Source organism: Balaenoptera acutorostrata, chromosome 4 (genome assembly GCF_949987535.1).
Source record: "Balaenoptera acutorostrata chromosome 4, mBalAcu1.1, whole genome shotgun sequence".
In the NCBI taxonomy this organism is placed as follows: domain Eukaryota; kingdom Metazoa; phylum Chordata; class Mammalia; order Artiodactyla; family Balaenopteridae; genus Balaenoptera; species Balaenoptera acutorostrata.
Window position 1 is genome coordinate 103328892 of NC_080067.1, and position 973902 is coordinate 104302793.

The following is a 973902-nucleotide window of genomic DNA, read 5'->3' on the forward strand; positions in this document are numbered from 1 at the left end:
ATTTTAGGTATTTATAATTTTACAAACATTATAATTTCATCTATGCAGATTAGTCTTGTAAGTTCAATTTATAAGTGTGCAATTGACTAACAAATTTACGCTTGCGAGTTTCAGTTGAAATCTCACTAAGTTTATACAGTATTGGAATATTTAAGAAAACTTAAGTTTCACCACATTTATAAGTTTAATAAATTAGATTTGTAATAATAACAACTTGAGAAGATTTGTTGGTTAATTGAAGTACTTAAGAATATAAAAAATATTTAATTCATAAATACAATGAAGAAGTTTAAAGGGAAATCTAATTATCTAAGTTTAAAACTGTGCCCCAAACATTAAAGTCTCCTTAAAATTGAGTGTTAAAATTTGCTAGACTTAAAAATAGAATAATAATATTCATCAAATGAACTTAAAGGTATAAGAATGGCTTATATTTTTTTCATTTTTACCGGTTTGGTCCAGAAACCCAATCACTCTATTCACTGCACATCTCTTGAAGCACCTCTCCAAGCTTAAAGCAAAAATCTCCCTTCATTGCCATTTATTTAGGGGAAATTCTTTTCTATTATTTGATGCATGTCCTCTATTCTCTCAATCTTCCCATCTGGAATTCACATTAGAAAGAATATAGAATTCCTGGATCTATTCTCCATGTATACAGACTTTTCTTTCATGCTTTTTAATCTATTGGCTCCATGTATTGGGGAGAACTTGTCACTTCTCAGCTTTTATTTTCACTGTTCCTGTAGCCCCAGTGACTCCTAAACCACATTATTAATCCACATCCAAGATACAATCAATACAACCTTGATTAACGAGCCCTAAAGTGACAAGATGATGAGGAGGACACCAAGACGGTCATAACCTGATCTCCCACTTCAACAATGAGCTGGTAGTGCCATCAGAGGCTGCAGTTTCCCAAGCAAAGGCAGTTAGAGATCACAGAAATCACTGAAGAGGTATTATCACATCAAGGCCATGTTGATATTGCGTTGAGTCTCTTTAAAGAGTCTCTTTACCTTGGTTATGGCAAATCAAGCATGGGATACCCATGAAGGGGTTTGGCAAAAGCTCAGGAATTGAGACCCCAGGTTTTTGGAAGAGTTGAGATAAAATACAAGCAAAAGCAAGGGAGGGCACCCTTCCTCCATCCCTCCCTTGGTGAAGGCTTCCATAAAATTATAATAATGGTGCTCAATTTATTGCTCATTTCAGGGACTAGAGGCAGATAGCCCCAAACTATGGACTTAGACCTGAACCAGAAGTTCCTCCTCTGAGAACTCACTGGGTTGCATCTCACTTGTGTTCTCTCTGGGCAGAGACTGCAGGAATGGACATTTCTGCTCTCTCATAAAGACTGCTAGTATATTTACACTTACAGTTTTGAAAATTCCAGTCTTAATCTGGTTCATGCTAATTATTCCTAGAGTTCCTGCTCAGGCCTAGATATCAGCAATGCCATTTTCATGTAACCTGCAGTTGACAGCTCACTCTTCTGAAATACAAACTTGCCAAAATCATAGAAACTTGCTGGGCTAAGGAAAAAAACCCTAAAATACAGGACACACATGGGGCAGAATGCCATGATCACCTGGGGACCACGGCATGTGGGCATTTCATATGCCAGAAATGTATTAAGGTCTATTGCACTGTTCAAGATAAACATGTAGGCACCCACATCTGCTCTTTGCAACCCTTACATTAAAAAAAAGAAATGTATCCAGTTCATTGGCCTAAAGAATCCACTCACCTCCCTCTTCAGTGTCATGTGATAAGACCAGACTGGGGCAGCTTTCTGGATTTGTCACTGCTTCTGGAAAGCCAGGGAGCTTCAGGTTTTAATTGCCCATGTGACACCTCCAGCTACCCACTACACTGCCTCTTTTCCTTCATATTCAAGTCAACCATCACAGACTCCTGCAGTACTCCTTTTCTTTTCTGTCACAGCAGAGACTGGCCTTTCTGACTAATATGGTACTAAATTAACTTCGATTTTGTCTCAGAGACTCTAGATTCATAAAATGTGACAGCCGGAAATTGATTCATCCAATTCAATTCCCTAACGTCAGAGAGAAGGACATGGTAAATGTTAAAACCCTAAAGGCTGGTGAATAGTAAAGCCAGAATGAGAAAAGATTTCCCGACTCTCCATTGGAGGCTACTTAGTCCACTGATGAGGGAAGGGCTCTGACTTTTTACCTAGGTATTCCATTAAAGGATTTTCCTTGTTTTAACTCTTCAATTATTTCAGCAGAGCAGATGGCATGGTGGCCATACTATGCTGTGTGATGATTTTTTTACTCTTTGGATAACATCATGACTCTCCTTTCCCAAATTTTCATGGCTTTAACCAACCATGTGCCGTTCTGTAACCGTGGATCAGCCCTTTTATCTTCTCTGAGAGAGCGCATCGTAGGATGACTTCCGGCTTGCTTTTCCTAGGGGAGAACGCAGGTGCTACAGAAAGAGATTTCTCACACAAAGGAATTTCAGTGTCACACAGCTTCTTCTTCATGACATAAAGGTGGGGTGCAGTTGAATAACAAACACAAAGATCTGAGGTGTTTGAACGAAGGTCCATGCATTCATTTATTTCTCATTGCAGCAACAAGATAAACAAGTGACATTCCATCTATAATGAGTTACAAATGGTAGTAAGCCCAGGAACCCTGAGCATATATATCTATAAGGCAAATAAAACAATATTTTTCAGTGTGGGCATCACACTTTAGATGACCTGGGGAGAGCCACTCCAAGCCCCAAAACCATGACACCAAGAATCATTCTCAACCAGTTGTTCTCCAAACAAAAGGTGAAAAGGCAAAACTGTGATTAAAAATAATAAAAAAAAAAAAGAGAGAAATTTCAACTAGAAAGACTGGATGCCCAAAGTCACATCTCTTCTTCTGATTCTTGTTCTCGTTCAGCATTTTTCAGGAGTCCAACTTCTGAGGGGCAGAACCTCTTAAATCGAGATTTAACCAACCTGAGGAGAATGAAAGTCATCTCGTATTATGCTGTTTAAAATTAAAACCCAAAACTATATGTAACTATAATACAGCAAACTCCAAATTATCTGCGCAGATGGAAGAGGCACCCCCAGAAAGAAAATCACTTTTATTTGGCTTTGGAGCTACCTGCAAATATTTTGTAGATTAAAGCAGCATATAAGCAAACAGATACAATAAAGCTCTTAAATGTGTAATATGATTGTTTGCATCATATTCAAAATTCAAAAATTGTTTGCATTCATATTCAAACAAGAGAATCTCTGGGCTGTAGTAAGCCCAGATGAAACCGAGCTCAGCTGTGTGGTCCATAAAGCAGCCCTCTCCTATGAAGGAAGTGCATGAAGGCATCTCCTGCCCCATGTTGAGCCCCACGTCAAGTCTGGGCTGTACTGCAGCCTCTATTCATGTCTTCAGAGGGGTGCTTTTGTGCTGGCCACAGGCTGCTCAACTGCATGTGATGGTCCATGATGAATTAAGAAGTTGAAAGAAGTGACCTCCATTCTTGTAACTGTTTTCATAGATTAAGAGAATCTGTAGGTCAGAAGGAATTACAATTTTTGACATGGGAAGATGTGAAGCTTCTTAGTGGCAGGAACTCAGCAGGCTCTCCATTTTCTCTGATGTGATAAGAACTAGGCAAAGCTTTTCCTGTGCATGATATTTGTGAAGACATTGTGCTGTGACCATGTCAATAAAACATAGTTAACTTCCAGAAATACACAGGGATATGCAAACAAACTGATAAACCAAATGATCAAAATCATTCCCATTTTATGAAAAACATCACCAGCCTATCTGTATCTTTACACTTGTTTTCTGCCTTTCTTCTTCCAGTGAAGGTCTGGCCCGCCCCTCTCAATATACAGTGCTTTTACTTGTGCTCTGGATCCCACTAGAGTATGAACTTCATAAGAGCAGAGACTTCATCTTATTTACTGCCCTAACTCTGCCAGAGTCTAGAACAACGTCTGGTACACAATAGTGGCTCATGACACATTTGATGATTCAGTGGGCTGTGGAGCAATCTGCCAGGAGTTCATATCACTCACCTCCTCACAGGTAATTCTTCAGTCACTTCCAACTCAGCATTAATTCCTCCAACACACAACAACTGAGCAGTATCAGTAACAACTATTGACTCGTCAAGAGTCAAGAAAAAGTACTCAAAATCATTTGCCTCGATAATTAGTTGACCATTGACATTGCTCCCAATGTCCTCAACTCTTCAAGACACTGTTCTCACTAAAGGCTAATAGTTTTAAGTAAGTTGATGACTGGGACAGTGTGTCATTTTTAAAAAATATTTATTTATTTATTTGTTTATTTATTTATTTATTTATTTGGCTGCGCTGGGTCTTAGTTGCGGCACGTGAGGTCTTCATTGCAGCATGCAGGATCTTTAGTTGCAGCATGTGGGATCTTTAGTTGCAGCATGCGGGATCTTTAGTTGCAGCATGTGGGATCTTTAGTTGCAGCATGCGGGATCTAGTTCCCTGACCTGAGATCCAGCCCGGGCCCCCTGAATTGGGAGCATGGAGTCTTAGCCACTGGACCAACAGAGAAGTCCCGGTGTGTCATTTTTTAAAGCCACACAGTTATCTCCACATTGCACAACCTGAATACATGCTAACTGAAAGGGATTAATTAGTTGATTCATTCCTGATGACTCTTGTGGAAAATAAAGCAAAGAACTGGCTACTGATTACAAATTAACTGTTAACACAGACCCTAGTGACTCCTCCTGTTCCCCACTCCTCCTCTCTGGGTTTTATCTGCTGTTGTTACAAACCACCAAGCTCAGGCAAATTCAGGCTCTATCTGCACCCTGAAGCCCTTGGTATTGGCACATGCAGAAATGGCTACTGGGGACAGATTGAGGGATGGAGTAATAAAGAGGAAGTGCAAATAACTGCTAGTTCCTGGAATGATGCAAGTCCAGAGAACTAAAGTCAGAGTGGGTCTGGGCTTTTGCTCCCATATGTTCTCTTCAACTAATACAAGAGCAGAGCTGAGCCTCTGGGTATACTTCCAGAGTCAATCTGGAAATCAAACATCCAGAAGGCAAACTACCATATGCCTGGAATTTGGTCATTTCTATTTTGTTCTTCAAAATGGCTCACAAGAATCATTTGCTTGGAAAACCAACCTGAAAATGGGTAATATTTCTCTGTCCATTCAGAGGGGCTTTTGAAATAGTTCTGTACCACAGTGGTGTTTAAATATGAAATGCAGTAAAACACATAATAAGATTTCCCAACAGATAGGTCTCTCCTATGAGCTGTCATGATGAGAACTGCAGGCATGGGACCAGGTGAAGCAATCTTTAAACCATTATTCTGGAAAGCTGGGAAGTACAGCTTCATTTTTCAGAGATTTTGGGGGCAGTAGTTCCATAACCCAGTGTTGGTTCCTTGGTGATCTTTGTGCTTTGTCAAATAAATTCGGATAGAATGTCCTCAAAACCCATCACCTGTGACTGAATTACAATCCACTACAATCCACTTGAATTATCCTGCATATGACCTCACTGAAAGTCAGTATTCAATCTTTGTGATATTCTTTAAGCTACTGCTTAAGTTTATATCAAAATATATCAGAACACAAGTTCTTGTTTTTATATTTCAAAAGCAATATGAGAGCAAAACTTAAAAGCATATAAAACATGATTTCCAAACAATTGAACCCTATTTCTGGGTATTTCTGAAACAGATCTGTTAAAACAGCAAATAAGTGTCTTGAGTACCTACTATATGTTTGACAGTATGCCAAGAGCTGTGAGAAATATGAAAAAGGTCTTTTCCTCCAGGTGACACAATCAAGTTAGCAGGTAAGACTAACATGAGCTAATAGTAAATATCACAAGATAGATCACAATTGTTAAAATGTGTGGTAGAGGCTAAAGTACCATAAACACTCATGAAGGGAGATAAGCAAAGGCTAGAACAATCACAGAAGTTTTCATAGAAGAGATGAGCATTTAATTTGGATATGCCAGGTAGAGGCAACTACATGGTCAAAAAGTTAAAGGTGCTGGGGAAGGAGAGGCAGTTGAAAAAGTAAACATGGAGTTTCTGGTTTCTAGAAAACTATAGGTGGATAAGAGATTCATTAGTGGGTCTGAAGGTTTTTGAAACAGGAAGAGACAATAGTCTTCTTTTGGCTCTGGAAGGGAGCTGACATGGGGTAGAGAGTCTCCTTGAATGCCGGCATTATTCTTGGAAGCTGCCCAGCCCCTAAGGAGATGAGGCCCAGAAGTCAGCCTAAAACAGCGGAGGAAGAAGCCAAGTTCAACTCAATGGCAGAGTGAGCCTTAACTACCAGCCCATGCACATGCTTTGAGGGAAATGAATAGGACTAATAGAAATCAATCAATGAGAAAGTAGAATTTCCCAGTACTCATAGCACTTAGACCTCTAGAAGGAGGTAATTACAGATCAAAGTGGCCTGACCCAAAGCCTACCAGAGACATTTTGGAGCTAGACAAGGAAATGGTTTCCTTATGCAGAGACACAGCACCAAAGCTCCTATAGCAGTGAAGCTCAAAAAAGCACAGAGCAGGAGAGGTAACCTGGGGAAATGTCTACAGAGAGGACTAGAAAGCTAGCTGGGGCAGAAGCTGAGACCCCACTGGGCCTAGAACCAGCTACTGTAATTTAGGGATCTAGAGCACCTGCTAGATGTGTACTATCCAATATGGTAGTCACTATGCATATATGGAAATTTAAATTAATTAAAATTAGTGTGGCACTAGGCCCATGTCAAGCGCTCAATAACCACACATAGCTCATGGCTACATAATGAAGGCTGCAGATATACAACATTTCAATCAGTGCTAAAGTCTGAAGGATTGGAGTCTGCATGATTAGTAGTTGGGATCAGCCAGGCCAACTGTGGTTTGGCATTAGCTATCATGCTAATGGAAATAATAAGGAACCATGTTCACTCCTTTCTACTCCTACTCATCCTTCAAGCTGCAGCTGAATTCTCAATTGTGAGGAGGTCTCCTCTGGGCTCCAATAGTGCTTTGTTCTTACACTATTTCCATTTATTGTACTGTATTTAAATTGTCTCTCTCTCCCCATAGAGTCTACACCTTATACATTTTTTGATACAGAAGAAGGAGGAGAACAAGAACGAGAAGAATAATAAAAAGAACAAGGGTGGGTGGGGGAGGTGGTTCAAGAGAGCAGCCTAGGAAGGTCCTGAATTCACCTCCTCCCATGGACACAGCAAGTCTACAGGTACATAAGGAACAATTCCCTATAAAAAAAAAAAAGGCCTGAAAACTAGCCAAACAGCTCCTCCACAACAAAGGACAAGAGGTCCACACTGAGATGGGTAAAAGAGGCAGAGACACAGTCTCACCGAAAACCCCACCCCTGGTGTGGAGACCCACAATCGGAAGGGATCTCAAAGATACAGAGCTTTTCCCTGAGGAGCAAGAATTTGTGCCCTACATCAGGCACCCCAACCCTTGGGACTTGCACTGGTGAGATGAGCCCCCAAAACATCTGACTTTGAAAACCAACAGGGCTGACGTCCAGAAAAACCAAAGGGCTGTAAGGAATGGAGATTCCACTCTTAAAGGACTTGCATGCAGACTCACCCACCTGGCAATCCAGCACAAAAGCCACAGTTTGAAAAGTGTCTAGACCATATGTGAATGTGATACATTTGTTAATTTTAAAGCATCTGCCAGCAAGGGAGAAATCTGTTAGGACTCTCTTCAGGAATGGAATCACTGGCAGGTACCATTTTTGCTTTCTGCCCCATCTATTTTGTTAGCACCAGCACTAGCAGCCACCATTTTTGCACTCTCTTTCTAACCTGCTAGCACCAGTGTTAGAAATTAAAGGAGAAATTTAAAAATACCTGGAGAGAAGTGAAAATGGAAATACAACATACCAAAATCTATGCAATGCAGCAAAAGCAGTTCTAAGATGGAAGCTTATAGCAATATAGACCTACCTCAAGAAATAAGAAAAATCTCAAATAAACAACCTAACTTTTACACCTAAGGGAACTAAAAAAAGAAGAACAAACAAAGCCCAAAGTTACTATAAGGAAGGAAATAATAAAGAACAGAACAGAAATAAATGAAATGGAGACTAAAAGACAAATAGAAAAGATCGATGAAACAAGGAGCTGGTTCTTTGAAAAGATAAACAAAATTGACAAAACTTTAGCTAGACTCACTAAGAGAAACAGAGAGAAGGCTCAAATAAATAAAATCAGAAATAAAAGAGGAGAAATTACAGTTATACCAACAGAGACTACTATGAACTATTATACACCAACAAATTGAATAACCTGGAAGTAATGGATAAATTCCTAGAAATATACAATCTTCCAAGACTGAATCATCAAGAAATAGAAAATCTGAATAGACTAATTACTAGTGAGGAGATTAAAACAGTAATCAAAAAACTCCCAACAAAGAAAAGTCCAGGACCAGATGGCTTCACTGGTAAATTGTACCAAATATTCAAAAAAGATTTAATACCTATCCTTCTCAAACTCTTCCAAAAAACTGAAGAGGAGGGAATGCTCCCAAACTCACTTCACAAGGACAACATTACCCTGATACCAAAATCACACAAAGACATCACACACAAAAAAGAAAATTACAGGCCAATATCACTGATGAACATAGGTACAAAAATCTTCAACAAAATATTAGCAAACTGAACTCAAGAATACATTAAAAGGATCATACACCCAGATCAAGTGGGATTTATTCCAGGAATGAAAGGATGGTTCAACAACCACAAATCAATCAATGTGATATGTCACATTAACAAAAAGAAGGATTAAAATCATATGATTATCTCAATAGATGCATAAAAAGCATTTGACAAAATTCAACATCATTTATGATAAAAACTCTCAACAAGTGGATATAAAGAGAATATACCTTAACATAATAAAGGTCATATATTACATGCTTACAGGTAACATTATACTCAGTGATGAAATCATGAAAATTTTTTCCTTAAAATCAGGACCAAAACAATTATGTTCACTTTTGCCACTTTTAGTCAAAACAGTATTATAAGTCTTAGCCAGAGCATTTAGGCAAGAAAAAAAAAAAAAGGCATCCAAATTGAAAAGGAAGAAGTAAAACTGTCACTATTTGCAGATGACATGATACTATGTATAGAAAACCCTAAAGACTCCAACAAAAAACTGTTAGAACTAATAAATAAATTTAGTAAAGTTGCAGGGTACAAAATCAATATGCAAACATATTGCACTTTTATACACTAACAATGAACTATCAGAAAGAGAAAGTAAGAAAAAAAATCCCATTTACAATTGCATCAAAAAGAATAAAATACCTATGAACAAATTTAACCAAGGAGATGAAAGACCTATACACTGAAAACTGTAAGACATTGATGAAAGTAACTGAAGAAGACACAAATAAATGGAAAGATATTCCATGCTTATGAATTGGAAGAATTAATATTGTTAAAATGTCCATATTACCCAAAACAATCTGCAGATTCAATGAAATCCCTACCAAATTCCAAAAGCATTTCTCACAGAAATAGAACAAACAATCCTAAAATTTGTATGGAATCACAAAAGATCCTGAATAGCCAAAGCACTCGTGAAAAAGAAGAACAAAGCTGGAGGCATCATACGCTCTGATTTCAGACTATACTACAGAGCTGTAAAATCAAAACAGTATGATGTTGGCATAAAAACAGACCCATAGATCAATGGCACAGAATAAAGAGCCTAAAAATAACACACATATATGGTCAATTAATTTATGATAAAGGAAGCAAGAACACAAAATGGGGAAAGGCCAGTCTCTTCAAAAACGGTGCTGGGAAAACTGGACATCCACACACAAAAGAATGAAACTGGACCACTATCTTACACCATACACAAAAATTAACTCAAAATGGATTAAAGTCTTGACTGTAAGATTTAAAATAAAATAAAATAAGAATAAAAATAAAAATCTGAGAAGAAAACATGGGTGGTAAGCTCCTTGACATCACTCTTGGTGATATTTTGGGGATCTGACTCCAAAGGCAGTAGAAGCAAAACTAAACAAATAGGATTACACCAAACTAGAAAGCTTCTGCACAGTGAAGGAAAACATCAACAAAATAAAAAGGAAACTTACTGAATGGGAGAAGATATTCCTAAATCATATCTGATAAAAGGTTAATATCCAAAATATATAAAGAACTCAGACAACCCAATAACCACAACAACAAAAAAATTCCAATTTAAAAATAGGCAGAGAATTTGAATAGACATTTTTCCAAAGAAGACATACAGATAACTAAAAGGCACATGAAACGATGTTCAATATCACTAATCATTAGGGAAGTTCAAATCAAAACACCAGTGAGATATCACCTCACACCTGCAGAATGGCTATTATAAAAAGGACAAGAAATAACAAGTGTTGGCCAGGATATGAAGAAAAGAGAACCCTCATGCACTGTTGGTGGAAATGTAAATTGGTACAGCCACTGTGGAAAACAGCATGGAGCTTCCTCAAAAAATTAAAAATACAACTACCATATAAGCCAGCAATTACACTTCTGGGTATTTATCTGAAGAAAATGAAAATACTAATTCAAAAAGATAAAGGCACCCCTAGGTTCACTGCAGCATATTTATAATAACCAGGATATGGAAACAACTTAAAGGTCTACCAATGGATGAATGGATAAAGGAGATGTTTTATATATATGTTCATATATATATGTATACATATAATATAAATATTTTATATTTATATGTACATAATGGAATACTACTCAGCCATAAAAAAGAATGAAATGGACATTGAGGGTATTACATTAAGTGAAATAAGGCAGATAGAGAAATACAAATACCATATGATTTCACTTACCTGTGAGATCTAACAAACAAATGAACAAACAAAACAAAACACACAGATACAGGGAACAGATTGATGGTTGCCAGAGTTGGGGGAGGTGGGCAAAAATGGGTGAAGGGGATCAAGAGGTACAAACCTCCAGTTATAAAATAAATAAGTCTTATAGTTTTCAGAGTACAGGTCTTTTGTCTCTTTAGGTATGGTTATTCCTATGTATTTTATTCTTTTTGATGTGATGGTAAATGGGGTTGTTTCTTGAATTTCTCTTTCTGATGTTTCGTTGTTAGTGTATAGAAATGCAACAGATTTCTGTGTATTAATTTTGTAACCTGCAACTTTACCAAATTCGTTGATGAGCTCTAGTAGTTTTCTGGTAGCATCTTTAGGATTTTCTATGTATAGTATCATGTCATCTGCAAACAGTGACAGTTTAACTTCTTTTCCCATTTGGATTCCTTTTGTTTCTTTTTCTTCTCTGACTGCTGTAGCTAGGACTTCCAAAGCTATGTTGAATAAAAGTGACAAGAGTGAACATCCTTGTCTTGTTCCTGATCTTAGAGGAAATGTTTTTAGCTTTTCACCATTGAGTATGATGTTAGCTGTAGGTTTGTCATATATGGCCTTTATTATGTTGAGGTATGTTCCCTCTATGCCCACTTTCTGGAGAGTTTTTATCATAAATGGGTGTTGAATTTTGTCAAAGCTTTTTCTGCAAATACTGAGATGATCATATCACCTCACACCAGTCAGAATGGCTATCATCAAAAAACCCACAAACAATAAATGCTGGAGAGGGTGTGGAGAGAAGGGACCCTCCTACACTGCTGGTGGGAATGTAAATTGGTGCAGCCACTATGGAGAACAGTATGGAGGTTCCTTAAAAAACTAAAAATAGAGCTACCATATGATCCTGCAATCCCACTCCTGGGCATATACCCAGAGAAAAACATGGTTTGAAAGAATACATGCACCCCGATGTTCATTGCAGCACTGTTTACAATAGCCAATACATGGAAGCAACATAAATGTCCATTGACAAAAGAATGGATAAAGAAGATGTGGTACATATATACAATGGAATATTACTCAGCCATTAAAAGAATGAAATAATGCCATTTGCAGCAACATGGATGGACCTACAGATTGTCATACTGAGTGAAGTAAGTCAGACAGAGAAAGAGAAATATCATAAGACTGCTTCTATGCAGAATCTAAAAAATGATACAAACGAACTTATATACAAAGTAGAAGCAGACTCACAGACTTAGAGAATGAACTTATGGTTACCAGGGGGGAAGGGTAGGAGGGAGGGATATTTAGGGAGTTTGGGATTGACATGTACACACTGCTATATTTAAAATGGATAACCAACAAGGACCTACTCTATAGCACAGGGAACTCTGCTCAATATTCTGTAACAAACTAAATGCAAAAAGAATTTGAAAAAGAATAGATACAGGTATATGCATAACTGAATCACTTTGTTGTACACCTGAAACTAATACAACATTGTTAATCAACTGTACTCCAATATAAAATTAAAAGTTTTTTTTAAAAATGAAAAAAATAAATAAAATTTAAAAGTCATGGGGATATTATATACAGCATGGTGACTATAATCAATAATATTGTATTGCAGATTTGAAAGTTGCTAAGAAAGTAAATCTTGAAAGTTCTCATCACAGAAGAAAATTTTTGTAACTTTGTATGGTAACAGATGGTATAACTAGACTTATTGTGGTGGTCATTTTGCAATGTATACAAAAGTTGAATCATTATGTTGTACACCTAAAACTAGTATAATGTATGTCAATTGCACTTCAATTTAGAAAGAAATCTATCACAGGAAACTGAAAAAAAAAAACAAAAACACACAAGAAGAATCTTCCTTGAGCTCCTATTATGTTGTAGGCAGTTTAAATACATGATCTCATTTAGGTACTATTATTATCTCTATTTTGTAAATGACAAAACTGACATTTAATGTGGTTAAATAGTTTACCCAAAGTCATACAGCTGACAAGCAGCAGAGCTAGGAACATGGATTCTTAGCAATCTGTTATATTGCTCCTCACCCATCATGAAACATTGTATCAAAGTCCTTGTAAAAACATGTATAGTTCAACTGAATCTTACTGTTAGAAATATTACAGGAAATGTCAAATTAACCAGATACTCAAATTTAATGGGAGACATACATGTTGGTCAAAAATGACACCAAGCTTGGGAAGTGCTATAACTGAGGTAAACATGGGCAAATGGAGGACTCACTGCAGGTGTGGGGAGGTTCATTTGGATAAGAAAACAGCATATGCAAAGATATGGAGGCATAGAAGAGTGTGCTGAAGGGTAATGCATAGGTTAGGAGCACAGCAGAGACACTTTTTAGCTATTCCAACTTTAAACCAGCATTTATTCTTTTTTTTTTTTTTTTAGTTTTCTCATTCATTCCATTTTTTATTTTCTTTTTTTTTAACATCTTTATTCGAGTATAATTGCTTTACAATGTTGTGTTAGTTTCTGCTGTATAACAAAGTGAATCAGCTATACGTATACAGATATCCCCATATCCCCTCCCTCTTGCATCTTCCTCCCACCGTCCCTACCCCTAGGGGTGCCTCTAGGTGGTCACAAAGTACTGAGCTGATCTCCCTGTGCTATGCAGCTGCTTTCCACTAGCTATCTGTTAGTTTGTTAACACTATACATTTGGTAGTATATATATGTCAATGTTACTCTCTCACTTTGTCCCAGCTTACCCTTCCCCCTCTCCATGTCCTCAAGTCCATTCTCTATGTCTGCGTCTTTATTCCTGTCCTGCCTCTAAAACCAGCATTTATTCTTTTTATTGGAAATGTTTGTGTTTGCAGATAATTTTCTGCTATATTACCCTGTTTTGTGGAATGCTAAGGAATGAAATACCTCTTTGAACTTAAAGTTCAGTAATATCGAGTCTTGATGATCATATACCAAAAAATAGAACTTGCATGAACAAAAATCACTAACTTACCAGGTGACAAAGGCATAAATTGCTCCAATGATGATAATGGCTATTGCATAATGCCAACAAAAGCATATGGTGAGAAACATAACGTTGTCATGATCCACTAAATCCCATGCAGGACCTCCACTGGGGGGATAAAGGACAAACCCAATCTGTAATTTAAAACAAAGAACACACATTAAAAAATACCAGCCATATTCCCAAAGATGGTACATTTCAAAATGTTTCATTTCAAGATTCATGGTAACAGATAACTCCCATTACCTGAGATGCTATAGATAAGATATCTGCTGCCTGTTTTAGTAATATAGACAGTATCTACTAGATAATATTTTTGGAAAAAATGTTAAGGATATTTACAGATCAATTTTCAAAATATGAATAGTAATCATCTCTGGGGACTGGTGGACTTTCAGATGATGTGTTAGGTTTCTAAGCTGTGCAGTTTCACTCAGTTATTTCAAAATCAGAGTTAAAAAAAAAAGGTTTTAAAATAAAGCCCATGGGTAACATTATATTCAATGATAAATACTGAAAGCTTGTCTCCTAAGATCAGGAATGAGACAAGGGTGTCTTATTTTACAAATTCTATTCAACATTGTACTAGAAATTCTAGCCAGAGCAATTAGTCAAGAAAAACAGACAAAGAGCATCCAGATTGCAAAGGAAGAAGTAAAACTATATTCACAAATGACATAATCTTATACATACAGAAAATTCTGAAGAATCCACAAAAAAACTATCAGAGCTAATAAATTAATTTAGCACACTTGCAGGATACAAAAGCAACACACAAAACATACAATGAACAATCAAAAAAATTAAGTTAGGAAAACAATTCCACTTACAATAGCATTGAAAAGAATGAAATACTTAGGAGTAAATTTAGTCAAGGAGGTTCAAAACTTGTACCTTGCAAACTACAAAACATTGTTGAAAGTGATCAAAGAAGATCTAAATAAATGGAAGTATATCTCATGATCATGAACTGGAGCATTTAATATTGTTAAGACGGCAATAAAAAAACAGAACACGAATCTGATCCAACCTCTAGATCTAACAAGATCCAGCATGTTGAAAAGTGTTAAATGTGATAGTTAATTTCACATGTCAACTTGACTGGGTCATAGGACGTACAGATACTTGGTTAAACATGATTTTGGGGTGTGTTTGTGAGGGTATTTCCAGATGAGATTAGCACTTGAATCAGTAAAAATCTAAGTAAAGCAGATCCTCCTCCACAGTGCGAGTGGGCATCATACAATCCATTGAGGGCTGAAGAGAGCAAAAAGCAGAGGGAGGGAGAATTGGCTCTGCCCCACTGCTGAGCTGGAACTTTGGTCTTCTCCTGCCTCAAACTAGAACTTGTACCATCAGCTCTCCGCTTTCAGGACTGGACCTACAGCACCAGCTTTCCTGGGTCTGTAGCCTGCAGGTGGCAGATCATGGGACTTCTCAGCCTCCACAATTATGGGAACCAATTCCTTAAAATAAATCTCTCTCTCTCTTTCCTCTCTCTATAGATATAGATATATTATAGATATAGATACAATTATATATTATATATAAAATATATATATGTATATATTTGGTTCTGTTTCTCTGGAGAACCCTGACCAATATACTGGATGATAAATTGATAAATACCACTACTTTTGTATATATTTAAGATTTACCATAATAAAAGTTTTTTAAAATTCCTTTTTCATAGGCACATTAAAAAAAAAAAGAGAGAGAGAGATGGCAATAACACGCAAAGCAATCTACAGATTCAGTATGGTCCCTATCAAAATCCCAGCAATCTTTTTTGCAGAAATAGAAAGCTGATCCTAAAATTTATATGGAATTACAAGGGACCCAGAATAGCCAAAACAACCTTGAAAAAGAAAAGCAAAGTTGTAAGACTTACACTTACTGATTTCAAAACTTACTACAAAAACTACAGTAATCAAAACATTGTGGTACTAACATAATGGTAGACATACAGATCAATGAAGTAGAATTGAGAGTCCAGAAATAAGCCCATACACCTGTAGTAAATTGGTTTTTGAAAAGAGTGCCAAGGCCATTCAATGGGGAAACTAAAGTCTCTTCAACAAATGGTGCTGGGAAAACTGGATATCCACATGCAAAAAAAAAAAAAGAATTTGGACCCTTACATTACACGACATACAAAAATTAACACAAAATGGATCAAAAACCTAAATATGAGAACTAAAATCCTAACTCTTAGAAGAAAACTAAGGAAAAACCTTCATGACCTGGGATTTAGTGCTGATTTCTTATACATGACACCAAAAACACATCAAAATTAAAAGCTTTTGTGGGGGCTTCCCTGGTGGCACAGTGGTTAAGAATCCGCCTACCAATCGGGCTTCCCTGGTGGCGCAGTGGTTGAGAATCTGCCTGCCAATGCAGGGGACACGGGTTCGAGCCCTGGTCTGGGAAGATCCCACATGCCGCGGAGCAACTAGGCCCATGAGCCACAACTACTGAGCCTGCGCATCTGGAGCCTGTGCTCCGCAACAAGAGAGGCCGCGATAGTGAGAGGCCCGCGCATCGCGATGAAGAGTGGCCCCCGCTTGCCGCAACTAGAGAAAGCCCTTGCACAGAAAAGAAGACCCAACACAGCCAAAAATAAATAATAAATAAATAATAAAAATAAATTAAAAAAAAAAAAAAGAATCCGCCTGCCAATGCAGGGGACACGGGTTCAAGCCCTGGTCCCAGAAGATCCCACATGCCACGAAGCAACTAAGCCTGTGTGCCACAACTACTGAGCCCACGTGCCACAACTACTGAAGCCCTTGCGCCTAGAGCCCGTGCTCCACAACAAGAGAAGCCACTGCAATGAGAAGCCCACGCACCACAATGAAGAGTAGCCCCTGCTCACCGCAACTAGAGAAAGCCCATGCGCAGCAAAGAAGACCCGACACAGCCAAAAATAAATAAATAAATAAAAACAAAGCTCAGCTATTAAAAAAAAAAAAAAGTTTTTGTGCATCAACGGACACTATCAAGAAAATGAAAAGACAATCACAGCATAGGAGAAAATCCTTGCAAATCATATATCTGGTAAGGAATTGATATCAAGAATATATAAAGAACTCCTAAATCTCAACAAAAAGCCAAAAACATTTTAATGGGCAAAGGAATAGAAGACTCATGTCCCAAAAGAAGGTGTACAAATGGTCTATAAGCGCAAGAAAAAATTATGAACATCATTAGTTATTAGAGAAATGCAAATCAAAACCACTGTGAGATACCACTTCACACCTCCTAGGATGGTAATAATAAGTAACAAGTGTTGGTAAGGATATGGAGAAACTGGAATCATTATACATTGCTGGTGAGAATGTAAAATTGTACAGCTATGTGGAAAACAATTTGACAGTGTCTCAAAAAGTTAAATATAGAATTATCACATGACTTGGCAATTTCATTCTAGGTGCTATATATACCCAAAATAATTGAAAACAGGTATTCAAACAAAAACTTCTACACAAATGTTCATAGCAGCATTATTCACAAGAGCCAAAAGTTAAAAACAATCCAAATGTCCATCAGCTGTTGATGAATAAGCACAATGTGGTATTTCCATACAACCGAATATTATTCAGCCATAAAAAATGACATATTAATATATAATACAACATGGATGAACCTTGAAAACATTATGTTAGAGAAAGAAACTAGACACAAAAGGTAACATATTGCATGATTCTGTTTACATGAAATATCCAGAATAGGTAAATCCATAGCGACAGAAAGCAGAGTGGTAACCAGGGACTGGGAGGAGAGGAAAAGGAAATGACTGGTTAATGGATCCGTGGTTTCCTTTTGGGGTGATGAAAATGTTTTAGAACTAAATAGAGGCGATAGTTGCACAGCACTGTGAATGTACTAAACGGTGCCGAATACTTTAAAATGCATAAAATGTTGCCAGAGAGGAGAGAGGTGGGGGGGGATGAGAGAAATCAGTGAGGGAGATTAAGAGGTACAAACTTCCAGTCACAAAATAAATGAGTCACAGGTATGAAATGTACAGTGTTGGGAATAGTCAATAATTATGTAATATCTTTGTATGGTGACAGATGGCAACTAGAGGACTGTGGTGACCATTTTGAAATGTATAGAAATATCAAATCACTATGTTGTGCATGAGGAACTAACAATTAAAAATTTTATTTTTATTTTTCAATTATACTTCAAAACCAAACAAACAAACTCTTAGAAAAAGAGATCAGATTTGTGGTTATCAGAAGTGGAAGGTGGGAGGAAGAGGAATTGGATAAAGGCACTCAAAAGGTACAAACTTCCAGTTATACAATAAATAAGTAATATAATGTACAATATGATCAATAGAATTAATACTGCTGTATGTTGTATATGAAAGTTAGAGTAAATTCTAAGATTTCTTATCACAGGAAAAAGAATTTTTTTCTTTGTCTTTAATTTTGTTTCTACATGAGATGAAGGATGCTCACTAAACTTATTTTGGTCATCATTTCATTAGGTAAGTGAAATCATTACGCTGTACACTGTAAATGTATACAGGGCTGTACATCAATTATTCCTTAATAAAACTGGAAACGGGAGGGAGGGAGGGAGGGAGGAAGGAAGGTTGATTCTATGTTATATGAATTTTACTCCAATAAAAAATTAAGATACATAGATGATAGGTAGCTAGATAGAGGAACAGATGTCAGGTTTCAAGATCTAAATGAAATACAAAACCAAGATAATTACATGGATAATTGTACAAATGTCTATCATATATTAGCTAACTATGCGTGAGTTACAGTGCTTAGGAGGTTTCCTTACTATGGCCCTTCAATAATGTGGTCTTTTTTTTTTTTTTTAGGCTGCGTTGGGTCTTCATTGCTGCGTTCAGGCTTTCTCTAGTTGCGGTGAGCGGGGGCTACTCTTGGTTGTGGTGTGCCGGCTTCTCACTGCGGTGGCTTCTCTCCTTGTGGAGCACGAGCTCTAGGCGCGCGGGCTTCAGTAGTTGTGGCTCGCCGGCTCTAAAGCACAGACTCGGTAGGTGTGGCGCACGGGCTTAGTTGCTCTGCGGCATGTAGGATCTTCCCGGACCAGGGCTCCAACCCGTGTCCCCTGAATTGGCAGGCGGATTCTTAACCACTGTGCCACCAGGGAAGTCCCCAATAATGTGCTATTATCCCAAGTTAATGTATTGTTATCCCCTTTAACCAGACGAGAAAATTGGGTGGTTTAGTGATTTGCTCCTGATCATACATCTAATAAATGAAATCTTACAGGGGGAAAAAAAAAGCATTTACTTTATAATATTGAGTGAAACCATTTCTGTTTGAAATTTCAAGTAATGTGAATAAATCGGGGAAAGCTAAGATTTGTGCCTTAATCACTTGTTCCTGTTTCCCATTTTAAAGGATTCCCTTTAGTTGTAAGGAGAACTGCCATTTGTACCACTTGGTAGAGGTACTGCCATGTGTCAGGCACTTTAACCACACTCATGCACATAAACTTCACAGTAATTCTCATTCTCACAACAACCCCAGGAAGAAGGTATCATTATCCCCATATTACAGAGGGTAAAACTGGAACTCAGAGACTTCAGCAACTTCCCCAACATTGCAAAATGGCCAAATGACTAAGACAGGGTTCCAAACCAGGAGCTCCTGGCTCCCAAACTCTGTGTGTTCTTTCTTCTACCCCACACTCTCTTTCATCATTTAGCCTTTCTCAGTGGAGCAGTATGAAGGACAGTGGCCTGGACAACAGGGTCCACGTGAGTCATCTCAGCAGTTCTGATACGGTTTGAACAATCAGTACTGAGATGGTAGTTGGTCCCATGAAGACACAGTACTGTCTTACCCTTAAAACACAGATTATAGACTGGAAGACCCTGGGCCACATCTGCATCACAGACATGCTTTGCCTGGCCTGCACACATTTTAAAATAATTTGAATTAGTTTTCAACATTTAAAAAATTAGGGAACTTCACACAAAAGTCTGCAGTCTCAGCTTATTTCTAAAAATAGAAATATTTCTTTTTTTTTTCCAAAGCATGAGCCACAACATGTGCTCTCCATCGATTCATCATTCAGGTTGGTAGTTGCCTGACCAAGTGGAGCAATCCAGAGGTCTTTATTTTCACTCTGGTGCTATGCATTTTATTTATTAACCAATGTCACATTCATAAATTTTTCCAAAATATCACGAGTTGAAATTAGCAAGGTACTCTGTAATAACTCCTTCCTGCCCTTCTCTACATCCCAGGAGACAGAATCCCTTTGTTGTCTCTATTTTAGAGATAAGAAAACTAAGTAACGCACGAGCCTGCCCTTCCATCTCCAAACATTTACAAAAGTATTAGCGTCATTGCTGCTGTGCCTCACCCACCAAGGACTGGGGATTCTGAATTAGGACATGGTAAGTTCTAAAGGGATGAGGAGTTAACACCACTGGCAAAAGATAGATCAGTCATCAGATTAGAGATCTGAACCTACAGTATCCAGAAACTCCAGGAGGAAAATGCCACCCAGCTAGTTTGCCTGCTGTTTGGACATATCCGTGTTTTGCAATACCCCTTTATATACTGTTAGGAAAGCTCACTGTGGAGACCACAGTGACCAGAGCCCAGGTCTCTGAAGGCCCTGGAAGAAAGCGAGACTTGCTGGCTCCTCTGTGCTCACTGTTTGGAAATGACAAGAAGGAAACTCAAGTCATGTAGTCAATTCTCAGTTCAAGGGGCCCAGCCATTTTAGCTAGGGTGTCAGGACCATGAGAATCTGCCTCTCATGTCCTCTTCTCTCATCAAGTCAGGGAGGATGACAGAGAAACTCTGGGTCAAGAAAGGGCCTTTTAGGGAGGTTGAGTTAAATGCACAATGGACTAGCTCTCCAGTTCCCACCTTTCAGTGTCACCTATGTTCCTTCAATGCCGTCCACACCACCCATCTACCCCTGCTTGGGGAGTGATTTGCTCCAGCTCCCAGAGGGAAGACTTAGCAGTTGTTGTGGGTTAAATGTTGCCCTCTAAAAGGGCATGTTGAAACCCTAACCCCTGATACCTGTGACCTCATTTGGAAATAAGTTATTTGTAGATGTCATCCAGATGAGATGAGGTCATATTGGATCAGAACTGGCCCTGAATCTAATGATGGGTGTCCTTATAAGAAGTCCATATGAAGACACAGGTGCACAGAAACACACAGGTGTGACTATGGAGGCAGAGATTGGAGTCATGCTGCCAAGTCAAGGATTGCTGGCAACTGACTAGAAGGGCAGCATGGGACAAATTCTCCCTTTGGCCCCCCAAGAAAGAATCAACCTGCTGACACCTTGACTCTTAGTTCCATCTCCCAGAACAGTGAAGCATAAATTTCCATTGTTTTAAGTCTTCCTGCTTGTGGGAATTTGTGACTGCAGCCCTAGGACACTAATACAGGAAGGAGCTAAGGCTGAAATAAGCAGAAGAGTATCAACTGTCCTAAAGCTCAAGCCTGGACACACTGGTGACTCTCATCCATCTTTCAAACCCCAACTCAAGTTTACCTCCTTCTGGAAGCTTTCTCAACCCTCTTCCTATGGAATCAACAATATCTCCTCAAGGCATGAGGTATTTTCAGGTTGGAATATTTCATTCGAGCAACAGTCTCATGAGACATCATTTCTATTTTTTATTTGAGGAATCTTAAGCACACAGAATAGCTAGTCTATGGTCATGTGATTAATATGGTAGATCCAGAATTCAGACCCAGGTCTGCCTGACCTGGAGGTTCACAGACTTCTCCCTCCATGCCATAGTCACAACTCTTTTTTGGAGCTTCCAAAATGAAATCTCTCAGTCATCATCAATTTTACCGAAGCATTTACTGTTTTACACCAGGAAAAGAGAAACTTTGAGTACCCTTTACTGCTAATCTCACTGGGATCCTCAGAGCCTAATATATTGAAAGCTAAATATTTGACTGAAGGCCACTGTGAAGCTTGTGAACAGAGTTAACAGATGTGATTATACTGAAAGCCATGGAAACGTTTGGAAAGTCACTTCAGGCTAAACCCAAGTAAATTAGGAAAGCTGAAAATTAAGGCCAGATAATGCCACAACCCATTAAATCTTCCTTTAAATGTAAAAGTCAGTCACTATGCTTTCATCTGCTGTCCTAATTTCCTTCCTAATATAAAATTCCAAGAAAAAAAGGTCAAAAAAGAATTTTTTTCTTGCTAGATCTTGTATGTCACTCCCGAACATCTGTTTTTGACTAGTTTAAGCTTCATTAGTATCTCAGTTAAAATGTAAATAATTATCTTCTCTAATAGGCATCCAGCCAGGGCCCATTACCTATAGGTTAGTTGGACTTTCCTAGTGTTTTATTTCTTATTTTCCAGTCACTTATTTCAACACTATAAGCCTAAGCAAGTGTTTGATCTACCATATCAGACCTCAGACCACTGCTGCTTAGCTGGGTCTTTTTGTCATTTTCAAATAAACTTTTATCATTCTTAAAGGTAAGACAAGGCTGTGTTTTAGTTTGGGCTTAGAGATCTGGGGATCATGGGAGTTGCTGGTGCAATTAGTGGAGCTGGGAGGTACAGCTGAAGCAATTGTCCAAAGGCTTGAGAAGCAAAGGCAACAGGTGTGTCTTCCTCATTTCCTGATTCTCTCTGCGCCATGGCTCTGACAACGAAGGGTGGGAATTTGGGAATGACAAAGCGCAAAAGTGAGCTTTAGAAATACTGTCCCACGCACAGACTCAGAAAACACGATTCATGGAATAAATGGACCCAAGGGATTTTTTTTTTCTTTTTTAAATTGCATCATGGTTAGGTTTTTGAGAAAATATATTTGGCTGTAATGTGGTTTAGGAAAGAAACCATTTTTATAGGTTGGGAGGGTTGGGAGGGGAATTCCCTCCAGGTTTGTCTATTACCTAATTATTTATAGATGAGTTATTTTAAAAATGGCCACTGTGAGCATTTGCCTCATTCAGTTCACCTCTCCATACTTATGGTTCCAAGAATCTAGGTGTACCTTTTCTCTAAACTGTCTATATATTGTTAAAGCGCTAGTATTGTGCTTAATATTAACCATGTATGGAGAAGTAGTGAGAGAAAAAAATATGGTGAAAAGGAAATCACAATGTAATAGTATTAGCGTGAGATAGAGTTTTGGGCACAAACATTCATAGAAACAAAACATGGAAGCATAATAAATTCACCTAAGTCCCTGATACATTTTTGTTTCAGAGTAATCTAACAGGGAGGGTGTGGGGGAGGAGATGTACTACGGCTAAAGCTTCATTTCCTGCCAGTGTGTGTGTTTGCATTGGTATGAAATGTTCATTTTCCTTTAAGTCCCAAATGTTACTTAGTCTGGCTGCCAGGTAAAGAAAGATAGTAGTCTAGACATAATGATGGCTGGAAATTTTTTTAAATAATCTGATTTATGCCCCAAGACTTTAATCTCATATCTCTTCCTTAGAAAAGCTCCTGGGGAAATGTGAAAAGATTATTTCTCTGCCAAAAGGGACAAAATTAAGCCAACCTATTCTCAGTTGTGACAGCCCACAGCTTCCTCCCTCAGATATTTAATTAATAATTAATTATTAATGGAACTCAAATTAGTTTCATTAATTCTGCCCTTAACTTTATTGTTCCTTTCTTCAACTCTCTTTGGGTTTCCCCTTTTTTCTTTTTATAAATTTATTTATTAGTTATTCTTGGCTGCATTGGGTCTTTGTTGTTGCACATGGCTTTCTCTAGTTGCGGCACGCGGGCTTCTCATTGCAGTGGCTTCTCTTGTTGCGGAACTCGGGCTCTAGGTGCGTGGGCTTCAGTAGTTGTGGCTCGTGGGCTCTAGAGCGCAGGCTCAGTAGTTGTGGTGCGCAGGCTTAGTTGCTCCACGGCATGTGGGATCCTCCCAGATCAGGGCTCGAATCCGTGTCCCCTGCATTGGCAGGCAGTTTCTTAACCACTGCACCACCAGGGAAGCCCTCCCCTTTTTTTCTTACTTTCTAACTTCTTCATTTGAATATTTAGCTCTTTAAGAAACTTGATTTAGTAAATATATGTAGAATCTTTAACACAGCAGACAGAATATACTTTCTTTTCAAATACATGGAACATTTACTACCACTGACATCGGGCTATGTCCCAAAGGAAGTCCCAACACATTTCAAAGAGAACACATACAAAGCAATTGAACTGAAAATAAATAAGAAAAAGAAAAAGAATATTTTTGGAAACTGAAAAGTGCACTCCTAAATAACTCATAAATTAAAAAGGAAAGCACATAGAAAATGCAACATTCAAAATTGCCCAAGAGTGAAAGCTACCACACACCAAATCTCACGGGAGGTAGCTACAGTAGTGTATAGAAGAAAGTCTATAGCCTTAGGTGTATTTATTTAAAAACAAGAAAAACTGAAAATAAGTGAACATTCAACTCAAAAAACTAGAAGGGGAGAAGCAGAATACAGCCTCATGACATTAAAGAAAAAATTGAAAATAAGGAGAAATTGACAAATCCATAACTATAAGATAAAATTTTAACAGACCTCTATCAGAAAGTGAAAGATCAAATGGATGGAGAGCAATTAGGAGTAGAGAATATGTAAACATATAACTAAAAAGAGTTCCAAGAACCTGGTTTTATCCCCACATCAAGAGGAACCCTTCAATTTCCTTTTAGCTCCCCTGGAGCCAAAGAACCAACTGCCATGTCTACCCTAGACCTGGAGCCCGCAGGCCTGCAGCCCAGCTCTACTCTGGCTATGCATTTCTATTCTATGTCTGGCCCACAGGTGGCTTGCCCTATTTTTGTTTGTGTTGTTTAATTGCAACTATGTATTTTTTACTCTCTTACTTTCATTTACTTTTCTCTTCTTTTGATTTCTTTTTTATTTTATAGGTATTTTTGATAGTTTATGTGTCATTGTTATATGTTTGAAGCAGAGGAGAAACACTGAAGCATAAACTCACTGTGTCATCTTGACCGGAAGTTATCACTTTAAAATTTTTTTTAATTTATTTTTAGTTTTGAATCGACAATACATGTACACAGCAAAACATTCCAATCAAGAGATATAGAATGCATAATCATGTTTTACATGCCATTCTATCTCGCTTCCCAGCAGATGATAAATAATCTCACAGAACAACTTCTGTATACCAGCCGGTTAAATCCACCAATTATCAATTTTATCACATGATAAGGTATTTGTTATTTTTTCTATATCATTTTTCCTTCAAAATAAGCCCTGGGCTTCCCTGGTGGCGCAGTGCTTGAGAATCTGCCTGCCAATGCAGGGGACACGGGTTCGAGCCCTGATCTGGGAAGATCCCACATGCCGCGGAGCAACTAGGCCCGTGAGCCACAATTACTGAGCCTGCGCGTCTGGAGCCTGTGCTCCGCAACAAGAGAGGCCGCGACAGTGAGAGGCCCGCACACCACAATGAAGAGTGGCCCCCACTTGCCACAACTAGAGAAAGCCCTTGCACAGAAACGAAGACCCAACACAGCCATAAATAAATAAATAAAATTTTTTTAAAAATAAAAATAAAAATAATCCCTGAATCTAGTCCCCTCTTTACTAGCCTCTGCTCCAACAGCCTTTCTAGTCCCCCATAAGCTTAAATATCACATGTGTCCTAGCCATGATGTTTTGACCATGATGTTTCTCTTCCTCTTGCCCACCAGTGCTTTCTTACCACTCCTCGCTGAAATGCAAATCCTTGGAATAACCTCCTCATCCCAAATCCCTGCACTTTAGTGACTAAAAATCTCTAAGAAATCTTCCCTGATTAAACCACATTCACCTTTCATCCCAGACTTTCTTTACATCTATATATGTATGTTGGATTATGATTTATCAGTCTCTATAAAGTATATGTTCACTGATTGGAATACATGTTTTCAACACTCCGTTAGGGAGTCAACAGTAAAATGGAAAGTGCCTGGGATTTGGAGTCAGACAGACCCACATTTAGGTGCTAGCTCCATTACTGTGTGATCCTGGGAAAGTAACTTGGTCTCTCTGAGTCTTCTTTGTCAGTAAATTGCGGATGATAATACCTAACGTCCAAGTCATCATGAGGACAAAATGAAACAATGTGCGTGTAAAAGTCCCATACAGTGGCCAGCACATAGTTGTTTCTCAATACATAATAATTTCCTCCCTTTCCTGCCTTCCACATGTTTCTTGAGCTTATTACCCATTAGGCTTTAAGCTGCTTTAGCATCAGGAACTGCTTCCAGCTAAAAGCACTGGCTCAGAGTTCCTACAAAATGGATACTCAGGTGTGTGATGAAAATGTACACACCCAACCTCCTTCCCTGCTGCTCTATCACGGCTCCCACCAGGGCCGCCGGGCCACTCAAAGAAACATCACCTCTCAAAGGTCCACATTCTCGCTACCAGCAGCACATCAGAAGGAAGTCTCTGGGTTCTAGAGCAAAACACCCACCAATCAAAGAGAGAAGGTTATCAGTGGAGACACCAGGTACATTAATTGGAGGCCCAACTCACCTGCCAGAACCAGCTTCCCTGAAGTAGGAAAAAGCTTATCCGCAGAAGCTCCACAGTTATATTGGTCAGTATGAAGAGCTCCAAGAAGGCAATCAGGCCTGTCAAAAAGATGACCAAGACCAGAAGCTTGTGCACAAAGATGTCCAGCATTTCCCGACCATGAGTGTGATTGTAGAAGACAAAACCTGATACAGGGAGAAAAAATAGTTTGTCTTTTTCAATGAAACTACCTACTGTTTCTCTCTCCCTCTCTCCCTCCCTCTCTCTCTCTCTCCCTCTCTCTCTCTCTCTCTCTCTCAACACACAACTTTACAAACACACACATTTCTTTGTCCAAAATATCAGGTGCCCACTGCTTCCCACAATAATGGAAACCTCTACCATTTTTGGAGTCACCACTACCTCTTTAGGATGGAATCTTTGAAATCTCCTTTTCCCTTCCCCAACCTTTATTCTCTCCTCCAATATGTCATGACATTTTCAACCAACTATATTTCAAAGCACCTTTTATGCAAAAGAATGAATAATAAGCAGGATGAGGGCAGGGCAGCAGGAGTTAGGGTGAATAGGCAGAGGAATGAGACAAAGCTTCGCCTTAAGGAATTCAGTCCACTGGAGACAGCAGATATACACACAAATCATAAAAGCGCACTTTGATGGGTATGACAAGATTCTCTGGAAGCTCCCAAGAAGTAGTAGCTAGCTACATTTTTTAATCCCATGGACAGATTCCGGCTTCAGCTTCATTCTTTTCATTTAGATGAGGAGGAAAGAATGTTCATTCAAAATATGGTAACATCCTGAGATAATGAGAATCATGCTGTTAGTTGTTGGTGCCCAACTTTTATCTAGCTCTTGTTTTCAAAGAGCGTTTGGCAAAAGCTCTTACCTTTGGACGTGGGAGGCAAGGTGGACGTTAGGAAATGACTGCCTCCTGATAACTGGGGGCTTTTTTAGTTCTATGATCTAACATATGAAATATGTTACTATCCCTTACATATGAAATAAATGAAAACAAATCATTAAATACTTATTTTCAGTGTTTCCTTATACAGTAACAGGGAGGCCAACTGAACAAAAAAATGTTAGGACCTCATTTTTCTGTGACTGAATTTTTTGGACCCTGCTTATCATGTAATGATGGAGTTTTACTATATCAATATTAAAAAGGCTAGTTTGTAGGTATGGAAGCTACTCTGCTGTGAGTGGTCTCCTCGTTTGAAGATATATATGCTTCACCACTCTGAGCTCAGTGTCACATGTTAAAGATGGAAATAATGATAATCTCCAGGATGAACCAGAGATAAATAACCATGGTAGGTGGTTCTTTAAGACAGATGTGAAATGTGAATAAAACACATTGAATGACTGTGCTTGTCCAGCTGTACTAATTGAGTCAGTAGGGAAGGAAAAACGTGGGCATCCTGTCTAGGACATCTCAATAGCTCACCATGGCCCAAACAGATGGCCCTGTGGACCAAGGCTGCACCAGGACACTAAAGGAGTATTATTGTAAAGGGCTAGACAAATGTCCAATAATAGTGAAAGGTATATGAAAATACTCATACTTACCCTCCACAAATAAGGCATTTGCTAACATTAACTTGGTAAAGGAGGCAGGAAGTGACCTGATGGTGGAACATAAGATGTTTGTCACACCCAGCAGCCCAAAGAAGAAGTACATGGTAAAATGATGCCAGCCCAGGAGTTGGACCCACTGGCCCTCTTTGTAGTCATATAAGGTCAGGTGTGGTCCTCCAGGAATAAACTGTTCTCCAAGCATGCCTACAGAGGGACATATCACACTTTAAGCAATCTTTCCATAACTTTATTGAGAAAACAGGAAGATGCAAAAGGATCAGCCTACTGCTTAGTCCAATATAGTGTCCTTTTATGACATTGATTCATCTTTCTGGGCTGTTCCCTAACAGCTGAGCACTGGTTCTTTAGGCTGGTTTTAGAGCTTCAAATACTGGTTTGGATAATCACTTTTAGTCAAAGATAGCCAATTCAGTCAAACAGCTATTTCAGATCTTCAAAGCTTATGATCTTAGTTCCACTGAGTTCCCTGATCAGTTCCACTGATGGTCTTAGTTCCTGTTTTAATTTAATGACAAGATAAATCCTGAGTAATTTTGGATTTAGATTTGTGAGATTAGTTCTATGGCATCTGATTACTTTCTTCTTACACACTATGTCTTTGGGTAGGGAGTTGTGCTTGGTTCAGGATTAAAATGCTAGAGTTCAGCTTCTCCCCAATTAAGGATAACCGAGAAAGCACGGACAGATACAGCATATAGTCTAGTCAGTTACACAAACATTTAAGCTTTCTTGAAGATGCTGCTTTATTTATAAATCTATAGAATTTGGCAAGGAAATTCCTCTCTTTGTAAATGGTTGCTCTGTAATTGGATGGCCATGGCAAAGACCTATCACCATGAACAAAGCATGAAGAAATCCAAAGTAAAATTAGGAAGTTTTTCCTTTCATAACAGAAAGGCTGAAGTGGAACTTTAAAAACACAGAACATTTTTACAGAATCATAGAGCCAATGGAAAGGCCTTACAATCATCTGGCCCAACCTCCCTCTCTAATTTAGTAATCATACAAAAAGGATGAGCGCAGGAGATAAGGTTTTCTTCAGCCTGACCGTCTGGACAGCCTATCAGCAATGATTTATTATTGAAGCCTTCCCATAATCATTTGATTATTTTGGTGTCATTTTGAAAAGTGGTTTCCGATAGAGTTTACTCTTTCAGGCATCAGAATAATTGATGTAAAATTATTTTAAAGGCTCCAACTAATTCTACAAAGGAAATTCACCTTGAATGGGCAGGCAAGTTAATTGCTATGACTAACTCATTAAGGAATAGCCCTTTGTATAAACATGAAGTATCACCTTCTAGTAAATTATATCAGATAGAAATTACAATTAGAATATGTATTTGGGTATTTTTGAATAAAAATTTTATTTTAGCAATTTCTTGTTTTGATATTGAATCTTCTCTTTTCATGTGAAAATACCCCAAAAAGCAAACAGAACACAGAAAAGCGTCACTCACCAGTTAAAGCCATTCCAGCTATTATGATTCCCTCCAAAATTTCTACTCGATGGAATAATACTTTGGAATCGAGGTAGGAAGTCTGCTTGTGCTTTTTGAAGGCATATTTCAGAATGCACTTTGTTGTCCACCAAATCCCCAAGATAAAGAAGAAGGTTCCAGGGAGAGCATGGCCTTTGAAATTCCCCATGACTACCAAAATAAGAACATATAGAAGATGAAGACATTTCATTTCCAGAATTTGGCCAAAACATTGCTTATTCCTGTAAAGTACACTATCTTCTGATGATGATGGATATATCTCTGAGTCAGAGGATCCAGTATTACTATCGACAGTGGTAGATCCATTACAATACCAACAATACGAAAAAGAGGAAAAATCTACATTCGTTGAACACTTACCTTGTTCCAGGCACTATGTCAAGTGTTTTACATGTGATCTCTAATCTAATTTTCACAACATACCCATGAATAAGGGGTTAAGGCACATTTTCAACTGGGATACAGGTTTAGAGAAGTGAAATGACTTACCTAAATCTCACAACTATTTTTGAAAAGTTTCATTGTTTTCAACAGGGAGTTCAAAAGATCTATTAAAAATGATAGTGTGTACTCAACCAACACTTACACTTTAAGCATATTTGAAAGGAAGTAACAGGAAAGTTTTACTTTTATGTTTAAGACTTGAAATGATATGAGATTGCCTACAAAAAATTTTAAGTAGGTAATTTCAAAGTATCAAGCATCAAGTGTGTGGAAGAGACCATTAGTGCTCATCAAGTATCTGTGTACTCTTCCACGCACTTTTCCCAGCCTCTTCTCCATTTGAATCAGAACCACGTTTCTAGTTCTGACCAATGGACTGTGGCATTTGTCACTTCCAGGCTGAGTCAGTTAAGAGACTATATGACTCCTTTAACTCTCTTTTCCCATGCTTTGGCGACCTTGGCATGGCATATCTGCAACACAGAAGACAGTCAACCAGCCTGCATCAGATTTTTGCAAGAAGCAACCCTTTATTGTGTTAAGTCATTAAAATGTTGAGGTTTAACAGCTTAACCCAGCCTATCCAGAGGGATACCAAGCCAAATCAATTTGTAAATTCTGTTTACACTATTGCTGCATGATCGAGCAATAAAAAATAAATATCCTCCTTCTTTTTTGGTGAGTGCTATAGAAAACCAGTCTTGAATTATATGAGTTTTGAATTATGTGAGCAGCCCTTTCTTCAAACATATTGCACCATCTCCAGAATAATGAAAAGAGAGTTCAGAATCATCCCTGTGGATCTGACAGTAGGCCAGATGCAGGAGAACTCATGAAAGGGGATTTCAGGGTTCCCCCTGGCCCAGAAGAGTTCTTTATCTCCTTGGGTGGGTACTGGACCTCTCAGTTCGGGGCAGATCCCTCTGAGTTACTTCCACATCCCTCTGACACAACTGTGAAGTTTCAAGGGGGAACTATGAAGCTGACTCAAAGACTAAAAGTCTCTTAAATCTCCAGTTGAGACCCCAAATGGACATTTCAGCACACCCCTGAATCATCCATACCATCCAAGAGACTCTGACTCAATGTATCACACAGTGCTAAGAGCAGCTTCTTATCCTAACTCTGACTCTGTTAGAGGTATGGTTTGGACTATGTCCCTTAAGCTCTCTGAGCCTTGGTTCTTAACTAATAAAGAAGGAGGTGGCCTAGATGACACCTGGAGTTCCGTCCTACTCTAACAGATTCTGTGATTCATTATCCTAACCACCATCTTTATCATAGTGTTACTGAGTCCTCTTATTTGTCTTGGCTTAGACAACCATGTGAAATTGAAAAATGCTTCTACATGGGATTGAAAAGTACATCTCGACTGTAAATTTTTTGAACTTTTCTGGAAAAGAATTTGATATGTTCTAAGGAAACTTAAAAACTTTACATTCCTTGGTACAGGAAATCCACTTCCAGGACTTTATCCTAAAGATCTAACCAGAAATACAGGCACCAAATTAGAAACAATATATATGTCTAAAATTAGGAGATAGGGGATATATTTAGTAAAAAAATATATATATATAGGATTTTTTAAAAACTGAGGAGAGGGGACTTTGGATTCAGGTTGACTAGATCTGAATCCCAACTTTACCATTTACCAGCTACATGACTTTGGGAAAGTTATTTAACCTCTCATGCCTTAGTTTCCTCTTCTGTAAAATGAGACAAATTTAAAATTAAAATGAGTTATTCCAAAGCAAATAACCCACAGTATTATTAAACAAGCTCATGCTATCTGCAACCGATCTCATACTATGAAAGTAAAACAAGAGTAAAACCAGATGAGCAATTCTACTTGGATACCAATTGCAGAAAAGCAAGAAGCACCTATACAATTCACTTAGCAATCATTTGTGTACTGCCTATAACATTTCTCCTGCTGTTGTCTTAGAGTGTTACTAGAATCTTCAGGGGTTATTTAACTCCTTGACTGCAATTAAAGAATAAGCTCCTTGAAAGCAGGGACCATAAATCTATTCTTCTATTCCCCTGCACCTGTATAGTGCCTTATACACTGTGAAGTTCTAACTTAACAAGAGCAACTAAGCCCTTCTTATAATACAAGATCACATATTTATACAACACCTCCATTGAACTAATCATCTTATCTACCCATCCATTACCAGAAAATAATTTTTCCTCCAGTTACCACCATTCACCCACTTGCCCAAACCCAAAATGTGAAAGTCATCCTAAAGTCCACCTATGTCCCTGAAAACTAATTAGTTATTGAGGCTTACTGCCTCTGCTTCCTTATGTCAACCTTCTCCTGCCCCAAACTTGGCTGACTTCCCCTAGCCTCTTCAGTTTTATCTGCTTAGGGAAATCCTCCCTGATGGCCCAGACAGGAGAGGACCGCTCTTATACCTTCTCAAAGCACCCAGTTCTTACTTTAAGGAATTCTTTGTGTGATTAGTTACTGGAAGTCTGCCTTCTCCATTAGCCTGTAAAATTTCACTATATTGTGAAAGCCTGTGAAGCAGGTAATTGAGGTTTCTCAGAAGTTAGGAGCCTGGTCCTTTTTTTTAAGGCTTCTGGTATATGAAAAAAAGGAAGAAAATTCCAAAACAGAGTTACCAAAACTGTGGTTGCTTTTAAATGTTTACTTTTACCTAATAAATACTTTGAACACACACGTGAAACATATTACCTATCTTGGAGATAACATGAAAATTTCTGAATTGTGCAGCTTTAGGCCAAATCCACCTCTATGACCAGCTAACAGGTTCCTGCTGCCCCAAAGGCCGAATGGACCAATATATCTCAGCACAGCCCATCGGGATGTGATAGGGAGGCAATGGGGAATAGTTGAAAGATTTTGAGATGAGCAGAGTGGGATAAGAAACTACTCCTTGTTCTTATATCAGTTATAGAACTTCTGTATCTTTAGCCTTTGAATCTGAAACACTCTGATGCTTCCAATCTTTCTCTGTTTAAAAGACCCAAACAAAATGAAGTCAAAGCAGCTTGTTATATTTGCCTGGCGAAGGGACCAAGCAGACCCAGTTGCTTCTGGCAACAAAATGGCGATCACTTGATTTCACTTCCCCTGTGGAGAGAAAAAAATCACTCAAATCCTCAAACATCACTTCACTCAACTTCTAGAACACCACTATCTGTATATCTGTCTTTTGTTACCTGTTTTTCTATTGCCTACAGGTACAACTCACTGCTCATAAAAACATAGTAGTCCAGAGTTTAATTAGATCTCAAATTAGATCCAAAAAGCAGACACATTGCCCTTGGAAGGAGAACACAGGGCTTTCCTCTTCCACAAAGCAGAACATACCTGCCGGACAGCTAGCAGAAACCCCAGGGAAAATCACCAGGATAGCAAACCGAAAGGTCCTTCCTCAACCTCCTCCCTGCTTAATCGCACCATTTGTAATCTCGTGGGGAAAGAGGTTCAGGCAGGCCTAAAATGATCGGCTTCAAGATTCAATCACTGGCTTCCAGCTGCCATTCATCCTAAAAATGTTTACTCCTCCCCATCTAAAAACACCCTCTGCTCCTAATGATACCAACAATCACCCTCTGGGCTAAGACAAGAAGCAACTCCTAAAACCCTCATTGGCTCCTTTTTTCTGACCACCCCCGGACATACACACACACTCACTCACCACCCGAAAGGGAAATATTTTTAAACTCTAGCACTTGGGGATAATATTGGGCAAATCTCAAGATCTAAATCAGGTGTTAGGTGTTAATTCCCATTAACCAAAGCCACTTAAACCAAAAACCAGACCTATGTACAGAAAGAGGAGAGAACTCAGAATAGCCCACAGAAAGAAATCCTACAACTTACTTGTTGGAATCTCAACCAAATATCTAACTTCAATATAAAATAAATACCATGGAGAAAAACTTAAACTAAAAATTCATCTTGAGCCAGCACCAAAATAAAGTATTCCTAAATCTTAATTAGTGATTCATAGTTCGATATTTATATATTCCAATACACTAAACCAATTTGAGCTATTTCTTGAGCTCACTTTACCATTTGCCTTAATTCTCAAAGCAAAGTGTATACAAGCATATATAGCTTTAAATTTTTTTGATTCTCCATCATTCCATACCAGTTTTTTCTCTCCCAAATTTCAACTGTTTTGAAAGACTTTTCTTAGTTAAATTATCCTTACCTTCACACTTTCCTCAGTGTCAAGTCCAATGCAGTTCACTTCTCCCAGAAGGGAATCTACAATCGTTCCAGAAGGAAAAGCAGATACCAACTGGTCTAAATCTAAAACTGCCCACTCTTCCTCCTTGGAGACTTAACCTATGTGCTCATATCTTTCCAGTTTGAACTTGAGCAAATAAGTCTTCAGAATGTCACAATGCCTGCATAAATGTGAATCTAAGGACCACACCCTTTTGAACATCCTAACTTCCAGTCCAAACGTTGTGCCGTAGAGTATTTCCCGAGACTCACGTTGACACCTCACCCACATGACCACAGTCATGTCCCACCTGCTGTGAAAACCAAAGCCAATGGAGCATGTCTGATCTTTGCTATCTCTCTTCCAGGCCATCAAGATGGATAGACGACAAAGGGAATGGTTATGGCAGCAGTAACATAATAAAGCATCATTGATAAGACAAACCATTTTGTAACATACAGTGCCTCAAGCAAGGTGCTAAGGTTGGAGTCACTGCTAAGGTGCTAAGGTTGGAGTCATTGCCAAAATCAAAGTTATAGGAATAGGAAAAGATGATGGAAAAAAATTCTTTAGGTCAACAGTGAAGCTCACTTGCTCTCAAGGAATACACAATCTGATAGAGAGAAAAGTGAATAAATAAGTTAGAAAAAATTATTCTAAACCAACGTGAGGCTTGCACAAAGTGAAATGTGAGCAAGAAAGAAACAACAGTCTGACTCTAACCTGGAGAGCAAGCAGCTGTTACCCTATCTGCATTCAAGTCTTATTTCCTCCTTCAATGTAAACTCTTGGTGAACAAGGGCCATATCCCCTATAATACTTCACACCTAGTAAGCACTCAATAAATAGCTAATGAATGATGAGCTCCTGCCTGGGACCCCACCTCCCTGAAACCCTAGCCTGGGTGGCAACCAGGATCAGAAATAGCTGGAGAGGCTAATTAAATGCAGATTCCTGGGCTCACTTCATATCTACTGAATCAATCGGCAGGGGGAGGCTCAGTATTTATTTTTATTATTTACTATTTTATTTTTGGCTGTGTTGGGTCTTCGTTGCTGCGTGCGGGCTTTCTCTAGTTGCGGCGAGCGGGGGCTACTCCTCGTTGAGGTGCGCGGGCTTCTCATTGCAGTGGCTTCTCTTGTTGTGGAGCACGGGCTCCAGGCGCACGGGTTTCAGTAGTTGTGGCTTGTGGGCTCTAGAGCGCAGGCTCAGTAGTTGTGGCACATGGGCTTATTTGCTCCGCGGCATGTGGGATCTTCCCGGACCAGGGCTCGAACCCGTGTCCCCTGCATTGGCAGGCAGATTCGTAATCACTGCACCACCAGGGAAGCCCCAGAAGTCTGCATTTTTAACAAGCACTCACCAGTTGAATTTTATGTATTCTTGAGTTTTGAGAACCAAAGGCTTAGAGTATATGGAGACAAGCAAAGGGGCACTAAGACGCTCAGATTTAAATGTGGCCTCCTCATGGATAAGGGCAGAGACTAGAAAAGGTTTCTGAACAGTCCCATCAAATAGTGTTCATCAAGTACATTTGAGGAGGTCAAACACTACAGGGAAAGGGCTCCTCCTTCTGTGACTGTCTGTCATTGAGTTGTTAGCACATGTAAAGGAGATGAAGCTTTGCACGTAGCCAGAGTATTTACTTACTACTACCGTAGTCAAAGTCAGAATGCACAGGGCTGCCAATAAAGAAGAAAGCTGCCCTGAGTAGTCTGCAATGACTTCATCTGACAAAGGTCTAGTCATCTGTGAAAAATTAAAACTTTTATATGCAATGGGCAAAGAAGCACAGGAAAAGATGTTCAATATCAGTATTGATTTGGGAAATGCTAATTAAAATAACAAATACCAATACATATCCACTAGAACGGCCAAAGTTTAAAAGACAATACCACATGTTGGCAAGAATGTGGACAACTGGACGTCATACACTGCAGGTGGGAACACAAATGGTACACAAAATGGTTCCTTTTTTTTTTGTACCATTTTTTTTGTCACTTTTTAACTTTTTATAAAGTTAAACATACACTTACTATTCAGCTTAGCAATTCCACTTCTAGGTATTTACCCAAGAGAAATTAAAATTATGTCCACACAAAGATTTTTACACGGATGCTTATAGTAGCTTTATTTATAATAACCAAAACCTGGAAACAACCCAAATGCTCACCAACCAGTGAATGTGTGAACAAACTGATACATCTCTAAATAAAAAGGAACAAACTACTGAAACTACTGGATAAATCTCAGAAGCATTGTGCTAAGTGAAAGAAACCAGACACAAAAGAGTACAATTCCATTTATATGAAATTCTAGAAAAGACAAAACTGTCATGATAGAAAGCAGTTCAGTGGTTCCCTGGGGGGAAGGGCAAGGGGATTGACTGCAAGGAGCATGAGGGAACTTTTCAAGATGAAAAGAACATACAGAAATAGTCTTCATATTGAATGTGAAGATAATTACACAAGTGTATACATTTGTCAAAAAAATTATCAAATTACACACAAAATTTAGCGATAAACTGTATTGCATGTAAATTATACTTCAATGGAGCTAATTGAAAAGGGAGAATGAACACTTCTGCCCTTCCTTCTCTCCTGGCAACCTGGAACATGATTTTGATGGCTGGAGCCTTAGCAGCTAATAATTAATTAATTAATTACTATATTCTTCGTTTTATTTATTTATTTATGTTTTGGTCATGCCACAAGGCATGTGGGATCTTAGTTCCCCGACCAGAAACTGAACCCACGCCCCCTGCATTGGAAGCACAGAGTCTTAACCACAGGACCAGCAGGTTAGCAGCTATTTAAATTATAAGGCCCATATTGAAGAGAAGGAACAGTGAACCTGAAAGAAGCTTATTCCTGACAACTTTGTGGATCCACTCCATTCCTGAATACTCTATTTTCATGGGTATTTTATTTAGTATGGAAATGAAATTCTATCATGTGTTAAAGCAAAAAATATTTAAATCTATTTTGTTGTAGCAACAAAAAAAACTTAAAAATTATATGTGTCAAAATAATAGCTAACATTTATTGATTGCTTTCTGTTTACCAGTCTCCATTCAAGTAAGTGCTTTGCATTTTAACTCATTTAATACCCCTTAAACCCTTCCACAGTATAAGCATCTAATTTTTATTTAAAGATGTCCAGCAAAGGGGACTCCGCCAGCTCCTTCAATACCTCATTCTGGTGACATTCAAATCTCACTCTCCGTTAGCCCTGCCTCATAGCCAACCTGAATCTCTTGGATGTCCCAGGGAAGATCCAGAACATTCATCAGTCTTGACAAACTGCTTCCACAAAAACGTGACTTCCAAACTCGGTATTCTCCTACCCACTCCCTGCCTAGAAGAGAAAGCTATGTCACTCTGCTTCAGGGCAGAGGTGCAGGCACCCTGCAGCCTAGACTCACTTACTAAGCAATGTACAGCCAAAATGCAGTAACCACACCTGAATCAATAGTGTTGACACGTTCATTTGCATCACACCTTCTAAAGAAGGAGTTGCTGTTATCAAGAGCTCTATCCATAATGATATCTGGATGCCTATCTACAGAGAACACTCTGTAGCCCAGTTCTATCCTTTGGGGACATGAGGTCAAATCAGAATCATTTTAGCCAGATCCCCATGTAATTCATATGCACATTAAAAACTAGAAACACTAGTCTAGGGCAAAATTTCTCTACAGCGGCACTATTAACATTTCACGCCCATAATTCTTTGTTGTGGGAGGCTGGACTGTGCTCTCCAAAATGTTTAGCAACATCCCTGGTCTCTACATACTAGATTCTGGCAGCACTCTTCCGCCAGTTGTGACAGTCAAAGATATCTACATATATTGATAAATATCCCCTGAGGGGCTAAATCAGAGCCCCTTCCCAAATAAGAAGTACTGGTTTACAAGACCCTTGGTCAAAACCCCTTAACTTAAAAAGATTTTTTTTCTTTTCTCTTGGGAAAAAGAGAAATGTAACAAGTTTAGCTGTTAACTACTGTATCAAAACAAGTCCAAACAGATTATGTGCACCTACTCAAAATGGATTAAAGACCTAAATGCAAGGCCAGACACTATAAAACTCTTAGAGGAAAACAGAGGCAGAACACTCTATGACATAAATCACAGCAAGATCCTTTCTGACCCACCTCCTAGAGAAATGGAAATAAAAACAAAAATAAACAAATGGGACCTAATGAAACTTAAAAGCTTTTGCACAGCAAAGGAAACCATAAACAAGATGAAAAGACAACCCTCAGAATGGGAGAAAATATTTGCAAACAAAGCAACTGACAAAGGATTAATCTCCAAAATATACAAGCAGCTCATGCAGCTCAATATCAAAAAAACAAACAACCCAATCCAGAAATGGGCAGAAGACCTAAATAGACACTTCTCCAAAGAAGATATACAGATTGCCAACAAACACATGAAAGGATGCTCAACATCACTAATGATTAGAGAAATGCAAACCAAAACTACAATGAGGTATCACCTCACACAGGTCAGAATGGCCATCATCAAAAAATCTACAAACAACGAATGCTGGAGAGGGTGTGGAGAAAAGGGAACACTCTTGCACTGTTGGTGGGAATGTAAGTTGATACAGCCACTACGGAGAACAGTATGGAGGTTCCTTAAAAAACTAGAAGTAGAACTACCATATGACCCAACAGTCCCACTACTGGGCATATACCCTGAGAAAACCATAATTCAAAAAGAGTCATGTACCAAAATGTTCATTGCAGCTCTATTTACAATAGCCAGGACATGGAAGCAACCTAAGTGTCCATCGACAGATGAATGGATAAAGAAGATGTGGCACATATATACAATGGAATATTACTCAGCCAAAAAAAGAAACGAAACTGAGTTATTTGTAGTGAGGTGGATGGACCTAGAGTCTTTCATACAGAGTGAAGTAAGTCAGAAATAGAAAAACAAATACCGTATGCTAACACATATATACGGAATCTAAAAAAAAAAAAAAAAGTGGTCACGAAGAACCTAGGGGCAGGACGGGAATAAAGAGGCAGACCTACTAGAGAATGGACTTGAGGACACAGGGAGGGGGAAGGGTCAGCTGGGACAAAGTGAGAGAGTGGCATGGATATATATACACTACCAAACGTAAAATAGATAGCTAGTGGGAAGCAACTGCATAGCACAGGGAGATCAGCTCGGTGCTCTGTGATCACCTAGAGGAGTGGGATAGGGAGGGTGGGAGTGAGGGAGATGCAAGAGGGAAGAGATATGGGGATACATGTATATGTATAGTTGATTCATTTTGTTATAAAGCAGAAACAAACACACCATTGTAAAGCAATTATACTCCAATAAAGATGTTAAAAATATATATTTTCTGTGCTTCATGTTGTCTTTATCAGATGTTCGATTACTGAAGAAAAACTGAGTCTTAATATTAAGAGAGCTAAGGTTTTTTTACAACATGTAACTTTCTGTATTTGCCTTTGAAATCTTTTTATTGTCACTGTGGTTAAATGGGTAACTATTATTTCACAATGACCTCTGATCCTATTAAATCAAGTGTTCTAAACCTCTTGACATTTTTTACAAACTTCTCAAAACCAAACTCTAAATGAAGTCTTTTTGATTTGGACCTAACTTTGGGATTTTCCAGAGGCCCCCTGTAAAATCTGGAAGGATTTGTTCTCTCAAAAGAGAAGGGTTAAACTAATTAGGCTTATTTGATATGTTAAATTACATGGAAATAAGAAGTGATACTAAACCTTCTTTAGATTATATTGTATAAAATATTATACAATATATACCTATAATATATTGTATGGGTGTATGTTACTATTATAAGTAGTCCAGAAATCATATAAAATCTGACATTCCTAGTATGCTATCAGTCGTAATTACAGCTATCATCTTAAAATGTTGTATGTCTCATAAATAACCAAATTTCCTTGTCAATTAAATTATAATGAATTCTTATCAGAACTTTAACCATGGCCATGTTTAAGTCTCCTGGCATTCACAGAAAGTTAGTGTATTATTCTGATGCTTTCCTGAAAGCTTTAACAAGCAGCTATGATCCAAAATTGCTGTGTCTTTAAAGAGATTTATGGAAAAGACCTTGACAAGTACTCTAGAATACAGGTTTCTGATAACTCTAAGATCATACCATTGAACTAAGTAAGAATTTCTAGAATTGTTATGGAGAAACTGATTGATTCATAAAACTGCTAACCCAAAGTCAAGCAGAACAAGAATTAATTACATAGGACTGACTGAACTGATGAGGATGATTATAATTTTCTATTACTTTTTTCTTTGAAACATTGCCAGTTCATTAATGTTTTGTTTTTCCAGATTTAAGAAAAACTTTTTCTCTTTTCTATCAAGCTATTTATAACTTAACAGCAACTTGGTAAATTATATCTTTGTAAACAGAATTTTCTCCCTACCTGATCCCTCAAGAATTCAGAAGTTCTTATTGAGTATTCTTATTTTCACGGCAATATAGTTATTTGCATAGACTCAGTGAGAATCTGTTTTCCTTAGAACAGAACACAGTGGGAAATATTGGTTATATTACCAAGACTTTGACTGGAATGTTACATTTGAGAATGATGTTCATAGACTCGGACATAACCAGACGGTTTTAAGAAACTAAGGTTGACTTTATGGAGCCAATAAAACCTCCCTTCAGAAAACTACCTGGTAAATCTTGTTTATAGGGTTCCCAGCCTAACCAATGAGTATGGAAAGTCATTTCCCAGCAGATCCAGAACCTCATGACATTTTAGACCTCAGGAAGAGAGGAATTTACCTAAATCTATAGGCATTGCAAGTGAGTCCTTGGCTTGGCTTCCAGAATAATCTCATATTCTTTATCAAAAATTCTAGCAAAACAGACTGAAAAAAAGCTTACATGATCAGTCTCTATTCTTTTTTTTTTTTTTTTTCAAACATCTTTATTGAAGTATAACTGCCTCACAATAGTGTGTTAGCATCTGCTTTATAACAAAGTGAATCAGCCATACATATACAATATGTTCCCATTTCTCTTCCCTTTTGCATCTCCCTCCCCCCCACCCTCCCCATCCCACCCCTCTAGGTGGTCACAAAGCACCGAGCTGATCTCCCTGTGCTATGCGGCTGCTTCCCACTAGCTAGCTATTTTACATTTGGTAGTGTATATATGTCCATGACACTCTCTTACCCTGTCACATCTCACCTCACCCCCTCCCCATATCCTCAAGTCCATTCTCTAGTAGGTCTGTGTCTTTATTCCCATCTTGCCACTAGGTTCTTCATGGCCTTTTTTTTTTTCCCTTAGATTCCATATATATGTGTTAGCATACTGTATTTGTTTTTCTCTTTCTGACTTACTTCACTCTGTATGACAGATTCTAACTCCATCCACCTCATTACAAATACCTCCATTTCATTTCTCTTTATGGCTGAGTAATATTCCATTGTATATATGTGCCACATCTTCTTTATCCGTTCATCCGATGATGGACATTTAGGTTGCTTCCATGTCCTGGCTATTGTAAATAGAGCTGCAATGAACATTTTGGTACATGACTCTTTTTGACCTATGGTTTTCTCAGAGTATATGCCCAGTAGTGGGATTGCTGGGTCGTATGGTAGTTCTATTTGTAGTTTTTTAAGGAACCTCCATACTGTTCTCCATAGTGGCTGTATCAATTTACATTCCCACCAACAGTGCAAGAGTGTTCCCTTTCCTCCACACCCTCTCCAGCATTTATTGTTTCTAGATTTTTTGATGATGGCCATTCTGACCGGTGTGAGATGATATCTCATTGTAGTTTTGATTTGCATTTCTCTAATGATTAATGATGTTGAGCATTCTTTCATGTGTCTGTAGGCCATCTGTATATCTTCTTTGGAGAAATGTCTATTTAGATCTTCTGCCCATTTTTGGATTGGGTTGTTCGTTTTTTTGTTATTGAGCTGCATGAGCTGCTTGTAAATCTTGGAGATTAATCCTTTGTCAGTTGCTTCATTTGCAAATATTTTCTCCCATTCTGAGGGTTGTCTTTTGGTCTTGTTTATGGTTTCCTTTGCTGTGCAAAAGCTTTTAAGTTTCATTAGGTCCCATTTGTTTATTTGTGTTCTTATTTCCATTTCTCTGGGAGCTGGGTCAAAAAGAATCTTGCTGTGATGTATGTCATAGAGTGTTCTGCCTATGTTTTCCTCTAAGAGTTTGATAGTGTCTGCCCTTACACTTAGGTCTTTAATCCATTTTGAGTTTATTTTTGTGCATGGTGTCAGGGAGTGTTCTAATTTCATACTTTTACATGTTCCTGTCCAGTTTTCCCAGCACCACTTATTGAAGAGGCTGTCTTTTCTCCACTGTATATGCTTGCCTCCTTTATCAAAGATAAGTTGACCATATGTGTGTGGGTTTATCTCTGGGCTTTCTATCCTGTTCCATTGATCTATATTTCTGTTTTTGTGCCAATACCAAACTGTCTTGATTACTGAAGCTTTGTAATATAGTCTGAAGTCAGGGAGCCTGATTCCCCCAGCTCCATTTTTCGTTTTCAAGATTGCTTTGGCTATTCGGGGTCTTTTGTGTTTCCATACAAATTGTGAAATTTTTTGTTCTAGTTCTGTGAAAAATGCCAGTGGTAGTTTGATAGGGATTGCATTGAATCTGTAGATTGCTTTGGGTAGTAGAGACATTTTCACAATGTTGATTCTTCCAATCCAGGAACATGGTATATCTCTCCATCTATTTGTATCATCTTTAATTTCTTTCATCAGTGTCTTATAATTTTCTGCATACAGGTCTTTTGTCTCCTTAGGTAGGTTTATTCCTAGATATTTTATTCTTTTTGTTGCAATGGTAAATGGGAGTGTTTTCTTAATTTCACTTTCAGATTTTTCGTCATTAGTGTATAGAAATGCAAGAGATTTCTGTGCATTAATTTTGTATCCTGCTACTTTACCAAATTCATTGATTAGCTCTAGGAGTTTTCTGGTAGCATCTTTAGGATTCTCTATGTATAGTATCATGTCATCTGCAAATAGTGACAGCTTTACTTCTTCTTTTCCGATTTGGATTCCTTTTATTTCTTTGTCTTCTCTGATTGCTGTGGCTAACACTTCCAAAACTATGTTGAATAATAGTGGTGAGAGTGGGCAACCTTGTCTTGTTCCTGATCTTAGTGGAAATGGTTTCAGTTTTTCACCATTGAGGACAATGTTGGCTGTGGGTTTTTCATATATGGCCTTTATTATGTTGAGGAAAGTTCCCTCTATGCCTACTTTCTGCAGGGCTTTTATCATAAATGGGTGTTGAATTTTGTCAAAAGCTTTCTCTGCATCTATTGAGATGATCATATGGTTTTTCTCCTTCAATTTGTTAATATGGTGTATCACATTGATTGATTTGCGTATATTGAAGAATCCTTGCATTCCTGGGATAAACCCCACTTGATCATGGTGTATGATCCTTTTAATGTGCTGTTGGATTCTGTTTGCTAGTATTTTGTTGAGGATTTTTGCATCTATGTTCATCAGTGATATTGGCCTGTAGTTTTCTTTCTTTGTGACATCTTTGTCTGGTTTTGGTATCAGGGTGATGGTGGCCTCGTAGAATGAGTTTGGGAGTGTTCCTCCCTCTGCAATATTTTGGAAGAGTTTGAGAAGGATAGGTGTTAGCTCTTCTCTAAATGTTTGATAGAATTCGCCTGTGAAGCCATCTGGTCCTGGGCTTTTGTTTGTTGGAAGGTTTTTAATCACAGTTTCAATTTCAGTGCTTGTGATTGGTCTGTTCATATTTTCTATTTCTTCCTGGTTCAGTCTCGGCAGTTTGTGCATTTCTAAGAATCTGTCCATTTCTTCCAGGTTGTCCATTTTATTGGCATAGAGTTGCTTGTAGTAATCTCTCATGATCTTTTGTATTTCTGCAGTGTCAGTGGTTACTTCTCCTTTTTCATTTCTAATTCTATTGATCTGAGTCTTCTCCCTTTTTCTCTTGATGAGTCTGGCTAATGGTTTATCAATTTTGTTTATCTTCTCAAAGAACCAGCTTTTAGTTTCATTGATTTTTGCTATTGTTTCCTTCATTTCTTTTTCATTTATTTCTGACCTGATCTTTATAATTTCTTTCCTTCTGCTGGCTTTGGGGTTTTTTTGTTCTTCTTTCTCTAATTGCTTTAGGTGCAAGGTTAGGTTGTTTATTCGAGATGTTGCCTGTTTCTTGAGGTAGGCTTGTATTGCTATAAACTTCCCTCTTAGCACTGCTTTTGCTGTGTCCCATAGGTTTTGGGTCGTCGTGTCTCCATTGTCATTTGTTTCTAGGTATTTTTTGATTTCCCCTTTGATTTCTTCAGTAATCACTTCGTTATTAAGTAATGTATTGTGTAGCCTCCATGTGTTTGTATTTTTTACAGATCTTTTCCTGTAATTGATATCTAGTCTCATAGCGTTGTGGTCGGAAAAGATACTTGATACGATTTCAATTTTCTTAAATTTACCAAGGCTTGATTTGTGACCCAAGATATGATCTATCCTGGAGAATGTTCCATGAGCACTTGAGAAAAATGTGTATTCTGTTGTTTTTGGGTGGAATATCCTATAAATATCAATTAAGTCCATATTGTTTAATGTATCATTTAAAGCTTGTGTTTCCTTATTTATTTTCATTTTGGATGATCTGTCCATTGGTGAAAGTGGGGTGTTAAAGTCCCCTACTATGATTGTGTTGCTGTCAATTTCCCCTTTTATGGCTGTTAGTATTTGCCTTATGTATTGAGGTGCTCCTATGTTGGGTGCATAAATATTTACAATTATTATACCTTCCTCTTGGATCGATCCCTTGATCATTATATAGTGTCCTTCTTTGTCTCTTGTAATAGTCTTTATTTTAAAGTCTATTTTGTCTGATATGAGAATTGCTACTCCAGCTTTCTTTTGATTTCCATTTGCATGGAATATCTTTTTCCATCCCCTCACTTTCAGTCTGTATGTGTCCCTAGGTCTGAAGTGGGTCTCTTGTAGACAGCATATATATGGGTCTTGTTTTTGTATCCATTCAGCCAGCCTGTGTCTTTTGGTGGGAGCATTTAATCCATTTACATTCAAGGTAATTATTGATATGTATGTTCCTATTCCCATTTTCTTAAATATATTGGGTTTGTTATTGTAGGTGTTTTCCTTCTCTTGTGTTTCTTGCCTAGAGAATTTCCTTTAGCATTTGTTGTAAAGCTGGTTTGGTGGTGCTGAACTCTCTCAGCTTTTGCTTGTCTGTAAAGGTTTTAATTTCTCCATCAAATCTGAATGAGATCCTTGCCGGGTAGAGTAATCTTGGTTGTAGGTTTTTCTCCTTCATGACTTTAAGTATATCCTGCCACTCCCTTCTGGCTTGCAGAGTTTCTGCTGAGAGATCAGATGTTAACCTTATGGGGATTCCCTTGTGTGTTATTTGTTTTTTTTCCCTTGCTGCCTTTAATATGTTTTCCTTATATTTAATTTTTGACAGTTTGATTAATATGTGTCTTGGCGTGTTCCTCCTTGGGTTTATCCTGTATGGGACTCTCTGTGCTTCCAGGACTTGATTAACTATTTCCTTTCCCATATTAGGGAAGTTTTCAACTATAATCTCTTCAAAAATTTTCTCAGTCCCTTTCTTTTTCTCTTCTTCTTCTGGTACCCCTATAATTCGAATGTTGGCACGTTTAATGTTGTCCCAGAGGTCCCTGAGACTGTCCTCAGTTCTTTTCATTCTTTTTTCTTTATCCTGCTCTGTAGTAGTTATTTCCACCATTTTATCTTCCAGGTCACTTATCCTTTCTTCTGCCTCAGTTATTCTACTATTGATCCCATCTAGAGTATTTTTAATTTCATTTATTGTGTTTTTCATCATTGCTTGGTTCCTCTTTAGTTCTTCTACATCCTTGTTAAATGTTTCTTGCATTTTGTCTATTCTATTTCCAAGATTTTGGATCATCCTTACTATCATTATTCTGAATTCTTTTTCAGGTAGACTACCTATTTCCTCTTCATTTGTTAAGTCCAGTGTGTTTTGAGCCTGCTCCTTCATCTGCTGTGTGTTTTTCTGTCGTCTCATTTTGCCTATCTTACTGTGTTTGGAGTCTCCTTTTCACAGGCTGCAGGTTCGTAGTTCCCGTTGTTTTTGGTATCTGTCCCCAGTGGCTAAGGTTGGTTCAGTGGGTTGTGTAGGCTTCCTGGTGGAGGGAACTAGTGCCTGAGTTCTGGTGGATGAGGCTAGATCTTGTCTTTCTGGTGGGCACGTCCACGTCTGGTGGTGTATTTTGTGGTGTCTGTGGCCTTATTTTGATTTTAGGCAGCCTCTCTGCTAATGGATGGGGTTGTGTTCCTGTCTAGCTAGTTGTTTGGCATAGGGTGTCCAGCACTGTAGCTTGCTGGTCGTTGAGTGAAGCTGGGTCTTGATGTTGAGATGGAGATCTCTGGGAGATTTTTGCCGTTTGGTATTACGTGGAGCTGGGAGGTCTCTTGTGGACCAGTGTTCTGAAGTTGGCTCTCCCCCCTCAGAGGCACGGCCCTGATGCCTGGCTGGAGCACCAAGAGCCTTTCGTCCACACGGCTCAGAGTAAAAGGGAGAAAAAATAGAAAGAAAGAAAGAAAGAGGCTATAATATAGTGAAGTAAAATAAAGCTATTGTAAAGCAAAGTTATACAGACAAAATCTCACCCAGACGCATATACATATACACTCACAAAAAAAAGGAAAAGGGGAAAAATTAATATCTCCTGCTCCCAGAGTCCACCTCCTAAATTTGGGCTGATTCGTTGTCTATTCAGGTATTCAACAGATGCAAGCACATCAAGTTGTTTGTGGAGCTTTAATCCGCTGCTTCTGAGGCTGCTGGGAGAGATTTCCCCTTCTCTTCCCTGTTCGCACAGCTCCTGGGGTTCAGCTTTGGATTTGGACCCTCCTCTGCGTGTAGGTCGCCTGAGGGCGTCTGTTTCCCGCCCAGACAGGACGGGGTTAAAGGAGCAGCTGCTTCGGGGGCTCTGGCTCACTCAGGCCGCGGGGAGGGAGGGGTACGGAGGAGGCGGGGCGAGCCTGCGGCGGCCGAGGCCGGAGTGACGTTGCACCAGCTCGAGGCGCGCAGTGCGTTCTCCCGGGGATGTTGTCCCCGGATCCCGGGACCCTGGCAGTGGCGGGCTGCACAGGCTCCCGGGAGGGGAGGTGTGGAGAGTGACCTGTGCTCACACACAGGCTTTTTGGAGGCGGCGGCAGCAGCCCCAGCGTCTCACGCCCGTCTCTGGGATCCGCGCTGATCGCCGCGGCTCGCGCCCTTCTCTGGAGTTCGTTTAGGCGGCGCTCTGAATCCCCTCTCCTTGCGCGCAGCGAAACAAAGAGGGAAGAAAAAGTCTCTTGCCTCTTCGGCAGCTGCAGACCTTTTCCCGGTCTCCCTCCCGGCTAGCTGTGGTGCGCCAACCCCTTCAGGCTGTGTTCACGCCGCCAGCCCCAGTCCTCTCCCTGCGATCCGACCGCAGCCCGAGCCTCAGCTCCCAGCCCCGCCCGCCCCGGCGGGTGAGCAGACAAGCCTCTCGGGCTGGTGAGCACCGCTCGGCGCCGAGCCTCTGGGCGGGAGTCTCTCCGATTTTCCCTCTGCGCCCCTGTTGCTGTGGGGTCCGCGCTGATAGCCGCGGCTCGCGCCCTTCTCTGGAGTTCGTTTAGGCGGCGCTCTGAATCCCCTCTCCTTGCCCGCCGCGAAACAAAGAGGCAAGAAAAAGTCTCTTGCCTCTTCGGCAGCTGCAGACTTTTACCCCGGTCTCCCTCCCGGCTAGCTGTGGTGCGCTAACCCCTTCAGGCTGTGTTCACGCCGCCAACCCCAGTCCTCTCCCTGCGATCCGACTGAAGCCGAGCCTCAGCTCCCAGCCCCACCCGCCCCGGCGGCTAAGCAGACAAGCCTCTCGGGCTGGTGAGTGCTGCTCGGCGCCGAGCCTCTGTGCGGGAACCTCTCCGCTTTGCCCTCCGCACCTCTGTGGCTGCGCTCTCCTCCGTGGCTCCGAAGCTTCCCCCCTCCGCCCCCCGCAGTCTCCGCCCGCGAAGGGGCTCCTAGTGCGTGGAAACCTTTCCTCCTTCACGGCTCCCTCCCACTCCAGTCTCTATTCTTGCTGCATTTATGTAAATAATCAGACCAAGTTTAATGAAATTAGACTTATTTGGCAAACCAATTAGTCTTATTATGACTATCTTTGGTAAAAATGGGGGTGATTGTAGAGAGAAAAATGGTGTTTCAATGGAAAACTATAACACCCCTTTGTGGACATTAGATTCTAGCCCTGTTCACTGTCACTGAGGTTTTGTTATTTACCTGTGAACTGGAGTGGATCCCAAATTCTTTTAGTTTCCTCCAATATCTGGCCAGAACTCTCCAAACTAACACCTCCAAGTTTTCTCCCACCCTTCTGACTTGTAATCACTAAGAAATAAAACTGCCCTTTTCCCAAAACCGTATAAGCTGAAGCTGGACAACTTGATATAAACAGAAATATCACAACAGCTCATGTATGGACAACCTTCATGCCTGTTGCTGTGTGGGCCACTCAGAAAGTTTACTGGAACACACCTGATGACATCCCCAGAGACATTCAAACTGCAAAAGATGCTTTGAGCCCAATATCTAGAAAACTGCTCAGCTGACTGCCATCTGGACTCAACAAGCAGTTTTATAGTCTACTCCAACCATTAGACTTCATTTTTTCTTTTGTTTTTAGAGAAATGCCTCTTACTAAATCCCTGGTTGCTTGGACCACATAGTGGCTTAACTTAGGTGGAAGCTCACCCACAACAACACCTTCTGAAATGAGACACAATTGTTAAACTGAACTGACCTATTCCCAAATTAAGAAACTGATTCAATAAAATAGGAAACAATGTACTTAAATTCATCCTTTTCTGCTTGTTCCTATCTATGTTTTCCTCCCCCTTTGCTGATCTCTTATCTCACAACTTCTAACCAAACTCAGCTGCTAATATGTGACACTTTCTAAAAATAAAATTTCAAATTGGGAACTAAATGAAACCAGAATACGTCACCCCAAAATATGCCTCTTTGACATAAAAATAATTTTGACCTGAAGGCAATTAAGAAGCAGCAAATGGAGGAGAAGCTCTCTGCCCTCCTCATTACTTCCTAGAGGCAGGATATACATTCTTCTTTCACTGGAGACATATTCTTATCAGCCCAGAGGTGGCAAGAGGAATCTGTCAAACAAATCTTTGTCATTAGTTCTCAGATGTTTATCTTCCCACAGTTTGCCGCCCTTGGAAACCTAAACTGCTCTCCTTTGTCCTATCATTTCTCTACAAATTTATTGTTCTTTGTTGACGATGCTCTATAAGCCAGAATTCTAAACTGCTGCTTTGAGTTATTTTTCATTGAGGTTTCTCCCACATGATGGGTGTTGCATGTGCTTAAAAAAAAAAAAGGACTGTTAGTTTTTCCTCCTGTTAATCTGTCTTTTTGTTTAAAAATCCCAGCTGAAAACCTAAAATGGGTAGAAGTCTAGTTTTGCCTTCCCTACACATGTAGGGCAACACATTCTCAGTTTCCGGAGATTAGAACCTGGACATCTTTGGCGGGGTGGGGGGTGGGGGGCGTTATTCAGCCTGCCATACCGCCTTAGGAATGCCAGTCAGAAGGAGGGCCTCTAACAGTCATAAAAATAAAAACTTTAAAAATCAGCAACAGACGGTGGGGGGAGAAGGGAACGGGAGCGGATGGAGCCTCTTTAGACTCTCAGGTTCCGTCACTGAGGGAGACTCGGGCTTAGTGCTGTCTACTTCTCAATCCTGGCTGCACCAGAGAACCCCTAAGAGCTCATAAAAGAGCTCACTCCTTGGGGCTTCCCTGGTGGCGCAGTGGTTGCGGGTCTGCCTGCCAATGCAGGGGACACGGGTTCGAGCCCTGGTCTGGGAGGATCCCACATGCCGCGGATCAACTGGGCCCGTGAGCCACAATTACTGAGCCTGCGCGTCTGGAGCTTGTGCTCCGCAACAGGAGAGGCCGCGACGGTGAGAGGCCCACGCACCGCGATGGCGAGTGGCCCCCACTCGCCGCAACTGGAGGAGGCCCTTGCACAGAAGCGAAGACCCAACACAGACAAAAATAAATAAAATAAATTAAAAAAAAAAAAAAAGAGCTCACTCCTTAACAAGACAAATTACACTAGAGGTGGGATTAGCTAATAGCCCTAGGAAAGCCAGAATGGGATAAAGCACTGTTTCTCAAACTGTCTGTAAGGTACAGACATTTTAAAAGGAAAAAAATTCTTTTAGAGCCAGTATGTTGGCAAATTGCTTTTATTATGAACTTTCTTAAATAGTAAAAATATGTACTTGGACAACTACAAAAATAAAACCAATTTACAAGTTAAATAGAAGCAAAAACTACAAAACCAACACAAATCAAATAAATTAATGCAAATCAAATAGACAATTATTTCTTTTAAAATAAGTGGCCTTTCACACGTAACTCTGAAACTGACAGCTACTGCACATACGCTTTTTGGTCCAGAAGATGTATATTACCGTGTCCACCCCCCGCAAACTGACTCAGCTCTCTATTCAAACTAAAATCCACCGGAACGTTGTCTAGCATATTAAGCCCGTCTTCTTTACTCATCAACCCTTGATAATTAAATCAGTGCTACATGCCCCTATCATGAGCTTAAGTATTGTACAAAAATGTAAGCTTCAGCACTGAGATGTTTGGCTGAATTCTGATACAAGATGCTCACCCAGGTGATGTAGAATAGGCTTATAATATTTCTCAGTAATTGCTGAGATGAAAATGCAGTTAGATGATTATAATAGAAAGCTTGCAGACCTCCTTCCCCACCCCTCAAGAACATGTCAGCAGACGCCTAGAAATTTATTAACTCCACCTGGGGAAACACTGGGAAAAAGAATTAGGAAGAACTGTACCCAAATAATTCATGAGGGGAAATTCCTCTTTATATAAATATTTTAGCTAATAAATACAGAAGAAATGATAGAATTTAGAATTTTACAAGCCCTGATGAACTAATAAATGCAGGCAATGATGAACAAAGACGACTGATAACAAAGAAAGACAACGCAACAAGATGCACCTTAAGTATTCTTGCAAAAAAAAGTGAACCTAGGTATGATCCAACCTCTCTACGTAATTCTTAATTTACAACAAACGTAGGGGCAGAGGAGCATGTTAAATGACATCATAGGGACGCAACCAGTAAAACCAAATAATGCAAAATCCTACAGGACAAACTGGCTTCTTCAACAAATAAACTGTAAGAAAAACAAACAAATAAAGAGAGAATTTGTGTATTAACAAAGACTCTTGAATCCTATCTATAATTGCAATGTATGAGCTTTATTTAGATCCTAATTCATACAAAAATAGTTCAAGACTTTTAATTTTATAGGGGTGAATCATATTGTATTTAAGGTTTTTTTCTTAATCTTTATTTTTTAAAGATATATACTAAAATATTATGGACCAAATAATATGATGACTTGGATTAGTTTCCAAATTGTGATGGTCAATTTTGTGTGTCAAATTGGCTAAACTCATGCTACTCAGTTTTTGGTCAAACACCAGTATAGATGTTGCTGTGAAGGTATTTTTTAGATGTGATCAACATTTAAATTAGTCGACATGGAGAAAAGCAGATTACCCTCCACAGGGCAGTGGGGGGAGTATGGGGCAGGAAGGTGGTGTGCTCAGTTAGTTGAGGGCCTCAAGAGAAAAGACTGAGTTTCTCCAAGGAAGAAGTAATTCTGCTTCCAGATTTTCTTCCCAATAGAAACTGCAACACCATCTCTTCCCTCAGTCTTTAGCCTGCTGGCTTGCCCTACAGATTTCAGACTTGCCAGCCCCCATAATCTCAAGAATCAACTCCTTAAACTATATCAATCTCTCTCTCTTTCTCCATATATTCATACACACACACACACACACACACACACACACACACACACACACACATCCTTTCGGTTCTTTTTCTCTGGAGAATTCTAATACCATAATTATCTGGGAGAGAAGAGAAATGAGTAAGGAAACAGATAAAACAAAATTGGCCATGAGTTAGTAACTGTTGAAACTGGCTAATAGGTATATTATACTATTTTGTGTCTTGACATTTTCTACTTAAAAATTGGGAAAGATAAAAAGAAATGAAAGAGACCTGTTTTTGATTTTGTTTTTTTTTTTGTCACAGGTCTTGATGACAGCACAGCATATGGAAAATCAAGGCTATCCTGAGAAATCTGAGGCTGTGACCAATAAGGGAGAAGTTAAAGCTCAAAGGAGCTGGCCTTGGAGGTGACCCTTCCCTTGACCTTGAACTTCCAGTCTGATCTAGACTGAACCCTTTCTGGTCCCACTGCACCTGCACATCCCTTTACCACAGCACTTTTCTTATACTTTTACTCTCAATCTCTTCTCACTAGCCAGGAGCTCCATACTCATCCAAGCACCAAGACTGCACTCAGAAATGTTTGATTAATGAATTAAAGCAATGCCCAACTTTTAAGCCAACTCACGTGCTACTGCCTTCTAGTCCTTGGTTTCTTCTGTCAATTGTTAGAGCCTACCACTAACTTCTCTGTTTTTTTATTTCTTCCTACCCTCTGATTCCAAATATTTACCTCCTACCAACCAAACATTTGAGGTCTCACTTTATGGGTGGGGCAGACACTGGCATTCACCATCATAGAACTTTGTAAAATTAACCTTCAAAAGCCCATTTCTGGGCAGAAAACAAAATCCCATCCAACAAGTGGCCTGATTTGCAGAGCTTTCTTTCCAACCTCCTAGAAAGGAAAACCTCTCTGACCCTTAGGGTCTGTTGTGAAAGTCATTCTTTCCACAGGTCTGCCCTTAGATGACAGGATTTCAATGTGAATAACCATCAAATGAACTGTTTCTTTGGCTTTATCATAGTATTCTGCATGTTTTTGGAATAAATTCACTGATTTTACAATTGGAGTGAAGAAAAACCGTAGGATATCCCATTTTATAAATTAAATTAATGAAAAGAAAAATGGTCCAATGCCAGTTTTTCTTTTGCATCTACTTTATAGAGGGAAAGAAAAATGGTGTGAGGGAAAAATGAGACCGAAATAGGCATCTAAACTCCAGCCTCCTGTAAATTCAAGTTCAGACAAGAAAAAGCAGAGTTTTGTAGCTCGCTATGCTCCATGGGAAATGCTGTGACTCTTGTACAGGAAAATGGGGGGGTCTGAGTGGCTGAAGTCGCCTGCCCTCCTGCCTCTTCCCCTGTCCCCTGATCTTACACTTAAAGCCATTATTTCAGGGGAAAAAAAAATCTCCATCTTTCCTTCTGCCCGCCCCCCCTCCCAAAAGGTCAGGTATGCAAGTTCATGACAAAATCTCAAGGTAAATGAGAATGAACAAAGGGAATAAAGAGGAATGAGCAACTGCTGCCTGGGCTGCCAGGGTCTGAGTTGGGTTGCGTGTCTCTGTAGTGCAGTAAGCCTCCCTGAGAAAACCATACACGAGCCTTCCTTTGACAGAAATCTGAAAGGTCCCCAGAAAACATGTCAATAACCAGTGTTGACAGCTTTGCAAGACTGTCACCCAGGTTTTCATTTCCTGCCCTTCAGCACTTAGGTAGGTCTACTTGCCACAGTTATCAACGACAACAATAAAGTATAGGATACCAGTGAAATTTGAATTCCAGATGAACAATTTTTTTAGCCTAAGTATGTCCCATATATTGCATCCTTATTTGGAATTCAAATTTCAGTGGGTATCCTGTGTTTTATCTGGCAACACATGAAGGTATTTCCATGGGGTAAAGAATATTGCAACAGCTCAGTGTGGAGATTTCTCAAGGAATACCCATGAAGCTAATGAAGAAATGGTGAAGCACCACATGAAAATAAGAGGAAAAAACCCAAGAATGAAATTTCTGGGTTTTTGTCTCCCCAAGAATGAAATCCATTAGCATGTTTCTCTAAGTAAGAGATCCCAAGTTGACTCGGTTGTGACTTCTGAATATTTCCAAGTCTCTACTTAAACATCCTATGCTTTTCCGAATTACACCTTTTCTATTTCGTAATCAAAAATGCCCTGTGTCTCATTTATACAATGAGAAATTTGGTCTAAACTGTTGGTGGTCCCATCAAGTAAGCTGAGGATCCCTGGGCCAAGGTTCCATTATAAGAGGCCACCTGAATTGGTATGGCTATGTCTTTTTTTCTCAATCAACAGATTGTAAAAGTATAGCCACAATCAAATTGTGGGGTGCAGTTGGGAGGAATGCTAGAAATCCATGATGTTAAAAATGGGTCAGTCTCATATGATAAGTTTGGAACCATTGGTCGAGGAGGATTTCCAGTGTTTCTTCCAACCACTTCATGATTCCCAGCATTCTGACATCAGAGCCACTGAATCACTGTTTCTTCACTGGTTCTTCTGCAAATTGGTTCTGAGCAAGTAGAATAAGAGAGGAAAGTCTTGGAACCCAAAGTAAAAACTGTCGTAAAAGCGGTCATATGTGATGGGCACTATATTATTCTTGTTGTTCCTTTCAACAGATTTAGCAAATATAGATTAAGGACCTAATATACAAGATATTTTCTGAATTTCTGTTGGTGTTTTGTTTCTTTTCCTGTAGTCAAATACTACAGTAATTTAGATGGGGTAATTTATAGACATTTTGATCTCCATAAAGGCGTTGTTGAAAACTTACTTTTTTATTAGCTTTCATGTATTCTCACTTTACAAATATTTATGGTGCACTAATTCTGGAATAGATATTATATTCCTTTCTTGTTGACAACCTGCTACTCGCTACATATTACATCTTCCAAAGAGATAAATGAAAAGGAATGTTAAGTCTCTGTTCAGTGATTCCTTGTGTGGATAATACCCCCAAAGGCATATATATATATATATATATATATATATATGCTTTTTGACTAACTCCTCTGGACCTACTTGGACACACTGGGGGGCCTCAGGGGTCCCACCCTGGATGGTCTCTTGAGGTCCATCCATCTTCTTGACATCACTATTCACTGTCCCCATCCAGTGTTTCCAGCCCACATCACAGCTGCACAGGAGTCGGACCACAGCCCATCACCAGGTGAAAAGAGGCTGTTAACTGGCACTAGGGACACAGGATGAAAGGAGACATCACTGTTAATCAGCACATCCATGGCTTCAAATGGGGTACAAATTACTATTAGGTTCCTGGTATTAATAGGAGGAAAGTAAGGCTTAGAAAAGATTAATAGCTTATTGAAAGGGTTCTCACAGCAAGTTAAATGGCAGAGCTGGGATTTGAACCTGGTCTGGCTGACTCTGGAACCCATGCTCTTACTAATATGCTCCTGCCCTTCCACAGAGACAATGAAACTCAGCGTGTGAAGGACAAAGAGGACTCCAGCATGCCTGGCCCAGAGGGCGAGGTGGGGCAGGAGTGGAATTATGGAAGATGGCCAGAGGTGAGGCTTCAAAATTTACTCAAGACCATCTGAAGAGGCTGCCCTTCCTGCTGTGGGCCCTGCTTCTCTGGGAACTGTCATTACCCGGGGAAGGAAAGGTAAAGGGTGAAAAGTGAGAGAGAGGTGCCGCAGCTCTGGGCACGCTGCTCCTCTGCCAGTATCAGGAAGCTAGTAAAAGCTTTGAAGCAAGGAAGTTGCATAGTAAATAGTATTTCAGGAAGGTTAATTTGGCACCAATGCACAGAAGATATTAAAGATATTAAAGCAAGAGGTCGGAGGCAAGGAAACTGGTTAAGAGGTTATTGCAGACACTCATTTCTGAGATGAGTCTGAGTCAGGACAGGGCAGTGGGAACAAAGAAAAAGAGCCGAATGTGAGTGTTCCCCACCAAGAAGGAAGAACTGACCAGCCCTACGGACTTGCATAGCCAAGACTGTGGTCCACGATGGTCTGAGGCTGGCAGAGAGAGGAGGAAAGACACTACCAGAGCTGGTAGTTGTCCCAGCCCTGTACACTGAGGTACCTGCCTCTTCTGTCTCCTTTCCAGACCACAAGCTCAAAGGAGTCACGGAGTCCCCCTGTGTCTGGCAGCCCGGCAGTTTTTCCCCATTGCCGACCACATGCTGGGGGGTTGGTAGACTCAGTAAATACTGACTGGCAGTCTGTTTCCTCTGGCTGGAATGCCGTGTTCCCACCTTTGCCTGGAAATGCCATGTAGGAAGGCTTCCCTGGAGGCCCAGCACAAACATGTCTCCCTCAGAGAGGCCTCCGTGACCAATATAAATTAGGTCCTTCAGTTTTCCTTGCATAGAAACTTTTCTTCACCGTATTTATTACAATGTGAAATTTTTTATTTGTTGTTTTTCCATTTAGTTTTAATTTCCTTTTATTGTTTTTGTTGTCGGTGACAGTTTTCTACTTTCCCCCACTAGACTATAAGTACTGCAAAGTCAGTTTTTCTTTTCACCATTGAGTCCCCAAAAGCCCACACAGTGCTGCCCCATAGAAATAAAATGTAAGCCACATATGTAATTTTAAATTTCCTGTAGCTACATTTTTAAAAGTAAGAAGAAACTGGTGAAATTTATTTTAATAACATATTTATGTACCCACATATATCCAAAATGTTATCATTTAAACATATGATCTATAGAAAAAAATTATTAATGAGATAGCTTACATTCCCTTTTTTGTACTAAGTCTTCAACTTCTGTATTTCACACTCACAGCACATCTCAGTTGGGACCAGCCACATGCCAAGTGTTCTGTAACCCCGTGTGACTAGTGGCTGCTGTAATGGACAATATAGATCCTTGCAGGATGCTTGACATGTACTCTTTACTTAATAAAAAGTCAATTCATGAAAAAGGGAGGGTGGGAAGGGCAGAAAGATGGAGGAAAGGGAGAGAGGAAAAGAAAGGGAAGAGAAACGAACCTTTGTCCGGTATTTACTACGTTAAGTTCTTTCATGTATCAATAAATTACGTAATTTAATTCTCATATCAACCCTGGTGAGGTAGGTATTATGAGAACAGTCTTTATAAATGAGGACATTGGTTTGGCGATGTCTTATAACTGTCCCAACATCATCTTCTCTTTTGAGTGAAAGAAGCAAGATTCAGAACCAATCTCCCTTACCCAACTGTGCTGCCTCACTCACAGAAGCCATACCTAACAAGTCTAGTCAGGCCACACTGTTGTCTAACCTCTCTCTCCTCCAAGTGAGACATCCCAGGGTTCCTATAAGATATTATTTTGAATCTCACAGACACTCTCATTTCAAAAGTATAGTCTGACCATTGCAGGCTAACGTGGGAGTGTCCACTTCCTCCTCCAGATGTATTTTAGAGGGATTCTTATCCCATTGTTGCCTTCCATTAAATCCTATGACCAAGCAAAATGGTGGCATTTAAAGTTCCCCAGATATGCCAAGCTCTCTAACATGCCTCCTTAGCTCTGTACAGTTTTTCTGCTGCCTGGAACCCTTTTTTCCTTCAACCAATAACACACATCCTGCATGACTCAATTCAAGAAAAAAGGAGGAAGAAAGAGATAGAAAAAAACTCAACTCAGCCGTCATCTCACCTCGGCCAAGGAATCTCCCTGACCCACTTTCCAAGTGTGAGGGTCCCCTTTTCTGTGTTCCCAAGGCACTCCCACAGAGTTTTTCGTGTATACCATCATTACACATCTAGGGTCTCCCTCACTGGACTGTGAGCTTCTGGAAAGCAAGAACTATGTCTCTTATCTTTACATCCTCATTGCCCAGCATTTGTTGAATGGCTTGTTAAATAAGTAAATAAATGAATGGATGGCTTGATGAGCATGCTTATAGCCCTGTTTGAGCGTAAGAAGAAATACCTGGTACCACGTAGTCCAAAGAACTAAAAGAGAACTAGTGTGCTCTTGCAATATCCGCATCCCATCAGACCAGTTGTCAGGATATGGGTCACAGTGACAGGAGCAGACAGCATCAGCAGAGCACCCTGGGATGCCTTCAGCCACTTCATAAGAAGCAATGTTCTAAGCTGTGCAGAAGATGTAGCAAAGCTGGGACTAGCCTCCATGTTAGCTCCCAGGGGGGCAGGAATACGTGGAAATTGTGAAATACTTAAGAATGCAGTGTAGGAAGAAGCATGTTACGCATCAGAATGTGGCCACAGAGCCAAGGAGCCCAGGCTCGCTGACCTGGAAGGGACAGGGGACAGGCAGTGTTGGTATCCATCTACCTCCCAGAAGGGCAGATGGTGGCAAACTGCACTGAGCAAAGGGCAGGACCACAGGAACTTAGTTCTCCCTAACTCACAACACCCTGGGCAAGAATGTTCACCCTCTGAGGATACCTTGAAAGATGTTTAGAGATGTTGACTGCACTGAGACTGTGGTCTATACTAGGTCTTGGGCCAGAGCCTCTAACCTTTGATGCAACATGCTGGTGTGCCCCGGGTGGGTACAGCTGTGCCAGAGGAAAATATAAATGTACTCAGGCCCAGGAGCAGCCAGGTGAGTGTAAGAGGGGCCAAAGCCTATGGAAGCCAGACCTCCTCTGGCCTGTTGCCTAGGAATGAGCACTTTGACCTACATGGTGTCATGGTCTAGGTGTACTGCGGCATGATAAATGTTGGGAAGCGTTGAGTTAGACTATGTGAGATGAATGAGCAACACCGGAGACTTAAGATGTTTAAAAACGATTTCATTTTGACAGGACCAAGTGGGTAGAGGGTTGAAGACACGACAGCAGCTAGGACAAGAATTGCAAGCTCTCAAACGTACAGACCAAGATATGCTATTTGTGTGAGTGTTCCTGTGAGTTCAGATGGAAGACGGAACACTAGGGTGTAGTACCATCAAAAATAACTAAATAACAATAACCCGTAAGAGTAAGGCCCAGGTTCTCAGCAAAGGCACACTCCTGAAAAACAAACAAATCAAGGCAAGTGACACTTTATCCCCCAAATAGCCCATATTTCCTGATCCTGAGAGGCAGGTCAGGGGCGAGAGTCAGCCCTACAGCCACTGCCTGGCACCCACCCCCCTCCCCTCTTAGCACGGTATGGCCCAGGGAGAAATTAGTTCTTAGGAATCAAAAATCTCATGGAATTTCTCATGCATACCATCATTATAGCATCATGGGCAAGCTGGAAAGTGAGGGGGAAGAGGGCATGATTGTCAGGGAGCTGGGCACAATATCTCCATGCCCAACATGTACTCACCTGCCACTGTTTGCCTTTTTTTTTTTTTTTTTTTTGGCTGCACCGCGCAGCCTGCAGGATCTCAGTTCCCCCACCAGGGGTTGAATCCGGGCCACAGCACTGAAAGCCCGGAATCCTAACCACTAGGCCACCAGGGAACTCCTGGCCTTTGTCTTTTCAAGGGTAGATCTGAACATAAGGTTGAACATTGCTGGGCAGGTATATAACCAGAGAACCACAATGCTACCTGAGAGAGGACTAGAGGTGTTAGGAAAGCATGGCTTCTATTGAACTCCTACTCAACCAGAAACAATAAACAATCAACAACAAACACCTCTCCCCACATTACTAAGCTGGTCAGAAATACTCTCCATAGTCATGGTAAATGGGCTTAGGGGTATCCTGGAGCCAGGGTACAGGAGCAAGGCAGGAGCTAAATGTGGCAAGGAGGTTCTGGTCACTCTGAACAGGTGTCAGACCAGTCCCGCCTATCAGAGTGGTTCTGGCTGGCAGCACCTTGCTGTGGCCTGAGTGGGCAGGAGAAGGCCAGACCCAGCTGGCACAAAGTGATATGGAGTCAATAGCCCCAAGGGTCTGTGTGTACGTGCTGAAGTCAGCGTGGCATTCTAACAGCTCTAGCCAAGAAGCAGCTAACTCCGAAAACATAAATAAATAAATAAAATAGTGTGCCACTGAGAAGCAGCAGCAGCAGCAGCTAACATCTGAGATCCAAATAAATCATGCCAGCGTGGGGCTGACACCAAAAAGAGGAAACTAAAGCTAACCCCCCCACACCCAACCTCAGCCAGAGATGCAGATGTCACCTGTACTCCATCTGCCTAATATTGCCAGTAGAGAACTAAGCACATGCCAGAGAAATTTAAGCTCTTCCGAATCCCAAGTTAAAAGACATCCAAGCCCTTCACAGAGTTCCACTCTCTAAACTTTGCCCCCAGCTTCTAAAGGTGTTCTTCAACATTTGGAAATGACTAGAAAACAAATATGTTCCATCCTGAAAGCTAATAAAATGTTCACCCACTCATCATCCACCATGGGCCAAAGAAGAATCAGGAAATCTCCTTGATGTGAATCCCACCCTGATACTGCAAAAGTTGCTTCACATCCCAGCCTGGCAGTGCCACCATGAAGACCTTAATTTTTTTACTTCCACTTATCCCTCCACCTCTTAGAACAAGACAGGAAAAGTGAGAGGTTTTTCTTAGTGATGATGTACTCTGCTCCCACTCTCTTAGAGACAGGGAATGATGAAGGCAGAAGCTGCTGTTATCCAAAAGGATGAAGCCAGGTTGGCAGCCTGTGTCTGCTTGCTTCTCCAATGGATGCAGGGAAAAAACTAGAACCAGAGGTCCCGCAACAGCTCACATCAAGCTGCACAGAGTTGGAGGTTCCTTTGGAGTGTGTGTGCCACGGGGACGGAGTTGGGGGGAGGAATACAGGTGATTATGTAAAAAGGCATTACAGGTAAAACCACAAAAGGGAGAGAAAGACAAAAATAGGAACAGAGAACAAGGGCAATGAATGGAAAACAGTGACAAATACGGTGGATATTAATCCGACTATATCAATAATCACTTTAAATGTCAATTATCAAAATGCATCAATTAAAAGATAAAATTGTCAGAGTACATCAGAAATTTTAAATAGATCCAACTATATGTTGTCTACAAGAAACTCACTTTAAATATAAAGGTACATACAGAGTAAAAGTAAAAGGACGGAGAAAGTCATATTATGTTAACACTAGTCAAAAGAGACCAGGAGAGTTTGATCCCTGGTCAGGGAGCTGAGATCCCGCAAGCCACGTGGTGTGGCCAAAAAAAAGAAAAGAGAGAGAGAGAGAAGGAGTAGTTATATTAATTTCAAACATAGCAGACTTCAGAGCAAGGAAAATTATCAGGAATAAGAAGGGACACTGCATAATGATAAAGGGGTCAATTCTCCAAGAAGATATTAAAATATTTAATGAATATGCGCCTAACAACAGAGCATCAAAATACACAAGCAAAAACTGATAAAACTGCAAAAAGAAATAGATGAATCCATTTGGAGACTTTAACACCCTCTACCAGAAATGGACAGATTCAGCACGCAAAAAATCAGTAAGGACATAGTTGAACTCAACAGCACCATCAACCAACTGAATATAATTGACATCAATAAACTACTTCCTCCAACAACATTCTACTCAAACTCAAATGAAACAGTCACCAAGATAGATCACATTCTGGGCCATAAAACACACCTTAACAAATTTAAAAGAATAGAAATCATGCAATATATCCTCTCAGACTACAATGAAATTTAACTAGAAATCAGTAAGATAAAGATAACTGGAAAACCCCCAAATACATGAAGATTAAACAACATTCTTCTAAATAACACAAGGGACAAAGAAAAAAACTCAGAAGAATTTTTTAATATTAAATTAAAATGAGGGCTTCCCTGGTGGTGCAGTGGCTAAGAGTCCACCTGCCAATGCAGTGGACACAGGTTCAAGCCCTGGTCCGGGAAGATCCCACATGCCGCGGAGCAACTAATCCCGGGCGCCACGGGTACTGAGCCTGCGCTCTGGAGCCCGTGAGCCATAACTACTGAAGCCCGCACGCCTAGAGCCCGTGCTCCGCAAGAAGAGAGGCCAGCACAATGAGAAGCCCGTGCACCGCAACGCAGAGTAGCCCCCGCTCGCTGCAACTAGAGAAAGCCCACGTGCAGCAACGAAGACACAACTCAGCCAAAAATAAATAAACAAATAAATAAATTTAAAAAAAAAAAAGAAATGAAAGTGAAAATACAACTTATGAAAATTTGTGGGATGCAGCAAAAGTAGTGCTTAGTGGGAAATTTAAAACATTAAATGCTTATATTTAAAAAGAAGAAAGATCTAAAATGAATAACCCAAGCTTCCACCTTAGGAACCTAGAAAAAAAAAAGAGCAAATTAAATCCAAAATAAGCAGAAGAAAAGAAATAATAAGAACTAGGACAGAAATTAATAAAATTGAAACAAAACCAATAAAGAAAATCAACAAAACCAAAAACCTGTTCTTTGAAAAGATCAATAAAATTGATAAGCCTCTAGCCAAGCTAACTAAGGAGAAAAGAGAGAAGACACAAATTACTAATATCAGATATGAAAGAGGGGACATCATTACAGATCCCATGAACATTAAAAGGATAATAAAGGAACACTATGAACAACTCTATACCCACAAATTCTAGGATAACCTAGATGAAATGGACAAATTCCTTGAAAGACGCAATCTACCAAACTCACATAAGAAGATATAGACAATCTGAATAGCCCTAAATCTATTAAAGAAATTGAATAGAAAATTAGTCACCTTTCAAAACAGAAAGCACCAGGCCCACATGGGTTCACTGATGAATTCTATGAAATATATAAGGAAGAAATCATACCAATTCTCTATAATCTCTGCCAGGAGACAGAAGCAAAGGGAGTACTCCTAACTTATTTTATGAGGCCAGCAGTATCCTAACATCAAAATGTGACAAAGACATTGCAGGGAAACAAAAATTACAGACCAATATATCTTATAAACATAGATGCAAAACTCCTCAGCAAAATATTAGCAAATCAAATCCAACAATGTATAAAAAATAATTATACATCACAAGCAAGTGGGATTTATCCCAGGTGTGAAAAGCTGTTTCAATATTTGAAAATCAATTAATGTGATCCATCACAACAATAGGCTAAAGAAGAAAATTCACATGATCATATCAATAGATACAGAAATAGCATTTGACAAAATCCAACACCGATTCATGTTAAAAAACAAAAAAATCTCTCAGCAAACTAGGAATAGAGGGGACTTCCTCAACTAGACAAAGACTATTTACCAAAATCTATAGCTAACATCATACTTGATGATGAGAAACTAGAAGCTCTCTTGCTAAGATCAGGAAAAGGCAAAGGTACTCCCTCTACTTTTCAACACTGTACTGGAAATCTTAACTAATACAGTAAGATAAGAAAGGGAAATAAAAGAATATACATTGCAAAGGAAGAAAAAAAACTGTCTTTGTTCACAGGTGATATGATCATCTATGTAGAAAATCCAAAAGGAATCAACAAAAACTGGAAGTAATAAGCATTTATAGCAAGATTTTAAGATACAAGGTTAATATGCAAAAGTAACTGGAACTACATTAAAATAAAAAACTTCTGTACAGCAAATAAAAACATCAACAGAATAAAAAGGCAACCTATGGAATGGGAGAAAATATATGCAAATCATATATCTGAAAAGGAGTTAACATGAAAAACATATAAAGAACTTATACAATTCAATAACAAAAAAATAGCAATCCAATTTAAAAATGGGCAGAGGAACTGAAATAGGCATTTCTCCAAAGAAAACATACAAATGGCCAACAGGTACATGAAAAGGTACTCAACATCATTAGTCACTGGGAAAATGCAAATCAACTATAATGAGATAACACCTTACACCTGTTAGAATGGCTGTTATCAAAAAGACAAGAAATAAGAAGCGTTAGCAAGGATGTGAAGTACAGTAATTCTTGTGCACTGTTCTTGGGAATATAAATTGGTACAGCTACTATGGAAAACAGTATGGAGGTTCCTCAAAAACTTAGAAATAAAACTACCATATGATACAGCAATTCCACTTCTGGGTATTTATTCAAAGGAAACAAAATCACTATCTCAAAAGAATATATGCACTCCCACATTCACTGCAGTATTACTTACTGTAGCCAAGATGTGGAAACATCCTAAGTGTCAACAGACAGATGAATGGATAAAGAAAATGTGATACACACACACACACACACACACACACACACACACACACACACACACTGGAATATTATTCAACCATAAAAAAGAAGGAAATCCTGCCATTTGCGACAATATAGATGGACCTTGAGGGCATTATACTAAGTGACATAAGTCAGAGAGAGAAAGACAAATACTGTATGATTTCAATTACATGTGCAATCTAAAAAACCCCACATTCATAGATACAGAGAACAGATTGGTGGTTGCCACAGGCTGGTGGGAGAGGAAGGATAAAATAAGTAAAGGCAGTCAAAAGGTACAAATTTCCAGTTATAAGATAAATAAGACCTGGAGATGTAATATTCTGCATGGTGACTATAGTTAATAATACTATAGCATGCATTTGACAGTTGCTAAGAGAGTGGATCTTAAAAGTTCTCATTACACACACACACAAAAATTGTAACAGAGTGTGATGATTCATGTTAACGAACCTTATTGTGGTAATCATTTCTCAATATATACATATATCGAATCATTATCTTGTACAACTTAAACTAATACAATGTTGTATGTAAATTTTATCTCAATAAAAAAGAAAGGAAAACAAAACAAACACCAAATTTAAACGTGGGTGGGCGAAAGACCTGAACAGACACCTCACCAAAGAAGATATACAGATGGCAAATAAGCATATGAAACGAAGCTCAATATCATGTCGCTAGGGAATTGTAAATTAAAACAACAGTGAGGTACCACTACACACCTATTAGAATGGTTAATCTCTGGAACACTGACAATACCAAATGCTGGTGACGATGTGGAACAACAGGAACTCCTATTCATTGCTGATGGGAAAGCACTATGGTACAGATACTTTGGAAGACCATCTGGCAGCTTCTTTAAAAATGAATCATACCCTTGGGACTTCCCTGGTTGTCCAGTGGTTAAGACTTCGTGCTCCCAATGCAGGGGACACGAGTTTGATCCCTAGTCAGGGAACTAAGATCCCGCATGCCACACAGCATGGCCAAAAAAGAAAAAAATATCGACAAAAATTAATTATACTTTCACCATATGATCCAGCAATCATGCTCCTTGGTATTTACCCAAAGGAGTTGAAAACATGTTCACACAAAAACCTGCACATGAATGTTTAGAATAGCTTTACCCATAATTGTCAAAACTTGGAAACAACCAAGATGTCCTTCAGTAGATGAATGGATAATTAAGTGTAACACATCCATACAATGGAACATTATTCAGTGATAAAAAGAAATGAGCTATCAGGCCACAAAAAGACATGGAAGAAACTTAAATTACTAAGTGAAAGAAGTCAATCTGAAGAGGACACTTACTATATGATTCCAATTATGTGGTATTCTAGAAAAGACAAAACCATGGAGACAGTAAAAGGATCAGTGGTTGCCGGGGGTTAAAAAGGTGGAAAGGTTGAACAGGCAGAGCACCAAGGATTTTTAGGGCAGTGAAACTATTACATATGATACTATAATGGTAGATACACGTCATTACACATTTGCCAAAACCCATAGAATGTACACCACCAAGAGTGAACTGCAACATAAACTAGGAACCCTGAGCAATAATAATGTGTCAGTGTAGGTTTGTCAAACTGCACCTCTCTGCAGCAGAAAGGCTGTGCGTGTACGGAGGGCGGGGGTGTATGGGAACTCACTGGACTTTCTGCTCAATTTTGCTGTGAACCTAAAATTCCTCAAAAAAAAACAAATCTATCTTTAAAAAAGGCACTGCTGGTAGGTTCCCAATGTATAAGGTCACATAAACAGCAGAGCAGACAGTATCACTTCCCAGAACCCAGCAGGGGCAGCAAAGAGGGGGCCCCACCAATTTGTCCTGTGTCTGGCATCTACTAGCATCCTAACACAGTCCTAAAGGAAAACCCCAAAATCATATTCTGTGCTCCCAAAGCATTCTTGTTTTCATAAGCCAAAAATGGTGAAGCCTCAGCAAATCAACAGGGGGGAAGTGGAGGAGTCAACAGACACTCCTGTTTACTGGGAATTGTGTCCAGTACCCTGCAGGGGAGCTCTCCTCGTACCTCAACAAAAGCCAACTATGTCCAAGCCAGCTGAGTCATCCTCTGGCCCTGGGCCGGAAAAGGAGCCTCCCTGAAACACCTGCCAAATTCCACAGTCACTTCTGAAATGTAGGCCTACAGGAATCTTCATAGCCACAGCTGAGAAGCTTTCTCATGTATACCGATTTTCTTTCCTCCTTTCACCATCATGTTGCTCTCTCTGTTGCTCTCCTCTGAAATCCCTCTAGTTTATCCCAAATTCAAGAGTTCTATTTGCCTTTCTCTGAGCCTGTAACAAGACAGGTGCAAAAACACAGTTACTCCTGGGGCCTCACCAAGAGGCAGTGAGAACAAGCTCCAACGTACCCCCCACCATCATGCCCTGGATGCACCTCCTAGAAGGGCCTGTGTAAGACAGTGTGCACAGCTGTGCCTGGGGGCACCCCCTCTCTCAGGACCAGGCAGGTGGCCGCATTTCTACCATCAGACGTGAAGGGAAGTAATAACAAGCCCCGTACCCCAACAGAGGCGGGAGACAAACCTATTTGGGGGAAGCACACCATCTTGCTTGCTTTCCAGCCCATTCCAAAAGAATTTAAGGTCGCTTACGAAGATTAATAGAGGTGACAAAATAAATAAATAAAGATGAATGAGAAAAATGGGAAGTTGAGGGGTTTGGTTCTTCTGGATTGGGAGTGAGGAAGATTGTCAGCAATTTAATAGTCTCTAACTTCACCTTTCCCCACTTCAATCTGTCCCTTCTTTACTGGTCCTACCTGATTCTAGCTCTTTTGTCAAGGTCACAAAAGACCCCCAATAGCTTATTCTGTCCTCAACTTACTTGAGCCACTAGCAGAAATTCACAGAGCTATCAGTGCCTCCCTGCTGGAAAATATTCTTCCCTTGTTTTTCCTCTTCACTGGTCCCTCCTTCTTTTCTGCTTTCTCCTAATCTCACAGCTCCATAAAATTAGAATGGCCTAGGGCTCAGTTTTTAGAACTCTTTTTTTTTCTATATACCCTCAGTACTGGGGGATCACATTCTGCTTCATGGCATTAAATATTATGTCACGTGTCCACCACTCCAAGATTTTTATCTTTAGCCCAGCCTTCCCACCTTCACTCTAGACTCCTATATCCAGTTTCCCACTCAGCATCTTCACTCAGATGTCTAATATACACCTCAAATCCAAACCCTTCCAAAACAGATCTCTTAACATCCCTGAACAGATCTGCTCTAGTTTTCCCCACTCAATGACCACTTCATCTTTCTGGTTACTCACCCCCCAAAATGTAGAGTCTTCCTTGATTCCACTCTTTCTCTCACTTCTCACAACTAATCCCTTTGAAAATCCTGTTGGCTCTACCTCTAAAATATAACCAGGACCTGTCCACTCCTCACCCTCTCCTCTGTGACCACTCTGGTACAGGTCTGAGTTATTACAGTGGTCTAACTGGACTCTGCTTCCACCTTTGTCCTTTCAGATGGTTCTCAACATAGGAGCCAGTATTATTCTATTGAAATGTAGGTTGGGCCCAAGTCTTCACAAGAGCCTTCGTAGCCCTACATGATTTAGCCCCTGTCATTCCTCCGGCCTCCTCTCCTCATCTTCTCCTAATCCTCTCCTCCACCAGCCACACTGGCCTCCCTGCTTCTCCTTGCACACCAGGCTTACCTCCACCTTCCAGCCTTTGCACTTGCTGCTTCTCCTGTTTGAAATGCTCTTCCCCCTTATCTCCTCTAAGCCTTCGCTCAAAAACTTTCTCAATGAGGCCTTCCCTGATCACCCTATTGAAAACCCCGAAGTGCCTCAACACCCCATCCCCTTTTCTTGCTTTACTTTCGCATAATAATTCGCCATCTAAAATACTAAAGACTTTACTGACTTATTCTGTTGATTGCATCGCCCCTCACTAGAATAAAAGCTCCATGAATGCAGGATTTTTTTGTTTTTATTTACTGTTTAATCTCTGGCTCTTAGAACTGTGCTTGGCATATAGTGGTTTGGTACCTAAGTGTTGGATAGATAAATGAATGAATGGATGGAAGGATGAATGGCTAGATGGATGGATAGATGGATGGATGGATGGATGGAAAGAGTGGATACCAGGACCTATGCTTTAGCTGCCAGATTCCTATAGATCCCAAAAGGGGGAAATGTCACAAATCAAGTAAAGTAGAATTCAGCATTTAAGACACATTCCTTCACACATCTACTCTGCCTATCTAACTACAATGCTAGATCCTAACATAAAATGAAATGAAATGTCCATAGAATCATCAGAATTAGGCTAGTCTTAGCTTTGTCTCAATCAGCCACAACCTACAATAAGCAGGCTGTGGAAACACTATGACTATGGGAGTTGAGAACAGCAGGCCATGACTCCAATGCTAGGGAAGGAGGGTTAGAGGAAGAGTTGATAAACTAAAGGTAACTAACTATTACTGAGTTTCTACCGGGAGACAGATACTGCACTAGGCTCTTTGCTAACATTATTTCATTAAATCCTTACCACTCTGGGAAGCTGGTATTATTAACCCCATTTTACAAACAAGGAAACCAAAGTTCAGAAAGACTAAGTTATTTATTTGCACAGTATCACACATACACAGTAGAATCAAACTAGGTCAATATGAATGAAAAGTTCTTGCTCTTTCACACTAAAGGTTACTCTAGAAATGGTGAACTAACCTTTGACTGTTTCAAACCAATTCTCCTTTCCTAGTCACCCATCATCTTTGATCTGAGTAGATCGAGCACCTTAGATTTGAGGCAGAAGGTTTAAGAAATAAGAAGCTAAAATAAAGCCTTCATGTCTTAGTTAATGCTGAAAATTTGCCAACAGAATAAAAAAATCAATAGGCTGTAATCTGACACTTTTCAGTCAGTTTTACACACATACACACATCCATGTGCACACCAAAAGCAACTAGTAGGAAAACACAATATTAAAATTTACCACACTTTTACCTTTACCAGCATTCCCCATGGCTCATGAGTATCAGAGACGTGCTGCTCAGTAGCGGACAATACTGGCAGATGCTGCTTTAACGCTCAAGAAAGATAAGCATCTTTCACCAGCATCAGCCTTGCAACAGCCCCAGAGAAATTCCTTTTCTTCCTCCCACTCACGTTTCTCTCTGGGCATTGTGTACATTGCCAGTGGCCTCCACCTCCACCCAACTTACAGAAACTTGGCCCATAATACCCTGTAATTAATGTCATCAGACATGTAAGGCTGTCAGCCCACTAAGCATGCTCTCTGCTCAGCAGAAGACACTGTCTTTTGCAATCATGGAGGCACTCCCCAGGCACTGTCTGCAGGTGTTTCTCCAGTACCTGAGAAGGAGTCACATCCTTTTATTCCCATTTCACTGAGTCTGCCTCCTGACTAATCATTTCTATGAAACTGTTCAACCATCTAGCTTAGGTGGCCAGGGTGGAAGCACAGTAAAAGTCGAAGGCTTCCTTGGGGATTAGGTTCACCCATGACTCTGCTTCTCTCTCCTGGGTCAACCTACCAAGACAACCCACTCACACCCATTCCCACCCAAGGGGATTAGATAAATGCTGCAGTGTGTACCCCTTACCTGTGCTTAGCTGCACCTATGAAGATTAAGAAAACTCAGGAATGAATATTTACAACCATTCTGCTGCTGGGTTCAGTATTTGGGCCCACCAGCCAATAAGAATGTTTCTTAGTTCTTACTTAAAAAAATAAGACATACTGGACTGTATGTAAAAAGCACCCATGAGGAGGCTTCCCTGGTGGCACGGTGGTTGAGAATCTGCCTGCCAATGCAGGGGACACGGGTTTGAGCCCTGGTCTGGGAGGATCCCGCATGCCGCGGAGCAACTAGGCCCGTGAGCCACAACTACTGAGCCTGCACGTCTGGAGCCTGTGCTCCGCAACAAGAGAGGCCGCGATAGTGAGAGGCCCACGCACCACAATGAAGAGTTCCCCCGCTTGCCGCAACTAGAGAAAGCCCTCGCACAGAAACGGGGACCCAACACAGCCAAAAATAAATTAATTAATTAATTAATAGAATGTTTAAAAAAAAAAAAGTCAATAGATGTTTAAAAAAAAAAAGCACCCATGAAATTGAGGTTGTGCTATTTAAGTACTATAAAACAAAGTAAACCAAGGAGATATAGAAAATGCTTCTTTTCAAAGGACAAGAGTACCACATGTTGCAAAGACCTGAATCATTCTTTTAACTAGAGGTTCTAAATCAGTGTGGAAATGGTTCTAGAAAGTGAAAAGAGACCTCTGATAACCTCGTCTTAAAGGAGGTTAAATATGCAATCAATTAAGATCAAAGAATGGGCAGCAGTTTCATTAGGTGCTCGTCTGGATACATAAACTTGGAGGAAGGTGATGAAACAGGTCCTTGATTTTATTTTCTCACTCGTGTTACACTTGAGTGACCCTGGAGCATAGAGGCAGAGCCAGCTGCACGATTTGTACGGCCAAGAGCAAAATGAAAATGTGGTGTCCATTGTTTACAAATTGCTGGGACTTCCACAACAGTGACAGTAGAGCATTAACCCAAGAATGAGGCCTTCCCATCTAAAACTGGGCCCTGGAGATTGGTTCAAGATGGCAGAGTAGAAGGACGTGCGCTCACTCCCTCTTGTGAGGGCACCGGAATCACAACTAACTGCTGAACAATCATCAGTAGGAAGACACTGGAACTCACCAAAAAAGATACCCCACATCCAAAGACAAACGGGAAGCCACAATGAGATGGTAGGAGGGGCACAATCACAATAAAATCAAATCCCATAACTGCTGGGTGAGTGACTCACAAACTGGAGAACACTTATACCACAGAAGTCCACCTACGGGAGTGAAGGTTCTGAGCCCCACATCAGGCTTCCCAACCTGGGTGTCTGGCAACAGGAGGAGGAATTCCTAGAGAATCAGACTTTGAAGGCTAGCGGGATTTGATTGCAGGACTTCAACAGGACTGGGGGAAACAGAGACTCCACTCTTGGAGGGCACACACAAAGTACTGTGCACATCGGGACCCAGGGGGAGGATCACTGACCCCATAGGAGTCTGAACCAGACCTACCTGCCAGTGTTGGAGGGTCTCCTGCAGAGGTGGGGGGTGGCTGTGGCTCACTGTGGGGACAAGGACACTGGCAGCATAAGTTCTCCTTGGCATGGGCTCTCAGACATTCCGCCATTAGCCCCACCAAAGAGCCAGCTAGGCTCCAGTGTTGGGTGGCCTCAGGCCAAACAACAAACAGGGACGGAACCCAGCCCCACCTATAAGCAGACAGGCGGATTAAAGTTTTGCTGAGCTCTGCTCCCAGAGCAACATAGAGCTCTACCCACTACCAGTCACTCCCATCAGGAAACTTGCACAAACCTCTTAGATAGCATCATCTACCAGAGGGCAGACAGCAGAAGCAAGAAGAACTACAATCCTGCAGCCTGTGGAACAAAAACCAAATTCAGAGAAAGATAGACAAGAAGAAAAGGAAGAGGGCTATGTACCAGATGAAGGAACAAGACAAAACTCCAGAAAGACAACTAAATGAAGTGGTGATAGGCAACCGTCCAGAAAAAGAATTCAGAATAATGATAGTGAAGATGATCCAGGACCTCGGAAAAAGAATGGAGGCAAAGATCAAAAAGAGGCAAGAAATGTTTAACAAAGACCTACAAGAATTAAGTAACAAACACCTAGAAGAATTAAAGGGCAAACAAACAGAAATGAACAATACAAGAGCTGAAACGAAAAATACACTACAAGAAATCAGTAGCAGAATGACTGACACAGAAGAACGGATAAGTGACCTGGAAGACAGAAAGGTGGAATTCACTGACATGGAACAGAATAAAGAAATAAGAATGAAAAGAAATGAAGACAGCCTAAGAGACCTCTGGGGCAACATTAAACACAACAACAACATTTGCATTATAAGGGTCTCAGAAGGTGAAGAGAGAGAGAAAGGACCAGAGAAAATATTTGAAGAGATTATAGTCGAAAACTTCACTAACGTGGGAAAGGAAATAGCCACCCAAGTCCAGGAAGCACAGAGAGTCCCAGGCAGGATAAACCCAAGGAGAAACACACGGAGACACATAGTAATCAAATTGACACAAATTAAAGGCAAAGAAAAATTACTGAAAGCAACAAGGGAAAAATGACAAATAACATACAAGGGAACTCCCATAAGGTTAACAGCTGATTTCTCAGCAGAAACTCTACAAGACAGAAGGGAGTGACAGGACATATTTAAAGTGATGAAAGGGAAAAACCTACAACTAAGATTCCTCTCCCCAGCAAAGATCTCATTCAGATTCAACAGAGAAATCAAAAGCTTTACAGACAAGCAAAAGCTAAGAGAATACAGCAACACTAAACCAGCTCTACAACAAATGCCAAAGGAACTTCTCTAAGTGGGAAACACAAGAGAAGAAAAGGATCTACAAAAACAAACCGAAAACAATTAAGAAAATGGTCATAGGAACATACATATCGATAATTACCTTAAACGTGAATGGATTAAATGCTCCAACCAAAAGACACAGGCTCGCTGAATGGATACAAAAACAGGACCCATATATAAGCTGTCTACAAGAGACCCACTTCAGACCTAGGGACACTACAGACTGAGAGTGAGGGGACTGAAAAAGATATTCCATGCAAATGGAAATCAAAAGAAAGCTGGAGTAGCAATACTCATGTCAGATAAAATACACTTTAAATTAAAGAATGTTACAAGAGACAAAGAAGGACACTACATAATGATCAAGGGATCAATCCAAGAAGAAGATATAACAATTATAAATATATATGCACCCAAATAGGAGCACCTCAATACATAAGGCAACTGCTAACAGCTATAAAAGAGGAAATCAACACTAACACAAAAATAGTGGTGGACTTTAACACCACACTTACACCAATGGACAGATCATCCAAACAGAAAATTAATAAGGAAACACAAGTTTTAAATAACACAATAGACCAGATAGATTTAATTGATATTTATAGGACATTCCATCCAAAAACAGCACATTACACTTTCTTCTCAAGTGTACACAGAACATTCTACAGGGTACATCACATCTTGGGTCACAAATCAAGCCTCAGTAAGTTTAAGATAACTGAAATCATATCGAGCATCTTTTCTGACCACACGCTATGAGATTAGAAATCAATTACAGGGAAAAAACGTAAAATACACAAACACATGGAGGCTAAACAATACTTTACTAAATAACCAAGAGATCACTAAAGAAATCAAATAGGAAATGAAAAAATTCCTAGAGACAAATTACAACGAAAACATGACAATCCAAAACCTATGGGATGCAGCAAAAGCAGTTCTAAGAGGGAAGTTTATAGCAATACAAGCCTACCTCAAGAAACAAGAAAAATCTCTATTAAACAATCTAACCTTACACCTAAAGAAACTAGAGAAAGAAGAACAAACAAAACCAAAAGTTAATAGAAGGAAACAAATCATAAAGATCAGAGCAGAAATAAATGAAATAGAAACAAAGAAAACAATAGCAAAGATCAATAAAACTAAAAGCTGGTTCTTTGAGAAGATAACCAAAATTGATAAACCATTAGCCAGGCTCATCAAGAAAAAGAGGGAGACGGCTCAAATCAATAAAATTAGAATTGAAAAAGAAGTTACAACAGACACCACTGAAATACAAAGCATCCTAAGAGACTACTACAAGCAACTCTATGCCAATAAAATGGACAACCTGGAAGAAATGGACAAATTCTTAAAAAGGTATAACCTTCCAAGAGTGAACCAGGAAGAAATAGAAAATATGAACAGACCAAGTAATGAAATTGAAACTGTGATTAAAAATCTTCCAACAAACAAAAGTCCAGGACCAGATGGCTTCACAAGCGAATTCTATCAAACATTTAGAGAAGAGCTAATACCTACCCTTCTCAAACTCTTCCAAAAAATTACAGAGGGAGGAACACTCCCAAACTCATTCTATGAGGTCACTGTCACCCTGATACCAAAACCAGACAAAGATACTACAAAAAAAGAAAATTACAGACCAATATCACTGATGAATATAGATGCAAAAATCCTCAACAGTATACTAGCAAACAGAATCCAACAACACATTAAAAGGATCATACACCATGATCCAGTTGGGTTTGTCCCAGGGATGCACGGATTCTTCAATATACACAAATCAATCAATGTGATACACCATATTAACAAACTGAAGAAGAAAAACCATATGATCATCTCAATAGATGCAGAAAAACCTTTTGACAAAATTCAATACCTATTTATTATAAAAACTCTCCAGAAAGTGAGCATAGAGGGAACCAACCTCAACATAATAAAGGCCATATATGACAAACCCACAGCAAACATCATTCTCAATGGTGAGAAACTGAAAACATTTCCTCTAAGATCAGGAACAAGACAAGGATGTCCACTCTCACCACTATTATTCAACATAGTTTTGGAAGTCCTAGCCACGGCAATCAGAGAAGAAAAAGAAATAAAAGGAATACAAATGGGAAAAGAAGAAGTAAAGCTGTCACTGTTTGCAGATGACATGATACTATGCTTAGAGAATCCTAAAGATGCCACCAGAAAACTACAGGAGCTAATCAATGAATTTGGTAAAGTAGCAGGATACAAAATTAATGCACAGAACTCTCTTGCATTCCTATACACTAATGATGAAAAATCTGAAACAGAAATTAAGGAAACACTCCCATTTACCATTGCAACAAAATGAATAAAATACCTAGGGAGACAAAAGACATGTATGCAGAAAACTATAAGACACTGATGAAAGAAATTAAAGATGATACCAGCAGATGGAGAGATATACCATGTACTTGGATTGGAAGAATCAATATTGTGAAAATGACTATACTACCCAAAGCAATCTACAGATTCAATGCAATCCCTATCAAATTACCAATGGCATTTTTTACGGAACTAGAACAAATCATCTTAAAATTTGTATGGAGACACAAAAGACCCTGAATAGACAAAGCAGTCTTGAGGGGAAAAAAAAGGAGCTGGAGGAATCAGACTCCCTGACTTCAGACTATACTACAAAGCTACAGTAATCAAGACAATATGGTACTGGCACAAAAACAGAAACATAGATCAATGGAACAAGATAAAAAGCCCAGAGATAAACCCATGCACCTATGGTCAACTAATCTATGACAAAGGAGACAAAGATATACAATGGAGAAAAGACAGTCTCTTCAATAAGTGGTGCTGGGAAAACTGGACAGCTACATGTAAAAGAATGAAATTAGAATACTCCCTAACACCATACACAAAAATAAACTCAAAATGGATTAGAGACCTAAACGTAAGACCAGACACTATAAAACTCTTAGAGGAAAACATAGGAAGAACACTCTTTGACATAAATCACAGCAAGATCTTTTTTGATCCACCTCCTAGAGTAATGGAAATAAAAACAAAAATAAACAAGTGGGACCTAATGAAACTTCAAAGCTTTTGCACAGCAAAGGAAACCATAAACAAGACGAAAAGACAACCCTCAGAATGGGAGAAAATATTTGCAAACGAATCAACGGACAAAGGATTAATCTCCAAAATATATAAACAGCTCATTCAGCTCAATATTAAAGAAACAAACACCCCAATCCAAAAATGGGCAGAAGACCTAAATAGACATTTCTCCAAAGAAGACATACAGATGGCCAAGAAGCACATGAAAAGCTGCTCAACGTCACTAATTATTAGAGAAATGCAAATCAAAACTACAATGAGGTATCACCTCACACCAGTTAGAATGGGCATCATCAGAAAATCTACAAACAACAAATGCTGGAGAGGGTGTGGAGAAAAGGGAACCCTCTTGCACTGTTGGTGGGAATGTAAATGGATACAGCCACTGTGGAGAACAATATGGAGGTTCCTTAAAAAACTAAAAATAGAATTACCATATGATCCAGCAATCCCACTACTGGGCATATACCCAGAGAAAACCGTAATTCAAAACGACACATGCACCCCAATGTTCATTGCAGCACTATTTACAATAGCCAGGTCATGGAAGCAACCGAAATGTCCATTGACAGACGAATGGATAAAGAAGTTGTGGTACATATATACAATGGAATATTACTCAGCCATAAAAAGGAACGAAATTGAGTCATTTGTTGAGACGTGGATGGATCTAGAGACTGTCATACAGAGTGAAGTAAGTCAGAAAGAGAAAAATAAATATTGTATATTAACGCATGTATGTGGAACCTAGAAAAATGGCACAGATGAACCGGTTTGCAAGGCACAAGTTGAGACACAGATGTAGAGAACAAACGTATGAACACCAAGGGGGGAAGTAGGGGGCGGGGGGTGGGGGTGGTGGTCGGATGAATTGGGAGATTGGGATTGACATATATACACTAATATGTATAAAATGGATAACAAATTAGAACCTGCTGCATAAAAAAATAAATTAAATAAAATTCAAAAAATAAAACTGGGCCCTGTGCAATTATACAAGGCACAACCATGAAGCTGGCCCTGAGATAAAGAATTTCTCTTCTGGTTGTTGAGAGACCTGGAGGGAAGCTACAGTGGAATTAGATGCTCTTGGGCATCATTCATCCTGGGCAGAATGCCCTGGAAAGCTCTATGACTCTATGAAGGGTCACTTTATGCTAGTATCACTTGGAGAGAAGAGTAATTCCTGCCATCTGATAAAATCCTGAACTGGACTCCCACAAAAGTGTCTGTTCCCCTGGGAGATTCAAAAGATTTCTGCCTCTGAGACTAAACAGACATTTCTCCAAAGAAGACATTCAGATGGCCAATAGGCACACGAAAAGATGCTCAACATCACTAATTATTAGAGAAATGCAAATCAAAACTACAGTGAAGTACCACCTAATACTGGTCAGAATGGCTATCATTAAAAAGTCTACAAATAACTAATGCTGGAGAGGATATGAAGAAAAGGGAACCCTCCTACGTTGTTGATGGGAATGTAAGTTGGTGCAGCCACTAGGGAGAATGGTAGGAAGCTTCCATAAAAAGCTAAAAACAGAGTTACCACATGATCCTGCAATCCCATCCTGAGCGTATATCTGGAAAAACCTATAGTTCAACAGGATACATGTACCCCAATGTTCATAGCAGCACTATTTACAATAGCTAAGTCACGGAAGCAGCCTAAATGTCCATCAACAGATGAATGGATAAAGAAGATGTGGTATATATACACAATGGAATACTACTCAGCCATAAAAAAGAATGAAATAATGCCATTTGCAGCAACATGGGTGGACCTAGAAATTATCATACTAAAAGAAATGTCAGAAAAAGAAAGATAAGTACCATATGATATTACTTATATGTGGAATCTAAAATATGACACAAACGAACTTATTTACAAAACAGAAACAGACTCACAGACATAGAAAACAAACTTACGGTTACCAAAGGGGAAGGGGAGAGGAGGGATAAATTAGGAATTGGGGATTAGCAAATACAAAGTACAAGCTACTATATATAAAATAGATAAACAGCAAGGTCCTACTGTATAGGTATATAGATGATAGGGATAGAGATATACCTGTATAGGTGTGTGTATATATATATATATATATATATATCTGAATCACTTTGCTGTACACCAGAAACTAACACAACATTGTAAATCAACTTTACTTCAATTTAAAAAAAAAAAAGCTTTCTGCCCCTGTAATTGGTATTTCCTTATTTAAGATTGACTGGGCCCCAATTAACCTAACCAACTGGATTGATCTGGAAAAATTGATCTTGCAGGGGTGGACCCAGTAAGAAATCTGAGTGCTTGGTGGCAGAAGATTTTCTGTAATTTTGGTTAAAGAAGAGATCTCTCTACCCTAACAGGTTGGAAGAGAATTCTTTGGTCATCAGCTTGGAGATAGTTGGATTTTATAAGAACTAGTTACAAAAAATATGACTCAACCATATGACTGAGGGCAGTAAATTAGTCTTCAAGCAGATTTCCAACAAAGGTTTTTAGAAGATTGGCTCAGTTGCTTCTTTTTTCTCTTTCTGCTTCTTAACTGGCCTTCCCTCTTCATGTTGTTCAGGCCCTCAGTGGTATAATCATCAGGTCCTCCCCTTTCCATCTACCACCACCACCGCCCCCCCGATCAAAATCCACTCGTCCTGTGAACCAAATGGTCCCTCTAATAAATTAATTTTAGAAATGTGGTTAATGATGAGACGGACTAGAGGTGGAAGTGAGCCCAAAGGAAGGCCAGTGGAGGAGCTCATTTAAACCAGAGTCTTTCTGCCAAGGCTGCCACTGCTTTCTGCAATCACTAGTCTAATGGTCCTTTCTATAAGAGTAAGATGCTCAATGATGTAAGCTAACTTGCTTATCATTTCTCCAATGACTTAGAACACCAGGAAAAAATAATCATTCAGGGCTTCCCTGGTGGCGCAGTGGTTGAGAGTCTGCCTGCCAATGCAGGGGACACGGGTTCAAACCCTGGGCTGGGAAGATCCCACATGCCGTGGAGCAACTGGGCCCGTGAGCCACAACTACTGAGCCTGCGCGTCTGGAGCCTGTGCTCCGCAACAAGAGAGGCCGCGACAGTGAGAGGCCCGCGCACCGCGATGAAGAGGGGCCCCCGCTCTCCGCAACTAGAGAAAGCCCTCGCGCAGCAACGAAGACCCAACACAGCCATAAATAAATAAATAAATAAATAAATTTTAAAAAAAAAATAATAATCATTCACCTTTATTCTTGCTTTTTTATTCAACATAGACTCAGAATTGTCCCTGTTGGATTGCTTCTCAAATCATACCCACCGGAAAAAGACAAAAGGATGGACTTTGGTTGGGAGATGGTGAAGGAGAAGATACTTCTCAATATCACTTGTTAACTAAAACATGGAAAAGTAGAGTGATGATGTGCCAAACAGTGAAGGAGAGATGATACTCCTGCAGCTTTTCATGAAATTTTACTTTTTCAGGCCTAAGTTCCCTCATTAACAATACTCCACCCCCAAGTCTGGCCATGTGCTTCATGGTTCAGCACCATCAGTGACTGCTACTGCACCAAAGGGAAAATCCAGAGGCTTCACTGTGCTCAGTGTAAGAGTCAACACTGTTTTCCATAAAACGTAGGACCACCGTACTGTCTGAGTATAGGAGCGGGTGTGTTTTCATGCCAGCCCAAACCTTTTGTTTTCACAAGAACTGGTTTCATGACAGTGTCAGGATACTTCAAAACCCAAACATCCCCTCAGTTGACCTTTCTCCATTTCTAACTTTTTAAAAACTCCTTTCAAGGCAGGAAAAAAAATGGGTTGTCTTCATTTCAAAACATAATCTTGAAGAAGGACCTCTAGAGTGGCATGTAAATTAGATTTCCAATCCAAAAAATAAGATCCACAGAAAAGAGGAGGGAAATTATCCCACCATAACCTCTTCTGAATCCTGTGCAATTTCTGGGAAAATGAGGTTCAGGAGAAAGTTGCCGACAGAAGGGCCATCGTGGGTTTGGGGGGAAGAGGAATGAGAGTAGAGGGCAGAGACAAAAGTGGGGAGAGGGAAGCGGGACTGAGACTGAGGCAAAGTCAAAGGTTCCTGCCCCCTTCAAGGGTTTCCCATTATCAAGCTGATTCTCTTCTCATGGAAAAATAAACTTCCGTCTGAGAACCAATCAGAATGTAATTGTTTTTCAGGGCTCAGTTGTTTCATCCACTCATTCCACCCTCTCTTACTCATTAGCACACAAGCAGAAATAATTAAAAATAATGCCAAAACAAAACCAGCACCGCCTACCACAATTAACAATCATTAAATTATATCTAGCTTTTCTGTGTACTTCTCTCCAGAAACCATAATCTTTGTCCTTGATTGCATCTTCCTGGTAGGCTGAAGGCCCCAGATACGTGCAGGAATACAGAATGTGGTCCTAAGCTCATCAGGTAAAGGCAGAAAGCCTCAACCATACTCTCTTTTTTTTTTTTTTTTTTAAGATTTATTTACTTTATTTTTTTTTGGCTGCGTCAGGTCTTAGTTGCGGCACGTGGGATCTTCATTGAGGCATGCAGGATCTTTCGTTGTGGCGCGTGGGCTTCTCTCTAGTTGTGGTAGCAGGTTTTCTCTTCTCTAGCTGCGGTGCACAGGCTCCAGGGCGGGTGGGCTCTGTAGTTGTGGCACTCGGGTTCCAGAGCTCGTGGGCTCTGCAGTCTGCAGTACGCGGGCTCAGCAGTTGTGGGGCGCAGGCTTAGCTGCCCCGCAGAATGTGGGATCTTAGTTCCCTGACCAGGGATCGAACCCGCATCCCCTGCATTGTAAGGCGGATTCTTTACCACTGGACCACCAGGGAAGTCCCATCACCCATGCTCTCTTAATCTCTTTCATACCTATCTCTCTCACTGGCAAACACCAGAGAGGAACAGAAGCTCCTCCAATCAATGCTGATTTGAAGGAAATGAAAGTGACAAACTTATTCCATCTACCATCTAGCACTGCTGCTGCTGTTGTTATTATCATTATTGAATACTGCAAGTGAATCGTTTCTGCCACAAGAACCATCATAGTGACCATGAGAATACTGACCAGTATGAATCCCTGCACCCCAGCGGCAGTAACCCAATCCATAGTACAGTCGACATTAGGAATAAAAGTAAAGTTTTTGAAGACCTCTGATCAAAAGCCTCTTTTCTAGGTGAAAACGTGACTTTAAGACCCCCCTGCTTTAGGCTTCCTTGGTGGCGCAGTGGTTGAGAATCTGCCTGCCAATGCAGGGGACACGGGTTCGAGCCCTAGTCTGGGAAGATCCCACATGCCACGGAGCGGCTGGGCCCGTGAGCCACAATTACTGAGCCTGTGCGTCTGGAGCCTGTGCTCTGCAACAAGAGAGGCTGCGACAGTGAGAGGCCCGCGCACCGCGATGAAGAGTGGCCCCCGCTCACTGCAACTAGAGAAAGCCCTCGCACAGAAACGAAGACCCAACACAGCCAAAAATTAATTAATTAATTAATTAATTAATTAAAAAAAAGAAAAGACCCCTGCTTTAAAAGACAAACTGACTTGGGACTTCCCTGGCGGTCCAGTGGTTGGGACTTCTCCTTCCAATGCAGGGGGCGTGGGTTCAATCCTTGGTCGGGGAGCTAAGGTCCCACATGCCTTGCGGCCAAAAAACCAAAACAAAAAACAGAAGCAATACGGTGACAAATTCAATAAAGACTTTAAAAATGGTCCACGTCAAAAAAAATCTAAAAAAAAAAAAAAGACAAACTGACTTCCAATTTTTTCAAAGACTGACCCTTTAGTCCCAATCCTTCAAAGAAAGTAACATTTCCATCAAATGATAGTAATTGTATCTTGTTGTCATCTTCAAGTAGGAGCTTTCCTACAAATTGATCTGAGATACAACATTTTAAGAAACATATACTTTTCCAGCATCCAAGAGATTTATAAGTTGTATGAAGAAAAGCCATATATCAGCACCAGAAGAATGGGAGAGGATTGCAAGGTGCTTAGCACCAGCCAAACTGAAGAAAACTTGTTTTTTCAAGCAGCAAAGCATCTAAGAAGAGATATCCAGAAGATACAAGGTCAGACTGAACTTCAGGGCAGTGATGAATCAGGGAAACACACCTGGTGACTAAATTTAAAACTATCTAATTCTCAGAGGAGAATAGACAGCCCAGGCTCAAAGCTTGGAGCTCAGTTATGGGCCCCCAGAGCATTAAGCTCATGCATGACCCCAGAGTAACCTCTCTGACCCACCCTCAAACTGCTGGTGGTGAAGTAGAGGTCTGAATCTTCAGCCTTGGTCACAGTCCTAACATGACACTGGTGACTTTAATCCCTGTACACTCCTCTTGAATTTCAAAGGCTTCTGGTTCTAGACGCTGGCTTAACCCACCCCTGAGACTGGTCAGCAGATCTTGGCCTCCCTGGTTTGGCCCTTACTGCTCTCTAAGGCATTTGATTTCGAGTCATCCATTGGCCTCAGAGAATTAGCCCCACCTCACCCTCCATTCATTGCCCCCTACTCCCAGCTCCAACCCTTGGAATGGATACATGATGCACTTGGCTGAGTTTACCTTACCATAATCCAATGCGGAAGCTGGAGTTATCAAACACAGGAAAAGTATTTCAAAAAACAATAATAGACATCAAAGAGGAACTGCTATCTCAGAAGCCAAGGTAAATATCAACACAGACCATGGTTTGGCAGACTCCGGCTTGTTATGTACAAAATGTTACTCTGAAGGCTTCAACTATTTGACTTTTTAATGGTACAAAAATGTGCATGGAAATACACCTCTAGGACAGTCAAGGACAGTGTATTTCCATTTTAAACACAACTGCTTTACTATTTTATGGTGCCAAACATTGTGAATTTTGCCTTGTTGGGTGCTGGATATTTTTTAATATCTGTAAGTATTCTTGAGCTCTGTTCTGGGATGAGTAAGTGACAGTTTGATCCTTTTAGGTACTGCTTTTTTATGATTTGTTAGGCACGTCTGGAGCAGTGTTCAGTGTAGGGTTAATTATTCCCCATTACTGAGGCCAGACCTTCCTGAATGTTCTGCCCAATACTTTGTGAACTATGAGTTTTGCAGTCTGGTTGGAGGGAATAAGCAATATTCCCGGACTTCTGTGACTGCAGGGCACTGCTCTCCACCGCCTCCCTGTCCCCTGCCCCATCTTTGCACCCCTTCCCCTTTCCCTCCAGCCTCCTGTAGTTGCCTCACTTGCTCTGATGAATCCTTGAGGGGCCTTTCTGCAGATCTCCAGTGCCCTCTCTCTGTGCAGCTCTCTTGGTTCTAGAGCTCTGTCCTGAGAACTCGAGCCACCTTGGTTTCCCTGGGCTCTTAGCACCACCTCCTCAACTCAAGGAGTACAAGTTCCACCTGCGGCTCAGCCTGGAGCTTCTCTCTGGCAGCCAGCTGGAGCAATCCGAACACTCACCTCTTTTTTTTTTTTTTTTTTAACATCTTTATTGGAGTATAATTGCTTTACAATGATGTGTTAGTTTCTGCTTTATAACAAAGTGAATCAGCTCTACATATACATATATCCCCATATCTCTTCCCTCTTGCGGCTCCCTCCCTCCCACCCTCCCTTATCCCACCCCTCTAGGTGGTCACAAAGCACTGAGCTGATCTCCCTGTGCTATGCAGCTGCTTCCCACTAGCTATCGGTTCATTCTCGAGCACTCACCTCTTTTGTTTGTGATTTCCTGCGGATCATTGCTTTCCCACTGCCAGATGGCCAGCGTTTCAAAAACCGTTTATTGTTTCATGTATTTTATCTGATATTATTTCAGCTTATTTCAGGCAAAAGAATAAATCTGGCCCTATTACTCTATCTTGGGCAAAAACAGAACTTCTTTAAAATTCAGTCAACTTAGCACTCAATAACAGTATTACACAGAAGAGATACTATCAATACTTTAACGTGTGTTTTTCAAAATAAGGTCCTTGAGCCGCCTACCTGAGAATCTCCCGAGATGCTTGATAAAATGAACATGCCTACTTCACATCCCCAGATCTACTGAATATAAATTTCTTGCCACTAAAATTTGACAGTTGTTTTCATTACCATGACAATTCATTAACAAAAGACAATAAAATTCCTCTTCTGAAAGTTGGGAGATCATTAGAATTGGCAATGGGTTAAAAAGGCAAGGAGAATATTGGGAGTTCAGCTTGAAATGATGTTCACACCAGCTTTTATAGCTTTCAGCTACAAAAGCATGCTCTGTATAAACCATGACTCTCCACGGCTACATGAGCAATTTTGGAGCTGCTCCCTTCTCATTCATTGCAACCGTAGTGCTCCATTTGGAGACTGGAAAGCAATGGTGAGATGGGGAGAGAATCTTGACTGCCTCCACACAGAGGGCCTCTGGATGGCAAGTGTTCAGGGCCAAAGTCAAACCAACCAGGAAACTGTTTTGCCAGGATGCGTGCTTCCCCTCAGCTCACTGAATAAAGTCACGCTCCCCACCAATGAATTTTCATCAACAGTAACAACAATCACACTATCAGTCTTTTACTCTCCAATCTCAAGAGCAATTGGAATGACCCCTGTACCATCCTGACTCATATCAGTCCCATTTTCTGGGGAAGGAAACAAACAGCCTAACATGCTTGTATAAGGTGTGAACAGAATACGGATATCATGAGGCTGAGTCTATCAGAGGAGCAGTAGGTTACATTACTCAAGCAGAGTTCCTCACAAATCTTCTCTGGGACTTGGTATTGGCCATCTCACTCATTTTGAAGCTAGTGGCAAAGTTCTCGCTCCTGGAGGAAGTGAGGAAAGCACCAGTGCAAGCTTGAGCTTGTAGACGAAAGAACAAAACAAAGTGTATCTCACATCTCAAATCATTATGTGTTCTCTACCTGAACCTACTTTTTTATCCGAAGTCTGACTACATTTCATTAGCATTGGGGGAAGAGTGGGCAAGGCGGAGATAGAGACGGGAGAATGTAGGCAGAGCCGGATTACCTTTCAGCCCATGGTAAATATCTGGACTTTATGTTAAATGCAGTGGGAAGCCATTGGAGGGTTTAAGCAGGGGAATGATGGGACCTTATGTGTATTTTTAAAGGATCATCCTGGTTGCTTTACAGGGGGCAAGAGTGAAAGCAAGGAGACCCCTAGAACAATGCTAGTGACGCCATAGTCTGTGGACCAACGCTAGTAAGCAAACTGTTTACCATCTGCAACAAGATCAGCACGGAAACTGACAGTAAACGTTTAGAAACTTTAAAACATTTTAGAGTAATATGACATTGCTGCAACATCCAAATAGGAGTTTTTATATTTTTACAGAAATGTCAACTTCACTGGCCGAGGGAAAAAAAATAAAACCAAAACCAAACTGATCCTTTACCACAGATAGTTTAATACACTGTGGCAGTAATTCAGGCCAGGCGTGATGGATGCTAGAACTAGGGCGTATCAGGCACAGAGGATACAAAGTGTTCACCCCCCCAGGATTACAAAGGATGGTAAGAGGAATCTGGCAGATCAGGACAAGGAACTTGGTGCACACAGCAAGACCTCTACCTCTGCTGACCAGCACTAGACTCGACTACTCACCAACCCTCTGAAAAGTTGCCATCAACAGCAGTTGCTTCACTCCTGAGTGTATTACACATGGCATAAATGTTAAGCGTTCAGACACTGGAATGAGGTTATCCTATGTTTAAGTCCTGATTTCATCACTGTGTGATCTTGGAAGAGTTACTTAACCTCTCTGGGCCTCAGTTACCTCATCTATAAAATGGGAATAATAAGAGCCTCTACCCCATAAGGTGTCCATGAAGATAAAATGAGAAGAACCCCGAGAAGAGGTTGACACCTCATAAATCGTCACTCAGCCATTAGGTGTTTGTGTATTTTTCTGGGAAGAAAGAGCTTTAAAGCATGATGACGGTTACATAATCTCTATCCTCCGTGGAGCACATTAAAGTTCACAAAACCCTATCACATACAGTACTTCATGACTCCTCTCTTAGAAGTAGGGAGAGACAGGTCTGATTTTCTGATGAGGAAAATGAGGCTTAGTGTCCATATGGAGGTTCCCAACTTGCCCCAGGAGGATGAGGTATTGATTCATCCCTCTTCTCCCCACAGTGGAAACAACCTGTCCGAAAAGTCACACAAGCAGCAAGAATAAAAACAAGATCACCGTGCTCTTCCACAGTCTGTCTTCATGCCCTTAGTGCATACAAATCAAAGGCAGAGCAGGAGGAGGAAAAGCAACACCAGAGATGGAGAAGCTGGGGTTCAGTTCTCCTTCCTGCCAGCTTAAAGGTAAGGAGCATCTAGGTTTCTGACCGCAATTCCCCCATTCTTCCTCAACACAACCTTCTCTCTCCCCCTTAGTACTCTCTCTTCCTCGGACCTTTAGCCCCAAGGTTCAGCTGTGACGTGATTTTGGTGTGAGTATTTTTCATGATTTTTTCTTCTTCACTAACATTTTTAACATTATTAAATTTTCATTATTTATTAAACATATAGTGTCCCTAAAACTGTCCTAAATGTGCTCCTTACTACCATACCTCTCTCTATTTTGGCTTTTCCTCTCTTCCTTTAAGAGTTTTTGACAATCGTTAGTCTGAATTATTCCTGGCTTACAGAGAGAGGAAGCAAGAATCAAATAATTGGAGAAAAACTCTCTGAGCTAAAGAAAGACTTGGGTCTTCAAATGGAAAGGACACATCAAGAGAAAACAGGATGTTAAAAAAAATTTTTTTTTAAGATCCATACCTAGACATATCAAAGTGAAATCCAGAACTTTATACTTTTTTAAAGTGTAAGGATAGTAATTTAATATAGGGCTACTTGGATATGAAGGATGCCATTTGAATTTTATGAGAGTAGTTATTAATCCCAATATTTTGATATTTTAATCTATAGTTTTGTCTGTAGAAGAATATTTTAGGAACTAATATATCTTTTTCTGAAGAAATACTTACCCAAAGTTCAAAAATCCCTTATATTTCACTTCGGTTTCTTTTTCTTCTATTAAATTTATGACAAATGAAATATAATACTTTTTACTGAAAATGTATTTGGTGGTAGACTCTGGGCCAGAGATAAACACAGTGTCTCTACACAAGAAACTGGGTCTATTTGGCCACCTAGTTGTTGACTCAAGTCAGAAAACAGACTAAGTAGGATTTCAGGTCATTACGAGGGAATTCAAATGCCTCCTAAACACCTAAGTTCCTACCAGGAAATAACACAGCCATGAGGGAATTTTGGCTCTGAAAAAAGTGAAGTTAATGGGAGCTCTACATAATTTGGTGAGAAAGAGTTCACCTTTCAGCTTAAAGAAGTGAGTTTTCATGGGAATAAGGCCACAAGGAACAGTGCAAACAGTCTGATTTGACAAGCTTAGCCCAATGTCGCTCTTACTTTAAGTGGCTTGCTCTTCTATAGAAAAAGAACATTCTTCCATTCGAGCTTCACCTACTGTTCTCCATGACAAAATATGCCACAAAAATCTATACATTTCAACTGACAGGTTGAGATTTGTATATTATACATGTATATGCTTATGTATGTGTGGAGCTAAAAAAACAAACAAAGGCAGAACAATGAATATAATATGGTCTCATTTATATTTTAAAATTATATTTATGTTTAGATCTATACCTGTGAGTGGATTCTTGGAGAAGGTCTAGAAGGATACAGGCCAAACTACTAACAAAGGTACCTTGGGAACAGTAGCAGGATGGGAAGAAAGCAGGTAAGAAAAGGGGAAAACATTACTTTTGACTCTATACACTGTTTCAATTTTTTCAGCTCATATAGATTACTTTTTTAATTCTAAAGCCAAAAAAAATTAGAAGGGTTAGGAAAAAAGAAAGAAAGAAAGAAAGGAAGGAAGGAAGGAAGAAAGAAAAAGGAAGGAAGTAAGGAAGAAAGAAAGAGAGAGAGAAAGAGAGGGAGGGAGGAAGGAAGAAAGGGAGAAAGGTGGAAAGAGAGGAAGGAAAGCTATCAGCAATCAATGCCCTTTAACCATAGGAAAAATCTTTCTTTCTTGGAGAGAGTAAAAGTTATAAGGAGTAGAAAATTTGAGTAATTCTATGAGGAAAAAATTAGCACTTTAGACATAATTTTAAAAATAAGTCAAGAATGAATCAATATTTTAATACTATGTCTATATGTATTCTAATGGTGTTTATATAGAGAAGAACATTATAATGATTAATAAGTGAATTGCTTAGATATCCACATGCAAAAGAATAAAGTCAGACCCTTACCTCCATCATACACAAAAATTAATTCAAAATGTATCAAAGACCCAAACATCAGAACTAAAACTATAAATCTCTTAGAAGAAGACATAGAAGAAAATCTTCATGACATTTGATTTGTCAATGATTCTTGGATATGGCACCAAAAGCACAGGCAACAAAAGAAAAAATATATTAATTGGACTACATCAAAGGGCAATACCAACAGAGTGAAAAGGCATCCCAGGGAATGGGAGAAAATATCTGCAAATCATATACCCAATAAATAGATAACATCAAGAATATATAAAGAACACCTACAACTCAATAACAAAACAAAACCTGACTTAAAAATGAGCAAAGAACTTAAATAGACATTTCTCCAAAGAAGATATACAAATGGTCAATAAGCACATGAAAGGGTGTTCAACAGCACTAATCAGAAACACAAATCAAAAACACAATAAGATATCACTTCATATCCATGAGGATGGCTGTAATTAAAAAACAAAAACAAACAAACAAAAAAACCCAGAACAACAAGTGTTAGCAAGGATGTAGAGAAATCGGAATCCTTGTGCATTGCTAATAAGAATATAAAATGGTGCAGGCAGGGATTCCCTGGTGGCGCAGTGGTTAAGAATCCGCCTGCCAATGCAGGGGACACGGATTCGAGCACTGGTCCGGGAAGATCCCACGTGCCGTGGAGCAACTAAGCGGTGCGCCACAACTACTGAGCCTGCATTATAGAGCCCGCGAGCCACAACTACTGAAGCCTGTGCGCCTAGAGCCTGTGCTCCGCAACAAGAGAAGCCACGACAATGAGAAGCCCACACATCACAATGAAGAGTAGCCCCCACCAGCCGCAACTAGAGAAAGCCCACGCGCAGCAACAAAGACCCAACACAGCCAAAAATAAATAAATAAATAAATAAAATTTATTTTAAAAAATAAAATAAAATGGTGCAGCTGCTGTGGAAAATAGTATGGCAGGTCCTCAAAAAATAAAAAATTGAATTACTTTATGATCCAGAAGTAATTCCACTTCTGGGTTTATACCCAAAAGAATTGAAAGCAGGAACCCCAATAGATATTTCTACACCAATGTTCATAGCAGCATTATTCACAACAGGCAAAAGATGTCATATTAGGGTTCTCCAGAGAAATATAACCAATAGGATATAGATATATAGGTAAATATATATGAAGAAAGAGAGAGAGAGATTTGGCTCACATGACTGTGGAGGCTGGTAAATCCAAAATCGTCAGGATAAGCTAACAAACTGGTAACCCAGGGAAGAGTTGATGCTGCAGTTCAAGTCTTAAGGCAGTCTACTGGCAGAATTCCCTCTTCAAGGGAGATCAGTCTTGTTCTATGAAGGACTTCAAATGACTGGATGAGACCCACTTACATTATGGAAGCTAATCTGCTTTACTCAAGGTCTACTAATCTAAATGTTAATTTCAGCTAAAAAATACCTTTACAAAAATATCTAGAATAATGTTTGACCAAATATCTGGATACTGTGGCCTAGACAAATTGACACGAAACATTACCTTCACAGATGGAAATAACCCAAATGCCCATCAACATTTTGTTTGGGATAAACAAAATGTGGTATATACATACAATGGAAAGTTATTCAGCCTTAAAAAGCAATTAAATTATGACACTTACTACAATATGGATGAACCTTGGAGACATTATGCTGAGTGAAATAAGCCAGTCATAAAAGGACAAATACTGTATAATTCCACTTATAAGAGGTAACTAGAGTAATCAAATTCATAAACACAGAATACAGAATGGTTGTTGCCAGAGGCTGGGGGGAGGGGAGAGGAAGGTAACAGAGAGTTATTGTTTAATGAATACAGAGTTTCAGTTTGATGAAAAAGTTCTGGAGGGACTTCCCTGGTGGCACAGTGGTTAAGAATACGCCTGCCAATGCAGGGGACATGGGTTCGAGCTCTGGTCCGGGAAGATCCCACATGCCGTGGAGCAACTAAGCCCATGCGCCACAGGTAGTGAGCCTGCGCTCTAGAGCCCACGAGCCACAACTACTGAAGCCCGCGCTCCTAGAGCCCGAGCTCCGCAACAAGAGAAGCCACGGCAATGAGAAGCCCGCGCACCACAGCGAAGAGTAGCCCCCTTTCGCAGCAGCTAGAGAAAGCCCACGCGCAGCAACGAAGACCCAAGGCAGCCAAACTAATTAATAAATTAATTAATTTTTAAAAAGTTCTGGTTGCACCATAATGTGAATGTACTTGATGTCACTGAACTATACACTTAAAAATGGTTATAATGCCAAATTTTATGTTTATTTTACCACAGTAAAAAAAATGAATTGCTTACATGTATAGGCTTTACTATGACGCAGACACCATGCTAAATGCCTTATATTGATTTTCTCATTTAATGCCTTTGATATTCCCATTTTATAAATAATAAAGCCTCCTAGAGAAAGTGACTTGCCCAAGGTACACTAATAAGAAGCAGATTTAGGGTTGAAACCCTCCGTCTGACTCCAAAATCCAAGTGCTCAGTGTGCTATACTGAAAAGAGTGACTACATTAAGGTAGTGAGATAAAAAGCAAATTAAACCGTTTTTCAAGTAACATTTTAAAGTTGATTAAACATATTAAAATTTTTAAGAATGAATTCCCCCAAAAATATCGAATCCAGACTGGGTATGACTAATAATAAGACACCTAAAATAGTCCTACGTTGACCTTCACCATGAGACATTCTTATCCCAAAACCACAGCATCTCCAGAAATAAGACAAAAAACCAGGCTGCCCAAGAAATAGGAATAGAAAGTGTACCTGGCGTCTGCCCCATTCTTCCATAAGCCTTGGAACATTTCATAGTTTCTCTATTTTTTTTAAATAAAACTACTGTGTTTCCATTTATATTTTTAAATTATATTTATGTTTAGATCTACACCTGTGAGTAGACTCTTGGAGAAGGACTGGAAGGATACAGACCAAAGTATCAGCAAAGGTTACCTCTGGAGAAAGTAGTAAAATGGAAAGAAGGCAGGTAAATGAAGGCGAAACCATTACTTTTGACACTTAAACACTCTGTTCCAGTTTTTCAAAGGATACAGTCATTCAACTGACATTACTGAATGTCTACCATAAGTCCAGGGTCTATGGTGGTTCTGTTCAATCAAGATGAAAAGACAGAATGATTATCTGTAATGAGCTCCATCTAATAAACAAGAAACACATCTCCTGTCTGCATGTGCAACGCATCCCATAGACAAGACTCATGTTGGTATTCTGGTCCCTGCAGGGAATTTTTACCAACCCCACTCCTCCAAATGGTCCCTCGCCCTCCAGTGATCCTCCTTCCATGGACCTCTAGACTACCACTGCCACAAACAAGAAGAGCAGCCCTGCTGTATTACACCCAAGGCAGCATAGACTAGTGGTGAAGGCTTGGGCTCTGGAGTTACACCGTCTGGGTCTGCATCTGTCATTTGTACAGTGTGACCTTGGGCAAGTTTCTTAATCCGCCCGTGCCTCTGTCACCTCAACTAATAGGTACCAACCCTCACAGGATTACTGAGAGGCTTACATGAGTTAAGGCAGGTAAAGCACTCAGAACAATGTCTGTCATATATTAAGTGTTCAGACAATGTTAGTCATAGATGGATCAAATAGCCTTCTAGAAGCAACAGACTGTCCCAGGGAAAAGAATAAAAGATCATCCAACGGAAGAGGGATCGTAGAGATCATTTTACAGAGGATGGCACAGAGAGGGCCATAATGGCTCAACGTCTTGCCCAAGGACACGCAGGTGGTCCATGGCAACATCAGGGCCAGACTTGAGTTCTCTCTGACGCAGCACAGTGCCCTCGAGGAAGAGAAAGCAGAGCTCTCCAAACTGACTTGTCACTTAGGTGCATATTACAGGTCTCATCTACTTTAATACTTGTGCATCCTAAAGTTATAAGCATTAGCACGTGAATGCTCGATTCTTTGAGCAGAATGAAAAAGGGCTTTTTGGCACACATTGTGTGTGTGTAGGGGTTGGGGAGGGGTGCAGGTGCAACAATCACATCCATGTCAAAGACTTTAGGGCATGACCTGTTTCTGAAATGTAGCCTGGGTCCAGGATGCCAGACCACTTCAGCAGAGCCCCAAGACAGCCACCACAGAGTGAGTCCAAAAAGTGGAGCTGAGACTCACTGGTCAGTCCTGCAAGGCCCTGAGGTGGGGTCACTGAAGCAGTGGAGCAGATCAGGAGGGGTATGCTGGGCAAGGGGGAGAAACTGAGAGATGGATCATTCCAGAAACACCTCCAACTATGTAACTACTGCAAGTTCAGCTTGTGACCCCCTACCAATCTCACCTCCCAAGCCTCTCCTTCCCCACAGAGAGGCTCTCCATGATGCCCTCTCCTACCTCTCCCACTTTTCCAACCTTTCCACCTACTAAGCTCTCACAGATTACCGCACATCACAACCCAACGTCCCCCAGGAGAAATTCACACTTTCCAGCCTCAGTGCTTTTTTGCCCACGCTTTCCCTTCCTCCTGGAGTGCCTGCCACCTTCTCTTCTATGATCCCTTTCCCCTCAATCAAAGACATTTGGCAAAATCCTTTTCCAGAAATGCCAACCCTTCCCTGAAACCATCCTACAAGAAGAAGTCCTCTTTCCCAGAACCCTCTAGGTCTTTCTAAGGCACTTGATAAATTCTACCTCACTCCCCTCTCCAGACTCTCTCTCCTTTACAGCCGTATACAATGCCCCACTAACAAGGGGTCTGCACTCAGTAAACACTAGTTGCTAGTGTAGAAGTCAAAATGATGGCTGGGAAAACAGGTGCAGCAGGGGAAGCTGAAAAGGACAGCAATGAAGAGTGTGCACAACAGCAAAGATTAACTCTGTGCCAGAACCAAGGATTTAACACGTGTTAACTCACCTAGTTTTCAAGACAATCCCATGAGATAGGTGTTTGTATCGCCACGTACAAAGGAGGGAACTGAGGTATGATGGGCTGAGTAACTTGCCCAAGGTCAAACGGCAGGGTTTTGAATTGAACCAGGCCAGCTGGCTCTTTATATTGATTCTCTGCAACACTGTTCCTTCTAACCCTACATCCCTGAAAACCACTTCAACTCTTCCACTCACAGTGTGCAATGCCTTTCTGAATCAAAAACACACTTTGCAACTTGCAATTACGGCACCTACTGCTTTCTAAGTCAAAAATTAAAGATTGATTCTGGCCACAACTGCCACAACTGTAAATAACATACGATAAAGTCTCAAATCTAAAACATTGCTTAAACAGAGACAATTATAGATGTTTGGGATGGAATGGGCCTCTGGCCATTAACCTAACTCAATATTTGCCATCATTTCCATTTTAAAGTCCTGAAATATATACCAGAATTATGTGCAAGCACAAACATCTAACAGCACTCTGAATATTACTCTGATAGAATTATGGGAGTAATAATATAATTATAAGCTTATTGATGCACACAGTGATCTATCACGTTTAGTGTGTTTTTAACAATCATCAAGGAATTTGGGCCTACCACAATGGATAGAAGAATATAGAAAAGACATTGAGCTACATTCACATGTAAGTGAAACAGTAATTACCTATATAATTCAGGATTTAAATAATTTAATATTAAATATCCCATTAAAGGAAGCAAAAGTTTTGTTAATTCTGAATAAGCCAGATAACTTTTCAGTCTTCTGACGAAACAGCGAGGGACCTCCGTGGTGGTGCAGTGGTTAAGACCCCGCGCTCCCAATGCAGGGGGCCCGGGTTCAATCCCAGCTCAGGGAACTAGATCCCACATGCATGCCATAACTAAAAGTTCGCATGCTGCAACTAAGAGTTTGCATGCCGCAACTAAGGAGCCAGCCTCCCGAAACGAAGACCCAGCGCAACCAAATAAATAAATAAATACTTAAAAAAAAACAGGGCGGGGGGATGGATAAAAATTCCGGCTTTACAAATGTATACTCTGTTCTCACAGAAAGAAAACAGAAAAATAAATGTATCAATAGATTCAACTTTGAAGTTAGGAGAGGCTTTTTACAGGATAACAGTTAAATTTCTGTTCCCAGGAAATTTTTAAATAGCATACAGATGACCCCAAAATTAAATTAAATTAAATTAAATTAAATTAAATTAAAATGTTAGCAAAGCAGAAGAAAAGGAAACGAGGTTCTGTGCAGTTTGTGGCAGCAAGCGATATTTTTCTCTCCCTGATGAAGAGAAGGCTTAGTGAGAACAGCAAAAAGACGCAGGGTAGAGATCACAGCAGGAGAAATAAGATATCCAGCACGTATTCAAAACTTACCCAACTCGGTCTTACTCAACACTATTTTTCCCACTTTGCCAGTTTTAAATCAGACAGCGGCTGGGCTTTTGCTGTTGCTGTTTCTGTCCTTTTGATCCCAGAGCCCCATGAAAGTTAAACTGTGTGTTGGATGGGATCTGGCCCCGTCTCTCATTAGGGCGAAAAAAGTTTTAAACTTGGATTCCTGGTTGCTTCTTTGGGAAAGTGAATAAATAAGTGGTTGAAAGGAGAGGACGTGGGGGACGTGCTCAGCTGACGTCGGGCCCGCGAAGGGGCCGCACAGTTCCTCGGCGCAGCTGTCCAGATGTGCCTCATCTGGTTCCCCGGCGGGGCGCGAGCCTCGGCGGCCACGGCTAGCGAAGCTCCAGCTCATTGGTCTCCGGGGCTCCTCGCTTGCCGCCTATTGGCCGGCCGGCCCGCCAATCCCTCGGTCCTCAGGCCCGCCCCCCGCCCGCCGGGCCAGCTCGCTCCATCCTCAAGAGGAACCTGGAAGTGCAGCCCGGGCGCTGATGTGGCACTCGGCGGCCGCTGCGGGCGTGGGAGGGGCCCGGCCGGAGAGAGGTCCTCCGCACCCAGGGCTTGCCCCTGTCCTGGCCCCTGTTACACCGATCCTTTCCGGCAGTTAGGCTGGTTTGTTTAAACAGGATGATTTCAATCTGTTCATGGGATGAAATTAATGCGCGCCCCGCGCTGTCTTAAATCCCCAGCATTTCCGAGTTAAAGGGACTGGGGCTCAGGGATGCCCACGCCCCCAAAGGGCCTTCAAGCCATGTCTCAGAACTTCAGTCTCCCCTCTTTATCCAGGGAGCGAATAATGAAATTCAAGAGCCTATTTCATGGGGACAGTATTCTTTTGTTGGAAGAAAAAACTTAATGAACCCTTCACCGAAGTCCTCATTAACTAGAAAAGTCGTTCTTTCTGCAGAGAAGCCCAGGACTGATTACAGGAGTGACTTGGAAGACTTGGTTTGTCTGGAATTTTTGTTGGGTGGTGGCTGTAGGAAAACGAGAAATGTTGCTTTGTTCTGTGAGAATGTAGACCAAACGATGCTTTGATCCTGGGGAAACCTTTGAAAGATTGATTAAGTGGGAGAGTGTCTGCAAATCAATCACCATTATAATTTGAGGGTGTTGACAGAAATGTGAGCTCATTGAAACATTAAGACGGCAAGAGCTACCTTCATTGAGCCACACACCGTGAACTGGGCCAGCCCCTATACTTACAACCACCTTATGAAGTACATATTAAAATTATCTCCACTTTCAGATGAGGCTACCAAGACACAGAGCAGCCTATCCCAGCATGACACTGAGGTTTCCAATATTTGTTCACAACATGGGTACATAAACGTACCTGCCCTTTGCCAGGAATAGGTGAGTCAGAGTTTATTGTGAGTGCCTCTACCTTCTGATGTCCAAAGCTTTCACTTCATAGATAATGTCCCCTTGGTCGGTCTATTTGTTATCTATTGCTATGTAACAGATTACCACAAATGTAGTAGCTTGAAACACCACACATTTACTATTGCAGTTTCTAAGGGTCAGAAGTCCAGGCATGGCTTAACTGGATCCTCTGCTCAGGGTCTCACAAGGCTGCACTCACAGTGTCTGTCAGGATGCATCCTCATCTGGAGGCTGGAAGGGGGAAGAATCTACTTCCAAGCTCCCTCAGGTTGTTGGCAGGATTCATTTCTTTGCAGCTGTAGGTCTGTGTCCCCAGTTTCTTTCTAGATGTCAGCTAGCAGCTGCCCTTGCCTCCTAGATTCTAGTCTCAGTCTCCTGCAGTTCCTGAAAACCAGGATGTGGAGGTCATGGGGGTCCGCCTTAGAGTCTGTCTGCCACAATGGGCTAGTCAGACACCTCACTCTCTATAGCCCTGAATGCCATGTCATCTCACCTCCACAATCCCTCCAAAAATTCAGAGCCCCACTCACCAAGTAAAAAGATACGTGAGTGGATTCACAACACTCAATCCCTCTGGCAGTCAAGGAAACCCACGAAGGAAGTTTGGCCCTTGAAATTAATCATGAGTTTGGCTTTCTGGAACATCAGTCATCTGATAATGGTACACTTTTAACCCAAAAGTTACTCAACAATGGGCTGATAGTCAAGGTACATGACCAACCTTCTACACTCATTACCATTGACAAGTATCTGATATTGTTGACCATTGGAACTGCTTCCTCAAAAATCTACTAAAAAAAGATTTCTGGAGACTTCTGCTTTCAAGAATATGGAGTAGATATAATTTCCCCTGTTTCTCCTGCTAGTATAATGCCACCAAAAACCCTGACTTTACATATAAACAAACATAAGAAGACTCTGAAAGGTTGAAAGAAGAGGCAGATTGGCTAGGAATCTAGGGACCCAAGGAATGCCATGATGGTGAGTTCCCTGGATTTTCTCTTTGTCTCATTGATCCAGACTTGGAGCCCAGCAAAAGCCTGTTGTCTTTTGTTGTTAGCCAAAAAACCAGGAAGCAGGAGCCTAGAAAGACAAAATAAGTTTAGACAGTAATGGCTATGCTCCAGCCAAACACCCCAGAAGAAACTGTGGCTTCCCCCACATCCACATCAGCAAAGGCCAGATGGGGTCCTAGACTTCCACCCTTGCTATAATAAGGTGAAAACAAAGCGCTAGTTCTTTGAAAAGATCAATATAATAGACAAACTGCTAGCATGACTGGCAAAGAAAATAAAGAGAGAAGACACCAATTACCAGTGTCAGGAACAAAACAAGGGATCTCATTATAGACCTTGCAGGCATCAAAAAGAAAGTAAGGGAATACTCCAAACAACTCTACACACATAAATTTGACTTAAATGAAAGGGACAAGTTCCTTGAAAACCACAAATTACCACAACTCACCCAATAGGAAATAAATAATTTGAATAGCCCTGTAACTATTAAGGAAATTGAATTCAAATTCAAATACTCCCAAAAAAGAAATCTCCAGGCCCAGATGGTTTCACTGGAGAGCTCTACCAAACGTTTAAGGAAGAATTAACACCAATTCTACATAATCTCTTCCAGAAAATAGGACAGAACACTTTCCAATTGACTTTGTGAAGACAGTATTGCTGTGATGCAAAACCAGAGAAACACAGAATAAAAAAGAAAACTACAAACCAATATCCCTCATGAATATAGGTGCAAAAATATCAGCAAATAGAATTCAGCAATATATAAAAATCATTATACACCATGAGCAAGTGGGGTTTTTTCCCCAGAGATGCAGTCCTTGTTTAATATTTAAAAATCAATCAATATAATCCATGACATTAACAAACTAAAGAAAAAACACAAACATATCAATCAACATAGAATAAGCACACTCAACAATATTCAGCATCATAAAAATGCTCGGAAAAAGAAAAAAGAAAAGAGAACTTCCACAAGAGCAGGTACAAAAAACCCACAGCTAGCATTATACTTAATGTGAAAAACTAGATGCCTTTTGTACATACTTTGTGATTCTATTTATATAACATCCTTGAAATGACAAAATTATGGAAATGGAAAACAGATTAGTGATTGCCAGGGGTTAAGGAGACGGTGGGGTGGAAGGGAAATGAGTGTGACCATAAAAGGGCAAAACAGAGGATCCTTGTGGTGTTGGAAGAGTTCTGTAGTTTGACTGTATCCATGGGATAAAGTTGGGATATTGTACTATAATATATTTGCAAATAATAATGCAAAATGTTACCATTGGGGGAAACTGGTTAAAGAGTACAGGTCTCTCTGTATTATTTCTTACAGCTGTATATGCATCTATAACTATCTCAAAATAAAAATTTTAATTAAAAATGCAGACTCCCCTGAGCAGTCCCAACAGCTGTCAACAACCCTGATTTTTCCAAGGACACTATGTGCATCCCCAGGATTGTACTTCTTGAACAGGAAGCCAGGCATTAACTTGCCTCTGTCTCCAAAACACAGTGACTTGCATCTTAAGAATGCTCATAAGAGACGTACAAGTGTTTAACCAAACACCACCAAGCTGATCGTGTTACTTGTAGACCATGTACATCTCTCAAAAACAAGACTACCTATCCTACTTCGAGAAGCTTCCCCTAGGTATATATGACTCATCACTAACATTTTTCCCTAAAATAGGAGTTATCCAATTAGAAAAGATGGTGCAAAATTTACCCCTTACTTTAGAAGAAGTGATCAGTGACTCCACCTTGATCCTCAAAGGCATTCAAGTCAGCTTTAAATGAGTGGTCAGGAATAAAGATGGCCAATAGGCACATGAAAAGATGCTCATCATCGCTAATTATCAGAGAAATGCAAATCTAAACCACAATGAGGTACCACCTCACACCAGTAAGAATGGCCATCACTAAAAAGTCTACAGATAATAAATGCTGGAGAGGGTGTGGAAAAAGGGAACTCTCTCACACTGTTGGTGGGAATGTAAATTGGTGCATTCAGCCACTATGGAAAACAGGGAAATTCACTGGTAGTTAGTGGTTAGGACTTGGTGCTTTCACTGCTAGGGCCTGGGTTCAATCCCTGGTCAGGGAACCAGGATCCCACAAGCTGCACGGCATGGCCAAAAAAATTTAAAAAGTAAAAAAACCAAAAACAAACAAACAAAAAAGAAACCAGTATGGAGATTCCTCAAAAAACTAAAGATAGAGTTGCCATATGATCCAGCAACCCCACTCCTGGTTATAATTATAATTAAATTAAATATAATTATAATTGTAATTATAATTATATAATAATTAAATTATTATATTATATAAGTATATATTATATTATATAAGTATATATAAATATAATTATAATTATAATTATATACTTACATGATATGATAATTATATAATATAATTACAATTAAACTATAATCCGAAAAGATACATGCACTCCTATGTTCAGAGCAGCACTATTTACAATACCCAAGACATGGAACCAACCTAAATGTCCATTGACAGATGAATGGATAAAGAAGATGTGGTACATATATACAATGGAATATTACTCAGCCATTAAAAAGAATGAAATAATGCCATTTGCAGCTACATGAATGGACCAAGAGATTACATTACTAAGCGAAGTAAGTCCGGAAGAGAAAGACAAATACATATGATGTCACTTATATGTGGAATCTAAAATACAACACAAATAAACATAGCTACAAAACAGAAATAGACTCACAGACATAGAAAACAGACTTGTGGTTACTGGGGGTGGGGTTGGAGAGGGAAGGATTGGGAGTTTGGGATTAGCAGATGCAAGCTGTTATATACAAGATGGGTAAACAACAAGGTCCTACCGTACAACACAGGGAATTACATTTAATATCCTATGGAAATGGAATGGAAAAGAATATGAGGGCTTCCCTGGTGGCGCAGTGGTTGAGAATCTGCCTGCTAATGCAGGGGACACGGGTTCGGGCCCTGGTCTGGGAAGATCCCACATGCCACGGAGCAGCTGGGCCCGTGAGCCACAATTGCTGAGCCTGCGCGTCTGGAGCCTGTGCCCCGCGACGGGAGGGGCCGCGATAGAGAAAGGCCCGCGCACCGCGATGAAGAGCGGTCCCCGCACCGCGATGAAGAGTGGCCCCCGCTTGCCGCAACTGGAGAAAGCCCTCGCACGAACCGAAGACCCAACACAGCCAAAAATAAATAAATAAATAAATAAATAAATAAGAAAATCCTTTAAAAAAAAAAGAATATGAAAAAATATATATGTATAACTGAGTTACTTTGCTGTACAGCAAAAATTAACACAACATTGTAAATCAACTGTGCTTCAATAAAATTTTTAAAAACTGGAGAAATATGAATAAGAAAAAAAAAATCAGTGGTCAGGATTGTTAGGGATGAAAGACTATCTCCTTACAGGCCAAGGCAAAGCCTGTACTATCACACATACATCCTGCTGAATCTAGAGTGATGCCTTGGGCCAAGTGGAAAGGTCAACATAGAAACTTAAAGAGAAAGCCACTTGATTTTCTAAGGTAGACCCTGATGGTTTATGGGAGTTGTTCGGCTGATTGAATCCAGGATTCTGTGTGGGGAGGATGGGGAATTTGAGGTCAGTACTGCAGGTTGGCTCATCCTGCTGCATGGAGTCCTGTCGATATTAGCCTTAGTCAGATGCTGAGAAAAATTAAATGGATTTGGTCCCAGCCGCTATTGGTCAGATTAATTAGATTGGTTGATGGAGTGCACATTCAAGGGAAAATATGCTCCAAGTGAAGGTGGCATTGAAACAAGGAACAGATACTATTGGGAGGCAATTCTCCATGGATGTCTCAGGTTTCTGCAAGTTTTATGAGCAGAAGCGCTGACAGCCATTGTCCCAGACTACCTGAATGTTTATAGAGCAAACAACCTTGGAAAATATATACAATGTCACCTTCTAGAGCAGATGGCATTCTGTTCAACAATAAAGATAATGTCTTCTTCCAGGGCAGAGATGGGAAAAGTTTTCTTAAAACTCATGATAAAATATTGGGATTTTCTAAGCTCAGGAACCCACCGTATGTTCAGACATCAACTCGCTGTCATTCTGTAGAATTTGGGGTTCTGGGAACCAGCTCAAATGCTAATACCCTGGCTGCTGTTATTATTATGAGTAATAAACTCTCCTTTGTCTCTGACCCAGGAGTCCTATGTCCTTTGTCATCATCCATGACACTGCGGCAGACTAACTTGTTAGCTTACATGTGGGGTTACATCTCAGAACCTTCACAGTTCTTGACAGGAGCACCATGGTCTATGAGCCATCACCGCAGGTCCCTGTCAGTCAAGATTGCTACTCTGACCTTATTTCCCATTACAGTCATTAAATCCACCTTGCTTCTGAAGTTAGTGTCCCACCTGCACTCTCACATTCTGAAATCTTATCATTGCTTTTAGGGAGCCCAGCATTAAGGCAGTATCTCTTACCATCAACCCCAGCCTACAGTGTATGGTCACCACTTCGCAAAGACACCAAGCACCCCACTCCCTTACTAGTGCATTTCTTATTACCTCAATGAACAGAGTATCCTCTGAGCCCTCCTGGGTAACATGATCAAGGGATGTGTTCTCTGGTCTTATATAATAAATCCACTTTAATACTCTTAAGTTCCGGAGCCCTCTGATCCCTTCCGCAATGCTCTGCCAAGGCAGTTCTGGCATTTCCACCTCTTTTATTGTAAATCTTTATCATGCCCAGACTTTGAGGAGTCATCCCAGCAGGCTACTAAGATAGACTCCATGTATCCTTGCCAGGTCACTCAATTCTAGGTCACGGGAGAGTACTGTCATGTCAATAAACTTTCCCTATCTGGTCTTATACATCACCCCATGTACACCAAAGTTCACACATATTCTCCTGCTTCCTGCTGGTTAATATTAGCTGGGTCCTGCAATTCTTTGGGGAAGCAAGGTATTTCATCTTGGTGACAGAAATGTATTTCTCTCCTAGGCTATTGGTATACAGGCAGTGAGGTATAGTGGTGCAAATCTTGAGAAGATTGAACATCGCTCTGTGAAGCAGCCCCCACAGGGAGTCTTTCATGGCTATCAGGCAAAGAGAGATGACTTTACTCAACAAAGAAAAGGCAACCGTTTCTGCCAACTCCAAGGGTTTAGGGAAATCTGGGAACTCAAGATTCTCTGACATATCTACCCAAATACCTCCATTACAGGTCTCAGAGTCTCACTTCTTGGTCAGGGCTCTGACTTTAGCATAGGAGAAACGTCAAACCTACTTAGTTAGTCACCTCTGCAGCTCTGCTATTTTCAATCAAATGTTGGGCTTGATTCTCCTGATCCCTGCAACTGATGAAGGTCTCTATAAACACTGCCACTGAGGACCTCTAGTTTTCATAGCTTGGATTGAATTTATAGTTGGCTGAACTGAGCCTGTCATTCTCTTCGATGTTTTTGGGGAGATTAAAAAAGCTCATCAGCTCTATAGTTCCTATCATCTCTTCTCCTAATACTGTTCAAGTGCTGGTCCTATTGTACAATCCAGTGTTTCCTCTTCCACTTATACCTCATCCCAGTGCATGAAAGAGGAGAATCTACGTATCATGATGTGGGAGATTATCCCTGCCCCTTTTCCACAGCAATGGAATCCTTGTTGTCATCTCAGCAGTAAGTGATCTGATTCTAGAAGTTCATCCTAACTATTGGTTTTCCACTAATGGTTCCAGTAACATGTCTTAGTTTGTGTCCCTCTCCACCACACCAAAAAAAAAAAAATTAGAGCCTGGGTAAGAACTCAAATTCGGGTAGTTCACTCAGTGGACAGTGTGTGTGTGTGTGTGTGTGTGTAAAATATCACCATTATACATGGCAATGTTTTATATTATCATATATGGTAATATTTAATCAATGTTAATTTCCTAATGTTGATGGTTATACTATGGTTATGTAGAGAAATGTCCTAATTTTTATATACACACTCAATTACCCAGGGATAATAGGGCATCACGTCTGCAACTTACCCTCAAATGGATCAAAAAAAAGAAAATTACCAATATGTAAATTACCTGTAGATTGAAAGAAATTTATGCATGTATGCACTTATGCATATATATATACACATACATATCTATTTATATATATTTAAAACCTCCAGTTTCAACACAGCAGGGCTTATTCAATGCCCCCTCCTCCACCTTTCTATATTTATACCTCTTTTCTCATCAGTGAGAAATCTGACTCCCATTAACCTTAATATATTTACTGTTGAGTCAGTTCCCCTGAATGTAACCTATCTTCCAGCTGCACCCAGCTGAATTCTTAATTCAAAGACATGCTTACCAGTACACACACACACATCCCCACACATACCTATACATGCACACAAACCAACTACAATAGCCCCTAGAAACGGAAGAAGGGAGGAGTGGGAGGAAGAAGAATGAAAAGGAGGAAAGAGAAGGGAGAGAAAAGGAGGAATAAAGCCTAGCTAGTGGCTTTTTTTGCTAAATTATTTACCCATTATGGAAGGAGGGAAAGAAGGAAGGGAGAAAGTGGGGGGAGGAAGGAGAGAGGGAAGGAAGGAAGGAAGGAAGGAAGGAAGGAAGGAAGGAAAGAAGGAAGGAATATGACAGCGTATTATATACGTTCCTGAAGGATTTAAGGCATCTTCCAATAATAAATACACACACACACACACACACACACACACACACACACACACACAAAATGCCTAGAAAAGAAAGACTGAAAAAAAATTGCCAAAATATTAATCACACTTACCTCTAGGTAGTTGGGTTTGGGATGATCTTTATCTGCTTCTCGTCTGTCTTTCAATTTTTCAACAATCAATGTGTTGCATATTACACTTAAAAATAATTGTTTTAAGATAAAATAGGGGACTTCCCTGGTGGTGCACTGGTTAAGAATCCACCTGCCAATGCAGGGGACATGGGTTCAATCCCTGGTCCGGGAAGATCCCATATGCCGCGGAGCAACTAAGCCCGTGCACCACAACTACTGAAACCCACGCACCTAGAGCCCGTTCTCCACAACAAGTGAAGCCACCACAATGAGAAGCCTGCGCACCACAACGAAGAGTAGCCCCCACTCACCGCAACTAGAGAAAGCCTGCGCGCAGCCAAAACTAAATAAATAAATAAAATAAATAAATTTATAAAATAAAATAGTAGAATAGGTCAATGGAACAGAATAGAAATTAGAGAAAATGATTCACATGTATGTTTAATTGATGTTTGGCAAAGATGTAAGAAATTCAATGGAAAAAAGATAGAGTTTTCAACAAACTGTTGAAACAATTGAGGATTTATGTGCCAAAATTTTTTTTAATTCACCTCTTCATACTTCACAACATATACAAATGTTAATTCAAAGTTGACCATAAATCTAAATGTAAAACCTAACATTATGAAATGTCTAGAATACACAGGAGAAAATCTTTTGTGACCCTGGGTTAGGTAAAAATTTCTTAAATACTCCAAAATCACGATCTATAAAATAAAAATTAATTTTAAAGTTGGACTTTTTGAAATTAAGAACTTCTGCTCTTTGAAAAACACTATTAACAGAATGAAAAGACAATCTACTGGGAAAGAATACTTGCAAATCACATATATGATAAGGATTTTATCTGGAATATATAAGGAAATCTTACATATAAAAATTTTTTTAACTACCTAGCTTTTTTTTTTTTTTTTTTTTTTTCGGCTGCACCCCGTGGCATGCAGGATCTTAGTTCCCAGACCAGGCGTCGAACCCGCGCCCCCTGCAGTGGAAGCGTAGAGTCTTAACCACTAGACCGCCAGGAAAGTCCCCCTAGCTTTTTAAAATGGGCAAAATATTTGAACAGAATTTATCAAAAAATGATATACTGATGGCATAAGCACCTGAAAAAATGTTCAATATCATTAGTCATTTGGGAAATGGAAAATTTAAACCACAATGAGATACAACCACATACCTATTAGAATAGCTAAAATTAGAAAGATTGGCTGCACCACGTATTGTAAGGACGTGGAGCAACTAGAATTCTCATAAAATGCTGGTGGGTATGTAAAATAGTACAACCACTTTGGAAAAGAGTTTGACAGTTTCTTTAAAAGTTAAACATACACTTACCTGCGGGCCAGCCATTACATCCATGAAAGAAAGAAAGACAAATATCATATGATATCAGTTATATGTGGAATCTAAAAAATTGATACAAACTAACTTATTTACCAAACAGAAATAGACTTACAGACATAGAAAACTTATGGTTACCAAAAAGGAAAGGGTCAGGGAGATAAATTGGGAATTGGGGATTAACAGATACACACTACTATATATAAAATAGATAAACAAGAACCTACTGTATAGCACAGGGAACTATATTCAATGTCTTGTAATAACTTATAATGGAAAAGAATCTGAAAAAGGATATATACATATGTATAATTGAATCACTTTGTTATACACCTGAAACATTGTAACTCAACTATACTTCAATTAAAAAATTTTTTTCAAAGCTTGGAAAAGACCACCCCCCCAAAAAAAGCATATATCCACATAAAGATTAATAATGTACATAGAAACTTTATTTGTAATAGCCAAAACCTGGTAACAACGCAAATGTCCATCAAGATAAATGATTTAACAGATTGTGGTACCTCCATATAATGAAATACTGCTCAGCAATAATCAATACAGATGAATCCAAAATAATTGCACAGAGTGCAAGAAGTCAGACAAAAAAAATCATTCTGTATGATTCCATTAATATAAATGCTTAGAAAATGTGAATTAATCTATATAGTGACAGAAAGTAGAACAGGGGTTGTCTGGGACAGGGTGGGAAGGTTATAGGAAGGAGAAAGAAGGGGTTCTTACAAAGGGGCATGAGTGTATACGTGTGTCAAAACTTATCTAACTGGTAAATTTTATGTTATGAATATTTAACTATAATAAAAAAGAAAAACTTATCAAACTGTACACTTTAAATATGGGCAGTTTATTAAACACCAATTATACCTTAATAAAACTGTTTTACAATGGTGTTTTTAATAAAATAATGCTGTAAGAAAACCATCATGCAAAAATATTTTATCCCACAGTTATTATTTCTTAAGGATAGTTTCCTGTAAGGAAATTTACTGGGTCAAACAATAATAATAGTTTCATTTTTCTTGTGACACAAATGATTTCAAGAAAAACTGAACAATTTTTTACTTTTAATATGGTATCTCACCCTCCCCAAGCTCTGAGAATTAATTTTTTTAAACATTTGCAAGTTTGAGTTTTAAATGACCTCTTATTTTCATTTACATTTTTATTACTATGGATACCATAATTTAAACAGAAAATTTACAACCTAGAGAGGTTCAAGTGAAGGCATTTAGGGTGAGGCGGCTGTGGAGCTCAGGTTCTGTGAGGAATAATGGATGACACAGAAAGTTCTCCTGAGAAACCCCATGGAATGGACCATGGGGCAGAGAAAGTCATGAGTGTTCTCCTCTAGGAACTGTAGTGACATCCTTCAGGAGAGAGACTAGATCTATGCTACAGGGGACTAGAGTGAAAGAAAAAGACCAAGTTCCATGTGGAAGGTTGCAGCTCAGTATGAGAAAGGACCTTTTTTGCAGGGGAGGGGTGGCAGGCTAACAACATCAATCATGAGAGCTTTAACACAATGAAATCGGCTGCCTTCCCAGCCTTGGCAGTCATCTAGAAAAGACTGGCTTAAGAAGATGTGGTATGTACATATACAATGGAATATTAGTCATAAAAAAATGAAATATTGTCATTTGCAGCAATGTGGATGGACCTAGAGAATATTATGCTTAGTGAAATGTCAGACAGAGAAAGATAAATACTATATGATATCACTTATACGTGGAATCAAAAAATAATACAAATGAAAATATATACAAAACAGAAACAGACTCATAGACACAGAAAGCAAACTTATGGTTATCAAGGGGGTGTGTGTGGAGGGACAAATTAGGGGTATGGGATTAACAGATACAAACTACTATACATCAAATAGATAAGCAACAAGGATTTACTGTATAGCACAAGGACCTATATTCAATATCTTGTAATAACATGTAATGGAAAAGAATCTGAAAAAAATTCTGAACACTATGCTGTATAACTGAAATGAACACAATATTATATATCAACTATACATGAAAGAAAGAAAGAAAGAAAGGAGGGAGGGAGGGAGGGAGGGAGGGAGGGAGGAAGGGAGGAGGGAAGGAAGAAAAAGGAAAGGAAGGGGGGGGAAGAAGGAGGGAAGGAAGGAAGGAGGGAAGGGAGGGGCAGGAGGAGGGAGGGAAGGAAGCCTGGAAGGCACCTGGCAGACCCATTGCAGAGGGAGTTCTTACATCAATTAGGAATTTGGATGAGACCGTCTTAAATCAGATGACCTTTCCCCGCCCCCAGTTTTATTGAGATATAAATGACATACATCATTGTTTGAGTTTCAGGTGTACAGCATAAAGTTTGACTTACATATATTGTGAAATGATTACTACAATAAGTTTCATTAACATCCATCATCTCATATAGATACAATAAAAAGAAACGGAAAAAAAAAAAAGGAACAGAAGTTCTTGTAATGAGAGCTTAGGATTTACTCTCTTAACAGTTATCATGTATAGCATACAGCAGTGGTTCCTATAGTCATCATGTTGTACATTACATCCCTAGAACTTATTTATCAGACGATCTTTAAAAGTCCTCATATTTTGTTTTTCTCATTCCCCCTCCTTAACATTTTTTTCCTCTTGTTCCTACACTTCCTTGGAAATGGTGACACCATTATAATACTATGTTTGCAAATCGAGGGGTGAGGGAAAAAAGCCACTTGTTTATAAGAACATAATGAACAACCTTTAAACATGCATTAGCTAGTCACAGGTGATAGACGTATGTCAGAGATAAGAAAGGAGAGTCCTGGGAAAGTACTTGGTTGGCTCCTTGTTCAGGTTAAAATGGCTCCTGGCCAGTACATTATTATTACCCCTTAATGAACAGCTAACCAGTGCCCATCCCAAATGGAAAATCTAAACAAAGAGACACAGTAGTCACTATGAAGATTTCATTTGTTTGCATTTATCCCTCCACCAAAACACTTGAAGGCGATTTACGCAATAGCAATGAAAACATCTGCTGTGAAGAAAGATGTATAGGACACAGAATACTGAGGAGGGAGGAGAAGAGAGGGAAGGAGGTAAGAAGAGTTTGAAATAATACCTTTGTCATTAAAGTTTGAAAACCAGCTACATGGGGTGTTTGATGCCATGCTGAAAGGTTTTGATTTAATTCTATAAATAATGAGGAGCTTGCCAAGGTCTTCAAGCTAGAGAGTGACACAATATTTTTTTTTAATTAGTTATCTCTGAGGAAGTGATGAGTAGATTTTTGTTTACTATTTATCTTTCTCAGTGGAATGTGAGCTCCTGGAAAACAGAGGTTTTTATCTCTTTTGCTCACTTTTGTATCCCTAGCACAGGACAAGAAGTCAAAAAATCTTTGTTGAATGAACAAGCAGATCCTGGCAATTAGTGAACAAGGTAGAGACTCAGAGATCATGAGCCAAGGCAAGGGGGCTATGCTCTGGGGTGTAAGTCACTCAAGAGTTGCTAGGCACACATGCATGCACAAGTTGGGGAAAAGAAACCGGCTTAAATCGAGGAGTTTCACAGTTCATTATTGTTTTTTGTTTGCTTGCTTTTTTTTTTAAATGGAGGTATAATTGACCTATAACATTACATACATTTCAGGGGACTTCCCTGGTGGCCCAGTGGATAAGACTCCATACTCCCAATGCAGGGAGCCAGGGTTCCAGCCCAGGTCAGGGAACTAGATCCCACATGCATGCTGCAACTAAGAGTTCGCATGCCACAACTAAGGATCCAGCCTGCTGCAATGAAGACCCAGCACAACCAAATAAATAAATAAATAAATATTTTTTAAAAACACAATATATTCTTTTCAGGTGTACAATATAATGATTCCATATTTGTATATATTGTGAAATGATGACTACAGTGTCTACAATATCCACTACCACACATAGTTCCAAAATTCTTTTCTTGTAATGAGAACTTTTAAGATCTACTCTCTTAGCAACTTTCAAATATGCAATATAGTATTGTTAACTATAGCCACCATGCTGTACATTACATCCCCAGGACTTATTTATTTTAAAACTGGAAGTTTGTACCTTTTGACCCCCTTCACCCATTTTGCACACAGCCTATCTACACCCCCTCCCCACCTCAGGCAACCACCAATCTGTTCTCTGTTCTTTTGTTTTTGTTTTTTGTTTTCTCTTTTTTTTTTTTTTGAAGTATAATTGACATATAACATTATATTAGTTTTAGGTGTACAACATAATGATCTGATATTTGCATTTATTGTGAAATGATCACCACAACAAGTCTAGTTGACATCCGTCTCCACACATGGTTACAAAATTTGTTTTTCTTGTGATGAGAACTTTTAAGATCTACTGTCTTAGCAACTTTCAAACATGCAGTACAGTAGTGTTAACTATAGTCACCATACTGTACATTACATCCTCATGACTTACTTTTTTTTATAGCTGGGAGTTTGTACCTTTCGACTATCTTCACCCATTTCTCACCCCCCATCCTCACCATCCCTCCACCCCCCACCTCTGCCAATCACTAGTTTGTTCTCTGTTATCAATGAGCCTGTTTTTTTGTTTTGTTTTTTAAGATTCCACATATAAGTGACATCATACAGTGTTTGCCTTTCTCTGTTTGACTTATTTCACTTAGCATAATGCCCTCCAGGTCCATCCAAGTTGTCATGAATAGCAAGATTTCATTCTTTTTATGGCTGAATAATATTCCATTTGTATATATATACACATACATACATATATATGTACCACATCTTCTTTATCCATTCACTCATCAATGGAGACTTAGATTGTTTCCACGTCTTGGCTGTTGTAAATAATGCTGCAATGAACATGGGAGTGCAGATATGTTTTTGAGCTACTGTTTTGTTTCCTTCACATCAATACTCAGAAGTGGAATTGCTGGATTATATGGTAGTTCTATTTTTAATTTTTTGAGAAACCTCCATACCCTTGTCCATAGCAGCTGCACCAATTTACATTCCCATCAACAGTACACTAGGGTTCCCATTCACCGTTGTTTTTTTCCTCACATCTCCATACATGCAGATGGGGCAGAACTGTTCTCAGTCAACTACTATGATAACTGGCTCCAAAGTTGTAGCAGGAATTCAGCCAAAACAGAATTAGATAATCCAAGGTTACAGTAGGATGTTAAAAACTCCAAAGACTGAGATAATTAGAATTTATAATCCCTCCCTTTGCCAGTTTAAAATTTCCCATTGTGCGAATGTAAGTCATCTGCACAAGTATTTTATGCCTCTTTCTCTTTTCATGCCCCATGGAGATAACCAGTTTGTCATCCTCCCTCATGTGTACCTTTAAATACATTAATAAGTCATAAAACTTACTCAACATTTAATTAGTTTAAACCTACCTCCAAGAGTTTTGGTAGGAAATGCTGCAGTTCTCCTTTCTCTCTGAAAGTAATGGTAGTGATTTTGTCATTGACCCAACAGGGAGACTTCTCTGTGTCCAGCATTATCATCCAAACGTCGGCTCAAGTCTGCCCCCTAGAGTAATCAGTGTGCCTTGACAGTAGTGCTCAACTGTATTAATTTCATATTTCTGGCATTGGTCTTTTCCAGAGGACAGTCACTTTCTATTTTATATGCGTCTGCGTTATTTGAAAGTATGTCAGATACTGTTTTTGGGGGTTTTTTTAACATGTAGATTTTATTTATTTATTTATTTTTGGCTGCGTTGGGTCTTCGTTGCTGCACCCGGGCTTTCTCTAGTTGCGGCGAGCGGGGGCTACTCTTCATTGCAGTGCACGGGCTTCTCATTGCGGTGGCTTCTCTTGTCACAGAGCACGGGCTCTAGGCACGCGGGCTTCCATAGTTGTGGCTCGAGGGCTTCAGTAGTTGTGGCTCCCGGGCTCTAGAGTGCAGGCTTAGTAGTTGTGGTGCACCGGCTTAGTTGCTCCACGGCATGTGGCATCTTCCTGGACCAGGGCTCGAACCTGCATCCCCTGCATTGGCAGGCGGATTCTTAACCACTGTGCCACCAGGGAAGTCCGATACTGTTGTTTTTATAGGTAAAAAATGTTTCCATTGGGGGGAAATACTATCTACAACACAATTTTTTTTTCAAGAGAGTATCATATGACAGTGTCTTGCCTAAAATAGGCAGGATTAATTCAAGTTCTAGAGCCTTGGTTGTTCAGAGTCACATTCTCAGACTATATCTATTATGTCACTACTATGTGATAGGCAAGGGTTCTGGGAATGCAAAGATGATTAAGATATGGTTCCTACTACTAAGAGTTCACAGTCTAGATGGGAAGACAGACGTAAGTAAATCATTACCTGATAAAATCGACATGAGTCATACTATAGTACAGAAGAGAATATGAATGAACAGAGATATTTTTATTTGGAGAGAATAGGAAGGAAGGAAGGAAGGAAGGAAGGGGGGAAGGAAGGAAGGAAGGGAGGAAAGAAAGAATCAGGTTAATAAACTTTAAAATGTTGTAACTAGTATTAGGCCAGTTAACCCAAAATAATACCATGGATTAATTAAATTCCAATTCTTCTTAAGCTTCCTAGAATTAAAAAAATAAAATTCAAGTAATATAAAAAGAGGCTTGAGAGTTCAAGTATAGATCATTGCTGCCCAATAGAAATATGAGACATAGAGGTAATTTTAAATTTTCTAATAGTAGCGACATTAAAATAGGGAAAAAACAGGAGAAATTAATTTTAATAAAATATTTTATTTAACCAAACATATCCAAAATATTATCATTTTTGTTGGAATCAAGGCAAGATATAAAGGGCCTGATGTGGGATGCTGGCAATGAGAATGGAATTTGGTAGGTCCAAGTGATAGTTAGAGGCAAAATAAGCAGAAGTTGATAATTATTTGAATGGAGAACAAGAAGAGTACGTGATGGTTTCAAACCCAACCAGGTTCTTGGTTGACAACTGGTAAATGATGCTAACCATTCACTGAGGCAGGGAACACAGATCGGGGGCAGGCAGGGCAAGAAATAATTATTTACTTTAAAGAAATGGGTTTGCGGGAACTCCCTGGCAGTCCAGCGGTTAGGACTTAGCGCTTACACTGCCGAGGGCCCAGGTTCAAGCCCTGGTAGGGAAACTAAGAGCTCACAAGCCACGCGGTGTGGCCAAAAAAAAAAAAAAAAAGTGGTACCTGTCGGTATATTATGAGGGAAGTTTTTGTTTGTTTGTTTGTTTTTAATTTTTAAAATTCATTTATTTATTTATTTTTTGGTTGTGTTGGGTCTTCGTTGCTGTGCGCGGGCTTTCTCTCGTTGCGCCGGGCGGGGGCTACTCCTCGCCGCGGTGCGCAGGCTTCTCATCGCAGTTGCTTCTCCTGTTGCAGAGCACGGGCTCTAGGTGCGCGGGCCTCAGTAGTTGTGGCTCGCGGGCTCCAGAGCTCAAGCTCAGTAGTTGTGGCACACGGGCCTAGTTGCACCGCAGCATGTGGGATCTTCCCAGGCCAGGGCTCGAACCCGTGTCCCTTGCATTGGTAGGGAGATTCTCAACCACTGCCCCACCAGGGAAGCCCCTATGAGGGAAGTTTTTAAGATGGAAGAGACTTGAGAATGTTTTAAGCAAGGAACCATTAAAATTATGCACTTGACTATTTTAAAAGATGTAAATGATATACTGCTAACTGAAATGAACTCATGTTTGGAAAAAAGTTTGTGTGTGTGTGTGTGTTTGTGTATACACATAGATAATATTCTGGAAGGACAGACAACAAAGTATTAACCATGTTTATCTCTGAGTAGGTACAATAAGAGTTTTTAATTTTCATTCTTTTTCTTGATCTGTATTTTTATTATGACGACTATCATTTTGTGATATTTAAAAAAGGCAATAAGCTGTCAACTTCATCTTCAGAGAGTCCCCCCTCTTTCATTTACTATGGTCCTGAAAGTGTGCTGAAAACAGACTTTCCTCCAATTTGATAGAATATAGTATAAAAGTCTTAATCCTGATTTTCCCAGGTACTGCTATCCTTGAAGGGGAAGAAACTTCACAGATATCCTGGCTGGAGTGGAAGGTGGCTACTGTCTCAGCCAGCCAGCCAATGGGCCCTGGGAACTCCAGGCATCTCTCCTTTCCATGGGTGGGCCACCTCTCCCCAGACCTTTCTTTTGGGGCCACAGCAGGTGAGTAGACCATCCCCAAATCTGAAAGTTGGTTAGCAAGACTGAAAAGTACCCAAAGCAAGGGTGGGGAAACAACACATAGTATAACACAGATCTCAAAGGCAGGTCGGTCCCATCCTCTCCCTTGGCGGTGGCAAATAACCAGCAAACACACCATGTAATAGCTGAAGTCATCTTTTACCTGTGTGAAAAATCATCATTAAAAAGCTGCATGAAAGTGTCAATTCAAAATGGCGAAGGTACAAGTTGTATGAATTGAAAGAATGCACATTAGTGATCATCACTATTTTACTTTTCTTTCACTGTTTTCCTCTTCTCTTTTTCTCTCTCTTTTTCCTTCTTTTTAATGTCTATGCCAAAGTTAGTTTGTTCTTACATAAGCAGTAAGTTGCGGTATTAGTAATGAGTAGTAGTTTTGGGAGATCTTCTTCTTTACAAGATAGAGATTCTAGCTGCCCTTGGGCATTTGATGATCCAAGACAGAGACAAAGAATAAATAGGGAGAATTCTACTATCTTTTCTTCTAGGGAAAAAAACAGAATATGGCCTCAATATGTCAATTAACCTGATCGTGGTGATGATTTTACAAAGTATGTCAAATTCTCATACACATATCAATCATCATGCTGTGCAATGTAAATATATACAATTTTATTTGTCAATTATACTTCAATAGAGCTGGGGGAAAAAAAGAAGTGCCTGCTTCAGCAGCACATACACTAAAACTGGAACTTCTCTAGGTACAGAGAGGATTAGCACAGCTCCTGTGCAAAGATGACACACAAATTTGTGAGGTGGTCCATATGTTTTAAATAAATCATGCTAGGAGAGGGTATGGAGAAAAGGGAACCCTCCTGCACTTTTGGTGGGAATGCAAATTGATACAGCCACTATGGAGAACAGTATGGAGGTTCCTTAAAAAACTAAAAATAGAATTACCATATGATCCAGCAATCCCACTACTGGGCATATACCCTGAAAAAACCATAATTCAAAAAGAGTCATGTACCGAAATGTTCATTGCAGCTCTATTTACAATAGCCACGACATGGAAGCAACCTAAGTGTCCATCAACAGATGAATGGATAAAGAAGATGTGGCACATATATACAATGGAATATTACTCAGCCATAAAAAGAAACGAAATTGAGTTATTTGTAGTGAGGTGGATGGACCTAGAGACTGTCATACAGAATGAAGTAAGTCAGAAAGAGAAAAACAAATACCATATGCTAACACATATATATGGAATCTAAAAAAAAAAAAAATGGTCATGAAGAACCTAGGGTCAAGATGGGAATAAAGACACAGACCTACTAGAGAATGGACTTGAGGACACGGGGAGGGGGAAGGGTAAGTTGGGACAAAGTGAGAGAGTGGCATGGACATATATACACTACCAAACGTAAAACAGAGAGCTAGTGGGAAGCAGCCGCATAGCACAGGGAGATCAACTCGGTGCTTTGTGACCACCTAGAGGGGTGGGATAGGGAGGGTTGGAGGGAGGGAGACGCAAGAGGGAAGAGATATGGGAACATATGTATATGTAAAACTGATTCACTTTGTTATGAAGCAGAAACTAACACACCATTGTAAAGCAATTATACTCCAATAAAGATGTTAAAAAAATATAAATAAATAAAGTGATGTAATGTACAGCATGGTGACTATAGTTGACAATATTGTATTGTATATTTGAAAGGTGCTAAGAGAGTAGGTCTTAAAAGTTCTCATCACAAGAAAAAAATGTGTAACTATGTATGGTGATGGATGTTAACTAGATTTACTGTGGCAATCATTTCACAATACATACAAATACTGAATCATTACGTTGGACACCTGAAACTAATATAATGTTACATGTCAGTTATACCTCAATAAAAAATAAATAGTCTCATAAAGTTAAAACCCAGAGCATAAAGCTGATCTCAGAGAGATTCAGTCTCCACCCACGTAATCAAAATTGTAACCCACTCCCAAGTCCTGCTTTTCTCATTCACATCTGCCTGTTCACAAGCAAATCACACACCTACTAAGTCAGGACCCACTGCAAAAGGGAAATGAAGGTCCTGCCTCAAGTTAGGAACAAGAGTCAGCACGAACTGGGCTCCGGCCCTAACTCTGCCACCTCCCCAGTGAGTGACTGAACTTTCCTAAACTCCAGTTTCCTCAGCCAGCAAGTGAGAAGAAGACTAGGTCCCACCTCAGAGTGGTGAGGACTATTAGGTAACGCATTCAAACTCTCAGCACAGTACTTGGCACCTTCACTACCAGCTCTCATTAAATGATGGCCTTTAGACATACTTATATAATTACTCCTAATAAGGAAGTAAACATTGAGTCACACCAATGACTTTTATTTAAGATTATTTGCGAGGTTGATGTGGAAGAAGGGTTGGTGAAGATGTGTGGGTAGCTCTTCAAATATCTCTCTTCACATTTTCAAGAATTACTTTATTCTATTAAAATACCTTTTATCCTTTTTATTCCCATAAAAGGGCAACAGAGCAGCTCACACTCTGAAAAGCAGCTGGAGTATGATGCAAGCTGTCTCGGGGAGCAGCTGAATCAACCACCCACTTGAGTCACTCAGCATCTGCAGACTCTTTACAGCTACCACTCCTGGGCCTGGTGAACTGGGGCTCAAAAAACACAGTTGCATCAGTAGTCATGGTGTGGAAACAAAGTACTATTTGGGCCCCTTTTCAGACAGGGCGGGCAGGTACGCTTCTCCACGCTCTTCCTTCCTAGAGCTCCTTCTTTCCTCCACTTTCTTGCAAGACCTCATTTCCAGTGCCCGGCATTCTCTCTCATTTCTCTCCTTTCTGCTCTCAGGTCCCTGAAAAAGAAGGGTCAGAAAAGGGTAGATATGCCGACAGCTGACAACATTCCACATTTTTCCAAATTATCAGAAATGAAGAAAACCCTAATCATTTAGCAGACTTTCACATCTTAGTTTCTAGTAATAAATTAACATAATAAGCCTAAGGGTGTTGCTAAAGGTTTAGTCATAAATAAAGGAATAGGGGGCCTTGGGCATCAGCAGGTGGTCTATGGAGGAAACTCAACCTGCACACTACTCTGCCTCTAACGTACAGAGGGATGTGATTCCACGGCACAGTAAAATTAATAGTCTTCTGGTGCTTTTTGAAAAGGAATGTGGCAAGGGAATCATACACGGAATGATTCTAACCTCCTTATGTTCACTCCCTTAAATTACGTTAATAGTAGGGTTTGCACTAAGTTTTCAGGTGAGGACTGGGTAAAGAAGAAAGTGTCAAGGAATGACATTCAACCACACAACATTCCCCAACAGGTTGCGCAGGGGTCTACATTCAGTGACTGAATGAACACACACTGTTGTTCTAGGATGGGGAGATTCGGCACTAACTAGAGAGACCCTACTTCCTAGATTCTACACCTAGGCAGAGGGAGACAATCAATCAATAAGCCTAAAAGGAAACAAGAAAATGAAAGGTAGTGATAAGTGCAATGATACCTATAAATAGGGTGATATGATAGGGAACGGGGATGCGGGGTGCTTCTTTGGTTTCCATGGTGAAAGTGACTTTCAAAGGAATTACTGACAAAAGAATGGTGTTGATAAATGTGGTGGTATCTATTTACACTTCAATTTTTTAAATAAACAAATAAGACCATTACTCCTCCCCTCCTCCATTCCAGTGAACTGGAGACACTGGAGAACCCCTGAGTGTCTATGAGGTGAACATATGCAGTGGTGAGTAACAGTCAGATGGGCAAGGTCATGACTCGGCCCTCCAGGGTGAGTTATGGCGATGTCTGGTTACTGTGGTGGTGTTAGCTACTGTACATTGTTAAACTGTTTTCATACCTAGATTATTTCATTTCTGTCTATAATGGTCCGTTAGTCAAAATCAGAAAGCAAAACAAATGATGAAGCTGAGATGCAAGTTAAGAGGAGCTTAAAAATTGTACTAGCTCTGTAAATGTGCCCCCAGATTATTTTCATTAGCTCCAGTGCTTGTATTAAATCCATCAGTCTGATCATAATTCATATTTAGCAGCCATGAATGTCTCTAATCCTTATAAAAACAGTATGAAAAAGAAAATATAGTGATGATTATTTGCAGTTTGGCTTTTCCCTTATTGAGACCCAAGACTATCCAAAAATTGCTCACAAATAATGACCTGAAATATTTTTTCTTATCTCATCACTTAGAAACAAAATGTGAAAAATTATCAAAATAAGCCAGTTGAGTTTTTCAATGTCAAAATGAAAAAATTTAATGTTGTTTGTCATGAGCAGGTCACAAAAGCAGTTTCTGGCTCTTCTTGATGCTAAAGGATGTAAAATTTAAATCTATGTATTAGTATACATTTGGCCCCCAAATAAAAGGCAATATATATTATTTTTTAAATTGCTGAAAAATCACACTTTTTAATGTAGTTAGCTTTAGAAAAGTGTATCAATTGTTAAATAGAAAAAAGTTTTAAAGTATGCAATGTTCCAAATTTTTTATTTTGCATTAAGATAAACTTTATAATATACTCTTTAAAGACTGATATAAAATAAAATACTTAATTTAAAATTATTTATCATGTATATTTATCATATAATATGAAAAAATTTTTAATGATTTTGTAAATTCCTAGCAGGTTTCTACCTATTATACAGTTGTCCCTTGGTATCCGCAAAGGGATTGGTTCCAGGACCGCCAACAGGTACCAAAATCCATGGATGCTCAAGTTCATGGGTGCAGAACCCGAAGACACAAAGGGCCGACTGTACATAACTATGAAAAGAGTTCTTGGGTCAAAAAAGTTGAAAATGCTGCCTTGGTTATCTTGGTACTCAAAAGGAAGAACTTGAGAAATGAATGAAACAAACATTTTTATATTTTAAGGATAATGTAATGAACACCTCTTTAAATAAGAAAACTGATTTCACATTTACACCCTTATGTAAATATGTGATATGAATGTTTTTCTGAAGCCATCAGAATCAACAAAGAATTGTTCAGATTAAAATTTTTTTCAAAATATATTTATACCCTCCCTTGTTCCAGAAAGAATTTAAAGCAGGTCAGTCCCCTAATTAATATAATTAATGATTTCAACACGTAGTTTTGAAGCAGGAATTTTTTCACGCCTGTTTTATTCCTGCCAAAAGTTCATAATATGAATCTAATCATGAAGAAATATCAGATGAACTCAAACTGAGCTTCATTCTAAAAAATAACTGACCTGTACTCTTCAGATGCCAGTCCCATGAAAAAGACCGAGGCATTGCTCCAGAAATAAAATACCTTAAAGGGACATAAAAATCGGTTGCAATGCATGATCTGGAATCTAAAAAATATTATTGGAACAACTGACAAAATATGAATAAGGTCAATAGATTGGATATAAAAGTTTTGTATTGGTGTTAATTTCCTGAGTTTAATTATTGTACTGTATTTATGTCCTTGTGCCCTTGTTTGGGGGTGGGAAGGAGAGAGAGGGTATAGGAAAATGTGATAATATATTCACGCTTAGAGGAAGTCTAGATGAAGGGTGTAGTTTTGTACTATTCTTGCAACCTTGCTCTAAGTCTGAAACCATATCTTAAAAAAACAGTACAAAGAAGAGACAAAACAGAAACTCTTAATAAGGTTTAGATAGAGTAAGTGACAGCTGTTCACTACTCTTCCTTCCTTATTCCTTTTACGATCCAGTAGAGACAGCAGCTTACTGAAGGGGAACCGTAGATACACAAGGTCACTGTGACAAAAGTGAGGTGCCACCTGTGAGGCAAAGATGCACAGGGACAATCCCAACAGCCGTCACTGCTAGGCAGAAAGCACCGCACTCAGGTGGACAGTTAGGTAGGAAGCGCCTGAGTGTCTTCCCCTGGCCATTCACAGAGCACAGCTCAAGACCCAGGTGGCAATACGCCTAGGTTTACTTATTTGCTCTGCCTACTACATGGCAGAAACATATCATTATTCTTGTTTTGCGAAATAAAACCAAAACCAAAGACCCACAAAAAAAAAAAAAAAGTATTTTGCTCAAGGCCACTCAGTGAGCACGTTGCAGAGTTGAAAAACTACCCCCCAATTAATTGGGTCTCTAGTTTATTACTTTATGTATCAAGTTTGGCATCATCAGTGGCGTTTCAATTCTTTCCCCCGTTTTGTGCCTTTGTCTCCCTTGGGCTTCACTTAGACTCTGACGAGGCCACTGTGAACGCCTGGACTGCTGCTCTACTCCTGGATACTCACACCACTGTGTCCAGAGAGTTCCTTCTGTGTGCTTTTTAAAAGTACAGGGGAACACAACACCATCACAAACTATTTACTACCAGATTAAATATGAGAGAACAAGAGCAGTAGGGGCAGGTTTTTCTTCTTCAGGTAGTAAAAGGAGAACGAATCACAGTTATTTATAACAAGGGTGATGAAAACAGAGGACCTTGGTAACAAAAACATTCCACATGTGCTCCTTTAGGAATCCTTCCTACACCACATGTCTTCACTAATAATAATTTAAAAATTGTATGTACACCTGGGCTATCTAAAACTGAGTGCCATTTTTCAAAGATCTCAACACCAAGCTGTAAATGAAGAAGTTAGATTTGTTCTCCTCAAACTAGGGAGGGATGAATCCTTTGGGTTTCCTTTTCTAAAATGGTTTAAATATTCAATAACTCTGTTACGTACCGAAGAGACAGAGCGTTTGGTTCTAAAGCAGAGTTGCTGTTCAAAGGACTCTGAAAATGCCTGAATTTTGGAATGGGATCTTATTTTTGATTCCAGTGGCTCCTTGAATGACCCATCCCCTGAGCATTTTCTGTAATCCCGCATGTGAGTATGGCATTGAAATCCCTGGTCCTCATAAGAATGCCTTCTAGGATGGCTGTCAGACAACATCACGCTGGGAAGCACAGGCAACTGGGAACACAGAATTTTAAAATTTACAATATAAAGAGACTGCACAATATTAGCACAGAGACAGAATGTCCATAAATTACTAACCAAACAAATCTCACGTTGAACTGAAATTTTATCTTCTTGATCAGTAGGAGCTTTCTCCTGCAATGAGGCAGTGGGGTCAACTGGTCAAAACATTAAGTAGAACATCCCAAGATTAGCTATGTTGCTCCTCTATCATTAGGGTGGTATAATAAAGTGTTCCAGCCTTAAATGGACATGTAAAGATAAATTTCAAAATGATCAAAATAAATTTTTAATGCAGCCATAAACATTTAAGAAATAATACAAAGGCAAATATTTGTGTGATTTCTGTATGGAGAAGGAATATCTAAGCAAAAGAGCAACGGAAGAAGTCATAAGGAAAAACATTAATTTAACTATATAAAAATAAAGCTAATGTGTATAAAAAACAACATATAATATGATAGAAAAAAAAACTTAAAATATTTGCTGCATGTTTAATAAATATTCTGAAAATAAGGATATTTCACATAATACACACAAACATAGAGGTCATGTACTACAATGACATCAGTGTTAAAATCACAATTGGAAAATGATGAAAAAAAAGATAGTTCAGATAAACCAAACTTCTTGAAAGAATTGTGACACTTGCTCTGTTAATTTCTCTCACTCCCCAACCCACTCCACTCCAGCTTTTTCACTCACACTTTTTCTTTTTTTGTTTTTGTTTTTGTTTTTGTTTTTTAAAAGGTATATTTAGTTCCTATGCAAACTTTGCTGTAGCAGAGAAAGCTGCAATGATACACATTTTGGATGTGTATGAATGTATCTGTAAAAGTGAAACAGGTAGGTTAATAAAGAATAAGTGCATTTTAAATTATGATATGTATTGTCAAATTATTCTCCAAAGAGGTGATACAAATTAATATTCCAAACCATGAGTATGCCTGTTTCCCCAAACACTTTCCAACAAATAGGAAGAGTGAGATAGTATTATTGTTTTAATATGTATTTTTCTTATAATGAATGATGCTGTATAAACTTCATATGATAGAAATTGATGGAGACTTTAGGATTTCTTGGCATCTCATGTGTTACAGAGGATTAGACCCATTTCACAAGCGTGTGGGCAAAGGGGCCCATACTCTGGGCTCCAAGACAGCTGGGTTTGGAGTTTGAGATGAGGTCCCGTTGACAGAGCACCTACTATGTGCAGACACACTTGCCCCTCACAGCAAGCAGAAACTTGCTCTTCCACGGTGCTATTATTTATCTGAGAAAAGCTGATTAAATGGCTTTTCTAAAGCTACATGGCTGATAAAGGGAAGAGCTAGGATTGCAATCCAAGTCAGTTGTAACCACACTCTGTGCTCTTTCTGTGTCCTGGCATTACTAACTGCTAACTTGGAGCAACAAGGCCAGCAGATCTGAAATCAGAAAACCCAGGTATGTCAATCTGCTACTCACTAGCTGTGCAACCTTGGGTAAATGATAACCTCTTTAGGGGCGAGGGAGGTCCTCAGGTTTCTCAAAGAATTTGTCAAAAAGCTGGAGTTGTTACCTTCAAGTCCTTCCAGGCCTCAGTCTGTAGTACCTTGTAATATAGCAAAAAATAGCTGTTAGCAGTTGCCTTATGTATTGAGGTGCTCCTATGTTGGGTGCATATATATTTATAATTGTTATATCTTCTTCTTGGATTGATCCCTGGATCATTATGTAGTGTCCTTCCTTGTCTCTTGTAACATTCTTTATTTTAAAGTCTATTTTATCTGATATGAGTATAGCTACTCCAGCTTTCTTTTGATTTCCATTTGCATGGAATATCTTTTTCCATCCCCTCTCTTTCAGTCTGTATGTGTCCCTAGGTCTGAAGTGGGTCTCCTGTAGACAGCATATATATGGGTCTTGCTTTTGTATCCATTCAGCAAGCCTGTGTCTTTTGCTTGGAGCATTTAATCCATTCACGTTTAAGGTAATTATCGATATGTATGTTCCTATGACCATTTTCTTAATTGTTTTCGGTTTGTTTTAGTAGATCCTTTTCTTCTCTTGTGTTTCCCACTTAGAGAAGTTCCTTTAGCATTTGTTGTAGAGCTGGTTTGGTGGTGCTGAATTCTCTTAGCTTTTGATTGTCTGTAAAGCTTTTGATTTCTCCATCAAATCTGAATGAGATCCTTGCCGGTAGAGTAATCTTGGTTGTAAGTTCTTCCCTTTCATCACTTTAAGTATATCATGCCACTCCCTTCTGGCTTGTAGAGTTTCTGCCGAGAAATCAGCTGTTAACCTTATGGGAGTTCCCTTGTATGTTATTTGTCATTTTTCCCTTGCTGCTTTCAATAATTTTTCTTTGTCTTTAATTTTTGCCAATTTGATTACCATGGGTCTTGGTGTGTTTCTCCTTGGGTTTATCCTGTATGGGACTCTCTGCGCTTCCTGGACTCGGGTGGCTATTTCCTTTCTCATGTTAGGGAAGTTTTCGACTATAATCTCTTCAAATATTTTCTCTGGTCCTTTCTCTCTCTCTTCTCCTTCTGGGATCCCTATAATGCGAATGTTGTTGCATTTAATGTTGTCCCAGAGGTCTCTTAGGCTGTCTTCATTTCTTTTCATTCTTTTTTCTTTATTCTGTTCCACAGCAGTGAATTCCACCATTCTGCCTTCCAGGTCACTTATCCGTTCTTCTGTCTCAGTTATTCTGCTATTGATTCCTTCTAGTGTAGTTTTCATTTCAGTTATTGTATTGTTCATCTCTGTTTGTTTGTTCTTTAATTCTTCTAGGTCTTTGTTAAACATTTCTTGCATCTTCTCGATCTTTGCCTCCATTCTTTTTCTGAGGTCCTGGATCATCTTCACTATCATTATTCTGAATTCTTTTTCTGGAAGGTTGCCTATCTCCACTTCATTTAGTTGTTTTCCTGGGGTTTATCTTGTTCCTTCATCTGGTACATAGCTCTCTGCCTTTTCATGTTGTCTATCTTTCTGTGAATGTGGTTTTTGTTCCACAGGCTGCAGGATTGTAGTTCTTCTTGCTTGCGCTGTCTGCCCCCTGGTGGATGAGGCTATCTCACACTTTTTCATCTAACACTAATGTTAGTCAGGATATTGGTCTTCATGTTGCCAAATTCTGGGCACTTAATGGTCTTTAGTCGCTCTGTAGCATTCAACGCAGTTGCCTATTGAACCCTTCTGGAAACAGTCTTTCCCTTGCCTTCTACCACTGCACCCTCTTGGTTTCCCTTAGATCTTTCTGCCACTGTGTTTTAGACATTTTTGCTCACTTCTCCCTTCTAACTACTCATAACTGTTGGAGTCCCCTGACACTCTAAACTAGTCCTCCTTCCCTTCCTTTGCTTTCTTACTTTACACTGTCTCCCTCAATGTCTCACCCCCAGGCTTCAATTTCCATCTATAACCTAGTTTCTGATTTATTTGTTAGCCCAGACCTCTTTTCTGAGCTTCTGCCCACTCAACTTCTCCTCTTGGTATCCCATAGGCACCCCACCTGACTTGTCCAAATTTGAACTCATCATCTCTCCTTCCCAAGCCTGCTTCTCAAGTGTCCCAGAACTCAGAAACTGGCACCACCATTTGCCTGGTTACTCGGACCAATAACTCAGAAGCCCCCCTCCACATCCAATTGCCAAGTCAGCAGATTCAACCTCTTAAATGTCTCTCAAAACCATCTACTTTTTTCCAGCACCACTGTTACTACCCTAATCCAAGTCATCATCACCTTTCACCCAGATTCCAGCAGCAGCCTCATAGTAGTGGATATCCTGCATTCACCCTTACTCACTTTATTTCACTTTTCCCACAGCAGCCAGCATAGTTAAAACAACGTCAAACTCATACCTGATCACATTTCATTTTACGCCTCATCTTGCACCACCCTCACCTCTTCAGTGACATAGCCTCACTGGTCTTCTGTCAGTTCCTCCAGCTCACCTGCTCCCGCCCAGCACAGGCACTTTCACAAGTGGTCCTCTCTGGCTGTGACCCCGCCCACAACCCCATCGCTTCACCTCATCCCTGACTAATCACCCTTCAGTCACCGTGGAAACTGCATTTCCCCAGAAAGCCTTTCCTGCCACCCCAATTGGTTCAGGCCCCTGAACCACCATTAGACGCTCTCCTGAGATCTCACACTTCTTCATGACACTTATCACAACTGTCATCAATAATTTGGTTAATTTTGTTACACATCTCTCTTCTCCACTAGACTGTATGCTCCTTCATGTCAGGGGCTACATTTCATTCTCTGCTAGAATCTCAGTATGCAGCACTTTGCCTTCTTCATAGCATGAGTTCATTAAATATATATTGAATGAATAAATGTATAAAGAATGAAAGAAAAAGAAATACCAAACATAAAAATTGTTTATGCTTATTAGTAGTCAAAAATTATGTTAAATGATATCACATACAATTTTGCCTTTCAGGTTAGCAAAAAAATTTTTTTAATAATACTAACACTAGTAAGAGTGCTGGAGGATAGGCACTGTCATTCCTTGCTGGTAGGACTATAAATGGATACAGCTTTCCTAGAAAGCTGTTGGCAGTATGAGTGAGTCAAAAGGCTTAAAATAATTTCCCTCCTTGGGTCCATCTATCGCACGTTATTATGGGCTGATTTGTGTCGTACCTCCCCTCCACTCCCGCCTCGCCAAATTCATATGTTGAAGCCCTACGTGAGTAGCTCAGAATGTGACTGTATTTGGGATAGGGTCTTTAAAGATTAAGTAAAAATGAGGCCATTAGGGTGGCCCTAATCCAATCTGACTAATGTTCTTACAAGAAGAGGAAATTTAGAGACACTAGGGATATACTCATGCAGAGGAAAGACCATGTGAGGACACAGCGAGAAGGTGCCATCTATCAATACAAGCCAAGGAGAGAGGCCTCAGAAGAAGCCAAACCTGCTGACACCTTGAACTTGGACTTCCAGCCTCCAGAGCTATGAGGAAATAAATGGCTGTTGTTTAGGCCACCAAGCCTGTAGTATTTTGTTATGGCAGCCTGAGCAAACTAATACACATATATAGAAACTTACTCTTAAACAATAATCAGAAATATGGTTAAAGATTTATAAAGTTGGGGCTTCTCTGATGGCGCAGTGGTTAAGAATCCGCCTGCCAATGCAGGGGACACAGGTTCGAGCCTTGGTCTGGGAGGATTCCCACATGCCACAGAGCAACTAAGTCCGTACACCACAACTACTGAGCCTGTGCTCTAGAGCCCGCATGCCACAACTACTGAAGCCCGCGCGCCTAGAGCTCGTGCTCTGCAACAAGAGAAGCCACCGCAATGAGAAGCCCGCACACCGCAATGAAGAGTAGCCCCCGCTCGCTGCAACTAGAGAAAGCCCGCGCACAGCAACGAAGACCCAATGCAGCCAAAAATAAATAAATTAAATTAAATAAATTTTTAAAAAAAGATTTATAAAGTTGCTAAGATACATGAGGTAAGTCTGTGTAAATTAGTCCATTTACTGTAGGTCAGACATGGTACTTGGTGCTATGGATAAACTGGGGAGCAAAACAGAGTGTCCCCTTCTTAGAACTTATGTCTGCAATGGAGATAAATAAATGGGCATATGCCTACATCCTTGGCCAAATGCTATTAAGGGAATGTTCAAGGTGCAATAACAGGGTATAGCAGAGTAAAACCACATATATTTGGGTGGGTGTTGAGGTGACTGGGAGGATCAGGGGAGACTTCTGTGAAGGTGTGACAATTAAGCTACAATCTGAAGGATAAGCGGGGTTAATTAGGAAACAGAGAACGCTTGTCTGCCTGAGGATGAGACCATATGTGCAGAAGCCCTGCCACAGAAGGAGCTTGCCGGCGTAGAAGGAAGAGAAGTCTGGTAGGGCCAGGGAGCGCCTGAGAGGAGGGGGGAGGGCTGGGATGGGTAAGCTGTGGGGACATCATAAGATGGGCAATCTTAAAACATACCCAACTGTGATCAAAGCCTTTGTCTGCGATCTGGGGTTGTTTTCTTCCTACTCCATTTTAGTATTTTTCATGTTTTCTACAGTGATCATGTATTATATTATCAGGAAAAAAATAATACTTGAACATTTGAGACTGGGACACAGAAGGACAAATATTACATAAGGTATCTGAAATGGTCGAGCTGATAGAAGCAAGGAATAGAATGGTGGTTGCCAAGGGCTGGGAGGAGGGGGATATGGGGAGTTGCTAATCAATGGGTATAAAATTTCAGTTATGCAAAATAAGTTCTAGAGATCTGTTGCACAACATTGTGCCTAAAGATGACAATACTGCATTGTACACTTAAAGATCTGCCAAAGACGGTGGAGCTCATGTTACATGTTCTCACCACACTAAGATTTGAAAAATAAAACTTAAAAATGTGAGACTGGGAGTGAAATGCAGATGTTTGTACAAATGTCCTCTTCCATTGAGAGACCTGAAAAAAATGCAAGGGTTTCCATCACAATATAAATAAACACTTAATATCTCCTTATAGCAGATGAAATTTCCAGTTAGTCTCTTTTGGTGTGGGACCTTGTGAGAAACAAGCTTAAAAGAGCTCTCTAATTGGTTACAGGGAGAAAGCTCCCACTTTTAAAAATGTTTACTTACTAAGCAAGCTCTACTTTTGGAATTTTATATGCCCTTCTAATGTAATTTCCCTCACAAAGACTTGAATCAACGCCCTAAATAGCTGACTTTTTCAAGGTCTGGACTTGTCACCTCCATGGTCATGGCCCAACCTTATGGATCTATCGCCCATGCTGTGAAGCAGGCTCTAGCACGTGGAATGGGATCCCCACGCTCCGAGCTCAGCACCTGGACTCCCCAGCTCCCAGGCTACATAGCCTGCAGCAGGCATGGATTTTCTGAGCAATAACTACCCAGTGCCCTGACTCTCACTAGAAAAGTGTTCTGAAAAACAATGCTGTTTCCTACTGTGGTCCCAGAAAAGCATTTCTGTCAAAAAAAAATCCTATGCACTCTCTAACCCCAAGCCATAGGTCCTCACTTTAAAAAAAAAAAAAAAAAAATTATGTAACATCTTCACTTCAAGAGCTTAACTACTTGATGTTTTTTATTCTGGGTTTAATTGCAATCACCCTTCAATTGTACACCCCCTGCCCTCTGAGTAAATGCAAGCACCTGAGCCACCCATCAACAGCAAGATGAGAAACAAGAGGGAGAAAGATCCAGGTGTTGAGACAGTAAGACCCATGTTGAATCTTAGTGCACCGTGTGTGTCAGGGACTCTGGGGACCATGCCCTTATCTCTAACCTCAGAACAAATCCTACAAGGGAGTCATTCTTCCCCTTTTACAGATGAAGCAAATGAATCTTAGTTTGGCTAAGTGACTTGCCTATGACATGTGACTAGTGACTTTACGGGAGAGGTAAAGTGCCATGCCTAAGCATAAGACATATCTTCCTTGGCTGAATAATCCCAAACTTCTGTCTTCAACAGCAGCAACAACTTCATTCTATTTCTATGTGAAACTTCCTGTAAATGTGACTTCTAATAATGTACCAGTTGTAACAGAATTCGATTACGAAAGTAATAATAATTTGTAGGTCTTTAGGAATTAGTCTAAAAGAATTTTATGTGAGGAATATTTTATAATGTAGACTAATTGCCTATCAACAGAGCCAAGATGGTTATAAATTAGTCAACTAGCTATATATGGTAACAGCATCAGGAAAAAAAAAGATTCAAGTGTTCAACTGGTGAAACGGTAGGTCAGTACCATCCACTGGGCATCCTTTAGGGAAACTAAAAGACATTTTAAACTCTGACACATAAGAAGGAGGAGGAGGAGGACGGAGAGGGGTAGGTGCAGGGGAGGAGAGGAGGAGGAGGAGAAGAAGTACTTATTAGGTACCAGGCACTGTCCTAAGCACGCTGTATACATTACTCACTGGATCTTAACAACACCCATATGACGTATGTACTATTATCATGAATTCCATTTACATAGAGGGAATCTCAGACAGAGAGAGGTTAGGTAACTTGCTCAGAGTTATGCTGCCAGTAGTAGGCGCTGGGAGGCTACCTCCAGAGCCCTCACTCTTACCCACTCCACTCTGCTGCCTTCCCAGCAATTCCTCTATCTCAGCATCTAGTAGAAGAGAGGAAACAAGTCCATGGAACTTTATGATAAAAGCTCCTCTGTAGAAACATCCCTGATGCCTGAAATTCTATTCGTAGTTTCATTTCTTTGGAGTAAGGCATTGTGTCCTCTTAAAATTAAATACATATTTAACCTGAAAAACAAGGAACCACTGTTAGTCATGAAACTTTAGGGCATCCCCTCTCTCTTTGGGTTTGAGAAATCCTCTAAGGGGGCCATGCCCCACCCCATCCCTGTACTGAGCAACTACAGGAGAACCACCGCCGCAGTGAGATACTACAAGGACGAGAGTGTGTAGCTACCCTTGGGCCAATCAGGGATAAAAATTAAAATTAGATATATCTTCTACAGCTTTAAATTGAGAATATGACGACAGAATATGAAATTGGTTAAAGGTGATTATTTTTTTAACATCTTTATTGGAGTATAATTGCTTTACAGTGTTGTGTTAGTTTCTGCTCTATAACAAAATGAATCAGCTATATCCATACATATATCCCCATATCCCCTCCCTCTTGCATCTCTTTTATATTTTAAAAAAGAAAAAAAAAAGTCGTTGTGTGCAGATAGGTAGAGGTTTATTTTGTACCCCTCAAATGATATGCTGTAGACCAGCACATGTGTTTATGTGAGCATCAAAGAAGCACTGAGAAAGTCCATGTAGAGTTAGCAAAGCCCCAGGTCAGGGAACTAGTTCCTCCTTGAAGAGATCTTTCATTCAGCATAATCCTCCCTTCCACCAGGCCCTAACTGTATAGAACAGTGCTAAGAAAACCATGTTAAGCTGAAGGAGAAGATGACTAAAAAGTCGAATAGACTATTTAAAATTCACTTTCAATGAGTAGAATAAATAAGGGATATGGAGATTGTTCTACTTCAAGTTTGTATTCATGTGACGATGGAGGGAGAAGGTAGATTAGTTCTACCTTCATATGAGAGAGTAATAAGAGAGACTTCATATTACTTACCTTATTTTTTTTTCACCAAGCACCTCAGGAGAGTAAAGTTAGATTTTTTAATTTGCTTTAAATCAGCAGTCACAGATTATAATGAGTCTTGTCAAAAAGTAGTGTTCTCTGAGAAGGACCAAGTTTTACCCCTTGTCTACCTCATTCTTCCTGCCAAATTTGTGTCTTCCTCTAGATTAGAAGTGCCACAAGAACAAACACCATATGTCTTCTTTTTCCCTGTAATCCTATTGTGCCTTGCACAACACCCGGCACACAGTAGGTGTTCTATAAATATGTTTAATGATTTAATGCTCCATCACTATGGTTTTGCAAGAATCATGAGGCTGAAGAGCCATATTAGAAACCACATTCATATAGGAAAGAAGGGGAAAATTCTTCTCTTCCTTTGCATGCAATACTGATGGATGTAGGTTACTAATAGGTTGCAAGAGGGAAGAGCTTTAGAGTGGAGCAGTGGGGAGAGAAGGAAAAAGATAAGGCTAAGAGTAAGCTCTTTTTTTTTTTTAAGGTCTTTTATTGAGCTCAAAGCAAAACACAAAACTTCAAAACCTAATTTTTCTCATATCTCTAAAGTAAGAAAAATTTGAGCACATCTTAGAGTTAGGAAAAGTTAAGTATCCAACTACAGATTCACTTCACAAATATATGGCATTGTGTGAATAGAAATGAAGAATCAGACCCCCCATTTTCTACGACTCTGCCCACATCACCCAAGGTCCCCTGATCTGTGATCTGTGATCTGTGTTTTCTCAACTCAGTCAGGTTGTCATGTTTATCCCATGCTTTGTCTCCTTAGATAAACACATGCTTTCTGCATGTTAGTCTGATAATTATGGAATTCATTGTCAACTCAGAGAATCTAAACAAGTTAATTCAGGCAAATGTCCAAAGCCAGTACAAGCAGGAAAAGATATATGGACCCCATTGAGAAATGTTATACAAAACAAATTTTGCTATTCCCCAAGAGTTTAAGGCAAACAATACTGCAACCTATAAGTGGATTCTTGAAATAGGGTAGATTATCCCAGTTTTTAAAGTCTAACAGATACTAAAATTTATTCAAGAAACTATATTTTATAAGTTATGTTTCTTTCTTTGATTTCATAGTTTCTGTGGCTCCAAAGGGCTGTTGTGATAAACAGCGAATCTCATTTCTTCTCTTTGTATCTCCCTGGTTCTCACTGTCTGGCTGAACACTAGTCATACTCCTGGTTCACACATTATGAATACCTCACTCAGTGTGGGCATAAGAGATTAAAATGAGAGTGTGATAAGCAGGTGTTTATTTTACAACAGAATCATGGAAAGCGAGAGCTAGAAGGGTTCTTGGAGATCAACCAATGCAACCTCTCTCCTTTTTTACTTAAAGAACCTGAAGTTCAATGAGGTGTTGAAATGCGCCCTTTGTCCCTGATTACGCATTTGGTAAGAGATCTATTTTCAAATATTTGTGTCTCAAAGAGGTCTTATTCCTCAAACTTGCCGATCATTGGGAGTAAAAGATTGCCTTACAAGTTTTAATATACTTCACATGCATTATGCTTCTGGGAACTCCGGAGCTAAAAATAAAATAACATTACCCCAAAACTTATTTGGTTCTGGAGTTAGCAGTAGCAGGGGGTTGGGGAAATATTCTCTGGTAGCTGGAATTCTAAGTGACATGTGTACCCGCTGCTGAGTCTACACCTGGTCAGGCCCACCCACTCCCCTCTTGGGAGCTTTCCTGCTCCCCTGACACCGGGTGCTCTGCCTAGCCATGGAAAAATAGTGCTGAGGGTGGTAGAATGTTGGCTTTGTCTCCCATCAGGAAACCAAATGAGAACCAGCAGAAAGAGTGTATCAAATTTATCAGAGGTAGTGATTTATTATGTGGAATCCCCAATTCCTTAGACGTCACCAAATAGTGGAGCTATTTTCAATATTTCAAAAAGACTATTGGAAATCAAACAGTGATCCACAACAATGCTACACACACTATAACATCAGGTTTCTTTCCTTTGGCTTGAATTATATTACCACCCAATAGGATTATGCCAGGCTTATCAGGAGCTCTGAATAGCGGTTAAATATATCTTAGGTTGCTAAAAATGAAGGAATCATTACTTAACAGATGAAAATCAGGTCCCTTGGAGGACAAGACAAACTGATAAAAGGGATTTTTGTGAGTATAAAAAAAGGTTTGGAAGTACTCATTTTCAACCAAAGAAAACTTTATACCAAAGGACTCTCAAAAAGATCTAAGAGAAATCCCCTTCCCCTAGTCTAGCTCTCCCCCGGTTCCGTCATAATAACTCACTGGACAGGGCAGGGAGGTTTTCCTGTAACTGGAGTCTTGTGATCCACGGCGGTCCCGGAGTCCTCTCTCATCCTCCTCTATCCAGCTGTGACCCCAGAAGCTGCTCATCCATTTGGCAAAAGACACATCATCATCATCATCATCTTTGTGCTCCATGTAAAGGTGATTCAAAATATCGAAGGCCTGCTCCTAAATCTGGCAGAGAGAAATATTACCCAACAGGGCTGACTTGATGAAACCCAGGATCTCCCTCAAAAGACAAAACGAAACTGATGTTCTCAAATGGCCTCTGATAATGGAATCCTTAAAGGAGAAAGATTTACTAAACAACCACTTCACCATCAGGCAGCCTCTGGTAATGTCTATTTATAAATTGTGCAGCCCACATTCCCCTCCCCTCCCCCTGTCTTTTTAAATTGAGATGCTTTGTAATCCTTCCATTGCTGGGGCTTGTGCCTGGCAGCCTAAGGGTGGGAAGCAGAGTCCACTGCCTGGTTTTCCCTGTGTTTTGTTGCTGATGGCATGTGATGGCATCTCCAGCTGTTAATGGTGTTGGAGCATGACCTTCATAATATGCCTCTCAGCTCCAGGCCAGCTCTGAAACGGGGCCACTTACAAGGGACAGACTCAGCCTGCAAGATAGCCAGCTATGGTGTGTCATATCTAGAGCCAGATATTCTCCTAATGAATAAATTTGATATTGTTATAAAATCTAGCTCCTGGGGCAAAAGAAACAGGAGGGATATTTTGGGGGGGGGGATATATTATTTTTATATGTACAAAGGTAAATAATGTACATGTACAATGCACAAATCTTAAGTGTATAGTTTGATGAAGTTTTACATACGTATACCCTTCTAATGACCACAACTATGCAGGTGAAGACACAGACTCTTTCCAGTACCCCAGCAGTCTCCTTCTTTCCCCCTTCCAATCTAACCTCCCTCCAAAAGGTTAAGACTTCTGACCTCTGTCACTGTAGATTAATTTTGCCTGTTTTTGAACTTTCTTTCAATGGAATTATATAGTATGTATTATTTTGTGTCACTTAACATTATGTTAGTGAGATTTATCCATGCTTTTATAATAACAGTAGTTCATGCTGTATAGTATTGCATAGTATGATTATCTAACCTTTAAAAATTCAGTCTAATATTGATGGTCATTTCGGGCTATCATTTGGGTTGTTTACAGTTGGGACTATTATAAATAAAGATCCTATGAGCATTAGAGTCCCTGTCTTTTAGTGTTTTGTGTTTTTTTTCCAAGGTAAGGAGACTATTACATTTATTGAGCCCCTTACTTTGCACTAGGTATGGAGTCAAGTATTTTACGTATGCTACTTTCATTATTAACAACCCTGTGTCTGGGATATTTTCATCACATTTTATAGATGAGGAAGTTGAGATTCAAATAGATCATCACTTCCCCAAGGTGAAATTACTACTAAGCAGCACAGCCACATTTGAAGCAAGGAGTATAACAAAGTCCGGGTTCTCTCCACCATTCTGCCAGTATTCCAAGAAACTTTTGATAAATCTCGCTTTTTTTTTTTTTGAGTGGTTCAAACAAAATGAATTTTATTTATCTTCCATGAAACAATTCAGGTATAAACGGCTAGTCCACAAAACCATCCAGGACCCAGACTCCTTATATCTTTTCATTTGGCATCCCCTGAAGTGTTGTCTGGACAGATGGTCAAAACTGAGTCACCGGCAATTGAGCGTTCCAGCCAGCAAGAATAGGGAAAGATAGAAAGTAGAGGGCAAGCAACTTCCTTTTAAAGGAGCAACACTCAGTTTTGCTCACATCAATTTTGCTCACATTCTACTGGCAAAAAAAATCATTCACACAGCTGTAACCGGTTATAAAGAAGCTGGAAAATGTAGTGTTTACCTGGAAAGCTATGTGCCTAGCTACAATGCAGAGATTCTCTTACTAAAAGGAAAAAGAGAATGGATACAGGGGATAATTACAGCCTCTGCCAGAGGCAGTGTACCCTGAAGTGTGTTAAGGAAACACTAGTTCCATGAATTGTCAACGGACTTACCAAAAAACAAGTTCTTTATAGCTGGACTTATCAGAGCCTTTAATACACTAATGGTTAAACTCTGTGAGGGAGGAATAGCTTTGCTACATTACCTAGATTTATTTGACCATGGGATCCATTTTTCAAAGGTCAACTCTTAGAGCTAATATGTGGTGGAATACCTTTTGGGAAACACTACTCTGGAATACTGCTCTCTCTTTTTTTTAATAGATCTTTATTGGAGTATAATTGCTTCACAACACTGTGTTAGTTTCTGTTGTACAACAAAGTGAATCAGCCATATGCATACATATATCCCCATATCCCCTCCCTCTTGAGCCTCCCTCTCACCCTCCCTATCCCACCTCTAGGTCATCGTAAAGCACCGAGCTGATCTCCCTGTGCTATGCTGCTGCTTCCCACTAGCTAACTATTTAAAATTTGGTAGTGTATATATGTCGATGCTACTCTCACTTTGCCCCAGCTTCCCCCTGACCACCGTGTCCTCAAGTCCACTCTCTATGCCTGTGTCTTTATTCCTGTCCTGCAACTAGGTTCAGGGTTGAACCTAGTTCAACCTTTTTTTTTTTTTTAGATTCCATATATATGTGTAGCGTACGGCATTTGTTTTTCTCTTTCTGACTTACTTCACTCTGAATGATAGACTCTAGGTCCATCCACCTCATTACAGATAACTCAATTTCGTTTCTTTTTATGGCTGAGTACTTTCCATTGTATATATGTGCCACATCTTCTTTATCCATTCATCTGTCGATGGACATTTAGGTGCTTCCATGTCCTGGCTATTGTAAATAGTGCTGCAATGAACATTGTGGTGCATGTCTCTTTTTGAATTATGGTTTTCTCTCAGGGTGTATGCCAAGTAGTGGGATTGCTGGGTCATATGGTAGTTCTATTTTTAGTCTTTTAAGGAACCTCCATACTGTTCTCCATAGTGGCTGTATCAATTTACATTCCCACCAAAAGTGCAGGAGGGTTCCCTTTTCACCACACCCTTTCCAGCATTTATTGCTTCTAGATTTTTTGATAATGGCCATTCTGACCAGTGTGAGGTGATACCTCATTGTAGTTTTGATTTGCATTTCTCTAATAATTAGTGATGTTGAGCATCTTTTCATGTGCCTCTTGGCCATCTGTATGTCTTCTTAGTGAAATGTCTATTTAGGTCTTCTGCCCATTTTTTATTTTAATTGTTTGTTTTTTTGATATTGAGCTCCATTAGCTGTTTGTATATTTTGGAGATTAATCCTTTGTCCCTTGTTTCATTTGCAAATATTTTCTCCCATTCTGAGGGTTGTCTTTTTGTCTTGTTTATGTTTTCCTTTGCTGTGCAAAAGCTTTTAAGTTTAATTGGGTCCCATTTGTTTATTTTTGTTTTTATTTCCATTACTCTAGGAGGTGGGTCAAAAAAGATCTTGCTGTGGTTTATGTCAAAGAGTGTTCTTCCTATGTTTTCCTCTAAGGGTTTTATAGTGTCTGGTCTTATATTTAGGTCTTTAATCCATTTGGAGTTTATTTTTGTGTATGGTGTTAGGTAGTGTTCTAATTTCATTCTTTTACAGGTAGCTATCCAGTTAAATCTTGCATTTTTAAATAGAGGCATTCTTGGACATTTTCCATATAAAAATTCTCCCTTGAGCTGTAAAAATTGGCTTAACTGTAACCAATGTACCTAGAGCACTATTCTACAACTTATGTTACTAAGGGAAAGTAACCAAAGCACAAAATGGCTTGCAACATTTTTATTTCTTGCTTTAAATAACAGGGTGCATGCTTGTTACTTTGTAATATTTTATTAAAGAATGGAAGAAGCCTGGCTTCTCAATGACCCAGATGAGAAAAGAAAATACATAATTCTATGTCATCCTTGTTGGTTGTCTCTGTTATTAAAGAAAGAAATCAGATAATTTTTCTTGGGGAAACAGGACCAGGTCTGTCCACAAAAGTTGACTATGGATGGACCTCTTCTTTTCTATTCCTCCTAAGACAGAAGTGTGTTTTCTTCCAATTTCTGAAACAAAAATAAATCTGTGGGCAGGGGATGGAGAAACCAGAGCAGATAATATCTAATTATTACTTCAAAGTATTTCAGGGAAAAGGAAATAGGACTTTATCTTAAAACCTCTTTGAGTAATATCTGTTTCTTCTTGGACTTCTGTGCCCTCCCCTTAATGCCTTATACACAGAAACAATTTAGATAATGGAAAATGTGCAGAAAAAAAGGTATATATATATATATATATATATATATATATATATATATATATATATATATATATATATATATGGAGAATTTATTACGAGGGATTGGCTCATACAGTTATGGAGACTGGGAAGCCCCACAGTCTGCCATCTGCTAGCTGGAGACCCAAGATAGCAAGTGGTGTAATTCAGTCTGAGTCCTAAGGCCTCCAGGGAAAGCAGTGATGTACTGATAAGTCCCAGTCCAAGAGCAGAAAAAGATGAGATGAGATCGCCCAGCTCAAGCAGTGAGGGAAGAAAAAAGGGTGAATTTCTCCTTCTTTTGCCTTCTGTTCTATTCCAGCCCTCAACTGATTGTATCATGACCACCCACATTGGCCTATTTACTTTACTGAGCCCACTGATTCAAATGTTAATCTTATCTAGAAACATCCTCACAGATACACCCAGAAATGTTTAATCTGGGCACCACATAGCTAGTCAAATAGACATTTAAACTAACCACACAGGCACTAATCCCATTCCTGACAGCTCCAGCCTCATGACCTATTTACCTTCCAAAGGTCCCATCTCCAAATACCACTACACTGGGGATTAGGCTTTAACATATGAACTTTGGAGGCCCATAGACATTCAGTTCACAGTAGGGTACCTACATGACCAGTACCCAGCCAAAACCCTGAGCACTAAGTCTTTAATGAACATGTAGACAACATTTCACACGTGTTGCCACAACTCATTGCTGGTGGAATTAAGCACATCCTATGGGATTTACCTGGAAAAAGGAATTTTGGAAATTTATTCCTGGTATCCTTCAGACTTCACCCAATATGCCTTTCCCTTTTTGATTTTGCTTTGTATCCTTTCAGTGTAATAAACCTTATCCACAAATACAACTATATGATGAGTCCTGTGGATTCTTCTAGCAAATCTCCAAACTGGGGGTGGCAGTTGGTATCAGAAATGGGATTCACTAAAACAAGCCCAACTCACTGAAATATGGCTAAAGCAGTATTTAGAAAAAGGATGAAGGGGACATAATGATAAACTTTCAATGCCAAGTGGTTACCTAGTCATCTGTGGTATGAAATGGCAGCAGAGATGATGTCTGCTATGAAAGGTGAAGATTACCTATGAAATTTTAAAATGATACATCCAACTCCAGAAGGATTGGCTCCTTGAATGTGCTGGCTGCTTTTGGCAATGGTAGCTGAAGTGAGGAGATTAAAAATTGCAAATGCAGCCTGGATGATGCCTTAGGGTTTTGTTCTCTCCTCCAGGTGGGAGGGGAAAAGATTGTCAGTGCCAAGGCAAGCTTTAGATAAATCAGAAGTAAAGGAGAAGGGAAAAACAACATTTTATCCACTGGTACGGCAGCCCCTTGCATTCCAGCTGGGACCTCTAAGCAGCTGTAATGTCAATCCTGAAAGCATTGAGTTTACTGCTAGCGGATTGTGTAAACTTGCAATGAAAAAGAGAGAGAGAGAGAGAAAGAGAGAGAGACTTTCAAAAAATGGCTTTTTATTTTGTGGCTATTGCTTCTGGATGTATGATAAAAATAAATGTAAAATACTATATGCTTATAATTTCATACAGGTTAGAGGGATTATTGCAGTCAGGGAAAGCTGCCCAATAAAAGGTGTTAGTAGAACATAAATTCCTTGCTTTTTGCTGCTGGTGGATGGGTTAAAATTTAAACTCTTTGGGTATCGAAATCTCACAACTGATTATTTTTGCTAAGATTTTTGCCTGTTGGAGTCTATGGGAAAAGGTAGACAACATAAAAGGAGAGAAAATCTCCACAGGAAAATCAACTTTTGCATTTTAAAAGGCAGGTTTTAGTTTGCTAATAAGTTCTTATAAAATCAGATGTCTACTAGAGTCTGTCATACAGAGTGAAGTAAGTCAGAAAGAGAAAAATAAATACCATATGCTAACGCATATATATGGAATCTAAAAAAAGGTACTGATGAACCTAGTGGCAGGGCAGGAATAAAGATGCAGATGTAGAGAGTGGACTTGAGGACACAGTGGGGGAAGGGGAAGCTGGGACGAAGTGAGAGAGTAGCACTGACATATATACTCTACCAGATGTAGAATGGATGGCTAGTGGGAAGCTGCTGCATAGCACAGGGAGATCAGCTCGATGCTTTGTGATGACCTAGAGGGGTGGGATAAGGAGGGTAGGAGGGAGGCTCAAGAGGGAGGGGATGGGGATATATGTATACATATAGCTGATTCACTCTGTTGTACAGCAGAAACTAACACAACATTGTAAAGCAATCATACTCCAATAAAGATATTTTTAAAAAATCAAATGTCTAACCCTTAGAGGCTGATGACTTTCCAGCCTAATGTGCATGTTTTTGAGTGGGTCAATTTGGACTTTAAGTTTGACAAGATAAAAGGGGCTTAGAAGGACTTGAAACCTCACTGTCTGGCCCAGTAGTCTCTTGGCTTTGTTGCTGCTAAAGAAGAAAAGTCCTTTTTGGAATCCTGGATTCAGAAATCCTGTTTGCCTGGACCTAACAGTAGGATGAAACCTCATGATTGCGCTGGTCCATAAGGATTGTGATGGACCTCTAAAAGCAGACATAGGCTCAATGAACAGAACTCAGACTCTGGGACTATTGCAGATTTAAGGCCCTCCCCCCTTATGGGGCCATAAACTATAAAAAACATTATGGATGCTGACTGGACCACACAGGTCTCTTGCAGATGCCCATGGGAAAGTGCTTGTTCTCTGATGGGACCATATGAAACCAAGCTTCTAGTGGCTCTATCTGTATAATGCAGAAACTAATTGCATCTGAGATGATTAATCACAAGAAACCTAACTTGTGATTCTTGTTGAAAGCTCCAAGTTGGGAGAGAGCACGTTACGGGGAGTGGGACCTCTGTACCCACTCCTAACAGATAGGGTTCTCATCCCCTTCCCAGGCATGTCTCACTGCTGCTGACTTGTGTCTGGATTTTAAGATTACTTGAAATTTACAATGGACTGATAACCTGATTCTACTTCACTCACATTTCTTCTTAGTTAGGAATTTTGATTATTAAACATAGCTGTCCCCAGACAGAGACTGGTCTTTTCTGGGCTATTTACTGAATAAACGATCAGGATGACAGGCGTCAGAGTTATGTAAACACATTCTGAAAACTCTTGAAAATTCAGGATTTTGTCCTACCAGTTCCTGAACATGATGTGTCTTTCTGGCTAAGTTTATTAAAATTGTTTTTCTATGTAAATTTTTCTATGCCTCTGTTTGGGTTTGTTAAATTAATACTTATTAAGTGGAGTGCAGGGTATCAGATGGTGAGCTGCAGCTCAACAGTAGATCACAAGAGGAATTAAAATAGAGAAGTTTATTACTCACAGGTCCTGGAGGAAGTACCTGGCATGCCTTGAGGGACCACATGGGGAGGTCAGGGCAGAGTGCAGACAGAGAGAAGCAGGACCTGGGGAACATGTTTTTATTAGAGTCTATGGGTAGAGTGCTTTGTGGTTCCCGGGCTAAGGCCTGATTGGTCAATTCAAACCAAAAGAGCCAGGGTTCTGATAAATCCCACAAAGGTCTTACTGGTCTTATCTAAGGAGCATATAAGGGGAAGGCACTGGGAAGCAGGGGAGATTGTTGATCACAAGGGCTGTTGGGGAAGTCATATCAGGAACTTACATTTCCTTGTGACTCTGTGAGCTGCCATCTAGGGCATGGGTTTGCCTGAGGGGACTAGTGTCAGTTTAAGGTCACTGCTGGCTGCTTGGCCAAACAAAATAGATGCTGAGGCAGCAACAGCATGGAGGAGCTTAGCTAAATTCTCAACACTCTCTTTATACCAAACACTTCCTGCTGAAAGGTCTAGATGAGAATAAAAAATGATTGGGAAAAAAAAATGTAAAGTTAAGATTACTGTATGAGACACACTGACTTTGTAATAACACAGAAAAAACAAAAAGCCAGCACCTGGGAGATGCAGGGAAAGGTGGGCATTAATGATTTCTGTTTTTTATAACTGCTGTTTTTCAGAACTGATCCTGGGGGCATTCCCTGGCAGTCCAGTGGTTAGGACTTGGCGCTTCCATTTCCGGGGTCCCAGTTTCAATCCCTGGTCTGGAAGCTAAGATCCCGCAAGTTGCACAGTACGGCCAAAAAAAAAAAAAAAAAGAACCACTCCTGAATGCCAATGTTGCCTTCCCAAGATGCTGTAAGGTCCTGAATTCAAACTGACTGCTGAGCCTATGAGCACACCTGACAACACTGACTGTGACACAACAGGGATTGTCCCCAGCTCCTCAATTTCCATGAAGAACACCTGTAGATGTTGTCCCCACTCATGAGGCAAATGAACTGATGTCAAAGACAAGCAAAACTGATTGAAACTGACTGCCTTCTGGAAATCCTTTTAAAACTAGGGACTCAACTGAATTATTTGGACTGGACAGAGAGCCTTAAGGCAGAAGGATCCACAGTGGGAAGCCACACTGGAAGCCTCGTTAACCTGTATTGCCTGACTAATGTGTGTCCTCGTTGGGGTGACTTAACAGTTGCACACTTTTTGTTTCCAAGGGTACTCTCTGTGTGTACCTTGACTATCATGGACCGCCTCTGTCCTGGAAGGCACGCAGGTCAGCGTCAACTTACCAGTCAGAATTGTGTTGTGCTTGAATCGATGGCTCAGGCCAGGTTAAGAAAAGGTTAATACAAAAACTTAAGGAGAAAGCCACCTAGCTTTCTAAGAATGACCTTTATTTTTAATGGGATTTGTTTAAATTGGCTAAATCCAGGACCCCTAGAGGGCATAACAAAAGTCAATATTACAGGATACTTTAACCCTGCTGCATGGGGTCCTACTGAAAATAATTTTGCTCTAAAAATGCCTTGGCCAAGAAGGTGGACTCTGCAGAAAAGAGGTAACACAGAAGCCTGAGACTGCCTATCCTTAGAAAGGCCTCCTTGCAAGGTTGGCCCTTATCTGGGAACTTGGCTGGTAACCAGTCCCCTGTAGTGATACAAAACTTTTCCTAACTGGAACCCTCCTACACTGTTGGTGGGAATGTAAATTGGTACAGCCACTATGGAAAACAGTATGGAAGTTCCTCAAAAAACTAAAAATAGAGTTGCCATATGATCCAGCAATCCCACTTCTGGGCATATATCCAGACAAAATTATAATTCCAAAAGATACATGCACCCCTATGTTCACAGCAGCACTATTTACAATAGCCAAGACACGGAAACGACCTAAATGTCCATCGACAGTTGAATGGTTAAAGAAGATGTGGTTTATATCTACAATGGAATATTACTCAGCCATAAAAAAGAACAAAATTCTGCCATTTGCAGCTACACAGATGGATCTAGAGATTATCACACTAAGTGAAGTAAGTCAGAAAGAGAAAGACAAATACCATATGATATCACTTATGTGTGGAATCTAAAATATGACACAAATGAACCTATCTATAAAACAGAAACAGACTCACAGATATAGAGAACAGACTTGTGGTTGCCAAGGGGGAGAGGGGGCAGGGGAGAGTTGGACTGGGAGTTTGGGAGTAGCAGATGCAAACTATTACATATATATAGAACAGATAAACAACAAGGTCCTATTGTAAGCACAGGAAACTATAATCAATACCCTGTAATAAACCATAATGGAAAGAATTTATATATATATATATAAATATGTATATATAACTGAGTCACTTTGCTGTATGTACAGTAGTAAATAACCCAACATTGTAATTCAACTATACTTCAATAAATATATATATATATAAAAAACTGAATCACTTTGCTGTATACCAGAAACTAACACAACATTGAATGTTAACTGTACTTCAATAAAAAAAGAAAGAAAGATAAAAAAACTCCCTAACTGATAAGAGTGGCCTATGCTGCTTGTACAACCAAGGTGATTTATGCTGAACAACTGCTTTCCTTCTGAAAGTCCGGAGTTTTGGTACCTGCCAGGCAGAGCATGCCTACATGACCAGCATCAAATAAAAACTTAGGATTCTGAGGCTCCAGTGAGCTTCCCTGGTAAACACTTGGCACGTGTTGTCACAAAACAACAATTGCTGGAGGAATTAAGCACGTCATGTGTGACTCCACTAGGAAAGGACTCTTGGAAGCTTGAGACAGGTTCCCTCTGGACTTCACCTAAGGGCTTTTTCAGTTTGCTGATTTTGCTTTGTATCTTTTCACTGTTATAAATCTTAGCTATGAGTACATGTTGAGCCCTGTGAGTTCTTTTAGTGAGCCACCAAAACTGGGGGTGGTCTCTGGGACCCCAATGCAGGAAGGAAAGGGAACTCTTCAAACCTTGGGCCAAAAATTTTCCCAAAGTAACAAGATATAAACTTACCACCAAAAGAAAAAGAATTTGGTCTACATTATGTAAAATTAGTCCACCTCCATTTGTTTCCCTAGTTAAGCCCATCTCTTTTAAAGTGTGAGAGAAAGATGGCTCTCCACTTTGCCTGTCCTAAAGTTCTTATAACAAACCTAGCACAGCAAAGGAGCAGCAGCAGGTGTCAAGTCTTGGCAGCTGGGGAAGAACTGCTCTTCCATCCTGTCTGGGAAGCCAGGGCGTGAGAGGAGGCCATGCCACACCCTGGGAGCCCAGCCGCCAGCTTTCCCTGGCAGGGGCTTGGACACCTGCCTTGAGGAGATGCTGCCAGGGGCATGGGACCAAAGGGAGCTGCCCTTTTGACCCTGCTCTAATGCTCTGCCTTGCCAAGCCCAGTGTTTATGCAAAGTGTCAAGTGGCTGAGATAGCTGCAGCTTTCTAGAGTTTGTCCATTTTCTTATGGTACTTAATAGGAAAGGAATTACCTTCTCTTAGAGGGTAGGAAACTTGTGGTGTGTGTTCTCATAAGGTGATCAGACATCAAGGGTGCCCAGGTGATCAGTGACAATGATCCTTGGCCTGTGTAAAAATGAAGTGGCTTTGCAGGGCCCTCTTTCACATTTGCTGCTTCAGAAGACTGCAATAATGCACACACGATTTTGCCTTTATTTCACTCTCTTTCATTCATTTCCTTTTATTTCACTCCCTTTATTTATTTCATTCTCCACAGCCCCTATATGTTATAGTAATGTATTTTTTAGTTCATTTTTTTTCTTAACAGTTAAAGGGAAGAATTATTCCTCACACTGCTTTCAAGCTTGCCCAAGCCAGTCTCACTCTGGAAAAGAAATGCTATGCACAGAAGAACTACGCTGCTACATCTCTTTTTTTCCCTTTCTTTCTCTTTTTTTTTTGTAGTCAAAATACGTCAGTGGTTTTTAGACAGTTTTCACTTGCCAGAAAGCAGTGCTTGAAACCGTGTGCTATGTTCTACTTAATGTCTTGACTGTCAGAATGTTCTTTTGCAGGCAACATATCCTAATGTAATCATCCATCTCCATAATCGTTGTCCAGTTACATTGTGAAGTTTGCAAGCCTTCTGAGGTGATTATCAAGACACAGATTGCTTGTTGCTTAACCAAGTGTCCTAAAGCATGTACGTGAAGGTACATAATTATCATTTTTTATTCTAAAAAGCTATGTAGCTTACATTATGAAAACTATTTTTAAAATATACCACTGTTGATGTAAAAAATATGTGAGGGAAATAAGGTATGTTTTTCGAGGTTTGCCTACTGGAATATTTGTTGTATAAATATCCAGTTACTTTGGCATTAAGCATCACTGAGTTCTGCAGGATTCTGGCCAATGGTAGGCTTCACCAGAGTCAAAGTTTTTAGATACTGTAATAGGTTTTTATAAAACAATACCTCATCTCTTTCACAAGAGACCTTTAAACACAGCATTGATTCTCATCTGCCAGAGATGGACTCTGTGCAGCTCTGACTCCAGCAGTGTTATTAATTGTATGACCTCTCAAGGTCTTTTTGATCCCTGAGCACCTATTATTCTATAACAGATTGAACACACTGTTTGTTAAAATTTACCACTATGTAAAAAACTTTATCAGTTCAGCTCACCAGTGTGTTATACTTCAGAAAAAGCTTCCTCCCAGTTATTAATTTCACAGTGCAATTTCAGAGCCTAAGGGTAGTGCCTCAGTACTTTTTTTTTAATTTGTGAGTTGCAATTTTTTCCTGTATTCCCCCATTCAATCTGGGCTGCCACAATCAGACAGACGGAAAGTGTGAGGACACTTTTTTCTTGCATCTGTAGTGGAAACCTTAGCAAACAGGAACTGCTCCAGGCCCGTCAAATAGATGCATCTCAGCACTTTCTTTTAACTTGAGTCCATAAGCCTCCCCATGAGAAGTGCTCCAGAGAAGAACTGGGCTGGGGGAATTAGACTCTTGTGAGTCTCACTTCTAATAGGGGCAAAATTTTGCGACGTACAATAAAGGAGTGGATCACCAAACATTTAAAGGGAATTGTGGCAAAATACTTATGACATTTAGAAAAATAAATTGGAAAAATTAAATTTTGAGTCAATAAACAATGGGAAATCTTCAGAGTACTAAAAAGAAAAACTTTAATGAAGCATATATATATAAAACAGTGGGAGTTACACAAATGGGTAGCGACTAGATCAAAATGCTATTGAACTACAGGTATTCCGGGAAGATAATAATGAAGATAGCATAGCTTTTCAATCTCTCTGAATCCCCACATAAAAACCAATAGCGCAACTGTAAATGAAAACACCCTTGGGGCTTCCCTGGTGGCGCAGTGGTTGAGAATCTGCCTCCAATGCAGGGGACACAGGTTCGAGCCCTGGTCTGGGAAGATCCCACATGCCACGGAGCAACTAGGCCTGTAAGCCACAACTACTGAGCTTGCGCGTCTGGAGCCTGTGCTCCACCACAAGAGAGGCCGCGACAGTGAGAGGCCCGCGCACCGCGATGAAGAGTGGTCCCTGCTCGCCACAACTAGAGAAAGCCCTGGCGCAGAAACGAAGACCCAATACAGCCAAAAATAAATAAATAAATAAAAAACAAAACAAAACAAAACAAAAACCACCCATGGACAACTCTGCAACAAATATTGGCAACAAGATGTCCTCCACCCCCAAGTGGAAAGTGTGAGGTCACACAACCAACAGCTAAGACCTGATATAGTTGTCCATGCTGAAGGAAGAATGAAGCAAAAGGGCATCCGTCAGACCTAAGAACAAGAGGATCACAAAATAGCCAATAGTTTAGAAAGCCCAAGGGACCAATTTGAGAATCGTGTTATCCTTTTATCCACAATGTTGCTGAACTATTTTTTTAGACCTAGATTATAGATTTTCTTGGATTTTTCTATGGAGACATATTGTCAATAAATGTTAAAAAGTTACTTGTTTCCACTATCCTTTAATTTCCCTTTTTGTCTTATTCACACTTCAGTAACATGCAATAAACCTGAAAAGCTTGACTGGTTCTTGACTTCAAAAAGAAAACTACTAATATTTCACTTTTAGATATGATGTTTATTTTATCAAGGTTCTATAATGAAAATGTTTTTCTAATTGCATCACAAGTAAATATGGCAAAATACAACTTTGGTTAAATCTTGGTAGAAGATCATGGTAGATTAAAAATAATTGCAACTTTTGCTACTTCTTCCATTGAGAGTTGGAGTCTAATTCACTCCCCCATGAATCTGTCCTGTTCTTACTAACATGTTTGACCCACAGAACATGGTAGAAGTGAAGTTTTGGAAAGCTTTGCAGCTTCTGCCTGGGACTCTTAGGACACTCTAGCAGGGAACCCTGAGCTGTCACATAAGTCTGACTACCCTGACTGCTATGCTGGAAAGGCCACAAGAAGGTGCTCCACTTGATAGTCTCAAATGATTCCAGTCTCCAAGCTATCTTCACCAAGGTGTCAGACACTGAATGAAGCCATCTTGAACCCACCAGACCAGCCATCCACCAGGAGAGTAAACTCTGCTGACACCAGCAGAAGAAAAGAGTCAATCAAGCCTTGCCCAAATTCCTCAGCAACAAAATTGTGAGATGTAATAAAATAGTTATTTTAAACCACCACCACTTGGGACAGTTTGTCAAGCAGCAATAGATAACTGGAAGATAGGTATAGAAACCACTTCTTACGGTTTTATATTTTTTCAAAATTTAACAAAATTGAGTCTCCTCCTCATTACTGGAGTTGAGGCAATTTTCCACTGGTTAGGAAAAACAACAAAAGGTAATAGGGAAGCATAGCATAGAGGATCTCAGGTTCAGTGCTAGAACAATGCAAAGATCAGGTCTGCATGACCAGGGTCACTTAGTGATGGGCCAGCATCTTCATGCAAATCAGAAAAAGGAATACCTTTCTCCTGGCAGGCACTGCCTAACACTAGACTGTGATGAACAAAGTGCAGGCTGAATCTCAGCTCCCACTTCTCCCAGCATCCTTGTGCAGGGCACAATTAGTATAACCTATATGCAGTATCTTTATAAATTAAAGTGCAAAGCAATGTTTCTACATTTGCAAATGACATAGATTCTTGTGGGTGGCAATGAACTAAGTTGATGAGGATGGAAAGATCTTATGAATCTGTGTGAGTGGGCAGAAAGGTGGCAAGTGAGTGCACAAAGTATACATATGAGCTAACAGTCACAGCTAAGGAGAGGGATCTAGGGTTATTGTAGATTGTTCCCTGAAGATAATACAGAGGCTTCTTCTGACAGCAAAAAGAGCAACTACTTGATTGAATCATTAAAGTGCCATTCCCCCTGAGAAGCAAAGCAGTACCACCCACTCAACTGATGCTCTGATGGAAGCTGAATAAGGCAGAAACCATTATGAGAAAGACTGGAGAAAAATTAACAGCATGAGGGCTCAGAAGAAACAAGTACTTCTATATATGAGTGGAATATGAAGGACAAACCAAGCAGGTCCTGGTGAAAGCAGCTGCAGTGGTGGAGATGGTAGCAGTGACTACCGCATGCTTAGGACTGGGAACAAGTAGCTATGAGGATGGTGGTGATGCAAGCAGACTATTTCTGGTGATGGCAGCAGTAGCAGGAACTGAGTTGATTTCCCAGCTGATACCAGTGATATTGGACGGCAGTGGTGGCACCAGACCATTAATGCTGGCAACAGGAATGGAGGTAAAGCAGTAGTCGGGAAACTGTCAAATACTTCATCAACTCTTTATTCCGCATTGACCACATTTCTGGTATCATGTTGGGTAGATAAATAAATGTTAACAAATACCCATTATATGCCCAGCCCCGTAATAGATGTGAGAGTACAAAGATGACTAGAACATGGTCTCTACCCTTCAGACGCTCAAAACTGAGTATGGGGAGCACACATGAGAACAAATAATTATGGCAATGTGGTAACTGTGAAAAAGAAATATAAACTTCTGTATAGTCCAATGAAAAGAGAGAAAACATATTCCCTTGTTTTGACATACAGCATTAGAGCAGGCACTGTGTTAGGCACTGTGTTAGACACAAGATAAATCAGACATAGATCCTGACCTGGGATGCTTATAGTCCAGTCGATGAGGTAGAACAAATGTAATTCTATAAAACAAGAAGAAAAGTGATATGTTTTAGAAAGTTCCAGAAAAAGTATTTTAGGTTTTTAAAGGAAAGCCTGCATATAGTAGACACTCAATATTGTTTTAAGGTGCATTCTACCTATTCAATCTTGAATGCCACTTTTTCCTTCTTTGATACTCTTTAATATAGTTTACTTTAAAAAATTTTTATTGAGTGCCTACTATATTGAGTGCCTGCTATACACTGAATATTTTTGATGAGGTCATGAGGGTAGGACCCTGGTCCACTGGGATTAGTGCCCTTATAAGAGGAGACCCTAAAGAGCTTGCAGCTCTCTCTCCCCTCTGGTGAGGGAAAAAAAAGAAAGAAAATCACCTGAGGACACAGTGAGAAGGCAGCCATCTGCAAGCCAGGAATAGAGCCCTCACCAGAAAGCTAACTGTCCAGAACCTTGATCTTGGACTTCCCACCTTACAGAACTGTAAGAAATAAATTTCTGTTAGTTAAGCCAACCAGTCTATGGTATTTGATTATAGTAGTCCTAGTAGACTAACACAAGTTTTGGTACAGGGAATGAGGCCCCCAGCCCCCCCAAATTGATGTCCTTCTCACCACAAATTCATGTACAACACAATTCAGTCAAGTTTTTTGATGCTCTATTACGAGGATTTCTTTCCTCCAATTTCCAATAACCTCTCCCTCATTTCCATCTGAGTTGTCACTGGAATGGCCTTTATCATCCATATTTCTACCAACATTCTGTTCATGACTATTCATGTATTTCTGTAAGATGGAAGCTTTGTCTCCTGCTTGCCTCTTTTCTTTCTGAGCCCTCACCAGAATCATCTTTAATGTCCTTATACCTATCAACAGTTTCTTCACAGCAATCTCGGCTTTTTCTAGCATGGGCTTCAAAACTCTTCCAGCCTCTACCCATCACATAATTCCAAAGCCACTTTCACATTTTTTGGTATTTGTTACAGCAGTACTCTATTCCTAGTACCAAAATGTATTGGTATTACTTAGGGTTCTCCAGAAAAACAGAACCAGAAATTTATATAGAAATTTATAAAAGGAACAGACTCATGCAATTATAGAGGCTGAGAAGTCCCAAGATCTGCAGTCTACAACCAGAGACCCAAGAGACCTGATGGTGTAAATACCAGTGTGAAAGCTGGCAAGCTCAAGACCCAAAAAGAGCCAATGCTTCAGTTCAGGTCCAAAGGCAGGAAAAGATCAATGTCCCAGCTCAAAGTAGTCAGACAGTTGAAGTTCCCTCTTACACAAGGAAGGGTCAATCTTTTTGTTCTATTCAGGCCTTCAACTGATTATGGCCACTCACTTTAGGGAAGGCAATCTGCTTCACTCAGTAGAATTGATTCAAATGTTAATCTCATCAGAAAAACATACAAACAAAAAAACAAAACAAAAACAACAACCAACCCTCACAGACACACCCAGAATAATATTTGACCAAATACCTGGGTTCCTCGTGGCCAAGTTGACACATAAAATCAACCATCATACTGACTATCTTCTGGGCTCTGGGAGTACAAAGTGAACAAAGTTTCTATCCTCATGCAGCTTATGCCCTATTGCAGGGTCACATAAATAAATAATTTCAAACAATGCTAACTGCTAAGAATGTGGACCAAGGAAAAAGACAAAGTGTAAGAAAGGATGTGGGGGTGGGCAGGGACGTTTATAGGAAGTAGAGTAAGTCTAAAAGTCTTTGAGCTCAAAAATGAAATTGGAGGGACTCTGGTGGCACAGTGGATAAGACTCCGTGCTCCCAATGCCAGGGGCCTGGGTTTGATCCCTGGTCCGCAAACTAGATCCCACATGCATGCCTCAACTAAGAGTTCGCATGCTACAACTAAGGAGCTGGTGAGCCACAACTAAGGAGCCCGCCTGCCGCAACTAAGACCTGGCGCAACCAAAGAAAGAAAGAAAGAAAAAAGGAATGAAATTGGAGTTATGCTTTGGGAAGAATAATCTAGTATCAAGGTGCAAAGTGACACATAGAAGAGAGGCACTACAGGTGGGGAAGCTAATACAGCATTCAGGAAAGATGAAGGAAATGGAAAAAAGAGAGAAAAGAAGGGAAGAAACTATTTATTGAGCACCTACGATGTGTCAGACACGCTTTTAAGTGTTTTCACATATTTGAACTGGGAAGTGGCAGGGGGCATGAAAAGGAAGAAAAATATTAAAAAGATATTACAAAGAATCATCAAGACTTCACAGCTGATTTTGTGTTTATGTATGTGTATATTGGTACATTTACTTGTACTTGGGTAGATACAGTTGGAAAAAAGAAAGGTTCAAAAAGGTCTAAGGTTTCAAGTATGGGTAACCAGCAAGGTAATACTGGTATCATGAGAAAAAAGGATTATACAAAGGAAGAGAATGAGGAGGGAGGACAATGTGTTATATTTTTTTAAAATGAGGCATTCAGGCAAAACTGCTCAATAAACAGTAGGAAATCACAGGGCTACAGGTGAAAAGATAAGTCATACCAGGAGATGTGAAGATAGAGATTATCTTCAGAGATATGGTACCTGAAACAATGAGATGTACTTTGGTTACAAATGCAGAGAATGAAGAGAAAGAAGAGGATATATTTTTATGGATTCTCATACTTGAGGAAGATCTAGAGGTGCGCTGTCCAGTATGGTAGCCATTAGCCACATGAAGGGACTTAAATCAATCTAAATTAAAATGAAAAATTTAGTTAGTCGTACTAGCTATATTTCAAGTGGCTACCATATTGAATATCAGAGTTATAAAACATTTCCAACATCACAGAAAGTTCTATTGGACAGTATGTACCTAGAGATTCATCAGAGTAGCAGAAAGAGGAGAATTTAGTCTCCTGAAAGCCATTCAAGTACAGAATGACCCATGGTATTAAGTGCTCCAATAAAAGCATATGAAAGCTAAAAACAAACAATAACTTGTGACTCTTAAAGCAGTTTCAGACTAGTAAAAAAGTTAGAAACTAGATTATAAGAGATTTTGGATGAAATTGGTGATAAATAGGTAGAGGTAACAAGTATAAACAATTCTTTCAAGTAACTTTTCAGTGAAGAAAAACAGAAAGAATGTAAACCTAAGGAAGAACTGAAAGAGAATCAAGCTGTGTATGTATGTGCCTAAGATAAGCATGTTTGTGGGCTCATTGGAAGGCTTGGCTACCAATCAACCAACCAGCTATCCACTAACTCTATCAGTCAAAAAAGGCTTTGATGTAGCGATGACAATTGAGGGGATAGAATCATACAATTTTAAAGCTATGAGAAGCTTTAGGAATCATCTAATCTACTGGTCACATTATATAGAAAGCAGGTGCCCAGTCACACCCACAGCTTAGTAGTATTAAAAGCTAGAATAAGAACTCAGGTGTTCTGCATCCTAGGCCATTAGATGTTCAGCCTCATTCAAATGCCTCCTAAGACACAGACCAGAGAAGTGAAGAAAGCTTCTTCTATTGAGTTCCATTAATCTAGCAAGAAAATATCTATGTTCACATATATAAAACTTCAATTTAAAAAAAAAAGAGACAATTTTTTAACTTCTCTCCTTTAAAATTTAGAAAAACAGAACTAAGCATTGAGTGCCTACTATTTTGTAACAAACATTACACTAAAAAGACCTTAAATATCACCTAATTAAATCTTTAATATAACCTGTTTTCAGTAATTCACAGCTTAGAAATTTATGCATCAGGTCAGTGAGGTCACAGAGGTAGTGACACTTTTACTCAGTTCTATACTATAATCAATTAGGAAATGGTGGAGAAAATGGGAGAAAAAAGATGAATAGGCTAGGGAATGGAAATTAGATGTTTAACACAGTATAAAAGTAACAAGGACAAATTCATATACATGCCAATCTTAAAAATAAAACCAAAGAAAACCAACCCTTTAGATAAATAATTGCTAATTAAACAAAATGTTTCAAGGAACTCTAACATTGCCTTTGGAGGGAACTGGGTGGCTGGGAACAGGGTTTTAAGGAGACTTTTCACAGTAACTTTTGAATTTTAACAGTAACAATCTATTACCTATTCCAATAAATAAAGTTTCTTTTAAAAACTTTGTATGTTTCAGTTCCTACCGGTAGTTTGTAATTACTAGCATTCTACAATCCCCTGAGGCTGCAGAAAAATTGAAATTTCAAGAAAGAAAAATCCTAACTCTGTTCTGAAAAGGCAAGGGAAAAATTACATTAAGAACAGAAGACTTGCCTTTGGGGGTTGGGAATCAGGAAGGGAGAGGTCATTGCCTGCAACAATCACTATTTGATCAAACCAATTCTATTGCTATTATTTTTAGCTCATCTTTTGAGCCTGTTGCTAAGGAACCCTACAGCCCGAAAGCAATTTACTCACAGGAACCCACATGAAGCAAGAGAAAAGCAATGATGCTGAAGCTTTCTAATTAGGCCATTAAGTCTATTTTAGTGCCGTTTAATAAATTATCTCCTCTCGATTTTTATGCACCGCTATAGTGATGTTGAAAATCCTCTGCTGTACCCAAAAGCAAAATCATCATAAATTTTTAATATGAGGGTCTGCAAATCAGTATATCTGAAATGGGGAGCCATAGTTCTGGATTCTGATTTTCTATTAATACTTGTCTTTTATTCTTGATAATACTAAACAATTTCTTGTTTAGTATTTTCTATCAAGAATTCTAAACAATTTCTTGCAAGGGAAATTTTTGTATTTTAAGAGGTCTGGTGCAGAACATGAGGAAAGGATTTGACAAAGCTATTAGATACATAAAAGCTATGAATTAAAATTTCTACTTGGGATGTGGCAAGAGAGATGAGACATCTAGTGCAAAACGGCATGACAGTGGGCGGAACAGAGCACTGGCGAGGCCGCGGATATTCCAGGGAGCGAGGTGTCAAGCGAATCCGGTATGACACAAATACGTACAGGAAATGTGGGAACTCTAGGTCTTCGCATTTCTACCCACTCAGTTCGAGAACCTCATAACAACACACAGACGTCATCGCTTTCGTAATTGGTGCAGACGGTGAGTCGCAGGGACACCGTTCAAGCCGTTTCAACTGGAGCCAACCTGTATTTGCCCGTTTCCACCGAGCCTGATTTGTGCCACCTGCTGTTGCCCCCAATAACCTCAAATTCGTCCAAACTAAAGTCTGGACATGGTAGACCTAAGAAGATCGGTGATACAGCGCGCTATCTTCAGCTTTTGGCTCTTTCCTCCCATATTTTTAAAAGTCCTTCCAATCCGTTGGTTTCCGAGGACACAGGGACAGACAACGGAGCTAAACACCGCCGGGCTCTAAGTAGCGTCAACGTGGCAGTAACGAGAAAACGAGGGGTCCAAATTCCACCAATAAATTAGGCAGCTCGGCCTATGCCCCGCCCACCACTCCTGCCAGCCAATAATCTTCACAACTCTTCTGCTACTCCCGCCCATTCTTAGCGCAGTTTTAGAGCTTCTTTCCCTCTTGCTCTGCTCCCCCGAGCACCAAAAACCCGCTGTATGTGCGCCCCTCTTCCACTTCGCTATACCAGAGAGCCCTCTGCCCTTCTTTACTGAAGGCGTAGGGAACGGCATCGGCTACCACCCGAGGCCCAAGATCCCAGAAGCTAGTCTCACAAACAGCAGCGGAACGAAAGAAAACGAAAAGGGCTGAGACTTTCACCGCACGCCCAGTTTACCTTGACCCGGAAGTGATTCACCACTCTTCCTCCCTTCCCACTCCTCCCTCCCTGGTTGAGAAGGGAAGAGGACAGCCAGGTCTGGCCCGGCATGCCTTGGGCTTCCGGTGACCTCTGGCCTTTTTCTGTCGTCCGCTCTTGCTGCCTAGCGTGCTTGTTCGCTCACTGCTTTCCGTCCTTGCCTCCCTCCCGTTTTTCTTCGCACGCTGCCTGGTGACTGTGGCGCCCGTGAACAGCAAGGAGGAGGTGGCGGAGGACAGTCGTCATGGCCGCCTCTAAGCCTGTGGAGGCGGCGGTGGTCGCAGCCACTGTTCCCGGCTCCGGGAGTGGGGTGAGCGGCGGCAGTGCGACTGCGGGCCCGGGCACCGGGGGCCTGCCGCGATGGCAGCTGGCGCTGGCGGTCGGGGCGCCCCTGCTGCTGGGCGCGGGTGCCATGTACCTGTGGAGCCGGCAGCGGCGGCGCCGGGACACCGGGGGCCGAGGCGACGCCAGCGGCCTGAAGCGCAACAGTGAACGGAAGACCCCGGAGGGCAGGGCCAGTCCGGCCCCGGGCAGCGGACACCCCGAGGGCCCCGGTACTCACCTGGAAATGGTGAGAAGCAGCTCCGAGCCCTGGAGGTAGAACCCGGCGTGTGCACCCTTTCCTTGACGGGTTGTGCCCGTCAGGGGGCTTCCCATCAGACGGAAGCTGCCAACAGGCAGCGCATGGGTTTAGGAAAACTTAGTTCTGGCTGCCTTTATAGGGAATGGAGTAGCCCGAGGGCACAGGTTAGCAACATTCGTTGAGAGCTTTCTTTTGGTTTCAGAAAAATACTTGCTTTTCTTCTCAGTGACACAGCATTTACCCTTGGCGTTGTGGGTACGGGGACATTTGCAAATGTGATGATTGTATTTAACTAACTAATGAAGGAGGCCAAATTCCCTTAACTATTGGTACGTTGTGATATGAATTGCCTTGGTCATGTCTAAGGCCTAGGATTTAATTAGTAATAATCTTTTAATAACAAGCGAATCCCCTTTTTTGAAGTATTTTAGGGTTGGGGATAGGTAAATACAGTGACTGTTGGTTGACAAGAGTAAAATGGTGTTCAGTGGCATTTATTTCATCTGTGGGCATGAGTTCTTAAACTTATGGGGTAGAAGCATCTTAAATTCATTTTTAAATTTTACCTGGAAATTTACATGACCAAGCCTGACATACGGTTAAGCCAGGCGTCGGAGTGTCTGGTGAATTAACTGCTTTGTATGGCTTTATTGAACTATTAAATCCTTCTGGTATCTGACAGCTGTGGGGGGAATTGGCCTGGCTGCATTTAACAATACTGGGGTGAGATAATGTGAGGTGGAGGATTGTATCTGAGTCTGAGATTGTACAATGGCGGTTACGGAGTAAATCAGAGTTCACAGTAACCTATGGTCAAAAAACTCCCAATTATATACATTTGCAAGTTATTTCCACATTATACTATTCAGACTGAAGACATGTTTTTACTAAGTAGTCAAATTAATTTTAAAGGAAGTTCTGATGTGGAAGCAAACTACCTTAGTTTAGTGCATCCTATATATCTGGCGTTGTGCTAGGCCCGGAGAGAGCCAAATAGTCTTTCTAATAGGAGAGTAAGATACTGCTTTAAAAAAAAAATACAAAAAAGATGCAGTACAAGTATGCTGGAAGAACCCAAGGACTGTGAGAACCAGGAGAAGTGTGCTTTATATTGGGCTCTCCAGCATGGTTACCTTGAGAAAGTCATTTTATCTCTTCGACGTTAGTGTCATCCCTGTAGAATAAGAGGATTAAAATATTGGATCTCTTATATTTCATCCAGCCCTAAAAATTGGTGATTCTGAGTGCTGTTAATGAGAGTGGTAATCAAGGTGATTCTTTGAATTTGTCATCATTTGTCTTGTTTTCATATTTCTGAAATTCTCTGGTCATTTCCTATTTCATTAGCTTATTTTAATCACAGAAGAATAGTAGGTGAATGAAAGATACATAAAAGTTCTCTGTTTTATAATAATCACCAAAAATAAAGATAACTTCTATAAAAGAAACAAGGCTTTGATATTTCATTGCAGTTTCAAATACTACCCCACCTCACCTCTTTGGTATTTGATAGAATTCAGCAAACTTTCAGATTTTAGATTTCCTTAAATCCCATTTTCAGCTTTTCAGCATTGTCTAGGTCAACACTGTGATAATTTTTAAATTTCATGGTGTATTGTAGTTTTATCAGAACATTTTTTTTTTAATTTATTTATTTATGGTTGTCTTGGGTCTTCGTTTCTGTGCGAGGGCTTTCTCTAGTTGCGGCAAGCGGGGGCCACTCTTCATCGCGGTGCGCGGGCCTCTCACTATCGCGGCCTCTCTCGTTGCGGAGCACAGGCTCCAGACGCGCAGGCTCAGTAATTATGGCTCACGGGCCCAGCCGCTCCGCGGCATGTGGGATCCTCCCAGACCAGGGCTCGAACCCGTGTCCCCTGCATTGGCAGGCAGACTCTCAACCACTGCGCCACCAGGGAAAACCAGAACATTTTTTTTAATTCACCAGACTGGCGCTAAAAATTAGACTTTAACATTGACTTCTTTGTATAACTTGAACTGCTTTAAAATGATTCCTTTTGCCCCAAAATAAAACTGAGCAGAACACTTGCATATACTGTTCTTGTGGAATTTGTGGGGTGGTACCTGTAGTCTTGCTTTGAGTTACTAGATGATACTTGAGTAAAGCAACAGTAAGAATGTCTTTGCCGTTTTTTTAATGGAAATTTGTATTTTAGCTGATGGTGACCAAAAAATACTGAAAGACTGTTTTCTGTCTTTTTTATAGTCTAGCCCTCAGAGTTATTATTAGACTACCTAAATATAACTGACCACAAATTGTAATTTATTATTATCTGTGGTTGGAGAAATTGCTTTATATTTGAATAGCACCTTTAAATTGTCAACCTCAGTGGGTTTTGTAAACAAGAAAGCATTTGTTTGAACTGATGGAAAAACTGGCAGAATCCTGATGCTCTGACTGTTCTTTCTCCACCTGAGCAATAGCTGTAATTTTTAAGGCAATGAAGGAATGGACAAATATTGTCAGTTCAGGGTTCAATATCAGTGAATAAAGTGGAAAATCAGTGGTTATTGTCTGTTGGCTTATGTTTGCCTTAATGTAAAAATGAACTAATAAAATAACTGGGCTTCTGTCTCTTGGGTTTGAGATACTCACGTGCAAGCAGGCTATATCAAATTTTTTTTTTTTTTCTGGGATAGCATATACTTGTAAAGCAAAAGCAAAAATTCATATTTTTGTTTAATTAATGGGGATTTTAGGATTTCACCAGCGAAAGGCGTCTAATCACAGTTCATAGTGTGTGAGATAGAGGTAAAGTATTAAATCATAGTCCACTTTGGGCCATTATAAAATCTACCATGATGTGCCCTTTTGCTTCAGTAATTTATTTTGAAAACTTGAGAATTACAGATTTTACAAAGTTGGTAAGGTTCTTTGCCAATCATCTAATCCACAGGACTTCTCAGACTTTGGGCCAGAGTTACCACAGGGGAGCATCATGCCCACATATTCACCAAGCATGGTATCTGGTTGCACAAATGTCTTAGGTATTTCTTTTTTCAAGTAAACTGTGATTTTTTTATTCTAATACATTTATTTATTTTTGGCTGCATTGGGTCTTCGTTGCTGCGCGTGGGCTCTCTCCAGTTGCGGCGAGCGGGGGCTACTCTTCGTTGCGGTGCGCGGGCTTCTCACTGCGCTGGCTTCTCTTGTTACGGGGCACAGGTTCTAGGCACCTGGGCTTCAGTAGTTGTGGCACGCGGGCTCAGCTGTGGCTCATGGGCTCTAGAGTGCAAGCTCAGTAGTTGTGGCGCACGGGCTTAGTTGCTCCACGACATGTGGGATCTTCCCGGACCAGGGCTCGAACCCATGTCCCCTGCATTGACAGGCAGATTCTTAACCACTGCGCCACCAGGGAAGTCCCTGTGATTTTTTTTTCTAATGTGCATGTATTTATTATTGACTTTATAGTAGTGTTTTATCCAATTGTTTTTAATTTGATGATTTTAAAAAGCAGTTATTCTAGTGTTCAAGTTTTTTCAATGTTACGCAGGAGTTAACCCAACAGGAAATGTTTAGGAGCCACTAATCTAAGTCAGTCCTTTAGAATAGGAAGGGAGAGATGTACCTAAACATTTTAATAAAGGGGTCAAAAACTGAGTAACCTGCTGTTATCAGTCATGGTTGAAATGAAATAATTCTTCCCCCTCAATGATCTGTTTCTAATCTTTTTTTTTTTTTTTTAAATCAGGGTCACTAGTGACATTCTTATATAATTAAGTCTAGAGAACACCTTTCAGTCTTTATCTTACTTGATGCTTTGCAATATTTCACATTGTCTTCTCTTAATTTCATAATTTTTCCTTTGGCTTCTGAGACACTATGTTCTCCTGATTTTCTTTGCTTTTCTTAAAACTTCCTGATACCTCTCTTTGCTGATTCCTCTCAGTCTCCTTTCCAGGCTCTTTTCTCTGCCTCTTTTGGTGACCTTCATGGTTCTGTCATAGGCATTCTTATATTCCATACCTTCACTGGATGCTTGCTTGCCCTCCAGAAGCTTCACTTAACATTTATATACTGATGGCCCCCTAATTTCTTGTTTATAGCCCAGACCTCTCAAAAGGCCCAGATTTAAAGGAAGTCTTCACCTCATTACCTTACTAGTGTTTCACACCAGACTCCTGTTTCTCCTGAGACTATTCCTTATCATTTAATGTGTGTCATCTAACTAGTTTCCCAAGCCAGAAACTTGGATATCATCCCTAACTTTCTATTCTTTCCATGTTCTCCACATCCAATCTAGAAACATGTCCAGAAAATTCAACTTCTTAAATATCTGACTACTCCTCCATTCCCACTGCTATTTCTTGACTGAATAACTGATATTCTCATTAGTGTCTTCCTCCAATCCATTTTGTCAGTACTAGAGTAAATCTTAACAGTCCCATGCTTAGAACTGTTAAGTGGTCTGTTCATTGCTCACCAAGATAAAGTTCAAATTCATCATGATTTAAGACCCTCTGTGATCTTGATCCTGCTTACGTGTTGTCTTCATCTCTTGCCACTTCTTGTTTCTTGCCTTTGGATGTTCTGTAACAATGCCCAGTACCCCTACCTTCTCATCCTTCAAGTCACAACATGTAGGTCATTTCACCTTTTCTGAAACTCTTCTACCTAAGCATACCGTTATGTGATTACATAACACTGAATTTTTCTCTTCCACAGCACTTACCATATGGTACTAGAGTCATTTATTCATGTCTTTCCTACTAAACTCTTGACTCTGTGAAGGCTGGGACTGGCTCTATCTTTCTCACCATTTTTCAGAACTTGGCACAGAGCAGGTGTTGAGTGAATGAACTGATGAAGCTTCATTATTTGACATTTTTAAAAAATTCCCACAAACTGAATATTTTTTCAAAATTTCCAGCTTTTCATTTGAATTCTACCGGTTTATCCTAGAAATTGGTTTACCAGTCGTAAACCTCATTTAGGCATTCCTTTTATAAATCACGTGATTTTGTATGAACTACAACCATAATCCTGCAGAAGCAGCATTCTTTTTTTTTTTTTTTATAAATTTATTTATTGTATTTATTTTTGGCTGCGTTGGCTCTTTGTTGTGGTGTGGTGGCTTCTCGTTGCGGAGCACGGGCTCTAGGCACACAAGCTTCAGTAGTTGCGGCGCACGGGCTCAGTAGTTGTGGCTCTCGGGCTCTAGAGCGCAGGCTCAACAGTTGTGGTGCACGGGCTTGGTTGCTCCGCGGCATGTGGGATCTTCCCGGACCAGGGCTTGAACCCGTGTCCCCTGCATTGGCAGGCGGATTCTAAACCACTGCGCCACCTGGGAAGCCCTGGAAGCAGCATTCTTACAAGTAGGTTCTTCTTAGGTAAAGAGTTCTCTGTGTTACAATTTAGTAGGTGGGGTTGTTGTAGATTTTTAAATTTCAGGATGTAATAGGGAAAGGACTTTCTTATTATCTTAGGTATGTTTTATCCTAGATTTGATTCTTATAAAAGTAACAATTGGTTAATTAAGTACTGAAAGATTGTTTCTCATGAGGTAAGTGTTCCAGAGTTGATTGCTACTTCTATAAAGTTGGGATCCAAATTTTAAAATATGCCTTTGGAATTTGATACGTTTAAGGGAATAAAACCATTTAAGAGAAACATTATGGAACCACCACATGTATATTTTAACTGGATGTAAATGTGTAATTATGGTGATAAGTAATATAGTAGTTCCCTCTTACCCACAGTTTCAGCTTTCTGTAGTTTCAGTTACCCACAGTAAACTGTGGTCTGAAAATATTAAATGGAAAATTCCAGAAATAAACAACTCATAAATTTTAAATTGTGCGCCGTTCTGAGTAGCGTTATGAAAACTCACACAGTCCCACTCCATCCTACCCTGGATGTGAATCATCCCTTTGTCCAGCATATCCTGCCCGTTAGTCACTTTGTAGCTATCAGATTGACTCTTGCACTAGTAACCCTTATTTTGCTTAATAGCCCAAAGCACGAGAGTAGTGATGCTGGCAATTCAGATATGCTAGAGAGAAGCCATTAAACTGCTTCCTTTCAGTGAAAAGGTGAATGTGCTTGACTTAAAGGGAAAAGAAAAATAATCATATGGTGAGGTTGCTAAGATCTATGGTAAGAATAGATGTGTTTCTGAACTGTGAAGAAAGAAAGAGAAATCTGTGCTAGTTTTGCTGTCACATTCAAACTGTAAAAGTTACAGCCACAGTGTGTGTTTAGTTAAGATGGAAAAGGCATTAAATTTGTACAATAAGGTATTTTGAGAAAGAGACCACATTCACATAATTTTATTACAGTATATTGTTACAATTGTTCGATTTTATTGTTACTGTTACAGATCTCTTATAGTGCCTAATGTATAAATTAAACTTTATCCTTGATACTTATATATAGGAAAAAATGTATATATAGGTTTCAGTACTATTCACAATTTCAGGCATTCACTGGGGGTCTTCGAATGTATCCCCTATAGATAAAGGGGAGATTACTGTACCTATTTTATTTGCTTACACATGGATTAATGTACCTGATTCTAGCTCATTTCCTTTTAGTGACTATATGTGTGTGATCATCAGAATAATATTTTATAAATACTTGCTAAGAATTTACAGTGATTCCTTATTACCAAATTCATGTCATTGAAAGCCGTCTGTAACATAGTCATGTTACCATTGCAGGAATTGTTTTAGAGCTCCCTTTCTGGTCTCCTGAATTTCTTCTGTGTCTGTGTGCTGAATAACCCTTTTGGCGTTGTTTTTCCTCCTTGGAGTATTTTCCTGACTGTCCTTTGTTAGTCATTTTGGTTCCAGAGCAGATTGTTCTAAGTAACCTTCACTGAAGTAACCTTGACTGATGATTCAAACCCTGATTGTTTTCTTACTTTGTATTCTAATAAATTTCCGGGGATTGTATCAATACTTTGTTGCTTTGTGTTTAAATGTAACTTGTTTTCCATAGTAGATTTATTTACCTCTGCAGGAGGTGGGGTGCAGGTTCCTAGGTTTTGTCTCTTTGACAAGTTTCAGCAGTGTTTGTTGTAGAGAGAGAAGACATAGTATTTACTATGTTTCTCGTTGTTTCCTTTTAGATTTATTACTTGAGCTATTTGTTCCTAATCCTTATGGTTTACCCACGTAGTTTGTATGTAAGTGTGTGTATATATGCAGTTGCTACTCTTTGAACTAAAAATTTTCTAGTTATTAGCTACACAAGTTTCTAATCACCTAATGTACATTTTCTTAATGTGAATTGGGGTTTCAGTGTTTGATCAGCGGTAGTTCTTTTGAGAGGCTGCAGTTCACTTGTTTCTTGCACTGTCTCTGGAGTTCCTTCAGGATAAAGACTATCCTGTTGATCGTTGTACAGTGGAGTCACATCAAATGTGCTTTTAACTACGATGAAATCCATTACACTTGCTTGGCAAAAAGCAAAAGACCTAATTATGCTGATGATTCTCTTTGTCCTTTTGCTCTGGGGTCAGCAGTGAGCAAGATATACCTGGACTCTTTCCTTTGTTTCAGTTCCAGAGTGTGAGTCTGGATGTGATTCTGATGATACTCATTCTTCATAAAGTGTGGATGACAATCCGTGCAGTATAGAAGTTTAGGCAATGTGGAGCCAGATTGCTTGTTTGAATCTTGCCTTGGGCAAGCTTCTTCATCTCTCTGGGCTTCAGTTGCTTTATGTGTAAAATGGGGATAATAATAGCACCTACCTTGCATTTCCTGTGTGTTACTCTTCTGAAGAATTTTCAAAAGTAATTTTGACAATTGATTTTTGCTTCATGCATTAATGTCAGGATTCTGTACAAGTTTCAGCTCCACATATTTTTTGAATTCACTTAGCAGAATCACATGGAGTCATGGAGTTGACTCTGCTGGACAGTTATTCATTATGAAGAGATGAAACTTACTCAAATCCTGGATGGAAAAAAAGCTAAGTTATCTAATAGATTGTTTTAAATAATACTTTGATTGTGTGACATACTAGGCAGAAGTGAATGTCTTTCTTTTCTTTTTTATAATTTGTATTCTTACCAGTATTCACAAAGTTTAAATTTATGCCTGTGGAAATTGAATACAGAGTACCTAATCTTTTCAAACTGTTTTCTTTTAGGAAGAGATTAGTACTTTTTTTTTTTTTAAAGAATGTTTTGCTTATTTCTTTTAAATTTTATTTATTTATTTATTTATGGCTGTGTTGGGTCTTCGTTTCTGTGCGAGGGCTTTCTCCAGTTGTGGCAAGTGGGGGCCACTCTTTATCGCGGTGCACGGGCCTCTCACCATCGCGGCCTTTCTCGTTGCGGAGCACAGGCTCCAGACGCGCAGGCTCAGTAATTGTGGCTTACCGGCCTAGTTGCTCCGTGGCATGTGGGATCTTCCGGGACCAGGGCTCGAACCCGTGTCCCCTGCATTGGCAAGCGGATTCTTAACCACTGCGCCACCAGGGAAGCCCCGAGATTAGTACTTTTTGAATCCACCAAAGTTACATGTGGGAAGCGGGAGTGGCAGGAGTGGAGTAGCGAGAGTTTGGAGGCTTGTGAATAGGCATTAGCAGTGGGAAGTTACTGGAAGGTTTTAAGCAGGGAATATGGTCCAGCTTACTTAAGAAGAGCTTTCAGATCAATCAGAAACTAATTTGTTGTAAGAAAAGTAAGAGAAAACTGCATTTTCACAGAATTTTACTGTAAAATATTATGGAATGTTCGGAACCTTAAAAAGGTTACCAAAACCAAGAGTGATTTCGAGTAACATAATGTCTTGATAGTCTTTTAAATCTCCTTAGTAGCTTTTAGATATGAAAATAGACCACATGAAAAGATAATAGCATTTCAGGGTGTTCCCATTACATTCTAGAGCTGTATGTCTTCATTTCTCATTTATAAAATATGCTTTCAGAACTGTCTTTGGGCTTATTTTCCAACTTCAACCTTTAATTCCAAAAGTTCTTATTATAACTTGAGAAGGTAGACTGAGTGGGGGAGAAAGTGACTGAAAAGCAGTGCAAAGGATTCCTGAGTTGGAATTAAAATCCCTTATATTATAAAGAATTGGTAGTTGTATATTTTCTAATTTAAACTTTTTTCTCCAGTGCATTTATTTTGATTTCTACCTGGTATTGGCCTCAAAGCTTGTGAAAAAAATGTCTAATTCCTGACACAGCAGAATGCTGGTGTTGATTGATAAGCGGGCATTGTGCTAAGTAGCTTTTTGTCCTAAATTTTACCGGTGGGCCAAAATAATTAGATTTTCTGTACTGTCCCTGTTGTAATGCCATTCTTTCTCTGCATTTTTGTTAATGAAGGGAAGCAGTTGGACAGAAAGTAATGTGGTGGTGGGGGGGGGTGCAATGAGCAGAAGGTGATAGGGAGGTTAACTGAGATATTGTTCTCCCCAAACATGGTTTGGTAGCGCTCTGGAGTGACAGTGGGAGAAAATTTGCAGTTTGGTGATTTGCCTATGTAATTTGATCCTTTTTCACTCAATGTCATAGCGTCTTTTTTTTTTTTTCCCCAGTACAGTAAGGAAAGGAAATTAAGCAGGTTCTGATTTAGGCCTTAGGTGATAAGGAATTTATAATAATTTTTAAAAATTTATTTTATTTATTTATTTTTGGCTGTGTTGGGTCTTCGTTGCTGCACGCGGGCTTTCTCTAGTTGCGGCGAGCAGGGTCTATTCTTCGTTGCAGTGCATGGGCTTCTCATTGCAGTGGCTTCTCTTGTTACAGAGCATGGGCTCTAGGTGCGTGAGCTCAGTAGTTGTGGCTCATGGGCTCAGTAGTTGTGGCTCACGGGCTCTGGAGCACAGGCTCAGTAGTTGTGGCCCATGGGCTTAGTTGCTCCGTGGCATGTGGGATCTTCCGGGACCAGGGCTCAAACCCGTGTCTCCTGCATTGGCAGGTGGATTCTTAACCACTGTGCCCCCAGGGAAGCCCCTAGGAATTTATAATACTTTTTAAAGGGAATCTATTGTTAAACTTGACTGAATGGAGGGAAATGGGTAAATTGAAAGATTCTCTTGGTTGGTTTTAGGTTGATTTAGACCTTGCTGAATAAAAATTGGAAGTATCCATCTTTCTAAGGAGAGGAAGCCTTGTTTACCTATCCAGTTTTCTCTCTATTCTTTTAACTTGTCTGCCTTCACCATGACTGCTTCTCCTTGAATTCTGTGTGACATCCTGTAGCCTTAAACTTCCAGTAGACAGGAAAGAGTGCATTGCCTGTTTGTGTTAATGAAACAAGGTCATTACTCTGTCCGAAGAACGTTCTTTTTATTTAATCTGCAAATCTTTAGTAAAAATACTAAATAGAATTTCAATATGTTTGTAGCTGAACATACTTCTCACAGGCATTTGACATATTATTTTCTCTATCAACAGTCCCTAGTGTTGTTAGAATGTGTATTAGCTATGTTCTCAATGACTTAGAAACATTGTAAACTTTTTACAAGAAATTGAAATAATGTTTTTCTTGCTTTTGTATTTAACAAAAGTAATTGTTTCACTATTTTGAAGTTTTATTAGGCACACAAAGGTTTGTGGTAATGATGTTTTCTTGGCAGATTGTATCTTTTATCAATAAAACTGCCCACAGAAGTGCTCCATCTGAGGCATGTGATGGTATTTTGTCTCATACTGCCTTTTTGTCTGACACTGCCTTCTCTTTTGCAAGTATTTGCATTCTGTAACGTTTTTACATTGTTTTTTACATTCTGTAACTTTTACATTCTTTTTTTGACCTGTCATTTTGTTTTAGGTCATGCCTTATAGGTAGCATGTGGTTATTTTTTATTTTAAATAGTTTATTTGGGCTTCCCTGGTGGCTCAATGGTTGAGAATCCGCCTGTCAATGTAGGGCCCTGGTCCGGGAAGATCCCATATGCCGTGGAGCAACTAAGCCCGCAAGCCACAACTACTGAGCCCACGTGCCTAGAGCCCATGCTCTGCAACAAGAGAAGCCACTGCAGTGAGAGGCCCACTCACTGCAGCGAAGAGTAGCCCCCGCTCGCCGCAACCAGAGAAAAGCCTGTGCGCAGCAACAAAGACCCAATGCAGCCAAAAATAATAAATAGATAGATAGATAGTTTATTTATAATAGGGAGATTTAACCTATTCACATTTATTGTTATTATTGACATGTTTAATGATTCCTGCCATATGTACTCCACTTTTTTGTTTCTTCCTTTACCCTCTTCTTCCTGCTTTTTGTTTTATTGATCATCTCCCCTGCTTTGGGGTTTATTTTTAGTGGTAAGGAAGTTGTACACCCTCTTCTTCCTGCTTTTTGTTTTATTGATCATCTCCCCTGCTTTGGGGTTTATTTTTAGTGGTAAGGAAGTTGTACACCCTCTTCTTCCTGCTTTTTGTTTTATTGATCATCTCCCCTGCTTTGGGGTTTATTTTTAGTGGTAAGGAAGTTGTACACCTCTGTTTCTGTTCTTGTGTTCAACCTTAAATGCTAATTTAGCTAGGCATAAGATTTTAAGTTCAAGATAATCTTTCTTCAGGACTTTAAAGTTGTTGATTCATTGTTTTTAAATACCTAATGTTGGTGACAGTATGACCCCAGTTTGGTTCTTTTTTTCTTTGTAGGTAATCTGGTTTTTTTCTACCTAAAAACTTTAAGGATTTTTACTGTGAAATTTCACCATGATATGTCTAAAAATGTGTGTCATTTTTTTTCAACTCCAGGAATTTTTCTAATATTTTCTTAAAACACTCCTTTCTATGCCTTTCCTTCTAAAACTCAGATAGATAGATGTTGGAACTTTGGTATTTATACTCCATATCATCTAACTTTTCCTCCAGACTTCTCACCTCCCTGTCCTCTGTTCTTGTTGCATTCTGGCAGATTTCCTTGGCTCTGCCTTCTACTCGTTAATTTGCTCCTCTGTTATGTCCATTCTAATATACAATCCATCCATTGAGTTTATTGTAATAATCCTTTTTAATTTTCAAGATGTCTAATTGGTGCTCTTTAGAAGCAGCCTTTTTAAAAATGACTGTGGTAACCTCTTATTCCTCTGATGTTAAATTTTCTGTTTGCTTTGTTTATCCCGCTTTCTCAAATACTAGTTTTTTATTTGAATCAGGTGCCTCTCTTTTATGGTATTAATTTTCCTTTATGTTAGCAATTCTTGACAGTATGGTCTCTTGAAAGATAGGCAAGGTATGCTTGTCACTTGTCTCTTGGGTGGAGGGGATCCTCACTCCTTCTGAATGGTACAACCCTACTCCAGTCTGATTTCTCTCTCTTAGTGGAGTGGGAGGACTGATGAGGTTGCTTCAAGTGCAGTTTTCCAGCAACTAGAATCCACAACTACATAAGAGAGTCCTAGTTGTCTTCTAGTATGAATGTTTGGTGCTGAGGATTTTTACTGTCAAAGTTTTTGGAAGGTGATTAGGCTATTTACAAGTGGAAGATTTCATATTTATCTGTTACTCTGTTTGTATTCTAGTTGGCTCCTTTCATCCTCCCACATATTATTTTAAAATGAGCATGTTTCTTCTTGACACTAGCAAACTTAAACTAGCTGTTTTATATTCTGAACTTAAAGTTTCCTACACATCCTTCTTTGCACACTGTAAACAAAAAACAAAAAACAAGAAAAACAAAAAATTATAGCTACATTCAGACTAAAGGAGAAGGGAAACAAAAGGTAAATGGAGGGGGACAGGTAGCAAAGAAGAATGAAGCAAGAGGAAGGGAGAAAAGAGCAGATACAGAAGGTTGCTATCCCATTGTCTCTTTGTGACTGAGATGCCCTGGGCCCCAAGCAACATAGCCTTCCCTGTAAGTTAGTTGTGGGGGTAGCTGCTTCTGCTTTTGCTTTGTCAATGCTTACCTGTTGGAGATATATGGGTTCTTTCGTAATCACGTATTTGTTAAAGTTGAGTGATGTTGACAAACAAGTTTGGGGTGAAGATGTGCCGTGAAGCTCTTGGACCTAGTAGCTGGGACCTAGATAACTGGATTTGTCTACAAGGATGCTTCCCAAACGTTGACTGAAGCTTTTGCAACTGTCCTCAGTGGGTATTAACTACCCACTCATGAAGTATGTGAGATGGCTCCTCTAGGAAGCAGATTCTGAGACAAATATAGGAGTCCCCCAAATGTATTTGACTAGCAAACAATAGATTTGGGATAACAATTGTAATGAAGATGGCAAAGTGTTTCTAGTATCTCTTCTACACTGTTGACAAACAGCCTAATAGAAAAACAGCAATACGTGTGAATAAGTGGTTTGCAGAATGAAAAAGTCCAGTGGCCAATAAAGAAACATGAACAGATTTTCAAATTCACTGATAGTGAGGAAAATGTGAATTACAATAATATGTGAACTAGAATTATGTTACACTGGGGTTTTTCAGCCTAGGCACTGTTGACATTTTGGATCAAGGTGGTGGTGTGAGGGTGTTGTCCTGTGCATTGTAGAATGTTAGCAGCATTCCTGGTTTCTACCTACTAGATACCAGTCGCACCTCCTCCTGACCCTAGCTGTGATAATCAGAATGTCTCCAGACATTGTGAAAGGTACCCTAGAGGGAAAATCATCCCTGATTGAGAACCACTGTTTTATACTCATTAGACTGGCAAAAATTAAACACAGCTATCATATCTCTTGCTGGCAGGAATGGCAGAAAAGTGGTACTTTCAAGCACTACAGCCTTTTCTTGGGAGAAGTCAGTGTTTTTCGAGTTAAAAATATATAAACCTTTTGGCTAAGCAATCCTGTTACTAAGACGCTATCCCATAACGATATTTATATGAGTGACTTGCATTGTGAACAGCCATTCTGCCCTCCCATTTTTTCTTAAGTGTGTCATTTAATCACTGTGATCCGAATCTATTACTGAGTATTGATAAGTTTTTCATAATTGTTTCCTCATATTTCAGAACTCTCTTGATAGAGCCCAAGCAGCCAAGAACAAAGGCAACAAATATTTTAAAGCAGGAAAATATGAACAAGCTATTCAGTGCTATACCGAGGCTATCAGTTTGTGCCCTACAGAGAAGAATGTTGACCTTTCCACGTTTTATCAAAACAGAGCTGCTGCGTTTGAGCAGTTGGTATGTATCCTAGGTTGGTTTTTCTGTTTGTTTTGTCTCTCTTTATTTGCATAATGTTTCAGTTAATGCCACTCAAATAAATCTAATAAAACATTTTGAAGTTGTTTTGAAATTACAGGATTTTTGTTTGGTTTTTATATCCTTTAATTACATAGCTTTCTAAGAACAAATTTTAGTTTTGCTCATCACATACACAATCCAAAGTTGTATATATCAGATTTTATGAAATTAGATAATATAGAAAGTTAAAGTTTCTGGTGACCCCATCCTCCTCAACAGTTTGAGTTTATTTCTTCAACTTTTGTCCCCATATATGTAATAGTAGCATATGTGGGGGGGGGGGAGAGACCAAAAGATGAATTCCTATTACATTGTTTGCAACATATTTTTTCAGTTGCCCACTGTATCTTGTACAGCTTCTCATAGCACACACAGATCTATTTCATTCTTTTTAAAGGCTATAAGTAGCTGTTACATGTTTGTATAGTGGAAAACATCTCCCTGTTGATGAACATTTGAATCGCTTCCTATTTTCCCTATTGCATTCAGTGTTGCAGTAAATATTTTTGTAAGTATTTTTTTGCGTACTTTCAGGAGAATAAAATTCTAGAAATGGAAACATAAAGAGATAGTATCAATACCTATTCTAATAATAATATATGAACATGTTTGTTTTCCAGTATCTCACTGACTGTGTATTACCAGTCTTAATAATATTTGCCACTCTGGTAGGAGAAAATTTCTCATTGTTTTAATTTGCAATTTTTGAGATGTTGGTGAAGTGGACAATCTTTTTCTATGTTTATTGGGCATTTATATTCTCTGCATTTTTTGTTCAACCAAATTTTATTGACTGTTTCATATATGAAAGGTTACTATAGTAGGAGCTGGGTCTATAAAAGCAAACAATTATGCATAGAACTCAAGGATCGCAAAACAACTATTAAATGACATTTTGATAAATGCTTTGATTCTATAATAGACGAATGAGTGGGGTTGGTGTAACACTCCATGAGTGTTACAAATGGAGGAATAGTGTATGTAATTGCTCTGAGGCAGGCAAGAGTTTGCCATGATTAAAGAAGTATGTATAAAGGATCCTGGGGTATAGAGAGATGAAACTGGAAAGGTAGCAGAGGCCAGATCAGGCAAAGCCTTGCAATGGTAAGAAGGTTGGATTTGATTCTGAGTGTAATGGGAAATATTTAAGGGTTTTAAATAGGGCAGGAACATCATCTAAAATTGTTCTCACTGTTCTGTCAAGAATATATTGGAGGGAGGCAAGAGTGGAGGCAGGGAGACTAAGGAAGGATGTTGTTGTAGTTGCCTAGGTGAGACCTGAAGGAAAGCTGAAGACCAACAGAATTTGCTGTTGTATTGGATGTGAAGCGTGAAGAGAAGCAGAAGTTTTAATAATAGTGGAGTGAAGAAGGAGTGAGTCAGCTGACAGTCGAATTGAGAAATGTCTCTATTTTAGGAGCGTGGTTTGGGTTAAAGAGATAAAGTTTGGAGTCATCTAATTTTAGTTGTTATATACTACCAGGACAATAGATGTGATCACCTAAGAGAGAGAAGGGATGAGTCCTTGAGCATTCCAGCATGTAGAAATCAGATAGAGGGGAAGAAGTCAGCTACAGAAGTTGGGAAGGAGCAGCCGGTGAGGTAAATGGAAATCAAGTAGAGTGGCAACTCCTTGGAGGTTTGGCAATAAACAGGAGCTAAGAAATGGGATAATAACTGCAGGGAATTATGGAATCAAAGGAGTGTCTTTAAAAGATGGAAAATACTAAAGCAAGTGTTTTTATGCTAATAGGAATGATTCAGTAGAGAAGCAGATTGATGCAGAGGCAGGATAGCTAACAGTGACGTCCTTGAAGTGGGGAGAATGTGGATCCGTACCCCAAGTGGAAGGTTGGCCTTTGGTGAAGGGGGTGCTTCCTCAGTTTTAACAGGAGGGGAGGAGGAGATGATGTGATCACATAGATGCAGGTAGGTTGTAGATTTGGTGGTAGAAAGATGGCTTAAATATGTCTTTTACCTATTTTTAAAAATTAGGTTGCTGATCTTTATTACAGTTATTTATATGAGCTGTTATAATGTATTGTGGACATTAACTCTTTGTATGAATTGGGAATATTTTTTCTGTGTGGGATTCTTAACACTTGGCCTCCTGAGTTTAGAAAACTGATTTCTGTCAAACAGTGCTTCCTTTAGTGTGACTTTTTTTTAATACTTTCATTACAGCAAAAATGGAAGGAGGTGGCACAAGATTGTACAAAGGCTGTTGAACTTAATCCCAAATATGTGAAAGCTCTCTTTAGGCGTGCAAAAGCCCACGAGAAGCTAGACAATAAGAAGGAATGTTTAGAAGGTGAGGGTATTTTTGTGTTTATGTATGAAAATTACTAAAGTCTTCGTAGTCATTGGTAAATTTATATGAAACTCTGCCTATGAGTAGAGAAATCAATTGTGTTTAAAAGTTTTACTCTTCCCCAATTGAGACTTTGTTTTCTAGTTTAAATTGAGATTGCAGATACTTGAGTACTGTCTCGGTTCCCGACTATGGAATTAAATGATTTAGAGTTTATATACCACACATTTTAAACTTGGCAATTAAGAGCATCAGTGTAATTTCATGAATAAGAAATCAGAAGAGAGGTTTTAGTGAACGATAGTGTTTCTAAGATTCTACATATTTTTCAGTTAATATCCTATATAAATATGACATAATTTTGAGAGGAATCATTAAAGAAAACATTTGGTTTTTGCCCTTGCAATTTTCAAACATTATCTTATACTCAATTAGAAATTATGTAATTGATACAAAGCATCAAGTGAATTTGCCTATTCTCAGTAAATATTATAAATATTCTTTGGCCTGTAATTGGCCATATCTGCTGCCAAAACTTCAATTAGGGTATCCGCCACTGGCCTATAAAGTACATTCTTCTGGGTGATGTAGAGCTAAACCAAAATGCAATTTCTGCAGTCAAAAAGAACTTTCCACTACATACTTAAATCTGCTTTAAAAGCATCAATAATCGTAAATTTAGCCATATTTTTTTAAAAATAACATTATTATTTCAAAAGGAAAATCTGTTTTATTTATTTATTTATTTATTTAAAATCTGGATTACCAATTGAGAGTGGTTTAGAGAACATTTTAGAAAAACTTGAGGTTTTGTGGTATCATGTACTTTGGTGGTGGGTGGAAGGAGTGTTGCTTTGGAAAAGAGACTTCTGAGTTTTGAACCAGACTTTGAAGTTATTAAGCGATAATTGTAGAGAGGAGTTTAAATGGATTTTAGATGGAGAAATGGGATGGGGAAAAGACATTGACATTGGCACTAGCCAGATTATCAGGGGAACATACAGCAGATTGACTTGTTTGGAGGAGCAAGGATTTGGAATTGTGAGAAATTGAATTCAAAAAGAGAGAGACAGCCATTGTTCACTACTTCGAATGAAAAGTTGAGAGGTTAAGGAAACATTGATCTTTTAAACTTCAAACCACTGTGTGTTGAGCTGTAGCATAGCCAGGTTAAAATAGTATTTTGAAGCAGATTTAATTGAGAGCTGTGTGGCAAGATGGCTTTGGAGACGAGGAGTAACCCTGAGGCCTATAAAAAGACCAGACATGAGAGAGCCACATTATGTTGATTTGGCGTATACTTAACCGGCCAGAAAAGAATATTCCTGGATTACTTGTTTTATTTGCTATGTATAATGTTAGAGTGATGAGAAACATCACAAATGGTGTAGTATAGTCCCTTTCATTTCACAGGTGAGGAAAGTGAATTCTGGAGAAGTAGAGTGAGTTTCTGAGCTTTGAGTTTGGTCATGAAGTATGTAAAACTAAAGTGTTAATCAGTTTATTGGAAATGATAGGCACATAAAGCTATGCATTTAGTTTGGCTTTCTGTGGTAACATTGAGCCCATTTGATGCTGCTAATAATCTTCGCGATAATTTCATACTTACTCTTGTTTTTTGCATCATTTCTAGATGTCACTGCTGTGTGTATATTAGAAGGGTTCCAAAATCAGCAAAGCATGCTGTTAGCTGATAAAGTTCTTAAACTTCTTGGAAAAGAGAAAGCCAAAGAAAAATACAAGGTAAATTAATCTGAATTGGTTAATAGAGGAAGTATACATTGTGAAGGGTCATTTCTAATTTATACTGCTTAAACTTGGGCATGATGGTTACAATTGAAATTAGATCTGGATTATATTTATTTTTCCTGTAATCTTGGGCTTTTGTGGCTTACCTTTTTAAAATAAGAATGTAAACTATGTCCAATATTGCACCTGGAGGATATTGAAAGAATTCATGTATATTAGAACTTGTCAAACAATGGCCTACAGGCCAAATCCAGCCTGCCACCTGTTTTTATGAATAATGTGCCAATAATGTTTTATTGGAACTCAGCCACTCACACATTGTTTTAGATGCTTTTAAGCTACAACAGCAGAGTTGAGTGGTTGTGACAGAGACTGTATGGCACATAAAGCCTGAAATATTTACTGTCTGGCCTTTTACAGAAAAAAATTGCCAACTCCCATTCTTTAAAGTTTTTGAAGACATGCTGTATAAATTGGCATTGGTTTTACACAGTTAGTAGATGGTTTAATTCAAGAAACATTTATTGAACAGAGGTCCATAATGGGCATTTTAGAAGGGTAGGTACAAAGACCTGGTCCTTGCCCTTACAAAGTCCTTAATGAGAGAGACCATAATAAGTATAAAAGGCATGATATTGGTAAAGTGTCATGGAGGGATATAAGTAGAGGGCTGTGGGAGTACCACAGGTATCACTAAACATCGGTAGAGGTGTTCTGCTAAATTTCATAATATCGAGGTAGTTGTTTCTTTCTTCTTTAATAATAACTTGCTTTTCTGTTAAGTTGATTTTAATAATCTCTCTGTATTTTTAACTTTACATCTCTGAATATTAGCTGAGTTAAACAGAGTTAAAACAGGTTTCTTCACTGCAGGACTTTCATGTGCTAATATGTGTTGTGAATCTCCAAATACAGCTATACTGGTTCTCAGTCTCTTTAAACTCTGGAACTTATTTCCTTCCCTTCAGCATCTGGTAGAACATGCTGTTTTGAGGAACTAGAACTGGTGCTCCTCAAAATGTTTTGCAAAATACCATGTTAGAGTCTCACAAATTGAACTTTGAAGGAACCTCGTTTCCTTGAGTATAATGCTATTGTTGAGTAATTATACTGGTTGGACTGCAGAGTAGTAAGAAAATATGATAATCTACATTTATATAGGTTCCAAATTAGTTTCCACATATATTTTCTAACCTGTTCGTATTCCACTTTGTAAATTCCACTTTGCAAAATACTTTTCTTTTATTATTTTTATTTTTACAATAACCCTATAAGATAAATAAGGATAGTATTTTTATTGCTATTTTAGAGATGAGAAAACTGAGAATGACATGTGTAAGATCACATAGCTAATAAGTAGCAGAGCTAGAATTTATATCTTGTTCCTTTGATACTTAAGGCCATTACTTATAAAATATTGTTCTCATTTTAAATTTGTAACTCTGTGAAAGACAGGGAAGTGGTAGCTTCATTTCTAAGCTGAAATAGGAAACTACAAGACATTAATGATTTATTCAGCTTCAGTAAGGGCTATTTAAATTTCTATTTAAGCTTTTTCCCTGAAGTGGTAGATGATTGCCACTTATATATTCCAACACAGGGTCTTCGGTGAAATACTTAAGTTAGGTGTATTTATCACTTGGTGGGTGACCATTTGATTTAAAATGGTAATTAAGACACACTGAATCTCTCCCCAGAGAGAGCACCAAAAAAAGAGTGTTTTTCCTTAGATTTTTCTATTCAGTTTTCTTATTTACCCCACTCTCATCTATCCTAGATTAGATCATATACTTACAAAGCCAGATTCATTTTTTTCCCCCTCCTTCAAATACAAAGACATTAAATCTACCAAAATAATAGAAATGATATTTGTTATACATACAATTTAGAATACCATATTTTCACTCTAAAATCTTTGGGTTGAATTTTGCAAGGGTCCAAAATATGTTATGAGAGCCCTTTGGTGACATTAGTCCCTTTTCCTTCTTCCTTTAAAACTTTATCATCTTAAGTATAATAAGGAGAAACAAAATACTTCTATGATTATGAATCAGGTTGCCATGGGAAAAAGTAATAATTAAAAGAGGAAATGAGATTTCATTCTGACTTTCAGTGGCACTTACTACAATGGAGATCTTCAGATGCAGAATAAGTAGGGGGCAATGAAAGCCCATGGTAGATGGACTTAACATTTTAGCACCTGTGTAAGACATGGTCCTGAGTAGTAAATTGAGATGTTAATCTTCTAGGACAGGAAGATAATTTTAACTCAGAAGGAGATAATTTTAACTCAGCAGTTATTTACCACCTTTGTTCCAGATTTCACCTTCTTTTAGTGAGTGGTTCTAAGAGTTCTTGACTTTTTACATCTTTGGAGAAGGGAAAGGCTCTCATTTAAAACCTACTTTGAACAGCTGGGACTGGCAGCATTACCATTTCCACTGTCTATTGCGCTACGGTTTGGAGCCTGATATTCTTCAGTTATCTGAAAATGAGATGCCAGTTTTTTTTTTTTTTTTTTTTTAAAGGATTTTCTTATTTATTTATTTATTTATTTATTTATTTTTGGCTGTGTTGGGTCTTCGGTTCGTGCGAGGGCTTTCTCCAGTTGTGGCAAGCGGGGGCCACTCTTCATCGCGGTGCGGGGACCGCTCTTCATCGCGGTGCGCGGGCCTTTCTCTATCGCGGCCCCTCCCGTCGCGGGGCACAGGCTCCAGACGCGCAGGCTCAGCAATTGTGGCTCACGGGCCCAGCTGCTCCGTGGCATGTGGGATCTTCCCAGACCAGGGCTCGAACCCGTGTCCCCTGCATTAGCAGGCAGATTCTCAACCACTGCGCCACCAGGGAAGCCCGAGATGCCAGTTTTTATGACAGTGGTTCTCAGTGTTCTACAAACGCATCTGCTTCTTTGGTTAGTGTTTTCTATTTTGATGTGTATAAATATGATTAAATTTCAGAATCGTGAACCTCTGATGCCATCTCCACAGTTTATCAAATCTTACTTCAGTTCTTTCACGGATGATATAATTTCTCAGCCAATGCTTAAAGGGGAGAAGTCTGATGAAGATAAAGACAAGGAAGGGGAGGCTTTAGAAGTAAAAGAAAAGTAAGTGTCTTGAGTATAGTATCTGCTTAATGTTCTGTTTTGTTTTGTTTTTTTGGCGGGGGCATGGTTGTGGGGTTTTTTGCTGCCATAGAGCCAAAGTGGAACTCTGAGTCATCGCCAAAAAATCTGTTTATAAATAGATATAAATATAATAAAATTATAATATATAATAATAATAATATAATAAAAATACTTCTCTTCTCACACATCTCTATTACGCCCTAAGAGTTACCTCTCTGGTGACTCAAGGTTTTACTGCCAGGAGTCTGCCCTGCATTTAAGGTCCTACATGATATTCTCAAGAGATCTCCTAGTGGAGATCAAGTGGCTGATTATATTTGAACAGGGGCAGGGCACTAAATTAAAAAATGATTGTATAGCTCAATATCCAGATGTTTTATTGCAAGGAAGTTTATAATATATAATTTAATTTTTAGGAGTGCCCAAAAGAGTGACTTTCTTCAAGGTTTTTTCTGCATGCCTAGGAAAATGCCATTTTTTGGGTTTGTGTTTGCTCCTGTAGACAGCTGAAACCAAAGTACAAGATACTGTGTTTACAACTGGAGGTCAAGTGATATAATGTAGTATATAAGCTATCTAGCCTGCTTATCCATTTATATTTATCAATACTTTTATCTTGCTGTGAGGCTAGCTCTCCTCTCTAAGAGAAGGTACAACATTATTACCAACATGACATTTTCTAATGAGTTTGGAAGAAAAGGGAATACTGTTTCCAAAGCAAAGCATAATTTTTCATCTATAGCATATTGGAAGGTTTAAAGGAAAAGATTGCTTTTAATTTGTATCTCCCAATTTTTCTACCATTATTGGCCACCTTTTAAGGGAGGATACTATGCATAATTGTGCCAAGATGTTCAAGTTTGAGTTAGTTGGTGAGCAATCTCTTTGAGAAAATTGTAGATGGGAAGTAAATGTTTAAGGTGATGCCAATAATTGCCTCTTCTGATTAGGAAATAGTCCTTATCCCAGAAAAACTACAATGAAGTTAATACCATTATTCTGAAAACTATATTGAGAGGTGGCAGGACATAGCTATGTCTCACCAGAACAGTAATTGGAATTGGTCCTAAGTTTTTGAATTCTGTTTTACTCTGAGCCTTAGCTTCATCATTTTTTGAATGGGGAAGTAATAGTTACCTTTGAGGCTTATTATGAGGTTTAGAGGTCATGTTTGTAAGTATCTAGCACTTAGGTTCTCAATAAATAGGAACCGTTATTACTTCCAATCTGATTTAATAATTATTTTGTCTTACCCTGGTGACCTGAGGAATAAAACTAGAGTGCAGGGAATATTAGAATGTAATTATAGGAAAGGTTAGCACAGAGTTTGTAAGACTTTGACTGACATAACTTTTAAGTCACTTGCCAGTTTTCTCTATTAAGAATATGTAGCAAATGAAACAAGAAAATGTAATTTACAGTGCCCCTTAAAGGACATATAGTGTAAATTCCTTTTCAGTTCAAAAAATTCCTTCTACAAGCCTTTTCAATAAAAGCCACCATCTTAGAAGAATGATGATATTGTGGTCACTGCTTTTTAAAAAGTAGGGAAAGGGTGTTTTCTTTAAGTCCTATTTGATGGAAGAGTCTGCTTTGATATTTCCACCTATTCATTCTAGGTCTGTTCTTTTAGGTGAAACAGCACAACTTCTGGATGAGAGCCTTTTATCAATAGATATTTCCCTGCCTCCAGTTCTTGCTCCCTTACAGTCCATTTTCCACAACACAGCCAGAGTGATCTTTACAAAGTGCAACTCAGGTCACACCTCTTCCCTTGGGTTCTGTGACCCTAAACTCACTTGATAATTTCAATTTCTCTGTTCTTTCTGTTAGTCATAAAATAACTGTTGAGTGCCATCAATGTACCACAGATAAGAAGGTGAATAAGACAGGATCCTTTCCTGTGTTGCAGATCAGTCTGTCATTAGCTCATCTTTTCGTGTGTCTAAATGTTGAAGCCTGGGCAATAACCCTAGGTTTCTGCCATTTTCTCTGTTGTTTCCTTTTTTAAAACTCTCTCCAAGGCAGCAAGGAAATCCCAGTCTGCCTCAAAAATCCTAATCTGTTACACACACTGCCCCACATACCACCACCCACGCTCGAGTCTCACATTGACTGGCTAACTTGTTAAGGGGAAGAGGACAATTGTTTAACTCAGGTATACTAAATGTGGCAAGTTTTAGCATTTGATGTTTCTTTAGTAATTTTTTATGCTCATTTTATTAGTAATAGTAATTTCTTGTGCTCATTTTGTTTTCAGCTCTGGATACTTAAAGGCCAAACAGTATATGGAAGAAGAAAACTATGATAAAATCATAAGTGAATGCTCAAAAGAAATAGATGCCCAAGGCAAATACATGGCAGAAGCATTATTACTACGAGCTACTTTCTACTTGCTTATTGGCAATGCCAACGCGGCCAAACCAGATTTAGATAAGGTCATCAGCTTGAAAGAAGCTAATGTGAAGGTACATTTAAAACTCTGTGTGTGTGCATGTGAAAAAATTAATAATAAATAAAAATAAGACTTTTAGGTATGTTTTGCCGAAGTTTTGGCATTTCAATTGCCTTTCTCCAAAAGATTATTTTTTGCTTTGGAAGGGACTACGCCAAATGATGATTGAGTTGGTGCAGTGAAACTGAATCATAAATATCAGTGATAGATATCTTTAACTAGGAAAGGATTTTTTTTTTTCCCCCTATAATATCTGGTAGCTTCAGCTTCCCCGTATAGCTTCTGCCTACTGCATTGGACTATATTTGGGTAGGGGTAAAGGTGATGTAGCAGTGCTATAGGTAGTATTGTAAATAACGTGCAATATGTAGTACAAGGCTATAAAATGCATTTAATAAAAAATAAACACATTTAATATATTCTTTTTTTTTTTTTAACATCTTTACTGGAGTATAATTGCTTTACACTGGTGTGCTAGCTTCTGCTGTATAACAAAGTGAATCAGCTATACATATACATATATCCCCATATGTCCTCCCACTTGCCTCTCCCTCCAACCCTCCCTATCCCATCCGTCTAGGTGGTCACAGAGCACCAAGCTGATCTCCCTGTGCTATGTGGCTGCTTCCCACTAGCTATCTATTTTACATTTGGTAGTGTATACATGTCCATGCCACTCTCTCACTTCGTCCCAGCTTACCATTCCACCTCCCCACGTCCTCAACTCCATTCTCTACGTCTGGTCTTTATTCCTGTCCTGCCCTTAGGTTCTTTAGAACCTTTTTTTTTTTTGAGATTCCATATATATGTGTTAGCATATGGTATTTGTTTTTCTGCTTATGACTTACTTTACTCTGTATGACAGACTCTAGGTCCATCCACCTCACTACAAATAACTCAATTTTGTTTCTTTTTATGGCTGAGTAATATTTCAGTGTATATATGTGCCACATCTTCTTTATCCATTCATCTGTCAATGAACACTTAGGTTGCTTCCATGTCCTGGCTATTGTAAATAGAGTTGCAATGAACACTGTGGTACATGACTCTTTTTGAATTATGGGTTTCTCAGGGTATATGCCCAGTAGTGGGATGGCTGGGTCATATGGTACTTCTATTATTTTTAGTTTTTTAAGGAACCTCCATACTGTTCTCCATAGTGGCTGTATCAATTTACATTCCCACCAACAGTGCAAGAGGGTTCCCTTTTCTCCACACCCTCTCCAGCATTTACTGTTTGTAGATTTTTCAATGATGGCCATTCTGACTAGTGTGAGGTGATACCTCACTGTAGTTTTGATTTGCATTTCTCTAATGATTAGTGATGTTGACCATCCTTTCATGTGTTTGTTAGCAACCTGTATATCTTCTTTGGAGGAATGTCTATTTAGCTCTTCTGCCCATTTTTGGATTGGGTTGTTTGTTTTATTGATATTGAGCTGCAGGAGCTGCTTTTATATTTTGGAGATTAATCCTTTGTCAGTTGCTTCATTTGTAAATATTTTCTCCCATTCTGAGGGTTGTCTTTTCCTCTTGTTTATGTTTTCCTTGCTGTGCAAAAGCTTTTAAGTTTATTAGGTCCCATTTGTTTATTTTTGTTTTTATTTCCATTTCTCTAGGAGGTGGGTCAAAAAGGATCTTGCTGTGATTTATGTCATAGAGTGTTCTGCCTATGTTTTCCTCTAAGAGTGTTATAGCATCTGGCCTTACACTTAAGTCTTTAATATATTGAGATCATTTTTGTGTATGTTGTTAGGGTGTATTCTAATTTCATTCTTTTCACGTAGCTGTCCAGTTTTCCCAGCACCACTTATTGAAGAGGCTATCGTTTCTCCATGGTATATTCTTGCCTCCTTTATCAAACGTAAGGTGACCAAATGTATGTCGGTATATCTCTGGGCTTTCTATCCTATTCCATTGATCTATATTTCTCTTTTCGTGCCAGGACCATACTGTCTTGATTACTGTAGCTTTGTAGTATAGTCTGAAGTCAGGGAGCCTGTTTCTTCCAGCTCCGTTTTTCTTTCTCAAGATTGCTTTGGTTATTCGGGATCTTTTGTGTTTCCATAAATATTGTGAAACTTTTTCTTCTAGTTATATGAAAAATGCCATTGGTAGTTTGATATCGATTGCATTGAATCTGTAGATTGAGTTGGGTAGTATAGTCATTTTCACAATGCTGATTCTTCCAATCCAAGAACATGGTATATCTCTCCATATGTTTGTATCATCTTTAATTTCTTTCAGCAGTGTCTTATAGATTGCTGCATACAGGTCTTTTGTCTCCCTAGGTAGGTTTATTCCTAGGAACTATATTCTTTTTGTTGCAGTGGTAAATGGGAGTGTTTCCTTAATTTCTCTTTCAGATTTTTCATCGTTAGTGTATAGGAATGCAAGAGATTTCTGTGTGTTAATTTTGTATCCTGTTTACCAAATTTGTTGATTAGCTCTAGTATTTTTCTGGTAGCATCATTAGGATTCTCTATGTATAGTATTATGTCATCTGCAAACAGTGACAACAGTGACAGTTTTACTTCTTTTCCAATTTAGATTCCTTTTCTTTCTTTTTCTGTCCATTTCTTCCAGGTTGTCCATTTTATTGGCATATAGTTGCTTGTAGTAATCTCTCATGATCCTTCGTATTTCTGCAGTGTCAGTTGTTACTTCTTTTTCATTTCTAATTCTGTTGATTTGAGTCTTCTCCCTTTTTTTCTTGATGAGTCTGGCTAATGGTTTGCCTTTTTTTTTAAATTTTCTCAAAGAACCAGCTTTTAGTTTTATTGATCTGTGCTATTGTTTCCTTCATTTCTTTTTCATTTATTTCTGATCTGATCTTTATGATTTCTTTCCTTCTGCTAACTTTGGGTTTTTTTTCTTCTTCTTTCTCTAATTGCTTTAGGTGTAAGGTTAGGTTGTTTATTTGAGAGTTTTCTTGTTTCTTGAGGTAAGATTGTACTGCTATAAACTTCCCTCTTAGAACTGCTTTTGCTGCATCCCATAGGTTTTGAGTCGTCGTGTTTTCATTGTCATTTTTTTCTAGGTATTTTTTTATTTCCTTTTATTTTATTTCCTCTTTTATTTCCTCTTCCTTTTATTTCCTCTTAATAAAAAAATATAATTTTTTTATTTCTTCAGTGATCTCTTGGTTATTTAGTAGTGGATTGTTTAGATTCCATGTGTCTGTATTTTTTACAGATTTTTTCCTGTAACTGATATCTAGTCTCATAGCGTTGTGGTCGGAAAAGATATTTGATATGATTTCAGTTTTCTTATATTTACTAAGGCTTGATTTGTGATCCAAGGTATGATCTATCCTGGAGAATGTTCCATGAGCACTTCAGAAAGTGTACTCTCTTGTTTTTGGATGGAATGTCCTATAAATATCAATTAAGCCCATCTTGTTTAATGTGTCATTTAAAGCTTGTGTTTCCTTACTTTCATTTTGGATGATGTGTCCATTGGTGAAAGTGGGGTGTTAAAGTCCCCTGCTATTATTGTGTTACTGTCAATTTCCCCTTTTATGGCTGTTAGCATTTGCCTTATGTATTGAGGTGCTCCTATGTTGAGTGCATAAATATTTATAATTGTTATATCTTTTTCTTGGATTGATCCCTTGATCATTATGTAGTGTCCTTCTTTGTCTCTTGTAATAGTCTTTATTTTAAAGTCTATTTTGTCTGATATGAGAATTGCTACTCCAGCTTTCTTTTGATTTCCATATGCATGGAACATCTTTTTCCAACCCCTCACTTTCAGTCTGTATGTGTTCTTATTTGTTTCATTGAGGAAGACATTTGTATGTATTGTTGCCTTGAAAAAAATTTTAGAGAAGAATCCTATTTCTTATTTCATGATCATGATTTTTTTGTTTTAATGGCAAGTAATGATGCCTGTCATATGCCATGTACAAAAATGAGCTCAAAACGGATCAGAGACCTGAATGTTAAGAGCCAAAACTATAAAACTCTTAGAAGAAAACATAGGAGGAAATCTTCTAGATTAAGCTGTGGTTCCTTAGGCATGACACCAAAAGCACAAGTGACCAAAAAAGGGAAAACACACTCTATAGGATGGGAGAAAATATTCACAAGTCATATGTCTGATAAGGGGCTTGTATCCAGAATTATTAAAGAAGTTTTCTTACAACTCAACAATAAAAAGATAGCCTAATTTAAAAACAGGAAAGGATCTGAATAAACATTTTCCCAAAGAATATGTACAAAAGGCCAATAAGAACAAGAAAAGCTGCTTAGCATCATTAGCCCTTAGGGAAATGCAAATCAAAATCACAGCGAGGAATCACTTTATACCCACCAGGATGGCTATAATCAGAAATTTGGACAATTAAAAGTATTGGTATAGATATGGAGAAGTTGGAACTCTCATACATTGCTGGTAGGAATGTAAAATGGTAAAATCCCTTTGGAAATTAGTTGGGGTTGGGAAGTTCCTCAAAATGTTAAACATAGAGTTACCATGTGACCCAGTAGTTCCTCTCCTAGGTATATATACCCATGAGAATTGAATTCATATATCAACACAAAAACTTGTACATGAATGTTCATAGCAGCATTATTCATAAGAGCCAAAAAGTGGAAGCAACTCAAATGTCCATCAGCTGGGGAATAGATAAATAAAATGTGATATATCTATACAATGGAATATTATTCAACCATTAAAAAAGAATGAGCTGGGATGAAGTGAGAGAGTAGCACTGACATATATACACCACCAAATGTAAAATGGATGGCTAGTGGGAAGCTGCACAGGGAGATCAGCTCGGTGCTTTGTGATGACCTAGAGGGGTGGGGTGGGGAGGATGGGAGGGAGGCTCAAGAGGGAGGGGATATGGTGATATATGTATACATATAGCTGATTCACTTTGTTCTACAGCAGAAACTAACCATTGTAAAGCAATTATACTCCAATAAAGATATTAAAAAAAAAAAAGAATGAAGTGTTGATATATGTTACAACATAGACAAACCTTGAAAACATGCTACGTGAAAGAAGCCAGTCACAAAAAGACTGCATTATGTACGATTCCAGTTTGTATGAAATGTCCGGAATATACAAATCCATAGAAATAGAAAAAAAGACTGATGGTTTCCAGGGACTGAGAATTAGGGAGGAAATAGGGAGTGCCTGCTAATGTGTATGAGATTTCCTTTGGGAGTGGTGAAAACGTTCTAGAATTAGTGGTGACAGTTGCACAACTCAATATACTAAAAATGACTGGCTTATATACTTCTAAAGGGTGAGCTTTATGGTATGTGAATTACATCTCAATAAAGCTGTTATTTAAAAAAAACTAAATTAGAATAAAAAGTAGTAATGACTCTTTCCTCATTTGGGGTATACAGCTTCGAGCAAATGCTCTCATCAAAAGAGGCAGCATGTATATGCAACAGCAGCAGCCTTTGCTGTCTACTCAGGATTTTAACATGGCTGCCGACATCGATCCTCAGAATGCAGATGTTTATCACCACCGAGGACAGGTAAATTAATTTTCTTAAAGAGTTCTGATCTTTGCATTGAGGAATTTGATACCATTTTGAGAATGTCTTTAAAGTTTTCTTACATCACTTGTGATAGCTGTGAACAAAGTATCAGAGTGGTTTACAGTTTGGGTTGGCATTTATTTAGTCCCATCTTGAACATTTGTCCTGATATTTACTTGTAAAAAAAAAAAAAAGGAAGAGGAAAGCTATAAATGTTGGCTTTTGCCAGTTCAGGTTTGTTTTTCAGGTGTTTCTGCTTCATAGGTTTTCAATGAGTAAAACATTAAAAACATGTAGTGACAAATTAAAAAAAGAAAATGTAGTGAGCATTTTGAGTTAATACTAGAATCAACAGAATGATTTTTGTGGGCTTTTTGCTGTAAGGAAACATTAGCCTGAACTGTCCAGACAGTATCAAAAAAATCTCTTCTGAATGGAGTTTTATAACATGCATATTTGTTTTTTAGTAAAAATATATAGTGAAGAAAACAGTTCCCAATTTCAGCCTCATCTGGAGAAAACGCGGCTTTATAAATCTGCTTGTGTGATGTGGCTTCTTGGAATACATTAGAGTAGAAAGTATGGGCTAATCTATATAATAACAGAAAAGTCAGGTTCTTTCTAATGGAGAATTTTATCTAATATTTCTGTCTGAAGGGTCTTAAGTGTTGAGATAACCTTAAAATTCTTGGTATTTTGATCCTTACTGGCAGTGTCCTTTAAGATTAATTTGAAATGTAATTATCTAACGTCTGATCTACTTTGACGTTTGAAAGTACAGAGATACTTCATTTTCTAGAAGAAAAATCACTTAAGAGTGATCAAAAATGGTAGGTTTATAGGGCTTTTTAAAAAAATTGGACACTGGTTTTAAGTTTTAGAATCTTTCCTTTAAAATTATAAGATTCTCTAGTTCACTATTTCTAGAAAGTAATTCTATATTGAATAATTTCATGCGTAGCATTATGCTGAGCTGTACTAAGAGGCACGGTACGTATTTAACTGGTGTAGTTGTTACTTTGAACTGCGTTTATCTATGTACTTTTTTTCCTTAGCTGAAAATACTGCTTGATCAAGTTGAAGAAGCAGTAGCAGATTTTGATGAATGTATTAGATTAAGACCTGAGTCTGCTCTGGCACAAGCTCAGAAATGTTTTGCATTGGTAGGTTCGACTTTCTTTTGTATTTTCCTGAACATCAGTATTTCCCATTGATAACAAAAATGAGTATCTCATTGTCTACGAAATCATCTACCGACACGGAGAAAAACATGTCAGTTTAGGAAAATAGAAGTGTGTATTACTTGAGGTTCTGCTCCAGTATTTCCCTGGATGCTTTATTTGGTTCATCTTGATAGATGTTTGTCCCTGATTTTATGCCCCCTATACAGCACTTTTCTCTCTAATTCTCTACCATAAACCAGTATGAAGAACAAAAGCATTTAGAGGAAATACTCTGCAGTCGTGACACCATATAACTCATCTCTCATTTTGCCTTTGTAGAGCTATTCATATTCAGAAACAAAGTTGAAAATCAGGTAAAATAAGGCCATTTCTAATGAAATGAGATACTTCAGTTAACCCCATACCCTGAGTCCTAAAAGGATTTTCCTTTTAAAGAAAGAAATTGGGTCACAAACACATTTATGTTACAGATTAAAAATGTTATCAGATGAAGGAGCTTTATAATACTTTTATTATAAAGTAATAATAAATTTAAAATATTAAATAAATAATAAATAAAGTGATAATAAATTATATTGAATTTAAAATTCCCCTACTTATATGCAAAGTTAACCTGTTACAAGTTAGTTTGTCTTCTTCTAGAATACTGAACATCTTGAAATTGTTTAGTGGCAATGAAGTCCTAATTGTACATAGCCTTTGGATCCCTTCTCTGGAAATATTTATGTAATTTTGTGTGACTTTTATAATATGTTAACATTTCCTGAGTTTTTGAGTTCTTGATTTGACAGGCCTGTTTTGATTTTTTTACACAGTATCGCCAAGCATATACAGGAAACAATTCTTCACAAATCCAAGCAGCTATGAAAGGTTTTGAAGACGTCATAAAGAGATTTCCAAGGTGTGCTGAAGGCTATGCATTATATGCCCAGGTAAATGTCATTTTTCATTTATTCATTTATTTTTTCTCTTGCCAGTTCTTTTTTAAAGAACTACATTCACATCTTGAATGCTAGCATGGAAATCAGAAAATAATGCTTCTCTTGTTGCAGCTTTTGTGGAAGCAGATGGCTTTGTTCCTACTTTGTTTCTCCTGGTCCCCAGGATGGTCCTGGATCACCTTAAGAGGGCTTCCTATGTTATACAATTTGAAAAACGTGGCGCTAAACTTGTAACACATGGGGAAGCTTAAATAGAGCATTTCCCTCATGTTTTCATTTGGATTGGATTTGCAAAATTTAATTACCTTAGGAAAATCCACTATGCAATTGGTGAGAGAAATGTCCTTGGAAAGGGTTTTCTTTCTATTTGATCACTGTTCTTTTATTTTTATTTTTTTTATTTTTTTATTTTTTTCAAACATCTTTATTGAAGTATAATTGCCTTACAATAGTGTGTTAGCATCTGCTTTATAACAAAGTGAATCTGTTATACATATACAATATGTTCCCATTTCTCTTCCCTCCTGCATCTCCCTCCCTCCCACCCTCCCCATCCCACCCCTCTAGGTGGTCACAAAGCACCGAGCTGATCTCCCTGTGCTATGCGGCTGCTTCCCACTAGCTATCTATTTTACATTTGGTAGTGTATATATGTCCATGACACTCTCTTACCCTGTCACATCTCACCCCACCCCCTCCCCATATCCTCAAGTCCATTCTCTAGTAGGTCTGTGTCTTTATTCCCGTCTTGCCACTAGGTTCTTCATGGCCTTTTTTTTTTTTTTTTTTCCCTTAGATTCCATATATATGTGTTAGCATACTGTATTTGTTTTTCTCTTTCTGACTTACTTCACTCTGTATGACAGACTCTAACTCCATCCACCTCATTACAAATACCTCCATTTCATTTCTTTTTATGGCTGAGTAATATTCCATTGTATATATGTGCCACATCTTCTTTATCCATTCATCTGTCGATGGACATTTAGGTTGCTTCCATGTCCTGGCTATTGTAAATAGAGCTGCAATGAACATTTTGGTACATGACTCTTTTTGACCTATGGTTTTCTCAGGGTATATGCCCAGTAGTGGGATTGCTGGGTCGTATGGTAGTTCTATTTGTAGTTTTTTAAGGAACCTCCATACTGTTCTCCATAGTGGCTGTATCAATTTACATTCCCACCAACAGTGCAAGAATCACTGTTCTTTTAAATGGTTAGATAGTCTGTAACAGCTCATTGTAATCTCTGGTTTGTTTAAAATTCTTGAAGCTTTCCTTGGTTTAGGATTAAAGCTATGGAAAGTAGGATTTAAATTTGGATTATTTCCATTTTTTTTTTTTTGGCTGCGTTGGGTCTTCGTTGCTGCACGTGGGCTTTCTCTAGTTGCGGCGAGCAGGGGCTACTCTTCGTTGCGGTGCGCGGGCTTCTCATTGCAGTGGCTTCTCTTGTTGAGGAGCACGGGCTCTAAGCCTTCAGGAGTTGTGGTGTGTGGGCTCAGTAGTTGTGGCGCACGGGCTTAGTTGCTCTGTGGCATGTGGGATCTTGCCAGACTAGGGCTCGAACCTGTGTCTCCTGCATTGGCAGGCAGATTCTTAACCACTGCGCCACCAGGGAAGCCCCACTTTTTAAATTATAGTTTGAAGTCTTTGAAAACTTATTTATTAATTTTAAATCATCCATTTAAATGAAAATGATTAACTTCTTATAGCCACAGTTACGAGTTTTTCCTCTAACTAAATGATCTCTGAATGACTGTTTCTTTCTTAGTCTTAAAGTTGAAAGCTGCTTTTGGTATCTCAAAAACCAGCCATCTCAAAACTGTATATTTTCTCTTTTTCTTCTTATTCCAAAGAAATGTTGTTCCTCTCCCTCCTTATCCCCCCAAACATCACAGAAGTAGGAAGCATTTAAAAATGACCGTCTGTATTAGACTCCTAACTCCAGACATTCTTAGGGTTGATTGTTTTGTTTTTAATTTCCTTCATGTTATCTTTAGTCCAGTTATAAGAAAAGTTCCACAGGATAAAACTTTCATTTTGAGGGTTTATTGAGAGGGACTATAGAAGATTGATTGATTGTGTTGGATCTATTATGTAAAAGTCCTACCATCACTGCATTATTAGGGGTTGAAATTCTGCAGTATGAAGTACAACCCAGGAATTCTTTTTTTGTTTGTTTGTTTTTAATATATTCTTTTCCATTATAGTTTATCACAGGATATTGAGTATAGTTCCCTGTGCTATACAGTAGGACCTTGTTCTTTATCCATTCTAAATGTAATAGTTTGCATCTACCAACCCCAAACTCCCAGTCCGTCCCTCTCTCTCTCCCGCTCCTGCTTGGCAACCACAAGTCTGTTCTCTATGTCTCTGAGTCTGTTTCCTTTTTGTAGACAGGTTCATTTGTGCCATATTTTAGGTTCCACATACAAGTGATATCATGTGGTATTTGTCTTTCTCTTTCTGACTTACTTCACTTAGTATGATATTCTCTAGTTGCATCCATGTTGCTGCAAATGGCATTATTTTATTCTTTTTTATGGCTGAGTAGTATTCCATTGTATATATGTACCACATCTTCTTTATCCATTAATCTGTTGATGGACACTTAGGTTGTTTCCATGTTTCAGCAATTGTGAACAGTGCTGTTATGAACATAGGGGTACATGTATCTTTTTTTTTTTTTAACATCTTTACTTCAGTATAATTGCTTTACAATGTTGTGTTAGTTTCTCCTGTATAACAAAGTGAATCAGCTATATGCATATGTATATCTCCATATCCCCTCCCTCTTGTGTCTCCCTCCCACCCTCCTTATCCCACCCCTCTAGGTGCTCACAAAGCACCAAGCTGATCTCCCTGGGCTACGCAGCTCCTTCCCACTAGCTATCTGTTTTACATTTGGTAGTGTATATATGTCAGTGCTACTCTCTCACTTCATCCCAGCTTACCCTTCCCCCTCCCCGTGTCCTGAAGTCCGTTCTCTACGTCTGCGTCTTTATTCCTGTCCTGCCCCTAGGTTCATTAGAACCGTTTTTTTTTAGATTCCATATATATGTGTTAGCATATGGTATTTGTTTTCCTGACTTACTTCACTCTGTATGACAGACTCAAGGTCCATCCACCTCACTACAAATAACTCAGTTTCGTTTCTTTTTATGGCTGAGTAATATTCCATTGTATATATGTGCCACAACTTCTTATCCATTCATCTGTTGATGGACATTTAGGTTGGTTCCATGTCCTGGCTATTGTAAATAGTGCTGCAGTGAACACTGTGGTACATAACTCTTTTTGAATTATGGTTTTCTAAGGGTATATGCTCAGTAGTGAGATTGCTAAGTCATATGGTAGTGCTGTTTTTAGTTTTTTAAGGAACCTCCATACTGTTCTATAGTGGCTGTATCAATTTACATTCCCACCAACAGTGCAAGAGGGTTCCCTTTTCTCCACACCCTCTCCAGAATTTATTGTTTGTAGGTTTTTGGATGATGGCCATTCTGACCAGTGTGAGGTGATACCTCATTGTAGTTTTGATTTGCATTTCTCTAATGACTAGTGATGTTGAGCATCTTTTCATGTGTTTCTTGGCAATCTGTATATCTTCTTTGGAGAAATGTCTATTTACGTCCTCTGCCCATTTTTGGATTGGGTTGTTTGTTTTTTTGATATTGAGTTGCTTGTAAATTTTGGAGATTAATCCTTTGTCAGTTGCTTCGTTTGCAAATATTTTATCCCATTCTGAGGGTTGTCTTTTTGTCTTGTTTGTGGTTTCCTTTGCTGTGCAAAAGCTTTTAAGTTTCATTAGGTCCCATTTGCTTATTTTTGTTTTTACTTCCATTTCTCTAGGAGGTGGGTCAAAAAGGATCTTGCTGTGATTTATGTCATAGAGTCTTCTGCCTATATTTTCCTCTAAGAGTTTTATAGTGTCTGGCCTTACATTTAGGGCTTTAATCCATTTTGAGTTTATTTTTGTGCATGGTGTCAGGGAGTGTTCTAATTTCATACTTTTACATGTTCCTGTCCAGTTTTCCCAGCACCACTTATTGAGAGGCTGTCTTTTCTCCACTGTGTATTCTTGCCTCCTTTATCAAAGATAAGGTGACCATATGTGCGTGGGTTTATCTCTGGGCTTTCTATCCTGTTCCATTGATCTATATTTCTGTTTTTGTCCCAGTACCATACTGTCTTGATTACTGTAGCTTTGTAGTATAGTGTGAAGTCCAGGAGCCTGATTCCTTCAGCTCTGTTTTTCTTTCTCACTCTTGCTTTGGCTATTCGGGATCTTTTGTGTTTCCATACAAATTGTAAAATTTTTTGTTCTAGTTCTGTGAAAAATGCCATGGGTAGTTTGATATGGATTGCACTGAATCTTTAGATTGCTTTTGGGTAGTATAGTCATTTTGACAATGTTGATTCTTCCAATCCAAGAACATAGTATATCTCTCCATCTGTTTGTATTGTCTTTAATTTCTTTCATCAGTGTCTTATAGTTTTTTGCCTACAGGTCTTTTTGTCTCCTCAGGTAGGTTTATTCCTAGGTATTTTATTCTTTTTGTTGCAGTGGTAAATGGGAGTGTTTCCTTAATTTCCCTTTCAGATTTTTCATCCTTAGTGTATAGAAATGCAAGAGATTTTTGTGCACTAACTTTGTATCCTGCTACTCTACCATATTGATTGATTAGCTCTAGTAGTTTTCTGGTAGCATCTTTAGGATTCTCTGTATAGTATCATGTCACCTGCAAACAGTGACAGTTTTACTCCTTCTTTTCCGATTTGGATTCCTTTTATTTCTTTTTCTTCTCTGATTGCTGTGGCTAAAACTTCCAAAACTATGTTGAATAATAGTGGTGAGAGTGGGCAACCTTGTCTGGTTCCTGATCTTAGAGGAAATGGTTTCAGTTTTTCACCATTAAGATGATGTTGGCTGTGGGTTTGTCATATATGGCCTTTATTATGTTGAGGTTGGTTCCCTCTATGCCTACTTTCTGGAAGGTTTTTATCATAAATGGGTGTTGAATTTTCTCAAAAGCTTTTTCTGCATCTGTTGAGATGATCATATGGTTTTAATCCTTCAATTTGTTAATATGGTGTATCACATTGATTGATTTGCATATATTGAAGAATCCTTGCATTCCTGGGATAAATCCCACTCGAGCATGGTGTATGATCCTTTTAATGTGCTGTTGGATTCTGTTTGCTAGTATTTTGTTGAGAATTTTTGCACCTATGTTCATCAGAGATATTGATCTGTAGTTTTCTTTTTTTTGTGACATCTTTGTCTGGTTTTGGTATCAGGGTGATGGTGGCCTCGTAGAATGAGTTTGGGAGTGTTCCTCCCTCTGCTATATTTTGGAAGAGTTTGAGAAGGATAGGTGTTAGCTCTTCTCTAAATGTTCGATAGCATTCGCCTGTGAAGCCATCTGGTCCTGGGCTTTTGTTTGTTGGAAGATTTTTAATCACAGTTTCAATTTCAGTGCTTGTGATTGGTCTGTTTATATTTTCTGTTTCTTCCCGGTTCAGTCTTGGAAGGTTGTGCTTTTCTAAGAATTTGTCCATTTCTTCCAGGTTGTCCATTTTATTGGCATACAGTTGCTTGTAGTAATCTCTCATGATCCTTTGTATTTCTGCAGTGTCAGTTGTTACTTCTCCTTTTTCATTTCTAATTCTGTTGATTTGAGTCTTCTTCCTTTTTTTCTGGATGAGTCTGGCTAATGGTTTATCAATTATGTTTATCTTCTCAAAGAACCAGCTTTTAGATTTATTGCTCTTTGCTATCTTTTCCTTCATTTCTTTTTCATTTATTTCTGATCTGATCTTTATGATTTCTTTCCTTCTGCTAACTTCGGGGGTTTTTTGTTCTTCTTTCTCTAATTGCTTTAGGTGTAGGGTTAGGTTGTTTATTTGAGATGTTTCTTGTTTCTTGAGGTAGGATTGTATTCTATAAACTTCCCTCTTAGAACTGCTTTTGCTGCATCCTGTAGGTTTTGGGTCGTCGTGTTTTCATTGTCATTTGTTTCTAGTTATTTTTTGATTTCCTCTTTTATTTCATCAGTGATGTCTTGGTTATTTAGTAACGTATTGTTTAGCCTCCACGTGTTTGTATTTTTTACAGTTTTTTTCCTGTAATTGATATCTAGTCTTATAGCTTTGTGGTCAGAAAAGATACTTGGTACGAATTCAATTTTCTTAAATTTACCAAGGCTTCATTTGTGACCCAAGATATGATCTATCCTGGAGGATGTTCCATGAGCACTTCAGAAGAAAGTGTATTCTGTTGTTTTTGGATGGAATGTCCTATAAATATCAATTAGGTCCATCTTGTTGAATGTGTCATTTAAAGCTTGTGTTCCCTTATTTATTTGCATTTTGGATGATCTGTCCATCAGTGAAAGTGGGGTGTTAAAGTCCCCTACTGTGATTGTGTTACTGTCAATTTCCCCTTTTATGGCTGTTAGCATTTGCCTTATGTATTGAGGTGCTCCTATGTTGGGTGCATAAATCTTTAAATTGTTATATCTTCTTCTTGGATTGATCCCTTGATCATTATGTAGTCTCCTTCTTTGTCTCTTGTAATAGTCTTTATTTTAAAGTCTATTCTGTCTGATATAAGAATTGCTACTCAAGCTTTCTTTTGATTTCCATTTGCATGGAATATCTTTTTCCATCCCCTCACTTTCAGTCTGTATGTGTCCCTAGGTCTGAAGTGGGTCTCTTGTAGACAGCATATATATGGGACTTGTTTTTGTATCCATTCAACCAGCCTATGTCTTTTTGTTGGAGCATTTAATCCATTCACGTTTAAGGTAATTATTGATATGTATGTTCCTATTACCATTTTCTTAATTGTTTTGGGTTTGTTATTGTAGGTCTTTTCCTTCTGTTGTGTTTCCTGCCTAGAGAAGTTCCTTTAGCATTTGTTGTAGAGCTGGTTTGGTGGTGCTGAATTCTCTTAACTTTTGCTTATCTGTAAAGGTTTTAATTTCTCCATCGAATCTGAATGAGATCCTTGCTGGATAGAGTAATCTTGGTTGTAGGTTCTTCCCTTTCATCACTTTAAATATGTCCTGCCACTCCCTTCTGGCTTGCAGATTTTCTGCTGAAGCATCAGCTGTTAACCTGATGGGGATTCCCTTGTATGTTATTTGTTGCTTTTTCCTTGTTGCTTCTAATATTTTTTCTTTGTATTTAATTTTTGATAATTTGATTAATATGTGTCTTGGCATGTTTCTCTTTGGGTTTATCCTTTATGGTACTTACTGTCTGTGCTTTCTGGACTTGATTGTCTATTTCCTTTCCCATGTTAGGGAAGTTTTCGACTATAATCTCTTTAAATATTTTCTCAGACCCTTTCTTTTTCCCTTCTTCTTCTGGGACCCCTGTAATTCGAATGTTGGTGCATTTAATGTTGTCCCAGAGGTCTCTAAGACTGTCCTCAATTCTTTTCGTTCTTTTTTCTTTATTCTGCTCCTTGACAGTTATTTCCAGCATTTTATCTTCCAGGTCAGTTATCCGTTCTTCTGCCTCAGTTATTCTGTTATTGATTCCTTCTAGAGTATTTTTAATTTCAGTAATTGTGTTGTTCATCACTGTTTGCTCTTTAGTTCTTCTAGATCCTTGTTAAATGTTTCTTGTATTTTCTCCATTCTGTTTCCAAGACTTTGGATCATCTTTACTATCATTACTCTGAATTCTTTTTCAGGTAGGTTGCCTATTTCGTCTTCATTTATTTGGTCTTGTAGGTTTTTACCTTGCTCCTTTGTTTGTAATGTATTTTTTTGTCATTTCATTTTTTTTTGATGGGTGGTGCTGTATTTGTGTCTTACTGGTTGTTTGGCCTGAGACGTCCAGCACTGGTGTTTGCAGGCAGTTGGATAGAGCTGGGTCTTGGTGCTGAGATGAGGACCTCTGGGAGGCCTCACTCTGAATGATATTCCCTGGGGTCTGAGGTTCTCTGTTAGTCCAGCGGTTTGGACTCGGAGTTCCCACCACAGGAGCTCGTTGCCCGACCTCCGGCCTGGGAACCAAGATTCCGCAAGCTTTGTGGTGCAGTAAGAAAAAAAAAAGAGAAAGAAAGAAAAAAATGTGCAGTACAGTATCAAAGAAAATAAAATTAGAAAGATAAAAAATATATTAGGAAAAATAAAACTATAATTGAACCAACTGCAACGATGTAAAATAAAACCACACCAGAAAAAAGAAAACAAAAAGGGGAGGGGGGAACAAGCCAAAAGGAGGGATCACTAACAAAGTATAAAGAATAAAATAAAATTAGAAAAATAAAAGATTTATTAGGAAACATAATAATATAAAACAATCAACGACAGTGAATCAACAAAGTAAAACAGAACCCCAATCTAAAAGAAGAAAAAAGAAAAATTGAAAAAAAAAAGCCTTGGCTGTTGGGGCAGAGCTTAGGTGGGGTGGGACTTAGGCAGGGGTGGGGTTTAGGGTGGGGCAGGACCTAGGCAGGTTGGGGGGTTGTCATTTGAGCATGGGGCGGGGCCTCTGCTTTAGACCTGAGTGATCAAGGAAGGGGAGAGGCAGTATGTCCAAAGGAGGGCCTCTGGAGTGTGGAGTTCCAGAGTTTGGAGGTAGGGCCCTGAGTGAGGGTGTGTGGGTGGGGTTTAGGCCCAGCATATTGCAGGGGGTCTCGGAGTGTAGAGGTAGGGCCATGGGTGGGGTGTCGGGGCAGGGCTTGGGTTGTGCGGGGCAGGAGGGAGGCTCCGAGGGCAGAGTATTAGGCCTGGGAGCCCAACAGGCTCCCCGGTGCCTAAATGGACAGGAAAAGCACTGGCCGTGTTCCCTTCTGTTCCTTCGCACCCCTTTCCCACTGTCTCCCCCAGGGTCTCCCCCGTCGCTGCTGGACTCCTAACCTTGGGTAGGTCCTGCTGAGTGTAGGAACTCCTCCCCTCCCCCAGCTACCCCTCAGAGGTGCCAGTTCCATAGGTCTGGCCTTTACTTTTTTTTTTTTCTTTTTATAAATTTATTTATTTATTTTTGGGTGTGTTGGGTCTTCATTTCTGTGCTAGGGCTTTCTCTAGTTGTGGCGAGTGGGGGCCCCTCTTCATCGCGGTGTGTGGGCCTCTCACTGCTGCGGCCTCTCTTGTTGTGGAGCATGGGCTCCAGACGCGCAGGCTCAGAAGTTGTGGCTCACGGGCCCAGTTGCTCCGCAGCATGTGAGATCTTCCCAGACCAGGGCTCAAACCCATGTCCCCTGCATTGGCAGGCAGATTCTCAACCACTGCGCCACCAGGGAAGCCCCCGGCCTTTACTTTTGCTCCCCCTTCCCTGCCTCCCATTCCCTCAGGACCCGCTGGAGGGGGCCTAGGTGGGCAGAGGATCAGGCCCATATCTCAGCAGGTTCCTGGGGGCCCAAGGGGGCAGGGGAAACCTGGCCACGCTCCCTTTTGATCCTCTGCCCTCCCAGTGGTTCCCCAATTTCCCCTTCGGGTGTGGGATCCCTTCCCCTCCCCCAGCTGCACCTCAGGGGCACCAGTCCTGTCCCACCTCCACTTCTCCTCCCCCTTCACTCCCCCCACGCCCCACATCCTACCCGGTCACTGGGGGTTCCTCCCGTCCCCTTAGGTGTCCATGGTCCCCCACAGGTGCCTGGTAGGTACCCTAGTTGTGAGGAGATGCAAATTCTGCATCCTCCTAGTATGCCATCTTGACTCCACCCCCACATGTATCTTTTTGAATTATAGTTTTGTCCAGGTACATTTCCAGGAGTGGCATTGCTGGATTATATGGTAATTCTATTTTTAGTTTTCTGAGAACCTCCATACTGTTTTCTATAGTGGCTGTACCAATTTACATTCCCACCAGCAGTGTAGGAGGGTTCCCTTTTCTCCACACCCTCTGCAGCATTAGTTATTTGTAGACTTTTTAATGATGGCCATTCTGACTGGTGTGAGGTGGTACCTTGTTGTAGGTTTGATTTTTCATTTCTTTAATAATTAGTGATGTTGAGCATATTTTCGTGTGCCTGCTGGCCATCTGTATGTCTTCTTTGGAGAAATGTCTATTAAGGTCTTCTGCCCATTTTTCAGTTGGGTTGTTTGTTTTTTTTTTGTTGTTGAGTTGTATGAGCTGTTTGTATATTTTGGAGATTAAGCCCTTGTCTGTCTCATCATTTACAAATATTTTCTCCCATTCTATAGGTTGTCTTTTCTTTTTGGTTATGGTTTCCTTTGCTGTGCAAAAGCTTGTAAGTTTGATTCAGTCCCATTTGTTTAGTTTTGTTTTTATTTCTATTGCCTTGGGAGACTGATCTAAGAAAACATTGGTATAATTTATGTCGGAGAATGTTTTGCCTACGCTCTCCTCTAGGAGTTTTATGGTGTCATGTCTTATGTTTTAAGTCTTTAAGGCATTTTGACTATTTTTGTGCATGGTATGAGGGTGTGTTCTAACTTCATTGATTTACATGCAGCTCTCCAACTTTCCCAGCACGACTTGCTGAAGAGACTCTTTTTCCCATTTTATGTTCTTGCCTCCTTTGTCGAAGATTAATTGACCATAGGTGTGTGGGTTTACTTCTGCAACCCAGGAATTCATTAACCTCAGTTTGAAATCTTACCTGCTCAGTCTTTGTCCTTATAATTCCTAGATAGAAAAAAAAAATGATACATTGCTTGCTGACTACATGCTCTGTTAATTGTGAAAGCATGTACTATATAAAATTTTATAGAATATATAGAAGTTAAAATAGGACAAACACACATTATAATTGTATGATGTTTGTATTGAATAGGTACACTTGGATTTAGGGCTTATATTTAATTAGGAACAAGCCAGAAGGTGATAGGACCATCTTCATCACTGAAATGAAATTCAGAAGGGCTTTTTTGGTGCAGATTTCTATAAGCAGCTAAAAGAGCAAAGGCCACTGACTAGCTTTTAAAGAAACCAAATACTAGGAACAACTCTTTTGCAGAGGTTTCATGATTGTACATTTCTCTCTCATTATGTTACCTTCAAAACAGGTTTTGGCCTACTTGAGCATCATTTTTTTTTTTTTAATAAATTTATTTACTTATTTTATTTTTGGCTGTGTTGGGTCTGTTGCTGCGCGGGCTTTCTCTAGTTGCAGCGAGCGGGAGCTACTCTTCATTGTGGTGTGAGGGTTTCTCATTGCGGTGGCTTCTCTTGTTGCAGAGCACCAGCTCTAGGCACATGGGCTTCAGTAGTTGTGGCACACGGGCTTAGTTGCTCCACGGCATGTGGGATCTTCCTGGACCAGGGCTCGAACCTGTGTCCCCTGCATTGGCAGGCGATTCTCAACCCCTGTGCCACCAGGGAAGCCCTACTTGAGCGTCATCTTATCAGCACTAGCATTATTACAAGTCTGTTTGCACCAAAGTTTCTATCTTTTGGTCCCTCTTCTGATGTTTGCTTCACTATATATAGCAAATTTTATTTATACATAGAGAGTTATATATAGTTATATATAGTTACATAGTATGACTTTTTTCTTTGAACCCTGAAGCTTGAGCTTAGATGCCAGCTAACTCTCAGAGTTACAGTTTGATCAGCATGATCTGGTATCCACATAACCAAGCCTTCCATTTCTGCCATGGGATTTGCCTTCAAACAGTTGATTGTAGCTGCTTTCTTTCTTTGACCAATCATTTTTAAGGAATGACTCTGATAACAGTTAACATACCTATCTGAACTTACCCTTCCAAATGAGTATTGTTTTTAAAGTAATTCCCTTAGGATATATTATGATAAATTATGAATAAGTGACATGAATGTACCTGTGAGAATCTGATATTAGAACTTGCACCAAGAGTGGGATTTTCTGTATTCTAGAGTTTATTAGATCTTCTCCTTTGCAAATTACTAACAAACTTAATAAAGAGAGAGAACAGTTAAGATTTCATATTCATAATGCTGCTATGTAAAAACCCCAATAATTAAGATGTAACATTTTAAATAAGTTTAATCCCCAAAACAATAATTTGGTAATGAATGGTTACATGAAGTCAATTTTAATAATTAATAAGCAGTATACTTTTAATTGCTTAGGGTGACAGTTTAACTAAATTTAACCGAAGTATCTCTTCACATAGGCATTAACAGATCAACAACAGTTTGGTAAAGCTGATGAAATGTATGATAAATGTATTAATTTGGAACCAGATAATGCCACAACATACGTTCATAAAGGGTATGTATTTTTGTGGGTCTGTTTGTTCCAGTAAGAAACTAAATTTCTTGCATAGTAGTAAGATGGATTTCTTTTGGTTGCTGAGAAAGGGGACTGTGGTAGAGAGTGTCAGTGTTAACTGAAAAATTTCTTAATGCTGTGGATGCGTCACTGTTACTTTTTCTTTTACTTATGTTTCATTATTATACAATAATTAGTAAATATGCTATTTTCATCCTAGCTTAAGGATTTCATTTCTGAACATCCTGTCAGGTGTTACTTGTATCAAAATAGGAAACACGCAAAATAAGTTTTTCCTGTCCTAGTATACTTGAATTGTCATTTTAAAACTTCAGTTAAATTTATACAGAGTAAAACATTAAGCTGTGCAAAGTAAGTTAATAATAGAGCCTAGACCGTTGGACACTCTTTTCATACTAAGGAATTTAGACTACAAAACCACTGTAAATTGAGGGAAAAAAACCAATTTGATGCTGATTCTATACTGTTTTAGATTTTGTTTTTCCTTGTAAATAAAATTATAAATTCATTGAGAGCCGAATTGATACTGGGCCATGGTCACATCTGACTGCTGTTTTGCATTTGCAGTTTACTTCAACTTCAGTGGAAGCAAGATCTGGATAGAGGTTTGGAGCTTATCAGCAAGGCTATTGAAATTGACAATAAATGTGATTTTGCATATGAAACCATGGGAACTATTGAAGTACAAAGGTAACTTCTAGAGTCTGTCCTTAGGAAAGTTAGGGCATCTCCATATTTATCGTTTCATTCTTCTCATTATAGACAGGTTATTGTCAATAATCATTAAATTTTTAAGTCTTAATGTGTTGTGCCTTTTGAGGCAATATTCCCTTGAAACTATACAACTTTGATTTGCCTTGTTTAATTATTCTTCCAGTTTAAAAGTCACACTTAAAAGTTGTTTAAGTCAGGCATATACATTAGAAAGGGAAACTTGATCTTTCTCCAATACCTGTTGTGTGTTTTTTCCTCCTTTCTCCTGTATTATTTCTGTTGGAGGGAAAAAAACATCTGCGGTGTACTTAGGCAGTGCAGTGCAGCATAAGGATTGGCAGCCACGTTGCCCGAAGACTTAGATCCTGCTACAGCCAAGTGGCTAGGCAAGTTGCACCATCACCTCTGAGCCCCTGAGTTTTCTTTAAAATCAGGGAGTTGGATAAGAATTTTTGCAATTCTGACTTTCTTGTAACTTCTTGTTTTCTGTAAATGTTTATCCAGAGTTGCACTTGAGATCCACCATTAATAGGTGATAACTGTTTATGCCATAGAATTTAGTGTAGTATACCATCTGGATACTGGCATTGCCATCCATTTGAGTAGCTACTCTAGGCCAGGTACTGAACTTCAGGTGCTTTCCAAATATTATTTCAATTGATTTTTACCCCAGTCTTTATAAAGGTTGAGGTTATATGATCCTCCATTTAATTGAAGAGTGTAGAAACTGATGCCCAGACTGGTTAAATTAACAAGGTTACATGGTGAGCAGGTAGTAGAAAGAGGACATGAGCCCATATTTCACTGATGCCAAAAGTAACAGATCTTGCTACCATCGCTTGTCAGGAACTAGTAGGAGTTGTCTTAATAACCTGTCATGCAGTCACTTCTGGGGTCCTCTGTCTTTCTGCTCCAGAGTAGGCAGAATATATGTAGGCTGATGAAAATTTTTGTGATCCTTTTGATCCATCTGTACTGACAGTTGCATATAAATATTATTTCTTAATTGCCAGTTTGTTAATGTGTATAAAATATTCTCATACTAGAATATGATGGGGTAATAGTTCTTAATCTTTTGAGCAAAGCTGTGGATTTTTCCTAAAATAATGCACATACAAAAACTCTGCATATAAGTTGTTCATAGAGCCTGGGTTAAGGACCCCTGATTTATGGGGTTTGATGAATTGTGTGTGTTAATTGTACTTTAAGAAATCCATTCTGAATCCTGCTTTACAAATAGATAAGTGAATGTGAATGAATGAAATTGCTGATTATCCTAGGATTTAGCAAATCTGCTGTCTACCTAATATCTGAACATGAACTCTCAAAGTTATTTTCTTTTTAATTACGTCTATTATGTACCGTATCAATATATGTAGTAGGAGATTGAGTACAGTCACCCCAGAGGTACATTGTACTTCTTAGATTCTAACTGGCATATATATAGTGGGGACTTAATACAGTATTTATTGTAAGATTACATGCATGTATGCATATATACATAGCCAGTACTAGTTACTTTAAAATAGCTCTTGGTTCTTGGCAAGTATATAAAGCCTAATCACAATTAGACTGTAAGAGGTAAATTATATGTTTTTTGACCAAGCATATTCATCCATTTATTCAAAAAATGGATACTAGCTACCAAGTATTGTACTAGGTTCTGGGAATTGAAAGGTGTCCCGTAAGGATCTGGTAAGACTGTGGTAACAAATATCAATATATATTCATCTGACTGTGCATAGAGTGACAATAGAATCATGGGAACAGTGGGGAGGGAGCGCCAATTCCTCTAGCGAGGGAAGGGGAGAGTAGTTTTCATGAGGATATTGTATTTGAACTGGGCCTTAAAAAGGTGAGGATTTGGCTAGAATCAGGCAGAGAAGCAATAAATAATCTGAGCATTATGAGCATGAGTGAACTCAGGGAGACCTGTGTGTATGGAGTAGTGTTGGGTAGGGATATGCTGGTAGGGCTCACACAGATCTGTGAAGGTAAGGCCCCTGAATACCTGTAATGTTCTCTGAGGCTATGTCACTGCTTTCTAAAGGAGCCTCATGATGGAGTAGAAACAAGCAGAATTTAGGAACCAGATATGATTATGATTTTAAATAAGTCATTTAATCTCTCTAGTCTCACTGTTCTTATCTGTAAACAAAGACCACAAGTAGCATAATATAAGCATATAGTATTTGTAGTAGTAGCTAACATTCGGTGAGTATTTTCTATGTGCTAGGCATTATTTTGTTAATAAAGAAGCATTTTATTAGAGTCATAGTTGAAACTTAAAGGTCAGGCTCCATGTAGCTTCACTTATAAGCTTCATTGCATTCTGTGAAGTGCTTGTTAAATCTGAAACATTTAAAGTTTTTGTTGTTTTAGAGGAAACATGGAGAAAGCCACTGACATGTTCAACAAAGCTATTAACCTGGCCAAATCAGAAATGGAGATGGCTCATCTATACTCACTCTGTGATGCTGCCCATGCCCAGACAGAAGTTGCAAAGAAATACGGATTAAAACCACCGACATTATAAAATACGGGGGAAGGAAAATGACCCTCTTTTAGGAGTTTACCCCCTCTTCAACTGAACCCTAAAGACACTGTTGTGAACTACGTTGAATGGTGGAACTTAGTATTTCCGTTTGTGCTGTTGTCATTCGTTACATGTTTCATGTTTAGGTGTTGTGGGAGTGCCTGTTGAAGAAAGTTTGCAGTGTTGCAGCTTTTATTCCCTGTGCAACAAAGCTTAGAAACCTGTTAAAGGGATATTAAAATAAAGTTGCAAAGAGTACAAATGATAATTGGCCATGCAAATAAAAATTTTGATTTGTTGATTTGACTTTTTTTTTTGAGGGGGGTGGGAGGGTGTGTTCTGGATGATTTTGTCTTTGTGTGCGCGTGCGTGTGTGTGTGTATAATATATGAGTATTTTACAGTTTTACAGCATGTTGGTTTTTAAATTAACATAGTAAGTGCTGTAAAATAAGATTCTTTTAGATTTGATTAATCCCTTTTAGTTAATTTTTTTTTTGAAGGAAACAGCTTAAGTGGGGATTTCGTTTTTACGACAGCAAAATTGAGACCCTTTTAACCACTGTCAACATGCACAATGCCTCTGATTCTGCAGAACGTTAGATGCAGTGGCGACACTTAAACCTTTGACCCCCTTCAACTATAATGGATATGTACATCGTTCTTAAAGTCTACAGCAGCTGGTTTTCATACAGTAAGTTATGCAGAAGCAAGATATTCTAATTGATGTATGTGCTAGAAGACTGAGAATTAATGGGAGAGCAGACCAGGCAAGAGGTAAGATGAAATGAAAATGTATTTATAATTGCCCATGGCTATTTTCTACAATAGGTATTACTATTTAACAGTGTACTTTTTAAAGAAAATGCAGGTTGGTTGTGTATGTAAAGACAAAGTAAGTGTGATAAGTAGTTAATTAGCTTAAAATTTCTAGTGAAGAAAATGTGGCCTAACAGTTCAAAAAGGATGAAAGTCTCAGATCCAGAACATAGTATTTCCTGAAGTGACAAGGTTTAATGCTTCTTAACTATGGCTACATGTACTTAAGGGATTTTGAGCCAGTATTTTCAAAGATGCTGAGGACACGTGGAGTGCATTTTAGTTTTGAACTAACCTTGGTCTCTAAGGCCTGGCTGACTGACCGTGTCCACACTACACTAAGGTTACTGACAGCAGATTTTTGTTTTGTTTTGTTCATTTTACCTTTACCTCACCCTCTTACTTAGAAATCACTTTGTGTTTTTTCCAGTTGTTACTTTATAGATCATCCTTTTGCTTATATGCTGGATTTTTCTGGTGGGGTGGAGAGGTGTTCTTAAAGAGTCCCTTGTTTTGAGATATTCAGGGTGGGGAGAGGTTTACTTAAGTCTGAGTATAATAAAAAGAGCAAGCCTTCAGTTGTACTTTTCTGGAAATGGTATCTAATTAGAGTTTACATTGTTGGGAGTAAATGAGCATTTTACCCCTCTTTAAAAGGGTGCTTTATCCTATTGAAACCAAAAGGTTTTGTCAAAATGCTGTCTTTTTAGAAGCTACTAGAAATGACTCCCTTCCAAAGTCAGAGTCTGGAAAATATTGAAGGGGCAATAATTGGTGGGGGGCAGTTAACATAATTTAAGATGGTTTGGATAATGGAATGTTTGAGAGCTCTGCATTTTAGTTTTTAAATTATGCACCTACTATAATAAGCCCTGAATACAGAAATGTTCTGCATCTCTGAATAACCTCTGACTTTAAAAAGTTTTTATTTGCATGGCTGTATTTATATTAACACTGATATTTTCTTCTCTCTTCTCGCTTCCTACCCCTTGGGGTTCAGTAGAAAACACACAAAGGAAACTGAAGCATGTACCATTCAATACTAACATTCCAAATCCTCATGGACTATATTGCCTGTTCTGAAAAATATTTGAAACTGCACTGAAAGCTGCGTCTGTCTGTGTCTTTTCTATTGTAAATGACCTCACATGTAAATTCACCAAATAAATATTACATTCAAGCTTTTCAATCTATTCTTTAAATAGAAAGATAGGTAGCTTATTCATTTACCATAGTATTGGGTAAATTCATAATCATTCTTTGTGGGCTCAAACTAACTTTGAAAAAAGGGACATACTGGACACATTAGTATCTGAAGCACAATAAGTTTTGGATATTAAAGATGGAGTTTCCCCATCCTTCCTCCTGGTGAAGCGAAGCTCTAAGAACTGCTAGTAGAGCCACTTACTTTATTCCTACATATACCTTACCCATACTTGCACAACAGCCTGGAAGGTTACCAATCAGACCTGAGGCCTGTGACTAAGTTTATACTCAAACTGGTTTCACCAGTGAGTTTAGATCAGTTTTCAACCACTTGGAGCCTTTAAGAGAGGATACCTGAAAATATCTACCACCCTTGAGTATTTGTGGTATGAATAGGGAATAGATCTCAAAGCAATAGTAAGCAGCTTTGGCTTTAAAACACAATTCAGATAGAACTTTCTGCCCTGTGGAGACTCAAATGGTAGTTTAAATAGTCCTTTTTCCCAGGAGAGCTCAAATAATTGTCATCTTCTTAAGGCTGTTTATAAACAGGAAGACTATATAATTTACCCAAGAAATTTTTGAGCATAAAGTAATAACTACTCAAGACTGTCCTGGGTAAGTTGGGTTGTATGGTCTTTGTATTTATAAAGAAATAATATGGGAGTGGTGATGGGAGCAGTAATAATTAATGAAGCCTACCTTTAGTTCTCTGCAAAAGTGATTTGCAAACAAAGTGACAAGAATTTTAACTTGATCTATTTGTAAGCCTTAACACACTGTGATAGAATGAATAATGGTCCTCCAAAAGATATCCAGATCTTGATCCCTGGAACCTGTGGATGTTACCTATTTATGTGGCAAAAATGGACTTTGCAGGTGTTATTCAGTTAAGAATCTTGAGATGGGGAAAATATCCTGGGTTATCTAGGTGGAGCCCAAATATAATTACAAATGTCCTTGTAAAAGGGAGATTTCAGGAGAAGAGAAGACAGTGCAACAACAGGCAGAGATCAGGGTGATGTGGCCACAAGCCAAGGAATGCTGGCGGCCACCAGAAGCTGGAAAGGCAAGAAACGGATTCTGCCCTACAGCAGAGCTTGGCCCTGCTGACATCTCGATTTCGGCCCAGTGACACTGACTTCGGACTTCTGGCCTTCAGAACTATGAGAGAGTGAGTTCCTGTTGTTTTAGCCACTAGAAATACATGGCAGTTTGTTACGACAGCCACAGGAAACTAGTACTCCTTCGGTTATTGTGTACAACACGGCTTACAGTTTAAAGCAATTATTTTGAGTATCGCAAAGTTGAGCATGATTTCACACGCACTTAAATTTTGGCCAAAGGTGTTTTAGGCCCAGAGTGGAGGTTTAGTCAAGAGCTGGAGCATTTGTGATGTACAATACATATGATCATGGTATAATCACCAGGCCAAAAGCCTGCTCTTCGTGAGGGTAACAGTTGAGATGCCTCTGCCAATACCTAGAAGAAACATCAGAAGTAAGATGCTCTTTCCAGGTGTTTTGAAACTCTTAAAATTAGGCAGTATGAAAACTACAGTCTGGTTTATTTCAAGCAGACGGTGCACAAATTCTGTTGGGGGTTGAGAGCTAATATTTGACCCTTCTAGATGGCCTACATGCTAGAAGGGATTAAAGAGCCTGCTGATCACTGGGACAGGAATGGTGCTAACCAAAGGAGGGGAGGAAGTTCAACGTTGGAAGAGGCTGCAGGCCAACGTGACAGCTACCGTTCAGAGCCCAGGGAAACGTGGTTCGATTTCTCCAGCAATTTTTTCTAGTGCTGGAATATACCATGACTCTGCAAGTGCTGTCCTAGAGGCCATGAGAGGGTTTGGCGGATAGGGCTTCTAGAGCAAATAGAGGGGAGGAAGACCATGACTGAAACAGACTCCTAGACACCACTTTGGGGGCTGGAAAGTTTAAAGTAAGGGGGGACCAGATAGAGCAGGTGGGATTCTCTGCACAGATGACCCATGGTCTAAATTTCAGTGAACTGCTGTATTAAGCAAATTTTACTCAATTTTATTTCTCAGAATATCTACAAGAACTGTGAAGGGTCTAAGATTTTACCCTTCTTCCAAACAACAGTTTCATGAAGGCTAGCAGAAGACGTGAGATCCTGGGTCAGAGACGATGGATTTAATTACTTAGAGCACGGTAAGCAACATGAGCTTCATGTTTGCTTTGCACCCCACATCCCACAGAGGTGACCCAGAGTAATCTAGGTGGAGGCTGCACATGGAGTGGGTTTATATCACAGCTGAGGAACTCCAAGTTTAGGAAACCCAAATCTTAATGAGCTGGCCACACGCAAACCTGCCTAACTTTTGCATCAGAGGGAAACATTATTCTTATTGTACTGGTTAGTAAAGAGACCGTCTCTGTCTTCTAAAGCTGTTCACTTTATACAAATATCTTTGAAATAACAGTCTGGAATAAAAGCTATCAGTGCCTCTATTTGCGAGACATGCAGAAACTAAAGAGACCTATGGAGAATGGACTACCCATCTCTACGTGTTCTTAGCTCTTACTAATTCACCTCAAGCTTAATCTTTCATGAGTTTAGAAGATTACAGTGTCTATTTTGGACAACAGCATAGTGCAGGGAAAAGTCTTATTGGTCTGAGAATCAGTTGACCTTTGTTCTAACTAACACAGCTTTCCACTGGCTGTGTGATCTTAAGTAAATGAAGTTCCCATCCAGCTCTAAATTATATGAAGCTATACCATGTCCTAGATCTTCCCAGATTAGACTCCCTTAGGGTAAGGGAACCATTCCAGGATATACAGAAGTTATTTAACCAGAAAACTGGCACATGTACAAGTACAAACTGTAGGAATGAATTCACTCCAACTCAGCACTTACTGAGCACCCACTGGGTGGCTCAAGGAGCTCCAAAACTAGGATGAGTTTCGGTGCCATAAAGCTACATACACTGTGGTATGGAAATACAGGACGGTAATAAATTCTGCTAGGCCTTGAGTAATAATTAGGGTTTAGGTAAGGAGCTTTCCAGAAGATGGGGACATCACAAAACCACACACACACACACACACAAAAACTAAGTTAAGGGACATTATGAGTCTGAGCTGAAAACAAGCCATCCAAGTTAGATTCCAGCAAGATGAAGCTGTTTTCTTTAAACTGGTTAGGAGACACCAATAGTGGAACTACCTGTGTGAGGATTATCAGCATATACTTAAGACCATGCATGTAGATGAGATTACATCAGGACAAAAAGGACTAAAATAAAACTGGGAAACATCAACATCTAAGGGACAAAGTTGGCAATGAAAAAGTGGTCAGAGAGGTAGTAAGACCAAGGTCACGTTGATGGTCTTGCATTTCAAGAGGCCAAATGGACAGGTCTGCAAATAGATGATTAGTAGTCTTTGCCAGAGAAGTGTAACTACAATGGTGAGGGGGAGAATCTGTCTAAAAGGGTCTGTAAAGTAACTGAAAAACAAGAATTAACTGGTGAGTAAAAAAGACTCCTTTAAGAAACTGGGTGAAAAAAATTTTTTACAGGATGGCATGGTTTTTGTTTTGTTTTGAGAGAGAAACTTTCAGAATGATCCTACAGACACAATAGTAGAATAGTTGCACACAAAGGAATACATTTGTAGGGTTTAAAATATTTCAAGAAACGCTAGGATCACAAACTGCACCTTGCCCACCGTGCTCCATTCTTCCAGATTCTTATTCATTTGGTGAATTATGAACCAGCTACCAAGTAATCATTGAACAAGAGGTAATGTCCTTGTATGTATGTGTTTTTAGTAATTTGTAGATCAGGGGCTTAATTCTTTACTTCCTGATTTTAACAAGACCATTTTTTTTTCCTGAAGTGAAGTCTCTTCAACAGCTATTTTTTTTTACTTACCCTCCAATCTTCACTCACTCAAGAAGAAATAGACCTGAATGAAGGTAATAATTTGACAAGAAACTCTGACACAAAGGTATTCATAAGGCATAAAGGAGAAAAGCCCATATTAAGCCTGCCACCCTGGCAGTATGTTTGGTGAGTGCAAACATCACAGAACACGTCTTTTCCCTTTCTATCCCCTGGCTTTATCAAACCCATTCACCACCAAAACCTATACAGCAGTGCTTAAGGAGCAGCATAAAAGACTTAAAACTAGTGCCAGTGGAGCAGAACATTTGCCCAGAAACCTAAACTTTTAAGAAACAGTAGCTGATAATGTTCTAAATTTGATGAGAACGTAAACCCAAGGACACAAGAATCTCATAGAACCCCAAGCATAAGACACATGAAGAAAACTACACTAAAGCACATCCTGTAATCAAATTCTGTAAAATCAGTGATGAGAAAATCTTAAAGAGCAGAAAGAGAAACAAAAGACATTACAAGAGGAACAACAGGTACAAATGACAGTACACTTCACCTCTGAGAAAGTAAGCCAGAAGACAGTAGAGCAAAATATTTTAATTATTAAAAGGAAAAAAAAAGGTGAACCTAGAATTCTATAATCAATCATCAATGAAAATATATTTTTTAAAATGAAAGCAAAATACTTTTTTTCAGACATACAAAAGCTGAAAGAATTAAGCACCAGCAGATCTACACTACCAGAAATGTTAAAGGATGTCCCTCAAGCAGAAGGAAAATGAATCTACTCTAATGAAGAGTACTAGAGATGATAACGTGTTGGTAAACATAAAAGACACTTACCTACTTTTAAAATCTCTTTAGAAGATTACTGGCTGTTTAAAACAAAAACAGCAGTGTGTTGTGGGGTTTATATATATATGTTGAAGTACAAAATATGACAATAAAAAAGGAGTGAAATGAAGTATACTGCTGTAAGATCCTTACATATCAAGTGTTATACTACTTGAAGGTAGACTGACATGTTAAGGATGCATACTACAAACCCTAACAGAACAATTAAAATAACACCACAAAGAATTGTCATTTATAATCCAACAGAGGAGACAAAGTGAATCAAAGAATGATATTCAGTTAATCCAAGAAGGAGAAGACAAGGAAAAAGGGAACAAAGAACAAATAAGATAAATACAAAATTTTTAAATGGTAGATTTAAATGCAACCATATCAATCACATTAAATATAAATGGTCAAAAAAACCCAATTAAGAAGCAGAGATTATCAAACTGGATTTAAAAAAATGTATGATCCACCTGTATGGTGCCTAAAAGAAACCCACTTTAAATATGAAGACACAAGTAAGTTAAAAGAATTGATGGAAAAAGATGTATCGTGATTGATAATACTTACCAAAAGAAAGTTGGACTGGCATTATTACTATCAGACAAAGTCCCTTTAGAGCAAAAATAATAGAGAGATAAAGTGTTATTTCATAATGAAAAAAGGGCCAAGTCATCAAGATGACGTAACAACCCTAAATATGCACTAATAAGAGAGCTTCAACATACCTGAAGCAAAAAATGAGAGAACTGTAATGAGAAACAGACAAATCCACAATTATACTCAGATATCAACACCCCTCTGATAATAACTGATAGAAAAATTAGAAAATGACTACAGATATAGAAGACTTAAAACACTATCACCCAATATGACTTAATTGACATTTACAGAACACTCCATCCATAATAACAGCAGAATACACATTCTTTCTTTTCAACTGCACATAGAACATTTACTAAGAGCATATTCTGGGCCATAAAACAAATCTCATTAAACAAATTTAAAAGTATTCAAATTATACAAGGTATGTTATCTGGCCACAATGGAATCAAATTATAAATCAACAGATTTGGAAAATCCCCAAATATTTTGAAATTAACATAAATAATAACCCTTGGATAAAGACGATGTTAAAAGGAAAATAAGACAATATTTTAAACTAAATGAAAATACATCAAAGATTGGGGATGCAATTAAAGCAATACTTAGAGGGAAATTTATAGCATTAAACAACTTTATTAGAAAGGAGGAAAGGTCTTCAATGACCCTAAGCACCCAGTTTAAGAAACTAGAAAAATAAGAGCAAATGAAACCCAAAGTAAACAGAAGGAAGAAGATAACAGCAGAAATAAGCAAAATCAAATCCGAAAAACAGAAGTCAATGGGACCAAAAGCTGGTTCTACTGAAAGATCAACAAAATTGATAAATGGCCAGAATAATCAAAATTAAGAGACGAGATACAAATTACCACATAATTCTCAGTCCATTGAAGAGAAGGAAATACATCCTAAGTCATTCTGAGGCCAGCAGACCCTGATTCCTAAACTAGACACAGGTATTACAAGGAAAGAAAATTCTTAAAATGTAAGCAAATCAAACCCAGCAATTTATTTTTTTAAATAAAGCAGAGGGTTTTTTGGGGTTTTTTTTAAAATTTATTTATTTTTGGCTGCGTTGGGTCTTCATTGCTGCTCTAGTTGCAGTGAGTGGGGGCCACTCCTCGTTGCAGTGCACAGGCTTCTCATTCAGGTGGCTTCCCCTGTTGCGGAGCATGGGCTCTAGGCGCATGGGCTTCAGAGTGCAGGCTCAGTAGCTGTGGCACATGGGCCCAGTTGCTCCGTGGCATGTGGGATCTTCCCAGATCAGGGCTCGAACCTGTGTCCCCTGCGTCGGCAGGTGGATTCTTAACCACTGTGCTACCAGGGAAGCCCCAGCAATATATTTTAAAAGAAACAATATATTATGGTCAAGTAAAATTTATCCCAGGAATATAAGGTTGGTTTATCATTCCAAAGTCAATATAATTCACAATATATAAACATAGACTAAAGAAGAAAAAGGATAAGCTTGTCTCAATAAGGCAGAAAAGACATCTGAAAAAAAATCCAACATCCTTTGCAGATAAAAACTCTCAGCACACTAGGAATAGAAGGGAATTTCCTCAACCTCACAGAAGGCATCTTTGAAAGACTAAGTGCTTTCTTGTAAGATCAGGACCAACACAAATATGTTCACTCACTAGTCTATTCAGAACTGTACTAGAGGTTCTAGCCAATGCCATAGGCCAGAATAAATAAATAAATAAATAAAAGAACCAGATTGGAAGGAAGAAGCTCATTTATTTTGTAAACTGTATTTGCAGACATGATCATCTATGTGAAAAATCATATGGAATACACACATATAAAAAGCTGCTAGAGTGAGTTTAGCAAGGTTTCAGGATAAAAGACCATATACAGAAATAAATATTTTATACACTAGCAATGAAAAACTAGAAATGTTTCCAAAACAATACTGCAGCATCAAAACACTTGTAGTCTTCAGGGATAAAATGGACAAAAGATTTGCATTACTTTTATACTGGAACTAACAAATGCTGCTGAGAGAAATTAAGGAAGGCCTAAATAACTGAGGAGATATCTCATGTTCCTGAGTCAGTGATTCAGTATTGGTAAGACTTCAGCTTTACACCAAACTGTTCTATAGATTCAATGCAATCCCAGTGAAAACCCTGACAGGCTTTTTTTCTGGGGAAATTTACAACCTGATTATGAAGTTTGTATGGAAATACAAAGGACTTAGTTTAAACCATTTTGAAAAATAAGTTGGAGGACTAATACTATCTGACTTAAAGACTTACTATAAATTTACAGGGCTTCCCTGGTGGCACAGTGGTTGGGAGTCCCCCTGCCAGTGCAGGGGACACGGGTTTCGGCCCTGATCCAGGAAGATCCCACATACCGTGGAGCAACTGGGCCCGTGAGCCACAACTACTGGGGCCCGTGCACCTGGAGCTGGTGCTCTCCAGCGGGAGGGGCCGCCGCAGTGAGAAGCCCACGCACCGCAACTAGAGAAAGGCCCACGCGCAGCAGCGAAGACCCAGCACAGCCCAAAATAAATTAAAAAAATAAATTTAAAAAAAAAGAGGCAAACCATTTAAAGAAAAAGAAAAAAGTTACAGTAATCAACATAGTAAGTTACTGGTGTAAAGATAAGTAGATCAATGAAAAAGAAGAGACAAGTCCAGAAACAGATGAAGATATATATGGCCAATTCATTTTAATAAAGATGCCAAGGCAATTCAGTGGAACGACTGGATAGCTATAAGCAAAAAAAAAAAAAGCTTGACTCTTACCTCACACCATATACAAACAATTACCAATTCAAAATGGGTCATACCCTGAATAGCGAAAGCAATCTTGAGAAAGAAAAATGGAGCTGGAGGACTCAGGCTCCCTGACCTCAGGCTATCCTACAAAGCTACAGTAATCAAAACAGTATATTACTGGCACAGAAACAGAAATACACAGATCAATGGAACAGGAGAGAAAGCCCAGAAATAAACCCATGCACCTATGGTCAATTAATCCATGACAAAGGAGGCAAGAATATACAATGGAGAAAAGACAGTCTTCAATAAGTGGTGCTGGGAAAACTGGACAGCCACATGTAAAAGGATGAAATTAGAACATTCTCCAACACCATAAACAAAAATAAACTCAAAATGGATTAAAGACCTAAATGTAAGACCAGATACTATAAAACTCTTATTAGAGGAAAATGTAGGCAGAACACTCTTTGACATAAATCATAGCAATATTTTTTTTGACTCTACCTCCTAGAGTAATGAAAATAAAAATAAAAATAAACAAATGGGACTTAATTAAACTTAAAACCTTTTGCACAGCAAAGGAAACCATAAACAAAATGAAAAGACAACTCACAGAATGGCAGAAAATATTTGCAACCAACAAGGGATTAATCTCCAAAGTATATAAAGACCTCATATAACTCAATATCAAAAAACATACAAACAAAAACCAAACAACTCAATTAAAAAATGAGAAGACCTGAATAGACATTCTTCCAAAGAAGACATACAGATGGCCAAAAAGCACATGAAAAGATGCTCAACACTGCTAATTATTAGAGAAATGCAAATCAAACTACAATGAGTTGTCACCTCACATGGGTCAGAATGGCCACCATCAAAAAGTTTGTGAGAGAGTAGCACTGACATATATACACTACCAAATGTAAAACAGCTAGTGGGAAGCAGCTGTATAGCACAGGGAGATCAGCTCGGTGCTTTGTGACCACCTAGGAGGGTGGGATAGGGAGGGTGGGAGGGAGACACAAGAGGGAGGGGATATGGGGATATATGTATACATATAGCTGATTCACTTTGTTATACAGCAGAAACTAACACAACATTGTAAATCAATTATACTCCAATAAAGATGTTAAAAAAGATTAATAAAATAATATAGTTTAAAAAAAGTTTACAAATAGTAAATGCTGGAGAGGGTGTGGAGAAAAGGGAACCCTCTTGCACTGTTGGTGGGAATGTAAATTGGTACAGCCACTATGAGAACAGTATGGAGGTTCCTTAAAAAACTAAAAATAGAGCTACCATATGATCGAGCAATCGCAATCCTTAGGCATATATCTGGAAGAAACCATACTCTGAGAAGATACATGTACCCCAATGTTCACTGCAGCACCACTTACAACAGCCAAGACATGGAAGCAACCTAAACGTCTATGGACAGATGAATGGATAAAGATGTAGTAAATATATACAATGCAATATTAGCCATAAAAAAGAATGAAGTAATGGCATTTGCAGCAACGTGGATGGACCTACAGATTATCATACTAAGTGAAGTCAGCCAAAGACAAATATCATATGATATCACTTATATGTGGAATCTAAAAAATATGATACAAATGAACTTACTTACAAAACAGAAACAGACTCACAGACTTAGAAAACAAACTTATGGTTACCAAAGGGGAAAGGTGTGGGGGGAGGGATAAATTAGGAAGTTGGGATTAACATATACACACTGCCATATATAAAAGACAATCAACAAGGACCTACTATTTAGCACAAGGAACTCTACTCAATACTCTGTAATAATCTATGTGGGAAAAGAATCTGAAAAAGAATAGATATATGTATATGTATAACTGAATCACTTTGCTGTACACCTGAAACTAACACAACACTGTAAATCAACTATACTCCAATATAAAATAAAAACTAAGAAATAAATAAAATAAAATGGGTCATAGACCTAAATTCAGGACAAACTATAAAAAACAAAGCAATTAATTGGCCTTCATGAAAATTTAAAACTTTTACTTTTTAAATACTTTTAAGAAAATGAAGACTTTTTTTCCTCAAACTTAGAGAATATATTTGTAAAAATTAAAACCTAACAAAGAACTTTTATCTAGAGTATATAAAGACCACTTACTAATCAATAAGAGGATAAATAACCCCATAAAAATAGGGGAAGAAGATACGAACAGACACTTCACCAAAGAGGATATACAGACAGCAAAAGAGCACATGAAAAGATGCTTCAGCATCCTTAGTCATTAGGAAAATATAAATTAAAGCTATAATGAAATAACATTACATGCCTATTAAAATCGTTAAAATTTAAACAGCTCATCATACCAAGTGCTGATGAGGACGTGGAGCACCTAGGACTCTGACAGACTGCTAAGTAAAATGGCACTGGCAGTGAGATACACGTAAGACCCCACCATTCCACTCCTAGACATTACTCAAGAGAAATGAACAACTTGTACAAAATGTAGCTAGCAGTTTTATTTGTAATAGCCCAAAACTGGAAACAATTCTAATGTCTATCAACAGGTGAATGGATAAATTACAGTACATCCATACAATAAAAAAGGAATGAATTACTGAAGCACACACATGGATGAATCTCCAAGTAATTATGGTGAGTGAAAGAAGACACAAAAAACTATAGTATGATTCCACTTTTGGGTAATTTTGGAAAATTCAAACTAATCTATAGTGACAAAGCTGATCAGTGATTGACTGAGGATGTGAGCAGTAGCCAGAGAGATTATAAAAGAGCACAAAGAAGCTTTTAGGGGTGGTGGGTATATTCATTATCTTGATTGAAGTGGTTTCATGTATATACATGTCAAATTTTGCCAAATTGTACACTTATTTTTAAAAAGTCATTTGCCTTTTTCACTGTAGAACACTTTGGCGTATACAGTGCTGGTTAAACCGCACATGATAATGTCATCATTCTTATAGATAATGGGATGCATGTTTGTGTATTCTTTTGTTTTAAAATTTTATTTTCCAGTATGGCAAATATCTATATATATGTAAACAGTGGTGTGCTAGAGTAGAATTGCACCAACTCACAAGAGCCAATCGAGCACATCTATTCCCAGCTTTGTGTTTAGAGGTGTTACACTGATAGCTTGAATTTGGCAGTAAGTACACCATGGAAACTGGCAAACGCTACTGCAAAATCGACTTTTTCTCAGACTGCTGGTCATTAAACATTTACCAACCCACCAATAGCTATAACATACATAAAGCTCAATGGAATTCTTAATTTTTAATTACGTAAAAGGATTCTGAAAACCACTAGGCTAAAAACTTACCTTTATCAAGCTAAAAGTGTTACTAGGGAGAACAGCAAAAAGAAAAAGAGACACTCACCCCTATCAAGAAAATCTTTTGCAGAGACTCACACTTTAGTTGTCTTGACCAAATTATGCTACTGCCATTCTCCCAGGGGGCTCATTATTGAAACAATGTTTCCCCTAAAACTAAGGGGGTCTTAAATAGTTAGCTCCTTCCTGAATTTGAAGAGCCCAAAGGCTGCTAGAAAAGGTGCTGCCATCTCCTCTAGTAAACACCAAGGATCCATCACCTTGCTTTCCATAGCTACTCACAGACCAAAAATGTAACTTTAAGGTACTGCTCAAAGAACAAGTTTTCTACATAATGGATTCCAACTCCAACAATCAGATAAGAGGTTCATGACACAGATATATTCGTATCTGGTGAATCAACCATCAGAGATACCAAGATCTGATACTTTTACTAACTGCTTTGAGATAACTTGAACATGGAAGACTTACAGCCATCCCCTTGCCTTCTGCTCGTCTCCACCAGCCTGAGTCCTTTTTGACTATTTAATACGGTGTGGAGAATACCAGCATCAGTTGGTGCTCCACCATCTCAACAGAGAGCTTCCTATCCAGGAAGGGAAAAGGCTGAAGTTAAAAAAAAAAAAAAAAAAAAAAGAATCTCCATTAAAGAATTCAGAAGGGAGTTGATTATGTTGTAGAAACATATCTTCCTGTTTCATGACACGTTGGAAACATAAACATTAGGGCTTTTTCGCCTCCACTGCATAGAGGTCTGATCGCTTCTGGCTAAAAATGGGGATTTGCTGGCGTATTTCAGCCAACTTCTTCAGGTCTGCAAAAACAGAAAAGTGCAGTATTAGTAAGATGTAATTCCTTACCGACCGACGGGAATTTCTTCCCCAAACACTATAAAAACAACCAGAGCCTCAGCAAGTAATTTGCTCACAGGCCTTGTCTGGAGGCACAGACAGCCTGGCACTGTCCCTGTAGTCATTTCAAACCAAACCAAGAAAACTCAGGCTGAGATACAGCCCCGGGGCTTGGCCAGAGAACCAAGGATAAATGAGGAGGGTGGGGCATGAAGGAGCCCCTCCAGGTGACAGGGTTTCACAGCTATGGAATCTGGCCTCCGAGAATGGGGACACCAGAGACCTAAACTGTGTCAGAGCTAACCTTACCTATGTCTGAATACACGACCATTTCTTCAGTGCCAGCTTTGACGAGGACCTCCCCCCTGAAAAAGATTCAGGGGAAGAATGAGTGGATTCTCTGATGTTTGCTGATATTCAAGGTCTCTCTGTTTTTCCTCCCCATCTCACAGGCCAAAGGGGAAGGAATCTGAGATTTAAAACAAGAAGGTAGGGGCATAAATTCCTGTTCTACCATTGAAGTAGCTGTGTGGCCTTATGGCAAGTCGTCTGGAATCTCCATTTCCTAATCTATAAAGTGGAAATATGAGCTCTGTGAGGACTTGGTGAGAAAATTATGGAGTATATTTTGTAACCTGCAAACTGCTAGGGAATGGTAATTATTCTCAGATGTGATGGAAGAAATTTTCACATAATGAGGTATGGGGAAGTCATTCTGGCTTATACATCATTTAACTTAAACTTTATGCTAACTAGAACAGCCTGTCTTGTGGCCTATCACACATACATTGTACATCTGCTTTAACCATTAAAGAAAAGGGTCCAGAAGTAAAGAATGTTCGTTCTGAAGATGGAAATAAATGCCTCCCTTCCTGAGACATCGATGCTAATACTCTTTCTATATAAGGCTCCCTTCCCAAGCACCAAGGCCATACCACTTGCTGTATACATGCTGATCTTTTTTTTTTTTTTTTGAAATCTTGAAGGAATGTACACCTGTTGTGTTTGACATTCCTTGTTCTGACAAGATATAAAACTGTGCAGCAAACCATGCTTCTTCAGAACAGTTCCTCAGAGCTATCTTAGAGGCTGTCTCAAAGGCTACAGCCCTCAGTTTGGCTTGAATAAAACTCTTTTCTATTCCTATTATAGATTATTTATTATTTCTGTCGACAGATGTAAACATCTGGGAACAGAGACACCTATAACCAACAGGAAGCTCCATCTGTCCCCTCGTGAGTACATTCAAGACCCCTTTACCAGGGTAGTCTCGCTCTGTTTCTTCACACCTCCCAAGGCTGCTACCCAACCATGCGGATGGTGAGGCTAGCCCTGGGCAGGGCCCAGATCTGCCTGGATCTCTGGTCTCATGCCTGTGATCCCTGGATCCCTATGTTAATGGCTTTCAGGTTTCGAGGGAAAGGCTCCAACCTATGGGGCCTGGGTAGAGGTGGTGGGACCACGCCCTGGCAGGGACCCCACACTGGGAACAGCAACACTCCATAAATCTGAGGAAAAGCTGATTTGGAAAACTCTTTCCAGTGCTGAGGCTCTTGGCCCAAAACAGAGCTTCAAAAACATATCTGTGAAATGAAATTTCTCCAAAGCACAAAACAAAGTAATCTGATACAACAAACAGTCTGACATAATAATTGGTTCCATCTACCAGATGGCCACAAAGTTTTGGCACAAAGAGCTACAAACACCGTCATTAATGCCATTTAACTGAATCCTTTTCTAGTCTCTTCTGTTTCTTCCCCATCTGCCCTGGCATTCAAAGATGTCTATGTTAACCCCAGGCACCTATCCCAACGCTGATATAAGCCAGAGGGCTCCCAAACCGAATGGGGGCAATTCTGAAAAGGAAGAAATAAAGGTAAATCTTATACAACTACTTTGTGTCAGAGCAGCCAGCTTGATCAGTAACAGAGTTCATTAGGAGAACCAGCTGGGGAGCAGAGCTGCCCAAAAGGTCAGGAAGCTGATCACTAACATCTGCAGAGGAACTTGAGTCAAGTTTAAGAAAATTCTGAAGCCAACTCAATCCTTCCAATCTTTCAATGCCTCCCAAATCCTAGTGTGCAAGAGGCTCACTGGGACTCTCTCGCTGGTCACATCTTCCAAGGCCTTCCCCACCACACACTTTAATCTGTGGGTCCTGTAAAGTCAGCAGAGAGAAACTTTAGGAACCCCACAGTGACATTTAAGCCTTTGCAGCCTTGTTACTGGTATATTTATCCTGAAATTGTAGAAAAACATATCTGTGTGTGTGTGCTTGTGTGTCTGTAATCATACAGACATATGAGAAGTAGTATGGAATAAATCTCAGTTCTGAATTCAAAAGTCTTGGATCCAAACACCAGTTCTAGCCACTTTATCCTGTAAACTTCAAGTCTACCATCTATAAACTGGGCTAAATACAGATAAGTCCCTGAGAGTTCACGTTGAGATAATGTGTGTGAAACTACTATGTAAACTATACAAATGCCAGTAAGATATGTCTATTAACATAGGACTGTATATGTATCTGGGCAGACTTCCATGCTGGTTTCACTAAGTAATAAAATGCTTTTCCCTCTCACAGAGGACAAGTTCACAGCTCCCCTTAATTCATCCCATCCTCCACTCTCCTTTCATCATTATGCAGGGAGCAAAATCCTCTCAACCTGCAACTCATTCCTGCCCTAGGACCAGTAACCTAGTCTAAATTTTAACCAAAAGCCAAGAGTTTGGGAACCTCTTTTACTAAAACCACCCACCCGTGACTGCTGCCTTGTTTCCAAGTTTGGTTGACATTAAAAGTCACTTAGAAACTCAGAAGAGGGCTGAGGCCAAGCACTCAGTCAGGAGAGCAGGACCGTTTCTCTCTCACATGGTTTTCAAGTGGAAGCTTCTCTCACTGAGAGACCTGGAGACCTGGCAGGCATGTGGGGAGATGGGGGTGGAGGGAGGGGCAGGACCAGTCAGGAATCAGACAGCCCACTTGCCCAAGTGCCATCTCCCGAGCTCCTAGTGAGCCTGTCCCCGCAGAGCCAACTCACCAAGGACTCACAACGGTGCTGTGTCCCCAGGCAACATAGGAGGCTTTGTCATCCCGGGCGGGAGATGCCGTGGCCACGTACACCTGATTATCAACAGCGCTGCAGTTAATGGACAGAAAAGAGGTAAATTATACAGTGATTATATACATCTGTGACTTTTTATCCTAAGTGTACAGATCCTTCTTTCAAAAACTAGGACAGGACAGGCTGGCTCAGATGTGGAAGCCACAGAACCCTCTCTTCAAAAAAGATCTTACTGCATAAGCCAGTTCTCAACTAGAGCAATTCTGCCCACCAGGGGACATGTGCCAGTGTCTGGAGACATTTTTGACCGTCACGACTAAGGGACTGCTATTGGCATCTAGTGGGTCGAGGCCAGGGGTGCTGCTAAGCACCCTGCAATGCACGGGGCAGCCCCCACACCAAAGAGTCATCCAGCCCAGGATGTCAGTACTGCCGAAGCCGAGAAACCCCGGCCTGAGCCAACCTGTAACATGTAAAGAGCAGAGCTTCTCTGGTTAATGCAGTCAAGGTGGCCAGAGAGAGCGGACTGGCCTTGCTCTGGGACAACACACCTTGCAGGGCTGCAGGGCACTTCCATGCCAATGTGGCAGCCCCATCGTCTCAAATTAGGCAAGAATTTCGGGTGGCAGCCGGATGCACCAAAGCCACCTGACCCAGAGCCCTCTGGGCTCAATCAACAGATTCATGCCAGACCACCCCAGTCTCTCCCAAGCTTCTCTCGCTTTCAGCAAGGCAGCGCTTATTAATCCTCATGGGTATCACGTACCCCTACCCCGCCTTCCATCATGCAACCAGCCAAACACTCCTACATTCCCTTCCAATAAAAATTACCACCATCTCCAGACATGAGCATAGCGGCTACCCCTGGGCGGAGAGAAGGGAGTACTGACTGGCAAGGAGCAAAAGGGAGCATTGCAAGGCGCTAGAAATGTTCGAGACGTTGATCTTGGTCATAGGTGAATACATACGTAAAAACTCACTAACCTGTAAACTTAAAACTAGTACACTTTTCTGTAAGTATAGAACACCTCACTTTAAAAATCTTTTAATGAAAAAAACTGTCATCTCTGACCAGCATTTCTTGTTTTGCAGAGCACTTTACACAGTCACACTCCTGTTCCCTTCCATGTTACACGCACCTCTGCCATCTGCCCTTCACCACTCCTCAGCCTCAGGGGACTAGGGAAACAGCAACTGTGACATGCACAACATAGCTGTGCAATGCTCAGGACTTAGAGGTTAGAAGAACGAGAACTTATGACGAGCTTCTTGGCACAGTGCCAAGACTAGCAGCCACCATGGAGGATGGAGTAGGATAAACACCCAATCTGAGCAGCACAGGGTCCGCGGGGTGCAGACCACAAGTCTCTCCCTAGGGCTGTCAGGCTAAAATAACCCCTGCCTTTTCCTTGGCTTCGGACACATACATTCCGTGGGTCTCCAATTCTCTGTAAAAGTTGCTGGCAACTGTATCAGAGACACCAATCCATGCCTGAACACAGAAAAATGAAATTGCTGCCCACCTGATGCAGTGAATGCTCTTGGAAATTCAAAAATCACAGTCCCCAGAATCCATGAGACTGGTCCTGTGGCTTCTGAGGAGACGGTGCCCTACACTAGAAGCCCTCCTTTGGGACTGGAAGATGAAAAGAGTCACCTTTTTGAACTGCATCTGGATGCCGGGGCATTCTGAGTCAGAGGCAGCATTCCATACGGGGAAGGTTGGTGCTTCCACCAAACTGGAAATGTTTCCACAAAGAAACACTGAGATGCCTGAAGGTATGCTTAAGATGCTTTCTTACCGGCCTCGCTGAAGCAACTCCCAGTGGGCTGGTCCGGTGGTCAAATTAAAAGCTGCAGGATATACCAACAGCTGGCAGCCTTGGGGAGAGAAAGGCCAAAGAAGAGCAGATGCAGGTAGACACCCAACCACACTAGCCCCTCCCTCTATTCCTTACCCAGCAGGGACCAAACTCAAACTTCCCCAGGCATAAAAAGATTCAGCCAAGTCAGACAGGGTCAGCAGCATTAAGTATGGCTCTAAATTCCTCTAGACACACAGACACAAAACACATACACGCAAGAAAAGTGGTATCGACAACCAAAACCACAACATGTGACTTTGCTTTAAAAAAGTGGAGAACCTGTCATTTGAATTCCTCTCAGCATCATGTGGTCAGCTCCCATGGCCAAGGACCATGTTTTGTGATGCTTGTCAAATGGAAACGAGGGGCAGAGTAGGGGCTCTACTGCTTACTGCTAAGACTCAGCTGAGACTGCCAACCCAGAGCCCTTGTGCCTCCACCTTCTGCTGAGCAGGGAGTCAAACTGTTTGCACCCACTTCACTTTCACCGACAGATAAACTGGAATCAGAGTATCTCTGGCAGTCTACTAGGGATGCTAATATTTGCTGAGTACCATATGAGGAATTCTGTAAGTCCTCTCTCCTTAATCTTCACACTGTTCCTGTGGAGATGCACATTTCTCCAGAGATAAAGTAATTTACCCAAAGTATTGTGCCCATTAAGGGGAGGAGTTGGAACCAAAACCCAAATCTTCTGATCTGACTTGGTGCTTCTCCAGGATGGTAGGATGCTCCTCTGGACCAAAATGTCACTGACTACATTTCAGCTACCCAACATCTAGGACTAGTAAGTGGTGAAAGCCATGTGCACGTAGACCATTTCTACTGGGCCCCGAGGGACTCTTTCCAAACACAGTAGCAAGAAGGGCTCAAAGGGTAGAGCAGAGGTTTAGTTTAGGAGTATGGTTCCTCCCTCAGCTATGTGGCATGTTAAATTACAACCCCCAAAAAACCATACTGTCCATACGCAGGAGAAGTCTGAGAATTCATATGCAGGTAGAGAAATTAAGACCTCTCCTCCAGGTTTTCTGACCAAGGGTTCCCTCTACCCACAAAGACCAGCCCAAATTAAACCTCCAGGCATTTACACAACATAACTGTAGTGCTGCCTTACCTCTCTGTGCATAGATTTGTGCCAGCTCTGCAAAGCGGATGTCGTAGCAGATGCCCAGGCCCACTCTGCAGTAAGCTGTTTTCCAAACAGAAAATGTACAAACAAAAAGTTAAGCTCCTGCCTCATGGTGCAGCAGGGGAAAGCCTCCAAGATCTAATGATCACAAAACACTGACGGGAATACATTCACGCAGGGCCCATGGATGGAGAAAATATATAAGCTTATTCCTGCCTGGACTTCACCTCGTGAAAACATCACTTACAACAGCAAAGCACAGATGAGAAATTCGTTCTAACTGAATGCTTCTTATCTAAGTGGGAGGTGTTCAATTGTGGCCTAATGGGTACAGGCTGGAAGCTATCATACTAATAAAAGGCTGTGACCAAATGGAAGAGCAAAATCATGTCAAACCCTTCGTTCTCCATTCAGCCCCCCCTTTCTAGATCTCTGACCATTCTCTGCCCTTCTCACTTCTGGCCTTTCAGTTAGGTTTTGTAAAGAGGTTGGGAAGGGAGAGAAGTGAAAAACAGGACTACCTGATCCTCTTCTACAAGGACTGCTAAGAGGTGAACTTATCTGGTACGTACGAGTATCAAATGTGGAGAAACTATCACCAGGACTCAATGTTTTAGATTCTTGAAATGTGATTTTCCCAGGAACATCAATGTCAAACAGATGGAGCTGCATCACAAATAATGGATTCGGTTACCTCTTTTCTGCAGGGTTCATGGCAATAATAACAAACATCTTTCCATGGCCAGCAATGGGGGTGTTCTAAGATCAACTGTAAAAACAGCACCCCCAATCTGCCCACAACCCACCCCACAAGCTGACTGACATCATATCAAAATAATTTCTAACACAGGGAACTGGAAAAATGATGCTGTAGGTTTTATGACCCTTGTTTCCTTAGTGGTGTGCAAATCAACATCTAGATTTCTTATGGAAAGCAATTAATGTGCAGCTTTTTTAACTCAATGTAAATGCTAAGTGAAGACTTCTCAGAATCAGAATCAAACTGATACATTGGCAGAAGAGGTGGAGAGTGGGTGAGCAATCAAAAATAGGTAAAATTTTGCAAACCCAATGCAGCAATATATTAAAAAGAAACACATCACTTCCAAATTGGATTTATTCAAGGAAAGCAAATGCGATTTAACATTAAAAAATCAATCAAAGACCAAAAGACAACCATCAGAATGGGAGAAAATATTTGCAAATGAAGCAACTGACAAAGGATTAATCTCCAAGATTTACAAGCAGCTCATGCAGCTCAATAACAAAAAAACGAACAACCCAATCCAAAAATGGGCAGAAGATCTAAATAGACATTTCTCCAAAGAAGATATACAGATGGCCTACAGACACATGAAAGAATGCTCAACATCATTAATCATTAGAGAAATGCAAATCAAAACTACAATGAGATATCATCTCACACCGGTCAGAATGGCCATCGTCAAAAAATCTAGAAACAATAAATGCTGGAGAGGGTGTGGAAGAAAGGGAACACTCTTGCACTGTTGGTGGGAATGTAAATTGATACAGCCACTATGGAGAACAGTATGGAGCTTCCTTAAAAAACTAAAAATAGGACTACCATATGACCCATCAATCTCACTACTGGGTATATACCCTGAGAAAACCATAGGTCAAAAAGAGTCATGTACCAAAATGTTCATTGCAGCACTATTTACAATAGCCAGGACATGGAAGCAACCTAAATGTCCATCGACAGATGAATGGATAAAGAAGATGTGGCACATATATACAATGGAATATTACTCAGCCATAAAAAGAAATGAAATGGAGGTATTTGTAATGAGGTGGATGGAGTTAGAGTCTGTCATACAGAGTGAAGTAAGTCAGAAAGAGAAAAACAAATACAGTATGCTAACACATATATACGGAATCTAAGGGGAAAAAAAAAAAAAAAAGGCCATGAAGAACCTAGTGGCAAGACGGGAATAAAGACACAGACCTACTAGGGAATGGACTTGAGGATATGGGGAGGGGGTGGGGTGAGATGTGACAGGGTAAGAGAGTGTCATGGACATATATACACTACCAAATGTAAAATAGATAACTAGTGGGAAGCAGCCGCATAGCACAGGGAGATCAGCTCGGTGCTTTGTGACCACCTAGAGGGGTGGGATGGGGAGGGTGGGAGGGAGCGAGATGCAAGAGGGAAGAGAAATGGGAACATATTGTATATGTATAACTGATTCACTTTGTTATAAAGCAGAAGCTAACACACTATTGTAAGGCAATTATACTTCAATAAAGATGTTTAAAAAAAAAAAACATTATGCTTAGGACTCACAGATAGAGGGAACAAACGAGTGGATACCAGTGGGGAGAGGGAAGGGGGGAGGGGCATTACAGGTGTAGGGGATTGAGAGGTACAAACAATTATATATAACATAAGCTACAAGGATATATTGTACCACATGGGGAATGTAGTCAATATTTTATAATAACTATAAATGGAGTATAACCTTTAAAATTGTGAATCACTGTATTGTATACCTATAATTTATATAATATTGTACATCAACCATACTGCAATAAAAAAAATTTTAAAGAAAAAAAAAAAATCAATCAATGTGATTTACCACATGAACAAAATAAAGGGGAAAAGTCATGATCATCCTAAGAGGTGCATAATGAGCATTTGGTAAACTTCTCCATCCATTCTTATTTAAAAAACAGAACAGGTTCCCTTCTAGGAAGGGAACCTCCTTAATCTGATAAAGAGTATCTGCAAAAAAAAACTAAGGAAACATCATATTTAATGGTGAAACATTAAAACCCTTCTCCTATTGAGATCAGGAACAAGGTAAGTACACCTGCTATTCAACACTGTACCAGAGGTCCTAACCAAAGCAACAAGGCAAAGGAAAGGAATAAAAAGGATAAAGATTAGAAGGAAAAAATTAAAAGCCATTATTCTCAGATGATATAATTGTATACCTAAGAAATGTCAAAGGAAATATACAGATGCATTATTAGAATGAATGAGTTTAAGCAAGGGTACTACATACAAGGTCAATATTTTAAAAATTAGTTCTACTTCTGTACACTAGCAAGAAACAGAAAATGAAAGGGCATCAAGAAATACCAATTAGGAATAAATCTAGTAAATGATATACAAGATTATACCCAAAAAACTATTAAAAAAATTTGAGAGAAATTAAAGAAAGCCTAAGTAAATGGAGAGAGAGATATATATCATATTCATGGACTGGAAAACTCAATTCTGAAAACAAGCACTTTAAAGAGTTGGGTTAATAGCTCAATGCTGGGACTTCCCTGGTGGCTCAGTGGTTAAGAAGCCACCTGCCAATGCAGGGGACACGGGTTTGAGCCCTGGTCCAGGAAGATCCCAGGTGCCACAGAGCAACTAAGCCCATGCACCAAAACTACTGAGCCCGCATGCCACAACTAATGAAACCCACACACCTAGAGCCCGTGCTCCGCAACAAGAGGAGCCACTGCAATGAGAAGCCTGCGCACCGCAACAAAGAGTAGGCCCCGCGCTCCACAACTAGAGAAAGACTGCACAGCAATGAAGACCCAACAGAGCCAAAAAATTAATTAATTAATTAATTAAAAAGAAATACTTAACTTAAAAAAACAAAAACATAGCTCAATGCTGGGTCCTCTTCCACTAATGGCAGAGTGGCTCCTATCAGACCAGCTTTCTCACAGATAACTATGAACTCTGGACAAAATAAAAAACAACTACTTAAAAGCACTTGAGAATAATCAAAATCAGGCAGAAAGCGAAGAGAAGTCAACACTTGGAAGAAGGGACTAGTGTTGTGTGAGTTTCCCATTTGTTTACAGCTTTTAGTTGGAAGCAAGGCCCCAGCTGTTGCTAGGACTGGTGGTGACAACTACCCACAATCATACCAGCTGAGGAAGCAGAGAATAGAGTTTCATGGCAGGTGGAAAGTGAGGGGGAAATACTGAAAAGGAGAAAGCCAAAGAACAGCCCTAAATTTTACATATAAAATCTGTCCAAATCTCTGACTAGACTAACTAATGAACTAAAGATGTGTGGGGCAGACTCCAAGCAGCCCAGCTAAAGCTAAACAACTTTACAGTAGAACAGAGCAGCTGAAGTTGCTACCCACCTCACAAAGGAAAAAGAGTTTGGTGTTTGAGTATGCCCAAATTAACTACTTGCTAAAATAAAAAATTCAACACTTTTCAGGGGAATGTAATAGAAGTTAGAATCTCAACAACATACAATCCAATATACAATCCAAATTACTAGATACACAAAGATATGACCCAAAGTCTTAAAGAAAAAGCAGCAATGGAGCAGACCCCAGTAAGACCCAGATGTGATAATTATCAAAGACTTTAAAGCAGCCATTGAAACTAAGCTCAAGAGAGTAAAGAAAAACAAGCTCTTAATGCATAAACGAACAGGAAATACAGTAGGGAATAAAAGCTATGAAAAAGAATGAAATGAAAATTTTAGAACTGAAAAATTCAACATCTGAAATTTTAAAAAATTTCACTGGATTGATTTACAGGAGAGTGGAGATTAAAGAAGAAAGACTCAGTGAATCTGAAGATGGGTCAATGGAAAATGCCCAATCTGAAGAAGACAGAGATAAAGCGTTGAAAAACAAAAATAAAAAACAGAGCCTTGGTGACCTGGTTTGGTGAACAGTATCAAAACTGGAGTCCCATTAAGAGGAGAATGGGGGCTTCCCTGGTGGCGCAGTGGTTGAGAATCTGCCTGCTAATGCAGGGGAACACGGGTTCGAGCCCTGGTCTGGGAAGATCCCACATGCCACGGAGCAACGAAGCCCGTGCACCACAACTACTGAGCCTGTGCATCTGGAGCCTGTGCTCCACAGCAAAAGAAGCCGTGACAGTGAGAGGTCCGCGCACCGTGATGAAGAGTGGCCCCCGCTTGCCACAACTAGAGAAAGCCCTCGCACAGAAACGAAGACCCAACACAGCCAAAAATAAATAAATAAATTAATTTAAAAAAAAAAAAAAAAAGAAGACAATGGGACAGAAAAATATTTAACAAAATAATGCCCCCAAGTTTCCCAAATACAGTGAAAGACTTAAATTTTACAGATTCAAGAAACACAAAGCAGGACAAATACAAAGAAAACCATATCTAGGAATATAGGAGTCAAAATAGTGAGAACTAAAGATTATGAAAAGACCTTGAAGGCAGGTAGAGAAAAACATGAATTGCATGCAGAAGAACAATACAAATTACCACTAACTTCATATCGGGGGTAAAAAAAGAGGCTAGAAGATAACTGAATAATAACATCTCTCAAACTTCTGAAGAAAAAAAGAAAACTGTCAACCCAGAATTCTATTCCACCAAAAATCTTTTTTTAAGAATAAAGGCGGGGACTTCCCTGGTGGCGCAGTGGTTGGGAATCCACCTGCCAATGCAGGGGACATGGGTTCGAGCTCTGGTCCGGGAAGATCCCACGTGCCGCAGAGCAACTAAGCCCGTGCGCCACAACTACTGAGCCTGCACTCTGGAGCCCGTGAGCCACAACTACTGAGCCCATGTGCCACGACTACTGAGCCCACGTGCCACAACTACTGAAGCCCGCGTGCCTAGAGCCCATGCTCCACAAGGGAGGCCACTGCAATGAGAGGCCTGCACACCGCAGTGAGGAGCAGCCCCCGCTCACTGCAACTGGAGAAAGCCTGCGCGCAGCAACGAAGACCCAACACAGCCAAAAATAAATAAATAAAAGTTTAAAAAAACAAACAAACAAAAAAAGAACAAAGGCAGGACTTCCCTGGTGGTCCAGTTGTTAAGAATCCACCTTCCAATGCAGGGGACGCGGGGTTGACCCCTGGTCGGGGAAATAAAATCCCACATGCCATGGGGCAACTAAGCCCCGTGCACTCTAGAGCCTGCACGCCACAACTAGAGAGAAGCCCGCACGCCACAACAAAAGATGCCGCAATGAAGATCCCATGTGCCGCAACTACGACCCGACGCAGCCAAATAAATAAATATTTTAAAAAAAAAGAATAAAGGCAAAGTAAAGGTATATTCATAAATAAAACCTAAGATAATTCATAGCTAGCAGATCCTCACTACAAAAATGCTAAAGGAGGTCTTTTTGTTTGAAGATACACATACCAGACAGAACTAAGATCTTCAGGAAGAAAATAAAAATACCAGAAATGGTAAGTATTTGGGTAAACACCAAATATTTCTCTCTTAATTTCTTTAAAATACACATGACTACTTAAATTAAAAATTAGTGTTTTGTGGGATTCATAATGTATATAGATGCAATATGTATGAAAACCATACCATAAAGAAAGGACCTATATGACTGCAAGGTTCTTAAATTTCACATGAAGGAATATATTATTAACTAAGTAGACTGTGACAATATAAGTGTGTATATTGTCACAGGGCAACAACTTAGGGAAAAAAAGGAAACTACTACTCAACCCAAAAGAATGCAGGAAAGAGGAACAAAGGGAAAAAATAATTAAATGTCTATATGCTTAAAATCCAACCATATCAATAACTACATTAAATATAAATAGAGTAATCACTCCAGTTAAAAGGCAAAGATTGTCAGAATGAAAAAAAAGCAAGACCCAACTACATGCTGTCTGCAAGAGAAGCATTTTAAATATAAAGAGACATATAGACCAAAAATAAAAGATTAGAAAAAGATGTACCATACAAGCAGTAAGTATAAGAAGGCTGGAGTGGCTACAGTAATATCAGAGCTAAACTTCAAGACAAAGAGTACTACAAGGAAAAAAAAAGAGACATATAATGATAAAAGAATCAACTTACCAAGAAGACTTAACAATCCTAAATGTATATGCATGCACTTCTACTGCAAAGATGTCAACTCTCCCCAGAGTGATCACTATATGTTCAATACCATCCTAATCAAAATTCCTGTAGGTTTTTCCTTGGCTGAAATTGATAGGCTGAGTCTACAATTTATATCAAAATGCCAACAGCCAAGAATAGCCACCTGTGTCAACTAATCAAATGCCTGATGTGTGTACCATATGATGAGAGTTACTGGGAACTTCAAAGCGAATTCTCAAGAGGCAATGAGACTTGCCACATTCTCTACTTACCTTTCTGTGCTTTACCAGTAAAGTTCCATCAGGCCCAAACACGGCACAGGTATTATATAATTTCCCAGCATCCTCTTCAGGAATGGAACCTTTCATTGAGAGGAGAAACACACAGACACAGAAAACACTCTGAATAAAGCATTCTTTTGTGATAACAGGACAAAGGCTTGATAAAGTTTACTATCTTCTTGGGTCCAACAATAACATTTACTATCTTCTACGGGTTATTTAATCATGCTTTTTTCTTCTTGAATATGATTTTTCAGAGACCAACTTCAGAGTGTAGGTGAAATATAATTAGGTTAGATGCCAAAGAAAAGTTTCAAAATTAACCAAACTGTTTCTGAATTCGGCTTTGATCTTGAGCAACACTTAATCTGAAGCATTGGTGCAACACGGGGAATTCACTGTTGCTCAACTTAAATTCACCAGGTCTTGCAACATAACTGTATCCAAAAAGGTCTTGAGGTGGGACTGTAAGCCAGTCTTACCATCACTGAATATGCTTCCTGCAGTTCTATCTCTTCTTGCTTTGCCTTTTCTCCACCTCTTATTCATTTCTAATTCTTACTATATGATAATACAGAAATAATTTTGTTTGCTATATTAAACAGAGTTTTATTGTATTTTTATTTAAACAAATAGAACACTTTATTTAAACAAAACCACATAAATAAAGCTACTTTTTTAAAATTGAAGTATAGTTGATTTACAATATTATACTAGTTTCAGGTGTACAACATTGTGATTCAATGTATTTTTTTAGATTTTACTCCATTTAAAGTTATTACAAAATAATGGCTCTATTTATCTGTGCTGCACAATATATCCTTGTTGCTTATTTATTTTATACATAGTAGTTTGTATCTCATAATCCTCCACCTTATATTCCCGCTCCCCCCCTTCCCTCTCCCCACTGGTAACCACTAGTTTGTTCTCTCTGTGAGTCTATTTCCATTTTGTTATATACATTCGTTTGTTTTCTTTTTTTAGATTCCACATGTAAATGATAGCATTCAGTATTTGTCTTTCTCTGTCTGACTTACTTCACTAAGCCTAATACTCTAAGCTAGCTTTGATGTATGCAGCCTCTTTATGGGGAAAAAAAAAATTCTTAACACTGTATTAATGAAAGACATTCAGATATGGTTTCTCTTTCCACCTTTCCACCTGCCCCTGTACTTCCAACTCCTTCTCCAGAGAAAATCATCATCAGTTTGGTGTGTGTCCTTCTACAGTATTTACTATGTCTTACATACATAAATATATATAAAAACATACAACCTTCTTTTGTGTGGGGCATTAATCTGTATGGAAGTACCTGCTCATTTCATATTAAACTTGCTCTTTCTCCACTGAACAGTGTGTCTCAAAGATCCTTCCGCATTCCTAAATACAGATCTACCTCATTCTTTTTGATAGCTAATTTGTATTCCATGGTTTAAATGTAACAACAAAAGTTACTCAGATGTTTTTAATGTTTAGGCCATTATACCTTGAGCGTAGGAAGTTACCTCCAATGACATATATGCCGCACTCCTTTGCTACTTCAGAAAGCTTCTGTGTGGAGTCACCAGGAATTTTCTCTGCATATTCAGGAAAATATTTCGTGCCATATGGAGAATTAAAGCATTCCTAGAATAATGTTGGAAGAGAAAAAGGGGAAAAAAACACCAAAACACCCAACTCACTTTAAAGTTCTACTGTAAAAAGACATAGCTCTCAAAGGGGTAAAACACAGCCAAAAAGAAAAACATGGACACCTCAGGGCTAAAGAGCCTGTGGCCACAGACAGGACTCGGCCCCTGGCCCAGGTGGGGCTGGAGGAGACAAGTCAGCGTGCTCTCCCAGATCCTGGTCACCTTGGCAAAAGGCCGCACTTGCCTCTCCCTGAGTCCGCAGGAGAACTACGCCTTCCCAGCCTTGGGCACCCAGGCCCCACTACCACTGGGCTTACTCACAGGACTCTGGGTGTTAGGATGAATCCATAGTCTCAATACTATATTATTCACTATGTAAAGTAATAAAGCCTGTGTTTTTTAAAAATACAGAAGCTTTGAAAGCCACAGAGGTTAAGGTGTTTCCTCATGTATAAAATGATCTATTTCTAAGCTCCCTTCCAGCACTATCATTCCGATCCTGCAAAATCTCTCACTCCCCTGAATATGTCTCAACAGCTCTGTGATAAAAGAAAAGCAAAACCACTAGATTTCGACTCTAGTTCATTCATTTCGCATTTACTGAGATTGCCTGTGCACCAGGCACTGTGCTAGGAAACTCAAGGCCGAGGATCACCAACTTGTACAAAACACGTGTTAGGTAGAGGGGAATTCAAGTGCTTTCACTCCTGGCCTTTAGACTCTTAACCCTAGCAACTTAAACCAACAAGAGACCATTATCAGGTGCAAGTACAGGTGAGTCCCATGGTGCAAAATTAAGATCTCGAGCTCCCTTATTGAAGATTCCTACTCACTGGCCACACTTGTAATGGCCTGGGGCCTAAAATAAAAAACAAGTTAGCCCTGAAAATTCTCCAGGGTTTGCTAACGGCTGCCTCCTCCCCATAGTGGGGTAGGGGGTGTTCGGGAATAGTTCTCCCACTGACCCCAGCAGGCCTCTGCCAGTAGATGCATGTCCTGACACGTGCAGGACCTTCTCTGGGGCTGACCCTGTACTTGCTGACAAACAAATGTGGCGCAATCTTCAGCTGATTCTGTTCTAAAAGAGATGACGTAGGAGACAGATGCAGAGTCCTACTGGCTTACCACACTTCGGAAGATACCACAGACTTCCTAAATGTCTCTAACAATTTTCAGTTTTCAACAACTTTCAACAATTTTTTTAAATGTTGGAAGCTTAGCGCTAAAATCAATATGTCCTGGTCCTGTAAAGACTTAAGTACACAAGGAAAGAAGGTAAATATCCGAGGCACTGAGTCTCTTAGCGTTAGGTAAGCCCCTCAGCCTACTAGGCTTCTGAACCGAGTAAGTGACCTAAAGGTAAAAACCTGTGAGCAGGCTGGCACATCCTGTCACAGAGACTTGGCTAGGGTCACCTTCCAGACAAACACGGAACAATCCTGGGGCCCCAAAGGACCTTGCTGGACCCCAGGACACGGAAGGACAACCAGAGCTAGCGGACGTTATTCTGCTGGGACAACAGTTCCCAGAAAGGGGTGGTTGCCTCCATACTTACTGGCAGAGAAACTATCTTGGCTCCCTGCTTTGCCGCCTCCCAGATAAGGCCACAGGCTCGAGCGAGGTTATCTGATTTGACGGAAGAAACGTGAAGCTGGATGAGGGCCAAGCGGAAAGCTGAGGATGAAGATAAAAGAAAACAGCTGTCAGAAGATCTGACTGCTGAATCACATAGAGCAGCATTTCTCAGTGGAAGTTAATTTTGCCCCCCAAGGCATCTGGCAATGTCTGGAGACATTGTTGATGGTCACAACTAATGTGGTACTACTGGCATCTAGTGGGCAGAGGTCAGGGACACTGCCAAACATGCCATAATGCGTAGGACAGTCCCTGACAACAAAGAATTATCCAGTCCTAAATGTCAATAACGCTGAGGTTGAGCAACCTTGAGACACAGCCACATCCGTGGGCAAAGCCCATTCCAGGCACAAGAATCTGAAGTGAAGCAGGCAGGGCCAGCTTCTGCCTTACAAGTGAGAACGTGGCTTGAAGAAAGAAGACTGGGTCTGAGTACGCAACTATCCCTTATTATGTGACCTCGGGCCTCCAGTCTATCTCCAGTCCAGATGCTGAGCACCTCCCAGCATAGCAGGTGAAACCCCTTTGGAAGTCTCTGCTCCACTGTGAGTTGGGGCAGCAGGCCCGTGGGAAGCGGACATGCCCGTCTCGACGTCCCCGTCACCAGCTGGGACACACTGCACTGGTCCAGCTGCAGGTAGAGGGGGGGCCTGGCAACCAGTGGGCTGCACATGTGCCTAGTCACAGGGCAGGGCCCCTGGGCAGGTGTGCACTCACCCCATGAACATTCCCGCGCCCAAAGGAGCACAACATTAAGTAGCAAATGAAAAATACCATGAGAGGTTGAGAGAAACACTGTGGAAGGAAAACCGAACAGCGTTTTTTTCCCGCTATCTGAACAAGGGGCTCCACATTTTCATTGGAGACTGAGTCCCACAAATTATGTGGCCAGCTCTGCCAACCAGACCTGCTGTCAGCCTTGGGGCTAGCAGGTCAGCGGCTCCTCCAGGCTTACTCCTTCCTTGAGGTAGTAGCCGCACCCTCCATTTGCTTTTCCTATACAGTTCTCTTTTAGCTCTTACAGTAGTCACCTTTTACTGGTTAATAGTCCTCTATATGAATTATTTTCCTGTTCAAGTGACTGGTGTGGTTTCCGAGTCCTGCCTGGACCCTGATTGACAGTTTTTTTGCTTATGGTCTGACGAAAGGCTACATTAAAGGTTCCAAGCCATGTCGTAACCCACAAAGCTTTGCAAAACTTCAGGAATTATCAGTAATGGCATGGCCTCGCTTCCCTACCCCGCCTCTGCTGTCGAGTCTGAAATCCCACAATTAGTGACTTCTCTCTCTGGGTCTCTCCTGTAACTGTAAAAACATCCCCAGAGAGGCAACATCGACAAACCCTAGCCTTTGATGAAGGCCTGTTTGGCTCAGGGTTAACCCTAAAAGTAGGAAAACTCAGATGTTCCATTCCTTGGTTTCTCCTAAATATACTGAGAGGAACTAAATTTAACCCGGAATGCAGTCTGTCAAATAGTTTCAAAGACAGGATGAAAACCAAACAGGAAACAAAAGCTGGGATAACTACTTTGGGGCAAACAGCCTGAGCTGTCACTAAAACATCACAGACCAACTAAAGGTCTACACTGTAACTTAGAAGGTGGGTTTGTCTCTGCTTCTGAAGGAGGGTAAGATGAAGTCCACCATGGTTCTGCTGATGGCTTACTTTCTCGCCCATCACACCCAGAAAGGCAGCTGTCCTGCACCAGGCTTGGGACTGCCCAACATGCTGCAAAGCACCCGCTCCACAGGGGGGCTGAAGCAGGACAATTCCACCACTGGGGAGTTCCTTGAGGCTGAGGATGAGATACTAGTCACTTCATCTCCTCAGCAGTAAAATGAAAATACTTTTCATTTTCAGGTCCCTGGCTATACTAATATACATTGTAATCTAAAAATTAAGGACTTACCAAGGGGAACAAAGGATAAAATATCTTAAGTGAAGGGACCAGCATGGAAACAGCAGAAGGAACATGCAAGTCCTTTACACAAGGAAGCATCTGTGAGGTATCATTAATAGTATTTTGTAGATGAGGAAACAAGAGGCTTGCAGAGGGAAAGCTGCATGAAGGCAGTCAACAAAGTGAGTGGCACAGCCAGAAGCCAAAATCTGGACTGTAGACAGAATGAGTACCTTGTTTGTTTTTGGGTGGGTGGGGCTGAGGTCATGTAACTTGAAAACATTCCTCAAGGGAGTCAGATCAACACCACCCTCAACCCCACCAAGAACCACAGCTCTCAAGTCGATCAGCCTCTTCTGAAAGATACAGTCACACTCAGAGGGAGGTGTGTAAAAGGACTTTTTTTGTTTGTTGTTTGACTGCGTTGGGTCTTCTTTGCTGCACGCAGGTTTTCTCTAGTTGCAGCGAGCGGGGTCTTCTCTGATTGCGGAGCACAGGCTCTAAGCGAGGGGGCTTCAGTAGTCGTAGTGCACGGGCTTAGTTGCTCCGTGGCATGTGGGATCTTCCTGGACCAGGGATCGAATCTGTGTCCCCTGCATTGGCAGGCGGATTCTTAACCACTGCGCCACCTGGAAGGTCCCTAAAAGGACTTCTATACCCTGATCCTGAGGGTTCATTCAGCCACCAACTTGCACTGCGCTCCAGGAGGTTGAAATGCAAAACAGAGAGCACTTCCACAAACCTTACCATCTTGAGGGAGCCTCACTAGCCCTTGGTAGGAACAGTTTATGTCCATTTTAAAGGACAGGAAACTGAGGTCCAGAGAGATCAAATTACTTGTTGACATGGGCTGAGCCAAGGCTGTAATAATCCGTCTCCAGACTTTGAGCCTAGAGCACTCCACTGCCTCATGTAAAAGAATCAGGCAAAGACCTGGGAACAAACACAGCTAGAAACTCATCCCTGGGGCTGATCCAGAATGGGGATGTGTAAGGAACATGTAATACCTAACCTGAAAGCTCAAGGTCCAGGTGCAGAAAAAACTTGCCCTGGTTTTTTTTTTTTTTTTGTCAAGAGGGCATTCTGCAGTGGGTGTGAGGGGGGCGCACTGTGGAGCAAATTAATCAGTCCTCTTACCACAAAAGCGCGAATCAAAGAAAACAGGTGCTTCATTTTCACCTGACAGGGCTCAAACTACAAATAATCAGGGTTGGTGCCTTTGCAAAACTCACGTTCAAAACTCAATCTAAAACCTAGCAACAGTCTCCAAGAATCCCACGGGACAAACTCTCACATTTGAAGAAGTATAATAATTACTTAAAGTGCACAGTCTTCGGGTCGCGGAGCGGGGGCAGCGGTGAGAAACAGGAAAGACCACAGGGAGGGTGCGGAAGTGGCATTTTAAATGAGCACCTGCCCCCGCCCCTTCCCGCGCAGGTGAATCTGGAGTAGGTGGGCCCGGAACGCACCTGGAATCTCTGTCTTCCGTTTCACACAAGCCCAGTGGGACGCAAGGCGCGGGCCCTTCCGGCACGCAGGCCCGACGCTCCCGCGGCCCCGCCGGCCCTCCCGGAAGCCCGGAAGCCCCGACGTGCGCCGCGCTGTGCTCCGCGGCCTCCCCCTCCCCGCCCCGCCCGCTCCCGCCGGCCTCGACGCTTGGGCCCCGAGCCCCGCGGCCACCGGAGCAAGGAAGGCCATGGGCGCGGCGGGGACACGAGGCGGAGGCGAGGGGCTGAACCGGCGAGACCGTCCGCCGGCGCCGCACCCGAAGCCTCCCTCCGGCCCAAGCTCGGGCCGCGGCGCTGCTTACCTGCCATGGCTCTGCCGGGAAGCACCACCGGCACCGGAGCCTGAGCGGAGGTTTGTGGGCCACCGCGCCGGCGCCGCGAGGGGCGGGGCCGCAGCGTCCGAGGATCCGCCCCCGCCCCGCCCCGCCTCCGGGCCCGCTGGCTCCGCGGAGAGGGTGTTTTCTTTCCAGCGCGCCTCAAACACCTATTAATCGCCCGCTGTTTATGTAACATCCTTGTAGTCAGATCCTCGGAAGGCAAGGGACGACCAAAATCCGGGTGGTGCGCTAGTCAGTGTTTAACAACTGGCCTCTTCGATTCTCAGAGAAAGAACTGAGCCTCTTGCTAGTTGCATCACCTCTGTGGCCAGGGGAAATACCAGAGGCTGATTGCCTTGGGCTATTTGAACAAGTCGCCGTGACGAGGATAGAATTATCTAGGTTGATTTAGGCACTGAAGACGACAGTAGGATTGGACTACAAGGCTGCTACGTGATTGGGGAGGGGAAAAGAGAAACTGGGTTCAGACAGAATATCCTCAACCATTCAGTCCTCTAATATGCTGAAATCTGCCAGTAATGTTTCAGGATATTTGCATTTATTAGTCAGGATTGCTTTTTGATTTTTGTTTTGTGTGTTTGTGCTTTTGTCAGGCTTGGGGATCAAAGATCATAAAACGAATAAAGTTTGCTATTCTTTTTAATGCTCTGGAATAAACTATATTGACATGTACCTTAGTTTTTAAAAGGATACTATAGGGCTTCCCTGGTGGTGCAGTGGTTGAGAGTCTGCCTGCCGGTGCAGGGGACGCGGGTTCGAGCCCTGGTCTGGGAAGATCCCACATGCCGCGGAGCAACTAGGCCCGTGACCCACAACTACTGAGCCTGCGCGTCTGGAGCCTGTGCTCCGCAACAAGAGAGGCCGCGATAGTGAGAGGCCCGCGCACCGCGATGAGGAGTGGCCCCCACTTGCCACGACTGGAGAAAGCCCTCGCACAGAGACTAAGACCCAACACAGCTATAAATAAATAAATTAATTAATTAATTAAACAAACCCAAAGTTTAAAAAAAAAGTAAGCTGAAATATTTTTTTAAAAAAAGGATACTATAAAAACGTTCTGGGGACAATTAGGGACATTTAAATATGAACTGGATATTTGATGCTTTAATGAATTTTGTGTGATAACTGTGATTATGCCAGACATTGTCTTCACTCTGAGGAGATGCATGCTGAAGTATTTAGGGGTGAAGTGTCAGAATGTCTGACTTGAAAATATGTGCTTATATAAACCAAATATGGCAAAATGTTAATTATTAAATCTAGGAGGAGGATATATATCTGTTCATGGTACTATTTTAAGACTTTTTAAAAGTTTAAATTTTAACACTTTCATAATAAACTCAAGGGGAAATGCATAGCAATTATGGGGTTTTTGAAGCTTTAACAGACTATCTGGACCTGGCTTTGCAGCAGGAAGATCTTTAGTAACCTTTTAAATTCTGCTATACTTACAGCCTTTTGAGGTTCCTTAGCCTCTTACAATCTGTAAAAAAAAAAAGTCACCCTTCGTTTAGACTTGGAAGTTTATTGGCATAAAGTTGTATCCAACAATGGTTCCAAACACGGCTGGACGTGCTATTGGAACATCCGGGTAGAGATGCCCAGTAGGCAGTTGGACATAAGCCTCAAGCTCAGATGCCCAGCCTGGAGACTGATTTAGGAGTCATCAGAAGTTTAGACCAAGATGGAGCTCTGAATGTGAATGACAACACTCAAGTGGACTGTGAAAGGCACAGGCAGAAGAGGGGCCTGTGAAGCCTGGGAAAGAGCCATCCAAGAGGCAGGAGAACCAGGAAAAGACCATCAAGCGCAAGAGCCGGTGGGTGCTGTGTTCCTTACATCCCATGCAGGGAAACTGCCAACCTGGATTCTAGAGAAGAGGAAAGTAATAAAAATGAAACCTGTTTTTGAGCTTTCCCTTAGAACGTTCTGGGCATAATAGAAAAGCTAGATGCTGGGTTCCAGTTTTGGCTCTGCCACTTATTTTATGTTAATACCTAGGGCAAATCACCTCACTCTCAGGACCTTGTCATCATGTGTAATACAAAAGGATTTAGAGGCAGAAGGAGAGAGGCGGGTGAGCTGAGTTTGTGCAGCCCTTCCACCACTCCACTCCCTGCCCCTTCAACCGCAGCAGCTCTGCCTGCGTGTTTCCATATTCCCTTTCATCAGATATTTGAAAAGCAGCCAAAGAGTAAAATCACTACACTAGATGGATCTCTAAAACCTAGCTAAAATTCTGCTGTTGCCAACCACGTCTCACCGCTTTAATGACCATGTCCAGGCTGGTACTGATGAGATTTCCATTTTTACTCCAGAGGAGCTATTCCAGCATCTCCAGCCATCTCTATTTACACGTCTTGATACCAGTTCAAACGCAACTGTCTGAAACTGAATTTATCCCCTCTAAGAGCTTCTCCTCCCCGCTTTCCTCTTTCACTCACAGGCACTACCCTTTATACTGTTTTCCAGTTCTCTCTGCTCCCCATCCCCTCCTCCTAAAAATCTAAGTCCCTTCTGTGTCTTTCAAGTCTTTTACCCCCAACCTCTGGCTAGCGACAGGGCGCTTCTTACTCTCCTGAAGCACCCCTTGATTGCTGCCCCTTTTTCTGTCCCCACGACCACCATCCACAGCAAGGTCTTCCTCATTTTGGGGAGACTACTACAGGCAACTCATACTGGTCTCCTTTCCACCAGCATCTTACCCTCCAGTCAGTCCTTCGTAGTATTAGGGAAATTAGTCTGGGGGAGCATGAGTTCAATTTTGGGGGTGAGGTAGGTATACAAATGACTAAGAGAGATGAAGGACTGAAAATCAGGAGGAGGAATTGGAATCATCTGCACCAGAAAAAGAGCAGAAACTTTTAAGAGTGGATGAGATCCTAGAAGAATGTTTGATACTACAAAAAACAAAAGACTCAAACTTGGGAATTATCATATTGGGTTTAGAGCTTTGCAGAGGGTGAGAGTCGAAGGAGAGGGGTGGTGTGTGTGTGTAAACGTATGTATAACTGCTTCTAAATTTCTGATGCAACTGTCTACAAATCAGAAGACTAGAGTTCAAAACTTTGCTTCATCACCAAAAGGCCATGTAACTTTGGGCAAGTTATTAGCAGCACAGGGATAGCAACTTAAAATACCTACATGGGCTAGAAAGGTACCTATGGAGTGAAGCTGGTGACTTGAAGAGAGAAAAGTGAGCAGTGACCTGATAGACGCCCCTAGCTCTGGCCTACTGTTTCCAGACCCCAGCAAAGAAGTCAGGCATAGCCTATCAGTCATGAGCATGAACTCTGGAATTGGATGGTCTGGTTTTAAATCCTGGCTCTAACACTTATTTGCTATATATCTTAGAAATAATTATCCTCTTTGTGCCTTTATTTCTTCATCCATAATATGGGGATAATATCACACACAGCCTAAGACTGTTGTGAGGATCACACTATGACCAACTGGGATTTACCCCAGGAATAGGAGGTTGGTTTAACATATAAAAACCAATTAATGGAATAAACCTTTAATAAAGAAGAAAAGCCACATGACTATCTCCACAGATGCAAACGACTTCTGACAAAAATCCAACACTTCATGATAAAAAATACTGTCAGAGGCAATGTTTGTGTACCCCTACAATTCATATGATGAAACCCTAATCACTAGTGTGATTTGGAGACAGGGCCTTGGGGAGGTAATTAAGGTTAGATGAAATCATGAGGATGGGGCCCTCATCATGGGATTAGTGTTCTTGTAGGAAGAAGAAAGAGCAAGAGAGCTCTCTTTGAGAGCATAGAGGAAAAGACTGATACAAAGACACAGTGAGAAGGTGCCCATCTCCAAGTCAGGAAGACAGCTCTCTAGAACCTAACCATGCTGGTACCCTGATCTCGGACTTCAGCTTCCAGAACTGTGAGAAAATAAATTTGTTGTTCAGGCCACCCAGTCTATGGTATTTTGTTATGGCAGCCTGAGCTGACTAATACAAACACTCAACAGCCTGATAAAGGCCATCTATGGGAGATTCACACTTAATGGTGAAATTCTAGATGCTTTCCCTCTAAGATCAGGACAAGACAAGAATGTCTGCTTTTATCACTTCTATTCAACATTGCACTGGAAGCTTTAGCAAGGGCCATTATGTAAAAAAGGAAATAAAAGGCAGCCAGATTGGAAAGAAAAAAGTAAAACTATCTCTGTTCATAGATGATAGAAATGGAGAAAATCCTAATGAATCCACAAAATACTGTTAGAACTAATACAAAATTCAGCAAAATTGGAAAATACAAGATCCATTAACAAAAATCAATTATATTTCTCCACATTAGCAATGAACAATCTGAAAATGAAATTAAGAAAACAATTCCATTTACAATAGCATCAAAAGGAATAAAATGCTTAGGAATGTATTTAATAAAAGAAGTTTAAGACTTGTACACTGAAAAACTATAAAACATCATTGAAAGAAATTAAAGAAGACCTAAATAAATGTAAAGACATCCTATGTTCATAGATTAGGAGGCAGTATTGTTAAAATGCCAATAATCCCCAAATTGATTTACAGATTCAATACAATACCTATCAAAATCCCAGCTACTTTTTTTTTTCAGAAACTGATAAGCTAATCTAAAAATTCATATGGAAATGCAAAGGGCTAAGAATAATGAGAAACTAAGAAATAGTCTTGAAAAAGATCAAAGTTGGAGGACGCACACTTCCCAATTTCAAAAGTTACTACAAAGCTATAGTAATCAAGACAATGTGTTCCTGGCCTAAGAATATATTTACAGACCAATGGAATAGGAATGAGAGTACAGAAATAGAACCTCACAGTTATGGTCCACTGGTTTTCAATAAGGGTCCCAGACTGTTCAATGTGAAAAAAAAATAATTTTTTCAACAGATAATGCTGGGACAACAGGATATCCACATGCAAAAGAAAAAGTTGGACCCCTACCTCATATTCATATACAAAAATTACTCAGAATGGATCAGTGACCTAATTAAAAGAATTAAAACTATAAAGCTTATAGAAGAAAACATAGGAGTAAATCTTCATTACCTCTGATTAGACAACTGATTACTTAGATATGACACCCAAAGCACCAAGTGACAAAAAGAAAAACAAAGAAACTGGACGTCACCAAAACTAAAAACTTTTATGGTTCAAAGGACACCATCAAGAATATGAAAAGAGAACCCAGAGAACGGGAGAAAATGTATCTGACAAGAGATGTGTACCCAGAATATGTAAAGAACACTTACAACTCAACAATAAAAACAAATAACCCAATTTAAAAATAGGCAAGGAATCCAAATCAACAGTTCTCCCAAGAAGTTATACAAATAGCCAATAAGCACAGGAAACTCAACCACCATTAGTCATTAGGGAAATGTAAACGAAAACCACGAGATACCACTTCACGTCCTAGGATGGCTATAACAAAAAAGACAGGAAGGCAAAAAAAGCAAGGAAGGAGAGAAACTGGAGCACTCATACACTGCCAGATGGAATGTAAAATGGTCAAGCTCCTCTGGGAAATAGTTTGGAAGTTCCTCAAAAGTTAAATGTAGAATTTAACATATGACAGAGTAACTCATAGATACCTAAGATAATTGAAAACATGTCAACACAAAAACTTGTATGTGAATATTCAAAGCAGTATTATTCTTAATAGCCAAAAAGGAGAAGCAATTCAAATGTCCATCAATTAATAAATGAATATAAAAAGTGTGATATATCCATACAATGGAATATTATTCAGCCATAAAAAGAAATGAAATTCTGACAGATGCTACAACATGGATGAAGCTTGAAAACATCAGGCTAGGTGAAAGAAGCCAGACACAAAAGCCACTTATTGTATGATTTCTTTTATCATAAAATGTCCAGAATAGGCAAATCCATAGAGACAGAAAGTAAATTAGCGGTTACTAAAGGCAGGAGGGAGTGGGGAAGAGGGGAGTGACTGCTAATGTGTGTGGGGTTTCTTTTTGGGGTGATGAAATGTCCTGGAATTTAACAGTGGTGATGGTTGCGCAACTCTGAATATACTAAAAACCACTGAATTGTAGACTTTTTAAAAAGGTAAACTTTATAGTATGTGGATTATATTTCAATGAAGTTTTTTAAGTTCAAGATGTTAATGGTAAAGTTGAGATATTACTTTCATCACACATTCAACCTATGGAGTTGGGTCTCCCCCAAGTCAAACTGTCAAATTTTAAGTAGAATAGAACTGTCAACCTATGGCAGTTAGTTTAGTATGTTAGAGTATCATGCTAAGGAGTTTTAATGGTCCTGTATGAAACATACCAGTGGCAAAATGGTTGAGTATATATCAGTAAAAATTTATCATCTCTACTAGAAAACATGTTTTATTAATGGTGGACAAGTGACATCAAATATTACCTAGGGGATTAATTTTACACCTTAATAAGCAATAATAATTCCCAGAGATTGGGGAGAGATGAGGGGTACTTTTTCTTTTCACTCAATTTCTTCGAGCCTTGTTTTTCTCATCTTGAAAATACAGAAAATACCAACCTCATAATGCTGCAACCCCTGCAATCCTTAAGGGTCCACGAGAGGTGGATATCCCAGAGTGAATTCTAGTTCTCTGGTTATCGGGACAGTGAAGGGAGGATAAGCTACATAAGTATCTAATACAATCAACGAAATGTCTTTTCATTTGATATTCATGACTAATAATAACTGGGCTATTTCAGATGAGGAAACTGAAGTTCAGATGAGTAGTTCAAGGGAGGAATTTACTACATGTAGAAAGTAATGTAATTAGTTTTAAACTACCTCTTTCCTCCTCCCCATCTAGAAGAACAGAAATAGGAATCTAATACTTTAAAACCTAAAATCTGAACATTTAAATTCCACTGAAAGGATAGCCCTCAATTTCCTAATTTTGTTGTATCCATAGAGATTTACAAATGGGGGGAAAGGGAGAAAGAGAGAGGGAGAGACACATTGTCCTTAAGAACAAAGTTTTGAGCAAACTGTACTGATTTATTTACAATTGTAATTTATAAAGAGTAACACAAATATCTTTACACTAATATTATGAAAGAAGTCCCATGGCTGAAATGGGCAACAAATGAGACTTCAAGACATTTCTAAAAGGGGCACCAAAAGAAGGGAAAAAATGCAATACAACAGTTGTGGGGAGAGTTATAAATATCAAGTATTGCACCAGGTGCAATTTCATGCAAATGTCTTCAACCACTCAAACTTCATTATTTAGATATTAGAATAAAATATCTTGAACTATGTTGCCTTTTTTTCACTTGATTTCCATTAAGTAAATTAAAATAACTGGCTGTAAACAGAATACATCTAAATATTTCTCCTATCAACCCCTTAGAGACAATCCATTACATTTTAGGACACAGCAGGTTGTGAGGATTTGCTACTTCCCAAACAGATTTTATAAGCAGTCATTCCATGGCCCCAAACGTGTTCCTGGATTTCTTTCACCAAATGTGTCTAATATGAACCTCAATGAATTAAACTGAGAAAGCTGCAAAATAAACCAGACCACTTTCCAGTTTTGTCATATTAAGAGACTAAAAATCATTTCAAACCACTGGAACTTTAGTAAGAGAACAAAAACCAAAGAAGAGAAAGAAATTTCAGAAAGTGATGATAAAAACTAGTTTAGACAGCTCTCTGATTATCTGGCTTTTCTTTAGGTGGATAAAAGTGTGGTCACAGATATAATCTCACTGAGGATAAATCCATGTGTACTCAACACCTGTTTCGAAACATTCTAAACCAAATATTCCTCTTGTAATAAAGACCAATGACATTTTTAAAGATACAAGTCAGTCCCCCAAGTGTTAATTTTAATCTTAACATGCCTACCTACTTATTATAATGCTTTTAACTGCTCCTTAGAGACAATTAGGATGAAGTTTAGTATCTGAAGCACTAAGTGTTCAAACTATTAGCTAATGGTGCAAAGATGACTTAGAAACTGACGTTTCAACATTTCACTAGCTGGTCTGCATTTGAGTTGGCTGAAATCTTCATCCATTGCATTAAAAAAGATTTCACTCTTTTTAAGAACAGAAACAGCAAGCTAATTATTAATCTATGTAATACTTTTTAGTTTCTGATACTGCTCAGTGGATAAACCTAAATGTAGCAATTAAAGGGGTCTCTTCAACGAATTCTATCTCTAATTTTCAGTGAAGACACTGCAAATATATATGTGTATGGCTGTTTTTAAATCTAAACTGATGCATGTTCCCTTAAAGCAGCTCTTCAAAACAGAACTGCATTCTGCACCCTTAGTTCTAAGGGCACAGGGTCAGTTACTTCAAAGTCATTTAATAACTGACCTTTATAAGAAATCATTTTATAAAACCAAAAATGCAAAAGAAAATTTTAAAAAAATTTAACTTTCCAGAGATTGATTATAATAATTTACACCTTCTTAGACTTGCTATTCAAGCACCCCCATAAGCAAATGAAAGTCTCCGGTTAGTATTCAGTCAGGAAAATATGTCCATATTTCTCTTGGTTGCCTTAATTTCTTTTGAAATAATTTTCTTTTATATTAACTTTCCAAAGCATCCAAAACTTTCATGATCTGTTGTTTTATGGCTTTGGTAGCATCTCCTGCATTTGGAATCAAATACCTATGAGGGAAAAATATATATATTAATATAGAGCCTTCTGTTCAGGACTCAACTTAGATATCACTTCCAACTGGGAAGTAACCTACAAATCAAGCACAGATGCCCTCCTATGTACTCCCCATCACTTATTTCAACATATACTCAAAAGAGTTATTCTGAAAGAAAGAAAATCTAAATGCAAAAGCAAGGTGATTTTTCATATTGCATAGAGCAAGGTGGAATGAACTGGAGATCACGAGTCAGGAGGGCTATATTTGGCTCTAACACAAGTGTGAAGATCTGGAAGTCATTCAACCCCTCTGGGCTTCACATTTTTACCTGTAAGATTAAAGATGGTTTAGCTTCGATAGCAGTGTGGTCTATGGCCCTTGTGCTGGTCCATGAACTGTTTGTCACTGGTCCACAATGAGATAAGGAAGAACTTGTACCAGACTTGTACAGGACTTGTAAATTAACTACATCATCCAGCACACTGCTTACTTCGTAGATACGTTTTTAAAACAAGAATTTTTTGATGAAGGAAAATAAAAGCTCCTTATTTAATTGCAAACCAGCATTTAGTGTTAGCACTGGTGTAGATTATTCCTAAAGACCCTTCTGTCAAAAAGTTTGTGAAATTAGCTACTGCACTTAATGAAATCATGTGCTAATGGCTAAACCATATATTACTACAAATTTGTAAGAAAAAAGATAGCGAGAATACTAATAAAAATGGTTCAAGTATCCTGTTCCACCACCCATTCCCCAAAATAGAGAAACAAACCGTGTTTAATAATGAACTAATTCAGTAATTCAGATAACATCATCCTAAGAAAATCTTACCTTTCGATTGCCAAGATTTCTATTCCTGAAGTGCTGCTGTTTCCATACTTGAAGGTAATTAGCTCAGGATGTTTTTTTTTGGATGTTATTTTAACCACAGAATTTAGTGCTTGTCGAGACTGTATATAAGCCAATCCTTTCCGTGAAAGAATCTCCCTTAAACAGTACATATGTGTTGCAGTAACCAACAGATGACTTGAGAGGGACAAAAGCATTAAAAAAACAAAAAGAATTTAAAGAAATGTCATTTAAAACAGCTATTACTTCAACAGCTCCAATTATATAAAATGTTCAACTCCAGATGAAATTACTTTTGAGTTAAAAAGTGAAGGCAAAGGATCGTCTATAAACAAATAAGCTACCTAGTAACAGCTTTTAATTTTCCTTTAGTTGTATGCAAAATTAATGTTTTATTAACAGATAATCCTCTAACTGTTTAAGAGCAAAAATTATATTTAATATAATAAAAACTATAATACAATTAGAAATCATTAAAATAATAAATTTTTAGAATCTATTCTATATGGTATTTGGAATATACTACCTTTCAGATTTTTAACAGTAAACTATCCTCATTCAACATACCATAACATATACTTTATGTCAAAGACCACTAAGCAATACCTGGGCTGCCTTACATATTTAATAATATTCTGTAACTGGATCCTAAAGGCAAAATAGGGATAGAATTATTAATACACACACCCTGCTTTGTGTCTCAGCTCACTTTTAGTATAGTGATAATACTCGCACACTTTTATGAAATACAACAGGACAAACATCAGATATCCAGACTGTGGGACATTCTGCAGAACAGTTGGCCTAGACTCAAAAAGGATTCATTCGTCATGAAGAAAAGGGGGACGCGTGGTGAGGGAAGCAGTATTGTTCTACACTGGGTGAGACTAAAGAGAGATAACAGGCAAATGCAATGTGTGAAACAGGACTGGATCCTGGACCAGGAAGAAAAAAACAAAGACTATAAAAGATACTTTAGAGACACTGAAAAATTTGAGTGTGTTCTGTATGTTGAATGATGTTCATTAATTTTAAAGCTTTTAAAGATGTGATAGTGCTACTGGAGCTGTGGAGGAGACTGTTGATATTCTTTGGAGATTTACGCTGAAGCATTTGGGGTAAAGTGTCGTTTCTGTAAGCTTCTTCTGAATGGTCTGACAAAAAGAAAGTGTATGTGTGTATGTATATACAAACATAAAAAGAGAGGTGGGGTAGTGTGAAAAAAAGTTAAAAGCTGGTGAGTCTGAGAGAGGCTTATAAAGCTATTCAATGTACTATTTCTTCAACTTTTCTGTTTAAATTTTTCAAAATAAAAAAATTACATAAGAAATATTTTTAAAAAATCAAGACATATAATACAAGTTGACAGAGGGAAATTATATCTCATTGTGTGTTTTTTTTTTTTTTTGCTGCACTGCACGGCATGCGGAATCTTAGTTCCCTGACCAGGGATTGAACCCGTGCCCCCTGCAGTGGGAGCTCAGAGTCTTAACCACTGGACCGCCAGGGAAATCCCCAGGAAATTATATCTTATTGTCCTTGGATACATAAAATTTCTTCTGCAGCTACCTTTTATATCATTACTTCCCTAAATTCAATTTTACTTCTGAAGAAGTTATTTTAAAAAGTACCTAGGAAATATGTGTCCACTTTCTTTCACTTCTTTACAAGGAAAATGATGCTTGACATCTGGCTTGTTTATCCAAGTCTGAATGTTTACAACCTCTTTTCTGTCATCATCTGACATTGAAGAACTGTCAATTTCATCTATAAAGAATTATAAGATGTTAAAAGTGGGTATCACCAACTTAAAAAATGATACATTTTTTAATAGCCTGAAAAAATTTCAGTAGTATTTTAAACACACAGGTTGGAAAAAAAAAAATCAATTCTAACCCAGCTACTATATTTCCTTATGCCACTGGTACTACTATAAAAGCATTATTATGAAACATCACTCTATATGGTAAGAAAATCAAGTGAAAATATTGAGAATATACTTTTAAAATATTAAACTATGAGGAATTTCAACTTTTTTGATTTATATAATATAACTCTAATCTATGACTAGTCTGTAGAGAGATGGCAGAATTGTCCAATAATAATATTAGCATCTATCTTGAGGGCAAAGATGGCAGAGTTCTTTTTCTCTTGCTGGTTTTTTTTTTTTTTTTTTTAAGTATAGTAGATTTACAAAATTATATTAGTTTCAGGTGTACAACATAGTGATTCAATATTTTTATAGATCGCACTCCATCTGCAGAGTTGCTGGTTTCTGATTTTAAGGAAAATAACAACAACAACAAAATCCATGCTGGGATAGATAAGTAAAAATCTATTTAGTGGGATTTTTTGTGAGAGAAATAGAAGACATTCTAGTTATTTTGTTTTTCTAATTTAACAAAGGGGAATTACACTCCCTAGAGTTAATAACTGTAGATATTCTTCTCTTTGCTTTTTAAGAAATCAAAATATAAAAAGACATAATAAAAAAATGAAATCTCACATATCTATTCACTTCTAGCTTAAATAAAAAAGTGAAGCGCTCATGGATTTCTGCCCAGTCACATCCCCCTTTCTTCCCCACTAAGAAACAGTGACTATGTGAATTTGGTATCTCATCTTTACTTTTAACCCAACATGAATATTCTTAAATAATATACAGTAGTGTTTTGCATTTTAAGTAAAATTTATATAAACAGTACACTGTTCAATGGTATTCTTCTGCAACTGTTACCCTACTCCCAACATTGTAAAATTTATCCATGCTGACACACATAGCTCTAGTTTTCTTATTTTTCATTACTGTGCAATTTTCCAGAGTGTAAATATATATGTGTATATATACATGTATGATATGTGAAATATACCATCATTTATTCATCCATTTCCCTCTTCCCTTTGTTAATGGAATAACAAATATTTAGAGAGAGATAGAGACTGACAGGTAACAGGAAAATGGCAAAAGAGGGGAGGAAAAAGGAGAAAAGGAATAGCACTCAGAAGTGCATGAAACAGAAGATAAAGAATAGCTAGAGAAGGTGTTGGGGAAAAATCTATATAGAAATAAAATACAATATACTGATTATTTTACTACAATATAAAATAAAAGAAGAAGTGTATTTTTAGATTTTATATACAGGAATATAAAAATTTTGTGTAGGAGAAAATAAAAACTCTGTATTTGCTTCAAAAAAAAGAAATAACATATAGAAAATTACATTTACCTCAATGCAGTTTTCAGGAAGTTGACTCTGTAATATCCATTAAAATGTCAAATGTGAGTCCCTCTAATCTGGCAATCTTACTGTTAAGAATTTACCCTCTGGATATGCTCTTGCAAGAACTCTTGCAAAAGTTTACCTAGATATATGCATAAAGATAGCCATTGCTATTTGAAACAGAAATAAAACTGGAAAACTACCAGTGTCAATTGGGAGAAGAATGATTTAATTATGGTACGTTTGTATAATAGGAAGAGAATTGTGAAGGTATACAGGCTGAGGTGGAAAATGTGAAACATATATTACTAAGTGGAAAAAGCAAGATGAGATTTGGGAGTATTTTTTTCTTATTTATACTTTTACATACAACATATACTTTACATACCATATATATTTTTATATATTTTTTCTAACTCAATACACATTAATATTAATTATGATTACTTAAGCAGGGTAATCTGGGCAGTGGGATTATGAACCAAAGTAATAAATTATTTTTTGAAATATAAAGAAAGACAATCACAGAGGATGACAAACTTCCCTGGCATAATATCCCCATCTTGTGGCCCTTTAGGCTACTGCTTCCAGTTTCAAAAGGCTCTTTTCAGATGTCTCAATTTTGGAATTTCCCAAACTTCAGCCCCACAGCCCTCAATCTCCTACCTGGGTGGATCAGGGGGATTTAAATCCAATCCCATGGATTTAAATACTATTTATATATTGATAATTCCCAGATTATCACCAGCTTAGACTTCTCTCCTCAGCTAAAGACTCCTATGATCAACCGCCTACTCAGCATTTCTATGGCATAATTTAAGATGTCTAAAACCAAACTCTTAATAGAAAAACCACAGACTCTCCAATCTCCTCTACAGAATCTCATTGTGTCTTTTTTTTTTTTTTTTTTAAAGCAGTTGTTCAGCTACTCCCAGAATGATCTCTATAATCACTACTGGTGCCTGAAGAAAGCAGCCTATAAATAAGTGTATTGCTATACCTGTGTCGTATTCTTCTTCATCCCCAATGCTGAAAACAGGCTTTACACCACGGTAAGGCTTGCCCACTCTGTCACTGCTGCTCACATGCCTATATTCAGAGAAGTTTAGGAGGGAAATCATCACTTAAGTTACCAAAGATTTTCACCAAGTATCGTTTGAATATTAAAACAAAATACAAATGTTCTGTGTGCCCACCATGTACCACCCAGTTCCAGGAGAGCTATGTTAAGGAAATTGAAACAACATAAGGAAATTGTTAGCAAAAGTGGCATAAGGTCTTGGTATGCGGAATGTTTTCAAATCTGTAAAAATTAAATTTTAAACAATTTTAATGTTCATTTAAAACCAATGCATTGTGAAGTTCCTTAACCTCTCTGTGCTTCTGTGTCCTTATCTGTAAAATGGTGGTAACAATATCTACCCTTCCTGGGTACCGTGAAAATTAAATCAGTTAGGACTTCCCTGGTGCCGCAGTGGTTAAGAATCTGCCTGTCAATGCAGGGGACACGGGTTCGAGCCCTGGTCCGGGAAGATCCCACATGCCGCGGAGCAGCTAAGCCCGTGCGCCACAACTACTGAGCCTGCGCTCTAGAGCCCGCGAGCCACAACTACTGAAGCCCGCGAGCCTAGAGCCCGCACTCCGCAACAAGCGAAGCCACCGCAATGAGAAGCCCGCGCACCGCAATGAAGAGTAGCCCCCGCTCAACGCAACTAGAGAAAGCCCACGCGCAGCGACAAAAACCCAACACAGTCAAAAATAAATTAACAAAAAAATTAAATCAGTTAATATTTGGTAAAGCTCTTAGAACAATGCCTGGCATACAGCAAGTGCTACATACATGTTTGTTAGACAAAATAGTTTACGAAACCAAATATTCAAATTCCAGTAGGAGTGCCTAATTCTCATATGGGTACAAATGTCTTAAGGTTTTTCCTCCCATTTTTTTTTTCATTACTGTTACTTTTGTTTTAATAGAAACGAAGATGCTACTTCTTTTACATAAATATACCATGAAAATGAATTTGCCTTTCACTTTCAAGTGGCAGAAACATAAATGTAAACTCAAACTTAGTAAGTTCTGCAGGAAGTATGACCTCTTTTTTAATATAAAAATCAATACCTCATTACTTTTCAGGTAACCTCAAATAAACCAAGAAGTAAACTTAAAATATTTTGACAAAATACCACGTTTCTGGAGAAAGAGTATTGTATTATTTGTAGAATAAGGTTCAGCTAAGATAATCTATGATGAAGGAAAACTGTGGCTTTTTTTTTCCTTGTCATATATCGAGAGTTCAATGTGGAAAAAAATCAAGTCATGTGTCTTTACTTAGTCTTAGAATTCAATTTTTCCAGAAGACAGAGATCAAATCTGTATTTTAAATAATTTAATACATATCATCAATAAAAATCAAGACCTAATTTTGTTAAAATACGCTTAAATCTTTATTTCTCCCAAAACAACATTCCTCAACAGAAAACCAATGAGAGTTGAGTGTATAACAGAATTATAAGTTAGATTAATCAATACACTGCTTACATTTTAAGTTATAAAATCATTTGATTTTTATGTTAAAGCACATCTAATGTAAAATTATCCAATAAATTATCAAACTATGCTCATTAAAGAAAATGAAAGAAATAATTCAAATACCTATGAAACTCAGATTCAGCTTTCTTACAAAAGGCAAAGATAATACAGCTTTGTGTAACAATACTTTAGTGCCATCTAGATTATAAAATTGTATGAGATTAAGTTATTGGTTTTCTCCTGATGTTGAAGTATAAACTGCTATAACATAGAAAGTAACAAAGAAAATGTTTACAGTAAATGCTTGAACCAGAATATAAGTAACATCCAAAAAAAAAAGCTGGACTCTTTTTAAAAAGCAGTATATCTATACTTTTTTAGCAGAAACAAAATCTACAAGAGTTTGACTAGATTTTAACCTGATTTACTGACCTCAAAAACCAACCCAATTTATTCTAACTTTTCACTAAACTCTATTTTCAAAATGGATATATCTGCCTGTGGACTAGAGAAGATAATCTGAATGTTTAAAAAATTATTTGCAATAAAACTTGGGAGTTAAAATTAGGCTAATTCAATGGTCCTGTAACAAGAGAAAACAGAAAGATGATTCACAAATAGATTATAATTTTAAAAGAAGCAATCTCCTTTAAAATTATAAAATTATAACAGAAGCTCTGTAATTGGCATTGACATTCACAGTAAATAAAAACTCTTATCCATAAGTTGAAAGTAAACTATTGTTAAAAATGCTACTTCTAATTCACTGAAAATATTGAAATGACCTGCTAAAAAAGTCAACTCCATTATTCCAAAGCTTAACTTACAAAGTATGATTAGAATTTCTTTTTAAATGTTCATAGGGATTGCTATAATTGATATTCAAATTCAAATTGCAGAAAAATCATGAGTATAAAAACTGTAAAGCCATACAGTATAATGTTCTTTTGTTTATCCTAATTGAAGATCCAGTAGATTTCTAAACTTTAAACCTATGGAATCTAATGACAAGTACCCCATTTTATTGGGGTCAGAGAAGAGATGGATTACATTTTAACATGTCCACCATGGCCTAATTTCTTTCAAGGAAAAGCAAGGTAGAACCCTAGAACTATAGTTCGTTGAAACCAATTTATATAATGTTAACTCACCAACTTAAATACATACATCGTATTAAGAAAAACCTAGCAATATTATAAAACTACATAGTGTACATGAAATAACAAAAAATTTGAACAACAAACTGTGCCTTTTTTCAGATGTTATAATTTTCCCTACTGTTAGAGCACAAGACAGAAGTAAATGATCTCCAAAGCTAATACCCTCCTAACTCTGAGACTACATTATTTTCTTTGTTTCACCTTGCTCTGTCTCAGAATAAAAACTGCATATTTTATAAAGTTGTTGGGTTTGAATGTACTTGATTTTCATCTGAGGAATGGGAGATATAAAGAAGGCAAGGAAAAAAATTAAAATGATCGAGCAAAAAACCAAAAGGAAAACATATCAGCATCACACACTCCTAAAAGCAGAATGAGAAAAGTTTAGCACTTGAAACAGCTGCATGAAATTTTAGCCAAGACAACATGAGGCTTATAGACAGCATGAGGCATGCTAAAGGAAAAGGATGGTCCAGTAAAGCTGCTCTACTCATTGGCTTACCGCTCGGTACATGTTCTGTCTGGCCAAGGAAGATTGAAAGACATTCTATAGCAAATTGAGGCAGAGGACAGAACAATATGATTATTAAAAATGCAAAAGCTTTAAAACAAAAATATAGTATAATCAGTTTTTCTAACCCAGAGGGTATACTAAAAAACAATGTTTTGATCATCCCAAGTACAAAGAAAAATGAAGAAAAGCCAGTTTCAAGTGATTCTTTAACGAAGAGAATAAATAGTCTTTTCAACTCGGAATTAACACTAGTTCATTTTAAAATAAAATTTTAAGTGTTCATGCTACAAAATGTACCAATAATAGTACCCTAATTGAGAATGCACTAACTAAAAGTAATTTTAAAAATAAGGCTTTTGAAAGCAGACATAATTTTAATGAGCAAAAAAAACCTTTCAGCCTTGATAAAACACTTTAACATTATCAGGTGTCCATTGTAGACAAGGTACAATTTTTTGGATTAGTGAAAATAATCTACATCTTCTTTGCTATTTACTAAATGGGAAAAAAATATACCTCTGTATGCATATGTACTTTATTTATTAATAAAGTGAAAAATAGTAAATGCCTTATATTCAGTTCTTAAAATCAAATACTTCAACTTTCCTAGGATGCTGCAAGTAAGACATGAGAGTGAAATTAAATACTATAACACATTTCCAAGATCAGGCTTGCTTAGAAACAAATTTCACGCTGGGATTATTAGGTTAGCTTTGAACTGTAAGAACAAGAAAGATCAATGAGACCAACATGTGGAGGGAAAAAAAACACACTGTGCCCTCACAGTTCCAGTAAGAAACAATATAACAGACATTCTTAAACTTATCATTTGTTAGCTGGATACTTCATTTGTAATTGGGGAAATAGGGGTCACACATGCTGTGAACAAAATTCTATGAAGATCTGAATTCTTAAACTTTACAAAAACGGGTTTCTGCTTTATTTAGTATGACCAAATTTTCTAGGTTTTAAATTCCTGAAGCGGAGAAAGAGATTCCTGCTATGAGATTACTGCACTTAGCAGATGATTCCCAACCATGTGACATGTGGGAAGCAGCTGCTATATGAAGTGTCATATACATAATAGCATTGGAATATTTTTTTTCTAATGAATGGCATGAAGGGGCAGAATTATTACTTGCCTCCTATTCTGAGCAGTGGGAGAAGAGAGAGTAATCTCTATAGTAAAATTTTATAGCAATAAAGAACATCTCTGTGATGATGACGAAAACTGGAATCATCTAATAAAAAAATGTAATTTACGATCCTTTTCTAGAACACATTCTATTCAACTAACATTTACTGTTAAGATACTTTTCTATAGTTTTAATTACTCATCACAAATTCATACTGTATAAGCAACTCACCGGTCCACAGGAGTTGATGTATTCTCAATAAAACTGATAACTTTTTCCCTGACATTAACGGATTTTGTCTTCAAAGCAACAGTCATTTTATTTACTAGTGATTTCATTCCTCTATCATTTGAGCCATTAGAAGATTCACCCTGAAAAAAAACAAAAACAAAAACAAAACCAACTTACTGATGGATTAACTGCTCTCCAAATGATTAGCAAGATACACTACTGCTAAAGGTTATCTAGATGCTATGCCCTGAACTGGGTGCACCCCCCGACCATAAATTCGTGTGTTAAAGTTCTAATCCCCATGATACCTCACAAAGTGACTGAATGTGGAGATAGGGCCTTTAAAGAGTAAACTAAGGTTAAATGAGGTAGGCCCTAGCCAATATGACTGATATTCTTACAGGAAGAAGGGGATACATCAGGGATTCACATGCACAGCAAAAAGGCCATGTGCCAACATCACAGGAAGGTGGTACTCTGCAAGCCAAAGACAGAGGCCTTAGGAGAAATTAAACCTGCTAGCCCTTTGATCCCAGACCTCTAGCCTCCAGAACTATGAGAAAATACATTAAGCCACCTAGTTGGTTGTATTTTGTTATGGCAGCCCCAGCAGGCTGATATACTGGGTGAAACCATTTTAGGAATGGAAGGTAGAAATGAAAAATGAGGATATGTATTACACACATAAATGTGTGGAGGCTGAAATTACCTTATTTATTCAATAAGAAATAAAGTTATTGACCTTTTCTTAACTCAGCTTACTCTATAAAGATAAGCAAAATTATAATCAGAATATCATTCATATAGCTAAATTTTTAAACATTTATTCCTTGTAAATTTTTGCTGTTTAAAACATTATTACTTAGGCCTTTAATTTCTCAAGAAAAGTCACTCTTATGTACCTCGTGTAATAGATGTGAGTATAATTCTTGAGTTGTATATAATTGCTCCTTTATACCCTACAGGGGAAGCTGGTAGTAGATGTCAAAAGTTTTAGGGGCTTCCCTGGTGGCGCAGTGGTTGGGAATCTGCCTGCTAATGCAGGGGACACGGGTTCGCGCCCTGGTCTGGGAGGATCCCACATGCCGCGGAGCTACTGGGCCCGTGAGCCACAACTGCTGAGCCTGCGCGTCTGGAGCCTGTGCTCCACAACAAGAGAGGCCACGATGGTGAGAGGCCCGCGCACCGCAATGAAGAGTGGCCCCTGCTCGCCGCAACTGGAGAAAGCCCTCGCACAGAAATGAAGACCCAACATAGCAATCAATCAGTCAATAAATAAATTTAAAAAAAAAAAAAAAAAAAAAAAAGTTTTAAAATGTGCCTGTCTTCTGCTTATTAGTTCTTCTTCAGAATTTATGGGGAGGAAATAATCAGAAAATGCCCTAGGATTTAGGAACTATTTGATGGAAAACTATACTGATACTAAAAAAAAAAGCATTTAAAAATACTAGAAAATGCTCATAGGTTCAATGAGAAAGCAGAAAATAAAACTGTATGTACACTCTGATCACTACTTTTAAAATAAAATACTAAAAAAAATATGTATTATAAAAGATTCAAACTATGAATAGTTATTATCCATGGTTGGGTTATAAATAATTTTGATTTCTTTATATTTTTCATATTTATATATGACGCTACAATGAACATGTATTATTTTTATTTTTAAGAGAAGTCATTAACTAAATAACACAAAAATCATGTTCCCATTTCCATATCCACATTCAAAACCAAATTAAACTGACTGTGGAAATTCTTTGGTACTTCTGAATGTAACACATCTTTAAGACAGTTATCTTTAATAGCCTCAATCACTGTTTTTCAAATCTGAAGATAAAAAGTTCAATACAAAGACTATCCAAAGCTGTGGACAGGAATATAAATTAGAATAATGTTTTTTGAAGGGCAATTTGACAATAATGCAGAATTCTAAGGATTTTGACATGTAATCTTCTGATCATGTTATTTCACTTCTAGGACGAAATAATGTCATATGCAAATATATTACTACAAAACTTAATTTTAGTAGTGTATATAATAGAAAAAGACTAGAAACAATGTAAATATTCAACAATAAGGGGACTAACTGAACACATTATAATACATACATACTATTTAGATATTCAAAATGAAAACAGCAAATATTTATTAAATAAATGGTGAGCTCCTAGATACCTAGATCAAGCTGAAAACCTAATTCTCAGAGAAGACTTATCTGTTGATAATTTGACAATAATTTGCTTTGACTTACATGGCTGAAGATAAGCCTCAATTAATCATCTAATGAGTTACAATTTTATAATAACTACTATAAGATATATAAGTGACAGGTACTACACTTTACATTCACTTGCACATTTAATCTTCATGTCATTATTGTGAAGAAAGCTGTGTTATTATCATCATCCCTATTTGCACAGATGGAGAAACCAGAGTGGAAAAGATCTTGCTAGAGATCATGAAGAAAGTAAACTGTGAAGACAAAACCTGAATACCCAGGTGAGTCAGACTGGTAAGCCCAAGCATGTAACCATCACCCTGTACTGGAGTTTTCCCTCTATTTCTGATTTAAAGAATGACCTTTAGGTAGATGAGGACCATTACTTGTTAAGAAAATGATCTAATGACACCTCGTTCAAATGACATGAAATACTGAAAACACAAAAGACTTATTGCCCAAATATTTCCAAAGTAGAACAGAATGGATTTACCCACTATTGCAAAACGCTGCAGTAATGTACATCTCAATAACTAAAAATCAAATATAATGGGATTGGCAACTGGTTCCTGTCTTCCTCTGCCTGGCCCATTCTCAAAAATGGGTGGACTGAAGTTTTAATCATGTAGGTATGTGGTGGGGAGGAGAGCTACAGAGACAGTATGCTGGAGATGCAAACATGAGCCTCAGTATTCTCCTGGCCCAAACTAATTGGGAGATTCCTAGAACCAGCTCACTTTAGAGTCCTAGCTAGTCACGGGACTCAGAATTATCTCCACTGACATTTAAGCTGGAGTAGAAAATTTTCACTAGGTGATACCAAGCTGCAGCTGGAGAGGGAGAAATCTGAATTCAGCAGGTAGACCACCAGAACTCCTGGCTAGTTTTAGCTGTGCAGGCCTGCTCCCACCATTTCATTAACCTCACAATAATATGATTCCTCACTGCATGTGTCTGAAATATTTTTACTCCATTTGTTATGGTAGCTGTTTAGTTGTTAATCACCTGGGCATTTATCCAAATCTGGTGACATATTCTACATATACACTTACATCAACAGAAGAATTGATACTGCTCCTTGAGCCTGAGGTACTAGCAATCCAATGGCCATATCCATTTTCTGGTCCATCCACATTAATGTCTGCTAGGTGCTGCTGCAGTGCTTAAAGATAAACAGGAAGAAGAAAAAAAAAAATCCTGACATATCAAACCCTCTGGAAAGATTCAATACCAGAGAAGTACAATAAACATGTCATAGCTGAATGAAAAGGATCCAAGGGCATAATCACAGGTATTTCTTTCAGCGCCTCTGTAAAGGAATAAAAGACCCCAGGCTACAGAAAGCCTTCCTTTTCTTCTTCCTTCCAAAGCCCTCTCTCTATACATATATAACTTTTCTTAATTGACCCTAAGGGTAACAGTAACTATATATATAGGCTTGATGTTTTCCTCTTTGGAAGGTAATCCTTCAAGTATTAATAAATAATCTTAGCAATGGTTTTATGACATAAAAGATTAATAGAAAACCTATGGTGGCTTTTGTTTACCATAAGGAGACATCAGTTAATCCTTCCCATAATAAAGAAGCAGTCTTAGGCATTAACTGCCATGGAAAGAGAGATTATTCTTGGAAAAGAAATAATTCATAGTTTAGAAAAAAGTTCCTAAAACCTAGGATATCTGTGCTATAAAAGAATACTTTTCAGACTCTCAAAAGTGTCTTGTATCACGACAAGTTTTGTATCATGTTGTCAGAACTTCCAATAAATAACACTGGGCCTTAGGCCAATACTTGCTTAACACTAGTACTTATTTAAATAAGCCCTTTGGTAGATCACTTTGGGTATGAGCCTCAAGGGTAGTTAGTTATCAGGCCATGATATACAGGAGAAATAATTCTTGCTAATATCAACAAAGACCAAGAAGAAATAGACCCTAACCTATCAAAACGTCTAAGTCATAACATAAGAAAATCATATTAAGTCAGCACTTAATCCTTATAAGACTCTTATGATTCAACCTCAGGATTTCTATTGCCTCCAACAAATATTAATTTGATTTTATCATTAATTTTCCTAGTAGTTATAGTTCAATATTTTTATATCTCTTTTCCTAATGAAAGGCTCCTTATCTTTTAATTGAAATATATTTGACATATAACACTGTGTAAGTTTAAGGTATACAAAATGTTGATTTGATACATTTATATACTGTAATATGACTTCCACTGTAGCAACAGTTGCACCTCTATCATGTCACACAATTACCATTTCTTTTTTGTGGTGGGAATAATTAAGATCTAGTCTCTGCAAGTTTGGTGATTATAATACAATATTGTTGTCTATATTCACTATACTGTGCATTAGTATACTGTGCCTTAGTACTCCAGGACTTATTTATCTACTAGTTGTAAGTTTGTACCCTTAAATAACATAATTTGTACAAAATAAAAAAAAAAAGAAAAGAAAAAAAGATAGTCTTTTTTTAACCTTATTACCCTGACCTACTCCTTTATGTATTCTCAAATATTTGCTGGTAGGGATTCTGTCATTTTACTATCCTGAATTACCAGATATTATCTGCAGACTTGAAAATATCAACTTATTTGTTTTATTCTATTCAGTCAACATTTTTTCAGCAGCTAATACTCTCATGTAGTTCAAAAATAAAATGAAAACAGAGCAAACAAAAAAGCAAATAGCACAAAGAGTATACAGTGAAAATTATTCCTCCTACTCTTGTTTCCCAGTCCTATGTATCCTTCCTTCTCCATAGAAACAAATCATGTGGGGCAGTTTTTCACCCATCTTTACAAAAACATTTTCTACAAACACAAGCTAATTAATACACATCCACTTTAATAGTCTTCCACTATATATTCACTCATTGCAATTGTCTATTGTGTTTGTCTTTATCTATATGTCCTGCTGGCCTTGCCTTTTCTGAAAACAGTGAATGACTGAAGAGAAAGTGTACCCATTAACTAATTTGGTCATTCTAAATCAGCTCCAGTGATAGTATAATTTCCTCTGAAAAGTAGGGACAAAGGGATTAATAAATTAAAACCTTACCCATAAATCCTCCACTGGCAATGCTCACATATTCTTTGTTTTTCTGAAATGGAAAATAAAATTTAAAATTATTCCCAAATGCAATTTAATTAAAACTTCTGGGGGCTTCCCTGGTGGCTCAGTGGTTAAGAATCCGCCTGCCAATGCAGGGGGCATGGGTTCCAGCCCTGGTCCAGGAAGATCCCACATGCCACGGAGTAACGAAGTCCATGTGCCACAACTACTGAGTCTGCGCTCTAGAGCCCGTGCTCTGCAACAAGAGAAGCCACCGCAATGAGAAGCCCGCGAACCGCAACGAAGAGTAGCCCCCACTCGCCGCAACTAGAGAAAACCTGCGTGCAGCAATGAAGACCCAACGCAGTCAAAAATAAATTAATAAAATGAATAGATTTTTTAAAAATTCTATAAAACTTCTGTTAGTTCTATAAGCATTGACAAATGTAATATAAGGTTATATACTAAATTTCTGGATTTTTTCTTTGACATTTTGGACTTTGGCACAGAGAAGTACATACATTTATCTTGTGTACTGTAAGGTCTGGTGCTTGAGTGGGAAGAAGGGGACAACTTCATGGCTACTAACGAGACTGTGATTTTACTTGTATTATAGTCCCAACAGTGCAATACAGAGTCAAACCAAAATCAGTTACACTGTATTTTCGGATGTTACTAGAATGGTTTTTAAAAGCTTGCAAAAATATTTTGGGTCTTTTATAAAAAGGAAATACAAAAGCAAATACTACAGCTAATTATGAAGAAATGACAGAATGTTGACATTTTACAAACTACTAAAAATTAATGAATCTAAGCAATCATAAACAAACAAGGACACAAAAAAGAAAGATATCTGGGCAGTATTTACCTCCTGAGGAAGTACACACTACCCAAGACTTCCTATCCCTCCCACCCCCAAAAGTAATCTAACAAGTCCCTAGGTCTAATTACCAGTTTACAGGAAATACCAGGGATAGAACCTGATAAACAACACAGTGTGAATGCAATCAGCAAAATCCAGATTGTGGGAAAATATAAGACAAAGTAACCAGTTTTTCCAAACAAATATATACAAGGAAAAAAATTAGGAAAGGGAACCTATAAATTAAAAGAGACTTAAAAGATACCAACCAGAGTGCAATGTCTTGTTTTAGATCCTGAGAAAACCATGGAAACTTGAACACTCGTTACTTTTTTTTATAATAAAGTGTAATAGTGATAATGTGGTTATGTCTTTACAATTTATAGAGTTCAATTCTCCCTACTTGTGGATTTGTTTGAAATTTTCCACGATAAAAACTGGGGGGGGGGGGAATTTCTAAAACCACATTAAGAACTCGAATTATTAAAAGAAGTCCACAATATTCCAAATTCTTGCCATCTGACACCCTTCATAATATACACCCTATACCAGGCCATTTTTAGAATAGGTCAATTAAATTTATAAGTAAAATGAGTTTGAGAACCTATTTTTGTTATTCTGTATAAACTTCTAAAATCTTTCCCCCAGTAAAGCATAACTTTATCTTACAATCCCTCTCCCAAATACCCTGCTCCTTCTCTGATTTTGTCTTTCAAGGATTGTCCTTTAGACCAGCGGTCCCCAGTCTTTCTTGGGACCAGTTTTGTGGAAGACAATTTTTCCACGGATGGGGGGTGGGGTGGGGGATGATTTCAGAATGACTCAAGCACATTATATTCATTGTGCACTTTATTTCTATTATTATTACATTGTAATATATAATGAAATAATTATATAACTCACCATAATGCAGAATCAGTGGGAGCCCGGAGCTTGTTTTCCTGCAACTAGATGGACCCATCTGGGGATGGTGGGACCGCCTCAGCTGCACCTCAGATCACCAGGCATTAGATTCTCATAAGGAGCACGCAACCTAGATCCCTTGCATGCGCAGTTCACATAGGGTTTGTGCTCCTATGAGAATGTAATGCTGCCGCTGATCTGACAGGAGGCGGAGCTCAGGCGGTAATGGGAGCGATGGGGAGCGGCTGTAAATACAGATGAAGCTTCACTGGCTCGCCCGCTGCTCACCTCCTGCTCTGCGGCCCAGTTCCTAACAGGCCACCGACTGGTATCCGTCCATTGCCCGGGAGTTGGGGACCCCTGCTTTAGACTAATTTTCTCAAACCAGATTCCCAGTAAAGTGGATGTAAATTGAGTGGCTTGTGTAACAGCATGCCTATCATCTTCCTGATTCCATAGTTCAGGGCCACACAAAATGAGGACTTTAATGTATAAACTACCAAAGAATACCTAATAAACAACCATTTTTATAAAGAAAGAGCCATCACTGAGTGAGGCTTTGTAGAAAAGGTAGAGGGGACAGGTTGCATAAAATCGCTGATACAAATTAGTTGTGCTGAAGACAACATTTAAACACAAAAAGGAAAGGTGGCTAAGTGTCATGAATACATATACATGTACATTTATTCAATTTCAAAGTGAAGATATTAAAATGAATTATACAGCAACTGTAAAAAGTTCTGAGGCATGAATAGGCATACAGAACAATGCAAAAGAATAATCCAGAAATAGACCCTGATTCATTGAGGAATTCAGTATATTAAAAAGGTAGTATTTCAAATTGACAGCACAACTGGTTAGCTATTTGGGGAAAAAATTTTTTTTGATTCCTACCTCACTTCTTACACAAAAATAATTCCAGATGGGCCAAGATTTAAACATAAAAATATAACACATAAGCATGCAAGAAAAATCTGGGGGAGAGGACCTTTGTTGGCAAGACACAAAACCAATAATGTGTTAAAAAAAAAAAATACAGATAAATTTGACAAGGTAGACAACAGCACAAAATTACCTAGGAGAATTTCTTAAAGATGATAGCAGTAACCAAGGAAAACTGAAATAATCTGTTGGCATACCTGTAAAAAGTGTGCCAGGACCATGTTCATATACATGTCTTCTTCCTCTCTGCCACTGCCCATGAAACAGAGGTGCTCCCCACCAGCGATGGAGCCAGACTCAATGGACTGCTTCTGTGCTTCCAGCAGGGATTTTACTGACTGTGCAAACTCAGACGGATTCTGGAGCATCTAGACAATTAAAAATTTTTTTAATGTGGCAAGCCTGTGTTTCTTATACATTTGCAAACAAAATATTTTCCCAGGGCGGAAAAAAAAACCAATATTTAAATTGCCACCATGAAAATAAAGCCTTTTTTTGTTTGTTTTGGTCACGCCATGCAGTTTGTGGGATCTTACTCCCCCCGCCAGGGATCAAACCCAGGCCCTCAGCAATGGACGTGCAGAGTCTTAACCACTGGACTACCAGGGAATTCCCCAAACAAAGGTTCTTATAAATAAAATCCCTGAGATAAAAGAAATGTGTATAAATGTACCTATAATACATCAGAAAACAAAAGCTGAAAATTCACAGAAAGATTAAATTATGCAAAGAAAACACTTTACTAGACAAAAAAAATTGTTTTTGTTGTTTGTTTTCTAAGCTTCAGTGTCTTTAGGTATCATGACAAGAAAAGTTTAACAATGAGTGGAAGGGTCCATGACAAAAACAATATATCGAAACAAGCTACATTTTTGTTTCCACTTACATGGCAAACCATGAATTTCTTAGAGGACAGTCAGAAATAGTAGAAGCCATTTATTCATCAGCACTACTCTAGATACTAGAGATACGAGGATGAAAAAATTAATTTCCTACCCTCAAGAAAACAAGTATGCCAATAAATACAAAAATTTGTTCAAAAAACTGTTCATAAAAAGCACAGTGAAAATCCAATAGAAAAATGGACAAACCACAGAAAAGCAATTTGCATTGATAAAAAAAATACAAATTAACAGCACACTTGAAAAAATATGCACAACATCACTAGTAATGACCACAGGAATGACCATCATTCTTGTAAAATAAAAAATTGGTAATGTCCAATAATGCTGATGGTATGAAACAATCATTCTCACTTAGAGTTGTAAAGTATCAGTTGATTCAGCCTTTCTAAAGGGCAATACGGCAGATTCTAGTAATATTGTATATGCCCACAACTCTCAACCCAACAATTTTACTTTTAGGGGTCTATTTTACAGAAATATTTGCACAAGTCCACAAAATATATATAAGGATGTTAACTATAGCATTGTTTTATTACAAGAAAACTGAAAACATTGTAAATGTACATCAATCAGGCAATAAATTATGGTATATCTGTACCATGGACCACTATACAGCCATTAAAAACAATGTACTAAAATGAAAAGATCGCCAAAAAACTGTTAAGTGAAAATACGAGTGAACTGTTAAGTGAAAAATCAAGTGGAAAAAAAAAAGTGAATAAGAAATATGTAAATACATATTAAAGGTCTGGATGATTAAACAAACTGAGAGTAACTGTCAATTCTGGAGACATTCTTTGAGTTTTTTAAGAATAATCAAGTTATTAATGATGAATAAATTTTAAAAATAAGCATAAAAGAAGGACCATTTAGGTCTTCCTAGATGAATCAAGGAAGAGAAAGGCACAGAGTTCACTTTTAGGATGCAAACAAGCTAGGATTGCCTTCTTCACCTATAGCACCCCAAACTCTCTGGGTTGTTTTACCTCCATTTTCCATGAGTTTCCTCTTGACACCACCTAGACCTTTCAACATGCCCTTTCAGCTTCAGCGTCAACTTTTTCAGACAAGTTGGGAAGAAGGGCAGATAGAATGGTCAGCAAAAGAAGTTATTCCTCTTTCTGCCTTCTCCATCCCTGAGGCTCTAATAACCCCAGAAAGGCTTAAATGATGTCAGTCCCAGTCCTACCAAATGCTCTAAGCATCTCTGACAATACTTAATTATCTACTTCATCTAGTCCTTCAATTCAAGTGACCCTAGGACAGCAATGTGAACAACTGAGCCCCTATACACCAGACACCACCCTTATTAAATATTACTTTATTATATGCATAAGTACTCATGATGGAAAAAAAGGCTTATAGACTAATTACCCAATCATAAGAAGAGCTAATATTCAGAGTACTTACTAAGTGCAAGACACTATGCTGAGTGCTACATCAGGTAGCTCACAGTAAGAAGTATAGAATTTACTGACATAACAATGGTAAGCAACAGTAAGCCATAGTTAACAGTGCTTTCATCTACCCTTTATGATGCCAAAAGGGTGTCCTAGGTGAAAAGGAAACCTGAGGCAACACTTTTATAAGGGCAGAGACTCCCTCCTTAAGCAGAAAGAAAAACATCCCCAATCTGGTACATGTATATTTATTTATGGGCTAAAGAAAAGAAATCCATTTCTTCTCTTACTTCTTAAAAATTTTTAATCAGCATTTATACTAACCAGATCTGAATCTAAGTGGAAAGCAGTTGATAAATGCCCAGCATTATACTGTTCTGCAGGACGGCAATCCACCACAAAGAACCGGACTCCTTCCTAAAAGGGAAACATTTGACAAAATAAAATTTGCCATGAGGGTCACATTTTACACAATATAATATTAACAATTAACCAAAGAAGGGGAAACAGATAGATTAGAAATGGATCTCACATAGGAGGACCCATACAGACTCAAGAAAATAACCTCAAGATCTTAAATAGTTTTATTCATTTTAAATAGTTAAAATACTCTGTATATACCGTTCTTGACTAGAAAGTCTTAAAATACGTAGCAGAAGAATGTTAGTTTGAGCTATAAAACTAATTATACTGGAATTTAATAATTTAATGTATATCATGTTAAACACTTTTAAAAACACTATATAGTTATAAACACAGATGTAGATACAATTCCTGTTTCTGAAAATAAACACAGATGTAGATACAATTCCTGTTTCTGAAAATAAGCCCACACACTTATCAACAATGCAATTCACATAAGGATTAAATAAATGTCTTTTGCGGGTGAGAGGAGGTTCTCCAGTGCCAGTCTGAACTGAAGAAGTCACATGGGTCTCTTTAAACTAGATTACATATTTTGATTTGTTTTTAAGTAATAGTTCTAGTAAGAAAAATATGTGAAATGCTTGTTTTAAAAAGATCTACTGTAAAAGGCCTGCCTTTCTACGTCCGTTCCTCTTCTCTCCATCTTCGAAATACATCCCACCTTCCAAACACACACACACGGTTAACTGTTGCACTATTAGTAAAAAGATTTTCATGAAGACAGCAATAGACAGAAAATCATGGTATACTCAGTTCTCCTTTGTAACATGCCTTTTGGCATTAAACCATGTAATTCAATTAGCTGTATAAGTATCCAGAATTTAACTGTTAAATGCTAAATCCACCCTTTTAAGTACTTTATATAACATTTAGTTGCTTTGCTAAAATATGAAAAAAGATTTGGCAACTTACAAAAATTGGTGTCAAAAATAGTTAGTTGTTGACAAATACCACGCAAGCTGGCAGTTTAAAAATGAGCATATGGACAGAAGATCTAACACATTAATCATTCAAAAAAAGCAAAACAACTACATTGTTATAGTAAATTAATTTTGTGAGAATCAACAAACAGGGAGGAAATGTTGATTCCTTGCATTTAAAGGGGATAGTCTTCTGATAAACAGTGGGGTTTTTTTTACTTACCCCTTGAAGCTGATTTGCTTGAAGGATCTCTGACACGGAGATGGCCAGACAAAGTGCCTGACTCAAATCTGCATCGTCATCCTTAATTCCCAACAAAGTACTACCAAAGAGATGGTGATTATCCTGTGTGAAGAGGAATGTTTGAAACCTTATGCAGAAAAAATAAAATCAAACTTTCTTCCTAAAACTATTCTCAATAGACCAAGACAAAAGGTAAAATAATTACATAACATCTTTGAGTCATGTGATTTAACATATCCTCTCATATCTTACAGGCTAAAAGCTACAAAAAGTCTACATACAAAGTCCCCATTAGATTTCACACAAAATGAAAGACTAAGAAAAAATAACACATTCTACACAGCTATTTTCTACACTATCACCTATATTTAAATAGTAAATTTTTAAATGGTTACTCGCAACTTTTTATATTTTAATAAAATAAAAACAAAAACATGGCATAAATTGTGTAATATGCTGCTAAAACCTGCTCTAATTAGCAACTGCTAGTGCAGATTATTTATGTCTGAAGAATAAAAGCTATTCTCTTAAAAGACTGGAAAGAAAAGGATAAGACTTCTTTTTCATCCAGTATCATAACCACTACCCCACCATCTAACTTAGTCAACACTGTTGGGAAATGAGGTGATCTACATAAGGCAATTATTAAAATAGCTGAAACTAGTCCCTAGAAATAGATCTCTTTTGTAATTAATTAGTTTTGAGGGAAATGTTCTTACAAGGTTTCCCTTATCTGCCTCCTGAACACACTATATTGAACATAATTTAATCTCATCTTAATGTTTCAGTGACACGATAACTTCCAACTAGCAATTATGATGGTAGAATGCCTTAAAAAAAAAAAAAAGACAATAATGCTCTCATGAGCACCTGAGGTCACAAATTGTTTATAAGTGGTACTCCTGTGCCTCCCCGTTACTAGCTTTTGCTTCTTAGAGTTTTACTTTCTAGGAGCTCACAGCACTTGGGCTTCTAATCTGGTGTTCTTTCTCTTGAAAGCACTTGTCTGATCTGAGAAAGGTTCTAGGTCTCTATGGAGCTAAGTGACCCTTTTTTTTTTTTTTTAATTTTATAGCTACTTTATTTATTTATTTATTTATTTTTGGCTGTGTTGGGTCTTCGGTTCGTGCGAGGGCTTTCTCTGGTTACGGCAAGTGGGGGCCACTCTTCATCGCGGTGCGGGGACCGCTCTTCATCGCGGTGCGCGGGCCTTTCACTATCGCGGCCCCTCCCGTTGCGGGGCACAGGCTCCAGACGCGCAGGCTCAGTAGTTGTGGCTCACGGGCCCAGCTGCTCCGTGGCATGTGGGATCTTCCCAGACCAGGGCTCGAACCCGTGTCCCCTGCATTAGCAGGCAGATTCTCAACCACTGCGCCATCAGGGAAGCCCTAAGTGACCCTTTTTTGTTTAAAAGACAGCTCAGCAACATTAAAGTTGTGCAAAGCTAAACTCCAGATAAAGAAGGCATAATTATATATCCTCCATCAGATTTTTGTAATATTTACATTTTTTAAAGTCAAGGAAGCATTAATTTAAGAAATACCTTATAGTCAATAGTCTCATGATCAGAAATAATAATCAGAGTACAGGTGAAATGGTTCCTAGCATATTTCTATAGTATCTTTTTTAATGTCTGTTCCTCCATTAGGGAGAGTATTTACAGTGAAAAAAATCACACAAAACTGTAACACATAAAAAGAAAAGAAGGACAACCTAGAGTATTTTAACTGAAGTGAATACAACATAAACATAAAACAATGCACAAAATGTGAAATACTGAAGTAGGTGATTTCTTGTCTGATACCTTCCTAAATGAAGCTGGTGTTTTACTGCAATAATACTGAGCCAGAGAGAAAAGGTCTTCTATATCTTCTAGATTCAAACTGGATGGAGTATTTTCCAAGAACTCTGAAATACGATTACAAATATATTATAATATTAAAAAGTTTTTTTGTTTGTGAAAAATACAGTAATGAACATTATTTACATATCAAAGTTGGTTTATCTTTAACATTTTAACTACATAAATGGAATCTCAACAGTGATGCACTGAAAACTGCTTGAGAAGTGGATTTTCCCCAAAGGAACTGAAACTGTTAATACAGTTCTGCTCTTAGTGAATGATGGTGTCTGGCAATCAAATCAAATTCATTAGCCTCGATTGGAATAGTGTGATTTATTCAATGAACACATAATAAATGTCAGGGCCCCTGGAAATAAAAAATGACCAAGAAATGGTTCTTGACTTAAGGAACTTTGCCTGGTTTGAGAAATGTGACGATAAATCATTATAACATAGTGAGATAAACACTGTAACACAGACAGTACAAAGTGCCAGGCACTATAGAGAGGAAGTAACTAAATCTGTGTGGGAGCTAGAGTGGGGGAGAACCCAAACGAAGAACCAAGACTTCAACAATGGATATACTTGTAAGAGCTGAGTATTCAAAGGCAAACTAAGGAAGAAGGAAGGGAAGAGGAGAGTGGGAGGAGGGCAGTTTATCTGAACAATGAAACCAAAGAAAGAGTATATGGAAAAGAATTGAAAGAGGGAAAAACACATAGAAGGAATGAATGAGGGTGGCAAATCAGGGGCAAGGGTCTTTAAGGTCTGTACCTGGAGAGTGTGTAAGAGTTGAATGGAACCTCAGAGCTCTTCTAGAGTAATCTTCTAAATTTATAGATGAGGAAACTGAGTTTCAGAAAACTGACTTGAAATGCTTTCTCCACATTAAATAATACTTACGGATAACTTCTTCTTTGCTGTCAGACTCCTGTGCTAAAATGACTTCTCTGTAAAAAGAGAATCAAATGAATTTGAGTTAAATATTAACAGAGCACCCTGAGAACAGAGAGGAAAAAATCTAGCCAACTTGATACTTACTTTGCATTAACAAGGATTATTAACATTAAGAAATAAATAAAAAATGGATCTGCTTGTTGTAGATATCCATCCCATATTGCCTGAGTGACTTCAATGGAACAGTAACAGGAAAAAAGACTTCCAAGCTGTAATCAGGAAATGAAATGAGAGATATAAACCACTGGCAACGACTTGTTCTTTTAAAAGTATTCAGGCAAATGCGTAACATTATATGAAACTGTCTGTACTTGATATTTAACTTGTACCTTAACTTTACTGTATGTAATCCAAAGGCAGAACATGTGGATTCAAGGCACAATGAAGCCACTTACTAGCTGTATGACTTAGGGTATGTCACTTAACCTCTAGAGCTTCCATTTCTACTCCTGTTTTTAAAAAAAAAAAAAAAAAAAAGGAATACTACTACCCATCCTCTACCACTGTTGCGGTAAAGAGAAAGACAACTAACCTAGGATATATACAGTAACTAGCACATATCTGCCACAGCATAATAACTAGCATAATTACCCACGAGCTCTGTAAGGGTAACTATTATAGTACTTAACTTGCAAGGTAACTGTGAGGATCAAGCATGGTAATTTGAGTTACGAGCATCAAATGAAATTTTAAGGACAATTTAAAGGCAAATTGTTCCCCAATCTTAGTTGTACATCATTTGAAACAGATGAGACAACATTCATGTCCCTCAAAACGTTTCAGGAGCTCTATGGTTTTCTACTTCAAATAAAAGAATTGTTAATGTGTAAGTTCCTCTAGAGCCCAACTGTGTTTTAAATTGCATAACTTCAGTGATATTTTTAGATTATTCCATTTTTATTAGATACAGAAACAATTCCGTCTAGAAGTTAAATTTCAAACATTCTTAATGGCTAAGGGGAGCTAACGAGAACACATACATTGAGTGAATATTTTGTGCCAAGTACTAAATTACTGCCACGTATCTTTTATTAAGTATCTCTTATTCTAAATATTCTCACAACAGTCCTTCAAAATAGACATTTTCCTCCCCATATTATAGGTAAGAAAACAGATGTCTATTAAATAACCTTCCTAACATCACAGAGCTAGTAAATGGTGATGTTTGGGCTAGAAAAAGCCTGACACTCCAAAGCTGATGTAACTGCTATTACAGTTGACCACAAAGCTTTTAAAGTACATAATGCTTCTAATGTTTTCTGTAACTGTTTAAAAATTACTATTACAAATACAGAAGATGCAAATACAAACAGAATAGCAAGATATGGTCATCATTAAATTCAGTTAGCTAAACTAAAGCTACCACTGCATCATTCATAGTTATGAGTTCTCAAAGTTTAGGAATTCGTTTTGTTTCATCTCATGATTGAAAAAAAAAAAAAAGAATCCATTCCATAGACATGATACTAGTAGCAAGAATGAACTACTTGGGGCATTGACAAAGTGAAACTGGTAGTTTCAGTAATCAGTTAAAATCTGCTAGCAGCACTGAGTACTACTTCAGAGTTCTGGTCACAGAAATGGCATTTCCCAGGCATGATGTGACGAGAGAGATCTCTATTAACGTATCAGAATGCTTAAAGAAAGTTTCTTACTTCAACACAAATAAGTAGATTTAATAGCAACATATGAATCTCAGAGAAACTACAATTTTATTATTTTTACTCAAAGTGAGAAGACTGCAGCCGAGAGGGAATGAAAGAATAGGCTGCTGCAGTATGAGATTTAGTATGCCAGGGCTGAAACCAGTTGCGATTCTCTAGTCACAATTTCCTGATTACTCATCTCATCACCTTCTGAGATAGGTACTATTATTAGTTCCATTTTACAGATGAAGAAATCGAAGCTCAGAGGCTAAGTGTATTAAATCACACGGTTAATAAGTGGCAGAAATGGAATCCTTCCTGAAGAAAAGCTAGGTAAGACATGATCAAGGAATACATTACAGTTTTTGAATATACGTATATTCTTCTAGAACCCAATCACTGTTTTAGAAAGATCTTCAAGTAACCCTAGAAGAGCAGTTCTCGAAGTATGGTCTGAGGAGCCTTGGAAGTCCCCAAGAGTATTTACAGGGGATTTGTGATGTCAAAGCTATTTTCATAATAACACTTAGATTTTGCCTTTTTCACATTCATTCTCTCACAAATGAACAACAGAATTTTCCAAAGGCTACACGAAATATGGTATCATCACAGATTCAATAGAGAAATAGATATGAGAATGTACCTGCCTGTGCTCTAACCAAATATTGAGATTTGCAAAAATATTAAAAAATGTCACTATTCTAAATTTCTTTTTGGAAAATAGTTAATTTTCATTTAAAAATAGGTTATTTATGTTAACATGTATTGGATTTATCACTACTTCTAAATGAAATAATAAATGGTTAAAACTTAATTTCTAACCAACATAATCCACATAAATCGTGGCTCCTCAATAAATGTTGAGTGTAAGAGGTCCTGAGACCAAAAGGTTTGAGAACCACTAACCTAGAATAATAAAACTTCCCATTCAAAAATACAAATACAGGGCTTCCCTGGTGGTGCAGTGGTTAAGAATCCACCTGCCAATGCAGGGGACACGGGTTTGAGCCATGGTCCAGGAAGATCCCACATGCTGCAGAGCAACTAAGCCCGTGAGCCACAACTACTGAAGCCCGTGCGCCTAGAGCCAGTTCTCTACAATAAGAGAAGCCACCGAAATGAGAAGCCCGCACACCACAAGGAAGAGTAGCCCCTGCTCACCGCAACTAGAGAAAGCTCGCGCGCAGCAATTAAGACCCAATGCAGCCAAAAATAAATAAAATTTAAAAAAAAATAAAAATACAAATATAGAATGACAGAGTACTGAGATGTACTTTTTAAAAAATTTTTTTAATTTATTTTTTTTTTTGGCTGTGTTGGGTCTTTATTGCTGCGCACGGACTTTTCCTAGTTGCAGCGAGCGGGGGCTACTCTTTGTTGCGGTGTGCAGGTTTCTCATTGCGGTGGTTTCTTTTGTCGTGGAGCATGGGCTCTAGGGCACGCGGGCTTCAGTAGTTGTGGTGTGTGGGATCAGTAGTTGTGCCTCGCGGCCTGTAGGGCGCAGGCTCAGTAGTTGTGGCGCACGGGCTTAGTCACTCTGCGGCATGTGGGATCTTCCCAGCCCAGGGCTCGAACCCGTGTCCCCTGCACTGGCAGGTGGATTCTTAACCACTGCGCCACCAGGAAAGTCCCTGAGCTGTACTTTATATTCTTTTATATTAATCATTTGATAATCTTATTTTCCTTGTCATTGGATATCATTTCTTATACATACTATCAACAATTTAATCACACAGTTTTAAAGTGAACTGATACATATCATATATTTATATATATTACATATATGTATTATACATAAGTAAACATATCACATATATTTACATATATTTGTAAAACAACAAAAGGCTAAACTTCATATTAAATAATTTAAACTAATGTAAGTGAAGAGCAAAAAAATCATTTTTGAAGTGCCAATAATTTTACTCCTTTGGTTTAAATAGTAATAGTCTATAATTTAGTACTTTTCTTTCTCTTCCTTGGGGGAAAAAAAAAACCTAACTATAGTTTTATAGAAAGCTATTTTTCATTAAGTGTTCCTACTTTCACTTTATTACCCAGTTGAGTGCATAGGAGTCTGGAGTAATTTTCTTTGTATCAAGAACAGAACAAAGCTCTGGCTCATGGTACTGGATGAGTAATCGGAAAAGATGAAATGGTCTCCCCTTCAGGGAACAATCCCTAAAAAACAAAAGAAGCAAAGTTTCTTGCATTAATAGGTCAGAAATGATCATGTCAGTAACCGATCCTCCTGCAATACCCACCTCCCCTCCCTACTCCAGAACATCTGAACACCACAGCACGGACAACAGCAAGCCTGCCTGATACAACCGGGCAGACCTCTCTTGCTAACACCTAATATACCTGACCTGAAAGAAAGTCTGTAGAAACATCAGGTCTACAGCCAACTCTAGGCAGAGTCTTTCCAGGTGAACCCAGGCAGCACTCAGGAGAAAGGACTACAAGGACCAATGAAAACAGTGGGACCACTTAGGTTATTTTGATAAGTTTTGGATCCCAAAAGGATATCTGGAGAGTCCTGAGGAAGTCCAGCTCCCTTCTTCCCTGCCAAATAAGAAAATCCTAGAAAGGCTTCAGGTTAGCTCCACAGTTAATGTACTCAATTAGGAATCCTTCAGCAAAGGTACAAGTCTGAAATGGCCACAGATGAACATTCCAAAATAGTGGATCCAGAGCCTTAGAAGCTGTTGAAGTGGCCTGGGTATCAGGTGTTCAGAGTGAATCCTGGGAGGTGCCAAACACTGACCTTATTGAGTAACTGTACTACTTCTTACCTTGTTCCCCTATGTCTCATATATCATTAAAAATTTAAACAGCTCAAAGCACAGGCCATCATAATAAAAGTCAGTATTTACTGAGGAAATACCATGTGCCAGACACTATAATAGACACTTTACAAAGTTACCTCATTTTATCTTTACAGGCAACTCTATGAAAGATACTATTATCATCTTCACTTTACAGATGAGAAAAATGAGGCTTAGCTGCGGTCAAGCAGCCCATCCAAGGTCATGTAGCTAAGAAGTGATGGAGCTAAGACTTGTACACAGAAACTGGGCATTAAACCATTATGCATACTACCCTTCCACATATGTAATTTAATATTTCAACAAGTGGTATTCTGGTAGATGTACAGTCTAAAAAAAGCAAACTATAAAAAAACTGAAGGACTTCCCTGGCAGTCTAGTGGTTGAAACTCCACGCTTCCACTGCAGGGGGCGGGGGTTTGATCCCTGGCCGGGGAACTAGGATCCCGCATGCTGCAGGGCATGGCCAAAGGAAAAAAAAAAAAACACTGAAACAAGGTAAAAGGCTTCATGTAAAAAAGTTAATGAAATGAATGTCAGTTTTAACATAAAAGCATTGATAAAGAATGTTTCAAAATGCTATTCCAATGGGAATAATGAAAAATAATTTCTACAAAACTAAGCTCTAAGGTCAATGCCAGGATTTGGTATGACCCTCTATTTACCATTTTCTAATACTGCAGATAACAGGGAAGTTTTGTAGAAAAAGCCCTAAATTGGTAATTCAGATGCCCAAAGACAGAAGTAGATTCATATTGGCAAGATTACCTCCTCCTTAGTCTGAATACTTTCCCCACTCTACATATGCAAGGCAATAGACTGCTGAAACAAAACACATAAACACAGGCTGTAAGCAGAGTAGGGACACACACTGTAAGGACAATTGCCTAGTTTGCCTCAGAAAAAGTGGAACATCTCAGACAGTCAGCCATTGCAACAGCATCTATTCATTTAATAGCTGTGTATTACAAAGTTACTCTCCACTGCAAAGCACTGTGCTTGATAGAGTTCTACCTATGTTATATCTGAATCTGTAATAAGAAGATATATTATAGTGGAGCTGTTCTAGCAACATTTTGTGGGGCTGGGCCCTATGCAGGGGTATTAACACTGACCCTGGCTGGAGTATTGTGTTACATGTGGAACTCATGGAAACAGTAACCGGAGGAACCTGACCAGACGGTTATGTTACACAGCTCAATGTAAACCCCAATCCCTCTACTAGTAACTACCACCGCCAACATTCTGTAGAGATAAAGCTGGAACATCATGTCCCTTGCTATTACTAGCTCTGTTACACTGAGAGGTGGTAAAATATAAGCAGTTGAGAGACTTAGTATAACAGAATGACTCCCAAATATGAATTCCAGTCTCAGCTTTACCATGACCTTAGCCCTGTATTCTGGCATCTCTGGGTCTGTTTTCCTAACACGAAGCACTATCGCTTCCAGGTAGCACAGAGGTTCTCCACTCTAGAGTACACTAGAATCACCTGGGAGTTAAAACAAAAACAAAAACAAATACAAAAAAAACCCTACATGGCTCTACATGGTCTATTTATATTTGAAACTTCAAGGACCAGTATGTTTTAAAAGTTCTTTGGCTGAACAGACATTTCTCCAAAGAAGATATACAAACTGTCGCTTAGCACATGAAAAAATGCAGAAAATCATTAGCTGTCAGGGAAATGCAAATCAAAACCATAATGAGATACCACTTCACACTCAGTCTGGCTATAATTAAAAAAAAAAAATGTTGACAAGGATGCATAGAAACTGGGATCTTCATTCATTGCTGGTGGGAATATTAAATGTTGCAGTTATTGTAGAAAAGTCTGGCAATTCCTCAAAAGGTTAAACACAAGATTTACCATATGATTCAACATTTCCACTCCTAGGTATATACCCAAAAGAAATGAAATACATGTCCACATAAAAACTTGTACACAAACGTTCACAAATGCATTATTCATAATAGCTAAAAAGTGAAAACAATCCAAATGTCCAGCAACTGTTGCATGAGTAAATAAAATGTGGTATTTTATTTATATTGTGCATACAATGAGATATTACTTGGCAATAAAAAGAAATAAGTAATGATATATGCCATAATATGGATGAATCCTTAAAAGACTATACTAAGTAAAAGAAGGTAGTCACAAAAGACCACATATTATATGATTCCATTTATATAAAATCTCCAGAATAGGCAAATCCATAGAGAAAGATTAGTGGTTGCCTAGGGCTGAGAGTGTTGGGGGAAAATGGAAAGTTGACTGCTAATGAGTATTGTGGTTTCTTTTGGGGGTGACAGAAACATTCTAAAAATGATTGTGGCTATGGCTGCACAACTCTGTGAGCATACTAAAAACCACTGAATTGTACATACTAAAAGGATGAATTTTGTAATATGTGAATGATACTTTAAGCTATAAAAGAAAAAGAAAAAAAAGTTCTTCAGTTGATTCTAATAAGCAACGAGGGTGGAGAACCTTATTAGTTAAAGCACAGGTGTCCAATCAAACTTAGGTTCAAATCCTGACTCAGTCATACAGCAGAAGTGTAATCCTGAATAAATCATTTAATGTCTTTCTTTGCCTCAGTTCCTACAGCTGTAAATCAGAGATACATACCTTACAGTGGTCACTGTTTAAATGAGAAAATACACAAAGGACCTACACCTAACACAGTGTGTTATCGCACAGAAAAGCAGAAAACAATGGTAGCCATTTAACTATCAAGCTCCAGAATAGCTGCACACTGCAATCAACCGAGAAGCTCTAAACCTCAACGAACATCAGCGCACTGATGTCCTCCTCAGAGATGTGATTTAATTAGTCAGGTATGTAAACGGGCATCAGAATTTTTAAGAACTCCCCCCAATGATTCCAATGTGCATCAAAGGTTCACTGTGCAGCCAAACCACTGGTCTAGATTATGTCAAAAGTTCCTTTTGGCTCTAAAATCCTGACTACCTGATCCACAGCACTGAGAACTATAAGAACTCTTTCTGGCCTCGTAAGTGCCACATCTGCTACTACCCACCCCCCTCCCCCTGCCCCCCACAACGACCTACACATCTGTCTAGACTCAACTTAAGTGTCACGTTCCCAGAGGAGACCTCCCTGACCTCCAGGACAAGTCAGGTCACCCCCATTATACATTCCCATAGCACTCTATATTTCATCTTCCTGACACTCAGCACACTTCTAATTACTTGTTCAACGCCTGTATTTCTAGGACTATATTCCAAGCTGTAACCCCAGCACCTCATTTAAAGTAGCAGCACTCCAAAAATTTTACTTTTTACTTAGAAACTATAACGTTACTTTTTTATAAGTAAAGAAATCAAAAAAGTATGAAGAGTTATACAGCATATATAAACCCTAGAAGCATAAATTACTTTTTTAAAAATTGGAGTATAATGGCTTTACAATGTTGTGTTAGCGTCTGCTGTATGACGAAGTGAATCAGCTATATGTATACATATACCCCCTCCCTCTTGGACCTCTCTCCCTCCCACCCCCACTGCACCCACCTAGGTCATCACAGAGCACCAAGTTGAGCTCCCTGCGCTATACAGCAGGTTCCCACTAGCTATCTATTTTACACGTTAATGTGTATATGTCAATCTAAAAGCACTGAGCTGAGCTCCCTGTGCTATATAGCAGGTTCCCACTAGCTACCTATTTTACACGTGTTAGTGTATATATGTCAATCTAAATCTCCCAATTCATCCCACTCCCCCTTACCCCCCATTCTCTACATCTGTGTCTCTATTCCTGCCCTGCAAATAGGTTCATCTGTACCATTTTTCTAGATTCCACATATATGCGTTAATATATGATATTTGTTTTTCTCTTTCTGACTTACTTCACTCTGTATGACAGACTCTAGGTCCATCCACATCTCTACAAATGACCCAATTTCGTTCCTTTTTATGGCTGAGTAATATTCCATTGCATAAATTCTTTTTTTTTTTTTTTATAAATTTATTTATTTATTTATTTTTGGCTGTGTTGGGTCTTTGTTTCTGTGCGAGGGCTTTCTCCAGTTGCGGCGAGCGGGGGCCACTCTTCATCGCGGTGCGCGGGCCTATCACTGTCGCGGCCTCTCTTGTTGCGGAGCACAGGCTCCAGATGCGCAAGCTCAGTAGTTGTGGCTCACGGGCTCAGTTGCTCCGCGGCATGTGGGATCCTCCCAGACCAGGGCTCGAACCCGTGTCCCCTGCACTGGCAGGCGGATTCCCAACCACTGCGCCACCAGGGAAGCCCCCTGCATAAATTCTTAACTAAAGAATCCTTTAAAAAATGTTTATAACCACAAAAATAAAGTCAAATAACAATTATGATTCAAACAACCTTAAAAATTATTTGAACATTTTACTTTACCATAAAAATAAATCTAACAACTTTAGTTCAAAACAAACTAGACCTTTATTCATTTTTAAAAGTGTAATAACTAAATCATATTTTACCTGGGAATGTACTTATTCATGATAGCATAAAAGCAGTTGTATAAATCGCTGCGTGGCAGTTGAAGACGCACCAACGGTTTGAGTAGGTGTATCCAGCTAAGGGACGTGCTATATTTAATGTTACGTGATTTACAATAAAAGGTAATTACAGATTCAATATCCAAAAGTAATTCTGCTGCCTTCTCTTCGGGCACTGAAGAAAGCTGGTCTAGAAAATAAGTGTCAAAATAAAGTTACCAAGGGCCTGTTAGATGCTCAGTTATTGGACAAAATACTGGGTTACAAACATACAATACTATCTTACTGTATTTAGAGCATGTCAAGGGCAAAATAGAACTGCATAAAAGCACATTTTTCCTTATACTTATTTATATTCACTAGCTATTCAGTATTTACTAACTTAATAATACTTGACCTATATATATGTTTTTTATATATATATATATCTCATATATATGTCTATATAACATATAGATATATACAAGAATGGACAATCTGAAGCAGGAAAGGTAAGCATAACCCACATTCCTGGAAAGCAAAAAGTGTTTTCCAAATAACGGATTATCATCTACCCCATAATGGGCAGCTGCCACTATAGCTTTGTCAAGGGGAGGGAAAGTGATTCATTCTCCACCACCAAATTTCCTTTCCTTTGCCCACATCAGCAATAATGTTTCTGTTGAGGTTAGCACATAAAAGCCTATTTAGTCAATAATTTAACTAAAATATGACAGAGAGAGAAACAAAAAGACCAATGGACTACAGATGAATTAAAAAAGAAAAATATAAACCAAATTAATTTAATCTTCAAAAGACCTTGTGGGGTGATTGGCAACCTATTCACCCATGATTGACAATACTTTTTCTATAGCAGATCATGACTTACGACTTACAGATAAACTTTCGGAACACAGCCCCCTTAAATCAGGACCGTATACAATCATACCGATCTTCAATTATACAAAAAACAATTTTAAAACTGCCACAAAACTGTAAAGGTACTTGAAGAATTAAACATAATTATGTTAATGTTTAATCAAACATAATGCAAAAGAAACACTAAAAATCAGACTCTCTTAAAATATTAGACATTATTTCATAAGAATTTCAAAAGAGAAGTTCTAAAGCTATTTATTAGCCCTCTACAAATTCAACATATCCCAAATTATAACAAGTTAATTCTACTACAGAGCGACTCCTCCATCCAAAAATTATTATTTGAAAATTTTTTCACTGTTTGAAAACAATTATTAAACTTACCAATAAACTCCAGACAATCTTTGTGAATAGTGTTCTGTTCTGGCAGGTCTAAAATACCATCCCATGATGCCAAACTATCTCCTTTTCCGGCAACATTTAGAGCAATCTGGAAGAAAGATAAAAAAAGCAAATAGCTTCATATGGTATTTCTCATTCTTGGAAAATATGCTGTAATAATGGAGGCCTGAACTTAGGAATAATGCACACTTCAAAGATTACAAAGTAATGTATCTATATCAAATTTTACTACTTCATGTTAATCCAGTGAATAAATTGAATTACACAAAATATTTACATAATTATATATGTAAATTTATTTCAAGCAAACATCATTAATGCTATAGACTGAATGTTTGTGTCCCCTCACCCAAATTCATTTATGTTGAAACCTAACCCCGATGTTTTGGTATTTACAGGCAGGGCCTTTGAGAGGTGATTAGGACATGAGGGTGGAGCACTCATGAATGGGATTAGCCCCCTTATAAAAGAAACCCCAGTTAGCGCCCTTGTCCCTTCAGCCACGTGAGGACACATTAAGGAATTACTATTCTTTTCAATTTAGTAGTGTTATGGTTATTTTAAAAGTCTTTTTATCTTTTAGACTTTCATACTAAAATATTTTAGTGTGCTACCAAGGATCTGCTTTAAAATAATCCAGTGGGCGGGGTGGGGAGGAAAGGATAGAATACTAATCAAATAAGACTGGCCAAATGTTGCTAACAGTTAAAGTTAAGTGATGGGTAAATGGGGGTTCACTAACAAGTCTCTCTACTTTTGTACGTGTTTTAAATTTCTATGACAAAACATTCAGAATGCTATATACAGTTGTAATTCCATTTCTGTTACATATATATGTGTAGAATGGAAAAAATAAGATGTGTCACCAAGGCATTATTATGTGTTTTACCTATAAGTGGTAGATAACAGATGGTTTTTTATCTTATCCTTTGCTTACACGTTTTAACAAAGGGAACTACTTTTTTCATCATAAAAAAATCTTAATTTAAAATTTAAAAATGATAATACACATGTACTAGAGAACAGCTGAAGCGGAAAATAAAGCAAAGGAAAACCTCCTGTAATTCTAACACCCAGAGACCTGTTTCTTCTCCCTCCCTTTTTTTTAAAAACATAGCTGAGATCATTCCATATCTGCAATTATATATCCTATTTTACTCATTGGTTGCATTTTCCCATTTCACTGAACAGTCTTCATAAACATCATTTCTAATGGCTACAAAAGAAAGCACTGCCTTCAAAACCTGAATTATTAAATATACCAAACACTACAGAAACACACATTTTAGCAAGCTGCTCTGTTTGATAAATTTTCTAAGTGTAGCATGTGCTTCTGCAACTAAGACAACTGAAAATAAAAATTCTAAAATATTATTCTTAAGTCATTACATTTTATTTGTTTCAGTTTCTAGTTACCTTCCAAACTTTAGCCCTCAGATCAGCAGGCAGTGGTCTCCCTTGAATTATATTTCTCAAAGTTTCAAGATCACAACCTCCTGCTTCCAAAGCTTCTTCAAGATCTTTTTCCCTGAAAAACAAGTCCCATTTATTAAGATAAATTTTATTTCTTGTTTTTCCTTCCTCAGTACTCATTTATAAGTATGACCTATTGAAGGTTATGTCTAAGAAAGAAAGGTTCTTGGCAGCCAAAATGTAATGCCAAGGCATACACCACATTCTGTTTTCTTGAAAGGAAATCTCAGGTTTCATACAGTCAATTTACTCTTATTTTACACTTAGTTCTAGCAAGCTTAGTTATCTGTTTTCTAAGATTAAAGAAATTTAAAAACAGGAAACAGGGCAAACAGCATTGAGAAGTCATAGTAATAGTAATATTCATAGAAGTGATAATGACTAATAACTTTCTATAGCACTAACTTTGTGCCAAGCACGGTTCAAACATTTCACATGCCTTTAAATTCTTGCAATAACCCTATGAAATAGGTTATATCACTGGCCCTAGCTTACAGATGTAAAAACTGAGGCAAAGGGGGGTTGTATAGCTTATAGTCACACAACTAGTAAGCAGTAGAACTAGGATTCAAATTTTAACAGTCTGGTTTCAGAATTTATGCTCTTAACATTATGCCAGATAGTGGCAAGAAGGAGAAACCATAAAATTGGGCCAAGAATTCAAGGTATGGGAATACTAGTACAAAACTATACAGGTCTCATGCCTAGAAAAATACCTGTCTTACAGTGAAGATTCAATAACTGTTAGAGGAATGAAAAAAACTCTAATGGCATCACTGTATTTATTATATATTAAAGCAAAATAATACCACATCCTCAAGTAAATTATCAAGTAAATCATCAAGCAGTTATGTTTAGTCTACTATGTTTAAGGAGAAAACCAAGTATGAAATAAATTTTATTTTCATTTGTATATGGTTAAAATAATACTTAAAAAAAAACTTTCACAAAGGTATGAATTGTTTTTTAGCCAGGAAATAACTACTTAAAATAGCTAATTCCCTCAGAATTCTCAAAAGCTAAGGTTCCAGTCATTGTTTACAATTTTAGTATACAATACTTAAGAAATCTGTACAAATAAAAATCCCTAACATAGCCAATTTCTAAAATTCTTTGGAGCAGGCTAAAAGGCAGAGCGTCCCACTAGGATCAGAAAACCAGGATTTTGTCATTTTTGTGGTTTTTGAGGAAAATAAATTACTCCCATTACATTCTCTCAATAAGATAATGTAAATCCCTTCCTCTACTCATAGGATTCCAAGAATATTAGTTTACCTGTATAAATTTCCCAAAGTGTTGCCCCCTTAAGGGAAAGGAATTAAACGAAAATGTAATCACTTGGGTTCATATTCAACAGAAAAGCAGTGATCAAATTTGAGATATTTCTTAACAAAGCTACTACAAACTCATATGTTTAAGAATCTAACTAGTAACCACACAAGAAACATTTCGTTCTTTTGCTATATGGTCACCAAAGTGTTGGACCAGAAAGTGAAAGAAACGTCATGTCTGCTGTTCAGACAGTTAATTAAGGTTTATAGTTGATAAAGACTGGGGTTTATCTATTCTATTTGGCCAAAATGTACACGACAGCCTGTTAGAATTCGAAGGATTGTTTGTAATCATTACACAAAGAAAGTATAATGGAATCTTTCTTAATAAATACCATACTTTTAAATGAGTAAATGTGTAAATGAACTGAAAACACCATTTAATGAGATAAAATTCTTTTTACCAAATTAATGAAGAACTAGAATTTTTCCATTTTTCTTTTTTTTTTAATATTTATTTATCTATTTGGCTGCGTCATATCTTACTTGCGGCACGTGGGATCTTCGTTGCAGCATGCGGGATCTTTCAGTTGCTGCATGCAGAATCTTTAGTTGCGACAGGCGGGCTCTTTAGTTGTGGCATGTGGGTTTTAGTTCCCTGACCAGGGATTGAACCCGGGCCCCCTGCATTGGAAGCACGGAGTCTTAGCCACTGGACCACCACGGAAGTCCCTAGAATTTTTGCATTTTTCAGTGTAAAATCCTTGGTTTCTTTTTGAACTTTGCCAAATCCCTTACTATTCCAGACAACAAAGTCAGTACTTTGGGGCAAAATGTCCAATCCTCAGTGTACTTGATAATAATGATAATAATGTACAAGCACATCTCTGTTGATACAGCTGCTATTGGATTATTTGATGCTGCCCCCAGGGAACCACAAATGTGGTTTCCAGGAACACAACCATGAGCAAGAGACCAGAAAATGCTCCACCTTAAGTAGTCAAAGGCACTTCTCACAAACTAAACAATTAAAAGTAATGTTATCTTCTGAACAAGGTGTTCAAAGGTTTAGTTATCAGACCTTCAACATTACAAATGTGCATGTAAAAGTAGTAAAAGAGCTGAAAACAGTGAAGCTAATTCATAAAAGAGTCAATTTCCTATCAAGAGATAGGAACTCTATGGCATTTAGCTCTCAGACAGAACTTTCCTTCCCGGAAAGCAAATTTCTTTTTACTTTTGAACAAGCAATACCTAACATCCAAAAGAAAAACGCATGTCTGGTGGAGTATGACTGGGCGGGTTGTGATTTTTTAAGTCTTCTTTGATTATGGTGGCTTCTTACTATCCTTACAAGATAAAGTTGATAGAAATGTACTGGATATTCAGACAGGTCTTAAAAATAGAAAGTACAGGCCTTGTCCATTTATCCTAGTAAATATGAAAAATAAGTAATTGTCTTCTTTGCTCAAAGATTTAAGGCAAAACAAATCCAAAGTTTTAGGGTTGGAAAGAAGCAGAAAGGCATCTCTTCCTGACTCTGTACCTTGAAACTATAACATTTGTTTGCATAACAGTATAGGGCTTCCCTGGTGGTGCAGTGGTTAAGAATCCACCTGCCAATGCAGGGGACACGGGTTAGATCCCTGGCCTGGGAGAATCCCACATGCCAAAGAGCAGCTGGGCAGGCCGGCGCACTGCAGCTGCTGAGCCTGTGCTCTAGAGCTCATGCTCTGCAACAAGAGAAGCCACGACAATGAGAAGCCCGCTCACCGCAACGAGGAGTAGCTCCCGCTTGCCTCAACTAGAGAAAGCCCATGCACAGCAACGAAGACACAACACAGCCAAAAATAAAAACAAATTAATTAATTAATTAATTTAAAAAATAGTATAAAAAAAAATAGTATAGGTTTCTGTCAATGATCTATCAATGACATATTTTCAAAACTTAAATAACACTTAACAGAATTTCCCCATACCTGATGTTCTATGGCAAAATCACCTAAGCACTGTGACCCGATCTGCTAATCACAGCAAGGCAAACAATGTGACTAAATTTATATGAAATTATTTTAATGATTATATTTAAGTTAGCAACTGAATTAGATTTTTCTTCCTCAACCAAATGGTGAGTAATTTCTAGCACACTGAAGCATTTGCACAACCCAAGTTAAGGGGGTGAAGGGACATGAATTTTCAAACACTACCAAATTAAGCATTCATTTCTAAATGCTTCTAGGATTAATAAATTCAATTTGAAATTTTGTAATTATTTTCCAAATAAGCTGTACATTGAATCATATTTAAAGTTTTAATTTTTAAAAGCAACTAGATTATACTATACGTTGTGTTCCTAAAACTTAAAAAGTTACAGAAAATTTGCCGCTGGGAAAAACTAACTATATATTACGCTTTTTTCTAAATTCTGTTTTCTTCCTAATCATGTTCTAAACACTTCTCTTCCCTATAATTTCAAAATGTTTGCAAAGTTTAATTGTACACACTCCAAACAGGAGATGAAAACAAGACAGTCCATTGCCTAAAATTTTTTTACATATCTTTCTGCACTTAAAATCCATATTCATTATCAGCCATTCTGAACTCCCCTATACCCACCTCTCAGAGCCTGGCAACCACTGATTTACTCTGTCTCTATACGTCTACCTATTCTGGACATTTTATATATAGAACCATATATACATGGTCTTTATGTCTGGTTTCTCTCACTTAGCATAACGTTTTCAATGTTGTAGCATGTATCAGCACATGCTATTTATTGCAAAAAAATATTTCACTGAATGTACTATATTTTATCCATTCATCACTTAATGGACATTTGATTTGTTTCAACTTTGTGGCTATTGTGACTTTTTTGTTTTTAATTTTTTTTTTTTTAATTTATTTTTGGCTGCGTTGGGTCTTCATTGCTGTGTGTGGGCTTTCTCTAGTTGTGGTAAGCGGGGGCTACTCTTTGTTGCGGTGCGTAACAGGCTTCTCATTGCGGGGGCTTCTTTTGTTGCCGAGCATGGGCCCTAGAGCACACGGCCTTCAGTAGCTGCGGCACACAGGCTTAGTTGCTCCACGGCATGTGGGATCTTCCAGGACCAGAGATCGAACCCGTGTCCCCTGCATTAGCATTGGCAGGCGGATTCTTAACCAGTGTACCACCAGGGAAGTCCATGATTGTCTCATAATTTTGCACATTAATATCAATAATTCAATTGGTTAAGTGTATAATGCATACATAATACTTATTAATTATTCATTCTTCCCAAGAAAGTCTGGAAGAATTTAAAAATCAAGTCTATTAAAACTTCACACCCATTAGAATGGCTATTATTTTAAAAAAGAATGAAAAAAAACCCAGAAAATAAATGTTGATGAGGATGTGGAGAAACTGCAACTCCATGCACTGCTGGTGGGAATGTAAAATGGTGTAGCCACTTTGGAAAATAGTATGGCTATTCCTCAAAAAAATTTAAAACTAGAACTACCATATGCTCCAACAATTCCACTTCTGGATATATACCCAAGAGGAGTGAAAGCAGAAACTTAAACAGATATCTGTACACGCATGTTCATAACAGCATTATTCATAATAGCCAAAGGTGGATGCAACTTATATACCCTTTGATGGATGAACAGATAAATAAAATAGGGTGTGTGTGTATACATATACATGTATGTATGCATGTATACATATATATATACACACACACACAATGGAATATTATACAGCCTTAGAAAAGGATATTCTGACACGTGCTACAACATGGATGAATCTTGAGGACATTATGCGAAATGAAATAAGCCAGTCACAAAAAGACAAATGATGTACAATTCCACTTATATGAGCACCTAGAATAGTCAAATTCATAGAGACAGAAAGCAGAATGGCGGCTGCCGGGGACTGGAGGCAGTGGGGGAATGAGGAGTTTGTGCTTGATGGGTACAGAGTTTCAGTTTTACAAGATGAGAAGTGCTCTGGAGATCAGTTGCACAACAATGGGAATATAGTTAACATTACTGAACTGTATACTTAAACGGTTAAGATGAGAAGTTTTATGTATCTGTCCTACCATAATTTTAAAAATTCAACTATATTCAATATATCATAAAAGTTCATCATGGGACTTCCCTGGTGGTCCAGTGGTAAAGAATCCGCCTTGCAACGCAGGGGACACGGGTTCAATCCCTGGTCAGGGAACTAAGATCTCACATGACACAGGGCAGCTAACCCCGTGCGCCACAACTACAGAGCCCAAGCACCCTGGAGCTTGCACGCCACAACTAGAGAGAGAAAACCTGCACGCCACAACTAGAGAGAAGCCTGCGCACCACAACAAAGAGCCCACACGCCGCAACTAAGACCCAATACATCCAAAAATAAAATAAATAAATCTTTTAAGAAAGTTCATGAATCCAGGCTTTAGAGTCAGATCTGAGATCCAGTATTGGCCCAACTCAATAGCCATGTAATCTTAAGCAAGTAACATATATAGAAACAGTGCCTATCTTAGATCAGTTAACACTTAAACAAATTTCTGAACACAAAGCATTCTGTGCAATACTTGGCACATAATAATTCTTCAATAAATAGAAGCCACGAATACTATTACTGTTGTTATTATTACTGAACAATAGCTGACTTTTTAAAACTGACTTTTTGGGACTTCCCTGGTGGTGCAGTGGTTAAGAATCCGCCTGCCATTGCAGGGTACACAGGTTCAATCCCTGGTCCAGGAAGATCCTACATGCCGCAGAGCAACTAAGCCCGTGCGCCACAACTGCTGAGCCTGCACTGTAGAGCCCGCATGTCACAACTACTGAGCCCGCGTGCCTAGAGCCTGTGCTCCACAACAAGAGAAGCCACTGCAACGAGAAGCCCGTACACCGCAACTAGAGAAAGCCTGTGTGCAGCAACAAAGACCCAATGCAGCCAAAAACTTTAAAAAAAATAATAAAAATTTTTTAAAAAAGGTAGAACCAGCATTAGAAAACAAATAATTCATTTAAAAACATTGAAAAATAAAAATTGACTTTTTTTTTTATCGTAACAAAATCAAAGGGGATTTCCAATGTATTTTGACCTCCAGGAAGAAATGGGACAGGACTGGAACTCGGAGTCCCCAGAAAAGGCAATAGGAATATTCTGATCAGAAGGTGTGCAAAGCCAGAAACAGGCAGAAAAGGAAGTAAAGAACCAAATGGGAAGAGTGAGAAAGGATCTCAAATTAGCACAGACAAGAGGCAGGCACGGTGCAGGTCTTAGATCTGAAAGCAAGAACAACACTATAAAACTTTTAGAAAGAAAAACACAGGAGAAAATCTTTGTAACCTTAGTTACAAAGGAGTTCTTAGATGTGTACCAAAAGGATGATCCATAATAGGAAAAACTGATGAATTAGATTTCATTAAAATTAGAAACTTCTCTTGAAAAAACAAGGAAAGGACATGCCACAGATTGAGAGAAAAAAATGTAAAATTTCTGATAAAGGACTGTGTCCAAAAAATACACCAAATGCTTACAACTTAATGAAACGGAGCAGGACCTTATGGTCCTTGCCCCCATGCCCTCAGCCAGCCTTTTGTGTGTGGAAAACCTTCAGCCAAAGAATAAGTTTAATCAGAGAAGTGAGAAAATGCAGAAACAAAGGAAAACAGTCCAACAAACTAAATAATAATAGTTTAGTCATTAAGCATAGTCAAGGACCTTTAGTTCGTCTTTAGGGGCTACAGATAATATTCTGAGCCACATCCTGTGAGCCGTCTTATAGATACTAAAACCCCCACCAGGTGGGAGAAGTTAACTACTTGACAACCAGATTGCAGCCATGACATAAGCTGCCACAATTCTGAGAGCTGGCCTCAAAGAAATGGGAACAAACCAACCCTGGAACTGAAGATTAACTGTACTTAAAACAATCAAGATGACGCTGATCAGACCACCCCATGTCCAATTTCAAGGTGACTGTCAGAGCTGCCTATGCTGTTTCTGCATGTAGTCCCCTCTTTTCACCTATAAAAGCTCTTGCCCACTGACTGTCAGTGGGTGGGAGTTGGCCTATGGGCAGGAGTCCACCCCCCACCCCCCTTCTGCTGGCCCCCCAAATAAAACAAACCTTCCGTTCCACCATGCCTCTTTATTGGCTTCAGAGCAGGGGGCAGCCACACTCCCACTTTCAGTAACATTAATAGTAAGACAAAGCCTGATTAACAAAAAATGGGCAAGTAATTTGAACAGACACTTCACAAAAAAGACATATGAATGGCAAATAAGTACACGAAAAGAAGCTCAACATCATTAGTCATTAGGAAAGTAAAATAAAAATCAAACCCATAATGAGACAGCGCTACATTCCCACCAGAAAAACTAAAAGACTAACAGTAACAAATGTTATTTATTGTAGGGTGAAACTGCAACTCTCATACATAGTTGGTAGGCATGAAAAATGGAACTGAACTTGGTATCCAGTTCAGCAGTTTCTTATAAAGTTAAACATAATTTTTTCCATTCAACCCAGCCATTCAACTTCTAGACATTAACCTAAGAAAAACAAAAGCATATATTCACACAAAGACTTATATATGAATATTCATAGCAACTTTGTTTACAACAGCCCCCAAATGGAAAAATACATATGTCCATCACACTGATCATTGGAAAAACAAACTGTAGCATAAAGTGGAATACTACTCAGAATTTCAAAGGCAAAAACTATATGTAACAATATGGATGAATCTCAAAAGCATTATGTTTTTAGTGAAAAAAGCTAGAACAAAAGACTAGTATATACTGAATGGTTCCATTTAACTGAAATTTTACAAAAGGCTGAACTACAGGGATAGAAACAGATTAGTGGTTTCCAAGGCCGGGGGTAGGAAAAGGGGACTGACTACGAAGCAGTACAGGGAACTTTCTGGGGTGATGGAAGCGCAGTGCTGGCTACATGATTGTACACGCTGGGTAAAACTCATCAAACTGCACCCTTAAAATTGGTGCATTTTCTTGTATTTAAATTATATTATAAAAAAAGATAACTAAAAATATGTAAGGCACCTTAAGATTCTTACAAATATATTTCATCATTATAAAGTTAATGGTGTTACTATTAATAAAGAACTTGGGATAGCATATTACTATGGGATTTCTTTATATGGAATTTCAAAATAATTTAGGGATCACATAGTCAAATAATTTTTTTTCTGCCCCCTCCCTCAAATAACTTATTTTTAAGTTTAAGTTAAACCAAGTAAATAAATGCATTAAAATATTGCCTCTCTTTAATATGTGAAAATGCTTCTGAGGATAAATTTTCTGCTTTCTTTACTATCTTGGCGAGATTTTTGTTCAGTCATTTTCATAAGAACGGCACTCCTTGTGACCAGTATTTATGAGTGAAGGAGTAAGGCTTGGAGGGAAGTATGTGGCTCTAAAATGGCTTTTTCTAATTCTGAACAGCTAACTGGTCTATATGGCACTTATATTTTCTGTTGTGGCCTTTTTCAGTAAAACAGTCAAACAAAAGTTCAATACACTATCTTGATATTACTTTATTTTAATGATATTATCCCATTTTTAAAAGTCATTTTAGAGAATTTGGCCAATGTATAAAAAAATTTAAAAACCAACACAAGTCGGTGGGGGAGGGATAAATTGGGAGATTGGGATTAACATATACACACTACTATATATAAAATAGATAACTAAAAAGGACCTACTGTATAGCACAGGGAACTCCACTCAATACTCTGTAATGGCCTATATGGGAAAAGAATCTAAAAATGAGTGGATATATGCATGTGCATAACTGATTCAGTTTGCTGTACACCTGAAACTAACAAAACATTGTAAATCAACCATACTCCAATTAAAAGTAAAAAAAAAAAAAAAAGAAACAACCACAATTCTATTACCATAAGATAAACACTGTTAACATTCCGTAAATAACTTTTCAGTTCTTCATATATATGTGTGTAAGTGTATGTGTGTGTGTACAGAAACATATATACACATAAAAACTGTATTATATTGAATATATGTATATTTTTAATAAGCATATTTTTTAAAATATTTATTTATTTATCTATTATGGCTGCGCCAGGTCTTAGTTGTGGCACGCAGGATCTTTAGTTGCAGCATGCGGACTTCTTAGTTGCAGCATGTGTGAGGGATCTAGTTCCCCGACCAGGGATCGAACCCGAGCCCCCTGCATTGGGAGTTTGGAGTCTTACCCGCTGGACTACCAGGTAAGTCCCTATATTGAATATATAATTTTATGCTCTGCAGGATTCACTTATTTATATTTTTCAAAAATATCATACACATTTCTCTGAGTCATTCAATACTCTTAAAAAATAAGATTTTTAATGGCTGAGTAATTGATTTGGCTGTCCCCCTACTGCTTGGTATTTATGTACTTTCTGAATTTTCCTTGCGTTAATCTTTTCCCACTTATCCTTAGCACAAATTCCCTCAAGAATTATTCAATAATCAATATTCTTTAATGTTAAAAGTTAGGTAATGCAGGCATCAAATATTATTTAGAATTATGACAGTATCCATTTGAACAAAAAACAAAATCGTAAAAGGTGGGTACTTCAGAGAAATGAAATAGGAAGGAAACTTTCACTTCTCACATAGCATCAGTCAGTACAGCTTGAGTATACTTATAATACATATTATATTTGTATGTAGTGCTTGAATAATTTAAATAACATTTATGGATTCCTTTTTAACATATATACCTTTCACCAAGCAATAATTAATAATGAGTAAAGTGAGTCAGCTACAGGCATGTTCAAAGCAGTGCTTATTTTAACTATGAAAAACTACAAACAATGTAAATTGTCCTAAAATGAGGAATTGATTTAAATCAGCAGATGGAATACTAAGCAACAGTTTAAAATGCTAAAAAACAATTAATAACATGGAAAATGTTTATGATATTAAGGACACGTATTAAGTTTTTAAGAAAAAAAGAGTTTTAAAATTAACATCCAGGGAGGAACCAAGATGGCGGAGTAGAAGGTATAATGTTATAATTCTAGTGATTACTTTAAAATGTATATCTCAGAAATAACTAAAAAACTAAATAACTAAAAAAATAAAATAAAATAAACATCCAAGCATACATGTTTAAAAGAAAAAGTACATTATCCCCACTCCCCAGCCAGTCTTTCCCATACATATGGGGAAGGATATAAAATAAGTTTATTTCTAGTGGTTTACTTACAGGGGAATTTTAATTTGTTTTGTTTTGTTTTGTTTTGTTTTGTTTTAGGGCGATTATTATCTGAATCCTCAAAAATGAACAAATATTTGCAAGGAGAAAAAAGATGATAATTCTCACCTCAAACATACATGTCCTTGCTTAAAGTATTAAGTATCGGGCTTCCCTGGTGGCGCAGTGGTTGAGAATCTGCCTGCCAATGCAGGGGACACGGGTTCGAGCCCTGGTCTGGGAGGATCCCACATGCCGCGGAGCGGCTGGGCCCATGAGCCACAATTACTGAGCCTGCGCGTCTGGAGCCTGTGCTCCGCAACAAGAGAGGCCGCGATAGTGAGAGGCCCGCGCACCGTGATGAAGGGTGGCCCCCGCTTGCCGCAACTAGGGAAAGCCCTCGCACGGAAACGAAGACCCAACACAGCCATTAATAAAATAAATAAAATAAACACAGAATAATCATTAAAAAAAAAAAAAAGAAACAGATATTTAAAAAAAAAAAAAAAAAAAAAAAAAAAAAAGTATTAAGTATCTACTACTTAAGAAAGACTATTTCACATAATCAGTAAGAAGAAAACAATCAGTAAGAAGAAAACAATGTGGCATGTGTAACATACATATATGAATTTATTTTAGTTCTCTCATACTGAATACTGAAAGTGTAAAAACAAATAAACAAGTGCAACCCATACTGACAACAAACTTTTCTAAAAGTTTAAATATATGATAAATTTGGAAGGAAGTTAAAAGATGTAAAACTATTTGTTTCTATTTTTGAGCATGGAAGAAAATTAATTTTGGAGAAGGGATGTCCTCCCCATGCTTCCTGTGTAAGGAGTTAAAAGTAGAGGGTGGAAGGGTGGCACAGATTTGCTATAAGAACTTTCATGTGGCTTCACTTTATGTCCTCAGTATTAATTCCATGGCCTAAGACTTCAAGAACATTCTTAACACCCTGAACTTCACTCCTTTGTCTTCCTGCCACATTCAGAAAGCTGCAAACTCCTAACACTGGGATAACCTAACCAGTTCTGCCTTCTTTGTTCCTATACTCTGCTCACTGAGGACTTCATGGGAAAAGAAATTAAGACAACTTCATGATGCTGTCATAGATTCACCACCATCTATTTCTTCTAGGCATCAATACTACCTGAAAATCTTCCCCTATTTACTACTTTCTTCAGACTCCCTACCCAGCCACTTTACCTCAAGTGACATTACTTCTGACTCCAAAGAGAAAATATAGGACAGCAGGCTTCTCTTCCCTTTGATCTCAGCCACTCTCCAAAACCAAACATAAGTAACTTATTATCCCAGACATCATTTCCTTCTTCCCTATATGCACAGATGTCTAGGCATTCTTTCTCTAGTCCAAGACTGATAACTTCACCTGGGTCTTAACTCCCTCACCCCTCCCTCCCCCCACCCCCTCCGCCCCACCCCAACTCCTCTGGAGCCATGTGCCACCAATTATCCCCCCCTCTCCTATCTTCCACTTCTCTTTCTCCACTGGCTCTTTCCTCTGAGCCATATACTCAAGTATTGCTATTAGAAACAACATCAATAATGAAAACCACAAAAACTCCTCCAAACTTTCCTTTCATGTAGGTAACCAAACTCTTGGTTGTTCCTTTCCCAGCAAAGCTTTCTGAAAGCATTCTTGATAACATATGTCACCACTTCTCCCTCATCTTCCACTCAACTCCTCCTCTTACGCACCCAATCATTCCTCCTCCTTCTCTGACACCCACAACTCCAGAGGGACCACTCTCCCTATGCTCCTTCCTAATAATCAAATCTTTACCTTAATTTGACCTTTCCAAGGCACCTGATGACTCTCCTTTCTCCAAAAAAAAAAAATACACAGGGACTTCCCTGGTGGCGTAGTGGTTAAGAATCCGCCTGCCAACGCAGGGGACACGGGTTCAATCCCTGGTCTGGGAAGATCCCACATGCCGCAGAGCAACTAAGCCCGTGCGCCACAACTACTAAGCCTGTGCTATGGAGCCCACAAGCCACAACTACTGAGCCCGACTGCCACAACTACTGAAGCCCTTGCACCTAGAGCCCGCGCTCCACAACAAGAGAAGCCACTGCAATGAGAAGCCCGGGCACCGTAATGAAGAGTAGCCCCTGCTCGCTGCAACTAGAGAAAGCCCGCACGCAGCAACAAAAACCCAACGCAGCCTAAGTGAATGAATGAATGAATAAATAAATAAAAACTACTCATGTTTCTTTAAAAAAAAAAGATACTCTAATAGCCAATAAGTACATAAAAAGACACACATCATCATTAGCCATTAGGGAAACTCAAATAAAATCACAATGAGAAAAAAGAAAACCCACAAGGAGATGCCACTTCACACTCACAAGGATGGCTAATACCAAAAAGTCATAATAGAAACTGGAACCTTCATACATTGCTGGTAGGAATGTAAAATGGTTCAGCTATTTTTGAAATTGGTTTGACAGATCCTCAAAATGTTAAAGTTGCAATATGACACAGCAATTCTACTCCTAGGTATACATACACAGGAGAGAATACAATACATACACCACACAAAAACTTGTACATAAACCACAATGAGATACTATACAACATCCATTAGGATGGCTAGTATCAAAAAAAAGAGGGGGGTGGTCAGGGCAAAAATATGGAGAAATTAGAATTCTTGTGCATTGCTAGCTAGTGGAAATGAAAAACGGTACAGCCAACTGTGGAAAAGTTTGGCAGTTCTTTAAAAAGTTAAACACAGAATTACCATATTACCTAGCAATTCCACTTCAGGGTATATACCCAAAAGAACAGAAAGCAAGGATTCAAACAGGTATTTGTACATTCATGTTCACAGCAGTATTATTCACAACAGCCAAAAAAGTGGAAACAACCCAAATATTCATTGATGTATGAATGGATAAACAAAATGTGGTACATATATATATACAATGGAAGGTTAGCCTTAAAAAGGAAGGAAATTCTGACACATGCTACAACATGAATGAACTCTGAAGACAAACGTTAAGTGGGGAAAAAAAAGTCACAAAAGGGCAAACAGTGTATGATTCCACTTATATGAGGTACCTAAAATAGGCAAATTCATAGAGACAAAAAGTAGAATAGAGGTAACCAGAGGCTGGAGGTAGGGGGCAATGGGGAGCTATTGTTTATTAGGTAGAGAGTCTCTGTTTGGGATGATGAAAAATTCTGGACAGTGGTGATGGTTGCACAACATTGTGAATGTATTTAATGTCACTTAATTGTACATGTTAAAATGGCAAATTTTATGTTATGTATGTCTTATCACATTAAAAAAGGCAACAACAAAAAACTTCTAAAGAATATTTATAACAGTAGTATATTATTCATAATGGCCAAAAAAAGGAAACAATCCAAATGTCCATCATCTGATGAATAAATAAAATGTGTATTCATACACTGGAATACTAAGCAATAGAAAGGAATGAAGTTTTGATAACATGCAACACATGTGTGAACCTTGAAAATTATGCTCAGTGAAAGAAACCAGACACAAAGGCCACATATTATATGATTTCATTCACATGAAATGTCCAAAATATGCAAATGTATAGAAAGTAGATCATTAGCACCTGGGGTGACAGGGGAATAAGACAGATGCTAATGGGTATGGGGTTTCTTTGGGGGTAATGAAAACACTCTAAACTTAGATCATGGTGACGACTGCTGGGAATATACTAAAACCCGTGAACTGTACAATTTAAATGGATGTATTTTTATGATTCATAAATTACATCTCAATAAAAATGTTACGAAAAAGTAACTTCATTAGAAAAAGTTTAGAGACTCTTTAATTTAGGGCTTTAAGAGGAAGCTTTTGTGTCAACCCTCATTTACTATTTCAATGAAGGGAGTGTATCACTATGAAGGGTCCAAGCCACACCTTAGCGTTGTTAAGGGGATAACAGCTTGCCTTGCCTCTTTAACTTCTCAAATTGATACTACTTGTTAACTACCAGTGTGGGAAAGGAACAGACTCCTAAACAGTTGCCATGGCAGCTCAATAGCAAAAGCATCAAGAATTAAGAATATAAAGGCTTAGAAACAATGTGTTACAGAGAAAATAATATAAAATTTAAAATCAGAAAACATGACATCAGATTCTATACACTTTTAACAGCTGTGTGACCTAAGATACAAACTCAGTTTCTTCACCTGTAAAACAGGGATAGTATCAGATACCATCCAATCAAAAGAGGTGGAGAGTACTTATACAGCACATGAATTATCTTCTGTTCTACTAGACTATCACTCCCACTCCTCTTTCATTCCATCTTAATGACTACACCTTGCCTGAATTTGTCCTTTCCCACTTTCTTTTTCAGGACGGTCTCCATACAAGACTCCACAGGCATTGAAGATTCACTGTTTCCCCAAAAAGAAGTGTGTCAGACAGTGAGTTGCTGTTCACATGAACCACTGCTGGGTACACGTGACACAAATCCTGAGGCACAAATGAGACAATAGCAAAGTGTGGAAAAAACTAAAATTAGAAGACAAGCGAAAACACGAGTGTAGGAATACTAAGTAACTCTTCATTTAGTCAAGATTAAATCTTTAAAGACAAAGTAAGCACTCAATAAGTTTTTTTTTGATAGAAAGCATACATATGAAATAATGAAGTAGCCCTAGAATTAAGCAATTAGCAATCATTCCCAGCAACTTATTAGATGGCCTGTATGACTTCCCATAGCCTATTCAACTTCAGAATAGACTCTTGTCACCCAAAAGCATACTGAGATAAATTGCTAAAACACTTAAGACAGAATGTTTTCTGGGTTGGAAACAAATCGTTTTAATTCATCAAGCTTCTCAGTCTACCAAGTAAGCTAAGTCAACTTCACTAGTTTTCAAAATTCTTTAAAATCCAATCCTTTTCTGTAATTATTTAAAAAAATCAAAGATTATAGTAGTTCAAAAAGACCACTTAGGACCTAGAATATACATAATCACCTAAGCTTAAATGCAGAGTACAGAGAAACTAGAGAAAATCCAAATTACCAATGTTTAAAAAAATTAATTTTGTGTCTTAAAGTGGTCAGGATCTAAGATGCATTATTATGTGATTAAAAGAAAAATACAAAAGCCGCATTACAGGGGAAATCAATAAAAGCCCAACACCTGCTGTGTAAACATCTTAAATGTGTTATTTCTACTGCAAAGGATATTGTTCAAACCTCTGACTGCTAGCAGTAGTACAGTCATCCCTCTGTATCGGTTGGAGATTGATTCCAGGACCCGCTGCAGATACCAAAAACCCAAAGATGCTCAAATCCCTTATATAAAATGGCATAGTACAGCCGGCCCTCTGTATTCCCGAGTTCCAAAACTACAGGTTCTACACTCCTGTATATGGAACTCAAGGATACAGAGGGGCTACTGTATTAAACAGAGCCAAGAGGTAAAATGGACTCAGAACTCTTCACTGAAAGTATTCTTAGCATTCAAATATATAAAGAACAATATAGCCTATGATTATTCTCCTTTCCCCCAATATTTCCACATTTGCTTATTCAAAAGGTCCTATGTGTGACCTCCCTTTCAAAAAGTCATCTCTCTCTTTCCCTTTATGGTTCAACTCCCTGCAAACTGTAGTCTCCACACGCCTATACGTCATCTCTCCTCATTCACTCAAACCCTCCATTGCTCTAATAAAACTGCTCCAAGGAGTCATTAGTCATCTTTCCTGGTCCTCATCTTCTTCACATACTCTGCAAAGTTAGATTCTCTCATTAAAACACTCTGCCTTCAGTTTGCAGTACTTCTCCTGTAACTCTCTCTAACCCATGCTCTGAATTCTTTCCTCCCTAACAAAAGTATTCTTTTTTAAAATCTTCAATAAATATGTATTGAAGCACCTACTACATGCTAGCCACTGTGTTGAGGCACTGAAGATCTAGCAGTAAACAAAGCCGGTGCTCTCATGTAGCTTACAGTCTAGCTGGCTCCTCCAAGGTTTTAGCCCAGGTCCTATTATCTAATCCCACTGAACAGAGATGGGAGCGGCTCTTTTTGAGCTGTAGTTAATTCCAATTTGTTTAGAATGTAAACCGCTGATGAGCACAGATCAAACAATGACAGGCCAGCTTGCTCATGTATACACATTATACCCAGGCACAAGCTTCTGATCAATTATTTAAAACTCAAAAGTAGCCAGCTAACTAGTCGTGAGCACCAGCAAATTGTGTAACAGTGACAAGTTGCACATGTTGAGCTGTGGTTTCATGACTTAATTTGTGCCATCAGACTTCTGGTTATTTCTTAACGCCCAGGTCATGAGACATCAGCACCAAAGCTTTGTCTGAACTTATTTTGCTACTATTGTTAGCACACTTGTTACAAATTACTACCAAACCAAAACTCCTTACTTTGTTCCTGAATATTTTGTGTGACATTTGTTCGAAATGGAAATAGCAGAACTTTGTTACAGATTCACTTGTAGACATGGATGGAGTTGACCATAATATGTATTATGCAACTTATTTTTAAATACCAATCTCAAATTATCAAAGCATTCTAACAGCAAATAGTATGATAGCACATTTGGAAATGACCATGACACCTTACAGTCCATGAGAGCACAATCTGTTAATTGTGAAATCTTGACGTTATCTGGGTTCTTGTCAGTCAGACACACTTACAGTATTTTAACAAAATGTATATTTGAATGCCAAGGGGAAAAACGCCATACACCAGCTTGAAAAAACAAATAGTGAAACTATGTATCAGGATCAGATCCACAAAAGCAGCTTTGGGAGATTCCCCTATCAAATACTGTAATCCTATGCAGAATTTGCGTTTAACTAGGATCTTGGCCAAGTAAAGAAGGTGCTAAATCTAGTCCTCTTGGCTTGAAGGGACAAACAAACATGATAGCTACAATATTTCAGCAATCTGCAATAGGCAAAGGAGACAGTGATCACAGATGCTGCTCTGTAAACTACTAAAATTAACTACAGTACAAATGGACCAGATGCTTTAAATTTTCATAAACTTATTTTTGATCCATAATCCACGTAGATCAAATTGCACCAATGGTATACCTTCCTCCGCTAAGAAAAAACTCAGGAATTTTTGTGTAAGCACTAAAAAAAAAAGCTGCTTATAACTTTACCATATGTGTAATGTTGCAATGCATTCGCTGTAAGACTTGGCTTACAAAATGGAAGAATATCTCTCTACTAATGAGTAGCTAACTTTAGAGAGTGTTCTAAATCCTTTTCCTCTTCCATGCTTCCTCAAAATAAAAAGTCCCCAACACACTGTTCTTTTCTACACATATAAGGTGACTTCTTAGCACTTTTAAGGCACAAAGAAATGCATCAGGGTCTTTCCCCCCACCCCCCAACCAAAGCACTAGTTTATCTGGAAACTGAAAATAGTGTATACCTTTTGCCTCAAAGAAAGAATGGGATGAAAACAGCACAAGTCAACACCAAACAGCAAATTACCTGTTTCTATTACAAATTTCCACTTTACTCAAAATGTAATGAGAAAAGAAATACCCCCAATATTCCTTTTCTTGAAACCATCATTTTGGAAGATAAAGGAACAATTATGGCAAATGAGGTGACAATACTTTGCAACATTCGGGCAATTCTTTCCAAAGGTACTCTACCAATGGAGATCACAGTTTGGCAAAGAAATACATAACAGATTTATTTTTTAAACCTGAATTCCAACATTAGTGATAACTCATTCAATAAAATAGGGTCTCATTTATTTTCATGTCAGTGGTTAAATCTAAATGGAATCTACAAAATAAGCTCAAGAATGTTTGGTATTCAACTGCACACCGATGAGATGAATACATCCTTCTGTGTGTCACTTTTATACTTCAAAACAGAGACCAGAAGCTCTTTACAGAGGGACAATAACCACAAGGAAGCTACTTTAAAAGCAAGTTTCTTATTCCTCCAACATCACTGAATAAAAACAGTGAAAAAATTACTGAGGTGAGTTATTAAAACTGTGTAACTGTTTACATGTTGTAATTAAATACCATTACTGTGCTCTCACAAACCAAATAAGTAAATCAAAAATTATAATTTTACTTCCATAAATGATATGTATACATATAATTGTGTTACTTATATATTTACATATATTTATCTTATTACATAAATACACTTAAATATATAACATATTATATATATAATCTAGATAATACTTGTAACCATAATATCTTTTTAAAAATTTTTATTTATTTATTTATTTATTTTTGGCTGGGTTGGGTCTTCGTTGCTGCGCGCGGGCTTTCTCTAGTTGCAGAGAGCGGGGGCTACTCTTCGTTGCAGTGCATGGGCTTCTCCTTGCAGTGGCTTCTCTTGTTGCAGAGCACAGGCTCTAGGGCATGCAGGCTCTAGAGCGCAGGCTCAGCAGTTGTGGCGCACGGGCTTAACTGCTCTGCGGCATGTGGGATCATCCCGGACCAGGGCTCAAACCCGTGTCCCCTGCATTGGCAGGCGGATTCTTAACCACTGCGCCACCAGGGAAGTCCCTGTAAGCATATTATCTTAAGATAAAAAACTAATCTATTTAAGTGATTTTTGGCAAGAGATATGAGGACACATTATGAAAACCATAGAGATATAAAGTTATAGTATATAATGCTCTGTATCATATCCCACCATATCAATCATGAATTGTCCCTTCCTGTGGATGCAAGAACAATAATGTGTTTCACAGCTTATGCATATCCTTAGAGCCTTGTAAAGTGCCACAGAAAATACACACCATATGTTCAACAAAGCACAACTTTGCATATTGTATGTTTCAAAACACATGGTTGACTGAGTATAGGATTAGCATATTTTTAACTGGGTTCTCTCTAGCTGTCTGTTAAAGTATTTGTGAACTATACACTGTACACGCAATCAACTTTAGAAAGAGCACAGGGCTTAAAGAGCCATGAGTTTAAGTCCCAGATTTTCCGCTCACTGGGTCTATTGTCTAACCTCCCTATGCCTGTTCTCTCATCTCTAACAAGGAAAGGACAATAATTCATAATTTCCCTTCTTCATAGAATTGTTCTAAGAGCCAAAATGAGATAGAATACAAAGGATAAACCTCTACGTGAACATAGTATTTTCTTACATCTTCTTAGTGAAATTATTAAATACCACCATAGCAACTAGTTTTATGTAACAACTGCTTTAATGTAAGGAAAGCACACGCTACAGCATTCCCACCCAACTACGAAATGCTATGTCAGCTTAAGGATAAGAAAAAACTCCTTTAACCTTGGAGAAGGAGGAAGATGTGAAACAAATTATTTAATTAGTCATCATTTTCTCAACTTAGGTCAAAAGGTAAGACAGACCCTTAAAAACAAATATACATTAAATTTCAGGAAATAGGTTTGTTTTTTTCTTAATTGGCTCTTACTGCTCTTGCATTTCCACAAACAACAATTTGCTCTTATGAACCTAACATATGGGACTGATTTGTTTTCCATGTGTAATTCTCAATATCTAAATAAGTCACTTCAAGCACTGTCCCTTTTCAAGCTGTATAATCCTATTCTACTCTGCTAAAGCATGTAATTTCCAACAACACAAGTACTTAAGTATCTTCAGAAGATATCTTCATATATCTATTCCTAGGGCTAAAATGATGAAAAACTGAAGTGCCCAAGAATGTCAGAACAATGCACAGTTCTGGTTTAAATGTTTCAAATTTTTTCTACAACACTACATAGCAGCTTGAATATAACCAGTATTTAGTTAATGTTTGCTGAATGAATTAGGAATGCTTTGCCTCTATTTTGCTTTTTGATACATGGGGCGGGGCGGGGGGGGGCACTGTCTTTGGTTTATACCAAGTAGAATCCACATTTCACCATAAGCAGCAGAAAAGATTTGCCAAGCATACTTTATCAATTCTGTTCAGAAGACACCTACTCATGAGTTGGCCGTGTATCGCAGTACACTTAACTAGTGCTCCAGAATTACCTGAATTGCCTCACTATACTCAGATAGGGAATGCACCTGTATTCTCAGCAGTGAGTACAAATAAATAGAAATAAATTAATTGAATACATTTCTTTAGCGTGCAAAAACCAATTACTAACTCTTACCTGTGGATATTAAAACATCCACAGGAACAAAATCCTAAAAGTGAATTACTATTTAGGAATTACCTCTAAAAACAGTAAAATCTGAATTATAATAATAACATTAATGTAAATACTATAAACAAAGTAAGTTTTCCTAATTTCTAATTTTTGTCTACCCTCTACTTACAGTTTACAAAATCAAACAGTTGTCACTTAAAAACTCCTAATTCCAGCCAGTAAGGATCATTTTCTCTTCATTTTTTTTAAGGTAATATCTAGTCTTCCTAGAACTACAAGCTACCAAGATTCTTCTTAAGCAACGGGTTACGTTGTCTTTCATATTAAATGTATTTCTTTATTGATTTTATCATGTCTGAATTTGCAATCACCTGCTCCCTAAGTGACACTTTAAATCTCTATTTCAATGCTTATGAAATGGAAAGCACTGAGAGTACTACTCACAAAGTGCATAAAACTTTGAAAAAGACCCCATTATTCTCAAAACAATTCCTATTCACATTTCAAATTACAACAATAGAAGCTTCTTTATGGAACTGATATTTCTACAATTTTAATAGAAGTTTAGCAGCAATTTAAGAAAAGTTGTACAAAAAATTTTAACTAAGCAAACTCAGAATACCAACAGTTGTTGTACAATCAATGTGTACACCAAAAAAAAAATTTTTTTTAATCATGACTTTAGATCTTAAGGAGTTATTTCAGAAAGAAAGCCTCAGAAAATGAAAGCCTCAATTTCAAAGCTGGTTTCTTCAATACCAAGAAGAATAATGACCAATCTTTAGACTGTAATAATTTAACATTTCTTTTATTTTCAAACCTGTAGCTTATACTAAGTTTTTAATTAAACTTAAATCATTTCAAACTGTAAACATTTTTACAAGGATTTCTCCATGCCCTCTGAGCTTACATGGCTGCAATTTCAGAAAGTTTGAGAGCTGAGGCAGTTTCTGATAACCCTGGTTTTCCATAAAAAATGAGCATTACACCAGCAGATAATGACACAGCTCACAAAAACAATGGAGTCAGAAAATTTATATCAATTGACAGCTTGGTATATTACTGCACATGACTTTACAAAAGTCTGTATTCATTCATGCACACATTCAGACAATTAACATTTACTGAGCCACCTGCTATCAGCACTGCCCATGAGAAGTTCACTAGCTAAAGAGCAATGATAAATCATGTAGTCAGATAAATTATAGTATAATTAGGTAATATATATACTATAATGTATTAGGTGATACACTATAACATACAGAGAGATAAATTCCTCTGACCAACTCATTCGGAGATATACATCATCTAGAACCTTGATAACTAGAGTATGGTCCATGAACCAGAAATGCCATCACCCAGTAGCTGGTCAGTCAGAAATATGGAATCTCGGGTCCCAAGCAAACCTACTGAATCAGAATCTGCATTTTAACACGCTCTCCAGGTAACCCCAATGCACATTTAAGTTTTGAGAAACACTGATCTAGAACATAATTGAAAAACAGTAAATAAGTAAAAGTGACATCTTGTACTGTTAAGCTCTCCGGGCCCCATCCTGAGCCTTTTTACAAATGAAGAGATAATTTAACAAGTTCAGCTACTTACCTTCACAGATCAGGAACAAACTGGGAGATACCACTGACAACAAAGAAAGAAAACAGGAAAAACTAATAAAAAGCAATCTCAAAAAGGGATGGCTATAGGGGACCATTTAAACAGCAACAATCTACCCTTTCTGCCTAAATAGGCCCGAAAGGTGTCAGTGTGTTACAGAAGTATAACAGTTATTGATGTTCTTAAATGTGTCTCCTCTAACTAGACCACAAATTCCTTGAGGACAAGGACCTAGTTTTATTCTTATACACTTACGTTTGTAAACTGAATGACCCTAAATCATTAAGATGAGTTTGGTTTAGGCAATGAGATGTATAGTACATTTCAGAAAAATTTCTATCTAAAAAAATTACAATAAAAATGTCACAGCATTTTTTTTTAAAAAAAGAATAAAGTCTCTCCATTGTATAACAACCCAATCAACAAGCACTCTAAGAACAGAGGCTTTACTGAACTTGTGGCTCCAAATCCGAATCTTTTCTGACTCTATTCAAACTCACTTCTAGGGGACCAGTGCGTGGAGGGAGTAGAGAGAAAGATTAGAAGAGAATGGAGGGAGAATAAAAATCAGAGAACACTCAGGGTTCCTCCACTCGTGAAAATAAAAAGAGAAAAATGGGAAGCCTCACCAAAGATACAGAAACGCCAGAAGAGAACAAATACTACCTCTAGCAACCGTTGACTCCATGGTCCTTGCCCCTGTGAACCAGACACCTGCTCACAATCCCCCTAACCTAAGAACTTAGACACCTTATCTCTAGAAACACTTCCCCTTGTGGCCTTCAATCAGCTATTACAGCCAGTTCATAATACAACAAATTCACTCCTCCAAAACAGCAAATTTCATGATGTCCTAGTCATTACTCTCCAAACAAATCATTGGTTTTCTTGCCTATGTCCTTGCTCATGGTATTACTTCATACAGAGACCTTTCTGCTCTGTTAATCTGACCCTGCATGTTAGCCACCAGCCATGTGTGGCTATTTAACATTTGAAATATGGCTAAACCAGACAGAGATGTATGGTAAACGTAAAATACACATCGAATTTTAAGACTTGGTACAAAAAAGATGTAACAGTGTTGTTTTTTTAACAATGATTACATGTTGAAATAATATTTTGAATATATTCAGTTAAATAAAATAATTAAAATTAAATAATTAAAATTAATTTCACCTGTTTCTTTTTAACGTGGCTACTAGAAAATTTAAATTACATATGTGGTACACATTACACTTCTATTGGACAGTGCTGGTCTAGACCCTACTCATTCTTTAAGGCCTAATTCAAACACCTCCAGCCCCGTAAAGCTTTCCCCAATGACTCCAAGTGGACATGGTTTCTGTCTCCCTGAACTTTCATATCACTTTTATTCACACTCCCAAAGAACCAGAGCAATTTTACCTTCTGAGTGTCCCTATTACAGCTCCCCAACTCCAAGATACGCAAATCGATAAAAGAAACTACATCTAGGTCACATAAATTTTCATCCTACACCTTGGAGAGTGCATGTACTAAGGTGATGCTTGATGTCTGCTAATTGAGAGTTGAACTTCTCAATTACTATATTATCTATCCCTTTCACCGATTTCCATTTCTTTCTGAGGAATTAAACTCCATGTCTACAAATGTCCTGGATTGTAATTAGACAAATAGAGTGCCAGTGAGCTGTACATATATGATGAACAAGCAGATGTAAAACTATCTAATACCGGTGGTCAATACACTTACGTCAATTGTAAAAATTCGACAAGCCTCTAAAGGTTCCACTTTTTTTTTTTAATGATGCTGTCCCTAAAAGTGTATTGTGAAGATCAACTAATTCAGAAATAGGAGACTTTCCCAGAGATTAACGACACTGGGTGACTAAAGTCTACCAAAAATTGTCCGAGATCCTCCCACAACCCTGAGTATAAATCACGTAAGCATACAAAGGCTTGAGTAAAGCAAGAGCAGTGTCTTATATCGCACCCAAAGCTCTGAAATCGAGCTGTGAGGAAAGTGGTAGGAAGGGAAAAGACGACTTGTGTGCAAGAGACGAAGGGTGTTAACTACTGGAACGCGAAACGACAAATAAAACCTAGCACAAAAAATGTCTGAATTATGTGGGAGGGATCCTCCCTGGGTGTATCTCTCAACCTCTGAACCCTCAGGCAAAGGTCGCGGTGGTCATTTCAAGTGGTCTTTTCTTCAAATGGTATTCCAGTGCCTGAGATCTGCATCCGCGAATCTTCCTTCCTCACCAGCCTATTCTGACTCCCCGGGCCAGGAATTCCGGCCAAACCCAACCCTGAAGCCACCCTTCTCCAGCAGTTTGGAAACCGGCGGATGAACGGGGAGGGCCGAACTGAGACCCAGCAGCTGGACGACACCCCTCTCCCTTCGAGTCCGGGCTTAGCCCCTTGGGCAGGACTGGACTGGGAGAGGAGAGCCAGTAGGCAGAGGGGGCGGGGCAGGGCGCCGGACTTCGAGGACTGGGCTTCCCGTTCCATGCCGGCGCCTGCCGGTGCCGCGGGGACCCCCAGGGTGGTGACAAGGCAGAATAGAAAGGCAGTGCAAAGCAGCCCGGGGCTTTCACTCACCAGCCGTCGCCGCCCGGCGTTGGCAGTGGCAGGACCTCTTCGCCTTCCGCCATTGCTGTTGACGTCCACGTCACTTTGCCGAAAAGTGGACCCGGCGCCGAGACCGACTCAGACCCAACGTCGTAAAAGGTCCTCGGAAGTCTGGGACTGAGCTTCTGGAGAGGGAAAGGAAGAGGGAAGAGGCGACGACGCGAGGAACGCAACGTCACGACGTCCCGAGGGCGAAAGGTAACTTGGAGGAGGAAACGTGGAGAGCCGCTGCCCCTCCAAAGACTACATGTCCCAGGATGCCGCGGGGCCCGGGCCAGGCGCAGTGGGCGGGGCTTGGCGAGGGCGTGCGTCCCAGTAGGAGGCCCTTGAGAGCGTCGCTTCTTGGCGTCCAGTTAGCGTCTGCTTTGCGTCTTGGCGTCCTGCTTAAAGTCATATTTGATTGTCTTAAATAGTGGAGAGGCGAGGGAAGGTGGGAATTCCACAGGGAAGGCGGAGATAGGAGCATAGCCACATTTGGGCCATTTCCTAGTGCAACAGCTGTGTTTGAGAAAAGAGTGGGATGTATGGAAAAGGCACGCTCACCCGTGTTTGTGGGGCGCGGTCAGAAGTACAAATGGAGGCCACGTACTTTATGTTTGAATACTTTAAAAGTTTTTTTTTTTTTTAAAGCTAAACAGTAAAGGAAATATGTTCTAGCCTTCCACCTTTATAAACATATCTTTCTAACAACATAGAAGGTCAAGTCCAAATTTAGAATTCTAGAACTCTGGACTTCCAAGCAAGGAGAGCTGCCACGTTCCTTCTCTTCCCACCCTACTTCCCCTTCACTCTACGTGGGTGGACTCCTCGGCCTCCACATCCAAGCTTGGTGTCTACCGTCACCAGCAAAGCACCGGCTTTTTGTTTCCCCTTGACCATCCCTGGGCGTAGGGCTGAGCACAGGTGCAGGAAGATGGACCTAGGGAGATGCTTTTGTAAGCCCTGGACCTAATGCTGATGAAGTAGAGCCACATGTAACAATATGGATAAATCTGGAAAATATGATGTTAAATGAACAAACATTGCGGAAGGGTAGGTAAAGTATGGTGTGATTTATATTTGGCTTTAAAAATAGGCAGCACATGGGCTTCCCTGGTGGCGCAGTAGTTAAGAATCCGCCTGCCAACGCAGGGGACAAAGGTTCGAGCCCTGGCCCGGGAAGATCCCACATGCTGCGGAGCAACTAAGCCCGTGCGCCACACAACTACTGAGCCTGCGCTCTAGAGCCCGCGAGCCACAACTACTGAAGCCCGCAAGCCTAGAGCCCGTGCTCTGTAACAAGAGAAGCCACCGCAGTGAGAGGCCTGCGCACCGCAACGAAGAGTAGTCCCCGCTCTCCGCAACTAGAGAAAACCCGCGCACAGCAATGAAGAAACAATGCAGCCAAAAATAAATAAATAAAATAAATAAATTTAAAAAAAAATAATAATCCTAAAAATAGGCAGCACAATATACATTTTTATAGTATGTATGTGCTTTTAAAAAATGCACAAGATGATATATAGAAAAATTGGAATGGCAGTTCTCAAAGATAAACAAAACCAGACATTAGTTAAGTAGTGAAAACAGATGTTATTCAGAAACTACAGACAGTAGGGGAATGGGCTGAGCTCCATTCTGATTTGTGCAGAGGTGATTAGGGGTTTTAAAGGGAGAAAGAGGGAGCAGGGAGAGCGGGACTCAGAGTCAGACAAGTGAAAAATTACAAAGCATTGGTCAGTGTAATTGTGATTAGACCAGCTGTGTCTGCTAGCTGGCAATTTTCGAGGTTAGGATTCTTCCCTCCCACACAGCCTGAGAGACAGAGACCCTGCCCTTCTTGATGATTACATTTCAAAGGAATGGCTCTCAGGTCCTTGAGAAGGACATGTCTAAGTTGTAAGAGATACATATTCACAGATGTAAGCCCTTTGTAGTAAATGCTCCAAGAGATGTCAGTAACCTATCATCAGGTGTTGGCTAGATCAAACAGTAAACTCTCCTGGCAGCCATTGCACTTTCTCAATCAGGCATTTTAATGGGGTACATTGGAGGCCAGGGTCATCCTAGGGACACAGCCTTAAGTTGCTAAAAACCATGCTAGAGTTTGATCAAGTCTTAGTGCAAGGGTTTGGACAGAGCTGTTAGGTGCCAGGAGTTCTGCAGTTCTCACAGTTACATTTGTGGGAGGAGAGGAAATGGCTTCAATTATATTTTTAATATTTTGTTTCTAAAGAGCTGAGAAATGGCTACATAGGTGTTCAGTATTCTTTATAGAGTCTATACTTTGGTATCTAAAATATTTCATAATTTTTAAAACTATTTGATTAAATAAGCACAAAGCATAGTACAGCTCTTGCATTTACAACCAAAAACATGTTCATTCTCTTCCCAAAGGAGAGATAATACAGAGCCACATTATTGCACCTACTTCTAAGCCAAGGATCTCTGCATGATGTTCAGTCCTTCTATGGGGAAAATTTCTTTTAATATGGAGTGAGAGTTTAGATGACAGCTATCAAAAAGAATAAAAGACATGAATCTAGGTCAGATTACCATCCTGATATTCAGGACCTCTGCTGGGTCTCTTAAATTGCTGTCAGTGGATTTTCAGAAGTTTTCTAAAATGTTTTGTAAAACTGTTAATTCAGTGACATGACAAGCAGTTGTTCATTGATTAAGGTGATCATAACCCTCAATTGTAATTCATTCTCAGTGTAATTAAAACAGTGACTGCTTAATACTCCATGTGGTAAAAGTATTATTCCATTTAAAATATATCAAGTGTTTGCTTGTGTTTGATATCCAGGCTCTTGAGTTAGCGTAGACTCCGTGGTTGATGAGTTTTCTGGTAAGTCCTTCCTCTTCATCTGGATCCAGTTTGTCCACATTTTCCCCAACATGCCTCACTTCCTGAGGTGACAAGGATATCACTATGCCCAAAGAACATTTTATAGCTGGCTACAAGTTTTTATGGGTGTAACTTTCTGAGTATTTTTGTGCTTTAAAAAAAAATCTCAAAGTCCTGCCTTTTACCTGGATTGTTACGAGCTTTAAAAAAATATAAGCATGGGATTACAAGTAGAATTTGTTAAATTCTAGTAGTAAATCTCTGCTTAAAAAAACCAAAAAATTTTCAAGAGCTAGAGAAGATTTTATTATGAAATTATCTCCCTGTATTTTCTTTCTTTACTCTTTTCTCCTAATTATGAGAAGATTCTATCAATGACACTAGAAGCTCTCCCTGCTTTTATATATCTTTATATCTTTCTGGAACAGAGGAAGTTGGAATTTCGTTTTTCATAGACCCGGTGATGCTAATAGTGGTGACCATCTGGATCTGTACACAATGCAGCCATTCCAAGATGTGTCTTCAAGAAACGCACATCCTATCACCCACATAGGGTGTGTTATCTGCCTGCACTTCTGCAGCTATTTGTACTCCCATGCCCAAATAGAAAAGTATGGTATTATTCTATATTATCCTTGGATAAAATCAAATTGCATTTTTATAAAGGGAAAATTAAAGTTTCTTGGTTTTGAATGAAACTGTAAAAAAAAAAGAATATTTTTCATCTATTATTTGGTGTTCTGTGCCATATAACTACGTAATTATGTAGTTCATATTGTATTATATGTACTTAAGTCATATTATGACACAGTCTATTCTCAATAAATATTTGCTAAATGAACTGAAGATTTTTTTTGAAGTGTTTTGGAATAGATGAAGTCATTCACCTATATAGAAACAGCTGGTTGGGATTGGGGGCAAGTGTTGAGCAAACAGTGATAAAAAGAGCTGGAAGCTATAATATTTCTCCCTTATCCTTCTAGTAGTTGTCTTTGCTAATTGAAGTTGACTCTTAATAGGTTATATAGATGGACCCAAAGTAAACATTTGGACAGGGATTGACCCATTCTTGGGTTTGGGATAGTTATGCTTTAAGGTGGGAGCCTGTTTCACTCTTTCCTCATTCCAGATTTGTTCCCAAATGTTCCAGACAAAAGGCTTTTATTAGGGTTGAGTCACTGCTGGTTAGAAACAGAGATTGTAAACAATATGTTAGCTGGAACTAGCCTTCATTTTAAAAACTTAACTTCTTGCTTTTTGTGGGTTCACACACTCACAATACGTAAACAGTATCTTTAGACAATGGCTGTGCTATTCTTTACGTATAATCTGTCTCCATTCACCTCATACACTTATACTCACCCTTCCTTTTAGGCATATGTCTTTCCAAATAAAAGAGTTAGCAAGTAACCATCTAAGGTAATTGGATGAAATTGCATGATATATGCTTTTAACGATATGTGTAAAAAATACAGGTATGTATTACAATTTCTATGAATATGTTATTTACAGACTGGTTTCTCTAATACCCATGCTAAATTGTACAGCTTATCCCACTCCTGGGCATATACCTGGACAAAACTATAATTCGAAAAGATACATGCACCCCTATGTTCATAGCAACACTATTCACAATAGCTAAAACATGGAAACAACCTAAATGTCCATCAATAGGTGAATGGATAAAGAAGATGTGGTACATATATACAATGGAATACTACTCAGCCATAAAAAAGAATGAAATAATGCCATTTGCAGCAACATGGATGCAACTAGAGATTATCATACTGAAGTACATCAGAAAGAGAAAGACATACATATGATATCACTTGTATGTGGGATCTAAAATATGGCACAAAAGAACCTATCTACAAAACAGAGAGACTCACAGACATAGAGAACAGACTGTGGTTGCCAAGGGGGAGGAGCGGAGGGAGAGAGATGGACTGGGAGTTCCGGGTTGGTAGATGCAAACCATTACATTTAGAATGGATAAAGAACAAGGTCCTACTGTACAGCACAGGGAACTATATCCAATCTCCTGGGATAAATCATAATGGAAAAGAATATAAAAAAAAGAATGTCTATATGTGTATAACTGAGTCACTGCTGTACAGCAGAGATTGACACAACATTGTTAAGTCAACTACACTTCAGTTAAAAAAAAGGAAAAAAAAAGAAATTGTACAGCTTATCACTGTCATTTCTACATTCCAAATTCACATAAGAAGAATTAAAAAATTAAGTAAAAAGAATTCTTAGGATATAATGAATATGAAAATGACCACAGAAACAAAAGCATTTAAAACATTTAGATGAAGAATTTCTTCTCTATAATTTTGCTCACACTTTTTTTCTAGACAATATCAACTACTACTGTGTTGTTAATTTCCATCTGTAACCTAACTCCTAAATCTGTATTTCCAACCCTGGCCTTTTATAGTTTGCATCTATGAATCTAGCCATCTGCTGGGAGCTTGCACTTGGATGACCCACAAACACTCCAAACTCAGTATTTCTAAAACCAAACTCATTATGTCTACCTGCTCCCCAGTCCATTCCATTTCTATAGAGGTAAATGGTTTTATTATATATCTAGTCATCTAAGCCAGAAACTTGGGAATTATTCTAGCTTTCTTTCCTTCTGATTTCCCATGGGTCATCATGGACCTATGCATATTTTCCTCCCTAGGCATTTTTCAAGTCAGGTCGTTCTTCACCACCCCTGCAGTTTTTCTCTTGCTTTTGCTCCTCATTTTGTTTTGCATGAAGGGATTCCTTAATTAGTCTCCAACCTCCTTCCACTCTCTTCCCCAAAGAGTCAACACAGGCTCTACACTAGGGGTTCAAACTGGCAGCCCTCAGGCTAGATTTACTTAGCAACTTTTATTCTCTTGTCATTTTTAATCACTTGAATATCTTTATACACTTTTCAGTTTGTCTCCTCCACCACTCCCCACCACTTTAGACCAGCCCCCAATTTACACATTTTTTATTTGCTTGATCCTCAGAGGTATTTGAATTTGTGCCTCTTGTTGCATATTTCTAAAATGGAAGTTTACCTAAAATCCTTCAATTGCCCATTATCCCCTATAAAGAATGTCTAAATACTTTATCATGGATACAATACTCTCAGAATCTTGAGTACTTTCCCATCTTCCCTTTCAACATATGCTTCAGCCATTCTACATTTTTTAAGTCAGTTGCTTGATTTTTTAAAAATATTTATTTGGCTGTGCCGGGTCTTAGTTGCGGCACACGGGATCCTTAGTTGTGGCATGCGAAATCTTTCTTCTTTTAGCTGCGGCATGCGGGATTAGTTCCCTCACCAGGGATCGAACCCAGGCCCCCTGCATTGGGAGTGTGGAGTCTTAACTGCTGGACCACCAGGGAAGTCCCTCAGCCATTCTATATTTACAGGCCCCAGATATGCCCTGCTGCTCCATGACTTTATGTCTTTGTTAAAACCTGCTTCCTCTGCTTTGTTACATTCTAACTTCCTTCAACTGGTTACGCTTAGCCATATGGCTTGAGCAACATTTTCTTTGTAACCCACTCTCTCAAGCAGAATTATTCATTCCTGCCTTTTGCTATCACTTCCCCTTAAATATTCCTCAAAATTGTATGCTTATATATTTGTTTTCTCTGCTAGACCTGATATCCTTGGGACCAGCTTAATATGTCTTCACATTTCTAGTGCCTAGCATAGTACTTGATACATAGCTGTAATCTGCTGTACGAGTAAATGGACGAATGGACTGTGTGCATGCGTGTGCGTGTGTGTGTGTGTGTGTGTGTGTGTGTGCGTGTGTAACATTATTACTGCAAACACTTATAGACCATTTACCATGTCCTAGGCATTGTTCTAAGCACTTCTGTTAACTCATTTAATCCTCCCAACAACCCTATGAATTAGTAATGAATAAATATGAAATCTGAAATCAAGTTAGATCAAATAGGCAAGTAGTTTTCTATCATGATTTAAGAAGCATTTCTTTAGAAGTAGAAATGATTGTCATGTTTGTATTAAATTTAAAAAATAAGTTAATGAAGATACACAAAAGAAGAAGATGAGAGACGGGGCTTCCCTGGTGGCGCAGTGGTTGAGAGTCTGCCTGCCAATGCAGGGGACGCAGGTTCGAACCCTGGTCTGGGAAGATCCCACATGCCGCGGAGCAACTGGGCCCGTGAGCCACAACTACTGAGCCTGCGCGTCTGGAGCCTGTGCTCCGCAACAAGAGAGGCCATGATAGTGAGAGGCCCGCGCACCGCGATGAAGAGTGGCCCCCGCTTGCCGCAACTAGAGAAAGCCCTCGGACAGAAACGAAGACCCAACACAGCCAAAAATAAGTAAATAAATAAATAAATTAATTTAAAAAAAAAATAAGAAGAGGGAGGACATTACTTCAGGGTCCTTATATATCACAAGTCGGTGCAATTGCTCAATTGAGTGTTTCTGCTTCTGCTTAATGAAATCCTTCCTGGGAGAGGCAAAATCTTGTGTCATCCTTTCTAACCTGAAGCAAAATAATTTCTTCCTGCCATAAAAACATTATTATTTTTTAAATCTTTGATTTGTATAAAGCATTTGGTGATAATCTGTGAGCAGAGACAAAGCTTATATTCACAGATAATGATACTGTTTCAATTTCATCTAGCCACAGTCTTTACAATGTCCTATGAGGCTCTACATAATCTGCAACCCCAGTGTTCCCTCCATCTGGAAATCTCTTTGCCCAGATATATTTAGGCTCAGTGGGTAGATAGTGTTCAGGTAGGCAGAGATAAGGAAAAGAACTTCAGGGAGGGACTGACAAGATCAAATGCAGAAAAGCACCAGGCATGTTGGAGGTTCAGAGAGTAGGCCAGTGATGGGAGAGACAGTTCAGCCAGGGTCTGGCAGGGAATGGAGAGCAACAAAAGGTTCTCAAATGTTAGAGGACTCTATGACCCGAGGACAGTTTTACAAAGATGAACAGGGGATTGAGTTCAGTTGGATTGAAGGTAGAAGAGATCAGAGACAGGGAGGTCAGCCAGGGGCAAGATCCTAAACTGGAATATTAGCCACAGAGCTAGAAAAAAGTAATAAAAATGAGAAAGATTGTGGGAAGAGAAAGATTATGAGAGACTGAGTTCCTGATCAGATATGAGACAAAAGAAGGGGGTGTGTGGTCCTGATGATAGTGGCCACAGCAGGAGCAGAACCCTCAGGGGAGGATCTGTTGCAGATAGAGGTTTGATGGAAATGGGATATATTAGGCAGTTGGAAATAGGGCCGTGGCCCAGAAAATGGACTAGGTCTAAGGATACAAATCCTGTAAAATTCGGATTCTTGTTCTTTCTGTAGGATGAGAGGTAACCAATCAGGAGACAGAGACTGGCAATGGGCACTCTCATATGCCACTATGGGAAGTGAATTTGTGCAAATGTTTTGGATTAGAATTTGGAAATACTCATCAACATCTGAAGTATACGTACCTTTAGAAATATTCTCTGTAGAATTTATCTTACAGAGATATTTGCACAGTTGAGCAAGAGTATATACAAGGATGCTCATTGATGTACTGTTTGGCTTGTAATGGCAAAAAAAATTGGAGTCAACTTAATTGTCCATCATTGGATGGTACCTCTATATGATGAAATACTATGTTGCTGTTAAATATAACAGAATGAGGTAAAGCTATATATAATGACACAGAAAGGTGTCTACCATGTATTAAGCAAAAAAACAAGTTGTAGATGTGTTAATTAACTAGATGGGAGGAATCTTTTCACAATGAATAAGTATATCAAATCATCACCATGTACATTTTTTTTCATGTACACTTTAAATATCTTTCCATTTTGTCAATTATACCTCAATAAAGCTGAAAATTTTTCAATTAAAAAAACCTCTTAAAATTCCCCTCCCAACACATGACCACTAACAGAAGAGTTCAGTTGGTGCATGTTCTGGTTCTACCTAGCCTTGAAAAGCTGGGTCCAACTGCAAGTCACTTCTCCATCCCGCAGGAATTGTGTTAACCATTTTATTTATTTTTAAATAAAACAAAAGGGTGGGGAGAAAAGCAAGTTGCAAAATGGTGTGTCTAATATAATTCCACTTTTCAAAAAAAGTGAGATATATATTTGGACATGCACACAGAAAGGTCTAAAAGAATATGTGGAATTGTTAACTGTGATAGTTTAGGTTGGGCACAACTTGAGGGGACATTGACCTTCTACAGCTATAAATTGTTAGACTTTTTTCCACTGAGCATGCATTATTTGTAATAAGAATAAAAGTTTGGAATTTTATTAAAAAAACACTTTCAGACTTTCTTAAGGAGGTCATTCAGTCACTGGTACTAAAGGTGAGATAAAAGTAGGTCAAAGCAAGGCAGGAAAACGTGCGGTGGACTGAGTATGTGAAAGCGGTACATGTTGTGTATGTATTGATATATGAAAATGAGCGGACGGGCCCTGCCTGGTTTGGCACCTCCTGAACATTCTAGCCCCCTTTCATAGCACCTTCCCCTCCCCCTTACACCGGCCTCCTGTCTGTTCCTTGAATAAGCCTTTCAACACATGGCCTCTGTGCATGCTGTCTCTGCCCTGAAAAAATCCCCACCCCAAACACACAGCCTCCGACATATACACATCTTGCTCTTACTTCACATCTCAGCTCTGTTGTCACTTCCTCAGAGAAGTGAGAGGGCAGCCTTTCAGAATACAGCAGGCCCCTTTGTTACATGTGTTTCTAAATACGCTACACGTGATTTGAATGGGAAAACAAATTTAAAACGGGAAGGTAGAAAGACGGCAGAGAGTGACTAATGCTTTAATGGTATTCATGTTTTGAAACCTTTCTTCTTGATCTATATTGTCTAGTCTACCTGCTTTACCTACTTTTAAGTTTACTTGTGGTTCTTCTTAGATGTTTCCTATGCAGGGCGGTTAAGAGAATCCTGAAATCATTAATAGACTGTGAATTCCTGCAGTATCATTGTACAAGTTCCCTTTGGACAAATTCCTTTCTACACTCGTTTATTGAGCACTAAGTTCTGTTCGAGACCCTGGGTGGAATAACCTTATCTACCGCCCACCTTTCCTACTTTTTCCTCTTCTACTCTCTTATTCAGTGCAAGCTCAGCCCATCACTGTGATTTTCAATCTCATGAGCATTGGAATAACCTGAGGAGCTTTAAAAAAAAATGTGGGAATTCACCCTCAGGGATTCTGACTCTGCTGGTCTAGGGTCAGACCCAAGCACAGGGGTGTTCTGAAAGTTCCTTGGGTGACGCTAACGTGCGGGCTGAGATTAATCTTGAAACAGAAACTACTTGGAGAACTGGAGAACACCTGACTTATGGAAATCAAAGCCTGGGTGGTTCCAATGGCATTAATCTCTTAGATGGGGTCAGACTTGCTTTGTTCACAAAGGTAGAGGCTGAAGGCAGAAAGCATAAAAGGTGACAGCTGAAGCATCACCCTGAATTAAGGCTGATGACTTTGGACCAGAGCACTTGCTTGTAGGAAATAGTTTGATCACTTGTACAGCTGGATGAGGAGCAGGCGTTCATGGAGGAGAAGAGCAGATTAAATGCCTGTGGGGACCCATACTAGCTTTCAGATTCTGTTCTCTATTACTCATGTGTCTCAAAGACTTTCAGAACAAGCAAGCATTATTTTAGGAGTTTAATGCATGGGGCACCTGAGGCCCTGGAAGTTTTATGCCTCATTCTTCAGCACAGTCCATCTCCCAGGACTCCTGACTCCCAAACACCAGAGGTTATCACCAGGTGTCCCGTCTGAAGCAGGACATCTGATTCCTAGTCTTGGCTGAGCCACTAATCACCACAGATGTGGCCTGCTTAAGTCACCTCTGCTCTCAGGGCCTCGGTTCCTTCAGATGAGGTAAGTTGAACTATATGGTCTATCCAAACCCCCTTCAGCTGTAGCAAGTGACACTAGGTGGCACTCATGTAACTCCAGTGGGGAACGGTTGGAACATGTTGGCTGCCAGGCTCTTTCTGTCCCTTAAAAGACCCAAGGACATGATAAATGCAACTTGAGAAATAATGCAGTTTTAGGAAGACTGCTTGGGCCTCCTTTCACCAAGAAGAGTTTTTGAATCTGTGGATGCCTGTTGTGTTTTACCAGCTACTTTTACAATGTATTTTTGATTTCATATTCCTCTCCTTTTTATCATCTCAAATTTTAAAATATTGTAGAGAAAGCTATTTCCTATGGCTTAGCTACGTTTGTAATCTTGTCCAGACACACAGGCTTGTGTGACATGAGAGCATGTGGTATTACCTTAGCAAGTGCCAAGTTCTCCCAATCACAAGCCACTACACGAGCAACTTCTAGGAGAGAGACCCACTGTCCCAGTACTGAACCTCAAGCAAATGGGATTCTTCCCTGCGATGAGTCGCCCCAAACAGGGTGACCCAGACGTGGCTTTTGTTCAGTCTTTCTCCCCACAGCTGGTTTATCCTGATGTTTCCAAGAGGTTCCTTCCGGTCTAGGTTCATTTCAAGAATGCAGTCTGGATCAACCTGGCTTCAGAACTTGACTTTCATGATCAGGATATTATCTCAAAGGTGATACTTTCTTCATCGGCAAAAATCACCCAAGACACCTTTCAGATGCTTCTCCCTCAATCAAGTACCACAGTAGTAGTACCCAAGGATTTAGCAACGAAAATAAAAGACAGAGGAACTAAGTTTGGCATCTAAATCTGTGAGATCTGAGAAGAGATTTAAGAAGTTTCATGTTGTTAATTCATGTTGGGAGTAATAGGTGGATCGCAGTGACTTCATCACCTGTCAATATAAGGGACCCTGGACTTGGGTGAACTTCCTGGGTGGAAGTATAGTCATGACTTCCAGACCTGGGGTGGTGTTAGAGTCAGGGTAAGGGATTGAAGGTATATATGTGTATGCACTGGTAGACTACAAAGACCTGAAGCCAAAATACTAACAGCAGTGGCGTTATGGGTGACATTTATTGTCATCTGTATACTTTTCTGTATTTCTCAAATTTTATTTAATGATCATGAATTTGTTTTTGTGTTTTATTATTTCAAAATTCAAAATTCAAAAGAAGGAAAGAGAAAAGAATGATCAGCAGGTTTCAACAAAGAAACAGTTGTTTGTAAATTACCTTGTTTATGACTTGAAAAAAAGCTAGTATGATTTCAAAAGGGGATTGTACTATTTCCCTTGGATGTGGAAATTACTTGACTCTGGTCTGATCCACTGATGGTGAAGTAACACCTGAAAGACTCACATTAACATTACAATTGTCCTCAACATACACAAAAGGAACCTTTAAAATGAATACAAATAATTTTTTATAATTTATAATTCTCCTCTTGTTGAATCAAAATGTACTACTTTAAGTGTGAGATTGCTTTTTCGACTATGATGTTTTACTTTTCAACCTCATGTTAATTCTACAAAGCTTGGCAGATACCCAATTGTGATTTCCTTTAGGACTTTTTGTTGCCACTCATTATTCTTCTTAACATTGCCCAAGGTAAAGAGCACCAAGCTTGGAAAAGGTTTGGAGAAAGTTTCTAATCCAGCTTTGGTACAACCTAGCAGCGTAAACATGGTCAGGTTACTTAAGTGTCCTGGATTTCAGTTTTTCCATTTGTAAAGCAAAGCATGGCTGTTCTTACTATCTCTTCCACCTCAGTTATTATAAGGATAAAATAAGATAATGTATGTGACAGGACTCAAAATTCTATAGGTGGGTTCTTTTGGAAACTGATGGTGAGATAAAGTATGGAGTAAAAAAGGTTTTCTGAGGGAGTGACACCTGTAAAAGAAAAGGGGAGTAAGCAGGATTGAGCAGGTCAGAGGGCGATGCTTTCTCTGCCAGCCCAACAGGGAGCACAGAGCTATGATGGCCAGTTCAAGAAGTCCATGTTGGATGGGAATGGCCAGTTCCTTATACCACTGCCTTGCTCAGTCATTGGCTGAGGGGCCACTCCATAAACAGAGTGACCTCAGCTCCAACACAGAGCAGGTCTTGAAGGAGCTAATAGCTGGAGGCTGTCAGCTAACCACACTTCTTGAAGCTGAATAGCAAGTCCTTTCTGGAAAGGAGGACATGAGTGGTATATCTCATGTCTGCCACACTGGCCCCTAATATGACTCTACTTGGGGCCACCACTTGAGATGGGTGTACACTATATCTCAAGATTATGAGTTCCCTTTCTCTGACCACAAACTTCTGTCCTTTGATATTGTCCACTCCCTCTCTGAGCACTGAGCAATGCTCTCCCCACCCTCCATGACCCCTATTCTTCTCTCCCTCCCTATCTTGACAGTCACCTCCTTCTGATTTCCCTGGCCTCTCTAGCAAGGTTCACTAGCTTGGACTCAAGCGTCTGGGATTTTATTTTGCCTTCTCTTGCTCCTCTTGACCCTTTGATTGTTTCTCACGCTTGTCAGACTGATTTCTGAGTCACCCCATGGTCTTCTTTCCTCTGAAACTTGAGTGATGAACCTTACTGGAAAAATTCATGTGGGGACTTCCCTGGCGGTCCAGTGGTTAGGACTCCGCGCTTCCACTCCCGGGGCCCCAGGTTCCATCCCTGGTTGGGGAACTAAGATCCCTCAAGCTGCACAGTGTGGCCAAAAAACAAAAAATTCATTCAGTACCATCTACTGAATGGTAAACTACACTTCAATGACAGCCAATTTCATCAACACATTTACTGCAGCAATCCTTTTACCCAGTTCTTATTGTCTCCCTGTTCCACTTACATTGTGTCTAACTTGTAAGAGATGATTGACATTTATCCAATTCTGCCTTATGCAGAAGGTATCTATGTACTTGATATATACTCCCTTCCACTCTTCTCCCTCCAGCTTTATTTTTTATTTTTTTAAATAAATTTATTTATTTTATTTATTTTTGTCTGTGTTGGGTCTTCGTTGCTGCACGTGGGCTTTCTCTAGTTGCAGTGAGCGGGGGCTACTCTTCATTGCGGTGTGCGGGCTTCTCATTGCGGTGGCTTCTCTCGTTGCAAAGCACAGGCTCTAGGCACGTGGGCTTCAGTAGTTGTGGCACTCAGGCTCAGTAGTTGTGGCTCACAGGCTCAGTAGTTGTGGCTCACAGGCTCTAGAGTGCAGGCTCAGTAGTTGTGACGCACAGGCTTAGTTGCTCCGCGGCATGAGGGGTCTTCCCGGACCAGGGATTGAACCTGTGTCCCCTGCATTGGCAGGCGGATTCTCAACCACTGTGCCACCAGGGAAGCCCCTCCCTCCAACTTTTATATGGTAACTCTCTAGGTTACCATAGGAGCTAGGACTTGCACTATCCTGACTCTTGTTCAATATCCAGAACAGTGCCATAAGCTTATCTGGCACTGAAAAAAATTGTTGAGTGAATGAAGAACAACTACATTTGTTTTGTTATATGCCTATTACAGGCTAGAGACAATTTCAAGTATATTATATGTCATCTCAATCCTCATAGGACTCCCATTTTGTAGGTTTTAATCTTCCTATTTTATAGATTTATTTGTTGCCTGTCTCTTGCCACTAAATATAAGTTCCTTGAGGGCAAATATCATGTCTGATTTGTTTCTGTAGCTTTGTAGCTCCACTTCCCAGGTGATGCCTGACACATAGATGATACTCAATGAAAGTTAGATGAAGGATCAGATAAGTGAGGGAACCACAAATGAAGGGTCAAGTTAAGACTGTGTCCAACACCAAAGCCTGTGCACTTTGTACCATGTCATGTGGCTCTGTCTGTATTGTGTTGTAAACTGCCCAAGGTTTCACAACAATTTAATAACCAAATTTGAATTAGAAGAAAATGATCCTCCATGCCATACTTCAATCAAAATGGTGACAGAAATTATAGTTGTCACTTGCTTTATTTACTTGTAAAGAATGTACCTAGGGCTTCCCTGGTGGCGCAGTGGTTGAGAATCTGCCTGCCAATGCAGGGGACACGGGTTCGAGCCCTGGTCTGGGAGGATCCCACATGCCGCGGAGCAACTAGGCCCGTGAGCCACAACTACTGAGCCTGCGCGACTGGAGCCTGTGCTCTGCAACAAGAGAGGCCGCGATAGTGAGATGCCCGCGCACCGCAATGAAGAGTGGTCCCCGCTCGCCACAACTAGAGAAAGCCCTCACACAGAAACGAAGACCCAACACAGCCATAAATAAAAAATAAATAAATTAAAAAAATGTAAAATAATACAGACATACACTTTATAAAAAAAAAAAAAAAAAGAATGTACCTAATATCATAGGAAGGATAATTGGCCAGTTCATGAATTTTCAGTTTCTGCTTCGAACATCTGACTGTAATTGTTTACCTTGTTCTGACGTCATCCATGACTCAGTATATGTTTGGGTATTATTTGGGACCCATCTGAATTCATAAGCCTTCTATTTCTTACCATGAGAATAAGATTAGCCAATATTTGCATATGCTAACACAAGTGACAAAATTATAAAGAATGAGTTCAACAAAATGTCACTTAGCAGAAAGTGATAATTAAGCTCTTAATTAATCTTTCTTTCTGCCAGAATTTGGCTTTTAGTCAACTGATACCATTTGATAATAGTGTACATAATGTGGCAAGCACCAGAAAGAAGCTTCTAGACAGCTCATGGATACTAAAAGTATGCAAATCTTTGAACCTATGGTTGGAAATTGAACACCAATAGAGGTGGGATTCTAGAATTTCCATTCCCACCACTACTTATAATGGAACCAAACAACTGTGAATGCATTGCAGAGATTACTGAGGCCTTCATTCATAAAGCATTTTATGAACCTTTTAATGTAAATGCCAACTATTTTTAAATCTTATGATTCCATGATGAAAATATTTTCCTAAACAATTTGGACCACTCCATATAGTTCTAACGGTTTCCCTATTAAGTACCTTTCAAAAATAGCCACAACGTATCTTTTTGAAATAGACGGGTATTAACCAAATGGAAGTGTGCATTGAAAGTTTCTGCTAAAGCAATGAAACCAAAATAGTCTATAAAATGAGGGATTTGAACTAAATGATCTCTAAGTTTGCTTTCAGTCATGGGGGAAAAAAAATCTATGGCTGTAACCCTGAAAAAGTTTAGTCAATGCTAAAACCTGAATACAATTCACATGCCCTGTTATTCATGCCTTACATGATAAATTCTTGCCCATTAGTTTAACTCAAATCTGAAGGGAAATTAGCAATTCTATGTGAATTCATCCATTTGTTTTTATTAACTCATCATTCTATCTACATGTTTAATAAAATGTTCATAACGTAACAAGAGCTTCTAATTAAAGGAAGAGGCATTTCAGAAATGTTTTTTTCCTTATTTTTCTGCAAAGGTGATGACAGAGTTTCAACACCCAGCTTTATGTTCCACGGTTATAATTTTGTGCCATATTTACATATAAAAAAGAGCTGCTATTGCAGCACCTCTCCCGATCACAATATCTTACATTCATACCACACTTTACAGTTTAACAAATTTATTTTTTAATTTTTTATTTATTTATTTTTTGGCCGCGCTGCACGGCCTGCAGAATCTCAGTTCCCTGACCAGGGATTGAACCCGGGCCTCTGTAGTGAAAGCCCGGAATCCTAACCACTAGACCACCAGGGAACTCCCCAAATTTATTTTTTCAGTTTTTAAATTTCCTATCACATTCACCTCATTGGCTCCTCTAAACCTTCTCATCACGCCTTAAGCACCTAGTCTCCTTGACCCCTCATTCTCCACCTTTGATCCCCTCAGTGGCCCTGAGGAGAGAGCTTGGCAGATATTCTCAGTCAGCAATGAGCAAACCAAAGCTCAGGGAAATGAAGAAGCTAGCTGGTGGGTGATGATGCCTCAGATTACAATTTATATTGCATCCGTAAAGTTAATTTGAATAAAATTTTGAAAGAAAAGGAATCAATCATTTGGGTAATTCAAAATGGCTGAAACCATTTTAGGAAAGTTGATAACTGATAGATCCATTTCAAGGCAATTTGCCCACCCACAAGGATCTACAGTGACTTCTAAACAGAACTTAATGTCTCCTGATGTGTATTCTTCCTGCTACAATGTAGACAGATCACTCAGATGGGTTTGAATTTAGACACTGCTGACTCCCTAACTCTGTGACACGTGGGATGGATTTATTGCCTGGCATATAACTGAACAAATATTTGTTGAATTAATAAATGGCTTAAAAATTTTAATTGGTGCTCATTTTTTATTAGCTGTTTCTTTGACACAATTCTTTTGGAAAACAATAAAGCAACATATAGCAAGAACCATAGGAATGTCTGTGTGATACTCTTTGATTCAGAAGTTCTACTCCAAAGAATTTTTCATAGGGCTTCCCTGGTGGCGCAGTGGTTGAGAGTCTGCCTGCCAATGCAGGGGACACGGGTTCGAGCCCTGGTCCGGGAAGATCCCACGTTCCGCGGAGCAACTGGGCCCGTGAGCCACAATTACTGAGCCTGCGCGTCTGGAGCCTGTGCTCCGCAAGAAGAGAGGCCGCGACAGTGAGAGGCCCGCGCACCGTGATGAGGAGTGGCCCCCGCTTGCCACAGCTGGAGAAAGCCCTCGCACAGAAACGAAGACCCAACACAGCCATAAATAAATAAATAAACAAATACTTTAAAAAAAAAAAAAAAGAATTTTTCATAAAGAAAAAATCTGGTAGGAGTAACAACCTTGAAGGTATTCTCAAGGTTATCAATCATAGGCAAAATACCAAAACAGTCTCAAAGCCCAGGATACAGTATCTATGAAGGGTATGATTTCTGGCTGCTAAGCATGTTTCTTCCCTATCACTTCCTTAAACATAAGGGTAGGCACATGACCTGAAGTGACCAATTAAATTGTCCCATCTCCACGGCCCACAGTGATTGGTTTAGGGATGAGCCAATAAAAGTCCTTTCCTAGGAATTTTCCTTTAGAATTAGTTAGGAAGACATCCTCTTGCTTCTATGGTCAAGGACTGGAAAAATAGAACTCTATGTTGCCAGCCACAGGGAGAAAGCCTGGCTGCAGCAAAATCAAGTAAGGCCAATACACAAACAGACACAAGAGGTGAAGAGAGACAGAGACTCAGCTGGCACATGCCTGAAAACATAATTTGAGCCCTGTATCCTAACATCTCTTCCACTCATGTCTATTCCAGTTACACAGGCCGTTAAGTCTCTATTTTCATTAAGCTAGTTTAAGTTGGGTTTCTGTCACTTACAATTAAGAGCCCTGGTTACTACATCCACACAAAGGAATGCTATGTAGCCTTTAAAACAGCAGTTTTGCAGAAACATGGGAAAATGTTTACAACAAAATGTTAAGTGGTAGTAACAAAAGACAAAATAGTAGGTGTGTATGTATGAGTACACAAGGAAAAAGGTGTTAACAGTGCTTACTCCTGAGTGAGAATGAAAAGGAATAGAACTTTTCCCTTTCCTTTATCTACTACCTGAAAATATTTCAGTGTGCATGTATAATATTGCTCTTGTCATTTAAAAAGAAAAAAAGTACATACCTTAAGATTACCATGATGTAAATATACTTAATCACCTGCAAGATAATATGAAAATAGTTATTGTGCTAAAAAAGTGAGATTTTAGCTGTTGAAATTTTTTCAAAAACATCTTGAGATGACTTTACTTATTTATTGGCTTTTCAGTAAGAAAAGAAACATTTTAAAGAACAAAATGCATAAACTCTGTCATGTGATAACTTTAAAGATTAAAACTAACAAAGGAGAAGAGTAATCTCATCTATTGGGAGTTTGCTTATAAATTATAATTCCATTTTCAAATTAACATTTTACTTTAACATTATAGTGCTTGTGAGGACATTCAGTGCTAGATTGTTGGTTTTCCTGCCCATTGCCTTACCACTCTCTCCCCTAGCTCCTTTTAATGATTGTATCATTGTAAAATTTGTCCAAGTTAATTTATACCAAGACTAGTTGTGAAGGAAATCATCGTTTCTTTTGCTTTATATTAGTATTAGCCTTGGTAGTTAATTCCATGTAAGATATTTCAGCTCTCTCCTACTCAGTTTTCCTCATATGGAAAACGAGAACTTTAGGTATACCATTTTGTATATAAAATATAGATTTTACCTGAAGATGTGATTGGTTGTTTGGTTTGGTTTACTCGGTTTGGTTTAGAATAAAATTTTACTAGTGAATGATTTTAGATCGTCACTTCTTTTGGTAAATTTAGAATAGTAAACTTCTATATACTCTATTCTTACTTTTACTAAGAGGAGTGAAATATACCTTTACTCCATTCTTTCTACCTGCATATTGGGACGTATAACATGTTGGTATATAATTAGTAACATATGATTCTAAAGCACTACTTCCTACAAAGAGGGAAAAAAACACAATTAAGACAAGGCACAACATTTCTTCACCTTCAATACAATACAGCACTATTTTAGCCCTGATCCACAATGTGAAAAGTAACTTAAGTACTTTAAAAAGGTCATTTATCTTCTCTTTACCTCATTTTTTTTCAGTTATAAAAGAGACATAATAATAGCTTCCTTGACAACTTCCTAGGTTTTGTGTATCTACTGAGATTAAAAACAAATATTATTAGAGGATACCAAAGAGAAAAGTACACACTTTAGAATTGTATAGCTTGATAAAATTTTACCAACTGAGCATGCTCATGTAATAAACATGCCAAGACAAGAAACAGAATGTCACCATACCCCAGAAATATCACTCACACCCCTTCAAGTCAAAAGAGTGTTCACTACCCTGATCTCTAATACTATAGATTTTGCTTGTGCTTGAACTTTATATAAAAGGACCCACATGGTATGTATTCTTTTACGCCTGACTTGTTTCACTCAGCACTATGTTTACGAGGTTCATCCATACTGTGCACAGTTTATGGATAACTCCTTTCCCTTGCTGTATAGTACTGTTTTATAAAAGTACCATGATTTATTTATACATTTCTCTGTTGATGGGCATTTGGATAGTGTTTGCTTCTGGCTTTATGAATGGGAGAACAAGTATGTTCATTTCTGTTGGGTATATACCTAGAATTGGGATTTCTTGGTCATAGCTTGTATGTATATTGGGCTTTAGTAGATACTGCTAAACAATTGTTCAAAATAGTTGATGCAGTTAACACTCCCACAGGTAATGTATGAGACATCTGCTTGCTACACATCTTTGCCAACACTTAGGATTTTCTCTGTTGAGATTTTAATATACATAAAATAATTTCATAAACCATAAATCTCTTTCAAATGCAAGACGTTTCCTAATTTTATTTTACTAGCTTGTCTTGTTCCAGAGTAATTTAAGGTGAGTTGAAGGTAAGACTGTGTATGCCATTTCACTACTCACAGCTTCTCTTCAGACGGTTACTGCCCTCTGGGGCAGCCTTAATTAAGCTATGCCTTTGTTAATCCAAATAAAAGCAAGCCCATAAAAAACTAAAAATAGAACTACCATACGACCCAGCAATCCCACTAGTGGGCATATACCCTTAGAAAACCATAATTCAAGAAGAGTCATGTACCAAAATGTTCATTGCAGCTCTATTTACAATAGCCAGGACATGGAAGCAACCTAAGTGTCCATCAACAGATGAATGGATAAAGAAGATGTGGCACATATATACAATGGAATATTACTCAGCCATAAAAAGAAACGAAATTGAGTTATTTGTAGTGAGGTGGATGGACCTAGAGTCTGTCATACAGAGTGAAGTAAGTCAGAAAGAGAAAAACAAATACCGTATGCTAACACATATATATGGAATCTAAAAAAAAAAAAAAAAGGTCATGAAGAACCTAGGGGCAAGATGGGAATAAAGACACAGACCTACTAGAGAATGGACTTGAGGACATGGGGAGGGGGAAGGGTAAGCTGGGACAAAGTGAGAGAGTGGCATGGACATATATACACTACCAAACGTAAAACAGAGAGCTAGTGGGAAGCAGCCGCATAGCACAGGGAGATCAGCTCGGTGCTTTGTGACCACCTAGAGGGGTGGGATAGGGAGGGTGGGAGGGAGGGAGATGCAAGAGGGAAGAGATATAGGGACATATGTATTTATATAACTGATTCACTTTGTTATAAAGCAGAAACTAACACACCATTGTAAAGCAATTATACTCCAATAAAGATGTTAAAAAAAACAAAAAGCAAGCCCAATAACCAAACTGAATTAAATTTTCCTAATTTTGCTAGAGAGTCTCTCAGAAATGCTAATTACGCCCTTCAGTTCTACAGGCAAGAGACTAATTCCTTCCAATTTGTAAAAACAAGGAGGAGCTCAACTCTGTATCACAGGCTAGGAAAATTTAGTACACAGCAAATATACTCATTTAAAATGTAAATCTAATTTCCTATGCAAAGTTAGTAACCCAAACACTAGGACAGAATTCATCCCATTTCTTTAATGTCCACTACCTGACTTCACTACATCTGACTTTATGGGCTCTTTTAAGTAGTTCTACCAAAGTTTCTTTTTGAGAATAAGAGCGATGTTAGATAGAGGAGAGGAAGGGAAAAGCCTGTACTTAACAATGGCTATGGTTACCAGCAGACCAAGCTCAGTTGTGGGTTTATTCTGTGATCTGACAAAAATGCTCAAGCTCTGGGAAATCTAATGACCAACTGTCATCTTCCTCCTCACTCTTTTCAGTTGTTGACCCTAACCTTCCTTACTGCCGGTCTTCCCCTCCACTTGCTTTAAATAGATGAGGTTTTGCTCAGTTACTCTCGTTTATACAACATGACTTCCAGTGGAGAGTGTGACTCTATCCTGAGCTGCTGTTTTAATTAGTTAATTAACAAAATATATACTTACGGACTACATTCCATGTGCTTGACACTGAGAACCCAGAGGCAAATAAGAGCCTTTAAACAGTTCACAGCCTAGTGAAGGAGACAGATTGGTACACATCTGGCTACAAGTACTAAAATAGCAATAATAAACAAAGCAAATGTAAACATAAAAGGACCTTCTTTTGTTACACAAGTGGATGTGGGACAAATGAGAAAGATATTTTATGATCCCTCCTACTGCACTTTCATTTACTTTGTTACCTCAGTCTCAGGTTACAATTACAGTAATGTATTCAAATAGAAAGAAAACCACAATCTGGCAAATACATGCATGTAACATCAATGATGGAAAATGCTCATCTTTCATATGCTTGTTTCTTTGTTTTGGTTCGGGGTTTTGTGTGTGTTTGTGTGTTTCCTTTTTTTTTTATAACAATCTTTTAAAAATAAATTTATTTATTTATTTATTTGTCTGTGTTGCGTCTTCGTTGCTACGCACGGGTTTTCTCTAGTTGTGTCGAGCGGGGGCTACTCTTTGTTGCGGTGCGTGGGCTTCTCATTCCGGTGGCTTCTCTTGCTGTGGAGCATGGGCTCTAGGCACGCAGGCTTCAGTAGTTGTGGCATGTGGGCTCAGTAGTTGGGGCTCATGGGCTCTAGAGCGCAGGCTCAGTAGTTGTGGTGCACAGGCTCAGTAGTTGTGGCTCGTGGACTCTAGAGCACAGGCTCAGTAGTCGTGGCGCACAGGCTTTGTTGCTCCGCAATATGTGGGATCATCCCAGACCACAGCTCGAACCCATGTCCCCTGAATTGGTGGGCAGGGTCTTAACCACTGTGCCACCAGGTAAGTCTCAGTGTGTGTTTCTTTTTTGGCGTGCTTTCACAGTTCTTCCTGCAAGCCACTTATTACTCCTTGACTCGAAACTCATGAGCTATATTTCATTGGTCATTTCTGATTGATGCAGGCTCAGAAGCTTCTCCAAACAACTCGCTCATTGGCCCCCACACTTTCTATCTCCATCCCCCGTGTTCACAGGCTTATTACATATATAAGAATTTAGTGGACAAAAATAAAATAAAATAGAAGACCAACAGATTGGTATAGTGTAGACTGGTACAGTGTACACTAACAGGTCACAAACCTTAAAGTGCATAGGAATCACTGGAGTGTTCTAAATGCAGATTTCCAGATCCCACTCCAAGAAACTTTTTTTTAAGATTTATTTATTTATTTATTTTTGGCTGCATTGGGTCTTCGTTGCTGCGTGCGGGCTCTCTCTAGTTGCGGCGAGCAGGGGCTACTCTTCGTTGTGGTGTGTGGGCTTCTCATTGCGGTGGCTTCTCTTGTTGCAGAGCATGGGCTCTAGGTGCACAGGCTTCAGTAGTTGTGGCACGTGTAAGAAACTTTGATTCAATAGTTTTGGCCCAGGAGTCTGCATTTAATAATCAACCCAGTTGATTCTTATGAAGGGGTTCTCAAACCTCATTTTGAGAAACCCCACTTTGGTTTCCTTTTAACAAACACACAAATACTCCACATGATTGAGAAGATGCAGATCTCTGCCTGGCCCTTTTTTTATGCATATAGGCATTACCAGCCCTCTAGTCAGAAGGTTTTTTTGGTTTTTGTTTTTGAACTAATACAATTTACTTTTTTAGAGAAGTTTCAGATTTACAGAAAAATTGAATAAAAAGTACATAGAATTCCCATAGATCCCCTAAAAATCTTGTGTGCTCCACCTATTCATCCTTCCTCCCCTTCTCCAGACCCTTGGCAACCACTGATCTTTTCACTGTCAGCATTTGGTTTTGTCGATGCCTGGATTTTAGCCATTCTAAGAGGTACGTAGTGCCATCTCATTGTTGTTTTAATTTGCAGTTCCCTAATGACATATGATGTTGAGCATCCTTTCATATGCTTATTTGCCATCTGTATATGTAACTGCTAATACCATCTGACTCCCAGTCTGTTTAAATATCTCCACTGGGCTGATGTCTTTTAATTCTTTCTAATCCCAGGGTGTTGTCAGCTTCAGGCTGTCCATCCCCAATAGACACCTTGTTCCTTACATCCCCTTTATTCCTACACTTCATTGAAACTGAGGGCCCTGGATTTTTCAAACAATATACCAGTTCCTCTAGAGGCTTTGACTTGGGTTGCTGACAGAGAAATCTTTATTGTCTTTTTTTTTTTTCCCTTTTAAAAGTTGAGATTTAGTTCATTTAATACAAAGGGTAAGAAGCTACAATAAGAATTCAATATTGGTAAGCAAATCATATAGGTCAGGGAGAAGCTTATGGATCACATATTCTCATGTCAGGCAACCATCTTCCAGATTACAGGAAAAAAATAGAGATCATAATAAGATGCATTGGGGATAACTGTCATATGTTTGTACACTCTTGCAATGCATTTTTCCTATACTAAATTTTTCACAGAAATAAATATAAAGCTGCCACTCACATTTGTTCAACAATAATTAGTCATCAGTCATTTTGAATAGATGATAACATTGATTATTCAATAGGCAGTACGGAGAGATGCCTGCAAGAAATATGTCTCGTACAGGCTGTGAAATCTGGGTTGCTTCATAAGAGAAGATGGATGCAACTGGGAATTAAGATTTTATTTATCTTGTTTCTTGAGGTAGGCTTGTATTGCTATAAACTTCCCTCTTAGAACTGCTTTTGCTGCATCCCATAGGTTTTGGATCATCGTGTTTTCATTATCATTTGTCTCTAGGTATTTTCTGATTTCCCCTTTGATTTCTTCAGTGATGTCTTGGTTATTTAGTAACGTATTGTTTAGCCTCCATGTGTTTGTGTTTTTAATGGTTTTTTCCCTGTAATTGATTTCTAACCTCATAGCATTATGGTCAGAAAAGATGCTTGATATGATTTCAATTTTCTTAAATTTACTGAGGCTTGATTTGTGACCCAAGATGTGATCTATCCTGGAGAATGTTCCATGTGCACTTGAGAAGAAAGTGTAATCTGCTGTTTTTGGATGGAATGTCCTATAAATATCAATTAAATCTATCTGGTTTATTGTGTCATTTAAAGCTTGTGTTTCCTTATTAATTTTCTGTTTGGATGATCTGTCCATTGGTGTAAGTGAGGTGTTAAAGTCCCCCACTATTATTGTGTTACTGTCGATTTCCTCTTTTATAGCTGTTAGCAGCTGCCTTATGTATTGAGGTGCTCCTATGTTGGGGGCATATATATTTATAATTGTTATATCTTCTTCTTGCATTGATCCCTTGATCATTATGTAGTGTCCTTCTTTGTCTTTTGTAACATTCTTTAAAGTCTATTTTATCTGATATGAGTATTGCTACTCCAGCCTTCTTTTGATTTCCATTTGCACGGAATATCTTTTTCCATCCCCTCACTTTCAGTCTGTATGTGTCCCTAGGTCTGAAGTGGGTCTCTTGTAGACAGCATATATAAGGGTCTTGTTTTTGTATCCATTCAGCAAGCCTGTGTCTTTTGCTTGGAGCATTTAATCCATTCACGTTTAAGGTAATTATCGATATGTATGTTCCTATTACCATTTTCTTAATTGTTATGGGTTTGTTTTTGTAAGTCCTTTTCTTCTCTTGTGTTTCCCACTTAGAGAAGTTCCTTTAGCATTTGTTGTAGAGCTGGTTTGGTGGTGCTGAATTCTCTTAGCTTTTGATTGTCTGAAAAGCTTTCGATTTCTCCGTTGAATCTGAATGAGATCCTTGCCGGGTAGAGTAATATTGGTTGTAGGTTCTTCCCTTTCATCACTTTAAATATATCATGCCACTCCCTTCTGGCTTGTAGAGTTTCTGCTGAGAAATCAGCTGTTAACCTTATGGGAGTTCCCTTGTATGTTATTTGTCATTTTTCCCTTGTTGCTTTCAGTAATTTTTCTTTGTCTTTAATTTTTGTCAATTTGATTACTATGTGTCTCGGTGTGTTTCTCCTTGGGTTTATCCTGCCTGGGACTCTCTGTGCTTCCTGGACTTGGGTGGCTATTTCCTTTCCCATGTTAGGGAAGTTTTTGACTATAATCTCTTCAAATATTTTCTTCAGTCCTTTCTCTCTCTCTTCTCCTTCTGGGACCCCTATAATGTGAATGTTATTGTGTTTAATGTTGTCCCAGCGGTCTCTTAGGCTGTCTTCATTTCTTTTCATTCTTTTTTCTTTATTCTGTTCCACAGCAGTGAATTCCACCATTCTGTCTTCCAGGTCACTTATCTGTTCTTCTGCCTCAGTTATTCTGCTATTGATTCCTTCTAGTGTATTTTTCATTTCAGTTATTGTATTGTTCGTCTCTGTTTGTTTGTTCTTTAATTCTTCTAGGTGTTTGCTCTTTAATTCTTTTAGGTCTTTGTTAAACATTTCTTGCATCTTCTCAATCTTTGCCTCCATTCTTTTTCCTATGTCCTGTATCATCTTTACTATCATTATTCTGAATTCTTTTTCTGGAAGGTTGCCTATCTCCACTTCATTTAGTTGTTTTTCTGGGGTTTTATTTTGTTCCTTCATCTGCTACATAGCCCTCTGCCTTTTCATCTTGTCTATCTTTCTGTGAATGTGGTTTTTGGTTCCACAGGCTGCAGGATTGTAGTTCTTCTTGCTTCTGCTCTTTATTAAGTCTTTAAAAATGATATTATTCAAGTGACACACAAGGGGAATGAGTGATGAGAAGAGGAGGTACTATTACAAAAGTGGTCCCAGGACATTAGATTTATCACAAAATCCTTTCCATGAGTCAGTTCATCTTTTCCATTTTAGTTTCAGGGAGGATATTTGACCCCTTGGCATTAGGAGTCTTCTTCTACTTTCACCAAATTACTAAAACCAATGAATATTCAAGTGAAACCTTATCCAAATTTGGGGCTTGCCTGACGGCAGAGGACCCTCTGCCTGAGTTATTGCTCCTGAAACTCACACAGCTATCTCTGGAGAGCACAGAATGGAGGCTAAGTTTCTTGGATGAGATGCAGTAAGTTTTCCAAGGATGTGGTTGATCCAAGAATATACACAGCTAATTTATAAAAGAGCAGCTACCTTGAGGATAACACATGAAGGATTCCAGAGGTCAAGAAATTAACCTCAGTCCATATGGGGAAATCTCACTGGTGTGAACTGAAAAAGCTTACATGAAGCTATAGGCTATCTAAAACCCCTGACAATGGTATTTTATGTTTCAGACAGAAAGAGGTCAAAGATGAAGATCTTGAAATACAGACTCTCTCTCTGCATTAGCAGGGAGACTGATGGTATCTGAGCTGGCTGGAAGGAGGCTGGAGAGTCGGAAATGCCTTCCTTATGCCGGTGCTAGTCCTGATCCTAGGATTTAAATGTTATTTTCAGTTTAAAAGAGTCCAATAGGTCTATATATTTTAATATATTTTTATAGAAGAGAATTTTTCCACCGTCTTAGAGTCTCTCTAGAAGCCAACAAACCATGTTAAAAGAGGCCCAGATTATCTGTCTTCCTTCATCTTAATGCCTCTGCAACATCGTGCATTACCTCATAGGCTTGGTATGTGACAGATTCTATTTTGAGTCTTCCGATGATTCCTTCATTTAGTCTTTCTTGAGAAGCAGAGTTCAGGGAAATCTGTGCAACTGGAAGTCGTCCCCCAGTCCCCTGGTTCTTGCAGTCCTAGTTTCAAAGAGGTCAGTGTCTTCTTAAGGGCCATGTGGAGGCTCCAGTGTGATCCCAGGAAAATGCATTCCTTGTGCTAAGAAGTTATCTACAGAGCATCTTAGACGGAGTTCTGTTCGGTGCTGTAGTGACATAAGATGTCTGTGCCTGAAGAACTTTTTGAGTTGTTAAATAATGGGACTGTTTTAGTGAACCTAATAAACCCTAGTTAATAAAACTCTCCATTGATGTGGACAGTATTCATTTCCAATAAAACTAGCAAGACAGGAACCTCACACAACAAGCCATGCTGTCCTAACTTGTTGGAAGATACTGCAGCTGAAAGCTACAGCCATTTTCACTCCATCTTCCTTACTGATATTTGGCTTGATCAAATGCTTAACACCTGTGCAAAAACCACTCAAAAAGACTTTTTGGTATCTGCCATTCTAAATTCCAAGCATGGCACACTGACCCAGAGATTTTTGTTTCGGTGGTAAAATACATATAACATAAAACTGACCCTTTTAACCATTTTTCAGTGTATAGTTCAGAGCCATTAAGTACATTCATATTGTTGTGCAACCATCACCACCATCCATCTCCAGAACTACTTCATCTTCCCAAAATGAAACTCTGTACTAATTAAACAATAACTTCCCACTCCCCCCTACCCCCAGCCCCTGGCAACCACCATTCTACTTTCTGCCTCTATGAATTTGACACAGGTATATCATATAAGTGGAAACATACAATATTTGTCTTTTTGTGTCTGGCTTATTTCACTTAGCATAATGTCCTCTAGGTTCATCCATGTTGTAGCATTTGTTAGAATTTTATTGCTTTTAAAGGCTCAAATATATACTGCTGTGTATATATATATATATATATAAATATATATATACACACACACATACATATACACACACAGTGGACCCTTGAACAACATGGGTTTGAACTGTGCAGGTCCACCCATATGCAGATTTTTTTCACTAAATATGTACTGCAATATTACATAATCCATGGTTGATTGTTCCTTGGATCCTGAACTATGGATATGAGGGCAGGTGAAAAGTTATATGCAGGTTTTTGACTGTGCAGAGGGTCAGCGCCCATAACTCCTGAGACGTACAAGGATCAACTGTATGTATATATCTGTCTGTATATATGTATATATACATATATATATACACACACACCAATACCACATTTTGTTTATTCATTCATCTGTCAATGGACACTTGAGTTGCTGCCACCTTTCGGCTATTGTGAATAATGCTACTATGAACATGGGCATACAAATATCTGTTAAGAGTTCCTGCTTCTCTGGGTATATACCCAGAAGTGGAATAGCTGGATCGTATTGTAATTCTTTTTTTTTTTTTGAAAAATCACCATACCATTTTTTACAGCGGTTGCACCATTTTACATTCCTACCAGCAATGGGTTCCACTTTCTTCACATCCTTGTCCATGCTTGTAACTTTCTGGGTTTGTTTTTTGTTTGTTTGTTTTGTTTTTTTGATAATAGCTATCTTAATGGGTGTGAAGTGATATCTCATTGTGGTTTTGACATGAATTTCCTAATGATTAGATACTGAGCGTCTTTTCATGTGCTTAGTAGCCACTTGTATACCTTTGGAGATGTGAAGTCTTTTGCCCATTTAAAATTGGATTTTTTGTTGTTGTTGTTGAGTTGTAGTTTAAAAATATATATTCTGGATATCAATCCCTTATAAGACATACAATTGGTGAATATTTTCTCCTATTCTGGGGGTTTCCTTTTCACTCTGTTGATAGTGCCTTTTGATGCACAAAAGTTCTTAATTTTGATGAAGTCCAATTTAACTATTTTTCTTTTCTTGACTGTGCTTTTGGTGTCAGAAAATCATTGCCAAATCCAACGTCCTAAAGCTTTCTTTTTTAAAGCTTTTTTACTATGTTTTCTTATAAGTTTTAGCTCTAACATTTACATCTTTGATCATTTTTTAATATTTATTTATTTATTTTAAAATATTTATTTATTTAATTAATTAATTTATTTGGCTGAGCCGGCTCTTAGTTGCAGCATACAGGCTCTTAGCTGTGGCATGTGGGATCTAGCTCCCTGACCAGGGATCGAACCTGGGCCCCCTGCATTGGGAGCGTGGAGTCTTATCCACTGGACCACCAGGGAAGTCCCAAATCTTTGGTTGTTTTGAGTTAATTTTTGTACATAGTGTAAGGTAAGGGTCTAACTTAATTTTTTTTGCATTTGCATTTTTTTGCATTTGGAGATCCAGTTTTCCCAAACCATTTCTTAAAAAGACTGCCTTTTCCCCATTGAACGATTTTGGCACCCTTACTGAAAATCATTTGACCTTATATGTGAGGGTTCACTTCTGGGTTCTCTATTGTATTGCACTGGTGTATATATCTGTCTTTATGGCAGTACTGTGCTGTTTTAATTGTCAAAGAATTATAGTAAGTTTTGAGATCAGGAATGTTAGACCTCCAACATTGTTCTTTATTTTCAAGATTGTTTTGACTATTTGGGGTTACTTGATAAAATTCCATAATAATTTTAGGATGAATTTTCTATTTCTGAAAAAAAGTGTTGAGATTTTGATGAAGATTGCATTGAATCTGTAGATCATGTTGGGTAGTATTGACATCTTAACAATATTAAACCTTCTAATCCGTGAACATGGGATGTGTTTCCATTTATTGATGTGTTTAATTTCTTTTAGGAATGTTTTGTAGTTTTCAAGTGTAATTAACCTCCTTGGTTAAGTTTATTGCCAAGTATTTCATTCTTTTTGATGCTACTGTAAATTGAATTGTTTTCTTAATCTCCTTTGGACTGTTCATTGTTAGGGTACAGAAGCACAACTGATTTAAAAAAACACACACACACAACAGATTTTTGTGTGTTGATTTTGTATCCTGCAACTTTGCTGAATTTTCTTATTGGTTCTAACAGGGTGTGTGTGTGTGTGTGTGTGTGTGTGTGTGTGTGTGTGTGTGTGTGTGATCTTTAGGGTTTCCTACATATAGGATCTTGTTACTTGCAAGCAGAGATAATTTTACTTCTTCCTTTCCAGTTTGGATGCCTTTTATTTCTTTTATCTTGCCTAATTGCTCTGAATAGAGCTTCTAGTACCACATTGAATAGAAGTGGTGAAAGTGAGCATTCTTACCTTATTCCTGGTCTTAGAGGAAAAGCTTTCAGTCTTTCACCATTGTATATGTTGGCTGTGGGTTTTTCATATATGGCCTTTATTATGTTGAAGTAACTTTTTTCTAATCCTAGCTTGTTGAGTTTTTTTATTATGAAAGGTGTTGAATTTTATCAAATGCTTGTTTCTATATCAATTGAGATCATGGACCCTGAGATTTCGTAATGAGAGAAATGGCTTTTATTCTTAGCCCCTAGCCCCTGCACACAAATTGGGGGAGGCCTCAGCAATTAAGAACTTACAGTTTTATTTCATGAAACTCTGTTCTCTTCTATACCTCTTAGTGAAGCCAACCACTGTTGTCAATTACAGCAATCAGATCTAGGTATTTCCTTTTCTTGACCTAGCTACTGTTTTTTTTTTAAACGCAGCTATAGCTAACTATAGCATCCCCTCTTTCTTGCTAATAATTAGACGAAACAGTAAATCAATTTGGACTTACTGATGAATGACTGGCTAGAAACAATATTTAATGGGATGAATTTAATTTTTAAATGGTCACATAGTAAAATGAACTTTTTTGGGCATGTATAGTTCTAGGAATAAATGCATGTACAGATTCATGTAACTACCACCACAATCAGGATACAGCTCAGTTCCATTACCCTAAAAAGACTCCTGCATTCTATCCTTTTATTATCCTCCCCCTACCTTGAATTCCTGGCAACTAATAATCACTATTTTGTCTTTTTGAGAATGTCATACAGTGTATAACATATATCTGTGAGGGGAAGCTTAAGTGTGACTGATGGCTTTGCTAGCAGTCATTCTGAATAACAGAACTATTCTAAACCATGAACCTGGTATCATCACCATCATGGTAGGAGAGAATAATCATAGATTCATATGTTGTATCAGCCTCAGAACTTCTATCAGTCTGCTAGGAAGAGTGTTAGCCCAATTATAAGACTAATGGTTGAAGACTGGTGCCAATCTTTTAGCAACTGGATCATAAAACATAAGAAGTAACAGAATGTAAGGTTAACCTATTCTATAGGTTACCTGTGGTACATGGCCATTTCATGGACTATTACATGTTATCATCCACACATGAAGGACAGTGAGGAGGAAATGTATTAAGCTGAAAACTACAGAACTGCACAAGAGATGATTTCCAACAGCTTATAAAGCAACTATGCTTTGGGACTTCCCTGGTGGCACAGTGGTTAAGAATCTGCCTGCCAATGCAGGGGACATGGGTTCGAGCCCTGGTCCGGGAAGATCCCACATGCTGCGGAGCAACTAAGCCCGTGCGCCACAACTACTGAGCCTGTGCTCTAGAACCAGCGAGCCACAACTACTAAAGCCCATGCGCCTAGAGCCAGTGCTCCGCAACAAGAAAAGACACTGCAATGAGAAGCCCGTGCACCGCAACAAAGAGTAACCCCTGCTCGCCACAACTAGAGAAAGCCCACGCGCAGCAATGAAGACCCAACACAGCCAAAATTAACAAATTAATTAATTTTTTAGAAAAGTGAATTATTTTGTTTAAAAAAAAAAAAAGCAACTATGCTTTGTTTCCAATGCAGTGATCAGCGATATAATTTTCTGGTCAGGTGAAACACATCTAGTGCAGTAAAATGAAAATAGTCATATTTCATCTATTAGGATGATTTTGGCTTCAAGTAACAGAATATCCAGCTGAAAGTAGATATCTCACATAAAAAATATCTCACATAAAAAAGTCTCTAGAGGTAGGTAGTTCCAGAACTGAATCAGTGGTCTCAAGAATATCATGAAGAATCCAGCTCCTTCCAAAAACCACACGCTCATCTCAATAGACGCAAAAAAGCATTTGACAAAATTCAGCACCCATTCATGATAAAATCTCTCACCAAAGTGGGTATAAAGGGAACAAATCTCTACATAATAAAAGCCATTTATGCCTAACCCACAGACAACATAATACTCAATGGTGAAAAACTGAAAGCCTTCCCACTAAATTCAGGAATGAGACAAGGACGCCCACTCCCACCACTTCCATTCAACATAGTATTAGAAGTCCTAGCCACAGCAATTATACATGAAAAAGAAATAAAAGGTATCCAAATTGGAAGGGAAGAGGTAAAACTGTCAGTATTTGCAGGTGACATGATACTCTATATAGAGAATCCTAAAGTCTCCACAAAAAAACTATTAGAACTAATAAATGAAGGTAGCAGGATACAAGATTAATATACAGAAATCTGTTACATTTCTTTACACTTACAATGAAATATCAAAAAAAGAAAGTAAAGAAAACACTTCCATTTAAAACTGTCAGGGAGTTCCCTGGTGGCCTAGTGGTTAGGATTCTGGGCTTTCACTACCATGGCCCCTTTTTTAATCCCTGGTTGGGGAACTGAGATCCTGCAAGTCGCATGGTGCAGCCAAAAACAAACCAAACCAAAACAAAAAACCAAAGAAACAAAAAGCACTGTGTCAAAAAAAATACCTTGGAATAAACTTAACCAAGGAGGTGAAAGACCTATACACTGAAAACTATAAAACGTTGATAAAGGAAACTGAAAATGATTCAAGAAATGGAAAGATATCCCATGCTCTTGGACTGGAAGAATTAATATTGTTAAAATAGCCATACTACCCAAAGAAATCTACAGAATTAATGCAATCCCTATCAAAATACCTATGACATTTTTCAAAGAACTAGAACAGATAATCCTAAAATTTATATGGAACCACAAAAGCCAAAGCAATCCTGAGGAAAAAGAACAAAGCTGGAGGCATAAACCTTCCAGACTTCAGACAATACTACAAAGCTATAGTAATCAAAACAGCACGGTATTGGCACAAAAACAGACATATAGATCAATGGAACAGAAGAGAGAGCCCAGAAATAAACCCACACAACTATGGTCATTAATCTACAACAAAGGAGGTAAGAATACACAGTGGAGAAAAGACAGCAGTTTCTTCAACAAGTGGTGTTGGGAAATCTGGACAGTTACATTTAAATCAATGAAATTAGAACACTCCCTCACACCATATACAAAAATAAACTCAAAATGGTTTAAAGGCCTAAATATAAGGCATGACACCATAAAACTCCTAGAAGAGAACATAGGCAAAACATTCTTGGACATAAAATCATAGCAATATTTTCTTAGATCAGTCTCCCAAGGCAAAAGAAATAAAAGCAAAAATAAACAAATGGAAATCTAATCAAACTTAAAAGTTTTTGCACAGCAAAGGAAAACACCAACAAAAACCAAAAAGACAACCTACAGAATGGGAGAAAATATTTGCAAATGATGCAACTAACAAGGAGTTAATATCCAAAATGTACAAACAACTCATACAGCTCAAAAAAAACCCCAAAAACAAAACAAAACAAACAATCCAATAAAAATTGGGCAGAAGAACTAAACAGATATTTCTTCAAAGAAAACATACAGATGGCCAACAGGCACACGAAAAGATGCTCAACATTGCTAATTATTAGAGAAATGCAAATCAAAACTATAATGAGGTATCACCTCACAGCAGTCAGAATGGCTATTATCAACAAGTCTACAAATAATAAATGCTGGAGAGGGTATGGAGAAAAGGGAACCCTTCTACACTTTTGGTGGGAATGTAAATTGGTGCAGCCACTATGGAAAACAGTATGGAGGTTCCTTAAAAAACTAAAAACAGAGCTACCATATGATCCAGCAATCCCACTCCTGGACATATATTCAGAAAAGACAAAAACCCTGATTAGAAAAGATACATGCACCCCAATGTTCATCCAGCACTATTTACAATAGCCAAGACTTGGAAACAACCCAAGTGCCCATCAACAGATGACTGACTTAAGAAGATGTGGTATATATACAATGGAATATTAGTCAGCCATTAGAAAGAACGAAATATTGCCATTTGCAGCAACATGAATAGACTTAGAGAATACTACACTAAGCAAAAGTAAGTCAGACAAAGACAAATATTATATGATATCACTTATACGTGGAATCTAAAAAACAATACAAATGAATCTATAAACAAAACAGAAACAGACTTACAGACTTACAGACTTGGAAGATTTACAGACATAGAAGATAACATATGGTTATCAAAGGGGGAGATAAATTAGGCGTGTGAGATTAACACATACAGACTACTATATATAAAATAGATAAGCAACAAGGATTTACTGTAAAGCACAGGGAACTATATTCAATGTCTTGTAATAACCTATAATGGAAAATAATCAAAAAACAACAACAACCACAAAATATATATATATATAACAATCACTTTTCTGTACACCTGAAACTAGCACAATATTGTAAATCAACTATACTTCAATTAAAAATAATTAAACAAAAAGAATCCAGCTCTTTCCATCCTCCATTCCACCATCCTCCATATGAAAACTTTTAGCCCTCAGATTTTTTGCCTCTTGGTTGCAAGATGGCTGCTACAGCTCCAGACACCATGTCTTCATACAATTGCATTCATATGTAGGAAGCAGGGGGCAGGCAGATGACAAGAGAGCTCTTCTTTTCCCAATTCTGCCAACAGACTTTCTCTTATTAACCATAGTCAGAACCGGGTCCTTTGGCCGCTCCTACCCAAAGGCAAAGTATGTATCTAGCATTTTAACATTTATCATGTGAAGTGGGCTTTGACAGGAGAGAAGAAGCATAAAGGAAGTGACTCCTGGGAGGGTAACAGACCTGCCTCACCCCATTGTTGTGAAAGATTAAACACAGTAATGTGGGTAGGGCATGTCTAACTGGGCTGGGCTCATCCTCATTTCTTTGTTCCATTTCTCTCTTTCTCTCTTTCAGGTTTCCTTCCTTATTTTTCAGCCTTAGAAGAAAGATGGAAATCCAAAAGATTTGCTCACCTTCCCTATACAAAGGCATTGCTTGTCTCTTCCACCCCAACTTACTTTTCGGATTTCTGCAGCTCTAGTTTCCACAAACCATTTTGGAATCTCCCTGACCTCTCAAGAAAGTTCCTGACCTCAAACTGAGGAATATATTTTTATGGCCAATTCATAGATGTTGATTATAAGAAACAGAGAAATCTTTATAAACAAAAAAGAAAAAAATCAACATTGTCAGTTATTTCTGCCATGTTAGCCTGCACTAAAAATCATCTGTTTCAGTGGAGTGCAGCTCTTTCCATACAGAAAAGGGGCGAAAGGCACCCCGACGCCTGTCTGCACCGACTGCTGGCTCTGTGGGCGCCACAAGATGTTTCTTGCCATCAGAGCAATGACTTCAGTTTTTCCATTCCAACTGCGGTGAAAATGAATAAGAAAACTGGATCCTGCCTCTGGAAGCAGGATACAGGCTCCACACTAATCAAAAAAGGAAGATTCAGTATAAGACAATATTTCACTCCCCAGACTTTGTCAGAAGTGGCTCTGAGTCATCTCACTGACCGCCACAGGATTAGAATGGGGATATTGTACAAGCCCAACCCTTTGCAGGATAGGTTTTTTTTTCTTCCGCCTAAATGAGCTTCTCTTGCTACTGAGTCACTGCAATCCAAATCTCATAATTTTACATCCTCTCTTCTAATTGTTTACCAGATAGCTAGCTATTTTAAGGGGGCTGGCAGGGGGAGTGGAGACAAAAAGTGGCTCAGCCTAGAATTCATTTATTTAAGAAGTGTCAAAGAATACTGACACTGTAAACAGGTAAAAGGAGAAGGAAGGTTTTTGAAACCTGGTCAGTAGTGATAAAGACTTCAAAGGCCTGCGCTTATTTGCCAAACTAAGGCTGATTTAGCAACGGACTCATGAACCAGTCCTGAGGGGAGGGACCCTGGGCTGAGCGCCTGAGTGACTCCTGGCATCGAGAAAGGGGAATGGGCTTCCCTGTGTTGCACCCAGTGGAGAAGCCAGGAGAAATCTGCTCTGCAGTTCTATCACTTAGGAATATCCAGAACAAAAAAATGTTGACAACTGCAGGCTGTGGCGCTGTGGGACTCTGCTGGACGTCCTGTGAAGGAAAACCACCAGCAGCTGTCTGAAGCTGTTTTTCCTATATTAACATTTGGTTAATAAAGCCTCTACTATGAAACAAACCAGATGAAAAACCAGGCTTCATGAGGAAGGCCTTAGGGCAGGCTGGGAAGGATTACGGATTTATCAACTTCAGAACACCTCTGTGTGCTCAGCGTGGACTTGGGTGCTCTGGGATCTTACTCGGAGGTGGGGAGATGGTGCTGTCCTGAGGGAGCATACTCTCTCTTCCATCCTGGAGGCCAGACTGACATTTAAAGAAGCTAAGTGAAACCATGTAAGGCGAGTGTGGGATCCATGCTAAGCTGTGCAAGTGGGATTGGAAGGACACAAAGACCTGTGTGAGATGAGTCTCTTGAGGGCAGGACCTCAGCTGGCTCATTTTGGTATCCTTGGCATTGTGAATTTGTCACATAAGGTAGGGGTTTAATTAGTTAAATTTCAAATAAAGGTTAACTCTACTTTTATTTACCCATAATTTCATCCTACCCAATTTTTTACCTGCTGCCTCTGCGCATGTACTTAGAATATACACCTGAATAAAAGCACCTGAAAACCCCAATAGTGGAACTTCCCTGGTGGTCCAGTGGTTAAGAATCCACCTTCCAATGCAGGGGACGTGGGTTCGATCCCTGGTGGGGGAACAAAGATCCCACATGCTGCAGGGCAATTAAGCCCGCATGCCAGAACTACTGAGCCTGTGCACCGCAACTAGAAAGAAGCCCCCGCGCCGCAAAGAAAGATCCTGCGTGCTGCAACTAAGACCCGACACAGCCAAAAATAAATAAATAAATATTTTTTTTAAAACTCCGATAGTTTCCAGTCACACTCACAGTCACACACACTCACACAAATGCCTGAACACACTCACACCTACTCACACACTCACAAGCTCTTATTTATTCACATTTTTGTTCTTTGTCTCTCTTGATCTCATGCTCACTTTTTCTTGCGCCAGAACTGTTGCCAGGAGTTGGAGAAAGAAAGGCTAGTTTCACCAACCTATTCACAAAAGCACAAGGATGAAGAGTCAGAAAAGTGGAGGAAGAAGACAGGAGCAAGATGATGGGAGAAGGAAGAAAAAGAACAGGAGAGAAAGAAAGCCAGAAAAGTTCCCCATTGTGGGTGGGGAGTTAATTGTGAATGATGAGGCTCTTCCCCTAACAAGGATTAGAAGGATGGTGCCCATCTTTTATAGCAAGGTAAGAAGGAGTCTTACAAAGATAAACTGCTTTGGGCTTGATGACTTGTGGAGAAGCAGAAAAAAGGAAAGACACCTCCATTCTGTCATAAATTCCAGTCACTTAACTTTTCTTAAGTAGTTTATTTTCGGGTGTGGATAGACTTGTTTTGTATAGGAGCTTTCCACGGAACCAACTCTAGTGCAAAGTGAAATGAGGAGTACTTTTTTGGAAAAGTCTTGACTACTTGGTGAATGCAGATGCCTTCTGTGATGGTTAATTTTATGGGTGAACTTGACTGGGCCATAGTGCCCAGATATTTGGTCAAACATTATTCTGGATGTTTCTGTAAGGCTGTTTTTGGATCGGATTTAAATCAGTAGACTGCGTAAAACAGACTGCCCTCCATATGTGAGTGGGTCTCATGCAATGAATGGAAAGCCTGAATAGTACAAAATGCTAACTTCCCCTGAACAAGAGGGAATTCTCCAGCTGACAGCCTTCGGGCTCCATCTGCAACATCAATTCTTTCAGGTGTTCCAGCAGACTGTCTTTTGGCCAAATTTTTTTTTTTAATTGGAGTATAGGTGATTTAAAATGTTGTGTTAGCTTCAGGTGTACAGCAAAGTAAATTGGTTATACGTATGCATATATCCACTCTTTTATTTATTTATTTATTTATTTATTTATGGCTGTTTTGGGTCTTCGTTTCTGTGCGAGGGCTTTTCTCTAGTTGTGGCAAGTGGGGGCCACTCTTCATCGCGCTGCGCGGGCCTCTCACTATCGCGGCCTCTCTTGTTGTGGAGCACAGGCTCCAGACGTGCAGGCTCAGTAATTGTGGCTCACGGGCCTAGTTGCTCCGCGGCATGTGGGATCTTCCCAGACCAGGGCTCGAACCCGTGTCCCCTGCATTAGCAGGCAGATTCTCAACCACTGTGCCACCAGGGAAGCCCTCCACTCTTTTTTTTAAGATTCTTTTTCCATATAGGTCATTACAGAGTATTGAGTAGCATTTCCTGTGCTATATAGTAGGTCCTTATTAGTTATTTATTTTATATATAGCACTGTGTATATGTTAATCACAATCTCCCAATTTATCCCTCCCTCCCCTTCCCCCCTGGTAACCATAAGTTTGTTTTCTACATCTGTGACTCTGTTTCTGTTTTGTAAATAAGTTCATTTGTACCCTTTTTTTTTTTAGGTTCCACATATAAGCCATATCATAGAATATTTGCAACACAGTATTATTATTATATATTTTTAAATAAATTTATTTATTTGTGTTGCGGTGCATGGGCTTCTCATTGCAGTGGTTTCTCTTGTCGTGGAGCACGGGTTCTAGGAGTGCAGACTTCAGTAGTTGTGGCTCGCGGGCTCTAGAGTGCAGGCTCAGTAGTTGTGGCACACGGGCTTAGTTGCTCCGCGGCATGTGGGATCTTCCCAGACCAGGGCTTGAACCTGTGTCCCCTGCATTGGCAGGAGGATTCTTATCCACTGCGCCACCAGGGAAGTCTCTGCCTTTTGGCTTAAACTGCAACTCCTTCCTGAGCATCCAGTCTGCTAGCCTCCCCCGTCAGATTTTGCACTTGCCAAGCCTCCACAATCATGTGAGCCAATTACTGAAAATAAATCTCTTTACACACACTCACACACACACACACACACACACACACACACACACACACACACACACCTCCTATTGGTTCTGTTTCTCCGAGAGCCTTGACTAATACGGCATTTTATAAGCTGACAAACAGGATTGAAATGTAACAAATGTATTCTTGCCTTTTTCCAATCAGCACCATAACTGAGTGTGGACTGAAGGGGCAAGAGCCCAGCATCTGAAGTCACAGGGTTTGGTTCCTGTGTGAGCTCTGTTCCTTCCTACCTCTCTGCCCTAAGCTCAAGAAACCACAATTGTTCAGATGACTAGAGCATTGCCAAGTATATTAGTTTTTTATTGCTACTGTAACAAATTACCATACTCAGTGCTAAAAACAACATAAATTAATTTTCTTACTGTTCTAGAGGTCAGAATTCTCAAATCAAGGTGTCAGCAGGGCTTCTAGAGGCTTCAGGGGAGGATCTGTCTCTTGCTTTTTTCAGCCTATAGAGGAGGCTGCTTGCATTCTTTGGACCACGGCCTTCTTTGTATCATTCCAACCTCTTGCTTCCACTGCCACACCTCCCCCTATTCTTCTGATCTCCTGCCTCTCTTTTATAAGGACCCTTAGGATTACATTGGGCCCACACAGATAATCCATATCAGTATCCTTAATTTAATCACAGCTGCAAAGTCTCTTTTGGCATACAAGGTAACATTCACAGGTTCCAGGGATTAGGATGTGGGTATCTTTGGGTGGAGGTGGGCTGGGGCGTTATTCAGCCTACCACACCTGGTCACCTGAGGTCAGTGGTTCGTACTTGAAACCATTTTGGTTTTTTTGGAAAAGTACTTGACCATTTGGTGAATGCAGAAAGTTGCAACAGAGAAATGCTTTCTTGCCTGCTAAAGAGACAACTATGTATTGGTACTATGTTTCTCTTTAACAATCAAAATTCTGCTGTTAGAGTCATCACAGAGTAAAGCTTTCCCCACCTCAAAAAATAAAATAATATAAACATGTTTTTTAAAGTATAATATTCTGGTTATGTAGTTATACAGATCTATGGAGTCTCTTGCCCTGGCAGCTTTACCAAGTACAGTTGATCCTTGAACAACACGGGTTTGAACTGCGTCTACTTATACACGGATTTTCTTCAATAAATACTTACTACAGTACTACATGATCCACAGTTGGTTGAATCCGTGGATGTAGAACCACAGATACTAAGGGCCAACTGTAAAGTTATAGGTGGATTCTCGACTGCATGGGGGTCAGCGCCACTAACCACTGTGTTGTTCAAGGGTCAACTGTATGCCATTCAGTCTCCTGCAAAGTGACCTTCAGCAGGAATTAAAACTTTTTAAGATGGACCCTAAGAAGCTTCCTCGACACGTATAATTCAAGTATCACAAATCCATGTCATCACCTGCATTCTAGAGTACATCAACCCAATATAAGTTTTAGAATTGTGTTGTGCCCTCAAATGCTGAGTACAGTTTTCAAGAGAATCAGTTACTTTCAGTACTTCCCTCTTGGCTACATGGGTAACTTTAGGGAAATTCCTGGACTTTCTTTTTGGTGTATTGATGTATTGTGGGTGCTCACGGCACTGCCATAACCTTTGCTTGGCTTATTCTTAGTAGAGAAAACTTCATTTTGACTCATATATAATTGAACAAATCAATTTTCAAAAATCATCCTGATTGCTCAATTCAGTGCTCAAAAACTGTTGTCGGTGAGTCTGTAATTTCAACCAGCCAATGAGGACCCATGGTCTGAGCCTGATTGATGGTTAAAAGGATTCACCTAATCTTGGGGCCCCAGGTTTACTTACTCTTGTCTGGTGATGCCACCCTCCTAGGCATTCACCTACTTTCAGGCACAAGGGCTTCAAATAAATTCCCGAGACTTGGTTTAGAGCTCAAGGATGATTTATCTTCCCCATTCCAAGGACATTTTACTATACCTAATTATGCCTTCTCCTCCTCCTCCTCCTCTTCTTCTTTTTTTCTTCATTCTGAAACTCTCATTATTTATCTATCTGGGATTGAACTTGGTCAGTCAATCCAGTTCCCCTTGATGAAATATCCCAGTCATTTTGAGATCTTTGGCTCCATTACTTCACCGTCCATTTCTGTGTTTTCTGCTCTTCCTTTTAAAGTCTTACTTTACTGCTGGAGGAAGAACGTTTTCCTTTCTTTCAGCCTCAAGTGAACTGCCAACATGGAAAAGAAGGCTAACCAGGTCACAGCTCCTGTCACCACGTAGGCAAGACCTAAGAAAAGGCTACTGCCTCCACTCCATGTCAGGGTGGAAAGAACAACTGCTTTTTCTCCTCGGAACCTGTTTACAGGAAAGTCTAAGAAAAGAAAACCTGTTAAGGATCTGTCTTAGCACTTCTCAGCTCTACCACTACATATCCTAAATACATTAGGTTGAACTATATATATATACACACACACACACACACATTTATTTATTTATTTATTTATTTATTTATTTATTTATTTATTTATTTATTTATTTTGGCTGTGCTTTTCATCACATGGGATCTTAGTTCCCTGACCAGGGATCGAACGTGCAGTGAGAGCACGGAGGTCTAACCACTGGACTGCCAGGGAAGTCCTGAACCATATAATACTGCTAGTTTTGTTGGTAAAAAATGGTTGACTATTCAATTTCATATAGTCTAATCTTTACCAAGCAGTATGTTGTATTTTGCTGGAATGAAATTAAGTAAAAACAAGTCTTCCCTCTATATAGTTGTAATCTATGAAAGAAATTCTGACACAGATAGATCTGAATGACTTACAGACAACTCACTAGTGAACAAATATAGTTAATTTCTAAACCCAAGGAAATGAAAAGACTACAGATAGGTTTTGCAGCAAACCTAAATTTGCATTTAAGGATCAGGATACCCAGGGTAGGCTAAAGTCCTTCATAGGCTAAGGTCTGAATTCCTACCTCATGGAAAATTCTTCAAGAGGAGTGAAGAGCAAAAAAAGTAGTGAGATAGATGGCAAAACGTTTTTGGTGGGAAAACTAAAGGTGGTGCATTCATTTGGGTTTTGAAATGGCCAGCATCCCTCACTGCTGGGGAGAAAGTGTTTGAAGTGGCTCTGCTATCGTTAGCATTTGAATGATGTCATTTTGATCATGCATGTGGCCTGAGGTTTTTAAACATCTGGTGCCTTTTGTAAACCAAACTAATAAACAAATAAAGGCTTCTCATAGCAACTGCATTTCCCAGCAAAGCTCTTAAAAGGCCTCAAATCACTTGGCAACATACTATTTAAAGGCACAAACTTGTTAGGAAAGCTAGTTCTCTTTCTTTTCCAACAGAATTCCTCACTGTCACCAGGTCCTTGGGCGCCATCTCAACTCGGCTGCCTGACTGTTCCTTTAAGAGGGTCTTTTCCTCACACAGCGGGTCTTTTCTCCCTTAGAAGTGGTAGCATTTTCTGCAGCTCAGGCTTAGTTCTCCTTGCATATTAGTCAGGCTGTGAGGCTGGACGGGTAATACTCACACTAGGGTTCAACACAGGTGGTGCAAGCACAGGACTCAAGCTCTGGACTGAGGTTTTTTGCTAAAGATTTAGATTTGAGAGTTATCAGCATTAAAATATGACTGTGAATGAAGATGCCCAAGGAAGGCATGTTTCAAGCAGAGAAAGAGTGTCTCCTTTGTTCGGAGCATGGACTCTGTCTTCTCCTCAACCCTAAACTCACTGTAATGCATTATGAGGGCAGCAGTACACGATGGGCTTTTGTCCTGTGTCTTGATTGCTACCTTAACTGCTTTACTTGTAAGGGCAATCACAGAAAAAGTTGATGGGAACAGAAGGTCCAACTTGAGAGACTATTGCCAAGCAACTTTCAATCTCAAATTTTCTAGGAGGGAGAGAGAGGGGTTGCTGAAATCCTATTCAGAAGGTAATATTCTATGGCTTACTCTTTGATCTGTACATACAATGCCGTACAAGACAGAGCAATTTCTGGTTTTCCTTTTCATAGACTAGAATTAGGGACCACGCTAAAGGAATGGCTGAAGGCAAACCATACTCCTGGTCAGTAAACAAAAAGAGGCAGTAAGTTGAGAGGCAGAGATGGTGTCACATCAGTGGGGGTATCTCTGCCCAAGGAACGTCCCCACTCCCCTGTCAGAGTGGAGACATTTGCGCTTTGCTCCAGGACAGAAAAGAAGAAAAGATGGAGCGTTGAACTGAAACACACGTTGTTATTCACTGACCCAAGAATCTCTCAGTCAAGCTCCCTGAGAGGTAAAGAAACAAAGGAGGTAGACAGTTTGGTGTTCAGATCCTCTAGCCTGCTGGCGGTCCCGTGAAAAACTCCCAGCTGGTAGCCCTGAGATGCTACGGGGTTGCTGATGCCTAATCAGGCTGACGTCTCAAAGCTGTGCACAAGTCCTGGAAAGACCTGCCTCTGAGAGAATTCTGCCTCGGGGAGAATCCGAAAGGGACTTGAAAACTAAGTCTGAGGACCAGAGTTAGTATAAATTGTGTTTAGATATATAATTTTTAAAAGATAGTGTTTGGTGTCATTTTGAAGTTAAGTCCTTTTTGTTCTTAAGTCAAGAGTTACATTTATATTTTTAAATTAAGTGAAAACATTTCAGAATCTCATATTAAAGTATGTCTCCTGATGTGGACCGTATGTCCATAACCAAAGCACTGGCTCCTGCTAGCTGGCTTCGTACCTAATAGAGGAAGAACACAGCATCCTCATTGCAGAGCTTGTAGCATGGCTCATGTGGGCTGGATGAACGGAACCTGCCCTTGAATCCAGGGCTCCCTTGGTCTATGCTACTTTTGCCTAAAATAAAAGGTTCTACAATCTCTTTGTTTTCATTGTTTTTAGTCCATATTCCAAATTTACTTCTTAGTAAACCTCTCTCTCTTTATTTCCAGGGTCCTCCATGTCATCCCATCCTATATATGGCAGGCTTCTCCTCATTCTTTTAGATCTCTAGGCCCAGTGTTACATAATCTTTCTTCAGGGACAGAAATAGCCCTTCCCTCCTTATCCATACCTACTTACCTGATACTGCTATTGACTGTTGTTCCTTTAAAAAAACAACAACACATTTAATTATATATAAAGTGGAGGCAAACTATATGGTGATGGAGTGACAGTACTGCTTATAAGATAAATATGTATTGGGCTTCCCTGGTGGCACAGTGGTTGAGAATCTGCCTGCCAATGCAGGGGACACGGGTTCGAGCCCTGGGCTGGGAAGATCCCACATGCCGCGGAGCAACTAGGCCCGTGAGCCACAATTACGGAGCCTGCGCGTCTTGAGCCTGTGCTCCGCAACAAGAGAGGACGCGATAGTGAGAGGCCCGCGCACCGCGATGAAGAGTGGCCCCCACTTGCCGCAACTAGAGAAAGCCCTCGCACAGAAATGAAGACTCAACACAGCCATAAATAAATAAATAAGTAAATAAAATTTAAAAAAATAATAATCTTTAAAAAAAAGATAAATATGTATTTCTTTTACATATATATAGATTCGATTGGTAAATAGAAAGGTATAGAATGAAATAGTTCAACAACTAGTATCCAGATGGACACTGATTTTCCTTCATCCCCAGAAAGAAAACTGGAATAAAAGGATACTGTAGGTTATGTTGAAACTATAACTACCAGCAGGCAAGCCTTCAGTAAAATGCTCTATTCGATGGAGTCGGCGGTACAGTTTTTTGAAAGTGGGAAATGCGGCTGTCCTCATCCACACAATGAAGTCGTCATTGATGAAGCCATTGTTTCCTGGATCCTCTTCATCTAGTTCATAGACAGGCTTAGGCCAGTTCGGAGGCTTTGTGGTTCCTGTGGAAAGTTAACAATGGATGTGGTTGAGTAAAATCATTTACCACCTTTAGTTTTTCTTAAAATGTAGAGATTGAAACAACTTCTGTATTCTTGAGGAAAGAGGAATCGAAATTACAAAATTTTTTTAAAAAGTATGTGTGTGTAAGCTACCTGAATATACAACCATTAAAAATAATGGTTATGCCGCATAGCGCAGGGAGATCAGCTCTGTGCTTTGTGACCGCCTGGCGGGGTGGGATGGGGAGGGTGGGAGGGAGGGAGATGCAGGAGGGAGGAGATGTGGGAACATATGTATATGTATGACTGATTCACTTTGTTACAGAGCAGAAACTAACACACCATTGTAAAGCAATTATACTCCAATAAAGATGTTTAAAAAAAATAAAATAAAATAATGGTTATGGGCTACCCTGGTGGCGCAGTGGTTAAGAATCCGCCTGCCAATGCAGGGGACACGGGTTCAAGCCCTGGTCCGGGAAGATCCCACATGCTGCAGAGCAACTAAGCCCGTGCATCACAACTACTGAGCCTGCGCTCTAGAGCCGTGAGCCACAACTACTGAGCCTGCGTGCTGCAACTACTGAAGCCCGCACACCTAGAGCCCGTGCTCCACAAGAGAAGCCACTGCAACGAGAAGACCACGCACCACAATGAAGAGTAGACCCTGCTCGCCACAGCTAGAGAAAGCCCATGTGCAGCAACGAAGACCCAAAGCAGCCAAAAATAAATAAATAAATAATAATAATAATAATAATAATAATGGTTATAAGGACTCTAAGGAAATGTGGGGGGAAATGCTGATGATACTGTCATAGGGTTAAAAAAAGCAGAATATCATATGTATATTATGTATTCAAATATATAAAATATATAATAAAGCATTGAAAAAATAGGTACAGCAGAATGATAATAGTGGTGGTATTCAGTGATAGCATCATGGGGAATGTCTATTTTCTATAACATCATTAGTAATGTAAAGAAAGCAAATTAAAACAAGATACCATTTCACCTAAAAATGGGTTTATATTTAAAGAAAAAAAGAATGACAACCATTGATGAGGCAGTGGAAATGGGAACTCTTGTACAGAGCAGATAGATGTGTGGATTAACCACATTTTTGGCAATCTAGGAACATGGCAGCAAAAGACTGAGGACTTCCCTGGTGGTCCAGTGGGTAAGACTCCGCACTGCCAATGCAGGGGGCCTGGGTTCGATCCCTGGTCAGGGAACTAGATCTCTCATGCACGCCACAACTAAGAGTTCACATGCCACAACTAAGGAGTCCGCATGCTGCAATGAAGAGCCCGCATGCCACAATGAAGATCCTGCGTGCCACAACTAAGATCCAGCGCAGCCAAAATAAATAAATAAATAAATATTAAAAGAAAAAAAGATTGAATATATTTTGCATCCATTTTGGCCTAGAAATTCTCCTTCTAGGACTATATTCTAAGGAAATGATTATGGAAGTGCATGAAGATCGTGTTGCATGGATATTCCCTGCAGACCTGTACCTAAAAGCTCAAAGTTGGAAGCAAGGAAGAAGAACTTGTGGAAGGGAGAAGGTGGAGAACAGAGGTGTTGCAAACCTGTTCTAAAGCCAGGAAGCCTGGTAGGTCTGGGTGCTGTGCTGTAGGAATGCTGGGAACACCAGGTAAAGTCTGTTGAGTTTACTCTCATCCTCATACTTCCCACTTTACCGCCCTGGGCATGCCTGTCTCTCCCACTCAACAGCAGACTCTTGAGTTCAGTGTCTTCCTCATCGTTTTTTCACTGGCATTTAGTCCAGTGCCTGGCACATGGTAGGTGTTCAATCAATGCTTGATAAAGGGATGAGCGATTCCAGTGAAAGCTGACAGAAGCTGATAATAAACAGCATTTTGAATTTTAAAATAGTGAACAAGAGGAAGTTGTCCAGTGGACTTTTTACTTCCATAAAACTGGTTCTACTATTTGTAGGAAACCATTCTTTCTCACCTCTGACCACTGACTATTTTCTCCTAAAAGAAACCCAGTCTTATTTTCTAAGCATGGGCTGCAGTGCTTATAAAAGCATGTGCTAAGTTTGGTTGGATTAATCTGAAGTATGTTGGTATACTTATACTTCCTCTGGAAATAATCCTTTGCTGGAGAAACTTTCTCTCCAAAAACTGTGGCGATGTTGGCCCTTCCCAAGAATTCGATCACTATTGCTGGAAGAATATTGATCGAAATCAAAATTGCCTTTGGTACCTGCATGTGGACCTTACCCTCTCTCTACTTCAGCCAGAGCTCATGCCTCAAGTCAATGTGTCCTATAGGCCAGTGATATCCAAGTCACCCAGGGAGTGAAAAATGCAGGTTCAAGCATGCCTTTCCGTATCAACCCCTAATCCTACCCCATCCCATGTCTCCAGAGAGTATGAGAAGCATGGTGTAAGAAGCATCAACTTCTCTCATTTTCCAAGTTCAGCTGGGTCCTTGGTATTCATCCATTCACTCAACAATAAGTATTTCTTCATTGCTCACTTATATCAAGCACCAGGGATATAGCATGAGATCTAATCCCTTTCCTCAAGGAGTTCACATACTAAAGTGGGGATGACAAGTATTCAAATAGATAATTAAAATAAAACATGGTAACTCTTACAATAGAAGTAAGAAAGAGGAGTAGGAGATAAGAGAAAGCCAAGAATGCTTTGTGTTATATGCGTGTGGTTATGGTAAGACAAAACAATAGCATATTGCCAAGTTCCTTTCAAAAACTGGGAATTTAATTACAGATACAGTGACCATACATGCCAGTTTGCCTAAGACAGTCCCAGTTTATGTCTGTTGTCCATTATCTCATCTGATTTAGCACTTATCCCAAGCAAATAATGTACATATAATTTCATCCTTTCAGCCATGGTCTTAGCTAGTAGTGAGAGATACCCACGTACAGTGAACAGAGTGCTTACTTTAATTAATGAAAGATAACCAGTGGCCCTTCATAGCAAAACATAACATATCCCTGTGACTCCTGCCACAGTTTGACAGTACAGCCCGTTAGGCCACAGCCTCTGTTTTGGCCTGTGAGACATGTGGAGCTGCCAGGCTGCAAGTCAGTGGGGTTGGTGGGAAATGTGGGATATTACAGATTATGTTATAGGCACAAGACGTAGTGTGAAAAACAGATGCTGAGCAGTGTTGCTGAGAGTAGTTTGAACTCTCTTGCAACAGTGTTATTTATTATATGGTGTAAAAATATAACTACCGGGGCTTCCCTGGTGGCGCAGTGGTTGAGAATCTGCCTGCCAATGCAGGGGACACGGGTTCGAGCCCTGGGCTGGGAAGATCCCACATGCCGCGGAGCAACTGGGCCCGTGAGCCACAATTACTGAGCCTGCGTGTCTGGAGCCTGTGCTCCGCAACAAGAGAGGCCGCGATAGTGAGAGGCCCGCGCACCGCGATGAAGAGTGGCCCCCGCTTGCCGCAACTAGAGAAAGCCCTCGCACAGAAACGAAGACCCAACACAGCCATAAATAAATAAATAAATAAATAAATAGAAATATAACTACCTTATTGTTTGGTTTTTTATTTGCTAGTAAATCCTTTTGGCTGTGAAGAGCTAAAACAAGGAACATACATGTTTAATGAAAAATTAAGCACAGTTTTTTTAAGAAAGTTGATGAACGTGATACTTGCAATGTTGGTTGACATATACCCCCCACCATGGGAACCATCATGAGTCAATGACCATGGGAAAAATCAAAAGACATAAATTGCTGAAGAACATCAGAATCTACTTCAAAAGTTTGCACTTATTTCTAAAAGCAATTACACTCCAATAAAGATGTGGGAAAAAAAAGAGTGTATTCAAAGACAGTGCTTTACCTCAAGGAGCTACAGAAAGTCCACTTCTATACCATTATGTGAGCATGACTTTTCATTTAGATCAAATGAGTTTCCTTCTAGTTTCACTTTTTTACTAATTTTTTTTTTTTATAATCAAAGGAAAACTTTAATGTTTTGGCTCTATGAGCACAAAAAGAACCTTGTAAACAGTTAAATGAAAGCAGTTTTAAATCAATGTCTTCAGATGTATTCATCCATCTGAATACATTGGTGTGATTTTTTTTTTTATTTGATTCTTCATGGAATCAAGGCAAAGCTTTTCAATATTCAATATTGGAAGATAAAACTGACATGATTATAAATATTACTATAAATTCAGTTAAAAAATTCAACAATCAAGTGCAAATATTTTGGATTTATAGTGATAACATAAATGCAAATTTGGTGGAGCACAACAACAGAGTAAAGATAATTTTCTTAGTAAATTGAGAAATTTATGGAGAAATGGGCTTAAAATTCGTTGTGAAACATATATAATTAACAACTGTATCCAAACAAGCTACAATATTTTGTTAATCAAAAAAAGAGCTGTAGTTGTGCAAATTTAAATATTTTCATATATTCACAGAGGAAATGAACTGCAAAATTTTTACAATGACAAAGATGTTAAAGAAATGCTTCAGCATGAGAATACATGTGGTCTGTCTTTGCTACACATCATCAACCAAAATTTTAGAAATGTTTGAGCCTTCAAATAACTGTTTTCTATATCAAATGATATGTCCTACAATGATCCTGAACTTTTTCTTGGTAAATAAGCCCTCTAAGTTTTTGTGGAATTTTATTCAAAATAGTTGTAAAGTTTTAGACAAAGTATTCTACACATGGAATGCCACAAACCTTAGTTTTTGAGGATATAGTTAATTGTAATTATTGAAAATCAAGTTTGCAAACAAGAAGATATTGAAATTTACCCCTATAAAAGCCAGGGAACAATTGAACATATTATATAATGAGAGTTCAAAACGTGTACAAGATTTAATTTTTAAATTCTATAATTGTGTTTTGAAATATCTCAATTTATGTGAAAACTATTTTGATGGAGCTCCTATTTTAATTGGATAAAATTTTCTTCTCGATGAGAATTAAATGATATCCAGGAAATCTAAGATTTCATAGCATCTAAATTTAGTAAAACATTCAAAAAAATCATAGATAGAAAAATTGTGAAGTCAAAAAAAGACCTTGCCTATAAAAATATTTGGGGTCCAGGCATGTGGGCCTCAGCAGTTGCAGCACACAGGCTCAGTAGTTGTGGCTTACAGGCTCAGTAGTTGTGGCGCATGGGCCTAGCCGCTCCGCGGCAAGTGGGATCCTCCCAGACCAGGGATAGAACCTGTGTCCCTTGCACTGGCAGGTGGATTCTTAACCACTGCACCACCAGGGAAGTCCTAGATATTTTCTCAGTTAAAAAAAAGTTATGGGGCTTCCCTGGTGGCGCAGTGGTTGAGAGTCTGCCTGCCAATGCAGGAGACACGGGTTCGCGCCCTGGTCTGGGAAGATCCCACATGCTGCAGAGCAACTGGGCCCGTGCACCACAACTGCTGAGCCTGCGCGTCTGGAGCCTGTGCTCCGCAGCAGGAGAGGCCGCGACAGTGAGAGGCCCGCGCACCGCGATGAAGAGTGGCCCCCACTCGCCGCAGCTAGAGAAAGCCCTCGCACAGAAACGAAGACCCAACACAGCCAAAAATAAATAAATAAATATAAAATAAATAAATAAATTTATAAAAAAAAAAAAGTTATGGTCAAAAGAGAAGAATCAATTAAAGGTGCAACAGTCTGAAACTGATTAACCACAAAATGCACTTCAAAAAAAGAGTGCAGACAATTTTGTGAAAAAATTTAAAATATTTTAACAAAATATTTTTAAAAATACAAAAACCCAAATTTTTCATTAGAAAAATCCAGGTGCATGAAATGAAGACAGATATGGCCAAGAAACTGATTAAAGTGTGTGACTCTGTATCTAGAATAATTATTCTGTTTATATTATCTTTTAGCATTTAGATAATACTTAAAGTATTTTTTAAGTTGGTTTAATGTACACAGATATATTTTAATCTTTGAAATAATTGCATTTTTAAAATAGTTTGTAATAGAATTCTTTTATATGCCCATCAATATGGTAATGCCAATTTATTGATCAATAAATAAAACTTTCAAATTAATATATAACTTTAGTTATTCTAGGGACCCCATTCACTCTCAAAAGTACACCAGTTTGAACAGTAAATTAAAGATCACATAATTATAGATGAAGGAACAAGTTTCTTAAAACATTGCCTTTTCCTAATGGTAAACTAGAAGGAACTGGGGTACCAATCATTTCATGTTTCTGACAGGTATGTGATGGAGGTGCCCACAGGTAGGAAATATTATAACCAAAAGGTGGTCAGCAAAGAAGTAAACAAGGCGGAATCATAAACATGCCCCCACACATCAAAACCGAAGTTTCTATAAAGAGAGGAGAATATTGAGCTAATGTATGGATCTTACCTGCAAATGCACTAGAAAGATTTTGGAAACTTGGATTCTGAAACTTGACATACTTGTCTGTCCACCATGTAATTCCACTCCTTATCATTGGTACTTTGATATGGATAGATGAATTAAGGTTGTAAGAAAGAATAATGGTGTCTGTAGGGAAATTAAAAACTGTGTTAGATTCAAGTAAGCATTTTTTGCCACACTTGGAAGTGCACAACCAGACACAGCTGAAAAAGCAGGGTTTGAGTAGACTCTCCACATGCCTACATGGCATAGATGCTGGAATCAGAAGACTATTCTTTTTCTTGCTAAGGCCCCAATTATTGAAAAATACTCTTAGACTCCATTTGACTCATGTTTCCTAACTACAAATCTCTGGTAAGGGAGAACTTATTTGCAAATGAAATATCATAAATCAGTGGATAATGTATACAAACACTACTTTAAAAACTGCCACTCATCCTACACCCAGCGGGACCCACCCACAGTTAGGGGTCCAGCAGCGATGGGGGAGACCCTGGGGGAGACAGTGGGGGAGGAGCGTGAAGGAACGGAAAGGAATGTGGCCAGCACTTTCCCTGTCCACTTAGGCACCCGGGAGCCTACTGGGCTCCTGGGCCTAATCCTCTGCCCTTGGAGCCTCCCTCCTGCAGCGCAGAGCCAAAGCCTCACCTCTACACCCCCACCCAGGGCCCTACCTCCGAACTCCAGAACACCACACTCCAGAGGCCCTCCTTTCCACGTGCTGCAGCTGCCCTTTCCCGCAGGTCCTAAGCAGAGGCCCTGCCCCACGCTTGAACGTCACCCCCCTCCCGCCTAGGTTCCGCCCCACCCTAAACTCCGCCCCTGCCTAAGTTCCACCCCGCCTAAGCTCCGCCCCTATAGCCAAGGCTTTTTTCTTTTCTTTTCTTTTCTTTTTTCCTCTTTCAGATTGGGGTTCTGTTTTACCTTGGTGATTCACTGTTGTTGATCCTTTTATATTTTTATTTTTCCTAATAAATGTTTTACTTTTCTAATTTTATTTTATTCTTTATACTTTGTTAGTGATCTCTCCTTTTGGCTTGTCCCCCCCTCCCCCCCCCCCTTTTTTTTCTTTTTTCTGGTGTGGTTTTATTTTACCTTGTTGCAAGTGTTTCAATTATAGTTGTATTTTTCCTAATATATTTTTTATCTTTCTAATTTTATTTTGTTTTCTATTCTTTGATATTGTACTGCTCTTTTTTTTCTTTCTTTCTTCCTTTTTTTTTTTTTTTTTTTTACTGCACCACGAAGCTTTCGGGATCTTGGAATCCCCATCAGGTTAACAGCTGATCTTTCAGCAGAAACTCTGCAAGCCAGAAGGGAGTGGCAGGACATATTTAAAGTGATGAAAGGGAAAAACCTAAAACCAAGATTACTCTACCCAGCAAGGATCTCATTCAGAGTCGATGGAGAAATTAAAACCTTTACAGATAAGCAAAAGTTAAGAGAATTCAGCACCACAAAACCAGCTTTACAACAAATGCTAAAGGAAGTTATCTAGGCAGGAAACACAAGAGAAGGAAAAGGGCTACAAATACAAACCCAAAACAATTAATAAATGGTAATAGGAACATACATATTGATAATTACCTTAAATGTAAATGGATTAAATGCTCCAGCCAAAAAGACATAGATTGGCTGAATCGATACAAAAACAAGACCTGTACATATGCTGTTGACAAGAGACCCACTTCAGACCTAGCAACACATACAGACTGAAAGTGAGGGGATGGAAAAAGATATTCTATGCAAATGGAAATCAAAAGAAAGCTGGAGTAGCAATTCTCATATCAGACAAAATAGACTTTAAAATAAAGACTATTACAAGAGACAAAGAAGGACACTACATACTGATCAAGGGATCAATCCAAGAATATATAACAATTGTAAATATTTATACACCCAACATAGGAACACCTCAATACATAAGGCAAATGCTAATAGCCATAAACGGGAAATTGACAGTAACACAATAATAGTGGGGGACTTTAACACCCCACTTTCACCAATGGACAGATCATCCAAAATGAAAATATATAAGGAAACACAAGCTTTAAATGACACATTCAACAAGATGGATTTAATTGATATTTATAGGACATTCCATCCAAAAACAACAGAATACACTGTCTTCTCAAGTGCTCATGGAACATTCTCCAGGATAGACCATATCTTGGGTCACAAATGAAGCCTTGGTAAATTTAAGAAAACTGAAATTGTGTCAAGTATCTTTTCTGACCACAATGTTATGAGACTATATATCAATTACAGGAAAAAATCTGTGAAAAATACAAACACATGGAGGCTGAACAATCCACTACTAAATAACCAAGAGATCACTGAAGAAATCAAAGAGGAAATCAAAAAATACCTAGAAACAAATGGCAATGAAAACACTACGACCCAAAACCTATGGGATGCAGCAAAAGCAGTTCTAAGAGGGAAGTTTAGAGCAATACAAGCCTACCTCAAGAAACAAGAAACATCTCAAATAAACAACCTAACCTTACACCTAAAGCAATTAGAGAAAGAAGAACAACAACAACAAAAAACAACCCCAATGTTAGCATAAGGAAAGAAATCATAAAGATCAGATCAGAAATAAATGAAAAAGAAATGAAGGAAACAATAGCAAAGATCAATAAAACTAAAAGTTGGTTCTTTGAGAAGATAAACAAAATTGATAAACCATTAGCCAGACTCATCAAGAGAAAAAGGGAGAAGACTCAGATCAATAGAATTAGAAATGAAAAAGGGGAAGTAACAAGTGACACTGCAGAAATACAAAGGATCATGAGAGATTACTACAAGCAACTGTATGCCAAATAAAATGGATAACCTGGAAGAAATGGACAAATTCTTTGAAAAGCACAACCTTCTTAGACTGAGCCAGGAAGAAATAGAAAATATAAACAGACCAATCACAAGCATTGAAATTGAAACTGTGATTAAAAATCTTCCAACAAACAAAAGCCCAGGACCAGATGGTTTCACAGGCGAATTCTATCAAACATTTAGAGAAGAGCTAACACCTATCCTTCTCAAACTCTTCCAAAATATAGCAGAGGGAGGAACACACCTAAACTCATTCTACGTGGCCACCATCACCCTGATACCAAAACCAGACAAAGATGTCACAAAAAAAGAAAACTACAGGCCAATATCTCTGATGAACATAGATGCAAAAATCCTCAAAAAAATACTAGGAAACAGAATCCAACAGCACATTGAAAGGATCATACACCATGATCAAGTGGGGTTTATCCCAGGAATGCAAGGATTCTTCAGTATACGCAAATCAATCAATGTGATACACCATATTAACAAATTGAAGAAGGAAAACCATATGATCATCTCAATAGATGCAGGAAAAGCTTCTGACAAAATTCAACACCCAGTTATGATAAAAACTCTCCAGAAAGTGGGCATAGAGGGAACCTACCTTAACATAATAAAGGCCATATATGACAAACCCAGAGCCAACATCATTCTCAATGGTGAAAAACTGAAACCATTTCCACTAAGATCAGGAACAAGACAAGGTTGCCCACTCTCACCACTATTATTCAACATAGTTTTGGAAGTTTTAGCCACAGCAATCAGAGAAGAAAAAGAAATAAAAGGAATCCAAATCAGAAAAGAAGGAGTAAAACTGTCACTGTTTGCAGGTGACATGATACTATACATAGAGAATCCTAAAGAAGCTACCAGAAAACTACTAGAGCTAATCAATGAATTTGGTAGAGTAGCAGGATACAAAATTAGGGCACAGAAATCTCTTGCATTCCTATACACTAAGGATGGAAAATCTGTAAGGGAAATTAAGGAAACACTCCCATTTACCATTGCAACAAAATGAATAAAATACCTAGGAATAAACCTACCTAAGGAGACAAAAGACCTGTATGCAGAAAACTCTAAGACACTGATGAAAGAAATTAAAGATGATACAAATAGATGGAGAGATATACCATGTTCTTGGATTGGAAGAATGAACATTGTGAAAATGACTCTACTACCCAAAGCAATCTACAGATTCAATGCAATCCTTATCAAACTACCCATGGCATTTTCCACAGAACTAGAACAAAAAATTTCAAAATTTGTATGGAAACATAAAGGACCCCTAATAGCCAAAGCAATCTTGAGAAAGAAAAATGGACCTGGAGGAATCAGGCTCTCAGACTTCATTCTATACTACAAAGCTATAGTAATCAAGACAGTATGGTACTGGCACAAAAACAGAACTATAGATCAATGGAACAGGATAGAAAGCCCAGAGATAAACCCATGCACATAGGGTCACCTTATCTTTGATAAAGTAGGCAAGAATATACAATGGAGAAAAGACAGCCTCTTCAATAAGTGGTGCTGGGAAAACTGGACAGCTACATGTAAAAGAATGAAATTAGAACACTCCCTAACACCATACACAAAAATAAAGTCAAAATGGATTAAAGACCTAAATGTAAGGACAGGCACTATAAAACTCTTAGAGGAAAATACAGGCAGAAGACTCTACGACATAAATCACAGCAAGATCCTTTTTGACCCACCTCCTAGAGAAATGGAAATAAAAACAAACAAATGCAACCTATGAAACTTAAAAGCTTTTGAACAGCAAAGGAAACCATAAACAAGACCAAAAGACAGCCCTCAGAACGGGAGAAAGTATTTGCAAACAAAGCAACTGACAAAGGATTAATCTCCAAAATATACAAGCAGCTCATGCAGCTTAATATCAAAAAAACCAAACAACCCAATCCAAAAATGGGCAGAAGACCTAAACAGACATTTCTCCAAAGAAGATATACAGATTGCCAACAAACACATGAAAGGATGCTCAACATCACTAATCATTAGAGAAATGCAAATCAAAACTACAATGAGGTATCACCTCACAACGGTCAGAATGGCCATCATCAAAAAATCTACAAACAATAAATGCTGGAGAGGGTGTGGAGAAAAGGGACCCTCTTGCACTGTTGGTGGGAATGTAAATCAGTACAGCCACTATGGAGAACAATATGGAGGCTCCTTAAAAAACTAAAAATAGAAGTACCATATGACCCAGCAATCCCACTACTGGGCATATACCGTGAGAAAACCATAATTCAAAAAGAGTCATGTACCACAATGTTCATTGCAGCACTATTTACAATAGCCAGGACGTGGAAGCAACCTAAGTGTCCATTGAGATGAATGGATAAAGAAGATGTGCAACATAGATACAATGGAATATTACTCAGCCATAAATAGAAACGAAATTGAGTTATTTGTAGTGAGTTGGATGGACCTAGAGTCTCTCATACAGAGTGAAGTAAGTCAGAAAGAGAAAAACAAATACCGTATGCTAACACATATATATGGAATCTAAAAAAAAAAAAAAAAAATGGTCACGAAGAACCTAGGGGCAAGAAGGGAATAAAGACGCAGACCTACTAGAGAATGGACTTGAGGATACAGGGAGGGGGAAAGGTAAGCTGGGACAAAGTGAGAGAGTAGCATTGACATATATATACTACCAAATGTAAAATAGATAGCTAGTGGGAAGCAGCTGCGTGGCACAGGAGTTCAGCTCGGTGCTTTGCGACCACCTAGAGGGGTGGGATAAGGAGGTTGGGAGGGAGATGCAAGACGGAGGGGATGCATATAGCTGATTCACTTTGTTTTACAGCAGAAACTAACACAACACTGTAAAGCAATTATACTCCAGTAAAGATGTTAAAAAAAAATAAACTGCCACTCAGCTGCAGGAGTAATCTTCTGGATATTTAGATTGTCACACACTCATGAAAGGGAAGATGATGGAGATAGGAAAAGACACCTACCATTGAACATGCTATTGGCAATAGCACCACAAGGAGCGATGGGGATCCCATTGTGGGAGGTTTTGAATGGAGCACAGTTTCTAACATCCTGGATGAGAAATGATACAGGAATAAGTGTTTTTGGTAAAATCTCTTAAAATGCTGGAAGTGAAAATACTGGCAGTGTAAATCAACCCATGATGATCCACTGGCACACATTGAGATTATGGGCTGCTACCTGCTGTTCCCAGGCTGCTGGCTCACCTAGACTAGAAAATTTTTGTGTTTTGGAGATATGTATGTGTGTACGTGCACGTGTGTGTAGTTTCTTTCCTCATTAACAGTACATAGCATACCAAATATGTCTGCAGGAAGAAATTTTACTTTGCTTGCTGTGCTAAATACCACACTAAGCCCACAGTGGAATATATTTTTAAAAGGTTTTTCTTATTGGAGTGTAACTTATATTCTAAAAAGTACATAAATTGTGAGTCTACAGTTGGATGACTTACCACAGGGAAATCCACCCACCTAACTACAAGAATACATTTTAAAAAGAGTGGCTGCTAAAAACCATTTGGTTAACCCTGTTATATAATGCCAGTATAGAAAAGGTTTCCTTCTAGCTTTTCTTGCCAGCATGCTGAATATCATTTACCAAGAGTTAAATTTTGTAATCTTAGGTCTGAAAGAATATTCATTAAACCAAAGGCTTTTATTCAATCAAGTAGAGCCCAGTTTCCTTAAACTAGGCTGATTGAAGCCCCCAGTTATAAAAAAGGACAATGGTGGATATAGAGTGAGCTAGGCTGAGACCAATCACTCAAGGTTACTATCAAAATGGTTGGTGCATCCATCAACTAAAATGGGCAACTTTAAAGATAACTACAGAAATTAAGTATGAGAAAATAATATTGAAATCTAATTGATGTGTCAGTCATTCAAAGAAGCAAAAAACTGTACTGTTTGAAGCAGCTCCAGTATGCCATCAACTTTATTAAGAGAAACATAAATCCTGAATTGTGGTTGAAAGGTACTTGAAGATTTGCCCTTCTGACACATTCATTATTACCAAGACTTGGGCAGTCCAATATGTATCTGGTTTTAATATAAAATGCTGTCAAATAAAAAAATGGTCGGTGCATGAAAGGATAAACATCTAATTGGACAAGATTCACATTCCTGCTCTGAAGAGGGCAAGTGCTCCTTCTCAATAGCAGTTATCCTGAATACTCAGCCCCTTCAGGTCACGCAAGAATGAAATGAGCATTTCTGTCTTGTAAATACTTAGCTTTTGAGTTTATTTTCCATACTGTCTTTTAGACTGAAAGATCCATCTGGCTTAAAAAAAAAAAAAAAAGAGTATTATACCAAGTTAAATAAAGCCTTACCTTTACATCTGTACCCACCAGTTGGCTATTACTTCTGGATAGAATATATCGATAGAGGTTCTGATAGAAGCCATACAATTTGTAGTACATATAAACATTACCCTGTAGAGGAGAACAGCAAGATGTAAGAATAGAGAAAAATAAACTGAAATATTAATAAACATGGACAAGAGTTTTAAAATATAAGAAGTAGTACCAAAAAATATTGATGTGAACTGAAAGTTTCTTTATATCAGATAGAAACCCAAGAAATTATTTTTAAAAATCAGTATTGGAAAATCCTGGTCTATACAAAATTATTAAAATGACTACATAACTTATTTTTAATGTTTTTGTAAGGGCTACCACATTCTTGCCTTGAAAATATTTTATAACTAGGCTTTGTATTCTCAATATATAAAATTTGATTTTACAAATATTTCCCAGCAATACTAGGAAACATGCTTTGTCTAGGGGTTGTGGTAAGCATCAAATTCACATGGTCTCAAAGCAAATCCATGAAACATAATTTAAAGTTGGAGCCACTGAGCATGTTTAGGCACATGTTCACAATTGCCCATGTGAAAGACATAAGCCCAGCTCCTTGGTGTCCAGCTCCGGTGTTGTCTTTTTATCACTAGGATCTAGCACAGTACTGTGGCATATTATACTTGGTTAAGAAATGGTGAACCATTTGTTATGGACAAAAAGATGGAATAGTTCACTGATCTAGAAGAAAGGTGGTTTTCACCTTAGCAATAAGTAGCCTTGTGGCCATGAGAGATGGGCCTTTTCATGGATTTTGCCGAATGAGGCTGCCCATTCACAGGCTACCATTGTGCTTCTACATTCATGGTGAAATATCAAGGCCCTAGAACTTCTCCTTTTTTTTTTTTTTTTTTTAATTTTTATTTATTTATTTATTTTTGGCTGCATTGGGTCTTCATTACTGCACAAGGGCTTTTCTCTAGTTGCGGCGAGCGGGCGCTGCTCTTCGTTGCGGTGCGCAGCCTTCTCATTGCGGTGGCTCGTCTTGTTGCAGAGCATAGGCTCTAGGAGCCTGGGCTTCAGTAGTTGTGGCATGTGGGCTCTAGAGCGCAGGCTCAGTAGTTGTGGCGCACGGGCTTAGCTGCTCCGCGGCTTGTGGGATCTTCCCAGACCATGGCTCAAACCTGTGTCCCCTGCGTTGGCAGGTGGATTCTTAACCACTGCGCCACCAGGGAAGCCCCCTAGAACTTCTCCAAGTGGGCTTGATACAGATTTTACTAACAGCACATACGATGCAAATGTAAATGTCGAAGGTAGCTATTTATAATTAATATTCTACCTACCTCCAAAATAATGAAGGTATGCATCTAAAAATATGAAGGCCTAAATTTTATTAAGTGCCTCCCATATGTCAGGTGCTATGTTCAGTGCTAGAAATACAAAAGTATTCCTTTACAGTTCCCTGAGTCAACTGATTCTTTTATGCTATGCAAATTTGGCCTCGCCCTAAGGACCTTTAAGAGGATGAGTATGGAAGATGGGAGCTGGTACCCAGGTTAGGCTGAAAATAAAGGTCATGGTAAGTGTGACCAGTTACAGAAGACAAGAAAGGCTGAAGAGCTTAGTCCCTGGTAAGAGAAAAGCCTCTGGAACACTGAGAAAGGGAGATGCTGGGCCCTAAGAGGCGGGCTACAACATCGTAAACAGAGAGCGTGGATGTGAAGGTGAACAAGCCAGGCATAGCAGGAATGACAGATTATATTTCCTCACCAAAGGAGGGAACCTCTACTGATGACCCATAACTACAGAAAATATGAAATCCATGGAATGGAACTTACCATACATTTTCTTGGAAGCTAAAAAGAGCATTCTACTAACCCAAAGTTATATACTCATATAAACATGACAAAATAAATAGAGAACACTCACATGCTGGAGACAGAAGTGTTTTAATAAACTTTTTTCAATAATTCTTTGTCCAAGATTTTACAAGGCCTCCAAGATCATCATCTTTTTGATTAGCCCTGGAGGCACAATGCACTTTATAGTGTTTCTTTTCTTCCGTGGTACTTGGTGCAGGATTCCTAGTTTAAGGCAGAGAGCCGTGCGTGGATTTGTCATCTAGCGTGTGTAATGTGTGTGAACTTGTGGGCAGAAGGCTCTGTGCTTGCCCTGAGTAGTTTGGTTAGATTTTTATGAGAAAGCCTTTGCCTCAAAGGAATGGTTAGCAGCTGGTAACACTTATTTGCCTTTAGGATTTCAAAGGACACAGACAGATGGGAACTTGAAGCCCTTTAAGGTTTTATCTTTTGGATTTTTTTTCTTCAAAATTTTAAGCACCCTCTGCCCCCCAAGAAGGAACCAATCCTGCTGACACCTTGATTTCAGACTTCTGATTTCTAGAATTGTGAGAAAATAAATATCCAATGTTTAAAGAAAAAAAAAAAGCAACGCTAACTTTTACTTTGTGGGGGCAGCATGGTGAGTTGTGGAAGGCAAGAAAGTACACAATTGTAGAGAACTAGAATTTTGACCTTTAACAAAAGAGCACAGATATAAATCTTCTCTCCCGGGACTTTATATAGATATCACTTACAACTCAAGTACAACTCAGTAATTTTCTCATAATTTACATCAGACTTACTCACAAAAATGATTAGAGATACAGATGTATTCAGATTATTACTGATGCCAACATGCTTTCATCTGGGATCAAGGGGGAAATAGGAAAGGGACACATAAAACCAAAGCTTCCTAGAGCATAAAGCAATATAATTTATCACTTTATCTTTTTTTCCATTCATTTAAAATTTCAGCAAACATTTTCTAAGTATCTACCACGTAAAATATACTGTGCTATGCCCCTGTGAAGGAAGCAAAGATTCTTATGTTCATTCAATAAACATTAATTGGGCAACTACAGGGTGTCAGGCATAGTTATAGGTGCTTGGGATACAATAGTGAGAGACAGACAATAAACAATACATATAATAAACTGTTAATTTATATAGTAAGTTGGAAGGTGATAAGTACTATGGAAAAAATGGAAATTACAGTAAGGTAATAAGAATCAGGAGTGCAGGGCTGGGGTGAGCAGACAGGATGAAGTATGAAATAGGATGGCTAGTGTAGGCCTGATTAGGTGATGGCTGAGCCAAACAGGACCTGAAGGCAGCAGGGGAGTTAGCCGAGTGGATGTCAGGTACAGAGAAGAAGAGAATGCCTGACTTGTTTGAGGAATGAGGAGGCTGGTGTGGTCACAGAGGGGGTGGGGAAGAGAATGGAGAGAGGAGGTTAGGAGGAAGTAAGAAGCCAGATCACATAGGCCTTGTAAGGACTTAGGCTTTTTCACTGAGTAGAGAGAGAAGCCATTGCCGGGATTTTTGAGCAAAGGAATAACATGATATGACTTATACTTTAAAACGTTCACTCTGGCTGCTCTATTGAGACATGGATACAACAGGGAGACCTGATAGGAGGCTACTGTAGAAATCCAGGTGAGAGGTGAGGGTGGCATGGAGCTGGGTAGTAGCAGCAGAGGTGGGCAGAGGTGAGCAGACTCTGGATATATTTTGAAGGTAGAACCAATAGGATGGATTAGATGCAAGGTGTGAAAGAACAAAAGGAGTCAAGAATGACCCCTGGGCTTTTAGCCTGAGCACCAGAAGGACAGAGTTCTTTTCAACTGAGATTGTCTGTGGGGGGAATAGGGTTTTTTGGGGGATGGGCGTAGAGTAAGTAAGGGGAAGAAGTGGATATTAGTTCAGTTTTAGAAACATTGAGCTGAGATAGAAAACAGAGCATTGGTAATCGATAGCATTTAAACCTAGGAGGTAGATGATGTTTCCAAGTAGGTGAGTGTATACGGAGAGGAGATGAAGACTGAAGGCCATGACTAAAGCCCTGCAGATCTCCACATAAAGAGTTTGGGGAAAATAGGAGGAACAGCAAAGGAACCAAAGAAGGGCAGTCAGAGGACTTCCCTGGTGGCGCAGTGGTTAAGAATCCGCCTGCCAGTGCAGGGGACATGGGTTCGAGCCCTGGTCCGGGAAGATCCCACATGCCACGGAGCAACTAAGCCCATGTACCACAACTACTGAGCCTGTGCTCTAGAGCCCACGAGCCACAACTACTGAGCCCACATGCCACAACTACTGAAGCACGCACGCCTGGAGCCCGTGCTCCGCAACAAGAGAAGCCCCCACTCGCCACAGCTAGAGAAAGCCCATGAGCAGAAACGAAGACCCAACGCAGCCAAAAATAAATAAATTAATTAAAAAAAAAAAAGAAGGGCAGCCAGAGAGCAAGGGGGAAAACCAAGAGAGTAAGGTCTCCTGGAAGCCAAGAGAAGAAAGCATGTCAAGGACGAGGGAGTGATTGCCTGTGTCCAGTGGGTGACAAAGCACTGAGGATGGAGCACTGGATTTATCCACAAGGAAGTCATTGGTAACCCCGCAATGTCACTGAGTGTTAGGGCCATGGGTGGGTCTTTGTGAATGAGAAGAGAGGAACTGGAAATACCCAAGAGAGATGACTCCTCTGAGGAGTTTCCCTGCTAATGGGAGGAAAGAAATAGGCAGATAGCGGGCAGGGAAATTTGGGAGGATAGAAGAGTGCTTTGTTTTTGTTTTCTAAAAGATAGGTCAAATAATATGTTTGTGTGCTGATGGGAATGATCCAGTAGAGAGAAAATTTGATGATATAGAGAGGTGACAACTGCTGAGTTAAGCCCTTATAGAGGCAAGAAAGGCTGGCATCTATCACACAAGAGGAGAGGTGAGCCTTCAGATGGGAGCATGGGTGGTTCACCTGTGGTAACAGGTGGGAAGGTTGAGTATGTAGTGCAGATACGTCTGGATGTGTAGTTGTGTGGTGTGGCATGTAAAGCATGGTCCCTTTCCTCAGGGAGGTTCCTGTGAATAGAGGAAATGAGTCTACAGGATATTATATGGGCGATTGTAAGTCCATAAGAAGAGTTGAAACAGCCTTCTCAGGATACAAATGTGGGCAAATTCTTGCTGGAGACATGAGTGGAAAGGAGGCTCAAGGAAGTGTTTGGATATTAGTGGCTTAAAACAAGTGAGATCTTACAGGTGGGAGTGAGAGGGGAGACTTTCTAGGCAAAAGAACATCAGGAACATAAAGAGTTGCATCATGGAAAAGCAAGTTGGTCAGTTTGGCAGGAGTACAAGGTCTCCTGCAAGGATAAAGATGAAAAAGGTGGCTGGGCCTCAGGTATTGAAAAGTAATCTGAAAGAGGGCACATTTTGGGGGACAGGGTGTGGTCTACTGATTTGGCAAATAACAACTGGCTAAAAGTAGGAGAAGCCAAAGGCTAGATGTGCAGTTAAGGTTGCTGTGATACTAGATCAGGAGGGACTGAACTGGGGCGACGCCAAGAAAATGGAGTGAGAAAGTGGTTGGGAGAGACAGGGATTGCAGAACAGTAGTCACACATCAGAGGTCTGGATGAGAAAGGAGTGGGCGGGGTAAAGTCAAGGAGGAAAATTTTGAGTCTTGGTGATGGGATCTTTCCCAGAAAGGGAAGTAAGGAGGGTTTTTCAGGAGATGACGATGAGTCTGGTATGGGGAGGAAGCAGGGCCTTGAGGATGGGATGTTCAGTGACAAGCTCAAGAGAAGGCCTGCCTGCACGTGAAACATCCCATGCAGAGTCATCTATGCAGGGGAAGAAGGGGAGATGGGTCAGGTTAGGGAGGAGGTGCTGCGGGAGGAGAGGTGCGGAGTCCAGAGGACAGGACAGGACCTTTGAAAAGTTTCAGGAAATACATTTTCTTTTTTTTATAAATTTATTTATTTGGCAGCATTGTGACTTTGTTGCTGCGCGGGCTTTCTCTAGTTGCAGCGAGCGGGGGCTACTCTTTGTTGCGGTGCATGGGCTCCTCATTGCTGTGGCTTCTCTTGTTGCGGAGCACGGGCTCTAGGCTGGCGGGCTTCAGTAGTTGTGGCTCATGGGCTCTACAGCACAGGCTCAGTAGTTGTGGCACACGGGCTTAGTTGCTCCGCGGCATGTGGGATCTTCCCAGACCAGGGCTCGAACCCGTGTCCCCTGCATTGGCAGGAGGATTCTTAACCACTGCGCCACCAGGGAAGTCTCGAAATACATTTTCATTTCATTAAGTCTTTGCTACCTAGTAAGACTGTGGTGGCCCTGAAAAGGTGCCTCTTGATCTCCTACTGCAGGGAGCGTAATCGAGGGGTGGACGCGGCTGCTGTGCTCTGAGGTCATCCTATGTTTGCACCAAGGCCATGCTTCCCATTGCTGCTCCCAGACAACGGCTCAGCAATAGGGATACTGAGGCAAGGACTCTCTGTTGGGCTTGCTGAAACTTTCTTAAGAATACTCTGCAGTCTAAGACCTGTCTTCCCTCCTCCCTCCCCTCCTCCCCATCTCTCTACCCTCCTCTCCCTCTGTCCCTCCTTCCTTCCTACTCTGCTTCCCTCTCCTTCCCAGGGGTCAGAGCTGTGTTGTGGTCTGACAGCTCTCCCAGCCTCCTCCAGCTTCCTCCATATTTTCCCTCGCAGGCAGTTCCCCCAGTAAATCTCTGGCATGTCTAATCCTGTCTTGGCATCTGCTTCTCAGAGGACCTGGACTAACATGAGACTTTAATCAGCCCAAAAGCAGGGATGTCTCTTAATATTTCTGTGGCATTTCTCACAGTGCCTGACAGCCAGGCCAAGAGTCGCCTTAGGGATTAGGCAACTGCACGTGTAGAATGACTAGGAGGGGAGGACGCAAGGAGAGTCCCAGGTGTGTGACCTTTGACACTAACTCACTGTGTGACCTTGGCCAAGTCACTTAACCTCTCAACCCATTAATCTTCTCACTGTAAAATGAGTGGTTAGATTCAGTGATTTCTATGGTCCCCTCCTGTGTTGACATTTGGCATAGCACCTGTTTGATTGATGTTAAGAATTGTTACAAAGTTGGGTGGGTAAAGAATCTGGAAATTTAGACACAAGGAGAAGAATGAAATTCCAAAGAAAAAAAAGGGGGTGGGGGGGGGGAGAGTCGCACATGAACTCAGTACTTTATAAGATCCCTGCCCCCCCATTCCCACCCTGCGTTATTTCTTGTATTTTCAGTTTTGGAAAGCATTTGGTGGAGATCATGAATTTACTGCCACATGTTAAATAGGAGTAAAGCAGCGTATAGCCAATTGAAGGCTCTTGAATCTCACTTACCTTCATTGTCTCTGGAAGGAAAAAGGGAATAGAGCAGTTGCATTCTTTGTCAAAATTAGCAGCATTTTCCCGTAGTTTTGCACAATTTGCACATTTTTCTGTGTAATTAATCTGTCAGGCAGGGAAAATAATAATTATTAATTAAAAAGGGATGTGAGTACATATCTTAAAATTAAAGTCCTGAGTCCATCAAAGTCTCCAAGCTTTCTAGGTCAAGGGCGCGCTATCTGGGACATGAACCAAGGGCAGCTCTGCGGATGTGTGGGACGAGTGGGTCTCCTTACAGCCTTTCATTCTGGGACCCAGCTGCATTTTGCCACTTACCTGGAGTTCAGGGTTTCTACTACATATTTATGTAACCTGCTGTGATGAAGCCTTATGCCTCCATCATAAAAAGTTACCATTAGGAAAATATTAGTCAGTGACTCATGAGAACTGGGCCTGCAGCCTGAGTCTAATCAGCGTTATGGGAAAGTCACTTCACTGTTTTTCCATTTTATTGTATGGAAAATATTTATACTAGTGAATTGTTCTACATGGTATCTAGAGGAAGTTATTAAAAATGACCAAACATAGAAAAAAGAAGTGTTTCCAAAATGTAGAGTTATCGATGTATGTGAAGCAATTGTTTTTAAAATGTTGTGATATTGTTTTTTAAAAGTCAAATTCTGTGCAAAATAGTATAAGTGGACTCTTTAAAAAAGGATAGTGTGTCCCGAATGGGCAAATCCTGTGAGCTCTGGCTCAAGGACTCAGTTATGTGAAGATGGAACTGGAAGGAGAGTGGGGAAGGGGGGCTCAGAGAAAGGCCACGAGGCTGTGCGTTTCCCTTCCGCTCCAGGAAACGCTCATCCCAGGCTCCCAGGGCTGGCTGTGAGGTGCTGCTGGTCGCTTCTGCTTTTTCCTCACTGTGTTGAGGAGTCATCAGAAACGTCTGGGAATGGGAAAGGAACAGGGAAGCAAGTGACTGGCTTTCTCTTCGGTAAATTGCCAATGGGATTTTAGATTCTTTGGGAGAGAAGAGTAACAAGAAAGAAAGAAGGAATTTTGAATGCTTGCAAAGCCACTGGGTGCTTGGAAGTCAAAGAGGTAAAGTGTGAATACTAAATTAAAGATTAGCCAAAAGGCTACTTAATTGTACTTAGATGCTTATATTTACTTAAATCATTCTTTAAGTATGCAGCAAGACTTGAACTATTATTTTTAAAAATACTGATGCCTTTTCTGTTAGTGACACTGCATTCTAATTTTTTAAAAGCATTAAAGAACAGGGCTGTATCTAACTGAGACCTATCAACAGCACACTGAACTGTGACTGAGGCAACGGGTGCTAGTTCAGCCAGTCTCTGATCCTGAGTTAAATACTTAACTTCCAGGGCCCACATTTTGTTCATCAGCATCATTTTGGCTAGCAATTAATTGATTTGTGAGGTCATTTTAGTAGTATACACACTACTCCATGGATTCTTGAGAGAGTCCTATCAACGCTGAATTAGAAAATAATGTCTTTCATGATCAAGTAATTTTTGGGTAGATGATATCCAAGGTGCTTTCTAGCTCTAAACATTTTACGAGGGAAACATGTCTTTGATCTACTGTCTACTTTTGCTGCTCAAACCTATAGCTCTAAAATGACAGCAAAGATCATAGTCTGGTCCTCACAGAATTTTGGAAAGGCAGGAATTATCATTCTTGCTTAAAGTAAACTGCAAAAAGGGCACTTTCTCGTTGTGCCCCAGGGCTAAGTGAGAAGAGGAAAGCCAGCTCAGAGCTCTTCTACTAGGTGTGTGTTGACTACACTGGCGTGGGATACACACTTCATCTTACCACCCATTACAACAAAACACTTCCATGTGCAAAAGAGGATCGCCCTCTATGGGTGGTTTCTGATTTTCCTGTATAAAAGCAAAGTGTTAGAAACAGTCCTATCTGAAGTGGCTTAAAAGAAAAGTCAATTGGAAAATCCCCTTAACATCATGATAAAATCATTCTGTTGAAAGTTGTTTGCAGAGTGGCCTTGGCCAACCATGGAGTGAGGTTCTCCTCACATCGCTAAGGTGACACCATTCAGCAACTGCTGTCTCTTAATGGAGGCTGCACTTCATATAGGGTGGGGATGGGTGCCCAGAAGGGAGGAAGCTGGAAGGACATGGGAAGGGGAGGGGAAGAACCAGAAAGGGGTTGGTGAAGGAGAAAATAGAACAGTAAACAGGATGAACTTTATGGAAATGAATATCAACCTTGTAAGCCAATTACTTTGCTATCGCCTTCAACAAGGCAAGTTTACTTCCCTCCTGCCATTTTGCCTTTGTCACTTGGTGGCGCCTGGTGGTTTACATTACCACACTGGAGGGCTCAAGAGGACTTAGGGGCACCTGCCAGGAGCTGGAGGGTGGGGTACAGAAAATTTCCATGGAAAGGCAAGAGAGCAGTATGTGTCGGTAGGAGGAGTGGGACCTGAAATGCAATTTTCTTCTTTGAAGTCCTCGCTATTTGCCATAATCCGTTCTTTCAGTAAGTGTGGGCCTATTATGCACTGGTGACGTGCAAGGAAGGGGTTGTGGATATGGCAAACAAGCCAGCCGTGGCTGAGCTCTCCGTTCTTCGCACACACTACCTTACTTACTCTATCACTAGCTCATTGAGGATGGAGTTCAACTCTTACAAACCTTACTCATCTACACACCCAGAAGAACTCTGAGCACCTTCAGACACTCATGAACGTTAAATCAGGGTTGACAGACTTGGCCTTCATGGTAATTTTGCCACTAGCCTATGTGGGGAGAGGGAATAGATGAGCTTTCCACGGCTGCCTTCAGAGTGGAGGTCATACGGTCTGGGATGTCGCATAACCTGCTCAGAGCTGATTTGCATGAAACATTTACTTAATTTATTAGACCAAATGCGGCCTCAGACCAGATCTGAGCTCCCCCTCCCCAGACCAGCTACTGGGCTTCTCATCCTCCAACAGCTTGTTGTCAAATCGGCAAAAGGCTTGTAACTGAGGGGTTCACTGCTCAACTTCCGCTTTTCTCACTCTGAGTAGAACTTGGTTTATTTTGCTAAGTATCCTTTAGAGGCCAGAAAGATTTGTGTTCTTGCCTTTCCTGGATTAAAGCGATGATCTCAGATGGAATTTATTTGCAAAGGGAAAGACACAATGCTTGAAAGTGGGGCAAAATTGAAGACCTATATCTTTGGCTCTTCGCTCTTTTTATCAATATGATTCACGGGTCCCTGGCAGTCATTTGGTCTTGCCTCTCCTCCCGCCTCCACCAGTCACTTGCTCGGTACTCTGACAGCATAAAAAGCTCCTGACTTTGCCAGGCCCCTGTAAACAAATGTGGCTGAACTGACCAGTGTGAGAGTGATTGTCCTCCAGAGGGAGAAGGGATGAATAAAGCCACCACATAGAGGCTCTTTCACCATCTGCACCTGCCAGCTGAAAAAGGGATGCTCCAGTCTCATCCACTTCCCTGTCGAGGGGCTGGGTTCTCAAACTGACCACTCCTTATAGTCCCAAAGCTGAAAATTCTTAGAAATTGCAGCAAAAAAGTCAGATGGGACACACCTCTACTTCCTTGATGGTCTTTGCAGACAACAGAAGGATGACACCCACTCCAAGGCAGAACACGCCTGTGGCAAAAAAGCCGGAGAGGATTTTGTTGGCTGAGAGCTGTAGCCGGTAGGCGGGCAACTGCTGCTGCTTCACGGCACAGTTGTCTGGCAATCCGGACTGGCAGTCCTGGGATATCCTCTTCATGGTGGTTCTGCGGGTGACCCAGATATACTTCTGAGACATTTATAACATTACTGCTCAGCGTAATACCACATAATGGTAATACTGAGAATTACGTGACTCCTCCTTTGCACTCGCGAAGTCTTTCTGTTCCTGGAATTATTTCTTAACCAGACCCGATATTCAGCAGCAGCACAGCTCCCTTCGATCAGCCATTGTTGGGTATATTTACTTAGGCTCAAAAAGCTTGTTGTGCTAACTGCCATACCTAGGAGGAACAGTCCCCAGCAGGTCTGTATAAACCAACATCTGGCAACATTGGGAAGCAGTTACAATGGGCTATTTCTGGGACGTGGTGGCTAATTCGAGGCAACCCTTCCTGAAAGGGGGAAAATGGATTTATCCTTGAGAACTTGCCCAAATCCTTCAAGATTAATACAAATAATAGAAGTGAGTGCTGTCAGCTTTTCCCAAATGTGGCTGTCCCTTAACGTGAATATAAACGAAGTTGGGAAAATGCTCTCAGATTACAGCTAACTTTGCTCTTTGTGATAATGAGGAAGGGAGAAGCAAACAGGGATTGCAGAACACAGGAGACTAATCTCAGTAGTTTCCAATTTTTTCATCCATAAGAAAGGCTCTGGCAGAAAGTGTAGATGAAAAACATCTCCTAACCTTTCCTCAAGCACGCGCTTTGAAGTAGCCCAAATGATGCAAGAGAAAGGGAGAGCAAAATAGATAATCATTTAAATGTTCAATATTGCAATATGGTATTATTGTGTTTTTTTTCACTTATTCGAAATCCACTAACATCATTTTCATTACGCTATTAATAATTACTTCCTCTTCAAGATGCATTTAAGATGTAGAATTAGGATTTAAAAAAAATTAGGTAGCATGTGAGCTTCTAATTTTCCTTTTTTTATTAACATTCAGCAGAGAAGCCATGTTGGACTATTTTTGTATTAAAGAAGACAATGACTTTGGCAAATCTACCTAGTTTAAAAGAATACAAAACAAATGCAATTACTTACTCTGGGAGGTTTCCAATTCAGAGTCAAAGCTTTCCCTTGCAAAACTGGAAAAAAAGCAGAACACCAATGGGGACTTTTCAGCGAGCCATTTGAATCTGGCTTGGAGGTGGTGACGAGTATGGCTGTTGGTATCAGACAGATCTGTGTGAGAAGACGGCAGTGAACACTCCTAGTTCACATCTACTATTTGTTTAACTAAATAAACATGGTCAAGAACTTGAGTTTAAAAGGCAGTAACAGCCTGTGAGATTAGATTATGTGTGCAGAGTTGGCCTACAAAATATCGGGTATGTTTGCAATCTAGGTACTTGTTCCGTCATTCGGTGTGATTATAGTACATACGTAACACCTACCAGAAGGGTCATGACAGTAACAAATCAAGAACAGTATTTCTTAGGCTTTTTGTAAAACAACAAAACCAACCTAACCAAAATCCCAAACTAAAAGGTGCTTCACAGGAGTATATTAGGGTTTTCCAGAGAAACAGAACCAATAGATCTAAATGTATATATAGATCTATCATAAAGAATTGGCTCACGTGATTACAGAGGAGGCTGGTAAGTCCAAAATCTGCAGAGCTGATGTTCCTCCAGTTTGAGTTTGAAGGCCAAAAGCTGCCACAGAACCAGGAAGAGCCGATGTCACAGTTTGAAGGTCATCAGGCAGGAAGAGCCGATGTTTCAGTTGGAAGGCGGAATTCTCTCTTACTTGGGGGAGGGTCAGCCCCCAAAGGGCTAAGTTTAGCTATAGCTTGAATGAATTCTCATGCTGTGGTGGCTTTCTTTTTCCTTTAACTTGTTGAGCTTGAGCCAGAGTCCTGCAGGATGGAACGTGTTCCCCTATCCTTTGAATCCCCATGTGTGGCTTCTAGCCCACAGAGGTACACAAACAGCAAGTCGCTGGTGTGTGGAAGCATGTGATTTGCCGGAGTGTGATGTGCTACGCTGCTGAACTCCTTTAACATTTCACAATATCTGAATGTGGAACTTCATATACCAGTAATGGCATCTGTTTGCTTTATTATCTCATTTGTTATATATGCCAGACTCCCCAGATAGATAGCCATGGTGTCCTGAAGTGAATATAGGAGATCTGGGTTTGACTTCTGCTTCTGCTACTTAAAGTAGTGTGTGTCCTTTCTGAGATTCAGTTTAATCATCTATAAAATATAAATAATAAGATGTTTCCTCTAGAACTATTTTAATGATTAACTGTGACAGACTATATATATTCTTCTTAGGAAACTAAGGAGAATGACAACTATATGCAATGTGGGATCCTTCACTGGATCCTGGAATAGAAAAAGGACATCAGTGGAAAAACTGGTATAATCCAAATAAAGTCTGTAGTTTAGTTAACTGTATTGTACCCATGTTGATTTCTTAGTTTTGATAACTGTACTATAGTTATACAAGACCTTAACATTAGGGGATGCTAGGGGAAGGGAATATGGAAATTCTTTATACTATTTTTGCAACTTTTCTGTAAGTGTGAAATTATCTCAAAACAAAGAATTAAATAAATGAATAAGAGTTGTAGTTACATTGTTGTCTTTTATTTGTTTACAAAGTGCCGCATATCCTTGCAGCTCTTGCCACCAGTAGTACCACCGCCACCCTTCACACTGGGACTAGGCGTCACAGTTTCAAATCTGTTCCACACATAGCATCTCATGAAATCCTCAGCAATCCTGCAAGACAGTATTCCCATTTCACAGCTGATGAAACAGGCTCAGAGAGGGAAGGCGCTTGCCTGAGGCTGCCCAGATGCTCTTTCCCTCTCTTGTACAGTCACATCAGAAGCCAGTTGGTGAAAGAAAAACTCAGTCTGCTTAACAAAAACCACACACAAGCCAGTGATACTTTATTATACAAGGGAGTTGGCAAAGGACAGATTCATTTTTGTAAAAGAATCCCCACCTAAGATTCCCAGTGATCCATCTGGTGATACAATCAACTTAATAAAACAATAGCTGATATTTACCAACTGCTTGCAATGGGCCAGAGCCATGCAAATCCCACCACGAAAACAGGAATTTTCATTAGGACCCAGACTTAGAAAAGGCCCAGCTTCAAAGATTCTGACTTGCATAGGCTGAGGACTCCCATTTCCAGAATTTCAAAAACCTCCTTTCTTATCTAAGTGAGAGAAAAGAAAAAAAAAGGTTAAGATCAAGAAAAGATGGTCTTGGTGAATAAATTCAACCATCTGGAGTCCCTGGTATTTATGCAGCTGTTATGGCCAGAATCAGGAAGAGCAAAACCTGCATTTTATTCAGAGTTGAAATATTTACGTAAGTAAAGGAAGCGGTACTATATAAGACATCAATTTCATTAAGATGTCCTTTTTTTTGTACAACATTCAACATAAAATCTCATAGAAAAATCTTTTTCAAGATATCCAAAGTGTGCGTATAGACTATACACAATACTTTAATGCAGGATAACTGTTAATAATGACATAATCACAATAAAAATAAGTATGGGTTAAAACCGTTTTTTTGAATACTATTTCTCCCTCATTATTATAATTAGAAAACTAGTCATGGTTTACTCAGGTTTAACATTATAACTGAAATAATCAAATATGACCTCACGTGCCTGACATCAAGTTGGTTAAACTAGTTTTAAAAAACCAGTCAGGGGACTTCCCTGGTGGCGCAGTGGTTAAGAATCCGCCTGCCAATGCAGGGGACATGGGTTCGAGCCCTGGTCTGGGAAGATCCCACATGCCGCGGAGCAACTGGGCCCATGCGCCACAACTATTGAGCCTGCACTCTAGAGCCCGCAAGCCACAACTACTGAGCACTTGTGCCACAACTACTGAAGCCCGTGCGCCTAGAGCCTGTGCTCCACAACAAGAGAAGCCACCGCAATGAGAAGCCCACGCATCGCGACAAAGAGTAGCCCCCGCTCGCCGCAACTAGAGAAAGCCCGCGGGCAGCAACAAAGACCCAATGCAGCCAAAAATAAATAAATTTATTAAAAAAAAAACAAAAAACCAGTCAGTTCAGGAGACTGTGTATATGTGTGTGTGTGTGTATGTGTGTGTGCTGGGAACTGAGAAAATGGTTTTTAGCTTAACTCGCCAGTCAATTATAATCAGGTTTGGTCATTCTGAGGATATAGTTTTATATAGTAAATTAATTCATTCAACATGTTTGGAGGAATGATTGCAAGCTTCTTTGATAGTTACTGCCGTGATTTATTTCTGGTTGGTGACTGGCAGCCGTGTTTATTACTGCACAACCCTATTCTCTCCAATAGCTACTTCTAAGCATCAGGCTAGATTGAAAGATTAGTCACATGATACCATGGTGGGTGGCAAATAAATTTTTCTTTCTTTTTTTAAAAATTTTAATTATTTTTTAAAATCTATTTTTGGCTGCGTTGGGTCTTTGTTGCTGCATGTGGGCTTTCTCCAGTTGCGGCGAGCGGGGGCTACTCTTTGTTGTGCTGTGCAGCCTTCTCATTGCGGTGGCTTCTCTTGTTGTGGAGAACGGGCTCTAGGCGCGCAGGCTTCCATAGTTGCAGCATGCGGGCTCAGTAGTTGCAGCACGTGGGCCCTAGAGCACACAGGCTTCAGTGGTTGTGGTGCACGGGCTTGAGAGTGCAGGCTCAGTAGTTGTGGCGCACGGGCTTAGTTGCTCCGCGGCATGTGGGATCTTCCCGGACCAGGGCTCGAATCCGTGTCTCCTGCACTGGCAGGCAGATTCTCAACCACTGTGCCACCAGGGAAGTCCCTCAATTTTTCATATTATGATGATAATGGATTACTTTCATAAATATATAATGAGCTAATGCTGTTGCTATTCAGTATTCAGTCGGTTTTAATCCATTGAGACATCAAAAAAATTTCCCCACTCCCCAAAACCAAAATAGCCCTCTAATTTAAGTAAGTGGGTTTTTGGGTATGTGGAGATGCAGGTAATGAGGCAAGTTTGTGCTCCCCCACCTCCAAGTGCATTTATAAGGATGAAAAGGCAAAGATGATTGTGTCTCTAAAACAAGGCACAGGGAAATATGCCAAGTCCTCTAGATCTTCCTGTTTCTCAAAGATGCAGTATAGATGTGGTCCCCAGTGGGGCAGAGGACACTGGTCATTTAATGAAGAAAAAAAGCTGATTCCTATAAAACACATGGAAAGGATACAGTTATATGTAAGGGGTGAGATGGCCTCTATAATTGTAGTTACTTCAGAGTTAAAAGAAGTCATTTCAAAGGCCAGAATGTGCTGGTTCCCCATGTCAAAGACTTTATTGCTGTGTTTGAACTCAAGTTCAGATTGAAAAAAAAAAAAAAAAAAGATTAAAGGCAATTGCTGGATTGCTAGTTACATGGTACCTCGGGAATGTCCATCATCCTTCTCAACTTCTGATCTCTCCAATTCCAGTCAAAAACCAGAAACTTTAAGGGGTTCAAATTAAGGCCACCTGAAAGAGACAGGGAGAGAGTTGCTACATTAAAGAACTTATGACATAAGCTTATTAAAATGATTTTTTATTCCTCTGGTTGCTTTTTTGCCTCATTTGCTCTTTTCTCCCCCAGCAACTAATCTCTGCACATTAAGTGCTGTCCCTGTCTGATGGAAAACAAATGCAGCACTCAGAGACTTACTCTCCTTACAATCTTATCACTGATTCTCAGGGAAGAAGGGAAGCTGCTCTTGCTAAGCTCGTGAAATGCTCAAGTTCTGGCAAAGAATCAATCCCAAGCCTCCATTTCATGAAGCCCCAGAGGGTAAAGTGTCATTCCCGACAGGGATTTGATAAGACATATCCTGCAATTTGGGATAGTGACCCTTCAGAGGAGTTGAGTCCAACAGAGTCTGCATGACTCTGAAGAGGTGAGTCGGCAGAAGGATGAGGACAGGGTTGGGAGGTTAATTTCAGGCAAAAAAGAAAGTTAAGATGAATGGGCTCTATTCAAAGCCTGCTATCCTTTGAGGAGACTGGTAAACCACTTAAGGACTCATTCCTGCTGTCTCCCTGTCTATCTAGAGACAATTATGGAGGGTGGGGCTGGAGGGGACCTCAGGGATTGTCTGTTCCTCAGGGGTCTCAGAGTTGGGCAGTTAGTTTTTCCCACTCCACACGTTCTGCCCACTGCCCCAAGCTATCACACCTGGAAACATAATGAAGCCTTCCTTTATCCTGCAGCACTTCCCCTCAATACTGGTTATTTCAATAATTTCCCCTCTGCCCTAAAGACTTTTTCATGCTTCTTATAACTACGATGCCTCTTATTTAAAACTCTCTCTGTAAATTAAAAATGATGGAAATTAAGAAAGACAGTGGGTTGACAGTGTTCCCTTAAAAATAATTGACTGCTGATGGGACAGCAAACAGGTACAGCCTCTCTGGAAGGCAACTGGACATTATATAATAGGAGCTTTAAAATGCTTACTGTTTGATAAAATAATTCTCCTTCTCTGGCATATCCCAATAAAACACCAGAAACTTAAGCATAGTTACTTATAAAGATGATCACTGTGTATTACTTATAATAGCAAAACAAATTAGAAACAACCCAAATATCCTACCATAATAGAATTGCTAAACACCAATATAACTTGGGGTCAATATCCAAAATGTATAAAGAACTCGTACAACTCAAGGGAAAAAAAACCAAATGATTTGATTTAAAAATGGGTGGAGGAACTGAATATACAGTTTTTCCAAAGGAGACATCCAAATGGCCAATAAGTACATGAAAAGGAGCTCAACGTCACTAACCATCAGGGAAACACAAATCAAAACCACAATGAGCTATCACCTCATACCTGTTAGAATGACTGTTACCAAAAAGACAGGAGATAACAAGTACAGGCAAGGATGTGGAGAAAAAGGAACTTGTGTACTGCTGGTGGGATTGTAAATTTGTGCAGTCATTATGGAAAACAGTATAGAGGTTTCTCTAAAAATTAAAAATACAACTACCCTATGACCCAGCAACTCCACTTCTGGGTATATATCCAAAGGAAATGAAATCACTGTCTTGAAAAGGTATCTGCACCTCCCATGTTCACTGCTACACTAATTCCAAAAGCCAAGATTTGGAAACAACCTAAGTGTCCATTGACAAATGAATGGATAAAGAATATGTCACACACACACACACACACACACACACACACACACACACACAGAGCAGTATTATTCAGCCATAAAAAAGAAGAAAATCCTGCCACTTGTGACAACATGGAGGGACCTTGACAGCATTATACTAAGTGAAATAAGTCAGATAAAGACAAATACTGTATGATCTTCCATATATGTGGAATCTAAAAAAAACCAAAAAACAAAAATGAACTCATAGGTACAGAGAATAGATTGGTGCTGGGTGCCAGAGGTAAGAGGTGGGAGAAATAGATGAAGGTGGTCAAAAGGTAAAAACTTTCAGTTATAAGATAAGTGCTGGGGATGTAAAGTACAGCATGGTGAGTATAGTTAACAATACTGTACTGTATATGTGAAAGCTGCTAAGAGAGTAGATCCTAAAAGTTCTCATGACAAGAAAAAAAATTGTAACGATATGAAGTGACTGATGTTAACTAAACGTACTGTAGTAATCATTTTACACATCACATATACCAAATCATGTTGTACACCTTGGCCAATACAATGTTATATGTCAATTATATCTCAACAAAACTGGAAAAAAACTCAATAGAATATTATGCAGCCATTAAAAATGAAAGATTAAAACTATTTCATGACAAGCAAAGTTCTCATGAGATATATTAAGTAGAGAAGACAGGTTATAAAGTTATGATATGCAGTATGATCTCCATTTATAAAAATATATAGATAAATGCATAGAAAAAAGACTGAAAGGAAATATATTTAATATTAACTAACAAGACATTACCTCTAAAGTGACTTATTTTCTTTTCTGTACCTTTTTGCATTTTACAAAGGCTCTTATAATTAGAAAATCCCTTTCCTTATTAAATAAAACAATACAATTCTGTCTGTAAGTGTACTGATCCCAATGTTATGGAATATCTTTTGATGTTTGGAAACTCTCCTTAATATATCATATATATAAACATCTTAAGTCATAAACAGCTACATAAAATGAGTTACGTGCCATTTGTCTTGCTTGGTTAGACTTTCAGTTTTTGGAGTGCTGGAATTGTTCTCTTTAAACACTTTGTATGTAGCCTAACATCTGTAGTCAATGAATATTAAGCCATTCATCCAATCAGAATCAGAAGAGTTATTTTCATTAGTATTATAAATAAATCAACAGCTCCTTAAAGGATTTTTCCACTCCTTAGATGAAATAAGCTTTCATGGTGAGTTTTCACAACTCTGTAGACATATAATTTCAACAATCTGGACAACTTCGTTTTCTCACTCTCTCTCTCTTTTAAATATTAAATATGGAGAAGAGTGGCCCTGTTGCCTGGGGGACCTGGAGACACATACAAAACATGTGGAATCCAGGAAGGGGAGAGGTGAGTCTTTGGCTCAGAGCTGTGGGAGAGGGAGGGCGCATCCCTGGCCTCTCCAGCTGCCCAGCCGACCTCTCCCGCCTCCGCGTCTCACAGATCGACTATGAGCACCTCTCATCTGCTCCTTCGCTTTCAACACCCTCCTAGGGCCGCAGGACAAAAATCCAGCCAATCACCGTGCAAGGGCCTGCCTCCAAAATCGGACTTTCTTTCCAACTGAAGCACAGGCTACCACAGCCCACGAAGTCTCCAACCAAGAAAAGTGGTCTCTTTAATAAAAGTAATAACTAGTACTTGTTGAGTTCTTAAGTTGTAACACTCACTGTGTTTAGCTTTTTATTGGCATAACAATCCTTTGAGGTAGGTGCTATTACTATCCCTGTCATTCAGATAAAGAAACAGTTTTAGAAAGGTTAAGAAACTTGCCAAGTCACAGAGCTGGTAAGCTGCTGGACCTGGGATTTGCATCCATAGATTTGAGTCTGCAATAGGGGCTCTTAACCTCAACACGTATTGACTACTTATTGTCTCCTTTGGATATACCCCATGTATCTGCCTGCCTGCTTTTGATTCAGCTGTTGTCCCATTCCTGAATGCTCTTCTCACATCTCCACACTTCGAAGATCCTATTTTAATCCTACCCATACTTCAAAGATCAGTTAAAGATCCTTTCCTCTGTAAAGCCTTCCCTGCAGATTCAGCCACCATAACAACCTCTCCCTCATTTCAACTCCTATAGGACTTAGAAGTGCTTGTTTGGACCTTGGCATTTACTGCCTCATGTTGTCAGTCTCATCCTATGCACATTTATCTCTTCAACTGGATCAGGAGCTCCTTGAGGGGGGAAAGGCCCTGGAACCAGGAAGGCCTAGAATGAGAGATCTTGGGAGGGGCTACGTGACCCGCCAAGCTTCAGTTTTCTCTCATAAGAAATAAGAATGCTAGCCTGCAAGGATGCTATGAGTACTTCTACTCAGCACAGCACTGAGTACAAGTAGGAACTCAAAAAATATTTGTTTCCCTTCCTTGCCTGGGGCCACCAAGTTTGCTACTTCCTTGTAATTGCACAGACCTCTGCGTATAGTGGGTTCACTTACCCAAGGTTTTCATCTGGAGAGAAACACTAGTATTTTTAGCTCTTGTTTGCTTCCTTGCAAATGACCATCTCTATACTGAGATACTATATTGATGAACACATTACTATTAGATATGTAAAAATCCAGGAGTAGCTCCAGGCAGTTATAAAATAAAGTTGTTAAACAAGTAATTTGGAAATGAGTATTTAAAAGAAATCTTTAATCTGTCTGGCAGGTAGAACATGTACTAAGATCATCAGCAGGTCAGCAGGTTTTTAGGCTACTGGCTTTGAGAAAATCAACAAACTATAAAAACCCACCTGTGGATGCTGTCTGGAATACTTTCTGGGTAAAGCACTAAAAGAGAAACACATTCGCGAGAACTGTTCTAGAATGCTTGTATTTCATCCATAGAAACTGCATTTTTGTTTCAACATATCTTCTAAACCAGTCCTCAATTGGAATGGGAGTCTTGGGGAGCCAAGACTCAATTAAGTGAGAGGGAAATATTCAACACATTCAGCTATACAAATTCCAGAGGCTGCAAATTGGTGGAATAGATTGTGGACCCACTAACCTGCTTAAAGCAACTGGAATTTGAATGTATTTAGATGGGCATAAGTACCACAGATTGCCACAGTCCTTATCATCATTCCCTATTGTACTACACCTGCTGGCTGGCTTTAGAGACTAAAGGCTAAGTTTCAAACTCCTGAATTAACACAGAGGTCTGGTTTCACTACATCATACATGTGGTTTCCCAATCTCACAAACACTCAGCTCTGAGTAGGAGTGTCACTACGTCTTCTCATACCTTGTTTAATGAGTTCTTTAATCCTCCCTGGAGTTCCCACACCCAGGTGTACCACACGCTTCTCCAGCAATTTTACCTGTTCCTGGACCTATTCCAAAATGGAAGAGAACAAAGAAAAGAAGAGTCATTGGAAAGTTCAATCATAGTCAAATTTAGAGCATTTAATCTAAAAGCTAAGAAAGTAAAAAAGCAAATGGGGCTACTCTTGTTTAGGGTCAACTTCCAGGGCAAAGAAGGTTAACATCAAGACAGAAGAGCATCTCCCTGGAAAACTGGTTAAGTCTCCAAAGAGTCCAGGGCTCAAACCTCAGCTTCTGTACGGAAACCTCAGAGCACAGAGGAGTAGTGACTGTTGTGGGAGCAGAGGCGGGGAACGCAAAGAAAATCAGAACGGTCGTTCAGTATGTTATAAAAGGAAGGCACCGAAGAACACGCTTGCTAAGGAGATATGGAAAAGAGGCTGAAGTGAAACAACTGAGGTCTGGAAGTGGCCCTTAAGGATCACTTCCACCCCCCACTAGGAACCACAGGCCCTTGCTTACCTTTATGTGTTTTGCGAATAATTTCATGACTTTGCTGTCTCCTTTGAATGCGGTCATTGACCTGATGAAAAGCAATAGATTTACGCAGAAGAAAAATCACTCATTCAGGGCCATGTGGACCACTTATTACATCTTAAGTATTACATCATATTTATTCAAAATAATATGCACATTTATGTGTGTCTATATGTACATATGTATGTGGATAGATACGCACACACAATATTCTGATTTTCAGGTTAGTCCATCTCTGGAATGAAAGCGGGGTGGCCTTTAATCAGGCATGCATCTGGGTTGGCTTCTAAGTCTCAGGCACACGGTTAACTTTACTTAGGTTTCCTTGAGTATTGAAACATGTGGATTTGCCCTTCACTTGTGTTAAAATGAAAACCACAGTCCCAAAATGGTGTCACTCATGCTAAAGGCCCATGATACCGAAATCCAGATTTAATACTTCATCTAATTGCAGTTTCAACTTTTCTGAGAAACGTAATCTTAATCAACCAGTCTGGAATCTCTGGCCAAGCACCAGTAAGGTAATCTGTCCTGTGGGCTCTTTCCATACCAGAGAGGAAGATAAAACCCTTGCCATTTCTGCACCCTCCACCCCCTCCCCCCCACCTAAAAAGTAGTCTTTCTTTTCTTTTGTTAATGGCTCCATTGCTCCACCCTTTTTCCTTTTTTTCTGGCTGCGCCGTGCAGCAAGTGGGATCTTAGTTCCCGACCAGGGATCGAACCCGTGCCCCCTGCATTGGGAGCGCAGAGTCTTAACCACTGGACTGCCAGGGAAGTCCCTCCACCCTTTTTCCTATTAAAAACTTTCATTTTGCACAACCCCTCGAAGTGCCCTTCTAGTTGCTGGCTGGGTGCTGCCTGATTCACGAATCGTTGAGTTAAGCCAATGTGATCTTCAAATTTACTTGGTTGAATTTTGTTTTTTAACACCTGTAATACAAAAGTTCTGTATTTTAGGTCACTGGCAGAGAATTTATCTTCAAACTCTGCAGTACAGTTCTCATAAAAAATTTGTTAATGAGAAATATCTTAGCAGTGATGTCAGCCCATGCTCTACAGAGCCCAAGGGCACGTACGAAGGTCTGTGTGTGGATGCCCTGAGGGGACAGGGGTAAGCTAGCAGGGAGGAGCAGGAGGGCTTATGTCCTTCATTCAGAGCAGCCCCCCTACTTTTATGGACTTTGCAGAGTGAGCTGATCTGTAAAATTTTATATGTGGAAATGCTTCGGGTATAAATGGGTATAAAATGGGTATAAAAGAACAATCTTCTAGTTGATGTTTGGGAATAGAATATGGGAATACTGCTCGGAATATTACTTTCCTTTATATATCATTAATATACTTGAGAAATATTACTGACCAGTAGGAATAAATGAATTTACAAAATAGTGACTCATGCTACACACGTTCTGTTGCACTTGAGTCTGTACTTACACATGACCTTTCTCCATGGCGAGGTTAACTAAGAAGACAATTTAGGGGACATATTTAACATAACTCATGGTTCTCAAGAGAACAGATATTCTTACAAAAGTTAGAATTATTCAGTATTAGCCTTTATGAATAGGGTTTGTTATGCCTGCTCAGAAATCACCTTCTGCAAATCACCTAACCTTGAAATGGATCATAATATTACTGAAGACATAAAGAAACACTGAGAACTGGCAAATGAAGTATGACAACTTAGTGCTTCTATGCCCATCAGAAAGGCATTTATGTAGGGTAAAAACTCAAATCAATGTGACAACTTGTTTTTAAGAGGCCACCTCCAGGCCAACTTCTCTGCCATTAGTGTCTGAATCTGAAATGAGTTCTGTGGTGGTAGTCTTTAAAACACTGAAATGTCAATGTGAACTCTTATGATTTCAGAACCAGCAAGTATGGCTGTCCAGAAGCAGTTGGAGTCTTGAAGATCAATTATGTTTGGAGCAGAAATAGTTAAAAGAAACACTTTCTTTTCACTGAAAGGGTGTGTGATACAATTTAACATGTGTGCCTAGCAGAAAGGATCTGAAGGACTATTAACAAAGCTTAAAAAACTACTTTTCTAAATTCATGGTCAGATTAGCTCATTTAGAAAAATAGATACTAAATAACTACCGAGAGTCTACTTTGCACATTGATCTATTTGATCAAGTTCCTTTTTCTTTAGGACTTGGATTTTCCTGTTTTGTCTCCGGTCAAAGCCTAGTGCAGAGCTTGGCCCTGGGAGAGGGTGGGTCCCAGGAAATCCCATTTTACTCTGACGTCTCTTCTCTGAAAGCTGAACGTTACTACAGATCCAGTGGAAGCCTTTTTGTTTATTCTACAAAAGCTACAGTAAATGAAAAGGTATGTGAAGGCACTTAGTAAAGCACCGACTGTCTTTAAAACATAGTTTTTACATATAAATTTTTGGTCCACTTGGCATTTATCTCAGTATAAGGAGTGAGATATGGAACCCAGCTTAATTTTTTTAGATGGTTACCCAGTTGTTCCAATACCAAGTAATAAATAATCCATCTTTCCATACTGATTTTTCACTTTTACCATATCCTGTACTTTCATATGCATATGGGTCTATTTCTGAACTTTCAGTTCTGTTCCACTGTTCTGATCTGTCTGTCACACGTGTGCCAGTTCCATACTCTTTTAATTATTGAGACTTTGTAATATGTTTTCTTTAAAAAAACAATCTGATAGATACTTGAGAAACATGTGCCATTATAGGCATTATAGGCATAGTATCCTCACTAGCATTCTTTTTTAGAATTTTGCCAGCTATTTTTTCTTCTGTATTTTCTCATATGAACATAGAACTAGTTTATCTAGTTTAAAAAACAATTCTATAGGAGTTTCATTGGGAATCTGTGAAATTTGTAGATTATTCTAGGTAAAACAGACATCTTTACATTGAATCTTCCTATTCAACAATATGGTACTCCTTTCTGTTTAAGATTTTCTGCATCCCTTATGTAATATTTTCTTCATCTAAATTTTGGCTAGTTTTTTCCTTGGTGTTCTATTTTTTCTTGTTACTATTTTAAATTAGATCTTTTCTTTCATTTATTTCTCCAACTGGTTATTGCTTTTATGATCTCCCTGCTTTACCCTTGCGTGTTCTCCACACAGCAGCCAAAGTGATCCTTTAGAATGATTATTCAGATCATGTGACTACTCTGCTCAAAATCCTCCAATGGCACCCCATGTCAGGGCCTTTTGTACCTACTCTCCCCTCTGCCTGGAACACTTTTCTTCCAGATATCTGCTTGGCGTTCTCATTCACTTTGTTCAAGTCTCTGCTCATAGGTCAATCTCCTAAGAGGCTTTCTGTGACTACCCTTTTAAAAGTAGCCCCCATCTTTTTCTATCCATTTGCCATGCTTTATTTTTTTCCTACATAACTTATCACTACTTGACATTATAATGCATATTTATTTGTTTATTGTCTGCCTCCCTTACTGGAAAGTAGGTTCCATGAGGGAGGGGACTCCGTATATTTTGTTCACTGCTGCTCTCCAGCATATAGAACTTGTCAGCTCGGCACATATCAATTACTCAGAAAACAGGCACGAAATGGAACAGGTGAAGCTTCCAACCTAATGAGCTCCAGGGCTCGGATGGCAGAGCCACAGATAATCAGCATCAGGACCGATTTCTTCTCACTGTGGTTTTTCCGAAGTTTCACCCACTTAGGGCAGACTGAAAAAAGACCATGAGAAAAATATTACCCTAAATATAGCAAAATAAGGCCTCCAAAGTTGAATATCCCCCAATTACTTCTTTGTTATTGCTTAAGTGAAATAAAATATGAGCACTGTTTAGATTCTATTCTCTGGTTATTCTAGATATTAAATTAAAATGAAATATCATTAACTTACACCACAAAACATATAATATGCCAAGTAGCTAAATGTGACCAGCTTTAGGACTAAGTTTGTACAAAAAAAAAAAAGAAAAGGAAAATTTAAAATGTTTGTAATAATACATTTTCTATATTTTAATTTATGTTTGATGCTTAAAGGCAGTGTTGACTAAACGGGAAAAGAACTGATTTAAAAATGCTACATTTTAGGGACCTCCCTGGTGGCACAGTGGTTAAGAATCCACCTGCCAATGCAGGGGACACAGGTTCGAGCCCTGGTCCGGGAAGATCCCACATGCCGTGGAGCAACTAAGCCCGTGCGCCACAGCTACTGAGCCTGCTCTATAGAGCCCACGAGCCACAACTACTGAGATCACGTGCCACAACTATGGAAGCCCACGTGTCTACAGCCCGTGCTCCGCAACAAAGAGAAGCCATCACAATGAGAAGCCCGCGCACCGCAACGAAGAGTAGCCCCCACTCGCCGCAGCTAGAGAAAGCCTGAGCGCAGCAGCAAAGACCCAACGCAGCCAAAAATAAATAAATACATACATAAATAAATAATGCTACATTTTAAAGGGACACTCAGCATAAGATATAAAATGGAAATATTAAAATAGCAAACGTTTATTAAACACTGACACTGTGCTAAGCACTTTACATAACTTTTTTAGTTCTCATAATCCATTGAGATTGATTCCATTATTACCTACATTTACATTTGCTGAATTTGAGGCTAAGAAAGGTTTATGAACTCAAGCTGAGTGTCACCAGAATTGGTTAGAATTTTAAAAAAGAATGTTAAATCGCCATGTCTAAACTATTTCATTGTTGGTCACAATAAATGACTACCTAGCATGAATAATCTAGTTATTACTGCCTACATTCAATCGAAAAGATCAAATTAGATTGTCTGTGCAATAGCCATGGTCTGAATTCTGAACATGGGAACAGAATTTCAGAACCTCAGAGATGGGTTCAAGATCATATAGTCCAACTTCCTTGTCTTTCAGATAACAAAATAGAGTCCTGGAGGAGTCCTCAGTGACTTGTGCCAAGTCAAATAGCAAATTGATGGGGTACCTGCAACTAGAACACTGAGAATTCTCTGGATTCCAGGAGCAATACTTCTAATGTGTTGTAAAACAAAAACAAGACCAAAACCCAAATCCCCAATACCAGAGAAAAACAAGAATAAATTTAAATAAATAAAAATTAATATTAAGATGGACCTAAAAAACCTTCATTTAAAATCCATTTAAGATGGAAACTTGATTTTAAATGAAGTTTTAAAAGTTTTTATTTTAAAGAGATAGGCCTAATGTTTTAATGGAAATAATGAAACTTGATGAATAATTTTTTAAAAAATGAGTTTACTTACTTTCTTTTAGATATGATGAAAGACTGTGAGTCAAATCATTGGCCTTGAGGAAGCAGAGGTCTAGAAATATGAGAAACATGCTTTGTAGAGGATTTTGCAAACACACACATACTCAAAATAGATTACATGTGAATAGTGTATTCTTGAACAGGTTGTACAACATTAATGAATTGGGGACTCATATATTTTAAAGCTGTCTAGCATTTAAAACAACAGCAGCAGCAACAATAAGTAAACTTTTAACTGTCCATCATTTCTTAGAGTAGTGAAATAGAAGCTTGTATCATTCAACAGACTAATGAAGCATCTTTATTTTCAAATCCACGGAATAGGCAATATACAAAGGCAAAGCTGAAATAGCTAACAAATCTATGTGGAGATGCTCAAACTCGTCATCATAGAAATGCAAATTAATACAAAATGAGATAACACTTTGCACACACTTTAGAATGGCAACTGTTAGAAAGATGTATAATACCAAGTGTTGCTGAGAGTGTAGGATGATGGAAACTCTTTGTGAACTGTAGGTGGAGGTGTAAAGTGGTATCGCTATCCTGGATGGTAGTAAAATTAAGGTGTATATACCCTATGACCCCAGGATTACATTCCTGAGTAAATAATGGAAAGAAATTCTTGTGTAGTCTGTAAAGAGACATACTCAAGTATATTCATACTAGCATTATTCGTAATACTGGGGAACTAGAAGCAACCTAAAGGTCCATATAGGAGAAAATGGATGAGCAATATGTGGTCGATGAAATCAGTGGAATACTATGTAGCATTTTAGAAGCAATGAAGTAGATGTACTTAAAGCTATACAGGTATCTTGAAAAAGTGTTAAGTGAGGAAAGAAACAGAATGAGAGGTTCAGCACAACATCATTTAAATAAATTGTAAAATGTATCCACACGCAACAATATGATATATTTTACAAGAACGTATACATATTTAAAAATGTATAGTAACACATCATGCCTATGGAGAAAGGAATTTGGAGTGTGGATGGGGAAAAGCGGGAATAATGCATCAAAATACAACATTAACATAACACAGCACAACAACACCATGAAAGAATGGAACGGGCTACAATAAAACATAGGAGTCTTGTTCAACCAACAATGATCATGGTCTAGCAATTATGTAGTATTATTAACTCTGTACCTAAGATGTATAAAAAAGCAACATCATGTTTAGCATCCTAATTCATTATAGCAGAAAAAGTCTGTCTATAAACATAGCAGAGTGTTAGGGAGTAAACTATTACTAAATTAAATGAAACTTATGCTGTGCCCCAGCATATATAACTCACAATATGTGAGTAACTAACTTCAAAGATGTTGCCTCCTATACTGTTGTAGAGCCTTTGATGGTCTTTAAAACTGTAATCTCCCAAGTCTGGATATGACCAGACTCACCTGGAGAATTTTACAAAAAATACAGATTCCTGGAATGGACTCCCCCTTGCTCAGTGAGTCAGAATTCCTTGGGGCTGGGCCTGGGAATTTGCTTTTTAAGTTCCTGGGTGATTCAGCTGCGGCTAGCTTACAGGCATTTAGCACTGATCTAAACCACACTGCAGCTCTCAGGAGGACAGCTGACTTAGCTCTAAGTGATTCCTGCCTCAAAACTCTAATTAAGTTCCCATGTGTATGACATTAACAATGTACATGCACAGTATTAATTGAAAAGACATGTTGCTGCCCTACAGACACAAACAACTTCAAACCACAACCAAGTTAGACACTCAGCAAACTAAATAGGAACAATATTTTATTACTTATATCCATCTTGTATTTATGCCCCTTCCTGAGACTGTTCCAGATAGCCCATGGCGTGTCCCGCCTCTCAAATACCAGAGACCTCCTCTGTGTCCTTGGTCCTGACAGTGTAGATGGGCGTTTTCTCTAAAACCTTCCTATGATGCCTTTGTTCACTGTGGCTCAGAATGGCCTAATTTCTTAACTGAAAATGAAAACCTGTTCCTTTTGGCTATAGCAGTATTTTTAACATATTTTAAACATTTTCCCCTCAGCCAACCATGACCACACATTCTTGCCCAACTATATTACTGCACTCTAATGATGATATAATATAATGTAAACTCACTATGGAACTCAAATGACTCCTTAAAGGTTTTTTCTTCTGACTTTTGACTCTCTACAATTCTAGCAAATTACAATGTTCCATGAGGTTACAGAGTAGCAGTGGCCCCATTATCTTACAAGTCCTTCTTCAAATGAAGGTAAACTCTAACAAAGAACTAGAAGGGAAAATTGACCACTGAGTCAGAGTAAAATCAAACTTCAGTTAAACATTGAAGAGGCTTTGTGATAATAGCTGGTTCCTGAGGATAGAAGAGCCAGGACCTAGCTCTCCTCCTGAGGAACTGCTGTGCTGAGAAGAGTGGTCTCTAACTGCTGCTGGGCTTTCTGATCTCAGTAAGTAGAAAACTCCAGAACGCGCTCATGTGGAAATGAGTTCCTTCAATTCCCTAAAGAGTATTCCTTTTGGAAAAGGAACAGACGGGGTACTGATGTCTCCAACCCAATGTGCATTTAAAAAACACACACACACACATCATTTTATAAAAGAATTATGAAAATTCAGGGTATGGGCTGTTTTTCAGCTTCTCAAGCCTCTAGAAAGCATAAAGTTGTAATGCAAAAAGGAAATCAAGCTACCCTTGACTTTTTCCAAAAGCGGTGTTAGATATCTCTATTAGTCTATATAGAGAGAGCTCATCTGAAGCAGTGGTGCCCAAACCTTCTGTGGTTTGATTTTATGACATCTTTTCTTCAATCTCTGTGCAAAAGAGTTACAGGTTATATCATTATTTTGAAATTAATTAAAATCGGTTTTTAAAATAATTTTCCAGTATCTTTTAACTTAATTATAAATACTCTAAGGCAGTAGATCTCAAATGATAGTAGGCTTAAGAATCACACAGGGTGAGGTGTCAGCCTTGCTAAAAATGCAGAATTTTGTCCCTATCTTTAGATGGTTTACTTGAAAAAAGTCTTGACTGGGACCCAAAATACTACCCTAAAAGCAAAACCATGACTAGATATCTATGATAAGGGCAACAACAAAACTAAGATGCTATTAAAGCTAAAGTTCTTATCTATAAAGGATGAGTAAATTAATTATCTATCTATACTTTTGAATGTGTGCTTTATTGTTTTTTTATTTAACTTCTATCCTCATTAAAGATTCTTATTCATTGAAGAACCTGTCCAAAAAAATGCACACCCAATACCTTTTGAATAAAAATTACAAATCTTTCTATTAGATTGAACAAATACCAGTTAGCATCTGAATGAAGAAATCATCATCCAACAGTTAAAACTATTAGGTTGAGGAAAGGAGTACTAGCACGTGGAAATACATTAATTAAAAGGAATAACAACAAGGAAGCCTGGCTGTACCTGGTAGGGTTAGTTCTTCTAATTCAATCACTGAGCGATTGCTGCTATAATAGTCCTTCATCAGCTTCTGTAGGTCTTCAGGTGTCCCTGGTTTTGGCTCTGATTTTGCAAGAACATCAGTGATTTTCTTCTGATGAGAAAGAAGTAAAAATGGGAAGACAGATTTTAGGATGGCGTTTGGCTTAGGATAGGTTGATTCCTCTGGCATTTAAACTGTAAGTAGGTTCTGGTGATAGCCAAGTGTGAATGGGAGTTCTAATAAACACACGGGAAAACTTAAAAGATACTTCTTGGACATAACTACTGCTTTGAAAAATTAATGGATGATCTAAAAGACTCCTTGTAACTCTTGGTCTCTGCTAGGAGAACCAAAAATTTTGCAGGAGTCTATAATAGGGTACTATTTTCTGTTAAAAGTCAATAAATCTTGTTGCTTGTGGAAACTTCCTTTTTTAAGCCTCAGAAAATGTGTATTCCTGGGAGAGCAGAATTTTGAGAATTTCTTGTGTAACCTGGTTCTTAAGGCACTGAGTTTCAGTTTGGATTTCTGGGGTTAAAGTAAGAGTTGCAGGACTAATCTCAGCAAAGGAGGACACTAAATAGGGGCACTTGAGACCCTCAATTCTCAAGTCTTGGGAGAGACATCTTGAATTGGCCCTATGGAAAGCAGAACAGGAAATACTTTACAACATCTATTTTGATTTGACTTATTTGTGTAGCATGTACTGAATGCCTGCAATGTACTAGGAATGCACAATTGTTCATTTAACTTTCATCATAAACTTCCCTTCTTATTTCTTCCTAGTATTTCACCAAAAATCCAGAAAGAGCCCTTCCTTGCCTCCTACCCCTGCTTTCCCCCCCTCCTTCCATACTATCTTCCTTTTTATACCACTGCCAAGAACGGTCAAAGTTTTGTCAAATGAATTAACTTTAAAAGAACACGTCATCCGTGGGCACATTTTAGCATGACCTCAGCCAAGGCTAAACTAGCTAGCTGGAGTTCTGACCTTGAACCCCAAGAACTTAACACTCCTGAAGGCCATTAGTGTACAAACTATCAAAGAGAAGTTACAGTCGTTTCTTTAAGGACTTGCCAAAACTCAGCCAATTTGGCATTTCCCATCTTCCTATTTGGCCATGTGCAGGCAAGGAAAACATATGCACACACACTCTCAGTTTTCTAAAAGCTTGCTGTTAAGTAATTGGTCTGAGTCCATCTTCTTTCCTCTAATCCCAATCGCATTTCCTCTGCTAACTACAGCAGTAGACCCTTCTTGGCAGGGAGAGAATTACACTGCTGTTTTCACAACTGTGGAGGAAGGTCAAAGCTAACCACACTTTCGGGCTTCCCTGGTGGTGCAGTGGTTAAGAATCCACCTGCCAATGCAGGGGACACAGGTTCGAACCCTGGTCTGCGAAGATCCCACAGGCCGCGGAGCAACTAAGCCAGTGAGCCACAACTACTGAGCCTGCGCTCTAGAGCCCACGTACCACAAATACTAAAGCCCACATGCCTAGAGCCCGTGCTTGAAAGCCCGCGCACAGCAACGAACACCCAATGCAGCCAAAAATAAATAAATAAATAAAATAAATTTATTTAAAAAAAAGCTAACCACACTTTCTTCAAGGCTGAGCCATAAGAAAGTTTGTATAGGAGCAACAGAGTTTTCCATATGTTCATAGGCAAGTCTTAAAATGCAAGGGGAGCCTTTTGCTTTAAATTATGGTTCGAAATTAGAGTCAGAAATGCCTTATACTTACACTACTTTCATCTGCTTATTACTTTCTTTTTATTAATACTTTAAGACATAAGGTTTTTAAAAAATTAAGTGGGTAAGAAAAGAAGGTTGGTGAATTTCTTTTCTTGGACAGTCAGAGGGGCCAGAGGGCAGGATAGCTCTCGGCCCCTTCTAGAATTAAAAACCCCTGTCCGACTTCTAACCACAGTGAAAACACAGGGTGGGTAATAAAGATGTTTGGTAATCCACAAGACTGAAATAGGAAATAGAAGAATTTATTTTTAGCTGCAACAGAAACACTTATTACTAGTGACCTTAGGAAAGTCACCAAACCTCAATGAATTTTACAATTTTTGCGTATCTAAAGTGGGGATTATAATAATTGCCTCATCAAAGTACACTATAAAACAATGTGATAGAAACCATGTGGGGCCGTACCATTGTAAAAAATTATTAATATTACCTTTTTCCTCTTCCTGGTCTTGGTGGCATCTTCATTTGTTTCCTTTGGTTGTATCAAGAAACATTCTTTAGGCTATAAAGAAATGTAAATGAGAAAACTTTCATCTTAGCATGATGAGGTGTCAACTAATGGTATGAATCCCAAAGTATAAATATCTACTGTCATGCATGTATTCTTCACAGTATCTTGGTAATATGGACAAAGAAATGTTGGAAAATCCACTGAAGGCTATTATGCAGGGGCCGAGCTGAGAGAATTTGTAAAAGTGAGAAAGTGCAGATGACTCAAGACTGGAAAATCTTTGAACAAAGGTCAAAATGTGTGAGTAAGTGTATATATGTGTTTGAGGTGGTGGTACAGGGTATTAAAGATGGAAGACAGTGGCTAGGTTTGGAAAATACAGGCAGAAAGAGATGTGATTAAAATTAAGATGTAGTAAAGAAGCCTTTGACTAGAATGAGTGGTGTTTCCAGGAACTAGCAATGTGTGAGTCTGTATTTCCAAGTCACTGATTTATCATTTTGTTATCCATTCCTTTCCTCTTCTCAAGAGGCACAGAAAATATGAAGTAGGATATATTTACTTATATTTTTATAAAACCAGCTGCACCAAATGTCTTATCTATAGTGACTACAAAATGAATGTTTCTGCTTATGGTCTGACAAAAGCCTCAACACCATGGCATCCTGAGTAATTGATTTTGCCTGTTGCCTTGACCCCTGGAGTACCCTATATAGTTTAGTGCTATTTTTACCCTAAGGGTTTGTTTTGGGTTTTTTTAGTGTAGAAAAACAGGAAATTTGGACTAAGACCTTGATTTATAAAATAGAATGCTTCAGATTCCATATTTATTAATCATAAGCAGTTATATAAAATGTTTCCTGTATTAGATCTTTTATGCAACATTTTCAAACAAGTTGCCAAGTAAGACATAAAATATAAGTGAAAACTTATTCTGAGTTTTTTCTTGATTAAGTTTCCATTCCAACTAGAGAGTACTCAGTTTAAGCTGGTAAAATACTAACTAAAGCAATCTTGTCTCTACTGGCTCTGTTTAAAATGATTACAGATGAAGCTTTCTATTAAAGTTTCCAGATAGCCTGCAGATTAAGAATGCCTATGGCCTGAATCCAGAGAGATATAATGCTATGTAATTTCTTCAAGACATGGGGCCAGGACCAGCAGTTTCTAGACTCTGTTTCAGTTACAGAGAAGTAGATTCAAAAGGCTCAGGATTAAAGTAATATGGGAATCTTGAAATTTCAGCTGCTTCTCAGTTAAAAGAAAAAACCTGCAAAGTACAATTGCGTCATAGCTAAAGAAAATAGATATTAGGACCTCTCTTATTTAGAAGTTAAGCTGTCTTGTGGATGCAGATACACGCTAATTTGATGCCAATTAGAAACTGGGCCAAGGCCACTAATATGTCACAGAAGCTGCCAGACAGTCATAAGAGTCCAATTACAGATCAAGCCAACATCAGCTCATGCTGCTATGGCAAAGGCCTGGATACAATTAGTATCTCCCTAGATCTCTCAAGGCATACTTCAGTATCTTGTCCCCATTATGAAGGTTTTGGGGAAGCAGATGTAGAACCTGTTTCATTTTCTTATTTAGCAAATGGGGGTGCTCTCTAAGAGTATGTTCAATGTGCAGGGTTTGTATTTATGCCAGGTTTACAAAGCCAATTAAACATGACACAAATTAAATGTGGAAATGAGCTCAGTTATAAGGATATGGACTCTCCAATTCTGGAAGAAAAAATAAAAACACAATTCTGAATCATGCAAAGGAAAAAAGAAACATGCCTGACAACTGCTTTTGTCAAGATCCTGTAACAGGTTTACATGCTAGGTTCAAATTCTTACATCATCTTAAAGGAAATGCAGTATGATATTTGTTTTCTGGGAGCAGCCACTTTAGCTGGTTGCAGTAGGGTGCTAATGAAGAAGCAAGTTTATGGGGTCAATTTCCATAGAAGTGAGACTACTTTATGAAGAAATACAAAGCCCATAGTATTGAAAATTCCTAAACTTTGCCAGCTGCCTTACAAATGCTGATGTTTACCCTCAGAGAGACTAGGTAAGATGAGGAAGACTCAGGGTAGGCCAACTAACCATTTCTACAAACTGATTCCAACAGTATCTGACTTTGGCAGTTAATAAGTAATGTCATTTCTTTATGCAGTGATTTTTAAATATGTACCCTGAGTATGAAGTTAAAGATTTAGAAGAATCACACTTGCCCAAAAATATACCAAAAAAAACTTCTTAAGCTTTCAGTGAAGCAATTAATTGGGGCATGTTTTCAATTCCTTAAAGTGTCAATAATTATATCCTTTAAGAATGAGTCCCCTAACACCATACACAAAAATAAACTCAAAATGGATTCGAGACCTAAATGTAAGACCACACACTATAAAACTCTTAGAGGAAAACATAGGAAGAACACTCTTTGACATAAATCACAGCAAGATCTTTTTTGATCCACCTCCTAGAGAAATGGAAATAAAAACAAAAATAAACAAATGGGACCTAATGAAACTTCAAAGCTTTTGCACAGCAAAGGAAACCATAAACAAGACGAAAAGGCAACCCTCAGAATGGGAGAAAATATTTGCAAATGAATCAACGGACAAAGGATTAATCTCCAAAATATATAAACAGCTCATTCAGCTCAATATTAAAGAAACAAACAACCCAATTCAAAAATGGGCAGAAGATGTAAATAGACATTTCTCCAAAGAAGACACAGATGGCCAAGAAGCACATGAGAAGCTGCTCAACATCACTAATTATTAGAGAAATGCAAATCAAAACTACAATGAGGTATCACCTCACACCAGTTAGAATGGGCATCATCAGAAAATCTACAAACAACAAATGCTGGAGAGGGTGTGGAGAAAAGGGAACCCTCTTGCACTGTTGGTGGGAATGTAAATTGATACAGCCACTGTGGAGAACAATATGGAGGTTCCTTAAAAAACTAAAAATAGAATTACCATATGATCCAGCAATCCCACTACTGGGCATATACCCAGAGAAAACCGTAATTCAAAAAGACACATGCACCCCACTGTTCACTGCAGCACTATTTACAATAGCCAGGTCATGGGAGCAACCTAAATGCCCATCGACAGACGAATGGATAAAGAAGTTGTGGTACATATATACAATGGAATATTACTCAGCCATAAAAAGGAACGAAATTGAGTCATTTGTTGAGACATAGATGGATCTAGAGACTGTCATACAGAGTGAAGTAAGTCAGAAAGAGAAAAACAAATATCATATATTAATGCATGTATGTGGAACCTAGAAAAATGGTACAGATAAACCAGTTTGCAGGGCAGAAGTTGAGACACAGATGTAGAGAACAAACGTATGGACACCAAGGGGGGAAAACCACGGTGGGGTGGGGATGGTGGCGTGCTGAATTGGGCGATTGGGATTGACATGTATACACTGATGTGTATAAAATTGATGACTGATTAAAAAAAAAAATGAGTCTTCTGGTTTTAACCATGGCAAATCATTTTCAAAATGCTACTAAAATGAAAATAAAGGAGGGACTTCCCTGGTGGTGCAGTGGTTAAGACGCCACGCTCCCAATGCAGGGGGCCCGGGTTCGATCCCTGGTTGGGGAACTAGATCTCACATGCATGCTGCAACTAACAGTTCGCATGTCTCTACTAAGGAGCCCACGAGCCGCAAATAAGGAGTCCACCTGCTGCAACTAAGACCTGGCACAAACAAATAAATAAATAAATATTTTTTTTAAAAACCCAAAAAAATTGAAAATAAAGGAAACTGAAAAAGATATAAGTCTATAAGGACCAAGAAACCAGCAGAAAGGACAACAGTAGTGGAGAGATTTCAACAACTTTTTGGAAAATGGAAAGGGTTGAAACTGGATGGAAGCTATTTAGCATAGGGAGAGAGACATCTAGCACCTGGGTTTCTAGAGAGGCAGATGCTAACAATGTGTGTCTGTTTCACCTGTTGGACTCTGAAAAGGTTCAGCAGTGGGTGGCACAAGGTACTACAGAGGGGAAAGGGTTTGAAAGAAAGAGACTGGTTGAAACTTTACGTTTAAAATGATTAGTTTCCCTCCCACACCCACCTGGCTATATCTTCTGCCCAGGCAGCCAAGCAACTATCCCATTACTGCTTCCTCTCATCTTGTTCTTCCTAACAGAAGACTGGAGATTTATGCTCTGGAGAGAATAAGAAGACCAAGAAGTCTAGCATAAGGGAGGCAGGGTAGAGGTTGAGGCTCATTTCCTTTTCCTGTCCCTGTTTCAGGATATTTCAAGAGAGGCTTATATAGTGTAGGCAGAACACTACTGAATTCTTCTCTGGAAAAATAAAATGGCCTAAGAGAAATGCCACAAGAGAGTGACATTTGGGGGTTCCATAGTAAATGTCCAGCTTTGTTATCATATCACCCTACCAAGAGGTCCACTAATTAACAAGCCCCACTTATGCACAAAAGTTTTCCATTAACTTTTTAGTGTGTCTGTCTTTAATATGAATAGACAGCTAAGGTTCATGAGACATCTAAGGAAAGTCTCCAACATCATAGCAAATAAACAAAAAAAAAGAAAAAAGAACCCTGAGGAAACAGAGACTGTACTTCAGAACAATTACAATTAATATTCTCAGAGAGGCGAGGGAAGAATTTTCAGCCATGAAACAAGATGCTATAAAACAAGGATGCTATAAAAAAGGGGAAAAAATCAAAAAACATTTAAACCTTAAAACAAATAAGAAAGTTGGGGGACTTCCTTGGTGGCACAGTGGTTAAGAATCTGCCTGCCAATGCAGAGGACATGGGTTCGATCCCTGGTCAGGGAAAATCACACATGCTGCAGAGCAACTAAGCCCATGAGCCACAACTACTGAGCCTGCACACTGCAACTACTGAAGCCTGTGCACTCTAGGGCCCACATGCTGCAACTACTGAAGCCCGCATGCCTAGATCCTGTGCTCCGCAACAAGAGAAGCCACTGCAATGAGAAGCCTGTGCACTGCAACGAAGAGTAGCCCCCACTTGCCACAACTAGAGAAAGCCTGTGCGCACCAACGAAGACCCAATGCAGCAAAAAATTAAAAAAATTAAAATTAAAATTAAAGAAAGTTGGAATAAAAATGTAGGAGGAAGTCTTGAAGATAAAGTAGAAAAAATCTCCCAGAAAGATGAAAAAATGATAAGAAAAAAATGGTAAGAAAATTAGAGAATCAGCCCAAGAGAATCAATATGCCAATAAAAGGTATTATAGAAAGTAAGAGTCACATAAAATGGTGGGAAAGAAGTAATAAAAAAAAATAATGTATGAAAACCTTTCCAGAACTGAAGGAAAATTTCTAGAACATGAAACTCCAAATTGAAAGCCCATTAAGTATACAGTACAATGGATAAGAAAAATAACCACGCTAAGGAAAATCACTGTGAAATTGCAGAACATCCTGGATAAACAAAAGATTCTAAAAACTTATGAAAAGAAAAACAGTAACATACAAAATACAAAAGGTCAAAGAAAAGAATGGTGGCAGACCTTGCAACAGCAGTAATCAATGCTTGAACTCAGTAGAACAAAGCCTTCAAAATTATGGGGAAAATTTATTTGCAAATTAGATTTTTAAACCCAGCAAAATTATCAATCAACCTAAGAGGAATATTTTCAGATTTCAGTAAACATTCTCAGATATTTAAGATCTCAAAAAATTTACTTCCTACCCACAGATATTCAAGGCTCTATTCCAGCACAATCAAGGGCTAAATCAAGAAAGAGGATGACATAGGATTCAGTAAGTAGGGAGACCAATCTGGGAGACTACTGAAGGGGCAGTAAAGAGAAGTCTCAGTTGTTCAGCAGGCCTAGAGAATAACCAATTCAGAGTGGAATAAAAGTGTGGAGATCTGTAGGAAAGAACAATACCTGATCTATTTGAGCATATGGAAAATATTGTCCATGGGCATGTGGAAGAGATGTTGGAACATACAGGAGCAATTAACAGTAGGAACATAGCAAGCTAGGCAAGTGAAGAAATGAGGTAATTATTAATACCATAAAAATGAAGAGTTGTATAAGAAAGGAGGGATGATTATAGCTTCTCTTTTTCTCAGCACTGAACAGTGTTTCCATGGTCATAATAATGAAAGAGTGACAACTGTTTTAACCAAAATGTAACATTGTATTGGCAGAGGAAGTAGCAGTTGGAGAGGGAATAGGGCATAGGTGAGAGGACTATGTCCTCCTATGCTACCTCGGGAAGATAATGTCAGAAAGTGGTAAGTCAAGAAACTGCAGTATAAAATATAAGGTAGCAAGTAAGAAAAACAGCTAAAGACTGATGGTGGTTGCCCCTGAGGAAAGACCCAGATAAGAGTAGGGAAGGGGACTGCTGCTTTTCCACTAAAAACTTTTAATAGTGTTTGATTATTACTTTGGTAAAAATAAAAAAATGTAAATTGTCATTTTATAACAAAAACAAGCATGTTCATTGTAAAAATAAAAACAACTTAGAACTGCCTTTTGGGTTTGGCCAAAAGTTATTCAATACACACTCACCGAAATGTCTAAAATTAAAAGACAGATTAACTCCAAAAGTTGACAAAAATACAAAGCAAGCAAAACTCTCATACACTGATATTGGGAGTGGAAAAAAGGCATAATCATTTTTGAAAAGAGTCTAGCAGTTTTTATAAAACTAAACATGATTCAGCAATTCTATTCCTATGTGTTTACTCAAGAGAAATAAAAATATATGCTAACAAAAAGGCTTGTATATGATTGTTGATTGTAGATTTATTCAGAATAGGCCCTAACAGGAAATAGCCACAGGTATCCATCAACAGAAGAATGGATAAATAAACTATGATATATTCATCTAGTTGAATATCACTTAGTGTTATGGATTGAATTGTGTTCCCCATAATTCATATGCTGAAGCCCTAACCCCCAGTGTGACTATATTTGGAGACAGGGCCTTTGAAGAGGTAATTAAGGTTAAATGAGGTCATAAGGATGGGGTCCTGATCCAATAGGACTGGTGTCCTTATATGAGGAGGAAGAGACACTAGGAATGTGCATGCACAGAGAAAGACCATACGAGGACACAGTGAGAAGGCAACCATCTACAAACCAAGGAGAAAAGCATCAGGAGAAACTAAACCTGACAACACCCTGATTTTAGACTTCCAGCCTCCAGAACCGTGAGAAATAAATTGCTGATGTTTATACCACCCAGTCTGTGCTACTTTGTTATGGCAGCCCTAGCAGACTAATATACTCAGCAAAACCAAACAAAAAACAAAGACAAACAAAAAGAACCACTGTCATCAACATGGATGAATCTAAATAATATTGTGCTGAATAAAAGAAGCCTCGAACAAAAGAGCATACCCTGTATGATTTCATTTACATGAAATCCTAGAAAAAGCAAAACAAATTTTGGGGGGAAAAAACATCAGAACAATGGTTGCCTCGGGGCAAGGAGTTTGGAATGGTGATTAACAGGGAGGTGGCATGAAAGCATTCTGGGGTGATGGTATGTTCTGTATCCTGTAGGGGTTTGTGTTACAGAGTTATATGAATTTGTCAAAACATATATTGAATGGTACGTTTGACATTTGTGTATTTTATTGTATGTTAACTTTACCTTACAAGGAAAAAAAAAAGAACTTTAAAGTAAATATTGAGCTTTTAAAAATAATATGCATGCTGAAGCATCTGAGGGGAGTGTACTGATTTTGCAAATTACTTTGAAATGTGTCAAAAATAAGGTGATTGCTAGATGGATAGTGCCTGAACACACTGTTCAAAAATTTTGGACACAGTCACAGTTACATAAGAAATCCTTAAAGGGAATTCCCTGGCAGTCCAGTGGTTAGGACTCCATGCTTTCACTGCTGAGGGTCCAGGTTTGATACCTGGTCGGGGAACTAGGATCCCACAAGCCCCGCAGTGCAGCCAAATTAAAAAGAAAAAACAAAAGTCTTTAAAGAAATTAAAGGTGTGCCTTGCAGATTCTCTCAAACATGAGTCTAGGAAGCTTAAGGGGTCTTATCTTGTAATTGTCTCAGCTGAAGCCCAAGGTACAGAAGGATTTATCTGGAAAACACTGTGGGTGTGACTTCTGCCTAATAGAGTAAATCCCCAGAAGAATCATAGGAGACCCACACAATTTTTTTTTTAATTAATTTATTTAATTACTAATTTATTATTTTTGGCTGTGTTGGGTCTTCATGGCTGCATGCAGGTTTTCTCTAGTTGCGGTGAGCGGGGGCTACTCTTTGTTGCAGTGCGCGGGCTTCTCACTGCAGTGGCTTCTCTTGTTGCACAGCACGGGCTCTAGGCACGCGAGCTTCAGTAGTTGTGGCATGCGGGCTCAGCAGTGGTGGCTCGCGGGCTCTAGAGCGCAGGCTCAGTAGTTGTGGCGCATGGGCTTAGCTGCTCCGCGGCATGTGGGATCATCATGGACCAGGGCTTGAACCTGTGTTACCGGCATTGGCAGGAGGATTCTTAACCACTGCGCCACAAGGGAAGCCCCCACACAATTCTTAAAGGAGTTATATATTCAGAAGCTGAGAGGGTCAGAGAGGAACCCTCAGAATTCTATCATCAAGAAGCAAGCTGGGGACTTCCCCGGTAGCGCAGTGGTTAAGAATCCGCCTGCCAACGCAGGGGACACGGGTTCGATTCCTGGGCCGGGAAGATCCCACATGCTGCAGAGCCACCAAGCCAGTGCACCACAACTACTGAGCCTGTGCTCTAGAGCCCACGAGCCACAACTATTGAGCCCGCGTGCCACAACTACTGAAGCCCGCGTGCCTGGAGACCGTGCTCTGCAACAAGAGAAGCCACCGCAACATAAAGCCCACACACCACAACGAAGAGTAGCCCCTGCTCACCACAACTAGAGAAAGCCTGCGCACAGCAATGAAGACCCAACGCAGCCAAAAATAAATCAATAAAATAAATTAAAAAAAAAAAAAAAAAAGAAGCAAGCTGAAAGAGCTGCTTAGCTGCAAACACATGTTACCTTTCATTTAAAAAAAAAGGGAGGATGACTCAGAGGACAGAACAAGAACCCAAACAGCAGTGCCAAGAACCATAAGACCCTGGGCCTTAAGACTTAATCAAGAAACTCCTAACACTTTCTGAATGTTGTGGACCAATGACTCTTTGTTACTCCTATTTGAATACAAATGCCTATAGAGGTTATCCAATGCTTGCCTCACTGCTTGGTGTTGGGTACGTAGTGGTGAGATAACTTGTCTCTTTAGTTTCATAGGTTGAGAAGAAATACACTCAAAGAGCTATACTTAAAGGTCTAAACCCGAGGAACCTCAACTGCACCTGGACCTGATCTAGACAATGAAATTCTGGACACCAAGCTCATGCTGTAACGTCATGAGATTTTTGCAAGCCTTGGGAGGGGCAACTATATTCTGCATATGGGAGGGATGTAAATCACTGGGGGCCAGAGGGCAGACTGTGGTAGCCAGATTACAGGATAGCACCAGTGATCACTATCTCCTGGTATTCATCCCCTCCTCTTGAATGTGTACCAGATATACTGATCTGCTTCTAACAGAATACGGCAGAAGTGATGTGATGTCAGTTCTGAGATTAGGTTGTAAAAAGACTGTAGTTTCTCTCTTAGAGGCAAACATAAGAAGAACACTCTTTGACATAAATCACAGCAAGATCCTTTTTGACCCACCTCCTAGAGAAATGGAAATAAAAACAAAAATAAACAAAGGGGACCTAATGAAACTTAAAAGCTTTTGAACAGCAAAGGAAACCATAAACAAGATGAAAAGACAACCCTCAGAATGGGAGAAAATATTTGCAAACAAAGCAACTGACAAAGGATTAATCTCCAAAATATACAAACAGCTCATGCAGCTCAATATCAAAAAAACAAACAACCCAATCCTAAAATGGGCAGAAGATCTAAATAGACATTTCTCCAAAGAAGATATACAGATTGCCAAAAACACATGAAAGGATGCTCAACATCACTAATCATTAGAGAAATGCAAATCAAAACTACAGTGAGGTATCACCTCACACCGGTCAGAATGGCCATCATCAAAAAATCTACAAACAATAAATGCTGGAGAGGGTGTGGTGAAAAGGGAACCCTCTAGCACTGTTGGTGGGAATGTAAATTGATACAGCCACTATGGAGAACAGTATGGAGGCTCCTTAAAAAACTAAAAATAGAAGTACCATATGACCCAGCAATCCCACTACTGGGCATATACCCTGAGAAAACCATAATGCAAAAAGAGTCATGTACCACAATGTTCACTGTAGCACTATTTACAATAGCCAGGACATGGAAGCAACCTAAGTGTCCATCGACAGATGAATGGATAAAGAAGAAGTGGCACATATATACAATGGAATATTACTCAGCCAAAAAAAGAAATGAAATTGAACTATTTGTAGTGGGGTGGATAGACCTAGAGTCTGTCATACAGAGTGAAGTAAGTCAGAAAGAGAAAGACAAATACCGTATGCTAACACATATATATGGAATCTAAAAGAAAAAAAAAGAAAGGGTTCTGATGAACCTAGCGGCAGGACAGGAATAAAGACGCAGATGTAGAGAATGGACTTGAGGATACGGGGAGGGGGAAGGGTAAGCTGGGACGAAGTGAGAGAGTATCATGTACATATATACACTACCAACTCTAAAACAGATAGCTAGTGGGAAGCAGCCGCATCGCACGGGGAGATCAGCTCGGTGCTTTGTGACCACCTAGAGGGGTAGGATAGGGAAGGTGGGAAGGAGATGCAAGAGGGAGGGGATATGGGGATATATGTATACATATAGCTGATTTACTTTGTTATACAGCAGAAACTAACACACCATTGTAAAGCAATTATACTCTAATAAAGATGTTTAAAAAAAAAAAAAAAGACTGTGGTTTCGGTCTTGAGTGCTCTTGATAGTTCCCTCTTGGGTCACTCACATGGCCTGAAGGAAGCCATGGGCAATGTTGTGAGGCATCCCTGTGGAGAGGCTCACGTGATGAGGGACTGAGGCCTGCCAACAGCCACCTGAATGAGCTTCAAGAAGGGTTCCTCATGGTGGAGCCCCTAACGTCCAGCTTACAACTTGACTGACAACTGATGAGAGATGTAGAGCCAGAGAGACTGAACTTAGCCATGTCTGTGAGGTAACAGAAACTGAGATAAGGAATCTTTTCTGTTTTAAGCTACTAATTTTGGGGGTAATTTGTTATACAACAATAGATTAATACAAAGAGAAACAGAATTGAGACACCAGCATGGAAAGGAGGAAGGTAAATCAGAGAGTAGACAGGACACAGTCCTCTTTTCTCTTTATCAAGAATAATCTTGAAGATAAAGAGTAGGAGAGATATGAAATGATCAATGTGAAAATAAAGAATTAGTAAGAAAATACAGCAGTGAGAGAGGTAAGTAAGGAGGGAAAGGGATAAGTACTCTTGCTGAAGATTCTTTTATGATCCAAGGAGATAAACAAAAGGCTAGCCTAAGAAAAAAAGTCCAGTGTTGTCTCTGAGGGGGAGAGGATGGGTCATGGAACCATTAAAAGGCTACTGACATCATGGAGGCATCAATGAAAATTCACGAAATCCCTCATAAGGGATTATATTCTGGGAACCATAATTACAAAGTCACTAGGGCTGGCTCTGAAATGAGTGATGTTGAGGAGGGAAGAGGGTGATGCAATCTCTAGGAGTAGGAGAATTCATCATTTATTTTGGAAGCAGTATTTGGAAAAAAAAAAAAAACTACTGGCAAATCTTTATACTCACATTATTAAGGAGGCCAAGGATGATTGTTTAGATGTGAAATGGTTGCTAGAGATGATGTAGTTGCAAGGGTAGAAAACTTGTATAAAGTTATAAACCTGCTGCTTGAAATACTGGACAGATGGGAGGTGTGGACTCAGTAATAAAAATGTGAGGCCCAGCTATGGCAAAGGAGGGAACACCATCTAACTGGACAGATACTCTCACCTGGTGATATGCATATTACAGCTAGCAGCATAATGCCAGGCAGTTCCTATGCAAGCATTAAAAAACAAAACAAACAAGCAAACAAAAAACCCCTTCAAGAACAGCAAACAACTAAGCAAATTTGAAAAAAATTCAAAACTTAAATATAGTAAACAGTAATTTCTTTTCTTTTTTTTTTTTTTGATCCAAGAAAAAAATATGATTACTATTAAAAAACAAATACTTGGTCACATGTGCCAAATGAATCATGTGCCTATGGCTGTGCTAGGTACCACAGTGAACACAAAAGAAACCCTGGTCCCTGAGGTGCTTATGGGCTAGTTGGAAATGCAACCTCTACGTGCATAAACAACTAGAGAAGGACTCAAGAAAGGACAGTTGGCCTGACCAAAAGGCCGTCCTTGGGGTGGTGAGATGAGTTCCAGAGGGAGAAGAGCAGCGGGAGACAGGACGAGGTGGCCACAGAGGAGCCCAAGGGACTGTGTGGTATTAGGGCTGGAGGAGAAGAGACTCCCAGGTCTAATGTCAAGGTGGGGGACCCTTCAAGGAGGGGCTGAAGGAGGGACAATGGTCACGGGGCTCCAAAAGTCATCTGCGGGCAGCAGTGTCAGGGAGCCGATGGCTCACAGCTGGGACACAAAGGGTTGAGATGGGAAGAGGGGTAAGAAAGCTAGGATACCAGGCTAGTCATCCATTCTTCCTTTTCACAAATGAGTGCCAGTTCGGGGAAGGTTCTGTGCCAGATGCAGTGGAGATGCACAGATGTGTACAGCATGGTAGGGAGACCAGGGAGGTAGATGGATAACACTCAAATAAGGCAGAGGGGCACAAGGAGATTCCTGTGTGAATTCTCTGGCCAGGGCATTGAGGATAGGCTTGTAGAGAGTGATAAGGGCACCGTGTCTACCTAGGACTTTGATTCTTTTTTTTTTTAATTTGTATTCATTTATTTATTTATTGGCCACTCGGCATGCAGGATCTTAGTTCCCGAACCAGGGGTTGAACCAGTGTCCCCTGCAGTGGAAGCGTGGAGCCCTAACCACTGGACCACCAGGGAATTCCCAGGACTTTGTTTCCTTAAAGCAATTTGTTAGTGAAAGAAATTAGAGCAAGATGAAGGTGGTTAAAATAAGCAGTAAAATATCTGGTGATTTTTTTTTTTCCTTGGCAGAAAATAGCAATGGCATGCGACCAAGAAATTACTTGATGGCATGGTAAATCCAATTTTCCCAAGTTGAATGAGGAAGGACAGGTGGAAAGGGAAATGGAAGCAATGTCATCCTCAGGGTGTGGCTTAAAGGCAGTCAAGTGGGTCATCACTCCCGGTACCCATCTCTCTGAGCTTCAGGTTCTTTGTAAAATGGAGTCCCCCCTACTTCGCAGGGCAGCTGTGACGACTGTGAGTCATGGTACCTTACACAGTGCCTGTGGTGAGTGTTCAATAAGTCCTCTTATTGTTGAAACCAGGGCTGCTGAAAGATAGGTGAATGCTCCTGGAAATTAAGAATGCATTTAACTTTCTCTTCCTCGATCTTTCTCCTTTCTTCCTGTGGTTCCCTGCCATTTATCTAACTTGATGGTTGTGGGAAAAGAAGACTCAAGTTGGAAGGAGGTAAAAAATAGGTGGAAATTCAGCAAGGCGAACGCTCTGCCAATAAAAAGACAGTAAAGATGCAGGCTTGGGTGAGTTTATTAATGCAAATTTATTCTTTCACCAAAGAGCCCAGAAAAAGTGAGGGACAATCAAAAATAAAATCAAGGGAGAAAGTAATAAAAAAGAAAGCCAATGGGCTACAAAGAATATTTGGAGCAAGCGCAGTAGCGCGCCTCGCCGCTATGGCGGCGGTGCTGTCCAGTCGGCCGCTGGTGGTGGCGGCCACTTCCCCTCAGGAAGTCCGGTCTCCACCTCCCACTCCCACCCTGCTTGCTCGGCGGCAGCAGCGGTTGTCCCTGCCTCTCCACCTCCTCCACCTTGGCCTGTTGGCGCGGATGGGGTCCCTGCCTCAGAGAAGATACCACGTTGAATGAGCAAAGACTGAACTTTTTACAGATACCTTTTGTAAAAGGCTTATAAGGAGTAGTGCCATAATTTGAATCACAATGGATTTCACTTTATGAGGTGAATGGGAGTGGAGTATTGGACAAAAATAGATTTTTTAATCTCTGCATCATGGTTTTTAGCTCCTCAGTTGTTGCACAGTCTCACTATTTGGGGAAAGTTCATGCTAAAACACTGAAGCAATCAATGGGTGAATATGATCAAATTTCTCCACCAAGTTCTCAACCTGTTAAGGAGAACCCCTTGTCAACCTAATGAAGCATTCAAAGACATGTGACTCTTTTCAAGATGAACTTGAAGATTACATCAAAGTGCAGAAAGCCAGAGGCTTAGAGCCAAAGACTTGTTTCAGAAAGATGACAGAGGATTATTTGGAAACCTGTGGGTGCAAAGAAGAGGTTGGAGGTCTGGGCAAGATGGCGGAAGAGTAAGACGCGGAGATCACCTTCCTTCCCACAGATACAGTAGAAATACATCTACACGTGGAACTGCTCCTACAGAACACCCACTGAACGCTGGCAGAAGATGTCAGACCTCCCAAAAGGCAAGAAAATCCCCACGTACTTAGGTAGGGCAAAAGAAAAAAGAAATAACAGAGACAAAAGAATAGGGACGGGACCTGCACCAGTGGGAGGGAGCTGTGAAGGAGGAAAGGTTTCCGCACACTAGGAAGCCCCTTCGCGGGCAGAGACTGTGGGTGGCAGAGGGGGGAAGCTTCGGAGCCACGGAGGAGAGCACAGCCACAGGGGTGCAGAGGGCAAAGCGGAGAGATTCCCGCTCAGAGGATCGGTGCCGAGTAGCACTCACCAGCGCGAGAGGCTTGTCTGCTAAGCCGCCGGGGCGGGTGGGGGCTGGGAGCTGAGGCTCGGGCTTCGGTTGGATCGCAGGGAGAGGACTGGGGTTGGCTGCGTGAACACAGCCTGAAGGGGTTGGCGCACCACAGCTAGCCGGGAGGGAGTCCAGGATAAAGTCTGCAGCTGCCGAAGAGGCAAGAGACTTTTTCTTGCCTCTTTGTTTCGCGGCACACAAGGAGAGGGGATTCAGAGTGCTGCCTAAACGAGCTCCAGAGACGGGCGCGAGCCTCGGCTATCAGCATGGACCCCACAGCAACAGGGGCGCAGAGGGAAAAACGGAGAGATTCCTGCACAGAGGCTCGGCGACGAGCAGCACTCACCAGCCCGAGAGGCTTGTCTGCTCCCCCACTGGGGCGGGCGGGGGCTGGGAGCCGAGGCTCGGGCTTACGTCGGATCGCAGGGAGAGGACTGGGGTTGGCGGCGTGAACACAGCCTGAAAGGGTTAGCGCACCACAGCTAGCCGGGAGGGAGCCCGAGAAAAAGTCTGCAGCTGCAGAAGAGGCAAGAGACTTTTTCTTGCCTCTTTGTTTCGCGGCGCGCAAGGAGAGGGGATTCAGAGCGCCGCCTAAACGAACTCCAGAGAAGGGCGCGAGCCGCGGCGATCACCGCGGACCCCAGAGACGGGCATGAGATGCTAAGGCTGCTGCCGCCACCAAGAAGCCTGTGTGCGAGCACAGGTCACTCTCCACACCGCCCCTCCCGGGAGCCGGTGCAGCCCGCCACTGCCAGGCTCCCGTGATCCGGGGACAACTTCCCCGGGAGAACGCACGGCACGCCTCAGGCTGCTGCAACGTCATGCTGGCCTCTGCCGCCGCAGGCTCGCCCCACATCCGTACCCCTCCCTCCCCGCCTGAGTGAGCCAGAGCCCCCGAAGCAGCTGCTCCTTTAACCCCGTTCTGTCTGGGCGGGGAACAGACGCCCTCAGGCGACCTACACGCAGAGGCGGGGCCAAATCCAAAGCTGAACCCCGGGAGCTGTGCGAACAAAGAAGAGAAAGGGAAATCTCTCCCAGCAGCCTCAGAAGCAGCGGATTAAAGCTCCACAAACAACTTGATGTGCCTGCATCTGTTGAATACCTGAATAGACAACGAATCATCCCAAATTCAGGAGGTGGACTTTGGGAGCAGGATATATTAATTTTTCCCCTTTTCCTTTTTTTGTGAGTGTATATGTGTATGCTTCTAGGTGAGATTTTGTCTGTATAGCTTTGCTTTCACCAGTAGTCCTAGGGTTAGGTCCGTCCGTTTTTTTTTTTTTTTTTTTCTTTTACTTAAAAAATTTTTTTTCCTAATAAATGTATTCTTAATAATTTTTTCCTTATTTTCTATTTTTAGAAATTAAAAAAAAATTTTTAATAAGTTTTTTCATATTTTTTATTTTAAAAAATTAAATTTTTTTAAATAAATTTTTTCTTAATAATTTTTTCTTATTTTTTATTATAAAAATTAATAAATCTATTTTTAAAAATTAAAAAAATTTTTTCTTAATAAATTTATTCTTAATAATTTTTTTCTTATTTTTTATTATAATAGCTTTATTTTATTTTATTTTATCCTCTTTCTTTCTTTCTTTCTTTCTATTTTTTTCTCCCTTTTATTCTGAGCCGTGTGGATGAAAGGCTCTTGGTGCTCCAGCCAGGCATCAGGGCTGTGCCTCTGAGGTGGGAGAGCCAACTTCAGGACACTAGTCCACAAGAGACCTCCCAGCTCCACGTAATACCAAATGGCGAAAATCTCTCAGAGATCTCCATCTCAACATCAAGACCCAGCTTCATTCAATGACCAGCAAGCTACAGTGCTGGACACCCTATGCCAAACAACTAGCAAGACAGGAACACAGCCCCATCCATTAGCAGAGAGGCTGCCTAAAATTCATAATAAGGCCACAAACACCCCAAAACACACCACCAGACGTGGACGTGCCCACCAGAAAGACAAGATCCAACCTCATCCACCAGAACACAGGTACTAGTCCCCTCCACCAGGAAGCCTACACAACCCAATGAACGAACCTTAGCCACTGGGGACAGAAACCAAAAACAACGGGAACTATGAACCTGCAGCCTGTGAAAAGGAGACCCCAAACACAGTAAGATAAGCAAAATGAGAAGACAAAAAAACACACAGCAGGTGAAGGAGCAGGGTCAAAACACACCAGACCTAACAAATGAAGAGGAAATAGGCAGTCTACCTGAAAAAGAATTCAGAATAATGATAGTAAAGATGATCCAAAATCTTGGAAAGAGAATAGACAAAATGCAAGAAACATTTAACAAGGACGTAGAAGAACTAAAGAGGAACCAAGCAATGATGAAAAACACAATAAATGAAATTAAAAATACTCTAGACGGGATCAATAGCAGAATAACTGAGGCAGAAGAACGGATAAGTGACCTGGAAGATAAAATAGTGGAAATAACTACTGCAGAGCAGAATAAAGAAAAAAGAATGAAAAGAACTGAGGACAGTCTCAGAGACCTCTGGGACAACATTAAACACACCAACATTCGAATTATAGGGGTCCCAGAAGAAGAAGAGAAAAAGAAAGGGACTGAGAAAATATTTGAAGAGATTATAGTTGAAAACTTCCCTAATATGGGAAAGGAAATAGTTAATCAAGTCCTGGAAGCACAGAGAGTCCCATACAGGATAAATCCAAGGAGAAACACACCAAGACACATATTAATCAACCTATCAAAAATTAAATATAAAGAAAACATATTAAAAGCAGCAAGGGAAAAACAACAAATAACACACAAGGGAATCCCCATAAGGTTAACAGCTGATCTTTCAGCAGAAACTCTGCAAGCCAGAAGGGAGTGGCAGGATATACTTAAAGTCATGAAGGAGAAAAACTTACAACCAAGGTTACTCTACCCAGCAAGGATCTCATTCAGATTCGATGGAGAAATTAAAACCTTTACAGACAAGCAAAAGCTGAGAGAGTTCAGCACCACCAAACCAGCTTTACAACAAATGCTAAAGGAACTTCTCTAGGCAAGAAACACAAGAGAAGGAAAACACCTACAATAACAAACCCAATACATTTAAGAAAATGGGAATAGGAACATACATATCGATAATTACCTTAAATGTAAATGGATTAAATGCTCCCACCAAAAGACACAGACTGGCTGAATGGATACAAAAACAAGACCCATATATATGCTGTCTACAAGAGACCCACTTCAGACCTAGAGACACATACAGACTGAAAGTGAAGGGATGGAAAAAGATATTCCATGCAAATGGAAATCAAAAGAAAGCTGGAGTAGCAATTCTCATATCAGACAAAATAGACTTTAAAATAAAGACTATTACAAGAGACAAAGAAGGACACTGTATAATGATCAAGGGATCGATCCAAGAGGAAGGTATAACAATTGTAAATATTTATGCACCCAACATAGGAGCACCTCAATACATAAGGCAAATGCTAACAGCCATAAAAGGGGAAATCAACAGTAACACAATCATAGTAGGGGACTTTAACACCCCACTTTCACCAATGGACAGATCATCCAAAATGAAAATAAATAAGGAAACACAAGCTTTAAATGATACATTAAACAAGATGGACTTAATTGATATTTATAGGACATTCCACCCAAAAACAACAGAATACACATTTTTCTCAAGTGCTCATGGAACATTCTCCAGGATAGATCATATCTTGGGTCACAAATCAAACCTTGGTAAATTTAAGAAAATTGAAATCGTATCAAGTATCTTTTCCAACCACAATGCTATGAGACTAGATATCAATTACAGGAAAAGATCTGTAAAAAATACAAACACATGGAGGCTACACAATACACTACTTAATAACGAAATGATCACTGAAGAAATCAAAGGGGAAATCAAAAAATACCTAGACACAAATGACAATGGAGACACGACAACCCAAAACCTATGGGATGCAGCAAAAGCAGTTCTAAGAGGGAAGTTTATAGCAACACAAGCCTACCTCAAGAAACAGGAAACATCTCGAATAAACAACCTAACCTTCCACCTAAAGCAATTAGAGAAAGAAGAGCAAAAAAACCGGAAAGCTAGCAGAAGGAAAGAAATCATAAAGATCAGATCAGAAATAAATGAAAAAGAAATGAAGGAAACAATAGCAAAAATCAATGAAACTAAAAGCTGGTTCTTCGAGAAGATAAACAAAATTGATAAACCATTAGCCAGACTCATAAAGAGAAAAAGGGAGAAGACTCAAATCAATAGAATTAGAAATGAAAAAGGAGAAGTAACCACTGACACTGCAGAAATACAAAGGATCATGAGAGATTACTACAAGCAACTCTATGCCAATAAAATGGACAACCTGGAAGAAATGGACAGATTCTTAGAAATGCACAACCTGCCGAGACTGAACCAGGAAGAAATTGAAAATATGAACAGACCAATCACAAACACTGAAATTGAAACTGTGATTAAAAATCTTCCAACAAACAAAAGCCCAGGACCAGATGGCTTCACAGGCGAATTCTATCAAACATTTAGAGAAGAGCTAACACCTATCCTTCTCAAACTCTTCCAAAATATAGCAGAGGGAGGAACACTCCCCAACTCATTCTACGAGGCCACCATCACCCTGATACCAAAACCAGACAAAGATGTCACAAAGAAAGAAAACTACAGGCCAATATCACTGATGAACATAGATGCAAAAATCCTCAACAAAATACTAGCAAACAGAATCCAACAGCACATTAAAAGGATCATACACCATGATCAAGTGGGGTTTATCCCAGGAATGCAAGGATTCTTCAATATATGCAAATCAATCAACGTGATACATCATATTAACAAATTGAAGGAGAAAAACCATATGATCATCTCAATAGATGCAGAGAAAGCTTTCGACAAAATTTAACACCCATTTATGATAAAAGCCCTGCAGAAAGTAGGCATAGAGGGAACTTTTCTCAACATAATAAAGGCCATATATGACAAACCCACAGCCAACATCATTCTCAATGGTGAAAAACTGAAACCATTTCCACTAAGATCAGGAACAAGACAAGGTTGCCCACTCTCACCACTATTATTCAACATAGTTTTGGAAGTGTTAGCCACAGCAATCAGAGAAGACAAAGAAATAAAAGGAATCCAAATCAGAAAAGAAGAAGTAAAGCTGTCACTGTTTGCAGATGACATGATACTATACATAGAGAATCCTAAAGATGCTACCAGAAAACTACTAGAGCTAATCAATGAATTTGGTAAAGTAGCAGGATACAAAATTAATGCACAGAAATCTCTTGCATTCCTATATACTAATGATGAAAAATCTGAAAGTGAAATTAAGAAAACACTCCCGTTTACCATTGCAACAAAAGAATAAAATATCTAGGAATAAACTTACCTAAGGAGACAAAAGACCTGTATGCAGAAAACTCTAAGACACTGATGAAAGAAATTAAAGATGATACAAATAGACAGAGAGATATACCATGTTCTTGGATTGGAAGAATCAACATTGTGAAAATGACTCTACTTCCCAAAGCAATCTACAGATTCAATGCAATCCCTATCAAACTAACACTGGCATTTTTCACAGAACTAGAACAAAAAATTTCACAATTTGTATGGAGACACAAAAGACCCCGAATAGCCAAAGCAATCTTGAGAACGAAAAATGGAGCTGGAGGAATCAGGCTCCCTGACTTCAGACTATATTACAAAGCTACAGTAATCAAGACAGTTTGGTACTGGCACAAAAACAGAAATATAGATCAATGGAACAGGATAGAAAGCCCAGAGATAAACCCACGCACATATGGTCACCTTATCTTTGATAAAGGAGGCAAGCATATACAGTGGAGAAAAGACAGCCTTTTCAATAAGTGGTGCTGGGAAAATTGGACAGGTACATGTAAAAGTATGAAATTAGAACACTCCCTGCCACCATACACAAAAATAAACTAAAAATGGATTAAAGACCTAAGTGTAAGGCCAGACACTATCAATCTCTTAGAGGAAAACATAGGCAAAACACTCTATGACATAAATCACAGCAAGATCCTTTTTGACCCAGCCCCTAGAGAAATGGAAATAAAAACACAAATAAACAAATGGGACCTAATGAAACTTAAAAGCTTTTGCACAGCAAAGGAAACCATAAACAAGACCAAAAGACAACCTTCAGAATGGGAGAAAATATTTGCAAATGAAGCAACTGACAAAGGATTAATCTCCAAGATTTACAAGCAGCTCATGCAGCTCAATAACAAAAAAACAAACAACCCAATCCAAAAATGGGCAGAAGACCTAAATAGACATTTCTCCAAAGAAGATATACAGATGGCCAACAGACACATGAAAGAATGCTCAACATCATTAATCATTAGAGAAATGCAAATCAAAACTACAATGAGATATCATCTCACACCGGTCAGAATGGCCATCATCAAAAAATCTAGAAAGAATAAATGCTGGAGAGGGTGTGGAGAAAAGGGAACACTCGTGCACTGTTGGTGGGAATGTAAATTGATACAGCCACTATGGAGAACAGTATGGAGGTTCCTTAAAAAACTAAAAATAGAACTACCATACGACCCAGCAATCCCACTACTGGGCATATACCCTGAGAAAACCATAATTCAAAAAGAGTCATGTACCACAATGTTCATTGCAGCTCTATTTACAATAGCCAGGACATGGAAGCAACCTAAGTGTCCATCATTGGATGAATGGATAAAGAAGATGTGGCCCATATATACAATGGAATATTACTCAGCCATAAAAAGAAACGAAATGGAGTTATTTGTAGTGAGGTGGATGGAGTTAGAGTCTGTCATACAGAGTGAAGTAAGTCAGAAAGAGAAAAACAAATACAGTATGCTAACACATATATATGGAATCTAAGGAAAAAAAAAAAAGGTCATGAAGAACCTAGTGGCAAGACAGGAATAAAGACAAAGACCTACTAGAGAATGGACTTGAGGATATGGGGAGGGGGAAGGGTGAGATGTGACACGGTGAGAGAGTGTCATGGACATATATACACTACCAAATGTAAAATAGATAGCTAGTGGGAAGCAGCCGCATAGCACAGGGAGATCAGCTCGGTGCTTTGTGACCACCTAGAGGGGTGGGATAGGGAGGGTGGGAGGGAGGGAGATGCAGGAGGGCAGAGATATGGGAACATATGTATATGTATAACTCACTTTGTTATAAAGCAGAAACTAACACACCATTGTAAAGCAATTATACTTCAATAAAGATGTTTAAAAAAAAAAAAAAAAAGAGGTTGATTCTAGACCCAGGTGTAGAATGTTTGATTAAAGACTCCTTTGTGAAACCGTCCAGATCTACCGAAGACCATGCAGTATTTTGCAAACAGTGGAAAAACAGTTACCTCAGTGGCTAGCAGCTCATGACAGCAGGCTGAGACTGGACTCCCTGAGCTGCTGTCAATTCACCAGGGACTGTTTCTCAGGAAAACCAGTAGCTCTGAACTTTAGTCAGCAAGAGTATAACTGTAGCTCATACAGTGTAGAATCTGGAGTTTACAGACACCTCTCCTCAGAAAACAGTACCGGTGCCCATCAAGCTAGTTATAAACAGATACATCAGAAGAGAAAAAGGCACCCAGAGGAAGGCCGGGAAAAACGAGAGGAGGAGCGGCCCAAGCATAAGAGGAAGAAAGCTTGTGAGGAAATAGATTTAGACAAATACAAGTGCATCCAAAGAAACAAAACAGAGGTGGAAACAGTCAGTACAGAAAAGCTTAAGAACCGAAAGGAGAAAAAAAGCCGAGATGTAGCCTCTAAGAAAGAGGAACATAAGCGTAGTAAAGAGAAAAAGGAAAAAGGCAAAGAAAGGAAGAAGAGGAGATGCTTTGGGACCAGTCTAGCCTTGGATTTTGAAGCTCTTGCATTGGTTCTCCTGAGGTTAAACTGAAAAAATAGTTGAGGAGCTTGGTTTTACAATGTTCCTATCACTCTTTTCATGTGAACAGGTACAAAGGCTAAGTGAACAGAAAACATTTAGTGTGCTTGTTCTCCAACATGGAAATTACTTTTCCTCTTTTCTAAAATCATTACTACATTTTTCTTATACATAATGTAATTTCCCTTAACGAGAGTGGCTCTGCTTTAATTCATCACATTGCTATGATGGTGGAAGTATTTTTCCCTTGGGATGTCATTTATTTTAAATTGGAGGATTAATAGGCTTTACAGAATCTATTTCTTGACTGGGTTTTAGTTTGGGGTGGGTGTTTTTATATTCATTAGTTTTCTCTGTGAAGCAGTTTAGATTGATTTTTTTTCCTTTGTTAGATCTAACTTGCAGTATATTTTCTATATTGGAAAGTGGAAAATGACATACATTATAATATGCTTAAGTTACATACAGTTTTAAACGTTTCAAGGAGTCTTGATACAAAATCAGTTTATATTCTGGAAATGTTTATAATATAATAAAGTTCTAATTTCTACAAAAAAAAAAGAATATTTGGAAACAAGTTCTGCAAGTAGGCACTGATTAGAGGCAAAGGTCAAAGAAGGCATGACTATGGTATGGTCAGTGGAGTTAAGTGAGGTAAAATCAAACCCCATCTTGGTGAAATAAATTGAAAAGCCACAGATGTTAACCTGTAGGTCTTAGAAAGAATGGTTCAAACTACAATTGATACACGGCCTTGGAGTTAAATATTTGGTGACTATAGAGAAAACCAAGACTGATTATACATTAAATACGTATATCTTTCTGCATTCCCCACCTCACAAAGAAAAAATAATGAATAAAATAAAAGACTTGAAGTATATTTTACTATAATAATTATCACTTCAGTGCTTACTCTTTGCCAACCACAGTTCAAAGAGCTTAACAAGTGTTAATCATTTAATCCTCACCGTAACCCTGTGAAGAAAATACACGTATTATCACCACTTTACCAATATGGAGACTGAGGCACAGAGAGTTTAACTTGCCCAAGGAGTCACAGCTTGTAGGTAACCAAAATGCTAAACTGCTTCCCACAATTATCCTGAGCCTGGTCACAAACTTTGGGTCACAAAACTCTAGTGGAATGTGTTTAGGGCCACCTACAATAAGAATAAGGCCACATATAGTTACTGTGAAGAAGATGGTAACTTTGGACTGACAGTTAGATAGTCCTTTAAAAAATCACACATGGTTACCAATTAGGTCTCAGGGACAATAATGTAAGAAAGGCGCAAATGGATGTGAGTGGCCAGCAAGAAGATTAAAAAGGCAATAAAAGGTCCTGAGTCCAGGGAGCAAAGTTTATCAAATGGCCACTTGTGGTAATACGAAGGTAGCAAATCCTCAATAAGAATTCACACAACAGACATGATGCTAGATGGACATGAGGCCCTGGGAGCCTGCTCACAGCATGTCTTGGTACTGTAATAATGCATTGGTGTGGGGGCAATCTTGCATATCTATGCTATTTGTCTTCTCCTAGGAACTATACCCAAAAGAATAAAACTGGGTCTTTGGTAAAAATGTAATACAAGAATCTAAGATATCATTATTGTAAAATACATTTATATTGTAAAAAAAATATTAGGGGGAAAAATAGACCTTGCTGGTTTGTAATTAATGAAGCATGGCTCTTTCAAAGGCAGAGAAGGTAAAAGCTTCCCTCAAATCCCACCAATAACTGGTATTGGAGCACACAGAATGCTGTAGAGGGGTAGAAGAGGCTGATTGCAGAGCCAACAGCTGTGACTCTCCCACAGTGACTGTCACCTGTTTGGTTTTCTTTGACAGGGCAGGAACTGGAGCTGTCTCCTGCTGCGTCATTGCTGTGTCTCCTCCTCCTTCACCATCTGATGCTTCTAGGAAACAAAGTTTAAAAATGAGAAAAGCACCTCTCTCTTTCTTTCTCCCATTGCTAGTGTAATCTTGGTACCACCTTTTTAGAAGGTTCTATCCCTTGACTTATTAATGTCACCTCTAAGAAGCTGAATTTAAGAAAATGATCCAAAATGAAGACAGAGATTTAAGAATCAAGGTGGCAGTGTTATTTATAAAACTGCAAAAATGAAGATTATTCAGATGTCTAAATTTGAGAATGTTTAATTATGGAACACTCACGCTGATTTTACAGATATTAAACTCCCCATTTTCAGATAAGAAAGTTGCTGCTTAGAGGGATGAAGTAATTTGCCCCAGGTCATAATACACCTGGGAACCCTATTTGAGTCCAGAGTCTTCCCCACAAGTGATATTGCCTGCACCGAGACCCAGCCAGCTCTTGACGCCTGTGTGCTGGCTCCAGGGGTAATGTTAAGAGAGTGTGACAGAAGGATTATAGATCATGAGAAATTCTTATTTTGAATTTATAAAATCTTTCAACACTGGAAAAAGTAAATTCTTACTCTAAGAACCAGGAAAAATAAAAGCTTTAATAATTTTTCTGTTAAAAAGCTCTTTAAAAGAAGCATGGCAACCATAAGTTTCTTACTTCCCATAATGCCATACTGTCTTCCAGATTTTAGTGGTTGTTCTCTTTGAACACATTTTTGAATCTTTGAAAGGCTTTACTCACTCCCTTTGAGTTTTTCGGTATATCTCAAAGCCCAAAATGTGAATTTGTGAGTAATATTGGTCAGAATTCATATTTAGGTACAAATTAACTAGTTTGGTAGTCCTGAGCTTTTAAATGTTTACATACTATGATGGTTAATTTTATGTGTCAACTTGATTGGGCCATAGGGTGCCCAGATATTTGGTCAAACATTATTCTGGATGTTTCTGTGTAGGTGTTTTTGGTTGAGATTAACATTTGAATGGGTAGACTGAATAAAGCAGATTTCCCTCCCTAATGTGGGTGGCACTCATGCAATCAGATATGGCTGGAATAGAACTAAAAGCATGAAAGAAGAAGTAACAACTGACACTGCAGAAATACAAAGGATCATGAGAGATTACTACAAGCAGCTACATGCCAATAAAATGGACAACCTGGAAGAAATGGACAAATTCTTAGAAAAGCACAGCCTTCCAAGACTGAACCAGGAAGAATCAGAAACATGAACAGACCAATCACAAGCACTGAAATTGAAACTGTGATTAAAAATCTTCCCACAAACAAAAGCCCAGGGCCAGATGGCTTCACAGGCAAATTCTATCAAACATTTAGAGAAGAGCTAACACCTATCCTTCTCAAATTCTTCCAAAATATAGCAGAGGGAGGAACACTCCCAAACTCATTCTATGAGGCCACCATCACCCTGATACCAAAACCAGACAAAGATGTCACAAAAAAAGAAAACTACAGGCCAATATCACTAATGAACATAGATGCAAAAATCCTCAACAAAATACTAGCAATTCGAATCCAACAATACATTAAAAGGTTCATACACTATGATCAAGTGGTATTTATCCCAGGGATGCAAGGATTTTTCAATATCCGCAAATCAATCAGTGTGATTCACCACATCAAAAAATTGAAGGATAAAAACCATATGATCATCTCAATAGATGCAGAGAAAGCTTTTGACAAAATTCAACACCATTTATGATAGAAACTCTCTAGAAAGTGGGCATAGAGGGAACCTACCTCAACATAATAAAGGCCATATATGACAAACCCACAGCCAACATCATTCTCAATGGTGAAAAACTGAAAGCATTTCCACTAAGATCAGGAACAAGACAAGGATGTCCACTCTCACCACTATTATTCAACATAGTTTTGGAAGTTTTAACCACAGCAATTAGAGAAGAAAAAGAAATAAAAGGAATCCAAATCGGAAAAGAAGAAGTAAAGCTGTCACTGTTTGCAGATGACATGATACTATACATAGAGAATCCTAAAGATGCTACCAGAAAACTACTAGAGCTAATCAATGAATTTGGTAGAGTAGCAGGATACAAAATTAGTGCACAGAAATCCCTTGCATTCGTATACACTAACACCGAAAGATCAGAAAGAGAAATTAAGGAAACACTCCCATTTACTATTGCAACAAAAAGAATAAAATACCTAGGAATAAACCTACCTAAGAGGTAAAAAACCTGTATGCGGAAAACTATAAGACACGGATTAAAGAAATCAAAGACGATACAAACAGATGGAAAGATATACCATGTTCTTGGATTGAAATAATCAACATCGTGAAAATGACTGTACTACCCAAAGCAATCTACAGAATCAATGCAATCCCTGTCAAATTACCAATGGCATTTTTCACAGGACTAGAACAAAAAATTTTACAGTTTGTATGGAAACACAAAAGACCACGAATAGCCAAAGCAATCTTGAGAAAGGAAAATGGAGCTGGAGGAATCAGGCTCCCAGACTTCAGACTATACTACAAAGCTACAGTAATCAAGACAGTATGGTACTGGCACAAAAACAGAAATATAGATCAATGGAAGAGGACAGAAAGCCCAGAGATAAACCCACGCACATATGGTCACCTTATCTTTGACAAAGGAGGCAAGAATATACAATGGAGAAAAGACAGTCTCTTCAATAAGTGGTGCTGGGAAAACTGGACAGCTACATGTAAAAGAAGGAAATTAGAACACTCCCTAACACCATACACAAAAATAAAGTCAAAATGGGTCAAAGACCTAACTGTAAGGCCAGATACTATAAAACTCTTAGAGGAAAACATAGGCAGAACACTCTATGACATAAATCACAGCAAGATCCTTTTTGACCCACCTCCTAGAGTAATGGAAATAAAATAAAAAATAAACAAATGGGACCTACTGAAACTTAAAAGCTTTTGAACAGCAAAGGAAACCATAAATAAGTTGAAAAGACAACCCTCAGAATGGGAGAAAGTATTTGTAAACAAAGCAACTGACAAAGGATTAATCTCCAAAATATACAAGCAGCTCATACAGCTTAATATCAAAAAAACCAAACAACCCAATCCAAAAATGGGCAGAAGACCTAAACAGACATTTCTCCAAAGAAGATATACAGATTGCCAACAAACACATGAAAAGATGCTCAACATCACTAATCATTAGAGAAATGCAAATCAAAACTACAATGAGGTATCCCCTCACACTGGTCAGAATGGCCATCACCAAAAAATCTACAAATAATAAATGCTGGAGAGGGTGTGGACAAAAGGGAACCCTCCTGCACTGTTGGTGGGAATCTAAATTGATACAGCCACTATGGAGAACAGTATGGAGGCTCGTTAAAAAACTAAAAATAGAACTACCATATGACCCAGCAATCCCACTACTGGGCATATACCCTGAGAAAACCACTATTCAAAAAGAGTCATGTACCCCAATGTTCATTGCAGCACTATTTACAATAGCCAGGAGATGGAAGCAACCTAAGTGTCCATCGACAGATGAATGGATAAAGAAGATGTGGCACATATATACCATGGAATATTACTCAGCCACAGAAAGGAACGAAATTGAGTTATTTCTAATGAGGTGGATGGACCTAGAGTCTGTCATACAGAGTGAAGTAAGTCAGAAAGAGAAAAACAAACACCGGATGCCAACACACATATATGGAGCCTAAAAAACGGTACTGATGAACCTAGTGACAGGGCAGGAATAAAGACACAGACGTGGAGAATGGACTTGAGGACACAGGGGGGGAATGGGAAGCTGGGATGAAGTGAGAGAGTGGCATGGACATATATACACTACCAAATGTAAAATATATAGCTAGTAGGAAGCAGCCGCATAGCACAGGGAGATCAGCTCGATACTTTGTGATGACCTAGAGGGCTGGGAAAGGGAGGGTGGGAGGGAGGCTCACGAGGGAGGGGATATGGGGATATATGTGTACATATAGCTGATTCACTTTGTTCTACAGCAGAAACTAACACAACATTGTAAAGCAATTATATTCCCATAAAGATATTAAAAAAGAAAAGAAAAGAAGTAAAAGCATGACCTCCCCTGATTAAGATAATTTTTTCTGCCTTTGTACTTGAACTGAAACATTGGCTCTTCCTGGATCTGGAGCCTGCCAGCCTTCAAGCTGGAACTACACCACCAGCTCTCCTGGTGCTCAAGCCTTCTGACTAGGATTGGAACTAGACAACTGGCTCTCCTGGGTCTCCAGCTTGTCAGTCTATCCTGCAGATCTTGGGACTTGACAGTCTCCATAATTGCATGAGCCAATTCCTTTATATATACACACATAGATACACAGAGAGAGAGAGAGAGACAGAGAGAGAGAGTGATAAATATAGATAGATATATAGATATCTATTCTGTTGCTTCTGTTTTTCTGGAGAATCCTGATTAATACCCCTACTTTTAACTGTGTAGCATGAAAAAAAGGACTCTACCCAATGAAGTAGTAGCAGGTAGAAGATTAACAGGGCTTTTTACTTATTTTTTATTTTTAAAATTTATTTATTTATTTTTGGCTGCGTTGGGTCTTCGTTGCTGCACATGGGCTTTCTCCAGTTGTGGCGAGCAGGTACTACTCTTCCTTGTGGTGCGCGGGCTTCTCGCTGCGGTGGCTTTTCTTGTTGCAGAGCACGGGCTCTAGGCACGCGGGCTTCAGTAGTTGTGGCTCACGGGCTCTAGAGCGTGGGCTCAGCAGTTGTGGTGCACAGGCTTAGTTGCTCGGCAGCATGTAGGATCTTCCCAGACCAGGGCTCGAACCCGTGTTCCCTGCATTGGCAGGCGGATTCTCAACCACTGCGCCACCAGTGAAGTCCCTAACAGGGATTTTTAAATGAAGGACTAAGTTGGCATTAAAAGTATTTATAGAGCTGCTTCTGGGAAGAGAGTAGTAGTAGTCATATTTTCCCTTATTCCTCCTAAGTACAGCAAAAAATCCTGACCATTATATATAAAACAAACATAGGAGATCTCTGAAAGGTGGAGAGAAGGAGTCAGACATGCTAGGGACTTTGGGGCCCAAGGAACAACACAGCGGTGAGCTCCCTGGGTTTTCTTTTTGCCTTATTATCTCAGACTTGGAGCTAAAGAAGCCAGTAACTTGGAAATGCCAGTGACAGCAGACAAAAAAGCCCCAACAAATGTCTGCTCTGTTTAACAAAATGACCAGGAAAACGACAGCCTAGCAAGACTGAAAACCTTTAGATAATAACCACTTGACTTCAGCCAAACACAACAGAAAAACTGTTTTCTTTGCTGCCTACGCCAGCAAAGGCTGAGTGGGGAACCTAGACTTCCACCTTTGTCAGGCTGTAATGAGGCACCCCAACTCCTCCTCCACCTTCCATCAGGGTGGTGTCAGAGGTGATCAAGTAGGGACTGAACGCCTGAAGAGATTTTCATCCCTGAAGGGTGGTAACAGACCCCTGTTCTCTACCACCACCACCAGTGCATTATCAATGGAGAATACACTGTGAGCCTGGACTTCCACCTCCTCCTGGTAGTAATGAAGGGCACCTTTCCTTCCCCACTAGGGTCAGAGGAACCCTAGTAGAGAATCAGGACTTTACATACTGCCCAGTGGTAATGAGGCCAACACCCACACTAGTGCTTTAGCAAGCACTGAAAGAGCTATGCAAAGAGATGCACTCAAAAATACTACAATAAATCAAAACAGAATTCTAAAAATGTTCAAGTAACCCACAGGAAGGCAGGAAAGATAAACAAGAAATAGCAAATAAACAGAAAAGACAAAATAAAATGGCATATTTGAATCCCAACATATCAACAATTACATTAATGTAAATGATCTAAACATACCAATTTAAAGGCAGAGATTGGGACTTCCCTGGTGGCACAGTGGTTAAGAATCTGCCTGCCAATGCAGGGGACACGAGTTCGATCCCTGGTCTGGGAAGATCCCACATGCTGTGGAGCAACTAAGCCCGTGCGCCACAACTACTGAAACTGCGCTCTAGAGCCCGTGAGCCACAACTACTGAGCCCACGTGCCACAACTACTGAAGCCCGCGCACCTAAAGCCCGTGCTCCGCCACAAGAGAAGCCACCACAATGAGAAGACTGCGCATTGCGATGAAGAGTAGTCCCTGCTCGTCGCAACTAGAGAAAGCCCGTATGCAGCAACGAAGACCCAATGCAGCTAAACATAAATAAATAAGTACATTTATAAAAAAAAAGACAGAGATTGACAAAGTGGATTAAAAAAATGAACTAACTATATGCTGTTTACAAGAAACTTACCTCAAATATGACGATATAGCTAAAAGCAAAATGATGACTGAAATATAACATGTAAATATTGATAAAAAAGCAGGAGTTATATTAATATATTATACTCTATTAATTATATTAATATAAGATTAATTATATTGTATTATATTATATTATATTTGATATTAATATCAGATAAAGGTTGAATAAATTAGTTGTTTCTTTAGTCTGTGTGTGATGTTATTTGATTCCAAAAAAGAAAACTGCTTTTCTGAAGTAAGGATGCTAGTACTGTGATTTCCATTAAGAGAGTATTAAAAGAACAGTATGGGGACCCAACCTAACCAGCTTGGCTCCAGCATCTAGATTTCTCTAGAACTGCTGGCATTTGAGGAAGTTAAGCTAGGCCTGTGCCACTCAGTCCCAGTGGCTGATGCAGCTCGTGGAGTGGAGTCACCAAGACAGTGCCACCTTATTTTCAACTCCTTGAGGGTCTATTTAAAAAAAAAAAAAAAAAGGATACCACCAGATGGGATTGGTTGAATTCTTCCAGGAGTGGAGTCAAGTACACTGTTCTTTTTCAACCCCAGGCAAAGAGAGCAAAATGCTAAAATTAAAAGTTGCACATATCTTTCTCTTTCCGTCAATCCCTGACTTTGTCCTCTTTATGAAAAGTATCAGAAATCCAATTTCTCAGCAATTTCCTTAAGCTTCTAAGTATTTACTTGCATGAACTCCTTCTAGGCCCTAGGGAGAATACTGACAATGGATCATACAGTTAATTTTTCTTAAAAAATCTGCAAAAGAAAGACATATGGTGATTAAAATAAATACAATAGACCACTGTCTATTTCTACCCAGAATTCACCTCTGTCCCTATCCCCTAGTGAGTAGTGTTGGAGCTGGAGTGACCATTTTGGGGATCCAGTTAGAGGGAGCTGGTTGGACAGACATTGAGCTTGAGTTTAATGAGATATTATAAGGTTCATAATCATAAAGTCTATAGTTAAATTATTGCTAGCTCTCCTACTGTAGGAATACTTCCAGGAATATTCCTACCACCCCATGCCAACTCACCAGACATCTGACACAAAGTGTACAGGGCTAGAGGTTGTGGATTGTGACACAAACACACCTGTAGCCTCCTTCCTTAGAACTATGTGGGAAGTGGAGGAGAAAGCAAGTTTGGGATGAATGAAACCAGAAATTAGTCAGTGGAAAATTCTTCCAATCATCAAAAATGTAAAACTGTAAGCAGAAAATTAGGTTCCCATTTTGTCTATTCAAAATGGAAAGTCTCTCCTATAGGAATACAGTAGATGCTGTATTTTACAGTTAAAAAAAAATTTTTTTTTTCTTATCTGATAGGGATGAGTAAAATAAAACTTTTCAGAATTCCTGTGTTTATAACAGTACTGTTGTGATTTCTTATTTAAAATAATTTCTTTCATACCTAATTTTGTATCAGTAATTTTGTATTCTTTTTCTAAGAGAGGGTCCCCCAAATTATGTAAGATTTAGGCCTCACAAAAATCTAGATCTGCCCTGGCTATAGACCTGCATAACTCTCCTATAGTTCTCACAGTTTCTCAACAGAATAAACTACTGAAACCCATAACCTGGTAACTTTCAAAAGCACGATGCTAAGCAAAAGAAGCCAGAATCAAGAGGCTGTATAATGTGTGATTCCACTTATTTAACACCCTGGAGAAGGCAAAACTATAGGGATAAAAAAAACAGATCAGTAGTTACTGGGGACTGGAGATGGGAAACTTCTGGGGATTGTTGGAAATGTTCTGTAACTTTATTGTGGTGGTGGTTACACAACTGTATGCTTTAGTAAAACTTCATAGAACCATACTCAAAAAGGGGTTAATTTTACTATGTAAATTATTTACTATAGAAATTATTCCTCAGGAAGCCTGACTTTAAAAAAAACTGATAGAAGCTAACTTTCATCAAACAATTTGTAACACTTGCCCAATGTCACACAACTAATAGGCAGAGCTGGGATTTGAATCCCAAATATTTTAATTTTGGAGTCCACAATCTTAACCTCCACACTACCCTTGCATGAGAAGATGCTGCTTATAGCTAAATGATGTTTCCTTCTATTCTGTTTGCTAAGAGGTTTGTTTATTGTTTTATTTTAAAATCACTAATAGGTGTTAAATTTAATGCAATGCCTTTTGTTTTCGCATTTACTGAGATGATCATATGGGTTTCTCCTATAATCTGTTAATGTGGCCAACCGTGAAAATAGGTTGTCTAATGTTAAACCATTCTTGCTATTCTTAGGATAAATCCCAATTAACTGGTCATGACGTATTTCTTTTTTAATAATGTTGGTTTTTATTTTGGTTACTATTTTATTTAGATATTTATTTACATAATTTTCCTTTCTAGTATCCTCCTTGTCTGGTTTAGGTATTGAGGTTATATTAGCTTCATAAAAGGGTTGGGAAATGTCTCCTCATTTTCTATCCTCTGAAATAGTTGTATACGTATAGTTAAGATGATCTGTTTCTTGATATTTGGTAAAATCTGTTAGTAAAAGAAGCAGAGCGTAGTATTTTTTGTGGGTATGTTTTAACAAATGCTTCAATTTCTAACAGTTATATGATTATTCGGGTTTTTCTATTTTTAACTCAATTTTGGTAAGTATTATTTTCCTAGGTAATTGGCTGTTTTATTTAAATTTTTCAAATTTATTGGAGAGGTGTGATCATTATATGTAGCTATGTCTTCTTTTTCTTTTCTCCCATTTTTTATTTGTACCTTTTTTTTTTCTTGTTCTGTCTTGGAGAGGTCTTTCCTTAAAAAAACAACAACAACAACTAGGTTCTGTATTATAGATGTTTTCTATTGCTTCTTTGATTTCTAGTACACTAATTAACATTCTTTACTTTCTTTAGGTATACTCTATTGAGTTCTTAATTTTTGTAGTTGGATATTTAGCCCATTAAGTTTTTCTCTTTCTGATGTAAGCATTAAGGATATATATTTTCTTAACACTTTATAACAACTGAATACCATACATTTTAATATTATAGCAGTTTCATTATCATTTCATTCTAAATATTTTTAAAGACTCTATAATGACTTTTCTTTGACTGATGAGTTATTTAGAAGTGTACTGTTAAATTCTCAAACAGATTTTTTAAAGTTACCTTTTTTTATATTGTGGTTAGAAAAATGGCATGCAAATCAATTCTTTGATATTTGTTAAGACTTGCTTTATTTTCTAGCACAGGGATCAGCACACTTTTTAGGTTTTTAGGGCCACACAGTAAATAAGTGTAGGGTTTGCAGAGCAATAAGGTCTCTGTCAGTAATTACTGGATTCTGCTGTTGTGCAAAAGCAACCTTAGACAATATGTAAATGATTGGGTGTGGCTGCATTCTGATAAACTTTATCTACAGAATCACATCCTGGCTGGATTTGGTCCATGGGTCATAGTTTGCCAGCTCCTGACCTAGTACATAACTATTTATTGATTGACTGATTTTTATTGAAAATAGTTGACATAGAATATCATGTTAGTTTCAGGTGTACTACCTAGTAATTTGACATTTGGGTACATTAGGAAATCATCACCACAGTTAGTCTAGTAACCATCTGTCCCCATACATAATCAATTTAAAAAAAAAATTTTTTTTTGGACTAGAATATGCAGTATCTAATTGTTAGGTGCATAGTTCTATACATGATTACAGATAAACTTAATTATGTTTTTCAAATCTGCTATACGTTTATGAATTTTTATGTTTTATCTATCAATAATTGACATATATATTAACATCTTCCACTCTTAATTTGAATTTCTCCATGTTTTCCAGTAATTCTGTCAGTTTTTGTTTACACATCCCATAGGTATGTTAGGTGCATGCAAGTTTGGAACTGTTACAACTTCCTATTGGTTGATTGTTCCTTTTATCATTATGTGGTGACACAGTTTTAAAAATCCATCTTGTTGTAGAGAACAAACGTATGGACACCAAGGGGGGAAAGTGGTGGGGGGAGGGGTGGTGGTGGGATGAACTGGGAGATTGGGATTGACATGTATACACTAATATGTATAAAATAGATAACTAATAAGAACCTGCTGTATAAAAAAATAAATAAAATAAAATTCAAAAATTAAACAAAAAAATCCATCTTGTTGGGACTTCCCTGGTGGTGCAGTGGTTGGGAATCCGCCTGCCAATGCAGGGTACACGGGTTCAATCCCTGGTCCGGGAAGATCCCACATGACGCGGAGCAACTAAGCCCATGCGCCACAGCTACTGAGCCTGCCCTCTAGAGCCCGCGAGCCACAACTACTGAAGCTTGCGCGCCTAGAGTCCTTGCTCCTCAACAAGAGAAGCCACCACAATGAACAGCCTGCGCACCGAAAGGAAGAGTAGCCCCCGCTCGCCGCAACTAGAGAAAGCCCACGCGCAGCAATGAAGACCCAACACAGCCAAAAATAAATAAATAAAATAAATCTATAAAAAAAATTCATCTTGTTTAATTTAGTTCAATTTCACTTATTTGGGGAGGGGTATTCTATATTTCTCGAGGCGCTCAGCTGTTCTCTGGGAAATCTAACTATACACACTGAAAGCTAATGTTGGAGACACAGCTGTACTTCAACAGTCTAAAGTGTTTTGCTAAGATTACTCATCCCTAGAAACCAGAATGTTTTATTTGGCCAGGAGAAGCAGGGCTGGGAACTACTCTTCAAGAACCATGTTCCCAGCTCATTAAGGGACTCCTACCAGCATCACTGAGAAAGAACACAATTCCCACATCCACAGAACAGGACCCTGTGAAAAGTGAACTCAGTGAAGGCCCTAAGGCCATGCAGCAAAACAACACAGGGCAGGGGGAGGGGAGAGCAGAGGAAGGGAGAGGAGGGGAGAAACAGTGAGAAGTATAGCCAGTGAAAGAAAAGGGCTCTCAATTCTGGCTCCACTTGTACTAACAGTGTGCATGCAGTGAAGGAAGCTCCATCCTTTACTGCTTCTGCACACTTTTCAAAATAATTACTACAGGTATGCCATGACCAAAAAATAAGGGCTTACAATCAATTAGACCACGCCAGAAAAGAATCATACATCTGTAAGTGTACCTCTCATTTATTCTTACTGTTCATAATGCCTGCTCTCCCTTTACCTTTGTCATCTCTCCTTTTCTATCAAAATCTTAGTCCCATCCTCCAAAATTCTGCACAAGTTTCCCCCTCTGTAAAGATCTTCCAAAGGTAGAAACAAGACTATCTTAGGGCTATAATCTAGCAAATAGTTGCGACTTTCACTGAGAAAAGAAAATGCTGAGAAAAGGGGAACAGGATCTAGTGTACAAATGAAGAATTATGTGATCAGCAGCAGGAGGAACGGTAAACCCAAGGCCATGTCTATTGTGCCCAATCCAGGGCACCTGGTTGTATTGAGGGGGCTGCTCGGAGAAGCCTTGGCAGGCTCAACCTTTAGTCTCCTAGCCTTTTCTGGCCACACAGTCCCTGCTCTGGGTACAGGGACACTGGACCACTCAAAGTCTTCTGTAGCCTTGCGGTCGGTCATCAGGCTTTACATAAGCGTGGCATATGCCTCTCTGATTTTGTTTCATTTTTCCTAGGTACCATCTTTTCCTTTTTGCTTTTTCACTCTCATAGGCAGCAAGAAACTGGGCATGATCTACCTTTTCCATCTCTCAGACGCCTAAACATGTCCTCTCCCTCTCTCTCCAAAAGATTTGACAAAACAAACGTTTCTCAATGTAAGTCCCCTGTGAGTTAGTTCTTGCCATCAGAAGTCTTCCTGTCATTCTGAACTGGAATGGGGAATGGGGATGGGGTGGGGGTGGGGAACCCTTTTCCCATTGAGTTTTGCTGTTTCTAGTGGCAACTGCTACAGCCTGGTCTACATTCCAGTAATGCTCCTATTTTCATAGCTGAAGATGACCCTAGCAACAGATCCAGACTTTGTTTATAAAATATGTTTCCAGTTCCCACAGGAAACTTTAAAGTTAGAAAATTTGGAATAAGATGGCACAACTCTGAACTGTTGTCACTTTATGGGTCCTAAAACTCTGAAAGAAAGTAAAGCACTACGACCAATAACACTGTCTCAAAAATACATGACTAAAGAAAAATGTTTCACCTTCTATCTGTGGGGATCTTAAATGCTACACAATTTGTTGCCAGTAACATGTCAGCAGTTGTAATGTATAGAAATATCTAATCACTGTGTTGTATACCAGGAACTAACATAGTGTTGTAGGTTAATTATACTTCAAAAGCAAACAAACTCATAGAAAAAGAGATCAGATTTGTGGTGACCTGAAGCAGGGCATGGGTGGAGAGAGAACTGGATGAAGGTCCTCAAAAGGTACAAACCTCCAGTTATAATAAGCAAGTATTAGGGATGCAATGTACAGCACGAGTAATATAATGAACACTGCTGTATGTTATCTAGGAAAGTTGTTAAGTGAGTAAATCCTAAGAGCTCTCATCACACGGAAAAAATATTTTCCCCCTTTTTCTTTTAGTTTATATCTATATGAGATAATGGATGCTCACTAAACTTAATTGTGTTAATCATTTCATGATATATGTAAGTCAAATCAGTATGCTGTACACCTTAAACTTACACAGAGCTGTAATGGGGGTCCTCATTTCCTCCCCTCTACCTGGAAGAGGTGTGGACGTGACCCATCTTTAGCCAAGAGGACCTGAGCTGCGTTCTGATAGCAGAAAAGGTTTACTATCTTCATGGACACTGTTGGTCTCACGTGATACTTGTGACAGATTTTTCCAGTCTCCAAGTCACCGCCCTGGATAACTACTTGCCTCATGTTGCTCTGGTCTGCATGATAATAAAGACCTTATTACTAAAAAAAATTAGATCTCAATAAAACTGGAAGAAAGAAAAAACACAAATAGAGTAGCTAAATAGCAAAACAAACAAAAACATACACAGGACAGGCCCCTGAGGAACCACCCACATTGGGTTAAAGCACCCAAAGCCACAGGAGTCTGACCTCTTCTGTGAACGCTCACACTTAAGCCTGGCTGCGGTGGCAGTAAAAAAAGGACTTTTAATGCCAAAACTGAGGGTGCCAGAGGACCTGTCTTATCTTTAAGGTACAAAAATGTAGTGGAGATCATGCAAATATCAGAGGACAGCTCTGCAGGCAGAATAGTTGCCTGCCGGCTGTCTGTCCTGAATAAGGCATTTTTTCCTTTTATCCTATTTTATTTTTAGCTTAAGGCAAAAAAAAAAAAAATGGTAACTCAGCTTGGGCAACAGGACCTCAACTTTAGTCTTGAGTGTTAAGAGCTTCACCCTTCTTCCTTTCTAGTTTATTTTAAATGTTGGAACATTTACATATTTTGGGGCAGTTTTCAAACCATGAGTAATTTCAATTTAACCTTTTCTGGTCAATCTTTGTAGTTGGAGTTAGGTGAATAGAGCCATGGACACTGGCAGTGGCATTTTGGGTCTTATTAGAATTGTTATGTTTATTGGATGAGCGTACTTATTACATTTGGAAGCACTGCTATATAAATTCTCCATTCCTGGAACAGAAACTAATAATAATGTTAATAACTCTTACATAGTCCTTACTTTGAGTAAGGCAGTGTTCTAAATGCTCTACACATATTAACTCATTTAATTCGCATGTCCGTCTTACGAGATGGGTACTGTTACTACAAGCTCTATTTTACAGAGGTGGACATGGAAGCACTTGCCCAAGGTTAATGAGAGAGTGCATCAGGATTTGGATCTAGGCGATTTTGATTCAGTTTGCTCTTAACCATTATGCAATACTGCCCCTCTAACTTAGAAAACTAGGTGGCTCTCAGGTGGTACTAATCATTAAGCTAGGTACTGGAATCCAAAGGGCTTGATATGTAAAGCCCAGTTTAACAATAATGTATGTTCTTACATTTGAATAACACTCATCTAACTGGGGCAGAAGCTGCTGCATGTGGTGAATAGCTCCCCTCCTCCAAAACAAACAAACAAACAAACAAACAAACAAACATATCCAATTAGTCCAGATATCTGTTAGGAACTCTCCCCCACCACCCCTGTATCCAGCCTATATTTTAGCTGGGGAGAAAATATATCCTGGTTTGCCTAGGCTAGTCCTGGTTTATGCTTGTCATTCCCACATCCCATCTGACTTAGTATCTGTCTTATTGCAGGGATCCTTTAATACATTAATATGCATTACTACTGTCCAAGTGTGAGAATGGAAATGAGATCACCCTCAGGTTTATCTGACCCCTGAACTCTGCTCTTTGCAGCACAACTGTTAACAGCTCCCAGAACAGCACTCTGTGCACACCTTTTGGGAAGTGCCAGTATAGAGGAGTGACAAAGGAAGTCCTAGAGGTCTTAGATTCCAGTTCCAACTTTTGTGATCTTGGGCAGATCATTTACTTTATGCCACAGTCTTCCCATTTGTGGAATGATGAAGTCAGACTTCTATGATTTATGATTTTCTGGTTCAGGCCAATTTCTATTAAGAATGCTGTATATCCTGGACAAGTCAAAATTTCCAGAGTGAGGTGAAATGTTGAAGTACAGAGGTATAGGGTAACATTTAAAAAAATATAGGTGAACATGGCCCGTTATATGAGTATGTGAGTTACGTCATGTCCCCTGAACAGAAATTTCGTAAGGAAAAGGCCTAGGAGGCTGCAGTTAGACCTGCTCCCCACTCACTCTTGCTATAAAGTGTGAGCCCAAGGAAGAGAAATGTTACAATGGAAAAGCACACTGTTTCTGTTGTGACTGCCCTATAGCCTTCACAGAGACTTCAACTACCTATTACATTACTTAATGTATGCCTTTAATGTGCATCTTGTGAATTGTTAAAGGTGGGTGTAATGTTCACATGCCCTGCTTCAGAATGCTTAACTTTCTTTCTTTTTTTTTTTTTTCAGAATGCTTAACTTTCTTGCTCAGCTTGTCAATGGAAAACCCAGATCTTAACTGCCTTTTTGTGTAGCTTAGGAAAAGGTACTTTAGTGCTTTATCCTTAAAGTTTCCTGCTGTTAAACTAGGCTTAAGGATATTAACCAATCAACTAATTACCAGCTACATAGGAAATATACAGAGAGGGGTTTGTGTTTGGAATGATCTTCAAGAACTGTAACTCTGAGGTCTTACATGATAGAGTGGGATAAAGCTGAGATCTAACAGTCTAAAGGGGTAAATAAATAAGGGACTGAAACAAAAATTTGGCACGACCATAAAAAGATGGTCCCACTATAATAAGAGATATATTCTTATAATTTTGATACAGTTACTTCTACCTTTTGTTCTGTCTCTCTGTGTATATGAGTATATGTATGTGTATATACGCATACATATCTGGAATTACATATAATATACAAATACTTTATCTTTTAATATTATATTATGAGTATTTTCCCATGTCAGTAGTCTTGAAAAACATTTTTAATGGCTATGTGACAAACTGGTGTTTGCCTACACTATATTTAATTTGTTCTTCTACCATTACTTAGATTACTTCTAAAAGTTGCCTTTGTAAATTTATTGTCATAGACAGCTTTATAAATTTCATGCATTTCTGATTAGAACAGAATTCTAGAAGAGAAATTACATTGTAAGAAGGTATGTGTGTTTTTTAAGGGTTTTAACAACTTCTAAACTGTTTTTCAGATGGTTTGGGGTCAATTTTAAAGTCATCAACATGTATAAAAACACCTGTTTCATCACACTACAGCAAATACTGAATTTTTAAACATTGCTAAGAGGTAAAAATGATACTGCATTTTAATTTGCATTCATTTGATATGACCAAGAGTAAATATTTTGGTTTTTATTAGCTTGTGTATTTCTTATATGAATAGAATGTCTTAACCTTTGTTTATTTGTCAAGAAGGGTTTTAATGTTTTCTTACCAATTTGTATAAATCTTTTAATGTTAAGGTTAATTTAAGAAGTTGTTTTATCTTTTAATTTTTAAAATTATTTTTGACCTAGAGATGTTTTAAATTGTAATGAGATCGAATATATCACCGTTTTTCATTGCAATTATGCTTTGCAAAGTTCACCCTACTCTTAAGTAGATACTTTTATCTAGTTTAAAAATTTTTTTGATCTTTTTTTTTAAAAACATTTAACTTAAATCCTATAGAGTAGATTTTGTTGTATGGTATAAAGTAAAGCTCTAACTTTATTATCTTTTCAAATATTTAATCAGTTGTCCTAACATCTTGCTGAAGGATTCTTCTCTCCCACATTATCTTATTATAGCACTTTCATTTAATCAAAACACAAATCATACATATGCTCGGGTCTGGTTCCATTGATCTGCCTGTGAGTCTTCTACGGGTACCATACCATCATTTATTTTAAAAAACATACTGAACTTCCTTTTTTATTTTCTAAATGGCTATCACATTGGGGTGCAGGGAGTAACAAAAGAGGGAATGCCAGATTCAGGCCAACATCTCTGAGAGAGGTAGAAAGGGCCAGGGATGGATGGAGGTCAGTAAGGATGCAGGGATAGAAGTTAAGCTGTTTCTCTCCAGAATCTCACATCACACTTTTGTCACTCAATAACTATTTGGCTTTGGGTAAGTTAATTCACCTTTCTGTGCCATGATTTCCTTATATGTAAAATGAGGTTGTTAAGAGGTTAAGTGAGTTAGTGTAAAATTCTTAGAACAATGCACAGCTCATGGCAAACATTATTATCAGTTAGTTATTTGAAGCTATCTTCCACTTCCATCATGTCTCTGAAATTACTCTTCTAAGGACATCAATGATTCCTTAATTGTCAATTGGGACAGAGATTAAAATTACAGGCTCTCTAGAATCAGGCTGCCTGGATTAGAATAATACCTCTGCTATTTAATGCTGTGTGACCTTGGCAAAGTTACTTGGTCTTTCTGTGCCTTAATTTCTTCATCTATAAAATGGGAATATTAATAGTGCCAGCCTTATAGGGGTATTACATGGAGTCTTGACATAATAAATGTAAATTGTTTAGCACACTGTCTACCACATAAGTAAATTCTCAGGAAATGTTCATTATAACCATCATCTTACCTGACTGCCTTGGGGCACTTGACACTGATGTTGACCCTCAACTTTTTTTTTTTTTTTTTTTTTTAAATATTTGTCTATTTATTTATTTATGGCTGTGTTGGGTCTTCGTTTCTGAGCGAGGGCTTTCTCTAGTTGTGGCGAGCGGGGGCCACTCTTCATCGCGGTGCGCAGGCCTCTCACTATCGCGGCCTCTCTTGTTGCAGAGCACAGGCTCCAGACGCGCAGGCTCAGTAGTTGTGGCTCACGGGCCTAGTTGCTCTGCGGCATGTGGGATCTTCCCAGACCAGGGCTCGAACCCGTGTCCCTTGCATTGGTAGGCAGACTCTCAACCACTGCGCCACCAGGGAAGCCCGACCCTCAACTTTTTGATACGCTCTCCTCCTTTGTGTTCTGGCATACTATGGTTCTCAACCCATCACTTCATGCACTCTCTTCTTTTACCTATCCTGTAAAATGCTGGCATTCTCCGAGGTGTCCTCCACTTACCCTTTTCTTTGGTGACCATACACTTTCCTAGTGTTCCTTCTTCTAAGCCAGGAGTTGGCAAAATTTTTATTAGAGGACCAGATAAATAATACTTTAGGCTTGTGGACCCTACAATCTCTGTCACAACTACACATTGAATCATGAAAGCATTCACTGAAAATATGTAAATGAGCAGGCATGGTTATGTTACAACAAAACTTTGTACACAAAAATAGGCAGTCAGAAAATGCGCCATAGTTTTCCAACTCTGCCTCTAGGTAGTTGTTACAGCTCAGGTATCCCTGGATTAGACTACTCATCACACTGCATCTGTCCTCCCTTCTGGACTGTGGGCCACCTGACAGCCTGGTGTCCTTCCACGCTTGCATGTTCTGCATGTAGCATAGAATCTTGCAGATATATTAAATCAACATTTGCAGAAACACTGAATGAGTTGAGCATATAATATCAATCTTAACAGTTAGAAACTTTGTTGTGCTGTAAGGAAGAAGGCATTTCTTCCATATGACCCCTTCAGTAGCTCCCAAAACAAACTATAGAGAAGACCTCATGGCCTGTATACAACACTGAAATGCCTAGTAGAATTAATCTTTCTTTCCCAAATGTGAAAAGGAAATTCAGGTCCAGGAAATTCACAATTTCAAGGACCAAGTAATATTGCAGACATCAAAATAGAGCTGTCCAGCATGATCTATAAAACAGGACGCATTTTATAGGAATTGAGAAACAGCTGTTTCCCCATTTCTGTTTTAAAAAGGGGAATAGGCTACAGGGCTCAGAGGTATATGCTAAGCATATGGAAAAAATTTATTTGCTTAAAGAAATGTGACATGGAGCTGGCAAAGGGCTCAGTTTGTAAGAGATAATGTCCTGGTGGGTGAAATTAATAGGCTAAGAAGGATATATACAGAGTCATTTCAGCATTGTGATTAATGAAAAAGGAAACCCCAATAAACACTGAAGGGAAAGAAAGAAAAGTAAAGTTGAAGCTAGAAAGAACTGAATATGCTCTAGGGAAGACACTAGCTTCAAGAACCAAATATCACTTGCAATAATAATGACTTTAGTAAAATAAATTTTAGATAAAGATGACACTAGTTTAGGGGAAAATATGGAAACCAAAACTTGAGTCACAAGTAACAGTGTGAATATTGAGTTTCTCTAAAAACAGTTAGAGAATACTTACAGACCTAAGAATACCTGGAAAATATATTAAAGACTCTAGGGAAGAATTTTAGACTTCTGGAATATCTTTAGAATAGGTAATAGACAAAGAAGCATGTTTTAACTTTTTCCTTTTAATTTCCATGTTTAAACTTAACCAGTAATAATATTTTTAGTATAAATAAACATTTGCTGAACTCCTTTTATGGGAGATTACTCATTTTGTGCGACTCAATGTATTCTCTCAAGTGGCAATTACCAGGCAGCACTCTTTAGAATTTTGTAAAATTATAAAATCATTATTGCTGTGAAAAAAGGACCTAAGGTTTTCTTAAAAAGAAACTCAGTCAATGTTGATTTTCTTCAGTTTTCTATATACTCCTGCCTCTTAAGAATTATGAGAGGATTCATTATGTGGCTACATGGACATTAATTCATTCATCCTTCAAATGTTTAATGAGCACCTACTATGTACCAGGTACTGTGGCAAGCACAGAGGAGGCAAGATGAATAAGATACGATCCTTACTCTGAAAAGCTGACAATATAGTGAGAACAACAGACATGTGTATAAGCAATTAAAATGCAATGTGATGCTATAGTGATAGAGAACAGACATAAAGTGGTCAGGGACTTGGGGTGGGGGGAGGGTGGGACTATAAAGGGCACACTAGGGAATTTTCTAAGGTGACAGGACTGTTTGCATATTGATTGTGGTAGTGGTCATACACATCTGTAAGTGTGTTAAAATTCATAGACCTGTATGTCAAAAGAAAAAAAAGGATAATTTTACTGTACAACAATTTAAAAAATAAAATGAAAAACAATGTGATGATGCCCAACAACAGGAGAACAGATAAATAAACTCTGGTATATTCATATGACAGAACACCACTGAGCAATGAAAGGAATGGACCGCTGATAAATGCAACAATATGGATGAGTCTCAAAAGCACGACGGAAAGCTGAGTGAAAGCAGCAGGATACAACGAAACACAGACTGTATGATTCCATTTATATGAAATCTAGAGTAGGCAACATTAACATAGGACGACAGAAATCAGATCAGTGGTGGCTTCTGTATGGGAGGGTGAGGGTGCGGTAGGGATTGACTGGGAAGGGAATTCAGGGAACTTTCAGGTGTGATTGAAATGCTCTAGGTCAAAACTGATCGAACTTAAGATTTGAGTACCTCAATACATGTAAACTATATACCTCAATAAATAATATGCATTTAAGCTCTCTTGACTTGTCTTTCACAACACAGAATTTCTAATTGTGTTTAAAGTTGTAAAAAAAAACATTAACCTCTCTACCATATGCTACCATTTTCTTTTTAAGTTAAATTAGAATTTCTTTTGATTTCTTAATGAAATAAACATAATATCCAATAATAAATCTCATGACAAACATAATTAAAATGCAAGTGCAGAGTATGCAGCAGTAGGGGGACAAGGAGGCCAGAACTCTGCATTCTGTTGGGGTGAGGGTCTGTTACCGGGGAAGGCATTCAGAAGGAAGTGAATCTCATTGGGATGCTGAAGAAAGGGTAGGCGTTCAATGCAAAGACCAGGAAAGGAATGGCTTTCCAGAACAACATGTGCAAAGTCATGGATGTGAGAGGGCTGGGGCATGTCCTTCTGGGTGAGGTGCACACAGGGGAAATGAAGCTGTAAAGGAGGGCTGGGCCCAGACTGTAAAGATCACCCCCTTCCTTCCCCCACCCTCCGGTGCACCAGTGCTAAGGACTTTATGTGGACAGTTGAATTTAATCACAACCATCTCCATTTTTCAGAACTGGGGCTTGCAAGGTGCAGGGCCTCACCCAGGTCCCTTGCCCATTAAGCATTCCCACACAGATAGCTCAGGCTTTCACTCTCATCCTCAACGGTGTGCTGCCTCCTATTTGCCATGCTGAGGAGTCTGGCCTTGATTATGATGCTGACAGGACCTAATGGAAGGTTTTGCCTGTCCAGAATCTGCTTTAAAGAGATAACTGGGCTCTGACAAGAATGGATCAGTTGAACTGTGGTTCTCAGTCTTTTTTTCCTGCCTCAATTCCCTTGAGAACTATTTTTAATATCATTTGTAATGATGGCTAAGCAGTGATCGTCAAAGGCTGTCTCCATGCCCGCCCCATCCCCATTCTACAATTACTCCCCCTGCCAAGAGGTTCTAATTTTGGGATTGGGTCAGCAACTAGGTGATCGTTCTATAAGGCTCTAAGTGGGAGATGGTATACCCTTGGGATCCCCAAATCTAAATGTGAACATGTATGGAGTGGAGGGGCTGGTACTGGGGAATTTTGTACAGATGCCTGAGATCCTGAGGTAAGTGGATTTGCTGATCAGCTAGTTTCCAGGTCTTGGTGATGATCCAGATTTCCTGGCCCCTGGACCACCTGAGGTATGGAACTCTGTCAGGCCTGGAGGTTTTACAGACATCCTTGAAAAGAGGACATTGCCTCTGCGGTGCTCTAAGGATTATGGTTCTCTGCTAGAGGGGACCACAAGAAGGCTCTCAGAAGAACCCAGGCCCTGATCTCAGGACAGACGCTTCCTAGGAAGTTCCATCTGCTGAACAGAGATGAAGATTGAGCAAAGGGCTTGGCACTGGCATTGGAGAGTTGCCTTAATTGATAATGGATTTAAAATAATCACAACAAAGCGGCACAGAGCTCTGTAACCTATCAAGTGTATTCACATTCATTATCTAAAAATGATTTTGAGCCCCCCTAAAATGCTGGAGGCCAGATGAGGAAACTGAGGCTTAGGGAGGTTAAATTGTTGACACTTGCATAGTTTGCCCTCCTGCCTGTTTTTTTTCCTTATTTCTCTCCCTCCTTTTCTGCCCAACTTCCTTCCTTCAGTTTTAAAAAGTATCCAGCTATTAGAGTTAACTATGGGTCATCTTATTCTAGAAAGGATTTAAGGCAGCTTACAAGGTGACACACACACAAAAAAGATAGCATAAATTAAAAGTGGGAGTGAATATGAAAGAAAAATAAGAATTAGAACTGAAATCAATCCAAGAGTCACACTAAAGATGTTATAATGACCTATATATTTGCTATTGATGGGGCACAAATTGGACTCTAAGTTTCTAGTTGCCAATGTGAAAAAAGGAAACCTTATCACTATTCAGAGTGGCCACTGGCTAAAAACAATAATAGCAACGACAACAAAACAATCAATTCCTCAGGAGAAGTATGATTTTGGTTTCTTAATAATTACAACACAAGTCAAAATGCACAGCAACTTCCTTTGATAACTTAGCAGCTTTGAACTAGGCCTAAAAGGTAATTCTGGTTTTCACACAAGAGAAACTACCATGTCATGTTTTAAAGAACATGAAAAATAGACCATCTCTCTGAACTCCTGAAGCAAATTCCATTTACAGAAACCAAAGCGGATGAGACCCAGTGAACTCATTAGTTGTTGAAACAGTTTCAGGACCAAGGGAGACAGGCACGGTAACTATTTCCGCATTTGCTACAGGGGAGACAAAAACCCACCTACCATGCTACAGGAATAAATAGGTCTTCATGGAGATATTTCATCTTATTTTGTAAACTGTTTTAACTTCATGATTAGGAGTTGGTGGCAAATATTACACAACCTTTTTACATCTTATGTTTCTAATGATGACTATTCCGGAGTGCCACTTTCTATGTTGTACATCTTGCTGCCTTCAGGCCCCAGGGCCAGGGTTTATTTATGTTGGCTATTTTATACTTTCTTCACTCAACCCTCCAGTTTCCCTTACTTTTATGCCAAGGAATGAGCACAGAGTTTTTCCTTTTTATAATTTATATATGCAGAAAATACATCCAAGTCAGGAATGCCCCTTTCATCCACAGGAAGAATCTGGGGCTACCTGACTCATCGACACGACAAGCCCAGAAACAGAAAAAGCAATCTGGCTGAAAGGCAAAAACGAGTGGAAACTTCTAAGCCGGCCTACAGCTAAGGTGCTATGTCATATGAAATTAATTCTCTGAGGTCAACAATTAGAATCGGGTTACAGCCCATACATAATTCTGCCTGCTAATTACGTGACCCAATATTTATTTCATTGAGCGAGATGGCCAGCCATGACTTCCAAGAGTGGGCTTGGGGGCAGAGGGAAGGGAGCAGCCAGCCAGAGAAATAGCCACCCCTTTCTTTTACAAGCAGACATGTATCCCAGGTCCCCAACTGAGACAATTTCCCTACCTTTCTAAGTGAGAGGTCAGATGTGTCATGCTCCTCCCTTTCCAGCAAAATGAGGCATTTGAGATCACGGAGCTCTTTAGCAAAGTGCATAAGATGCCTGAAGAAGCTGAGTCAGCTCTGTCATGAGAACCTGGAGGTGAGATGGTAACAAAACCACCTTTTGTATGGGAAAGAGGAGGAAGCCAGGCAGGAATGGAGTGGCTGGAATGGTGTAGGTATGCGTCTTTGGACTTCTGAAGACGTATATCCCCCCAATAAAGACATTCAGAGTGGCAATAAGAAGGAATGCCACTTGCCATATGGAAATGTTGGATGAATGAGAGTACCATGAACAGGAATCACTAAAATACAGGGAATAAATGAGGACAACAGCCCTCACTTAAATGAGGTGTCAAGCAGTGCCCGAGGGGTTGGTGGGGCTGCGGAACAGCAGACACTGGATCTGTAAGCTGGGACCTCCCATGTGAGACTCACCAGTAATAGAAATAACTGCGTCAGCAGATGCTATCACCCTACGGTGAGTGACTGCTCTGTGCCAGGCACCGCACCAAGAGCTTTATGTCTATGACCTTGCTGAGGAGTGCTGTCCCCTCCCTTCCCACACAGCTCCCATGTGGTCCTTTGCCATTTGGGGACATTTTTCCCCTTATGGGATGTCCTTGATGTTCAAACAAGCTAATGGCACCTGAATAACAAAGCTGGGTGCTGAGGACTGTGAGGATGGGGAGGCATCTACCCCATGACTGGTTTGCTGCTGACCCTGAATCACGAGGCTGCTGAGAGGGTCAGGGTCACCAGCTGTGTGACCTGGGGGCCGATGGGAAGGTGTGACCTCCCCAACCTCTTGCTTTCTCCCATCGTTCTTATTTCTGCCCCAAAATCGACACATGGTGAAAGAAAAGAAGGGAAAGACTGATGCCTATAGCTGAAGTGTGCAGTTTAATGGCCAGAAACCAGACTTGTCTCATGTAATCAAATCATCATAGTGTTGGTGACAGAGTAAAGACAGTTGAAAAAACAGTTACTATTCCAACTCCCAATTCTCAAGTTATTGTTGGGGCTGAAATTTCTCTCACCTCAAGAGTTTTTATTCTGGAAAATATCCAAAGCACACTTTTTAGCCATATTCGGGTAACTGAAACATGAAAAAAATAGCGATGTTTTTCAGCCATATTAAACTCTAACCAGATGCTCTTAAAAAACTTTTTGCATGTACACAGCATCTTTTATTCTAGAGGAGAGTCATTTTATTTGCCCTGAATTATATCCACCGTAGACTGAAAATACTAACTCTTTAAGAGCCACAGCAACCCACTGATGCATACCATCTCCAGAGAGGAAGCAAAGAGGACCCCATCGGCCTTTCTAATTCTCCCTCTCTACTCACACCACTGGGACTCCAAGTCAGATCAATTTAACAAACATTTACTGAATACTTTCTGCATACCAGGAACAAAGCTGAAGAACGTGGAAAGTTGGCATGAATTTAACCAACTTGCAAAGTGAAAATGACATGTAGGATTCCTGTAAAAAGTATTAGGGCCAGGACCCTACATGAGTAGCTCACCTGACTGTCTGGCTCACCTAAAAGACAGTGCTTCTGGCACCTTTTCTTCTATTAACCAGTAGGCAAAGAGAGAAATGGCTTGGGAATTTGGAGGAAAAGCAGCGTGGAGAAAAGCTATTACAGATTGATCATGAATTCTCAGGTCACCACCCTCAGGAAAACCCCAGAGCATGACCCAGCAGTACCTTGCTTGGTCCCCCACTAACCACTTTGACTCTTTCCATTCTCTACATGAATGCCAGAAAGATCTTTTAAAAATGTAAATAAACTATATAAACTATATAAACTTCCAGGTTAAAACTCCATAGCAGTTTGCTTTTATACTTAGAATTACACCCATGCTCCCTACCACAAACCAAAGGCCCTGCCATGACTGGGCCTCCACTTACCCCTTCAGCCTCCCCTGTTCTCCTCCTTGGCCCACTATACCCCAGCCACACTGACCTCCTGAAGTTCCTAGAATATGCCACCCCGCTTCTTGCCTCAGAGCATTTATGTTTATTGTTCTCATACCTGGACTGCTCCTCCTGGTCTAGCTCCTTCAAAATACTCAGGTCCAGCTTAAATGTCACCTCTTCAGAGGTCTCCTCTGACATCCAAAGTGGGCCCTCCCCTCCCTCTCTATTCTCTGCCATGATTTTCTCTTACTTCCTACCATAGCTATATCACAAGTTATAATTAACTGATTTATTTGTTAACTTTCAATTTATTTGATCCCTCCCATAGATTTAAAATTCCAAGATGGCAGGAACCAACAACATCTGTTTTTTGGTCATATCTTCAGTGTTCACGATAGTCTCTGGACACAGCAGAAAGGCAATAAATAATTGTTGGATGGATGAATAAAGTGAATATAATTGCAAATAGTAAAAAAAAAAAAACAATAGAAGTGGGTCAGCTTTTTATTTTATGTTTTTGCTACCATAAATACTATTATACTACTGTAAATCTTGGATTTCTCTTTGAGGTTTTTCATGTATTCATTTTAACCAGGACCACCCTGACTGAACTTAAGAGGCTAAAAGAATGGAGACCTAACTTATGGCTACAATTAGAAAGTTTCAAAATGATTGCTTTATAACACCAGGTTTGGCATATAATACATTTTAAATAAGGGAGGATTAGCCTTTTCTCATTTAAAGATATTTGTGGTTGAAAGCAGAGCTGCTATTATGTATGCAGCACAGTGTTTCTTAAGAAAAATTACAAAAGAACCTTAAAGTCAAGCACCAGAACACTAAGAATGGAGATTATACGATGTATTCCTGGAAAGCTATTGTGAAGCTGGTCCGAGTGGAACATCCTTGTGACCCTGCCATCTGGCTCTGGCTTAGGATGCCGAACAATGGAGTTGCATGGAAACTCAGAAGTACCCTGGGTACCAGGCCTTCCTCCCCAACCCTGCCCAGTGGCTAAAAATTAAGATCTGGAGTCTTCAGACTGTGTTCTGTCTGGTTCTTTGGCCCGTAAGAACCATGACTGGTCTGGCCACACCAGAAAGGGAGGCCTAGAGTCATCTTCCTGCCTAGGGATGCTCTCTGGAGGGCCCGGAGTGGGCCCTGGCTACTGGTTTACTGGATGCAGCCTTTCTCTGATCACCTCCTGACTTGCTCAGCCCTTAGGATCAATCTTTCTCCTTGGTTTCCTCAGTGTATTTAATTTTTCTGCTAGGACTACAGCTGCTCAGCACCTAGTTTATTTGGATGGGGTTCAGCTTCCTTGTATAATTCTTGTCTTTCCATGTCTCCTGCTCCACATTCCCTAACTGCTGCTTGGGTTCTGGCCCCAACTCAGGCAGCTCACTTGGAATCATGCTGTAGCCCCCTACCCAGATTCTCCCTGCAGGGTTGAAATACCCCCTTGCATTTGTAAGGTTGTAATGTATGCTGCTGGTCCCCATGCTGGGGCAGACTCACCCATTCCTCATCCCCACCCCACAGAGGTCCTAGCATCCTTCATCAGTAAAGTGCATAGAGGTGACACTAGTAGCCCCCTCAGGTCACAGGGATAGCCTTGCTTAAACCCAGGGATGACTTTGGGGAATCTGGGATATAGTGGCTTCCTTAAGGCTTTATGTCAAGTAGAGGGCACCTGGTGGTGTGAAATTTAAACCTGAGTTACACAATTTTCATGAATAAAACATGAGGCTAAAGTTAGATGAGCACTGAGTTTCTTTTCAGGAGAAACATACCGGAGTTCCACAAAGAGGCCTTCTGGTTCCAAATCCTGAAGGTTTCCCACTATACCTCCCTGACTATAATTTTTCTGCTAAAATGCCTCTGGTGGCTCCCCACTGTCTATGGAATACAGTTATAACATCTGGCATCAAAGCAGCAAGGCTCTTAACACTTTTGGACCCAAATAAAAATTCCACTTTACCTAAGACAAAGCTGGACACCATACCCCTGTCCTTCAGGCATGGGAGCAGCTTGCCACTGCTGAGCCCATCATGTGCTCTCATGCCAGCGTGCCTGTGCTCACATGGTGCCCTCTGCTGAGAATGCCCTCCTTCTTACCCTTCCCCTGGCAGAAAACTACTCCTCCTCCCCCAAGGCATCCAGTTCAACTATTTCCACGCCCACCTCCACCCCATGCAACCTCTCTGCCCTGCAGTTCACTTAGACTCAGACAGCACTATGTTTAGCCCGATGTTATAATGCACAGAGCATTACAATTAGAATTTTGATGTGTGCCTCTCCTACTAGATTCTGAGTTTTGCATGGTACTTTGTGGGCACTCAGTAAATATCTGTTGAAGTGAACTGAAAATTGTGTGCTTATACTTGTACACCTGTCCTTTAGGCTATTAAAGACAAAAGTTACTAAGGCAAGATTTGAGCTGAAAAATTAAACAAGCTTTCTGCTGATATAACATGTCTTTATAAGATGTGTCATTAGAAAGGAAAACAAGATTAGAATGAAACATTTTAAAGAGAAGAAGGGCTGATAGGGGAGAAATACTTCTAACTCATGTATTTTCCTGTTCACAAAGGAACTTTCTAGCCAAGAAGAAAACATTGGTCCAATTTGAGATGTTGCTGGAATTATTCCTTCTCTCCTTTTTTCTCTAGTTTTGGGAGAACTAGTACCCATTTGGAAAAGTAATGGAGATGCAAAAGTGAAGAGAGCTATGCAGTGATATATACCAACACGGCTACAGAGTGATGATATAGCTATGCCAAGAGAAAAGCATTACATAATGACATCAAAACAGGACACTTGAGGAATGTCTTAGAGCTAAAACAGCTGTCACCTGGTATTTTGGCATTCTTGATGTATATGAAGAAATAGCGCCTGGAAACCGAAAAGTACAAATTATTTCTAACAAGATTCCGAAGTCAAAAATATGTTTTCCTCATCTTTTTAAAAAAGTTAACCTGGCGACTTCCCTGGTGGTCCAGTGGTAAAGAATCTGCCTTCCAATGCAGGGGACATGGGTTCGATTCCTGCTCAGGGAATTAAGATCCCACATGCCACAGGACAGCTAAGCCTGCGCGCCACAACTACTGAGCTTGCGTGCCTCAACCAGAGCCTGCGTGCCGCAAACTACAGAGCCCACGTGCGCCACAACTAGAGAAGAGAAAACCCGTATGCCACAACTAGAGAGAAGGCTGCGTGCTGCAACAAAGAGCACGTGCGCCACAACGAAAGATTCCGCATGCCTCAAAGAAGATCCCGCATGCTGCAACTAAGACCTGATGCAGCCAAAAATAAATAAATAAAATCTTAAAAAAAAAATAAATAAAAAGTTAACCTGTTAGCATCATTTTCACTTTAGAAAAATGTGAAACCCTAAAATATGTATAATTCCAAAACATTGCCCACAGGTGGGTTTCAAAAGAAGAGAGAGTCACCCCTCATTATACCAGGTTTTCCTAAACAGACCTGTTTTACTGGGAGATACTTTTCTATTTTGTGGCTTAACCAGACCTCTTTTAAAAAAAAATTTTTTATTGGAGTATAGTGATTTACAGTGTTGTGTTAGTTTCAGGTGTACAGCAAAGTGAATCAGTTATACATATTATCCAGACCTCTTATTTTTATATATAAGTCACTAATCCCACCCTTAGGGAAGATGAAGGAGAGGATAATATGTGAAATTTAAATCTGTCAATTTTGCTGCTGGTAAATGTCTGTTAGGAAAAAGTTTAAAAGCCTGGAATTTAAAAGTGACTGATAGGTTGAATATGCGTGCTTTCTTCTTTCTTGACCTTCCGGCTCATTGAGATGCTGTTTTAAAGTTGCTTTACTCTAGGGTTGGTTCTTTCCTTTGTCCACTTGGTCAAAGTGGTTGGTGACGCTTCCTCCATACAATACATATTTATTGTGCTCTGACTGTGCTTGGGGCTGGGGCTACAGTGTTGGAAGGTGCACTCTGCTCTAGGAACTCCCAGTCTCCTGGGGGAGAGACAAGTATGTTGGCAGTTGCAATTAAAGTGGGATTGAGGGTAAGGTGCAGGTAAGCTCTGGGTGCCTTGGGAATACCAAGGAGGAACATAATCCACGTGGGGTGGGGAGAGGACAGTGGGAAGGATGGGTCTGGAATCTGAGTCAGGAAAAAGTGAGGCATGCCCAGGAACACTGTGTGTGATATCCTGTGATCCAGCTCTGCTACTGAGACCCCTGTATTTCTTTTCATAATTCACAGAAATAAACAAACAAAAAACGACAGTTTTAAATGAGTTTCAACCTCACTATATTTTTAAGAACTGATACTGATATATCTCTCAACACCTTGCAGATATCTGCAATGATAACTATTAGTAAGAGCTGAGCAAAAGGCTTAGAGTTAGGTTTACCTGGATCATTTTCAAGTCATCAATTGACAGACTCACAGAATATTAGTGCTTAAATAGAACCAAGATATCTTTCAGTGCACAACCTTCACAGAGGAGGAAATTGAAGCTCAGGGTCAGTGAAAAAATAACCACTAGAAGATTAGGAATATTTTTTCCCTATTTTCCTTCTTTACTTGGTTGCTTGGTCACCTGTAAGTAGGTGGAAAATGACCCTTTAGAGAATCTGTTCTGCTTATGTACACGTACTCACAATTCCATCAGCTGTCTGTTCTACTACAGAACTACGATTCAGCCCAGCTTTCCTCTCTTTCCTCCCCTGCAGATATCCATTTGCAGCAGACACTGTGACAGGAAGGCTATAGGAAGGGGAGAGAATGCTTGTCCTTGGGGCTCAGTTTTTGAAATTTAATTGACAGACTAATATTAATCCCATGGATCCAAAGAAATTTTAATCATGATGAAATTTATGATAATTATATTTTAGGATATACACAAGCAGAGACAGTTACGTTAGTTCTGGAAAAGAGGCCCAGTGGATACTGTGCAAATGGAAAATTAAGAATTATTAAAACAACAACGGTTATTATCTCATACAGTTGCTTATATTTCAAAAGTCTATATTATTAGTATAATTTTAAGCGAAAAGCTGTTCTTTAACCCATTCAAAGCTGACTGAACAAAAAGTGAGAAGTCTGATTTAGGCCCATTGTGGTATGTCAGAATCTCTTCAATATGTCATGTGAAAAGGGGAAGTTTGATAAGGAATTTACTTCTCTGTATTCATAAATACAATACTATAGCAATGCTGTCTAACAGAGATATAATACAAGGCACCTATGTAATGTTAAATTTTCTAGTAGTCTCATTAAAAAGTAAAAATAAATGGTAAAAATAATTTTTAAAAATTGTGGTAAAATACAAATAACATAAAACTTATCATCTTAGCCATTTTTGAGTGTATAATTCAGTAGAATTAAGTACATACACTCACACTGTTGTGCAACCATCATCACTATCCATCTCCAGAATTTTCGTATCACCCGAAACATAAATTCTATACCCATGAAACAATAACTTCCTATTCTCCCTCCCCCCAGCCCTTGGTAACTTTATTCTACTTTCTGTCTCTATGAATCTCACTATTCTAGGTACCTTATACAAGTGGAATCAGACATGATTTATTCTTTTGTGACTGGCTTATTTCACTTAGCATTTGTCTTCAAGGTTCATCCACATTGCAGCATATATCAGATTTCCATTCCTTTTTAAAGGTTGAATAATATTCCATTGTAGGTATATACTACATTTTGCTTATCTACTCATCTGTTGTTGGACATTTGAGTTGTTTCCACCTTTTGGCTACTGTGAAGGTAAAAATAATTTTAATGTATTTTATTTAACTCAGTATATCCAAAGTATTAATATTTCAATATGTAGTTAATATAAAAATAATTAATGAGATACCTTATTTTTTTTGTAAGTCCCTGAAATTCAATGTTTATTTCATAATTATAGCACATCTCAGCTTGGATTAGCCAAATTTCTTGTACTAATTAGCCACATTTAGCTAGCGGTTAATATAGGAGGGTTTGCAGTCAAGATTCGGTAAATCATGACTCCTACTAGAATATATCATAGTGGATAATTCTACTTTATTGGTTCTCATACAGCCCAAGTGTTTAGAACTGGGGCTCTGGAGTCAGACCAATCTAAATTCAAATTTCAGATCTCTCACTAATTAGCTCAATGATGTTAGAAAGGTTGCTTAGTATTTCCAAATGTCAGTTCCTTTATCTGTAAGGTGGAGAAAAAATACAATTTCTCCCATAGGGTTGTTGTGTGAATTAACATTAGTAACACGGGGCTTCCCTGGTGGTCCAGTGGTTTCGAATCCGCCTTTCAATACAGGGGACGCGGGTTTGATCCCTGGTCAGGGACCTAAGATCCCACATGTGGCGGGGCAACTAAGCCCGTGAGCCGTAACTACTGAGCCCGCACGCTCTGGAGCCCGCTTGCCACAACTAGAGAAGCCCACGTGCCTGCAGCTAGAGAAGCCCGCACGCCGCAACAAAGAACAACCCATGCACCACAACAAAGACAAAGCACAGCTAAAAAAAAAAGTAACACAAAGTGCTTAACATAGTGCTGCCACAAAGTGTTACTAACAAGTAGTAAGTTTAATAAAAATAATCCACTAGATAATATATTCACAAAGGCAAGTACCATGTCTGTCTTTTAATGTGCCTGACACATAGTGGGCACTCAATTAACTAAGTGAATAAATATATGAACTCTTCCTTCAGTCATTATAAACTTTAACTGGTTTCCATGACATCTTTGTAGAAGTAGCATAATGATTTGTCATGAAGATACAGATGGCTTGAGGTACAGAAAGAGTATGAGATTCTTATCTTCTTCTTTTTACCTTCCTTTTCATTAAAAAAACATTATTTCTTTTCCCTCTCCTTGAGGGAGTAGGGTTGATGAGGCTTAAAAGACTGTAAAGGTGGTGGAAGCAGCCGGCAAGGTGGGAAGACTGGTTACACACAGAGGCAATGAGCAAACTAGTAAATATCTTGAGGATAACAGAAACCAAGTTATCCTCACTGTTGGGGGAGGGAGTTACAAACATGGAAAGGGTAAAAGCTAGAATGCTCCATGGTGTTAGATCAGAACTGGAGCTATCAATTTGATCTCTCTGGTATTTGATAGAGATAGAGCAACAGATATGACTGTGAGTGTGTGTCTATTTCCTAGCTCTTTTGGCTGAGAGGGCCTAGAGGCAATGAACACACCCTTGTCCAGTGAGCACACCCAATGCCCAGATCTTGGTTTCCATATACTATTTTCCACCATGGACCCAGGTCTCCTTGAAGATGTGGATAATTCCAGGACTGGGTAGAGAAAGTACAAGATGTACATGGAACATTTTCTTGTGCCAGAAAGTAAGAAAGTACTTAGAAAATGATGAGGACTTGTCAAAAGGACACAAGAGTCAGCTGGAGGAACTTCCACTTGACAAATCTGGGATCATTTGGGCATCAAAATAAATAATGATATTAACGGAGTATAAGCCTCTGAATAAAATAGGAATCCATAACTGCATACTGATATAAATAAATACAAAAACAAATAGGGGAGAAGGGAAAGCTCTGCCCTACAGTAGAAAGTTTACTTAGGAACAATATATTTACATAGTCTCAAATTATCTTCCCAGAAAAATATTTATTAATTGCAAAGGGAAAAACTATAACTTTACAGTGGAAAAATCTGGCATATACCACCTTAACAAAGTGGGGCTGGTATGGACCAACTCCCTTTATGTGTCTCCTCATATGATTAACTAAGAATAATACAACATTGCTTCTGTGATATTCCTGCCAAAAAATGCACAAACTCAGTCTCATAATAAGGAAATACCACACCAACCTAAGGTGAGGAACATTTTACAAAATGTACCCTTCAAAAATGTCAAGTCACAAAAGACAAGGAAAGACTGAAGAACTGTTCGAGACTGAAGGAGAGCCATGACAACTAAATGCTCTACATATAATCCTGGACCAAAAGAAAAAACAAATTTTCCCCCGACAAATGATATTACTGAGACATTTGCTGAAAAGTTGAATGGGAACTATGGATTAGAAAGTAATACTGTGTCAATATTAATTTACTGAATTTGATAGTAATACTATAGTTATGTAGAAAAGTGTACTTGCTTTTAGGATAACAACACTGAAGCATATAAGTCGATTCAGAAAAATATATACACACACGCATATAAACAAAAGGTGGTGGCTGGGAAGAGGGAGGCTGGAGGAAAAAAGGTGGAGGGGAAAGGAAGGAGGGAGGGAGAAAGCAAATGTGGTAAAATGCTAAAAATTGGAGAACCTGGGTGAAGAGTATAAAGGAGTTCTTTATTATTCATGTATATTTTCTGTAAGTTTGAAATTATTTAATGATAATAGCTAAAAATAAAGAGCACAGGTTTCGGTGTGACTCAGATCCAAGTTTGAATTCCAAGTCTGATATTCATCATCCATGAGACTCTAGGGCAGTTATTTAATTATTCTGAGCTTTGGTTTTCTTATTTGATCACCAATACAGGACTAACTTAGAGGGATGCTGTGAGGACTAAATAAAATAATGCACAGATTGAGCACCTGGCTGGTGATGGGTTTGCCTGGTAGAGGACCTGATACCTAACTGGTGAGACAGTACATAACTTGCTGAAGAAATGAACACGCTTCTTCCTCCTGCCCCTCCCCCTCCAATCAGAATAATTGATACCACTTAGAGAAAATTAGATTCTTCAGATTTTAGTAAAGTATGAGATTTTTCTTAACACCTGAATAATATAAAACAAAAATGTTCAATAATCATAATAAATACCATCATACATTTGAATGTTGCTCTGAAGTTTCCTCAGCACTTTGCACTCATGTCTCATGTGACACTGAATGGAACAGGCAGGCATTCAAGTTAAAGTTCAACACAGCGTTAATAATAGCGAATTTCTGCAGTGCCTTGGGTTATGACTGTCAAAGAAGAGGGCATGCCCTTGTTACTTAAATCTTGAAGGAGGCTTGCATCAGTTCTTGGTTGCAGGGTACAAAATGAGGTGCAGTCTAATGTCCACCTGGGCATCTGTTCTTAAGATGCTGGCACTGCTGTTTGTTTGTGGTTCACCGTGTATCTGGGGCAGTGACAAGGCAGGGAAGGGGACCCAGGTCGTGCCTGGGAGGTTTCTTCTCTCAGCCAAGATGTGCACATGAATTTGAAATTATCCAAGAGGGTGGTTTCAGAGTTGCCTGCCAAAGAGTGCTGTCTCCTAATCTGGAGAGCAGCTGCTGGGCACAGGCATGCAAACATACACACAAACACATACACACAGACACACTCATGGAGCCTATACCTGCCTCTACTTGTCTGCTCTGGGCAGATGGCTTCTGGCTTTTGGGTCGCCTCATCCTGCAGCTCAGTATGGTTAGACCCTTTCTTCCGTGGAGACTGGCAGGCTGTGGGGTGAGGGATTCTGCAAGGTCGCCTGTCTTCAGAGTATGAAGGACACTGCCCGGAGAGGGAGGAGGGTTATATTTAGTGTTTGGGCCCAGTCAGTGTTGGGCTCCCCACTGCCTCTCCTCTGCGGAACTGTCAGTGGCCCCTGGTTGCAAGTTCTCCGTGGCTTTGAAGCCCGCAAAACAAAAACTGAGAGAGTGTCCAAAAAAAAAAAAGGAAGAAAACGCTGTTGGTCCCTGGATGCCACTATTGGATTTTGGTGGGGATGAGAAGAGAGGACCACTGGGCGTGATCAAGCAAAGGCACCTGCACGGTAAGGTAAGTGTCCCCATTGCTACTGAGAAGAGGCTTTGGGGATGTTTCTGTGTTATCCAACATCCAGGAACTGCCAGCACTGCTCTCCAGGAGCAGGAGCTTCTGGGCATTATGCAAAGGAATAGAGTAAATCTCAGGTGTGATTAAGGGCTTATGAAGGATGATGACTTTTAGACTAATATGAGTAACAGCTGCTTGCAAAATAGAGGAACTATCCTGACAGTAGGTATGTTTTGATAAACTGGTAGGTATGAAAGAAGACCAAAATAAAATCTTAAATTGTTATCCTCTTTAGAGTAAGACAACTGGTCAAAAATTTTTAAAAAATGGTTTGGGCAAATGACTTTTCTTGTTAATAGCTTGATTTTGTAAACTGATGTAAATGATTAATACATAATTTCAAAATCATCAAAAATGTGATAACAATGGAGAAGTATACTGGATAGGCTAGACGGGAGAGGAGGAATTCTCTTTTCATGGAAAGACAGAAGAAACCAGCATCTTAAAATGGCAACTAGAAGTATTCTTTTTTCTTTACTTTTGTTCATATTTCTTTGATGCTAAGATTTGATGAATGAGGGCCAGAAAACAGAAGCACATTTCTGAGGTAGGGTTTTGGAAGGTCTTGGAAGACACCTATAACCCCAAAGAACATGATTGGATATCTGTGGCACAACAAATCTCAGTGTCAATGGGAAATAATGCCAGATTGCTGCCAAATGATACCAGAGAAAGTTCTGCTCGCTGTACTTGCTCAGTGGGAGTATTAGTCAATGTTTAGGGTGAATTCATAGTTTTGAATACAGATCCCCATTCAAGAGAGATACGTGTTCAGCTAAATTTCTTGTGACATATTCAATCACATATCAACTGATGATCACATATCTTCAATATCTATGCAAGTCTCAGGAAGAACTGCAAGAAAAGCAATACATATACTGCTTAGCTACATTCACCATGTTTCATGTGTGTATTAGGTTTGTAATAAGGGAGAGCAGGGGGTAGCGTACTACTGGAGAGAACTCTTCCAAACTATGGCAATGTTCCTCTAGACGCAGCTAAAAATGCTTTTCCTATGATGACACGTTCCAATATATCAATCTTCTATCCCTCAAAACCAAATATTCCGGGTAAATATATCTCTACAGTTATCAGTTGATGCTATTATGAAACTCACATTTTACTTAATTAAAAATCAGCATAGGGCTTCCATGGTGGTGCAGTGGTTGAGAATCTGCCTGCCAATGCAGGGGACAGGGGTTCAAGCCCTGGTCTGGGAAGATCCCACATGCTGCGGAGCAACTATGCCCGTGAGCCACAACTACTGAGCCTGCGCGTCTGGAGCCTGTGCTCCACAACAAGAGAGGCCGTGATAGTGAGAGGCCCACGCACCGCGATGAAGAGTGGCCCCCGCTTGCCGCAACTAGAGAAAGCCCTCGCACAGAAACGAAGACCCAGCACGGCCAAAAATGAAAATAAATTAATTAATTAATTTTAAAAAATCAGCATAAACACTTCAAGAACTCTTTGCTATTGAAAAATAGCAGCAATAATATTCATGGGCTATTTCTACTTCTTTAAGACAAATATGTAGGGCAATTAAGACAGGTCTACTCTTGGAAGAGTTTTTCATGTAATTTCCCAAAGCAATGTAGAGTTTGGGTTCTTATGATAACCAATGCAAAAATACTCTGTAAAAATTCTGCGATGAAGGAAAGTATTGATTATAAGCAAAGAAGTGCAAAAAATTTTTAAAAAAAGTTTAGCTTCTGTTAAAGTTCATACGTAGTTGTCTTTTTTGCTTAAACTTTTTTGTTATTGAAGTAAAAAATTTGTTAGCCAAGAATTGGTCTCAGGTAGTGGCATTGTCATTGGAGATGGAGATACTTTATTGTGGCTTCAAAATGATGATCCATTTGCCTATTGTATGAGACAGATGTTGTAATGTGCCAAGAGTTTGGCAGGTCCAGGAATAGGGAAAAACAAAAGTAAAGGGCCCTGTATTCTTCAGAATAGAGTCCATGTTATTCCTTGTCTTAACGTAAAGGAAAATTTTCATTACTACTGAAATACATGTCTCGCCTCTTCAGTATGTTACATTAAAAAATATTTAAAGAAAAAAATGTTAGTTGCTTTTATTTGCCTTAGGACAGAACTAGTGGCCACCAGCATTTAATAGCCATTCATAATGAGCACAGAATAACTTTTTTTTGTTTCATTATAATTAGGTAGAACACTTCTATAGTAAAAGGGCTTAATTAGTTTGCTCATTTATTCATTCATTCAACAAATGCTTAGAGTGCCTACTACGTGCTGGGTTACCGGGCATACAGCAGTGAGTGGGGCAAACGTGGTTTCTACATGCTCTGAGTGTAGAAATCTTCACGGAGGGGCTGATTATTAGTGATTTGAACCTTTATATTGTTCATGTTGTTTACCATGGTATTTTCAACTTTATTTCTAATTAAAAGACCAGAAAATTTTTTTTCCTACTTAAAAAAGTTTATTTAGTGTCTGCAAGATAGGGGGACAATTCCAGGGACCAAATAATCAAATAATCAGATTGGAATATACATTTTAGTGCAAATACTTGAGTCTTCTTTGAGGGACGTTGACATTTCTGTTCTAAATACAGATGTCAGACAATAGGCTCACATACTGATAGTTTGCTCCTTCAGAATTGGGTCGGACAAGAAGTCCCTAAGGAGGACATTAGAGCAAAATTTGTATTATAGCCTCATAGCTATCTGGGGCTCAAATCTGACGAAAGTTCAAGATGTTTCTGTCTAATCTGTCTGACCGGAGGCTACAACTAAAAGAGCGGAACACTGTGTTTCTCATCTTGGTTGAGGAAACTTTGTATAATGGCATCAATCTTAACAACAGTGTCATTTTACACCTAGGAGGTGTCCTACATTGTTTACAGAATTTGAATATCCGTCACTCACTTGATCCTAAGGTGACCCGGCGTGATAGGAAAGGCAGGTATTATTCCCTATTTAGCAGATGGAAAAACTAAGTTTTAGACCTTTATGGGACCAGCCCAGCTAATGTTCTCTCTAATGCACAGTCTCATTAAGTAATTTCTCAAATGAAGGACTAGAAAAATTCTGAGTTTTCAACATAAGCACTCACAGTTCGGACTACTGTTTGAAGGTGGGGGCAGCCAACTGGAAACTGACAATACGAGAGTTTCAGGCCTCCCCAAACCCTATCCTCTTTCTGCCTCCGTTCCCTTCTACATACTCACCCTACAGTTCTTTCCTGTGGCCCTCAAAAATATCAGTTTAGTTTCTAAAAGAGATATAAGCTACTGCTTTTTTCTTCTTTTTAGGAAAGGAATGGAATAGTATAATAGTATACTCACCTACATGTGAATGCCAATGGAATTTTAAACTGCTGGTTAGTACCAAAAGCCTGGCAACATAAAAAGCTGTCAAATCAGATTAGACCAATTGTCCACCCAGCCCAGATCCTGCTGGGCTGGAAGCATAAGTGGGCCCTTGAGAGAAGCAGTTTATCATGGGTAAGAGAAAATATCACAGGAAGAAAATTTATATGGGGGAAAATGGTAACCTGAGAGCTATATCAACTGAGATATATCAGTTAACCGAGAACTATGTCAAGATAGGCAGAGCTGAACAGACCAGTCTTGAGTGAGTGAAGAAGGTCTTCCTGGTGGATTTTAAGAGAGTAAACTGATCTGCTGGCAACTGAGATACTGAAGGTAACAGTGTGCAGGGCACCACTCATAGCTAGTACTGTCTGTTACTACTAGCTACGATCAATCGAATGCACTTTATTTCTTCCTTACATTTTTTCCTGGAATTTGTTTTGTGCCTATTTAAGGTTTATGGTAATTGTTTGGAGGCTTTCAGCTACTCTTCTCTCGGGGCTTGGAAAGAATGTCTTAGATCTCCCTGACAGATCTAGGGACGATCCTTTGACTAGGAAAAGTAGAATTCAGGGGAGGATAGGAGTGTGGATAAAGCAGAGGCTGCTTCTGCGCTTCTTCTAGGAGCTGCTGCTCCAGGCCCTGAAACAGAAAGAGACAGAGGCAGCTGCCTCTGAGCCATGGTATTAAACTGCCAGGTTGGGCCTAGGGACACCAGCTCCTTAGTTTTCAGCTGCTCCAAACATCTTCACACGTAGCTATTTTAAGAACCTTTGCATTTGATCAGGGAGCATGTGGGGTTAAGCCTTGTGTTTTCCATTTCAGTTTTAGATCCTAAGCAGATGCAGTTAGTAGTTCAGAATTTAAAAACTTATTAGTGTATTTCCCCCCAACCAGTGCAAAAATAACTTCACACTGGGGAGAAAAATCATGGAATCGAGATGGAGACTTGTTTCTTAAATAAAATTAAAAGAATTTAGAACTTGGATTTTTAAAAAAATCACTAATATTTCCCATCATAATTCTTATTTGGCAAATTTCGGCTAAAAGTATGAAAGAATAAATAAAATCATTTGGCTAGAGTCAGGATAATACATAACTATTTGTGCTAGTGCCCATTAATCTAACCGTATATTCTACTTATTATGCTTGGAATATTGCTGACAAGGACACCTTTGTATATTAGGGACACTTAGGATTGTCTGATGATAGCAAATGGTGATTTACCACTTGAACTTTGACAATCAGAGAAAGGTATCCTCTAAGATACCTCACCACCCTCCCTGAAGAGACAGAGTTGAAACAAGAATGAAGGCAACATAAAACAAAAAATTCTTTCTTTTAAAAATCTTTTAAGCTAAGTATCTGTAAATTCCTCTAAAATTTATACAGGTCTTCCTTGGTCTGTTGAAATTCTGTATCTCTAATGGTCCACCACACATCTATGAATCTGAACCAGAGTTGCCCAATCTCTTAGTTTAAAAGATACATTTGTACTCTTCAGGAGATTCAACAAAGCAGAAGTGCTGGAATCTGCTGCTTGGATCCAGTTCTGGAAAAATAAAGGAGGTATGGTAACCAATTGTCCAGGTGCACCTGGGACTGAGGGATTTCCCAGGCTTCAGGACTTTCAGTGCTAAAATCAGGACTGTTCTGGGAAAACCAGGGTAGTGGGTCACCCTAAATGGAGAACACATACCTGAAATGATCAAATTATAGAGGCTTATTGCTGTAGAGGACTGGGGTATAGAAACCAAGTGCCCTAATTCTCAGTCTGGCGCACTGTATACATGGCAGACTCCTTGTTTAGGGAGATGGGGGGAGAAGTTTGGTCACAAGATTCATCTGCTTATGGAGTTTCACCCTTCCTAACACAAGATGAGACCTGAAGGCACAATAACAAAGTGTCATCTGGAAGCTTGGGAAGTTCAAGTTTCCCAATGAATTGGCCCAGTTTCCCAGGAAAACAACGAAAACGAAGACTCCAAGATTATTCAGGTATTCCATAGTTATATCTTTTGTTTAAGATTTTACAAGGGCAACATATATGCGCTCACACAAATTCAAGGGGAAATAGTGCACAAAGCATACAAGTCCGCTGAATCACTAGAACAGAGTAAGAACAGAATAAGGGCTGTCTGAACTGAATATACCAATATCAAACAAAATCCCAGTTAGAACTAAACCACTAAATGGATGTATTCATTATCATAGATTTTCAGTGAAAAAAAATAAAGAAATTTTAGGGTACTAAAATAAACAAAGGAAAAAGAATCCTTAGAAAATAACTGATACGGTCTGCTCTTCTCATTTCACAGATGAAGAATTGAAGCCTGAGGAAGTTTTCCCAAGGTCTTAGAACTAGTTAGTGGCAGAGAAATATGCCTGTTTTTCTGAGATAGTTAAAAATGATCAACCTACAGAAATTCAACTCTCTACTCTTGTGTAACAATGCCTATCAAAATTGCACTGTCTAATGTAAAAAGCCACCAGGCAAAAAAAACACGCAGAAAATTTCAAGTAGCTGCCTCCAAATATACATAGTTGCCTGATAAATATACAATTACAAGGGAATATCAGCTGATTTTAGTACCAGAGACATTACTGCATGTTCAATATCTGTCAAAACCAACAGGCACCACTGCCGCCCCACCATAGCCTATACTCAATATGGGAGGGTATCACAAAAGAAGATGACTCAGGCCATATTTGGAAGGAGCATATACTTGTCCATTTGTTTACTTATTTTTGTATCAAGCAAATGCCAGGCAACCCAATTTTGATCTCAGAATTATATAGTAACATCTAGATAAGGAGTCACGCCGAACCACTAGAACAGAGTGAGGGCCCTCTGAACTGAATATATCAATATCAAACAAAATCCCAGTTAGTACTAAACCAGTAAACGGATGTACTCATTATCATAATGCATAATGCTTAAGAACATGGATTTTTCCAGATGGCATCATGGGTTTTAATTCTAATTCTGTGTGGTCTTCAAAAAGTTACTTAACCTCTCAAAGTTTAAGTTTCCTCAATCATAAAATGGAGATAATAATTGTACTTGCGTTTTGGGAAACAATAAATGAGAAATATAAAGGGTTAAGTACAGTTAGTGGCAAATAATAAGTGCTCAGTAATCAGGAGATATTATTATCATTATTAATAATACAGAAAACTCCCACCATGGTGTTATAGATTGGATCTAACAAAATTCAGTCTTGAGAGTGTGGTATGTCAGGCCTTTCTGAGAAGCTGATAAATGTTACAAGACCCAGGATACACACAGACACAAAATTTGGATCCCTTGGACCAAATTAAGAAGTCTTGGGCTAGAAATGTCACCTAGAAACCAAGGGAACTGGCATTTGAATGATGTGTTTTCTTTGGGACCCTAAGAACCACTGCTTTAGACACTATATGCCCCCAGACAGGTGTGAGTTTAAAATGCCAAATTTTGTGGTTTTGGCATAAAAAAAAATCCAGAAAGTTGATTATTAAAAGTAAACCACAAATTTCTTTGACCTATGTTAAATTAAGTAGGAATATCCTTTTCCCTTCCTTGAGATTCTCTAGCCATAAGAAAGTCACTATTATTTTTTTTTTTTTGCAATTCTTTTGCTCTCTCCTCCCATAAAATTTAGATCGTGTAATGGAAGTTCCATCAAAATGTGATAATTTATGGGCCCACAGCCCAGAGGATTTTGAGGGGACAATGAAATTCCTAATGTGTGCAAATTATTCCAGAATGGGAAATGACTCTTCCTGTGTACCAGTAATTATTTATGTAACAGTACCTTGGGAGAATGTTAATGGTAGAGCATTAAATTACTCCTTTTAAAACAAGGCATTTCCACAGGGTTTTATATCTTCTTTCCTAATTTGGAAAGACAGCATTTGTACACACAAAATAGCAAGTTTTACTATTTTACTGTTAAGTGGTTAGGTCAGGTTTCAGACAGACTGTCCTGATGCATTAATACCTGCCAATTGTGTGGAAGGAAAGCTCCAGTTCAAACCATGACAGAGTTGTGGATCCATTGCTCTTAAAGTAAGCAAAGTAACAAGCAAATTCCAATACCAAAAAAGTGCCAAAAGAGGCCATAATGCCTACTGAAGGGAGAAAAACTTTAGTTTACCTCAAATTCACATGCACTTAGTAATTTCCCCAGATGGCATCATAAAACTGCAATCATGACCAAAATAATCTAAGTTATTTCAGCACGTAATTCTATTATTATGTTCCCATCCACATCTGGATAGTTCATTTGTAAAAGGCAATTTCAGTTGAGAAAAGAACTCAAAAAGTTCAGCTAGGTCTAGTGGAACTAATCTGTATATAAACAAGGAATTTTTTTTAAGCAGTATGGAAGAACATAAAGATTTTCACCTGTACTTGCAGCACTAAAACAGTAGTTCAGCGTGAACTGGTAACTACAAATTTAATTCTCTTGGCTCTGTCACAAAATCCATAAGAACTTAATGCTTTCAGGGTTAGATCAGATACACGTTAGTGGCAAAATGCCCGTCACCATTATAGTGGGGCTTCTGCATTTCAATCCATTGCCCTAGTGACCAGAAAACATTTTCCTTAGTGTTTCCTTTAGCATATTTCTGCTATCTTATTAATTTTCAGCAGTTTTTTTAAACAGCAAAATAACCTCTGGTATTTTAAAATTTCCAGAAATGTGAAAACATACTATAGGGATCAGAGCCTGGGATTAGTGGAACAGCCAGTGAAACACCACTTGAGCGAATCAGATGGCATGTAACTCATCTAAAGGATTCCAAAGGGAGTTCGCATTCCCAGCAGGAAGGTGAGCAACATGCCCTAGCACAGGCTACGGTACAAGCTTCTGAATCTAAAACTCTCATAAGGACACACTGTTACAGAAGATGATGCCCATGCATGAAGGCAGACCTTTTTTTTTTTCTTTTTTTAACTAAGAGATCATTCTCTAGGTCTCAACTGTTCTTTGGGTAAAAAGCCAAAGTAGGGCTTCTTGCAACAATCCTCCACCAGGTAGCTCTAGATCCTCTGCCACTGTTTCTCACTATCTCCACCAGAGTCCTTGCCCCAGAGGTCCTACTGTATCTTGCTTAATCCTGAGATTAATAAATCTGTCCAGATGGGAGGACTGTTGAAACAGATCCAGATTAGCAGACTTGCAGAATGGGTGCAGCCTAGACTGGCCTGGAGGAGGAATGAGATTCCACAAAGTCAGACATCATCAACAAGCGTACATCTCTGGTGGTATTCTGCAGTCTGGAAGCATGCACTTCTGCTTGTAATGGTATCCTGACTGTCCCGACTTGTTTCTGTGTCCTTATGATGAATCAATCTCTTCTGATTTACTGAGGTGTCTAGGTCTGATTGTTCCATTAACCCCAGCCTATCACTGACAGTAATTTCATATTTCCTGCATATCTTATGCCTAGCACACATAGATGTGTTATTTAATTGAAACCATAGGAAGTATATTCTGACTGCCTTGGTTTCTAGACTCCCAAGCACAACTCTGTTCACACCAATAAATGAGTCTGATGGTGAGAAGCTACGTGAAAACAAATGACTTCCAAGATAAGTTTTATGTGAGAAAGAGCAAGAAGAGGAAGCTCATTGATTAAAAAGGGTTTTGTTTGTGGAGAAGGGGGGGTGGTGAGAACAGTAGTTAAGTATGGGCTTCTGCAAAGGTAACTAATCTGAAACATCTCCTGGGATTGTATCATCTTGACCTAGCAGTTGTTTTTCTTTCCTACTTTCCAAACTACCTCTGTGTAAGGATTAATGACCTTCCCTCAGCCCATTAACTCAGACCATCATTAATCTCCAGGAAATACCTTGTCAGTATTGCTTAAAGGATACATGAGAAATGCTTTGTTTTACATTAAAAATGGTTAATCATACAGCTCTTTAACTACCCTTTTCAACGATTACTGAGTCTTCTTGGAATTCCCTTTGCCCCAGAATTTGTTAATATTTTACTCACAGTCTTACTTGTAAGCTGTGAAGTTAAATAGAAATTGCAATTGATCCAAAAGAAATGCCTTCCTGGAGGGTAAACTGAGTTTTCAAAAACACATGTAAAAAAGGATGTTACTGAACTAAATTCCTGTAATTCATATGTGTTTTATGTACTTGGAAACTGAATGTTGCCAACCCCAAATCTACATTATTGGTCAGCACCAATGATGGGCTATTTCAATTTTAATCTTTGGTTGGAGAATACATTATCTACTAAATCAGCTTTGTAAAAAGTCTAGAAAAATTGATACAGGCATAAATATTTGTGTACTTTTAGAGGAATGTTTATGAGACTTAAACAATACTTGTTAAATGTTCTTGTGGACATGCCAAGAAAAGGCTAAAAGAGTAATAGCTATAGCCAATTATAGCAGGAAAAAAACTCATAAATGAGGTTTCCTATAAACATAAATTATCTCATGAGGAAAAAGTTAGGTAAAGGCAAATATTTTAATAGAAATATTAGAGTGAAAGCACAGGTGAGGTTTTGGCTGTGACAGAGAGAAGTGATGACAGAAGCAGAAAACATGGAAGGGAAGAAACAAGGATGCCAGTGGCTGGGCAGTGAGCTAGCTATGCTAAAAACGGTGGCTCAGTCTCGGAGGTAAGGGAAAAATAACAGAAGTGATTGTTTTCATCCTCAGTTTTCCTGAATTTCTCTTCCACTTGAGGAGAGTCAGCAAGCTGAGGGCATTGATGTAAATCACCAAAGCAACAGGGCCAAACTCACTGCCATTCCTGAAAAGTGGGAAGAGGCCCTCAACGCAGGCCTTGGTCAGCCAGCTCTGCACTAGATTCTCCTCTGCCTTGGTCACTGTCCTCTGGGTCTTGAGAAGACTGGCCTCTGCTCCAAGCCATTGTTCTTTAAACAAAGCTGTGAACCGCTAACAGTTTTGTTTAAAAGTTTATAAAATGGAAACTACATTGCTACATCTCTCTGGAATATCTCAAACAAAATGTGGTTCAAATTTCTTGTTAAAAAAAGAAGTTCAGAGTTCCTGAATAAACAAAGACAGCCGATGTAGTTAACGGGCTTTGTGTGACCACAGCTATGTCATCTTGGTCTTCTGTCTCTTGCTTCGGGCAGAGGTCAGGGTCCATTCAGCGAAGGGGCCTCCAACCAGTCCAGAAGGTCAGAAGCTGCCTGAGCAAGCTTCTGTGCAGTACCCCCCTGCAACTTGGCAGGACTGGTGGTGGGGTGGGTAGAGAGGCTACCTTCACTGGAGCCGGCCCTCTCCTACCCAGACACACACACACAGCAGTGATCTTCATGGCAGGGAAGTGAGAAGCCAGCTCTTCGCAGAGGATGACTGGGAGCCCCAATTTGGTGACTTGGCCTCTGGGCCTATAAGCAAATAAGGGGTACAAATGGACATTTCTACTAATTGAAAACCTCTGCGTTAATGCAGCTGATTAAACAAACTATGGGAATCTTGGCAGGGCCCTGCTCATGGCTTTTATTAACAGGGGTTGATCTTTATGTAAAGATCATTGATAATGCCTTGAACACACAGGGTACAAAGATGCTTTTCTTTAGGGTAGACGAGACAGATCCATTTTAGTGCAACAATTTGTTATCTGGACAAACAGGCTTATTGCAAAGCCAGGCAGGCCAAACCCAAATGTTTTCCTGTTTAAATTTTCTAGGGGGCATTTTGTAATAGCCACTGGAAGTGACCATTCTAGAACTCCTAAGAACAGTCCATGCCGGCAGCCAACATGCATCTCCCCATCCCAACTTTGGTCCTTCACTGCTTATGCCTCCTTTTTGCTTGACACTCAGAATGATTGCTGTTACCTGCCCGATCAGTACTTCCAACTTTCCAAGGAAGGTCAGATTCAAGATTTGAGGAAAAAACCCCTAAAGACTCTAGATCTTCAGTTACACAGAGGACCTCATGCTTAGAGTAGATTTTGCAAACATTAAAATGGCTATCCTGTCACTGATTTGGTTCCCTGTCAATACCTGCGTAGCAGTTCCCAAAGGAGCGACAGAAGCCTTCAGAAAGGAGTTGCTCTGCTCAGGACTCAGGGTTCCACATGTGTCTTTCTGGCTGGCTCTCCCTGTTCCCTCTGCTCTTGCCATTCTGAGCTTCTGCCATCTCCATGGTCTAAGTGGGCCCCTCTTAAAGGGCCACTTACTCTGCTTATACAGTGAGATTTCTAATCACCAGTTGCTTTTTGAAGACTCCTAGCCTGGGATCACAGAGTGCACAGGAATATAGAAAGGAATCTACAAAGGTCGGGGAAGGTATTTCACAAAATATAGATCTATGCACCCTGGTCAGTTGGTTGGCTCCATTTTGATAGCACTTAGCATCCCGAACCTCAACCACACACATTTTCCTCCTCCACTGGCACCTGCGCCACCGTGAGCAGGAGGCATTACATTGCTTTTTCCTTTGAACTACCCTTGCCAATCAGCTCTGCCCTGACAGAGCTTGGACGTAGATGCAAAGGCTATTTTTGATGAGAGGGCTTAGCAACATTCCCTAAAGAGAAAGTATCTCTCCTACACACTCAAAGCATTATAGAACACTTCTTATATAATTTAGTCCCTGATCCCAGAAAAAGGAGAAAGCTGGCTTTGCGAAGTGTCATCTTTGGTGGCCAAGTAAAGAGCTAACAAATTCAGAGGAATCACAGTGTCCTGGGGTTCGTTCTTTCAGTCGAACACTGAGTAGCTACTGAATGCAAAGCACTGTGGCGGGTAGAATTACCAGGTTGGTAGAAGTAGAAAAAAACCTAAAAACTATAAAACAGTGTAGAATATGAAAAACGTCACAACAGAGGTACAGATAAAGTGCTGGCATGATTCAAGGGGAAAAGAAAACCTTCCACCTGTGAAGAAGCAGAAAGATCCAATCTCTTCTGCAAGCATTCTATGCAAAGCGCAGGCTTTTAAGGCTACTTCCACTTCTCTTTCCTTATTATCCCCTTTCTGCGGGCATTCCTTTATTCTCTCATTGTCCCAACCCCTCCTGTGATGAACTGGATCAGACGGCACATGTGTTACTTTGAAGGGCATATTTATTTTTACCGCAATCAAGAATTCCAGCGGAAGCACTTAACTGAAAGCAAGGTTGTAAGAGTCATAACTTTTCTTCAGTTACTTACTCATCCTCTGCCTTTTCTTTGCTTCTTCTAACCTGATCTCCCTCACCTGAGGCCACTCTTACCTGGCTGCAGAGCTGGACTGCTACTGCCCTCAAGTATCAAAGCTTGCTTCCAGAAAAGTCTCTAGTCCTGGCCTGTGCCCACAGTCAATGTACTACCTTTCTTCAAGGGGCATGGGGAACTGTTGTTTCAGATGTAGCATTAACTGTCCCCTAGTAAAGGAAAGTAGGACATTTAGCTGTGCCAGGATGGCGAGGAAGGAAGAAATATTTTCTTCCCCAGACTCTGTTAAAAAGCTGTCTTGGACAGTAACTGGTAACTGCCGCCTGGGCGAGGCTGATACATGTGTTTGCTTTTCACCGTAGTCTAATGAGAATTCCAGCTTGCACCACACAGCTCCAGAGGTCCCCAAGTACAATGTGGCCAAGGCACCCCAATAGCTGATTGGCTCCCACCCTTCATGCAAGTGAGAGGTCATCCCACAGTTTCTTCTCTGCTCTTCATTATCTGGGCTAAAAGACTGACCACTGACACTCAGGAAGCTAAGCCTCTTCAGACTACCCCACCAGGAGCGGAAGAGTCAGGAAAGGCTGACCCTCTTCGCTAATAGCCTGGGAGAATTCTCCTCAAAGACATCAGAACAACTTCCAACAGCGCTCCCTGGGGACCTGCAGCAAGGCAACCACTAACCTCACTAGGCCTCAACTCTGCCAGAGGTCTCAGTGACTGCAGTCCTCAGAGCCCTGGCGTTTTCAGCCCCCAGCAAAAATGCAAGCATCTCTGGCCAATACTCCGCTCATCTGCTGTATTTTCACTCCCGTATGACTCTGGCCAATACTCCGCTCATCTGCTGTATTTTCATTCCCGTATGACTGATTCCTCCCTCGGATTCTTCCCTTATTCTCTGATTTCCCTCCAAATCCCTCCCATGGTGCTCTCTGAATCTTTCTGAAGACATGTGGAGCAGTACAAAAGCACAGCTTTGCAGTCAGGCAGATGTGGGTTCAGAGATTCTAATGTGGACTTGCTGTGTGACCCTAAATGATGCACGTGGCCTCTTTGTACCTTATGCCATTACTTGTAAAATCCAGATGACAGTAATTAGATTGTAGCATCCTATGAGGATTAAATGTATAAAACAACCAAGTACAGTACCTGGCACATCCTAGGTGCTCAATAAATGACAGCTATTGCTATTATTGGAAGCCCCACATGCTTACCCTTCTCACATACTCTTCTTCCCTCCTCCTGTTCCACCTGTTGTCCAGCTCTTCCCCCAGGACTTACACCCTTTCAGCCCCTCAAGAGAAGTCTGTTCATACTCCCATAGCCCAAGCCCTAAGCCTGGCTCCACAGTGCTGCTTCCAGGCCATTCCTTGCCATTTTCATATCACCAGCCATCCCCCTCCCTTGGAGGCTCATGTCATCTGCCCATGCCACACTTGTCCAATCCCCAGTTCTGCCACCTACTGACTTTTCGTCATCATTCCACCTATTTAATAAGGACTTTGGCAACTGGGTCAAACTTTTTTCCTCTTACTTCCCTCCCCATTGTGGGTAGCCTCAACTTGAACATAGATGATCTTTACAACAGTGTGTCTTCAGAGTTTCTCAACTCCAAAAGCAGTTTGCACATTCCATCTCAGCAATCCAGTTCCACAGCTATACCTGGAATGTTCTACCTCTGCACACCTATGATGCTTTACTGTACTTAAGTGGTTCCCATGTCTGTCTCTCCTTGGTGAACTGTTAGTTCCTCACCAATAGAGATCACATTTTATTTGATTATTTTATCCTTATCCTTAGGACAGTGTCTGGTACACAGTAGGTGTTTAATAAATATTTATGGAATGAATAACATGGTATATTTGTACAGTTTTTTAGAGCTTATGATATGCTTCTCTATCCATTATCTTATTTGATTATAGCTTTAGGAAGGCAGAAACATTATACAATTCCCCTGCATAAATATGGAAATGAGGCTCAGAAGAACAAATGACTTACTCAAGGTTACATGGTTAGACCACAACAAATACCTCTATATCACCTAGAGGCCAGCTGGGGCTTTTCCTACTATCTCAGCAATAAGAATAGCCCTGTTCTTCCTTGCCTTCCTTACCCTGTGTATTTGTTTCTTTTGAAAACTTCAGAGAAAATTTTGAAAGATGATAGCTTATTCATCTTGTGTACATATGAATAGTTCTGAGAGGAATATGCATCTTTGTGCTCCCGATGGTCTCCTGCCTTCAAACTGTACATTAAACTCTCGGGATCTTCTTAAAAGAATTATGTAATGTTATATTTCATTGCCCCAGTGTGAACAATAACATGATAAATGTTCAGTCTATTACCAACATTATGTAGATTTCAAAACTAGAAAATACAGAAACCCAATCTTGCATTCTCTGATTAATTCAATCCTGGATTTAAGCTTCCCGATAAAGCCCACAAAATGACAACTCAAAACTCCTCTGGGTTACCAATGAAAAATGATCATTGGCAGAAATTTGAAAACTCTCTTTTAATATATAAAGATGAGCTCTGCAGTTGGCAAAGCAAAAACGGCTTCCTGAACCACTCTACTACGCCACATCCCATACACAGCTGAATCCAATAAATTCCTAACTGAAATCTGATTTACAATCCCAAACCGTGAAGTATCTAGTTTCAGGTAGTGAATGAAAAGTCTTTCTTATCTGGGTCATTTGCTATCTTTAAAGTGTTTTCCTAGTTTAAGGAAGCCATTTTAAAAAAGGGATTATAGCTAACGGTTTCTTTTCACGGTAAGTTTCCACTCCTGTATACGGCAATGATTTTTACGAAATTCAACCTTCCTTAGGAAGGTACTGCTGTGCCAGACACTGAGAGGGATACAAAATATGTACAGTACTTGCACACTGAAAACTACAAAATGCTGATTAAAGACATCAAAGATCTAGATAAATAGAGATACATACTGTGTTCACAGATTGGGATGCTTAACACAGCAAACATGTCGATTTGCCCCCAGTTGATACACAGGTTTAATGCAATTCCGACCAAAATTTCTGCACATTTTTTTTTTTGTAGATATAGACCAGATAATTCTAAAATTTACATGGGAAGGTAAAGAAAGTAGAAAGCTAAAACAATGTTGAATGAGAAGAAAAAGGTGGGAGGTATCAGTGTACCTAATTTCAAGATTTATATAGCTATAGTAATCAAGACTGTGTATTGGTGGAGGGATAGACACATAGATCAATGGAACAGAACAGGGAATCCAGAAATAGACTCATGTAAATATGCCTGACTGATTTTTGACAAAGGTGTAAAAGCAATTCAACAACAACAACAACAAAAAGATAACCCTTTTCAACAAATGGTCTTGGAGCAATGGGACATCCAGAGGAAAAAAAATGAACCTCAACCTAAGTCTACCACCTTACACAAAAAATTAATCAAAATGGATCATGGACTTAAATATAAAACATACATCTGTAAAACTCTTAGGAAAAACAATAAGAGAAAATCTTTGGTATCTAGGACTAGGCAAAGAGTTCCTACACTTGATACCAAAAGCACAGTCCATAAAAGCAAACACGGATACATCAGATTTAATCAAAATGAAAAACTTCTGCTCTGTGAAAAACCCCTTTCAGAGGATGAAAAGAATCTTGAGATTGAAAAAAAAAATTTGCAAACCACACATATAACAAAGGACCACTGTCTAGAATATATAAAGAATCCTCAAAATTTAACAGTAAAAAATCATACAATCCAATTAGAAAATGGGCAAAAGACATGAACAGACATTTCATCAAAGTGGATAGACAGATGGCAAATAGGCACATGAAAAGATATTCTACATCATTAACCATTAGGGAAATGCAAATTAAAACCAGAATGAGGTATCGTTACACACCAATCAGAATGGCTAAAATTAAAAAATAGCGACAACAACAAATGCTGGTGAGGAGTCAGAGAAACTAGATCACTCCCATTGCTGGTGTGAATGTAAATTGGTATAGCCACTCTGGAAAACAGTTTGGCAGTTTCTTAAAACTAAAATATGGCCCAGCAATTGTACTTCTGGGCATTTATCCCAGAGAAATGAAAACTTAGGTTCACACTACAAGTTATACACAAACGTTTATGGCAGCTTCATTTGCAACAGCCAAAAACAGGAAACAATGCAAATGTCCTTCAAAGGTGAGTATACCCGCGCCATAGAATATTACTCGGCAAATAAAACGAACAAACTATCTAGACACAAAACAACCTAGATAAATCTCCAGAAGATTATGCTGGGTGGAAAAAGGCAATCTCAAAAGGTTATATACCATATGATTCCATTTATATAACATTCTTGAAATAATAAAATTATAGAAATGGAGAAGAGAATACTGGTTGCTAGGATTTAAGGAGGTGGTGAAGGTGGGAGGGAAATGGTTGTAGCTATAAAAGGTCATCATCCTTGTAGTAAAAGAAATGTTCCGTATGTTGATTGCATCAATGTTAACATCCTGGTTGTGATGCTGTACTACAGTTTTGCAAGATACTACCATTGAGGGAAACCGAGTAGAGGACACATGGGATTTCTCCATATCACTCTTACAATTGCATGTGAATCTATAATTATCTCAGAGTCAGAAATTTAACTAAAAAAATCAAAAGTATATATTTTGTTTTTTGCATAAAAAAATGAGAAGATATGTATCAGAATCTTTACCCGTAGGTAGTAGTGAATCAGTGACTTTTATTTTCTTCTCTTGGATTATCTGACTTTTTCTACAATGAACATTCATTGTTTTGATAATTAAAAAATTAAGGAAGACACTGGCTATAAGCACAGAACTCAACTCTAATGACCTAAGCTGTCCAACTCAGAATACCTGGTAATATGTTAGGCCAGGGGTCCCTGTCTTGATTTTGAGATTTTAAAGGGTCTAGTTTAAAATGAGCTATCTTTTCTTTTTTAAATTTCACATTTCAATTTTTTCAATTCAGTATTCTATTTCTTCAGTTATCCAGTCTAATCTATTACGGTACTTATGAAATTGCACAGATTCCCAATTTATGGTATCTTTAGCATTAGGCTGGATCCATACATATAGAAAATTATGTGTATCTAGGAGAATAAAACATTTATGGGTAGCCAAACTAAATGGAATTTGACCAGAAAGTTCCAGTAGTTATACTTGGAGTGAGTCTGTCTCAGGAGAGGAGTGACACTGTGATTCTAATACTGAGCTAACATTTTTCTAATACTTAGTGGATTAATTCTAAAAGATGCTGAATGCAGGCAGATAAGTCCTGGGGAGAAGGTAGGAACTCAAAGTAAGTAGGCATAATTCTTTCTGAAGGAGGAGCCTAAAAATAATAATACTTATGATAACTTACTTTTGCTCAGGGCTTATTAGATACCAGGAAATGTTCTAAGAGCTTAACATTTATTGACTCATTTAATCAACTAGTCATCTTCATACTGAGGTACTCGGCAAGCAAATATTTTACAAGATGTGCACATACAAGGGCATTTTTTTTTTTTTTAAAGGATTTTCTTATTTATTTATTTATTTATTTATTTATTTTTGGCTGTGTTGGGTCTTCGGTTCGTGCGAGGGCTTTCTCCAGTTGCGGCAAGCGGGGGCCACTCTTCATCGCGGTGCGGGGACCGCTCTTCATCGCGGTGCGCGGGCCTTTCTCTATCGCGGCCCCTCCCGTCGCGGGGCACAGGCTCCAGACGCGCAGGCTCAGCAATTGTGGCTCACGGGCCCAGCTGCTCCGCGGCATGTGGGATCTTCCCAGACCAGGGCTCGAACCCGTGTCCCCTGCATTAGCAGGCAGATTCTCAACCACTGCGCCACCAGGGAAGCCCATACAAGGGCATTTTAAGGAAATTAGTCTCCAGATCTTAACTTTCACTTGTACTTTATTTTTTAACTGCTTGAGAATCCACCTTGCATTCATATCAGTCCTTTCTCTTTACTAAAAGGCAAACTCCTCATCTAAGACAAATATTATCGTTCATTGCCTTGGACCCCACTGTCTTTGGAGTACACAAACTTCCTGGAATCTAAAACATGTTGTGATTAGCAAGAGTCCTGTCTTGCTCACACTCATTTTTATTAAGTGTAAAGCTTAGTCAATATTGAGATGTTCTGAATTCTTAACAACAGCCAGAGTAGAATAGGTGAAGGATGTGGATTCTTTCACATGTTATGTGTATGTTTTCTGAGAATGATAAATTACTCAAATACAGATCTAAAAACATATGAATACCTTTTTTCATTCCTTTCCATTTTTTTTTTAGTTACTTGGCAAGGTAGGTCAAACTTATTTTTTCATATTGTGCTATTTCAGCCACACCAATTCTCATCTTATTTCATGTTATACTCCTTTCTACATCTTACCAAAAATATGCTTTGAAACCTATGATGAAAAGTTTTAGATTTCAACTTGAAAATGTGTGGGGATGTATACAGTTTTTCTTAATTATTTTGGGAGTACATTTTTCAGAACCTCTATTCATAACAACCTTATGAGGTACATATTAATATCTTCATCCCCATTTTACAGATGTGGCCCAAATGAAGCCCAGAGAGGTTGAGCAACTTGCCCTAGAATACACAGCTATTAAAGAGTTAAGATTCTAACTGGAGGAATCTGGCCCCAGAACCTGAGCTCTTAACCACCACACATACTATCTTCAGAGTTTCAATTAATATTTACTCAGGCCTGACATGGAACCAGAACTATGTACCTCTGATTCATGAGAGGAGATACCGAAAAAAGACTCTGTCTTAAGGAAATGTTGGAAAATGTCCACAAGGAGAAGTTTAGCTTGTACCTAATGATACTGGTAGAAAATTGGTAGTTTTCCAATATTACTTTTATTCTCTTCCAGAGACAGTAGAAACAGGAATTTGGGATACTCAAGTGAGTTCAAATACAAGGATTATCTGGAAAATTGAGGAGCCAGTATGTTTTTCAAACATGTCAGGCTCTTAAATCAGAACATGTTTATACTTCTAGTGACAGAATAACTTATGATGCTTACTACTTGGGAATATGGAAGAAGTTATACACTGCTAAGTATCTTTAAAACTGGATGCTCTTTCCTTGTTACGTAATTTTCCACACTGTGTTTCTTCCCTTACAAAACATGAGATCTTTCCAATCAAATTCCACAGAGTTCATTTATTAAAGCATTTTGTTTTAAGGCAAGTGGACACACGTGGACACACGCACACACACACATACACACACACACACCCCTCTTAAAGACAGGATTCTGAGAATGGCATTTTCTAAATGACCATGGGTTAAAATTACTTGTAAGCCCAAGTTGCTTTGCAAATGTTTAACCTGTACACTAAGTTCAAGTTTTCTTAAAATATACTTTCGACTACATGGGATGGAATGAATCAGGCCAGTCTGGGGAGGGTTGGAGACACCACATTCCCAGGGTAAGGTTGACCTATCACACTGGCACACCTGCAAAGAGCCTCTCAGGGAGTGGCGGTGAGACAACTTGTGCGGTTCCTTTAGAGAAGTTTTCCTCAGCATTCAGATGGGCTAATGATGTAGATCTCATTCTTTGCTTGGACAAAACTCATGCTCCTATTTATAATAGCCAGGACGTGGAAGCAACCTAAGTGTCCATCGACAGATGAATGGTTAAAGATGTGGCACATATATACAATGGAATATTACTCAGCCATAAAAAGAAACGAAATTGAGTTATTTGTAGTGAGGTGGATGGACCGAGAGTCTGTCATACAGAGTGAAGTAAGTCAGAAAGAGAAAAACAAATACCGTATGCTAACACATATATATGGAATGTAAAAATAAAATGGTTCTGATGAACCTAGGGGCAGGCCAGGAATAAAGACGCAGACGTAGAGAATGGACTTGAGGACAAGGGGAGGGGGAAGGGTAAGCTGGGACGAAGTGAGAGAGTAGCACTGACATATATACACTACCAAATGTAAAATAGATAGCTAGTGGGAAGCAGCCGCATAGCACAGGGAGATCAGCCTGGTGCTTTGTGACCACCTAGAGGGGTGGGATAGGGAGGGTGGGAGGGAGACGCAAGAGGGAGGGGATATGGGGATATATGTATACGTACAGCTGATTCACTTTGTTATACAGCAGAAACTAACACAGCACTGTAAAGCAATTATACTCCAGTAAAGATATTAAAAAAAAAAGAATAGAAAAAAAACCCCACACCCCATGCTCAGGGTGAGGCAGGGAAGGAAATGGGAAATGCTAGAGAGAATATGACTGCAACCCCCAAATGGTCTGCTGTGGCTTTGGAAAGGCTGAGATTGGTAACACAGGGAAACGGGATCCCGGAACAGCTTTACAACCTACCGTCCCAGAGGCCCTGGGCAAGTCGCCTATCTGTAGGGCCTGTCTTGCTCTCAAAGTCTATGAAAATCAGAAGATCTGAGGTGGAACTCCTTCCTCTAAATGTATTAGAAAACGTTACAAGGTAGAGAAATAATCTCTTCCCTCAAAAACCACTATCAGCATGACAGAATCTCATGCTTGCATTCCCAGCAGCACTTTTCCAAAAGGTGTTTTCAATTATTTTCAGTGAGCTGATGTTCCCCTGACTATGTTAAAGTCTTAGAAGAGCAGGACAATTATATTTGAATCTTGAAGAAAATGAGCGAACAGCTGCACAGTGGACCTAGGCGGACACAGACACCTGGGGCCGGACTGGAAGTGGCCCTCACAGACTGCTCCCCAGTCCTGGGAGCCAGCACTCTGGAGCAAGCCCTCCATGAAAGGAGCTCCAATGGGGCAACCGCAACGACAAACCGGAGCAGAAAGAGCTTTGAGAAAATGCGAAGGTCTTCTGTGGCCACGTGCACCTGTAGTTCTATTATGAGAAACACTGGCTGGCTTTGGGATGGGTGTGGGGTCGGGAAGATGGTGCGCGACTTCCAGCCTCCTTGAACTTTGTTTAGAACCAGGAGACCTTAGAGATCATCGAATCTAATTCCTACTTTTCACAGTTGAGGAAATATACAATTAAGGACTGGCTGACTTGCTCTCGGTCAGCTAGCCAGTTAGTTTGTAGGTGGCAAAATGGAGGCTAGAATCCAGCTGTTTCTACTGCACGTGCCAGTTAAAAAGCCTGTCCAAATCTTCCTCAGTTACGCAGTGAGCACCTTCTCCAGATTACTAAGGAACAACGAAATCTTACTTTATACGAATGAAACTGATATCAAGAATATGATTCAGTCATAGAAGAATCATAATGAAGAATGCTTAATTCCACTCTGTTAAACTAAAGCATGATTATTTTAGAAATGTTTCCTGCTTCATATGCTTTTTGGTTGACATAATGCTTTGGCCTACAGATGAATGCGGAAAAATCTTCATATCTCCATCTCCTCTTTAAGACTTTTAATTAGGTTATTTTGTTTTTGTATATAGTTAGTAAAACTAAAAAGATTTAATTTTTAAGAAATTAGCCATTATTAAGTAGGAAAGAATTGGAAAGTCATGTAAATTTCTTGGATGGTTTAGCTTGTGTACATGCATGCAGTAGTACAGGAAATGCAACTGAAGCCCAGTAAGTAAAATAATTTCTGTAGGGCAAGTGTAGTCAGAATATTGGAAAACAAATCAATAAAATGACTAAGTTTCTTCAAGCCATTGTAAACAACGGCTAGATATTGGAATGTATTAACAAAGTAACTATGTCTAGAGACTGTTAAAAAAAAAAAAGGAACAAAGAGTGTCCCTCATCATCCAGATATTCAAAGGGTTAAATCACAACCCACTGCAGTTGCCCACCAACAGGGTAGTACACCCCAGAAGGGAATTTAGGATGGAAAAAACAGGATAAGGTATTCAGTGCTTTGAATAAATGGGCCACAGATAGTTAAGATGCATACCTCAGGAAGAACTTCAATGACCCCAGATTTTTGCATCTTCCCATACAAGGAAAAGCACTAAAATCATCAACCTGAGATATCTCTTCTTTGTGAATAGCAGTAATCTTTTACCAAGATACGACTACATGTTTTTCCTAGCCAGAAAAATTCATATACATACTGGGGCTCCTCCCCTACTTCTTTGGAACAGTTTACTCTGAGCTACTGAGTGGCTATCTCTCCCAGGCTACAGTCCTCAGTAAGGCCCTGAATAAAACTTAAACTCACAACTAGGATGCTGTGTGTTCTTTAAGTTGACAACACATAATGTTAATTATATCAGACAAATTTTTAATCTGGGATGCTTTACTGCCAGAAAATGGATAAAATGGTTCTTGCTGTGCTTTCTAATACTGATGCTTTGCAGAGCAGAATGGCTACAAAACAAAAACAAAACCCAACCAACTAATCAAGCAAAATAAGGCCCCCCAAACACTGACAATACCAAGTGCTGGTGAGGAGGTGGAGCAATTGGAATTCTCATACACTGTGGGAATACAAAATAGTACAGTCCCTTTGGAAAACACTAGGAAGTTCCTTATAAAATGTTAAATGTACACTTACAATAAAATACAGTAATCTTACTCCTAGAGAAACAGCCCAGAGAAATAAAAGTTACATTTACTTAAAAACTTGTTCATGAACACTTACAGTGAGTTTGTTCATAATTACTCCAAACAGGAAACAACCCAAATGTCCTTCAGCTGGTGAGTGGGTAAGAAACCTGTGGTATGTCTATATAATGGAATATTACACAGTGGCAAAATGGAACAAACCATTGGTATACACAACAACCTGGGTGAATCTCAAATACGTTATGCTAGGTGAAAGAAATCAGATTAAAAATGTTATTATTCTATTCACATGACATCCAGGAAAAGGTGAAATTAGAGGAAAAAACAAACTGGTTGCCAAGGGTTGAGAGTAGGGGTAGGGGTTGATTTAAAAAGCCAGCAAGAGGGAATTTCTTGGGGTGATGAAAGTGTTCTGTATTTTGTTTGTGGTGGTGGTTACATCACTGTATGCATTCGTCTGTGTCACAGAACTATACACAAGAAAGTGAAAAAATGGGTTACCCATTGCTCTCAACTCTCTGGTGATTTTTATTAAATATTTTAAGAGGCTCTACACTAAATGGTTGTAATGATCCATAGGAATAGACATCATATTTTAGACTGTAGCCTGCTGGGTAACACATCAAAATTTTTTTTGAAAATTTTTTTAAATTGAAGAAAAAGTACTGAGTGTGTCAACTAGGGGTCGGGTACTGTTATTAAGTGGTAAAAATACAGACATGAATAGGATTTGTTTGGGGCCTTGTACAGTGTACAAATGGGGAAGCTGAGTCAATGGTATTTCTCTGTAGCAGCACTTGCAATGATACAATGTTGTTGGTATCCAAACAAGCACAGGCCACTTTGTGGCTTTTCCGTTCCTTTCATCTGTGGTGCCTACCACCACTCTGAATTGTTCTGCTAATCAGCTCAACAGGTTAACTATGTGAGACTGAATAAAACAAAGCAGCCTGTGGCAGGTTAAAGATTTCCTATCACTGCCAGTAAAGAAATGCAACTATGCTAGGTGCTTTATGCAGGTTTGCTGCAGAAAGGTATACATGTTTATTTCATTAAGTTATTTTATTACCTGGGGGAACCAAATGTCAAGTTTAGCTCTCTAACACGAATCATATTTTATCCAAATGCAGATGTACTTTTGAACTATGGCAGCCATTTAATTAACTCATCTAATGACTAAACTCATGACCTTCTATATTAAATGTAGTGATCTTTATGCCAAAGAATCTAACGCGGAGCTAAGTTATCCATCAAAATTCAACTTGGGAGTATGTTACTCTTCACGAAAAAGTAACCTCCTCTGTTCCTGCTAGTGGAGGTCTCCAGAGAAACACGGAATGAATAAAAGACATATGTAATGTCTTTTATTTGGCCGCTTAGGAAGGGCGTCATCAACACGCATAGCTCTGATTCTCAGGTGACAGACAAAAATGACAGAACACTGAGGTGGCTGAAGAATACTTCAGAAACATTTCAGTTGGAGGAAAGGTACTTAATTTCCTCATGAGAGCTGGAAAGCCTATGTATGAGGATGTTATTTGCTTGCATCTTAGGGCTGTGCTGACACGCAGGATGGAAGAGGACCATAGAGGGGCCTCGGTGATGAGAGGAAGCAATAGGAACATTTTTGCTTCTGAGACAAAAGGGAAAGAAACTTTGGATTGACATACAGTTTTGAGAAATTATAAATGCCTAGAGTAATTGCAATCATTGTTGCTTTTGTTGTGGTCATCCATGTTAAAAAAAAAAAATGCCTAGAAAAAGTATAGCCCCTAATGGGCAACATATATATAAAAAAGACTGCAAAAATGACTGAGTAAAACTCAGTCATTTTTCCAAGTGAGGAAACGTAGTAAGAAATGAATTCTTTTTTTTTTTTTTTAATATATTTATTTATTTTATATATGGCTGTGTTGGGTCTTCGTTTCTGTGTGAGGGCTTTCTCTAGTTGCGGCAAGCGGGGGCCACTCTTCATCGCGGTGCGCGGGCCTCTCACTATCGCGGCCTCTCTTGTTGCGGAGCACAGGCTCCAGACGCGCAGGCTCAGTAGTTGTGGCTCACGGGCCCAGTTGCTCCGCGGCATGTGGGATCTTCCTGGACCAGGGCTCGAACCCGCGTCCCCTGTATTAGCAGGCAGATTCTCAACCACTGCGCCACCAGGGAAGCCCAGAAATGAATTCTTAAAGAGAACTCATGACATCATCTGTCTTGGTGTGAAATACTCTCATTAATTTATAGTCACATCAAGTACTACAATAAGCTGTCCCCAAATATCAATGTTCTCTTCAGGCACACAGTTATCAACTCTGCCTGCACAGTACAATCACCCTAAACACTTAAAAAAATTCTGTGATTCTAATTCCATTGATCACGGTTGTGTCCAAGCAGCAACAGTTTTAAAAGTTCCTCTTGTGATTCAATTGAGTAGTCAGGACTATGAACCGCTTTAGGGGATACGACTTGGTTATTAGGAGGATCAGCTGAGACTTTCAACCATACACACATATTTAAAAGGGTGCCGTAATTCAACAAGCTTGATAGAAAAATCTGAAGCTAAAGAAATGGGCAGGGAATAAACTCCTACATCATGAAATAATTCCTGGATTCATTCTTTAAAAGTGGTCCTTCATATAGTGGCTATTTTATAATTCACTAACTTGATGCTAAGCTGGGGTTAATTGATGGGGATAGGTGTTTTAGCAGCCATATTCCAGCTAGGCTAGCAAAAGGGAAGATATAGCACCTACAAAATGATAATATCAGCCAACTGAAAACTATTATTTGATTTATAAATATTCTGTTTTCATCTGACTTTTTAGGAATACAGCTAAGTGGAAAAAGTCAGGTCTACCTGTATATCCATATGCTTGTGCTTATATATAAGTGATGATTTCTCTGACTTGTGATTTTTATAATCAAATCCCTTGCAAATATAGAGTAAAACCACAGCAGTTCTTGTTTATAAAGCTTTCCTGAATAGACACAGCCACCATAAGGTTTTTATTTCCCATAATACCATATTGTCTTCCAGTTTTTAGTGGATGCCCCCTTTAAACAAACCTTTGAATCTTTGAAAAATCTTTACTAATTCTCTGAGTTTTCTCAGAGAATCCTATGTATATATCTCAAAGTGAATGCAAAATGTGAATTTGCAAGCAACCTTGATAAGAATTCATATTTAGGACCAAACTAACCAGGTAGGTTGACCTGAGCTTATCAATGCCAGCACACTTTAAAAAAAATCTCTACCCAATGGAATAGTGAGAAATAGTGGGTGGGAAAGTAACAGGGCCTTTTAAAAACGAGCCATTCAAAAGGTTGGCATTAAAAATATTTATGCAAGTGCCTGAGATAAAAATAAGGAGCTTTTGGTAGACATGCAGAATCTGGAAGCCCAGACATGAAGTGAATGAGGTGGGTCTCACGGTCCAAAGTTTCCTTTAAACCTGAGCACCTTTCTGTTGGCACGAGGTAACTATAATCTTCATGCAAGCATTATTATTATTACTTTATGAGAGGAAGGAGTAACACAAATTACCTATGACAGTGAAATGAACCTTGTAAACCAGCTGTCAACCTCACAATACATAATTTTTATAATTATGCTCATAACCTTAATACTTTTGTTCAAAAAGCTACTGTAGATCATCTATGGCAAGAATCAAAGACACGGTGATTAAAAACTTTTTTGTAAAGTTGAAAACAGAACTTAAGTTAAGGCTGATTATTCTAGTATCTTTTTAAAATGTGACAGTAAATGAAGACCTCATATTACAAGGAGATAAAGAAGCATGCTTCTAAGCAAATAATATTTTCTTCTTGGTAAAAATCATCTCTTTCTTATGGCATCAGAGACAACAACCATCAAAGCAGGCAGGAAAAAAAATGTCTCAATGATTATGACAGTCTAAAACAATGGTTAGCAATTTTGGTGTGCACCAGAATCACCCAGAGCGCTTGCTAAAATACAGATTTCTGGGTCTCACCCAGAGTTTCTGGGGTTGGGCCCAGAAAATTTCATTTCTCAAGCTCCCAGGTGATGCTAATGCTGCTGCTGCAGGCAACATACTTCGAGAACTGCTCATCTACAATAATCCTTTTGCAATTAACTAGTTGGTAAAGATTAAAAAAAAAAAAAAAAGTAGCTACAGGTTCAAGAACTCCTGAGATTCAGTAAAAATCCTTTCCTCGGATCATTTTCTAGACAACTTTGTCCCTGTCAGGCACTGACTGCCAGCATGTCTGACCCTGAACAATAAAACCCACACATAATTTTATTTAGAGATTTAAACTGCTGCTAAAGAATTGTGATTTCATAAATGTAGCCAGTCAAATGTATACATTCTAAATTACTAGATTAAACTTGAACTTTTCTAAACATTAAATAAAACCACAGGGCAAGAGTTCTCCATTTCTTCTTCTTTCAAAACCACAGGCAAGCCAATTCTATAGATTGTGGAATGTACGATAGGTCATTCTCACAAAATAAACCCCAAGGGGTGAATTATCTCTTCAAACTAGGTGGCGTCTTAAGTCAACAAGGGTTAAGTCTTTGAATATCATGCTGACAAGCAGATTTCGTGACATTTATGGACCTCACAGAAATAGAAACATGTAACAATAAATTTAAGCAAGGGTATAAAAAAATGGGTGTGTTTGTGTGGTGTCTATAAAGAAAATTTGTTGGAGTTTGACTATAACTGAAAAGTGGCTACCCTAGGGGACTGTTTCCCAGAGCTGCATTCTTCTGACCAGAAACATGGATGCCATGTTGCTATTAAGGGCTCTCATAGCTGGCTCATGTTTTACCCAGATTTTACAGGCCATCTTCTCCAAGACGTTTCTGGAAATGAATAATGTTTTACTGACATTAACTAATTACCAGCCTTAAGCAGTATTAATGAATGAGTTTCCTCATCTATAATGATATAATTTTTTTCCCCTCCCTAACAGTACGGCAGAGCTCCTTTAAGTGTCTGCTTTATTGTATTTGTAAATTCTTGCCCATGAGTTATATAAGTACTAGGTAGTAGTAACTGTTTTACATGTGCAGTTTTGGTAGGTTAAACAGAATAAATACTAGTTTATGAACTTTATGTGGCATACTTTATTCTATGATATAGGGCTCCATAGTTTAACAATAATGTTCTTGGCTTGTTACAAACAACATAATGAAGAATCAAGAGGTTCTTGTATTTTGTAACCCCATTCTAAAGATTCAGTAGAACCAAAAAAGTCTAGAAGCATCCCATCTTTAGGTAATTATACTTTCAGAACATTATGTAGTACTTTTTTGAAGAAAGAGAGGGAATATCTTAAGTTCTTTCTCAGATAGTCTTAGGTCTAAATACGCCATGCCTCATACTCTTAAAAATAGTGGTTCTCAATTGGAGGTGATTTTGTCCCTGGCAGACATTTGGCAATATCTGGAGACATTTTTAATTGTCACAATGGGAGGGTACTACTTGCTTCTGGTGGGTAGAGGCCAGGGATGCAGCTAAACAGCCTCCAATGCACAGGACAGCCTCCCACAACTTAGATATATCCAGCACAAAATGTCAATAGTGCTGCTGCTGAGAAACCCTGCTCTAAAACAACTAAGAGAAGATATTAATAATAAAAATACATGATGTAACATAGTATCAGAACCAGCTCGACCATCCTGCTAAACATTCTATTATTTTCTTGCGTTAATGTATATGAAAAGTTCACTTCCTAGAGAACTTTTGGTGACAGTCACACTAATAAAATCAAACTACACTGGCATGTAAGCTTTAAGGATGCAACAGTTAGGGTGCAGAGGCCAAGCTACAGGAAGATCTCAGTCCCGAACCAAGGAATCTTCATGAGCTGTTACTCCCTAAGCTACCCACAGAGAGATCTCGCTACACAAATATATATGGAAGATAAGGGGTGCCAAGTACTCTTTCAAGCGGTTGACATTGAGAGATAAGATTAATCTGAGCAAGAGTATGACATTGGGCTTTCAAAGAATACTGTTAGGTTTACAAGGACATAAATTAACTATCAGCGTATCTGCTGGATGATAATAACTGGATGACCTGCTGGTGGTATGTAACTTGCTTTATATGAAAGGTGATCCACTGTTCTCCATTGTTATTGCTGAGAAAAAAGAGCAAGTCTTCTTTAATTGCGCCAATGTGGATTAAGATTGATAGAAGACAGGCAGATTGTGAAAAATGTTAGACCGTAAATTATTCTAAAGAATCTTCATGTCTTGAAAATGTTAAGAGCAGAAGAAGGACTCTTGGCTGGTTTAGGTAAGATTCATCTTAAGAGCAGATTATGGACCATGGAAGTGGTTTGAAGTCCTGCAACTTTTTTCTAAAATTAAGGAGCATCAAATGAGGGGCTAGAGTATCAGCAAGATTAATGAATAAAACACTGGCTGTTGACAGTGCCTAAACAATGCCTTCCACATGTAAGATGCTCAATAGACATTTCTTGAATAAATAAGTGAAGAATGACAGAAATAATGTGAACCTGCATTCTAAACTCATATTTTAAGACAGCAATATGAGCCAGTTTCAAGCGGACTGGTTTGGTAACCATGGTAGGAATGCATACATATGTATCCCAAAATAGGACCAAGCAAGAAAATTCAGTCCGTGCTTTGTTCAGGTAATAAATAGTGAAAAATGATAGTGTTCCTTATCTATTCTCACAAGTCTTCCAGCTCCAATGCAAATAAATAATTAGCTGATTTTGCCTAAGAAATGACATAAATTGTAATTATTCATAAACCCATATACTGTCTTCCTGCCACCTTAACTGCGTCTTGCCAGTGGGGGAACAGCACAAGGCATCTACCTTTCAAACCTCACCAGTTTCAGCCTTTCTAGGATTGGTAAGAGGAAATTTAAGAGGGATTTCTCAAAATGTGGCCCAGATTACCCCAATCTGCCTTACCCTCAGTACTAAATTCATATTCCTGGGCTCCACTTCTCACTATAGAATTGGAATTGTCCAGCGGGTCCTTCCAGGAATTTGAATTTTAACGTGTTCCCTGGTGATTTTGATGAAACCCCCTGTAAAAAGAGAGTCTGCTCAGGGAGAGTTAGAACCCTAGAATTATAAAAATATTTTTTTCCCTCTAAGCTACCTTATGAGAGCTTTAAGAATAGTGGCTAACTTATTTCAGCAGAAGGATGGAGTAAAGGTTAAAAGACTGTGGAAGACCCAAAGCTGAGACTATCAATTTTTTAACGCATTTAATTTCTCACATGGTTGCTTGATCCATCTGCTCCAAGCTTCTACTCTGCTTCTCAACATACCATGGGAATCTTTGATGGAGATTACATTACACCATATGGGAGTTTATTATACTTCAATAAAAGGAAAAAAAAAAAAAGAAAAAGAAAACCACATCCATGTCCATTTTATTCTGTGTAAGTTCTTTTTAAATAATGGGGATATTGAACCTTGATTTTTTTTTTTTAAGGTTAACATAAGGGTAATGAGCCATAGAAGTTGTAAAATGGCAGTAACCACCCCAATCCAGGCTTCATCAGGGAATTAATTTTTGTTCTGAAATGTGAATATAAATATCTAATATTTTGGGAATTCACATAATCTCATTTAAAACAATTGAATGCACAAATGAAGAGAAAATCAGAAAAATTTGGAAGACTGTTCTCATTCCACACCCTTATAAAGAGTTTTAATAACTCAGAAGTGACATTGGCTGTATGTATCCAAAAATTTTAAAAATCTACTTTCTTGCTTATATGATAAAATATTTCTTCTGATTTTTCATGAACTACAAAATAAATGTTTCTACAAAGTGACAACATAAACATCACCTCAAATGCAACCAAGGACATAAAGAACTTCAAACACTATTATCATACAGTCAGTCAACAAATATTTACTAAGCAATCATATGGTAAATTAAAGATGGCCACAAATTCTTTGCCATTCATCCTGTCAAGAAGTGTAGGCTATTTCCTTTCCCCTTGGATCTAGGCTGGCCTTGTAACTGCTTTGACCAACTGAAAGCATCAAAAATGACCCTCAGCCATTTCTGGCTGTAAGTTAGCCTTAAAATGGCTTGGTGCTTTCACTCTCGCACTCTTGGAGACCAGTCACCACACTGTGAAGAAGTCTGCTCCAGATTGCTGGATGCTGAGAAGACCGTGGAGAGAGACCTTGGAGGATGAGGGGCTATTTTGTATGTTTTCAGCCTCAGCTAAATTCTCAGCTGAATACTGCTTCAAGAGACCATGACCACACCATGTGGAGAAGAGCCACTTAGCGAAGCCCAGTCAATAAATAAACTGTTGTTCTATACCACTTGGAGTGGTTTGCTATGCAGCAATAGAGAACTAGAATAACCACTATGTACTATATTAGCTGCTCTAAGTCTTAGAGCTAAAACAGAGAAAAGAGTAGATAAAGTTTCCTTAGTTGCTCTGGATTAATCAACTGTTAGCTAAAATAAAAATACATTAATATGAAAGGCTGCATTTCTGGTGAGCATTTAATTTCAGTAAAAACTGTTATTTTCTCTCCAATATACTGAGACTTTGAAAAGTTCATTTACTTTGTTTCTTAGTTGTTCCGACTGAGAAGTGGGACTAAATATATTAACACCAATATAATGTTTATATCCTAAAATGCTGAGATGAAATTGTTATCAAACCAGTATTTATTATTATCTTTAAAAAAAGCCCAATTCTGGGCTTCCCTGGTGGCGCAGTGGTTGAGAATCTGCCTGCCAATGCAGGGGACACGGGTTCGAGCCCTGGTCTGGGAAGATCCCGCGTGCCGCGGAGCGGCTGGGCCCGTGAGCCACAGTTGCTGAGCCTGCGCGTCTGGAGCCTGTGCTCCGCAACAAGAGAGGCCACGATAGTGAGAGGCACGCGCACTGCGATGAAGAGTGGCCCCCACTTGCCGCAACTAGAGAAAGCCCTCGCACAGAAACGAAGACCCAACACAGCCATAAATAAATAAATAAACAAATACTTTAAAGAAAAAAAAAAAAAGCCCAATTCTAAGTTATAAGTAGAATAATACTGCTAGTATAATTAATAATCTTTTAGCTGGCCATTATACTATTGACATTCTCTTTTAGAGTCTGAATAAATGAAACCAGGTTTCCCCAATCTCTATTTTAATAATTCCTTATTATTAAAAAAATCCATATTCTTCTTAATACACTTATTTCATTCTGTGCTATTTACATATCAAGTTAACTCTTGGGGATAAAGGTTATCTTGTAATTCCTCTACCTGGAATGTTATTCTCCCCTCTTCATTTGCCTAAATCCTTCTTATCTTAAATACACACTGCCTTGCATTAACTTTTTATACAATAAGTACCTTGAAGACAGAATCCAGCCATGGTCTAGTAGCTAAACACCTACATGTTTAACCACTTTCATTTTTTGAGTCTGGTTGCTGCCCTGAAACACTCTAGTGATGTGCGAACATTTCTGCTTCTCAGATTGTAACAGAGAGACAATTTTGGTACTTTCCTAGGGGTCTGCGTCTTAAAAATACCATGCATCACCGTGTGGAAGCTCACAGGATAACGGCAGAGTCTCTGCATGATGGCGTGTTGTCATTTGCTCCCATGAACCTATGAACAATGTGTGAATGTCTGGTTTTCCCAAGGTCTTTGCATGTCAAATAAGAGTTATTCCAGTATCCACTCTTCTTTCAAAGGGCCCAAATTTCAAAACACAGCTGTCTGTGATGTTGGGAGACCTAACCAGAATTTGCAAATAAGCTTATGTAAGCATACCCTGGCCAGCCTTGTACTGAAAGGCCTATGTGAATGAGAGTTTTGATTTCTCATGTGGACAGCGAAGGGTCTTCTGGGAAGAGGCATCTCCTGTCTGAATCATAATCTGAAGAGTACCCTCTGTATTTTATCCTTAACTGTACAGAACATAGTGCTGGGCAAGAAACAATAGCAGACTTGTAAAACACTAAGTCTGCTTAATGCCCAGGCTGCATAATGGTCTCATTAACAACATTATTAATGACCTGGAAACTTGAGTGGACATTACATTAATAAGTTCCTCAGATGGCACTAAATGTGGAGATGGTTGGGGAGACAGAGGTGAGGCCAAATAATATTAATGGACCTGTGGAGATTATGGGCAGTAAAGTACAGCATGAGTTCAGTCTGGCAAAATACAATGAAGTACGAGCATCCAGGAAAAAAATAACACAGAAGATTGACATTCATTGGGTAGCTGGAACCTCAGACACATGTCAAAAACAAATAGATAGATATTATTACCCAAAGAATAGATAGGATTTTGCTGTGTAACAGAAATAGCAAAGTATAACGTTTATAACAAGCTGCCCGTCAGAGGGCTTCAGCAAATGCTGATGGTGGTTAAAAAAAAAAAAAAAAAAAAAAGTCAGTGAAAGAACTGTTCTTGGCTACAAGAGTGTGAGCACCTGGACTTCTGCTTTGGATTTAAACGGTCTTTCAGGAAGATGAAAAGCATCTGAGAGATTTGAGGGCATTTTTTTTTCTTTTTCTTTTTTTTTTTACAGAAATAAGCTTATGATGAGAGATTAAAGAAATCAAACAGACAAAACTCTGCTGAGCAATGACAAAAAGAGGTACTTAACTCTGATCAAAATTACTGTTTATATTTTAAGGGTTTTCCAGATAAGATAATTAACAAATATATTGTTTAGTTATACATATGGCAGATGAAAAAGTGAATTTACAGGAAGCATCGGCCCTGCACAAAGCCATGTAATTGAAAGAAGACCCAGGATCACAGAATTTTAGAGAAAAAGGGATGTAAGAAATGATCTAGTTTGGTGTCTTCAAAGTGAGGTCTGAAGGCTCCCTAATTCAGAACTGCCTGGAGAACTTGTTAAAAATGATTTCTCAGCTCCTACTCAGCCCTCCTGGATCCTAATACTGAAGGGGGATTGGCTTGAGAAGCTTGAAGAGTTTAAGGGCCTCTTCCTATAAATAAGGAAACTGAGGCCCAGAGAGGTAAGCTGCCCAAGGTCAGGCACCAGTTAGTCCTGGTTCCTGGTCCAAGGTTGTTACCACCACTCTGGGATGAAACTTTCCCGAATCTATAAATTGCATTTATTATCATAGTATGTAATTTTCTGAGAATACAATTTGTAATTCACATTCTAGATGTTGCTTCAAATGATAAGGGAAGGGAGATGAGAGAAAATAGAGAACAAAGATTGGGGTAGGAGGTAGAAAGGAAAAACTCAGACAGCCAGGAGCAGGAGTCACAAATAACTAACTAGTCTCTGATTAAGATGGCATAATATCTACATGGGTGAAGATAAATCATAGTCTGAACAGAAAGGCCTTCCATCCACTCCATAGCTAACTCCCTCTCCCTGCTCCTTCCACAAAAATATACACTTAGAAGAAAAAAATCTGAGAGAAACTGGCCCTAAAAGGAACCTGAGGTTAATAAGTGGGTTTGGCTTAATGCCCTGGGCCTTGTCCAAGTTCATCTTGAAAGAGATGGACATGAGAAGGGTAAATGGAAATGTTCCCTCTGGGCCACCACACAGGGATGGCACTGTGACGACCTACTCTCCAAATCCTAAATTATTTCTAGATACAGAGGGCCATGTGAAACACGCAAAGACAGAACCATATGGTGTGCTGTATTCAAACGTTTTTCTTATAGTTTCTCAACTCTCACAGACTTATTGTTTCCACAGCTAAAGAACTACTGGTCAAAGTTTTAATGAAATTAAACCAAATCTCTCATCCTCCTATTCCCATAATCACATGACAGTTTTAGAATTCCACCACCTTTTAGATTCCCTGATTTATACTGGCATTTAACTTCTGTCTTCTTTTACTTTGACTAACAACAAACAAAAATTATGTTAAAAAGTATAATAAAGCTTCCATGGAAAGAGAACTTAGAAAGGGAAGAAAACCTAAACAAAAGTGAAATCTCTGCCTCATTATCATAAACCTTTTGCTCCTATGGAGTGAAGGTCATAGGGATAAGAAGCAGATTGTGGCTTGCCCTTGTAACTATTTCTGTGGCAGCGACTGGCATGTTCTAGATAGTTCTCCCGTCTCATTAGGAGCCTGTTATTTGAAAAGCGATCATGTTGCATTGATATGGCATCTTTAAGCAAGAGTTGGCCAGGGAGTGTTTCCAGGCTGGCCATTTCCTGTTTGACAGCTTCTAATCCTATAAAGGTAATCTGGGTCTTCCCCCAAGGCAAACCAAAACAAAAGAGAACTAACACTGATCAATAAAATAAATCATGAAAAATATAGTAGGTTAAAATGGCTTTAGGTAAATGTAGCTTTATAAAAAAAAATCATTATAAAAGAGACCTTATGTTTGACATGCATAGAAAATGAGATGATTAAAAAAAAAAAAAAGATGGGCTTCCCTGGTGGCGCAGTGGTTGAGAATCTGCCTGCCAATGCAGGGGACATGGGTTCGAGCCCTGGTCTGGGAAGATCCCACATGCCGCGGAGCAACTGGGCCCGTGAGCCACAACTACTGAGCCTGCGTGTCTGGAGCCTGTGCTCCGCAACAAGAGAGGCCGCGATAGTGAGAGGCCCGCGCACCGCAATGAAGAGTGGCCCCTGCTCGCCGCAACTAGAGAAAGCCCTTGCACAGAAACGAAGACCCAACACAGCTAAAAATAAATTAATTAATTAATTAAAAAAAAAAAAAAGAAATTGGAAACTGAACTTTAAAAGAAAGATGTATTACCAAAGCACAGTTTTTATTAGTTTTCAGAAAAAAGAAAGCTCATTTTATTACAATTTGCCCAACTTACTGGCTATAAAATGGACTTGCGAAAAGATTTCTGGAACATGATAAAAAGATCTATAGAGAAAATAGCGGAAGGAAGATTATGCATTCAAGTTATATTTTAGAGTGTGAAAGGACTCTGAAAAACAGATTTCAAAGAACATATTCATACAAAGGAAGAAGGCCCTTTGATTTCTCATGAAGGCTCAACTCTGACATCTTGTCTGTCCCCGGAGTGCAGGGAGCAGATTCAGTAGCAGAAATCTTTGCCTTACATTTTGGAGCAGCCTTGGGAGAGCAGCAGAGAGCTCTCACAGTCTGCCTGGAGGGCCCAGGGGGGCTTTCCAATTCAGAGCTCTGGTACTCTTCTGCAGGATAAACAGCTCCGGATTCTTCTTTAATGACAACAGCATATCAGCTCCTTTTGAGGTTACAGCATACATAAACAGGATCTGCCTCATATTTTCCAGTTGTGGAGGAGGGAAGGCCAAAAAAAAAAAAAGAAGTACCCACAAACCTTTTCCTGCAGTTAACTGTGGAAGATGACTTGCTTTGACCCATATGCAAGACTGAAAAAAGGAAAGAAAGAACCACAGAATGGAAAATGTTCCCAGAAAGGAAACAGGAAAAGCATTACTTCCTCTGTGTGTGAGAACATCAGTGGGCAATCAGAGGGGAGAAAGGTAATGCTGAACTCTAGGGTTTTAAAAGAAAAGGGATGCAAGCTCAAGAAGAATGAGTAGAAAGGGTTCTTAATAAAGTCTTCCAGGTGCCAAAACCCAGAGACATCAACTGAGAGGTCTTGCCGGGCACACGCCCTGCTCTTCACTTTGAATGCTAGTTAACACTGGCTGTCAGGTTAGGTAGACAAGCAGGCTATTTCCCAGGATCCCCTGAAGGATCGGCTTGGCACTGAAAACTTCCTGGCCTTCAGGAAGCCCTAACAAAACGCTCCACATGAAGATATTTGCTCACAGAACTCACTTTCTTGCACCCTGAGCCCAAATTCCTTACTTGGTTTTGGACTGAAGGTCTAAAGGAAAAACCTCAAGATTTCTGTTTTATTGACCTAGGCCTACCAGTCTCCCCCCTCACCTCCCCTACCCCAATATTTTCCAGAAAGCTGCAGAGAAAACTACTTCATCTGTATTTAAATGTGTATTTTAGTGGTGGGTCAGCAAACTTTTCTGCATCATTCGAAACACTGAGCTGACAAAATGAGACCCACAGAAAAAAATGAGAAACCAGTTAGTTAGGTTCAGAGGTAGAGGAGAAGCCAGCCAGAGACAACTCTGTTATCAGAAACCCAAGCTTGAGTCAAGGGGAGCTCTCAGAGCCATGGTCAAGTTTGAATCTGGATTTGGAAAGGCAGGGAATCATCTAGGACAGGTGGCCATTGAGAAAACCGTCTCCCATTTCTAGGCACATTCCATTCCCAGCTAAATAATCCATGGGTTTGGGGAAATAACAGTTGAAGAAACTTGGCACATGAGATCTGAAGTAGCTAAGATCAGTGGACCTTTAATTCACAGCTTACTGCCTAGTGCTTTTGTCCTAAAACATGGTTCATGCAACACTCAAGAGAGTGGTAAGTCCAACTTGCTCATCTAAAAGAATGGCAGTCCTAAAACCATCAGGGATGACAGTTTTATCCTGACACGTGCTGATTAGCTTGCCACAGGACAGACTAGTCCTATGAATCTCTGCAGGTAAGAGTTCTCTGTATTTCACTTTCAGTCTATGGATCAAGATATCAAACTATAAAAATGCAATTAATTAGCTGATATGGCAAACCTCTCCTGAAGGCACCTGACTGATAGATCACACCTGGAAAATTATGCAGTTGGGTGCCCAATGAGTATGAATCTTGAGAACCTTAATCACCTCTCCAGATCAAAAGTTGTAACAGAGACTCTCTTGTGGAGGAAACCAAGAGCCAATGGCAGCTAAGAGAAAAAGAGACCAGGGCAGGAAGAAGAGGACAAGAGTTGAAATCAGGAGGGAAAGCTAGACATGGATCATCTGGGCAGGAACAGTCTTGGCCAGGATAGGTGAAGCAGAGTGACAGAAAGGGCTGAGCATGGACCAAGAAAGATATGTTCAGGGTCAGCCTCCAGGGCCACCAGCCCCAGCACATCAAAGATGCGCTTGGCTCTGGCTGGAATCAGGAGTACGAAGACTCACACCCTTGGGCTTTTCTAAACTTCCTCTATCCCTACTTCCAGGTAAGTTTTAGTGAATGCTTTGAAACTGGGGAAGGTTTAGGAAGAGGCTGAAACAATATCCACTCTGACTGCTTTGCTCAGGTGGGGGCCCGGCTACAGCAAGATGGGAGAGGTTGATAGTCTTAGCAGGGACTGAACACCTACTGAGGCAGTTCTCCCCCAGAGAACAGGAGGTCATGATCCCTATCTCTGACTTTTTTCTGGGCCTGTAAGTTCCTCCATTATATCCAGCTAGTTGTGTAGCAAGTGCAGGCTTTTTAGCAAGTGCATCTTTAATTAAAAGATGGAGTGGGTGAGAGAAAATCAGGATAAAATCTATTTTTCCTTTACTTCCCCAACATAAATTGATAGTGATATGTCTGAAATAGGGGCAATTATAAGGACTTGACATAAAAAGGAAGCTTAGAAATGTTAGCCCAACTAGTCAAACCAATAGAATGAGTAGTTTCTCTTTAAAAACAAAAGTTTCTTAAGTCTAAAAAAGGGGCATTAGGGACTTCCCTGGCGGTCCAGTGGCTAAGACTCTGCACTCCCAATGCAGGGGCCGGGGTTTGATCCCTGGTCAGGGAACTGGATCCCACATGCCGCAACTAAGAGTTCTCATGCCGCAACTAAAAAAAGATCCCTCATGCCGCAATTAAGACCCAGCACAGGGCTTCCCTGGTGGCGCAGTGGTTGAGAGTCTGCCTGCCAATGCAGGGGACACGGGTTCGAGCCCTGGTCTGGGAAGATCCCACATGCTGCGGAGCGACTGGGCCCGTGAGCCACAACTACTGAGCCTGCGCGTCTGGAGCCTGTGCTCCGCAACAAGAGAGGCCGCGATACTGAGAGGCCCGCGCACCGCGATGAAGAGTAGCCCCCGCTTGCCGCAACTAGAGAAAGCCCTAGCACAGAAACGAAGACCCAACATAGCAACCAATCAATCAATTAAATAAATAAATCTTTAAAAAAAAAAAAAAAAAAAAAAAAGACCCAGCACAGCCAAATAAATAATAAAGATAAATAAATAAATAAGTGGGCATTACACAGGAGAGAGTTAAATAAGCAAAATCACACAGAGAGAAAACCACAATATTACTGGTATAAAATCCTTTTTCATAGGCAACTTTTGATGGGTTTGGAGCATCATCTTATTACAACCCCATATATTCTCTTAAATCGGCACAGTTCATTTTTAGGTTATATACCTTGCAATGTAGTTAGGTTAAGCTTAAACAGATTAGGAGAGTAAAGCAACATTATTTAAAACTCTAGTCCTAAGAAAAAGCAGAGTATTCAAAACCAGTACTAGTGTTAGAAGAGAGCAGGCAATCTTTTCTGATGACTCTTAGCGGTTTTACTCTTATCACATTCTTTTAGTATTATGGTGATCAACTTCCCTCAAAAACCTGCGAGGGAAAAGCAATGATGCCCCCCCCCATCCCTACCCCAGCCAAAAACTAATTTCAATCAATGTCCTAGAGCAACATTCAATATTTCTTACATTAATGAGATTCAGATCTGTGCTCTGGCCATAACAGGAGTGAGCAAAGAGCATGTAGAGTTAGCCATTTGGTAATAATTATCCAAAGCTACGGCCTCTTTTATGCATACCTTATGGCAATGCCACGTGTGCATCCATAATCAAATGCTCTTAATTTTTAATGCGTGAGTTTTCCTTTTGAGGATCAAAAGGGTTCAGAATTGTGTTTGAAATGAGAAGGAAAAGAATGAGAAAAAAATCTCCCAAAGTACCATAGACCTGAATTGCCATCTCACATCAGATTTTTTTTTTTTTTTAAGTTTGCCAAAATGAGCTGGAATTTCTTTATAGCTTTAGAGCCCTCTACAGCTCACGTCTAGGGCAGACATCACCTCTCAGTCCTCCAGCAATGCACGGTTTCTCTGTGCGCACCCACAGGTAGACTGGTTTGCCACTCTCCCCCCCCGCCACCAATTCGAAATTTCTAGCAAAAGAGAGATCTGTCAAAACAGGTTACTTGTATTTTTATTGGTTCCTCCAGACCATGACGACATTTCCTGAAAGGCAGTGCCAGGAAACTATTAATGTCTGTGAAGAAGAAATGAAAGTTCTTATGAGCATAAACTGTCTGGTGCCCCAGGAGACTACAGCCTGAAGGAACCCCTGGTCTTAGACTGCGACACTGATTCAATTGGCTGATACATTGGAACTCCAAATACCACCATCAGAGGAGAGCAGGAAAGTGTCTTTCCAAAAAGAGAGGTCTGGGAGACACAACAGGCTATTTCCTCCCTTTCTCTTAACCGCTTGCTTACCTAGAGTAGAGTACCTGAGCAGGCAGCTAATGACTGGCTCAGTCAAGGCTTTAACACCAATTAGTTAATCCATTCAAGTAGTTAATGGATCCTTTCCCAAGCAGGAGGGATAATAAGGCCTACACCTGGAAGAGGAGCGTGTGGCCTTCTCCACAAATGGGAAGAAAGAATCCATTCTAACATCAAGGTGCAGAAACAGAATTGCACCTTTCTACAGGACCTCAGCAATTTTGCTAAGGCTAGAGTCACACTGTGTGAGCACTTCACATGGCTGATCTTAAAAGAAGCAGGAGCTTTACAGAAGACTGGAAACTAAATTAAAAAAAACTTGTTTGAGGCACCGGACCTTTAGGAGACTTCCAAGTATTTCAACTGATATATTATTAAGTGCCAAAATCATGTGGGTACTTGCTAAGGTTATATCTGGGTTTGTGGAGCAGAAAGGCAGCTCACTGCACTGCCATATCCCTCTATTTCACAGTGCCACCTGCTGGGTGAGGGTGGAAAGAGCTGAACTTTGTTTCTTGGATTGATAGCCTATGAATTCAAAGAAAGAAGAAAAGTCCCCAAACACTGAGAAACAGTGCTCTTTATGCTGGCACGTTCATACAGATGGGGACAGCTCTGCTCATCTTTGCTGCTGTCCTAGCCACCCACAGTCCAGGGATGAGTGTTTCCTTTGAAATGTCCGAACAGGAAATAGGAGCATTAAAACCAAGAACATAAAATATGGGCCTTGCATGTTGACTAGCTACATTCCCGTCTTAATAGCCAGGTCATTTGAATCATGACCTTTAAAAGCTGGAGGGTTTTCTCATTATCTTTAATAGAGCATTGTAAGTGTGCTTTACAGATGAAGTTTTCTCTATTCTCATAATTAACCCTCTTCAGGAGAACATTTAATATCCGGCCTCAACATAGTAAACACCTAAACTCAGCGCAGCTAAGAAAAAACTGTAGCTAGAGAAACATTCACTGTCACATAAAGCACTAGGTTCCATACCTGGAATGTTAAAAAGAAATTAATCCATATCTTAAGCACTGTTCATTCAACCTTGAACAGATACGTCGATTTCTCCTTGCTGAGGAAGAAGCTATAGGCCCAAAATGCCTCATCAGAAACTTCCAGGCCAAAAGTATTTCAGAATTTTTCAGATTTTATAAAGGTAAAATGGTACATTATGTATTATATAACACTTCCAGTGGGCTCTTGGGCTGGATCCACTAATCAAACAATATTCCTGCAGTAAGATATATGAATATTCACAGCCAATGATTAAAGACTCTAAATAGACTTGTGACAGTTCAGATCAGGTTTTCTTTTCAAATGAGTTTGTATAAAACTTAACAAGTTGCACTTTGGGGGGCTTTTTGAATTTCAGAATTGAGGATAAAGGATTATGGACTTGCACAAGTCAGTCTTGATTTTAATGAAAAAGAGGCAAAGCAGTGGAATAGGATTCTTTAGAAGGCTGAAACCCAGGTGTTTATCTTGGTTATTTGACTTTGTGGACATTACTTAATATTTTTAGCCTTGGTTTTCTTATTGATTGCATTGTGGTGGGGATGGTGGTGGCAGTGGCAGTGGATGGGTGTTCCAAGATAGGCAGGAGGGAATCAGTATTCATCCAATGCCTACAGAGTTCCAGTCCTATGCTAACTGCTTCTAGTTCCTCAATATTATAAACAATAGTGTGATAAACAGTAGCTAGATCTTTATACATGTCCCTTATGATTTCTTTGGGATAAATGCCTTAAAATGTAATTACTGGATCAAAAGACAATCTATAACTGTCTGTCTGTCATCTGTTCGTCCATCCATCCATCCATCCATCTGGGTTTATGTTAACATTGCAAAATTGCCTTAAAGGTAATTTACACTCCCAACAGCAGTGTGCAAGAGCACCTATTTCCTGTACCCTTGTCAATGCCAGGTGTGACCATTAACAAAATTATGCCGATTTGAAATGTGAAAAATGGTATTTCTTCGATTAAACATGCATTTCTCTGATTGCCTTGCATTTTTACATAGGCTCCATGTAATCTTCCAAAATTTTATGAAGCAGTTATTCCTAAGTTTCTATCATTAGTGGTAGAACCAGGTCTGTTTGACTTCAGAGCTTATCCTCCTTCCAGAAGCCCCTGTGAGCTCTGAATTGCATTGTGTGGAGGGGCTTGAAAGGGACCTTGGAGGTGGACTGAGTCTTTGGAAAACAAGGGCACAAATGAGTTGTGGTGGCAGCTTTGATTGTATCTGTTGACTATGTTGTGCTTCTACACAGCGCTTCTCTACTGTACTAAGCCTAGAGGCTTCCTAGGTGGCCAATGAAACCTCTTTGAAATAGCAGCCCTCATGGCTTAAGGCTTGGGGAGAGAACACAGGGAATGTATTTTAAATTACTATTCATCACCACTCAGAGCACGGTACAGTTTTTAGACTAGCTAATCATTAATCAATTTATTAACCCAAACCAGTATACTATTGACTTGGATAGCCTAGATATTTTGTTAATTCTAGCTGTTCCTCCCTCCCCATATGGGCTTACATTGGTATTAAAATTTAAATAACACATCTGCAAAACTCAGATGATACGACAGCATTTTAGATAAAGTGACTTTAGGTCAGACTTTATCTGCAAATCACACACTGTTTTCCGTCATTTATACCCATGGAGGAATGGGATGAACCAGACCCAGGGATTCAACAGGCGTTCTAAAAGCCGTCGTCTTTCTTACATATAAAACCCTCACCAGGGTCTTAGCTACCAGCTTTCCAAGGTATCAGTGTCACATTCTTTCTATACTCCTACCTGCCCCCACAGGAGAGGCGCAAATAGCTTGTGAAAATGCTGAGAAAGAGCAACAAGGTAAAGGGTCAGTATAAATCAGTCTGAATAGAAATCCCCCACCTTCGGTCAACCGTCGGCACTGGAGATTTCTCTATTTCACAGATGCGGGCAGGGCTACCGAGGTGCCAGCTCCTGTATTTTATGGGACTGGGAATGTGCCTCTTGGTGACCCTGTGATGGCTAATCCGGTCACAGTCCAGGCTTGCTCTTCTGTATACAAAGCACACCTGAGCAGCAAATCTGTGACATACACGTTTTCAGGTGTCTCTCTGAAGGAGACGAACAGATTTCTCTCGAAACAGAATATCCTGAGAGAAAACAAAAAATGACTGGCCGTAAATATGTTAAACAAAAATCTTTAACTGTGACTCAGGATTTCAGGAGTTGGTCTGGTCTCAGGTTGTTTAAGGAGCACAGTCTTCTGTATTATCCTTGCTTTAATACCCACTGTCCATGACATCACCATCCAAACCATTTATTTAGTCTGTTTTCAAGCTCACCACATGGCAAATGACTGCCTGCATGAACAAAACAATTCAGTTCTACAAGAATTCTTTGCAATTGAGACCCCTGGAGAGAAAAAAAAAAAGTGTAACTGCCATCTAAAAACATACTGAAATTTCTGTAAGTGGTTATATAAATACGTGACTGACTGTCATTAAAAGAGGAAGAAAAAAACCCACAAAGAGCTGCAGAAGGCATTTCTGAATCTTGCAGACATAGTAAAGCAAAATCATAATACTCCCATGAGCTCTTAGTTACCAGAAATCCCAGTTCGAATTTAGCCATTGACAGGAGGGCAAGGTAAGACAGATGATAATATCTTTCTGAGTAAAGACTAAGTCTCTAACATCTCATACCCCTTACAGTAGTGGTTTCCAAACTTTAGTATGCATCAGAATCATCTGGAAGAATTTAAAAAACAGGCTACTGGGTCCCACCCCCAGAGTTGCTGACTTAGAAGGCCCAGGTAGGGCCCAATAAATTTGCATATGTAACAAGTTCCCAGGTGATCCTGCTGGTCCAGCGACCACATTTTGAGCACCACTGCTGTATAGCGCAGAGCCCACCATTAGGCAAATGGTAGCTGGAAAATAAATGTATATTGATTAAATCCAATTCATCTTCAAAAATAATGTTTTCTTCCCCGCCCCAAATCTAATATGCTGGTGGATTGCTTTTTACAGGGCATAGTAATTACCTGGAGAGTCTTGTTAAAACATCAAAGCTTCTTAAAACACGGATTACAGGGCCAAACCCCCGTCCCCCAGATTCAGAATCAGCAGATCTGGAGTCGGTCTGAGAACCTGCATTTCTGATGCTGATGCAGCCGGTTCTTAGATGACACTTTGAGTAGCACTGGGGCAGCAATCCACTTCCAGCTGCCACTAAACGTCACACCAAGCAGATTTCTCAACGTATATCTCAATTACATAACTTTCCATATTCTATTTTATCATTTGGGCTCATGGTTTTCAATCCTATCAGACTTACCCTAAAGCAAGAGCTGTGTCTTGTTTCTCCTGATATCGAACACGATGCCTATCACAGTGTTTTGCTATGAACACACAGGTGTGTGTGTGTGACATATGTTGGTAGATTGATATATACTACATACGTGGGTAGCAACAGGAATACATATTTTTTTGTTTATTTAGGTTTCTTTTTGCTCAAATCTTCCCCCTACCAATCTATTTACTGCATGTAAATCTAATAACCGCTGAATTTCTTAAAAAATTAGTTGTTTGTTATAAAGCAGAAACTAACACACCATTGTAAAGCAATTATACTCCAATAAAAATGTTAAAAAAACCCCTAAATTTTCATGAAGTATTTTATTGATATGCTAACTTCCATTTATCATCATTGTGGAATCAATGAGAAATTATGTGCAACTGAGAGGAGAAAAAAAATTAGTTGTTTGGCAAAATCAGTCTTACGTGGTAGATGGCAACACAGAACTTATTAAAAGCATTCTTATGTATGAGTATCATTCGCCAACATGCCCTCAATGAATCTGAGGCTAAAGAAAACCAGCAAGTGGAAATCACAAGTTCCATTAGGACTGTAAGCATTTTCCAAGCCCTCTGCCAGAGTCTCCCTTCCTCCACTCCAGGGCCTTCTATCCCCTAGAGAACCAAGGGGTCTTTAAGTTCTCTGCATTTAATATTGGGCTGCATGTCAAAACATAAAGAATGAAAACTGGTTTATGCCATAAATTAAACCAATAACTTACAGCACACTTAATCCAGCATGGTGCTGGCAAACACATACACCAGTCCCACTTCTGATGAGTGGCTTTAATGTTAAAAAGAAAAAAGTGTGTGTGTGTTTGTGTGTGTGTGTTGGGGGTGGGGGGTGGATAGTTGAAAAGAGGCAGTGGGCTTGGGGAGCAGGTGACAGACTTGGCCCTTAGATATACAGCAGATAGTCTGAGGTTTTATCTACTTAGTAAGGTAAATTGCAAAGCAGAAGCTCATACAATGTTTACTTTGGTATGTCCTTCATCTTCCCAGTCCGCTACATCCCATACATTCTCAGAAGAAAATCCTGTAACTCTAGAAGAAAGGAGAGCCCTGGAAGGTTTAAAGCAGACTAAAACTCACTTTCAAAATCTCCATTCCAAGAAAAAAAAAATTCTATTCTTCTGGGATCTCTGAAATCAGAATAAAACAAAACCCAAACAAACAAAAAACAAAGGCTCTACCACCTGCTTCTAGAAGGTCCAAAAAGTTAAGGTGTGAGAAGAGGACTAGCAGCAACTTTTCCAGCCTTTGGTGGGAGCGGCCAGTACTGGCAATGGTTATGTTCGACAGAATTGATTTGTGATGGTCTTGGGGGAAACATGTGGAGAGATTTTAACATTTGATTAGGTTTCATCTCCATACTTCAAATAACAGGACAAATCAGTTTACCTCTTCAACTGGAACCCTCTTTACAGATAGAAGAAATGAGATGCTTTCAAAAATTAATTTTCCCACAGTTTCCTGAAGTCCAGAGTTTTGATGAGGTTTTATGCAGGTTTTGACTTCTTTTCTTATGACCTTGTAAACTAGAAAACAAAAAAACTAGCTAATTAAGTTTTTTAAAATGAAAAGTCAAGCCCCCAAATTAAAATGATCCTTAAAATAACTTCTAAAAGACTGTCAAACTCTGGACAAGAAAGTATTCATCTCTGCACATTACTTGTTAGTTGTTCAGGGTAGAGTAGAAGCTCAAGAGTCTTTAAAGTTGGTTTAGAAAGTTCCTTAAAAAAAAAACTATATATATATGTCTGTACACATATATATATAAATTCACCTGGAGAAAACTAAAGTCATCATTCTTTGAATTACAGTAGTAACCTATTTGGATAATACAATAATAATAATAATAATACTGTAATAATAATTATACTCATAGTAATAATACAACTATTTGGATATACAGCAATAAGCCATTCAGATCCTTATTGGTTGACTGAAATACTGAAATCATTATTAAGGATGAAGCCAATTTTAAAATTTTCTGTTAAAAAAATTTTTTTTTAAACTGGGAAGACAGGGAAAAAGGAGACGAAATACCAGGGGTTATTTGATAATAACCAGAACAGAGGTGGAATATTGGGGTAAAAAGGTTTTAGATGACCAACAAGCAGCAGGTGAGGGCGCTGGTATTTCGGCAGTAAAGAAAGCATGGTACTAAGTGGTTAAAATAATGACAAAGAAACATTTAATATAGCTTGAAGTTCTTTTTGACTTTGGCAGCAATGCCCTCCAAATTCCATCTTGAAGATGGCTGAGAACTCCTAGAACCTTAGTCTCATGACTCAAAAGGAAACATCTATTTCTATGCTTCAAACCTTCCAAACTGCCTACTGGCTCAGAGAGATTAAACGAGGTGCTCAAGGTTATAGGACTAGAGCCAGGTTTTATGATGTCCAGTCTGTCCAAGCAACTGAGAATGGGGAGGCCAGTTATGACAGTAATCTAGGCTGGAGGGGATGAGGCTTGGATCAGAGTGGTGGTAGGGGGAATGCTTGAGGAACCAGGACAAAGCTACTTCAAGTGACATCTCAGCCTGGAAGAAGACTGGATTTCCTCAAGCCTAAGATACATGGCTTTTAAACTTCTTTCATAGTTTAAGAATTTTTGAGATCAAGATGCAGCTTACAGTCAATGTTAAAAGAGAGGTAGAAGAGGTGATGTAGCTGTCAATGCTCGTGCAGGTGCCAACAACACAAATGTCTAGGAAGAGATAGTAGCGTTTTGAAGCTTGGAGGGGCTGGGTGACTGTGTGAGGGGCTGACTGCAGCACATGCAGTGGCACAGAGGACAAGTGGGGAGGAATGGATGCTAAGACTGGAAAGGTATTAAATCTGTGTTAGAAGAAGACAGAATTACCACAGATAGTGGGCAGTTCCAGACCTCTAAGTACTATCAGGGAGGCAACATAGATGGCTAAAGGGAAGTAAAGTAGAAAGAGTAAGAATAAGTAAAATAAGGGCCTCAGAAAATTAACACCATGCGTGATCAGGTCTGGAATAACCAAGAACTGCCTACATCAACCAAACATTTAGATTCTAATCTCTAAGCAAAATGGTGTAGGGTCCTGAACCAGCTAAGAAGATGTTCAAAAGTCCACAAGCTTGGTCCTACCTGAGACTAACCAACTCCGAGTGTCTGAGGTGAGGCCCGGGGAACTGTTCAATGATGTACAGGGAGAGCCTGTTATCTCACAAACACACTGTGTACTTAGGGACAACTAATTTTTGGTACTTTAGGTTTACCTGCAAGACTGCTATATATTTTAATATCTAAAAATGTGTGCCCCCCCGCTTTTATAACAGCACCTTTCTGCTTTCTATGTGCACATCTATTAGTCACTCAACCAAGAAAATTTTGCTAGTAAATGTTACGGCAAAGAGTGTAGTTTCCGACTGTGGCTATTGCTGAGCTATTCCTGATCACCTCATGACTTCATGAGAATGTAGTTCTGCACCCTCCCATACCCATTTTAGAGCCACTTAGGCCTTGCTTTTTACATAGATCTGTATGGCTCCAAGAGATGCCCTATTTCTTTTTTAAACCGGGTTTTTTTTTTTTTCCTCAGCGAGAGGTGGTGGCTAGAGGCTTTTTTTTTTCTATTTTTCCCTGGTGGAGGTGCCATTCTAATTTGGTCTGATTTCATTTTCCTGTTCTGGTTTAGGGCATTGGCACAGTTTAAAGCTACCTTGCCAGAGGGAGGCTTCTTCTCTTAGAAGTGCATTAGGTGGAAGGTCCGGGGGTGTGTTGCAGAGAGGTGGAAGAGGAAGTGGAGTGGAAGATGGAAAAGCACTACAGCAGGAGTCTGCTGATTGTTTCTTCTTGCATACTACTTTATCCCTTTACTCACCAACATCTTTCATTTTCTAAAACAGCAGATCAACAAATCCTCAGTGGCTCCCTATGACATAGAAAGTAAAGTCCAATCTCTTCAGCCTGGCGTTGGAGACCTTCCACCACACGGCCTCAGTGGGTCTCCCAAATTCCTCACACACATCCTCCAGTTACCTCACATCCCCTCACATGCCTGGCATAGCTGAGGCCACAGCACTTGGAGCCCATCTTCCTCCCATCTCCTCAGTCCTCTCCTTTCTCTGAACTCCTCTAGCAGGAACTGTCTGTGTCACTCATTAGGGCTCTTAGTCATACTGGCCGCATTTTAAATTAATGATTTCATACATGTATGATTTACCTCACTAACCAGACCAGAACTCCCCAAATTGGAGCCCCATGGGTTGAATTCAGCCCACATACATGTTTTGCTTGGCGCACACAATGTTTTTAAAGAATTTGAATTAGTTGCCAGCATTTTTAAAAAATCAGGAGATGGCACATAATAAAAATCTGGATTTCTGACTTCTCCTGACAAGCTGGAAGCTCTGACAATTCTGGGCCAGCATTCCAGGATGGTTCCAATCAGCTGGAGCTGTGTAATGATGATCCCTTCAGAGTGATGTATCCTTTCCACTTCGGCAGAGCCCCAGTCACCCCTCTGTCCTGCGCCTGGCCCCTTCCTGCTCTCACAGACCTTCCTGTCTCCTGCAGTCGCTTAAACTTGCAACCTCTGAACTTCACCCTATGCCCTTGGAGGGTATGGTCTTTGTCTTCATCTCACCTCCTTAGTGCTTAGCACACTGCTATTTACATAACAGGTGCTGAAAAAATATTTCCTGAATGGAAGCAAGAAAGGCCAGAATTGAAGAAGCAGATGAAAGTGATGGATCAGGGAGATGAGGATTAAAGGAGGCCAAGGGTAAGGACAAATGATGAAGTGTTTTCCAGTGCCTCAAAAAGGATGTGAAATGAAAGACCGTGTTCCTTTACGGCTTCAAGTGGCAGTGATTTATAAAGCTCTTTTAGAAAATTAAAAGAGGTATTTCGCTTACAAAATGATAATTTCCCAGAAGCGGGACAAGAGAAACGACGTAGGTTATCTAATGATGCTCTTCAACTCTGAGTATACTTTACTGTTGTCAATAGTGAAGTGAGTCAGTCTGTCCTTTTTTAAAGAAAAACCACAAAACTTTAAGGCTTTCTTTGTACTGCTGACTAGGTAAAAGAGAAATTACCCTAAAGGCTGCCTTCATTTCACGTCTACCTACAAAATCTCAAAAGAAATACACTGTAAGAGATGCATGCTACCAAGGATGTTTTCCTGAACTTGCACTAAATCCCTTCTGGGTGTCATCTAAGCTGCCCCTTTCCACTCAGATAAGAGTGAAGTTCAGAAGGTTGGGAAGAGCAGGGTTCCAGAATATTAAACACATGATTCAATGACTGAACTTGAAGTTAAACTTCACAGATGAAACCGTGGCTCCAGAGAAGTCAGGCCTTAACTCACAGCTCTAACGCTGGAGGTTCTACAGAACCTCCCCCTTCTACCAAAAAGCCTCTGAATTTTACTGCTGAGGGAAAGGAGGGGAAAACTGGTCTTACTGATCTGTTGATACCTCTGGGTTTGAGGGTATGAAGTGAATTGAGTTGGCGCTAAGGTGCTGGGGAATTCAGAGGAGAGGTGGAGAGACTTCAGCTTGTCCACTATGAAAGTTTGTGTTTGAACTAGAAGTTTGAGGAGCTAAAGCTGAGCAAAGCTTTAGATTTGGGATGTGAGTATCTCAAGCTGCTGGGACAGAGAGGAGGTCACTAATGGGAAATTTGTAGAGGCATCCAAGAACAGACATCTGCCTCACTTAACTATTTGTCAAGTTTTTTCTGTCTGCCTGCAGAGTTGAGCTCATTTTTCGTTTCAAGAAATTATAACTTAAAATCCATACCCACTTATAAGCACCAAATTATGGAATGTTTCATTCCGTAGGTAGTGGCTTATCACAGTTTCTAAAATCCCAAACTGCTCAGCGTCCCATGCAGTATCCTGAGAGACAGTAGCATGTGGTAGGTAATAGCATGGGTTCTGGGGTCAGACAAGACTTAGGCTGGAGTCCTAACTCTGCCGGTCAGTGGATCTGGAGCCCTAGGAAAGTCAGAAAACTTGTTCCAGCCACAGTTTTCTCACCCTCGAAAGGAGAATAAAAATGGTACAATTGCATGGGATTATTTTGAGGTGTGAGTGAAAGAGTGCATGCAGACTACTTAGCACAGCACCCTGCAGGGAGTCAGCCCCCAATAACAAGTTATTTTCATCAGGGTCTCTCACAATGTAGGAAAATTTAGGTGGTCAGTTTGGTGATAGGTCATCAGGATCTTCGAGGAGTACATAAATTGGCTTGGCATTGTGCTCACAGTTCGTAATTCTAAACAAGGTTGAGGTCAGTAACTCCTGTCAGAAGAACTTGGGCTCTGAATGATTTTTCCAGCAGGAGGGATATTATGCTGAGCCAGCCCTGCTCACACCTCTGCCCTCTGTGATTAAATAAATGCATTTCTGAACCAGCCAAGCAAGCGAAGGCTGCTCTGCATGAAGCCTACTGTCCCATATGGGGCCTGATCCCATAGCCTTGAATTTTAACGAATTGAGCTAACTGGTAACAGATAACCAAAGGCATGCTCCCTACTTGCAGGAGGCCAGCAGACTTTTACAGGGACACATCACGAAAACTTTAATAAGATGCAGAACACAAAATGCATTTCAGTAATACCCAAGAACATGTAATGTTTCAGAGTTTGGAAAAACCACAGCCACTCTGTCCATTCCAATTTATAAGCAGATTCTATAGCCTGAGAGGTCTGGGCTTTTATTGGCCTTTTTCCCTGATGATGTAATGAGTATCTGAAACTGACAAACCTAAAGCTGGACGAGAAGCTCAGAACTAGAGATCACGTCATCTTTCCTTAAAGTAACATCTAACTCCCTGCTTGCTTTCCTGTAGAAAGACTGGATACTTGAGGAACATAGAATCACAGAATATTAGAACTAGAAGAGTCTTCAGTGTTTATCTAGTCCACTGGAGGAGCAAGGAAACCATGTGATACACAAAGATTATACAGCTAAACGCTGGCTCTGCCAGTACCAGAGTTTCCCTGACTCCAGGTCCAGAACTTTCCATTAAAGTTGCCACCCTGAGCCATCCAACCATCAGTTCCTCTCACAAAGTTATCCTGAAATTGGGGGACAAACCACTTGTTTATTTTTTTAATGGCCTAGTTGTATGGATGTCCAAAGCAAGGAGACAAAACAAATAGCTATAAGCAAAGCTATTTGTTTACAGCTGCCTATAAACTCAACATTAGCTGTGTTAATTATATTATGACACACTTGTTAATCTCTAGCATATAAACCAGCAAGTGCTAGAAGCACTTCTCACCTAGATGCTAAAATGTTAGAATGATATCTCTATTTAGCTCAAATAGAATATACTATGAACTTGCCTTATCTTTGTATCACCAGCTAGTAAGCATTCAGTAACTGCAATTTATTTATTTTAATATTGAGTTACTTTTGTTTAAAAGGGACATTTCTAGGTTATTAAACAAAAGTTCCTAAAAAGCCTTTCATAAAGATTTAAAGAGTAGATGTGAGGTCTAGAAAATTTATTAATATTTATGGAATAGTCAGTCGGTGATTCATCAGTTCATCAGCTAGAAATGTTGTGAGGAAATCCCAGAACTGAGATTCACCACAGTAACCAGAGTCTTGCCACACTCTCAGCCAGTAATAATTCTTGGTACCCTAACATTTTTCTATTTAAAATGCACCTAAATAGATTTCCTCTCTATTCCCTGCCTTTTTCTCTTTAAGCCCCAGCTTAAGATCTTGGTCCACCATAGTTGACATTCATGGCCTGCCATTCACCTGGTACCTACATACTACCTTGGGCAAGTATGAATCTTCTTATATTTGTGCCTTATATCCACAACCAGATCAGTCAGGATCTCCTTCCTTGAATACTGTCTTAGTTCAGGCTGCTGTGACAGAATACCATAGACTGAGTGGCTTATAAACAACAGAAATTTATTTCTCACAGTTCTGAAGGCTGGAAGTCCAAGATCAGGGTGTCAGCATGGTCAAGTCCTGGTGAGGGTTCTCATCTGGATTGTACATTGCCGACTTCATATCCTCCCACAGTGAAGAGCAGAGAGAGGAAGCAATCTCTCTCATGATTCTTATAAGGGCACTACTTTCATTCATGAGGATGCTGCCCTCATTACCTCATCTAATCCTAATTACCTCCCAAAGGTCCTACCTCCTAATACCATCACATTGCAGGGAGGGAGTAGGGGTTCAACATACAAATTTGGGGTGAGGGAGCACACAATTCAGACTATAACAAAGGTCTAAGACCAAGCTAGGGCTCTGCACACATGGGTTGTCCATGATACAATCTATCCTATCAGAAAAATGAGGGCACTGTACAGATAATCTTTAGACTCCTTAGGGGTAGTCATGAAAAACCTAATATAATGTTGCAGAAGGGTAAAATAATTTAACATAAAACAAGTGAGAATGTATACAATATTGAGAACATTCTGAAATGTTAAGGCTAGAATTTTCTTGAGTTACATAATTCTTTTTCCTAAAGTTTTGGGATAATCACAAAAATTATCCTTCTCTCAAGAGTGAGGACTAAAGAAGTGGGAAAGAAAGATATTACAGTGTAAAATAGATTAAAATTAAAGTGAAAACAAACATATCAAAATGCTAGCAGTGGTTATTTCTAGGTGCTACAGTTATGGGTAATTTTGATTTTTTTCTTTGCATCTTTGTGTATTTTCCACATTCTCTACAATGAACATGTGACTCTGATAAGCAGAAAGAAAATCCAAGAAGCTTTAAAATAAAGGCAAAGATGAGGTCAAATATTTCCAAATATTTGAGGAGAGACATATCAGGGTGTTTCTAGCATCAGTTGGTGATTGCCATAACATCATATTATATCCTGTGAATTCCCAAGAAGGGCATGTGGTCACACAAATCATATAATAAATACAATTTTCCATGGGCTGAATGGATTGATTATGCCAATGGTGCTGGGGATAATGAATAACTAGGAGAATGTTTTAGTGTTATTGATAATTTTGGGGAATGTGAGAGAGGCATTGTTCAGGATCCCAAGGTCGGTGCTTGAGGTAATAGGCCTCTACTGAAAGGCTGTGAGTACAAGAAGAAACTGATGACAACAGGACAGCGAGAACCGGGAGACTCTAAACCCAGGATAGGGGCTGCCCAGACATGTTCTATAGGGCAAGACCAGTGTCTACAGGGAAGACACTGGTAAGAGTCTGAGATAAAAGACTTCCAGAAAGAGAGTTCTAACCTAAACTCAAAATACTGTGGGACAAGGGGTAAAGGATGAAGCATGGAAGCAGCAAGGATGAGTAAGAAGGGCCAAAAGAGGCGCCACAGGCTAGGAAAGGGCATTCAGAAATTTCTAGAAGGGACTGGGCTGTGATTAATGAAGTCCAAGCTTAAGAGAGAAATATGAGGCTGAATTTGAAATTAACTCCCACTCGTGAAAATTTTAGTTCTTGCATATGAATTCAACTGTAACACCAGAGATGGTGAGAAAAAAAGGGTGGGAAGGCTATGGAGTCCAGAGGCACTGTGATTAAAGGTGTACATCTCACCCCCGAGCTTGAAGGATATTGGTGGAAATCTGCCAAAAGACAGTGCAAAACAGAGGGAAAGGTAACCAATGATCTGCCCTCCTTTGCCCCAGTGTGTTCAATGTAGTTTCTTTGAACCACATTAGGTAAAAAATTAAGGTTGAATTCCTAAGGCTTGGGCCAGGGCTGACAGGTCAAATGCCAACATGGGCCAGACAGGTAACATAAACAAATGAAGTGGTCCAGTCCAGAGAGGTCCACAGTGTAGGCAAGAGACCGTCATGCTCTGTCTGAAGGGACAGCTGCAGAAATGTGGGCCTAGGGTTTGCCAAATCTTCTGAGTTTTCAAGAAAAGCCAGATATCTGGATTTCTCTGTGAAATCTGCTATTGTTAGTAACTAATTAAATTTCTTTAAAAAACCATTAAGTAGATCAAAGAAAGCATATATGGGGAGGAATGTGGTGCCTGGGCTAGTTTGTGATCTTTTCTCTGCACCGCTTCTTCAGTACAATTGCAGCTTCAGTTAAGGAATGGATTTAAACATGACATGCTATCTTGAAGGCACGCAAATATCTGAACTTTGGCCAGTCCTGAGAATACTGGGGACACTCGAGTGGCAAAAGAAATGTGTATAATGGAACTCTTCACAGCTAATACCTTGGGGAGAATATTACACAAGTTTAAGTAAGCCTAATGTCCAGATGTACAAAGAACAACATATAAAATTTGGGAAGAAGTTAAGTGTGGGCTGGAGTCAATGCCTGAAAACACTTGTATGCAATTTACTTTGATTCTAGTAGGAAGTTGCATTTGAATACTGCAGAACAAAACCTGGTCCTGAGGGGCAATTTTATAAAATGATACAGACTCAGCATGAGCTACAGCAGTGACCAGAGAATTGATTAGTTAGGGTTTCTGTGACTTTGGATACGTTTCCAGGTAAGAGAGATATTATAGTGAAAACAAATATCCACGTCCCAAGTGGATGGAAAGCTCAGATTGCTTTGTTTCAGATTAGACAAATAAAAATGCTTAAGTGTACACCCCTAAATGCTCAGGGGAGTGAGAGAATTTAACAGGATTCTTACTATCTGTACCAGGTTGATTAGTGTGTCTCCCCTTCTCCCTCCATTCATGTTCACTGAGAACCTGTGAATACGACTTTATTTGGAAATATGGTTTTTGCAGATGTAAACAAGATGAGGTCATACTGGATGAGGGTGGGCCCTAATCCAATGATTGGTGTCCTTATAAGAAGAGGAAATTTGGACACAGACACACATTGAGGGAAGACCACCATGTGAAGACAGAAGCAGATTTTGGAGTTACCACTACCACCACCCAAAGAATGCTGAGGACTACTGGCATCCATCAGATGCTACAAGAGTCAAGGAAGGATTCTTCCCTAGAGCCTTTGGAGGAAGAGGCCAGGCCCTGCTGGCACCGTGATTTCAGCCTTCTAGCCTCCAGAACTGTGAGAGAATAAATTTCTGTTGTTATAAACCACCCAGTTTGTGATAATATGTTACTGCAGCCCTAGAAAACTGGTTTTTTTTTTCAAGCCACTTCTGGAATGGAAGGCATGCTGTGGTGAATTATACAATGACTTACAATTATGCCCCAAATTGGAGCAATATGTAGGGTATAAGAGATAAAGGCACGGGAAGCATTCTGTCAACAGAGCATGAAAACCCTCGTTTTTGGAGAGAATGGAAATAAAAAATAATGACCACTAACCAAATGGAGAGCAAGAGAACTTCCAGTTCCAGTGGTGTTATACATAGCATTTATCCCAGAGTTGAACTAAATTTAATTTCATTTAGGTGAAATTATACATTACAGATTTAAAAAATTCCAGTCATCTTTTCCTTGCCCAACTTAGTTTCCTTTCTGTGAAAAAAGACCAAGCCCTAGAAAATAACTACAAGACACTTTAGGTTCTTCACATATCTAAAGAACAATATTAAAAATTAAGTTATTTATAACTTTGCCCCACTCCATATGCAGAAAGTCTTCCTAATATACACTTACATGATTGTTGGGGGGGTGGTGCCTTTCATTTTTGCCTTTGTAAAAATTTAAAATATAGTTATTTTAAAATCTGGTTATAGAAATAAACATAGCATTGATTTATCCACGGGTTCTCAGTGTTAATACTTTTTCTTTGGTTTTATGTCTTCATGTCTTAGACCTCTTTTCTCATACCAGCCTGTAATTGCTAGGCTAAGCCTAGAGAAAGGAAGGAGAGGCTTCATCTGTCTCACTTAGAGGTTCAATTAATAAAGCCACAATAACACAAACGATGCCGTAAGGCCTATCATCCAGCTGGATGCACTCCGTTTTAGATGGATACATACACACATTCACATATCACCACCAACTATCATTACCACCACCACGCAGACCTTGGACCAAAAGCCTCCCCTACAATTCTGGTACATATAAATGAATTTCTTTTAAAAGTACTGTTCGTTAGGAAGGGTACTGCTCTAGATCATTTTTGGATGATTTCTAGACTATAGATGTCTGCTCATGCAAAACTCCAATGGAGTACGTTACTACAGCACACGTGTGCCATACTCAGTTACATATCGAGAAAGTTTAAACACATCTGCTCAACACAAGTGTGTATCATACGGTCCTGGTCAGCTCTGTGGGAGCTGAACTCTCAGACCGCAAGTTATGCCCATTGGTGGCCTAAATAACATGACAGATAACACATATATCATGATAGCATTATAGGTCATTTAAGGGTGTACACGTAAACTGCGTGTGCTTCCTGTGTGATATATTTTGTATTTATTATATATTTATAATATATATTTATGTATAAATACATAAAATATTTTATTTCACATTATGAAAATGTCATTAAACAAAATTTATATTTATAAATACATGATATATAAAATGTTAAATTATACATATTTAATATAGAAAATGTATAATAAAATTATTTTTATTAGTCAATTTTGAAATTAAATTATTTACTGCTCTCGTTTTAAAAGATTCTGGATTAGTCTAATTGCATAGCATACACTGAGGTATAAAAATGAGCTTTAAAAATTTTTTTTTTAATTCATTATCTTTTTTTAAAATTAATTTTTATAGGAGTATAGTTGCTTTATAATGTTGCCTTAGTTTCTGCTATACAGCAAAATGAATCAGCTATACATATACATATATCCCCTCCCTTTTGGATCTCCTTCCTATTCAGGTTACTGCAGTGCATTAAGTAGAGTTCCCTGTGCTATACAGTACGTTCTCATTAGTTATGTATTTTATACATAGTATCAATAGTGTATATATGTCAATTCCAATCTCCCAATTCCTCCCACCCCATCTCGTCCCCCTTGGTATCCATATATTTGTTCTCTGTGTCTGTGTCTCTATTTCTGCTTTGCAAATAGGATCATGTATACCAAAAACGAGCTTTTAAAAAAGATTCTGGGGCTTCCCTGGTGGCGCAGTGGTTGGGACTCCGCCTGCCAATGCAGGGGACACGGGTTCGTGCCCCGGTCCGGGAAGATCCCACATGCCGCGGAGCAACTGGGCCCGTGAGCCACAACTACTGAGCGTGCGCGTTTGGAGCCTGTGCTCCGCAACGGGAGAGGCCGCGACAGTGAGAGGCCCGCGCACCGCGATGAAGAGTGGCCCCCGCTTGCCACAACCAGAGAAAGCCCTCGCACAGAAACGAAAACCCAACACAGCCATAAATAAATAAATAAATAAATAAATAAATAAAAAAAAAGATTCTGGATTATTCTAATTGCATAGCATATACTGAGGTATAAAAATGAGCTTTAAAAAACTGCAACAAAACAGAAGGTGGGAAAAAAAATACTGGGGCTGACAGAGAACGATTATCCATTCAAATTTCTGATTTGTGGAAAGGGTTTCATTGGTCTCAACAACTATTTTGATAATATGTAGATACATGACAATTTAAAATTAAATTTACACTAATAAAATATCACTTATGTGTGTTCTCTATATTGAGGGTAGGCATAAGATTGTTTTCAAGAAAGGATCTTGCTGCCTAAAACATTTGAAAACAGCGAGTTTTGTGGAGGGCATTCCAGAGCTGACTTTGGACCAAATTCTGTCTTCTGAACACTTTCATCCACAAGGAACCACCTCTATGCTCCAAGAAACGAGTCTCACAGAGGCATCTTCCTGGGTCACAGGTGATAATTTAACAAGACCTGGGTGGGGATAGGTTTACAGAGACTTCTCTAAAAAAAAGAAAATCATGAAAACGTGCCTGATCTAATTTGGATTTATCCATAAACAAATAAACATTCCACTTTAGCATTAAAACATGGTTAAAATCAGTTTTAAGAGATTTTACATTTTCATACAGAGCATTTCACACAAATCTAATAAAGATATGACTTTCTCTGAAATTGCCCAAGCTCTCTGTCACTATAAGCTCTTAATACATTAGAAGGTGCTCAAGAAATGTTGGTAAATGAGTGAACAATTAAAAACCATTTGCTCCTGAACACTGCCCTATGATGCCCTTAATAAATTTATTCCACAGGATGAGTCTGGGTGATTAAAATAGTATGCTCTTTTTCACTTAGGCCAATAGGAAGCTTAGGCCTAAATTTGTGATTTACTTCTAACAACCATAAAGGACCCGAAACTATATATTTCGGTTTCCCACTCTTATCTCTGGCTTTATATTCCAATTACTCCAATTCCCTCAACGAATTATTTTATTGTTCTGTATCTCGTGCGCTTTGGAAGTGAGCTAAAAATAGACTAATAAATAAAAAGAAGAATCTTTCTTAAAACCGTAACACCTCACTAACCTCTCCTATAACACTGGGTGATTTTTTAAAAAGCTCTCCCCAAATTAACCCTTCTATCTTTGGTAAATTCTGGAAAACCCTAGGGTTTCATGGGAAAGTTAGAAAAGCAACGGCCTAACCTCTGATCTTTGTTGGGTCTGCTTGTCCCTCAAAAGGGGGGCTATTCCTCTGAGGCAGTACTAAATGAAACAAGAGATTGGTCTGTTTGCTACTGTGGCTTATACTTGCCACTTTTCTATAGTGCAGAGAAGCTACATGTTACCAAAGGCTTAACTTTAAATACTAGGGTGAGAAGGTAAAAAAGAAACAAAAGAGGAAAGAGAATTGTCTGTGCCAGAGGCAAATTTCAATTTTTCAGAGGCAAAGTTCTTTCCCACTGGATTTAGACATCAACTTTATTTTGGCCTAATGAATTTATGCCTAATTTTTTTTTTCCTATGCTCTTTTATTCTCTTCAAGATGTAATCCATTTAGGTTTGAAAAGAGTCTATTGTGTGTGTGGTAACTTTCATTCCAAGACACAAACAAAAGTGCTTTTCAACAACTGTCCATGTCTATATTTAAGCAATTAGTTTAGACCATCATGTCAAGCCTTATACAATTCTGCACAACAGATCTTCTTTAAAGAGTAAAATACAATTTAAGAAGCTGAAAGTAAGTTTAACTTTTTAGCAGAAAAACCTGGGGCTAGACAGGAAATTCTGGAATCCCAGTCTTTGCCCATGTTACAGGAGTTAAGAAACATAAAACCCAACTGGACTTGAAGGCTTCCTTCAGCTGAGGTGTCAACAGAGTGAAATGGATTCCTGACTTGGGTTTTGTTTTCTCTCTCTAAATGGCAGTCCAAAAAAATAGTGTTAGAATCATCTGGCACCTCTTTTGCCATGCGTAGTTTCTCTCCTCACACCCCATGGTGGGATGTGTCACAATAACTTTGCGCCCACAGATATGGCTTCAGGGTGGCCCCTGAAATGGAGTGAGCTGGCTGTGTTGGCAGCTTGCTCTGGTTAGCTACGGCTGCGGGGAAGAGTCGGCTCCACTCTCCCTTCCTCCTCTTCTCCCCCTCATCCCCTCCTCCCACACAAATGCTTCACCTGGCTGCCACACTGGAGTGGTGGCAATGCCGAGGGTTCTGAGGGTGAGGGAAGGGGAGGAATCACAGGGGCTATGTGACTAAAGCATAACCAAACAGGGATGCATAAGTGAGCTGACTTTAACTCTGCTGCTAGTTTTCCTGGTAAAATCGAGACCATGGAAGAAGGTCTTGTCTGTCCCCTTCCGTGAGGGCTGTTTAGCAGAGCTTGGGATCCTGTCGTTTGAGAGGAGGACAGGACAAGAATGGAGGAAGACAATGCAAACAAAAGTGGACTCGGACTGTGGCTAGGTGGTCCATACATCCCAGTTTGCCTGAGATAGTTCTGTATTATCATGTCCCCTTTTACTCTCAAAAGCTCTGACCCAGTGTCTCTTAAGAGGGCATACTTATGCTGTAGGGGGACAATTCTTCCTTTCAGGAGACTGCTTTGCTCACTGTAGAAAACTTAGCAGACCTACCTCTGTCCCCTAAATGGCAGCAGCATACCTCCCTCCACCCTATCATTTTTTGCCCACCCTGTCATTCTGACAAGCATAAACGTCCTCCCTCTTTTCAAGGGCCTTCTGGGGACAGTAGTAAAGCCTTGATGCAGAGCCACTGAATGTTCTCTCAGTGAAGAAACGAGTAAGGTGAGGCTAAGAGAAGTGAAATGATTTGATTAAAGCCATTGTTAGAAAATGGCCCAGGAATGAATTGTTTCTTGGTTTTATATACTGTGCTCTTTCCAGGACAAAACTCTATTGTCCCATGACACACCTATAGTTGAATCACTGTCTGCAGAGGCCCAAACTGCAGGGAAAGAATATACATGTGGTAATACCAGTGTTTTACTTGTGACCACTTACTCATATGTAGTCAGTAGCTTCATAACCCTTGCTAGTTACAGAGGTGATCAATAATAATGGTATTTTTCAAGGAGGACTTGATACTTTAGATTTTTAAGCATATAATATTTGGAGCTAAGTCATAAAAGCTTTCCAGAAAAGGAGAGTAGTGTTGTCATTATTTTTTAAATAAATGAAGCTTAAAGAGGGATTAACAGCTAACAACAGTGGCACCAATAAATATGCTTTTGAAGAATCTTTTCTTCAAGGAATTGAAAACCTTTTTTTTTCTTCTAAAAATGTTTAGGATATGGTATTCTCAAATGAAGCCAATAACAACACCTTGCTTCCTATAGTTCTTATTAGTTTCACTTCCTTAATAAGATTTAATCCTGAAAATAACCCTAGGAGGCAGGCAGAGAAAGTATTATTCCCATTCTACTGACTGAGAAATTTTAGTGTCTTGCTAGAGGTTTGGACCTCCAGTCCAGTATTCTTATGTTACGTCTTGGAAACTCAAGTCAGGAGCACTGTTGAGAGTCAACTATTACACTTACTTAAATAATTCTGCCTCTTTCTCCAGCATTTAGGAGAAAAATATTATTTTTTCCTCCACATAATTACTCATGGTCATTTGTAGTTGCTAACAGCAGGACTCCTGAACCATGGGGAACGGGCACACTGAGTCACTTGCACACTCACCACTCACTGAGCACTTACTTTGCGTCAGGCCCTGGCTGAGGCACTGAGGCTGCAAAGGCTCATCAGACCCGGCCTTGCCTTTGATGAGTTCAAAAATATCTTGAGAGCACCTTTAGTAATTTTGATCAGAGCTGACTCACTTCTATTACCTTGAGCAGATATGGCCAAACGGTTCACTGTGATTGACTGGCTGTGCCCAGGCCAGGATCCTTCCCTGGGATGCCAAAGTGACCCCTCTTTCACTAAGCCCTCCCCTCACAAAAACCCTCAACAACAACCAACTGTAACATCAACCCCAAACCCTGGGGACACAGCCTTTGCATAGACAAGTTCTAGAAATAAACCAACCGATGGCGCACCAGTTGGACTACTACTGCTACACTAAAAAAAAAGGCTGTTTACTTTGGTTTTTTTAGACACATTTGTGGCAGGAGGAGGAGTGGAGTGCCTAGAACTAGGCTTCTATACAACTCTAAAGTAGCTACTGGGATCTAAATTGCTGTAATATTCTCTTCGAGCAGTTTCAAATATTCTAGAGGTTAGATTCATAGGCTTACCAGTACCCTGGAGATTTGATTAGCTTGTTACTGTGGATTCAGATAGCTGTGCAGCTTTGGGGGGAAGCCACCACGTCATAGCTCCTCACCATCCCCTAGCCTCTCCATTCCCTCTTCTTAATAAATAAACAAATAAAGCAAGCATGTGGCAAATATGTTTCTATTTTTCCACCAAGAACACAGATGTGACAGCTTCTTCCCCTTCTCTTCTCTCATCCTCCCCAGTTCCGTCTTCCCCCCTCCCTACCAAATGACCTCATCCCTGCGCAGAAAGGACACCAGCTGCAGGGAGGGTCTGCTCCACCAAGCGGGATCATTACCATCATTAGTAATGCCAAGAAGCCCAGACGGCCTTGTCCACATGTGCAGTGTGTTATAGCTCTGCGGTCTCCCCACATCCACAACCAGGCTGCTGTCTGGAAATGGAAAGGCTTTGCCTTCCTGAAAATAATGTTATCAAAAGACTGTTTAGATATTTCTTAACAAATCCATCAGTGACTGTAGCAACAATGAGAAGAATCTGCCAAGATGATGAATGTGGTGGCAGCCTCAAAAGTCATTTGAGTACAAAACTCCCTTTTAAGAAAAATGAAGACACGTGATTTTTCAGGGTGAGAATTGTAAGAGCTAGTTTGCAAGAGGAGGGCTGCCTAGAAAATAAAAATTAGAAAAAAAAATTCTAACATACTGGCAAAGTAAAAGCTAATGTTATGATCTCTATTTTTACAGGCGTATCCCTATAGATTCATGCTCATTTCTTCATGCACTCATTCACTCTTCTCCACTCTCCTGTCTGCCAGTTAGTGCCAACTCATTCCAGAGAACGAGGCTGTGAGGTTTTATCAGACATAGTAATAATAGCAATTACCATACACTGAGTGCCTACTATGAGCTGGACACAGGGCTATGTGCTAAATGCATGCTTCTCAACCACTTTGCACAGATAGATCATTACTTCCATGTTACAGATGAGACAACTGAGGCTCAGTCAGAGAGCCTTCCCGGGCCCTCTTCTAGAAGCATGCACTCTTCCTAGGTGGTCTCGTCCATACTAATAGCTTTAAATATCATCTATAAGCTGTTATCCAATTTATATCTCCAGCCTAGACATCTCTTCTGAGCTCTAAATATGTTCTTATAATTACCTGCATGACATCTTCATTTGGATGAATCACAAGCATCTTAGATCAAAAAAGCCCAAAACTGAACATGGGATCTACTCCTGCCCCCTACCCCCATCTCACCTCACCCTCAGGCTAGGCTCTTCTTCAAAAGTTTTCATGTCAGGAAGTAGCACCTCATGTCAGAAACTGGAAGTCATCAGTGACACCCTCTTCTTATGCAATGCCACCAATCCAGGGAGCCACCGAGTCTGGTAAACTCTACCTCCTAAATCTGTCTTGCATCCATCTATTTCTCCATTGACTGCTACCATCATCTCTCACCTGGAAAATGTCATTAGCCTCACTGGTTTCCTTCTTGCACTCCTCTAATCCACTGTGTGATGAGATAAAAAAATTAAAGTCAAACCTGAATATAATCATGTTTATACCCCACCGCCCCCCCTGCAAAAAACCTTTCAATGGTTACTCATTGCTATTAGAAAAGACCAAAACTCTCCTCAGTGCCTACAAGGCCCTGCTTAATCTTGCTGCCCGCTGCCCCTGCCTACTTCTGTAATTTTCCACTTTCCTCTCATTCTCTGGGCTCTAGTTTAGCTTGCCTTCTCTCATTCCTCTTTTGCACCAAGTTCCTTCTTGACTCTGGTCTTGGAGGCCTGGCCTTCACCCTGTGATGCTCTTACACTTCCTCTTCATCTGGCTAACTCCTACCTATTCTTTGAGCCTCAGGTTAAATATTATTTAACAAAATAGTCTTCCCTGCTCCTTTGATTCAATTAAATTCCACATGTGTTTCTTCTTCCTTATATTTACTATGGTTGAAATATTTATTTGAAGGCTTGTTTTTCTTTGGCTTCCCCAAGTGGAGTATAAACTCGATGAGGTAAAGAAAGGCCATGTCTGTCTTGTAAACAACTGTATTCATCATGCCTAGCATAATGCCTGGAACATAGAAGATGCTCAATCAATACCTGTTAAATGAATAAATGAGGCAAGTAACCTGCTCAAGGTCACAGGATTTGAACTCAAATCTGTCTGTCCTAAAGCACATTCTCTTTTAAAATCTTGCAAAGCAGAAAAGAGTACTTTATAAATTCAACATATCATAATCAGTTTTAGGGATGTAAATTTCCCCAGTCTCGACAAAGTTCTGATTGACTGAAATGGATGGATGGATGGATGGATGGTTAGATGGTTGAAAGGAATGGGGTCTGGGAGTATGGTGGGATTGGGAGGAATATATCTCCCATAGTACATGTGACATAAAAACATCTACTGGCCTGCATGAGTAGTCGTAATAGAGAAATCAGAGTATGGATGACAGAGAGTAGATATTAGAGATTGCTGAGCTGCTACAAGCCTGAACAAAATAAGATTTAAAAACCAAGGAAACAAATCTTTAATATGGATGAAAAGAGTAAAGGCAAAGAGATTTTGAAAAGCCAAGATACCATCTTTTATGGGGGAAGAAAAATTACTGAAGGTGGTTTTTGCATATATCTTCTCTCCTTCCTCGTGTGTGTGTGTGTGTGTGTGTGTAGGGTGTGGTGTAGATGGTGAAGAATGGGGTGAAGGATGGACTACTGGGAATACCTGAAAAACGCTTCTTTGAGCTTTGAGGACTGGGGAGTAATTTTTTTCCATCTGAGATCTAGGATATTTGCCTCCATCAGTACTACTCTAAAAACATTCTCTGCTGGGTAGTCTGTCATTGACCCTCAGATGGAGTGAGGAGAGATGAGTACAGAAGAGTCTGATCAGCACAGGCTAAGTTAGGCCCTTATTCCTTGATTCTGTTCATGCCGTCCAGTTTTCTTCTAAAAAAGTGCAGGACTTCACATTTTCCGACAATGAATGTGGACTCGTTACATTTGCCCTAGTTGTCAAGGTCTGGGAACTTTGGCTTTGTTCCTCTCCTTCAATCCATTTATTTTCTTGAACTGTCCCAGCTTCTCACAAGTTCTCAATTATTAGGAACTTTAAAAAGTTTATTTCTCATGTTTGTGTGGATGAAATGGTGATAACAATTAGGTGATCAGCTTTTCGGCAAAAGAAAAAAAAAAAAAACAAAAAACCAAAAGCCACTTCTCCACTTCCCTCTCATGTTCTCCATAAAAGGCAACAAAACTCTTCAGTAAATTCAGTATCATGCAACATGGTTGGAATTGTTCTGATTAATTACATAATCTGGTTAATAGTGTCTGAACCACACACAGAGTACCAATTTTCAAAGAATTGAAATAAAATACACTTAGTAGTAAAATGATACAGGGCTCTAACATCTTTCTTTGATGAATCAGAAGGTGCACAAGGATCTTGTAGTTTTGAACATTTTGATCATTTGATTGCATGATGGTGCTTAGGGGCTGGCTAATGAAACATTAGATAACAGAGTTCACAGTATCTATTATTGGCGGGTCACAGAGCCAACTGTATTTTTTTACTAGCTGGTTTTCTATTAGAATACAAAAAAATGAAGCTTCACATTGAGTTTGACATTTATGGTGCTAAGTTCTGCGATCAGATAATTGTGTTTGTTTCAAAGCTTTTGGGGTGTTTTCTGATTTCAGTTACTAATTTTTTTCCTCCAGTGTCATAAGTTTTGCCCTTTTCAGCTCCTTTAATACTTAATAGTAACTTTAAAGACAAAGGTCTAGCATTTCTATTGATCTCACAACATTATAGGAAAGGATCAAGATCCTGAGCTTATGGCAAAAGAAAAAGGGATGCAGAGGAGACCTATGTTAGAGGAAGAGGAGTGACAAAGACAATGTAACCGAGAACAGAGGAAGGAACAGCTCATGCCCTCACAGTTCATGAGCCCAGGCTGTGCCTTTCTATTCAATCTTTCCACGGCCATTATTTTAAAAATCAAATTGTAGTGGGGCCAGCATATGAGCGACTATCATTTTGAAAGAAGAAAAAGCTGAGAGAAACCAAGGCACAAAGTGAATTATTCTTTCCCTGAATTTTACAGTTTAAAAAGATCCCCAGTAGACCTAAAGCAATGTCATGTAGCCATAAAATACTCCATTTCATCCCATAGCTGGGCTGTCTGCACTCATTCCCCACTCCCCAAAACGAATGCATACAACAAATTCTATTATTTTTTTTTTGTAGGGCAATTGTTGATTAATGAATCATCTTTCCTGTAATTTTTATTTTTTGTAGACTTAGTTTGGCTAGGTTCCCTGGCATTCCTGTTGAGGTACGTAATGGAAAATTTGACCTCACACTCTTTGCTTTTTTGTAACATCACAAAACACTGATATAAGAGGGTTACAAAAAAGTAGCTTGGAAATGAAGGGATGCACAGAAAAAAAAAAAAAAAAGCTCAGTGTGGAAAGGAACAAAGATACATTAAATCATCTGGAAAGTAAATATTTAGCTTCATAGACATGAAGTTACATTTATCTTCAAGAACAGCTCATTTGTTACAGCTTAGGATGTCACAGTGTTTCCATCATAATTCTGCTTTTCTAAAGAGATTATAAACCAGACATTAAAAAGCCATTCTCAAAATTAATTTGGAACACAGGCAGACCATTTTGTAGATCCTATAACTTTTTCCCAAAATGGTGATTTACAGAGAGGCACACAGAATAAAGGTGTCAGTAAGTGATTTCTTGCATTTAGTCGTATCTGAGTTGAAATAAAAGCTTGGCAATCACCCTTCTGTGATCACATCCAAGAGTCTATGGAAAATGTAACAGGTCATACAGAGTCAACTTTAGTACTGTGAAACTTGGGGTTTGGCAGTAGAGACATGTTTTAGGACAGGTCTGTCAGCAGAATTCATAGTGGAATGAACAAAATGGTTGTTAAAACTGTCTTTTTACATTTTAAAATAATAAGACTATACTTTTTAAGATGAGACTATACTCTCTTCCCGAAGGCAAAAGAATCATTTCTTTAAATGCATAATCCAGACTCAAGAGGACACTGACCCAGCCACTGACTATGACCTGAGAAAGTTATCGACTTGACCACAATGGGAAAAGAGTCCCATATAGCTCCAGCACCAACCTCTCAAAATGCCACAGTGCCCTGGTATAGGGTATCCAATGAGGTGTTTCATGATAACAACATAGGGTGATGTGTATATTGTCAACCCTCATAGTCCCATGGTTGTCAGAATGCATATACAGAGTGTTCAGCTTATTAATCATCTAGATGTGCTGAAAAAAGGAAGAGGGGAAAGAGCAGATGCAGGGAAGGCTGTACAAATCACTACTTCATTACTCAGGCTGCTGGAAAATGTGCAGATGTTTCTTGATGTTACCTAAGTTGTTTCCAAAACCACTGTCACATCTATGTACTCTTCCCTATAAAAATGCAGCATTATTAACTGGAACTATACAAATAATTCTCAGTGGAAAAAGCTTTAATATGCCACTTATGGGCTGGATGAGTAGTGTTTATTTGAATAATAATGTTTTGTTTTGTTTTTGTTTTTTTTAGAAGAGGGAGTTAAACAGGAGAACCATGAAGTATGCAAATAAGCCACAAGAGAAGAGTTTCTCTTTGTTATATTTTCTGTTGTAAGTGGTAACAGATGGCTACCTATTCCAGAGACTGTCTTAGGTTCCTACTTCTCACTGACTTTGGCAGATACAGGAAAAAAACAAGAAGTATTCAGACAGTTTGGAGTAATTCTATTTATCCACTTATAAAATACAGGTGGACTGATAAAGAAAGCTTTTAACTACAAAGAGAACCATTAGGGAAAAAATTATTATGTGCCATTTAATATCCTGTTTAAGGGAAGTATGAAATCTTGGTCGAAAAAAATTGGTGATATATAAAAATATCAACTCCAGGGAGTATGTTCTTCTAGATTCTTTTGGATTCCTAAAAATTTTCTAGGTCTTATTTGGTTTCTGGCTTCCCTGATTTACTTACACTAATCTTACATGAATTTGAAATAAATTTTACCCTTCTACTTCCCATAGGGTATTAAACCATATTGGTATTTTGGTAGAACTCCACTTAAATCAGCTTTATACTTTTCAGGTCTTTAATATTCCTGTAGCAGGCGAGTCTTGTGTTCATTCATAGGATGTACTCCTGTGACTAATAACACTTAAGAAAAAAACGTTGATCAATTTTTTTGAAATCAAGTTCATAAGTGAATCAGAATAATTGAATCCGATAAAATGCATAATGGCTTTCATCATTACAGTGAAAGATCTGGGAGTGTCTCTGTTTTTGATAAACTTATCTTTTTAGGACAGCAATTTCTATAGCAATAAAACAGGGGTGAAAAGTACCATTTCTTACTTTCTTCTATAAGCATTACATTTAGGAGTTTTTCAACATCTGTCAATGCTGAAATTAATGAACCTGTGTCCCAACACCAAATTCTCATCTCCTTAGGCAAAAAATTTTGTGTGCATGTGTACCTTTTCAGAGACGTTTCATTCATATGCAGGCAAAAACATATACTGTATACATATATTCTTTCCTCCTTTTATTATATGTGAATGGTAGCATTCAATATACACTGTTCTGTACTGTGCTTTTTGGACTTAACAGTATACCTTGGAGATCTTTCCATATCAATACATAGACTTTTCCAGTCTTTGTTTATGGAACCATTGTATTCCACCAGTATTAAATGTCCTTACGGAAGTACATTTAGGTTATTTCTGATCTTTTGCTGTTACAGACAATGTCTGTTAGTTTTTATTTTTTTGAATTTTTGAATTTTATTTTTTTATACAGCAGGTTCTTATTAGTTATCTATTTTGTACATATTGGTGTATATATATCAATCCCAATCTCCCAATTCATCCCACCACCACCCCTCCCCCCACCACTTTCCCCCCTTGGTGTCCACATGTTTGTTCTCTACATCTGTGTCTCTATTTCTGCCCTGCAAACCGGTTTATCCGTACCATTTTTCTAGGTTCCACACATATGCATTAATATTTGATATTTGTTTTCTCTTTCTGACTTACTACACTCTGTATGACAGTCTCTAGATCCATCCACATCTCTACAAATTACCCAATTTTGTTCCCTTTTATGGCTGAGTAATATTCCATTGTAGATATGTAACACATCTTCTTTATCCATTCGTCTGTCGATGGGCATTTAGGTTGCTTCCGTGACCTGGCTATTGTAAATAGTGGTGCAATGAACACTGGGGTGCATGTGTCTTTTTGAATTATGGCTTTCCCTGGGTATATGCCCAGTAGTGGGATTGCTGGGTCATATGGTAGTTCTATTTTTAGTTTTTTAAGGACCCTCCATACTGTTCTCCATAGTGGCTGTATCAATTTACATTCCCACCAACAGTGCAAGAGGGTTCCCTTTTCTCCACACCCTCTCCAGCATTTGTTGTTTGCAGATTTTCTGATGATGCCCATTCTAACTGGTGTGAGATGATATTGCATTGTAGTTTTGATTTGTATTTCTCTAATAATTAGTGATGTTGAGCAACTTTTCATGTGCTTCTTGGCCATCTTTATGTCTTCTTTGGAGAAACGTCTATTTAGGTCTTCTGCCCATTTTTGGATTGGGTTGTTTGTCTGTTAGTTTTTAAATTAAACCAAACCACTTATAAGAAAATACATTTGACTGACTAGTTTTGCTTGTTTCTACTTCTTACCCCCATTCCCTATAAAATGGTAAAAAAGAAAAAAAAAAAAAAGAAAAGAAAGAAAAGAAGAATTAGAAGAGGCAAGATGGGGTCTTGGCTAATCGGCTTTTGGATAATTGAAAATCTTACTCTTTTTTAAATTTTAAATTTTAATTTATTTATTTTGGCTGTGCTGTGTCTTAGTTGCGGCACATGGGATCTTTGTTGCACCATGCGGGATCTTTCAATTGCAGCATGCAGACTTTTTGGTTGTGGCATGCATGCAGGATCTAGTTCCCCGACCAGGGATCAAACCTGGGTCCCCTGCATTGGGAGTATGGAGTCTTACCCACTGGACCACCAGGGAAGTCCCCTTACTCTTTTTTTGTGTGTGTGATTAGTAGAGCAGTATTTTTAGGATAGGCTCAAAATAATAGACTCATTATCTCATTACTATTCTTATTATTCCTGTAAAAGTTATATTTTAATGAGAGGAAGATAGAAAAACGGGAAAACTCAAGAAGTTCAGAGCCAGTTAGTGGAAAGAGCAGCTCTCCTAAAGCCTGACTTCACATGGCCTGAAAAGCTACTCAGGTAATTGGAAGAGAGAAATCTGAAGTAGAGCCTCAATTCTGCAAAGGCTTTAATCTGTATTATGGAGCAAGTTATCATCACCCTCATTTTCTTCAAAAACATTTAAGCACATACTCATAAACAGCTCTATGTGAGGAGCTTTGCAAAGCAAGCCAGCCAGGTACAGCAACTCTTGGCGGAACAGATAAAACAAATGCAGGTATGCCTCTCTTTACAGATGGGGGTTTGGGAAAATATTTTTATAAATTTTATAATTTTAACAGAAAAATTCTTATGGGATTTCTATAGCAAATTTGTTGGGAGAAAAGTTTTTATATTTCTCAGTTCATCTTTGGGTATGACCTTCAGATTTCCATATTTTGAGTTGGCTTTATTTAAAGTGAAGACAACTAACTCTGTGTCTGTGTGTATGTGTATGCATATGCGTGTAGTTGCTTTGTTTTAGCATTTAAAATTTTTAAAATTTGAAATAACTGTAAACTTAAGAGAAAATTTGCAAAAATAACATAAAAACTCTTCCATGTTCCACCCAGATTCACCAAGTGGTAAAAATCTGCTACTTTTGTAATTTATTCTCTCCATATATATGTTATTTGTTTTTCTAAGCCATCTGAGTTGCAGACATCATGTCCTTTTGCCCCTAAATATTTCAATGTATATATTCAATGTATATTTTAAGAACAAAGGTAATCACTGAGTTTAAGACAGTACAATAAAAATTAGGAGACTTACATAGTCACATTATTATTTACTCCACAGACCTTATTTGAATTTTACCAACTGTCCCAATAATGTTCTTTCTGCAACTTTTTTCCTAGTCCAGGATCCAAACTGGGATCACACAAACACATAAATTTTCATATCTCTTTGGTTTTCTTTAATCTGAAATAGCTCCTCAGCTTTTCTTTGTGTTTCAGGGCACTGACATTTTTGAAGAGTATCTTTTAGTTTGGCTTTGTCTGATATTTCCTTAACGTTAATTATGCATTTCGGGGGGCAAGACGCATAACATCAAGAGGCACATGATGTGGGACTTTCCTGGTGGTCCAGTGGGTGAGACTCCGTGCTCCCAGTGCAGGGGGCCTGGGTTTGATCCCTGGTTGGGGAACTAGATTCTGCATGCATGCCGCAAATAGGAGTTTTTGCATGCCATAACTAAGACCTGGTGCAACCAAAAAAAAAAAAAAAAAAAAAAGAGGCACATGATGTCAGTCTATTATTGGTGATTGTAATTTTGATCACTTGGTTAAGGTGTGACTACCAAGCCTCTCCACTCTAAAGCTAATATTCCCCTTGGCTATTAGTAAGTAATTTGTGGAGAGATTCTTTGAGATATGTAAGTATCCTGTTCCTCACTACCTTTTACTTTCTAGTTTTAGTATCCATTGACACTTCTTCTTCTTGCCTGAATCAATGAAACTATTGGTTGCAAAATGGTAATTTTCTAATCTACCATTCATTCCACATTTATTAATTGGCATTCTACTGTAAAAAAAACTTTTCCTTCTTATGTGTGTAGTATCTTTTAAATTTATTGTTGCTATGGACTCACAGATTCTTTTTTTTAAAAAGTGAAGTATAGTTGATTTACAAGAGTGTGTTAGTTTCAGGTATACAGCAAAGTGATTCATACACACACACGCATACACGTATATATAATATATACATATATCACATTATTTTCCATTATAGGTTATTACAAGATATTGAATATAGTTCCCTGTGCTATGCAGTAGGTCCTTGTTGGTTATCTATTTTATATACAGTAGTTTGTATCTGTTAATCCCAAATTCCCAATTTATCCTCCCCCACCATTTCCCCTTTGGTAACCATAAGTTTTCTGTCTGCCACTCTATTTCTGTTTTGTAATTAAGTTCATTAGTATCATTTTTTTTAGATTCCACATGTAAGTGATATCATATGATATTAGTTTTTGTCTGTCTGCCTTACTTCACTTAGCATGATAATCTCTAGGTCCATCCATGTTGCTGCAAATGGCATGATTTCATTCTTTTTTATGGCTGAGTAATATTCCAGTGTGTGTGTGTGTGTGTGTGTGTGTGTGTGTGTGTGTACACTACATCTTCTTTATCCATTCATCTGTTGATGGACACTTAGGTTGCTTCCACGTCTTGGCTATTGTAAATAGTGCTGCTATGAACATTGGGGTGCATATATCCTTTGAATTAGAGTTTTTATCTTTTCTAGATATGTGCCCAGGAGTGGGATTGCTGGATCATATGGTAGCTCCAGGTTTAGTTTTTTTAAGGAACCTCCATATTGATTTCCATAGTGGCTGCACCAATTTACATTCCCACCAACAGTGTAGGAGGGTTCCCTTCTCTCCACACCTTCTCCACCATTTATTATTTGTAGATTTTTTGATGATAGCCATTCTGACTGGTGTGAGGTGATACCTCATCATGGTTTTAATTTGCATTTCTCTAATAATTTGAGCTGCTGGCCATCTGTATGTTTTCTTTGGAGAAATGTCTTTTTAGGTCTTCTGCCCTTTTTTTTTTTTTTATTTGGTTGTTTGTTTGTTTTGATATTGAATTGTATGAGCTGTTCACTCATGGATTCTTATTTTATTCAATGGGTTGTATTCCATTATCAGTAGTAATTTTGTTGCTCAAGTTCTTCCAGATTTGGCTAGTAGGAGTTCTTTCAAGAGGTTCTTGTGTCCTTTTGACATGTCCCCATCATTTTTTGAGTACTCCCAAACTTCCTGGCATGAAAAGATGTTCCAAGGCTCATCCTGTTTTGTCTCCATCAACCATGCAGTCAGCCATTTACCCAAGGAGCACTGGTTCCTTTTAGTGGGAAAGGAGAGTTAGAAGCCAAAAATCTAGGTTCTATGTATGCTCATCGCTACTGGATTTCATTGCTTCAAGGCCCTTGTACTGTGAATGGAACTAAGAAAATTCTCATGCTTTAAAAAGGTCTTCATAAAATTAGTTCTAGGGGCTCATATTATAAAATTATATTAGGTTTTTGCTATGTTGAAAGCTGGTTCAGGAGTTTTATTTATATTTGGGTCTATGTTACAATGGACATACATTATAATTACAATACATTGACTACTAAACATTATTACCCCAGATGGATTTGATGAGCTCTCTGAGACAAGGACATGTCTCACTCATTTTTCAAATCTCAAAGCCCAACAAAGTTCCAATCACATAATAGATAATCGATAGAAATTACATGATGTCTGGGATTTGCTTCCTAAGAATCCAGTGTGGAGGAAAAAGTATAGATATAGCAAAGGTGACCATAAGTTGATGACTGCTGCAGCTGTCTTGGGGTTTTTTTCCCACTTTTCTCTATATTTAAAATTTTGCATAATAATGAAACAATTTAAATGGCCATTTGTGACAACATGGATGGACTTCGAGGGCATTATGCTAAGTGAAATAAGTCAGACAGAAAAAGACAAATACCATATGATCTCTCTTATATGTGAAATCTAAAAACAAACAAACAAAAAGGCCCCAAAACCCCAAGCTCAAATATACAAAGAACGGATTGGTGGTTGCCAGAGCTGGGGAGAGGGGAGTGGAAGAAATGGGTGAAGGGGGCCAGTAGGTAATAAATGAATGAAGTTCAAATCTGTAACTTAAACATAATAAGCACATAGAAATTTTAGCTGATGTTTATATTTTTAAATTATTCCCACATACATGGCTTGAGAACACTGCCCTAGTTCTAGGTAGGGTTTTCCGAGATACCCTTGGCCTCGGGAAGAAAGGAGAACTAATGAACATAATGTCGTGCTGTTCTAAAATCTCTGCTCATAGAAATTCCAGAATCATCCAGGCATTTTTTTTGGAATCCCAACAGAGTGATCCCATATATAAGCTGGAATTCCAACCCCTGGAATTCTAAGTACATATGACAGGAATAGGGCAGGTTGTCATTCCAATGTCATTCCCAGAAATACATACCATAATTCCTTTCCATCTTGTATTAGCTAATGGAGTGGGTAAGATGTGTAACCAATTCACATATATTCAGCATGGTCTTTCAATTAAAAGGTTAATAGATTTTTAGCTTTCAAGTAAAAGGGAGCTGTGCTTTTTGCAGGAAAGTTTTAATGTTTCCCTAAAATTTGGGGGCAAGCACTAAAAATTATTCTGAAGAATATGGCCATGATCTTCCCTTGGCATTTTATTTATCTGTTTTTGATTACACAAAACTCAAGAAGTTCACTTTAATCCCATGAATATAATTGAGACTTTACAAATGTTGATCACATCATAATACTGTAAGATTTATCCTCGATTTTATGGGTGTTAGAACAAATACTTTTCCAGTTTACTTAGATCTCTCTAAATTTATAAACACGTTTTTCTGAGAAAAGCTAGTAGCATTGAAGGTCCATTATCCTGCCACACAGCTCAGAATATAATGGTCTAAAGCTGCATCATCCATTAAAGTAGCCATTGGTCACATGTGGTACCAAGTACTGGAAATGTTGCTGGTTCACATTAAGATATCCTCTAGGTATAAAACACATAGCAGATTTCAAAGAATTAATAGAAAAAGATCATGTAAATACATCATTAATAGTTGTTTTGAACTGACTATATGTTGAAATTATATTTTGATATAACAGATTAAATAAATATAATATTAAAATGAAAAAAAGGGATGCTAAAAAAGTTTTCTCCAAAAGCATTACATAAGAGTGATAGGAAAAAAATTAATGAAACAATTGAAATGCAATCAATAATACTCCCTTCTCTGAATGAAAAAAGTTTCTTCCTCTTCTACGGCTCAATTTCTTTATCACTTTGGTGTGGTTAAAAAAAAGTCAAGGCATTTGGATTACCAGGCACCAGAGGCAGTATAAGGTTCATGTGAATGCCTCTTCATTTAAAATTTAAGGAAAAAAATGTTTATGGAATGCTCATTCATTAAAGAATTTAATTTTTTCATTATATTTGGTCTAAAGGACTTGAAAATGCCCATGGTTTTTACTGTCAAATCACTAGTCTAATCATCTTGGAAAGCACTAACTTGAAACATAAATAATTTGGATAGGGCTTCCCTGGTGGCGCAGTGGTTGAGAATCTGCCTGCCAATGCAGAGGACACAGGTTCGAGCCCTGGTCTGGGAAAATCCCACATGCCGCGGAGCAATTAGGCCCGTGAGCCACAACTACTGAGCTTGCGCGTCTGGAGCCTGTGCTCTGCAACAAGAGAGGCCGCGATAGTGAGAGGCCCGCGCACCGCGATGAAGAGTGGCCCCCGCTTGCCGCAACTAGAGAAAGCCCTTGCACAGAAACGAAGACCCAACACAGCCAAAAATAAATAAATTAATTTAAAAAAATTAATAATAATTTGGATAGTCATTCTGAATATGCATTTATGATATCAGACCAACCTCTAAAAAAATAAAATAAAATAAATAGGCCTTAGAACTTTCTGGAGAAAGACAAACCCAAGTATTTTGCTGAAGAAATATATGAAGATGGCTTTTTCTTGACATCCCAAGTTGTTTTCTGATCCTTAAATAACTGATAGTCAAAACATTAAAACGGGAAAGTAGAAAATGACAATCATTGAGATAGCCTACTCTAGGGGGAAAAAAATTAAATGTGTTTATACGTTTATACGTATATACTGCTCGCTGATGAGAAGGCTGCTTATTTAACAGAAAGTCTTGCCTTGTAAAGCATTCTGCTCCTTCCCATTAGGAAAACTGACACTGATATTCTTTATCAACATTACTTCAAGAAAGTCTCTTTTGAATTATGAGGGTTTCCCCACCATAAATCTGAACTCACTGACTTATAGTCAATATTTTCTGTCAAATTAAAAAAAAATGTGTGTCTGCTTAGTTTTACTGACAAGGAAATATACTAAAGTGACCAAGAACAGTCAATTCAGATGGGATTTGAGGTCCCAAATAATTTTCTCCATTATTCAGGTAACAGAAAGAACCTTTTAGGGTTATTGAAACTAAATGACAACCTTTTAACCAATGGTGATTTAAAAGGTGCATTCCTTACAAAAGCTAGTGTGAAAATGCTAGTGAATTCTTTCCATTATGTCTGGGTACAATCAGAATGTTCACATTCTGTAGCCTGCACATTGCAAATAAATACAGACCAAATAACTTCGTATTGCTGCCATGAGCATAGATTTTCTCCAGACTGTTAAGTGGTACATTAGCACATATTTGTCTCCTGGCTGCAGCTTTTTTTCTCCCTGATTTCCTGGACATACTTGTGGGACAGTCTAGAAAAATCAATGTTGTGATACATACAGATCAGGAAATTATCTCTTGATGGAGTCTTGTGCCTGTAATCATCAGCATCCAGTCTTGCCAATGTCAGTGGATGATGATACAAAATTACTTTTTTTTCTTAAGTGTATTAATGGGTTATTAATGTAAGCAAAATAAAGCATGGCAGGGTGAATAATAGCAACCATATTTCTTCAATAAAATATCCATACTGTATGTCTGGTTGTGGTTTCAAAGAAATCTGGATTAAATAACATGATTCACATATGAAAAGGCTGCTAAAAACTGGATTTTGGTATCATTCAGGCATACATAAAACAGCCACTTTTGCAGTATATCTCCACATTTAGGAAAAATGAAATTGTTTCTTCTGAGACAGGTATACTGGATACTTGAATCATGAACACAATTCATGGAAAGAATAAAATTTAGAGGGACAAGAACAGGGCTAAGTCACCTCATATTCTCAATATACCAGGGGTTTTTATTTAATTCTGATCTGTCAAAGAGGCACTATCTGAAATTCATTAAACTTTCCAGTTTTCCTACTGAATATCTGAAACACTCTCATCATAATATGTGCTTTCCAAGTTCCTGGGTAAGAATTCTGGGTACTGCAGTAGAGGGGCAGTAAATGTCTTGGTGTAGATAAGTTAACACAGAGCTCAAGTTAAGGAATCCAGGCCTTGCAGACAGTGTTTGCAGTGGAAGTTTTACAATGTTACAAGCCTTAGTCATGACCTTCAAGAAGATAACAGCAAGCTCTAGGAACTGTGATTTTCAAAGGGGATGTGGGAATGAGGGTTTTGATGGAAGCTTTCCAGAGCTGCAGCTGCTGAGCTTGTGGGTTTTTCATTGGTTGCCACTTGACAGAGGTAGGGTGGGAGAAGAATTCTTTGAGGGCAAGTTCAGACAGTGAATAGTTCAAGGCAGCAGCCTGCCTAGGAACCGTGAGCAATGAATGGACACACAAACCACAAATGTTAAAAGACACAATGGGTTTGATTTTTCAAGGTTTTAAGGGGCTGAAATCATTCTATTACTGTATAATAGCCATGCAGAGAAAAATTAACATGAAGTAATTAATAATAGTCAGCAACAGAGTTGAGGATGGTTTTTCCAAATTCTGCTCTTTTTTGCCACCATTTCTCATCATGGTAATAGTATAGTGGAAACAGCATGAACTTTTGTGTCAGGGAGACATAGATTTGGCCCTGCTACTTTGTGTGTGTGTGGCTGGGCCTCAATTTTATCTTCAACAGGAGACTAATACGTACTTGCAGGGTTGTGTTTTTCTTTTTTTTTCAGGATTTTTTTTTTTTTTATGTTTATTGGAGTATGGTTGCTTTACAATGTTGTGTTAGCCTCCAGTGCACAACAAAATGAATCAGCCATACACATACAGATATCCTCTCCCTTTTGGACTTCCCTCCCATTTAGGTTACCACAGTGCATTAGGTAGAGTTCCCTGTGCTATACAGTATGTTCCCATCAGTTGTCTATTTTATACATAGTATCAATAATGTATATGTGTCAATCCCAGTCTCCCAATTCCTCCCACCCCACCCCTTTCCCCCTTGGTATCCATACATTTGTTTTCTATGTCTGTGTCTCTATTTCTGCTTTGCAAATAAGATCATCTATGCCATTTTTCTAGATTCCACATGTATGCGTTATTATATGATATTTGCTTTTCTCTTTCTGACTTACTTCACTCTGTATGACACTCTCTAGGTCCATCCATGTCTCTACAAATGACCCAGCTTCATTCCTTTCTATGGCTGAGTAATATTCCATTGTATATATGTACCACATCTTCTTTATCCATTCATCTGTCAATGGACACTTAGGTTTCTTCCATGTCCTGGCTATTGTAAATAGAGCTGCAATGAACATTGTGGTACATGACTCTTTTTGAATTATGGTTTTCTCTGGGTATATGCCCAGTAGTGGGATTGCTGGGTCATATGGTAATTCTATTTTTAGTTTTTTAAGGAACCTCCATACTGTTTTCCATAGTGGCTGTATCAATTTACATTCCCACCAACAGTGTATGAGGGTTCCCTTTTCTCCACACCCTCTCCAGCATTTATTGTTTGTAGATTTTTTGATGATTGCCATTTTGACTGGTATGAGGTGATACCTCATTGTAGTTTTGATTTGCATTTCTCTAATAATTAGTGATGTTGAGCATCTTTTCATGTGTTTGTTGGCCACCTGTATGTCTTCTTTGGAGAAATGTCTATTTAGGTCTTCTGCCCATTTTTTGATTGGGTTGTTTGTTTGATATTGAGCTGTTTGCAGGGTTGTTGTGGGAATAAATGAGATAATGTATGTTAGGTGGCAGTAGATATAGCAGCAGTTCAAAAAATGGTAATTGCATTACTATTATCATAAAAATTGATGCTTCTTTGTTATAAATAACTACACTACCATCTATGCAATTGTTATAGGTGAGTTGACCTACAGAGCAAGAAAAGCTGTATTCAACTGCACATAAATCATTCATACTATTTAAAAAAAAAGGTCCTTTATGGTTTTGAGTTTATAGGATTTTTCAATTTAAATTTTATCAGTATAGCTTTTATGTCATTAAAATAGAGACTTTTATGGGTTCTTTCAGCAGAGTAGAAAACATACTCTATGAGAGCTTTACAATGTCATGAACTCGTTTTTGCTAAAGAGGAATACAGTTAGCTGTTTCCTCCCTGCCTCAGACAGATTTCACAATGATTTACCAATAATGAAAACCACCAGCTGCCATTCCTAATAAAATAGTCTACTGGAACTGCATACCTTATGGCAAACTCTAAGTCACATGCCCTCTTCGTATTTCTGCCTTTCTTCTCTAAGGCCAGTTAAAACCTGCCTTTCATAAATCTTAAGAAAGTAAATCAAAATAACCAATCCTGGAATCTGACCAAATACCAACCAAGATTACCTAGAATAGAATCAAGCAAGGGTCAGGGTATACGTATACCCATCAGTCATTTCCCCTTCGACATTTAAATCATCTGTCCTCCAGGTATCATATTTTGTCTCCTCATGTTTTAACACCTATGATCTTCCTTGTATTTCATATATTCCCGTAGGGCAGGGGTTAGCAAACTGCGGCCAGTGGTTCAAAATCTGGTTCACTATCTGTTTTTGTACAGCCCACAAGAATGATTTTACATTTTTAAATAGTCGGGGGAAAAAATCAAAATTAGAATAATTTTTCATGACATGTGAGAAATATATAAAACTGAAATTTCAGTGACCATAAATAAAGTTTTATTGGAACACATCCATGCTCATTTGTTCACATATTATCTGTGGCCACTTTTGTGTTATAATTATAGGGTTGAGTAGTTGCTATAGAGATCATCTGGCTGGCAAAGCCTAAAATATTTACTATCTGACCTTTTACAGCAGAAGTTTGTTGACACTGCTGTAGGGGGTCTTTCTCTTGGGAGGAAGTGAGGCAAATAGACTTAAGCTTGACCTCCCTGCCCAGTCAGCCTTGGAAAGGAAATAGAACCTAGTCTGACTTTTCAGTAAGGGTGGAATGGAATAGTAAAAAAACGAATTGGCATAGGAGACAGGAGACATGGGTCTCAGATTTTGTTTTTATGGTGGTTCTGAACAATTATGTACTCAACTTTCCTAGTCCTATAAAATGGCTTCACCCTGGTTGCGTTGTTTCTTTCTTCTTTCTTCTTTTTTTTTAAAGAAGTTCTCTTTTCAAACAGGCTTTTATTTATTTATTTATTTAAATTAATTAATTACTTTTTTGGCTGCGTTGGGTCTTCCTTGCTGGGAGTGGGCTTTCTCTAGTTGTTGCGAGCGGGGGCTACTCTTCGTTGCGGTGCGTGGGCTTCTCATTGCGGTGGCTTCTCTTGTTGCGGAGCACAGGCTCTAGGTACACGGCCTTCAGTAGTTGTGGCTCGCAGGCTCTAGAGTGCAGGCTCAGTAGTTGTGGCGCAGGGGCTTAGTTGCTCCGTGGCACGTGGGATCTTCCTGGACCAGGGCTCAAACCCGTGTCCCCTGCACTGGCAGGCGATTCTTAACCACTGTGCCACCAGGGAAGCCCTCTTTCTTCTTCTTCTTTTTTTTTTTTTATACAGCAGGTCAGTTTCTTTTGTTTGAAAAAAAAAAGTCAGTCCTTCACTGCCTTATTGGATTACCATAATAATATGTGAAATACTACCCGCATCTCCTCCCTTATTCCATTTCCCAAATCAATCCAGGGTCAGCAGAAGCAAAGGGAATAAGGTATTCCCAGAGGACTACAGGATGGAAGTTTAAAACCCAGTTTTAAACCTATAGAGATGAGCCCCCAATGTGACCACATATCTACAACAATGAATAATTCACCCTGGTCTCTATAATGGCAGTACTTAGGGCATATGAAACTGAATCACTTGTTTTCTGGAAATTCCCTATTATAAATATGACTGTTAACTACATAGTCTGAGAATGTCAATATTTGGGGAAATACCTTCTAAATTATAGCAGAAAAAAATAAGATCTAAAGCTGGACAAAGAGATGGTGATGGGATGGACAGAGACACTTTTATATTCAGAATTGAGCAGTATGCAGAGATCTGTATATTCACACAGATATTATCAGATGGCAAATACATTTCTAATCAGAGTTCCTATCTCATGCATTTTCTACTGCAAAGGGAAAATCTATACATTCTCATTCCTAAGCCAAGACTAGGCTATATAGTTGCACAGTAAAGAATTTTATCATAATCTATTTTAAAAATAATTTTTACCTTATTGGATTATGAAATAACTAAAACTTTTTACCATTCCAAGTCCTTGCTGTAGGGTAGGAAAGGTGATTGATTTCATTGCCATAGATCTCCATTTTGCTAACTATACAGCTGATTTATATTTGTGTGGTAGAAAAAAATCAGCAGTTATTGGATACTGGCCTAATGTAGAAGGTTAAATTAGTTATGGGTACAATGATTACTCATCATTAAAAGTGGTGAACAGAGCTTGGAGTCTTGGCTAGCTTTTTGGTCACACTGCATTACTAAATCACTTTGGAACAGGTGCTCTCAAAGGGAAAGCAGGTTCTGAGAAAAGGCTAGAGTGAACGAGACATGCATGAATGAGAATGAACAATGAGTTTTGTAAGTTGGGAGGACAAATAATTACTACAAATATGATTAAAATCACCTAAACTCATTAAAATAAGAGTTGGAAAAGCTCTTAGAGGACTTTGAGCCCAAGTTTCCTTCCTGGAAAGTCAACATACATGTCAGGTAGCCATTGTCCAGGTTCTGCCTCATCATTCATTTCTGGTGGCAGTCAACTTCCATTCCTCATCCATACCAACTCACTCCATTTTGGTACAACTCCAATGATTACACAGTCAAAAATGCACAAGCAAGTAGATAAAAGAATACTGAGATAGAAAACAGGAGTTCCAAATTCCAACTTCAGCCTACATTAACTCTAGTTGTGTGACACTGAGAAAGTCTTTGGTGCTCTCTGGGCCTCAGTTTCCTCACTGTAAAATAGGGTCTTTTCCAGTTCTGAATTTCTCTGTATCTATAATGTCCATCTCATGCTATGGAAATGAAAATCAGTTGTGAGAAAGCTACAAAGACCTGTAGATTTTCTTCTTACATGTCTTATTTATGTCACACCTGGGCTGCCTCTGTATATTCCAACACTTTCTAAACTTCATCCTAGCACTTGGTCTTTACCTCAGCTTTCCAGATTACAGAGCTTGATTTTGCTTTGACTGTTGATATCTCAACGTGACCAAGACTCAGAATTTGTCCTTTTATAGTCACTCAATAACAAAGACTGAGCTACAAAGCCCACCTTGTGGCTCAGTTTGGCTTGCAGAATTCTGAAGTTAAAAAACAAAACAAAACAAAACAAACCCCAAAACAAACAAACGAAGAAAAAAACCCTGAGAAATATTTTACTGTTCTTACACATAACTAAAAAAATTCTTCGATCTTCAATAGAATGTTAGTAAGCTGCTCAATATTTGATTTGACTCTTTTTTATGATGAGAGCATATAGGCTGGAATAAACTTTGAGCTCAAGGAAATGCTATACCTTTTATAAAAATGACAATGTACATTTGGTACAGTCTAAGTGTATATAGAATTTTTTAGACGCAAAAATGCTATATATTTTAATGTAACAGTAACTTGGCAAAGGTTGCAAATGCAACAGAAAAATGAATAACTATTTAGCATTTTATTTATGTAACTAAAGTGGATACAGTTAAAAAGACTGAATGTGCCTGGGGAACCTTCCTTTACTAAGCAATCATTATAACCTAAATCTACAGTGTTACATAACTAAAACAAAGTTTATTTTTTGTACAAATGAATACATTTATTTAAGTAAGATATTTAAAAATTAACTTTAATATTTTAGTTATAAATGTGAAAATAAACATTTTTTTAAGCTAATTAAGTCTAAAGCCAAATTTTTTTTTTTTTAAAACGAAAGGAATGGAGTCTAGGTGATAAAATGGCTGCTAACAATTGACTGACTTGTTTGAAAAACATCATCAGGATATAAATATGTCACACTTCAGTAAAAAGTTGCATTAAAGAAATTACCCTTATGAATAGTTCACCGTAATGTAATGAGTTCTGAGTCGTCCCACTGGGCCGAACAATAACATTGAAACTCCTTACCATGGCCTGCAAGATGTGGTCCTGCCTGCTTCTCCAACATCTTTTCCTATCACTTTTCTCCTTTACTTTGTACTCTAGTTTCACTTGATCTCTTCCAAAGCATCAACCTTTTTTCTGCCTAAGTGTCTTTATATATGATTTTCCCTCTGTTCATAGTGCTCTTCCTCTTAATCATTGCTTGTCGAACTCTAAACTCTGTGTTGTGAAAAAGCAAGTAAAATTGTTCAAATGCTTCCTGCCTTCAGAGGTTTGGAAGCTCACACAGGAAGCTGAACTAATTCACTTAACATTCTCTAGATTCTAAACAGCAGTGCATCAGGAAAGACAGTGTTGAGGCATGAAATGTAAACATGCATTAAAGTTCAGCAGGGTGCAGTAGGGGGACACCATGTGCAGGGGTGGAGTGGAAGAGCTCTTCTGCTGTTTCCTGAGCAGGGCAGGTGTCATGATGCAGTCATGAAGTCTGTCCCCAGGCTAATAGGTGCAGCTGAAGAAGTGCTCACTCTTCTTCTTGACCCTGGGTCAAAGGGGGTGTAGGTTGGGTTTGGCCCACTGAAGAGATTTGTTTGGCATGAAGTTGAAAAACATTTTTTGGTTTTTTTTTAAGAGTCATTTATTCATCAAACATTTATTGAGTATCTACTATGTGTGAGGCACATTTCTTAAATGCTAAGTATATAGCAGGGAATGAACACACAAAAACATACAAAGTCCCTACCCTTTTGGAACCTATATTCTAATGTGGAAGACAGGTAATAAACAAGAAAAAAATGTAGTATATTAGATCATGATATGTGCTAAAAAACAAATCCAAGAGGGAAGGGGAAGGGTGTGTGTATGTGTGTGTGTGGCTACAAGTTTAGATAGTGTGGCCAAGGAAGGCCTCATAGAGCAGGTGACATTTGAGAAAAGGGTTAGAAGGGATGAATGGGTCATGGAAATACCCAGGAAAGAGCACTCCAGGCAAGGGAACAGCACGGGTGAAGGTCATGACAAGGTAATGAGCTGGTGTATTTGAGGAACAGGAGGCCACTGTGGCTGCACAGATGTGGTCAGAGTGCCTCATGGGGGCGCTGGGAGGCGTCTGGCGTTCACTCTGAGTGAGATGGGAAGCTGGAGGGTTGTGAGCAGAGGAGCAACATGATCTGACTTGTGTTTCAATAAATAGATCCCTCCAGCTGTAAGAGAGAAAGCATGGAAGGAAAACCAGTTGGGAGGCTTCTGCAGTAATCCTGGAGAAAGATATGGTGGTTTGGGCTACAGTAGTGCAACAGGAAATCACTAACAAGTGATCAGATTCTGAATATATTTTGAGGGTAGAGCCAACAGGATTTCCAGATGGATTAGATGTGGGGTTTGAAAGGAAGAGAGGAGTCAAGGACAACTCCAAAATTTCTGGCTTGAGCAAGTGGAAGAAAGGAGTTGCCAACATTTAAAAATCAGAAGATTTAATAATCCACACTTCCATCTTCTCTCAAAACACTAGAAGATGTGGTCAATTATATATCTGCATTTTTCACAAGACAAAAATCAGCTGGAGCTGGGAAGCAGCTGTCCCCTGGAGAGAGGACACTGGCCCTTTGGTGCACTATAGGTCTCACTCCCTGTTGTCTTAAACCTGGCCTTTTGTATAAACAGCTGTTCGGACCTGCCTGACTGCTGCAGGCAGCTTGGGTTTGGGACCCCTGCCCAAAGTTCTATCATAACTCCACTGTCATAAAAACACAATATAAACTTGCCTGTAATTTTGACTGAAGAAAGTGAAGTTTTGACAAAGTATTTATTTAAAGACAGGGTATAAACAGGACATCTCTTATTCTAGTTTCCCCCTCCATAGTAATTTGACGGCAAGCTGGGACAGAGGTCTACCCTCTGTCACTCTTCTCAGTGAAAAGAGAAGCTCCTTGAAGAAAACCCTCTTCCGCATATTCCAACTTCAAGTCTAAATCCCACTCGCTTGACAGTCTGTGTCCCCAGTGCCCAGTAGTGAGGTGTAGTTCTGAACCATACCAGGTCGAGTACCACATCTCACTATACCTGTGATTTCTAAATAAGGGTGCTCTGAGCCTAGGTTGGGTCAGAGGGGTATTGGCTCCAGGCTGGTGCTATCACCAACAAGCCTAGCGACCAGCAAATTACTTATCTTCTCTGAGCTTCTTTTGCTCATCAACAAAGAACAGAGGTGGACCACAGCAGGGCTTCTCCAACTCTAACATATGTATGAATCCCCTGCTGCAGATGGTTATTCAGCTTCACTTACATGAGGGTCACTGGCTTAGAATAAAGTGCCTGGTAACAAAGTCTCTGTGGAAGACCTGATATGTTTCCCTTTAGCAAATAAAAATAATGTGAACCCAAATGTCTTGTTTTGGTTTGTTTATCAGGAAGCTCAGAGCTAAATGCAATGTTCAATAATAACAAAAACAATAAACCTAACTCAGGGATTTGAGTACAACATTTTCCCCCTTCCTTCATATTCATCCTAATGGTTTTGATTTTATTTTTATCTGCTCAGTTGTAAATACATTTTGACTCTAGGCAACATCAAATCTTTCCAGATAGGGAGTGGGGCAGGAGGGAAGCACTGGAAGGAAGGGGCGGGGAAAAGGAAAGTGATTAAAAAAAATCTTTCCTACTTGATATTAGAAAAGTCAGCATATATGGTTTGTGAAAAAGATCAAATAATATAAACCTTATTGTTCTGCCTCAACCCCAAAGCAGTTTTGTCTCACAAAAGCAGCCATGAACAGTACAGGGCTGTAGACTGGTGAGCAGGATAAGTCCTACCAGGAAAATTCTTCAACGCAGCCTCTCTCTCTCTTACCTAATTATGGTCATTTAGACATAGAAATGATAAATCTCATGACCTGGATTAACTCCCTATAATAAAGAAGGATCATTTTTGATATCAAGGAGCATTTAAAGAAAAACATGTGCTAATCAATAACCCAAAAACCACGGGTAAAATAAGCATCAAGACAGATACTTTGTGGTGATAAATCAAAGCCCACTTTATAAACCTGCATTCAGCCAGCAGCCAGATAAGTACAATGAAAGGCTAGGATATCAGTCCTCCTCTGGTGTCACAGGAAAACCCTGGCTTGGGAGTCAGGACACCCAGCTTGGCTTCCACCTAGTTTCATGACCTTGGGTAAGTCCTGTAACCAGCCCAGGTCTCATCTGTAAAATGAAGAGAATATGGAGAGTACAGATTCAGAAGTTCTCACACCTTAGAGCTCCACTTACCCAATTTTGTCCCTTTGTTTAACTCAGGAGCAAGCCCACATATACTGAATGCTGGAGGCTAGAAGGCTATTCTCCAGTGAGCCCCCTGCAACTTCTTCCAACTGTTTAAGAGTTGTGTTTGCTCCCAAACCTGTTAATATCTTTTGGACTTGAAATTATAATTACATAAATTTAATCAAATATTATGTAAGTCAATGAAATATCGCAGTGACAGGCAGGAATTGTTTTCTACACAAAGTACACTGAATAGTTAGAGAAGACCTGATAAAGGCAAATCACTTAAAATGGCTATCAAGGCAGGTATAGGTCAGACAATTCTAAAAGAATGGAAAACAAATTGTAAAAATCTAGGATTCCTTCTAAAGTCTTTTTCTACTTTAACAAAATTGAAATAGGAAACCACAGAACATGCAATCATTAAGGTATAATTAATGCAAGAAAAATGTTAGGAAATTATAATCAGCAGATCTATTGATGTAATCAAAGAGAAGGCCTTGGCCCTACATCAAGGTTTCTATTACAATGGGAAAAGGAATAAGAGCCATAGTGAAATGTTACAGAGGCCCCATGCTCTTATTTAAAACCAGATGCGGTAGGCAACAATGACACTGAAACAGCTTTCCAGGAAGTGGCTAGGGAGGGAGAGGGAAAGTGGAGGATGGGGTTAGGGTTATGGGAGGGAGGGGCAGACAGACACACAGACACTACTTTTGACAGTCTGGCATGTCCTTGAATCCACTTCTGCAGAGAGTCATAGGTTCATGTCGACTAAGTTCCCAAGTAAGGATTTTTTTAACTACTAGAGTTAGTAGCTAAACTCTGCCCCTGCCTTCTCAGTTTTTAAAAAATATATATATTTGATAAATTAATGAGTAATAATGTTTGTTAAATTTACCTGGGCAATGGGCCTTGAGAACAAGAACCCAGGATGCTTTGGTTTTATCAGAGTAAGGCATGCAGAGTGTGAGTAGTCCTAGGTAGAAATAATAGTCTTCAAAAGCAAGACCAGCCTATAATTTTCTGCAGCACACCATGACATCATGGTTTATATGAGGCCAACTCCATAAATCAAGCTTTACCTAATTAGAGAGTCTTCTGCAGATCTACATTATTAGAGCAAATAATTAAAACTGCCTAGGCAATAATACAAGCCAGATCTGTTTACAAAAATGTTCTTTTCCCCAAAAAAACTTAGTCTCACTACCACTTACAGATCTTTCACATTTAGTAAATTATAGACTTAGAGCATTTCTTTTAGTCTGACTTCACTTTCAAGGAATTCTTCAATTAACTTTACGTTGCTTTAAGCTGTTCATCCAACGAGAAAACAATCTGTGGTTTCTGACTCCTTTGCATGCCAATGGCTGCCATCCATGTTTGACTTTCAGACACACTGTCTCTTGAGAACCAGGCTCTGTTTACATAAAACCAGCCAGTTGTCATAGCATTTTGACAAGCACTATAGAAAAACAAGGAACAATACTCCAGAGTGGCTAAACTGGGAGAATTACCACTGCAATGGTGACTGCACTGGGGGCACACATGATATCCACACCCAACCACCTGGCCTGAGCCAGAAGGTAACACATACTCCACTTTCAACTGTGAACTTTCCATTTTCAGGCTCCATCTCTTTACCATCAATTCCTTCTTGTACCTTCTCCTCTTCTTCCAAAATGGCTAAAACACCAGCCACACCATGGAAAGGTGTGGTTTTTCTAACAACAGACAAAAATGCCAGTGGAAATCTAGGAAGGAAGAGATTGCACTGCCATTCCAATGGTCACAATGCATCTAGTGTCAGATCTTTAGCCAAATACAGTGTAATTAAAAAAACATGAGCTCAGAGGTGGGACCTTAGTCTCAAACTTTGAACTTTCTCAGACTCTGGTATAGCACCTCAATTTTCTTTGCTTCTTAAGGCTCACTCACTGATGTTTTTAAAGAAGGACAAATAATAATTGGGCAGTGGAAAATAACCATGGGGACAAATGATGAAAACAAATGATTATCACTGAAGAAAAATGATCCTTTGGTTTTCTACCTGTTAGAGCTGAGTCAGGCAGAATGGAATCTCTCTCTTTCCTTTCCCCTGGGTTTGGCCAGTTTCTAGATGTCCCTCACCTATGTCTGTCCTATGGAAACACCTGGGAAGCCAACAGAATAATAAACTGAGAGTGATGTTTTGAAGGACCCTTGAATATTCAGGCTCAATACAAGATGTACATGAGATTTTTTCCCCCAAAATCATGCTCAATGCTGTTCCAGTAACAGGATGTGCAATTGTTGAAACTGCAGGCCTTTCCAAAGCAATAGAATGAACACTCTGGCAAAGCCAGGCCATAACAAGCATGCAGGCAGAGGTGGAGGAACAAGAATGAATGCACAGCCCAGGTGAAGGCCAAGGGCTGAGAGTGGTCTTGGCACTAGTTCAACATGGGCTGGCAATGAATGGGAGGACCTATGGAAGGTCTACTCTTTTCTTCAGAATAGAACAGTACCTTGACCCCCTCTTAATGTTACTGCTTCTGCACCCGAATCAAAAGACCTGTAGGATTTCTGAGATACCCAAAGTTATTCTAATACCATTCTTTCCCCCTGGTTTTCCCTCACTATGTTTATTTAAAATTCCCATGTGAATTTTTAAGTGTTTTTTAAAATTAATTTTTATTGGAGTATAGTTGCTTTACAGTGCTGTGTTAGTTCTTGCTGTACAGCAAAGTGAATCAGTCATACGTATACATATGTCCTCTCTTTTTTGGATTTCCTTCCCATTTAGGGCACCACGGAGCACTGAGTAGAGCTCCCTGTGCTATACAGTAGGTTCTTGTTAGTTATCTATTTTATACATAGCAGTGTATATATATCAGTCTCAATCTCCCAATTCATCCCACCCTCCCCTTCCCCCCCTTGGTAACCATAAGTTTGTTCTCTACATCTGTGTCTCTGTTTCTGCTTTGCAAATAAGTTGATCTCTACCATTTTTCTAGATTTGACATATAAGCAATATTATACGATACTGTTTTTCTCTTTCTGACTTACTTCACTCTGTATGACAATCTCTAGGTCCATCCATGTCTCTGCAAATGGCACTATTTCGTTCCTTTTAATGGCGAGTAATATTCCATTGTATATATGTACCACATCTTCTTTATCCACTCCTCTGTCAATGGACATTTAGGTAAAAATCCCCATGTGAATTTTATTATGTTTTGTTTCCAAGCTATTACAGCTTCTTTATAGAAAAAGAGGATGGGTATAACTATGTCTGTCTCAGGTCTGCTCTCTTTCTCTCTCTCTCCCTCTGAAAAACAGACAAACACAGATACACACACACACACACACACACACACACACACACACACACACACAGCTAGCATCCAAGCTATTCTTCCTTCTCCATTGAAAAGATAAGAGTTTTCTGGACAGCTACATGTAAAAGAATGAAATTAGAACACTCCCTAACACCATACACAAAAAAAAACTCAAAATGGATTAAAGACCTAAATGTAAGGCCAGACACTATAAAACTCTTAGAGGAAAACATAGGCAGAACACTCTATGACATAAATCATATGACAGCAAGATCCTTTTTGACCCACCTCCTAGAGAAATGGAAATAAAAACAAAAATAAACAAATGGGACCTAATGAAACTTAAAAGCTTTTGCCCAACAAAGGAAACCATAAACAAGATGAAAAGACAACCCTCAGAATGGGAGAAAATATTTGCAAATGAAGCAGCTGACAAAGGATTAATCTCCAAAATTTACAAGCAGCTCATGCAGCTCAATATCAAAAAAACAAACAACCCAATCCAAAAATGGGCAGGAAACCCAAATAGACATTTCTCCAAAGAAGATATACAGACTGCCAACAAACACATGAAAGAATGTTCAACATCATTAATTATTAGAGAAATGCAAATAAAAACTACAATGCGATACCATCTCACACCGGTCAGAATGGCCATCATCAAAAAATCTAGAAACAATAAATGCTGGAGAGGGTGTGGAGAAAAGGGAACCCTCATACACTGTTGGTGGGAATGTAAATTGATACAGCCACTATAGAGAACAGTATGGAGGTCCTTAAAAAGCTAAAAATAGAACTACCATATGACCCAGCAATCCCGCTACTGGGCATATACCCTGAGAAAACCATAATTCAAAGAGAGTCATGTACCACAATGTTCATTGCAGCTCTATTTACAATAGCCAGGACATTGAAGCAACCTAAGTGTCCATCAACAGATGAATGGATAAAGAAGATGTGGCACATATATACAATGGAATATTACTCAGCCATAAAAAGAAATGAAATTGAGTTATTTGTAGTGAGGTGGATGGACCTAGAGTCTGTCATACAGAGTGAAGTAAGTCACAAAGAGAAAAACAAATACCGTATGCTAACACATCTAAAAAAAAAAAAAAAAGGTCACGAAGAACCTAGGGGCAGGATGGGAATAAAGACGCAGACCTACTAGAGAATAGACTTGAGGACATGGGGAGGGGGAAGGGTAAGCTGGGACAAAGTGAGAGCGTGGTAGTGTATATATGAACATATATACACTACCATATGTAAAATAGATAGCTAATGGGAAGCAGTCGCATAGCACAGGGAGATCAGCTCAGTGCTTTGTGACCAGCTAGAAGGGTGGGATAGGGAGGGTGGGATGGAGGGAGATGCAAGAGGGAAGAGATATGGGGATATATATATATGTATAACTGATTCACTTTGTTATAAAGCAGAAACTAACACACCATTGTAAAGCAATTATACTCCAAAAAAAATGTAAAAAAAACCCCAAAAAAACCCCCTCAAAAAACCCAATGCAGCCAAAATAAATAAATAAATTTATTTAAAAAAAAAAGATAAGAGTTTTGGGCACTTCCTGGCGGTCCAGTGGTTAAGATTCCACGCTCCCAATGCAGGGGGCACGGGTTCGATCCCTGGTCAGGGAACTAAGACCCCACACGCTGCATGAAAAGATAAGAGTTTTATAAAATATCAGAAATTTTTTCTTTAACTTGCAAATCATTGTTTCTATAGAATTATGTTTATGTCTGTTCTGAGATTTTAAAAACGCAAACCAAAGATACCTGATATAAAATATACTAATTTGTCCAAAGCATTGCTTTATGGACTGCCAGCCCTTTTCTAAAATGGGGTCATAATGCAGATCTTGTTTCAAAGAGCTCAAGATAACTCCTCTCCTGTCTCTTTGTTCTCTCTAATACTTAGATTCTCCAAATAAAACAAAATGTTATAGGAATTTTCTCTGCAGTGAGGTAGTCCTGAAATTTGGAAAAGGGTTCCTTTTCTCTTGAAGCTTCTTGCCTAATCCTGTGCTCCATTAGCTTACTTCTTGAAGTAAAGGTGGTAAAGATGCCTAACTTGGAAGGAAAAAATGAACCAAGAGGGATACAGTTGAGGGTATAAAAACATTAAGTCTTACTTCTTAGAAACTCCAAAAGAAGAATGAACTTACTATGTATAAGGAGAACTCCAGGGTGTGTCACCAGAAACTCAAGTACTTTTAACAGTTTTGTTCGATTCCTAGAAAAGCCGTGGCAAAGGGATGACTGCGTTCTCAAGCTCTAGGTGAGAGAAGTGGGCTGGGGAATTCTGCATTGGGATCTGAGGTCTAGGTAATCAACAGGCCTTGAAAAGTAGAGCATACTGACACAAATAAAACCCTAAATTATTCACTACCTTCTAATAAAATATCTCTTAGAAAGTAAATAGCAACATGTTTAGTGGCTTGGTAAGTTTTAAATTAAATCATTAAAAGTAAACATGTTTAAAACACTTTAAAACTATGTGAAAAAAAATGTTATCAGTTACTATTCATTTTTAACCTGATGTTCCTTTTGGTGGGAGTCGGGTGAGAGGTTCCTTCCTTCTAAGTATATCTTTATGTGTTTTAGGCTTTGGCAAAAGATACCAACCCATCTGCAGCTCTCAAAAAAAGAATGGCCAAAATGTTGGCCTCACGTACTCTATCTCAGGCCTTCAAAATACCCAGAACTTAATAAGTCAATTCCGTTTCTCTGCTGATGGCATCTAACTTCCTTTGGAAATTCAGGGACTAAGGAGAAAATATTCTGGCTTTCTAGTGTAAACTTGTACAGATTTTGAACTTACAGCTTCTGGCTACAAACTTGTCTTCTACCAAGAAGCCACAGTACTGGACCGTAAGTGAGATAATCCAGCTTTTAGAAGATCTGCAAATGATTTACTTGAAGAATAGCAAAGTGAATTGCAAAGAGTTATCTGAAATAGAAAAGAAGGTCTAAGAGCAAATAAAATAAATGAAGATACACGGTTTTTAAAAGGTTGCATGGGGAAATGAAGACATCAAAGCCACATAATTTTAGAAAATAAAATTACAAGGTACATGATATGCTAGCAAAGTTCTCGATTATAGTAAGGCTTTCCAGGAAATAAGAAAACTTGTATGGCTATTACCCAGGGTGATTACTGAATCAAAGATATTACTCAGAAAGTAAAATTGCACATAATACATAGACATTTCAAGCCAGTTTCCTTGTGCCACATTCCCCCTGCCCTTAATCTCATACTAGCTGCTTCCTCTAACTGAAAAAAAAAACCACTGTAGCTTTCTGGAATTCACCCATAAATTCCAAGTGAATAAAAAAATAAATAAATAAATGAAAATAAGCCATAAAGTCAGATGACAATATGATGAAAATTCTCTTACTCTTTAATGTTGCGATAACAGCTTGAAAGAAAGATTATACTCCTACAGAATGTAAATGATGCTCTTACACAAACACTCATCAGCTTACCTTTTTTTTTTTTTTTTTAATTTTTTTTTTAAATTTTATTTATTTATTTATGGCTGTGTTGGGTGTTCGTTTCTGTGCGAGGGCTTCCTCTAGTTGCGGCAAGTGGGGGCCACTCTTCATCGCGATGCGCGGGCCTCTCACTATCGCGGCCTCTCTTGTTGCGGAGCACAGGCTCCAGACGCGCAGGCTCAGTAGTTGTGGCTCACGGGCCTAGTCGCTCCGCGGCATGTGGGATCCTCCCAGACCAGGGCTCGAACCCGAGTGCCCTGCATTGGCAGGCAGATTCTCAACCACTGCGCCGCCAGGGAAGCCCCTCAGCTTACCTTTATATCATTTAAAAAGAGAAGACTTTTAAATAAAAAAGGGATGGAAAGGTAGTCAAACGTTACACTTAAATCTAGAAATAATTTTAGAGAAAAAACTTTTCATCTTTAAGTAGACCAAACTACCACAAATTAACTTTAAATGGCAGATAATCCAATATTTCTCAGGTTTCTTTATTAACTAACTCTTCAGAAAAGATCTTAGTATACACGTTGCTGGTAACACAAAGTACATACGGAGGAATTTCATTCTTTGGTTACTATGGTGCTTCCTGCTCTCATATGGTAAGGTGGGTGCCAGGTAGATCTGAGCACATAAAGAGGACAGAGGGTTAAAGAGGATAAAAAGGTGCTGAAGGAATGAGATGAGCTAACAGTTACTAATAACGGGAGTGATAACTGCAGTACAGGTATGATTAACATATGTTAAAACCTCATCTAGCTTTACTGCTCCTATCTAGATCAGAGCCTCAGAAACCTTTTGCTGATCTAACACGTTAGTTGTTTCAGCTCTGTATAATGTACAGACTTAGTTGTTCTTCTCTTCTTCTCTTAGTTGCACTTGCTTCATTTTCAGCTTAACTGGTAATCAGAGCCATAAAAATTTTTAAATATTTTGTAAATACTGCTTTTTAATGATAGACATTTTCAGGACACATCATTTTGACAAAGGAGAATATCAAAATGAACTTGCTATAGAAGCCTATTTTAAAAATTAAAGTATATTTGATTTATAATATTATGTTCATTTCAGGTGTACAGCATAGTAATTCAGTATTTTTGTATATTATACTCCATTATAAGTTATTATAAGATAATAGTTATAATTCCTTGTGCTATAAAGTATATCCTTGTTGCTTATCTATTTTATATACAGTAGTCTGTATCTGTTAATCCCCTGCCTCTAATTTGTCTCTCCTCCTATAAGTCTTTAAGAATACACACACACACACACACACACATACACACTCACAAACTGTGAATTTGAAAAATGAATACAAATTCATTTAAAGGTCTCCACTGTAGCTTAAAATTAAACCAAATCTCAGGTAAATATGAAATGGTTCATAAGGAAGCTGTGGACTATAATCAGATGAGGACACTCAGATTAATGTTTTAGACACAACTAATTCTCACTTGGTCATTGGATAACAAAGATCGAGGTGTTGTAAAACCTGAATCTGTTCCTAGAAGCACTGTTAAGAAAGGGAATAAAGGAAATGTGTGCTTCATAAATTTAGAGCAACATTTCACGTAGAACAACTCAAGAGATTCAAGAAATAAGTAAAAGGATAAAATGGAGCCTTGGGCAGCCACAGTCTACAAATTTCATGGACTTTACATATTAAAGAGCCTCTCAGTGTGCTCTTAATTTATATGCATATGTGCATGAATTATTTTAGCTTCACACTCACAGATTAGAAGTATCACCTTAGGGAAGAAGGTTCAGAGAGGTACCCTCACAGGAGTCTGCCAGTCTTCACAGCCAGGAAATCAGAGAGCTATAAAAAGCTGGCCCCGCAGCACCAAAACACAGCAATCAGAAGCCGTATAGTACAGTGGTAAAAAGACCTATGTATCCAAAAGAGCCTGAGAGGACCATCACACATAGGAGGTGTTAAATAAACACATGCTGAAAAGAAGTAAACTGAATGATGACCTTGAGTCATCAAAAAAAGTTTAAATATGGTTAGCATATGTTCTTTTAAGGCAAATAAATGGAAATATTTTAGAAAAAATTTTCATCTAAACCAGTTAAAATAATATATATATATATTTAAAGGTCTCTCAATGTGGTTGAGATTATTTTACATTTATGGCACCTCCCCTCATTTATCAGATACTTCGTGAGTGACTACTGTGTACCTGGCAGTATGACAATGGTCATAGGTACAAAATGAGCAAAAGCAGACAGTCCCTAAATTCATGGGGCTTCAGCCCAGTCAAGGCAAATAGATGGGAACACTGAAGCACAGGGCATTTAAGACCCAATTTCTCTTCTGTAATGTCAGTCATAGCTGTAGCAATTTTTACTTCAATAATCTCAGCATTCAGTTTCAAGGACCATGAGAATTCTAGAAGCAATGAACTTGACATTGAGAATATTTTAAAAATATTTTTTCAACTGTTTAGAAAGAGCTAATTTTAGAAAAGAAACAAAAAGAATATGGTCATTCCATTTTCTATTAAATTTAATTTTAAATATTTTCTATACTTTATCTAATAAAATGTATTGACCTTGAAATAGGACTGCTGTCAGAATATGCTTAGTGGATACAGAAATCAATTTACCACTGGTGTCTTAGTCTTGATAGCAACTCATTTTGTAAATATCAGCCACATGTGTCTGCCTTTTGTGATGGCAGTTTAGCTGAGCTGAAACTGAATTGAGTAAAGAGATTTGGCATTGGGTGGGGAATCTGAATTACTCCTTAAGCATCAGAACTTCTCCCAGTCTTCACAGAATTAGGAAGGATTCTTATCTCCAGATGCTCCTACCTATTACTGAGTGACATATTCGTTCAAAGCCTTCTGATTTTCTCTAAAGTTACAAGATACTATACTAGAATGCTGGAATTTTCTCTGGATGACCAGTTTCTTTGGAGATACAAAGAATATTTTGTTTAGTTTTGGGCTTTTGATGTCATTAATGAGAAACTAGAAATTCTCAGGAAACAAAAAGGGAAAACAGCATTGAAATTAATTTATTTTTATACAAATCATACGTAGCAGACCTTGTGTATGGTTGACAAGAGAGTAATTCTACCAATCTCCTTTCTAATAAAAGGACCAGAAAGAATTTTTAGATGTTTTATCCTTTTGGAATATGGAAAACAGATGAAGGTGTTAAAAATCCAACTCAGTATAGAATCAACCAATATTTTGGTTTTTTTAAATTGTTTTTTGAATACTTTGAGTTAAAGGATACTGTTCATTCCTGCTCCCCATCTACCATTCCCCTCACGAAGGTTTTCAAAAGAAATCTAATTTAGGTGAATGATTATTGGTATGGGAATAATCAGAATCTCTGTATGAGAAAGCATCTACACAATATCATATGTTACCAAACATAAGGTAGCTGTGACTAAAATGGAAAGTTCTCTTCATTTAAAAAAAAAACTCCAATATTAAAATATTCAAACTTGCATTTAAAAGTCTAATGTAAATATATATGTATCCATCCATTCATTCAACCAAAACATGGTGCTTTGCAGAGCATAAATAGTCATCACCCTACGTGTTCTGGGATCTGTGGGGTGAGACCTATCCCTTGGTAGAGATGGGGTAGCCTTCTGATCTAGAAGGAACTTTGCTTTGGCCACTAAACTTTTAAAATAGAATGTCAATGTCATCCTTTTGCTGTTTTATCCAATATCAAAGGATTGTGACTTCTCTCAACCAGCAACAATATATGCCAATGTTCCATGGTCTCAAAAGGATTTATAACTACTGATCACCAGATATTAAGGTTAAAAAATTAAAACTGAGGAGAGGGAAGAAATTATAGACCAGTAGAGTGAAAGGAATATGGCACCCAACTAGTTCTCCAGGTATTTAAAGTTCTATCTTTTTATCAAGTTAATCTTTACAAGAAAACATACAAAAAATTCTCCATCGAGAAGCACTGGGAAAGCCATAATGCTGGGAATGGGGTTTTTAGGCTCTGGTTGTTTGTTATTCAATAGATCAACATGTACCTAGTTCTACAGAAAGAAAAACCTTCCCCCAAGGGAAAAAGAACTGCTAGGATTCATGACCCACCTACCTTTGCAGAAGGTGTACCAAATATAGACATCCTTCTTATGAGTGAAAAGATCCAGAACATCAAGGAGAAGTCATTTGATATTATGACATGCCCCTTTGTCCCTATCATTATGCTCACTTTTGGAGGCTTCAATCTTCTATTATTATGGACTATAAGCTCTGGTACCATCTCTGTGACACAGACTCCTGGTTTTATACTTCTAAATTTATATATTTTGTTTCTTCTATTTAAAAACTATCTCTTAAAATGAACAAATTCTGAAGACTTAAAACACTGATTCAAAAGAAAAGCTCTCTGATGATACAGAACTCTTTTCTCAAGATGTATTGTCGATCAACATTTTGAGGAATGTCAGATTTTCACCAAATACATCAGGAAGCCACTGCTCTAAACTTGGTTGGAGTTTCTGAAGTAAGCCCAATCCTTTCTAAAAACAACTAAATATAATAACTCTTCCCTACCAGAGGGCAGACAGCAGAAGCAAGAAGAACTACAATTCTGCAGCCTATGGAAGGAAAACCACATTCACAGAAAGACAGACAAAATGAAAAGGCAGAGGACTATGTACCAGATGAAGGAACAAGATAAAACCTCAGAAAAACAACTAAATGAAGCAGAGATAGGCAACCTTTCAGAAAAAGAATTCAGAATAATAATAGTGAAGATGATCTAGGACCTCGGAAAAAGAATGGAGGCAAAGATCGACAAGATGCAAGAAATGTTTAACAAAGACCTAGAAGAATTAAAGAACAAACACCTAGAAGAACTAAAGAAAAAACAAACAGATATGAACAATACAATAACTGAAATGAAAAATACACTAGAAGGAATCAGTAGCAGAATAACTGAGGCAGAAGAACGGATAAGTGACCTGGAAGACAGAATGGTGGAACTCACTGCCGTGGAACAGAATAAAGAAAAAAGAATGAAAAGAAATGAAGACAGCCTAAGAGACCTCTGGGACAACATTAAATGCAACAACATTTGCATTATCGGGGTCCCTGAAGGAGAAGAGAGAGAGAAAGGAACCGAGAAAATATTTGAAGAGATTATCGTCAAAAACTTCTTAACATGGGAAAGGAAATAGCCACCCAAGTCCAGAAAGCGCAGAGAGTCCTAGGCAGGATAAACCCAAGGAGAAACATGCCGAGACACATAATAATCAAATTGACAAAAATTAAAGACAAAGAAAAATTACTGAAAGCAACAAGGGGAAAATGACAAATAACATACAAGGGAACTCCCATAAGGTTAACAGCTGATTTCTCAACAGAAACTCTACAAGCCAGAAGGGAGTGGCATGATTTATTTAAAGTGATGAAAGGGAAGAACCTACAACCAAGATTACTCTACCCAGCAAGGATCTCATTCAGATTCAATGGAGAAATCAAAAGCTTTACAGACAAGCAAAAGCTGAGAGAATTCAGTACCATCAAACCAGCTCTACAACAAATGCTAAAGGAACTTCTCTAAGACAGAAACACAAGAGAAGAAAAGGACCTACAAAAACAAACCCATCACAATTAAGAAAATGGTAATAGGAACATACATATCAATAATTACCATAAACGTGAATGGATTAAATGCTCCAACCAAAAGACAACAGGCTTGCTGAATGGATGGAAAAACAAGACCCATATATATGCTGTCTAGAAAAGACGCACTTCAGACCTAAGGACACACACAGACTGAAAGTGAGGGGATGGAAAAAGATACTCCATGCAAATGGAAAACGAAAGAAAGCTGGAGTAGCAATACTCATATCAGCTAAAATAGACTTTAAAATAAAGAATGTTACAAGAGACAAAGAAGGACACTACATAATGATCAAGGGATCAATCCAAGAAGAAGATATAACAATTATAAATATATATGCACCCAACATAGGAGCACCTCAATACATAAGGCAACTGCTAACAGCTATAAAGGAGGAAATTGACAGTAACACAATCATAGTGGGGGACTTTAACACCTCACTTACACCAATGGACAGATGATTCAGACATAAAATTAATAAGGAAACACAAGCTTTAAATGATAAAATAGACCAGGTAGATTTAATTGATATTTATAGGACATTCCATCCAAAAACAGCAGATTACACTTTCTTCTCAAGTGCTCACAGAACATTCTCCAGGATAGATCACATCTTGGGTGACAAATGAAGCCTCGGTAAATTTAAGAAAACTGAAAGCATATCCAGCATCTTTTCCGACAGCAATGCTATGAGATTAGAAATCAATTACAAGGAAAAAACCGTAAAAATCACAAACACATGGAGGATAAACAATACATTACTAAATAACCAAGAGATCACTGAAGAAACCAAAGAGGAAATAAAAAAATACCTAGAGACAAATGACAATGAAAACACAATGATCCAAAACCTATGGGATGCAGCAAAAGCAGTTCTAAGAGGGAAGTTGATAGCAATACAAGCCTACCTCAACAAACAAGAAAAATCTCAAACAACCTAAACTTACACCTAAAGCAATAAGAGAAAGAAGAAAAAACAAAACCCAAAGTTAGTAGAAGGAAAGAAATAATAAAGATCAGATCAGAAATAAAAACAAAGAAAACAATAGCAAAGGTCAATAAAACTAAAAGCTGGTTCTTTGAGATGATAAACAAGATTGATAAACCTTTAGCCAGACTCATCAAGAAAAAGAGGGAGAGGACTCAAATCAATAAAATTAGAAATGAAAAAGGAGAAGTTGCAATGGACACCACAGAAATACAAAGCATCCTAAGAGACTACTACAGGCAACTCTATGCCAATAAAATGGACAACCTGGAAGAAATAGACAAATTCTTAGAAAGGTATAACCTTCCAAGACTGAACCAGGAAGAAAGAGAAAATATGAATAGACCAATCACAAGTAATGAAACTGAAACTGATTAAAAATCTTCCAACAAACAAAAGTCCAGGACCAGATGGCTTCACAGGTGAATTCTATCAAACATTTAGAGAAGAGCTAACACCCATCCTTCTCAAACTCTTCCAAAAATTGCAAAGGAAGGAACACTCCCAAACTCATTCTATGAGGCCACCAACACCCTGATACCAAAACCAGACAGAGATACTACAAAAAACGAAAATTACCGACCAATATCAATGATGAATATGGATGCAAAAATCCTCAACAAAATACTAGCAAACAGAATCCAACAACACATTAAAAGGATTATATACCATGATCAAGTGGGATTTATCCAGGGATGTAAGGATTCTTCAATATATGTAAATCAATCAATCTGATACACCATATTAACAGATTGAACAATAAAAACCATATGATCATCTCAATAGATGCAGAAAAAGCTTTTGACAAAATTCAACACCCATTTATGATAAAATCTCTCCAGAAAGTGGGCATAGAGGGAACCTACCTCAACATAATAAAGGACATATATGACAAACCCACAGCCAACATCATCCTCAATGGTGAAAAACTGAAAGCATTTCCTCTAAGATCAGGGACAAGACAAGGATGTTCACTCTCACCACTATTATTCAACATAGTTTTGGAAGTCCTAGCCACGGCACTCAGAGAAGAAAAAGAAATAAAAGGAATACAAATTGGAAAAGAAGAAGTGAAACTGTCACTGTTTGCAGGTGACATGATACTATACATAGAGAATCCTAAAAATGCCACCAGAAAACTACTAGAGCTAATCAATGAATTTGGTAAAGTTGCAGGATACAAAATTAATGCACAGAAGTCTCCTGCATTCCTATACACTAATGACGAAAAATCTGAGAGAGAAATGAAGGAAACACTCCCATTTACCATTGCAACAAAAAGAATAAAATACCTAGGAATAAACCCACCTAGGGAGACAAAAGACCTGTATGCAGAAAAGCATAAGACACTGATGAAAAAGAAATCAAAGATGACACAAACAGATGGAGCGATATACCATGTTCTTGGATTGGAAGAATCAATATTGTGAAAATGACTATACTACCCAAAGCAATCTACAGATTCAATGCAATCCCTATCAAATTACCAGTGGCATTTTTTTACAGAACTAGAACAAAAAATCTTAAAATTTGTATGGAGACACAGAAGACCCTGAATAGCCAAAGCGGTCTTGAGGGAAAAAAATGGAGATGGAGGAATCAGTCTCTGACTTCAGACTATACTACAAAGCTACAGTAATCAAGACAATATGGTACTGGCACAAAAAACAGAAATATAGATCAATGGAACAGTATAGAAAGCCCAGAGATAAACCCATGCACCTATGGTCAACTAATCTATGAAAAAGGAGGCAAGGATATACAATGGAGAAAAGACAGTCTCTTCAATAAGTGGTGATGGGAAAACTGGACAGCTACATGTAAAAGAATGAAATTAGAATACTCCCTAACACCATACACAAAAATAAGCTCAAAATGGATTAGAGACCTAAATGTAAGGCCAGATACTATAAAACTCTTAGAGGAAAACATAGGCAGAATGCTCTGTGACATAAAGCACAGCAAGATCCTTTTTGACCCACCTCCTAGAGAAATGGAAATAAAAACATAAATAAACAAATGGGACCTAATGAAACGTAAAAACTTTTGCAAAGCAAAGGAAACTACAAACAAGATGAAAAGACAATCCTCAGAATGGGAGAAAATATTTGCAAATGAATTAACGGACAAAGGATTAATCTCCAAAATACATAAACAGCTCATGCAGCTCAATATTAAAAAAACAAACAACCCAATCAAAAAAAAGGCAGAAGACCTAAATAGACATTTCTCCAAAGAAGACATGCAGATGGCCAAGAAGCACATGAAAAGTTGCTCAACATCACTAATTATTAGAGAAATGCAAATCAAAACTACAATGAGGTATCACCTCACACCAGTTGGAATGGGCATCATCAGAAAATCTACAAACAGCAAATGCTGGAGAGGGTGTGGAGAAAAGGGAACCCTCTTGCACTGTTGGTGGGAATGTAAATTGATACAACCACTATGGAGAATAGTATGGAGGTTCCTTAAAAAACAAAAAATAGAACTACCATATGACCCAGCAATCCCACTACTGGGCATATACTCATAGAAAACCATAATATAAAAAGACACATGCACCCTAATATTCATTGCAGCACTATTTACAATAGCCAGGGCATGGAAGCAACCTAAATGTCCACTGACAGATGAATGGATAAAGAAGATGTGGTACATATATACAATGGAATATTACTCAGCCATAAAAAGGAATGAAATTGGGTCATTTGTTGAGACATGGATGGATCTAGAGACTGTCACATAGAGTGAAGTACGTCAGAAAGAGAAAAACAAATATCGTATATTAACGCATATATGTGGAACCTAGAAAAATGGTACAGATGAACTGGTTTGCAGGGCAGAAATACAGACACAGATGCAGAGAACAAACGTATGGACACCAAGCAGGGGAAGTGGTGGGGTGGGTGGTGGTGTGATGAATTGGGAGATTGGGATTGACATATATACACTAATATGTATGAAACAGATAACTAATAAGAACCTGCTGTATAGAAAATAAATAAAATAAAATTCAAAACAAAACAAAACCCAAAAAAAACTCTTCCACTTCCTGAAGTTCTAATAAGCAAAATTGATGGAAATAGCTATAAAGAGGTAGGTTTCTTTCAATAGTTTTTTTTTTTTTTTTTGTACAGAGAAATATATTTAGTTATATGCCATTTCCCTTGTTTTCTAGACCTTCTCTCTCTCTCCCTCTCTCTCTCTGTCTCTATTTGGCTCTGGCTCTCTCTCTCTCTCATATTTTTTGTCTTCAAGACAGAGCATACTCTGGAGGTCAATGTTGTGGGAAAATACAAACTGAGAAATCACAAAAACCAAAGTTTATATCATTGGATAAAAATAGTAATAATACTTTACCAAATGGAAAATTCCATCAAATGAAATGTCACTCCAATCAGATGACTTACCTAAAAACAAGAGTGTTAGAAGAAACTTAGAGAACTTAGTATTACATTCAACACTCAATAGACTAGATTTCAAAAGACATGGCAGGTATCTTAAACTGATGGACTATCCAAAACAAACAAACTATACCCAGGTCAGGAAACACCGATTTCTTCAGAAATGGTAATTAATGTTAGAAAGGAAATGGCAAACAGGGAGCAATGAAGAAAGGAAGTGGTATCTACTTTCAAATCACTTGACTCTCATATATATTTTAAGAGGCCAGTTTAGAAAATGTGGACACATATGCGTATAAAGGCCATGGCTAAACTGTGGCCATATATGCATGTTACTTTCTCTCCCAGACCTCTGGTTACTGTCTTAAAGAGAGACTGCCAAAGCTGCAAACTTTCAAATAATTTCACCTCATATGACTCAAGAAAAAGGTGCCACTGTATCAAGTGCTACTGTAATTTCCTCTGTTGATTTTCCTTCCCCCTTAACACTTAGATGTTTTGGCTGTTTGCTTTTTTTTTTCCCAAAGTGAACACTGATGTTCATGAAAGGTGCCAGATTAACAACCAGGGGAAATTAAGAGCTTGCTCTATCAAGAGAAAAGACTCAGTGTAGTGGAGGTGATGAAAGTTTCCCCTATACTGTGCTTGCCTATGTATGTTAGCTCTGACCCATGGTCACCCCAGCTCTCCAGTTTTCACGGTCCATTAATGCCTTTGATTACTCACACTGCTAACAGGGGCAGGCAATCTTGTTCCTGCTTTTAATGCTATCATTATAATTACCACTACTGTGAGCTCTAACTTCCTCAGAGAAATTATGTCGGAATTTATATTAGCCATCATTTTGTTTCAGGACAACAGGAAAATAAAATGAACTGAAGATAAATCTTATATTATTAAGTAATATTGCAGGTTTAGTTCAAATCCATTAATTTCTTCAAACAGGAGGCAAAATCTTGAGGGGTCAAATTGAAACAGGCCTTGCTACATTCAGTCACCTGCATTCAATCTGAATTCCCATTCAGGGACATTCTAATATTTAATGGCCACACATCTTTTATTTTTCTTTTGAGTCTACCATAAACCAGTCAACTTTATTATTCATTGGCAACTATGGTAAAGGTTTGGTGGATGTTGAGGCTAAAACTATCATTATCTATGAGATCTGGAAATCACTGTCAGTCAAACAGAGAAAAAGATCTCTTTCTTGTATTTATAGGTAGGTGTTCCAGGTTTCTGAATTGTCTGAGTATTTCGTAAGTACTGATCATTAATTAATCTCTCCTATATCCAGGGATCTATGAAATCATTTTGCTTCATCTAGTCAGTTATCCAACAACTATTTCGTGTTGGCACTTTCCATGCTATGCTGGTTCTTCATGCAAAATATAAGGGCCAGAGCAAGACAATAATGCTTTTCCTATCTAGAGTTTATAACAATAAGGGAAGAAAAGCCAATAAACACATGCAAAATATTAACGTAACAATGAAGTAATACACTGAATGCTGCTGACTAATAGACCAATAATGACTTGGTAATTATTTGAAATGATCACAGTATTAATCCCACAGTTTTTCCCCGTTTTTGCCTTTTGTTAAAGACCAAATTCTTTGTAGCTAGTGTATCCATTTTGACATGGCTAGCACTTCCTATAATTTATAATCTATAGAAGAGCTGGAGAATGAGAATTGCAGGGTACTAATGACTACGGCAAACACACAGTAACAATTAGATGAAGGGTGCCCTAACTGCATCTCATACGGAAGTCTTGGAAAATTTTTAGTTTGGGAACTTTGACTGTTTTTTCCTTTGCCATGCACAGACTTTATCAAGTGAGTCCTTATGGTATTAAAACATTTGGCACTAGCTCAAGTCTATGCTATTGCTGGCAAGGGATCTAACTGCGAAGGAGGGGTGGAGTAGTTACCTTTATCAGGAAAGACCTTAACTTTATGGAAAAGCTCTTTCCTCCCCACTGCTTAAGTAGCTTTACTGAAAGACTTAAACCCAGATGTGAGAAGAGAGATTATCTCCAAGAGCAGCAGCAATTTATTGTAATTATGTTAGTACAAAGATTAGGAAGGTGGAAAATATTATGCTAACTTAGCAGATGAGAAGGGCAATGCCCTGTATATAGGTCCCATGGCAAGGTTGTGCTAGGAAAATCAACTCTAACTCCTAAGTCCCAAGGAGGCCTCAGTTTCCCAAATTGCAAGAAAATCAGAACCTAACTACTTATAAAACCAATAAACCCATGGTATGTAATAACCAGTAGGTGGGAGGCCATGAGAATCTGCTCACCAACAGATATCAACCAATATCTGCCACTATTCCCCCAGTGGCCACCTCTTGCCAACTTCCTGTTGCCACCAGACAACTAATACATCTATCCCAATGATTCCTGTCAGCCCTATATTACAAGTCATAACAGTGGCAGTCAAAGCAACAAGGTCCGTTATGCCTGTACAACACTCTAGCTTCCCTCAGTGAAGCACTTGTCTGATTTAAAGCACTTTGGAGGTTGGCCCTGTAACTAGAGCAAAACCTGTATACATTCTGGGCCAATTCTAGGCCTCACTGTGCCTCAGCCACCCAACTGAGAATATATTTTGTCCCTAACTCCTTTCCGCATTGTATAATGGATCTCTTATCAGTTTCTCCTGACTGGACTTTTGCATCCTTCATAATTTGGTTTGTCTCATTGCACCATCTTTTTATGGTGGGAGATGTATAAGCATGAATTTTCAGAATTTGATATTTCATACAAAATGGATCAGTGAACACAGCAAAAACTTTTTTGTGGACACATCACTCTGCTCTACACGGTCTTCTAGTCAAACGAAAATTTCAGGCAATAAGACATTTTGATCTCCGTAAGCAAAAGATAAAAAGGCTAAATCTGAGAGACTCAACTTATTGACTCTCATGGTCATGAAGAGAAAAATAGGAAAAGTAATAAAGCCTTTAGAGCAGAAAACAATAGGTGATTTCTTCTTTTCTTTCCATTACAGAGAGCTGACAGTAGCCTAATGAATGTCAAGGACACAAGAAACATAGCGAGTCAGGGAAAATTATAGGTCATAGATGGTATAAACCTCATATGAAAAATACTAGCTAAGGTGCTAAGAAAGCCAGTAAATACTGAAAAAGTTATGAAGATGAATATGCTCAGGTTCTGGACAAAGGGTACATAAAACAAGACCAGACAAAAATACTTTAAAAACAAGTTTGTTTTTTGGTTTGTTTCTCGCAATGCACATTAGACATAGCTCAATTTTGGGACTTCCCTGGTGGTCCAGCGGTTAAGAATCCGTCTTGCAATGCAGGGGATGTTGGTTCGATCCCTGGTCAGGGAACTAAGATCCCACATGTCACGGGGCAACTAAGCTCACGCACCACAACTAATGAGCCTGCGTGCCACAACTAGAGAGAAGCCTGCGCACTGCAACAAAGAGCCCATGCACCAAAACGAAAGATCCCACGTGCCACAACTAAGACCCGATGCAGCTAAAAAAATAAATTAAAAAAAAAGATAGCTCAATTTCAAGAGCTTGCAGTGGTTTAGTAATCAAATAGCTCAAGACAATGCATCATGGTTCTACCTATCAAGAATGCTTGCTTACTTTGGCTGACATGCTGCAATTATTAATTTGGTTATCTGATTCAAAACAGAGTCAGGAACATTTGCTCTTAGCTTTGATTTCTTCACTTAAGGAGCAAATTCTAGGAGTTACTATGCTAAGGGTTGAGTGAATCTCAAGTTGGAATTTTCTTACGGGAAGAGAAGTTATAAGATAAACAAGCTGAATTCTCATCGTTCCAAAGCTAAGTTTTAATAATATAAAATTAAAAGGGTAAAACTAAAATGTCCGGAATTTGAATGATGGATTCCATGACTATGCAGAAGAAATATTTTTTTAAAGGAGGCTTTAGAGCAGAAAATTACAGATGATCACTTCCTGAAAAGGGGTGAAAGGAGGGACTCAAATTGATCAATCTGTGGGTAGTGGTGTTGATGATATGGGGAAGGAGGAAAGAAGTATGCCAATGAATGTTCTCAACGGAAGTACATAACTTGAAGAAATTTACAGATTATTTAGGGAAATGGGTTATACAAAGGTAACAATCAAAGACAACAAGGGCTTCCCTGGTGGCGCAGTGGTTGAGAATCTGCCTGCTAATGCAGGGGACACGGGTTCGAGCCCTGGTCTGGGAAGATCCCACATGCCACGGAGCAGCTGGGCCCGTGAGCCACAATTGCTGAGCCTGCGCGTCTGGAGCCTGTGCCCCGCGACGGGAGGGGCCGCGATAGAGAAAGGCCCGCGCACCGCGATGAAGAGCGGTCCCCGCACCGCGATGAAGAGTGGCCCCCGCTTGCCGCAACTGGAGAAAGCCCTCGCACGAACCGAAGACCCAACACAGCCAAAAATAAATAAATAAATAAATAAATAAATAAATAAATAAGAAAATCCTTTAAAAAAAAAAAAAAAGACAACAAAAACAAAATTTAAATAAGAGTCAAAGAACAGATGAGGGCTGAGGAAGAGATTAGTTCGGGTTAGTTCCTGAGATTATCTCAATAGGGGCAGTGGAATTGGAGGCAGCCTCTTACTGCCCCTACCCCTAGCACTTCCTCAATACGCCTACATCCCACACAGTTTATAACCACACCAAATGGTTTTACCAAAAGAGCTATGGCTAAGGGCTTTCTGGTTTAAGATTTTAGGTCTTTTTAGAAACTAGGAAACTTGCTTCCCTCTTTTCTATACACTTCAATTCTATTTCCTATCAAATTGCTTTTTTCTTTTCTACTATTGTCCATTCTAGTTCTGGTGTATCAGGGTTGAAAAAGCAGTAGTGAAGGTGGGAATGAATGGAACACAGCTGGCCTGTGGAAAAAGGGCTGTGAGTAGGAAGCAGCTGCATTTTGGAGGCAAGAAGAACAAAGAATTAGGATCTTCAAAGCTAAGGAAAGCTTCTCCCTGTGTTCTTCCCTCCTTTCACCTCTTCTCCTTCCTGGGAAATGATAGAAATTTCACAAAACATACAGCCTTTCTGAATTCATAACAATCTCCTTTTCCTCATACCCAAGTGTGTTTAACTTATTACTACTGCTAACATTTTGCATGTACTTTGCATTAAAATTTTTCTCCTAGGAGTTTCAAAGAGGTTTATAAATTTTCATTAAAACAAATATGCCTGGGCATACTTTCATATTAATAAAATTTAACTTTAGAATAATGAGAATTCTGTTTGCTAAAATGTTACTTTTCTAGAATTTGGTTTATTATACCACACATACATTTCCTAGACCAGTGGTTCTTAAATTTTAGGCTTCATAAGAATCCTCAGGGGCACTTAATAATATGCATATTCTTGTGCCACATCTGATCATGGATTTATATTTGGTTGGTCTAGAGTGAGGCCCTGGAATCTACATTTTTAATAAGCACCCAAGGGGATTCTTATACACATATAGTGGGGATAGAGGGGCCCCACTGAGACCCTGTCCTAATTGAGGCATCCCAGCCTCCCAGCTTCAACTTTCCCAAGGGAGCCTATTTCTTAGGGGCAGTAGTCAAGCATTCTCCTGTAGTCCACACTGAATAGTGAGTCAAAAATACAAAGTGAGCAATCTGAGAGAAAGAAAATGATCAACAAGATTTCACTTTTAACAATGCAAGGTGCTATTAGCTACACAAACACAGGAAAGAAAGGGAGGTGCCCTGGTTTTAACTTCACTTCCTTGAATATGATGAGGTTTGGTATTATGAATGAGTTGGTTTTCTATTCATGAGAGTTGAACCCTTACTGGCTCTCCAGTTATGTATGCTGCATTCTGGCACCCTTTTCCCTAACTCAATGAGAGTCTTGCAGAGCCAGCTTTGATTTCCCAAATTGCAAGCAAATTGGAACCTAACTACTTAGAAAAGCAATTGTGTGAAATCTATGCGCAATGGGTACGAGGCTAGGAGAACCTGTTTGTCAATAGACACCAATGACTTCCTGCCTCTACTCCCTCAGATGCTGTCTCTTGCCCACCAGCACCACAGGGGGACTCTCAGATAAGCTCAGAAGCCAGAATTCTTCTTGAGGACACTATGTACTTCTGCTTTTAACCTCCAAATCCTACCTTTTAGGTACTACTGTCACCCAGTCCTGGTCCTCAGACCTCAGTTCTGTGACCCCATGCCCTGTCTTCCTGTTGAGCCATTCTTGGAATCGTGATATCCTGCTGACTACTCTGACCTAATATTAGATGATGTTTAACTCCTTGTATCTTGCTTCTGACCTTATGGTTTTGATCACAAGAATTCTCTCAAAGGTCACCAGTGGCTAAATTCAGTAGTGTTTTCTTAGTCCTCTCTCTCTCTCCACCACTCTGTTGAGTGACCCCATCACACTTTTCCTTCCATTGATTCTCCTCCCTTGGTGTCAGCGACAACACAATTCTCTTATGGACATAGAGAGCATCTGATCTGCTTGGTATTAATCCTCCCAACCTAGCACAACACACAGAAAATGAAAGATATGCTTAGCCACCAATATGTACAATGTTGTTGAGCCCAAGACAGTTTCAGTTCAACCTAAACAAAAATTCTCTGCCTAATTATACACAAGCCAATGTCAACATAGAGGAGTTGCATTTTACTTGGGATTTAGGTTTTTTAAAGAATATGTAAGAAAAAAAAAAAACAAGTTGTGTCAAAATTACCTTGAAAATCCCCTAGGAAGGCCCCATGCTGGAAGCCAACATACTGTCTCTCAGTAGGCCCAACCCAGGCAGGTTTTTCTTCCTGCATTGGTATACATTACTATGTCTTTGGAATAGCTGGCTTGTATTTGAGGTGCAGGTTATACAAAACAGGACACTGAGCATGGCAAGATACTCACTCTAAGGGACAACATGGGAACAGACGTGGACTGAGAAAAAACAATATACATTTCAGGTTCACTCCTGCACATAGACTCATTGACTATAACTTATAACCTGAGTAGACTTGTCTGCACAATGTAAATTATTATTTCTCCTCTTTTTATATTCATTTGCTGAGCAGGTATAGTTGAATTCATGCAAATCTAGTGTTTGTATGATACAACTCCACCAAAGAATTTGAGTGGTTGTTTCAATAAATATACATAGGCCTATTCTCTTGACTTCTAGTATCCCAAGGATACAGAACAGAGGCAGATACTAAATCAAGTAAGAATATCAACTAGAGAGAACTGGACTTTTTTCTTGCAAAAACCTTTTTGATTACATAAATCAAAGACATTTGTGATGTAGTGGAAAATGTACTGTACTTGGTGCCAAGAAACCAGGATTCCAATCCCAATTCCACCACATATTAGTTAGGTGAACTGGGCCAGTGTCCTCACCTCTAAAATGGGTACAAGTAGTAACTGCTTTGAGGTCTACAAGAAAAAGTGTAAAGTATGCATGTGTCACTGACACAGGTATGCACTTGCTATAGGTTTGTTTGTTGTGAATTTGTTGAACTGAAGCTGAGAGACAAAATAACCATGTAAGGAAGAAAACTATCAGAATTGACATTATGGTGCACATAGTAAGTACTATGTCAGTATTTAATGAACCAAGTTGAGAGAGATATCAAGCTGATTTGACCAAGTCAATATATAATTTTCGTATTCTAACATTCTTTTATTTTCTCCACATGGTCATCGGTACCAAAGTCCACTTATGGCTTCATAAACATGGGCTCAAAACAAAAGTGCTTCTAATCAGATCTGGCAAGAAAAGGAGAGAAACATAGGGTGAGATAAGTGTGAGGCTACAGTGCTGAGTAACAAGGATGGCGGTGCCTCAGTACATGAGTCACACAGACACAGAACAGTACACAGCTAGAGATAATTCACAGGTAAATGCTGCATGAGCCATTACGTCATCCCTCCTTTGCCCTTTCTGCATCAATCATGCCGCCTGGACTCTGATGCAACCTAGCAAGAATGTCTGCTTTGCAGACAGCAGACAGAGCCTTAGAACACACACATACTCATCACAGAGAGCAATATGAACCCAAACTAAAGCTTCTGGCATTTCCTTTTGTTTAAATCATGCTTTAAAGGGGAAGTCTTTTTTTTTAAAAATATTTATTTTTTTGGCCATGCTGGGTCTTAGTTGCGGCACGCGGGATCTTCATTGCCTCGTTCGGGATCTTCCTCACAGCATGCGGGAACATTTTTTTTAGTTGTGGCATGCGAACTCTTAGTTGTGGCATATGGGCTCTTACATGCGGCATGTGGGATCTAGTTCCCTGACCAGGGATCGAACCCGGGCCCCTTGCATTGGGAGCGTGAAGCCTTAGCCACTGGACCACCAGGGAAGTCCCCAAGGGGAAGTATTATGGGGGGGATGTATAACTATAGGTTAAGCCATCTGGTCTGAGGCCTCAAGGACTAGGCTTCATCATTTTGGACAAGTCACTCCAGGTCTATAGGCCACATCTGTACAAGTAAATGATCATCAAGGTCCCTCCCAGTTCTGTAATTTCATCATTAAAAATTCAGGCCAATCACACCCATACAATGGGCAGATAAACATTTAGTTGTATAAGTCAGCTTTATTTATTCTCAGCTGTACAGGTCATTCAAATATTTGGCTACCTCCATCCCCACACTGCATTAGTGAAAGAGTGTGTAGCTATGTAGAAATCTTGTTAAAGCAGAAAAAAGTGGCAGGTAGGAACTGGTGGTTCTAGAAAATGTGAATGTTCATAACTGAGGTTATAGGGACACTCTAGTCTAAATCACAGAAGCGTAAAAGCAAATGCTCATTAGGGGATATAATGCATTAACACCTATTTTTCTGTAGAGGCAATGATTTGAACAATAAAGAAGAGTCACAAGGGATGCAAACAAGAAAAATGGGTACAAAAAGGGCACTCTAGCCTCCAAATAATTCAAATTAAAGACGGATGTTGTAACCCTAACTTGAAACCAAATGCAGGGCCAGTATGTACATGATTTAGTCAAGAGCTCAGTTTGTGAGTTCACATACCACCAGTCCAAAGGAGGCACTCATTAGAGACCAATCCAAGGCAAAGAGGAGGTGGCTGGCTCCTGCTAGGCCTGTCCTGCCATAATGCTTTCCACCTGCCATGGCACCATTTCCAAGCTGGCCAATGCAAACATTTAAAGACCTGTCACTGCAAGATTTTTGATGGCATCTCCAAAGAGGGGCATTTCCAACAAAACTTGGGATTGGGGAAAACAGACAAGTCCAGCGGAGATGAAAACCAAAGGCCCTGTAGTGCTTCCCTCACAGCTGACACCGTGCGGGGTCCCTTACCTTGCATGCTGAGTGGCTGGGGCAGGGGGTCACCCCATTGGACCTCTAGCAGCATTCAACAAAGCGCCCAGCCCTTTAATTGTTCAGCCAAATGTTATGAAGCTTGGCTGCAAAGACAGGGCAGACTGGTTGAAATTCAAAGGATCCATCCTACAGGTATTCTGAAAATCCTGGCCACCTCTGTAACAAGTACTGTTCCCCTTCGTAAGGGAGAGAATAGAAAGGGAGAATATGCGACCTGCCTGACAGGAAGACGGGACCCAGCTAGATGGAACATGCCTCTCCACTCCTTTCCTATCCTATCGCTCACGAATGCTCTGGCAGACTTCCTTGCTAAAAAAGCAAACAGACATATACAGTCCACTCTTTCTTTAGCTAGAAATGTAAAACCCCAGAACAATCAACACTTTTTATTTTTAAAGATTTTTTTGATGTGGCCCATTTTTAATGTCTTTATTGAATTTGTCACAACATTGCCTCCGTCCTATGTCTTTGTCCTCTGGCTCCAAGGTATGTGGCATCCCAGCTCCCCGACCAGGGATCGAATCTGCAACCCCTGCATTGGAAGGCGAAGTCTCAACAACTGGATTGCCAGGGAACTCCCATCATCAACACATTTTTATACACTGGGCCCATGTGGTTTATTCTGATTGCTTACTGATTGTATAATCTTTTTGATCAACTAGGGCAGAAGTCAGCCAACTTTTCCCCCCAAGAACCAGATAGTAAATATTTTAGATTTTGTGGGCTATATGTTTTCTGTTGCAACTGCTCGCCTCTACCGTTACAGCACAGAAGCAGCTATAGAACAATAGGTAAATGAATGAGCATAGCTTGTTATTTATAAACACAGGTGAATGGTTAGATTTGGCCTGCATGGTTCACTGAGCCCTGAACTAGTATGTTTCCAAAGAGCTCAACTGTGATAAAGTGAGAAGGTACTACCAAACGTATCACCCCTTAAAACAATTTAAATCTAAGCCTCAACTTTGGGAGAACTAACTTCTAAAATAATCTTCATTAATAGTAGGTACAATAAGAACCCATTTTCAGGAAGTGTGTGTGTGTATGTGTGCGTGTGTGTAAAATACAGGGTGATTCAAAAGCAACTGAACACTTTCAGAAATTTATCACTCAGTAACTAGGTTTTTTTACGAAAATGTAGTTTGCACTAAATCGTCAAGTTACCCTTACAGGTGTCTTGCCAAAGGGCAACTCCAAGCTTTAACTGCAAGTTTATATACATCATAGTTACTGAGTTCAATTTTTGAAAGTGTTCAATTCTGTTTTATTCAGCCTGTATATTATCTGTGTACATACTGTAAAATACTTTAAATGATAAACACTAAACTATAAACAATGGTTATTCCTGGAAAATGGGGGTTAAAAGTTTCTTTTATCAGTGTTGCTTGAATTTTTAACAAGGATACAGTTAAGTCCCCTACATAAGAACAAGTTCCATTCCAAGAGGCGTTCATAAGTCCAATTTGTTCATAAGTCCAACAAAGTTAGCCTAGGTACCCAACTAACACAGTCAGCTATATAGTACTGTACTGTAATAGGTTTATAATACTTTTCACACAAATAATACATAAAAAACAAACACAAGAAATAAAGAAAACATTTTTAATTTACAGTATAGTACCTTGAAAAGTACAGTAGTATAGTACAACAGCTGGCATACAGGGGCTGGCATCAAGTGAACAGGCAAGAAGAGTTACTGACTGGAGGAGGGAGAGGAGGTGGGAGATGGTAAAGTTGAAGGATGGTCAGCAATAGGAGACCAAGGGCAAGCTGCAATTTCACTCACGTCTGATAGTGATGGCACAGGTTCTGGTTCCTTGCTGGAACCAGATGCACGTTCACAACTTTGAAAGTTCGCAACTTGAAGGTTCGTATATAGGGGACTTATTGTATATTACTTAGTGAATAAAAAGGTGTTTCGTTTTTCTCTTGTAAAGAAGTGGTAAGGGTAGGCAATCTTTGGCACTGCAACTTAAAACATCTACTGAAGGCCAGCTGTGACTCTCTTCTAATAGTAGATGCCAATAAATATCTCATGGAGTTCCTAACCCAGTAAGAAGGACAGATAATAAACAAAAAAATCCATAAATACAGAAGTTATTTTCAGATTATGGTGTAAATGCTCTGAGCCACAGGGTAATGGGGAAGGCCCACTAAAAAGCTGACATTTAGGTAGAGACCTGAAGGGTAAGAAGGAGGCAGTCATGGGAAGTAAATTCCAGGCTAAGGGTAAGGTTTTCTGGCCTGAACTGTAGGTCAAATCCTGGTTAAACATTAAAATCAACTTGGGCACTTTCAAAAAATACTGATGACTGGGCCCTGCTGCAGGTCAGTAACTCTCTGGAGGTGGAGCTGGGTATTGCTCTCCCTTTTTTTAAAGCCAGGACTGAAAAACACTGTTATAGAGTCTAGACATTTTTATGTCGGCATGAACAGAGGCCTTCAGAGATTAGAGGGAAGAAGACTATGGGTGAAACCGAACTATTAACTTTTAGAATGGTGTGGGACTTTTTTTTGTTTTACTCTAGTAAGATTAACTGGATGTATTGTTTAGTGATGCGATGAAGGCCTGGGGATTCTCCCCTCACCGTTGAGCAAGAGACCACAGAAACACACGGATCTTTTCATTGGGACCTTTTGCCTGAGCTTCTGGCAAGCTGTAAAGCAAATGAACCATCAAGTGACAGACTTCTTGGATGTATTTAGCAAAGGGCTGACTGAAACGGCTAGACCCTGAGCTCCTCCCTGAAGGCTAACAGATTCAAAACTGGCTGAACCACAAAAAGAAGTTCCCATGGCAAGGATTTATACTCTACAGTGTAAGGATATACACATTCTCATATTCATACACCCCCATTCACCCAACTCTAAATAAAGTTGGTAACAGATGACAAAGAGAGTAAGGATCACTGGAATTTGTTGATCATCTTCTAAATAATTTTAGGCAGTTGTTGCAATTTTCTTTCATTCACCTATCCATCCATCCATCCAACATACCCCTACCACTGCACACCTACTCTGTACTTCCCACTGTGGTGCATGGGATATACATTTCTCCCATTCCAGTGGGAAACACAAGTAATAATCACAAAAGACCGTAATATGTGCTATGAGACAGTGTTCCTGTTCTTCCTCCCTGTTACTTCTGTACCTTGCTTCTCTTCTACAGTGCAGAACTTACCACGCTTTCTATAATTTGCTTAAATATGTTTTCTCAACTACAGGTCCTTAAAAAACAAGGGCTGTCTTACTCTGTATTCTCAATACTAAATATAATTCATGGCATAAAGTGGCATTCAACAACTGTAAATTGAATCAAATGTATATATATTTGATCAAGTCATATTATTATACAATATAGATATATATTATACATTATACAGTGGAAGAAGGGCCTATGAGAGCCAGGGAAGGCTTCACAGAGGAGTGATAACTGAGAAAAACCTTAAAGGATGAACCAAAAATCTTCTGGTGGAGGTTTCCTCTGGGTGTGTGTTTGGACTTTGTTCCAAGGGCAGTGGAGAACTACTGAAAGTTTCTAAGCTGACGGGAAAGGTTTTGTGATAGAATCAGATTTGATTTTAAGAATCATTTCTCTGAAAGCATTGTGGGAAGCGAATGGGAGGCTGGGAAAGCAGTAAGTCCGGGGGCAGGGAGGGTGAATAGGGAGGCTGTGATATTGCCTTGCTGGCAAAGAAGAATCCAGAGCAATTCAGGATGTTGAACTAACTGGCAGGATGTAGCTGGCTGGACTTCATGGCATGTGTTTTGTGTACCTATCTCACTTCTGAGTTCATCTATTTTTCTTGTGCTTATTTCTCTTTTGCCCAGATCCCCTCCTTTACTAACACTGTGGGAGAAATTATTCTGTCCTGCCCTACTATGTATATTGTTGAGCTAACTTAAATCTTTTGTGAAATATGGTGGAGACATACACATACCAATCAATTAGATGCGGTGGTTTAGGGAGAGAGAAGTTTTGGCTTTCTGCAAGGATGATAGGAGAATGGTGGGGCTGTTAGCCAAAGCATGGACTAGTGCAGGAGAACGCTGGTTTGGGAGATAATGAGTTCCATTTGGGCATTCAAGAGGAGCTGGCCAGAAATCAGCTGGAAATAATGGCTGGAGCTGAGAAAGTGTGAGACACAGGTTTGGGAATTGGCAGCATATACATCATTGCTGAAGCCAGTGGTGTGCTATTAAACTAGGTCTCAGAAAATAAAACAAAAAATCCGCCCCCTCCCCGATTTGTACCATTTGCCTATTTCTGTGGCATACATACTCCCACCTTGGCCAATTTCAAGCTACCAAGATGATGGTCACTGAACAAAAAGTTGAGAAGAGATGTGCACAACTGGTTCTTAGGAACTGGCTCTAACGTACCACTGGCTGAAGCCAAAGATGAACAAAATTGTCCAGGGACAAAATGAAGAGTAAGAGGGCTGGGAATAAAACCCTGGGAAGTATGGACATTTATGAGATGGACAGAAGATGAGCTATCAAAGTGGCTTGAGAAAAAGCAGACACAGGAGTAGGGAGAAAACAGGAGCAAAAGAAATCACAGAAGGCAAGGGAAGAATTAATTCAAGATGGATAGAGTGGTCTATAGTGTTAAATGTTCTTAAAAGGTGAAGTAAGATAAACAAGGGTAGAAAGTATCCACTGGGTTTGCCTACAAGGATATTGGAGGTGACCTGTGTGGTGAGAGCCCAAGTGTTGAGATGAAAAAGTCTTAGCAATGTTTTTAGGTTGAGTGGATGTTGGAGAGAAAAGGGGAGGCTGAAGATACATAGATGAGAAGGCGAACTTGAAGCTGTCTGTTCTAGAGTAAGTCAGCTGTTATGGAATTGAGAATACAGATTACAGATGAAATGAACTCACCTTCGGTAGGAGAGAGAACGCTTCTTTTTCTGGAAATGTGATACCAAGTGATTATTAGGAAGATTAACAACATTGAGTTTCATCTCTCTTTAATTAGCCCAAAGAGATCTCAATAAGTTATATGATCAAAAGGCATCATGGGGCTTCCCTGGTGGCGTGCTGGTTAAGAATCCACCTGTCAATGCAGGGGACATGGGTTTGAGCCCTGGGCCAGGAAGATCCCATGTGCCGTGGAGCAACTAAGCCTGTGCGCCACAACTACTGAGCCTGTGCTCTAGAGCCATAAGCCACAACTGTTGAGCCCGCGTGCCATAACTACTGAAGCCCACGTGCCTAGAGCCCATGCTCTGCAACAAGAGAAGCCACCACAATGAGAAGCCCATGCACCGCAATGAAGAGTAGCCCCCGCTCACCACAACTAGAGAAAGCCTGTACACAGCAACGAAGACCCAACACGGCCAAAAATAAATAAATAAATTTATTTTAAAAAAATAAAAGAAATAAAAGAAAAAATTAAATATTAAAAAAAAAAGGCATCATGAAAGGAATAAGAGGATAACAAAAGGTCTATACAAGCTACAAGAGAACTAAGCTCTACAAAACTGTAAATAGGCTGCACTTTTCCCCTAGAAAAGTAGTACCACCCACAAATCCTACTTCCCTTGGAAACTGTGGTTGGTAAATGCCTAATTAAAAAAAGAACATTCTTTGGATAAGTACATAAATATAGCTCCTCTCTTCCATTTTGAGAATATATTTAAAGACTGTGTTGGTACACATACATTTAAACACGTGCAAAATGGATCTGATTTAAATCAGATTTAAATCATCTGATTTAAAGATGTTTTCAATGGGCTACCATGATAGATAACATTATTAAAAAAACCCTCTCAGATCTAAAATAGGACTACCTAGGATAGATTTAAACTTTACAAACAGTATTATTTTATGGAATTAAGTAATTTTTCAGACAGAAACAGATCTTGCTTAGATTAAAAACTCTCACTCTTTTTTTGGATTAAATACTCTTTCAGTAATGTAGTATGACTCTGAATTTCCATACAAGACTAACTGGTTTCAACTCTATGGTCTAGCAAGAGCCTGGAGTGACTGATCTGAAAAGTTTTATTCAATTTGATCTTTACTCGTGATGTGGAAAGTCTGAGCCTACATTTTCAAAGCAATTTTCGTCAGGATACATTACATTTAATTTACATTTTAACAAGGTTTGTGTAATAAGAGTGATTTATGAGTTAGGTTACCAGATATTTGGTATTTATGAGATATCAAAACTCTGTTACCTCATGCTATTTTTAAAAATTAATTAATTAATTAATTAGTTTATTTATTTATTTATTTTGGCTGCGTTGGGTCTTCATTGCTGCTCACAGGCTTTCTCTAGTTGCGGTGAGCGGGGGCTACTCTTCATTGCGGTGCGCAGGCTTCTCATTGTGGTGGCTTCTCTTGTTGCGGAGTACGGGCTCTAGGTGCGCAGGCTTCAGGAGTTGTGGCACTCGGGCTTCAGTAGTTGTGGCACGCAGGCTCTAGAGCGCAGGCTCAGTAGTTGTGGCGCACAGGCTTAGTTGCTCCACGGCATGTGGGATCTTCCTGGCCCAGGGCTCAAACCCATGTCCCCTGCATTGGCAGGCGGATTCTTAACCACTGCGCCAGTAGGGAAGCCCCCCTCATGCTATTCTTATTTTATCTTTTCATAAAAATTCTCTAGTGTCATAGCTATGTACAAAGTTTTTAACTATTAACAAATCTATTCTAATATTCACTGCAGAGGAGGCAACCATAAGGATCACTGAAATGATGTATATTTTTGAAGCACCTATGTTATTTCCCTGTCACCCTCCCCATCTTCATCTCCCACTGCTCCCTCCACCTACTGTAAGAAATACTGGTGAAATCTTACACAAATTATTCCAAAGCACAGTTATTCCATAATCTCAGACTAACACACTGTTGACACCAAGCCTGACAAGAACATCATAAGAAATCTAGAGGCCGGTATCATTCATAAACATAGATGCAAAACTCCTAAACAGTGGGGGAGGGAAGGACTGGGAGTTTGGGATTAGCAGACGCAAACTATTATATATAAGATGGATAAACAACAAGGTCCTACTGTACAGCACGGGGAACTATATTCAACATTCTGTGATAAACCATAATGGAAAAGAAAATGAAAAAGAATATATATATGTGTAACTAATCACTTTGCTGTATAGCAGAAATTAACACAACATTGTAAATCAACTGTACTTCAATAAAATTAAAAAAGAAAAAAAAAAAAAGAACTACTGGTGAGCTGGTCCCTGGCAATTTTGAAAAAGTTCCCTGAATATTCTGACGTGCAACTAAGACTGAGAACCACTGGGTATTTGAAAGAACAATGGACTTGGAAGTCTTAAGCTCAAAACCTAAATTTGTTACTTAATAGTGATACGTGATTCATTTTCTCAGTAATGTATATTTGTTGAGGATTAAATAAGATAATATGTGAAATCACTTCATATATCTTCAACAATGGGAATATTTCTTGAAACAATTATTATTATATTCCTATTTATTATTATTATATTCTTCAATAATTCCTATTTACTCCTAAAAACCTCACTTGGGACATTCATTGACTCTTCTCAGCCTTTGGAGAGGCATGTGTCCCTGCAAGTAGATATCACAATTCACAAATTGATGGATCAGCCATTTGAAATGGTTACATTTATTTCTAATGAGAACATCCTCTCTTTAAATAAGACATGGGCTACTTATTTGTAAATAGGAGGAGTTTTCTGCTGTAAAACTAATGTTTTATTGAGCATTAATGTGGGGGTGAATGATTTTCTTGGTTTTGCCTCAGAAAAGCTCTGAACTCTGGAGTGTCCTTTGTCCTTATGGGAACTCATAGACCAGATTATGTGTGCCTTTTGCCATTTGGAGATATTTCTTGAGCACTCTTACACTTACAATTATCTAGACTTTCTGCCTTTTATTTCTAATCATAATTTAAGCTCCTTGAGGGAAAGGGCATGCTTTATACTTTTTCCAACTCCCCTCCACTCATAGAAGGAGTCAAATATTTATTTATTGGATAAAAATATGAAGGAAAAATAAGTGTTTGCTCCCCCCACCTTTATTATGGGATTCCAGAAAGGTACTATCTTTTACAAACATGGGTGGATTTTTCTAATTTTTTTCTTTTATTCTCCCTTTGGGCACCTGATGGGAAATGGGTTCTCAACTCTGGCTGTATAACAGAATCACACCAGGAAGCTTTGGAGAAATACTGATGCCAGGATATAATCCCCAAGATTCTGATTTAATTGGTTTTAAGTGGAGTATAAGCACTGTTATTTTTAAAAGGTTCTGCTGTAATTCTAATTGTAGCTAGGAGTGAAAACCTAGAGGAGCACATAATAGGTGTTCACTAAATATTTGCTGATTTCATTTGAAGTTGAGAGGTATGGTCGGCATTAAGGGGGTAGAATACTCAGTGTTCACCTTGTTATCTCCCCAGCCCTGATGGTAACAGCTCTCAGTGTAACTCTGGTGGGACAGTGAGCAGGTAGGTCAATGGATCAACGTTAAGTTCTCTGATATGCTATGGTTCAGCCGCGGTTGCGGTTTCAAGTCCTGATATGGAAACCCAGTGTCTATTTCTGTCTTTGCCTTTCTCTCTTCTTTGACCTCCTTCTCCCACCTCCCAGTGGAAATGTCATTAGGGCTGGAACTTTCTGTTTTGTTCATCACTGTATTTCTAGGGCTTAAAACAGTATCTGGCATATAACAGCTACTCAGAAAATATGAGTTCAATATATTTTTCTTTCTCACACATAAACATACAAATGCAAATAAAGAATTGCAAAAATAATCATTTTATGAGATTTTAACACCCAGCCTTCTTAATATTACATTCAGAAACAAAACACTGGCATTACTGCTCTTGTTGTGTATAATTCATTCTTCTACTAGCAAGAAGGTACCAGATGCTTGAGAACTAAGGGAAGAACTACTCCAGTTTCTTTATCTACCTGAAATCTTAACATTGACTATGAATAATGTGAGTTTTGCTAAAACCAATTTGAATAAGTAAAAGTTTATTTCCACTTTCCTTTCTATCACTTTAATGCCTAACTTTTAATATTAACATATCAATAACATATTGGTATATTAAAACATGATTACATTACTCTTTGCACCTTAGATGTTTTTCTGCAGGAAAAGTATTAAGGAGAATAAACTGATGAATATTTTTTAAAAACTGCTTTGAATGTAACAATTCCACAATTAAAAAATTGTTTCATTATAAAGGCAGAGTGCCTTGCAGGAACAGGGAAATGCAGGAACAGGTGGACTAAGAGAACAGGGTCATAGCCTGGACCAAGGAATAGAGGTGAAAGCTGGAGTCAACTGGAGAAACTGGCCAAAACAGAAGTGCTGCAGTACCGGGGCTCCAGAAGAAATAGGTTATTAGATAGGAAGAGATGCTCTTCGTGTGTAGGGAATTTCCCTGTTTCTCCCCTCTGGCCCCTCTCCTACCCCGGTTAATTGCCTACAGTCCTAGATACATGGCCAGGAGTCCCTGAGGAAGCAGAGCAGAACTCAGGACTGGAACCCATAAGGCAGGAACCAGAACACCTGGCTGTTAATTTCCAGAGGCTCACTTTGGACTTTGTGAGCTTCCGAGCCATAAGCCTCACTTAAATTGACAGTTCATTTATCTCCAAGAGTATAAATAATAATACTCACTTCATATAGTTGTTGCTAGATCCAAACAAGATAATGTATATGAAAATGCTCTGTAAACTGTGAATCATTAGGTAAATGTTATTCTCACTGTTAGACTGAAGAATTTGTTGAGAAAAAAAATCACTGCTAATTTTTCCTTCATAGTCCATGAGAAAATGTACCTGGGCTAAAGGTATAATCACAGTTACACCACATTTCTAACAATCCATACAAAAATTTGGAAACACAGAAAGTTCCCAATTACTTCGTACTATGAGACAAGTTTTAATAGAAACCAAGATAGATGCTTTTAGCCAGGAAAATGAAGGCACCTGTCAGATTTAGGACCAAGGCACAAATTACTGAGTGGAAGAACTGGTCCCAAGAACGAACAACTGGCCATTAGTGGGAGTTAAAGTGTATATGTAACAGGTGTTTCTGTAAAAAGTACAGAGCTAATCTAGACAATTCCACTTTTCCATGTTTCAAGGAAGCAAACAGAAAGAATTATTTTGTTTGTTTGTACCATCTAGCTACCAGGCAGAATTGAACTAAAAAATAGGAATGGCTTTTAAAACAGTTTTTCTTACAAGAGAAACTTGGAAGATTGAAATTTCAGACTTTCTAAAAAGAAAAAAAATTATGGTTTGGATTAAAATCAAAGACCTCATAACAATGCTTTTAGTTTTTATTCATTTATTATAGCTGTTGAAATAGAACAATAGTAAAAACAAGCTTATTGTGAACATGTATTGACAAACAATGAAATTACCACTCATCTTTGCATTCTGGTGTACCAGCTCTTTTTTACTTTAATTTGATTAGCAAAATATAGATATTCCTCAGAAACAGAATAATGACCTGGAAGAATACGACCCTTAAAATCTTTTAAGAATCCAACAGGATGAGAGATTGGTGGCTATATTTTAAAACTATGTGCATTATTGTTTGCCAAATCAAGTTAATGAAATGTTTACTGCTAGAGTGTTATTTTTAAGTTGACAAAAGCATTTTTGCTGACTTGCTCACTGGTCATATGCATGCAATTCAAAATGGAATTTCAAAATACTTTTATCACACGTACTCATGAAGAGACTAACCGGGGTCTCAAGACTGTTAAATGAATTCTGACTTTCGGTTCACATTAATAACAGAATTGTTAGTCTTGTCAAACATGTGGCTTTCTGTTTTAATAAGATTAAGGCCATAGGGTTCAAGCTTCTTTAGTTTAAATCTCTTGCACCTAACATTTCTCTGCTCTCCCAGCCAGATCAGGGTTTTTCAACCTTGGCACTATAGACATCCTGGGCTGGATGACTCTTTGGCGTGGGGGCTGCCCTGTGCATTGTAGGATGCTTAGCAGCACCCCTGGCCTCTACCCACCACGTGCCACAGCACCACCCAATCCCAGCTGTGACTTGTCAGACACTGCCAAATGTCCTGTGTAGGGCACAAGCGTCCTTCACTGAGAACCAGTGAAGTAGAGGAAGAACCATTCTCCTCCCTCTGCTTAAGTTCTCGGGTCCATACCCACCACTACTTCATTTTACTTTAGTCAGTCTCTCTCTCTCTGTGTCTCTCCCCCCATCTGCAATCTGTGATTTCTCTCTTTGACAAACTAACATCTCAATTCTCCCCATTAAAAAAAGGTAAACATACAAATCAGCCAACCTCAAGTAAATTCTACAACTCATGTATTTACCGTCCTCTTGTATTCTTTCACTAGGAATTTTTAGGAAGACTAACTTTCATTAGCACTTAAACTGAGTTGTTAAAAATAATCTATGCCAGTGATATACTTTTCCTTTATTTTTTTTTAAAGCTACAAACCCCACCAAGCACACATATATCTTTATTCTCTTTATTTTACAATGGTATATGTTTATGACCATGAAATGGAGGGCCATATATTTAGTGTACCAAGCTTCATGAAAGACCACCTGATCCCAAGATATTTCACAATCAGTTTACATACTGATGCATGGGCACCATCCATCAAGCATCCTGTTGATGTAAGCTATCTTTATGTCTTATAATTTCAATATATTTGGCATATTTGGTTCTTATTAAAATAAAAATGATTAGCATTTTCTACCTTGTATCCTCTTACAAGACTAAAAAACAGCTATAAAAGAAAAGATAATACCTTATAGCAATTAATTCTTCTGTGACTTTTCTTGCTGTTGACTTTGGTCCACATGCAATTGTATCTCATGAGGTCCTATCAGAATCAAAGCATTGTGATACAGTGTGTTCTGGGGTCACAATGGCCTTAGCCTTCAATGTGCTTCATGGATATATGCAACAGGAATTCAGAAATGGCCTTTGAAACAAGCTTTTCTTATGATTATAAGAGACGCTCAGAAGGTTGAAGGGAAATTTCAGACTTATTTTTAAAAGTACGGTTTGGCTAGCTTACTTTCCTGGGACTTATTATCTTACTGGACAACAAATTCCATTTTGGGAGCTCTTTGAATGTTCTGAAACAGTGTTTCTCAACCTTTTTTTTTTTAATAAACTATGGCCTCCAGTAGGATTTTTCACTCAATTCGCTCACTACTCCAATTAACCCAAGTCTTACTGAGCTTTAATTCTGGTAGTCCATGTTTTATAAAGAAAAAGACAATGTATTCAATATGCTATTTCTAACTACCTATCCTACACTCCCACCCCCTATACCTTCCTTGTGGCAAACCTTTAAATATTTATATTTAACAAGATTTATCTTGTCCCCACTAAATTTTTTCTTCCAAGATCAAACTCCTCAGTTTATTTAGCTCTGGAATCCCTGTTGCACAAATTCCTTATCATTGTGGTCATTTGTTTGTTAATATACCTTTTAAAATATGGCACCCAGATCTAAATGCATTTATTTCATATGCACATTGAATTAAGGGACTACTTCAGTTTTTATTCTGTACACTGGGCCTTGGTGTTTGGCAACACAGAATGTCCTCAATAAATATTAGCTGTATATATGATTTTAACTTAGCTTCTCAATCAGGCAGGATTCTGAGTAAAAAAAAAAAAAAAAGGTTTTTCTGTTACTACTACAGGAGTCTTTCCTTCCTGCACACTGAGATCCCTCCTCCATAGTGGTTAAAGTGGTTGGCCAGAGACGAGGCTCATTCTTTCTAAAAGACACCCAAAGGGGGAAATTCTTGGCAAAGATCCTGAGAGTAGAAGCCCCTTGCAGTGACCAGGGATAGAGGACAACTGACCACATCAGAAATTTATAAGAAAGTTAATGCAAGTGATAGAATTTCACAAACCTTTAGAGTTCACAAAAAAGTTATCCAGGGCTTATGAGCTAATGCAGACTAACTGGTGCCTTCTGTTTCTGCTCTGCCATTATCTATCAGTAATAAGTGGTTTAATCCTAAAAATATATTATGTGGTTTTCATTCTTGGCTCTAGATTACTCATGGAGAAGACAAAATATAACCTTTAATTTGGTTTGACAAGACATCCTACATAATAAATAAATGAATTGCTACTAGTAAAATTGCACTCAAAGAATGCGTTTTTGGCTTCCAAACAATCACATTCCAATTTCACTAAAAAAAAAAAAAAAATTTGCTTAAGCCAATATATGATGTACTTCCAGAAATATGGATCAATCATACCATACCTGAACATTTGGTAGAACTCAGTTTTATGTTACCCTGTGCTTTATACCTGAACACACACACACGCGCGCACACACACACACACATATCCCTTTTTCATTCTGATTAACATATCACAGAAAACAAAACAATAAAAGAAAATCTATTAGGTAACTGATGTATATCATGTAGTAAAGGATTTTTCTCCTCTTGGCCTTCCTTCAGCCTCTTCAGACAAAATCCATGTTCTTACTTCTCTTGGCAAGTTGTTCTACATTCTGATATTATTCCATCAGATGGCCTATTCTCCTTTACTTTTACCCTCTGATTTTACTTTTCTCAGTAACTACTGTAGAGTCATATAGCATACTGGTTTGAACAGTTGGGAATGGAGATTCTAGGTGAACAATGGGATGCTTCAATTTCTCTTCATCAATACTTAGAGAAATCTTTCTTGGCTACTTCAATAATTCAGAGAAGTTAGAGAAAAATGTCCTTGAGAAATTATTTTCCAAAGGCTCTAAAGGCAAGTGAGATAATTGCTGTAAAAAGGTTTTGAACCATCTGAAAGGCATTTTTGATAAGTTCATTATTGTGTTTATCATTCCTCATGGACATAGAACAATGAATTCCCTCATATTTGTAGAGTGGATACAAAAGCTCAGCTAATATGGGGGTACTTCAAAGACGTCTGCCCTACACATTCTCATACAGCACTGTATGTATTACTTTGATGTAAGAGACTAAAAAACATGCTTAACACAGCTGCCTTCAGCTGCAAGCCAACATTACATGGATTTATTTATTTTTTATTGCTGCATAAATTACCATTTCATAGGGTTGGGCTGTTCAATTGTCATCACAAATTTTATAAGCACATTTTTGAAAAACGAGGAAGGAACTTTCTCTGAAATACTACATAAGGCATTAACAGAGTCATACAAATGAATGGTGGTCTGGATAGTTCCATGGTTAAACAATTTAATGCTTCAAAAATAGTTTTAAAAATCACCTGAACAAAAATGTGCACTCACTCATAAACACAAGGCTTCAGATTAAATTGGTGGATGCAAAATGTATAATAAGCATGGCTGACATAAGAAAAAAGATGGTACAACAAAGAAAAGGTAGTATTTTTACTTATATATAATATCATTAAAGAACATATACTAGGGACTTCCCTGGTGGCGCAGTGGTTAAGAATCTGCCTGCTAGTGCAGGGGACATGGGTTCAATCCCTGGTCCGGGAGGATCCCACATGCCACGGAGCAACTAAGCCCGTGTGCCACAACTACTGAGCCTGCGCTCTACAGCCCGCGAGCCACAACTACTGAAGCCCGCATGCCTAGAGCCCGTGCTCCGCAACAAGAGAAGCCACCGCAATGAGAAGCCCACGCACTGCAACAAAGAGTAGCCCCCACTCACCGCAACTAGAGAAAGCCCACGTGCAGCAACGAAGACCCAATGCAGCCAATAAAAAAAAAAAAAAAAAAAAGAACAAAGAACATATACTAAAGTACATATATCAAAATACTTCTATGGGGTACTACCCCAAATTTCTACATGTTTTCATAGGAACAGAAACTTTCCAATTTTCCAATTGACAAATATTATCAATTAGTACTAGAATAAAACATGGAGAATGAATTGCTCTTAAACACCACTGGCCTGAGCATTCATCTCTGAATTCTGATAAAGTGTTCTGGATTCTAGAAAGGATAAAATGTCCACAGAACAAAAGCCTCGATTATCTATGAGGCATTTTAGTGCAGGATATGTTCAGATATGAAATATATTTCATATATTCTCAGTTAAACTCTTCAGTTTCTATGTAGCAGTCTCCTAATAGTAGCAGATCCAGAAACATACAGGAATAGCCAGGGCTATTCAGTTGTCTTTTCAGTAAAAATTGAAGATACCTGCAGCTCTACTTACTGAGCTCTCTAAAGAATTTATTAGCTCACATAAATGTACTAAACAAGGAGATGAGAGAGCCTTGATTAACCAACTACAAAGCTGTATTCAGAACTCTTTGTTCTTGTAACATTTTCATTCTTTAAACAAGGAGATGAGAGAGCCTTGATTAACCAACTACAAAGCTGTATTCAGAACTCTTTGTTCTTGTAACATTTTCATTCTTTCAACAAGGATCTATTTGAATGCCTATGTATTGGGCACTACTCTAGGTGTTTCATGTACATCTTTGTACATCATGAACAACATATACAAGAGACATAAGGGATAGGTCACTGAACAAAAGTGATAAAACCTCCACCTCTATGGAGCTGATATTCTACTGGGAGAAACAGACAAAAATATAATAGCAAGCAAATAATATTGTACATAAGAAGGTAGTAAGTGTTGTGGGAAAAAAAGGAAGAGAAGAGCAGTCTAAGAAAGGACTGAAAGTGTACGGGTGGATTGATCAGGTAGACCTCACCAAAAAGCCCAGCTCTGAGCAAAGCTGGAAGGAGTCTAGAACATTAGTCAAGTGGTTCTGGGGGACAGCACTCTACAGAGTGGGGAGCAATTGGTCCAGAGGTGGGAATACACATGGCATGTCTGAGGTTTGTTAAGAGAACAGGATTCCAATAAAAATGTATTGAAGGTAAAAATCTCCCTATTTTATTTCTAGAAATACCATAATATCCAACTTCTGTAAATTATGAACATAGGTCTTTATGCATGGAGAACCATCTAGAATGGAGCTCATTAACATCTTATAGGAGGTTATTTCTGGGTAGTGGATCTTGGGTGGTTTTTACCAACTTCTTTCCATTTCTTTATATTGTTTTAAACTAATGATCATATTAGATTTACAGAAACAGGATTATTTAACAACTAATGCAGGGACTTCCCTGGCAGTCCAGTGGTTAAGACTCTGGCTTCCACTGCAGGGGGCATGGGTTCAATCCCTGGTCGGGGAACTAAGATCCTGCAAGCCATGTGGAGAGGCCAAAAAAAAAAAAAGAAAGAAAGAAAAACAAAACAACTATTGCAAAGCATAAACTTCTATTTATGTATATTTACAAATGACTAAAAGGGCATATTGTATTTGTCCAGAAGGTACAATGCAAAAAACATTACACTTGGCTTTGTAATATCCTCTCATGTGCCTTCACTAGTATTTACACCTGTACATGCATAAATAAACATCTGTACACATTTTTTCCTCCTTTAGGTGAAGATGAGAAAATAACATGGACTTTAGAATCAGGCATACTTGGTTTAAACCCCAATTCCAACCAAACTGCACAATGTTGGACAAGTTATTGAAATATTCTGACTTTTCCACTTGGAAAGTAGGGATTCAAACATTCATTAAATCTGTTTTAAATGACAGTTATGTATTATTGAGGGTGCTGGGATTACTACTGGGAATGACTGGGGAGACAGAACACACAGACGAGGAGCTAAGGCAACGTGCCAAATGCTGTGACAGGTAAGGGTGCCACAGAAGTCTGGGTGGAGGAAGGAGGGTTTGACTCTTCCTAAATCATTTAAGGAAGGCTTCACTGAAAGGTAACATTCAAGCTTAGTCCTAAGGATTAAGTAGGAGTAGGCCAGGAGGGTAGGGGCAGAGTTAGTGTTGGGGCAGCAGAGGCAACACGGTTAAATGTAAGGAGGTGTGAAAGGACTAGGGTCAGGTGTCAAAAAACTACAAGCACCACACGCCAGCACAGGGTGCTTGTGAGGCTCACCAAAGCAATGCATGGGACAGCACTCCGACAGGGTACCCACGCAAACATGAGAGGTCAATTGTTTCCCAAACCTGGGGGTGCCTTTTGCCTCCTCCCTCACCCTTATATCTCCTTAGCAAGCCCACTATTTTTTGTTCTCACTATTCTCCAAAGTTCATGCCTTCACTATGCTTCATTTGGCTGGAAGGGTTGCAACTGTCCAGCAAACACAGTATGTACTTCACCAGTGTCAAATGCTTTCAACTGCCTGACTCCAGCCTAGCTAGAGACCTTGGAAATGTCGCTTACTCTCCCATGTCACTTGTAACTAGTAATGCAGAAAGAGTAACAATGATCACTTACCAAGTACCAGGTAGGGTGCCAAGCCCTACAAATACATCGTCTTATTTGAGTCTTAACAACAATCTTAAGAGAATGGTACTACTACAGGCCCCCAACCCCTTATCCATAATTTTGAGATCTAAAAAGCACTGAAAGCTAGTAGTTTTTCCTTAGTTTGTAAAAAATTCATTTGGATAAAACCTGAATTGAATGCATATAAGGCTATGTATCATTTTTATTCCACTTATAAATTCCTATATTGCCTGCTGTGAAAACACACATGTGTTGGTTATGAGGCACTGCCTGAGACCTTGTTGGGGAAGTTATCTAACACATCTAATTACTATACAATATAATCTTTCTGAAAAATTCTGAATTTCAAAATATCTGATGTAAGAATTTCATCTCTTATCATGGATGAGCAAGCTGAGACACAGAGAGGTTAAGTAACTTGTCCAAAGTCACACAGCTAATATTTAGTAGACCCAGGTCTCAAACTCAGGCAATTTGTCTCTAGCTCCTAGACTCTTAACCTTTTAGTTAAACTTGCTCTGAGTGTCCAATAAATTCCAAAGGCTTCCAAAGACAGCTATAAGGTACTGTAAGTCTCACTTTATTATCCTTACTGCTTCATATGAAGTAGGCTTCTCATCGTTTCTAAGACATATTCTCTGCTTTCCAATTGCTAAGTAATCTTTGCTCAGAATTCCCTTTCCTCCAATGCTGCTTTAATACTTCCTTCCCATCCCTCCATCCCTTCAGTTTCAACTTCAATGCCAAGTTCTTCAAGAAAATGTTCTGGTTTCCCTCAACCACAAATGAGTTTACTATTTCACCGTTTATAGTACTCTGTATTTCTTTTTTTTTCAGCCTCTAGACAAATTCAACCTTATATAATAGCTATCTGTGAGCCTGTCTCCCAACTAAATTGTGCCCTCCTTCAGGGCTGGCAGGAACCATGTCCCATTCACCTTTATGTCCCCATAGCACTAGACCAGTGCTATGGATATCATCATTGTTCCATAAATGTTGGCTGCAAGAATAAAAAGCTAACAATATTTTAATTAATGAGTTTTGTATTGATGTATATAGGTGATGTTTTAACACTCACACAATGACAGACTTAATCTTTCCCTTTTTAAAACATTACCATCTTCAAGTGGAATTTTCTGAAGAATTTTCTCTTGTTTCTCATGAGATTGAACTAACAAACAAAACAAAACAAAAAACAGGGAGAGAAAAATAAACCATTTCTACTTATGAACATCTAGACTCTAATGCTGGCTCATCACCTTGAACTTTAGTTCCCACAAAGAAATTATCCTATTAGAAAAGTGAACATGATATAATATCTTTAGAATCTTTCCATTCTGATGAATTTGGTTGGTAGAGGGAATTACTGAAGAGAGCATTTCATATTTAGATTCTATTCTGAGTATGCAAATTCTAAATGCTTTACTACTAAGAATTTATTTCTAATATTTTCCAGAGGTAGGGCCTAAAAAAGTGTTTTCTTTTGAAATGTCTATTTCTTATTTTATGTAAAGGATGGCTGCAGGTGGAATTATGAGCAGCTTCAAAATGGAATATTAATTTTAAAGAGGACCAGCTGACATAATTTGCACATGGAAAATTGGGCCTATTTCCATTTTTCTTGCAGTTTTTTCTTTTAGGTTAATAATGTATATATGCATATTATGTGCTTTGAACTGGCTTTCTAGCAATGGTAATGGATTCCTCTTATTCCATTCACATTTGTAAATGACTGGCTAGGATTAGGCCATCAAACAAAGTAAGTTAACTGTTCCATAAAGAAACCCACCCAACAGTTCTGACCTCAGCAGTCTCATGCTCCATTCAAAAGATTTCATTCTATTATTTTTCTGATAAAATTTGGAAGTTAAATGAGCTTAGTTAAACTACACCATTTGTGACATACATTTTAGGGCCTCTATGCTAAAATCAACTATTTTTTGTTGTTGTTGAAATGTATTTCATGGAAACACCAAAAAAAGAATTTTATTCCTTTTAAAGGCAAAAATCCCATGAAAACAAATTATTTAGGTATATTTACTATCTTACTTAGCATCTCTCATATTTGATCCGTCCACCTCCTCTGACTCCACTTCTACTGCCTATAGGCTCTCATCATATCATGCTGAGCCACCGGAATATACCTTTAATTTGCCTCCCCTGCCTTGGATCTCTCTACCCTCTAAGTTGTCCTCCACTTAGATGTTAGAATGACTTTTCTAAAATGTGAAGCCATTAATGTTATTTTCTGGTTTAAATCTCTTCCCTGGCTTCCCATTGCCTCTGGGATGGTCAGCTGCATTGTGTGACATACCTTCTTTCCATGCTATGCTGCCTACTGCTCATCTAGCCCTATGCTCCTTATAATGAAACCGTGTACACTTCATGCCAGGTTGCTTCATCCCTCCATGCCAGTGCCCATGCTGTTCTCTCTATCCAGAAAACAAGAAACAGCAGCAAATCTCAACATTTAACTAGCTCTCTTGACATTTGTTGACTGGGGTTGGTTGGTATGGAGCTTCTGGTAAACATTTAATCTCAACTCAAGAGGTCCAATCTCTGGCTTCCCTGGATTCAGGTCGTCATCATCATGGCAACTTCTGTTGGTCCCTACCTCATATGAAACCTCATCAGGATAACTTTCATTAGTGCTCGTAAGCCAGACATTTAATTAGAAATGACTTTCAGGAGAAGCCCACTAGAAGTAACAGATGCTATATACACTGCTCTTATCGAAAACTAACTGAGGTTTTAGTATTTAGCACAAGTAATTCTGAACTGCTCTACAGTAACAAATCACACTATCATAAAAATACTCAATTTTTTCATTCATTTAACAAGGTTTCACAATGTAGCTAGGTTTCTTTATCATTATTTGGGAAAAAATTTCAGCAAAATTTTCCTATGGAAAATGTTAGCCAACAAAGAGGCATGTTTTACAGCAGAAAGAAATTGTCAAATTATGAATGAAGTTTCTTAAAAATGTGTAGAGTGTCTTTAATTTATGCTGTATATACCAAATAATAAAGGCCAGTCTTTTGAAAGAAATGATTTTTCTAAGTATATATTTATTTTTATTATTACCATCTAAACCTTATGAACTTTAAGCTTACAAGTCCAGTCTCCTAAGATGAGAAGATTTCAAATGTGCTTTATGCAAAATATAGCTTTCTATGAAAGTGTCCATTTTTGACTACTTTGTGATGTTTTATATCAAGGACAAACCACCAGTTGACGTTCAGAATGAAGATGTCTAGAGCTACAAAGGAATACCTGACATCATGAGATGCAATGTGGCTTCCTCTCCTTTCCATTCTACCATGTTTAGCAAAAATAAAACCGATAGGCATATTTCAAAAGCAAAAAATTTTGAAGTCCTTTCAAGTCCCAGTCATCCACAGTTTGATTTAATATGATTCTCAATGATTTGGCTTTACTGAAATGCTAATTTACTTTAAAAAAAAAGCACTTTCCTTAATTTCTTCATCTTGGAAATATTATTTTTCCATTTAAAAAAGCCCAACCCCAAAACTATAACCCTTCAAATTAAATACTATTCCTTAGGGACTTTTCTTCTACAGCAAAGATTTTGACTGTCACTTAATAAGCACACCCAATGCCTCAACCGTGAGCACCAAGACCTGTGACCTGGGCAGGGAATGCCTACTAGTAAGGGAACATGTCTTAAGCTACTTAATTTTCCAGGCCTTGCTGCTCAGTGCCTCTGGCAACTAGTGAGTGTTCAGTGAGAATATGTTCAATGAAGAATGAATGGAAATGTCCACAGTAGCAAGTGGAGGTAGTGAAATGAATCAGACTGTTGATACATACAATATCTTAAATTTACTCAGAAAAGAAAATAGGAACAGACCAAAACAAACCTGCTTCCGACAATTATGTTACAGTCGTTTGGCCTTCACTTTCCAACCCCTAAAGCACTTTTAAAAATATTTAATGTATTAAGTCTCATTGCATCCTAAAGGGTAATAAACACAATTATCACTTAATCTACAAGTGGAAAAATGGAAGTATAGCTAGAAAAAAGAGAGAGATCGAGAGACACACACACAGAGACATACATCGCATAGGAAAAGAAATAAAATTTCACAATGAATTCAGACTTCCACTCTTAACATTCTAACTACCAGTACAGTTCATGGTTCAAGGTTTGAATCCCACACTGGAACGCTGGAACTAGTCTGCCTAGGTTTGAATCCTGGGTTTGCTTTTATTAACTGTGTTATCTCACATATACCATGTGTCTGTTTCCCTCATCTGATTAAATAGGGGTGATAACAGTACCTACTTCATAGGATTAATATAAGGATTAAATTAAATAACATATATGTAAAATGCTTAGAAAAGTATGTGACTCATTGTAAGTTCTATTTAAGCGTTTGCTAATAAATATTATTATTCTTTCCATTAAATCAGTGAAAATTAAATTTATTTTTGGGGGCAGGCATATTTTGGCAATGGAATTATTTCTTGAAAACCAAATATTATGTAGAACTCCAATAAATAAACAGGCAAAAGCAGTTTTGACTTAAAAAATTATCTCATACATTTAAATGTATGATGCAGTTTTAAGTTAATTGTGTTCATAATGAGGCTGTTCTGGTATAAAAATTTATAATTTGTAAGATGATAGTTACATACTTCAGTTATCCTAAACCTCCATCTTACTTATTTCTGTATTTCATTTTTGTTGCACAGTGTCAAGAAAAGTTTGATTTAAGTAGTTTCAAAGGTTTTTTTTTTTTTTTTCTTTTAAGCCTTCAATGAAATTGATCCAGGGGCTTGAAACAGGAATAGCAAGAATTTTTTTCCAAGTAGAATTATTAGAAATATTTAAAAACTGCTTACACTCCTTATAATAAATCAAGAAAAGAACAATACGAGCTAATAACATAAAGTCATGACGCAGCATGCTAGCCATTCACTTGTTCCGGCATAACTAACTGGTGTACAGTGAAGACAGGTGTCATTGACACTGCCTGGCATTTAACTGACTGCTGTGTATATGTGCCTGCAATAGTGAGCCCTGACTTTGCAATTTTACATGTGTAGACAGGAACAGGGCTGAATTTGGATACGTAAAGCCACACCCTCCCTAATCAATGCCATGGGTACCAGACGTTCAAAGATAGTGTGAAGTGGTGGCAGGAGATTTCATGAGGTCTGAAAAAAAAAAAGTTAACAGAGCAACATAGTTATTTAAGTTGATAGTTCTCCAATGTGACTTTGGTATATAAGACATTTTAGTGTAATTTATTTTATTACAATTTTTAGACAGTTAAAATATTTATAAAATAAAATTTGAATCACATGTTTGTGGAACTCCAGAAGCGTATCTGTAGAATAATTTAAAAACCACTGGACTAAGATTCTAACTCCACCTAGCATACAGACAGCTGAAAAGAACGTCACACTCACCCTAAAGAGAAGAAAAAGTAGAATAAAACATAAAAACATTACTTGAGTCCAGAGAGCTCAGGTAACAGGGTAAACAGCCAGCCTGAAATCCAGGAAGGGACAGGTTCCTCCAAGGCAATTTGGAACCTGTGAACTGGCTCACTTGTGGCAGAACACAGAGCAAGAGACACCCACCAGGCACTATAAGCAGTTAAGAAGTCGGCTAAATATTTAAGAAATTGCTAAAGGACAAGTATAGGCTAGAGTGAGAGTACAGGACTCTTGGGAGCTGCAATCACAAGGGCGTTCAAACCCACTCTCCGCCAGGTGCTCATGAGAAAGATGGGGGAAGGGTGGGAAACCGGAGAAAATTTCTGAACAGGAGAGAACAAGACAGAAGAAAATGGGCAGATTTTTCCTCCAAATAATTAAAGACATAAAACAACAGGTCCAAGAAACCCAGAGAACCCTGAGTAGGATAAACAACAACAATTACAAAATCATATATTCAAACTACTGAAAATTAAAAATAAAGAAGAGGGCTTCCCTGGTGGCGCAGTGGTTGAGAATCTGCCTGCCAATGCAGGGGACACGGGTTCGAGCCCTGGTCTGGGAAGATCCCACATGCCGTGGGGCAACTAGGCCCGTGAGCCACAACTACTGAGCCTGCGCGTCTGGAGCCTGTGCTCCGCAACAAGAGAGGCCGCGATAGTGAGAGGCCCGCGCAGCGCGATGAAGAGTGGCCCCCGCTCGCGCAACTAGAGAAAGCCCTCGCGCAGAAACAAAGACCCAACACAGCCAAAATTAAATAAATAAAAATAAATAAATTAATAAAATAAAATAAAAAAAAATAAAGAAGGGATCTTGAAGGCAGCCAGAAAAAGAAAAGACTATATATGGAGAGGAACAAACATAAGGATTGTACCAAACTTCTTGTCACAAACTATGCAAGCCAGAAGACAATCAAGTGACATCTTTAAAGTGCTGAAAGAAAATCACTGGGCAAAGACTGTTCTCGGAGGCAAGCTTAGGTCCAGCAAGGGTCCTACTAGTAATCTGGCTGCAGTTCCCTTGAGGAGTTACTTTTCCTAAGTTCTTGGTGTCTATATATTTGTCTTGGACATGGCTTAATAATTTACCTAAAACATCCAATAAACAGACAACACCACATTACCATCCAATTCTATTCTATATGTATGATTTCTGTATGACTGTTGTTTAGTTATAAGCAGAAATGAGTAGTGTATGTAGGTCACAGTATCTTTTTACTCTCCTCAAATAGACTAACAACAGCACAAACTTATATAGCCTCACTATGTTCTACTTTCTAAGTGCTTTATACTTATTAAAAGAGACACTGTATTACTGTTTGCATACTAGCCCAGAGAAAATATGCACTAACGTATGCTGTTGATTTTTCTAACCTTTCTTTCTACAACTCACTGCATATTTGACTTCCACATCTGAGCAAGAATGTTACTTTTGGAATGACTCTGATACTCATGATTGCTGAAATGTCTCTTTCCCTAGATTACACTATTCAAAATAGAACTTTCTTCCTCCTCCATGCCTCCTGGTATTGCAATCACTTTCTATCTGCTTACTCTATTTTTTTTTTCATAGTGCTTATTACTACATGACATATAATATTTTATATATATTTGCCTGTTCATTGTCAGTCTCCTGTGCTAGAATGTACGACAGTAGGGACTTTTGTTTCTCTTGGTCACTCACTGCTGTATCTCCAGCACTTAGAATAGTTCCTGGAACTAGATGGATTCATTATGTATTTGTTGAATAGATGCACAAATGAAGGGAGAATATATGAACAAATAAGCAAAATCCCTTTTGCCTAAGGAATCTGGTCAACTTGGGGTGGGGAAGAGCAGAAGTAGGTAGAAGTTGAATCCCTGCTATGTGAAAGGGGCTTCACTGGCTTCATCTTAGATGTCCAGCACAGTCCTTGGAGTATTAGCAGACACTCAATAATATTAATTTTAATTACTGATTGTTGTTCTTATCTCATGAACTCATCTTAACAAAGCAGTGAGTGTGCTACCATTTTCTGGTTTTGCAAATTCAAAAACGTCCAACAACACGCCCATGTTACAGAGTTAGGAAGTGGCAGTGCCAAATCCACCCAGGTGTGGCAGGCACCAGAGCCCAAACCCAGAGGTGGGAAAGAGAACACTGAAATGTTCATTGTCCATTTCCTTGAAGCTCACTTCATGCACTCATTACTTCGTCTTGCTTCCTGAGGGGCTAAATTGTGATCTTTTGTTGAATAAAATTGAATGAATTTTTATTATATGTCATAAAATAATAGGCTCTTTCCTCCAAATTTGGGTTTTTATTCTTGTTTCTAACTTGTTTGACCTGACAGTGATAACTTTAAAGTCAACAAGGTAAAAAAATGGACTTTATTAAAGTTACCAAAAAAATTCAGTTTAATAAAGCCCTCTAAAAACTGCAGGTCCACACCATAATAAATCAACCTGCGCTTGAAAGTGCAAACTGTATATACTGGCACCTGATTCAGCTAAGATAAAAACAACAAGTCCTTCAGTGATAAATTGTCCTCTCCATATTATCCAATGGAAATATTCATATTGTCCAATACCTACAAGCAATTAGAAGGACTGAGTTTAACTTTCAAATTAAAAGGCCATTAAGATGGAGCATAGTCCCCCAATCTGTCTCTGAAAAATATTCACAGAACCTTCTTGGTCTTAAAGCTTGGGAGGAATATAGTACATTTTCAGATTCCTTTCGTCACAGAGCAATTCAGCCAGCTATTGGAACTGTATGTAGACTACAAGAAACCGTGGGATAAAATAAAATGAGAAACTATGCAGGATCTCTTAAAAGTTATTTAACAATTATACATCATCAGTCAAGGAGAGCTAAACTTTGAGCTAATCTGCTCCCTACCTCCACCCCAGACCACAAAACCAGGCCTAAGAAAAGAGGTATTGAACATCGGACAGGATACCTGCATCCCAAATCTCTGTCTCCCTCACTGCTACCAAAACTGGGAAAGATGTGTATTTAAAAAGAGGTTTAAGTATAAGTCCATTCATCTCTCATCAAGTGTGTAGTGTGTTCATTATCTCCCTTACCATGGTGGGGTTTTGCTTTTCAGTCTATTAGTTACCTACAGGATGCAAGTATGAATTCTATAAGGCCTGAGGGGAGATTCTGATAAGTTCCATATAATAAAGCAGATATTAGATGTCTACCAAGATCTGGCAATACAATTTAAAATGTCAAAATAAGCAAGACAAAAAAGAATTTACATATGTATTTGTACTTATATATTTTAGATTTGTTTTTATGAATATATTATGGTTTAATATTTAGAAGGAGACTGAATTAGTAAGCATATTGAAATGGGATTTGCAGAATTAAGGCATTAAAGCAGACCAGTTTTTGAAATGTATAACTTTGCACACACATAAAAATGAGTGTCTACCCACTGACCTCTTATTAAAAAGGAATTCTCAAACGAGTATTTAAAATTTATTAACACACCCACTAATTCCTATAGAGACCACAGGAAGAGAGAGAGAGAGATAGAACATTTTTATTTCTTTCCTTTATGCTGTGTCTACATAATGCTCCTAAATTCTCATGAAATTCATTGAGTTCTAACACAGATCTCAAAATCCAAACTTCAGCTTTATCTTTCGGGTGGCCTCATTTTGCCCTTCAACTTTATTAATAATTGTCATTCCATCCACTACTCCTATAGTTCTGCACCTAATTTTGTGAATGGATAAAAGGGAAGCGTTTAGTGGTCTCTGCCCCAAATTCTTTGGCCTGTTTCTGGCTCTCAGCTTTTATTGCCAAAGGCATGAAGATCAAAAGATGCTCTTTGCTGAAGTGTTTACTGCCTTGTAACATACCCTCTCACAACAAAGGAGTTCTTTATTTACATCTAACATGAAATAGTAAGTTTCAAAGTAAAAGGCCTGCATCAGACAGATGCAAGTGATAGAATTTTCTTGCCCCACACTCAAGAAAATTCACATAATTAACATTCACATCTAAATGTCCTCCAGAGCAAAAAATACCTCTTAGGGAGGGGGTGCAGCTCTGGCTTTCTTATGGATTTCCTTGGCTTCACCCATACCTTCAATCTTCCCCAACAGGGTGGTGACACGGGCTCATTTCACTAGCACAGAAACGACTCGCGACTGCCCTGGAAACATGAACCATTATTTACACTGGAAAGAATGACTGGGAGCAGCTGTGCCCAGCAGCAGACAGCACTAGAGGCAGAAAATGGGGTTGTGTCTCCAATCTGTTATTATTGTCATAACTAATGGAGAGGAATAAAATGGATTACCAGTGCTAAATCAAACTGGGAGGTTTCTGATGCTGCTGCAGGACATTGGCTTCTCACAGTTTATGATATCATCAGGCTTCTTGATGAATTTACAGTCTGGTAATCCTGCCTTGGCATTAGTTTTCCACATGCAAATCCCTGGAATATAAGTCAAATCAGCAAATGAACAGGACTAGGGAACTCCATTGGGTCAAGTTTATTTCAACCTCAGGGAAAGCTAAGACTGGTTGTCCTCCTATTCCTAACCACATTTTTAAAGCCAATTAAAAGACTTGTCTGAATGACATCTTTTCCCATGCTTGCATATTCATCGATGCTTATTATGTCTCTGCAATATTATTCTGTTCCTGTCAGAACCAGGTCCCTTCTCATTAATAACATTTGCACTGATTCACTTACTGCTTAGCTGGACTGTATTATCTATATTTTACCATTTTACCCATTTGTCCACTATAGTCCTTGTTGGTGTGCTAGTTATATGCCTAATTCACAGTTTCCATCTAGTCTACATACACCCAGGCCAGAACTAGGTCTACATGATTAAACTTGTACAAGACCTACCAAAAGATTATACAGGTGGCTTTTTAGGATGACCTAAATTCAGTGACCCCAGTGTGATTATTCATCCATTCATTCATGCTAGTGTAAAAAAGGCAACAGTGTTGCTCATTATCCAGATATGCGAAGGGTTGAATCTCAACCCACTGCGCCCTGAGGGAAATTCAGGCTGGAAAAAAACAGATTGAGGCATTCTGTGCTATGGTAAAAGGCCCTTAGATAGTTAAGATGCATATCTCAGGAGGAATTTCAATGACCCAAGATTCTTGCATCTTCCCATAGAAAAGTACACAGAAAAGTATTAAAATCATTAGCTTCAGATATCTGTTCTTTGTGATTAGCAGTAATCTGTCTCCTCCCCTACTTTTTGGGAGGAGTTCCTTAGAGCTATCTGAGAGGCTGTTTCCCAGGCTACCGTCCTCAGGAAGAACCTGAATAAAACTTAAACTCACAACTTTCATGTTGTATGTTTTTCTTTCAGTGGACACTAGGAAGCTACTCTACCCTCTCGTACGGGAATGATGCTGCAGGGAGAGGGCTGCTCTCAGCAGCTGGAGAGTTACTGGGTGCCCTAGACCCTACCCCAGACCTTTCAATGATTCCACAGGTAAGGCCCTGATGAAGGCACCTAGCCCAAAGCTACAGCCTACTCAGGTTCCTGTCCCCACACGCTGGTACTAACTTAGATCAAGGAGTGGCCACAAGATAGATACTGATGGGGGAAGTGGCAACTTTGGAAGTGAGTCTCAGAGAGATCAGGGGATGATAACATATTTTCATCTGCATCTTATGTGAGACCTGGTTCCTGACCCCCAGACCTGTATTTCTACTTGGATTCTAAAGACATCTCGTACTCAATATACAGAAAAAGAGGATTCCTTACAAAGTGACTTCTTTTCTTGCATGGTGATCTTAGTTGCTGATTTCAGCAACCCACACTCTCTTAGACACCAAAATCTGCCAATTCTTGCCATTAAATATCTTGTGAATACACCCTTCCTCTTCAGTCACATAGCTAGGACCATTGCCAAGCCCTATTCCTTCACATGGATAATTGCAGCCGCTTCCTAACTCATCTTCCTGCCTCTAGTCTTCCCCCCCTTTAATTGCATCCTTACATTTATCTACAGTTGACCCTTGAACAACATGGGGGTTAGGGGAACCGACCCTCCTCATAGTCAAAAATTTGCATTTAACTGATAGTCGACCCTTCATATTTGCATTTCCTCCATGTCCACATTTCTACGACTGTGGATTCAACCAACTGCAGATCATGTAGTACTGTAGCATTTACTACTGGAAAAAAAATCCATGAATAAGTGGACTGGTGAAGTTCAAACCGTGTTGTTCAAGGGTCACCTGTGTAATTTGTTCATGGCATTTTGCTGCTTAAAATCTTTCCAATGGTTGGCTACAACATGGAGGATAATGTTTTAAGTTCTTCAAAATGGTAAAAAGTCCTTCAAGACCCACCCCAGCTTCTGGCTTAACCTCTATCACTCTCTCTTACAAACTCTACCTCTCCCACTATCCTGACTGATGTCTCATATACAGAATGTCCTGTCATTTCCTGAATGAACTGTGTTCATTGCTCTTTCTCAAACTCTAGTGACCTATACATAAAATGTCTAGAATTCCCTTCCTCGCTTGTCTACTAGTAAACTCCTGCAAGAAAACCAGGGACACATTAGGTTTCAGTTAGGCAAGGAGATAGAGAAAGTATTCTGCCATTAAGAAGCCTGAGAGTGAAGGAGAACACAATAGAAAGGGTGGGGAAGCACAGAGCATGCTGGTATGAGACCTTGTGAATGACCAGAAAACCATGTTTGTTTCCTTTACGGCAGGGCACTTATCTCAGTTTATTATACACCTGAGAGGACTTCAGTCTCATATATCTCACACACTGTTAAGGCTTAAAGGGCAGTGGGGGAACAGTGGGCATTCCCTACTCAGAGATAGACTGCAAGCTCTGGGGCTAGACTGCCAAGGTCCGAAACTGGACTCTACTACTTATTAGATGACCTTGGGCAAGTTACTTATTATTCCTGTGGTTCTGCTAAATGTGTTTAGCTGCTAAATGGTAATCTACTTCAGAAGGTGGCTGTGAGAATGAATGAATTAATACATATACAGTATGAGGTTGAACAGTATGAAATTACCATTTTTATAGGTCAAAATGCTCAAATATCAGCAAGTGCATATGGTTCAACCAAACATTTAAAACAATGCCTAACGAATAGTACATACCCAAAAATTGTTATTGTTTCTTCTCATAGATGCTTCTAAACCATTCGTTGAGGTTTATACCACCCAATGGTCTTTTCTCATTGATGTCCTCTTACTAATCTCCAGGTTCCTTTAAAACAAGACTAGGCCACTTGGGTACAATTTTTAACACAACCCTTGTCCTATCACTATCCTGGATGACTTCAGTATCCATCTTGTCAACCTATCCAACTCTTCACCTTCTTCACCTCCAGGGTCACCCACATCAAGGTCATACCCTGGAATAAATCATCAAGTGGTGTTGCTTCCCATCCCATATCCAAAGATGATGACAATCTCCAATATTTCCAGTCCTCTCCTGCCTGTGCTTTAACTATCTCTCTTCTTTAGTCCCAGGAGAACCATAGTTTCTTGACCCCTCTCCTGGCCTTACTGCTTTACCCAGCTAGTATACCATGGCTTATATCACCCTAACACCCTCCCACCAATAGCTTCAACTACATTGGACCTCTGTCCTTTTGCTTCACTTGTTTAACAAAACCTCAATACAGGATCAATTCAAAAATATACTTTCTATATTTCATGACCCAGCTGTTTAAACACAGTTGGAGAAAAATCAGCTTTCAGACTGATGCCACTATAAATCTGCAGCCCTCAATCTCTGCTCAATCTCTCACTCATCCTTGCTTAGCTTGCCTTTATTTTACTCAGCAACATTTCAAAACTGTCATTATGCTCAAGACTCCAACCAAAGCCACATCTCTCTCAGCAGATGACCTCATCTTCTACTTCAATGAGACAATTACACATACATTATCTCAGCATCCTCCCCTTCCTAGCTATCTCTGGACAAATTCTTACACTCTTTCTTCCTGTTCAGAAGATGATGCATCCCTACTCTGGTTCAAGGCTCTGCTCTCCACATATGGCCCCAATCTTCTTTCATCTCTCTGAGGATCTTGTTCTATCAATTATCCGCCCTTTTCCCTAAATATTCAACCTCTCACTGCCTATTTGCTTTTTCCCCTAAGCCCAGAAGCCAACTTAACTTTGGGCTTAATACGTTAATATTTTCCTCTTCTTGAACCTGGGTTGTCCTCTAGGAACTGTCCCCTTCCTTCTCTTCTAATCCAAGGGATTTGAAAGAGAGGTCTGTGCCCAGTATCTCTACTTTCTGACCCTTCCCATTTACCTTACAGCAAACCACAATCTGACTTCTGCCCTGGCCATTGCACTGAAAACTTCTTTCATGAGCCCACCAACAAACTCCATAATGCCATCCCAATGGACAAGGATCAAACCTCTGTTTTCTCTGCTTTTTCTTTCCAGTCTCCCTCATGGGTTCCTCTTCTTTTGTTTGCCCTTGAATGTTTGTATTTCTCAAGGCTTCTCCAGTGGTACTCTGCTCATTCTACGTACTCTACTTGTACAATTTCATTAGCTCTTGATTTATATCACTGATAAGGGGTGACTTCAAATCTGTATTTCTAGTCCAGATTCTCTTCCAATGCCTGTCACATTTATTTACTTGGATAGCCCACAGGGGCTTAAACCTAATGTATCATTCATTCAGTTTTTTAAAAAATATTTATTGATGACCCACACTTCATACTAGTATTCAGTAGTAAATAAGACAGCAAGGTAGGCCCTTTATCTTTAGCCTTGTTTCTCATTACCACCTCCAATTAACCTTTAGACTATAATAATACCAAATTTTCTGGCAGTAGTCTGCCATTGTCTACTGAAAGAAGACTAAACACTGGGGGCCTTTGGACATGCCAATCTTCCAGCCTAGAATTCCCTTTCCATGTTCTTTTCAATTTTAAGACTTTAAGAGAAGTCTTGCCCTCCAAGGAGCTTTCTCTAAATTCCCAAACTGGGCTAAGTGCCTTTGATCACTGCATTGGCTACGATGTGCTAAAACTATGTATTTGCACATGTCTTCCCCACTGGCTCTCCAGGGCAGGAATTATGTCTCTCCAATGAACATGACTGGCACATAGGTGATAAATGTTTGGGATTACTCAGCTAAATGTAATCTTTTCCCTCTTCAAACACCTGAAATACTGTGATGCTTTTCTAACTCCCCCCAGTATGGCTGCATATATCTACTTGTAAATCTCATTCCCCTCTCCTTGTTAATGCCCGTTTAATTTTCTCAAGCATGCTGTGCCTCTTTCATTCTCTACACTTCTCAAAATCATGAAATGGGCACTCAAGAAACAATGGTTGAATTGAGCTGAAATGAACAGAGAAAATACTCCCATATTATCATCTTCTATCTCTGGAACCCGTTAGTGGCATTGTGTAGTCCAGGGCTAAGATTTCCCAGGTGTCTTTCTGCCACAACCAAGGTCCAAGAGTGTTATCAAACATGTTTTGACTGCTCTTCAAGCTCTGGATAAGTTCCAAGAGACCACTGTGATCGCATATATGGAATCTCCCATCCATGTAAATGGACTCACCGTATTTTCTCAATTCACAAAAGAAGGAGGAAAGATGGAACTTTTAGTGGAATAGAAATTCATTTGACCACTGGATCACTATGTACCGTATGTCATCCTGCAATGCATTAAATTCATACTCTTATGACTTAAGTTCATTTCTAAAAAATGAATACTTACATTTATTTCTCACAAGAAGCTTCATTCTCAATATATAAAAAATGATTTGAGCTCTCTGTGAAAGGAATGATGTAAACACAAGATATTATTACCAACATTCTCCTTTAGATAACCTCATGAGGTAAGTATTAATGTCAGAGGGAATATTATTTTACAGGTGGATAAGTCAGCTGACTTGCTCAGTCAAAGGTAGTGGTAACAGCCAAGAACATACTCCAAGAGTCCTGTGCTTATTTTCATTGCCAGACCTAATCCAAGCTTTTCAGTAAGTGTTTCTAATGGTGTGAAGACAGTCTAAGAACTTTCTCCTTTCTTTTTTGGACTGTTTTTGCCCCATCCCTCTTTCTGTCTTATTAATGTTTCCTGCTCAAACGGGAACCAAAAGAGAATGAAATGGTCACCTAGCAGCCATCCAATCCCCCACCTGTGCAGTATTTGGTGTAGTACAGAGGGTCTGTCAGGCATACTCCATTTAACTTCTTATCCAGGGCTCCCAATCAAGGCAGCTCTCAGAGCTCTGCCAGCTTCAGTTAGTTTAGTTCTAGTAAATCGTTTTGTTGTCCAAGTACGGCATGCTCCACTGAATTCATTCTTCAGTTACCTCTCATACAGGTGGCCTGTATAACTTAATAGAGATCCCACTCTCCAAATAGTTTTTCGAATCTGACACGCTACATTTATTAGGACAATTCTGACTAAGTCTCCAAACTATTTTGATGGGCCCTGCAGAATAGCAATCATTTATGGAGAAGTAGAAATCTGCTACACTGAATTATATCTAGTTCCATGCTCTAAAACTTTACATAGCCAAAAAAGTCACTGTTATCTGGAAGGATGCAGGCCTTAGGCTGAGAAAGAGAAAGAATAAGTGAAAAAAATAAAGAAGATGAGGGGAACAAGACTTTTCTTGGTAATAAACAGCAACAAAAACAACAAAAACTGATAACTTGTTTCCAATATTTAAGGATAGGGGCAGAAATTTGTTAAAGTGCTATAGCTGATCAATGATATGTTTAGATTCTGGAAGAAGGGCATATACATCATTTATTTATAAATTATTAAGGACTGATTGTATACTATGCACTGGGGATACACAGATAAATAGAAATGTAAACTATCACAATTCACTGAGATAATAGCTTTAATTGCCATCAGGCACATGTGTACGCAATGGAAACTGAGAGGAAGGAACCTGAAATGTCATTATGCCTTCGTTTTGTTTTTTTTAACCTCAGTCCAGGTAGGCAGCACAGCCTAAGATGAAGATATGTAACCTAGAGATGACAGACTTGATTTCACTTGGATAAATACCAACCACATCCCTCCTGCCCACTGGTTGGCACATAATCATAACATCCACTGATGTGCTGGTAAATGGTTAACAACTGGCTCTCTGGGGAGAAAAGTCCTGATCTGTTGCATTTGCTGATTTCCATGGTGCAAATATTCCCATGATGGCTGATTTCAAGCTACCAACATGATATCACTGAATACGGAGCTGGGAAGAGAACAGGCATAAATAACCTCGAGAGCACAACGTAGTAAAATAATTAGGAAATGATGAGTTTTGAGCACTTGTTATCCCTCTTTTCAAGAACTTGTCTATTTACTTGCAATTAAAATAATTTAATTTTTAATAATGACTGCATTTAACAAACAGCTCACGTAGTTCTTAAAAATTTAATAGTCATGAGCCAGTAAGGACCAGCTGCAACATACCACTGGACTCACACCCTTGGCATGGCAGGGGTCAGGGGTAATGATCCAGATCCATGTTTATTAAAAAGCTGTGCCTCGCTTCACTCCCTGTTGTCCTCTCCCTGTCCTACCCCAGACGAAGATAAGAAACCACTATTCCAGGTTCACTGTGCCCCTCTCTTTGCCCTCTTCTCTGCCTCCAATGACCTTCAATAATTTACACCACTCTCCACCAGGAGGACAGACATTGCATCCCAGTGCTGAAGTCTAACAGACTGGGTTTGCTGATCTCTATTAACTTTATAAACATTCGGCAAACGAGGCTGTTACTATTACTGCTATTCAATGCCCTTCCCTCTATATTTACAGTTTGACTCAAGATGCCACCATATTTAAGTGGCATTTTCAAGCTTTAAAGTATTCTTAGTATCAGCAGATTTTCAGTCAAGGCGGGATGGGAGGTGCAGAAAGGAAGGGCCACTGGTGGGGGAGCCTACTTCACTCCAAGAGATCTGCCCAGAGTTGACCACTTCAACTCCCAGCCCCTTTCAGGCTCCTAAGCCCAGCCTCTGCAGCCTGCTTACGTGCCCTCTCAGTCTACTTCTGAGCTAAGCAATAATTTCTCTAAGGACGTATTTACCTATAAATTGTGAAAATTTTATTCAGCTGTTTTAAGAGATATTGTGACGAGGTTAACTCTATAAATAGCCCATTTCTCTGTTAAAATACAAAGGTATCCAGAAAATACCTGAGAGAAACTCAGAGCTACACATTTATTACTTATCTCAATTCTAAAGGTCTGGAAAATCAGTCATGACCTTCAAAGAACACGGTGTTACATCCACAGAACACACACGATGCTGGAAGGAACATGTGCCACGCACCTGCCTGAGCAATACAGATAAATGCAACAGCCTGCACTGATAAAAACGTATTCCAACCTTGATAAAAAAAAAATTATAAAGTGCCCTCATATTTGAAGAACACAAGAAAGAAGGTCATGAACTACTTAGTCTCGAAAGAAAAATAACTGACTAATGCATTTGTTGTTTCACAATTTAAGCTTATATCCTGTATCTCACGGTGGGGACTAAGCAATGCATTTGGCTAGTAGGATTTAAATTTCTTCAGAAAACATATTCTCTGGGGCCAATGTAACCTTCTGAGGTATTTACCAGAAAAACTGGGCCCAAGTGATCTAATGTTAACTTAGGGAAGTGGTTTCCAACTGTTGCTAGAAACTCAGTGGATGAGAAGTGGATGATCCCCTGGGCAGCCTGGCAGTGCGGGGGCCAAGGGAGACTCCTCAGGGACTCCTCGCTTCAGCTGCCCTCCAAAAGCCTCCGTTGTTTACCCTAATGTCCTAAATAAACATCACCATTTTATCTGTGAGCCATATTGGGAAATACAGGCTGGGAAGCACTAGCTTAGGGAACATCAACTTCCTACGGGTGCCTGACACAAACAAAGGTCACTGCAAGAACTTGACTCATTGAGCTGCGTCAGCCTGATAGGGTGCAAAGAGCAGAGGTGGGAATAAAACTGGGGTTGTGGTTCAGGCTTCCTCACTACCTCGCCCTGAACCCTCAGCAGATCACTTTACCTGTCAGGACCTTGACTGCTTCAGCTGTAACATAAGCTGCTTGGCCTAGATCCCTATGTGAGCACCATAAGCCTCATACTGGGCTAGGTGCTGTACATTGGCCCTAATCTCAAGGAAACTGTAATCCAGCTAGAGATAAGATCACTAATAAAGAAAAATAGTAATGAGTAAATACAAAATCTAACTGAATTGTAATGAGTTTGGAGGCCTAAGAATTATCATTGCATATAATATCTCAATGGCACGTCCTACTGGGCATATAAATCTACAGAGTAAATTTGCATCACAGACTAGTCTATGACCTCTGATTTTATTTAGTCATGCAACAGTCATGTTCAAATATTCAAACATGTGCTCCAAGATTATGAAGTCATGTGAACTTAAAAGTTCAGCTTCACCTTGGCTGTACCTAGGAGCTCTGGTCTGGCGTATTTAACATTTTCATTATGACACACTATAAGTTATTAACAAACTGATATATGTTCAGATAAAACCGACCAAGGCAAGGATGAGTGCCAAGAGTCCTCTTGAAACAAAATTTAAACATCCTGCTCATTCATCATTCTTTACTATTTTTCCAGTCCTTTCATGCAGTCGCACCCGCCTCACTTCTTCTTGGACCCACAGAGACCCTAATCCCTTTACTCCTCCACTAGATCCTTATGCATCAGCCCACTTCTACTTTCACTTCTTTTCCTATCCAACATAGGCTCAATGGATCATCACTTCAACCTCTCTCTTACTTATCTTCATCCCTGCTGTCGCCAGGAAGCACTTGTCTACACATAGTCAACACCAGATCAATCAATTTAACAAAAAATCACATGTTTGAAAACTGGGGCAACTGTACATTTATGGTTACCAGCGTTGCCTGGTCTGGCAGTTCTGTTTCCTTAGAATTAAGGGTATTTCAAACCTTCTTTGGTTTACTATTACCCTAATTATCCTACCCTCCCTAGGCAGGCTAAACCCTCTTTGAAAGTGGCAGGAGGCAGGAAGATCAATTGAGGTTGCAGGCAGCCGTAACTGCTAGTAAAACGCAGGCCAACCCCTGAAAGCCATGAGGAAAGTGGTCTCCTCCATATAATAATGCCTGTGGGTAAGGTATGAAATGTGGAGTTATGAATACTTGCTTTATTTATTCTGGTCATGATCTCACCAGTGAGTGTGTGGCTGTGACCATCAACAGCGGGCAGGAGCCATTTCTAAAGATGTTTTTAATTTTGCAGGCTCAGTGCACTTCCTTTATCTAGAACTTAAATCTTTCCCCAGATGTTCTTAGGGCCTGGGATCAAATCCTAGCTCTGCCACTTAGCTTCCTAACCTCTGGTTAAGTTACTTAAACTCTCTGTATCTAGGGATAATACCTACCTCATAGAGTTAATGTGGGCATTAAATTTGTTAGTATTAACAAGGCCAAGCCCACAGTGCTATAGAAGTGCTTGCTATTGTTGTTGTCCTATGTATAAAAGTCACCCAAATTTTCTCACAGTCATAAGAATGTTAAAACTGTATTATCAGACTTCCGTGGTTGCACAGTGGTTAAGAATCCGCCTGCCAATGCAGCGGACATGGGTTCGATCCCTGGTCTGGGAAGATCCCACATGCCGTGGAGCAACTAAGCCCGTGCACCACAACTACTGAGCCTGCGTCCCACAACTACTGAAGCCTGCGCGCTCTAGGGCCCACATGCCACAACTACCGAGCCCGCGTGCTGTAACTACTGAAGCCCACGTGCCTAGAGCCTGTGTTCCGCAACAGAGAAGACATGGCAATGAGAAGCCCACGCACCACAATGAAGAGTAGCCCCCGCTCGCCGCAACTAGAGAAAGCCCGCACAGCGAAGAAGACCCAACGCAGCCCAAAAAAAAAAAACCAAAAAAACACAAAACTGTATTATCTCTTTCTTCTTCTTTTTTCTCCAAATATACTGATAGAGAAATGGTCTTGCTACTGAAGAGCCATATCTAATCCTAATGACTGACTACATTCTTTCTCTAACAACAAAACATAACATGCGAAATATTTCCAAACCTATATGACCTCATACAGAACCTGTTATGTTTCCCATAGTTATTGTGTAACCAAGAGAACAATAAATATTCTTCCTAATCAGGACTATCCATCATTCCCTTCTCTCCTATACTGTCTGACCCATCCCCCCACCCTACCAGCTGTCAGCCCTGCTTTCTGCTCCAGCACTTCTGCATCTTTATCCCTACTCACCACCTCCCCATTTAATGCCTTACCTGGACAGAACCACCCTCACTTCCCTGAACTCCCCATGCACTCTCTCACCTTCAGCCATTCCAACAAGCTGGTTCTTCTACCTGGAACACCCTCTTCACAGCATTCATCCTGCTCCCTTGAGTAACTCATAGTACTCTTTTGGACTTTAATTACATGGTGCTTCTCCAGAAAACTTTCCTTGACAACCTCAATATCCAATCACCAAGGCTGGATTTGGTGCCCCTCCTATAGCCCTATCACTTTATTATAAATTAGACCAGAAGTTCCCTGAGGGCAGGGATCACAGCCTACTTTATCCTCACTGCTTCCCTAGTTTCTAACTGTGTCTAACATATACATAGTTTGTACTCTACAAATGGACAAATGAACTGTAACGTAATAGTTTCACAGACCTAGGGATGCCTAAAAAGGGGATAGGACAAGATCACTGTCACTGTCTTCGAACATCTACAAATATCACGGAAGGAGAAGAATGTTTCTTTTACGTAGCTTCAGAAAGAGATATCCAGGGACTTCCTTGGTGGTCCAGTGGTTAAGAATCTGCCTTCCAATGCAGGGGACTTGGGTTTGATTCCTGGTCGGGAAACTAAGACCCCACATACCATGGGGCAACTAAGCCTGCGCGCCACAGCTACTGAGCCCGCGTGCTCTGGAGCCTGCGTGCCACAACTAGAGAAAAGCCCGCACACTGCAACGAAGAGCCCATGCGTCGCAGCTAAGACCCGACACAGCCAAAAATAATATAAATAAATAAATAAATATTTTTTTAAAAAAAGAAGAAGAAGAAAGCGACATCCAGACCAACAGTGTAGGCTCCGGGGAGCCACATTTCAAATCAATACAACAAAGAACTTTCTAAAATGTAGAGCATGAGATACTTTGGTCAGTATTCAGTTGCATATAGCTGGACAGGTTTATACAGGAGCTGGCAAATGAACTGGGTGATACCTAGTCTTGCAAAGTTGAGAATCTGACTCATAAAATTCTACTTTGGGCACCTGGGTATGCATGTGTAGGATAAGAGTCATCCTGAATACATAAAAGAGGAGATCAAAGGTTATATATTAACGCCACCATTAGGCCTGCCACACCATGGAGTACTGGGCAAAGGAATAGTCAGAGAAGTTTAAATAAAACAAACAAAGTAATCCAACCCAAATCCAGCATTCCAACACAGGGGACAAGACTGGCAAGGGGCAAAGCCAGGTCCCCTGGGGCATTCTCCACACTACCTCTGTCATCCTGGAGGAGGCAACTTAACTTTACAACTTTCAAGAAACTTCCCATTAGAAGTGGTTTCAACTTTAGATTTATTGCATTTTCCAAGGTTACATCATTTGGGCTGTGCATAATCCAGAGGGACTCAAGGGGCTACACTGTAAACTGTTACAATAGATATTAACGAATATTGTGCCTGATAAAACCTGCAGTCTGCACGCATGCACACATGCACCCACACAAAAAGGGACTTTTCACCTTATATGGTTATTTCAAAAAATCGACTCCTTTTACGTTCCACTTTGTTGGTCGGCCAAACACGCAGAGTACATCTACTTTAAAAACACCAATTAAAAATATTAACAACACAAAAAAATATAAACCGTGGTTCAGAGCCAAGGGCACATAAATTGACATGGATTCAGACAGTAAGTAAATATAAAATGAGTAACAGAAACTACTACATCATCCAAAAGGAAGCAGGAACAATAGCCATTAAATGCAGAAGTGATCCTCCCCACCCCCCATCCCAGGAATCCAACTCTCCCACTCCAGAGGGCAAGGTAATGATTAGGAGGCAGGCAAAATGATTGAAAGAGGAAGGGATAGAGGGAGGGGCCCACGAATGATTTGGGCAAGACCTGCAGGAGATGGGGAGAAAAGGGGAGGCAATCTCATTTCACACTGTAACCTCGGACAGCCCCACAGGCTTTTTTATTCCTTACCAGAAACGCTGCATCCCAAGGGCTCAAAACCTCAAACCAGGGTGGCGTAATTGAGAAGCAGGTGTGGAAAGAGGGTGGGCTGGGAGTTACAGTCTTTGGATTGACATTACTATTATTATTATCATCTAGTTCCTGTAATCACTTAACTTTCCTAATCCTTAGTTTCCTCATCTTTAAAATGGGGATCCTAAAACCTACTTCAATACCTCCTTGATAGGAATAACTAAAACCAGGTATGCAAAAGTGACGAATCTAGCTAGAAAAACACAGAATCCCTCAATGATTCTGTTTGTTCAAAGAGAAAAGAACTACCTTCCTCTCTGGTACCTGGCAGGTTGAGCCAGCACTATTTTTCCAAAAATGAACTCAGCCCAGGTCACGGTGAAGCTCATCAGTATAATACTGAGAGGCATGATGCTATACACACTGCAGACAATTAATGTATGAAGGAAGGAGGGAGCCAGGAAAAGATGAAAGGTGAAAGAAAGAACTAGGCATAATCCCAACATTTCTTTCTGCAAAAGGAATAGACATGCACCATTAAGGCCATTCCCCTGTACTTCCTGGGGGTGGTCTGAGTCTTATTCCTACCACAACGAATGAGCTTGAGGTCTCAGCTAGAGAACCGTGCTCATAATCCTACTGTTGGGTAATTCTAAAAGAAATTATATTAACACAATTCTTTCCTTTAATTGTTCTCTACACAATTATCCCATACCCTCTGGGAGCTAATTTGATAGCTCACTGGAGACTCACTATTACTCTATCTTTGGAGTCTGTTAGAAATAAAGTGTCTTTATTAAATCTAATTTTGTTTCTTCCATCTCTAAAGCCTCTTTATGGGCTGTAGCATTTTGATCTACGGATTACTAAATTCAATTTATCAATCTGGAAAAGAAATTTTACATGTGGAAAACCAAGGCCCAGGAAAGTGCAGAGAATAGATACAACCCCTATAATGAATAGGACTGCCTGAACATTTATACAATATATTTTTTAAAAATTATGATCATATCCTAATATGCTTTCTAATTCTAAAAGATTTATAATATATTATTTTTTAAAAGCACTATTTCTCTCTCTTTTTTTATTGAAGTATAGCTGATTTACAATGTTGTGTTATTTTCAGGTGTACAGCAGTGGTATACACACATACATACATACATATCTATATCTATATATCTATATTCTTTTTCAGAATCTTTTCCATTGTAGGTTTTTATGAGATATTGAGTATAGTTCCCTGTGAATAACGTATTTCAGTAATTTATCTGATGGAAAAAAATGAAGGATCAAATGTTTATTAAGGCATGACAATTTGCTATACTATTACTCATAAGATCTCAGTAATGCAGACTTCATTATCCCCATCTTACAGATAAAAAAGACTTGCTTGGGTACATCTCATGACTTCCCACTGCCTAAGCATAAAGTAACAACTCCTTAAGATGCTAGGTGAGTCCCACCCAGTATGGCTCTCTCTCCAGTTCATTCTGACATCTTCCCCCGTCCCTCCTCAGCCTCTTCTGCTTCCCTCCTCCGTATCACAAGCCTCTCCATAACCTCTAGCCCCTGATCTGCTCCCCAGTTCCCTGAACAAGCTCTGCTGGTTCCTGCCTCTATGCCTCACTCTGCCCCCAGCTACCTTCTTCCACTGTATAGACACTGAGATTCAAATGAAGCTTCACTTCAAGTATTTTCTGAAATGCTATCTCAGTCTACTAATTGTAGATGCCCCACGACAACTTCCCTTAGGGACCCCTCCTACCCTTCTGTGGCACATACAGCGTGGCACAGTTCTTACTGGAAAACGTCTCCATTCTCTGTTAACTTCTATGAAAGGTAGGATGGAGTCCTTCGGAGGCACTCTTCTGCTGGGTCTCAGTAACACATGCCTCTTTATGTTCAGTGTGACAAGCCCTAATTCTATATATTCATGACTGCCCAAGTGGGGGCAGTGAAAACACACTCAAGATAGTGATTATTTTCCCCTTTTGTTATTATTCCCAAATTCAAATTAAACCTTCTTCATTCTATTTCAAACAAACAAACAAACAAACAAAAAAACGCCAAACTCATAGAGTATAGAGGCAAATGAGAATGAAGGGGCAGATAACTCAGTTTTGTAAAAGGAAGAGGGAGAGTGATAGGCAGGCTGATTACTGTAGCTTCACTTTCAGGCCAAGGACTGAATAGGTTTGCAGAGGTTCATGGATGGCCCCAGAGGTGGGGTGTGTGTGTGTGTGTGTGTGTGTGTGTGTGTGTGTGTGTGTGTGCATGTGTGTGTGTGTGTGTGTAATTCCAACTATATGGTATGAAAAAGTGATTAAAAGCACTGCTTTGTTCCTTAAAAGACTTCTGATGATACTACAGCACAGAAACATAATGAGATTTTGTATACATATGTAACTATATAAATTTTGTGTTGGTATTTCAAAAAAATGTCATAACTATTTGTGAAAAACCAGTACATTCTGGCTCCAAGTCTTGGTTGGGTTGGCCTTTCTTCAACTAGATTCTTTTAGTTAGTGCTTACAATGTGTGGAAATCGGAACTTTTAAGAATAGACTACCATGCATACAATGCATGTGGTTCATTCACTACTTTTACTACTTTCCATACTTTCTCACTGGCTTGGACTTTTCCTTGTATCAACATCTTACTGCCAAATGAGAATACCCTGATGAATATTTTCAAGTCACTCCTCTGCTTTATACATCTTTTATTGTATATCACCTAAAAAACAAACTTACATATATAAACACAAGTATTTTTACTCTTATAGAGGGGAGTATGTTAAGGGGAGAGGGGTGAGTGGAAAATGACACCAAGATTTCTAGCCTGGAAAGCTGGGGAAAAGGTAGCATAATTAAATCCAGCTAGAAGCTTGGGCTGGAACATGAAGACTAAGAGGAGGTTCCTGGATCTGGAAATTAGGAAGCCACTGGTGAGGACAGAAGCTGCATGACAAGTAGGGGGATGGGAAGTTAAGAGACTAACAGAATGAGGTCACACAAGGTGAAGACGGGAGATAAACTGGCAGTTAGCTGTGGGAGCAGTGAAAGCAAAGATATTAGAAAAAAGGACAATTGGATGTTATGAAGTTATAGAAAGATTATCAGCAGTGAGAAAAAATAATAGGTACACAAGGGAAAGGAGGTACCTGAGGGGGCAGGATTCCAGAGGCGATGCCTGTGATTCAAAGCTCAGATGAGGGAAAAGACTTGAAAACCAAGAGGCATATTCTTTTAAGACAGGAAGAGAAGAAAATGTGTAAAGAAGGGGAGAGGCTTTGGGAGCAGAGGAACAGGGCAAAAGCGGTGAGGGAATGAGCAGAAGGGAGCCAGTGAGAAGAGTGGAAAAGATTTGGATACATGGTTTAGGAATGAGACAGATTCTAGCAACAAGGAACGAATGAGCCTATTATTGATAGTTAGGGCCTATTGAAGCTGGAAGCTTAAAAACATGTTCTTTAAATCAGTCAGTCAGTCAGTCAGTCAGTCAATGAACATTTACTGAGCAACTCTGAAGGTCCAGGCACCCTGCAGCCCTAGCCAAGAAGAACTCCAGGGTCCAGTCAGGAAGTCAGGCAAGTAAACAAACCATAACACAATGTAGCAAGTTTTATGTTAGAGGTCTAGGTAGGATACATGGGAGAAGGGAGAAGGTGCATTTAATCCAGGGGTGTAGTCTCCTGGAGGGGGAGCTGCAAATTATTAAAATAGTCCTATCTGTAAACTGTGAGAATGAAGAATGGGCCATTGGGAACTCCATCTCATTACCCTCCTGGATATACTAATGAGGAAGGTATATAACCATACCCCATGTGAAATCAAGTAATTCCACACATCAGCACTGAGGGATCTTGAACATCAGTGCTTGAGGATGTAATTTTCATGATCACCAATAAGTTAGACAGGCAAGACTGACGGAGTTCCTCAGGATTATAATCAAAACAAAAACTTTCACAGACCTTCCCAAGCAACAGAGTGTCTGGCTATGGCTGAATATCTTGTTAGAGTTCTCAAGCTTTGCTGGGAACTATTCTAGGGAACTGGCTTCCTGATTCAACTCGGGCTACTAAATTCCACTTTAATAATTACTCGTATTCTATTATCCCTTGGAGCCAAGCACGAAACAAATATTTTCTTAAATGCCTTTGCTAAGAAAATCAATTATCTAGGTTTTGTTTCCATCTTAAAATGCTGTAGGTATCTTATCTTTCCATGAGAAACAAATACTCCAAAGTCCTCACTGTTTATACTCCTTGTCATTTACAACTCTGAAAATCAGTCTTGCACTCAGCTTTGCTAATGGGCTCTGTTCCATCTTCTGTGGGAGCATACCACATCTTTACTGTGGAAAGGACTTGAGGTCTGACTTAAGATTTCTTAATAGAAAAAACAGCCCTCCATTGCTAGAATGGTACAGTTAGAGAACTGGAAGGCACCTCAAAGCCACTTGTGTAATCACTTAGGTGATGAAGGACAAATTACCCAGCGCTTGATCTAACTTTTTGTTTTAAATGAGAGAAGACACCCTTTCATTTACCATTAATATAATACAATCTTTGTAATAGTGAAATAGATAGTGGAATAGTAGGCTTTTTCTACTCAAAGTGATTCTGCCTTTGCCGTGCTAAACTAATTATAGTTAACATTCATTGAGGGCTTATTATGTGCTAGGCACTATGCTAAGCACTTTACAAGAATTATCTCATTTTGTCCTTACAATAATCCTAAGAGATTGGTGTCATTATTTTTCTTATTTTACAATGAGGAAATTAAGGCTTAGAGAAGCTGAGAGTTAGAGTTCCTGTTCTGATTTTGCCCTTTACTGATGTGTGACCATCACTAGGTCACCTAACCTCACGTCTGTGAGTAAACTGGGAATAATTACGATACCTACCTCACAGGGTAGATGGGAGGATTATGTGAGATACTGACCCAAAGCACATCTGCCATGAATCCATTTTTCCTTCTTGGAGGTACTCTGCGGGTACTAGAAAGAACCAGGGCTGTGGAATCAGAAGATCTGGGCTCAAAGCCCAGTTCTGCTTCTTGTTAAGTTATGTGATATTGGGCATGCACTTCACTCCTCTGAGCCTCAGTTTCCTCACTTATGAAATATGAAGACCAATACCTCATGAAGTTACTGAAGGATTAAGTGAGATGATCCCTCATAAAGAGCTTACCTAGCCTAAGGCTGCTACAAACTGAGATGCCATCTCCTTTTTCTCTTTGAGGGTCACATAGTAACTCTCTTAAGAGTATAACAAAACTAAGGAATGCGACTTCTAAGAAGACGGCAGGGGAGGTTTAAGAGACCTACTATGTGGGAAAGGATGCACTGGTCAACCAAAGAGCAGGTCATGGAAGGTGTGCCTTGTTGCCCTCTTATTCCAGCATGAGCAGATTATTTGGGCATCAAGGAGGAGACAGGAGTCCCCATAAAAGGGTATAACTGAACAAGCTGGCTAATTGCTTACGTGGACTGCTTGAGGCAGTTCTCTATCAACATCAATGGAATTCCTATGAAGGCTCTCACTGTGATTTCACATCTACAAAAAACACATTCCAATAGAGATGATGAGTAAGAAGTGTTTCAAAGATATTTATAGCATCTTCCAATGAGCAGGACAATTGGGACAGTCCTTATAAAGACATGAATAAAGTCACCTTAGAAAAGACTGGTTGGATTTGATTTACTATTTTGAAATGTAGCAATTTTGGACCCTACTCAAAGGTAACATGGTCCACTGTGCCATGAAACGGACACAGGTCAACTGCCACCTTTCTGGCACACAATTTTCTTTTCTTTTCTTTTTTTAAAAAACTTTTTATTTTATTTTATGTTTTTGAATTTTATATTATTCATTTTTTTATACAGCAGGTCCTTATTAGTTTTCCATTTTATACATATTAGTGTATATATGTCAACTCCAATCTCCCAATTCATCCCACCACCACCCATCCCCCTGCCACTTTCCCGCCTTGGTGTCCATACGTTTGTCCTCTACATCTGTGTCTCTTTTTCGGCCCTGCAAATTGGTTCATCTGTACCATTTTTCTAGGTTCCACATATATGCGTTAATATACGATATTTGTTTTTCTCTTTCTGACTTACTTCACTCTGTATGACAGTCTCTAGATCCATTCACCTCACTACAAATAACTCAATTTCGTTTCTTTTTATGGCTGAGTAATATTCCATTGTATATATGTACCACATCTTCTTTATCCATTCGCCTGTCAATGGGCATTTAGGGTGCTTCCATGCCCTGGCTATTGTAAACAGTGCTGCAATGAACACTGGGGTGCAAGTGTCTTTTTGAATTATGGTTTTCTCTGGGTATATGCCCAGGAGTGGGACTGCTGGGTCACATGGTAGTTCTATTTTTAGTTTTTTAAGGAACCTCCATACTGTTCTCCATAGTGGCTGTATCAATTTACATTCCCACCAACAGTGCAAGAGGGTTCCCTTTTCTCCACACCCTCTCCAGCATTTGTTGTTTGTAGATTTTCTGATGATGCCCATTCTAAGTGGTGTGAGGTGATACCTCATTGTAGTTTTGATTTGCATTTCTCTAATAATTAGTGATGTTGAGCATCTTTTCATGTGCTTCTTGGCCATCTGTATGTCTTCTTTGGAGAAATGTCTATTTAGGTCTTCTGCCCATCTTTGGATTGGGTTGTTTGTTTTTTTAATACTGAACTGCATGAGCTGTTTATATATTTTGGAGATTAATCCTTTGTCTGTTGATTCATTTGCAAATATTTTCTCCCATTCTGAGGGTTGTCTTTTCATCTTTTTTGTAGTTCCCTTTGCTGTGCAAAAGCTTTTAAGTTTTATTAGGTCCCATTTGTTTATTTTTGTTTTTATTTCCATTACTCTAGGAGGTGGATCAAAAAAGATCTTGCTGTGATTTATGTCAAAAAATGTTCTTCCTATGTTTTCCTCCAAGAGTTTTATAGTGTCTGGTCTTAGATTTAGGTCTCTAATCCATTTTGAGTTTATTTTTGTGTATGGTGTTAGGGAGTGTTCTAATTTCATTCTTTTACATGTAGCTGTCCAGTTTTCCCAGCACCACTTATTGAAGACACTGTCTCTTCTCCATTGTATATCCTTGCCACCTTTGTCATAGATTAGTTGACCATAGGTGCATGGGTTTATCTCTGGGCTTTCTATCCTGTTCCATTGATCTATATTTCTGTGTTTGTGCCAGTACCATACTGTCTTGATTACTGAAGCTTTGTAGTATAGTCTGAAGTCAGGAAGTCTGATTCCTTCAGCTCCATTTTTTTTCCCTCAAGACTGCTTTGGCTATTCGGGGTCTTCTGTGTCTCCATACAAATTTAAACATTTTTTGTTCTAGTTCTGTAAAAAATGCCACTGGTAATTTGATAGGGATTGCATTGAATCTGTAGCTTGTTTTGGGTAGTATAGTCATTTTCACAATATTGGTTCTTCTAAGAACATGGTATATATTTCCATCTGTTTATATCATCTTTGACTTCTTTCATCAGTGTCTTATACTTTTCTGCATACAGGTCTTTCACATCCTTAGGTAGGTTTATTCCTAGGTATTTTGTTCTATTTGTTGCAATGGTAAATGGGAGTGTTTCCTTAATTTCTCTTTCAGATTTTTCATCATTAGTGTATAGGAATGCAAGAGATTTCTGTGCATTAATTTTGTATCCTGCAACTTTACGAAATTCATTGATTAGCTCTAGTAGTTTTCTGGTGGCATCTTTAGGATTCTCTATGTATAGTATCATGTCATCTGCAAACAGTGACAGTTTTACTTCGTTTCCAATTTGTATTCCTTTTATTTCTTTTTCTTCTCTGATAGCCTTGGCTAGGACTTCCAAAACTGTTGAATAATAGTGGTGAGAGTGGACATCGTTGTCCTGTTCCTGATCTTAGAGGAAATGCTTTCAGTTTTTCACCATTGAGAATGATGTTTGCTGTGGGTTTGTCACATATGGCCTTTATTATGTTGAGGTAGGTTCCCTCTATGCCCACTTTCTGGAGAGTTTTTATCAGAAATGGGTGTTGAATTTTGTCAAAAGGTTTTTCTGCATCTATTGAGATGAGCATATGGTTTTTATTCCTCAATTTATTAATATGGTGTATCAGACTGATTGATTTGCATGTATTGAAGAATCCTTGCATCCCTGGGATAAATCCCACTTGATCATGGTGTATGATTATTTTAATGTGTTGTTGGATTCTGTTTGCTAGTATTTTGTTGAGGATTTTTGCATCTATATTCATGAGTGATATTGGTCTGTAATTTTCTTTTTTTGTAGTGTCTTTGTCTGGTTTTGGTATCAGGGTGATGGTGGCCTCATAGAATGAGTTTGGGAGTGTTCCTTCCTTTGCCATTTGTTGGAAGAGTTTGAGAAGGATGGGTGTTAGCTCTTCTCTAAATGTTTGATAGAATTCACCTGTGAAGCCATCTGGTCCTGGACTTTTGTTTGTTGGAAGATTTTTAACCACAGTTTCAATTTCATTACTTGTGATTGGTCTGTTTATATTTTCTCTTTCTTCCTGGTTCAGTCTTGGAAGGTTATATCTTTCTAAGAATTTGTCCATTTCTTCCAGGTTGTCCATTTTATTGGCATAGAGTTGCCTGTAGTAGTCTCTTAGGATGCTTTGTATTTCCGCCGTGTCTGTTGTAACTTCTCCTTTTCCATTTCTAATTTTATTGATTTGAGTCCTCTCCCTCTTTTTCTTGATGAGTCTGGCTAATGGCTTATCAATTTTGGTTATCTTCTCAAAGAACCAGCTTTTAGTTTTATTGATCTTTGCTATTGTTTTCTTTGTTTCTATTTCATTTATTTCTGCTCTGATCTTTATGATTTCTTTCCTTCTGCTAACTTTGGGTTTTGTTTGTTCTTCTTTCTCTAGTTCCTTTAGGTGTAAGGTTAGATTGTTTATTTGAGATTTTTCTTGTTTCTTGAGGCAGGCTTGTATTGCTATAAACTTCCCTCTTAAAACTGCTTTTGCTGCATCCCATATGTTTTGGATCGTCGTGTTTTCATTGTCATTTGTCTCGAGGTATTTTTTAATTTTCTCTTTGATTTCTTCAGTGATCTCTTGGTTATTTAGTAACGTACTGTTTAGCCTCCATGTGTTTGTGTTTTTATACGTTTTTCCCCCTGTAATTGATTTCTAATATCATAGTGTTGTGGTCAGAAAAGATGCTTGATATGATTTCAGTTTTCTTAAATTTACTGAGGCTTGATCTGTGACCCAAGATGTGATCTATCCTGGAGAATGTTCTGTGAGCACTTGAGAAGAAAGTGTAATCTGCTGTTTTTGGATGGAATATCCTATAAATATCAATTAAATCTATCTGGTCTATTGTGTCATTTAAAGCTTGTGTTTCCTTATTAATTTTCTGTGTGGATGATCTGTCCATTGGTGTTAAGTGAGGTGTTAAAGTCCCCCACTATTATTGTGTTACTGTCGATTTCCTGTTTTATAGCTGTTAGCAGTTGCCTTATGTATTGAGGTGCTCCTATGTTGGGTGCATATATATTTATAATTGTTATATCTTCTTCTTGGATTGATCTCTTGATCATTATGTAGTGTCCTTCTTTGTCTCTTGTAACATTCTTTATTTTAAAGTGTATTTTATCTGATATGAGTATTGCTACTCCAGCTTTCTTTTGATTTCCATTTGCATGGAATATCTCTTTCCATCCCCTCACTTTCAGTCTGTATGTGGAACACAATTTTCATACAACTCCAATCTAGACAAAAGGATGTAAAGACATCTGTACCTCAAATGACTCTCAAAACCTCTACACCAAAAACACTACTCACACCTTAGAACCTTGCCGGTTACCTGATTTCTCAGTCCATGACAGATCTAAAAGCACAAACCAGATATAGGGTGCAAGGCAGAAGCAGGTGAGAGGAGCAAATAAATGACTAGTTATAATATGATACAGAGGAGGCAAAAAACAAAATTAAAAAATATTATTTAATACTTCAAAGCTGTTCATATAACTAACATTGAATTTCAAGTGCTTTTTTTTGCAATGAAAAAAATCACATCTACAGGAGACCATGGTCTATGTAACATCATGGCTCTCAGCCTGTGGTGGTGGTGCCTGTGCCACATCTATGTCTTCTATTTAACAGCTTCAAAGTCGACCCTAGTCTTATGCACAGTCACACATATCTCACAGGAATAAATAATGACTTTGTGAATAAATTTCATCTCATGGGGTGGAGAATCATTCTTTCAGATTGACTTATTCAGAGGTTCCCTCATGATTGCTTCATAATATCATCTAAGGCAGGGGGCAGCAAAATATGGCTGTTTTGGTAAATAAAGTTTTACTGAAACACAGCCATGGCCACTCATTTGTACATTGTTCTATGGCTGTTTTCTGGCAAGACAGAACTGAGTAGTTGTGGCAGAAACTGTATGGTCTGCAAAGCCTAAAATATTTACTACTTGGTACTTTATAGAAAAAGTTTGCTGGCCGCTGGTCTAAGGGCACCTGTTGGACCAATTAGTGACTGAATGTCGTCAGGAAAGAGACGCAATGCAGCCAAGCTCAACATGGTGGGGTGTGTCTGTGGTGGGGGAAGTGGTCAGGAGGAAACAGTGCCACATAAGTACTGGCTTCATTGCTCTTTCCCATCTTTCTCCATTTTATATCCAACAGCTTTGTAAACACATGAACTCTGCTAGGTTAAGTCTATGTGAATTTTGCCAGAAGGACTCGCTCAAAATCTGGTCATTTGATGATGAAACAAACTCATTCATTCATTCATTCAATAGACTGAGTACATACTATGTGCAAAGTACCAGGGACATAATGGTGAGTAAACAGACTATGTCTATACTCATGGAACTCACAGTCCAGTGGGGGAGGCTGAAATTCTCTAGAGAATATAAATGTATATAAAATTGCTACTGTAATTGGTGTAAGAAAGAGGTCATGGTGACACTAAAGTGTCTAACAGGGTCATGACCTAGTCAAAAAGGTCAGGGAGGGTTTCCTCAGGAAGCACTGACGGTTGAGGGCTGAATGGGAGGAGTTAACTGGGGGAAGAACAGAGGGAAGGTGGCCAAGCAGAGCACAATGCAGGCCTGGAGGTGGGAGAGAGAATGGTGAGTGTGAACTACTAAGAGGAGGCCAGCATATCCTATTCGGAGCAGAAAAAGTGAAGAAGGGAGGAGTATAAGGTGAAACTGTGGGCCAGATCAAGCTGGGCCTTGGAAGTCCTATTAACGAGTTTTGAGCTATTCCAAGGGCAGAGTTAAACCTAGCAATCCCTGGGTGACAGGGATTTCTTTCTCCCATGGGCCACTACTCTCTTCCTGACCAGTTAGTATTTTTCTCCTTTCCTTTCCCCTCTCCTTCTCTCACCTTTCTCCTTTCCTTTCTTTCTTTTTAAAATCCTGAGCCAGAAAACACTCTATTTTGAATATTCACTTAAGTCTTTATCATATTCAATGAGAAAAAAAAAAGGCGGGGGAGGAACAAGATAATAAAGAATTTACTTGTACATCTTAAACTAATACAATACTATATATCAACTATACCTCAAAAAAACTGGGAAAAAAATAAGTTGAAAAGCAAAAACAAAAACAAGAATTTACTAAGCAGCTTTTTGTGAATATATTGAACATGTATAAAGGGAATTATGTGGGCTGACTCCATCCCTCTTTCTGTCTGGCGAGTGAGTGGGTATTCACACAGCCATGGACTGTTTCCTGCTGGGAACAGCAAAATTTTTAACTTCAATTATACTATTTGATGAATAGTACTTTGTAGCTGAAAGGCAAGGAAAGGCACCAGGGGAGACTCCTGAAAATAGGAGGTAATACAGAGAAGTAAAAAAAATCCCAGAAACAAGACATGTGAACCATGGCTCAGCCACTTAATAATAACTGTGTGATCTTGGGCAAGTTACTTAACTTTTCTGACTTCTGGATTCCCCATGTGTAAATATGAGACAAATCAGGTGTCCATCACAGAGTTGTTACAAGGATTAAATAAGATAATGTAAAGGTTTCTAACACCTAGCAGGAGATCAGATATCATTTTCTTCCTTTCTTTTTTTTTTTTTTTTTTTTTTTTAAAGGATTTTCTTATTTATTTATTTATTTATTTATTTTTGGCTGTGTTGGGTCTTCGGTTCGTGCGAGGGCCCTCTCCAGTTGCGGCAAGCGGGGGCCACTCTTCATCGCGGTGCGGGGACCGCTCTTCATCGCGGTGCGCGGGCCTTTCTCTATCGCGGCCCCTCCCGTCGCGGGGCACAGGCTCCAGACGCGCAGGCTCAGCAATTGTGGCTCACGGGCCCAGCCGCTCCGCGGCACGTGGGATCTTCCCAGACCAGGGCTCGAACCCGTGTCCCCTGCATTAGCAGGCAGATTCTCAACCACTGCGCCACCAGGGAAGCCCCTCTTCCTTTCTTAATAGTAAAATCTATTTCTATTTCTGATATATATTATGGGAGAGAGAAAACAGGGTAAGTGGTAATAGAAGATATAAATAAGGAAGTAAAGGTGGAAAAAGCCTTATCTGTAGTTATAGTACATGGCTTCCTTGTTGGTTTATAGTGCTTTGTAAACTTTACCGACTTTTGTTCTTTAACGTAGTAACTCAAAATGACTAACACCTTAAAATGACCTTATCCCCAATCCTCCTAAGCAGGTAAAAAAAAAACAGAAAAAATACATGAAGTCAAAGGTAGAGAAGTACCTTTGACTATGGAATTAAAAGTTATTATGGATAATATATAATGACATCTTTGAGAATATTTATAAATTAAAAAACAGCAACAACAAAACTCAGTCTGACACCTACTGCTCTTCTCAACATGTGTCCATATGCTGCACACCCGGCTGCTAAGAACATCATTGGTAATCACTGTGATTGGATTTAAGGTAGAGATTAGCAATATCAAAGGAAATAATTATTTCTACATATGAAATCAGTCTTACTCTGATTCTCAAAACTCAGAAGAACTAAAAAGCAAAAATTATGCTTTAGACATAGAATGGCTTAAAGAACCACTACAAATGTCTTATTGTGCAACTCTAACCATCTTTTACGTGTTATACTTTTTGATTAGGAAATGCTAACCTAAGCACCATGCAGTTCTCTGTACCTTTTAGGGAAACATTAAGTACTTTGAAATGTAGCCAAGTTAGTGCTCTGAGAAGCAGCCCAATTGCTACTGGATTGTTTGTTTTTCATTCTTCCAACTAATTAAGGGCACAGAGAGTGCAGTGGCCTATTAAAGGTGGTATTATAGGTGGAAGCATGGACAGTCATGGATTTCTGGCTTCCCCAAATGAAGACTTGAACCGTGCTGTACAGCTGAGCATTTAGATAAAGCTTAAGGGCAAAAACCTAAAGCATATTTAAATATTTAAGCAAGAAGCTAGTTGTCAATTATGGAAGGTTTTATTTAAAGTTATCTTATTAAAAACAAATGAACTGAATAGTACTTATATGTCAAAATAGAGTTTGGGGAAACAGCCTAAGGTTTCTTTGTAGGCCTAGCCTCAGCATTTTTAGAACCAGAAGCTTACAAAGGCAAAATTTTCTTTAATTATACCCTTAATGATAAATCACTCTGGCCACTTGCTCAGTGCTGGGGAGACTTTTCCTTGCTTTCACGTTTAGGAAATCTTCCTTCCAACTCCTTGAAATTTACTCATAATTTATATTATCAGGTGGCATTCAGCTAATAGCAGTGTCATGGGCAATAAAATGGCACAAGAATTCTGGACACATCTTGAAAGAATTGGCTACGTTTTTTAAGACCACAGAGTTACGAAAAATGAACGCTCATAGAGTGGATGAGTGCTTGTCAGAGAGGCTGTACAGCTAGGGTGCCCTCTCCCCAGTGCCCGTTGGGGAAGAGCTGGGCAAACCCATCTCCAAGCTCTTCCCACTCTAATGATGTTTTACGATTCTGAGACTCTTTTCTAGACCAATCTGGTCCTTCTCTGCACGTCCTAAGCCATGTAACAATTTAATTTTTGGTGCATTGCTTGGTAACCATGTTTTATGCACAAGTATTGTCTTGGTAACAAAGGAGTATTAAAATGAGGACACACTCGGGCTTCCCTGGTGGCGCAGTGGTTGAGAATCTGCCTGCCAATGCAGGGGACAAGGGTTCGAGCCCTGGTCTGGGAAGATCCCACATGCCGCGGAGCAACTAGGCCCGTGAGCCACAACTACTGAGCCTGCGCGTCTGGAGCCTGTGCTCCGCAACAAGAGAGGCCGCGATAGTGAGAGGCCCGCGCACCGCGATGAAGAGTGGCCCCCGCTTGCCACAACTAGAGAAAGCCCTCGCACAGAAACAAAGACCCAACACAGCAAAAAATAAATAAATAAATAATTCTTTAAAAAAAAAAAAAAAATGAGGAGACACACTCACTCCAAAAATCAGAAAAAGAATGCTTCTGTTTTAAAAGGAAAAAATATTTCTTATCTTACCACCACCAGTGTCTAATTAGCTTTGCTTCTACTTTTGTTTGAAATATACGCCCCAAGTCTTATTCTCATCTTTTGAATTCAAGTCTACATAATGCAGTAAACTGTAAATAAAATAGCAGCCTTTTCCATGGAGAGAAAACATTTGCAAAAGTAAACATCCTTCCACTGTTAAAGATGAATTACTTGGATACATATTCCAATTCTTATTTCATTTCCAAACTCTCAACTTTCAGGGTCTGAAAAGGTGGTACAGTGGTCTACTCTAACAGTATCTAATGACTTCTATATATTTTTTTACCTTCTTAAAAATATTCAAACATTTTTCATATTTTTAATTTGGTAAAGGGGAAAGAATTTAGAGGGGAGATAGAATAACAATTATGAGTTGTGATTAAATCCCACAGAGGCCAAAATCATGACTTTAAAACACAAACAGATATTTTTCTGAGCCAAAGACAGTTCTCATGGATTCCAGCCAGTTTCAAAAAGTCCAGACAGTGGTCAAGGATTCTTGTTAGCTCTGGATCCACAGGGTACATGCCTCTAAAGTGTAAGATGGGGAGGAGGAAAGGAAGGACTCAAACGAGGATGGTAAACTAAATATCCAGCAATAGGAGAATGGTTATTAATAATGGCGCCTTCATATAATGAAATTCTATGCAACCATTAACAACTGTGGTATGGAAAAATGACAACAAATAACATTCCCCAAACAACATGCACAGTATAATAGAGAAGAGAAGAAAGTGTGGAAGACACTACACAAAAAGATGAAGAACGTGGTTGGATTAAGGATGAATTTTTTTATTCTTTATGATTGTTCCCCATTTTCAGTGCTTCACATATGCTGCTTTTTAATTAGGACTTTTTTTTTTCTTATTAAGAAAAGGGAAATGTTGACAGAAAACGAGGAAGGGAGAAAAACAATACAACACTCACAGCAGAAGGCAGGCATTTGTTAGCGCCTGTGCAATGAACGTGCTACACAATTTGGTGTTTTATATTATACAGTCAGCAAACTTGTATTTTAAAAACTATAGCCAACATGCTGGAAGAAGCAGTCTGTACTAAAGGCAAAAATAAGAGTGCTCTGGATCCAGGCTTCAGCATGTAGCCACCACCAAGTTAAACTGCAATAATTTCTCACCTGAAAGTAATTACAGCGTATGGTAACTCGTACTGAAGAGAGTGGGGTGGATGCGTGGAGTCTCTTATGACACTACTAACAGCAACAACACCAAAAAGCATCCTTTATAGTTTTTAAGATCAACAGTTTGAAAGACCAAATGTCTTCAGCCCACTCCTCAGCTGCAAACGCAAACAGGGAGTTCTGATCCAGACATGAAACTATGTAGATCAGGAAACAGCACTAAAAGGTTCAATAACAAGAAAACAGGAGCCTCCTGTTTAGTTACAAAAAAGACGTTCAGACACTTTTTACTCATCCTTTCCAGGATAACTCTTTTTCTGTAACAAAAAAGTTTCCTAATTCCCCACTGATAGTAGTTGTAGCTTTTCCTATCCATGGACTGAAAAAAGATATAGCCACAAAAGCCTACAACAAATTCAGAGACCATTTAAATGGCTTGCATGCTATCATCAATCACAACAGCCTCCATTCTGGAGACACAGCACGCTCAGTTTCTCACAATGTTTCTGGAAGATGACTGGGAGGTCCCTAGGACAACTATGAAAGTTCCTAGGGGTTCCAGGTTCACAGGTTGAGAACCACTACCACAAAGTATATATTACATAAGGGACCAAGGCCATAATCTCAAGAACTTTATCTTTCCGATGGTTATCACTAGAAATACAGCTATTAACCATCTTCATGCACACATTCACAAAAGAAATACAGAACTTCACAGTGAGGTGCTAAGTACAGGAAGTGAAAACAGCCGTGAATGAGTCACGCGCTGTGGGCCCCGAAGTGTGTATGGCACTTCTGAGCTCAAGGGGCTCTTCTGTTGGCTCTGTGACAGAGGTTTTGCAAAGGAGGTAGGGACTGAGAACCCTGACAGGGGGTTTCTTTTCTAAAAAGTAGAGGGTAAAGTTGCCTTCTTTTTCCTTATAAAGCCTTCCTATGTCAACAGGCTACCCGCCTCCAACCCCCCCAGCAAAAACAGGGGCGGCCCCTAAATGCCAAAAGAATAATTGTCTGGGCTTTGCATGCTGAAATTGACTTGGCGAGCTTTCCATCTTGCAAAGAACACAAAGAGCTTAGTTTAGTCTGTGTGTAAATGCTTTACAATCATTACCAAAATATCCAAAGCAACATGCTCAAGGGGGTGTAATGATTCTTTGTCTCTCCCCCAACCCCCCTTAACTGCAAGCTCTGACATCCATTTATTTACTTATAGCTCCTAGCAGAAGCCACCTTCCTTGGTCAACATGCACTCTTGGCTGCCATAGGTGCTTTCGAACAAACGGTATACATGGAATCACACACAGTGGGTGGAACCCCCAAGCTCAATCTATCTCAGTCCCATGTACTCTGCAGTGTCCAGATCTATTCAATAGGACTGGGAAGGGGTCTTCCCTAATTAAAAAGCACTGGAAATGCACACCTTCGTAAAGATTAATGGGGCTAGGGGCTTGGGAAAGGGCATGGTGGACCCTTCTTAGGGGACACAAGGAGAGCCCTGATACCAGTTAGAAGAACCCTGATAATTGGTCTGACCCAAACTCATAGGATCTAGCCCGGGCCACACTATCTAGGCCAAGTGTTCACCCTGCTGCATGTGGTTTTCTAGATGCTTTTGGATGCTCCTTGATGCTTTCTGACTTAAGCAGACCTCCTGCTGTATAACTCCCTTGCTACCACCCAGAATGAACTGAATAATGGAGAACAGTGAAGGAGCATGAACTTGATTCACACTGTGCCCTAATCTGAGATATGACCAAGCCTAGGTATTTTTTCTTACTCCCTGGTGTTCTCTATGTTCTCTTCTCTCACTACTTCATGATGCAGGTCTTTGGTGAAAGGGCTCTGGCCTTCTTTGATTTTGCCAGTGTAGTCAAAGCTATACGATGATTGCTGCAGAGCATTCTCTCCCACTTTTAAACAGATCATTATTCCGAACGAGAAAGAACTCAAGCAGTAGAACATAAGCTTGCAAAGACTGGGTGGGTTCTAAAGGCAGCTGGAGTTCCCGCTCTGCCATAGTGTTCTGTGGCTTGGGGCAGACTGACTTTACCTCTTTCAATTTAACTTTCCAATAAAGCATAGGTTAGTAGTAGTATTTGCCTGATATATTGTTTTCAGTATCAAAGGGAACAGTATATTTAAAATGTTTTGGTAGAGTACCTGGCCAGGAAGACAGTAACTTTCATGTTGCTGTGGTATTAGAGAAGATTTTTAAAGTCCTGGTTGGTGAAAGAGGCACACCAGTAAGAGCTTGGGTGAGCCTAGCCCTTTGAATCAGCAGCCTTCGTCCTCTTGTTTAGAACAGTTATGGCCCGTTTAGACCGAGAAGCCAGTCACTTCATGTTAAGTCCCTCCAAATTGGCAGGATCATAGTTCCCTATCACCTCTCTGCTAAATAACAGGCACCAGGTTCCTGGCCAAATTCCAATTTCTTCAGCTTGCCAATCTCCATCTTGGCAAGGAACAAAATAACACACACTCTGAAAATACAAGTTTAGCACTGACTAAAAGAACTCCCCTTGCCTTCAGTGATGTAAGGCTGAGTAATATATTCTCCTCATGATGCTAATAGGCAAAAATCCATTATTTATTTTCCTATCTCACTTGATGTCCCAAGAGGGAAGGTATGTTTGATGAACGAAGAGATAAAATTGTATCATTATGTCTCCACCAAGATAAGTTACGTGTTCCTGTCATATGTCAGGCACTGGGCACAGCATTTTATACATATGATCTCAAATCCTCCCAACAACCCTGCAAAGACACTGAGTCCCGAACAAGTGAAGTAACTTGCCCCAAATTGGACAGCGTGTAGGGATGGAGATAGGACTGTAACTTGGCTGGCCAGCTCCAGAGCCTGCACTCTTTCCCCTGCCATATACCATGCTCTCTCATACAAAAACCAATCTCATTATTTTAAGGTCACAATTGGTTCTTTGACCAAAAACAGTATTAGCTGACCCAAATCCTGACTTGATTCACTAGCTTTAGTTCCAAGGAACTTTTCCCTGTTGTCAGAAGTCAAATTCACCTTCAATGAACCAGATTTTGCCATGGCTGAGGGATATTCCAAAAACAAAAAATTCCAAAAGTAGAGTGCCAAAACTGTTCTGAGCAGCGGCAATGTTGTTAAAATGAAGTTACAGCAGCTCTCTGCCCCTTGAAATCATTTTCTCTCTTGGCTCTTTTTTTTTTTAAAATAAATTTATTTATTTTATTTATTTATTTTTGGCTGTGTTGGGTCTTCGTCGCTGCATGCAGGCTTTCTCTAGTTGCGGCGAGCGGGGGCTACTCTTCGTTGTGGTGCACGGGTCTCTCATTGTGCTGGCTTTTCTTGTTGCAGAGCACGGACTCTAGGCACACGGGTTCAGCAGTTGTGGCTTGCGGGCTCTAGAGTGCAGGCTCAGTAGTTTTGGTGCACAGGCTTAGTTGATCTGTGGCATGTGGGATCTTCCTGGACCAGGGCTCAAACCCGTGTCCCCTGCATCGGCAGGCGGATTCTTAACCACTGCGTCACCAGGGAAGCCCCTCTCTTTTGGCTCTTGAGACACAGCTCAGTTTTCTGCTTTTCTGTCTCTGCCGGACACCCAAAGGTTAGTGTCTTCTGTCTCTTTTCTCTACCTCACTCCTTTTGCACCTTTTGTCCCCCCTTTAAAGAAAACAACTTCTTAAAATGTTTATGTATCCAACACTATGTCTCTGGTGCTTTCTATTTAAATCTTTTATCATGAATATTTCCAAATATATAGAAATTAAAAAGAATATAACAAAGACCATGTACTCACCCACCTTTCAACAACCCTTAATAATTTGCCGTACTTATTTCTCCTCTACCCTCTGCCTTCATTTTTTCAGAAATATTTAAAAGTAAAGCCCAGGACGTCATGTCATTTCACACTAAGATACTCCATTATGTATCTAGAAAAATAAAAAGGAAAGGACATTCTCTCACGTAAATACGATGTCATTAACACAATGACAAAATTAACAATAACTTTTTACTATCATCTAATACATAGCATCACGCCCAACGTTCAAATTTTGCTGGTGGTCTTCTCCTTTACTTCAGCCATAAGGAACAACTCGATATTTGCCACATGCTGTTTTTCATCCACCTTCAACCTGTACATATGAGCCGGATACTCTTAACCTCCATGGCCCAACTTACATCTGAGGTGCTTTCACTAAGTCCCTTTGGCACAGTTAGACATTTCCTCTCAAACGCTCCCAAAACACTTTGTACAGAGGACATTATTTATAGTATTTATTGGTATTTTGTATTTAGTCTTGAACCTATATTTCTACCACACTAAACTGTGAATTCCTCAATGTCTCAGTTTTTTTCATCTGTTAAATAAGGAGAATAATACCAACTCTATGTGTCTGAACTTTTTAAAAAAAGATATAAAGAATAGAAAGCATAAATCATATTATCAGGCAGATAACTGGAGCTTTCCTTCTTTTCCCCTAGTAAGTGTAAATGCATCAGACTAGACTCAAATACCTGGGAGGCCAGGAAGGAATCATTCCCCAGTACAGAAAGATAGATTGAATAAGGGAAGATGTGGGAAAGGAGAAGCAAAATGGCTGCAAGGTCAAGTACTGCCCTGGGACTTTACCAGTTGCAACATTTTTTCTGTAACACACAATCTCTCTATTCCAGTCACAGGTCCTTAGAGAAAAGACGAGAAAGGAAAGCTGTCATTTGGAAGTTATAGATGGTAACTCTTGATCTCTGAATCTCCTGTTCACCTCTGAGCTCTTTATTATGCTAGGTTGGTCTAGCCAAGAGGAGGCCTGAAGGCACTCAGGGTGACTTATCAATTAATGGGTGAAGAAGAGGTTGAGAAAGCCAACAAAAATTTGTGGGAGACTTCAGGTTCTCGAAAGATGCATTTTTCAAAAAATTAATTTATTTTTGGCTGCCTTGGGTCTTTGCTGCTGCATGCGGGCTTTCTCTAGTTGCAGCGAGCAGGGGCTACTCTTCGTTGGGGTGCGCGGGCTTCTCATTGCGGTGGCTTCTCTTGTTGTGGAGCACGGGTTTAGTTGCTCCGTGGCATGTGGGATCTTCCCGGACCAGGGCTCGAACCCATGTCCCCTGCATTGGCAGGCGGATTCTTAACCACTCTAAAGATGCATTTTTATCTTTTAAGATTCACATCTTTCTAGGGCTGGAAGAAGTAGGGGTTGGCCTATGAACATGTAGTGTTGCTATGGAAACAGCAACAGAGCTGTAGGCAAGAGATGTGGGTTCTGGTGCTGGCTCTGGGCATGACCACGGGCACATCAGTTAACTTCAACAGGCCTCAGTTGCAGAATAAGGGGATTGGAGGAAACTGGTTCCAAGAGCCAAAGAGACAAAAATTCAAAGAGAATAGAAAGGTTAAGTGACTGGCTCAATATCACCGTGCTTGTAAGAAAAAACAGAGAGCAGAGTTGGAAGAAATATGAAAAGTGATGTAGTTTGAAAACTGTTAAAAGAATCATATGATTTTCAAGAGCTCTGTTCTAGTGCTAGGACTGTGGCATTTTAAAATGCATTTAAAGCTAACTTGGACTATATGAAAATAATTTTCTTCTTCGGTTTTATTCCACAAAGATCTGGAAAACATTCCCAGCCCTGTGTCAACCTTAAATGAGAAAAGAATCTTTAAAGAGCCACTGATTTGTAATGGAAAACTCAGATAAATCAACTATTTATACTCTGAGATTTTTATATTTCTTTTTGTCCTTTCTTCAGAACACACAGCTAAGAAAAGCCATGATGTAAGTCTGTACTATTAGACCCCATTGGCAGGCTGTTTATTCTGTATCTACAGCCTAGCAGCTTCTCTGACTATAGCACTTCATGGACAAGCAACCAAAGAACACATTCAAGCTTAAAAAAAGTGCAAGTGTTGATTAATCTAGCATGAGCCTGGAGAGAAAGGGGTGTCAGAACGCCTAAGTTTTCATTTCTGGTCCAAGGTTTATTAGTCAAAGTTATTTAAGCTTTCTGAAGCTCGAATTCCTCATCTTGAAAAACAGGGCGAATAATTACCTATTTACTGATATAACAATCAATGTACACATGAAAGGTATTACAAGCACTTACCTGATGAGCGAAACTGGAATAAGTCTTCATTAAATGCCTACTATCAAATGTCTTGATCTATACTTAACATTCCAACCGAGATCCCATATCAGAAGACTTACTGAGCTCTTCCTTAAGCATATACTCTTACCATTTCACTGCTTTAGTTGTGTTTAATATCTGGGAAATCACGCCCAACTCCATGCATTTCTTTAAGAAACACCTGGCCTAATGAAGAGTAGGTCTAAAGGGGTATAATCAAAATGTGTGCATGAGATGGGGTGTTGGGTGAGGGCGACTAGACCACATAGTATGAAGAGTGGTGGTTAAAGAAACTGAGTATTACATCTGGAAAAAAGAATAGAGCCCTTCCCACTGAAGGACCACAGTGTGACAAGAGAGGTAGTCTTGCTTGACTTAGCTCTGGAGGCAGAAGAAGGATAAATGAATAAAGATCCTGGGAGCTGGATTTCAGCTCATAAGGAAGCACTTTCAGACACTTAGAGCTGTATAACAATGGAGTAGATGGGCACAGAAAATACTTAGTGCCTGGTACTATGGGGGATAGATGAGATGACTACACTGCCTTCTGAACCTCATACTTGATTTGAAAGAAACGCTGACTTTCTATCAGGACTCAGAATTCTTAAGAATATGGACCTGAATCACAGATCCCCAAGTTCTGTTCCCCTCTCTGAAGCCCTATCCATGCCCTCCCTACAAGTAAAAACACCAGTAAGGGTATGTTTCAATGATTTTTACTGAAAATGGAAGAAAAAGATAGAGGGTGCCATTGCTAAATTAGGTTATCTGGTTTTCAATGTGTCTTTTTTTAGCCATCAGATAGCTTTACTGCAGCTGGCTGAATTTAGTGTCTTCAAATGTGGGTGACTAGGGCAATAAAAGGAAACGAACTTTTTATTTTTTCATGTTAAGAGAAACCAAATAAAATACTCAACAGGATTTTTTTCCCTAATGTGGCCATGCAAGCACAACATGGCTGATTTGCAACTGAGCACTATTAACATCTATTTATAGCAAGTATTTTCATAGACGAATCACATTTACTATGAGACAGTTAATATTAAGGGCTCAACCAGCTCTGCTGAGCACCCTATAACCTTACTACATCTCTTTCCATTCCCCTTCCAGGGAACTAAGTTACAGCTTTATGGTTCCATGCAGAGAGAGGGGGAAATCCAAGTGGAAATGTAAAGCTAGCCGGCAGCCTGCTCTCTAAATTCAGCAAGTGTGGGATGTTAAGCACGTTCAAACTTAAGGCATTGAATCACTTCCAAGTTTGTCCCTTGGTGAAGAGCATCCTACAGTTAGCACAGACTCACTCTGCATTATGCAGCCATCTTGCCATCAAAACAATTCATCCCTCAAATTTCCTACCAAACCAGTTTAAATGAGACCACTTTATAAAATGTCACATTCATAAAAACAGAACTAATGACTGTTCAAGGTGCTGTCAAATAAAAAGGAAGAGTGCAGCGGATGTTCACCTCATTTTATGCATGTGAGAGTGTACTCGGGTAGGTGGGGGTGAGAGAGCGCGAAAAGTCAGGGTATATAAGATAAAAGTTTTCAAAATTCAGTGACATTAACAAGAATTTTCTAGTTAATTTTGGGGATCCAGTGTCCCTTCTCCACACACATGTGCGTGCACGCACGCGCACACACACACACACACACACTGAACTTTGTGTAGGTACCAGCACTACCCTGATTTTGATATTAATTTCCCTGTCTTTGATGTCTCCTACGAGAGTCTCCACGCTTAGCTTACCTTTACCAAGCCCTTTCATACAATCTTTACTACAGGCTAAAAGTCTTTAAGATTAAATAATATACACAAAGCACTTAAAACAGTGTTGGGCATGTAGTAAGAGGTCCATACACATTAGCTACTTCTGTACACTCCAGCTACTTCTATTAGATTCTTAGTACCATTTTTCTGAATTTCTAGCCAGTGGTTCACAGATGAATCATTTTTACCATGAGGCAGCTCCTACTTAGAGCCAGTCAGCTCTGTTGAGGACTGCATGATTCAGTCTTTCAAATGAATCCCTGATGAGGTACAACTCTGTTGAACACTGAGGAGACAGACATGAACAACAGGGGCCCTAAGCTCACAGAGCATGAACAATAAACCCATTACCAGGTACCATTATCTCCATTTTACATTTCAAGGCTCACAGAAGTGGAGTAGGTTGTCCAAGGCCACAGAGCTAACATATTGGAGCAGCAATTAAAGTCCAGATCCATCTGATCCCACAATCTCACAGTCTTTCTGTTATGCTATACCTCCTGCCTACCCCCAAGATGCCAGCAGAGTGGCTAAGAAAAGCCACTTTGTGGCTTTTGAAGTTTAAGAATAACAATGCATTCAGTTAAGTTTCTGAACATAAATAATGCGTGAAAACAAAACATCTTTACTGAATGGACCAATTGCTGAAAGGGCCAGGGAGCCATGACTTCATATTATTCAGATTTTTGTGTAATTCTGGGTAGCCAGAATTAACTGTACCCATATCAACAAAAGGGACATTAGTCCAGATACAAAAATAAGCTTGCACAAATTGGCTAATATGATAACTGACATAGTAGGTACTTCATAAATGTTTGTTGAATAACTTAATGTTGAACCAGGATTTTTTCCTTTACTATGTATGCCTTCTTATAAAACCCTAGGTGGATACAGCATAGTGATTTGCTGGACTCTGGAACCAGACTGCCCAAGTTAGGACCTGGCTCTGCCACTTTCTAGCAGTACGACCTTTGGCAAGTTACTTAACAGCTACAAGCCTCAGTTTCCTCTTTTGCAAAATGGAGATAAACAACAGTTTTTGTTTGTTTGTTTGTTTAAAATTTTATTTATTTATGGCTGTGTTGGGTCTTCGTTTCTGTGCGAGGGCTTTCTCTAGTTGCGGCGAGCTGGGGCCACTCTTCATCGCAGTGCGCGGGCCTCTCTCTATCGCGGCCTCTCTTGTTGCGGAGCACAGGCTCCAGACGCGCAGGCTCAGTAACTGTGGCTCACGGGCCCAGTTGCCCCGCGGCATGTGGGATCTTCCCAGACCAGGGCTCGAACCCGTGTCCCCTGCATTGGCAGGCAGATTCTCAACCACTGCGCCACCAGGGAAGCCCCAACAACAGTTTTTAAGAAGACTAAACGAGTTAATTAAAAGAAAGCATTTAGAACAGACTTGTATTTGTAAGTACTGAACTTAATGTAAGCTACCATTATTATTACTTTCTTCTTTAAATTGGAGTAGTTTTGATTGGTTACCTCAGCATCATAGTAAATGATCAAGACCAAAACCAATTTCTTTCACTGAGCCTTTTTTTTTTTAAAAAAATATTTATTTATTTATTATTATTTTTTTGGTTGTGTTGGGTCTTCGTTTCTGTGTGAGGGCTTTCTCTAGTTGCGGCGAGCGGGGGCCACACTTCATTGCGACGCGCGGGCCTCTCACTGTCGCGGCCTCTCTTGTTGCGGAGCACAAGCTCCAGACGCGCAGGCTCAGTAGTTGTGGCTCACGGGTCTAGTTGCTCCACGGCATGTGGGATCCCCCCAGACCAGGGCTCGAACCCGTGTCCCCTGCATTGGCAGGCAGACTCTCAACCACTGCGCCACCAGGGAAGCCCTCACTGAGCCTTTTTGAAGTTCTTTTATACAAGGAAAATATCCTCTTTCCACCATTCAAACATGAAAATAAACAGGTACACAGAGACTAAATTATGTTTACCACTCAATTATATAGAATAAACAGTTTTTGCTATCTAAAGATTAATAAAGAATGATTAAGAAAATTCAACTTTTATAGTAAAGAGCTGGCTAGGGGCATGTATATTGGGGGGAGGTGGTAGGTAGAATAGGCCTCAATTGACATTTGGTCATTTTCTGTAACTAAATTAAGTAAATAATTGCAAATTCTCTACTAGTCCTTCTTCTGCATGAACACATCCTTACCAAGATACACCACGATTTTAACCAGCTTGAGCCAAAGAAAAACTGACCGAGGCCACCACATAGGAAAATAAAGTAGAATCCGCTTCTCAGGGCCAACTACATTGTATTTGTATCCATAGAAACAAGACAACAGAGAAGCAGAGAATTCTAAAGCGGGAAGTCCGGGGACCTCAGAGATCATCTAGTCTCAGGCGTAAATCCTGCAGTCAGGGGGACCCACTGGGGAGTAAGGAACAAGGTAGAGGTCAAGGCAAAGAACCCCTGGTCCTTGTTTCATCCTGAATGACCTCATGGGGCCAACCTAGACTAATATCCTCATTTTACAAGTGACAACCAGAGCTTTGCTAATTAAAAGCAGAGTTGAGATCAGAAGCCATGTTTCCTGATTCCAAGTCTATCGCTCTCTTACAGTCCTCAAGGCTGCCATTCTATGGCTCTGAGAGTCACAGATAATCAACGCATTAGGCTGTGTTAAATTTGACAACTAAGCAGGTTTTCTCCCTGCAAAACCATCAGGCATTATGTCACTACTGACACTTTATGAAAAGAGTAAGGCATCATTATTTTGTATAAGCAAAAGCAACTTTCCATTCTGTTGTTTTTTTTTTCTTTGTAACCTGAAAATCCCAAACCACTGTTGCCATTCCAAAATTTTTCTTTTCCTCAGTATGGAAGGCCAAGCACAGATGCATTAAAAATTTGCCAAGAGAAACAATGAAGTCACTGATAATACAAAGCATGAGAGTATCATGAAATTCATGTCTTTGTTTTCTTCCACTCGATACTTAATTACTTCTCATTACTGATCATTTTGTGGTTGTTGGCAGAAGGGCAAGGAAACTCCACCATTGTAAACATGACGAGACACACACTCCTCAGTAGACCAGAAGTCTGCACACGATGCGTCTGTTCACAAACCCAATGTGAGAGCCAGCAGGAATGTTGATGCTATTTTCCCTAGCCCTCAAAGAAGACTGGTGGTTTCAGAAAAACTCTAATCAATTTAAAAAGAATAAACATGGTATAAAAATGTTTCAGGTCATTCCTTTTTTATCACTTATAAATATCATCATTGGCAAATGATCTGTGCTCTCCTGGCAGATTTCACTCAACTCACTTTAAGAATGAGGTGAGAGGGAATATAGCCAATATTTTATAATAACTATAAATGGACTATAACCTTTAAAAATTATGAATCACTATATTGTACACCTGTAACATATAATATTGTACATCAACTTTAACTCAATTAAAAAAAAAAAAAAGAATGAGGTGAGGGAAGATAGAACATATACAGAGATCCATTCAGTTTTCTGAGGCAGTTCAGGGCTGCCTTAAACTCAAAGAGCACTACTTATGAGCAATGCTTAACAAGCTACCCTGCTGAATAGAAACTTACATTATCTTGGAATTCTGGAAGGCATACCTTGGATAAGATTAATGGTGGTAGAGGAATCTTTATTGATTAGTAGCAGAATACAAGTTGATTCTTATCAGTAGGCTATTGTTCCACATATGAATATGTGGGTAAGAGGAAAGCACAGGAATGCATCACAGAAATCATAAAAATAACCTTATGCTTCCAGGAAACTAAAAGAAGTAAACAACCAAATATATTTTACCCCTCTTTTAAACTAGATTTTTACTTGATTTTCACAGAAGTCTGAATCTGTAATTGTGACAGACCTAGAGTTTTTCAAAGATGGCTGCAGTTAACTCTTCCCCATCCTCTGCAATGTGACTCTGCAGCTCCTTCCATCAAGAGGCGAATCTATTTCCCCACTTCCTGAATTTGGGCTAGTCTTGTGTTGTTCTTTCACCAATAAAAATAAGGCCTTGGAGTCTCACACTCTTGAGATGCTGACCTGAGACCGCCATAAGGGGAAGCCTGGTCTAGCCTACCAGAGGTTGAAAGCCCATGGGGAGCAGAGATGAGATGATCCAGCTGAGATCTAGCCCAACTAGCTGACAGTCAGATATGGGAGTGAGCCCATCTTAGACCATTCACACCCAGCTGAGCTGCAAGATGACTGAAAATGCAGAGTGACCCATACAATTTTGAGCCAATGTTATTTAGCAATGTTATCTAAGTTGTGGGATAGGCCACAAAATAGAAAGAGCAAACCATTCACTCTGTTGAACAGCCATTAGGTATGAAGCATCAGGTCAGAAACCCCGTGAGACATATGAATGGAGACTATTAATATTTGGTGGAAGACATGGATGGCCCTGCCCTTCATGTGAGAACATATCTGTAAATAAAGTGGTATTTAATATTTATCTGTTTTAAACATATCTGGTCTACATTAACAACCTTCCATTACTCCTATAGTCCAGAGCAATGATCTTCCTGAGGTGTTTAAGACAATCCAGTGGGGTGGGAGAAAAATAATTAGATATCTTATTTTTTTATTAATATTTTTCCTTTTTGAATATGTTTTCATAAGGTACATAGCATATATTAATATGCTAGTATAGGAATATTATTTATAAATACATAAATACACACATAATGGGGTTTTCCACAGTCATAAATCTTATATATCCTCAACCTTCTATCCCTACATAAAAATATACTCCTTCTATGTCTTTGCTTTTCTCAAATAAATAAATCCTTCCTTGGCTACGTAGGGGAGAGTCAGTGACAACTACTGCCACAGACCACTGTTCATCTGTACTGTAATTATTGATAAGTAATCTCTTCAGCAAGGCTATAAGCATTTTTCACACATGGTGTCTGTATCCATTTCAGACAGGGTGTCTATAGCCATCTGTCTTTGGCAGTACAGTATAATAGCATGACACATGATTTTTAAGAGCACAGGTTCTGGAGCCAGGTTGCCTGGATTCACATCCCAGTTCTGCCTCTTATTAGCTGTGTAACCTTCATGTGTGCTTCCATTTCTTTGCTGTAGATGGAGATAATAATATTCCCTACCTCATAGGGTTGTTATAAGAATTGAATGAGTTAATAAATGTAAAATGCTTAGAAGAATGCCTGGCATGTAGTAACTGCTCAGTAAGTATTAGCGGTCATCATCATTACCACCACCATCACCACCATCACTGTCTATCTCCAGCGTCTAATAGAGTAAATAAATGTGTGATGGAGGGAAGTAAGAAAGAACATGAGTTGTAGAGAAAACACATTATGTGACTTGTTAAAATTTTGAAAGTGAATGTTTTAAATTTCTCCAGATGGACACTGTAACTTCAAGGCAGGGTGTCCCACTAGTATCACTTGATAGTTGGTTTGTTACTGACAAATAAAATATGTAAGTAATAAACACGTAAGGCAATAAACACCTTCAAGTTCTGCTTTTACATCCTGATTGTTATGATGAGGCTATTGAAAATTCTCAGTTGAAAATTATTGCTGGGATTATTTCCTTAAGCATTGTCTTTTAACTGTGATCTCTCCTCTGGTGAAAACCAAAAGTCACAGGTCCATATGTAGTCCATATGTAGCATTTAGATTTCTGTGGATTTCCTATAAGATGCAGACCCACAAACCCATGTCTTTTAAATATACTATTGATAATCTATGCTAAAAGAAAGGCACAGTGGTAAGAATCGTTATACATCCTAGGAGAAAGGGGCCCACAGAGATCACCTCCTCACCCCCCTCACTTCACAATTCAGGGCACTGTCCTCAGAGAGGGTCAGTGTCTTAACTAATCCCATAGCTGATTTGTGACAGAATTCTTTTCACGTGACTTCTGTCTAGTTCAGTGCACTTTTCATGATCCCAGATTTACGAACTATTTCCATAAACCTTACATTTGAAAATGTATCACTTGTATTAAGGGAAGTAAGGAAGCCACACCATAAATAACCAATTTAGTGCACGACACACAGTGGGTCTTCAATAAATGCTTGTTGAAGGGTGGGTGGAGAGATGAATGGAGGCTTAGCTGGTTGGCTGTGAAGTCCTCAAGGTTCCTAAACTGTTCTACACTCAGGTTTCTCAAGTGGTGCCAGCAAGCTGGGAGTGATAAGAGTCACTTCTTAAACAGAGTACCCAAGAAAGACACAAAGCCATTCTTTCAATCTTCTTTTCTTTCCCCCTTTATTCACGGCTCACAACTCATTAGATGAAAGAGGTAATCAAATAAACTTGCTTCAATTCTTGACATTTTTTTCTAACTATAAAGGTAATAGAGAAATGCTATAAAATTGGGAGGAATAAAAATAAAGTTAATAATAATGTTAATAATAAAAGCTAATGTTTATTGAGTGACAATTTTGTATGAGGTATGTTGCAAACATTTGACATGTGTTGACTCAGTTAATCCTCACACCAACTTTAGGTTATAAATATACTACTACTATCATCCTCATTTTACAGATGAGAAAGGCACAGAGGTATTAAGTAACTTGTCCAGAGTTTTATAGCCAATAAGTAATGGAGTAGAGATTTGAACTCAGGCAGAGTGGTTCCAGAGTCCATGGTCTTAGCCATTCTTTTATACTGCCACTGTTCAAATTCTGCTTTCCAATGCAAATTATAAAGAAAAGAACTGACTTAAAAATTGATAAACTTGGGCTTCCCTGGTGGCGCAGTGGTTGAGAATCTGCCTGCTAATGCAGGGGACACGGGTTCGAGCCCTGGTCTGGGAAGATCCCACATGCCACGGAGCAGCTGGGCCCGTGAGCCACAATTGCTGAGCCTGCGCGTCTGGAGCCTGTGCCCCGCGACGGGAGGGGCCGCGATAGAGAAAGGCCCGCGCACCGTGATGAAGAGCGGTCCCCGCACCGCGATGAAGAGTGGCCCCCGCTTGCCGCAACTGGAGAAAGCCCTCGCACGAACCGAAGACCCAACACAGCCAAAAATAAATAAATAAATAAATAAATAAATAAGAAAATCCTAAAAAAAAAAAAAAAAAAAAAAAAAAGCACATTCTTGGCGCTTCTGTCTCTTCCCATCAGATTATACCTTTAAAAAAAAAAAAAAAAAAAATTGATAATCTTGACTAAATTAAAACGTAAAACTTCTATACCACAAAAGACATAAAGTGAAAATGTAAGCTACAGACCAGAAAAGATAACATCAAAACATATAATCAACAAAACAGTAATTTATAGAGTATGTAACGAATTCCTACAAATTCATAAGAAAAAGACAAATAATACAAAAGAAAAATGGGCAAAGACTATGAACAAGCAATTTATGAAGAAATTCAAAGGGCCTCTAAACACATAAAAGGATGCCTGCTCTCATTAATTATAGAATGCAAATTAAAAAGTCAGATACCATTTCACTTACCATATTGGTAAAAATTATAAATTCCCTAATAGCAAGCGTTGATGAAGATACAGAGCAATGAGAACTCTTACACTCTGCTATAAATTGGTACTCCATTTAGGAGAGCCAAAATCCCATTCCTATGCTGTAAAGAATACTACCTGAAGAAATGGATGTTCACAGGAAAAAAAAAATATGCAAGAATGTTCACAGCTGCATTTTTTCTAATACTAAAAAAAATAAACTATTTAAACATCCATCAACAGTAAAATGGATAAGTAAATGGTGGCCTATTCATATAATGCAATACTATATAGCAGTTAAATATGTAAAATAAGTAAAATGGAGCAAGAAAGAAACTCCAAAATATAGGATGAAAAAACATTTTCAGAATGATACATTCAATATGCTGTATTTACATTAGATTTGAAAATCTGCAAAGCAATACTATATATTGCTCAGCAATATATACACATGCATTCAAAGTATAAAGTAAAGTATAAAACATGTGTGGGAATAATAAATACCAAATTCAAGATGGTTACTTCTGGGGTAGGGCGGGTATAGAGTGGGTTAAGGAAGAGGTACATAGGGGCTTCTACTATATCTATAATATCAATATATTACTTAAAAAACTGTTTTCTAATTTATATAGTACATTAGGATTTTACAAATCTGTGTGCTAGCATGTAGTGATTCATTATATTTCCATACTTTTCTGTATGCTTGACCTTTCCAGATTTTTTTTTTTGGCCGCGCTGTGCGCGGCATGTGGGATCCTAGTTCCCAGACCAGGGATCGAATGCATGCCCCCTGCAGTAGAAGTGCAGAGTCCCAAGCGCTGGACAGTCAGGGAATTCCCTCCAGATTTTTAAAGAAATATTATTACAAATGAAAAGCAAGGTACCAATAATGATGAAAGGGACTTCCCTGGTGGTCCAGTGGTAAAGAATCCACCTTCCATTTCAGGGGACACGGGTTCCAACCCTGGTCGGGGAACTAAGATCCAACATACCATGGGGCAACTAAGCCCGACTGCCGCCACTACAGAGCCCACGTGCCCTGGAGCCTGGGTGCCACAACTAGAGAGAAGCCCGTGCCACAACGAAGAGCCCGCACCACAACGAAGAGCCTGTGCCGCAATGAAAGATCCCCACATGCCATAACTAAGACCTGATGCAGCCAAAAAAATATAGAAAATAAATAAATAAAATAAATAAATATTAAACAAAAATAATGATGAAAGTTTCATGATTTGTAGGAATGCGTAAAATTAACAATCTGCTTCAACATCACTGAAGCAGACTATAAGTTCACTTGATATTTTCTCTTTCCATTACAAACCTCAAAGGTGGAAAAATTATCTTGCTATTGTAAATTAATTTGGATAATTATACAATCAGATGTGGAGCTAATATGTCCCTCAAATATTAATTTATTTTATATTGTTTTCATAATGGTTAACTACTATAGGCACTAGTGTTCTTATTTTGGAGATAAGGGTCCTAAATATAAATCCTTGACTTATCTGAGGTCAGCTCTGGAATTTTAGCAGAATGTCAAGGATACAGCCAGGGACCAAGCCTTCATTCCTTTAATATTAGACTTTACTGTCATAACAAAGTAACCCAAAGTATTTTGTAATTCTGATGCTTCTCTCTTAAAGCACCAAAGGCTAAGAAATTTAAAAACTCTTTTTAAACTTCCACAAGGAAACACTATAATGTGAATCTGAAGAAAGTTAGAACAATTAGCAAATTTACCATTTTACAATTATGTTAAGTACATCTTATGTAAGCACTTAGGCCTAGGTTGGAGGTATGACCCAGGTCCCTGAGGTGGAATGCTTGGTGGATGAAGTTCAAATACACAGTCTGTTTACCCATGGACATAAGTGGCCTTAATCAAAGCAGAACACATTTTTTAAAATGTTGATTTTAAAAACAGAAGTGTAAATAAGACTGTGATTTATGAATCTGCTAATGCCCTTCTCTGCTGTAGACTTCAGAAAGATCGAGTCTTTGGCTGTGGTAAATATAACGAGAGTGCAGACTTGTCAAAGCAGTAATAGGAGCTCTTATTAAAACTCTACTTCCACTAAGAGTTACAAATTGTCTTCCTTCTTTCCAGCCCTTAAAGAATGCGTTCCAGAAGCAGTGACACGGAGGGCTCAGCCCAAAAGCAATTTCCAAGACATAGTGAAGACTACAGTTTCCAAGGTCCTGAGGACATGAAGCAGAGACAGCAAGACAAAGACCCCACCAGTGAGTCAGATGCAATCCTTCCATATCCTAAGTCACACAGTGGTAATGGCCACCAAGGAGAAGACCTCTCAAGAGACGACCTATTATTTCTTCTCAGCATTCTGGAGGGAGAACTGCAGGTCAGCTGGGTTAGAATTATCCCCCTCATGCTTCAAGGGGAAGGCTGCTTATGAATTTTGTGTGGTGGCTGCCACAGAAATAGATATTTGTGCTTCATACTTGTATATACATGAAAGCAAAGTGTAAGTACACATTCACAGAATTCTCTTCTGGCAGCATGAAGAGCAATTAATCACATCTAAAAGGGCTGTTGTTATGACATGCAATTGGCATGCACATTGTGAAAGGTCACATCCTCTGCCCATGCTGCTCACAAGCTTCAGGGCACAGGCACGTATGGGTAACAATAATAGCAGATGACTTCTGGACTGGTTTAAATAACAATAGGTGCTTTTGTACCTCACATGAACTGGCTCCTAGACTTGCCCTGGCATTATTAACCTACAAAAAAAACTAAAAACAGCTGCTACATATATAGGAAAATCTTATTTCCTATCCCTGAAAATGAAAATGCCAGTCCATTGAGGCATATCATGTTATCTGCTTGTCAAACACAATAAAATATGTAGAGTCTCCCCATGTTGTATAGTGATCACTTTTAAAAACATTATTAATGTGTAACTAGACTGTAAGAAGGATGAAGTAAAGGGACATAGTTTTGCTACCTTTTCTAAAAGATGCTATAACCAAATATGATTTGTTTATATTTGAAGGAGAAGAGAAAAAATACTCAACTACACAAGAAATCACTTGCAGAGACTGCTGGTAGATAAAGTGGGCTTTCTGAAATGCTTTTTGTTCCTGCAGGCTCGAGATGAAGTCATAGGCATTTTAAAGGCTGACAAAATGGACTTGGCTTTGCTGGAAGCTCAGTATGGGTTTGTCACTCCAAAAAAGGTGCTAGAAGCTCTCCAGCGAGATGCTTTTCAAGCAAAATCTGCCCCTTGGCAGGAGGACATCTATGAGAAACCAATGAATGAGGTATGTATCACATCAGGGGTGTGCACTGAGTAAGCTCACCAGCCGGTAAAGCACTAGGCCTGGCAGGTAAGCAGGACATGTAACTCCTTTTTCGATTATTTATAGTTGTATGTTTAAAATCTACCCCAGGTAGATAAATACTACATGCTCTACAGGAAAGAAAAGGAGAATAAATCATGGATGGGATGTTCCCACTGGGTTTGTTTCTTGACATCAGACTAAAACCTAACAAATGCAAGAGAATTCCTCTCTTTTCTCTCTCCCCCTCTTCCCCTCTTGTATAAACACATAGACACACAGAAACACACAGATACACACAGAGAGACACACACACTCAGACCCAGACACACACACACACACACACACACACACACACACAGAGGAATCTGCACTTCTTTTGGAGATCTGAAGGCAATAATAAAAAACAGATAAAGTTTAACCATAGAAGTTAATTTCTTTGAAAACACTTAAGTATTACGTCATAGAAATTCTGAGCATGAATGGAAATGATCTGAAGAATTATCCAGGAAACAGAGTTTTAGGAAGCATACATTTTAGATGAACACATATCCTCTTTTTCCTCCAAAAGTTTAATGACAGTAAAGACTTCTCCCCACCAAGTATGCCCAACAGTGACAACAGCAAAGATGAACAGTCTCAACACGGCCACCACTGCACAGAGATACAGCACTGCTTGCTCTTTTACTTGTTGCTCTTTTACTTGTTGACATTTCTGAAACTCCCTGGCATCCTTATTTTATTCTTCTATTTTCTTCTGAGACCTCAATGGAAAATTTCATAATTTTTCATTTTTATAAAAAGGAAACAACTAGGAGCATAAGTTAAGGCTAGAGAGAGTGAAAGCAAATTTTGGGTAAATTTCCCTCACATACGCTCTGGCAACCTACCTCAGGACTGACCTCTAATGTCCTTGCTATTCTTGTCTTGGGTGTCTCATGACAGAAGCCTACCATCTTGCCAAATTGTGAAGGAGTTTGGTCATATGGATCTGCTTCTCTGAGGGGTGAGGATGAGACCACCCAAAGTCTGTTGATTGCGCTTTAATCCAAATTTTAAACAAGAGGAGCCGAAGCCTCATTCAAGTCAATAGTGTTAAAACTGTATTCTGGCTCCCAACACAGTGACTGTGAAACAGCATTAAGCACAAATTCCCCAACCAGTATAAGTGCAAATGCAAGTTAATTATCACTGAACATATACTCACAAAACTCCACAAATGGTACAACCCCTCAACACTTCAGAGTAAAATGAAACAGAATAATTCCAAACTTATCCTGAAATCAGTAGGAAAAGTTTTAGTTACTTTTGTAACTAAATAATTCTATTGTACACACGCAAAACTGGAAACACCCTCTCTGCAAATGCTTGCAATCCTAACTCTGCAAAGTGTCCCTAAATGTTATCCATAATTTGGCCCTGCTTTATAAATCCAACCTTCCTTGATTACTCAACCAACAGATACCCCTACACACACACACACACACACACACACACACACACACACACACACACACTTCTCACATTCCCATCTCCATGATTTGTCCGTTTTCTTCTCTTGCCTACTTCGCCCTGATAGATTTCTCTCCTCAGCTACCAGTCTCTCCCAGTTCCTTGAAGCCCCTATAATTCTATCTACCCAACAACCCAGTTGCCTACCTTTTTCCTCTATCTAGGAAGTAATGGGTGAGGGGGGATATCCAGAAAACAAACAATAAAGGGAAATTCTGACTAGGAGTCCCGAGATAGGGCTGAAGAAAAGAAAGAAAGTGGGGTGTTCCCACTAAGACCATACTGGGGGCACCCTAATTACATCAGGGTAAGGATGTGCATGCTAAAAATTTATTATTTTGTTTTCCTCCATCTTCCTCCTTTTATTTTCCTCATAACGTTCTTTTAAAAAAATGTGAAAAATCTCAACCATGTCTAGGGTAAACTAAAGGGGATTTATCTATTCATAAGGCAAAACACCTTAGAAAAACAAACTGTTCTCAGCTATGTCATATGTTAGGAACACTGACTTAAGGTGGAGGCCTGCAAGCTAGAACAAAGGATGTGGATGGGGAGAGAGGGAGGGAAAAACTCAGAGTCCAGAACAGTTTTAACCTCCTATTCCTTTCCAACCTAGGCTTCTATACTAAAAGTTACCTTAAAAAAGATACTTGAGTTAATGGCCTAACATATTCTTAGTTCTTCCAAAAAAGATATCAAGAAAAATATAACAACAGTTTGGATTTATCAAGGTACTATAACAAAAGAATCTGCATACCTTATTAGCATTACCTTAGGGCAATTCTTAAAGTATTGATACTTATTTTAAGCAACTGTATAGTTCAGCTTTTAAATTTCATTTCATAATTTTCATTGTATAAAAACAGTTGTGCTTACTGTCTTCAGGGTGCTTAATGTCTCTTTTAAGAGTGACAGACAACAAGTGATCACACAATAAGTATATAATACACACTATGTTAATTTTTGTGGTGAAAACCACAAAGCACTATGAGGGAGTATAATGGGGGATTGAATTTAGAAGAATCAGGAAAGCCAAGTTCCAGAGAATGAGTAGGGGTTACTCAAGTAGAACATAAAGAAATTCCATTTCCAGAAACATTGTGGATGACATATCATGAAATCATATCACTAAAAAATACATAAAAACATTAGATAAAATCTAGCATACTCTTAAGTGCATGGATGAGCTTTACATGGAGCTAGAGAAATCCTGGAGCCAGGAACTAAAAAGGGAAATTTCCACAGACTAGCTTCTGGCTGCACATATTTTCAATCTTTCTCTTCTATAATCCACAAACTTCCAGTGCTAGGAACCAAAAGACATATTCATTTTGCAATATAGCCTCTGGCTTTTCACTTTTGACAATGGCTGGGTGAGCTGGCACAACCAGAATGCTACCAAGATTGACAGTAGAAAGGTAGATTGTGAGAGTGACCTGAAGCTCAGTAGATGACCAAATAAGAATGACAGAAGACTATCACCATTCAGGGTGACAATAAAACAAGGAAGGGCTTTCAGAAGAGTCCGGCAGGGGTCATGCAGAGACAAGAATCATGCCCCCATTTCCAGTATCTGAGATACTGAGGCAGTGTGAGAATGAGCAGTCTCTATTTTAGGATTCTAGCATTATCCAGGAAAACCAGGTTTCAGTAAAGACAGGGAAGAAGATGGAACATTTTATGAATAGTATATTTGGTTACCTTTGATCTACTAAAACAGCCAAATAATTTCTCTACAGTCTGAACTAGCTTTATCTCTACTAGTATATTCAGGGTATCAAAGAAAAAGACAATCTTCAAAGAGCCAACGAAAAAGAACAAAGAGAACCAAAGTCATAGCTCAGAAAGAAGATAAAGCCCCAAATTAGGGTGGTCTGTGACTCAGGAGCTATTAAAACAAAGGTCATTATTCTTTCCTAAACATATATTAAGCAACCAAAAGCAAAAAGACTGATGATCTCTCTGTCCTTCATTCTCTTTGACCACGGGAGAATCCAACCTATTGGAACACATTGGACTTCCTTCATCCTAGGCAAGGAGTTGGATTGTATTAGCGGTTGTGGGTAGGATATGACATCAGGGAGGCTAAAATGATAAGCTTGTCATTGCACAGTAAACATTAACGAGTTATCTTTTTAATCTTTCTTCCCGACACTCCCTAAAGTGACTGAGTCTTCCTGTTTTCTTCCCCAGGCTTCATTCAATCCACAAGTGGGGCTAGATCAAAAAGGGGCAGTGGTTCTTTGATAGTCCCTTAGTGCTTAATGATACACCACCTTATACTGCTCCTAATTGTTTAGTGTGTATATCTTATCTGCCTAGTAAGAGTATAAGCATTGAGACTTTAAAATTCTCCCATGGCAACTATCATAGTACTAAATACATATAGCATAATAGACGCTTAATAAATAGTTGTTGCCTTGAGAAAACTGTGGCAATACAATTGATCTTAGAAATCAAGCCCAACCACTACATTTATAATCGAAAAACCTGAAGTACACAACGGTTAAGTGGCTTGGCCAAGCACACACACAATTGGTGGAAAATGAAATGAGTTCAGACAAGCTCAGGTCCATCATTTGATCTGTAGGAATGAAGAAGAGACTGAATTGAGAACAACTGGCATATTTTCTAAGAGGTATACTGGGTATGGAGAAACAAAGGCACAGAATAAAACTTCAAGCATAAGCTAAAACATATCTAGAATCACTTACACTTTCTTTGGGAACTTTCCCTCTGCAAGGTCACTATTTGACACCTTTCCAATTTCTGCTGTTGACAAACATGAGGTCCTTAGCACCAAACAGCATGCAGTAAATATAGGCCATTCTTCAAGAGTCATGGAAGGTGAGAGAAGGAAAACCCAGAGAATTAGACATTTCACTGATATGAAGGAACAAATAATTCTACCCAGGAGTGACCAGAGAAAGCCATAAAGGAAGAACAGGAGAAGTTTTGGGTGGAAGGGGAAAAAGGTTTCTATGTCCTGGCACTGAAAAAAGCAGTCTTGAAGCACCACGGTGTGTTCTAAGAACTACCTGAAGTCTGGTGTGGCTAAAGGCTGGGTGAGAAAGACGGGAAGGTACGGAATGAGAATGGGGTGGAAGTGTCAGGAGGCCAGATGGTGAGAAACCTTTCAGCTCTGAATAGGAGAGTGGAGTAATCCCACTGGTGGAAGACTGCGCTGTCACTGATGAGGACAGGCTGGATGGGGGTGAGGCTGAAGGAAGGGAGAGCCCTTAGGAGATTATGTAACAACGGGCAGTGATTCTTTCCAACCTTCCTTCCTTGTCCCTACAAACAAACAAATAAGCAAACAAACAAAATAAGGAGGAAAAACACAATGGAAAGCAATAGTAGATTAACTAAACCTTCTCTTTTCTCTTTTTGGGCTGAACTAAGTTTAATATTCATGTCCATACAACTACAAGAAGCTATCTGAGGAAGTTTCCTTTATGAAGCCTCCCTTAGTCATTCATTTATGCTTTACTAAATACCTATTATAATTATTCATTTATTAATTCTAGGGCCGATCTTGTGATAAATTGAATGTTTCTCTAAGTCAAAAGGCAAGCTCCCTAAATTAAGGCTGATTCTATTACTATTTCACTCTCAAATTCTAAAAGCAGTTGGTTTGAATTTCCCTTATAGTGCAGTCTAATGTTTGGGCAACTGGAAGGAGTTTTCAGAGAACTGTTGTTGCTTGAGACCCAGGACAATAAACATTACAACCTCCCTCTCAGAGGATGGTCATTAGTTAAAAGTGACTCTGCCAGCAAGCAATACAACTTAGCAATTTCAGCTTCTACAAAAGGATTGGTCACATTAATTAAAAATCATCACCTATATGACATAATGAAGTATTTTGTGTGTGTTAAGGCACCATTATAAACCCATATTAGAAAACTAGACAACCAGCCTAAGCGTTTAGAGGTCAGTTGGGTTTTGTATGCTGGGACACCTTTATTCTCTTCTTTTTCTGAAATGATTTGGCCATTTTTGTGCTTTGGATTCCTAGTTAAGTATGTGCTTTTTAAGGATGTACGATTTAAACTGGCTTCAAATTCAGAGTCACAAATTTTCAGTCTTTTACAATAAAGGCAAAGGGCAAAACCAACCAATATTATCAGTTATAGTTTAGTATTTAACTAATCTAGACAGTCACATGCTTTCAAAACCATGTTCTTAAATGGATTTTAATTTATCACTGGTCAAAGATCCTGAAGCACTTTTGTTTTAATCAGTCTACTTCCCTCTTTTCTTTCTTGATTCCTTGCTTGCTTATTTTGTTTTCAATCTGTAAGCATATACTATATGCACCTACTATAAGCAAAGCAGTCTATTAGATGTTAAGAATTTAAGAAAAATAGAATGTAGGCCCTGCTTTCAGGGAGTTCACAGTCTAGTAGAGGAGACAGAAGTAAATAAGACACGGGGTAATTGTTTATAATAGAGATATAAGTAGGCCACGGAAACCAGAAAGGACTTGGTGTTTACACCAGGTCTATACCAACACAGAATTGATTAACAAGAATTTGAAAAAAATACACAAACACCTTTATGAATAATGCACTGAGGAACAGACCATGGATCCAAGAGACGTACGTGGGCAGAGTACTTTAGGGAGGGCTGGGCAGCCAGGGAAGTGGCAGAATCAAACATTGTACAAGGATTCCTTTACTTTCCATCATTCCTCTGATATGGTTTCCCTGGAGAGAAAAGGAAGTGGCAGAAAGGGGGTATGGAGAAATTGTTCAGATATTTACAGAGGAACCAATTTTTCTTTCTGGTTAAAAAAAAAAATGATGACATGGGAACTAAGATCCCACAAGCCATGTGGTGCGGCCAAAAAAAAAAAAAAAAAAAGATGACAGTAAGAAAGTTACATTTGTGTTGAAACATCAAAAAGTATCAATTAACAAGAGTAATGATAAAAAAACTAAACAAGGAAATCATAAACCCACTGTTGAAGTAATTTGTTAAAACTTGGATATTTCTAAAAAAGGGAGAGATGGCAGTATTATGAATGATTTGTACTTAGACTATTAATGTATTTTCTTTTGTAGTTGGACAAAGTCGTGGAAAAACATAAAGAATCTCACAGACGAATCCTGGAACAGCTTTTAACGGTAGAAAAATCTCACAGGCAAACCATATTAGAGTTGGAGGAAGAAAAGAGAAAACATAAAGAATACATGGAGAAGAGTGATGAATTCATAAGCTTGCTAGAACAGGAATGTGAAAGGTAAGGCTACTTTGGACAAGGCAGTGACCTATCCTGCAAATTCTTACTAACTTTTCACTATGCGCTGGGCATTATACCAAGGGATACAGGGATACAAGGTAAATATGACAACCTCTGGTCTCAAAAATCTCATGGTCCAGAGTGAGGAAAAGGATATGTTTAAAAACAATGTCAATACAATGCAAGAATAACCGGGTGTGATAGGACTGTGGAAACATAAATGTTGGGCACTTGATTCTTCAAGGGAGTGCCCTGTGAAAGCTGCAGAGAGGAGGTAACGGGTCTAGTCCCTATGCAAACAAGAATGGAGACCACATACAAGGCAGGGGCAGGAGTAAGTACCACAGCACAGAGGTAGGACAAGAGTATGGGTACTGAGGGAACTCAAGCTTTCCACATGGCTACAGCACAGGGTGTGAGAAAAGGAAAGGCTAGACACGAGCAGCTGGATTTTATACTGTTGGCAAGAAGGAGCAAATGACAAATTATGAGAAGGAGAATGAGTTATCAGGGATGCTTTCTTAAGGAACCATTAAGGAAAGACAGAAGAAAGACAGGGGCAGGTATGTGTTCCAATGGCTATAGGGTTAGGGAGGATGGGGCATAACAAGAATTATTTATGACATATAGTCAATATGAATTAGTGACTAATGTGACTAGAGAGCAGAGCAAGGAAAACAGGAAGTTATACTCCTAGTTCTTCACCAAGGTACAGAAAGCAGGAATGGGGCACAGCTTTTTGTTGTTGCAGGATTTCTGGTTGGGGAGATTCAAAAGATGGAGGGGGTCCTGTTTTAGACAAGGGGGTCCTGTTTTAGACAAGTTGAGCATGAGGTACCTGGTGTATTCCAGTGTTCAGTGGGGAGAAGGATGTGTCTAAACAGACAACCCACCGTTAGAAATATAGGTCTGGAAAAGGTTGGGCTGGTGATGTGTATTTGCAGCCAGTGATAGCTGAAGCTATGGGTATTGGTGTGGTGAGGGGAGAGAATTTTGAGACAGGAACTCTAGAAAACAACACAACAACCCATCAAGTTAGGGTTTTCCTCCAGAAAAATGGGTCAAGAAAGGAAGCTGAGAAGGAATGAAGAATGGTGGAGGATTAGAAGAACTAGAAGAGAAAGCAAGGAACCAAGCAAGGAAAGACTTTCAAGAAAGAGTTAGCAAACAGCAGCAGATAATACAGAAAAGGATGACCAAATATCCCAAGGTGGCAACAAGGAAGACACTGAAGAACTTAATGAGCCCTTTCAATAAAACAGTGAAGGCAGAAGCCAAATCGCAATACTTTGAAGAATAAATAAGAAATGAGAACACAGAAGCTTAAAATGTGAACTAGTATTTAGCGAAGCTTGGCTACAAAAAGGGAGAAAATGGTTGGTAAACATTTTATAACCATATGGAAAGCAGGTTATTTTGCTCAACTTTGACCCTGAATCACCTTAGAAAGTATGAACATCCATATTAAATTGAAAGAACAATGACTCCTCTCTATTAATACTGCAAAGATAGAAAATAACCAATCTTAGCAATGTCAAATTTTTACTGGACCTTCATGTCACTTTTGTTATTCCATGTATACTTCTCTTATGAGTTACAGAGCTAACGATGCTACATTCTAACAATCACAGAAAAATACAGAAAAAAAAATTACTGTGAGCTCCCTTTTCTAAAATACTAGTAGTCTCAACTGTTTTATTTGACTACTTACAATTCATATTTTAACTAGGTAATCAAAGTTACATAATAGCTACGCTAATGGCAAACTTTCATTTCTTTTCAGTGCACTTCATGGTAGTCGTCAGAGCACTAGAGATTCAATGGCCCTCACATCCAGTTTCTTTTTCTACATTCATCAGGGGTTTGTTTTCTACTCACTACATAGAGAGGGGGTCTTGTTACCTTGCCTCTCATGAACCTGAAATATCTTCAGAGGCAGATTAAAGGAGCAAAAGAAGTCTGGCACCAAGGGAAGGTTTGGCTCAGACCTTACAGTATAAGATTTGTTATTCAATGAGACAATGTCATATTAAATATTATTTCGAACCCTTGTGATTTGGCACCTGTGGCCTCATTTGGCCTCCAAAACTTATTTGGCACTAACTTGTTGAACACAGACACTTCCTTTCATCTCTCATTATTATGAACATTTATTGACCATGGTCAGAGTGCTGCCTCCCATAGAACAAAGAGGTACTGGAGGTCCCTGCCCCGGGGGCTTAACCACGTTAATGGAGAAGGCAAGAGGATACAGATTTAGGGTGGAAATGTGAAAGGCTGTTGGTGGTATAGTTCTAATGTTCACCATTGTCTCTCTACTATCTTCTGGAGGAAGGTTGAGGAGGGCTATCCAGAAGTAACACTGTAAAGCTGGTAGGCAGATGGTGAAGATTATTTAAAGCAAGAGAGCAAAGAGGAACAACACTGAGAAATGAGAACAAAAGAGCACTAGGAATAAAGGCCACAGGCTAGAGGAAAAGGAAAATAGTGGGATGAATATAAATTGTACACCAAGGAATCAGTTTATTAAGAACGGTATTTCTACATGTATCAAAGTAGTTTAAGAGGGAGAATTTAAAAGATCACATTTTTTAGCCATATAGGACGCAAAGGTTTTTTGTCTTGAAGAATAATGAAAGTAAACAAACCATTACCAAAAAATAGGAAAAAATGACTGGAGTGATTCTCATTCCCTGTTTAGCCACTCCAGAAGATATGGGAATATTCAGCTATTTCTGTTTGCCCAGGAAGAGCTTCCAGATGGAACTCTTTGGGTGTGAGAATGCTAAGGCTATTCTTGACTCACATGATACACAGACAATTCTCCTGCTCCATCTGTACATCACAATTCCCATATCTTGGCACTGTTGGTGCACTGGCCCTTCCTGGCCCCCCGCTTGTAGCAGGGAGACTGTGGGCCTCATGAGGCATAATTGATTTCCACTTGCTTTAAGGCCATGTGCATAAAAATACTAAATGAACACCATCTAACAAAGAGGTGGGGGAAACTAATAATTTCAGGTAAATATATACAGAGGAGCTGCTTACACAAGAGAGTAAAAAACCATTCATGTGTCTCATTCTGACAACAAATGACAGAACACAAACCTAACTTTAGTGAGAGTACTTCCTCTCAAACATGCAGCCACCCTTCACAAAAGCAAGACTAATTTATTCTAAGGAGTCAAAGAATAATGTTTACTTCCTTCCTCAAACAAAGTGATGTAAGCCACTCCGGAATCAGTGACCCTCAGTACAAAGAAACAAAGAAAGAATATCATAACCCCCATAAACGTGGTTTGAGTGAATATAACTATAAAGGACTATCTGATTGAAACTCTGAAAAATACTGTGAAAGTTTAGTGGTCGTATTTTTAGTGTTAGATAATATCTACTTGGAAAGAAAATAAAAATTAAGAAATACATGATTGAGATAGTTAATGAGACCTTAGAGGGTGTAATAATGGATTTCAAATTAAGCCTCAATTTCTGTGTTTTCTTCGGAGAATTCATTTTATGTGGAAAACCCTAAAGGAGACTGATGTCACACATTGAGTTTAGGCCAAAATGTTTGCCAAGTGATGTCGCTGTCGTAATCAGTAAACAATTGGCTTTCCCACTGCCCGAGGGTGGGGGCAGGGAACATCTCAGGAAACCCAGTTCCCAAGCGTGTTAATGCAAAGTTTCCTTCGCTGTAATCTGTGCAGTTTGGTCTGTCCATAAAATAATTATATCGACATTTCATGACAACCTCCTGTTCACTGACCAGCTCCAGTGTGTGGATGTGTGTGTCACTGATGACCTGAATTATGTACTTGGCTGAATTACAAGTGGCGTCTATGTGAAAGGTTTTATACAAAAGCAATGCCAGTAATTTTTGGCCTTTCTGGATGGCTTCACAGGAAAGCCAAAACAAAAATCACTTTTAGTCAGTGCAATTTTGCAAAATTTTCCCATAAGTGAAATGCCAATTTTGTCTGTACTTTCAAAAAAGCTTGCATTATTTTTTTCCTTTTTCAGTTTCAATGGGGGAAAAGGCTGTGAAGGGAAAAAAAAAAAAAAAAAGAGTTTCCTTTTTTTGAAACCATGCTTTCTTTTTTAGAACACTAAAACAAACCATGTATACGAACCATATATATTACTGCATTTCTGGCCTTGAAACCACTGAAGTGGGAAACAAATATTGTTATGGCGACTCTGTCTAAAAATGTGGCTTCAACTATGGATTTTTTTAAAGCCTTAGATTACTTTTCATAATATCTTGGCCAAGTAGGTTAGCACTGTTAATTCTGGTTTCATAAAGCAGGACTTCAAATGGTAGCTTCTCAAGAGCGACATAGGAAGGAAGGAGTCACAGGCAGAATTAATTTCTTGTTCCTGTACTGAGCAGGTGTGACTAGATAGAATAGTGGCTCAGGGGGCAGAAGGGTCTTTGCAGGAAAGTCAGCAGGGACCCAGCTTCAAGGGTTGTTGCCTTGACCATACCTTGGACTAAGTCCTTAGTAAAGAACAAAGCGTTTCCCCCGTCCCTTTGGCTGAAGCAACTTTATAAAGAAAGATTTCCATCATCAACTCTTTTCTACTATGACAGGCCTGTTTTCTACATGGGCATCAGGAAAGGTGAGTGAAACACTGAGCTATATTTGACCCTCCTGTTAACTGAGTATATTGGATTACTTTCAAAGGCTTCTCTCAAAAAACATCAAATCTTCTTTCTAGAGGCTTTGGATACTCCCCTGAAATATAAATATATAAATTTAAATATATAAATGAATAAGTGTATTAATCTATCTAATTTTTTAGTTTAACTAACTAGTTAGCTATTTAGTGCTGCTTGCCACTCATTCATTCACCAAAACAAAAAACAAAAAAACCCCAAACTAAAAACAAACAAAAAACCCCCCAATTAATTAAATGCCTGCTACATGCCAGGTCCTGTGCTAGATCCTAGGTGAAGTGGTAGATGTGTTCATCACTGACATAAAACCCCAACTTATTTGTGCATGTGTAAAACAGAGACACCACTGTAGACTTCATGATTTGATACTAATGCTTCCAGGGCACTATGAGATCATGATAGGTAGGGAAAAAAAGCACCAGTATGGTACAAAAACATAATACATGAAATGCTTATGAAACTAAAACATTCAGGAGAACTCAATAAACACATTAAACTAGAGTACTTTACTAGAGAATTCAATATCTTGCAACTATTGCCATTAGGATTTTCAATGTCTTTGGTCTTAAACCTCAGCTTTTAAGAATATCCCATGAAGCATAACACAGTGGGCATAAGGTTTTTTAAAAATAAATAAACTAAGTCTACTTTTTAAAAATCATATTTGGAAAGCCAGCAGTTTTAAATTTCATGCACACTAAACTATTGTTGTAGAATGCATTGTACTCAAATGCAATCATTTCCTTTCAGTTTTCTGGCAAGGAGTTGTATGTATTACGTACTCTCAAGGCTATGTCTTGCAAGTTGTGAAATGGATGCCAGATCTCCATTTGACCTTTGTCATCGGTATCCAGTTCTTTGTTAGAACAAAATGGAGACCACCACAAACACATATTTTGATATTATAATTCTACAGAAAATCACAATGTGATCAGCCTAGTGTTCATATACCTCAGACCTAATAGGGTCTGGATAGGGATGCAGAGCGATTACCTCACAAGGATACCAAAAAACCCATTTAGGACTGTACATCATGACTTAACTTTCAACAGATGTCACAAAACCATACCCTTGTAACTGCACAATTCAGTGGTTTCTATACAAAACCATTTAATTATAGAGGTTAAAATTTGGATAGAGCGATGATGCTATTTTATTGCTATTCCTTCCCAGAAAGCTGAACTAAACTTTACAAATAATATTGGGTGTGTATGTGTATATACAATGATTAGTGAATTTACTGCTCACAAAAGAATACTACAAATGTTAAAAAGCAGTCTAAAAGGACACATAACGAGCACAGGGAAGGACTGGGAACTTGGGAGATAGGGGACTCTGGTCTGCAGACTGGATCTGCAGCTCGTGTGTAACCCTGGGCAAATTCCATTTCTCCAATCTTGTATGTAAAAAAAATAGGACAGGCTTACATCATTTGTGTGTCTCTTTCGGATCTAAAAATCTGTGATTATGTGATTGTTACGAATAAGCAACTTTTACTTCAAGCCTATGATTCTAACCCACACTATCAAAAGAGGTCAGTGAGAATGACAGCACCTCAACCGCCAACTTTAAATCCAAGTGTGTAGTATTTCCATTCTTAAAGGATATCTAGATTTAGGTACATCCTATTGCTTCTTGAATGTCACATATTCAAACCTGAACTTATCATCTTTGCAAATCCAGGTCAATTTACAACTTTTCTGTTCCTGTTTATTCCACCACAGTGAATCAATCCATCAGATAATCATAAAGAATTACGGACATCTCTGAATCCTAAATTTAAATCAGAAAACAGCTAGTAATCTAGACCAACCCTCTTATTTTTGAACTGTGAAAAGTGAGGCCCATCAAGACTCAGCTAGAGACCTCCAAATCTTGCTGCTAAACAGCAGCAGAGCCAGACTAGAAGCTAGCTCTCCTGATAACATACAATTGAAAAGATAAGACTCTCATAAAGTAATCTATAGATGATTCAGGTGTTCATTCTGTGGTACTGACACTGCCGTTGCAACATTATAAAAGGTCAGTCAAAAAGGATATTAAGGACTGTAATTATCCAACAGCCCGCATAGCCCTAGGAGAATGCAGGACATACAGTAAGACCTGGATAAATACGTCTAACTGGCTCATAGCTACTAGCTTAACAGCCCTATAAAACAGGAAGCCAAAGACTGAATGCGGAAAGGCAACCTCAAACTTCTGTTCCATCTGACTATAAAATATAAAGAGGAAGAAGAGTCATTAAACCATATCAAAATAGAAAATTTTGCCTCATAAATGGAAATCAAGGGAACATTAGAATTAAGCTGTATCCTGAATTTGCAACTTGTAGGTAAACTTTCCTGGCAAAGGTTTATTATTCCTCATGAGAAGATGAAGCCAAACGGCTTTGGCCAGCCATGACAATGGGAGATGCCTGGCACAAATGATGAGTAAATATCACTGCATAGAAAGGCCTTTCCTTGGAAGGGTGTAGGGTATTGGAGTTAAAAGCATAGACCCTGGAGTCAGAACCAACAAGAGTTTGAAGCATGGTCCCATCCTCTCATCTGGTCCTACTAGCTATTTGACCTTGAAAGAAGTACTTAGTTTCTGTAAGTCTCAGTTTCACTATCTGTTAAAAAAATGATATGGATCTCACAAGTTCTTACAATTACTAAATTATATAATGCATAAAAAAGTGCTAAGTATGGTGTCTGACACTCAGTAAACATTAGCATCTTTCTTCAAATTTGCCTTTCTTCAAATTAGTTCATTTGCATACTCTGTGCCACACCACTGGGCATTTTATGGATTGCCAGGAAGGCACCTAACTGGACCCTATGCTGGGTGCTAAGGATGTGATGATGAATCAAAGCTTTCAAGGGACATACCCTTCAGTATGGGGAACAAAGACACAAAAACAAGTGCAATGTTGTGTTACAGATGCAATGACAACTGAGAATACAGAGCAGGCACAAATGAAGGATCATTCTCTAGGCCTGGTTGTATCTTATTTGCTTCAGAGTAGGGGTATTGGCTGAATGTCGTAATGATCTAACACTGTAACACCGAGCTGGACACTATAGTACTCAAAAACTTTTTTTCCCCCCTAAACCATGGAGACCTATTTCCCCCTTTTGGAAATCATAAACAGAAAGGTTAATGCAATGATATTATGAAAAGCACAGCCTACCACATATTCAAAGTTAAGACTCACTCAAAATGATGGTTTTTAAGTGCACCAAAAGACTCCACTGTTCCTTGGGCCTGCCAGTGTCACAAGATCCCCACACTAATCACATCTTCTTGCCTAAAGGGATTAAGTGGGCTTTTGATTTGTTTTTTTCACAGTTCCTTCCGTAGGGCCAAGAGCATGGAAAAGTATAATAAATATTTGTTGAATAAGTGACTAAAATGTAGAAAAAGTTGTTACATTTTAATTTATTATTTTCCATTAATATCTTCTCATAAATTAGCTTCTGGATTAGTTCTTTTCACTTAGCCCAGCTTTGGAGAATAGTATATAAAAGAAGTCAATTTTGATAGGGGAAGCAAAATAAGCTTGAGAGCTTTGGGATTATCCTAGAGAGAATAGATATAAAACAGGATGGGTCAAGGCACTGGAGGAGAGAATGATCCAAAAATGGGATTTTAAAGTTAAAAAACATAAGAAACATTAACTATTTAAAAAGCTAAAAATAACTCTCTCAATTCATACTTTGCATAGTTTTTGTACCCTACTTTTTCACTAATAAAAACATCATGAACATTTTCCTAAATCACCAACTACTCCTCAACACCGCAATTTTTAAGTACATGAATACTACTGTGTCATATAGGTGTAATTTATTTAACAAGTTCCCTATTGTGGGCATTTAGATTCCTTCTACTTTTTCACTTTTATAAAGTACACTATGATGAATAGCCTCATACTCCAGTTAATTTTTACACCTTTGTGATTGTTGCCTTAGAATAAATTTTTAGGTGTGGAATTGCTGGGTCAAAAGTTATAAAACTTTTAAGGATTTTGAAAACTGTAGCTAAATTGCATTCTATAAATAGACTATTTATACTATCACTAGCAATGAAGGAGAGTACCAATTTCTTACTTCATAACGTTGCCTGGGACTAATCTTGAATCTGACCTCATTTAAAACACGACATTAAAAAGTATGTAAAGTGAATGTTCATAACATGAATCAGACTTTCCCAGTGACTTAGGCTTTGGTTTTAGAGATGTGTTACTTCTGACAAAAAAAATTCTAACATATCACCAAAAACATACTCAAACATAACATTTTCTTGAAAGAATATTTTGCCATTGTCAATATAATTTCAGTATATTTCCTCTTCCCCAACAAATTCAGATTTTGATGGCCTATCATCACTGATGTTCCAAAACACTGCTTCTGTTGCTTTTCTCTGAAAGGTCTGAAACCTCCTCTCTCTGTATAATCCCACACAAGACTTAAGAGTCCAAATTCAGAATCCTGGCTCACCTTTCCCACCACATGACGAATTTGGCAATAGTTCATAATGCATATAGTATTGGCCTTACGTAGACAAGTTTGATTTGTTTAACACTGTGGAATCCAAAGTTCACTTTGTCAAATTCCCCTTTAATAATTTGGTTGGTTAGGAGTACGTGAGAATTCCATAACAATTTCTCCTATTCAACTCAATTTCTACTCGCCAATTCTCACTTCCTCATGTATCCTCCCTATTTATCATGCATAATACATTATGCCCATAGTATTTTCCCATTTATTTCCATGACTTTCCTGATGACAGCATGAAATATTTGAGATGCCAGGTGAACAGGTAATTTATATCTTCAGAAGATGTTTCAGAAGAAACATATTTGCAGGATTTATGAGGCTGAGTACGTGTTTTCTTCAAAATAATTAATTTCTACTTCACAGTTTGTCACTTTATATTATGCTTTTTTTTTTTGTTCTGAGTACATATGACATTCAACGCATTTCATGCCATAACAAACACTGGAATATATATATATATATATGTAAAGAAAAAAGTTGGGAAAAAAGGGAATCACGTGTGGCTGTCACAACACTGTTTAGTAAACATTTCCTTCAAAGATATCAGAGAGATCTCAAAATGCAATATTTATCAGTAATGCCGTTAGTGAGGACCAAATATAAGTGGCAATTAAAAAGACCATTTCCCTGTGGAGCACATCTGTCATTTGCTTTATGTCAAATTACTTCTTAGTCTAAACAGATTTGTTGATTAATCAAATTCCAGCTAATAATCTACTCAAGAACACTCCAGCTGTTTTATACACATACTTCCAAACATGATAGCATTAAGCCATTAGGACAACACTTAGATTAAATGAATGGTCTTTTTATGTGTTTATTTGCAAAGACAAAGATGGAGAACCCCCGTGGCTTCTTCATGTAGAAGAATTCAGTGGCTTACTCTCACCATTCCTTTGAAAGATAAGATTTTTATCAATAAACAAAGAGGCACAAAATAACAAAAATGTTGGAAGGGGGAAAAAAATCACTCCTTAATTTTCACCTGTGTTGAAATCTAAGTGAGGCATGCCTCAATAACAAAGCAGAGCAAATCAGACAAAACTTCATCCTGAAAAAAACATCTGGATGGCAAGAAATGAATTCTCTTCTAGACTGGAAGGGTTTAATCTTGAAACATACCTCCTTGTCTCCTCTGAATAAGCCTGTACTTTTCAAATTGATTTTATTTTGTTTGTTAGGGAACATGTGGGGCAGTCACTCAGTTTCCACTTCCAGTTCCAGAAAGAAGCCTCAGGAATCCAAAGAGGTTTGTAGCTTCGGAATGAACTTTTCTTGTACCATGACTGAACGCTCAGAACTCACCAAAGCATGCAAAGAACCCAAAGAAGGTTGGTTAGCTTCTTTGGACTTCAGATATACCATACAAGGGTGAGAGAGGGAAAAAAGGACAAACATACAATCATAGGCAATTCAGATGAACCCAAATTCCAAAATGTTTCAGAAACAATGTTCAAATTCTGCTTTTAGTAAATGATGATAGCTAATTCACACTTTCTTGTAGATGCTGTATTTATTAACAATTATTTTCATTTAAAATATATCCAAAACATAAAAGGGCATGTGGCGGGGAGGGTGTTGCAGCCTCAAATGCCTTCAGGGGCCAGCAGGGTAAGGTAAATGACAGGAGCAGGCTGGGTGTATACAATAGGGAACGGTGAAGACCTCGAAAACCTGCAAAGCTCAAGCCCATCTGGTTAGCTATCTAAATAATTACTTCAGTATTATCAGTAAATAAGAAATAGGCCCTATGACACAGTTGATCCAAAAATGAAGAAGCAAGACTTCAGGAGTCCAGCTCTGAGAACAGGATATGTATGGTGAGGAAAGAGAACCAATGTTCTCTGGAACCTTACAACAGAAGATGTGTACTGAATCAGAAGGATAAGCACTGGGCACCCACACTAGGAAGTACAGGTGAGGTGGACAAGCCTGTTTATCATGGCTTCTTTTCTGCCTTCTCTTTCCCACTCGTGTATAAGCTCCTCAAGAGCTCAGACATGTTGTTTTGTTTATCTCTGTATCCCTAGCCCCTTGAAGAGAGTGCCCAATAGATATTTATAGAATAAATAAATGTATTACTCTCTCCAAACACAGTCACTAACATGAGCACTGTAACTGGTAGCAGCAGCTATGGAGACTTCAAAGGAGCTGTTGGTTTTAGTGGAGACTGCTGCCCAAAGGTCCCCTGCTTTTTTTTTTTTTTTAAACTTAAGTATAGTTGATTTATAATGTTGTGTTAGTTTTTGGTATACAACAAAGTGATTCAGATTTTATATGTGTGTGTGTGTGTGTGTGTATATATAAACATGTATGTATTTTTTTTCAGATTCTTTTCCATTGTAGTTTATTATAAGATACTGAAGACAGTTCCCTGTGCTATACAGTAGGACCTTGTTGTTTATCTATTATATATACAGTAATATGTATCTGCTAATCCTAAACTCCTAATTTATCCCTCCCCCACTTCCCCTTTGGTAACTATAAGTGTGTTTTCTGTCTGTGAGTTTGTTTTGTAAATAAGGTCCCCTGCTTTTTGATGGCAAGAATAAAAATGTGTTATTCTTTGTTTGTACTTCTAAATGTTTTTATACTGACATACATATGTCACACTACTGAAATAATACAAAAACATTAAATTTCTTCAAGTTCTGTATATATATTTATATATCTAACACATTTGAAAACAAAACAAAATAATAAAATGACAACAGAGGTGCAACCAGCAAAAGCAATATTGTGAGAATTCTGTATCACAAACAACTTGCTTTCATTAACGAACAATGTACAGGGGAAATATAGAGGGGAAATTTTAAGTTAAAGAAATTTAAACATTTCCATAAAGTGCAAAGCATGATCTTATTTGAATCTTGATTTGAAGATACTGTAAGAGACAAAAAGAGAGATAGACAGAAGATATGAAAATCAGGGAAATTTGAACACTGTGATATTTCACAATATGAAAAAATTATTCCTCATGTTTGGGTATGTTAACGGTATTGTGATGTATATTTAAAAACAAAACCTTATCTTTTAGAGATATATTCTGAAAATATTAAAAAATGAAATAATAGGATGTTTGGGATTTGCTTCAAAATAATCCAGATTGGGGAGCATAGTATAGGGAAGGAAAAATAATTCCCCCTCTACCCTTTTGAGTTCTTAGCTAAGACCCACAGAAATGAAAGACAGGTTAGAGGCACCTTCAAGATGGCGGAGGAGTAAGACGTGGAGATCACCTTCCTCCCCACAAATACATCAAAATTACATCCACATGTGGAACAACTCCAACAGAACACCTACTGAACGCTGGCAGAAGACCTCAGACTTCCGAAGGAGTTTCTTCCCAAGGCAAGAAACTCCCCCCATACCTGGCCGTGTGGCTGACAGGGTCTTGGTGCTCTGGCCGGGTGTCAGGCCTGAGCCTCTGAGGTGGGAGAGCCCAGTTCAGGACATTGTTCCACCAGAGACCTCCCAGCCCCACGTAATATCAAACGGCGAAAGCTCTCCCACAGATCTCCATCTTAATGCTACGACCCAGCTCCACTCAACAACCAGCAAGCTACAGTGCTGGACACCCTATGCCAAAAAACTAGCAAGATAGGAACACAACCCCACCCATTAGCAGAGAGGCTGCCTAAAATCATAATAAGGTCACAGACACCCCAAAACACAGCACTGGATGCGGTGCTGCCCACCAGAAAGACAAGATCCAGCCTCATCCACCAGAGCACAGGCACCAGTCACCTCCACCAGGAGGCCTATACAACGCACTGAACCAATCTTACCCACTGGGAGCAGACACCAAAAACAACGGGAACTATGAACCCACAGCTTGAGAAAAGGAGACCCCAAACACAGTAAGTTAAGCAAAATGAGAAAACAGAGAAACACACAGCAGAGGAAGGAGCAAGCTAAAAACCCACCAGACCAAACAAACAAAGAGGAAATAGGCAGTCTACCTGAAAAAGAATTCAGAGTAATGATAGTAAAGATGATCCAAAATCTTGGAAATAGAATGGAGAAAATACAAGAAATGTTTAACAAGGACCGAGAAGAACTAAAGAGCAAACAAACAATAATGAACAACACAATGAATGAAATTAAAAATTCTCTAGAAGGAATCAATAGCAGAATAACTGAGGCAGAATAACGGATAAGTGAACTGGAAGATAAAATAGTGGAAATAACTACCACAGAGCAGGATAAAGAAAAAAGAATGAAAAGAATTGAGGACAGTCTCAGAGACCTCTGGGACAATATTAAACACACCAACATTGGAGTTATAGGGGTCCCAGAAGAAGAGGAGAAAAAGAAGGGACTAAGAAAATATCTGAAGAGATTATAGTTGAAAAATTCCCTAATATGGGTAAGGAAACAGTCAATCAAGTCCAGGAAGCCCAGAGAGTCCCATACAGGATAAATCCAAGGAGAAATACAACAAGACACATATTAATCAAACTATCAAAAATTAAATACAAAGAAAAAATTTAAAAGCAGAAAGGGAAAAGCAACAAATAACATACAAGGGAATCTCCATAAGGTTAAGAGCTGATCTTTCAGCAGAAACTCTGCAAGCCAGAAGGGAATGGCAGGGAGTGGAAGGGAGTGACATATTTAAAGTGATGAAAGGGAAAAACCTACAACCAAGATTATTACTCTACCCAGCAAGGATCTCATTCAGATTTGACGGAGATATTAAAACCTTTACAGACGAGCAAAAGCTAAGAGAATTCAGCACCACCAAACCAGCTTTACAACAAATGCTAAAGGAACTTCTCTAGGCAGGAAACATAAGAGAAGGAAAAGACTTACAATAACAAACTCAAAACAATTAAGAAATTGGTAATAAGAACATACATATCGATAACTACCTTAAATGTAAATGGATTAAATGGTCCAACCAAAAGACATAGACTGGCTGAATGGATACAAAAATAAGACCCATATATATGCTGTCTACAAGAGACCCACTTCAGACCTAGGGACACATATAGACTGAAACTGAGGGGATGGAAAAAAGATATTCCATGCAAATGGAAATCAAAAGAAAGCTGGAGCAGCAATTCTCATATCAGACAAAATAGACTTTAAAACAAAGACTATTACAAGAGACAAAGAAGGACACTACATAATGATCAAGGGATCAATCCAAGAAGATATAACAATTGTAAATATTTATGCACCCAACATAGGAGCACCTCAATACATAAGGCAAATGCTAACAGCCATAAAAGGGGAAATCAACAGTAACACAATCATAGTAGGGGACTTTAACACCCCACTTTCACCAATGGACAGATCATCCAAAATGAAAATAAATACGGAAACACAAGCTTTAAATGATACATTAAACAAGATGGACTTAACTGATATTTATAGGACATTCCATCCAAAAACCACAGAATACACTTTCTTCTCAAGTGCTCATGGAACATTCTCCAGGATAGATCATATGGGTCACAAATCAAGTCTTGGTAAATTTAAGAAAATTGAAATCGTATCAAGTATCTTTTCTGACCACAATGCTATGAGACTAGATCTCAATTACAGGAAAAAATCTGTAAAAAATATAAACACATGAAGGCTAAATATTACACTACTAAATAACCAAGAGATCACTGAAGAAATCAAAGAGAAAATAAAAAAATACCTAGAAACAAATGACAATGAAAACACGACGATCCAAAGCCTATGGGATGCAGCAAAAGCATTTCTAAGAGGGAAGTTTATAGCAATACAACCCTACCTCAAGAAACAACAACTCAAGTAAACAACCTAACCTTACACCTAAAGCAATTAGAGAAAGAAGAACAAAAAACCCCCAAAGTTAGCAGAAGGAAAGAAATCATAAAGATCAGATTAGAAATAAATGAAAAAGAAATGAAGGAAATGATAGCAATGATCAATAAAACTAAAAGCTGGTTCTTTGAGAAGATAAACAAAATTGATAAACGATTAGCCAGACTCATCAAGAAAAAAAGGGAGAAGACTCAAATCTATAGAATTAGAAATGAAAAAGGAGAAGTAACAAATGACACTGCAGAAATACAAAGGATCATGAGAGATTACTATAAGCAACTATATGCCAATAAAAAGGACAACCTGGAAGAAATGGACAAATTCTTAGAAAAGCACAACCCTCCAAGACTGAACCAGGATGAAACAGAAAATATAAACAGACCAATCACAAGCACTGAAATTGAAACTGTGATTAAATACCTTCCAAAAAACAAAAGCCCAGGACCAGATGGCTTCCCAGGCAAATTCTATCAAACATTTAGAGAAGAGCTAACACTTATCATTCTGAAACTCTTCCAAAATATAGCAGAGGGAGGAATACTCCCCAACTCATTCTACGAGGCCACCATCACCCTGATACCAAAACCAGACAAAGATGTCACAAAGAAAGAATACTACAGGCCAGTATCACTGATGAACATGGATGCAAAAATCCTTAACAAAATACTAGCAATTGGAATCCAACAGCACATTAAAAGGATCATACACTGTGACCAAGTGGGCTTTATCCCAGGAATGCAAGGATTCTTCAATATACGCAAATCAATCAACGTGATACACCATATTAACAAATTGAAGGAGAAAAACCATATGATCATCTCAATAGATGCAGAAAAAGCTTTCAACAAAATTCAACACTGATTTATGATAAAAACCCTCCAGAAAGAAGTAATAGAGGGAACTTAACTCAACATAATAAAGGCCATCTATGACAAACCCACAGCCAACATCATTCTCAATGGTGAAAAACTGAATCCATTTCCACTAAGATCAGGAATGAGACAAGGCTGTCCACTCTCACCACTATTATTCAACATAGTTTTGGAAGTTTTAGCCACAGCAATCAGAGAAGAAAAAGAAATAAATGGAATCCAAATAGGAAAAGAAGAAGTAAAACTGTCACTGTTTGCAGCTGATATGACACTATACTTACAGAATCCTAAAGATGCTACCAGAAAACTACTAGAGCTAATCAATGAATTTGTTAAAGTAGCTGGACACAAAATTAATGCACAGAAATCTCTTGCATTCCTATACACTAATGATGAAAAATTTGAAAGAGAAATTAAGGAAACACTCCCATTTACCATTGCAACAAAAAGAATAAAATACCTAGGAATAAAACTTCCTAAGGAGGCAAAAGACCTGTATGCAGAAAACTATAAGACACTGATGAAATAAAGATGATACAAACAAATGGAGAGATATACCATGTTCTTGGATTGGAAGAATCAATTGTGACAATGACTATAAAACCCAAAGTAATCTACAGATTCAATGCAATCTCTATCAAACTACCAACGGCATTTTTCACAGAACTAGAACAAAAAATTTCACAATTTGTGTGGAAACACAAAAGACCCCGAATAACCAAAGCAATGTTGAGAAAGAAAAATGGAGCTGGAGGAATCAGGCTCCCGGACTTCAGACTATACTACAAAGCTACAGTAATCAAGACAGTATGGTACTGGCACAAAAACAGAAATACAGATCAATGGAACAGGATAGAAAGTCCAGAGATAAACACACGCACATATGGTCACCTTATTTTTGATAAAGGAGGCAAGAATATATAATGGAGAAAAGATAGCCTCTTCAATAAGTGGTGCTGGGAAAACTGGACAGCTACACGTACAAGAATGAAATTAGAACACTCCCTATCACCATACACAAAAATAAACTCAAAATGGATTAAAGACCTAAATGTAAGGCCTGATACTATAAAACTCTCAGAGGAAAACATAGGTAGGGCACTCTATGACATAAAGCACAGCAAAATCCTTTTTGACCCACCTCCTAGAGAAATGGAAATAAAAACAAAAATTAACAAATGGTACCTAATGAAACTTAAAAGCTTTTGCACAGCAAAGGAAACCATAAACAAAACAAAAACACAACCCTCTGAATGGCAGAAAGTATTTGCAAACGAAGCAAGTGACTAAGGATTAATCTCCAAAATATACAAGCAACAAAATATACAAACAACCCAATCCAAAAATGGGCAGAAGACCTACATAGACATTTCTCCAAAGAAGATATACAGATTGCCAACAAACACATGAAAGGATGCTCAACATCACTAATCATTAGAGAAATGCAAATCAAAACCACAATGGGGAGGTATCACCTCACACCAGTCACAATGGCCATCATCAAAAAAATCTACAAAATACATGCTGGAGAGGGTGTGGTGAAAAGGGAACCCTCTTGCACTGTTGGTGGGAATGTAAATTGATACAGCCACTATAGAGAACAGTATGGGGGTTCCTTAAAAAACTAAAAATAGAACTACCATATGACCCAGCAATCCCACTACTGGGCATATACCCTGAGAAAACCATAATTCAAAAGGAGACATGTACCACAATGTTCACTGCAGCTCTATTTACAATAGCCAGGACATGGAAGCAATCTAAGTGTCCATCGACAGATGAATGGATAAAGAAGATGTGGCACATATATACAATGGCATATTACTCAGCCATAAAAAGAAACGAAATTGAGTTATTTGTAGTGAGGTGGATGGACCTAGAGTCTGTCATACAGAGTGAAGTAAGTCAGAAAGAGAAAGACAAATACCGTATGCTCACACATATATATGGAATCTAAAAAAAAAAAGGTTATGAAGAACCTAGGGGCAGGACAGGAATAAAGACGCAGACATAGAGAACGGACTTGAGGACACACGGAGGGGGAAGGGTAAGCTGGGACGAAGTGAGAGAGTGGCATGGACATATGTACACTACCAAATGTAAAACCGATATCTAGTGGGAAGCAGCCACATAGCACAGGGAGATCAGCACGGTGCTTTGTGTCCACCTCGAGAGGTGGGATAGGGAGGGTGGGAGGGAGACGCAAGAGGGAGGAGATATGGGGATATATGTATATGTATAGCTGATTCACTTTGTTATACAGCGGAAACTAACACACCATTGTAGACCAATTATACTCCAATAAAGATGTTAAAAAACAAACAAAAAAAAGACAGGTTAACAAGAGAAAACCAAACAGAAGTTTATTAACATGTACAACTCATGTATATATGGGAGATACTCAGGGAAAATGAGTAACTCTATGAGATGACTTAAACCACAACCTTAAATATTGATACCATCTTCAACTAAAGACAAAAGAATGAAGAGGGGTGGGGAGTGGGGAAGGGAGTAGCCAGTTATGGGAAGTTACCAGGAAAAGCAAGGGTAAGATTGGTAGGCAGATTTAAGTTGGTGCCTTCTCTGCTGATAAGATTCCCTTGTGATTTAGTCATCCTTCTCTTTCTGGTACTGAGAGGGAGACACCCTTACAAATAGAGATTTCCTCCATAAAAGTAAATTTCCCTTACAAAAGAGTAACTCTACTCTTGTTTTCAGAACTTCTCCAGTATCTGCTGTTTACCAAAATAATCAGCTCAAAATAATTCTTATGCTAAAGAGACATTTTGGGGTGGCATAGTCTGCTACCCTTCAGTAGGGTGGTACAGAAGAAACAAGACTGGCCAAGAGTTGATAATTATTGAAGCTGTAAGAGGGACCCACAGGGGTTCATTATACTATCATCTCTACTTTTATATGTGTTTGAAATAACTAAAAAAACAAGTGAACAAATAATAACACAATAGTTAGAAAATTTAAATGAACAGAAAAGTATAAAATGAAAATTAACACCTTCCTTTGACTTTACCTCACTTCCTACTCCCCAAAAGTAAACTGTAGTTAATAGTTTTCTGTGTATATCTCTAAAAATTTACTGTAAGCATATACCAGCAATCCATAAAGGAGACCTTCCTACCTTATAAAAAAAAAAAGTGGCTGCATATTATTTCATTTTAGAGATGCAATTCATTTGGCCATGCTCCATGTATGGGTTTCAGATTGTATTCTTTTTTTATTGTATTTGCCACTAAACATTGTCCAGTGAATTGATGCTCAGTAACTTCAGATGCATGTTAATTCCAAATTTCTTTCAGAAACAAGTTACTCATTGGTAACTTTGTGCTCTTTGCATAATGAAGAACTAAAACCCACAAGAAAAGAAGCCTTTGTGTAGGACCCTAAAGACAACACAGAGACAGTAGTGGGGATGGAGGCAGGGGACAGCACTGAGATGACACTTCCAGAGTGAGGTCCACAGACCCCACTCATGTACTTGTTAGCACCTTCCCTGAGAGTTCTTCAGATCTCCTAGCAGGACAGAGCTGTAAAAGCTACAGAAGCAGGGATTTGATGCAATAGCAGCAGCTCTGGCAGTTCAAATGAAATTTGTACTTACCTGCAGTAGTCACCTGATGAAGTGAACAAAGTGACCACAGAAGAATCAAAGGTAACAGAATTCTAAAAGCAAAGCCCACATATACTTTCTTTATGCTGCCCCAAATACAAGGGATGCTACTTATTTGGATAGTGCACTGCCATTGAGGGGAATAGGACATGATTCATGAACTCCAGATTGTCCCTAGAAATTTTCTGGGGAATCAGAAATAAAGCAAAATGAGAGATAAAACTATTATGAACCTGTGACCCATTGCCATCTATGGCCACTTTTTTCTTTCAGAGAAAATGATACAGATAATTTTTTTCTTTTCTAAACTACTCTAAATTTTACAGTAAGACTATAAATCTCATTTCTTTGTGATTTTAATTCACGTATCCTGGATGACAAAATATTGAGCACTTTCTTTGGTGAGATTAATGGTGTTTATAGATCATCCTTTGTGAAATGTGAAGTCTTTAACACTTTTTTTTTTTTGATAATTAGGTTGATTGTGTTTTTGGTATTGAATCATAGGAGTTATGTTTTCTTCTGGAAGTTTTACAGTTTTAACTTTTATGTTTTGGTCTTGAATAAATTTTTATTTCATGTGAGATAGGGTTTGAGGTTCACATCCTTTTCCTTATGGCCATCTAGTTGTTACTGCAACATTTGTTGATATTTTCCCCACCGAATTGCTTTTAACTCTCCATTTAAAACCAATTAATTATATAAATGTTTGTCTATTTCTTTCCATTAAATGGATTTTAAAAAAAAGGGTATAAATCTTAACAGATAATAGTTTTAATATATGCTAATACAGCTTATAGGTCGAATAAAGTTTCTCTTCAAAATATAAAACTATGATAGATGATATATACATATAAAGTAGCACCCAAGGTCATCATAAAAACTTAGGTCTAGGCACAGATCAAATAAAATCAATGCTTTGCCTTTTAGGAAACATGAACAATCTCAGAACATTTTTACTTTGTAAGTTAAGCTAATACAATGATAATAATAGCAGTAACAAATCTTGAGAAATCCACTGAGAAAACTACTAGAACTAATAAGCTCAGCAAGGTTGCAGGATACAAGATAGATCAATATACAAAAATCAATTGTATTTCTACACAGTAGCAGTGAGCAAACCAAAAATGAAATTAAGAAAACCATTCAATTTATGACAGCATCAAAAAGAAATAAGATATTTGGGAATAAGTTAAACAAGAGAAGCATAAGATATACTCTGAAAACTACAAAACAATGTTGACAGAAGTTAAAGAAGACCTAAATAAATGGCAAGACATCCCATGTTCATGGATCAAAAGACTTAATATTGTTAAGCTGGTAATACTCCCCAAATTGATCTAGAGATTCAACACAATCCTTATTAAAATCTCAGATGACTTCTTTGCAGAAATTGATATGCTGATCCTAATTCACATGGAAATTCACAGTGCCCAGAATAGCCAAAACAGTCTTGAAAAAGTAGAACAAAGTTGAATGTTTGATACTTCCCAGTTTCAAAACTTGCTACAAAGCTACATTAATCAAGACAGTATGGTACTGGCAAAAGGATGTGGAAATAGATAAATGGGATAGAATTAAGAGTACAGAAATAAATTGTCATGTTGCTGGTCAACTGATTTTCACCAAGTGTGCCAAGACAATTCAATGGGGGAAAGAACAGTCTTTTCAAAAAGTAGTGCTAGGACGATGGAATATTCACAAGCAAAAAGAATAAAGTTGGATCCTACACCTTACACTACATCCAAAATTTAACTCAAAATGGATCAAAGACCTAACTAAATATAAGGCCTAAAATGATAAACCTGTTAGAAGAAAACAAAGGCACAAATCTTCATGACACTGATTAGGCAATGGTCTCTTAGATATGACACCAAAAGCACAAGCAACAAAAAGAAATAAACTTGACAAACATCATCAAAATTAAAAATGTTTCATCGTCAAAGGACACCATCAAGAAAGTGAAAAGTCAGCCCACAGAATGATTGAAAATATCTACAAATCCTACATCTGGTAAAGGGTTTGTATCCAGAATACATAAAAGTCACAAATCAACAATAAAAAAGATAAAAAATCCAATTAAAAATTGGCAAAGGATCTAAAATGACAGTTCTCCAAAGAACATATACAAATGGGTGATAAGCACAGGAAAAGATGCTCAATATCATTAGCCATCAGGGAAATGGAAATCAAAACTATGAGATATTACTTTACACCCACTAGAATGACTATAATAAAAAAGACAGGGCTTCCCTGGTGGCGCAGTGGTTGAGAATCTGCCTGCTAATGCGGGGGACGCGGGTTCGAGCCCTGGCCTGGGAGGATACCACGTGCCGCGGAGCGGCTGGGCCCGTGAGCCACAGCTGCTGAGCCTGCGCGTCTGGAGCCTGTGCTCCGCAACGAGAGGGGCCCGCGCATCGCGATGAGGAGTGGCCCCCGCTTGCCACAACTGGAGAAGGCCCTCGCACAGAAACGAAGACCCAACACAGCCAAAATCAATCAATCAATCAATCAATCAAAACATACGCATCTGATTCAAGATCCTCATTAAAAAAAAAAAAAAAAAGACAGATCACAACAAGTGTTAGTGAGGATGTAGGGAAATTGGAACTCTCACACACTGCTGAGTAGGAATGTAAAATGGTGAAGCTGCTCTGGAAAACAGTCCGTCAGTTCCTCAAACAGTCAAATATAACATTAGCATAAGACCAGCAATTCCACTCCTAGGTATATATCCAAGAGAAAGGAAAACATATGTCCACACAATAACTTATACATGAATGTTCAGAGCAGCATTATTCAAAATAGCCAAAAACAGAAACAACTCAAATGTCCATCAACTGATGAATGATCAACAAAACTGTGGTATATCCATGCAATGGATTACTATTTGGCAATAAAAAGAAACCCTATGTTCATTAGCGGTCATTCTCCATTTCCCCTCCCAGCCCCCTGGAAACCATTAATCTGCTTTCTGTCTCTATGGATTGCCTATTCTGGACATTTCATAAAAACGGAATCATACAATATGTAGCCTTTTGTATCTGACTTCTTTCACTTAGCATAATGTTTTCAAGGTTCACCCATGTTGTAACACCTATCAGCACTTCATTCCCTTTTATGGCTCAACAAAATTGAAAGGGTCCATATGGATAAAACTTGACTGATCTAAGTGATCAATATGATAGTTACAAAACTATTAATGATAATGGATATTTCTCATGAGATATAGGTTAGCTATTTTCTTAAAATTTTACAAGGAAGACCTTTTGATGCCAGATCACACTCATGAACCAAAGGGCAAAGACTTGAAAATAAGCTAATGGGGATATCCCAAAGGGAAGTGACCAATGGCAAATGATTATTTGCTGGGGAAAAAAAAAGGAGAAAGCACTTTTGTTTAATATGGAAGAAAAATAAAAGGGGGACAATGAGGATATTTATCATCCATCCATTCATTCATTTGACATTCATTTAACCTAACACTAAGCGTGGAACTAGGAACTAGGGAAAAAATAAAGACTAAGATATGGATGCTGTCTTTGAGGCCCCAGTAGAAAACATAAGTAGGATGAGGTAATTAATTGTGGGCTGCAATGAAAACATGTATAGGGTGCTCAGGGATCCCATTTGAGGGATGGATTACTTAGTTCTGCATGGAGGGAATGGGAAAGCATCCCAGCAGGGAGCAATTAGCTTAAAGGCTATGTCGACTCTTATCAGGCAGAGAAGAGGAGAAATGGTATTCCAGGCAGAAAACCACACCCACAGGTACAAAGGACTGAAGAAGAGGAGTTTGTGGAATTAAGTCGGTTGAAGATGAGTAGCTTAGGGCCAGGGTATACAGACCCTATGTGCCATTACCCTAGGATTCCCCTTTAACCTGAGCCCAAGAGAAATTAGTCATGCAGAAAAATCTCAACTTGCCATGGGTGATTCGTCAGAGAAGCTATGACATACACAAAGCACTGTGTTAGGTGTGTTCAGAGTGAAATTTGGAAAGAACATATGTAATAACAATATTAACAACACCCAGAAAACTACTATAAACAAAACACCAAAGAGCACAAGGCTCTTCAGAAATGGATTCCATGTTACCCACTGCTGTATAACTTCCTGATAAAGACTTACAGCAAAATGGATTTGGAGAAGTACATGCTCATTTGGCTACATTAAATGGAAAAATAAATCTCATTCCCACCTAAATCCCAAAAAGGAGATGTGGGTGTGTAATATGCTACTTAATCCCTTTTGCCTGGCCTAAAATTGGCTAATTACAGCAACATGTGAATAAATGGCACAAAGATATAACTAATTGGAACAGAGAAAGGAACAAGGGTGTCTATTTATTTTGACTGTACCCTGAGCTCTGCTAAGAAGACGTTCCAATCTCCATCTCTTCATCCTTGAAAAGAGCTACTTAGCTAACCTTACTTAGAGAATATCACTGTCTTTGGCCATCTTTTGAGTTTGGTCCCAATTTTCTTGAGCAAATTTGATAAAAAAAAAAAAATTAACTTGAGTTCTGGGCTGATGTTTCCATCTGCAAAATGGGCAGAAATAGTCTTCCCACCTACTACTTTCCTTGCACAAGGGCTAATTAAGAAAAATATGGGCAACTATTTGGGCAAAGAATTTGAGATCTATGGATCAAAAGTGAAATATAGGGCTTCCCTGGTGGCGCAGTGGTTGAGAATCTGCCTGCCAATGCAGGGGACACGGGTTCGAGCCCTGGTCTGGGAAGATCCCGCATGTCGCGGAGCAACTGGGCCCGTGAGCCACAACTACTGAGCCTGCGCGTCTGGAGCCTGTGCTCCGCAGCAAGAGAGGCCGCGATAGTGAGAGGCCCGCGCACCGCGATGAAGAGTGGCCCCCGCTTGCCACAACTAGAGAAAGCCCTCGCACAGAAACGAAGACCCAACACAGCCATAAATAAATAAATAAATTAAAAAAAAAAAAAAAAAAGTGAAATATAAACCAAGTGAAGTATTTATTTACATATGGGGATATTTTGAATTACAGAGCATTACTCTTTATCAACCCAAGGGCTAACTACTACTATTTCCCAGATAACCTTTAAAACTTACTTCCTTTAGAGTCTGGGAGGATCCCACATGCCACAGAGCAACTGGGCCCGTGTGTCACAATTACTGAGCCTGCGCCTGGGGCCTGTGAGCCACAACTATTGAGCCTGAGCGTCTGGAGCCTGTGCTCTGCAACGAGAGAGGCCGTGATAGTGAAAGGCCCGCGCACTGCGATGAAGAGTGGCCCACGCTTGGCGCAACTAGAGAAAGCCCTCACACAGAAACGAAGACCCAACACAGCCAAAAATAAAATAAATAAAATTAAAAAAAAAAAAAAAAAAAAAAAAAAAAAAAAAAAAAAAACTTACTTCCTTTAGAAACCATAACCAAAATGAAAAGACAACCCACAGCATGGGAGAAAATATTTGCAAATGAAGCAACTGACAAGGGATTAATTCCCAAAATATACAAATAGCTCATGCAGCTCAATATCAAAAAAACAAATAACCCAATCAAAAAAATGGGTGGAAGATTTAAATAGACATTTCTCCAAAGAAGACATACAGATGGCCAAAAAGCACATGAAAAGATGCTCAACACTGCTAGTTATTAGAGAAATGCAAATCAAAACTACAATGAAGTATCACCTCACACTGGTCAGAATGGTCATCATCAAAAACTCTACAAACAATAAATGCTGGAGAGGGTGTGGAGAAAAGGGAACCTTCCTACACTGCTGGTGGAAATGTAAATTGGTACAGCCACTATGGAGAACAGTATGGAGGTTCCTTAAAAAACTAAAAATAGAATTACCATATGAATATGGCGATATACATATACATATAACTGATTCACTTTGTTGTACAGCAGAAGCTAACACAACATTGTAAAGCAGTTATACTCCAATAAAGACATAAAAAAATAAAAGAACTTTTTTAAAATGAAAAAAAAAAAAAAAAGAATTACCATATGACCCAGCAATCCCACTACTGGGCATATACCCAGAAAAAACCATAATTCGAAAAGATACATACACCCCAATGTTCACTGCAGCACTATTTACAATAGCCAAGACATGGAAGCAATCTAAACGTCCATCAACAGAGGAATGCACAGAGAAGATGTGGTACATATATACAATGGAATATTACTCAGCCATAAAAAAGAACGAAATAATGCCATTTGCAGCGACGTGGATGGACCTAGAGATTATCATACTAAGTAAGTCAGACAGAGAAAGACAAGTATCATATGATACCACTTATATGTGGAATCTAAAAAGATGATACAAATGAACTTATTTACAAACAGACTCACAGACTTCAAAAACAAACTTACGGTTACCAAAGAGGAAAGGTGGGGGAGAGGGATAAATTAGGAGGTTGGGATTAACATATATACACTACTATATATAAAATGTATAATCAACAGGGACCTATTATATAGCACAGGGAACTCTACTCAGTATTCTGTAATAACCTATATGGGAAAGGAATCTGAAAAAGAATGGATGTTTGTATATGTATAGCTGAACCACTTTGCTGTACACCTGAAACTAACACACTGTAAATAAACTATACCCCAATATAAAATAGAAGTTAAACTAAAAAAATTACTTCCTTTAAGAGTGGCAAAGAGGTACTGGATACGGTAGTATGCCTATGCCACCTCACCCAGCACCTAACAACTGTAAAGACATATTTGTTTATTTTGAAAGCTCTTAGTGATAGGAAGATTTATTAGAGAAATGAAACACTTGACCTCTAAAAGCTCAAAGAACTCTGTTTTTATTGCATTAGTTTCGCCAGGAGAATTCTGAATGTGTTCGCATTCTATCAGTTGACAGTGTGCGTCAGCCTGTCCCAAACCGGTTTTCTAACCAGAAAATTGAGAAGTTTGATGACACATTTAGGTAAACATGCTCACTGGATGAAGTTATTTAAAATATTATAGCCTTTTTAATCCTCTCTAAGCCTCTGAAATCCATATAGGTTTTTAGACAAGATTTAAGTTCATATGAGTCAAAGAGTAGAAATTACATATAAACCAACTCTATTAAGAATTCCATGGATTCTGGATAACTAAGAATGTCTAATGCTTGAAAGAGCAATGAGGATAATCTGACCCCAAAATGAAGCCTTTGCTAACTGTTAACTAATCAACCTTATTTCTAATTAAAATTTCAGCTCTAAATACAGGTTTTACCCCAAGAACTGAAATTTCTCATCTGTTCTGGTCAGATGACGACAGCTCTTTGTTGACAGTGATAAATGAACTCTGACTGTGAAAGGTTTACTCAAGTGAGAGTTGTAGACCATGACTATCATCACCTACTCTCCACGCAATCTGAGAATTCAACCGGCAGTTGAATGCAAATGGAACCAAAATGTGGCAAAATATGTCAAAGTTATCTAAATTAACTAGAACTGATAGCAACAGTGTTATTATAAGAGTTAACTAAAATTTTCAGTGTGATGGACTTTTTAATCCAGAGATCAAAGGCATATAACACATGAGCCACGTGTAGAAAGTGCTGACCATAATACTTTTTTTTTTTTTACTGTGTGGAGGGTTGGTGCTCCTAATGCTGTATTATTCAAGGGTCAACAGTATATTCCTCTTTTGACACCCTATTTTTAGCCATAATATTACTTCTTTATGCAAAGAAGATTCTTCAGGTGAATCCACCCATTCTCTTGTTCTGGAGAGTTTCTGCTTTACCTAAAAAGAAATCTTGCTCCTGCCATGAAAGTGTTTCTGCTCCAACATTTAACTTCTCATTATTCACTGTTACCCTAGGGAGTAAATTCATAACAAATAACTAAGGTACAAGGGAGTGGCTCTACAACCTTTTGATGCTGTGACTCTCACTACTCCTAGTCCCTCCCTCCTGCTCCAAGGGTTCCACAACACTCCTCCATTGATATACGAAACACACACACACATACCCCAGAACTCACTTTATCTTGAAGGCAGCACCACCAAACCCTAGGTCAGACTACCTCTGCTCCATTCTCCGATGTTGGACCAAATAGAGAATTTTATAAACAGAGACCAGAATTTGAAACAGGTGGCTCTCTGCATTTCTTTTACTGACAGCATCAACTTCGAGCTCCTAAATTTTGACACAGTAACTATCTACTTGTGTAAGAAATGCTTCAACAGAACGTTCAGTTCTTAAACATTCCAGGAAATCATTTCTTTGTAATACTCCCTTACACACACACACATACATGCGCGCACGCACACACACACACACACGCAGTAACAGTCCCTCAATAATTAAAAAAAAAAGCACAGAATAGCTAATTGGTAAATTATTCATGAAGAGGAACTGGGGTCAGAGTGATCCACATAGACCTTTAATTAAATGCCTGAAACTAAGAACTCCATTAAGAGAGAACCCATTAAGAGAAAGACCACACACATCCACATACAACATGAATCCTTTCTTTTGTAGAGACAGTAGATTCTACTTTGTACATTCTATACAAAAACAATACAAAGAACAATTCTTTATAAAGAACTTGATAATTAGTGATAATATTAATAGTAACAACAATACTTATATTTTACTGAATGTTTACCATCACTGTGCCAAGCATATGAGATGAATTATCTCATATAATCCTCATAACAATCTTTTAAAGTAGATACTGCTATTGTCCACATAATATTCAGATAATCAAACTGAAGCTTAAGGACATTACATAACTTTCCAAAAGTTACAATTGCAAGTAATTGTAGAGAAGAATTAGAACTCAGGTCTCGCTGACTCCTGAATCTGAGCTCTTAATTTTTCTCTGTCAGTGGCTCCCAAAATTAAGTAAGTGATCATCAGAGTTGCCAGGGGAACTATTTAAAAATACAGATTTCTGGGCCCAACCCAAAATATCCTGAATCAGAATCTCCCATTGGGGCATTTGGAAATAGGAATACAATGACATCTCAAACATGGTTTAAATGTTCTTTTAAGATGTCAAGAAAACCTGAGTGAAGCCAGTTGTCACATAGTTGTCTATGTCAATTCATCAGCTTTTAAAAGAAAATAGCATCTCTTTTACCATGTGAACCTCTTCTTACTATATAGCAGTCAGAAAGGTCTTGTTTGCTGAAAGGTCAAATGAGGTCATGGTCACACTATGTCAGCAATTAGTATCAGATAGCCAGCTGCACAGGTTGTGTTATGGAAGGTGAAAGTGATACAGCACAGCAAATCAGCTGATTCAGAACTGCTGAGTCAGGGGATGAAAGGGAAAAACCTACAACCAAGATTACTCTACCCAGCAAGGATCTCATTCAGATTCGATGGAGAAATTAAAACCTTTACAGACGAGCAAAAGCTAAGAGAATTCAGCACCACCAAACCAGCTTTACAACAAATGCTAAAGGAACTTCTCTAGGCAAGAAACACAAGAGAAGGAAAAGACCTACAATAACAAACCCAAAACAATTAAGAAATTGGTAATAAGAACATACATATCAATAACTACCTTAAAAGTAAATGGATTAAATGGTCCAACCAAAAGACATAGACTGGCTGAATGGACACAAAAACAAGACCCATATATATGCTGTCTACAAGAGACCCACTTCAGACCTAGGGACACATATAGACTGAAACTGAGGGGATGGAAAAAAGATATTCCATGCAAATGGAAATCAAAAGAAAGCTGGAGCAGCAATTCTCATATCAGACAAAATAGACTTTAAAATAAAGACTATTACAAGAGACAAAGAAGGACACTACATAATGATCAAGGGATCAATCCAAGAAGATATAACAATTGTAAATATTTATGCACCCAACATAGGAGCACCTCAATACATAAGGCAAATGCTAACAGCCATAAAAGGGGAAATCAACAGTAACACAATCATAGTAGGGGACTTTAACACCCCACTTTCACCAATGGACAGATCATCCAAAATGAAAATAAATAAGGAAACACAAGCTTTAAATGATACATTAAACAAGATGGACTTAACTGATATTTATAGGACATTCCATCCAAAAACCACAGAATACACTTTCTTCTCAAGTGCTCATGGAACATTCTCCAGGATAGATCATATCTTGGGTCACAAATCAAGCCTTGGTAAATTTAAGAAAATTGAAATCGTATCAAGTATCTTTTCTGACCACAATGCTATGAGACTAGATCTCAATTACAGGAAAAAATCTGTAAAAAATATAAACACATGGAGGCTAAACAATATACTATTAAATAACCAAGAGATCACTGAAGAAATCAAAGAGGAAATCAAAAATTATCTAGAAACAAATGACAATGAAAACACGATGACCCAAAGCCTATGGGATGCAGCAAAAGCATTTCTAAGAGGGAAGTTTATAGCAATACAATCCTACCTCAAGAAACAACAAACATCTCAAATAAACAACCTAACCTTACACCTAAAGCAATTAGAGAAAGAAGAACAAAAAAACCCCAAAGTTAGCAGAAGGAAAGAAATCATAACGATCAGATCAGAAATAAATGAAAAAGAAATGAAGAAAATGATACCAAAGATCAATAAAACTAAAAGCTGGTTCTTTGAGAAGATAAACAAAATTGATAAACCGTTAGCCAGACTCATCAAGAAAAAAAGGGAGAAGACTCAAGTCAATAGAATTAGAAATGAAAAAGGAGAAGTAACAACTGACTCTGCAGAAATACAACGGATCATGAGAGATTACTACAAGCAACTATATGCCAATAAAAAGGACAACCTGGAAGAAATGGACAAATTACTAGAAAAGCACAACCTTCCGAGACTGAACCAGGAAGAAATAGAAAATATAAACAGACCAATCACAAGCACTGAAATTGAGACTGTGATTAAAAATCTTCCAATAAACAAAAGCCCAGGACTAGTTGGCTTCACAGGTGAATTCTATCAAACATTTAGAGAAGAGCTAACACCTATCCTTCTCAAAATCTTCCAAAATATAGCAGAGGGAGGAACACTCCGAAATCCATTCTACGAGGCCACCATCACCCTTATACCAAAACCAGACAAAGATGTCACAAAGAAAGAAAACTACAGGACAATATCACTGATGAACAGGGATGCAAAAATCCTCAACAAAATGCTAGCAAACAGAATCCAACAGCACATTAAAAGGATCATACACCATGATTAAGTGGGGTTTATCCCAGGAATGCAAGCATTCTTCAATATATGCAAATCAATCAATGTGATACACCATATTAACAAATTGAGGATAAAAACCATATGAATTTCTCAATAGATGCAGAAAAAGCTTTTGACAAAATTCAGCACCGCTTTATGATAAAAACCCTCCAAGAAAGTAGGCCTAGAGGGAAAAGGCCATATATGACAAACCCACGGCCAACATCGTTCTCAATGGTGAAAAACTGAAACCATTTCCTCTAAGAACAGGAACAAGACAAGGCTGTCCACTCTCACCACTATTATTCAACATAGTTTTGGAATTTTTAGCCACAGCAATCAGAGAAGAAAAAGAAATAAAAGGAATCCAAATCGGAAAAGAAGAAGTAAAGCTGTCACTGTTTGCAGATGACATGATACATAGAGAATCCTAAAGATGCTACCAGAAAACTACTAGAGCTAATCAATGAATTTGGTAAAGTAGCAGGATACAAAATTAATGCACAGAAATCTCTTGCGTTCCTATACACTAAGGATGAAAAATCTGTAAGAGAAATTAAGGAAACACTCCCATTTACCACTGCAACAAAAAGAATAAAATACCTAGGAATAAACCTTCCTAAGGAGTCAAAAGACCTGTACGCAGAAAACTATAAGACACTGACAAAAGAAATTAAAGATGATACAAACAGATGGAGACATATACTATGTTCTTGGATTGGAAGAATCAACAGTGTGAAAATGACTATACTACCCAAAGCAATCTACAGATTCAATGCAATCTCTATCAAACTACCAATGGCATTTTTCAGAGAACTAGAACAGAAAATTTCACAATTTGTATGGAAACACAAAAGACCTCCAATAGCCAAATCAATCTTGAGAAAGAGAAATGGAGCTGGAGGAATCAGGCTCCCGGACTTCAGACTATACTACAAAGCTACAGTAATCAAGACAGTATGGTACTGGCACAAAACCAGAAATATAGATCAATGGAACAGGATAGAAAGCCCAGAGATAAACCCACGCACATATGGTCACCTTATTTTTGATAAAGGAGGCAAGAATATATAATGGAGAAAAGATAGCCTCTTCAATAAGTGGTGCTGGGAAAACTGGACAGCTACACGTACAAGAATGAAATTAGAACACTCCCTAACACCATACACAAAAATAAACTCAAAATGGATTAAAGACCTAAATGTAAGGCCTGATACTATAAAACTCTGAGAGGAAAACATAGGCAGGACACTCTATGACATTAAGCACAGCAAGATCCTTTTTGACCCACCTCCTAGAGATATGGAAATAAAAACAAAAATAAACAAAAGGGACCTATGAAACTTAAAAGCTTTTGCACAGCAAAGGAAACCATAAACAAGACGAAAAGACAACCCTCAGAACGGGAGAAAGTATTTGCAAATGAAGCAACTGACAAAGGATTAATCTCCAAATATACAAGCAGCTCATGCAGCTCAATATCAAAAAAACAAACAACCCAATCCAAAAATGGGCAGAAGGCCTGCATAGACATTTCTCCAAAGAAGATATACAGATTGCCAACAAACACATGAAAGGATGCTCAACATCACTAATCATGAAAGAAATGCAAATCAAAACTACAATGAGGTATCACCTGACACCAGTCAGAATGGCCATCATCAAAAAATCTACAAACAATAAATGCTGGAGAGGGTGTGGAGAAAAGGGAACCCTCTTGCACTGTTGGTGGGAATGTAAAATGATACAGCCACTATGGAGAACAGTATGGAGGCTCCTTAAGGAACTAAAAATAGAAGTACCATATGACCCAGCAATCCCACTACTGGGCATATACCCTGAGAAAACCATAATTCAAAAAGAGTCATGTACCACAATGTTCATTGCAGCTCTATTTACAATAGCCAGGACATGGAAGCAACCTAAGTGTCCATCGACAGATGAATGGATAAAGATGTGGCACATATATACAATGGAATATTACTCAGCCATAAAAAGAAATGAAATTGAGTTATTTGCAGTGAGGTGGATGGACCTAGAGTCTGTCACACAGAGTGAAGTAAGTCAGAAAGAGAAAAACAAACACCATGTGCTAAAACATATATATGGAATCTAAAAAAAAAAAAAAAGGTCATGAAGAACCTAGGGGCAGGACAGGAATAAAGACGCAGACATAGAGAATGGACTTGAGGACACGGGGAGGGGGAAGGGTCAGCTGGGACGAAGTGAGAGAGTGTCATGGACATATGTACACTACCAAATGTAAAACCGATATCTAGTGGGAAGCAACCGCATAGCACAGGGAGATCAGCTCGGTGCTCTGTGTCCACCTAGAGGGGTGGGAGAGGGGGGGTGGGAGGGAGACGCAAGAGGGAAGAGATATGTGGATATGTGTATATGTATGGCTGATTCACTTTGTTATAAAGCAGAAACGAACACACCAGTGTAGAGCAATTATACTCCAATAAAGATGTTAAAAAAAAAAGAACTGCTGAGTCAGAACCTCACCAAAGAAAAGGCACAGAACCAATGTGGAGAGAAAGCTTAAATTTCCAGCAAGGCTACACTCATTACATGACCAGATCAACATTTCTTAATATTAAATAAACAGTTTTAGCTCCTGAAAAATTCACTTATTGTCTAGTTTATTTATTCATTTATTTCAAAATACTTATTGAGTGCCTACCATGTGCAAGGCAACAGACCAAAAAATTGACCCTTGCCCTCAGGAGCAGAAAAGCATTCAGGTGGTAGAAAAAGAGGTGAGTACTAATTAGGGGACAGAATTAGGCTTCATGGAAAAAGTAACATTTGAGCTACCTTTATTATTTAAATAATTTAAAATATTATTTAAATAAACTTAAATGAGCTCTACTCCATGAGATCATTCAGAGTGTTGTGCATGATCAAAGCTGTAACCCTACTATGTCTCTCTTAGAGATGACCATCTCTTCTATTCACATTCCATCAATCCAATCCAAACTCACATAGCCTCTTCTCAATACAGGGAAAGCTAGAAATACCTGGCTGGGCAGCCATATACGCCCAGGAGGGAAAAAAAACAATTGATGTTTTAAAGATAACTAACAATTCTGCCGCAACCTTAGCACAAACCACTTAACCTCTCTGTGCCTCAGTTTATCTTTATGTTCTTGAAGACGGTAACAATTTCTTGAAAAGGACACAAGAGCACCAATCATAAAGGATTAATAATTAGACATTATTAAAATTAATAACTTCTGTTAATCAAAATATAACAATAATCAGATGAAAAGGCAAGCCACAGATTGGGAGAAGATACCTGCATATGTATAACCAACAAAAGACTAACATCCGGAATATATAAAGAACTCCTAAAAATCAATTAAAAAGAAAAAACTGGCAAACGAATAAGAAAAAGGAAAAGACTTAAGGACACTTACTTGGATATCCAAATAAGCATGTGAAAAGGGAGTTCAGCATTATTAATCATCAGGGAAATGCAAATTAAAACTATAATGATACCACTGCAGCCCTACCAGAGGCTAAAATTAAAAGGACAACATCAAGTACTGATGAAGAAGTGAAGCAACTGGAACTTGTATATATTTCTGGTGGCAATATAAATTCCATTTATATGAAGCTGAATTTCCATTAATATGAGCATTCACTTGCATGAAGATCAAAATAGCAAACTAAACTATGGTAATAGAGGTCAAAATTGTGGTTAGTGGCTGGGAAGAAAGTGGATATCAACTGGAAGGTGGCACAAAGGAGGCCTGCTGCAGAGTTGGACATAGTCTACATTTTGATCTGGATAGTGTTTAAACAGGTATATACATACGTAAAAACTCATCAATCTGCACATTTAATATTTGTGCACATTAATAAAATTATACCTCAATAAAAGAAAATGGAAAAACAGTGTTTATAAGTTGTGAAATGAGGTATGCTACACATTCTGAAGATGCAAGAAGTAGAAATGACTAGACTCTACAACTCTTATCAGCCTTGGTGACAAGAAGATTGGTTCTAATAACAATTCTAATAACAGCAACAGCAGAAAGATTGGGAGAGGCGGATGAGTTTGGTTTTGGAATGATGTGCTTGAGAAACTGAGGAGACATCTAGGAGATGCACACATGAGATCAGATAGAACTCAGGCAAGCAGTGGCTAAAGACAGAGATTTGGGAGTTCTGGCACAGAGAGGGAAGTTGAAACAGCAGGCATAGATTAGAATACCTAGGGGGAAGTAGTATAGAAAGCAAAGGGCTAAACTGTCCTAGCAAATGCCTACATCCAGAGGAAAAGAAAAGGCAAATAAGCTATCAAGGAAGGTAGAAAAGAAGCAGTCTATGATACAGAAAGAGAATTTAAAGAGCCCAGTGTCTTAGAACCCAAAGGGAGAATTTCAAGGAGTGGGTAGGTGGCTAACTGTATTAACTGGCCTAGAGAAGTAGCAGAGGATGAAGCTTGTTGGACCTGATGATGAAATCTCCAATGACCTCTGAGAGAATAATTTCATCAGAACAGCAGGTGCTGAAACCAGATCTGAAGGAAGCAACGAGTGTGGTGAGGATGTAGACACATTGAGTGTAGTGATATTCTTTCAAGAAGTTCATCAGGGATGGGAACGGAAAAGAGAAACTGTTCACTTCTAGAAATAGTAAAATTGAAGGAAAAGGGCCAATTGAGACTGCAAGATGATGGAGCCAGAGAGGACGAATAGAGAGCCAAGTCCCAAAGAAGACAAGTGAGCATGGGAGGCAAGGAAGAGATAGTCACTACAGACACTGATGGGGAGTTAAAATAAGCATGAATCTTGGGTTGACTGAGAAGCCAGGAGCATTCATAGAAGAATAGGAAAACAACTGCAAAAGAAACGTACGTAAACCTCTAAGCTTCCTAGGTTTGGAATAGGAGGATGTCAAACTAACAAAAATTAATGTTTGGAAGGTTCTTTGACCTCATTTTAATGGAACAGCCTATCTTAAAAGAGCATGTTAAAGATATTTTTAAAAGGTCCTATTTTAATTTGGTCACTGAAAAATACCAGTGCCAAAAAAACTGCCTTGACAGAAATGAAATAAATTTTTACCAGGCAGGTCCTACTATATACTTAAAGTGGTTATAAATACTTGATTGGAAAGCAATGTTTTTCTCTTCCTCCTGAAAGATCTATTCCAAGATTAGGAGCAAAAATACCAGCAAATGATGGAAATAACAAAATAAGCATATTCTAATGGTTAAACAATCTGGTCTATGGTCCTTACAGACCTTTCTTTATAGTGAGAATAAAAACCACACACTTATCATGAAGAGCAACAATAACAAAAACTTTCATCACACTTACTGCTGCCAGAAATGCAAAGTGCTTCTCTGAAAACTGGGCAACTAAAGCCAGGTAAACAGATTAAAGCCCACTCAGACTCTGAAGTAGGAGCATTTGCTTGGAAAAACAAGATGCATATCTCAATAGTTACTTTTCCTGGCCAAAGATCTTGTTTAACTCAACTAGCTTGGGCTTGTTTCCATTACTTGAAGCCATACTTTTTAAATGACAAATTAGTACAAGCAAATGAAGCAGCAGGAACAAGAGCTTTATTTCATTATTTCAGCCTGGGAAATAGCTGTGTAGTTCTCTGTGTGAAGCACCTTAGTAAGAACAGAAGCAAATACTTTTTTTGGTCAGGTCACTGATCCAACCGCCCAGGATCCCTGTCTCTTACGGTAGCTGTCAAGGAAGCCTTGTAGGGGCCTGTGAAGATGCAACCTTAAATGATGACTTACCCTTAATAGCTATTTGCCAATTTTGGATTTTATCTGTAACTCTTCCAAACCTACTTCTTTTTTAACCCACCCAACCAATATGGCAAATGCTTTAAAACAAGCACAGGTACACACACACACAGTGCTTACTATATGCCAGCTATTGTTTTAAGTGCTTTTCACTTAATCCTTAATCCTCATAACAGCTGTACAAGATAGGTATTATTACTAGCAGCATTTATAGATGAAGAAACTGAAGACTGGGAAGATAAGGTGCCTAAGGACACAGAGTTAGAAATGGGCAGAGAGCTGAACTGAACCCAGCAGTTTGACCATTTGTCTATATTCTTAACCATGAGGCCATATCGCCTCTAGTGCACTGCTCTTTGAGTAAACCCATTTCCTTCAAGACTCCAATTCTAACAATTCTAGGTATGGGTAAACAAGTGTGTCTGCCCTGCCACACTGCTTATGATTTTATACATTTTAGTCATACCCTTTTTTTCTTCCAGTGTTATTGAGATATAATTGACATACAGCACTGTGTAAATTTAAGGTGTACAGCATAATGATGTGACTTACATACATTATGAAATGATTATCACAGTAACTTCAGTGAACATCCATCATCTCATACAAATATGACATTAAATAAATAAAAAAAGTTTTTTCCTTGTAATGAGAACTCAGGATTTACTCTCAACAACTTTCATATATAACATACAGCAGTGTTAATTATACTTACAATGTTGTACATTACATCCTTAGTACTTATTTATCTTATAACTGAAAGTTTGTACCTTTTGACTACCTTCATCCAATTCCCCCTCCTCCTACCCCCACCTCTGGTAACCACAAATCTGCTCTCTTTTTCTGTAAGTGTGTTTGTTTGTTTTTGAAGTATGACTGACCTACAACTCTATGTTAGTTCCTGGTGCACAACATAGATCTGATATTTCTATATATTTTTAAATGATCACCATGATAAGTCTAGTTGTCATCTGTCACCTTACATAGATATTATGTAATTACTGACTATATTCCCACACTGTACATTTTATACCTGTGACTTTTATTTTGTAACTGACAGTTTGTATCTCTTAATCTCCCTCGCTTATCTCACGTATTTCTCTCCTCCCCCCACCTCCCTCCCCTCTGTTTGTTCTCTGTATCTGTAACTGTTTCTGTTTAGTTGTATTTGTTCATTTGTTTTTTTTTTTTAGATTCCTCATATAAGTGAAATCATACAGTATTTATCTTCCTCTGTTTGACTTATTTTACTTAGCATAATACCCTCTAGGTCCATCCACGTTGTCGCAAATGGGAAGACTTCATTCTTTTTTATGGCTTAGTAATACTCCATTATGTATATATACCACATCTTCTTTATCCATTCATCTATTGATGGGCACTTAGGTTGCTTCCATATCTTGGCTATTGTAAATAATGCTGCAATGAACATATGTGAGTGCATATATTTTCTTGAATTAGTGCTTTCTTTTCCTTTGGATAAATAACCAGGAGTGGAATTGCTAGATCAAATGGTAGTTTACCACTCTGTTTGCACTTATGTGAAACCTCCAACGCTGGTTAAAACTTTTTTCAGGACAGGTAACTAGTATGGCAGAAAACATAACATTTGGATATGCTACATTTTAAATAAAGATCATGCTATTAATTTAGTGTGAATCCCTTCCCATTCTGTTGACTTGCTAGCCCTTTCTGGCTGTCCAGTTTCTTCCCTGGATCAAAACCAGTTTTCAGATGTAGCTTGAATTACCACTCTTCACACCATTTTCCATCTTAGAACGGGCTAATAGCTAGATACCCTTATGCATCAGGATAATTTCCTTAGGAATGATAGTCTATCACCCTGTTATAGAATCACTCTGAAGGTACTTAATTTTCACTACCTTTTCCATGTCCTCTCATGGAACTGCACCTGAAAAATTGGCTCTTATCATGTAAGAGATGAGTTCAACAAATACCTATTGAGCACCCACACTTTCCTAGGTGCTGGGTGTGCCACAAACTGTCACGAGTAACCCCATACTTTTGGTTGTCAGGAGACCATGCCCCCAAATGCCTACTCAAAAAATGCCACATACTGAGTGAATTATACTGATGAAGGTGTTTCCTAAAAATGTCTAATCTAACATTGTAAATATCCTCATTACTTAGGAGGTCGGTGAAAGCAAGCCAATCATTTAAATATTTTGCCCCTAAAAAATAAAATGTAGTTAGCTTAACACTGATTCTTAAAAGACCTCATACAGTATTGAGAGACAGACCATAGGAAATTAATGAAAATGTTTTGTTTTGTTTATTGGTATCATATATTATCAGCAATACATGTATATATACTACACGCAAAACACTATGCTGAGCTCTACTGGGGACAAGATATTTGGGATTACTTACACAGAAACAAATACATAAATCTTTAAAAAAGTATATATATGTATATATGTATACACACACACACATAAAACTATTCTTAAGCTTGTTGGAATCTGTGCTACTTACCAACAAGATAATGTACAGAAACACACCTTATCCATTAGGTATATCCTGTCCAGAGTTTAACAAAGGAAAAAAATCACTTGGCTGAGAGTGGAGTTACACAAATTGTTTAAGCAAAAAGACTGAGCTTTGCTTGACTGTTTAGCTTTAGAATACACACCGCTGATATTTAAGCAGCGTAAACTGTAGTATCATTGTCAGCGCAAATCATAGATCTTTATGTGCAATAAGCTTTCCCAAAGAACATCTGGCTAATAGCCAAGCAAAAGTACATAATTTAAAACACTCAATCAGTTTCTTCTGGGGCATTTTTGTTTAGTGTTTAATAGCTTCTCCAGGGACAGGAAAATTACAAAAGTGAATTGTTTTGACATGAGCTAAAATGAGTCACCGCTCGTCACTACATTTTTGAGGATTTGGCATTAATCTTCTGAGACAATAAACCATAAACATTTGAAATAAATATCAATTTTCCTAAACAGTTTAGTAAAGTCAGCCTACTCTTCACATTGGAGCAATAAACTGGTAACCCTAAAGGAAGGCACAATCCTTTTCCCACTTGTAGCCATTTTGTTTTTTCCAAACGTTTCCTGAACATTTCAATGGCCATGTAAGGCCCCGTGACTAAAGCAATGGTAAGGTAAAGCTTAGTTGATTTTTTTTTTTTAATAGCAAGTTAAAAGAATAGTATACAATGTAATCCCTGGGTAACCTCCTAATTCATTGTTACCTAGTATTTCCATGCTGTATCCCTTGCATGCAAAAGGAAGGAATTCTTAACAAGAAGCCACCCAAACTGGCTTGAATTTAGACTTCTGGATGCTCCAAGGTCCAGATCCTACCTGCCCTGCCCCCTCAGACATGCTCTTGGGCCTAGACAAATGTCATTTTCCTTTACATCAATGAACCTAAAATTTTCCTAGATATTAGAATCACCAGAGGAGCTTTAAAAAATTCCAATGCCGAGGGCACACCAATTAAGTTAGAATCTCTAAGACCTAAGCATGTATAATGCTGAAAGCTCTCCAGGTAATTCCAACGTGCAGCCCAGTATGAGTATCAGTGCTTTTAGACTTGTGTGGGAGAGCAGAAAGAGGCAGGGTTAGGCAATGATCAACACCTTTGGTACTTAATGTTTGTTTTGATGAACATTAAATATGGAAAAAAAGGTTGGACTAAATAACTGTTATGAAATTATAGCTTATTAACAACAGAGTTAAGAACACAAATTCTGGAGCCAAACTTCCTGGGTTGAATCCTGGTTATCTGTAACCTCTCAGACACAGTTTCTTCAACTATTCAATGGGAATAATAGTAGCACCCACCTTATAGGTTGCTATAACAATTAAACGAGTTAACCTATGTAAATGTAAAGTCTTTAGAACAGTATTTTACACAGAGTAAGCACCAGGTATGTATCATTTGTTATTAATATTCTCATTATCACTATCTTTGTTATCTACCTCATTAACACAGATGAGAGTTGAATGATCTCTACTAAATCTAAAAGAGTTGAATGGCCTTGATTTCCAGAATTTAATCATTATGAATTTCAAGAATGACATCACCCTATGGAAAACAGTATGGAGGTTCCTTAAAAAACTAAAAATAGAACTATCATATGACCCAACAATCCCAGTACTGAGCATATACCCAGAGAAAACCATAATTCAAAAAAACACATGCACCCCAACGTTCATAGCAGCACTATTTACAATAGCCAGCACATGGAAGCAACCTAAATGTCCATCGACAGAGGAATGGATAAAGAAGATGTGGTACATATATACAATGGAATATTACTCAGCCATAAAAAGGAATGAAATTGGGTCATTTGTAGAGACGTGGATGGACCTAGAGAGTGTCACACAGAGTGAAGTAAGTCAGAAAGAGAAAAGCAAACATCGTATAATAATGCATATATGTGGAATCTAGGAAAATGGTATAGATGATCTTATTTGCAAAGCAGAAATAGAGACACAGACATAGAGAACAAATGTATGGATACCAAGGGGGAAAGGGGTGGGGTGGGAGGAATTGGGAGACTGGGATTGACACATATACATTACTGATACTATGTATAAAATAGACAACTGATGGGAACATACTGTATAGCATAGGGAACTCTACCTAATGCACTGTGGTATGGCCGATTCATTTTGTTGTGCAGTGGAGGCTACACAACATTGTAAAGCAACCATACTCCAATAAAAATTAGTAAAAAAAAAAAAAAAAAAAAAGAGTGACATCACCATTATATGTGTATAATATTTTCAATTTTAATTAATTCTTTAATTTTAATACATATTTACTGAGCATCTACTATGTGCCAAACACTGTTCTGGATGTCCGTTACTTTATAACTTTTCAAAAAGCTTTCATGCGTATTTATTTATATTCATTTCATCTTAAAATACTGTCAAGTTGATTCTGACCTTAGAATTTAATAGGATTTCAAAGATACAAAACAACCAGAACACCACAGATGGCATCTTAGGAATGTATAGTGAAAGCTAACTAGTTGAATACTTACTATGTATACGTGCTACTCTAAGCACTCATAGTCTGTAACTCATTTAATACTCATAACAACCCTATAAGGAAGGTACTCTCACTATCCCCCATTTTATAGAAGAGGAAACAGAGACACAGAGAGGTTACAAAACCAATAAATGAAGAACTTAAGAACTTAATGCAGCGAGTCTGGCTTCAGAGTCTTGCTCATCATCCTTGGGATGTTAATGTACGTTGAGGAAAAATGCCCTGAAGGTGAACAATGGTGGAGTCACAGTCAAGATGGAAATGAGAGTCCAAGATGTCCATCATAATAATCTTAGGAACAGTGCACCTTGTATGTTATTCTTCACACTTTATCTTGGAAATATTTTGTTGAAGAATGCAATAGAGGCTTAGAAAACGGCTAGAAAAAAAGCAACAACGGTAATCACAACAGCTACCACACAGATTTCACAAAAACCTAAAATCTTTATATACAATAACTTTTAATTATATAGTCAATATAATTTACAGAGAACTTCTTTGTAGAAAGAATTACTTGGAATATTTCCTATATAACCTTAAAATATGTGATTTCCATTTTAAACTCTAGTGTGTTTGTAATGCTCATTAAGGCTAAAAGGATATAGCACAGTAAGAAATCACCAAAACACCTGCAAAGGGTAATAACTTGGTATTGGAAACCAGCAATCTGCTTTTGAAAACTATAACCAAATGTTCTGTTCAAAATAAAACTGAACAGACTTTTTATATGATACAAAATAAACATAAACATAAACATCAATGAACACCAGAAATTACTTCCTCTAAAAAAGATATTTTTAGATGAGAAGAAATGAGTTCCTAGTTTAGGCCTTTAAATAAATGCACACATAACATCTCCATTTAACATAAACAAAGCATATCTATTGCAGCTGCCTCTAAGGCCCTAAATAAAAAGGAGTGTTTACATTTTTTCTTTACGTGTATTCAGCCTTTCTCAGGTGATTTGAAATACCAAGAGAAATCTGATTTGTATTAATGAAAATCATCTAATAACAGAATTGCTTGAAATGTACCTAAACTTCTATGAAAGCTTCAGACTCAGTGTTCATGGAATATACCTCATTTAATTGTACCTTATTCTGACATTCTTATGTAATAGTCCAAGTCATATTAAAACAAAACAAAACTACTAGGATGATGTGAAAAATGCATACGTGTTTATGTGTGAGTGTATGTATGCATGTCAAAAGTCGATCTGTGAGAAATCTGTCACTACAGAAGAAAAATTTTGTTTAGCTGATCTTCCTAGGTTTCTATTTTTAAAGGAAAAAATTTTGAAAAGGGTGAGATTCGACGTAAAGAATCAGACAAACATAGCCCCTGGGCATTGTGTAATTCCATATAAAACAATTTATTTGAAATATCTTTCATTCCATATACCCATGACATACCTCTAAAAATAATGTGATATACAATATAGAAATGCAGTTTCTTTCTCTAACAACCTTTTTAAAATGTCAAAATATGCAACAAAAATAATGTATCACATCTAAACTCTCAAATAAGCAACCAAGAGTTCTTTTGAATGTTTCCTTCTTTTTTGAGTCTGATAAGTTAGATTAAGTCTATTTAGAAACACATTTTGATGGCTATTTCAAGGGATAAAAAACCCAATGTTAGAATAATAAATATAACATTAGTATGAGGAATCCAAACTGGAGTTAGGATATCTTTTATTAATACCATCAGTCCTCAATTATTCATGGTGATTAGACAACAAGGAAAACTTCATTTAGTCATGAGCTCTGGATACTTCCATGGTGGTTTGTTTTGCCACATACACTTAAGCAGAAAGCTTTGACACACAATAGGGGTGTCTCTTACAGAATTCCCCTATAATCTCCATCTCTCATTCTAGACATCCCCTTTCTGGAAAAGGTAAAATAAGAGAAAGTGATCTGACCAGAAAATAGGAAACTAAACATAACCAGTTCAGAACCTCACTGCTTTCCATTAGTCTCAGAAACAAAACTTTGGTTTTCTACTTTCACTGTTCTAGATTTCTACTCAAATATACATCACCTCAGTACTCCACAAAAAGGCATCCATTATCTTGGCAATAATGGATTAATAAATCTTCAGTGAATATAAATGATCCAAGATCTAAAAAAGTACTAGTACAGAAAATTCAAAATTTGGTGTCAGGCAAATGAACACAAATTAGTTGAGATATAGAAAGCAAAACTTTCAGTTGCCCCTCACCCCTTTTTTTATTTTGTCTTGAACTATACTTATTGCCAAAGCTATAGAACAGTGGTCAGCAAACTTTTTTTTGTAAAGGACCAGGTAGTAAATATTTTAAGCTTTGTAGGCCACAGTCTTGTTGCCACTATTCAATTCTGCTGTTATAGCAGGAAAGCAGCCAATAATATGTAAACAAATGGGTGTGGCTGTGTTCCAATCAAACTTTATGGACATTAAAATTTGAATTTCATGTAATGTTCACATATCATGGAATATTATTCTTATTTTGGAATGTTATTCTTATTTTCCAATTATTTAAAAGTACAAAAAACATTCTTAACTTGTAGACAGTACAAAAATTGATGGTGGGCAGGCTATAAAACTTAGTCATGTCTTCTCTCTGTCATGTCCTGCTTTATTATACATGTAAATGTATATAGAAATTTCTGAGTACAAACAAAACACTTTGTTTACATTACCTTCTTAGGTATCCATTTTTAAAGCATGAGATCAGACAAAAAAAAAAAAAATGTACCATTGATGCCAATCATAATAAAGCAGCATACTGGGAGAGAAGGTGCAGAATAATTGGGTTCTATATCACTGACACATGTTTAAATCATATTTACAGATATATACATATTAGTAAGTTCTTTGTTCATGCTAATATTATTCATTGTCAAGGCCCAAATCAATAATAACATCAATGGATTTTTTTCCCCACAACCTGAACAACTAAAATTAAGTCTTATTAAGAAGTTAATTAAACTTAGACACATAAAACCTGGTAATATCCTTTGCCATAACCATTTCTGAGCAAACAAAGCGAAAAAAAAAATTGTTCTGAGAAACAAGTTATGTTTCTCTCTAGTACTTTTCTCTAATATAACAATGGACCATAATTAAATTTTAGAGACTTAAAACACAGTTCTTGTTTATTAGCCATGTATGATACACAATTGGAAATGGGCTTCAGTGCACTTCGTATATACTGATTTCTTTTTTGATTTAAGAAAATTATTTTTTCAAAGTAAATCATTGTGCTTTCAGTTTGTTAGAAGGTAAATATTGATTAATACATAGTTTGTGAAACCAAAACAACAAACACTTGCCCTTTAAGGTAATTTGTGAAATCTCAAACTACTGAGCAAAGGTTTAGTTGCTATGGCAACAAATACACCCTAAACATTGTCACTGCAGAATTATTTAAAAGAAGAGCATGCCTGAAGACAGTAATTTGGGTCCCATTCTTCTAGTCTCAGGCCTTCAAAGTGACTTTTTCTAAGTGCTTCCCTACGTTTTTTTGTTACTTTAATGAAAGGTCCTATTTCCTGACTAAATCCTGTCTTTCCCCTTTGGGAACCTTTGTCTCAAGACCTCTGTATGGAGTGAGAACGGCTTAAGGTGACTGCCATTCCTGAAAAAACAAAACCAAACCAAAAACAAAACCCCTAGAAAACGTAAACATTCCACACACAGAAATGCTGTACTAATGGGGCATGCAGACTTTTTAAAGTAAAACAGCCCCTCTATGGAAGAGCACACCAATCTTGCAGCTAACATTAGTGCAACAAATTTTCCCTTGCCTTCCTATTGCCATATGCCTGCCATTTTCTCCCTATAGTTTCCATTCACTGTTTCAAACATATGTTGCCACTTATTTGCCAGGAAAGGAATCTCTGAACTAACCCCTTTATGTATGATGAAATGGCAGACGGAATGGAGCCAGAGACAGCACCATTAGTAGTTATTCACACTTCTGTTTTCTCTTAACTTCCTTTTCTCTAAAGTTTATTCCTCATGTTAGGAGGGATGTGTAATCATAAAGATATCCTTGACTCATACTTTAGAATATGGAAGCACAGCAATTCCCTGTAGCAGAAAATGGTTCTCTCTTCCACCGAGCTGCATACCTCCGCTACAGAAAGCCTATCTTTACAGCTTAGAGCCTGACAAACACAGGTAAGAGGCTCCTTTGTCAAACCCTCACCAACTATCAACATTCTTTTCTAGTAATCACTGCTAGAGTTTAACCAACATTTAACCGCAGTCTTTAAATAAGGCACCTGTTCCATGGGTTCAGGTTGCTAGGTGATTAATTGCCCTGAGTCAAGAGGAGAAAACACCATGGAGATCAGTTAAGAGGAAGGGGTTTTCCACTAAAGATGAAGGGAATTTATGGAGATAAAGCGGGGAAGTCTGGTGTTATAAGTACAGTAACAAGAAATGAATGGCATTTCAGTCTGTATTGATTATCCTCTTTTGGCTTACTGAAACCAATCTATAGGCCAAGAAACATCGCCATGGATTAACAGTTATGTCACTGTTGAACTAAGTTCCTTAAACTATATCTGGCAAACACTACCAGGAACTTGGCCTCTTCTGGAAAAGGAGGCAAAAAATAAGCTCTTGTCCATAGCAGAAAGGAAATACAGTACCGTGAAGAACCCACAAATACTACCATTCATGTGTTATGGGATATGGTAAAAAATAAAAAACAGTCCTGCTGAGCGACAGCCCACTAAATCTATGAAGCCAACTGCAAAGCTGGATGAAGTATGATTCATTCTTTAAAGGGGGATGTTTTCAGCTTTTCCAGTCATGAACATGGGTGACTGCAAGTTGCTTAAAAGAACATGTTGTCATGCTTAAACCTGGGAGAGCTAAGAATAAAATATACTAAGCTTAACCCTCCGGGCCACATAAAATACATACAAGCATTCTCTGGGTTATGAACACCTGACTCGTGAACGTTCCCTGTATATAAAAAGCCAATCTACATTCTGCTCAAAAGGATGACACCTGGAAGGCAAGAGTATTTCCAGAGCTACTTGATTTTCCTCAGGCTAGCTGGCCAGGGGCTGCCATGGATATGATAGGGAGGTATTCACCTGGAATCCAAAGTAGGAACCTGGAACACATTTACTAATAAATATCATGTGTTATGTAAAACATAGGCTCCCAGCTAGTCCACAAAAAGCTAGCTGACCCGAAATATAGTTTAAATTCTATACATTTGCAAGAATATTGTTCTCCACTACAGGCTGTAATAATCACATTATGTATAAATCTTGTGAGCTATGATATGATTGTGCTACAATATCACCATACTATCACAATTACCTAAATACAGGCTTTCAGCATTATTATGGGTTTAGTAAGTCTCCTTGTGCTAATCTGGGAACCAACTCTCTACTTAATAACTTAATAACATTGTTTCTATTGGGAAATATCTTACAAATGAACCTTTCAAATAATCTTTTTGCGAGATGGGGAAATTCCTACATTTTGAAGATTGAAGTATTGACTTTCCTTCTTGCTATAAGAATCCAAATTGCCCTAAAATCTATATAAATTCAGCATTATCCCATGTTTCTTCTATGAGCAAGAGAAACCATAAACAACACAGACTTTAAAAGCATAAAAAACAAAAAAACAAGAAATGGTTATTCATGGAAAGAAGAGACCAGCACACGAGCACATAAGAGTAATGTGGATAGTAAATCTGCCCTCCAGCCCCCTCTGGGGCCAGATCTGGCACCAGACCAGCTCCTCCTTAGTGACTGTACATTTTATGTTGCCCACAACAGAGGAGCAAATTGGGTGGAACTTTACCTTAACTCCTAAGTGCCACCTTGTCTAACACCTTTCTAGACGCATAACTTCTTCCTCTGCACGGAAAGGGCACTTCAGTTATGCACGTTGTGTAATTCACTTAGGTTTTAACCAGTATATCTTTTTCTCCATATTTTTTTTTTAAATTAATTTATTTTTGGCTGTGTTGGGTCCTCGTTTCTGTGCGAGGGCTTTCTCTAGTTGCGGCAAGTGGGGGCCACTCTTCATCACGGTGCGCGGGCCTCTCACTATCGCGGCCTCTCTTGTTGCGGAGCACAAGCTCCAGACGCGCAGGCTCAGTAATTGTGGCTCACGGGCCCAGTTGCTCCGCGGCATGTGGGATCTTCCCAGACCAGGGCTCGAACCCCTGTCCCCTGCATTGGTAGGCGGATTCTCAACCACTGCGCCACCAGGGAAGCCCTGAGAGCATTTTTTGAACGCTGTGAACTTAATTTTAGTTTTTATGGCACCAAGGGCACAGAGGACAAAGCCCAGGGTCCTCCCTGCCCCACATAAAGTTAGGATTGCAAACAGCTAAGTCATCAGTGTAAAGGTGACTAAGAAACAAAACCAACCTCCAGGAACAATAAGGAAAATTACTCTCCTTGAACTATGGCATTGGGAGAAAGGGAAGAAATAAACTCCACTGAGAATTTATAATAACAGGCTACCCAACATGAGAATTTGCAGCCCAAATTCACACTACCTGGGTGGTCCAAAAACAAAACAAAAAAAGCCTAGAGATTCTGGGCTGAGGATACTCCCTGGCACCTGGCAAAAACAAATGTAAATCCTCTCTAGAGGAAGCCACCTTCAACCCAGGGTTCAAAGAATTCCCACATATAAAGTCTAAGATGTATGAGTTCATATTAAAAAAAATCCAAAAACACACTAGAAAATAATGCATAATCATTGAAAGCCAGAGAAATCAGAATCAGAACTGTTGATAAAGACCTCAGATATTTAAATTATCAGACAGCGTGTAAAACATACTTAATATATTAAAAATAAAAAAGGGGATTGAAATTTCTAGTTAAAAGAGTAACAGACTATAAAAGGCCAAACAAATTAGGAGAAAAAAAAATTGGAAATGAAAAACTATAACTGTAGATCAGCAATGAGAATTAGTGAACTGGAAGAAAAATCTGAAGAAATAATAAAATGCAGCCTGAAGAGCTAGAGATGGAACAAGCGAAAGAATAGTTAAAGGATATGAAGAACAGAGTAAGAAGGTCTAACATGTGTCTAAGTTTTAAAAGGTAAGGAGACAAAAAATTATTCAGAAGCCATATTTGAGGAGTTAACATTGAGAATTTTCTAGAAGTGAGGAAAGAAACTGATTCACACATACAGGAATCTTAATGAAGCCCAGAAAATATAAAATAAAGAACTCTATACTTAAGAATATCATAATGAAATGGCAGAATATCAGAAGACAAAGGAAAAATCACAAAAGCAGCCAGAGAGAAAAGGAATGACAATTAGACTGATCATTGACTTTTCAACATTAACATAGGAAGCCAGAAGTCAGTGGAATATTACTTTCAATGTCCTGACAGAAATGGTGTCAACCTAGAAGTCTCTACACTGTAAAAATCTTCCTAAGAACAAGGGTAAAATATAGACATGTTCAAATAAATAAAAAGAGAGAGTGTGCAAAAAACACACTTCCACTAAAGGAACTTCAAAAGTATGTATTTAGATTGAAGGAAAGTGATCCCAGATGGAAGTATGGAATAGAAGAAGGAATGATGAGCAAAGAAAGTGGTAAATATGTTGGTACATCTAAACCAACATTGACTAAAAGAACAATAATAGATAATGATAATATCTTGTGGAATTAAAACAAAGAACTAAAATATATTTCAACAGTAATATAAAAATCGGGAGGGTATGCTTAAAGTGTTCTGAAGTCCTTAAAGTTTTTGGAGGATTAAAATAGTGATTAGCTTTAGACTTTGAGAATTTAACTTGTGAGGTAGAATGTATAGGCTAATTAATTCCTAATAGAATAGAAATAGTATATAACTTCCAAACTAGAGAGGGTGAAAATGAATAAAAATAAAATCCAAAAGAAGCCAAGAAACGAGATAAAACAACAGCAAAAAAGGTGGTAAAAAACAGAACCATCAAATAAGATGACAAAAGTAAAACCAAATACATCAATAATCACTGTAACATAGACTAAATACTCACATTAAAAGACAAAGATTGTCAGACTGGATTAAAACAATTCTAACAATAATAATAATTCCCAACTGTATGCTGTTCATAAGTGACTCAAACATAAGAATATAGCAAAACTGAAAGTAAAAGTTTGGAAAAGAGACATCATCAAGCAACCACTAACCAAAAGAAAGGTTATACAGCTATGTTAATATGAGACAAAAGGGACCTTAAGGTGGAAAGCATCTCTAAAGAGTCACTATATAATGTGAAGAGATTCCATTTTGTAGGAATAGTTTGAACTTACATGCACATAAAAATATGGTCTCTAATAACTATAGCAAGAATTGACAGAAACACAAGGACAGACTAATCCACCACCACAGTGGAAGAGTCTAACACACCTCTTAAGACATTAATAAACCAAGCAGACAAAACTCAGCAAGGTTATAGAAGATTTTAACAACATAATAAGCAAGGTTTATTTGTAGTGAGGATGATGTTCTTAACTCCTACAGAATATACATTCTCTTTAAGCAGATAGGGAACTTGTACAAAAACTAAACACAGTGGGACCATAAAGCAAATCATAACAAACTTCGAAAGGCAGATAACAACTGACCATATTTTCTGACTGTAATGTCATCAGTGACAAAAAGATCTCTCCCTCCTGCCCCAAAATATATGCTTAAAAATTAAGAAGCACAACTTTAAATAACTCATGAGCCAAAGAGAGGGATCAAAGCCCAATAAAATCACGGGGAAAAAAGAAACAAACTAAAGTTCTTAGCAAAGCTATTTTTTGTGCTGAAATTTATGAAATCTCAGAACTGACCCAATGAAGACAAACACAGAATTTCTTTTCCCTGGAAGATGAAAAGTGAAGATAAAAGTGTCTGTCTCAACAAAAAGCATTCTGAGAAGATTCTCTTCTCAACTTCACCTTCCACAATCAGTAAATAAAATTGCCAATAGCTAAGTAGTTAAGAAGGTGCACCTAAAACATAAAGAACCTCATTCCAGTGTCAGTAATGGATCAAACAGGTACCTCTGCAAAGGACATCATCAAAACGAACAAACAAGCAAACAAACCAATTCATTCATTCATTCGGCAAGTCATTCATTCATATTCAGAGTTTGTGTGTATGATATAAGCAGCCTTGGGAGATCTTTACCCAGCTACCAACTTTTTCTCTGGGGAGAAGCTTTGATAAATCATAATTACTTATCAAGTAAACGGCTCAAGAGAGCCATTCTTTGAGCATTCTTTTAATAAAACTAAAAGAAATTCTCCTACTTAAGTAAAACATTATACATCTATTTTATTTTGATTCTCAGAAAAGACCTTTAAAACTTTTCACTAGAGGCTACTCCACACCCTCACTTGTCCAAGGATTATACCTAAAAGAAGCATTAATATATGAATGTATAACAAGGCTGGAGTACTCCTAATTCTACTTTATGGATATTGCAGCTCAATATGCAATTGAAAAGAAACTTTCCAACAAAGCCACTTAAGACTGCTTTCAGTATATTACTCAACTGCTCAAAAGCCACCAATGGCATCCTACTGTCTACAACATTAAGTTAAAACCCAAACCCCACTGCTTGAATTTTAAGACCCATTTATAGTCTGGCCCCACCCTTTGTGACCACTCTCTCCTCCGAGGCTGCAATGTATACCACTTGTACAACTGTCTGCAGGGGCCCCATACTGCTCAACAAGAGCCAGTCAGTGACTACAGTCAATCCAGGGTCCCTCTGCTCTGCCATTCTCCTTCCTGGAATTACATACTCACCTTTCAAGGTCCAGATGAACCTTATCTTCTGTTATGAAGACCGCCCAGATATTTCTAAGTCTAATTGATCCTTTTGTAAAAATTCTTACTTCACCAAACTCAGCATCCCAATTTAATATTAATTGGTTTTTGGCTTTTGTTTGTTTCTTCTATCTACCCATCAAAATCTGGGCAGCATCATGCTTTATACTCTCTACCCCCGTCACCATGAACTCAGCACAGTGATAAATACTCACAGAAGGTGCTCAACAAATATAGGTTGAGTGCTTCTTAAAAGAACATGGCCATTGCAGACTAGGCCTAACTTCTGTATGCCTATAAGTCATCACAAGAGCCCTCCCACCAACAGTATTCCCTTTGATATCCCACCTCCTTCAATTAAGAAGGGGAAATGTAATATCTTTTTCATTCGCTCAATTCCATTCCAGTGAGCAAGTATCATGAACAAAGGTTAATTTTTTTCAAGCGTTTTCATCATATTTTCTCACTGGCACTACCTAATTGGAGAACACAGGCCCTTTCATCCCATCAGGAGCATAAAAATTCTTCAATGTTGTACATGCGAAAGCCATGCATCAGCTGCCAATCCCCCTCCCATCCATCTTGCTACTAACATATTGGCATAAATGACTGATGATAATCCTCATTCACAAAAAGTGCTATTACTTGTTGAAGGTCACAATTACTGGACAAAAAGATAACACATATAGCCTTTGGGAAGTAGATTTCCATTCCTGATCTAAAAATTTGAATCTTATTATTCTTCATTTCCCCTTGTAGTTGTTAGTGAGCATACATAAAAGCCTGAATGTGTACTTGTGTAGCATGTAGTGTGTGTGTGTGTGTGTGTGTGTGTGTGTGGTTATGAGCAAAGAGGAGGGAAGAAAGAGGAAGAGAGTTACACATATGTTCCACAAGGTTTCAGCAAACAACAGCCATAGTTAGAGGATGGATGGAGGGATGGATGGATGGATGGATGGATGGATAGATGGAAAGAGTCTGATTTTAACCAAAAGTCAGTCAGCACCTATCAAAGGTGAAGCAACACCTTAGCCATTTTCATATTTTGAGTCTACTGATATACTAAAAAAAGGAAATGAAATGCCAATGTAAGTTTATGAACTCATGCTAATTTTATTTATTTATTTTAAAAATCATTTATTTATTTTATTTTTGTCTGCATTGGGTCTTCGTTACTGCACGCAGGCTTCCTCTAGTTGCGGTAAGCAGGGGCTACTCTTCATTGCGGTGTGTGGGCTTCTCATTGTGGTGGCTTCTCTTGTTGCGGAGCATGGGCTCTAGGTGTGCGGGCTTTAGTAGTTGTGGTGCACAGGCTCAGTAGTTGTGGCGCACGGGCTTAGTTGCTCCATAGCATGTGGGATCTTCCTGGACCAGGGATCGAACCCGTGTCCCCTGCATTGCCAGGCAGATTCTTAACCACTGCGCCACCAGGGAAGTCCCGTGCTAATTTTAAATACTTGCATTTAGCAAAGAACTTTGAATTTCTGTATTGAAAGTTAAGGTAATGAAATATAATTGAGCTATTCATAGGTTTTGAAAATTAATTTATAGCACACTCTAAGTGGCATAGACTAGTAATGAGACAAATAAGCAATCTTATTATAAACTTATCATTTCTGTCAATCTTATCGGAGTATATCAGCACTTGGAGATAAATCTCAGAGTCCAAATTTGAGGTCACTCAGAGTCGACACCAGTGACTCTCCAGATTCCCAGTGTGAATAAGTGAGCTGGAACATGGACATTCTGGCATCACTAGGGCAGGAGCTATTCATGGTAACTGAAAATTGATTCTACGTGTTTCAAAACTAAACTGGATCAGTCTTCATTAGAATTGATTATATTTAAAAAGAAACCAGTTCTATTTTAAGTTATGTTTTGCCAAGAGGCAAGTGTTAGGAGGAAACTCTGCCCCTGCAGTTTTTACTCCTCAAGTCCTCAGGCTGTCAGAGCACTATCATGACAGACTTTTCCCTACTTGCATGATTAAATACACCCCCATGGGGAATATTTCCTAGCAAATAATATTTGTGATCAAGGAAATTAAAGGAACTTGATTAAATGGAAGAAAGAATAGTTTCCACATCAAGACTTAATCAGTATCATGTTGATTTAAAAGTACAAGGCCAAAATCTATCACTGCAAATATGATCCCATAGTATCCTGCACACACACTTGCCTCCATGGATATGAAATAAATGGCACATAAAATGGACCAAAAGCTAACAGTCAATGAGTGGGAGTAGTGTGTACATGATCATCATCTCTTTTTCTTGCTGGATCCAAAGCACTTCTTTGCAGTCATTTCCTCATTCAGCAGGTTTGTGGAATGCCCACTCTGTGCAGGGCATTGTGCTTGTCCTCATATAGAATCTCATAGAAAGGGAAGGAGGTTTGAAAGATCAAGGTAGAGGGCTGCGCAGAATAATCACCACATATTAGGCTCTCAATAAATGACAGCAATTCTTTTCCCTTCCCTTCCCACTCCTTAAATCTTCTTTGAACCATGAAACTTAAGTCAGAGGGATTTTAAGAATATACTTGATAGGATTCTTAAATCTATGTCATAATCTGAAAAGATAAAGTTGAAGAACATACAGATTCAGAAGTTGGCAATAAATGAAAACAGTTTAAAACACAGTATGGTAGGATTTTTAAGTGATCCTTTCAATGTGATTTCTATTACTGTTACTGTTGTTTTGATGCTTATAGTGCCGTAAATAATTAGAGAGGGAGAGAAGAAGACAAGAAGGAGGAAAGAGAAGAGGGAAGGGAGGGAGGAGAAGAGAAAAGAGAGAGAGAAAGAAACTGTACAAAGCCGAAACACTTCAGAGTTCTGCAGCAGAAAAGGCACCACACACTGGCCTGAGCTCTGCCCCACCTGCGTGTCCCTGAACAGGCTACTGCACAGCTTGAGTTTCAGTTTCAGTTATTCAGTTATAAGATGAGGGAAGCTGACCAGGTGATCTCCAAGATCCATTCTCACTCTACTATCCCATGGTGCAAGCATAATGAACTAGGTGGCAGATAGGAGAGATACAAAGTTCTATGACTCCAGGCTTAGTACTGTTTACCCCCAAGACCAAATTTTACTACAAGACATTGAGTGTGATTTCTACCAGAGGTTGCTGAAGTCAGTCTGCAATTCAAACCCTGGTGCCACTCTTCACTTCCTCTGTGATCTTGCACAGGTTACTTCACCTCTCTGTTCCTCAGTTATCTATCCCACAGGGTCATTATGTGGATCAAAGTTGATATTATATGTAAAGCATACAGTTCATGGCATCCATTAAACAATAAATGTGTTATATATTATTGTTGTTATTATAACAAAGGTATAATATAAACAAAACCAACACAGGATAGAAGTGATTAACCCAGATTATCATGGGAGCAGTGCATGATGAAAATACTTAGGTGTGTGGTTGTTCATTAGGAGGCTGGTGATCAGTAAGCTCAATGACACAGTAGTTTGATGTGGTTGCCTAAAATGCTAAGAAAATTTAGGTTTACACACGCACACGCACACACACACATACAGAGAGAGTCTATAATTCTATAAAGGGGAAGTAACTATACTCGGAAGTAACTTGTTCATTCTGAGCACCAAACCATTAGACACAGGGTGTGAAAGGACTCAAATTATATCAAATAGGAACAGCTGATGATTGAGGAGAAACTGTCTTCAAATATTTAAAAAACTGTCATGTCAAAGCAATGTATTTGTTCAATATGGCTCCACAGAAAGATCAGGAATGTCAGTGGAAGTCAGAGGAAGCCAATTTTTAGTTCGGAATGGAATGGACTTGTTGAGGAAGTAACAAATCGCTGGAGCTCTTCGGCTCTGACTAATGACAACTTGACTGTGTATGCACCAACTCCCAGAAGGTTGAAATTCTCACTCGAGAGATTTCAATTTAAGGGTGAACACAAGACTTTTGACCTCCCTCCTGAACCTGTATTTTATGATGTAAATTGGATGCCTAGTGGCATAAATTATAAAAGGATTTCTCATATACAGAATAACCAATTGGCAAGCACGCAAGACAATGGTGTTAAATAACAGAATTAATATTAAAAGCTCAGATCTCTCCATTAAATTTTTGACCAGAGTTGTCAACCCATTACCAATCTTGGTGGCTTGAGTTGATTTCCAGCAATATACAGATCTTTAATTTAAAAGAAATGCAACAGGGCTTCCCTGGTGGTGCAGTGGTTAAGAATCCGCCTGCCAACACAGGGGACATGGGTTCAAGCCCTGGTCCAGGAAGATCTCACATGCCGCGGAGCAACTAAGCCTGTGCGCCATAACTACTGAGCCTGCACTCTAGAGCCCGCGAGCCACAACTACTGAGCCCTCGTGCTGCAACTACTGAAGCCCGCGCACCTAGAGCCCGTACTCCGCAACAGGAGAAGCCACCTTAATGAGAGGCCTGCGCACCGCAACGAAGAGTAGCCCGAGCTCGCTGCAACTAAAAAGAAAGCCCACGCACAGCAACTAAGACCCAATGCAGCCAAAATAAATAAATAAATAAATAAATAAATAAATCTTAAAAAATAAAAGAAATGCAACAAAAATATTGCATTTTTAATCCATAAAGTGGATAACTTGCTCATTAATGTTCCAAATTAGTTCCGTAGTTAGTATAAACCTAGGTACATTACACTAATATTAATTAGGATTTTAGACACATTCTTTTTGACAGTTCTAATCACATTGTTTAATTAGCCATTTTTGATTTTTCATGTTTCCCAGCAGAGACATGCAGACCCATAAAACATAGTGGCTGGATCAGCAATTTACTGTTTGACCTTGGGGCAAGTCCTTTCAACCTCTCCGAGATCCAATTATCTCATCTACTTAAAAAGGGAGAACAAAGAGTGGTAATAAGCAGAGTAGATGTTTTTTAAGGCCTTTTACACTATAAAATGTGATTTTATGAAATGATTATCCTTCATAATAAAACTCAAAGCACATTTCTTATTTCTTAATTTGTTCGTCATTTTTCCCAGTGGAGACATCTTTAGCCCTAATGTAGGGAAGTGAAGCATTTAGTCTATAACACCACCAGTGACTGCTCTGTGAGATAGTTTTATTCTATCCTTCTGGGGTTTGGAAGAAGTTGCCTGACTGAGGGAAAGGATTTTACAACTAGAAGCCACCTTCACATCAAGTAATAATCAACTATAAATAATGGACAAAGCAGAATCAGGGACAGGAGGGAAGAGCATAAAATGTCTCTTTCATAAAGATAACCTTAGAATGAACCATTTTACTCTCACTTTTTTTTTTACTTCCTAAATGCTTTATTTCCTTAGGCCTTCTAGATCCATTTCAATGAGTTTATATGATTAAAAGTTTATCCTCATGCATTGTTATATTTGAGTTTCCAATGATAAAAGAAAACATAAATTCAACTCACCCATCTGTTTCACCCTTAGTTGGCCAACTATTCCAATAACATCCTAAACTGTTCCAATGACTTCCAACTAAAAAACCCGTTCAACTGTACTTTATTTATTTATTTTATTTTTGGCTGCGTTGGGTCTTTGTCGCTGTGTGCGGGCTTTCTCTAGTGGCAGCAAGCGGGGGCTACTCTTCGTTGTGGTGCGTGGGCTTCTCATTGCTGTGGTTTCTCTTGTTGCAGAGCACGGGCTCTAGGCATGTGGGCTTCTCATTGCTGTGGTTTCTCTTGTTGCAGAGCACGGGCTCTAGGCATGCGGGCTTCAGTAGTTGTGACATGTGGGCTCAGCAGTTGTGGCTCGCGGGCTCTAGAGCGCAGGCTCAGTAGTTGTGGCGCATGGGCTTAGTTGCTCCGCAGCTTGTGGGATCTTCCCGGACCAGGGATTGAACCCGTGTCGACTGCATTGGCAGGTGGATTCTTAACCACTGCGCCACCAAGAAAGTCCCCAATTGTACTTTGAAACCATAGGTCTTCCTCCAAAAATATTTAGCCTGAAATCAAGCTTCACAACTATACGGAAAAAGCTGTCAGAGTAGTTTCTTTTAAAACGCATTACTTAAAAAAGACATGGAGTACCAACTAGTTTACAAGGTCCCTTTAAAAAAATAGATTGAACAAAGTATTAAGAACAATCTGTACTGGCAAGGGACAAAGAAGATGACCTAATAGGTCTTTTCCATCTAATTTCTGTGATTCGAGGATTTTTTTTTACTCTTGCAGCAATACTTGTGAGTTCAACAATTTCACAAAACTATTATTAGTTACCAAGGAAACACAAAATGTTTGCAGGAATAAATAAGCAAATGGACTGGACCTAAATAGCAGGCTTTTCCTGCTTCCCATTTAATAATCTTATGGTGGCATCATATTATCAATCCTTCATTCTCCCCAGGTCATTCTGCTCACCTACTGGCATGCTCACTGGAGTCCCATAGTCAACTCATAGCATCCCACGTAAACCAAGAATAGGAGGTCTCTGATCAACAGAAGAGTCTCCATTAAATATGGACTTCCTTGTTTCACACTTGTTAAAGAAAAACCATGGTGATGTCAGTGGTTGGCTTTATGACCACCATTTCTAGGGAAAATATGCAAATATATGTTTTTAAATGACCCAATGTCTGTAGAAAAGCCAGGAACATAATTAAAATAATATAAAAAGGTAAAAAGTAAGAAACAATACACAATTATGGCCCAAAGTATGAAACAATTATGCTTTACAAATGCTTAGAAAAAGACCAAAAGGAAACACAGTACATGGAATTGTTAATAGTTGGCAGTATTCATGTGGTAGAACTAGTTGTAAAATGTCTTTTTGACTTTTCTGCATTTTCCAAATTATGACATGGGCACTGAACTATTTTTAAGTTAATTTTTAAAGCCACAAAATAGCATTCATTTTAATGTTAATAAAGGGCTTCCCATTCCCTAACATTACCACTGACACTGCTGCTATCAGCCCAAGTTAACTCTCAAGGGGATTGGTACCTTTCTAAGATCAAAGTCAGCTAACATAAGAATAGGAATAGTTGAGGAGCCTCTGGAAACGTCAAGGACTATGGAGACCTGGGACAGGAGATCTGGGCTGCAGGTAAGAGTGAGACAGTCTGTATGTAAATTCAAATTCACTGCAGCCCATTAACTGCTGGTTAAGCTCTCCGTGCACAGTGTAAGTGCTGTGCTGCCTGGGGATGTGGTATATTTCATGCAGGCATTTATGTGTACAGAGCGAGGCAGATATCACCTGGGGAACAGAAAGAAGAGTGAAAGGAAGAGGTAGGTTAGAAAACTGATTGTCCCTGGCATGGAGAGAAGCTGCTTTCACCCTCAGACTTTCCTTTTGGTTCTACGTTCCACAGTTGCCCACCCGTGGTGCTCAGTCTCTTTAGCCTTCCTCCAAAATTGTGTAGAAGCAGAGAAGCGATCAGTACCACATCTACGGCAGGCTTGCCCAATGCTCAGAGGCAAAGCCGTTTTGCAAGAAGTCTGTGCGTGAGATGTTAGAATGTTCTGTCCGGAGGAATATCTTAGCACCAAAGGCTCACACTCCGGCCAATCCAACTGCAGGCTGATGCAATGCAGGACCACAGCATTCTGCCTCTCCCCATGCCATCCTGGATCTATATCCCCACTCTGTTCAGCTTCTCATAACAGCACCACGCCCATAATAAGAATTGCTGTTTTTCTTTGCATGTTATAGTGTTTCCACATATACTCTTTTAGAGGCGAAGGAGCAAAAATGTCACATGCAAAGTGAGTGTTACCATCCCAAAGCTTGCAGCAGAGCTTCCAGAGAGCAATGCACATTGCCACTTACCTGATGAAAGAACCAATAGTGAAAATTGTGGGCAGCTCTAGAAAAGGTTCAGCTAATTATGAATACTGCTTCTCTGGCACTTATTCAGATGACCAAAAGACTTTACCAGTCACAAGAAGAAACAAAGGCAGGGAGACAGGACAAGAAAGAAAATAAGAGCAGTCACTTCACAAAGAGAAACTGGCTCTGACATGTTTAGTAACACATTAATGTATTTTAAAACAGTTAAATAATTGTGGACACTACTACTAACATTGGTTGATGTGGTCATTGTAATAACCTCCTGGCAACAGCTTGAACCATGGGAAACTGCTGATATTCAACTGTTTTTGGCTATCTAACAAAAGAGACCTCATCCCGTTCAATCAAATGGATACATCCTAGTTTCCAGCCTTGTCACCTACAAACCCTTCTTCTGCATTAGAAAGCAATTAGCTTGGTAGAAAAATTCCTTTGTGCCATTTCCAAATGATAAAGCTATTGCTGATTTAGATCATAAATTCAGCTTACTAATTGTAGAAAGGACTTTTATTTGCAGGTATACTTATTTGTAGGAAATTCCTGATTATAAAATGAGAAGAGTCATATAGCAACTGGATAGCAAAATTTTCAGTAAAAAGGGAAGTAAAACCTTCTCAGCCAAGACTGAGACACAATGGTCATAACTCTATTCTTTTCATAATAAATATATGTCAGAAGCTAAGAGAACAAAAATTGCATTGCAAAGAGAATGTTGATAGGAAAAGGAAAGGAGATAAAAATCTACTCATGTGCCCAGTGGAGCACAATGCCAATGGCTGGCTGGAGTGTGCAATACAAGACCCAGGGTGCCCTTGTGTCAGTTAGATAAAGATTCCCCTTCTTCAAGACCTCTGACTTTCATCTGTTGGAAAATTTTTATAATATTCTAACTTTATTAGAACATGTTGCCAACATCCTCAAGAAAACTATCTTAGTAAATATACAAATCCACAATGTCTCCAATGTAAACAACACTCCCTAGGGTTATTCAGCACACAGTCAGGGTGGCTCTGGTGTGTGGCCTACAAAGAGTGTGTTTTAGTTTTCCTAGTTCAACATCAGTCTGGAAAATAAAGACACAAACTTCTCAGTTAAATCAGAATATTTCTTTACTAGCAACACCTCTGAGAGATTCTGAGCAAATCCTTAAGAGAAGACAAGACTAAGGCTGTATATATAATAACACTGGTTCAAATTTTTGCTTTCATTACTTTACCAGCAGTGTGACCTTGGTCAAGCAATTTTACCCTTCCAAATGTGTTTCATCATCTGAAAAGTATGGATAAAACCACCTCAAAATGTGTTACGCAGATTAAATGATGGAGTGCATGTAGAGCATTAAGCACAGTGACTGGTATGAACTAAAAGCTCAACAAATGAGAGTTATTATTGATTCCTGAAGAGAGTGGCCACATACCATGACCTCAGCTGGAACGCTGAGTCATAGCTGTTTCAGAGGCCAGTGCTTCAGCGAGTAACAGCACAGGCAAGGAACTCGGAAGTGGGAGTACTAATCTCCTTTTCTCTTGCTTCAAGAACCCTAGACAAGTCTTGTAGCCATTTAACTTCTCTAGTCTTCAGTTACTTCAGCTAAAGAAAAGGAGGAAATAAGACTGACATATTTTACAGGGAAACTGGGAAGTCAAAAGCATGAACATAAATGCAAAGCATGAGTACAAAAGTATAAGAAAGAAATAAAACGTAGTGTCAAATGTTAGGAAGCCTCTGTATCCTTCAGAGGGGAAAGGAGGCAGAACAAGTTACAAAAATGCTAGCTTTGGGTAGAGGTACTTTATGTTACCAGTTTGGAGCTGAGATTCAGGTGTTTATGCTTCATGTAACTTTCATAACAGTCATTTTATCTCATTTGTAATAAATCAAAGTATAAAAATCTCAAAGGATATTTAATCAGTACAAGGCAAGCATAGGAGACTAAAAATACTTAAATGCACTTCATAAGTGTATTTAACAAACCAACATCTAAAATGTTAATACGAAACTGCAAATCAAATATTAAAACTTAAGTTCAGCTGAAGAGTATAATCATTCACTTCTCTTAAAACAGTATATACAAAAAGCAGGGGTTAGTTTAATACGCTTCTCAGTAGACAGGTAGAGTGATCTAGAAGAACTGTTAAAGTGAGCCCACAGTTTATTAAAGATGATACATGCCTATTTTTGTGCCCTGCATCTTTTCTCCATGCCATTTTTGCTAACTATAAATTCTCTGCAACCAGTCTTTCTCCACTCCACACTAAAGAAAAGAAACAGGCAGACTATTTTCATTATTTCTGTTTGACAAAACATATGGAAACAATAATTCTACAGACATGTACATTATAATAGGAAGCAATCCTATTTTAATGTAATTTAAAAAATTAAATAGACTCAAGTTATTTAAACTACTCAGTTTATCTGAAACTCACAAATGAGGCAGCCACGTCTCTAATTTACTTAGCAGATTCATATAGTTGGCTAGGACTTTAGAGATTACTTCTCTTATTGATGTGCAAAGCAATTAGGAGGCTAATTCTCATTTACAAGAAAAAGTATTTACACAAGTAAATCTGCCCCCCTAGTAAAGGGTAACAGGCTTAATTCAGTCATATTTGGTCAGTTTCTTTTTTCTTCTCAGGTCTTTTTTATTTTGTTTTATTTTGTGTGCTTGTAGAAAAGAACAGATGAATTAAACCTGGTTCTAAAGTTCTATTTTTATACTTTGTCTTGAAAGTACAGCACAGAACATTAAATTTCTTTAATAAGTATTTTCCCTGCCATATAAACTGATTAGTTTTAACTACTTTCGTTAAAACACAGGCATGCAGAAATGAGGAACAAGGAGGTTCTCTCAGGAAAAACACTGAAAAAAATAAGATTTCATCTGGCCTTCCCATCACCACTTGAAGAATTGTTTGGTAGTTACATCATCAGGAAATAAAATACTATCCTCTGAGGACCCCTACTCTTTACAAAGAGGAAAGAGAAGGTTTGAAGTCTAAATCACTCCCGGAGATGTCTCCAAAAGAAAAAGAGAGACTGAGACTTCTGGCTTCCCTCTGCCGCCTTCTTCCCCAGCAACCAAAAAACAAATGTAACAAAAACGTATTTACTAAAGTATAAATAAGAATAACATGATGTGTATTTAAGGATCCCAAGCAATAACAGAAGCTTTAGAGCCCCACAGGGAGGAAAGTTACAAGCGGATCAACCCTGACCCCCAATGACTCGATTAGCCCGGCAGGAGGGCGCCAGCGTCCCCGGCCCTCCGCCCATTCCCCTCCGCGGGGAGCCGGGACCGACGGTGCGTTCACACGGTCCGACCGTCGGCGGAGCCGGGGCGCGATGCAGCGCCGCCGCCGCGGATCTGGCTGTCACCGGCGCCCCCGCCGCCCGCGCCGCACACGCGGAGTGCCTTATAAGGCAGCGCAGTGACGTAACGCCCATAGGCCGGGCGCGCTCGGCGCCCCGCTCGCATTGTTCGGGCGACTCCCGGAGCGCGCACAGCCCACTCGCAGCGCCGCGCGACTGCGGCCCCCGCCCGGCCCCCGCCCGGTCCCGGCGCAGGCGACTCAGGTAAGCCCGGGAGAGCCGCTCAGCTCCAGCAAGGGGATTGCTGTCTGAGAGCTAGGCAGTCTGTAGGTGGCTTTTAAAGTTATCAGCATCACGAACTGGACAGGTTTCGAAAAGCGCGTCCAATGAACTCTAGGTTCAAAACCTTTCCCAACTCACACAAAACTTGAAAAGTTTTCTCCGACAGAGGAAACAGATTTGGGATTTAATTTTAAATGTAGAGAGGTGAGGGATGACTATATATTACAGACGCCTTCCAAATAAGCTATACATGGTATCCTGCCTGTATTGAGAAATCTTTGGGGAAAGGGTGGGGAGAGTATATTGTACTACAACAACTCTATCTCCTGATCTTATCTCTCCTAGGACTCAAACTCCTTTAAGTCTTACAAGAGCACACTGCGAAACACTATCACAAGGTAGTGGCTTTCTAACCCCCCCCCCCCAATGCCCTCCCTCTTTCGTAAATCTTCATATAAAAGACTAGAAAACCCCTGTTAGGAATACATCTTGTAATTAGGATGAATCTAACTTAAAAAGTAAAGCACTTTTTAAGCTTCAAAAAATCCTACAAACGCTATTCTGTCTTAAAAGCAAATGTTAATGAGTACAAGAAAGTAACTCACAGTTTTGAGTTCTTTTTACTTCAACTCCAGTCAGTGGGTAAATGACAAACTGCAATGCAAATTAAAGATAAAGCTAGTTCCTCTACAGTAACATATTGGACAATAGTTTATTATGTAGAAATACTAATTTAAAAGGTAAAGCCTATACAAGAATTCTGTTAATCAGTGGCGTTTTGAACCATAATTCGTTACGTCTAAACCCTGAATAGACTATTGCTATAAACGAACCCTTACAGTATGATAATTGAACCACTGGCAGATGCCGAAAATCTACATATTTTACTTTACTTTTCAGAATAAAAATCAGCAGAGGAATTGAAAACAAAATATGCTATGTCAAATTTAAAACACTGGAATAGGAGATGAAAAAATGATTTATCACTCAAACTTTATTTGGTCTGAACATATGTTGTAAAACAAACTTAAGAAAAAAAATGTGTGAAAGAATTATTTCGCTTTTAAAATAGTCTCTATGTTTTACTTATCATTTGAAACATAGTTTTCTACTTGCTCAAAATTCGGGATATATCTGTATTTCTAGTAATTCCTGTGGTTGAGTTTTTTAAAGTATATGACACTAGTGCCTGTCATTTTTGCTTCACAGGAGTTTTGTTTTATTTGCTAATTTTGTTTGAAGCAATGCAAGGCTTTGGTTTTAGAATTCTAAAAGAAAAATTATATGTTACTTGGCCTGAAGATAGGCTTTACAAACTGCAGGTTAGTACTGAGAAGTAGCATTTCCTCAAAACTATTATTTCAAATCTAAGGAAGCCTACCATAATGAGAAGAGAGGGGGCAACACCCAGGTTACTGTGGAGAAGTACAGACTATGCAATAGAAAAGTTGTTTATTTGATATAGGCTGTAATTGGAAACTGAAAAAATTCCTGTCTTGGGAAAAAGGTATTCCACTCTTTTGAATCTAACAGAGGAGGAGGGAAACAGAAACCATCAATTATTGTTTCAGCTATACCCAAAGTACCATCTGTACCATAAACTACAGCTCAACTGTTGAAAATCATAACCTCTATCAAAGCCCTAACAGCTGTTTCCCAGAGTCTGCATTTTATTTTTGTAAAACAGGCAAGCATCAATTTTAAAACAAAATTGTAAGTGACACACTTCAACAGTCCACACTTTTTCCCATCTATTAACTTAAAGCATAGTTCAAAGAACAATCACCCATTAAAACCCCTTTTAAAATTGAAAGTTAAAAAAGATTTATCGTGGATACATTATCTCACAGTGGGCTTTCTTAGTGAGCATTTCTTAGTCCTTGGGATAATTTACATGATGGAAAAAATGTTTTGGATTGAATGAATGTGCATTTTTACATCTCCAGATAAAGCACATATTAATTTTATAATTAATAAATTAATTTACCTTTCTATGGTGATTAACCTTACCCGTTAAGCCCTGGTATTTCTGTGATATTTTCCTAATGTTGTGATGGAGTCTATAGTAACAGTCAATATGAAAATACAAATAAGCTTAGAGATTCTCAATTTTCAAGTCCACTTGCAATTCCCATTAATCTGCTTTCTCAAAACGCTGCTACCTCCAAAAAAGTGCCTCTGGTAATAAATGGATTTTGAGGTAAAAAAAGTGAAAATGGGGGAGAAGAACAAAATTCCATTAATTGTTCTTAGGTCATGTTCTGTCTATATCTAGTGCTTCAGGGCAAAGTGAATGCTTTTACAAGGTGAATAGAGAAAAAAAAAATACAGCCTCCTATTAAAGGGAAAAAGGAAGCGGGGCAGGAAGAGAACTGTTTATAAAAGACTGGATATTGTAAAGTAATAATCAAAGGATGTAAAGCAATATTGGTCTCAACCTGCTTCAAGAACTGAGATCTGTTACCCACACAGCCAGTCATACAGCCAGTCATTATCTTTGAAAAATCTAACACACCTTATCCTCTTGGGCATATCATTAATTTTAAATGATTTTTAGAGTTTAGTTAATTCGCATTTGACTGTGAATTTAGCTTCAATATAAACTGATTTAGTTTCGGTAAATTACGTTTAAATAAGGATTTAAAGATGAAGAGACTGCATATTCAGCAAGCATCACAAACTTTCAAAGAAATATCTCTATGGCTGCCTTTGCCATCACTAGGGTCACCAACTCAATCACTTATGTTTAATGTGTGCTGCAAAGACTTTTAGAAATTCCTCTGGCCAGTCAGTTTGTACTTCAAGTGTGAGGTACACTAATTCCTAGCAGATCATCACCAACACTGTTCTCTAAGCCCTCCTACATTCCTCTTCTTAAAAACAGAGTTGAGATTCTCTCTCCCTGGCCTTCTTCTGCACTAACATTACCTCTGACTGGGAAAGCTTTGGCCAAATAAAAGTGGGGAAGGCTCTCCAAGGAAAGTTGCTTGGTTCTTTTTCAGATATGGGAGAAGGACTCCCTTTTCATGCTTGTTCCATGAGATTCTAATTTAGCAGATTAGATAGGACAGCAGCAGTTTTCATTCTGAGCCCAAGAACAGAGGATAAAACATTAGCAGCATTTTTTCTCCAGTCTGACCATCCTCACATTCCTATGCCCTACTGGTTCCAAAATAAGATTAACTCTTAAAGATACAATTATAATTTTTTAATGACTAGCTTAGGAAATGATACATTTGTGTATGGGGGGATGGGTGAGGAGGTACGTGCAGGAGTAAGTAGGTAAGTGTAGCCATCATTGGGACAGGTAGAGGTGCAAACACCTTGTTTCGGTTTATGGTAACTACTGATTCTAGCCTAGAGCACAGTCATCAGCAGTAAAAGAGTGTATATTATGTCAGAATAGCAAACACTCAGTCCCACAGATGTGAGTTTGAGAAGTGCCTTGGTAAGTTCTTTATGGACAGTGGGATGCCCCAGGCCCCAGAGAGTGTACACACACACACGGACACAGACCTGACAGGGAATGTCCACAGAACTTTATAGCTGGAAGAGGCCCTGGAGGCCATCTGATCCAAATGCCTCACCTTGCAGAAGAAACTGATGTCTACAGTGTGACTTACCTCAGTGACACAGAGCTACTCAAAGGCAGAGCCAGGGCCCCCTGCATTCTTAGGCTGTAGTCTTTGGTTTCTCCTTAAATTAATGGTAGGAAAAGATGAGAACAGAAGCCCCAGAAGAAGCCTTGGTACTGTAGGTGTTAATTTGGATATAAAACCCATTAAAAAAAAAGAAAGTAGAAAGGTTCAAAGTTCTTGTTAATAAGTACAAGCAGTAAGAAGACAAAGGGAAAGGAGGGAGGTGAAAATCAATACAGTTCAACCAGGCTACAATGGAAGGGAGGTGATAAAGGGAGGACAAAGAAAACAAATAATAAATGTACTTAAAGGTCCTCTGGGCGGCAAAGCTCACTCTGCCTAAAAGCTGAGAGGTGCCCTGCAAAGAGTGTATGCTCTATAGTTATAGTTAAAGCCATTTACGTCTGATCCACTAACTTGACAAGTGACCTCTTCGCAGCATCTTCCAACTATAAGCATTCTGCATTCCCTAGACCTCCCCAGCTAGTAGGTTCCCTTTCAAAACTCAGTGACTCAGTGCCTTTAAAACAACCCTCCCAAAAACTTTAGAGGAAGTCACTGTGGGCTATAAGCTCCTGGAGATACTTACCTGCTTTACTTTCCTTCATACCATGCATTGCTACATGACATTAAATTATATATTAACTGCTTGTTTATTGTCTGTCTCCTGGACTGTAAACTCCTTGAGGGTCAGTTTTGCTACCAACTTTATCCCTAGCACCTGGAAAAAGACCTAGCTATAGTTAGTAGGTATGTCACCAGGCCAGGAAGGGTACTGGATAAATATATGAACAAATTACACCCTGGAAGCTTCTTATTTGGTAAGAAAAGAGTATTTCTGGAAACAGTGGGTTAGGAAGGGCCCCTTCTTCTAGATTTTGTTCAGGAGCTCAAAACAAGTCTCTGCCACTATTTGAAGTAACCACATAGAATTGACATATAAAACACAAAAACCAGAAAACAAATTAGGCTCAGATGAAGTCGAGGCAGTGAAATCTGCTTTTACTATACAGTATGTGTTGTGTAGGCAGACTTCAAGTCAGATGCTTCTCTGTCTACCCACCTCCATCTACCTCACTTTAATGTCCTCCCAAAATAATGAGAATAAAGATGGTGAAAGAGTACCAGGTGAATTGCCCCGGGGCAAGGACTGGAGGGGAAGCAAAATATGAAAGAGCAGAGTGCAGTGTTTTTGTCCTGAATGAAGGGTATTCCCCTGTTTTTCCCTAATTTCTGTGCCTCAGCTGAACGCCTGGGAATTGCACTCATGGGGTCCAAACAGTTTGTCCTTGCAATAACTAGAAATTAGCAGATTGCCCTTTCCCAAGTATATACTTTGATTCCAAAGTTTCTGTGGGTAGTCAATTCATCTGCCAGGTTTTACAGAAAAGGAATAATTTTTCTATAGTTTCAAAGTTAGGTAACGCCAGTGTCAACCTGTGAAGCCAGCCTAGGGCTTGTAACTCCTTATCAGCACCAAACATTAACTGAGTGTCTACCAGACACTGTGCTATAAGTACAAGGCAGGACAACAAGCCCAGCAACTAAGTTCTCCACACACCACACCATGTCCCTAACACAGCTACACCTACTGTGTTGATGACAAGGGCTAAGATCATCAGCAGCTCTTGCACAGTGGTTTCAATCATTGATCACTGTCCTGTTCGGGCTCTTTTTTAATGAACTGATAAAGCAAGATAGATAATACAGGTCAGCTGTACATAAAAATAAAGATAAACAATGTGGGACTGTTTTTTTAAAAAAATACAATGCAAATGTAGTCAGTCTCCAAGCTTGTTTACTAGTGACACTAAATTGATATGGACAAATAGTGTTACCTCAATGCTAAGACTAAAGAGTAGGAATAATGGTTCGTAAATCAAGTTCTACTCTTCTTGGCTCTGCCAACCATTCTCTGCGTAAGCCTCCTATAGCCTTGGCTTCCATTAACCTAAAAAACGGGAACACTGTCATCCACTGTAAGTATCTCTCAATGTTGGGTAAGGATAGAATAGTGCACAATAACCCCTGAGGGAACTCTGATCATGTAGAGTCAAAGACTATATAAAAATATAAGCTACTGATCCTATCATTAGAGAGACAAGTCAGCTAAAGAAAATGGGAAGAATGTGAGGAAAAAGTCCACTCTTAAGCCAGAGGCAAAATTCACATAACTATAGCCCTTGAGCCTGTGAGAGCTCCAAATCATCCTACCAAGAGCAGCCGCAAAGATGAGCTCAGAAAAAAAAAAAAAAAAAAAAAGATGAGCTCAGACCTTCAAGATGGGTGACTCTGACAGGAGTAAATCTGCCAGATTTATCATATCTCATGGCCCACCAGTCTTGGAACAAAAGTTTAAAGGTGAACTAAATTTTCTCTCTCTTTTTAAAATTCTCTTTTAAGTGAATCAAAACAAAAACAAATCTCTGAGCAGAAATTATAAGAGGAATGTAAAATATTCATCACATTTGGTCTGACAAGACTTAAGTGACTGCTGTTGTTACATTTGAAGAAAAGGATGGAGCTGCTTAGCCTAAGAGCTTGGGGAGAGCATGGGAAAGTTCCTTCCTGCTGAAGACAAATGGCCTGCAGTGAGATACTGTGCAAGTCCCTTAGCCTTGGCTTGTTAGTCAGTTAATTGGGAATGGCAGAGGAGGTGAATCACTCTGTGGAGTTCTGTATAAAGTAATCCTTTGCTGCAAATGAGAAGATTATCTGTTCTTTAAAAATAATATCAATTCATTTATTATCAAGAGAATTAAACACTCTTTTTATTAAAAGAAACACATTATGTTTGAGGTTCAGTATTATCATACAACTGCCTATATGGGGCAGACTGAGGTCTTCTAGATAAAGATGAGAACAACTTTGTTAAATGACTGGGGTTCTACTCATCTCCCCTAAAATTATGCCTCACAAGAGTCTTCTCATAAAGTTCACTGGGCTGAGCAAAGATGCAAAGAATCACAGGGTAAGTTAAGATTCTTTGGCTAGTTTACCCCCATCTGGACTTATTTAAATTTGTCTCCAGGTGAATTCACTTCACTGAATGGTTCTCCCTCCTCAAAAGTGACAAGAACAGGAGGAACAAAACTCTACTTCTCCTTCTTCAGCTCTCATAATAATTAGAGTAAATTCTGAGAACTGTAGGCATCATTCAGCCTAAGAGGGAGTTATGTTCCCCTAAGAAATGGGTCTTCTCACCTCTCAAATCATTTGGTCATCAAGTATGTACCAAGTTCAGACCCATGTGGAGGATACAGAGGTATCAGATTCTTTAAGGAGGTTATAGTTAGTTCAAGAGCAAAACTGATATAACAAATTAGAAAGTGGTATAAAACAATAGAGAGTATTTGTGTCACAAAACTGTAAGGGCTGTGGGAACTCAGAAAGGGGAACCAGCCAGGGTTAGACAAGTTAGGGAACAATCATGGAAAAGATGGAAAGTGAAATGTAAATGTAGCATTCCAAAAAATGATGGCAGATTTATCCCTTGGAAGTCTACTGTGAAAAGGGAATCTGAGGGAAAAAGAGAAAGAAGGCTTGATCCAGCATCAGAACACCCAAAGTCTGATTTTAAATTCCATTATTTGGCCTTTAGAACAACCTGGACTTCCACAGTTACTTCAGTCCTTAAAGTGAAGATTAAAAGTGATGATAAAGCAGTTGGCACCATGCAGGACCCACAGCAGACAGTAAATGGAATCTACTGCTCTTCTAGATATTAAGCCAGTCTGCCCCTAAGAATGATGCTCCATCATCATCTGGTGCTATTGGGTTCCTCCAGGCTGAGGCACAAGGGGCTGTCTCAGGGCCAAAGAGGAGGTGCTTTGTAGGATGCAGTCCCAAAGAACTCATGTTTAAGCTTATTGGAGAGTTAAGAACTCAGGATTAAGCTTATTGGAGAAAATCCATGTCTCTAGTACTTAACTTCAGCCACTCTGAAAAGTGAGGTTATCCATTATCCTGATTTCCCTGCTAGAAAGGAATCCCTCCTATGAGAAACCCACATGAGCTTTCCTAAAGAAGTTTTAGTCAACTGAAATAAAAAACAAGTTACTGAGTAAAGGACCAAGGAGAGCAAAAGGCTTAAAAGCTGGCCTGGAATCTCCCTGTTTTACCTGGAAAGTCCTACCATGCTGGAGAGGCACACATATAAAACAAATAGGTGAGACAAATCTTACAACATGGGCTAAATAGCTTATATTAGATCCTAGCCACAGATAATGAAGATTTCCTTTCAGAAACTACCAGTCAAATACTTCCTCCTAGGTGTTCATTTTTCAGTTTAATTATACTTTCAATTTAGCATAACATTTTAAGTGTCAGACACTCAAAAGATTTACTTCTGTACTTTTACAGAACACTTATAATCTTGAACTACAACAAACGCTTGACATATAAAGAACCAAAAATAAATCTGAATCCCATGAAATTCCAATTAAGGTTCCTGTATAGTTATGAACCACTGAGACTTGACGAGTCATAAAATCTCTTCTGATAGAATGGAATATACATTTTTGACATGTGAATTTGTATATAGTGCTATATAGGAAAGAAGGGAGGGAAAGGACTTTAAAGGTTGGTAGTGGTTTTTATCCTCTGGAACTGAGATTTGAGGATCAGTAAAGGCTTTGTAAACCTTAGAGACAAAATTGTATTGCTTTCCCCATGTTGCAGCTGAGGTAACAGGTAGATGAGGCAAGGTCACAGAGTTAAGTCAACAGCAGATTTTGGTCCAACATTCCCTGTCCATTGAATACATGGCTCTTCTGAAAGTGGCTTTTCTGTTGCTTGAGAATCGGGGTTTTGCTTTTTTTGTTTTTAGCTGTGAATGAGTAAACTTTAAAAGTGAGGGAGACTGAAGTCAGTGCTTTTTTCAACAACGCTTTTTTCAACTACTGCAAACGTGAAATAGTTTGCCCTCTCTCAAAATTCAAATCTTAAAATTAATTAAAATTCAAAAGTAAGATATGGTCAGGGCAAAAATGGATGGGTATTCATATAGCACATACACAAGGTATACTATATAGCCTTTTCATCAATTTTTTTCCAAACAGAATTTCTCATACTGATAAACATAACTAAATGGGTAAAACTTTTGCGCAGGGACAAAATCAGCTGCAGACAGGCCCAGGGCCAAGGTAAGTAAAGTATTAAGTCACTGCTCTCACCACTAGCAGGACTGTTTCAGACCACTGTAACATCTTAAGATGGAATTGCCCCTAACTACACAAGCTAAATATTCTCTAGAACACATTCATCTTAGAAGAACCCAACTTAGAGAGAGAAAATAGGATCAAACTCTGTGTTCATGCTTTTCTATCTTCTCAGTGCTCAGAAGTGGCAGAAAAGGAAAATGTAACCTAAATGCTCTGAACTGTTTGTTAGGGAAAATTAAACAAGGTTAGGTGACCAAAATAATTTTAATTTTTAAAATGTATGCAAGAGGACATGCAAAGACCACAAGAAAAATGGTCAGTTACATTCCAACAGATTTGAGAATAAAACTTTCCCGCCTATCTGTAATTAAATTTTACATATGGCCCAAACTCTAGTTCTCCAAAACATCATTTAGGAGACAGAAACCAATCACCCTCAGGAACTAGGAAAAGTGAGTACGGGTGGATGGAGGATGTTCACTGTGGTTCAGGATCTCACTGTTTGCTCAGCAGGCAGTCAGGCCAAACATCAACCTTCATCTTCCAACTGCCTCGACCTCCAAATACTGTTTAATGGTATTAAATGTTCTACTTCCTTTGCCCTCCTTATTTACTGATTTGCTATAGCTGAAATGGAAGGGGAAAAAGAAGGAAGTTCTCTAGGGATCAAAATGTTTCACATTTTATGCTCTTTGGACTCCTATCTAGCCTGTTTCTCATGGCAAGTTGTGTGACTTCAGTAGTCACAATAAAATATAAAACATAAGCCTCTGTTGTTGTGGTTTCTAAGTTTCTGAAGTCTAAATTTCCCACTAACAAGTTAGGAAACGTTTGGTTTCCCAAGCATACCATGTTAGCCGCTGCCTCTGTGCAGGCAGCCAGACGACAGGGAGGTGAAAACCAGTGAACTCATCTACTCTGGCACATGATTGCTCCCTGCTTTGGCCTTTTATGTTAAATCTACAAACTGAACACCAGTGAATTAAAGTATGAAGGCCAAATAAAAGAGTTAAGCCTTTTGTAAAAAAAGAGTTACAGGAACTAGGGGCTTAAAAAATTTTTTTTTTTCTTTTGGCTCAGAGTAAGATTTGGAAAAGGATATATTCTTTGTAACTTTTTAAAAAAGAAAGAATAAAAGAAAGAAAAACAACCTACCAAAGAATAAGTGTTAAGAGAAAGGAATTATACTAATCCTCCAAAATATCTATTTGCAATATCTGAATGAAAATAACCTGTGATCTGGGAAGAGAAAAAAAAGGATGAAAGGAGATAAAAAACAAAATTGTGTAGCTACATCACAATGCTTTTCTAAAGAATCTATTTCTGTTTTCCTCAATCCACTAAGATACAAAAGGAACATCTAAATATAAATGAATTTTGCAATAAGAAATACATACAAATATTCTTAATAAAACACATACAACACACACTTTTAAGGGTATACAGCATTATGCCCTTGAAGTCTGTCTGAGAAAAGGCTGCCTGCTAAAAATACTTTCCGAGAACTTTAAGTTCCTTGAAATGTTCTACGGAAATGGTATTTATGACAAACCCACCTCCTCTAGGGAACATGAGATGTTATTACTGGCAAAGTCACAATTTTTTAAACCATCCAAAAATAATCATGAATTTATGCCAAATGACTAAACTTGTTTTATTATTACAATGATTAAGAGAATATTTGCTAATATCTCATGATCAAGCTTAAAGTAGCCATGAACCTACAGAAAATACAGTGTCAAAACAGCGGATTGCAAGTGGTAGTGATTTTCTGTGCCTTTCACAGGCAGAATATTACAACACACAAATTCACTGGAGAGGATGGTATATGAGATATATGAGGTAGAAGGTGTGGACGTATGTCATGGTGGTGAGAAACTGCTTTTCTGTAAAATGAGAATAATAATACAGTAAGTCCCCTACATACGAACGAGTTCTGTTCCGAGAGCTTGTTCATAAATCCAGTTGGTTCGTAAGTCCAACAAAGTTAGCCTAGGTAGCCAACTAACACAATCGGCTATATAGTACTGTACTGTAATAGATTGTAATACTTTTCACACAAATAATATGTACATAAAAAACATAAAAAATAAAGAAAACATTTTTAATCTTACAGTACAGTACCTTGAAAAGTACAGTAGTACAGCACAACAGCTGGCATGTAGGGGCTGGCATCGAGTGAACAGGCAAGAAGAGTTACTGACTGGAGGAGGGAGAGGAGGTGGGTGATGGTAGAGCTGAAGGATCATCAGCAATAGGAGAAGGAGGGCAAGCTGCAATTTCACTCATGCCTGACACTGATGGAATGCACATTCATGTCTTTGAAAGTTTGCAACTTGAAGGTTCATATGTCGGGGACTTGCTGTACTTGCTTCTTATGACTGTTTCCGGGACTAGCATGGTACATGGCATATGATAATTCCTCAATAAATGATAACTGTTATTCAATGACTATAGAGGAAAAGAACTATTGAATACTTACAGTCATCCTTCAGTATCCAAGGGGGATTGGTTCCAGGACTCCCACAGATACCAAAATCCACAGATGCTCAAGTCTCTCATATAAAATGATATAGTACAGTCAGCCCTCCCTATCTATGGGTTCTGCATCTGAAGATACAGAGGGTGAGTGTACTATGTGTCTTTTGCTTACAGTCACACACTTATACCCTAACATGGTACCTAGTTCAAAAGTAGAATAGGTATTTGTTCAAATATTTAACAAATACTTATTGACTACCAAGCAAATACTGGGCACTGTTCTTGAGCTAGAAATCTAGCACTGAATAAAACAGACAACTGCTTGACCCGTCACTGAATAAAACACACACACACACACACACACACACACACACACACACACAACACACCCACCCCTACCTCCCTACTCACATGAAGTTTACATTCTAGTAGGAGAGACAGCCAATGATCAAGTAAGTAAAATATAGTATGCCAGGTGGTACTACATGAACTAGGGGAGAGAGTCCAGCGGCCCCCTGGGAAGGCAGCCAGTACAAAAGCCACAGGCCCTGCTGTGTTCAAGGAGCAACAGGGAAACTGGTATGACTGGAGCAGACTGAGCAAAGGTAGGAGGGGTCAGGGAGTCAATGGGATAGGGACCTAGAGTGCAGGAATGAATGAACAAATTGATACTAAAAGCATGAGATGGGAGAAAGAGGAAACTCTTCTGAGGTCAGTACTCTGTCTGGGCTTTCTAGCATGTAGACTGGTTAAGCTAAAAGAACACATGCTTTGTAGACAGTGAATTTTTATTCTGGTTTGGTTATTTGTGCTATTTGGTAGTTATTTAACCTCTCTAAATTTTAGTTTTTTGGTCCTTACCCTCATCTGTAAAATAGGAATAATACTTACCTCATCAGGTTGTTTTAAGGATTAAGTAAGATCAAGTGGCACAGAGTAGACCCTCAGTATGCTTGTTTCTTTTTCACTATAAACTAAATCCCACACTGATAGCAACTGGGAATTGGAGTCTGTGTTCTGGTACCAGGGCTACCATAACAATGGTATTATTTAGTCTTCCTGGGCTTCAGTTTCTTAACTAAGAAAATGCAGATGCTACACACACGCATTATAAAAACAGATATACATCAGTTAAGGTGTTGTTATAAAATTATAATCAAATAACATTACTATTACACTTTATCTTAATATTAAAAATTCAAAACAGCAAAAGTATATGACTCCTGTTTCTCTATGTTACTTCATCTCAAAAATCCTGTAAATTTTAATTATTTAAGCATGAAGTTGTAAAGATTTATTTAGCAGCCATGTTAACTTTTATTCCCTTTTCCTGTCCCTGCTTAAGAACACTGATCTAATAGAAAGATCTCTGGGACTTCCTTGGCGGTCCAGCGGTTAAGACTTCGCCTTCCAATGCAGGGGGTGTGGGTTTGATCCCTGGTCGGGGAGCTAAGATCCCACATGCCTTGGGGCCAAAAAACCAGAAAACATAAAACAGAACCAATATTGTAACAAATTCAATAAAGACTTTAAAAACAGTCCACATCAAAAAAATCTTAAAAAAAAAAAAATCTCCAAGAAAACGTTTCACTGCAAAAATCAAGGTGAAGGATAAAGAAAGTTTATAGTAAGCTATTTTTTGTATAAAAAAGGGAGAGACTAAGAATCTTTATTTGTATTTGCTTATTTACTCATAAAGACACTATAGAAGTACATGTAAGAAACTAGTATCAGTGGTTATAGGTTGGGGAAGAGGAACTGGCATATGAAGGATGAGGTAGGACCCTATACCTTTTAATATACATATTTGGAGACGTATATATTTAGGAATGCTAATCTGAAATCCAAGACTGAAATTCAGACTTTCTTGAAGAGTTAAAACTGAGCAAAGTAAACTTTGTATAATTAAAAAGTTAAGTATACAACAGTATGAAAACCTCAAATAACTTTTCTCAGATAATTTGGGTATCCCTCAACCTGTTATTTGTATTTTTTTCTGAAATGTTCAAAAAACATTATAAAATATCCTCAATAGTCTTCTCCACATTTTCCACTATGGAAACTAAGCCCAGCAGTAGCACATACAGAAAGAGACTGCATCCGTCAGCCCACCCCACCTCTGAGTCCCCAGGCAGACAAGTCTAGGAGCATATTATCTCAGCAGAGAACGTTACTGCACGTTTACACGCAAGGAACAAAGAACAGGAGAAAGAGGAGCAGAACATCAAAGAGGCTTTGGGAGAATCAGCTATTAGTATCCGTTGTGATATGCTGGCATTTCACTGGATAATACACATTCAGAGCACGTTCTGTTCCAGGAAGGGAGAAGAGCTGTGGCGTAGATCTGTGAACAAAAGAGGAATGGGAAGTACTGATCCCAAATATATTTGAGCAGCAAACAGTGAAGAGTTATGAATGTCAGAGACAACTGACACAAAGAGATCTAACAGAAGTTTTCCAAAAAATCAACTATGCCCTAAAGTGGTGGTTACAACCAGAGGCGACATTTCCCCCCCAGGTTTTCCGCAATGTTGGGAGACATTGTTTGATTGTCACAACACAGCTGGGGGTACTGAGTTACTTCTGGCATCTAGTGGGTAGAAGCCAGGGTGCTGCTAAGCACCCTGCAATGCACAGGCAGTCCGCACACCAAGGAGTCATCCAGCCCAGGATGTCAGTACTGCCGAAGCCGAGAAACCCGGGCCTACCAATGATAATCAGTATAGCAAACCATGTGCATGGCTGAAAAGATCCATGAATGGCCTGAAGATAGATCACAGTAAATAGATTATGGAGTAATATCTTTCATTCTAGTGTGAATTCGGACTCTGTCTCTCCCAGGTGACCATTACATGAGGCATCCCATTGTGGCTGAGACGTTCTTCTATACTGTCATCATCGGTACAGTTTCCTACTTCTAGTGGTAACTGATATGTATTGTGCCAGGCAGTATGCTAGGAGCTTTTGTATAGATTATGTTACTTGATCCTTGGAACAGCACTATTATGAGGGAGGTTCCAGTATTATCCCCATTCTACAGATGAAGAAAATGAGATTTGTAGAGGTTAAATTGCTTGCTCAGTCACACTAGGTAGAGTGGGGAAGCCAAGACTCAGGTCTGAAAATTGAACTCCAAAATCTGAATTTCTCCCCCAGCACTACCCTGCCCCCCACAGTATTCTATTGCCTCTTTCCCATTTGTGCCTCGGTGCTGGTGAGCGTACTTGCTCCCTGTCAGTCATCCTGCCTGGCCCTTGTCACCCAGTCACCTGCACTGTTTACTGCCATCTACTGCTGGGGCAGCAGGGAATAGGCAGTAGAGAGGACACCATTCCTATCCTAAAGAAGGCTACCATGGTGGAGCAAACAAATATGATACAGAAGAACACAGATCACAAAGAGTACCAAATCAACCACAGAGAGGGGGAGGAAGGAATGGAAAGAATGATAAACAGTCAAAAATGTTAGGAACCTGGGAACAAGCCCAATATCATCATTACCATCAACTTTAAACTTAAAGGCGGCTCTACATGCCATGTACAAGGCAAGGTGCTCTCAGGAATATAGGAGCACACTCAATCTGTGACAATCCAAGGTACCACATGCTGGGTGGCTTTTTGAATACTTCTCCCAGGCAGCCGGGGAAGGCACCATGTCTATGGGAGGCCTAGGTAGGCCTTGATGGATCAGGGAGATGAAACTTCCAGTCTGCCGAGGACCTGAAGTCTCAATCTGTTGAAAGACAGGCTAGTTTTTTTTCCTTTGTTTGTTTTTTTGGTGTAGTAGCAATCAAAATGGAAAGTCTGGAAAAGAAAAAAATGTTAAAACACTGATCTGAGGGGTCAGAGTGCGGAGGCGGGGAGAAGAACATGAAAAGAAAAGTGAGTAGGCTCTTTAGTGTAGTAGTATACTCACAGTAATTTTTTTTTTAAGTTTCTTCATGATAGCTATAATATATTCAAAGCAAGGAATCTATTTCAGTAAATGGCAAAAAGACAAATCGATCTGAGTAGATACTTTTTAATACGAAAAATTAAAATGGGGGACGAGGAAGCATAAGCTTAGTGGTATTCAATGAACATCCATCATCCAATAGTTCTTTCTAGAAAGTTCCTTAACTGACAATACAGCACTGAAGAAGTAACAACATATAATTCAGGCTCTAAGTAATTATCGTGGTCCAAATTTACACATGCTGTCCTTATTGTCACTCCCTTGTTAGTTCTGATTTCCTCTCCTGGGCCTAGACTGAGCACCTTTTTAAGTCTCCACCTGGCCCTTTGATTGGAGTGTGCAGAGTCTCCTAGCCCAGATTCCATGGTCTCAAAATGAAAATATTCTCCTTGTAGCCTTACTCCCCAAGCTCGGTGCCTGTGAGCTCTTAGACTGACCTTTTTCTAGTTCTGAAACCTTGCCTTTCAGCAGTTTTTCTTTCTAGGAAACTGCTTTCAGTTTCTTTGCTCTTTTTCCTTCTTTTTTTTTTAAAAAAATTAATTAATTTATTTATTTTTGGCTGTGTTGGGTCTTTGTTTCTGTGCGAGGGCTTTCTCTAGTTGCGGCAAGCGGGGGCCACTCTTCATCGCGGTGCACGGGCCTCTCACTATCGTGGCCTCTCTTGTTGCGGAGCACAGGCTCCAGACGCGCAGGCTCAGTAGTTGTGGCTCACGGGCCTAGTTGCTCCGCGGCATGTAGGATCTTCCCAGACCAGGGCTTGAACCCATGTCCCCTGCATTGGCAGGCAGATTCTCAACCGCTGCACCACCAGGGAAGCCCTTCCTTCTTTTTAAAAAAAGATTTGTACCAATCCTGGTCCCTCTGCTCAATCCGAGAATTTCATAAGCTCCTCTTAGGATCCTTAGGTTTCTCTGCTAAAAGCTCCCAACCTCCTTATAATTAGTAGGTCATTGATGATCTGCATCTTATTAATTCACTTCCTCTGACCCCTGGGGAGCCAAACAAGATTGTTCAGATGTTGAAGAGTTCTGATTCACCCCCATTTTTACTGTATATTCCTCTGACACCAGCTAAAGCCTTCTCCATCACTTCATGCCCTAATTCTTGTTTCAAACAGTGAAGGAAAACAGCAACCCAGTTTTCTGGATCTGGACCCATTTATGGTGTCTCTAAATGATCTCAATGATGATGACAGTATCTTCAGTAACAAGGACATAAAGCAGACACAGATTTATACTCATACTTGGCTAGCAGATGCCAAAAAAAGTGTTACTGTTCTTCTAGATCTTGCTGACCAAGTCAAATGAATCAAGCATTACATTATGACTATGGTATGCTGTAGCTGTAATTTTTAAAAAAAAACCTTTAACTTGTGAGAGAAATAAAAGGAAGCAGCATACATAGAATAAAAAAGACTAGTCATAGCTATTTTTATGAGTGCTCCTAAAAATTAGACTAAACAGTGAAAAGTCCCATTGAAAAAGCAGAGAGTAGAGCAAGGAAACATAAATTACAGGCCTGATTACCAAAAACCTATCTCAACCTAAGGAAGCTTTCTAACAAATTCCATGTAATTACTCTGCAAACTGCTTAGAATTCTGTGGTTATTTAACCATAAACATGGCTGCTATCAATGCAATGCAACAATTAAAATTACATATTAGATAAAAATTGCTTAAAGATATATAGTGGGATATCATTATAATCAGACTATCAAAGTCCAGCCATGAGAGCAGATATAAAAATGAATAAAGCATTGTCTGTAGTTTTCTGCTTATTAATTAACATGTTAAATCAAGAAGAAAAAGTAATGTATTAAACTAGTGCTGGAAGAATGAAAGCAAATATAGGAATTGAGGCCCATCGAGGTGAAGTTACACAGTTAGGACTAGAATGAGAGATACACTATTTCATATATCTTAAGAAAAGACCAAACAGGACTTGGTATCATCACACTGTTTGGTTGTTGATGGGAAACTATTATAAGTTATGACCAGAGTAAGGTCTGCAAGTATACAGGCAGGTTTTAACAGAAAAAGGTAAACTGATAAATAACAGGCACAGTACTTTGCACATAGTAGGTGCTCACTGTAATTGCCTCATAAAAGTCTGAAATGAATTAAATGTCTGCCGACCTGCACAGCACTGTGAATGAACCCATTTAAGAACCAGGTCACTCAGTGGTTTCCATGCCCTTATTTCAAATTGTGGTTTCAAACAAAACAGGATGTCTTATGGAGGCAGTTTTGTCACTTAGGATTTTTCTAAAAACTACGAAAGAGGTATTTGAAGGCAGGGAATCTTCCATCTATCTATGATGGGGAGCAACTAGTTTTATTAACAACGTAAACACTAAAGCAGTGAGTAGGCCAGTGAATCTGGGGACTTCATCAGTATGAAGTGAAGGGCTCACTCAGTAACAGCCTGAAGAAGGTGACAGCCTAAATCAGAGACTTTTCCAGAGAAAGACATATTTGCCATTTATGCTTCAACTGTCTATCCTCAAGATGAACAGTGATTCTCAAACTATGGCCCCTTTCAAGAGGTCTATGAGGTCAAAGCTATTTTCATAATAACGCTATCTTTTTCATTCATTCCCTCACAAGCATAAAAGGAGTTTTCCAAAGGCTACATGACATGTGGTGACGTCATTGCTCTTACAGCTGATGGAATGTGTGAAACAGATTTGAGAATCCAGCTGCCTTCAATTAAGCCAGGCATTAGAGTTTGCAGAAATATAAAACAACCCTTCCCACTAAGTTATTGGGTTAGAAAAAGTTATTTTTCATAAAAACATCTTATTTATGTTAACGTATAGTGGGTTTATTATTTTTAATGAATAAACATATAAATACTTTAAAATATCTTGGTCTGAATCTCTAATACTATAAATACTGATAGACATAACCCACATCATCAAAAGCTCTTTAGAGTCCTCAATGATTTTTTTAAGAGCATAAAGGAATCATGAGACCAAAAAGTTTGAGAACCACTACTCTGGAGGCTTTACTGAGTTGCACTGAAATTATCTGCTCATTCTTCCCCAAAAGCCTACAAACTCTGGAGAACAGGAAACCTCCCTGTTCATCTCAGTATAGCCCCAGTATTATATTCTTTGTTGTTTGCAAATTAAATGAACAAAAGTGTTGCCATATTCATAACATCAGAAACTTTAAATTCAAGATCCACATAGTAAATACAGTGGGTATTTGTCCTCTAAAAGATGACAGGTGAGAAACTAAGCTGACTCTGAAGTTGTTCACTACTTATAGGTTGATTTCTATAGCTACCAGAAACAACACAATGCCATTAATGGCTTGTGGTTTTATTGCTTGATAATCATGCTAAGCTTATTTATATGGGCCGGTTGTATGAAAAACTGGGAACGGATCTGGAAAAGTAGAAACATAATTGATGTGTTAGGGTGGTCAGACCATAGGTGAATATTTCCTTTTCAGTTTCATTGTTGTTGATGTAATGTTGCTTGTGTAATAAACAAACATATTTGTCCAGTAGAGCTCTGGCTCTGAGGAAAAAATAAAAAGGACCACTCCTTTGTTTGCAGAGATGAAATAACCAAAGGAGAGTGGGGGGCTAGGATGTGGACATTTACCACCCATCTCCCTTCTCCTCAAACAAGCAAGCACATACAGTTCTAATGCAGGGATCCGAAGAAGGAAGAACAGTCTCAGTTCTTTCCAGAGGCCAGTGTACTTGGAGAACACCAACAGGAAAACCATTGACACCTAGTTTTCTTAAATACCTAAAACCAGGCACATGGTAAACACCAGAGCACCTTCTTTTAAAAATGAATAAAATTAGTTAGGACAATACTACAGTATTTCCCACAGGAAAATGTTCATTCATTCATTCAAAAAGCCATTCATGTGGTACCTTCTACATGTAAGGGCTTTGTAGTAGACAATATAGAAGACACAAATGAATCAGACATGTGTCCTGTTCTTAAGAAGCTTATATTTTAGTAGTGTTGATTGTAATGTACATAAATAAAACACAAATCAAAAGTGATGAGAATTATATATAAGTTATTATGGGTATGACTGGCATTATAGCATTTAGACACACCATCTGTTTCATTATGTGTGTTATATGATGCACATTACTAACAGTGTCTTACTTAGAGGAGATAAAATACAGTCACACATGTGTGCTGACGTGTGTGTAAATAAAAACTGAAAAGATGCTCTGAATGTATACCTTGTAATAAGGAACCAGCATTATGATTAGTACCAAAGAATGCTCAAGATGACATACGTGATTATTTTTGAAAAAACAAGGAGCTGGCATTGCATAGAATAATAGTGATAAACTACAGTAAGTTATGACAGTTCCGAGCCATAATAGAAACTTTAAAGAAGAGCTGTTACAAGCCACTGCTGTAAGCCAGTTTAGATTTAACTACCTCACATTTGTGTACATAAAACCAGCTTCTACAACCTGTTTTTATTGGACAGGATTCAGTGAATGTTCCTATAATCCTCTCATGGCAGTACTTGAACATGAATATGAGTACTCCAAGACAGTATTCTTCAAACTGGAGTACACATACTCTTGTGGGTACACAAAGAATTTCCAGAGGTATAAGCATGGAGAGCTTTAAGGGAATCAATGTCTACATCCGCAATTCACACACATGCTTTCTGCCAGAAGAAAAGTGCTTGTGCTCTACAAGTTTCCTTTTCTAACAACCCTTTCAAAAGAGTCTTCTTCTTACTTAACAAAGTCTTACCAAATTAATGTAAGATCTTCTTACATTGTATCTTCCTGGGTTGGAAACCCCTCTGGGGCACAGACAAAGGGACAACTCTAGAAATACTCCTGATAGAGTCCCATGAGAGCAGAGCAGCAGCAGCTTCAGAACCAACCACTGGATGGATTATAGGCAAATAACAGTGCCTGTTATTTCATCTGGGGACAACTCAGGGTAATAAGTTTTTTGTTTTTGTTTTTTTTTAATTTTTATTTATTTATTTGTTTTTTGGCTGCCTTGGGTCTTCGTTGCTGCACGTGGGCTTTCTCTATGTTCGGTGAGCAGGGGCTACTTTTCCTTGCGATACACAGGCTTCTCATTGCCGTGGCTCCTCTTGCTGCAGAGCACGGCACAGGCTCTAGGTGCAGGGGCTTCAGTAGCTGTGGCACGTGGGCTATAGAGTGCAGGCTCAGTAGTCGTGGCGCACAGGCTTAGCTGCTCCGTGGCATGTGGGATCTTCCTGGACCAGGGATCAAACCCATGTCCCCTGCATTGGCAGGCGGATTCTTAACCACTGTGCCACCAGGGAAGTCCCGGGTAATAAACTCTTGTTCCTCATCTCTTCTAGAAGTGAAATGGTTACCAGAGGGATGTGTATTTACACTTTTACTTAAGTTGAAAAATGAAGCCAGACTTTTCCTGAATGTCTGATTTGGTTGACTGGTTTGCCAGTGATGACTTTTAGATTATATGGCAGACGTTAATATATATCTTTTGCAATTATTTAAACCTTGAATAAAAAATTCTAGATGCCAGCTTTAAAATGTGTGAAGGCGTACTTAGTTAAAAAAAATTCTTTTAGAACAAATTACCGAAAGAGAATTAAGAAAACAATTCCATTTACAATAGCATCAAAATGAATAAAATACTTAGGAATAAATTTAACCAAGGAAGTAAAAGATCTGTATAGTAAAACTATAAGACATTGATGAAATAAAATGAAGAAGACACAGATAAATGGACTGATGTTCCATGTTCATGGACTGGAAGAATTAATATTGTTAAAATGTCCATACTATCCAAATGATCTACAGATTCAATGTAATTCCTATCAAAATTCCAATGTTGGGCTTCCCTGGTGGCGCAGTGGTTGAGAATCTGCCTGCTAATGCAGGGGACACGGGTTCGAGCCCTGGTCTGGGAAGATCCCACATGCCACGGAGCAGCTGGGCCCGTGAGCCACAATTGCTGAGCCTGCGCGTCTGGAGCCTGTGCCCCGCGACGGGAGGGGCCGCGATAGAGAAAAGGCCCGCGCACCGCGATGAAGAGCGATCCCCGCACCGCGATGAAGAGTGGCCCCCACTTGCCGCAACTGGAGAGGGCCCTCGCACGAACCGAAGACCCAACACAGCCAAAAATAGATAAATAAATAAATAAATAAATAAATAAATAAATAAATAAAAAAAAAAGAAAAAAAAAAATTCCAATGTAATTTTTCACAGAAATAGAAAACACAATCCTAAAATGTACATGGAACCACAAAAGACCCTGAACAGCCAAAGCAATCTTGAGAAAGAACAAAGCTGGAGGCATCACATGTCCTGATTTCAAACTATACTAGAAGCCTATAATAATCAAAACAGTTGGTATTGGCATAAAAAAAGACACAGAGACCAGTGAAACACAAAAGAGAGCCCAGACATAAACCCATCCATATATGGTCAATTAATTTTCAACAAAGGAGCCAAGAATATACAAGGGGGAAAGGATAGTCTCTTCAATAACTGGTGCTGGAAAAACAGGATATTCACATGCAAAAGAATGAAATTGGACTCCTGTCCTACATTATACACAAAAATCAACTCAAAATGGATTAAAGATTTGAACCTAAGACCTGAAACTAAAAGTCCTAGAAAAAAATATAGGGGGAAGCTCCCTGACACTGGTCTTGGCAATGATGTTTTGAATTTGACACCAAAAGCAAAGGTAACAGAAGTAAAAATAAGCAGATAGGACTACATCAAACTAAAAAGAGCTTCTGCACAGCAGAGGAAACCACGAACAAAATGAAAACGTATCCTATGGAATGGGAGACAATATTTGCAAACCACATATAACTGATAAGGGGTTATTATCCAAAATATACAAAGAACTCATACAACTCAAAGCAGAAAATTCAAATAACCGAATTAAAAAATGGGCAAAGGACCTGAACAGACATTTTTCCAAAGAAGACATACAAATGGCCAACAGGTATATGAAAAGGCACTCCACATCACTAATCATCAGGGAAATGCAGATCAAAACCACAATGAGATATCATCTCACATCTGTGAGGATGTCTATTATCAAAAAGACAAGAGATAACAAATGCTAGGGAGGATGTGGAGAAAAGGGAACTGCTGCACACTGCAGATGGGAATGTAAACTGGTATAGCCACTATAGAAAACAGTGTAGAGGTTTCTCAAGAAATTAAAAATAGAACTACCATATGATCCTTTGGTATATATCCCAAGGAAATGAAATTACTATCTTGAAGAGACATCTGTACCCCCATGTTCACTGCAGAATTATTCACAATAGCCAAGGTATGGAAACAGTCTGAGTGGCTGACAACGGATGAATGGGTAAAGAAAATGTAGCGTGTATGTGTGCATATATACAAATGTATTTTACATATATAAATACGTAAATGCATTACATATATAAATGCATATATGTAAATATATGTAAAGTATATTTTATACAATGTATGTAAAAGTATATTTATATATAATGTATACATATAAGTGTTATATATAATACATTATACATCTACAGTACATATATACATTTACATGTGTGTACACACACATATATGTGTGGGAATACACACACACACATGTGTATATATATGGTGGAATATTATTCAGCCTTTAAAAAGAAGGAAATCTGGGCTTCCCTGGTGGCGCAGTGGTTGAGAATCTGCCTGCCAACGCAGGGGACACGGGTTCGAGCCCTGGTCTGGGAAGATCCCACATGCCGCGGAGCAACTGGGCCCGTGAGCCACAATTACTGAGCCTGCGTGTCTGGAGCCTGTGCTCCGCAACAAGAGAGGCTGCAATGGTGAGAGGCCCGCGCACTGCGATGAAGAGTGGCCCCGGCTCGCCACAATTAGAGAAAGCCCTCGCACAGAAACGAAGACCCAACACAGCAAAAATAAATAAATAAATTAATTAAAAAAAAAAAAAAAGAAGGAAATCCTGCCGTTTGCAATAACATGGATGAACCTAGAGGGCATTATGCAAAGTGAAATAAGCCAAGCAGAGACAGACAAACAGTGCATGGTATTACTTAAATGTGGAATTTAAAAAAAAAGTTGAACTCAGAAAGAGAGTTGAATGGTGGTTGCCGGGGACTGGGGGAATGGGGGAAATAGGGAGGGGCTGGTAAAACTATAGTTATAAGATGAATACGGTCTGAGGTTATCATGTATAACACGGTGATTACAGTTGATAATACTGTATTTTATAATTGAAATTTGCTGAGAGAATAGAACATAAGTGTTCTTACACACACAAAAAAGGTGAACATGTGAGGTAATGCAACTATTAACTTGGTGGGAATCCTTTCATATTCATATATATGTATATCAAATCATCACACTGCATACTTTAAATATCTTATAATTTTATTTTTCAATTATACCTCAATAAGTAAAAAAGACAGCATTTGCTAAAAGAAAGTGCTATAATTACTCTTTACAGGAACAAATTAATTGTACATAATAGAAAATTATTTTAGGAGATAGGAGCAAACATTTGAAAACCACTGCTCTGTGAGATATGAACTAAAAAGAATGCAAGCACAATGATAAATGAGAATTTTTCTTTAGGCTGATAAGTTTCTCTAACACACAGAGTGTTCCTTGAGAAAGACACTTCAGATGTGGACCAGGTCCATGAACTAGTTTGTGTTCTTTGTTGGAGAGGCAATGTAGTATGGGGAAAGAGAACAGGCTCTGTCTGCCCCTTCCTGATCTTTCTGACTCTCAATTTTCATGGCTGTAAAATAGAGAATAATCTCAAACCCCATAGGCTCACCTGGGAATTAGAAGCAATAGCTGTACTACTGCCTTAGATCAGTGCTTGGCAGCACATCACTGGCATTAAAAGAATGGTAGCTATTATATAGTCTCAAATAATTTTTTCTTTGGGCTAGAACTAAAGTTATTTACTGCCTTTTTTAAGGTGAAAATTTAGCTACTAATCGAACACCTATGATATGCATTTTAAGTCATTTTTTCCAGTAATGGTGACAGATTTTAGATTAGTCCTACCTGATGTTCTCTGTGAGAAAAATGGATGGCCCTGTAGGTCAGGAATATATGCTATGCCGACAGTTTGGGGTATTATCAATGATGAACAATTGGCTGAGTTAATATTGAGCCAGAATACCATTTGCAGAAAACATCTGACACATACATAGTAAAGCTTTAGTCAGTCCTGGCATCACCTGGGAACATGCTGTAATGCAAACTTTGAGGCCCATCCCCTGCGTACAAAATTGGAATCTGCCATTTAACAAGATTCCCAGGTGATTCAAATGAACCTTAAACGGTGAGAAGCACTGGTAGAGAACAGGCTCTGAGCAGAGACGATACAATCACCAGGTGTATGTGTAACTCAGGTGGGAAAGATGAGTCAGGCAGGACCATAAAGAGTCTAACTTCTAATGACAGACTGGCATATACACGTGTATAAACACACACACAACACGAACACAGGTGTAGATCAGTGGTTCTCAACTGGGGGTGATGCTGCACCCCCAGAAGATACTGGCCAATGTCTGGAGATATTTTTGGTTGTCACAACTGGGGAGATGTTACGAGCATCTCCTGAGTAGAGACCAAGGATGCTGCTAAACATCTTACAAGGCCCTCCACCATAAAGAATCAGTTGGCCCAAAATGTCAATAGTGCCAACGTTGAAGAAACCCTAGCATAGATTATACAAACATATTAACTGGAAAAGTCACAAACGCATATTAATTGGAACTATTCATGGGAAAAGGAGCAATAATTTGACCTCACAGTTCTGAGGGGAAGAATTTCATATCTGGACATCCCAAGGTCTATGCTGCTTTCCAGATTATGAGTACCCTGGTTAAAAGCTCTCAAAATCACTTATCTGCTGTTACTAGCAAAACCAGAGTCAATGATAATCTGTATTAGCATATAAAGTCAGTCAGCATCAATGCCTAGAGCCTGTTAATATGCAAAGAAAAATAATGGAGACAGAAAATTGTTACTGTTTGGTTTAAAACCCAATCCTACTGAAGAAGGAAGCTGCCTTAGGACCCTCAAACTCCACACCCTTCTTACCAAAAGATACCAAGTCTATACCCTCATTGTACACGTCCACAATCCCTTGTCTGCAATTTCAAAGATCTAAAAACTACATAAAGTTTTTGCTAAATTGTGGCAGCAAAACTTCGTATCTGAACTCATTTGGCAGCAAAACCTGAATGGATGTGAGGTTATTTATTATCTTAATTATCCCACTTAGTGTAACTATTCACATGGTTCACTGTAGAAGTATTCAGAGGCTTACTTACGAGGTGGTGCCACAGGCCTTACTGAAGCTGTTATGTAATATATGGTGAATGCTCCTTACTGCCCTTCTAAAATTTGAAAACTCTAGAATTTTGGAAACATTTGGCTTTGGAAATTCTAGATAAGTGATTGTGGACCTCAAATAACTAAAATGCAGTCAACACTCAGCAAATATTTGCTGAAAGCATTCAAATAAATATTTGAAAGAAAAAAAATAACATAGTCGACTATGTGTGTGTATATACACATAAACACACACACTTGTATTATATACTCACATAAATATATATATCCCTGCATTAGTAATTAGCATTGTGGCAATTAGCTTCCTTGTTTAGGGCACTGTGCACAACAGGCCAGGCTTGCAGCTTCAAATCTTGTAAGACCAGCTAACTTTACAAAGAAACACCTTTCTTCAAGACTATAAATTAACCTCAAACTTTATCCTTCAAAATGCTTCTGGATATAAGGCAAGAAATAGTGAATGATTTAGGATAAACCCAGTCACCATACCAGAAGAAGTGCTGATTCCAATTCAGTAGCATAACCAGTGTCTCTGTCTCTCTCTTTTTTTTTTCTCTCTCTCTCTCATACATACATCACAACCCTGCAATGTGTAATAGCATTACAAGCACCCTACGGGCTCTGGAAAGGTTCCATCAGGGCCTCCCTCCTATCCTGGATTCACACTGGTTGATGGTTGGGGGTAGAACTCTTTCTGCATATAAATTCCTATTTTCCTCCCTGAAAGGCTTTACCTGACTAGCCTGTTGACTGTCCTAAGGTGTGCTCATGGGACTGGTCCAGGGCAACAGCAGGTTGTTAGGAAACAAGTAGCAAGGAAATGCTGAGAGCAAATGTATTCGAATTGTCAGTTTCACGTGTCTAACTGTGTAAGATGGGGCTTGGAAACAGATGGGGATACCAGCCAATTTTCAGAAACCATGAAAAAGATAAATGAACTTGCACCATGCTGAAAAAGATGCATCATGCTTGCTGCTGAAAACACTGAACACAACGGAAACCGAAGCGTCTTCAAAATCTTTTTTGCCAGTTATGGCAATGCCAAGATTCACTGATGACCATTCAATTTTAATGTTCTTTTCATTATACTTCAAACAGTCTTCCCTCCTTCGTATCCTAAGAAAACATACCTTCTTCTCATGAAAATGAAATAGCACATGGTATTACTTAATAAGTTGAAAAATCCTGAAAAGTTTTTGTGAAACTGTTCTCTAATAAAATTCTAAGAACTGTGATGTAGAGAGGGGAAAATATTTCACTGCAGTACTGTTAAATACCATTCTAATGCTAAGGTGGGAGGAAGAAGCACTTTGCCAAAGTTTCTGTAACCACTTCACCACCAAAGCAGTTTACCCATGGATGCTGCCACTGGGTTGTGAAGTCCCACTACCTTTCAGGAGGGAGCTGCCGTGCTTCTCTTCTCAGGTTCCCATGTGTCTCAAATAGGGAGTGGGACAGAGCCAGAAGCCATAGGCAAGCCTCTTGCCAAGACTGTGGATGAGATCATCAACCACCCCACCCCGGCATCCAGACCAGCTTCTTCAGAATTTCACAGGCCACAGCCCTTGGGCCAGCCTGTCAGGTTCTCAAAACAGGAAAAACTAAAAGTGGATCCTCCCCATAAAAAAGTTTGAAAGTTCTTACATTATACAATTATTTTAAACACGTTCCTCTTGTGTAGTGTAATTACAAAAGAGTGGATTAGAATCTCAGAAAGGACTCTATTTCTAAGAAGAATACCCCAAGTTAACTTCCTAGTAAAATGTCCTCTCAAATCCTAAACAACTTTAAAAAGAAAGTTCTGTGGCAAGAATTAAAGACATGCATTGGATAGTTACCTCATTCCTAGTAGAAAAGATATATTAAAATATTATGAATTCTCTATGCTTGATCAGAAAACAAATATTTATAACTTTTCATCCATGACAAGTCTTTTAGTTCAATTCTTCAGGTATTCCATCCTATTTTAGCTTCTGTATAACAATACTGCAAAGCTGTAATTACATCCTCTATAATCAGCCCATTCCCAGTGTAATTAAGGAGTGCCACAAATTTAAAACTATGACTTCAATACTGAGGGAAAAAATGTGTGGAAGAGACAGTTTATATTGCAGGTAAAATGTCCTCCTGCTTTGTTGACAAACTTAAAACGTAAAGAAAAAAAATAACATGTTATCACAGAGTCATCATTCAAGAAGGACTCATTATGTTCCTGATAAGAGTTTTTCCTCCATCATTTCTAACATGTCACTCATCAAGCTCTTTTGTATCAAATCCCATGCTCTTCCCAAGTGTTATGAAAACTCTAAACCCCTTTAGGTGCCTGTCAATTACTCTCATTCAACTACCATCCACTGTGGGGATAGAGATATATGTGAATTGATTCCTGACACAATGTCAGGCTAGTGTAAACCAAATTTAAACTGGCAAACAGGTCCATCAGTAAAGTGCCTAACTTCTAAGCAATGTGAATAAATTTTATCTTAACTAAGAATCAGGAAGCTGATCACCAAACATTAATGTATCACATAATGGTTCAAGCCAACCATTTGATAAATATAATAATAACCACATTAATAAAATGGATCAACAGCAACAATTATCAAATGTTTATTATGTGCCAGCACTGTGAGAATCTTAGACAAATTATCTCATTTAATTTTCACAGATGGCCCCTGAGATAATACAATTATTGCCTCCATTTTTCATAGAAGAAACTGAAGCCCTGGGGATGTTAAATAACTGCCCAGGTTAATTAGTTGGTAAGAGTAGGGCCAGTCTGGAAGCTTCCTCCAACTGAATCTCAAGCTTGTGTCTGTTTTTACAGCCTTCAGGCTACAATGTCTACTGATTATATGTTACACAAGCAATTTAAACCAAATATTCTTGCCCTCCTGGTGAACTGCAACTGTTACCAATCAATGAGGGGTGGGAGGAAAGCAGGTAGTGAAAACAAAAAAAGCAAGACATCTGTTTAATCAAGATTCTCCTCCCCCATCAAATTCAGGAACTCCTTTCCATATACTGTATGAGTCGATACTGTCTTACTAAATTACATAAATGTTTACTCACAGCTGACAAGTTACTAAAGCACCAGTTACAAAATAGAATGCGCTCTTGTATTTTTCAGATTAAAAAGGTTAATTGACCAAGAAACGGAGTCCCAGAAGAAGAAGGAGCAAGAAAAAGAGAAGAGGGTCACTGCCCTGAAAGAGGAGCTGACCAAACTGAAGTCTTTTGCTTTGATGGTGGTGGACGAACAACAAAGGCTGACGGCACAGCTTGCCCTTCAAAGACAGAAAATCCAAGACCTAACCACGAGTGCAAAGGAAACACATGCTAAACTAGCCCTTGCTGAAGCCAGAGTTCAGGAAGAAGAGCAGAAGGCAACCAGACTAGAGAACGATCTGCAAACGCAGACCACAAAGTTTCACCAGAACCAAGAAACAATTATGGCGAAGCTCACCAATGAGGACAGCCAAAATCGCCAGCTTCGACAAAAGCTGGCAGCACTCAGCCGGCAAATTGATGAGTTAGAAGAGACAAACAGGTCTTTACGAAAAGCAGAAGAGGAGCTGCAAGATATAAAAGAAAAAATTAACAAGGGAGAATATGGAAACTCCAGCATCCTGGCTGAGGTTGAGGAGCTCAGGAAACGTGTGCTAGAAATGGAAGGGAAGGATGAAGAGCTCATAAAAATGGAGGAGCAGTGCAGAGATCTCAATAAGAGGCTGGAAAAGGAAACATCACTGAGTAAAGACTTTAAACTCGAGGTTGAAAAACTCAGTAAAAGAATTATGGCTCTGGAAAAATTAGAAGATGCTTTCAACAAAAGCAAACAAGAATGTTACTCTCTGAAATGTAATTTAGAAAAAGAAAGGATGACCACAAAGCAGTTATCTCAGGAACTGGAGAGTTTAAAGATAAGGATCAAAGAGCTAGAAGCCATTGAAAGTCGGCTGGAGAAGACAGAATTCACCCTAAAAGAGGATTTAACTAAACTGAAAACATTAACTGTGATGCTGGTAGATGAACGGAAAACAATGAGTGAAAAATTAAAGCAAACTGAAGATAAGTTACAAGCTGCTGCTTCTCAGCTTCAAATGGAGCAAAATAAAGTGACAACGGTTACTGAGAAGTTAATTGAAGAAACTAAAAGGGCACTGAAGTCCAAAACTGATGTGGAAGAAAAAATGTACAGTGTAACGAAAGAGAGAGATGATCTAAAAAACAAACTGAAAGCAGAAGAAGAGAAAGGAAATGATCTCCTGTCCAAAGTTAACATGTTGAAAAACAGGCTTCAATCATTGGAAGCAATTGAGAAAGATTTCCTAAAAAACAAATTAAATCAAGATTCTGGTAAGTCCACAACAGCATTACACCAAGAGAACAATAGGATTAAAGAGCTCTCTCAAGAAGTGGAAAGACTGAAACTGAAGTTAAAGGATATGAAAGCCATTGAGGATGACCTCATGAAAACTGAAGATGAGTATGAGACGCTAGAACGAAGGTATGCTAATGAACGAGACAAAGCTCAATTTTTATCTGAAGAGCTGGAACATGTTAAAATGGAACTTGCCAAATACAAGTTAGCAGAAAAGACAGAGTCCAGCCATGAACAATGGCTTTTCAAAAGGCTTCAGGAAGAAGAAGCTAAATCAGGTCACCTCTCAAGAGAAGTGGATGCGCTGAAAGAGAAAATTCATGAATACATGGCAACTGAGGACCTGATATGTCACCTCCAGGGAGATCATTCAGTTCTGCAAAAGAAACTCAGTCAACAAGAAAACAGGAACAGAGATTTAGGAAGAGAGATTGAAAACCTCACTAAAGAGTTAGAGCGGTACCGTCATTTCAGTAAGAGCCTCCGGCCCAGTCTCAATGGAAGAAGAATCTCTGACCCTCAAGTATTTTCCAAAGAAGTTCAAACAGAAGCAGTGGACAATGAGCCACCTGATTACAAGAGTCTCATTCCTCTGGAACGAGCAGTCATCAACGGTCAGTTATATGAGGAGAGTGAGGACCAGAATGAGGACCCTCATGATGAGGAGTCCATGCTGTCCTTCAAATGCAACTCATCTACTCCCTGTCCTGTTAACAGGAAGCTATGGATTCCTTGGATGAAGTCCAAGGAGGGCCACCCTCAGAATGGAAAAATACAAACTAAACCCAGTGGCAACTTCGTGCAACCTGGAGATCTAGTCCTAAGCCACACACCTGGGCAGCCACTTCATATAAAGGTTACTCCAGACCATGTCCAAAACACAGCCACTCTTGAAATCACAAGTCCGACCACAGAGAGTCCTCACTCTTACACAAGCACTGCAGTGATACCAAACTGTGGCACCCCAAAGCAAAGAATAACCATCCTCCAAAATGCTTCCATAACTCCAGTGAAATCAAAAACCTCTGCTGAAGGCCTTATGAATTTCGAGCAAGGCATGCCCCCAATTACCATGGCGACCTTTGCCAGGGCACAGACCCCAGAGTCTTGTGGTTCCATAACTCCAGAAAGGACAATGTCACCTATTCAGGTTTTGGCTGTTACTGGTTCAGCTAGCTCCCCTGAGCAGGGACGCTCTCCAGAGCCGATAGAAATCAGTGCCAAGCACACGATTTTCAGAGTCTCCCCTGATCGGCAGTCATCATGGCAGTTTCAGCGTTCAAACAGTAACAGTTCAAGTGTGATAACTACTGAGGATAATAAAATCCACATTCATTTAGGAAGTCCTTACATGCAAGCCGTAGCTAGCCCCGTGAGACCTGCCAGCCCTTCAGCATCACTGCAGGATAACCGAACTCAAAGCTTAACTAATGGGGCACTAAACAAAACAACCAATAAAGTCACCAGCAGTATTACTATCACACCAACAGCCACACCTCTTCCTCGACAATCACAAATTACAGTAAGTAATATATATAACTGACCACCCTCCCTTATTTGGTTTATACTGATATTATTGCAAGGAACTCAGTCCTTTTTAATTATCCCTCCACATCCCTCCAAAGACTGACTGAACTTGTACTTCGGGAAGGTTTATGCATGAACTATCCAAGAGTATCTGAAACTAACTAAGTGTTGCCTGCATAGTCATATCAAGCGTGCACTTACTGTATATTTTTTCATTTACATACCTGTATGGAAAATATTTAGTCTGCACTTGTATAAATACATCTTTATGTATTTCATTTTCCATAACTCACATTAATTTGACTGCAACTTGTCTTGGTGAAATACTTTAACATTATAAAGCAGTAAATAATTTGTTATTTTTACCATTGCTTGCTGAATTTTCTTTTGGTCATTTTGTGTTCTTTTTTTTGCATGTATAATAGAATTTTATTTCCTGTTCATAATGTCTATTAATTCTTCCTTAGAAACAAACAGGACCTACTTCCCATATACAGTCAACTTCTGATCACATATTAGAGGAGGAGGAGGAAGTAGTTGAAATAAATGAAATTTTATGGCTCTTTGATTTCAAAGTGAACTATAAGGTCTCTCAGGAGCAAACTTCATGCTTGAGATGTATCTCAATATCCCTGGTGCCCAGCACAGTGCTTAGCACTGTGTTAGGAATTTAGTTACTTAATAAATGTTTACTGATAATCACTGAATAAAATAATATTAAATAATTTGCTTTTGTGAGCACATATGAGCTGATGGTGAAAGTAAAAAGCTTTGAAATGTGATAGTAAGCCAGAAAAAGCACATTTGGAAATACAAGTTACCTTCACAATCAAGAGTTGACTGTATTTCTACCATAGATGAAAATCCCCTTAAAACATTTATGTCTACATCCAAACCTGGAATCAGCCACTAAGACATATGCTCTTGAACACTGCTTCAAAGCAAAAATGTCTTTCTTGTTCCTTTTTCCTATTAGGTTCCCAAAATAGTTTGAATTACTTAAGGTAGGTGTTTCCTACCTTGCTTGTTTGTTAGTGGGCTACATTCAGAAGCTTAAACTTAACTGTGTGTGTTCTGTTTTTTTTTTAACCTCCCAACAAGCAAATAAAAACCAAAGATAATTACAATGTAAGTTATAGAAAAGGCATATTTAAAAAAAATATAGTATGTTAGTTGAGGGAAGTTTCTCCTGTGATTATTGTTACACCATTTTCAAGATATGTGAGAAAAACTCAGTAATCCTTAAAAAAAAAAAAAAGCATCCTAGGAATTCTGATACTCTGCTAATGGGACTCAGCATAATCTGTACTTCTGTAGCAGAGAACAACAGCTTTCAGAGGAACATTTTAAATTACAAATCTGGTCCCCAAGCCACATTCAAAAAAGATGATTTCAGACAAAGTAGCTCATTGTCATTTTCCCTTTTCCAACCTCATAACTGTTAATTTAGTGTGGTCAATTTTATTGCCAGTTATTGATTTTAAACACAATTCATTTAGACACCCAGGCAAACTGTGAAGATCTTTAGAAGTAAAAGGAATCTTTCACAATTATCCTCCTTTCCCTGCAAAATCAATTTCATGATAGCAAAGCAAGGATTTGTTGACAGAAACACTTCCATGGTGATGAACTGCAACACCAACGCTGTGGGCTTGCATCATCATTAAATAAATTTGGATGAAAGCTGAGGCTAGTGATGAATGAGAAAGCTTCTGTTTAAACACATTTATCTTGGGAATTGGCAGTGACCCAACTGTATTACAAAATACATGATGGTCTAAATGTTTTCCAAAACTGTTTTTATTTTTAAGTCACGTTGGGTTAGAACTTTAGAAGAAACTACATACATCATTTTACATCTTTCAAAGTAGACATTGATAACATTGCTGCATGAGATGTCTTTCTAGATAATAAGAGAGTACATATAATGTTTTGGTGGGTAGCGATCAACTAATCATGAAATAATAAACAGAAACCAGAAAGAATTAAAGGGCAAAGTCTTCCCAGCACTTCCCAACTTTTGTCACATAATGACACAAACAGAAAACACACTGGATACAATGGATAAAGAGGCAGAGATGATCAGGGACTCCTGTCATCCTCAGGTTCCTCCTGGCTGCCCCAAGTACTGAGGGAAAGATCCATTTTTGGCACCCCTGTAACTAATAGAGTTTGAGAGGCTCTGGGCTATTCATTAGTCGAACTGTTTTGTAAGGATTCAATTTCTTATCTTTTGTGAGCCAGAGCAATTTTATACAATAAAGTTAATACTACAAGTCCTGTGCTCCATGATTATGATGCACAAATTCTCATTTCATCATCTGCTCCAGATATTAACTATAAATAGGCTTCCCAAGTAATTAATGTTATTGGAAATTTACTGGACTTTCAAGGAACTGAACCTCTTTTAGAGGTTCCTCTACTAGGACTACTTCAGTGTAATGACTCATAGCCACATCAAAATTTAGGAACACTGTCATATTAATAACATATATAGATTACTAAAAGTGCTACTAATTAAAGTTTATGGTAAAGAGAGCATCATCTCTGAAAAAAAGTATCTTCCCTTTTCCATAAAATCACACAAAGAATGACACATCCTAGATTTCTGGCCTTTAATTTCAAAAATAATTTTTTATAACTGCGTGTGTGCGCGCGTGTGTGCATGTGTGTTTGGGAGGTTACAGAATTTTCTTTTTCATTCACATAAAATCACAGAAGAACTTTGAAAACTAGGAAGGAGAGAGGAAGTGACACTGGAAAATCTTCATATGAGATATGTGAAAGTGGAGGGTTGTATTCTTGAAGAAAAGAAGGCCTTTGAGAGGCTCACAGAAGACAAGACTGTTTCTATAAACATCTGAAAAAATACCTTCCTTTCATTTCATTTCATCTGAAGTCCCAGCTTCAGAACCAAGATTCATTTTACTCGGTCCCCCTATCCCTTTAACTTTTTGAGCTGCAGCATTCTATCACAGATTTGAATGATTTTACCACATTCTTCTTCCCTTTTAAGAGCATTTGCAAAGCTTTCCCAAGGATGGCACTGCTCTCTGGGTCACCCCTTCCAGAAGGACAATGTGCATTACTATAGTTGGATCTTTACACACAAAGGAAAGTCTCTATAAGATGACGACAGGATTATATAAACTCTACCTAGAAGGTTTCTACAACTACATTTCACAATGCCAAGACATTAGGCATGGGGTCTTCATGACACCCAAAGTATAAATTAGGTTGCACTGTGAGATGGCCATAAAAGGGGTATTTAATTTAAAATTCTTAGACTTGTAGCCTAAGCATTCTGTGATCTTTATTGACTAAACTATAACTCCACACAAAAACATATTTTTTATAGCTTTTTTGATTCCAATTCTTTACAAAGTGAGTCTCCTTTGAAACTTGTTAGACAAAGGCAGGAAAAGAGATTTAATAACACTACAGTTTCCCTAAATTTTGGTTTCTGTTGTTGTTTCCTCCTCCAAAATAATCATTTTACTTTGCAATCCTAAGAGAAAAGATAATCAGGCAATAATGCATGCCCGAAACATTAGGATCAATGTTTCTCAAAGTAAAATCCAAAACACATGTATGAGAATCCCCTGATGCCCCACCCAGAGCTATCAAGTCACAATCTCTGAGGGTAGGGCCCCGGAAGCTGCATTTTTTAACAAGTTCCTCTGCTGATTAGTACATACCTAAAGAAGGAATTCCATTGTTTTAGAAATTTCTATACTGATAAACACTAGCAAATACGTTCTGACTCTAGTCTTGCTCTAGCAGAATGAATTACACCTGTCTCAGGAAGTGTGACTATTCTACCCTCTAGTGGCTAGCATGACAAACAGAAGGCTTAGTCTCCAGGGTTTTTTTTTATTCAAGAGAAAAGCTCAATAAAAACTACCATTTTATAGGTGGGAAGGTTCCCAGTTTTATAACTGTAGCAAAGCATAGATGCCTGAATCTTTAACTGAGCAGTAGCAGGCTGTCTGACACCTACAAGCTCTGTTTCTCCCTCAGATCCCAGGCCCTCAACATAACCCTACAGCATTTCTTGGGAATGGTCCAGAACACACATTAAAGAGAGCAGTTTGGATGAGCCAAAACAGAGGACTCCATTCACCTTGGGCCACAGTGAAGCAAATGCAAGAACAAGGAAGATAAGCGGTTCAATAAAATCCCCAAACCTTAAACCCCCTTAAAATTCATTTTCATTTAGATTAAACTCCTTTCCTTTCCAACAGATGGATTCTTCCACTGTGCACTCAAATATGTCAGAGCAGGCAGCCCCCAAAAGGCAATGCTGTAGGGTAAGGAATCCTTAGGGAGCCCAGCAAGTTAACGGGCCAACACACTCCTAAGTACTTTATAATCTGATAATGAATTAACACTGTTCATATGGCAACACGTACAAATCTGTCAACATTCTATCAGGACACCTGGTTTTACACCACTTAGAACGGTGCCATAAAAACGTGATCCGCGCTAACCTTTAGCACTGCAGTCAGCAATCCTAGAGGTAATCCTCTTGTGGCCTCACTTTAAAATTTCACTTATTTTTTCACAAAATTATTGGTCAAGAGAAATAAAAGTCATCTAATTATTTGAGATACTTTTTTGAAAGCCTGAAATTAGTTTTCTTATTTTAGTGAGTTCCTTTTTCCTGCATAGCCAAATGGTTCTGTATGATATTTTTGGAAGGTTACCTATAAGAGACCTTTTTTTTTTTTTTTTTTTTTTTGCCTATTAGTTTAGTTTTGCTTTTTTAAAGGTTAGTCATCTTTGGATAACCAACAATAGGCCCTACAGACCTACAAAGGCTGTCTCACTCTCTGCCACTCTTTAGGTCCCTGGAAGGGTGGAGTGGGTTTACTAACTGACATAGCACTCCTGTCTCCGTGACATGCACAGTGTCTCAGCATGCAGTGTCTTCTCTTCAAAGCACATGGACACAACTGATCAATCCACTGATCATGACAAACTGAATTGGGCGGCTATTAAGGAGACAAAAGGTTCACTGTCCTTCAAGAGCTTCTGTCTGGTATGTAGAGATGAGAATCTTGAATCTGACTAAATATAAGCCTCAAAACAAATTTAAAAATCTGCACTGAAGAGTTTCATTGCATAAGGCTTGTTTCCACTAACTTGACAGATCAGCCCAGAGCACGTGCATATTTGAACATTTATATTTGTATTAATACCTTGTACCTTTGTCTCTTTCAAAGATACCGTACTATAAACCAGTATTTTCAGATGAGCTTTCCATTTCTCACATGCCTTTGGGAGAAATAAAGAGAAATCTAGACAACCAACCAACTTTGCCTTAATGGGGGAAAAATCAGTTTCACCAGGATTCCCAAGAACTTAAGAAATAACCCTTTACTGTTTCGACCTTTCAAAGAGTCCTCTCTGAGGAGTTTCAATCCCATTTGTATTAGCTTATAACCACCACAGGCACAAATGTCTTCTATTAGGATACAAGCTCTATTCATTCCTTGACAAATCACCTACAAGAATGAACCCACAAATATTTATGAAGCACCTAATGTTACTCATTGTTGTGCAGGACAGCTATGCAGGTGTTAAGATTTAGAATCTAAGGCGGGAGTTGAGGACTACCTTAAAAGGTAATTAAGAGCACAACACAGAAAAGGAATTCTATAGATAGCAAAGCACTTATAGGAGTTTGGAGGAGGAGCAGATTACTCTGGGCAGGGTTCAGGGGTCAGGTTTCAGAAACAGATAAGATTTGACTGGAGGAGGGGTGGTGGGCTGAGAGAGGAGGAAAACTTGGGATAGAGAGAAGACAAAAGGCTTTCCAGGAGGTGTTCAGCGCAGAGGTGTGGAGGCAGGCAGCAGAGCAGAAAACCAGCATTCAGGGAACAGTGAGCAATGCAGTGTGGCTGATGTTGAGATGGCTGGGGCAGGGGAAAGGTGCAAAGGGCACGTACTGTCAGACCACGAAGGGCCTTTAATACCGTGCTAGGGGGCACTCTGTCCTCAAAGGTTTCTGGGCAGTGAGGTAAGAAAAAACTAATCCTTTATACACTGTTATTTTATTTCACAATAATCCTATAAAGTGGGTATCATCACAATTTTAAAGATTAAAAAAAATTAAATTGAGAGGTAAAGAAAATTGTTCCAGGTGGCTCTGTTTGTATGACGAAAAAGAGACATGAACATAGGTCTAATTCCATTGTCCCATGGCAACATACTGAGAAGCTACCTCAGTGCAAGGGGGGGAGCAAAATAAATTGCACCTAATGCTCTCCACTGCCCAGGGACACAGACAGGGCGCCTAACATTACCTGCCTGCGCTCTGCCTCCGAAGCCTGCCACTTTGGCCAGAACACTCGGAACACCCCTACGTATGCCTCCTCCCCATTGCTCTACCTGGACAGAATTCTCTTCTCTCATCAAGTGATCTACACTGAAAGGTCTGGCTCAAGCCTTACTTCTTCCGAAGCCTACCATGATCACCACAGACCAGAGTGGCAATCTGTCTCCCCTTTCAACTCCTCCCGTCTCCAGGCCACTGTTAGGTTAACAAGAGATAATGAACATGAAAGGCCAAGCCCCACACAAATAAGCAGGCATGGGGAAGATTCACCTGGGGATGGTGCAGTGGATAAGAGACGGGAGAAAGCAAGACCAAGGAGAGGTACAAGTCCTCATTGTCAGGGAGCACTAAAGCTGCAGTCCAAGTCCACTCTATCCTAAAGCAGGAGTCTATAAGCAAAGGCACAAATTCTAGGCATGAAGAATGAGTTTGGACAGGCTATCAACATGTGAAGAACAGAGGTACCTGATCGGCCTCAGAGATGGCTGGAGTGAAAAGCATCAGAAGTAAGTGAAAATGATCCATAGAAACAGCATCACAAGCATGCACATCAAAGCTTATAAGTAGGTGGCCACCTTGACAGTCCTGACAGTGACCAAAAACCTCCAGAAAAGGCAGTTTAGGAATCAAGGTCTAGCCATCAAAAAGACAAGCACCACCAGCTTAGCCCAGAGGTGGTGGAACTTTTGCCTTTGCAGAACCCTAGAAAATCTTCCTGGGATGGTATACCCTCATTCAGGGTTTCCATTTCTCAAGCAACATCATGACTTATAAGGAAAGACTTACGGTCCCAAAATCACTAAAAAAAAAAAAAAAAAAAAAAAAGCATTGTGTATTTTTTGAGCTCAGAGGGAGAAGTGTTAGGGTTCATCCTTGTCAGTCTCTAAATTCTGCTTCCAATTTAGGATTAAATGACTGTAAACCAAGGGAGCATCACAAATAAAATAGCCATTTTAGAGGAAAATCTTCAAATTGGTCTCCAATTATCTCTCATAACAATTAAGTGTGTATAAAAACCATCTTCAATGCGGCCACTCAAAGCAATTCCTCAAGAACAAACTACTATCCTTTACCATTAGTGAGTTGGCTGTTTTTTTCCCTTCTCTTTAAAAAAAAAGAGCTATTCCTTTTCTGTTCTTTGCCTTTTAATTGTGTTCTTGCCTGAATTCACTGATATCAGTCAGTTTTGAGGCCTCAGAAATGTATCATTTTATAGAAAGAGGAGTTAACTAAAAACTGCAGTAGGTCCCCAAAGAGTCCATAACATAAGAAACATTTTAACACCTGACAGTCCCTTCAGGGCAGCAGGGATTACTCTAAGAAGGATAATATCTCTCATAGTGACAGACATAAGCAACACAATTTTTTTATATAAAACTTTTTATTCTGATTATAACAATAGTACATATTTATTACAAAAATTTCAGAAAATATAAATGCTGCCAGAGCCGCTGATTTTAGCTTCTAAGAAGGATAATAAGAGGATTAGGGAGAACAATGGACAACTACTACTATTTTTTTAGGTCATCCTATCAACTATGGCCCTATTCCAGGCATTCTCAGACTACCAATGAGGAAGGAAATGTGCTATACGGGGACCATCCTGTAATTACTGATCACCCCTGTGCTAAGGAGTGCAAGATCCCCCCACAGAGTGTGAGTTTATGTAATCTGTCTGTTCAGCCCAGACACAATGGCCCAGGGTACAGCCTGGTCACTGCAGGAGAGGGGCAGGATTTCTCTCCCCCCAGCTAGCCAATCAGTGCCTGGAAAATGGTTCAATCACTGTGCATTGTTCAAATACTGGAAAGAAATGTCTCCTCAGAGGGCTGCTCTCAGAACTAGTTACACTCTTATCAGTTATTAAGATAGGCAGCCTTGTAGAGGGAATGTGGGCACAGGATAGGGCCCAACAAAACTCACCTCTCAGGCTCTGGGAAAAGGATATAGAAGTACCCATGGTGGGAGAAGAAAAAAGGGGTAGATGAGGAGGAATTACATTTTCTCCCTGGGCTGTCTCAGCTACTTGAATGGTATCAACAATTTTTCTATGATGATTCTCAAAGCAACAACTCCAAGTTTTCAGTGCCTACCAAACAGTTCCACATGGAAGGTCCAACTACACTTCACACTTGGCATGTGCCCCCACCCCAGTGCACTGTCACTCTTAGATTGCTCTTTGGATTGCTTTGTCTCACTTCTGGTGATGGTCCAGCACCTTCTCTGTCACCCAGGGTCAAAATCTGGGTCCCATTCTCCACTTCTCTGCTCATCCCCCAGATCCAGTCAGCCACTCTGCCCTGGTATTTCTTCCTCTGCCCTCCCCCTTTTATTTGTGCTAGTACTCCCCAAATCCACACCTCAGTACCGATGCTACTGTAAAATAGTAGCACCTCTAGTCCCTCACCTCTAATCCAACCTTCACTTGTATTGCTGGTGATCATTCTACAACACTGTCCTGATCATGGCAATTCTTCAGTCCCTCCCCTTAAAGCAGCACTTACTTAGCACTTACACTACCGAGTGCCCCAAATCCAAACCTTCTATCAGACCTCCACCTCCCACCTCATCTCCTTTTGAAACCCTGGACATAATCTGTACCCTCACCAGGACACAGTACTGACCATCCTCTCACACACTAGCAGGGCTTCTAACCCTATACCTTTACTCATGCTGTTCCTAGGGCAGTAACGCTCTTCTCTCTTTGTCCCTTGTATTGAAATCTTACTCCTACCTCAAGTGCCAATTCCTCTGGAAAACTCTTTATTTTTCTCAATCTTCCTCTGAGTTTCCAAAACACTTCTGTTTGTACTTTTATTATAGCACTTCATTTTGCCTCGTTATAATCGTTTGTTACCCCTCCTATACTATAATCTCTTGAGAGCAAGAATCAGCTGTCATTTAGTTTTGAAACTCTTATATCAATGATTCTCAAAATGCAGCCACTGATCACATTTATCAGAATTACCAAGGACTCCACAGATTTCTACATACCCACACCTATGAAACCAGTTCAGGGAATCTGCATCTTAACAAGCTGCCTGAGTCATTCTTGGGCCTATAAAGTTTAAGAACTACTGTCCTACCTTATCCAGGACTTAAATACTGCTGGTAATAGGTGCTCAACAAAGGTGCGCAGGTCTAACAACACACCTGGTGGCCACAGTTGGCTCGCATTTGTTCTTTTCATAGAATCACTGAATGTCAAGATCAAAGAGCTTTATAGTTGGTATAACTGCCTCATTTTTTGAATAATTAAAAGATAGAAAAAGACAGGAAAGACTAGAAAAAAATATGTTTTCAAGTGAACTCTAAAAAAGAAAGACAATGAATAGACTAAGTAGGATAAGGAGGGAAAAGGATGTGAAGGTTCTTTTCTGGGCCAGAGGTGGTTAGAAACACAGCCCAGTAATTGACATTGCTTGGTCAGCTGCGCAACTGCTATGCTTAGCAACATGTCTCCAATAATTAATTGGAGAGATGGGAGAACAAGGGATAAAGCAGAAAAACAAGAAAGGTAAAATAAACAAGAAGATAAGTTATGATTATGATCAAGAAATAGGCACCTTAAGAACAGATACAAGGAAAAAAACAAAGATAATAATGTTGACATTAGTAACAACTAACACAGACCTGACACTTCAGATGTGCCAGGGACTTTGCTACACAATATCTCTACCCACTAAGGAACTTGCGAGCAGGCAGTCTAATCCCCAAATAAGGGTTGCCGATGAGGAAACTAAGGTCTGGACAGGCTAACTGGCTTGCTCAAGGACACACAGCTGGGTGGTGCCAGAACCGGAATGGAGACCCACCCAGGTCTATCTGGCTCCACAGCCAGTGCTCTAGCCACTCATCCAAAGCTGTTGTAAAATATAAGCCGGCGAACGATTTTTTTAAATTACATGGGTGCAAATGAGGGAATGAGAAAGAGGGGAGTGGGTACCAAAACAGAAGAAGAAAAAAGGCTGAGGTGAAAAACCTGACAGATGAATAAAAAGAAAGGGAATAAACAAAACAGTTCAAGGTTAACATATTTTAACATTCTATTTCTACATGTGATGCTATGTGTCTGGGCACCAAATGGAAGCAACTAGGTTAGGAAGGATTTTTGAAAACTGTATTTCAATGCTTATTCTTGGATTGCCCTCACTGCCCATGGTGTTATTACTACAGAGAGATTGGGAGGTGACTAGGTACAACCACAAACCATGTTACATTATAAAATAAAGGCATCAATTTCCTCTCACCTTCACCTCAGAAATGGGACAACTCTTAAACATAAATCATAGCACTGTAGCTCTGTTTAAAACCAAATGTTCTCTCACAAGAGGTTAGTGGGAATGAGCTAATGAAACTACAGAGTTTCCTTTTGAAGGACTCCCTGCCATATAAAACTGTAAAATCTTTAGTGATAAAGTTTTATTGTATAATGAGGAAGTTCTGAGAAGATCAAGAGAAAAAAGCCAAAGCAGCATATGAAACTGTAGGCTATCTGCCAGATTCATTACCTGTTGTTTCCTTTAAAAAAAATAAATAAATAAATTAGCAGTGATTTACCAAACAATACAAAAGACAAAGGAGACAATAATATTTCAAAGATTTTTTTTCTCAATTTAGCATTTCCTCCTTTTCATCACCATATCCATCATCATTACTTATGTACTTTCCCATTTAACAGAGAAAAACAAAAATACAAAGCACTGCTATTCTGATAACACACGGCCTTGACCAAGCATTACACAGCTGGGTCCCTAAGGGAGTCAGGCAGCCCTGAATCCGCCCCCTCCCTGCACCACCCCAATGACCACAAATGAAAATGACCCACCGTCTTTGGGAGCCTTGAGCCTTTCCACCCCTAGAGCTAAAGGTGTAATGAGAGGCCCTGCAGTCCCTGGAGTCAGGAACATTCCTGAGGGAACACAGCTTTCTTACACAGTATGTTGCCAATACATCTCCAAAAAGTTCAAAGCACTTACAAAATCCATTTCATTTAGAGAAAAGGAAACATCCTGACTCCAACTGTATAACTAGGATCTGACAGCTTCCTCATAAATGCTGATTTTGTTCTGATGTTTGCCCTCCATGATAATGTGAAGGAGCACAAGGATCAAGTAGGAATTGGGTTACAGAATTAAGATTTTGAATAAAACATTTTCACCTCTCTATAATTCTTTTGGTCACTAAGGCTCACTGACATCTAATGCCTTGCTATAACCACAGAGTCTCATAGATAGCTCCGCTTCTTTTAAGAACCTATAGACCAAACAAGCCAACATTTAAAGAATTTAATGAATACTCCTTTTCTCTCTATTGTTCCCTAAATAAAAGCAAGGCCTCTGCCTCAATAAATTCAGCATCTTTCAGACCTGTAATCCATTCCAAATCCCAATCTCCATGTTGAACTGAGTTAAACATTAAAAAAAAAAAACAAAAAACTTTTCTTCTATGAATGAGCTTTCCAACATGCTTAATCTCCTCCAAGACATTTGCTTTCTGATGAAACCCAGGAGCCTCCAACTCTTGAGTAGAACATTCACTGTGTGGTCTTAAAAGAGGCATATGCACGGATTTCTCTTGCAATATGCACTCCAAATTTGGATAAAACTTTCTTGGAGCTATTTGACATAATGTTCTAAAAAATGATCCAAGAGATGACACATTTTAAAGCTCTATACCTCATTTACTGAAACATGTCCAAGTATAAAATTCATACAAGAAAAAAAAAAAGCATCATTTTTTTTCAAAGATTTGAGAATGACATTTAGAGTTGTCCTAATAATATAACTAGCCTTTGCTGCCATCTAGAGGTAAAAACTATGTAGTGACATCAAGAGTTATCAAGAAAACCAAAATTAACTTGCAGCCATCAATAGTGTAGAAACAATGGGAGCCCAATAACTTTCAGGCAGCTGACCCTACCAATGACCACCATTCCAAGCCATATTGTCTTCACCAACACATATCAGTATAGCTTATAAGAAACAAGCCCCATCGATATTGTGTTCCATATCAATTAGTTTACTGGACAGATTTCAGTTCTGAATAACCTGTGGTACTCATACCACATTCCTAGACAATCTGAGTCAGTAGATTTTGAGATGGGATCTGGGCATCGCAGTGTTTTAAAAGCCCCACAGGTGGTTCTGATGAGCATCTAGGACCACTGGGCCATGAAACCCTGGCCTTCCACGGTGTTGAACCTCCCACACCCAGGCAGGTCAGAGTTCCAGGTTAGAAAAGACCTTAAAGCTTACATCTAAATGAGCTTCAACTATGGCAGTGTTTATCAAAGTATGTCAGGCTGACCACCTGCATCAGATAAATCACCCTGAGAGTTTATTAAAGATGTGGATTCCAGGGTGCATTCATAGACAAATGAATTACAGTTTCTAGAGGTAAGGCCCAGGAATCTACAATTTAAGTAGGATCCCATCATAGGTTTTTGTACACTAAATAGGACAATCAGTCTAAATCCTGACAAAGTTAAAGGACATCACTGAAACCTATCTTGTAAAGGCTATTATTAATGCTGTGGTTACAAGATCAGCTGACTTGAATTATGATTTCAAGTGCAGTTGCTACTTATTCACAGTTTGCACAATACGCAGATGTTCATAGAAATGTCCTGATCTGTGAAGTATTTCCTTCCTTTTTTATGCCTTAATATAACTTAGTGTTGCTTTTTTAAATTGTATACTTATTTTAGAAAATGTGGAGAATATAGAAGATATAAGAAAAATAAAAAGCACTATTACTCCACTACCCAGAGTTAACCACTGATAGCACTGGTATATTTTCTCCTAGTATTTTCTCTTCAAATATACATAGTTAAAGTATGTATATAGTTTTAAATCCTGCTTTTAATATTTCTGAATAAATACTTTCCTATATCTTGAAAAGCATAATTGTTTAAAGATGGCATGATATTTTCATGTGATTACAGTGTAATTCATTTACTCTATCCTGACTGTTAGAGCCTTAAACTGTGTCCATTTTTCATTGTTATAAATAATGCTAAAACAAAGAGCCTTGCCTACATCTCTGATTATTTCCTGGCAGGAGAATAATATCAGAGTATCAGTATCTCATTTGCCATGTTTAGGATCAAGTATAAAAAAAAAAATGTCAGTAAGAACACTAAAGCCTAAAACGCTCCTAGTGCCTAGGCATGGAGAAGACTGTACCAAAAGAAAGCATATTCCCCATATAGTTTTTTTTTTTTTAAGTTTTATTTTATTTATTTATTTATTTATTTTATTTTTGGCTGTGTTGGGTCCTCGCTTCTGTGCGAGGGCCTTCCCTAGTTGCAGCAAGTGGGGGCCACTCTTCATCGCGGTGCGCGGGCCTCTCACCATCGCGGCCTCTCTTGTTGCGGAGCACAAGCTCCAGACACGCAGGCTCAGTAGTTGTGGCTCATGAGCCCAGCCGCTCCGCGGCACGTGGGATCTTCCCAGACCAGGGCTCGAACCCGTGTCCCCTGCATTGGCAGGCAGACTCTCAACCACCGCGCCACCAGGGAAGCCCCCCCCCATATAGTTTATCCTTTATTGAAGGATTCATATTTTTTAGCCAATTCTGTGTAGTGTTTATTTGAAAATCTAAATATGATTGCTATAATAGTTAGGGGGGCATTTAAAATAAGTGAATGTTTACATAAAGAGACCAAGGGACTTTACTGTACTTTATCAGTACAATAAAAATGTGGAAACAAATTTCTATAGAATGAAAAACAATATAAGAAGGGTTTCCACAAGAACAGTATTAGAATCTATGATGAAAACTACAATGCATTTTTAAAAGATTTCTATTTTTGAGCTCACAGCAAGGAAAGGACGATCCAACAAAAGAGGGGGAAATCATCATTATCATCATCATCACTGTAGATTATAATGGGAGAACTACAGTTAGCTGAGACCCTTTCCCATCTCTTTACCAACAAGTATTCTTATCCAAGAATATTTTTCCTAAATAAATGAAAATAAGAGTATATTTCTAAGCAAATATGAACTAAATCAAGTCTTTACTCTTTCACACTCTACAACCCACTTTCCCACTCCAGATCATTCAACCTATCTGTGAGTCCTCTCTCAACGCTCATAGGCTGTGTACAAATATTAATACAATTCTCCCTCTACAATGTGCTTCCCCCCAACCTAAGTCCTTACTATCCCCCTACTACACACACACTGTCTATAGAATCAGGTACAATTTTCCCTATCTAGCCCCAGTCTACATTCCCATTCTGCTTCTCAAATACAACCTAATTTAAAGTCATTCCATTTCTCAACTCTATCCAACTTCCTACCCCAGGGACATTGCCAAAAGTATTCCTTTACTCTGGAATGCTCTCCCATTCCTGCTGTTAAAACTCCTAATAGTCTTTGGAGGCCCAAGACAAATGTTACTTTCTCAGCGAAGCTCTCTTAGATCCCTCAGTTGAAATTAACCTTTCTCTGGCAATCTCATTACCCTTTGAGATGAATTTGGGACACTTCTGTTGTTTATCTCCCACTACGCTATGATTGCCAAAAAGCAAGAAACATAACCTATTTATCTTTGTATCTAACATTATCTACACTTGAGGGCCTTGCACACAGCACACACTTAACTCATGTTGGCAGAATTGTTTAACTGAATTTTCTTTCTTCAACCTGACAGTCTGATGTGTCCCTAGAACCCAGTGTTTTCAAAGAAGCCAAAATCTCCAAGCTGACTCTATGTCCTGAACATGTCTGTTTCTCCACCAACTGTACCATTAACCACCTTCTGTTTTTCTGTTTAATTCAAGATCAAGGAGGTATGCAAGCAGAGAATCCCAACACGGATCCCTAAACCAAAATCTACAGGCATTGCTAAGCTTTCCCCTAAAGCTCTCCCAGGGCCTATGGATAAGACTGGCTGTGGGAAGCTTCACATCATAAGGACTGTCACCTCTAATACTTTCCTCCACATGGGAGGGAAAAGGTAAGTCATGCAAATGTACTGCCTGGATACATTCACCTACAGAAATATCTGGAAAGCTGGAGTTACTAGTATGGGAGGACAAAGATGAAGGGCCGTCTCTCCAGGAAATGGTGAAACAGCAAACAGACAGATGTTCATTCACAGGTTGCTGGACCTGGTGAATATCATCCTGAAAGAGCAGGACATATGCAATTACTTTAACTATATATGTATATGCATATACACACAATCACAGGCCCAGACACACACCCCAAATCCTCCCAACTCCTCATCCTACTTGTAATCCAACCCAAAGTTGGACTATCATTAGCCTGGAATAGGACTGAATTCATTAGAACAGATCAAAAGTTTTCTGGTGAACCCAGAAGCAATTCATTCCACAGAACTTTGCCAAGAAGATGTGGTATCAAGGATTCCTAATCTGCTTCAAGAAAGTCAGATTATTTCCATCAAAATGGCACGACAACTAAAATCATACTTTAAGTTCTAAAAATATGACTTCTTTATGACCAGGAGGAAAAAAACAAGTGGTACTTCTTAGTTACGAGGAAGAAAGGAACAACAAAAATGAGTAACAGCCGAACACGTCCTTTGTGTGGCCTACCTGATAACTGCTGGTGTAGTGTGTACACTTGGCCGCTGGCACTTAGTCTTCTGTCCCACTTTCCCTAGTAAGTTGCCCCTCCTGTATATATAGGCCACGGAATCTCATTGCTAGGCTTGTAAAGCCAACCATTTTAGATTGGTATCGTTGCTTTCTATAGTAATCAGGACATCTGAGAGTCAAAGGTCACTAATACTAAGATCTTTTAGGGAGATATGAATCACTGTCTTGGATGTTTAAAAAAAAAGACAATTTATCATCTCAAAGGACATTCTTTAATCACATCTGAATCAACACTATTGAAAACTCGGTTCAAAAAAAAAGCTTGGGATCAGGAGACTCAAATTCCAATTCCAGTTTTTCACTCATTTGACACTGAGCTTGGCATTCATTAGTCTAAGCCTTGAGTTTCTAGTATGTAAAACAGAAAAGCTGAATAATTCTTCAGGTCCCTTCCAGTTCTCGTCATCCGTGAGTATGTCAACTAAGAAAACTGAATTCAACCAGTCATCTACAAGGCGGGGCTCAGTTCCCTGGCAGTAAACTACAGTGGTTCTTTTCTTCACACTAAAAACTCACTGAATCAAGGGAAACATGTGTCTGTAATTTAGTGTGGATAGAGTAACACAATGATATTTTAAGACAAATAAGGCATTTCTGACATGGGAGACAGTTATATCTCACAAAGCTTCAGTCAGAAAAAATAAATACATTCTACAGAGAGCATACCCAAGGTTTTCTGTGATTTGGCACTAAGAACTGGATGCATGATCCTGGAAGAAATCCTGCTGGTTAAGGACAGTGCTTTAGCTGGCTGTCCTGGGATGGAGTCAGCAGAGCAGGAGCAAAGGAACTGCCATTCTTCACATTCATCCAGCCAGTCCCAACTCAATGCACTGATGTCACTATACAAATGTCCCTGGGACCCACTTCAATTTCAAGGAGGAGGACAAGGCGCTGGAAGCCTGGGTAGCATTGAGCTGTACCAGCCAAAGAGAGGGATGATGTGCAGCAGTCAGCAGGCAAGCGGCATAGGGAGAAGGTGAGGAGGTTGGGTGAATTAAAAACCCGAAGTGGAAGAGTCTAAGTTAAATGAAAGCAGTAAGAGAATAATGGAAGGAGTGGACTACAAAAAAAGATGATGACCCTCTGACATGAAAATAATACAAGAGAGACAGTTCAGAAGGAAGTGCAGGGCAGTAACAGGTGGATGGTGCAGTGGGAAAATGCGTAGGGGGCTTAGGGCTGTGCCTGACATTAGCAGGTAATATTCAGCGAACAGAGAATGAGTGAATGAGGGAGAGAAGGGCCATTCAGTCACGACATAAGTGAGAAAAGGTGCTAAGAGATCGCACTGGTATATGATAGGGTCAGGAAAAGCAGATATGCTGGGTACCATTCAACACTGATAATTATGCTAATGCAAAGAAAAAACACTGAACCTCCTAGGGTGGAACCCAAATAGACTGAAGAAAACCATGAAACAAAACAGGAAAAACAAGCACCAACAGTACTCCTGGAAAAACTCAATACCCTGGGAATGTTTTACCTTGAAGATGAACACAAAATATATTTTACGTTAGAGATTTCAAACTTGTTTTCTGCTATGTTAAGAGACTCCCTAAAGTACATTTTCATGCCAAGCGGCATAAGTTCAAGAGCAAGCAAGATAAGAAAGACAAGATATTGTACAAATAACTAAAAAAAGGATAGGAAAATAGCTACACTTCTATGGCAAGCAGCAGAAACCTATCTTTAAATGGTAATACAGTTCTAATCCCATTAAGACAAAAGTCTTTAAAATAACACAATCTATCCTAACAAAAACTATGCTTATTTTAAAGCAATATGTAGTGCAATAAAAATGCATAAACAACTTAGACCTGGGATAAGTTCAACAAAATGGTGTTTGACCTATAACACAACCAAAATATAAAGAATTCTGCCTCCTGAGCATAATCCTGTTTCTGCAGAACTGTGATTCTTCCAAAGATAAAAATAAAAGAAGCTATCCTAATAATTCTATAGTGATTTTATTAAGTTAAATTTTTAAAAGGAAGCAGATAAAAATCCAAGTGAACAAAAACACGTTCAAACTGCAACAAAAATTTTAATTTTTGTATGATTTTGCATGCTGGAGTCTTCCCTCAGCTGTTCATTTATTTAGCTTCAATGATTTCGGAACTAATCTCCTTGCAACTTTTTAGAATAAAGTATCTGATTGTAACAGGAAAGTGACTGATCTCACACATAACTGATAATTCTGGACTGAGTAATGGAGTAACTGACGTAATGGAGTAATTCTCTCTGGGACGCATTTCAAATTCCTGCTTTTGAGGACATGTGACATAACACTTGGGGTCTGACACTGAGTCTGGGGCAGGGGTCTATAAATGTAAAGACCCCACAGGCCAAATTCAGCCCACTGTCTTTTTGTATGTCCTGCAAGTTAAGAATAGTTTTTACTTTTAAATAGAAAAAAAAAATCAAAAGAAAAATATTTTGTGAGATGTGAAAATTACATGAAATTCAAATTTCATTGTCTATAGATAAAGTTCTATTGGAACACAGCCACATTCATTTGTTTACATATTTATTATCTGATCATTTTTTATGCTACAATAGCAGAGTTGAGCAGCTGTGACACTGGCCAACAAAGCCTAAAATATTTACTACCTGGCCTTTTACAAAAAAAGTTTCCTGACCTCTGGTCTAGTGTAAACTAGACTAACAAGGAACTCAAGAGCTTAAGAAGAGCTGAATCAACTAATTTTTAAAAGCAATGCTAGCAATTTAAGAATGCAATTAAGAATTCTATGAAAGCTGATGAAAATGGGAAAACTATATTTCAAGCTGTTTGTGATATATTTAGTAAAATGTATACTTCTATGAATGCCCTAAAGTGTTCAACTAAAGAACATCAGATGAGAAAGGATTTGTGCCACAAAATAATGTAATGTGTTAATGTTGAATCTGAGGGGGAAATGGAACTATTTCTAGGCCTTCCAAATTCCCGGCATTTTCTAAGACAGCAGAGCTACTGTACATGTTATTTAGAGAAAGATGTGTAAATTTGTACCTTTAAACGTTCATAATTGTTGTCAAGAACCACTTGTTTAATCATTTGCAAGAATTATAGAAATTGTATACAGTAAAGTAAAACTTGGTCTTTGTTACACAGTCTTCAAGTACAGAACAAAAATGTTGCACCTATCCCTCTCCTCTTTCCTTCCTCTCACCTTTTAAAATTTATCCTACCCCTGTTTTTTGCCCTTAAGCATCTGTCTTAAAAGAATATCACTTGCATTTTGATTGAACCACATCAATGTATAAATCCCATAAACAGATTATGTTTTTCCCTCTAACTCCATTACAGTGTCTAAAAGAGAGCCTAGCATGAGAGTTCAATAAATGACTTTGAAAACAACATGCTCTGAAGTTGATCCTCTGTTGTATGTTATCAACATCTACTGTAAATATTCCAAGTCTGAATTTTATATGTAGAGGCAATGCTTTACAACATCTACTATGCATGGCTGCCTACAGATGTGAGAAAGGAAACTCTGGTGTGAGAAAAGGAAAAAAAAAACCCCAAAACTTAAGTTATTCAGGTTTAAAAAATCCAAGGTGTCCCCCAACTTCACCGTTTCCAGAAGGAATTCAGCATAGATAAAGCGATGTGATTTTTAAGGATAAAATGATATTACAACAAAAATATTTACAATGCTTACGTCAGCAATCTCAAACAAAATGAACAATCACACTGATTCTAGGTGACAAAAGCTGTCACCAGTAGCAATTATCAGCTCATTTACAAAGCAAAAGTCTGCTGTCCTTTCAAATATGTAATTTCAAAACTAAAGCCAAATATGGTTAGAATAAAATGATAGTAGACACAGTTATAAAACACAGACTTCTAATGTATTTTTAGAAAGAGAAAAGCAACATCTGCCAAGTCCGTCAAAAGCCTAAGTAGGATTTTGACAACTCTTCCAGTGGACCAAGTTTCTTTAGACGTAGAGGTCCTATGTTAAAGTCTCCAAGATGTGGCTGTGAAATATTAACAATTAATTACTTAATGAACAAATCCTTAATGAGTGCCTTCTAAGTACCCAGATACTACTATAGGCCCCGAGGATACGGCAAAGAACAAGATAAACAAATCTCTGCTCACATGGTGCTTACATAATAGTGTGCGAAGACTGTAATAATTTAATAAGGAAAATAATAGTTGGTGATAAGTGCTCTGATGAGAATTACTGTAACATGATAATGTAAGTAGATAGCTACTCTACACTTGCTGAACAGGAACTCAGGTGTGTTTGAACTTAGGTTTTAATGTCAAGAAAAGGTCAACCATTCAAAATTCAGAAGGACAGCCCAGAAAGGAAAAGGAACAGCTATTGCAAAGGGCTAAGACAGAATGAGCTTGGCCTGTTGAGGCACCCAATGAAGGCTGGTGTGGCTGGGACAGCATAAACTAGAGGGGAGTCAGTACGTTCCAGCAGATACCAACCATGGTAAGCAATCTAGGTTTTATTCTGTGTGTTGGAGGGAAGCCAGTGACAGGTTTAAGCAGGAATGTGATCTGACTGATCAATTTGTCTGCTGACTGAAGAACAGAGGAACAAGATGGAAATTGGGAGCCCTGTTAGAAGTTTACCGCAGAGGTGTAGGCAAGTGAGGATGGCAGCATGTACTCCGATGGCGTAAACAAACAAACAAACAAGCAAAAAAAAAAAAAAAGGAAAAAAGATTCAGGATATGTTTTGAAGGCAGAGACAAGACTTGATAGATCAGATGTAAAGGGTGAAGGAAGTAAATAAATGAATAAATAAGAATATGCCTAGGCCTTTGTGAAATTGGGCAGTTGGTGATTTAATTTACTGAGATAGGGAAGTCTGGAGAAAAAGCAGATTTGGGGAAAAATTCAGGAGTTGGGCCTCATTTTACATTTGACATTCTCATCAAATAAGTATAGACGTCAAGAAGACAGCCAGGTATGTGAGCCTTGAGCTCTAGGACCAAGTGTGAGTTCCTGGGAAGAGACTGTTCTCAAAGTCCAATGGTACAACCTGCTTATTGTATCTCAGAGTAATCAGCGTTCTTTAGAAGAGTACACTTTGGGAGACTAAGAGTTAATAGACAATTTGATAACAATGATGTATTTAAACAAAAGGTTTATAAACTATGAACCTCTTTAAACTGATAAAGGATTATTATTTTAGAGATGAGATTCTTATCATTGATAATTAAAATAATTAACTTTGAGAAATTTAAGTACACAGACTGGTTTCTGACTGCCTGTCTATGAATCTCAGCCTCTCTACCTACCAACTGAATAACACTGGGCAAATCACTTAACCACTTAGTGCCTCAATTTCCTCATCTAAAAAATGGAGATAACTGTATCTACATCATGGTATACTTATGAAGATTAAATGAACCAGTACATGTAAAGCAATCAAAAAAGTATCTGGCACAGAGTGACCACTTAACAAATGCAAATTAGTATTGTTACCTGCAATTTCCCTGCACTGCACACAGAAGTGTCTTCACACTTCAGTTTTCTAGTTAGATGCTTGGTAAGAGATGGCATCAAAGATTCAGAAGAAGCTAGGGGAGCATATGAAAAACCCTCCTCAAAAGAAGTGGAGGCGAAGAGTTTTGAAGATTGCTAAAAACATCCTCTTTAAAAGTAAGCTATAGGGACTTCCCTGGTGGCACAGTGTTTAAGAATCCGCCTGCCAATGCAGGGGACACGGGAAGATCCCACATGCCGCGGATCAACTAAGCCCGTGCGCTGCAACTACTGAGCCTGTGCTCTAGAGCCCGTGAGCCACAACTACTGAAGCCCGCGCGCCTAGAGCCCGTGCTCCGCAGCAAGAGAAGCCACCACAATGAGAAGCCTGCGCACCACAACGAAGATTAGCCCCTACTCACCGCATAGAGAAAGCCCATGTGCAGCAACGAAGACCCAACACAGCCAAAAATAAATAAATAAAATAAATAAACTTATATATAAAAAAAGTAAGCTATATATGTGCCGGTAATTCCTAAATTTGTTATCTCCAGCTCCAACCCTGCAGCTCCAGATTCATATACCCAGCTGCCTACTGGACGCTTGACTTGGTAATTTAATAGGCATATTATTGGAATAAAAAGGGAAAACAATCGGTGTTCTCTTTACCAAGTGAATGACCAATTGACCACTTCCAAGAGCAGAAACTCTCGGCTCTGCTCCATAAGTCACGAAAACCATGACGTGAATAAACATTCAGCTTCACACTGAGAAAGTGCCCAGTTTGGTCAACTACATGAAATCTCAGCCATTGCACCTGGTGCATTAGCACTAATGTTTTGCAATTATGATTCTACTGCATATATTGTTTACTACAATACATGCAGTATTATATATTATTATCAAATAATTTCTTAAGGTAGGCAGGGAATAAGGAAATAAGTGAAATGAAGTGAAACGAAATATTAGATATCATTAGATGATTCTTAGGCTCTGTTGCCGGAGGCATACTGTGCTGTACACACCTCAGCAGAGGTAATTCTCAGTTGTCTTACCCTGGGCCATGACTCCAATCACCACCAATGATGATACCAACAGGGTGACCAGACACCTCAAGTGGACTGCCCCAGCAAAATTCTAAGAGCATGGCCTTCCGCTGTCAAAAGTGTCTAGATTGGATGAGAAATTATATATCTACCTGTGTATACTATCACCAAAAGTCCTGTAAAATGCATTCACTCATTCAGTTAATATCTACCAAACACCAACTAAGTGCCAGGTACCATGTTGGGCTCCAGTACAATGCAGGATTCTAATACAGGCATACCTCGGAGATATTTAGGTTCGGTTCCAGACCACAATAAAGTGAGTATCACAATAAAGCAAGTCATGAATTTTTTGATTTCCCAGTGCATATGAAAGTTATGTTTCACTATATTGTACTCTATTAATTGTACAATAGCATTACATATAAAAAGAGTACATACCTTACTTAAAAAATAATTTATTGCTAAAAAATGCTAACCAATGCAGGGTGACCACAAACCTTCAATTGTTTAAAAATAATGCAGTATTGGCAAAGCAGAATAAAGTGAAGTGCAATAAAATAAGGAATGCCTGTAGAAAAATGACAGGTTTTGAAAAGCCATAAGATGTATGCAAAAAGGGTCATATGTAGATCGAGAGCTTTAGTAAGGGTCTCTGAGTTACATACCTCATCTAAGAAGTCATGAAAACCGCAAAAACATAGTTCAATTCCTTGACAATACATAGATAGCTAGATAAATATCATACACAGTGTGTGTCGGTGTTTGGGCATCCGTGTGTTTGTACAGTTTGCTCTTAGAAAATGTGCACAAGAATTCATAACCACAGATGTTAAGCCTTTGTTGTAGATAGATAGACTGTTGAATAAATGACTAAATGCTCCATCACCTCGCTACCGTAAGCACGAACTGGAAACAGGTGATAAGGAAAGATGTTTACTTTTATAGGCAAGTAGCGTAACACACAACAGGAGTAAAGGCATTACTACAACTATCTTTCCTTTCTCTGACTTAAGGCACTATTTCTCCTCTGACTTTCAAAACAATATATAATTCACATATTTTAGGCTGATCTTTCTCTATTAATATAGGTAGGATCAGAAAACCTGAATTGGTGCAGCTGTGATTTCTTCTGAATTAGAAACATTATTCAGATTATTTAAACAAATCACTGGTAAATAATCAATCAAGCAGATCTCAAGGAAGCTTATACACTCACCTATCTTCAAAGCAGTTAACAAAGCAAAGGCCCTTGATAAATTTAATGTTAGCAATTTTCAAAGCTCAATCTTACAGCTAGAAGGAACCTAAGAAGTGGGGTGATCCTAGGAACTCCAACATATCTTGATGGGAATCCTGGCAACTTAGATGAAAGAGGCTGTAGCACCTTACAGTTCTAACTAGATTCAACGTTTAAAACATCTTGGTTGGTAAAACCCTTAAAAAGATGATCTCTAAGGATCCCTCACTTCACAGACTATGACACTGAGGACCAGAGAAGCCACACAGTAATAGTGGGAAAAGTGGGACTTTGAAAGTCAGGTGCTCTTGACCTCTTCCCAGATGTCTCCCTTGCTGTGTGTTCCTAAGAACAATTAACTTTTCTGCTTCTCATTTAAATATGAAGGTAACGCTTACCTTTTAGGCATGTTATGAAGATTAAATTAAAACGCTTACCCTTTAAGAATGTTATGAAGATTAAATGAATTCATATTTATGAAAACATCTGGCACATAGTAGATACTCAATACATGTTAATTTCTTTGTTTCCAAAGGGTGACTAACTTGAGAGACACAGCTGGTGAGGGCAAGAAACAGGACTAGAACCAAGAATTAAGATCCCCTTCACCACTCCAAAAAATTCTGACTGTTTCTTAATTGGCGTTTATCCTTGAATCATACCATAAAATATAGTTTTCAACACCTCAGTTATGGGGGGCAGGGGCTATTAAAGGAAAGGTGAAATACCACAGCCTGCAAAAAAAGGTATTTGTGCCTTCAAGCACAAGCATACGTTTGCTAAAAACAAAGCCTCAAAAGAGTCAGGAAGTTTCATCAATGAAGTATTATACTGGCAACCTTTTAAAAAATGCCATTTGCTGTTTGTATCTGAAGACTGCCCTTCTGGAAACAATGCTGTAGTAGAGCATGGAAACAATGTTTGTTGTTTTCAATGGCTATTTCTCAACTCACATTTCAATATTAATGATTGTAGCAAATATGTATCAACTGTCAATCATGTGCAGGGTCCTGTGGACTCTACAGACATGAATCAGGCTTTGGTTTTACCCTAAAATAATCTTAGAAAATCTAGTAAAGAGAGGCAGACTCTGAAGAATGATTTTAAAAAAACAATTGTATATTAAGCCATGAGACTTGAAAAGTTCAAGGCCAGCCTGTGGTGGTGAGTTATTTAACGCTATCTACTCAAGGATAAAATATTCACTGCATTGGCAGCAGGTACACGTAGCATAATAAACATTGTCTGAACTGTGTTAACTGAATTCTACTCTCGTTTCTGAGTAGCTATGTGAACTAGTCATGTTATTTTATATCTTTAGGTTTCATGTTCCTCATCTGTCAAATGGGTGAGTCCAAGCAGATCTCCAAGTCTCCTTCAGGCTCTAAAAGTCCAAACCATATGATGATGATATGATGTTGCTGCTGCTGCTAACGATAGCAAGAACTAAAGCTTTTATTTACCGCTCACATATTATGTACCAAGCACTGTGCTAAAGTGCATCATTTGTATTACCTTCACGACAATCTTATGAAATTGACATTATTACGCTTATTTTACAGATGAGGAAAAGGAGGCTAAACAGTATTAAAAGGCTGGAGTCGCGATTTGAACAGAAGCAGTCTGAACCTAACCCAGGAGTTAACCCTTAACCGCTATGCCCAAACTCCCTGTCTCCGCGAAAACTGTCTTATCCGTTAAGAAATAAGGACAAACAAAACACAGCTTGGAAAAGGGTCCTTCCTGACTAGAGGGCAAGTATGAGTTACTGTCACACTTGTCTGTTTCACGTGTTAGTATATCTCTTGCTTCACTTGCTCCGCGACGCTCGCGTGCCCCCAAGGCGGTGTGCACCACCGCGGGGCAGAGCGCGGCGACCGCCAGAGGCAGCGCCGGCCCGGGCTGAGGCGCACGGAAGGCTGGGGGGTGGGGGAGGCCCCGCAAGAGCGCGGGCAGAGTGGGTACCTGGGCTGCTGGCTGCTCCTGCCGGCTGGTTCTCCCACCACTCGTCTCCAAGATCATCTGCCATCTCCACGCGGGACTCGACGTGGGCCGACCACCAGGGAGGAGCGGGCGCTGGCCGGAACTCGCGCTGCTTCAGAGCCGGGCTGCCGGCGTCGCAGCACGCTGAGCCTCTCCTCAGACACTGTCGCCTCCGCCCCGCGGCGATGACGTCATAACCTCCGCCCCGCCTCCCCGTCAGCCGCGTCCAACTGTTCGCAGTTTCTACACCAGTGCGGATGGGCAGGATCAATCTGGAGACTTAAAGTAAACCCCCACAAAAGCCGTAAGAAAGGAAGACACGTAAGCAGAAAAAGCGTATCATTTTTTTAAGTGCTGCCTTTAAAACTTTTTGTTTAGGTTTTATTTTTGCCGAATAGATATTGTCGAAAGTGGGAGACGGAATGCTAAGACAATTTTCCTCTGTTCCGTTTCAAAGGCCTTGAGTCGCGGGAGAAGACCATAGCACGTGGGTGTGTTTTCGTCTGTGTGTTAAGTGTTTGGGCGTCGGTGTGTTTTTACAGTTTGCTCTTTAAAAAAACGTGCACAAGTCATGACCATGAATTTTGGACCTTTCTTGTAGTTGAGGGTACTGCTCTTTTTATACGATATGAGGAAAGCGAATGTTGACCGGTCCAGAAGGGCTTGCCAACGGACAGACCCGAGAAGTACGGAGAGTTTATAGTCAACTTCCCCGCACTCTGTTCGACTGCGCCCCCCGCCCCCAACCCGGTTTTGTGAAACAAGGGAAGAAGAAGGGAGCCCGTTGCTGCCCAAGTATAGGTAAGAGACCTACGGTGCTTGTCTCACTTCCTCAAGTGGCAGAGATGGGCAGGGAAAACCCGCTGGGCGCCGAGTGCTGGGGCCAGCTGTAAACTAAGTGTGGACGATACTTTGAGGAGAGTCATGAGGTGAAAATCATACGAAAATGCATTAAATACACGTGATGTGCCTGTCACTGTAATTGGAATACTGGTTTAAAGATGAGTAGGATACGATCCCGCCTTCCAGGTTTCACCAACTCAAGTAGAGGAGCTACAACTTGTAAGGATGAAGGTCTAAACTAATGATGAGGATACATTCTCAGAAACAACCGGGACTCTTAATCTGGTGAGGATAGGATTAGCCAAATGTAAAAATTATCCAAAACCCACCCAACTAATAGGTGGTTTATAAATGAATTGCTGATTAGACTTTATCAGTATGTCCTAAACGCCCTAAAAGGGAAGATATTAGCTATATAAATATGCCAAATGTAAAATAATCTGTAATCATCGAAAGTAATGTGTCTTTCATGAGGAAATGGAGATGGCAGAAATTATGGTGGTTGATTGAAAAGTTAGATAAGAAATACCAATGTGGAGGAGGAAGTGCCATGACCAATAAGCATATGAAAAGCTGTTCTGTCTCATTATTAATCTGAGAAATACAAAAAAGACTACAATGAGATACTGTTTTTCATTCAGTAAATTGACAAAATTAAGAAGTCTGGCAGTACCAAATTCTGGAGAATATGTGTGTCAGTGGGAACTCTTAAACATTATTGCTGTGAGTGTAAATTGGTATAACCACTTAGAAAAGCAATATGGCAAAATCTTGTAAAAGTCAACATACAAACCTTATGATCCAGCTATTTCCACTCCTAACTATATACATTTGGGAAACTCTTGCATATGTGTACCAGGAAATTATAAAAGAATATTCACAGCAGCACTGTTAATAATAGCAAAAATGTGGAAACAACCCAAATGTTTTATATAGGAAAATGGATAACTAAATTACAATATCACCACACGATTAAACAGAGTAAATGAATGAACGTACATAATAACATGGATATACTTTGGAAATATAATGGTTAATTTAAAAAAGCCAAGTCTCAGATACCATTTCGTAAAGTTCAGATACAAAGAAAACTAAAAAAATTTCAGGCAAAAAAAATTATGTGATTTTAAGGTAAGAGACTGGTAAGCACGAAATTCAGGATGGGGGAATTCCCTGGTGGTCCAGTGATTAGGTCTCCATGCTCTCACTGCCGAGGGCCCAGGTTCAACCCTGGTCGGGGAACTAGAGTCTCACAAGCCTCACAGCGTGGTGAGGCAAAAAAAAAAAAAAAGGATGTGGATTGGTGGGGGAGGGGAGTGGTCAGGGAGATGGGATTAGGAAGAACAAAGGTAAATGTAAATTATTGGCAAAGTTCTAATTCAGGTAGAGTGGATGTGCATTTAAGTATTATGCTTTATAACTTATAGGTATGTTACATATATTTTTGTGGTATCAAATAACACGTTATTTGTATAATTTAAAATATAAGAGAAAAGATCCACTTACACAAAAGAGAAATTTTCATTAAAGTTAAGTGCTATTCATTAAGAACTCATTAAGAATTCCAAATAATGACCCTTTCTCTCAAATGACATTCAAAGCTGCCAGACAGTCTTACTACTTTCCCATGTGAATTCACTTTCCCACTGTCCCTGATCTTATCCCAGGATCAGTCTTCCTATTGGCCCTGGATTCTAACCACCTCAGATGCCGGTCACAAGAACCCAGTTGTCACCTATGCTTCTGACCTACCAGCTATAAATCAGAGGTTCTCATGGACTCCCTCCTTGGGTTCAGTCATTTACTAGAATAGTTTATAGAACTCAGAGAAATACTTATATTTACCAGTTTATTATATAAAGAATACAGATGAACAGCACGATGAAGAGATGCATAAAGTAAGGTACAGAAGGGTCCCAATCACAGGAACTTCTGTTTCCATGGAGTTGGAGTGTGGCATTCCTGGCATATGGATCTGTTCACCAACCTGGAAGCTCTCTGAACCCTATACTTTTGGAATTTTTGTGGAGACTTCATTATGTAGGCATGATTCATCATTATCTGTCTCCAGCCTCTCTGCCCTTCCTGGAGGATGGGGAGTGGGGCTGAAAGTTCCAAGCTTTTAATCATGGCTTGGTCTTTCTGGTGACCAGTCCCTATCCAGGAGCCCACCAAGTGACACCTTATTGGAAAAAAATACTCCTACCACTCAGGAAATTCCGAGGAATTTAGGAGTTCTGTGTCAGGAACCAGGGGGCAGAGAAAATGCCCTTTTAATCATACTGTCCTCTTCTTCCATTATGACTTTGAAGCAGTACTCTTGATGCCCTGCTCCATTTTCCGTTGGCCCATATCTGAGCTTCTTTGTAGCTGTGGTAGACTATTTCCATCATGCTGACAACTTCCCTCCCTGAGCATCCCTACCGTCTGCTTCTCTGGCACCATGGGAGCTTGCTCAGCCCAAGAATCAATGCAGTTAATGCTCCCAAGGGCAACCCTCAACCAAAAGGGAACAGGTGTTAGTAGATAATGCTCCAGATTCTCTGTCCTTTGGTGGCACAATTCTGAAATATGTTTCACACAGTTTTTTAAAGGGTCCCCAGATGGACACTTTATTGCCTTTTCTGTTTTTCATGTCTCCTTTCCCCAGTCTCCCACTTGTGCTTCCTGAGATCACCTCCCAAATAATATACCTGCACCCAAGTCCTAGTCTCAGGGTCTGCTTTAGAAGCAACCTAAATTAAGACAGTTGGTATTGGAAATACCCTAGAAAGCAGACCCTCAAGACAAAACTTGGGAATCAATTTACTCACTGATCAGATGGTAACAAGGACATAATTGGTAGTGGTAAGAAGAATGGTAAAAACTTCTGGTGTACTGTAGCATCACAATAACTAAAACACAATCACTCACCTGTGGTAGATTAGAATGATGTACAGGTGGAAGGGGAAATGCTGGCTTGTGCAATAGCTTTAACACTTGAAAGATATGGGGCAGTTGTAATTTTAAAGATTGTGGAGTTGGCTGGTTGTTATCAATTGCGAACATGCTGAGAAAACCAGAAGTCCTTCCTAGCAGTGCTTAAAAGAGGCCCTTCTGCAACCAGAGACCATACTGTGCTATAAATTCAGGTCAGAATTTGATCAAAAGGGTAGCAGAGCTACAAAGAGATTGACTGCACAGACTGATATGTTACCTATGGTCAAGTCAAGTCCTCAAAGGGAAGGAGAGAGACTCTGAGACTGAGATGGAGACATTTGGGTAGATGTCCTTGAGGTTCCTGAACTCCCAGATTCTTGAGCCTTCTGGGCTGACAGAACTGGCCCTTTCTCCCTTGCTGGAGGAAAATAGCCTCTTATTACCTGGAGACCATTCAAGGCCTCACTGTAGTCAGTTGCCTCACAAGATGATGTTTGAGCCCTCACCTCCTCTCATTGCTTCTACACCAATAACTAGAGTTAGTTCTCAGCATAGACAGAGTGGAAAGTACAGCCCCTACTATAGGAGAAAATTACTTATTTACAAGAAAGACTACAGGTATATATATATATATGTATATATATGTGTGTATGTATATATACACATATATATGTATGTGTGTGTATGTGTGTGTGTGTATATGTATATATATATGTACATGTGTGTGTGTGTGTATATATATATATATATATATATATATATATATATATATATCTCAACAGGAACCATGAATTTCTTCAGGTAATGGACCTTGAGAGTATTGGACCAGCAGTGTGTAAAGCTGGGTAGGAGAGAGGTTATTGATATGGAGACAGTCCCCAGTGGCCGATGATTTAATGTCCTGTGAAGTCCTAACATCCTGTGGGGATGGCATCTTAAAGCTTAGACACAATGGTAACCTATAGTAAATGAGATGGAGACATCGGGACTGCCTTGGCAGATTATTAAGGAAAGGGTCAGGAGACTCAGTGGTAGACTTTAGAATGGATTTATTATGTGAGACCAGAGAACCTACCAGCTGACTCTCTTCCCTGGGAGGGCCCAGAGGACAATTCTTTCACCATAAGATTGCAGTAGTGTGTGGGCACTGACTTAGTTGAGAGACTCAATGGTGACTGTCCTGTGTAGGCCAGAGGTGACAGTAGGAGATGCCCGAGTGTCCGTGAGTATGATAGAATTCCAGAATAGTGAAAGCAGTTGGCAGCACCGAACCATCAGAAGCAAAGTGAATTTAATCAGTGGTCAGGGATCCTTGAAATGTAGGGGATCTGTGGTGTTCCACAGACTATGAGTTTCTAGGAGCAAGATAGAAAGTTAATGAGGGTATTGATTGACTTATATAGCAACAACAACAAAATCAAGAGCTGGTAAGCAGAAGGCAGATTTTTAACTGCCGAAATGGAAAAGCATGATCTTTGGACATGTTTCCAGATATGAGCCAATTCTCAAACTCAAGAATCCATTGATTAAAGGGAATCTGGATCCCCTTGAGGAAGTTCTCTGCAACACAACCAGTATATACAATATGTACTCATACCTTTTCCAAAGGAAACTATGGCCATTTTTCAGAGTAATTGTCCACTGGAGAAATGGGAAACACCCAGCTTTCTCAGGGGCTGTTGGATACAGGGTAACTACATTGACACAGGGAATCCAAACTGCCACCATAACCCCCTGTTAGAGTGGGGCATACAGGGGCCAGGTGACAAGAGTCCTGGCCTAAATCTGTTTCATGGTGGCTTCAGTGGGTTCATCAACTTATGGTCATATCTCCAGTTGCTGAGTGCATAGTTGAGATGGATGTACTTAGCAGCTGGTAGGACCATCACATTGATCCTCTGACCAATAAAGTAAGAACCTTTAGTGTAGGAAGGGTCATGTGGAAGCCCCTGAAAGTGCCTTCCCTTTCCCCAGTCCTTTCAAAGATAGTAAATTAGAAGCACTGTCTCATTCTAGTGAAGTTGCAGAGATTAATGCCAACCTAAAACACTTAAAGGCTGCAGGGGGTTTGGTTTACTAGTATGGTCCTCCAAAGCCAGATGGACCATGGCAAATGATGGTGGACTGCTGTAAATTTAATCACATGGTATCTTCAAGCATAGGGGATGTACCAGGTGTTATATCTTTGGTTGAACCAATCAACACAGCCTCTAGCACTTGCTTTGGCAAATGTGTTGTATTCGGTTCCTATCAGGAAAAAATATCAAAAGCAGTTTGCATTCACTTGGGAAAAATTGAGTTCATATTCACTCAAAGTTGTGAATATTTTCCTATGAACACTCTCAAGGCTGGTTAACTCTCCTTATCTTTGTCATAATATAGTTCATAAGGACTATGATTATTTGAACTCTTCCTCAAAACATCACTTTAATCCATTTTATTGGTGATACGGTATTAATTGGATCTGGGGAGCAGGAAATGGCCAGTACTGTGGATGCCCTAGGAAAATACATACATGCCAAAGTGTGAGAGATAAATCATAAATATTCAGGGCCCTGCAACATTGATCACATTTTTAGAAGTCTGGATATATGAGGCATGCCTGGTATCCCCTTCAAGGGAAAGGAAAAGTTATTGCATCTTTCATCTCCTACCACCTACTACCTATGCAAGAAATAGAAAACAGTATTTGGTGCACCTGTTTAGATTTTACAGCTAGCCTATGCCACACTTGGAAATACTGCTCTGACTCACTTATCAGTTCAGTCAAAAGGCTGCCAGTTTTGAGTAGGGTCAAAAGAAGAGAAGCCGTGGGGCTTCCCTGGTGGCGCAGTGGTTGAGAATCTGCCTGCCAATGCAGGGGACACGGGTTCGAGCCCTGGTCTGGGAAGATCCCACATGCCACGGAGCAACTAAGCCCATGCGCCACAACTACTGAGCCTGCGCGTCTGGAGCCTGCGCGTCTGGAGCCTGTGCTCCGCAACAAGAGAGGCCGCGATAGTGAGAGGCCCACGCACCGCGATGAAGAGTGGCCCCCACTTGCCGCAACTAGAGAAAGCCCGCGCACAGAAACGAAGACCCAACACAGCCAAAAATAAATAAATAAATAAATAAGTGAAATTCTTTAAGAAAAAAAAAAAAAAGAAGAAGAGAAGCCTTGGCAGTGGGTCCAGGCTGTGTGTGACACAAGCTGCTCTTCCCCTTAGTTCATAATGACGTGTTAGATTCCAAGGTGCTAGGTGAGAGTTGATGATGCTGTGTGGAGTCTGGCAGGACCTGAAAGGAGAATCACAGCACAAACTCCTAGGGTTTTTGAAATTTATTTATTTATTTATTTTGCTTTTTGAAATGGCTCTTTAATAAACCCAGGGCAAATGGTGTGGTGACGAGATTGCTTCTTGAAAAGTGTCAGGCCAGAAATTGTACTTTGAGAAGACTTCACAAATTTCCTTTGACCCAAGTCTTTTTGTTGCTTATTATTGTTCACCATGACCTTCAGAAATTCCTAGGGTTTTAGAGTAAGGCCATACCTTCAGTAGCCAAACCTTTCAAAAAGCAGCTACTGGCATGATACTAAGTTCTAGCAGAAACTGAGCATTTGACGATGGAGCATCAAATGATTATATTATCAGAGCTGCCCTTTTAGACCTGGGTTTTGTAAGGTTGGGTGCCCACAGCAGCAACCCACTGAAAAATAGAAATGATATATATGGGATCACATCTAAGCAGGTCCAGAAGTCATAAGTAATTTACATGAACAGGTGGTAAAGATCTCTGTGTCTTGTAATCCTCACTCACACCTATGGCTTCATGAGGTGTTCCCTGTGACCAGCTGATGATGTTGGAGGAAATATTCATGACTGGTTCAGGCTTGATATGTTAGTAGAGCTGAAAATGGACTGCTACTGCACTACAGTCCCACTCAGGGAGGGGCCCTAGAGGACAGTGTGAGGAGAATGCTTCTAGTGGGCAGAGCTTCAAGATGTACATTTAATTATCTCCTTTGAATGGAGAGAGAAATAGTCTGAGCTAAGGATAAATACAGAGTCTTGAGCAATAGTGAATTGTGTGGTTGAGTGGGTCAAGGGCCTGGAAGATATAACATTTGGAGTTCAATAGCGAAGAGATCTGGGAAGCAGCATTTGCAGGGAACTAGGGAGTGAGCAAAAGTGCGAGGATCTTCGTGTCCCATGTCCAGGTCCGCTAGTGAGTGTGCACTATGGATGAGACCCTGAATATCCAGGTAGACATATCGCAGGTTGTGTTTTTCAAAGATGGCCACAAGTGTCTCCCATCCCACATACTCTTCTTACAATGTGACCTTGACACTCCTTCCATTGTGTGGTGGGGTCTGCTTCCCTCTCTGTGAATCTGGGCAAGCATTTTGTCACCTCCGCTGATAGAATATGGTAGGAAAGATATTCTGTGATCTCTGAGGCGCAATCTTAAAAATTCTATGCATTTCCACCTTGCTCCCTTGGGATGCTCACTTGTAATCCAGGTGTGATACAGTGAGAAAGCCCAAGGTAGGCCACACAGAGGAACCACATGAAAAGGACATATGTAGGTATACTGGCCCACAGCTCAGCTGAGGTCCCTGCTGACAGCCAGCATCAACAGGCAGACCCGTAAATGAAGATGCTTCCAGATGATTACAGGCCCCAGGTGTTGATTCCCCTCCAGTTGTAGCCCCAGACGTCGTGGAGCAGAGACAAACCATCCACACTCTATCCTCAGAAGTGAATTCCTGACCCACTTTTCTCATGTAAGAAAAAAACCTGCTTGTGAAGCTGTTTCTCCTCTGGCCACAAGAGGGAGAACTTGTTCCTTGGGAACCTGCAAGTCTTAGAAGCCATGCTTACTTCCCGTCTCCTGCCTAGAGTTGCGGTGAATTTTCCATCTTTCTCCCCACAGGGCTTGGTGAGGTCAGGTGGCTAAAGTAAAACTTACTTTAAAAAAAAGTTCAAATCTTGAATATGTATGAGCTCTAAAGATCATTTAGAAGAAGAAACACCTGATCTTTAACTTCACCTTTGGAACCAAAAAATTGATATGGAGATTCATGTTTAGGCTTGAAGAAGAAAGGAAACTCATTCTAGTTTGTCCTTTGGAGTCACTGGGTGAAGGTGGACTGTCTGCCTCAAGCAGCTGGGTCTTAAGCTCCGTAGAAGGTCATATCCACTGAAGTAGAGGAGGTGCAGTAGGTGGCAGCCCCACAGTGGTCTGCATGCAGAGCTTCCCTGGGAGAGGCTGGGACTTGCAGTTTCTGGACCACCGCGGTGGTACTGCTTAGACTCCTTACCCATTTGGTGAACACTGGTGAACGTGGAGGTAAGGGAGGCTGCCGGAGGTCATTTTCAGTTACCTCCTACATCATGGGTTAGTCCTGTTAACAGATGTTTTCCCTCTAGTTTTTTTATTTTTTAGATTATTTTTATAAATTACAGTAAAATACACATAACATAAAGTTTACCATCTTAACCATTTTTTTTTTAAACTTTTGGGTTTTATTTATTTATGGCTGTGTTGGGTCTTCGTTTCCATGTGAGGGCTTTCTCTAGTTGCGGCAAGCGGGGGCCACTCTTCATCGCGGTGCGCGGGCCTCTCACTATCGCGGTCTCTCTTGTTGCGGAGCACAGGCTCCAGACGCACAGGCTCAGTAATTGTGGCTCACGGGCCCAGTTGCTCCGCGGCATGTGGGATCTTCCCAGACCAGGGCTCGAACCCGTATCCCCTGCATTGGCAGGCAGATTCTCAACCACTGCACCACCAGGGAAGCCCCATCTTAACCATTTTTAAGTGTACAGTTCAATGGCATTAAGTACATTCGCATTGCTTTGCAACCATCACCACCATCCATGTCCAGAACTCTTTTCATCTTGCAAATCAAACCCTATACCCATTAAGCAATAATTCCTCATTGCTTCCTCCCCCCATGCCCAGCACCTGGAAATCACCCTTCTGCTTTCTGTCTCTATGAATTAGACTTCTCTAGGTGTCTCATATAAGTGGAATCATGCAATATTTGTCCTTTTGTTATTGGCTTCTTTCTCTTAGCATAATGCCCTCCAGGATCATCCATGTTGTAGCATGTAGCAGAATTTCCTTCTTTTTTGAAGGTTGAATAATATTCCACTGTATGTATATACCACATTTTGTTTATCCATTCATCCATCAAAGGACATTTGGGTTGCTTCCACCTTTTAGATATTGTGAATAATGTTGCTGTGAAAAGGAATGTACAAATAACTGTTTGCATCCCTGCTTTCAGTTTTTTTGGGTATATACTCAGAACTGGAGATGTTGGGTCACACAGTAATTTTATTTTTCATTTTTCTAGGAACCTCCATACTGTTTTCCATAGCTGCTGCCCAATTTTACTTTCCCACCAGCAGTGCACAATGGTTCCAATTTCTCCATATCCTCACCAACACTTGTTATTTTTTGTATTGTATTGTTTTGTGTTGTTTCATAGTAGCCATCCTAATAGGTGTGAGGTGGTCCCTTCAGTTTTTAAAGCCAACTGCCTTCATATCTCCTAAGGGGTAAGGATGTCACCATGACATCTGTCAATATATAGTCTTTTGGTAGCTGGCTGTTTCCATGTCTCTGGTAAGGACAGTAACTAAGAAATAACTGAGGTCATCTCTCTCTATTTTGAGGCAAGCTAATATTCTAAACCTTCACTGGCAGTTGTTTGCTTCTTAGGCAGCCGAGAACTTTTATCTCCTGCCTTTAGGCAGTATAGTGTAATAGCTCAGAGCATGGACTATGGAGCCAGATGTGTGGGTTAAAATCTTGGCATTGTCATTTATTAGATCTTGGACAAGTTACTTTGCCTCAGTTTCTTCAGCTGTAATATGGAGCTAACAATAAGAGTCATTATAAGGAGTAACTAAGTTAATACATAAAAACAGTTAAAGCATTTTGGTACATGGTTGTCACTCAGTAAATAGTAGCAGTTGTTGCCCCTCCAAAACACACTCTACAACTTCATCCACCCTCCCAAATGTAGAAGATAGTTACTAGTAGCACCTACTGTTTCACAGATGCAAAAGCTGAAGTTTAGAGACGTTAAATAATTGACTCAAGATATCACAGCTGTTAAATAGAGGAGCTGAGATTTGTTCTCTGAGCCTGGCCTCAGAGCCCTCTCCTAGCATGTTCTATATTGGTGACTCTGGTTTGGAAGAACAAATGACAAGGACAGCATTGGCCTTGGTGAGGAAAGGCAGCTCTTACTAGCAGGCAGTTGGAACCTGGGACACGTTCCATCAGCTTTCCCCATTGTGTCTGTCACCCACAAATGAAGAGCAGATGTGAATGTTGCTGCCAGCCACTCACTTGTTAGATGAGAACTGACTTGGCCATGCTCATTATAAAATTAATTTGTAGGTCTTGGTGGTTTTAACAAAGCATGTGAATTGTAGGTCTCCACAGGAATCATAAACTTTAATTTAGAAGTGCTTTTGAATCTAATAAAAATCTATTTTTACTTGCGTTAAGATAGCAAAGGAAAAAACCTCTGGAAAGGTTCTGGATGCCTCAAAGGAAAATTCAGTTAGATGGTTCTGTGTTTCAGTAACACACATGAGAAACTTGTGAATAATTTGTTAAAATGGGGTGACGTGCCCTACTTTTTAAATTGAAATTCCAGTGCACTTATCTCCAGGAATTAGCAAAAAATATTTTTCTAAGAATAAAAATCATTAACAGCTATTTGACATCATAAAGAATAACTTATTTGAGCATTAAGCTGATCCTGATACAAACATTGGTTTTGAAAATGAAAGCATCAGAAATTCTGTGTAACTCTTTGCTAGAAGAAAGATAACCCTAAGGCTACTCCATAGGTATTTTTCTTTTTCATGATATGGAATGAGCATGATATTTTCATTTTAGAGTCACAAGGACCGTTAAGGAGAAAAACTTTTTTGAAATATAGGAGAACGTGATTGATTTACACTTTTTATTAGCTCTGCATATTTGGAGTTCATTGTAATTCCATGCAGATTGGGATGACATTTCCCTTTGCTATATCTGTGATGAAAGGATCTGTTAAATAAATTCCTGCAGCAAGTAAGGGAGGAGATTTTAAAGCAGTCTAATCATTTTTGTCTGCAAATGGTGCCACTGATTTTGAGTGAGTCTTTTCTCTCCTTATTACAATAGGCCACCAGGTCTCTCTCCAGGCTCATGGCTTTACCCTCATCTGCCTAGCAAATGCGCGTCTGGCGCACAGGCAGATCCCACAAGTCTATGTATAAACCAAGCGTCTCTCCTTTCCCTGCCTGGAGCAGGCTCCACTGGAGGACTGCCTGTTTCTATCAGTGGTACCGTCCCTGTTTTCCAAGCGTATCAGTGAGGAAACCACCTTTGAGTCAAGCTTCCTTCTCCCTCATGAGACCATCCTGGGATTGTCTCCAGGGTCAGTTCTGTCTTTCAACTGTCTCTTCAGTTTTCAATTCTTCATTCCGTTTCCTAGCCCTTGAGATAGCTCCATTGTTATGCAGTCCTTAAACCCTAACACCTGACCTGACATGTGACTCTCACTCTTTAGACTTGGTTAGGCTCCCTGAACCATCAACCCATCACCCCATTCCTGGATTAAAGCTGTTCTGATCTCCTCATTGGTTTTGCTACTTGTATCAGACATTCTCCATATAATCATTAAAGTAACTTTTCTAAAATACTTATGTTCATACCATTTTCCTGCTTAAGGACCTACAATGTCTTCTTATTGCGTATTAGATAAAATATAAATGTATCTTCCCTATATATAAAGCCCTACATCACTTGATCCTTCTTTGGTTGTTAAATGTTTCCTTTACTAGTTTTTGAGTAGTTCTTCTGAACCAGTCAGGTCATTTCCCTTATCTCTGCCCACCCCACTCCACCCCCGCCTCCCCTTCTGACTCTCTCTCTCTCTCTCATACAAACACACACACACACACACACACACACACACACACACACACACTGCCCTATGCTCCATTCATCCAGATTCTGTCAAATTAAAGATGATTTCTTTAAAAGTCGTCTTCTCCAAAAACTACCTGAGATTAGCTTTTATCCCACAGTAGACTTCTAAATAATCTTGGGACATATAATCTTCTGTATAATCTTGGAATCTCAGAGCTGGATTCAGTCACACCTCACATCGAGTTTAGCACTAGCTCCCACAGCAACCCTGCGAGATTCATTCTTCCCTCCACCCTGGAGCTGGACCAGCGCTCTGTGATGAGCTTTGGATGCAAAGATGAAGCAGTGAGGTGCCTGCTCTCAAGAGGCTTACACTCTATCAGTGGGGGAGACAGACAAACAGTTCAGTTATAAAGCAGGAAAAGTAAAGGGACAGAAGATTGTACAAGGCAGGGTGGTGACTAGATCTGGGCAGTAGGGAAGGAGAGGTGATGCTTGTACTGTGTCCTGAGGGGGTGAGGAGGGATTATCGAGCAGACAGGTCAGAGAAGGCATTCCCAGGACAGGAGCAGCATGGAATGGCCTTTCTCTTTCTGAACTTTGCTAGCACGTATGCATCCAGTTGGCTTCACACCACCCTTGTTTGTATATCACCTGGAAGTCAATTCGTTTAACAAACATCTTGATGTCCTCTAAACAAAAGATACTTTTTAAAAGAATGGTCATGTTTTCTGTTGCTTATGTGCCCCTCACATTGCCTAGTAATATCAGGTGCAAAGTAGGGGCTACTTTTTGTCTTGTTTTAATGTAAAGGGATACTATAGACCTATTGTAATGATGGATTTGCCCTGCTTGTCCGCATTCTAAATTCCAACCATTTATTCCTCCTTGCCTCTGTCTCTTGTATCCTTCCATTTACTTTTGTGACCAACACTGTGTGCACATGAGATGACTGGTCCATGTTATGGAAGAGCCTTTGGCCGTGGAATGAAATAGAACTAGTTGGGCTATGTGGGAATGGAAGCTATGGTCTTGAATTTCCAGATTGATACATTTAAACAAGTGAGTTAACCAGCCACAGACTGGTGCTACATAGTTGCTTGTTGAATGATTTGAGTAATCCCTTTATGATAGTCTAGACATGATAAGCTGTGATCATTCTGATCTTGATAAGTCATCACAAAAGAATTCTCTCCTTATCAGTGATGCTTATTAAGACCATTAGGTTCTTGAAACAGGTCTGCTTCTGCTCTGAAGCTCCACTCATCACTATCTCCCCTCAAAAATTTTGGCTCTGGTGTGGCAAACTGTAACAGAATTGAGTACATGAAGATTAGTTTTTTTGTGGGAGAAAAGAGAGTTGTGGCAGTTTATCCTTTTAGGTTGGATGTGACAGATGCAGCAGCTAATTGTTCCCTAATATCTGTTCTCCTTTCTTCTGTATTAATAGAACCTCTGATTTTTAGCTGGACATATGCTTGCCCGCAGTAAATATTCCATTTCCCACACTCCCTTGCAGCTGGTTGTGCCAGTGTGACTAAATTCAGAGGATGGTATGTGGGAGGGTGATCTAAGCAACCACTAGGTTGAGTTCTTTAAGAAGGAAGCATGCTCTCCCCTTCCTGATTTTTCCTCCTTCCCACCGACTGGAATGTGCCTGTGGTGGTTAGCTCTCCTGGACCCTGGAGATGCGGGCCACGCCCTCACGGTGGAAGAGCAACAAGATAGAAGGAACCTGGGGCCCTGACTGGGGCTGCCACATGAGCCCCAGCCTGTTTATGCTTGCAGCTGTTATGTCAAAGAGAAAGAATTGTCCCCGTTAAGCTAGGATTATGTTAGGTCTCTGTGTCAGCAGCTAATTAACACGTTGGGGGATAAACAGTTATGAAGTTCAAACAGTGTCAGCTGAGTGATATGAACAAGATGAGAAACATACTTTTAAAGGTATTTAATAAGACTTTTTTTTCAAATCAGTACAAAAATTTAAATACAAAAATGATTTGCTATTGACATGTCTCAAATCTATCATGGAAACTCAAAGTTACCAGTCTGTTCACCGTTCATGGTATTCTGGAAAATATTTGAGAACAGTCACCCACTACAGACATTCTTTTCCCCTGTGGGATGTCATCCTGCATTAAAACTCTGTATTTAAATAACAATATTGTCAGTTTGGTCCATTTCACATGGATAAGTTCTAGTTAATTTTGAATTAAATAGGGATTGTAGCACTATCCCTAGACTTTAGAACATGTGGTTGTTTCATCTGCTTTTACACTAAATGTGTTAACATGATGTGCAACATTCAAAAGGGAAACAGAGATACATAGATAATTATTTAAAACTCTTTTTAAATTAAATGGAGTAATTCATTGAGCTCTGAGATTAGCACCATTGTAGAATATACAGTATCTGGCATAGATTTTGCTCCTCCCCTGTCTAAAAGTTAGAAGCATATGCCTGATAATAAACACATGCGCGCATGCACGCGCACACACACGCACACACACACGCAATTGAGTAACAACCAATAAATAAGTTGGAAGGTATTTGAAAAGTGAAATTTGGTTTTGACTAAAGAGCTACTTTCTCTCTTGGTGGAAATAAAAAGCCCATACATGTACAGATAAATACAGTTTTATAAATCAGCTGATCTGACTTGCCTCCAAGCCATTTCAGTGCAGCTTTTCAGCAGACAGAGCCCAGTGGACCCATGTGGCTCTCATAGCCATCGGCCCAAAACCAGCATCCTCAAGACCAACCCAAAGAATATTTGGCCACATAAATGCTGTCTGCTTTGAAATTGAAGGTTGGGTGGGATATGTTTTTGATGGGAAAAGTTTGTCATATAATTAGCCATGAGTAAGAAACCACGTGGTAATGAACTCATTTCTCTTTTTAAGAAATTGAGAAGAAATGGTGCTTGTATACCATATAGGGAAAAGACAGATATTAGGCTGAGGAGAATATTCTTGATGGTTAAAATGATTCAGATTTGACATAGACACAATTCCATGTGTGTTTATACCGTATTTATTTGTGTGTCTTCCCATCTGTACCTGTCCCCTCATTTCATCACTCTTAACTTTGAGGTGTAGATACAAGACTCCACCACCATAGCCCCACATTATTACCCCCAGTGGCTTATAGTGTCGGCAGCAGACTCATAGCCAACTTGAAATGCTTTGTCTGTGTTTTGAGACCAGATCTGAATGTGCAAAGCAATTAGTATGTACCTAAATGAAAACCTGGAAAAAATTTACTTTTCTTTTTAAATCTGTATTGATTCCTGTACTTGTGGGGTGACATAAAAAGCATGGGCTGTCATTGCCCTCTGACACGTGGCTCTTCCACAGGTTGCTTCCTGCATTTTTAGTACCTACAGCAGGAAGTAATACATCTATTTTTTAATTTAAAACTTCAGAAATTATTTTTTCAAAAAAATTTATTTTCCTATGTAATTCTGAAACTGCCCCCTCTTTCCCCAAACAAAGGACGGCTTGGATTTAGGAAATTCACTTTGGAACTTCAGATGACACACCGATTTGTATGTATACTACACAGGGAAATTTCTTTGAAATTCAGTAGCTACTAAAAAGTACTGATATCCCCTTCGTGGGTGAAACCTCGTTGTAGTCATTTGTGTGTGTAGGCAAAGGAGGGGGATTATTATACGCATGTAAACACAATTAAGAACTGCTGTTTATAATGAACATTCCGCAAAACTGGAAAGTTATGAGGGGAGAGGGTTACTTTTTTTCTTATGACTTCCAGGTGTTTATATTAGTTGGGTCATAATGGAAATTACATGGAGACAACAAGAGAGAAAAAAAAAAAATCACAGAGAAAAAAAAACAAGCAAAAAGAACCCGTAAGGAATAAATGAGTTACTTCCTGCTCATGTCTCCCAGCTGGTTTGTTAGCTCCCTACGGGGCACTGTCTTAGGCCCCACAGAAGTGTCTCATCCAGTGCTAGGCACACAGAAGGCACGAGTAAATACACTACAGTTGTTCTTCTAGGGACACTAGACACACAATTCTGGGTAGAACTCTTGTTTTAAAAGACAGCCTCCGACAGGGGAGAAACATCCCTTGGAGTAAAGCTCTACCCTGGTTCTCTGTCCACGCCTCACTGGGGAAGAGCACTGCAGAGCTCTTCCACATCCCATGGCAAAGTGTCTGCACAAATACAGAGGAAATTATGCAAGTAAATACGGTATGTAATTGTTATCATTGACATTTCTTTAAGCCATATTTATAAATATTTTAAAGTAAACAGTATGAGCGAGTGACTTTCATTAGCTATGCTCTTTCATACTGGAACACTTTGATCTGAATAAGCAGGTTATCATGGAAGCACATAACATAAACAGCTAATACGATTCCAGTGGGTACAACACAAGTGTCAGTACTTGATACATAAATCTATCCCATCATTTTCAATCACAAGCTGCTGTGCAGAGCACTAAACATGCATCTTAGTTTTTATTTGTACACGATGGTTCAGACTTTCACTTAAATATAACTTTCCAACTATATAAATGTTTTGAAGCAATTATGTTTCCCATTTGGATTTTTTGGTGCATCCTTTTCTTTTCTTCTATTAAATTTCTCTCTTTTTTTCTTTCTTACATGGGATACAATAAATACCCTGAAAAAGAGGAATGGACGTATTGCCCGGCATACAGTCCCGCAGCCTGTTCAGAGGGCATCTGGAGGAACACCCGGTCTCCGGGCCGGAGCAGCAGCACCGCGCTCCCGGACGCCTGGTCCAGGAAGCCCTTCTTGTACTCGTCATACGTGTACATCATGGGCTCGTTGTTCTTGAACAGAGCAACCCACACGTTGCCCCCCTTGCAGTGAACGTGGTATGCAAAGTAGTAGACCCCAGGGACCTCGCAGGTGAAGATGCCCGTCTGCGGGTTGTAGTTCTGTCTGCCGTTATAGAGCAGTTTGTCAAACTTCACTGGGGCCCCCACGGGTGGGAAAGGCGCAGTCAGCTCAGCGGTAAATGCAGGCATCTCGTAGGCTGGCCCTCCGTTCTTGCCTTTCTTAGCCCCATAGGCGTGGGGGGGTTTCACTCCGTCAATTCCCAGCCCCATATCTGGTAGATACTCTGCATGGGGTGGTGGTGTCGGGGGCATCACAGCTGGGAGTCCCGGGGGCCCTGGAGGGCCTGGGGGCCCTGGAAGGCCAGGCTGGCCTTGGGGACCAAGGGCACCAGGCTTCCCTGGGGCGCCATGAAGTCCTGCTACTCCGGGCTTCCCTACTCCAGGGAACCCAGGGGGCCCTGGGAGACCTGGTTCCCCTTTGGGGCCAGGAATTCCAGGCGGTCCAATGGGGCCACTCGGGCCTGAAATCCCTGGGATACCTGGGGGCCCCTGTAAGCCCTGGTCTCCTGGGATTCCTGGCTGTCCCTTTGGTCCAAGCAGCCCTGGGGCACCAGGGAGCCCTGGCAAACCTTTATGCCCAGCTTCCCCCTTGGGCCCTATGGGACCTGGCAAACCCCTCATGCCGGGGGGCCCCGCTTCACCAAGGAAACCTGGCTTTCCTGGGAAGCCTTGAAGCCCTGGCTCACCCTTGGGACCTAGTGGCCCCTGTGGCCCCACAGCCCCACCTTCTCCTTTGGGTCCGGGGAAACCGATAGCCCCTGGAGGGCCCATGGGACCTGGGATTCCAGGCAGGCCTGGCTCTCCTGGGGGGCCCCCCAGTCCAGGGGCACCTGTTGGTCCTTTCTCCCCTCTTGGTCCCAGAGCCCCAGGAAGACCCCCTATGCCCCTGTCGCCTTTGGGGCCTGGGAAGCCGGGTTTCCCGATCCCTGGAGGGCCTGGGGGTCCTGGCAGTCCTGGCAGTCCTTGCTCCCCTTTGCCACCTGGAAATCCTGGCTGCCCAGGGATCCCATCCTGGCCTGGTTTTCCAATTCCAGGCATCCCAGGAGGTCCTTGAAACCCTGGGACCCCTATAGGGCCTTGTGGCCCAGGTTCGCCTGGAGGGCCTGGCTTTCCCAGGGGGCCCTGGGGCCCAGGGAAGCCTGTCACTCCTGGTTTGCCCACTCCTGGAAGTCCTACAGGGCCGGGAGGGCCATGCATCCCTGGAGGACCCTTCAGGCCTGGCAGACCTGGCATCCCGAAGCCCTTCTCTCCTTTAGGACCCTGAAGGCCTGGAGGTCCTGGTGGTCCTCTGGGTCCTCGCTCACCTTTGGCACCTGGTTGCCCTGGTAACCCTGGCCCACCTGGCTTCCCAATGCCAGGAAGTCCGTGAGGCCCTGGAGGTCCTTGAGGTCCTGGGATCCCCATGCGTCCGATCTCCCCTTTGGGTCCAATTTCACCTTTGGCCCCGGGCATTCCCATGGCTCCTGGCTTTCCTGGCATTCCAGGCATACCTGGCTTTCCAATTCCTGGATATCCCTGTGGCCCTGGTTTTCCTTTGATTCCAGGTATCCCTTGACCTGGTAAACCAGGGGGCCCAGGTGGTCCTCTTGGGCCAGGCTCTCCACGGGGACCTTGCTCCCCCCGTAAACTGGCTAATGGTATTTCTGCTGGGAGAGGGGGGAGAGAGAAGGAGGGAGGGAGGGAGTGAGAGAGAGAGAGAGAGAGATTAATATTGATCATCCTTCACTTCAATCATTATTTAGTTCTGACACATTTGCCTATTACTTATCAAGAGGAAAGACTAGGAATAATGTGCTCGTGTTCCAGGACTGTATTATCAGTACTTAATGGACAATCAGGCTGATAATTTCTTTGTCATATTTGAGATACTGTCTTGGGAACTGATATCTGTGGCTGCTTTTATCAGCATTAGTTAAGTAAAAAAGCTAAAAAGTAATGAAGAAACATTCTTCCTAGTACAAACTTGGAGATATTATGGTGTATTCACTATAAAGAGTTCAAAGAAGGACAAAGAAAAATCAAAGTTGCCTATAAGCCCACTACTCAGAGATAATCGCTTGACATTTATCTGTATTTCCATCTCATGTGTTCTATATATATGTACGTATGTATGTATATATATGTGTGTGTGTGTGTGTATTTTAAACAATGTTGGAGTCATTTTTATTTTTTCTATTTTTTCCCTATTTAATGTTATACTCTATTTTTCTATGTCCTTGAATTTTAAATATAATATATGGAAAAATAATGTTTCCTCTTGTGCTGAAATATACTATGATGTACAGGATGACGGTCATTATCATGTAGACTCAGGGAAGAATAGAAGCATTTTATTTTTATTTTGTATGTGGTTTAATAACATCTTAAACATCTGTCCTCTAGAGTCAAATCGATGTGTTTAATTTCTTTAATATGCTGTAGGATTTCCTAAGCCTCAAATATTAATTCTTCAATTTAATAAGTTACTTCTCACTTGCAAATTTGGTTTTTAAACAGGAGTAGTTGAATAAGGTATTTTAGGATGATAAACAGTGCAGAAAAGGAGTTAAGCTGGGATTAGGAGCAGGAAGCTCAGCTTCTCTTTCTGGCCTTGAAATGAGATCTTGACTGGGTCACTTAAGCCATCAGCATCCCTGCTTGCCTGTCTGTACAGCAAGAATAATACACCCACACTACAAGATTAGAAAATAGATGTGAAAGGCGTTATGCTTTCTCGAATTGTTATCAAAATACAAAGCACATGTAATTATATTGATTATGCTATGCCTTTCAGAGAAACACAACTCTGGATCTCTCATGCTACTGGGAGTAAGGAATAACATAAAGAAAGGAAATTCATGGTCCCAACCATTAGTTGCATCTTAATCCTGACCATTGTATTTTTCACTGAGCTACTGTCAGGGAACAAAATAGAACCACAGAACTCATATATTTTCCAAATTCCTCAGTTGCAATCTGGTACCCATCTGAATAAGTACAGGAAGTTTCAAAATCCAGGCAGGCCATTCAAGGAAGGAAGGAAAACAAATGACTGAGATAATCCCCTAAGTGGAATATCAGCTCCTAAAGGGAAGAAAACTGGAAATACTTCTTTTATGCTAATAGGATTACTACTGTACAATTAGGGTGTGCTCTTTCTAAGCAGGAACTGTGTAGCTCCTATATCAAGAGAGCGTCTGGGGCAGGGTCACATCACATTCATCAGGAATCCCTAATGTCTAGCACGTGCCTGGAGTATATTCTGTTCTTCCTTAGGTTTTGTTGAACTGTAGCAACTCAAAGTTTTTATGGTACTTTAGCATTTATTTAGTACTTACCTTACGTCATAGACTCTCTCAATAATCCTACTTTACAAACGAAGAAAAGTAGTTTCAAAGAGGTTAAATGACTAGGTTTCTCTCCTCTCTGGCCTCTAGGCACTCAGGCCTATTAGCACCAAATCCAGTAGTTCCCCAGAAGCAGAGCTTCCTGCTTTTGGAGGGACCATTGGGAATGGCCTCCAGCGCCTCAAAGGGAATTGCTACTCTGATTGCAATTCCTTTCCTGCAAGTGCTAGGTTTCCTACGTTTCTTATAAACCAACTGAGTTTATAAGAAAATGTCTCTCGGGAATTCCCTGGCGGCCCAGTGGTTAAAACTCTGTGCTCTCACTGCCAAGGGCCCGGGTTCAATCCCTGGTCGGGGAGCTAAGATTCCACAAGCCACGCGGTGTGGCCAAAAAAAAAAAAAAAAAAAAAACAATTTAAAAAAAAGAAAATGTCTCTCACAGTGATAGGCATTTTGCTGGTGTTGAATAACTAATGAATATGCCTAGAAAGTAATGGAGAGATTTTCAGGTATCATCATCTCTAGGTAGGTATATAGTCTGTACTCTTCAGGCTCCTTCTGTAGATTTATTGATTGACATGTGTAACAACTTAATTAGAGCAGTCTTAAAAACACATTCATCTGGCACCTAGTTTACAAAGTGCTTTCATATGATTTTTTTTTTTTAACACAGCAGGTTCTTATAACATTGCTCTCCTAGTTCTGAAGACTAACATCACTTCTTTTTTTTTTTTCCACTGCTATATCCCTTAGCATTTTGGCTCAGAGCCTGACACAAAAAGAGATGCTCATTAGTTGCTGTATGTTTGAATAAAGAAATAATGAGTAAGGGACTAAACTTATTTGTTATTAAGTATGTTTTTTGTCGTTTGATGCTGTTGAAATAAGAAAGCACAACATACAATAATTTTGTCTTTCTTCAAGACCTGAACTTTTCAAGAATAGGGTTTAGAACACAGTAGGCAGTTAATGAATGTCAGTCACACATGCTAAAAGAAAAATGTCTAAAATTTAGCTCTCCCCACCCGCAGTGTATTGTTTAGGGTTTTGGAAAGCTGCTGTCTTACAGCAGAACCGAAGTATGTTACCTTTGCCTTTCTTGGGTGCTGCTTCCTTGCCCATTCTTGGTGCCGGCTGAATTTCCTTCATATATTGGGGTAGATGTGGATACTCTTTGCCATACTGCATGTGGGGCAGCTCCTTGCCCACGTTAAGGCCATCTTTACCCAAAGGCATGTGAGGTACTTGCTGGCCCAGGGGCTGGTATTGCGGAATTTGTGGTGGAATCTGAGGAGGAATTTGAGGTGGCAGCGGCTTGATGCCATAGTAGGCACCAGCTTGGATGAGCCGGACGGAACCCAGGGAAATGGTAAGCAGTACTCCCAGCAGCTGCAGAAGGGCAGGTGGACCAGCCATCACCTGTGGAGGAAGGTACGCACCAACATGGTGAAAACCAGCAGGCCAGGTGACCGGAGTTTACTTAGATAAAGAAGGGAGAAAAAAAGAAAAGGAATCATGGTTTTTATTAGCAGAACTTCATGAGTGGAAGACAAATGGAAGGGAAGATGTCACCTTTCAATAGAAAACAAACAGACAGAACCCAGGAAAGAGTAGGATCTATCAAATGAAGGCAGCTGGTGGGATTGTAAGCTATGGGGAGACTGCTGGTTGTCCCTGAACATGAACTCTGCCCTCTTCCATAGTATTGGCACCCCTGACTTTCAGCTGGAACAGAGCAAGCCTAGAATGAAGACATTTCATTTAGATGTGGCCATGTGACAAAGTTCTGGTCTGTTGGGTGTAGTTGTAATGGGTGCAACTTCCAAGAATGCTCCTTAAGGGGAGTGAGCATGTTCTTCCTCTTGCTTCTTCCCACTGGCTGGAACGTGGATATATATTACCCGGAAACGGGCCAGACACCATGAACCATGGAGTGAAAGCTGTGCGTTGAGGATGGTAGAGCAACAAGCTAGAAGAAACCTGAGCCTTGGTTGAACTTGGAGGCGCCATATATTGATATTAATCCTTAAGTCTGGAATTTGTTTACACAAGAGAGAAATAAAGATTTACCTTCTTTAAGCCATTGTTATTTTGGGTGCCATACATTTGCACTGAACTTAATCCTAACAGATAGAATAGATTCTCCAAAATGAAGCAAACTTAGTGGCAAGTCATACTTTGTTAGTAAGTGCTGAAATTCTATATTCTATTGTAAATGGAAACAGTTAATAATTTATAGGCTTTATGCCAGGAGCAGTAGTTTTTCATATGTCAGATGTCCTTTGGCTGCTTTGGTGTGGTCATAAACGTATAAAGGTTAAAGAACAAACAACAACAACAATAAAAACCGAAGATATCTTCTGAATTGGAAAGAAGGTACTTCATGTGACAGCCCCAAAATGTCATTAAAAAAAAAAATCACCATCATAATTATGTACATACAGGGATACCATTTCTTTCTTCTAATTATGTACTATGAAGTCATTTGTTCAGAATTAGGTTAATTGGACCTGGAGATCATTAAAGTTTATCTTTGTACCATTATGAAGAAAGGAGTTTACAAAGCAAATTTGTTGTATAAATAAGATAGAGATGTTTACTCACAAGAATAAGCTGTTTTTAAGCCTTTTAATAGCACCCTTTGCAAGTTAGTAATTAGTAGAATAAATATAAATGAGGTCTATCTGTTTATAAAAAACAGCTTGAGATCTGTTTATAAAAAACAGCTTGTTTATTAAAAAACAGCAGGGTTGAAGACCCAACAGCCCAGGGAACTGCAGTTTTCACAAATTCCCGCTAGAGGGCAAGTGTGGTACACATCGACGTCTGCTCAATTACCCGGAGGTCCTAAAACTACACGTAAGGCTTTGCTCCCACATCTTATAGAGGGACTTAACGAAAATCTGAATCCTAAATGGAGTGTCATCATAATGCTGCAGAGAGAGAGATGGGACGTGGCGGGGTGAGGGGAGGGGGGGAATTGGGGGTATGGAGAAAGAAGTGGCAAGTTTCTCACAACTTTTAATGTAAATGTCTTCTGGAAAACTTTGAGTAAACTTGAGTAAATAATTTAATTCAGTAACTAACTGAGTAAATAATTTAAGTTCCATTCTCCTAAGAGGTTGTTTTCTTTGCTTCTGCCTTACTTAATTCTGGATCATAGTTTTCCACTTCTTAGAAAATGTGGGTTGACTTTACAACATCGTATTCAAGAGTAATGCCAAGAGTATGAACAGGCTACAGAAGAATTGGTTAATAAAAAGCACCTAAGAAAATATTTAGTAAAAATCTCCACCATGAAATTCACTGCATTACAATTTTTCTAAATATACTAACTAATCATTTTTTCCCCTTTGGGGTGAAAATGAAGAAACATCTGTCAGCAAAATGATTTATAAAACTTTCTCTATTTCATAAATCAGAGTAGTCTTCGAGAACTATTTGTTTCAAGTGTACTCTAAATGGGAGAAGATAGAAAGCTGTTATTTTATGTCCTTATATGAATGATTAATTGTTATAAACCATTTGGAAAGAGCCACAAAATTAATATTGATTTATACTCAATAGTCCAAATTTATTTTAGATGGAAAAAGAACATCTGTTGTAAGTACTCAACAGTAGTTTATTGAGTACTTACGAGACACAATGAGAGACCCACCCAGGGATTACAAAGATGACTATAATATGGTCAATAGGCCCTGCCCTCAAGGAGCTTACACTTCTTTAGTAGGAGTGACAGATGTGTAAACTATTAATGAGTAGCAAAGGATATCGGGGGAAAAAGTAAATTTTCCTCTCACTTCTGTTCTTTAGTATCTAAAATCCTTTCCCTTTGAAGTAACAACATTTCCCATTTTCCTTCATATTTTCCCAGAGATATTCTCTGAATATGCACACCCATTTAAGACAAATTACAGCCTGTTCTACACACCACTGTTCCTTACTTTTTTTACTCATAAGACCAGAACTTCATCTTAATTTTGTGTATCTGAACAGATCCCTTCAACTTCTTTATTTGTTAAAAATAAGACTCAGTTGTTCTCTAAGCCCCATCTGACTCTAACATTCAATGTCTAAGGCAGTCACGAGAGAGCTGACAGTGGTAATATCTGGTGATGTGTAGCCTGGGATTTAATTCTATCTTTGGGGGTTAATGAGTTTCACTATTAAACCCTGAACTTGGAGTGATAATAGACAGCATGCTTGGTCCTTCACCCTTCCTTCAATTCAGTGGCTGTGTTGGATTTACTTAATAATCTTCAAACCAGGACAGTCTAATGAAACACTGGAAAATTGGAAGGGGGCGAAATGCTTGGAAGAAGACCAGTTGAATACCAAAGGCTCACTGGGATTCTGCTCTACTACAATTATTTCCTCTCATAGGCTTGGCCTTTCTCTCCTGAAAACTACCTCTTTCAGTCTGCCATCTGCCGTTTCTCTGGATCTTTATTTAAATAAACTTCATTCAGTTTTAGCTTGAATATTTATGTAGGGGCCCTGGTTAGAATTTACCACTTGACTTATCCTTACTCATTTCCCTCTTGTCCCTGAGGACATTTTTGGTGATCAAAGTGGTGTGGAGATTCTCCCCAAATCACTCAAAAGAACATCAGATTTGTGTAACACTGTACAAACACCTGGTGGGAAGAAGGAGCCTCAGAATTCCTGCTGGGGAGAAATGGTGGTAGTGGGTTTTCTTGCCTCTTTTTTCTTTTTCTAAGGATGTAGAACACAATAATGCTGTGAGTTCTATTTGATGTGTTCTTGGATTTCTATTTGATAACCAGTATGTGGTGTGTGTGTGCTTGAGTACATGTGAACATAAACATACATACTGTGTGTGAACACTGGATCTTTGCCAGCCAGGCTAGCTTAGTGATGGGTGTCATGTCATACAGGAAGCGCACTGTAGAAGAAACCAAAAGGCAGGAGTTGCGTTGTAGCTCTGCCATTCACTATGTTTATGACTTTCTGCCAGTCCCTTATCTTCACTGAGCCTCAGTTTCCTTGCTTATAAAACAGAAATTATAATCTCTGACTCTCCCACAGTGCTGTTCAAGGGCACAAATGATACTATGAATTCTTTGTAAGCCGAAAAGCACTCCTCACATTTGTTATTATTAATGGAGTGTGACCAAAAAGACAAATCAAAACCAACTGAAATGTCAAAGACTTTTCAAAGAAGGATACTAGCCAAAGTAAATGTGAGGTTAACTGCCATAATGATAAACCTAACATGAATAAAACAATAATGGCCATTCAAATGTACTTGTTAAAAATGGCAAAAAAGAACAGCTGAACCAAGGCAGTTATTCATTCTGGGGTCAGAGTCACCAGTCCTAATCATTTTGAACAGCCCTAAATGGTTCCCTATATTTGGGCAGGGCTGCAGAGAGTTTGTTTCCTCATGTGATCTATAATGTATATAACAGAGTAATGTGATATATATTATTTTAGACGCTCCTCAGCATTTTATTTGTATGTTGATCCTCATGAGATTTTGGCTTACTGTCTGAAAGAATGTTTAAGTATTTAAACCTTCAATCCTTGCCCTAAATCCAACTTTCCCTTTCACATGGGACAGCTTTCCCTTTCCCTTTCCCAGCATGTCTGTATTTGTGTATGTGTGTGCATGTGTGTCCATGTTGTGTGTGGTGTGGACAAGCCTCTCTCATCTGCTGCCGGGTGGCCCTGCTCTGTGCCCCCTACTTGCCCCCTCACACAGAGTTTGTAGTTTCTCAAGGCTTCAGATTCACCACACCTAAAACAAGGGAAAGTCACGCAGTATCCTACTCCTCCAATATTCACCAGAATTGTTTTCTTGGCTTTTCCATGCCTCTCAAAGAAAATTCTCTCCTGATTGATTGCTTTTCTCAGGGAAATTCATTCACTAGATACAGATATTTATGGTATACCTACTAACTGTTACAAACTGTTCTGGGGATTAGAGAAAGAGGTGAATTAGAGAGGTAAGTCCCTGATCTCATTGAACTCACATTTCTAGTGTGGGAAGACATGTAATTAACAAGTTAAAAATAAATTTTGTAATCTCAGATTTAAGTGCTGTGAAGAAAATAAAGCAGGGGAAAGGGCTTGAAAATGGCTTGGGGTGGCAGATGCTGTTTTGGAAGGATGGTAGGGGAAGACCTCTCTGAGGAAGTAAATTTTGGATAGAGGTGCGGAGGCTGAAAGGTTTATTTATCTCTCTTAAGACACAATACTGGAAAAAAGAAAGAGTCTTATTAATGACAACGGTAGCTGTATGTACCATTCATTAATGTAAACCCCTGTTTCAAGACTCTATTCCTCATCTATGTCAGTCCTCATTTTGACCTCTTTTTTCATGGTATTCTTTTCTTTCTGGAGGAATCTTATTCTTTTTAAACCCCTCTCCATATTTCAACCCTACTGTATTGGTTTGCTGGGGCTGCAATAAAAAAGTACCCCCAGACTGAGTGGCTCAAACAACAGAAATTTATTTCCTAACAATTCTGGAGGCTAGAAGTCCAAGATAAATGTATTGGTAGGGTGGGTTTCTTCTGAGACCTCTCTCCTTGGCTTGTAGATGGCCATCTACTCCCTGCGTCTTCACATGGTCTTTCCCCTGCATGTCTGTGTCCTAATCTCCCCTTCTTATAAGGACACCAGTCATATTAGATTAGGGCCTACCGTTAATTTCCTCCTTAAAGACCCTATCTCCAAATGCAGTCACATTCTGAAGTACGGGGAATTGGGACTTCAACATATGATTTGGGGGGACACAACTCAGCCCATAACCCCTACCATTCCTCCAGACCAACTCAATTCCTACCTCTTCTGTAAAGTCTTCCCTACCTACCTCCTTAAACATCATTATTCTGCTAGTACTACTGAAAGTTTAACACAAAGTTAAATATAGTTCTAATCAACCTTATGTTTTTCTCCTATTGTTTTTTGTCCATTAGACCTCAACATAATCGTAAGTTTCCTGAGAACCAGGAAAATGTGTGATATTCTTTTGACTTCCTCAGCATTTATTGATGAACCCTTACAGTCTAAACGTGCAGTGTTGATAGGGGCTTTAGAAAATGTCAAATTCAGCCTCATTCCCCATTTGGAATCCTTCCTACAACAGTTGTTGACAGAAGGCCTTCGTATTTCCTACCTGAATATTAATAATGATGGAAACATTCATAAGGCAACTTACGACCTTCTTGTGCAACTTTTGTTGCTATTTTTATTATCTGAGCAGCTTGTAGGGGAGACCCACTTTTTTGATTCATAAATGGCAGTGCACATGTAGGTTACTTTTAGTGGGGGGTGGGGAAGGGGGTATTAAGAAATATATCCCCCAACTTGGCTAAGGCAAAAGATAGATGGTCACATGATCTTTTATTGCCGTGCAAATAAGCCCACCTTAGGGTCATCGAACTAGGGATATGTAACTTTGTTGCATAATTTATTAGTATTACAGGACATTAACAACTCTATAAACTATGTTGATTAACCCCACTCAGGTTACGGTTTTATTGCCCTTTAGAATGTTAACCAGTTTTGTATCAAACTTAGCATTATCTCAGCATACTTTTTAATCTGCTCATTACAATGAAAAACCCAGATTTTTAATATTTTATTTCAAATTGGCTTTGTCATCATTTAAAACTTTGACATGTTCACTTACAAATGAGAATTGTGTTTTTAACATTTTGAGGATTATGCTTTGATGGGGACACAAACTAAATAAAATCATAAATGTACGGTGTGCTGGATGATATGGAGAAAAACAAAGGAGAGGGTGGGTAAGGATGTTGAGGTGGTGCTCTTTGAAACCCACTTTACTGTAGAAACTGAGCCTTCTGCGTTTGGATGGGCTGGCACCTGGGTTTTAAAGGAAGATAGAAACAACTCTAAATAATAGAGGGTATGGAAAGTTGGCCTTCTGGGGGATTCCGGAGGAGATTAAGTGTGATTGCCGCGTGGCAGAGTCAGAGAAAAGATCTCCAATGGAGGAGCAGTCAAGAAAGGAAAAAGTCTTTTCAATTGAACTTTTTGTGTTTATAATAGGATACATATTGTAAGTTCCCTCCTTCATTTCCTCAGAGATGAAGAAACTCTAATTCTTCTGATGATACCTTCAGAAAACCTAATTCTTTGGGGGGAATGGATTTTTTTGGGGTAGGTAGAAGACTGGTTTAGTGCTGTTCCATATTAGCATTGGGCAAAATCAGTGACTGTATTTAGAAAACCAGAACCAGAGGATGGCTAGGGGAGGAAAGGCAATAAACATCAAAGTTATAATAATATTAGCTACGTTTTTGAGCACTTACTTTCTGCCAGCACCATGAACATACTTCAAATACATATGATTAATCCTTTGTCCACTTACTAGGTCTTTTTTTTTTTTGACACTAAACTCTCAAATGATACCTCCCCATCCTGTATTTATACAGTTGATTATTTTACTGAAATTCAAGACTGTTACATTCCAAGTTAGAAAGTTTAAATTCTTATTTGAAAAGACAAACATCATACGATATCACTTATATGTGGAATCTAAAAACTGACACAAGTAAGCTTATTTACAAAACAGAAATGGACTCACAGACATAGAAATCAAACTTATGGTTACCAAAGGGGAACGGGGGGGAGGGGATAAATTAGGAGTTTGGGATTAAAATATACATACTACTATACATAAAATAGATAACCAACAAGGACCTACTGTATAGCACAGGGAACTATACTAAATATCTTGTAATAACCTATAATGGAAAAGAATCTGAAAAAGAATATATATATAAATATATATGTTACATGTATAAATTTTATATATATATATAAACTGAATCACTTTGCTCTATCCCTGAAACTAACACATTGTAAATCAACTATATTTCAATAAAAATTTTAAAAAAGTAATTCTCATTTGATTATTGTTAGGAGATATCATCAGTACATTAGATAACAAGGTACAAATCTAATTATACGTCCACTTTTCTCCATCTTGTCCTCCAAATTCCAAGGCTGCCTTTTTCATTGAAATAAAGAATTTCCCTGTATATAGGAGAAGATCCTGGACTGGATCCCTTACTTTGTGCTTTGTGGACTAGGGACACAAGCTTGGAAGGTATTAAGGAAGTCAAGGTGAATATGCTGAGATGGATCCCAAAGAAATTAAACCATCAGATATTAGTCAGTCAATCCAGTGAAGGCAGTTGGGCAAAAATATCCAATAAGCATTCATTAGTTTTAGTCGGTCTACCCAATTACACCTATTAGGACTGATACATGTATAAAACTGAACTTGACCATGTGCTTCACTGATGAATCTTGAATTTTGCTATAGTTAAGAGGAGCCAACAGCCCCACCACTTAGCTCTGGGCAGAGCATGACCTCTTGGGACCTACAGAACTTGAGATGTCAATTAGGTTGTGTCCTCAGCTCTAGAAATGGGCCACCCACATAACCCCTCTGAAATGGATGGCCAACTGCCACATTCCAAAAGTTCTCCAGAAGAGGAGATTTCACAACATTCCCTGGTAACCAACTGCAGGATTCACAGACTACATTTCCTAATATCTAATCTGAATCTTTCTTGCTGAAATTTAAGTTCATTTCCTCTTTTCTATTCTCAAAGGAGGTGGGAAACATCTGGAGAATATTTTTCTTAAAATAATAGTTCACATACTTGAAGTCTGCAATTAACTCCTTTTGTTTCTCTAACTGGAATCATGTCAGCTGCCAAAGAGTTTATAAAACACTTGAGAGAACCCCTAAAAGGAAAGTTCTAAAGTGGAACCCTTTTTTCGTTTTTAGCTTTTCTTCCCATAATATGAAGGCATCATTGTTTGCAGAGCACAGAGCACCTAAATGCTGGTTCTGACCTAAGCAAGTCACCTACTCTGAGTGGGCATCAGTTTCCTCATCTGCAAAACAGGGACATTGGCTAAATGACCTCAAGGTCCCCTCTAGTTCTAAAACTCTATGGTAGCTGTGAACATGAACAACAAATCCACACTTCATGGACAAATGATTTCATGAATGTACATGCTTAAGCCTTTTGGACGTCATCTCACACTTCCGGTTACTTTTCAGCATTTCACTACCCCCACCTTCTACAGGTGGAGATGGAGGGAGAAGGGTCTGAACAGCCCCCCTGCAAGTATCCCTCTGATGAAAGAAGCTGTACCTGACAAGAAACCAAAGAAAGAACCTAAATAAGAAAAAATTTACAGACAAAAACGTGATTTATAACGTCTTTTATACCATATTCGAAGATTGACTAAAAATTGAAGCTTATTGAGAAATCTTTAAAAAGTGGCTACAAATGATAAAACCTCCCTACAATGTATAGGCTCAAAATGTCCCCCAGAGTCATTCAGCAAGTATCGATGCATGACTCCTGTCATAGGAATGACAAATGAATACAAAGTATGCACCTTGGGAAGGCTAAGTAGGAAGTGAATAGGATGATGTAGTCGTTTTTAGGAGCTATAATGTTCATTTTTTAAGAAAAATGGAAGATCTAAAATTTAGAGGCAGCTCTATAGTAAAGCAGGCAAAGATGAGGGCTTCCCAAGAATAAGACCCTCCCCATTCCATGGGCCCAGCGATGTGCAGCAAGGCAGATTCCTTCCTGGTGTGACTGAGAAGGGCTGGAGAGAACTCTACCATTCACATGAGCATCTTTCTGCCTTCTTGGCACTACTACAGCTTGTAAATGACACAGTGTAAAATAACGGTGTTTTCAGGCCTTTTCAAGGGAGAGACGTGTGAGGAAGTCTCATCTAATGTAAATCACTGAACTGGACATTGTAAAAATATTTGTTTAGAGCAACTAACTATAATGTATTTTGTAAAATATAAATATCATGGACATGGAAATATAGACTTTCAGTTATAAGACAAATAAATGCTTGGGATGTAATGCACAACATGATAAATGCAATTAACACTGCTGTATAGTAACTATGAAAAGACGTTAAGAGAGTAAATCCTAAGAGTTCTCATCACAAGGAAAACAATCTTTTCTCTTTCTTTTGTTTTGTGTCTATAGGAGAAGATGAATGTTCACTCAGCTTCTTGTGGTCATCATTTCATGATGCATGTAAGTCACATCATTACGCTGTACACCTTAAATTTATACAGTGCCATATGTCAGTTATATCTCGATAAAACTGGAAGGAAAAAGAAATATAAATTTCATGGAACATTTGTTCACTGCAAACACTTTTATTTAATCCTGAACTCTGCGCAGACCAATGGGATTACAAGTGAATTTCAACCAAACAAAATTCAGCAATTTCCTTGTCATATGCATAGCTGAAATTTGGTAGTTGTGGTAGAAGTTGTTCTTAGTAAATAACATGAATGAATTGAATAAAGTAAAATGATGAAATCGCACTCATTCCCAAAATATCTAAGGTTGCAGAGACTAGAAAGTTTAAACCAAGTTAGGTAAAAAGACAAAAGCACATAACTTGTTTCCTGAATGACCTTTATCCAGGTCCTGAACTTGAAGAACTTGGGGTCCTAGGGTAGCCTCTAGATGTGGGAGGGAGTGATAAGGAGGAGGAGATGGCTTGCCTTTGGACTCCAACTTTTCCTGAGGAAGGCTGTCATATTAGAAGCTCTTGCCTTTTCTACTTTTCTGCAATTCTCTGTGTCTTCTAGATGCTTCACTATTGCTCAGCATCTTATGCAAGAAAAGTTGAGAGATTAGGTGACACTCAAATGAGTTAGTTCTGGTCAAAGTTTTGAAAATTGAGAAAGTTGAAATATAAAATACAGCAGGCGCAGTTCCCAGCCAGCCTGGGCACTTCCTGGAAGCAGGATGGAGAGCCCTTTGCCACCAGGGATGTTTCTCCCAATATTTTCCTAGGATGGTGGCAAGGAAGGACTGAAAAGCACAGGAAGGTCTCTTTTCTCTGTCCCATTCTGATCGGCACTTAGTATTTACTCTATCAGTATATCCAGAAGATTAAGCAAGCAAGCCAACTTCCTGAGCTAGCATTTTCTTCTAATTAGCTGGCTATTATGGCGGTAGACTCTTCATTTTGGTATTTTTATAGGAAACTGTGAAACAAACCAAAATTCCCTAAACCAAGCAAGAAATCCTAGCCTTTTCCATCTTCCATAATACTAAGATATTTATTAATGAAATTACTGTATGGATGCATATGTGTCTTTGTGGATTGAAAGGCGAGAGGTAGAGGACACGAGGCTGCCAGCTGACTTTTTTTTCTCACTTTTGAACTGGTGACTTGGGGAATTCAGGTGTTGAAGTTTTATTTAGCTAAGATTACTTTGAGCCACATAACCTTGAATGACTTGATGTTAAAAGTCAAGCTCTAGACTTACTATCACACATGGGCAAAATATTAAATCAACAGCACTTGGAAATAAAAATAATTAATAAATTTCCTCCATAATTGCTCTCCCCTCCCCCTGCCCACACACACTCATATGGCTAATCTCCAGTCAGAACAGCAATCCTACTAAAGTTACAATATGTACCCCTGAAAATTTCTGAATTATATAAGAACTAAAAAAAAAAATCTCAACAATTTCTTGGTCAGTAAAAATGTGTATTTGCTCTTTCTCTGTTGCACGGTTTAAGAGTAGCAGAGATCATTCCACAGGACTGTTCCCAAAAATGAATTTAAATACAAAAAAACTTTAGCTCTTAAGCTGGGGCTAAGCCTAAAATGCCAAGTTGTGATAAACTGTCAGCCACAGAGAGGGCAGTCTCTAAATCCACCACTTTTCAACCACAGCTCCATATAGATAATTAGCCCACGTGGTAACATCCTGCCCTTTGAACACAGGCAAAGCACTGAAAGCAACCAAACCACAGCTATCTTGGTATTGGAAGTTCTGCTTCTTTCAGGGGTGGAATTTATTTTGAGGGAGAAAGAGATGGATGTGCTGTCTGGGAGGAAAATCATAAGGCTTTCACAGTTAATCCACTGAACATTTTTTAGAGAAAATGGAAGTGGAGAAAGGAAAGGACAAAGAATTATGTAATAAATGCCAGTTCTTGGAGATGCCTAAGTGAAGGAGGCTGGGAGTGTGGAAGAGACTTTCCTTTTTTTCAGCAAACCTTGCTACAAGGTACAAAGAATTCACAAAAATGAGGAATTGCACTGATAAGCATGCTTTATAAATGCTATTTCTTAGGACTTAGTGGGGATAGGAAACTGAATTGGAGATGAGAGACCTGGGGTGTATGTAGCTGCCTCTCTGTCATGATACACTCCTGTACTTTTCAGGGCCTCCTCTTCCTAAACTATAAGACGAGGGGAATGAATTAGAGGGGGAAAGAGCCTAAATACCTGGAGGAAGCAGGGAGACGGGGGAGTGAGTGGAGTTGGCTGGCCAGAGTTTGCAGTGAGCAAACTAGAGAGCACTACCCTATCCAATGGGGAGGTAGTTGAACTACTCACTTGTTTGCCTGGTTTGGGCAGGTTTTCCAATTTTTCAAGAGAGGCCACACATTGGGACATTTTGTGAAACCTCTTCATCTTGACACTTGATGTTGATTTCTTTAAAAATAGTGTCTGGTAGAAAAAACAAACGCCTCCCTGAGGGCAGAATCCAACATTTAGGCTGCTGGGTGCCTTGGTATCAGATGGTTTCTAACATCTCTCTTGCGCTATTGCGCTAAAACATTGTATGGGGGAATTCCCCTGCCTTTATTTGCTTAAATTTCTAACTCCTGGCATTGTTTCTCTCTACTGTGTCAGTTGATTCATTTAATTATTAAATTCAACAATCTTATATGGAATTTTTAGGCACTACTATGTTAGTGGCTGGCTATATATAAAAATAAGTGAAAAACAAGGACCTACTCTCAAGAAGTTTCCAGTCAACTATTGAAAGTTAGATCTTAATCTGGTGTAAGTGCTTCAATAAAGACAAAATAGACTTTAACCTGGACGGGGTGTTTGGGTGGCAGGTTGGTGAGACACAAGGTCCTCGAAGGACAGTGTTAGAACTAAGGTTTGAAGAATAAATGGTAATTGTTCAGCAGAGTAAGGAGGGAAGTGGAAGGTGTTATCTAGAAGCAGACATTGGCAGCTACAACAGTTAAAGGGCAGCTGTAGGGGGTGATGGTTAAGATCAGCAACTCTGAGCTAACCTGCCTGCATTAAATCCTGATTCTATCAGGTACTAGGTCTGTGATCTCAGACCTAGTTAGGGTTAAGTCACTTAACCTCTCTGTGCTTCCATTTCCTCAAGATAAGTCGGGGATGATGGTAACACTGTCTGTCTTACAAGGTTATGGAGGATATGAAGGGAATTAATACAGGTAAAATGCTGAGAACAGTGCTTAGATATAGTAAGGGCTGTATAGGTAGGTGTTAGCTATTATTTAAAGAGGGAGAAGGAGGATGAGGAGAAGCAGTAGCAGTGGAGGCGATTATGGGCACCTATTCCACCACACTTAACTGCAGTCCTGTTTTTGAAGAATTTGAAAGATAATGATTTTTTGTCTTCACTTTGCTCCAGACCTATTATGAAAACTAGGCTGCCCAATTGTCCCCTTGCCTGAGATACCAAAGACAGGTCAGGTATAGATAGTTCCTACTAGGCAGATAACAAGTGTAGTGTCTGAGTTCCCACCCCTCAGCCCTTGCCCCACCTGCTTGTCACGCTCGAGCACTCAGTTCAAATGCTCCGTCTCTTCTCACTCCCCTTTCCGTAGAGAACTGGCCACTGCAGCCTGTCTTTGTATTGACTGCGAAGGGCTTTGGCTTTAACATTCAGAGAACCAAAGACATTTCTAGGCATTGATGGCAGCAGGTTGGCCTTGTGGGAGCGGCTGCAGGACTTAGGCTATATTTTACTGTTGAAGGAAGTGAGATCCACGAGTAATAATAGCTATACGTTTAGGTCAGAAAAATAATCAGCTTAAGATCACATTTTTTTTTTTTTTTTTAAGATCACATTTTTTAGAAGCTTGATCTTTTCGTACTATTTTCAGGAACTTGAGGAATAATGATAATATTGGATAGTTCACATTTATTTAGTGTTTACCATATTCCAAGACTTGTGTCTGAAAGATTCATGTCCCCCTCCCCCCCACCATAGATCCTTGCTTAATTCAAAACTACATTGAGGGGCTTCCCTGGTGGCGCAGTGGTTGAAAATCTGCCTGCCAATGCAGGGGACACGGGTTCAAGCCCTGGTCTGGGAGGATCCCACATGCCGCGGAGCGACTAGGCCTGTGAGCCACAGTTGCTGAGCCTGCGCGTCTGGAGCCTGTGCTCCGCAACAAGAGAGACCGCGATAGTGAGAGGCCCGCGCACCGCGATGAAGAGTGGCCCCCACTTGCCGCAACTAGAGAAAGCCCTCGCACAGAAACGAAGACCCAACACAGCCATAAATAAATAAATTTAAAAACAAACAAACAAACAAACAAAAACTACATTGAGTTTTGTATCTGAAAAAACACAGACTCAATTCAACATATGCTTCTTTTATAGTAAGTGCAAAGTAGTAACCTCAAATCCAAAATACCAAATAAATCCCAAATCTTTTTTAGCCACAAGCATTTATTTAAATAGAAAATATTAATTTTCCCCCCAGTGAAGCAAATTTGTAATGTATTTTATTTTGAACAATGGTCATAAAATCTACCAACTGGCTATGGGGGGGCAGGAAGCTCCATAGAAGAGCTCTCTCAAGTGTCTTGAGCCCTGAGGTCAGACCTTTATCTTTGGGAATTCTCTGCACCTGGTTCATAACTGTGTACAAAATAGGCTTTATAATTGATTGTTGGACAAACATTGGGTTGGCCAAAAAGTTCGTTTGGGTTTTTCGTAACATCGCACAGAAAGACCCGAACGAACTTTTTGGCCAAGCCAATAAATGAATGGCACAGTATTTTTATCCCATCTTCTCCCGCCTTTTCTAAATGTGATCTTGGGTGGTGGGAAGGCTGAGAGAGCATTACGGTTTCTGAATACTGGATCAACGTGCCTCTTCTCTCTGTCCACTGTTTCCATTCTCACTCCTGATTTTGTGTTCTAATGTCCCCTGCCAACTCACAAGAAGGAAAAATCCTACATATTAGCCTTGCTTCCTTAGAAATCGAGTGCTCTTTTTGCTTTAAAAATAACAAACTTTGTAAAGACAGGGAAGGCTTGATTGAAGGTAACATAATCTTGAGATTGGTGATAATTGTCATTCATCGCAGGATGCTTGTAGTAGTCTCTATGGCTGCTCTAAAGGTCTTAGACTTGGCCTGAGCTGAATGACAGTATCACGGAGGCATTTTTCTAAATCCCCAGTCTTAATATTCAATTTAGGACTCTAGACCTCAAGTGAAAAATCTCTGAAGTTCTCATCCTCCATAAAGGTAGCCTCTGAGACTCCATTTCCTTGTTTGTAAAACCGAGAGTGTCAGATTAAATGATCCTCAATGTTCCTTTCAAGTCTCAAAACTCACTGTCCTTGGCTCTACCAAGTCTAGTCCTTTTTTCTTCTGTCCTAATTATGCCAGACACTGGAAAGAGTCAGGCAATAGGCTGTGGAATCAAGTATTAACATGAAATTGGATGGAGGGTGAGAAGGAGGAGAAGAGATGAACATGTGATGATTTCATACTCATGTGAACTCTTCAACAACACTTTGCAGAGTCCCATAATTCTTTTCTCTGTGATTGCCTGTTTTGTGGGCCACATCCTTGCCATGAATTTCTGTCTCCTCACTGTGGAAACCAGCCAAGGACACACTACGGACCACCTGCTCACTTTCTTACACAAGATGACTCCCCAGACTTATTTTCTTTGCTTTCTCCTCCTTCTGGTTTATGGCTTTCCCTTATGTAGCAATAAAACTCTTGGAGAGTCCTCTTAGGGATGAATTAATGCCACTTAAGTATAGTTCCATTAGCTGCCCTTTGATGGTTCTGCTTAAAAATAAAGGGGGAGTTGGGGCAGCTTGGTTCTTATTGAAATTTTCCTTCCCTTTGCTTTAACATTACCACTGCTCTGAAACTCTTAGTTATACTCCAAGGGAGCTTTGCTAACAATAAAAAAGTGTCTGGGAAATACTGTCAGAAGACAAACTCACCATCTTTCAGTATTTTTTTTCCCCATTGGAAAGGTATTTACATTATAAAGAGGCCCAGCCCGGCTTGTGTGAGTTTTCCTTGTATTCCTTTAAATATTCAAATTTATAAATAATAAATAGAAAGTATGTCTGAATTCCAGAAAGCAAAGCACTATCTTGTTCTCCACCCTAATAGCAAACAGATTAAGGATTGGGTGTCATGATCCCATTTCAGCTTTGTGTAGTCTACAATTTATTTTTACTTTCCCCACGTTTTGTTTTATATTTTATTAATTCACCTGAATCTTATACTTAATCTGTGTCTGCTCTGGAACAGAACATCCTATGGGGTTCAGTTTCCCCTTCTCACAGTCCTAGCCCTGAGAGTTGGAAAACAGGAGTGTCTGTCCTGAGCTCGACACTTGCCTCTGTGTGGCCTTGGGTAAGCCATTCAGCTTTTCTAGGCTTCTAGCTTCTCTGCTGTAAGAGTAATAGAATCTGGATATTGAGGGGAAAAAAAAACCTCCAAAGAGAGGGGGTTTCAGCTACTGTCATGGAAATTACCATTAAAATAAAATATTTTCATTTTTTTCCTTCTTTTGTTTGCTTGAGAAGCGAAGCTGACCAGACAACATGCAGTGAGGATGTTGGGGTAGTGTCACCATGACCCATGACCCATTTCACTGAGCTTATTACCACATACCACTTTAATTTTCTTATTTATCCCATTCAACAAACATTTTGTGAACCACCATGCTAGGAACCATGAAGGATTCAAGCACAACTAAGATGTCACTTCCACCTCAATGGCAACCCAAGGCAAAGACAAAGTCTGAAAAAAATGCAAAGAAACCGGTCTTGCTTCCTGTCTTGATCCCGCTTCCTGTTTATCCCCTTTTCTCTTATACTTGCTTCTTCCCTTTCCCTTGTCCTTTCCCAACTCTGTCCCTAATTCCTTTTCTCTTTTCCAGGTTTCTGATTCCTACCTGGTATTTACAACCTCATCAGCCCATTTCGAACCTGAGTCTGAATAAAAGCCAATGTCTTCAAGGGCCAGAGTGGGACACATGAATCAAATCATTTTCCCTCTTCACTGGATTCAAGGGCAGGGTCTTTATAAGCAAGGAGGAAGTGCCATGTGGGATGACTAGGGCGGTGTTGAAAAGCACCCATCCCTACCTGGAACCAAAATACCTCCTCCATAGGTCTGCTAAGTGCCCACAATTTCTGTTAAAGTTCCAGAACCTGGGAAAGCTAATACATTCCAGAGGTTTTTATGACAAATGACTGATCTATAATGTAGAACAGGGCCCAACGCACTGGGACTCAGGCAATTGAGAAGAATGGGGCCTGGGGCAGTTTAGGGGCTCTGGGTGGGTTGCCCTGGCTGGGAATTGGTAGATAGTAAGATGGAGGTACAAGGTAATAGGTATCTTAGGGAAGTCAGAGGCATGAGGTGGAGGCATGAAGCTTAGCCTTGCCACGAAGAATCTCTAGCAGCTCCTGGGGAGAAGGGCTGGTCATGATGGTATGATGAATTTTTGTCTACCACATCCCCACTGAGAGGCAAGAGCTCATGTATTCAAGAAGGGTCCCCTCCAGTAAAGCTCCATGGAAACTGACTATAGCCCAGCCCTAACGTGCTTGAGATGAACAATCTTGGTCATTTGCAAGACTCAGACCCCAGCCCTCCCTCGCCCCATCATGCCAGGGGAGGGACCGATGCTTCTCAAACATGCACATGGATGGGGCAAATCCTGCCACCAGCTCACTGCATTATTTATCTGGAGGTGCAAGGCTAGCACCCCATCTCCCAGATAGGAGAGGTGCTAGTGCTCCCCTCAGTCACAATTGATGAGTATCCAGGAAGGGGATTGGAGCCAAAGTTCTGCCACGTTGTCGAGCTATTTGATCTCAGCCTCTGATCACACCAGAGGAAGGGCTGGTGCTTCCCTAGTCACACAGTTTAAAAGCCTCACAGGCAGCTTCCTCTCCTGGAGTCTGACTTCCAGGCCTGCTGGATCTTTGTGCATGACCCTTGCCTGGAACGTGCCAAGGACAAGGGGGAACCCTCACACCTGCTACTGCTCCTCCCTCTGTAAAATTTCCCTATAAACACTGCTTGGTCATTTGCCTTTGTTTGTACAACAACCTGCAGATCCTCCCCCAGTGCTCCACTTGGGGATTGGAATTCTAAGATATAAGAAAGGCAGAGAAATGCTTTCATCCATTAATTACTTAATTCATTGATCCATCCATTCAACATTGTTCAGTGCTCAGCAAGTGCCAGGTTCTGTAGACACAACACTGAGTGGAGAATGAGGTCCCTGTCCTGGAATAACTCATCGTCTAGAGGGGTTGGCCAGCTGAGCAGTTGACTGCTCAGACTTCTTCCCTGGGTCGGTTTCCATCTCGGTGGAATTAGTCACAGGGAAACGTTCAACTCCTGTTCATGTGTGTTGGGCTGACTAACTCACTTGGAGGATAATTGCCAGCATTTTTACAATCTCATGCTGGCTTCCCTCCATCTTCCAGTGTGTGATTGGGCTTTTTCTGCACTCCAGTCCTTGATGTGTATCCACAAAAAACAAACTTATTTTAATATCAGTCTCAACAAGACTTGCAAAGAATGCAAGTGGAAGACATTGCATAGCGAACATAACTTTTGAATTATCTCTATGAGCATCTGGCCTTATACAGAAGCATATTTAAAAAATGAGTTATCCATGAGAAGTCTGAGTCAGGCGAAGAATTCCTAAACCTACATATTATTTAGCATATAATAATATATTCTGAATTTTTTTAGAGTAATCTGATTCTCACTGCTGAACTCTACTTGTTCCAGCTGCTACCAAAATCAAATGATAAAACATTTTCACAAACATGTGAAGAAAATTCCTTTTTATATACGTTTATCGTCTACCCACCTACCTATTCATCTTCCAATCTATCATTTCTCTCTCCATGCACCTGTAGTTTTCGATGTGGACATAGTGGTACAGAGACACAAAGCCTGGCTATTTGCTTGGTTCTGAGTTCTGACTGGGTAGAGAAACGGGTATTTCCAGGACCTGTTAAAGGAACTTTTGGATTGAACATAAAAAATGTAATTATGTATTACAATGTACATGAGAATTTTCCTTCAAAGAGCTCAAGTTACTATAAAGTTAATTTAAAATAAAGATCCTCAAAATAAAGATCTTTTGTGACTAGAAATTATAATAGGTAGCCTGAATTTTAATTTACTCTGTGTCCTGTCAGATTCATGAAACATACAGGTATAGACAACAATCAGAGCAGAAACAATATACTAAAGCTCAGCAGAATCCTGTTAGAGGAGGGTTTGACTCACTCCTGGCTACCAGTGACCTTAACATCTGGAATAGTCTCACTGTGAAATGGAAACCAGACATTATTCTTTGTTCCGACACTGGCACTACCAGGGGTTAATTGAAGTCTTGTCATTAATTCATTGAACACATATTTTGTAATGGCTGAGAATGTTTTAGGCACTGCCAATTCTATTATTAATAAAAATATTAAGAGTAAAAAACTTGAATAAATGTTTACCAAGTGCCAGACACTGTGCTAGGTGCTTTACATAAATTATCCCATTTAATACAATCCCAACAACTATGGGAGGCAGGTGCTATTATATTTATTTTGCAGGCATGGAAATGAGTGCCCAAAGAGGCAGAGTGTGTGTGTGTGTGTGTGTGTGTGTGTGTGTGTGTGTGTGTGAGATATATATATATATATACACACATATGTGTGTGTATACATATATATACACACATATATATGTATATATGTGTGTATATATATGTATACACACATATATATGTGTGTATATATATATATATATACACACACATATATATGTTATATATAATCTTTTGTATCTTGGCTTTTGTAAATAAGACTGATAGTACATTTCTTTTTAACTGCTGAATACCACTGTTTATTTATCAATGTTCTCCTTTTAGAAAAAAATTTTTATTTTATATTGGAATATACTTGATTTACAATGTTATGCTAGTTTCAGATGTACAGCAATGTGATTTAATTATACATATACATATATCCATTCTTTTTCAGATTCTTTTCCCATATAGGTTGTTACAGAGTTCAGTGTGCTCCTTTTAAAACCACATTTTTGACTTTCCAAACTTCTCCCCTGACTTAAACTGCAGATGTACTCTGCTAGCAACAACCAGGTAATTTAAGAAACCAGTGTCGGAGGGTATTCATGACTGACAATGGTGTCATTGGGTTACTCTTCCTGGATAAGACATTTGTCTTTTAATAAAGTTCCCATCACCTCAAGGAGGAATCTGTGACGAGGAAGTCCAGGAGCGTGAGAATCACTAGGGAGATCTTTGGGGCAAGGTGGCCTCTGGGTGCCTCTCGGATCACACCAGAAGGGCACCTCATCCCCAGAGAGGGGGCAAGCTAAGATTCCTTGAACACCAGCCTAATGCCACACTTTGGACCATTAGCACCTTCACAGTTAGCATGCTGGGATTCACGACTGGAAAGCACAGAAGAGGACCTGGCTCACTCTCTGCTGTGCAGGATTAACATAAATCACAAACCCAGTTTGACGAGCTAGGAAGGTTACAGCTCAAATATGCCTGTTTTGTAGAATGCACCCTAGGCTGGAGGAGTGTTAATTTCAAATAGAGTTTACTTTGCCTGGTATCTATTTGTTCAGAATTTATTAAAGGATACTTTTTTTTTTTTTGCCTCACCTGGGTAATGACGGTCATTATGGACTCCTGAGCTACTGAATGTTTCTGAACGGCTGAATCATTACATTTAGCCTAGTGATGCTGAAACTATACTTCTAGTTAGAATTAGTGTATTATGTTATAATTATTTTAAAGTTGATGATCATTGTATGTATAATGTGAGAAAGGAATTCTTCTTCTGACTCCATTTAACCTTATTAGAGTGTGATTCTATAAATATTATCATTGAAAAAGATGTAAATCAGAGCACAGTACTCTTCTGCTGAAATCCCTCCAATGTCTTCCTATTATTCTTTGCACAAAGTCCAAACTCCCTTCATTGCTTTCAGACCTTGATCTCATCTGGTCCCTGCCTGTCCCTCATTCCACCTCTACCTGTTGATTAAGGGCCAGACACGCTGACCTCCTCCATTCATTGAATTCACCAATTTGCTTCTGCCAGGGCCTATGCACAAGCTGTTCCTTCTGCCTGAATGGTTCTTTCCCAACTCTGGCATGGCTAGCTAGCATGGCTAGCTCCTTTTCGTGTCATGCAAGTCTCAGCTAAATGCCATCCCCCAGAAAAGCTTTCCTTGACCACTCTGGCCGAGGCAGTGTTCAGATCTGGTCATTCTCTGTCACACTGCCACATTCATAACATTTCTCAATAGCTGAAATTATCTTGCTCATTTATTATATTCATTGTCTATTCCTCCTGCTATGTCTATAAAGTTTGTGAGAGAAGGAACCTGGCCTGTCTCATTCAACATGCTGTTTCCTAGCGGCTGGCACGTAGTTCGTGCTCAGTAAAAATCTGGAGAGTGACTAACTGAATGGATGATACCATGGATGGTAACCATTGTTCTCAGGGTACGGTTCTGTGTCTTGTGAGTGTGTGTTCCTGCTTGTGTACACCTCTTGGGGGAAGCACTTTGCTGTTCTCTCTTTTGTTGTCACCTCTGCTACCAGGTAGCACGTGGCAGTACATTGGCTACTTTAATTTCTTTATTCCCTAGGGCTTAGCGCAACGTTTGGCACCTAGTAGTTATTTCATGTTGTTGAGTGAATGGATAAGTTTGTAGGCAACGCTGATGAGTCGCTTTAAAAAACAGCCTATGCCATGTTGGCATATAATCCAACCTCATGAGCATTGGTCTCCAGTGAAGCTGCAGTCTCACTAGCCTTCCAAAGTCCCTGCTGACTCATTCTCCTTCTCCAGTGAGCCTAGGAATGGAGGGCAGCCTGCCAAGGAGGCAGATAGCAGGATGGCTGCCCTTACTGAGAAGCCTTGTCGATCCAGCTTCCCTGGCAAAATGATGGCAGTCTACATCAGGGGTTCGCCCCACGGTTCTACGTTCTGGGAAGTTTTGGAAGAATAGGATAAAGACTGACAGTTATTGAATGCCCACCATGTGCTAGGCAGTATGTTAGGTGCTAGACATATATCATCTTAATCGTGACAACACTACTGTGAAGAGTTGCTTTTATTTTTTAAAATAGGTGAGGAGCCAGAGATTCAGAATATTGAGTTACTTGCCCAACTTTACATAGGTGATAGTGGCAGAACTAGGATTGCAACTTCTTTCTGACTCCAAATGCTGCGCCCTTTGTACCACAGGCACCGTAAAAACAACCAAATAGCAACAAAGTCCCCTCCTGCATGATTCATTTGGGTTAATAAAGCCCTCTTCTGAAATGCAAATGCTCTCGGATAGAGTTATCCAATTAAGTCATTCACATACTTGTGTTAATAATTTTGAGAAGATGAACTTTTACCTATCCTCTAATGGAAGTCATTATCCTATGAGAAGGTACAGGTTGGAATGGAGGGCTGGGGAATTTCTGAGAGGGTGACCCCTCAGGGAGGAGCAGACGTGCGTGGGGTGAGAGTCTCTGGGCGATGAGAAGGGAAAGGGTGGTGGTCTGAGGACTGTGTCACGCTGGGTCTACCTGACATTTTGTATCAGGTATTTGGAAGGCAGTTTACTGGGAGGTCTGACCGGAGGATGGTAAGTGTGAGACAAGGCATGGCAGGGTGGTTACATGTATGGGATCTAAACCAGATGCTTAGGGTTAAATTCTCCCTCTGTCACTCATGGTCTGGGTGACCTTGGGCCAAGTTACTTACCTCTCTGCACCTGCCACTCTTTACCTATAAAAAATGCTGATAACTAGTGTTATATATTACACTTGGGTGTTGTAAAGAGTAAGTGAAGTTTTCCCGTATACAGTGCTCTGAACAGTGCCTGGAGTTAGTGATTCATAAATGTCAGCCCTTGGTGTGCAACTGCCCATGCCACCTGAAGGCCTCACTCTGCCATCAGCTGATTATAAACTGTGAGTCTCATGTGGTCATTTTAGTACGTGTAGAATCAGACCAGACGGTTTGGTGCTTGATGGTGGGGACAACTGGGGTGAAAAAAAAAAAAAAAAAAAAGTCTCTTTTGGAGCTGCTTAGCTCTCTAGAGTTTGGGTTTGTGGGGTTCCTTATATCCAGGAATGTAGTACATTTCTGGCTAATATTTGCCCTTGCAACTCTACTATTAATTTACCTTAATGTCACCAGTTACTTTTTCAGTTTGAGAAAAGGAAAAATTTCAACTATTTGAAATACTTAATAATAATAGTTAATCTCATTTGAGATGAAACTAGTCATGTGCCAATTTCAATCAAATTTTAGTTATGTGCAGACGAGTTTCCATTGTATTTTACAAATTATGACAATCTCCTTATATCACAATCAAGAGGAGAATGGGGCAACATTCCTTTCACAGATCCTGGAATTTGAAATTATTCTAGTGTTGGTTTCTCACGCTGATTCTGAGATATATGTCTTATTATTATCGTTAATATTATCTTGCTTCTAGCTCCTTTATTTTGGGACATCTGCTTTGTCTTTTGTAGTAACTTGCACTTCCATACTTTGCACGTTGTGATTCGAGATGCAGTGGCAGGATGCATTATACATTGATCTGCTTTTTGATAATCAACTTAAATGGTGATGATGGGCTGCAATGTATTTGGGTTGGAGCAAAATGTTCATCCTAATGAAATGTAACTTTATGAAAGAAACGCTCCTAATCCTCTCAAGGACTGAGCCAGATCATCAAAGGTAAATGGGAGGTATTTGAGGTTTCTTTTCTTCTTTTTTTCTCTTCCCCCCCTCCCCAAAAAAACATATTGGGTCTACCAACTGTTACCAAGAGCATTATTAAAAATCATGTCAGCTCAGAGTTATTGTTGTTTCTGAAGAAAATATAAATGTATTTATTTTTAAATCTGGACATATGAAGTTTTAAAAATATTGTTGTAAAGTTCTCCTGGCTACTTTTCCTTAGCTCTTTTCCAAGTTTTGGGCTGGAGAAACTTAAAAATGTCTCCGTGCCAAAGTTAAATATTAAATGAAAACCTTGTGTCTGAGGAGCTCCAGGATTTATAAACTGTGGCAAAATTGGTAAGATCTCAAATCACCAGAGAAAGAAATTTCTAAAGGGAATGGGGTTGCATTGTAAATGGTGTCAGTTCTGAGCTGTGGTATAAAACCCACAGGGAAAAGATGGACCATGGCTCATTTTAGGCTTGGAGGAGGCACCATCTCTTTGAAGTTATCAAGGTCCTTACTTATTGTTGAGCTAGTACACAAAAAATATTTGAAAGAGTTAAAGAAGTTAGTACTTTACACAAATGTGCAATGTGATATCATAAGAAAGTCTCCCTCCCTAAGAAGACATCATCTTTAACTATCAGTAGCACTGGCTTCCTAAAGTCAAATCCAGTTATTATGGTGAATATTAATTTTAGTAGTACCATATTTTTCCTCAAGATTTATTATCTTCTCTCTCAAGGAAAACACTAGGGGAAATTGAATTATCCATGAAAGATTATACAATGAACCAGGAATATAAAAGTTTAGTTTTCATTTCTTAGTTAATTCTAGTGATAATTTGCTTCCCAGCGATTGGTCGAGATGTTTGAGTTTCAGTTCTTCCTTCCGAAGTGTATTGCAGTGACTGGGGGCCATGTACTGAGAGGGGCCTTCAAGGCAGAGAGGGCCTGTGGGCTGGGGATTCTGAACCACCTGGATTTGGATCCTGGCTCTGCCACTTACCAGCTGTGTAACCGAGGAACCTCCATTTCTTAGCCTGGAAAGTGGGAATAATAATTCTTATTGAGATCATAGTAGATAATAAATGTCTTATAGTGACTTGGTAAGTAGCAGAAACTCAAAAGAGGGTAGCTATCATGATAAGCATTTATATAGCTTTGCATTCTTGCTATTGCCATAGTTCATAATATCCAATAGGATATTAATATATCTTTTATCAACCAATTCTGGTATCTTAGGCACATCCATAAATAAAACCATCCTTAAAAGAAATAATCTGCCCTGGGTTTGTTGAGCTAGCATCTGATATTTACATATGCTTGCATTGAATTGTGTTTGAAACACCTTCCTGAAACAAAAATGTAATTTTGATGTTTCTGAGTAGGCATCAGAAGAGAAATCTGTTGTGTTGGATTGAGGATATTAAGGTATTGAGGATATCTAGAAGAAATAAAATGAGATATTAATAAATTAAGGAAAAACTATAACAGGCCAATGAGACTGTGTAGAGAAATATACAAAAGAAATAAGAGGAAACTATGAAATGTTAACATTCTTAGACTGGAAGCCAAGAACATGGATACAACCAAAAGGAGTTAAAGGAACAACTGAACATTACTCTGGTTACTTTGCCAGCAGGAACCCCTGCCTTATGCTAATGATATTACAATGAGAAGCTCACATGCCAATGAAGTAAACAGTAACTAGAAGTAGTACCATGAGTGCTCCAAGCTTCACTGTGAAGAATGGCCTGGGGAGGAGTCCGGGAAGGGTTCCTACAGCAAAGGTTAAGATCATGAAGGAAGGAATTTAGACTCCAAAAAGGACTTAAACTGGTGTGTGTGCTTTGTAACATTTTGGATACGCAGTCCTGCTGTAATTTCCTCTGGCTTCATTGCATAAACAAAAAAACACATGCTTGAGGGTTCCCATTGAACTATCTGTCCCACTAGATACCCTTTGCTGAATGGATGTGATGTTGGTCTGGGACTTGTGCAGTTTATTCCCTTGGTGTTTGTTGGTGTGACTTTGATCAATTGTGGCAGGCTACAGCTAAGATTGTGGTCCCTGCTTCTTAAATTCTTGGAAGGGTGAAGCCTGCTAAGAGTAGGGAGGAAGATAGTGAGTCAGCTGATTCTGTGATAGCCAAGACCTTGTCTCTGAACCATATTTTCATGACATAACTTATTATGTTGCTTACACTTGGTGGCTAATGCAGCAGGTATTACATTCTATTATTTCTGGTTTTATTTTGTTAACTATTATTATCAATAACTATTCTCTTAACCGTAAAGAAAAAATATGGTTAACTACTTTATCAATCCCTAAAAATACAACTATTTTATGTGCTGAAAGAAACCATATTTGTTCTTAAATTATGGGATGGTTTGGCATGACAGCTAACATTCATGGAGAATTTACTATTTGCCAGGCAGTACTGAAAACATTTTATATTAATTCATTTAACCACCTTGTGTTGATTAACTTATTTAATCCTCAGAAAATTCCCCCTGATACAGAAACTATTATCAAAATCATTCCTATTTACCTGTGAGGAAACTGGGGCATAAAGAGTTTAACAAGTAAAAAGCCCCACAGACAGTAAGTAGCTGGATTGGGATTTGAACTCAGGGAGGCTGCCTCCAGGGTCTAGGCACTCAACTATTATGCCATATCACCTCTTTGAATAGGAATTTTGAATATAGAATAGACTTTGGAACATACATAAACTTTCCATATGAATGCCCGCCCACAATGGTTGAATTTGGAATTTTTATGCAAATGTTATTCTGCTCTTTATATTCATTGAACTTCCAGATTAAAACTGAGGGTTATTGAAGAAAATGGCAAAACTTTATTTATTTAAAAACTTCTGAACACCTCTTATATGTAAGGTACTCTAATAAGAACTGAAAATAAAGAAAAGTAAGACAAAACCCCTAATCTTTTGTGAACCTTAAAGACAAGAGAATAAATAAATTTTCAATATACAAATTTCCTCTTAAAAAAAAAAGTCCCAATAGCTGTTGAGTGAATTTGGGGCTGTTATGGTTTCCTTGAACTCCTTTTTTTTTTTTTTTTAATGATGCAGTATTCAACAATTTATCTTAAAAATGACTTTAATAATTTTAGCATCAGTAAAAAAACCACTGCTAATACACAAATTGAAAAGGGCTTAATACCAAGTCCTTGGTTCCACATTGCACTTCATGGTGACAGCTATTGGAAGCTTTTCTGATCCCACAGCAAACAGAAAGTCCCAGGTCAGCCAAAGAGACACCCACTCTTCCAGGTCAAACCTCCAACTACTAGGGGCAAATGCATGGTTGCTGGGTGAAGCAGGGCCGAGCAGATGGTGAGTAATAGCTGAGCTGGCCAGTCCCTGAGTGGTAGACCATCCCAAGAAGTAGTAGAATGTGTTGCTAGTGCACAGACTCTAGTGCCATTGTTCAAATCCCAGCTCTGAATCTTATTACCTATATGACCTTGGGCAAGGCTTATCTTTTTTCCAAAATCTTTTTATGCCTCACTTTCCTCCTCTATAAAATGAAGATAATAATAATAGCTACTTTGTAGAGCTTTTGTGCAGATTAAATAAGTAAATATAGGTAAAGCTCTTAGAATAATGTCTAGCACAGAGTAAGTGCGATATAAGTATTAGCTGTTTTTATTGTTGTTATCATTACTGACAGAGGCAGAAGTGGATCCAGGGCACTAGACAGGAGGGAGAATCACAGTCTACCTCACTTGAAACAAATGTAAACCCAAGGAGCCCACTCTTCCCTCCCTCCCATCTCCCAGAGTACATTTCTCCAGCTCTTACTTGTTTCATCTTCTAAGGAAATTTATGACAACGAAATATGTACTTATACTCCCTCCTTTTAATTAAGTTATTTCCATGTTAGATAATAATCCATGGTTAATGATGTCTCCTTTTGAATATTTAACAGATTCTGTTTCTTCATTGGCTTTGGACCATGGAAACTGGAGCGGGAAATCAGATGACTGTACTTGCAATTCAAAGAGCAAACTGAATAATCCTCAGTGATACTGAGGTGGAGATACCTTGCCTTATGAGAAACCATGGATCTTGAGCCTCTAGTTCTAAATATCCTTCTGAGATGTCTTTCGCTGTTACTTGGAAATGATGGATAAAACATGTCCAGTATAAGGTTAATTCTTACTTAGCCGTTACAATAAAGGGGACATTAAGTCCAAGTACTACCTGGATCAGGCCAAGAGGGGCCTCTGCTCTGACGTTACTGAAGCTGTGCCTTCTCCACCTGCCATGGGGTGAGGAGCCCAGGGATTGTGCTGTCCAGAGCCTACTTTCTTCTAGACCCTGCTCGGGTACACATACCCTAGAATTCTCTAACCGGATGATCTTGAGTTCTTTCTAGTGACTTCACAGGCTTCTTCTCAGGGCTCAGTCTCATGAGATGGACTGTCCCCCTGGGGTGTACACCTCTGGGTCCAACATGGGGCCAGGGAGCAGCTGTTTGTTAGTGGTTGTGAATGGGGTTGGCTGTGCAGGTGGCGTCTTCACATGCCTGGTTGTGAAACCTCTTGTGGTCCATGGCTGAGCTGGAGGTGGGAACAAATGAGCCAGGGGTAGGCTGGCCTCCCTGCACCTCTGCATTCCTGTGCAGCACTTCAAGGAGTCTGAGAATTCCAAATCTGAATGTGGCCTTTCAGATTGCTATGAATGTATATTTGCCAAGGCAGAGGATAAAACATAAGCTATTTAACAGTTTGTTAGCTTGACCCACAACTTTATATATATATATTTCTTTTTAATGTGGACCATTTTATTTATTTATTTATTTTTAAACATTATTTATTTATTTTAGGCTGCATTGGGTCTTCGTTGCTGCGCGCGGGCTCTCTCTAGTTGTGGTGAGCGGGGGCTACTCTTCGATGCGGTGCGCAGGCTTCTCATTGTGGTGGCTTCTCTTGTTGCGGAGCATGGGCTCTAGGCGTGCGGGCTTCAGTAGTTGTGGCACACGGGCTCAGTAGTTGTGGCTCGCGGGCTCTAGAGCGCAGGCTTTGTTGCTCCGCGGCATGTGGGATCTTCCCGGACCAGGGCTTGAACCCGTGTCCCCTGCATTGGCAGGCGGATTCTTAACCACTGTGCCACCAGGGAAGCCTAATGTGGACCATTTTAAAAGGCTTTATTGAATTTGTTACAAAATTGCTTCTGTTTTATGTTTTGGTTTTTCCGCCATGAGGCTCTTAGCTCCCTGACGGGATCAAAAGCGCACTCCCTGCATTGGAAGGCGAAGTCTTAACCACTGGACCGCCAGGGAAGTCCCGATCCATAACTTTTAAATACTTAAGTGTATGGTATGAGGGCCTCCACTTGTACTTTTGCCCAAAGCATCACAAATGTTAGGAGTGGGCCTGATTAACATGGATACACATAAAAAATTCCATGCTAAAATGTCCATGATTTTCTTTGCTGACACAGAAGCGCCCAAGAAACAGAGCAGGCTGTTCAAAAGCAGAAGCCGAGGAGAACTAACAAAATACCAGGGATGGCTATCCATTACCATTTTTCTTCTTCTTTTTTTTTTATCTTGCAAATGAGATCTCTGGAAAGGGAAATATGATTATAATTTATAAATCAAAACCAATAATGGGACAGTTTCACTGGAAGAAAAAGCAGAAGACAGCAGAAGGAAAATCCCCAGACATCAGTTGCACCAAACATGGTATGTATCTGCTCTCTGTCAGCCAAAGCTTGGTGTCAGAAAATTATTGCTGGAATATCTGGAATTCTTAATTCCAGGAAACCTGGGGGCTTCTGGGCAGCATATGCGAAGTTAAGAGGCAGGAAATAGTTCATCTTCTGTGAAAGTCACAAGAACAAAGAACAAGGTATTAGCAAGCTAGTGACTAGGCATGGCCAAGTGAGTCTGTTTTCTTCTTTTCATGTTTCTTATGTTTTCTCTAAATGTCTGAAGCCAAAGCTTTTTGGAGAAGGAGAGTGCATCTTCCTTCTCCCCTCTGAGTTCCTGGGGGAAGGTTGCCTGTTCCTATTTGGCGTGGTGGTGTTTCTGGTGTGCACACAGCTGCCAACCACTCCTGACTCATTTTCAACACAGGCTGCTCATTTATTCCTGGGCCACATGGAGGACTAGCAAAAGCTAGTGTAGAAGAAACTTAGTCTTAGATTCTTTCCATTTAGATTTCAATCCTGAGGACCACCTGGGGACTCCTTTGATGAGCCTCTTCATTTACAGTCATTGTGGCCTCTGGCAAATCACTGAATCTCAAGAAGCCTCAGTTTCTTAGGTGTATCATGAGAATAATGACAACCTACCTTAGAGGATCATTGTGAAAACTGCCAACAAAGTGCCTAGTTTACCATAGATGCTTCCTAAAATGTTTTGGAGCCTCTTCCAAATAATGTAGTATTTTTAAATTGGTCTACATTTATATCAGACACATGTTGTTTCTTTCTGTATTTAAATACAACTCTTACGTAAATAAATTTTAAATTATTATCTAAATAAATTCAAATTATTATTTAAATACTCTTCTACCTGTACCCCTCCTGGAGTTTATTCCATCACTGTCTCTACATACATGTCTGGGGTATAGTTCTAGAGGGTAGGTCTAGGAGAAGGGCCAAAATGAAACTAGAGGATGTCGTTTGATTATTTTCTGCCTGTCTTCCAAGGAACTCCTGAGTTAAAAATGCATCTGGCTCCCATTTCCTGCAGAATTTTGCTTATTTGAAATGTTCAAGAAATCAACTGATCCGACTTCAAACAGACTAGGTTCTGCTGGCCTTGGAAAAGCCCAAACCCCTGTTTGTGTCACTCCCAAGTCTGGACTTCACAAGCAGCCAGTTCCTTTCATACCTTAGTAAAGGACTTCTTTTTGGCTGTGTACTCTCTGTGCTGAGCCAAGTGTCAGGCTGGGAATTGAGGCAATAAATCTCTGTGAGTCTTCATATTTGGAATTTCTCCTGTTGCTTCTGATAAGGAAATGACAGAGTCTCTCAGCTCTATGCATGAACCTCAGAGAAATTTGTAATCCAAATCATGTTTTGCTCACAAAATGGAAACAAAAAGTGCTAAACCTGACTTTGAGTTAACCCAGATGGTTTTGAAGGCCTGGGTAGTGGACAAGGAAATTATCTTTGTTGACTGAACTTGCAAAATTTAAAAATGAAAACAAATTTCTCTCTATCTTTTTAAAAATTCTGATTAAATCTTTCTCAATGGGTGGGGTGGATGGCAGCAAACTTCTTCCGAGGTGAAGGTCTTTGCAAAGAATCTTCGCCTTCCTGTAGTAAGAAGAGACCTCACTGTTGGTTGCATGCCCTCCTCTGCCCCTTCCCACATTTACTTTGGTACTTCCAAGTTTCGTACTAAGCCGCAAAGACTGGCTGAAGTGAATATGATTGGTGATCAGCAATTTCTCAGAAATGGAAAGATTTTCCCATAATCTATCCACATTCTCTGAGATGACTAATGAAGCCAACCCAGGTCTGGCTAACTCCCTGAGTGATCATAGCAAAAAGATATTCTCAAAATAAAACAAGAAAAACTTTTTCTTAAATGTTTCTAGTTGATTTTGAGTATGTTCTATCCAACAGCATCCCTGACAACATTCATTTCTGGCATTTCAGTGCAAGTGGTAAAAATGACTTGGAACAAAAAGCTTCATTCAGCAGCAATCCCTTGGCCCTAGCTATTGTTTGCCTGAGACCCACTACCATAAATGAAGAGGGGGAGGTTGATTTGATCATCCACAGTCAGAATCCTGCCAGAGTTTGGTTGGCATTGATATGACATCAACTCGCTAGTGGCCTTTTTCAAAGGACCCGTGGTTTTGAGCTATACCATGTGAGAAACCCATTTAAAATGAGTTTCTTTCTCTCTCCCGAGTCTACATTCAGTTCCTGATTTTGATTTTGTTGGCACAGGGTAAAATGGTCAATGATCCTGACACATTCACCATTTGGAGTGAACTGGTCTACCCATTCTTCTTACTACTGATAGGGATAGAATAGCATAGTTATACAGGTAGTTATAGAAGTCCCAGTAGGGGACTATAGATAGAGAGGGAAACCTAGGAAACTTTGGGAGACCACTGTAAGTTAATGATCACTCAAGAAAGCTATTGGAACGTCGTGGAACGAAGCAGGCCAGCTTAACTATAAAGCCATAAATAAAAGCACGAGATATGCCCCAGACCATTAGGTGGAAGAAAAATGTCACCACCCTTTACTGATTTGAATAAGAGCTATGATAATCCTAGTTTGACCTCATAGGGTCAGACACTCCACTGCCTGATACGAAGGAGGAACTAGTGATGTAAGCTTCATGTCTACTCGAAGAAGGCAGTCTTTTTTTCCCTTCCCCCTTTCCTTTGACTATTAAATTGTAGCCCACTTAATCCTCAGGGCAGAGCTCCCTTGCCTGCCCGCTTGTGTCTCTTACAAGCATCCTATGTTAATGAATCTACTTCTTGCCTATCACTTTGCCTCTTGCTGAATTCCTTCTGTGCTGAGACATAAAGAACCTGAGCCTCAGTAAGTCCAGAAACCAGATGAGTGATTCTAATTAAAGGACCGTGGGTTCGAGCCCCAATCTGGGTTTAGGCTGGGTTCGAGTCCCGTTACGGGGGTTCAAGTCCAAATCTGAGGTGCACGGTATCACTATTGAAGCAATCAGCTTGAGCTTCATTGATTTAACTAGCTCTTTTGGTGTCATGTAGGTACAGCTTTTTAAACTAGTAAAGCAGGCATTATGTGGCTAACAAAAACATTGGTTAATCTAAAAATCATGTACATTTAATCTTGGAATATGTTTTTTACTTATGTTTGAACATGGGTGTGTCTGATGTCCTAAGAATTCATTTCAAAGGAAATATTGATGCCCTAGAGTGAAAAATCTTCCAGACTTACCATTTTAACTCTTACTTGGTTCTCCCTTTTTCTCATGTCCAGTCTCTGACTTGGGACAAGGTAGATCAGGAAAGCAGCTTCAGGACATTTCTGGGTTAGAAGTCTTTCTTTCACTTTTTTATACTTATCATAATAAATTTTGGAAGTTCTGAGAGAACGAAGAAATTATATAGCAAACACAACTTCTTTACTTTGCATTTACTATGCGTTTTTAACATACATTCAGTTAAATATTTAAATATTTCCTTGGTGTCTATTGTGAGTCAGGCATTAAAGATACAGTGACAAGTAAGACTTGCAAGATTTCTATTCTCATGGAGCTTAAATTTTAGTGAAGGGAGTCAGACAAAAAACCCAAACCAGATAACTTTAGAGGCAAATACTGTAAAGAAAAGGAACAGGATCTGGTGATGGGATGAGTGTAAAACTGATGCTACTTTATGTTTGAATGTAACAAAGGAACCAGTCAGGTGACACTTTGGACAGTGTGGGAGCAGAGTGCCCAGCAAGTGCCAAGGCTAATAATAGTCCTTTATTACGAGGATTAACTGAGTTAATATGTGTAGAGTGCTTACAACAGTCCCTGGCATCCATCAATGCTCACTGCTTTTCATTCTTTACATAGTCCTTGAGTATCTACCAGGTTCCAGCCTTAGTGCTAGGTGCAGGGAATTAGAGCTGGAGACAGTCCTGACTTTAGGGACCTTGCTCCAGACTCCAGTGCAGTGATTCCCAATGTGTGGTGTGCAGAACATCTGCATCTTACTCATTGGCCTTCCTTGTTCACAATCTCCTTCCCCACGGAGTCTGACTAGATAGGCTTGGGAAGTGGACCAAAAAACCAAATTTTCTATAAGCTTGCTCCAGTTGATGGTTAGGCCCTCTAAAGTTTGAGAACTATGACCCTACTGCATAGATTGTGACTAATTGGTTCTCTTCAATACGTTACATGTTATAGCATCAAATATGAGAAATTGCCCCAGTGCAAGGAGTACTTCATAGTGCTCGAGAGTAGCTCTGCCCAGTCTCCGGAGCCATAAATATCATGGGATTATGTTTCACAGTTAACATCCTGTAATCCCTAGACCTAATTTTTTTTGTTGATCTTGAGCTGGCTGGGGATGTGTGTGTTTTGGATTAACCTGCTTTTGGCCATGGCTTGGAAGGTTTGCCTGACACTCTTAAGTGTCTTTTAAAACCTGCCAAAGGGAAAAAAAAAACCTTTTACCTTTTAGGAAGAATGTGCCAACCAATGTTTGCCAAAGGCTCTTGTATCCTGGAAGAAATTCTATTAGTAAGTAGATTAGCCTAACTGAAATTCCTCCCCTGGGCTCCTCCCCATACCTATTTTTAAAGTGTAATGTCACCAAAAAGGGAGATGGGAAAGATTTATTTTCTCTCCTCTTAGCTTTCTAATAGAATGTATCCTATTCATTTTCTCACTTTAGAATGACTTATACACATTTCTAAAAGGTCTTAGAGTCAAGGGTCTCAAAGAACACTGGATACAAGGACAGATTCATGCTGATCCACTTGAGGCTGAGTGATAACAGCCTCTAAAATCCAGAACAGATTCCAGGCAAGCCTATGCCTTAGATATGTGAGGCTTCTGTTTTCTCATCAAATACTTTCCTAAAAGGATGTTTCCTTTTTTGTTTCTTATTTTTCTCTCTTTACTAGCTTCAATCCATAGCAACTCAATAGCTACGGCCAGATAGAATGAGAGCAATGGAAAAAAGACTGCCCTTGAGCTTGAGGTCAGAACTGGTAAGGGTGAATGTATTAATGTAAAAAAAAAATTTTTTTTTTAAGAAGACGGAACAGATGTAAATTTAAGGCAAATTAGAATCATAGAATCTTAGAACTGAGTGGGTGGTCAAAAGAAATCAAATTTTGTGGTTGCCAGCCTGTCAATTATTCAATTTTTTGTTTAACTCTTCAGTTTGATGATGCCCCCTCGACAAAGACTATGAAGACTGGGTGAAATATGTAGGCTACGTAAAAACTGGTGAAACTCAAGATAAAGATCTGTTAATGCTCAGTCAGTGCCAATGAATGTTATAAATATGCAGGGCAATGAGAGCCCAGTGCTGACACCAGAGAAAAAGAGTGCATTATACAAGAGCTGCTCCCCCTGAAAGAAAATTTTCTCTTGCAATTTTTATTAGATTTCAGCTGACAATGTGGCTTTTTACATAAAAACAATTAGAAAGAGAAGATTCATTTCTACTTTCTATTTTTTCCTTTGACTTAGCAATTTATTCCAGCTTTTCTCCATTCATTCAACAAAGATTTGCTGAGAGCTAACTGTGTGCCAGGTACAGTTCTAATTGCTGGGGACACAGCAATAAAGAAGATGGAAAGGTCCCTGTCTTTATATGCCATTAGAATTTCATGTCTTCATCTATAAAAAATCGTAGCTAATTAGTATCCATCATACAAACTAAAATGTTGAAAAGGAGGCATTCTCTGAAAAAGGGGGACCTGGCAAAGGAACCACATTTCCTTGGAATTTGGTGTCCCTTCAGTTTTCTCTACATATAAGTAAAATAATTCCTGTATCCATTTTTAAAATACTGTTTACTTAGTTTTGGTTCTATCCAGATTTACGGTGATTTTGGCTAAGTCTCTGTACCCCCAAAGGGTTTTCTTGCTCTTAGCAATCATATATGGGTGATGTGATGGCACTGTCCCCAGATCTTTGCGGCCACACTCAGTACAACACAGCTGCCTGGAAGTTCAAGACTCTGGTTCCCACAAAAGAGCCACTGGCTCACAAACCAAGGACATTTCTTCCCTGTTTCCACTGCAACATTCTTTCCCAAGAGTATAAATCTCAGGCCAGTATTTAACATTCCTTTGAACTGAACCATGGACTTTTACCTTACTTCTTGAAAGAGTGGAGAGCTAGGCTTCCATTATGCATATTTATAAACATGTCCTAGACAGAAAGCATGATTTTATAATTCTCCAGTCATGGGTCTTTGAAACTATTTTACAAAAGAATATTTTGAAACATCACACTGGATCAGGCTGATTGTCTGGTTCAGAATTCTGTCTCAGAGTGGGGGTCCACATGGTGGTGGAATATCACTGTTGCTAAACATGGCTCAACCTTAAAAAGCTGGTGACATATCCCATATCCTCTTGAATTAAAAATTCCTTTCACTTTAAAAAATTAATTCTGAAATGATTAACTAACATGATTAGAGGATTATAAGTTTTAAAAAACTAATTCTACCCCAGGCTTCCCTATTTTGGAAAATGGTATTACCACTTATCTATCTGGTTGCTCAGGCTCAAAGTTTAGGATATGTTCCTTTTTTTTTTTTTTGCATCAAAAATTCTGAGACCTTATATAGTCCTTTTAAAATTTAATATTTATTTTGACAAATGCATAATATTTTGAATTTAAGTTTTGAGGAAAGTTATGGTTATATGACATTGCATGGATCACAAAGAATAATGTTGAAAACTAATCCTATTTCCCTAAAAAATCGTTTCTCAAAGTTACTGCGGTTTTTAAAGTCTGACCTTACTTGGACAGCAACAGTCTTTCCTCCTTCCTCCCTCCCTCCCTCCCTTCCTCCCTCCCTCCCTTCTTTCATGGTAGGAACAGATAACGTAAGATCTACCCTCTTAAGTTTTTAAAGGTATAGTACAGTATCATTAACCATAAACAAAACGTCCTTCAGCAGATCTCTAGAACTTATTCATCTCGCGTAGCTGACACTTTTATACCCACTGAACAGCACGTCCCCATTTCCCCTGCCCCCAGCCCCTGACAACCACCATTCTATTCCTGTTTGTATGAGTTTGACTATTCTAAATACTGAGGAAACATTTTTCATATCAGCAAGTTTTAGGATCTCTCTATAAAATCGTATCCTGAGTCACTATTATTTAGGTACCATCACCTTATTTTGAGGATCTTTATTTTAAAAATAACTTTATAGAAACTTGAGCTCTTTAAAGGAAAATTCTCATGTAAATTGTAATACATAATTACATTCTATGTGTTCAATCCAAAAGATCCTTTAATAGGTGCTGGAAATACCCATTTTTCTACTCAGTCAGAACTCCAACCAAATAACCAACCTTTGTGTTTCTGTACCACTAGTATTTTGGTTTGATAACCATCCTGTAGTGTTTGGTTTATTGAGATTAGAAATGGTTTGGTAACTGAGAAGTCTTAGATTAAGGAGTTAAAAGGCTTAGCAGTGAGCAGGTTTTTAAATCCAAGGAAATCTCTGATAAAAGAAGTCTGGAGTGAGGGGAGTTGGACCTCAATCCACCAGCAAAGATTCGACTTTTCTGCAGGAGTGCTTTGGTGAGGACTCTTGGAAGGCAGGGATATACAAGGGTGCAGAGTACAGGTGCACAAGCCAAGTGCAGCACTCAGGAAGAGAAGTGAAACATAGATCTCCCTGATTGAGCTCTTTACTTCTCTGCATTCACCATGAGTGTTATTATTACCACAAGCACATCTGCATAATAGACCAGGAGATCTAACCTGCTGTTCTGTCTCCTTTCCCATGTGCAGGACAATTTGAGAACAACAAGTATGGTTACTTTCCATTATCTCCCTATTTGCTCTTGTGACCACATTCACTGGATAACTTGAGCAGGTCTCAAAAATTTAATCTGGCTTTAAAGAACTTCAAACCACGTGAACTACATTTTATTTTTTTTTACTTTATAGATGAAGAAAGTGGGGCCCAGAGAGGTTAAGCAACCTGTCCAAAGTTGCACAGCAAGTTGGAAGTTAATTCCAAGTGGTGCTGTTTTTGTTGCATTGTGGTGTCTTTGTGTAGGTAGATACATTTCTTTAGTTATTATACATGAGCTGATTTCATTTGGAAGAATCAGAAAAAATTAATTCTTCAGTATATATTTCATAAAAATTTTCAGACCCATATCTGGGAACTGGTAACTATTCACAGTAGTATCCGTTATCTGTGGGGGATATGGTCCAAGACCCCCAGTGGATGCCTGAAACCTTGGATAGTACCAAACCCTATGTATTATATTTTTTCCTATACCTACATACCTATGATAAAGTTTAATTTATAAATTAGTCACAGTAAGAGATTAACAACAATAACTAATAATAAAATAGAACAATTATATGGTTTAATGAAAGCTACGTGAATGTGGTTGCTCAAAATATCTTATTGTACAAAGTCAATGTCTTTTCCATCTTAATTAAGTACTTATCACACACTGGCCATAATTTTTGCAGTTTAAGGTGTGACAGCAAAACTAGCATGGATTTCTTTTTCCTTCTTCACAATTTCACAGATAGAAAATTTGTTCTTTCTGTAGATCTTAGCAACCTCAGCATATGATTTTTTTCTTTCCTTATTAAGTCAAGAACTTCCCCTTTTTCATTTAGAAGAAGCACTTCATGGCTTTTCTTTGGCATATCCAAGTTGCCAGCATCACTACTCTGGGGCTTTGAGGTCATTATTAGGTAAAATAAGGGTGACTTGAACACAAGCACTGAGATACTGCCACGGTCGATCTGATAACTGAACCAGCTACTAAATGACTAACTGATGGGACAAAGGGATGATTAATATCCTGGGTGGGTCAGAGCAAGAGGGCGTGAGATTTCATCATGCTACTCAGAACGGCATGCAATTTAAAACGTATGAATTGTTCATTTCTGGAATTTTCCATTTGATGTTTTCAGATGGTGGTTGACTGTAACAAACTGCAGAAAAGAAAACCATGGTAAAGGTGGGACTACTGCGCAGGTACCAATTGTTTCCATTACCTGTGTATTTAAATTGCTGATATAAGAGAATATCTCTCCAGGAGCTGTCTAGGTTCAATTCCAGCTCTACCACTCTACCTCAGGCAAGTTTCTTAATTTCTTTGTACATCTGTAGTTGTATTTCCTGTCTATGAAGTGGGCATAATAATTGTATCTGTCTTATTGGGTTGCTGCGAATAACTGAACATAGATACAGTATTAGAACAGTGCCTAGCACATAGTAAGTGATATACGCCTGTTTATTTCTACAGTGCCTAGGTACAAGTGTAGATAAGACCAACATACTTTAGAGCTTGTTCTCAGAAGTTCTCATCTTGAACAGTTTGGTAAAAAGTAGTAGTTTCCAAATTAAAGCATCATTTCATTCCGCAGTCTCTAGATGCAGTAATTCAAAGCCATCACTAGATGGTAGTTGTGATCCATTGTGACTTCAGAAGCAGGAGGTTTTAACAGATGGTTCAAACCCTAGAATTTGTTTTCTGTGCCCTGCAGCATTGTGAACTCGGGCTGTCCCTTGCCCACAACGTGGGCCTTTAACAGAACTGTTAGGGTCAGCAAAGTCTGCCTTCCGTGGCCACTCTTGGGACTCACCCAAAGGCTCACAGTCTTCCTGATGGCAGCTTCACAGAAGCCTGGGTTTATTTGCCTCCACCCTACTGTGAATTTACTGTCTGCCAGGTGGCAAAAGGACAGTGTCAGGATACCCTGTGTTAAGAAGATTAATCACTGGTTTTCAAAGTCTGGTGCACCCCCCTCCCCCATAGCAGCCTCAGCATCACCTGGGAAATTATACAAAATACAAATTCTTGGGCCGCATCTCAGACCCGCTGACCAGGAATCAGTTTTCACAAGCCCAGCTGATGGTTCTGATCCCTGCTGAAGTTTGAGAACCACTGAGATGAACCAATGTTTAGCATCATATAAATGTTAGCACTGAGTGGGTCCTCAGAGAATATTTTGCCCAACTCATTCATTTTGCTAAGAAGGAGAGTGAGTCCAGGCAGTTAAATGACTCACTGAAGACCATAGGGTTAGTCTTGTGGCAGAGCCAGGGCCCAGGGCTGCCAAGTTGTATCCCCCAGCTCTCCCACTATATCCTTCACCCCTTTTCCCCTTCAAAACTGAGGCCACTAGATACACATTCTAGCCTGATAACTACTTATGATGAAAAAAATCACTTATTTTTTTATGTAGGAGTTCATTCATTTCAATAGGTGTTTCTATAGAGATACAAAAATATGTGTATGATGCATTGAGTGTTACGCACTTTCAGTTCCATGTGTACATGCGTGCATGTGCGTGCGTGCGTGTGTGTGTTAGATGGGAGAGGGGGGAAATCAAGTAAAAAAAAGTCATGTCTCAATTGCTAGAAGAGGCATATTGCAGGGCACCCTGGGAAATGGGTGAATGCAACTAAGTCAGGAGCAGGGATGAGGGAAGACAAGTAAGAGGAGGGAATTTCATAGCTGAACCCTGGCTGATGGGTTCACCAGGGGAAGTAGGAAAAGAACATTTGGAAAGAGGGGTCAGCATGTGCCATGAAACAGTGAGGGGAATCTCAAGAGTTTGGTTTGACTGAGGGGAAGGGTGTGTTTGGAGGAGTCATCGTGTTTTAAATAATAATATCACTACCAGGACTACTATCTGACACTTAGTGAATGTTAACTATGTGCCAAGCACTGAACTAAGCACTTTACAACTGTTATTGATTTAATCCTTAAACAGCTTTGCGAGAATCTACTCTTCTTCCTATTTTATAGATGACAGTACAAGTACATGCATTGTCCTATTTTCCTTAAAATCAAGTGTTATTATTTCAGTTTCTTAGACAAACTTAGAAAAAGAGTCTTAATATTTACTTGTTCCAGGACAATCTCCATAATGTGTAGTATATATTTTGGGGGGATGAGGAATATGTTTTTAATACATATAATTTTATTATAAGCATATTTTTCATAAATGCATAAAATCAGGAAGATTTTGACACCCTTTCTTTTTTAACTCAAGGAATGAATGTCCCATTATTCTTTGGTCTATCAGCAACTGTGGAAGTAGCCAGGATAATAGATGTTTTGTGTCTGAAAAGTGGCAAAGAAAGCTCCTTTCAATTATTTGACTCACTGAAGAAAGGAAGCTGAGTAATGAATGAGTGAGTGATCTAGTCTGAAATCATTGGCTTTGTTATGCTTTTGGTTTTTACTTTATAGGCATTCACTGTGAATGTGTTCTTCATATATTATATGAATATTAACCAATATTAGTATATTTTCTTCCTTGCCGAGGAGTACCCACAACCGAACTATCAAGTTCTGGTAGGATTTGAAATATCTACTCCTTCCTGTGAAAGCTTACAGGAATTCCTGGATACTTTGGGATATTTTTCAGTGGTTTCACTTTTTCCTGAGAAAATAATTTATCCTTCTTAGTTTTCTCATCTGTAAAATACTGTTATTGGATGAGATAGTCTAGAAGGCCCCTTTCAGCTCTAATGGTCTGTGGATTTATGATTTAATGATTAAATGGCACAAGGAACTCATTTCTGAGTTTTCTTTGTAGTAAAATTTTAGTGTTGTTGTCATAAAAGAAGTTAGCAGACTATTTCTCCATGAATATTTGAAAGAGATGCCTAAAACAGCTCTATATTTCACTTTTTAGCATCACTAAGACCCTATCCTGCTCAAAGATATGATTGTATAATATATTCTCACATGACATTTTACACATCTCAAGGTCTAAGGCCAGTTTTAAGTAGATACCATTAGAAATGATTTATGGTCAGTTTGTTTTACGGTGAAGAGGTACACTTTACATGATGCTCTGCTTTTCTGATTGCTGTCATAACAACTTTGAGCTTTAAGAGCTCATATTACAACCTTGATCTATCTTTATACTCATGTTCACAGCTGAGGGTAAATTGCTTTCTCAAGAGAATCTAGAAAACCCAATCTAGCTTTCACCCTCACTGTCTAGAGAAACTGAGTAGTCCACAGGTTGCTTTATCTTGAATCAAAGGAAGGGCAATAATGACTGGAAAGAAGAACCTATAAAATATATTATTATTTTAAAATTTTGTGATTGAGAACAAAATTTGCATTTTATGCTCCCCCCAAGATAATTTTTGCCTTTCTCATTTGCAATCAATTTTGGAATTGATTACAATAAATTTTCTATTCACTTATTATAAAAGCAATACCTGTTTATTCTGGAATTATTACAAAAAAGTATAAATAAGTAAAGAAATATCTAAAATTCTGCCACCTAGTGTTGGCTATTGTTAATATTTTTTTAAATTTCATTCCAGGTAAGCATGAACATTAAGAAACTGGCAATAAGTTATATATTTTGAAATCTTTAAAAATATTAATATGTAATTAGCTTACATACACAACTTTTAATGTCAACCTTCAAAGGTAACATATTATTTTTATTGTATAAAAAGTTATAAAACTCTTCAGTTTTCACTGTTTTGTGATTTTCAGTGCCATTTTGATTTAGATCCCCTTTTTGTTTATTTGGCTTCATTTCTTCTTTTTCCAGAAAATATTTAAGGTAATTTCAGCCTACTTTCCTCCAAGTGGGTATTATGCATAGAGAAAAACAAAGCTCTGAAACTCATATTATATAGTTTTGTTTTACATGAGACCTTTGCTTTATAAATAACAGGTAAGTTTTAACACACTGGAGAACATTGCTATAAAGATTTCTATCGTAACATAAAGAAACCTTTAGAAAGTGAAGAGTAACTCCTCCTTCATATAATCTTGTTTATGAGCATGTATTTTTCAAAAACATGCTCACAAGTCTACCAACTTGTGTCCTCTTTGAGGGCAGAACTCTGCTCTTATTGCCCAATATTCCCTCATATTCTAATACTGTCTCCATAGCTCACATTGTGACTTCAAAGAGCACTGACCTAAGAGGCAGTAATGGTTAAGAATTTTTAACCATTAAAAGTTGGTTCTGCTCCCTGTTGCTAATTTTCAAATCCCTAAATGAGATAATCTTGGTCTAACTCTCAGTATAGTGCCTGAGACCACATAATAAATGCCAAATAGATTTTACTTTTCAGTAGTCTGGGCTAATTTTTTTTTTTTTTACATCTTTATTTGAGTATAATTGCTTTACAATTGTGCGTTAGTTTCTGCTTTATAACAAAGTGAGTCAGCTATATGTATATATATATACCCATATCTCCTCCCTCTTGCGTCTCCCTCCCACCCTCCCTATCCCACCCCTCTAGGTGGTCACAGAGCACCAAGCTGATCTCCCTGTGCTATGCGGCTGCTTCCCACTAGCTATCTGTTTTACGTTTGGTAGTGTATATATGTCCATGATACTCTCTCACTTCGTCCCAGCTTACCCTTCCCTCTCCCCGTGTCCTCAAGTCCATTCTCTAGATATGCGTCTTTATTCTTGTCCTGCCCCTAGGTTCTTCATAACGTTTTTTTTTTTTTTAGATTCCATATATATGTGTTAGCATATGGTATTTGTTTTTCTCTTTCTGACTTATTTCACTCTGTATGACAGTCTCTAGGTCCATCCACCTCACTACAAATAACTCAATTTCGTTTCTTTTTATGGCTGAGTAACATTCCATTGTATATATGTGCCACATCTTCTTTATCCATTCATTTGTCGATGGACACTTAGGTTGCTTCCATGTCCTGGCTATTGTAAATAGAGCTGCAGTGAACACTGTGGTACATGACTCTTTTTGAAGTATGGTTTTCTCAGGGTATATGCCCAGTAGTGGGATTGCTGGGTCGTATGGTAGTTCTAGTTTTAGTTTTTTAAGGAACCTCCACACTGTTCTCCATAGTAGCTGTATCAATTTACATTCCCACCAACAGTGCAGGAGGGTTCCCTTTTCTCCACACCCTCTCCAGCATTTATTGTTTGTAGATTTTTTGATGATGGCCATTCTGACTGGTGTGAGGTGATATCTCATTGTAGTTTTGATTTGCATTTCTTTAATCATTAGTGATGTTGAGCATCCTTTCATGTGTTTGTTGGCAATCTGTATATCTTCTTTGGAGAAATATCTATTTAGGTCTTCTGCCCATTTCTGGACTGGGTTGTTTGTTTTTTTGTTATTGAGCTGCATGAGCAGCTTGTATATTTTGGAGATTAATCCTTGGTCAGTTGCTTCATTTGCAAATATTTTCTCCCATTCTGAGGGTTGTCTTTTCATCTTGTTTATGGTTTCTTTTGCTGTGCAAAAGGTTTTAAGTTTCATTAGGTCCCATTTGTTTATTTTTGTTTTTATTTCCATTTCTCTAGGAGGTGGGTCAAAAAGGATCTTGCTGTGATTTATGTCATAGAGTGTTCTTCCTATGTTTTCCTCTAAGAGTTTTATAGTGTCTGGCCTTATATGTAGGTCTTTGATCCATTTGGAGTTTATTTTTGTGTATGGTGTTAGGAACTGTTCTAATTTCATTCTTTTATATGTAGCTGTCCAGTTTTCCCAGCACCACTTATTGAAGAGGCTGTCTTTTCTCCATTGTATATTCTTGCCTCCTTTATCAAAGATAAGGTGACCATATGTGCGTGGGTTTATCTCTGGGCTTTCTATCCCGTTCCATTGATCTGTATTTCTGTTTTTATGCCAGTACCATACTGTCTTGATTACTGTAGCTGTAGTATAGTCTGAAGTCAGGGAGCCTGATTATTGTTTTTTACTATATATATTTTTTCTCCTAAATATGAACCCATTTCTCCTGAGGACTTTCACTTAAATTTTTCAAAGCAGAAATAAGCTACTTCTTTAGGGATTACATATAAAATATCTTAAAGAGTTGGTAGGGGGAATAAAATATACTCTATTTTATAATAAATTTATATATAGTTATTATGTTACATTGCCTATATCACCTAATAGTCCAATGTCTCATTCACTCATAATGTTTAATAGGAACACATTTTAAAATAAGGTGTGCTACAGAGTCATAAATATAATTTATAGTTCTTTCCAAGGTACTTTTACTCTAAGCTTTTCAATCATTCTACAAGTATAAAATGAGACCTTTTAATGAATGAGCAATTTGAGGCATCAACTAACAGAGTCTGACTTTTCTCCTGCCTATAAAAGATGGGTAAGAATGACTGAATTATTGTTGCAAATCTACATTGCTTTATGTTTGACAGAGTCTTTGGAAATTGGTCTCAGCTACATCAGGACAGGTGTATAAAGAAGTCCAGGACTGTGAAATCTGTACTGTGGACTCTGAACAATGGAATTCTCTAGTCCAGCTCTGACCAATAGATACAATGTGGGCCATGTATGTGACTTTACATTTTCTGGTAGTCACATTAAAAAAGTTAAAGAAACAGGTGAGATAAATTTTAATAACATAGTTTAACTCAAGATATCAAAAATATTATCATTTTGATGTGGAATCAATATACAAATATTAATGAGATAGCTTACATTATTTTTTTTGTTCAAGGTCTTAGAAATTCTATGTGTAAATTTACAATCAAGTACATCTCAATTGGGACTAGCCACATTTCAAGTGCTATATCACCCCATGTGGCTCATGGCTACCATATTGGACAGCCCAGCTTTGGAGGTACCATAGCATGGCACTGTGGCGTAGAGAAAAGGAGACAAAGACCAGCTTGGAATCCTCATATATGTCTGTTCCTGGCTCTGACATTTGATATTGAGATGACTGTGAACAAGTGATTTAGTGTCTCTGGGTCCTAGGAGGCTGTGAGGAAGGTTAAATAATATATCATATTTGAAAGTGCTGTGTAAGATCATAAAGCACCATGCATGTGTAAGGCATTATAACCCCCTTTTATTGTAGATTTACTCTCATGACTTGTACAAGGCCACATTCCCAGTTGGTAGGAGAATCAAGGATAGAATCTGGGGCTTCTGACTTCTAGCCATCTGCTTCAACTATCGGCTGTTCCTAACTTGCTGGCTTAAAAATAAAACCCAAACGTTTTTGTTTTTAAAAAATGAGGAAGGAAGAGAGTGGCAGCAAGAAGTAAATTCCATATTAAATGGTTAGGGTCTTCTTGGTCACTGTCATAATGTTCTGCAGTAAAATTATACATACAGGATATTTATATACTTATATATCAGCATTACAACCATCAAGGATTGGACTTTATTGCTGTCATATAATACAAAACCCTACGTTCTTCAATGTTTCGAACAACTTCTAAATTGAAGTGTGGTTTCCCCACTCTATTTATCTCCAAAATATAGTACAACCACAAGAAAGCCCTTCCACACTGGGCTTGATTAATAAAACAGATATGGATCAATTCAGCAGGTTTTCCATGGATATTTTTGGTTACAGATGTAGCTCATTAATCCACATGTGTGAGACACCATCTCTCTAGTGTGAATCCAAGAGACACATTAATCTCTGAACAGAAAATGGAAATAATTCAGTTCAATTCACCATATTATTTAGTGCTTACTGTGCGTAAGACACATCAGGTATTTTAAGGAGCAAATGGAGCTTGTTTCTCTGATAAATGTCACTTAGAAATATGTTATTCAACTTGAGGAAAATATGGAGTCTAGCAAACTGTCTATGATACATGATTCAGGAATCTATATTTTCAGAAGGTATAAAGATGATCAGAAAGGAAATTCCAGATTATCCAAAAAATAACTTAAAAACTTACATTCTTTACTTTTGGAGGGCATACAGAGGATTACTTATTATGATCTATTTCCCTAAATGTAAGTCTATCATAGTTTTCATATTTAAATTTTTGGGTCATTTTCTACATTTGCTTCAAATGAATTTCTTCCTAGAACTTAAAAACCACATGAAATATTTAGTTTTATACTATGTGAAATTAAGCATAAGCCAAGTTCATTTTCACTAAGAAGACATGCATTCAAGTTCTTTGTTCCCTTTCAGTCAAAATTCCTCCTTAAAAATGACTTTCATCTGGTTATTTTTTACTAGAAAACTATCAGAATATAAGCTTCAGTTCTGCCTGAATTGACTATGTTGAATAAATATAATTTTTATTTTCACTTGCTGAATCATTGCTGTTGACCATTGAGTGAAATCATTTATTGAACAACCTTTACATTTTCTTGCTTTTGCACCCTAGTTTAAAAACAAAGTTTAATTTTTTAAAAATTCAATAAAATGTATTTTTGATATTTCCATCATAACTTTAAAAGCAATTCCTTTCCTCTGCCCTATAATAACCACCTTCTGCATTTTTATGATTTAGTTTAACATTATTATTGTAATTTTTTACTGGGTGAGCCCATCAGTGCCCTTGGCAGCAAGATTTTGTTACAAGAAATCCAGAAGCAGCTGAGCTTTAGTTGGCTGCAACAGTCATACAGTTTCTGTGGATTGAGTTCAGAACCTTACCCTGACATTATGAATGTAACACACGTCATGCCTCCTCCTTCAGCTTCTCCAAAATATGTGATTGGCTTGAGTTCTATAACCTGTTGCTTAAATGAGCATATATTTTTTTAATTTAGTGGTTTTGCATTATAAATATTTCATTTGGTTAACATCTGGCCTTGATGGAATTAGTGGTACCCGTAGTAAAATGTGATACATTAGGAAAATGAATAATGTATTTGCATTTCTCCAGGAACTCTGAATGGATTCATTCTAGACAGGATGTGGTCATGTGCATTAACTATAGGGCTAGATGCTGTGCTTTTCTTTTCGTTCAAGTGCACCTCCAGCAAGAACACAAAAATCCGAGGAATCTTAACTATTCATTCTTTCAGTTACTAAATAAAATTAAATAGACTATAAAAAGCCATTGTACTATTAAATATTAGGAAACATTGAGTTGTGTGTCCAGCAGTCACACTTAAGACCAGGCAAGGGTAATATGCCTAGGATGGCTGTGGATACTATGAGATAATGTCTACTCGTCAGAAATGGATGGTATTTTTTTCTGTCGAAGTTCAAAAGTTAATGATGTACTTTATATTTTAATTGCTTTTACTGAGAGATCTGTTAAGGATAAAAGAAATTCTGGCATGCTGTTACTATTTTTCACTGTTGATATATTCAATATTGTATATGAATGAAACCATATACGTTATATCACGCTCTGTTTCATACATCCTAGATTGTCTTTAGGAAAATTTAGTACATGGCACTTCAGTCATCTGAAAGGAATCATTTTTTTTTTTAACATCTTTATTGGAGTATAATTGCTTTACAATGGTGTGTTAGTTTCTGCTGTATAACAAAGTGAATCAGCTATGCATATACATACATCCCCATGTCTCCTCCCTCTTGCGTCTCCCTCCCACCCTCCCTATCCCACCCCTCTAGGTGGTCACAAAGCACCGAGCTGATCTCCCTGCGCTACGTGGCTGCTTCCCACTAGCTATCTACTTTACATTTGGTAGTGTAGGAATCATTTCTTCATTACAACTCATAAAACTGTAAAGTATCAGCCAGAAAAAAAAAAATTGGCCCAATTAAGAGAAATTTGATAATGGTAGAAAAGCACATACAGACATGACTGGGAGATGATAAGATTATTTTAATTTTCCCATTTGCACTGGAATTATTTATTTTACAAATCTCCAGATCTTTTATTACTTAAAACCCTCTGCTGAATCATGAAAAGAAGCTTAAGTTAGCAATTTTCCTCTGCAAAATCTAGCTTCTAGCATCTGGTGAACACTTGGATATCTAGTCAGGTCCTATGGCAATGATTATTTTAAGACTCTATTCAACGTGCCTGGGCTTAAAAATCAGCTCGAATCACACTCTGCACATGTATTTTACTCTCAGGGATTTAAAAACCTGGCATTAGTAGCGATGGTCTCAAGGCTTTTGCAGTGGAGATGAAGGTGGGAGATAGGACCTGCAGACAGGCCGGGTACCCCAGGGTCTGCCAACAGCCCCTGTCTTCCGAACAGCGACAGTGAGTTCCGTCGCCGCAGCCGCCGCGCCTGTGGACCACCGGCCACCAGGCCACCGCGCCCTCCATGGCTTCTCACACTTACATATAGACTCGGCCCGCCTGCGGAATCGAGGACTACCGTCCTTGCTTGTGCTTTCCTGTGGCACGTCTGGGGCTGGTTTCTGTCTCTTCACCCGACGCTACTCCACTTCCGGAACAGCTTCTGAAGTAGAAAAAAAAGAGGATACTTTTACTCAATTGGAAAGACAACAAGAAGCTGGATTATTATCAAAGTGTATTGTTTTGGGATCATAGGAGAAATTACATTACAGCAATGTATAAAGACACACTTCAATAAAAGTTGCTGTTATTGGCCGAAATGTAAGTGCACATTTAGTTGATATAAGAGATCTTTGTATGCTGATTAGGAGAGAGAATAATTTTTTGTATTTCTATGTATGCAAATATGCACTTATTTATTTTTACACATATACTATATATAGCTTTTGTCCAAATAAACCTTTTTTTCAGTATACAGTTATTGCTTTTCATGGTTATATTATGTGCTAGGTTCCCATTAATTTAATTTCCATTAATACAGGTTACAGATAATTTAGAAAGGATGTGGGCAGTTGCTACAGAGGAAGTAAATTTATGAGGAAGTAATATCTCAGGGAGAAAAGTTAGGTTTATTTAAGAGAAGTGATCTCTGCCATCAACACATTTCCATCCAATTTGCATACAGTAGTATTCGAGTTAGAAATTATTCTCTATTATGTATCAAATCAGGTCTGGTAGAGCTTTAATTCAGTAATACTTTCAGGTTTTCGTCTGAGCTTTTGATGTAATTTAGTTGAGTATGCTTTATAAACCATGTGTAATTTAGACTTTTTACGAGTCATATGGGACTTCTCCCCATTTAAACCGAATTTCAGAAATTTAACTCTGTGTTTTGCATAATAGATAGTCTCTACTTTGTTTTGGTATATTTCACAGAGACTTGTTTAGGAAATATTATTTATATTTGTTGTTCAAAAAAGATTTAAACAGTGAAGCTTTAGAAACTTAGATAAATAAAAAGATTTGAAAGCCAGGATTGGTCGATTAGGAAATAAGTGCAGAATTGGGTATCTAATTTAGAATTTCTGCAATGTGATATAAGTGATGTATTCTAGAACAGTACTATTCAGTAAAACTTTCTGTGATAAAGGAAATGTTCTCGTTTTGCACTGTTCAATATGGTAGCCACTAGCCACAAATGGCTATTTAAGCACTTCAAATGTGGCTAGTACATTTGAGGAATTGAATTTTTAGTTTTTAATTTTAATTAATTTGGATTTAAACATCCACTTGTGGGTAATGGCTACTCTATTGGAGAGTATAGTTCTGGACTTTACCTGTATTGTGTGTTCAACACAAAATGAAGAACTACTTGAATGGTTCTAGCTGCTGAATGTCTATAAAACATGAGTGTACTCAAAACACAAGGCCCAACCTCTGACATGTGTACTCGGGCCTAAAGGTTGGACCCAGCAGCATTCTGAACTTTGGCTCAACTTGTGGATATTCAGACATAAATAAAGTTTGGGCTAACCATAAGTGAGTTGAGAACCTTTTGTCTCTGGAAAGCCATGGAATCTCAAATGATCTCTCGTAATAAAGTTCAGATGGTAAATGGACTCAAGGGCTTGACTTTTCCAGTCCATTGCTTGTGTGGCATGAATAGCAGGTAGTGGAAACAGATACGGAGGAGATGCTCCACTCACATAGCTGCCTCCATGAAAAAGAAACTCTCCAGATTCAGACTAGATCACAGGAACAGGCTGGTAAATACTTCTGTGCCTCTACCCAAATCATTCTTCACTAAATATTCATTGAGCAGTACTATGTGCAAGGCACAATGCTTAGTGCTGGAGATAAAATGCTGAAAAAAACCAAAAAAAGATACGACCCCCGCCCTCATGGTGATTAACTGCATTAGACAATAAGATTTTTTCCAATGTTTTCTTCCTCCAATTTTTTCTTTTTCTGGATATGGTGAAAATAAAATAGGAGAAAGATACACAGGATAAATAGAAACACTGAAGATCACGATTATGTGTGTGTCATACATCTTATTCAATTTAGTTCTTTCTGCACAGCTTTCACAGTTCCATAATCAGAAGACAAAACCAGTTTTTGAAATGCACTATTGGAAACAGAGAAAATAACTGAAAAGATCTCAACTTAAATTTTTAGAGCATGAGATGACCATCATCATTTAGCTTTTATTGAGTTTTTACAATATATGTTTACAAGGAGTTCTTTCCTCCCTATTAGCCAGAAGAATGTCCTTTAAAATAATTACTAATTAAATGCTGTTATAGGAGGACACCTTTTTGCTTTGTCATTCAGAACACTGTAAGAAAGAGTGCTACAATCACATTTATGAAATGAATCAAATTTTTCAATATTTGAGCACCATCGCAACACCTGATGGGAACTACTAGCTACACAGACCAAATGTAGCTCATTGCATTTCAGTTCATTTTGGAAGAATGAACCAGAAACGTGGCAAAGTACGAAGCAAGAACTATTTAGTCACACTTCTTTTTTTTCCCCTCCACACAGCGACTATATAATTAAATGTATGGTTAACCTGAATTTTTAGATGAGTTTTCCAATGTATCACTGATGGAAATTTAAGGATGAAAAGGATTAAGAATTATATTAAATGAATGCAGCCAGAATACATAGTACTTAAAGTATCTAAAGACCATAAAGTCATTTCTCCCAATATAGTAACTGATAATGTCCTTGATTTTGTAGACACACACTTTGAAAATAATTTTAAAAAATGAATTACAAAGCAATGGAAGAAATCACAAAGAAGAAGAAAGAGATTAATGTAAGTACTTAAAAACCAGTTGCTTACTAAAAACATTATAAACAACTTAAAAGGTGAAGTGGAATTTGTTTTATTCTTTAAAATGTTTTGTACCCTATGGAAGTTTGAAAACATAGCCACAAATTCTTTGACCCTCCTCTGTGTTCCCTCCCATTGAATCTGGAAGGGCTTGTGACTGCTTTAACCCATAGAGCTCAGCGGAGGTGACACTATGTAACTTCTGAGGCTGGGTCATAAAAGGCCAGGAAGTTGCTGCCTTGTTTCTGGAATATTGTCTTTTGGAATTCTGAGCCTCCAATTAAGAAGTCTGAGTACCCTGAGGCCACCGTGCAGAAACAGCCACATTTAGGTGCTCCAGCTGGCAATTCCAGCCGAGCTCAGCCTTCCTTCTATCCCTGCCATGGCACTAAGCATGCGAGTAAAGCCATTTGAGGCCCTTCAGGTCAGCCAGTCTACCAGGTGAATAAGCCATGAGAGAGAAAAAGCTCCCAGCTGAGACCCATAAAATTGTGAGATACAATAAAATGTTGGTTGTTTTAAAGCCACTACATTTTGATGTGGCTTGTTATGCAGCAATAGAAAACTGGAGCAAACCTGCTTGTACGTGTGATATTTTTACAATAAAAATTTAAAAATTGAATGTAAAAGTCACTCTGGGAATTTGTCTGCAAAAATTGACAAAGACAGTCTTAATACCCTTCCTAGAGAAAGAGCTCTTACAGATCACCAAGAAAAAAATACTAACACCATATTAAAGAATGAGCACTTAAATGAACATAAAGTTCACAAAAGAAAAAAAGGCTAAAAACCATGTAAAAAATGTTCAACCTCATTAGTAAGTAAAGGAAATGTGAATTAAACAATTGAATTAAAATTTTGGTTATCAAATTGGCAAAGATAAAAAAATAGTATTAAATGTTGGTTTGGGTAAAGTGGGAGTATACATTGCACAAACTTTCTGGAAAATAAATTAATATTACTTATCCAGAGTTTAATACAATAAAGTTGGTCATTCACTTAGGACCTGTTTTCACTCAGGGACAAGAGAAAAACAGAAACTTCTATCTCACCCTTTAAACTGGGACATTCCAACCCATACAATTAGCTGCAACATGTCTCAGCTCAAAACAGGCCTTAGCTTCTGCTAAGTTTGAAATACGGAAAACATATAATGCAGCTCTTCTCTTTTAGTCCAAGCTTTTGGCAAGACTGTTGCAGAAGATTTCTAATTGAGAGGCAGAAAGAAACATCTGCCGTGAGGAAGGCAGCTATAGAAGGAATTCCAGGAGCAGGAGACTGAGTTTGCAGAGCTCAGTGCCTTCAGTTTCCTTTCCTACTGATATCTTCTTCCTTCAGAGTAAACTCAGAGATAAGGACGGCAGGGTCTTCCTCCTTCAATAAACTCGGGTTCAGATCTTGGCTCTGCTTCATCCGGTGAAAGTCCTTCAGGATACCCATCATGTCTGCAAAGTTGCTGGCCTGGGACAGACAGACACAGTAGCTTTGTGTTCTGGTTTGCAAATATCAGGGCTGGCAGAACAAGTCAGGAGGACTGACGGAAGCTCAGGGAGTCTACCTGGGTCTCCTCGGCGATGTCACCAACGGCGAAGGAAGTTGTGGAGTGCAATGAAGATCCAAAACAAGGTAAGCGGGGAGAGACCTTTGAACTTTCTGGAGATAAGAAATCTGTTGTTAATGAAGCCGAAACTGCATCAGCCGCCATGATTTTAGCAATCTGGCTGTGCAGGTGGCGCCGCTCATCGTGCAGCTCCATAGGCGGCTTAGGGTCGGCAGGGCTTCTTCGAGGGCAGGAGTCTCTCCTCCATCTCCTGCAGGCTGGGCCCTGAGGCATTGCGCTGCCTGACAATCAGAGGGCTGGGTTTCCAGGGGTTCCTCAGGGGCCGTGTATGCTCCTGACCCGGGCAGAAGGCTCTGCTTCATCTATAGCATCCAGGCGATGTGAGCCAGGGTAGGGACTCGGGGCACAGCCCTCAGACCCAGGTCAGCGATGTTGGGCAGCGCCTCCAAGGATTCCGGGGGACATGGCTTCAGCCACAGGTTGGTACCCATCCTTCTCACTACGCTTCGAACCGCCCCCTGCGGCTTGTTTTGCCAGACTGAGACGGTCACATTGGCTTCCATCCCCCACATTTCAGCTGGCTCCTGCACTTGAAGGACAAGGCGGCCACAGGGCAGCTCTGGGGGCTCGGGTAGGCTGGAGGCTGACGCTTTCACCTCAGGCAGTCTCAAGGAACACCAGGCTTCTCCTCCTCAGAGCCCGGCTCTGGCCTCCCTCCCCTCACGGCCCCTCCTACCGCAGCGGCGCCCAGACTCAACCGCCCTCACTTCCCCTCCACATTCCCTTATTAACAACTCTTCCATGGTTCCAGTTGCATTAAAAATATATCTACTCCTGCTCCACTCTCCTCACAGCAGATGCGGTGAACTTTGAAAGAGTCAGTCAGATCATGTCATTTACCCACTTAACAGCCCCGCTCTCACGTCCAATAGTGCCCCAGAGCACTTAGATCGGACCTAGATTGCTCTCCCAGCTTCCAGGCCCCATATGATGCTCACTTTGCCTACCTCCCGATTTTGCCCCCTCTCCCCCTTGCCCTTTATTCTCCAGCCACGCTGGCCTTCTCCTTATGGGAAACATCGTGCTGGTCCCCGCTTTCAGGCCTCTGCCCTTGCTGTGCCTGGAATGCTCTTCCTCCAGAGCCCTGCATGGCTGGGCTCTTCACTATTTAAATCTCAACTTACATGTCACTTCCTCAGAGAGGTTTTCCTTGACCATCTGATCGAAAGTCAGCCACTCATTTTCATGTATCTCTAATCTAATTCTCTTTCATCTCACAGTAGCCCTTATACGTTCCCTACTTAATCATACATTTCATTCATTCGTACATTCATTCAACACCAACACTTCCTATCTCCCCACTCCTCCTCGAGAGCAGGGAACTTGTTTTGTTCACTGTAACATCCCTTGCAATTGGAACAAGGATGGGCACGTGGTAGTTGATCCATAAATATATGCTGGATGCCCTGCAAATACTTTTTGTACTTTTGAAACAAAACCAGACATTGTAAGTTATGTGGACATTTTTCAAAGCTTTGATGGTTCTGATTAAAGTACATTGCTTCAATTTCGAAAAAAGAAAAACCCACAATCACAACAACGTAAAATTATTTCAGTAGTGTGATGAGAGCTCCCCTGTCAAATCAGATGCTTTCAAAACTAGACCACCAGTCAACAGGCTCTTTGCTTTGAATTGAAGAATGTGCACCTCCCACCAATATTTTTCATGCTGCTGAACATGTGATTTATTTACTGGGTAAGGAGCAAACCTTAGTGAAAGACTCCCCTTTCAGCTCTGAAAGTGCTGAAAACAGGGTTTCATCTTTTGAGGCTGGTTTAAAACAAACCTCTGGAATGGGGAGATGTCTTAACTGCCCCACTGAGTAGATGAGAGTTAAAGCTGTTCCTCTTGGTGTCATTCACTCTGGAACTGCAGGAACCTTAGTGGCTGGGTCTCAGTGGCCAACTATGACTGCAAGATTCTACAGTAATGAGATGTTTCTATAAAATTCATGAGAAAAATCTGAATTGCTATTTATAGATATGCCACACCATTTCAGAAATGATATAACATTCAGACACTCAGGCTCAAGTTTTGATATGTTCCAACATAGCCTATCCCCACCAATTGTGAACTTCCTCCGCAGCCAGGCGGGCCGCATTCTTATGATTCTTGAAGGGATGGGAAATACACATTTATTAAACACATCCTTTGGGCCAGTCTCTTTGCTAATTGTGTTATCTGTACAGTCTCGTTTAATCCTTACAACTGTGCAACAAGTGAGTAAAGGTCATCAGAAGACAGATCCTATTCTCTCACACAATATTAAAGAAGATTGGTCAATTAGGAATCGGCAAAACAAAGGAACTGCTTATTCTTATCCCACTGACATTATGCCGGGGTTTAGTTTCAAGTTTTTCAAAGGACACTGTATTTTACTGTACTGATTCATGGCAGTTGTCTGGAGCATGGAAAATGTTCATTGATTTAACAATGTTAAATTGGGCACAAGATTTCCCTAGGAACTGTGCATTTGAGTTGTTTAGAAATGCCAGGGCTTTAGAAGGACAGTTAAGTGAGGTACCTTGAGGTTCCTGGAAGCTATTCTTACAGTCCCATGGAGTGGTGCATCTGGTTTGGTTTCATTAATAATGTTTGGAGGGCTTCCCTGGTGGCGCAGTGGTTGAGAATCTGCCTGCTAATGCAGGAGACACGGGTTCGAGCCCTGTTCTGGGAGGATCCCACATGCCACGGAGCAGCTGGGCCCGTGAGCCACAACTGCTGAGCCTGCGCATCTGGAGCCTGTGCCCCGCAACGGGAGGGGCCGCGATAGTGAAAGGCCCGCGCACCGTGATGAAGAGCGGTCCCCGCACCGCGATGAAGAGTGGCCCCCGCTTGCCGCAACTAGAGAAAGCCCTCGCATGAACCGAGACCCAACACAGCCAAAAATAAAATAAATAAATAAATAAATAAATAAAAGGAATTATTCTCATGGCCTGTCCAAATTTAAAAATAATAATAATAATAATAATAATGTTTGGAGAGCCGGAGCAAGGGGTGGGAGGGCCATTTCCCTTTCTCCACCTATTCGAAGGAACGCCTTCATCCTTCAGCTGATTTTTACAAAAAACTTAAGGTTGTATGTCTCAGATAAAACTAGGATTGTGAAATTCTATATCTACTGAAACAGGGTTAATTCTGAATTAATGACTAAATCCTGATAAACTAGGAGAGAGGAAAAAAATCTCCTAAGGTTGTACTAAGCCACTACTGAGGGTCTGGATTGTGGATAACTGGCCTACTTTTAAGTACATTGCAGTTAGAGAGACTCATTTTCCTTTATTTTTTAATTTATTTAAAAAATTTTTTGGCTGTGTTGGGTCTTCGTTGCTGTGTATGGGCTTTTCTCTAGTTGCGGTGAGCGGGGGCTACTCTTCGTTGCGGTGCGCAGGCTTCTCGTTGCGGCGGCTTCTCTTGTTGTGGAGCACCGGCTCTAATCATGCGGGCTTCAGTAGTTGTAGCACGCGGGCTCAGTAGTTGTGGCTCATGGGCTCTAGAGCGCAGGCTCAGTAGTTCTGGCACATGGGCTTAGTTGCTCCGCGGCATGTGGGATCTTCCTGGACCAGGACTCGAACCCGTGTCCCCTGCATTGGCAGGCGGATTCTTAACCACTGCGCCATCAGGGAGGCCCTCATTTTCCTTTATTTTTAAGACCCATATTATGGTCACACAGTTCAAAGAAGCCAAGTATAAATGAACTGGTAGAAGAAAGGATTGAAAAGATCTAAAGATCTAAAGTATATCTGAAATTCCTACCTGTTTGGAATAAGGAAGGATGAAGTGAGAAATTAATTAACACTTCAATATGTGAATAAATTTGAGAAATAGTGACTTTAGTTTAGAAAACTGGAGAGCAGAAGCTTCAATGGTTGGAATCTAAAATAAGGCCTTCATAATGCAAGTTAAGAAGAGATAATTGGGAGGAAGTAGTCAATGAGATTTTCATTCTAGGTACATCCTCCTGACACTTTTCCAACTGCTAGAAATATATCAAACGTTTCCTAGAAGTTCCTCATCCTTGCTGAGAAATTGTAGCCCTTTTCAAATGAAACTGTTAGATAAACTTTCAGACAGGATAAAATAGTAAGAATATAATGGTGATTCAAGGTGTGGTCAGAGGTCTTCTAAACAACAGAGTTCAGGAAAAAGACTAAGGCTATGTTTTTATATATATTCAAGGAGAATCTATTATGGAGTCTCTTTTCAGTTATCCAGATATTTTGCATTATACAGCAATGTTTAAATTGAACCAACAAGTGCAAAGTAAGTGAATTCCTTTGTTTGGGCTGACTATATTTTGACATCCTTGCATTCAATCACCTTAGCATTTGCATTATGATCCATTAATATATTCATCCATATATTTAAATAATTGAGTAATTGATTAATTAAACACTATACCTCATCTAAGATGACCTGTGAAGCAATTTGTTCTGGGCAAGTTTAAGAAATACGCTTTGGGTGAGTAAAATTTGATTTGGTTTCACCTCCAGTTAAAAGTGGATTTATTCTTATTGAAGACTAATTGATGATACTGATTCAGTAACAGCTAACTAATTAAAATGATGCCCCCAAATAATCATTTTATGTACCTTTGAAATAAGTGTGAAAAACTTCAAGTGTATCTTAGTAGTCACTTGTCTGTGGAATAACTTTGATGCAGAACATGGTAGAAGGAAGCAGGAAGGATTTCCTGCTCTGTGTGTGCTCTGTGTGTTTGGGATATGGTCAGTGTTCTGAAATACTCCAGAATCTTCGCAGAGAAGGACTGCAGTCAGACTCTCGGGACATCAGAACGTGGTTGAGCTCCATTTTTGATGGGAAAATATTGACTTCAATGTTTTTGATGATAGTTTTTTTTTTTTTTGCACTTGAATGTGATGGTTCCTCTTACTCCCATAACAATCAAACATATTGTCCATAATCCAAGGTCAAGTTGGATTTCCAGGGAGAGCCTTCACAAAAAAATTGCCCTAAATTAAGCCATAACCCAGTAGCAATAGTAATAGTTACTACTTATTGAGGATGTCTTACTTGACAAGTTCTGTGCTAAGTATATTAACATATATATTATATTATTTAATCCTTACCATGATTCTACAATAAAGCAATCTTCTTATACTTAAGATCCTTTAATAAAATTTTAAATTAACTCATACACACACATATATACATTTTGAAGACAGAGTTTATGTTTTGCTCCCCTTTCTCTCCTCAGCACACAATGAGTGGCTCATAACTGGTACCTAGAAAATATTTGTTGAATTAAATGAAATGTCACTTCCTGTGCTTTTCCTGAGGGAAGGGTTTTTATCAATCATTTTGTCCTTTGATGTAACTCTGAAGACACTCAGGGATGAACAGGCACTGGAAATTTTTAACCCAGCTAAGAAACGTGGATCGACTTGTCTCTGTGCTCTTGGGTCACTGAGGAAAGGCTGGCATAAAGTAAGGTTGAAGGGGGATTGTGGAGGGATTGGTGGGAAGGGAAAAATATTAATTCTGGTGAAAATATCTGGGTTGTAAACATAAAGAAATAAGAAAGTCGAGAGACTGTGAACTTGCTAGTTTTCTGTGGAGTGTCTGAAATCTGACAGATGATGCTTTGAACTGAGAACATCTGCAAGACTGGCCTTATACGCAAGAGAAAGGAGGGTCATGGTGGTGGGCAAACTCCCAGATGAATGCAGTCGTACTTTCTGTGCATTTCAGACCCTGGTTCATTAGATTTTCCAGTTGCTGATCAGACCCTTCTCCATACTGCTTGGTTCCTGATGGTCCCTGACGGTTCTTATGGCTTTGGTGTGCTGCATATAGGAGGATCATGGGATGACACAGAGTCTAAGAACTGAGTCTCAGTCTTCTGCCTCCAGCTTTGATTAATCCATGGAGTCTATTGATCGAGCATCCAGTCATCCCAGGAACCATCACTGTCAAGCACAGTGTGCACGCGTGGTGTCATGCAAAGCAAACTAAACAGGCTCCATGCCTCGCCTCCAGGAGCTCACAATAAAAACCAGACAATAGATGGGGTGAACTCACTGGGGCAAACAGACACACAGCTGTATAAACAAAGAAGTACAACAAATTAGAGAATTTTGGTATGAACTGTGAGTGCAAGTGCTCTGTCTGTGCACTGGAAGTGAGGGGAAATTCTGCAAGTTGCAGAGAACTTGCTGGAGTCTGTGTGAGGGTAAGGAGCGAGCAGGTGATGGCAGTGCTGGAATCATCCTCCTTCTTTCAGTTAGGAGGGAAACACAGGTATTACTCTGAAGGGACATGTATTGCTACTTAAGTCTAGATTCTTCTAAGAGATTTGGTTATAACCAGCCTAAAGAAGGAAAGTAAAAAGTATTAAGCAGGGCATAGCCTGCCAGACAGATTTCATAAGCCTTCCTTCCACTGGAAACCAGGCTAAAAAGAAAATAAAAACCAGAGTCTATTATAATTGTACAGTCCACTTATAACCAGCTAGCATATGCCAATTGATTTTCCAAGGAAATGATTACTTTGGGTTAGTTTTGTTTTGTTTTTTTTTTTAATAAGGGGCAACACTCTCCGCCATTGTCTAGCACTTGCTGTCTTTGACATCGCGAACATTGTCAGGAATTAATCTAGATTTACAGAATTCAGCTGAAAGCGAATTCCAGGCAGGTCTCTACCTCAACCATCCTAGGCTGATAGGTATCTCTCTTCCATTAAATATATCCAGATAGGGAATTTTAAAACCTCCCCAGGAATCTTTTCCAGGGTTTATAAAACCTTCATTGCCAATAAGATCTTTCGATCTAACTTAAATTCCTTTGGTTGTAATTTAAATTCATTTCCTCTTCTTTCTACATTAGAGAGGACTGCACTGCCCCCAACAGCCGTTCTTCTGAATACAGCTGTTAAACACACACCTCAGGCTTATTTCTTTCCTGGACACAAAGGATTTCTATTTCAGATGTCATCTATTTATACTTTTTTTTTTTCCCTTTGACTTCTGACTTTTTCTCAAGGTAAGATAATCTTCTTAGATCCCTTAAAATTGTGAATTACCATAATTTATTTCATGACGTTTGTTCTACAAATATTGACATGTCAAGATGTCCCATTTCTCTAGTTCCAGTCAGGTCTTATTTATTAGGTCATAAAAATATAAAAGAAATTGGAATTTATATTTCATGTTTTCTTGGAATGGGTGAGATGATAGTCTCAATCTATTAATGGCCACTTCCTAGCTCTTAATCCCTTGGGAAAGAATTTACCTCTAGATATCGCAATGGGTGAGGGGGAATGTCTTGTTTTTCACAACTATAAAGTGAGAAGATGGACAAAATATTTTTAAGGTTTTATGTACCTTTAATGTTCAGCAATTCCATGACTAAGTTCTAAGTATTCTTTGGCCCAAAAGAGCAGCTATTTTCCCTTAACTACCACTATTCTTACAATAGTGGCAATCCTGTGTGTGTCACTGTGTGTCATCCTATGACTGATTTCTAAAGCAAGAATCTCTAAACTCTATTTAACATTTTTCTTTATTGAGGTATAACTTACATATTTTAATATAAGTCCTCTTGGGTACCTGCTTCTGCTTATATGATACCTTAATGCCAAAGGGTATGAGTTTTTGCATACACTAAATCATTTTTCAGTTTATTATTGCCTGAATGTTTTTACAAGGCCATTGATATCATATATGACTGTTTTCATTAAACTGCTTTTAGTCCACTGGAAAGGAGCCTGTAATTCTCCATCTTCTCTATCCACATGAATATGCTTCCCATCTTTCATGCCCTGGGGTCTTTTAAAGCACATACTAAAACAAGCATATTGAGAAAATGATGACACATAGCGTTCTCTGTAAGAGACAATTCTTTTATTTCAAACACTTAAGTAGCATGGAATTTTTTTTTAATTTACATTATTGAAAGAATTTTCAAAAGTAGGGCACTGAAAAAAGTCCATGGCAAAAATATTTTTGGGGTGGATCCCTTTCTCCAAGTGATTATATATTGAGTAATCAGTTTGCACTTCATTTCCTTTTAAACTTCTGCTGAACTTTGAATTAAGCATCAAAAGGCATATCAGGGTTAGCCAGAGCACCGCCCTAACTTAAGAAACCCAGCGCCTGCTGAAATATTCTAAGGGATTTTATAAGAAAGGTGGATACTTTCTTCTGCCCTTTTGTACTTTCATGCATTAGCCTGGTTTTTCCTTGCTTGACTTGAAAAATATTCTTCATCAAACCTCATGGCTAATTAAACAAGGGAAGTCTGATTCATATTCTAGATATCAAAATAGGATGAATATTTGTATAAACCTGAGCCACTTTTCTTCTATTACTAGGTTGTCAGCAATTTATTTTCTGCCTCAGACGGCAAATCTACGTAGATTTGCAACATTTCCTTTGCCCTCCTGTGGGCATCAGCAGGCCCCTTTCTTGTCCCTCTCAGCCCTCTCCATCTAGGCTGTGATGACAGCTTTTATACCAACTGAGCACAAAGCAAGTGCCCTGGGCTCACTGGCCAGCTGACTGGACAGCTTAGCAATCGGCTGACATTTTTAACAGTTCTTTTCATGTCTTTGTCCCATCTTGTACCACATAACTCACATTGCATGTCCCTGAGTAACATTTGCACTTTCCACCCAATAGGCGTACCTCCTGGCTTGGTGTTGGAGTTGGTGGTAAGCAAGGGGCATGGCGTGCCTGCACTCCCCTATCTTTAGTGCTACTCCCTAATTCTAAATGGCTCTGAGAATGCTCTCCACCACGCCTTTCATCTTTTCATCCCTTTCTTTTCGTCCATCTCCCCACTCCTCCTCTCCTGCCTCTTGTTTACCTGTCTTCCCCTCCCTCATCCCTCTCACTGCACTGAAGTCACAAACAAAGCAGTGCCGGAAAAGTAGGGCTAAGAGAATAATGATGGGGTCTTTCCCCCCATTTGTTTTGGTTCTCTGAAATTCCTCACCATCCTTCTAAGGTTTTGACTTAAATTATCTGCCTTCCTCACCGGTTTTAATTTCAAAAACAACGACTGCCTTTTCTTAGCTTATAGTCTAGTACTAGGTTCCAGTTTTTGAACACATAGCCTGTTTTTAAAATTTTCCTAATAACTTAACCACTAAGGAGTTCATTCTGCAATGATAAACCAATTCACACATGGCTCAGTGATGGAAAAGATTGTTTGAATTTAGGTTTTCTCAGGTAATTATGCCAACTGACATGACTCATTTATATAAAAGGCTGCTTTTTGGTGAATATAAAATTCCCTTGGGATCCCCTGCTGAAGATCTACATATCATTATTATCCTTACGTAATGTTATCACCTTGAATTCTAGAAAGAAAAATTCAGGTTAGCTGGGGGACCACCTAGGAAGTCCAGAGTAATATAGTATACATGCACAGTAAAAATTGGCGTTAAGAACATGTTAAATGGAAGGTCAGCAGGATTCTGAAACTTTTTTTGTTCCACATCTTGCCACTTATCTCCTTCACTGAAAATTCTCCACCTGTCATTTAATATTTGAAAATAATATAAGATACACTCATTCTGAGGTTGCGTCAGCCATGCACAAAAAGTTAACCTGCCTCTTTTGCTATAAGCTTAGCAGAGAGAGATTGACCGGGTTAATCATAGTATGGTACTGGGGAGGTAGCCAAATGAGAAGTTCTGGGGCAAAAATAACAGATCCTATTGGTTCCATTCCTGATAATAACTGTCTTCCCACAGGCTTTGGGTTCAGAAGATTCAAGATAGCTTTGGTCTTAGAAACCACTGTCACAAAGATGGTCAAAAACCAGGCCTGGATCTGAAAACCATAAGTGATTATAACTCTAGCAACGTGGACTTGCAAATAGGCAAATGAATACCAAAGTTAATGTAGTTCAAAGCCAATGGTAGAACTCTGAGAACCCAGCGGGATGGAGGAAGCATGGCCCCATTGCCATTAGGATGGCATCCACATCCCTGGTACTGCACTCAGAGCCCCGTCGACCTCTGTGGCTCCTCTCTCCCCGTCTCATTTCATCTGTGCTGAATTATACACAGAAAAAGGAACGACCACACTCTCTCGCCTGCTGGATTTGCCATATACTCTGACTTCTAATTTGCAGGTTAACAGATCCTTCATGTCTCAGTCTGGATGCCATTTCTTCCGGAAAGCCTTGTTGTTTCCTTGAGTTTGGATTAGGTGTTCCTCATACCTTCTTGCAAATGCCCTGTACTATCTTATCAGAGCAATCAACCTGTATCAGAATTGCCTGTTGACTTGTCTGTCTTCTCTGCATGGCCCCTCTTCCTCCGCCCCCAACCTGAAGGTTAGGACATCGTCTTGCTCACTGTGATATTCTGGGTGCCTGCTTCATTGTAAGGCTGTGGCGAAGAGTAAATTATTTACTCAGTGCCTATGTGGGCTAAGAACTCCTCTTGGCGTTTGAAACATATCAGTGAACAAACTCACACATTTTTACAAAATTTATACCTGCTAGAATATATATAAACTGCTTGACACAGTGCCTGACATATTATAAGTATTTAATAATGATAGTAATAGTAATGGTAAATAGCTAATCTTCGCTGAGTGTTTACTATGTGTTTAAAAACACATTTAAAGTGTTTTTTTCATGTATTATCTTGTTTTAATCCTTACAACAAATCTCCAAATTAATACTATTATTTTTCCTACTTAGTGGATGAGGAAAGTGAGGCATAGGCATGTTAAGTGACTTGCCCACATGGTTACCAAGTTGTGAACCCAGAATTCAAACCCAGACTGTTTGACTCTTGAATCTGGTCTTCTAACTTTTTTACGTTTATTTAATATTTAATATTCTGTCAGTATTATCATCATTGTCATGATGCACTCAATAAATACATGCTAAAAGAAAATAAGCGAGGATAAGAAATCTTTTCCTAAGATGTGCCTGTGTCACTTCATGTTTATATAATGAAGCTGTGGCATTCTGGTACAGTTAAGTATGCAATTGATTTTTTAAATGATTTTGGCTCATGGAGGTTCATATTATTCATCTTTCATCACATGGATTCAATAAAACTTTTCTTATCCCCCCAAAATGTTCACTTCTAAGGAGTGGACTTATTGCCAGAAATTGATGCTGCAGAAGTGGAAACCTCATTTAAAAACAGCTGTCAGTCACCTGGGGAGTCTCAAGTGGATTTTCTCCACATTTTAAAGAAAGGATTGTAGGATGGGGTTAGGAGCAGCCTATCTGCTCCCTGATTAGTTCTAATTAGTTCAAGACCTCAATCAAACTTGCTGGTTTGAAGTTTTTGTATTAGCTTTTGTGGATTCACAGAAGTTAATCAAGAATGGTTAAAGAAACAAGAAAATGTTTGTTCTCCTCTCTGCCCCCCGCCCAATCAACTGAGTGTTAACTGAATACTTTCTATGAGTTCATCAATCATAGTGTTCTGCTCCACTGCAACTAGATAAGCCTAAGTCATGGTACTTGTCTTCAAGGGGCCATAAGTCTATTTGGGAAGATAATATGTACACAAGAAACAGTGGGGAGAACATCATACCAGTAATAATTGTGTTCTCCACTGTGGGCTAGCCTTGGGGACTGTAGGAGTTCCAAAGAAAGGGAGATTCATGACGCCAGACAAGTGAGGGTTTACATCACGAAAGAGATGGAAAACTAGGTCTCGCAGAGTGAATAGGAATTGGATAAATAGAGAGGAAAAGGGAGATCATTGTGCATATGGGGAAAGATTTGGCAATGGAATAAATGTTTGTGGGATTGTAAAGAGACTGGTCTGGCTAGAAGAGAAGAAACATTTTGGAGACTGATGAACAATATGTGTCCATGTAGTTAAGGGTCTCCTTGAATAATATGCAGAACAATGATAAAATATTGAGAGCTAGATGAGCTTTTAGAGAATATTTGAATTGGGCAATTCCATCCACAAAAAGTGATCTCTCTCAAATTTATCACTGGTTTGTAATACTGGGCAAGTCAAGCTCTCTGAAAACCCACTGTTAGTTAAAAAGTATCAGAACCATCACTGGAGTAGGAGAGATTTTAAGTTATAAACCTAATTGAGACTTTGTCCTCTTCTGATGTTAGCTCGTCACTAAGTTGCATGACCTTGTAAACGCTGCTTGTCTTAGTTGGGCCTCAGTTTTCACATCTGTAAAGAATGAGCTGAACCATTTCATTTCTAATGACACTTTGAGTGTCTAATGACACTTTATGATGCTTTTTGCATTTTTGCACCCATGTGATCTTTTATGATGGATAAACTAGGATGGATTTTTCAGACTAAACTCAAAACAGCCTGAATTTCTCTTAAATGGATTGTTCTAAGAGGTATCTTGGATGTGTCATACCTTTGTGTGGTCATGAACAGTCCAATCATAAGATCAAAGATTTTAAGCCTTGCTGGGCATAGGCTGAAATGGAAAATACTGTTCAGTCAGTTCCTACCTTTACATAAATGGAATGACGTTGTCGATGATAATACTATATGCTGCTTACTGAATGCTTATTTTGTGCCAGGAATTTTATATGATACATGTATCGTTTATATAATAGCCCTTCATGTATCTTCCATTTATTGTGAAAAACACAGAGGTTTGATGACTTTCCCAAAGTCACCTAACTCACCAGTAGCAATGCTGAGAATCAGTTCCAGGACTGTCCATGCACAAATCTATGCCTTTTTTTTTTTTTTTTTTAACTAGTAATGTCTTCTTGCTCAGTGAAGGACTCAGGGGCATATATTGCTAAAACTTAACATGGGTCCTGGTTCCATATACAGCTGGGAAAATTTGGAGCTCATAGGAAAGATGAAAGAATTAGGCCCCTTAGAAATAATTAGGATTTTTGTATTCCCTATTATGTTTAGGCCAGAGAGTCAAATACCAAGGCTGGAATTTAAAAGGGACTGAACAATCTTATGACTAGTAATAGCATTTGTAGTCATGAGGATTGAGACAAAAAGGGAGCAAACGGTAAGCTTTAAGGTCAAACATTCAGCACCAAGGGGTTAGCAAAATACTTTTCTTCCTAAGTTCAAATGTCACGCAAAGAAACGCTGAGGGTTGACTGCACCTGTGGCTTGTGCCATTGAGAGGGCTTCTGAGGGGAGGATGTGTCATCTGGTATGACAGGAAGACCACCTACTTACTATACATTTTCTCTCTGGGTCTCTATTTTTTCCAGCATTGTTGACAAGGTGTGCTGACTGAAATTCTTATTATTTAATAAGCTTTCTTCTTGTGGCACCTTTTAGAGCATGCATAAAGAACTCCACTCTCATTATGATTAGAAGAATCTATGTGTTATTTTCACAGAGATAATGAATTTGCATTTTAGTCTAATCATTCTGACGGAATGTTTGTCTTAGAAGTAATTTTTTCCAGCGCAGCTCCCTGGGTGCTTATTCAAGAGGCTGGTCTGATGGATAAACTTTCACAGGCTGAAGGAATTCAGATAAACAGGGTGCTTCCCAACCAACATGAGAATTAGAATTCTCAGGGTAGTCTTTTGCATATGTTCATGCACCAATCAGTTGTAGTTAATAAGTCTACTAAGAGAATTATTACCCTACTCTATACCAGGCTACTTCTGGCCCTATAATTCCCAACCTATGTATGCCAGGGTATGGTATACAGATGTGACACACCAGGTTTAATTTAGATTCTGAAGGGTATCACCTAATAAATAAGCAGTTTGCTGATTGCAAATTCTTCCACCTTTAGATGAAAGGGGTTATACTAGTATAAAGTGTTTTTATTTTAATAAAGGCAATTTGAGAAGTGCCCCAGAGTGAATGTATAAGACCTTTTAATTCTGTCTCATAGACTCCATGAAATATGGAAATACAATAGGCTGTTCAGAGAAGCAGTCTCTAGGAATCCACTAATCTTTGCAGGTTGCTCTGGGGAGTAGACAGTTTAGGTCCCCACCCTAACCCTACTTGTAGCATTCCCATTTGCTAATGACTTAATCAAGTTGCTCGTTTCAGGAGCAAAGGAGGACTGCAAAATCAGAATGTAAGCCTTTGTTTATTCTTTCATTTTCTCAGATACTGAGGAGAATTATTTTCTTTTTGCTGACAGTTTACGTATCTCTGGCTCCAACAAATTTTTGCTTGTTTTGAGATACATGCAGAAAAGATTTGCATTGAAAAGCTGTCATTACAGATGCCAAGGGCTGAAAGCATAAATAGCCTCTTGCATCTCAAGAAAACAAGGAATAAAATGAGTAACAATTAACAGGACTCATTCTACCTACCTGAATTAGGATTATTCAGTCTCAGGAAATGGCTCTACCGCCTACCTACCCAATGGTGTAAGCCCAGTACCTCAGAGTCATTCTTGATTCTCCTCTTTCCTTTATTTCCCGTATCTAAACCATCATAAGACCTGTCAGCTGTCTCTTTAAAATGGATCACTGATATGTTCACTTCTCACTGTCTCCACTACTAGTCCAAGCCACCATCATTTCTCATGTGTTTACTGTAACAGTCTCTTAAATGTTCTCCGTGACCACTCTTGAACTTTGTCTGTCTTGATCTGTGCTGTACTCCCGAGCCTAAAATCATGCTCAAATATTTGTTGACTGGATGGATGGAGGGAGAGATGAATACTGGATAGATGGATGGAAAGAGATCCCTGGGACTACTGCCAACAAACATAAAGGGAGCTGCTTAACAGGTGGCCAGTAGGATGCAGATGTGCCTTTAAGTTGCAATAGCCCCAGAACAAAGGTCAGTTCCTCAGATAGATTCCATTTCCTCATTATGTCTATGGAAATTTTGGGAAGCACTGGACCCCTCCATCAAGAGCTCCATGAGTCATTTGTTTTCTTGAGAATCTGGAAAGTTTATGTGATTGGCTTTAGAAACTGCCTCCTTCTAGTCAGCTGGTCCTGATGCTTATGTTTTACTTTCATGGTGGAGGGTGCCCTTGGGGAAAAAAGAATGTCATTTTACTTTGAGGTGGGTCAGGTCTTAGGAAGTCCAGTAAAACACTAAGTCGAAAACAGATGGTCTGGATACAAAAAAAGACAGCGCCAGTTGCATTACAGCCATGACTGTGTAGTGATGGTCTCTGGCCCTCTAGTGGTAGAAACATGTGTTTTCAGATGTGTCCAGGGAGAGAGATGTCAGGGACGCCCAGTTAAAATGTGAACGTCTGAATTTGTCATCCAAATGTATCAGTGGTTAGACTCCCAGTTGGATGTGTTTTCCATTTGCCTGATTTTAAGTGTTAACCTGGAGAGACATCCAGACTGCCTTTTTTCCCTCCCCTCTCAGAGCCACAAGCTCCAGCATTCTGTTTTTCTACAGGAAACCAGCTTTTGTAAAACAGCTTCTCTCCATAAGATAAATCCTCTAGTGACCAGTCTGGGGCAAGTTGTCTCCTCCTGTGCAACTATACACTTTGTATTTCAATAGAACACTGTTAACATTTCTTTTAATTGTAATTTTTTCCCCACAAATCCACTCCCAGAGACTATAATACTCTTAAGTGGTAAGCCAAACAATTACAGTGGCAACTTTATTCAAACAACACCACTGCTCCTTGAGAGAAGGATTAAACAGGGCTCCTGGGCAGCTGTCTGGCAAGGTGCTTAGCTCACAAGAAGTTGCCCAGTGCCTAGGATCAATGACTGAAAGAATGCTTTAGAGAGAAGGCACTGAAGGTCTTAACTCATGCAGGATGCAAGTAATTTTGCTGTAAGAGTTTACAGCTTTATTCCATAGAAGCTTATGGATTCTGTTTTAGGAGGTGCTAAACCAATTGCCATTTAACGAGCGTTAGCTTTACTGTTTTCTCTCTTCCTTAGTCCATTTCTTGAGGGAGCATCTGGCATCTAGCAAGTTCCTGGGATAGCAAACAAAGAAACGATATGTCCTGTTCTAATTCCATCTTAAAGCTTAAAGAGGCTGTGCATGGGGCCTGAGAAGATTTTGAATGGTGGAAAGTGGAAGGGATCACTCTTGGTTAAATTCAGTGTACTTTGTGATATTCATTCTGGCTCTATCCTTACTGTTTGTGTGAACTTGGGCAAGTTACTTGAATTTCTCTGTTCCTCAGTTTCTTTATCTGTAAAATGGGGACTATAAGAAGTAACTTTCAAGGCTGTAATCGGGATTAACTGAAATCATGTTTGCAAAACACATAGCAGAGGTCTGGTGCAAAACAAGGGCTCTATGAAAGTCAGCTGCTATTATCAGGGGTTTTATTCCAATTTTCTCCCTTGCTCACGTTGAGCAAATTGTTCTCAGTATTGCTAGGATTTTTCTTTCTCAACATTTGTGCCACAAAGGCATCCAAAGTCTCCTACTGGGGTGACCAACTGTCCCAGTTTGCATGGAAGGATGGGCTTCCAGAGATGCTGGACCTTCAGGGCCAAAACCAGGAAAGACCTGGGCAAACCAGGCTGGGGAATCACTCTACCTTTGGAAAGATCCCATGTCTGATTCCCAGTTCCATGAGGTCTTCCTTAGGCTAGGTAGTCCTTCAAAAAACAGTCAGTCCAATGCTCTTTGAAATCCACCTTGTTTCTGGAAAATCTTTAGATCTTTTCCCTTACGTCATCTCTGCAGACATGGGGCAAAAGGCAGTGCCAAGGAGAATGGGGTTTTCTAGGCATCTTCAGCAGCTTGGTTTTCAAATCAAGACTTATAAATCATGGGCCTGGATGTCCAGCAGGCTGGGAGGTGGACCATGGAAAGGAATCAGGATAAACTGAAATGACTTTTGCCATTGACTTGGCCAGTACACCTTGCCAAGCGGTTTTTCCCTCAACTTCAAACAGATCAGTGTTATAAGGGGAAATGTACTACATATGTTACTCATGCCTTTACCCTCAGTTTGCAAAAATGCCATCTTCTCAGAGAAGTAGAGTTTCCATGAATTGTTTGGGATCTTTTCCCTCCAAGAAAGTACCAATTGAATCGTCACAAATAACTCAGTTTTCCTTCATGGTTTGTGGTGGGGATAATATGATCTGATTCTGTTTTCAGCCCCAAATGGTCCTAAGTGCATTCTCTCCTAACCTTTCAAAATTTTTCATTCCAAAGTATAACTTTGTCCCTTTCCAAAGAGTATAGATTTTCTGTTTTGTCCACTTCCACATTTACATGAATTTAATAGAGGTTGACAAAAACCTGACAGGCTCAAGAATTTTTATTAGTGGAAAGAAAGTCACAAACTGAGAACATTACTTCTATTTATTGATAGCATCAAAATGTTTTTTTTTTTTTAAACCAGCCTCAGTTTGGAGACATAAATCATCATTAAGAAGGTAGATGGGTAGAAAATATTCTCCCCACGTTGCTGATTTTTTCCTAAAAAACATTCTGTTAAAAAGAACCATACTACTTAGCTTATTCTTACAATTCTTTCTATCCCATAGTCTCTCCCTCTACTCAAAAGTAAAATTCACCTGTTTTTCCATGACCTGATCAATTGCCTCTAAGCTCTGACGTGGTTTAGTTTGTCAGTGGTCTAAGACCAGACAGGCCTGAAATTCTCTGTCATTTATCAGTCATGCCCCCCACCCCCACCCCAGGTATTAGGTCACCTCAATTTGTTTGTCTGGTGAGAACTAGCTTCCTTTTCTGAGACTGGAAGCCAGATTGGTTCAAGACCAGAATAGGAACCTGGAACTGACATTGGTTTTGCAGATGTGCAAAAAAATCCCAGGAGTTTTGAAAAAAAGAAAGAAAAGAGGGAAAGGGTTTTGCGAGGAGAAGAGAAAGTGTTTTCAGAAGGCTGAAAACAAAGCAATTAATCATATGGTGACTATTACACTTGTTGCTATTAAAGTGACTCACTTTCCCTGCATTTTCAGACTGTTAATTCAATTTCGTTTTTATGTAACTACTGAATAACTGTCACAATTTCTTTTCTTTGGTTTCTCTTTTTTGTTGTTGTAGTTTCTCAAAGTCAGAAGGCTTTCAGATTGCTTCCTTGTCCTAAACCAGGAAAGGAAGTGATTTCATATGTGAGATAATGAAGTGAAAAATCAATGATGGATCACTGTAAACATTTGAAATTGGAAAAAATAAGTCCAGAAGAGAGTCTTGTAATTGTCATAATAAATTGCCCAGGGCAGCCAAACTTTCTTGGGACCCTCCCCTTCATCATTTCTGGTTTGAGGACAGATTTGCCTTTTGGTACCCAGGTAGAGTTCCAAAATGGTGAATTTCATCTCTTAGAAGTAAGGCCCTGGATTGGGGCCATAAATTACATAAGAAAATATAGTATATTTTTTCTACCTCACATTCACTCAGTTTATTAAGAAATTATGACTTAATAGCATAAGTTTCCAGGTTTTTAACAGTGTAGGCAGCTTGGGTCCTGGATGCATACAGCCCTGATGTTAACTTTACCACTTGCCATTTGTGATTTGTGTGACTGTGGGCTAGTTATTTAATGTCTCTAACTCTACCGTCTTACCTATAAAATAGGAATAATAATAATATCTGTGCTTGGTACAAATGTTATCATACCTGTGCCTGGCACAAACATTATTATTGAAAGTCAACAGACTGACCATTCCTTCTGACAGTAGCTGACCAAGTAGATTAAACTCTTGGAAAGTCAGTGAAATGCTTGCATTTCCTTGGCTTCAGTTCATTCAGTGCTTTTTGGAATTTTGTTTATGGGGCACTGAAAACTTAGTTTAACAATGTCCCTTTTATTTGAACACAACTGAATTCCTTACAAGAGTTATAATTTTATTATTTTTCTGTATTAAATCCTCCTACCGGTGCTTGGAGAACACACGGAGGTAACAGCTGTTTTATTTTATATGTACTGTGGCTTTCTCCTTCTCACAACCTGTTGCTCTCCCATGGATGCCACTGTTCTTTGGGTGGGGTAAGGAGAGAGAATATTTGGGGAGTAGCCCAGCTGAAGTCTGGGAAATATCCCAGTTTCATAGATAACAGTGTTTTACTCTGGGATTCCTAAGTCCTCTTTTTTTTTAGTTTAACATATAACCCAGAATTTTCTTTCTGGATATAATGTTTTTAGTGAGTTAAATAACCAGGCTTTTCTCACACGAGAAGGGAGTTGAGTCTGTGATTAAAAGGGATTTCCTTATGTATCATTGTCTCTTTGTCTCTCTTTGACTGAATTTTGATATAAAAATTCTTTGTGTTTTAAGCTTTGTTCTTGAAAATCTTTCAAAAAACATTGCAGAAAAGGGTCATCTTCTGGGCAATAATTAATTATTCATCACCAACAATACCTCTGTTTTTATTCAGTTACATTCATGGAAATCACACAGGTCAAACAGACCAATGTGAGGTCAGATTCAATATGGAAAGACATGTAAACATTCTGTGGGTTCTGGTTTTTGACTAAATTCTTCATATAAACTTGTTTTAATTGCTTTATCACTTTCTGCTAAAAGTGGACACAGATTAATTCAAGAAATTGAGTATTCCTTATAAAAAAAGAGTTCTGAAAAATTGATTTGCTTCAATTCAGGTCAATAAATATTTAATGAGTGCCTACTATAAGCCAGAAAGTGCCAAGGTCTTAAAACTCATAACTATCTCTGACCTGATGGAGCTTATGATCCGATGTAGAGGATAGATATTAAACAAGTCAGTCAGCACTACGATGAGGGGGTGGGCAGGGGCTATGGGAGGATAGAGCAAGGAATTAACTCAGTATAGGGCAGAGGTTCTCAAACTTTCACATGCAGATGAATCTCCTGGGACTTTGTTACAATGCAATTTTCTGGGCCCTGATCATTCCAATGCAAGTGGTCCATAGGTCACACTTTGAGAACACTTGTATAGTGGGTCAGGAAAGTCTGCCTTGAGAATCGAAGCTCAAACAAGGTCTAAAGGATGAAAGGGATTTGCCTTTCTAGCTGGTGGTTGGAAGAAGAGCTGTCCAGGCAGACAAGAGCAGAAAGAAATGTTTTAGAGATGGGACAAAAGGGACACAGAATGACGGGCCACGTTCCTCTGGGGGCCCTAAACCCGATGGGTGCAGGGTACGAGTCCTGTTTCTGTCACTTCCGGGTGTTGATCGCAGAAAAATAGCATTTCTTTAGGGTTGCTTTCTCAGGTGAGCACGTAGAAAGCAAGGCACAGTTTTCTAGGCAACACTTCCTAATACCAAAAAGGAAAAAAAAATAGGGAGAAAGAAAAGGAAAGTATATACCCCATGTCTAATTTCACCCTCAGACTATTCTCACCACTGAAAATGGAGTGGTTGGAAAATGCCTTCCTAAGCAGAATTTGGTGGTATAATTTGAAAATTATCTCTTCCTAGAACATTTTGTGAAATTCTGCCGTGAGGTGTCAACAGGTCTTTGTGGCACTCTCTCCAGCAGAGATCAACTGACATGTAAAATACAGTAGAGTTCCAAAAAAGCCACTGTAAAATCTCAAGTATGTGGAAGGAGTTTGGTGTGCTTGCCAGTATGGTTTTTCCGAAAAAGAAAAATTCTGCAGAGATCAAAGATGGGCAGAGGAAGTAGGCTCTAGCTTCAGGAGGAAGGTTTTATCATCAGAATAATTCAAGCTGGTGATTTTCTGGCAAGGCAAGTCAATGGGCCAAGTGAGAGGAGTAAACATTTGAGCTTTGGATACGAGGCAGAGCAATGGAGACGCAGCGATGAAGGAGAAATGAGGAATTAGGGGCAAGCCGCTCCCCTGGAGTTAAGTTCCTGACCGCAGACTGTCTGTCGTTAAGGCATCTTTTTTAGTTTCCAGTCTTAGGACGGAACTTGCTCAGAGCTTCCTCAGATGTCTGCTCACCACACATCACCAGCAACCATGTCTTTGAGAAAGAGGTTGGGGATGATGGACCGGCAGCACAAATAACACTCCAGGTTTTCCTTTAACATTTTTTTTTTTTTAATGGAAAGGAAGTCAGGATAACCCAAGAATAGAAGTTCAAAATGGTGCAGGATGAGGTGAGGTGGATGTTGGGGTTCATAGATGAGAGAATAGCTCTGGCGTGAGACCCTTAGGGTTCAAATCCTGACGGCACCACTTACTAGCTGTGTGGTTTGGGGAAATCACCTAACCTCTCTGTGCCTCAGTTTCTAGGTCTGCAAAAATGCAACAGTGTCTACCTCATAGGGTCTTGGGAGGATTAACTGAACGAAATTGTGAAGCTCTTGGAGTGGTATCTACACATAGGAACTGCTTGATATATGTTAACTATTATTTTATTAAACATGTATACATGAATGTAGACTATCAGGCTTTTAATTTAATTACTTGTGTGTTTTTATTTATTTTATATTTTTCTTACTTGATGACATTTTTCTCCAATTTTCTCTCTAGGAATAATGCCTCAAGTTAGGCAGGGCCTGGGCGGAATCACACAGATCCTTTGACTTTCCTACACCCCTGCCTAAGGCATCAGGACCAGAATAAAACAGAAGCAAGGGACAGCCCAGTGACCTCTTCCTGAACATGCTTACTAGGGTCATCAGGGAGGTAGTTATGCACTTGCCTTCCCTGAAAAATGATGGGTTGTTACAGGCAGAAGAAAGGAGGAGAATGTCTAGCTCGCTGAAGTTTTGAAGCTTTTTGGTTTCACCACTAATATAAAGTGAAAAGCGCTCTCCAGTTGGATGTAAAATTGAACTAACACCTGGTGCTGTCTTGGGGCTTGAGGGCCTGCTTATTCTGCCCAGATTGCTGCGTTGTAACCCTTCTCCTCAGGCCTGCCCAGCTCTACCCCTCAGTGTCAACAAGGGTGTGAGCAGTGGGTTCATTTTGTGTGTGTGTGTGTGTGTGACTGATCATGTTTTCCTTTCCCCATGGCATGATAGAAAGATCTGGGCCCTATCTGTGACCTGCCCATAGCAACTATATAGCATGTCATGATGCATGTTTGGTGTACACCCTTTCTCCATATTCCATATCATCTTTTTACCCTTAGTTCCTCTTTGATTCATCTTTTTCACTTATTTTTAATCTATTTTTATCTTACTGCATTATCTGTGTCATTATAAGCTGACCCAAATCCTTTTGGAAAAAGGAAAGCTGAACATTTAAAAAACACATATTATATAAATCAGTCCAAGGCAGTGATCATTCAGCTAGATCGCTACAGATCCTGGCAGCTCTCTTAAATTTAGCTCTCCTCCTTGATACTTTTTATATAAGAATATCCCTTTGGCAGTGATCCCAAGAAAACCCAATATTACTTGTGAACAGCAAAATCTATATACCTTCCTTAAGTAGTTTCTGAATCTACCATTGCAGAAGTATAAAGGTTGGGTCTGAATTAATTATTTAGAAATGACATGAAAATATGCACATTAAGGTATGTGAATTGAGATAACCTGTGTTCTGTAGAAAAGGCAGCTGACAAACTCTAGATTTACCAAACCCAACCAGCCAAGGAGTCCGAACTGTTTATCATGGACAAATATAAATGTCATTTGGTAAGAATACAAGGCCATCCGTCTGAAAATGTGTTTAGAGTTTTGGAGTTCTAACCCTGGAATTCTAACAGAGAATTCTATCCAGGGTTCAGCAATTTTTCTCCATTTTTCCTTGGGAAAATGACCATATCACATATGGTTGAGCACGTTATGTTTTAGAAAATGACTCTCAACTTCAAAAAAAATAAAACCACTCTCGAAACAAAGCTGGTTTTTACTGAGACAATTTCCTCTGCTCTTTCACATAAGATCATGTTAGGAAAATGCAAGACCTGAACTGGAGATTAACATCCTTTCTGACTGTCAAGAGTTCACATGGCCGCTATTTTCCAGTGCTGAGGAGGGCAAGTGCAAACACAAACCTGTGTGATTTTTGAGGCAGGCGGGGTGGGGTTGTCGGGGATAAGGCTACGTTGCCCTTTGCTTTTCTGAAGCCAGTACATAATTTTCCTGACCTAACGCTGATTTTACTTGTCACTCAGTTCAATGTAGTTATGATTAAGGACCATACAATTTGGACTTTTTCCTAAAATGCCTAAGACAAAACGTGGAACAGAAAGAGATAAAAAATATAATGTGTGCTGACAAAAATATATTGACATTTAAAAACAGGTATTACTAATTATTTATCGCCATATTCTATGCTGGGAAGATGTTAAAATTGGGTGAATGGAATAAATACATATTCATTTTATTCATCTTTTATTTGTTTATTATGCCCCCAAAAGGGTCATACCTGGGGGCAGGAGTTTATTCATCCCGCGAATCAAAACAAAGTTTCCCTGCTTCTTAAAAAAAAGTGAGTTTTTGGCTTCTTCCAATTTTTGAAACATAAACCATGTTCTTCATTTGCAGACTGTTATGTAAATCAAGTGATCTGCCTTGTATTACAGTTTTCTCAACCACTACAGTGATAGATATCTCTTGGGACTTTTATAAAAATGCCATCGCATGAGCTTTTCCCAGCATGCAAATAATTCAAGTGCAAATAAAGGGAGAGAAGTAAATAAAATCGAGCAGTGCAGACCTTTCTTCTGAACTTTCATACTGTCCTTAAATTAAGGAAAAGGCAGCATGCAAATGGAATACAGAAAGAATACAAGAAACCCTCTATTTACTACCGGGAAGAGTTCCCAATGGCGAAAATCAGTAGTCAGGAACTCAGAACATAGATTGCCTATAGGAACAACGGAGGTTGGGCTCTGGGCTGGTCCTCAGAGGCCCACTTAATTCATAACAGAGGCTCCATAAACTTGTTAAATGAATAAATAAGCTCTTGCAGTGAGTCAGTACATCAGAACTACCTCGGGATTCTAATGGAAAACTAAGTTTTGGAATCAAATAACTTTACCATTAACTTGTCTTGTGGGGGAAAAGCAGAATAGCATGTAGATAAAGTTGTCCTCTATTGAGTCCTGCCTGTCAAATCTGAAAGATCGCATCCCTCCTACATGCCTTGCCGGGCAACTCTTCCACGTTTTAATATCTTCTTTCCCAAACTCTTGGACATCTAGTACCTTGTTGCTGTCCTAAGCTGCCTCTTGGGTCCCTTGCCTTGGACTGTCACCCTATTCATGGGATCCATGTTCAGAATTGCCTGGATCAACCTTTCTTCTCTCAAATCAATCGAAACTCCTGCTCTATGGGTGTAGGGGCCTTCCACCTGGATGAGAGGAGGAAAGCCCCTTCACACTCCTAAAAGTGTGTGTATGCACTTTACAAGATTCAAATGGGCAGCGCAGAAGTGAAATAATATGCAGTAAAATGACCCAGGTTGTTGACAGTCTGGAGGGCTCCGAGAGAGAATAGAAGAACTCTGACTGGCCGGAGGGAGTGAGAGCTGAGGCAGGCCAAGGCTGCTCGGGAGCTGAGCCAAAGACTGCTCTCAGCTGCCCTGTGTATTCAGCACTGTTATTAACTACTATCTGCACTTTTTCTCCTTCCTGATATAAGATATATAAGCCTTGTCCTTCTGACAAGGTTGTAAATTCTTTGAGTGTAGGAATACCCTATATCTAGTTACTTCTTTACTTTTCCCTTCAAAATGTTAAGGCACTCAGCAGATTCTCTGTGAGCTAAATTGGGTTTTGGTTATTTGGTGGGATTCATTTAATTGATTTGACAATCTCTAAAAAAAATGAATGAGAAAAAACACCATGCCTGAAGTATAATTTTTATTACATAATTACTTATGTATATGCCACCACATTTTTACATAATTATTTACGTAAACATTTTACATAATTTTGTGAAAAGATGGCTTTTTACTAATATTACAAATTCTAATTGTGAAAGTCCTGAAACTCTGGCACATCACAGAAGAAGCTAATTTAGTTATGTTTCTTTGTGTTCAAAGATGGTGTTGAAAATATTTCATGGTGATAGCTTTCTCTTTGAAGGTTTGGCAACCAGGTGTTTAATTTTTAAAAGAATTGTAGAGGAGAACTGACATGATTATAATAACAATTTTGTGAAGGATTTCTTTACAAGTTTTAAATAATTGGAGAAACCCGAGTTGTCTGGGAATGAAGGTTGAGAATCACTGATGAGTAATATCAACAGAGTGGTTACAAAAGAGAATCTCAGTCCTTTTCATGTTCTCCTTGACTTTGCACTATTCGAGCAAATAAATGTGCAAGGCCCCCTTCCAGTATTGGAGTTGACAGTTTAGGCACCTGCTACAAATTTACTATTATGTTCTGCTAATAACTCCTGTATTTCTGTAATATACTTTTCTTTTTTTTTTTTTTTTAAACAATTGACATAGCTAGGTATTTCTGACTCATTGTCTACAAAGTGCAATCCAGTCCATGAAATAATAAAAATCGAATGAGGCAAAATGATGCTTCTTCCGCCAATTAGGACTACCCCTAGTGGTCTCCAGCCAATGATATTTGCATAACATTTTCTTGCCTCGGCCTTTGACATCTTTCTTGAGAAATGAGAGTGTAGACGTTAAAAGGATGACCTCTGGAGCCAGCTTGCCTGGGCTGTTATCCTGGTTCTGCTATTTACCCTCTGTATGACTTCTCTCAGTTTTGTCATGCAAAATGGAAAATTGTACAAATCTCATAACTCATGATGCATAACTGAATTAATACAAGCATCTGCTTTTGCCTCTTTAAAGTCTAATCTAAACAGAGCAGCCAGAATGATTTTTTAAAAAACATGAGTCAGGGGCTTCCCTGGTGGCGCAGTGTTTGGGAATCCGCCTGCCAATGCAGGGGACACGGGTTTGAGCCCTGGTCCGGGAAGATCCCACATGCCGTGGAGCAACTAAGCCCGTGCACCACAACTGCTGAGCTTGTGCTCTGGAGCCCGCGAGCCACAACGGCTGAAGCCTGCGCACCCTAGAGCCTGTGCTCCGCAACAAGAGGGGCCACTGCCATGAGAAGCCCGCGCACCGCAACTAAGAGTGGCCCCCGCTCGCCACAGCTAGAGAGGGCCCGCGTGCAGCAACGAAGACCCAACACAGCCAAAAATAAATAAATAAATAAATTAAAAAAACAAAAACAAAAAAAACATGAGTCAGATCCTATCACTCTTCCATAGAATCCCAATCTCCATTAGGGCGAAAGCCAAGGTCCTGATGATGGTTTACAAGGGTCTGCATGGAGCTCTGTGGTTTCAGCTTCTACCGTTCTTCCTCTTGCTTACTAAACTCTAGTCCCACTGGCTTTCTCACCGTTCTTCAAACACACCGATCATACTCCCTGTTTAGGACATTTGCACCCACTGTTCCTTCTGCTTGAAACACTCTTCCCTAGAAATCTTAATAGCTCACTTATTTGTTTCCTTTAGGTCTTTGTTTGAATGTGACTTTCACACTGGGACCTTCCTTGACCATGTCTATAAAAAAGCAACTTCATGTCTGGTTCAAGATTGCGATATAAGAAGATCCTGAAATCACCTCCTCCCACAGACACACTGAGTCTACAGCTACAAATGGAACAATTTCCTCTTAAAAAAATCTAAATACTGGCTGAGTGACAACTACACACTGGGCGAACGAGAAGAAAACCACATCAAAGCAGATAGAAGAGGTTGGGACATATTTTGCCATAAACCCCACCCCTGGCATAGTGGCCCACAATTGGAAGGAAACTCAAAACCTGAAGCTTCTCCCTGAGGAGCAAAGTGTTCAGATCCCACATCAGGGACTCAACTTTTAAGACATGCACTTGCGAGACGATCCCGCCAAATACCTAATTTAAAAAAACAACAGGGCTTGTATCCCAAGACTCACAAGATGGTAGTGATCTGGGAGACAGCTCTTAAAGGACGAGTGTACTTGGACTCACCTGTCCCAGGGCCCAGCTCAGAAGTAGCTGATCATACCCAGACTTAAAGTGAAGGAAGCTCATCTACTATATTAAAACCTCACATTTCTATGAGCCTGCTGGAACACTCTCTGTAGACAGAGTCTGGCAGATGCCATCTTCACACTCTCCCTTTGCCATGCTCTAGAGCACCAGTATCTCCCAGAAGGGAGCCTTTACATATGTCTGGTGCCTCAGTTTTTGTGGGTGCTGCGCAGGGAATGTCTCTGGATCACTTGGCTCTGGAGGCTAGGGGAGCTTGCGTTCCTGGTCACATGGGACTGTAATAATCAGTGTCACCCAGCAAGGAGCTCATATCCCTGTCTGGCACCCTGAGTTTTGTGACTGCTGCCAGGGGACACCTTTATATCACCTGGCTCTGGTGGCTGGTGAGTCCCACAAGATTGTAACCTATGGTAGTTCTTAAATAGCTACCACCCAGAGGGCACAGCAAGAGGCAACAGACCTAGGAGCTCAGTCTTTCTGTGAAGGAGGTCTATTAGCTAATCTTCATGACTGTGTTCAGAGGGGCAGGCTTCTAATAAAACATGTATCTAGGGGCTGACTGTAATCCTTTCTAGAGATCTTGGAGGGTGGGTGCTATCATCACTCTCACTCTCTGCTGTGCTCCAGAGGGCCAGTGTTTCCTGGAGGGGAGATTTATATGTGTCTAGTGCCTGGTTTTTGCAGCTGACACCCAGGGGACACCCGTTGATTGCCTGGTTCTGGTGGCTGGAGGAGCTTGTATTCTGGGGTCCCACGGGACTATGGCAATCAGAGGGATGGTTTCTGGCAGGCTTACAATCCCCGGGGCACAGCTCAGACAGCAGACTAAGGCTTACCTTTCAGTCTTTCTGTGAAGGACACCACTTTTCTTATCCTGGGGCTTCAGCCTGAGGGGTAGGGTTTAGATTTGGCACATATTTAGTGGCCAATGGAGCTGCTTTCAAGGAACGTAGGCTGTGAATGCCATCTTGGCACTCTCCTTCTACCATGCTCCAGCTCACCAGTATCTCCCAGAAAGAAGCTTACACACTCATGTGGAGTGTGATTTTTGTGACTGCAGCCCAAGGAACACCTCCAGGTCACCTGACTCTGGTGGCCAGCAGGACTTACGCTTGTTGTCCCTCAGAACTGCATATATTTGCATATTCTTAAAAGCAGCTGCCTGAGGGTCTGACTTCCTGTCAGCCTGATATAGATGTTGAGCTCTTTCCCTTTGGGACACCAAAAGGTCTTGGCATGTCTTCAACCACTGGGAGCTATTAAAAATATATTAGGCTGCTTGAGCATAGCACAGGGAGATCAGCTCAGTGCTTTGTGGCCACCTAGAGGGGTGGGATAGGGAGGGTGGGAGGGAGACGCAAGAGGAAAGAGATATGGGGATATGTGTATATGTATAGCTGATTCACTTTGTTATAAAGCAGAAACTAACACACACATAATTGTAAAGCAATTATACTCCAATAAAGATGTTAAGAAAAAAAAAAATATATATATATATATATATTAGGCTGCTTGAGAAGCACAGATGTTTGAGAGATGACCAGGAGCTGGGGCAGGGCTGAATAAAAAAACTCATTTTCAACACGAGGCTACTCTTTCAAGACTGGGAAAGGTGGTTGTTTTATCTACTGTATAGAAACCAACACAGAGAGTCAAACAGAGGAGTATGTTCCAAATGAAAGAACAAGATAAAACCTCAGAAAAAAACTTAATGAAATGGAGGTAAGTACCTGATAAGGAGTTAAAAGTAACGGTCATAAATATTCTCACCAAACTGGGGAAAAGAATGGATGAACACGGTGAGAACTTCAAGAGAGGGATGGAAAACATAAGAAAGTACCAAATAGAAGTCACAGAGCTGAAGAATACAATAACTGAATTGAAAATACACTAGAGGGGTTCAACATCAGACTAGATGAAGCAGAAGAAAGGATCAGTCAATTTGAACACAAGGCAGTGGAACTCACCCAGAACAACAAAAAGAAAAAGAATGAAAAAAGGTGAAGCTAGCTTAAGGGGCTCATGGGACAACATCAAATGAACTAACATTCGCATTACAGGGTTCCTAGAAAGAGAAGAGAGAGAGAAAGGGGCAGAAATCTTATTTGAAAAATTAATGGCTGAATTTTTCCTTCCTTGAATAATTTTATTCCCTAACTTGGAGAAGGAAACAGACATCCAGATCCAGGAAGCCCAGAAAGTGCTAAATAAAATGAACACAAAGAGACCCACAACAAGACACATTGTAATTATAATGTTAAAAGTTAAAGACAAGGAGAGAATATTAAATGCAGCAAGAGAAAAACAATTTTTATGTACAAGGGAACCCTCATAAGACTACCAACAGATTTATCAGCACAAAATTTGCAGGCCAGAAGCTAATTGCGTAATATATTCAAAGTGCTTTAAAAACAACCCTTAAAATCAAGAATACTCTATGTGGAAAGGTTATCCTTCAGAATTGAAGGAGAGATAAAGAGTTTTCCAGATAAGCATAAGCTAAAGGAGTTCATCACCACTAAACTGTCCTTACAAAAACTATTAAAGGGACTTCTTCAAGCCAAAAACAAACGGTGCCAGTTAGTAACAAGAGCACATATGAAAGAATAAATCTCACTGGAAAAGTAAATATATAGCAAAGGCACTGAATTAGTTACTTATAAAAGCTAATATAATTATAGTAAAAAATGACTATGACTGTAATACAGGCATACCTTGTTTTATTGTGCCTCACTTTATTGTGCTTCTCAGATACTGCATTTTTTTTTTTTTTTTTTTTTTTTTACAAATTAAAGGTTTGTGGCCCCGCATTGAACAAGTCTATTGGCACCATTCACTTCTTGTCTGTGTGTCACATCTTGGTGATTCTTGTGATATTTCAAATGTTTTCATTTTTATAATACTTATGGTGATCTTTGATCAGTGATCTTTGATGTTACAATTGCAAAAAGATGACAACTTGCTAAGTCTTAGATGATGGTTAGCATTTTTTTTTTAGCAATAAGACATTTTTAAAGTACGGTATGTACATTGGTTTCTAAAGACATAATGCTATCGCACACTTTATAGACTATAGTATAGTGTAAGCATAACTTTTATATGCACTGGGAAGCCAAAAAATTCGTGTGACTCACTTTATTGTAATATTTGCTTTATCGTGGTGGTCTAGAACTGACCACAATATCTTCAAAGTATGTCTGAATTAGTTAAGGGATACACAAGATACAAAGATGTAAAATGTGACTTCAAAAACATGAAACATGGGGTGGGGGAGAGTAAAAATGTTGAACATTAGAATGGGATCAAACTTACATTGTTATCAACTTAAAATAGATTGCTATTTTATATGTAAAGATAAAACTTGTTATATGTAAAAATACAACTTGTTATAACTTGTTATATGTAAGCCTCATGATAACCACAAAACAAAAACCTACAGTAAATACATAAAGGATAAAGAGAAAGGAATATAAGCATACCACTAAAGAAAGTCATGAAACCACAAAGGCAGAGAGCAAGAGAAGAAGAAAGGAACAGAGAGGAACTACAAAAACAACTAGAAAACAATTAGCAAAATGGCAATAAGCATATACTTATCAATAATTACTTTACATGTAAATGAACTAAATTCTCCAAAAGACATAGAGCAGCTGAATGGATAAGAAACAACACTCATCTACCTGCTCCTACAAGAGACACAATTTAGATGTAAGGACACACACAGACTGAAAGTGAAGGGATGGAAAAAGATATTCCATGCAAATGGAAACCAAAAGAAAGCTGGAGTAGCTATACTTATATCAGACAAAAAGACTTTAAAACAAAAATAGTAATAAGAGACAAAAGTGATGTTACATAATGATAACGGGGTCAATCTAAAAAGAAGATAAAGCACTTGTAAAAATTTACACACCCAACATAGGAGCACCTAAATATATAAAGCAAATATTAATAGACTTAAATGGAGAAATAGATACCAGTACAATAATAGTAGAGGACTTTAATATCCCACTTACATCAATGGATAGATCATCCAGACAGAAAATCAATAAGGAAACTTTGACCTAATAACATGTTAGACCAGATGGACTTAACAGATATTTACAGACCATTCCATCCAAAAGCAACAGAATATATATACTTAAGGGCACATGGAACGTTTTCCAAGACAGATCATGTGTTAGGCCACAAAACAGCTCTGAATTAATTTCAGAGGATTGAAATCATGTTAAGCATCTTTTCCAACAACAATGGTATGAAACTAGAACATTTTTATTTATTTATTTATTTAAAAAATTTAATTATCCTTTAGTTGATTCTTTTTTTTACCCAATTTTTAAAGGTTACACTCCATTTACAATTATTACAAAATATTGGCTCTGTTGAAACTGGAAATTAATTATGTGAAGAAAACTGGAAAATTCATAAATATATGGAGATTAACCAACATGTTACTGAACGACAAATGGGTCAAAGAAGAATTCAATGGGAAATCAAAAAATACCTTGAGACAAACAAAAATGGAAATGTAACATACCAAAAGTTATGGGATGCAGAAAAAGTAGTTCTAAGAGGGACATTCATAGCAATAAATGCCTATTTCAAGAAACAAAAATAGTATTAAATAGATGACCTAACTTTATGCTGCAAGGAACTAGAAAAAGAAAAACAAATGAAGCTCAAAGTTAGTATGTGGAAGGAGATAACAAACATTAGAGCAGAAATAAATGAAATAGAGACTAAAAAGACAATAGCAAATATCAGTGAAACTAAGAGCTGGTTTTTCTAAAAAGATAAACACGATTGACAAACCTTTAGCTAGACTCACCAACAAAAAAAGTATCGTCCCTTTTAGAATGTTTGAATTTTAAGCTAGGACACTGGGAATAGAGTGGTGCCTCGTGTGACGCTCAGAATCCCTCGTGGTGGAAACTGTTGGTGTATGGTAGGGCTGGGGAGGCAGACAGAGAAGGTCTTTCCATCACACTTGAAATGACACTGTGGGGAAGACTTCCATGCATAGTTAGTGGCTTAGATCACCTCATCCTTCACTTACAGGCGCACTCCTTCTGAACAACAAAAGTATGAGAGGGCAGAGGACAATAATGTACCCCAGTAATACCAAAGTGCTTTCCAATTAGTGCTTTCATTCTTTCATGTAAAACTGGTATAATGAAAAGAGCATGGGTTTGAGAGAAGTCCTGGCCCTGTCTCTAATTAAGAAATATTAATATTTCACTGTGAAGGACCTCAGTCGCGCATGCATGGGATATGATTTCTCACAGTCTTTCAGATCTGAAATGAATGATTTCTAGAGTTCTATAATTAAGTGGAAGTTGATAGCTGAGATTTTTTTTAAGGGAGGGAAGTTAGGGTGGGCATAAGTTTTTGTGAATGTTATTGGTTAATGGTGTGTGGGATTCAGATGTGGACTGTGAAAAGGATCTGGCAATTCAAGAATAATCATCAAACTTCTATTTAAAGAGGACAAAATTGAGAGGATAATGTGTATCACTTCTGCTTCTTCAATGTGTCCAATTTCCTTTTCTGTACTAGAGCAGGTGGGGTTCCCAAAAGTTAAGGAGAATGAAGATCCTTTGGGATATGTGTTGTATCCTACTGACAGCGAAGTGCTCTACTGCCAGAGGATATGCTTCTCTTTTTCTGTTAAGAAGAAATCTCACCCATGAAGTCTACGGGTAAAACTTTCTAAGGGAAAGTTTGTACTGTGTCCACCCATATTATGCTTGGCTCTGGTTAGCACCATTATTTTTCTCCTTTTACGTTTTAAATGGGGTGAAATTTGCAAGCAGCAAGGAAAACACAAGCACAAGATCTTTCACTATATATGTGTTTTGTGAATGGTAAATTGAAACCAAATGAATTCAAGGCTGATATTTCGCTTAACAGACTAAACTAAAAATGAGTGCTGTCTCCCAGTTCCCTCAGCCAGGGCCTGGCTACGGTTTTAGATGCTTTCCAGTGAGCTTGTCCATTGGTCCTCACAGAGGAAAAGAAACTTACACTATTATCTGAATATTCCTCTTGTTTTGTCTTTCTTCTTATAAATGAGTTCCTTCTGAACTTCGGAACCCGATGCAAAATCATGAAGTTACGGGGAGAAGAGTGAGGAAGCATCTACATGGGAAGCTACTAGAACTTTCTAAGTGGAAGACAACCCACATGTCTGTAGACATGGGATTTCCAGGTAAGCAAAATGTGGTCCAGATGCCCAGTCTGTTGAATGCTTACTGTAGATCCTCTTCTGTCATCAATTCTGGTATTTCCCTTAAATGAATGTTTGTATTCTGAGCTGGCCAGGTAGCAGTAGTGCTATCAGTATCGGGGGGGACATACAGTTGGGTCTAAAGAGGGTTATGTGTTAGGAAGTAAAGAACAAATTGCATAGACGTGTGTCCACAAATCCTCCCAAAGAAATTGGCCTCCCAAATGTAAGCAGCTGCAATGACTCTTGAGTATCTCAAATCTCCTTTGACTCTCTGTTGTCAGTGAGAATTTATAACCCTTATTGTTAGAATTGTGTATTTTTCAAGCTAGAGTCACTCCTAGGTGCTGAAAGATTCTCAAACCACCTCTCTCGTGCCAAAGCCTTTTCAGTTAACTCCCTAAAACATGCTTTCATCTCAGCTTCCCCATCTCTTTAGGGAATGCCAGCATTTAAAACAATTTGCTTGTTTTCCTTTTAACTTCCTAATCTGGCTAATTTAATTGAGTCATAAACCTGTAAAATTTATTATCAGATCTAATTATCCCAAAGGTTTCTTCTTCGCAGCTACTCCTTTAACATCTCCTGTAGTTAACAGGAAGCATTTCATACCTCAAAGAGGCACTCAGGCTTTTTGTGTGTGGTTTTAAAGTTTTGTCTATTTCAGGCAGAGATTATAGCAAACTGATTAAATTACTACACAGTACATTTTTTAAACGAAAAAAACTTTAAAAAAAAGTGGGATTGAGAGGAGGATGGTGAAAATATGACACATAGATCTGAAGGAGTTATGCGTAAATCCGTCACATGAATTCCAAAATAAATACCCCTATTTCTACCTTGGTTACCACCTTAAGGTCTAGTAGTCATAATCTGGTGTGAGCATGGCTGGTTTTAGTTTCTGTTATGATGGTGGGGTAACCACGTGACCCTGGGCCGGACGAAAGGCTGCTCAGGGTCTGTGCAGGGCAGCCCTCCAGGTCTAGTCTGTGAGTTGCTGGCCGCGTGCAAACAGGCCTCCAGCCCTTCAGGGTACTGTGCCCCCTGTTTGTAGACCTCAGAAGGATTTTTGGATATTCACTCAGCCTTGCTGTGGATTCCATGTTTAGTTTCCCTCTTTGATCCTGTTTCAAAGGTCCTCCTTGACTGAGCTGCTGTTGGCTACTCTGGGTGAAAATACCCCAACTCTCAGAATCTTTCTCCTTGGTCCAGGCTTCTTGTGGTAGGTGCCCCTACCTAGCACAGATCCTTCCTAACCTTGGGGTGGGACTCAGACAAGCTTTAAATCTTGTTAGTTTTGACATTTGGAGGAAGAAGTTATTCTTAAATGCCCAGGAATGTGCTACAGAAGTTGAAACTTTCGATATGTTTACTCTCTCTGCTTTGTTCAATTCAGATGTTAGCATAAACCATATTTAGAATTCTAGTGTATGTTATGAATGAAAAAAGACCCTTACTTTTATACTGACCTAGCTGATGTTCCTTAATTTGTTTTTTAATTCTTTTAACAAATATTGAGTGATTCTCATTGTTAGGCAGGAGGGCAGGTACTCTGGATATAAGAGTGAACATAACATGATCTATGGTTCCTACTCCAACAGAGCTTATATTCTGCTGAACACGTGTGAAAAGGCAGGAAACCAACAAATAAATGAAATGATTACAAATTGTGGTAGTGCTTTGATGGAAGCAAATACAAGTATAGGGGGAGTGGGGAGAGAGGGAACAGCCAGCTGGTCTTTTTTTTTTTTCTTTTTAACACACACACACTGTATTTTATTTTTACGAGAGATAAATAGACTGACACCAAGCATTGTACATGGATGACCACAACAAAAGCAACAATGATTGCCAGCTGGTCTTATGGTTTTAAATTATCTTTATTTTTAATTTTTTTATGGAGAAACTTGACTACTAACTGCAAATCTCACTCATAAAATAAATAGTGATGAGAGAAACCTTCAGTTTTCTTTTGAGATTTATTGCTACAAAAAGTAGGAGGCTATTATAATTCAATTATCTTAGGGCTTATGCTAGTTCCTTATTGAGAATACTTTTTCAATAATTTTTCAACGCTTTTGCTTACAAACCATCCTATTTTCTTCTCCTAATCTTTTTAGATTAACATGGAGACTACTACAATTAATGTAAAATACCTCTTTAGTAAATTTTTACTTTGGTTATATGTTGAAATGATAATATTTTAAACACATTGGGTTAAATAAAATATATGACTAAAATTAATTTTACCTATTTAATTCTTAAATATGGCTGCCAGAAAATTTGTAGTTACTTATGTGCCTCCCATATTTATATTGAAAAGACTGCTATAGAATCTTGGTGTGAAAATTTGTTAATTATTTTGGATGGATTGTGGTTCATGATGTGTGCCCTTAACAATTATTACTAAAAGAAGAAAATACAGAATTTGGTTGGGGAGCTTGTTAATTATATCCCCTAACACCTGTCTTTTATAAAGATCCAGAACAGTTTTTACTTCTGCCAACAGTCAAAAATTTCTTGAAAAGAGGGAGTATGCATTTTGATCTATTCTTTGCTTCCCATCCACAAGCTAGATAGTTGTATTATTCGGCTAAACTTTGGAAATCACCTAATGTTGTCACACTGAATGCTGCTGATCTATCAAAAAAAGAAAAATCTTATACTTTTGTATAAGAAAAAGAAACTCAGAACAAGAATTCCCCCAATTTACAAAGAGTTACAGACAGCAAGAAACTAAAGAGTGAGGAAGATACTTGAGATTTATCAAGCATAAAAGAAATACTGAAGTTAACTTTTGGTCTGATGCATTTGGATTGACAGTTCTCGGATGATAATGCTGTGAGGGAGAAGACAAAGAAAAGATCATTTCCAAAGGGTAAACATGGCACCATGAAGTTATATTTCCCCATTTTAAATATAATACCTGGGGCTTTGATTTGAGGCAAAACCCAGCGTAGTCTGGAGGCAAACCCGTTTGACAGTATTTCTACAGCCAAATACAGTGTGCTCGATTGTTCTTTCAGGTGGATTTGCTCTTCTTCTTGACTTTGGAGTCCTAATCTCCCTTGTGTCGAGGTCACCATTCAATGGGAATAGTGAAAAGAGGAGTGGGAACAAAATGAAAAGGAAAGATTGTCCCAAGGTGAAAAGAGACACTCATCACTGGGGAACATACAAATGTCCACTATACTCAATATTGAATTAGTGAAATTTGTTTAATGCGACCATATATTATTTATTCTCTCCACCTATATATCCATCCATTTCTTTGTGGTTACTTGAGATAGATTTGGTTTTCAAGTGGCAGAAGGTTTCAGTTGTTTTAGACAAGGCACAATGCTGGTTGCTAAAGGGGTTATTAATTAAAACTGGACTTGTGAGCATCCTGGATCGTGGACTCGTGGTTTCTGCTGTCATTCGTAATGGAATTACACATTGTCAGCATTGGGTGTGTGCATGTGTGTGTGTGTGTGTGCGTGCATGTGCACTGGCAGGGGTGTCAGTGGTGAGAGAGGGAGGAAATGGGAGAGTAAGCATCTGGCCTAAGTCTAGAGGTCTTCCTACCACCTGGGAGAGGAATGAGACACCCTGTAACTCGATTCCTCTCTAAGAACCTCCAGAAATAACATAATTTCATTAAAAAGCAGTCATTTTTAAACTAAAAAAAAAGTCTTTTCCAAGAGAAGAAAAGCATCACTGTTCATTTGTTATAACATTAACACTTGGCAATTTAATCACATCATTTTGGTAACATTCTCGTGAAACAGTACAATCAACTGCACTGGGAAAACTAATAACAAAAAATCTGTGTTCTGCTACTAATTAGCTGTGTGGTTTCAGAAAATCTGCTTTATCTCCCTGGGCCTCAGTTTTCTTCCCTGTCGAAAGAGAGGGTTTGGAATACCAGAACTGAAAAAAAAAAATTAGTCCTTACTGTTAATTCTGCCATGAGGGTGCTTGGGTGGTGGTGAGGATGGGTAGGATGGGCATGGTCTGAGGTGCTAGGAACTGAGTTAGAAAACCAGTGTATAACATGAGTTCATCTAGGAATCTTGTTAAAATGCAGATTCTGACTCAGTAGGTCTGGCGCGAGGCCTAAGTTTCTACATTTCTAACAAGATCCAGGTGATACTGATGCCACTGATACCTACAAGGTGCTGGATGATAATTTTTCCCAACCTTCTCATTCTATAGATGAAAGTGGGTCATAAACAGGCAGAATGATTTGTCCAAGCTCACCCAACAATCGAGTAGTGCACCCCATCTGAGAATCCCGGGTGTGATGATTGTTGGTCTGATGACCATGTCACTTTCTACATCTCTTGTATCCCTTCCAAGGCTAAAACTCTGATAACATTTGGGCTTTACATTTCTTAGGAGTCACTCTGAGTTCAATGTTTTGGCTACACTATCTCATTACTTTCACAATTTCATGTCAAACCATATGTAGCAGTTGCTAGGATAATCAAATTTGACAGATTAACTAATTTCTAATTCGTGGCCTTAGTCTGCATTTAGAGTGGTCCTTGCGTGTTTATGTTCTGTGCATGGAGAGGAAGTAAGACTCTACTAAGGAAAATATCCTGTTTGCTGTGACAGCTGTCCATTAATGCTCTTCAGGTGATACCAGCTTGAGCAAAGATTGGTTTTAGATTATCAGGGCCCACATTCTGTGGAGTTTCATGAGTTAAGATAAAAAGAAGTTATTTACTTCTCAAAGCAAAGAAGTAGCCAGTATAAACCATGCTATAGCCCCTAAAAGAATTTCCACGTTGTCTTTTATGTTTGTCATTCGCATCCAATAATGTTTTTTGAGTCTCTGGAAGTGCAAGGCAGGGATTAACAAAGTTAATCCAGAAAAGACAGTCTTGCACCTCTAGATATTAAAAAAAAAATAAGATAGCATGCATTTAAAAATATCCATTATCCTAGAGTTTGTTCTTCATCTCAGGAAAATAAAATTTTCTCTAATCCAGAGGAAACAGCCTTTCCCAAAATATGTTCCTTCGAACATCAGTTCAATGAAATGCTCTTAAGGAAAAAAAGGATTTCTGTCATTAAATAAATTTAGGACTGCGTGCTTAATGTATATTTCTCTTAAGTTTCACAAAGCACAGTAGAATATGAAAGTTTCTAAGAAGTCTTACAATAAAAAATTATTTTAATTTTGTTTAACAGCATTTCCTCCAATTATTTGACTATAGATCTCTGCCAACCACCCCCCCACTACATTTTTTCCATGTAATGTCTACTGAGATCCTATAGAATTAATGTTCTGTGAAATACACCTTGGGAAATCCTGGTCTGGATTATTTTCCCCAGAGTTTGCTTTTTCTGTGGTTATCTGGCTGATGTCATGTATTAAACATATCAGTACAAACTACCTGGTAATGCCGTTTTTAAAGGGCATATATCTTAACTATTATCTATTTTAAAGGAAAATGAAAAGGAAGATGTTTAGGAAGGAGTGTGTAAATAGTAGCCTGAGGTTTTCCCTCTGATTGTGAGAGCTTTCAGCATCTGTGAGCAGTTTGGTTTGCTGTACTTTGGAGATGGTCCCTCACCTGTGAGGAACTTGAGTAGATGGGAAAAACCTCTTTAGATCTAGAAATAAATGTTAGGCTTTTGCTGATGTTGGTTGCCTCCAGGACAATGTTTCTAAAAGTCTTGTGTGTGTATCTAATGGTGAGATACTTTTAAACGGCATGTGGATAAACATGAAACTCTTTATAGTTACTTATTTAATTTAGTGCATTTTAGAAAAATTACAGCATTATAGCATTATAAAACATGATTTCACATATATTATTGTTAAAGTAGTATTTATGTTTGAAAACCATAAGTTGATTTAAAGATAAATACTGAGTAATTAATGATAAAAAGAAATCGTGAAAGGGGTATACAAATGACTAAAGCTTGGGAATCAATGCCTGGGGGATTAGCCAAGAAGTGAGTTCTGGGGCCTGGCCCATATCCCTTCAGAAACACCATCACCCCTGTGTTTTGAGAACCATCATAGTATAATGGAAAGGTTGCAGGTTGTAGGCTGAGATTATGCTCTGTGGAAAGAAAGATAATAAGATATGGGTCCCGCTGCTGAAGAGCTCACAGCTTTTGTAAGACACTGCGTACTAAGGCACCACTCTCAGCCTGATAGCCAAAGCACTGAAAGCCTCATAACCCACACTGGACTCATCACATAGATGAGTTACTGCCATTGAATAAGACAGCTCTGAGTTTTGTGTCTTTTGGACAAACACACTTAGCAGTAAATTTAGCCTACAATGCTGAGATATATGACTCACGTTTGCCCCCTTAAAATTAGCCATCAGTCTATACCTCCAAATCTTTTGCCTTCTATGAATTACTGCCTATAAAGAGGCAACTACCATAATTTGGCTGCTTTCTGTTAGGTGAGTGGCTCTCCACTGAGGGTAATTTTTTTCCACCCAGGGGACATTTGGCTATGTGTGGGCACACTCTTTGTTGTCACAACTATGGGGACAGTGCTACTGGCATCTAGTGGGTAGAGGCCATGGATGTTTCTAAAATTCCCACAATGCTCAGGACAGCTCCCCACAACAAAGAAATATCTGGCCCAAAATGTTAGAAAGGCTGAGGGTGAGAAACCTTGTGTTAGAATGATGTAGGCAGGAAGAATTGGACATAATGACTGCAAAACTCAATCACAAAGGCTCAGTGGGCATATTTAAATGCGTTTTTTTTTTTTGGTGTGCCCAATGCATTTTTTTCCCAGAGAAAAAGTATTGATAAAACAGTAAACTACCTGTGGTATGCTGAATACTAGACGCCCCCCAAAAATGTCCAAGTCTTAATCTCTAGAACCTGTGAATATATTATTTTACTTAACAAAGAGAATTCTCCAGGTGTGATTAAGTTAAGGATCTTGAGATGGGGAGATTATCTTGGATTGGCTGAGTGGGCCTGATCTAATCGCAAGGGTTTTTATCTATAAAAAGGGGGGCAGGAGAGTCAGTGTCAGATAGGAGATATAATGATAAAAGCAGAGGTTGGAGTGATATGATTGAAAATTGAAGAAGGGGCCATGAGCCAAGGAATGCAGGCTGCCTCTGGAAGCTAAAAAAGGCAAGGATATGGATTTTCCCCTCTAGTTTCAGAAGGAATGCAATCCTGCTGACACCTTGATTTTAGCCCTGTAAGACTTTTTTGGACTTCTGACTGCCAGAACTGTAAGATATTAAACTTGTGTTGTTTTATACCACTAAATTTGTGGTGATTTGTTACAGCAGCAATAGGAAACTAATACACTATCATTTGGTGTGCTTTGAGAATGGATATGTATTTCCACATATAGTGTAAACAGATTTCAGATTTTTACTGTATTAGAACACAAAATATAGTTAAACCTATAGCTATTTGGAACTTGTTTTCTCTAAGAGTGTGGGAGGCCCTCTGGGGATTTGCGTGAGGGTAGATGATCATACTGGTGAAGAAGTGCTGGTGGTGTAACAGCTGGTTGATAAAATCTTAAGTAAGCCGACTTTCTCTATGCTGCCTTCTTTCACAGGCAATTTATGGGTAAAATAATTCATCAAGTGGTTTAGAAGGTGCAGAGTGTGAGGAACTATCGTGATAGTGGCTGTACAATTATTCATGAACTCTCCAAAATTATAAACATTTGTTATGCTCTCATGCGAATGGTTTTATTAATTTTTACAACCACCATATTAAATTAGTTGTTATAATAAGATTATGTTTCTCACGGAAGCCTGTCTAAAATATTGCTTTACAGTTTGAGCCCTGAATAAGAATGGTATTGGGTTTTTTTCTGGCCCATATCCGGTATGTTTGTAAGCAATCAGGTGGCATCATCCAGGGTGCAGCGTGGAGTCCTGTAACTGTCAACACCTAGTGTGTGTATTCACTGGTGCGCCTGTGTGCACAGCTGCAGCCTCCAGCTCAGGCACAGCTCCCCACATCCACCCTCATCACGCTGAGTGCAGTTCCCTCATCTACCCTCTCCATCTGTGAAATGTGAACATTTTAGAATTATTTACTAGTACACACGTGCACACAGAGACACATGAACAGATACGGGTAACTAACATTTGCAGAGCGCCTAATAGCTCACCACGTGCTCTTTACCTCCGTTGTCTTGCAGTCCTTAGCACAGTCATTGCTATTATCAACATTCTGCAGGTTAGGAAATGGGAACTGAAGGAGTTTTGGTGATTTGTCTAATGTCAAAAAGGCAGTAGAGGCAGGTGGGACTCAAATGGTCTTTCTCTGACTTGGCGACCACTGGTCCGCCTGCTGGTAGGTGGCTTCATGGTATCTGGACTTTCAGAGCTGGGCAGTTATAGAGCTTGGCCAAGGTCACTGTGGTGATCCTGCTGAGCACTTATATAGCAGGAGTGCCCTGCATGCGGCCCAGTCAGCTGGCACCCAACGTTCTCCTTTTAAGACTTTATTTGTCTGCCGCTGGGCCTTGGGAGACCTCCTCTTGAAACTTCACTCTTCTTATTAGTCTGGGGGAGGGAAGGTATTTCTCTGGCTCCTGGCTGTAGGATAACCTTCTCCCCAGGGTCCCCTGGTTCTTACTTCTTAGACCCTTTTGTGGATTTACACTCTCTGAAATCTACTTTTTTACATTGAAGTATAGTTGATTTACAAAGTTGTGTTAGTTTTAGGTGTATAGCAAAGTGGTTCAGATATATATATATTCTTCAGATTCTTTTCCTTTATAGGTTATTAGAAGATATTGAATATAATTCCCTGTGCTATACAGTAGGTTCTTGTTGGTTATCTATTTTATGTATAGTACTATGTACCTGTTAACCCCAAACTCCCAACTTATCCCTTTTGCCCCCCTTTCCTTTTTGGTAACCATAAGTTTGTTTTTGAAGTCTGTGAGTCTATTTCTGTTTTGTTAATAAGTTCATTTGTATCATTTTTTTAGATTCCACATATAAATGATATCATATGATATTTCTCTTTCTCTGTCTTACTTCACTTAATATTATCATCTCTAGGTCCATCTGAAATCTATTGAATAAACTAACATGAAGTGAAATGAATGATTAACTACTTCATTGTTCTCTTTTCTTAATTTTCACATATTGTAAAAAGGTTAGTACTAAATTGAATAAGGTGCACCACCAATATTATATAATATTGTGGTAAATTCTATTAAAAGTTGAGTGCAGGTCTTTGGTCAAAAACGTTAACCCTTGATTCTACTATTGTTTTGAGGATGCATTTAAACTATTGTTTAAATTTATTTTGCTTTGTTTGGGAAATTTTAGGCTCCATTTAGGGCTACATGGTTGTGAAATTTTCAAAAGTAACTACCTTTGGGAGATTTCTGTTCCAGGGTTTGATAAAGAATAGCAATAATATTAAAATATTTATTAGAGGCAAAATTATTTTCTGTAATATTGAAAACAAAAAGACAAAAATAAAAATGCTTGGGACTTCCCTGGTGGTGCAGTGGTTAAGAATCCGCCTGCCAATGCAGGGGACACAGGTTCGAGCCCTGGTCCAGGAAGATCCCATATGCCGCAGAGCAACTAAGCCCGTGTGCCACAACTACTGAGCCTGCGCTCTAGAGCGCGTGAGCCACAACTACTGAGCCTGCACACCACAACTACTGAAATCTAAGGCCTGTGCTTCGCAACAAGAGAAGCCACTGCAATGAGAAGCACACACACTGCAACAAAGAGTAGCCCACACTCGCCACAACTAGAGAAAGCCCACGTGCAGCAATGAAGACCCAACGCAGCCAAAAATAAATAAATTAAATAAATAAATTTATATATATAAAAAAATGCTTGTATGGTTGAAAAGGTTGCCATGTCCCCGGCTAAGTACCTCACGTGGGTAAGGTAGCCTGACTATTGTATCCATATTTTTTTAATCACAGAAAATTGCCTTGGTGGATGAATTAGCACTCTTATTACGAACTTATTTATTACCATATTACAGACTTAAATAAGCAAAATCAACATGACCTGTCCATAGGCTTTTAGTATCCAGAGATAAATTCTACGTGTTTGGATTGAAAATAAAATTTTTTACTCTATGTGGAAAGCCATCAGAAGAATTATAGATGGAAAACCAAGACAGGAGAATTTTTTAAGACTTGAAAATTCTACAACATAGAGAAAAGGGGAGAAAAATGTATAGTGACATAGGGTATGGTATAGACGGTACAGGGAGGGGTTGGTCTCATTTCTTTTCTTCATACTGATACAGTTTTATTTTGCAGATTTTTAAGTTCATGAGGAAGCGAGAAAGAAAAATTAGCAAAGATGGAAATAATGTACTAATTTCTTATTCAGTAGAATATGACTAAGTATTATTTCATGGTTATGCATATAAAATACAATTCAAAATGAAAGATTGAAATGTGTGGCATTTGAAAGATATTCATATTTTGGACACACCGTGGGTATAAAAAATTCTTATTCTTTCTTCTTACCACTTTTGATGATAGTAAGACGGTGTTAAGGTGCATCCCTTTCCGTCAGCCTTTTATGCTGTATTTTGTATTATTTGCATTTGTCTTCTTACTGATTGAGCTTTCAGTGTAGTTGACTGACATCATTTTTTCCTTAGAGTTTTTATTACATTAAGAATAAATGTATTTATTCCTTAGAGTGAGACATTAAACTAGTATATTAACGTTTTTTCAAAGATGGTAAAATTTGCAAAATACTCAGAAATATTTTCTTTATGAATAGCATAATTCAGCTGTAGGTATTACTGGTGAAACTGGAAAAACAAATTATTGCCTTTTAGTCTTCCCTTCCTTTTGTAGCTACACCAACAAATAGGATGACAATACAGTCCAAAAATATTTCCATTTCTTTTAAGAGTGAGACCTTGAGGTCCACTTGAATTCTTACACTGTCTCCCCTTCCCAGAACCTTTTTAAATTTTGGCAACTTTTTGCAATTAGGTAATGGAAGCGCAATTCCTGTGCAGAAGCTTATTCTACAAGGTGCCAAGTTCAGATATTATAAAGAAAATACCCTACTCTACCTTAGGAAATGATTCTATCATTAAAATAATACTGACAATTCACAGATAGCAATGGGAAGTGGGTTGTTGAGATCTGAAAACTCTCCATTTCAGTAGGAGAAAGATGTAAAACTGGTTTAAACCAAATGACAAACTCTCATTAACAAAAAAAACCCAACCAAACAACTACCCATTCAATAATGCTTTATGTCTACTGGTCGATCTTTTCACAGCTTTTGGGCTCAGATGCTCATAAATGATCAACAGTGTGCCACCCCACTCCTTTAGGAAGGCAAGCAGAGAGAGGCATTTGAATCTGAATCCTGACTCTAACTTAGTAGCTGGACAGTACTGGGCAGTTTGTATAACCTCTCTGAAGCCCTATTTCTACAGATATAAAATGGGAATAATGACCTTTGCCTTCCAGGATTGTTTTTAGGATTACAGACAGTGTATATAAAATGTCTAGTGCAATCGTATTCACCCAGAAGGTTCTCAATGCACAGTGATTAAACTTGAGAAGACAGCACTTCTTGTAAACTCATACTCTAAGTGTGGTCCCCATGGCATGTTTGGCTTACATCACCTGATACTGAAAGCCTGAGTGAATGCAGGACACTCTGAGATTTCAGACCTGATGACATCGTGGTAGGGTCCCAGAACCTGAACCTGTCTGACTATTCTGAAGAGGTTACTTAGTGAATCCACTTAAAAAATTTAGCTCATTTCAGGTCTCGGCCCCCAAACCTGGTTTCATGAAATGTTTGACTTTTCAGCCTACTCTTCTGATCATATAGAGGCAAAGTCACGGACTCTCCTAGTCAACATTCACAGCACTTTGGCTTGGCTGAGAGAAGCCAATGATGTAAAAACAAAGTGTTTGCAACATGACAATATTGGGTTAAATAGCTGGACTCTTCTTTTTATATGAGCTTATTTGAGGCACAGTCAGGGTAACTGGAATCATATGATTGGAAGGATTCCTGAGGGTTCGTTTGGAATCACTGCATCACTGAAGCTCAGGCTGGAAGAAATCATGTGGTCCTATCCACCTGCTTCCCAGCAGGACCACCCACACTCCCTTTCACAAACCAGAATTTGTCCTATCCCTTAAGAGCTGCTGAGAAGGGAGTTCTGGAGGTTTTAAACAATCACGAAAGACGCTTATGTATTGTGCCTAGTTATAGCTCTTCCCACATCTAAATAAAGCAAAAAAGAATTGCCGTTTTCAATGAATGTCTATCAATCTTAGTATATGAAGTAAGGTTAAATTTATATTTTCTCTCCTATGATTTTATTCTCCTTTTTCCAGCCAGGAATATTTATTTATTTAACAAATATTTTATGAGTGCCTACAATATGCTAGGCTCAGGGCTTGGTATGATTTTGGTAAATATGGAAAGGAGCAAAGGATAAACTTTGTCTTCTAGAATCCAGAGTCTCACTGGGGAGAAAGACACGTGAAAGAATAATTAAAATATGATAAGCACTATAATAGAGGTATGAAAAATTCTATGAAAGTACAAAGGAGAAAACAAATAATTTTAAAAGCTGGTGCTTTTTCTCTCTGGACTTTTTCTGGAAAACTCATCCTTCATTCAGAAGATAGCAATTCTCTATTCTTTCTTTCTGCACTTAGAAGCATATTTCACAAAACATAACATCAGAAAGTTCTTCCTCTGTAGCCTGAGTCCCTGGTGCAGAAGGGAGAGTGGGAGGGGTACTGGTGCTGACTGAGTGGTAACCACAGCCAGCGGGAGCTAGTTAGTATTTTTCTCATTTTCGAGATTTTATTCACCACTGAATTTCTGGTGTAATAGGTGCTCAATGAATAGCGTTAAATAACTGAAAGAGGAAACAGCATCAGAGAGGTTAAGTGACATGCCTGAAATCACAAAGCTGGTAAGTTCTTATATGTTCTGTGGCCTTTACACAACTCTAAGCCACTTAAACCTTTTCCAATGATTTCAGAGTGGATGGAGATGGAGAATATCAGATTATATTTCTTTATATTAAGGGTCTTCCTACACTTGAAGGTCAAATCCAACAGCTTCCCTTTCTTGTTGCATAGCCATTGCATCAATCCTAATGGTGAAAAGAGCTGGCTCTGGAGTCCAACTCTTTGGGTTCAAATCCCAGCTCCTCTGCTTGCTAGCTACTTCACAAATGGTAGCCTTCCCATCGATGGAATGAGAACAACAATAACGTTTCTCTCATAGAGCTGCTGTACTGACGAAAGGAGATAACCAATATAATGTGCTTAGTGTGGAGCCTGAATATAGAAGCCCTTAATACACATGGGCTAATATCTGTCTCAAGTGGCAAAATATCCTTGAGAGGCAGTGACAGTCTCCCTTAGTGACCTGTTTCAGAGACCCAACCAGGAAATTCTTCTTTGCATCTAACCCAAAGCGTCACTTTCTGCTGTAATTGAAGGCCATTTCCTCGGGTTCTAGTCTCTGAGGAAATTCAGAGCAGCTGGTCTTTCATATTCTTGATGACTTTTATTAAGCCAGCCACACTTTAGAGTTTTTGTTTCTAGACTAAATACACCCCCCAGTCAGAAAGTCTTTCTACATAAATCTTTTTTTTTTCTTCCGTCTAATATTTCAGTCTTCTTTGGACCCTTAAGGAACAAGGCCATTGGTGTAAAAGTTTTGCAGATGGAAAATATAAGATTTTTCTTTGAAAATAGAGTCTACAATTGCTGACCTAGAGTTATTGGAAACTCTTAGCCAGGGATATGTGATGAAACAGTTGCTAATGAAATAACTCAGGGATGAAAATTTCCCTGGATATTAAAAATACACACCAATCCATGTTTATGTATATTTTATCTACAGTAATTCATCTTGTAAATGTGTAATGTGTTGGCCTATTTTTCTTACTGTGTCAAATAGAGATTCTGACTTGGCCATTGCCATGCCAGAAACAGACTGAACCTTTTCTACAAATATAAACCAATTTGCAAAAAGAATAGAATAATTCTGGAAAGACCTGTTGAGATAATTTATCTCACGTCTCATGACCATACACCAAGTTAGTGGGAGTGAAGTATTCTGACTTCAAGCCTCTTTATTTGATATCAAGAACTGCCTTTTATGTTGATTTCAATAAACAAATAGGCTACTATTGATATATGAAATGAAATTGCCTAATAATGACCTGAAACTATGTCATAGAAAGACAGAGGAAGACTTTCTGTAATGTTTTGAACAAATATAATTTTCCCATTTTCTGGGGTTATAAACAGCAGATAGTAATAAAATCCTACAAAGAATATAAGTGGGAAGGTTGCTCTCTCATTCTCCTTTTCTTTGTTATTATACAAATGTCACTTCCTATGTGTCCAGCTTCTATCTGGATTGAACACAGAAAAGGGCAGTTGGTAGTAATATTATTTCATATTCTTAAACTGATCTCCCTTGGCTTTTACAATTACCTAATGTCTGTTTTTAAGCACGTTTTAGACTTAGAAGATTGCAACCTTGGCTCAGAAAGGAGCAGTCTTATTCCTCAGGCTATTTTCTTAAGCTCTGAAAGCTTTAGTGAAATAATGCATTATTATGTCACATATGGTGCTCATCTCAGATGACTGCTAGAAGCTGCTGAGTTCTATATCCGTAAGAGATATCCATATGTGGTTAGAGTGAGTTTGTGTGTCAACATTTATATGGAGATAGACTTCCTGTGCTTTTCATCCCTCAGTATTTGGAACACTTTATTTGTAGTGGGAGAAAGAAAAATCTAAACATATCTTTAAGTATAGGACACGCAAGTGAGTCCTAAGGAGCTGGTTTTTGAATAAATTATCCTGTGTTTCCTAATGCGAAAAACACTCTCCAGTGGATTTTTGTTATTAAAATGTTCTCTTTCCCAATGAGCTCTCCTCAAAATTATAATTACTAGTAACTGTTTTGATGGAGAATTTGAACAGTTCTGCCACTTTATATATATATATATAGATTCATTTTATTTATTTATTTATTTATTTATTGGCTGCGTTGGGTCTTCGTAGCTGCGCGCGGGCTTTCTCTAGTTGCCGCGAGCGGGGGTTACTCTTCGTTGTGGTGCGCAGGCTTCTCATTGCGGTGGCTTCTCTTGCTGTGGAGCACAGGCTCTAGGCGCACAGGCTTCAGTAGTTGCGGCTCGCGGGCTCTAGAGCGCAGGCTCAGTAGTTGTGGCGCACGGACTTATTTGCTCCGCGGCATGTGGGATCTTCCCGGACCAGGGCTCAAACCCGTGTCCTCTGCATTGGCAGGCACATTCTTAGCCACTGCACCACCAGGGAAGCCCATGCTACGTTATTTTTAAGCACACAAAGGGAGGAGTGAAAATAGTCTTGAGAGGCAATCTAGTTGCAAAAACAACAACAACAACAACAACAAAACACCCAGAACAATGGATATCTAGTTTACTATATGAGAGAACTTCTGGATACTCAATGTTCTGACTTTACCTGGTGTCAAATCTTATATTCTAGATGAGCGTAGTGCTGGTAACATATCCTTCTATTGCAAAAGTGTAAAATGACTCCTCTTCCATATTTACCATAGTCTTCCCTTTCTTAAAAGCCTCCTCTAGGCCAATGAGAAAAGTTTCATCACAGGCACTTATGTTACATGATGTATCAAGTCCAAGTCATAATGGCAAAATAATGATTGAGAAACAACCCAGCAGTTGTTTGAGAATATCACTGGCCAGTGACTCAGTCCCCAACATTTCAGACAAATTGTTTTGGGAATTATATGGCCTCAAGGAGAGAAAGGCAAATTTGTTCACCCACATGTTGCGGGGAAGCCAGGAAGTTGGTAATTTGTTCCCCTGTATAAAGGTGTTCCACCCACACCTACCCACAAGTGGGAGTGAGCAATGGGGCTTTTGGCCTAAAGGGTGGAGACACACTTGTCCCCCTCATTTCCTTGTAAGGATGTTGGGGAGACCAGTGAGATCATGTCTGTGAAGTAGATTGACTGGAATGTGCTCATGTTGTCCAATGTAAATTATGCCAATAAGAATTTTATTTTTTAATTTCCCATTTCTTTTCTCAGAACTCTGACAAACCATTGGCAACCTGTGCAGATTGTCCCCTGTCCTTAAGTTCAAGTCCCTCTGCTAGCACACCCTGGGTAATTCATTTTTGGTCTGTGTGTAAGTGGCCAAATCTTAGCTCTTTGTCCTGCAGAACCTTCCCATAGACAGCTAGATCTGTTCTGAGTGAGGAACTGTACAGAAAAGTACAAAGGAAGACTTGTAGTCGGCCATGCTGGCTAGAAAATTTATCATAAAATCACATAGTATTGAGTTCTTTAGACCTTGCCTGAGATGGTATTCAGAAATCCTCTATTCAAAACTGCTTCTTTAGACACCTTGTATATTTTCATGTGATATAAGGTGTTCTGCATGAGGAAGCTATCTGATTACATGCTTTTAAGAGAGCCGGAAAGACCTTTGACCATTATATATTAATTTATTTCCTTTTGGTACTCTCCCTCTAAAACATAAAACTAATTTAAAACCAGTGATTTCAATGGAAATTTTCCTAAAGTCCATTTTTATTTTCCGATGTTATCAGGGAATCACTGGTGAATATTCAAATAGCTGTGATATCCTGCTTTTAAGAAATGTAGCAGCTAACAAAAGAGAGAAAGAGGAAGAAAGATTTGAGGATTGGTTTTAGAAAATTACTATCAATTTAGTTATATTTACATGGATTTTGGATCTATTTTTTTAGCACTTGTCCCATCAGATTATTACTCTTAAAACAGTAATTTCTTGATGTCTATTCTCTAAATTCCTTTGCACATACCTGATAAGCTAATGTTTTAAATGCTATTGTAAATGATGTCTTTTTAAAAGTTTCATTTTCTATTTGTTTAATGTTTGCATATAGAAGTTAATCGCTTTTTGGATATTGGACCTTGTATCCAATGGGCTTGATATATGCATTTATTAATTCTAATAATGAATAACAAAAATTATATTTTTCCCTTTCCTATTCTTATGCCTTTTATTTCTGTTTCTTGTCTTGTGCATTCACTGGGACCTCCAGTATAATTAGAACAAAAATGGTGATAGTGGGCATCCTTGCCTTGTTCCAAAAGTCACGAGTAAGGAAAATGTTTGTTGTAGGACTTTTGTAAGTACACTATCAGATTTAAAAAGTCCCCTTGGTTGCTAAGTACTTTTATTATCAATGGGTGTTGAATTTTATCAAATGCTTTTTGAAGCTATTACATTTATTATGTGATTTTCTCCTTTTTTCTGTAAATGTGGTGAATTCATTGATTGATTTTTGAATCATAAACCATCCTTGCATTCCTGAAAAAAGTCCATTTGGTCATGCTAAGGTTGTTTATGATTTTTGCATCTATGTGTCTGCTATTTTTCTTTCTTGTAATGTCCTTGTAAGGTTCTGCTGGGCTGTTAAATAATAGAAAAGTGTCTCTTGTCCCTTTTTTCTACTGTCTGGAAGTATTTGTTTTAGATTAATGTTATTTATTCTTTAAATTCTGAGATAATTCACTGGTGAAACTATCTGGAAAGTAGAGTTTTCTTTGTGGGAAGGTTTATAAAAATAGATTTGATTTCTTTCATAATATCAGACAATTCAGGTTTTCTATTTTTTTTGTGTGTCAGCCTGGTAATAATTTCATATAAATAGTCATATTTACTGGCATAAAGTGTTTCATAATATCTTTTAATAATCTTTTAAATGTTAGCTGATAGTTTACAATGCGATTTCTACAACCAGTAATAATGTCAAATACAATGATCAATTCTTGAAGTTTGCCAAGCCATTTCCTATTATCGCAAAAATTTACGCAATTAAATGAGGTGAAATAATACTGACATGAATCGCACACTCTTTTTTATCTCTGTGACATCAAATGTTTACATTAATATGAAAGTACTTCTTCAGCCACAGGGGGAATCAAATGCTAGTTATACTTGTTTTTGGAGACTTGTGGCTTGTATAACCTGAGGCATACTGCCAATAGCTCATAAATATCACCTTTCAGTTGCCTTTTGTTCTTGAGATTATTCCAAGGATGTGTTGGTAAATGCATAGATTCCCTAAATGAAAAGTGTGATGTTCAGTGGGGATGATAAGGAAAGTTTTTAACTAAAATATTTCTGGTGTCAGTTATTTCAACTTCAAGCAGCATAGGCTAGTAATTCTGTCACAAAATTAAACATGTTTAGCTTCATTAGTTACTGACTGGGTGACTTGGGTGAGTAACCTAAGTATCTTGTAGTACTCTTTTCCAGGATATGAAGTGGAGTTGACATGATTTTCCCTTTGTGTATCACTGATGCTCACAGCAAATAATGAAATATTGTATGTAGTGCCTTATGCTCCAGGGAACATCCAGAAAGTAGGTCTTAGCCTATGAAGTTGATGGGAGCAGTTCTGATCTTTGATAATTTTTCTCTGGGCCAAAACTAAAGCAGGAAAGGTAGCAATGGAAAGAGATCTCTGAGGAACTTCAAAATGTCAGTTGACCTTGGCTATAGCTCTTTATGCCATTGTGAAGCATCAAATGGAACTGTTCCAGAAACTGATGGTGGAAGCACACTCTTCCTTAGACCGTGAATGGAATGATAAAATCAGAAAGAATAACCAAACAAAAAGACTTTCTCTAATTATTCCTAGACTGCCTTTGTAAGAAAGTGAATTTTGAGCTGGGAGGGACTGTAGAGGTCATTGAGTCTGATGCCCTAACATTCCCCTAAAAAAAAAAAAACCTGAGCCCTCAAAGATTAAGTGACACCTATAGTAGAGAAACTAATGCTACAGATGTGTCTTGCTTTAAGGAAAACCAGATTCCAAAATTCTAAATGTGAAAACAGATAAACTAAAGGGTCATTATTACTTTACAAAGGACTTTTATTATTCAGTAAGTAACCCGCTGAGCATTTATTAAGCAGCAAATTCCCGGTGAATTCAAGAAGTGATTTAACTTGCAAACACTTGATTTTCATGCAGTTTCAGCAACACATTTGTTGAGGGAAGCAAGGTACACTAATATTCTTTCTGTGACTGGCCAGTGTGAGCTCAGTCATTTACCTGGGTGTTTGCCAGGGAACACATGACTAGGGACAATTTATGGCATTTTCCCAGGTGGTGAGGTATGTGGATGTTGTTGCTTTTACTGAACAAAATGTGGAGCCTGTGCTGTACAAGCCAGAATAGAGAGGGTGGTCCATGAGCTAGAGATGGAGGGCCTTTCAAGTCTGAGGCATTGGCAGGATATTGCTTTCCTTCTTGTCAGCCACACCTTCAAGACTTTTTTTAATGGATACAGCACATTTTATCACAAAGGTATATTAAAAATGGAACAGAAGTTGGGTGGAGTAGCAATACCACAGTTGAAAACCTTCACCTCCAAGTTGACAGGGTGGGGTGAGTAAGGCACCCCTTGCCAAACCTGTTTATCTTGGCTCACAGCACCAGCAGGGGAGTGTGAGGGCCCCCTCTGGCCACTAAACTGAAGTGTTCTTCTTTTGCCTCAACTCCCTCCATTCCCAAGGGTTTTCCTGTCAACAGTCTCAACAAAGGGTTTTGATAGAAAAAAGGAAGGGTTATGTGGGTTCATTACCTTTAAGGCATCCATTCATGAAAAAAAGCAAGTGATCATGAAAAGAGATAGCATTAAGGATAGATTGTTTTAAATATGCTTCAAGATATTGTGCCTTGAGACTTTTCCATAAAACTATGAAATCATTAGGCTAGGTTATGGTTAGAAACACTCTCTTAGAGATACCTGTGCAAAAAGCCTCATGGAAATTTGAAATATAACAATAATAATTAACATACATCGAAGGCTGTTCTAAATGCTCTTTCTATATTAATTCATTTAATCTTTATAACACGCTATGTAGTAGGCACTATCATCATCATCATCATCCCTATTGTCCAGACGTGGAAGGTGTGGTACACAGAGGTTAAAAAGCTTGCCCACAGTTGCACACTTAGTAGTAAGTGGCGGAGGCTGGATTCAAACTCAACCAGTCTGACTGGGAATCTTAACACCTATGCTCTGCTCTGCGACTTCTTTAAAACTGAACATAAGATAGATTTTAAAAGAAATACCTGAAAATCAACAGTTGTCTCAGAATCAGAATAAGAGTGAAACAAAGGCAGGAAAATAAAATTATAATGAAAAACAAAAAAATTTTTTTCTCCTCAGGTAGTGTTGTATAAAATTTACTTTCATGTAAATGTTAAGGACAAATAATAGAGAAACTTTAATTTAATGAATAATAAACTCAAGTTATTTATACCAAAGGCAAAAAATTGTTTTTAAAACTGTTATAAAGAAATATAAAATGATTTAGGCAAATTCATGGGTGGTGGTAGTCTCATAATAGATTTTGAAGGCAACGAGGGTGTCTCTAATAACTGAATCTGAAAATTCACTCAGCCTTTTTTTCACTAGAAAATCCAAGGAATTTTACTCTTTAATCAAGGAGGGCAACCAAGCCCTTCTCCCTCAATTTTTGGTGCCAAAGTATGTGATACTAAACTATGTGTTGCCCATTCAATAACCACATGTAGTAATTTTGATGGACTTATGACCTTGTACCATTTTTCACTATAAAGCGTTTCTTAAATGTTAAAAGAAAAAAAGTCCACCAGAAATGGAAGCGTCAACAGAAGTGAAAGTTTGATCGTTCAAAGAAGTGAATCTGTTTCTTACTTGTAAAGCACTACCTTAATAAGATATCTAGCTACAAAAATCCTCCGATTTATTTATTTCCGCATCAAAATTGATTTCTGGGAAGGTTGGCTGACTAAGCAGACGTAGGAAGCATATCTTCTAACTCGAAATATGTAGTAATGCCAGCTATAATATAAATTAAAAAATATTAGCTACAAAGCTAAGTTCAAAAGCCAGAAAGGGAAATCTTTTAAGTAGCAGGAAATAGAGGGAACTTAAATCATTGTAATGAGTGGTGGTTGATGCCATGTGGGCCAAGGGTATTAGCATGGTTATATGCTTTAGAAGCTAATGTCTAAAGCACTTTGTACAATGGGGAAATATATTTGGGAATAGCCTGTCTAATTCATACAAGGAGGTAGAAGTCCAGAGGCAGGCTTGGGATATAGCATGGGGATATGGCTTGGAAACAGATCATCCTCCCTGGCCGTGGTGGAAATTGGAAGTCCAAATCTAGGCTTCTTGTGGGACCTGAGTTTGAATAACCCAAGTAGTGCAGAAACACAACTAGAGTCTAACCCAAGAGATGGGTTAAACAAAACCTAGATAAACTGAAGGCATAAGGAAAGCACTCAGAATGAAGACCAGAGAGATAAAGAGATGGAAAATATCAGAGAAGTTAAGAAAATATGGAAGACAGGAAAGAGTAGTTCCAATATACATCTAATGGAAGTACAAAAATCTTCCCTATAAATCAAAGTAATAGTTATTTTTTATATAAAAGAAGAAGCAATGTCACCTACATATAAAAAATTTAGATATTGAAGCTAATTATTAGAAAAATGCAAATCAAAACTACAATGAGGTACCACCTCACACTGGTCAGAATGGCCATCATTAAAAATCTACAAATAACATATGCTGGCGAGGGTGTGGAGAAAAGGGAACCCTCCTACACTGTTGGTGGGAATGTAAATTGGTACAGCCACTGAGGAAAACAGTATGGAGCTTCCTTAATAAACTAAAAATACAGTTGCCATATGATCCAGCAATCCCACTCCTGGGCATATACCAAGAGAAAACTCTAATTTGAAAAGATACATGCACCCCTATGTTCATCGCAGCACTATTTACAATAGCCACGATGTGGAAGCAACCTAAATGTCCATTGACAGATGAATGGATAAAGAAGATGTGGTATGTATACACAATGGAATACTATTCAGCCATAAGAAAGAATGAAATAACGCCATTTGCAGTAACATGGATGGACCTAGAGATTATCATATGAAGTGAAGTAAGTCAGAAAGAGAAAGACAAATACCATATGATATTACTTATGTGTGGAATCTCAACTATGACACAAATGAACTTATTTACAAAACAGAAACAGACTCACAGATATAGAAAAAAATTTAATATATAAATTAAATATATAAATTTAAATTTTATAATATATATAATAGTATATCTGTACTGTAGCAGATACAGTAGTATATAAAATAGATGAACAATAAGGTCCTACTGTATAGCACAGGGAACTATATTCAATATCCTGTAATAAGCCATAATGGAAAAGAATACGAAAAAGAGTATGTATATATATGTATAACTTAGTCACTTTGCTGTACACCTGCAATGAACACAACATTGTAAATCAACTATGCTTCAATTAAAAAAAAAGAAATTTAGATATTGAAATAGAGAATAGGTTTTCTACCTCTCTTTTCAATAGCTCTTCTGGAAATGTGGAAGTTTAATTAATTTTTCCTGCTCTGAGCTGTGGAGACTCCATATGAATTAGTTTTCTGACTGCCTCTGTGGAGCCCTTCAGGTATCAACAGTTCCAGATTACTTGTGTCTTTTCTCTTTAAGAGATCTCAGGCTCTAAAGTGGATAACTCCATATAATTCAATTAGGATGTTCTATAGAGAAGACCATCAAATGAATAGCCAAAGTTCCCAAAGTCTTGCTTTTTACTTTTGTAGCAGATTTGGGAGAGATGGTCTAGATAATTGAGTACTTACTCCTCTTAAAACTTGGTGTACATAATCAAGAGTTTTAACTTTTCTACTTTAAAACATCCTCTCATCAAAGAAATTAAAAAATGTTTCTGAACTGTAAAGCATCTGAAGAATTGTCTTTTCTATAATACTCTCAAAGAAGGTTTTGATATCACATACATCTTAATTATTACCTTTACTTTTTCATATTTAAAAAATAATTTTACTCCTATTCCTTTTAAATCATCTTCCTTCCCCCTGATTCATGCTCCATATTATTTTTTATTTTTTCATTTTTTATTTTATATTGGAGTATAGTTGATTAACAATGTTCTGTTAGTTTCAGGTGTTCAGCAAAGTGATTCAGTTATACATATACATGTATCTATTCTTTTCCAAATTCTTTTCCCATTTAGGTTATTACACAATATTGAGCAGAGTTCCCTGTGCTATGCAGTAGGTCCTTGTTGGTTATCTATTTTAAATATATTAATACATGCTCCATATTCTTTAAACTGTTTTTCCTCAAGGATTTTGGTTGCAGATTTGTAGAGAATTGATAAAAAGGAATTACACATTTTAAACACTCCCTCCCCACCAGTCACACAGACTCAGACACACAGACACACAGACACACACACACACACACAACAGGAGAGACTGGGTGTGCCACACTGAGAAGTAAAGAAGGCAAACAATCCAGCATCTCCAGAGGCATTGAAAAGAGGGTATCTTCACTGATAGATTTAACAGTCCCCTGCTTTCTCTCCAAAAGCTGGTTCCAAGTGGGTTTACCTGTAAGCATGGGACAACAGGATGACTAAATCTGACTAACATTAGGCTAACTTTATATGAATGAAAGAATCGTAAATGTGTAGTTCCATTCAACGCATTTCAGGCAATCATACCTGACATGCAACAAGAGATATGACGATTATTACTCAAATTCCTATTTGGTTCAAAAACTTCCTAAAATGGTTATGACTTAAAAATATATATATATATTTTAGGTAACTGCTGCTAATGTCAGAGTGATAGTACCTTGGCTTTTTTTTAACCTCATTTGGAAAATAACCTCTTCAGCTGAAATATAAAACGTGTATATTTCAGACCGAGGAAAAAAAATGCTAAGCCTGATATAAATATGTGAAATATAAGCCATCTCTTTTTTGGATCCTAGAGGTGATGTATTGTTTGTGAGTCAGAAATTGTATAGCAGTATGGTAAGTTCAAGAAAAAGACTCTGGAAAACTTTTTTTTCCTTTGGAATGAAGTGAAAGAATTAGTTGCAAAAATTCCATTATTACCTTATATGTCTGTAAAGCTGTTTTGTTTGTTTGTTTGTTTCCCCAAAGAGCTGGCTGGTATCACACCATAGCAATTCCCCTTTTATTTTCACTTCTATGAATAGAAATTAGAATTGAAATCTAACTTTCTGTTTCTTTTCCAGTAGGTTCTGGCTGTCTCTAGAATTCTTTTTACTGTAAAACATACTTTTCTTCTATCTCTCTCCCAGCACTCCTAATTTTATCTTTCCTATTTTTCTTAAAGATATGGAGGTTGACTTATGTGGTTACTGTTTGGGGTATGAGAATGGAAGCTCATTTCGCGTGCTACAAAGACATTTCATTAATTTGTTCAACATTTATTGAATATCTACCATGTGCTAGGCTTAATGTCTCTGAGCCTTAGTTGTTCCATCTGGAGTCTTCAACTTTAAAATTTGCTGATCCTAAGCAAAAAGCATCCTTCCCAATTATTTAATATTGTGCCATTCCAACTTACCTACAAAGACATGAAAAATGTACTTTTTAATGCCTCTATGCATTTATAGGCCCTACTTCTGCCTGGAATGACCATCTTTCCTTCTTCATTGATCTGACGACCCCTCATCCTTTAAAGTTCAACTCAAATGATAGCCCAGCCTCCTTAGTCTGGTTTAGATCCTATCTCCTGTGCTCGCACTGTCCCTGGGCCTTTCTCTTTCACAACATTTGTCATGTTTTACTGTAAAATTCTGTGGTGGATAAACTTTAAGATGGCCCCCAATTATCCCTGCCTCCATCCTGTTAGCAGATTCTTACTGTTGCCTTTTTGACTTACACACTTTGATAAAAGAAGCAACCATGTTGGGGAGGTCCACGTGGCAAGGTATCGAGGATGGCCTTCAGACAAAAGCCAGCAAGACACTGAGGACCTCAGTCTGACAGACCACAAGGAACTAAATCCTGCCAACAACCACATGGGCTTGAAAACATATCCTTCTCCAGTGGAGCTTTCAGATAAGACCTAAGCTCTGACTGATGCCTTGATTGAAACTTTGTAAGAGACCCTGAAGCAGAGGATCCAGCTAAAATATTCAATTTCTGACCCACTGAAGTTGTGAGATAATAAATGTAAATTTGTTAAGCTACTAAGTGTGTAAGTTATTTTTTACACAAAAATTTACTTATCAATTTATTTACTTTACTCTCCCATTGGATTATAAGATTCTTCAGACTGAACACCCTGTCTTTTTCACTTTTGAATTATCAAAACCTAACACTACACCTGGCACAGAATAGCTAGTTAAATATTTTTTGAACAGTGTAGTAGTGAAGCAGGCTCATGTCAGCTTTCCACTACTAACTTTGCGATCTACATTTCATTCAAGTTCGAGACTCAGGTTTTCTATGAAAAATTAGAGGGTCAGACTTAATATAGCTCAGTTCAACTCAAGCAGTTTCCATATCTCAGTTTTTCTCTTTAAAAGTAAGTGTCGGGCTTCCCTGGTGGCGCAGTGGTTGAGAATCTGCCTGCTAATGCAGGGGACACGGGTTCGAGCCCTGGTCTGGGAAGATCCCACATGCCACGGAGCGGCTGGGCCCGTGAGCCACAACTACTGAGCCTGCGCGTCTGGAGCCTGTGCCCCGCAACGGGAGGGGCCGCAATAGTGAAAGGCCCGCGCACCGCGATGAAGAGCGGTCCCCGCACCGCGATGAGGAGTGGCCCCCGCTTGCCGCAACTAGAGAAAGCCCTCGCACGAACCGAAGACCCAACACAGTCAAAAATAAATAAATAAAATAAATTAAAAAAAAAAAAAAAAAAAGTAAGTGTCAATGATAGGTGTGAGACCATATTATATTTTAGTAGATGACTTGATCTTCAATGGATTTTTATATTCTGGTATATTTTTAACTGTGATGTGCAAAAAGTAATTATAGCAAGAACAGTGTATCTTTGACTTTTAGAAATGAAGACTCTCCTTAAAAAAAACCCTAAAGGATTAAATAGTGAGAACACAAAAACTGGATGAACCCATGAAAAATTGAAATCAGTTTTATAAAGGGCATTTGATGACATGTTGCATGACATTTAGCAGCTTTCTTAATTAAGTGGACTAAAAAACAGATAACACAATTTTAGACAGGAATTGCTTTTTCCATGCTGACAGGAAACCTTTGTTTTGTTTTAGCCAGATGTTTTGTTTTAGCTTTGCCAAAGTGAAAAAAAAGGTCTACAAATTCTCATTCATTTCTATCTTTTTTTTAATTTGCTGTATTATCTTCTCAAATGTTTCTTTCTTTCACTGAGTGTTTAGCTGATAGGAAAATGATGATTCAATTCTTCAAAGACTGATGGACAAGACATTTTTCATTTTCTAGGCCAGCACATATGGAGAAGATAATTCTTATTAAGCACATTAGATAATTCTTGATGAAATCAGTTAACTGTCAGTTGGACCTACCTTTCCTTCCTCTCCACCCTCTTCCTTAAGTGTTATTTCTCCAAGTCCAGAAAACCTAGGCACAGATGATATTGAAATTTTTGTTATTTAAAAGAAGAGTAGAAGATGAATACTTTCCTTTTACATAAGACTTGTACTCTTCATCTGTCCATCTATTTTTACTCCGTACAGACACCCCTTAAAACACTGATTGCAAGAAGGAATTAACATTCCTTGTGGTGTCTCAATACAATATTTTTATATCTCCCCTTAAGCACATCCTGTCCTATTATTTCCCACCAGAAGAAAGGGATAAGAAACAATGATCAAATTCACTCTGAAGTACGGACAATAAATTAGAATTGAAGGGAGCCACACCAGACAGAGAAAAACTCTTTTTCCCAATATTAAGCAATAGGTGGTCTTCTAAGGAAGGCTGTATCATGTCTATTTGAAGGAGTCTTTAAAAAAAGAAAAAAAAGTTTGTTTAGGTAGAATATGTTTGGAAGAAAAAGAAGATGAAGCTACCTGATAGTTCTTTTTTCTCCACCATTCACAATACAAAAGTAGTTACAAAATATTGAGGTATACTATTTTTTATTCTATATAAAGCCAGGAATAATAATTTACCAATAATGCCTCTTGCAATGACATGAAATAGTTCCATGGCTCAGAACATAGAACCTGAAGGAATAGTTTAGGGCTCTCAGAACTCATTTAGTTGATAGCATATTACAGCAATTAGAATTAGGGCTTTAGAACTAAAGAAATGAGGGTTTGGATTCAGGTTCTATCTTTGACTGGCCAAGCCACATGTTATGCAAATTACTTAACCTTCTGAATCTGTTTCTTCATCTACAAAATGCAGATTATAATTCCTTTTATATAGAGTTATTTTGAATACAAAATAAAATAGTAACATGATAAATGCTCTCCATAGAACCGGGTACAGAATAGACAATAAATGGACAATACATTAGCCTGGCCTTAAACTGACAGATGAGGAAAATGAAGATTAGAGGTTAAGACCTCCCAAAGGATGTATGGTTAATTACAGAACTTTTGCTGGAAGAAAGGAGATTTCTTCCATAAACTGCAAGTTTTGTTTTACATCTATTCTTCAATTAAATTGTCATAGTACTTGTTTGAGAAAAGTAGATGTCCCTTATTACTGAGAGAGCAAGGAAAGTACAGAGAGGGAAACTGGTTTATATAATGATGGGAAACAAGTTTCAATGGAAAGTTGAAACCAATAAAATTAGATTAATCCACCCTTCCCAATAACTTTCCACACTGATCTGAATTTTTGTTCCCTGAATGCATATATTACAGAGGGATGCAACTAATGTGTTAATTGAGGATCCAAGAAAGCTGGTGAAGCTGTGAATGTGAAAGCAAAACCATATAGACCACCCGACTTTTTCTGAGTTGTGGCAGAGAGAAAACTCAGTGTCAAGACGCACAATATGAATCGAATCTCAAGGAGGAGGATTCCTAAGCATCTGTGATTTGTGGCAAAATATATCTGTTTTGGGACTCTGGTGACATTAGGTTTCAGTAGCCAATGAGACATTTTGAAGCCCAAGATGCTTGCGGCAAACAGAGATAAAAGACTGTCTCATTATCAAATGTTTCTGTTTTAAATTTCTCCCTAAGCATGTATTTAATTAAAAAAGTATTGTCCCTGCTCTTTCTTCATATGGGAGATTTTCTGATGATTGGAGCATCTGGGGAACCCCAGCCCTGAATCCTGTAAACGTTTGGAGCGGGGTTTAGAAATTCCTGCATGGGTCTGAAGTCTCTGTGGTTTCAACAGGATTTGTAACATTGATACCCACAAGTTTTTTTCAGCAGCTTTCAGGTTGAAGTTTAGAATTTCTGGTCAACATCTCAAGTACCTCATCCTGTATTAAGAATTTAATAAATATCTATCGAATGTCTCCGTAACTGCTTACAGAACAAGGCATATACCAGGCCTGGAGAGAGGTGTAAATGTAAAAGATAGACAGTCATTTTTGTAGCAGAAATAACAGGATGTTGATAGGACTTTTCTTGTTGCATTGAAGTCGATGTGTAGGGTCCCAGTTGGAAACAAAAAGGTGGTAAATCTAAAAAGACTCACCAGTTTCTCCTCACACCTCAATGTGGCTTTACTGAGAGAGACCCCCGAAGTGCCAGCCCCAAGGCAACCATACTTAACATTCCTTATTCCTCCCCCACACATCCACCCAACTCTAACTGAGAAAGTATAAGAAGATGGGAAGTGTTGGGGACTGAGAACATCAGCCTGTGCGGGAGAGTGCGTTCATGGCGAGAAGCTCTTCCTGGGGGAGGGAGGGAAATGGTGGGTGCTTTCCACTCCTCAAAGCCAAGTGAGAGGCTGGGGCCAGAAACGTGGGAGGCTTCAAGAACCTCTCTTATAAAAGTTGAGAATTCCTGCAGGAAGGGAAGCCTGGCACCCTGGATTTCTAATCTGAGAGATGGGAATACCGAGGAGGACGAAAGGACATGGAATGGCTCCCATTTCCATTTTCGGTGGTGAGGATGTGTTAGTTTCTTGGGATTCAGGTGGACTTCATAGAAGGTACCTGTTACCCAGCAAAGATGCTTTAATCAATAGAAAAAGCACTTCAACTATAGGAGGTTAAGTTAAAAAAAGTTGGTCCATTTCTTCTCCCTCCTCCTACCCCAAACACTTCAAAAGCTAGGCCTCCATAAAGGGGAGTGAGAAAAGGGTGTTAAAACCAGAGCTGGGTCATGCCAGCATCCATAGCTGGGAAGAAGAGTGGAAGAGCAGAGACAGAGAAAGAAAGATTTGCACTGGATTTGAGGTTGAAGTTTTAAACTGGATTGAGCCTTTCATTGCTGAAAGTGACCAGGAAGTTACAGAATCTAGCCAAGATGTCATCAAAGGATAAAGATGATTCAGAAGAGCCAGTCTGAGAGCTGCCATTGGAGAAAAATAACCTTGTTACAGTCATTCATTCAATAATAGTAGTTGAGGGCCTATGTTGTGCCTGGCACTGCTCCAGGCCTTGGGGAGACACAAGGCAGGGAACAAAATAAAGACCCTGCTCTTTGGAGCTTACATTCAAGTGGGATAAAACAAATAATAAATAACAAACAGACAATAGTATAGTGGCACATTGGATTCTACATAACCACATCCTTTCTATGGTGGGAGGATGTACTTATTCATTCAGTGTGATAGAATTCTACATAGATCCCATGGATAGACTCAGGTCTGAGGTTACTGCTATATGCAGTGAATATTTGGTAATTAGAGGTAGGCCTTTTTATTTTGGAGCCTCCAAATCAATGAACTGTGATGAAATGTCCATTGTATGCAGAAAATTGCGGTACAGGAATTTATAGAATTGAGGCAGGATTAGGAAAAAACTTAACCAACTGTTTTTTCTTAGATGCATGAGGAAATTTTAAAAAATTGTCTGTATTTTTAAAAATTCCAAAGAAGGGGCTTCCCTGGTGGTGCAGTGGTTGAGAATCTGCCTGCCAATGCAGGGGACACGGGTTCGAGGCCTGGTCTGGGAAGATCCCACATGCCGCGGAGCAAATAGGCCCGTGAGCCACAACTACTGAGCCTGCGTGTCTGGAGCCTGTGCTCCACAACTAGAGAGGCCACGATAGTGAGAGGCCCACGCACCGCGATGAAGAGTGGCCCCCGCTTGCCGCAACTAGAGAAAGCCCTCGCACAGAAACAAAGACCCAGCACAACCAAAAAAAAAAAAAAAAAAAAAAAAAATTCCAAAGAAACCTGGCTTCAATAAGGGATACAGGTATATCCTTGTCTGTGGGAAAAAAAGCCTCATCATCTCCATCCCTTTTTTATCAAGCTTGTTTCCTCTAGTGTAGATTTTCCATGGAAAAAAAATGACAGAGGGCATTTCTGGAAAATAAGATGTCAAAGAGTCAGACATCAGCTTACATTGGGATTTAGTAAATTTGTAGAGCTTATTGCAGTGACAAGACAAAACAAAATATTACCACTACCACTTTGATCAGAATTCCTTTTAAAAAATGTTACAAAACACAACCGTATATTTGCTTGAGCTCTGCAGGTCAACGTAGAGAAGCCTTATGGGGACAGGAAACAAGAATTTGGAGGGGACTTAGAGAAACCAGAGCCCTATCACCTTGTCATGTGTTGTGCCTGAGGAAACTAGCAAATGCGCCCTCCAAAGACTTTCAGAATGTCATATAGATTTTCAAAGGGAAACTTTGTGTTTGATGTACTGGTTCGTAACAGTGAGGAGTGCTGTAACGGATGTTGACTCTGATGAGCAAGGAATAAGTATTTCTCATTATGTTCAGGCCTTGCGATCAAATGTCTGACCCCTTTTACACCTGAACTTGGCAGAGCGGATTCTGCTACGTTGAGTGAAAACATGGCACCATCCAGGAAGTTGGAAGAACGCCTCCCAGTCAGAGATGCCATTGTTTCTCTTCATTGGGCAGCTGAACAACAGGGGCTTGGTTACTCACTGCCTGAGCCTTGCCTCTCCCCAGCAACCACAGACCCAAATGAAAGACAGAATTCTTGGAAAGCCAGTAGTGGGCAAAATTACCTAACTCATGATTTCAAAGCTGAGTTGATGCAATTCTGTGAAAAGAAGTCTTTGGAAAACTTTAAGTCTGAGTTAGGGGCCCCTAACTCAGAGAACTGGAATCCCTTGAGCACACTGTAATTCCTTTACCAAAACACATTCCATATTGTCTTGTAATTACGTGTTTTCTTGACCTCATTCAGCTGAATAGGGACCTTGTTTATTCTGCTGATCAATGAGTCCCCAGGGCCTGCTATAGTCCTGACTCACAGTGGGTACTTAATAATTATTTCCTGATTGAACAGAGGAATGAAGAAAAGCTCTGAAAGACTGACGTAGGTTTGTGGGGTTCAACTCTGTTATATGGGTCTGCAGTGGAAGCTGTCCTTCCCACAGTAATAGCAAAGGGTGGCATAGACATTTTGCAGAGGCAGAGAGGAAGAATCAGGCCACCTGATTATATAACAGATCATCTACATGCTGTCCTTCAAGCACACAGTTCAGATCAATGGTCTCTGTGTTCAGATCTTTGTCTAGGAGAAGTGATGGTTGGCTATTTTTAGGCTCGGTCAAATTTTGTTGTGACATAAAACATGCATGTATAAGCCAGATAGGAATAAACATAGACCAAGGGACTGCATATCTGGAATTTACAGAAACATTTAAAGATGAAAATGCAAATGCCAGTGCAGTTAAGAACCTAAGGACACATAGGCAGCTAGTGCTGGAAATGGAGCTCCTTCTGGCTCTCTGGACTCCAAGTACAGTGCTATTTCCACTCTGCCGCTGACTCATAAGCCCTTTTTGGGGGGAACATATGAAATATTACTGTTTCGCATTTTGATAGCTGAAAAGTATTCCAACAATTTTGGATCACCTAATTGTTGTAGTTCCCACTTCTCTTCAAGGCAACCTAACTATCTACCTTGATGAACACCTATAAGGTGCCTTAAAAGCTTATAAGTTCCTTGCTTAAATTTGCAATAGTTACACATGCCTGTTGAACATTTTTCAATCAATTCAAAAGTGTGGAGATTAAAAGTATAAATACTGCCCACCCACCCTCCTCACTCCCCACCATTTTCCAGAGGGTAACCCCAGTTAGCAGTTTGATGTGTACCATTCACTCCTTTATATATTCATATATGCATCTACCCACTTACATACACATATGCATATGTACATGTGTATAGCTTTTCTAGTAAGAAAAAAACAAGGTCCTTGTTATGGGTTGAATTGTGTCCCCCAAAATTCATATATTGAACTCCTAACCCCCAATACCTTAGAATGTGACCGTATTTAGAAATAAGTTTGCTGCAGATGTAATTAGTTAAGGTGAGGTCATACAGGAGTAGGGTGGGCCCCTAATCCAATATGACTGGTGTCCTTATGAAAAAGGGAAATTTGGACATAGAGATAAACCTGCACACAGGGAGAATACTATGTGAAGATGAAGGGAGAGATTCACGTAATGCATTGTCTAAAAGAGAAGGAACACTAAAAATTGCCAGTAAACTGTCAGAAACTAGTAGAGAGGCATGAAACATATTCTTCCTCACAGTCCTCTGAAGGAGCTAACTTTTCTGACATCTTGGTCTTAGCCTTCTGGCCTCCAGAACTGTGAGACAATACATTTCTACTGTTCTAAGTCATCTAGTTTGTAGTACTTTGTTATGGCAACTCTAGCAAACTAATACAGTCAATATAAGCATGTTGCTCTGAAAATTGCTTTTTGACTCAAAACATAGATCCTGGACATCCTTCTAAGTTAATAACTTTCTATATACAACATTTTTCAGTGGTTGCATGGAATTCTATTCAATAGCTGTTTTCCATTTGAAGGATTTGCATGTTTTCTGTTTTTCATGATTACTGTAACACCATTATTCTTTTTTAAAAAAATTGTGGTAAAATACACATAACATAAAATTTACCATCTTAACCACTTTTAACTGTACAGGTCAGTAGTGTTAAGTACATTCATATTGTTGTGACAATCTCCAGAACTCTTTTCATCTTGCAAAACTCTCATTCTATACCCACTAAATAATAACTCACCATTCTGTCCTCCCCTCAGCCCCTGGCAACCACCATTCTATTTTCTGTCTCTATGAATTTGACTACTTAGGTATCTATTTAGGTACATAAATGGAATCATACAATATTTGTCTTTTTGTGACTGACTTGTTTCACTTAGCATAATGTCCTCAAGTTTCATCTATGTTGTAGCATGTGTCAGAATTTCCTTCCTTTTTAAGACTGAATAATATTCCATTATATGTTTATACCACATTTTGTTTATCCATTCATCCTTCCATCAGTGGACATGGGTTGTTTTCACCTTTTGGCTATTGTGAATAAAGTGCTGCTATGTAACAAACATGAATGTAAACATATATATATTTGAGACTGTGCTTTCAATTATTTTGGGTATATACTCAGAGGTGGAATTTTCTGGGTCATGTGGTAATTCTATTTTAAATTTTTTGAGGAACTGCCATACTGTTTTCCATAGTAGCGACACCATTTTTCATTCTCACCAACGGTTCACAGGGTTCCAATTTCTCCACATCCTCACCAACATTTCTTATTTTCTGTTTTTTTAAAATAGTTAGCCATGTTAATGAGTGTGAGATGGTATCTCACTGTGGTTTTGATTTGCATTTCCTTAATGATTAGTGGTGTTGAGCATCTTTGTCATGTATTTGTTGACTATTTGGGCATCTTCTTTGGAGAAATGTCTATTCAATCCTATGCCCATTTTAAAATTGGGTTGTTTACTTTTTGTTGTTGAGTTGTAGGAGTTCTCTGGATATTAACCCCTTATCAACCATATGATTTGCAAATACTCTCTCCCATTCCAAATGTTGCCTTGTCACTCTGTTGATTTTTGTCCTTTGATGAATATCATCATTCTTATATCTTAAAACAAACATGTGAGTATATCTGTAGGATAGATTCTTGGGGTGGAGTTACTAGTTCAACTTTGAAAAGTTGTACCAATTTAGACTCTTACCAATAGTATATGATCATTTCCCCATTTCCATTCCCTTGTCAGCACTGCATAAGAGATCCATTTTAAAAAATTGACATAGACATAGACAGTGAAAAGGATATTTTTTTACATAGCTATTCTGTTCTTCATAAAGTAAAAGCCTGTTACATCATGCTTAGTTATTAAACAAATTTGGGTCAAATCATGTCCCCTGGAACTTTAACACATACACACAGTAAAAACCTATAATTCAGAAATTGGTTCTGCCCCCCGCCCTAAGGTAAAAAGCTTTTACTTATTTTTACTAAAAGCTCTATAATTAGTTCTTTTATATCAAGTGATTTACTTTAATGAATCGTGCCATTTTATAAATTGAGTAAATAAATCTGCTCTAATTCATAGCTAGAGAAATTATAGGAAAAGCCAATGTGCCAGAATGATTCAGTGTGTGCCAATGATTCAATCTCATCATTCAGAATCCTTCCCAGTGCCAGCCCCACTGCACCAGCATAGGATTCCAGTTTCAGGGGCTGGAAAGACCAAGCAGAATATTTAGGAAGAAAGATGATGATATCACACAGATTTAGTGGGAGTTGCGTCACTGCCACTGAGAAAGGGACCTGGCCCAGGAGGATATTTCCTTTGTGGTTATATTTAAAAAAATAATTATAGGAAGATAATCGTGGTTTTAGATCTTGGGGTCATAGGGGCACAAAGGCAATGAGGTTCTCCCCCTTAATCTTACCACCTGTATAAAGGCATATCAGGTCCGCACACTGACAGGAGGGAGGTTATACAAAGCCTTGGGGCCCTGACATATTTCCTCTTCTTTCCCTGTTAGACTTTCTACCTAGAACACTTGTGAGAGATGAATCATGCTTGTGGATGAGCATTTGTCCTCCTGTGTGATTCCATGTAGGGATACAATGGCCTCACTGTTCCTAGGGTCCTCTACTGCAGTTTATTAAAAACCAGAGAAGAGGAGCCTGGTGTTTCCATAGAGCTTTCTAGTTTATTGGCTCTATTTGCTTACAAAAATATGTTTTCAATTACACTTAAAACATTTGATTCAAAGGACTTTGGGAAAGTCAAGATGCATTGTTTTCTCTGCCCACATCACATACATGTTGGTTTAATGGGGACTTAAGGTGCTTTGTACTGACGTCAAATGGCTGTGATAGAACAGAGTCTTGAGAGAAAGGTGAAGAGTAATATTAAGCTATAAATAATAGAATAGTAACAAAAATCAGTGTTTATCCTGGACTCATTGTGAGCATGACAGATTACAGGCATGACCATAAATGACAAAACTATATGTAAAACCCAAAGGAAAAAATGAGACTGCTTGGGGCATAAGATCAAAACAGGAAATTTTGGTTTGAGGTGAACCTCTTTTCCTCAGATAGAACTTTCTAGATGTTTTTTTCAGTCATCCATATCTAATTATTTTTCTTTGACAATAATGCAAAATTGGAAAGGGTTTTAAAACCACAGGCTTAGTGGGGCTAAAGGGGACATTTTTGTTTTCCTCAGAGGAGTGATAGCTTACAATGAATTCTTCATAGATATTATTATTATTAGCCCTTTGTCCAGATCATGGACAAAGCAATATTATTTTATTGAATGTTGGTTAAATATTCATCTGTCCAGACAGAATGCAGAGATGGATTATACTGGGCCATGTCCCAAATAGGAGAAGGGAGGCCACAGTGAGACGCTAAGTGGGAGTTATGACTAAAGTGCCGTGAAAGGACCAGCCCCACCCAATGCACATGACCCTTGTTGGAACTTCAAGGGTCAACCATGGACCAGCTGTGCATTAGCTCATTATGGATGGACCAGGGCAAAGGTATCCTTATCCATGAGTCATATACCACATGGAGAGCAACTGGGGGCTCACGATGCTGAGCTAGACACCACCAGGGAAGGGCATTTGCTTCTCACTCTTGTTCTGTCTACTCAATCAGCTATTATGATTATCCCCACTTCCAGCCTAGGACCTTAAGATGCATAAGTATCCCTTGGGATGCTGGTTGAAAGTGCAGATTTATGGCCCCAGCCCACGAGATTCTGAGTCAGTAAGGCTAGCTGGGGATGTAGACTCATGATGCACATAGTTCTTGTACCACACTCTAATACTCTGGGGAACTTTGCCCAGGATGAGCATGAGAGGGACTGGCTGGGCTTTGTGACTATCAGATTTTGCTTGCTGTTATTGGTAAGGGCCTGTCTTAGACCTTTTCTTCCCCACTTGCACTGTTGGTTGTTAAAGACTTCTTGATTTCTGACTTCTTTGACCAGACTTTTGACCACTCACTTTTTCTAGAACCCTGGTTGATTCTTGATCTGCTGCTTTGTCTCTGATATCTGTGCTTCTCTGATTATCATCTGTGTATCTTTCACTCATTCTTTCATTCAACAAATACTGAATATCTGTGCTTGGTTTTAGGCTCAGTGCTGGGAACACACTGCTTAGTAAGAGAGACTCAATTCAGACCAACATGGGATTTATAATGGGGCCAGCAGGAGAGATAGTCAGTTAATTAAAAAGTTATGGTGAGAGTGTTAGATGCCATAGAGGGATGTTGGGGCAATGTCTGAGCATAGAGCAGGGCCACCGAATCCAGTTCTGGGGTTCAAGGAAGGCTTCTGGGAATGCTTAGGGAGTTGGGAGGTGATTAGAAGGCAGAGTGTTCCAGACAAAAAGACAGAACAGTGTGAATGAACGCCCTAAAAGACAAGAGCTATGGCACTCTCAGAGCAAACCGTGGTTGTGTGTAGAGTAGGGTTGGTGACAGCAGGTGGTGTGGAAAGGAGTGGAGCTGGAAAGATGGGTAGGCCGAGACCATGGAAAATAATCCTTGTAAATCCTGTGATGGAGTTTGGACTCTAATTTGAGGGTCATGAAATATCTCTGAAAGGTTTTAAATGGGGTGAGTCACAATCCAATCTGCGCTGAGAAAACACTACAGCTGCAATGGGCAGGTGGTGCAAATGGCTCAGAGTGAAGTCCCCAGAAGCCAGGAGAGGTGGGATGAGGAGCACTAGAGACTATGTTAGGGGAGAGACTTAGGAAGACAAATGTCTGTAACAGAAGGGAAGGCACAAAGGACAGAATGGCCTGCAGGTACAGTGAGCTGAGAGTGTTTCTATAGAAACTTCCTCCCAGGGACGTTTTTGAGATATCCTTAGAGTACTTTAGGCAATGAGATTTTAGTACTGAGATAAATTCTTCAACTGGGTGATACGGAAGAACAGCCAACTGCTCAATCTTATCAGCTAAAGAATGACACTAGCCATTAAAAAATGTACCAAAATGAATATGTATCTTTTTCAGATTGTGAGTGTCTTTAAGAATTAAAACAAGAAACAAAACACAGCTATAAAATACTGGGAAGTCAGAGGCATACCAAGTCTCACAAATGAATTAACATACATGAAAGCCCTTCATATACTATGAAGTTGTATGTTAGATTGTGACAGACTTTAAGAAAGCAGCCTCTAAGAAAACAAAAAGCATGACCTCTGCTCAACGTTGGGATGTAATAACCAATTTCAGTATCAGAAATCTCTAAGTGAAGACCCTCAGTGAATCTTCAGCTTTCTAAACCATGTAGAACTTTTTTTTTTTCCCCTGAAGAAGGATGGAGCCAGCTTTTCTAGGCTGAAAGCTACACCATTTTCCCATTTGTCCTAAAGGCAAGTTCAAACTGAGAGACCATCTTAAGGCTTGAATGAGTAAGATATGAAAAAGAAACTCTCGACTCAAGATTTCATTGAAAGGCAAAGTTCAGCCCCTTCTTTTGTCAGAAAGTTCTAACAACAGAAAAGGGCTCCAATGGGGGCTGCATGCCCAAGCGGACTTTTCTCACAAACGCATAGCACTGGACAGATTTGGACAGATTTGGAATGTGCCCTTCTTTCTGCTAGACGTTTTCCCACTCTTGGCCTTCCAAAACCCAGAGTTCAAAGCTTCACGACTACTTTTTTATGGGGGAGCAAATGGCCCACAACACGATTAGAAAAAGGCGTGAGTCAGAGTGTTTGGCTCTTTGTTTCTTTGTTGTGTTCTTTGGAAAGATTGTGGGGAAAGAAAGACTGACTTCCTTTGCATCTTTTTTTTGAACGGTGTTTGCTTAAAAAATAATAACCCCAAACCAGGGTATTATTGGGATTTACATTAAACATTTCCAGGTTTTGAAATGGGAACAGTCCACCAGACCCTTGTGAGCTAAGCTTTTGTTTTTCTCATTATACAAATAGATAAATGGAGTCACTGAGCAGTGAGGTAATTTCCCCGATCTCAGTTGTATTACATGAAAAGAAAGTATGAACCCAAGGTTTTGGATTCCAGGTAACCACTTTGATCATGCTTTTATAGGAAGCTGACAACCAAAAAGTTAATAATCCATTATAGTGCATGTTAGGAATTCTATCGTAACAGGAATTCTACTTCATATAATTTATATACATGTGTGCATATGTGCGTGCATACACACTCATACGTAGTAGAATAACATCAAATTTCCTGAGTCTTTAAGGAATGAGACATTTTGGATAATTAAAATTTTCCTAATAGCTGATGTTTTACACCCATCAGGACCAAAATATTCTTGTCTTGATATTATATATTTGACATATAGAATTTCCTTAATTCTTAAAAGATACTACTCAATATGTCAATATTTATATTCAGCTGTGATTCAGTGGTTCCCCCAGGAACTTCCTAAAGCTATACAACAATTTATCTCCTCAATGAATGCTATACGCCTTAGAAATTCTTATCATTTTATAGCTTCTTTTCCTCCTCCTGTATTGCTAGGCTTCTACGATTCTATTTCTTCCTGCTGTTAGTGTACTTACTTATTGCATCTCCTTTCCCTTTTCAACTTCGGTACTTCAAGTTTGCTATGTTCTCAGGACTCAGAGAACTAAGTTTGTTAGAATTATTTGCAAAGTAGAAGTAAATAGGCTTGAAGCGAGGACTCCTTGTAATTGCTTATGAATATGAACCTTAATGACCACCACCTTTTCACTTCTGAGCACTTTTGACTTACTTTTTTGTCCTCAGTTGCGTTCTGTAGGGTTGAAGTTTTCAGAAATTGGAATGCTAGATAAATGAAAAGTTACCTTAAATATATTTTAATTCTGAAACTCAGCTTGGAATAACTTATTTTTTCCCAGTGATTCAGATAGTATTCATCCAACCAGCATTTATTGGAAAGCAAAGTGCCTGACTCTGTTCCAGGGCCCTAGGATTTCTCAGTGTCTTGGGTTCATCCCTAGGACACTCACTATTCATTTTATCTTGTTGGCAACAAAATTAAGAAGATTTCATAACAATTTTAGTTGAAAGAATACCATAAAAAAGATAGTTTACTGTTTTGTACATTTTTATGTATGTGTGTTGAATGTCTGAAGTGTGTCTATTAAGGTACTGACTTGTTACATTTTTGGCACCTAGAAAGCGGGATGGGGCTTGAATCCTTGACAGCTGTTGAGTGAAAGCCTGTTGCTGAGTGAGGATGGGTGTGTTGTGAGAGGACACTGGCCCCTAGGAAGGCTCAGAACACATGACCAGCATGAAAAAGGCACAAAATGTGGCCTCTCCTTTGAAGAAAAAGAAAAAAGGAGTTCTCACATTCCCTGTGCATTTATGCTCCAAGTGGCTTTTTATTGGTTTCTATGCCTTTCATCTGCTGACCATAAGTGCAGGTGAAACAGTCCTTGATGGTGTCTAGCATAGGACTCGGCACATAGTAGGTTCCCAAAAACTATATGTTGAGTGAATGAGTAAGTGAGGTTGAGATTGAAGTCCTAAACAAACAAAACTAGGGTAATTGAACTTGAGAGACAGTCTTTTAAAACTCTTATGGCCCCTTTTCCTTTGTCTTTATGAACTAAAATGCCTTCACTATAGCTGGCAGTTTTTCTTATTCTAACATTGGGCTTCTTAGAGCCATTTATTGAGGGGGACTGGATTGAAAGTTTTCTTGATAATTAAGGCACAGAGATAAAAAGGCTAGGACTTTTTAAAATAGGAAAATGGGATTCACGTAAGACAGGATTCTGATGTGCTGACATTAAACATTGTAGGGAGAATGGGCATGGCTTAAGAAAGTATATTACTTCTGATAAAGAATATTTACATTGAATATATATGTGAATCACTTTGCCATACACCAGAAACTAACACAACATTGTAAGTTAACTATACTTCAATAAAAAAAGGGTATATTACTGCATCAAAGTGAAGGGATCAAAATGCATTTGGGATGCCAGCAGCCTCAATGGGAGTGTACAGGGCATAGCAGCATAAAGCTCCAGAAGCCCATGGGATGAGCTAAGACCTTAGATGAGGCACCCAGGATGGCCATCTTTTTTCTGATGATACCACAACTGCCTATATGTGATATACATTGCCATGGTGAAGGGAGGGAGGTGACCTTGAACTGGAACTGGATTATGCAATCACGGAAACCTCCATTGGGGAACTGGTGGGGACACTGATGTAGTGCCATTTATTGCAAACAAACAAATAACAACAATAGCAAAACAAAAACAACCCTCTTACCTTCCAAAACCAAAAAAACCTCAGAAGACCAGAATTACAGATGAGCCTATAAATAGCCCATGCTGCCACCATGATGAGCTCAAAGAAGCACCCTGGAGTAGGAGTCCAGAGTTCATCAAATGAATTACAAGGCAAAGAGATCCTTAGTACCCTTATTTGCATTATGTAGAAAGCAATATTTAAGTAAGCCCTCAGTAATTCGTAGTCATTATTGTCAAATAACTTTTACTCAGTACCTAATGAGTGCCAAACACTTCTCATATGTTATCTTATTGAACATCGTAACAATCCTGAGAGGTAGACTTATTTTAGAGCAAAGAAAACGAACTCTGGATGAGACCCACTGTCTCACCCAGGGTGTCTGTGTTGCTAGGTGGCAGAGGCAGTACATGACCCGTGACTTCTTATGCAAAATTTAGTGCTTTTATTTATGACAGTGGCTTCTCATCGATGATTTAAGATGTTTCGTTGTTTTCTCCTGTAAATGGCATGCATTTTGGCATTAATTAAAAGGGGGATTTAAAAATACCCTTTACAAATTACAGGCGGGTTTAAAGTGAATTGGGTGTTCTTTAAAATCATAAGCTGTACAGAAAACAACCTACAAAACTGTTCTTGCTGATTATTATTATTATTTAAAAAAATATTTATTTATTTATTTGGTTGTGCCGGCTCCTTAGTTGTGGCATGCATGTGGGGATCTAGTTCCCAGACCAAAGATCGAACCTGGGCCCCTGCATTGGGAGCATAGAGTCTTAACCACTGTGCCACCAAGGAAGTCCCCCTGCTGATTATTAATGGCATTTCTTATGTTGCTGGTCCTTCTACCACTGCAAATCTGTTTGTCCCCAGATTAGTAATAGGGTGTTGTGAATGTCACTGATGTCACAAAATGTCAATGATGTAGCAGTTAAAGAGGAGAGCTCAGGAATCTGATCTACTGGTTACATATCCTGGTTAACTTTACTTCTAGCTATGTGACTTTGAGGAAGTTACTTCACCTCTCTCACATCATTTCCTGTCTCACAGGAAAGTGATCAGGATAAAATACAATAATACATAAGAAAAAAAACTTTCAGCATTCTGACTGGCACAGAGTAAACCTTCAATACACATTAACTGCTATCATTGTTGGGAGTTTGGGTTCTAACTTCTTGAAAAGCACATTTTCTATCACTGAATCTGGTAAGTAACCCTTAAAGATCACTTTGCTTTCCTTTGCTGCAGTTTCTCATTTATGCTGCCAGGACCATTCCTGGATGTGACACCATTAAGTCTCAGCCTAGGTTAGTAGAAAGAAGAGGACTTCAGGCTAATATTCCAGCTCCAACACTTAGTATCTAAATGCTGTGAAATTTACTTAATCTTTCTAAGTCTCCACAGACTCATGGGTAAAATATAGATAAAAATCTCTAATTCAAATAAAGGAAAGTATATAGGATATATGTCATAAACTGTAAATTTCTCTACAAAGGTTAATTATTATTATCATATTACTATCTTCAGGTTTAAAAGGCCCCAAATTAAGATACTCACTAACACTCTCTTGCTCATGTGGTGATAAAGAATTCTAGTTTATAAAAATAAGATACTAAACCTCTCCAGAGTTCTTGCTCTGTTACAAAGGAGTCATGGATTCTTTCTTTAGCCACTGGCTTCTGTCTGCATATGAGAATTTTATTTATATGTATTCTAATGTGATTTAAACACATGGTGATTCTTTTATGGCTAAATATAAAAAAATTTACAATTGAAATGTTATTGCTATCTTTACCATACTCTAAGGCTTGCTTATCCTGCAATTTGTAAATATTTTACAAGGCAGAGGAAAATACACACCCATAATTATTTCCTGACGTTGTCTGGCTGATGATCACAGGGTAAATTCTTTTATTTTATTATTTTAAAAAAGGTTGGGGGGGCACCTTCAAGATGGCGGAGCAGTGAGACATGGAGATCACCTTCCTCCCCACAAATACATCAAAACTACATCTACATGTGGAACAACTCATATAGAACACCTACTGAACGCTGGCAGAAGACTTCAGACCTCCCAAAAGGCAAGAAACTCCCCACGTACCTGGGTAGGGCAAAAGAAAAAAGGAAAAATAGAGACAAAAGAATAGGGATGGGACCTGCACCTCTGGGAGGGAGCTGTGAAGGAGGAAAGGTTTCCACACACTAGGAAGCCCCTTCACTGGCAGAGACGGGGGTGGCAGAGGGGGGCAGCTTCGGAGCCATGGAGGAGAGCGCAGCAATAGGGGTGCAGAGGGCAAAGCGGAGAGATTTCCGCACAGAGGATTGGTGCGGGCCAGCACTCACCAGCCTGAGAGGCTTGTCTGATCACCTGCCTGGGCGGGGAGGGGCTGGGAGCTGAGGCTCGGGCTTCGGAGGTCGGATCCCAGGGAGAGGACTAGGATTGGCTCTATGAACACAGCCAGAAGGGGGCTAGTGCACCAGGGCTAGCTGGGAGTGTGTCCAGGAAAAAGTCTGGACCTGCCTAAGAGGCAAGAGACCATGGTTTTGGGGTGCACGAAGACAGTGGATTCAGAGCACCACCTAAACAACCTCCAGAGACGGGCGTGACCTGTGGCTATCAGCGCAGACCCCAGAGACGGGCATGAAACGCTAAGGCTGCTGCCGCAGCCACCAAGAAGCCTGTGTGCAAGCACAGGTCACTATCCACACCTCCCCTCCCAGGAATCTGTGCAGACTGCCACTGCCAGGCTTCCGTGATCCAGGGAAAACTTCCCTGGGAGAACACATGGCATGCCTCAGGCTGGTGCAATGTCACGCTGGCCTCTGCCACCGCAGGCTCACCCCGCATTCCATACCCCTCCCTTCCCCCAGCCTGAGTGAGCCAGAGCCCCCTAGTGAGCTGCTTCTTTAAGCCCGTCCTGTCTGAGTGAAGAACAGAGGCCCTCAGGCGACCTACATGCAGAGGCGGGGCCAATTCCAAAGCTGAACCCCAGGAGCTGTGGGAACAAAGAAGAGAAAGGGAAATCTCTCCATGCAGTCTCAGGAGCTGCAGATTAAATCTCCACAATCAACTTGATGTACCCTGCATCTGTGGAATACCTGAATAGACAAGGAATCATCCCAAAATTGAGGCGGTAGACTTTGGGAACAACTATAGATTTGGCGTTTGCTTTCTTCATCTAATTTGTTTCTGGTTTTATGTTTACCTTAGTTTAGTATTTAGAGCTTATTATCATTGGTAGATTTGTTTATTGATTTGGTTGCCCTCTTCCCTTTTTATTTTATATATATATATATATATTTTTTTTTTTTCCTTTTTTTCCTTTTTCTCTTTTGTGAGTGTGTATGTGTATGCTTCTTTGTGTGATTTTGTCTATATAGCTTTACTTTTGCTATTTGTCCTAGGGTTCTGACTGTCCGTTTTTTGTTTTTTTTTGTTTGTTATTTCTTAGTATAGTTTTTAGCACTTGTTATCATTAGAGGATTTTTTTTTGGTTTGGCTGCTCTCTTTTTTCTTCCTCTTTCTTTTCTTTTATTACTTTTTCATTTTTTAATTTTTAATAATTCTTCTCTTTTTAATAACTTTAATTTTAAAATTTATTTATTTATTTTCTTTCTTTCTTTCTTTTTCTCCCTTTTCTTCTGAGCCATCTGGCTGAGAGGGTCTTGGTGCTCTGGCTGGGTGTCAGGCATGAGCCTCTGAGGTGGGAGAGCTGAGTTCAGGACATTGGTCCACCAGAGAGCTCCTGGCCACACAAATATCAAATGGCAAAAGCTCTCCCAGAGATCTCCATCTCAATGCTAAGACCCAGCTCCACTCAATGACCAGCAAGCTACAGTGCTGGACACCCTTTGCCAAACAACTAGCAAGAAAGGAACACAACCTCACCCATTAGCAGAGAGGCTGCCTAAAATCATAATAGGGTCACAGACATCCCAAAACACACCACCGGATGTGGTCCTGCCCACCAGAAAGACAAGATCCAGCCTCATCCACCAGAACACAGGTACCAGTCCCCTCCACCAGGAAGCCTACACAACCCACTGAACCAACCTTACCCACTGGGAGCAGACACCAAAAACAATGAGAACTGCAAACGTGCAGCCTGCGAAACGGAGACCCCAAACACAGTAAGTTAAGCAAAATGAGAAGACAGAGAAATACACAGCAGAGGAAGGAGCAAGGTAAAAACCCACCAGACCAAACAAGTGAAGAGGAAATAGGCAGTCTACCTGAAAAAGAATTCAGAGTAATGATAGTAAAGATGATCCAAAATCTTGGAAATAAAATGGAGAAAATACAAGAAACATTTAACAAGGACCTAGAAGAACTAAAGAGCAAACAAACAATGATGAACAGAACAATAAATGAAATTAAAAATTCTCTAGAAGAAATGAATAGCAGAATAACTGAGGCAGAAGAATGGATAAGTGACCTGGAAGATAAAATAGTGGAAATAACTACCGCAGAGCAGGATAAAGAAAAAAGAATGAAAAGAATTTAGGACAATCTCAGAGACCTCTGGGACAACATTAAATGCACCAACATTCTAATTACAGAGGTCCCAGAAGAAGAAGAGAAAAAAAAGGGACTGAGAAAATATTTGAAGAGATTATAGTTGAAAACTTCCCTAATATAGGTAAGGAAATAGTCAATCAAGTCCAGGAAGCACAGAGAGTCCCATACAGTATAAATCCAAGGAGAAACACGCCAAGACACATATTAATCAAACTATCAAAAATTAAATACAAGGAAAAAATATTAAAAACAGCAAGGTAAAAGGAACAATTAACATACAAAGGAATCCCCATAAGGTTAACAGCTGATCTTTCAGCAGAAACTGCAAGCCAGAAGGGAGTGGCAGGACATATTTAAAGTGATGAAAGGGAAAAACCTACAACCAAGATTACTCTACCCAGCAAGGATCTCATTCAGATTTGACGGAGAAATTAAAACCTTTACAAATAAGCAAAAACTAAGAGAATTCAGCACCATCAAACCGGCTCTACAACAAATGCTAAAGGAACTTCTCTAGGCAGGAAACACAAGAGAAGGAAAAGATTTACAAGAGCAAACCCAAAACAATTAAGAAAATGGTAATAGGAACATACATATAGATAATTACCTTAAATGTAAACGGATTAAATGCTCCAAACAAAAGACATAGACTGGCTGAATGGATACAAAAACAAGACCCATATATATGCTGTCTGCAAGAGACCCACTTCAGACCTAGGGACACACACAGACTGAAAATGAGGGGATGCAAAAAGATATTCCATGCAAATAGAAATCAAAAGAAAGCTGGAGTAGCAATTCTCATATCAGACAAAATAGAATTTACAATAAAGACTATTACAAGAGACAAAGAAGGACACTCTATAATGATCAAGGGATCAATCCAAGAGGAAGATATAACAATTGAAATATTTATGCACCCAACACAGGCGTACCTCAATACATAAGGCAAATGCTAACAGCTATAAAAGGGGAAATCGAGAGCAACACAGTCATAGTAGGGGACTTTAACACCCCACTTTCACCAATGGACAGATCATCCAAAATGAAAATAAATAAGGAAACACAAGCTTTAAATGATACATTAAACAAGGTGGACTTAATTGATATTTATAGGACATTCCATCCAAAAACAGCAGATTACACTTTCTTCTCAAGTGCTCATGGAACATTCTCCAGGATAGATCATATCTTGGGTCACAAATCAAGCCTTGGTAAATTTAAGAAAATTGAAATTGTATCAAGTATATTTTCCTGACCACAACGCTATGAGACTAGATATCAATTACAGAAAAAAATCTGTAAAAAATACAAACACATGGAGGCTAAACAATCCACTACTAAATAACAAAGAGATCACTGAAGAAATCAAAGAGGACATCAAATAATACCTAGAAACAAATGATAATGAAAACACAACGACCAAAAACCTATGGGATGTAGCAAAAGCAGTTCTAAGAAGGAAGTTTATAGCAATGCAATCCTACCTCAAGAAACAGCAAACATCTCAAATAAACACCTAACCTTACACCTAAAGCAATTAGAGAAAGAAGAACAGAAAAACCCCAAAGTTAGCAGAAGGAAAGAAATCATAAACATCAGATCAGAAATAAATGAAAAAGTAATGAAGGAAACAATAGCAAAGATCAGTAAAACCGAAAGGTGGTTCTTTCAGTTTATCAAAATTGATAAACCATTAGCCAGACTCATCAAGAGAAAAAGGGAGAAGACTCAAATCAATAGATACAAAAATGAAAAAGGGGAAGTAACAACTAACACTGCAGAAATACAAAGGTTCATGAGAGATTACTACAAGCAACTCTATGCCAATGAAATAGACAACCTGGAAGAAATGCACACGTTCTTAGAAAAGCACAACCTTCTAATCCTGAACCAGGAAGAAAGAGAAAATATAAATAGACCAATCACAAGCACTGAAGTTGAAACTGTGACTAAAAGTCTTCCAACACACAAAAGCCCAGGATCAGATGGCTTCACAGGCGAATTCTATCAAACATTTAGAGAAGAGCTAACAACTATCCTTCTCAAACTCTTCCAATATATAGCAGAGGGAGGAACACTCCCATATTCATTCTACAAGGCCACCATCACCCTGATACCAAAAGCAAAGATGCCCCAAAAAAAGAACTACAGACCAATATCACTGATGAACATAGAAACAAAAATGCTCAACAAAATACTAGCAAACAGAATCCAACAGCACATTAAAAGGATCATACACCATGATCAAGTGGGGATTATCCCAGGAATGCAAGGATTCTTCAGTATATGCAAATCAATCAATGTGATGAACCATATTAACAAATTGAAGGAGAAAAACCATATGATCAACTCAATAGATGCAGAGAAAGCTTTTGACAAAATTCAACACCCATTTATGATAAAAACCCTCCAGAAAGTAGGCACAGAGGGAACTTACCTCCACATAATAATGGCCATATATGACAAACCCACAGCCAACATCGTTCTTAATGGTGAAAAACTGAAACCATTTCCATTAAGATCAGGAACAAGAAAAGGTTGCTGACTCTCACCACTATTATTCAACATAGTTTTGGAAGTGTTAGCCACAGCAATCAGAGAAGAAAAAGAAATAAAAGGAATCCAAATCGGAAAAGAAGAAGTAAAGCTGTCACTGTTTGCAGAGGACATGATACTATACATAGAGAACCCTAAAGATGCTACTAGAAAACTACTAGAGCTAATCAATGAATCTGGTAAAGTAGCAACATAAAAATTATTGCATAGAAGTCTCTTGCATTCCTGTACACTAATGATGAAATATCTGAAAGAGAAATTAAGGAAACACTTCCATTTACCATTGCAACAAAAAGAATAAAATACCTAGCAATAAACCTACCTAAGGAGAGAAAAGACCTGTATGCAGAAAACTATAAGACACTGATGAAAGAAATTAAAGATGATACAAACAGATGGAGAGATATACCATGTTCTTGGATTGGAAGAATCAACATTGTGAAAATGACTCTACTATGCAAAGCAATCTACAGATTCAATGCAATCCCTATCAAACTACCAATGGCATTTTTCACAGAACTAGAACAAAAATTTTCACAATTTGTATGGAAATACAAAAGACCCCGAATAGCCAAAGCAATCTTGAGAAAGAAAAACGGAGCTGGAGGAATCAGTCTCCCGGACTTCAGACTATACTACAAAGCTACAGTAATGAAGAAAGTATGGTGCTGGCACAAAAACAGAAATATAGATCAATATGGAACAGGATAGAAAGCCCAGAGATAAACCCACTAACATATGGTCACCTTATCTTTGGTAAAGGAGGCAAGAACATACAGTGGAGAAAAGACAGTCTCTTCAATAAGTGATGCTGGGAAAACTGGACAGCTACATGTAAAGGAATGAAATTACAACACTCCCTAACACCATACACAAAAATAAACTCAAAATGGATTAAAGACCTAAATATAAGTCCAGACACTATTAAACTCTTAGAGGAGAACATAGGAAGAACACTCTATGACATAAATCACAGCAAGATCCTTTTTGACCCACCTCCTAGAGAACTGGAAATTAAAACAAAAATAAACAAATGGGACCTAATGAAACTTAAAATCTTTTGCACAGCAAAGGAAACCATAAATAAGACGAAAAGACCACTCTCAGAATGGGAGAAAATATTTGCAAATGAAGCAACTGACTAAGGATTTTAATCTCCAAAATACACAAGCAGCTCATGCAGCTCAATAACAAAAAAACAAACAACCCAATCCAAAAATGGGCAGAAGACCTAAATAGACATTTCTCCAAAGAAGATATAGAGATTGCCAACAAAGGCATGAAAGAATGCTCAACATCATTAATCATTAGAGAAATGCAAATCAAAACTACACTGAGATATCATCTCACACCGGTCAGAATGGTCATCATCAAATAATCTACAAACAATAAATGCTGGAGAGGGTGTAGAGAAAAGGGTACCCTCTTGCACTGTTGGTGGGAATGTAAATGGATACAGCCACTATGGAGAACAGTATGGAGGTTCCTTTAAAACTACAAATAGAACTACCATACGACCCAGCAACCCCACTACTGGGCATATACCCTGAGAAAACCATAATTCAAAAAGAGTCATGTACCACAATGTTCATTGCAGCTCTATTTACAATAGCCAGGACATGGAAGCAACCTAAGTGTCCATTGACAGATGAATGGATAAAGATGTGGCACATATATACAATGGAATATTACCCAGCCATAAAAAGAAACAAAACTGAGTTATTTGTAGCGAGGTGAATGGACCTAGAGTCTGTCATACAGAGTGAAGTAAGTCAGAAAGAGAAAAACAAATACCGTATGCTAACACATATATATGGAATCTAAAAAAAGAAAGAAAAAATGGATCTGAAGAACTCAGGGGCAGGACAGGAATAAATACACAGATGTAGAGAATGGACTTGAGGATACCGGGAGGGGAAAGGCTATGCTGGGACAAAGTGAGGGAATGGCATGGACATATGTACACTACCAAATGTAAAACAGCTAGCTAGTGGGAAGCAGCCGCATAGCACAGGGAGATCAGCTCAGTGCTTTCTGTCCACCTAGAGGGGTGGGATATGGAGAGTGGGAGGGAGATGCAAGAGGGAGGAGATATGGGGATGTATGTATATGCATAGCTGATTCAGTTTGTTATACAGCAGAAACTAACACACCAATGTAAAGCAATTATACTCCAATAAAGATGTTAAAGAAAAAGAAGTTTTCATTGAAGGTTTTTCCAGTCAGTCCAAATAAACTTAGCTGTGAATGGAAAAGATACAGCGGATTGCCCTGGCTTCGTGCGTCTCTTCTGCCCTTGTCCTGCTCTTCACTGAGTCAGAAGGAAGGCATGTGGTGTGGCTGGCCTCCAAAATCATTAAACATCTCCTGTAAACTGTTGCTGTTAGAGACACATTTTGGTTTATCTTCTGAAAGCTTATTAATAAGTCAGAATCTAATCTCAGCCAGACTGTTTGATCACTTTGCTCTTGGCTTTGCCAGGCATGGGATTTTATTGGGTGGTTGGTCTGTTGGCCTGATGATTCCCGAAGCGCCGTTGGTAAGCCAGCAAGTGCCAGGGGCACCTCATTCAAATTCCAAAGACTTGTGACCTCCACTGACCTGCTGGTAGAGGTTTAGCCTTCTTCAAAGAGGCTCAGGTTGTTCACTAGACATAGAGACAAGAATACTCTGGGAAAATCTATGATGGAAAACCACCTTCCTTCAGAAAGTGATGGGGCTTCAGGGGGAGAGAAAAGCAAAAATCTGGTGGCTGAACTTGTTTCAGGTCCCCAGGGACAGTCTTTTTCTGTAGAAAAGGTCATATTGAAAATTGAAGCAATTCTATGTCTCAGCAGGTCTGAAACATGTTTAGAAAACATTTAAAACATGTTTCCCCCCAAAGGGGAAAAAAATGAGATAGTAATGAATAATTGAACTTTCTCTTTAGAGACTCAGTTCAAATCATTCTTCATCTCATTTCGTTTATAGAGCGCTAAAGGATCCAGGTAGTGATATAGTGCCATTCTAAGTGAGTTTAAACCATTAAAAAAAAAAAGCAAATACAATCCGTGCTACTTTATTAAAATTATATATGTAGGGGAGAGGACTTCTTTAAGAGACTATAGCTATTAGAGATAGACCCAGTAGCCAGTAATGCATTGAACACAACATTTAATGAATACTACTGTGGTCATGGCATTCCCTGGGGATACAAAAAAGCACCTTATCAATTTTTTTCAATAGTTTATGTGCTCATTGAGGATACAAGACATAGCACATGAAAAGTTAAATATGCTGTGTTTTCCAGTACAGTAGCCACTAGCCACATGTGGCTATTTAATTTTAAAATTAAAGAGGTTACAAAAACATAAAATAAAAAGTCAGTACCTCAGTTGCACTAGCCACATGTCAAGTGCTTGGTTGCCATATATGGCTGGTGGCTACCTTGGATATAACACATTTCCATTATTGCAGAAAGTTCTAGTAGACAGCCCCGATTTCTTCAATACAGGGTATAGGCAACCCATAGGTGACATTTATAATAACTGCTTGTCAGTTGAGAATAGGGGAAGATCAATGCAGGTGGCAATGCTTAGGAGGACTTTAATAGGACCTTGAATTTATGGTTATTTTGACAAGCGTAAAGGACAGTAGGGGATATTCAGTAGAGAAACGAGAAAAGAATGTTTAGGGGAAGAATAGTCCATCTGGCTTAGGTCAAATTCCTGGTGTAGGCTGGGGAGGGATGCCGATGGAAAGCTGGATTGGGGTGAGAGAGACAGAGGGGCTGGCTGGCAAGCTAAGGTGTTCGTTCTGCTTCCTAATGCCGCTGGATGCTTTTGAGTAGGGTACTGACAGTCCTGGACAGTGGCACCACCCAGGAAATAATGTTTCCTCATGTAATTTGGTACCCAGGTGGCTCATAGTTAATATTAGCCTACCAATGGGAGTTCATCCTGTGCTTCACGGTTAGCTACAGAGTTGAGCCTAGTAACACCATGTGTGCGTGCGTGCACAGCAGTGTGAAAGAGAATGTATCTCTTGGAAAAATTTATGGGGATAGAGAAAAGCATATTTAGAGCCTTCTCATTTACCATCACTGCATTTTGTTCCCACATCCCTTTTTTTCTTTTTTCCTTTTAACATTTATTAAGCTCCTATCGTGTGCTAAGCATTGAAGGTGCCGAGATAAACAAGACATGAATCCTGCAAGGAGCTCACTGTCTCATACAAAAAATTAGCCAATGCCATTACAGCGTGGACATGGCCATGACACGGCTGTGCACAGAGTACTAGGATGACTGGGGAGGTTCATGTGAAGACAAGACAGGCCCGGTATAGGCAGGTCTTTTCAGAGGGGGAGCTTCCTGATCTGAATCTTGGAGGAGGAGTACAAATAAATTCAGTAGATCAAATGGGGAATGCTCCAGGCAGAGAGGGAAGATCAAGTACAAAAGCAAAGAAGTACATCAGAATGTGACCACGTGGAAAGAGCTAGACCTTGTTTCCTCTTTTGTCTTTGGCACAGCACAAAGGAGGCGCTCGAAGTATATTATTTTCTATATACAAGCTTCCCCTGTTCTCCGAAATCAGAGCATTCCTATGAAACCTTTCGTAAGGCAAAATGGCGTAAAGCGAAGAAGCAAGTACCTTGGGACACATCTTGTTAATGGATGCAAAATATAAATCCAGATGAAGCACAGGTGCTCCCAGATACAGTTCAAAGCCATGGTGGCTTGATGCTGAGTGTAGTTCCTGAGGAAGGAGCTTGGCGGTGCTGCAAAAGGGATGCTGGATGCTATTTTTGCTTTTCGCTTTTTTCCATAAAAGTGAAAATCCTCCTTGGGTTTCATTAGCGAAAACAGGAACTAATGTAGGTCTTTCGTAGGAGTGAAGTGGAATAAAGTGAACTTTCAGAAAGTGGGGGACACCTGTACAAGCTCAGACAGGTTAAGCAGCCGGTGTAGACAGCACAGACTTTTGTCTAGGTGACTCACGTGGCTTGGGACCTCAGTTAAGTTGTCTTCACTCTCATCACCTGGGTATGGAATATAGTAAGAGTAACGCCAAAGAGAATGATATGGGGAGCTGGATTCAAGTTTGTTTAACACGCCATAGTGCCTTTGTTCTAGTCTGTTTCTCATATAATCATGGGAATTTCTCCTGCCTGAGGAATGACATGCTAGCTTGTCACTCTTTTTCCCAGACTCATGCCAGGTAACTTGAGATCAGTTGGGGAGAATTTATGGAGAAACCTTAGCCCTTATAAATCACCCTAGGGAGAATTGATAGCTTTTTTTGTTTATTTTTCTAGTCACACAGCCCTTACTTCTTTGGCTCTGAAATGGCAGCATGCTTTTAGGAAAAAATACAAAAAAAAAGAAATTAAAATCACAGTATTAAACAAAAAGCAGAGCCAGTTGGCAGTGTCTAGGAACAGAGCCACTGGAATTCTCTCACTTTCTTTATGAGTCAGAGGTAGTGACAGAGGGAGTCAATATTTTTTCTTCCTTTTATGATATGACAAGACCTCATGAGAGGCACCATGAAGAAGCAGTAAAACTATGAGCTTTGGAGCATGACCTGGATGGAAGTCCTGGCTCTGCCACTTCCAGCTGTGTGACCCTGGGCAAGTTGCTTGACCAAATAGAGGCTCCATTTTTCTCATCTTTAAATTGGGAATGTAATTCCACCCTTGTAGGGTTGATGTAAGGAACAGAGATAATGAGAGCAGTACATTACTAGATAGTATCTATTACTACAACTACTAATGATGAGTTTGAGTTTCTCCCTTGGATGACTGTGGGCTACTTATTTTCTTAAAGCAGAGGGTGCTATACCGCACTGCCTTTGGGATACTGGCCTCCAGGCATTATCTTTGTAAAGGGAAAAGAGAAGTCCCAGAGTAGGGCCCTAAGAGAAATAGTCAATTTGATGGGGGCAGGAGGTCTGAGTGTCATAGGTAAACCAATAATCTCCGATGTAGCAAGATATACTAGAATATCAGTGTGTTCCTATTCCAGGAATTAGCTCCCTATTGATGGTGAAAAAGTAAATGCTCAAGAAAGATGTTTGGTTAATGATCTTGGTTAATTAGTGGTGGTTATGATGAAACAGAATTATCAGCTCAGAGATCGTTGAGCTAATTCATGAAATTATCTGGGCTTCTTGTTTACTGACTTATTGCTCATTCTTGGCCATTTCTCTATTTGTAACAATATCCAGACATGGGGAAAGATGAGGGAAGGAAGAGATCATTTCAATCTATCCAATATTCTCCATCCCTCCTTTCCTCCCTCCCTTCCTTCCTTCCTTTATTTTTCTTTCTTCCTGTCACTCCCCACCCTCCTTTTTCTCTCTCACCTATTGTATGTAACGAACAAATTATTCTGACATTTCTGCGGTTATTATTATAAAGAACTGAGCCATGGGACCAAGACATAGTCATCTGTTTCTTTTGTTCCCTTTTCAGTTGGGGTTGGAAATCACACTGGGAATGTTTCTTATTTTATGGTTTGACATAGCACATAATATATACTGACACTCCATGTGTATTACATATTAACTAGCAACACTGAAAATACCATGTCCCAGTAGATCTTGAAATAATGAAGTAGGACAGTGATTCCCAAGCTGTTCCCAAGCTGTACCATAGAATACCAGGAAGATGCTCTCAAGTTGGGAAGATTTGTCATCAAACAAGTTGAGGGCACACTATTTACTGTAACTTTTTTGAAGAATTAAAATATACAGAGCATATTAAGCTCTTTGTGAAATCTTGCAGTGAATAAAATTGGTCATATTATTTCATTGAGTATTTCTAAAATTTATTTGACCACAGAACCTTTTTCTGCATAAACGCTTTAATATCCCAGGTATTACTGTTTTTGAAACACACTTTGGAGAATGTTGAAGAAGTGGCATTCAGAGATTTTATACAATGTAACAGTCATTATTAAAAATATCTTTCTCCAGTTAAAATAGAATTTTTAAATCACAAAACCTTTTTTTCTGTATGAGGAATTATCTGTTGACTGGTGTCAAATATGGATATGTGAACATATAGGCCTCTTGAGACTTTTTAACTCATAGTTTAATTATTGTTTCTTTTCCTTTTTCTACTTACCCTTGACCTTATCTGGCCCCTTGAGACATGCAGAATTGTTCTTGGTACTCTAAGAAATAAAAATGCCCTTGGTACATCTTGGCAAGTTACGTGCTTATTTGGAATTGTATTCCCTTTCGACTTGGTTCTAAATAAATACCAAGAGCCATCTCCAGGTATCGTGAGTACAATCCATTTACTATGTATGTATGCTTAAGCAGCACCATTCTGTAAAATAATTGGCAAGACCTCTAGTGTCTCTAAATGGTAAAGAGAGTGGTTATTTGAGAATTGTTCTTCTATTTAAGATAAATAAATTAAGGCACACAGATGATCAAGGCCCCAGAATGAGTCAAGGTGTTCTGGGAATTAAAACACTGAAGATTTTCTGAAGCAGGGGCTTCTCAGGCCACATGCATACGAACTTCACAGCTTCATTTCTATTGAGATCAGTAATAGTCTTAGAGAGAGGACTGCTCTGTTTTCCTGTGAATGTCATAATTTTTACAAAGCAAGCAGCCCTTCCCTGGTGTGCCAAGGTTTTTTTTAATGGTCCTAATTGATCTCTATTCTCCAGAGGGTTCTGAATTACGCAATTGTCTCAAGTCTTAACAAGCCATCGCCACACCGCTGCGCAATGGAAATGTTCAACCTAAGGGTATTCACTTCGGTCTAGGCAACGCTCTGGCTGCTTCTGGAGAGACCAGGATCCTGGAGTGCAGGTTCTGGGCCATCTCGATTGGAGAAGCCTGTTTGGCCCATTTCCGCCTCCATCTTTCTTGCATTTCCCTTCCCCTGTCCTGGTGACCAGGGGCTAGTCCTGGCAGGACACTGGGGCTTCCCTTTGGAACCCATGAGATCTTCTCGGCTCTCTGCTCTCTCTGCACTTGTCTCTCACTGACTCCCAGCTGCTGTGGTTTATTTATTACTGAATTGAGCATTTAGTCTTGGCTGGTGGTGGCCTTGGAAGGAAGGTTTTCTAAGATTGCCTTGGTTTTCTTTCAACTAAACTTCTACAAGCCTGGACATTTCTGGCATTGCTGAAATGCAGGTGATTTACCTGTAGAGGCTTAAATTGGGATTTTTGTTTTTAAAGAAAACCAACAATGTGATACACCCCTGTGGTACATTTTAGCCACTGGTTGAAAAGGACACCTTGTTCTACCTTTTATCAGAAAAATGCAAATCTAAAGGCTCCCTCTGGGAACGAGTCAGTTTTCTATTCTGAGACACTCAACCCCCTCGCTCCCTCTACTGGTCACAACCTCCCTCCCCACTCATTTGAACAGCAGGGGACTGGAATCAACTGGGAGCTAGATGGGGAACTAGACAAGATGTGAGACTAGGGATCGTGAATCCAATAGCATATTTTTACTGCAGATCCCTTTTCTTCCCTCATTGTTCCAACCTCAACAGTCTTGGCCACTTCAGCCACAAACTCTTAGCTCCAACTAGCGTCTCCCTTCAGGTAGTCCTTGGCATTATCTTGTGTCTGCCCTTTAACAAGAGGCCACTTGTTTGGATTTATAGCACTGATGAACACCATGACCTTTGGACTCTAAGACAGGAAAATTGTTAAGTACAGATCTTTAAAGAAATATAATCACGTGCAGCCATCACTTTGAATTTACGAACCAAATTTAGATTTATCTTTAGCGTGCACGTGACATGATAGAGGAACATACTAAATGGGGTGAGAGCTGACAAAACATCTCCCAGCTGTCCTGGACAATGCCCTTCAACCACCTCTGAAGGTCTGCTGTCCTCCTGTTGAACTGAGGGCAGCTGTGGCTTAGCCACCCGCTGCTGGGTAGTGGAATATCTGCATAAACAAGCCATAGTTGCCCTAATACATGAAACCTTAATGATGGCCCAGAATTTCAGCAAAACAGCTGTTTTATCTAGCTAACAGAGAGGACTGGAGAAGCTCCCCAACAGGCTGAGACATTTTATTTCCTGGAGAAGCAAACAGCTGACACCCACACCCAGGCCTAGAGTTGGAAAAGTAGTACATGAAGTGACTAGTTGTCTTTAATCTCAGCACATCAAATGATGCCAACGGCTAAATATCCTGAGATGTAAACACATCAAGAGAGCTTAAGAAAGACAGTCTTCAAGAAAGACTTAAAAGTATGTTTTCACAATGATGCTTAGTCATAGACCATGTAAATTTTAACACACAATAAATCAATTTCGGAAACACAATGACTGTTTCAAAGATACACAATTGTCAGGCATGCTTTACAGGAAAGTGAACAAGCATCTGGGGTAACATCTATCCACAGGGTAAATTCTTTCTAGAAAAGATACAAGAATATTCTTTTCTACCTTTATCATTTTCCACATTGGGATAACTTTATGTATTACTAAAAATTGTATTGCTATCTTAGCAGAGAACATTTTGATGACATGACATCCATGGAGTTAGTACTCTGGGTCAGAGTCAGGTCTACAGTGAGGTCTCTTTTCTTTCTTAACTGGAAGTCCAGTTAAGGGTTAAGAAGAGTTTTAATAGATGTAAAGCATATAAAGCTTTCACCCATGTGAGGCAGGTGTTACACTGAAAGAAGCCTGACCCAAATAGGATTTCACCTCCCAAACATTTGAGTAGGTCTTAGCTCAGACGATCGTATTAAAAATCTCTTTTCTAACACCTCAAAACTCTCCAGAGTTTCTCCCTCTTCTGTTTCAGAGGAATGGACCCTCTTAGCTGCACTATCCTCTCTCTATACTCTTGGCCCCTTGATGACCCCTCCCCTGTGTCATAACACTTCTCATGCCTACACCCCTCAACCAGTATGTCCCTCAAAGTTTCCTCTGATGGTCCATTATGAATATCTTGCCCTTTCTCTCATTAAAGACCTGGGGAGATGCTAGGTGGTTATATTGGCAACACAGTGTCAATGTGGTAGGAGAGGAGGAAGGTTATGCTGTAAATCATCACATAAAAATAATACATTTGTTCTGCCACGTAGAAATTGGAACTCGATCTTAAGCCTGCTACAAAAAATAGTACTATTTCTAGAACTCAGGCAAATGTAAGGACTAGTGAAAGCACTGCAGGCAGGGAAATGGCTTAGCCATTGATAAGGCTAAATGAACTCTCCTACATTTCCTAAAGCACAAGGGAATCTTAAATTTGATATACTTGAGATTTGAGTCTCTATAAGTCCCTATAGACTCATAAGGATTTTTATGGAAGGAGTTAAGAAATATGGATATTTTATACTTAGGCTTTTTGTTGTTTTTTTTTCATTCATTCACCCACTCAACACAGATTTACCAAGCAGCTATTATGTATCAGACCCTGGAATGAAGAAAAACACACAAGGTCCCTGTGATGGTGACAGTGATTTCATTCTTCATAAGGGATTGTATCGATGCTTCCAAACATTCTGTAGTAGAGGTATAGTTGCAGCCCCAAACCTCTACCAGGTTATGGTTTCTGAGAACCCTATATTTTATGTTCCAACAGAATTCTCGGCATAGTTAGAAACATCTTAGATACACACTATGTGGGGAAGACACATTATAGTTATTCAAGATAGAGCACTGATCAGAGAGTTTGGCTATATGAACTCCAGCCCTGCTTCTCCTACACACATCTGGGTGATCTTAGGCAAGACGTCAGCCTCTCCGACATTTCTCATCTGTAAAATTAACTTTAGTTAAAATTAGCTCTGAGGATCCTTCCAGCATTTATACTGTGTGATTCCCTAAATAAAATTTTAAACCCCAAGAAGTTAGAATAGGACCTAGATAAATAAAGTGCTTAGAAATTTCATTTCAGTTTGGAGGCATGTAGCAAGTTTAAATTACCTCTCTTCTAGGTATATGAATTATGGTTTAGAAAAACGTAAAGCCTTTTTATTTGTTGGAGTGAAAATTTACATCCTGTTTAAGAGAAGTATGAGACTTTTGATAATGAGAAATGACACAACTATGAGTGGTACTCCAGAAGCTTGATCTATAAGAATTCAAAAGAGATTTCTTCCACTGAAAGAAAAAAAGGAGGTAGCACAGAGGGGCATGACCACATCTGCAAACCCTGTGCTGAAGGAGAGAAGGACAGCTTTTGTTTTCCAGGAAGGGCAATAGAAGTGAGCCCAAAATTAATAGAGGAGATTGAAAGTGGACCATCAGTGTGTTTTAATATTTTACATAGTCAGCTGTGGGTGTCCTGAGGTGCTTTTGCTTTTTGTTACATTGAGAAGTTAGAATTCATTATTATTTTAGCTGATTACTCTATGATCAGTTCTTGGGAACATTTTTGTTTCAGTCGCTTCAGTCTGATTCCATGCAGTTTCAACGGCTTTGTGGATTTGTGTTCACAGGGCCCCCAGATTATAGACATTCCGACCTTGTGTGTGACTCTCTTTAGCCCTCTTGCTGCAAATCTATTTGCTTGAGGATAGACTGTAAAGAACCTCCTTCCTTAAACAGCAAACGTAGTTACCAAAGCGATAGTGGAATGTCTAATCAGTGGCTTCTCTTGGTGCTGAAATGTGGTTAATATTCTTTCCCAGTTTTCACTCCTTGGGTCTCTGCAAAGGGGAAGTCTAGCAGAGCTCTAATTTAGTACTGTGGGGCATAAACTGATGTCAATGACTGCCAGATCATTGGAAGATCTTTTTCATTATATCCTTAGCATTTTGTAACAACCTGTAAATTGGCCTTTTTTTTTTTCAATTTAAATTTCTAGATGCTTTGGGTAGTAAGGGGTTCTTTTTACACAATGTTAAAGTGAAAGATTCTCTAAATTCCATAGGGTGTTCATTCTTCTCTTAACTTCCCCTCTCTCTCTGTCTCTTTTTTTTTTTTTCTTTTCACTCAACAGCTAGAACAATGAAACTCTCAGAAGAGTGCACTCTAGTCTGAAGATCTATACCTTCATTGAATTACGCATATGTACGTTTATGGGGGCCTGGTGGAAGAGAAGAAAGCCAAGGCCTGAAGAAAGACCTGATTTTCAGAGGGTTACTTGGAGGACCAGAGGTTGGGAAATACGGCTGCATCTCAATAGCGCTGCAAGTTGCCATATCAAAGTGGAAGACCATGGATAGGAAGGAGTAAACTGCTGCCTGTAACTTCTAACTTGTGAGTAGTTACTGAACATTGGGCCCTTTGGGAGAGTTAGGGGTGGATTTGTTGATGTGAACCACCCATTAGTTAAAAACATGTTCTGAGGTTTTTATATTCATAATGTAGCTTTTAAAATTATAACTGGCAAAGTTCTATGGGTTTTAATGTGGGGCAGACCTGAAACATTTTGGTCTTTAGAACTGAGCTGTTCTCTTCTGTTAGAGAAGGGCATAGTAGAGATGGATCTTAACTTATTACTGGAAATACTCTCACTGATTTAAGAAAAAAAACAAGAGCAGATATGGATTTTTGCTCTTCAGTGTCTCCCCATATTCCGCATAAATAAGAGCAAAAAGCAGCTGCATTTGTAACAGAGATTCTGATCTTTCTCTTCTGGGGTACTTCCTAGGAGTGAGTCTGCCCAGCTTCTCTCTCAATTCTCTGCTCGTCCCCATCCTCCCTTCCTTGATTTTTGTTTCACAAATGGAATTAAGGTGGGATATACTTTCTGATCATTGAAAGAATACTGTTTTATAATTTTGGGAATAGCAGAAGATCTAAAATGTGTGTCTGCCTAAGTGTAGCAGGCCCTCAAAATCAACAGAGCGCTCTCCCCGTGTCTCTAGTGAAACAGGCAGCTGCTTATCTTTTTTTTTATGAGAAACATTAAAAGAGTCCTTCAAAGCCTGCTGGAATGGTACTGGGTAGGTATGGCCATGAACCCAATCCGGGGGGCAGCTATATAATGGCATAGATGAGACTCATGCCTCCACATCCTGTGCAAAGGGAGAGACATTGGGGTAACTCCATGAAACCCCACCACTGATTTTTCTATAAACTTAAGAAGGAAAGTGTGGAGAAAGCATCACTTTGAGTGTCTGGTAAAGACCCCTGGGAAAGTTAGATCATAAGCAGGCTAGGATGATCTCACCCAGTTATTTAGGGTGTTGAACGTGATGGCACATGGGGGAGGCAGTTACGGTTAAATGGTTCATAGCCGGTAGAGTGGATTAACTGCCAGGAAAAGCAGAAGCAAACCGTGGGAGAACACTTTTCATCCCCAAATTTAGGAATAACAGGGAGCTCTTTTACACTAGCAGCACTTTGTTTTTCCTCCCAGAAAAGATAACTTTCCTCAAGGGGATCTGGTGAATGAAGCAGTGTATTTTCACCCTTGTGATGATGGGTGTGAGTCCGGCACTAACATAAAAGAGGAATTAGCTTGGACATACCACACACTTGGTTTGGCCTGGTCCCATACCTGTGCTCTTGTCATGGTTGATTATCCACTTACTGCAAATATGAAGCAAGCAGTCTGCACTGTGGCTCAAGATAAAAGGTATTTTAATATGCTCAGGTCACATATTATCATGGCCAATAGTAATTTTATATCATTTTCTTAAAGGAAACCACACTCCTAGCAATAATTTTTTTCCAATGAAGCAAAATTTCACATGACAGAAAGTTTTACGTATAATTCTTTCATTTGAATAATAACATTGAATCCTCTCTGTGCCAAATAGGCATTTAAAATACCTTTATTATTTCTTTTGATATGCAAACAATAAGGAGGAAAGGTTTGGAAGACCCTCAGTTAGACTTCTAATGATTCTTTTTTCTTTAATAGTGAAGAATTTTTTACATCTTTGGAGTTTTCCCCTTTCAAGTGAAACAATATAAGCAAACCAAAAAAAAAAAAAAAAAGTAAAACTTTTCTTCTCTTACTTTAAGAACCTTGAGGGCTGAAATAGTGGTTTGGTTTCCTGACTGCCAGCTTTGGTTTGCTGTCTCTAAGCAGTCTTGTGCAATTCCCCAGAGGAAATATTTGAAGAGGGTTTTTCTCCCACATGAGAGAGTTTCATCCCACAAAGCCCGCCGATTCTGATGGCAAACTTCATGGACCAAGTGTCTGGTTTTCCAGAGGTAGCTGCGGAAGACGTTTTTCCTTTCACAGGTGCACAACACTCATTCTCAGACTTCAGAAATCAGAAGGTAGAGACTGAAGTCTTTAAAAATGAGAGTAGCTTAAAGACTTGATATCTCTGCAAAAATCGGGTGCCAATCAGGTCAATTTTTACTAGATGAGGGAAAAGAGGGTGACGAGCAGGGATCAAACTTCCAAAGGCTTCTTAGCTAATCATTCTTTACCACCCTCTGGTGTAAACAGAAGTATTGGATAATCTGGCCTGTATTCTTCTCTGACTGTGAAACACATTGAAACGCTTTATGTTCAGGTGTGTGTTTAGAAATTCATGAAGTTCTTTTATACACTTTCTTATTCCAACACAATTCTCATTTTAGGACGTCTTGAAAATATAGCTATGTGCTCTCACATTGTGCCCCAGCTTGTCAATTTGGATTTGTTCTTTCCTATCTACCAGCCACCTGATTACCGGCTCTGTGCAAAGGGCACCCGTTCGCATTATTTTTTCCAAGCACTTAAACCTGGAAAGATATTTTTTTAAAGGACTCACAGAAGCTGTCTTGGGGGTTTGGAAAACATCGCAAAATTGTTAGCAGACCTTTGACTGTGCTATTTTTAGGAAACTCATTGTGTTCTTTTAAAGTACATTTTTGACAATGGGACAAAGTTTTCCTTGCCCCACTGATATGTGAAATATTTACAATGAAAATATTTACAAAAAAAGGGGGTGCTTACAGGAAAGCACCTCAACAGATACACTTTAACCTCCGCAACAGCCGGCAAAAGGGGAAAAGTGATTTAGAAGGAGAAAAGGTTTTTGCAATATTTATGCTGCTGTTTCTGCCCCAGATGAACTTTTATTCTACCGTTCAAACAGAAGTTTGTTTTCAAACCAGTTGCTGGTTTAAAGGAGCAGCTGATCTGGAATCCGTAAGAGTCAGCTCTACCCAAACAGTAAGCATGTTGACCAGAGGAAACTTATTCCCCCGAAGCAACCCCTAGTAGGTCAGATGCCTGCAGAAGTGTTATCTTACCTTGAGCGTGTAAGATCCAGAAGAGAGGCTGGGGGCTCCCACAGGAGAGGACCGGGGAAGTGCTCTGCTCCGCTGCTGGTGACATGCGCTTGGCTTTTATGGGCAGGTGGGAGGAGCTGCGCCCCATAGTAGGTGGGCAGAGAAGGAGCGGCGGGCGGCAGCCCCGGGAGGAGCTGGACGCTCTGCCCTGGGGAGGGGCGGGGAGGGCAGAGCAAGGAGCCCGAAGGAGGGAGGAGAGACGGGGAGGGAGGGAGAGAGGGGGGTGCAGGAGTGGAGGAAGCAGTGGAAACGGGAGAGGGAGGGAGAAAGAGAAAGAGAGAGAGGGAGGGAGATAGTGACACACAGAGAGAGACAGAGAGAGAGGACGAAGGGAAATAGATATAGACAAAGGGATGTAGCCCACAGACAGGGAGAGGGGCTGGGGAGAAAATGAATAGGAGACAGAGACAGTCAAACAAGCAAGATACAGAAGGAAAGGGGAAATGGATTATTTTCCATTTTGTATGACATTTTTGATGATGGTGGGGGGAGTCGTGGGTGATCGTGATAGCAAAAGGTGTTTTCTGTGAATTTGAAAAGCTAAATAACGGTTCAGGGCTACTGAAGAGTTCATAGGCGAGGGAAAGGCGGGGAAGCTGGCCGTCGGAGTAGCACATCCCAGGCGCTGGGGGACGCGGGGCAGAGGTCTCCCCAGCCGGCCGCGATCCCGCCGCCCGCTGCGCCCCCGAAGCCCCTGTCTCCCACCATCCGCTGGTAAAACCCGGCCCTTCACTCAACGCTCCTGGCTGTGCTTTTTTTTTTTTTTTTAACATCTTTATTGGAGTATAATTGCTTTACAATGATGTGTTAGTTTCTGCTTTATAACAAAGTGAATCAGCTATACATATACATATATCCCCATATCTCCTCCCTCTTGCATCTCCCTCCCACCCTCCTTATCCCACCCCTCTAGGTGGTCACAAAGCACCGAGCTGATCTCCCTGTGCTATGCGGCTGCTTCCTACTAGCTATCTGATTTACGTTTGGTAGCGTGTGTATGTCCACGCCGCTCTCTCTGGCTGTGCTTTTTGACGAGCAAGTTCTCCTGGTGCCGCCGGTAGTGAGGAGCAACCAGAGGCCCCTCTTGAGACTTCTGTGCAGCATTAAGGTAGATCCAGCAAAGGTTGGAAAGGATCAGTGGAGACTGGCTTTTGGAGAAAGGAACCTCAAAACCAGCCCGGTCCTCCAACATCTGCTTATGTAACAGGATTTCAGGGCTCTCTGCCCTCTGGTTATTTTCGGTATTTTAAAAACTCTCATTCCCAGCCATTGGAAGACGTCTTGGTGCCGTAGCTCTCTCTCTGTGTGTGTCTTAAACATTAAGAGAGGATTCAACCAACAGGAGGCTGAAGGATCAGGCTGAAATTCTTAAGAAATACATTCAGAGAAAGAAAAACAAACTCCTTTAGCTGCTGAGTGGTGACTCACTTCCTAGCCCAAGCTTGATTTTTGCCACCAAAGGACTTAAGGCATTTTAAAAGAGAGAACCTGAGGGCTGAGAACCCTCAGAGAACCTGAGAACCCTAGGGGATGAGGGACACTGACAGGGGGAAGGGAGGGACAGGGAGATGGATGGGTGGGGCTGAAAAGAATAAGGGAAATAACTTTTACTGAAAATATTGATATATAACTATATAATATGTATAGCTATATATATGCATATATAAAACCGGATTCAGTGTTCACCACAGCCTTATGAGGTTAGGTATGATTCATACTGTGTAGATTTTTTTTTTTTCTCTTTTTTTAAGTAAGGAATTTCAAAGGGTTAAGCGACTAGCTCAGGCTAACAAGAGGGGGAGTCACAGCTGGTGAGCTTGCAAAGCACCTGCACTCTGCACCTCAGACCACCATATAGAACACCTAGCCTGGTCTCGGGTTAGGTCCTGATGTCTTTGTGTGTGTGGAGAGGGGGTTTGGGGGGAGGGGGTGTTGCCAGACTCCAAGAGAAGGAAAAATGATGGCCAAGAGTGGGATTTGTTGAACTGGGTACTGTTGACATCTTGGGCCAGATAATTCTTTCTTGTGGGAATCTTTCCTGTGCATTGGAGGATGTTGAGCAGCTTCTCTGGCCTCTGCCCACCAGATGCCAATAGCACCCTCCTCCCTGAGTTATGAAAATTGAAAATGTCCCTACATGTAGCCAAACTGGTGGGGGGGGGGGGCAGGAGGCAAAAGTCCCCTCCTCCCTTTAAGAACCATTGGTTTTAAAAGGTCCGCAACTATAAAAAAGGATTTTAAAGAAATCCATTAAGAAAACACCCAATAGTGGCATTTGGATAATAGTAATATTAGCTGCCGTATGTGTTAAGGTTACACTGGACATAGTTTTTACATATTCATATTTCCATCTGTCTGCCTCTAGACTTCAAAGCCTCAATTGTTTTCTTTGTAACTAAGCTTATTCTCAATTGGATACACCTGGGAGTCGTAGAGTCCCATGTGCCCAGGGTCTGAAGGAGGATTAGTGATATATGAGATGAAAGTTTTAAGTTCTTTGTCATAAACACAAATTTGATGTTAGAACAGTTATTCGAATGTTACTCATGATGTTTCATGTCATTAATTATTTGCCTTAATAGGTATAATTTTTCATCTCTAGACCCTCTTCAGAAATAGTATGTTTGTGTTTTGAGAATGTGGCTAAATCCACTGCAGGAAGTCTATGAAATGAACAACCCTTGTAACTGGACCTAGAAGTAAAACTGCATTGACTATTCTGGGGCTGACCCCTGAAACCAAATGTGATTTTACAGAGAAGGTACCACTTCTGGGACTTTATAATTTAGCAAAGAAATGTTTTCTGGGCAAACTAAATAGGACCCAGTTAGAGGTACGTCTGGGTGATAAAAGTATTAGTAGATAGCCTCATCAGGTTATAACAAATCATCTTTTCAGTTCTGATTTAATGCCTCCAAACATTCCAGTTCCATCACATAGTTGTGAAAAATAGAAACAGAGAAGGCAAGAAAAGCACGTTCAAAGGGAAGGCAATTGACGGCTGTATTTTCTTTTCCTTTGTTCCTCCATCACTTCCTCCTTTCAAACCTGAATATCCAGCCACTATAACAAAAGAGCTCCTTTCATTTTGTTTGGATGGTGCTAATGATTAGTTCGTTTCTCCAGTTCACACTTGCCTGAATCTGATTCAGTAGCAGATCTGGACCACAAGTCAGGAATCCAGGAATGTGATCTCTTTGCTGACTCTTAGAGTGCCATTCTAGAATCTCTTGAAAGTGACTTAGGTTTGAAATGACCTAGTTTGGTCTTCTGTGGAAAGAAAGGAATCCAATGACAACATATTAGATGGCTCTGAAGTTTCCATTGTGTGAATATAATAACAACTACAGATGATTACCTTATTTTAAAGAGCTTTGAAAATGGAAGCTTTTTTTTAAATTTAGAATTATTCAATTAACAAATATTTATTAAGAATGGATACAGGCAGTGTGGGGTATTCAAAGCAGAGGAAAACAAGTATGTAGATTTACTCTCATGGAAGAAAAAAAGCATGGAATTCCTGAGAGTTGGGTAGCAAAGAGACTTCAGGGAGGAGCTGGCATTTGAGCTAACTGTGGAAAGTAACATTGGGATAGATGAGTGATGAATAGTACAACAAGGGAGGAAATGTATACAACTAGGGAAGGCACAGGAATATTTGGGCGATGGTGAATGGCCGGCATGACTTAAGTGAAGGGTCTGTGTAGCAGAACAATGAAGCTAAGCAGCAGGAAAGGGGAGGTGGAGTCAGCCTGTGGAAGGCATTAAATGTCACCTCGTAGTCTGAACTGTATACTGTAGGCAATGAGGAGTCATTGAAGACTTTTGAGCAGTAGAATGGCATGATGGAAATGGCATATTATTAAGAATTTACTTTTCTTTGAATAGGCTCTTTATAGTAGCTTTGCATATAAATGCTTGCCAGTGTGTCCAGGGCCATTAGCATACTTAGAAACAGAGGAAACAGAGTGTCTGTGTCCTGCAGACTTGGAGGTCTGGGTGAGGTGGCAGAAACAATGGTGTCAGAAACAACAGAGTGTCCCTACAGTGTCCTGGGTGACTGTAAGAAGACCGGGAAGGCAGAATTCTCCCAGGGTGTGGCCAGGATGATAGATGGGATGAATGTGAAGGGTGGTGCTGCTCTGTGTGTCAGAGGAGCCAGTCTCTTCTTCACCTGTTGTAGCTTTAATGTTGTCAAAAAGTATCAGTCCCGAGATAATAGGTCTGATGTAGAGATCCTTGCGTTTTCAGTGTTCCTGGATTAGGAAACAGTGGACCCTGGCATTAAAAGCTATACCGTCACATTTATGGGGTTTTTCTTTAATACTTTGAATTATTTCCTATGTGTTACCCTTGGCAAATTTCAACGTCCAATTTTTCCTGCCACTCCTGAGTGCATCAAAATGCAAATGAACATGGCTTTGGGGCTAAACAAAAATCACTGATGATTTGAAGTTCGATGTACAGAAATGTGCTCACCATCTATCAAATGACCCATCAGTCAGCAGTCTAAGCTTCTGTTAAGTATCACCAAATATGATCTTGGACTGCAAGGCACTTACAACTGCCAGCTCTCCTAGGACATTTAAAGTAGGGTTTTATTTACAAAAATTGAAAAGGCTCACAGCACAGAAGAAAGGCACACCTCTCTTGCATTCCAAAGGAACTTTGGATTCTGTGAGTCACTGTTTCCCTGTTGGCCCAGATGGTGGAGACCTGACTGACTCGGGTGATCCCACAGATGACTGCCTCACAGCTCCCGCTGGCTTTATAAAGAGCACTGGACACAGAGTCAGCAAATATGGGGTTTAGTCCCAGCTGGGCCACCAACTACCCATGAAAACTTGGGGCAGATGTTTTATCCTTTTTGGATTCAGGGTCTGTATGTAAAATAAGGAGGCTTAACTAGACATTCTCTAAAGTTCTTTTCACCTTTTAGATGCCTGCTCTGTACTAGTTGGTAGATGCTTCTCTTACTCAACATTCCCATGAAGCCAACCTGATGTTCAGTGATACACGTGCTCAATTTTAGGCACAGGAATAAGAACTCATAATACATTAGTCCAGTGTTTGCTACAAGGAGATCACACCCCAACATTAAACCTTGTCTGTATTCTAGATAGAGAATCCCCAAAGGTGGAATATACCATTGTCACTTAACAGTAACCATTGTCTCTCTAGGTCTAGGACTTGGCAGAAGTCTCCCAGATTTAGCCATCAGCCTCTAAACCTTGAGGCCTTTTAACTTTCTTCTTCTGAATCAAGTAGTAATTCTCCTTTTGATTGATGTAAATGTAACCATACCACATAGAGCCCCAGATTCTGAAAATTCTATTCCTTGTGCCAGATTTGCTTGATGTACAAATACATTGATTTGATTTCCTAAGAAGCTCTCTACTCTTCTCCCACTGTGAATTCTTCCCTCTCCCTAGTGCTTCACCTCTTTATTTTTTAGTTAGGAAAAATTTGATTGCTCTTTTCAATATAGACTAAATTATTGTAGTTCTTTGTAGTTTCTCAAACTAACAGACTTTTACTAGGATCTCTGAACCTTTTTCCAGCTCTTACCCTCTCCATAACCAATGACACCTAAAGTCACTCCATTCTTTTTCTGTTTCTTGAAAAATTTCATTGTAGGAATTCTCTCACGGGGGCAGTGCAATGAAGAGGGAGAAATGTAGTCCAGGGATTTTTTTGTTTTCTTACTCAAGAGTGGAAAAGTAAAAGCTTTCCAATGTACTAGAGAAATGTAGTTCACTCTTAGCATGTGCCATCTTTGATCCTATCTAAAAAATGGGAATGTCTTGATCCTAGACCTCCCTTGCTGAATAATTCTTAATCCTGCTTTATTTTTTATCCTCCACTCTTTCCAATTGTGGTTTACTCTCTTATGCTCTTATTAATATTTACCTCATGTTCAATTTTAATAAATCCCATGTTTCCTGCTCAGAGTTATATCTTATACAACCTAAGATTTTCATGAAAAACTCCAATTTGACAGGCAAAAATGTTTGTCTGAGATAAGAGGGCTAACAGTTTTCCTGACCTTAGACTGGCACATCCTATCCCCAAATCACCTGCCTGTTGCTCCCACAGCAGTCACCCTAAACCCAGCAATGATTATGTCATGTCTTCGTTCAGATACCTTTAGTGAAACCACACTATTTATAAAGAAATCCATATATTATACAGCACAGGGAATATAGCTAATATTTTATGATAACTATAAGTGAAGTGTAACTTTTAAAAATTGTGAATCACTATGTTGTACATCTGAAACTTACATAATATTGTAAATCACCTATACCTCAATAAAAAAATTCAAACTCATCTTCCGGCATTTAAGACCCCACTCCAAGATTCAAGTTCAGTCTTCACTTCCAATTTCATTTATATACCCTGTGCTTCAGCTAGGGGAAAAAAATTTGCTTTTCACAATATCCGTGCCCTCAGCTCTTCATCTTCTATGTTATGGTCGATGGAGCACCGGTTCCCAGATCAATATGGACAATTGCTCAAATTCTTTATTACTTCAAGACCACCTTCTTTAGGAAATGTTTTCTGATCCCTTTTCTGAACCTCCCAGGGAAATTGGTACTTATGACATTTTCCACTGTTTACTGTTTTATTACATATACTCACTTATTTTCTCCTCAAATTCATTGCTCCCTCCTTGAAGGCTTAACCTTTTCTTCCCCTGAAAAGAAATATATATTGACCACCTATGCTAGGCCTAGCATAGCATAGGGAGTCAATATATATTTGTGAATTGTGGGACATTTTTTGAAAATAAATCATTAAATCCTTTCCTATCTTTCTCTATTCCTAGCCCCTTTTACTCCATTTGACTCAAAAAAATTTTTAGAGCTGCTAGTATGTTTCTGGCAGGGTCATAGAAACTGGGGTTCAAAAGACCATTATAGCTTGGTTCGCATTTTTGAGGAATTTAAACAGTCTTGTTGGGGAGACAGAGATAACTAGGCAATTTCCATGCAATATGGTCAATACTATGGGGGAGCTAAGTTCTGGGTGCTGCAGGAGCTCAGAGAAGGTCCTTGCTCATGAGGGGAAGCCTTGGTGGTTACTCTGAATGCTAGGATGGCATCAAGAAGCACACAAAAAAGGAAAGCTTGGTCCTTCTCTGTGCCTGTTGGGGGGAAAATACAATGGTATGCTTTGTGTTTTTGGTGCGAGATCAGGAGGATTAGTCTGCATGTTGACCTGAACATTGAGTCTTCCTGCCTGGTAATTCAGTCAAGGTGCAGTGCTTATTTGAGTAGATGTGTTTCAATATTGCTTTGAAATAAAAGAAAAAGTGGACCTGAATACACTCTCCTGGTATACACCATCACACACTAAGAGTTTTGACTGGCTAAATGAAGGAATAATAGGCTGCACCTCATGCTGAATGCACTTAAGAATTGGTGCCACTTGTCTTTGGATGCTCTGTGATGGCTGGACACCACCTCAGGGTGTCTGGTTCCCATCTATTTCCTTTAAAGGCAAACGTCTTCCAAAATAGCCTTAGAGAGTCTCCATGACAACAAAGGCAACAATTTAGAGTTCTACCATGGTTTCTGTATTATTCATGAATTTATTTCCTAAATGTGGACATATAATGGTTGGCCACTGTAATTTCTGCTTAGGGCCACAACCTGGTTTTGTGAGCACACTCAGTGTGCCAATATGAGATCTCTTCGTCTGGTAGTCCACTCATTTTCCTAGAAGGAAAGTCACAATCTTGGAGTTTCACTCTATGTATAAGGAAATAGGCAAGTCTATTTGCAAGATGACATTAAAAACACCACAGCTATTGACATGTAGGTAAATGGGCTTTAGATCACTACGTAAGGGAATGGGAAGAGAAGTGGCCTGTTAAGAAGTGAGACTTAAATTCCTGTGCAAAAAGTGGCCAGGTCCCATGGAACTCTTGTAACTTGTTACTTATAGTTTTGGTCCTGTTGGATTTTGGAGAAGGTGTCTGTGTCATGCTATCTTGGTTTCATCTTATTTTTCATATCCTCATTTCTTCCATGTTCCAATTTCTTGATTTTCCTAGTTTTCAATTAAATTTCATTTTATTGTTGTCTTTTGCATCCTTTCTGGAGCCTTCATTTTTTATTAGACTTTCTGTGCTGGATTTCTTTCCAGAGAGTTTCAGGTAGGTACTCAGATCACATCTGTCCATCTGGCACAGGAAGAACACTGTTCAGGATCAGATAGACTTCCCCGATCCCCACTTTCTCTACGACTAGACCAAGAGGGTTTCCTACCGGACATTTCTGAAGATAAGCCATGTTTATATCAGCAGACATGGATATTACTTGTTATTTTAATTTGTGTAATCTTTTCTTCACTTCTGCCTTCTAGATTATAAATTTCTCAAATTGAGAAGTCAAAAAGTCTATGAGCTCCTTGAAAGCAGAAATCTGTGTTGCCAGATGTCTGCCAGGGCGTGGGCGAGCACCCCTGGGATTCCTGGCGGTAGACCCCTGAGCAGTGTAGCTTAGACTCAGGGAAGCAAGGCGCCCATCCTGCAAGCATGGAAGCTGCCTTGGTTTACAGGCATCACTCCCTACAGGAGCTGATATCTCTTGTAACAACTTCATAGGCATAGCTTCCAGGTTTCTAATTACTAGAGTCACAGCATTCAGGGAAATCCAAAGATAGGACTTCCTGCTAGGGATTGAGAAGTTCTCTCACTCCAGACGTATTTTACCAAACAGGGGTCATTTATCCTATGTGCAGTGTTGCCTAGCAGCATGGTTGACACATTATCCTTATCAAGTTGCCTGAAAAACAGAACTAGAAAGTTAACCAAGGGTCTAATTGTCAAGCAGGAAGGGGAAAGGTTTTGTTAACCTTTTACCCATCTTCCCCAACGCCCAATCCAATTTCAGTTCTTCCCTCAAAAGTAACTCCTGTTAATAACCTTTCTAAAAATTTACATAAAATTGTGTACGTATCTGTAGGCATTTAGATTACATCCAATTTTTCACTATCAAAAACAATGAATATCCTTATGTACACATGAGAGTATTTCCTAGCAGTGAAATTATTTGATTAAATGATAAACATAAAAAAAAAGAAAAAAAGAAATCTGTGTTGCTCAAAGTACCAGCATAGGGCTAATTGCAGTAATAAACACTTGTTGATTTATTGCCGTTTTGAGACTTTGAAGATGGCACATCTTTAAAATCCATGAATATCTTTGCATCTGACTATTTCTCTATGACAAAAGTATTTATAGGCATATTATTAAAAAATAATGAATTGTAGGTATTTGGGACCCTCTTCTTAGGTTCCAAGCTGGGTCATAATTTTTGAAGGAGAAACGGTATCACTGACTTTACTCATAAATAAAAAATCCCGCAGAGACCTTCAAGAGGGCAGAGGAGTAAGAAATGGAGATCCCCTTCCTCCCCACAAATACATCAGAAATACATCTACATGTGGAACAAATCCTACAGAACACCTACTGAACGCTGGCAGAAGACCTCAGACCTCCCAAAAGGCAAGAAACTCCCCACATACCTGGGTAGGGCAAAAGGAAAAAGGAAAAACAGAGACAAAAGAATAGGGACGGGACCTGCACCAGTGGGAGGGAGCTGTGAAGGAGGAAAGGTCTCCACACACTAGGAAGCCCCTTCGCGGGCGGAGACTGCGGGTGGCGGAGGGGGGAAGCTTCGGAGCCACGGAGGAGAGCGCAGCCACAGGGGTGCCGAGGGCAAAGCGGAGAGATTCCCGCACAGAGGATCAGTGCTGACCAGCACTCACCAGCCCGAGAGGCTTGTCTGCTCACCTGCCGGGGCGGGCGGGGCTGGGAGCTGCGGCTCGGGCTTTGGTCGGATCCCTCGGAGAGGACTGAGGTTGGCGGCGTGAACACAGCCTGAAGGGGGCTAGTGCGCCACAGCTAGCCGGGAGGGAGTCCGGGAAAAAGCCTGGAGCTGCGTAAGAGGCAAGAGACCATTGTTTCAGGGTGCGCGAGGAGAGGGGATTCAGAGCACCGCCTAAACGAGCTCCAGAGACAGGCGCGAGCCGTGGCTATCAGCACGGACCCCAGAGACGGGCATGAGATGCTAAGGCTGCTGCTCCCGCCACCAAGAAGCCTGTGTGCAGAACAGGTCACTCTCCACACCGCCCCTCCCGGTAGCCTGTGCAGCCCGCCACTGCCAGGGTCCCGTGATCCGGGGACAACTTCCCCGGGAGAACACACGGCGCGGCTCAGGCTGGTGCAACGTCACACTGGCCTCTGCTGCTGCAGGCTCGCCCCACATCCGTATCCCTCCCTCCCCCTGGCCAGAGTGAGCCAGAGCCCCCGAATCAGCTGCTCCTGTAACCCCATCCTGTCTGAGCGAAGAACAGAGGCCCTCAGGCGACCTGCATGCAGAGGCGAATCCAAATCCAAAGCAGAATTCCAGGAGCTGTGGGAACAAAGAAGAGAAAGGGAAATCTCTCCCAGCAGCCTCAGGAGCAGCGGATTAAATCTCCACAATCAACTTGATGTACCCTGCATCTGTGGAATACCTGAATAGACAACGAATCATCCCAAAATTGAGGCGGTGGACTTTGGGAGCAGCTGTAGACCTTGGCCGTCTCACGGACAGGGTCTTGGTGCTCCAGCTGGGTGTCACGCCTGTGCCTCTGAGGTGGGAGAGCAGAGTTCAGGACATTGGTCCACCAGAGACCTCGCAGCTCCATGTAATATCAAATGGCGAAAGCTCTCCCAGAGATCTCCATCTCAACGCTAGTACCCAGCTCCACTCAATGACCAGCAAGCTACAGTGCTGTACACCCTATGCCAACAACTAGCAAGACAAGAACACAACCCCACGCATTAGCAGAGAGGCTGCCTAGCCTCATAATAGGGTCACAGGCACCCCAAAACACACAACAGGATGAGGTCCAGCCCACCAGAAAGACAAGATCCAGCCTCATCCACCAGAGCACAGGCACCAGTCCCCTCCACCAGGAAGACTACACAACCCACTGAACCAACTTTACCGACTTGGGACAGATACCAAAAACAACAGGAAATATGAACCTGGAGCCTGCGAAAAGGAGACCCCAAACACAGTAAGTTAAGCAAAATGAGAAGACAGAGAAATACACAGCAGAGGAAGGAGCAAGGTAAAAACCCACCAGACCAAACAAATGAAGAGGAAATAGGCAGTCTACCTGAAAAAGAATTCAGAGTAATGATAGTAAAGATGATCCAACATCTTGGAAATAAAATGGAGAAAATACAAGAAACATTTAACAAGGACCTAGAAGAACTAAAGAGCAAACAAACAATGATGAACAACAAAATAAATGAAATTAAAAATTCTCTAGAAGGAATCAATAGCAGAATAACTGAGGCAGAAAAACGGATAAGTGACCTGGAAGATAAAATAGTGGAAATAACTACTGCAGAGCAGAATAAAGAAAAAAGAATGAAAAGACTTGAGGACAGTCTCAGAGACCTCTGTGACAACATTAAACACACCAACATTCGAATTATAGGCGTCCCAGAAGAAGAGAAAAAGAAAGGGAGTGAGAAAATATTTGCTGAGATTATAGCTGAAAACTTCCCCAATATGGGAAAGGAAATAGTTAATCAAGTCCAGGAAGTGCAGAGAGTCCCATAAAGGATAAATCCAAGGAGAAATACGCCAAGACACATATTAATCAAACTATCAAAAATTAAATACAAAGAAAAAAATGTTAAAAGCAGCAAGGGAAAAACAACAAATAACATACAAGGGAATCCCCCTAAGTTAACAGCTGATCTTTCAGCAGAAACTCTGCAAGGTGGAAGGGAATGGCAGGACATATTTAAAGTGATGAAAGGGAAAAACCTACAACCAAGATTACTCTACCCAGCAAGGATCTCATTCAGATTCAACGGAGAAATTAAAATCTTTACAGACAAGCAAAAGCTAAGAGAATTCAGCACCACCAAACCAGCTTTAAAACAAATGCTAAAGGAACTTCTCTAGGCAGGAAACACAAGAGAAGGAAAAGACTTACAAGAACAAACCCAAAACAATTACGAAAATGGAACATACATATTGATAACTACCTTAAATGTAAATGGATTAAATGTTCCAACCAAAAGACATAGACTGGCTAAAAACCCTACAGAAAGTAGGCATAGAGGGAACTTACCTCAACATAATAAAGGCCATATATGACAAACCCACAGCCAACATCGTTCTCAATGGTGAAAAACTGAAACCATCTCCTCTAAGATCAGGAACAAGACAAGGTTGTCTACTTTCACCACTATTATTCAACATAATTTTGGAAGTTTTAGCCACAACAATCAGAGAAGAAAAAGGAATAAAAGAATCCAAATCAGAAAAGAAGAAGTAAAGCTGTCACTGTTTGCAGATGACATGATACTATACGTAGAGAATCCTAAAGATGCTACCAGAAAACTACTAGAGCTAATCAATGAATGTGGTAAAGTGGCAGGATACAAAATTAATGCACAGAAACCTCTTGCATTCCTATACACTAATGATGAAACATCTGAAAGAGAAATTAAGGAAACACTCTCATTTACGATTGCAACAGAAAGAATAAAATACCTAGGAATAAATCTACCTAAGGAGACAAAATACGTGTATGCAGAAAGCTGTAAGACACTGATGAAAGAAATTAAAGATGATACAAACAGATGGAGAGATATACCATGTTCTTGGATTGGAAGAATCAACATTGTGAAAGTGACTATACTACCCAAAGCAATCTACAGATTCAGTGCAATCCCTATCACACTACCAATGGCATTTTTCAGAGAACTAGAACAAAAAATTTCACAATTTGAATGGAAACACAGAAGACCCCGAATAGCCAAAGCAATATTGAGAAAGAAAAACGGAGTTGGAAGAATCAGGCTCCTGGACTTCAGACAATACTACAAAGCTACAGTAATCCAGACAGCATGGTACTGGCATAAAAACAGAAATATAGATCAATGGAACAGGATAGAAAGCCCAGAGATAACACCACGCATATATGGTCACCTATTTTTGATAAAAGAGGCAAGAATATACAGTGGAGAAAAGACAGCCTCTTCAATAAGTGGTGCTGGGAAAACTGGACAGCTACATGTAAAAGAATGTAGAACACTCCTTAACACCATACACAAAAATAAACTCAAAATGGATTAAATACCTAAATGTAAGGCCAGACACTATCAAACTCTTAGAGGAAAACATAGGCAGAACACTCCATGACATAAATCACAGCAAGATCCTTTTGACTCACCTCCTAGAGAAATGGGAATAGAAACAAAAATAAACAAATGGGACCTAATGAAACTAAAAAACTTTTGCACAGCAAAGGAAACATAAATAAGATGAAAAGATAACCCTCAGAATGGGAGAAAATATTTGCAAATGAAGCAACTGACAAAGGATTAATCTCCAAAATTTACAAGCAGCTCATGCAGCTCAATATCAAAAAAACAAAAAACCCAATCCAAAAATGGGCAGAAGACCTAAATAGACATTTCTCCAAAGAAGACATACAGATGGCCAAGAAGCACATGAAAAACTGCTCAACATCACTAAATATTAGAGCAATGCAAATCAAAACTACAATGAGGTATCACCTCACACCAGTCAGAATGGCCATCATCAAAAAAATCTACAAACAATAAGTGCTGGAGAGGGTGTGGAGAAAAGGGAACCCTCTTGCACTGTTGGTGGGAATGTAAATTGATACAGCCACTATGGAGAACAGTATGGAGGTTCCTTTAAAACTACAAATAGAACTACCATATGACCCTGCAATCCCACTACTGGGCATACACCCTGAGAGAACCATAATTCAAAAAGAGTCATGTACCACAATGTTCATTGCAGCTCTATTTACAATAGCCAGGACGTGGAAGCAACCTAAGTGTCCATCGACAGATGAATGGATAAAGAAGATGTGGCACATATATACAATGGAATATTACTCTGCCATAAAAAGAAACGAAATTGAGTTATTTGTAGTGAGGTGAATGGACCTAGAGTCTGTCATACAGAGTGAAGTAAGTCAGAAAGAGAAGAACAAATACTGTATGCTAACACATATATATGGAATTGAAAAGAAAAAAAAAAGGTTCTGAAGAACCTAGGGGCAGGACAGGAATAAAGACACAGGCGTAGAGAATGGACTTGAGGACACGGGGAGGGGGAAGGGTAAGCTGGGATGAAGTGAGAGAGTGGCATGGACATATATACACTACCAAATGTAAAATAGATAGCTAGTGGGAAGCATCCACATAGCACAGGGAGATCAGCCCGGTGCTTTGTGACCGCCTAGAGGGGTGGGATAGAGAGGGTGGGAGGGAGACGCAAGAGGGAGGAGGTATGGTGATATATGTATATGTATAGCTGATTCAGTTTGATATAAAGCAGACACTAACACACCATTGTAAAGCAATTATACTCCAATAAAGATGTTAAAATAAAAATATCCCTCCTTTCATGCTGTTAGCATACATTCTCATGAGGGGAAAGAGTTGGCCTGTTACTCATTACCACTTATTTTTGGACCCACAGTGATGACTGGATACTGTAAGCATTTGGTCCAGGTGAGAATCTAATTTTCTTTTCCCTCTGAATAATACTAATGCTCTGTGGGACTCTGGTGCCTTGGAATATTAATAGGTGTTATATGTATGAAAAAATACTTCCAATCCATTTATGTTTCAGAAATTCTGGATTATTAAAATTAGATAGAGTTCTTTACAGCAGGGCTATTCCAAGCTTCCATGGCTAATGTGCTTTTTCAAATTCTAAAATGTAGATATTATACATACTGTTTTCTAAGACTATTTGACTACAGGACCAACCCGCACTGAGCCACCCTTTCCCCACTCTTTCCAAGGGACTTCTCACAGAACTAGTGCTCTGTGGGCCCTAAATTGGGAAATCCTGTCAGAAAAATTGCCACACCTACACCACCAGGACCAACACTCATACCAACATCACCACTCCCTCTTAAGTACAGATAGCACTTGATGCTTTTTGGAGCATTTCCACATGTATTATCTCACGTCATTTTCATTAGCTGTGATTAGGGTAGGGCAAGTATGACTTTATCAACCTAGTAGATGAGAAAGGAGACATATTATCCCAATAGTTGCTGCCGTAGTGTGTCAGAGAATTCCTGAGTTGCTTAGGGGTAAAGAGAACACAGGTCCATGGCTAGAAAATCCTTGGAATTATAAAGAGTTGGATTTTTCTCTGTTTTTTTATTTTGCAAACATTTTGCTCCCTTTCAGCACCCTGCCCAGAGGAAACTCTTCTACTTCATGAGGTGATATCCACATGATTTCAGACACTGTCCCATGTGGAAGGTGATATACTTCAGATGGTTTGACTCACTGTCAGTGTGCCAAGTGCATTTGCCCATGTAAAACGGACTGTAATACAATTGGGAGAAAATTGGAGGAAAAGGTTGAAATTTGACCAAAACATTTCATTCATAGCAGAGAATTTTATACAGATTTCTTAGAAATTCTGAACACAGACCACTCATTGGGATGCTCTAGAAACTTCCCTCTGTCCCCAATTTGTATTTGGAAATTCATATATTTTTGATGTGTGTAGTCTGCACTAAATTTCCATAACTGTTTATGATTTTCTCCATTTGACACTAACATGAAGCTACTTTCACTGGGTGGGTATAAACAACATGTTGTGGGTAAGCAATAGTTAAATAGCAATTACCTAAGTCTATAGACTTAGTTTAGTAACCAGAGTTTTTTGTTTCTTGTTTTCCTTTGAAAGGACATTTGGAGAGAGACAGAGAGAAAAGGGCTTGTGAGTAATGGGAGTGAGTCTTCCAGACAGCATTTCTCTAAAAAGGCATTCCTCTCTATACCTAATCCATTTTTCCCATTTACATCCCTCTTCCTTTGAAGCAAAAGCCATTAGTATTGTATAAAGGCAGTGAGTGGTATCAAAGAGACTCATTTCCTGATGTCCCTGAATGGCACAGATTTAAGCAAAGCCATTAACAGCAGAAATAAAAAAAAATAACCAAAGTGAAAAAAATACCTAAGAGCAATAGAGTTCTTCCACCGTAGTTTAGGCAATGACCTTTGAACACTTGTAGGCTGAGCGCCTACAAATCTTTGTAGAATCTGCCCTGACACCAAAAAGAGACAGCGCAGTGTGGGATGCTGAAGGGCCAATCTAGGACAGGGGCCCTGACATTCTATAGATCTCCTCTATGTCCCTGCTGGAGGATCAGGGTCAGCTTGGCTATGATGCTTGCATCATAATCAGTGGCAGGGTAGTGGGCCAAGGGGCCCTCTTGAACCTTTCAAGACTGAGGGGGCATCGCTGGAGGAACCAGGCTAAAGCTTGATCTGTTAGGGAAAGCTGCGGGTCAAACATTGGTGTCTTGCTCTCCAATATATTTTCAGTGCCTACTATGGTTCAATACATACTTGTGGGAAAATATGGATTGATGAATGAAAATGACAAGGGCACCAGGTAAGAATACCAAGTCTGATGGGGAAAGGCAAGTTGGAAATCAGGGTGTTGTGCTAAGAGTCTGAAAGGGCATTAAAGATGAAAAGATGAAACCTCATGGTACCAGGTTTTGGATGGATTAAAAGTGACATAGCGTTAGAAACAGAAACAGGAGGAAACCAAGAGTGTGTTTAGAGTGTGGCTCTAGCCACCCTCATTAAAGGCTAAATGGATTGGTGGTAAACTCCAGATATACATTCTCATGGTTTTATGTTAGACGTATTGCCTGCCGGCATATACTTGTTAACTATTCCACAGTATGGGATCAGTTCTTCCTGACTGATGTTTATAAAATCCCCAATTATGCAAACCCCTTTAGATACTGATTAAAAAAGTAGCAAGATCCAATGGGAATTTCAAATCTGTTTCATTTCCTGTGTAGATAGTGTTCCTAGGTAAGCAGCACTCTCATACACAGATCCACTGTCAGCAAGAACGTATTGCATGGCAGGGAAAACCAGCATAAATTTAAAGTTTAACCAGAGACAATTTACATTAGTAGGATATTCATTGTGGATATCTGGAAGAACTCATAATTCAAGTGGCAGGCTGAATTGATTCTTTCTGGTCTTTGTTTATCGATGTTTGTCAAGTCCCTAGGGTAAGCTTCAAGAAACAGGAGGTTTAAGACTTGTGTCATTCTCATCAACTATCATATTGCATTAGTAGCGGTTATAGCTCTGGTTTCTATTTATACCATGGGACTGATTTTAGCAAATTCAACATGTGGCAGTTTGCCCATTATTTACATGTTGCTTTGAAGCACATTGGTAATGGAGAATGAATGGCTTGATTTTCTGGAGATGAGAATAGAAATGTCTGGGTTATCATGGGACTGACCATGTACACACTTCACTTGTCACCATCTTATTAAATCAATTTCCAAAACGGAATTGCCAAACTTTTTGGCGTGCACATCTATCGTCCTTATATGGGAATCATTAGACTATGTAAATTCTGCCTTTTTGTAGTCATCTGTGCTTTACGTTCATGCGTGGAGTTACTCAGTAATATAAATAAGTCACAGACAAAGTCTTAGACAAAAAGTTCTTTGGACTGGGGAATAATAAAAGTTTTTTTTTTTTTTTTAATGTGTTTGTTGCTTCCATATGGCTTTTTGTTTATGTTCTGGATTACAGCCATTGCCACCATTGTGCAAAAGCCAGAAAGAAATTTAATCGGGTGTTGCCCACAGGGGGTGTGATTTATTATAGTTTTCAGTTTCCACCACATCATACCAAGTCAATGGACCCAGATGCAGCATACCTCACTGGAGAGATCTAGGGCACACATGTTCGAAAACATCATTTCATAATTAAAACATGGTTCTATCTCTTTAGATCTCTTTGAATATAAAATCTCCTTTAAAAATGATCCTACTCTCCTAATTAGAAGTTTCCCCAATTCTTTTCCACAAATATTATGTCTAGTTTTTGGTTTCCTGAAAAATATCTGCCCAATAATCCTTTTCTAAACATATATTTAATATAGTTTCTTAAATTTCTCAAGCTTTACATCTATTTGCCAGTATGTTTATCCCTGCAGCTTTGTAACGGAAATTCTGAAAAACAATGAAATTTCAGAGCACAGTTGGGAAGAAATCCCATGTAACGCTCTTCCATGTTTTCTTCAATGTCTAGTCTTGCCCCTCTCCTGGCCGCTTCCTTGGTTGTCAACTTTTTTCATTCTTCTCCCTCTTTATCACCTTTTGCATCCAGACTGTTGTCAAGTCTTGTTTATTTGGTCAACATTTCATTCACCTACCCATTCATTCAGCTTGTATTTATTGAGCCTCTACTTTGTGCATGCAAAGGGTTAATCTCAGGGCATCGTGGGCACTGCTGTCTACAACATCCCCTACCACAAGCAAAGTACAGGCCTAATCATTTCTCATTTAGACCACTGAACTTGCCCTTTAGGGGTCTCAGAACAAGAGCCACTGGACACAGGGCTGGCCTGCTATAGTTCAGAGTACATTAAAATGAAGTCATTGTCCTGCCCAGTCCCACACTCTTGTTTCTTGATACCTTGACTCTTCCTCATTCTTAATAGCTGGCTACTGTGGTAGGCAGAATAATGGCCTTCCAAATATGGCCATGCCTTAATCCCCAGATCCTGTGAACATGTTACCTTATGTGGCAAAAGAGATTTTACAGATGTGATGAAGTTAAGAAAGCTGAGATGGGGAGATCGTTTTGGACTATCTGAATGAGCCCAGTATAATCACCTGAGTCTCTAAAAGCAGAGAACATTTCCTAGCTTGTTCAGAGAAAGAGATGTCACAAAAGAAGGGTCAGAGGGCAGCGACCTTGCTGACTTTGAAGATGGAGGGAGGGGGTCATGTGCCAGGTAATGCAGGTGGCCTCTGGAAGCTGGGAAACGCAAGGAAATGGATCATCCCCTTGAGCCCCCAGAAATGACCTGCTGATGCTTTGATTTTAGGCAGTGAGGTCCAGGTCAGACTTCTCATTTAAGGTCTGTAGGATAATAAATCTGGGTTGTTTTAAGCCACTAAATTTGGGGTAACTTGATATGGCGGCATTGAAAACTAATACAGCTCCCTTCACAGCCATGGGCTTTTGTACTTCTCAGATTGGCTTTTGGCATCTCCTGCCTACTGGCCCCTCTACACTGACCTCAGTTGACTGCCTTCAGCCCTTCTTGGATCTCAGAGTGAGGACATCATCCATGCCGTGATATCTGCTACCAACCGTGCATTCCTCAGCTTTTAGTTTCCTTTCTGACAATAGCTTCTCTGGACTTAACTATTTTTCCCTCTTATATTACTTTCCTCCTTCAGTAGACCTTCTACACTAGACTAGGTTTCAAAGCTTTGGATTATCTGACCCCAAACTATCTTTCTGGTCCTGTCTCCTCCGGTTCCTCATGGTCAAGCCTATTCCAGTTAAATTGTACTTCTCCCTATTTTTTGCATGTAATCTTGACTTTAGAGACTTGAACCAGTCAGGACAGGGTAGGTCATGCTATAGAAACAAAAAACCCTCAAAATTTTAGTGACTTATAAAATACCCACGTGCGTGTGTTGAGAGCTCTGCTCCACAGTTCCTCGTGTGCCTGATGGAACATCTCAGCACTTGCCGACCACTATGCAGCGGTAAGGAGCTGCACAAGGGGTCAGCAATTACGCCTAGTCCAGAAGTAACATCTGCCCCTTTGACTTTCAGCCTAGCCATGTGGCCTCACCCAAGAGGGCTATAGAGTATAAGCCTATCATTTATGTGGAAAATGCCCATTGCCATCAGTCTATAGTCCTCTACCAGAAGGATTCGGGAATAACTTCACATCTGTTAAGTCTGTCCACAGCTGTGTTCTCCTGCAAAAGAGGTTTCTTGGGTGCACCTGGCCATGGAATGGAAAAGTGCTTATTTTACTGTGTCCTCAGCTTACACCTCCAATGATTATAAGAACTTTAAGGGGAAGAAAATGTTTGTTCACTCAATCACCACAATCATGCCTTGAACCCCACTGAATGCAAAGTACAGGTGAGTGCTTGGGAACTATAATGATGAACTAGACTTCCCGCAGGGATACAGTATCCACTGGCTATAGGCAGAAGCTCTGGGGTAAACTGCTCTCCCCAACTTTGGCAGTCATGCAGGAGGTGGTCAGGAAATCAGGCGGGACAAATCAGGGAGTGCATTGGGCTTATTAATTTTGTCCAACATTTGCATAGGCTTTTGAAGATAAGTCTGTTCTAGTTTACTTCACAACTTCTGAAGGAACTTACAAGTATGAATTTTATGGAATTTGAAAACCATCTAAGGAAGTTTTGTGCTAGAGTGAAAAAAATATGCTTTGGAATTAGGCTTCTAAACAGGATTCCCAGGTCTGTTCTCTATTACTGTGTGATCTTGGGAAAATTACTTAACTTCTCTGAGACTTGGTTTCTTCATCTGTATAAAGAGTAATAGATTCCTCAAAAGATTAATGAGAAAACAGGAAATGCACTTATGCTGGTATCTGGCCCACTGAGGTTCTTAAACACTGGTTTTCTTCAATCTCCCTCATGAGACTCAATGGGTACTAATACTTCATTTCACTTTGTATTAGGTTATATACAGCACCATTAAAATGTGTTTTTATAAAGATTACTTTGCATAAGTTTGCCATTTTATGTGGTTTGCTTCCTTTTTGTATTTTTCATTGTGGTTTAATTCACATACCATAAAATTAATGGTTTTAAAGTGTACAGTTCAGTGATAGTTACTGTATTAACAAAGTTGTGCAACCAATACCACTATTTAATTCTATAACACTTTATCACCTCCAAAAGAAAACACATACTCTTAGCAGTCACTACCCATTTTATCCTTCTCCAGGTCCCTGAAAACCACTAATTTACTTTCTATCTCTGTGGACTTGCTTGTTCTGGACATTTCATATAAATGTAATCGTACATACGTGACCTTTTGTTTCTGGATCCTTTCACTTATCATAATGTTTTCAAGATTCATACATGTTTTAGCATATATCTGTACGTCATACTACCTTTTATTGTCAAATAATATTCCTTTGCATAGATATACCACTTTTTGTTTACCACTTATCAGTTGATGAACATTTGGGTTGTTTTCCCTATTTGGATGTTATGAATAACGCTGCTATGAACATTAATGTACAAGTTTTGTGTAGTAACATGTTTTCATTTCTCTTGGGTATATCCTAGGAGTGGAGTTTCTGGGTCACTTTGTAACTATATGTTAACTGTACGAGGGACTGCCAGACTGGTTTCCAAAGTGGTGGCCCTATTTTACATTCCCACTAACAATGGATGAAAGTTCCAATTTCTCCAAATCCTAGTCAACACTTGTTATTGCCTTTTTTAATTATAACCTTATTGTCTGTCTTTCTGATTATAGCTATCCTAATGAGTATGAAGTGGTATCTCATTGTGGTTTTGATTTGAATTTCCATAATGACTAATAATGTAGAGCATCTTCTCACGTGCTTGTTAACTTTTGCATATCTTCTTTGGAGAAATGTCTAATTAAAGCAGTTTCCTTGCTTTTTACACCATTTCTTCTTGTTTTAAATTTTCTTTTTTTCTTTATACTGCTAGACTTTCTGATCCCAGTTGGACACAGAGGTGGTGTTTGAGTGAAGTACCAATTCCTTAGCTGCAAGCCATTGAAGGCAAGAACACAACTGTGAGCCTGACATCTGGGACCTAGCCCTGCTTTGCCGCACCTGTCTGTGAGACCTGGGACAAGTAGCTATAACCTCAGCCTCCTCATCCTGTTCAAGCAGGTTAATTCTTCTCAATCTGCAACACACAGTAATGAGCACCAGCTATACATCAGATATGGTGGAAGGTCCTGGGAAACATAACTGAATAAGGCTTGGTTTCTCTGCATGGTACCCCTTGACATCTAGATATATTTAAATGGATATTACAATATAACAGGATGCAGTCACAGGGAAGATAATCAAACACTGTGGAAGCTCCAACAAGGGGGCAGCTGACTGTCCCCGAAGCCATCTGAAGATGCTTCAGGGAAGAGTGTTTCTGAAGTGTCTTCCCACATTAAAATTCCCTGAATCTAGGACATCCTTCCCTTTCAGTGTACATGTTTTATTGTATTAAATGGAGGGGTTATATTGCTTATCAAAATTTACAGAACTATAGTAATTAATGTTTATTGAGTTTATTAGAAAAACTAATAGAGTGCTTGCCAGTTCTTGGTACACTGGGGTGGAACCAGGCTTTATTTGTCTTTGCATCTCAGTTCCCAGTGTATGTTGGATGAACGAATCATTTTAGAAAGAAGGGGAATTTACAAACTACATTTTAGATGCCTCAACTATAATTTTCCCTTTTATACTTGAGCCCCCCAATAATAAAAAGATTTGTTTTTAAGGTACTTTAATCCTTAGTGGGGAAAATTCAGCTTCCTAATGGAGAGTTCTGTAACGCTGTTTGTTAACAAGTAGTTATCACTCCCTCTTACCTGGTTCCAAAGTTCTTTACACTTTTAGCCCAACTGACTACAGGTCTGTTCCTTTGCCTCCAGTGTTACAAGGTCCTTTTAGATTTAAAGACTTAGGGAGTCTGTAGATGGAGGGAAGCTTTAGGATCTTTTAAAATTCCAACCCTTAATTTTATAGAAGAGGAACCGAGCATGGGTTATGTCAAATGATCTTGGCAAGTCCGAGTCCAGGATCCAGGCATTCAGTCTCCCCCTCAGTAGGTTTCCTTTCTCTTTCACATCTTCTTTCTCTCTTTCAAAAAAATCAACAAGTTAAAATTAAATAAGTGGTCTGAACAAAAATGAATCTGTAATATATTTTAAATTGATTGGAGGTGTGCAAGAAAGTATTCTGAGCTCCTGAATTCCTTGATAGACTTCAAAATAGTCTTCCTTAGACTAATTGTATTAGTCAGCTAGGGCTACTGCAACAAACTATCATAGAATTGGTGGCTTTAACAATAGAAACTTATTTTCTTGCATTTCTGGAGACTGGAAATCTGAGATCAGGGTGCCAGCATGGTCAAGTTCTGGTGAGGGCTCTCTTTCTGGTTTGCAGATGGCTGCCTTCTTGCTGTGTCCGCACATGATGCAGCGAGAGATCTCTTTCTTCTTGTAAGGCCACTAATCTTATTGGATTAGGAACCCTCCCTTATGATATCATTTAACCTTAGTTACCTCCCCAAAGCCCTATCTCCAGATACAGTCACCTGGGGGGTTGGAGCTTCAATATATGAATGGGGGAGGCAGGGGGACACAATTCAGTCCATAGCACTAATGAATTCATTCTTTAACATTTTCCTCCCTCTGAACCTCTCTCTCTCTCACCCTTTCTCCCTGACTCGTAGGGAATATTGGGGGTGAGGTAATTATAATATTTTGGAAGAATTTTTTTGACTGAGAAATATTTTGTGTGTGTATGAGTAATAAGTAAAAAACATGTTACTATTCCCTAACCGAAGATTAAATATTGTTTCCAATCACCCTTTGAATTGCTAACATGGAAAAGAGTTAAAACAGGGACCATAAAATTTATTATTGGAGTAACTGAACATTGGCTCTATTATTCAAATTATTGAAACAAGATCTGGCTTGGATGAATATCTGTCAGGGATAGGCCAGAGGAGATTCCAACACTGGGTGGGAATTGGGAAAGATAAATTTGGAGATTACTTCCAATTTTAAGATTTTATGATTCTCAGTAGAATATTGGTTTTACCTCCTCTTTCCTACTGAACACCCTTGATGCAGGTGCTAACAAATAGTGAAATGCCCCCACATGCAAGTAGCAGGAGGGTGCAAGGACCAAAGCGAGGCTTCTGGTAAATCCACTATCAAAACTGAGAGCTGGCTGTATCAATGTTGGTTGATGAGTAATGTTGATTATGGAATATTAATACACTAGCATTGGAAAGGGAAGCTACTATTGCCACCCAAAGAGCAATGGTTAACAAAGTGAGAGTAGCAGAGAAACAGCTGCTGATGAAAGAGGGCTTTATGTCAAAGGGATTGCTAACATCTTTTATTGTATTTATTCAATATTTTGATATAAAGTAAATGTAAGGAACATTAAAGACCATCTTTGAAACAAATAGCAATGGCCATCTTCCACATAAATGATAGGCTTATACATTTCCAAAATGGTAGGTATATATTATTTCACAAATCTATGAAGTCCTTGGGAAGAGGTGTCATGTTCTAGGAATATCTCCACTCCCAGCATGTAGCACAATGCCTAGCACATAGGAGCCATATGGTAACCACTGAATGAATTATTTAATGACTATATCTAAATAATATGGGTTACTTTATTTCCTATATTTATTTTAAAAATTTCCTTTTCTTGAGTGTATTTTTGAGAGCTTTACTTAGTTATAATTGACTACAATAGCCTGCACATATTTATAGTGTATAATTTGATAAGCTTAGACATGTACACCCTTGAAACCATCATCATGATCAAGAGAGTGAACATACACATCAACCCAAAACGTTTCCTCGTGCTCCTTTGTAATCCCTTTCTCCTGCCTCTGTCCACATACTGTCTCCCCAGACAACCACAAATCCTTCTGTTACTATCAATTCAATTTCATTTTCTAGAGTTTCATATGAGAGGAATCATACAATATATACTCTTTTTGTATGGCTTTTTTCACTTGGCATAATTATTTTGAGATTCATCCGTGTTGACGTGTTGTTGCATGTGTCAATAGTTCATTTCTTTTCTTTTTTAATTCACTAGTTTTTATTGCTGAGTAGTACTTGGTTATATGGATATACCAAAATTTGTGTGTTTATTCACCTATTGATGATTTGGGTTGCTCCTAGCTTTTGGCTATTACAAATAAAGATACTATGAACAATGTATCTTGTTCACAGTGTACATAGTTCAATGAGACTTGAACTACATACAAGTCTCTGTATGGGTCAGTATGCTTTCTTTTCTCTTGGGTAAATTCCTAGGGGTAGAATGGCTATATTTTATGGTATGATGTTTAAATATGGTATACTTTTGAATTTTTAAGAAATTTCCAAACTATTTTCTAAAGTGATTGCACCATTTTACATTCTCATTAGCAACAGTTTATGGGTGTTGCATTTTCTCAGTATCTTTACCAACACTTGGTATGGACAATCTTTCTAATTTTAACCATTGTAATAGGTGTGTAGTGGTATCTCATTGTGGTTATTTTTTACTTCCCTAATGTTTAATTACGGCAAACATCTTTTTATGTGCTTATTTGCCATCCATATATCTCCTTGGTGAAGTATCTGTTCAAATCTTTTGCCTATTTTAAAAAATTTGGTTGTTTTATAAATTGGATCAGAGATCTTTCTATATTCTGGATACAAGTTCTTTAACAGATATATGCTTTATCAATATGCTGTGCAATTTGATTTGTAAAGTTATGAATATAGTCCTAAGCACTTTATAAATACATAAAACAGTACTTAATTAATAATACTTCAAACTAAGCTTATAAAAATAATTCTGAAGACAAATGAAGATTAGTGCTATCTTAAGCAGATAGAGAATCAGTAGGGGGTCAAGTTAGGCTTTCAGGTTCTCATTTGATTACCTTTGATTTTTCTACTTGTTAAACTTTGCTCATATGTTCCTTCTTAGCATGTTGAGAATTACCTGTATTACCTATACAGGGCAGTTATAAATGTAAAACATATTTTTTGTTATCACAGATTATCTCATTTTCTTAATATAATATTTAAATTTTTATCATGGTAATGCATACACATGGTTAGATAAGGCAATATTTATAGACAAGGCTTATAAAGATCATCAGCAATTCTCTGATCTATCCTTCAATCATCACCACTCTCTGAGACAACACTTTCAACTCTTAAAAAGATACTTCTTCTGGTAGTTGCTTCTGTATTTCTAAATAATAGTCCTTATATAGGGTTATCTATTTTAGCCTTTATCCATTGATTTTCTTTTATGATAAAGGAAGATTTAGATCTTTTACATGCCTGCAATTTTAGTTAAATCAGTAGACAGTGGTCATACCAATAATAACACAAAATAACAATAATAGAAAATAATGCAAATATTTCCACTGTACTTTTACAATGTATTGTAGGTTCATTTACTTTCTTGTGCATCTTTCTATTTTTCCTTAAGTTAATTATGTATCTTTATTTTATACTACACAGTCTTCTTGTATCTATTCTTTCTATTTCTCATTTGTTCTATCAGATTGTTCATATACCCATCAGTATATTTTCTCAAATGATGAAACATTTTGATTAACATGTAATTTTTTTTTCTCTTTTGGGAACTTTCTCCTTGAGGTCTCTGTACTTCTGTTCCATTCTAGACTGATTATTCTTCAAGCCTTCTGCATAGCTGTTATGCTGGGTTTTACCTCCATATTAGTTTTTCTATGTTCAACGTCCATGTCCTGCACCTTGCTTTTTCCTTGGCTGGAGCACGTCCTCTAGCAGCTTCCCAAAGAAGGATGCAGGGAAGGCAGAATTTATTTTTCCTCATCCTTAATTGACAGTTCAGCTAGATGTGGAATTCTGGGTTGAAAATAATCTTCCCTCAGGACTCTGAAGTCATTTTCTCACTGTCTTTCAGCATCTGATGTATAGCTTGAGAATTTGAATATAATTCTAATTCTTTTGCATGTACTGCACCTCCCCCACCCCCTTTTCTTCTCTGGAAGTTTCTGCACTCTTTATCCTGGATGCTTGTGGATATTTGTGATGATATGTGCCGTATACATCTTTTCAATGTGTGAGCATTTAGTGAATTTCCTTTATCTGTGGACACGTGTCCTGCTGGGGAAGTTTTCTTGAATTATTTCAGGGATAAATTTTCCCCTAATCTGTTCTGTGTTTCTGGAACTCTCATTTATCAAGTATTAGAATATTCTGAACTTGTCATTCTATCTATTCTATTTTTCATTCTTCAATCGTTTCATTCTTTTTTATTGAGGTATAATTGAACTGCAACATTATTTTAGTTTCAGGTGTACAACACAATGATTCAATATTTGTGTATATTCCAAAATGATCACTACAATAAGTCTAGTTAACATCTGTCACCATACATAGTCACAAAAATTTTTTTCTTGTGATGAGAAAAAATATTTTAACATTTACTCTTAGCAACTTTCAGCCCATTTAATGTTTTTCATTTTATTTTTGAGAGATATCCTTGATTTATCTTCTAATCCTTCCACTGAATTTAAAATTTTGTCTATCACATTTTTACTTTCTCAGAGTTCTTTATTATTTTTGGATTGTTTCTTTTTTAATGCTCCCTTTCTGGTTGAATTAATGCCATTTCTTTCTTACCTTTTTGAGAATTTAAACTTTGTGATGATTCTTTTTTTTGTTCCCTGTGTTACTTGTTTCCTTGGAGTCCTTAGCCTTTTGGGGTTTTTGAAGCATGAATCCGCTCAATTTTCAATTCTTATTGACCTTCCCGTAGCAGATGCTGTAGGTGCCATGCCAGATTCCCTTTAATAGATTGGTGCTTGCATCCCCCAGCTTCAGGGGGTGTTATTTTGTTAATGGCTTACATCTGCAGTCTTCTTTAGATGCTGCTGGCCTGATAGAGCACTGGAATGACCTATTTTATTTTATTTTAATTTTTATTTTTTGGCTGCATCAGGTCTTAGTTGTGGCACGTGGGATCTTCGTTGTGGCATGTGGGATCTTCGTTTTGGCATGCAGGATCTTTTGTTGTGGTGCGTGGGTTCTTCGTCGTGGCGCTCAGTCTCTCTAGTTGAGGCACGTGGGCTCAGTAGTTGTGGCGCATGGGCTCAGTTGCCCCATGGCATGTGGGATCTTAGTTCCCTGACCAGGGATCAAACCCACATCCCCTGCATTGGGAGATGGATTCTTAACCACTGGACTGCCAGGGAAGTCCCTGGAATGACCTCTTGGTACAATTTAGGGACCTGTTGACAACTGCATATGGTGGACACTGTCCTTCAGGATCCAGTATTTGTCCTAAACCAGTGACCTTTATATGTTGCATTGTCCCTAGCAGGTAGCCTATACGCATATGGGACCTACAGGATGTATGGAAAATCCAGCTCACCGTCACTACGCAACTCTTGGTTCTGTGGGTCTAGCGATCCTGGTTCCTGGAAGGGGAATTCTTCCACCTGGGAATATAATAAGAATCTAACTTAATTTAAAACTACAGAGGCCACATTATGGCATTCTGGGATCCCCATTCCAGTAGACCAGCAGGCAAAGGAAGGAACTGCCATGCTGGCAGTGGTAATACCTCTACTGATATTTTAGCACATTTTTGGAGAGAAGAGTTATATGCATGTGGCCAACCTTATAAGGAAATTTAAGCTCTTGGTATATAGAAATTCAGGTTTATTCTTTATTTTCTGTTTAGTGTGCTATTTCCACTAAAGATATTAAAGATTTCATTAAAAACTATTTAGATGAAAAAACAAAATTAGAAATTTTAATCCTCTAAGTTTTAAACAAGATTGTCAGAAATTCCAAGGAACAGTGTGTTGGGGTGGAGTCATTTTGCTCTTAGTTTAGTGTTTCCAAGAAATATTTTATTTAATAGAAGGATATGTATGAAATGATTTGAACAGGTTTACTAATCTCTGCTAAAATAAGTGCCAACACTTTTATTAATGAGAAAAAACAAAGTCATTAGGGTTATAATTATATGCCTCACTGAATTTTCACCAAGTTTATCCAGTTCATTATTGTTTTCTTAAAATGTTTAATTACCATGGTCATACTTCTTGACTTGTAACATGTGTGTGTGTGTATGCGTGTTTATACGTATCATTTATATCTATGTGGTATATGTATCTATTTGTGTATGTCTTATCTCCCCTACAGAGTTGAAGGCAAGAGCTGTTTTCTTTATCTTTCTTTCTCTGCAGAGCCTGGTACTTGGTAGATGCTCAAGTGGATATTGGTTTAAAACAAAATAAAACAAAACAGAAAAACCTAGCAAATATTTCTGTTTGAGAAATTTCCTATAGTCACCAATGACTTGCAAGTTAGTTGTGGTATCTCTCAATCTCTAATCTCCTGCAGGTAAATAAATTGTCTCCCTTGCATCTCCTAACACTTTCTTGTTGCAAATAAAATTGTATCTGAGATTGTGCATAGCTGGTTTGAGTACCAGGTACAAAAGCCCAACTCAAGTGAAGCCATTCTTGGTGCAGCTGTCTGGTTCACAGTCATTCAGTTTCACTTCACAGAGGCACAGTATTTACGTTCTTCCTTCCACATCTGCAGAACTCCTTTTAGAGTCAATGAGAATTACAGGCTTTTATTTAGCACACTGGAGACACCGTATGAGATTTTATTTTGTGCTTATGTTTTTTTTTTTCCGTTTATTGCCAGAGGACAGGATTAATATTTTGGTGATATTTATGATATGACACAAACAGTGTTACAGAATTCACATAATCAAATAACTTTACAGTTGGAAGGAATTTAAAATGTCATTTTGTGAACACCTACCAGCCTATTTTACACATGAGAGAATTGAGGCTTAAAGACCTTAAATTACTTAATTAAGTATAGTTACTGGTCAATGCAAGATTAGTGATGTCATCCCAGTGCAGGTATATTTTAGGGAACTGACATTCAGCTCTCAGACACAAAAGTCATTTAACAAATTAGGTTATACTAGATTTCCACTGTATTCAACATCTTAAAATATTTAAAATATTTTAATATTTAATCAATGTTTACATTAAATATTTAAATATTTTAAAATTTCAGTTAATTGAAATATTAGAAGTTAGTGTTGTCCATTTAATTAGTTTTTGCTGAAAAATTAAGGGGCCAAACTTTTTTTTTTAAACTTTATAGGTTCGTTCCTATTGAGTCATAGTTTATTTTTTATTTATTTATTTATTTATTTGGCCGCGTTGGGTCTTCATTGCGGTGCGCGGGCTTCTCATTGTGGTGGCTTCTCTTGTTGTGGAGCATGGGCTTCAGTAGTTGCAGCACATGGGCTCAGTAGTTGTGGTGCACGGGCTTAGTTGCTCCACAGCATATGGGATCTTCTTGGACCAGGCCTCGAACCCGTGTCCCTTGTATTGGCAGGCAGATTCCCCACCACTGTGCCACCAGGGAAGTCCAAGAGGCCAAACTTTTGATATTAAAAATTATTCCAACACTCATCAATGTCTGCTACTACTTTATGTCACAAGGTCATGTGGCCATTTTAATCTTAAATCAATGAATAAAAGACTATCGTTGCTCTAGGACCGTTGGTGTGAGATTCTGGAATTGAATATATAGAATGCAAGAGCTCATTCTGAATATATACTGAACCCAGGACATACATTTAGGTAGAAAATTTTTAGACCAATTCCTTATGTAAGTTTGTTAACTTTTCTAACAAAAAGCTGAACATGTTAAAAAAATGTTTGGATTATTTGAAAGTAAGAGTTAAGCAGGTTCTGCTAATTTACTAGCTGTTCTAAATCTTAATAAATGACTTTTAATCACGCTTGTGCCCCAGAGGGTTTTATCCACAGCCTGATATTCTTTAAGACCTCACTCACATCTTCTGTTTGTCAATATTAATCTCTTTCTCAAACATCAGAAATAGAAGATACTGGAAAGTCAGAAAGGCACTAGCAATTACTGTATCAAGAGCACACTATGTCAAATTCAAAGAGAGCAAGAAGGTGTCTTATGTTAAAGTCAGTAAGAAACGGGGGCTACAGAGACAGGGAACCCAGGCCAGGAAAATGAGAGACCTTTAAGGGCTCAAGGGTCCAGGCAGTATCAGAAGATACAGTATTAGTAATACAAGCCAAAGGTTTGTACAAGAGGTTAAGGATCTGACTCAATAGATCTGAAAAAGTGGGACCACACATACCAGAAGCAAGAATGAACTTCAGCATAGAATAAGTATTGAAAGGAGACATTTGAAGTAGAGGCTGCTCTTCATGTGTTTCCTTCTCAGCACCTGGGATATATCTAGTCCAAGTCAAATGATAAGACACCTGGATGAAGGCAGGTGTGTTTGAGGGCTGAGCAAGATGGCTTCGAACACGGGGACTGTGCTCTCATTTCTTCCCTAAGTCCCTCTATTCTGCACATTGTAGTTGTTCTACAAATTCTCAGTAAGTGAAAGTTGTGTGGATGAAACACACACACACACATATGTATGCACACACACATGTGCATGCTTGCTTTGAAGGGACCTTGGACCAGACTTAAGGCACATGTGTTTAGCAGTGAATGGATTAGCTTGGATTTGACTGCATGCTTTATTTGCCTAATTTACCAGAACTGTTACTGATCAGAATAAGGGTTACCATCTTTCAGTTCTTGTAAACAATTCTGAGGCTTCCTCATCACAGACTTCCTGCACAATGCAGCTCTGCATTCACTGAGGTCCCTGCTGACTTGTGTGTAACTTTATGACTCTTTTGGGACTGTTGATAGGGAAGATTTCCCAGGACCTACGGGGTGAGTGAGAATTTGAACAATGAAAAGAATATAAGAATTCATTAACTTTCTCTTTAGAGTTTGCTTTTGTGGAAAATATTAGGAAGATGAGGCATCAATAAGCATTTTCAAACAGCATAGACTTTTTTAACTAGAGGAGACTATGTAAGTTCACATGGAAATGTTTTGGGGCTACGATGTTATAGAATTTAAGTTGTCATTGCAACTTAGTTGGAAGCCCCATGAACATGTGAAAGCTCAGCAGTTGTGATAAGAACTGTTTTCATATCCTAGTCCTACCACAATATTGTAGGAGGACTTGAAAAAATTATTTTACCTCTCTAGATCTCCATTTCTTTGTATGAGACAGGACACTTTTAGACTAAACCTGTAGTGTCTTTTTAGCTCTGTTCATGATATTTATTTTGTTTATCTAACAAAGTTTTGGCAAATAAAGGTAAATACTTACTGACTGATCCTGGCCCTCACAAAGCCATGTGGTTCTAAGAGACAGAAGTGGTCTCATGGGTTGGATAAACAAGAGGAGAAGGATATGGGTGAATAAATCTACAAGTTGAGCATCTTGCTGAAGTGTATCGTAAAGATGATCTGCTGGGCTCTGGACATCTGATTGCATACACAATTGCTTTTTACAAGTAGAATTGCAGGTGACAAAAAGTTATGTCAACATCTGAGTGAGGTGTAGATTTGCAGTACCTAATTTCTTAGGGAGAGCTGATAAATGATACACAATGGAAATAAGGCCAATAGGAAGGGCATCCAAGTAAATTGGAGTAAAGTCCAACCTACAGATTGTTCCCAGCAGAGGTGTAAGAGATTCAATTGTAATTGGCAGAGAAAGTATTTGCTCTCTACATGAGAAGAGCCGGCAAGAACAATGGAAGGGGGCTGACAAAAGAAATGAGACACTCCCAAAGGATGGAAATACTGCTATGGTCATGCAGCACAAACCTACCCCCTCCTATTATGTTTTATATTATCTCACCTCTTTTTTTCTCAGAAACAGTTTTCTTCTTTTTTTTTCTCTCTCTTCCTTTCGTCTTCCTTTCACCTCTTGAAAGACTTGAGATTTAGTTTATAGCCTCTGTATACCAATGAAAACTGGTACTTGAACCCTTAAGTTGGAAGATTCTTACTCAGAGGCCCCTGAGAGATTCTCACAACAGAGCTGCTTCTGGGGACTTGGGAAATGACCAGTCTCTTTGATTTCCTGGGGAAAGCCACCACAACAAAGTCCTCAAGGTCAAAGCTCAGCTTTACACTGCACAAGAAATTGCAAATTTTGACTTTTAGGTGGGTTCACAGAGAGGTCACCAGGACTAGTTCCTGCACACATTGCCAGTAACAACAGACTTGTCCACAATGAAAAAAAAAGAAAAAAAGAAAAATATTGGAATAATGTTGCAAAGTCTCTGTGGATGAATTTAAAAGCTTGATGAAATGATTGATCAAGTGGCTATACAATTTGATCAAATGGATCAAACAGTGGCTTGAAGTGTAACAGCAAACACATAAACTTAGGTGCAGCAAGGCAAGATTTCTCATTTCTGTGACTTTTGCAACGTTCAACTCATAGGCTTGTTGTTGTTTACCAAGGCGATGCACAGTTGTCTGAAGCCTCTCCCTGTGTCCCCTTTGCCCCCAAATGTGATTTGATGTTCTTCTGCTCTCTTGAATCTCTTTTTGCTCTTCCCCTCTATTTCAGGCAATAGTCTCAGTGAACCTTAGAAACCAGGTCCAAGCCTGCAGAGACAGACTGTCTGCAAAGCTCATAACGTTGCAGCAGCCAGTGCAGGTCGTCACCGTGAAACACGGGCTCTCTCTAGATCTGGCAAAGCATCACAGCTATCTCTGTGTTTGGAGAACCAAGGTTGTCTGAAAGGAAGCATTGTTCATCGACAGCACTCTGTCCAAAGCATCCTTACTTGGGAAGGCTGTACCAGGGGTCACTAGACCCTTTCCAACTACAACTCTTGGGCAGGAGGGTAGAAGTTTCCTAGGTAAGAAGGTTAACGTTTCACCCTAGAAGAAATTCTTTATCTTCTAAAAATAAGGGGACACGTTGGAAACAAAAGAGACTTTTAATTCAAATACAGCTGGTAAATATAGTTTTATAGTAGTGAGGAGAACTTACCAACGCAAAACTAAGTCGAAAACTCTTCTTGGATTGGAAAGCGAGCTACCTATGAAAAAGAGCCTGTGTTCTTTCAGGTGGCCTGATCCCCATTGGATAAAAAGCCCTTCTTGCCTCCCAGTCACTTTAATGTAAGTTATGGGGGGAAAAAAGTCTTTGCATTTGATCTCAGTTTTCAGCCTTGGTGTTTAACATGTCACTGTTCTTAATGCAAACATTTCAAAAAAGTTTGAACCCTGTTTGAGACCCTGGAACTGTAAGCTCATTTTGCAGGGATTAGGGCCTGAAGACTGTGAGTCCTTAAGGGGTTTTGTTTTTCCTTTAGGTGGAGTTGTGGTAAACTGTTCTCCATAGTTTGGACTTTGGGAGTTGGCGCACTGAGCTCATGGCAGATAGCGCTGCCGTGGAATGCACGGGACTGCTGAGGACCAGGCAGCCTGCAGAGAACGTCCTCCTAGGGTCAGTTTGGAAGGAGCCGCAAGAAAAAAGGGTGAGGGTTAATGACTCCTTTCACAAGGCTTGCTGGCAGTGGTACTTCACCTCAGATGGAAATTTTCAGAAGTTTCTGTACTGCTCACAAGAGCCTTCCTGGAGTTGAGTAGCAGAAAGTTAGGCCAAGCATAATGTAGTGACTCTGCTGAACACAGCTCTGTCTCTAGGAACTCATCATCATCAACAAACATCATTTATTAATAGCCCACACGCATATGGTGCAGAACAAACCACATTAAACAAGCAGGGTTGAGTTGCTGTTCCTCTGGAGGGCCACAATTTAAAACACGAAAAGATCAACTCTTGCTTCTGTTAAGCTGTGTTCTGACAACCCAAGAACACCGAGAAAGGAGATTGCTTACACAGTGACTAATAGTAACACAAATAATAGTAATTCGTACACTAAATATAATACCAATTAGTATATGTATCATTAATGAAGGGCTTTCTTTGTGCCAGGTCCAATGCTATTTGCTTATGCTATCGCAAAATGATCTTTACTGCAACTCAATGAAG

The 973902-nt window shown here is 39.1% G+C and overlaps 9 protein-coding genes, 2 non-coding genes and 3 pseudogenes across 27 annotated transcripts; 5 read left to right on the top strand and 9 right to left on the bottom strand.

Moving 5' to 3' along the window:
* Positions 1–2557: 2557 nt before the first annotated feature.
* Positions 2558–94569, bottom strand: TMEM45A (transmembrane protein 45A). Of its 3 annotated transcripts, none has more exons than XM_007164027.2 (6): positions 94231–94569; positions 29462–29653; positions 27972–28184; positions 26400–26584; positions 13891–14036; positions 2558–2986 (listed from the first exon to the last, which is right to left on the bottom strand). In XM_007164027.2, the coding sequence occupies exons 2-6, from the start codon at positions 29649–29651 to the stop codon at positions 2893–2895; spliced, it is 828 nt and encodes a 275-aa protein (XP_007164089.1). In that variant the 5' UTR covers positions 29652–29653; positions 94231–94569; the 3' UTR covers positions 2558–2892. The 3 variants fall into 3 exon arrangements, with proteins under 3 accessions (XP_007164089.1, XP_007164090.1, XP_007164088.1); XM_007164028.2 differs by lacking the exon at positions 2558–2986 and adding an exon at positions 2993–3542; XM_007164026.2 differs by lacking the exon at positions 2558–2986 and adding an exon at positions 2993–3688.
* A 19104-nt stretch (positions 94570–113673) lies between these two features.
* LOC114236059 (U6 spliceosomal RNA) lies at positions 113674–113787 on the top strand (annotated as a pseudogene).
* Positions 113788–115327: 1540 nt separating this feature from the next.
* On the bottom strand, positions 115328–152759 carry LNP1 (leukemia NUP98 fusion partner 1). Of its 6 annotated transcripts, XM_057545547.1 has the most exons (8): positions 151959–152678; positions 147389–147492; positions 146990–147034; positions 138918–138999; positions 131289–131483; positions 119974–120030; positions 119659–119889; positions 115328–115817 (listed from the first exon to the last, which is right to left on the bottom strand). In XM_057545547.1, exons 5-8 carry the CDS (start codon positions 131442–131444, stop codon positions 115668–115670), a joined length of 594 nt encoding a protein of 197 aa, XP_057401530.1. In that variant the 5' UTR covers positions 131445–131483; positions 138918–138999; positions 146990–147034; positions 147389–147492; positions 151959–152678; the 3' UTR covers positions 115328–115667. The 6 variants fall into 6 exon arrangements, with proteins under 6 accessions (XP_057401530.1, XP_057401529.1, XP_057401528.1 ...); XM_057545546.1 differs by lacking the exons at positions 138918–138999; positions 151959–152678 and adding an exon at positions 152715–152734; XM_057545545.1 differs by lacking the exon at positions 138918–138999.
* Positions 143650–143780, bottom strand: LOC114236067 (small nucleolar RNA SNORA31). The gene has a single exon (XR_003622105.1). It is a non-coding gene; the product is annotated as a small nucleolar RNA SNORA31 (small nucleolar RNA).
* Positions 152760–152803: 44 nt separating the features above from the next.
* Positions 152804–200461, top strand: TOMM70 (translocase of outer mitochondrial membrane 70). The gene is made up of 12 exons (XM_007164030.3): positions 152804–153306; positions 167214–167387; positions 169632–169758; positions 171392–171501; positions 174465–174613; positions 176895–177102; positions 182453–182587; positions 183646–183753; positions 184590–184706; positions 196794–196891; positions 197480–197602; positions 200009–200461. The coding sequence occupies exons 1-12, from the start codon at positions 152980–152982 to the stop codon at positions 200160–200162; spliced, it is 1830 nt and encodes a 609-aa protein (XP_007164092.2). The 5' UTR covers positions 152804–152979; the 3' UTR covers positions 200163–200461.
* An 8762-nt stretch (positions 200462–209223) lies between these two features.
* NIT2 (nitrilase family member 2) lies at positions 209224–235205 on the bottom strand. The gene is made up of 10 exons (XM_057545614.1): positions 234586–235205; positions 230795–230913; positions 229114–229234; positions 227600–227688; positions 221065–221158; positions 220478–220552; positions 219301–219379; positions 217475–217573; positions 214743–214798; positions 209224–214396 (listed from the first exon to the last, which is right to left on the bottom strand). The coding sequence occupies exons 1-10, from the start codon at positions 234794–234796 to the stop codon at positions 214305–214307; spliced, it is 1035 nt and encodes a 344-aa protein (XP_057401597.1). The 5' UTR covers positions 234797–235205; the 3' UTR covers positions 209224–214304.
* A 5724-nt stretch (positions 235206–240929) lies between these two features.
* On the bottom strand, positions 240930–304304 carry TBC1D23 (TBC1 domain family member 23). Of its 2 annotated transcripts, XM_007164031.3 has the most exons (19): positions 304095–304303; positions 279232–279343; positions 277798–277903; positions 276538–276745; positions 271291–271414; positions 267675–267799; positions 267537–267583; positions 266595–266698; positions 264770–264892; positions 263525–263617; positions 261093–261263; positions 258195–258237; positions 256176–256285; positions 252906–253045; positions 251527–251571; positions 248332–248420; positions 245742–245877; positions 244093–244287; positions 240935–243270 (listed from the first exon to the last, which is right to left on the bottom strand). In XM_007164031.3, exons 1-19 carry the CDS (start codon positions 304145–304147, stop codon positions 243189–243191), a joined length of 2106 nt encoding a protein of 701 aa, XP_007164093.2. In that variant the 5' UTR covers positions 304148–304303; the 3' UTR covers positions 240935–243188. The 2 variants fall into 2 exon arrangements, with proteins under 2 accessions (XP_007164095.2, XP_007164093.2); XM_007164033.3 differs by lacking the exon at positions 251527–251571 and having other exon boundaries at positions 240930–243270; positions 304095–304304.
* A 41122-nt stretch (positions 304305–345426) lies between these two features.
* LOC102998631 (cell cycle control protein 50C-like) lies at positions 345427–375327 on the bottom strand. The gene is made up of 9 exons (XM_057545885.1): positions 375260–375327; positions 374722–374862; positions 373520–373718; positions 369949–370059; positions 362778–362879; positions 361408–361495; positions 355565–355705; positions 348980–349189; positions 345427–345698 (listed from the first exon to the last, which is right to left on the bottom strand). The coding sequence occupies exons 3-9, from the start codon at positions 373709–373711 to the stop codon at positions 345508–345510; spliced, it is 1035 nt and encodes a 344-aa protein (XP_057401868.1). The 5' UTR covers positions 373712–373718; positions 374722–374862; positions 375260–375327; the 3' UTR covers positions 345427–345507.
* Positions 350349–350421, top strand: TRNAG-GCC (transfer RNA glycine (anticodon GCC)). Its single transcript has one exon. It is a non-coding gene; the product is annotated as a tRNA-Gly (tRNA).
* A 1240-nt stretch (positions 375328–376567) lies between the features above and the next one.
* On the bottom strand, positions 376568–768902 carry CMSS1 (cms1 ribosomal small subunit homolog). 5 transcript variants are annotated; one of them, XM_057545048.1, is made up of 10 exons: positions 768717–768902; positions 420150–420235; positions 395482–395553; positions 393277–393406; positions 389852–389911; positions 388205–388307; positions 384612–384672; positions 384070–384157; positions 379065–379153; positions 376568–376859 (listed from the first exon to the last, which is right to left on the bottom strand). In XM_057545048.1, exons 1-10 carry the CDS (start codon positions 768778–768780, stop codon positions 376776–376778), a joined length of 837 nt encoding a protein of 278 aa, XP_057401031.1. In that variant the 5' UTR covers positions 768781–768902; the 3' UTR covers positions 376568–376775. The 5 variants fall into 5 exon arrangements, with proteins under 5 accessions (XP_057401031.1, XP_007164103.1, XP_007164105.1 ...); XM_007164041.2 differs by having other exon boundaries at positions 420150–420238; XM_007164043.3 differs by lacking the exon at positions 768717–768902 and adding an exon at positions 454701–454855.
* LOC102999922 (lysine-rich coiled-coil protein 1-like) lies at positions 409822–418297 on the top strand (annotated as a pseudogene).
* Positions 640919–762371, top strand: FILIP1L (filamin A interacting protein 1 like). 3 transcript variants are annotated; one of them, XM_028166910.2, is made up of 5 exons: positions 640919–641171; positions 641920–642093; positions 648690–648868; positions 740253–743028; positions 758165–762371. In XM_028166910.2, exons 1-5 carry the CDS (start codon positions 640929–640931, stop codon positions 758342–758344), a joined length of 3552 nt encoding a protein of 1183 aa, XP_028022711.1. In that variant the 5' UTR covers positions 640919–640928; the 3' UTR covers positions 758345–762371. The 3 variants fall into 3 exon arrangements, with proteins under 3 accessions (XP_028022711.1, XP_057401030.1, XP_007164102.2); XM_057545047.1 differs by lacking the exon at positions 758165–762371 and having other exon boundaries at positions 740253–743398; XM_007164040.3 differs by lacking the exons at positions 640919–641171; positions 641920–642093; positions 648690–648868; positions 758165–762371 and adding an exon at positions 711400–711540 and having other exon boundaries at positions 740253–743398.
* Positions 768903–783351: 14449 nt separating the features above from the next.
* Positions 783352–939402, bottom strand: COL8A1 (collagen type VIII alpha 1 chain). Of its 3 annotated transcripts, none has more exons than XM_007164044.2 (5): positions 939254–939355; positions 902957–903011; positions 839186–839305; positions 790725–791055; positions 783352–787953 (listed from the first exon to the last, which is right to left on the bottom strand). In XM_007164044.2, exons 4-5 carry the CDS (start codon positions 791050–791052, stop codon positions 786047–786049), a joined length of 2235 nt encoding a protein of 744 aa, XP_007164106.1. In that variant the 5' UTR covers positions 791053–791055; positions 839186–839305; positions 902957–903011; positions 939254–939355; the 3' UTR covers positions 783352–786046. The 3 variants fall into 3 exon arrangements, with proteins under 3 accessions (XP_007164106.1, XP_057401914.1, XP_057401915.1); XM_057545931.1 differs by having other exon boundaries at positions 783352–787956; XM_057545932.1 differs by lacking the exon at positions 902957–903011 and having other exon boundaries at positions 783352–787956; positions 939254–939402.
* Positions 843150–844489, bottom strand: LOC103000845 (mitochondrial fission regulator 1-like; annotated as a pseudogene).
* Positions 939403–973902: the final 34500 nt, after the last annotated feature.

Bases quoted from the DNA above. Each gene is read 5' to 3' on its own strand.
- TMEM45A (XM_007164026.2), bottom strand. From the start codon at position 29,651: ATGGGGAATTTCAAAGGCCATGCTCTCCCTGGAACCTTCTTCTTTATC. The intron at 26,585-27,971 runs GTAAGTATGAGT...TCCCTGTATCAG, and splicing joins AAATGCCTTATTTGTGGAGG to GTTTTGTCTTCTACAATCAC. The intron at 3,689-13,890 runs GTAAGTTAGTGA...ACATGGTCACAG, and splicing joins ATTTATGCCTTTGTCACCTG to CACAATGTCTTCACAAATAT.
- LNP1 (XM_057545549.1), bottom strand. From the start codon at position 131,444: ATGGAGCACAAAGATGATGATGATGATGATGTGTCTTTTGCCAAATGG. The intron at 119,890-119,973 runs GTTAGTAATTTA...CTGTGTTCCCAG, and splicing joins TTCAACGTGAGATTTGTTTG to TTGCCTGTGCTTCCCAGCGT. The intron at 115,818-119,658 runs GTACGTAACAGA...CTTCTTTTTCAG, and splicing joins CCAAACGCTCTGTCTCTTCG to GGACCTGAGAGCAGAAAGGA.
- COL8A1 (XM_057545932.1), bottom strand. From the start codon at position 791,052: ATGGCTGGTCCACCTGCCCTTCTGCAGCTGCTGGGAGTACTGCTTACC. The intron at 787,957-790,724 runs GTAACATACTTC...CCCCTCTCCCAG, and splicing joins AGCACCCAAGAAAGGCAAAG to CAGAAATACCATTAGCCAGT.
- NIT2 (XM_057545614.1), bottom strand. From the start codon at position 234,796: ATGTTACATAAACAGCGGGCGATTAATAGGTGTTTGAGGCGCGCTGGA. The intron at 220,553-221,064 runs GTACGTACCAGA...TTTGGAAAACAG, and splicing joins TTTCTCCACATTTGATACTC to CTTACTGCAGAGTGGGCCTG. The intron at 217,574-219,300 runs GTAAGAAAGCAT...CATTAACTGCAG, and splicing joins GAGTTGCTTCAGCGAGGCCG to CGCTGTTGATAATCAGGTGT.
- TBC1D23 (XM_007164031.3), bottom strand. From the start codon at position 304,147: ATGGCGGAAGGCGAAGAGGTCCTGCCACTGCCAACGCCGGGCGGCGAC. The intron at 267,800-271,290 runs GTAATAAAGTGA...TCCTGATTACAG, and splicing joins ACTCCTATGCACTCAACTGG to CTTGGAAGTCTTTTTTCCTG. The intron at 263,618-264,769 runs GTAAGTAAAAAA...TTTCCCTTTTAG, and splicing joins AAGCAAATCAGCTTCAAGGG to GAAGGAGTCCGGTTCTTTGT.
- CMSS1 (XM_007164041.2), bottom strand. From the start codon at position 768,780: ATGGCAGATGATCTTGGAGACGAGTGGTGGGAGAACCAGCCGGCAGGA. The intron at 384,673-388,204 runs GTTGGAAGCTTC...GCTTTTCATCAG, and splicing joins CGAGCCCTGGAGCTCATTAG to GTCAATGACCGCATTCAAAG. The intron at 379,154-384,069 runs GTATGAGAAGAC...TGTCTCTTTCAG, and splicing joins TAAAGAACTCATTAAACAAG to GTGGCCTTAATTTGAACCCC.
- LOC102998631 (XM_057545885.1), bottom strand. From the start codon at position 373,711: ATGAAGAGGATATCCCAGGACTGCCAGTCCGGATTGCCAGACAACTGT. The intron at 361,496-362,777 runs GTAAGGCTTTAT...TTTCTCATCCAG, and splicing joins TGGTGGGTACAGATGTAAAG to GATGTTAGAAACTGTGCTCC. The intron at 355,706-361,407 runs GTAGGTGTCTTT...ATTTCCCTACAG, and splicing joins TGCCAATAGCATGTTCAATG to ACACCATTATTCTTTCTTAC.
- FILIP1L (XM_028166910.2), top strand. From the start codon at position 640,929: ATGCGTTCCAGAAGCAGTGACACGGAGGGCTCAGCCCAAAAGCAATTT. The intron at 641,172-641,919 runs GTCAGCTGGGTT...TTGTTCCTGCAG, and splicing joins TTCTGGAGGGAGAACTGCAG to GCTCGAGATGAAGTCATAGG. The intron at 743,029-758,164 runs GTAAGTAATATA...GTTTAATTCAAG, and splicing joins CTCGACAATCACAAATTACA to ATCAAGGAGGTATGCAAGCA.
- TOMM70 (XM_007164030.3), top strand. From the start codon at position 152,980: ATGGCCGCCTCTAAGCCTGTGGAGGCGGCGGTGGTCGCAGCCACTGTT. The intron at 153,307-167,213 runs GTGAGAAGCAGC...CTCATATTTCAG, and splicing joins CCGGTACTCACCTGGAAATG to AACTCTCTTGATAGAGCCCA. The intron at 196,892-197,479 runs GTATGTATTTTT...TTGCATTTGCAG, and splicing joins ACAACATACGTTCATAAAGG to TTTACTTCAACTTCAGTGGA.